This window comes from Nipponia nippon, unplaced genomic scaffold (genome assembly GCF_047370975.1).
Source record: "Nipponia nippon isolate SJK-2023a ecotype South Korea unplaced genomic scaffold, ASM4737097v1 scaffold_2, whole genome shotgun sequence".
In the NCBI taxonomy this organism is placed as follows: Eukaryota; Metazoa; Chordata; class Aves; order Pelecaniformes; family Threskiornithidae; genus Nipponia; species Nipponia nippon.
The window spans coordinates 104,914,040-106,067,472 of record NW_028262336.1 but is presented as its reverse complement, the minus strand read 5'-3'; the positions used below and the strand labels follow the sequence as shown (position 1 = coordinate 106,067,472).

Sequence of the window (1,153,433 nt, the reverse complement as noted above, 5' to 3'; positions counted from 1 at the left end):
AAGAAACAGGGGAGTGCGGGAAAGGTAAGGTTGTTGTGGAGGAAATTATTTAAAAGCTGAGGTCAGGGTGGGAGAGAAGGAGTTAGATCTGTGGGAGTGCAAGGGCAGACAGGACTGATTTGTGATTTGCAGAGGACTGTTAAATACAGGGCTGATGTGAAGACTCCTGTTTTTCAAGCTACTTTTAAGCAGTGGAATGATATCCCATAGTTCTCTCTGAATTTTCCTGTCTTCATCTTCTAGGAAGTTTTTCATTCTCCTTTCCTTCACTGGATTAAAGAGACCTTTAATTCATGTTATTCTGTTTCTGCTAAGGTACACCAATAAATATCAACCTGGGCATGTCTATTTTGCCTAAAATACACAAAGCAAGGTCAGAAGCAAGGAACAGAATCTCCAAAGAGTGTGACTTCTATATTCCTCCAAATATCTTTTACTTTGGGAAAGGAAATAACTCAACATTATACACTGGTATATTTGGCAAAACTAAACACTTCTCTTCCACAATAACAAATTAAAATGAAATCTGAAGATCTAAGGACTTCAGTAGGTCTACCTGTGTCGACGAAGTAAGTAAAATTTGGGCCATAATCTGGTAGAGAATTGGTAGGACACCTTAATACGCTCAACCTACTTTAAAAGTACTAATTTTCCCAAACAAGCAAAATCTTTTTTTTCGGCATTCATGTTTACTTACGGTGTATACCTTTCATCTCCATGAAATTTGTGTTATTATGGTTTTCCCTAAGAACAGTGCTGGAATTTTTTATGGTGGGTAAGAAACATTTCCACTGGTTCAGGTTGTCAAAGCTACTAGTATGTGAAAAAAGAATCTGTGATTAAATTATCAGAGAGGTTACAGTAGATATGTCGAGTACAGTAGTCAGAAGGCTTCCCTAGTATTTGACATGCAATTAAATGGGCTTATGTGCTGAAAAGCAGAAAGGTGGCAGTGCTGGGGAATATTGCAAGTCATATTTTTGACCTTAATTAGTTTACACCTTATATCTGCTTCTGTGGATTTTTTCCCTCCATATAATTACAGAGATTAAAATCTCTGCCATACCTAGAAAGCAACATAAAGATAGGTAATAGCAAGGATCGCAAACCTAGGAAAATTATTACCACCACTGGTAAAATGTCTTATCAAGTATTTATTTTTTCTTGCCACAAAAGGCACCTAAAAATTAACAAAACATCCGCTGTTGTTTATTCGTTTACATCATCAAGTGTTTGCTCTGCATACTATGGAATAAATAAAAAGACACAGACTTCTTCAGGACAGCTAAAAGGCTAATAATAAAAGGGGAATTTGAGATGGTAACAAAAGAGTGTGTGAGTTCAGAGTCTGTGATCACAGGAAAGCACTGTGTGACCACGGCGAGGTGCCACCTTAGCCAAAAGGGCTGCAGTCTTCTCCTGATATTTGATTTGTAACTGCAGGAGAAGACAAATAGATTTTTTTTTCCCTCATGTTAGATCAGTGATTTGCAGTTCAAACATGGGCACAGCTCTACCACTGCTGATGGAGGCTGATGTAATCCTTCACCTTTGGTCTTTAAGGACACTTGAGTATTTCAAGGGCCTGAAGGACAATGCTGTTCCTCTGGCCGGTGCCTTCATCACTAGTTAATATAAAGCATTTTTGGTCATGAAGTATTATTGAACTGACTAGTAGGTTCATCTTCCTTCTGATAAGCCAGTGTGGAGACCTGCAAAGACCTGGAGCAAGAAGGGAACAACCTGGGTGCTGCTGTTTTAACAAATCTGACCGTTAGCATTGCAAAGTACAGAAGGTGCAGCAACAAAGTACTCTTGAGAGGAAAGTCTTACAGATCTGTGGGGAAGATTAAAGAGGGAGGCAAAAAAAAAACCCAAAGAAAAGAAAAAAACGTATTTAAAAGCTCTGGGATTGTGATCCCACCTAAGATTTGTAAAGTCAAGCAGAAACCTTTTTCTCCTCTACAAAACATGATGAAGCATTGTCAGGGAAAAACATTAATGTCTGCAGATCTCAGGAAGGGAAACGAAGAGGTAAAAGTGTAGGATGAGAAAGACACAAGAGGAACAAGAGGAAGCATCAGACTTGTATTCTTCCAAAAGACACAACCAATCTTCAGTAATTTGCTGGCTTCTTGTGAAGTTATTTTCTTCTTTTTAGATTTTAAACATATATATGTAATTAAAGGTTTTAGTACATTTATAATAGTTTGGTAACACTTCCTGTTTATTGATAATAATTGAATCTTGGGTTAATAGCTTTTTCTGTGCTTGGTTATAAGCCTCATTCCTTCCAGAAAGAGGAAACATCCACAGCTTAGTTTCACTGTCCTTCTCCATCTCTCTAAGTCTCTGAGGATCTCTCTGAAGAAAAATAGCTTCAGGAATTATCTCCATGTAGTGCAGTCAGCAGCAATATAAGGAAGTACCATCTTAGCTAAGGTACTTGGAAGTATTGCACTCTAATAAGAGTAATGAGAGCTTGAATGGCCATATATTCACTGTTCTAAATAATTGTGCTTATTTCCCTTGCTGATTTGCCCACCTGCCAGTGGTTCTTGGTGGCTTGGCAAGCCAAGAAACCCTGCAAAGGTGTCCTTGGCAGGAGCCCCAGTGCTTGCAGTGCAGTCTGCCTGGGGCAGCCCTGGGGATGCAGAAAGGCCACCTCATGAAGCCTATGTGAGGGATGGAGCCAGCCAGTGCACAAACATGGAGAGGACACTTGGGTTTGAGTCACTCAGTGATGGTGCTGCTTGTGTTTCTTTGCATGCTAATCTTGCAAAGTTAAATCTAAACCCAGAAATGTTGTTGCTGAAATTCCTCTACAGCATGGGAAAGTCCAAGGGACCAAAACAGAGGATAAGCTGTACTCCTGTGGCATAAGTTTGATGAATTTGAGAATAAAAAAAGTCACAGTTGCTGAGAGATCTGAGTTCTGGTTTACTCTAGCAAACTTTGACTTTCCTCTCACTGTTTCACAGTGAGCCCCATCATATTTTTTCCTTCCCTTAAAGTTTCAAATTGTGTGATATCAGAAAACTGTCCAAGTTTCCTTCGAGTTTTTACCTCTTAGCGTTTTGAAGAAAGCCCTGATGTTAAGACTGCTGAGCCCACTAGAAGCTGAAAACATGAAAAGCTTACCAAAAAAAAAATCAACATTTAAAAAATAGTGTCTTAGCATTTCTAAGACAATTGCCTGATTTGTAATCCTGACTCAATGCTTTTGAACACATGACATATTGGCTGTAATGATTTCCTCATCTGTAAAATTGGGATAAATATAATTAACTGCCTCAAAGCAATGCTGGAAAGTTAATCACTTGGAAGAACATATGAGTTGGAAGTTACTATATGCCTGTAAAGTATTAGTGTTATTAGTTACGATATCTTGGGCAATTAAAATATAAATTTTGCTAAACTCAGGCTTTTAACTAACAACAGAGCATAAAGTATGTTTTCCCTTTATGTGAAATACCCTGGAGGAAATCTTATATCTATATTTACTGTCCAACAGAAGGGATGAGTTGACTTGTTCAAGGCAAATTGCATTAAGTGTAGAAACCCAACAAAAACATCAATTACTGTGTTAGCCCTTATGCACTCAGCTTGAGGTTGTTCACCAATCATGTGGGAACAATTATCTTTATGGATTATTGATTATATCCAACTCTCAGGCAGCTGTGGGCCTCATAAGGCACTTTGTGGTTGCAAAAAGGGTAAATTTTGTAGGCTCTTTCAAGAGCTTTCCTGAATAATTTGAGAAGGTATTAATCAACCTCTAGGGTCAGTAACCACTAGTAATCAGACTAGATGGATAATTTGATTAATTAGGGATTCTTTAGGACATAAATAGGTACAGTAATAACATTAAATAAACTAAAAATATGAAGTATTGACACAAAGGTCTAATTCATGTATCTATAAGGAAAGTAAATTGTAAATATGTTTAGACTGATGGTTGGAAACAGTCATTGTTTTCTCCAGGGATTGCCAGAGGGAAGGAAAGGACGGCACATTTTTCTCCTGATGATTGCCTCAGTGGAGCATACCAACAGCAGAGTTTCTTCAGTTGTTTCTGAACAATAGAGGTCTTTTTATTTCCAACGATGAACTGGCTCAAAATAACAAGATTTGAGGCAAAACCCACCAAAGTCAACGGAAACCCTTCTGTTTTGAATGCTACTGTACTGATATAGGACTCTCTTTAATTGTGAGATGTTTGTCTCCTGTTTACAGGTAAGTCTTGTGTTTCCAGTTTGCTGCTATTTGGTCTTTAAGGGTTTTCTCACACTCTTTTAGGGAAATAGTATTTTCTGCATAATGATAATACAGCTGTGCTTTGTGTAGCATGTCCATTGTAAATAAATTAACCTTGGTTTTTTTTCTGCCTACCACATGCACTTTTTTCCTTTAATCTTCTCTTTTTTTATTTTTATTTTTGGTTTTGCTCTCATGACATTTTATACTACTCCAGTCTAGTCCAGAGGAGACAGGATTGCAAATCCTTAATTCCAGCAAGTCCTTCCGGCAGAGCTCTGTGAGACAAGACTGCCCAGGAACCCAATACGTCTTCTCAAATCCTTGGCAGTTTAATGTCAATGGAAAGTTTCCTCCAGTTTTTCAAAGTGGTGTTTTCCAACTTGCTCCTCAAAGGAGTATCAAGATGTGTTTGGTACATGTACCACTGTTCAGACATGGGCCTGGTGGGGTTTCACTGGTGATGCAGATCTTGCTGCCAGCTGCAGGTCACCAAATGAATTGGAAATAATAAGGACTGACCTGTGACTTAAGTCGTACCCCTCAAAAAACCTGCCTAGATGCAGGTTGGACATGTGTATCTATCTGTTTCTGCTATTTACAAAAAATCTCTTTATCTGACCCTGGAAACATAAATGGTATCAGTCATATATGTTAGGCAACCTGTAGCCCAGTGGCTTGTACATCTCTGCAGACAAGCAAGGTTTGAAAAATTTGTGGTTTGTGCTACAGAGCCAACAAGTACTAGGTAGCGCATAGGAATGCAGGTCCCTTCTCTTTCTAGGTGATAACTCCTGCAAATGATATATTTACAGAACAAAAAGGCAAAAATGCATGGACAAAATTTGCATGCCATTGCACAGTTATGTTACTAAGTACAGGCCTAACAATTAGCGGAATGACATTGCAGAATAATGAGTAACAATAAAGCTATATTTAGATCTAGAGTCTTAGATTTTTTTAACAAGACTAATTTTGTCTGAGCATGTTTTGGTTAGACAGAAGACCATACCTTGCATACTAGATTTCAGCATTCCTATCTCAGAGAAATTCATATCTGAAAACACATCTGTGGCTCATTCTTAATTAACAGTTACAGAAAATGTAAGCTGAATCCCTAATGTTGTATAAAGTTTATGATCAAAAAAAGTGTTTATGTGCAGCCAGTTTAATACTCCTGATATGTTGTGTCTTGAACCAGAACCTCACCCAGTATGTATGAGACCTTATCCACAAGACAAACGTGCCCAGCGTGTTTATGTTCCTGTAATTTCTGAACAACGTTTGAAATTGGATTTGCTTTGTATTTTTAAGAAAGAAACAGAAAGAATGACAAGTTCTTATATGGCGTAGCTCTATACATTTGCCAGACATTTATTGCTAATAGAAACATGGAAAACAATTTTTTACAAACAACTATCAACAGAGGGAGGAAAATGTTCATGAAGATGGAGATTTAGAGGAAAATGTTCTCCTGTCCTCTGGGAAACTCTTTCCTAAACATGTGTGAAAGAGGGACACTTGGGCTTTTTACATGACTGTTGACTATACATCACAGCAGTGAAATTCCTGAAAGGTACTAAATTCTCCTCCTTTGCTAGGGATTAGCACCTTGAGGTACACCAAAGTGATGTAAGACAGTAGTTTATACTTACACAGCCATCGCTTTTATCTTAATATGGAAGGAGGAAAGAGGGCAATAAATAATAATGAAGTAGCTACTTTTGATCATGCTTCAGCAAAGTCTCAACAGGATTAAGGAAGGGCCCTGATCCGGGGCCCCTTGGCTGGCACAGGCAGGGCTGTGAAGTGGCAGGGGTTGCAGCTCCAGCCGGGTCCCATGTCTGGGCCTGAGCTGAAAGCAGCTCCCAGGGGCATGGGCTGGCCCCGGCAGCAGTGTCAGTCACCTGTCAGTGGATATCGCTTGAGTAGCTGATGCTGTACATCTGCAAAGAGAGGTTTAGAGGAGGACTACGAATATGGAGACTGAGTGGCATCATGGAAATCTTAGGGCTACCCTGCACTACAATGAGCTGAAATTCATCCTGAGGTCAGGACAGCTCATGAAAGGTTTGTGCAGCCCAGCATCTCATGTCCAGAAGTAGGTAATAACATCTGTCCAGAAGGGAGTGTAAAAGCAGGCCAAGTGTGCAGGATGCTTCTTCAGAGATGTGTCACACAGGGGCTTGCTTAAACCAGGGGTTGATCTTGCTCTACACAACAGCTGTAAAGAAAAGAAGAAAAATATTATAGTGTGGGGTGGGGGAAAGAAAGAAGAGTGTGCCTATGCTAAGCAAACCACAACTCTGTGGGCAGCCTGAAGTGTTCTTTGGCTGGGGGAAATTTTAAAAGCGTATGTTTTCCGTGTACCTTTCATGTGAGCTGGTGCAATTTCCTAAATTAATAGATATTTTCCTCCATAGGTTTGTACTGCCATCTCAGAAGCTGTGCACCTGTCAGACTTTCTGCTTGTTATCTAGCATGTGTTCCCAGACTTCTTTCTTTTGCAGATCTGGATTTGAACTCTCAAGAAGATCAAGTGTCCTCCCTTATCTGTTTCTTCTTCTTCCCTGTGAGTCAGGCTGTTAGCATGTGTGGGGGCAGTGCATCTCAATTGCATCCTGCCATGGCCCTGATAAATCCAGCAGCATGTGGCAGTGAAGTGGTTGGCAGACCTCAACGATAAGTAAGATAAATGCTGTGCACTTTTCCAATGAAGATCTTCATAAAAATATGAAGTCACTCAGACTGTGATCTGTGCCTCTTCTTGCAGAGAGCTGCTGTATTTTCCCATCTGCTGCATACAGGCAAGGTTTACTTGTAAAAATTGAGAGTCTGGGGAAGGGAGAGAGTAGATCATGTAGTATCTATTGTAAAAGTGGTAAGAGTACTGTTAATAGACATCATTGTTACAAATGGTGGTGAACCTGGCTTGATCTACCTCTGGTAAGGATGCCAGCTGTCCAGAGAAGGCTTAAGATAGCTCCGAGTAGCATAGGTCTGATTTTGTCCCAAACCCTCCACAGAAAGCCTTGTGCAGTGCTGGAACCAGAACTGCTATGCCAGGACAAAGGAAATAAAAGGGAAATCAGCAGTCAGCATACAGCTCCTGCTTCAGCAGGCATTGCTGCTTGTGCCTGTCAAGCACCAGATTATTCAAATTATTCAAGTAGGGGAACAAAGTGCAGAAAGATCCTTTTTTTTCCTAAGTCATCTGTGGGGGTGGATGTGCCCTGGTTGTGGGGTGTCCACCTAGACATCAGCCCAGGGAAATATACTGGTACCAGTGCTGAGGCTGCTAGGGAACTTAACTCAAGACTTACTGTCTTCTTTTGACAGTATAACTCAGTATTGAGTGTGGATGCCTGCAAGCCTGGGCTAGTATCAGCTGTACTAGCAAAAGTGATATTTATAGAAAGGACAGGTCTGTGGTTGCCCTGGTTTACACAGCATGGCAGAAAAATAACTGTCACCTTTGCCTTCTGCTTCCTGACCTGTCTTATTCTATGCTATGTATCTATGCTACACTATGCTATCTATGCTATGCTGTTCATTCATTGGACACCCTCCTCCCAACTAAGGTACTGTGAATGAGATTCTGCCATTTTCTGAATCACAGTGGTAGGGCAACACAGAGAAGATGAAGACCTGATCTCTTCAATCTACTGTACCGCAGCAGGTAGACAATTTAATTCTCTAAGGCTGCCAGTATTTTCACGGACACTACATTTTACATAAGGAGGTGAAGAAAATTAATTAAACTGAAGCAGAGCATTGAAGGTGGGCTGAAGATACATCATTTTGTGTTTGTTGCATCTGTTCAGGCAGTCTTTTAAACAAATCATGCCCTCTTTGCCAGATAGATTTTCGGTAAATGCTTTATCTACTGGTCTGTGTAATTTTAACATTTCATTTTGTAACTCACATTGCTATATAACAAAATTATAACAGTGCCTCAGTGAAAAGATGCCAACTTCTTATTGCAGTGGTTTAAGCTCCAATTCATTTGAAAAAAAAAGTTTCAAAATTATATATGATTGATGCCCTTCAGCTACAAAATAGGGAGAGACTCATGATTTTCCTCTTTTACTATTAAACTTATTTGAAATACAAGGTAAAGTGCATTTGTTAACCTATTACTTGAAGACCATAAAACTGTCATCTTTCTGGCACTATAGAAAGTGCCTCCAGAATGCCTGCTTTTTCCAGCTGTGATCTGTGCTTTAATTTTACTGGCATGTTATTATGCTATCCTTTGTGCTAGCTCTTTACACATTCCAGAGACCATGAAATAGTGTAACAGTGTTTGCTTTTCTTCTACTTACTAAGAGAAATACAGCCTCCCAGTCACTCTCTGAGTTGCATAGGTATTACCCCGGCTTGTTTTCCAAAGAAGAAGCTGTCAGAAACCCACAAAGCCTGTTGTTGAGTCATTTATTGTATTTGAACTGTGGTTGAGTTTGGAGCCCCTAGCTTAGATCAAGACTCTGTTGATCTAGGCAATGTAAAGCCATGCTGTAAAAGACAGTCTTTACCTAGTGATTGTGCAGAGTGGACAGAAAATACAGCATTTCAGGGGTGTGCTATACCTCCACTATCAGCTACCCCTGGGAGGAGTCACTAGCGGCTCATAACAGGCACTTCCAGGCTGAAGGTGAGCTGCTCCATCACCCAGCTCCCAGCATCCCATCACTGTGAGAGCACAGGGAGACTGCATCCCCCTTCCCTGTGCTGAGTCCCCTGAGCTGTCACAGAGAAGAAGGACATGGAGTACAGGGTAGGGGATGCATTGCAAGTTACACTGCTGCACCTGCTGTATTTCAGGCAGTTGAGATTTACAGATGACTCGAGGTTTGGCTGTCCTAACAGAAAATTCTCCCAAATAAGACTGGGTCTCTTAGCACAGCCCTGGGCACCAGGAGATGGCATGGTGTGCCCAGAGCCACTGGGTAAGACTACTTGCTGCTGCCAGCATGGGATAAGGCTTCCTCTGTTAGGCAGTAAGGAGAGTTTCACATCCCCATGCCATAACAGCCCTTCTGAGAGGTGTTGCCTGGCACAGCCAGACACATTGTCAATGGCCCTGGTACAGCAGAACGGAGACAAAAGGCATCATCAAATCTACTACTTGGCCTGTGTAGTGAGTAATGACAAAGGCCAGGGATTTGTGGGAGCAAAGGAATTATGTCCCTGGACATGGGAACTGAGCTTAAAGAACAGAGAGGACATTGTCCCAGGTGCCTCCTTCATACCTGCCCTTTGAGTGGGAGAAGGAATTAGGCTTTCTCAAATGTAGCCCCAAAAGCAAGTCACCATGCCTTCCAGTACAAACCAGTTGGTCATGTACCCAGCAGGGCTGTTTGGGCAGATCAGTAATGATTTGTGGCATCTATAACAAGGACAAATAGGAAAAGTACTGTCTTTCATTATATGCAGAGGCTGTGCTTGAGTAATTATATTGAGGAAACTGCATTATAATGGAACTATCTCATAAGGGCTTCTTCATTGTGCCAGATCACATTAGTATTTCCCTACCGTGTTTGTCATTTGAAGGTGTATTTCTGTGATTGTAATCCAATTTGCCATATGAGGGATGTGAAATATGAAGCCTTGATACCTTCAGTTCAGTCTTTGATAGATCTAAATTTTTTTCTTGGAGATGAAGTTGCTAACTTTCATAGCTAGGTTTGACCTAAATCTATGAAGGTCAGAGATAGCCCTTTAGAGTTTGCATTTTAATCTATGTATTTCACCAGCTGTGGTATAACATGCTTTATTCTATAAAAAAAGACAATGAATGAAATATTTTTGCTAGTTAAGAGCAACCTTGGAAGTAATTCACAAGTGCTGAGCACAGTTACACAGCTGCATGGGCAGATTGTGTAAAACTATAGCTATTAAGCAAAAAATATCTCAAAAAGAAACCATGCACTGAAACACTGTGGTCAGACATATGCAAAATTATAAATCTTTAAAAAATTCCCACCAGTAACAGGGAAATTCTTCATGATTGGTGGGCTTTGCCTGTGTCCCAGCTGATTAAAAGTCAATGGTCATGCAGTTGTGCTGTACTGTATATCATCTAAAAGGCAATTTTCCCTCCATTTGCAGTAAAGCTTCAGATTTGATTGATTACATTGCTTTTTACTTGAATTTTACCTGAACAGATTGATGACTACCATACTATAGATGCAGTACCTGAGCAAATAAACTAATTTTGCTATCATTTTATTTATGGGGCACCTTCAAGGGATATTTACATTCTTTATATAATATTTACATTGCGATACATTTGGTTATGACAAATGGTTTTCCTTCAGGATGTTTACTCAGTTGTGTGGCTTGGCAAATATGATTTCACTAAGCAAGGAGTAATTTTATTTGTTTGCTCCAGGCTGGTTCATTTGCCAATCGAAATAATGCCTCACATGAAAGGACGGGTGCTGTCTGACAGACTACGGACAATAATTTATGAGTCAGAAGTGGAAAATTATGCCTGAGTTGACATAATGGCTTTTTACTCTCTTACACCCAGTTTGAGTTAATTGACTTAGAGTAAGTTGTACTATGTCTGCACCACTGCAAGGGAACACCCTGACCTGTAGCACCTCTTTTCTTGACTTGCTGTGTGATCTTGTTTGTTGGGACGGAGCACCAGAGAAGGATACAGATGCCTCTATAGGTAGGAGGTAAGTCAGGAAAGGACGTATTTCTGAACTCCCCACTAGAAATCATCTGTTCCATCAACCACCTGCATACTTGCATTTCCAAAAGATGAATGAAGGGCTTAGTTAATCACCTAGGGTTGAAAGCTAGAGTCAAGCAAATAAATAAGATGGTGGCAAGTTAGGTAACGTAATAGTTTCAAGATAAGTGGTGGCATTTTGGGATGACCCAGGTTTTGCTGGTGTCTGTTGGGCATGCTCTGAGGATGCAGACTGGAGCAAGTAGCTGGAGTTAGGCAGAGGGTACCAAACCAATCTGGGCACTGTGTTTGCAGATAGGATACTAGGGAATCCAGTTCCCTTGCAGTAGCAGCTGACTCAAATCCAAATGGTCTGTGTGGAGGAGCTTTTGGGTATGAAAAGAAGGAGTTGTGCTACATACATGGCTAGGGAGCCATGGAAACTCTTAATAAGTAGGACTAAGTGTATAAACTGGGCCTTTGGATTTTGTGTGTGTGTCTGTGGTTCACTTCTTGTTTTTCTGTTTTGCTTTTGATTTGCTCTTGGGGGTTTTCTTGTTTTTTTTTTTTGTTTTTTTGTTTTTTTTTTAAGGCGAGAAGCTCATTCAGGGAATATAAGAAGCAGCTACAGAGAGGGGGTTTTACCCTGTGGGAAAGCACTCAGCATCAATACTTTTCTTGTTTGTAGGCAGTGCACCATCAAGGTTGGAGGAAAGAGGCACAGGTGCTTAGCAAGCCCTAATGTTTCCCTGAAGATCCTGCAAGTAGTCTTGCTCCACAGCTACTGCAGGATCAGATCCCTGAGCCCCACTTACTGTTCCTTGCTCTAAGCAATGCTTTTATTTTCTTTCCACATTTGTTCAGAGAGCAAGGACAGAGGAACGGGAATTACAGCCCCCTTCCCCTGCTGGTACGTGCTTTTTGAAACAGCCCCAGCACGAGGCTGCGATCTTCCTTGGCAAACCTTCTTCAGAGTCCTCAGAAACATTCATATCACAAGGGTTTGACCAGCTGATGCTTCAGAATAAATCAAGCTTTTATTTTATTTTTAAGTAAAAATTTGAAATAGACTGCTTGTGAATGGAGATCAGTATAAACAAGAACCAAAAGCTGAATGTCCTGCCTAGTATATCCCAATTAGCACTCGATTATTAGTCTGCTGGGGTGCCAGCCTAGAAGTAGCAGGCTGCTTTGTAACACAGCTGGGCAACTCGTTAATTGTTTTTATTAATGAAGAAAGCTTCCCTTCCTCAGCTTTTTCTTAATGAAATTGTGGGTTCTTCCTTGGTTAGTAAATCAAATCAAACAACATTTGCACACATTCTTGTGACCAGCAGATTGCAGTTTGGATAAGAACAACATCTGAGTTTCAAATACAGCTCATAGATAATTAATGCACATTCGATGGTAATAATTAAAATTATTAACACAGGAAATACTGTATCTGACTGAGAGAGAGATTGTTATGTTGAGAATACTGGATCCAATACAGAAAGAGAGATATTAAAAAGTAACCTTTGACATCAACTTAGATTGTATTTATATTGAGAAAAAAAAAGATTTATAGTTCAAATAAATATTTCAACAGCTCTTTATGGAATGATGTGCTGTAGTTTGTAATAAGTGTGTGACACACCAAAGTGCTACTAAGAGACTGTTATTTCTTGCCCCAGTCACTTGATGCAGGTGATTGTTTTGTGAGATTAATACTCCTGTCACATAACACTTGCCGCTGTCTAGTATTATATCTTCCCCTTTATTGTGTCTGTGAATCAAATGCAAATAAAATTATGGTGCCAACTAAATTTGACAAGAATAAAATAGCTTCCTTAGTCAATTTTGTGATGCCTTTCAAAGGCCAACAGGGATTTTTTTTTCCATTTTACTCATCCTATTTAGTGATGGAATAAAAAGCCATTCCCTCACAAGGTCCTGGGCTGGATAGGGCTGGTGCAGACAGCAGCCTCCCCTGCTCTGCTTTTCTGGCTGCTGCTTCTGTACTGTGGTGATGCAAGTGTACTGCAGCAAACTTGCAGCAGCTGAACAAAGAGTATGTATCTGTTTGTGGTTTCTAACATTTTCTTGTGGTAACAGGGAAGGCTGCGAACCGTGCACTAAATTAAGACTGAAGTACACACTTTGAAAGCCATGGTAATTGGGACACTGGGTCATGAGAGTGCTGACAATTGGAACAACCTTTCCAAATGTATGTAAGAATATGAAATGCAGTATGTAGGATCCCATCATGTGCGACTGTAGTGCTAGCACTAGAGTAGGAGGGATTGTGGAAAGCTGTATCCATCACCAGTCCCATGACCTACTGCCCCACTTACGTGTGCCCAAAGGATGCTCTCCACAAGCTGATGCAGTACTCAGATTATAGCATGGACCACCTTGCTACAGCAATCTGTCACCCCTGACTCTCCAGTAAGCCCTGCCTCTGATCCCCTTTCACCTTTTCTGTCAAAAATGCTGGTATACTGGCTTCTCTGGGATGCTGGAGAAGCAGCTCTCTAGAAGGAGAAATTCGTAACGGAGAACAAATAGTGAAAAGGCATTGAGAAGACAGGGAGAAGAGGGTATTCCTGAAGGTCGCTCTAGGGTCAGAGTGTGAGGATCTTCATTTTCTGACAAGAAGGCAGCTCATTATTTCAGTCCAGGATGACTCTAGCAAGAGGAGCTCATTTTTTCAAGGACTCTGTTCCTTGAGAAATGCAGTTATCTTGGGACAATTCATGTGAGATTTTAAGCAGGAAGGGAGGGGAGGCAAAAATCCCAGGAGGAAGTATTGCTACCTTCCCTCTCACCTATTCCTTATTGACAAGGATGGGGACACTCTGTGATGTGAGAAGAGATCCAGGTTCAATGCAACACTTGCATCCTTTTTGGTGATATAATGCTGGACTTCAATCCAAATGCCTGGGGGGGGGTCACACGGCCAGAGCAGCTTTAGCAGGCAGAAGTGAGAGGCCAGAAGTATTTTGCAGGATGAGGACCTGAGGAAGGTAAGATGCTGATAGTGCTATTTTCTTTCTGCTGAGAGGGTAACCTAGTTGTGACTATTCAGTGCATGTCTGCCCACATCCACATCAAACAACTCGCTGTTTCCCTGACTGTTCCCATGAGTAAAAGACCATTTAGTTGTTTGTAAGTCTGCACTGTGACTTCTCTGTTTTTTTTTTTTACCTCCACAGTGGGCCAAAGTTTCAAAGCAGCAGCATATGGCTAAGCAAAGAAGAGCTGTCAGCAACCAGTGACTTGTTCTTGGTGATAACTTGGGAAATGGTGCCACCAAATCAGCCAAGACGCTGCTTTTCTATGGGTTGAACTCCAGTTTAAGTGGTAGGGGAGAAATAACAAAGCCACTCATCTCCAGACGGAGACCTCAAGAACCGCTACGTCCTGGACCTTCATGAGGAGGTCCTGGAACCTGCTAGAGGGCAAGACCCCTTTTTGACAGGGATCATAGGTAGGACTTCTCTGTGCTGTTTTCAATCCTTTTAGCCACAGGTTTGCCTGTCTCTTACATGGGTTTGGACCTTCCAGACACATCAGTGGATAATTTGCATCTACCCTCATGTGCTTCTGCAGGTGTTAGCCATCACAGAGTGAGGTTTTTTTGAAAAAGATGAACTTGGTTACTGCAGCAAGATAGAGAGGGGAGAGAGGAAGGTGTTCAGCACTGATCCCAGGACAGCTGGGCACCATGTGTGGGTGCCGTCCTTTAGGAGAGGCCCAGATATCATCTGAGACCAGGGAGGGTGACCACTCTGACCCAAGCAATGTGTGGCCAGGGAATATAAGGGCAGGTAGCATTTCTAAAGAAGAGTTCAGCCTGGATGGTAGCTGTAGTACTGAGTGAGGATATGCAAAAATCTTATGCAAGTTTTTAACATTTACAAAACAGAGCATGTTTCTCAAGCAGAATCTCTCTCTTCCCTCAACTGATGCATGTAGTGAGGAAGATTCAACGTACCACTTTTTCCAAATGTACAATAAATAAAATGCCGGCTGCTGCTAGAAAAGGCTGAAAAAAGTTCTCTCAAAATAGTTATCTAACCTGTACCTTTTCCTTTCAGCTGCTATAATTTCTCTGCCGCTCAGCAGCCCAGAGAGCAATGCTCAGCATGTTTTACAAGCACTTTATGTAACTTGCGGAGAAGAATAAAAAGGTCATCTTTCTAATGCTGTGTAATCCTGCACACTATTAAGTACCAAAGGTACTTTTCTTTTGTACCAATTGTACTGAAAAAACAAGAGTGGAAGTTATGAGCATTTAGAAAGTGTTCTGTTGGGCATATACGTGATCAAAGCCAGGAACAGTTCTTTGTTGAGAGAGACGTACTATACATTTTCAAGTTGTAGCACTTCTGTAATCTTGCCCAAGTGTTATAGCACATATCCTCAGCTGTGTCCAGTGGAGCTATGCAATGGATTTGCCTTCATTTCCGTATGTCTGCTGTGTGTATTGATTATCTGAGCAAATGATGCTAAAGCAGCTAAGTGATGTTTACCCAAATTGAAAAGATAATTGGCCAGATTCATCCCAGAGGTAACTGTTCCAATCAGTGAAGTTCTGTCAAGGACAAATTTGTCTCGAGAGAATGAGAATTTCCCACGACGTGCCTGTTAAACCAAAGAAGTTGCCAAAAATAAACTAGGAAAAATAAAACAGCTCTCGCAGAAAAAGTACACCTTATCCAAATCTGTGCTTCCCTGCTGGGATCCAGAACGACATTGTTGGAGGACGAGTTCCTATGGCAGGGTGCTACTGCAGGGCTCTGGTGCCCAGCCTTTGCCCAAGTGGTTGGGCTGCAGAGACTGCTCTGATCAGGTACCCAAAAAGCTTGGCTTGGGTCTCCTCCCCGACAGGTCTCCATTGTGGGATAGGGACAGGCAAGTGCAGAGCGGAACCAGTGGAGACCTCCTTACCTTTTCCACAGCTATACCTCTAAATAAAGCAGGAGCACACATCTGGGCCTGATAGCCCCAGCAGGCTTGTGCCCACCATGCCAATGGCTAGTATGACTTAGAGTGGATGTGAATGGGAGACAGGTAGTTAGCGAGGTCGAAACAAAGCCTGTTTTATTTATCAGCATAAACATCCCCAGGGGGCTGGATTAAATGTTCGCATGCTGGGGAAAACAGACTGTGCCAGCAGAAGGGATGAATCAGTCCTAAAGACAGATGCATCTTGCATTCAGCTTCTGTGCCTGCCAAACCACCCTGCAACCTATTACCAGGGAGGCTCAAGCCTGTAGTGTGATTTTCTAGTACTAGTGGATATTTTTAGTGAAGTTTTCTGTCATGTTCAGTCTCCTTAAATGCTAGCCATTAATGCAATGCACATTCTCTTAGTGGCATTTGTGCTTAGAATTTCCTCAATGGATGGATTGTTCTGTAATGAAGGTAACCCTAATGAAGAAATAAATGTCAACTCGATATTTCATAACGTAAAATACTATAGCTGTTCTTGGTAATACACTAAAGTAATTTTACCTTTACAGCAATTCTGATCTCAATTTCAGCGTGTTTTCAAATCTATCCAATATAAATCTGAATGAAGAATTCATTATGAATAATTTATGCAGCAGATTTGACCCACTTTTCTGTTTGCAAATTACTATAATTCCTCTGTAATGGTTGTGTTTTGCCCTCCGGTTTTTGCCCTCCAAACCTAGATTGAGGCCAAGTAAGGTTATTCTAAAATAAATGGTAATTTAACGCTACCTACTGTTTGCTTCCAAGCTGTGGATGCAACTCTTCTATGAGCAAAAACGATATCGAAAACACACTGTGATTATTTAAATTTTGTGTTATTCCTCTTTGAGGAGAAAGGATAGAGGTAACTAGTTATTTGCTGAGAGTTTTATGCAATTATCGCTGGCATATGTATAGAATTTTTATCTTGTGATTGGTCATCTCTGTATTACTATTGTTGCTAATTAGTTAATAAAGTTAATTTTGCAAAGAATCTCTGAAAAAAATCCATAATGGGCATGGAAAGATCAGTGGAAACTGCAGAATACTGTATTTTGCTCCTCTTCCCAGAGCTTTGTCTTTGAGCCTCAGTTCTAAAAAAAATCTGGCTTCATTCCCGGTTGATGAAATACAAAGACATGGCAAGCACATTTATCTGTGACTGTTCAGAAGACTTTACATTCTTCTTTTTCCTGACATACTTTAAACAATGAAATTGTATTTGCACAGTCTTTCTCATGAACTATGTAGTGATAATTTTTCCTCTTTCTGTTTTTGATTAATTATTATAGCACCTAAGTACTGTTCTGAGATGTTGGAGAGCTTGTTCGCATTGTACTCTGTATACAGTTCAGAAAAGGAATTTCTATTTGTGCATGGGGGAATGAAGCCATATGCATTCACCTTTAATAATCCCAGTGGTTCTGATACAGATAGTTGTTTTATCTGCTGAACAGCTCTTTTGAAATCTTACAGCTCTTCAATTTGTTCTTTTGTTTGCTTTTTAGAATACAGTGTGGCAGCCTGTATTTCAACCTCAATAAAAAGTACAGCATTTGGCACTCATCCTCTTTAAATGGATTCTTATCCCTTTATAAAGATGGATAGCTTGGTCATGGAAAGCAGAATATAGCCTCTGAAAGAAATGGGAACAATGTACAAATGAGGCAGTAAAAATAAATGACACATTAGATTCACTAGCCAAGCAAGATGCTATAGTCTACATAAAGGCAAAGATGCTGACTTCACAGGACCCTATGAGCAGAGCTTCTGTAGGCAGCAGCATTTTACAATTACTGGTACATTAATGGTAGTATGTGATAAGTGAATTACTGGGACGTTGGTAAATGCTATTCTCATTAAAAGTCAATCTATTGTTGACACTAAACTCAGTTTTCAGAGGTGCCTACATATTGAACAATAAAAAATATGTCATTCTGAGCTATCATTTGGCAAGAAGAGTCTCAGCTGAGGAGTGAAACCTTATTTTAGTAGGTGCTGTAGAGGAAATCCTTTTAAGCCATTGAAAAGCCATACATGTGTAAGATATTGGAAGACACCTTTCTATTAATTTCCTGCAGAAAGGCAGAGGAAGTAGGTTAACGATCTTTGAGTTACAGGTTCATCAAAGCTGTCAAAGTGCAGCTAATTTTGAAAAATGATGAAGTGCCCTGGCAAGAGGGTTTGGGGCATTTTATATTTCAGTCGTTGGAAAGAGATTCCTAGAATCTCTCCAAGGTCTGACTTGCTCTGTCATGGAGTGGATTGCCTTTTAGCTATTATTCCCATGGTGTTCTTCGTTACTTATATCTGAGTTGGTAAATGGCTTTAGGCTTCCATCTGGTTTAGGTGACCTGATGTTAGTTGTTGGGGGAGTATCTTTCTAAAAGATAGAACCTAGGGAAGGGGACTGATAGAATGACACCTTTAGAAGATATTAAGCTAGCAAAAATGTGGAGAAAATGGGGAAATATCTGGGAATGGCTGAGCTTCCCTCCTCACATTCAGCTGAAGAGCTAGGCATGTGCTCCTAGATTTTTTGTGTTTTTAGATGATTGTGTGGAAGGTTACTGTACTTCTTCTCAAGGGGTCCAGTCTAGGAAGTCCAATTAGGCAAGCAGACCACTTAGTTTTTGAAGGTTGTAGCTGAACAAGGATTCTAACATGGGGTGACTCTTGGAAAGCATTCTCTGGTCAAACGATGGATCAAAATGCATCCTGTTTGACTTCTTGCTTATGCATGCACCTGCCAGCAAAGGTTTGTCTCAGCAATTTGACTGGAGTGCTAAGTCTCTATGAAATGTAAAGGGTCCTCAGGAGATGCGAACAGGGACACTAAGTTGCATACATCCCAGAAAAACGATTTGTGGGGAAGAGATCAGTCGGACGTGCAGAACAACAGGAAAGAAGAATTTGCTGAGTAAGCCAAGAGGTTTCATTCACTTTATTCTGGCTATTTTGTTCTTAGTCACAAGGTCCATAGATAGCAAACATAATTAGCTTCATTCAGCCTTAGTCTTGTTCACTCTGCCTCTTAAATACCTATGGACTGTGATAATATCCCTGCTTCCTTACTGGTTATTTCATATTTGTATGACTTTTCTTATTAGGTGGCTCTTGGGACACATGACATTTTTGGGTAAGGACCCTTTCTGATTCCCAAATTGATCTGAACTAAGATCAGACCTGACTGAAGGGAAGTTGTTAAAGTGGTAGTGTAGTACAGTAAAGCATTTTTGCCTCAGAAGCCTATGAGCTGCACAAGCGTTTCTGAGAAACTCATAGGCCAATGTAAAAGAAGGACAATAGTTTTTGTATGATTTTAATCTTGAGGTGATATGTAAGTGCATTAAATTCCTTAGGGCATTATAGTAATGAAATGGGTGCTGTGCCTCTGCTGACAGGCTGTAAAAAGAGGTTCTGGTACTGCTCGAGTCCCAGTGTCTTATGATGAAGCTGATTAGATTTAAAGGCTTCCTCCTACACTGCCATTTGGAAAACATACCCTTGGTGAAAAGCATGCTCATTTAGGGTTTTAGCAAGCTCCTCAGGGGGCTTTTTCCTCCTGGAATAATTTCCATCTTCTTGGATTATTCTTCAATCCCACTTTCTGCAATAGCCTCGTGTTTCTCATTGACATGTCATAATTATAGTAAGCGATCATGTAAAGAGGTACTGCACACAGATTGAAAGCACTGGATGTCTTGTGATTCTTCAAGAATCTCTTAGGAATGTTAATGAATCCCATTGTTACTCATTCCATCAACAGCCTTTGTTGTTTTTTTTTTTTCCTTAATAAAAAGATGAAGTGCAAAACGTTTTAAAATGCTTCTTGTAAAGTGCTGAAAGTAGAGCCTTAAAATGAGAACAATACTCTTCTCTTTACCTTGCAAGTTTAAAAGAGAAAAGGTAGTTTGAAATGCAATTTCAGTTTTCTTAACTGGTGATCCTTCTTCTGAACTCATGTTAGAATAAATTGAATTTTCCTCCACTGTGTTCAAAGGAACTACTGTATTTTTACTGATATCCCCATTCATGTTTTTCATGTTCATATTGCAGAGAAACCAGATTGCCCACCACACATCTGTAATACAAAAATGTCGGAAGTTGGAAGATGTGTTTCATCCCTAAGGTTGTATGTTTTAACCCATGTAACAGGGTAGATGAAATTAAAATTCCATTTAAGGTTTTTGAATGGCACATCATTCAAACCAAGAAAAAATGTGTTCTGTATTTGAAAGGTGGTTTTACATGTTTTTAAGCAATAATATGATAACCTGGAACTTAAAATAATGGGAAATGGGAAATGGAATAGGAAAATAAATTATTCTTAATTCATATATTATACATGAACATATATAAAATTTCTAAATATTTTATTTGTACATATATATGTACATACACATACACAAAAGCACAATATGCTTTATACATGATTAGACTTCAAAGACATATTTCAGGAATCAGTTTGACAACTGGTTAAATAGTAGTTTGTGTATTGATGGGTATTCATTCATATTTAACCTTCTTTGATGAGTTTTTAAGTTCATATGGCCCAAGAAGACTTTTGTCACTCCTCTTTCTTTGGCAGGAACTTTAATTCTGCCCCTCTGGCTTTTAAATAGAAAAGTACTTAAAATTATTTCTTCTTTTTTAAACTCAAAATTTAAAGCACAAGTCTCTGAAGGTACATATATGTTGTCTCATTGGGGCACAACTGGATTTCTTTCCCAATCCTCATCTGCTTGCAAGCTGCTGCATGCTTGAAAGTTTTCATCTGGAGCACACTTACTGCTTATCAGTATGAGCTGATCTGAAGTGTGTGTGTGGTTTCAACCCAGTACTCCCTGACCACACAGAGATCTCCAAAGGTACCCTTGCGATCTCTTCAGCCCTTACACCACTTATCCTCTTCCCGCTTCATATACACATTGTACCCTTAATTGTAAACTCTTAAAAGCTGTTTCTGACGGAGAGCCATCAATGGCCTCTGCTTTCAGACTTCCCACACTCCTGGACCTAAAGTCCAGAGAGCCCTAGAGAACATGTAGTATATACAAAGTGGCTTTAGCAACAATAACCTCAACTTCTGGCCCAGGTCCAGGAGGACACCATTAGCTACTGGTTCACAACAAGCGTAAAACTCATGATATGAGTTGTGTGAGGAGAGGAATCAGTAGGTGCTCTGGGTGGCTGTTTTGGAGGGGATTGGATTAAAACCTTAAACATAACTTTTTGCTGTTTATTGCTTTCTTTTTTTTTAAAGGCCTTTTTCATTATAAACAAAAGCTTCACAGAAATAGAATACATTCTAGTAAACTGTGGAAGCTGTTCAACTTCTGTACATGCTCTCCCTCCTTGCCCTTTTTTCATGGGGGCCAGAACAGGTGAACTGTACTCATGGCCCACAGCAGTAGCCTGGCGTGGTCACACAGCTGGGCCAGGTTGGTAGAGGTCACTAGTCCAGCTGTGAGCTGTGTGGAGCTAAGCCAGAGACAATACAATGGGGAAGGATTCAAGGACTTGCCACTTGCCTTTCAGAGTGTATTGCAGCTTGCCTTTATCCAGTAAACCACATGCTGCATTGAGGACATTCCCTCACTCTGCAAGTGTGCCTATTGCCCACGGTGTTAGGCTGGAGAATGATCCAGAGGAGGGTCGTCTCTTGCTGTGCCAAAAAAAGTTTCCAGGAGCTGTGATGCAAAGCGCAGCTATTCTGACAGCACTTGGGATGCTCCTAGTGTCAACACTGAGGGTACTTATCTTGATGACAGCCACTCAAAAGTACATATGTTCCTTCACTAAATAGTTGGTGCTGAAGCCATTATTCAACTTGTTATGGCAAATGCTGTGTGATCTCAGCCAGCAGGAGGTACGTACTATCACCTACAGTGCAGATGGAAAAGATGTTTGGCGTTTCTTTCCAGTGATGAGGAGAGGGTGCCAACCTACATGATCCCAGGTGGTGTGAGCACACTGTCTGGGTCTGGTCACAGTGCCTGTGAAGTTGTCTCCATATAGCAATAATCCGCCTAATGACGAGGTGATAAATCGCCGGTGGTTCCGGCCTGCAGTAAAAGTGTTGTACGCAGAGGAGGATGATAACTTACAGCTCTTTCAAGGAAACTGTATCATAAAAAACTCTGTAATGATGATCAAGCAGAGAAGCAGCATGTTTTAGATGACTTCACATACTTGTTTGAATGGAGCACAGCAAGCATGTGTCCAGGTGCTTTCAAAGACAGCTAAAACTTCTCTTCAGTAGTCATCAGCAGATGTGTTCCTGAGATTACACACGGATGTACACACATGTGGGGGTTTTAATTTAATTCTTATTTTCATTTCATTTTTTTTTCTGTAATTCTAACTCCAGGTAATTGTGATGGCCTCTTCAGTGTTTCACCAACACCATATTGAATAATGATAATAGTGGTTAAACTAGTAGCTTTCTGTGTGCTCTTTACATATTTTCCTCATGCCCTATCTTTTTTGTACTGTGTCTTCAGATAGTTTTTTCTAGGTTACCTCACCAAATTTCCCTGTCAGTACAGGAAATGAGGAAGTGCTTTTGTAAACCATGTCTAACATAAGAAAGCATTTGACTTTTTCTCTAGTGAAAAGAGAAGGTGTAGGAGAGAAGAGGCACGGAGTGGATGCTTTAGTACCAGAGTGGAATCTGAAAGGTATATGTAGCACACCCTGTGCAGAACCCCAATGGTGTCTAGGGACTCAAAGCCTCACACTGAGCAGGACACTGTCTAGAGCTAGCCAACAAGAAACACTAAGAAGGGCTGAGTCGAAACTCTTGTCCATCTCCAGATGCCAGAAACTGAAGTGAGGGTTGCAGGGAAGCACCTTTATTTGCTCTGGCTGCAAAACATACTCCTGAACATATGTTATTGTAAGTATTCTTCTGGAGAATAAAAACTCATTCAAGCGGATAACAGATGTACAAACCAATGCCTTTTATACAACAGTTTAGATGCTGGTACCCACCCATGGAGCCAGAGACCTGGGCCCAAGTTGTTCTTTGCCTTGAGGCAACTCTGTTATATCCCATCTCACAATGGAGGGGCTTCACCCTGCCCAAGGCTGCAGAAGGCTGGACGAATGAATCTCGTATTGCTCCTTGTTATTTCCGTGGTTTCAGAAAGTGATGCAGAAAGTGGTGCTATGCCAGGGTTTGGATTCTTTCCTGGGATGGTGAGTTTGAACCTTCCCAGGCTGCAAGGGACCTAGGCTGTTCCCTTGCTGAACAGAGTCTCTATTTCATTCATTTCTGTACAAGAAATGAACAATGCTGCCTTGTCTTATATGACAAAGCAGTCATATGGCTTATATGACTCAGCAGTCATATTTTAAGAGAAAGCACGGTTTTCAAAATTATTTTAGACTGTAAAACCAATTCTCAACCAAGTGAGTAAGTTAAAATCGCAATTATGTACCTTAAAGACAAGAGAAGGACAAGATTTCAGGCACTCTGTTTTTACATTTCCTTCTGGTTGAACTAGATGTCCTTCACACAGCGTGCTGTCTTCTGTGACTCCTTTTTTAAGCTGATTAGTTCTCCTAGATATCATACAGGAACCTGGATTTTTAACTCACATTTGTGATCAGCATTTTCACACCTGGATGCCTCAGTAGCTATAGTGTGGAGTAAAAACAGGATTGAGGGGAAGGCACATCTCCTGGGGGGTGATGACAAATGTGGCCTCATATTATCCTTTTCTTACCACATTTCCTGTGGAGGAAACATAAGAGTGAGATTTGCTGTCGGGTATTTCAGTATGTCTCTTATTAATTTACACTGGGACAGTAAGAAAAAACGGAATAGAATAAACTTCCTCACTTTGTCCCTTGGCATCACTGCTCTGATGTTGTCTTTATACCACAACTTCCATGTGGCTTCCAGTGGGTCTGACCACAGCCAGGAGAACAGAGAAATGTTCTTTTTACAAATGACAAACATCTGCTTAATGCTGTCAACAGGTCCGCCATGCGAAAGCTTCACTTTTTACCAGCTGCTGCCTCCACAGCCTATGCCTCTCCCCAAAATGTTCCAGTTCTGGGGAACAAATGGCAAATATTGTGTCACAGCTATAGGCTCCCTGACAAGTTGGTCAGATCTGAGCAAAGATTCAGTGATCCCTGTTTAAGAAAGTGAAGTAGTGGATATTTTGGATAGACTAATGCAAAGCTGCCAGTAAGATCAGGCGTCATGGTCTGGCCTCTTGTTGTCCAGGAAAGCAGAATGGCCCCTGGTTGACCAGGAAAGCAAGCTCTGACAGGGTCTGGAATAGGTTTAGGAAAGAGCTGCCAACTTTAGAGGAGATTTAAAATGTCCATAGCCAAATTAGTAATTAGAGAAACAAGATCTCTGGGATTCACCGCGACACCCTCTGACCTCCACACATCTTAAGTCATTGAGATAAATGAGTCTTATGAGAATCTGCAGTAACTCAGTTTCAGTGGGTACAAATACTTTATGATTAAGTCCAGCAGCACAGAGTGCCAGGAGATGGATCATACAGAGCTTAACACAATCAGAATATTGAATCTATTAAACACACTTTCTGGCCAGCTCAGCCATTAACAGTTAAACTATAAAAACATTGGCCTGAAATGCTGAATCTAAACAAAGTGCAGCAGATGAAACACATTACTTTATGGGATTATTATAGTCCTAAATCTAGGACTGTGGAGCCAAATCTCAAGGTTTTTTCTCCCTTAGTGATTTGCTGCTCGAGGAAAGGAAGGGTTCCAGAACACTGACTGAAGGTAATGCTTTAAGTACACTGACCACACCAACTACTGAAAATAATGATGATCTACAGCTTACATGATAGCATGCTTCCGCCATTGCTTGTTTTAATTCAAACTCATAGAGTCATAGAACTGGCTGAGTTTTGCATAAATCACCAATGGTAATACTCTTTCAAGGGTAACCACAACATTAATATCCCAGGCAGGGCAAGAAATAATTAAAATGTAGTAGATTCTGTATAGAGGTTTCCAATATTAATGTGAAGCACCTTTAGTCAATAAAAATGAACAGTATCTTTAGTTCATAGAAATGAATATTTAAAAACAATACTGTAATGCATTTTCTTTCAATTGCTTTTCTTTTTTTTCCCTTGCAATCTTTATTCTTCTTGGTAATAATGGCATTTTTTTCTCCAAATAATACTTTTCATTTTTCTTTTATAAGAGCTGAAATGATGACACATCTCCCACATCCCTCCCCCATCACTGGGCAGCAATATATAGCTCCATAGATACATCTCAAATATATTGGGTAGCAGATTGGTCTTTCCACAAAAGGAATCTGACTTGAAACCCTTTTATTATGGGCCCAGTTCAGCTGTCCCTGTTCATGCTGAAGAGTTTGTATAAGAAAACTGAGACTCCCCGCAGAAGGTGGCAATCTCTGGTACATGTCTGCAGCTGTCAAATAGAGCAGCACTTCAGAGAAATGCTTTCACACCTTCCAAGATTTTTTTTTTTAATTAGCTTTGATATATAGCCATCTCTGAGCCTGACCCTATTAATGCACAAGTTACTGTGACTTTCCTTTACTGTTTACAGGCATCCACAATAGATTTGCAAACACAAAAGCAGGCTAGGGTGAGCTCTCCAAATTTCTTACGGATTGAGGTATTTGGGTTCAATAACAGGACTAGTGATCTTAGATTACTAAGGAAGTAGCTAATTAACCATATAATATTTGATCCATCCTAGTATAAAAAAAAGGATGGAGTTACAGATTTTTGACTACTTCTTGGAATTTTCTGTGGCTAGAAAATGTCTATTTTGCAAATAATGGAATTGAATGCAGAGAGACAATGAAGCTAACTCAACAGCTTCACCATTTTAAAATAAGTAATGGGCTGCCCATGAATAAGCCTATGGCACAGCCAAATGCCACTGTTGGAGAGTTACAGTCAAAGTCAGGCTTTGACATCTGGCCCCTGTGATTGCCAAGTTTATTCAATGAGGGACTGCAATGGATGACTGTGTTAAAAAAGAGAGAGAGAGAGCCGAGTAGGGATGCAAAACGACCACCTTTCCCTCCCATCTCTCCTCCTCCTCCACCCCCATATGTCACAGTGCTAGTGAAAAGAGCGATATCCTGCCAAACTAACAGTTCAGTCCCATGGCTGTGACAACATTTTTGGAATGCGAAAGCTGTTCTAAAACCTAAGCTTGTATCAAAGTCTAATCTGTGACCTATGAGACAGGATGTGTTTGGAGTGGAGCTCAGCAAACTGGCCGTTTCAAGCCCTACAGAATCAGGTCATCCAAATTCAGTGTGATCATGCTGCTTTAAAAATGATGTTTTCCACCACTGTTATTGCACAACAGTGCGTTGTGTCAGCAGACTGCTGGTGTAGCACAGCGTGCCTAATGACGCTGGCTGTCATTAATAGCTGATTGAAAACTGCTACATTTCATCTTGTGGTTCTCTGGCAACTGAAGTTGACTCTTGTTTATTTTTTAAAGAGTATTCTTAATCCATTCTTAAGGGCTTATGCACTATAGCAAATAACTACCATTTAGAGCCTGTCTATGTTTTGATGCTGAGGGAAAATCACCTGAATTAAACATAGTGATTTTGAGATTGATTATTGAAGTTACATTAATCCCCCATGCCAGTGGAAACTATGATGCAAAATGAAACTTACTTTCAGTCACTGTAATCTACTTCCCTTTGGACTTTAGAAGTGACATAAATGAAATTGAATTTAGTCCTGTTTCTTTCTGAATAAGTGTCCATATAAGAGGTTTATTCTGGTTTTACAGCTATTTAGGTTAACTTTACTGAGAAAGATGATAGAAATCACATGAGAGAAGGTAAATAGAGACTAGAGAAAAGCCCTTTAGAGTATGTAAATTCTTTCTTGTTTCCCAACCCTTACTTTAGCCTTTCAACAGAAACTGCAGATTCAGTGGCCATTTTCTGTAATTAAACTGTCATGGGAATATTGAAATAACTTAAGTGTAGGCCTTAATCATGCTAAAATGTGCACATATGCACTTTTACCTTTGAAATCAGTGGATTACTCAAAGTATGACAGCCAGCCACCTGTGCTAATGTTCACAAGATATGGGCCTTAAAGTACAAAGCAGGAAATGGCAGAAGGAGAGGCCTAATAACTCTGTTGTTTATCCATTTCTGGGCTTATAAGACTGTAAAGAGTAACAATTTTTTTTTCAGCTTCACCCAGGTATGCATGCCACAATTCCCCTACTGTGGACTTCAGTGACTAGCTGTGGACATCTACAGGGTGGACATCTATATCTGAGTTTACCATCTAGAGTTTCTTTATGATCAATGGAAAGAAACAAGAGCTTCTAAGGTGCTCTTCATCTCACCCTGAAGTAGCTACCAAGTCATGCTCTAAAAGTATCTACTTCCCTCCTTATCAAAGGAGCTCTCAGCTAGGTCAGATGCTAGTGTCTATCACTTGGATATCTAAAGTTAGGAGAGATCAGTTTGTCTTCCCAGAGACTCAGAAGGATATTAGAGTGCAGTTCCTGTCCTCTGGTAATGCAAATACCTTCTCTGTCCAAGATGGACAGGTGTGTTTCTGAGAAAAGTAATAAAAAAGAGGTGCTGTCATTTTCAGTTAAAGGTTTCTAGGTACATTAATGACCAATGTCACATTTAGGGAAGCCTGGGTAACTTGTTATCCTTTCCAGGAAAAGGGAAGACGTGAAGAGAGAAAGCAGGTTTTATTTGTGCTTCTTCTGTCTGTTTGCTCTCACAGTACAAACTACTTCAGGAACTTTAATATTCTGGTGAAGACCACTTTACTTTCAGAGGCCCAAGGTAAATGGTTTTTCTCTAACTGCTTGATTAATAAACTGTACGGAGCAGATTTCTTCATTGAGTAGATCATTATAATTCAGCATTTGGTTCTAAGCTTTATTTATAACTTTATTCTTTCATCAGAACCTCATTTAAAATCATTTTACTTTGCATATAAAATTAGTAGAATGAAGAATATCAGGTATTTTAAAACTAGTTTATTCCAGCTATCTGCTTAAATGCATTTCACTCACCTTTTTTAACAGTGTGTCCATGTGAATTACACAGACCAGGCTGTCTCCCACTGGCCATATCAGAGGGCTGTTTAAGGATATCTTCATATTAATCTGTCTCTCTTCCACAGCTTTTGCAAAAGGCTTTGCAGAAGACAGCTGTAATAGTCTTGTTCCTTGCTTGTGGGGGACTATGGATACTGCCATGTGTAAATGGCCTCTGCTGCCCAGTTATCACAGATGCCCCAGAAATGATGCATGTGTTCCTGCAGAATGAGTGGTGATTCCACCATGCTTCAACCAGCCCTTGATTATAAGGGAAGAAAAAGGATAGTGGCATGCTCTGAAGCACCCCCTTTTTTCTTCTCTCCTTTTAAAAGGACTGGAACAAAATGCAAGGTGCACTTTTTTCCCACAAAACAGGTAGGAATTTGATTAGCTTCAAACAGTGCCTGGAGCTGAAGTCAAGTGTGTTCTGCCAGTTAAGGCCTTGACCCTTCCAAATATGAAATCCAGTTCTCCAAGCTGGTCACTCAGTAACAGACTACTGCAGTAACCCTAAGTGGAGCCATTCCAGGTGATATCTGTGCCAGACTCGAGTATAGCTCTGGGGTGACAAATTTGGGTAGCTGCCCATGTGTTTGCCGTCTGCATTGCACAAAGATACAAGATTTTGAATAAATTTCTGTATGTGCTCAGTACCACTGGACTTTTGGCCCTGGAGCAATTTATTAAGCTTGTCATCAAGTTGCCCTGTGGTGCATCATTAAGTGGTACATCATTAAGTTCAGAAGCCACGTGGGGATTCCCTCTCCGAAAATGCAGTACTACAGCATTTTGAAGAGCATCCTAGTCCCTCCAACAGAGAAAGGGCCAGATACAGTTCTCCAAGGAGCATCACTGCCAGACAGTCTGGCAGTCTAGCCTGACCTCCTGAGTGTAGTTCAACTGTTACAGTGACAGCCAGAAGAGGAACTGGACTCAGAGCCAAAATTAGAGCCATCTGGAGAAAATGAAAGTGTGGTGAAGGTAGGGCAGCAAACAAAGAATCCTCTCTATAGCTCTACACACAGCTCCAGATTTAAAGCATTTTATTGCATTACCAACATCACACTTTTATTCTGTCCAAGTAACCAGCCAGCCAGATTTCATGCAGTAACTAGAGAGTTGTTGTCCCCATATCCAGATGTGCTCATGTGTCACTAGATCAGACACACCTGGAACCTGTGTGAGCTGCACCCATATATTCCAGAAGCTGATGGCTGACAATCACAGCCTGGGATCAATTTTTTTCTGGCCTTCCTACTGGGGATTTGTCTCATCAGAATTTAGGCTGTGTCTGGAACAGGACATCATCACGTAAAACAAGATCAAGGCATAGTTGAGAAGTTCCTGAATGGTGATTGCAAAAGTCTCATGCTGCTGCTCTTTGCCTAGTTTCACTTTCAAGGACTTTGGGAACAAAACAATATTTAAAATCTTCAGATGCAGGCTACGTGTAATTTGGTACAGGAGAGCACTTCTCCTTTCCCTTCCCATGGTGCCTAGCTCGCTGAAGCAGCTGAAAGACCTGAGTTTTAGTGACAAAATGTTCTCAAGAGCCCGAAGTTATGCTCCAGTGCAAGGCTGGAAGTGTTACCACTTAGTCTGAACTGAGCATCCAGCTGTTTAGTTCTCCCAGAAAATTTGACAATTCACTTTCAAACATACAGCTGACGAAGGAGGTCTTCCTCTGCACAGTGATGGCTGGCACATTCTCTCAGGAGACCAGGGCCACCAGCACTCCCATTCAGCAATTTTTGCTCTACCTTAACTCCAGCAGAGCACTGTGTGGCTCTGCAGGTGGTGGGCAAGGATGTTGTGCTGGGACCTGTAGGGACAAAAATGCAAGCTTTGTGAGCCAGAAGGACAAGTACAGGGATTAGTCTTCCTCTGTAATGACTTCCTCTGTAATGAATGCAATGCCTTCCTTCTGGAGGGCAGGGCAGATGTGGTACCAGTTATAGAATCACAGAATCATAGAATGTCCTGAGTTGGAAGGGACCCACAAGGATCATCAAGTCCAGTTCCTGTCCCTGCACAGGACAACCCCAAAATTCATTATCTGGCTGTTTATTCATTTGGATAGAACCCCAGAAGGGATCCTGCATATTAATATCAGAGCCTGAGTCTTCTGTTTTGCAGGTAAGTGCCCTGACTACCACACTTTCTGAAATGCACATGCTCTCTGATTTTGCCCAGAGTCTGAAGAGCTTTGCTATGTAGTGTGATCAAGTCAAGAAGAGGCATGGATGCTAATCACATCCAGGTTAGGTTTCTTGCTTGTAGACTTAGAAGAAGGTACTAGAAGGTGTTGTTTGCAATGACACAAGCTTAAGAAGGAAGGTGGCCTTGGTTTCCTACTTCTACATCGCCACCTTGGCACCTTGAACTCTGCTCGCTGCAAAGAAGGGACTGTCTCCATCCTTGCAAAGACTGACTGTAGCTTTCTGTCCAGAAGCAGGACACTGTGCTGTGGATACAGACTGTATGCATACATATATATATATGTGTGTGTGTGTATACATGTATGTATATGAAAATACATATGAAGGTATATTCCTTCAGTCTTGCCTCAGTTAAACTCTGTTGAGGGTCAGGGCTTAAGACCTTCCATTGTGCTTAGTGTTTCCTAATGACAAGTCTTAGATGACTACTACTTAAGGTATCATGGGTCTTTTATAACTGCCCTTTTGAACCCAAATCTCAGCTCCAGGTTTCACCCCAAGAGCTAGGAGCCCTGGCAGAGGCCTCACAGAGCTTTATTTTCAAATACCTATATCTTTTATTGGATCCAGACCTCAGATATTGAAACAGACTACTTGCCTGCTTCTCCGGTAACCTAATGCTATGAAGAACATGAAGCTAATTCATGTATAATGTGACAAAGGGAACCGGTGATATACCAAAAGGAGCTGAAGAGCACAGAAGGTCAAAGGAAAGATGTGTTTAAAGTTTTGCACAGTGTTATTGTGTGTACCTGCATTTGGGGGAGATTAAAGGTTTCTCACAGTTGGGCCACATTCTTTCCATGATTATTTAAGCATTACTCGAAGCAGATTCTAGCTCACACAAATATCCGATTAGTGCAGCTAAGACTGGCATGGAGCAGGCGTTCAGTGTGTGAGGTCAGATTTGTTTTGCTGGAATCAAATGTGCTTATGAAAAGCGCTCTGGTCCACCAGGATAAGGTTTAGGGTCTTTGATTCCTTCCTGTATTTTTTTTCTTGGTTCAGAATGGTGTAGACTTCACAGAGTTTATGAAACGTCTAAGTGAAAAATTCTTGCTAAAGTAGTTATATTAGCATGGAGCGAGGAAAATGCAATCTCATAGGCAGTTTATTCTGGTAAAAGATGCCAATATAAAGTCTGGTGTTTAGAAATATGGTGTAATGCTGCCTGTAAAATAGTTTCTTTTTTGGGTATAAGCTACATGTTTGTTAGGTGGCTTTGACAATTTAATTTCAGTAGTATAGACTAAAGCACAGAAAGTCAACCGCCCAGCCATGCCATTTTTGTTTGCCAGCAAGTCCTTGAAAACAATGCCTAGTGAATCTAGATCAGTGCTTTAGTGCAGACTGAGGATATGTTTTGAAGAAAATCTCCCGTTTGTCCCCACGTACCTTGCTCTGGGTCATGGAGCAGTCTCTGAGCATGCATGCTAGACTGCTCTTTGTTGAACTAAACAAAACGATGGGCTTCAGGAGGACCTTTAGTGTGTTCCAGCCAGTTGTGGGCATTCAGTCCATGGGATGAGACTAGAGCTACCTGAAGTACTGCTCCCTGAAATAGGGATAGTGTGACCTGCAGATCCTTAGCATCAGCTGTTCCACTCTGCAGATTCACTCCTATTGCACGTCATTTCTTACTAATGCAGACATGAATCAGTTTTTGGAACCAAGACTTTGGAATGGAACGGAAAAACAAGGCATATTAAAGCATTTCTATTTCTCATCCCCACTTGGCTTCAGTGTTGGGTTTTGTCACTGAGCAGCACAGGCATTTTTGCCACTTAAGATCAAGATTTGCAGAGTGATTAGACTGGCATTAGGTTTTTCATACTGCATTTATTATTTCATAACAGATTTTAGTTTCCTTTGCATGAGTAAGCAGAACAGCATGACTCCTTGCCTCTCTTCAGGACTCACGGCATGAGCTAGAGAAAGGCTGATGTAACTGAACCAACAATATTTTGACTTTACTGAAGAGTCCTCTCTGTGTGGGAACAGAGATCTGTGATGTATGTGGTTTGCAATTTCAGTGCTGGTCTTCTCTTGTGGCTATCACAGCCTGTCTCCTAAAAATAAATGCTGAATGAATGCTGTAAGTCTTCCCAGAGGAGACTACAGAGCAGAATGGTCTAACCTGCTAGCTTTCCTGCCAGGGCAAGACATTTTATTTTGGTTATGTTCAAGAACATTTGCTTCTCCTGTGAAATGGTATATTGTATCCTGATTGCCAAAATAGTTTTGGTTTAAAAATGGAACACAATGGCCAGTTGTGATGTGGTTACTGCTTCTTTTTTTTGGAAGAAAAAGAAGAGAAATGGAGAAATGACCTAGGTTGCACAAGCAAGGCAGCCCAATGGGTAGGTGGTACTATGGTCAGCTTGGAAGGAGCAGTACTAAAGGCTTCAGCTGTCAGAAGGCTGACTGATTGGGCTGGCTGAGCTCCTGTCAGGACCAGTGGGGAGAGACATCTTCAGAGGGCGGTGTGCCCCAGACGCCTATCTTAGGGTGTGATGTACTGTGCTCGGGAGACATCTCTCTTGCTCTCTCAGAGATGATTTTAGACTGGATATTTAATGTTTGAAGTGCTGAGATGACTTCCACCCTAAATTTCTGTTCTGTGTTCTGCCTTCTTCTCCCCAATGTGCCACAACAAGATTTATGTCCGTTTGTCTGCAGGACAGGCTCCCATTTATAAAACTGAGATAAAATACCTTCTCTACCTCACAGAACCATTTTTATGGTTAACTTCAATAAATAATGTTGGTGATCAGGTTCTTTGGCATTGGAGACAGAAGATCCTAAAAGATCCTAAAAATTGTCATTGTAAATTATGTAATTGAAAGTGTTTTCACATCTCATATGACCTTACACTGAAAACATGATTTTGATAATTCAATGACAATAATTTCTGAAGTATGTTCTTGTAAATGTCTTAAAAAGCCTGGAAAACATGAATTATACCTAACAGCTTTTCTGTGAGGTACTGAAAAATCTATATCTTTGGGCTGATTTTACACAAGGGTTAACTAACTCACAGGGCATTAAATGACTTTGTTAGAGAAAGGCCAGACTACAATGCAACACGGGGCATCCTGATCACGAAAGCTATTACTGGCTAGATTGCTTGTTCTGACCAGCGTGGTAAGAGAATGTCCTAGTACAAAGAGCAGTGTGGCATCCTCAGGCTGTCCTTTTCTCTCCATCTTCTCTTTGTTTTTCTCTTGAAACAAAAAGAGAGTTTGCAGTGAATTGCTTTTGAAAAATTAAAGATCTGCAGAAGACTATAAGCTGAGGGGAGCAATTCATGCTGCAAATGGAAAAGGATCTGATAAGTGTGGTGCATTTTCTATTTGAAAAACCCAGGGAGCTGAAAAACAGGGTTCTTGGGTGCATTATATCTGTACTTGATGGGACTGTCTCAGATCTTACAGGTAGTTCTTACACCATCCAAAATAAATTTTCTCATGCTAATCACACTGTTTTGCTCTATAGTGAACTAACTACTCACAGCAAGAGCAAATCCGGTTAGCATATGAGATAGTTCTGTTCTGAGCTGCTAGGAGCTTGAGATCTCTTCTTTCTTCCTGTAGAGTTGTTTCTGTACAAAACCTAGCTTAAATATTTGTACACGTATTGCTGTAATATCAATCAGGACAGCATCTGAGAACTTTCATCTTAATTTAGGTGTGTTCGCTTTCAGTGCAAACTGTGTTTTTACCACTCTAGATATGTGCTTTAGCAATGCACAAATGAGAGATACCCTTGCATATTGAAATAAATCTGTTTGATGGATTCCAACATTTGTTCTGAAAAAAAAATTAAGCACGGAGGATTATTACGATCACAGACATCTGCTAGGTAAGTGGCACAGCCAACATGCAGTACTGCATAAGTATGGTGAAGGCAAAGTTCAAAGACATAGATGATGGCCACTGCCATCCCATTTCTCAACCTGTCCCTAGCTGGTGGAACTGCCTGGGAGTCCTATAAACACCTAGGGCCAATAATCCTAACTTATTCCAATCTGAGGTAGTGAATGAAGGCTTGAGAAGCTAAATATTCTCAAATAAGATGTGCTCAGCTCAAAAATTGTCAGCCTGCAATTCCTTATTCCCTGGAGAACACAAGGAGAGAGCATCCAGCAATCTGATTGCCCCAAGGATCTCCAAACATACATGATGTTGAGTGATGCTTGGAAAAAGGAGGCAGTAGACCTGGTTCTGGATGGTGCTGACAAATACATAGGAATTGTATTTCTATATAATGCTGTCACTGCTGTCCTTAGTATCCTCTGGTTGATATTATCTTTTTAGTTTTATTTTGGACATTGCCAATAAAACTAGTAAGTGGTGTGTGGAGAAAGGACACAGACAGATCCTGAGCCTGACACTGATCTCTCTCTTCAGTTGATGCTTCTGGAAGGGAACAGCCTTGTCATCAAGAGGCTACCGTCAGAGATACAATTTTTGGATGCTTGTTGAAACTTTCCCTGACTGTTGCTTATTTCAAGAGCCTTGGCTTCTCCTTGCTCTGGAGCTGGCATTTAGACATGAGTAATGACACTCAGGCACTTGCTTTTCAGGTGAACATCCATATATCTCAGTCAGGGGACAAAAGAGCAGCTGAGGGAAATGGGATATGTGAATATTTACAGGCACATAGAACACATGATTTCCTCTTTAATGCCAATCACAGGCTTGAAAAAACAGACAGGGTTGGCAAAGGAAAAGCATTAGTCCAGGTTTAGTATTTGGCTGACAAACAAATAGGAGGTGTATTTCCATTCTAATGTTTTCACTGACATTTTTAGTGTCATCTATTTGCTGTTATCCTATTTTGATTCATAAATACTTGCTGACATATATTTGAGCTGCAAAATGTACTGTCTGTGTATTTTTAGAACAAAGTGACCCCTGACCTATTTTTTTCCACAGGGGAACAGCAAAATGTGGAACAGTAATTGAGCTTTGAGTTTTGTATTTACAGGGAGCTTTGCATATATTAATGTGTTTAAAATTAATGATCCTTTAATTAGCACAATAAACCAGAAAACTAAAGCAAATATAGGATGACCAATTCTTCCTTTAAAATTGTCAGAACCTGTGAACCACACTGATCTGAGAACGATCAATGTTTAAAATACCTCTTAATGAAGATTACAAAAGCCTGCTTATGACTAAAAAAAAATCTACTCATTAAAATAAAAATAGCATTTTGGAAGTTTTTAAGAACTATTTGCATATCAGAGAAAGGAATCCAGTTTGGAAATACTCTCATAGCACAGTTTACTATCTGGTTTGCCTGAGATTAGACTAATCAGCAGGCACTGAAAGAGCTGGCATTTGGTTTTACTGATGCATTGCAAAAGTACACTGTTGCATTCCCTGCTTCTAAAAGTTTTGATTAAGGTTTTACACTGCTGTTTGTTATAAAAATGCCTCGTTGCAGCAGTGAGGAAATTTACATTCTCCAGGTCCATGTGGTTGGATGTTATGAATGAGAAAGCATTGTGTAAGAAGGCATGTGTGATCTGGATTAAAACAAGGAGACTTCCGCTTGACAGCTCTAACAGCAGAGTGCTATTTACCTTGTGCTTAGTAAGCAGTTAAGATGATAAAAGCAAATGGGATCTAGGAAAAAGGAGGTGGTGAAAAGAGAGAAGAAGAGGCTGCCTAGAGAAACTCACACCCAAGTGTGAGTGCAGTCAACATGCTCAAGGGCAGGGTTGCATTCAGAGGGACCTAGGCAGCCTGGAGGAACAGCCAACAGCAACCTCGTGAAATTCGATAAGGAAAAATGCAGAGTCCTGGCCCTAGGCAGGGAGAACCAATGGCAGCAACACAGGCTGGAGATGGACTAACTCTGTTGTGGGCAGCTCTGCTGTAGGTGCTCTTTGGGTTTGGTAGACAGAGAGCTGGGCATGAGCCAGCAGTGGGCCTGGCAGCAATGGGGGGCAACAGTATCCTGGGCTGTATGAATAGAAGCAGAGCCAGCAGAGCAAGGGAAGTGATTACTGTCTCTGCTGAGCACTTATGATACTACACCTAGGCTATTGGATGCAGTTTGGGGCTCCCCAGTTCAAGAAAGACATTGATAAACTAGAAGGAGTTCAGTAGAGACTGCTACAATGGGAGGGGGAAGAGCACTTGCCCTATGAGTAGAAACTGAGGGATCTGGACTTGTTCATCCTGGAGAGGACACAGCTTTGGGGGCATCCAACAGCAGCCCCCCAGCACCTATGGTGTGGATGGAGCCAGACTCTTCAAAGTGGTGTGTGGTGGGAGGACGCTGAGTTCAAAGCTGACCCTGCTAGGGGCAGGAGGTTGCGCTAGAAATATGAAGTTTCTTGCAAACTGAGCTATTCTGTAGTCCTATAAATAGCAAGAAAGGGGAATAAGTCAGGCAACTAAAATATTGCAGCAGTTTGTCTGACAGAGGTTTGCATGCAGAAACGTCTTTCCTAATCTGGGTCACAATTGCTTTTTATGCACCAGTGTGGCAGCACAAAGAGGCAGCACAGTAGATCAGCAGATACATTTCCTAGTGGATAAGCATTCAAAAAGTACTGCTGTTCCACTCCAAGAGAAAAGCAAGGCTTCTGAAGTCTCAAAAGTGAAGCAAAACCCGGAAAGAGAAAGTGAGACACTCTGAAACAGTTGACTTGGCAGGGCAGTTGACGAGGCTATGAGATGTGCTCAGGCAGGCATAAGTACTCAGTCCGGGGCTGGACTCTGGGTCTCTGAGTCCTGATGAATAACAAGAAATGAAAACAACCAAAAGAGCCTTAGAAACATGCCAGTTGGTTTTATTTGGGAGTCACTGAGCTCTTTGTGGGTAAAAACTAAAATCAGAAGAAAAGATAAAATGCATAATTCAAAGTTATAAAAGAACATGAGTCACATGCTGAACACCACAAAATCAAGTCTCAGCCTCAGAGATACCATTAAAATACAGTAGTTAAAAATCAGCATTCTGTTTCTGAAGGAAGTTGCAGCCAATTTGCTGATTAATCCTCCTTCAATCCTGTAGAACAAGTACTCTTTGGCCTACATAAAAAGCATCAGAGGCTAAAACTCCAGGGCCCTTGAATACATTTTTTAATGAAGCTATTTTAATCAGTGTTGAAGAATTAAATATATTCAGGGAGACTGTACGTTTTGGGTGATTGGTAATGGGTGATGAAGCTTTTCATTTTGTGTCACTGACTTGAATACTGCCTGGCATTGAAGTGGTTGGAAATCATGACTACTATCTGCTGGTTTCAGTCCACTTTCTAGTGGACAGGTATCTATACTATGAAAAAACACCATCACTGTTGACACTAAGTTGTATCTTTATTGAGAATCACGGTAGAGAGGCAAATATTCAAACGTGCATGACTCCTGAAGAGCTTTCTCAGAGACAGAAATGGAGTACTAGAATAAGATGGAGGGATCATTGGAAAATACTCATGGCCTGTATTTATACATGTACTTTTTTATATATATATATATACACATACACACAAATATATACACATACTTATAATCCACCAAGAGAAATACAGTTTCCAGTCCTTTAAATTTTACTGTTCTCCAAAAATTCACATTGAAAAAAGACCACATAAAGTTTACCTTCCAGTCAAACTGCTTTTCTAAAGTTTGCTTCATCACAACATATGCTTTTTCTAGTGTTATTCTCAAACTATTTCCTTGCACAAGAGATTTTCCAAAGCAAAACTAGAGTGAACTGCATACCCACCCCTTAATTCACCTCCCTGCAGTCACAGAAGGTGGCACCTCCAAAGTCCCACTAATGCTCACAGCTTCTCCCATCAGCTGGCTGCTGCTTTGCATAAGGAGGGTGTTTCAGAAGGTGGTCATTGAGCAGAGGCCTGGTTATTGGATTAATTTCAGGCTTTGGCAGCCTTTCTGTATCTGAAACTGCAGGGATATACCTGCCTCCTGGATTAGCAATAGAAAGGGAAGCCAGATCTTTGCACACTCTATCCCCGGATGAAGTCCCAGCTGGCTTCCCAGCCTCATGTAGAGCAACTGGCAGAGGGGGTTATGGAAAGGACAAGAAAGCCTTATGGCAAAGAGAGCTATAAGGATAGATTTCTTCCTTTTCTTCTAAATGCAGAAGTAGAGCAGTTGTTGGGGCATTAGAATGAATGATGCAGCCAAACATTTCATGATGTGGTCCATGCCAGAAATAGAAATGTTTCCTTTGGTCTTCTCATCTCCATGAAAATGATACACTGACTTACCCAATCCACTTGTCAGCCTATGGTCTTTTGGTTGTGATCACAAAAATTGTTTATATGGTCTGATGCTAATAAAGAGACAGTTGGCAGAGGAGGTAGTAGAGAAGTACTTCACCAAATTCTGGGGACATGTAGCCAAAGGGGGACATGTAGCATTACATACGTAAAAATGGGTTTGTTTTTTTTTTTTTCCGAAGGTGCAAAGAATCCATTAGAAACGATAGAACTTCTTAATGATTTTACATTCATTACTGTAATAAGTATGTATCCAATTAAGCCAACAAATATAAATATCTCCAGTCTAAGGAGATGACTTGCCTTATCGTTCTCTTTTTTTGGCAGACTTTCTTCCTGTGGTTACCTTCTAAATGCAGCACTTGAGGGTGGCTAAAGCTTACGGACCCCGAAGAAATCTTTTGTAGAATTCAATTTCTGACTGCTGCTGGATGTTGATTGAATGAAAACAATTTGATATTTAGCATTGCAGGCCCAGCGAAGTCTGTGGGAAATGAAGCTTGTACTCTTTCTGCTTTGTCACCTGCCATAAACACCTAACTCTCATCAACTCATGCAACACTGTTGCCTGGCTTTGTCATTTGCTGTTAAAAACATGGCTTGGAAAACAAATTCATTGTTACATTTTCTTGATCATTATATCACTTGATTCCCAAATGAATGAGAAGTGTATTCAAAATTGTTCTGAGCTGGTTTAACAGCTGTCAAGAAATTTAATTGGACTTTTGTTGAGTAGTTTTGAAGACTGGCTCCCTTGTGTCTCTGTAAACAGTCTCACAGTCCTTATACCAGTGTCAAAAATCCTGCATGAAATGACTGTGCTGCCAAGGGGACAGGGATTAGAAATAGTGCAAGAATTTGAACACTTCTTTTTTGCCGCTGTTGCTCATTGTCCCTTTTGGCCATTCTGAATGTCTTTGTTGCAAAGTCATAGACTTGAGAGAGTTCTAGAAAAGTAACCAAGACAGCTCATACGTAGCCCTCACAACTTGTGAAAGTTAGGCACCTCAAAGAAATACACAGTTTCCAGGACAGCATAGAGTGAGGTAAAGCTGGGCCATTTTCAATCACAAGTGCAAGAGCTCTGGGCCAGAAGAAAAGACAAGTGAAAATTCATTTTATAGCTTGGTCATGAATATGCCCAGAGAGCAAAAGGAAAGACCCTGACTTCCGTGGTTACTGACATTCTCAACATTTGTGAACAATTGCATGATATGTATCTTTTCTTTTTTTAAATAAAAATGTTTCTCATATGACTTGGAATTATTGCTACATTTTAGCTGAGAGAAAACATTAACACCAAAATCACATAGTTAGCAAAAAACATTTTAGGAATGAATGGTTTAATTTGCATGTCCTGGAAAGTCTTCCCAGTCAGCTATAATACACGGAGAGGAGAGCTCTGTCTAGGAACCTAGAAGAAACTTGCTTTATGTGGACAAGGAGGGAGATATGAGACAGTTTTTCAAGGTTTGCTCATTTCTACTTTGTAATAGCTGTAAACAGAGCAGCGTTATTTTCCTTGCTCATGTAGTTCAAGTAATGAATGTACAAACCTGGGGTTGTAAAAATTCTGTAGCCCCTCATAAATCATACCCTGTGCTCAGTAAGAATATAATCCATCACCTGCAGAATTAAATGGAAAGATACCCATGGTCTACTGGGCTCTGCTTCAAGCCATCCCACTGCAAGACTAAGATGCTTAACCCCAAGTCACGGCAAAATTCAAATTCAGCAAAGGGCCCTTTCTCATTCAGTATGAGACTTTTATGCCCTCTCTTCTTTTCTTTGTGTTAGTCCAGTCTCCCACATTCTCTGCCTTTTTCTTTAACTACCTGAGTTACGATTCACACTGAACAGCACTTCCTAGTGGTTTCATCAAAGTGAAAGGGATTATGAATCAAATCACTTTTATATTCTACAAGTACAGAAGATCATTGTAATTGTGACATCTTTGGGGTTGCTTAGAGCTCCAAAACCTCAGAACAGAGTCCCTTTTCTAAGTGGGGGAAAAGAACTCCCTCTACAAAATGAAGACTTTCCCATACGCTGACTTTTTTGTAGAGAATAACTTTCTTACTGCTAAAATGACAAACAGAAAGCATCATAAAAAAGGACCTGACAATCACTTGATTACAGTATCACTTGGTTGACACTTTAATAAAAGTGGCCTTAAAATCATATTGGATATAAAAATGTAAGATGAAAATAAATGGGACTTTTGGACTCTAGAATTTTTTTAATAACATTGAGCTACTTTGCAATGTTCATATCTTTATCTGCTGATATGATTCAAAGGATGATCACTGATTAGTGCCAGCAAAAATGTGGAATAGAGAAAGGAAAGCCATATTGCATGTAAGAAGAAAGATTTCTTCCGAGTGTAAATACAGTTTTGCCCAGACTTCTGTTTTACAACTAAATACAGCCATGCCAGCATTAGGAAAGTATTAGTGGGCCCAAAGCTGTCAATTAAAGCATCTTTACTTTACATCTGTTTGCTACTCCTGATCTTCCCAAAGGTTGGGGTTTTTTTTATGTCTTTATGGAAAAAGACAGAGGTATCTCAACACTGTGAAATGTTTGTAGTACCTTTTATTATGAACGTCCACAGGCATTAAAAGGAAATAGTACAAACATGGTATTTTGGGGGCTTTGTTTCAAAATCCAAAGGCCTCTTAAAGCCCAAAGCTGGCCAGTGTGTACTAGGCAAAAGGCACAGAGACTTAAGGGAGATTAGGCTGTGTGAGTCTGGGGTTTATTGTGTTGAGCTAGCCCTCTCTCACCTGTTATTCCTTGCAATCTCCTGTTAGTTTTCAGTCTTCCTACCTCATTAAAGGAATTCTTCCCTGTATTTACGTCTTGCAAACTTATGTCCTTCAAACTTGATCCCCTCAGATTTTCCTAATCCATTAACTGAAGGGAAGTTGCTAGGACAATGGGCAGAGCACAAAAACAGTGCCAGAGATGTCACTGATTTCCAGCTGCTCCATGACTGTGTCATTTGCGAGCTCACTGAAAAGAGCAGGGAAGAAAGACAGATTTGGAAAGACCTTCAGAAAAAAGATGTTATGTTGCACAGAGAAGGGAAGACTCAACCTGATTTTGAAATCTGAAACTTCGTCCCAACCCTAGTCCTCAGAGGAAAGCACCAGTTCATAAAATACAAGGCTGTTTCAATTCTTCTGAAAACAAAATCACTAGAAGTACGAAGTGCTATGATAGTGCTCCATCCTATATCTTAAGGTCTTCCCAACATTCTGCTGATAAAAATTTATGATAGTTATCAGCCTTGTAAATTCAACCTAACTCTGGAAAACTAGTCTCCTTTTTACCACTTCCTCATAACTTACACTGTTCAAATCATGACTTCATTGAGAACATCATTGTCTGTAAATAAAACCTACCCTGAAATTTGTTCATCTGCTACCTCGGGTGGCTTTGTGGATCTGAGATTGTAATTAGAATTTGCAAAATAGAATTTGCAATTGGCTTCACAACTGAATGTTAATAAATAGTTCTCGCACAGCTGAGAAGAAACAAAATCTAGTTCAATGTTTTAGCTGTATTGGCTCCACAGAGTTAACACAGGCAAAAAGCAGTAAAAACTTACTTTTGTCATTAAAGTGAATAGATCTGTTTCTGAACACATTAAAGTGACAAATCTGATGAGGTAGAAGGTGACATTTTTACATAGTTACTTTTCAGAATAGAGCTGCACTTTAAAACAGGATGTTAAAAGTGAAAGTTCCTTGTCCTGATCGGGAACATGTTCCACCCAAGGAGAAGATGGGTCCACAATCACAGGGAAAAAGGGGATGAAGGGAGCCAACCAGTGTCATTGAGCTGACGGCCTTTAGGAGTCCTTCCCTGTTTTGGTGTGAGATCACCAGCAGCTCATGCTAAAAACATCCCTGGCAACAACATTTTCCCCTCCCTTTATCAGGGCAGGACTGTACCATCCAGAGAAACTGTAATACCCAGAAGTATTAAGGAATAATGGTTTGCATGTGATTGATGGATGGCATTTTTTCATGAGGCAGAAGGGAGCAAGCTTAATACTGTGAATTTGCAGTGAATGTGTGTTATGCTGTAAATACATGTCCATGTGTGGATGTCTGGGGTTGCACTGTACCCCTCTCCCTTCCCAGTTAGCGCCCATTGCCTTGCTTCATCCTGACCTAAGGCACCCATTGCCTTGCTTCATCCTGACCTAAGGTACATTCCAGAAAAAGCTGGAGAGAGATCCTCCCCCTTCCTATGCCACATATTGCGGCTGCATCCAGCCCTCCGTCCTCCTAATTTTCAAATAGACTTCCCATCTGTTAAAATTGTTTTCCCACAGGAGAATTTACATATGTCCCCACTTAGCACACAAATGGAATAAAGAATTGAAGGTCATAATAAAAATAATTGAAATAATGCTTTGAAATCACATGAATACTTTAAATTGCATTTTGGAGAAGATGAAAGGAAAAGTTGAATGTTTTCACCAGCTAAAATGTCACTCCCCTTGAAGGAACTGATTACATCTCCTGTCCCATCTCAAAAATATCCAGACAAGTCAAACAGAACTAAGAATAAAATAGATTTAAGCATCTCACATGCAACATTTGCAGAAAATCAGGAGCAGAAAAGCTGAGCACAGTTTATGTAAGGGTGTTCAAGACAGAATTATTAGTAGATACCCATAGGGACAAATCCAGTTTGCTGCCTTCATGACAATAATCCTGTTGATAGGGACTGTAAATCAACATACGGCAAGCAATGTGTTTTTCTTAGAAACTGCTTATTGCATACCTGATATACCTGCAGGAGAAAGAGGCCTAATGTGTGCTCTTGGGTACCGTGACTGTTCATTATCAGATCAGAAATGTGTTTCATAGGCCAAACTCCATCTGAAACAAATCGCTTGAGCTTCATAGGCTCTCCTGGGGCAAGACCAATTTACACCAGCCAAGGGTATTGCAGGATATCTGCAATCTTCAGAATTATTGCCTGATGTTGGAGTGCCAGATTCTCATTCTCCCAAATGCCAAATTGATATTTTGAAATAGAAACAATACCTAACAAATTACTGAAACTAAATGAGGACTAGCAGGCCTGATTTCTCATTATGTTGCTTGAGTCGGCTGATGTGCACTAACATGAAGGTGAATGAGGCCCTCAAAGCATGTGTTGTGGTTTAACCCCAGCAAGCAACTAAGCTGCACACAGCCACTCACTCAGTCCCTCCACAGCGGGATGGGAGAGAGAATCGGAAGGGTAAAAGTGAGAAAGTGAGAAAACTCATGGGTTGAGATAAAGACAGTTTAATAGGTAAAGTAAAAGCCATGTTCACAAGCAAAGTAAAACAAGGAATTCATTCGCTACTTCCCGTCAGCAGGCAGGTGTTCAGTCATCTCCAGGAAGGCAGGGCTCCATCATGCGTAACCGTTACCTGGGAAGACAAAATGCCATAACTCTGAACGTACCCCCTTCCTTCTTCTTCCCCCAGCTTTATATGCTGAGCATGATGTCATATGGTGTGGAATAGCCCTTTGGTCAGTTGGGGTCAGCTTTCCTGGCTGTGTCCCCTCTCAACTTCTTGTGCACTCCCAGCCTCCTCGCTGCTGAGGTGAGGTGAGAAGCAGAAAGGGCCTGGGCTCTGTGTAAGCACTGCTCAGCAATAACTAAAACATCCCCATGTTATCAACACTGTTTTCAGCACAAATCCAAAACATAGCCCCATACTAGCTACTACGAAGAAAATTAACTCTATCCCAGCCAAAACCAGCACTGCATGCTACAGTGCAGAGCATGATTTTATAAGCACATTTACCAGGCAGACTTGTTTTTTTGGACAAACTGAAAAAGCTAAGTAGGGAAAAGCAGTAGATATGTGGATCTGAGTCATGCACAGTTCCTACTGCATTTCATTAAACTTTATTCTTTAAAATGTATTCACACTCTCAGGACTCACAATCCATGTGATTGTGCTATCATGTAGAAAGAAAGCTAACTAAACACTATTTGAAAAAGGAACGTTAAGGAGCACAATATCTTGGGGGCTAATTATTTGGTGAGGTAAGAGATGGAAGAGAAAATAAACAGCACTAATGAAACTAACAGATGATACTTTATAAGAACTTCAACACACTTGGGTGAATGGAAAAAATCGTTTCTTGAGGAGTTCAGAACAAAAGTAGAATATAGTAACATAGGATCCACTTCAGAAAAATGGGGAAAAATGCCTAAGACAGAGATTTCAATCTGAGAGACTACTGGAAAATAATAGTGGTAAAATAAGGTTAAGAATGACTTATCATTATCTATTTATTAGCTGGACTCCAACAGTGTGTTCTTCATTGTACTAAGCCATTGTATTCAGTCAGCCACTGATGGTCTTGAAGACATGTACACTCATATGGCAACATACTTGTGGACACAAAAACATGGGAGTTGCTCATCTGTCCTGAGCCATGTTATAGCTATTTACCTTAAGTTTTTTCTTCTGTCACTCTACCCTCCTTCCATGCTCTGTGGATAGAGACTGGCCACTTCAGGGGACATTTCATCTCATGCTAAATTGCTTATCTAAGTGGGATGATCAGCAGCAGAAAATCTAGTTGGAGGCCAGTAACTAGCAGTGTACCCCACGGGTCAATACTGGTCCCAGTCCTGTTTAACGTCTTCATTAATGACCTGGATGATGGGGCAGAGTGTACCCTCAGCAAGTTTGCTGATGACAAAACCAGGAGGAGTGGCTGATGCTCCAGAGGGTCATGCTGCCATCCAGAGGGACCTTGACAAGCTGGAGAAATGGGTTGACAGGTACATCATGAAGCTCAACAAAGAGAATTGCAAAGTTCTGCACCTGAGGCAGCAGTATACACTGGGGGTCACCCAGTTGGAAAGCAGCTTTTCAGAAAAGGGCCTGGAGGTTCTGGTGGACACCAAGTTGAACATGAGCCAGAAATGTGCCCTTGCAGTAAAGAAAGTGAATGTTATCCTGGGCTGCACTAGGCAAAGTAATGCCAGCAGGTCAAGGGAGTTGATCCTTCTCTATTCAGCACTGGTGAGGCCACAGCTGGAGGGCTGTGACCAGTGCTAAGCTCCCTAGTACAAGAAAGACTTGGACATACTGGAAAGGCCACAAAGATTATTAAGAGATTGGAGCATGTCACATTGTCCAGAGGAGGGCAACAAAGCTGGTGAAAGGGCTGGAAGGCATGTCCTATGAGGAATGGCTATGGACACTGGGTTTGTCTAGTTTGGAGAAAAGGAGTCTAAGGGGTGACCTCATTGTTCTTTACAGCTTCCTGAGGAGGGGAAGTGGAGAGGGAGGTGCTGATCTCTTCTCCCTGGTATCCAGTGATAGGACATATAGGAATGGTTCAAAGCTGCATCAGGGAAGATTCAGACTGGACATTAGGAAGCATTTCTTTACCAAGAGGGTGGTCAAACACTGGAACAGTTGCACTAGTCAAACACATTGTTTTCCCTTTTGTCCTTATTTAGCCCATTCATGATCATTTTCACATACTCCACTTTTGAAAAACTTGTGGAAGTGTTTCCTACTATATGCATCTTCCGACTTCAAGATGATATCTTATCAGAAATAAGAAACTTTTAGAATTTGGGACATCCTTAGCAACCTTTTTAAAACTTCCCTTGAGTATGCTTGTAGGTAGTCTCCAAATGCTTTTTGCCCAAATACTCATTTGCTACCTAAGTCTTCTCCAAAGACTTTTTGCTTATGATATTCTTGTATTGTCTGTTGTACTTTACATGATTATCATGCTCCATATATTGTAGACTGTTTGCTTTCAAGGCAAGATACAGTGGTAGAAATATATCATCATGATCTCTTGTGTGCTGATATGTCAATAACAGGAAGAATTTCCTGGATCAGATCTGCCTCTCCACCCATTTTTTTTTTTTTCTGGAACTCCATGCTGCAAAAGGGCATTTTACCACTAGGAAAAGAAAAAGGTTTTCTAGCTTCTGTTTTCTCATCCATTTAATTACCCATTTTCCCATTTTATATGGGATCCTAATGACACAATTATAACTTTTGAAATATTGGTGGATAGATTTCTATCACCCCAAGGGGAAAATGTCAGTGCCCTAATTAGAAGCTTATTGATGCATTTCCTTATATTCAGAATTATCCCACATAAACTTTCAGAATGTTTTTATTTGCAAAACCACATAAATAAATAATATTTCCTGAGGGCATTTATTAGTCAGGAAATACAAGATGTTTCAGGGCACACTCCTGGCAGTTAAGATAATGAAATATGAGATTCTATGCAGTTTTTCATTTTACTGCAGTGTCTCTAGGTTAATTTGAATGTGCCAGGGCTATAGACATGGAAAGCTTGATCTTACACTATTTTACACCTTGTATAGTATTTAAGCAGCAATCAAAATGGGCTGATACGTCATGTGGACTGTATGTCATAATGACACTTCCCCAAACATCAAAGGTACATATTGAAGTTTTCCAGGCATGGGTTGCAAGATGAATAGGTTGCAAGAAGGCTTCAGGACTTCTAGATTTCCAATTTGGCAGTCGTATTTGAATCTGTACAAACTGAGTGTCATGCATGTCACCAAGGCTAAGTACATTATGAATTCTCACTTGGAGACATTTTGTGTCCAATTTAAACAGCTTTAGGTTTTCATTGACCATCAGAAACATCCAGTTTGGGAAGAAATAGATTCGCAAAATGTAAAAGATTTAAATTTTATTATATGACTTGTTCCATAAATACTGGAGTTTGAGCCTTAATTATGCCCCACCTCCTTGCTCCTTTTTTTTAATCCATTACTTCTCATGATTTATTTTGTCTTCATTTTATTTAAGTGTCTGATCCATAACCTATCACCATCAGAGAAAGTCCTGAATACAAATTGAAGGACAAGCCAGCCATTTTTACTTCTCTGCCACACATCGGTGGAATATGTGGAATATTCTAGACATCTCAAATGGTTTCTCAATTTCCATGTCTAGAATCAAGCCATGTCTTCTTTCATCTACTGCACAAGAGGTGGGATTCAACTACGTAACGTAGCTGCTTTTATCATTTTATCTGCCCTAAAGCAACCTGCCTAGCCTCTAGTTCCCATGGAGGAACATGGGTGTCTCATAGAGCCTTTGTCAGGTCTGCAAGTCCCAGGAAGATGACTCAGTTTGCACAAGATATCTGAAAAGTCATTAGAAACTTATGTTTAGTTAATCTAATACTGTCCTAGGGTGTCTAATGAGACTTGTCTCTTACCACAGGCATCTCTGATGGGTGTCTAAAGCTAGGTGGTACAAATCCCATGAACTCAGTTCTTTTGCCCAGAGGTAACTTTATGTCAATGGCATACATCTGGTTCTTTTGAGATGCCTCCAGGTATCCCCACTTGGCTCTAGCAACTGTTCCAGATGATCATCAATCCCTCATGGGTCCTGTGTTATGGTGGATGTCTTCCAGACACCCCACGGTATCACAAATGGCAGTGGATACTTCCGTGTAAGCAACTGAATCAGACTCTCTTCTCCAGTAGGTCTGGGAGAAGCCATGATGTTCCCAGTATCTCAAAGGATGTCTTGTATATGTCAAGCTAGTGCCATAAGCCATGCTTAAAATGGCAGAATGGTCTTAGGTACAACCACAAGGACCAGAATTATGGAGGGCAAAGCTGAGTGACATCTGAAATATCTGTCTGGGAAATATGATGTTTTTACATCTTTTCTTGTTCTGAATTAGAACATAAACATCTTTACGAAACAGACCATCTAGAATAATACAGAATATAAAAAAACCATTCATAAAAAATGGTCACCAGGTTCCTTTAAACACTTTCTGTCTACGGAACTGTATACAGTTTTTATTTCTGGAGGGTTTTTTGTGCAGTTCAGAGTGCAGCTGCATTCATTGTCGCTGTTCATCCTGGGAGATGTAGCTGTAATGCCTTTTATTCCCATCATGTTAAGTGCTCTAGACCCCCTGACAGGTATTGCGGTCTATTTTCATAGCATCTGCTGAACCTAGTGTGGAAAGTTCTGCTTGAAAATGGTAACTTGGTCATACACATTTTGTCCTCATTAAATCTTTAAGTTTACATATAGAGTGAAACTTAGGAAAAATTAGGAAGTTTATAAAAATCTTGACAGACATGAAATAATGGAGTAAATGGAGGAGGAAAGGAACGTGGTTAAACTGTAAAGTGACCTTCAGCAGTAGTCAATTAAATGTACATTTATCTACTGAAAACAAAAAGGAAAGAAAAATGACTAGTTAAATACTCCACCAAAGAGTATTCAAATAATTCAATCATAGGTAACAGTATTCATTCATACGTTGTCTTCTGAGAAAGAAAAACACCCTTGGACTACATCCTCACTTTCCTTAGATTCATGCAATGAAACACATTTGCCTGTCACACCAGCATAATCATTTGGTAATCACTGGATTTAGTAATCTTCTGGACCTCTAGTTATCTGCCATGCCATGTGCAATGTTTGAACTTAGAAGAAACTTTGCTAGAGTTTCACAAGCACACGGCCCATGAGCCAATGTCAGTCATGTGAGCCTGGTAGAAGTGGCTGTGTAACAAGGAAAAAGAGGAATGTGTGCTTAAAGCACTGCTTCTCAACACTGCTCATATCAAGCTTCTGTTTCCTTTCTCAAAAGTAGTTACAGACCCTTATTCCATTTTTCCCATTTGTCAGAAGACCCTTCCTTGAGTTAGAGCAAGGAAGTCGTTCCTCTTGCCCAGCCGAGAACAGCTGTTCTAGGGTTTTTCTCAGGCTAGTGTACTACTTTGTCATCCTAAACAAAAATAGAGACCAAGTGTTCAGAAAACATGGAAAAGCTTCTGGTAAACATAGTTCCATAGAAATCAGACTACAGTAGCTGGCATCTCAAAGACCTCAGAAGCTAAATCCCCACCGTAACCCACCCTATTGACTTTGGTGTGACCAAGTAGGTGAAGTCCCACTGCACATAACATGTGTTGCTTCCAAATCCAGGCAAAGATTTCTGCCCATTTGAACTTCAAGTCATGCTCTTTCACTAGTGAAAATAGCAATAAAAGAGGTCTGCGTTACTATGACAAGTGAAAAAAAAATGATGAAGATTTGTAATAACCTAAAAGAAATTTCATACATCACTGAAGACAAAGAAAACTGAAAATAAAAGAGGTTGGGGTTATATTTCTTTTTAATAATGTCAGTCAAAAATGTTCCAGTCAGTAGTCTGGACACCATGGATGAGGACAGATTTACCACTTCACTTCACTGAATAACAATTTCAAAGCTTAGCAAAATCTTTGTAAGAGGAGATGGTGAAGCTTAAACTTCCTGTCAACAAAACACACCAGACAAATAATGCATTCTGATAAAATAGCTGCATGATCCTTGAACCGGAATATCTAAATGAGACAAAAGGTTTTAAAGGAAGGATGAAAGGAATTTGTAAAGAATCAGTGATACTAAATGGACTCATGTCCAGTTTTGCTGTCACATGAAAGAGCAGGGGCAAAGCTGGGTGACAGAGATGGCCTTGTAAACTATGTAATGGGCATAAGCGTTAAACTCTGTGAGAAGAGATGTGGGTAGACTTCTGACTTGGGGAAAAAAGACAAGAGAGTGCAATCAACATTGTAACCTCACTCGATGCCCAAATGATTGCTTAGAAATGATTTAGAGTAATGCTCAGATTGTAATATGGGCCTGATTTCTTTTAATTCAGGGTGAGGTCTTACGGTTAGCTTATGCAAAACTACTGAAGCACATGCTGCTACTGAAAGGGGGATCCTGCTTTCCTCCATCCCCATACTTGATCATACCTGCACCACATCATGCTGTCAGGTGTCAATCAGTTCCACTCAGTTCCTTGATTCTGCTTACAACCAGTCCTACAAAAAAATGACCCATTGTCTCACGGGTCTACCATTGGACCTGATACATTGAGCAGATTTGTGATTGCTGGTGGATAAAAGGGACGACATGGGAGTGCACAGCCCCTTGAGTGGGAATATGGTCTCAAACTGAAACCACACTTTCTTTCAGAACTAATTTGTCATCAGCAGTTATATGCTGCAGCAACACAGAGATGTTTCCACATTTGGATTCTTAACGCTATGCTGGATTTGACTGATTTTCTTTCACCCCAATTGATAACTCATTGGCTAGGTGAGTTACTGAATACTATTTTTGTTTTCAGATTGAACAAAAAGCTTATAAAGAGGGAGGTAACTAATATACAATATTGACAAAAACATTTTATATTAGATTTCTGATTTTTTTGGGTTTTACAAACATTTTCATAAAAAAAGGTGAATGCCTAAATATTTGTAAATTAAGAGTATTATGACAGAGCAGAATGAATACCATTTTATTTATTTGTGTTAATTTATGTCTCCATTCTCCTTATTTTTTCATATTGTCCTTACTGTTTATGTTACACAAACATGCTCTGCAGAACTGTGAAATGACTAATATAAGTAGTTAGTAGCAATACCAGGGATGAAGTTTTACATCAGCTGCAGGCTACAAGAACAAATAAAAATAAGCATGGGAACACAATTCTAAAACAAAATTAAATTTAAAAAAGAATACAGTGTGGACATTCTTGTAATTTTTAAGGATACCTCAACTAACGTTGCAGAAATCTGCTAAGGTAGAAGGTCAAAAGTGTGCTTAATGCTGAGTATCACAGGGATTTACATGGAAATACTACAACAATAAATTTATACCTATGAAAATAAAAATACAGTAAATAACAATAGATACTTCATTATTGACACTTGGAGTCCTTCTTTCAAAACTGGATGCGCAAAGTCGCCTTGCAGAACTTGCACAATATTTGTTGAGTGCTTCAAACTTTCAGTGGCATTCAGAGATCCATTTGTGCTGAAAAAAAGTATTGTGAGGTACCTGATTTGGAATGCTACACCCTTCTTGAATGTAAATATACTGTCATATAGCACAATAAAGTCTTCCCCTGTACCAATGAGAACCAGAGCCTGCCTCTTTGAACGACAAAGGAAGTTTTAAATTATCTCCCAATGGCACAAGATGGAATAAATTTTGATTAATATTTTAATTCTGGTTTTCATCTGCTTTGAATTCATAGTAATATAAATTTGAGAGTGTCTGAAGCCAGCAGAGTTATCCCAGTGTGAGACCAGCTTGAGTTTTGTCGTTAACCCATTTTAACCCTTATTTCCTCATTTCACTTATTTGCTTTCAGTAATTTTCCTTGGCTTAACAGGACTTAAGGCGACTGCTTGTATGTGCTTGCTTTAATACAATAAAGTAATAGACTTTCAGATGTTCAAGAACATATTTCTTTCCCCGTCAACACCTTCCCCTTTATGGAGGTGTATGCACAGACATGCATTTCATGTGTATACGCATTGTGCAAGAGAAATGAAGTTGAGAGATGAAGATGGTTCACTTTAAACTTTCATAGACCTGAATATTCCCAACAGTCATTTATGTACATGGGAGACCTGGTGAGATTAAGTGGGAAGGTTCATCTCAAAGGTGATCATCCTAAAAATAACCTTTGAAAGGTTGCACAGTTGTAACAACAGAGAAAACTGTCACTGCGACTGCCACAGCAACAACAGTAGTCTTTTAGAAAGCTAAAGATAGCTGCACTGACCATGGCAGCAAGCTGCCTCAGGTCCCAAGCTTGGAAAGAGCCAGCCCCAGAGGTGGCCACAGGCAGTGGTAGTACCACTGGTGCTAAAAAAAAAAAATAAATAAATATTTAAACGTGCTTTATTAGAGTTCTTGCTTAAAAGCCAGACTCTTAAAAGGGTCAGTTTAACATGAAAATAACAGAAAAAGGTCATGGTACACCTGGAAAAAGGAAGTAGACAGCAGGGTTTCTTTTTTTAAATGAGAATGGAATACATAGAATTGCATTAGACACTCTGTCAGAGAAATAATCCTCAGGATGGCCTCGGGCACTGGCAGTACAGACAAATAGCAATGGGTGAGGTGTGTGGGTGTGTGTGCTTTAAGGGAGTTGTACCTAGTAATGGTGACCCCCAGAGAGGCTAATAAGACCAGGTGAAGAGAGGGAAAGGAGGGGAAAAAAATTAAACCAAGACATCCTTTCTATTGCTGTGAGAAAGGAAAGGAGAGAGGCGCTGCTGGAGACATATCATGCATTATGCAAGTGCTTGCAGCTGTCCGGCTCCTCCAGATCCTCAGTATGGTTAGCACCAGTGTCACTAACAATGCCAAATGTATAATGAGTGGGTGAGGGATGAGGAGCAGGCTTAGTCGCTGAGAGATCTAGAGTATTAAAGAGCTTTTCTACAGAATCAAAATGAGTAACCAGAGAAGGACCTCCACACTTGACAAAAGGTGCAAACCTGCTCCCTGGGACTCTCAGCCAGAAGCTCCAGGGCACTGTTCCCTGCTGGATCCCAGCACTGATGTGAGCCAAGAGATGCTCAGGGAGCTGTGGAGGGCCAGAGGTGGGAGTGATGGCAGGGCAGTGGGGGAGCGGTGCCCAAAGCATAGCTTCATGGTGACGCAGGGGCGTGCGATGTTTCTGAAGGGTAGTCATGAGGCACCAAGCAGGGCTTGGACTCATGCGGTAAAGCCTGATGATAAAACTGTGTGCATTTCCCAAAAAGCCTGTAAGGCAGTCCCTGGCCACTTCTGCTCTGTGGGGATGTTCAAGGAACTGCACCATGCTACATGGCCCAGTGGACCACTCCTCCACCTCTTCTCCATTCCTCCTCCAGCCCAGGCTCTTAAATCCTCACCCATGGCTGGAGGAAAGGCCCTGACAGTGCTCCACACTCTCTGCCTCTCCTCATCCTACCTCCCAAAACCATGACTGATTTTCCTGTGCCCCCAAAATCACCCTGATAGGATGACAAGGCATCAGTGCTAAATTCCACAAGGGCTTGAGAGGTCTAGTTGGTACTACAAAGACTGATGCTTTTGACAGACAAAAGTCTGCTTTGGTATCAATAAAAACAGAATCTCACCAGGAATCCGCTAGCAGGCATTCACCTTATCTGCAACTGGTGATATAGCTCAAGAATGATACCTTCTATGTTATCTTTTTTTTTCCATATAAATGCTGAAAATGCATTATGACAAACACATTCTGTTTGCAAAAATCTGCTTTAGATTAAGAACTTGCTTTTCCACAGCTCTAATCACATGAAACAGCACCAACCAATATATGTAAGTGGGACAATTTGGGAAGAAATGGCCACAGCAGCGTCTCTGCCATTGTCCAATTTCTCCACTACTAGCAGCTTCCTGCTCTAAAATATTTCTGCTCCATTGTCTTTCTCAGGAGCCCCCCAAGCTTCTGTGATGCCAGAATAATCTGCCAGATGACAACTAGCCATTTCAAAGACATATAAAAAAAAAGAAAATTGTTTCCATCCCCCAGAACCAATTACCTTTGTAGCTCTGATTTCTGTGGTGATCGAAGTGGACTTGGTGCCTCAGAGCAAAGTAAACACATATGTTTGGGAAGGCTTTTAAACTACTTGGCACCAAATCACCTCGTGCCACCCAGAGAATATTTTTTTCAGCCTTAAGGGCTTCTGATGTGTGGGCTTCTGGCTTTCAGATTCCACATGTCTCTTTGAGATACAGTTGGTGATGTGGTGGTACGTGTGACCTCAGACATCTGGATTAGCTGTCAGCCAGAACCTTTAGTGTTTGCAGCACCATACCGAGGCTCTTTCACATCAGATGGAGAGGAAAATATTCCCAGATATTGACTCTCACCCAAAAACAGTGGTTACCTTGGATCACACCTCATGCAAAGCTCTGTATGAACTGAAGAGAGAGATGGGTTATTGGCATATTTTGCACAGGCTGTCTGTTGGCTTTATTGTAACTGACGACAGCTCCAGCCTGGAGGAGGCATGACTGCACATTGCTTTGTGCATATATATACTATTTTGCCTACTGCTTCAATTTGATTTTGTGTTTTCTCATTGAATAAGATAAGACAAATAAAAACTATCTCACTTCTATAGCAAAAAGTATATGGCTGCTGCAGGTACTCCTGCAAAAAAGATAAAAGTGTGCACATAGAACAAAAAAGAGTTACGGATTTTGTATATATACTAGCAAACCAGAATGCTATTTGAAGGTAAAATCTATTTAATCCCTCTTCCATCCACAGATGCTGGAAAAAAGAAGCCACAAATTGGTGCTAACACTGAACAGTATCACTGAGATTACTCTACAAAGTGTCCTCATTAGAAATTTGCATCCAGATCCTGTGGGCTTTTGAAGGCATTGCTGCAGAAGTGAGACAGGGATATCATTTGTGAAGTAATCCTCTGGGATAAAATTCTCAGATTCCAGCTGACTTTAATCAAGCAGAGAGTGATATCCCAAGTTAGACAGCTTGCTAGTAAGCCCTCTAATGGTGCTGCTGAGCAGCCACAAAGGATGCCAATGAGAAGGACTGCAAAAGTTAAGTAGGTGTTAAGCAGAAATTGAATATTTGGATGGAAGCTAACCATGAAACTCATGGTGTCTGGTTCATCACTGTGCTGTGGCAGGGAGAGAGAAGGCTTTTCCTGTGGTGGAGCTCAGCCACGGCAGACTGAGTGTGGTACCCACCTCTCTCTGTTGAAGAGCCGATGGGAACCTGGGGCAGCGGGACTGCCGAGTTGCTAATCACAAGTCACTCCTGATCTTAAACACCACTGGAATTTTCAAATCTGTCTTATGCACCCTGGTGAAGTTTGTAAGATTTTCTAGACAGATGACCAAAAGTCAGTGTCCTGAGCAGCTAAGAGTAGCCCCATAACCCAATAGGTACAAACTGTGATTGATAGTAACATACCAGAAGCTTCACACTAACTCCGTGAGGCCTCTGGACTTGTTAGGCTTTGACTGGGTTTGTCCTGGGCTGCCCACAGCTTTGCTTTAGCTTGTTTTAGCCATTAACAGCAGTTTTCTAATGACCAGGTGGCTATTGCCTAATTTGTTTTACTTTTGCTTAACTTTGTATAATCATCTGGTATAACCATAATTTTTGTACGGCTAGCATTTAACAAGCTGTTATTTTGTGTAGAACTAAATATTTTTGACCCTAGCAAAATGATGCAGTGTAAAGGAATGGTATCATAGCAGAAGCCTTTGCCGAGGATGATGGAGAGTGCAGTGTGGAGGAGTACAGGCATGGGATGACAACAGACGTAAACTGCTGTAAACAGATCATCAGTGGTCAACCACTGGTAGTTAAAGAAATGCAGTCCTGAGAACTGGGTAAAGGGGTTTTAGGATTAACAAAGAGAACAAGGAAGATGTATCCAGCATATATAAAATCTTATGTATATGAAATCTCATATTTCCAATGGAAAAAAGAGCAAGTAGAACAGTGCAATAAAAAATATATAACAGTAGCTCCGTGTGGTGAGCAAGGATAAAGAAACTCCCATCATCCTCTTGGCAAAGGACCTGGGATGCCGATGACCTGCAACACTAAAGCACAGAACATTTGCATGCAGAGGGAGAGTGGAAGGGGAAGCATAGCAGTGGAAAAGGGAGCAGTCCTTAGGAAGGGGGTATAAAACATTTTAAACTGTGTCATTATTGAAATCCTTTCTATAACAGTATACCATTTTTTATTTTTTTATGTAATAATTAGATTGAGATTAATAATAGCTCTCTGATTAGATAGTTAAGATTTCAATTACGCTAATGGTAAATCCTTGGCTTTGTTTAAAAGTTGTGTATCTTTCTGCCCATAGCAAGATTTTGAGTGTAACAGTGACTATATTCAGTGCAGGATTGGAGCTGACATGTAGTTGTTGATAAGTGAAGAATTAGATCGCGAGCCAAAGAAGGACTGTGGGTGGGATTTGCACCCACAAAGGCGCAAATGTAGGTGGGTTAAAAAAAAAGTGAGATCATAAATGGGACTTCAAGGAACAAAAATGTTTGAAGTACAATGGCTTGGTGCAACTTAACAATGGAAAAAGAGCCTTTGTCCTACAAGACTGTCAGGAGACAGCTCTGAAGAATTAAGATCTTGTGTCCTGTAAGGCTGAGAGGAGCATTCCCCAGTGCAGAATGGTTTGGTAATGGAGGGCAATGAAAATAAAATTAAGAAAAAGAGGAACTATGGAGCACGAATGCAATAAAATGACCTCGATCGTGCTGTTCATTTCCTGCTTAGGGACTATACTGTGATTCATGCAGACAATTGCATCAGGGTCTACAGAAGCATCTACTCCCAGCACAGCCCAGAACCCCCAATCAACAGCGTCACTAGCTCTAGGACTGCTCTAAGAGGTAAGATTAGAAAGGGATCTTTCCCATCTCGGGTTAGTGCTGTGACCCCAGACTATTGGTTATTGTTGAATAACTCTCTTTTACTTTTCCATAATTCTTTTTTTGTTTGTTTATTGGTTTGTTTGTTTGGGGCTTTTTTTTGGCTCAGTTTCATTCAGCATCAGAAAAATATCAGATTTCCTGTGCTGAGAACTCCGGAGCTGGACACAGTACTCCAGGTGGGGTCTCACCAGAGCAGAGTAGAGGGGCAGAATCATCTCCCTTGATCTGCTGGCCATGCTTCTTTTGATGCAGCCCAGGATATGGCTGGCTTTCTTGGCTGCGAGTGCACATTGCCGGCTCATGTCTGCCTTTTCATCCACCAGTATCCCCAAGTCCTTCTCCACAGGGCTGCTCTTAATCCCTTCATCCCCCAGCCTGTATTGATACTGAGGGTTGCCGCAACCCAGCTGCAGGACCCTGCCCTTGGCCTTGTTGAACCTCATGAGGTTCACACAGGCCCACTTCTCAAGCTTGTTCAGGTCCCTCTAGATGGCATCCTGTCCCTCAGGTGTGTCAACAGCACCACTCAGCTTGGTGTCATCTGCAAACTTGCTGAGGGTGCACTCGATCCCACTATGTCATTGATGAAGATATTAAACAGTACTGGTCCCAATACGGACCCCTGAGGGACACTACTTGTCACTAATCTCCATCTGGACGTTAAGCCGTTGGCCACTACCTTCTGGATGCAACCATCCAACCAATTCCTCATCCACCAAACAGTCCACCCATCAAATCCATATCTCTCCAATTTAGAGAGAAGGATATTGTAGGGAACCGTGTCAAAGGCCTTACAGAAGACCAGATAGACGACATCCGTAGCTCTTCCCTTGTCCACTGATGTAGTCACTCTATCACAGAAGGCCACTAGGTTGGTCAGGCAGGACTTGCCCTTGGTGAAGCTGTGCTGGCTGTCTCGCATCACCTCCCTGTCCTCCATGTGCCTTAGCATAGTTTCTAGAAGCATCTGTTCCATGATCTTTCCAGGCACAGAGGTGAGGCTGACAGGTGAGTACTTCCTAGGGTCTTCCTTTCTACCTTTTTTAAAATGGGTGCAATATTTCCCTTTTTCCAGTCACCAGGGACTTGACCTGACTGCCATGACTTTTCAAATATCATGGAGAGTGGCTTGGCAACTACATCAGCCAGTTTCCTCAGGACTCTGGGATGCATCTCATCAGGTCCCGTAGACTTATGTATGTTCAGGTTCCACAGGTGGTCACAAACCTGATCTTCTCTTACAGTAGGAGGGACTTTGCTCCCCCAGTCCCTGCCTTGTGGTCCATCCACTCAAGAGGTGTGGGAAGAGAGGTTGCCAGCGAAGACTGAGGCAAAGACGTTGTTGAGTACCTCAGCCTTCTCCTTGTCCATTGTTACCAGTTTGCCTGTCTTGCTCATTGGGGGTGGGGTATGCTTTCTTTGACCTCAGGGGGGGTAATGCTTTCTTTGACCAATTTGGCTGTTTTCAGAAAAGATAATGTCAACGACAATGTCAAATCTTTTTTGTCATCTGCTTTAGCACAGGGTTCATGACTGTTTCTTTACTCGCAGTACCACTTAGCAGGAAGAAGAATACATGGGAGAATGAAACAGTCATCTCTGGCAAGGACAAGTGGCTTTAAAAATATTCTTCAGGTAATGTACATTCACAGGGATTATTCTATACTGCAAACAATGTGCTTGCAAGCACACTGCGATGATCGCTCTTGCTACGAACAATAGCTTTGCTGAGTGCCCTTCTTTGGCAGTGGCAGAGGATGTATGAGGTCACCTCACACCCCACTTGGTGTCCAACAATTCCAGTTGCACCCATGTGCACTATGCAGTCGGTAACGTAACACATAGTAGAACAAATCTCATTGCCTTTTTATAAGTCTTTTACTTTCTGTGGCAGCAGATGTCCAAGGTTTTAAATAAGTGCACTGTGAAAACAGAAAATGGAAACAGCTTGGATGACTTCATAAGAGGTTACAGGATGAAGTGTCTTTATTTCCTTTCATGTCAATGTATATATAGTAGTGTATATTAAGTATATTTCATAAAGGGATAATTATTAGCATATTGCTGTCCAGTAGGGACATTAAATTGCCAGTAACAATTCCTTGCATGCCTAGGGCCAAAGCATATAGAAATAAATATATACAGTTACTGCTGTAATGAACCTAAAAAAGTTACAAGTTGTCTTGCAGACAAATACCTGAAATATACTAAAAAAAGGGGAAAAATAAGGGGAAGGTTTTGAAATTCTGGAAATCCATAGGGTGATACTAAAACCTACCTGAGAACTAAAGGGGACATTCCACATGTGCAGAAGCGATCACCTCAGTTTGCCAGTGTGGTGGAATTCCAGGTTCAGCACCCACGGGCACATCTACATGGGTGAGCACACAGCCCCAGCACAGTTTGTACAGGGATGGACCAGCCTGGGTACTCAGAAAGCGTGTTTGCATGGTCTCTGGTCCAGCTTACAAAACCATAACCTGCCTTTTCAGCAGGGTGTATTAGCTCAGGCACAGCACTTCGGGACCAGCTCTGAGCACAGGCAAAGTGAACTCAAATCTCTTTGGATGTACTCATTTAGACATATCCTCATAGTTCTCAAACACATTTCTGCTGTGATTGCCAAATTCCCAGTGGCGACAGTTTTGACAGTCACAGTCAAAATACAACTGTGTAATAATAAGTTTTCATGTGGCAGCTGCTCATAAAGTCCTTGGTGACTACACGTAGATACCAAGAGACGTTGTGAACTGCTGCTTTAAGGAAGGCATGACTTTGGTAAGAGCTTTCTGGAGGAACCAATAATATCACGTTATACAGTTCTGGAAGACCACTACGGAGACAAGAATTGTCTTATCCTGCATTCTGTTTCTTTCCTGTGAAAGATTAGGAAACTAATTTCCATGATCCTCCGAGCAGAGACCATGTAAACAAATTTAATGATGTTTGTCTTACAATAGTTAAAAGGACTGCTCAAGAAAGGCTGGTGTTTCCCCACCATGAAACTCTCCACTGCCAAAGAGAAAGGTAAAATCAATGCAAGTTAAGAAAAGCTTTAGTGTAATTCTCATAATTTTTTTCCTTTTTTTTTTAATTAAGTGGTTAAAAGCAATGGTTGCTACAATAGAAATAAGGTGTTGTCACATGTGCATAGCTATGGACCACAGTGAATGCTTTACATGTCATAATTCTCATCCTCACTTGGACCTGAGAGTGTCCCCTTAGCAACACAGCAATCCATGATCTGTGCAATTAACTGAAAACATTGTCTTAACCTGATCTTCCCTTTCCTTCTGCTTCCTCAGTTGCTGCGTATTCCTTCTTCTTCATTAGCTGTATCTATAGGCACTTGTTTGTCTCATCTACCTTTTGAAGAATAAGGTGTCTTAGACCTGTATCATCACTGACTATTTTAATCTCATCAGTTAGCTGGCATTCAAGAGCTTTTTGGGTGAAGAAACAGAAATATGAGTCGCTGTGCTCTTTTTTACTCATGTTAAGTCTGGTTCTACAGAAGATTTCCCAACAAACTTATCGAACTATTGCTGCCCTCCCGTCTGTTCGTGTCAGCCTGAGATGGTACAGATCTGCCTTGCCTCTGGAGGGGCAGCCACTTTGTACAAGGGTGCCATCTATTCCAGTGTTGGAAAGGAACAAATTATTTCACACTTTTACATCAAAATGAGGGAGGGAATAGGCCAAACCTTAATGCCTATCACTGCTTTCTTAAATCATTTTGCTTCTTGGGAGATGTAAGCCAATGTGATGAGGCACCCTAGTACAGTTCCACAAAGGGGTCATGTTGACGCAGCTACTCTGATAAATAATGAGGCGACCAGGCAAATTGTCCACACCTGAAAATTGCTATTTTGCTTCCCATTTTTGTTTTGGACCACTCCAACCAGCTCTCTCAAAACCAATGCTCAGGTACAAGTAGGCAAGTACTTCAGTGCAGTGACCAATATTGATAAGCCTACATGAGATCTGGCTCCCTCCATCCTGCATAATCATAGGGAGCCCAGAAGGCTCTTCATTCTCACAAACACCCACATGTTTGCATGTCAGTGCAGGCAACAAAAGCCTCACTTTCTTATTGATGGGCTGCAACATGGCACTTATATTATTTCTGAACTTAGAGCTGAGAAAAAAAACACATGCAGTAATAATTATATTCTAGATCCCGGACCAGTTGCTATGACACTCATGACAACATTGCATTCCGATGTATTATAACTCTTATCTGAAGATCTACTGCTATGCAACATCAATGTGGTCAGCCTGCTCTAGGTCAGGCTAGTCCTGAATGGTGTAAAGCCCCTTTCTACTCTCTCCACCACTTGACCATGGCGTTACGAACTATTTGCTGGAGTGGATGCATTTAATACAACAGATGTGGCCCTCATGAGGGTTGCAAGCAGGAACTCACGACCATCTTTTGATGTCCTCCTCTATTGCTATTGATTTAATAAAGGAGATTGAGAGCAACTCTTTACCTAAATCAAGCACCTCATACTCCTGTTTGGAGCTCTAAATCTGCCTTACTGCTGACATGAATGATATGCCCACATCACCTCTAAACCCAGCACTCATGCAATTAATCTTTCCTATATTACAGCTGGCTTCTTCAGTGAAACTCTGCTTTGTTTTTGGGCATGGTAAGATTGTCATTTTGAACATAATTTACTGATGTGGAAGGAGGAAAATATGCTACAAAAACCTGCAGAAAGGCAGGAAAACTGGTAGAGAAAAACACGTGCCAAACACTCAAGGATTTAGGGCAGTAGATAGCAGCATTTTGAATAGGCTGAGGTTGTCTTCTTTTTCATAAAAATTCTGAGCCCATTCAGTGGTATTTTTTGGCATTTTCTCATCTAGACTGTGTCAGGTTTTTTTTAATTGTGCAATTCTCTGGTAGCTTGCAAACATAAAACTTTCATTTTCTATTAAGAAGTTCTTTTCAGTTGATCTTCTATGATAGAAAATGAAATTTCTATGTGAGCCAACCACTAGAGAGTTTGAGGGAAGCAATATCTGGGTTAACAGACTGTTTTAAACACATTCTCTCACGACCTTTCTCTTCCCCTTCAGCATTTTCAGCCTGTCTGCCTCTTCTTTCCTGCTTGTTTCTGCAGTGTTCAGGCCAATTGTGATCTACTTGAAAAGGTAGACTGGATGTATTAAAGAATGGCTTTTCATACCAAGTGAAGATTCAAAATAATCTGACAGTAACAGAAATGAGTTGGAGAAGAGTACCCAGGGCAGGAATGAAGGAATGGTGGGTAGATCAAGGCACATTGCACAGGACAAATAATAAGCACACTAGCTAACAACTAACTTTTATCTCATTAGTTGCCCTTGAGGTAGCTGTATTTCTCTGATCTTAATTTGCAACAGCAATAGCAAAAATAAAGAGAAATTTTTAATCTTGTAAGTGCAGTAGCCCCATATTTACTCATATTTATCAGCCTCAAAGATATGCTACTAGTGTGTACATGAGTTGGACTGCCTCTATGCAGTCTGTCTGTGACATAAAGGTGTAGGGACAGTTTGCACAGTTGAAAAAAAAAATTTCTTAGGCCAAAACTGTATATGCATGCACATGTATTTTATTTTGCACGTTACAAAAGAAAGTTTCCATAGATTGTTCTCCATTCCGCAACCTCCAGACGTCCATCTGCAAACTTGCAAACCTACATTATAAAATACCCAGGGCCTGAGTCAATGCTGTGCACTGCCTTTGATATCAGTAGCCTCTATTTTTTCTCCCAGCAGGAATGCTAGAGTTCACTGCCAATAGCTTGGATGTTGGCTGATGGTATCCAAACTAAAGGAGTGCAGAAAGAATAGTTATTTTGTGCCTGAAAAGCATTAGCAGGTCCAGTGAAAAAGAAATCCAAGTTACAACACCCTCAGGACTTTGAAATAACACTTGTGACAACATTGCATTGTATTCTGATGTACTATGATTTAACTCTTATCTGAAGAACAGGCATTTTGGATTCCGCAGAGACAGAACGTGGTACTTTGCAATGACATAATGATAGACTGAAGTCCTACAGGACTGTGTAAAGATCATCAGTTTCACTCAGAACTTTAGGCTAAATTATCAACCGCAGCACAAATAACATAAAATCCCTTCAGCTCAATTATGTGGCTTAGTCTGGGAGATCAATGCTTCCAATTCTTACTCCACATTTAACTGTCTTGTGATGGATGTAACAGTAGAGGGTTTCCATCAAGGTAATTTTGGAAAGCACTTGAGGAGCCATGTGTTGGGGTTTTCATATTAAAACCATTTAATCAATAAACATTAGACATTAGTTTTCCTAAAAAAAATATTTACTCTTAATGCACTGAAACAGTGAAGATTATAGGAAAAAAACATACCTACATTTTGCTTCAGGAGCAGAAATAAGTTAAGGTTATTGTTTGTAGATATAAAATTACAGAATGTGACAACTTAGTAGAAATTAATTTTTTCAAGTTATTCTTTCTTTTCCAAAATAATAGGCTTATAACATCAGTCTAGTCTTCAATCCCATATAAAACTGATTTTTTTCATTTCAGTATTACTCTGGCATTTCAAAGGTAACTGAGATGTTAAGACAGCTTTGTTGATAACCAATAACAGCACAAGAACTGCAGCCATAATCTCTTATTAACCTAGTGGAGGTATCATGTGATAAAAAATACCATACTGAGATTCTGGAAATTGGGGATTCTCTTTCACAGGTTACACGTGACTTTGAGTAAATCACTTAGTGGATTACTCAACCCTGAAAAATAATACCAGGCCAGTCTTACTTAACAAACCAGTTTCTTATATGTATTCATAATTACATCTGCTTGTGTTAGAGGGAAAAACACGTTTCTGGTGTTAACTCCTCTGAGGCAACACAGATAAATGAATGTAAGCTGGAGTCCATTCTTGCTTATGAAGTGGCAGTGCAGGTCACATGCTGTGTTTCCAGGGACCCATCAGTGCTGCAAAAACAAAATAAGAGTCCTTGACACTCTAGGTGAAGCCAGTAAATCAGGCAGGATAACTCAGGTCCTAGTACTGTCCTAAAGGAGTTGTGCTATTCTTTCTGCTGCACAAAATGGAGAGAGTAAAGTTCACTGTTGGACCCCAGACTGAATTTGCAAGGGTGGCATTTGGGGAAAACAAAGTTGATAGTCTCATCTATCACATTTGTGTTGTGAATCATTGAGAAAATATGGAACTAGTGTTATACACTTAGAGTTCAGAGGAAGCCTGCATTGCATTTGTGGGTGAGACGAGCTCTGTAGGGACTATTAAATGCTTTGATGTCCAAAGAAGAAAGGTGCAACAGACATTCAAAGTTACCTCTATTCAAGTGATACTGTTGCTGAGCTCTAGCTCCTGTTGGAAAGATGTACTGAGCATTGCACAAAAGCCACGATGTAGGAACAGGGCTGCATTCGAGAGGAGAGTGGGGCATATTTGGCAGTGAAAGCATCTTGTCTGGCAGATTGCCACACTACGCAATTCCTGCATATGAGTCAAGGCAGGGAGCTCTTGCTGGGGTATAGGTGCTGGAGACCTTGGAGGCAGAGTGGACCCCTTTCACCATTACAAATAGGGACATTCTTTGCCCTGAAAGAATAAGTCACAGAAAAGCTGACAAAATAACCATGACAGATTTTACTGTGAAAAAGGATAACGTGGCCGGTCTTGTGTCATGCTCCTTTCATGCAGAAAAACAGTTCTTGCATTAATTCTTGGGAGTCATCAGGTATTGCAAGGAGATCAGGTTCCCCAGGTAAAGGCAAAGGCATGGCTGAGATTGTGAATTCCAGAGCTACATCCACAGAGACAGCCTTCCACATCCATGTGTCCTATTATCTGAAAGCCATTGGCTATGGGCCAAAACAGGCATAAGTAAATTAAGGCCCACACATTAAGCCATTCCAATGTAGATAATGGCATTACACCATGACAAAACCAGTTTCAGAGATTAGTCCCAAGCCCTTTGGGTAAAGACACAAGAAGACCCAAATATATTCACTCACTTCACACATATTCATGCTGAATGTGTCAGCAACATGCAGTTTATCTCAACCCACAGAAATCTATCCATAAGGCATGTACAGAAACACATCCCAACATAGTGACTAATCCTGCACCAGCAGCACTGTTTTCTTAGTCATTTGGTGGCTTGGAAGATACCCACATTTAGATCTGAGCTGACAATTGGAAGTGAATAGTTTAATGGCTTAAATCAACCTAATTATTTATCTGCAATTTCATGAAAATTTCCTTCCATACTGTAATTATCCAAAACAAATCACATTTTATCAGTGTACACACGTGTGGGATTATGGGTTTATTGAGAGGTATATGACACAATATTCAATGTCTTTAAGTGACAATTGATTATACAAGTAACATGGTTCTCTCTTTTCGCTCACTGGCTGAGTGTAACTGTTGACATTTGGACTTGAAGAAACCAGTGCAGGGCTGAACACCCCAGAGGAGAGTAGTGTTTTAGGGATAGATTGTAGCTAAGAGAGATAAGAGCTACTTGAAACACTTATAAATTCATCCTTTTCAAACTACATAAGACATCACTTGGGCAGGATCCTAAAAAATCCACAACCTCCTACACTCTTTATTGGTATAAGTGCAGAACTTGAACTTAATTTTGGCTCACGCTGCTCATACAAATGAATCATCTGTGGAAATGCTTGGCGCACTGGCAAAAAATATCAAAACTTGATACTTCTTCTTTGTGTCTGGAAGGTTCGACAGATCTAATGTTGTCCCTGGTGATGGCATTTCTAAACTTCCCACTGCCACACTTGAGGCCATCAGTGTGTCCTAGACAACAGCAGGGGAGCACTTAATCTAGGGTATGACAAAGAATGAGTGTCTGCTCTGCTTTTTTTAGTGTTGTCATTTATGCGGTTGATTAGCATCAGCCTTATGTAGGGACATAACTGGAACCCCAAGGATGGGGCTGTGAAGCAATAGCACAAAGCTGGACAGAAGCAAGGAGCTGCCCAAGTCAGCCTTGTTACCTTCTCCAGGAGGTCCTGCCTCTTGCACTGTGCTGCCAATGGTTAAATGAAAGTTCATGTAGTTTGGCAGTATTTACCTAGTGTCCTCTCTGCCTCCATTCTCTTTTACAGATAGATTGTTCAAATACACTCCACACATAATGTAAGTTTATCTCCCATTTTTTGGCAGGATATTTTGACCTTTGAACTGAAATATCCACAGCCTGCTATCATAACAGAGCTGCTGACATATCAGTATAACCCAGCTTGGCAGGCATCCCTGAAAATACTATTAAAAGCCTTACTGTGCAAAAAGCGCAGCTATTCCCTACCTTGCACTCTTTTAAGGGAGCAGGGCTCATGTATACCATGAGGAAGGGAACTGCTGTGAGTATGTGGAGGCTGCTGAGGCTGTACTTTTGAGGCTACATATCATTGCTCTCCCTAAGGAACAAGAGAAGGGGAGGGGATATGGAATGGCTCCAGGTAAATTAATGGATAGAGAAATAGTGAGACACTTAACTAAACTAAAAGCAGGACTGATCACTGATGATGTTAAAGAAGAAAGCATGGGACCTATGTAGTTTTTCTTCAGGAGAAGCACAAACACATAAGAAGCAAACAAGAATCAGGAAGAGAGGATATTGCCCGGAAAGATCACCCAGGTGGCTATGAGATCCACATGTGAAATCAAAGGAGGGGTAAGGGATGGTTTCTGTTAGAGTATGTCAGTGCTATAATGAAAAGCTGATGGTAGCTAATCTAGGCATACATGAGTTAGCTGCAACTTAACTAACCCATGTCCTGAGAACAGTGGACTTCATCAGCAATTACAACAATTCAGAGTCCAGGGCAAGATTTATAATCTGTGCTGAATGCTGTGTTACTGCAGTTTAGTATTGTCAACATGTACACTAGCGAGGTACTTAGCCTACATATCTTGGGTAACCTATATATCTTGAATATTTAACTTGAGTATTACAAATATCTTTCTGTTTATGAGGAGTTAGGGTCTGGTAGCTAACATCATAGAATCATAGAATCATAGAATCATTAAGGTTGGAAAGGACCTCTGAGATCATCGAGTCCAACCTGTTAACCTAACTGCCTGGTCTACCTCTAAACCATGTCCCTAAGCACCACATCCACACGTTTTTTGAATACTTCCAGGGCTGTGATTGTACCACTTCCCTGTGCAGCCTGTTCCAATGCCTAACAACTCTCTCCGTGAAGAAATTTTTCCTAATATCTAATCTAAATCTCCCCTGGCACAACTTGAGCCCATTTCCTCTTGTCCTATCCCTTGTTAATTGGGAGAAGAGACCGACCCCCACCTCATTACAACCTCCTTTCAGGTAGTTGTAGAGAGTGATAAAGGTCTCCCTTCAGCCTCCTCTTCTCCAAACTAAACAACCCCAGTTCCCTCAGCCGCTCCTCGTAAGACTTGTGCTCCAGACCCTTCACCAGCTTCATTGCCCTTCTTTGGACACACTCCAGCAGTGTCCACATCATACCATGCCATGGATCCTCTTTCAGCAAAGATGCAGACTGAACCTTACCTCCTGATTTCCAGGTTTATGTCTTAGCTGTGGTAGCAAATATCTTAGTAATTTCAAATGAACACAACTACTAGAACAAGAAAAAGATATGTTGCTAAGCAGTAGGACCAAGTGGGTTGCAAAGTATTATGAGTTGTGATGACAGGGAACAGGTTAGGAAGGCTCTGAATACATTGGTCAGCCATTCACTGTGACTTGGGAAGACAGTGCTAAAATGTGTGTCTGTAGACTCTTTGCAGCCTTTGAGAGTCCCAACTACAGGTTGACAAGCCTTGGGTCACACTGGCTTTATAGGTCCTCAGTGAAGCCCTGCAGTTCAACCACTCTTGTACTAACTGTGTTTCAAACTCTCTTTTTACTAGTGCTGGCTTCTGGTTTCTGGCTGATCCAAGTGGGCTTGGTGTCTGGAGACAATTATGCTTTCAAAGCTGCCAGCAGCAGCTGCTAACAGTGATCCAAAACAACCTTCTAAAACACAGCTTAGTACTTTTTTCCACAAGTTTAACTAAGTGGGGAACACAGTTAAACTAGCACTCAGGTTTACCCACACCTCAGCTTATTTTCTAGATTTTATTACATTTTGCTTAGTTTAGGCACCTATGACATTTTGACTGAGAGGGACAGGATCTCCTGCAGTTACTGCCTTGTTGTCTCCCCACTTTGCCTTCCCCCAGGTTTCTTTGCTCTCCACTTCTCCTCTCTAGGAAGATTTTTAAACAGATACATGTCCTTTGATCTCAAGCAGTGGAAGTGGGACAATAAGCTTGTTAACCTTAGCCTGAACCAGGCAGGTAAGCACTTTCAGATTAATAGCCTACCCGTTGTTCTCTGAAGGACTCTTGGTGTCTCCCCTGGAGATATCTTATCTCTATCACTGAGCAAGCAGGAAATGAAACATAGATTCATAAAGTGTAAGCCCAGAAGGGACCATTAGAAGAGCTATTCTGATCTTATATATATCAGAGGCCCTTTAATTTCACCCATTTATCCTTGTGGTGAGTTCAATAACTTCTATTTGACTAAAGTGAATGCTCCTCCTAACAGATGCTCCAGATTTAAATTCATGCACTCAAATGAGAAAGTATCAAGCACATAAACTAAGACAGGTAAAACAGCCATTGAAAAATAATACAGATGTCACCGTCATTCTCTGTAATGCTGCCAGGCCGTGTCGTGGTACAGACCTGACATTTTTTTAATATGTCTGCACGAGTCACTCTAAAATTCACCCATCCCCAGCATAAGAGATCCTGAAAATTAAGATAAATGTAGCACACAGATTAGGCACCATTACAACCTTGTTAGGTAGATTGCACGCTATAGAATATTGAGATCAATAACAAAGTAGTACAATACCCTATGCAGGACTATGAATGTCATCGGTTTTTAAGTCTAGACTGACAAATGAAAGAGGGCTACCCTGACAACTCTCTGTTTATTTGTTCGCTCCCTTCCCAGCTCAGTTTTTGCTCACACCAACTTTCTCTGTCCAAGACATATTTACTGTAGGAGTCTTATACTAAGCATCACCAATGCAAGACATTTAGTTCCGCGTGCTCACAGGGTGAGAGCTCAATCAGCTCCCAGCCCTCTTTTATTTAGCTATGTAGACATTGTCAATGAGTCTGGCAGCATATAAAGAAGAGCTGAGGCCAGCAAGGAAGTCATTACAGTAAGTGCAAAAGAGCAATGCACTCTATGATGCTTTGCAGCAGAGCAGAGAATACCCCAAATCATTATTAACCAAATTAACCAAACCATCTAGCAAAACTGATCTTATTGTCAAATATAAACCAATTCAATACAGTAACATCTTTGGACATTTGTAAAATCTGCTGAGATGAGCAAGAGTTTTTTATCTCTATGTATTACAATCGTGCACCTTCCTGAATGCATGATCGTACCAGCACTCCTTTGTGGTGTTTGTAAGCAGACATTGAAAACGGGTAGGTTTTGAATGATAACACTCCCTGGTGTGTCCTTCCAACTCAAGGAAGTTAATAAGGAATGTAAATGTGGTTAGAACATTCCTTTTTCTAAAGACATTGCAACATTTAAAGTTGACTTTAGTCCAAGAGATTGAGAAAGGTTGTATTTACATACCACTATTCACTTGGTAGATTTTATACAAATATTGGCCTCGAGAAGTTATGAACACGGTTCTATCCAGGTCAGATAATTTCAGGACCATGTTACTTAGATTTATTTTCTGGTGAATGTAATCTGCAGTATGCTCAATCATACAACATTTCAGTCTGGGACATACTTAACCATGTAAGTCCAAAAGGCCAAATCTGAGGAGATTTTGAGCAGTCAGTTTCCATCAGCTTCTGCATTTGAAAATATGCTCATATGAAATAATTCAGTGAAGTATGGTTTCTTGCCTTCAGCATATTCTATATCTCTGGCTCTAGGAGCCCAGACAGAGTCTGCTATTATTCCTGTGAAATCTCTGCACTTCTTACTACTACCTAAATTAAATTATAAACTCCACAATGCCGTGAGGGAATGCAGTTAAGAAAACATGTCCATGCAAAGAGAATATTTTGCTGACACAGATCACAGTTTCATGACAACCCTGGTCTAACAAAAATTTTACTTCATCTGTACCAATGCAACTGTTGGAAGAGGATTCTGCAAAGCCTGTGAACTAATTTATGGGACAAAACTGGGGAAGAACATGCCTAACAATGGAAGGTAAATGAGGAGACTATAAAATTCAATCCATCTTCTGTGGGATTCCTTGAATTTCAAAATGTTAACTCCATTAAGTTCTCATTTAAAAATTGACTAATTAATTATTTAAAACAATAATCTTTAACTAGAATGCATGTGGTTTGATTCCAGGACTACAGATTAGCACAAGGAAAGAATTTGAAGGACATTGCGCAACGTTCACCTGGATAAACAGAGATTTCAGTGATGTCTCTAATTTCAAGCATCCCATCCAGGATTAAATCAGATGCTAGTTTACATTTTATATTTTATACTTATGATATTTTTAGAGTAGTTCCTGCTGATAAGAATGTGTCTTAATCTAGCTCAGCAACCAGTCTATCAGTATTAATAACTATCAACAGACTAATTAATGTGTGCCTGCTGTGTGTATTTCAACAATATAAATGTCTTGCTATGCAAAAGGTGTCAGATAGTAATTTTTATAAGTGGGCTCTGTGTCCTGATTATCATAGAAAGCTGAAATATTTTATGGTCTTAGTGTAGTTCAGGAAACAGAACAATATTTGCAACATTTTATTCTGAAAGTAGTCTATAATTTTCAAAAAGGTAACTGACTTTCAAATGTATCTTTTTATATACATTGTTCTCCTTAACTCCAGTACATATTGAGAATATGTACTTTTTGCAAGCAAGAGGCCTCATTCTTTTACTTTATGCTAGTTTTATGCTGAAATAGCTTCAATAACACTGGTTTTTACCAGTGTGGCTGAGAACAGAATGAGGCCCAGTGACAAAAGAAAAACACATATAGAACTAAATTTCTGTTTTGCAGCCATCATAATAGACAGTCCAGCCATTTAGAGAATCTCATCTTGTCCATGATAGCCTCTTTACTCTACATCGGAGAACCATTGAAGCTTTCACCTCATTACCAGTGTTCGCATACAAGTGCAAATTCATGTTTTACTATGAAAGTGAAGGAATCAGTGGGGTAATGCCAGGCCTCCTTTTGCTTTGCTACATGCATTTTTTGTCCTTATTGCTTATTTAATATCATCATATTCAACAATAAAGGTCATAACATCTTCAGCGACACTGGTCCTACTAGTCCTGTATGAGGAGTCAGAATAGGTTTTGAGAGAATGTTATTATGCATATGTACAAAACCCAATCAAGTCATTAAAGTTGTATCTTATTCTCCTGTAATGTTCTCGCTGTAGTATCCAATAAGCATTATGGAGTCAGTCTGACTGACAAGAAGACAAAGATTTTCTTATTAAGTGTATGGGTACTCGGAGCCTCTTCCAGGTTTGGAAAACACTGTACACTGCTTTCCTTCACCAATTGCATGATAGATGTTTATAGAAATCATTTAGGTTCCCAGCACATCTTTGAAAATCTAAACTTTTTAATTGATGTCATTTGCTGGGCTTATTCAGTGGCAAATGCTGTAATGATCTTCACTGGTAAGCAAACTGCGTAAAGGGGGAATATATGTGCTTCTTGCCGCTATCATCATGCAACTGCCTCCAGAGAGACCCCAACAGTCTTCTGACAAAAAGCAGATAGGCCAGCCTTTGCAGACAACGTACTTCTCACAAAACACTTTCTGCAATGGCAGACTCTCCAAAGAAAGGGAGCCCTGCTGTCACAGTCAGGCGATAGCAGTGGTTTTGTTCAGCACAGTCATCACCATGAGTATGAGTCTCAGCTTGCCAAGAGCTCCCGACTTCTCCGTCCCGAGGCCCAGCAGGCTGAGGGTTGCCTTTCCCAGCAACTGGGGCCTGGGTATGGAGCTGACAGTCTGTGAAGCTGCAGGGACCCGCAGGGAGCCTGTAGCAGCCATAGCAGAGAGACAGGGCAGGATGAGGAGGACCCTCACTGCATGTAGGGCACTGCCCTGAGCAGGCTCCCAGGGATGGGCTGCAAACTGCCTCTTTAGTTTCTTTTGGTGCTGTAGGCGCCATGTCTTGCATGTCTTTGTCTGTTGTCATTTACAACATGTCTGAGGTATGGGGCTGTTGTTGTGAGGCTGCTGCTTGTGAGTGAGTGGTAAGGAGCTTGGTGCTGGAGGTAACTATCCCCACTCTCAGCAGCTTCTGAGCCGTGGTGAGCCCCAGTCCTGCCCACAGCCCTTCCTACCGGCACCTGTATGGCATCAGATGCTCAATTATATTTTGCCCCTCAGAGAAAATACGAGACCCCAGGCAACATTTCCCTCTCACTGGGGTTACAGGGGAGCCAGAGTTAGGGAGAACCCTTGCAGGAGCAGCACTGGTGGCTGGGAAAGGTGGGCAAGCTGCCCTGCCATGCTGGGAAGGTAACCTGGGGCAACTTGTGCTGTGGGGACTGTGCTGCCAGCACTGAGCAGCCACTGTCGAGGTCCCCGCTGTGATGCTGAGAAGAGTCAGTTCTGTACATGTAATTGATGATTTTGAAATGTGACAGGTATATTGATGCCCTGAGAGCCTACAGCCTCTGAGGGTGTTCATAGTTTACCTAATAATATCCTGAGTTGCTAAGACAGATGTAGTTGCTGCCAATAACAGGGAAAGAAATGGAGCCAATGATGAATGTAGTAACACTTCCCCACACTGGAGCAAGGCAGCTGCTATGGACTGCAGAACAGAATTTTTTTCCTTAAAGGATCTAATACATGCTTTCTGTACATTGCGGTATTTGTTGACACTTTGTTAAAAAACTGAAATCTCCTGAAGTCTCCTGTTGCCATGTTTCTAACAGACTGGTAGCATCCTTACCATGTATATTAAACAGACTTTGTGGCAGATTTGCATTACGATAACTGGCTCGAGTGAAAGATACTGTCTGAACTTGTACCCCACTTAGTCAGCCTTTCCTCATACTGTACAACAGTAGATCAGTGTGACTGTGTCACCTGTGGGAGACTCACAATATCTGCGTCACCTGATCTAATGTACATAATGGCCCTGTGGCAGTGTGGTATTGCCATGATGCTTGTTTCCTTAAAGAGCTCTTTGAAAGTTTGATCTTTTTTTCAATAGGAGTAATTAATACTGGGAGTGATTAATTAATACAGTGTTCAGTGATGCTGCTTTGACTTCATTAATAGGCTCCTTTGTACTCCATTTTATTCAATATTTGCAAGCAGTGTTCGCAGTGTGCTCTCTTCCTGCCAGGCAATGAGCTGTACAGCCTCTCATTGTTTCTGTTGGTTTACCTGCACTAGACCTAGCAAGGCCTGTTTTTACAATAGCTCTTTTTTTTTTATTTAAGTAAACACTGGTGTTAAAAAATTTCTGTGACACAAAGTTTTGATTACAAAGAATTAGATCCACACCTTTAAAATCCTGGCTACAATTGCATTGAAATGCAATTTAAGCATCTCTGCCTTGACAGCAGTGCAGCATTGCATAATGCTTGCCTGCTCAAAATCAATATGCACCTTGCGGCTAACCTAAAAGCTTCCCAGGCACTGAAGACTGAAGTTAGGCACTCTACATGCTAGCTTGAAACCTCAGAGAAGCTGGTATCAGTGCACAACTTATGCACAACATTTGGAGCAACCATCCAGAGGCAAGGGACGGGAAATGCAGGGAATGTTGTTTGAACAGAAATCTTGCCGTTATATTCTTTTTCACCTGTTTTTCTTTTAACCATGTGGATCTTGCATGCCAGGCTGAGGTAGGGCCAGACAGATACTCTCTGTCTTCTTTCCCTCCCAACTCACCCTACAGGAAGGGTCTGTAATGTGTGCTACAGGGCAGCCTCCAGGAATGCGGGCCTGAGCCCTCTCCATCTGAAGGAGGTTTCAAACCCAGATCACCCCCTTCTTGGACCAGAGCCCTAATACCATTGGTCTATCATAAAAAATGGCATGAGCATAGCCAGCTGGCAGCCTTCAAAAGGCAGCCCACATGGGCAGCTGTGCAGAAAGACAAAATATTTTCAGCCAGGATGAGAAATTGAAGTCCCAGAGAGAGTGGGAAGGTTTCTGATCTCTGCAGATTTTCTGGCTATCCCTATGTGGTATTCTGCTCAGTGTCGGTTTTCAGGGGCAGTAGCTCTCTCTACAAACATCTAGATGATCTAGGCATCTAAAATGGGTTGTTTGGGCCACCCTTTGGAAAGCAGGGGGAAGTGGCTAAAACCTTAAGTTTTGGATATCTGCGCTAAAAAGTCAAACACTCAAGGTAAACCATCTTGCCCATTTTTTTCCTTACATTCATTTCCCCACCATCTCCAGAGTACTGTCTGCCACATGTAGAGGGACTGAGGGAGGCTGGTGCTGAAGTGGATCCCACTATGTTTTCCTGGGACTTCTGCATAGGAGTCAATGGACGATAATTGTCCTGATGGCAACTCTGACCAAATGAATTCTATTTCAGACCAAGTTTTAGTGTCAATTTAATATTAAATATCTTAGAGGACACTAAATTCCTTACTACAGCCAGGCTTTCAATGCCATGACTTCAAAGGCAATTTCACCATGTTTTTTTAAACATTCCAAATACATTAACAGTAACTGAAGCTTAATCTTATATTTTGTACTGATGCTCTCATTTGCCTAAAGTTAAAAAACTCCAGAGTTCTTATTAAACAAGGTTATATACTAATTAGTGCCAATAACGTCAGCCTTTTGCTTCACTCAAGCAAACAGGATGACTGCCCACCCCATCACAATGGTGGATACACACAATATATACTGCCATAAAAAAACTTTGCTTAAACAGTTTTTGAAGCATGAGGCCAATTTTACCATTTTTAGATAAAGTTAGAAATAATATGCTTCTAACAGAAATTTTATCCAACTTTCTCCGTCTCCTGGTGGGTTCTGAGAAGTTTTTCAGAAATTTTTAAAACTCCAATGATTGTCTGTGCAATTTGTATTTTTGTTTCAGTTTACAAAGGAAGTATTGGCATTCTTCCTGACACTCCAAGGAGAAGTCTTGACTCTGATAATTTTATGGTGATCAGGTTGTGATTCTCTGATATTGTCCCATAAAAATGCCACCCACTAAGAATAGGATTCAGCTCCAGACTCTTAACCTTAGGGTCTGGTTCAATGACCATTCACAGACTTCTATAGCCATTTGGGATGCTCTGAGATATAGCAGCTGGCCTCCATCTGCAGTACCAGAGGGCACATGTCTTCTCCAAGTTCTCTGCCATAGCCCCCAGCCCTGTGTGAATGCACTAGGCTGTAGGCTGTTTCATATCACAAAAGATACTATGAGCTATATATATAAGTTCCTGTCCTAGCCTAGAGAACTATCGGTCTCACCATAAGATAGACACCTTCATTTGATCAGCTGAATAGCTTTTCAGGTTCTTCTGACTCATAATCCAAATAATTTCTTTTAAATGCAACTGTAATTTTGCAGATTATCGTCACCGACATGATTAGTATTGACAGAGATGAAATGAAGAAAATTGCCATGCATGCCTAAAAAATCAAGTTCTGTCTGCCTTACGCTCATAACTCTTGTGCATATGAATGGCTACATATCCCACAGCTTTGGAGCATTCATAGGGAGAAAACACATGGATGTGGGCGCACATTTGGGAGCTGAGAAAAGGTGCTTCCAAGAATGTCTTTTGATTCGGTATGTGACAAGCTGTAAGTTTCTACTTTTTATTCTCGATTAAAGTACATTGATAACTATTTTTCAGTCTCATATATGCCTTACCTACTGATGGTGTAATGGGTTATAGCAAAAATAAGGATGGTCCATCATTAAGGATGGTCTGGTGGTTTCTAAAAAGACTCTTGCTGGAACATATGGCTTCCCATTCTTTGCAGCCCTTACTATATGAAAACACACTTTTAACTTTCTGATGCTTTGTATAGTGTTTATAACTTTGTATCTAACTGACCGTATAGACCTCCTATTTATTTCCTTGTTAATCCAGGGCATTGTAGACAGGAAAAGGCAAACCCAGCAATACAGTATTCTGGAAAATAACCTGAAAATTGGGAGATGCAAATCAGTCATTCATACGTATTTTGCTCTGCCTTATGGCAACAGATAAATCATATCATAGTACAATTTCAAGACTTGTCACAGGACTCTACAAATAATAAGTGTTTCCCTTGTCTTCAGGTTTGCAAAGGGGTCTGAAAATACTGTGGGCAGATATACAACTAGATGAAATCAGGATCGAAGACAAAGGATAAAGACTTTTTCTTTGACAGCAAACGTCCCACTGATCTCAGTGGGGAAAGGATTTTGTTCCAAGGAGTCACATGTTCTTAGACAGACACTATAGTGCCTAAGTGAAGCTGCTGCTGCTAAGTTCTTATTGAAACAGACTCCTTGGAAGGATGAGAAATATGTACTTGGTAAACAAATTGAGAGCTGTAGCAACTGCCTAAACACACCCACTACATGAATGAAACCGCCTCAGTGGTATGCTCCCATCATTTGATCTCTGCTTAATAAATCTGTGCACAGAACAGCCAAGGAACATTTGCACGTTGTTGGAGGGAAAACGTGGGAGAAGCCAGGGCCAAATGCAGTAGATTTTCTTGCTACCTAGCCATCAAATTCCTCTAATTCTACTGAAAATCACAATGCAAAATATTGCCATCCTTGGCAGTGGTCACGCCTGAAAGCAAACCATACAGCTCATAATTGGCTCAGTTCTGGCACTAGACAGACTGGTGTGAATTTCTTGTTCAATTCACCTGGACAGTGCCTCAACTCTGCTTTAGCATGTAATGATGTTTCACTGTGGTAGTAAAATCTACCTGTACGTATGCATTTACATAGATGTATGTATTCAGTCATTTATTTTCGTTACATTTATAGCTTTCTACCATTTCCAAAAATATAAAATTCAAAATAAAAAAAAAAGTTTTGTTTTTTTTTTCAAGTGAGTACAACAGACAGTATGAGAGATGTAATTAATAACCTTTAGCTCAGGAGGTGAGATTTTCCTTTTAGTCAATTGGAAATATTTTATAAAGGAATCTTACAGAATAGCTGCCCTTGCTTGATAAATCAGGAAAGTGAAGCATAAAAAGGGGAAAGGTTCTGGCTGTGGCAATGGTGTTTCAGGTCACTGACAGAACTGGAAACCAAATCTTCTGAGTTTTAGCCCAGTGCCAGCTCAGCTGGATCGTGCCTCTCTCCAAGTAGGCAGGTGTAAGGACTGACCTGAACAGCTCTACTCACCACCTGTCCTCTGCACAAAACCAATCTGATATGGAGATAGGAAAGCTTTCAGTGACTTTTAATGATTGTCCATTTGGTGCTCTCAGAAACCTTTGCTGTGCTTCTGTTAGTCCTCTCTGCTCCCTTTTATCTCCATTTCTTTATTTTTTTCCCTTCAGCTTTATTCCCACCCTGCACCAAGAAGACACCAGTTTCCAAAGACTACATTTCATGATCAGCTGTCAGCAGCTATACTAAAAGTGCAGACTCCTCACAATACACGTTGATTCATCCCTGTGCGTTGCCCAGGGTGTTGGTGGCTGGGACTTGCCCCGTTCTCATGCGCTCTCCAGCTGAGGTGCTGTGGCCATCCCACTTGCCCTTTAAGCCCAGAGTTTTTGAGTGGGCTCCCCAGTTCAGCTCACTAATTGACTCCCCAATGGTAAATCATGCATGAAATCATCTCACCTAATTTTACACATTTAAAAGGGAGCTGTTTGATTGAAGGTTTAGTGTCAAGTCTCCTTGTGCAGTCAATGAATAGAGAGGCATTTCCAGAGGACAGTTCATCCCAAAGGTTGGAGCCCAGAAAATGTCTGATAAGTAGCCCTCTGGAGGTGCCTATGTCTCTTTCTATAGGCTAAAGACAGAACCTATCTAAGTAGAGTAGGCAAGGTGCCTTATATTTAGATAGCTGTGATTAGGTGAAGTAAAATCTACCTTTAATATCTTCACACTCTGTTTTCCCCATCTGTTAGCTGGGACTAATACAGCCATCAGTGGAATGCCAAGTGTCCACATTTATTATTATCTGCAATTATGAGGAGATTTTTGAATATATAACTCTGTGGAAGTATGAAGAACTCATTATTCACAACTGTGACAGATGGCAGAACTGTTTTTGGGCACAGTTTACTGTAAATATTCCGTATATTATGTTTTGCTAGGAGGTGTAACTAGGCAGCAGGGAGGTAGGATGACTGCTTACACTGTCTTTACTACAGCACAGAGGGTCCAGTAGCTGGTCCCACAAGGAGGAGGAGACTGGTCTAGCCATTCACATGAGCAGCTGGGTAGGATTGGGCTAGGAGCAGCTCCCAGAAGGCTGCGTGGGGCAATAAAGGAGCTAGAGATACTGTCAGCAAGGGATAGTGGCAGTGGGACAACCTGTGGGCTCCCAAGAGGAGCAGAGGAATGGTTTGTAGAGCAAAAGCAATGCCTCTGGCTATCCTGAGGAGCCAAAGGAAACTGTGTGACAGTTACAGTAGCCACGAAAGATGCTGAAAATTACTGGACTAGAAGGCAAAATTGGAAGATACTCCTTGGAAGGGCATGGTGGGGAGGGAGATTTATCTTCCAATATTTTAATTTAATCTGTCTCACCAAGCAATGCTGAGGGTATGCCATTAAAGGAGATATTTTGTTCTTATTTATTGTTTTTGCACTCTGATAAATCTTGCTTTTGAACCATTGTGATCTTTAGATGTCTTTCAGTGTGCATGCTCTAAAGAAAAAGCAAGGTGATTTCACCTCTGGCTCACATGGAGTCATGTCACAACCATCTACTTTCCTCTTATACTATTAACAGTGGCATGTATGGATCCCTACTACAACTGGGTACAATATCTGATTCAATTTCAGTGAAGGCCACATGAAATAAGTCCTTTGCTGGGGGGTATTGGGCCTGGAGTCTTTATGTGAATTTACAATTTGTTTGACAACTTTGCTTACAATTTGATTTTACAAATGTAAAGTTACATTTGAAAGTAGACAAAGTACTATTGAAATAAGGCTGCTACGGAGCTGAATAAGCTACAGAGGCAGCTACCACAGAGTAAGGCATTTGCTGTAAATCAACACTCTCACTTAACTCACAATAACTTCTTCAGAAATGTATGACTGAGATGTGCACACAAGTTCCTTGAAGCTGATGAAACTGGAATGCCTTAGGCCGCTAGGGAATTTGGCCCATCATCTGCAGTTAATATGAATTACCTTGAAATAAGAAAGTATTTTTGTAATCAAAAACATTCTTTGCTTGATGTCAAATTACAGTCAGAAGGCCAGTTTTCCTGCTCTGTCATACCTAGCTCAAGCCATTTTGACCTTGGCAAAAATAATAGGAAACTGAGTATTTGGGATGTAGTAGTGGCAGAAATAGATATCAGAGCAGCTGGAAATGTAGTTCATTAAAACATTCACAGATATGCAGAGGGCCAGGCCAGGGTGCAAACTTAATAAAGACGTATTTTGCAGATTCACTTAGTCTGAAATGAGATACTGATGTGCTGAAATGAGACAAATCTTTGAAGTTCAGGGGTTTTGACAGATATTTTGACTCTGCTTTTGCAATATATATATGCATTTCAGTGGAACTTTTCAGCCAGAGGATTGTCTGTGCACAGTGTAAAGCAGTGGAGAAGAGAACTCACCATTGTACCACGTTACCCTCTCCAGTTCTTATAAACTTGATGAATTACGTAGACTCGCACCATTCTCTTCTTTAGATTTTCAAAGTAATAAATCCTATTCATGCTCTTCTACCTGTATTAGATTCCCTTCACTTTATCTCACAGGAATAGCACACCATTTGCACCATAATATATGGAAACTCACTGCTCACACTTCTGTTGCAAATGTCAGTGTAATGCGCAGCATCTGTTTACAGCTCTCATGAACAATTATTCTGAGGCACAGCCTCAGTCTGGTGTTAAGAATTATTTGGGTGTTCATAACAATTTCTTTGACTGAACCGATGTCCTGTCACATACACAGAGCAATCCACGGCAGACTGAAAATTTCAAGAAAAGGGTTAGTGTAGAACAACTTAATTGCTTAATTATTTTTTTTTTTACTGCAAGATCTTAAAGCGGAGCAATTACTGAATATTCAAATTATTTGCCTAATAAAAGTTCATATAGATGGATGTTTGCCCTTAAGAACTACTGAAACGAGAGAATTTCTGTAAGAAGCACATTTAAGATCATGAGCACCAGAAGCAGAGTACAGCTTGCATTAGCAAGCATTTCCTTTCTGAAGATAGATAAGAGTACATTCATTTTTCTTACATATAACCATGTGAAAATTGGGAATCGACCTCTGACAACAAGTATTTCACTGAAAGGACCTGAAAACCTCTAAAAAATTATTCTGAAAATCCACCTGAGAATACGCACAGCTTTAAAACATGTTAATTTATACAGATCTGAACCATTCAATTAAGCTCATGCTCAAAATGGTTTCCTCTGACAGGAGCTGCCTGCCATCTGTTAAGTCAACTATTTCTATTGCCAATGATCTTAAGTTCATTGTCTATGCTAGAGTGATTGAGATTCCTAATCATAAATATCATCTGTTCTTTTCCCTCCCTGTCCCCTCCTCTTCATCTGGGTCATGATTTTTTGGGGGCTTTCTTAATCAGCAGTTTCTGAAAGTGAAACCAGAGAAAGAAACAAACCACAGCCTGGGAAGGGGAAAAGGGGTGGTTGTTATTGTTGTCTGCTGGTTTACAGTGATTTTTCGTTGACCACGGCACTATCAGTTTGTGTGCATTTTCCTTGCACTTCATACACTGCCACAATTAGGAGCGATGGTGACTACAGTTTCGGTCATCTATTCACCCCCTTTCTGCAAGAAACAAGAACCTTTTAATTTTCATAAAAGGGTCAGGTCCCTGAGGAAGTGTAAAAGACACCTGAATCAGCAATATTCGCTTCAATAACCCCCAGAAGTTTCATTATACAGTTCCTGCTGGCCAATCCTTGTGTCTGGGGCTCTCATATCCTGAGAGTAGTATATTTTTTCAGACAAACATTTGTGTTTAACTGAAATTAAGGACAATTTCAAACAAACAAAGAAGAAAGCATTGTCATGGTGTCTTGTTAGTGCTTTTTAGAGATGTGCAACAAAGCAGAATAGCAAAGATTTGCTGCTATCTTGTTCTGTTTAAGAAATAATTTGCTGTTTCTGCATTTCTGGTACTCACATACACTTATCTGTTGCTCTTTCTGGCTGTTGTATCCCCTGGCTCATTCCTTCTCCCCTGTCTTTGCAAACATACAGCTTTGCCAAGGCTCTGCCATCAGTAAGAAAGCAAGGAAAGGAGAGTTGAGGACTGTCCCCTCCTAACCTCATCTTCCTGCACAGGTGCTGAACACATCCTTCATGTTCCATAGCGGCGTCAGGCACAGAAATTTATGCTCAAATTCTTGCTGCTGGTTCTAGAGTCCACTGGGTCATACGTTCATCCTGAAAGTGTATACACACTGGCCGTATGATGCTCATAAATCCTAGCTGGTGCAGATTCTCCAGGGCTGCAGAAGAGTCTATGAGCACCTGCCCCATGAGAGCCGTCGTGCTTGCATGAACAACGTGGATTGTAAGAACTTCTCATGGCTCATTCTACCCCCACCCTGTCTCCTACTGTGTGTTTTGACCTAATGCAGCAACTCAGGCTTTGTACTGCAATAAAAAATAGTAGGGAATAAGAATAAATTAATTATTGACTTTTTAACTGTATATTTCAGGGTTGTTCTATTTCTCTTTGCCTTTTTCACTGTGGGTAGCAGGCATCTTATTTGACTATATGAAGAGCTGAGTGAAATTCAGCACAGAAGACAAAAGGGTTTTATCAGCTGGGTAGCAGTGAGGGTGCTATTACTTTTGCACCACCAGCTGCTTACTACATGAATGATTTATGAAAGTGTGACTGTCTGACTTCACATTAGCTTCTGCTATTTCAGCACCCCTATTAGCAAGGATATTATCAAAAATTATCATTCTCCCATGTTTGAACAAGAATTTAGAACCTTACCTTATTCTTGTAAAGCAAGCAAGAACAACAACAACAAAAATTCAAATAGATTGCATTAAGAACAAGATACAGCGATATACTGAACTTCCACAACTCCCACTGAGACAATGGAGTGAAGGCACTCTGCATTTCCTGGGATGGGGAAATCTAGTTCACTCTGTACTCTGATAAATTATAAATACGCAGTTGATTTTACAACTGGGTCTTGATGAAGAGTATATAGTACTGGAACAAGCAAAGAGGAATCAGAGTGGACATTTAAATTTTGCAATATTCAGTTGATATGCAAAAATGAACCCACATGGTATGATTTTCTAAGCTACTTGGAATCTGTTTTGAAGTGTGTTACCATTTCCATGCCATGTTATGTTTCCAGGAAGAAATACAGCCTTTTGATTGTACTGTACAATATTCCACAGTCATTTCTTCACTGACACATAGCTTATTTACTTAAAATATGTATTGAAGCTCCAAAGCTAGATATAAGTTCACTAGCAATGTGATTTGAACGCTGAAGAACCAAGACATAACAGAGGAGATAAAGCTGCTGTTTTAACATGGAATGTGAATTCCCTTGGCCGAGATGTAAATGCATTATTACTTTGTTGTTCTGACACTAAGGAATTGCAATGTAATTAAGCCTAATTTGTTTTCTATTGCAAACCCTGCTATTTAATTTTGTATCTACTTTGTTATCAAATTTAACATAATCACAATAATATAACTTAAATCCCACAGATAGTAGTTCTTTAACTTGATCCTCCACAAGAAACCAGACTGAATTTCATGGCATGTCATTACTGCAAGAACAGTGCATGTAATGACTTCCATGACAAAGATCTCAAAGCAAACAGAAGAGCTATATCTTCATGAACAACCATATGCTACCATGAAATGAATGTTTTCTTCCCTCTAACTCTGTATCTTGAAAACTAAGATGTCGTTATTAGAAATGCCTTTTTAAAGTCACTGGTAATCCACAACTCCCTTGGAGCTTGTGAGGGTGTTCATTGCAGTGACAGACATTCCATGTGACCGCAGGGTGAAGCTACAGCGGTATTTATTATTATTAGGAAATAACTGCAATTGAGGATCAGATCCCCATAGCTATTTAGGTGCCTAAGGCTAATGCTGGCATTTCCAAATCTGCAGCCGAGTTTCTGCTCTTCCCGAAGGTGACTAAGTTTCACCTCTTCAGTGTCTGTAAAGCTGACTAAAGCAGCAAAGCTGTTTCACTGCTGACTAATTGCTCAGAGACTAAGGTCAAGCTGAGGCCCAGAAGATTCCCAGAAGTGATGTTATCAAGAAAATGTGAATTTGCTACAGAGAGGAAAATATCAAGGGTTTTGTAGCCTTCCTTTCTTGTCCCTTTTTAGTCCCATTTCCCACAGCATGTGCTAGGAACATGGGTGGTGCCTGTCCAGGGGCAGGGGAGGGTGATGAAGCCCTTCCTGTGGCTGTGGCTGACAGGGAAGGTGGTGCCTTCTGTGGGGGATGTGGCAGGAGTGACAGAGCTGTATATGTCAAAGAGTGCGTATCAGTGAGGCCAAGTCTGTGCTGATAGCAGTCCCACAGCTGGGGCCAGCCTGCTGCCACTGGGCTCCTCTCTAGTGACATCCCTGGGGTTTGAGGAAGAGGGGTAGGATGTCATCCCACAGCTACATGCCCTGGCTATGTCCACTTGTTCTTGCTTGTTTTCCTTGCCTACCAAGCCCTGTTGGTACCCTCCAAGCTTAGCTGAGCTTTTGTATGGAGATGGAGTTGACAGTCCTAATTAGCAGAGAAGGAACAGAGAAATATTATCACAATGACCATCAGAGAAGAGTCACATGTGGTTTGGCTGCCAGGGCTTGAGCTGTCTAAGCAGATGATTTTATGTGTGACTGAAGTTAAGGGGTTTTGGTTGAGGAGTGTGAGCAGAGGACCCTTATCAATCAACTGGCTCCACCATCTTCCTCACCTATGCTGCCCCTTTCTCTGCCCCTCTCCTTGGCATTTTGCTCCTGGACAGGTGGCTCCCTGCAGCACTTAAAAGTGTATGGGGAGCCTGAGAGCTCAGCTTGTGTCTCTGAGCATAGAGAACTTGGGAAGTCCAAGCCATAGCAAAGTAGGAGTTGGGCAGAAGGTAGAAATAAAGCAGTATCCCTATGCCAAAGTAAGAATGATCTTACTTGTTAAGTCTGATAGTCTGATGAAATACTGAGCATTGTCACATCCCAGAGAATTCTCTCCACACAGATTTCATCCTTTAAAGTTATAAAAATATGGCTTTATCTTTTTTTTCCCCATTATTATTACTTATCATCAGAATGAAAGCACCCAGTATGAGTAAATAAGGATTGTCTTCACTTGCCACTTGACATGTTGGAGCCCTCTTAAAACTGTTCTTATTTATTGTTAGAAAAAAAAGATTTTTCCTTGTGTGGAATTTAGATGATAAAATTGGTCAGCAGAGGTTTATTTGTGGCTGGATTAAGGAAACAGTTTTATAATAGAAATACAAATTGGACTGTAATCACATTGATTTTGGTAAACATTGCCATCCTCTTCTCTGTGTGTACGTCTGTGTAGGTTAATTAGAAAGTTCATAGCCTTGCCTGTGAAAATCCAGCTTTTTAAAAATGTAGATTTGAATTTGGAAGCTTAATGAGATCTACAGAAATCTTACAGCGTTTTCTGTTCAAAGTCAGAAGGCAGAAGAAGTAACACTGCAGCCTGTTTTGTGACCTTTTCTTGAACAAATTGACTTGCTTGGATATGCAAGGCAATTATTAACTCCATAGACAGTAATTACATCCATATAATATTTATTGCACACAAAAAGAAAAAAAGAAAATTAAAATTCCACGGTCGAGTATTCAACACACAAACAACACCAGCATGAGCGCTGCTTGTGTTTTGCTTCCGAAGCCCAGAATCATGTTTTTCAGAGAATAAGTATCCTGCAGGGTAAAGCTTTAGGAATCATTGCAGACAGCTCCACCACTCAAGCTCAGGGAGCAGCTGATAGCAGTAGCAGGCGATAATTTTTATGGGGATAATCAGAATACAGGATGGCATAGTTTCCCAGTGAGTGTCCACCTAGCACGGGAGGACTGGCCAATGCCAGGAGCCTTGGGCTCCACTCCCAGCTCTGGAGAGGAGTGTGCATATCCATATCTGCCTTTCTTGCACCTATGTGATAATTTCTGTTCAGATACATCTCAGTCCTGCCTTCTGCATACCCCGCCCCAGTCTCAGTCTCTGTGTTCATCTAATCTATTTGCCTGGGCTTCACACCCTAAAAGTAGCATTCCTGCATGGCTATTTTCAGTCCTCTAGTTTCTTTCCTTCAGTCTACTTATCCATAACGCCATGACTCTTCCCTATCTTTATTTTTGTCAGCCTCTTTTCCCCACTTTGCCTTCTAGTCATCCATTCCCCACAGATTCCTTGTCCTCATCTCTCTTCTGCGACTATTGCAGCAATTTCTGACATCACGAGTTCTCCTACAGCTTGTGTCAGGTTTTCAAAGGCTGCCTACTACTCCATAAGGATCAAACTCCCCTACCAGCTTCCATACCATTTTCTTTTAAAAGCTGGCATGAGAAAGAGGGATTGCCTTTCCTCCTTCCTCAAATTTTATATAATAGCCTGGTTTGTAGACCTCTCATCTAGGAAGTAAACTCAACTCCATTTTCAGGTTGAATCACCAAGATATGCATGTTTCATCACCTCAGCAATGTGATTCGAAATACGATCTCACTGGGTAGGAATGTGACAGAAAACCTGGGCTGTCTAACCTGCTGGTTGGACCACTGGGCTGAGGCTTGATTCTCATCTTAATAAGACTGTTTTCTCTATATACCTTGCCCAATGTACCTGGTACGTTTTCTACAGAGCTTGTACTGGACTTTCATATGAGATGGTAAGCCTCCTATTTTGCAGCAGTGGGCTAAACCATCTGAGTGGCAATAATAGTCCTGCCCTTTACCTCAGGTTTTCTGAACTATACCCATGCAGGAATGCCGCAGGGCTTTCGGCATTTTTGGAGAAGCATTACACACGTAGACAGCAGTGGCACCCTGACCCAGCTCTCACATCTCAGTACAAGCAGGCTCTGTGTGTGCTGGAGTTTCTGGGAGTCATTCTTGTGTCTGGAAACTGTAATTTCCAGGAGGAATTTCCTGTTTCTGTGTGGTGGTGGATCCTGCAGACTTCCTTCTGCCCTTTCCAAGGTTAGGGTGTGGTGATGCATTGGTTGCTCCATGCATGCACAGAGGTTGATTTCCACTGACACGAGCCAGTGCAGAACCCGTGGCACACTTCAGCATTTCTCCAGCTCTAAAGACACTCATAAGCTGGGGGCTGTGGTACGCACCCACACAGGGCTGTATTGGTGGATGTATGGTTGCAGCACTTACCCCAGCGATTCAGCTTTTGCCTGTAGTGGGCTCCTCTTCTGATCCTGCTGGCTAAATATTGACACTGGGGTTTGCAGGCAACCCAGATCTGCCTTGAAACCAGTGTATTCATCACTTCTTTGGCTGCTTTGCTGGAAAAAGAGTTAATGTTTCTGGTGAGGGCCCAGTGACAAGGCCACAAAAAGTATTTGATTGTCAGCCAGTCCTTTGTCTACCTTGCCTATCACCAGCTTTGCTCAGCATCTGGGTGTGTCCGAGATGACCATTTCCTACACAAATTCTGAGAAAACTTTCCCATTGCTGTCCTAGACTCTCTCGAAATTTGGCATCAGAAAAGCTCCAGGCCTGAGACCCCAAGCTGGTCCTGCAGACATCCACTGGCCAAAGCATACAGGCCCTCAAAACTGCAAGGATGACTGATTTCTTTTTGGATTTTCCCCTTGGAGACCAGGTTGCCCATTTGCTCAGTCAGGGCTGGTATGTAGATACCTAAACTGCGCATGGCCCCATGTCCTTCACCATCCTCCTTCCAGAGGGGTTTGGTGCATGATGACCAGAGTGAGACAGCATCCTCTGAAAGGCTGTTTGTTGGGCCATGGGCATGACTCAATTGCCTACACATACATATCTAATGCTGCTTGAGATGCTCTGGAGTATCCAAGACACCCAGAGAAATGGCACGTATGACACACAGCAGATGGAAATCTGTGCCCATAGATCCAGATCATTTAGGGTTGAGAGACCTACGGGGTCTACAAACACCACTAGACTCCCATGTTTATGCACCCAGGATGTGCATGGCATGGGTTAGTTGGGGATGAGAAGGAGGAGGAATTTGCCAAGTGATTCATCTGAGTCTAAGGGTCAGTAGCGAAGGAGCCTGTGGGACTTAAAGAATTGAGGATAGGTGGAAAAGTCCACCCTGGACTGTTCTCACTGAGACAGTCCTCAGAAAAGCTCTACAAGGGTTTTTGCAATGTGCCTGGTCCCCACTAAACTTTACCAATCTTTCCAACAAAGACCATCAGAGCTATCACAGCTGTGCTCTTTACATTAGCCAAATTAAGTCCTCATTATGTTTTGTTTTTGTTTTTGTTTTTTAGTTTTGAAAAGATAAACTAACATTTGCACATGAAACTGTGAAGAAGTGAGATGTTTTTACATGTGATTGGTCAGAAAATTTCCCCAGCTTGATAAATTTGGCATGATATGACAATAACTATAACTACTACATAATCAAAGGCATAAAGCAAATCATGGCTAAAGTGCAATGAGGAGATAACTCCTATTTTGTGGAAATTAATGTTAGGGAGTTGTGCTAGAACCTTATCACACTTATCAAGTGTGGATGATAAACATCTAAATATTACATTGATATTAAAGTCTGTCACTTTGTAACCTATTCCAATGATTAATTATTAGGAGAGGGTAATAAAGTTGCAAAGAAGTGATATTTCATTAGTAAATTATACTGTCCATATGACATGGCTTATCATCATGGTGTTAACAAATTCTTGCCAGTAATTATGAAATCACTAGAGCAAGTCCTTAATGGGAATTTTTATTGGTTTCAAAGCAGAAGTCTTCTTATGGAGAACACTCTGGCCTCTCTGCTGCTCTCATGAAGGTGAAGACAGAACTCTCATTGCCTTTAGCAGATGTTAATCCACCTCTTCTTGCTTTTCCTACAAGACAGACACTGAGGTTTCTAACAGGCAACCTTCTACATCTGTCTGCCCTAGGAACAGTTACAGTCACTCTGATTGAAACTGCCTGCTCTGCATGGCTGTTAGATCTTGGATTCCTATGAAAACAGGTAAATATTACACCTGAAGTGTGTACCTACAACTGGTGATCTGAATACCCTATTGAGGTGCTTCTGTAAAAGAGTGAAGAAAATGAATGTTTTACTTTTCTAAATAAAACTTTTGAAAGAGATGCATCCATTTCACAACAGTAACAAAAACCTAAATTTATAGGAAAAAAAGTTTAGGAAAACAAGTAAAGACATGCCATGTATCCTTACTGTCTAACAGATAAAAAACTGCAGACTTTGAGTTAGAATCTTGTTAGAAGACACCAGTCTTTTTATACACATACTGGTCAAAGAGCCAGCTTGCTTTCTTAATGCAATTTATATTGAAGGTTTTGTTTCTGCATGATTATTTTCTTTGCAAACTGACATTGGTAATAGTAACTGATTAGTTAAGCAGTGGCGCTGGTTTCCTACCGGTTAACAAGAGCCTTTGTATATACAAGGTCTCATGCATTTTTCAATGGCAGGAATAGAAATTTTCATGTTTGGAGGCACCCAAATGTCATTTTGCCATAGCACCTCTGTTAGGAATGGGTACAATTTCTGTTAGTATCTGGGAAGTTTTCCAATTAAATGAGTTGGAGCTGACAGGACTAAAATGAGTTATTGTCTGGTTTTATGTCTTTTTAAAATTTGACTGCTTGATTTTTCGGCACTTCAGCAGGGTTGTTAGCGTAACTTAGACTTTTTGTTAACTTCCCCAAAGTGACCTATACAGTTCCAATTTTATATGCAGCCTTCACTTAATCTGATTTCAATAGCAGCTTGATTCCTCAACAACTTTGTATATTTGGGTCTCTGCTCCTACATATCTGCTCTGATTCCCATGTAGCCAATCAGATTCTTTTATTTTAATGAGATAATATTTCAACTTCAATAAAATCCTAAAAGAGTGAATTGGTCTTTCCACTTCAGCAAGAAAAAAATACATTATGTTTGGATAGAAATAAACATAACCACTAATTATCATTAATAAATTATTAAATGCATCTTAATAAAATATTTAAAATTACAAAGAAGCAAGTACTTAGTGCCAACTATTAATTACATTTTAAAAGAATCTCTGATTTTCCTAAAACAGCATCTGCTGTAGTTATGGATTTCATAGTTTCTTATACCAGTTTGCAATGTGTCCATTGTGTCATTTGCTCTTCAGAAAATAATAATTTTATTTGTTTGTAAAGATAATTCCTTTTATGGAATGATACCCAGTATTTCTCATTTTTCTACCCAGCAGAGAAAGTGTCTAAGCTGTTACCTTTCTTACTCAGTTTATTTCTGTCAATTATTTATTTCATGCAAGTTTTTCTAACCTAATCAATTTTCACACATTTTTTTCCACAGTCAGGCTTGGAAAGTAGAGAAAATCCAGTTAGCTGAGGTGATGACGTCAGTTAAACAGAATAAGGAAATCTGGTATGCTGTGATTTATTTTATCAAATACCTACTGAATACCGAGGAAAGTTCTCTGTGCCTGATTTCATGTCAATCACATTGGGCATTTGGTATTATTAATGCTTTTTGAAGTCAGGCCTTTGTTCTTCATCCATTGTATGTGAGTGAGGATTTTTTTGTTTTCAGTTGCCAAACCAAGAATCCCAGTTTTGCGTTCTATTGTTTAACACTATGAACAAAGGCCAACTAACCTGGATTAGGAATATTTAAGGATACCAGCTGAAGGCTGAAGCTCAGCAGCCAGGTACCAGAAAGGATATTGCCCTATATGCCAAAATGCTATAGCTTTCCATCTGATGCACTGAAATCCATGATGAAGACCCAGGACCCCCTGCCTGGGTAGTGCAGTGGTTCCACAGCTCGCTTGCTGGATGCCAGGTACACAAGGCCACAGCTTCCTCCCAGCAGAGATGATGGCCCCCAGCCAGGATCCAGAAACTGGCTGGGCTTGTCTCATCCCACAACCTGGGGAGCCAGAGCGACTGGGGCTCTTGGATCACAGCAGGTATGCCCAGACATGATCATGCTCCCTAAAAAACACTCCTGGAGCTAATTTCTTTGGGAAAAGGTGAAGGAGGACATGATGGTGGAGTCTCTTTCATACAGTGCTGCAGTCACCAGAGTATCCTTGGGGGCTGTGTCAGGAATAAGGATGTCCACTCTCATCAGGGCCACCACCACCACAGCTTTTCCTGGAAGAGTAGCTGAAGGTTTCGGTTTTAGCCTGTAGGTAATTGCATGTAGCTGCTCTCACCTTCAGAGCAGCCTGTAGTTTCATGTCTTCTCTGCACATAAAAGAATGTCAGGAAAGTAAGAAGATAATTTAACAGTTGTTAGGGTCTCAGAAAACTGAGCTACTTTATCTGTTTCCCTTTCAAAGTGTTTGCCCTGAAAGAAGCCTGGTTAAACCACGACACCTGGTAAGATCTATAGCTATACATCTATGCAAGGGTAACCTCAAATCTCAAGATAAATTCCCCCAAATCTTGACTTAAATGGTTATTTTTGCTGCAGTGGATATCCTTTCTACACTTGGTGCCTCCAGATGATATCAGATGTTATCTTGTTGTCAAGACACTGCACAAACAGCAGTGAGCACAGAAGGAGATGACCAGCCTTTGCTAGGGAGAGCATGTATTTGAGTAGATACCACAGGCAAATATGGGTAGATGGAAAGACATGTAATGGGTAAACAGGGTGACGGTTTGTAGCTCTCAGAATTACCTCCACAATAACTTTTTTTTCCTAGAGTTGTAAAGGGTTTTTGGGGCTTTTTGTTCTGTTTTTACTAAAACCTGGTGTCTTGAAAGCCCAAAGGAAGAGGGTGCAGGAAGAAGGCTATATAGATAGGCAATAAGCAACAGCAAAGGACTCAGTTTTCTCTTCAGATATACAAGATTTTGAAGCATTTTTGTTAAACTACAGTCACAGTTGGAACCTGGAGGTTATCAATTACTATTATCCCTGACGTAATTTCTTTCCAATCATTATCCAGCAAATACTACTGGAATAATGAGTATCTTATTGTCAGCGAAATTGAGCAGACACTGATATTTAAGCAGAACAAGATTTCTAGTCCACTGTCAACATTTCTTGCTGTCTTCAGTGTTGCTTACCTCAGTTTGCTCCCCCACGTTGAATAACCAGTCCTACTATTCATCCAGAAAAGCCTGATGTCCCTGACTTCTTGTTATTTTCTTCAGTGTTGTTTTAAATATTTTTTCTCTTGGTGATATTGGGGAAGAGGTTTGGAAGGTTTGTCTGCTTTTCCAGTGTTTGTAAAACAGTCAAATGTTGAATTGTAGCTATCTCACAGGGAAGTTTAGAGAGAAGTTCAAAAGATCTTAGCCCTCAGTTACTGATAAAACTTAATAGACATTGTTTTACATTTTTATTGCAGTGATTATCGTCTTTTTATAGTATTAAGATTTTCACATTCACACTCACATTTCACAATCAGTTTCACATTCAATCACACCAAATTTTGAAACTTGGTTGGCTAAAGTTAAAGGCATTTGTCTATACATAAACACCTCTGATGAGAAACAGTCATCTGTTGGATATTTATGGACTTCCTATGTTGGGTCTGTAGGTAAGTGGATTTCTCTCCCCTTTTCCAAATGAAAATAATCTAATTTTCAATGGAAGTTGTGCCTGTGCTTAAATATTGTGTTGAATTAGGCAATGGTTACTTGCTTGTTAAAAATAAATAATTGCTTTCTGTTTCGATGTGATTCCTTAACATACGAAGGAGCTGCCTAGATCTGCTAACATATACTTGCATAACAGCAAAATCATCTGACCTCCAACTTTCTTACTCAATGATTCCTTTATATTTTTCATAGTTTGTATAAACTAGGATTTAAGCAACTGTGAATACATGCAGGAAAACATAAATCACAGGCCACATTGCACATCATTATAGATTTGTGCCCCCATCTGATATGATGCCTAGCAACCCAGAGCTGGCCCAGCTTCTGTTAGCCAAGCCAGATGAAGATAAATCCTCTTTAAAGCAGGAATTCTTGAACTTTTAACAAACAAGTCATTAACTGAAGGATGTAAGACAATACAAATGATGTCTTGCCGAGAAGATACAAAAAGGTGTAGCAGAAAGATACCTGTGCAATATGCAGGTATGCAATAACAGCCCTATTTTGCCTGAGGCTGCATATCTCATCCCTGTAGTTATAAAGCAAATGAGAGGACCAGAACTACATTTTGTGGGAGCTTCATCCTGGGATGAAGTACAGTGCCCTGTAGTGCATTGGGAATGTTACTTATTGACTGAAATAAAGCATGGCATAAAAAACACTGGGTAACTCTGGTTAGGGGATAACCCTATTGATATATCAGTAAAATTTCATACATTCATTGATCTCAGTGATCGTCTAAGGTGTTCTGAGATAAGAGTTTAGGGGCACAGTAGATTTCTCTAAAGTAATGTAATTTTAAGGAAATGAGAAGGGAGATTTCAATAGCTTAGCCCCCTGGAATGATCTGTCAAATGTAAATTACTATTACCTTGTATCTACGATACACTGTATTTGTTAAAATTTCTGTAATCAGCAAGGCATTTATTCATATCAACAGACTGTACCTTGATTTTTCTAGTTATTCAAAGTTGAGCTCTCTTTAATGCTCCGTTCCCAAAGGACATATCTTCAGTGCTCACTCTGCATCAACTTAACAAGTGCTTCTTCTACAAATGAGAGCAGTCAATATTCTCCCATTACAGATCCTCTGCCATTGTTTCCTCTTCAAGGTTTTTCTTTTATTTTTTTCCAAATGAGAGACTTTGAACAGCCGTTTTCATTTCTGCCGTAGCTGGGCCACTACTTAAGTGAGTAGCTTCAGGAAATATTCTCACAGTCATTATTATTCAAAATATCCAGAAACATGGTTCTGACCTATACAAAAAAATGTCAGGGGTGAATGACAAAGTATTGTTCAGTCCTCAGTAGTCAGCTAAGTACAAGCTTGCCTGAAAATTGAGAGTTCAGAAGTTCAGCATGAGTTCAAATGTTATTAAGTTCACTTTTCACTAGAGAGAGAGGGTGATAAATGTTTATACTAGGGTATTGCATTTAAAAATATATGTTATGGCTCCTATATCCATTTAAAATTATATCTGAATAAATTGTACTACTGACTGGGCAAACGATTCAAGGCAGTGACCAGTTAAACAAGAACAGACAGGATTAGGCTTAAATCAATGAACCAGTGGTCCTCAAAAGATGCAGGCGACTATGCATCAAGGACTTGGAATCAGGATGTGCAGTTGGAAAATGCTGCAAACGGATCCAAAATAAAAACCAGTCACATTAGTGACATAGATCATAGATACTGGCAAGTGGGTGCTGCACATTTCTCCTGGCTGTATCTGATCTTTTTTAAATTTTTCGTTGACTGATGAAATGACAGCTACATATCTGGTAGTACCTGCAGGTTTCTTTAAGCCCTGAAAGAAATCATGGACTCCATTGAAGCAAAACGTTAGAAGGAGACCTCAAAAGGTCATTGACTTACTTCCCTACCTCCAAAACAAGGTCAAACAGTTTCTGGGCTACTCTTGACAGATAGTTCTCTAACTGGATCTGTTCTTCAAAATCTCCAGTGCCAGGAATTCCATAGCCTTCAGAGATAACTAAATCCAGTGTTCAAATATCTTGACAACTAAGAAGATTTTGTAATATCTAATTTAACTGTCTCTTGTTATAAATTAGGCCAATTTCCTCGTCTTGTTGATCATTGCCATTGAGAACTGTTGGTTACTGTTCTAACAGTCTCAAATCTCTTAATGTGATTATACTGTCCTGTCTCAGTCTTCTCTTTTCTGTACTGAACATTTTCTTCAGCTTATCCTGTAAATTTTTTATATTACTTATTACTTTTGTTCATCACTTGGGGTTTCCCTCTGGTTTATCCATAACCTTTTTTAATGATCGTTTTCAAAATGGGACATAATGTTGTCATTGAGACTCTACCATTTGTTCCAAGGAGTGTAATAACTGTGTAGCATATTAATAATTACTTGCATGTTAATATTTAACTAGCAATAAGTCTTGTATGTAATGAGATTTCAGAATGAGACTTGTCTCTTTTGTGACAGCATCTCAAGCACTGACTCATTTCATGTAAACCCCCGTGAGCCTTGCTTGCAGTGTTGCCGGCTAACAAGTTACTCTGTTTTTTTCTCATTTTTCATTTATGAATTTATTTTTTGTTTCCTTTCTGAAGAACTTTTCTCTTGGCCTTATTAAATTTTGTTATATTGATTTCAGACTAGTCCTCTAATTTATTGAGTTCATTCTTAATTCTGCTTCTGACTATTGACGTTCATATTGTACTTCTGAAATTTCTGTCATCTGCAGATTTTAAGGGACTACCCCCCCTATTTCATCATCACAATATTCAAGGTTTATATTGAACATTAATGGGGAGAGACTTTTTGCAGGGCCTCCCAATTTGTCAGGGCCTTCCATTTGGAAAGCAAATTCTTGATAAAACCACTTCAACAATATTTTCCAAATTTGCATATGAAAATGCAGGGACTGTGCCACAAGCTTTACTAAAGTCAAGCTGTACCATGTCTACTATTTCTATCCTATCCACTAGACCTTGTTACCCCACTGAAAGAGGGAACTAGAGTGATGTGAGTGCTCTTGACAAATCCATACTGACCTGTTTTTACTACTGTAGTATCCTCCAAGTGCTTACAATCTGAGAGGTTTAGGAATTTGTTTCGCTAGCTTTCCGGTAACAAGTTTAGGCTAGCTGGAAAGGTTGAGGCCATATTTGGGTTTGGTCTTCTGGTGAGCAAGTTAAGAAAAATTATGTCACAGATCTGGGTTTAGCTCCAAAAAGAATGGCAACTCTATCATTTGGATTTCTGACAAAACTTAGAGTTTTGGATGGAGGAGCTCTAATACTATTACAGTTACACTATTGTTTTCCTGTGCTGACAGTCCCTGCAAATGGTATCTACTTGTTCCATGTTGACAGAGAAAAATAGGCGCCATCTGAATTAATGTTAGCATTCCAGAGGATGTGTTTATTTATCCATTAATATTTACAGGTGGTCGTGCGGGCAGTATAGACAGTTTCTGCAGGCAGAGGCTAGAAGGAAAGCAAATAAATTCTTGACCTCAAGGGAAGTGGAACAAGAGATATATAAGAAGTATGATGAGATCACTCTTTCAGCAGAGAAGTAGGTCATCTGAAAACAGATATTCCCAAATTTCTTGTGAGTCACTTTTGATAGTCCCACAAGTTGACTATTTATATGTGTCTGAATATTTCCATTCTTTTCTTCACTCTCCATATGTAAAGGGAAAGCAGTAGAACTCCCTTTCTTACATAGTTTATCCCTAAATAACTTAGTATAGAGACCTATATGCTTTCTGATTATATTTGTGCCATGTTTTATACAATGGAGCCTTGATACTAAGGACCCTATGCACTGATAAAATATAAAAATAATAATGTGAATGTCAATACTGAGCCAAAGGGGAGGAAATTGTTTCTGCTCTCCTTAGATGACTGCATGTGAAATCCAGACTAGGATAGTTGGACCATGTAGAGAACTAAATTGAGGGGTGCCAAGCATGATTATACTGTCGAAAACAAGTATATAGAGGGAGTATGCACATGAAAAACAAATACAGAGAGACATGGGAGCAGTGTGAGAAAAGGACACAACATGACATATAGAGGGCACTGGGTAAACAAGCAAGAGACAGAGAACAACACTGAAGCTAAGCAGGTAAATCACCCCGTTAAGACGGGGTATACTGCGTTCTCTGTTTCAGCGATTTTGTTGCTTGTCTCTTAGCAAAAGGTTATTTACTAGTGGAGCCATTCTTGCATGTTGGAGAGCTGGCAAGCCTGCAGTGAAAACGTGGACACCTCATCTGGACTGCTTCACTGCCAGAGGCCCAGGCAGAACCTGGATGGGAGCAGGATTTGCTCTCAGCACATGAAAAGGGGAGGCTGAAGCCCATGTGGTGGAAAAAAGGACTGAATCCTATTTTCTATTCTTTCCTGGTTAGCTCTCGAAAAACTAAATGTGACCTTACAGAGGACAAGCCCACACTTGCAGAGTGACAGCTAGAGGGACATCTCAAATGGCACTACATGTCCATATTTAGGCAACTGAATAGAACCCTAAATTTTTCTTGACTATAATGACAGCAAGGTGATATGCTTTAAGCACCCAAATTGGTGTGTCAACAATCTGAATAGAAACTGAAATGCTATGTAAGAGGTGCTGAGCAACACAGGTCTGGTCTGCAGGGATGGCTTCCAAAGGCACTCAGTCTTGTTGGTGCAGGCAGGGGAGATTCGGACCCACTTCACCTGATTCACTCTTCAGGCAATACAGGTAGACAACAGCACTGCTGTTCGTGGAGCTACAAACTGAAAATAAATGCACCAGAGGAATTATGGTACTTCCCGAATTAGGAGAGGGTCAAATGAAGGTGTCTGACAGCATTGCCATGCTTTGGTGTGCACACCTGTGTGCAGGGAAAGCACCCTCGCTCCTGCATGCCCCGTGCTGCCCCTCTGGGCGAACACACCAGGATGTCCATTCTCCCAGTCCACAGGACGGCTGGAAGCAAAACAGTTAATGCTTTCCTTGAACGAAATACCCAACACAGGTGCTCACATGCTGGGATTGCAAAAGAAGCCAGACAGGAAGGAGTGTGACTGAATTCAGTTGCTGTAAATTACTGTAAGAAAAAAAACAAAGAAAAAACACAACTATATGGATTCAGCAAAGATTTCCTCCCTAGGTTTTGGGCTGAGTGAAATCTAGGAACTATCAGGAGACAGTTAGGTAGTAGGAAGCTTCTTTGGAGTTAATGTTTTAGTCCTGGATACACGAACAATGTTTGCTGTCATTTGTCTCAGCCCACGGCCCCAGGTTGTTCTAAATTTAGCCAACCTATTGCCAATCTGCAGAGCAAATACTACACATTTTATCTGAATATTTGTTTGAATCTCCGGCAAATTCTGTGGTCTGATAGTATAATTTACGTTTTTTTTTTATTGCAAATGAGGTATTAATTTATACTAAAAGCCATAGAAGACTAAGACAACACTACCTGCTATGACAAAATTGTGTCTAAAGTATGTAACAAATGACCTTGATAAATAGAGCCAGATTAAGAGGTGTTAGCTGGAATTTGGATGTTGAAGTACTATCAAGAACCACACAGTAAATAGGCTGTCTAGCCTGGAAAAGTGATGAGACAGAACTTCGTAGGAATTAAGCCTGATGAAGAAGCTAAGAAGAGTGGTAAGATTTACCTGAATTTAATGCAAAAGGAAATTGAGTTTCCATAGGATAAAAATAAATAAATAAAAAAAATGTTGTATAGTTAATATATTCCCATAGGAAACTTATTTCCATAACATCACCATGTTTGACATTTAGTAAGTCTGCAAACAAAAATTAGAAGTGAATATAAACTAGAAAAGTAATGACAGTTGAAACAAAGCACTCTTGTTACATATATATATAGATAAAAAAAATACGTACTATACATTTGAGAGAGGACAAGAGATCCAGCTAATGTTAACTAGTGGAGATTTGACAGACTTATGGGGGAGGAGACTATGGTATTATTGTTTGCTAAATTTTAATATAAAATCCCTGATCACTGCTAGAGACAAAATATGAGAAGAAAAGATGATATGATCTGGTATTCCATTTCTGTGTGCCTGTTAGTGCACTAACCTGATCATTCTGGACAATCTCTCTCTTGAGCTTACCTAATTCATAAATGGTGACTGGCTAATAGCCACCTGAGTCAATTTTTAGAATGATCTAACAAAAATCCCCTGACCACTACATCTCTGGGCTAAATGTACATTTAGGCATTTATTACGTATGCTTGTATAATGTGTATTTATTATAAAACCCCCCAAATTTAAATGAGAGATTAAAAACTGGCAGACTGGTTAAAATTGAGATGTACTGGAGGCTTTCTTTGTTACAAAACAATTCACACACTGGCATTACTGCTCTTCTAACATGCTAAGCATGCAGTTCACTCAAAATGAGTTTTCAGTAATATATTTTTCTGCTAGAAACAAAAAACAGTTTTGAGATGTTTCTCACAAAATAATGGCTTTTGAGAGAAATGTATTTTATATGACTAAGGTTTTACAGTGCTTGCCTAGAATCAGTAGCAATTGTGAAGATTTAATTGGGATTAGTGATGTTTTATCTCACAGAAATCCATTAAGTCTCGTTTGAAGCAAGAAATTCATAAATTCTTAGAGGTAAAATTTCATTATGTATTTTTGCTGTAAGTTCTTCCTTAATCAAAAAGTGATATTAGTCCCAGTATCCTTAAACTAAGCAATTTCTTTCGTATTTTATTACTGTATGTGCTACCATTTTTTCATTTAGCCTCAACATGGCTTGCAAATCATAGAAATAATATTATCTTTATTTTTCATAAGAGGAATTTTTCATAGAGAGAATTGAATCATAGAGAAAACAAGTGTTTGTCCAGTCTGGCACTGGAAGGCCATGGCAAGGTCAAGGATCAATCCTGAAATTTCTGCTGTGTAAGATCAGAGCATGCAGCAAGTCCAGGAAAATGTGACCATTAGCAGTTGAATGAGTGATGTGAAATTGCTAAGGCAATGATGTTGCAGACCAGCATACCTCTTCAGATTTTGAACTTACTGCTGTCTTTTTGCAAGTGGGTGTTTCAACTTAGAAATATGGAAATCAAATTCCTCTGGGAGGATAAGGGGAATCAGATTGGGTATAGCTCATGGTATATGTTGGGTAGCTGATTAAGTTATGGGTGTATATACTCTTTGGACCTACTATGCTTAAATCTGACTTCTCTCATCTATGACAAGTATCATTCCCATGAGCTCTTGGTCTTGGCTATAAGGAATAGCATCTTCCCCCCAAGTAGGGGGAAGCCCTCTGCTTTTTATTGTTTGTTTATTAGCCTGAGGAATGGAATAGATGTTCACACCAAAATTTAAATTATCAAGATGCAGCTGAGTAAAACGTTGCTGAGATGAATGGGGAAGTTCAAATCTCACAGAGTTGTTATTCTTGCTTTCAACCAGCTCGCATAGTCATGTCTGGTTTGAATGAGTCATGGGCGAGTTTTTCAGAGCTGTGACAACTGGAAACTTATTTTCCTAACTTTTTTTTTGTAAAAAGAAATAATTAGATCATTTAGTCTAACTGATCTGCCTCTTACTGTGCATAGGCTATAAAATTCCCCTGCCTCATTGTGGCTGCACCCGTCCTTGTAGATAATTAAGTTTGAAAGTCTAAGGTTGGGAGTGTAACCTTGACCTCCAAAGTGGTTGCAGTGGATAAAGGATATGGACGTTCTGACTTATGTGATACAGAAACAAATTACATTGTTTCTTGTCTTATTACGATCATAGATCTTCGCATGAATCATAAAAACTACTTAAACTTCCTCCCCTAAAAAACTCTCAAAATTAACAAAACTCAATTTTATAGATGTGTCAGTTCCATAGTGCATATTCAGTGATTCATTTATACTAGTTGGTTGTGGAAGTTTATGTAGCTCCACCCTGGAATGAGAATTCTTTTGTGTCTCACTCATTTCTTTTCAAAATTTAGGCTGTGGATGTTGCCTACCTGGACTTTAGTAAAGCCTTTGACACCGTTTCCCACAGCATTCTCCTGGAGAAACTGGCTGCTCATGGCTTGGACAGGTGTACTCTTCGCTGGGTAAAAAACTGGCTGGATGACTGGGGCCAAAGAGTTGTGGTGAAGGGAGTTCAATCCAGTGGGCAGCTGGTCACAAGTGGTGTTCCACAGGGCTTGGTACTGGGGCCAGTTCTGTTCTTCAGCAATGAAGTTGGTGAAGGGTCTAGAGAACAAATCTTATGAGGAGCAGCTAAGGGAACTGGGGTTGTTTAGCCTGGAGAACAGGAGGCTGAGAGGAGACCTTATCACTTTCTGCAACTGCCTGAAAGGAGGTTGTAGCGAGGTGGGGGTTGGTCTCCCAAGTAACAAGCGATAAGACTAGACGAAATGGACTCAAGTTGCAACAGGGCAGGTTTAGGTTGGATATGAGGAAAAATTTCTTCACTGAAAGGGTAATCAGGCACTGAAACAGGCTGCCCAGGGAAGTGGTTGAGTCCCCATCCCTGGGGGTATTTAAAAGACGGGTAGATGTGGTGCTTAGGGACATGGTTTAGTGGTGGACTTGGCAGTGCTAGGTTAATGGTTGGACTCAATGGTCTTAAAGGTCTTTTGCAACCTAAACGATTCTATGATTCTATGAAAATGCAACCAGAGAAGACAATATGCCTGGGCTGATGGCTTTTACCCTTTGCATCACACCCTTCTGGTTAGTACACTTTCCTAGGAAGTGCAAGATCTAGATGCAAATTTACAATCTGACCCTACTTCTCTTCTTAGATTACTGTCATCTCCAGCTGAAGGCAAGCTCTGTAGAGATACCCTTGGTCCTCCTGTTATGGCTGATTGTACAGCCAAAGCCACAGTGTTTATGAACCAGAAAGAGACGGGAGAGGCCAGCTGTGACTCTGTAACCAGCTTGTTATGGCACTCACTTAGGACATGTAAATGCCAGTTTAGTTTCTTTGCTCCCAGGGCTGCTTTTGCATTTTGTATCTGATAAAAGCCAGCAATGATCCTAGATGTAGAGGCTGCAGTTCCTGCTGTGTGCTTGGCCTGCCCAGAGCACCCATAGCACCTGGTTTCTCATGAAGCATGGCAGCACCCGCCTGCATTTCTGGATCCTACTGGGGCTTTGGTCAATGTTACGCGCCTGCCCACTCATGCCCATGTGCAAATGCTTATAACCAGAAGCAGAGCAGGAGGCAGCCTGGACCTTGCAGGTCCAACAGGGACCAGTCAATTACTCCAGCTGTCTGCAGAGTCGAGGTAAAGGCTGAGCAGTAATTCGGACATAGCTATCCAAAGTCTTGCCTCAGGTATATGCAGTATCCACAAGGGTCCCTGGCACTGTAATGCTTATCCCCACAACACCTAGGAGCTCCTGAGAGAATATTTACACAAAAAGCTCTCTAAATAAAAGAAGAAAGCCTTCAGAATTAGGCAGCTTCTCTGTGGATTGACCAGAAGTATTTCAGCTTCCCCCACGTGCTAAATCTCTATGTAGAGATTATCAGAAGGTCTAGCCTTTAGGCCATCGTCTCATTGTGCTACCTAGAACATTTGCTATGCATAGAATGAAAAGAAGCTCATTCTTCATGTGTTTTTCACAAGATCATGCTAATAATAAATGTACCCGTCAGTGCTACGAATTAATTTTTCAGTTTGATTGCCAGTAATGAAATAATTTTTATGAACATGGTGATTTAAAACATGAAACTTTCACTAATTAATTCAATATCAGTTGTCCTTAACTTGCTCTCTCTTTTAACTTGGCAAAATTGTACTAAAAGACAAGCTAAGCATTAAGCATAATTTTACACTAAGTCTTAGCTTAGAAATGTCCTTCTTTCAATGTACATTTGCTTGCTCACCCTTTGTAGTAATAACCATGAAAACACACTGCACGTTTATTCCATCAAATTGAAATGATGAAAGTAATACACTATATTATAATTCCAGACTATTACTCGAGCAGGGTTTTGTGGGGGTAGGGGTGGGAGTGGTTGTTGGTTTGGATTTTCTTTAGTCAGGGAGTGTGGCTAATCAGAAAATTAGGTCTCTTTAACAGCATTTTCTACATGTTCTTCCATGTCTGACATGAGTTGACCCACAAGCCTAAATACGCTCCAAGTCACACCCCATAAATTAAGGATACTCCAGTAACGAGAAGAGGATATGTGAGTCCAGCTTGCTCGAAGCTTAGAAATTATAGCCCCATTTCTACAGGGCAAGAGAGCTACTTGACTTATCCTTTTATAAGAAAAAAAAACTTAATCCAAATGATATCACTATTAGATGTGCTAGATGTTCTAGCCAGCTTACAAGGAAACGTGCACCTTATGCCTTGCTACTGCCCAGGCTGCTGCAAGTGGACACAGCTGATGGATCCTATTTTTTCAAACCATTTGGGTCTAAATACTTTTTTTTAGATCCACACCTGAGGGCACACTGTGAAGCTCCAGCCCAGCATCCTCTGGAGACAGGTAGAACACAGTCAACCTAAAAACTGAAACACCATTTCTTTCTCAAGTGTGATCTTCTCCTAGGGCTCTTACAGGTACCTGCATGGGCTTGCTTCTACACAGCTGTAGAATCAGACAAGAATCATGTTTCCTCTTTGCTGGCTGAAGAAATTACCAGCAGCCCTCACCAACACTTTTCCCCTGGTGACTGCTGCTCACTCAGACCTGGTGGTACGTTGTGCACATGAGGCCTCTCTAACTCATTTCTATCTGAATGAGGAATAGTTCGAATAGTTCCTCTTTGCTAAGTGTCCTAATTTTGATGGGAATGATTTAATGAATGGCTCTAAGGAAACAGTAGCTGACAGCAGGGGCCACCAACAAACAGCTGAGACAGTGCAGGCGAAGGGAAATGGTGATTTCTTTAGCTCAGCCATCCAGAAATGAGCATAATCAAGCACTAACACTGCAGAACTAATCAAATTTGAAGTGCCCCGTTACCAGGTTGGTGGTTTCTCACCTCTCCAGGCCAAGGCAGCTGTCAGGAACACAGTTCAATAGGCATACCTTTGGCAAGTTAAGACATGTGACCAAAATGCAACTCGTAATTTGTCACTGTCACCATTGCCATCACAGCAGTCTGTATTCTGGTTGAATGCTGCCTTCTTTCTGATTTATTGTAATATGGGGGGGGGGGGGGGGGGGGAAGCTGAACAGTTTGAAAATGACTAAAGGAAATGTGAGAATTTCATGTTTCATATGGAAAAGGAAAGAAAACTGTATTAATTTGAAATTAGTCTTCATGCAAGTAGAAACAAGGTTTGTGGGTACTGATAATTCAAAACATGAGGGGATTAGTCCTAGAAAAGGAATTAGAATTAAATCATAGTCATTATTCAAAACAGGGCATAGAGGAAGGTTTAAAAGTACATTTAATTATCCAAACTTCGTGGATTATATAGTAAAATTAACATGTAATCATGTTCAAAGGCTATGTTTTAAGTTAACAAATTAAGTTATATTTGAAGAAGTGATAAATAGATTACAGTTCTACTGACAGAGAAAATTATAACATGCAGCACTGTTGCTCTTTGATAGTCCCTTTTAATGCAGCAGAGGGATGGGAACCTGCCCGCAAATGAATGAGCTGAGTCCCACAAGGAAAATCAGCCACAGGAGGCAGCTCTTGTCTGACTTGTCCCTTAGTCACTGCCTGGGGATGCTCCAGGAGGCTGCTCAGAGCATCTTGAGTTGGGGTCCCACTCTGAATTGTCCCTGGGAGAAACCTCTCCATTGATAACAAAAAGAGCTTTAAGAGATTAGACCCTCACAGCTAAATAGAGACTTCATCAACAACCTTCCTAATTTCCTTTTGTTTTTCCTGACTACTGGTTGTGTTTTACTGTCTAGTGTGTTCAAACACATTCATACGTCTCCCTGCACTTCCAGAGATGCAGATAACTCTCAAGAGTTGTGATGTATTGCACATTTAGAAAAGGAAACACACGTATCTTGGGAGGTCTGTTGTAGATAGACATTTAATTCAGTGTATTAAATAAGGAGAAACCACAACAGGCTACAAACATCCTGTTGATATCTATCTGAACTATTCCTGGCATGACACTTGTCTCCCTTCTATTTCTTCTTGGCTGAGACTCCAGTCGCAGAACAGATGGGAACAGAAAGCTCTGTAATTTAACTCCCAGTCCCACCTTGCTCAAGAAAGAAAATAAGTGAACCACAATTACTGACCAACTTCTTTTTCCTGTAGTCCTTGAACTTTAATTAACTAGAAAGAAGAGTAAGAAAAGAGAAAAGTCAGGAAAATAAGGTCATCTGCCCAACAGATCATAGGTACTCTTTTGCTTTCTTCCACTTTTAATTTTGTTATTAAAAGAAAAATGTTTCCATCAATACTAAATGGCAGTAAGCTCTTTGAACAGTGACTAATCAGAAATATGGAGTGTGATACATCTTAAACTCAAATAAAGAAATTTAATTGTTCTTTTTCTTCATGTGACATCTTCCTTTGCCTCCCATTTGTCTCTCTTCCTGCACTCTGCTCCACCTTCAGGAGTTTCCTTTTAAGGAAGGGGCAGAATATTTCAGAAGCAGAGGTTATGTTCTGTCATGTAATTTATCTATGAGTCCAAAAGCTTGACATTCTCTCGTGAGAATGAGTTATAAAACACTTGCAGAGCTGGACATGCATCTGAAACCAATTTGAAGGCTCCAGAAGGTTTTTCTTTGATGCCACCAATTACTTCCTGCATTTCATTATGTCTCTGTTGCCCTTCACTTTCATAATTCCCATAGGCATCAGCAAATAAAGTTTAAATTGAAATCTATTTGCCTAAACAGATATTTCCTATCTCAATTTACTTGTGACAAGCTTAATGAAATTATATGGACAACGTGTATTTGTATACCAATTAGCTTTCAGAAATTGCCCCCTTATGTCCAAAAAAAGTTAGGTAGTAGGCTTCTGAGGTGTCAAAGTATCTGGACAATATATGATTTGCAGCATCATTAGTTATCTGCATATTCACATTTTAGGACTTCTTTCTGTTTCTTTGCTTCCCTGAATTATCGGTCATGCAGTATCACTCAGAGAATGTCAGAAAAGCCAGAAAATGGTCTTCATTTCCTGCTGCCTTGAAGAAACTGTAGAAAGAACACAGAGTGCCACACATAGTATTTGTACCACATATTGATGTATGCAAAAAATGGCCATGTTCCTTACCAGCAACAAAAAACAAATTATTGACAATTTATGAATATCCTTTAGGCATCACCTTTGTGTTTGAAAGTAAAACAAAGAACAGGGTGGAGAGAAGGAATTAAGCTAGAGGGAAGGGTACAGTTTCTACATAAGCAAATATGGTATGCTAGCTGATAATTTCCAGGAACATATAAAGCATTTGAGCATAGGCTATTCTTCATGTATGTAACATTTCCTGATGCCTTGAAGAATATCCCATGCCTAATACGGAGCAGGTATTTTTCTGAGTAAGACAAAGAGATGGCTGTGCTTGGCTAAAGCAGAAGATGATCAGACAGAACAATACAAAGATCCAAGGCAGAGCCAGTTTTTAAATATACATACTTGCTGCATATCCACTGTTTTGAATTCATACAATAGAGTGCTACAATAATATGCCCTTTCTAGTCGTCTGCCTTTTTCTGTTCAGTGTTGCCAAAATTCTCATCAGCCAAACCTTATTTCTTTTCCCTTAACTGTTCTGTAACTAGGTAACATTTTAAATGGCACAGCCTTTTTTTTTTTTTTTACAATATATGTTTTTAATTGATTTTTTTGTTTGCAAGGCAAAGGTCCAGACAAGCCTATATATCCATGAGTTATTCATGCAAAAAATATTATTTAGAGAACAAGCCCGTAATGTCAAGGATTTTAAGAATTGTCTATATTCATACAGTGATCCTGAGGCTGTGAGTAGGTCAAGCTGAAGAGAAAAAAGTAAAAGTGAAAGGTCAGGATACAAGTTAATTTTGCCATGAGGTTTTCCATTATATGACGGATACTAAGTGTTCAAGAAGGAAAATATATGTTATAGATTGTTTACTTGCAATATAGAGCATTTCTCCAAGAACTCCCAAAGAATTCCCATTTCAAAATACTTTCCCTTCCCCTGCAAGCATGGGTATCGTTTATGAGTTACATAGTAGAATATTTTTTCTTGCTGATTGTGATAAGAATGTCTCTGGGTGATTCACTGGCAATCAATAATCTTTACGTGGTCGTTCCATACTCTAATTATTGGTTCATCATATGCCTGGAAAAAAGGAATTAATAGAAAACTGATGTGAAGATAACACATTCTGTAAACAGGAAGCTTTGCAATAGTTTCTAATTCCATTTACATTAATTTAAACCAGACTCAGTCCTCTAACTTCAGAGGAGTATTACAAATTCACTGTGGAGTAGCTCAGAATCCAGCCCCAAGCTTTTAGAAATAAATGGGTTCCATTTGTGTGATATAATGACCAGAATTTTCTGATATTCAGGGGACTTGAGAGTTAACAGCCTAGAGCAAAATCAGTAAGCCATAGATCAGAAAGGTAATGTGTTTTGGCTTATGGAAATAATAGAGCACACATGCTGGAAGGGATCCCAGGGACTGCACATACTCTGCCCTTGTTAATTTTTCACGGCATTTTGCATACAAAAGTACACGTACATCGCACTGGGTGAGAATTGTTTGTGCACGTAGAAATGTCACTTCAGCCTGGAAGCCTTTGTAAGCCTTCACTTTTCTTTAAATTCAAAAGTATTATTCATTGGAGTTGAGAAGAGCACATTACACAACCTCTGTGGCCAGCCTGTGAGTTACTGATGCAGCGATCTTTACCCAGCCGCCCTCTGCCAATGCAGGTGGGCTGCTGATTTTGGAAGAGGTGTGCTTGCACACTGAGGGATGCTTTTAGACTGTTCAGGCAGTTGCTCCTTTAGGCTATGTCACAGGTAGCAAAGGGCACTGTCTCCGATACATAAGCAGCCCTGTGCACTTGCTGTTCACTCATTAGGTTCCCAGAAAGGCACTTCTCTGACCACATGTAGGCATTGATTACATGTATGTCCTAATGCGAACTAGTTAGTTAGACCCTCTCTGGTCAGTGGACAGAATCAGCACTTCCAGCATGTTAGGAGCTCCTGAACCCAGCAGCTTGACAAAGGCGAGGCTGCTGCAGCTCTGTGTTCCCAGGTCCAGCCAGTTGCGAGGCTGAGCATGTGTTCCCAATTGGCATGTGTGCGCACATACGCACATTACCTATGCTTACATTCATTGGAAGCCACATGTCAGCAGCATCAGAAACTACAGAACCCACACAAGACAAACAGCACCAATGGCCTGATCTTGCTTCCCTCAGCCAACGCCCAGACCCTAGTGTCTCCAGGAGCCAGGACCTCCTCTGGTTCCTCCAGTCCCCTTTGACTCTCCTGTATACTTATGATTGCCTCAGTATCTGGCTTTCAAGCCTCTTCTCCTACTCTCAAGCAAGTGTACCTTGACGGTCACTAGCGCCTACACACACTGACACTTACACCCACACAACATGCATGCACCCCATTCTCCCTCGTTGCTGATGCCACAGGCATGCGGAACCTCACATGTGACTTGCTGTCCCCCATTCAGTTGCTGTCACTCAGACCTCCACACACACACACACACACAGAGCCCCCCTTGCCCAGTAAGTAGTTAGAAATGGAGTTGAATGAGAAAACAGGACACACAGTGGTGATCAGACAAGATTGGTACATGTGGCTGGGCAAGTGTACTGGTCAACAACCTATTTACACATGACCTAGACCTTTTATTCCGTTATTCCTTCGATTTTCCCACTCTGGTAGCTCTCCAAATCACTTTGATCACTCTCTTTCCCCACTTTTTGTTCTTCCCCTAAACATCCCATACCAAGTCTTGTACAATTCCAAGATGTTTTTCCCTTGCACCCCATAATGTGTCCCAGACCCCTATAGGCAGTAACTCCCCTCAGTCTGTAAGGTGATCGAGAGAGCATCACCTGTTGACTCACTGATTGGTGTCATCTCTGGATCATCAGGCTGATGGCTCCCCTGTGACAGCCCTGGCTTGAGTCAGGGTGCTTCATTTTCTCTGATTAGTTTATTGGGGCTCCTCTGCCTGACACTGTTCCGGTCTGTTCCTTTGTGTTCAGGGGTATCAGCTTTTTGACACATAGGACAAAAGCCATTTCAAACTCAATGTGAATGTCTGAAAAAGCTCAAATGAATAACGCCATAGAAGTTCCCATTCTCCCCATTGGCTGCCTGCAGAGCTTAGGCAGTCATGTGAATATCAGGCCTGGTGGTTATATTAAATATGAGAAACCATATTTAGTAGGTAAGAGCATGAACATTTTCTTCTTTACATTAATATAGATCCTCCTCTCTAAGACTTCAATTCCCTTTTATTACCTTAAGCAACCCCATGCTAGCTCGAAGGCAGTCTACATTCATGTGTCCATCCCATGTGTTCTTACAGACTAGTACAGTAAGTAAGCTGCACCAGCTTAGGTTTCCTTACATATCAGAAACGGTTTCAGCACTTAAGTGAACATGAAGAACTCCACATTACTATAGGCAATTCTAATCAATACCAACCAGCTGAATAAAGATAACAGGAAAGAAGTATTATTAATGCTGCTATATTTGTAGAGGCAAGGGTCTATTATTCTGTACTGCTGATTTATATTAAATAACCTAAAGGCAATCTGAAAACTTGTAGTAAATACATAATTAGGACATTTCTGATGCACAAATCCATCAAAATACCACAGAATGTACAACAAATATTTCAAAGCCATCTCGTTGTTACAGACAATGGGATTTTTTCATCAGAATTGTAGAAAGTATTCCTGATGGACATTTTGGCAAATAAAATTGCCGCCAGGATTTTAAAAGAACATTATGCGTTTAATCTTTCCAGATGTAGATGAATATAGATGATTACAAAAAATATAATATATAAACATCAGGGAATCTTTTAAGGAGAACAATGTATTCTTCTAAGGACTAATTGTCGTATAATTATGACCAGAAAGCAGGAGGGCCTCCTGCTACACAACAATCTATACTGCATAGAATGTGGAGCAAGTCAATGCATACATACATGTGCCTCATCATATGCCAACAACAACAACAGAAAAAGATTGAAGGCAGAACTTTCTTAAATTAAAGATGAGATCAGTTCAAGAGAAATCAAGACCTCATTACCAAAACTCAAGAATTCTCAGTTAGTTGTCTCATTTCAGCTAACTCTGATCCAGGAGAACCAAGACCTTCTGAATTTGGGTAGTTGAAGAAGAAAAAAATATGGAATTGGATTTGCTGTGCTTTTACAGTGATGCAGTGAGTTTTCATTTATACCAGTACAGGTGAAAGGAAAATAAGCCTCATTGTTTTGGTGGTATTGGAATTGGTGAGACCTCATCTGAATAGTCCAAAAGAGAGCAAGGACCATGGTAACAATTAAGCAACATGGATGTTGATGGGCTTCAGCACTCAATCTCATTTTCTGACCCTCTTTCTCTTCCCAGTACAGAGAATTCTCTCTGTGTTTCTGAATTGCGTAAGACAAAACTCCAGCCACTATCTGCCTTACTCTTTTCATCTTTCCTTTCTGAACAAACCATTGACATGGCTGTGGTTCATAAGTTACAGGGTCACCTCCTACTCACTAATTACAGTGGATCCCAACATAGAACACAGGGAACACTTATAATTGTTATCCTCACCTCAAGGAAAGACCCATTGGGAGATGGTGAGAAAGCGGGGACTATACTGAATAAACTGAAAGAACTGAGGCTTAAGATGACAGGAAATAGCATTTCAACTGTTAATTGTAGGATGACACTGAAACAGTTCGGATTAGATGTGATCCTCCTCCTGCTGGAGATAGAACACCTCTTAGAAGGAGCTATTCAAAGAAGTCGTAATTTCCTCCCTCATAAATCCTGAAACCCTGTCCCATTCATTCTGAGAGGAGAGCAACAGAAACAGTTCTCAGACAAGGAACAAAGAACAAATGATGCCTTCCTAGTAAGAAAAAGGTTTCTAGACAGTTCATTGTTGGACAGTTTCCAAATGTCACAGATGAATTAGATGGCAAAACTTCCCTTGACTTCTATGGCAACAGGAGCATTGAATGACAAATGAAAGGGCAGGTAAATCCAGAAAGGATATTATATCATGTCTTGCTGCGATGGAAAGAGCATTGGCATCAGCCACCCTGCCTGATTTTGGCTCTTAGCAGTGTGTTTTAAAATGTGGATTTAACTGAAAATGCAGCTATAGTATTGTATAAAAAATTAAGCCAACTTTGTTCCTCTCTAAATCCAAAGGCTATTTACAGCAGTGTTTGTGTTGGTACTGAACGGCGTTTTGCAGGGGAACAACAACACCCCCATCAATACCTGGATAATCATACTTTAGTAGCCCAGAGAACTGTCCAGTTTTAATGTGGTCAAAGTCTATGATTTTAGTGAGTCTGTAGGAATGGAAGCAGAACATAGTGGAACTGCCAGGATCCAGTTTGTATGGAAAGTTTGATTACTGTGTTAGTGGAGGTGGTCAAGGTAACATTCAACCGAAGAGAGTGCCAGCATTTTGTTAAGAATTGCCAAGTCCAGTACACCGATAGATGTGAGCTACTCATGTCCTCAGGTCCACCCAGCAGTGAAGCTGTACATGTGTCCATGCATGTGTATTAGGCACACATGCACACATACACAAATACATTTATGCATGGCTGGCCACACTGATCAACACAGACAGGAAACACACAGCACCCACATAGATAGCCTCATCCCATTCCTCCTCTTCTGCTGACCAGGAGGGAAGTCTGCTAGTGGACCCCAGATCCCTCGTTCTGCCCCAGGTGCTGGCTCCTGGCCACCACAGTTCGCTGCCTCACTCCCTTTGCTGGTACTCAGACCTTCTCTTACTATCACACACAGGCTGGTCCAGACCAAGTATCTCCCCAGTGGTGGGCCTTCAGACCCCTGGGCTCTCCCGTGTCCAAGCCTCAGGGCTGTGTCTGTCTGGTAGCTGGCCACCCAGACCTCCTATCCTTCTTGCTGCTGGTTTGGCTTGAAGTTCACATGTGAATTATGTGTACTTATACTCACATACACACACAGAGGATTGAAGTTCCCCAGGGAAATGCCCTTCTCCACTTGCTGTTGCTTAGACCTCCCATATACAAACACACACGGAACAGAGATCCCGTTGCGTCAATCAGTCAGCCCTTAATCACAGCACCTAACAGATTCCCATTTGGGAATGTTGTTTCTGATTCCCCATCTGAAAGCTTTGGTAAGACAGTAGAATAAAGCACTTTTTGTGACAGGAAGCTGCCTTAAAAATTATTCCTGAATCACAGTCTCCACAGGTTAGAGAAGAAGCACATTATGTAGGAGAGGAGGAAATATTATCTTCTGAAGATCTTCCTTGAGTTTTTCCCTTTTTCTTGCATGTTATATGATTCCTGTACCTCACAGAATACCATAAAGATATCCAGCATTTCTTTTTACCATCGATCTCGTGTTCAAAGGAGTTATTTCAATTGTATCTTAATACCAGTGAGGATAATGATGTAAGACACAGAGACTTAAGATTCGAAAATAAGATTGAAAATAACAAAATAACATCCAGCTTGGAAAAAAAAAAGTTAATTTATCTAGGGAAAAAAGGCACCAGATACAGCTTCATTGGGAGTGCAGCCTCAGGAAAAGAGGTGTAAAGGATTTGAGCTTTATGTGTGTTAGAGCAGAGCTTGGCTCCGACCAGCACAGGAGATGATTGTGATTGTTCTGTGTCTTTATGCAGCATAGTACTGGCAGAGGCTTAAAAGCTCCCATTGTCCCAGCAAATTAGAGATAAACTTAAAAGCTGTTTCAATTTATGCTAACTTAGATATGCTCCTACAGGATTCTTTTTGTTCAGGATGCACAAAACCATGAAGATTTTAAAAAAAATTTTTTCCTTCCTTTTCTCTTTTTCTGCGTTTTTGTTTGTTTGTTTGTTTAGTTGTTTTTTTTCTTCTACAGGTGCATCCTGTTCACCAGAGTTAGGGGAGCTGGTCTATCCAGCCTAGAGTGAATAAAGGCTTTCATTCCCTTCCCTTCCTTAAGTATAGAGCCCCTTTTGAAGTAAATAGAGGGGAAATGCTGAGATTCATACATTACCAATAGCTGCAGTGACAAGCTCATAGATTTGTCAAACTACTTAGAAATCCCAGAGATATTAAGCATTCATTTTCTGTGAAGAGAAAAGTAAGCAATCAATTTTGTCAGGACCTTCTGTGCAGAAAATATTCCAGTCTTTCATGTAAGTAGTTTTGTGACAGACCAGAGAGGCTTGCTTTCAAAAGTCAGCCATCTAGAGGTTACTAGGTTAATTCTCCTCATCTGAGAGACAATAAAGCTATCCTGATATATATTATATCTGGAAACATGTATTGACCAATAATTGACCTTTGGAATCCTTACTTACCTCTTTCTTAGACTGTAATATAGTGTACCCTTGATTACAAATATGAAGTCTTCAGAGAATTAATTACATGGTTAAGCAGGTGAGCTATTCCTTTTTTAAAAACATCTGTGAGAGACCAGATTCAGCCCTTACAGAATCATTGCTGTTCACCCAGAGCACAGTGCTGTCAATGGAGAAATTCCAAAGGTGCATCAGTATAATCAAGATTAGGATCTGGTTTAACTCGTGTAGCTGATGGCAGGATGCATTGATGCTGTATTTAAAGACTGGCCAGGTCCTGTGCTGTCACTTGACTCATGTAACCTGACAGAGGGAAGTGCTAAATGGTGGACTTAACACCACTCACATTATTCACCAATAATAATCTGTATGTGAAGAAAATTATATCTTTCATCATTTGTGCCAAACTGTCTTTATTTAAATTATTAGCATTCCTGAAGTTGAAAAAAGGGATGGGTGAAGTAGGCCAGAGCAACCATACATGCATTGCTGCTTTCAGGTGAATTGCCTTTGTGTGGCTCCATAAAATTCAGTTGCCTCAGCAAAAGAAGGTAGCACTTGGAAAAACCTGAATCTTGCTTCTGGAATCCAAATCTATACAAAGAGTATAACATGACATTTTTAAAGGGGATTTGTTACAGTCAGATATATGTAAGAGGAATATGATGTAAGCTGTTCGAACATATCCATCAGTACAGAGAGGTTCTGGTCCTTAATTAGTTGACTGTTTTATTCTTTGAAAGTTGTGCTTAAAAAGGAGTAGGGACTGTGGACTGGGTTTACTATTTCCCAAATTATTCTTTGGTGGCATTTCTGTTTCCATCTAACTTACTTTTAAAAGTTTCTTAAGTTAGAATATACTATATTTCTATACTTCTAAACTTGCAAATCACTAAATGCTCAGGAAAGTTCTTGTCCCAATTATATTTAACAACAATTCTTCACTCCTTTAGGCATTGCATGGACTAATTTGTTCAAGACCATAAAGCATTCAGATGCTGTATTTACGGTATTTGTTATGTTCACTTGAAACATTTGAAGGAAACATCGTATGCCAATTCAGCCACACCACTACCACCAGAGGTACTTCCCAGCTCCCTAACCCACATGTGCATCCCGGGTCCCTTCCATCTCCATAGCAAGATGAGACTGATGCACAGTAGTGAGTACACTTCTCCAGGTATCAGACGAGCTGGAGAAAACTAAGAAAATTATTTGGGTGCTGGAGAGCCAGGACCCCAAGGTATCATGTGTAAGAAGGTAACAGCCAGCAATATATCATAACTGGTTATATCACACATGGTTTATACAGAAAGTTTCTATTTGACACTGGTGGATTCAAAACTGGTCACAATATGAATCAAATTGCTAGGAAAAAATACGACTCAAGCCATGAGCAAAAGGAAAGGATTTTAGTGTTGCAGTATGGGGCACTGTAAGACTTTTAAGCACCTGGTTTCCACTAAGTCTAAAATCCTGCTTTAGGTAAATGTATTCCTCTTATAATGATAGAAAGGAATTAGTGACTCAGACTGGGACTCCCAAGATCAGTCACACTGAATTGCTTAAGATCATGGGGAGGAGGGCAGTGAGAAAAGGGTGGATCTCACTCAGCACCCTGAGAATGTAGTTTGTTTGACCAGGGTTTAACAACCCAGGAGTCTCTCTTGCAAACGTGTATCCCTGATTTTTCTTTCTTCTAAAATGAAATATAGATCACTGTTCAGGCAGAGGAGATAACGGGCAGGTCTTGCTGGAGGACTGATCAGTACGCATACTCATCTAACAGCGTCACTGAAACACCACTCAAAGCAGTCTTCAGAGACAGCTGTGATTGATAGACGTGATGTCTATTCAAGGTTGTGCTAACTCAGTTGGAAGGGAGAAACAATATGCACAGTCCTGCAAAAAAACGTGTATTCACTGAACCTCTGTTGAATTAAGGTGAAACATAAACATCCAGATTGGGAGGTAGGAGAAGTCTGAAATGTTGCTCTGACCAATGTATCAAGGGGAGTCAGAAACAATGCAACTTAGGTTTTGGCCATGGAGACATAGTAAAGCTTTGTCATGGACATAGGTGTGCTAACACCTTGCTGGACGAAGTATTTTTGTTTTGGCTATGCCTTCGTGACAGAAAAACAGGCTATGACTTTGCTACCAAACTGAACCTACAGCTATGTTTTACAAGACAAGATTAGCGCTGGAGTTTCCAGACAGCTGGTAAGCTGCCACCAAGATTACAATGCCAACACTGCACATCTACTAACAGCAGACAACAACAGCTGGAGAAAACATTTTTATAAAATAGCTTGACAGTATGTGAGAGACCAAATTAATTTGCCTATTTTGCCTCAGGAAAGATCTAGCCTGCAAGAGTAGGTTGAAAAGTCCTCCGTACAAGTTTCCCCTGTGACCAGTCTACAGACAGGTGGTTAGGGTACACTCCCTGCAGACATGAACTTGGATCCTCCACTGTATGTGAGAGTGCTCTAACCAGCTGGCTCTTCTGGAAGGAAAGCATCACCTCTTCCTCCCCAAGGATTTCCAAAGAGAGCAATTTCCACCACTGTCTTGTAAGGATGACAGTCTTGCATGCTCCAACGTGCTGCCTGGATTAAGGTGTTATAAGAAGGCCTACACTGCTGCATAAAAGAGGGTTATATGAAAGAGTGAACTCAAACACTGACCATCCACACTGCTTAATTCCTGTCTCTGATCTGAACTGCTTCAGCTATCTCTCTCCATGAGAGATCTGCTGTAAAATGACTTGTCCTCAGCATCATGGACACGAGTCAGTCCACACCATAGGCCTCTCCACCTGGCCCCCTCCTATTTAGCATTACACAGTGAGCCTAAGGGGACACAAGCCAAACAGTGTCTCTGGTGTTTACGGAAAAATTAATCTGCTTTATCTCAGGGAACTACAAATCAAAGTCTGTGTACTTTTCCTAGGCTGTCTTTACAGTCAGTGGAGAAATAGATACCTCTGGGGGTGACACAACTTGTCCCAGGATTGGTATCTACACTGTCAGCTCCTGTTTCACTCCCAGATCCTGAAATCCAGACTGTCCAGACTGAATGCCTTCCTTTGAGGGCCAGGCAGCTCCCTCAGGGGTGAGCACTGCGTGCTTTTGGCAGGGTGATCCTGCCTAGGCAGGCAGTATCTGAGGTAGTCCCATACCAGCACCCTAGCAGGCCTTGCACCCTTATGTGGCCCAGCCATCCTACACCATGCTGCTTTGCACACAGCACATTCAACAAGTTTCACATGACAAAACAAACCCTGTAATTATTTTGGTGACTTGGAACTGAATCCCACCCCTCAGAACATTATGTTATGGGGTACCACAAAAGGCCTAGAGAAGATCTGGCCAAACCTGGATGTGGGCAGTTTTCATGGAAGGGTGACAGTGATGTGGACATCAGATAGTCAGCAAGACCTCGTTTGGGGTTCTCTCCCTAGCGTGGTGACAGAGGTGGTGCAAAGCTGTCCTAAAAGGTGTGTCTTAAGGATCACCCTCTTCAGTGCCTGTTTCCCTGTATAAGAGGAATCTAGGGTGACGTGCTCAGATTCAGAGATCTAACTTTTGTATCATTACACATGAGCCTTTAAAAGTGATTTTTCAGGACAGGAGTGTTACAGGGTCTCAGGAGGAGATAATTTCCAACATAATAAACAAACACATTAATCCTTTTCAAGTACCACAACATTTCTACCCATAATGCCCATGTGTTACTGAATGTATCAAGAAAGGTTCTTTTGCTGAAGAGCGCAACATATTAAAATTGCTTGAAGAACTGGTTAATATTTATTATGCTTGTAACACCATGAGAGTTTGAACAACTGATTTGACAGCTACAGTTGATGATAATAGACTTAGAAGCCATTAAAGATTTGATAGCACAAAATAGGTCCTTCCATTCATCACCTAGTATAATAAAGAGGATACGACACTTGATGCATCTATACTCTATGAAAAGCCCAGGCTGCAAGCATACTCTCGAGCCCTAAATCACGTTACACTTACAGAATATGAAGGAAATCTGTATTACCATGTGACGACCATCAATTCATGTGTTCCTTTCAATGGCTGGACACACCAGGTCTGACCCAAATATAGACAAACACCTGCCCTTGTGGCCTCGTCACATAGCTGCTCTCTGGTGGACAAATTACTTCTCAACTATTTTTTAAAAGGGCCTGATATTATATGATGCAAGAAGAAATATGAGTTTAAGAGAGGGGGATTAGTACTGGGGACTTTTCTAATCTAACTACCATCGCCCTGAACCCTGGTTATGTGGAAATGCAGAACTGGGTCAGGGGCATATGGAAGTGTTACACATGTCAGCATATAGATTACAGATTGTATAGATAATTGTATTCCCATGGACTTTATCCAGTCTGTACACTCTGGTTTTGTTTCACTTCCTCAAAACAATGGCTTTAGAAATCATATAAATTCCAGGGGTTTTTGTATGCAGGCTGAATACTGCAGTTTGGTTTGCAGTGTTTGCAAATGAACCATTCCCTTCAGGCTCATGATTAGATTTGTGTTACAAGAACTCACTGCACCATCACTTGAACATTACTGTCATCTCTGGATGATAAAACAAACATTTCCTGCATCTTCAGAATTCAGACTGAATTAGACAATCTCTAGCTTTTTTACAATTCTGTGTGAAAAAACTCTAATAATAATTTCTTCTTCCAGAGAAAGAGCAGATCCTATCGGTATGCTTACATGTTGTTTGAATCTTTAAGCTTTTCAGAGGGAAAGGCTAGGTTCTGTTGGAAAACTGATAGCATTTGATTTGAGACAGGAAGGTTTTACAGAACTGCAGTTTAGTTGTGTTCTCTAAACATTCAAGTGAAAGACTTTGGTTTGCAAATTGTAGAAAACAAGGTAGGAAGTGATGTCAGAAAATCATCAGGTCCCTCACCCTGCCAATGCTGGATATGCAACACTGAGCGAACGGCCACATGTACAGTAATTTTTATTTTTTAAATATGAAGGGATTCTCTTAGTAGAACTTCATGGCTAACATACATTTAGCTTGTTTTTCTTTCTCCTTTACTACAAAAATGACCACTTTTTACATCTGTTACTTAGATCTGCTCTTCACTCTCTAATTGATGCAAGGTCACAACGGATACTTTAGCTGTAAATGTCTGTTAAATCTATGAGCAAATCTTTGTCCAATTTTTTTAAACTACATCCCTCTCTCTTAGTTCTTGGCACTAATTATAACTAAAAGGTTTCTACCAGACAAGAAGGACAGAATTTGCCAACCCATCTATGAACAGTGATGCTGAGGCCAAGTCTTTTCTCTTTAGTCCTCAGTTTGCTATGCTTTAGCAGGGCTCACACCAGCAGTCACTGGAAGACAACAACAACTCAGATTATAAAACTAATGTGAACTACAAACCAGTTAATTCTGGTAGCATTCAGCATGTCATGACCTCTTCAGCCACCCCATCACACCTATTCCAGAGGAACGAGATGTAAAAATATCTATATGTACCCATTTTCAACAATGTATATCAGGAAACATGTATCCCAGTAAGCTGTTCAAAGAACAACTCATATTATCCTATTTACAGATCAGGCAGATCTGCAAAGAACATCGTAAAGAAATCCCCGAGAACTAATTAATTAATAATGAAAGAGTGAAAAATTATAAAGAACTATGTTGCTGCTATCCTTGAAAGTTGACAGAAATTTACAAATAAAAATAAAGAGGCAGAACAAACATCAACAGCTGGAATAACAAGTAGACTAAAGGAAATTGTAACAGCCATAAAATGCAGAAATAATAATGTGCTTGAGGTCTGTTGAAATTACCTCTATTTCTCCCTCAAACCATCAGTTATTTTTCTCTTAGTGGAAATAGTACAAGGTTGGCAGGTCTGCATGAAACTCACAATACCATAGCCAGGGAGAAAAACATCCCTAAAAACCTCAACAGAAAAGAAGCAGCTGCCTGAAAAGATAAATCACTGCCAAAATACTCAGACAGCCTATTCAAACACAAGCAAAGGAGGTAAATACTAGCAGTTGATAAACACACCAAATGAAGCAATTGATGCTCAGCTCTTGTGGTACAAGGTAATAGCAGCCCGTGTGCATATTCACGCAACTGTTCTCCTTTCTGAAGGGTAGAGATCGGCCAAGGGATTGCTCTGGTTTCAAAAGTTCTTGCAGTGACACTTGCGCAAAATAAAAAGATGATCAACACATTTTCTAATTTCAGGAATTCAGAATTTACAGTTCTCTGGTCAATACCTCTCTTATTTGTGCTACATCATTGAGGTCAGTCGACCGACTCCACTGGGCTGTATTCAGCTTTGATCTAAGAGGGGAGTGCAGCACCTACACTGCTTTCAAGGGAATGACTCTCAGTCACTTTTTTCTTCTTAATAGCTCTGTATCTGCACTTCAAGTTGACAGCACCCTCCACTGCAAGAAGGGCTACTTCTGGTCTGTAACTTACGAAGGTGAACCAGGGAGTAAGGTTTGAGCTAAACCTCAGGCCCTGGATGGCACACATAACTTTGCATCCACATGTCCATCACGTGCAAAGCCAGCTTGGGCACAAAGAATTTACAGATCTGGGTTGCCTTTGCAGCAGTCTGTGGTGTAGCCCGTCTAAAAAGCTCCTATGAATGACTTATATCCAATATCAGACATGTGATAGGACCATGCGGTAGGTATGCAGGACATTGTTTGACTGATCCGTCTGCACTGGAGGTAGGTGGCATGACACTGAAAGGTAATAGAGGACCAAGTCTTTCTCCTGGGAATGGGTCTCAGTTGAAATGTCTTAAAGCATGGTCTGAGCACAGGCTTGCATCCAAACAGTAGCTCAGTGTGCAGCAGCACGCAGAAGGCCAACAAAATATCAGGCTTCATCAAGAAGAGTATAGAGAACAAAACAGAAGCAAGCATCTCACTGCTATGAAAAAACTGGTGCAGCCATGTCTTGAGAAGTATGTGGAAGTATGTATATTTCTAGTGTTCAACTCAAGAAAAATACAGTAGAAGCAACTAAAAGATCAAGAGGATAGAACAGCTGACTTATGAGAAGAGATCAAGAAGGCCAAGACTTACAAGAAGAGACTAAAAAGGCCAGGAAGAGATTCTTGGTCTCTTAGTCTTTGGAGAGGAGAAAGCTGGATGGGACATGACTAAGGTTTGTAAAGCCATGAAAACAGTGGATGAGAGTGTTAGAACTGCTATTCACCAAACTGTGCAATCTTTAAATTACAGACAGGTTTTTAAACCAGTAGGAGCTTGATTTAAAACATGTAAAATAAAGTACCTCTCTCCAGTGGGTACTGAACTTCTGCAATTTACAGCCATAAGAGTTTGTGGAGGCAGATCATATCAGCAGGTTCAAAAAAGTATTAGACAACTCATGCATAATATGTCCATAAACAGATACTAAAGGGAGAAGAAAGACATGTACTTCCTAACATCCTTGACACACCAGCTGGGGTTGTGGTGAATACAAGGAGCAGGGACAGCAGAAAACAGTGGGGCTTGTGAGCCCTGCTGAAACAGCATCTCCTGTTGTCAACTGAGAGACAAAACAGTGAGCTCGATGGACCCCTGGTCTGACCCAGACAGGCATTTATTCTGTTCTTATGTTCTTACCTTCACTCTGCCATGAATACAGCTATGTGCTTGGCAATTCATATTCTGTTGACTTCAACAACTTCATTACAAATGATCAAAAAAAGAAAAAAAAAGTCATCTAACAATGATCACGCTGAGTAGGAATCTAAATTCTCTTCCAATTCACGAACTAGAGCTTGAATAAAATGTAGTTTATCAAAAACTGAGGAAAAAAGAAAACAGAAAAAGTATTCTGCTATACTAATATGTTTAATTCTTTATGCAAACTTTTGTTAGTCAAGCCCACGCAACTGCTGCAGTAAAAGGATACAGTTGTTTCTGACATGATATAGAGACTAAAGGTGGAAAATGACCAGGTAGGAATATGATTATCTAGTATTCAATTTGTGTGTGACATTCAGAAAGCAGCAGGAAGTGAATAAGGATAATTCCATCATTATCGCACAGTGCTCACACTTTAATGCTTTTATAATGTACAGTAGCCTTTCTGGGCCTTTCCACAGTAATTGCTGGGTCGACACAGAGCGCCATCAATATTCTGCAACTGCATTATACTGCATAATGCTAATGGTATTAAAGAATGATAGCAGGCAAATAATTACAACATAAAGCAAAGGAAGAACGGGGAAGGGACAGAAGCATTGGGTAGACTCTATGGTGTGACTCTAGATGAGGTTGTAAGGGAGATGGAGACACTTTACATAGTTGATATTCCCATCTGTAGGGTTGTATCTGATGGGTACAAAAAGCTATTCCATCCAGTCTGTCACCACCAGAAGACTTGATTCAGTGTTTAATGTAAATATATGCCTCTCCTGAGGCATGTGAACAAGCCCACTGAAGGTCAGGTTACTATTCACTTCTTCAACAAGAAACCAGACAGTTTTATGGCTTTCTAGATCATGGCCTTTGACAATGATGTTTCCAGATGTTGAAAAAAATGTGTCCTCAGGTTTCAGATACAAAGCCTAAACTGTCTTCATTCAACAAGGACTACATAGCATTTCATGATATGAACAACTAGCATTACATACTTCATTTGGATATCGACTGCAACCTGGACACAAGGTTACATATGCAGGGAAAAAGAAAATCCTTACTCAAAGCTGGGCATATTAACTGGAACTTGAAAAGAATATCATACATAAAATGAAATGTTCCCTTCACCCAGCAGTGGGAAGGAAGAAGCAGGGAATGTCTATACTCTTTTCTAATCTCTTTTCCTTACAGTTAATAACAATTATTGCAGCTAAAACTTATCTTAGGCTCTCTGCAAACAAAGCATGAACTATTAATGTAAAATATTTAAACTCTTTTTGTGAAAAGTTGATTTTGTGCACTGATTATTTTGCTCTAAGAGTAGAATGAATTGCAAGATTATTATCATGAAAGGGGTGTGAAAGTCCCCTGAAGACTTTTTATCTTTAAAAAGATTTATTTTGACGTACCAAAGGTATAAATGTTTAACTATTGACCACAGCTATATATTCTTGTATTTCACAGAATCACAGAGGTTGGCAGAGACCTCTGGAGATCATCTAGTCCAACCCTGCTCCTCAGAGCAGGGTCAGCTACAGCAGGTTGACCAGGACCATGGCCAATTGGCTTTTTGAATATCTCCATGGATGGAGACTCCACAACCTGTCTGGGCAACCTCTTCCAGTGTTCAATCCCTTCCACAGTGACTTGTTTTTTCCTTATGTTTAAACTGAATTTCCTGTATTTCAGTTTGTGCCCATTGACTCTTGTCCCTTTACTGGCACCACTGAGTGGTGTCTGGCTGTATCTTCTTAATTCCCTCCCTTCAGGCATTTATACACATTGATAAAATACCCTTTTACCTCCTTTTCTCCAGGCTAAACTGTGTCGGCACTCTCAGCTTCTCCTTGTATGTCAGATGCTCCAGTCCCTTAATCATCTTAGTGGCCCTTCACTGGCCTCCCTCAAGTAACTTTATCTTTCTTGTTCTGTGGAGCCCAGAACTGGACACAGCACTGCAGATGTGGCTGTACCAGTGCTGAGTAGAGGGGAGTGATCACGTCCCTTGACCTGCTGACAATGCTCTTACTAATGCAGCCTGGGAGGCTGTTGGCCTTTGCTGCAATGGAGCATTGCATTTTTGTCCAGCCGAGTCCCCAGATCCTTTTCTACAAAGCTGCTCTCCAGCTGCTCAGTAGCCAGTATGTACTGGTGCACGGGGTTATTCCTCCCCATGCAGGGGCAGGACTTGGCATTTCTCTTTGCTGAACTTGATGAGATTCCTGTTGACCCATTTCTCCAGACTATCAAGGTCCCTCTGAAGGGCAGCACACCCCTCTGGTGTATTAGCCACTCCTTTCAGTTTTGTATCCTTCGCAAACTTGCTGAGTGTGCCCTTTGTTCCATCATTCCAGGTCATTATCGAATTTGATAAACTGTACTGGACCTAGTATCAACCCTTGGGATCCTCCACTGTTGACTGGCCTCCAGCTGGACTCTGTGCAGCTGACCACAACCCTCTGAGCCCAGCAATTCAGCCAGATTTCAGCCCACCTCACTGTCCACTTACTTCCACTTCATTAGCTTTTCTATGAGGATGGTATGGCAAACAGCATCAAAAGCCTTACTAAAGTCCAAGTAAACAACTTCCACTGGTTTCCCCATATCCACCAAGCCAGTTTTTTCATCCCACAAGCTGTCAAATTGCCCAACCATTATTCTCCCTTTGTAAATCCATGTTGACTTCTCCCAATCAACTTTTTGTCCTTCATGTGTTTGGAAATGGCTTTCAGAATTATTTGCTGCATTACCTTTCCAGGGCTTGAGGTGAGGCTGGCCAGTCTGGAGTTCTCCAAATTCTACTTCTTGTCCTTCTCGAAGAGAACAGTGGCATTTACTTTCTTCCAGTCCTCTGGAAGTTCTGCCAGTCACTGTGGCCTTTCAAAGATGATCAGTGGCTTTTCAGTGATGTCTGCCACCTCCCTCAGAACTCATGAGTGCCTCCCATCGAGTCCCAAAGACCATGTGTATATCCAGTGTGTTTAAATGTTCCCTAACCTCAGCCTCCTCCACCAAGGTTAAATCTTTCTTGCTTCAGACTTTCCTCCTAGTCTCGGGATCCTGGGATTTCTGAAGGCAGGCCTTACCAGTAACGACTGAGGTGGAGAAGGCACTTAGTGTCTCAGCCTTTTCCATGTCCTTTGTCACCAGTTCCCTTCTCCCATTCAGCAGCAGGCCCACATTTTCCCTAGCCTTCCTCTTGCTGCTGGTAGACCTGAAAAAGTCCTTCTTGTTGCTCTGCACATCTCTTCCCAGATTCAACTCCAGGTGGGCTTTGGCTTTCCTGACCCCATTACTGCACCCTTGGACAGTGTCTCTACATTCCTCCTGGGTGTCCACCTCTTGTGTATTTCCTTGTTATGTCTGAGTATTGTCAGGAGCTCCTTACTTATCCATGCAGACCTCCTGCCACATCTGCTTGACTTCCTGCATGGGGGAACGACCACTTTGGAGCTTGGAGGAGGTGATCCTTGAAAGTCAACCAGCTTGATCCCTGAAAATCAACCATAATAACAATTTTGATTACCTTTTTTTTTGTTTTGGCAGTTTTCCTCTTTTCCCATTTGTACCTGTTTAGTGCTCTAATTTGCCTTGGATTTTTTCTACAAAAATAACATTTTCCAATGAAATCAGTGGTATTGAGTTTGTTAACATTCTGAAATCCTTTCTGGTCTTTGTTGAATCAAGAAGTTTGGATTGTCTGTATGAAGCTGAGGATAATATTTGTTTCCAGTTTACTTCTGGAGAAATAAACTGTCAGTAGAGTAACTTATGTTACATACTTCTAACCACACTGTATTGGAGAAGGAAAAATAAATCAATAACAAATATTTAGTAGGCTAAAATTACTTATTAATTAGTAACTTAAATAATTAGTAAGCTAAGAACTAATGTTAATGTACAGATGGTCATAAACATATTTAAGTAGTATACTTAGATGCTTAGGAGTATACTACCTATACTACAGTAAGTACTATATCAAACTTTTTACATAAAATCAACAGTATTTGGTACATAGTGTTTTTATCTGAATCTCAAGGTGATGTGGTAGGATCTATGTTTTCTCTTTTCCCATCTGTTTTAATCTATTTTATTTCTTTTTATATTACACTAGGAAAGAAAATTTTGAAGAGCTGAAATTCTTTCAGATTTCAGACTTGAAGAAAATTTGTGTGGCCAAAACCCTGTATGTAGTTTTTTTCCAGCGATGTCTATTGGTCTTATATCAGCTGTTTCCTTTCCCTACAATCTTTATTGCTTTAGTTCCACTCTTGTCATTGCAGAATACCATCACTGCAAAAAGAGTTAAGCAATTTGCTCTGCAGGAGTTAGTTGGAGGAAATATTAAAGATTTATTCTGAACATATGGAAAGAAAGTAATTTATGACGCTGTTTTCCTTTCCTAAAATGCTGTTAAACTTCAGAATTCCTGAAACTGTTATGTATAGCCCCATACGTGGCTGGAATTTTATATAGCTACACCAGTAACAGAAGTGATACTGTGCAGGAGAAAAGCCATAGAGATGTACTTGTTAAGAACAAAGAGTCTGCTTTTGCACTGAATATTCTTGCTTCATGTGTTCTATGAATATACTTTAAAACACTGTGTTTTTAGGCAATTTTTAACACCCCTTTTTACCACTTCATAGTGATGGTACTGTGTTTTTTTATTAACTTTTTTTTTCCTTTCTCCAGGATTTTTGTGAACTATAGGCTTGTAAAGTTATTCCTAAAAGGAATAACTTAGTGTAAGAGAGAGAACTTGCAACTTTTGTAGAATAACAGGCCTTTCTGTTCCCTAAAATAAATCAGGCTCTGAATCTGCATTTCTGCTAACAGTGGTGTCCAGTGGCAGTATGCTTGCTGGCTGTCCTCTGCTTGCAAAAGTTATGATTAAATGCAGCCAGTCTCACTCTAGAAGAGAAACAGAACATCTAAGTCATGCTGCTGTTAGCAATTAAAAACAAACAAACAAACGCCACCTGATTTTGTGGCAGAAAATTACTTACATATGAACGGAAAGTTTGGTTCTCAACAGAAAATACTAGTCATCAGACACACTCCTTAAAAAATAATTGAGATGAATATTTATAATAATGGTTTTAGTTAGCACCAAGAAATCCCTGGATCTTGTGGCATGACAATTCCTCCCTTGCCCTGGATGTGTGAGAAAGCCTTGAAAGGGTTAGTCCACATACACTCTGCTTATGTATTTGTTCCTGGGGAGGAGCAATAAACTTTGAGTTTTGATTTATTTTGGATGTGGAACTCTAAATTGAGCAGCCTGTGCTGCAGGGGAAAGGTGGGAGATTTTGTTTTCTGTTCCCTGCAGCGGACCTGTGCTCGTCTCTCAAAGATGAATAAAATGAAACGTTGGTTACAACATGACAGTTCTGGCTGAGAGTGGCACCTGTTGCAGTGTTCCACTTAATGACTTGGCTTGCTATCTCAGAAAAAGGAGAGAGAAAACATTTATCAGTTTCTTTTACTTTCTGTATTTGGAACATTGAGCATTTTGTGCATCTTAGAGAGGCAGTTGAACTCTGATGGGTTCTTTAATATGCCTTTTGTGAGTAGCCCTGTATACGTAAATGAAATCTGTACATTCTGTTGAATTACCAACAGGTCTACAAACCAAACCACAGGGATGCACTGACATCATTGCAAAAGCTCTGGTGAGGTCTCATCTGGTATGGATTATACAGAAATATTTGTTCACAAGAAGAACATGGAGTCACATTTGTGTTGAGCCTGGAAAAAAATAAATTATAAGTGAAAATATAAAATAGCAATTATTTTGGAATAAGAGCTGATTAAAATTAATTATGAGTTCCTACTCTTTTCCTAAGTCTTTTTTAATAAAAAGTTCACATATTTTGTGACAGGCTGGCGCCATCCTTATGAAAGGAGTGTATGCATGCAATGACTCCGTTTGACTGGAGGGTGGGAATTTTAAAACGAAATAGAATCCTAGAATGTTGGAAGGAACATTTAAAGATCTTCCAGTCAAACCGCCTGCCACGGGCAGGAACATCTTTCACTAGCTCATGTTGCTCAAAGCCCCGTCCAACCTGACCTTGAACACTTCCAATGATGGACATCCACAACTTCTTTGGACAACCTGTTCCAGTGTCTTACCACCCTCATCATAAAGAATTTCTTTCTTATGTCCAATCTAAATCTACCTTCTTTCCATTTAAAAACATTACCCCTTGTCCTATCAAGATGATGTCTGTACTCTTCTCTATTGCCTCAGCTGGACAACTGGCATTGGAGCCTAGGCTGAACCAAGCTAGTTTTGCAGGATCACAACTAGGCAGACTAGAGAGCTTCCTACCACAGCCCACACGCATCTACCTGGTCTGAAGACATAAAGATGGTCCCTGAGAGAGAGACAGCAGGACAGAGGTGCCAAATAATAGTGAGAACAATACAGAACAAAAGCAGTATGGGAGCTTTCTCTTTTCCATTAAACCCTTAGCAACATCTGAAGTTAAATGCCACTGCTTTTTGTTGCTAGGACATCTGGAGAAAGAAGTGGGGGGAGGCACTGACTCCTCTGCAGTCTGGCAAAAAATCCCAAAGAGATGATGATTGCTAGTTCCTGGGGACACCAACCAACCATGTGGGTCAAACTTCCTAAGAAACAGAACTGGAGAAGATCTTGCATGTGTTTGTTTGTTTTTGTTTTTTTTTTTTTTTTTTATAATGCATAGATGGAAAAAGTGCCTTTAAGAGCTTCCTGGAAGTAAACATTAACCCATCATTAAATCAGTCAGTAGACTATTCTGATTTTTTTTTAAGGACTATTTTTTTTTACTGTGTATAATTAGCGTTATGTCTGTCTTCAATTTGTGATAAAGGAGGATGGAATTAAACACAGTTGTTGATAGAATGCAACAGTGAGTTATACAGCAGGACTATTAAAGCAGCACTTCTGCAAGTGTCAGACAGTAAAGTTCCTTCTGATAAACCAGGAGACTTCCCCACCAGTGCTGGGTGTCTTCCTTGGCCTTATGGCCAAAGACGTATGCTGGGTGGATTTCACCTCATGCGGCTTCTGACTGCTGAAATGAAGATGTCTGTGTTAGTCTCCTGCAGTTAACAAAGATAAATAGACACTTTTGTCATCTATTGAAGATGGAGTGCGCCACAAAAATGTCTTTTTTTTCCTCTGGTGCCAATCAAAACAATCCAGATGACTGGTAAAGGTGTAAAGATGGACACCTGCAGTCAGCAATGTTCTTCACCAACAGGCCGTTGCTTCAAACCCTTCAATCAGTGGTCTGGGATGTTAAGGTGAAAGCAAACTTGTTCCTCAAATTCTTTCAGAGCAAGATTAACACAAGTGCTTATTAAACCAGGAAGGAGGCAGCATAAATGGGCTGCTTTATTCAGAGTACAAGTAGGCATCTAAATCTTACACTATAGATAAAATATCATATTTTTCCCTTTTTGACACTACCTCTTGGTAGGCTTATATATCCCACTATTCCTTGTGCTCATCCTTAGGAATTCAACCTTTCCCATCCAGCACAAAAAGAGTTTTAATACTAAATTCAGCACTGTGAATTCTATTCCTGGAATAAAGTACCTGAAAGTCCCCAATTTCATTTGTAGATCTAACCCTTGAAATCCTCATAGACAGGTTCAAGAAAGACGAGTTCAGCCTGAAGCAGGTGCAGAGAAGAGCTATTATGGTGATCAGAGCAGTAGAGGGCATATTTATGTGAAAATTTATTGCTCAGATAGTTTAACAAAACAAAGGTGACAGACAGGTGATGCAATTAATTTTTATAAATACACCAGAGAGAAAGTACTCATTTAATCTGAAGGAAATGCTCTTACAAGGACAGAAAGACATCGATTCCCCAGGGAATAAATTAAAATTGGATATTGGGAAAAAAAAAAATCTATTTGCTGTCCCTGGAAGAGCCTTCCAGCAAAGCTAATGGGGAAGAATGGGAAGCATATAACTTCAAATGGTTCCCAACCACCCAAAGGATGGAGTCATCTGGTCCACTGAATTACTTGTGAGAACAGAGTGCTGGAGTCAGCGTCCCAGGAATATGCTCACAGTCTTGTTTTCCTCATATTCCCAACTGCAGACATGGAGTTTTAGCGCATCTCTTGCTGGAGTCAACCTGTAGCTTTAGCAACCTATTTCAGGTAGGGGAGGAGGCTAGAGGTGCCATTTTGTTGGCACTGATAATATCAGATGTCAATGGCACCCTTCTTCTATTTTCCCTTAATGCCTAGCTACTCTATGTCTGTGCCATGACATGTCCCGGCTCAGGTGACCCAGATACAAGGCAGAGCTGCAGTTCCAGCTGCATCATTAAAACAAGATAGATAGATCAGAAAGGGATGAAACCTCTCCCAGGCATGCCTTACCAAACATGTACATTTGATACAGCAAAAACTCAGGTACCCTCTGAGCAAGGAGCAACTTTGACCCAGGAGTCAGTTTTACAAAGCAGAGCTGCTGAAGAGCAAATTAAGTGCTATGAAATGCCCTCTTTGGTTCTGGTTCAGGCAGGCTGGGATATGTCGTCTGATCCAAGTCTGTCCTGAAGGAATAAGAGCAGAGCATTGCCCTCCCTTCTTTTCATCCCAGCTCCCTAGAGTGAGGAAGAAAGGAGATGCCCCTACTGTAGCCCCAGGACTTTTGAACTACCCTGATAATGAAAAATATAACCAAGTGTTCCCTACTTCTCCTTAGTTTCTGTGTGGTCCAATTATGTTTTCTACCTATTCTTCTGTGAATTGTTAGTACCTAATTGTAGCTAATATGCCTTTAATAGTTTTTCCTGAATCAGAGATGCTCTACTGTAACCCAATGAATAAGAAATACAATCTTAAGCATTAAGGACCTTTCTTTTCCGTAGTTCCAAGATGTAAATGAAAAAATAATAACTGCAAGGCATGTACTGTTTTTGTTGGGAGTATTTGGCATTACTGTTTCCTGACTGCTAGGGAAAATGAGATTTGCATGGTCAGAACAGTCTTCAAAGCACCGTTCCTCCATTTGAAGGCAGGACTCCTAGAGGAAGTTCCCTTTCAATGCCTGTGTTTGAACCATCCCAGGAGCCCAGAGCAGTGCTTTATAAACCTGCTTCTGCTCCCAGCTGTGTTATCTCAATAAAGGACCAAATGCAAACCCTTGCCTACAGTTCTGACCCTACAGAAGCCAGCCAGTTTCACCAGTGACCTCAAGAGAGTAAAGATTTAAAATCTCCACTAGATCGGAATTCCGCTCCTGTGCCCTGGACTCATTTCTAATACATAAACCACAGTAGTTCTCATAATTAGCATCCTTCAGCACTTAAACCTGGCACTTTTCATCTGGTGATAGCCATGCTCAACATGACACTGCAAATATACTAGGCAAACCAGGGCAAACTAGCTAAGCTAAATGCAAAGTCTCTCTCCCAAAAGAACCCAGATCGATTTCAGTAGAACAAAAGCTTTTGGTTATATTGCTCTCACACAAAAGGATTGGTGGTACCTTGTTCATTTTACTGATGTTAAATGTGCCTTTTATGTTCGAGATCATAAGCAACATACATTTAACAGCCTGACATATTTAGAGGAAAACAAATTTTCTTTCTGCACACCAGATGGAAATTACAGATGTGAGAACTGGGCACAAAGCAACAATATCTATAAATCTAGTATTTTATCAACCTATTTTAGGCTGTACAATTAGAAAAGTTATCAGTTACATCACAACTCATGATACATACCTGCTGAAGTGTCTGCTTTGGGAAGATCAATATGGCTAATTCATCATGAGAGTAAAAGATATACAGCATTTAAATTACACTGCACTTCCAGGTGATAAGCTAGGTTATCTGGAAACAATCGCACTGCACATGGAACTGATGTCAGACTCGAGGGAGTGCTAGGATTTACACTGTACATTCTCTGAAAGCACTAAAAAGGAGATCACTATGATCATTTTCATGAGGTTGATTATTCTCATGATCCATATGCAATACATGAGATTTTTTTTTTTTTAAAGTGGGAAAAATTGGGCTATGGATACATAATGACTAGGATACCTCAAGCAGTCAGTAGAAAATGCCAAGGAAAATGTATATTGGTAGCTCTTTCTCCTCCATTGCCTGTGACACCTATCTCAGGGGAGTAGAACCGATGCCTCTGTGACACCAGGTTGGATTCATCCCATCCTAGCCTACAGCTGAGTTTGTCATCCTCATGCTTTTTACAACAAGCAGAGAAAACCTGGAAATTTCAGGCACAATTCACTTGATTTCCTTTAGACATCTACCTTTAAGAAAAGTCATGCTTTAGTGCCTGTTTCTCTCATTACTTTAAAAAAGCAGCTAAATAGAGGAACTCAGGTGTAGGCATCTGTGTTTCACCAGATGAATTCCATCCTGGGATTTACAGTTTCAAACTCCCTCCTGACCTCAAGTTTTCTTTTTTGTGAATTAGAGTGGGAATACATTGTGGTCATTTCATGCACAAACAGGAACAGATTTGGCAGAAGGGTTCCTGGGTTTTTGCCTTCTCACTGTCTTTCATCACTGTGAGCATGATCCCATGCCACTTGATGCAGTGTGGGCTACATAAGCCCTGTCTCATTCCTACCTTATTCAGATTTCCCCTACATTAGAGCTCAGTGAGTAATAAACTTGCTCAAGAAATGAAACATATGACTCCTAGACCTGTTTCATTTAGAGGAGGCAACACTAAACCCAGAGTTGTTTTCTCTTGGGTGAAAAACGTACCTAATACTTCGGGAACTCTCCTCCTTTCTGTTCAAGCTGGGCATACAGCCAGGAGTATAAGAACATGTAGGTCCGTAAGGAGAAAAAATAAAGTGGAGAGATTGAGTCCAGTCTTGGTCTTCAAGTAGTCAGCTGGGTAAAACTGCTGATTAGAAAAAAGCTGATTATGCTAACGCAATGATTTGTGCCAAGTTCATGACTATCTCCAAAATGAGGTGAGGTTTTGTTTTCTAATTCATTACCTTAGTCTGCTTTTCTCAAAATTAATCCATATCTATTAACACATGTAAAATTAAGCGAGAAACTCTATTTCCTAAAAGATAATACTGCAAAGAAAGTACTGCTGTAGGGAAGGATGCTGCTAGCATTCCAGCTAACCAGGGGTTTGGCACTATAGAAACACAGAATCAGTGCTTTCAAGAGCTATAGTTCCAATTATAATGCAAAATGTATGATAGTTCCCTTGCCTTTTAACTAGTGTTGCAGGTAGAAAAATAAAACTGCTGTATTGCCTTGGCCAAAATGTTTTTCCTCTGTCCCTGTGTAGTTAGTGCAGTCTTATTTTTCTAAATGTGTTTCAATCATCCATTTTAATTATCTTCTTTAATAACTAAAAATGAATGAATGACAGATTTCAATATTAAAAGAAATCTAAAGTTTAATGGTGCTAGGGGGGCTAAACAAGCTCAGCTAGGATCTAGCCTAGTATCCAGTCTCCAGCAATGCGCAATAGCAGATGCTGATGCACATGAACAAGGTAAGCATATTGTGATACTGATCTAATACTCTGAAGCCTGTAGCTGACAGGTTTTTTGAGCCAAAGATATTATTTTTGCTTATGACAGAGAAGGCAATGGAAGAATTAAGAAGAACCAGCTCTCTACTCGTCTGAAATGGTTTGTTTCTGAAATTCTATGTTCTAAAGAAAAAGGGAAGGGAAAAATCCAACTTGTTATGGTTGAACTTTGTAAAAACATGCTGCTTCTCTTCCTCCTCCTACCCCCTGGTCCTGGCACTGCTCTAGGATCTGGGTTCATATACACAAGAACTCCCAAATTTATGAGTCCAGCAGACAGCACCACACAGCCTTCAGTCATGAGTGAGGAAATAAAACTCTTCACGGTGGGCAATGTCCCCTTGTATTTGTGGAGTGACAGCTAGCAGTAGTAAGTTGCTGTCTTCTATACCAACCTGAAGTATGTCTGTCTTGGCCACTATAGACAGTGCTGAAGAGATGAATGGTGTCCCTCTGGTACCTGGGGTTGCCCTTCAGAGCTCAGAGACACTGAGCTGCTCATGGGCACACACTTTATGCTCCAGTTTTTCTCATTCCTGACCACTTTTAGTCTCTGGATTTTTCAGGATTTTTCTTCATCTCCAAATAGTGACCTCACCAAATCTGTCCTGTTCTCAATTACTCAGGTTTTTAATGTCTGTTGACTTCACCAGTGTCCTTGTTTCAGCTGGGATAGAGTTAATTTTCTTCCTAGTAGCTGGTATAGTGCTGTGTTTTGGATTTAGTATGAGAATGATGTTGATAACACACTGATGTTTTAGTTGTTGCTAAATAGTGCTTATACTAAGTCAAGGACTTTTCAGCTTCCCATGCTTTGCCTGGTGCACAAGAGGCTGGGAGGGAGAACAGCCAAGACAGCTGACCCAAACTGGCCCCAGGGCTATTCCATACCATATGATGTCATGCTCAGTATATAAACTGGGGGAAGTTGGCCAGGGGGTAGCGATTGCTGCTTGGGGACAGGCTGGGCATCAGTCAGTGCATGGTGGGCAATTGCACTGTGCATCACTTGCTTTGTATATACTTTTATGATGATGATGATGATTATTATTATTATTATTATTATTTTCTCTTCCTTTGCTGCCCTATTGAACTGTCTTTATCGTAACCCATGGGTTTTACTTCTTTTTCTGGTTCTCTCCCCCATCCCACTGAGGTGTCAGGGAAGGATGGTGAGCGAGCGGCTGTGTGGTGCTTAGTTGCCAACTGGGGTTAAACCACGACAACCAGGCAGCCTGAGTTTTTTCCTGCAAATACCAAACCCACAGGTAGTCTCACTCACAGACCAACGGTCTTCTCCTCCTAGGAATGGCAAGTCTCAAGTTCCAGTGTCTGCCCAGGTGCCTCCTCCCCAGCTATGCACCCCTCCCAGCTACAAACCTGATGTTTGGCCCCTCTGCATGTGAAACAGGCATTTTCCTTCTCCACAATCCCCTGATCTAGCATGGGAGATTGGGAGCAGAGGAGAGGATGTGCTCCTTTCTCCCAGTACAGCCATGACAAAGATTATAAACTGGATGCAGGTTTTCTTCAGGGTGGGAAGGACATTGCTCCTGAGAGCACATTTCAAGTTGTGGGTCCAAAGTATGGGGTTGCCAAAACAGCTGCCAGAATGTTATTTCAGAGCTTTAACGGAAATTGTCTGCAAAACTCAGGTTGATGTGGGCAGCCAGCTTGGAGAGCTTTGGACCGGTGGTTAACAAAATTCCAGTCAATTTGAAAATACAGAAAAATAATATGAAGTGTTGAAATGCATTAACAATATGAGCCCCTCAGATCCACTCATTGCTACCTACCCATGGCACCTTTCACATTTCTCTCTGTTCTGTAGCCAGGTGCTGCATTGCTGGGTCTGAATTTACATTCTTTGTGCATGATGTTGCCAGAGGTCCTCGCTGCTGAGACAGCTATGTGCTCATTTTATTGTCACAAATGCTGTTGACTGATCCTGTTAAATCCGTGTATCTCATACGTGTGAAAGAGTCATTCAAACTATATGTTCCCATGTGGGACGGTTCAGAGGGTTTATAATATTTATAATGTCACTGGGATTATCTTTAATCTAATTTGCAACTTTTCTGCTTATGAAGTTTTATTTGTTGTAGAGACAAACACAGAAACAACATAAAACTTTTGTAAGCAATAAATAGGGACTTGAAATAGCTTCCAGAAGTCTGGTTATTGGACTCCGCCCAGGCAGCCTAGTTATGATTTGTTTTGATTAACAAATTTTTACAAGAAAGAAAAGAATCTTTCCTCTCTTGGTGGTAGTTTTGAAATTACCCTTCTAAAAATTCAGTTTTAAACACAAATTTCTCCATGAGTTTTCTGAAGCTCTACTGCTCTCTCCTCTGCTGGGAGGCAGCCTGTTTCAAAACTGAACAGACAAACACAAAATTCTTTGAAAGCAAAGACCTTGGAGCCCAGTTCAATTCCACTAATAAAGTGAAGATACCAGCATTTCAGTTTCTGATGCAAAGGACCCTAGAATTAAATCCACCTGTTTACTATACAGATAATACTGCAGCAAAAGCTGCCAGCAGGAACTTCTCTGAAGAAATAGGTACAGAACTAGGAGAAAATATGAAAGTAAATATGGATAGAAGAAAAATATTGTGATTACCAGTAGAGTATAAGGATTTCAGTAGTGATGGAAGTACTAATTACATACAAGAGATATTGGTTATGTACAAGTGGGGAGAACAGCCAAGGCCAGAGCTGTAATGCATGCACTTGGCAATCTCCATCCCTGACAGCCACCATCACCGCTTTCTGGCATCCATCCATCTGTATATGTCAGTCCTTTCCCTCATGGACTCCACTGCCTCCTCCATGGGAGGATGGGACAAGGAAAGGAAAAGTGCAATCATGGCCTTTGCAGCTGGTCCCTGGGACAGCAGCAGGAGGAGTGTGCGTTTATTTGCTCCCAGCTGACGCCCCTGCACAGAGCTCTTCTCTCCTTGCATTGCTCCTTGCTGAAGCCTTGGTTATCTATGTTATAGTTTATTGGCTGGTGCTAATTAGACTGCTCTGCTAGGAGTGTCCTGAATCCCTCTGCATTTTCCGAAGATCTGGTACTCTGCAGCAATGCTACACTTGTAAGGAACATGAACTATAAATGTGTGATGCCTGTTAGTCCCATCTCCCATTGCAACAGATGTCTTAGGGCCTTACTATGAAATAACTCATGGGCCACCATCAGCCAGACAACATCTGTGCAAAGGCAGACAGAAGGCATGGAGACCACTGGATCTGATCTTGCCTGTTCACACTGCAGGTAAGGGTAATCCTGAGTGTGTGTGCCCACGCATGTTGCTGTGTCTAACGTGCAAGATATACTGACAGTTTTTTTCCCCAGCAGACCCTATCTTTCATAATAAACATAGTGCAAGTGCTTTTGTAAATGTAAACTGTATGCGAATTTGACACAAAGCATGCTCTAAAAAAGCAGTTCAGAGTCTATGAAGTGGTTTTGACACACAGAGAGAACAAGAACTTGAGGCATGTAACTGCAGAGACGTGAGCTGCCTGTCCCAGGAGCTGGAAGTGGTTAGAGGTGGAAAGGTGTAACAGCCCTTTACAAACAATGTAGGAATCCCCCACAGAAGCTGTGACCAGTTTTCATGCTTTTCAAAAAAAGCCTATAATTGCTTAAAGAGAGGAGTGGCAGTAATTTGCAGTTCAGCAGGGAACTCTTAAGTGCTGTGGTGTTTTGTGGGAGCGGTTAATGAGAAGACAGAGTAGGAAGTTACCACTGCGACGAATCTCTGTTATTAGGACAAGTAAACCAACAAAGAGAAGAGATGCTTATAAAAGAAACGGGGAGGCACAGAGATCTGTTCAGCTGCTTATAGGGTGCTATCACAGATTTAACTAAACAGCTAAAGCTGGTTAAATCAGAGTGTTAAATTTCAGCACAGATTTTAAAGGCTGAGACATTCTCCCAACTGCTGGGTGCTGCGGCTGGTGGCACATTGCATCTCCGGCCAGCAGCTCCTTGTTGTCCCAAGTGATTGCTTTAGTGTGATAAGCTGCAGCAGCTCACCAGGAAGGAAGTTGGGGGTGTCCACCTACACCTTGTGAATGATGTTTGAAACCAGGGACACTCTCAACATGTCTGCCTCCAGCTGAAAGCTCCATTTTGCTTGCAGGGCTGGTTTTTGCTCCCCTGCTGTCTTCTGACCTCCATCTTGATTAAAATTCTGCACTGAAGGTGGACAGTAGCACAGGGATAACAACAGAGGAGCCTTAAGTTTTGAGAAAACAAGCTGAACAAAAAGATTGCAACCATCCACTGCAGAACAGGCAGTCAGTTCTGAGCTCTAAAGAAGATGTAACTAAATCTCAGAACAGTGGACTGGAGGCTTTGATCGTGTTCCAGAAGGTGTGGATTTATTACAAATTGCCATTGTATTGAAGCATGCCTCTAGTACCTAATGAAGGACAGCACAGAGCAACCTGAGCTACGGGACATGTTTGCAATAAGTCCACACAATGCATTATTAGGCCAGCATTGTGCCTGAGACAATCTTTGACTCTTGGGAAGACTGATCAGCCCAGGCAAATACCACACCCTTACCCTATCTGCCTCACAACTAGAAAATCAGAGTGTTGTACTCCTCTCCCCAGTACTTCTGATTCTGGGACTATTACAGGCAAAGTGAGTTCAGATCTCCCTGGATGTGACAGAGCAGTCATAACTTGGGACAATTTGGAAGAGAAAGACTCGGCCCTCCTACAAAGCCCGATCTTACTGAAGTAACTGCCAAGCACTAACTGCTGCAACTGCAGAGCAGGTCATACTTCATTATTATACTCCAGAATTTCAGGCATTATAACATTCAGAAATCATTCTGAACAGCACATTAGTCTTACAGCCAGCAAAGGGTTAACTTCAGCTTTGTGGGAACCAAGGATGGTTTAGTGAACTTCAGTGGAGGCAGGATTCACCTTGTGATATATAAAGGCTCTTAGATTAGAAACAGTTTGCAGGTCCTCACAAATGTCAATATACTTGTTTTCAAGTGACCCTGAAGCAGACTACACTGTTCTTGCAGCATAACAAACTGGCTTGAAGTAGGATTAAGCACACCCTGCCCCACGTTTTTCAGCTCCATAGGCCATTGAGTGTGGGCTCAAAGCCATATTAGATGTGCACTGACACCACTCACCTCTCAGTGGGTTCTTAGTTCAGGCTGTGGCGTTGTCCGACTGGCATTTCTGGAGATAATTTCATGTGAGCTCTGTGGTTAAAGATTAATCCTGAGCCAATTTATTGCATCCAACCCCTTGTAATCTCCATCAAGCCCTTCTGTCCATCTGCAATGACAATGTCAGGCAGACAAGAAAGCCTCATGTTGTCTCCTGGAAGGGCCCTGGCACAGCCGTCTGTAGAGCAGTGGGGGGTTGTAGGCAGAATTCAAACTGGGCTGAGTACAGGCTACTGGAAAAGACATTATGGATACACAGTGCTGGGCTTCTGACAACCTCAGCTTCAAACCTCTCCAAGGAAGCATCTGGTACAGAATGGACAAATGCAGTCCAAAAGAGCAAAGCTGTGGATATCTTCCAGACTACTGGACCATAGTGGATTCAGCCCAGCCTGTGATCGCATACACCCTGCCCTGTATAAATGAGACCTTGGCCCGTGACAAGGTGCCAGCTGTATTTGGCAGTTGTTGACATGTCCTGGGTACCACATCAAGCTTGCCGTAGGTGATTCTGAAGTTGCTGTCAGGCTTGGACCTGCAGCTAACTGAGGGTGCAGCCTTACTGACTGTGGGCCAAAAGGTAGCCCAGGTGTGAAGAGGCTGATGTCTACTTTCATATATTTCTGGGTCATCAGCTTTTGTTGTTTTTTTTTTTTTACCTGCTTTGATACATGAGGCAGTTCAGTCTTCTGCTAGGGAAGTAATTGGACTTTTATGAAATTTATAGGTGTAAGCAAAATCTAGATGATACATGTGCCATCTTAGAAGAATTTCAGAAATGGATGCTCCTGAGCAATTGTCATTGCCCATTTCAGATCACCTTGAGCTTCTGGGACCCTAAAAAATGTACAGCCCTCTAAAAAAACAGATGCAGAAGCCATTACAGCAATGCTCTCCAAAGGAAATTTGAGATGTGCTGTTAGTCTTATGTTTGAAACACTTTCTTTATCCAGGATTTAATTTTATTAATTAGTATCCAGCTTTAAAAATCTGAAGCAGAGGCAGAGGGATTCAGTCTCTTTCAGATTGTCATCAGTAAAGTAATTTCATTCAGAGTTTCCAGATATGGAGGAATACTTATATATCATTATTGTGATTTTCTGATACTTCACTTTAGATCCCAGGAGTATTTCAAACCTCATCTGTTCATCCAAAACTCTGGTAGGTCAATTTTAATTAGCTCAAATCCTTGAATGCTATAAATCAGAATAACAGCTGTCATTCCTGGTTTTCTCTTTGGTCTTATTTTTCTTTGAGGATTTGAATATATTGAAATTTAGCCCTCTGCTATAGTGCTTCAGTTACATTTTAAATGTCTTTTGAACAGTTCTTCATCCAATTATATGCAGTCTCTTATTAACTAAACAGTAACATTTTTCATTGCATATGCTATACCTATATGAAGGGCTTGAAACCTTTAACAGGTTTGAACCTGCTGGATACTAAATGAGAAAAGAAGTGGCCAAATGGCAGCACCATTAATGGGGCTGTCTGGATGGAAAGTCTGGGCTGACAGCAAACCTATGAAACTAGCCTCTTTGGAAGACTTTTGTACAAGATTGCCCAATTTGTGGATCCCGAATAGAACGGAACGGAACGGAACGGAACGGAACGGAACAGAACAGAACAGAACAGAACAGAACAGAACAGAATAGAATAGAATAGAATAGAATAGAATAGAATAGAATAGAATAGAATATTTTCAGTTGGAAGGGACTTACAGTGATCATCTAGTCCAACTGCCTGATCACTTCAGGGCTAAGCAAAAGTCAAAGCAAATTATTAAGGGCATTGTCCAAATGCCTCTTAAACACTGACAGGCTTGGGGCATTGACTGCCTCTCTAGGAAGCATTTTCCAGTGTTTGACCATCCTCTTGGTAAAGAAATGTTTCCTAATGTCCAGTCTAAACCTCCTCTGGCACAGCTTTGAACCATTCCCACGCATCCTATCACTGGATACCAGGGAGAAGGGATCAGCACCTTCCTCTCTGCTTCCCCTCCTCAGGAAGCTGTAGAGAGCAATGAGGTCACCCCTTAATCTCCTTTTCTCCAAACTAGACAAAGCCAGAGTCCTTAGCCACTCCTCACAGGACATGCCTTTCAGCCATTTCACCAGCTTTGTTGCCCTCCTCTGGACGCATTCAAGTACCCTAACATCCTTCTTAAATTGTGAGGCCCAGAACTGCACACAGTACACAAGGTGAGGCCGCCCCAACGCTGAATACAGCGGGATAATCACCTCTTTTGACCAGCTGGTTATGTTGTGTTTAGAATCATAGGATTATAGAATCATTTGGGTTGGAAAAGACCTTTAAGATCATTGAGTCCAACCGTAAACATAACACTGCCAAGTCCACCACTAAACCATGTCCCTATGCACCACGTCTATACATTTGATGCACCCCAGGATGTGGTTTGCCCTCTTGGCTTCTAGAGCACACTACTGACTCATATTGAGCCTGCTGTCAAGCAGCACCCCCCAGATTCCTTTCTGCAGGGCTGCTCTGCAGCTGCTCCTCTCCCTATTTGTACTTGTGCCTGATGTTTACTCCATCCCAGGTGCAGAATCTGGCATATAGTTGGTGTCAATGGGAAACGCATACTTGGCTCAGTTGCCCTATAAAGATAGTGACTGTGTTAGACGTGTACTAGACTGCTTTCTAGACACCTTAGGCAGGGTTTATCTCACCTTGCATTTTGGGTGTCTCCAATGTAAATCAAGATATCTGGGCTTTTCACCCTACACTGTCTTTTTAATCAATGACATAAGCCTTTCTATGGTAGGTGATTCATCTCAACTATCTTAGAAATGTAGACAAGAATTAAAAGAAACATTTTCCAAAAGTGCTCATTCATCCCATTAATGACAAAGGCATAGATCAACATTTGGTCTTATAAATACCATCTTTTGTTTGATGGAAAGCTTCAGTATTAATGGCATATTAGGTGTCTAATGGGGCTAAGCAGGTATTTTTGGATTGTTCTCCAGAATTTAAGTGCTTCATGTTCATGTAGTTTTCATTTCAGCCACATAAGGATTACCTGGATCTTGTACTCTCACTTTATTTGGTTGTACAGCCACAGGAGAGGGATATAACAAGCAAAACCTTTGGAGAAGGTCTGGTTCCTAGTCTGTTCCACAGCAGTACATCTATGTGTTTAGGACAATGTCCAAGCCACAGCTGATCCCATATGTAGAAATGTACCTTAAGCCTCTTAAAAGCCTTAGCCTACCTAATCAGTTTGTTTCCATTCCCAAATCAGTAATGTTTCCCCTGGAGCACTTAAATGCACATGCCATTCACAACCTTCTATGGATCAGGGATGTTAAACATTCATTGTCACTGCCATACATGCGTGGGATATCTTCTATGAGAGATCATCCAGGTTTAGTCATCTTCTTTGCCTTCCATAGCTACTACTGAGTGTGAAACATCTCTCTTTGTAGGAATATCTATGCCTTGTTTGATCTTCTGGGTAAATCTAAGACCCATTGTGTGAAACAGTTCAATGCACCTGTATGTTGGACTGATACTATAGTTCTCCTGAATCTATATACTATGCAGAAAAAGTGTCTGGGGCTCAGGACTCAATTGAGATGCATAAAATAGTGGTTAGCTATGCCCAGCACTCTCAGTAGTCTGTGGGGATAGAGAGGCACCTCAAAAGGGCAATTCAGATCTAACATAGTTTGAACTGCTCTTTGCAGGTACTTCTCTCTTTCTGTCTGCATTTTACAGAGCTGACAAAAAAAAAAAAAGTCCCATTTGAGCTAGGAAAGAATCTAGGACTTATCCAATATTAATGGAAAGACAGTGATCAGCCTGAAGCCTCTGTGTGTCCTGGGATAAATAAATTCATATCTCTGGAAGCTGACAGTATCATAGTATAAAAAGTACATAGAACAAATTCAGAGCTGTCCTAATCTCACAGATAAATAATTGAACATTTGAATATTTTGGCTCTAAGTATATTGAAATACTAAAATCTAGGTTTAAACACAAACATTCAAATCAATGTTGACCCTACTTCCGTTCCTACGCTCCCCACCTCACCCAAGATTTACCAGCAGTTTGAAGCCTCTGGTTTGGAGAGAGAGAGAGAGACAAAGAAAGAATTAATCCTGTGAAATGTATTCTGTGGGAAAAAATATCAGATGCAAATAGAAATGAGTTTCAATGTGTATATAACAGAGCACTAGCATTCAGCTGGCTGAGAAATCTGCTAATGGAATGCCAACTTTTTGATAGGATTTAATTTTTTATTTGATTCGGCAGATTCCTTTTTCATTACTATAAGAAATATTGTAGAGTGTGCAAAGCTCTGGATAAAGTACACTAACAGCTTCAGCTGAAAAAAGCCCATTCATGAGTATGATACACAGGAAGAAGGGAAAGGTCTTTTGCTATAATAATTATTACCCTTGGCCCTCAGTTCCTTGTCTTCCAGATGAACCTGATACATGGCAAAGTTTACAGCAAGAAAGCTATTGACTTTTGAAGTGCTGGAATGTTACTAGTGAAGAACAGAAGAAAACAAAACGAAGCAAAGCAAAGAAAGCTTACTCTATTGACACTGAAGGCAAACACAATAGAAATCACAAACCTCCAGCAGCCGTCTGTTGTTTCAGGATGTTTCCTGCATTATGCCCATAATGTTTTGCAGGAAATACATTTCAACATCCTCAAAGGTGAAACTTTAATATCACACCCAAATGAAATTGTAAAGGCTTTGAGCTAAAGTGGGAGAATTGAATCTTAAAAGGAAAAATTTCATCTGTGATTACAAGCAAGCGAGCAAGCTCTAAAAGGCAAAAACTGAATTCATTTTCTCCTTGCAATTTCTATACTGCCTGTGCAACGCACAAGGTTTTACCTTAGCCAGTACATAAAGTGAGATTAAGGGGAAGATACATATTAATGAAGATGTTTTACCTTAATATCCATTTGCAAGCACAGCTCAATAGAGCAGTACCAATAGTGGTAAGCCATGGTGCAATAATCATCAGAGTGGCAGCTGCTAAAATGTGAGGTACATGAGATTTTGCATGTACTTTTCTGTGAGGTCTGGAGGAGTAATCTGGGCTCTGAGAGAAGGTGGTGCACAGGCACCTAACCAGAGGAATAAGCTCTTCAGTTTGGTAAAAATAGAAGAGCATCAATCACAGATGTTTTTGCAGCTGTCTCCAATAATGTCAGCATTGCAATTTTATTACACATGAGCAGAAAATTAACTATGGTGTTGATGCAAAACTTAGGTATTTGTGCTCTATTGTCATACAATAAAAGCAAATCTCTTTCTTCCTATCTTTCTCGATGTTCATAAACTGGTGATTTAGAGCTTCTATTTAAGGACACGTAGCAGATCCAGTAAAGGCATGAGAACAACCTGAGGGACTTTGTCTTCCTTTCCTCCCTAATTGGGTTTTGTTTTGTTTTTTTGCCCCAGTCCAAAATTAGATTGTTAAGTCTTCAAAGCAGGGACCCTGAACTCAATTATCCTCTCATTTTCTTCTGTCAAAGTCACTGGAGTTTCACTAACAGTAAACTTGCAAAAGTGGGTGAAGAATCAGACTTGCCTTACTATACATCCCCAAAGAAATTCAAATTATACAGGCGTGTGATGTAGTCACCTGAGAAAGTTCACTGCATGGGTTGCTCCACCTTCCCCATTATCATTTCTTTCTTTATCACACAACTACAAAAATGCTGCCCCTTGCTATTCTTGCACCAGAAGAGAGAAGTGCTTCCTTAGCTCTGATAAAGTTGATTCCACTTCCTAAGCTGCACTTGCAGTATGACATATTGCTTTACTATGGTCATTTATAATTTTTGCAAAGGTATTTCTCATTCCAAACATGTTGGCCTCCTCCCTATCCTACGACTACAAAAGGACTTAGGTCCTCAAGTTCAAAATTCAGATTTTTTAAAAAACCCATGCTTAAAATCCTCCTCCCAGGAGGATCAGACTGACCCGTGTGTTGACCAAGGCTGAGACTACATGGCTATAAATCTCAAGCAGAGGGAAGACCTTCCCAGAGGTGCACCATAAGGCACCTGACCAACTCTGTCAAGAAGGGCTTAGCCTGCAGCCCTCCTTTCTGCATTTCTTTTTTGCTAGTTTACAGCTGCTCCTATGTCTAAGTCTTTATGCTAATGCTTATGGCTCTTCCTCTTTAGCATATACTCTTCCCCATGCACTATGTGGAGGACTTGCCACCTTGCTGCCATTTTGGGATGAAGCCATGGTGGCTACTGGGGTTTGGAAAGTCTTCTCAGTCCCTGAGGATGGTGCTAGGAATTAGGAAGAGTATTCTGCTTTGATGAGGACAAAAATCATGGGATAAAAAAGTCATCAGAAACCTCTGTCCAAGCCATTTTCAGGTCAGTGTGATAACTCGCGTATCAGACACAATAGAATGGCAAGAGAAGTAAGCATCAAAGGTGCTTCTGAAAATCTGAGGAAAAACCAACTGTTTCACTAAGTCAAAGGGCATACAGAGGAAGGGAACACTTATTTAGCTTGCTTTACCTTTTCTCCTTGTAAAATTTCCTTTAATCATGTGTACATGTATAGAGGTATGCAGATATTGACACAGAAACAAATTCCTAACTGATCCCCAAATATCACTTGATCATTATGATGTTCTGGTCATAAATGGCATAGGTTACCTTTATAATTGCCTTTATAGGTACCCTTTATTACTTTTATAATTTATTAGCCATTTTATACATTGAACCTTAATGTAATATGTGTTGTAACGCTTTATAATGAGTTCATTTGTTTAAAAGGTGCTGTAGTATTTTAAATAGAAATTGTTTTCACATAAGTTGTTTTAAAATGAGAACTATTTCTGTCTAACAATAATAACCAGGTACAAGAACTGTCAGCCTGAAACACAGTGAATCAAAAATAGTTAAAATGAAATTTTACCTCTACCTGACAGTCGTCCTGCTATATTTATGGATTTTATTGTTGCAATAAAATTTGAGGGGGAGAGAGGAATTGATTGATTTCCTTTCTCCCACCTATTAATTCTACACTGGGTTTTGAAAGATATATTCAGACAGGGGAAATAATTAAACCAAAAATGCTGTTAATAACATGAAGAAAATAAGCTGAATATAATATTTTGAGTCTCCTTCAGTTACAGCAAATCATAATGATAAAATTGGAACACTTTCAAAGAGGACTGTTTTGGCTTGTTTCCTTTTATTAGGCTGGAAATGTCCCTTTAACATTCTAATCTAAAACTGCATTATGCACATTCTCTCATGTCTTGGAAGAATGAGATGAATTTTAAGGAAGCATTTAATGTCAAACACATTTATTCTGCTTTTCTCTTGAAAAAATAGTAGGGCTGACAGGTTGCTTTGTTTTTTACGTCAGTGTTATTGTGAGTTTATGGGTAAAAACTAGATCTGTAACACTGCTTCATTATAGATTTTTTTCTTGTTATTTGTCTGTACTTTGAAAGAACAGAGAAAATACCACTTTATTCCACGTGCATGAATCATACCTGTGTAATACTGTCTGATTGGTGGACCAGGGAACACTTTGTTATGCTAATGTTCCTCTCCTGAAATCTTCTACCGGAAGGTCACGAGACCTTTGATTAGAGCATGCTGCAGTTTGATGGGTTGACAATTCCACTTAGATAGTTGATATCAGTAAACTTACTTCACCTAAGTTTTTAGACTGCATTTCATGGTTTATTTAGCAAAACATTGTCTTAATCCAAAATTCTTAGAAAGCGTGTTTTTTTCCAAAGTCTGAAGTCCCATGTGCTGACTGGAGGTTGTTTGGGTCTACCTCTGGGAGCAGAAGACTTTGTTCAAGCACTGAATACACACACCAGTCCTGAGAACTTGTGGTGGGTTGTCCCTGGCCAACAGCCAAACATCCACACAGCCACTCGCTCACTCCCCTCTCCTGCAGGATGCAGAGAAAATAGAAGGAAGGTAAGAAGACTTGTGGGTTGAGACAAAAGTCTAAGAGGGAAAGCAAAAGCTGCCCACAGAAGTAAAGCAAAGAAAGAATTTATTCACTATTTCCCATTGGCAGGCAGATGTCCAGTCAATTCCACAAAAGCAGGGCTTCATCAGGTGTAACAGTTCCTTGGGAAGACAAACATCATAACCATGAACGTCCCCCTTCCTCCTCCGTTCCCTGAGCTTTTATTGCTGAGCAGAACTTCATACTGTATGGAACATCCCTTTGGTCAGTTCAGGTCAGCTGTCCTGGCAATGCCTCCTCCCAGTCTCTAGTCTACACCAGCCCACTCACAGGGACAGAGTTGGAAAAAGAGAAGACCTTGACGCTACGCAGGCACTGCTCAGCAATAGCCAAAACACTGGTGTGTTAACGCTTTCAATCAAAATCCAAACCAAAGCATCATACAGGTTCCTGTGGAGCAAATTAAGTCCATCCCAGCCAGACTCAGTGAAGTCTTTCAGCTTGTAGAGTTGCTTCTTTTGCTATCTGTCACTCAGTGTTTCAATTTGGACAAGTCACTTCTCAGTGCCTCAGATTACTTGGGTTTAACATAGGAGGAAAAATTCTCCTTCAAGACATCAAGAATCGCTATTCAGAAAGTGCTTTCAGAGCCATGGAGAAAAAGAGCGGTAAAAGTGTCAAATACCATAGTATTATTTTTAACCTTTGAATTTCAATTCTGTCCTTTCTAGATGTGTTCAGGAATTTGGCTTAGATTTATACACATTGAATTTTATGGTTTCATCAAATTTAGCCCTCCTTCACTAGTCCTTTCATTTTACATTTTCTGTGTACCCCAGGTTTGGTGAAACCATGCACCCAGCAGACTTTGGAGATGTTTTAAAAGCAATTAAATATTTTATTCCTGTTAATGTTTAGGACTGATGTTGTTTGATTTGTTCATGTTAGCAGATTAAAGTAAAGCCCTGACCACACTTTTTTTTAGGTATGAGTTTGTAAGAAAAAGAATAGCTACAAAATTAAGCTTTGGAGTAACAGTGACCTACAAAAGAAAAACAACAGAGAGAGATCAGACCAGCTATAGGGATGGATAGTGCTTGTTTAAAGTTACTAACAAAGGTTCCAGAGATAAAAAGAGGAATGGATTTCGTAGCAAGTCATTAGATATGTGTACAGAAAGGATGACAATGGCCTCAAGTACTGTAAATTAGGCCAATGCAAAATGAAGAAAATGAACCAAGTTCAAAAGGATGAGGGGGAGTAATAAAACCATGCTGGATTCTAGTGGGATGTGCTAATTGAAGACAAGCAAGCTGCATATAGATCCCAGTCAGTTTCTTCTTATTCATATGACTAATAGAACATTACCGAGGAATACTTCTAGGAGTAAAGCAAGGCTGGAGCTGCAGTTAGGGTGGCCTCAGCTTGGACACTCAACTTGGTATCTAACAGGCGGGCGCCTAGCCCCAGCAAGGAGCCACTTGGACTCTTCATCACCATCAGTGAAGGGTTCCCTCCGTTAATAGGGTGCTGTGCTGTTGAAATCACAGGGTGGTGGAGAGTGACAGAAGTCCTGCTCCTCTCAGACCAGGATCTCATAATTTTCTGCTTTAGTACATGGCAGTGAAATATAAAATGCACATAGTGTTTCATGAATAAGCACTGCCCCATAGGCTGCATATGCCTCACACCTGACTGCTGGCCAGCCTTGCTCGGTGGCAGGGTTGGCCCTGGCTTCCCACCCCTCTGGACTTAGGGCTTTCATGTTGGAGGGCACCTTGTGGCTCTGTTGGGCAGTCGAGCTGCTGTACAGCGAAGCGGTGCTGTGGCTGACCCCGTGAGTGCTTGGGGCAGTGCAAGACACAACAAGGAGGACATTCTTGTGCAGGGGTTGTCCTTATGTAAGTTTGGAGCACTGCCCTGGAGGTCACTCATTATCTGAGGTTTACACCCTCTGAACTTATCTGATTTAGTCCTCACCCCTCTCTGCAGGTAGTTTCTATCAAAATGACAGCAGTAACAGTCAATAACAGACACATAAAAGTCACCATAAAAAATGAAAAATTTTAACAGGAGGTTACCCAGTAGTTTTTTTTTGTGTTGTTATTTACTGTTTAAAGACCAAGAGTAGAGTCTTTACACTAGCTAATAACCAGCTGACATCAAATGTAGATTGGACTTTTCACCTGTTTCTCTTCTATGTGACACAGCAATGATGCAGGCTGCATGGGAAGGGCAGTTTTATAAAAAACATTTTTTATAATTTCTAGTCCTGATCCTTTTTAAAGGGTATGAGTTTCAGTACATTGCTATTACCCACTAATTTCATGGTCCATGGCTAAACATAAGGCTGTAATTCAATTGTGTTTTTTTTCTGATATTATAAACAGCAAGACTAATGCTGATTTACATTCTCAGTGTTCACTGAGGACCAAGTATTGTTATTTATAATATAGGCAAAGGATTTTGCAGACACCTAGTCATTAAGTTATTTAAAGTCTGTCATGCTGGAAAAGAAGACTTAATCCATAGAATGTAGAAAGGAAGGGATTACAGTGCTGGAGATCTCAAAAGGAAGAGATTACTGAGGAAAAAGAAATGAGCACAGTGTGTTCACTTCCTGAGGAACAATCACTTCTAGGCAAGTAACAAACAGCGTGCAGTGTGCCCGCACGTACAATCAATTTTTTAACCAAAAAATATTATGCGGCTAATCAAACACTAGCAAGTCATTGCATTGTAAGATATTTATAACAGAGTACACTTTCCACATAATAATACATGGGAACTAATTGACAAAGTAATAAGGATCTCTTATATCTACTTATGTTTGCTCTGGCAGATATCTATTTCATGTTATGTTCAGATGAACAAGAAAGTACAGTCATAATTGCAGTAGGAAAAGCTTTTGAAAGATGTGAAATCAATAACTGTCCTGAAATTGGTACCAGAAGAGAAATATTTTGCAGAGTGATTAAACTTACAATTCACTGGGAGCCACACACTGTCATAGCACTTGATCTTACAAGAAGCTTAACATTTTCCCTCTGCTCCAGCAGACCACTCATGCGTGGATGACAGTTAAAGTCCCATGGACAGCACTGGCACTACTCACGTGCTTACATTTAAGCTAGTCCTTAAACACTTCAGGTTTTGAACTAGGATACACAGCAAGATACAAGAATGAGCCTTTAATAAAATTTGATTAACAGTCCAGAATGGAATTCTGCAGTCCTCAAGGCCAAAAAAAGTTCTGGTCATTCACAGTCTGTGGCTCATGCTGCTTAAGGCACCTGGGTTGCATATTTAAATAACACTTATCTCACAGTCTCTACACAGGCAAAACATCCTTTGGTCTATCTATTGAAGCAGATGTATTAATTCTATAGATCAGATTCTGGTCTCTTGATAATAGCTTAATCCTCTTCCTTTACTTGTTGACAATGTGTATCACTGACAAAGGAGCGGTTTTGCTGTCATCATCAGATGCAGCAACATCCATGTGCTTCGGGTGACTAAAGGAGGACAGGAGGAACCTGAGGTGCTCAGGCATCTCAGAGAATCCCACTGTGTTGGCTGCTTTAAAGGCAGTGAAGGCAGAAATAAGCCAGAAAAGTTGTGATGGGGTTGGTAGATTTACTGTTTGTCTATCATGGGGTCTGTTGAGACCCTCCCTCCCTCATAAGGGAAGTACAGGTGCACCAACCTCTTCTTCACGTGGCTGAAAATGGATGGAGAGATTAACATGTTCCCTCTGCTATGGAGTGTGCTCACTGCACTGCTAAGGGAAGTGATTTTTATTAATACCTTCCCACTGACTTCATGAAAACTAGAGCTTCTTCAGCTAAATTAGTATCTCTTCATAATAGGGAAGGCTGATCAATAAAGATAACAGCATTGATCTAACATCAGCAGAGAAGAAAATATTTGACTTGATGTTATACATTTTGATTCAGAAACTAGAACAACAGAAAAAAATCATATGGTAAATGGATTAAAAACTAGTGAGTTGATAGATCTCAAAAGATAACTGTAAATGAATAATCTTTGAGTGTGTGTGCTTCTTGGGATCCCTCCAGGGAGCAGGTTTTCATTCTGAGGTGTGGAACACTATTCTCAGTGACCTGGAAGGAAACATAACATAACATCATTGCAGATAAGGTTTGCGGATCACAGCGTTAAGGATGGGGAAGAGTGAACAGGCTCTATCACTGGTAAAGAGAATGGTGTTAAGCAGTGCTCAGACAGAAAAAACACAAAGCAAGAGGGACAAATATAAACTCGTATCCAAGAATACAAAATGCAGATTATGCATACCGGTGGGGGGAGTGTAACCTATATAGCAGTCTGAAAAGAATTTGAGGATCACAGTGGACAATCTGAATATAAAACCCTAGGCTGACACTGTCCAAAGGGCTAAAACAATACCAGGATACATAAACAAAGGAAATTTCCAATATGAGGGTAGAAGATTATATTTTCATGTGTGGCAGGAATATGCTTCCTCCTTCAGGTGTCCAGAAGATTGTTGAAAAATTGGAGTTCATGGAGGAGCCATGACAAAGATTGAACGGTTGGAAGCTCTGCTTTATAACTCACTCTATTTTGCTTATCAAAGAGAAGGTTCAGGGATGGATAAATCAGTTTATAAGAATCTATATGGGGAAGAAAACAAGAATAAAAGACTCTGACTCACAGACAAGCTACAGATTTTTAACTGTTAAAGCCTGTGCTGAATTCCAAAGACCTGGAAGCATTTAAACTTAAACTGGCTTTTTTTGCTAAAAGAGGCATTTTTGTATTTTTCAATCAAATGCACAATAATACAAGAAAGGACAACTTTGCCCAAGCTGCATGAAAGGTCAGAATACAAGATCTTAATGGTTCCTTCTGGCTTTCTAGTCTTTGAGTGTATGCTCTACAAAATGTTTTACCTCTACAATCTCCTATTTCAGACCCACTGTTCTGAGATTTTTTTCTTCTTCCCTCTGACCTGGGAATTTCATTATCCAAGTAAAACAAGGTTAGTAAAGTGAATTAAATTTCATCCACTGGCCTGGCAAATTTTGCTTCCAGAAGAACAGTACATGTAAAACATAGTGGAATCTTTACAGTATTTATTTTTTGTCTCCTGACTTTCTTGCTCATTCACAATCCTATATGTGCAGCAAAGCCATAAGGATTAAGGGTATAAGAATAATTACATTTTCCATTTGACTGCCAAACCAAAACATTGAAAAAATCCCCTCACCAAAATAAAAACCAAGAAAACTCAAAGTGTTAAATTTAGAGTAGAATAATTCATTCTCAGGTGTTTGACAGAAAAAAGAGAGAGAGGGACTAGAGTAAAACAAGGCGGGGGGGGGTGGGGGGGAGAAGGAGGTGGTGTCTGGGTAGTTCATTCTTGATGTCAACAAGCCTACTTACTTCTCACAGCTCCCACTGGACTGCCCAATGTATTCTGCTTTGGGGTGTCTGAAAGCCATCCTGCTGAAGCTGTCCGTAGCTAGGAATGCTTAGATATTCACTCAGCCTTAGTGAGAGAATAAGAGAAAGTACATTCCCTGGAGGACCTGTAAAACGAATGAAAAGGGCATCTGCCTCTGCAGGTACTCTTTTGAGGGACAGCCAAATGGGTGCACACGGTTAAGCAGTGCAAGCCTATTAAAGGCAGAAGTCCACCCTTGTGAGGTGAGCAGGGATTCAGAACAGCCAGAATGAGTCTGGGAACACGGAAAGGGTGAGATGTCAGAACATCTCACTGTCTCTCCTGAGACAGTAACCTCTGACAACATCCATACTCAGAAACAAGAGGATATGGACTACTGGACCACTGCGTAGCTACAAGGCAAGGTGGCACCACCCAGCCCACATCCATATTGCCTATGGTATTTCCCGCTGTTGCAAATTATGCTGGAGAGCTGATTGAAGCATTCCAAAACAGAGCTAAGGAGTGAGCAGATGAGCAGGGCACAAGTGCCTGAGCTCAAACCTTGGCCATACGTGCACATAATCCACATATCCCATTCTGTCAATGTCTCCATCACAGGGCTGCATGTTGTCATTGGTTCAGCACACATGTAAATATGTCTGAGAATAACTCAGAATACATTAAAACGTGGTAGCTAGGATATTGTAAATGTGCAAGAAAGAAGAGACTTTCATGCACCCTCATCAGACTGTGTGAATTCTCTTCTCAATGAATAGAAAGGGATCACTTCTACGTTGACAACATTGCCAAGCCAGCCCACTGTGTCTTTGTTTCTATGTAGCATCTGAAATTAAAGGATTTTGGAAGTGCATGTAAAGATATTTTAGAAAATGTAAAAATGAACTGTTTTGACATTTCTAGCATTATTGCCATTTTCATTGTGACCAAAACTTAGCAAATCCAGGGTGAATTTATCACATGATTACACCTGTTCCAATACTGGGGTTTTTTTGCTTTTTTTTTTGTCAAATATAAGATTCACTGAAAAAAAAAGAAAACCTGGCTGACATCTAATCATCTCATTACCAGTGCATCATGGTTCACCTGCAACCAGTGTGCTAATGCCCATTCGGCAAGAGCCCAGACATGAGGGAAAGGGGCTGAAACACACCCAGGTCTTGCCCCAGCGTGGAGTCAGTACACAAGCAGGATGTTCATTTGCATCCAGGAGCTCAGGACCTCTCCCAGTCCATTCACTTGGTATCCTGCAGCACTGGGCCACAGATGACAGGAGTGTTCAGGGTCTGGAGCACAGTCTTCCCGTTCCACGAGTTTAGATGCCTGTGCTCAAGGCCAGATCACCGATGAGAGCTGCTGTGCAGCAGGAGCTGGAAAAAGCCTCAGAGGGGGCTCTCTCTCCTTCTCTTGGGAGCTGCTTTGGTGCTGAAGCTCTTGTGCTCTTGTGCTGGTCCCCACCTGAACTGCTTTGCAGTCATAACTGTGCCCCATCTTGTGCCTCCCTGATCTTGCCTCTGATCCTGAACCTCTGCATTGACTTTCTGGCTTCACCTTGGACTTGCCTCATCACTGTGGATTTGCTGGGTGAACACTGGTCTGTGTCTGATGCTGGTTGCTGTCACAGGCCTCCTCTGCACTTCTGGCTCAGGTGCAGTGGGACAGCCCTGGATGGTGACAGTACTGCCTCTGCCCGCCTTGCTGTGAATCTCAGCTCCCAGCTCCCCTTCCCCTGCAGAGCGGTCGGCCCTTGCCTCTCCCTGGCAGGCAGTGTCCTTGGCAGAGATTTTGAATGTGTTTTTGATTTCCTACTCACTAGTTCAAATGCAGCTTATCTCAAAATGCCTGGAAGTCCCTAGTTGAGTTCAACGCCTTCATAAAATGAATAATATCGAGTCGGCTTCCTGAAGATGTCTGTCCACATCTCAGTTGACATCTCATCTTATCAGAGTTAGCGCTGGTATTCTCAGAACTAAAATGTAAGCATGGCTGCTGTTATGAAATCAATGGAATTACATCTGTCTACATGGAAGCAGACCCTCTGACCTCAAGTACTTAACTTCATAGATCTGACATGAGGCACTAAGGCTCAGCAGTGGAAACTCATCTACTCATTGCATCGTTCCTCTTACAGGAGCAAAGGGAAGACTACAGTCTCTCAGTCTGTCACTACTTGTAACACAGGGAATTATCTCTTAAAAGAAAACAGAGGAAAGAATGAATTAATGAATAAATAAATCAGTGGAATTATTTGACAAAGTTAACACAGAGGTATAGTTAATGTAATACATAGCAGGACACCTAAGTGTTTCTCAGGAACATAGGTGCTGTTACACAAGTGCCTTGTTTGTGTGAAGTTCCATTATATTCTGTAAATACAAATTTAAGAGTAACCTTAGGTAGGAAAATTTAAAGGTCTGGAGGGTTGAATTTACTGTTCAATATCCTTGCCTTGTTTTTAATCCTTGGCGAACTTAAAACAGTTTACTGCTAATACTCTTCTCCCAGGACAGGAAAGTACAAAACTGCCCCATTTTCTAGTCATCTGTTGGGCAGGACAGATGATGGCTGACACTCTTAGCTTAAACTATAAGGTCTTTGAAGCAGAAGACACTCTTTTTGCTCTGTTTTTGTCAAGCACCTGGTAATCTGAGGTCCTACAGCATTGTCATGTCAATTAAACATAATATTAAATTAACACAACTCCCTCTTCACCCATCCAGAATTAAATCTCTATCCACCTCCACAACAGGTGCAGAATGCAAAATTTTGCTAAAAATTTTCCCTTTTGATAAAGGGAATCTTTTTCAGCAAAGCTGAAGTTAATCATAAGAAAGAACTATAGGTAAATTGAAATATCATTATGGCAAAATAAGAGGAAGATAATCATAGAAACATAGACTCATAGAATCATAGACTGGTTTGGGTTGGACGGGACCTTAAATATCATCTGGTTCCAACCCCCCTGCCATGGGCAGAGACACCTTACAGTAGACCAGGTTGATCAAAGCCCCATCCAACCTGGCCTTGAACACTTCCAGGGATGGGGCATCCAGAACTTCTCTGGGCAACCTGTTCCAGTGCCTCACCACCCTCATAGTGAAGAATGTTTAAGCATGTTTAGAAACTAATCCAGTACTTATAGTGCAGGTAAAGAGAAACGTGCATTTAAATTTATTTTTGTTTTTAAAGGTAAGACCTTCCACACAGAAATAAAAAATCTGCCCCATATGATAACTTTTCTGAAGCAGTGAAATGTAAGGACAAGAACGTTAGGTTAGCAAATCATACCAATACACCAGGATCACAACTTTTGTTAGATTTCCTATGGACTGTGATTCTCCTCAGAAAACTATCCAGATAACTATGAATTTTAGAAGCTGTGCAGAGTTCCAGCTTAGCTGTAGTGGTCCAGTACAGCCATGAGCTAAAGTTTCACATACATAGCAAAGAGGAACAGAAAAACGTTAAACTCAGAGGAACTCTGAAGTTTACAGATTTGCCCGAGATACTTTTGCCACTGTTGAGCTAAATCAGAGACACCAGGGATGAAGGACTTCTTTAGGTAGTGGTGGCTCTGAGTAGCCCCTTCTGATGCCCAGTGGGGCATATCCCAAGGGGGCTGGTGCAACCACTGCACACTGTTAGGCATATGGAGAGGCCAAAACGTACATGATGCACTGACCTCCTTCTGGAGGCGTGGTCAGCATCACCCTGAGACAGTGTTCAAGAAAAATGGACCTGTAGAACTGCATTAGACAGAGTTGAGTGTGATAAAAGGCACCTACAGAGTCCTACACCCGGCCCAGAAAGAATTGCGTGGGAATAAAGAAACTTTGCCCACAAACTAGGTGATTTAAAATGATCTAAACCAGGAATGTATTGTTGCAGTCATGGGAATTTGAGAGCTATATCATCGTTCTCCATATTGGATGTGCTCTAATCTTTTGTTATCAACATGTATGTATGTACACTTAAAATGACATAAAATAACTGAAATCAGATGAAGCTGCTGAGAAGAGTATAAGCAAAATTTATGCCAGTTACTGTGATTTGAATCTTCGTTCTGCAAAGTTTCAAAACAAGTGATTAGGTACAACCCTATCCAGGAAAGTACTTATGTGTACATTTAGGTTCCATTGGTGTTAGCAGCTGTTAAGCAAGCATTTAAAACCTAATGCACCGTCAAGAGCTTTACTGAATATGAATTGTGAAATTGAGGCTTTAGTTACAGTAAAATCCTTGGAAAGCCCAGCTGTGAATTGGGATATATGTGGACAAACCTCCAGTGAGGGATAAATTCTTACATGCTTTCTAATGTTAAATAGCAATTTATTCTACCCACTGACAAATTCAAGTGAGTATCAAAAATTGATCCAAATGACCTAACGTACCTGCACTCCAAACCAGGATTTTCCAGGAAACATTATTGTAAGACCCAAGCTCTTAAGGTTTAAAGCAAATTTTTAATATAAGAAGATAATAAATACACTAGAAAGGATCTTAGATCTACAGTTGTCATTCCTTAGTTGCATGAAAAATACAGAAAGCTTTTACATTTTTAACAAAACCTGATTGTTGCAAAATTCCTTCCAAGAAAAAAACCCTTACTTTTATTCTAATAAAACAAGGCAGTTTCCATTGCCTGAATTCAAACTAAACTTAAACACATTTTTTTAAAAATCAAGCCTGCCATTAGATAAAGGGTATATTTATTAAATGTGGGTGTTAGATAATCAGAATTGTAGAATGGGTACAAGCTGTGCTTTTTTATCCTAGACATTACACCAGCTGACTTCAGTTTTCCAGCAAGTGGGGAAAGAGTTCAGTCAAAAAAAATAGTTTGGTGTAAAACTTGCACTTTAAAACATTTTTTTAATTCAACAATTTTTATATTTGCCATAGAGGAGGCAACACTTAAATGAGCATTTAAATGCATTTCACTTAAATGAAAACAGCAGAAATATCAACTTGAATAAGTTGTTAATGGCTGCTTTCCTTTTTTAAAAAAAACAAAACATTTTGTTATGTCATAATAATGATTACTTTCAAGGGCTGTCATTTGACAGTCCCACACAGTGTAGGAAGGGTGAATGAAAGCTGCTTCTTCTGCCTTCAGGCTGAAGCACACAGCAGACTTGCACAACAAGCAAGAGCTGAGAAGACGCTATGTAGCATTATCTCAGTCATTGCCTAATGATGCTCTGAGTTGTTCTTAGATTTGCTTTTATTTTTCAGGGTTTTTCAACAAAAGTAAACCTCTATTGCCTTCGAACCCCAGTGAGTCATATTTTGTGCTTTGAACTATTTGCTTCATTTTGACCTGCATTTCAGTAAACATGTGCCTTGAAGAATGATTATGTTGTGCAGGCAAAGATTAAAAAAAATCTGCTATTAGCTTGGACTTCTACTCCCCTGCAAACAGCCTACACAGAACCATGGACAGGATTATCACAGATATTATTTAAATCTCAGTTACACTCTTGAGGCCTGACCGCCACTGCCACTGACTCATGGCAATTTATAGAGATGACTCTCCGATCCCTTGCTGACAGGCTAATGGACTCTATGAAATCCTGTGCAGTGGTTCAGTTGTACTGAATTGCACCTGAAAATACAATATGTGGGTAGATTCAAGTGTCAGTGTCCAGTCTTTCAGCACCAGCTTGTGCACACATTTAATTTTATGCACATAAGCAAAGCCATGGTTTAAGTTGGAGCAAAACTAAGTGCCTTAATTTGTTCTCCTACTGTTTATACTGATAGTATTTCTGTTAACTGATCCACTCCATTACTTATTTATGCTCTTAAAACATTATCTGTTACTATTTTTAAAAGCTTCAGTTTACACTTACACAAAGCACGAGTCTGATCCAGCTCCCACGAAAGTCGCTATATCTGCATTACCATTGCTATTGTAGGCGAGTACTGAGATTTCACCAGTTGGATTCGCACAGGTTGAGTGTCAGCACACCCAGCTGTGTTCACACTGCAGCCCTAATAACACCTTTATACCAGCCCTGTGACATCCACCCTTCAGCTTGCTTACCGTCTTCCCTGCTGCCCATGTGAAGTACGTTGCCCTCTATCAGCAGTGCAGGACTTCTTTGATATTCCTATGGCTCTTTTTTCTAACCATGAAATGCAGTGGAAGCAAAGAGTGGAAAACATGGGAGTTAAACGAGAAGGGTAAGTAGGGCACCCGAGTGAGAACTTTAGCCCCTCCTTCTTGCAGATCAGCATTTTACAGATGGCAACAGTTCTCAGCCTTATACCAGACCAGGAGCCCAGAATACCCTTATCTTGGAGCTTTTCAATACTCTGAAGCATGGGATATAATCTAGCTGGAACACCATTTCTTTGCAGAGATGCTGGCAGGATGCATCCACCCTGCAACACCTCTAGGTTAGAAGCACACTGTGATGGGACCATATCAGGCTGGAAACATGACATTAACTGCAATAGACTGAAAAACTTTTCTGTGCAGAGGGCCACTGTCACGAGCTGTGAAGAGCTGATTTTTTTTCTGCTTCAACAGTGTGGTTCCTCCTGGCAATGGAGGTTGCTACCACAGGAAGATGCAGGGTGGAAGGAGGACATTAGATTGCCTGGTCAAGAAATGGGTGGTGAGACACTGTGGAAACAAAGTGAGAATCTTGGATAACCACTTTGGAAGAGCAAGGCTATCCATTACCAGCACTGTCATGAAGAAAACCCTACCCAGTATCATCTACACTCAGCACAGGATGCAGTATGGCAGACATCATTGCCAGCTGTAGACATAATGCCTTCCCAAAATGAGAGTGGAGTCCACAGACAAGATGTGTAGCTTGTTGCGCCTATGGGCTCACACGACTATTCAAATTAGAAAGAGTGTCACCCATCTTTCCAGTGAATCATGGTGTTCCCACAGAAACATTAGATTTAGCAGCCAAGTCTATGATAGCCACATAGTCCAAAGGTTACATAAAACAGTACAGCCTACATGAAACGGAGTGGATACACTCCTACCTGTGAAGTGGTGCTCAAGGGACATGAAATCATTTCAACCATTCATTCCTGCTGTGTTTTCCATGTCTGTGTCTTTCAGATCGTTGAATGGGAGCTGTTCGTGTTCCCACAACAAAATCAGCAGCACCACTCTCAATAGCACCTACATAGCTGAGGCCCAGCTGGGGCACTTAACCACTTTCTACAGACCTATCAGCAAGTTAACCTGCATGCATGTGACACTGCAGGATGGAGGGCTACCTCATGCTCCAAAGGCCATGTGAGTTGTGGTCTACAGATATGTTGCCAGAAGACCCGAGGGGCTAACGTAACAAGTGGAGCTTACTGTGCCTAACCTGTTCAGATTTCTTTCTGTGCAGACAACACGCATGGGCTTCTTGTGTCCACCCTATAGGACCTCCAAACCCACTCACCCCTCTTCCTAGTACCTACCTTACCTTGTTTGGTTGTGGTTTTGGTTTTTTTTATTCTCCATACCTTCTTCTTAATTAGGATGTCCTCTATGCAGAGTGCAGCCCACCCTGTCTTTCTACTCTCGGAGCAGCCCCAATCCAGAGCCACACAGTGGGTATCAGCCACTTCAACACATAGGTTAGCTGAGCATTTCCAGGCCTTTTCGCAGGGTGATATTCCTATGATCCTGCTCCATCCCTGCTGGGATCTCTGCAGAACACAGATGGTGGAGTCTGCTGGGAGACATGGGATGCCTAAAGAGACATGGTCTTCTGTGTCCCGGATTTTCCAGTCCCTGAACCTTTACCTCTGCTTTGGATGGCCAAGCTTGGAAAAGTCTGGAGTTGCTACCCAGACTCACAGCTGCTGTCCTGTCACACTGGTGTCCTGACTTTGATGGCATTAGTGCAAAGTAACAAACACAGGGAAAAAGTAGCTCTATTCAGACATTTTTAGACCAATGGGTGCTAGTTATCATCAATGACTCTAATGACTTGGAGTCATTGAGAATTGATGTTTGAAACAGATATGTATAAATCTACAGGTGGTAATCCCTGCTGTGATATAGGAGAACTAGCAAAATTTCAAATAAAGGAAACTCGGATGACCACATGACTGAAATGGATGTGAAACAAAATAGACTAGGACCATCCAAAGTGGAAAAAAGAAGACTGAGCCAGGACATAATCTTAAAAATGTTAAAGGATCATAACATGAAACTATCAATATAAAATAATAGTCTTAAAAATATAATTTTAAAATAATGCAGAAATGGTGACTAAGGAATGATTATTCACTATTTCTCACAATAACAGCACCACTCAACACCAAATGAAACTGTCAGGTAACAGGTTGAAAACAAGACAGAGAAATTAAGCTCTTTAGTTTTACTACAATGTCTAATCTGCCTTTGTTGACACTTCAAAATTGAGTGAGAGATGATGCATAGGAAAATCAACCTTAACAGCTACATATTGTCACAGTAATGGGCAACTGAAACTGATGTTAAGGAGGAATGTGTGAGGCATCTTTACGGTCTTTTTTAAGATGTGGCGTGAAAACGAGGTGAGGTATTTTTCACCATTATTTAATAGAAGGTATCTTCATCTTCAGAGTCAGTATTTTCTCTTCTGGATGTGCTGCTAGTCATATCAGGTAAGTCATTATCCACCAAACAACTACTTCATTAAACAATATTGATAATACCTGCAACAGGATCTGAAAAAGTCACTCTCTGGCATAGAAACACGCTATGCACTGGCTGCTGTAAAGGTACATGCACTAGAGAAGGAAGCCTTTTATCCTACTCCCAGCAATCCCAGCAAAGGGTGGACATCCTGTTCAGCTTGCTGAATGCCCAGCTGACACAGGAGGGATGGAACCTCTCTCACAGAGGGCTCAAGCTTCACCAACTGGCAAAAGTTACTGAAAGTGGAGAGTGGGAGAGATTTAAGGCAAAAAAAGTGATTTTATCTGATAAAGCTCTGGAGAATCATTTGACAACAAACACCAGGTGACATGAATTATTTTGAATTGGGACAGCATAGGGTCTTTTTATACACAGAGTAATACAACACTGTGAAATGTCATACCCTTATTATTATTATTAATCCGGTATTTATGTCAGCATAAATTGGTTACACCAAAATCATCAGAAAAATGCAATATAAAAATGATACTTGCATTCTTATTACTCTTCAGTGTATCATAACAGAAAAGTAATTTCAGGGCGTATATAATAAGGAAATGATATCAAAGTGTACAATAAAAAAATCTCTTTTACACTTTGGGTACTGTAAATAGCTCTCAAAATAAAGCTGCCAAGCTTCTGGATGTCACTGAAAAATCCATAATAGCTCAAGCTAAGTGAAATATTCCAATTGCATTACAGTAGTAGAACCTTGTATCTTGCTGTCAGAAGTCCTTAATCGAGTAACAGCCTCATCAGCTGCCTATCAATCAGACACATACTATACCTTGTTAGATATATATATATATTACCTTATATATATTACCATGGTTAGAGCAGAACAATGTAAAGCACAGTCACTGTGAGAAATAATCCCCCTCCCTTCCACTAACTACAGAAATGAGTCTTTGAGGGAGCCATAGGTAGTAAGTGATAAAGACAACAGAGATTGTTCTAGATATCTTAAAGATGGAAGGAAAGCACCTAGACTCTACTCAGAAATGAGGAATAGGATACCAGTTTCAGTATCTGGAATGAAGGTAACTAACTACAGCATGACAATGGCAGAGTTTGTTGAGTTAAAAACATGTGGAGAGTGAAGTAGTAAATGCTAAAAATGATAATATGTATGCCAATAAATGTAAAGAAACTGCCATGAAGTTAAAGCCCACATTCAATTAAAAGAGGAGATAGCAGTAAGGTATTGTCAGCACGAGAGACAAGATCAAGCTTCTTCACTTTGTTTGGTTTTGATACATTTTTCCTCCTTCGCTGGCAGATAGGATGAGTCTTGTTATTTCAGTGAAGACACTGAAAATAAAAGTGTGCCATGTTTCACAATCATCAATAACGTTACTGACTTCAGTAGAATCAGGTTTTACCCAAGGTCTTCAAAATGCATGAGATCTCAAACCAGGGTCTGTTTCTTGCTTTTTTTTTTTAAACCCAAGATGCTGCAGCTAAATTAATTTTACATTTAGTAGACAAAACACAGGGCAATTGCATTTAAGTCGGATTGTAATGCAAGGTATGGTAGCTCTGTAAGCGTTATAACCATTGCATGTTCTGTCTCTGCCCTAGGTAAAAACACAGAGTGGACCTTTTTCCTCTCAGATTACAGAGGATAAAACTAGCTGAACACCACATCTTGCATCTGCTTTCATGAAATATTTAACATGTTGCTTGCAGAATTTTGTTCATGGGAAATAAAATAAATGCAGTATGAAATCAATCTTTTCACTGTCAGGCTATTTTTTCACCTGTAATGACTTCAAGATTCTTTAAAGATCTTGAAAAAGAATTGAGGACTGCTTTTTTGCTGTGGCTTTGGGTTTTTTGGGCTGGATTTGTTTTGGCGTTTTTTACCTACACTGAAAGACTTACAGGAAACAACTTACTTGATCCTAACGTCCTCATGACTACTCTAACAGATAAACTCCGAGATAAAAGACTTGTATTGTGAGCAAGGAAGTGCTTGTTACTTCTAAAACTTCAGATTACTCTTCATTTCTCATGAAGAAGCATCAAGCTTTTGCTAGCATAAAATATTAGATAACAGACATAAGGCTTAAATACATTGTTTTTCCCAGTAACCTTTAACTTGACCTTTGGTAGTTAGCCACTGTTTTTGCACAACCCTGAGAAACTGAGGCTATTAGCTAAAAAAGAAAGTCGGAGACCTCAGACGATGCTTCAGAGACCTTACTTCAAAATTCAGTTTGGAAATAGGCTAGCTAGTATGGACTTTTTCTTTTCATATACTACCTTTAATGTGTAACTCCGACAATAAAAAAATTTCCTTTAGTAAAGATTAATAATAGTTTTTCTATGTGAGATTTAATGTTAGTGAATATTGCTGCATCTTGAGTCTGAGGGTCCCTAATATTTTTGTTTTATCTTAAGTTCCGTTTTTAAAAACCTGCATATTCACCTAGAAACTGTCTTGCAGAAAACTCAAATAATATTGTAGTATTTAAGCTGTCTGGAGAAAGTGTAATTCAGTTATTTTTTTACTGTTAGTGCATAATTTTGTTCCAATTCTTAATTTCAGCTTCTCTTATTTGACACTCTTTTATGGCAATCAAAGCCACTGGCAAATCTGTGGCAGACTTGCACTGACTTTCCTGGTGGGATTCGGTAAGAAAAGCTAGGCACTAACACAGTACAAATTCCATGGAAGCAAAAGGTATTTTTCCAGTCTTCAGAGGCCTTTAAAACAAGCCTCAAAGATACATAGCATTTCTTTTTAATTAAAAAATTGAGATATCATGCTGAGACTACAAGGCTAGTAGTTAAGCCAAAGCAAGCTGATGTGACTTCATTGATGCTGAAGCTGTTTCTATCAAAGATGCATCTCTATATTCACACTTTATTTATTTCACATAATGCATGTTGTCACTGGAAAAAATTTAAGTATTTTAACTTCTTATGTTGATCAAAGATTAGCTCATTGTTCTTCTTTTGTCTCCCATTCACATATACATATTTACTAATTTCTATATAAAGAATCCTATGTAAAAAGTAAGAGAAGAAAAGTTTGGGACAGGAAGAGGGAAGGTTTCCTACAGGGACTTTTTTTTTCCCCAAGTAAAAAGAGAAGAACTTTAAATGTGGAATTAAAACCAGTCTGGGGAAGGCAGAACGAGGCAAAAACTGAGAAGGGAATGATGTTTTACTCCTGAAAGGACAGTCAGATGATTGTGAGGAAACAAGAAATGGTGACACATCACCATCATTGTAACGTGCCCCACCATTTTTAAGTTTTACGGATTTTTCAGTGCAAAAAAAGAGTGGATAATCCAAGACATTCTTGGACTTTACTCAAAAAGTCAGTAAAGTGCAAGTCCATTAAAACTGCATACCTGAAACATCATGAATGTAATTCAAACTGTTCCAAGCCTGCTGCAAAACCATTTAAACACACTTAGGCAAATTACACTTCAAAACTGTTATTGGTGCTCCCTAGCAACAGTATTAATTGCCTAACATAAACTAAACTCACTGCACAATCTTAATAAACCAGGCTGTTATTTAAGTACAAAAGAAATTTCAGCTAAAACTATAGAAGACCATGCCAGTCAATAATACAATAGAACACTTTGTATCATGGAAGTCACTAATACTGGGCAGCATATAAAGAATAATATATATATCTGTACATTCAGTAAATTAAAATGTGTGCTAGTGCTACAATGAATCAATTCACTTCCATTTCAAATGTACCTCAGATATCATATTTCAGTGGTTTATTCTGTACATTTGATTCCCTTTGAGACTGCTTGAATTCATCTGTTAGCTAGCAACAAAAATGCTCAAATTTGGGTCAATATCAACATCCTTCTACACGGGCATCCACCCCCCACTGTCCCCACAGCAGGAGCAAATAACATACATCTTTCTTTGCAAGTTGATGAAAGAGCCATCAAAGATGCTACTTCAGGATTCGATCAGGTGTCCATTTTATTTAGATAATGGTGAAGATCACAGTCAGTTTGATGTAGGAGGGATTTCCCGGAAAAGTGCTTAGAGATATAACAAAGAAATGAATTTCAAGATGTCTGCTGAAATGGTAAAAGTATTCACTTTGAAAAGGCTTGTTTATTATGATATTTATGCCTAGACTAAAATATTTAACTCTCCAAAGCCCAATAATACAACTGGATTTTAACACTCTGCTTGTAAGCCTTGTTTTTACCATAGTTTTTAATTGTGAAAGGATCTTCTTAGTTTTATCCTGTTGCCCTTTTATTCACTAAAAAGCTTTTTTGTAACCCGCTTTTCTGGGCTCCCCATCCTATTGTAGCACTCTCAGAGCTGTGGCCAGAGCTGGCTTCAGTGGAAGCCTGGGGGAATGGCCAGGAGAACAGGAGAGGCTGGAGAACAGGACACAGTCATCCCAACGTGGGGACTCAGAGGTATTTCTGCCTCCTGTGGCTGGGAATAGAGACACACAGACTACCAGGGTGTGTTAATGGAGGTGCAGGGATAGACACATCCCTTTTCATGTCCAATAGAAAATTTATTCCTGGTTATTGTGATTTGGAAATGATTGCAAAATTTATATTAAAAGCATTCTGATTTGTGGTCCTGAAAATCTATGTATTTATGTGCAATGTTTATAGTGAATTGGCTTTAAAGTTAATTCAGAAAAAACTTGTTATTTCTGCAGAAAAGAAACATGGCAAAGGCTGGGGTTTCATCAGATATTTTCCTTCACATCCACATTTTGACCTGTTTGACTATTCATTTAGAATTCCTAGGCCTTTTTATTATTTGTGTAATCCTGTATGGGAGCTGCTATCTACAGGTTTTGAATTTATTATCTTAGGCTGCACAAAAGGGCCACAAGATAACCTCCTCCCCTACTATTCTGTTACAGCTGATAGTGACTTTAAACATCCTAATAATGGAAAAGATCAGAGCTTGGCTGAGCCAGCTGCTAGCTTTTTTAAAGAGTATATACTAGTACTGCAACAACTCAGAGCTGGAAATGGAAAAGAGAATAGCTGGCAGGGAGGAGAGGGGGAAGAAAGCAGGGGAGAAGGCAGGAAGAAAATCCTTTTAATATAGTGATACACTTTGGAAAATCAACCAAAGTCTAAAATGAAAAAAGGAAAATTCAAAGCGACTCTAAAATGTGAAGCTATTTCAAGCCAGAGAGTGCCTTGGAAGGCATTCCAATACAACTTGCACTGACAGTGACTAAGGCAGGACTAGCTGTAAGCTTCCCTGCAGCTACATTTGTCCTGTATCATATGCTTCAAGGTCAGCTGTGAGTGTCACAAAGTGCACATGTCTCCTTCAAACAATGCACCCTGTTTTATAACTTACTGCACACATTTTTTATTTATCTCCCTGTAAATGAGAGACATGGCTGTCGCAGAAGAAAATTGTTCAGCAGCAGTGAAGGTCAGGAGCTGAACAGATTTGTTTAACAAACCGTCTCAGTACCATCTTTTTAATCCTCTGAGAGAGGAGCAGAGCAGAAATGCTGTTAAAATTCAGTCTACTTCATTATTAATTTGCCTTTTTTCCTCCCTATTAACTCATATACTATAATACCTTCCACCTCTAAGCAATGGCCTCAGGCAAAGCCAGGGTCTGGCCTTAAGTGAGAAACATGTACTTGTCTTACAAGGTGGGCTCTCCAACACAATGAGGCCACCCGCACTTTCCCCATCACCTTCACTCCTGCTGCCCAAACAAACCCTGTGGGGAAATGCAGAATGTACCCACAGTGTTAAATCTGTTTTCCATTTCAAACTTGGCAACTACCCACTGTGCTTACATGAACATGTGTATGCAGATGGACCATCATCTCCCCAACTCTGGAGATGAGTAGCATGGCTTTAGCACAGCGCAGTCTCATCTGCAGATTTGATGCAAGTGCAACTGGTTGTGCAATGCACAACACCTGCTGATACCTACCCTGAGCAAAGCCTGTGTGTAACTGTTGGGATATAACCAGGACTAGACGAAAAACATTTGGGTACTAGGACTGCAGGTGTTAAATTTATTCTTCAATCCACAGAGTAGATCTATGTACATGATAACTCACAAAGGACTGCACATATACAATGCATACATACATACAACCTGAGAAATCAGTAAAATGCCTCAATTAAAGCACAGAGTAAAACTGCCAAGAAAGGTGGAGAAGCACTATTATAAATAGCCAATAGTAAAATAACATACTGATGGGTCTGTGTAGTGCAACTACTGGTACATGTGAACTAATATATCTGAAGCTTTACACTAAAACACTCATTCTGATGAGTGTGGTAGTGGAGGCCTGGCAGAAAATAAGACAGAAGTCCCTCAGCATTCATGGGTTTTCTTGGTGTGGTTATTTGGTGAGAAGCTTGGTTTGCAGGCACTAAGGGCTCCTGAGACAGGCAAACTGAGCAGCCTCTGTGGGTAGGATTTCTGCTCCGCTGATTTCTGGTCCATTTCTGATGAAGTCTTCCCAAGCAGCATGACCTTTCCTCACTTCAGCTGGCTGCCCTATCTACCTGCAAGCTCTGCCTCAAGCCTTCAGTCTTGACCACACTTCCCCAAGTGACTTTTCTTAGCTTCCCTGGTTTTCAGACTCTTTTGATAGGTCTGCCCTTTGTGAAAAATCCCATGCACCATTGGAAAAAAACTCAAAAGATCTTTTATGAAATTTTCCTTAGCTGATTTCTGGGGAGCAGGAATCCTTACTACAACTAGGGCCACAGACCTTGGGAGTTGAAAAGGAAAGCTCTTATCCTCAAGGCAGCCATCAGAACACATCTAAGTATTAGAACTCCTATCCTGCGACTATATTACTTTCTCATCCATCCTTCCCTGTTTCTTTCTTTACCTATCCTGAGGGAACTGGACCCTAAGATTTCCTTGCAGCTCAGAGACAGGTAGGCACATCAGGGTGGGAACCTGGTGAGTCTCTCACCACACTGAACTAGGCACTTAAGTGATGTGTGACATGTGGTACTCACTGTCCAAAACCTCCTCCTCAGCTCATGCACCTGCTTTTTCCTTGTGAGTGCTGATGGCTCACTCATTAACAAACCCACAAAGACAAATATACCATAGATGAAACAGAGACTGCTGTCACTGACACCCGTTGTGCTATACAATGCCCTAATGTTAGACCGCTCACTTCAGCGATGGATAGATGTCAGGCCTCAGGAACTCTGAGAGTCATGTCCTCTGCCTGCTAGGAAAAAGCCATAGCCACCAACAAAGAGCATCTCCTCCTCCCTCATGTTAGCACTGGCACACAAGCTATCTTGCAGCACACCTGTAGAAAATCTTTCCAAAGTTAACATAAAATATGGTTACCTTTCCAGAACAAGCTATTTCTATTTTTTCCCCAGGCATGTTGTAAAATCTGTGCACCAAAGTTCATGTTACAGGCTAGAAAGGATTCAGAAGCTGAAATCACATATTTTTGTTCAAGAAGCCTGAGATGAACTCTTACAACCACCCTCTTGTTTACAGTAATGGATTCACTTCAGAGCATGAGTATTGTTATTTTTTTCAGTGTTTCTATTCAATCACTGCTTTTGATTTAGTTCTCTGATTTCTAACTAGTCATCACAGCTGATATAGTGACTTCAAATATTTTTGAGAAGTTGAATTTCACCCTACTATCTTTATTAACCAAACTTCTGATTACTACGTTGGTAGCAGTCATACAGGAATGATGAAAAAGTAAGAGGCGTAAATCTTTCTAAAACTAGTCCCAGGATGAAAAGTCTTTCCTGGGGATTGTTGGAAGATGTTTTTTATGCCTTGTTAGAAACGATGCAGTGGCCTTTTGACACAAAAAAAGTCTCATTAAAACTCAGATGTCAGTGAACTTTCCTGATCAGGATTGATTTCTATTTCATTGTGTTGTGCTTAATTGAGGAAAAAGAGGCAGTATCCGAGTAAACTAGCCAAGGGTTATTCATTTAAGTACAATAATATCTGCTCAATCAAGAGACCTCACAGAACTTTTTGTTCTGATTAAGATATATACCCAGTTAAAAGTTTCAAACCAATTCCCACTCAAATCAATGGGAGCTTTCTCTAACTTCAATGGCTGCTGATTAAGCCTGCAGAGAGGATGCTCTTTCATATATGAAAGTGTTCCCAGATCACTCTGGTTTTTTGGAGGTAAATTACTAGTTCAAATAGAAGGAGGAGCCTGAGACAGGACATGGCCTGAGGTAGGAAATTTTTGAAAAGAGGCAGAGGTCAGGAGTTATTTCTAAGAATTTCTGCATAAGACCCATTTATTTAAGTCAGTGTACTTAGCAGTGAATTACAGATGTACACATAAGTGTCCACAGAATAACCAGAAGGTTGGGTCTTATTTGTGTTTGAGAGTGCATTTAAATAAATAAATAATGTGGACTAATAAATAAGAGCAGAGCTCTGAAGGATTACAAAAGTTTGGTTTGTTTTTTTTTTTTTCACAAATGCTGGTGAAATGAAGTACCACGAGAGAACTATCACACTGAATTTCCCCAAAAGTCTTGTTAACTTCTATAAGAATGCTTGAAAAATAGTTAATTTTAAGGAATATTTGAAGAGTTGTGGAAGGGACAGTAAAACAATTTATCTGAACAGAACTACCTTGATAGAGGCATTATTAGAAAAGAAAGAAAATACCAACAGCTCTTTGGTGTCACAGAGACTGCATGTGCAACACATTTACAGTTGTCACAATAAACTGGGATTGCTTTCACAATTAAGTGGCCTTTTAAAGCTATTGTTTTGCTGCATTAATTTCCTTATAAAATTTCTTAGTCAGATGGATGAAGTGGAATTCAAATAAAGAATAATTTTAAAAAATTAACAAATACTTAACACACAAACATTTAAAAGTACTTAGGAAGCTAATCACGCTAAGAGTCATCCACCTAGAAACGAGATCCATCCGTACATTGACAATTATGATTGTAAATAGTGTAAGATTAAAGATGGGGTCTAACTTTCAAAATTACTTTAACTTCAATGATTTAGCAGAGATGAGTCTTTATGCTTATTTGGTTTCATTCATTAACTTCTGGTGACTTAAGGATCCGGTCTGTAGATCCATCCCCTTCAACAAGATGCAAGTCTTTCAATGTTTAAAAATTTCTTTGTTTTTTGTTTTTTTCGGGTTTTTTTTGAAGGAGTATTTAAATTCTAAAGCATTTAGAGGCCAAACTTTAGCATTTAAGAACCAAACTAGCTAGATTAAAATCTATATGAATTTACAGGAAGGTCAGAGGAGACAGGAGATGGAATCTACAAGTATAGCTGGCTTAAATTACTGGACAACCACATTCTTTGGGAGGTAACTCGGGCATATTGAATGCCCCATTCAAAAGCTGCATTCAAAGAGCAAAATTGGGACATACAACCAACAATTATCCATAGCCAAGAAAATTTTAACTGACAATGCACTGCCAATGAGGGCAAAAAGGGAGCAGTGGAGAGGGCAGCTAGCAAACTTTTTAGCTGTCATTAAAATGTGAGTTCTTATTACCTTTTGCATGGCCGGGTGGACTCCCGACTCCTGATTTTATAGTATTTGACACCTTGTGGAGTAGCAAGTGAGTGCTGGTGAGGTTGAAAACCGGAGATTATCTTGTAAATGAGCTGAACAGGAAAGAGAAAAATCATAGCAAAAGCCATCTTTAAGAACTCAAGAATGAAACTTCTTGAAATCTTTAGTGTGCCATTTTTGAGACCATTTATATTGCAAATAGACTGGAGGTGGAATTCCTGTGTCTACACTGATCCGAGCAGGGCAGGTGGCTTTCAGACCATTGAGGGGGGAATTAATGGATGCTTAAGTTTGCCAGTGTTGGAGAATAGCTGGTTTGGTTTCTCAAAGCGATGCGGAAAGGAAATGATCAGCAGCAGCCTTCAGTAGGCTGAGTTATGAGCTATTAACTGGTGTAAAATTTGACCCAATATGATGCCTTAACTCTGTGTCCTAACTGAATTCCCCATGCTGGATTCATTCCACTTATATTCTGCAAAAGCGAGAAGCCTGTATTTCTACTACAAAGTCATTGTGTGCCTGAACATGTGAGCTAGGTTGCAACCTACAAATGTGGAGCTTGAAGTTGATATTCGTGTGACCATGACAGTATGTGATAGTTATCACCTTTAATAATGTCAGCTGAAACAGGAAGACTTCAGAGCTTCTGCCAAAACATCCTAATCACTGGGCTACACTCTCTTTGTCACTTCATTTCTCTGCCTCCATGAATGCTACATTCTGTCCTGCACTTTCACACAACAGTAAGAGGTTAATTAGAAGATGTCATCACATAGACTTTTGCTTGGTTGTTTGGACACATTCTTCAGAGGAAGAAAGTTTGGGGCTGGATTTGTCAGCATAAAAGATAATTGAACTGATGTTTCACATGTGGTGGAAGCTTCTAGTACCACTAGGGTACTAGAAAACTCATAAAATTACAAGAAAAGAGCTATTATTACATTTTTGTCAGGATGCTATACAGGCTGCCAGTACATCCACTGCTACACCTACACTATCTGCCTCTGACAAGCTTCTAGATCCCAACAGGGATGGCAACGAATGAGGAATCTAACTATTAGGACCAGGTAGATGTGTAGAATAAAGGACACCTTAGGCAATTTTCAGGTTTGAAGTGAAGAATTACTGGCATTTAGAGACCTACTGTGTAAAGCAGTTAATGAGTGGGAGGAATTCAGGTTGCAGTTCTGGACTTTGGATCTACAGTCCACCTAAATCCTCTCCTGGATTTGGCCTGTAATTGCTAGATGCCACATTTCTTTGCGTATGTTCCTTCTCTAGCTGATCTTTCTTAGTTCAGACTGTATCCAGTTTCTGAGTGAGTATCAAATGGCACAATGTTAATGTATCCCACCATTGTGTATGCTTATGGTTTTGAATGGAGAATTAATTTGAACACTGAATATCTTAAAGAATGCCAAGGAAGTCTTGCATAATGCCAGCTTCAAGAGAATTAGTGGGCTATGGTGAGAAGAAATATTCTTGGCATCTCATAGTTTTGATCTCCTTGGCTAAGTCCTGTTTGCTTTTAACCTTTTCTTAGAAAATGTAAATCTTTCACTTGTCTGACAAAATACACAGAAATTAGTAATAACCTTTAGTTAAATATAGCACATCTACATTCCTACAACTTTCATACTTAGCCTTACTAATTTTGTCTACCCAACATTGCTATCGGAATGAATTCTAAATTTGAGAACATCATTCTTATTATTGCATATATTATTAGGGTGCCTATAGGCACATCAGCTCAGCATTTTTAGAGTGCACAGTGCTGCACAAAGAGAAAACAAGAATACAATCTCTGTTTCAAAAAGACTGCTATCTAGGCAAAACAGAAAAAAAAAACCAAATCCTACAGTAGATTAATACAGACATGTCAGCACAAAAACAGTTCTTAACTCTTTTCCCTTGTTTCTGCAGATCCAGAATTGTTCCCTAGTCTTTTGTTTGATTTCTAACGTGTTAGACCTCAGTATTCTTACCTGCCTGCAATGAAGACTTGCTATCCTCCATTCTTACCCCAGAATTAGAAAAAAAACCGTCCAAACAATGACCAAACATTATTGTCATGCAATTGGCAAATTGAGATGAATAGCATTCTTGAAACTTTTTTTCAAAATTTTAAAATTCTGAATATAAACCAAAAGGACCTGATCCGAGCATCGGTGAAAATTAAAGGAACAAACAAGATGCTCTCACATCTAGATCTACCTAGTTTGCTTAATGATAGGCTGAGCTGGAGATGCTTGATTTAAAAGAGGAAAATAGATGCAAATGATCTTCTCTGAGAAAGAATAACTTCATCTCTGTTATCTTCCCAAAATATCTAGTATCTTCTCAGGGGTCTGAGACAGCACCAGTTCCTCAGTGTTCCATATTCTTTGTATAAGGCCTGTGTGTAAACTTTTCTGTACAAAGCATCTCCCTTAAGCAGTTAGATGTTTACCAGACTTAAGGGATGCTTATATTGCTTGCTCAGCTCAGTGGCTGGTGTAGTGAGCCTTCTGATTGTCAGCTGGTTTGGATATTCAGATACACATTTTAGGTGCAAGGCAGCAGGAGCTGGATTCTTGCAGAATCATAGAATCATAGAATCGTTAAGGTTGGAAAAGACCCTTAAGATCATCGAGTCCAACCATTAACCTAGCACTGCCAAGTCCACCACTAAACCATGTACTCGAGCACCATGTCTAGCCGTCTTTTAAATACCTCCAGGGATGATGCTCACTTCCCTGGGCAGCCTGGTCCAATGCCTGACTACGCTTTTGGTGAAGAAGTTTCTCCTAATATCCAACCTAAACTTCCCCTGGCACAACTTGAGGCCATTTTCCCTTGTCCTATTGTTTGTTACTGGGGAGAAGAGACCGACCCCCACCTTGCTACAACCTCCTTTCAGGGAGTTGTAGAGAGCAATAACGTCTCCCCTCAGTCTCCTCTTCTCCAGACTAAACAACCCCAGCACCCTCAGCCGCTCCTCATAAGACTTGTGCTCTAGACCATTCACCAGCTTCGTTGCCCTTCTTTGGACACGCTCCAGCACCTCAATGTTCTTCTTGTAGTGAGGGGCCCAAAACTGAACACAGTACTCGAGGTGCGGCTTCACCAGTGCTGAGTACAGGGGCACTATCACTTCCGTAGTCCTGCTGGCCACACTATTCCTGATACACACCAGAACGCCATTGGCCCTCTTGTCCACCTGAGCACACTGCTGGCTCATGTTCAGGTGGCTGTCGACCAACACCCCCAGGTCCTTTTCTGCAGGGCAGCTCTCCAGCCACTCCTCCCCTAGCCTGTAGCATTGCATGGGGTTGTTGTGACCGAAGTGCAGGACCCGGCACTTAGCCTTGTTGAATCTCATACAGTTGGCTCCAGCCCAACAATCCAGCCTGTCCAGGTCCCTCTGTAGGGCCTTCCTACCCTCCAGCAGATCGACACTCCCAGCCAGCTTGGTGTCATCTGTAAACTTACTGAGGGTGCACTCAATCCCCTCATCCAGATCATCAATAAAGATATTGAACAGGACTGGCCCTAACACTGAGCCCTGGGGAACACCACTTGTGACCGGCCTCCAACTGGATTTGACTCCATTCACCACCACTCTCTGGGCTTGGCCGTCCAGCCAGTTTTTAACCCAGCGTAGAGTGCACTTATCCAAGCCGTGAGCAGCCAGCTTCTCCAGCAGAATGCTGTGGGAGACGGTGTCAAAGGCCTTACTAAAGTCCAAGTAGGCAACATCCACAGCCTTCCCCTCATCCACTAAGCGGATCACCTTTTCATAGAAGGAGACCAGGTTAGTGAAGCAGGACCTCCCTTTCATAAACCCATGCTTGCTGAGCCTGATCCCCTGGTTGTCCTGTACATGCCGCGTGATGGCACTCAGGATGATCTGCCCCATGACCTTTCCCGGCACTGAGGTCAGGTTGACAGGCCTGTAGTTCCCTGGATCCTCCTTCCAACCCTTCTTGTAGAGGGGCATCACATTTTCTAACTTCCAGTCATCTAGGACCTCCCCGGTTGACCAGGACTGAGACAGCAGCACTATTTGCTGCCACCTGCCCAGGGGAACTAGCACCTGTGGTGTGGAGTTGCTTATTCTCTGCTCCTGGCCAAATCAAATGGGGGAAGTTAAACCATCTGTGCCTATAAATAATTAAGCCTTAAGCTCCCCTGCTTGACTTTGCATTAGAAGAAATGAAGATCACTGGTCTCAATGTGGAAATGGTGAACAGCAGAAATACCTTTCAGCTGGTCGAAGTTGTGTGCTGGAACTATTCGCTGCCTGTGCCATTTCAGCCCATCACCAGGGCATCCTAACATGCTGTGTTTATTTGCCACAATCATATTCAGCAACTTCGTATGCACCAGGTAATATACTTTAATAAGCAGGTTTTAGTAAAACTTTGGAGACAAGGGTAAATACCCATCAAGTTTAGTCAGCAAGAATTGTACTTTGGCTTCACGTCCTCAACTCCTACTCCCTCTGATTAACTCATGGAGAATTGGTACAAAGGATAGCATACAGCCAGTGAATCCTTCACTGTACCTCTGGGTTTAGACAGAAAAAATGGACCGTACTGCTGACAAAAAGTCTCCTTGTCCAGCTAGATGCAATACTGAATGCAGAGCAAAATTCTTCCTTGCAAGAGAGGAAAGAGAAAGAGTCAGAGAAAGAGAAAGTGAGCCTGACAGTACCCTCAGGGAAGGAAGAAAAGAAGAAACCCATCATGGAAGGACCAAAATGGAAACAGAGCTGATGAGTGGTAAGAAGTCTTCATTCTCACATTTTCAAGAATCTAAATGTTTTTTCCCTTCCCTAAGATTAATCTCTGAGGTTATTCTCCCATGTCAATCTAACAGCTCCTGATGTTCAGACAAAACCATTCCAGACTCAAGTATGCCACAATGGGTTTACGTGACATTTTGAGTCCTCTCTGACATATATCATATATATCACATGCATCATTCATCTTGATTTTGCCAGCAATTTATTTACTGCTCTTACCTCCTCCTTATTTGAACAGGACGTCACTGTTTTATTTGCCATCTGTGAGCTCCATATGGTCACAGCTAATGAAAGCAAGTAGTCTAAAAAAGATGACACCATTAAATAACCTTTGTTTGATTAAATACACAGTCTACTTCTTTTAGACTATCGTTGCCATCACTAAATGTCAAGATAGATAGTCTTCTTGCATTATCTGAAGACCACAGGGTTTGGATAGCTAAAAAAAAAAAGTTGGCTGTCAAATTACAACTCTAGTTAAATTTGCTAAAAACTATCCAAAGTTAAAGTCCTTATATGTCTTTTATGTTCATATAAGACACATTCATATTAGCAGCTTTCCCTGAATCCCCAGGTCCATCAGAAACAAAAAGGGAGCTGATGGGCCATCACATTTTTTGACTTCTTGCCTTAGACATTTGAACACCTTAAACCACAGAGTTTATCTCTGATTCTGTCATCTCATTTATGAACCCACTCGTCTTGATGGGACGAGCAGCATGGGAATCTGTTGGTGTGATCTCAGGCACCACAAGCACCACTGTGTTTCCCAGCACTTCAGAGGAATGAGCAACAACAAAACCAGCTGCATTTCCCTCTCACTTGTCTGTCTCATCAACATCCTTTGCATTTAGTAGACAATAAAATATGCTTAGGCCTGTATCGGTAGCAATGAGGCCTTTCAGACCCACGCACTCTGCCTTCTCCAGAGGAAGTCTTAGTGACCAGAATAGCGTCTGCAAGGTGTCCCAGTGGAGCTCTCTGAGGAAGCTGTTTTTTCTGAAAACTCTTGAGAGAGAGGCCAGAATTTGCTCCTGATATATTTTTACACTTTAGGGATATAATTAAGGCTGGCTTACATCTGTGAAATGCCATTCAAGCTCTGGCAGCCAGAGTCAGGACCTTTTAAGACAGTGGGTTTCCAAGTTTGATTTTTATAAATGAAGCTGAAATGGATGCCAGAATTATGTGGCTACAGCACTGCTACTGTACACATGAATAGTGGTTTTAATGATTTGTTAAAATCCCTAGGGTATTGGATGAAGTTTTAAATATTGTTTTAAAATACATTAACTGAAAATAATTAAATAATATATTGCTTTTACAATGCACCTAAAAAGACTATGTAATTAGAATGAGGGGTAATATACAATATTTAATTGTGGCCCTGGTGTTCTTTATAATGAAGTTTGAGTAATTAGTGGAATGATGACTGAGTACTTATTACTTAGTATGAGGTTTGTGTTCCATTACACAAAACATCAATCACTGTTTCCCCATGACAGCTGTTAAAGCAAAGTCTCTCTTTTTCTCTTTTCCTGTGACTCTGTTTGCACATTTGTAGAGTTCCCCCAATTTTTCATTAAGCTTTTCACTATTTGCCTTGATTGTTTTGACAAGTGAGGCCAAACTCCATTGTGATCTATATAATGTAGCATGGATGACTACTAAAAAGGAGATTTATTTTTCCTTTTGATAAAACTCATTGTATTGAAAGGCATGCTGCAAAAATGGCAGGTTTAACAGATTTTTCAGCATAACTGTGCATCTATGAAGTTTTCATACTATGCCTATTTATTACAGAATTTAAAAGGCCTTTTTGTGTCATCTGGGAAGCCTTTTTACAAACCTCTGTTGATGGGTTCTTCCCATACTATCCCCTGTTCTTCAAGAATTGAGGCCATGGGAAAACATCATCTCAGATTGCCTGGCCTGCTCCTCTCAAGGGTTTTGAAACACGAAAATTGAGTGCTAGTTTGGTGTTTAATTAGAAGCCAATACTGAAGAACTGCTTTTCACATTTTTTTCACATTTTTGTTAGCAAAGAGTCTGCTCCCCTCAACATCACCTGAAGTTTCTCCTGTATCCGTGATCAGTCTGAACTTTATCGCAATGAGGTCGGGTTACTCATAAATGGATGGGTTACTTGACTTTCTGACAGTATGGCCCTTCTTTCTGTGGCTAGGGAAAAGATAAAGAAGTTTTTTTCATTTTCTTCTTGCTGTATATGTCTCTATTAAAGACATGTGAGGGAATAAGCCAGAGCTGTTTTAGTGACCATGGAATAACTGGCACTCTAACAGTAACGGAAGGGTATTAACTGGCTCTTCAAAGGCTGAGTACTACTCAGCATTTCATGACTACATCCAAGACAGCTATTCTTTGTTCAACATCGGATATCATCCAGGCCTTGAGGACTGACACAACGTTTAGGGTGAACGTGAAAAATGACAGCATCTTCTCAGTAAAGCTAACATGTAAGATCATAGCATCTCATTGCTAGCCAGACACTCCAGGGCATCCAACGGATACTGCTGTCAGTTCTCTGTCAGGGTGTTTAATGGCCAGCCTGAGATCAACAGGCGTCCCCTTATGCCACACACTAGTAAAGTGAAAAAACACATGTATATGGTATAACAAAAAGAATCTTTATCAGCTGCAACAAGCAACGGCCTGCTCTGGTACTTTGCAAGATACAACGACACATATTCAGCTTTAGTGACTGGATGTTATATTGTAAGTAGGGGTAAAGAAAAGAGCTGGGTAATTGCTATCTGTATTGAACTCACGATAGCAGGGAACCTAGTGACTGTGCTAACCATAACCAACAGCATAAAGGTCATTTTAAGATGCACAGACCTAACAGCCCAACATCATAGCAACCTCTTTCTAACACCAAGAGCAAGGGGAAAAGCACCTTTTCTATCTTTTTCTTCCCTTCTGCTGAAGAAGCAGAAAAAGGCTGATTAACATAAGAGCTGTTGTGGCTGTTAGATAACACATTAGTCTGAACTCTGCAACCTTTGTTTTTTTAATCATTTTTCTTTTCTTCTTTTTGTTTGCATGTTTTTATTCCACATTCAAGGAACAGTGAAAGACAATCTTCTTGTACAAGAAGGCATTTTCATGAGACAAATGAGACATGGAGATATTACCAGTTTGAAGCATAGAGTCGGTCCTGAAAAGATGCTGATCTGCAGTTGCTAGCTTGTTTGAGCTGGTCAAATGAGTAATGAACCTTCTCTGACAAGCACTGTTGATTGTGCTCAGATTGACTCATACAGTCAATTTCATTGACTTCAAGCTAACTTTGCAAGGTGCTGAGCACCCTCAGTTTTTATTGATTTAAAATAGGTTTAAAACATATGAAATACAGGAAACTAATGAGATATAAGGTGAAGGCAGAATAGACCCGGGAAGAACATTGGAAGTGAAATGAAAAAGGAAAGGACTAAAAAAGGGGAAAGGGAATAAGGCATAGGGCAAGTTTAGTTTCACCTAACTTTGGTCACCTAAAAGCTAGATGTGTAGCCTGTGTTAATTGTCCAGACTTTCTCCATAGTCATGCAGAGAAAGTGACACCTCCACAGAGATATTAATTGCACAAATCTTGGAAAATTATTTTAGGAAGGAATGAATCACCCTTCAGGGCATCTTTGTCTCTCCACTGAGTTTAAAGGGAATCTAGGGAATACTAGGGAAACATTATCTGGGAGATAAATGCATTTATTTGAAGGAAAACAAATCAGATATGGAGCGGAGCAGAGCAGACCATACCACTGTCCTAAAGATAAACCAATTATAAATTGGTCAGATTTGTTGATTTCTTTTAGATGTTTTATTGAACTCTAAGATACAAAAGATCTGAAAGCCTTTTTTCATAGAGTAATAATTTTTGTCTCTAGCTCCGTTCATTTTTAATCAAAGGAACCTAAGTGTTTTAAAGTACCTGAATGCCCATATATAGAAAATAAACCAGCTGTTATGTGCTGGAAGCATCTCACATGCAGTCATAAGCATTTACATTATCACCATTTAATCCATGGTAGGTGTATCCCATAAGACTTGTAAGTCCTTCATTGTGGGCTATAATCATAGACGAGCTGAAGCATCTACACCAGGATTTTGATCAGACATAATCTTACTTTACCACCTTTAAACCTCCACCCATTTGTAGACATATTTTCAATTTGATTTCTAACAGCTTCCTCTGCAGGCAGTATTCTGCAGTTATTCTCATCTGAAACATTAGGTGCATCATTCATTACCAAGAGATGCCTATAAATAAATGCTATGAAGCTCTCTGACCACTTGCTAGTTAGGTGCTCCAATGACTAACTTTCAAGCATCTGGCATCTAAGACTTAGGGGTGGACGCTTAAGAAGAGGTGTCAAAAAAATTTCAGTAAGGAACCACCTTTAACTAACCACTAGGAAAGGGCATGAGCTGGGGAGTAGAAGAGAGTGTGATTGGACAGTGTAATGGTTGAGGAGGCCAGAGAGAGGACACAGGGGAAAGCAAAATGTTCCCCCTGAGACTTGTGATCATAAGATCACAGTGGAAGGAAGTGTGAAAGTGGGCTTAGAAGCAGAAAACAGCCCTGTGACTCCCTTGGCCCAACCACCTGCACTTCAGCACTCTGGTCCTCACAGCGAGGGGTTCACAATGAGGACAGCATGCCTGCCTTTGGGACTTCCTCTGAGAGATGCTCTCTACTGATTGCATAGTTAACATTGATCCCTTCTTTTAAGGTATGTTCAAGTGACACCTAAGCATCTTGGCCACTGGTTTGGTTCCAGCATCTGCTGAACTCTTGATTGGCATGGGGATGGGAGCCTGTTTCTGCTCCCTTGTCAGCTTGAGGAGTTTAAACCTCTGTCTCTCCTTCCCTCTGCCCTAAGAAGACACTTATAGGTTAGACTGAGTGCAGGAATCCTCCTCCCCTTCTGTTGAAGTTACAACATTGTCTGGGGAAAAAATAAATCAGGATTTCTATAATTGGAAACAGAGAGAACAAATATAGTCAGCTGAAAAAGGACCGTTATCTGCCTGGGAACTACGGGCCTATTTTGGCAGAGAAAAAAATTCCTACTTGTAATGTGCTGAAACAGGACATTACCCATCCCAAACACTTCCTTCCTGGGTGAACGCCCCAACTACTAGCTGAGGAATCAAGAGTTTTCTTCTGCCTTTTCTTTCTGAGCCTTGAGTTTCTGAAATGAACTCTTACCAGCCCAGTAATCCCTGACTAATTCTAGAAGAAGGGCTAAAATATATATGAATATTTTCTTGGACACGGCCTCTTTTGCAACCCAGAAATCTCATCCGTGAGTGGTTCAAGAAACTGATGTTTGTTCCAGATGTCCAGCAGTGTGCTGTTCCTGGTCCCCAGGAACAGTACAGCCCTCCAGCAATGATGGTGCGTGTGCTCAGTGAGGAGTGCTGGACCTGTGTAACAGCTGAAAATGTCGGAGTGCACTCTGGGACATGCTTATGGTGTACAACACATTAGTTCCAATGCTTTCTGGACGTGTTAGGTTTACAGCTTATGCATCACAGATATTCTGGGCATGTGCAATAAGTATGAGGCTGCCTGGAAAAATTTAGCTTACTGAGCACTTCCTAAATGTCACGCATGCATTGTACTGATCCTTGATACACAGACATTGCTCTGTGTCAGAATACGCAGTGAGAGATTATTTTGGTTTCCCATCCCAAGGTACAAAAGTCTCCCCATGCAGCAAATAGGAATCTAGCAGAGACCTGACTCTTTCAGGGGCGAGCCCTACCATATAGAGCATTGCGCTATGTGACTTGTATGCAGCTAAGTCCTCTTCTAGATTTGGTCACAGCTGTCTGTTCCTGTTTGCTAAACAGTGATATCCTCTACCTTGTGTTTGCATTAATAACTGTGCAGCATGAATGTAAAATATTATTCCGATTTGATAACCTTTTGCATTAATTTTAGTCTGATATACACAGGAGACGAAGGCTCAGGCCACTGATCATTGAGCCTCACTCTGTTTTTAGTTGCCCCTGAATAACAGCATTTGCTTAACTAGATTGGTTTGTGATAGTCAGGATTAGTTTCCCAGAAAATAAAACTTTTCTATTCCACATGAAGTCCAGGAAATAATACTGTGAAGCTGTGACCAGACTAATTGCTGTGACTAACAATGGTAAGAGCAGGAAAAGCAAGATTTCTCAGAAAGATAACTGGAAAGCAGTTCTTATTACTCCTAGTCACTTAGATCACCCTCCAACATTACAATTTTTTGTTTCTGAGAAGTTCATAACTTCAGAAGAAATCTTATTACAGGTAATTTTCCCTCTGACTGGTTCACCAACATCAAGGATGCTGATGCTTTTTCCATCTTGACACATTCTCCATCTCCCTCTGTTACAAATGCCAGTAAGATGAATTTAGCAATCTTTTCTGTACTTGCACAAGAGACAGCAACTTGAGGACAAGAGGGAATGAGTGGTGACTCTGCAATCATGATGTCTGCTTACTTCCCTAAGCCAGATTTAGCCAAGCTGATTCCTCATATCCACCATATTAGCTTGTTAACTTTGAACAGGCCTCCAAAACCTCTTATCAGTCTGGCCTCTTACCTCATTTCAGACCTTCTTCAAAACTCACTGAAATATTAAAGTATACTTTTTAAAATAAAGGAATTTAAAAAGGTCAATATGCAAAAATGCTGTGCCGTATCATTTATATCCACATGGACATCTTGGTAATCCTACAGCATCTAAAATGTCACGATGCATGTACATTCAGTTATCATGATTGCTCACCACGTGTCCAAGTTATTTAGTTTTCTGAGATAGTTACCCTTCATAACAAGTAGAGGCAAATAGACACCCCCAACGGGCTAGTCATTTGTTCTGCTTTAGACACTTATCTAAGGGAAAATGAGCCTCTCTCAGTGAGCTCCTGCTTCTCTCCACTGATTGGAAAGGGAGGCTAAGGCAGACAGGCCAGGCCTTCTGTATAACTTCTATCTTAGGACAAGTGAATCCCATCTCAAATCTTAGGTCAGTCCCGTTCTTATTTCAGTTAAAACCTTCTTCATGCAACAGAAATAATAACATCTGGGTTACCTGACTGTCAGAACTGGACAATGCATCTTATCCTGCAAGTTCTAGGCAGATCCTGCTCTTACATGCACTGGTCAAATTAGAAATATAATCAGTGAGAACAGAATAAGTCTCCAAAATGTTTACATTCCTGACTAATGCAACCTCCACAGTGTAATATGGAGAGCTGATTGCTGAACAGTCCAGCTGTTTTATGGCTTCTTACTGAATGGGAATGAAATTAAACAGTTTGCAATAACTTACTAAAGAATAAAATGGTTTCAAAAAGCCCTTTGGGGGCTGAAAACAGATCCTTTAATTGTTTAATGTGTGGAGGGTATGAGCATTTTGACAGTCACCTCGCTGAGCTTATTGGGGGAAAATCCAGGCCCAGGTTGTGCTCTGAGTCAGAGAAGGGGCTTTCCATCCCAAGACCACCACAGATCAGGCAAAGCTCATTTGAGACAGTGCTGGTATCTCTGACTTACTTCTTCTTGAGCTTTAAAACTCATCCACTTTACTATAATCAATTAGTTCCATTTTATTCACTGTATTACAAGCAGAGAGAAAATATTAATGGGAGTGTGTAGTTAAGATCCGACTGTTTTTGTGTAAAATGCAAGGTGCTTGTCACAGTGGGATTATATCTTTATAAATGGCTTGTGTTCCCAAAGCAGATACTGAAAGGATTCATATACTTTTGAAATTAAAACCAATGAAACTAACAAAAACCCACCCAGAAGAAAAGATACTGTTGGTTTGAATCAAAGTAGCAAGAATCAGCTCTATCAAGGAAATTCTCATGCTATAAAACTAATCAGGTAGAGGTGTGGGTTTGCATTTTTGTGTTGAACTGAGAATACTGCAATATGAAGGTCTGTGCAAAGCTAATTGAAAAAGTTCAGGAACTGATGGACAGTTTGGAGAAAGTTCAGCTATACATAGACTAGAAAGGAAGGTCAATAGGTTTTGACCTGCTCTATGCCTTCTTGGCCATATTTTCACTCATTATAAAAAAAGTCATGTAGTATTTCCCCAGCCTTTTGAATAAAGCTTAATAAATTAATGTGAGAAACTCATACTCATTTCAGTCAATTGGAGTCAATCTTTTCCTGGCTTTTCGTGAGATATCCTTCCCCAAGTCTTACTTTCAAAGATGTCACCTTGCTTGCCCAAGGTTCAAAAAGAAACTAACACATTCAGAATGTCACCAAACACTGACCAATTTGCTCTCAGAAATGAAAACACACTTTTTTTTCCTGGCAAGGAATCCAGACATATGAAGATTCAGTTCAGCTCCTTCTGAGATTTGAGATATATACAGATGAATGCAAAGGGTAATGTCACAGCAGCGTAACAAGTAACCTCTCATCAGCTGAGCTGTGGTAACTGTTAGCATGCATAGTCCTAGGCAATTACAACAGTGAAATAAAACATTTTACCTTAAACTTCCCTGAGAGTACAGAAGATGACCACCCTGCATCTCAAGACCTGACATGTAAGGTGTTGGAGATGTGTTAGATTCAGTTCAGAAGGGTACACCCTCTTCTCCTCCTGAGTATAGTGAGGACCTGACCACAGCTGGAAATCTGGGCCAGGCACTTTCACTGCCACATCTTTTATTTCTTCGCTTCATTAGTTTGTATAAAACTACCAGGCAATACTAATTAGACTGCTAAAAAAAGAGAAAGAGTAAAGAAAGATTAGGAGGGTGCACTGCATCTTGTAACATCATGATCAGTTAACTGTGAAATTACTGCTTATCACCACTATACATTTTCTATTACCCTATGGACATTTTCAAACTCAGTATGTTGCTGGCAGAAAAATAAACTTTTTAAAGCTGCAGGTTAAAGTCAAGGTTAAGCAAATATGTATGTATGTTTTTCAAAGTAAAAACAAATAAAACAGAAGATTTTAGTTCTATTTTTACAGCTTAGGAAAAAGTTTTTAAATTCAAGGTAATTATTTTCTTAAGATGAACGTTTGAATAAACAAATTTGCATTAAGAGATCTAGGCATTCTGAACTCTGTCCTACATGTATGTATTAAGAAGCTCTAAGAGTGCCTTATCATCCCTAACAAACAATTCCCACTGCACCGTGTGCAGCTTGGCCAGACTCCAAATCCTGTCCCAGAGAGTGCATTTTCCAGTGTAAATAAAAGGATTTTATTTCTCCTTTAAGGGATACATTCTGCACATGATTAATTACCAAAAGGATGTGCTATCGATCTAGTCAGAAAACTGTATTTTAGAACCAAGATTAGGAATTATTAATTCACGAAAAATCCAGTAATTCATTAAAATGAAGATCCAGGGGTTGTTAATGTATTTATTGCAATAACATCAATCATGATAAAACTGTGATATTTGGTAACAACACAGATGACATACATACTTATAGAGAAAGTTTGTTGACTTTTGTACAGCACAACTCAGCCAACATTTCAGTACCGCCAAATGTCTCAAGAACAAGAAGCAAACTAAATGTTATTCTACAGTAAACATAAAGAAATGAGATAGCTAAATTTCAAAAACATGTAACTATTCACTTTTTAAAAGCCATTCTTTTTTAATAGCAGACATTGTAATAGCTCATTTAGTTTCTATAGCTGTACTCTTAATTTTTTGAAATATTTGTGCAGTTATGCAAGATATATGAACCATAAAGATGTCATGATGCTTTGTTAAAGGAATTAGCATATGAATAATGAAAAATAAAAGATCAAACAACATCTCAAAGTTTTGACATAAAATATCTTCAAATTACCTCAGAATGGTTTACATAACAACAAATCTATTAAACTATATATCATAGCCTAAATCTTGTAATAGAAGGTAGCAGTCTACAAGAGAGAGGAAAGAAATACAGTAATAGCACCTCTGACTAAAGAATATTAATTCAAGAATGAAATATTGTCCTAGTCTATTACTGGTCTTCATTTTTGATCTCATTTTACTCCTACTGAAGTTGACAAAAAGATTTCCAATGACTCAGTGGAAACTGAATCAGTAACTGTATTCCTTAGTACATGTGCAAACTAGTACAGAGTTATTGGCGTAAACCAAAAGCCAACAGAATATATGCCAGTGACCTCAGTCCCAGAGAAAATGCTCAGAACCTCCCATTAATAGCCATGACAGTTAATAGTACGTTTATTAAGCTATCCAGAGCATCAAAGTTTAATAGAGCTCTCTGCAAAATAGCCATGATGTGGCCATTCTTATATGTACACTGTTTAATTACATCTTCTAACAGTAGAGCTTTCAGTATGATGTAAACTAGTCAGCATTATATCACATAAGCAGCAACTTTAAAATAATTAACATGGATGCACAAACTCGGTATCCATTGATCACATGGCACTTTGAATCATCACTTTTGTTCTTGCAGGCTATAGAGTCTAACTAAATTACATTGGTTTAACCTATATGTATATACTAGTGTTTCAATCACATCTTTTCATAGGGAAATATATCACCCCTTGAAACAAAACTGAGCAATGGCATCCAGGTTCAGCAGTGTTGGACACTTTGGGACAGGAGATCGTAAGATGAAGATCCAGCAACCTGGACAGAGATGGGGGCTGTTGCCACTAAACTCCACCTGGGCAAGAGGCTTTCCCCACAACATTAAACGCTGCTTTACTTTTCATGAAATGCATTGTGGTATGTAAGATGCCCAAACAGATACCAGAGGCATGTAAGCTTCTAACCAAATACCAGCGCTTGGTATTTTTAGTCAAGATTTAAAAGCTTGCTCTGCTAAGTTCCCTGACTGCCTCAGCAGGGTGACACAGACACATGAGACAGGAAGCACGAATCACTGCTGTTATCTGGTATAGCTCATGGGTATGAATAGGGAGGGCTATAGGGTTTTACCTTGTTTTTTACTGATCGGATAGATAGTTTTTTTGCTGGGATCAGGATTAAGTGTGGAATATGCCAACTTCAGTCACAGACATGACACACCAGGGTTGGAGGAATGTTTCAAAGGGCCGGCTGCTCTTTAAATGGACATTTTAAATGGGAAAGAATATTATTCTGAGAAAGGTAAATAATGAGAGGTACTTTATGCTGTGCAATGTAAAGCGTATGAGATGACATAATCACTGTTAAAAGTGACCCTATTTTTATTTCTTTTGGCATTTGTGCATGTTCACTCAACTGAAAGGACAGACAGAACAAGAGCACTGCAAGCCAGTGTCTAGTGTCATTTACACAGCTATGGCTCCACTGAATTCTTGCCAGCATGTATGAAGGGCTTAGGTTTTTGAATGGGATCATGTGGTTTTATTGACTTTAGCCTTTGCAGGCCAGCAGTGAAATAGTTTTGGATCAACAAACGGAAGAATTTAGCCACTAGCATTTTACAGCAAATCACTGTCCTCTTGTGTTGCTGTCAAATAAAGAAAAGCAAGGGTTGCTAGGTAGAAATCTAAGAACTTAGTTAACACATCCCTTATTTAACAGTTTTCTCAATAAACTATCAATCAAGTGTATTTACTAGGAAAGATCAGCTTGGTCTTAGAAAAAATATTACCATAAATTTGTGAGAGATTGGGGAAAAATAACATTGATAAAACTCTTCAAATCATTACTATAGCCCTTCTGTTTTTAATGTACTCACAAGATAATTGTGATTTTTTTAGTAATTGGTACTTTTTGTAGATTCTAGAATAGCTTGTGAAGTGAAATATATTATGCACTTTTTGCAAATAGTTCACCCTATGTGTTTGCACCATCTAACTACCTTTCTGTGGTGGAGTGCCTGTTATTGTTCTTATATCTTATTTCAGTTATTTCAGTGTTGTAGGAAACAATATTTAAAACAGTATATAGAAAAAAATATTTCCAAAATGGCTGGAGGAACATCTTTGATGCAAATTTCTTCTGTATTATTTTGTGCAAGCAGTCATTGTGCTTCCATTTTCTGCATAAATGCTCGATTACTGAATGTTTACAACATAATGTTGTAATGTTTACAATATAAAAACTTATAAACATCAGAGCAGTAATTTTATGAATTTTATTTTCAAAAATACTGAAGATATTTTATTTATCACATTGAACATAATGGCATTTTCACACCTAGTCTAAAAAATGGATGAGCTTGCATGCACTTAAAGGTTACTTCAAAATTTTAAAGAAGGTGAAAAAGAAAATGTGAATTCATGGGAAATTTAGACAATGGCTCCAGAAAAATACTCTCTATCCTGCCCAAATCTCAGAAATAGTCACTAGGCGAGTTTCTCTTAAAATTTTAAAAGATAAAGCAAAGAGTCTAAACTGGACAGGGTAATTGGTCTCAGGTGGAAAAAGTGACACAGAAACTAGCACTAGTAAAAAACTGGAGAAAATTACTTTAACATTTTGAGCATATAGCTTGAAAACTTAAACATAGTGGATAAACTCATATTGACTTTTGAATTTAATTATATCCAATACTTATAGGTAAATCCTGAGTTTCTTACTTAGGCAAATTCCTACTGCAAGGACTGGAACTTAGCCAGAACAAGGACGTGCTCACAGCTGAACTGATTTCTTCCTCTTTTGTGTGAAAATAATGCATCTATGTCAAGGAATTAATTTTCAGTTCATGGAGTTCTTTCTCAATTTTTCATCAGGGCAGAAGTCTTAGGATGTTTGTCCCCTCTCTCCTCCTCCCTGCCATTCCTTTCCACTAAAAATGTCTAGGAAAATACCAGGATAATGTAAATGTAAACCAGTATTTTTTATGATGTCTCCAAAATGAAAATTCAATAAAAAGTCCTTTGGGGTCAGATCTTACAAGCATTCAGTAGCACCAAGACTATATTGTGCAAGTCAAGTTCAAGCAACCAAACCTAGGCCACATCTGTACTAGTAAACGAAACAGGCCAAGGCCTGTTCCCTGGATCTGACATCAAGTGATGTGATGTAAGCTGTAAAAGAAAGAGAATCTTTTCATATTCTGTTTTGAGAGAGAGGAAATTGAACAGCTCATGAATACAAATGCATTAGATTGACTCATGGTTTTCCTTTCTTAATATAGCTATTCAGTTATCATGTATCATAGAATCACAGAATCATAGACTCATAGTATCATAAAATCATAGAATCATAGAATGGTTTGGGTTGGAACCTTTAAAGGTCATCTAGTTCCACCCCCCCCGCCATGGGCAGGGGCACCTTCCACTAGACCAGGTTGCTCAAAGCCCCATCCAACCTGGCCTTGAACACTTCCAGGCAAGGGGCATCCACAGCTTCTCTGGGCAATTTGTTCCAGTGTCTCACCACCCTCACAGTAAAGAATTTCTTCCTAATATCTAATCTAAATCTATCCTCTTTCCATTTAAAACTGTTATCCCTTGTTCTATCACTACACTCGCTGATAAAGAGTTCCTGTAGGCCCCCTTTAAGTACTGGAAGGCAACTATAAGGTCTCCCTGGAGCCTTCTCTCCCTTAGTCTGAACAACCCCAACTCTCTCAGCCTGTCCTCATAAGGGAGGTCCTCCAGCCCCCTGGTCATCTTCGTAGCCCTCCTCTGGAAGTGCTTGAGTAGGTCCATGTCTTTCATATACTGGGGACCCCAGAGCTGAACACAGTACTCCAGGTGGGGTCTCATCAGAGCAGAGTGGGGGGGAGAATCACCTTCCTTCACCTGCTGGCCACACTTCTTGTGATGCAGCCCAGGATACGGTTGGCTGCCTGGGCTGCAAATGCATATTGTCAGCTTATCTTCAGCTTTTAATCCACCAATACCATCAAGTCCTTCTCCACAGGGCTGCTCTCAATTCACTTATTGCCCAGCCTGTATGCATGTTTAGGTTTGCCCCGACCCATGTGCAAGACCTTGCACTTGGCCTTGCTGAACTTCATGAGGTTCACACGGGCCCACCTCTCTAGCCTGTCAAGGTCCCTCTGGATGACATCTCTTCCCTCTAGAGTATCAGCCACACCACTCAGCTTGGTGTCATCCAGAAACTTGCTTAGGGTGCACTCAATCCCACTGTCAAAGTCCCTGACAAAGATGTTAAATAATACAGGCCCCAACACAGACCTCTGAGGGACACTACTCATCACTGGTGTATTTTCCAGTTCTACCAAATCATCTCTGAGCTGTGAGTAGAAGAATTGCAAATGGAATGGAAAATACTGAATGTAATAAGCCTAACCAGCAGGATCGTTATGTTTTGGGTTTTATTTTCTTTTTTCCTCAATTATTTTCCTAATAACATTCTATTTGTTCTTTAATGCTGCTAAGCTTTGAGCTAGCATTTTCATACAGCCATCATAACTCCAAGTCATCTTTCCTGAGTAGTAGCTAGTCACGGTATCAACACCTGAGATCTTAATTTAGGAATATCACATTTTGCTTGTTTATATTGGATTTTATTCATCATTTTATTACACCATGATTCACTATCCTCAGCCTTTTCTGCAACTTTTGTTCATCAGTTCTCCTTTTGATATGCCTCTCTAAAACTTACTAATATCAGCAAACTGTCACCTCACTATTTTCTCTTGTTTCCAGATCATCTGTGAATATATTGAACAGTTGCATTGGGGACCTCCATTTCCAGTAGGGAATGGTAGCTTAGGACCTCCCTGTACCTGGAAAACTAATTATTTATTACTGCCCTGCTTTTGTATATTTAATCATGTTAGAACTTTCCCTCTTAATTCATGAGAGTTATTTCTGTAACAGTGCTTGGTGGGGACTTGACAAAGGAAATCCATATAGTCTGTGATCCTTTTTGCTAACAAAAAGGATGTCATCCTATTTTTGGCTTAAGTGCTTTCTTGGTCTCTCTAATATCTCTTCATAAGTAATACATCTATTATGTCAATATGTCATGTAAAAACATTTACCCCATGGTTCTCCCTTGTATCTTCTTTTTAACAAGAAACAACATTTCCTCATGCTTATGTTGTCTTCTTTTTGACATTAAATAGTATGACATTTTTGACATTAAATAGTATGGTAGCAGATTGGGGGTCAGCGATCTTGCTATGACCACAAAAATGCTGGAACTAAGTACTTTATAAAGAGCTTTTCAGTAAAAAAATTTTGGGTGCTGCTCATGTCTTCCTGCATGCTCCCTGACTAGTTGCTCTACAGAGTAGCCAGTCATGTCTAAAAATTTAGTCTCAGCGTCATTCTCTGTTGTGACGTGTGTCCTTTCAACAGGAACATAGCCAAATCTTCTCTGTTATTCTTCTGTTTCTTGGCCTTTTGGTTTGATGATTGCTCTGAGCAGGTTACAAAAATCATTGCCGTCCTAGTTGGATATTACTAGCTGTTTCCTATTTAGAATAGAAATTTCAAACAGCCAGCAGGGTTTCAATGTTACCTGAGTCACTGAGCTTATTTATTTGATTTGACTGTTTACATAAGATATACTATCAATTACATTACAGACTATGCTGTATTTCCCATGTAGTTTATGTTTTTCTATTACTGTATCCATCTAATTATCTTCCTCCCATCGGGTTTTTTGCATGTTTATAGATCAGTATGCTGGTTTAAAACAAGGCATTCCAGTTTTTCCTCTTCTTATTTCTTAGCTTGTTATAATTTCTACACAAAATTTTTATTTTTAAGTGCCTTTTTAATTGGGAATTCATTTATTGAGACGGTCCCTCATCATTTACTATTTTCATTTCCCACTTTCTGTCCTCTTCTTTACCTGGGGATACACAATTCATCACCTTGAACTGTATCGTCCTTCTGGATCTGCTGGCTGCCTGTCAACCCACCAAGTCCATTTGTTTACTTCTGGGGTTTTTTTACCTTTAACTTGTTCCATTTTAAGACAAAGACAGAAAGACAGAAAGACAGAAGGAAAGACAGACAGGAAGGAAGGAAGGAAGAAAGAAAGAAAGAAAGAAGGAAAGAGAAAGGAAGGAAGGAAGGAAGGAAGGAAGGAAGGAAGGAAGGAAGGAAGGAAGGAAGGAAGAGAAAGAGAAAAAGAGAAAGAGAAAGAGAAAGAGAAAGAGAAAGAGAAAGAGAAAGAGAAAGAGAAAGAGAAAGAGAAAGAGAAAGAGAAAGAGAAAGAGAAAGAGAAAGAAAGAGAGAGAAAGAAAGAAAGAAAACCTATCTATCCTTGAAATACTACTTCTGTTCCAGAAGTTTTTCACAATTCCTGAAGAATCTAAAAGCCTCCTCCCTTCTCCAATGTTTATCCAGAAAGTCTCAACAGTGAGGCTTTCCCTTCCTTCCTTCTCAACTGTGAGGGCTGCTAGCCTGGAGTTGGGATTGCTCAGCAGTGTCTCTAAAGATTCTGTGGAAAAAAACTCTGTGTCTCCCTGGAGGACCCAGCTCTGGACCCCATAACATGCCCAGGGGACTTTCTTAGTGGAGGTTTCCATAATGTGACAGGAGAAAACCAGAAAAAGCTAACATAGCCTTTAACTGTGAAAGTTTGATGACACAGAATAATCCTTGGAGAAAGAGCAAGTTTCTCAGTCCTCTAAGTAAGTCTGTACCAAACATGCACAAGGACTTTTTTGTGATACATGAAGAGAGTCGAATGTGCTACCAAGACAGATGGCTTCTGCAAAGTGGGTCTCCCCAAAGTGCATACAGTTAGAAGGTGGAATAAACCCAGAGTAGTCCCCTAATGTAAGTGAAAAACTGAAGGTTGAGTACTGCATGGTAAACACCAGTGAAATAAGGTGTTTTCAAGCAGAGGGTCTGGGTGGAATTTTAACTACAAATATTTTTGCAGTTCTGAAGGAGAAACACTTTCCAATTTAGCAAAGGATCTGAATGAAGGGAACAACTGTGGCAAAACAGTGTGAACACAGTAGATTCTGCCAAAAGAGAAATCCTTGAGGGAAAAGGAGGATGAAGGTGAACTCTCAGAGTTTTTATTGGATTAGTTCCAGTATAGTGCTGCATGTTGAAATGAACAGCAGCGAGGCTTGAAACAATTTCTGGTCAGGAATCTGGATTTGTTTTCTCAGTTCCACAATGTTACAAATTACATACAGGTTTTATGTCATGTTTCTTAGCTGCACCTCACTAACTAACCATTTGAGTTCTATAATAATTGCAAACTCAAGTGACTTCATTATTTTTAAACTCTTTCAAACTCAACTCCCTTTGACCAACTATGTAAAAACTCTTCATTATTTTATTCACTCACTGGAGACAGGAACCCTCAACAAGTTAACAAGAGCAAAAACTTCATCGATGTATGGCATTGCAACAACTGAGTCAGAACAAAATGTCAACAAATAGAAATGAAAGAGAAAAACAGAGACTCGGCTGTGGAGAAGGTTAGAAGAAATGTGTTGCTTCTCATGTTTTCTATCTGACACCTGTTGGAGGGTCCCAGAGCTGGTGACAGACTGAGAAACTTAGGTTCTTCTTTGGAATTATCACCATTTTCTCATCCCTGTGACGATGCCAGGTACCTGCAAACCACTGCAAAACAGAGTTAGTCTCAATGTAAGCCAGAACTAGAAATCCAATTCAGCATTTTAAATCAATGAGGAAGCCTTGCCAGATGTCTTTAGCTCTAGACCTCATTTCTTTGTCAAGAGGAAAATCCAAGTCCAAAGAACTGTATGAGGAAAATAAAAAATAGTGCTGATCAGTGTGACAGCAGAGGTATATTTCCTTTAATAAAACCAATTTAAAATTTGTAGCAGCTCACACAAATACAAAATAGCAGTTGGTAAAAACATAATTATAATGAGGGACATGCTAATTGAATAGTTATATTAAGAAAGGAAAACCATGAGTTGACCTAAAGCATTTCTATTAATCAGCTGCTCAATTTCCTCTGTCTCTCAAAACAGGATATGAAAATATTCTCTTGCTTTTACAGCTTACATCACACAACAAACTGGAATATTTGGAAAATATCTTTTATGTGAAATCTCAGTTTCTTTATCAAATTTCTAGCTTAGCTATGATATCTCATTTTATCACAAAAAAAAAAAAAGGAAAACTAAGTAAGACTGATGAGTCTCTGCCTATTAAAGAGCTACCACAAAGGTTAAAAAAATGAAGAAGTTTTGTAGGATATGAATGAAAGCCTTCAAAGAAGGCTCCTTAGCTATAGCTACACCACTGTTTTTGAAACAAGTACCCAGCTTAAGCTCAGGACCCTATGGCTCTACCCTTGACACTGTTACCTGTTCAATTACCTCATGAGGCTCCTCCTGAGTAAGGAAAATTTAAGCCACAACTCAGCATCTTAATGCAAGCTTAAAAAAACAATCCAGCACACAGTATCCCAAATACAGTTCTTCTTCAGCACCAAGTGCTGTAAGCCCAATCTACAGTTGATCTAAGAATCCGTAATGAACATATAAAAATATGGATTATGGGGTTCAGTGCAGTTAAAGTGCTCTAAGGCAGTGTGTGGTAATCTCCAAGGAGATCTGCTAAAGAAAAATGTTGGGAATGTGCTCCTTCTGCTCCTTTATGACAGATACAGAAAGCCTGTAATGTTGCTTTCTATAAAAAATGCAGAGGACGGTGTTTGTAGAGGGGTTAATTATACTTGGACAAATATTTAGCTGTAATATGGAAAGCAGCTTAGCAAGCTATTTGGGATCTCCTCGAAAGTAGGACAATTTCTAGGCAGAACTTCTTTGTCTTTATTTCATCCTACAGAACAGTTAGCGTGTTCCAGGAAAGGGAGCCGTCTCCTGACATCTCTGATAGGGGACAAACATTGCACACAGCAGGAAAACGGTGAATTGATTGATAGAGAAAGAATATGCTAATACAGGTGTATGCCCATGATTTGTGTAAGTGCACTGCTGAATCATCTGGAGAATAATATTGCAATTATAGAACAAATGGGACTGAAAACCTTAGTTGCTGCTGTAAGTTTCTATCCAAACTGCCTAATTTCAATCATTAAAAACTTTCAGGAGCTATCATCTATCAGGTTTTTCAGGTAGCTTTACTGTTCCACAGCAATTTGGTTTTTTTAAAGTTTAAAGCTAAATAATCCAATTACTTTTGAGAACTGGAAAAGCAGAGGAATACTATCCCCATGGCAAATAATGATAACCATTCATAATTTTGTAAAAGCTCTAACGTCAACACTGTTATCAGACCATGAAAGATATCCCACATTTACATCTGGAGGAACACAGCTCCCTTTCTTGTAGAGCAGGGGTGAGCCAAAACATATTGGGCTAATGTTGTATGTTTTGTGCACCCAAAGTGCACAAAAGGGCTCACATCTACCCCCTAATATGAAAAAGAAGCTTGCATCATTTACTGAATTACGAAGCATATTTTTATTTCTTCAGAATTTTAAATTAGACTTTTTTTCATGTGAGCAGGGAGTTGGAGATCATATTCAAGTCCCCAGCAAGGCCAGCTCACTGATAAAGAGAGCTTTTCACCACACCTCCACCAATCTTGAAGCACTTGGAGCTGCTTTACTGGGAGACTTTCACCCTTCATCCCCACTGGAGCTGCACTGCATCACAGCTGTCTGCCTGGCCATGGGTCCCATGGATCCAGACCCCCACCCATGGGCTGACATCCTGCCCCAGCCTCGGCCCATCTTCATTCCCAGGGAGGTGCTCGATGCCCTGGGCTGGGGCTGCCCTCAGCTGCCCCCCAGCTGCACTCATCCCCGTCTGGGGGCAGTGGGACAGCCCTGGCTGGTGAGTCTCTGCCCTGCCCAGCTTGCTGTGAGTCTTGGCTTGCAGATTCCCTTCCCTTACAAAGCACCCTGCCCTCCTTGCCTCCTGACAAACCTTTTTTTTTTTTTCCAAATTAAATATGTTGGAGCAAAAACATTTTGAAAAGAAAAATGTATGATGGTTGACAATTTCCACTCATATAAAGTAGGGTGGGATGCAGTCCTGATGGTCAAGTAGCCACAGATTAATGTCACTGAAAATGAGCAACTAACTGGGACTAAAGCTAGGATTCTGCACTCTCTCATCCTCTACAGGAACTGGTGCCCTGACTCTGGAGGGAGCATATAAAGCTTAGCCTCCCTCACCAATGGGAAATCCTTGTAAATAACCCCTAGAATGTGCTTTCCATTCCACCTAGCGTTAATGATCTGTAAGTTAGGCATCTTGGACATCAAGACTGTCTAAATAGCTGACAGACCATGACAAGCATTTACAGAATGAAATTTATCCCACCTATCTTGGACATCTGTCTCAGTATAAGGCACACATCTTTTAGCAGGCAAGGAGGCTAAAAAATAGCTAGCTTAGGCTAAAAAATAAATTGCAATGATTTGAGATAAACCCAGGGTTTCATTTTAGACATAAACTTCCACAATGACAGCTACTGTGGTAGAGCAGCCACTGACGCATTGCTTAATACATGAACTTCATGGTAATCTGTTTTGGCTAAGGTTCTGGTCTGTGTGTTAGAGCGAGAGGCAGGGCAGCTGTCTGCAGCCAGGGGCTCTCAGGGGGATTTCACTACAAGGGATGGCAGCTCCTTGCAATTAATTGCAACAAATTAGTAAGGCAGTTTGCAATCTTGGGAAGGGTTTGTGTTTTTTTTTTTTTTTCCCATTATGAAATTTCTACTGATTTGAAAGAGATTCCTTGAATGGGAATCTGACTATCATGGATCTCCTGAGACTTGTATTGATTTTTAGCTTTTAGCCTAGAAACGTGACGCTGGGAGGGAATTCCTCCCAAGTTGTTGTCAAGGACAACAGTTTGCTGTCACAGAAAACCACTTTATGTAACACGTCTTTGAAGACTCACCTATCTCTGTCTTAAAAATCAGTCTTCTTCCTTTTTCTTACTAAACATCAGTGAAGAACCTCACTACTCTCATATTTGCAAGCTTTCCTCTACTTTCCAGACTGAATGTACTGATGGTAAATGTCTGATTGTATGATTACCTGATTTTTTAATGCCCAAACTGTGTTATCCTCATGTTTAACTAGTAGACTCCTATAACTTCTGCCTACATCATTAATAAATTGTCAAAAAAGATCAAAAATCGTCTTTTAGGGACATTAGTGTAATCATTCCCTAGATTCATGCTTCCTCTTTTGACACAACTAGTCTTCTCCTCCTTACCTTCCTTTGACTTTCATACCTTTCTCCTCCGGGTTTACTAAGTGTCTCAAATGTCACCATAGAAAAATAATTTTTCTTTTCTAAGAGAGATATTGTGTTATTCTGGATTTATCTAGCATTGGTAAAATCATGTTAAGCTCTTGTAGCATTTATTTCAATGCTATTAATTAATATTTCTTCCAAATCTATTCTAAAGCTTTGCTTGCTACTGAAATCAGTCTGTTGTGGCTCATGTTGCTCCATATTTTTCTGTTTTGAAATAGGTAATTTTCCAGTCATGAAGCACCACCCGGCACTGACAGAGTAATTTTTAAAACTTAGTATCAATATCTGTGACTTCATATGACAATTTTTTCCAGATTCTGGGATGATGATTGTCTGATGGGAGCATATTGCATTTCCTGAGTCAGGCTTCTACTCTGCTTGAGGTAATTTCTCTCTTTTTTTTTTTTTTTTTAAACACATGCCCATGATTTGCTTGGCCTTCACTTCCTCCGTCAATATTATGGTACTTATTTAACTGAAGCATCTGGGAAGATGGCAGAAAGGAACAATTAAATATTATCTAACCTCAATACCATGCTTACTGTATAGGATTTTCCTCCTCGTTTCCATTCTTAGAAACAGCAAAAAATATAGCAGGTCAGACAGGAGGTCCACCTCCCTCAATATCATCCCTTCAAGAATAACCTAAGCATTTGCCATGGCAAAAATAATAACATGAAACTTTAGATGCTACTATCAACCTTTCAGGACCTGGTACTGTGCTCTTCATTTAAACAACTTGAAAAAAAAATTTTCTGTTTATTCTAACTTCAAATGCAAAACCTAACCTAAGCTGACCTGGGGCAAGCCTCAATTGTCTCCTGCCTGAACTTTAAGATGTTCGCCGTCTCATTCTGTCTCTTTTTCTACTCCTGATTATTCCTCGTGCCTTTTCAGAGGATGGAACTTGAGCCTGTTAGAAGTAAAACCCTCACCTGCAGGTTTCTTCTTGAGATGCAAATTCTGAAGAGCTTTTGCAGCTTTGATTCAAGGAAATTTCAAACCAACAGCATATTAGAGACCCTATATTGTACCATTTAAATCCTTAAAGTTTGCTCCTTCGAGAGTGAGAATCTTAGACAAAAAGCTAGTTTTACATAGAGCAAGACCAACATTTTATTACTCAGCCCAAGATTGTATTCTAAAATCAGTCCTCCTATAACATTCTCATACACTTTAAAATCCTCATTTTAAACAACGCCATTTCTTACTCGTAGTATTTATGTGAATAAATCTTTGAGCCAACATTTCTAGAAATGCCTTGACCATATTATTCACTTTCATTCTGTCCTCCAGTTTGTATGTGGGAAGTTAACATCTTCTACTATTACACGATTCCCAACAGTATTTCTTTCTATCAATATTTCAAAGATCTCTGTTCCAGTTCCCATCCAGTCCTTGGATACCACATAGCATCTCTAATCCTTAGAACATTTTTTACAATTCTTCCTCAAAGCAATTTTTTACTTAAGCAGATTCCCTTTTGTCTATGCAATCATTTCCTACTTTATAACCATCTATGACATCATTAATATCTAGAGCTAAGCTTAAAATTTATTTCTCTTTTTTTTTCTCTGAAGAATGTATACCTTTGAACAAATCCAATCCAGTCATGATTGCTATTTTTACCACAATTCCATTATCGCTATCATATTTCTGTCTCATCTTTACAATATTTGGAATTCTTCCTTCTTTGTTTTTAAACTAGCACTTTCCACAGTAGTGCAGAGATGATGCATCTTGATCTTGCATATTTTTCTAGCTGACAGAGGTATGGTCTAAAAACCCCTGGTAGTAATGTTAAGTCATAAGGTTTTTAAAACTTGAAAACCTCGTACAGTCTTAAGTGCTTGTTAAATCCATTTTTAAGAAATCTGAAAAGACATGAAGTATTCAATATGTTATTTTGAAAGTTAATGTCAGTTTATCATAGAATCATAGAATCATAGAATGGTTTAGTTTGGAAGGGACCTTTAAAGGCCGTCTAGTTCCGATCACCCCTGCCATGGGCAGGGATACCTTCCACTAGACCAGGTTGCTCAAAGCCCTGTCCAACCTGACCTTGAATGTTTCCAGGGATGGGGCATCTACCACCTCTCTGGGAAACCTGTTCCCAGAGTCCAGGCAGGACTTGCCCTTGGTGAAGCTGTGCTGGCTGTCTCGCATCACCTCCCTGTCCTCCATGTGCCTTAGCATAGTTTCTAGAAGCATCTGTTCCATGATCTTCCCAGGCACAGAGGTGAGGCTGACAGGTCGGTAGTTCTCAGGGTCCTCCTTTCTCCCCTTTTTAAAAATGGGTGCAATATTTCCCTTTTTCCAGTCACCAGGGACTTGACCTGACTGCCATGACTTTTCAAATATCGTGGAAAGTGGCTTGGCAACTGCATCAGCCAATTCCCTCAGGGCTCTGGATTGTATCTCATCAGGTCCCATTGACTTATGTATGTTCAGGTTTCTCAAGTGATCACAAACCTGTTCTTCTCTTACAGTGGGAGGGACTTTGCTCCCCTAGTCCCCACCTTGTGGTCCATCCACTCGAGATTATAGATTATTCCACTTTAAAACTTTTTTCCTGCATTATGTATAGTCTTACAAACACAGCCATTTGCACATACTTCAAGGGGCAGTGTTTTCTCTTTGAACACTTACTGACATTAAAAAAAAGAAAAAACGAAATGAGAATTTTTTATTAAAACTATGTGTGTTCACATGATGTGCATAATAAAAACGCAAACCAAAATAATATTCAGACAATAACTGAGCACCATTGGAGGGTTTCTGGAGAGTCTGACTCTGCTAGTCACTCAGACCTCAGAGATCTAAATAGGAGCTTGGTACATTTTAGAGGATAAGCACCTGCTCGCAGTTTCAGATACACCCAAAAATTCTCAGTGTATTCCTAAACTGGTTCTTTTTCAGGGTATTTAATGCACCTACAGCAATAAAGGACTACTTCTTTGTCTGACAAGATGTCATCATTTTGTGATACATTGATGGTGTTACTGAATGCATGGCTAGATATTCAGAAACACATTGTATTTCTTGTACTATGCCAGTGCCCCATATTGATTTACATAATTCAAATCAGAATGAAGAATCTGTTTTAAATTGGAAGAAGTCATTAAATTACCTCCTAGGGCCTCCTCCTTAAAAGCATTTAGTCCTTTGGTTGCACCACCTGAGACTGTATGTGTTGGGTTCCCTTTATCAACTTCTCCTTGCACTGCTGTCCCCCTCCCATATTCTGCACCGAAAAAAGCTGCTGCCTCCTCAGTTCAGTGAGTCAGTGATGTCTAGAAATAATGCAGAAAAAGACAGTCCTGTGGTTAAGCTGTTGGAATGACATCTCCTAACTATCACATACTATATATGTGACCATAGGCTGCATTTATCATACATAACTGCAAGTATTTTGCACACACATATAACATCTGTTATCCCTTTCTACTAAGCCATGAAGAGAGTCAGTCCATGGCAGGACTTCAGTCAGGTGCCTAAAGTTAGGTGACCTGAATTTGAGAGATGATAGATTCCAGTTCAGAGAAAAGCTTTAATGTGCATAAATGCAAGTTCCTGAGGAGTATCAGTGAAGTCAATTGGTTTTTAGAACATAATTAAAATCAAACTTGTGTGTGTTTTGTTTAATGGAGTTGAAATTCTCAAATTAAATATGCCTAAATGTGTTAACGGATGGGAGCTTTTCCCTCTGTATACCTCAGTTTCTCATTTAGAAGGAAAAGCTGCTCTTTTACTTTTTTTTGCTTTCTGTTATTCAGTTTGTGACATCTCTAGGGCAGATAGTGTCTCCAGAAGTGGAACTGAAGAGGGTCACTGCTGTCTGTGCCTCTGTATTTCTTTGTAAAGTTTTTTCTTATAGTCGTGCCTCCTGAAGTCATATGAACACTCTGGAATCCAGGCTTTCATTTCAAAAATGGGAAGCTTTTATGCTTTATAGATATGGAGAAAAGTTTGAATACATGTTCAAATTTATCTTGACAGTTTAGCAATCAGGCAACAAAAAAAGGAATGAAAATCTTTAAAGCATCATTACTTTTAAATTGATCTGATGATAATCGGAGCTTCATTTACAGGTTTTGAAATGTTGAAATAGACAACTCTCATCTCAGTAGTGCAATTGGACAAAATGTTCACTGGAATCAAACACTGCATAAAATGCCTTATTAGCAAATGCACACTTTATTTGCACAAGCTCATGTACAGACATTTTGGGCCTGACTTTATCTGGAAATATGATCTGGCCCAGGTAGGAAGCTAGACTATTTGAGCTCTCCCCATCTCCCTCCTTAGTTGAGGCAATTGTCAAAGAGTATCTAATGAACAAGAAGGACCCTGAGGACAGGGTGGGTTCTGGCATTCAAAATGAGCAAGAATGGTGATCTCAAACCAGAAACAAAACTTTTCAAATATTCTCAGATCCGGGTAGCCAACTGAAACTAAAAAGTCAGACATTTTAGGTACAGGATGCTTATTCCCTCTTCTTATTTTTCCTTCCCATGTTATGAAGAAGCCTATTCTCAAAGAACATAAATGTTCAAGATTTTCTTATGTCTATTCCCCTGTTTTACGAAGAACCCAATCAACAAAACAACTGGGCTATCAGAAGAATCTTTTTAAAAATTTCCCATGTTTACACAAAGCCTGGACACACTTTTGGTGATTACTATTTGCTATACATGAAAATCCCCCAAAACTCTTTCTCATCTGCTGAAGGTCTGGCTAGGTCCTTATTTCTTCCAGATCCATTTCCCCGTTGACAATTGTTTGTATTCTGTACGAACGTCTGGTCCCTAAGACAGCTTCAGGTATTAAATAAACTATGTCTCAGCAGGTTAGCTACTTATAACTGCAGCCACTTGAAAACAGTAGCAGTAGGAGAGCAAAGTGAGATTATCATACGCATCTGAGAACAGAACAAGAAGTCAAGGAAAACAAAAGTCTCTCAGAGAAATAAATACTAGAAAAAGAGGCCAATTATAGAACAAGCACATCTTACATTCTGTTTCTTCCTCTAAACAGGAACAACAATGCTTCAGAAAAAGGAATTTTATATTCAAAGACCAAATACTTTTCAATTATGTCAAACTGAAGCTTGAGTGAGACAAGGGTGTATTTTCCTCTTAATGCATGTACTTCAGATTAATACTAGTGAAGGTGAAGAAAAAAAATCTTACCAAATACATGGAAAGCAAGACATATCCTAATACCCACACTATGACAGATTTCACCAAAGCCATTCATTTGGCCATCCAGTAAGTGAGAAGCAGCATAATTCCTGATACTTTATTTGCTTAGCTCATGTCTAGCTAGTGATTCAAAATTTGAGTCACCACCACCCAGGCAGCCAATCCAGACACCAATCAAATTAGACCAAAGAGTAAGAAAGGAAAGATGGTGAGCAGAAATGCTCTCCAGACATGCCGACTCCTCTCCAAACAACTAACAAGGGAAATTTAGCAACCTGTTCAGAGTAGCTACTGAAGTTTCAAAATAGATAAAGTTAGGTGAGATGTATCCAACAAAAGAAAATAGTGACAATATATAGTGGTCAAAATACATTTCTTGTAGGAATCAAGTGTATTCTATACAGCATTTAATTTAGTTAATTATCTATCAATAGGAATATTTATATCTCTCTGATAGGAATCATCCAAAGGTTCTTTCTTTTAGGGATCTTCCTGCACTTTTTATAGAAATTGTCATATTTTTTCATATGAGTCTATGTCAGTAATTTTTATGCTTGCAGAAGAGTGATTCCATTTCTTTTAAAATATTTTGCTCTTTATCTGGCTAGTAGTGGGGAAAACATTTACAATTTTTTTGCCAGTTCTAATTGCACATTAATCTGTTAATTTGTGATTCTGTCATTTAAATATTTCTACAGCCATATTTCTTCCTCCTGAATGTTTGGGAGGAGTCTTAATTTGTAAAAGTAATATGTACTCAAGCTTATACATATGCTTTTGGTAGGAGTCCTCAGCAAGACATTCCATCTTCCTGGGAATGCAAATATTTAAAGACGACTGGAAGAGCGTTTTAAAAGAATTATTTTTTCTCGTACAAAATAATCCAAGCCTAAACATAAGCAGCAGCGAGGCAGAGAAAGTTGGATGATCAAACTTTCCTTTATTTAAAACAGTTACATTTCTTTCAAGTACAGTACATGGAAAATGTTGTCAGTAATACAAGCAGATGCCAAGGCAGGAGGTATAAATGTTGCTGCCCCTGCTGACCCCAGCATTTACCCAACGTTCAGGGTCCTGCATCTTATTTCTGTTAGGAGGAGGAATGGGTGGACCCAGGTACCTTTGATGCTGTCCTATTTATTTACAAACAGTGGAGACTAAGTCCTTTTTCTCTCAAAACAGCAGGAATGAAAAAGCCAGAGGCAGTTTCCTTGCTTGCAGTTCCAACTCCCTTCTCAGCTCATCATTGTTTAATAAATAGCTACCTTTCACAGGAGAAAACTGAGAAAAGGTAAGAGTACTTCTCTGTTTGCATCTTGGCCTCCTTGTTTTATTTGTGGTGAACTGTGTCACTTTTAGTAATTCTCTTCAATTTATCACACCAGTCTGCCTTCATCTCCTTTGTTGTTATCTGACATTTGGGAAAATCCTGGAACCATAAGACCTAAGTTAACATTAAGATGCTCACATTATTGCAAACCTAAGAAATGATTTCTCAAAAACTTAAGAGAGGTAATTAAACATCCAAATTTTGCTGGTAGCTAAATTACAACATTTCTATTGGCGTTTTTTTCTTTGGGCCCTTCTCAAAGAGAAGAATGGCTGGTCAGGAACCAATTAATCTACTTAGCCTCAATGACAGACAGCAATCACATTCAACTAATTTCAGTGAATAACATAACCGTACGACTGATTTATTTGCCATCCGGGGGCACTTTTTCATGTTGAACAATATAATTTCCTCTATGATAGCCAATATATACAGTGATACTGAATGTCAGACCCCTGAGTACATCGCCCCACTACTGGGGATTTGTCTGCCTGGGCTCAGGGCCAACTTAGATAATGGTGCAGGTGCCTGGCCTTGAAGAGAGCTGTTGACAAAAGCTCTGCTAAAATCCTCAGTGGAGGCTCCCTCTGAACAGGCCTGCTCAGACACCCCAGCAAGGAATCTGCCTCCTTGCCCAGGAGCTAGTTTTAAGCTGAGGCTTGCACCATGAGGTGCTGTCAGAGTCACACTGCAGCAGAGTCATGGCCATGCCTGTGCCTTGCCACATACCCGCTGATCCAGATTGGGACTCTGACCCATGGGCTGACCTCTGGGCTTGACCCCACACCTGCCTCACGCTAGAGACTTGCCTGGCATTCGCTGAACAGTTGCCTGAACCAGTTACCATGCCCTGCTGCCCCTGGGGATGCCCCTCCTTTTCACACCCCCAAGGAGCAGTCAGCCCACACTGAAGGCTCAGTAAAAGGCAACAAAACCGCCACCAAGGGAAATAATCAGTTTACAGACACCTGCATTGTACAGGAAAGCACAAGTGAAAACAACAACCAGAACAAACTATTGCTCTGATGGCAAAGTTTGGTAAGTAAACAAAAGACTGGAGTGTCTGCACTGAAAATAATGGGCGCTACAGTTTTTATTTCCAAGTGTACCCAAAGGCACCACACGCCTTCCTCCGAACTAAGCCAAAAGACACTGTGCAAACTTTGCCAATCATGAAGCACATTATCAGGTGATGTGTATCAGTATTTGACCCTGATTTATAGCACAATGTCAAAAAAATGTAAATATAATCTATGTTGCATCTCCTTATAATGGATGGCATGTTCATTTTTAATGACATTTTGTTTTAAGATGCCTGGCTTAGTTCATTTAACAAGCCACAGATTTTAATGAAAAAAATATTTGACTGTCTCCAATAAGAATGATAATAATTAAAATTATTTCAACTACATTATTGTTAGAGGCCCCAGGTTAAATGAATTCAGATCAGCTTCTAAAACAGTTACACACATCATAAATCCTCTGTCTTTTTTCTATATATAAAAAAAAAAAAATATACTGGCTGTGCCTTGTTCCAATAATGCTTCTTGAAAGCTTCAGCTTAAATGGAAACACAATCTCAGCCACCTTATTTTTTCTGTGGATTTATAGAGAAGAATCTAGTGGTTTATAAACAGAAATGCATAACAGAAGGAATAATCCTGCAGATACTTGGTAAATTCTTACTTAGCCTGTAAACTACATGTACATTGTACTTTATAGATTCCAAGCAAAATGTAGATTCATTCTTGGTAAGTGGTATCTTACTCTGCAAATTATTTAGATGAAATCAGTAAGAATACTCGCACAGTAAAGTGACACCCATTGCGAAAAAGTAACAGAGGATCTGTCCAGGAAATATGTCCACCAATATCATGAGACTGTGAAAAATGCAACTTTAAATCTTGAATGTATCCCTTCCTACAGAGAGAGAGAAGCATGAATAGTACAGTCCTCTGGAGGTCCCATCAGGCAGATCATACACTTCCGATTACCTGTGTTCATGGAGATGAATTCAGATAAGTTAAACTCAGGGAAGGTTAACCAGACTGTTCTAGAGAATGGAAAACACATTTTATTAGCTGAGACTGAGATGTGTGGCTTGCTTAGACAAGCAGGAAGAAAGCTGAGTGGGGGTGTCATTGCTGTCTCTAAATATCTCAAGCAGAGAAAGAACAAGAGAGATACAAATCTATTTATGCTAAAGAGTTGCTTTGGCATAGGTATGAATGGACCATGAATACATTTACTGCAGATTATTTCCAAACAGCACAGTGAAGTTGCTGAACAGGTTGTTTGGAGGCTTGAGGGAGAATACCTTCAACATTTTTCAGCCTGGCATTTCTAGAAAGAGGTTAATTGATGCATAACAGGAGATGGACCTGCTGGAACTGATCACTCAGAAGTTCCCTTCCAGTCTTGTGGTACTTGGCATGGCATGGAGAAAGTAACAAAGATTAGAGCAAAACCTGAGATATACTAGGAAGAGGTTGTCGGACACCAGAAAACAATTGCCTTCCTAATCTATCTTTTACACTATATTGCTCTGAAATACTGGAGCATTTGCTGCAGATGGAATTATTTACTATCTTGCACAGACAAAATACATACATTCCTGTTGTATAAAAAAAAAAAAAAAAAAAGAGAAAAACTACTGTAACATAGAATCATAGAACCATAGAACTGTTTAGGTTGGAAAAGACCTTTAAGATCAAGTCCAACTGTTAACCTAGCATTGCCAAGTCCACCACTAAACGATGTCCTCGAGCACCACGTCTAGCCGTCTTTTAAATACCTCCAGGGATGGGGACTCAACCACTTCCCTGGGAAGCCTATTCCAATGCTTGACAACCCTTTCGGTGAAGAAATCTTTCCTAATATCCAATCTAAACCTCCTCTGGCACAACTTGAGGCCATTTCCTCTTGTCCTATTGCTTGTTACTTGGGAGAAGAGACCGACCCCCACCTCACTACAACCTCCTTTCAGGTAGTTGTAGGGAGCAATAAGGTCTCCCCTGAGCCTCTTCCTCTTCTCCAGGCTAAACAACCCCAGCACCCTCAGCTGCTCCTCATAAGACTTGTGCTCTAGACCATTCACCAGCTTCATTGCCCTCCTCTGGACATGCTCCAGCACCTCAATGTCCTTCTTGTGTTGCAGGGCCCAAAACTGAACACAGAATACAAGGTTCAGCCTCAGCAGTGCTGAGTACAGGGGGATGATCACTTCCGTAGTCCTGCTGGCCACACTATTTCTGATACAAGCCAGGATGCTATTGGCCTTCTTGGCCACCTCGGCACACTGCTGGCTTGTATTCAGCTGGCTGTTGACCACTAACCCCAGGTCCTTTTCTGCAGGGCAGCTTTCCAGCCACTCTTCCCCTAGCCTGTAGTGTTGCATGGGGTTGTTGTGACTCAAGTGCAGGACCCAACACTTGGCCTTGTTGAACCTCATACAATTGGCCTTGGCCCATTGATCCAGTCTGTCCAGATCCCTCTGCAGAGTCTTCCTACCTTCCAGCAGATCAGCTCTCCCAGCCAGTGACTTGGTGTCATCTGTAAACTTTCTGAGGGTACACTTGATCCCCTTGTCCAGGTCATTGATAAAGATATTAAACAGAACTGGCCCCAGTACTGAGCCCTGGCAAACACCACTTGTGCCCGGCCGCCAACTGGATTGAACTCCCTTCACCACCACTCTTTGGGCCTGGCCATCCAGCCAGTTTTTTACCCAGCAAAGAGTACACCTGTCCAAGCCATGAGCACCCAGTTTCTCCAGGAGAATGCTGTGGGAAACAGTGTCAAAGGCTTTATTAAAGTCCAGGTAGATAACATACGCAGCCTTTCCCTCCTCCACCAAGTGGGTCACCTTGTCATAGGAGTGGTAAATATTTCCCTATCTGCTGCTCTTTCAGGCATCTTCTCTGCTAGAGTGCCAGTACCAGAAATTGCACGGAGCTGTAGAAAATCAGAGTTTTATAATGCTAATGCTACAGTCACTTCTTCAATGTCTGATGTGACATTTTGTTTGGCCTCATGCCTCTCTGCATGGCATTTAGAATGAAGAAACCACAGTGCTGTCAGAAAGCTGGAGCTCAAGCAGGGCTCACAGAGCAGTAAGTGACCAGGTCCTGTGGCAGCTGCAGTTAAGGATTTTCTGAGGATGGTTGTTTAGGGAGCGTGGCTTCCTATCCAGGTCCTCTGCAAGGGGTAGGAAAACTGTTCTGAAAAAAGCTAGATGTTCAGTGCCTTGTTCCGCATCCTGCAGTGCTAAAGCTCTGTTCACCATTTTGCCCCAAGCTGCTGGTCTAAGCTCACTCAGTATCCAGTAATCATGTCACATATCTCAAGTAGTGTGCCAATGATTCTCCATACATTTCACTTAGCTACTGCTGTCTTGTACATGGCTACAACATTTCATGCATACTAAAAGGCCAGCAACTATAATTCTTTGTTCCTGATGAGTTTGGGGCCAGGTGTGTCCCCAGCATGGATAATGAACAGCAGACTGTAGAGTCCCATGGGGAAGTGCATTCTAATTCTATATCTGTGCTGCCTTCTGTTAGATTGTTCCCAAAGGACATGCCAGTAAGGAAGGCTCAGCCTGATCTTCCTCACTCGTTTCAGGCTCATATAGTATCTTCTGGCCTTCCCAGCTATCTTCACATGTTATATGGGAAGTCTTTGGGAATACCAGCTATCCTGCAGGACTTAGTGATAGCTTTGTCAAGGCCATTCCAGACCCCAGGTCATACCCTAGTTTGCCTTTATTTCATATGCGTTTTTAATCCCACGTGCCCTCCTCTATAAGGCAACTACCTCCCATGGTGCCTCAGCATCCACACCGATCCTACTCTGCAGGACACTGACACAAGCTATGACTCATAAGTTTGGGAAACAGTAACAGAAACAGTAAATCTGCTGCAGCATCACAATGCCACCGCATGACATTATACCCAAGTGAGACCATATACCCATTCTTCAGAAGTCAGATGATCAAAAGCACACAACTTACCCTGGCTTTGGTGGTGCAGTTTGCGATGGTCCCAAACACGCTGGGAATACTCAGTGTCAGCCTCTTTCTTTGCTGGGTTTCTGTTGGCATGTGTGCTGGTTTTGGCTGGGATAGAGTTAATTTTCTTCATAGTAGCTAGTATGGGACTATGTTTTGGATTTGTGCTGAAAACAATGTTGATAACATGGGGATGTTTTAGTAACTGCTGAGTAGTGCTTACACAGAGCCAAGGTCTTTTCTGCTTCTCACCCCACCCCACCAGCAAGTAGGCTGGGAGTGCACAAGAAGTTGGGAAGGGACACAACTGGGACAGCTGACACCAACTGACCAAGGGGCTATTACATACCATATGACGTCATGCTCAGCATATAAAGCTGGGGGAAGAAGAAGGAAGGGGGGACGTTCAGAGTTATGGCACTTTGTCTTCCCAAGTAACCGTTACGCGTCATGGAGCCCTGTTTTCCTGAAGATGGCTGAACACCTGCCTGTCAATGGGAAGTGGTGAATGAATTCCTTGTTTTGCTTTGCTTGCATGCATGGCTTTTGCTTTACCTATTAAACTGTCTTTATCACAACCCACGAGTTTTCTCACTTTTACTCTTCCGATTCTCTCCTCCATCCCACCAGGGGGGAGTGAGAGAGCAGCTGTGTGGTGCTTAGTTACCTGCTGGGCTTAAACCATGAGAGCATGGTTCTGGTGAGTGATGGCTATCAAAAAGCAGAAATGACAAAAATGCACCAGATTTGTCTCCTATCATTTTGAGTACCTCTCCAAAACTCTCTCTTGTGTACCTCCAAAAACCTCCACACACCTGTATTCCTGTTGTCATGCCATGCTTCAGGGTGTGCAACACAACCTCAGTTTTGTGATATAAATCAGCAGCTAGCTGATAGCTAGCTACTATGATAGCCTGAAATACAGCCCTCAAATTATTACAGACACTTGAAACTAAAAAATTCACAAAAAAAAGTATTCTGTTGTATGACCACAGAGCATGACAGGAGGACGAAGAAGGCCAAGCCTTTGCAGGGTGGAAGCTATCAGTTTAACGTAGGAGGGACTATTGTCAGATTGCACTGTGACAATATGGCCACCCTACACCACAGGCTAAACATTGTACCCTGGAGCAGACACTTTCAGTTCTGTAGTCTTAGCCCATGTTCACATCATTTGCATTTGCATACCACCATAGCCTGTAATACCTGCACCAGCCAGCCTTTGCCTATCCTCTTCTAGAGGCCTCTTCTATCCTTATTAACTCTCCTCTCCAGACTTCAAAGGAACTTCCCCTACATTTTTCTCCATGTCCCATCATTTCTCTGTTGCCATAAGAATAGCATAACAGCCTGACTGAACTGTGGCAAATTTCTCAGTCCCACCTCATCAGTCAAACATTTGTTATTTGAAAATATATTTATTTGTGCTGCCTTAGACTCTGACCAGAACCCACTGCAAAGTACCACAGGCAGCTTCTCCTTCCACCTACATATCCTAAGACTTACCTTTAACCACACACGTATTCTAACCATTCTCCAACCATTTTCCACTCTTCCCTGGCTCTTTCTACCAAATGGCCAGGTCCCAGTGCCATACCCTATATTCTCACTCTATTTCCTTCCCAATGTATGGCTTGGGAGTGCTCTCTTTTCTGTGAAAAGCTACCAGCCTGCCTTACCATTTGGGACTGGCCCCTTTTTCCAAGGATGGTGCCTAAGATATGGTACTTGGGGAACAGTCTACCTAATCCCAGATGGATGACACTGTATCAAGAGAACCAACCATATTAACTGTGAAAACTGTTTTTTCTATTAATTTCAAATAGACTCTAAGGTGGCAGATAAATAGGCCAATGAAAAGGGCAAACCCTAAAAAATAGTCCATGTTTAAGAGCACTATGCCATCTGGAAGCATAAATGAATGTACAAAGCACATATACAAAAAGCATAGCTGCCTTCTGGAGCCAGCATACCTAATAAAAACACTCTCCTGTAATACATAAGGAGAGGCTTACGTTTGTATTGAGAACATTGTGCATTACTTAGAATCAATGGCTCTAAACCACTTTTTTCCCAGACCCGTTGTTTACTTGAGCCAGCTTCAATTAGGCCAAGCGCTGTCACAGAGCAGTGACATTTCAAATATCTTTATTTACTAGAGTCACCAGGAATCCCTCAGTGCCCCTTCAGACTAAATAGACAGATTAAATACCAGCTGCAGCAAGTTATTTAAAGAAAGGCAAGGAACAGGAATACACTATTCTCCGAGAAACACAGTTTCTTCTAGTGTTCAAGAACCCGTTACATGGTGGCACTGGTGTAATGCCTCCCAGGTGCACAAAGGAGGTGTGACTTGGATTGTGGTGAGGACAGAGGAACTGTGGGAGACCTACTCCAGGTGATGCACAAGTGCTCTTCTGCAACTACCTGCCAGGTTTGCATCCCAATAGGGTGAGGATGTCATCATGCCCTGGATGAACATCATTCTGCTGCCTGCTGTTGGTCCTTGCTGGTTTAGTAATGGGTCTCTAGCAAATAGCAAGTAGTTTCCTGGATGCCTGTGGCAAGAGGAGGCATTCACATATATGCCTGTAGTTTAAGTAACTCCTTTGAGGTACCCTTAGTTTGAAAGCCTGGAGGTCTTCATCTTCCTTTTCTCCTCCTCACTGATAATGATGCTTTCACCAGTGAAGACTGGGCTAAGTATTGCATATAGCAGCTTTGCTGCTGAAGCTCTTCTGTAAAACCTTTTAACTACGTCAGGATTGCCTACCCCAGATGTTATTTGCTGCAGTGTTGGACTTCTAAGCACTTCTCCCTTGAGTGTCAGGAAGATCTGGGTGCAGGCTTATAAACATTCAGTCTATCTGTGGGAAATTAAAAAAAACTAAACTCAAGGTTCAATTCTCAAATTATTTTTTCTTTCAATTATACACTAAAATCTGTAGAAATAGAAAATCTTTGAAGAAAATTTGGATTTGGTAAAATATTGATTCCAGTATTCTGTGTCCATAGTATTTCCCAGTGTTATGTTAATGTACAAATACAGTAGATACCTTTCTTAAGACTATTACAAAAGCAAAGAGGCCACAGTGTGAATTACAACCAGGCCCAAGGATTTTCTTGCCCTTTTTCCTTCAGAAAATTCCTTATATTATTTTATCTTTCTTTTTTGTTGTTTTTGCTCTAGCATGCATTTGAAAGGCTTGGATAAAGCTATTTATTTTAGTTTATTTCCCTGGGTAAAGGGGTTAAACTATTTGTCTAAGGGATCGCACTTGACTAGCACCAGACATGATTGTTGGAAGCCTATCGTTTAGGATTTTATGAAGAGAATGAGAAGCATAATGAGTATTCCTGCAGCACCAAGATAAAGTAGTTTTACATCTGAAAGTTAAGAGAAGCTTCAAGAGGCAGAGAGGCTTCATTCTCCCCCTTGGTATACCATTTGCTGTTTGCACATGATGATCTAAATTTAATATGAAAAACCTGTAATTCTTAAAAAAGGAAAACAGCCAAAGGGAAATGGCCTCTCTCAATACACAGCAGACAGAGTCACTAAAGGTATAGCAGAACACTTTAACAAATAAAAGGTCATATGAGTTAATTAGGCTTTTTTCCTCTTCCATTTAATAAGAAACAAAGTTACCATGGAGACTGACTGGATAATGCATTCTATTTTGGTACAAAAACACCTTTTAGAGAGAACATATTTAGTGAGGAATTTTCAAAGGCAGTGAGTGCTCTGAAAAAAACCTACATGAAACCTTTACTTATTCTTTCTCATTTGTGTGTCTATTAGTGGTTCTGTCCCTGTTGTCTGGTGGTCATCTGGGAAGGGTTCTCTGTTCTCTCCATAGAACAAATATGTGGAAATAGCAATTTTGGCAAGGCAGCAGCCTTACCTATCTTGAGATTGCAACCTAACATGACAAATTATCTGCAGATCTGATACTCCTGGGACCACTGAAGTCTTTGAACCTCCACTGAGTTGCTTTCTAATGCCATGGACCCTAAATTGTGTCTAAATTGCTTTGGGTCTCATATTATGGCCCCTAACCTGGCAGTAAGGCCTTCACAGGACAGAAAGAAGATTTTCTGGAGCCCTCCATATTTCATTCTTGGCAGGGCACTGAACCAGGACTAGGAGAAAAGGTGTGAAAAGGAGCAGTTTCCCTCCTGTTTTTTTGTCTGGTATAGATACCTAATTCAGAAGGCAGCCTTCCTCTGACGTGTTTTCTACTGAGACAAATTTTTCAATGCCACTTTCATCTTGGTAGATGGTGTAAATTATGTTCTCGGGCACCAATCCCCTCTTCTCCAGACCACACTTTGAACAGGCGGCTGACTCAGAGCTCACCACCATTTGCTGAAAGGACACCTACAAGTTCCCACAAGACAAAGGGGTTGCTATTACCATTCAAAATTTTTTTAATTTTTATGAAAAGAAATTTCTCCCATGGAATATTTGGAAACTGGGACTATAATTCTAAGACTTTGAGTTTTAATCTTCTAGCTTTATATATCTCTGTGATATTTCATTCAGGTTATTGGATGATATATTTTTACCTGAAGGAACAGTCCCTAAACATTTTATGATTTGTAATTAAGTTTACCTTGACAACAGATATTTTACATGAGCTTTCACATGAACACAGCATGAATTTGCTTCTCCAGTCACAGAAGAGCTAATGAAAATTAATAATAATAATAATAATAATAATAATAATAATAATAATAATAATAAATTAAATTATATTCACAAGTGTTTGAAATGTTACTGAATATTTTTTTCATTATTCACTGTTTCAGAATACTAGTGTTTAATAAAAATAGATTAATCTTACTCAAAACCAGGGCTTGGTTTAATAATAATAAATGAATTGTAAAATGCACATATTAAGAATATTTTGAAGGACAGTCATTATCTGTTCACTAGATCAAATACATATTGAAATGTAAATTGCTTCTGTATCCTAATAAGTGGAAAACACTCCATAATGCTAATGGTATTTTTTCTGTTTTTCTCATTCATTTTCAATTCCTTGTTTTCCCTTGCATCTAAAACAATTTTAGGAAATAACTGCACATACTTCAATTTACATATTTCTTTTAAATAATATACTGCTTTCAGCATTTCGACACACACCTAAGACCTTGGCTGCAAATGGGCTATTTTAAAATGTCTCATAAAGAGTCCTTATCTAGCAGTCAAGGAGGCAAAAACATCTGGACGAGCCTGATTACGGTCACCAAACAGAGCAGGTAGTAGCTGTGTGGAACCAAGTGTAATCTATCATAGGAAAGGCTTACTTGGGGCACTTGGTAGAAGCGAGACCATTTAGAGGGGAAGTCATTTTTCTTAAATTTATTCCCTGAAGGACAAGAGAAAATATTAAATATTTAATGACTGCGCAGAAAAATAAAATTGCCAACTTTAACTCAATTTCCAAGACTGATTGATGCTGTATTATTTCTACGGCTACACAGATGACAAAGAACTTGACATATGCCCATAGTTTCTTATAGACATACAGAACAGCAAACAAAATATTAGAAATATTACTATCTTTGATGGATTTGGTAACTGACCAGAAGAATATTACAGTGCATTTCTCTAGCACACAAGCAAGATAGACACTTTCAAGATGACGCGCTCAGGTTATTATTAATAGTGGTAATGGGAAATTCAAAGAAAGTGTTCATAATATACAATTTTTATAAAATATGTACTTTTCATGATTTTTCAGAGACCGAAGTAATAACATAGGGCTGTTCTTACTATTTCATTGATTTGTGTTTGATGTTTATAGAGAATGGATGTAAACTTCATTTTGCAGTAAAGTACTAAATGACTAATATATAAGGTCTTAAATGAGTTCAAAATATGAATCTGCAATACAACTTAAAATAAAATTAAGGAAGTAAAAGCATCAAAAAGAGTAAAATTAGATACCCATACAAGAGATGGCTAGCAGTGTAATTAAAGCATAAAATCATGTTGTCATTCCACCAACCATATTCTACAAAGCATGTAGGAGAGGACCTCTTGAGTTGGAGCCATATTGTCTAACTTATGATGTCCGAAAGTGAGATGTCAAGCCTGACCTAATCCCTGTAGGATACTTTATGATCAAGAGAGGAAAATAGACACTATCCAATAAGGATTAATGTGCCCTTGGTTGGACTCTAATCACAGGACAACATAATTTTTTTCTCTCCACTGGTAATAAAAGGAGTCTAAGTTGCGCAGATTTTCTAATTTTTAGATGCTTAAGGTAAGGATGACTCATCCCCCTTGTTTCTTGTGAAAACACACTTTCTTTTCAATGTATTCTCCAATTTAGGTACAAGAACTTCTATGAAAGAGGAAGAGTGCACTGCACTTCATTAATACCCAAAAAAGACTGAGCATCCCATGATTGTTTGCATCTTGAATCACAGGCAAGGTTCTGGGAATGTTTTTTAGTATGATAGCTATGTTGCTTACCCTGATCAAAGCTTTTCATTGATATATTGGTGCTGAGCTTTGGATGAAAAGTGTAGATACAACCTCTTTCCTGTAGAATTACAGATAATTTAATTAGATTCTTATAGCCAGAAACTCTATGGGAAACTGCATTCAAGACTGTGAATTTGTGCAAAAAGCATTATCCAGGTACTTGTATTCATTTTATATGTGCCTTGGGATCAGCCGACAACTAGTGCCCCTCATGTTCTTCCAAAAGCATGACTGATTAATACCCTTAAAAGATAAAGAAACAGAAGTGCTACTGTTGCACTGTTGTACCAGGTAATCCTTATATGAGCGTCACAGGCAAAGATGTCCCACTCCTCCACGTTGCAATCAGATTCATGTCTACAAGAGCCATTTCCAAGAAATATCCTTCCCATTGATATTAGAGATCCAGTCAGGGAACAAAATAAATGCATAAATCCTGCTCCAACTTCAGTATGAAAACACTGGCATCTTCAGCATCAGCCAGTTGGACTTTTACCTTCATATAAGTAAAGTCCTTAAGTTCTATGATGAGGCTGAACATGTTTCTGTCAGGGTTGACTTCTCACAAATCATTTAGCAATGCCACCCTGGAAATCTTTAACTGAATCATTTAGTATTGCTCATTTTATCAGAGAAATAGGCATTCCTCAACTACATTGTTGATGATAAAACATGTACCAGACATGGTGCAAGTCATCCGGTAAGAATGTCTTCAATAGTTTCATTTTTGTCTTCATTTTTTAATGCCAAAAGAACTGGCAGACATATGGATCTCTGAGGTACCTAGTAATTGCATGCTACAGACATTTTAAATTTTGTTTCTATGAACACCTTTGTTTTGCTTTAATCTCCGTCTTCTTTTACAGTGTCACTGGAACCCCTCCTATGAAGATTTGCTGAAGAAAGAAGATAATGGTTAGACCTCCCATGCCTGCACTACTGATCTTCCTACATGCAATATTTTTCTTTTCTTCTTCACAGTAAACAACTTCATTACATTGTAGATGAACAAGTAGGGATGTGCCAAGACATGCAGCTCAAACTGTTAATTTTTAATGATGTGATTCCTCAAGCAGGAACAGCAGCCTGAGAACACAGGGTTTGTTTTTCAGTATTTTTTAATAGTTTTTATAATTTTAAGATTTTTAATAATTTTTAGTAATGTACAGAATTTACAACTGTGTCCATCACTTTCGTGTAATTTAAAATATGAAGTAAGTATTTTGTAGGGAATTTGATGAACGATCTCAGCAAGTACATTATGGGGAGCAGCGCGCTTCACTTTTAGGCAAAAAATTTTCAGAACTTTGTTGGAATTAGATGAGATTCTTTGATAAAAGCAACAGTAATTTCACAGATGGGCATGCATCTATGCATCCTACAGAGGATCACTTCGTGGCATTTTATGGATTTGCATAATAGATGGGGGAGAATATCTGCTTCCAGGGGTTTATCCCTTAGGCTCAGACTGTAGGCTATAGACACAAGTGAACAAAAGCGTCAACTCCAAAATAGCAAAAGGTATGTGGTTTTGACAGAAATAGAAATTCAGAAGAAACATGAACACACAGAGCTATGACACAGCTCAAAAATCCCTGCCATTTAATATTAGGAAAGGATTTTGTCGTAGCACCCAAATCCTCTGAAAGCCTGACTGGACTGTTCCACTGTATTTCCGGAGGAGATGTGGGCAGGAATTTTACCTCACTAACAATCACATTGTATTTCTCCCACACCCTCTTCAAAACCCAGAATCAAGTGTCCAAACTATTCTTGTAAATAGCTTAAATTCAGTCCAAGTTCAGGCTGCCTTCAAACTCCACCTGCCCTTGTGGTTTGGCACATGAAAGTGCTCCTAGAAAAGGTCCTGGCATCCCTTCAAGAAAGGACCCAAATCATTTGTTCCACCTGACATCCTCACTGCAAGGTTTCCTCCAAGAATGCCAGCTGTATAGCCTCCTACTACTAACATAATTAAGTTACCACTAATAATAACTACACTATAGCCAATACTATCATTAATAACTATTTAATTAATATGAATTAATTTGGGCTTGGGTCTGCCCTGTGGCAGTGAGGGCACAGCCATTCTTTCTTGTAAAATTTCAGCAGTGTTTTTCCAGTCTGCATAACCACATCTGCAGAACAGAACCCCAGACCAGTGAAAAATGGGATATGTATTTAATCAAAATCATGAACAACTTCCTCACTAAGCCTTCTAGTGATGAAAGTAATTTACAGTATTCCTTTCCACTTGGGTGTCTTACTATTTAATCTAGAATGTAATCACTTGCTCTTTTCTGTGTCCTAATTTCTAAATTTGAATTTAGTTTTTCCATTTTATTTCAAATTTATTTTGCTTTAAAACAAATTCTTTGAGCACTGATTGAAGTAATTGTAGACATTAAAAGCTGTTTTTTGTAAAGTATGTCTTCACTGGAAGCACTTTATAAAAACAAAATAAATACGCATAGGATAAAGTGTTTCAAAAATCAATTCTAGCAAATGGAAATACAAGTCAGAAGTGAACCATTATATCTTAAGTGGAAACAAATCATTACAGCTTTGTTGGTATGAAGAGAAAAGGCCTGAATTCCACAGTTCCTACCCAAACTCAAAATAGAGGAGTAGTTTTTTTCCAGATTGAATTATAGCCTGTTTTGTGGCTTGGTTTTGAACTTTTAGTCAAACTCACTATACTCTCTAAGCAACAACAGAACGATTTAAACATATGTCACTTCCTCATGAAAGGAAAGCCGCCATTAGAAATTTGGCAAATACAGAGCATTTCATTTAGTGTTCAAAATGACAGCATAAAAAGTCAATACAGAATGTTGAAGCAAAGAGATAAAATACTCAGCAGCTTCATTCATTTAGGGAAAAATAAATGAAATACTGGCAGCCTGGGAAGGAAACCCATTGAATGGGAAGAGAAGAAGCTGCAGTGCCCTTTAAAATATCTCTTGCTCCAGATCAGAAAGGGAAGAAGACCCACTCTGTAGTTAAGATGCAACCATATCATAAAACTTATATATGATGTTTATTTGGTCATGCTCCTTCTGTTCTGCCAAAAATGTTTGAAATCTCATTAGCATAAGTCAGCTTAGTGTAAGATTCCTACCTGCCAATATTTATTGACAACTGTTTTCTATGAGTAAACCACAGAAATTTGAAAGTTGTTGAAGTAATTTCTCAGAGAATGATAATTCAATAAAATTGAAGGTAGTCCATTAACAATCAGCAACTCCAGGCAGTAGTGTACAGTTTGGTAATTCTAGACTTAAGTAACTGGTTTTGGCTTGACTTTCCCAAAGAAAAATGTTAAGTGTTTCATTTCTTTAGCTAATTGCCACTTCCACACACTTCTATGTGATGAAAAAAAATAACCATTTTCATTTTTTAAAGTGTCTGTGTATTTGTATTCGGCCATCTGTGTGTGTCTATGCATAAGTGTCAGAGTAAGCTACTGTGTTCTTGGGTAGACCCCTTACTTTCATTCCTTGGTGACCTCCCAGGCCTAACCAGAATCATTCACAGCACAAGTATCGGGACCACTACACCAAGGGAACTCAGGAACAAGATGCATCCTAATACAGTAAATCTAGTTATTAAACAATATTGTTTGCGGTCTTCAGAAGAAATTTCTGCAAGAGTTCCTGGAAAACTGCAGTTGCTAATTTTGTAATGGTTTCCTATGAGGACGAGAATACTTACATGTTTATATGGTCTTTTTTTCTTCAGCACTTTTCCTTTGTGCTGAAGGACACATCCAGAACACTTTTTCCATAGCTGTCAGTATCAAATGTTTGAAAATGTGGTTCTGTATTTGCACAGTATGCAGAGAATGTCAGCTACATTTTAACCCAAGCTTTCTGTATTATCTCTGAAAGCAACCAAATGCCATTTTAATTCTTTTGCAGTAAGCTCAAAATTGCTGGTTTCATGTGCCAAACATGGCAGTTGGCAGTTCATATCCTAGCCCATGCAATTAAATGGTCTTGGGCAGTGGGCCATGCCCAGCGTGTACAGGCAGGAGAAGACACAAGTTTCTGGAAACATAAATGGAATAACTACACACCATTCCTCAGCCTGCTGCCCATCCCCATCTGCATGCCCTGCCTTGCATCACTTCATACTGTACAATATGCAGAATTTTGCCAGTTGAGGTGGGCATTGTTAGAGGCCAATCTCATTCTGTGCATATCATGGCAATTCAGAAACAACAAAAAAAGAATGAGTACCCTGCAGAGATACAATTCTACCCCCTCAGTGCATGCCTGAATTTGTGCAAATCAATGGCTCTTTCTTGTTTGCAAGGTTTATGCAGCTATTAAGCCACGGAGACCTAAGCTAACAGTAGAGAACTGAGGAAACCTGCATGCTACTACAAAGTTTTATCATTGTACTGTTATGTTTTACTCATAGGCTTTTCACATCTGCCGCTGATTTACATCCTTACGATAGAAAACTATTATATAGTTCACCTTACAACTGGCAAGCTGGCAGTAACTTGACAGAGCTGTATTGCTATGTCAGGCAGAGAAGTCCATATTTGAACACAGCTCAAGAAAAGTTTGCTCTACAGTAAATGGAAGACCACCATACAGAGATACAAACATAGCTGTGCATGGTTAGGCTAAAAGCAATTGGAGCAATCCACACATTTTTGTCTTGAATGAACCCATATGACGACTTCCATGATTTTATTGCGGGATGTAAGGAAGTAACTACGTTATTGAATCATATTTAACTAGATGTTGACAAATTACCAGTAATTCCTACAGCTGCTAAGAACAGGACCATGGTTCATAGACCAGATAGGTAGAAGATTGGTACCAGTTTTTCTAGTACAGGTCTCACACATCTTATTACAGTGTTCTGATAATGGATTTTGTACGTTACTGGCAATTCTTGAGTGGAACTTAACAAATTGACATAAAGCCCAAAGATTGCTCTGTGTGTGGGGCTCAGGCCAGACCGTATCTAAAATTAATGAACCATCTACTTAGTCCCAAAGTCACATAGAAAATACCCCAGACAATGTGGAACATGATTTTTGTAAAGGTTAAGACCATGTAGTAGAGAGGAACTCTTTTCTTATGTTGGAAAAATGTCCAAAGGAAGAAGGCGTGAAAGATACAGTAATTTGCTATATTTAGTCCATCACTGCATGGAAGACTGGTTGTAATAAATTATCACATAAAGCAGGTAGACCAGGAAAATCAAGAAGTCGCTTGTTTTATTTTGAGGGAGGTGTCCTTTTGCTCTCTTTATGTGTGGGCAGGGCTTTTACATGCTAGTGCAAATGTATAGACAGAAAAGGATACCTACAGAATCCTAAAAGCTCAAACTGTGAAATCTGTCACTATTGACTGTCTTCGCAAAAAAACCAAGCAGCTATTGCATTCAGAAGCATCCACTGAATTTTAAGTTTCCTAAATTTTCTATTTTTATGTGTGGAGGAAACAGAGCAGAAGAAGTAAAATGACTATTTTAGCAGCTATGAGCTCTAACTAGAAATGGTGAGTGGTAAGAGTCACTTTAGTCTATGTACATCTGTAAAACTGGTAAAACCAATTTTACTGCCTGTCTTGGTTAATTTTCCTTCATAAAAGTTCGTCAACTGATCAGTGCTCATATTCAAGCTGGAGCACTAGTTAAGACTCAAATGAAAGGAAACAACTCCTTCAGCTACTAAAGCAGAACTAAAGAAAAAAAACCCACCTCGTTCTTCTGCCAACCTCATCATTAAATTTAAGTAGTTGTATTAATTTGGTGACTTGATAATTTGATACCATTGATTTATTGATTCAATTTCAACTATTACCTTGATTTAATCCTTGCATTAGTACATTGTTAATTAATTTCAGCCAATAATGGTAGCTTTAGTCAGTGATGCATATGTTTAATTCTAGATTAGGTTGTCCTTTTAATAAAATTCATAAAAATAATCTGTTTTGATACATTCTTCTTGCTTGCAGCATGGGCCAATTCCTGTAAAACAAAGGTATTCAGTTGAGGTATTTGAAAACCAGTTGGTTTTCTTTCTAAGTTCATACCTTTGCCTCTCACAGTTATGTCATGCCAGTCAGCAGTAAAGCTGTGGTTTGATCCATGAATTGCTGTTTACTGGCACTCCCAATAAGAAGTTGTCTTAAGAATGTTATCGTTATCACCAGCAGAGACAGAATAAGCAACTGGAGATTGTGATTTAAAAGAAAGTAAACTGGAACTATATTATAACCTGAGTGTCTTTTCCCTCAAAATAAAACACTCAGTGCTCCCCCTTAGTGAGGTCAACATTGTTTTATCATCCCTTTCCTCTCTAAACAAAAATAATTATTTTATTGAAAATTAAGTGTGAAAGAGGTAAAAAGCCATGAAAAAAGAAAATAGACTGGTAGTCATTTATTAAATTCAAAAGAGAGGGTGATGCACATACATAGCAAATCATCAGTGGATTTTAATTCCTACTCAACAGACTGTCCTAAGCAGATCTGTCACAACAGCACATCCCCTTAGACCTCCTGGGGAAGAGCACTGGAACGATGCAGAGAGGCGGTAGATATGCAGCATCCTGTCCTGCTGCCTGAAGGCTGGAGCCAGTGGTTTGTCAAGGCAGGCAACAGTGTGCTGTATCGTTAGTGTTTCTATCTGCCTCAGTTTCTACCTATGATGTGCCTCCAGTATGTATGTGCATGAACTGCCACGGTCACTCATCAAAAGCATGCTTCCAGATGTAGCAGTAATGCTTCCTTCTCTGCACTTCCCAGGAGGAATGACAGTCTGTCAATGACACCAATGCTGACAAGAGATTTCAGTTTTTTTCTGAAACAGACGCATTCACCACAACCCTGAAGCGCAGCATTATGATGTTATACACTTTAGCCACTACCATACACAAAGGACTAACCAACCTTGAAATGCTGCCCAGCCCACCTGTAACAATGTGGATGGTCAGTCTGCATATCACCCTCTAAGTTTTTGTTCAAATATTCGGTCAACCATTCCACTGCATAATTAACATCAAATATGGCAGAATTTCATGAACATGTCTTTCTCCAGCAGAAAATTATGTAGACAGTTCTCATCCGAAACTGAGACCACAGTGTAGACCCACTGCACTGTTTGTGTGGGTCTTGCCATTTCATTTACCAGGAAGATATGCAGCCACTCTCTCATGTAGCACTTGTGAACTGACCTCCCCTCCATCACCTTTCACTGGCTCATGGCATATCAGAGTAATTCATATTTCATGGTGCTGCAGCTGCTTTTGGCAACTTGTGATACACTTTCCTGCTAACTAGAAAAAGCTGCTTTAGATAAAACACTGAAGAATCCATGCTGAAGAAGATCAGAAATTATTTATCCATAAGAAATTGGTGGTCTGTGTAGTCAAAGGGGAATTAATGCTCATTAAGCTTTCTAGCCTTTGGAAGACCCTACAGGACTTACAGAACTTAGAACATAAATGTATTTATAAGAATCTGATATTTTCTCCAACAATGCCATCAGATGTCTACAGGGCCTCCAGAAAAAAGTTGTTATTATCTGCAACAGGCAAAAGTTTGGATTAATGCCAGAAATGTGTGCCCAGGAAACAGTTGCGTTAAAGCAGCTAAGTTAACCATTAGTATAGATGTAAACTGCAACAACAGGCAAATGATATATGTGAATCTTTGTTATTGCTCAAGGATACAATCTATAATTAAGAAAACTGTCCACCATACAAGGGGCCTATATGGCAAACATATCTGTAGATTTACCAAATCCAGAAAAACTTTCTACCCTGCACTGCAATAATCTTTTCTTGGTGGTATGAATTCAGCAAATAAGATTTAAGAAAAATTGAAATGGAACCAAGTAACGGCTGACTATGAAAAAAATCCCGTACATTTTAAAGACAAAAATGACTGGGTTTTGAGATGCTATTTTCTCATATTGCAATTATGAGTGTACTCTTAGTTTTTAGTATTATAATTTAGGGTCTTTTGCTCAGGCATGAAATACCTGACAAATAAACTGGATGAATAAAGGCATGAGTAAAAATTCACCTCTTACCTCACAGCAATGACAGACAAATAAAATGTAATTTTCCTATTTTAAACATTGAATGAGTTAGGTTATTTTAAAGATAGTAGTCAGCTTGTGCTAGGCACAAACTAGTATGACAGATATCTTTCATATGCTAACAACCAGGATATCCAAGTTTAGATGCTAGCTGCAGAGCTGCCTCGAATTCAAGTTATGGGATGTAGAGCCCTTGTCAGAGAAATTTAGACTGGGTCCTAACTTGATATGATTTGTTTAAGATTCAATATCCAACTTTTTGGCAAATTTTCTCCTTTGCCTGCAATGACATTTTCCCCATTTCTGAGGGACAGGAGTAGAAAAAAAATTTGGAAAAGGAGTAAGGAAAATGGGTATCTAGAAGGATGTGGAATGCTGAAGTAATAGAGGGACGCTGTCATACAGAATTGTAAATATGTGAAGTAGTTGTGCAGAGCATAGATACCAATATGAAGAGTATGTGAGCAGTATCAGGTACATAGTTTTGTGTCCTCTGGGTTCAGCTGTCACGACTGTAACATAATATACTGGGGAATGCAACCATCAAGTCTAAAATAGAGGTGGCTACTGGTGTGGACTACAGAAACCTGCCTCCTAACAAATGCTGGCTGATGAGCATACTTAGGTGTCTGTGCTAGTGGACACACAATCAAGGTCAAACATCTAGTCTTGATGCCAGCCCAACTCAAAGACTTTTTTTCCCACTATTATCCTGATGGGAAAAAAGAGATACTATTCACAGGAAAGCATTTCCTGCTTGCATGTTTCCTATGACAGATCCCACCACTGTGATGCTCATGCAAGGATGAGCTGGCCACCTTCAGGGCAAGGTACAAGATATATTTTTGTTATACTCCATATCACATGCATATTCTTTCACATCTCAGAGACCCTCTTGAAACAGAAAGGAAAACCATGGGATTATCAACTAGGTCAAACAAGGGAAATAAATAGTCTTAGGGAAAGCAAGCAGATCGTTGCACAGATTACCTGTTTAGGCCGCATCAGTAGTGAAGGCACACTCATTTTACAGCAGACAGTGTTGAAGATGGCTTAAAAGCATTGGTAATAAAGGTATATTATATACAACTCGGGTTCTAGTGCAGTCACTTGCTTTTGTTTTGCTGAAAACAGTATTTTACCTGATATTCTTACATGGGGAAGAATACAATATTGGTATAGGTATTTCTGGGAAATTAAGGACATTCTATAAGGTAGAATAAGCCATTTAAAAAAAAAATATAAGCTATCGGGTTGAGAAATCATATTCACTTAAAAATACAGTTTGGTGTTAAAATTTTATGGATTCATAACTATCATACTGCAGTTGATGTTATTTACAGTAAGTCTTTCCTAGATCCCAGAAAGCCTATATGTGTTTCACAAGAAAATTTCTTAATACTGTCTTTTATAGGCCAGGTTTCCAATTGACTGACAGAGGTGACTACATATAGAATGAGCATTAATTGTCACTCTACTAGTCCAAAGAGCTGTCAGTGCCAAGAAAACTATTGACACTAGCAGTTCCCCTTTCTGTTGGTAAAACAATTCAGAGCTGCAGCCAACAACGACTAGAGGAACAAGTTTTATACATACACGTACATGGTATGTGCAAACATACGTATACACTGACACTGGTGACACATTTTTTCTTGGGAGGACATCCAGTGCACAATCAGTGCCATAAAAAATTCTTTCATGTTTCCTGTTTCCACTTTTATCTCCAGCCATTTTGAAGCTGCTACACTAACCTATACCTCTTCAGCCATTTCACTGCTAAGGAGTAGATTGAAGGTGGCAAAGAAGATCCATGGGATGCTTTTATTTCAATTCTGTTTGTGTTGAGATGCCTTTGGCCAACAAACAGTGCAGTCAATATTACATAGGAGGAAGAGAGAATTTTTTGTATTAATCCATTCTGATGAATAGACTTATGAAAGGAATGCACAATGTAGGTAAATTTGATTGTAGGTAAGTTTAAATTAATATCCTAACCTAATTCGATTACAAATCAGGACATAAATGCTTAGACAAAAAAGTAATCTTAACATAAATGTCAGAAGTGTTACTCTTTAAGCCGTAAGTCTGAAAAATTTCAATAACATGATTTTGGCATAGTTAGGCCATGTTGAAATAGACTCTTGAGATATCATTTGGACCTGTTTTCACTATTTTAGGACCTTTGCTCCTCCTCACCAGGTATAAAGTAAGGAGCAATTTTAATATCCCATAAAGCTTTAGGATTTCCTGTAAGGAATTAAAATTCTTTTAATTCAGAAATCAAATATATCGTGTGCATGTTTATATACAGTTTTCTCATATTGCTACCACTTTTAGAAGTTGAATTTTATGTAATGCCTGCTGTGATTGCATGGGCTCCCCACCAGCACGAGAAACAGATAAAAGGGCCACCCACTGAGAAGAGGCACCACATCTGTGAAGCCTAGTTAGTTTAAGGAGCAATTATAAAAGCTGACTGAGAAGGGGAAAAAAAATCAGAAACTGACTCCTACCATGAGGAATGTGGAACCTTGCTTTCCCTTCCTGGAAAAAGGTGGGAATAAGGAGCATTCTTTGCCTTGAGATAGTAATGACTCAAATGCATGGATTTGGAAAATGCTTAAAATGGACTCCCCCAAGTGAGAAGATGCATAGCATTGCTTTGCCAAACCTTCACCACATTAAGCACAATAGGCTTTTAATATCTGAAGACTTCAGGAGAAAACTGTGATATATGCTCCTCCATACTCTTTTTCAAATACTGAGTACTCCTTTTGGAAGTACAAATGGATATTTGTACTAATAGCAATCATTATTACCTTATGTGCAAAAAAGACCATCAGTCTGATTCTTGAAAAATACGCACTGTTGATGTCAAAGTGAAACCCCCCACTCCACACTTTCTATTTTTTTCTTGCAACAAAGTAATTTGAAACCTTTACAGGCTCATTTGCCTTATTTAAGATGATATTTTTACAATAGCATGAGCTAGTGAATGATGAAAAAAACAATTTTTCCAGCATTTCAGATTATGAAAATGTTTTGTATCTAGCTCTGTTAGAATGTTTTTCTACCCATTGAATGACTCAACCTTAAGTTGTCACAACACATGGACAACTTCATATGATGTGAATATCCATACTAGTACCGAACTACTTCCAAGTACTTTCATGCGTTAGACTGTACGTAAGACTTGAAATAGACTTTTAAGTGTGGTTTCTTCAATAGGTTTGAAGTCTTCTAAGTCTTTGGTTGGGCACAAAAAATAAATCTTTTCAAGATATTCCTTATTGCTCTTCAGACAATCACTAAGAAAAGTGTAATCTCAGTATATCAAGCTTACCCTTAGGAGATGATGATTCAGAGTAGTCAATCAAAAACATTTAATTAATAGACGCTGTTCAGTACTTTAGAGGACTGACACACTCAGGAGATATGCACTATATCCAGTCATATTTTCACGTTAGAGATTTTGTAAAGGAAGAAAAGTTTCTGCACTGGAGCATGCTGAAAAATGGAAGCAATCTATAGGCATGCTCTTTAAGTCTTTCATTGTCTTCTCATTTATTACTGAGTAAGAGCTATCTGGCCCTGTAACTATGATTTGTCTTTAAAAGCATGTAGTAGCTGATGGAATGGAGACAAATATCTATTAACCTCAAGCACTAAAAATGTCTAAATAAATAACAATATCCATCAATTATAGTTTATAGTGTTTCCATTTTCAAAACCCTGTGCAGATATCAGTTCATTGTTGTAACATAAACTCATTTGCTACATACTGAAACTTTATTAGGTCCTAATCCTCATTCTTGCTCAGTCTATAGAAAACATACTGTAAAAATCTCACTTTTTCAAACAGCACAGAATGCCTGGTTTCTGTATTGGTACCTTCTTTTCACACAAATAGACTGCTCAGTGTCTTGAAGATTTCCTCCAGAACTATTCCACCTTTCAAATAAAATGAATATCTTTCCTAATTCTGTAAATGACTTCTCTTTTGTTTCTGCGTCTTAGCCAGATCTCACTCTACCTTTCCTGAGATGCACTGGTTTACATTCCATTGTCATCACTCATGTTCTGCTATTTAGGCACACAAATAAAACCTATACTTTTGCATGAATAACTTTCTTTACACCAAAGAAGAGAAAAGCATAGAAAAATAAAAGCAAAATTATTTTAGAAATTATAGTGTATGTTTTTCTGTAATATGCTGCAGCACTTTGACCGAATGACAGATTACTCTCTTACCATTAAATGAAGTAATCCCATCCACTGTGACTGTACTCTTATGAAATCACAACCCCCCAAAAAGTCACAGAGATTTCTTTGGGGATTCCTCCCATAAACTTCATATACTGGTAAGAGGTCTGTCTAGTGGCTTGCATTCTCTGGTCAACTCAGAAACTTTTCTGTTTCAGTATGAAAATAAACCCCTCATTATGTTGCATCATGCACTTGAATGTTTCCAATCAGCAAATTCTTTTCTCTGGTCCATCAGGAAGGATGCAAATGCTTCACACCTATAGACCTTTCCTGATTAGGAGGCAAAACTGTTGTGCAAATAGTCCTAAACAGATTATTCTCTCCTTACTTGGTCACCTAAACTAGTCACCTTGGCTCCCTCTGTTTTACTGGAAAGAGACAGACACCTCTGGGACTCCTACTTGTCTTTGAAATTTTTCTTAGGATGGGCTCAATTGTCCTCTCTCTTTCACATCCAACAAATATATGAGGTGTGCTTTATTATCTTCAAGGGGACAGCTAACTCTTAGAAGGTTAAATTCAGTCAAATGAATGTCCATCTTTTTGTGTTTATTCTGCTACCTGTTCTGTAAAAATCATGTTATTTTCTCCCTTGTGGTATCCAAAGGAAAAAGTGAACCCAGCAGCCTTGCCAAGTTTTCCAATCCAGCCTTGTCCTACACTTTCTAAATTGCGATGCAACAATCTTCTTATAGAAATTTACACATGTTGTGTAGAAAGTGGGATTGCTTGCTCGCTTCTCTAAAATCACCAGAACCAACATCTGACTTAAAGGAATTTCTGAAGTTCTGAGGCTCTGGTGGGTCTTCTGCTGCATACTAGTCTGACAGCATGGTATGACTCAGGGGCATATTGTACAGTTGGAGCATGGAAACCATGTGGTAGTTATGGCGCATTCTGGGGAGGTCTCTGATCCAACAGTGGATCCAACTGCAATGTTACTGCAGTATTCATCTGCTATTCAACCTAATGAGTTGAGATGCTCCTTCAGTGGAGTTCCAGCCTCTCTCCCTCAGGTGACTTCCTTCCATGACTTAAGGCACATCTTGTCAAAGGGTGAATAATTTGAATCTTTTAATGACCACATGACCTTTTGATATCATTTGATGCTTGAGAACACTCTTAGCCTACTGTTGTGTACATGCTGATTTGGAGATTCAAAACAAGATGGAGAACAAAATGCAAGCATTCAGTCACTGAAATCTTACAAATAAAGTGGTGTTCACACAAGAAAATGGAGTACATCCTACTACGTCAAAACAGTACACCACAGGAGAATAGTGTTTTCTATACTACTGATAAATTAATAGAGAACTTTTCAGTCAGAAAAGTAAGTCCCCCTGAGTATAAACTTAGGATGAAGAGGCAGACAAAATATTCTATAAGCAGCTGAGAGAAGTCTCACAAGCTAGCCCTTGTTCTCATCGGGGACTTCAACTTACCAGATGTCTGTTGGAAATACAATACAGCAGAGAGGAAACAGTCTAGGAGGTTCCTGGAGTGTGTGGAAGATGATAACTTCCTGACACAGCTGGTGAGGGAGCCAACTAGGGAAGGCACTCTGCTGGACCTCTTGTTTGTGAACAGAGAAGGACTGGTGGGTGATGTGATGGTTGGAGGCCATCTTGGGCATAGTGATCATGAAATGATAGAGTTTTCGATTCTTGGAGAAGTAAGGAGAGGGGTCAGCAGAACTGCTACCTTGGACTTCTGGAGGGCAAACTTTGGCCTGTTTAGGAGCCTCGTTGACAGAGTCCCTTGGGAAGCAGTCCTGAAGGGCAAAAGACTCCAGGAAGGCTGGACATTCTTCAGGAGGAAAAACTGAAAGGTGCAGGACCAGGCGGTCCCCATGTGCCAAAAGATGAGCCGGTGCAGAGGAAGACCAGCCTGGCTGAACAGAGAGCTTGGGCTGGAACTCAGGAAAAAAGGAGAGTTTATGACCTTTGGAAAAAGGGGCAGGCAACTCAGGAGGACTACAAGGATGTCCTGAGGTTATGCAGGGAGAAAATTAGAAAGGGCAAAACCCAACTAGAAATTAATCTGGCTACTGCTGTTAAAGACAATAAAAAATGTTTCTATAAATACATTGGCAACAAAAGGAGGGCTAAGGAGAATCTCCATCCTTTATTGGATGTGGGGGGAAACATAGTGACAAAGGATGAGGAAAAGGCTGAGGTACGTAATGCCACCTTTGCCTCAGTCTTTAATAGCAAGACCAGTTGTTCTCGGGGTACCCAGCCCCCTGAGCTGGAAGACAGGGACAGGGAGAAGAATGAAACCCCCATAATCCAAGGGGAAATGGCCAGCGACCTGCTACACCACTTAGACACACACAGGTCTATGGGGCCAGGTGGGGTCCACCCAAGGGAACTGAGGGAGCTGGCAGAAGTGCTCACCCAGCCACTTTCCATCATCTATCAGCAGTCCTGGCTAACTGGGGATGTCCCAGTGAACAGGAGGTTAGCAAATATGATGACCATCTACAAGAAGGGCTGGAAGAAGGATCCAGGGAATCATAGGCCTGTCAGTCTGACCTCGGTGCCAGGGAAGGTTATGGAGCAGATCATCTTGAATGCCATCATAAAGCACGTATAGGACAACCAGGTGATCAGACCCAGTCAGCATGGGTTTATGAAAGGCAGGTCCTGCTTGACTAACCTGATCTCTTTCTATGACAAGGTGACCCACTTGGTGGAGGAGGGAAAGGCTGCGTATGTTATCTACCTGGACTTTAATAAAGCCTTTGACACTGTTTCCCACAGCATTCTCCTGGAGAAACTGGGTGCTCATGGCTTGGACAGGTGTACTCTTTGCTGGGTAAAAAACTGGCTGGACGGCCAGGCCCAAAGAGTGGTGGTGAAGGGAGTTCAATCCAGTTGGTTGCCGGGCACAAGTGGTGTTTGCCAGGGCTCAGTACTGGGGCCAGTTCTGTTTAATATCTTTATCAATGACCTGGACAAGGGGATCAAGTGTACCCTCAGAAAGTTTACAGATGACACCAAGCTGGCTGGGAGTGTTGATCTGCTGGAAGGTAGGAAGACTCTGCAGAGGGATCTGGACAGACTGGATCAATGGGCCAAGGCCAATTGTATGAGGTTCAACAAGGCCAAGTGTTGGGTCCTGCACTTGAGTCACAACAACCCCATGCAACACTACAGGCTAGGGGAAGAGTGGCTGGAAAGCTGCCCTGCAGAAAAGGACCTGGGGTTAGTGGTCAACAGCCAGCTGAATACAAGCCAGCAGTGTGCCCAGGTGGCCAAGAAGGCCAATAGCATCCTAGCTTGTATCAGAAATAGTGTGGCCAGCAGGACTACGGAAGTGATCATCCCCCTGTACTCAGCACTGCTGAGGCTGAACCTTGAATTCTGTGTTCAGTTTTGGGCCCTGCAATACAAGAAGGACATCGAGGTGCTCGAGTGTGTCCAAAGAAGGGCAACGAAGCTGGCGAAGGGCCTAGAGCACAAGTCTTATGAGGAGCAGCTGAGGGTGCTGGGGTTGTTTAGCCTGGAGAAGAGGAAGAGGCTGAGGGGAGACCTTATCGCTCCCTACAACTACCTGAAAGGAGGTTATAGTGAGGTGGGTCTTGGTCTCTTCTCCCAAGTAACAAGCAATAGGACAAGAGGAAATGGCCTCAAGTTGTGCCAGAGGAGGTTTAGATTGGATATTAGGAAAAATTTCTTCACCGAAAGGGCTGTCAAGCATTGGAATAGGCTTCCCAGGGAAGTGGTTGAATCCCCATCCCTGGAGGTATTTAAAAGACGGCTAGACGTGGTGCTTAGGGACACGGTTTAGTGGAGGACTTGGCAGTGCTAGGTAATGGTTGGACTTGATGATCTTAAAGGTCTTTTCCAATCTAAACAGTTCCATGATTCTATAAACAGTAGCCCGTGCTGCATATATAAACAAAAGCACTGCATTTATTAGAAAAAAAACCAAACAAACCTCTGAAGTAGAGTAATCAAATTATTTGTTGTGAAAATTTTAGATTTCTGCATAAGATAGCAAATAAGCACAGGGCAAAAGCCATTTGGTTTCATTGACTGAATTGAACTTCTCCAGAGATAATTACTTTCCCTTCAGTCTCACATTTCACTGAAAACTTTGTGCATTAAAAAGTATAGTTTCTTTCTGTTTTTTTCTCTATTTACACAAGGTTTATCATGGTAATACAGTCTGTCATTCTTTACACAGTCACATAGCAAAATGTGAAACAGCTGGCTTAAAAAAACCTGATTTTAAGCTTTCCTTATATGGCACATCATTGGCAAATGTCTCTCATGGATATCACAAAAATGTAATTATAATGTCATGGGGTTTTATCATTCAGATACAGTCAGTGTTAGTCTGTTTGAGTCTACTGCATGGGACTTTGAGTCTAGACAAAGCATGAAAGCAAAGCATTGGCTGACAATGCCTTTTGCTGTCTCAGATATCCTCATCAGTCATATGTTAGTGTGTCTGTATCATCTACCCTGATCCTCTATTTTATCATGAATAAAAATGTATTTTCAAACTGACTAGCCTTTGTTACAGTGCCAGTGTTGAGAATTTATGAGACTTCCAAATAACAAGTTTCTACCTCTTCCTTACAGACATATTGGTAATAAAAATGAATATGCCACACAATCTGTGTAAACAGTACTAGAAAAAATAAATTAGAAGCATATCCAAGGGAGTAAGGAACAATACAATATTGTCTTGAATTCTGGGAATTTCCTTTACTGTAGTCACTGTGTCAAAGCTGTGCACAATAGAGACACTAGAGTGTTAACGATAAGGGTAAATTAATGGTCTGTGACATTATAACTATGAGCCTGTTATAATAGCAGGACATATTAGGGAGAATCCACAGTATGAAGAAATTGTGTTCTGTTTGCTATGGACACAAAGGCAAAATTGATGAAAATGCAGATGCATTTTGTAGTAAACTGTGTTCAAGGAATGAGATCACAGTCTGTAAGACCTTTCATCAGTGGGAGGAGAGGACATTACTCTTAAAACTCCAAAGGCAGAATTATACTTGTGCCCTTGTTTCACATCTAGAAATCTTTCTTTCTCAAATTTAAGTACTATAATGCTGTAAAGCATAAAATGTTCATATTCACATCATTCTACCAAAGGAAACAGAGTAGAATTTCTGCTCTCAATAAAGTGTAGCTTTACCAAAGTCATAGATTAAATTGACATATAAAGGCCAGAATTCTGTTTCTTGCAAACCCCTAGCTTGCTTTCAAATGAAAGAAAACTCTTAAGAATTCACTTACATGTCTCATTTCATTTGAGACATTTTAACTAGGTGAAAATACTTTAAACCTGATATCATACTTTATATATATTCTACCTTATATATATTATATCTTAAAATATCTTAGACCAAAAATTTTATGACAGTTTAAGGAAGAGAGGCTACTTCCATTCCATTTACTAAGGCTATCTGTAGCAGCTTTGCTTTTCAGATCATTTGAATATATCTTATATAAGATTTGAGATGCAAATATAATAAAAGACAACTCCAAATTATGTGATATACTTCAGTAATCAAGTGCAGACAAATGAAGGAGGCATTCATGGTCTCAATTTTCTCAGAAGCTGAATAGTTGCTAATTACAGTAGACAGTATTCTATCCCATTTAAACTACCTAGTAATACTTTATCTTTGTTACTAGGAAACCATTAACACATTATAGGGAACATGAAATACCATAGCAATGCACAATTTTGTTATTTAGCCTTCCCTTTTCCCTATTAACCCTTCAAAATATGTATTTTCCTGTGCTTTGTGGTGAAGAAAGGAAATATTTTCTAGCACTCACAAAAGATACTATATGTAAGGTAAAAATCCTTTACATATTCACGTGGTTGATAATGCATTGGCAGTCCAAATTTACAGAAGCTAATTTGTTAATATGTCTCACAACCTAGAACAAGCCTTTTAGGCATAAAGGATTTCTCTGGCACTTCTGTGAAACTAAAAGGGTTGCCATTTGTTTTCTGTGGATATAGTTTATATGATGATACCACATCTGCTGGAAAGCAATTTAAACATGCATAACATGTTTGGGGTTTTTTTGTTTGTTTGTTTGTTTTTTTAAGTATGAAATATCAATAATTCATATGTTAAATAAAGTATGAATTGGATGTGGCCACAAATCCACAATACCGTGGGTTTGGCAGAAGGTCAGCTTGAGAAGTTCTTGCTCCCTACTTTACTCACTGTTCTGCATTTAAAAAAAGGGTTGAGTAATCTTAACTCCATATTAATTCACTGATACAGTTGACACAATGAAAAGAGCAGCATGCTCGTTCATAGGGATGAGAACAAATAGTTTGGCATGCAGTATGTAAAAATTTGTTAAGCCAACAAATGCTGCTTAACTCCTTAAACGGAGAAACTGAGGTTCCACTGAACTCAGAACAGGCTTCAGCCTGTTCAGTCATTACTAAATGTAAGGTGCCATTTCTGTGCTTTCAGAAATGAATGGGAATTAATCATATAATATTGGAGATATCATTTTCAAATTATTATTTGCAACTAAGATTGGTAAATAGTGGTGGAAAGCCATGCTCATACCAGTTAATAAAGAATATCCACATAAGGAAAAACATGTCTGACAAAGCTGTGGAATAAGGACTAGATACTGGAAAGCAACAACTCAGAAAAGCAAGTCACAGTGGACAAGCAGCTCAGAATGATATCCTAACATCACTCTTCAATGTAAATGCAAGGGAGTATTTAAGAAGAGTTGAGAGATTATCTTTTCCCTCATTATATGACATTACTGGACTAGAATATTGCATATAGTTCTTGCATTTACACCCCTAAAAACTGTAGAAAAATTACAGCAATATTTCTAGGAACAAGAAATATGACTTAAATTATTCAGAGCTAGGAAAATACCTGTTAGCTGTAGACTGAAGATGTTCAGCTTATCAAAAGGAAGTGTAAATGATTTGTGTACATGTAAATGGATATTCTGGGAGATAAAATATTAGATATGAAAGGGTTCTGTTTGGACAAAGTCTTAAATATCCAGTTCCATAAGTTGTTGAGAGACTTCAGCTTCTAATGACATTACCTCTTGCAAATAGTTTCAGTCTTACCCAGTAAGAATTGTTTATATAAAAAATAAATGTAGTCCCACAAATATAAGAAACAAGAATCTAGATTTATTGAATTTTGAAATTGGATGCAATTGTTCTTTCTCTTCTCTTAAAAAAAAAAAAGAAAAAAAATGTGTAGCTTTATGAATGTACTTGGAGATGAGGGAGCATCAAACATCTATACATTCATGAAAAAATAATATGGAAAAAATAGACTTAGTTTTCCAGAAAAGAATGATCATACAAAAGTCTATGCCATTCCTTAAAATACCATCTTCTTTTCTGCAAATATATGAGCAGCTTTTTAAATTGTTACAAAACCCAAAAAGCTAACAGAGAAAAGTTTTTCAGTATTACATTAATCGAAGCCTCTGGAAATTGAGACTGAATGATTTTAACAGCAAAACGTATCATCAATATATCAGAAAATACATTACTGTGATAAACAGTAAGGTGTCCTTCTAACTCTAAAAAAAGAAACCATCTAAGAACTGCTTATTCCCAGGCAAGGGTTATTTTTTCAGATTTGCTGACATGAGAAGTAGTGTCAATGAAGATCCACTTTGGTAAATAACAGGAATGTGTGTACAAACATGCAGTGTTCAGTTTCTCAGTGTTGTCCGTTTGAATTTGAATTAAGAATGACTATTTCCTGTTTATTTATTATTTATTTATGATTGTTTAAATAAAACAATCTTAAGAATACAGGTGCAGTAGTACAGAACAATAGCATCATGTTATCCATCTTGCACTTTCTTAACAAAAATTATTAAAGCAACATGTCATATTTATGACATTCAGGAGAAAGGATCAGTGTAATAAACCTGCAACACATAGTGTGCTGGCAGGAGATTGATTGTTTTTTTCCTGGCACAACTCACAAAATCTGGATAATGGCCACCATATTGACTTTCACAGTGTAGGCCATGAGAGGGCAGGATGCTAATCTTATCGTGTTTGTACAGTGACTCATCTTCCACATGAGTAATAGACGCAGAGAAGCAGTAATGTCTTTGTAGTAAGTCTTTCCACAATAGACATTACCAGAATCTGTGGGGTGAAATATGGGAGGTAGCAGTTGGAGGAAGGAAAATTAGAAAATACGAGTAAAAAGGGAGGATGTGTAGAATTGCTGAGCTTTGCAGTTCCATCTCTGCTCTTCCTCAGAAATGAAGATGATTAATTCCCTGCTCTCACAGCCAAGGCAAATAATAATAGGGGACATTTAAGCCCACCAAATATCATATTCCAGAAAATAAATGCTACTATGACCTTCACACTTTCAGCTTTTCTTTGAGGAAAAGAGGAGGAAAGTAGAAGGATGAGCCTGGATCATGCAGGAGACTTAAAGAATAATTGGGGAAGGAAGTGTGAGGGAAGCTGTGTTAGTTGCAGTAGACAGTGGTATAGGACAGAAGAATAGTGACTGGTTTATGGAAGGACTCAGTGCATCAGGCAGGCTTGAGCAATACCAGAGTGGCAAGAATTGCAATAGGACATCTGCAGCTGCTGCAGGGTGTTGGCATGAGTATATGTGAGTATATGACATTGGGTAGTATATTTGTTTTTAAGAACTGGGTTGCCTATATGGTGGGAGTGAAAGGCAGAGCCCTGGTATTGGAGATAGTAGTGTTCTCTCTCTTTCTCTATCATTCTTCTTCATCTCTGTGGCACTTCGCCATAGTTGGTGACCGTAAGATCGGTGACAGACAAGGCAGAAAAAGCACATGACTGGATGAAAAGAGGATGCTAAAGAAAAGGAAGAACTATTGAGTAATGTCAGCAGCCCTGATGAATGTCTGGCATTCCAGCAGGGCTGCTAGAGACGTGAAATGCATGTGATTTGGCAGATTAGAAAATAAATCTAAGCCGCGAAAATGCTGTTGCCTGTTGTAGTCTTTCTCCTTTTACCTAGAAGGCTTTCAAGATTAGCTGTTGAGGCAAGAAACGGCTATGGGTTCAACAAAAAGAGCTATATGTCATTAGAAGGAGGAGCCCAAGTGAAACACATAGCTTTAGTTCTGAATGCAGTGGCAAAGAGAAGTAATAAGAGCTGGTGTGATGAACACTTTGAGTGTCCAAATAGGAAAGGATAAGAAAAGACTGAAAGGGAAAAAGACTGCTCATTGGAGATTTTGGACAGGAAAGCAGGCTTGCTATTGATAATACCAAAATTGAACTTTGCATGAACTTTAAAGCACATACCCATTTTCTATTTAGAAGGCACTTGGGAGACATGGGAAAATCACGAACCGACGAGGGAACATTACATTACTAAGAGGGTCCAGCATAATAACAGTGAATGGGAGCAGAGCAAATACACGATCTGCTGGGATGGTAGCCACAGAAGAAAGCATCTTTGAAGGGAGCAGCAGAGTGCTATGGGTAATCACTTTATTTTAAAGTGCAGGAATGGTTTGGAGGAGCCCTGCATAACTGCATGCTGTAATGAGAGGGAAGAGTTAGGAGAATATTTCAGAGACATAGAGACATATGCAAAGCAGCATTTGTTGGAAAAAGGAATTGATGAAACAGTGATAAGGTCTGTGGAAACTGTTAGACAACAGCAGGAGAGACCGAGGAAGAACAAAGAAATACACTGAAAGTATCTTAGCAGAAAGAGAACTAGAGTAAGAAATAACCTTGTGATCGGCAGGAAAGCTATTTAGCAGAATGCAACAGGAGACCAGTGGGAAGGTCTGAAAAAAATTGCCAGAAAGACCTCGGAAGTAAAAGGAAGAAAATGATCAAGGGAAACATGGAGTACATTTTCATATAAAATGTTACATAAAAGTGTTATGTGAAAAATATATGGGGCTTTGTGTTTATATGAATTCATAAGATTTTTAAGGAACAGAAACTGTATGATGATTTGTATTTTGTAGAGTATCTGCTACTCTGACATCCTCATCTTGACTGAGGCCTCTGAAGATTACTATACTATATTATATCAATATTATCTGACAGTAATTTTATTACTTCTGTACAACTATCATGGAAATAACATGCCTTTGGGTATATTCTTTGTGTTTGTGCATGTAAGACAATTTCAGACACACATACACAGACTTACTTCATTTGGATCTGGAAAATGTACCTAGGGTGCTTTGGGCACCCTGCCACCAGGGCTATCTGTGACCCAGAGAAAATCTGTTGACAGGTGTCTTTCTGGGCATTGTAACAGAGGCACAGAAGTCCTTTGCCTCCCTCATAGCCATGACACAACATTTAGTAAATCTCTCAGAATCTGCTGAATCCTGGCTCTTTCATGACCAGTAGTCCGGAATCATTTTGTTTCCTTGAAAACCAGAGAGGGCATGCCGGACAAGGTACTAGCGGTATCTAGGATTAAAGCAGACTCGCTTTGCTGAAAGTTTGGATTGAAATTGTTCTACTTCAGTCTTTTAACTTGAATCCTGATTTCTGTTTCTAGACAATCAAGCAGAATCAAGTCTTATCATTTCTGACCGTGATACTAATGCTAAACAAAGAATTATTAACAAAACTATTATTAATCAAAAGAAATAAAAGGAATAAGAATGACTTTTATATGCAGAGGAAAAAAAAAAACTAGAGCAAAAGAGTCTAATTAATAAATGAAGAGGAAGAAAATTAGTGATGATGATCTAATTGCTGAGGTGCTGACTACTCAGTTTTTAATGAGGGAAAAAGGGAGGGAAGTAAGTATAATTAGGATATAATGAAGCTTCTCTAAATACAGCTGTTTATAAAATAGAGGTAAGAATGTGCTGGAATGTATAATGGCTATATTTACCAGCATATTACTTTTTACTGTACTGACAAAAGCCAGATTCTCTTCTGCTTAGACTGCTGTGACTACCTAATTCAAGGACCACAAGGGTTATCTAAGGATTTCTAAAGAAGCTACAAATAGCATTTAACCTAAAATATTCTGAAGGGAATTGTCTAGTTAATTTACTGACATTGTTCTTGAAAAGTCATAAAGAAATGAGAGCACAGCGCAGATATGATTCTGGAGTTAAAAATGAATAAAAGGTTTTTTTCTGGTAACTAGTGTTTGTTATCTCGACACTTGTCTTTTAAAAGAGCAAACGAGTAGTTATCTAAAGTTTGGAAATGATGGCTGCTGTATGTCTGAAAATGATTCTGTAATTCCACAGAGGAGGTTTAGACTGGACATTAGGAAACATTTCTTTACCGAGAGAGTGGTCAAACACTGGAAAAGGCTTCCTAGAGAGGTGGTCGATGCCCCAAGCCTGCTGGTGTTTAAAGAGGCATGTGGGCAATGCCCTTAATAACATGCTTTAACTTTTGGTCAGCCCTGAAGTGGTCAGGCAGTTGGAGGTCCCTTCCAACAGAACTATTCCATTCCATTCCATTCCATTCCATTCCATTCCATTCCATTCCATTCCATTCCATTCCATTCCCTTCACTTCTGTTCTGCTCTGTTCTGTTCTAAATCTACTTGTACACCGGTCGGTCCCTCACTTCCATCTCTGTGACCATGGATGAATTCTCACAAGTAGAAATTTCACAGGCTGTTTCTCCATAAAATGCAAGAGACTGTAAGAGAATTCATGAGGGATATAAACAAAAGTAAACCCGTATATAATAAACTGCAAGGACCAAATTAAGGCAGGGATATTACATTCAGCACTGTAAAATTTCATGCACAGAATGAACAGTCATACAAATGGATGGTGATATCAACATGTGCAGGGTGTTTCGGAATTAAAGGTAGCATGGTATGAGTTGCAAATTAGTTGCCTATATTGGCTCGATAGTCAGCAAACAAGTCAAACACCAGTTTTACATGCAAGAAAAACTGAAGGGGATGGGTAAAGAAGAAAAAACATGTCCTTTGTACCTGTTAATCTGTGAAAACCCTAGATCAGTGCTTTTTTACATTTAAAACAGTGTTTTACAGTTTAAAAGGTGTTTTATACTTAAAATGGAGCACAGATAGTTTCAAGTTTCATTTTACATTCCCAGGTCCCGAGAGCCAAATTCAGTTCTGATGTCACACAAAACTCCCAATGTACCTAAGTTCTTCTCCATTTATGTTCAGGACTGTGCAGCTATAAAGGATAGTAGATTTTATTTCTTTCAAATAAAAAACATTCATTCTAGAAAGTCGTATTTGCACAGTGCCTATTATGACAGCCTATATCTCTAATTGGTGTCTCTGGCAACATTTAAAACACAAACACATTTAGTCTGCACAGTACCAAATCAAAACAATACTGAGTTTATCCAATTCAATACCAAATAAATACAAAGGAAGCAACAGTGCTATTTATCCCTATTTTATAATTCATTAAAGCTAATCAATTACATCTAACATATTTTATATCAATTATAGAATAACAGTGGCAGGGCAGCGTGAAAAGCAGAAAAGGCCTTGACACTGTGTAAGCACTGCTCAGCTATAGCTAAAACATCCATGTGTTATCAACACTGTTTTCATCACAAATGAAATCTCACAGAAGAATTAATATTGCAGGCTTTTTTTTTTTTCACTTTGAATTGTTGTTTCTACTACTCATGTTTGTTGTGCTGATATCTCTGCTGTCACAGTCCTAAACAAGGAACCCCTGCTGTCATCCTGCTCTTTATGGGAGGGACCCACAATAAACATGATCACAGAATTCTTGGCAAGGAGAGTAAACCTTGAACAGTCCTTCTTTTGTCATATAAACAAAACTTCTGAGTCCTCTTGAAGGCCACCTTGCCATGTGCAGATGACCCCTGCCCAGGACATAATGGACATAGTTTGCCAGTCTACGTTTGTTCAGATAAGATTATTATATTCATCTCAGCATAAAAAAAAAAAAAACAAAAATATGTTTTTGTTATTTTTAAGGAAAAAGAAAAAAAAAAGAAAAAGAGCAGGCATGCAGATGAAGCCTGCTGTAGCTAAATATATTCTTTTCAGATCTTCTGGCTCTTCAGCAGATGGTGGTAGATGAAGATGGTCTGTGCCTCTGAAGTCCCCAGGGCTGTTCAAGGGTATTCCTTGCTGGTGAGTAAGCAACAAAGACAACCCTATACATTGTATGTTTCAGTTCATCAGGTTTACACATTTGACAGAATTTGTGATGTGTGGACTCTACTAGACATCTTAGGAGGCTACAAGCAGGGTACGTTGGTGGTTTTTTGTAAATTTAATTTTGAGGGAAAAAAAGATCCCATGCGTCATATTTATGCCAATAAAGGAGATGGTTAGAAAATGAAAGAAGATTAATTTTCCGATTGTTTTTCAGCTTTAGCATTCTGCTCCCAAAGAAACCAGTTTTTCTTGATTATCAGGAACAAGTAAGCAAAGACTCACTCTAACTGATCTGTCATTCAGGGCACTTACATCCTCTTTGGCAGTAGTATAGTGCAAATAAAGAGTGGGCAAGCTTATCTTTTTTGATGGATTAGAGTAAACTATAATTCCCACATGACAGGTGGATAAATTCTACATACCTGCGTTTGTCTTCAACTATGTCTCAAATACAATTCAGAAAAGTAAAAAGGAAAATATTCTTAAAAGATCAACTCTCTACATTAACTCTTTAGCTCTTACAGGAAACATATGTGTATCAAAAAGGTGGGACATCATAGGCATGCCAAGGCAAATAAGAAAGACTGCAGACAGATAGTTATCGCAGGAACCCATAGATTCAAGCAGTTGCCCTTAAACCTATGTTACTGGTGCTGTGAGGCAAGAGGTGCAACTATTGTTCTGTTCTTGACATCATTCTTTGTCGCTGAATTTACAGTGTGCAGCTTCTTCCCATGACTTTTTTTCCCCTCTTTCCTTGCAACACTCAGCAGTCTCCAACATTTACTTCCTGAGGGTGCTCAGTTGCTTGTCATGAAAGGCGTAATCTCCCCCCACAGCATCCTATCAGACCCACTCAGTTTCTTCTTAAAAGAAAATAACAGACTAACCAAGATCAGTCAGTGAAGAGAACGTACACTATCAGTTACAGGTGAATACGTTGCTACTTGATAGGAAGTAGGTGCACCCTCCCTTTCTGTATGAAAATATATTGAATTCCTTCAGACCTTCTAGGTTAGGTCAAGATGTCAGAGCTTAAGCCTGTCTTTATACCCTGAGTAAACTTGGATTACAGGATCTAAAGCCCCTTTTTCTCTCATATTAGTACTAGTATGGTTGCAAGGGGCTATTTTTTCTTCAAAACGGTGTTTTCCAAGACTATCCAAGTTCCAAATATATATATATGAATGGAATGGAATGGAATGGAATGGAATGGAATGGAATGGAATGGAATGGAATGGGATAGGATAGAATAGAATAGAATAGAATAGAATAGAATAGAATAGAATAGAATAGAATAGAATAGAATAGAATAGTCTTGAACATAAATGGAGAAGAACTTAGGTACATTGGGAGTTTTGTGTGACATCAGAACTGAATTTGGCTCTCGGGACCTGGGAATGTAAAATGAAACTTGAAACTATCTGTGCTCCATTTTAAGTATAAAACACCTTTTAAACTGTAAAACACTGTTTTAAATGTAAAAAAGCACTGATCTAGGGTTTTCATAGATTAACAGGTACAAAGGACATGTTTTTTCTTCTTTACCCATCCCCTTCAGTTTTTCTTGCATGTAAAACTGGTGTTTGACTTGTTTGCTGACTATCGAGCCAATATAGGCAACTAATTTGCAACTCATACCATGCTACCTTTAATTCCGAAACACCCTGCACATGTTGATATCACCATCCATTTGTATGACTGTTCATTCTGTGCATGAAATTTTACAGTGCTGAATGTAATATCCCTGCCTTAATTTGGTCCTTGCAGTTTATTATATACGGGTTTACTTTTGTTTATATCCCTCATGAATTCTCTTACAGTCTCTTGCATTTTATGGAGAAACAGCCTGTGAAATTTCTACTTGTGAGAATTCATCCATGGTCACAGAGATGGAAGTGAGGGACCGACCGGTGTACAAGTAGATTTAGAACAGAACAGAGCAGAACAGAAGTGAAGGGAATGGAATGGAATGGAATGGAATGGAATGGAATGGAATGGAATGGAATGGAATGGAATAGTTCTGTTGGAAGGGACCTCCAACGGTCATCTGGTCCAACTGCCTGACCACTTCAGGGCTGACCAAAAGTTAAAGCATGTTATTAAGGGCATTGCCCGCATGCCTCTTAAACACCAGCAGGCTTGGGGCATCGACCACCTCTCTAGGAAGCCTTTTCCAGTGTTTGACCACTCTCTCGGTAAAGAAATGCTTCGTAATGTCCAGTTTAAACCTCCACTGGTGCTGCTTTGAACCATTCCCATGCATCCTGCCACTGGATACCAGGGAGAAGAGATCAGCACCTCTTTCTCCACATCCCCTCCTCAGGAAGCTGTAGAGAGCAATGAGGTCGCCCCTCAGCCTCCTTTTCTCCAAACTAGGCAAACACAAAGTCCTTAGCTGTTCCTCACAGGACATGCCTTCCAGTCCTTTGGAGCCTACAGAAGTATTTTACAGAATGTTTAACTGTCCACAATAGTACAGCAAATGTATATAATAAGTGCAACACCTTTAATTAATCTTATTTCTTAAAAAAATGAAGCTTTTTCTTGTCCTGGAAAATCAATGCCAAAAGTGCTAACACAGTTATCCTTCTTGCTCTTCTATGATCCAGTCTATCTGTGTTCAGCAGTAAGACCTGGATTCTTCTCACTTATCTCTGGATTTTTAGCTGGAATTCTAAGTGCATGGTGGTGTACAGTGACCGTAAAATGCTTCTGTCATCAGCAAAAAGAGGTATCTGCAAAGGGTGACCCAGAACTTCAGAAGGCATTTCACTCTATGCAGATTATAGAGGGTTGTTTGGACACTCTGCTTCTAGCCTAGCTAACTTGGTTAAGTCTCTAGGTGAAATTAATCCTTGACTGAGTCTTATACCTCGTAGCAGTTTTGTAGCACATGCTTTCTAGCATGTGGCAGTTTTCTGGCCCAAATGGCACTAGTGAGACAAGTTAGCAAAACATGGAGCAGATAAGTGAATTCAGGGTATTAGAGGTGCTCCTTTGAGAAAAGATGCAGATGCTGCTAAATTTAACAAAAGTATCGTTTTTTTTCTGGGAGTGTTTTGTATAACTAGAAAAGATGTAAGTCAGTCCTGACTCTATAGCTCAGTGTTCACATATTGCCCCATTAAAACATGAGTCTCAGGGTTTGTCTTATGGTATTTTCCCAATTCCCTGTATTACCTGCAAAAAACCCAAATTCAAGTACTGTAGGTATTTTTTACACTGAATGGAAGGAAAAATTAAATTTGTATTTGCCTACATCTTAACTCTATATTTTTCTAGTTATCTAAATTTGATTTTGCTACATTCTGGAAGTGTGTAAGACCAGGAAACCTTAACTCAGCATTAGCAATGATTCTTGACACTGAATACAGACATCATGTACAAAAACAAGGATGAGCTTTCTTTTCATTTGGCATTGCCATGACATGATCTAGAATAATTCATTCTAATCTTAACACTGCAGAGATTTTAATAAAATTGCAAGACTTCAGAACTGAAAAACAAAGTATTAAGAAGATGTTAGGATAACATTTTGTTGAAAGGTGACTTTTTCCACAAGTAGTGAAGAAGTGGAAATGTAACAGCATTCAGAAAATACAGAAAAGTGTACACACAGGGAATAGCTGAAGTTGCTCCAAAAGATTCTGACTTGGTGAAACGGGAAAGCTGTATAAAAAGAACATGACTGAACAGTAAGAACAAATAAATCATGAATAGTTCATTAAAAAGGGTGATGCAGGTTTCGTTTTGAGCAGTTCCAAATGGTACTAGGAAGTATACAATAGGTGCTATAGGAGATAGTTTCATGATATTAGACATAGATCTCTTAACCTGACTATTCAAAGTCGTTGAACATGTGCAGCCATTGAGAGGTGAATTGAGCCACTGAAAATGTTCTGCCTCTCTAAAATCCAGACTGTTTGCTTCAGGTAAGAGTAATCTATTCTAGCTTTAGCAACCAAGCTAACTAAGGTAACTCATTTAGATGCCTAAGTCAGAGCTAGTAACCACAGATGTTCTCCATAGCTAATGGACAGAAACAGGCATCTGCAGAGAGCAAAACAACTCATCCCAAGGCATCTAAGGATCATTGACAATGTCATTAATGATCTGGATGATGGGGCAGAGTGTACTCTCAGCAAGTCTGCAGATGACAACAAACTGGGAGGAGTGGCTGATACATCAGAGGGTTGTGCTGCCATCCAGAGAGACATCGACGGGCTGGAAAAATGGGCTGACAGAAACCTCCTGATGCTCAATAAGGAGAAGTGCAAAGTCCTGCACCTGGGGAGGAACAACCCTATGCACCAGTATACGCTGGGGGCCACCTGGCTGGAAAGCAGCTTTGCAGAAAAGGGCCTGGGGGTCCTGACGGACAACAAGTTGGACATGACCCAGCAATATGCCCTTGCTGCAAAGAAGGTGAATGGTATCCTGGGCTGCATTTGGAGGAGTGTTGCCAGCAGGTCAAGGAAGGTGATCCTTCCTCTCTGCTCAGCACTGGTGAGGCCACATCTGGAGTGCTGTGTCTGGTGCTGGGCTCCCCAGTACAAGAGACATATGGACATACTGGAGAGAGTTCAGGAAAGGGCCAAAAAGATGACTAAGGGACTGAAGCAACTGACATGAGGAAAGGCTGAAAGAGCTGGGACTGTTCAGCCTGAAGAAGGCTCAGAGGGGATCTAATTAATGTGTATAAATACCTGAAGGGAGAGTGTAAAGAAGATGGAGTCAGGATCTTTTCAGTGGTGCCCAGTGACAAGACCAGAGGCAATGGGCACAAACTGAAACACAGGAGGTTCCCTCTGAACATCAGTAAACACATTTTCATTGTGAGGGTGACTGAGCACTGGCACAGGTTGCCTAGGGAAGTGGTGGTCTCTCCCTCCTTGGAGGTATTCAAAAGCCATCTGGACAGGGTCCTGGGCAACCATCTCCAGGTGGCCCTGCTTGAGCAGCGGGGTTGGACCAGATTATTTCCCTTCCAAACTCAGCCATTCTGTGATTCTGTGAAGGAAGTTTACATATTCCACCCTCAACAAAAGCTCATTTCTCTCACTTGATTATGAACAGAAAAGATGGTGAATACCTGGGTCTTAGACGTTCAGCTTCTAGACATACGAAGTTAGGTTAGATGACTTTGATGATTTTCACTCACAGTTACCTAAATACAGATTTACTTGCTTAACTAGCCAGCTTTTGGACACATAGACATAGGAAAGCCCTTAGGATGACTTCTGCATTTTTTAAAATTTAGTTTCACCAGTTCAGTAAAATGTGAACAAGGTCCATACTACAATGTGAAGATTATAAAACTTCCTATTCCATAAATAGCTGTTCTGATATCTTATCTGATCTGAGCTAAATTTTTTCTTCTCAAAATGAATTCACAGGGGAAGAAAAAAAACTACAGTGTAAGCACAGCAACTACAGCATAATTGTTGTCAACAAAAACTACCACATAATTGTAACATAATCTTTCAAAATTTTTGACCTTTGCTTTATTCTTAGTAAATGTTATTCCTGTAGCTAATTTAGTTTGTAAGTGGAAATTTTGCAAACTGCCTTGAAGTAGCTTAAAAACAGCCAGACAAAAGCACACAGAAGTTAGTCAACATGAAGTGTAATTTTTCACTGGATTCTTTTCTAAGGTATGACTATAACAAAGTATTTATTGGAAACCACTCAGTAAACTGACATTACTTACAGTTTTGTAAATATCAAACTAAGACAAAATTACTGTACACCTAAGTCTCCTGAATTTTTATAGTGTTTCCTCATTTTGTTCATGCAAATAGGATCAGATAGTGTAAAGAATTTTAATTCCACAGCTGAAAGTTACTGTTTCCATTCATCACCCTCCTCGGCTGAAATACAGTCACTGTCATTGAGACAAAGAATCATTCAGGCTGGAAGTGACCCTGGGAGGTCTCAAGTCCAACCTTCTGCTCAAAGCAGAGTCAACACTGAATTCAGAGCATGTTGCTCGGGAATTTACCCAGAGCAAGTCCATGCTGACTATTCTGAATTACGTCATTTTTATCCATGCACCCAGAAGTGGCTTTCAAGCAGACTTGCTTCACGATTTTCTCAGGGACCAGCCTCAAATTCTCTGGATTGTGCTTCTTGCCATTCTTGAGGACAGGACATTTGCTTTTCTCCAGTCATCAGGAACCTCCCTGCTCCAATATCTATGACCATTCAGAGATGATAAGGCCACCACCATCTGCATCCTCAGAGGCATCCTGTTTTGTCTCATGGACTTTAATCAGTCAATTAAAGTTTCCCAACTGTGCACACAATAACTGGAAATTGAAGTGAGGCAATCATGGAGACAGACACCTGTAATGAACAAGTCATAACTCGAAACCAGAGCCAACAAATAGTCTTGTCAGTGTTCTTGTTGACTACAGAAGCAGCATGAGGTGACTACTTTTGCGACAAACCATCATTTGATGAATGTTGATTTCAACAGTAGTTTCAGCTTAACAACAGTCATAACTGACCCACAAACAGATGTCTTGGGCAATTCAGTGGACAGTACAGAGGGAAAACCATACAGTGAAGTTAGGACCTATTTCAGCCAGCACTGCCAGACAAATAAATGCTTGCCAGACTGCATCCTTGGCTGAATAAGATTTAGATATCTAAAGTCAGACTAGACAGATCCCGTCTCTTATGTGTACACAAGGTAACCCTGGAAGTTTGCATGTGTGAAATATTTGAAGCTCTATCTTTCAAATAAAAGACACATCACCAATATTTTCTGTTATTTCTTTGTATGTTATGTGTTGATAATAAATTGTGAGAGTCTTATTATAGCTAATGGCAAGTTATTTTCAAATATAGACCTAGGAAGTTGGAATCAAAGATATGAGCATTTCCAGGTATGCACCAAATACATGGCTATGGGCTAATACATGAAGATTCATAACTTTTGGATGTGAATGTCGGCTTAATTCATTTCTGTGTTTTTCTATTTTATTCTAAATCTAATCTTTTGGAGGCTTAGTTTGGAGGAAAATAATATTTGTTCTAGGTGGAAGAAATAAAAAACATCATTTTAAAAAGTCTGTGTTCATAAATAAATATTTTGAGTATGTTGAATTTTCTGTATAAGCAATTCCTAGTTTACTGTCCAAGTTTAACTTACCTTTTTTGTCTCTGAAACATTTACACTCTGCTAGACATGCTGAAGTAGCTTAATAATTCAATAAATAAATGCATTCATTACTTATTTAGTATAGTACCAGATGAAAAGAAAGCAGCCAGTGTCACTGACGTATTTTCCACTTTGTTAAAAATTATCATGATAGTACTGACATTGAAAAGGAAGCAATGTTTATTACTGGGGTTTGCAAAGTGAAAAGGTGAAAAGGGGCTGTTGTGCTGCTCCTGGTGCTGCAGTTGTTGATGATGAAATTTTCTTCCTGTTGTTATAAATGATTTGGCCTGAGAATTTTCACTGTAGTGTCACTCAGAGAAATGTTAATGACTTTTCAATCCCACTTTTCTTTTTTATGTCAGTGTGCTACCTAAGTTCAAGGCACTGTCTTGGAATATACTTATGCTCATAAATTAAATCAGCAGGTGATCAATGTTTAATGTTTACACTGCAGACACCTCAAGATTCTTTAATACCTAGTTACATTTGTATTATCAGATTACTGCAGACAAACTCTTGGACCAGATTCTTATCCACAGCAATACATGTTATGACACTGATTTCAGTGGCATCCCACTGAAATGAGGATTTATATGAATTAAGAATCTAATTCTTAATGGAAGAGAAGTTAAAGTTGAGGGAGTGGTAAGAATACAGGGATAACCTTTTGACATTTTTCTGAGGCTTTATTTGCTTTTTAAAGATGGATTACAGAAGAAAACCTGTCAAGGTTTGTATTAACCTAACGTGTTAGCCTCTTACATTACAAAAAGTTACAGTATCACTATTAGCAATAAATAAGAATAATTAGGTCACAAGTTGCAGAGCACCACCACCCAGTTTCCATTAGGACCAGGCTGTACATACGCTTTTATAGCGCAATTGCCAATATGGAATCTAAACATAAAGGTTCATCTATTTTAATTTTCCTCCATAACTTAATTTTAATATAAGAAAACAACAGTGATGATATAGCAGAAATTCTCAGTCACATAAGTAAGTCTTTCCTCCTGTTTTCTTCTGGATTCATTAAGGGTGGTATTTCCACAGCAGGCTTCAGAAATAAGATGAGAAATCCTGTTTGCACATAGGATTGCTTGTCTCATTGTACCAGTGCATCATTTGTTTTAGAATTTGACTAAAAATGCATGTTTTATAACTAGTATTAGTTATTTGGTAGTACTAACAAACCGTAATTTGAATCAGGTTCCTATTGCATCTACTTTATTCAAACGAGGTAAAGTCAAGTTTTCCTGGCTATCCTAAAATCTGGTCAAAGACAAAAACTATAATCAGACAATACAAAAACTAAAACCAAGAGAAAACAAAGGGTAAATTTAGCAATAACAGTAACACTGACAGTAAAACTTTATATAGCCACATGCAGAATTTCAGTGGTTCAGAACCATATTTATATTATGATTCTTTTTATAAATAAAACAGACATCAGCAAAGAATATAAAACTTCTTTGTTGCAATGTATGTAAAAGGCATAGAATAGTACTCATTTGTGCAGACAACGTTAACATTTGGATTATGTGATAAGCTGGAGTCATAAATCTAAGAAAACAAAATTCACAGGAATAAATATATACAAGCAAAACAGAAGTTGAAAATGAATACAATAGTTTCTATTCCAGGAAAAATTTTTAGCATTTTGATGGCAATGAAGAATTCCGTGCATTCTGTTGGAAATTTTTGCATTTAAGGAATTTTTATGTTTTTCTTTAAGTTCTTTCCTCAATTGTGTTTTGCCTAGACAAGTAAATAACCTAAAGCACTCTGTTGAATAATTTTGACTAAAACATAGGCAATACTTGAAAATCTGTCCTTAAATTTATTTCTTATAGCTATGTAAAGAATAATATCTGTTTAGATAAGCCTCGTAATGCTTGAAAAGGCAAGTAACTGCTCACCTTGCAGTAACTGATTCTGTGGGATGCGGGGTTTACAAAGATTCCACTCTTTTTTTGCATCTGTATCCGAGGTATGAGAAATGTAATTCCTTTCTAATAAACTAATAAGAGGCTTGACAACTTTATCAGCTATCCATTTTACTCAGTAATAAAGACACCTCATTGTCAGGACTCCAAATCTGTCGAGACAGAACACAGGCTTGAAAAGTTTAGGTACAATAATATGAATAAGGTTTCTTTCTTCTTTAACACAGTAGAAACTTGGTGAGTTGCAAGCAGTGTCTTATTTGTGGAGATTAATAAGAAGCCTACTGTAGTATCAACAGAAAGAGTTATCTATCAGATCTTGTATCTAAGTAAAGTATTACACAATAGCACAATGTGGTATCAAACTACAGATTGAACACTATATTGTAGTTACAAATTTCAATCATAGTTTTCAGAAAGATTGCAGCAGAGGTTATGTGAGTTCAGTCCATATGAGTTGTCATACATTCTAAGATTTTCTTCATCATTAAAATGTGGCATGTATATTCGCCGTTTGAAACCCACTCAGACTTTTTGAAGGTACCCGCTATTCTGAAAATTTCAAAAACGGTTTTGATGGAAATGTAATTGTGGATCTAATCCAGACCTCAGGAAGAAGAAAATCTGTATAAATATATCCAGGATGCAAACCTGTGCTTTGGCTTGAGAAGTAGGTCTAGGAAAAGAAACTGAGGAAGGGATACATTAATTTGAGGGTAAACCAGCTGCAGTGGAGAACCTAAGCTGAATCCTTTCATGGAAACCTGTCTAGGAGAAGCCAGTATGAGCTCAGCAATTACTTTACTTTCCAGTAACTAAGCCATGAGGAAAGCAATCTTCAAGGAAAAGTGATGAACAAAACAGGTACTGAGGATCTACTAAACCAGGAACTCAGCATGTAGCCTGAGAAGTACAAGTAGAAATTTTAGTCCTTTAAGCAACCTTGATAAATAGACTTCGACCAACTACTGAATGAAAGGTAGCACTCTGCCTATTGGTATAGAGTATCCATACCACAGGCTGCATAAACTGTTTTTATGCTACAGTATAAGGATGGGAGAGTTGGGGAGCAGAGAACCAGTCCAAAGGATTAAAAGAGAACATGGGAACCCTGATTTCACATTGTAAAATCACATATTGAAAATTATTTCTAAAGAATGATTTAAAAAAAAAAAGCTGCAATCTTTGGGTTATCTGACGGTAGCTGGCACTTTTGAATTTGTCAAGTTCCTACACCGTGGAACTTACAAATACTTTCAACTGTGATGTCATCTTTTTAGGGAACAATGGTTATTTGTACTCTGTAGAAGATACTCTATATCAAGTGTATCTGCTTTACACACTGTTACATAAAATCAGCCAGGGACCATTTTCTGTCTCTGAGGCCAATGTTTCAGCTTCAGCTGCTGCGCATCCAAACCTCAGACTGAAGCTTATAGATCTATATAACACACAAGTTAACACCATCTAAGCACCTGAATCAGTCCAGTCTATGAGGCAGTACACTGAAGACTGTGCCCGTCACTAACAGGTAAGATTGAGTTCATTTTATATCAGAGGCCAAAGAGGATACAGTGGAAACTGCTTTTTATATCCTATGCAGACAGTTGTGCTGGCACTACTCAGTTTTCTCCTAATCATCTACTTAACAGTATATGTAAATCTCTTATTCTGAGTGGTTTTGAACCTTTGGTTCCCAGTTGCAAGGATACTGCCCCAGCCACCATGCTGGAATGATAAGGTAGTGGGACAATATTTACCCTTTCTGCCAGACCTTTATGCAGAAAGTAGTGCAATATTGATAGGAATGCAGAAAACAAGAGCTTAACTTGCCAGTTCAAAGAGAAGGAAGCTCCCAAGGAAGGCAGAGCCCCAGAGCTGCTGAAGAGAACTTCATGGCGAATTGAGATGCTTACTGTGCAGCCTTGATTTAAGTTCTTATTCAAACACACTTAGTCACCGTTTCATATCAGTCAGCTCTAGGCTGCTCTTCACACAGGATATAAGAACACTTGCCACCTCTCGAGGCAATTATATACAGGGTAGTTGCCTCAAAAAACACCAGAGAAAGAGAAGTACCTCATTTAGATCTTCCAAGGCAGGCTTTGTTAGGCAATTTATTTTCTCTACAGAAAGACAGAGCCCACAGATAATCCAAACCATACTGCTGTAATCACTAGACTTGATAGCAGGCAGAGAACAACACAAAATCTGACAGTGGAACTGGTCAATCAGACCATTTCTGTGAATACACAGGGAAAAAAGAAGACTAGATAAAGGCATCTGTCCCACCACGCAGTACTTGTGCTGAGAATGAAAATGAATGCTGAAACTAAGTTATATTGTGGGAAAGCACTGGTCTCGAGAGCAGAAGGCAGAGCAAACAGACAGTAAATGTAAAATGTTTATCAGAGTGTCTTGGATCACCAGCAAGCCAAAATGGGATTTTATCAGTTTTGCTAAAGAAACATTTAGCCAGAAGCTTATAAGGTAACGACTCTATTTTTGCTTTTAAATGCAAGAATGAAAGTCCAATCAATAGTGTAAACCATTCACAAACTGAGCTAAGTATGTTTGAAAAGAAAGCCTTCTCAGGCTGAGCTTGCTAAAACTTGATTTCAGGAGGCTAAGAATAACTCCAAATGAGCCTACCCAGAATGCAAGCAAGCACAGTACTCTTGTAAGTAGTGAACAGAGACTATCTAAACTTTTGAGGCATCTTAATCACAAATAATGACAAAAATCTGGGTAAAAAGGAGGTATGATGTAAGATATCTTATAATTTTGTTTACCTCTGCTAAAATATAACGATACAGGTTAGACAGCCCAGTTGTGGTGATAACAGCTCCCACAGATAGTGTTATGTGCAAAGAAAGCTGGCATGAATAGGGAAAATATGAAGAATCTTTAAAGCTTAAAAAAGAAATAAAAGTGGAAATATGATACTATAGTAAGATCTGTTGGGCTCTTCTGTTAAACAGTGGAGAAAAACTCCATGAAAGGAGAAATTATTTACGTAACCTTTATCCATACTCAGCAGTGAAGTTAAAAGCTGAAGTAAAGACTGGTTTTTTTTCCTGCACGCCTACGTCAAACCCAAATACCTTGCAAGCTATCTATAAAGAAATTAAAGATGGCATTGATGTGTCTACCTGAAGTTCGAAACTGCAAGTAATTGAACTGTGTGGAGGTTAATAAAAACGCAATAGCTATCCAAGAAAATGAGTCAAAGCTGTGAGTCTTGATGAGCCCTTTTCTTTAAACATGCAAACCTTTGAGATGCAATGTGTACAAGGCACAGTCAGACTGACAGTTCTGATCAAATATAACATTAGCACTGTTCAAACATTGCAACTTAGTTATTACTTGCCAGGTCCGTATAACCTGTAGGGAAAATAGCCTGATGCTATACTGCATCATATTAGTATAAACAGAAATAGAAAGTTATTTCAATGTAAGAAAAAAAAAAAGTTTAAAAACATGGAAGTTGATGAAGTTCTATGTAGAATAAGTTGTATTAATGTATTCTTAGAAGTTATGTTCCATTTACTCAAGAAAAATAAAAAAAAACACTGTAGAAAGGACAATCCTACAGGCCAGAAATGCCAAAGTCAAGTTTTCCTGTGCAATTATAACTGCTCCCTTGTGCTTACACATTATGACAGCATAATTGCTTGATCACCTGCTAATTTTCAAATGATACATTAGAGTATCTTGCAATAACTTTTACAGCCCCTATGAGATGCATTTTGGAAGGTATGGTTTTCCTGGGGACTTTTCCCTAGTTCCCTAGGTATCTTGGTAAATAAATGTCATTCATGGACTTTCATACAAAACATTTGTACATTTATAAAAAGATTGCTGAAAAAATGTATATTTTTATCAAGAAAATTATATATAACTGTGAAAGTGAAGACAGATTTGTCACATTACAGAAGTATAGCTTCAGTGAAATTCAGTCTACCTGACCAACCTCCCACCCCCTTTCTCTCCCTAACTGTCCTCTTTATTGTAGTCCTAGGAAGACTGACTAAAGACTGAAGAGTACAGATGAAATTCTTTCAAGAACTTCAGCTGGGGATGTATCTGCTGAAGAAGTTTTCAAAACTTCTTCCTCTAATGCACCTGTTTTATGGGAAAATGTAAAACACCCAAAACTTGTGGCTTTTTTTCCCTTCACCGATAGGTAGGAGTAATTTACAAAAAACTGACTTAGCATTCACACAGTGAATGTATCATGGCTAGCAGCCAAAGAAACAATATTAGAAGTTACCTGCCAGGCAGGTAATCTAGTGTGTGTGGGAGGGAAAGGGGTTGTGCCGATCTTCGTAGTTAACCAACTCCTAGGGAGTGCCACTGGTCACGAATGGCACAAATGGTATAAAACCAGGAACTTTGCAGTCAATGAAGCTGTTCACACCAGAGGGAAAAAGAAAGGAGCTTACAGTCTTTTTCTGAGACTGCACAGGACGGCAAGAGTCAGCACAATGATGATGTTGGCATACCACAATACATGCTCCCCAGCAGCAGCCAGACTGACTGTTCCTGGCACAGAAGTCTTGACTGAGATGGATCCCCTGAAAGAGGACTTGACCATCCAGGTCTCAGGTTGCAGAGAGTGCCTGCTGCCTGAAACTCAGACGGAAGTGATGGTGTCCTCATCTGTATGAGGTATGCTCTGCTCAAATCATTGAGCCACCAGGTGAAGGTGCCAAGGAAGAAGATGAACAGACTGCATAGTGTTGGAGGGAGTCAATGGGAGAAAATCTACAAGTTCTTCACAGAGACTTGTCAGAGGTCAGCCAGAAGCTACATTTGAGTCGGTGGTGGTTGGAAATACTTGTGACTTCAACCAACAGAAAGGTTTTCTCTTTTACTGCACGTGTTAGGGGATGCAGCTCATCTGTATGTTGAAAAGGTGACATTAAGAGGCTGCAGTGGTTAGAGATTGCTTTCTGCAGGTGACAGAGGCACCAAGCAGATGATCAGGCTTGCCATATTTGGAGGTTTGTTTCCAGGGGCTTGGATCTAAGACGTTGCAAAGAGATTGTCAAAGCTTGCCCAGCCCTCAGACCATTATCTCTGTCATCCTTGTGCACACCAACATTGTCAAGGGAATCATAGAGGTGTAGTAAAATAGCTCACATGGCTGGAGCACTGCAACAGATGGATACAGACTATTTAGGAACCAGAGGCTGGGTGGCAAGGAGGAGAGGCTCTCTACTGCACAGAGAAAAGGCTTGAATTCACAGAGCTCTGCTATGGAAAAGGTAACAGGCAAGTCAAAACTCATGTAACAGGATCATAGGGGAAGTCAACATAGGGAGGCAGTGATAAGCATCTATTACAGACTGTCTCAAGAAGAATAGGAGTTGGACAAAGCTTTCTTGAAAGAACAGAAAGATGCCTCATGATTGCAGGCCCAAGTTCTCATGGTGGGGTCTTAACCACTCTGATATCTGCTGGAGGGGTGGCATGGTGGTGTGTCAGAAATCCAGGAGTTTTCTGGAGTCCACTGAGGACAGTCTTTTGACACATGTGATACATGAGATTAACTACAAAGGTGATCTGCTGGGTCTTTTACTCACAAGTAAGGAAAAACTGGTGAGGTGAAAAACAATGGAAGTCTTGGCTGCAGTAACCATGTTATGATGGGAGTTTAAGATTCTGAGAGAATCAATGAAGGCAAGTAGCAGAATAAAGCAGATTTGGGCTTGTTCAGGGATTTGCTTGGCAGGATATCATCAGAGGCTGCCCTGAAGAGCAAAGGAGACCAGGAAAGCTGATTGATCTTCAAGGACATCTTCCTCAAAATGCAAGAATGGCTCCATCCTGGAGTACTGGAACTTAAGCAGATATAGCAGAAGGCCAGTCTGACTTAATGGGGAGCTCCTGACTGATCTCAAATGCAAAATAGCAAGACTACAGAAGGTGAAATTAGGGCCAAGCTATCCAGGAGGATTACAGAGACAATGCTCGAATGTTCAGGGAAGGAATCGGGAAAGCAAAAGCTCAGTTAGGATTCAAATTGGCAAAGGACCTGAAAGGTCACAAGAGCTTTTATGGGCAAAACAAAAGGAAGAGTAAGAAAAATGTGGACCTATTGCTAAATAAGTTGAGGGACTAATGACACGGGATATGGAAAAGGCTGAAGTACTTAGTGCTCTAAAGCTCTTTGCCTCAGTCTTTACTGGCAAGGTCTGCCCCCAGTCCCTGGTCCCTCCCAGGTCCCTGTGCCTAGTGGCAGAGTCTGGGGGAGTCAAGTGCTACCCATGTGAGCCGATGATAACTTAACAGGCATAACACATGCATCCAGTACTGCTGAGGGAGTTGGCCAATGTCATCGCAAGGCTGCTCGCTATCTTTGATAGGCCATAGTTATCAGGGGAAAATCCTGATTACTGGAAAAACATAAATGTCAATCATCTTCAAGAAGGTTGAGAAAGAGGATTGTAGGAACAACAGGCCACACACCAGTCCCCAGGAAAATTGTGGAGCAAGTCCTCCCAGAAATAATTTTCCAGCACATGAAGGAGATAAACATGATTAGGAAGTCAGTGTGGATTTATCAAAGCAAGACATACCTGACCAACCTGATTGCCTTCTTTAATAACTTGGCAGGCTCTGTGGGTAACGAGAGAACAGTAAATGCTGTTTACCTTGGCTTTAGTAAAAGTCCACTGCTCCACAAAGGATGGGGAGCCAGGAGCTGAGTGCAACAACACAGGCAGCAGGGCAGGGGCCTTGACAGTAAGGGCCCAGTCCCACAGTACCTAAACAAGGCAAGTGGGGTCTGGCTGGGGTAGGCAGGGTTGGACACTATCCAGTGATCACAAGGCAAATCCTTAGTGGCGAGGCACTCCTGAAAGGAGGTTGTAGCGAGGTGGGGGTCGGTCTTTTCTCCCAAGTAACAAGCAATAGGATGAGAGGAAATGGCCTCAAGTTGTGCCAGGGGAGGTTCAGATTGGATATTAGGAAAAATTTCTTCACCAAAAGGGTTATCAGACATTGGAACAGGCTGCCCAGGGAAATGGTTGCGTCCCCATCCCTGTAGGTATTTAAAAGATGTGTAGATGTGGCACTTAGGGAAACAGTGGTGGACTTGGCAGTGTTAGGTTTGCCGTTTGGCTCAATGATCTTAAAGGTCTTTTGCAACCTAAATGATTCTATGATTTTATGATTCTATGATTCCATGTGGAGGGCTGGGCTGCCATTTGGAGGGACCTCAACAGGAAGAGAAACAGGCTGGCAGGAACCTGCAGCAAGGCATGCAGGGGCAGACCTCACTAACAAAGATCCAGAATGTTGAGTCATTAAATCCGGGTCAGGATCAGGTCTGGACACAGAAAACAGGTCCATCTCCAACCCAGTGATCAGCTCAAAAGTCTTGCAGTGACAAGGCAGGTTTGATGCCATGTTAGGACTGAAGCCAAACCAGAGGGTCTGGGCCAGGATCAAGAAGGTACAAAATCAGGGGCAGATGCAGATGCTACACAACGGCAATGTAGCACAGGCAGGGGCCAGCCGTACAGCCTCAGCTTAAAAGCAGTTCCCAAGGGAACGGAGGGATATGCCCTTGCTTCTATCTTGCTTTGCAACAGTTCTTACTAGTGAAGGAGCTGACCTTGGACTGAGCCAGCTACACTCCTTAACTCAGCAAACAAAATTATGAGAAGGGGGGAATGTGCTCAGGAACCTGACAGCATCTTATGAAATTCAGCACAGGCAAATGCAAAATCCTGCATCCAGAACAGAATATTGTAATGGTACAGGCTGAGTATCTAGAAAGCAGCTGTGTAGAAAAGGACCTAGGGTTACCTAAAGGACAAGACGATAAGCATGAATAAGCAGTGCACTTCTGCAGCAATGCAAGCTTAAACACAAATCGGGTTGCATTAGTAAGACTATAGCTAGCCAGTTATTTGAAGTGCTTATTCTCCTCTAGCTGGCATTTGCGAGACTGCATTTGGAGAAACGTGTCAAGTTTGGGGCGCTCCAGTATAAGAAACACATTGACAAACTGGCAGAGTGAGTCCGGCGGAGGCCATCAAGATGGTTAGAGAACGAGAACACATGACATACAATGGGGGGGTTAAGAGCACTTGGCTTGTTCATTTTGAATAAAAGAAAGCTAAGTGGCAGCTAACTGCTGTCTTCAACCATGCAGTAGGTAGAAACAGAGAAGATGGATATGCACAGTGAAAATATGAGAGATAGTGAACAAAAGTTGCAGAGGGCAAATTCCTGATAATTATGAGGGAAAAAAAGACACCATGAATATGGCTAAACATTGGAAGAAGATTCCCAGAGAGGCTGTACAATCTTCAACTCTGGAAATATTCAAAACTTGACTGGACAAGGTTCCTCAGCAACCTAAGTTTAATGTTGGATCTAACTTCAAAGTTGACCCTGCTTAAGGTCTCACAGTGTTGAGGGTGGGGGTATCAGAAAAGGGAGAATCAAACCAGGTCACCTTCCAAGGATCCTGCCAGCCTAAATTACTCTATGTCATGCATCTCATTGTCAGCTCAGCTTTTAGGAATGTCTTAGAACATATTTTGAAAACAAGACTTGGAAACATGGTCTGTATGTAACTTTTATTATAAGGCTATGATGAACCCATATATACTGTTCATTATAATGAAGTATAGGTATGGATGGCTCATTGTCCACATGGAAAATGGTGCCATGTGTGCTTCTGCAGGGGTGACCAAGGTTTGATACTATATAATAATGCCATTAATGATCTGAATGATGGAATAGAGTGTGTGCTTATTAAATCTGCAAACAACACTAGGCTGGAAGCAACTGTGTGTACATTGGAGGACAAGATTAGAATTCAAAATGATCCTGACAAACTGTAGGAATGGCCTGAGAAAAACAGGATGTTATGGAACAGATACAAGTGTGAGGCATTACTTTTAGAAGGCATACTAAATTGCACAAATACAGGATGTGGCTCATCCAGCTTGTTTGTACTTCTGCAGAACAGGATCCAGGGGCAACAGAGGATCACAAGCTGAGTAAGAGTCAACAAAGTCATGCTGCAGCAATAAAAGCTAACAACACTGGCAGGTGCAGCCTGCAAGACATGTGAAATAGTCTTTCCACTCTATACAGTACTGTTAAGTCTCAACTGTAGTAGCCAGTCCAGTTTTAAGCACTACTTCAGGAAAGATGCACAACAATTAACTCAAGATCATGACATTAAACATAAATCCTATTGGAATTCTGATGACAGGGTAATTTTGACTCACTTTCTTAGGGCAACTGTAAACATCCAGAAATACATCCTTTTCCCTGCTGTGTGCCACATCCCTTCTTTTACAGTCATAGATCGAAATGATTAAGCCAATATCAATAAAATACCCTGAAAGGGAATCCTAAAGCAAGGAAAAATAAATAATACTTGGAACTTGAGGAAGAGGTGTATCATAGCTCTTTCTTTTCTAGATGATAGATGGCTTTTTTTTTTTTTTTTGGTAGTGATGCCAGAAAACAAAAGAACTATCCTGAATAACACATTCTTTTCATTTTAGTGCAAGCAAACAAGCAACTAAATAAATCCCCTTGGATAAATCCTGCACTTACTTTCACTCATGAAACTTCTCTGAAGTCAGTTGCTTTGCAGAAACATAATGAATATGTTTACTTTTTTTTTTTTTTTAACTATTTCTAATGTTACAGATATAACAGCTAAATATATAATTTAGGAAGGCAATAATAGAATCATTGAACCATAGAATAGCCCAGGTTGGAAGGGACCTCCAAAGATCATCTGGTCCCACCTTTTGTGGGAAAGAGAGCCTAGATGAGATTATCTAGCACCCAGCCCAATGGTATCTTGCAAACCTCCAGTGATGGGGACTCTAGCACGTCCCTGGGGAGGTTGTTCCAATGAACAATTGTTCTCACTGTAAAAAATTTCTTATGTCGACTCTCCCAGCCCAACTTTTACCCACTGTCCCTTGTCTTCTCCATGTGGCTCCTTGTGAAGAGAGAGTCTCCATCCTCTTTGTAGCTGCCCTTTAAGTACTGCAATACTGTGATTAGGTCCCCCCTGAGCCTTCTCGTCTCCACAGAAAGACCTGACTCCTTCAGCCTTTCCTCATAGGCAAGTTCTCCAGCCTTTCGATCATCTTCATGGCCCTCCTTTGGACGCTCTCCAGTCTGTCCACATCTTTCTTGAATTGTGGGGACTGAAACTGCACATGGTATGCCAGGTGCAGCCTGACAAATGCTGAGTAGAGTATGAAAACAAGTGCTGAATAGAGTGGGAAATAATGTCAAATAATACTCATAGTTACTGTAGGTTCCTGCTGATAATATTGATATTTCGGTAAACTGTTGAGGTTCCTTGATAACAAAATTACACCATCAAACACATATACTTTGTTGATATAAACTAGCCTATCAATTTTAAACATTCCATTGACCTCTATGCCTTAGTGTATTATAAATGTTAAGTCCTTAAAGTTATAATTTAATGGTATCTGTTTGGGAAAATGCTTCTAATGAGATATGAGAGCTTGCGATCTTTTTTGTCTCCTGCTGTCAGTCATACTGTGGTATATAGACAAAGGTGTGTGACCAGCATCCTTTCTGTATACACATTTATTTGGTTCTAAGTAGCTGAGGTATAAACGTGCAGAAGCATATAACATAAACATAATTTGCCAATGAATTAGGTCTTTTTCTTTAACAAGTAGACATGTATAATAGCAACGATTAGTTTGTTGTATTATTGTAGAGAATGCTTCCACCAAAAGTTAATTTCCATCATAAGTTATTGTCTAGAAACACATTAAAAGAAAAATGTCAGAAGTAACAATAATTTAGCTCATACATATGGAACTTAAAACAATGCTTGCTTGTTGTATCATTTTTAAGACACCTGAATTAATTTTGTAAGAGCTACATGCCTTTAGCCCTAATTAGAGTTTGGAATTTATAAGAAAAAATATTTTTTGCTAAAAACAGCACATGGAAATCTAGCTGTAAAAAGCATCTTGGACTAACAATGGCAGTATGGACTGATTTCTTTGTGAATTATTATGAACATCAGAGGATAATTCTTAAAGTTAGCTGGCAGCTTGGCACACTGTATGCAAATGGACTATGCAAAAGAACAGGGAATATAGGGAGATGAGAGACCAACATGATTTTTCTTAAGATCCTTACTGTTGTCTAGATCTTTATGGGTCCTCATCTTACCAAATTCCCATTGTGCAAGAGCCAACAATATAGACTGAAGCATCTACAGATCAAGGAGACAAGATATCAGTAACAATGAAATGAAAAATCAGTTATGGAGAGAACCAACAAAGAGGTCAATATTAATAATTGAACTTCATAATAATTGACCTAATAATAACTTCAATATTAAAAATTACTGTATTCATTTCAGTAGTGAAAAGGCTCTCACGGTTAAGTTTGTAAAAAATAAAAAAGATGAGAATAAAATGGCTGAAATGATTAAGCAGCTCAAACTCATGGTTTTAAAGCAAGATCTGTGAATCAATCGCAGAATAAACCCTTTCAAAGCCAAGAGCATAAGAGCTATGCATTATCCTAACAAATTGTGCTGTATGTTTTCTGTAATATCATGAATCCTGCTATTTACATCTATGCATCTTTTACTATGATTATACCATAATGAAAGCAATTAAGAAAAAAAAAAAGACAAATTGAATACATATTTTCATTTAAAAGTAAGAGTTATATTTTAAGTGGATCTGGTTACTGTTTAACTACTTCTCAGACTATTACCTCTTTTTACTCTAAAAGCTTAATGAATTCTTCCCAGTAGTATTTACAATCATGATAACAAACAGTATCTACTTTATTTGTACTGCTCAGAGTGCAGAAAGCAGAGAAAAAAATAATTTTGGTAAAATACATTTCATATAGATATTAAATACGTCTTTTTAAAATTACAACTGAATTATTTCAATAACCTATTGCAATAAAAATCAAAATAACTTAGTGAAGTCATACTGGCCTCATCTGCTTCACTGTGATTGAAATGTTTATAATCTCACTTGGAAGGCCTGTTACAGTGTTTCTGAAATTGCACAGGGTATAACAAAACTTGCCTCTGGAAATACATACAAGGTTTTTTCTTTCATGTTTTTTCTCTTTCAAGACTAAATAAAAGGAATTATAGAAAAAGCAGGTAGAAATCATTTACAGTTAGAGTAGCAAGAAAATTCTAACTTCAGGTTTTTTACTTCTGCTTTAATGTACCCTGTCATGTGGAAGTTTAAAAACAGTGAATGGAACTATTTGGTGCAATACATATGCACAGCAGGGTAAATTTAGATGCTGTGATAGCCTTTCAGTTTGTACTTCCTAGCTTTTTATTTTAAACTTACAAGAAATTCTAGTTTTCAAGAGAAAGGGGCTAATAGCACTTCCTGAGCCTGGCACAGGAACAAATCACATTATCCTTACTCATGAGAATAGTCTAATTAAATACAACAGGAGTCCTCATATGGACACGGTAAAGCAAGCAGTATTTTGATGCCACTGTGGCAGATAAATGGAAATCCTCTAACTCTTTCAAACATGGTTCAGTCCTGACATACATCATTTCACTATTAAAAAAAAAAAATCTCTTAAGATTTAGTGTAAATATAGGCCTGTACAAACCAGTCCCTATTCACTTAAGTAGTTCCATTATTTGTAGCCAAGACTCTGTCTTCTAAAACATGTTTTTTCAAGCCTTCTCAGTTGAATGACTACATAATCTTTTTACCCAAAAAAATAAAGTAGTATTGCTACAATTTATTTTGCAACTGAAATAAAAATTGAGCTAAAACTTTAAACAATTATTTGTTAGTTTTATTTTCTCCCCCATCTGTGTGTACGTTGCAAGCATAGGAACATGGATACATGCCTTTTTCTTTGGTTTTTGAAATTATGTTTGAGACCACCTTCTGGCATTTATGGAGAATGGAGGCTGAAAAAATTTAAAGACCATCATGAAATAAACCTCTCGTCATCTATTACAGGTGAAGCAAAGGCATGCTCTGGGAGCAAAGGCTTTGCTTCATCTCATTTCATTGGGGAGCAAGTGTTGTGAAAGGTACAGAAAGGGACAAGATCAGATCCTGGCATCAGTCCTGTTTTTGTGAAGGATAAAGGAGTGCATAGCATCCTTCCACACATACTGTCTGCGGCCACACCTAGTCTGGGCCTGTGTCAATGACTATCTTGCAAGCTGAACTGAAAATGGTTATAATTGTGCAAATATCGTGATTTGCTAATACAGAACACTTTGCTGGACTGGGACCCAACTATCTACCTCATGAATGAAATTGTCACTGACAAATCCAGTCGTTGTACCAAACACGTCAATACCAAGGAGATGAAACAAACATTATTCTTAAAGAAATGAATCATGTCCTGTAGCATTTCTAGCGTACGTACTCTCATTTTAATTTTGAATCTGATGAGGTGTTAAAAGGGAAGCAAATGAACACCAGCGCTGCAATTACTACAGGGCTGAGATCAGTGTTACAGATTTGTTGTTCTTTCAGAATGCCAGTGCTACAATAATGTTCACATAAGTTGATGAATGGCTCACCTCAATGAAAGTTTGCTTATCAAAAAGAAACACTGTTGATTAGAGAAGAGAGCTACTTCTTAACAGTGCTCCAGCTTATAAAAATAAAGAGAAAACGATTTTGTAAAAATCTATTTGTAAAGCCAAATAAAAGTTTAAGAACTAAAGGAAGTCTATCCTCTTTAACACAATGTTGGGAATTCACCTTCTTTTAATATGAGTTTTTTTCCTATACTGTGTATAGTATATTACATGATTTCAGCAGAGAAAATGACAGTCAGCTAGTTCAAGTCCTAAACTGGAAATTATATGATGAAGGATTTCACAAATACAACTTCTAAACAAACTCATGATTGCAACTTTATCAGACATTCAATGTGGAGGAATGCATTGATAGCTGTATATGGAACAGCTGTAGTCAAGAATTACCCCAGCATTTGGGTACGTGTGTAAATCATGGAGTCTTCCATCCACAGAATAGATAATAAAACATATCAAACCATATTTTGTTACCCCACTTTTCTAGAGAAAGGAAGTTTATGTGGTTGTGCTATTGGTCCATCTGTTCCATCACAAAGATGTACAACAAGTCTTTGACAAATTTTAAGCAAATTTAACAATGGATCTCAAAGTGACAAAGTTATTTTGGGATTTGTAAAAGTTGGTAAGTGGATAGAGATATAAATTAATATATTTACCAGTAGAAAAGCAATTATAACTTAGCTCCCTACCCATTTATCATGCAGCAGCCACCTGATGAATCAGAATAAGAAAACTGGTCAACCTACCAGCTAACATGAAGCTTCCAGCCAAGCATACTATTTGTAGCAACATGCCTCACTAAACAGATGTGGATATGGGAATAATAAAGGGGAGAACTGTCAAGTGTTAGCTGTTAAGAGTGTTACAATTTCTAGTGAATGTTACAGAGTTTTGGGTTTAGGTTTCAGTTTTGCCAAAACAAAGGCATGTATTCTTGAATTTTCAAAAATATTTGCATAATTAAATAACTTAAGATTACAGAAACTTGATGACCTCCAACTCTAAGAGGTTTCCTGGTTGCCAGACAGCATCATTAAGAACAGGAAATATTCCTTTTTGAAATCAAGTTGAAGAGTTTTGGGCAGCCTAACTTGAACATCTGCATAACTAGTTGGTTTGTAGACTGGAACAGTAATTTAACATTCCTACAGAGCCAAAAGTTGTACCTCTTGGATTGGCTTTTTTTGTTTGCTTGTTTTTATGGGAAATGGGGCAAGGCAAAACAAGTAATGGAATCCTTCACTGATGTTTCCAAGGTAAGGATTTTTGCCTAGGCTTTTCTGGAGAATCGTTTTTGAAGCTTCTGGAATAGGACTTATTTCAGCCAAGGATAGAAACAGCAAGTGCAATTTGAAACACACTCCTCCATCAGCTCATCATTATCCACTAGCTGGAAGTTATTGTGCCCAGAACTCACCCTGTGATATACAAGAGCTTCTCATTCACTACAGTCTGCCTGGTTACCTCACTGGAACACTCCTCTTTGGGGGTTTAAACTAAGATGGGCTGACTCTGTAGTAAAGCAGTTAAGTGCATGTGTATTCAGTTTTGCTAGTTCTGCTATGGGGCTGGTGGGAATGGAACTTTTGGCCCCTCCACGAGTATACGAAATTAAAGTATATCTTTACTCTGAGTCATACAAGGTTGCTCGTGGATGGTGGCAAATTGTAAAGGAATTTCATTCCAGCAAAACTTTGTGCTTTCTTATCTCCCATAAGCAATCTTCTGGGTTTTCTCCCCATCTTTTGCAGCTTTCCGAAATAATGTTGGTTCTGTGACTCCCAGCTAACTGCTGTTTAAGTCAAGTCTATGCATCTGGGTTATGCCTACTGTCAAGCACCTATGAACCTTGCAAACAAGTAAATGTAACTGCATTTACAAGCATGTAGAGCTAATACATCACACAGTACAGAGCTGAGGTCTTCTCTGTCTTTTCTTGGTGGAGCTTAGAGCAGCTGCTGTAATCCTGGAAGATGTAGTGATGGGAGTCCTGCTGATTCATTGTGTTTACACAGTTTATTATCTAAAGCTGGATATAAGAAGGACCTGCAATCCAGCCAAATTCCCAAATTTGTGGTTACAGAACAGGCAGGACGAATGGTATTCTGAGACCAGTGGACAAGATTTGTTGTAAAATTCAACTTTGCGATGACAGTCACTATGAAGCCAAGACAAAACATGTTTTTGAACAGGGATGGATTATCTCCAGCACATGTAGAGCAAATATATACCACTTTATTCAAACAACTCTTTGAATAATTTGAGCCTCCTCAAAACATCAGAGGTACTTCTGTTTCTCTGATATAATACTGGAGAGGCTTGAAAAAATGCTCATGGCCACTGAGGGCACCGAGGCATCACTGAAACCAAGGGGCTCAGTAGAACTGCTGTCAACTGGACATTTCTGGATGCAACACCAGCATCAAGAACCAGGAGTGCAAGTATTAACAAGAACTCTGGAACAATATCCCTCTCCTTGAACAAGCACCACATGAGCTCTCAAACTAGCAGACCCCAGGGTTTCCCCTGTCCCTCCCCATCCCCAAGGGGGCCGCAGCTCAGGAGCACAACCCCTGACACTTGCACGTAAACTTGCCCATTTGCTAAGATTGAAATTGCAACCCCCCCCCAAAAAAAAAACCCAAAACAACAAACAAACGGTCCCCGTCCATACACTTTTCCTCACAGAACAGCGTGGGACCAGTGCAGGGAAGGCAGGACAGAGACCCCAGAGGCTCGAAAGCACGGGAGCCGGCCGAGGCGCCCAGCAGGGCCCAGCCCAGCCGGCCGGGGGGCAGCCCAAGGCCCCTCGCCAGCCGGGTCCTGGGGCAGGCGAGGCGGGGGCACCTCCCCGCGGCGGAGGCCTGCGTGTGGCAACGGCGCCAACCCCCACAGCGGCGGCCGCCACCCCGCAGCCCAGCGGGCAGCCCGAGGGGCGGCGCAGCGGCCCGCCCCTCCCGCAGGGGGCGACCTGGGGCGGAGGGGCGAGGCTGGGCCCGAGGCCGGGGGGCGGCCCCGCGTCGAAGCGGGCGGGCGCCACCCTCGCACTTCGGGCGGCGTTGCGTAATCTCCCCGCGGCCGGTGGGTGCCGGCCTGCGGCACCCCGGCGGGAGGCGGCCGCTCCGCTCCCCGGCGCGGCCCCTCACGCCGCCGCTTCGGCAGCGCGGCCCCCGTGCACCTGCTCACCTGTCTCCCGGCCGGCTGAGGGGGGGCCCAGCCCGGCCACTCCCCCCGACGAGCTCGGCGCAGGCGCCCTAGCGGCTACCGCAGGCAGGGGGCGGCAACATGGCGGCGTGAGCGGCGGCGGTTTCGGCTCCACAACAACAGCGGCAGCGGCGATCGCTCGCGCCCCCGTCAGCTCCGCGCGCCTCCTCCGGGCCGCACCGCACCGCGCTCGGCGGCGCCTGCTCCTCCTGCCCCGCGGCGGGGAGGCGGCCCCGGCTGGGCAGCCTTCGGCTAACGGGGCATCGGCGCCCATAATAATCCCTGATTATAGCGGAGCAGGGGAGCGGCTCCTGGGACGGTGCCTGCGCCTCGGGCCGGCTCCCTGCGGCCCCGCCGGGTGCGACTGCGGTGGATGCGCGGCTTGGCCCGGCCGGGCGGGGAGGCGGCGGCGGCGGCGGCAGGTGCCGGTAACGGCGGGGGGTAAATGGCGAGCGAGAAGCCGGTGTCGGGGCCGGACCCGCAGCCCGCGGGACTCATCTCCGTCGGAGCCGGCGGTGGAGGCGGTGGCGGCAGCGGCAGCAGCGTCGCGGTGATGGGGGAGCTGAGGGCGTCGGGCTCCGGCTCCGTAGTGCTCCCCGCGGGGATGATTAACCCGTCGGTGCCGATCCGCAATATCCGGATGAAATTCGCCGTCCTCATCGGACTCATCCAGGTCGGGGAGGTCAGCAACCGGGACATCGTGGAGACGGTGCTGAACCTGGTAAGCGGCCGGGCACCCCGCCCCGGTGACGCCCCGGCGGGCAGAGGGCCCCTGGGCACCGGCCCGCGCAGCCCACCTGCTCCCCCCCGGCCCCGTGCAACCCGAAAGGGACCTTCATTTTCCCTGCCCTGTGTCCCTCCTACGCGTACGGCCCTTCTCCAACCATCTTTCCTTCCCAAACTCCTCTTGTTCCTCTCTCTCACCGTTAATAGCGCGACCTGCTCTTCTCGTCGTGCGTGTGACAGAAGCCCCTGCAGCACTCCCTAAACTCCACGCAGGACCCTACCTAGTACAGACAGGCCACTCTTCCCCTTCCCAGTGCCTCCCCCCGGCCGCCTCCTGCAGAACTGGAGTGTGTGCAATTCACAATGTGAAAAATAAGGAGATTAAGTCATTTGCAATTTCAGGTTCTGGACACTGCCCTATAACCTGGTGGCTTCCTCATTGGAAGAAGAGCGATGTGAATGTAGTATCTGTTTTTAATTGAAAAAGATAGAAAAAAGCAGCCTGAGCTGGTATCTTTTCTTGGTGGCTGAAACATGTGAAGGGTTTAACCCTGTTAGCTCAGAGCTAGTTGAGTATTTTATGTAGAGGAAGGGGGAGGAGGGAGATTTTTGCAAGGATTTAATATGCTTTAATATCTGTAATAAAGAGTTAGTTGTATTGCGGTATTGTATTGGGTTGCTCATGTCTTAATAATCTGCCACAATTTCCAAAACACGTTCTTGTCTGCCAAGTAAGCGCTGTTGCTAATTTTGTCTAAGGTCTGTGCATTGCAAAACACTATTGTACACTGGTAAATAGCTTGAAACAAGGACAAGATGCTAAAACGTAGCTCCTTAGTCATCTGCTCACTTCATGGAGTGAAAGAGTTACTGCAGGACTGTATGACTTAATGTTTTTGCGCTACCTACACCAAAGCCTGAGGAACCTACAGAAGCCAAACGAGTGGATCTAAAAATGAATCACTTTCAATTATGTGCAATTTGGTGCTGTTCCTGAATGCAAGATTTGCTGCAGCAAAGCTTTTGAAGCAGTTCAGTCAATGAAATATCCTCAATTTTTGCATATAAAATAGGATAGAAAAATGACTGCTCAAAACTGAATGGCAATTGATTGAAACTGCCTTTGTTTCAAATGAGTTTAGTGCTTCTAATGTCCACTCATTCTATACAAAGTCATGTAAAGAATATATTTTGTTTCAAACACTTCCAAAAGATGTATTCTTCTGTTTGACAGTTATTTGCATTTGACCTAGCACAGACTGAATGGAAAAGCTGCAGCATGCAGGGAAAGACATGGTTTGGTCAGGTCATTTTAATATTTATGGTTTATCTGAACACACAGGGTTAAAGCCCTAATAGTTTTGTGAATATGTCAAAACAGTACTCTGGTATATTTCCCACTCCTCTCTACAAGCTGTTTGACACTTAACTGAAATGTGATTTGTAAATATTTTTTTTTTTTTTTTTGTACAAGTGTGGTACAAGTCATCATAACTTCATTGGATTATTACCCATTGCTTTAAAAGTAGCACTCAAAATAAGGGAATAGCATACAGTTCTTTTATTAACTGGCTTTGTATGGATCATGACAGATACAAAGATGTTTAATCCTTTCCTGGTTTTCTTTCTTCTTTCATTCTTCTTACTGATATTTAAGCTTATTTTAATTCTGGCTGTTAATGCATCAGGAACTGGACTAACATTGGCTTGTCTTTGTGGGGGGAGGTTAGAATGTGTTTTGATATTTTTGTGGAGGACATACAGTGCTTGTTACAGTGCTTGCCTATAAAATCTATCTACTAATTAGTTCCAATTGCTGAAAACTACGCTTATATTGAAAAATAAATGCAAGAGTGTTTAGCAGTGCTCTCAGCATCGGGAGACGTATATGAATGTGAAACTGCTTGGGAGTCTGCTGCAGTAGCGATGCATTCTGGATCAGTCATTACTTAACAGATGGACTCTAATATACAATAGTCAGTATTCCCACAGCAGAGAGAGGTTATATTGTGTCTGCTAATCTTTTTCTTCTCAGGGCAGTGAATGTCTCAAACTTACGCTTGTATATTTGAAACTTAATTTACTCACATGTGAAACAAACATAGTGAATATGGCAGATACAAAGTAAAGCTGATGGCATATCCCTAAACTACTAAACATCATCTGATTCTGTATTAAGGGTTTTATTAGCAACTTTACATAAAATGCAGTTTTGTATTTTAGGAGCATTCTTTGAGGGGTGGGTGGGCACAGGGAGAACTTGATTTGGTTTTTTTGTTTGTTTGTTTTGTTTAATTTTTTTTTTTCCCTTTAGCCTTTACCTTTACTATTTCTGAGTGATTTTTGATGCAAGTGTGACAATGAGTGGACAGTGCTTAAAGAGCTGATCTCAGTTTGGTGTGTCGGTTGATATGTTGAGTCTCTGAGAGAAATATAACCTATACTATACCATGTTGGGTATCTCTAAGCCATGTGGTAATACCTTTTTAGTATCGGAATTCTGCATAGCTGCAACTTCTTTTATCAGAGAGAATCAGAAGTTAAAGATCAAGATACTTTTTTTTTATTTTCTTATCTGAGATTACTGCTCCTCTGTGTAAAGCTTAACTAAGTCTATTCATTCTTCCTGCATCTGTGTGAAAGCAGCAGCAAATGTCTGAGACAAAACTTTGGTTTGGCTTGCCCTTGTCATAGAGATGGTCACTCTTCTTTCCTCTTTAAGTTTTCTTCTTAGGGTTTCTCTTGGACAGTTTTTAACTTTAAATGTTTGTTTTGGTGGCCTCACACTGTGATCTCTATTACTGCATTTCAGGCTTACTTCACGTGGTACCTTCTGATGCTGATGGACATGATGATTTATTGTCTCTATGAGATGAAGAAGTGCTTTTTATGCAGTGCTGAAAATCTTTTTCCGTGTCTAATATGTTGTTGGATTTTCAGCTTTGCTGAATTTTAACAGTTGACTTTAAGCTCAGTCAGTATTTTGTTCTTGGGCATGCCTACGCTGTTTATGGGATTAGTTGTTTCTCTTGATGCTTTTCTGTTTTCTAGTGACACGTCTTTTCCTCTGAACTTACTGGGTGTTCAAAGTTATGTTATACTGGTGAATTTGTTTAATGGAGTATCACTTGGTAGAGTTTCTAGTATTGCTTTTGTTATTTTTCATTGTTTCACATTGCAGTGGAAGACATAATGGAGAGAGGGTTCAGCCCTTTATATGCCAATGCCTATGAACTGCTTACAGTTATCCTTAAAAAACCTTCTAGTGTTAATGGTATGAAGGTCAGAAGATGTTAAGAGTCTATGAGCTGAAGGCTTTTCTAGAATTATTTTATGGAATATTGTATTCTTTTTACATCTCTGGAAGTAGGAGGGAACTCCTCATCATACCCCATGCATTCTTCTGTAATGGTTCTGTTATTTTGGTTTTGGTCCCTGGGTTTAATATGGATTCCCAGGTTCAACATGCTCTCTCTGAGTGTTCACTGACCCTTGTGTCCTGCAAAGCACCAAACTGGAAAAGGCTTTCCTTGCAAACAACCTAATCCTCTAATTGGTCTTAGTGATTTCTCTTTGGGGGTATTTTGACACCAGTTTTGTGCTTCTGTTGATGAGGAGGCCTTTCCCCTTTGAACAGCTCTATTAGTTTTCTTAGGGTACTGTCAAGGATGTTGTTATTGCTGTGATAGAAGTGCTTGTTGTTATTCTCCATAGTTCATTTCTTCTTGATATCCTTTAGTACTTACAATATGTGTTAGACTGATGTTTAAAATAAAGTTCTGCACCAGGTGCTCCAGTGAATATGATACTAAGGTGGAAGCGGGTCAGTCTGTGCATCTGTATTATTCTACTTCAAGTGTATTTTCATTTCACTTATTTCCTAGTTCAAAATTTCCACACATGGCTTTAATTAGTTTGTCTATAATATATCTCCAATGGCCTTTCCTTTCATTATTTTTACTGACTTCCTTAATTCTCTGCTTTTCCAGTATTTTAATGGTCTTGGGAATTTTTTCTTCAGTGCATATCTTGAACTGTCTCTTGTCTGGCCAGCTTTCATCAAACCTGACTACGTGAATTGCATTGTTTCTTAGCTTTTAGAAAGCTTTCTCTCTTCCAGTTTGAATTTCCTAGAATTTTTGATTTTGAGTTTTGTAGTGCTGATTCTATGGCAGCATGAAATAAGAAAGGTGAACAGGAAGCTGACTGATACTGAAAAATTGCAACTGGTGCTGGCAGCAACTGCTGCTTCTTTTGCCTATGCATCTTGAACGGATGATGTGATGCAGATTTGAACATATTTCAATCTGATGCAGGTGTAGCTGACCAGGGTTCTCCTTGTGCAATCTGGAAAGCTTTTATATATGTTTTGTCAGGCTAGAGAGTGCTTATAAGAAGTAGGTCAAACACGAGGCATAGTTCAAAAAGTCTCTTGCTGTTCTTGTTGACTACAGCCCACGCTTCTGCCTAGCTCTTCTCATTTTCTTGGCTGTTCCATCCTACTTCAGTGTTAGTCACCCATCACAAGAGGTAAGCCATTTTTTAGTGCTCTGTCACATAGTGTACTTGCAGGAGTGGCATTTGCAGCTTCAGAGCAAATGGGTTGGATTATGTGAGAGATCCTTCTTGCCCTACAGGCTCTCTGTAGTAGTGGTCATGAGGAAAAATGTAAAGGGAGGCATAGGTAAGAAAGAGTCCCCCCCCGCCCTTTGGTACTGCTTTTCTTCAAACACTGGTTGAGGGTCGTCTTGAGCTCAAGTTGGCTTTTGATATTTGAGTGCTTTGAATCCATTTACAGTTTTGTTTGCTGCAACATCTGTGAAGCAGTTCTACTCCTGTGTGGGGAGGAAGAATCACTTTTGTTTGTTGGATGCTGTTGTACTCTGAGGAAGCGTGGGCCTCATGAGCTGTAGCCTCCATCATAGGACTTCTGTTTTGCTTGTGGAACTGGCTTTGCAGGCTTGAGAATCTTTTTCCGTTTTCTTGGTGGAAGCCTTCCTATTTTTGTAGTATAATTCTCTGCTGATAGTATTATTCAAAAAAGTAAATTTTGGGGAAATTTTGAAGTTGCTCCTTTTTTTGGTTTTGGGTTGTTTTTTTTAGTGTGTGAGTTTTGTTTTAGGTAATACTTAACTGGAGGTGGCAGTCCTTGTCCAAGTTACTGTCTGTCCCGCTGGTCCCTTTTTATTCTGCTCATATTATCTCCATACTAAGCTATGCCTGGAAGTTACTGTAGAAGCTACCAGAGCCATATGAAAAGAGAAGCATCCAATGCTACAGTTTGTAAAGCATTCAGGGGCAGCTACTTAAGAGTACTGTGGCTGTTGTCATTACCTAATGCTTTGATGGAAAACTTAGTTTTGGTTACAGAAAACCTTTTAATTACTCTATGTTCACTTAATTTCTTTTAGTATAACTGATTGCTTTTGGCTTTTTTATCTTATCTTTGACAGTAGGTGTTTATAGGTGGGAATTTTTTTCAATCCTTTTATCAGTCATGAAGCACTAGTGATATCTCAGCAGGTGGTTTGGAAACCTCTGTGGTTTTGGTATGATGGATTGATACATTTCTATAGGCGATAACTTTTTAAAATCTGTCATGGTGAGCATATCACTGAGTATTCCTTACTGCTTAACTCTGAACAGCTGTTTTCTTCTTAGCTGTACATCTTACTTGTCTTTACAGGATTCAGTTCATGGATTATAAGGGAGGTGAATACCTAAAGGCTTTTTTATTATTTTTGTCACACTGAAGTAATAAAGTTCTGAGACTGGTATTAATAAAACACCTCCAGTCTTTCGCCTTTCCCCCTACTCCCACCTGAGACCCTACCTGTGTTGTCTCCCTTTGCATCGAGCAAAGGGTTATCACCTTTCTCTATTGAGATGCTATTTTTACAAAATTGTGACCTGATTCCCCATTTAAACCATGTGTTTTACAAGACTAAACATTTAGCTGTGTACTCAGTTATATACTAATCTTTCTCTCCCCTCCATATTTTCCCCTCACTCTCCCCTTCCACCCCTTGGCTTTCAGATGAGTACTCAAAGGGTAGAAGTAAAGGGGCATGGTTCATTACATTCACGAGGTTGATGTCTAGGAGGCTGTGGTGCAGTTTTTTCTTATATTAATGCTTTTCAGTGTCTCCACTCATGCTTGTCAAATATATGAATCATTGTCTATATTACATTGTTAAAAAAAAAAAAAAAAACAAACCAAAAAACCCACAAAACAAAACAACGCTCAAAGTTCATAATCATCTCTGAATTCCTACTGAAGCATTTGTCCCTTTTCATGCCATATTGAACTTAGTCAAAGTGGAATAAAATCTGTGATTGGGTTAGTACCAAAACTGAGACTTTTATGTCCTGATAAATACTGTGCACAGTATTAACACTGCTGTATTAACTTAATAAGCTATCCAAGCTATTTCAAATCAGTCTCTTAATCTGATGTGTTCATTACTTGGTACTGCACTTTTTTTGTTTTTGTATCTTAGTCTGTCTCAGTAAATCTGCCGTTTCAAATCAACTTGTGTTGCTCTCCTGTTACTATAGCATTTTGTAGTACTTTACACAGAACAGTATCATTGCAGCTACTTGTATATCTTGTATATGCCTGGTGGCCAGAGGGTCAGTGTAGTAGTGTGTGTTTATGTTGATGAAGTGCCATTTATTTTGTGATGAAATTTGATCTGTAATTACCATTCATATTTTTGGAAATGCCCCATTGTGGAGTTTTATTAATTCTTGCATAGGCAGAACCCTTAAGCTTTCTTTAAGTCTGAATCAAATTTAGCACTTGCTTTTGTAATCAGAGGCAGCAGATCTTTTGAAACATCAGTTTTGAATTTGATGATCTACATCCCACTTCTGCCTTGCAAAGGTTTGGCTTGGATGTACTATGAATGATACAGTATTCAATATATGATATTCAGCGTAAAGGTAATGAACAATTCACAAATAATCCTTTTTTTTTTTTTTTTGAGAGTCACAAATTGCTTCCTTAATAATAGAAATACCTGTTTCAACTATAGGATTATGATGGATTTCAGCTATTTGAACTATAGTTTCATAACTTCCAATTTAGGAAGATTGTTAATGACATTCATCTCTAAGAGAAAGATTATCTGTTATTTCAAGTAGAGAAGCACTTCAACTTCTGATCAGCCTCCTGACTCTGCTAAAATTTGTGTTCTGGTAATTTTTGTGGTTTAGAGTTTGTTCCTCTTTTGAAGTACGTGGAAAATAATAATCTTCAGTAAATAAATAAGTCTAGTTTTGGTGTTACTGAGATTTATACCAGTGATGTCGATTCATGTATATTAATGCAACCCTATAATGTGACTACCCTGCTTTAATTTGAAATTGGGTTGCATCAGTGAAATTGTTACAACATAACAATTCACTGAAAGCTTGCATAAATGTGAATACTGCTTATGCTATTCAACAGCTTACAAATGCTTGACTTCTATATTTGGAAAATGATGTTTCTTTCACTGCCCTTTTGTTTACAGTTGGAAGCCTTTCTTAACTATGCAGAATAGGTATTAGGTTTTTGAATTAGCTGAAAGTGAGATAGGGCAAGATATTCACTTACAAGTGAAATTGTTATTCATTTGAGCACGTTTAATCATGCTTTTTGGTACCTGATGGCTTTTGTAGTACCTGGGCAGTGTAGAAAGAAGGATGGAAATAATCATTCTCTGAGTGGAGCCTCCTAAACTAACTCCAGTACCAGCGATATGGCATTGTAATAATTTAGTCACTTTTTTTTTTTGCCTTTTAAGTCTTCATATTCTGTGACAAATACTCAATTACATAAAATTTTCTAATTTTATTGACTTTTGATTGCCTGCTTTAAGAGTCACTATAACAGGGGTTTTTTTAGTTTTTTTCTCTTTTGTTTTGTAAAAAGAAAATGTTTTGAATATTTATAAACACAAATATGAATTTGGAAACAACACATCCTTTGATTCACAAAGGAGCCTGTACAAACCTATTGAAACAAAGACTCCTGCTACAGAATTATAGAAAATGATAAAATATGCTTTCATTACATATAGGATAGTAACCATGAAATACACATTCAAGCTAGTAATGAACTGACTGAAGCCAATCCCTGTCTTGGATTGCTCATGCCTGGTGGATCAGAGTTTGCTCTTACTCTTCAGCAATACTTTGTGTAGCTCACTGCATCCAAAAAATACTTCTTGATATAATTGTGTGCTAAAAATCTTCCTATGTCACTTTTAGTGTTAAGAACCTTAAATTTAAAAAAAAAAAAAAAAAAAAAAAAGAAGAAGAAAAGAAATAAAAAGATTACTTTGAAAATAGGGGAGCATTCTTGCTTAAAGTTGAATTTATGTTTTATAGCTAGCAGAATGGGAAAGCTGTCTGTCCCTTCCAATGGGACGTATACATCAGAATGTAGCTACAGAGTTTTGTCAGCTCCAATTGTGTAGCATCTCCATAATGTGAGCAACTGTACCTAAGGATTGGGAAAGGGTAAAGCACTATAAATGTAAAAGAAGGTCTTGAAAAGCAGGGTTTGAACTATTATATCTGAGGATGCTATGCAGGGAGAATGAGCTTCCCAGGGGTCTGGAGAATGGACTTGGGGATTCAGCATCTTTGCAGAAAAGCATTAGCTGCAGCTGTTTAATTGTAGCAGTTGGAATGTTGAGAGAATGGGGCAAGAGCTGGTGTCTGAAATGAGAAGCAAAAGCCAATTTTGTAGGAAGAAAGCAGCTTCATCCCTCTTCAAATCATAATTTTAATAGATGAAACTTATCAAAGGGCCTCCGAAAGGTGTGTTGTGGGTATGTTAAGTTACGGAAAGAGGAGGGAGTTAAAGAACCTTACTAAGTGGTGTGTTACACTTTCATGGCTGGTGACTTTTGCTGTTTCCTTTTGAGATTGAGAGCTCCAACAAAAGCCATCATGTAAACTCAGTGTTTACATGTCCAATAGGACTGTTTGCCTCAACATGTTCCTCCATGAGCAAGAAGTTTGATGACATAAAGTTGTCAAAAAATTAATATCAGCATGCCCTCTTTTCCTTCTGTTGCTCCAGTGAAATACATTATCTGTTCTGGTAAATGGCAAGGCGTGTGATATTTGTGAGTCGTATCTGTGACTGATGGCTACTTAGCTGTTAATATTCATATGCTGAATAGCTGAAACTTACGGAAACATTTGTGTAAGACTGCATTTGACTGAATAACGTCTTCCAAGCAAGATGCTCAGGAGGTGGAAGCTACTTCATTCTTCTAATTCTTTTTCCCTAAAGAGATTTGTGGAGCCCCTGCCCCATGTCTTAGTCTCTGGGGTTCCAGAAGTCTTCTCTTTGCTTTTTCTTCTGTGTCTTCAGCTATGGCATGTATACCTCCAAATGACCTGCAGAAGTCTTCTGGTTTTTGTTTGGTTTGTTTTATGCAGCTTTTAGGTGATTTGAAAGGCTTTCTCATCCACTCTGTTCTTCATGGAAATGTTGCAGCTTCCATTGCATCTTTTGATATCTTAGAGAGCATTATGTGAATGCAGAAATAGACTTACAAGAAGGGCCTGTTAGAGTTGCATCTACTATCCAAGGCTGAAGTGAATTGAGTCCATCTGAAAAGAATCTTCAGCATACTGTCCTGGGGCCGTATGCAACACGCTCCCCCCGCCCTCAAATCATGTAATGATCATGCCTCTCCATTCTTCTCTTTGGCACTAACGCTACAACATCCTCCTGAAACTTCATTGTCAGAGCACTTTCATAAACTAGCAGAATCACAGAAATTTCAAAGGTAGAACAGCTGAGGATGGAAAGGACCTCTGGAGATGTCTAGACAAAAATCTGTGCTCAAAGCAGCATCAACTAGAACAAGTTGCTCAGGGCCTTGTCTGGCTGGGTTTTGGATATTTCTAAGGATGGAGACTCCCATGTCAAGTTTTTACTTAGGAGTAAGTGGAGTTTCCTTTGCCTTTTGCTACTCATCCGGTCACTGGGTGCCACTGAGAAGAGTCTGACTCCCTTGTCTCTACTCCCTGCCCACTCTACCCCTGCTACAAATACACATACACATTTATAAGACCTCTTCAAACCTTGTGTTCTTAAGGCTAAACAATCCCAGCTCTCTTCAGCCTTTCTTTGTATGTCAGATGTTCCAATCCCTTAATCATTCACACATTTAGATCTTTATTCTTCTTGTGCAGATAATAGCGCTCCCTTTCCAAAAAAGTGGGAGGTGGAGTCTGGGAAGCCTTTTAATTATAGCAACCCTTTTCCTCATCTCACAGTATGAGCTGCAATATCTACCACAAATAATACAGTCAATATTGCTATGCCTAACCCAGCAAAGGACAATTTGCACCACATGCAGCCAAAAAAGAAAACAGACCTCCGTGAGCCACAGCAGTGAGTGTTTGCTTTTCATCTGTTGTGCCTGCTTGTTAATAGATAGCCTTGGATGAAACACACACACAAGCCTGAGAGTGTCTGTCAGTTCTGCAAATCAGTTATGGTTGTAGGTAAGCTTTATTTCTTGGATTTCCGAAATATAAAATGTAGCTACCTTTGATATTCTGCTGCAAATATATGAAGTTAATATTAATGGCTTAATACTGAGTTAATGAACTTTGTGGCTCTTAACATATACTATAAATACTACCTTCTTCAACGAATTAGCATGAATTGAAATTAAACTAGAAGAGCCATTAGCATAGTCTTCAAAGTTACAGATGCTTGATAACAGAAAGGAAAAAATACTAATAGTCAGTATAGAGCCAAAGCTGATGAAGTTCTGCATTGAGTTTGTTGAAAATAATAAATTCATGACTTTATATATAGTCTAATATTTATAGATTAAATGTTCAATAGCACTTTATGTGCGTATAACTATATGTAACTTAGGAACTGTAATATATTAAGCAAAGATGATTGTAACAAAATTTTTGTAGTTCATGTTTCATGCAAAGAAAATAATTCTTTCATACAAAGTAACTTATACAATAATAAACACATTGTGACTGGAACAATGTGTAGGCTTAGTCACTGAGAGGGAGTCAGTCTTTGACAGTTGATACAGTACAGTATTTGACACTTTAAAGGTAGTGCTCAGTGAAGAGGAGTTGATACTGTCTTTAAAACGGACTGTTCTTCAATGAAGAAGTTGATAGTTACAAGTGTTTCCTAAAACCCCAGAAGCAGGTTATTCCCAGTTCTCACAATTGTGATGATTGCCCTTATTACTAGTATAAATGTTTTTTTATAACAAGGGAAAATTAATTATAGTAAAATAGCTTATGTGATTTTTTTTTTTTTTTTAATAAGAAGTGATTAAATTATATTTCAGGACAAATTTGGATCTACTTGCTTTGTTGCATGTCCTGGTTTAGTTAAAAAATAGTTTTCAAGTCTGTAATCCTTTTACCCACTTGGAGGTGTAGTTTACTAAGCCAGCTATCACTTCTTCAGAAACCCAACAGCTCAAACTAATGCAAATACATGTAAAACATCTATTAAGAGCCTTTGATGTAACCAAAAGCAACAATCAAAAAAGGAAGGATGGGAAAGTGGGAAGCGGAAGTTTCAACTGAAGGAGACTAAACCATATAAGCTGATACCTTTTAGACTGTCAAAACTGATACTTTTCCAGTTGAGTCTGTTCTTAAAAGTATCAGCACAAAAAACCTGGAAGCTAATTGTTTAGGTGAAGTTTAGCTGATACTGCTGAAAGGAAGCTTTGCATTTACAAAAAACTTTTAACAGTATGAATGGAAAACCCTGAGTACAACAGGTTATCTTCTCTCAGTGATGCAGTGTCCGCCTGGATTTACAAAGACCTTGAAATGACTGGTTATGTGATGTTTTATGAATTTTTGAAGTGTCTGAGGGAATTGCCACCATCTGTTAATACCAGAGTCTAAGCCCACATGTGGACTTCAAAACACTTTGTGTTAAATTTTTTAAGTAAGAAATCCTTCTCTTAAAACTAAAGTTAAAGCAGTTAAGAGATTTCAGAGTGTAAATAGAAAAAACCTTTTTTTTTTTTTTTATAGTCCAGATTTAAGCTCTTGGATTGTTTGTCACAGCTTACGTTTGTGGTTCTAGCCTGTCCTCTGAAGTTAGAATGGCTGCAGATACTTGTAATTGAGCTCTTCTCCTGCACTAGTTATGACATAACTGGCTTTTCAACTTACTTCAAGTCAGTTGAGCTCTGTTTTAGGCAAAGCTTACTTCACCCTGAAAAGCAGCACATATAATGTATCTTTTTTCTGGCTGAGATCACTACTAAATGTGTCTTGTACCAAAATCTGATATTATCCAGGTGTGCAGAAAAAGCCATAAGAAGCTTGAAGTGTTGATACAAGCTAAATCCTTTCTGGAGGTCAGAGGAATCTTAGGAGCACCTTGTTTAAATTACTATTTCAGAATTGTCTCTCAGATGCTCCTTGTGGAGTTACAGTAGATCTTAGGGCTTCATCAGTAAGGAAGCTGGTTAAGCAACCTGAACTAAACTGATGCCAGCCTACTAACACAGGGATTCAGTTTTCTGAACTCTGTCCATGGTTATGTTATGTCTTTCAATATTACTGTCTCTTGAAGTGTTGTGTTTCCCCCCAGCCCCTTATAGGTACTAGGGCTTTTGTGAGTGTGTTTTGAGGATGAGGATTGGGGTTTTTTTACTTGAGCAGTATATCTGAACTGGCTCTATGTTTTTTGCTGCATTAGTTTTTAAAATATCTTGGGTTTAAAAGTTTCCGTATATATGCATTTTAGAGTATAAGCTGTTGAGGAGACCACACACTTCATAGTACAAGCAAGATGTGGTACAAGCTGCAGCTGACAGTGCAGCCAACGTGAATTTTGATTTAAAAGTCCTTTAAGAAATCCTGAAGGTTTCCTGGGAGATAGGAAGGAATTGTTTGTGGTCTAAAACCAAATCCTGACTTAAGAAAAACTCTTTGGCATTTCTATTTATTTAGAAAATTGAAATCCAACTAAATAGTCTATACTTAGTGTAGCAAAATGAGATCTTTAAAACACTATAATGAAAGGCTACGGAGGCATTATTAAAAATTAATACAGCCAAGAGAGTTATTGAGGAAAGCAGCATTTAGTGGGAATTGTTAATGCATTTTGGTACTGCTATATGGTAGCTTCCAGCTTCTTAATCTGTGTTCAGTTTCCCTAGTAATATTTTAAATTTTTTTTTTCAACATTTTTTTTCTTCTCATATATTTGTAGGTTGAATAACCATTCTAGGTCAGTAGGTTTGTACTGTGACTGAAAACAAAGACTTGCGTGAAGTCTTTCATTGTTATAAGCAACCAGATAAGCTGTAGAGGAAGAATAAGTAATCAGACCAATCTTTGGGGGAGTAAAATGTCATAGAAAAAAATATATTATGATGCTTTGTGAGGACAATGTCTGGGATAATGCTCGGGTTTTGAAGGTGTTGGAGTTTTGGGGGATTGTAGTGATACAGTCCTGGTCTCAGAGTGTATTGGGTTTACATGGTAAGGTTTTGGTAGCGGGGGTGGCTACAGGGGTGGCTTCTGTGAGAAGCTGCTAGAAGCTTTCCCCATGTCCGATAGAGCCAATGCCAGCTGGCTCCAAAACAGGCCTGCAGCTGGCCAAGGCCAAGCCCATCAGCAACAGTGGTAGCGCCTCTGGGATAACATATTTAAGAAGGGAAAAAAACCCAACCCTGCACAACTGCAGCTGGAGAGAGGAGTGACAATGTGTGAGAGAAACAACTCTGCAGACACCAAGGTCAGTGAAGAAGGAAGGGGAGGAGGTGCTCCAGGTGCCAGAGCAGAGATTCCCCTCCAGCCTGTGGTGAAGACCATGGTGAGGCAGGCTGTCCCCCTGCAGCCCATGGAGGTTAATGGTGGAGCAGATATCCACCTGCAGCCTGTGGAGGACCCCATGCTGGAGCAGGTGGATGCCCAAAGGAGGCTGTGACCCCGTGGGAAGCCTGCGCTGGAGCAGGCTCCTGGCAGGACCTGTGAACCCCATGGAGAGAGGAGCTCAAGCTGGAGCAGGTTTGCTGGCAGGACTTGTGACCCCGTGGGGGACCCACGCTGGAGCAGTCTGTTCCTGAAGCACCCTGTGGAAGGGACCTACACTGGAGCAGTTTGTGAAGAACTGCAGCCCATGGGAAGGATACACGTTGGAGAAGTTCATGGAGGACTGTTTCCCGTGGGAGGGACCCCGCGCTGGAGCAAGGGAAGAGTGTGAGGAGTCCTCCCCCTGAGGAGGAAGGATTGGCAGAGACAATGTGTGATGAACTGACGCAACCCCCATTCCCTGTCCCCCTGCACTGCTTGGGGGAAGGAGGTAGAGAATTTGGGAGTGAAGTTAAGCCTGAGAAGAAGGGAGGGTTGAGGGGAAGTTGTTTTCAAGATTTGGTTTTATTTCTCATTACCCTACTCTGATTTTTGATTGGTAATAAATTAAATTAATTTCCCCAAATCGAGTCTGGTTTGCCTGTGACAGTAATTGCTGAGTGATCTCCCTGTCCTTATCTCAACCCATGAGCCTTTTGTCATATTTTTTTCCTCACTGTTCAGCTGAGGAAGGGGAGTGGTAGAGCAGCTTGGTGGGACCCTGGCATCCAGCCATGGTCAACCCATCACAGAGAGTTAGTTTTTGTTTAAATGATGGAAACATTTTGAAATGCAATTCTTAAGGAGGTAGAGAAAACCTATGGGTTAAATATTTTCGTTTATAGTTGCAAACAGAATTACAGTTTTATGCAGAGATTGATCAATGTACACTACTATTCATTTCTCTGTATTTCAACAAATATTTGTTTTTCAGCTTTTGAAATCTGTGTACTGTCTTCATTGGATTGACATTTGCAGTGGTGAGATATAATTAAAAAAATGCGGTTGATACTTTCGAGTGATCAACAAGGTTTAGTTATACATACTGACTGTCCTAGATGCATTGCTGTTTCTGATACACCAATAGATTCTGACTAGTTAAAAGAACTGGCAGTGGCGCACAGCTCTTCAGCAACTCCACTGCCGCCTCTGTGAAGTCTTGTTTGACAGAGAGGAATCAGCTTGTTCTCTCATGCAGGTTGCTGATGTCTCTCTTCATACACGTGAAGCTATTTAGAGACTTCTTGGAGGACAGTGTTACCAGTAAACAGCTTGTATTAAACTTTTTGTGTCACTAATCCCACATTCTGCTTCAATGCAGTGTGGATGAAAGTGCTTACATTTCATGCTCTATAGCTTTTACTTATACATCTAGCGATTATTTCCTACTAACTAGTGCCCCTTGTGTGACATATCCATTAGAAATGCATGCCCAGCTTTCACACAGAAGGCTCAGAACTTGAGACTTGTAGGATTTGTATTTCATAGCTACATTGTGCTTTTTAAGTCCCTGGCTGACAGAAAGAAGACTGTAACTGTTTTTCGTGTGGAGAGTTCATAGTGGTTGAGATGTTTTACCCTGGCTTGGAATATTATACTTAAGTGTGTATTAAAGAGGAAATGAAATGTTTTCTTTCTTCAAGTCTATCGGACAGCTACTGCTATTTAAAACTCTCTTGTATAGGAGAAAACTCTACTTTATTTGTTATGGTGGTTGAATGATAAGTTTCAATTTAAATGTAACAAACAAATGAACAGGAACTTCGTAAGTTTATGTCGGTTCTGGATATGTCCAAAATGCACCCAACTAGCTTTTAGTTAAGCATCATACTGCCATGGCACAGTTACTGTGAGATTTCCTTTTTTAACTGGAAGGTTGAAAGGTTTTTCTAATTTTTTTTGTAGAAGAAACAATCAGGGCCATGTTTGAACTCCTTTCTTATCACTATCATATAGTGTTTTCTGTTTTGGTTGACTGCCAGAGACCAGTATGTGTGTGTGCGTTCTACATGGAAACATTTGATTGTCTTTATCTGTATTTGGTAGTTATACCATGGATGCTTACATAAGATTTTCTTTGTGTAGGTGAGATTAGCATTGTTTGATTTTGTGTGCTTTTTAAATTGCAGAACCATTCCTTTTTTCCTTGCACAGGGCCAGTTAAGACTTTCACAGATGTCTGGCACATTTAATTGCAAACTACCACTGAAGTGAACACACATTGTTTGGTTGGATCATCTTTTCTTATTTAAAAACTCATGGCAAAATGAAAGAAAATGGAGTGCCTAGTAAGCATCAGTAAATCATAAATGTAAATATAAGCATTTGGAGGCACTTCTGCAGTATGAAAAAATGTTAATGTAGATGTTGTTATCCAGCTTTGAATCACAGGATTCTGAAGCCTTAAAGATGAACTGTGAAGGCTGGTTAAAACCAGAAAAAAAGAGCCTTGGATCAGTTACAGAATATTAAATCATGACTCACAGAACAATTTAGAATGGAAGGCCTCTTATTAGTTGTAGTCAATACAGAGAAAGCATGTATTCAGGTATAGGCTTTGGGGGAGGGCATGATGGAACATGTGCAGATCTAAAAATCTGATACCTTCTAAATACTGTGCCTTTTTTTTTTGTTCAAATACATAAAAAGATTGTTTTTAGTTTTCTTTCAAAAATGTTAAAGGTTGCTTGTTTAAAAAATGTGGGTTTATGGACCTGTATGGTCCTCTTGCCCTCAACAGAACGTGGCCTTGTGGCTCTTCTTGGTTGGTTGTGTTGGTAACACATTACTTGCAGGTGAATAAAATTTGGTCCTTTGAGATGAAGGGGCTCTACAGAGCTGTTTACAGTAAAAAAGTAATTAAAAAAGCTACATGTCTGCTTTAAGTAAGCAGATAAAACTGGATAAAAAGAGGGACATATCTGTTTAGTGAGGCACTATTAGTTGTTTTAGACATTTATTGGCCAATGATTTCCTTGTCATTGTTCAATTGGTTGGACTTTACTTTCTTCAGAATGGAAATTTGAATTAAAGTACTTAAAGATTCACTTTTTTAATACTGTACCATCTTCACTATTTAAATACGATTGTATTTTTAAAATCTCCTTTTGATATGCAATAGTAAAGTTTACTGTAATCCTTGTCATAAGTGATGTCAAACAGTGGGTTATGGCTTTACTTTCAAATTAAGTAAAAATTGAATTGTCATGGAGAACAAGTATTGAAGGTGCGTTTCAATGACTGTATTTGTGGAGTACTGGGTAGATATTGTTAGTGAAGGAAACAGAAACCAATATCTGATGCAAGCTTTCAGTCTGTTTTGTTTTTTTTTTTTCTTTTGTAGGCCCATTTGATTAGAGTTACATATGTTCTCTCTTCAGCTTCTATAGCTTCACTATTACAGCTTATCTGTAGCTAAAATTATTGTAATTTTTTTTCAAAATTCTTATTTTAAATAATTCTTCAAAGTGAGTATCATTACTTACTGAATGAAAGTAGGGCTACCATAGTCTTTTATCCTCAATAAACAGATTACGTTTTCCTGTACTTAAATTTTCATGAACATCAAAGCTGTGCCTATTCTTACAGGATTTGGGGCTAACTATTTTTTTTTCTGTTTTTTAATCGATTTCAAATGAAAAAATATGCATGTATTTCTAGCTCTGCATTACTTAAAATAAAAACATACTTTTCAAATAATGTTCACAGTATTTGAAGTGTGAAGTATTTCTTCTGGCTGGAGTATTTTAGCAAAATACTTCTTTCCATAAAAATCCTTGATGTGCTTACATTAACTTTACTAAACTACTTTTCATAAAGAACAATGAAAAATCAGTTTCAGAATTGTGGGGTGATTTTGTTGTTTGTTTTGTTTCTTTTCTTTTGCATTTCTTTAAAATACATATGCTTATAGAAGAAATAATGACAAACTAAAAAAAAAAAACCAAACCAAACACATAATGAAACAATCTCACTTCACTGGAAGTCAAGTCATTCTTTTTTAAACTTCTTAGAATACCAAGCTTTTAAAATATCTTTCTTTGAACTAAAAATTAAAGCTGGTTATTTGCACAACAGGATACTGAGGGGGTATCAGGAAGTCTCAGCTCTGGGTATGGTCTGTGAAAGTTTTCTTTCCAGATTGATTTGTGATAGACAGATCTATGAAGGGCTAGAATTAGATTACTAATATAATTTTCACTTGCGAGAGAATGCTGGATTTTAGACAACATCAATAAAAGTAAAAAGTTAATTAATTTGTCTCCTGTCATGGTGGATTGTAATTCTACCTTTCTTCATAGTTTGTTTTTTTTTTAATGACTTCTGAACATCAAAAATGTACCGTCACTCGATGCTCATATACATTGAAGGAAAAAACAGGAGTTTTAAAAGCATATGAGAAACTATACAAAGAAGTTTTAATGAAAAAATCTTTGTGGTCATGAAATTTAATTGCTATAGTACGTCTTGCTTAAAGGGATATTTTCAATAGCTATGGGTATACCTTGATTGCTTCTTTGGAACATGGTTGTCTTGTTTTTCAGATAATGCCTATCAAAGTGAGTGAAGATCCTACATTAGCTACCAGTGCTAGTACCAGGGATTCTGAAGAGCAAGACAGGTGGTGCAGAGGACCCACTGTCCACATGATATGCATTTTAAGGGAAGTTACTTCAGACTAATTTTAGTCTGGTCCTGTTAGCAACTGAAATACACTTTATTTTTGAGAAGCTAGATTTCCCTGGACTGATTTTTGCATGTACTGGAGCGCATCTTTCATTTTAGTCATCTGAAATATAATTTGTGCACCCAAGATCATGTTGTGATGTGAACTGAAGCATCCACATTAAAAATGAAGAAATCTACATGATTTGCTTTGAAAGCACACATCTGATCTCATGAACTATGATGCTGATGTAAACATACTCTGAGTTTTCCCTTCTCATCTGTTTTTATAGATTTTTTTTTTTTCCATATAGGTGTACCGATTACCAATCCTCATTTCCTACCTGATGGTTAAGCAGAGATGATGCCTAGGAAGAACCTTTTTGCCCAGTTAGCACTGTTAAGGTAGATGTAAAACTTTGACCATACTTTTTCTTAGTCAAAAGTAAAGATTATCACTTGAATTAGTTCTTATTGTAATTTTTCTTCTGTTTAATCTGCATTTTCATATTATGAAATTCATTCCCTACAAAATACTGAGCTATTTATTTATTTATGAGAGGATTTGCATCTGACCACTCTAAGTATTCAAGCTGTGTTTGACTGGGGAAACTGTGAACTATTACACTGTCCTCTGTTGCAGGGATCCTACTATTAACCAAGGAAACATAAAGGAGTGATTTAATCAATCTTATGGGGATTATAAGAGGGAGAAGCTGAAGGTTTTGTTTAGAGTCATGCTAACCATGCATTACAGTCTTCATTGTTTAAAAGCAATACAATTTTCAGAACCTTCAGAGTGATAACGCCTTGTTTATGGCCAAAATGAGAAAAATCTAGAAACAGCATATGTTCAAACAAGTCTGAGAACCTGGAGAATTTGGTGATTTCTGCTGCGTTGGGCTGCTTCTCCCCCTCCAATGAAATTCTCTGCTGCTTTTGAGCATATGTAAAATGTGTTTTAGCATATATTCCCATGGAAAGGAATTACAAAACTGGTCGTGTAGTATTTATTTTTAAACCTACCTTCTCCCGTTTTAATGTGATACCCCTTAGCTCTTATATTTCAAGAGCTGTTGATTTTTGACTGTACCACACATAATTTTATAGGTGTCTCATGTTTTTTCCTCAGACGCTGAAGAGTCCTAGTTTGCTTATTTCTTGTAGGAAACTATTCCATATCTAAACAGAAAAAAATATAAAAATATAGAAAAATAGAAAAATATTTTAAAACCAGCATTTTAATTCTTAACTGGAGTGAAAAATGTTTTCTAGAATTATACCGTTCAGTCTTAACTGCTGTTTGGTTTTTGTGTTTCTTGTTCATGAGCTTGCTGGAACAGATTGAAGTCATAATCCCTTAGTTTTAAATCCCCTAGTTTTGAAAACATACTGTTTGGTCCCGTCCCCCCACACCCCTCGCTTAAGTATGTGATACATGGAGCAAATCCTTATCTGCTTTGTTTACTCGCTCCTTCTGTTTTACTAGGCCTTGCATCCCTGCTGATACTGGTTAGATCTTTTTGTCGCAAGTAATTGCAATAATGATGTAGGGATGAGACTATTTTACTAGAACTAAATTTTATGACTATTCAGTTTTTTCAGTAGAAAGAGAATACTGGGGAAATTTGTGAAGGCCATTATTAAATTTTAATTTGAAGATTCACACAAGCCTGATGTGGATTAAATTGGTTGCTTACAGGTAGCTGAGATTGTTGCTGCAGCGACATCCACAGAATCTAGTAGTGATGCTACCTTGATTCTTGACTGGATTTAGCTACCTGTGTATTTGTTACCTTGACATTGTTTATCAGATGACATATGGAACTTTGGTAATTTATTAAAAATTTTCATTTAAGTGGAATTTTTTTCTGATGTTTATATAGCTATCTATATTAGAAAGTAGGATAAAACTCCTCTCTTGCCTTACATAGGGCATGAGGACCTATATATTTAAGTAGTGCTTCACAATGTGCTTATTTTTTATTCTTAAAACATGGAAATACTTTAAATGTCAGGTTGTCTATTCTTTTCTGTGTTTCTGTTGTAAAGACACTTGGGAGCACAGAGGTACTAGTGTGTTGTTTCTGGTCTTTTTAAACAGTATCTCAGGGTGCTGCCATTTTTCCATATTCCCTTGGTCCTTGGCAGGAGAATTCAAATGTTTGGCTTTTTTTAAATCTTCAGTATTTCTCATAGCGGCTGCCTTAATTTACTGTCTGATTTTTGCAAAGTCAATTACACTGATGAAGCAGGGGTATGGCTTTTGTTGCCTAGGTGTGACAAATTGTCTGGTATTAATGGTCCAGTCTTGAATATAGACAAACTGTGGCCATTTTTCAGTCCCTTTAGTTGCGTATAGATCTGGTCAGATTATTATGTAACTCTTCTCTGGTTTAGTTCTCCTAATTCTAGGCACTTTTTTCAGTGTTTTTGGTTTAGTTGTTTGTAATAGCCTGACCTGCTTTTATGAATTGGTGTCAAAATTCAGTGTGTTACTTCACACCTTTGAGACTAATCCTGCTACTAATCAGTGCGGTAACATGGGTATTAACGGATCAACGCTCCCAAGAATGTGACGAAAGGCATTATGAAGGTGTATTTAGATGGCATTTAGCATGTGACAGAATGGCAAGATACCACAGTTTTCTATATTTCAGCAAAACCTAAACAAAACCACGTAAAAAAATAAATAAAAAAACCAGCTACCATCCTGTGAAAGACAAGGTGATATTTCTTGTCGTGTGACCAAAGCGCTCTGCTGCAGGGCTGTGGAATGACTAATTAAAGATACTGTGGAGTAGCTTTTCTTTTCCTGGAGTTGAGTCATAGACCTGTTACAAAATTGTGAGATTGTGTATTTGGAAGCATATCCAGTGCTACATCATGGATTCCCTGACAGGTCTTTTACTGAGACTCTGATGACTGTGAATGTGTCGGGAGTGGAGGATAAAATGAAGTTGGAGACCTGGTGGTGATTACAGTATCTAATAGGTACCAAGTTTGAAGATATCGTCTCTACAGATGTACTTTATAGCCATTCAAGGAAGGGAAGAGATGGAGAAGGACTCTTACAGAGGTGGGAAAATGCCTGAATTAGAATCTTTCTTTCAGCTGACCTCAGAAAAGCTTATTTCATCAGTTTCCCTTTTCTCAAGAGATTAGCTCTATATTTAGGAACCAAATTAGATCTTTCAAATTTAGTGATGCGGATGTTTTCCTAATCACCTAGTGATTAATTTTCAGTTAATTTGGGATCCATTATTACACAGTGAATATCATTTTTCTTCTTTTGGTATAGTTAGTGGTACTGACATATTCAAATTTGGGATTTGAACTTTGAATTTGATGTTTTGTTCTTGGAGCTTTATAACTTTTTTTTTTTTCACCTAGACTTTTCTATTATAGTCTAGTTTTGTATTGGCTATGCAAATTATTATACTGGCATCTGCAAAGATTTTTGCTGAGCAATTTTGTTATACTTGATAGAAAATGTATCTTTAAGTTTCTAATGGAAAAGATGAATATATATGATTTCAGACCACATGTAGAATAAAATCACTGCAAAGTCAAGTTCATTATTTTGCCTCTTTAGGCATTGTGCATATTTTTGCATTATGCATCTGTCTCATGGGTACTTTTTTCTTGGTTACAGGAAAGTTGCCTAGTTAAAATAGGAGGTTTTATTCTCGGTGTATTTTCTGACCCAGATGCAGTCATTTCTGTGATTCTAGCTTTGCTTAAATAATAAAGCTTTTATTGCAAGCTTCATTGTGTTTTGGCAAGGAGCAGTCTTGTCCATTTATTTCCGTAAGATTTCAAGCCCAGAGTTGGTAACTGTGATAGTCTTCCTTAGAGACTGAAGACTTTATAAATTGGAACTCAGTTTCATTTATGACATTATCCTCAGAAGTCCTAACACTTTAAAGAAATGTAAATAATAATCTGTTCTTGCATCGTTTAGAAAGCTGCCATTTGCTATGTGTGAATCTGAGAAATGGATTCATACAGTAAGTGTTGTCAAAGCTGTAACTTGTAAAGCTTTATAAAATAGCTTTTGGGTACCAAACCCCAAAAAGAAGCAGGCTAAGCAATGTATTCTTATGGCAGTTTCATGAAAAAACACTTTTTTTTTTAACAATAACAAAAAGTTTAAAATCCTTGTCTCTAATTGTCTCTTCTGAGTTGAATATCTAGCCTGAAGCTCGTATTTTGTTCTCTGCTTCAGTGATGTTATAATTGAGCACATCTAAGGAGACTGATGGAGATATTAATTAGGAGTGATTCCTAAAAGAAATGGTATTGAACACTGGAGGGCAACATTACCGTTTGCTGGAGACTGTTGGTCTCTACATGTAGGAGAACCTGTGCTCACACTCAGTGCTTTATGCTTGCTACCTTTTCTACTACTTGCCTTGTTTTAAGGTTCTTCACATATAAGTTACAATGAATGTAACTGTTACAGCTGACTGCTAGTGTGGCCTTTGCTTTGCTGTTTCCTGCAGTGTAGTGATTTAATGAAATTATTTGAGTAACCAATTGTAGTCAAGCTTTAAAATGACGGTCCAGTAGTGTCTATTTTTAATGAACTCCATTTACCACTGCTTGGTAATCAAAAAGTTATCTTCCATTCTATATAAGCTAGTGGTCCTTTAATGTTGATTCAATGAGTATTTTCAAAATGCATAACAAAAATATAAATTTCTTTATTAGATAACTGAGTTGTGTGTCAAACTGAATTTGGATGGCAACTAGGTTTCATTCAAGTATATGAAACAGCATTTTACCAAGTTTTAAAAAAAATATAATTCTTTTATGAAGTTTTAAAAATAGCTAATAGCTATATGCTCGATATTTTAGTATTTATCATCACATTGATCAGGAAATAGAAAAATTAATGAGATTAGTGTTCCAGAACAACTTAGACATACGTGTAGTATCAATTATATACCCAGGTACCTCTGGAAAACTGGCTCATCTCCTAAAGATTTTTTTTTTTTTTTTTTTAAATCTGTACGTCTCTTATAACTTGACTTTTGGAGCACAACTTCTGTGGTTTTATTAGCAACTAGTTCAGATAAAAAATTCTCCTGCTTTTCATTAAACAGGGTAAGCCATTATCTATTTTGCCTCCTTTAAAAACATAATGCTTATCTTGTAACACTTCTGTCTCCGCTTGCTTTGGCATGGGACTTGCCTTTTAATTCCTGAATTCTAATTCCTGATGCAAAAATGTTTTTGCAAAGATGTTGGCAAATAACATTTTCTTACTGGCATCTCTTTAGGAATAACTGTTTCTTCATGGACCTGCTTCAGCATAACCAAAATTGTCTTTTACAGGTAGAGAATACTTTTGTTTGTTTCTTTACCTGAGGTAACATGGGATGTCTCAGTATTTACACACAGACTTGGTCTAAAAGGAAGTTTACGTACCCCATATTTTACAGCATATTAATTTATTTGTAGTTACTGGAATCAGGAAGTGAGGGTCTTTCATTCAAATTTTTTTAGCTGTGTTAACAGCTATGTATGAGTTTCAGTTATGGAATTGTTTGATTCAAGAATGTTTGATAATATGATAATAACATTGAAAGTTTGGGGAAAAAGGCATTGTGGGAATTGTGAATTAATGAATGAGCAACTGCTAGGTAAGAAAATGTTGCTATTTTGGTGGAAATGGATGGAAAAAGGAAAAAAGAGAGCAAAAAAAAATAAGATGACATTTGAGTGACAGTGTAAAGAAAGGATTTGGAATGCAGAAGATTCAGGAGACATCATCTCATCAAAAGGAAAGATTAATATTCTTGGTAACATGGAAGCTCTGTGAGAAGTGGTATAAACCACAAGAACAACAAAGAATAAAAATAAGGATAATCCTAAGATTTGAGGAGTGGGAGCGGGAGGAAAGAGGAAGGTTGTAGATAAATGGGGAAGGAACAGCTAAACACTATACTTAGATTTTTTGACTGAAAAAATACTATCTTTAACAGTTTGTTTGGTCTAAGGATCTGGTCTTAGCATTCAGTTTTAATATCCTCAATTTGCAATTTCATTTTATGTGATGTGATTCTGATAAATGACAGAGGAATCTGGGTTGAATGTTATTCATTTTCAAAGTTGTTTTCCAGGCTAGTTGCATTTCCTTTCCTTAGAGCAGTGAGCCATTTAAACTGGAATCATGCTGTGAGTTCTTCCATAGTTGCATAGTCTTCGATAGCAACTGAGGAAGCCCTTCATTATGCAACACTGCTAATAGGGTTCTAGTCTGCGTGTTTTCCTCCGCTGTGTCAAATGCTCACTGCAGTTCTGGAGTTACCTTTTCCTTTCTTCCTGGAGCCCTGCACGGGCTATGCATTGCAGCCTGTCAGAGAATATTTGCCTGTTTGGCTCCCCTGTTCATATGTCAGACCCACTGCCGTAATATCATGATAAAAAGTGAAATCGACCCAAATCAAGGAAATACAGTATTTAAACAGAAGTAGCTTGTTGTAATTGAAATCTGATATGTGTTAATCTTCTGCTTGGTAATTGCATCTTGTAAAATAGCTTAAAATGTGTCTTGTGAAGCGTAATATATTTGTAAGTAATATAGTTGCAAGGTATTTAACGTATTGGAACAAAATACGTATTTCTGCAACATTTCTTTGTTACATTTTTATGTGTTGATCTTTGCATGATTGAGTATTTTATTTCAAAATTTCTTTATTCTTCATGTAGCCCATGTGATTTATGGTAGCTAAGTAGCTTTAGTAAGACAAAGTAAAACATGGAGGAAGCTAGACTGATTTATCTGCTTCACTGTATCTTGTCATTTGAAAGTGTGGTTTTAACATTGTTAGAAATTCCATCATTTGCCTTAATATCAACTTTCTTTTAAGAATGAACTGTGAAATACGTAAATATTGTATGTATAGTCTTTTATCCACTTAATTATCCATCTAACAAACTGGTTGAAGGAAAAAAATAGTATTTTGTGTTTTGGCTGATTTGCGTGGATTTGAAAAATACTGCTTATGCTTTTAATAGTTAACTTCTTATTTCTTTTAATAAGCTTTCCTGATTCAACACCTGCAAACAATGGCCTTTTTTAGAGGTTAGCTGGAGCTTACCTCTGCATCTCCAGCAAGACTAAAATAGGGTTTGGAATGGTTGTTTTAGAGAAGTCATTTAAATGACCCTTATTTTGTTTATATAGTGAAATTGTATACCTTCAAAAACCTCAGTCACATAATGAAAGACTGATAAATTTGTAAAGGTCACAAACTTATTTTTAATTTTTCTAATCCAGTGTTTTTAACAAGTAAGCCTTGTTCTCTAGGGATTTGATTCCCTAAAATTATGTGTGGAAACCCAAACAGTGTTTTTACTTCAAATTGTAGTGTAAATTATTATCTTTTGTTGCATTAATTTTAGGAAGGTGTGCTCAACATAGATGCTAAAAGCTATATGAGCTGCAGTCCCACATAATTTATACAGGTTCAGTTAGTTGCCAATTAAGAAATTGGAGTGGTTGACCTAGTATTTTACTTTAAAATTTCCTACTTGTCCATGTCTTTTGGACCGTTTCAGAAAGGTTTCTCGAGGCTCTTATGAAAGAATACTTCTGCCTTTTGATTGGAGTCTTAGAACCACTTTCAAGAAGGATGAAACTAGGATGTTACTCTTCAGGTGTTTTTGTACATTCCCACTTGTATAGGATAAAGAAGCTTGTGGCATTAACTTTTGGAACTTTTTTGTGAATTGTATTCACTGATCGAGTGAATGCACCTCCTCACACAGAGTTTAGAAGGGAGGAAGACTGTCTTTTTGGTTCTTTCTAACTTCCTGGGGTGTAGTAAGCTTGCATTACTTTCAGAGCTGGGATTGCTTTCTTTTGCGATTTCTGTGATGCGTAAATATAGGGGAAGAAAAAGGTTATGTGGCACCTGCAGGGTGCATACCTTATCTCTGTCTGCAAAGTTGGAAGCATTGCCTTTGGCTCTTCTTAAGGAGCAGTTGGCCAGGATCAAAGTCCAACCACAGTTACAGCGGTGGAGCATTAGGAGCTTGTAGCACTGGATCACGTTGTATTTCTGTTACAACATCACCCTGCTGTCCTACTGTGTCCATCATCTTTCTGCATCTTTCTACAACCATCCATCATTGTAGTACAGCACATGTCCACCTCCTACCACTGCAGCCTGGTGAGGTCCAGGGCTTTACTTACATAGTGATAGCTGAAGAAACTTTTTTCTACTTAAAAAAAAGAAAAAAAAAATCTCTGCTGCTATATCTTGTATGCATATACTTAGTAAATTTAAAAATTATAAAGATGAGGAAGAACTAGATCTGGTGGCTGTTGAGTGGGATGTTGGACTGAATGAATCAGTAGCTTAGATAAAATGTTGAACACCTTGAAAGTTAAAGTATTCATTTATTTTTGCAGTGGAAAATTATTCATTTTGTTGGTGATACCACTAGAATGCACAGAGGACTGCTTAAATCATTAAGACCAGGGAAAATAGTTAACAGTGTCTAGAATCTTACGCTGTGTCAGTTATTAGACTAAGGATTGATTAAAAACCAGATGTCTTCATTTGTGAAGTTATGTTCTCAGGATAAGGTAGCCACAAAAATCTTTGGCTTCTTCACTGGACATGCATGAGTGTAAATGAAATGTGAAATTTACATTTGCTTGGGAGTAAGGTGTTTGCACAATGGTTTTAATTTACTGAGAAGATTATTAAAGATTTTCTGTTAGAAATGTGAGCAACCTTTAGTTGGAGGCTGTGGGGATTATTCACACATTTTCAGCATCCTGAGAAAGAACACTATTTTGTCTGTACTCCTTACTTTCTTTTCAGATTTTATTTTACGGTAACTTTTTTCTTATCAATTACATAATAGTTAAGTAATAAAAGTGACAATGGAAATCTAAGTAAATAAGGAATGTTTGATTTTTGGCGAGAAGACAGAACAGCTATGGGTGGTGTAAAAATTAGAAAGGTAAGTGAAAGCAATCCTGAGGAATTGTGCCAAAGCAGTTTTGCATCACTCTAGTAGATTTAACGTAATGAACATAAAAGATGGAATATCCATAGCCCCCTGAATTTAAAAAGGTTAAGAGAAAGTGAAGTATTTTTATTTTATGAACTCTTATTACTACAGTATGATGCTTCAGAACATCACAATTTCATCTAAACATTCCTCTGAGATACAGTAATTATTAATATTCTTATTGTAATAGTATGAAGCTGAAAGGGTCAAGCATGTCTACATAAAGCTGCAGTTGAAACAGCTTGTTGAAACTTAGTTTACCTGCTTAGGATGATATGATTTGCCTAAGGTCACCCTGGGTATTAGCATTAAGAAGTAGGTATCATCTTATTAGACTAGTAGTGAAGAACAATTACTTAAAAGAATTCATATTAGGAAAGCGTACGAGTTATATATTCATGAGTGTTGCAATTTGCAGTTCATAAAGTTATGTTAAAGTTATATATAAAGTTATAAATAGTAAACCAACTGTGTTCAAGCACTCAATACTGAGGTTGTTAAAAGGTGCCTAAAGACAAAATGTTTGTGTTTCAGTACGTCCGTGTAACCACATTTGCATGTACATGATCTGAAGCTTGCTCTCCAAGGAGATTGATGTTTAAAGTCCTGAGAAGTACCAGATTCTATTTGATACCTTTTTCCTCACTTCAGTGTTAGAATATGTAAAGTGATTTTTAAATAATAATAAAAAAATCTTGCCTCTTGGATGGGATGAACATAAAATGCTTGTTCTAAAGAGGTTTAATGGTGGCTTTTTTGAGTCAGAGTTTGAATAAATAAAGACTTTGAAAAGCCATATGAACCTAATACAGACCTAACCACTGTGATATTAGGACTTGGTAATTCTGTAACAACAATCTGTTGTTTCAGTGTTGCCTGCAGTCTGCTTGATGCAGCATGATGTCACAAAATCAGATTGGAAGTACTCCAGACAGCACCTGTAATGTCCTCCTCTACGGTAACCAGTGACAGATAAAATCGTTCCTGTCTGTGGTTTCCACTTGCTGATAAATGAGTGCAACATCTGTTACTTAATGAGTATCTTAGGGAAAAGGGAGAAAGGGAATGTAAAGATCTTCTTCCCCCCCCCCCCCCCCAATTCACATTGACCTGTATATTAACCTAGTATACTTTATTTAATTTTTTATAAAGAGAATTTGTAGTTTCATTTGGGGATATTTGTGTCTGTTCTTGTATTTTGCTAAATAAAGTAGGGCATGTCCTACAACGTGTTTCGGTATAAAAGAAACTTAATTGCCGGGAAGCAAGTGTGCAAACAACTGTATCTGATTCTTTAGCTGTCGTCTGACTTTTGAGGGAGCTGTTTCTTAACGTCACCGTCCTCTCTTGCAGAGCAGTGCTCAGCGCATAGCATGTACGTGCCTTCCAGGAGTCCCTCAGTAGTGTGACAAGTGTAAGGTGTGTGTGTTTTCTCCCTGGAGGGGACTAATTGAATCAGAGCAGAACCCCTCATTTGAACCATTACCTTAAAAATAAACAAATAAAGAATTTCCTTGACCCTGAACTTGAGGTCTTTTTTGCTCCCAAAACAGAGATTTGCAGTATTACCATTTCAGGATGATTCCATTAAAGGTGAGTATGTTTTACTGAGGACCCATTGGCTGTGGGACTGCGTGAATCTGCTGGGATTTGCAGAGCAACCGTTCCTTGCTACGTGAGTCAGCAGTGTGTTCAGCAGCACACGACCTTTCTTTCTTTGGTATTTGGCTGTTGAGCTGCTTGATCCCACTCTGCTGACCCTAGCAGGAACTGTACGTGTCATGTGGAGCAGCAACTAATAAGCCCAAGTCATCTTCACTCAGCATTTTTAAGGAATGCAAGTATGAAGAATTTGAATTATAGTATACAATAATGAAAATTGTTCTAAGGAGATCAGGGGAAGTGTAGGCCAGTACATCTGATATGTCTACTGGTAAGCAGGTAGAAATCACGATTCAGAATAGAATTAGAGAGCACGTGGGTGAATACTGGAAAAGTTTCAACACGTTTTAAGGCTCAGCTTTTTCTGAAAGAAACTATGTATATGAGCAGTTGATATAATCCAAAGTATTTGGCAAGATTTTTCACCAAAGACTCTTAAAAGAATTTGAACTGCCATGATATAATGGAAGATTTTCATGTGTGTAAAGACTGGTTAAACTGTACAGTGAAAAGGACAAAAATAAACGCCCCGTTTTCATACTGAAGGGAGGTCACCAATGGAATCCCATAAGGATCTGAACTGAGGCCTGTGCTCTTAATATATTCATAAATCATTTAGAAGAGGAATGAATAATGAGGTGTCAAAGTTTGCAGACACTACAGGGTAATTCAGGATAAGTTTAAAAAAAAAAAATCCAACTGATAAAATGGCAGTTCAGTTCAATGTAAATAACTATGTATATGGAGAGAGGGAATAATCCTAATTTTACATATAGACATATGGTCCTTAAGTTGATGGTTACTACTCAGAGAAGGAAACCTTCTAATTAAAATAGTTGAAAGAAAATGTTAGCTTAATCCTCAGTCATAGAAAAAGAAGTTTTAGGCATCCTTACAAATGCAATTGAAAGGAAAGGCTCAGAGCAGCACACCAGTAGGGTACAGTTCTGCTGAAATAATGGTATGCAGAGCTGAACAGATTTGCTGTTGCTTCTAACTAGGAGTTGTCATATTAATCTAAGAAGTAGAGAACATACAAAACAAAGTAAGATGCTTTTCAACATAATGTCTAGTTAAGTTCTGAGACAACTTGCTATGGGCTTTTGCAGCAGAAGCTATCACGTGCAAGTATATCCCCACTGGCTCAAAAAGTCTGAAGAAAACACTGGAGGTTGTAGAGGGGAAACTTAGGCTGAGTGATGTATATGCTTACCCTATCCTTATATTTTTTCTATGATACCTTTTAATGTCTGTTTTTAATAAACAGGTATTTTTCTAGATAGATTTTTTTTTTTGTTTGACCTAGTACAGCAGTTCTTATGAACTTTTTCAATATTAAAACTCTTATTCTGGCCTCAAGCTCTAATTAAAACACTAATTAAATTTCTCTCATGAGGGAAAGGTGAGAGGGAAGGGAGAAGTAATATTTTTGGTACCTCTCTTCCTATGGTGGTAGTATTTAGTACGGTTCTCCTGTAGTCCTGCTGACACTGGTGATATGACCTTACTTCCAATATTCCTTTTGTCATACAGCTGTATGTAGATGTGCAGTGGTTCTGTTTGCTTTCCTATTAATATGCTAATCCTCTTCTCCTACTGCAACACTAGACTTCCAGCATGCTGTTTACTTCCTCAGCTCCTTGTATCAGATTTCAGCAACTGGAGGGAAGCTACAGTGATCTGCTAGAAATACAGGTTTGCTTCCAGCTTCACTGTGGAGCAGGAGATAAGGTTTGAAGCTATACTTAAAGGCCTCTCTAATTATGTAAACCAGCCTATTTATAAATATTATTCCCCCTCCACTCTCTAAATTGTTTCAAATTAGAGCAGGATAACCAAACTGGTTAATGAAACATTATTGACCTTAATGGGATCCTGAACTAGAACTTAACTGTTGCTGTCCCTGAACCAAAGAAGGAACTTGTTCTGTGCCATGGCTCGTTAGCTTCCTAAGAAGACAAATCTGTGTAACGCTAGGGTTGTTTTGGGCTTGCTAAGAAACAGTTGGGCTGTTAAATAAGAATAAGCCAGAGGCATGCCTTGGTGTGAAAATTGGGAAGACTTTTGATGATCCATGGTTCTGATGACATTCGTTGGTCTTGGACTGACTCCTTTAGAAATCTGTCTGCAATACAATAAGGGAAACACTTCATTTTTATGCTTCAAAGTAAATTGTCGGCTGCAACTTTAAACACAAAATTGTAGGAGGTCTTTTAAAGATAAAAAAAACATAGAACAACATTAAGATAAATACTAAATCGTTCATTTGGATTGTAATATTGTGAAAAGCAGTGTGGGAAGTGGAAGGTCAGATATGATGTGCTTACAGCATTTGTTTTCTAGGCACCAAAGACTGTGCCCTGGCATGCTCTTCTACTGTTTAGCCAGGCAAGGGCAAGTTATCATCTGTTTGGATTAGACTTCATTAATTTTCTGGATTTGAGATACTACTGGATACTTGTATATGAGTTTAGTGTCACAAGGAGGTGCTAGGAGTAATACTAAAGTATAGACTGAATTTTCTTCTTTTCAACCATTTGGGACTTCACCACAGACTGTAAACCCTTCAAAGTCCTTTCCCCCTTTCATGGGACAAACTCCTGTGTTAACTTTGGGTCTTGTCAAAAAACAAATCCAAGAAATTTGCAAGTAGGCTATTAGTAAAAGATTTTAAGCTACTGAGATCAATTTTGTAATGCAAGAAAATGCTGCAATTATTTGAAAATAATTTTATTATTTGTAAATTATTCATTTATACTGATGTGTAGATTTTAACTAGTTGATTGAAAAGTGTCCTGTGGTTTACCTAAACCAAACTTCACTTACAAAAAAGTAACACTTCTGTTGCAAAATGTTAATAATGAGCAGTGAGAACCTCCCAGTGAAGAGAAACCATGTTTGCATTGGGGAATTTGATTTTGAAAACATGAATATCTGTTGTTGTTTGTTTACCCCGGTAGGCAGCTAAGCACCACACTGCTGCTTGCTCATTGCCCCTTGGTGGGGTGGGGGGGAGAATCAGAAGAAGAAAAGTGAAAAAACTCGTGGGTTGAAATAAAGACAGTTTAATAGGTAAAGCAAAAGCTGCACATGCAAGCAAAACAAAACAAGGAATTAATTGACTGCTTCCTGTCGGCAGGCAGATGTTTAGCCATTTCGAGGAAAGCAGGGCTTCATGATGCCTGACGATTACTTGGGAGGACAAATGCTGTAATGCCGAATATGTGTCCCGCTTCCTCCTCCTTTCCACCATCCTTTATTGCTGAGCATGACGTCATATGGGCTAGGATATCCCTTTGGTCAGTTGGGGTCGGCTGTCCAGGCTGTGTCCCTTCCCAGCTTCTTGTGCGCCCCCAGCCTGCTCACTGGTGGGGCAGCATGAGAAGCAGAAAAGGCCTTGATGCTGTGCAAGCACTGCTCAGCAATAGCTAAAACATCCCTGTGTTATCAGTACTCTTTTGGTCACAAATCCAAAACATAGCCCCATACCAGCTACTGTGAAGGAAATTAACTCTATGATAGCCAAAACCAGCACATCTGACTTTCATAAAGCATGAATAAAAATTGGCTATCTTGAAATGTAAAGATTAACACCACCCACCCACCCCAAAAAACCCCACCCCCAAACAATGCAACAATTGAGCATGGTATTTAAAAAATATAAGGAAGATTTCCACTAGTTCATGTGTCTCTATGTGTTTCCAGATTTTACTTTGGAGCAGAAAATATCTTTTTGTACTTCCTGATCATTTCTGAAGCAATTAATTTGACTTAATTGTCATGATTACCATATTTGTTTAGAGAAGTTTACTTAAAAGCATTTTACAAGTTTACTGTTAATTCTTTTGACTGAAGCATTTAGAATTACACTGTATGACTGAGTAAAGGAAATGACTGAGTATTTTATTTGCTCTTTTTCACCAAATTTTGAAACATGTGCTGCTTATAAAATGTGTGTGTGTACACAATTAATAACATGCAGCTTGAGAACATCTTTTGAACCACACTACTTAAGAAACAGTTTCTAGATCTAAAGTACGTCTCATATTTTGAGATGTGTATCTCTCAAGCATTCCAGTTTTGCTAAATATGGCAAAAGTAAACTTTGTCTTTAGTATATGCATAACTCTTTGTACTCGACTATGTACACGCCTGAGGCAATTGTGGCCTGTGGGTGGCTGGAGCAGAGACAGAACTGAGGGGCTGCAGCCCATGGACGACTTGTACCAGAGCAGGAACCTCCCACAGGGACACCCCTGAGTTTCTATTATACAATGATTCTTTTCTTGATGAAGATGTCTTTAAAATATACAATATAAATAGTGTTTTTCCTGGCTTTTTAAAAAGCTGCTTGAGAGTTCCGGCTAATTTAAAAAAAAAATAAAAAAAAGGCATGGTTTGCATGTAGTCCAAATTAGGCAGTTTAACCCCTCATATCTAGACAATCAATATGTTAATCTAAAATGAACTGAATCTGCTAAACAGACCAGCAAGTTGTTCTAGTTAATGTTTCACTTCATCTTGGTACCTTTTTACTGTATTGAATTGCGGATGGTAGTCATATGTTGTTTGCTGTTGTATAACTTCTTTATCTGGTGTGTCATTCGCTTAAAGACAAGACCATATTAGATAAAGCCAAGTTGTGTATTGAAAATTAGCAGAATTTTAGTGTTTAGTTCTAAAAGACCATTTTTGGAATGACAAAGTTGTCTGTTCTCTAGCAATATCTTGTCTTATGTTAGATTAAATATATCAGTGTTACAAAATACTTGAATTTTTTTTGTTTGTTTGTTTCTGTTCTAACTTTTGTCATCCATAAAAGTTAAGTAAACTTAGAAATTCTTACCATAAGTGGATGCAATATGGGCTGCTTTTTTATTTTTCCCCTTGAAGTAAAAAGTCTAAATCAAATTCTAAAGCTAGTAATTCAACAAAGGATTACTTCACCTTCTTATTAATTTGTAGGGTCACGCAAACACAGGAGATTTGTGTATCTTAATTTCTGTAGATGTTTTTACAGGAGACTCATTATCCTGATTAAATAAAAGGCAGACAATGCACTTCATTTACACTGTTCGGATAAGAATGCCGTTGATGAAAAATTTGCATTAACTCCTAATATTTTTATTAAGTACTTCCGTCCTGTCCCAGGGGTCACATTTCAAATACCTGAATAGTCACTCCAGTGGCTATTTGAGTATTATGGTGAACAGTGGGGTAGCACAACTCATGGTGTAATATCAGTAAATCTTAATTGCTCAGCAGCTGGAATTTAAAGCTTAGTAACCGTGGCTTCCATCATGTACCACAGCATAACTACATCAGTGTTAAGTAGTTGTATGTCAGTGTTAAGTAGTTGTATGTTATATTTATGACATACTATGTTATGTGGTACATGACTAATTGTCCATGAAAGTATTTATATATGCACATCCAAGTATATTGTTCAGTACCTTGGTTGTGTTCAGTGCATGTGTGTGCTATTCTGGTTCTTTTGTTTGAATTAGGTAGAACATATGTGTGATACAAATGTAAGTCCAAATTACTTGCTTAACTGTTCTTGCTAACATCTTAACATCAGATGCAGTCCTGCAGCGACCAACAGTTTCTGTGTTAATTGTTGCTGTATGTAGTTTTTCCAGTCTTTTAAGCCCTGGCCTTTACTTTTCTTCAGAATGAATCAGTAGGTAGAGATCAGTACTGTTTTTCATTAGTTAAGGACAATTTCAGTATTGGTTAAAATTGCTGTTTTCAATACTGGGCATGCAGTAGAGCCCACAATGTGAAGTGCAAGAGCATCATTCAGAATTGCTAAGGGGATACCTAGTGAAGGGAGCACTATGCATGTTTATGCGATATTATTGGATAAAAGTGTAGCAATGCAGTGAAATCAAAGATGATTTCATATCTCCTTTATAAAGAAGTTCTGTATCATTGCAGTCATCCTGTTTTGCACTTAAGAACCACCTCCTCAGATTTTTTTCATTGATGCTGTTACTCAGCTAAATCTCACATTTCTTCTTTACTTCCCTTCTCTTTTGGGATCCCTACTGAAAATACAGGAAGACATTGGGATCAGATTTCCATTATTTCATTCTAGGCATCCATTAATTTGCCAGCACTATTTTCAAACTACTCCCAGGCAAAGTTGATAAATGCTATGATTAATAACGTTACCATGTGAGTCTTTTTCCTAATTGAATATGATTTTTCCCTTTATGGGAGAAGGAGGGGATAAACACTGTTTAACACACTTCACTGTACCGTTCAATGGATGAACTGTTTTGCCTCTGTCTCCATTGTCTGAAGACATTTCCTCTATAAGCATAAAGTGCTTCTGGTCAAGGAAGTCTGTATTTTCTATCATCTGGGTGCTCAGTTACTGCTTGTTTCCAGAGAAGGCTCAAAAGAGGTATTGGATAAGTTGTACTCAATCAAGCTTTTTTTTTTTTTTTCCCCCCCAGTTTAAGCCTTTCAATTATTCTTTTGGACAGTTGTTCATGTCTTGTTGGACTGCAGTTTCCTGTACAGGAGCTGCATGGGTATTTACATATCTTTCATCCAGAACACGTGCCTGATTTATTATAGCTGGGTATTTATTGGTGCCTCGATGGATGTGTAGCTAGCTTACTAAAGGATTTCATCATTTCTAACTTGTTATACCACCACAGTTAATGAGGATATGAAGACGGAGCATAATTTCTTTTAATGAACACTGCTCAGGAGACACATCTAGGATGGACCTATGTCATAACATAGGTAATAAGCACAACAGCATTCTGGTAAACACAACAGCTTAGAACAGTTTTAATCTGGTGGAAAGCCTTTAACTGATAGCAACTCCATGCTTCATAAACTTGTCAACTGTGATAGGCTTTTGGCTGTAAGAGATTATTTCTGTACAAGTACTGGCAAGATTGTGCAAGATGTTTATCACCTGAACAAGGTATATAAAATTTACAGGATTCTGAAAGAGGATCTTTCCAATCATGGCCAGCAGAGAGACTCCACTTTGCTGTACCAGTTGCATTTTTCCTTTTCTTGTATAAAATGGATAGTAAATGAAGCCTAAATCCTGCTGGGAAACTTTTTGAATTCCAAATTCAACACAAAACATGTCATAATGGCTCGCATGATCTTTTTGTGCACCTCAAAGATTTTAGGAGAGGCAGGTGTGATGTGTTTTATGGATATCAGCTCTTCATTGACAGTGAAGATCATCCATGGTAACTTTTCCTTTGGAAAAAGAGGCAATTCAGTGATTGGTGTGTCTTATGTGGAGGAGAGGTGAAAAAGAAATACTATCAAACAGTCCCAAAAGAACAGCTATTTTTATGGCAGCGCTTGTGCTAAAATAGAGTACTGCTTTACATTCTCTGCTGGCACTTACAGATCAACATAAATTATTCTACGAAACTTGCAGAAGTCTTTGGTGATTATTTTTAAAGATGTTGTAAGACTTCATAGTCTCTTGAAATGAGATTTACCTTATGAATAGAACCATAGAATCGTTTAGGTTGGAAAAGACCTTTAAGATCATCAAGTCCAACTGTTAACCTATCACTGCCCAGTCCACCACTAAACCATGTCCCTAAGCGCCACGTCTACACATCTTTTAAATACCCCCAGGGATGGGGACTCAACCACTTCCCCAGGCAGCCTGTTCCAGTGCTTTACAACCCTTTTGGTGAAGAAATTTTTCCTAATATCCAGTCTAAACCTCCCCTGGCACACCTTGAGGCCATTTCCTCTTGTCCTATTGCTTGTTACTAGGGAGAAGAGACTGACCCCCCACCTCGCTACAGCCTCCTTCCCGGTAGTTGTAGAGAGCGATAAGGTCTCCCCTGAGCCTCCTTTTCTCCAGGCTAAACAACCCCAGCACCCTCAGCTGCTCCTCCTAAGTCTTGTGCTCTGGACTGTCCACCAGCTTCATTGCCCTTCTTTGGACACACTCCAGCACCTCAATGTCCTTCTTGTAGCGAGGGTCTAAAACTGAAGACAGTATTTGAGGGGTGGCCTCACCAGTGCTGAGTACAGGGGGATGATCACTTCCCTCATCCTGCTGGCCACACTATTCCTGATACAAGCCAGGATGCCATTGGCCTTCTTGGTCACCTGAGCACAGTGCTGGCTCATATTCAGCCAGCTGTTGACCAAGAACCCCAGGTCCTTTTCTGCTGGTTGTTGTGATCCAAATGCAGGACCCGGCACTTGGCCATGTTGAACCTCATACAGTTGGCCTCAGCCCATCGATCCAGCCTGTCCAGATCCCTCTGTAGAGCCTTCCTACCCTCCAGCAGATCAACACTCACAGCCAACTTGGTGTCATCTACAAATTCAATGAGGGTGCACTCGATCCCCTTGTCCAGATCATTGATAAAGATACTAAACAGAACTGGCCCCAGTACTGAGCCCTGGCGAACACCACTTGTGACTGGCCTCCAACTGGATTGAACTCCCTTCACCACAACTCTTTGGGCCTGGCCATCCAGCCAATCCAAGCCATGAGCAGCCAATTTCTCCAGGAGAATGCTGTGGGAAACAGTGTCAAAGGCTTTACTAAAGTCCAAGTAGGCAACATCCACAGCCTTTCCCTCATCCGCTAAGCGTGTCACCTTGTCATAGAAGGAGATCACGTTAGTCAAGCAGGACCTGCCTTTCATAAAGCCATGCTGACTGGGCCTGATCACCTGGTTGTCCTTTATGTCCTGTGTGGTGGCACTCAAGATGATCCATAACCTTCCCCAGCACCAAGGTCAGGCTGACAGGACTGTAATTCTCCAGATCTTCCTTCTGGCCCTTCTTGGAGATGGGCGTCACATTTGAAGTTTCATGTTAGCTAAAACCTGAACATATAAAAAAAAATAAAAATCTGTAAGCTAGCATAGTCCATTTCTTGATTCTTTTCTCTCTCTATTTGTTTCTGCAATAAAAACAATGATTGTATTTTATAAGGTTTTAACTCTTGTAGTGCTCACCTCTTGAGCAAAGCAGGGAATTCAAGTTAGTATCCGGGAATATGAAATGTGAAGGAATAGCTGTGAGTTTTAATACAGTGGGGTATGAAGTTCAGCATATCTAATGCAGATCTTAGCACAATATGATTAACTGTCCAAATGTTGTAGCAGGTGAAAAGAGACTTTTTCATTTGCCTAGCATCCAGATGGTACAAAGAGGAAAACAGGTTAATCCCTATTTTTTATACGGAACTAGCACATACTTATTAGCAGATTTCTTCTCTGTGGAAATTTCAGTCTGGTTACAGTAGAGCTCTGTTCTATTGCTGTTCCAGCATTTCTGTTTTTGTAAGGATTTTGCATAACATCAAGATCTCTGTGATCCTGGGGTTCTTGAATGCTTTGATACCTATTCTTAACCAAATCCTTCATAAGAAACACAATATTAAAGGATGCTTTGAATGTTGTTCATTCTGTCATGGATGTTCTGTTGAGAACTCTCAAAAAGAATAGTCTGCTTCACTGATAACACCATTTGCAAAAATAAAGCCCTTCACTCATGGTAGAAAGAGAAAGGGAAGCTTGAAGGTAATCATGCTTGAAAGCTCTGTTCTGATCTCTTGTCTTAAATATTTACATCTCCTTTGCTCTGACTAGAGCAAAGTAGTTCTAGAATTTGCTTTGGAAATGTATATGCGTATGTACCCAAAGATTTTTTTCCACAGGCTATATGTACTCCAGAGAAAGCAGTCCACATAAAGGATATCTGCAGCGGCCTACAGAGTTATGTAGGGCAAAGGAGATACTCTTCAGTTTGTGAATCACTCTCTTATACTGAAAAGATGTTGCCAGAAAGACCTCAAAAGCAGAAGGGGCTTCTGATCAGCCTTTTCACAGAGTAATTGTGGGATATATGGTGGGCACAGGTTGAACCAGATATGGAATAATCTTGTTGTGAGGCAGCTGGAATTCTTCCAGAAGAGTCAAGAATGTCCGTATTAGTTGAAAGCAATCACACTCAGCTTTGTCAGGGGCAGAAGTAAATTAAGATAAGAAATAAGTTTTATAACTTTTTTTTCTTTTTGAGACGAGCCCTGTCAAAGTTTTCATGTCTGTGTGCTACAGAATGTGAGAGTAATTACTGCTTGTTGGAAGTATCCAGTGGCCTCTTTTTTTTCCCCCAATTCTTAGAATGCACTCTTTTGTGCTCTTTTTTTTTTTTTTTTTTTTTCTTTTTCCTTCTCTGTTCTTTTGGTCAACAACCTAACTATTTAAACATATACTATGAAATGACTACGGATTCTTTCCAGATAATAGGATAGTAATTTTAAATGTTTTAAATGGCTTTCAGTAAGAGGAGTTCACGTTAACTTTTTCATTTAAAGAATACAGACAGCAAATACTTCTGGGTCAAATGAAGTGGTAGTTTGAATGATCATTATAGCAGTTTTCCAAAACAGGAAAATTACATCTAACAAAAGAATAATTCTTGGTTTTAAATATTTTAAAATGTAGTTTCCCTCCTTAAATGACTTGTTTGTCTTTAGCCTTTTAGAATATTGAGTGCAGAAATAAGAAGAGGCTGATAGTGTCTGTGGAGGAAAGATCACTGTTTCTTTTGTGTACAAGTCAGAGATGTAACAAACTTCCCCATTCTCCAGTATTGCTGCTGGTAAAGCCTCTTTGTCAGACTTGCATCAAAATCTATGGTTGTCTTCTGGGCCTAGGTTTTAGAGCTTTAGCTTGTTTTCTTTCCTTTTCTCACAAGAGATTTGGAAAAGGCCATAGAGTCAATTCTTGCATCTAAAAGTCAAATTGGTGCTTGCAATTAGTTATCAGAACTAAGGCTGACTGCAACCCTAGACAGAAACCACAGTGATTTCTAATGGTCCTGTCCTTTTTTTCCAAATGTTGATGGCTTTGAAATAAAAACCTGGATTCTTATTTAGTTGTGTGACTTTTGAAATCAGAACCAATTTGAATACAATGATTTAGTGATTTGGTCTACTTTGCTGAAAGTGCTAATTTCTGGAGACTTTTTTAGGGGGACACACCATACATATCCAAGACTTTGTGAGTCTGGTAAGGACTCCTTTTCTAAAACTAGGTCATAATCTTATTTTAAATCAAAGTAATTTATTAGAGGAATAAATGTATATTTTCAGAATATCTGAATCATATTAATTTAATTGTGTTTAGGCAGTCAGTGTATCTTCTTCTACTTTGTGCTTTTTCAGTTATGTTTCATAAAGGAAAGCTCAATGCTTGGTAGCTGTTAAGATATTCTAATATGCCCCCAAATAAAGCCTCATTGCTGAGCTTGATGCTGCCTTTCTGTCAGTGAGCATCAAAGCCTCGTACTTTAGAACTGCTTTTGTTGGTAAATATGTATAATTTTAGGTGTTCTGATTACAGTTCCTCAAAATCAGCTTTGCATTTAAAACAGCCTCAGAAATTGTGCAGGAGATTGGAGACTCAGTTGACTGAATTCCTGGTTCATCATGACATTAGAACTAGTAGATCCACCTGTTCACTTATGTTCATAGATTAAAAAGGGAAGGGGGATTTACTTTTTTTTGTATCTTAGCCCATTTCAGAAGTTTGAATGAACTGATAATGATACAGATGAAGATACTAATAAACTTTAATAATAAATGGACTACAATCAGGTATTTTCCCAAATTTTTCTCTTACTTCACAAAAGAAACTTCTGTGTTAAGGGGTGGCTTAGCCCTTCAGCCAGCAGACTTTGACAGTTAACCAACGGCTTTTGTCAGTTTAGTTACATTTAACACATCTGCAGTTTTAGACATACTTAATTAGAGCATTACTACAATGTATTTACTTAAGATCCAAGCTTATGTGATAATTCCAAACATAATTTTAAATTTAGTTTTAATAATTGTTTACTATTAAAAAAAGAATAAATTTCTTGAAGATTTAAGCAGTTCTATATGCAAGGAATTGAATTGACTAGATATGTGTTATTTTCTTGGTTTAGTCTTGAATGACTTACAGATATGTGACATTCTCTTCTTTTGTCTTCTTGCTGAAATATAGGCCAGGCTCTCTAAAGGTAGGAGTAATTTTTCTAGCGTATTCACATTTTTGGTGGTTTGAGTTCCTTCTGTAACTATTTTGATAAAGGAAAATGTTTATCAAGTACATAAATACAAACAGTTAATCTACAATAGAAAGGAGCCTTTTGTTGCAACAAGTTCTAGGAAAGAACAACAGAAAATTCTGTTAGTGTTTGGTTGATTTTTGTCTGTCACTTGAGCAATTACTGTGCTGCTTTATATACAGGGAATCTTACTCTGCTGGAAATCTTGATAATGATCCTTCAGGGCACAGCACCTGTAGGTCTTCTCAGAAGCAGACCTGTGTTGTCACAAGCAAGTATAAGCTGCTCTTTTGTCTGCTGTCCTCTTTCTTCCTGCAAGGACAAATAGTAGGTGTCTGGGGAGAGAGGAAAAAAGGAAGAAGACCTAGCAAGGTGCTGAGGCTCTATACACGGCTTGCAGGACAGAAACTTTAATGAAGTACAACAATGTTTTTCACTTTTAGCAGAAATAAAAGGAAAGCCAACTATATATAAAGTACACTCATTTTAATCAAGCACAATCTGCAACTTGTGGAGGAGGAGGTAAATTGTGCTAATCATCTCCATACGTGGCACATTAAAGGTAGCATTTTTGTAGTGTTTTCTTTAGAGAAATGACTCAACAATTAGTTTTGCTTTGATATTTCACAGATTTTTTTTTTTTTTTACTGATTTGGAAATAAAGGGAAATTCACTCACTGCAGTCTTTGTCAATTAGGAGTTTGTGCTGTGTGTCTTTGCACTGTCTCCTGCTTACTGAAGGAAACTTAGGGAGGACCTTTCTAGTGACTTTGCATTTAGAAGTACTAACACTGACCATTGCCACTGGGTGGGAAAAAACCATCCGTATCCTGTCCTGAAATGCATCTGTGTTGGCAAATACTGTTTGCTTAGAGAGCGAGCACTGCAGCATTTGAAATTGTAACTTCCTGAGGAACAATGTAGGCTATGTCCGTCAAATTTCCCTTACTATGATAAACAATACCAAAAGTAAAAAGAAAAGCATGGGAAGTTCCTTTTAGAAAAATAAAATATTCTGTTCTGTATTACAAAATTGGAAATACAGTTAAAGAAGACAAATTAGAAAAATGTAGTTTTAAGTCATACTTTGACTTTCAGATTAATGATTGAATCATTGTTTCATCATTTGATCTACCAGCTGAAAATAACTATTGGTGAAGTTGCTTTGAGCTTTTTGTTTCTTTAGATTGTCATGAGATGGCCTTAACTTTTATGTTTTGTGCCAAATAGGCATCTCGCTTCAGGATTTATACTGCATCTGGCTATGAAAATGTATTTTTAATCCAATTTCATGATGAAATGGAAAAATTGAAAAAGCAGATGTAATAAACAGAACATTTCCATCATGTCTTGTACTCTGAGATGGTGTTTTTCCCCTCCTTTCAGAGAATTTTCTTGAATTCACATTTCAAATGTGTTATTTAATTAGCTAGAAATGATAGTTACTAGCTAGAAATGATACTTTTCATCAAGTCACAAAATCTTCAAGAGCATGCAAAATTTTAGAAATGGTCTATGGCGAAATATTGATTCTAGATGCATCTTACTGAACCCGGAAGTCATGGTGTCTTCTGACATTGATCACAATAGACATGCTAGGCAGTTAAACTTGGCAGTTTAACTTCTTTTTCTGGACTATGCTGTCCCTGCTGTAGCTTCATTTTGGAGTTCTGTTATTGTAGCTGATTAAAGACTTAAATTGAAGTCTCAGATTAATTAGATTAGGTAGACGAAGAAAAGCAAGTGGCTATGAAATTATAGTACTCAGTCCAAGAAGAGAAACTGCCGAAGACTTTAAGTGAAATAAGTAAACTTATCACTTCTGTTTTGCTCCTGAAATTCAGTAAACTCTTGTATATTGTAATAACTGAGTTTTACTCTCCGTTTTTTCTTTCAAATTAAAAAGGTGGATCTAATTCAAATAATGGGTGCAGAGTTTGTTGTAAGTGTGTTTTTCAGGAATTTGGAATGGAAAGTAGAAATTTTGGCCAAAGGAGAATGCCATTAGTTTATTCTAACGTTGAAGTAAATACTTAATGAAAGATTTATGTCACTCTTGGAAGGCCTTGTCGTATTAGGAAAAAAAAAAAAATCCATTAACTGAAAGAAGAACTGGCCAACACAGTCCCTATATTTGTTGGGAACTAAAATAAAACTGAGGAGAAAAGTTATGAATGTTTAATTGCTCAAAGTCTGATCCAAAATTTTCATGAGACGAAGATAGGTAGAGTCTTTCTAATTTTAAGCTATTGGAAATTTTTACACATTATACTAATACAGAAGTCAGAAAAGTATGTAATGTTCAGGAAAATGTTTGAAATGTCTTTGCTTTGAATTTCAAATGCAAACTTGAAAGTTTGCCTTCTAAATTACAGATGGATATCTTTCATATAAAATATTATTTTACTACACTGAAATATAAATTAACATATTTACTTGAAGTACATTCTGTAATAAATGGGTTTAGTTCCAAAACCACATAATACATTTGATTATTTTACTTTTAGTTCCTTGCATCCAGAAATACTTAACAAGGTGTCTGTATAAGTCTTGTAAACACTTATTTGAATATTGTCCTTAGTAAGACAATTTCTGTTATTGAGATTTTGAAGTAAATGATTGTACACTGTAGCGAACAAAAAAAGGTGGTTAAGTAAGAGTTTAAAAGTCCAAGATTACTATTTTGATGCTGTCATAGTTCTGAATATTCGCTTTTACCTGAGGTGAAAACTGAAAACCATAATTTATATTAAATGTTAATTGTATTTGAAGTTAATACATTATTGAATGCATTGATTATTTGAAGGGCTTCAAAATATCATCTGAATTGACTGACCCGTCTAGCTTGGGTCTGCTCAGTTAAAATGAGCAACAGTTCAATGCAGGCATGCAAATGTAAGTTGATAATTTAACTGTGTGCTATGACTCTTTGCCAGACAAGGCAGGTTTAATTAGTGAGGTCATTATGACATTTAGGTGAAGTGTGAACAGAGAAACATATCTGTGGACTTGGCAGCTCTGTTCATTCACTTCCAGGGACTTCTTCCTTGCTCTAGTACACAATACTAGGTGGAGGAAAGCAAGCAGATTGCATTGCTCAACCTGACAAGATGCATCCTTTGAATGAGTTCCTGCACTGCTTCTACAAGTTCCTCTTTAGTGATTGGAACAGCAATGAAAGCTTGAGACAGGGCAAGTAGAACAACACAGTCAGCCCGGAGAAGTAGGTTGCTCTGTATCATCCCAGTAATTTGCTGTGGTCTCCACTGATCAGGGATCACCCCTCATCCTCATGTCATTCTAGCCATTACCATCAGATTCAACATCAGTATCATCCCAAAATCTGTGCTGTCCTCTATCAAAGCATCGTCGTTCCAACCACCCTGGGCCTCTGACTGTTTCAGGAACTGAAGCAAGTTCTGAAGCAGTAACTTAATCCCTTTTACCACTCTGAATTCCCTTTGAGTATTGGTGTCACTTAGATGTAGGTGAGAGATGACTGCTTCAGCTAACATCATGGGCATTACAGAACACAACAGGTATGAAGCTAGTTGGAGGAGAGGAGGGCTACGTGAGCAAGGATGAAGAGAATTCTGGTCTGGTGAGGTTTGCAGTGCTCCACTTTGTGCTAACACCTGTGCAAACTCTGTGATTTATGACTTTATTGCAGCAAAAGGTGCTGCATTAATAGCAAGAAAATGCATTCATATATCTCTCTTTACATAGTATTAAATTAGTTTACACTGTTATTGGCTTTTTCTTAAATAGAAATTATGTCTGATTTCTCCAGATTACATGTGTCTTACAGTAAACTAGTAGTATGGAAGAGCTGAATTCATTCAGAATAGATGAATAGGCAGAAATTTCGAAGTCAGAATGTGTATAGTAAACAAGGATGAAATATATAGCTAAACAGAAAACTGCTGTCAGTTCACAGTTTGAATGACATAAGGTTTTAGCTGACTAAACCTCTAGAAAGTAATGCATGTGCAAAAGACAGCAGTGAGTACTTGGCATCTCACTTTTTAAAAAAAAAAAACAACTTTCATCATGCATATTTTCAGTCTTTCTTCTTTACTTTAAGATTAGAAATTTTTCCCAGGGTAAATTTATTGGTTTTGGTCAGAGTGACTTTCTTGAAATTAATCTAGGGGAAAAGCTGAAATCATCCCAGTGTAAACACTGATGTGATAATTACTCTGTTAATTTATAGAAGGGAAGGGGTGGATTGGATGACTGCAAGAGGTTGCAAGTAATATTTATCTATCTTTTTGTGTTCTGTAATACAAGCATCAGAATCTGCTAGATATTCCACTTTATAGAAAAAAGGGGAAGTCCTATACTGGAGTGTGATTTATGTGACTTTTTTCATTGTGGTAATAACTGTTGTGGCTTTTAAGTCTGCTGCTTGTTAGAGAGAAAACGTGGTATGAGTTTAGGTGTGTGTTAGGCATAATTTGTGTTTAATACACAGTAACCTTGAAACAGAGGTAATTATTAGATGTTATAAAGGCAGGTTTTTTCATAAACTGCAGCCTGAACATCAGTACAATGCTAGAGTTGTTCTTCTGAAATTGATCTTCTCTTTTGCGTGCACACTTGCACATGCACACACAGCAAATCAGAAAAGGTTTCTGTTAAATATTTACCAGTAAAAAGCATAGCATTAAAAATGTGTAATAGCGCCATCTGCTGACCTCTGTCATAACTTAAGTTGTTATGCGTGAGCACTGAAGTCATTGCAAAGTAGAACTCCAGTCAGTTGACCTAAACTGAGAAATAAGCCAAATATGGTACGAGAAGTTAATAAACTTAGAGCTTATACTAATGTAATGAAAACCAAACCCAAATAAACCTAGAAGTAAATGTTAATCACAAGGAGAATTTTCTTGGCAATTTTTTGGTGAGTATGTTAACAAATGATGACATTTCACCGTAAATTAAGGTCAATTTGATGCTTTCCTGCTGTTCAAAAATGTTTCTGACTTTGTTCTTGCAGCCAACATTAACAGTTTTGCTGTCATGTGTTGAAACAGATGCATCTAGAAAACTCATCCAGCATGAGAGGGTATAGGAATTTACGGCTAGAGAGAAGCTGATAAGACTGCTTGTTTCAGTGGCAGTGCATTCTTGGACTGTCTTAAGTTGGTCATGAGGCTGTCTTTAATAAAGACTTCATTTGAATCATTCTGAACATCTGTCATATTACCTTTGTCCTCCTTTATCGTCATCCTTTCTATGAAGTTTTCATTGTAGCATGCCTGTTCTTAGAGGAGCTTCATGTAAAGATTGCTCTCACTAACAGTTATATAGAAATGTACTTACCACTTGGCTTGAGTTGAGGAATAAGCTGGACAGAAAAATACAAACTTTTAAAGTAATTGGGTGCAATATCTGGAAGAATAGATCTTGGAACTTAAGATGATCTCAGAAGATTCTTTCGAAGTCCTGAAAACTGACTAAATGGCTAGATAGAGAAGATTACTGCATGCAGGTTTGTACATGTTTGGAAGGAGAGGCAATATTCAGTACTAGGTAAAATGTTTGTATTGTCATTGTTTTTATTTGCGTGTAGCAATAAAAGGTTATAGTTGCAGTATTTCACATAATTAGAAGAGCTTTAGAGAGAGAATTATACTAGCCTGAGTTGATCTTCCTTTATATTGCACCATAGTAAAACAAAGGCACAAAACCAGTGGAGTGCTATGCTGCTATAAAAATAGCGAGGAAGGTAACTGCCAACCTTCTTAATTTTACGAATTACTTTGAAAAATTCATTGTTTAGGACACATTTACTCCAGCATATGACAACAATTTCCACAGAATCACTTTGCATAAGAAAACCAGAATCTCTAATATATCAGGAACTACTTCATTTGAGCAATGTACTTCCCCCCGCACACACTGGTTTCATGGCTATTCCTTGTATTGCAACCATGAGAGTTTTCTGAAGTTTTAATTTACATACTTCAGACTTTGGGTCTTGTACTCAGATTCTATGTGAACAACACAAAGCATGAGTAAATAAAGTTGCCATCCTTGCCTCCTATCTTCAAGAATAGCAAGAAGAAGGATCCAGGGATGTACAGCCTCACCTCGATCCGTGGGAAGGATGGAGCAGCTAATCCTGGAAACCATTTCCCGGCACATGAAGGACAAGAAAATCATCAGGAGCAGTCAGCATGGCTTCACCAAGGGGCACCCCGATAACATTTTATGATGAAATCACTAGCTTGGTAGTTGAGGAGAGAGTAGTGGATACTGTTTGTACCTGAACTTCAGTGAGGCTTTTGACAGTCTCCCATAAGATCCTCATAGAAAAGCTGTTGATACACAGGCTGGATGAGCAGACAGTGAGGTGGCTTGAAATCTAGCTGAATGGCTGGGCCCAGAGTGTTGTGATCAGTGGCACGAAGTCTAGCTGCAGGCCAGTGACCAGAAGTATACCCCAAGGGTCAATACTGGGTCCAGTCCTGTTCAGCATCTTCATTAATGATCTGGATGATGGGGCAGATTGTACCCTCAGCAAGTTTGCACATGACATAAAATCGGGAGGAGTAACTGATACGTGAGAAGGTCATGCTGACATTGATAGGCTGGAGAAATGGGCTGACAGGAACCTCATGATGTTCAGCAAGGGGAACTGCAAAATCCTGCACCTGGGGAAGATCAAACCCATACATCCATACATGCCGGGGGGGCCAATCAGCTGGAAGGCACCTTTGCAGAAGAGAGCCTGGGTGTTCTGGTGGACACCAAGTTCCTTTGCGATGTTCCCTTGCAGCAAAGAAGGTGAATGGTATCCTGGGCTGCATTAGACAAATTATTGCCAGCAGGTCGAGGGAGGTGATCCTTCCCCTTTATTCAGCGCTGGTGAGGTCGCACCTCGAGTTTTGTGTCAGGTGCTGGGCTCCCCATTACAAGAGAGAATTGGACATACTGGAGAGAGTCCAGCAAAGGGCCATTAAAATCCTGAAGGGACTGGAGTACTTCTCCTGTGAGGAAAGGCTGAGAGAGCTGGGACTGTTTAGCCTGGAGAAGAGAAGGCTGAGGAGGGATCTTATTAGTGTATATAAATACCTGATTGGAGGGTGTAAAGAGAACGGAGCCAAACTCTCTTCATTGGTCTCCAGTGACAGGACCAGTGGCAATTGGCACAAACTGAAACACAGGAGGTTCCTCCTGAACATCAGGAAACACTTTTTTTATTCTGAGGGTGACTGAGCACTGGCACAGGTTACCCAGAGAAGTGGTGGTGTCTTTCACCTTGGGGATATTCAGAAGCTGTCTGGACATGGTCCTGGGCAACTTATTCTAGGTGGCCTTGCTTGAGCAGAGGGCCTGGCTAAGATGACCTCCAACTTCCAACCTTAACCATCCTGTGATATGCCTTTAAATTTTTAATAATAAACTAGCAAAATAAGGGTAACTTGTAAACATGTTACTTTTAGCAGCTCAAAGGTAAAATTCGTATTAGATTGCCTTGCTTCTTGATTAAATCTGTTTTAACCAAGTCATTGAGGTACCATTTTATTTTAAAACTTTTGACTTTATAGTAGAATTAGTCTGGGATGATGTAGCTTTAAAACAAATATGAAACCAACCCAAACATCCCCCCAAAACACCCATAACCCAGCCTTCTCTGAACAGGTGATTTGAAAAAGAACAATTTACATTCTCGCTAAACTCCCTAAGTGAAAAGTTGCAAAATTTCAGTGAAGACCAGCTGTCTGGCTGACTGTGTCTCTGCGGTCCCTGCCGTCGTTTGGACACCGTGTGTATCATCATAAAATATGGACCTACATGTGATTAGCTGAATTTCTCTGGATTTCACTGATTGAATTGCCTAGATTTTTACTGTCAAGAATGAGTGATTACATAGACAGCTGACATGTAGATATTTAAATTAAGAGCATGCTTAAACTGTACTGAAGTTCCACCTGGCATTCCTACAAGACCTCAAAGTTCTATCTAGTATTGCTTCCGTCCTGGAAGCTGTGCCAATCCGGGTTTCTGAGACAGTGAATTAGAGGTCTCCAGTTGACTTTGCTTAAGAGTTCCATTTTAAAACTACTTCTTTGGGTGTGCCTAAATTTGGTTCATGGGTTTGTGTTTATCTCTTCCAAGTTGCTGCTTTTGTATTTATGGTGAATTATAGATCTCCTTTTCACTTCTACTGCACTTTTTTTTTTCCTTTTGGTATATAGTTTTCATAGTCAAGAGGGTAAAACTTGTCTCCCTGTACTTTGTTCTCCTACCTTGTTTGACAATTTATACTCACGTATTTCTTTCCTTTATTCTCTTTTAAATTCTTTTTTTCTCTTTTGCTTTCTATCATTGTTAAAGTGATTTTCATTAACTGTCTTTTTCTGTCTATTTTCTGCCTTAACCAAAGTGCCAGGACACCACTGTAACCTCATCTCTGATGTGTTAAAGTGCATTCTTCAAACTTTGCTGTTTAGTCCAAATGTGTTCCAGTTATTCTAGCCGTATTTTACAGGATTTTATGTCTGTTTAGTGAGCTTAGTTTGATTTTTCTCTTTGAATGTAAACTCCTCAGTTTAATAAAAAATCAGTTGATGATCAACGTCCTTACTCATCGACTGTCTGACCGGCATGCTGCCATTAATACAATTCGACTTTTATTGTTATTGACCCCTTCTGGTTTTTTTGGAGTACTATGTTATTTTCTTCCCAGTCTTGTATAAGTAGCACTGACTTCTTTTTACATTACACTGCTGATTTCTAGCTTGCAGAACATCTCATAGGGTAACTTGTGATCTCTTCTTTAGCCTAAACTATATTTTAAGATTAAAAAATAATTTTCTGTGCTGATGCAATTTTAAAAAAAAATATATGAAGAAAACCTCAGCATATATTTGATGTACATGGAGGTTTTGTGATAAAGCCCTTACCTTCCAGGTGAAGGCTTGTTATAATCATTATAGGAAATAATACAGAAATGTGCATATTTTTACGAGTACCTATCTGAAAGGGCAGCCTACTGGGAATTTTAATAATGTGATTTTTTTTTTTTTTGGACTTTTTGTCTTACTTTCGACAGCAGTAAACTCAGACTCCTGTAGGCAAAGATGTGCTGGATTGTGGCCCCAATACATATGTTGGGAAGTAGACTCAAAAGACTGATGCTCCTCCGTATTTTGGGGGGGTAGTTGAGGGGCTTCTTTTTGTAATGCTTTCAGTAATGGTAATTGTTCGATACTTGCTTTGTAATTTGTGGTTAGCTTTGGCCCATTGCTCTGGTATCGCTGCTTCTCATTTTCAGGTGTGCCTTTCTCTGCACTTCATTTTCAGATATAATTCCTTGTTGTTGCTAAGGGAATCTGGGCCTGTAGCTCTTGCTATTTCACTGTCTTACAATAGGTGTAAGTGCTTGCAATGCAGAAGGTTTTGTAAGTTATTTACTTTTACTCTCCAGTGAATTTCTAGGTGTTATAACTTAATTTACCTGTCTTGTAAAATCCATAAACTAGAACTGTAAAATTTCTGTGAATTACTTACTTTTATTGCTCATTTAAAAGATATTTGTTTCCAGAATAAAGTCTTACAGATTATGAGTGTATTTGATTTATAAAGATGTGAGATAAGTTTAGTGTTTTGTTCTTCAAGTCTTTTTCAACATGTGGCAGTTGCTCTGTGTGGTTTTTCTTTAGTATTAACTGAGATCAGACATCTTAAGGGAATTGCATCAGAACGCTATGGGATTTCACACTTACTTACCTTAAAGAATGGCGTAAACCTCATTGCTTCCAAATCTTTGTAATCTTTATTTTTGTTTTTACTAGTTCCATTAGGTATAGCTGAATATTACTAAATGTTTACTTGTATTGCTAAAGGGAAAGGAAGGCGGTGTAAAAAGAAGAAAAAATAGGGGGAGGGTGGGGATTGTGCTTTTTTTTGTTTGGTTTGATTTTTTTCTCTCTTATACCGTTTCCAGGTACTTGTCACTAAATCTAGCCAAAGAGCTTTGGGCCTAAATTGCCACTGCCCGGTATGCCAGAAATATGAGAAGGGGGCTGCTCACACATGGTAGGACATGAAAACTAAATGGGCTGGCTACTGATGCCTGGACTGCTTGCCATTTCCATGCTTTGGCTGGATGGTCTTGCCCACTCATTGAGTTGCCTGTATAGTTTGCTGGTGAAGTACAGAACTTAGTTTGGCTTTTCCAATTATTCTTAATTTTTTTGTAATATTAAAAATGAAGTATAATCTTCATGTTTTTCTCAAAGCTCTTGTATTTGACAAGCCAAGTGTTTATCAGCTGCTGTGTAGACTTGTCCAAAGACTCAGACTAATCAGTCCTGATTGATGAAAGTTACACTCCTATTCCATGGTTTGTGTGGAATAGCAATCATTTTATTGATGCAGGGAATTCTTAAGGTGCTACTATAAGAATATAGGTTCAAAAACTTTTCATGGGCATAGTTGCCAGATGGATAGTTTTTATAGAAGAGAAGGACAAAATCTCAAGTACCTTATGAAGAATTGTGTTCTTTCTTGAGGGAATGTTCTTCTCCTTCTTTAAATATTTCTTTGAATAAATGCCTGGTTCTTTGTTTGGAGTCGTCCCTCACTGACAGGGTAGGCTAAGCAAAAGCTTTTTCCAATATATTTGGAATCTTGAAAAAGACAATATTACTTTTTCAATATTGAAAATGTACTGAAGTTAAATGAAATACTTACAGTTGACCCCAAAATCTGTTTAATGCAAACATTTAGTAAATAACATTTCTAATACAAAGCTACAGTAATATATTTTCATTGCAGAATCAAAATGATTGATGGTTTGACATTAAAAATTCTTTCATCCTTGAGTGTTTCTCTTTCCAGAACTTTAAAAAATTATTACAAAGGCAATATTTGTATGTTTAGTAATCCATGACAGTTTCTGTGTAAATAGTTTTGTTACCTATGAAAATCTGTCAAGTTTTTGAATAAAAATTTTCATTCTTTCAGCGTTGTGTGTGCACAGAGAAGGGAGTCAAAACGAAGCCAGCCTGGGCCTGGGCAAAAGGCACCATTGTGTATCGCTGGTTGCATTACGGCAAGGTTGTTTGGAGCAGGCACAGAGCAGTGAGACACAAAGGCCTGTGGGATACTAGAGGCTCTTTTGTTAATGTTTAATAAGCATAATGTAAGGGCAGCTGACAGTGGAAGCAGGTGGAAATGCTGGAATTACGAGTACAGATTTGAAAATTGCCAAGGTAAAAGACAGTGAATAAATTGAGAACATGAATATTATACTTCATGTGTTTTACCATGAGAATTTTTAAGTCTATGATGAAGAAAATAGAGGAAAAGCTAACACAACAAATCTTTATGCCCTTTAACTAAAGTCACGTAGTATCTAGGATCTGTATATGCAATGTTGAGTTGTACTTGCAGTTTTATATGGAATGCATACAACTTGACTATATTGTAATTTACAAATTCCTAGCAAATACTCTACCTCACAAGTAAGGCACTCATTATTATAATGGCACAGACTGTTTTTTATCTCTGAAAACTAAATCATGAATTGCTTAAATAAAACCAAGAAACTAGGCTCAATAGTTAAGCCACTTTGCCAACAGTTTCCTCCATCAGCAATCTAAAATGTATTTTAATGCACAAATCATTTACTTAGATATGATATTTCTCTAAATAAAATAGAATGGCTATGTGATGGTAACTGAAAATAGAGTTTTAGGCAGGATTATGGAATTCTCTGTAATAAGATAATGAAGACAAAAAGGAACTATTTCTCTGAGGTCTGGTTCTCTGGACACGTCTCTACAAATTGTCATGGTACTTTTTCTACCTTTTTTCCTTATTTTATATATTAGCTTCAGATAGTGTTCTCAGTTTGAACCATTACTTGATTTCCTTTCTCCTCAAAGTATTGTATCTCTAATGCAGAAAAGTACGCAAGCTGGTTCACCTGACTTCAAATAGAGGGATTGCCTCCCGTCATTGTCCCATTGATCAACCGTGCCTTCAAATCTGTTACTGCATACAGATTTACATTTAGTATGAGGATGGGTTATGGACTGTTGAGATTTTAAAAAGGATATTATCTCCATTACTAATGTGGTTTTCCTTATAGTTGTGGTGGTACCTCAGGTGCCCTTGCATGTTAGAATGGAATGGAATAGTTCAGTTGGAAGGGACCTAATCATCTAGTCCGACTGCCTGGTCACTTCAGGGCTCCCCAAAAGTTAAGCATGTTATTAAGGGCATTGTCCAAATGCCTCTTAAACACTGACAGGCTTGGGGCATTGACTGCCTCTCTAGGAAGCCTTTTCCAGTGTTTGACCATCCTCTTGGTAAAGAAATGTTTCCTGATGTCCAGTCTGAACCTCCCATGGCGCAACTTTGAACCATTCCCATGCGTCCTATCACTGGATACCAGGAAGAAGAGATCAGCACCTCCTTCTCCACCTCCCCTCCTCAGGAAGCTGTAGAGAGCAATGAGGTCTCCCCTCAGTCTCCTTTTCTCCAAACTAGACAAACCCAGAGTCCTTAGCCGCTCCTCACAGGACATGCCTTCCAGCCGTTTCACCAGCTTTGTTGCCCTCCTCTGGACACATTCAAGGACCTTAACATCATTCTTAAATTGTGAGGCCCAGAACTGCACACAGTACTCAAGGTGAGGCCACCCCAACGCTGAATACAGCGGGATAATCACCTCTTTTGACCAGCTGGTTATGTTGTGTTTGATGCACCCCAGGATGTTGCACATTCTGACGTAGTGTTTTCTTTTCTTATAGAAGCCTGTGTAGATGGCCATGCTGTGCTTGTCTAATAAGGTGTCATGGGCAAAACAGCCTTGACTCAGGGAATTTTTACTTAATTTATTGCCAGTTAACACAAACTTTGATCACTGATTTCAGTACTGAGAACTAAATAATCAGACACTTACATGAACAGTTTCCTCCACCTGCCCCAGGCTGGAGGCAAGCTGAACACCTGTCTTCCCCCCAACCCCAGTTTCCCCTGCTGTCACTGTGCGTTGTACTGGGTTCATCCCAGCTCCTCCAGCAGGCTGTGGGCAGCACAATCGGGGTCATTTGTGTTACGGTTTCTGTCTGACACTTCTTGCTTCTTAGTGATCTCTGCTGCACTTTGCTTGCTCGTTTTCTCTGTGGCTCTTTGCTTATTAATAGTTTTCCCTTGCCACGCAGGGCTTCTTCAGGTTTTCCTCTGACATGCTTTTCCTCAGTGGCCGTCCCTCCGGGTGTTGCTGGCCTGGCGTGAGGCGCCCGCAGCTGCTGTCCCTCCGGGGTGCACACAGCTGTACCTCACCCCCAGAGCATGTTGGTGTTGCCTGCCCCTGTAGCTGCCACTTCCAGCTTACAGACACCCGAGCAGAGGATCAGCATGATCAGGGAGGGTTGCCGTTTTGGGGTGCGACAGGTTACTTACAGCAGTTTTGGAGCCGGCTGGAAATGGGTGTGACCAGCCCAGGGCAGTTCACAGCTGCTCCCACACAAGGCCTCCTGTAGCCCCCTGATACCAAAACCCTCCCAGCTATGCCCTGTACATACAGTGTTTGTCTGTAGGATTTCTCTGTCATTTATTTTGGAACCTAAGGATGAGATGAAAGGAAGATGAGAGGAAATGGAGAAGCCTGAGGCCTGTACTTGTATAAACAGTAAGCGTGAATTCATTGACGTTTCAAAGCGTGACTCCAGCAACTCGCCAGGTAAATATGTTGCTTTAACTTGGAGGGTCTGTCAGAAGTTGGAGAATTTTGTCTGTCACCTTGAATCCTCGTTTACACACACTTTCATTTTGCCGCGCTTCAGAAAAGCTCTGTACTTGCATTATGAGAAATCAAGTATTGCACTGACAGTCTTCTGCTCATGACCTCTTAGAGAGCTGCTTACCTCCAGCATCCCCTTCATGACTTCACTTTTGTGCCTAAAGCCCACGTAAGCACCAGTGCCGACTGTGCTCCATCAAACGCTGTTCAGTGCCACCATAATTCTTCTTAACCCATCTTAATTCTGCAAAGGGTTAAATTCCTGGAGGATGCTTTTGACTGAATTAAGACTCCCCTTTTTCAGGTTAAGCTACTTTACTTCTCCAGCTATTGCAGCTGGTGTCATCCTGAAGGGCATAACTGAGGGAGGTCCAGTCCTCTTGACCTAATACCAGATAAGAATAGCTGGTTAAGGAGTGGGGATTTGGCTCCAGTCAGAGCAGGAAGGTTGTTTTGTTTACTTTTGAATTTTGGTAGGTGTATTTTTTTTCTGCCATATTATTGAATGTGACCTCTCTATATTTTTGTTTCAAAATGTATCATTGTTTAATACTGATTCTACCATTGCAACGGTGGTAAAATTATTTATGTTCCTACTTGTGGGAGTACTTTAACAAACAAACCCTGAAAACCAGACATTACTGCAGATTGTATAAAATGCCAGAATAGCAACAGTAGCAGAAGCTACTACATTAATGTAGTAGCATCCCTGGGACTGGCAGTGTCTCTGTTTTGAGTGTATAACATAAGTTTATTATACTTCATTGTATTTTGTTTGTCTGTGCCTGTTTGGTCTGTTGTCAGCTTTGTGACAGTTTAGGCTCCAACCTTAAAAGCTGAGTATGGTGGTGTTCAAAGCTAAGAGCTATGATAACCTTGCTGTACTGGTTTCTTACTTGGATGATAAGTGTGTTAATCCAGAAATTCTTCGGAAACACTATGCACTTTAAGCTTACTAATTATGCATTTATTAAAATACCCAGACTGTAACATGATCAGTTTGTCAACACTATTATATTTAAATGCAAATTGTATGGAGAAGAGTCAGTCCTGTTTTCTAAATGAAGTTTTCCTTAACCACTGGGGAATAGAACTGAATCTTGGAACGTTCTTATTTTTTGCATATCTATTTACTCTTTTAAAGGAAAAATCTGCTCAAAATTCACATTACTGTTCAAGATAACAATCCTCTTTATATGTTCCGAATATTATCAGAGCTCTGCAGGGCAAGATACTGTACACGTTTAAAGGTCCTTTTCCAATGGAAAAGCATGAACAGCCTATAAAATCAAGAAGGTCTTGCAATTATTTTGTAACTCAGTGACAAATCTACTGAATATAGTGCGTATTTTTTGACTCCAGATCATGTAGGAAATTAACCATTTGCACAATAGGGCGTTTGCATCACAAAGATAACTTGGAGAATCTGTAGTGAATGTATAGGAAAAACAGATTTCTGTAAAGCAGCAACACTTCCTTTAGGTCCTTCCTAAATTGCTGGGCTAGATGACTTTAAGTGATGGACTGAAGGGCATGTATTGTATTTTTATGCAAAATTCTAATAATTTTTTCTGTGATAAATCTTAAGAAGTATACTATTTTGAAAGAGACATTGTAGACCAGAAGTAAGATTTAGACTAATGTAAATTTATTTATAGAAAGGTAAAAATACAAAAATACATTTGTTTATGTTTTATTTGCTGTTAAAGGAATTGATAAAATTCTAAACATAAATGGCTCTTAGGTTTCTCACAACTCCTCTTTTCTTTTTCACTTTCTTCTCTCTGTGGTCTAATATTTGTGCATAAACTATTTCAAAACGTATGCTCATGTAAGTTTCTCTGTAACAATACATATATCATACATTTTTCTTTTTTCTTTTTTTTTTCTTTTTTTCTTTCATTCTCTAGTATGCCTAGAACTTCTCCATTTTTTTCCCCCTCTCTACTAGCCTTCAAAAGTAATTTGTTTTATGTGTGTAAGAGAACATGTTGCAGGAAAGGACATAAACCTCAGTCAAATGAACTTATCAAAATAATGAAGGGTGACTTGATTTGAAGTGTGTAGGGACTTCCTTGTGATAAGAGTTTCTGTTATAAAAGTCTTGTTAATCTGGTGACAAGAAACATCATAAGAACAAGGGGCCACAAGCTGCAAGCAAAATGAGATGTACATTTTTAATAGAATGAAAAGCCACTGTAAGAACTTACGCAGGAGTAGTAGCAGAGTATCCATCTGTTCTTACTACACATTTTTAAATCAAGATTTTGGATGCTTTTATATGGTCTTTAGTAAATCTAAGCACAGGCAAACTCATGTTTCTTTTGGAAGGACTTTATAATTTGCTTAAATTTGAATACAAAAGCAAAAATGCATTCTGACAACTGCTGCATTTTAAGATACTTTCCAGAGAAGAGCACACTAGAGCTTTTCAAATAAGTGACTTAGGGGATGCAGAAAATTTTTCCCATTGCTCTTTTGACAGCACCCTGTCAAAGGTATTCAGTCCAGAGCAGACACTTGGTGAAATAATTGTATTTAATTTCAGCATCAGGTCCTTAACTTAAACCCTCATTTGAATAGGGATTTTCTGAGTGTTACAGTGTAACCGTCATGTAAGTGGCGTTCTGAATATGGTTGTAATCAAGCTCTCGCATGTAATAAAGGTTACGTTCCACTGATTATTTTTGTTAGGTTTGTGCAGCTGATGATGGACATTTTTGCTCACTGTCCCTGTTTTTGTTCTTAATGTCTTTGTTGTAGAGTAGTAGAACTTGAGGCCTTATATTTCCTTCAACTGGAGATATTTATGAACCCTACTGTGACATAAAGTATTTTTTCTTGTTGTCCTCTCATCTGATAAAACCATGGCTATGGTGAGCAATTTTGTATGATAAATGCAATAGTATTCCCTCTTCTGTATGCAGGAACCAGAGGAAACCATTTTTACAGTGGGTAGTCTTTTTAATCATCTGTCCTTTTAGTCAGCATCCTCTTACTTGAGAAAAGGGGCATAAATCAAAGTAAAGGGGTAAAAGAACATTATCTTCATCGTGCAAGGTGGAAGACTAAAGAGGAATAAAAGGCATTCCTATGGGTGCTCTTGATGTGGAGGGACAATTTAAATGAAATTTTGGCAGTAATAAAGCTTTAATATCATTTTCTTACAAACATTACATAAAAATACATAAATATTAATACTTTCTACCAGTTCTGGAAAACTAGCTTATGGTTTAGTAATTTAATTACCAAATTTATGCTCAAATAAAGTAAATTAAATGTAAAATCAGATATATGTTTTTATTTGAGTTTTCCTCAATGTGATGATTGACACAGTAAATAACCCTGAAACTTAAAAGAACCAAAACTGGACTTCTTAATTGCACCAAGTTTGCTAAGCTTCATCAGAATTAATTTTTTACTATAGTGACGGTGTTCGTTGAATCTGTACGCCAGTCTATGAAGCTTGCAGTACAGAAAATAACCTAGTTTCTCTTCTCCCTCTCATAATAAAAACACAAAGTAAAGGCTTTTTATAAGTGTATTTTGTAATGGAAATTTTAGCAGCCTTTTGAATGAACAATTATGTCTTTGTTTCTATGGAGCTAGCACAAAAATAGCTCAGCAGCAGTGTGGTATTAAGAACATAATCTTAGGGCTATTTTGGGGAACTTCCCACTTGATCTGGTCAAGGCGATTTCAATTAAATAATTGGTCAGAAAAATATTAGCTGATCAAAAGTAAAATTTAGGAGAGTATTTGTTTTGTTGAAGCTTTATTTAGCAAACGCTCCCCCTGCTCCTCCCTCCCCTCAAGCCTTACCATCCACAATAGGAACTTTTTCACTTTGTCTCTATAAATACTGCATTGGTAACTTCACCTGCAGTCTCTCACCTACAGGAGGTATGCGCTAACACCCAGGATGCTTGAGTTTGTGGGAGTAAATTTCTCTGTTCATTAAGAAGCATACTTGCACTCTTTGGAAAGTTTTGGCTTGATCTTGTTGTGGAATTGGAGTGTGTGTGTTTATTTGTTTAAAGTTTGGGGTGACTAAGCTGTTTGTTTTGTAGGTCTCTAGGTTGTCTCAAAGTATAGAATCACAGAATCATTTAGGTTGGAAAAGACCTTTGAGATCATTGAGTCCAACTGTAAATCTAACACTGCCAAGTCCACCACTAAACCATGTCCCTAAGCGCCACATCTACATGTCTTTTAAATACCCCCAGGGATGGGGACTCAACCACTTCCCCAGGCAGCCTGTTCCAGTGTTTGACAACCCTTTCAGTGAAGAAATTTTTCCTAATATCCAGTCTAAACCTCCCCTGGCACAACTTGACGCCATTTCCTCTCATCCTATCACTTGCTACTTGGGAGAAGAGATGGACCTCTACCTCACTACAACCTCCTTTCCGGTAGGGAGCGATAAGGTCTCCCCTGAGCCTCCTTTTCTCCAGGCTAAACAACCCCAGCACCCTCAGCTGCTGCTCCTAAGACTTGTGCTCTAGGCCCTTCACCAGCTTCGTTGCCCTTCTTTGGACACACTCCAGCACCTCAATGTCCTTCTTGGGTTGAGGGGCCCAAAACTGACTACAGTATTCAGAGTGTGGCCTCACCAGTGCCAAGTACAGGGGGGCGATCACCTCCCTGGTCCTGCTGGCTACACTGTTTCTGATACAAGCCAGGATGCTATTGGCCTTCTTGGTCACCTGGGCACACTGCTGGCTCACGTTCAGCCGGCTATTGACCAATAACCCCAGGTCCTTTTCCGACAGGCAGCTTTCCGTCCACTCTTCCCCAAAGAGCATGCTTATTTCCCAAACTGATGTTAAAAAGGGGGAAAAAAAGAAAAAAAAAATACTCCCCCCTAAAAATACTTAAAGATAGTTCAGCGCTTCATATCTCCTAATCTCTGAACTTTCAGGATTATAGAACCTGAAACTGAAATCCTGAACCTGGTGATGATTTTAGGATAGGTTTTTAGTAGTTGTTTTTCAATATAAGGAGATCAGTTGAAGGTGACTAGTTAATACTGAAAGTGTAATGTGTTTGCAGCTGTGGGAGTCAGTTCAAAGGTTTGAAATATCATCAGTTGTTTTTTGGTGATTAATGACCGGGAAGGTAAATACTTCTCTCATGGGACCTCTTGTTTCCCAGGGAATAAGTTTCTTACTTTCTGCTCTCTCCACCCCCATAAAACTCTTTCCCACACCTGGCCCAAGGGTTGCTGTGTATCTTCTGTAATGAAAAGAAAGGTCTTAACACAGGCATTACTCCTTATTACCAGATTCTGATCTGTATTTAGGAAAGTGGGTTGTTTGTATCACAGCAGTGGGTATCAGAAGAAAACAAAAAGGAATTTATGCTTTTTTTCCCCTCTTCCCTTTTAATCTTAGACTGGTAGCCTTAATGCACCATGTTGGAATATGTAATCAGATTATTAAACACAGTAGCAGTAAAAAAAAAAAAAAAAACTGCAGGAAATCTGAGAAAATAACAGATGGATCAATATAATTATTCATTACCTCTTTCCCAGACATATCCTTTGTAGCGTGCAGAATAAAAGCAATGGACGTTTAATGTCAGGTGTTTAACCAGTTATTTCAAAGGAGTTAAAAAATGTTACAGAGTGCGTATCCTGACCACTATGTAGTAACTGATTTTTTTCCAGCTGTGTCACTGTAAAATATTTAATCTGGCCAATCTGGTGTTCCTTTGTTTCCAGTCAGTCTGGTGCAGATGGATTTGGGAGATACCTGGGGCTTCAGCAGCTGTGGCACTTGAAAAGCATTTTTGAGAGTCCTCTTCTGTAGCTGAGTAAGGCAGAACAAGTCCTGCCTTATTCTGTGCCCTGAAAAGTAGCTGTAGTACCTGGTTTTCTGACCTTCGTCCAGCCGTCCTTTTTCTTTGCACTTGTGTTTGGTGCAACCTTTGACTTTTCACACTACCTGGTGTTCAGCTCAAACCCTGGCTGTGTTCCTGCTTCGCTGTTTGATTTGGGTTAGTCTAACTCGTGGCTGTCTGGCTTTAGCTGTTCATTTGGACTGTGTTACATTAAACTCCTGTAGTTGATGGAACTTTGTCTTTCTTCAGCAAATAGTGAGAAGAGGATAGTTACAACCATCATGTATTTACCAAATATTTACTTATAACAGTAGTCAAAATCCCTAAGCAGATGAATAAGCCTGTATGAGTAAAACAGTTTTATCTGCCCATGAAACATCTTGAGCAGGCTGTTACTTGTCCATAATTACTTGTCCTTCATCTTGGTGTCACCTCCTGTGTTGGTTTGAATTAAAGCAATACTAACATAATTTTTTTTTTCGTTGTTACTACTTTTTTTCTTGGTTCTGTTACTTAGTTGAAACTGGCTTTGAAATGTTTATCTAGGCTACCTGTTATGCTTTAAAAAAGGCTTCTGCAAAGACAGACTAATCAGACAGGTTTATAAAATTTGGTTAAACAGATGTTCCAAAGTTCACTAAGCAGAAATTTGCCTATCTTGCCTATTGCAAAGACTTTTGGGTAGACTGCTTTTAATAAAATTGTGAAACTGTAGTATTTTGATATGTTAATTGCACAACATTATGTGAACTACTAAGTGTTGTTGAATAAGAGCATGCATAAACTGAATTCCTAACACTTATTGATGCTCCAGATTGTGTGGTAACATTTTTTTGTAATCAGCAAGACTGAAGCTCACTCTGTGGCGGTCCCTTGCTGATTTGCTTGCAGTCTGTTCTTGTGGTCCCCAACCAGAATTACCTTGTTATCTAGTTGAAGGTTCACCTGACTAACTGCAGTATGAATCATAGCTTTTTGTTCTCTCTGAAAACATGGCACTGTATTGAAACTTTGGTATAAATTTGATTTTTACTTCTAGTTTACTGACATTTAAATACATGCGCTTTATGCAGGACAAATATTTACAAAAGCCTGAGTAGAACTGCAAGAAGTCGAGCTTGCATTTAATTGTAACTGGGGAAGCACAGGAGTGTGGTCACTTCATAGACAGCTGTCTTCTAGGAGGTAGCATGTAAGGAGCATCATCGAGGCTTTCCTAGCATCTTTCCTGTGCCCAAACTTGGTAGTATGTGTCCCTTTTGTATGTCATCTTCAGTTACCCAGTGTTGACTCTATTCCCATTTTCAAGGTGGTGAATTCTGAACATCTTCTGAAAATAACTATTTGAAGAAAGAACTTGAGAAGCATGCTTAATGTCTGCAGTTAAGCCCATTTCTGCATGTTGTAAATCACTATTTTTTAAAGAGCTGAGAAGTTCATGCAGTTTTTACTTCTAGCAGAACAGTACAAAGATTTGCCAATATTTTCAATTTTGAACATGTGCTTTCAGAGTTTTCTCAGATTGGATTCTGTCTTTCACAACCAGTTTTAAGACTGCTAATATTTGGACAGTACTTCTGTAAGGAAACCTTAATAGCTTTACTTAATAGCTATGTGGAATATTCTGTTTTCTGTAATTTGGAGCTGCGTATGTTGCTGTTACTGATTTTTACTCTTTGAAAAGATGGAAATTACTTTCCTTTTTTAGGTTTTTCCAGATTTGAGAATTTCAAATTAAAACAAACAGAAGGAAAAATAATCTGTGACACTTCAGTGTCATATGGCTTGTGTATGAAACAGTAAACATCTGACCTTAGTGGCTTTTGTTATAAAATGTGATAGGTAAGGCATTTGGTCATCCATGTCTTCTGTGACATGATTCCTTGTTTTCACATGTTGTGAGTGTTAAGTCTAGTTTGGCTATGACTACATACATCTTAAAATGCCTTTTCTAAAGACTATCATATTTTCATTATTTTCACAGCATGCAATTTTTAATGGGACATTTTAATCTTTTTTATTAAACATGATCATGAGTTGATGATTGTGGTCTTGTGGTTCAGGTTGCTGTTGCCTATGTAAAGGTAAATACTTCTGTATTGCATGAAAGAATAAATAGCATTTAAAATATGTTTCAGAAATGTTTCCTTGTAGTAATTTATTGTTTCCCTGAGGTGACTCTGACATAAGTACGTTTAAGTGCTCAGTCTGTCAAAAGACTTAAACAGCTCTCTTACATAGACGTACCTTAAGTATCTAAACTGTACGGGGCGGGGGGAGGAGGGGCAGGAGAGAGAGACTTCCAGCAAATCTGTAATAATATGAAGTCTCCAGAAGTTGCATAAAGCACTTGATATGGAAAATCCCATTTTAAATTTTAAAAAGAAAAAAATGCATAGAGATCTTTATAGAAAAGTAGTGGAAGGTGTGTAGTCTAGAGAGAGATGGTAGTTGGTGAGTTTTGATGAAAGAGATAGTAACATACTACTTTGCCATGTGTAAGTACACTGTGTGAGTCCATGTCTTGTGAGAACTGAGTGATGCAGCAATGTTTCTGCAATGTCTTTCTGATGAAATTTGGCCAAGCCTAGTGATGTTGATGAGAGTCAGTGAAGCACAAAGATGTGTAATGAATGCTTACCCTTGTTCTTTGTTACATGAAAGTTTAAGCTTGATTTAGACTGCAACCCATGTTATTCTTCAGTCGTTTCTTTGATACAAATTATAGAATGATAGAATATTGTGAGTTGGAAGGGACCCATAAGGATAATCAAGTCCTGCTCCTTGCAGGACTACCTAAAACTAAACCATATGGCTAAGAGTGTCATCCAGATGCTCCTTGAACTCTGACAAGCTTGGTGCCATGACCACTTCCCTGGGGAACCTGTTCCAGTGACTGACCACCCTCTCAGTGAAGAACTTTTTCCTAATGTCCAGTTGGAACTTTGCCTGATGCAGCTTCATTCCATTTCCTCGTGCCCTATCACTGGTCACCAGAGAAGAGATGAGCACCTTCTCCTCCACTGTCCCCCTTGAGGAAGTTGTAGACTGCACTGAGGTCACCCCTCAGCCTTCTCTTCTCCAAGCTGAACAAACCAAGTGACCTCAGCCACTCCTCATAAGTCTTGCCCCTAAGACCTTTCACCATCTTGATCACACTCCTCTGGACACATTCTAATAGTTTGATGTCCTTCTTATACTGAGGCACTCAAAACTGCACACAGCACTCAAGGTGGGGCTGCGCCAGTGCAGAGTGGGACAATCACCTGCCTTTACCAGCTCTCTATACTGTGCTTGATGAACGCCGGGACATGGTTGGCCTTTTTTTGCTGCCGAGGCACATTGTTGACTCATATTCAACTTGCCGTCAACTCAAACCCCCAGATCTCTTTCCATGGGGCTGCTCTCCAGCCTCTCGTCCACCCATTTGTACGTATAACCAGGGTTACCCTGTCCCAGGTGGAGAATCCAGCACTTGCTCTTGTTAAATTTCATACAGTTGGTGATCTCTAGTCTATCCAGATCTTTCTGAAAGATCTGTCTACCCTCGAGGGAGTCCACAGTTCCCCCTAATTTAATATCATCAGCAAACTTGCTTAATATACACTCGATTCCTGTGTTCAGATCATTTATAAAAATATTAAAGAGCACTGGCCCTAAAACTGAGCCCTGGGGAACCCCACTAGTGACTGGCCGCCAGCCTGATGTCACCCAATTTCCTGTTAGTCTTTGAGCCTGGCCTGCACTTTGAGGCTGACCCATCAGCCAATCATTCCCCCATCATATTATGGACTTGTATATCTGTATGCTGGATATGTTGTCCAGAAGGATGCTGTGAGAGACAGTATCAAAAGCTAAAATAAAAAAAACCCCACATCTACTGGCTTCCCTTGGTCAACTAGGTGGGTGACCTTGCCATAAAAGGAAATTAAGTTAGTTAAACATAGTTACAGAGAGGTTGTAGAGAAAGAACTGCCATGTAATGAAGTATTAGCGAGTGTACCAAGCATGACATACCTGTATTGCAGCTGATGGCCTGCCTTTTGAAATAAGAAATATTTATTTAGCTAATTCATCATTAACAGTCAATCTTCATGTGTCTATGTTCCTAGCTTTTATGGCTTGAGATAAAATTCAGGTTATTGATCCGAGGAAAAATAGATTTTATATTGTTGGTTAAATATCTTTATTAGTGGCTATAATAAATAATTATTAATGATTAATTTTCACATGTAGATTATTAAAGATATATGTTTATATGCAACTGTAGTGTCTCATAGATATTATGACAGTTGTAGTAAAAAAATGGGCATCCTAAAATAATAAAACAAAAAGTGGAAGAAATGAACTTTCTTGTAGCATTTTGCAGGATTTTTTAAAATTCCGTTCTACCAGTGATCTGAAGTAAGCTTTAAATACTAGTTAGGATATCTAATTATATATGAAATGCATGTACTTAAAAAAATGTAAATATTTAGACAAAAGATTATAGTGTTTTTACACCGCTGTAAAGACTGAGAATGCTAAATACTTTACTGTGGTGTGCTGACCCTGGCTGGATGCCAGGTGCTCACCAAAGCTGCTCTATCACTCCCCTTCCTCAGCTGGACAGGAGAGAGAAAATATAATGAAAGGCTCGTGGGTTGAGATAAGGGCAGGAGAGATCAGTCGCCAATTACTGTAATGGGCAAAACAGACTTGACTTGGGGAGGAAAAAAATAATTTAATTAATTACCAATCAAATCAGAGTAGGATAATGAGAAATAAAACCAAATCTTGAAAACAACTTCCCCTCACCCCTCCCTTCTTCTCAGGCTTAACTTTACTCCTGTTTTTCTCTACCTCTTCCCCCCAAGCAGTGCAGGGGGACAGGGAATGGGGGTTGCGGTCAGTTCATCACACGTTGTCTCTGCCACTCCTTCCTTCTCAGGGGGAGGACTCCTCACACTCTTCCCTTGCTCCACTATGGGGTCCCTCCCATGGGAGACAGTCCTCCATGAACTTCTCCAACATGTATCCTTCCCATGGGCTGCAGTTCTTCACAAACTGCTCCAGTGTGGGTCCCTTCCACGGGGTGCTTCAGGAACAGACTGCTCCAGCATGGGTCCCCCATGGGGTCACAAGTCCTGCCAGCAAACCTGCTCCAGCTTGGGCTTCTCTCTCCATGGGGTTCACAGGTCCTGCCAGGAGCCTGCTCCAGCACAGGCTTCCCATGGGGTCACAGCCCCCTTTGGGCATCCACCTGCTCTGGCGTGGGGTCCTCCACAGGCTGCAGGTGGATATCTGCTCCACCATTAACCTCCATGGGCTGCAGGGGGACAGCCTGCCTCACCATGGTCTTCACCACGGGCTGCAGGGGAATCTCTGCTCTGGCATCTGGAGCACCTCCTCCCCTTCCTTCTCCACTGACCTTGGTGTCTGCACAGTTCTCTCATACATTCTCACTGCAACTTGCAGTTGCGCAGGTGTTTTTGTTTGTTGTGTTTTTTTTTTCCCTTCTTAAATATGTTATCCCAGAGGCGCTACCACTGTTGCTGATGGGCTCGGCCTTAGCCAGTGGTGGGTCTGTCTTGGCATTATTGAACATGGGGAAAGTTTCTAGCAGCCTCTCACAGAAGCCACCCCTGTAGCCCCCTTCCTGCTACCAAAACCTTGCCACACAAACCCAATACATTTATATAGACTAAGTTTTGATGCATTTTTAAGAATCCTGTAAGTTCAGATTTTTTAAGAAATCAATATAAATTGAAAATAATTAACAATGAAGTAATATCTAAAAAGACCTATATAATGTCTTTCAAAAATTACATTGTAAATATGATTTGGTCTGGAATATCAAGAAATGAATCAGATGAGAGAACTATGTGGAAATTACTATTCAGTCATCTAAGATTTAAAATGTCTTGAGCTAGGAGAGCAAGGGTTATAGGCATTTTGATAACAGGGTGCCTTCCACCAACATTGTTTGCTTTTGCATACTTGCTGCATTGTCCTATATTGTTAAAGCTGGTTTGGATAGCTGTTTTTGTTTTGTTTTTTTTTTTAACCTGTTTGCATTAATGAAAGGGCATGCTGTCTTGCTCTTACTATATCCCTCAAACTGTGAGGCATTTTTCTATGTAAACTTAGCCTTTCTTATATGCTTAGACTATTACAGCTATACTAATGCTGCTTTTTTGTGGTAAAATTTTTATTTTAATTGAAGTAACTCCGAAATCACTTCTTAAAAATGCAACTAATGTGATTTTTGTTGCTTGACAACACACTAAGGTTTGTTAAAATTCTAACTAAAATTGGAGCAAATGTTGTTAATAAAACCATTTCACATAATAAGGGATATTGAGTGTTTGTCAATATGGAGTCCACTTTGAATGTGCTCGTGCCCTAAGTGGATAATTTTAGTCAATTGTATTCTGTGCACACCGTGGGCCCGTTTGTTCTGGTACAAGTCTATAAAAACTAGGGAAGCCATGGCCCTCCCCACTTCTCTCTTCTACCAGGTGAGCAAGATAGGATCTAATAGCATTCAATCCATGATGCTCCAATCTCAGCTCTTTAACCCGCCCCCTCCAAAACAAAACAAACAAAAAACCTCCCACCCCCCCAAAAAAGTGTACCTAAGGCAATATATAATCTTAAATCAACCTTTGAAATCTTTACAGTCTTTAGTGATTTTAAATTAATTAAAACTCCTCTTGTAGTGCCAGTATAGAGTGGTTGACATAGCCCTTAAAACCAGAGTGAAACAAGACCAGGGAGTGATTATCCCTCTCTCCCATCTCCTGACTTCTCCCCATCTCCGCACATGGGCCTTTTTGCAGTTGGATTGTCAGCTTGCACAGGCTCCGTCAGCATGGCCACCGCTACCAGAACCTCAGTGGGGGGAATTTTGCAAGCTGCTCTTGTGTTTCAGTAACCACTTAGCTTTGATTGACTTCAGGGTCGGAGGGAGGCTGGTAAAACGAAGCGTCTTTATTAATGAGGGAAAAATCAAATTTAAAGTTCTCCATGTCAGTCAGACTTGGAGTGTGTTAGTAAAATGCTGATCTGAGTCATCAAAGGAGGAAGGGGGAAGTGTCGAAGCTAGATAAAATTTGCATCAGTATTGTCACTGGTATTGAAAGTAGTAGTATTTACAGTACCAGAGATTACTTTTCAACACAGAGGAGACATTTGGAAGCTGTTTGACAGTCTCTCAATGGATGTTTCTTTCCATGCAGAACTCCATAGGAGAAGCATCCAGAAATAAACTCTCAAGTCTCACGTGGGACTGAAGAGGGAGTGATGTATTCTGCTTAAGGTTAAGTGAAGGTTAAGTTTGACACCAGAATTTGCATTGGCACTTCTCGGAGGACACATTGATAGAGATCCAGGTGCTTTCAAGTAATAAACATTTTTGACACTGCCATACTTCATTTGCAAACATTATGGTTCTGAGTAGATGTAATAGCCCTGTTACAAAAAAGTAGTTGTTTCCCAGAGCATGCTCTATTTTTCTTTGGGAGTGATGCCCACTTTACCACCGAGCTATTAATTTTCTTCCGGTCATTAAGAGCAGTCAGAATTTGGTTTTGCAACTTTTCTTCTGCTTTAATTGTGTTTAGTTATGAGTAAGTACATTTTCTTTTGTGGATTTTCCTGTTACCTAGTCAAATGAGAAATGTACAGAAAATACAGAAACATAGAATAATTGGTTAATTACTTAGACCTTCAGAATCAGAAGGAAGCAATCCATTGTTTATAAATTGTAAAAAACAGAACAACTTAATCTGGCTGCTGGAGTTCAAAGTTCTGGTAGTGCTATTAACATGGTTGGAGAAAGTTTTTTTTCCTCCTCCATGTACTTCTGTAACTTCTATTATGGATAGGATTTATAAGTGAAATTTTTGAGGAGTTAAGCCCCCTGACTATATATTAAATTGAAATACCCCAAGAAGAACTAATTAAATAATTAGTTGTTTCATTAACTGAAACAACTGAAAGTGAAATAGTTTATTTGCAGAATACAATCATATTTATTGCATGTATTCAGTAGTCAAGAATATAATAAGATTTGCCATGTAATAAAAGTTGGGAGGAGCACTGGAAAGGGAAACGCTTGAACTTTTGATCAAGATTGTACAGTTATTTTAATGCCTATGTTCTTGCAAATTTGTTCTCATCTGTTTACATATGGGGTGAATTATTATTTATCTTGGCATACTCACTTCTGATGATTATCCATTTGATTAAAGAGCAACTGAATAAATTTTCTATTTTGCCAGTTGATAATGATTTCTGAAGACCTGACTTCTGAAAGAACTTTTATGGATTATGAATATTTATGTAGCTATTTTCCATTTATATAACTGTTCCATTTCATCTGGAGTAACATTTTCGCCTAAATCAAGTACCGATTCTGTTTTACACTGTCCAAAAGGGGAAAAACATACTCTCAGTGTTAATCATGATGAACCAAGACATAAGTCTCTGAAAATGTTTGTGAAAATTTTAATATAAATTAAAATTACTATATTTTATTAATTAACTATAAATAATATAAATTTATATTAAACATGCATTAATATAAAACAATGCATTTGATAAGGTAAAAATACAGAATAGCAAAAATAATACTTTCAGATAGCTTTTGTCAAAGTATCTTTGTTGCTGTTTAACATTTCATGTATTCAAGATTCAATTTGGAATGTTTAAAATGAGATTGAAAAGTCTTTTTGATAGATTCTGCCAAGTTTACGGTACTAAATAAATATTTTTAGAGTGAACTGTAGCTGCAGTTCCTTTTTATATTTTATTCCCCTTTATAAATCGTGTAAGGAGTTGAAAGGGGAGGGAAAGTAACTGAAATCAGCCATTTGAGGAGGCCTTGTCCAGAAGTCCTTTCCTTTGCTTTTATTACTGCTTAGTATTTTATACTTTTCCCTCACAAACAAAAGGTGTGTAAGTGCTTTAAAGATTATGCAAAACCAGTCCGGTATGAGGTTTGACTGGTGCCTTGTGTGAATTATATCTAATTTGATTTTTTTACTTTCTCATTTCAATTAGGTGAATAGAATGGTGGGGTTCTTTGTCTTTTTAATAAAGAAGGTGTATTGACTCCTTTGTATTCTAATTTATTTTCTGAAACATGATTGAGAATATGTTAGGCATCTCCAAACATAATCACTTTAAATGAAAACTGTGATTATTTTAGAACCAAAGTCTTCATTAATAAGACGTGGCTACATAGAAGGAGAGTAATTAAAAATGAGTTCTAATTCTATTAAAAACCTCTTTTCTTACAGCCCCCTACCCCCTTATTTTTTTCTTTGAATCAGAGACACTTTTTCTTAATAAGTTAAAAATTTACTTCTGCTGAGTAGAGGTAAATTTTGTTTAAGTATTAAGAAAAAAATTGTCATAAAAACTTTTTGTACTTTGACAAATGTTTTTAACCAAGAGTACCATGGTTCATAGATTATATGATTTGAAATTATATTAAAGTTATGTAAATATCAACTAAGCATAATGTTAAAGGAATAATCATACGTATCTCTAAGAAATTTCTCTTCTAATGCAATGAAGAACACTTGATTTTCCTCCACTGTGTAACATCTACCCTTGTAAGTATAGACAGTAGTAGTAGTCTTGTAGTTGTCTTGTAATCAAATCAAATGATATGTGATCTCAGTTTTATCCAGTTACATGATGCCTTAAAAGCAATGTTTAGTACTGATGGAGCTGTGTAATTAGTTTTGCAGGTGGAGTGTTTGAAACTCAGACCACAGGACTATTATTTTCAAAATCTGGGTCTGAGTCTTGGAGAGACCATAAGAGTGCATCCTTAAGTGTTCCCTCCAAGCTTCAGCCTGCATTAGCTGAGTAAATGATGAACAAGTATAGTATCAAAACATGGAAGAAATGTCAAGATGTGATGGAGTATTTTGCTGAAAAGCTTTGTTGCCTGTTAACGATATTTTTTGTAAGCACTTCTCTTGTGTTTTTTAAGTAAACCAACTAAGGGATAATGTGTTGCTGAAAGAGTGTGGTACTTTTTTTTTTTTAATGTTGTTTGGGGGAGGAGAGGGTTTAGTATCCTAATTCTTTATTAGTGGAATTAGCCTTTCATTTAAAACTGTATTTAGCAATTATGTATAAATATAGTTTATGATGGGAATCATAAATGGGAAAGGAGACGTTTGGTATTGTTTACAGAGAAGTATGGTGCTCATGTTACATACTCCATTTATGTTGTGCACATATTTCCAATAATGAGTATGTGATGTGATTAAAATTCTTGGTTTTTCAGAAGTCTGTTTCCTCTTTCTCTCATAAAGAATAATAGAAGGTCTACCTTCATTTCATATCTTCTGCCCTGTATTAACTGTGCTCTCTCACAAATGCTCTTATAAATGGCCTCACAGTTATATTAGTTCTGTGAAAAAAAAAAAAAAATTGGCACTCAGTAGCAATCGTAAAAGCAAATAAAATAGTAGGAATCATTAATAAGGAAAAGATGAGCAAAACAAAGCATTTTTATGCACCATATAAATTAATGATATGTCCATGTTTTGAATGTTGTATGAAGTTCTGGCAATTTCCAGTCTCAAAAGAATATATTAGAACTAGCAAAAAGTATGAAGGATAAGAAGGGTGATTAAATATGGATTTCAGATGAGGAGTGAATTAACAAAGTAGGACCGTTCAGCTTGGAAAAGAGATGACCAAGTATATTTGAGATAGAGGTGAATAAACAGGAGAATATGATAGAAAACAATTGTTCTTTGCTTTTCAAAATGCAAGAACTAGAGGGCTGAAATTAAATCATCCTATAGCAGACATATAACAAGATATTTTTACATAAATCATGAGGAAACTGTGGGACTCATTACTATAGGATGTTAAGGATCCAAAAAGAGAGGGGTTCAGAAACTAATCAGAGAAACTAATGAAGGAAATCCATCAGCTTGTTGAAACAAAGGTGTTATTTCTGGATCAAGAAATTCCTGTGTCACCAGTAGTGGGAGGTTGGGACTCTACAGGCTGGATTGTTGGGCCGGGGCCAACTATATGAGGTTCAACAAGGCTAAGTGCCGAGTCCTGCACTTGGGTCACAACACCCCCATGCAACGCTACAGGCTGGGGGAGGAGTGGCTGGAGAGCTGCCCTGCAGAAAAGGACCTGGGGGTGTTGGTCGACAGCCACCTGAACATGAGCCAGCAGTGTGCTCAGGTGGCCAAGAGGGCCGATGGCATCCTGGCCTGTATCAGGAATAGTGTGGCCAGCAGGACCAGGTTGGTGATAGTGCCCCTGTACTCAGCACTGGTGAGGCCGTGCCTTGAGTACTGTGTTCAGTTTTGGGCCCCTCACTACAAGAAAGACATTGAGGTGCTGGAGCGTGTCCAAAAAAGGGCAATGAAGCTGGTGAAGGGTCTGGAGCACAAGTCTTATGAGGAGCGGCTGAGGGTGCTGGGGTTGTTTAGTCTGGAGAAGAGGAGACTGAGGGGAGACCTTATTGCTCTCTACAACTCCCTGAAAGGAGGTTGTAGCGAGGTGGGGGTTAGTCTGTTCTCCCTAGTAACAAGTGATAGGACGAGAGGAAATGGCCTCAAGCTGCGCCAGGGGAGGTTTAGGTTAGACATTAGGAAAAACTTCTTCACCGAGAGGGTGGTCAAGCACTGGAACAGGCTGCCCAGGGAACTGGTTGGGTCTCCATCCCTGGAGGTATTTAAAGAACGGATAGATGTGGTGCTCAAGGTCATGGTATAGATGGACTTGGCAGTGTTAGGTTAACAGTTGGACTCGATGATCTTAAGGGTCTTTTCCAACCTTGACGATTCTATGATTCAATGATTCTATAATGGAGAAAATTTAGTATATGCTTATCCTGTTCTTATACTTTTTGTAGATATTTGGCATTTTGCCTCTGGGATAAGTTAGATAGACCTTTTTGCTGGTTTTATATTCTTGAACAGTAGTTCAAGCAGTAATACCAGGCGAAGACATGGGAGAACTAGTGGGATAACCTTGTTCTCTGTACAGGGACAGAGAATTTGGTTTAATTTCCTTACGGGTTTCATCTTTGGAAAGGTAATTTTATGTTTTTCAAGTGCTGAGATACTTTGTGTAACAAATGAAAATCGTAATACTAAGTAACAAAAATAGGGAAGGAACACACATATACTATTAGAATAAATCAAAATTTTCACTCTTATCTTGGCTGTAAGTGCATAATTGCACCTAACCCTAATTATGTCGCCTGTGCCTCTCGATCATGGTGAAAAAGGTGAAAAATGTACAGTTGTACATAAAATGGTGTTCAGTTTGGGAAAGCTGAACAATGAAGAGATCCAACAAGCTTCCTGCATAACAGAAATTCTCTGACCACTGATAAATTGTTTCTTATGCTTATTTATCTGCCTTTCAGTTTCCTCCTTTAAAATTATGTTTTGTGGTTAGAGTTGCAGTATTGACTTCTCCTATTTTGCTGTATGATTCTGACCTTTGTTCTTGACTGTGTTATCTTCTACAGGTTAAAGAAAAGGGTTCATTGGGTAAAGAACCGCATAATAAATTAAAAAGGGGGGGTGGGGGGTGAAAAGGGCAATTAGGATGCACTTCTGGCTTTGTAAAACAACTGTCATTGCGGTCTCTGGTGCCTCCTTTAGAGGTTGAGGTTTTTGGTTTTATCCTTGCACAAAAAAAGTCTTAAATTATTAATGACAGCTAAAACCCTAGGGGAGACCAGTCATAAACCAGAACAATTATCTTACACTATCCTGAGAGTTATTTAGAGAAAAAAAGAGGACAAATATTGACAAATCTGGTTAAAAAAAATCTTAATCTTACAAATCTAAGTATCAGCAATTACCTTTATAACCAAGGGGAGCTTCTTGTAAGGACTTTAAAAAAAGGCTTGGCTTAGAGAAGTTTTAAAAGAGTTTTTAAAGCCCAATTCCTGTCCTTTATCAGTATCCTGCTCACTTCTGAGGACAAGAAAAATGTAACAAATTGTATACCTTGTCTTGATTTTCTTAAAAAAAAAAAAAAAAAAAAAAAGTATGGACCAGCTTTACTTGAAAATTTAGATGATGATTATTTAACAAACTTCAGGCTACCAAAACTGAGAAGCAACAGGAGTTATATTCCTGTGATTCCATTGATATGGAATCTTGCTGTTGATTTTCCCAATGCTGACACCTTATAATTCATGTGTATGTGTAATGTGATGGTATTCTCCTGCATTTTATCACATACTAAACAAGATTATGGTGTTGCAAATCATTGTATTTACTGAGAAATTATTAGTGCTTTTTGTACTAACTGATTAGATTCAGAAGTGTACTGATAGTGTATTAATTAAAGTTTATATGACAAAATGCACTTATCAAGCGAACATAGTAAGGCTTGAGGTAAAATCATGCTTGTTCATACATTTGACTTTGTGCTTATTTATAAAATATAGTCAACAGGCATTTCAGTCATTAACAAGAATTAGGTAGGTTCTACAGGAAGCCTTTGTTCAAGCTCCATTAGTAAGTTTAGCTCAATATAGATTATATTTTTTTGTTATTATTTGCTGGAATCCACATATCTTTTTAATAGAAGGAATGCTGACTGGGACTTTCTTGTTTCCTGTTGGCTCTCTTTTCCCTAGTTATGTCACATATAGAGAATTAAATGGAACTATATAAAATGTCCAACATTTGTCTTATAATCAATAAAGAGTCATTGTACAGAAATGAGCTAGGGCTTTTCAATGTGTCTAAACACTGGGTTGTTTTCTCCTGTGTTAATTTCTGGGAAAAAAAGGCTGTATAGTAAGTAGTTAATGCTTTTGGCATCTAATTAAAAATGGAAGATTGTTGAAAATTAGCATGTTTAATTGAATGTAGAGCTTCACAAATGGTGATGAGTGTTGCCATTGGAAAGTTTTGAAATATTGATACCAAAAACATTACTAGGTATCTCAAAATTATTGATGTAAGCAAGCAGCAGAAGGTCAAGAATTAAGGACACTTCTTTGTTCTTCCCATTAAGCTTCTGCTTTTCAGCAACATGAAGTGGAGTGTAGGATCACTATTGTGCACCTCTCACTTCAGTATTGGTTGAGATCATGTATCCTGGGCATTGTGGTTCTCCTGGGCTATCACTCTATCATTAATCATTAATGTGACCAGGATACTTTTGACACCTATACGTATCAGTTGGAAGATGGTGCTGTCATAACTAAGTTCATTGGAATTGTTCTGCTTTTAAATATTGCATAGCCATGATTTATAGTTTCCAGGTTTTTCAGAGTCTTAGAATGTTTTGTGACCAGAGGGAAATGTTTCAGTTCAAAATTAAAGCAGTTAAAGACCCTAAAGAAAATAAAAATTTAAGAAAAAAGTGGATGTGAGAATAGGACACTTTAAAAATGGATTATTTGATTTTGAAATAGGTAATAGATAGCTTAATCTTAATGAGAAGAATGTAATTCCTTTTCTTACTGAACACCAGTGCAGTGGTATAAAAACAAAGCAAGCTGGCTTAATGGCAAGTGGTATTTAGCAAGGTAAGTGAATTGCATATGTTGATTGTTTTGCAGAAACCTGATTGCAATATGAAAGATACTTAGGTTAAACTTCTTTTTCTTTATGTTCAAATAATCATATCCTTTAGAATAAAAAGTAGATTATTTCTTGGTTAGGTGCTGAATATCTCAGGTAACCAAATTTCATTTAATATGACAGAACAAGTAATTAGGGAAATATTTTTCTCCATAGGTTCTCAGGAGGGACACAGGACATAATACTCTCTCAGTCACATTAGAGTGTATTGGATAGAGACCTGCTTCATAATGGCAATCGAGTGACAGGTTATACTGTATAAGTTTGCAGGGAATGCAGAGCAGAAATTGAGGCCCTGGGTGGCGCAAAGTTCACCCATTCTCTCTCCAGTAGGAGCTTGCAGAAGAGGTGCTAATGGGGAGGGGTACGCAAGAGGGCTCCTTAATAGTGAGGAAAAAGCAGGTAATGCCAGCAGAGCGTAACCGCTTTGCCTCTCTGATTACCTCATGGGAAAGAAGGAGATGGTAAGAGAGCCTGCAGGCTATTTGTTTTGGATTTACAGCCCAAGGGTCAATATATGATAGCTGTTTAGAAGAAGGTAGTGGGCAAGGTAGATCTTTGTCCTGATGGTATGTGGCTATTTTCGTGATCTTCACCAAAGTGTGTAGGTAAAACATACACCACAATCCTCATGATTAACATCCTTTATCACGATTTTCTTCTATTATCTTTAAGTTGTGTATCCTTCATGTGCCTGGGAACCACCCCACAGACTATTCTGAAATAAAATCCACCATTTTCCAAGACTGAAATTCCATTAACTGTATTGTGGCAATTTATTCTAGTCACAGAATGCATCTGTGAGTTAGCAAAAAAAAAAAAAAATTGCTTTGACAAGTACATTTGAATAATAACAAATGTTGTTATCCATGAAAATAAAAACCAAATGTTTTGATTTAATGGAGACTTCTGTTGACTAAAATTGTCTATTAGTATTTATAGGAAATACATTCTGTTCACTTCTGCACGTGAAGTTGGGGACGCAGGAGTGTGTGCGTTGTAGGATTTTTAAGTTGTTTTAAAAACAGATGTTGCTATCTGCACAAATATTTTGTGTGGTACTGTTAGTTGTGCAATACAAATTAGATTAAAAACAATGTGTAATTAGTGAAAGTTTAATGTTCCTTAGTCTTTCAACTTTATGGTATTCTCTGATAACTATGTTAAACCTCTGCAAGGTTTGCTTCACAGAGATACTATATTATTCAAACTACTTTAAAAAAAAGTATGTATACATTCTGACTCTTGAAAAAGATTGGGGTCTTTCAAGCCACCATAAAAAAATGGGTAAATACCTGAAAAATAAGTAAGGGATGCTGGTGACCTATTAGATTTGCCTGTGCAAGCTACAGTGGTGCAAGTGCATAGTCTTATTAACAGAATTGGCTAGAAGAACCTACCAAAGTAGTTGCAAAAGCCATTTTTTTTTTTTTTGTCAGAGTACATTTGGCATTTGGTTTGTGACTTTGGTAACTCTCAGTTATTTCAATTTCTGTTGCTTCTCTTCTGGCTTGGAAACAAAAGAAGATAGGTTAAAGCAAAAACAAACAAACAAACCAACCACAACCCCAAAGCACCATAAAATAACTTGTTTTAAAATATAACTGGTTATTGAAGGCTTGTAATTAGAAGATTATTGTACCTGTCATGAGCTTATATTGTACTTGCATCTGTATCTTGAGCTTAAAGTGAAGTTTGTGAAAGTGAGACAGGAGAGCCAAGAAAGGGCTATGAAATATTATAAGCAAAATGAACTTAGGAATATCTGTTTAGTAATACCATATTTCATGCTCCTTAAGCTATGCTCATTTATTAACACCTTTATAGTCCGTAAAAATCAATTTTGAGTTTTTGCTTTCACAGATGTGGCAAGCCTAAGCTACTTAGTTTTGCATATTAAAGTAAATGGTCATTAACTCTTCCCTTTTCAGAGGTAAGGAGGTCCCATTGTCTAACAGGCTGATCTCTCTTTGATTAAGTCTAGATCAGAAGGAATATATAAGAAGAAGTAAACCAGACAAAGTGAAAACCAGTTGGTGCTGTTAGTTCCAAGCCTGAGAATAATTTTGATTTTACTTCCCTGAAAATAAACCTGCAAGTTCTGTTTCTTAGTCTTTCAGTATTCAGGTTCAACATCTTGAACTAAAAGCTCATATTCTGCTGTGGCCCAAAAAAGTCTGTTGGAGATGATTGGCATAAGAAATGGGAAGCGAGTCTCCTTCTGGTGACACAGAACACTAGACCGGGAGGATGACTTCTGGTTTTGTGTTTTGGGTTACGTACTTGTACATAAAATGCCTTCATTAGTCTTCATTTCTGTCAGAAGTGACTGGATTGCTCTTCCAGCCTTCCTAAGTGGGTAAAATTTGTCCTTTGTCACACTTTAAATCTGTCTCCTCTTGCATTCCTTCAAAGGTAAGACTTTCAAGGAGTCACAGTCTTGTGCTAATGAAGCTTTTATGAGGGCAGCCATTTGAACTATATCAGACTAATTTCCCTCCTACCCTGAAATCAAACATTCTTTACAGTTATCTAAAGAACAGCTAGAGAACTTTGTGCCAAATAGCCTACTTCGTATTTTTTGTGGGTTTTTTTCTCTCTAAGCCTCAGTGATACTTAGAAAAGGTCTGGCTTTGTCAAGTATGTATTTAAAAAAGCAGGGGAGAGAAAGAGTTGAAATTTTCTTTCATCAAACTATTAAGTCAAACTGTTAACTCTGTAAGTTATGCAGACTTGTGCTGTATCTGAATGTGGATACTTGTCTCAGTAAATCATATGTATACTTGACTGCAGTTGATCTACCATTGTTTTTGATGCTTTGGTAATGCACACTTGCATTAATATTGGTATGCAGAATATGGTGTGGCAGTGTACCCGGAATTCTAATTTTAAGGTGTTCTCACCATAACTATCTACAATATTTTTCTCTTGGTTGGACTTTTAGGTCTGTACCCCATTCAAAAGAGCAGTCCTGTGACTTTATTTCCATTGAAACATCTTTGGTATTTTATTTATTGAATTTCTATTTGATATTTATATTATCAGAGGAGCAAGTTAAGAAAACTCAACTAATCTGACCTGGATAATTACATCTTATGTATGTTACCACAATTCTAAGGTACTGCAGTACTACAGCATTCCTACTATAACACATATAGTTCAAACCATGCCTTGATGTTCTGCTCTTCTTAAACTAAATAATAGGCTGTCATTTCCATCTATCAGGTTTAGGGTTTTTTTTGCCATGATGTTTCAGCCAAAGAATTTCAACACCTCATCATGGTAAAAACTCAGATGCTAATCAGGACTCAGTACAGGGGACAGATTTTCTGAGCAGCACAACAAAATGATTTTTTTCCTTTCTTGCATCAAAGCAGGTTATAATTTTGAATCGATGAAAAGAGTCTGAGACAATATCTCAAGACTCATGTAACTCAGTTTAAATACACAGAAATCTTTGTTTCTTAGGTACAGTTCCTTTAAGGGTGTTTCTTTGGGACAGCTTGCTGAAGTGACTTAATGTTACCATTGCCATTACTTAAGCTTTGCCATTATCGTTAGATAAGTGTTGACAACTGCTATTTCTCGGGGCTTATCAAATGAGCAAACATTTCTTCTGGGAGTTGGGGAGTACTGGAATCATAGGACTGGACTGAATGGGTCTTGACAGACATATATATCTCGTGTCTGTTACTATCTATAATTATGCATTCTAACGTGCTTGCTTTCTTTGGAAAACCTTCCAAAGATGAAAGTTCACACCCTCTTTAAGCAATGTATTAGGGCTGCATTGGGCCAGCTTTGCCATGTGAAACCACAGGATGATTGTCTAGATAACTATAGTGTTTTTTTTAAATAAAGCATCAATAGTACCTAATAAACCTGTGTGTAATTTTTTTACAACAAAGGTGGTTTCAGTTTGACAATTGCTAGCTTTGTCCTTTCATTGTAGAAAATCATACTGCTGGTGCCGGTGATGTTATTTAGAACTGTCCTCCCAGAAACTAAAGGGAAGTAGACAGTTCTTGTAATAATTTTTACTGTCTCTTCCTGGTTTATGTCCCAAGAAAGCTGTTGTCCTGAGGCAGGTAACAATGACAACAGGATGACATTGGTGAATACAAAGTTAATCCTCATTGCTTATAGAGCCTTTGTTCTTTCACAACGTATGATATATCTTCCAAGCACTTCAAATAAAATTTTAATGTTTCTCTTCATGCTTGGAGAAAAGGTCTGAAATCTAAAAAAAAAGATGAAAAACTGTAGGTATTATCAAAATTATTGACTTATAGAAATGACTGTAGGATGGGTAAGGGTATGATAAAATGCTTTCCCTGTAGTGCTGTAACATGCAAGCTTGTTTGAAATGGGGAATAAACATGCTTTATAGTGTATTCAGCAAATTTGGGTTTTTGATGTTCTGAGACATACATTAAAGTGCGATGTTTTTGGAAGGACTCAGCAGGCCATGCTCAAGGTTAGCTGGGCTCATACTCTTAAGCTATATTTGCTGTATCGGATTATGGTTTGATACTGTGTAATTTATGTTTTTTTCCTTCAGCGCATTGTTAAGACCACTTACACAAGATTCATTAGAGTTTACTGAATTGAGCAGTGCTGCCCAGTGTGCAAAACTGTGTGAAGTAAATTTGAGGACAGAAGTCAAAAGTTTTAAACCATGATGGGTTGATCCCAGCCAGCAAATAAGCACCCACTACCTTACCTTCTCCCCCCCACACACCCCCCAGAGCGCAATGGGGGAGAGAATCAGAAAAGCAAAAGCAAGAAAAACCTAATGGGTTGAGATGAAGGCCGTTTAATAAGTGTGTGTGTGGAACAAGTGATGCAAAGGCAACCCCTTGCCACCTCCCACAAGCAGACTGATACCCAGCCAGTCTTTGTACAAACTCTAGTTTGGAAAGACTACCCCACAGTGTTCTTGCTGAGCATGATGGTGTGGAATATCCCTTTAGTCAGTCAGGGTCAGCTGTCCTGGCTGTGTGTGTCCCCTCCCAACCTGTTGCGCACCCCCAGCCTGCTCATTGGGAGGGCAGGGTGAGAAACAGGCAGCCTGGGCACTGTGTAAGTACCACTCAGCAATAGCTACAACATTGGTGTGTTATCAGTGCTGTTTTAGTCACAAACATAAAATACAGCACCATATGGCATGCCATGAAGAAAATTAACTCCATCCCAGCCAGAGGCAGTACACAAACCTACAGGAGTGCCCTCCTTCCCCCAGGAGAAAATATAAGAAATTAAAGGTTAATCTTTCATTGAAATACTTTTAAGCTTGCATAATAACAAGCTCGTGCTTGAAGGTACCAAAAATGAAGCTGAACGTGTTACTTCATTCATATTTTCTCAGCATGTATAAAGGACATTTAAATTATTTTCTTTTCTCAGAATACTTCAAAATTGTCAATAAACTTATTAGGTAGCATTCCCTTAGTGGCACACTGCTGTGTGCATACTATACATTATTCAGGATAAAAACTTTTTTGAAGCTAAAATGAATGCAGGCTCCTTTAAAAAGGGTACAGTAATGTGTAGCATTACGTGCTGTTGTAGTGATTCACATAAGAATCAGTCTTTTTAGTGCTGTCATTCAGTTATAAACCATACTGTGAGCACACTGGGTAAGATTAATCTGACATAACTTTAGATGTGCCTGTCTGAACTAGTTGTCCTTTTATAGTCAGTAAGAAGTACTACATTCCCAGGGAAAGATTTATTTCATCCTAATGTTGCATTAAAACCAGTGAGATGAATCACTTCCCAGAAGCACCTTTTACTTTCCATTGATGGTAAAGAGAGTTTTGAAAATTACTTCAAATACACATACCTGTAATTCGGATCTCTAAAGAACTCAGTTCAACAATTAAGCATTTTTTTAAAAAAAGGGATATGTACCAGTTATGGAAAATATCAGCTTTAAGCTTTTATTACTTATGTTTTTCTCTGTAGTCATATTGATATATTTAGGTTAATAAATACATGTGATCAGCACACATTTAAGTTTAATTTATTTCATTTAGCATTCTAAACACTTTTACCTAAAGAAATCTTCATTCATGCAGCTGAAGAAGAATCTTCCTAAAAACCTGAATTAATTGTTTGGAAATTTAATGGTTTAACTAATGACCAGAAAATAGTAACTTGTTTTTTTCTGCCTGGGTCCACCACCGCTTTTGTCAGAGTACTGTGTTTTAATGCTTGAATTGGAGCCCTATCTTTATAAAAGAAGTGGTAGCAGTCTGATTCCACGTATTTTGAACTCTCACTGGTGATTATGAAATCAATTCAATATTGTTTTGTAGAAAAGATGTTCCAATTTGAACAAGAATTATTCTTGAATGTTATGTGATGTCCTTTGTTATCCAGGGTAGAATGTTTATTAATTTTTTATTTAAAACAACTAATTGATTTGGGATTTTATGAGATTCTCACTCCTATCCCAGCTGGTTATTTTCAGCTCTTTCCCTGTGGAAATTTGTGCCAAATGCCAAGTCAGCTGTTTTGCAATGCCTAAAAAGATGTATGAACATCAAGGAGAGGAAGAAAATTAATAATTTTGTTTCCAAACTGCTTACCTCCTATACTGACAAGGCAAGATTTTTTATTCTAATCAAGTGTCTATTTATTTTAACCTAAAATGGTTCTCACAAACTAGTCCAAAACAGATGAGAATGGTTGTCATGTTGACTGTGATATGCCCTCATTTATTCTTGGCTTTAGAAAAGACAGAGCAAGTGTGACAGTAGTTAATTAGGAGAGGGAAGGAAGGAGTGCCTTGGTGCAAATCCGTCCTGGATGTTGTTAGAGTTGTAGTAATTATACTATTGCGATAATTGAGTTTTTCAATGACACTGTCTGTCTACTATTGTAGAATTTATATTCTTGATTTTTGCAGATAGGAATCAAACTTGAAGCAAACTAGAAAGAAGTGCTTCTTTGATGGCAATGAACAGCAAATGTAGAGATTTAGATGTTTGAAGACTTTGGTTTATTAGTTCTAATATACTTTCTTTGATCAAGACAAATACAGAAAATACAAGCCTGTTAATGTAGATGGGGAAAAAAGGTTACAACAAAGAGCTTTGGTTTTCTTGTAGATAAGTATAATCAAATTTCATTTTATGCTGGATAGATGTGAAACTGAAAAAATATCTTTGCCTGCTCAAAAGTGTTTACAGATTAAATACAAGTAGTAGATGGTTATAGATGACACCTTTTTCTCCTTGTATGCATCCTTGTAATTAAGACAACATTTGAAGAAACCAAAAACTCTGCTGAAAAATGTATACTTAATAATTAAAAGTAACTTTCAGTTTTACAGGTTAGTATTTATTAAGACTGCGAATCAGATGAGGAGTAGAGAGAAATATGTGTAAAATGTTAAAAGTGAACAGAAGTGTCCAGCTTAGGTACCAAGAAACTTCTTCTGAAGTATGAGTGCAGAACATGGAAAAATAGACTATTCTGAGAATTTTTTGATACTTTATTTATTTAACATGAAAGTAATTGCAAAGAAAAATGTTGTATTTGATCTCTCTGTATTTGATTTTCACATTTCGTTGTTGTTACTGTGTGTTTGTATTACTGTGTCATTCTTTCTTTAGCAGAATGCATTCATGTTTTTCATTTAACAAAAAAATACCAAATGCCTCTAAAATATCTTTTTGCATCTCATGCACTTCTTAAGATCCTTATGCTTGGCAGTTGTTCGGTTTTTTTTAATCACAGAAGAAATTATGTTGAAAAATCTTCATATCTTCAAGGTTTTTTTATAAAATCCGCCTAGAATAAATTCTGACCTCTGCTTTCTTTGAATTTTTCACCATTCGTTTATTTCTTCTAAGATTGACTGCCATCTTTCCTTTCCTTCTGTGTTCATTTGATGGATTTTCAAGTTAAGAAGCCATCTGTTATTGGAGAAAAGAAGACTGAGGGGTGACCTCATTGCTCTCCACAGCTTCATGAGGAGGGGAGGTGGAGAGGGAGGTGCTGATCTCTTCTCCCTGGTATCCAGTGATAGGACGCATGGGAATGGTTCAAAGGTGTGTCAAAGAAGGTTCAGACTTGACATTAGGAAGCATTTCTTTACCAAGAGGGTGGTCAAACACTGGAACAGGCTTCCTAGAGAGGTGGTCGATGCCCCAAGCCTGTCAGTGTTTAAGAGGCATTTGGACAATGCTCTCAATAACATGCTTTAATTTTTGGTCAGCCCTGAAGTGGTCAGGCAGTTGGACTAGATGATCACTGTAAGTCTCTTCCAACTCTAACTATTCTATTCTATTCTATTCTATTCTGTTCTGTTCTGTTCTGTTCTGTTCTGTTCTGTTCTCTCCTGTTCTGTTCTCTCTTCATTTCAATCCATTCTTCAGAACTTGATTTGAAGCATCTGGTTCTGAAGAATTCCTATTTTCTCAAGTAAACAATTTAATTCTAGATGTTCAGCGGCACATATTTTACTCCATTTCGAGAACTGATCTGAATATACTATCAGGCATATGTAGACAGCTTCTCTATTTTGGGGAAGTATTTCATCTCTGTTCTAGATCAAAAGGGCATAAAAGACCAGCCTAAGTTCTGCATAGATGTGTCAGCTTAGGAAGAAACACTTTTATTGCATAGCGTAATGAATGGCAGAAGCTTACTGAGGAATGGCCACAGTATTTAGAAAAATGAAGATTCTGAGTAGTGCAGCTGCTTTTGAGGATGGTTGAGATAGGTTCTTGGAGCAAGGAGTGTCAACCTGACATTGTAAACAACCTCAGGATAGGGAGGGTAGCCTAATTTGCTTATAACTGCCGGTTCAGTACGTCTTCAGGAGGAGTTATGTTTGTTGGCCATATTCATCTGACTTGGAACCATGATCTGAACATTAGTTTGCTGCTTCATTTCTTACAGTTGTGCTGTGAAAGATGCAGAATAGTTAAAAAGTGATACATGAGCCTGACAAAGTACAAGCAATAATTCAAGGTACTTAATCACAGTAAAAGCATGGTCTTTACTGAATATTAAATGTTCACTTGAAGAATGCAAATTAAGACCAAGTGTTTGACATAAGAAAAAAAATTGTGTTTGAGATCTATGATATGGAAGGAGCACTGATTTATGGTATGGTATACTGGCTCCAGTAAGGATTTCTATCTTAGGGTTCATAGTGTACTCTAGCTGAAATTTGTCTTAATACAGAACTCTTCCACATGCTATATTAAAAAGTGTTACTTTATGGCAGTATGATTTAACTTTTTTGTGTGTGCTATTGCATCCAGAACTGTACCCAAGTTATAAATTTGCAAATTCATTATGAATTTTTACAGTTGCCTACTGACAGTTTTTAATGTGGCTTAATTATGTAAAGTAGTACCCACAGGGACTCCAAGATCTCTTTTCTGGCTGATAGTAGCAGATTTGAGAGTCTGTCATTTTGTACATATGGGTAAAACTATAATAATGTGGTATTAATTTGCATTTACTAACTTTGAACTCTTCTTATATGTTGTTGTCTGGCCACTTGATATCAGAAAAATCTTTGCAGCTCTCAGTAGTTGGTGTTTTTTATCTGCATTTAATGATTTTTGGCTCTTCAGCAAACTTTGTCCTTTCTTTAGTATCCACACTTGTTAGCAGCTCATTATCATTGTGGTTCTCCACTGATAACCTCCCCCTGTTGTGAAGACTGACTGGTTATTCCCCTTACCTACTGTCTTTTGCTTGGGAAATGCAGGTGTAGGAATATTGTTAGAGAATCTTTTTTTTTTTTTTTTTGTAGTGAATGTTCTACTTCTTTTCTTGGCTGAATTATATTTTATTTTTCATGTTTTAAAGCAGAGATGGTTGGTTTTTATTACTTCTTGAACACAACTTAACCATGGTCATTTATTTCTGTATACTCACTTCATTTTTGGTCTTCTTAGACTTCTTTTTATCATGACTGTTAATAATTTTAATTTATGTTGATTGTTAGGATGACAACTTTAAAAAAATACCCCCCCCATGTTCTTAAATTTTTGCCATCACTGTTAATTAGTTCATTAATTTGTTTCCTTTATTGAGGAACTTGATTTTAATGATAATTATGATCATTGTTAGTGGCTGAAATATGCTTAAACTGCAGTTAAGGGAAAATCAGCTACATTTTAATGTTCTCTGTGGTGAAATAAGCAGTCACTCTGATGGACTATAAATCTCTTGCTGTCAAATGGACAAGTAAAATAATTGTAATACCTACTGGATAGTCCCTAGCCCAGTAGAAGATTCTCCATAAAACCAATTTTATTAGCATTCACTGTATTTTTTGATGCAGATTTGCTGTGATGTTTTATATATACAGACAGCTTGTTTTTAATAGCACTGAAACATCCCATCACTTCAGATTGATACAGTGAGCTCTGTTTCAATCTATTTTAAACGTTACATATTAGTATATTAATTTACATTAGTGAGCAAATACAGTTTGAATTATTTTAGTCTGTTGTGAATTATTTTAGTCTGTTTGAACTGTTCTATTAGCAAGAATTTTACAATGAATAGTGTTTGAGGAAATGGGATCAGTCTGTATTGAATCTCTGCATTCCAACTGAGGTATTACTATTTTTACCTTGGTTTTAGGTCTATCTGTTATCAAAAACAAATGGTGGGATTCATCTCACCTAAATTAGGTATCTGAAAGATGTATATCTAAAGATTATCATAGAATTGTTGAAGTTGGAAGGGATCTCTGGAGGTTCTCTGATCCAACCCTCCTGCACAAGCGGGGCCAACTAGAGCTCGTTGTCCAAGTCTATGTCCAGATGGCTTTTCAATGTATCCAAGGATGGAGACTCCACAAATATGGTTTCTCATCCTAGATTTCCTGCATGGAAAGAAATGGAAAGAAGTAGACACTGCCCGAAGGTGCTTCATTTCATCTTAGGATAAGCATCTAAGAGAGTTTAATTGAATATCTTCTACAGGTGCCGGTTTTACCTCTGTGCATTTCTAACATAATCTCAGAGAGGCTCATCCAGGTGGAGAGATACCTGAAAAAAACAACAACCCAGATTGCTGGTGAAGTGTGCACGAGTTACTGCTGTTTTCAGAAACAGAAACTCCACCTGGGTTTCTTGAAAAGTGTGGTGCTTTCCTCTCTAAAACTATTTAATGATTCTAAAGAATGACCGTAGAAGTACTCTGCTTCTAATTTTGACAGTTTTATTGCCTGCCAGTGGTACACATTATGTGTTTACCAAATATGCAATATATGATATATGGTCACAAGTTCTAAACTAAAATACTAATCATAATTAGGATAATAGTTTTATTTGAATGCAATTAGATGTCTCAGGGGAACTAAGGAGGTAGTTTATATATTTAGTATATTAGAAGCTTTTATGTTAGAAAATTATAAATCTACTGTTAGCAATTAATTGATAGAGAAAAAGTAATTTTTAAGTGGATGAAAAGTATGAATGAGGATAGAAGCCAAAGCTAGTCCTTGCTTAGTTGTATTAATTCTGTCTGATGATTGGAACTGAAAGAAAACTTTGATTATTTGGATAGGTTTAACCGTGAAAACAAAAGTTTGCATAGTATTTCAGCTTGCTTCTTGTTTGGAGTTTAATTTGAAGACAATACCAACTGCTTTTAAATAGGCTATGAAACAGCTTTCTATTAAAAATGAACACTGAAGTTATGCACTTGTAATTGATGAATTCTTTGAATATATTTAATTTAAAACATATTATGGCATTATTAATTATATAACTTCCTGAAACAAATAGAAAGAATGTCTTAAAACTCTTTTGGAATTAATTTATTCTGTTCTTTTGCCTTTCTGAATTAGGTGATATATTTGCAGTTATTGAAATTTAACATTGGTGCTTTCAAAATTCTTCAAGGTTACTAGGATTAAGTAGGATGAAAAAGAGTCAGGCTTTATGTCCTTCAAAATTGAAAGATGTTTCTGCCATTAAAAGGGGATTATTTTTCTAAACTAAGTTTCATATTCAGTTCAGTAAGATGTTCCGAGTTCATCTTTTTAAAGTTACGCAAGTGGCTGATTGAAATTGGTGGATTCCATTCCTTAAGATATACTTGGTCTTGACTATATATTTTGAAAATTTTTGGTAATTCTTTTTTTTTTTTTTTTTTCCTTTTTTTCCCCTCGTAAAATGTGCCCAGTAGTTGTGCTATTTAATTGGAGCTCAGGACATTGATAGCATTTTGCAAGTATCTGGGTAGGTAGGAGTCTGGCTAATGTCGAACTAATTTCATCAGTACTGCTGTTAAATTACTTTTCATCTGAGTGCTTGTTCCTCACCGAGTGCTGTCTATCCCTTGCACCAGCAATAGGTTTCCATGGCCACATGATGAACTGATCTGTGGTATAACTGAGCAAGTTTTCCATGTTTGGTTTTGTTCAGAGCAGATCACTGATACTTTTTCTGAGCATAACTGCATGACTGTTTGGGTGATACAATGGAAAGGGCAGTAAGGTCTTGCAAACATTTAACTAAGGGCAAATGTTAGCTTATATCAGGAGAAAACATAGCTAAATTATTTTCAGTGTCTTTTTATTTCTGAGCAGGCAAATTTCTCTTCAGAGAACTGTAGGAAAGCTTCAATTACTTTTGAGCTTTTCAGGTTCTGCAGCCTCTGCACTATGTCTCCCTGGGCCAGGCTACCATTTCAATTACTTTATAGTAAGGAATATTTCAAATATTTTTTAATTTATTTTATTAAAGCGTTGTATGGCAAAATTGAAGGTATTATTTTATTATATTAGTGTGTATATTTTGTACAAGCTATGTTTTTCATAGCATGATTATTAATTTGCTGTGTTACAGATCTAAGCTGTGAGTTTCTCTATCAAAATTACCTCTCATCATGGAAAAAGTATTCAGCATTTGTCACAATGAAGGTGTGAAAGGCACTAAACTATGTATTTCACATCGTAATACTGTTCTTGTTTTCTTTTGTAGCTGGTTGGTGGCGAATTTGATCTAGAGATGAACTTTATAATCCAGGATGCAGAGAGCATTACGTGCATGTCAGAGCTTTTGGAGCACTGTGATGTAACGTGCCAAGCAGAAATCTGGAGTATGTTCACAGCAATTCTACGTAAAAGTGTCCGTAATTTGCAGACTAGCACGGAAGTTGGCTTAATTGAACAGGTACTGCTGAAGATGAGTACTGTGGACGACATGATTGCAGGTATAAATTGCCAACTGATAAAATAATTATTGCATTCTTGAACTGTCAACATTTTGTGATTATGGAAGGTTTTGGGATATCTTGGTGTTCACTTAAAGTGATATTTTGGTTAGTACTGCTATTAAGTCAGAAGTACTTTTTTATCAATTTCAGAAAAATGACAAAAGTATATCTTTAGTTTAAAATATATGTAGATACAATGTTTAAAATAACTGTCTGTTAATTCATCTGAGAAAATAATGTTATCTTAGTGAGAAAAAAAAGCAATTTTGAACATAATTAAGAACAGTGCATGTTAGACTACTTACATGTCAAGGTAATATTTTAGGTTTTAAGTGCATTGATAATTTTGAGTTATTCAAATGTTAGAATTGTTATTATGATCCACGTTAAATATAACCTACATCTGACAGCATATCAGAAATTGTTCATAGCTTTGAATGCTGGACATTTGGATTATATTAAATAATCATTTCATAATGTATAGCTGTGCTCCCTGTAATATCTCTTTGGTTTTTATACCTGTTTTTTAACGTCCTGTAATTTTTTTCAGCATTAAAAAAATACCATACTTTGTTCACTTACTGAAAATAAGTGATGAAGTTGTTGCACAGCTAAGGTTTTCAGAGTACGTTTGAAGGAGTTTATGTTATTCCATACTACGTCCTGTCAGTAGCAGGGTACAGATTGTAATGCTGAATTACTTGGTTAGAGGAGCAGGTTTGGTTGTCACATTTAAATATGACAGCTAAGAACTACATATGATTAGTATTCATCTGCTCCTTATTTTTCTTGGGGAGGAACTTAAGCCAAGCAGTTTCTTTCAACTCAATGTGAAGGTAGTTCTTAATTTTTATATAGTTTGGGACTGATAGTAAGATATTTAAATTGTGAGGCATTTTTAAAAGACTGAAGAGGTTTGTCTTCTGTAATTCTAAGTTTTTAGTTGATGATCTGATTCCTGACACATATATAAGCTTTGTGGAACAGTAAACCAGTGAGGATTTCAGACCAGAAACAAGAGGAGGATAACAGCAGCATGAAATCTGGATTATTCAGGAATGTTTTTGTCCTTGGCCTTTTTCAGTATAAAGGTGTCTATAATATTAAGTATTTGATAAAGCTACATTCTGTATTTCAAAGCAAGTCTTAGTGAACACCTTGTTGATTAGAAATGTATGCATAAATGCTAAAACCAGAAATGTTATGCTAAATATTGTACTGCAAGATTCAGACTGAAGTATAATAGATCAGTAGGTTCACAAACCAATGATTTTCACCAAGTATGCTTTGTTTTGCAGGACTTGTAAATATGTCAGAATAATATAAGGGCAAAGATACTGTTTATTCCACATTAAATATAAGACATTAGTTGATGAAAACAAGCATTTTTATCTTGAAGTTTTTCAGGGTTTCACTCATGGAAGTAATGTGCTTACATCAGTAATCATACCAATACAATTTGTCTGATTGGAGCTCCCCTAAATAGTACTTCTCTATGTGGCGTATATAACTGTGATGATGTCCCCATTAGAGAGAAATTTTAAAAAATGCTTAGCTAATTGTAGAAGTCAGAAATCAAGAGTATAGGATCTGGCTTCCAGGAGCATTTGGGAATTGAAAAATAACTCTGAATTTGCAACTATTACTATAAACCAGGGGTAGTACATTAATAAAATAATTAATGGAGCCTCTACCCATTAATCTTGTTCTGAGAGTGGTCACACAGTACTTCAGAAAGAGACCTTTCACAGAAAAAACATCAGTAAGCCTGCTCTTCAGTATACTTACACGGATGAAGAGAGCACATATTTAATTTAAAATCAAAGCTGAAAATTGGAGTTCTGATGGCATTTTAGCTCTACAATGTGTGTGAAATTATCTGAATAGTGTGTATATCATGAGCAGGGGTTTAACAGAATCACACTTTGTAGGGTCTTTCTCTGAGAACTGTAAATAGATCTGAAAATTTTTCTGACAAAGACATGGAAGCAACTAAATTCATCATTTTGCTTTTATCTCTTGATTTCTGCAAGCACCTCACCACCCTTTTATAAATGGTAACAGTGTTGGTAATAAGTCTTACAAGTAATAAATATGGTCATGTAATAACTAGTCCAACGGTAGGCACTTGATGACAAAATCAGTGACAACTAATGCAGTGTCTGTGTTCCCTAATCTTCTATGCAGAAGTTGAGGTCATAATTGACTTCAGATGATTGTAGAACTGCTTTGCTCCAAGTATTTCTATGAACTTTCCAAACCCAGAGAATGAAGTAAGAAATTTTGTGGCAAAATGATTTTTAACATTCAGGGAGGATATTTTGAACAAGAGCTGTGTTAGTGCTTACTCCTAGGAAGTTAGTACCCTTTCTTCCCAAAACAGTTGCTAATACTCTGTCAGCCCAATGTTTTGCAATTGGCTTTCATCATCTGGGAAGGGTACAGGTTTTCCGGGTTTTATTTGTTTTTTTTTCTGGGGAGTTTTTTGTTTGTTTTTAGGTCATCTCACTTGTTCCTTTGTGAAACGCTGTGCTTAGACCTAGGTAAGGTTTAAATAGACAAGACAGGCATAATCTCTGTTTTATGTTCTGACAGCACACTTTCAGGACCAGTCTAAGTCTGAAGCCACTCTTCTCTGGTTTTATGAAAGTAAGACAACAGTAAATAAACATGTATCCAATCTTTTGCAGTGAGAAGAACTTGTTTATCTCTTTAGATGAAGATTATCAGATTCATGAGGCTTCTCAGCACTTTAAATACCTCAATTCTTGAGATTTTGCAGATTCTGTGGTCAAGAATAAAAGCTTAATCACCTCGAAAGTCTCAATTACAATCCAAATGGGATCATTGCCACTTGTATTCCAATTTGCTTTTCAGAAGCATCACCTGTCGGAAGTCACCTTTGTACTGTGATAATCTGCTATACTAAGATAGGGGATGGTCAGCCATTTTATCAGTGGTTAAGGGGAAAAGATTACTAAAATATTTGCATAGGCAATTAGCATATATTTTTTTTTTAACAGCTGCACAGGATCTTCCTTGAGGGATTCACTTTTTACAGTTCTCTATTTCCAGGTGATGAGTAGTGAAGCAGATCATCTGCTCTGAGAGACTCTTTGGGATAGTGTGTCTGTAGTACCTTCAGAGAAATCTGAATGGTGGATGAGAAAGTAGCCTGAACTCGTACAGACTGGATATGTCTCCCTTGAGGCCCATTTTATTTCCCGCAGTTCTGTTATGATGCTATAGGTAATTGGTCTAAAATTGTTGAAACTGAACTCTTAAGCACTGAAACAGTTCCTAGTTTTTAAGCAAAAATGTTAGGTTTTGACTGCTCTGTCATTAATGGGCTGTTAACATGTATTTCTTTCAACTGGTTCCATAAGAAAAACTGCAAAATTATGACATTCTCTATTGCCAGCCTGTAGAAATTAATTTACTTCACCAACAGAGTTAAAATGCACAATTTCATGTCTGTTTGTTATTAAAATGTTAAGGAGGCATGAGGGTAGTTTTCCTGAAGTTGTGTTTCCAATGCTGTTTAATATATCTTCTAAAGTTAATGCCATACTATTAATTTTGATATAAACTCATTGTTACTTGAAAGACAGGCAGGCTCTTTACCATTGTATTTTCATAGTAAATGACTGAATTAAGCATTCCTTTGAGGTTTCTGGTTAATTTATAGATCATATATAAACTGTGTTGTATGAAAGTAGTTAGAAGGTGCCATTAACAGAAATAAAACCTGTTTCATTCAGTGCATTTTAGAAATGCATTAAAAATGAGAAATGATGCATGTTTTCTCCTTCTGGACTTCATATTATTTTACACAATCTTGTTTCTGAAATAAGATCATACATACTAGTTATATATGTGATCTTATTTAAGATAAAAAAAAAGAAGTAAACATTAAAAAAATCCAGTTGTAGCATGTTTTGTGACCTTTGTCCATTTATAGATGAGTTGATTATTAGGATTTGTAAACCAGATGTGGGCTGACTCCTTTATACAAGATTTCTAGTAAGTATGAATAAAGTTGGGTAATAGAGTACAGTTCTTTTTAAGTCTTGTTATATTGAAACAAGAAACAAACCTTCTTTAGAGGTGCTTACAGCAATATTTTTAAGTAGCATTAAATGCTTCAGCTTCCACAGATGTTCTTTGCTGTATCTTTACTTGTTACCTACTGAGTTTCACTCTTTCAGGTCTTTGTTTTACCCAGAGTTATGTTGTTAGGGAGCTTACATTTATTTCTCTCCATCAATGTTTTATTCATTATCTATAAATATGTATTTCTAATGCCTGTGGGTTATCAACATCTTCAGTAGAAATAAAAAATTTTCTGTGCCATAAGGTAGTACAGGGCTTACAATGCTTACTGAAGACCAAAAGTTGGTTTCATAGTGGAACTAGTTAAACAGATATTGATGATTTTACTCAAACACACATACGTAGGGTTTTGCAGAGAGAAAATTTGTTTTAAAACAAAATATCAATGCAAAATGTCCTTGAAAAGGATGGATGCTTTTTAAGACTGCTCTTTGTCAGCACCTCTGAGAGTGCAAATGTAAGCTTACTCATGTCTTCTATAATAAATAATAAATTATAATAAATAATAATAATAAATTATAATAAATATAATAAATAAGCAAATGTAAGCTTACTCATGTCTTCTAGAAGTTTTATGGCGGGAATTTTCTGACTGTTGAGCAGATTGAAAAAGTTTGTTAATGCTGATTCTATTGTGTCATAGCTTTTTTGTTATGGAAACTCTGTAATTCACTGCTGGATCTCTGAATTAAATTTCATATGCCACATCTGTGAAGATAAACAAATTGTTTTTCCTCCTGCTAGAGGAAGTAGTAATTCTTAGTAATGTGTTTTATTCCAGAAGAAAGTGTGGAGTATAATGCGAGGTCCAGCATCCCACAAGCTAACAAATTCTTAAAATGAAATTCTGTGTTTTAAAAATAGAGATCCAAGAACTAGAAGTAATTTTAAACCTGATATTCTCTGAAAGGCAGGCTATGTAGTGTTATTACATTAAAATAGTGTTATTACTTTAAGAGTTTTTGGGTTTTGAGATGTTTTAATGAAAGCTGTATTACATAAGTTCATTAGCAATTTTGATAACTTCTTTTTATTGTGGTCTTTTATTGTTTTCTCACTATGATTTTTTTGATTTTTTTGTGGGTTTTGTTGTGTTTGTGTTTTTTTTTTTCCCCTGGCCTTTCATTGTGGTAAAAATTAGAATCATTATTTCTGTAGCAAAATTGTGGGAACCATAAAAATTCTTAGTATTCTTAAATACTTTTCTTTAAAAAATTCTTAGTATAATGTGCTGTGCTTAAGTTAAAGAATAATGTCAAGCATCTTTTTGGTCAGAAATTTTTGAAAAATATAACTTCAGAGGAATGAAGAAACCCAAAAGTATGTGACAGAAAGGAGCAAGCAAGAAGTTCATAATGTATGATGGATGTTGTGAAATTGGAAGAATTAATTCTTCATAAATTTAATAGATACTTTCTTCAAAGTGCAACGCAAAATCTAAAACTGCTTATGGAAATTTATTTCTAAAATAACTAAAACAATGAGAATATGAAATCCTTTGTAAAATATTTAAGGCAACTAAGTTTGATTTTTAGAATTTGTGAATACACTTACTTTTATAGGTATTAACTTTTTCAGCTTTTTTGTCAAACAATGAAATTCAGAGTTCAGAATAACTTTATTTTCCTTTGAAGATCTTCTAGTTGATATGTTGGGGGTTCTTGCCAGCTACAGCATCACTGTCAAAGAGTTGAAGCTTTTGTTCAGCATGCTTCGAGGCGAAAATGGAATCTGGGTAAGCTGTGATCAGATAAAGCATTAAGTGTCATTCCATTAGAGCCTGAAGTTAACATAAATTGTCTCCTGGGACATATAAACTTGAATTATTTTTTTTCATGTTGATTGAACATATGTTTATGAAGCATTTTTGCTAACTACTTTAGAGTTAATTTGCTGTGTTGTTTGAAAACCGTCCAGTTTCCGTTGTAGCCTAGAGAGTACAAAAATGGTTGCATTGACTTTTGTGCAATTTTCTTGTTTTCACAGCCAAGACATGCAGTTAAACTATTATCAGTCCTTAATCAGATGCCACAGAGACATGGGCCCGATACCTTTTTCAACTTCCCAGGCTGTAGTGCTGCAGTAAGTTTTCAACCAAAATACTAGAACTTGAGGAACAAATAAATTGCTCCTCATTTGCATTTCCTTTCATTTGGTTTTGGAAATTCTTGAAAAGGAAATGAGAGGGGAAGTACATGCTTGAGTAGCATAGACCTTGCCTTCCATAGGTTTGCAAGGTATTTGTAGTGTTGAGAAGTTACACTTGTGAGGGTAGAATGTCAAATAACAGATTTTTGTCCGGGGAAATGATCGTAAAAGGGAAAACTGAAAATTCCAAAGAACAGTATTATTTTATTTGAATAATGTAATTCATATTATAAAGCAGAGGCTTGTGCAAAATACAGGGATGAGCTTGTGCATGTCATCACAGATTACAGTGACAGCTTAGTCACAAATTTTATTATATCTTTTTGTCTGAACTCCATCAGCTGTTTCCTTTCCCTCAAGGCAGTGATTTAAATGCAGTATTTTTGGCTTTACTTTTTGAGATAACTTATGATGATGAAATTGTATTTCCTCTCTAAACCTTCTCAAATGGATATTTGCTCTTCCATTCACTGCATGTATGTTCAGAAAAAGCTACAAATAAATTCAAATGTTGTATACAGATTTATAAATATGATTATTAAGGCAGTAAATACAAATGCTTAAAAATGAGAAATCCGTATTTGAGGTTCAGTTCCATGCTGGTATAGAATAGTATATGCTCATGGTAGAACTTGGAATCTTTTAAGAGGAAATAATCCTGGGATGCCTGTCTTTTCATACCAGTGCAGGAAGGGTGTTAGGACCTTCTCTTGGGCTGTTCTACTTGTATTTCCTTAATAGCACTGATAGTTTTCTTCAAGCATAAACCACCCCCTCCTCTTCTTTGTGAATACAGCTGTTGGTGTGGTAGCTTGCATCAGGAAAATAAACTGGCTGAAAATCACTGTTTTTCACCTGGGTTATTTTTGGCTAGATCACTTCCCTGATCTTGTTTGATATTCAGCTGCACAAACAGATGTGTCAGCAAAATGCATAGGGTGGATTGTGTAAGGAATTAATTACTAAGTTTTGAAAGAGAGAGTTTCATTTGCTGCTGCTAAATTAAAACCACAGTTAACCTCTCCTAAAAGTACATGCAGCAGCAAGACAGCTGTTGCAGAATATGAATGTCTACAATGACACATACTGCTTTGACATTTCTGGGCTTCAGAGGCAAACCCTGATGAAATGTCTCTCTTAAATTTAATTTTGTATTAGAGCTTCAAGAAAAGTTTTGCAGGGGAAGAATTTCAAATACTCCTCCTTGTCCAAAGAGATGCATCAATTATTGGAAATCATATTTAAAATTAAGTTCTTAGTACTGACAGTTTTACAGGGGCATAAAGTTTCTTGATTGAAATGCACAATAGGCATTTCTCTTTTCTTGGTTAGGATCTTGTTTCACGTACCACTCGTCATTGACTGTGCACCTGTAAATCAAGAAATACGAGTTTCAAATTTACATTTCTTGAGCAGTGCATGCTGGATTACATTATGAAGTTCTGGAGAGGAGTCATCCTCTGAAGTGGACCAAGGGTGATTACTTACAAAATGACCCAAACAACAAAGCACTTCATTAGAAGAAAGAGAATGGATAGGACCTAGTTTACTAGCGCTGAGTTCAGGTTTTCAGGTGTGATGCACAGTGATGACATCAGACAGAAAAACAGCATAATGTTTACCTGGCATGGTAAATATCACATTGGCCCTCCTTAAAGTTGGGTGCATGCTGCTTGTATAACCAAGACTTCAGTGGCAGTATGAAAGAGCCAAGAGTCTGCTGAACCAGTCTGCTGATCTGCTGGTGAGATCTGCTTCACTATCCCAACTGAAGGGCTCTTCCCAGTACCGTTACATCTCTGCCAGTCAGTATAAGTAGTACGTTAGTCACTCCATTAGCAGGACACCTTGTGATGGTGGTAGTATTCCCAGGTGTTGTTCCTGTTTGTCATCAAGGAGCTCTTTTCCTGTTTCAGGCAGGGAACTTCCTCTCAGGAAGCGGGATTGATATCCCAAAGGAGTTCCTTGAAATGTTTTGTACAGAGCAGTTGGTACAAGGCTAGTAGCAGAATTGGTGTTATTTCTTTTGTCTGGTCAAATACTAGCATAATCTGAGCACATTGCTGTATCTAATCATAAAATTTACTGAGTTCCTTATCATTCTTAATTACCTGTTTCTCTGCTCTTAAAACTCTTTCAGCAATTGCCTTGCATATAAAAATAATGAAAAGTCAGCCCCACTCTGTACCATTTTTTAATGTACTTGACTACATTGACATAGAATCTTAGTGTGGTTATTGTGACTCTATTGCTAAAAGACTCGTGTCTCTTCTTATTTTAACCAATAGATGAGTTTGCTACAATTCTTGGTAGTCTTCTGTATGAATTAGGACAGTACAAGATTTGAGCACTCCCAAAAAAGTATTTCCAACTGTGACTCATAAGTATCACACAGAATCACAGAAGGGTTGAGGTTGGAAGGGATCTCTGGAGGTCATCTCGGCCAACCTCCCTATACTGAATCAGGGCCACCTAGAGCAGGCTGCCCAGGACCGTGTCCAGACGGCTTTTGAGCATCTCCAAGGACAGCGACTTCACAACCTCTCTGGGCAACCTGGACCAGTGCTCAGTCAGTATCAGTGATACCTTTGATAAGAACACAATACCATCAGTGCAAGGATTAATTAACTAATCTTTATTATTGTAAAGTGTAGTAAGAGTTTAAATTATCTTACTGAAACTGAAAAATATCAGTTAAATACACTTAGAAAAAACATGCTATTGTTATTTAGAAAATTATTTTCTTCTGCTTTGCATTCATATACAAAATGTTTCAAGAAGTAGTATTAAAGGCTATTATTCCTTAACTACTTTTGTGTAAAATTATTCTATATTTTGTCTGATGGAGGAAGAAAGAGTTTATTGTAATGAGTGCCTACTACAGTAATCTCTAAGTTATTACACACACTTAATTTCTTAAATTTTTAAAATTACTTCATATTGTGTATAGTTCTCATACTGAGGGGAAAAAATGTTTTATCTTTTAGTGGTATTATAGAAAACACTTACTTTGTAAGTGACCTCTGAAGTTCATCTTGTCTGATTTCCTACCTAAAGAGTGCCTAACTTCAAAGTTAGATCAGGTATTCAGGGCCTTGCCCAGGATTAAAGAGTTCTCTGAAATGTGTTCATCCGTCAGCCCATAAAAATAAAATATTGAAGAATCAAATTTCTTCCCAGGCCATGCCTTACTATTAATGTACTTAACTGAGAACGGGGGTAAAATTTTCAGTCTCTTACCTTACTAAGTATTCATAGGAAAAAAACTTGATAGTTCTCTTAAATCTCAGAGAACAACCTTTTTTATACTGTAGTTTTAACAGTGAATCTCTATTGTACTATCTGTTAAGATTAATTTGATCTTAATGTTTAATTCTATTGATGAGATTAATACTTACTGAAAGCTGAATTTATAGTTTAATTTCTGCAGAAGTAATTTTTCTGTTTTTTTCTCTTGATATTGTCCCTTCACAAATTTAATTTCATGTCCTCTATTGGTAGAATTTATGTAGTTAAAAATTGAAATATTTTAAAATAGATGGAATACTAATGCATTTATTCAAAAGCACTAATTGAAGGGGGGTTTTTTTATATTCTTCTTTAATATTTGAAAGTTAAAGCAGATCTGCAGATCTAGAATGACAGGATTTTAGAAGGGCATTACCTTTAACAATACTTCTCAAAAAATTCATTTTTTGACTTGCGATTTCCTTTTTCTTCCCCCCTCCCAGGCAATTGCATTGCCTCCTATTGCTAAGTGGCCTTATCAAAACGGATTTACTCTTAACACCTGGTTTCGTATGGATCCGCTAAACAATATCAATGTAGATAAGGATAAACCCTATCTTTATTGGTAAGTAACTTACAACACTGCAGTTATGGTTTGTTTTGGCTTCCTAATAGCAGTTAATCTTTCTCATTGTTTTTAGTTTCTGACATGCTTTTTTTCACCCAAATATCTGCAGATTTTAATGGCTGTTTACTGTATACAAACTGCTACAAAGTCATCTGTCCTTTTTGCTTCGCAATTTATAAATCCAGGAATGCAAGACATGTGCCTTGCAGATAAACCATAAAATCTAGTCTTGTGGTTTCTTTAGGTGTTTTAAAATATATGATTTCTTAGAGCACTGTTTGCACAGTAGCTAGAGGTAATAGAAAGTAGATCTGTGAATATGAAAATGGCTCAATGATCACCTGTTCCCAAAAATGGAAGCTATATTTCATAATACGTTAATTGCAGAAGAGACAATTTTAGTTTACTTGAGTTTGCTGTTATGCTAAAAATAGAAATAATAGTTGCATCCTTAATAAAGTCCTCTGATATTTAGAGAATATGCTCTAATAGTAAAAATGTTTATCCTATTGGTCAATCATGAAAAAAGTTTTTTTCACTTCAGAAATTAATTATATATCTGCTCAAGTATGGTTGTCTTAGCTGAAGAAAAAAAGGAATGAGCAAAATAAGGAACCTTCTGTTGTGTCAGAACATGCCGGTATTTTCTTCAGCACTTCTTCATTCTTTATGTATTTGCTATTTAGTGCTCTTACCTTTTCTCATATTCTTAAAGACTGCAGATCAGCTGTGCAGATAGATGAGGATTGGACATAAGCAAGATCTATGAAGTTTTATCAGCTCAGGAAAACAGGAGTAGGACAAGGAGGGAAGTAACCAAAAGTAACGTTTCTCACTTTGTAGTCATTCCAGGTAGCCTAAAGAGCAGAACTTTTTAGTCATCAACTGAGGAGAGGACCAGTAGATGTGGTCTCAGGAAGGTACTTTTACCATCAATACATAAAAATCTTACTGTGCATTTACTTGGAAAACCAAAATAATTCATATTTTTTATGGAACAAATATCAGATTAAAAATAATTTAGGTTTATTCTGAAGAAAAAAATTACTACATTTTCTCTAAATTACCATCTGGGATAATGCTTTTCCATGTGTCTGTTTTCTGCTAAGTGCTATAGTTATTTTACTATGGAGATTTTTTCAAGCTGTTGGCTATAGCTATGTTTATTAGTATGATCTATATTTTATTTATGTCCTGTCAAGGACAATAACAAATGCAATTATAGGATTGAACATGCATACAGGAATTTAACATGATCATTTGTTTCTCAGCCAGAACTTACGTTTCAGAATTGGCAACTTTATGTGGTGTATTTGATTTGAGAACTTGTTACTGCCTCAGAACAGGAAAAGCATACTTCAAAGTTGCACAGCCCATGATGTATACTGCTTTTCTTATGGTTAGTAGTGTAGAAGACCTTTAGCCTGAGTGATTAATATGATTCTTTCTGATTCCAATACAATGAAGAAGCAGCAATGGTCTTAGGTTAGAATAACTTTAGATGTTTGATTATTTATTTTTATACATATTTTTTGCCGTGATGTAGTTCTGATGTTTATTATTATGTGATTACAATTCTTATTGAATTCTAAGATTTTTGAGCATGCTTTTTAACATATTTTTTGCACTGAAATAGTTTAAAATCCTTCATGTGTTAAGCATTCCTAAATATTTATGGATATTTCATATTTGTCTGTGTCAGAGGGAATTTACTTCTCATTCCATTTTTAAGTATATTGATTTAGACCTTTTCTCTAGCCTATATTCACTTTGCTATAAATAAGTGGTATAGCTTAAAATAATTGCCACGTATACTCAAATATCTGTATTTAATAAACATATTTTTCCTTGATTAGAGTGGTTGGTTTTGAACATCTCAATGATAATTATCAAAGAAACTCGAATTTCTTCCTTCAAAAGAATTCTAGGTCTCACATTATACTATAAAGAATATTTTTTAATTAACATACTTCTTATTAGCTACAACCGTAACATTTCCATGTTTGCTTAAAAAACGCCCACTGACAGTATGATTTACCTATAGTAAGTAATTTAATATAATATCTGTTTATTAGAGAGATTGATTAGAATAAAGAGTCTAGCAGAGTAAGAAACATTTTTTTTCCTATGAGTTTATCTTTCCCTATGGTTGATGTGTGCTTTTGTTTGTTTTCATGTTTTTTCTGTTTTCATAACCCAGAACATACCAAAATAATACCTTCTGTATTTTGTTGTTGCAGCTTGGAAACCTGGAGAGAAAGTATAGCCCCAAAACATAGGGAGTTTCAACTCTCTTATTGTAGTGCATAAAGGATAACCTCTCTAGGAAGCATAGGTATTTTGCTGCATGGACAGACTCTTCAAGTAATCTTTGGGCATATCCATGCTGAATGAATGACTCATTATCTCACACACACACACTTTCATGCACAAATCTTTAATTATAGTTCAGTGTCTCTCTTACGTTATCTCTTGTTATGGAATATATGTAAAGGGAGAGTATTTATCAAGAGTGGGAAATAAAACTTCTGTGACTAACAAGGTGGAACTTTGCAAGTGCTTCATATGAGCCACAGAAAGAAGTCAGTCTTACAGAAATCAAATGCCAAAGTTGAGCCTGTGTAGATGTAATGTAATACACATAAGAGAAACTGAATATGCCAACATCAGAAAAAAATTAGGAACAATGCAAATACTTGTCATTTTTATGTAGTGGCTTAAACCAAGCCATAATTAATAACTAAAAACAGGAAAAATATTAAAACTAAATCATCCATCTAAACTTCTTTACACAGATATTAGACTTTGCCATATGAAAGGTTTAGTCACACACAACCACTACCAAGAGGAAGATACCAAAGCAAGGATTTTTTTTCTTTCAATGTGCTTTTTGGGCATGTAATATCTTTTTCTGTTTAACTAGATGAAAAATGTGTCATATAAATGAACTCTTTCTTCATAGTTTCTTCTTAAAAGTCATCTGTCTTTTAAAAAATCTTTATTTTAAAAGCACTAACTTAGTAGCATGCACAACTTCAAAGAGGACTCTGATTTGAATCAGAGGTGCTGAAAGCAACGTCAGCTAGAACAGGTTCCTCAGGACCTTCTCCAGTCAGGTTTTTTGAATAGCTTCACAAATAGAGACATCACAACCTCACCGGGAAACCTGTACCAGTCTTTGACCACCATCACAATGGTTTGATCACCCTCACAATGGTTTATCAATTTCAATTTGTGTCCATTGCGTCTTGTCCTTTCAGGGGATATCATCAAGAAGTCTCTGGCTCAGTCTTTTTTACTCCCCGCTCGTCAGGTATTTAAACATGTCGTCTTTTCTCCAGGCTAAACAGTTCCATATCTCAGCCTCTTCTCATGTGTCAGAGGCTTTGATCATTCAGTCCTTTGCTGGTCTCAGTCTGGTATGTCCCTGTCTTTCTTGTGCTGTGCAGAGCAGAACTGGACACAATACTCCAGATGTGGTCTCTGCAGTGTTGAGGACTGGGGAAGGATCACCTCCCTCAACCTGCTGGCAATGCTTTTCCTAATGCAGCCCAGGATACCATTGGCAGCCTTTGCCATGAGGATGCATTACTGGTCAACTTATTGTCCACCCAGACCACCAGGTCCCTTTCTGCAAAGCTGATTTCCAACTGGTCAGTACCCAGCATATACTGGTGCTTGGGGCAGTTCCTCCTCAGGGGTAGGACTTTGCACTTCCTTTTGTTTATCTTCATGAGATGCTTGTTGGCCTGTTTCTCCAACCTGCTATGGTTCCTCTGAATGACTGCGCACTTATCTGGTGTAACAGCCACTCCTTCCAATTTTGTATCTGTAAGCTTGCTGAAGGTGCACTCTGTCTCACCGTTCAGGTTGTTAATGAAGCTGAACAAGATTGGACCCAGTGTTGACACCTGGGGTACTCCAATAGTAACTGGCCTCCAACTGGACTCACACCACTGATGACAGTGCTTTTAGTCCAGCAGTTCAGTTAGTTTTCAGACCACCTCACCGTCCACTTATGTACCTCATCTTCATTAGTTTGTCACTGAGGTTATTACAATGTTGAAAGGTCTTGCTAGAAAGTCACGATCAACATCCACAGCTTTCCTCTCCATCCTCCAAGTCAGTCATCTCATTGTAAAAGGCTATCAGTTTGATTGAGGATGATTTCCAATTTGTAAATCTATGCTGACTATTCCCAATCACCTTCTTAGGTATGATGCAGGCTTTAAGTGAGTGCAGAAAGAAGTGGCCAGAGGCCTTTCTGGTGGGAGAGAACCATTATATCAGCTTCACCATGATGTGAAAACTAATGCTTAAAAATGGAAAAGGGAAGGAAAGAAATGCTTTCCTATTTGCCAAATGTGAGGGAAAACTGCTACTGTTCTGTAATTAGCTAAATGTTAAGTGCTGCTTCAAGAACTGTAAGCCAATTTTTTTTTTAAATAATTTTAATTGTCTCTGAGGATGATGTTGGACAGCTGCTAAGTGACAGTCTATTAATATTTGTGTATTGGAACAGTATTGTACCAATTACCAATTACAAAATGAGTGTGACAACCCTGGAAGAAAATTAGAAGTCTTTGACATTTGTGTGGATGATAAATAACAATAAGGAGAAAGCTTTGTTGCAGAGCAGTCAGGTTCAAATTGTAAGATTCAGAATTCTATAGCACAAATTTTAGTAAAAGCAAACCAGCATCATATACCTAACAGTGAATAGTGGGCGCCATGCTTACAGAATTAGTAGTTATGTATTAGAAAGCAGTAATTACAGAAGGATGTTAAGGGTTATTGTAGGTAACCAACTGACCATGAACTGCTTTCTCATTGCTCTAGCTGAAAGTGCTAATGTGATCTTTTCAAGGACAGTCTGAGCAAACAGAGAAGAGAGTAAAGGTGATGTGATCACTTCCTGAAGTCTTGGCAAAAGCAGTACTGGTATACCATTTACAGTTAAGAATTGCGACTTCTTTTAAGAGACGATGGAAAAAATTGGTACTATTCAGAGAACACTCTGGAGTGAACTGTGCTCTGGAAAACACATTTTATAGTGAAACCTTCCAAGAAATAAAAAAAAAGTGATGAAATTAAGGATGCTCTTGACTTCTGTTTTCAGAATTTATGCAAAATCTGATGTTGATGGATTGTTTAATCTGAGATCTAGTGGGTAGACAGCGAAATAGGAAAATTCAAACTTTTAGACACACAATACTATGGTCACTTTAACTATCACAATTATAATAAAACACAGTATAATAATTATAATCACAGTTTAATAGATGGTTGGAAATGTTTCCTCAAAAATGAGGTATAGATTCGTTGTCATAAAGACAGTGTGAATTTAGATGTTTAGAGATAACCTTAAGCGTGCTCAGCTGGGAAGTCTCCATCCTCTAAATCTATAGTTTTTTCTGCTAAAAAAGGAATTGGGGTGACATTACTTCTAAGTAAGGCCTGCAATTAGATAAAACAAATCCAGATATTAAGATTGATTTTTTGACGGTTTTTTTGTGGGGCTTTTTTTTTAAGAGATGTTTTCTTTCAAATTGTGTATTGGGCTCTGTAAAAGAATTAGAGGGTGAACTGAGGCTGCATTGTCATAATTGTTGCTTGTTGTCCTTAAAACATACAAGTGCTTCCACAACCATTTAATGGAAGAATGGCTAAAACTTCTGAAAGAGTGTTCTAAATTTTATTTTTACTGATGTAGGGACAAGAAAAAAACAAAAGCAAAAATGCCACAAAGCAAGCCCTCTAGACTTTTCAGTCCTTTTCTAGAGCTAATAGTAGAGATAATGCAGAACAGTTGCCAAAGCACATAATGGAATTCCAAAGTTGGTAGAAAAGAAACCGTTTGTTTTTTTTTTCCTTCAGGCAAGAATGAATTAATATCTTCTCAATCTCACTACTATGATCATATGTTAAATTGCTCATAAAATCCTAAGTTAAAGAAACTGTAATCACTAAACAGTTTCACCAATAGATGGAAGAATTCTTACCTGCTATTGAAGTGTAATAACATCCAGTAGCTGCTTTGAGAAACTGGCTGAAATGAAACATAACTATAAGGTTTTTACGAACGATCTATAGTAAAATTGTATACCAGCTGCTATGGGAGGTAGTTAAAGGCTCATAAAACCACATGGGTGTTGACAGTACTGCTCTTGTTGTCTCTGTGCATTTCATCTTTGGATGTGGGAAATTCTGCATGTGTAAGTAATTGGTAAGAGAATTTCTGTGCAGTATCCTAGAGACCAGTCCTAACCTACTTTACCTTTGGCAAGAAATAAAACATGAGTATTAACATAATCTGTATATTATAATGTTGAGGTAAGCAGAGAACGTATTTGAGTTCTCAGTTTCTCAACTACTGTTGTATTAGAATGCTAATTCATTTGGGAAAACAAAAGTAAAATCTTGGCTAAGCTTCATGTTTAGAAAATCATTCATTCTATTCCAAGGTGAAGAGTCCTGCTAAGAAATGAGCTATTTTTTCATTATTTCATTGCTTTCTTGTCTTCATATGGTGAACTCCAGGAAGTTACATATGTAAGGATAATTGAGTGTTTCACATTTCAGGAATAGTCTGGTTTGACCATAATGGTGACAAAATCAGCCTGGTAACTGGGGAGGTTAGAAAAGGGAAAAAATAAGGTGTAGATATTTCTTCAAGAGCCATTCTTTTTGTTTCTTTTTTTTTATTTTTTAACAGGGTGTTCTCAGTGTATGACAAAATGCTTACTAGCTCCTGTTCAAAGTAATAGGATGCATTTTACACAATTTTAATAATGTTTTATCAGGTAAAAATGTGATGGTATTTACAATGATTGGCTGTTGGTAATTAAAAAAAAAAAATTTGACATCTCTAATCAAATAATACTACACCATATGTCAGAACATAGTGAATCTGTGTATTTTTTTCAATATCCTTCAGAATAGGAGTCTGTTAGCCAAAACCATTTTAGCTTGTAGAGATGACTTATGTTGCTGAGAAACAAATTTGGCATTGCGAGAGATTCAACTACCTGCTGAAAAGTTCTTTGAATGGCATAAAGCCCCAAGGAGGTAAATCGAAGTCTCAAACTAGGCCACAACACATTCAGTTGTTCTTATTGCAAAAGATGTATTTTAAGGTTTTTAACCTTCATGTAATTGTACAACATTTACTACTGTGGTCGTGCAGGTTATTTGTGTATATGGGTAATGCAGGTTATATACGTATATGAGTAATATTCTCCCATGAAGCTGTTGACTGTTCCTTTTGTTGTGGGGTATAACTGCCTATGGGGTCATTGTGGAAGCTAGATCACTGAAATGATCGATGTTAAAAATAGTCTTCAAAAGACTCAGGGGAATGGCAGTGTTATAAATTGACTTCACTGTTGAGGTCAATGGTGATGGACAGTATGTATTCTTTCTCTTTACTCTTAGGTTGTATCTTAGGTTTATTTAGAGAGGATTTTTTAGGTTTATTAAAAAAAGTGCCCTTTTTTTGCAAGGAGGGTTGTGTGGAAGCCTGTACAAAGGGCTGTGGCAGGGATTAATGCTCCTTTCAAGTGCAGCAACTTGAGGGGAGAGAGAATTGTGTATGACGTATAGAGGCAGATAAAATAATGAGGAAACCACAGCCTGAATTTGGAAAAATAAAGCTTCTGCAGCACCTTAACAAGTTGCTAAAGGGAAAGAGCAAACCAAGGCATGCCTCAAGGCCAACAGAACCACCTTGAAGATCAGGGATCATGAGGCATAGTATGCTGCAACTCATAAGATGACTGAAATCAAGACTAGAAGTAAGGACCTCTGTGAAAGGACCCTTTAGGGTGGAAAAGAGTTGTCTATAGATGTTATTAGTCTGTTCTGTTTAGCCTGATCACTGTTTTTCACATTTAGTAGAAATATTCTAATTAATTATAACAAAAGTGGCTTTCTAGAATTTCAGAATTTGATTGTGTCTTTTTGACCTCCTTTAAAAATTCCTGGCCACCTCAGGGTCTACTCACACCACCTATCTTGTGAGGTGTTTATTTTTTTCAGAAGGTCATGGTTTATTGGCTGTATTTTTGACAGTGAGGAAAGAGGAAAATCTGATTCTCTCCTTCATTAATGTACACATACAGATTTAACTGTAAGTTTCTGAAGATGGAATTAGGTCTATAACTGCAATTTTTCTGCATATTAAAATCAAGATTGTATTTGTGTAGTAGGGCAGACAAAAGATGTAGAATTTCAGCAGTTATTAAGTAAGATGAAATCTGAACTTAGTATTTGCATATGACTTTCACCTCTTCATGTTACTATGAAAAACCTAGTAAAAGTGTTTGATGAAAGCGTTACAACAATGAAACCATTTAAAACATCATTATTGTAATAATATGAAATTATTTTACAGGTCGCCTACATTAAGGAAATGAGAAACTGTTAATTAGTGGGCTACAGGAGTATATACAAATGTTCAAAATTAGTAGTGTCTTTTTTTCTTACACTTGCAAAGCTTCATTTCAGAATTTATGGATTAAGTTCATCATTTAGACCTTGTATTTCAGCCATTGGTTATTTTTATAACCTGATTGTTAACACGTTTTAAAAAAAAAGACTAAAAGCTGTATAAGGTCTGCTCCATATTAATAATAGCAGTCTTCTCTTTATTGTATTTATCTTTTCAGAAGGGAATAAGTGACATACATAGCTGTAGATATGGATGTACCTTTTTAAAAATGCTCTGTGTAATGTCATTCATGAATTTCCACCAGCTACCTTTGCAAAATGTTTTTGAAGGAGTCCAGAATTTCTCTTTACAATGCTTTTGATTTCAAATATAAGTAGAGAAATGTATGAGTTTTCTGCATTATCTGTCTTTATGATATTTGTCACAAGAAAGCTGGAAGCCCTTACTAAACTTTGTTAAAATTGTAATCCTTTATCAATTTGACAAATGAAAATAAATCCACAACTCAGATGACTAAAACTTCATAGATCATTAGCCTAACTAAATCATAAATCTTGAAAAAGAAATAATTCTTGTGCATAGTAATTACCTTGAATCCAAGTTTGTATGTCATACCAGCCACATTGTTCTCTGAACCCTGTAAAATTGCAAGGCATCTCACGTTTGTTCTGTGATGGATTTTTCTTTACAACTTAAATCAGATGTGTTATTTTAAATGATGATGAATTAGGAAAATGAGGGGAAAACCTGATAGATACAATATTTACTATCTTGGATTTCTGTAAAGGAAAAACAAAAGAGTACAGATTTTTAGAATGTAGCTTGGAATCAAGTAAGTGATGAAGGTTAGTAGCTCCCCCCCAAAGAAATGGTGGGGAGAGAAGATGCAAAGGAAATTAAGTTCACCGTTTGACATACTAATTTATTTTCTTTCTCATGGCAATTTAAAGTAATATTTGGACCATTTTATTATACAATAATTCCCCTTTTTCCAATTTCATTAGTAATTCTTTCTTTTCAGTTTCCGCACTAGCAAAGGTGTTGGATATTCTGCTCATTTTGTTGGCAACTGCTTAATAGTTACATCATTGAAGTCAAAAGGCAAAGGTTTCCAGCACTGTGTGAAGTACGACTTTCAGCCACGCAAGGTAAGCAAAGTGGTATTTACAATAAAGAATAACATTGAAAATGTGACAAAGTGCATCTGGGAAGAAGGGCTAAAATCCCTTTAGTGCCATAGTGTTACTAATAATTACTTATTTATAAGTAACTTCTCTGATGGTCATGCAAAGTTTTATGTCAGTTACAGACCAGAATCAATTGAAGAAAAATATAATAATTTATAAAGTAACACTTCTATAAAGTCAACTTGTTTTTAAAAATACTGCTTAATTAGCTTCATATAGAGAAGAATTTTGAGTATTTGTAAAGTGGTTGTGTTTTATTTTTAAAAGGTCGTCATTCTATTTCTGAACATTCTGTACTTGGTAACTTTGGTGCCAATGTCTGGAACAATTTTGCTGGCAATGCTAGAGTTTTGTTATCTGTTGGTGAGGGATATAAACACTGAACTTTCTTTTATGTCAGTGCTGTTTTGGGATTTCTCATTTTTCATAGTAAATCTTGATTATTCCTCTAGATCATATTAATGTGTTCATTTCTACTATATGCCTAGTAGTCCTAGGAGAACAATGATTCTGCTGGTTTCAATATTTCAGTTAGTTGACTGAAGCATTGACTTTTCCGTACAGTGAGCATTATGTGTTTGTCATTGATAGCCTTGTATATATTTTGCTGTGAAGCTCATTTCTTTTTTTATGGCCTTAGAATTTGTATATTGAATTTCAGTGCTTGTTTTATTTTGAGAAACCAGTCTCTTAGGCAGTGAATGCTATTGTTCACTCATCAGCTTTATATTCTACTATTTTTCTTGGTATGTATTTGTGATTCAAAATCACTGGTTCTAATTCTGTTATGTAGCTTTGAGGTCATTTGTGTTTTTTTTAAAACACAGTAATGTCTTTTTCTAGCATATTACTCAGGGATGTATAAAGCCTTATAAACACATATCTGCTGAGTGTATTGAAAAGAATCAATTCTGTTTTGCAAATTTTATTTAATTTTATAGCCAGAAAAGAGTTTTGACGACAGTTCAGTTTTCTTTTAAAGTAGCATATCTGATGCTACTGATAAACACTCAACCTAGGAACAAATGGAATTAACTTTTGGATTATGTTATTGATAACTAGCTTTTGGAGTCTGGCTGATCATTTCTTGTTGATGAAAAGGCAGTCTTTCATATTTTAGCAAGATATTATTTTGATAATTTTTTTTATGAATGACTAGTTTCCTTCATGCCACCCCTGGAAAATTTCAGCTCTTGCTATTCTACTTTAAGTTGTTAATTCTGAAATAATAATACATGTATATATCACGATATGAATATCAGTTTCAAATCATAATCTGCTGATCTGCTGCAATATGTCGAAATATAATTTCCATGCCAATTTTATATTTCTCAAAGATTGTGCTTCATACACTTTCGGTCATATGTCAAATTTATAAAGTATTTGACATAAATCTTCTAGAATATATTTGCAAGTGGTTTCATATGGTGTATTTTTTCCATTAATAACTTGTGTGTACATGTATGTGGGAAGGTCCATAACATAATGGAGGAAAGAAAACCTGTCGAATACAATTCCTGGCTCTAACAAGTCAAAACATATTCTATTTAACATGTAGATTGATTTTTTTCATCTTATTTAGGTATTACATTGGTTCCACTCTGCAAGTGCTGAATGTGTAGATATGTATTAAAAAAAAGTGTAGCCATTTGCAAAGCAGCTTGCTGTCTAAATGCTAACTTGAGAAGTGTGATTTTTGTCATCAAGATACACTATTTTCCAGCCATTTGCTTACAGATGTAGGCATTTCAGCAATAGCTCTTGCCAGAAACATCATCCTCATTAAACTTCTGAATAATGTTTTTTAAAAATTTTTGTTGAATCACAGTAAAATTATATATTCAAGCAACCTGGTCACAAGCTTTATGTAGGCAGATCAGAAAGACTCGATGTTTATGTGAAGATCTTCCCACTGTTAACTATGTCATATGACACCATTCACAGAATAGTATGTAATCTTAATTTAAAACTTTAAGAGGTGTTAAGTGGCTTGTTTACATTTTAATTAGTGTATTTTAACAACATTATAAAAGCATGTATATATAAAAATACATGGAGAAATTTGGTCATCATATCCCCAAATAGAAAATGTGGGTGTAGTGTAACAGACTGATCTCTCAACAGAGTTAAACTAGCTTGGGCAGTGTTGTGTTTAATATGTCTATAATGTTTTTTGGGACTCCAAAGTGAAATTTTTGTGTATTAGTAACGCCTCATAATTGTCACTCCCTTGAGTTCTAACCTCAGCATCAATCCTTGTAAAAGTATGAACAGGAAAGCACTGTAGTCAAGAGCAAACAGCTTTTTTTTGGTGTTTTTAATCCTGAACCCCTTTACTAATTGTAGTATAGACTGAAATAAGTTCCACATTTTGGAAATACTTAGTGTCTGATGCTTCATCTCTCTGATTGTACTGTGCTATGGAATAGGAATTTACTCAGCAGTTGGTGATTAAGCTCGAAAGATTTCAGCAGTATAAAAAATTGAGAGGCTGTTATCTGAAGTAGCTTTGAGTACTACCTAAGGAAGCTCTTGTTATAGCAGAGAAGCATGGTCTTGGTGCATTTTTGAATAAGTGATATAGGGAAGGAGACTGTAGGATGAACTTAAAAGAAAATTGTATTACTGACTTTGAACTTTTTTTTAAAAAAAGGGAATTTTTCAACTAAAAGTTGAAGAAAAATTGTGTGTGAGATTATACAGCTTGGTTTGTTTCATTGTGTAGTAGTAAAGTCCTAAAAAACATGTCCTCAGATACAGAATAGGGGAGAAATCAACAAAACGGCTGTACAACATCAGCAAAGAACATTCCCATAAATGAGACATAGATAATAGGAAATTATGAGACATACATATATTCTTGCCTCTACATATCTAGAAAAATAAAAGAGAAACTGGAATGTCTATTTTACATGAGGCTATTGACATAATAGAAGTATCAGAAGCTTTGTTGACTTGACTGTCAGTGGGCACTCATTTCAAATTGTGCTTACAGTTACAAGTGACAGTGGGGAAGGTCTTGCCAATAGACAAGTGATGACCTGTATTAAAGACTTAACCTAATCAGATAAATAAGTTCAATGTAACAATAAAAGAGTTTCTGTGCACTGAAAATCACTAACTAAGAAGGAAAACCATCCTATTCAGATTAAATTGTTGGCCACATGACAAGGATGGTTATAGCATCCGTGATGAACTGTGGAAGATCAGAAAGCATACTAAGATAAAGAAGCTTACATTACTTTGCTATAGACTGGGTGGCATCTTACTGGGACAAGAGTTCAAACTTTTAAATACCGGAAGCATTTGGATTTATTTATTTTTGAAACTTTTAGAGAGCTCAGAGGTTAACTCTTGCATGACTATGTCTTGAATAATGCAGAATATGCTTGGATATGCAGGATTTGCTGTATTTATTTTTAAAGGAACTTCAAAAAACTGCCTTCACTTAAAAAAAAAAAAAGGAGGAGCAGTTAAAAAGTGGAGGTGTTGTTTGACAGTGCTAGAAAAATTGCTTAAATGCAAAGATACAAAAGGCTAAGAGCAAATATACCATTAGTCCAAAAAATCCAATAGAAAGTTTAAAAGCTCCTCACAATGTACCTGAGCACAGATGAATAGCAGAGACCATTGTAAGTAAAAAGAAGTTGTTCAGAAAGTAGAAGTTGTATCAACATAAAGAATACTTAGAAAAGTATGTTATAACAAATGATATGTAAAATAAGACAATTCAATTTTTTTTCCAGTCCATACGGGCAATTAGATGACTAAGGCTTAATAGGAACCCTTAAAGAATATAGCATCATAACAAAAAAGCTAAATGAATTAATTGCATCATTGTTTACTACAAGACGAGCCAACGGGGATGAGTCAGAGGAAGTGTCTCAAATTGAAATGTCAGCAGTATAGAAATCAATATAAGAGATAGTAATTAATTCCCAGGACCTCACAGTAGGCACCCCCAAGTTCCTAAGAAATGTGAACATGAAATTTGCCAAACTTTAAATTGTGGAATGTAATCTATTTTGTCAAACAAATGGGTGGTGGAAAATTATACAAATTTTAGAAAAAGGTTTTGCTGATATTTAGAATAACATATTAGCATGCCTGATTTCTTAACCATCAAAATGGGGTAGAAGTTATAAAAATGGAAAGGAAGGATTAGAAAACACATAGATAAACATATTGGGGACAAAACAATGCAATATTGCACTGGAAGTCTTGTCCTCCACTTCTGTTGAACTATTTGAAGGATTCTTACTGTGGGTAAGAACAGGTTTGTGAGCCAGTTGATACACGCTATGTGGATTCCCCAAGAACTTTAGGCATTATGCTCCTCTGAAAGCCTTAAAGAAATTATACTATCATGCAATAAGAGAATTTATATTCATTAAAATACAGGGACGGAAGGTTATGAATCAAGTGAGCAAGCAGGAATCTCAGAAGGACCTTTATTTTCCTGTCGATAAGAATGCATTATGAACTTAACTCGGTGGAGTTTGTCATCCTCTGTTTTAGGAACTAGCTTTGAAAACCTATGTTGCTGATTTTATCTAGAGTGATACTAGTGACAAATATGACACAAAGAGTAAACCATTTTTTAATACTTGAATACTTCCCTGGCTAAAAAGAAATTACAGTTTAAGATGTAAATTTAGTTAATTCAAGTACAGGAGGCAAAAGAGCAATTTTTTTCCTGGATCAATTGTGATAACAAGCTGGGATAGACTCTGTGCATGCACGTGTGTATGCACATGTATTCAAGTAAAGAAAAGCTCAGTGTTTTTTGTAGAGCTTGCCTTGTGGGTCAGAATAACAGACATAGGTAGTGCTCTGACACAGTGGCAATGCTAAAGATTCAAAAAAGTTGCATGGAAGAAAGGAGACTTGGACTAAAAGAAGCTGCATGTGCATAAATGAGGGTTAACGTGGGGAAAAAAAATCATAAAAGCTAGATTATATCATTTTCCTGAAGTTTGACATGGATACCAAAGCTCTCCCAAGACAGCATTGCCCGTTTTAGTTCCTTATAGGCTCTGTGGTCAGTGTTTCAACAAGAGTAACGAACTATTTATTTCTAAATGAATGAGTCATCTGTTAAGCTTAAGCTACACACAGGGAGAGCCTTACAAACTGATATGTTGTCAGAAATGCTCTTAAAGCACTGTAAAAGAAAAAGCACAGATAGAAGATAAATGGATAAAACTTGGGGTTTATGATTGTCAGCTGGTTTCTGCTACAAAAGTGTCAGAACTGGAAATATGAGTAAATAGCTATAAAAGATACAACTTTGAATAGTGCTATTGCAAAGAACACCTGCCGTTGGGGTGAAAGTTTTTTAAATCATCCTCAGTTAGTGGAGATTATTGGTAAATTAACCTTTGAAGGAAAGAGGACAAGGGAATTTTTCTTCTAAGAGATTTATGTTAGGTGGTGTGGAAGCTTTGGAAAAGAAGTGTTAAAAGCAGAGCTCTAGTCATGTGGTTTGCACTTAGTTTCTGATTAGCATAGTTACCAGTTAAGCTTCTAGACTTTGAGTTATGAATATTTTGTTGAATTTATGGTGGGTGTTCCTTTCTGAAATAGAATCTGCCTACAAAATGGGGAACAACATTTGCTTATTGAGTTGTGGGGAGTTTTTTTGATTTTTTTGGCGGGGGCTGGTGGCCTAGAAAAAATACTTTGTTCATGGTTGCTTGAAAAAAAGAAAAATTAGACTGGCCACATGTGACTTCAGCAGCCAAAGCTGTAGCAGTACATCCTTAATCTATTATTGCCCAATAAATCTCTTTACTTGGATATGCAAGAAGTGAGATACGCTTATGTACTGTTGTATGATGAGTAGGGTTTTTTTCCCCCTTCTGTTAATTGTAGGTTTTAAGGAGGGAAAAATGAAAAAATATTTTTAAAGACCTGGAAACAGATGTGGAAAAATATGTGCATTCTAATATATATAGATATTGTAGATATGTAACAGAATACAGCTCAATTTGAGGACTACTGCAATGATTATTGTCAAAATGGTGAATGGAGTCAAATCCAGTTGGTGGCCGGTCACAAGTGGTGTTCCCCAGGGCTCAGCGTTGGGGCCGGTCCTGTTGAATATCTTCATTGATGATCTGGATGAGGGGATTGAGTGCACCCTCAGTAAGTTTGCAGACAACACCAAGCTGGGTGGAAGTGTCGATCTGCTGGAGTGTAGGAAGGCCCTACAGAGGGACCTGCACAGGCTGGATCATTGGGCAGGGGCCAACTGTATGAGATTCAACAAGGCTAAGTGCCAGGTCCTGCACTTCGGTCACAACAACCCCATGCAACCCTACAGGCTGGGGGAGGAGTGGCTGGAAAGCTGCCCTGCAGAAAAGGACCTGGGGGTGTTGGTTGACAGCTGGCTGAACATGAGCCAGCAGTGTGCCCAGGTGGCCAAGAAGACCAATGGCATCCTCTCTTGTATCAGGAATAGTGTGGCCAGCAGGACCAGGGAGGGGATAGTGCCCCTGTACTCGGCACTGGTGAGGCCGCACCTCGAGTACTGTGTTCAGTTTTGGGCCCCTCACTACAAGAAAGACATTGAGGTGCTGGAGCATGTCCAGAGAAGGGCAACGAAGCTGGTGAAGGGTCTGGAGCACAAGTCTTCTGAGCAGCGGCTGAGGGAGCTGGTGTTGTTTAGCCTGGAGAAGAGGAGACTGAGGGGAGACCTTGTCGCACTCTACAACTCCCTGAAAGGAGGTTGTAGCGAGGTGGGGGTCAGTCTCTTCTCCCTAGTAACAACGAATAGGATGAGAGGAAATGGCCTCAAGCTGCGCCAGGAGAAGTTTAGGTTGGATATTAGGAGAAACTTCTTCACTGAAAGGGCAGTCAGGCACTGGAACAGGCTGCCCAGGGAAGTGGTTGAGTCTTCATCCCTGGAGGTATTTAAAAGACGGCTAGACATGGTGCTCGAGGACATGGTTTAGTGGTGGACTTGGCAGTGCTAGGTTAATGGTTGGACTCGATGATCTTAAGGGTCTTTTCCAACCTTAATGATTCTATGATTCTATGAAAATATTTTTTGCTACATACTTTTTTAATTTTTAATTCTGTGCGCTGTCTGATTTCAAAATCAACATGTGGAAACTTTTTGCTTTCATTTTCTCTGATACCGAGGCAGATTTTTGTCTAGTAGGCTCTGTATCTACTTACCCCAGCTCAGGGAGAGAGTCACCAAGTGACTTATTAAAATTATGCCCCAAGGGATGCAGAAGTTCTCTGCTTTGAAAAAAAAGAGACTTAGCTGCACATAGAAATCAAAAGATAATAATTGAAACAGATACCAAGAAAGGGAAGACAAGTAAATTGTAAATTATTATTCCAAATTATTAAAATATGGAATGGTGTTTTTGAGGCAGATGAGCTGACTTTTTCACAGAATCAATAAGACTGGAAAGGGACATGTTGAGACAGCCTAGTCTCACCCCCTGTTCAAAGAAAGGACACCTAGATCAGGTTGCTCTGGATGTTGTCCGGTCAGGTTTTTAATGTCTCCAAGCAAGGAGACTCCACAGTTTCTCTGAGCAACCTGTGCTAGTGTTTGACTATCCGTACTGCTTACTGCCACCCTTCTTACATATGTTTAAATGGAGTTTCCTATATTTCAGTTTGTGCCCATTGCCTCTTGCCCTGTCACTGGATACTAGTGAGAAATCTCTGGCTCAATCTTCTTTATCCCCTGCCCATCAAGTATTTATACACATGGATAAGATCCCCCTGAGCCTTCTCTTCTCCAAGCTCATATCTCAGCCTGTCCTCATCAGAGGCTTCAACCACTTAATCATCTTTGTGGCCCTTTCTGGACTTTCTCCAGTATATCTATTTTTGTCTGGTTTGTATATATTTTGAAATAATACAGACACACGTTATAGTTAAGTATGAATTGATTTGCAGATCTTAAAGATTAAATTTCCATTCCTAGCCTTAGATGAGTTTAAAAGTTTGGTTTTAAAGGAAACTTAAGGTTTTCTTCTTGAAAACCTTTCTTCTTTCTTTCTTCTTTCTTCATCACGGACATAATTATTTCTGTTGAACAGATTATTTGAAAGATCACCATAGTTGTACTTGGAAGCATTTTTACTGTGATGCTTTCTCTGTTTGATTATATAATTCATTTTTAATAATATGACAGTTGCCCCAGAATTGGTGGAATGGTAAAGAATAGAAGAAAATCATATAAAACAATCAGGATGACATCTTAAACTGGGCTGTAAAATTTGCTGTTGTGAATTTTTTCCTTTTATTTAATAATTTCTGACAGAGACCTATGTTGAAAAGGCAGAGACATGCAATAGAAATTTGTTAAGGTAAGTGCACAGAGAACTGGATTTCCCATCAGAACTCAGTTGTGTTTTGTGGTACAACGTATAGTGTTTAAATTAAATGACACACTCAGAAATGTAAGTGTATTCAGCTTTTTAAATGTTTGTATGCATTTTTGGCTCTAATCCCATAAAGGGATGCAGGTAGGTATATCATTACATTTAGTCACGGTGCTACTGACTGGACTTGAAGTTCCACCGACTTGGCTTCTAATTTTACTAGTTTGCAAGGATTCATCTGTTTGTATAACTTGACGAGACTGATCACTTATTTTGATGCCGTTCATTAACTTTATGTTTTATACCACAAAAACTGCCACTATATACTGATTTTCCATGTCTTTGCAGTGGTACATGATAAGCATTGTACACATCTATAATCGATGGAGAAACAGTGAAATACGATGTTACGTGAATGGTCAGCTGGTATCCTATGGTGACATGGCCTGGCATGTTAACACCAATGATGTAAGATTTTATTTTTTTCCTTTCTCATAGCTTTTCATTTTAAAGTAAATTGAAAAAGAAAATAAAGTACTATATTTTCTCTAGATCTTTGCAAATTTTCAATCTTCTTTTAAATTTCTCCTTTAATCTATTTTTCTTAGTTATGTACTTAATAAAATATAGTATTATTGATTTTATGTATTAATATTTTTTAGAATATTGGGACTTTTTTTGTCTGTATTTTGCATAGCTATTTTAATGAAATTTTCAGAGATTTTGTTTGGAGAGACTGTTATAGCTAATATTTTTAATATGTGATACCATATAGAGGACACTGATAACAATGACTAAAAGCTTTTTCCATAGGAAAATGTGGTCGAGTTACAGATTTTACAGATTTAGCTTGAGAAAAGTCCTTAAGAAAAACTGATTCATTCTACCAAAGGACTATGTATACTGCCAATGTATACAAAAGTACTCATTTTTGTATCACATCATTGAGTTCTGTGTTGGATTCAGGAGAAGATATTTGTTCATGGTGAAAAGATTTCTGTGCTTCTTGTGTTACTGAACGTTAAATTTTAAGTAGTTTTTTTAATTGCAGTAGAACTGAGTAGCCTGAACTCTGATCAGAGTCATATTGTTTTAAGCACTGTGTAAATATAGTAAGAAATAATTTCTTCTGTGCAGAGTTTACAGTTTTAAACCAACAAGATAGATAGATAGATAGACAAAAAGTAAAAGCTAGAAAACAGAAGCATGGAGAAGTGTCAAGAGATTTATAGTATTAAGCAAAGTCTGAAGTCTTACATCTGTCTCCCAGTGACAAATATATTTTGCCTTTTATTGTTTGACTTGACATTAGTAAATAGGCAGTTGATAAATATTAAAAATGCTGTGCTAAGTCTTATGGTATTTATATTTAATTAATATTGTAGCAAGTACAAATTAACTGCTACAAAATTTCATCCCTGAAATACTGAGCGATTTTCTTGGTTAGTAAACTTTTACAGATTGATGTCCTCCATTATTGGCCATCCAAACCAGTTGAAAGATATTGAGAGATGTACAGTTGCAAAGCATTAGTCAGCTCAGAGCAAAGACAGAGTGATCTTGCATCTGCTTGTCCCACAGGCAGAAACCAGTCATTTTTACCTGGAGAAGATTGCATGTATACCTGTATAATTGGACTGAGTTCAAATTAACAGTGTATTCTTACAGGAAATGCAGCTGTTTTCATATTTTTTTCGTATTTAAACCCTTTTAATGAAATCTATATAAGTGACAAATTTTTTTTTTTGTCTGTGCTCTCTTTTTGTACCTTCTACTTTGGAAGGTTTGAGAGTCTACGCCTAATGATGCAGAAAATAGACACTCTTTCTGGCCCAAAGTTTTGGATGGGGAAGGCAGACAAATGATTCTCTTGTGCTTTGCCTTCAGCTAAAGCTATGCTAGATTTTCAGAGGTGCTTGATTCATCAGCTTGCTGCACTTTTGTTACTTCTTATTTATAATATAATTCTCAGTTGTTTCTGATTGCCTGTAAAGGATAAGGAAGCTCTTTTGTACTTAAGGAAATTAGCTGTCTTTTGCTAAATTCTAGAGGCAAAGTTGGATTTGAAAGGGGGAGTTTAAATATTGCATGTTAATTAAAGTAGGAGGGCTCTGCTTGCCAAAGCTTCTGATCATCATTGTTTTCTTGGTAGCATTTCTACTTGCAAGAAAAGGCAAGCCTTTCAGTTTTTGCAAAGCATGGTTTCTCCTTGGTAATACAAACATTTTTGTGATAGGTGAGAATGTGATGATTGAAAAGTCAGCTGAGGTCTCAGAGGATCTGGGCTGAGTTACTAGTTATATGGTGTGGGGATCTGTAATCCTTAATGATAAATGCTTAGCAGGAAAAGCTGCTCCTTCTCTTCATATTTTCTTCACAGTATTTCTTCCTTTCTACTTTCGCATGCAAAGTACAGAAGTACAGTCTTTTCTTAAGGTGGGATTGGTTTACCAAACTTTAGATGTTTTGATATAGGTCTTTTAAGTTTCTGCTAAGGTTTTACTTTGTCTGCTGGAGAATAGACCAAGATATGAAATACACTAGTTATCATTAGCTCCCTATTTTTTAATAACAAAAATCTGTTATATCAGAAGTAGGAAACAGAATAGAAAGTAGAAGAAATTCAGGAAAGATGTATGAATGCAACTGTGTAAAAAGCATAGAAAGGAAAATAGGGGAGTGCGTACATAGGCTCCTTAGTGCTATTATACATTAGCTAGAAGAGAAGCTCTTGTTTTAACTGTATTAGAACTTTCTTGTTTCATATGAAGGTTGAGTTGTTAAAAGTATTCTCTTGAACAGTCTTGAGCAATTATCCACCTTATTTATTAACTTCTACCTTTATACCCTTCCACTTGGATATAATTTTAGTCTCCCGCAAGATGAAAAAAAATACCTTACCATAATAGCTTTGGGGAAAAAGAAAAAACTATGCAAGTCAGTCAGTCATTCTTCTTTCTTTACATCATATATTGTGCCTAACTATTTATGTAGATTATAGTGATAGATTTAACAGTACAGGTTGTGAAAACAGGTAGTGAAAATTGAGAAAGGGAAAGAAGCTGCATATTGATGACTAAGTGCATCTTACTCTTTTCAGTAATTTCTTATACAAGAACTTTGTAAGATAATTGAGATGTAGTGTTTAAAGCACTAAATATAATGAAAACAAGATTTTTCAGTTACTTACTGTGTCAAAGCTACCACTGAACAAAATGCATTATGACTAATTTTTTTTTCTAGATTAATAAAACATTCATTAGATTTGCGTTATTGAGTTTAAGATTAAGGGACTGAGTTGAATTTGTTTGGTTGTGTTTTTTTTTTTAAGCATAGGTTTTGTCTTGGTAGAGACTGTGAAATTATTTTATTTCATTTTTTCCCAGATTGATCTTGCATTACAATTCTCTCATACTTTTATGACATTTTTTTTGATATCTGACATTTACCTCTTGTATCCAAACAAGAAATGAAGAACATCTCAGTCTACAATTTTCATATGTACCCTGTAAGACACTGAAATAAAGATGCAGATAACAAAAGGGGTGAAAGTTTAAAAAATATGCTGTTTTCAATTTTTAATGTTTTTTTTCTTGTATTTCTTCTAATTCATTCTTATTTATACACAGCTATGAATTCACTGGCTTCTTAACTGTTTCTATAATATGTCCAGCAAGATATAGGATATTACATGAAGTAATCATTAAGGCTTCACATCCATATTCTTCACAAATATATGTTGTCTTAATAGATGTGTTTTCATCTAGGGATTTGCAAAATGTGTCAAAACTCTAAATCACTCAAACCTTCTTCAAGATTTTTCATTTTATTGAGGGGACCTCCATGTATTAAAATGTTGCACAATGTTCAGCCCGAATGTTAGAGGGAAGATATGACTGTGGATGAAAAAGGGGAAGACACTGTAAACTTCTTTGTTTAGCTGTTTCTATTGTGAATGCTGCTGATACACTGTTTCCATAGAGCCATTTTTGGATCCGACTTCATTATTACTGTTCAATGAAATATAAAAACCATAGCAATGCTGAGATTCATTGTGTTAGGGTGCTACACAAGATACAGTAGCTAGTGGTAAGTAACTCATTGAGTTTATATTCCAAGGAGTAAATATAGCTAGAGATTATGACAAAAAGACGAAGTGAAATGCATGACAGGGTATAAAAAAATCAAATGTGTGCAATTGCTAGTTGGTCAGTAGTCATGATCAGCTCCCTATACCTTATGGAGTTCATTATTTATAAGAGATCAAATAGACTTTGACATGGAAGTTAAATTGGAAGTTTGGCTATTACAGCTGTTAGATTAGGAATTTTCCCTGGTTATGGGAAATAACATGAGAGATAAACACCTCTTCAAGGTGTAGAATATGGCAACACTGAGGTTTGGTGGAAGATTTTTGTTCAGATACCTGGATGAAGATAAACTTGATGATGTCCTGACATCTTTCACAGAACTTTGCATTTCCATTGTAAGATAAAGAAACTGTAGAAGGATTTAAAAAGTTGACATAAGTGGTGAAAAGCCAACAGGTTGATGACATCAGTAGCACTTGGGCTGCATTTGAAAGACGGTTTATAAGCATCAAGAATATTGAGGATAAAGTTATGTACTTAAGTAACAAGATCCATAAGTCCCAAGAGTTTAATTTTTGATGTAAATAAAATAGGAGGATTTGGACCAAGGCACTGAATGAAGCAGATCTGTCAGTCACCTCATCTTGGGGTCATTAATGGCATACTAACAGGGTTGTACAGAAATAGGCAAACAAACCTGGATCAGTTGGTGTCTGTCAGGTTTAAAACTGTGGAAATGTGAGATAGTTGGAGGAAGACTGAATGAGGTATGACTATTGGGTGCTGATTTTTAAATCAATCAATGAATCAATGAATCAATCAAGTTTACAGATTGTTTGGCATCTGGAACAGAAGTGAATAAAAATTACCAGAAGATCAGGAGTCAGCCCAATTAAAAATAATGGAAACACCTAACCCTGAGTGAAGCACCAGAAAATGGGAAAGCATAATCTGGAAAGAATGAAAGAGACAACTGGAAATTACAGGTTAACAGGCTTAGAATGTAATTATATCTAAAACTCAGAATCAATTGAGAGCTGCAATGGCTGTTGTACAATTAATGATAACTAGAAGAATCCAGGAAAATACCCTTGTAATAGGCACGAATGTATGTCTCAGAATTTCTTAAGTATAAACTAGGAAAAAACGTGGCATCAGTAACTTGGATATATTCCTCAAATAACCATTAAAAATGGAAATTGCTCAACGTGAATTGACTTAACACTTTCTGACAATAATGGCGCAGGTGTCAGTAAAGCCTTCAAGGCTAAGCAAGACTTTAATGAATCAGAATCATAGAATGGTTTGGCTTGGAAGGGACCTTAAAGATCATCTAGTTCCAATCCCCCTGCCGTGGTCAGGGACACCATCCACTAAACCAGGTTGCTCAAACTGAACTGAAAATTGTTAGGAAGTTTCACGATTAGATTTACCAGTAGTCAAAGTGGTCTCATAGCCCATCTTTTGCACTGTGCATCCTGGATATGACTTTGTGAATCAATTTTGATGTATGTTTTTTCTGAAGTTTTTTAGTTTTGTCCAAGAAAATTATAAAAAAATTTAGAAATTCCAAGGGAAAAAAAATTAGAAGAGGTATTTTGTCAAAAGAAGGATAAATCAGAGATAAAATCCTGGATACTTCTTACATCACCTCATTGCAAAGTGAGCTCCAGATCTTTGACTTCCTCCTAACTCTTTAGATGGAGTCCCCTTTTCCTTTTTAATAGTTTATCCACCTAGATCTGTTGCTGTAGCAGTTCACCATATTTCATTCCATTCTCCAGACTGACAAAAGTTTTTCTTAGGTAAAACTCAGCAGCTGAGCAAGATGAAAAAGCAGGCTTCCTAATGCAGATTGTACTGGTTTGCTGGTGCAGCTCAAAAAGTGAGGCCTGATCCTTGTCTCCATGAAATAAAGTACACGTGACTCAAGGAAGCTGAGAGAACAGCTTTGCAAAGATCCTTGTGCTTCCTGTTGTGCTTGATCCTTGTTGTCCTCTTGTGCTACGTCTTGTTTTCCAGTTTCCTAGATATTTATTCTAGACAGTTAAATTCTAAACTTTGTTTCATCTGAAAGCCTTTTTTCTTGGAAGCACCAGAAGAACTTAACCTAATTCTTGCAAAATTTAAATTGAAAAAAAAAAAAAACCAACACAAAAAACCACTTTAAATGTGAAACAATAGGAAATGGACAGATGGAGAACTGCAGAAAGTCTTTGTGCAGAGGGCTAGTTGTTGGAAGGAGGAATGGAAAATAACAACTCTTGTGACTGTGGAAGAAGACACAAGAGGATTTTAAGGTCAAACCAAATCATTTTAGGCCATGATCATAGAGGAAGACTGTGCACCAGTTGCAAACTAGAAAAATTCATACTTTTCTTTTTCTGCTAGAGATGTTTAGCTCTGTTAGCACAAGAGTGAAAGAGTAGTGCATTTCAGCATGTGTTAGCAGTGGGAGTTCTGATTATAATTACAACGAACTTCAAGGCTTTCATATTTCCTAGAAGGCAATAGAGAAGGTTATTTGGTACTTGAATGTACTGTTCTAATTTTCTCTGTTGTATGTTGAACAATTAATAAAAAACAAATCCTAGCAGCCAGTCATAACAACATTGTAGTACTGACCTGTAAAACAATTAATGCTATGATATACAAAATGAAGTTGTTCACTACAGGGAACTGGGTACTGAAGTAATAAATGGTTGATTTATTTTCTTAATTACAGTCTCCCTTTATTTTTTTTGCTTCAGTAGCTGTACATGAATATCATTTCATTGTATAGTTTGTATGACTAAACTTCATTAACATTGCTTCTTTCCAATACAGAGCTATGATAAATGTTTTCTTGGCTCTTCGGAGACTGCTGATGCTAATAGAGTGTTCTGTGGCCAGCTTGGAGCAGTGTATGTATTCACTGAAGCACTCAACCCAGCACAGATTTTTGCAATACATCAGTTAGGACCTGGATATAAGGTAATAATTGATCTTAAAAAACTTAAAACTGGAAAAAGAAAGTAATTGATAGATATAGTTGGAAGATATGTATGCATGTAGATATGCCTCTTAGGATCATGTAAAGCTATGTGATTCGTTTTCAGCAAAAGAAGAATATCTCTTTAACTATCCTAACTAACCTTAATTTCCAACAGCTTTTTGAAAGATGCAAGTTGTTTCTTTGAAGTATAGCTGAAGCATGTTTGTATGTGAAATTTATGATTTTGGGTCATAACCAGATTAGAGCAATTTTGTATTTGGTGTACTGAATGCCAGGGGAATCACTTTCTTATCTATTGTTTGTGTTTACAACCTGAGTTAAGGCAGATTAACATTCAACAAGGCATAATAAACCAATTCTGTTCAAATGCACGATTTCAAACAGTTCTGCTGAAGCAAAAATTGAGCTTTTTACTCATTCTTTGCCAGTGACATTTAGGGGACAGTTTGGACAAATTAATGGTGCATGCATAAACTTGGATCTCTAGTATGAACAGTCACTTGTGTCTTGGAATGGCTGTGTATAGTATTATTTTGTCAAGAAAAACAACACATACTTTGCAGAAGTCTGCAGAAACTGGCTAGTGGAGAAGGCTTGAAAATGAATCTAACCCTAGTTAAACACTACTGAATTTCTACCATCAATTATTCCCAAATTTTCTTTTTCTGATTTGTGAAATTTGCGGTATCATCTGAAGTAGACTTTCAGGTTTTTAATATGTATCATATACTCTGAAAATAAAAACTTTTAAAAATAACAAGTAAAAATCAACATTTAGATTCTAATAATATTAATTGGGTGTGCTGAAAATGATTGCTCTAAATCATTTGATGACAGCTAACACTCGAATGACAGTGATAGCTGAAAATATCTTTTATGGTATGTATATAGCGTGAAGAGCCAAATATATGTCAAGGTTACTTGAAGAAGAGGAAGTCTGTTGCATATGGTTGATGGTTAAAACCTGCCTTGAAACTAAAAATGTTCAGTCGGTCAAGAGAAGTGTATCACCTGTTGTCCTGGTTTCAGCTGGGATAGAGCTAATTTTCTTCTTAGTAGCTGGTACAGTGCTGTGTTTTGGATTTAGGATGAGAATAATGTTGATAGCACACTGATATTTTGGTTCTTGCTGAGTAGAGTTTGCACTAGTCAAGGACTTTTCAGCTTCCCACGCTGTGTGAGGTGCACAAGAAGCTGGGAATGAGCATAGCCAGGACAGCTGACCCAGACTGGCCAAAGGGCTATTCCATACCATATGACATCATGCTCAGTATATAAGCTGGGGGAAGAAGAAGGAAGGGGGGGGACATTCAGAGTGATGGCATTTGTCTTCCCAAGTAACTGTTATGAGTGATGGAGCCCTGCTTTCCTAAGGATGGCTGAACACCTGCCTGCCAATGGGAAGTAATGAATGAATTCCCTGTTTTGCTTTGCTTGTGCATGCGGCTTTTGCTTTACCTATTAAACTGTCTTTATCTCAGCCCACGAGTTTTCTCACTTTTACTCTTCTGCTTCTCTCCCCCATCCCACCAGGGGGGGAATGAGCGAGCGGCTGTGTGGGGCTTAGTTGCCTGCTGGGATTAAACCATGCCACCTGTGCAAACAAGGAGTATTTTATTCCAAACTTAATACTGTATTTTGTTTGAACAAATATTTCTGCAAATGTTTTTTTGGTCATACAAAAGAAAGTAATATAACCTTATACTTCTTAATAATAAATGTAGTAAATCTTTATGAGTTCATTAAGTTCCTGGATTTGCAGCAGTATACTGAAGTGATATCAAATAGGAATAACGCTTTCATTTGTTACAAGAAGTGAAAATTATTATGTAATTTTTTTAAGTGTTGAAGGGGTTCATAAGGCGTACACGCTTTCATGCTAAACGACGTTTCCAGTAGTTACTGCGCTAACCTTATTACAGTGTTGTCAAATTACCTTGCTTGATTCATAGGCTTCCCTTAAACTACATTTCTTCACACCTGTAGCTTCTTCCTGATTTTTGTAAAATGTCAGTTAGATAAAATTTAATACTTTGGGGATATTATTCTTTGCTATATCATGTTTTTAGGTATAGATCACATTCCCAGCACAGTTAATGCCTCCTTCCTCTCTAAAGTTTTTTCCTTACTTGTCTAAGAATCTGAAAGTATATTTTACTAATAGCAGTTAAAAAAGCAAGTTCCTAGAGAAGGACCCTAGAAATAACACAATTTCTTTCTTTAACTTCCTTATTTCCAAAAAAACAGAACCCTTTTTTCTCACCTTCTTCCAACCCAAGGTCTACCCACAACCAAAAAAAGGAACCATGTCCTGTAATTTAGAGATCTCAGGGCACTGATTGTGGCATTCACTCCAAGCTTGCCTCTTGTATGTCTCAGCTAAGTTCATTTCTGTAAATTCTTTCAGATTCTGTGTGGGTGCAAAGGTCCATCAGTTCAGAACACGTCAGTATGGTATTTCATAGTCCAGGAGAGCATCAATTGACATGTAGCTCAAATTGCTGGACATTAGAGATCACATTCTTGCTCTTACCTAACTTGCTGGTGCAAACTGGCCTTTCAGAAACTTTTCTTAAGTAGTTCGCTACATGTCCTGCTCATTGTAATTGTTGGTACTGTCAGACAGCTGGGAGAATCAACTGTTCAACTTTTCCAAAGGAGCAACTATTCTAGATGCATTGTGAACCCCAGTTGTGCCAAAGCTTTTCTCCCAAAGGAGGATTATTCAAAATACTGGAGAATTTTTGTAGAATATCTCCATACAGATGTTTTTATCTTTCCTGTGACTCTCTGTGGTAGTTCCTTTGATTTACATTTCTTGCTTTAGTCCGCTATATCCCAGAATTCTGATTCTTTAGGGAAAATGCCCATCCTTTATTTAGTACTCTACCTGCTTTGTTCATGACAAGTGACTATGATTTTGTCTCTCATTCAGCTACCCTCACAATCATTCATAAGGTCCTTAGTCTACAATGACTGCAATTAAAAGCTCTGGAATACAGAAAAATCTGCATTCTCTACCAACATACCAGAGCTCAAGACAGTGCAGTAGGCAAACATCTGTGAGTATATGTAGTATGCAATGTTGCAAAAACACCAAAGCCACAAAGTTCAGGAAAAGGCAGATCTTGATCTACAAAGAAAAGTGAATCTGTTGCACCTTGTCTCACCCCTATTCTGTGATGCAGGTAGAAGGAACGGATTTTAGGATTAACTAGAGAAGTCATTAAAATAAACATCAGACTTCTCCATCCTTTCGCATCACCCACCAAGTGCACCCAGGTCCTTGAGCAAAAGCAATCCCATGAATGGGTTTGCCTTTGCCCAAGGCAGGAATAACCCAGACTGTCTTCCCCAGCATGTTTTTATATACACTAGAGGGACATTATTCCCCTCTACAGTATGTAAAAGTTTTGATTGGCCAGGGTTGGCAGATCCCCTAGTGTTGACTAACCAAGTGGCCTTTGCTAAATGTGCATCCCAGTGTTTAAATGTCCCACCACCCATTGCTTTCAGTGTAGTCTTTAACAGTCCATTGTGTCATTCAATTTTCCTGGAAGCTGGTGCATGATAGGGGATCTGATATACCCACTTAAAGCCATGCTCTTTGGCCCAGGTGTCTATGAGGTTGTTTTAGAAATGAGTCCCGTTGTCTGACTCAGTTCTTTCTGGGGTGCCATGTCGCCATAGGACTTGCTTTTCAAGGCCCAGAATAGTGTTCCGGGCAGTGGCATGGGGCACGGGATGTTTCCAGCCATCCAGTGGTTGCTTCCACCATTGTAAGCACATGGTGCTTGTGTGGTGGTGCAAACCTTGGAGGGTTTGTGGGAGTGTGATATAATCAATTTGCCAGGCCTCCCCATACTTATGTTTCAGCCATCATCCTCCATACCAGAGAGGCTTTAACTGCTTGGCTTGCTTGATTGCAGTGCATGTTTCATATTCATGGATAACCTGTGCAATAGTGTCCATGGTCAAGTCCACCCCTCGATCACCAGCCCATTTATGTGTTGCATCTCTTCCTTGATGGCCTGAGGTGTCATGGGTGCACCAAGCCAGAAATAATTCACCCTTACATTGCCAGTCCAGATCCACCTGAGCCACTTCAATCTTAGCCGCCTGATCCACCTGCTGGTTGTTTTGTTGTTCTTCAGTGGCCCTACTCTTGGGCATGTGAGCATCTATGTGACGTACTTTTACAACCAGGTTCTCTATCTGGGCAGCAATATCTTGCCATACTGTGGCAGCCCAGATGGGTTTACCTCTGCGCTGCCAGTTGCTCTGCTTCCATTGCTGTAACCACCCCCACAGGGCATTTGCCACCATCCATGAGTCAGTACAGAGATAGAGCACTGGCCGCTTTTCTTGTTCAGTAATATCAAAAGCTGGCTGGCTGGCTTTCACCTCTGCAAAATGACTCAATTCACCTTCTCCTTCAGCAGTTTCTGCAACTTGTCATACAGGACTCACTACAGCAGCTTTCCATCTCCGATGCTTTCCTACAATACAACAGGACCCATCAGTGAATGGAGCATATTGTTTCTCATTTTCTGTCAGTTTATTATACAGTGGGGCCTCCTCAGCACGCATCACCCCCTCCTCTGGCGATATTCTGAAATCTTTGCCTTCTTGCCAGTCCGTGATTACTTCCATGATTCCTGGGAGACTGGGGTTTCCTAGTTGAGCCCATTGTGCGATTAGTGTGACCCACTTACTCCATGTAGCATCAGTTGCATGATGTGTACAGGGGATCCTCCCTTTGAACATCCAGCCCAGCACCGGCAGTTGGGGTGCTGGGGTTGGAGTAGACACAGCATCTGTCATTTTGTTGTCAGAACCAGAGACCTTCTCTTCCCCTTGAGGGTACTGAATAGTGTTGAACAAGGCTTGGTAGGCATGGGTCAGGCTGCAGCACATTGCAGTGATTTGTGTCTCCCTGGAATTGCCAGGGTTACCGCATACTTTTTCCAAATATTCTACTAATTTTTCAGAATTCTGCACTTGTTCAGAGGTGAAGTTCCAAAACACTGGAGGTGCCCACTGTCCTAGGCTTTTGCCCATGCTGTTCCACACAACCTGACACTCATAACTATCCAGCCTTGGGGCAGATCTCTGGATGATATTCTTAAATTGTTTATTAACCTTAGACAAAAACAAAACAATATTTCCAAGAAATACCAATAGAAGTATCTTAACTATCCAAGGATGTTCAAGATACTTAAAAGTTATTGTAATGAAGGAGGAAACTTCATAGAAGAAGGTAGCAAGGGTGCCATTCTGTATTTCCTCCATAAAACACCTCTCCGAGAAGAAGTATAATTGCTAATTTTCTCCATGAGGTGGTACCCAAAGTACAGTAATGGCTTCAGTACAAAGCTCAAATACCAGATTAAGTTCAAGGCCAGTGTTTTAATAACAAATCTACCAGGCAAAACATCACTAATCACTGCAGAGCACAGCAAACTGCAAAAAACAACACAAATCTTTAACATGTACAGCAAAAAAAAAAGAGCATGGTGCAGATCAGATAAACTAATATTGAGAACAGATGAATCAATATCAGGACCCGCAACTGTTAACAGATACAAATTCCTTAATGAACTCTGGTTAACCTGTTATTTCAAACCCTTCGAGCCCTACGTTGGGCACCAAAAAAGACTGTCATGGTTTAACCCCAGTCAGCAATGAATCACCACACAGCTGCTCACTCAACCTCCCCCCCCCGGTGGGATATAGGAGAGAATCTGAAGAGCAAAAGTAAGAAAACTTACTTAAGGTTGAGATAAGAACAGTTTAATAATTGAAATATAATAATAATAATAATAATAATAATAATAATAATAATAATAATAATAATTGTAATTGTAATTGTAATTTTAATTGTAATTGCAATTAAAAGGAAAACAACAAGAGAGAGAGAGAGGAACAAAAACCAGGAAAAACAAGTGATGGAACCGCTCACCACCTGTCGACCAATGCTCAGCCAATCCCCAAGCAGCAATCACTCTCCAGCCAACTCCCCCCACTTTATATACTGACCATGACATCATATGGTATGGAATATCCCTTTGGCCAGTCTGGGTCAGCTGTCCTGGCTATGCTCATTCCCAGCTTCTTGTGCACCTCACACAGCGTGGGAAGCTGAAAAGTCCTTGACTAGTATAAACGCTACTCAGCAACAACTAAAACATTAGTGTGTTATCAACATTATTGTCATATGAAATTCAAAACACAGCACTACACCAGCTACTAGGAAAAGAATTAACTCTATCCCAGCCGAAACCAGGACAAGAGGTAAAGCATTCTGAGCTTTGGGATCTGACAAAGCTTAGAGGCATGAAAATTTTTTCAGGTAAGAAGAGTTTTCATATGGTAAAACATCAAAATATAGTACCTGCAGAATGCAGATATCTTTGGAAATCAATGACATCACTAAATTATTTCTGTCTCTGCAGAAAGTGCACAAAGATGTTTTCTGTATAGTTAAAAATGTCCTATGGGGAGAAATACATCATCACCTTCCTCAGGACAAATCTATAAACTGTAGCAGTCATTTCCTGATAAGTGAGATGTAGCAAGCCATATCAACAGAGAGCCAGCTCTCAATCTGTAAGCATAATACTCATTCTTTGGGTTTTTCTACTTCAGTAAGTAGTGTGGCACAATAGGAACACACTTCTAAATTAAAACGTTTGGTGCTGAGGGTTGAATACCCACATTGTGTATATTTTGGGGTTTTTACTTCAGATTGGTTGTAGTCTGATCCTTTGGGCTGAATGACTACCACCAGTTGGAGGACATTTAAGTTTCAGCCAAAAGGAAGTGTCTGATTCTGAACAGCTTTGCCGTATAAACAGAGCAGTAAGTGGGGATCACTGGGAGTTTCCCTGCTAAATGGACTGCTAACCCAAATGCAAATCACAGAATTGCAGAATGGTTGAGGTTGTTGGAAGGGAGCTCTGGAGGTCATCTGGTCCAACCCTGCTGCTCAAGCAGGGCCGCCTAGAGCCAGTTGCCCAGGACCATGTCCAGACAGCTTTTGAATATCTCTGAAGATGAAGACTCTACCACCTTGGTGGGCACCCTCACAGTGAAAAAGTGTTTTCTAATGTTCAGAGGGGGCCTCCTGTGTTTCAGTTTGTGCCCATTGCCTCTAGTCCTGTCGCTGGACACCACTGAGAAGAGCCTGACTCTGTCTTCTTTGCACCTTCACTTCAGATATTTATGCATATTGATGAGATCCCCCCCTGAGGCTTCTTTTCTGCAGGCTGAACAGTGCCAGCTCTCTCTGCCTTTCCTCATAGGAGAGGTGCTTCAGTCACTTTGTGATTTTAGTGGCCCTTCATTGGACTCTCTCCAGTAAATCCATGGCTCTCTTGTACTGCAGAGCCCAGAACTCCAGGTGTGGCCTCACCAGTGCTGAGTAGAGGGGAAGGATCACCTCCGTCTGCTGGCAACACTCCTCCTAATGCAGCTAAAGATAACATTGTTCTTCTTTGCCAAACATAGATTAAAGCACTTACTTCCCATTCACTTCCTTTTGCCCTTCCTACTTGCATTATCTGTTATGGTACCTGCGTCTCATACATTTTCAGCATGGCATTGCTGCCTCCCTTCTGCTTGACATCACCAAGCATGCTGACTGACAGATCTGCTCCAAGGGTTCTCCAACAGCTGCAGTCAGGTGCCCAGTCTATTCAGTCTACATCAATCTTACGACCCACATACAAATGGATGCTTGTCACAAAACCTTATATTGCCATGTGTCAGTCACTTGAGCAGATGTGCTTTCCTGTCATTTGGCTGTAAGCAACATAATTTTGTCATGGCTTCCAGCAGCCTTGAGAGCTCTGCAAAAGCTGGATGGATTTTATGGGTTTACGTAATCGGTAAAAACCTGTAATTTGTTTGGAAAGAGTGGCTGATAGCCTATAAGCTGCCTATATTAATTCTTCTAATCTGGATAACCAAAACCCTAGTGATAGTACTTTCAATATGTTCATGATACAGGATTTCTTACTGTGTGGGGGAAGGGAGGGAAAGATTTGGTAGGACCTAAGGGATAAGGAGAATTGTGATGGCTATATGCAGTGAAAACAAGCAAAATGATTCGTAATGAACCTCAGCAATAAATTATTTTAAACTGAGTAAAGATTTTAGAAATATAACATATTTTATATATATATATTGCATTAATTAAATGGTGGTCATTTCTAACAAATCTGCTTTACTTGTATCAGTACGGCACTGTGTGTTACTACTAGTTGTCTTTTTGCCACTGTCAAATGAATGTTACATACAAAAGCAGTTATGTGCCAAGTAAATCTGACAACGCTTTGCAGAAAGGCAGAAATCTATCTTCTTGTGCTTGATTGATTTGTCAGTGTTGCCAGAAAACCTAGTTTTAGATCAGATATGAATCATGGTATATTTAAGAATAATAGAAATTTTTAGTCTTCCTTTGTAAAAGCTTTGAGTTGGAGAATCATTAATTTGAAATATGGCATTTATAATTTTATTTGGATTTTTTTTTTAGTGCAAGTAGCTTGTTTATATATACTCCTGACTGTTAATGAAGCATGGGTTTTAATGCTGTTTAAAAATAACTATTCCTTTAATCAAAATGGTATAGGAGTCGATATTCTGATTTGAGTGAGTTTATATAAACTAAAATACGAGGCATTTAATTTGTTCTTTATTTTTAATGCGTTATATGCTCAATTTTTTATTTTAACATATTTATAGCTGTTTAATGTGACACATTTCTTCCAGATAGTTACATCTGAAACTTAACACTGATGTCTAAAGGAGACAGAAAGTATACCACATAAAATACCAAATATTATATTGACATGTTGATGTGGAGTAGAGTAAATAAAAAAATTGTCTCATTGTTCAGTTGCATTAAACTACTGGAAGTTTAACAGTTTCTGTACTCTCTCTCAAGTCCAATGTATTTTCTGCACATTTTGTGGCAAGGATTTTGTCTAAAATATTTACTTCGTAAAACTTTTGTTTTCTTTTTTTTCAGAGCACATTCAAATTTAAATCTGAGAGTGACATTCATCTGGCTGAGCACCATAAACAAGTGCTATACGATGGGAAACTTGCAAGTAGCATCGCTTTTACTTATAATGCGAAGGCTACTGATGCTCAGCTATGCCTTGAATCCTCACCAAAGGAAAATCCTTCAATTTTTGTACACTCACCCCATGCTCTTATGCTTCAGGTATGTGCTACTAAATTGATGTTCTGTGATTACTGTTAGCTCAACATCATTTGGATAATAAGAGGATTTGTGTGCTAGTGTACAAAGAGATTGCTATTTTGTATTATTTCAGCTCTTAGTATACCTATCACTTGAACTGTTCTTTCTTTGCTCACTTTCTAGAGAAAAAAACATTATTTCTTCATTAAGAAATATATACTTCATACCATAAGGCACAGCTTGCCACGATACTGAAGTCTTTCTGTTTAATGTTTGCCTTTAAATATAGTGATTATAATTGAAACATAAGTAATGAAACTAAGTTAAAAAAAGTCTGATTTAGTTTGCACTCAATTCAGTGTTTAACTGTTCCCAAGTTATGTTTGTAACTGTCCTTTAAAATTGAGAGTAACTGAGGTTTTTCCTTTTATTTGTTTCTTTTATTAATTTAGGATGTGAAAGCTATCGTAACCCACTCCATTCACAGCGCAATTCATTCCATTGGAGGGATTCAAGTTCTTTTTCCTCTGTTTGCCCAGTTAGACAATCGACAGCTGCACGACAGTCAGGTGGAAACAACAGTTTGGTAAGCTTCTTTCAAGCAAGAGAAAAACTAAATTAAGCTAAGAATATTTCCAGTTTTGTTGTGGGAATGTTTGATTTGTTTTCGTTTGTAAATGCTGTGACTTACATTTTACCCTTGTTTCTTTGAAAATAAGATTATTTTCTAAAAAGCGGTTTACTGTAGAGATGTGTAAATTGTATTAATCTGATGAGATTCCAGATGGAACTGGCATAAAATTGATTGGATTAAATAATGAATTGAAATCACTCTAGACTCTTTAAAGATAGTTTTGTGACAGTTCTTGTAACTTCTAAAAGAAACAAATGTGCACTTGACAGTGCAATGTTGTTTACTTTGTCAAAGTGTGTGTCATTTGAATTCATATTTAATAACATTCAAAATTAATGAAAGATATCTCCTTCCATATTAATACATGGTCAGAAAGTCATAAAGCTATAATCAGTTATTTTGCGGCCATATTACAATTGCGACAGTGACTGGGAACACACCAAGAGAGTTTTAAACAGGGACACAAGAAGTCTCTGCTCTGATACTGTGGCCCCCTGGGTTGAAAAGCCTGCACAGAAGTTAGATGAATGCTTCTGTGTGTAGCCTGCAAAGGACTGCTTAGGAGTCTGTCAGTACCCACGCCGACTTGTTCACAGCTAGCTCAGTTGTCGTTATTTTTGCAAAGATCTCTTGCCACCTGCTTGTCAGGGCAAGCTCCTATTCTAGTAGCAACACAAGATGTCTAAATTTGTCAGAACAAAGTGTGTGGCCTAAGCCTTTGGAGGTAACAAAACTGAAAAGGTAATGCTGAAGAACTGGTATGGTGTTTCCCCGTAGGATGGTATGTAACCAAAACCTGCTAGAAAACAGTGTTTAGGGGCAGCATAAGATGACTCTTGTATTTGAATAAATTTATAAAATAGGTGCATAATTTGGAGCACATGGCTTATTTTTCTGCTTAGAATACGCTGCTATTAATTATTCGGAATATTTCCTATTGCTTTAGGTAGTTCAGTAATAAATTAGTTAACTGAAAAATAATTAAATAATACTAAAATTGCTGACGATTTTGAAAAATTTAACTGAAAGTGATACATTGGTATAATTTCTCATGAAAGATCACTTGTCTCAATATAATTTAAGAAATTAATCTATTTGGTGAAGTTTTGTCAGTCATCTGTTTTCCCCTTGGTAACTCAAATACATGTAGCTAAGATGGCTGCTGGTTTTTATTTGTTTCTGTAGTGTGAAAAATTAATGTATTTCATGAGAATATTTTAGTACAATGTTAGAAGTAACCACAGTCCTAAAAATAACAAATTGTACTTCCAAGCGATATAGTGGTGCAAATTATTTCCTTCAGTGTTAAAGACAGAAAAGCTGGTTGTATATTGTCTCATGTGGGATATTTACTTTTTTGTAGTCTGTTGTCCCGTATGCACTTTTCATTGAAGTATTGTGAAGCAAGGGGAATAGAAAAAACAATGGTTTGTTTGAAATAAATTTGGGAAAAAAAATCCCTGTATATTTTTATTTACTGGCACAGCGGTAAGCAAAAATGCTTTATTCCAATTTAAGGAAGATTATGTGTGTATGTGCCCATACATATGAATAAAACATATGTTAAATTCATTAATGAGCTGAGTCTGTAATAAATGATAAAGCAGTAACTAGGTCTGTTTAAAAATGGAAAGCTAATATAATGTAAGTTTTATAAGTTGAGATAAAGACTAATTCTTCCCAAGTGTGTGGTCTTTCCAGTGAGTGAGAACAATCATAAAGTTCAATTTAAAATGTACAGAACATTTCTGGAGTTAGTCGAACTGTAACTAGGAAAAAAAAGTTGTTTTTGAATAAATCAATGCATTTTTTCTATAATTAGGTTATTTTCTAAAAAGAGGTCTGTAATTCATTGTGCTATATGATTGTGCAAATGCATAATACAACAAGATGTGATCCTAACTCAAAAACATATTCAAAATATTTTTAAGCAAACGGCTGCTTGATGAGATGTAACTTAAATGTTGAATTACCATGGTTTTGGTGTACGTGTATTACTTTCTTATATTTAATTTAATAGGATGTAGATATTGAGAAAAATAATAGTTTAAGTGAACAAGGAAGTAGGCAAATAAAGGAATAAAAGATTTCTGGGGGCAAAGAAAGGAGATAATGGGAAAAGTGTGCTAAACATGAAAAACAGGGCTACACTTAAGATTCATTTGTGGAGTGGACTAAGGGAAGAAGTATACTTACTGAGTCCTTTCCTTCTTTCCCCTTGTTTTTTAGACTATTCTGTCTTTATTTGTTCCTTTCCAAAATGCAGTTGTTGAACTGTATCTGATACTTGTTTATACACTTCTTACCTATGAAAATATATGTACATCAGCAACAGAGAGCTGCTCCACTTCTTTCTGAAAAGCAGTTGGCATTCAGCCATTACAATCTATGTATTTTTATAAGCAGATAATCTTTATGCTGCTTTGCCAAAAAAAAAAAAATAATAGGCTCAGATGATGCTTGATGACAGTAGGCCATTATGTCTATAAAGGCTTACTATGGCTGTAGAATTTATTTCTTTCTGGTGGACAATTGGGGGGACTCAGAAGTTGTCCCTTGAATAGCTGTGCTGCCTTTTGTCTTAATGTGTTCCTGGGAGGTGGGAAATACAAATAGTTTGATACCCCAGTGTAAGTGTCCTGGGTTTCCGGACTACTTTTCTGAATCCTTCTCACCTGCTTCTCTCCTGCACATATCAAAATCTATTTAATAAGTTCAAGGTTCTCAGTTATTTGTTTAATTATCTTTTTTAACATTAGAAGGGTTTTTTTAACAGGACTATGAGGGAACACCTTGTTTTTTTAATCGTCTGATCCACTTACAATTTTAATCTTTTCTAAATTAATAGATTCATTGTAAATAAAATTTTAAATTATAAGCAGGGCAATATGAATATAGCAACTTTGCGGTTTAATGGTATTCTTTGTAAATGTTCTTTATTCCTGTAATATGTATATCCCTGTGTGCCTTATGTACATCCCCCATGAGATCAAGTATTGAAATAACCTACAATTCTGCTTTTGAAGCACTGTAGAGATTCTTATGCTCTCATACACTGAAATTAAAAGAATGGTAACTGAGTTCATATCTTAAGTATGTTTTCTTAGATTAAGTGAGGCACCTGCTATTCAGGAGAGTGGTGTCTCAACTGAATGCCAAGACTGCTACTTTTCATCCTGCTTTCCAATAATCTGGTTAGAATAGAAAATTTAGCATTTTAGGTCAATAAGGTGTTTATATAATAAAAAAATTATAGAGTTTTTTTTCTGTTATGATACTGTTATTGTTACATTTGATTATACTATATGGGTAATATGATAGGAAGGACTTGCTTTGTTCACTTGTGGTCTCATGTATAGTTTTGAGTCCATTTGGATCTGCTGAGCACTGTCATACAGACTGATTCTGACAAGCTATTGGGTGTGCAGTCTTTGGCACTGACACAATTCCATCACAGAATAAATAACAAGTGCTAATTCAGATGAGATTGTTGCTTTGGACTGTACCATATTGGGAAAATATTTGAAAGTAGAAGGAGCTGTAGCGGTTTGCTTAAATAGATTAAGTCATTCCAAGAATTCTTTTATATACTTATTCTAGAAGTTACTAACTGGATTTGCTAGATTGTATACACTATACAATAAAAATTAAAAATACTTTTGCTGTTTATCATACTAAATAAATGCAGTGCCTAGGCCCACCTTAACTTTCTTAAAGGTGATATATTCACCCACCTAAAATTTGTAGCAAAGTAAATGCAGGCATCTTTTCAGTCAGTTTTATTACTGACATTATTTTCACTCTTTAATATAGGTAGCCCTGTTAAAGAGTATATTGCTCACCTATTGTAAGTCAGTGAAATGGAAACACTGGTGAGGGGGGCAACAATATTTCAACTCCTGTTGTTCATCTTTTCCTGTAAATGTTTTGTGTGTTTTGATCAATTAATATCTTGTACTCATTTTTTTTAGTATTTTTTATATTTAGAGGATGACTTTTTGGGTTCCTGTCCGTAACTAGCAGTGTTGCTGCATCTACTTTTTGATAGATGAATAGTTTGACAGGAAATATGCAATTTTCCTATCAGTTTCTACAGATAGGAAATAGCACAGCTTGATAGGAAATACAATTTGATGTTTTGATTTTTTTTACTAGCTTACTATGAAAAATCTGTGAGTTTCCAATAATTCTTAATAATATAATTGCTTAACTAAATTTGTCTTTGAGATCACGGTAGCAAATATGATGAATTCCACATAGTATCCTACCTACCTAACCTGTCCTCTCCTCCTGTCTTTCAAGAATTTTCTTGTTTGCCACAGCTGGCCCAGGTATTTAAACTTGAGAGTGGGTATGAAAGTCATCCTTTCCAAGGTCATTGCATTTGCCTTTGCCTCTGATGGCGAGCCAAGGTCCCAGTCCATCACTGTCTCCAGTCTACAATTTAGAGTTTGCAGAGTCGGGTGCTGATAACCCTCTCCTCATGGGTTTCGAAGGGAAGAAGGCTGAATATCGCACCTGAAATTTCACATCTCTAGTATACCCTAGCTGCGCTCAGATGAAATCAGTTGTACAGAAATCTTCCCAAACTGTGACAGCAGGAATGTGACTTGCCAAATCAGACTGCCTGGATGATAGTTTATAATGAAAATATAGTCATTGTATTATGTGGTAGAAATCCTTTGTAAACTCCCAAACTGCGGTACATGCGGTGCATACTCCAGAAGATCCAGGAGCTATTAAGGGTGGCTGATTTCTGACTGGTGTCTGTATCCCAAAGTGTTATGCCTGTAAGCAGAGTTGTGTAATGACTTGCCTCTCTAGCTCTCCTACGCAACACCGATTCATCTGACTCATATTCAGTGGCATCAATTTGGATGAAACACGTTTAGTAGTCTTCTCTTATTGTCCTCATCATATATTATGAGAAAAAGAAGTGGAAAAGGGAAAAGAAAGAAGCAGTTTCCCCTTTCTCTCCAACAAGCTTACAGAAAGAAAAAAGGTAGTTAAACTGGAAGCTAAGGAAGCACCTTAGAGAGCTGCTGTATCTGTAGCTCATGGGAACTTTCTCTCCATCCCCACCATCTGTCCGCATCTCTTTTGCTCTGAGTTTATCTTACCTCCAACCTGGTTAGTAACGTAGCAGCAGAGCAATTGACTGTGTTAAAACATGCACAAGTGTTTGATTTCATGCTTTAGCAGTGAATATACCTTGGTGAAAATCCCTTTTTGTATTCCCAACCTGTATATAAGTGTAGTCAAAACAATTTCTGAAATCCATGCTTACCCTTTGTGCTTTGATTTTCCTGCTGAAGGAATGAAGTAAGGAAGTGGAGATCATCTCGCATCTTCTGTGCATCAAAATATATTGCTAATATATTGCTAATGCTTCTCCCTGAGGATTTCTAAGTCCATACTATGAAACATTTAATAAATATTCTGATGAAGTAGCAAATTACTTAATAAATCAGCTGAAGTTATTTAAAACTCTTCGCTAAAAATGAGATGTAATGGGCAGCCAGCACACGAGGAGCAATAATAATAACAATAATGATAATAATAATTTATCTCAATACAGCCAGTTAAGGGGCAAGTACCTTGGGATTATTTTTGTTTAAAAACAAAACATTAATTGTTGGTGTATGATTTTCTTTAATACCACTTTATCTGTTTATGCTAAGATTAGTTTTCAAAAGTTATCATATCAACAGCCTGCGATGGAGTTCATCATAGAAGCCTTTTGCCTTATTTTGGAGAAGGTGGAAATACAAGTGGAATTAGTTTATAAAGGATCCTTCCCAAAGATAATTAGACAGAACAAATACCTGCATCATTCTCTTTTACATAGCCTCTTCAAGTTAAATCATCTGTTATTAATCAACATACTTAGGTCTTTATGGCAACATGTCTACTTTAATTAAAGGTGCCTTTTGTAAAGCACAATCCAGATAACTTTGTAATATACAATCCAAGATGAAACTTAAAGTAATTAAGGTAAATTTTTCAGAGAAAATTATCATGGGAAAAAGTAGACTAGAGAAATTCATCTATGTAGTGACTTAAAACAAATAAAAACAACAAAAAACCCAAGACAAATTTCACTTTTATCCTAGTCGTTCAAATTCCTGACTTCTAGGGTTTCCTTATTCCTCCAAAGCCTTTGTCAACTGAGTTTATTTGAATATGTGACTGATGTTCCTAATAGGATGGTTCATTTGTAAGTGAAGTCATAGAAACTCATTTCATAAGAACAGTTTATCTAAATTGTCCTATATTTTCCCTCCACAAAACAGTAATAATTGTTTGCTTAGTGGGAACTACCAGTCAGTTTAGAATTTGACAAAGGCAGCTCATTCATGTTCAATGCTTGTCATAGCATAAAGACTTTGTAACCCTGGCATTTCCACTGTGATCTTCTTTTACGTGTAATATGAAAAGGTTCTTTAAAATTCCCATAGATATAAATAGGAAAAGAAAATTAAATATTTATTTATGGGTGTAATTATTCTTATTTTTAATGAAGAAGGAAGTGTCATATTTTGGAATTTTGAAGACTGTTCTCTACAGCAGCCGTTGTTTTTGTGAATATCTGTAGTGTATTTTTTATTTAAGGAGTAACATTGCATGACTGTTGACTGAAGATAGTGATGCTGAAATATTGTAATGTTGAAACATAATGATGAACTATTGAAACGTAATAGTTATTTGTATTATATCTATATATTTAGATGAATGAAATAAGCTAGGTGGTATTTGTAACTTCACAGTGCACATCATAAGAATAGCTGTCTGAATTATAAAGGCAGGGACTTCACAAATACAATAAATATGTATAGACCTGAAAGCATCCTTAAGGACATCTTCCAGTCAGACAGTGTAGGCTTTGAACACCTATTCTGTGCTCCTGTTTTATTTATAAAAAAAAATATTTTTTTTTAAGTCTTCACAAGGGGCATATGTGTTTGAGGGGAAAATCAGGCAATGCTGTAACAATGTAATTAACCTTCATTTTTTTACATAACAGTATTCCAGAGACTCACTGTCTCTACAACACGCTAATTATAGGATAACCAGTATCATAACCATTGGAAATACGGCTTCTTCATGTTTTAGTCTGCAGCCTTTTTCTCTGCTTCTTAGTAATGGAAAACTGCTTAATTTTTTTTTTCCTGAAATTAATTATATTTTCAGTTGAAATCACAATTCTGTCTGATTTAGTGTTGGTTGACATATATACTTTCATTGTGTATCTGTATCTTAGCTGCACTGCAGACAAACTGATCTGTTCTAGGCAGGGCGTGGTATAGAGGAGATGTAGGAATGGGCTGAAGTATCCTTTATATTTGCCTTTGTATCTAGGGGAGTTGAAAATAGGCAAGAATGGAGAGAAATTTTGTATGGCAGTGCACAGAATTTTGCAAGTTTAATGTGAGCCCTGCAGCAATCCGATGCATTTTAGTTACTGGTAAGTTTGTTAAATTCTGTTTGAAAAATTGTTCATCTTAGAAGACAGTCTTATAATCAATATTATTTCCCCTGTGTCAACAGCAACCTTTTTAAAAGCATAATTTTGGCAACCTGGTTCTGCTGATAAAAATTTTTATATTTCATATCTTCAGGTTTAATTTATTTTCAGCTGCCAAGATGACTACATAAATTGACTATCCTTTGAAATATGTTAAAAGTTCTGGATACAGTCCTCTAAATTAGGCAGTCAGTTCTGTAGAAGACTAAGTTCTTAGAATGCAATATTGAGGAGAAAAGATCCATTATGTCAGTATGAATTTTTTTATACACACACATACACACACTCTTAAATGTTTGCTTGAGGTCTGAACATGTGGGGAAAGAGAAGTTTTGAAGAGGATGGGAAAGCTTATCTGAGAATTGTTAACTGTTGGGTCTTTTCAGGCAGATTGAATGCTCTCTAGCACAAAGTATCTAAGAGAGAGACCATAACATGTATAAACAGTGTTTTGTGCAACAGATGTTAGTGCAGTTTCATTCCCTCCTTCCTCCTCAAAAAAAGAAGTTTCATCTGAAACAAGTGTAAGCAATATTTCTGGAAAAAAATCAGACTAAGCATGTAATCTGTTTTCTGCCTATCTCTGATCATCATCTTCAGGTAGTAATAGCTTCAGTACTATATGTGCAGTGAGAATTTAAAAACACTTCAATTTTGATTTTACAGTTCTTCTATCAGTTAAAATATTAAAGATCTTTTAATTATTTCATTTCCTGCATAATGATGTTGACAAACTGCTAGTTACATTTAATTACAGTGCTAATTTTCATCAATACTGTGGTCCTATATAGTATTCACCTCAAACTTCATTGTGCCTCTATGTGACTGCCAGGTGGTTCTCCTTAACTGCTGTTTTTTCTGGTACTTGGAATATTTATGTTCTTGAAGGTGTGAGGTGTAATGATGCGTTCATGTGTGCTGTCCCAAGATTTGAATTCCTATATACTACATCAACTCTATTATTTATGGTGGCAATCTTGGATAATGCAGAAGGATTAGAAGCTAGAGCTACAGCTTGCAGACATGAGCTGACTCTGCAGAGCTGTCTTGTGGTGTTCTTATGTGACTGGTTCAATAGATGTTAAAAGCCATTTTGGACTTAGGAAAAGACATAGCTCATTCACAAAAGTATTGGCTGAATTAACATGTTTTCCTGGAACTAGAAACATTGGCATCACTTTGCAGCGACAGCTAAGGTAGCTCTTTGCAGAGCTAATGTGGACAGGCAGGATTAATCAGTTCAGCCATACCCTGCATAAAGATGGTTAATATCTAAAAAGTGATATTTGGGCTCTATCTGCATCTGAATTAATAGACTTTGTTGATTCAGTCTTTCTTGCATAGAACAAGCTTGTATGTTTCTGTGTCTGTGGCATGGTTAAATATTAACTGGCCACTGATTATTTCTGAGTTGACTGGTGTGTTTTATGTGCACTTAACAAGGAGAAAAGAGAGAAAAATCTTTATTGTTAAGGTGTCAGTGTGTCTTATAACTTGTATTCGGAGTCCTGTCAGAATTTCTAACAATGGCATCGAGACTGTATTAATATAAGAATAACTCCAGCCCATGAGTTTACATCTAAGTTCATAGAATGGACAAACGAACTGCAGTACAAAGAAAAGGGCTTTTGATAAATCACTTATAGAAGTGGAAGTAGAACCTTTTAAACTTAAGTCTGGTGTCATGTTCATGGTACGACAACCTTTTAAATCCATTTTAAGAATATTTTTGGGTTTTTGATATAATATTAGTAGTATTTATTATTATAATTTAGGTCCTAATCCTGCAAAGATGTATGCTGTTTCTTAACTTTATGCATAATGAGTTGTCCTCCTAAGTCATAAGGTTACTCATAAAGGATGATAGTAATGATGATTTCATCTATATGGAATCTTCTTTGACCTATTCATTTTTTTTTAAAAAAAAGTTTCTAAATCTAAATCTTCAACCCTTTACATGAGCTTCTTATGGATTGTCATGTAGTAAAAATGATGAGTATCTTATTTTAGATGACAAATACAATAGCAACTTTCAGTCGGGGTACAAAAAAATTATGCATATAACCTGGTTTGAAATTGATGTGACAGCTTGACAGGCTGTTTTGATAAAAGCTTTGGAGTACTGCAAATGGATATTATCTGTGTTCTTTTACCGCTAACACTCTGTGGAGCATTCTGTATGTGATTTTAGACGGATTATTGTGACCATTCAACAATGAAGCAAGACAAGGCACTATTTCATGTTCACAGCATGTACTTTGCCTACACCGTGTACTTTTTGGATGGCAGCCTTGCTCACCCAATAGAATAAATCTTGGTTTCCTCAGCACATTGATTATTTTTTGGTGCTGGCATGGATTAACCAATCTCAACATTTATTTCGAAGTAAAAGATTGTATTTGGAGAGCAAGCCAACCTTTAGCTGACTACATACTGTAAGTAAAGTTGAAATTTATAAAACACAGGTTGAACATTTCCTTTAATTCACTTTTTCATAGCTGCAAAAGCCACAGTTTTCACCTTTGCCTGTGCCCATCACCTGTGTGAAAACCTTCATGGTTGCAGATATTTGTCAGTACAACTAGGAATTGTTATAGCTATTTTATTTTTAGAAAATGAATAATGACTTTATGTATGCATTGTATATGCAGTACAATGCATTCCATCATCTACCTTTTTGATATATTTGAAAAATAATTTTAAATATTTCCTGCCAGATTTTTTTCTTCCTTTCTCCCTTTCCTCTGGGTTTTTCAGCAACAGATGAGTGGATTTTTGTTTCCCTCTCACCACCCAAGAGTCAACTGTGATTTTTCTCCCACAGTGCATTGATATGTCATCTGTTTCTGCTGTTGGTTTTCATAACATAGTTTCACTTTCTTGCCAAGTCTGTCCCCTGAAGTCTTTCATATCTCTTCTGTTTCTAAACAGTAACCTTTTCTGAACACTTTTTTTCCCCTCCCTGTGCTTTCTGAACACCTCACTCACAGATACTGCTGGGATGGGCAGCTGGGTGATTTGCTTGTGGCCTCTGGAGTCTCTCTGTGCTTTCCTAACTGGATGAAAGTGATTCTCAGCCTTTATTTTGTCAGGCCTAGATATTATTCTCATGTTTGTTCTGGAGAAAGTATGAAGGAAACTCTTCACCCTGCTGTTGTTCCACTGTGGTTTGTGGTGGGCAGCATTGCCCAGGTGCATGTTCAGCCATTTTATGCCTCATTTCTGTGGTAGTAGTGACTCAAGAAATTGAAAGTGTGGAATGATGATATATCTAGTAGCTGCAAATTTTGCTGTTTAGCATAGTTAGTCTGGATGGTAAAATGGTTGACACAGCCCCTGCCTGCATCATTCTAGCACTGTCAGCTGGATCCCACTCATCATCTCCTGCCTCTTCCAACTGCAAAACCTTTGGCTAGAACCGCAAGTTGCAGGGCTGGATATTCAAAACTTAGGATAGTCCTGGTCAAAACAGAAGAGCTGACAAAATGATTTTACACTTCTATTTGAACATGAGCCCCCACTCCTACCGTTGTAATATGTGAACAATCATTGGAAAAATTTGTCAGAAAAAAGTAAGATTTGTATTCTTTCAAGGAATTGTTCACCACTTTAAGCCTGTTTCTGTTCACTTAATAGCTGGTGAATATTGAGAATGTAACAGATGATTGATTTTTCTACATTTGTATTCTGAAAAAAATGCTTGTTCTTTACATGCAGTGCTACCCTATTGGCTTTCTTGGTTGAGCTTCTTAAGAGTTCAGTAGCCATGCAAGAACAAATGCTTGGTGGAAAAGGCTTTCTAGTCATTGGCTACCTCCTTGAAAAGGTATGTTTGGAGGGCTTTTTTATCTTTGTTCTTAGTATTTCTACTGTCATTGCGGTATTTTCAATCACTTAGCTCAAAGGACTTGTGGAATAAAATATATTTGTGGTATGAGATATTTTTGATTTGTAATACTTATAAGCTGTCTACAGGAGTCTTTTCGTCATCCCTGTCCTCTTAGATGCCAATATTCAAAGAATCAATTTTCTGGAGTTGATCCTGTTTGTCTAATTTATGCTTTTACTTTAGATTTGTTTGTGAATCACTTTAATGTATTTTCATTTGTGTTTTCCCACTCTCTACCCCCCAAACTCTTGTCCAGGAAAGTTCTCTTGTTCCCAGTTTGTACAAGCGTATCACAGACATGTCATAATTTAGGTTTAAATTTCTTTACTTCTGTATGTTAATATAAATTAAATCCTCTGTGGCTCAGTTCTGAAATTGTTGAAATAGCTGCTCTGTGTTTTGAAGAAGAAAAACTGTAAAATAATTTCATTTCTGAAAGAAACAGTTGCAAGGGCCGTTCCCTTTACTTGCTTGTTTTCAGACATGATGAGCAGTTATCACAAAACTGAGGTTCAGTTCAGATGCTTGTCTGAGGAACAGTACCTTCCTCCTGGCCCAAGGCCCTCATGTTACTGTGATTTAATAATCTGAAAACAAACTACTGTACTAAAATAGTAATACTCTTATGGTTGAATCTCATGGCTCTGACCTTCTTGAATGTCTGCTACTGTATTTTTCATTAGCGTGAGGTCAGTATAACAATAATTTGAGAAGAAGTTATGACCAGAGCTTTGTGTTGTCTGATGGTGAAATTAAATAACAATAATCTTACCTTTAAAAAATGTACTGAATTTTGACGAAGAATGATAAATAATTTCTCTCATTCCATTCCCTATGTTACTTTCAGCTAGGGAAATACGTTCTCATAGTAGAAAGACTTTACCATCACTGACGTAATACCTAAAACCAGATTATTTTCTATGCTTCTATGTTTTCTGTACTAAGCAAGTGTGATTTAGAATGTCGAGGAACTAGTCTAAGGTGGTTTTTTTTCCAATGGTAGGTTTTCTTGTGACATAACCAGAATGAATTTAAAAAGCTATTAGCTCCAGTTCTGTAAGTTATATACAGGCAGGCTAGTGAGCCCTCATGGAGTCCCTTTCTCTTGAATAGAGCACTATGGTTTATGCACATTGAATACATCGATTTAGAATGTTGTACATGAAATTAAAAAAAAAAAGTTTGTGTACTATTCTAATTAACACCTGCTACAATCAATAAACTCAGCATATGTGAATATTTAAAGGATTTTGATTGATTTCTGTCACAACATAATTTTTACAGCATATGACTTTTTCTGGGTTTTTTATGCTATATTCTCCTTAGCTGTAGTTTTTCAAAAGGATGTATTTTATTTTTTTCAGTATATGCTTATATTCAGTTGGCACACATGGCAGGAAAAAATCCTTTTGTTTCCTATCCAGGCTCAATTTTATTATTTGTAAATTATCTGTTGTTCATTCGCATGTAATCAAATACTTCAGAGAGCACAGAAAGCTTGAACTTCAAAATAACATTTTTGTTCTTATTAGTTGCAGATTATTTATTGTGAATTGTGATGTACAAGCCAAAGGAAACTCAGCATCCAGGCTGAACTTGTATTACTGACAAATGGACTTCTAAAAATAACTTCACTTCTAAAAATAAAAATCTGCATGTTCCCAGACTGTACTTACAGCATTAAAAATAATTCGAACATTTTTAGGGAAGGCAAGGGGAAGGATGTTTAGTGGTTTTTCCTATTGGTTCCTTTTGTTAACTCAGTGTATGAAGAAGTTTGTCAAAGTCTGCATGCCGTGTTACTGCATAGGAGCAGCTCTCAACGGTGATTTTATAGCATATGCTATGAAACTGAAGGACTCTCTTGAAATTTGAGGAAACCTTGAACCCAAATCCTTCAAATACCTAGTTATGTTTAAGAAACAAAAGCAAGTCTACCAGTGATGTGTGTTTACATACTGAGAAACCTAATTTCAGTAGGACACACAATTAACTGAAAAAGAGTTAAGGACTTCAGACAAAGTTCTCAAGGCACTGTGCTGTAAAATGTAGAATCCTGACTGGATTATAATAAAAAAAAAAAAAAAAGAAAAAAAAAAAGAAAAAGGATTTAACCTCAGTTATTGATTAATATTTTTAACCTGTTAAATGTAGCCATTAGAAAGACTGTGAATATTATTAGAAAGTATAAGTTGCTGATTTTTTTTTTTTACTTTCCTTTCATATTCAATGACATAAAAACATACGAGGTTGCATGTATTTAGTAAAGATGAGTCTGGTTAAAATATCACTTCATATTTCTGCTGTAAGTATATTAAGGAAGAAGGTTTTTCTTTCTTTGTTCTTTCTGATTATTTTTCCCCAGTCATCTAGAGTTCATATAACCAGAGCAGTTCTGGAACAATTTTTGTCATTTGCGAAATATTTGGATGGATTGTCTCATGGAGCACCTCTACTGAAGCAATTATGTGATCACATCCTTTTTAATCCTGCTATCTGGATACATACCCCTGCAAAGGTAATTGTACACCTGAATGATGTTATAACTCTCCTACAATTATTCTTTTGTACCATGGTACTTAGGTTTTTAATTTTTTCATTTTAAAACATGGCCATAACAAAGTTTTTTTAGATAATATATATCCTGCTATACCCTGCTTAACTATATTCTCTCTTCTATAGTGTCTTTCATAAGTTTCTAAAAGCAGTTACATTCTTGCCTAAGATTCTGGCTAACTCTATCAAAAGACTGTTTCTAGAAACCCAGTGCCTTTTTCAGTGGCTGCATTACATTGTTTTCCTAAAGATTAAGCACAACAGTATGTATTTTTAATTGTAAGCAAAAGGTAAGATATCTTTTTTACACATTCGCATAAACTTTCATTTTAATTTAAATTATGTATTTTGTTTTTATGAAAACTATAAAAAGTTATTGTTCATCTCTGGTGATAATGAATTAGTTGTTTTCCTAAATAATCACAGTTGAGGAATGAGGACCAAAGTGAAAAGTGGCATGGTCCTGAAATCTGGTAAAATATATTTTTAGTATAAAAAGCCAAAATAGAAAAGAAACCAGTACATTTATCATGACATAAATCATAGAATCATAGAAAATTTAGATTGGAAGGGACCTCTAGAGGTCATTCCAGGTGTCAGTCCAGTCTCTGCCTTAAATTGTTTGTAATTATTTTTTAATTTTTTATATCATATCCAAAGTAAATCCTAAAAACCCTACAAATTAAGGTTATTAATATATAACTTAAATTTTATGTGGAAAACTATTTCATTCTTCAGGTGCAGTTGTCTTTGTATACCTACTTGTCAGCTGAATTCATTGGAACTGCTACAATCTATAACACTATACGCAGAGTAGGAACAGTACTGCAGTTAATGCACACACTGAAATACTACTACTGGGTGGTTAATCCTGCTGATAGCAGTGGCATTGCTCCTAAAGGATTAGGTAAGTACAATGCATAAGAAAGAAAAAATAAGCATTTTTTGTATAGGAAGATTTGTGATGTAAATGTGTGAAAGCTCCTTGGATAGTTAGACAAGGAGGTAAGTAGATGGCAATAATCGGTACCAGGGATCAACAGTAGAAGGATTATGCAAGTACTTTTGGTGTATCATACACTTCTGATGATAATTCCGTATGTTTGTATGTATTCCCAGAAGATTCCAACTCTGGTCTTCACTCCTATGGCATGTACTTATGTGGGCATTCTTTAGAAAACATACTGAAATCACGCATTTTCATTCTTCTGTACGAGAAAGGAAATGTTAAATGTATCTCATATGCCAAAGAAAGCTTTGTGGGCTTTGAATGATTGGTAATGTTACATGACCTTGAAAACAGAGTGGAAACTTCTGGTTCTCGCTGCTGAGATCTCTGAAGCTGTATTTTGAGTTTAATAATATTTTTGTCTCTGCCCTTATAAAATAGAGATTGATTTAACTTCATTTTCGTCATGCACTTAGCTTAGCTCAGGAAACATTGAAGGACAGCAGCAACAAAATACAATAATACATACTGGCTAAATGCTGCATGTAACACGTGTATATTAACCAGAGCATCAAATCATTCTAATCCTATACACTCCAGTTGTAATGTCATTACATTTATGTGACTACTTGTGTAAAGCAGGGAGGATTTGGCTGAAAGTCTCTTAAAAATTAATTGATATAGAGGAACTTATTAGTTGTCTTTATACTGTAACTATTACTGTCAGAGGAACTTATTAATTGTCTTTATACTGTAACTATTACTGTCATGCTGAGAAATTGGATGTTTTAGTGCTGTCACATATCCAAATATTTAAGAACGTGACATATATAACATATAAGTTATTGGACAATTCTTTATTTGTAAGTGAGCCGTATGCATAGGTGTTTTCTTCAATATTTTTTTTAATAAATAAAAATTGAAGGAACAATTCTTATCCTAGATTGGGTATCCTAATAGGCAGTGAAGTTGTAACTTGTTGAGGCTCACAGAAAGAGCTGCTGTTGGAGCTGGGACCTCATTTATAGTTCTCTCATAGTATAATATTAAACGAATGATATTGTTCATAAAATTATTAAAATTTGCTTTAAAAATACCTAACAAAAGCACACTGTGTTTCTGTTCTCCGTTCATTTGAATGAAAAGTCTGTAATATCAGATTATGAAAATTAGCTGTGGTGGTTACTTAATTAGCATGAAATTTTTGTTGGTGATAAAATATATGTTACCTACAATGAAAGTGTCTCCATCTGAGCTAGATGTCTGTTGATTATAGTCAGTGGAATGCAGGAGTCAGTTGCCTGAATATGGGTTTCTACCATCACTTTAGTCTCTATGGGGCATCCCACCTGCCCTTCAGAAGGATGCAGGTGTCCTGTGCATCCTGCATCAAATCTGCTTGTTCTGTGAAGATATTTTGGATATCTTACGGTATGCCAAATCACACTGATAAGTATGTTTGGGAAGCTGTGTCCTCCCTCTATTTGACAGAGCCTTGAAAACTGTTTAGTTTGAAAGGTAGCTGCTTTCTAGACTCCATAGGCTATATTGATTAGATTGTCATTGGCTTCAGTGGAGGGTTAGAACCTGGTCTCACCACAGATGTCTGAAATTAGGGTGAGCTGAATCCTACCCTGGGACTGACTTTATCCAGCTTCATTCTTTCAGAACTCTGCTCTATTGAAGGTTACACTGTTGTGCTGCACAAGTACAGTTTTACCATCAGACAAGCTAACCATACTTGAGCTCAGTGAGGAATTAGGATAGTAAAAACTCAGCTAATCAGCTTATAATATGTACATTGTATTTGTGACTGTTGAATGACCAGCTCTTTGGGAGGTAAAGTTTCCAACTGTCAACCATATTTACACCTAGAGACCTGGAAAATTGCTCAACAGGTTTGAGACTGTAAGTTTGATAGTATTGTCTACTTGTTATTGCTGCAATTCTTTTTTGTTTTTGTTTCTGTTTTTTTTGGGGGGAGGTGGTCTTTTTAATTAAAGAATTCCTGTACTTCTGTGTCATGATACTAGTACCTAACAATACTTTGAAAATTAATTGCATATTACTAACTTCCCTCTGGCTAGGCTTGCTCTTTTGTGGAAACAGTACGACATTTCTTCTGTAGGAGGTGTGGCTTGTTTTTTATCTTGCCCAGATCTGCCTCTCTGCAGTTAGCTGTATTTTTGGAGTATTTGTATGTGTAATGCCAGTGGAATAGCTAGAAAAAAATATATAATGTAGTCATCAAAATCTGAACAGAAGGCATGGGGTACACAAGGACACAAAATTAGGAATGAGAAATGAATCAGTTAACTCTAAATTAGGATACATATGGCTGGTTTACTTCCCTATCTTTTCTTTCATTCTTACCTGTTTTAAGGATATAGTACATTCTCTCCTCATTTGTGTCAATTCCAGACAATATTCTGTTTTTCTCAGGAAGGCAACCAGGTAGGTCCCTGAGAGGTAATCAGGTTGTTTGGTGTAGCAGTATGACAACAGAAATCACAATTACTAAGGCCTTCATACAGTAGTTGGGAAGGCGTTTGATAAACTGTGAGGCAATGTACATTTTCAAAATACATATTATTATCCACTATATCTGAATTTTCTCCTTTTTATTCTTTACTTACATTTCTAGATAAACTTGATGGTTTTAAGGTTAATCTCAACTTTCTTCCTTGTTCCTTATCCTCTTCCTTCCTCCCTATTGCTTAGACTGCAGAAAGTCCCATATAATTGATAAAACTATAAGTATTTTGTACTACTCCCGTTCCTGTCTGTAAAAATAGCTTTCCTTGTGTTGAGTTGAAGAATGTCGGCTTATCAGGGAGGAAGATCAGTGACATAGCAATGGATATGCAAATCCGGCATAACTATGGAATTTTCTCCATGCAAATCAGTACTAGGACTTTTTTTTCTACTGTTGCATGGGTAGCCTCTGCTTCTGACTAATACAGCTGTAATAACTGTGCTGATTTGCAAGCAAATGACTGTGAAAATAGAATAATTCCTGAGGTGATGGGTTGCTAAATTCAATTTCATATTAACTTAATTTCATATTAGTTTTTTATCAAATTCACATTAATTACTTTCAATTGATAAAATTCCTGAAAACTTTTCAAAATGTTTAATCACCTGGATATTACATCGCTTTTCTTCACCGGATGCTTTTTCTTTTAATATTAAGTGCAATCTGCCAATGTGATATGCAGGTCTGGCTGATTCAGGTTTTTAGTCTTAGAATACTATAAGTAGCTGTAGTTAATAAGCTTAATGCTTTTTTCTTTCCACCTCTGTTTTCAGCAACTTGTAACTTCACCAATCCAAATATTTCAAAAAAGTTAACTCTTCCAGGATTTTGGTTTTGTGTTGATTTTTATTAGCCTGCATACAGCCACTACTGCCACATGTAGCCAGCAAGTTTATCAGCTGTTAAAATGTAGGATAATGTGTAAGAAGTAGTTTGTAAAAGTAAGAAACTTACACTGTAAAAATACAATTATGTAAATGTCAGAGTTGCTGCATTTTAAGTAGCGTTTGATATTTCAAAATGAAAGAACAGGACCCATTGTCAATGAGCAGTAATTTTACCGTAAGAAACAGAAAAATGTCATAATGCAAGAAAATGGCATATGATATTCCCCTATCAGAGGCAACTGAAACCCTAAGCTAACTTGACATCAAACTTTTAAGATCTGAAGAAGACTTTAATGGAAATCTTGCCAATATCCAAAATTTGACTGAATGTGTTATAGTGCCTTCAAATAATTTGCTGTCATAGTAGAAAGTAAGCTTATTCATAAAGACATTATAGTAGTGTGATGCTTTCTTGTCTTCTAGGCATATCGGTTTTTATGCAGAGATACTGAAACACTTTTTAATATTAGTAGTTTGATTTGCTATTACTTGCAGACAGTTACACCGGTTCAAGGGTTTATTGCCTTCCCCTGTCTTAATAAAGCACAAAGTGGGTGAGTTTTCTATACTGACAGTTCAGTATACCTTGTTTAAATGCAAAGTAGCTCAATATTGAAGCTTCCCATTTGGCTAATGCTGTTTTCTTAAAAAATAAAAGTTTCCCCCTTGCTTCCCGTGGTATTGAGCTTATAAAATAGGAGGTGTAAATGGTTTGAATTATTTTAAAGGTTCAAATATTTATTTCAGATTTGGTTTTGTATCTTCTTTTTCATTATTGCTTTCCTGTTTCAAACTGGTATTTCTTCTTTGATTCAGTATACTAAATTTGCATTGGTTTGTTTCCTTCTGAAGTATTAGAAACACTTTTTCAAAATGTATGCTTATCAGCTTGCTTGATAATTATTCTTAGTAGGTTTTTCATTTTAGATATAGATCTACATAGTGCAGGCAAGTTTTCTGTTTAAAATTATGAGTTTTACTTTCTTTTTTGTATTGTGTTTGTGGTTTTTTTAAATTAAATTACCAGTTATGAGTAGGTGGCAGGGCAAAAGTGACTTGAGTTTTATTAAGACCATTAAAAGTAAACTTGTGAAATAATTCTCATGTCAGAAAGAGCAGAAAAACTCAAACCAGTTTCCACAGGAAAGAATCCCTAAACTTTATTTTATTTTACTTTACATTTTAGACTTGAACTATGGTTATAGCTATTCTCTTGATTTGCCACGTGCATGCCTTTAACATTTTGTTAAATCATACAGAATACGATGTGAAGGTGGGAGAAGATCATCCCTGTTGCCCAACAGTTGCAGCATCTAAAGACACAGTGAAGCAGGCAATTGAGTAAAAATTATTTAATATTATATAACTTCCTCCATAATTATTTCCTTTTGTGGATTTGGGGAATGAATAAGAGGATAAGTGGAGAGAGATTTAACTCTTTATCTTGCTATGGTAGATGGTGCATTTCAATGATAATACTTCAAGCTGCCAGAGACATCTTAATGTTATGTTACCAGTCTTTGTTCTTTGATGTTTCGTCTTTTCAAAACATATACTAGAGTGATATTTAAAGAAAAGCCAAACTGTGAGTGTCTTTCAGAAGGGGCAAAGCACATGTATTTTTATTATCAAAGCAACAGAGAAAAATGTAAACACACTTTTTTATTTTCATCTTTGGATGTCTACTAACTGTTGGATAGTTTAATTTCTTTATTAACCTTTTTAAAAAAAAGTAAAACATTTATACACTTTAAAAAAAATTCTCCATGTTGCTGAATTAATTTGATGTACAATTTCTGTAAATTTAAACGAGAACTTATTAGAGCCCACCAGGATATTTATGCCTTGAAAAACCTTCATTGGAATTACATACCAACTGCATGGCATTCTCTGAAAATACTGATGGACCAACAGTGGTGCAGTAATGAGAAAGCATAAAATGAATGCAGTAACAGAAAAATAAAGTAAATATTGTAGAGTTTTTTTCCGTAAGAAAAAATAGCTCAGGATACTCAGTGTTAACAACTCTCAGAAATGTATTGTGCTAAATTGTAATTTTGGACTCTGTTGCGGAGCATCGCTATGAAATACTTGCAACTTCATTGTTGTATGAGAGAAATGTGCATTTAAGTTTCAGGCTACTGAGCAGCATAGTTCATTATTGAGCCATTAGCCAAGCATTTCTTTTTCTCTACTAGTGTTTCCTATGTGCTTGCCTCCTGCTAGAGAATGCATGGTTGTTAATGTCCATGTTAACTCATGTTAAACAGAGTTTTCAAGAACATTTTTAATGTCCCACATTTTTGAACATGAGCTAGAAAAGTGGGAATTATGAAAATTATTATAAGGAGAAAGTATAGTTTTTCTTTTTGTGCACAGAAAAAGTTGCACAGAGTTATTTCAAGGACTGGGTTAGAGTTGAACTCAGTTCTCATTAGCTTTGCAAGAGTAAGATAAAAAGCAGGTCCTTCTGTGATCCACGTAACGTGATGTTATTTATGCATACATGGAGATCAGATTCTGCTATCTGTGATGTGTTTTATTAATTTAAGGAGTAGAAAAATCATGCTTTTTACACATAAAAAAGCCAGATGGGAGCATGTTGCGTTTGGTTGCTTGTAGAACTGATAACACAATGTTTTATTTCCAAAGACAGGATTAGAAATCATTATTTTTGTTATTCAAAGCTCCCAATCAGTATTTTACACCGGTACGATTGTACTTTACTCTGTGAATATGTTTACTTATTCCCTCTTAATTAGTTCTGTTTTATGCCCCTATAATTGCTCTCTGCTGCAAGGATGAATTAGATAATTTTTTTAAATTTATTTTTGTCTAGATAAAGCTGGCTGACTCTCATTATGAGTGTATATTAAAAAAAAATCTGATGCAAATCATGTGCTATCTGCAATAAATACATACATAAAGAATCTAAAAGCAGGAAATTATTTAGTGACTCATCCTGGTGTGGGATAAGGGAGACATTCTTTCTCTTTGCCAATTAACAAGAATGTTGCTGTTTTGTACTAGGGACTTATGGTTGCTGTATGAGATCTTAAAAGGATTATCTTTGTTGTTGTTTTGGTTTGCGTTTGGATGTAGTCTTTAGCAGTGCTGTTTATCAGTTTCTGAGTGATGGTGACACTGAATTGTCTATATCCAGTGATGGGCACAAAGATTAATAGACAGTAAAGAAAACTACTTTTCAATGTTTCAGTTGAAAAACAAGGTCCACTTGTCTCTCTTTACCTTGGTATATGTGTGTATAAAGTATATTTTTTAATTATAGCAGAAATTATACCATTGGTAAATGGTGCAGTTTTTAAAAAATAAATCTTCAACTAGTAATGAAGGTCTTCAACTAGTAATGAAGCCAAAAAATGTGATGAGATAACAATTATAGTGGCAAATCCATTTGATGAAGCTTTACAACTTCCCAGATTATTTCAATTCAATCTGTATCAGATAACTTTTGCATTGCTATTGCTGCAGTCCTTTCTTCCACTATTTGTAGCTGTCTCTGGTTACATAGCCTCCAGTTTCTCCAGCCTCTTATTTTTCACTACCAGTCCTCTTTTTAATTTTTCAAACTAATAAAGTCTTTTGGTCAGAGGCTGTCCCCTTTTTCTGATTCTAATGCAGTGAAGCTTCAAGACAGAACCAAAATACAAGGAATAAATAGTACTGGAAGACTAAAGGAAAAAGCATCGTTTTGCCTGCTTGGCATAAAACCTGCAAGCAACAACTCCTTTTGTATCTTTTGTGTGTTGAAGAACCCTTTTCAGGGTTCTCGCACATCTCCAGAGAAACTAGTGGGTATGTGAATAAGAAGTATGAAACTCGGGTATCTTTGAACAGGTTTCCGGTTAATTTGGGATATATTCTTTTTAATCCTTCCTTAAAATTTCTGTCACTGAAATCCTTTGCAGAGGTCCCTGTTGCCTTAGTGTTCTGTTTTCTGTTTCCATAATTAGAGTCTTCCAAAAAAGACAAAATGCCTCAGTTTTTAGGCCTGGTTTTCAGATATTGTCCAATATTGAATCCCAATAAGGTGTACGAGGGAAGAGGGTGTGCAAAGAAACAGATTTCTGTGATGCAGTTAGAGTTGAATCTGCATTTGAATTAGGGAAAAAAATAGCTGTTACCTAGAAGCACACCACTGCCATAAAAACACATGCAATATTTAATGTAGATGCAGCTAGTACCAAAAAATCCAACTTACTTTTGTTTTAACAACAGGAAATAGATGTTTCATGGTGCCATTAGAATTTATGGATATAAAACTGCTCCTATATCTTTAAAGCCTATATGATAGATTTTTTACAACAATATCCTTACTATTTTTACATATGATGATGCGGGGAGGTTGAGATTTATTTGCTTCTTTCTGAAAAGTACCCAGTTCTCCTCTCTCCACTCCTAAATGGGGAAGAAAACTCTTTTTGCTCCTGCTAGTCAGACAAATACAGTTTACCTTCAGGTTTGCCGTTGTTGCAAACATGAATTACTGTGTGTACAGAAGTGGCTTCACTTCAAAGAGTGGCACCAGAGACTATAAAAAAAATCTTCATTAGAAGGTTGCATTCATCTGGATTGGAAATAATACTGAGACGTAGAGTGTTATTAAGCTTTGATATGTGTTTATCAGCATAAGATTAAATGGTTGATTAAAAAGTAAATTAGGCTGCATTTATTTTCACTGTGCAAAATTTAAGACTGTCTATGACACACATTGTTTGAAAAGTTGGGACTTAACAAAGGAATTTCCAGTTCAACCTTATTTGTGAAAGGGGAGAATGGAAAATACAATAGAGCAAGGTTCAACTGAATATAGTTGTTCAAGCTCTGTTTCTTATTCAATTTTTTAAATACTTCTGTTTTCCTAATGTACTTCCTCAAGCACAATTCTTTAAAGTATTATGGGTTACAGATTTTTTTTTTCTGGTTTAAATTTAATATCTTCTTCAGATGGTAGTTTCTCTTTGGTTAAATAGATTCAGTTTCTGCTACAGGTAATGGCCACCACTAATATTTCATTAATCCTTTCTCTGCTGGATTTCATTCAGATGGTGTTTAACATAGTGGCTTAGTTATTCCAAGTTGTTATCATGTATTTTAGGTGAGATTCAACTTTCTATTCAGACCCTTTTAAGTTTACACGTCCACGGTGTAGCTTGTACTAGGTGTTTAAATTCCTGCTGTTTTCAGTGGAATTCAACTCAATGTAGTCAATAGAACTAACAATTTTTATTCTGAATTGGGCACTGACATTGGGTCAATTGAGTAGATCTAGTCAATAGAGTAGTTGCTTATACTGGGATTTGAGACTCCTGGCTCATACAGAACATATACCTTAATTTAGTTGTGTAAGTCTAGACCTGATTACTACCTTTCATCTTCCTGTGTCTTTGTTTAAAAAAAAATATATATATATACATAGGGATTTCTTTTTTTCAAAATGAAACATCACTTATGTATATTAGTGTTGTAAAATGTGATTCTGAAAGGTTATAATGATATAATTTGCAAATATGAACTTTTATATAATGAATAAGATACTAAATACTGTTGTAGGAACTGTGATTTCCCTAAGAAGCTGCAGTCATGCAAGGAATTAGTTTATATTTAAAAGCAGTATATTTTGCTTCTTCCAGATGGTCCTCGGCCCTCACAGAAAGAAATCATATCACTAAGGGCATTTATGCTGCTGTTTTTGAAACAACTTATATTGAAGGTAAAACAGTCTATTCCAGATGGAAAACATTGACATCTGCTATATACATGTAATAGGATCTTTCATAGTAGTAAATATGGAATACCTGTCAGGTATTGTATCTGTTTCTGGTTAATTTTAATGTTCATGCAGACACTTCTAATCAACATAAAGGTAGTAAATCCATTAAATATTTCTTATTAACCTCACCAAGCTATGCCATGTATATTTTATTAAATGTACACGCAGAAATAGCATATGACATTACAGAACGTTTCAGGTATTTGGGCTTTTTTATGTGATAGTAGATAGTTGCATGATTGATCAAATGAAAAAGGTAATGGCAGTTGTTAATTATTGCTTTATCCTTTTTTTTTGGTTCTACCACTGGTTGAAATAGTCTAGGACTCTTTCTCTGTGTTACAACTGAACGCTAGTCTTTGAGGTATGATCTGTCATTTGAGACTAGACTGAAAACCAGTATTTTCTGGCCTGGCCTATTCCTCCTGTTTTTTCTATTCTGTGTCCGGGATTTGGAGGAGTGGCAGTCATAGTTTATAGTATCTGAGGGCCCACGTTATAAGAATCCTTTGTAGCAGGAATAGAGGGATGACTTCATGCTGTTTTGAATTGTCAGTGCGATAGGGAAAAGCAATGAAATGAAAGAGATAATTTAGTCTTTTGAGTTTAAATAGAAAAAAATGTGAGTTTATTTGGCTCGGTCCAAGTTTTCTTGAGCCAAACGTAAAGAATGTATTTTCTCTATATGATGCCCCTGTTTTTTCTTTTTCTTTTAGGATCGAGGAGTGAAAGAAGATGAACTGCAGAGCATATTAAATTACTTATTAACAATGCATGAGGTACATTTCTGTAATTACCTATCTTACTGTAACCAATTCTACCAGCTCAATGGGAAGCCTGCTGTTGAGGTTAGTTTGTAGAATAACATTGATGCTTGTCATACAGGATGAAAATATTCATGATGTGCTGCAGCTGCTAGTGGCACTAATGTCCGAACATCCAGCATCCATGATACCTGCCTTTGATCAGAGAAATGGGATACGGTAAGATGGTGAAATGAGAAAATATCTTAAAAGTAGTTCCAGTATCATCACTCTCCAGACTACTTCTTTTTCACATAAATATCACACTTGCTGATGTTTCAGACTACAATTGTATTAACTTACGCTGTATTTTTTGTCAAAAACAGAGTGGTTTTGATAGCTTGGAGGAAAAAAATTTTCCACTTAAGGTTATCATTATGCTATTTGAAGGTAAATGTATTGTTGTACTTGCTTCTCAATATCAAATAGAATATGTAATTAACAAGATGCATCAAAAAGCCAAGTATCTACCTCAGAATAAATCTGAATATTCTGTCTTCAGATGTTTAACATAATCTGGAGGGAAGAAGAAGAAAATGAGAAATCATGCCCTAACTTCTCAAATTCTCTCTGAAAAGATTAAAAAATCTATCTGTGGAATTCATATGTTTATCTGTTTGACAGTAAAATTAATAACTGATAATTCCCAGAGAAGCGGTATTTTTATTGTTTTCTTATGCCTAATTTGGTAATGCAGTTTTTTTCAGAGATTAAGAATTTTCATGTTAATAATTTAATATTGACTATAGAATTTTATTTTGTATTATTCTGGAAATACTTTGGAAGATGCAAGGGGCTTGTAAAACAGGAGGGAAAAAAACCCATCTACTGCCTGGTAAATTCAAGCTTCGTTTGACAAAATACTAAGATCTTTGTACAAATACTTGTTTGAATGACAATGCTAGTTGAAGTGAAGACTCATTGTACTCATGGTGGGGATTTTGCTTTCTGCCTATAGTTGTCTGTATTCAGACAGAGTTCTATTCCTGACACCTTTCGAAGAAGGATAAGACTGATCTAGAGGATTTAAGACATATTTATGTAACATTTGTGGTACCAAGATTAAAATTGTTTGATGGTGCAGTCTCTGTATTTAAATGTCTGTGTTGAAAACGTGGAGAGAATGCACAGAATTGCAACGTTTCAGTGTTCAAAAAAAATGCCTTACATAGAATTAGGGGTTCGTCTGCTTAGGTTATCAGAGGACAAAAGCCTCAGAGGTCATTTGATAATGGCGTAAGTCCTTTCGAAAGAGGAAGATATTGTCTGCTAAAGTACTCTTTAGTGGAGAAATAGCTAAAAGCTGAAGCTCAGCTAATTCAAATGGGAAACTAAAATATAAATTTAAAAATTTGTTGAAGAACAGTCCAGCGGAAGGGCAATGTTTTCTGTCTCTTGGTGTCTTCAAATCAAGACTGGTTTCCTTTCTGAAAAACTGTAGAATTTGTGCTTAAACCAATCATATTCATTAAATAAGTAATAATTTAAATTAGTTAAATTTTGAGGCCTATTTTATCCAGGATTTCAAAACATGGGGTGTATTTTTTTTTCTACTTCAAATTCTGATGCAATGAGGATGTGGCTTCATAGGTGTATATGAGATTTTGTGTAACATATTGCCATGTTTCACTTTTGACAAATGAGATTTCAGTATAAACCTATGTAGAAAGGATATTGAGTAGGGTTTTTAAGAATGAAAGGAGATTTTTAGTAGTATCCAGGTATTCCAAGAAACTCCAGGATGTGATCTTATGTGCTCCAATCTGCTTCACTTGTATTAAGCTACAACTGCTCAGACTGTCTTTTATTTGATTGTTCCAAGGTAGAAGTATGAGACAAGGTTGTCGCTTTCTGTTATAAAACATTGAACTGAACCAAAAGACACCATGTCTCCAACCTAAAGAATTCATAATCAAACTTATGCTGTGCTTGGTGCTTTCAGTATATCCTTCTATTTTCTGTAAATTGCTATTTTTATAGTTTTATTTACTAAGACATATCACTGTTCAGTGAAACACAATCTCTATATGTGATGTATAGTAATGAACTGAAAAAATTTGTTGAATTTGTTTTTCTTTTTTAGAGTAATTTATAAATTATTGGCTTCCAAAAGTGAGAGCATATGGGTGCAAGCTTTGAAGGTCCTTGGATATTTTCTTAAACACTTGGGTCATAAGTAAGTATAGTTTTAAAATTGTTATAGTGGTCTATTTAAGTTCACAATTCTTCTTGTCTTTTTGTCATGATTACTGTATATTCTTTGACAGTCTTTAGAAATACCTAAAATAGTTAGGTTTCCTGATTAATAATTTTCACCTTTATACATTGGGGTAAATTTAATTTTCCAGTTAACTTGTTAATACTGTGACATTTGAAAACATACAGTGATTGTCTGCCAAATATATGATATGCTGAAATTCAAGTCTTAAAACGGTTGAAAAACATTTTCTAAAAATATGTTTTATAAATGTATATTGTATGTTCAGCTAAAGATAATAGGAAACATATAAGTGTCATCAAAAATTTGTTGCTGGAATTTTCAATGTTATTGCAATAAAAGTTTCAGGGCAGTACTTTTAAAAATAGCTTTAAAATTATGGGAAAAAAGAAATAAAAGAATATGTTATTCACATAAGAAAGTTTCGGAAGGAAAAGCACACAGATTAAGTAAATGATCATAAAAAAAGAGGTAAGAACATACCTCTGTGCAAGAAATACTCACATATAAAATGTGGCAGTAAGAAATATTCACATTTAAAAAGAATTGGTGTCATGAAATAGATGTACTTAGTCTCATCTTCCATATTTTGGTGTTAAGAAAGAATTAAAAAGAATGCAGTGCTGTGTAATCTGCTGCTGCTCACTTTTCCCCTTCTATGTGTGGTGCTTAACTGTCTGCCGGGGTTAACCCAGAACAATATTCCAGTGGGAGGCTGTGCAGTGTAAAAATTAACTGTGTGCTTCACAAGAGACTTCATCATGTAAAACCTCCTTAGAAGAGAAAGGAGCTAGGAGTCTAGCCAGAGTGCAGTATTGCTAGACATGCTTTTCTCAGTAAGATCAATGAAGTATGGCTGTACAATTGAGAGACATTTAGCTGAGAATATGCTCCCAAATGGGATTTTTCTTTTGGGATCCAGCAAGCCAAATAGTGTTCTGGGAATTAATAAAGCAAATTGATAGTCCACTCAAGAATCTCCAAGGACTTTTCAAACATTACTTACTAAAAATCATTCATATTGATAGGACTTGGATTAAGTACGATACGCCAGATCAAGGTTTTGTTATCCCAAATGCGGGGATTATTTAAATAATAAAGACTGCTGTGTTCACATCCCAAACATTACTGAAAATCTAGAGGATCAATTGGACAAAATAAAACAAGTGGCAAAGTCAAGTTGTGCCCCGAGGGCCTCAATGGAATTGGGATGGTTAAACAAAATATTACCTGGACTTGGATTCTCCCTTGCTGGATGGTTACAGAGCTTATTGCAAAATTTAATCGTTGTCATAATTGTAGTCATAATTGCTTATATTTTACTTGGATGCATTAAGAGTATGATAGTAAGACAAGGCATGGGAAATTATGTACTGTGGATGAATAGAAAGAGTGAGACATATGAGACCCATGATAGGGTCTCATAGTCTCAAAGCGGAGAAATGATATCCTGCAGAAAGTGGAATTTTCCACTGAGCAAAACTACAAAACACCTGTGCTTTGGGAAAGGAATCTGGGAGGAAGCTAAAAGATATAGAAATATTTGTTTAATTAACAAACTGTGGAAAACTAACGGCTATACCCTTGAAGAAGAGCTAATGGACTGATAAAAGGGAACATCTTAGCACCAAAGACTGGATGGTGGCCAGAAAAACACGAAGTCTGATAAAACTGGAGTAACTGGGCGAAAGGTAAATGCGTCAAGGGGAGATCGTGACCACTGACTCAATTCAGGACTGAAAAGACTTGCCCCCCAAACATGAAAGGAGCATGTGTGCTAATTTGCATAGCAAGCAAGGCTAATTTAAATACAGTAAACCAATAGTGTATGAAATGTTAATCACTAACCAATAAGTGTAAGTTTGGGCAGGTTTATACTAATCATGTAGCAGGATAAATATGCTGTAGTTTTGTACAAAGGTGTGCTAGATTTGTGGAACTGCCACGTAGCACCCATCTTTGTGCAAATATGAAGGGAATAAAATACCTCGGCTCTGTGTGTTAATTGGTGTCTGCACACTGGGCAAACGACCCCACATTTGGGATAACTGTTTGACTTGTGCAGAAGGCTGGTTGTGTCCAAATAAGTACATTTGTTTAAAATATTTTATCGCTTATCCAGTAAATCAAGTAGCAAACTCTGTCAGAGGAACATTACAGAAAAAGAAAGGTGAGATTTTTCAGAAGCTGAAATTTCGTTTCCCGGTCCTTAGCATCTACTTGTAATTATGAATGTATCAGTGTAGTTTCCATTGTTGAGTGAAAGTATGTACTTGGCACAAAATTACATAACTTTATTTTTCATGTAATTGAAGTCATTGAAATCCACCTGAATATTCTGTGTAACTTTCAAAGATTTTTTTAAATTTTCAGAACTCCAAACATCTCTAAATGGTCACATTTCATGTAGATTTCAGCAAGTAAAAATGCCCTCCTCATTTTCATATCTTACAGCTAGCGCTTGTGAGGTGTGCCTATTTGTGTGCATACATATGTGTGCATACGCATGATTTTATAAAATTGTAGTCAATTACAGGAAATTCTAAGCGATTATAAAATTCTAAACTACATAAAATTATATAGCACTTAAGTTTCTGTTTCACAGTACAGGAAATAGGCACTGTATTTTAATACACTAAAGCAGAGTTGCATAAAGAGATATTATAATGTGATTTATGAAATCTGAACCAATACAATATTAATAATGAATGTGTAGGTACAAAACCAGTTACCATTGCTGTAGTTCATATATATCCATTGCAGATTAAGCTATAGAGTGGAGGTAATTGATTCTTAGGAGAAGTGACTAGTAATGTGTTAGATGAGAGCCTGAATAACTCGATTTTTCTTTGTGATCTGTGATGATAAACTACTTTGTCTAACCTTTACCGTTGGCAAAAAATTGTTCTTTTCCTCCTCTGCCATCTTTGATTCTTTCTACACCACCACTGAAATCATAGTCCGTTATTTACTTTGGGGTTTTATCTGCACATTTAAATCTTCCAATGAATTTTCACTTGCATGTGCTACAGCATAGCTCATGAGGTTGAATACCCATAGTTTTTCTCATAAGTCATGAACTCTCTTCTGTGCACAGAAGAGTACAGACTGTTATAAGTTGCTGCCACTCTCTTTTGTGGTTATTTGAAAATTATAATATAATTAATTTCAAAAGTTCTAGAATGAATCTATGTAATTTAAACCTGTGTTATTATCATTGTAATCATGAAAAGGGAGTTTCTTAGCTTTTGAATACATAAAATTTTACAGAAACTTTACTGTATTTTATCTTATTTCATATTTTTTTACAGCTTTAATATAGATTATTAATTATTTTGAATATTTTTTATTTCCTATTCATTACAGTAGTCAATAAATTTAATGATGCCATTTACGAGAAGTACTCATTTATTTATGATGTTATATCTAATTTTAAAGGAGTACTGTTTTGAGACAGATGGAATTCACTGATGTAAGCTGCTTCTCTGCTTTTTGATTTGAGTATTTTTTGATCGTAGCTATAAAATTCACTTCAGTCACTTGGAATTTCTTAACTTTTCAGGATTTTATTTCCTTTGCATTGTAACATATGTTATTCCAGGATTTAATTGTTTTGGCCGCATGAGAGAATGCTATATAAAGAGAACGGCAGTACTGATAAATCTGTTTGTGTTAGTATTTATGTTGGAATATCTGAGGTTGGACTGTCCTGAGTCCTTGAGAGAGCAACAAAAGATATGGATCACATTTTAGCCAGCCTGTAAACATCTTGAACTCTCTCAGCCTGAGTAAGATAGAAGGAGATTCCTTTGTCTTTCCACTGTGAAAATCATGGAGGGTGAGAATGGTGTGTCATTTGTTTTATACAAAAGCCCATCCCAAATATAGCATTGCGTTCTGAGAACCTTTGTGTATTACTACAATTGCGTTCATATTGGGAAAGACCTTAAATGATGTTTAATTCATAATATTTACAGAACAACAAGTTTTAGAAATTTTTAGTACAACATCAAAATATTTGGCTTTTGGGTTGCCAGCTGGGGTTAAACCACGACATGTTTTTTTTCGTGTTTACTTAAAATGTTCAACATGCATGGCATTTTCCTGATATTTTTATTTCCTTTTCCAGGCGAAAGGTTGAAATCATGCATACTCACAGTCTTTTCACTCTTCTTGGAGAAAGGTTGATGCTGCATACAAATACGGTGACCGTTACAACATATAACACACTTTATGAGGTACGAAATACTAAACATAGAGATTGTCATCTCTATTGTAAAAATTATGACTTACTTAATTATATTGTGACTCTGTGCCTTACAATATCCTGATTCTCAAGACTTTTGAGAAAATTTTTAGATAGAAATTTTAAGAAAGGATTTTCTGGTTCAGGATGTATTTTGCCATGCTTTGGATATTTTTATTAACAATGTAATAATTTTTACATAGTCTCTATAAAACTTTCCACTTACAGCGTTACAAAGGGTGATGGAAAAGATCCTGCTATTTAAGATGTTCATCATTTTACACACACACACACACACACACACAAAAAAAAAGTTACTGCAGACCTGCAATTGCTCTTACTCCTCCATTGCAATGGAAAGTGCTGGAGCCAGAGAGATGTCTTTTTTTCTTTTTCTTTTTCTTTTTCTTTTTTGCCATTCCTTTCAAGTTTACAAAATTCTGAAAAGTGCTATTTTTTAACTAGTAATGCTGATTGTATGCCAAAATGATAACTGAACACAGCCACTCTTATATAATAGATACTGCTTGAGGCAAATGTGAACTCGAAGCATTCAATCCTTCTACCAGGCTCTTGTAGAAACTTCAGTTTTGATGATAAGCAATTTTGTTAAAGCAAAATATTGTCAACATCAAGTTGATCGAAACCCACGTCCTCATGTCTGCAAATGCATAAAGATCATGTCCAATCTTCAATTATTTTTAAAATGGTGACTTAGAATTGAGCCTTTTTGCAATTTCTGAGGATCATATCCAGTAGAAAGATATTTTTTAATTATGCTATTATTTTTTTTTCAGTCACAAATGGGTGTAATGGCTAGATACTAAGGACTGATTCCAGAAAACACATGAAAGACTAAAGGAGTGCTTAATATTTAGGGTTCTAAGTCGGAGTGATGAAGAAAATGTTCTCCTATGATTGTAAAAACTTAAACGTCATCTATTTGCTAATGACTTACTCAGACATTAAGTTCTTTTTTATTGCATGTATCTAAGCTTACCCTCTGTGATTTGACCACTTCGGTCTTACAGTCTAGATGTCGCTGCATTCAGATTTCTAAGAGCTTCTGTGATTGGTATTCTCATAAAATACATGACTCGGTGACAAAATTAAAGTCCTCATGGAGTTCAGCATCCACAGACATTACATTTAAAAAAATAGCCAGAGGAGGAGAAAAATGAGCTAAGTGCCAGAAGTACAAAAGATTTGCCAAGGAATTGATGCAGATATTTTCCATGTTCTCTCATAAAAAGCAAAGGCATATTTGCACTTTTAAATACCAATATACAAAGACCCATTAAAAGACATTGTGTTTACAACTGACATTACTTTATTGATTATTGATTATTGATTAATGAATGAGCTAAAGTTCTGCTTTAAAATAAATAAGAATTAGTAGGGAAATTATTCTATTTTGAAATGCATTTGATTGAATATACTTATAGAGAATCCCATGTTAATATCATTTAATTTTTAGCTTGTTCTTAAAAATAAAGTTGCATACATAGAACCTGTGACACGTATCCCAGTGTGAAAGGTCTTTGGTGTTGCCTCAATACAGGTTGATTAGTTTGTCAGGTACAATTCATGAAACAGGAGAATGATCTATCTTGTTCATTATGTGAAGCCCCAGGATTATTCCTATGGAATGCTGTCTGTGACTGTTCCTCTTTCCTAGGGTGAAGAAAATCAAACCCACTTTTAAGAAATATTGATTTTGGTTATGGATGGAATGTATGACAATAACCTTTAATGTACAGTGCTCATGAAAGAATTTTTTATCATCTGTGAATGTATAACACTATGAAGAATATGAATGAAATATCTTTAAAACACCATTATTGTATATTTAGTCAGCTAATTAAAAAGTTAGTTAACCAGCCACTGTACATCCATGAAAATCTTGATCCTTGCATAGAGGAATTGCTCATTTCCATTCTTGAAGAATAAAAATATTTTACTAAAATGTTTTATGTGAAGTTAAAGTGTGGCCATAGTAAATGTTCTTAACAAATTTAAAAATGAACAAATAAATGCTGTAGTGTTTAATTAAAAAAGGTAAAAGGAACTTAATATTCTATTTTAGATTTTGACAGAACAAGTGTGCACTCAAGTTGTTCATAAACCACATCCAGAGCCAGATTCTACAGTGAAAATTCAGAATCCAAGTAAGGACAATATATTATGTTTGTATGATAAATTTATTGCCTAGAGATTGTGGGTTTTTTTGAAAGAATATGGTTCAGGAAGAGAGAACAATTCATTAGTGTATGTCAAATACATATGGGTTGCAGGTACTACTTACATTAGTCACTGTCAGCAACTTTTTTTTTTTTTAAATATTGTTAAAATATGTTACGTAACTAATTTATTCTTTCAAAGTGATTCTTAAGGTGGTGGCAACACTGTTAAAAAACTCCACACCAAGTGCAGAGCTGATGGAAGTTCGACGTTTGTTCTTATCTGATATGATAAAACTCTTTAGTAATAGCCGTGAAAACAGAAGGTATGTCATTACAAATAATATTTTCTCATCCTTGACTTGTAGATGGTAGCAATCTGTTGTACCCTGTGTAGAGTTTTATACTGTATATTAAATGGAATATATAAAGAATAAATGGAATAGGTCTGTGGTAACTTTTCTTAGTTCAGCAACTAATATTGGGTTCTTCTGTTTAGAATATAATTTAAATTTTTATTCATCCTGAAGTATTTTTAATTTTCTTCCTACCATTGCATTGATGTTCAGAGGAGATGTACTATATTATTTTCCTCCTATTTTAACCATCATAATGTTAAAATGAAGAAGCTTTGTTTGGATAGATTTTGACCTAATTATTTCACTTTAGATGTTTACTTCAGTGTTCAGTGTGGCAGGACTGGATGTTTTCTCTGGGATACATTAACCCTAAGAACTCTGAAGAGCAGAAGATCACAGAGATGGTTTACAACATTTTCCGTATTCTCTTGTATCATGCAATAAAATATGAATGGGGAGGCTGGAGAGTGTGGGTGGATACTCTTTCTATAGCTCATTCCAAGGTAAGAAATGGCTCGTGGGTTTTTTTAATACTGATAATTTCCCCAAAGGGACTAGCAATACCTTAAGATAAGATGTAAAGTGATTTAGTGCCATCTGGTGGCTATATGCATACAGGTCAAGGTGGCATTTTTTGTCATCGTTGTAGGTCCTTTGTTGTGAAACAATTTGCAAGCTGCATGTAATACGTTGTTAAGATTCTTGTTAGTTTTTGTCCAAGTTCATGTAGCATATATTCATCCATATAATCTGTTCTTTTTTTTGTAAGGTCACATATGAGGCTCACAAGGAGTATCTAGCAAAAATGTACGAAGAATATCAAAGGCAAGAGGAAGAAAACATTAAAAAGGGGAAGAAGGGGAATGTGAGCACTATCTCAGGTCTTTCCTCTCAGACAACAGGAGCAAAAGGTGGAATGGAAATTCGAGAGATAGAAGACCTTTCACAAAGCCAAAGTCCAGAAAGTGAAACGGATTACCCTGTCAGTACAGATACGAGGGACTTGCTCATGGCTACAAAGGTATCAGATGATGTGCTTGGAAGTGCTGAGAGACCAGGAGGAGGAGTGCATGTGGAAGTTCATGACCTTTTAGTTGATATAAAAGCTGAAAAGGTAGAAGCTACTGAAGTAAAACTTGATGATATGGATTTATCACCAGAGACACTGGTAACTGGAGAAAATGGTGCACTTGTAGAAGTCGAATCTCTTCTAGATAATGTATATAGCGCTGCTGTTGAGAAGCTGCAAAACAATGTTCATGGAAGTGTGGGTATTATTAAGAAGAATGAGGAAAAAGATAATGGTCCATTAATAACTCTGGCTGATGAGAAAGATGAACCTTCTACTAACAGTACCTCATTTCTCTTTGATAAAATACCGAGTCAAGAGGAGAAACTTCTACCTGAACTTTCAAGTAATCACATTTCTATTCCAAATGTGCAAGAGACACAGATGCATCTTGGTGTAAATGATGATTTGGGATTGCTTGCACATATGACGGGTAGCGTAGATATAACATGTGCTTCAAGTATAATAGAGGACAAGGAGTTCAAGATTCATACAACTTCAGATGGCATGAGTAGCATTTCTGAGAGGGAGTTGGCTTCATCATCTAAAGGATTAGAATATGCTGAAATGACTGCCACAACTCTTGAGACAGAGTCTTCTGGTAGCAAAACTGTACCTAGTGTTGATGCAGGAAGTATAATATCAGATACAGAAAGATCTGATGACGGTAAGGAAGCAGGAAAGGAGATACGGAAGATCCAGACAACTACCACAACCCAGGTAAGTTTCAAGTGCTGTAGCCATGTGTGTGTCTGATGTAATTGCTGCTTGTTGCTGCTGGATAAATTAATAGTATGAGATCTGAGAGATGTTTGAAGTATATTTCTTTAATTATATGAGAGGTTTCCATCCTTCAAGCCTATTTGGTTTGAAAATGCCATAACCTGTAAGGATTGTGAAGTCTTTCATGTCTGTATAGAAAACATGTATTGCAATTGTGGATGCTTTAGTTTAAAAAACTTAGAGAATCTCTCATCCGATTTCCTTAGTTCTTCTGGAGAGCTACTGATACTCTTAGAATTCTGCTTTAGAATTTCTTGTTAGTATGTCTTAAGATTAGAAATGTCTGTATTTTACTATGAAATACACACTGAAATACTCTTTACTTTTGCTGTACCTTTCTCAGAGTGTAGTCTTACAGCACTTCAGTACACTGTCTTTCTTCCTGTACAGAAATGCTGGCATAAATAATCTCCATATTTGATTCTAACACAAGAAAAAGAATAGTTTAGGGATAATAGAAGAAAAACTGTGACCTGATTTCCAGACCAGAGATGATTAATAAAAGAAGTATCTACTTTCTTCTTGGAGATCCTTTCTTGTCTAGGCCTCCTTCTGAAAAATTATGAAAAATTAATGTTTTTGTGAGAGCCAGAGCATTCTGAAAATGGGAAGGCCAAGGCTGAAGTCTACTCTTTGAAAGAATTTGTACTCTGTATAAGCAGCAAAATATAGGATCACTTTGAACTTTTAAAACACAGAATTAATTTCCTCACTGGCATTGTTCAGAGACTGTAGCACGTAATCAAAGTTTGCTTTTAAGGACGTTATCAGGTAAAAGAATTGACTACCTTCAAGATTTTACTAGCTGAATATATGTGTCCAGTATGTACACCAGTATTTATCTTCTAGGATTTAAAAGTCAAGCACACTTCCTGAAACTATGGAAGAGGAGCCAAACAAAAGTGGCAAAAATTTCTCTGTCTGGTACTGGGTAGTGTTTACCAAATCGTCAGAAGAGTTTCAGAGATACACTCAAGTACACTCAAAGTACATGTCATCTGACGAAAGAACACAGATCAGCCTGCCCGCATTGTTCTTCAGGGAGACAATACTTTCAGAAAAACTCCAGTGAATGGACATTTTAATTTATTTAAACAATCTGTGGTTTCCAAAACAGATACTTTCCCTTTAAAAAAAAAAAATTAAAAAAATGGTTGCTCAGACCAGTGGGTTCTGACATGTCTACAGTGGAGCCGAAGGTTGGAGTTTTGATTGCAGCATGTGTGGGAACTGCCACATTAGATTTGATCTCTTTGAGACCACTGAAAACACTGAAAATGACTTAAAAACTGGCCACCCAAGTGTAGATAGTTGGGTTTCATGGTGGTTTATGCAATGCACATCAAAGCCCATTCTTACAAATACAGTATTATTGGCTAGATAAAAGCTCTCCTGTTATGGTACAGTTATGGTGCCATTACTGCTGCTGACATGACAACTACCTGTAGCTGTACCCAAAAGAGAACAAGTGGTATGTGAATGGAGTTGCTAACCTCAAATTCTCTAAAAACAGATCTGCAGTCAGCTCCCTACCTTATCAGTAAGAAGTAAGCTGTCTTATGTTCAAATGGACGGAAAGGAAGTAACAAATTGCACAACAAAGTAGAGATGGGAACTCCTGCTTAGTTCTAAAATTAACTCTTTCCTATGGTCCCAACTAGGAAAGACTGAAAATAGAATTGAAAGCACTATGCAGCAGACTCATGCAAAAAATTCAAATCTTAGATAAGTCTAAGAAGAAAAGAATCATTTAAAGATAACTTTAAGAAAAACGTAGGAAATTAAAACAACAGTAACAATTTTGATCCCAATAGGACAAATTGAATGAAGAAAACCTGCCCTGCTCTCAAAATGCTGCCTACAGAAGATCAAAATCAGACTAAAGATCTAAGAAGCTTTCTAGCTCAACTCCAATGCCATGTCCATTTTGACATTGCTAGCACAACTATTTCATAAATGTCTTTTTGCTTTCAAATGTCCATATTTGAAACAGCATGCTGAGATCAGGAATGAATATGTGAGCAAAGCAAGTATATTTTCTATTTTGCCAGTTTTAAGCTAATCTAAAGTCACTTTAAAATAATTTTAAGGATCAGACTTTGTATTTCTTCCTTTCAGAGATGTTGCACATTATAAGTAATTTCATTGTTATGAATATTCACCTCAAATTCAGTCAAAATGTTTGTTCTTTACTACTTTTTCCTTCATGGTATTCTCCATCATATAGTCTATGTGTCTTTTACTTTTGTTTTTAATCACCAAGTGGAAACAGCCGTGACTATGGAGGTATTGAAAGGGAATGAAATTCTCATCTACCACCTGTTGGGAGAATCTAAAGAATGTCCTGAGGATCCATAAAACTGTTAACCAATTAACAAAGTGTAACAAAACTTGCAAAATGAGATTTGGGAGACTAGACGTGATTCTCTAATGATCCTACTAAAAAGACCAGATAAATAAATTGGGTTTGGAAAATGAGGAGCTGTCTAAAAGTACGCTGATTCCTCGAAGCCATCACTGTGTAGTTTGTCCATATTTTGAGTCAAATATTCAAAGAAAATTGTGTTATCAGCAGAAAAATAGTTGTTTCCTACAAAAAAGTCTTGTCACTGCTGACCTTGTACGTGATGCATTTGGTCTTTTCTGTAATACTTCAAGTGAAGAACCTGAGTGTAAAACATTGGTGAATAGCTGAAAGGAAGGCCAGCCGTAGCCCCTCAGTGCTGATTGATTTGAATTGGAGCAGCTCCCTTACTGAAGAACACTGCCTGCCTTGGAATATCAATATCTATCTCCTATAGTTTGTGCTTGAGTCCAGTTTTAACCCATCCTTTCTCAAATTCTGTGATCCATTCAAAAACACATTACAAAAAGTTAACATGATTTTTGAACTTCTTGTTGATGTAGGCAGTACAGGGTCGATCTGTCACCCAGCAAGACCGGGATTTACGTGTTGACTTGGGATTTCGAGGAATGCCAATGACAGAAGAGCAGCGACGACAGTTTAGTCCAGGCCCACGCACAACTATGTTTCGTATTCCAGAGTTTAAATGGTCTCCTATGCACCAGCGGCTCCTGACAGACTTGCTTTTTGCACTAGAAACTGATGTACATGTTTGGAGAAGGTAGGTGGTTGTTTCTTCTTTAACTCCTGTTTTATGTTTCCATCAACAAGGAAAAATTAGATGTGTTGTAGACGGGGTGTTAATGGGATAGTGGAAAGCGAAAGAGTTGGTGTAAGCGGAAGTGCCCTTCTGTATCTTGTATCTTCTCTTTTCACCCCTTCCCAGCCTGTAACAGCTCTATTTCACAGGTAACAATTTCTGTTTTCTTGAGAGATTGTGTAACTCATGCATACCTAACTAAACTGAGCTTATGTTTAGCATTCAAATCTGCTGCTTCTGTTTCAGACGTGAGGAATCGTATGTCTGCTAATGGCCATTTTTTTCAACTGATCAATTAAGAGAGTTTCTTTACCTGCAAACCTTATAAATAAAAACTCTTTCCTGTAGCATTTTCTAAGGAATCACTGTTTCTAGTTGACAATTTTTTTTTGCATGCCAGCTCCTGGTTGTAGATAGACTTGGTGCTTATGTTATATTTTATGACAGCAATGTGATTTCCTAGTTTTTTTGTACACTTTAAGAGAGATACTCAATAACCTATTGTTATCAGAGCCTTTAGATGTAACAGACACTATTTAATCTAATTTGCAGGACAGAATAGTTCATTTTCAGAAAACTTGGACATAGTTATATCCAAGGACCAATTTATATTGCATTTAATTTCCAGTTTGGTGAACTGTTCTGTGATAGTCACTAGGAAATAGACAATTTTCATAATTTTTTTTGGCCAAATATGTGGGAGGGGTTTGTACTTTGTGTTTAGGTAATGCTTGGAGATTAAAGTTCAGTTTGTATATCTTCAAGTGAAACCTTTAATTTTCTTTTGCTGGCTGGCAATAATGCTGTTTTTGGAAAAGAACATACTTATAGACTGAGTATTCCTCAATATTTTCACAGTGTTTTATATTTTTGGGGAGTGACTGTTTCATGGGACGATTTCTCACCAATTAGGAGCTGCTGAGATTTCAGCTAATCTTATTATCATCTGTGGCTTGCAAATCTGTTGCTAATGCTAAAATTAATATTAGTTAATAAAGTTAATATTAGATCAAGATATCACCATATTATCAAGTTTCTCCTTTGAAACACTAGCAAGTGTTATCATTAGGTGTTATCAAGGGTGCTTCAAATGTCACTGGTGCAATATGGTGAACTCTTAATATTAAATAATAACTTTCACACAGAAGAAAGAACCCCACTGCTTTCAGCAGAACTGCCTGTGAAGTGAAGTACTGGTTGACAGGAATAAAAGGTTACGAGCCATTGTTCTCAACTGGGTATCTGGGTATATGGTAGACTGGTCCTGTTCATATTTTTAGACAATTTACATGTGAAGTTTTGTAGACAAGATTTTTCCTTTATATCAAAGAAACATTCATGATCTGGTTGCAAAGAATAAATTTATCTAAACTTTTACTTTAACTGTTTGTTTTTAACCCATCCTTTCTTCTGTTCTTGCAGTCACTCCACAAAGTCTGTGATGGACTTTGTCAATAGTAATGAAAATATTATTTTTGTACACAACACAATACACCTCATTTCCCAGATGGTAGACAATATTATTATTGCTTGTGGAGGAATTTTACCATTGCTGTCAGCAGCCACATCCCCAACTGTAAGTACAATATTTCCACCTAGTGGTCATATTAGAAATTGGTTTTACTAATACAAACCACTATTTTCAGCTGACTTTTCTTCTTTAGAGGCTCCTGTCCCGTCTCTGCTATTTCCTTCAAAAAATTTAAATTTATAATCGAAACTGTTAAGCTTTGATATACAGAGTGTTTATAATATTTTGCATTTGAAATGCTGATTTTATTAGAGAAGTAGTACAAAGTAAGAATAATATTTCATAGATATTGGATATTTAGTTTGAAAGAAAAGACCGTTAAGATCATGGTTACGAATCATGATTACTGTAACAAAATTACGTGCTTTATGATGGCTAGTCATTGATATTCATAAATCTGTTTTGCATGGCCACCATTTCTTTGCATGCCAAATGATACCAGAAGTCATCCCCTCACTACTCTGTTTACTTCTTCCTTCAGCAGGTCCTGACCTTCATTTCCTTTTTTTTTAAATCTTGTATTGAAATAGGCTGATATTTTTATCCACTCTGATGTTCTTAGTAAGTTATAATTTCTTAGGTCATCACAGTTAAGGCAAGCAGAGTAGCCTAATAGAATGCTTCATGGAAAAGGGAGAAATATTTTGTAAATATTGCATTATTGTCAATAGTAATTATAGTACTTGAATGTGATGCCGTGTCTGTGCATATAGTATCTGTAACGATTTCTTTCATACTATGTGTTTTATCTTGAACATCCCATAAGCATCTGCAGTTAGTGTTGGTCTTTGAAAGGAGAGAAAATGAGGCCGAGAAGGAAAAAAAAAGGCTCCTCTGAAGTAATATGGCTCATAGGCACTGGAGGTTAAAAATGTAGTTTGGATGTAAAAGCTCAATTCCTTGTTCTAGCCATTCAGCAATTGAGATTACTTTACTTTGCCTCTACTATTACTTCTAGTTAGCTAGTGAAAAAAATTGGTTTGCATGATTTTATTTGAAAGGTATGAATGTATGGACTAGCAATTAGCTAAACATTATGACTTTCAGCCAGGCAATTAATGGTTAAATGCTGTGTCTTTCCTATTTTCACTGTGTTAACTGGGAAAATATTTGCTATAAGCAAAAGTGCAAGATTCACAGGAAAGACTTTAGTTCTCTGTAGTCATAAGAATGACATCAAGGTTGCTTAATAATGATTTAATGATTTATAATGATTTAATGATTTAATAAAGATAATTTAATAATGATTTAATAAAGATTTTGCAAGTGCTTCATTGTAAATATTGACAAAGATGAGAGAGTACACACCACGCCATCTTGAGATGCAGGCTGTACTACCAGTCTTTAGATAAAAGGACATTGCAAGATATTTTTTAAAACAAACCTTTTAGACATCATTTGAAAATGAAGATGTTTTCTTTGTCATATTTTATATAAAAATATAAAACTGGCACAGCATTAATTAGGCTGCAATTCCATTGAATGGTCTTGGTGCTTTTTAGCTCTTATCCTGGTTTATGACACTGCAGAGCCATTCTATAGAATAAATATTCTGCAGTTCACCGTTTCCCTCTATTCTGGATAATAAATATGTATGTGTGTGTGTGTGTGTATAGACAGATCGCTGATACGGCTTTATAGATTACACATCCATTTGTTAAAATATTGTGTGTTGATACTGCCTTGCTACAATAGCAGTGATTTTCATGCATTGATACAAAAGACTACGTTTTCAAATTTGTCTGTTATGCATGCTTTCCTCCACTACATGGGGACTGTATATATTACTGTATGTATTACTTAAATGCTCAAATTTGCCATCTGTTTAGGATAATAAAATAAAAATAAATTGTGAAATAAACTAATTCACTAAAAGATAGGTAGCTGGCTTCAAACTGAATTAATCCTACTCTGTGAAACTGAAAAAAAAAGTGATTACTTTTGTCCTAGACGTACAGGGAGGGTTGGGAGAAGTAATTAATAAAATCACAAATTAACTTCACATGGAAATAACCATTAGCATCTAGATGATGATTTCATAATCACTTCCACCTAGCAGAGAGCTTCTTCCCTCCTATTCAAGTCCATTCCTGTTCCATCATTGCCTATCCATAAATATTAGCAGGAAGGTGGATTTATTCATCATTGTGACAGATACAAAGAGCCCAGTACATCCTTCCTCCTTAGAGAAGGTGCTTTCCCTCCGTAATGTTCTGGATCATAGTTATGAAGGGACCAGATGCCCTGCTGGGCATCAGACCACTGCTGAATATCCATCACGTGATGAATGAAAGAAGTTTTGTACTGACTCTCAGACTTCTAATGCTTTTGCATCCTTGAACTGCTGTGGAGAAAGTGGATGGACTGCTGGTTAGGAATATATTTCTTCTCAGCCTTGAAAGGGCAAAGTAGTCCAGTGCTTACAATTAGTTACAAAAGACTGTCTCACTCCTCTCCTTCCAAGAGCTGATAATTGGAAGAGAGAAGAGATCTGAAGCTGGAAGATTTATATAATGTCTCCACTGCATAAAAATACTTACGATAGGCCTTCTAGTGACACTTTCTGCCAGAATAACTCTCAAGGGAGGAAAGAGCCAATACTCTTTCTCCCTCACCGATTCAATCACACAATCACAGAATGGTTGAGGCTGGAAGGGACCTCTGGAAGTTATCTGTTCCAACTCTCTCTGCTCAGGCAGGGCCACCTAGAGCCAGTTGCTGAGGGCTGTGTTCAGATGGCTTTTGAGTATCTCCAAGGGTGGAGGCTCCACCACCTCCCTGGGCAACCTGTGCCAGTGCTCAGTCACCCTCACAACAAAAAAGTGTTTCTTGATTTTCAGATGGTACCTGCTGTGTTTTAGTTAATTACATTAATGAATGTTTTTTTCCACAAGACATACAGTCCAAATTGTGTGTTGCATCTCATGAATCCCTTCCAACCTCAAACATTCTATGATTCTGTGTGATTTTGTGATTCTGTAATTTAAACTAGGCACGGTATTACAAGTCCAGTCAAGCAGTATTGCACTACTCTTACAAAAGCAAGCTGTCCACATGTTACATAAGCTGCCTTACTGGGTCAGCCCAAGGGCCCGGTTGGTTTAGCATTCTGCCTCCGACAGTGACTGTTCACAGCTTATATCAAAATACAGAAGTCTGAGCAAGCATATTCATTGTTCTAATGATACTTCGTTTCGGCATTTAGGATTTTAACAGCTAGAGAGGGTGTCCAGGCTGTCATGTTTAATAACTACTGAGGAATTTGTCCTTCTAGACTTTATCTAATCTTTTCTGAAGCTACTTATGCTTTTAGCCTCCATAATATCCTATGGCATTGAGTCTGACAAAGTAATTATATAAACTTTGAAGCACTTCTTGTCTTTGTTTTTTTAAGCCTGCTTAAATGTATAAAGTCACTATGTACCTTACTGTTTATGCTATGAAACGAGCGGTTAATCGTGTCTTTATTCATGTACATTTATGACTTTGTAGGCTTGAGTCATATCTCCTGGTGTGCGTGTTTGTTTGAATCCATAGAGTCTTCATCTCGTTTAGTCTGTCTGTCTTTGAGAGCCTCTGATCCTCCATATCTCTATTCTGTGGAGCTTTTCTGGGGTGCCAAAACCCTCACATTTTGTAGATCCTGTAGAATACATATATTCAGTTTATCAACAAGTGAGAGCTTGTTTTACTTCGTTTCTTCCTTTTTCACTTTCATGAATAGTGACTCTCAAATATTCCCACTTAAGGCTTTTGGGCCCATATTGAAATTTTAAAGTAGTAATTCATACTTATTTCCTCCCCATGTGTTGTATTTGTGGCATAGGACACATAATTTACATCTACTTCTAAAAATTAATTTACCTTTTTGTCTGGAATAATGAAATATGAGAGGAAAAAGGCTATAGAACAGACAGCTCACCCTTTTACTTTGGGATGATAAACCAGGATGGAATTCAGGAAGAGAACAGGGTAAATTTAGGTATCCACTTGAAGTAGTTATATGTAAACTAGAATTCTAGCCAATGGAGATCTACTCAATAGAAGCAAATGATTCAGCTGTCTCTGATGTAGACATCTAGTGGCTGGTCAGCCAGATCCCTGTAGGGGATTGTTAACCTGCAGCTGAATCCAGCCTCTTTTTATGAGGTAGCTTACATGTTTTCTAATGGAGAAGATGACAGACACATAGTTCCTTTATTGATCTCACAGTCCTGCCTATCCACAGTTCCTTGACTTCAGTGTGTCAGTCTGAGTTCAAGCGAGGCCTCATCCTGGGCTGCTGGTTCTTGAACCAGCCTAAATGTCTGTTACAAAACTCTCTTCTCAACAATCTGCTATAGAGTTAGTTGTTATTACATGTGTCCCATTGCCTCTCATTTTTTTAAAGGCATTTCACCTATTTCACATTAGTAGCAAGGATACTGGATATTGGATGCTTGAATTAAATAAGGCCATATACAGAAAAGAACCAAGGGGTAAATTTAGCAAAATGACTTTCAGAATATTGGAGGAATTGCAGATTTTTTTTCCTTTTGTGCAACAGATTCTGTATCGTGTTCCCTCCCTTTCTGAAAAAGCAGTACTGTCACAGTTTCTTTAAAAAGATGAATGTTTGGGGAATTTCCCATTTCAAAAAGGCTTTTTCCTTTGCATAGTTAGGATTTGTAGTGAAATGGCAATTCTTCTGGGCTGGGCGGAAAGTTAGTCCATGATCCCTTGTCTGCTATAGAACAGAACTTAATTATGGAATTTCCTCACTATTGAATTCTGGTAATAGAAATCTGCCTTTTGCCTTGCTTTTTTCAACCCAGACTAGGATGATCTGAATGGTGCTGTGAATAGGAGCCTTTAAATATGAATAGGAAGAAGAAAAGAAAAAAGCATTAGCTGTGAAAACAACCACTCACAAATCTGTGAGTGACTGAAGAGTAGAGTGAAGGTTATAGGTTTGTGTGGAATATGTGGGAAAGTGTACTGTCATTCACAGTAATCTATTCCCACATGTTTTAGTATTTCCCTTGATTTCAATTCTATACCACCTCTGTCTCAGGGTCTGTACAAGGACTTGCTTCAAATGCTGGTGTTTTTAAAGGGTTGTCAATTGTATGTGTGAAATGATTTGAAGTGGAAGCAAATATTAAGAAAACAATATAACCAGTTTTGTTGTTTTACAGTATAAGCTGGAGTGTGTTCCACTGTTGATTCTGATGTCTTGCTTATTAAATTGGGAGATATTAGATAACTCTGCCAAAATTATAGGGAGGTCATAAAACATAAAATACTGATTTCCTTTTTTTTTTTCTTTCTGTGGGGGAGGTCTTTGAGGCTTTTTTTTTAATTACAGCTATAAGGAAGACCTTTTTAAGATGGTTTACAAGTGTGAAAAAGCATATTTGGGGAGCTGTAAGGAATAAGGTTTGCAGAAGATGCTTTCTGTTAATAGCAGCTGGTTGTCAGATAAAACACTGTGTACAAGCTAGGAACTTGAAATAACCATTTCTTACTACAAGGGTAGCAGTTGTGACAAGGACTTGAGGACATTGAGTAAGGCAAAAGAAATTTGAGGAGTTGAAATATGTGTGACAATTGAGAGTAAATTTCCAGACCCCTTGCAACTAGTTTGTTTTTCCACTTAGTCTATGAACTCTATAATTCTAATTCTTGCTTGCAGCATTGAAAACAGCAGGTTTCAAATTGTGATCTGAGGGCTGCTGGTGTTATATGAATGGCTGTCTACAAAACTCAGTTAAACATTTAAAGACAGCCTTATTATGTCTGGTTTAAAAGCTAAAATGAGATATTTTTCTGTATGTCCTGTGTATAGTGTTAGCATTATTGTTATCATGTTCATGACTCATGTGATGCCACAGGTGCTGTGTGATCTATAACAGTTCTGAGAATCAAGTGGCACGCTGATGTAAAAATTGTCAGCTAGTAACCTAGAGAAAAATAGTCATAGGTTAATTCTCAGGGTGCATCCAGCTTCAAAAGCAGAAGACACATTTAAAAACTGGTTGAACATGGTATTTTCTGTTCCAAAACGAAGAAAGCAGTTTTTTGCTGTTTGGTTTTCTTTCTGTTAGATTAGTTTTTTCCGCTATTTAAATGACAAAAATACTGACATACACTTGAAAACTCGGTTTCTTTCTGTTTTTAAAACATAACCACTGAAAACTTAAGGAATTGTTCCTAGCCCCCTGTGATAAGAGAGAAAGTGCTTCTACCTAAAATTAAAACATAACAATTTTACATAGCTGTTTAATTGTGAACATTGACATTTGAAGACTAACTCAGTCCCAGGGGCTTAGTGAATCTTTTTTTTTTTGTCTTTCCTGTGGTTCAAAAGCATTCAAATATCCAGTATGATATTGGTTTAGGTTGAAGAAATCACAACCAAATGTAATATGTATAATGCTATATGTTGCTTCAAAGGAAGGAGCATTATGCATGAAGAACCAGTTTGCTTTTTGTGATTTACATTTGTTTTGTCAAAGCATTTTAAACATATTAACCTCCTCATACAAAGATTAACTACTTTATTACATTTCAGTTAAATGGCTTGTTGTAAAATGCTCATTTTATTTCTATATAATCAGTGAAAACATTACTTTGGTTTACATTGCTTCATAAAATTGCTTTATGTACTATATAAAAGATGTACATTGGTTTGGAAGAATCAGTGTTTACATGAACTCCATAATAATACAAGATTTACAGTTTTCCTTGTGCATAGCTGTCTCTTAGAAGTCTTTATTTTCAAATGTTCATGCTGAGATGAAATGTTTTGCTGTTCTAATTCTAAATTAAACAAGTATCTAATTCCAAGATACTAATTTGTTTCAATTTTACATTGTATTTTTAGTTAACTTAAATAATTTTCTTTTTCTTTTATTGTTGTGATCTGTTGTCTGTTTTGTCTGTTGCATGTCCAGGGTTCTAAGGTTAGTATTGCTGCTGTAAGTTTCAGTTTTTTGCATTTTCAAAAATACCTTATTTTTGATCATTTAATATTTTTGCTTTTTATTATTATTATTATTTTCCTATATCATATAGTAGGATGTGAATAGGAATATATTGGGTGTAATCGTTAACTTTTCCTAACATGTTTCCCTTGAGTAACTTAGTGCATTTTCAAGTGTGATGCTTACTGTTAGCTACTGGACTGAACATAGGCAGGTCTGTGAGCTAATTTAAGTTATAAATGTTGTTGTCAATAGAAAAACTCTTTAGGCCCTGAACATGTTAATTGTATGGGAGACTTGTTATTGCTCTTAAAGTATCCTGAGTAGTCATGAAATGGTGATCAGTTCACTTTTTAAAGAGTTTTTGAGCTATGCCTATCTAAAATATTGCTAATACCTGAAAGCAGCTTGATCAACAATGGAGCTTATTTTAAACATTATTGGAATATCAATGTGCTGTATTTAACAGGTAGAACTAATGGTAAGTTTTGCTGTAAAAAAACTGTCAGCCTTTTTTTTTTCTTCCATCCAGCAGAAGTTTAGGAAGATTTGTAAAAAAAGAGATCTTTTTTTTATTTCAAAGTTTGCAAAAAACTTGGTAAAATGTTATATAAAATGAATTTATTATATAACTTGCAAAAAAAAAAAAGTAATAGATATACTGAGGAGATTTAAGAGTATGATTGATGCAATACAGTTGAAGCTTGAGAAAAATCAACAGCAGGCAGTCAATTGGCTGCTAGCAAGCCTGATGTAATTTCAAGCATGAGTTCGAAGTTCAAGTTTCTGTAACCACCTATGAGTTTTTCTAGCAGACTGTTATGGCTATAGATTTTTGCAAATCTATTTTCTTTGGAAGAATGCTTTCAAAAATTATGTTTCAGTCTGTTATAAAAAACCAGCAACTTATTTTTCCAAAAAGTAGGAACACAGCACACACTAAGTCGGGGAGACCTGGCTAAAGAAGATAGGCTGGAAATAGTTCTTCTGAGAGTTGTCGTTTTACCATTTTTGTGATATTATTGGGCAGATTAGACAGATGACAGCCCTTCCCAAATCACTCATGTAACCGACATGTTACATCCTTAAGAGAAATTAAATGAAGTGGTATCTATCATTGTGGTGACACATGCCACATTATATCCTTCATCTTTCAAAACAGTTGTTTTCTTAATACTTTTTGGCACAGTTTGCACTTTTATAATTTTTGATGTAAAATATTCTGAAAAGTGACTCATCAGAGAGGATACTAATTTTTTAGAAGTATGGAACTAAAGGATTTTTTATTTTTCTGTATTTCTTTTTCTTTGGAAGGAAATGGTCTTTAACAGCACAAAATATATTTTGAATCTTTTTCATAGATACTTCAAAGCAAATGAATAAAACCAAACACAACGAAAGTAATACTTTTCAAGGGGACTGAACTCTGTGTTCAGAAAAGCCCTGCGATCTGAAATCTTGTTGACGATCAATAAGAATCAGCCATCTGTAAACAATTTTAAAAATAGTATTTAGGCATATAAATGTGGACACAGTCAAGTACTAAATCCTGTTTTCTATTTTGCCTAGCTCCAGAGGTAAATGTGTTTAAACAGATACTTATTTTTTTAGTTAAACTTACTGTTTACTCACTTATCTGCACTGTTAGACACCTGAATGCATTTGAAAACATGACTCTGGACATCTAAGTATCTTTTTGGAGAAAAACATGACCCCCTTTTAGATTTCAGAAATATTGAGCTCGTTCAGCATTTTTCTGTGGATTCCCATTAAGGAGAGTCCAACACTACCTTAGGAAAGAAATGGCCAACCTCTAGGAAATGTGAGCTGCATGCCATATAACTTGTCATGTTTTTACTTCCCCCCATTGCTGTCATGAGGGAGTAAACATACCTTCTTCTGATCTCCAGGAGAATTGGACTCTGTCAGGTTCCTATATGGTATAAGCATTCCCAAGGATAACCAATTCCTGGAAATGGGGCAAAACTGTCCAATTTTTCCCACTCCACTCCTCACATTTACTTGTTTGGCTAAAGGAATGTAAAAGCTATACAGAGTGTAATTACTTTCATCTGTTACCTGCCAGTTTGCTTAGCCTATGGAATAATGTAAGACTACGTTGCACCCTTATATACTATGCATTGTTTTACTACCTGGCCATACTTTATGTAATTGCTAATAACTTTCTCATTTATATTAGACTTTTCCTTGTTTATTACAGCATGTAAATGTAAATAATTTTCTCACTCTTCATGCTGTCTTGCTTTAAATTTTACTCACAGTTTATGTTAATGGTAATAGTAGGAGATTTTTAAATAACTTTTCAATGTATTTTTCATTAAGCGTAACAATTTAGATTTGTATGTGCATATGCATATGCTGTCTTTATATTTGTTGTGTTCAAACTATTTAATTCAATTATCTCCTTTTAAAGACTGAATTGGAAAATATTGAAGTGACACAAGGAATGTCAGCGGAGACAGCAGTAACTTTTCTCAGCCGTCTGATGGCAATGGTTGATGTACTAGTATTTGCCAGTTCTCTAAATTTTAGTGAGATCGAAGCTGAAAAAAACATGTCTTCTGGAGGTCTAATGCGACAGTGCCTAAGGCTTGGTAAGTCGGCAGACAGTATGTATTAAATAATTACTTACAGATCAGTGAGCTACAGATGGATCAAATAGTGACACATGTAGGAAAGGACTTGTACTGACTATGATGTGATAAAATAAAAATCCCATTTATTAGTGATTTGGTACAGTTTTAAGGTCGATTCAATTTAGGCGCAAGAATAAGTAAAAATGACATGTCTGAAATTGTTCTTTCTCATGTATTTCAAGTTGTGTATATTTTAGGGGAGTAAAAATATTAAATATGAGTAAGTAAATGGAGAATTTTTTTTTTCTTAAAACTGCTTTGCTACCTGCCTGTTGCAGGTTTCCTTATCCAAGTCTCCATGGATTTGGAAGACTACTTATAGGATATGTAAGCTTAAAAGCATGGGATGCATGTGCAGACTCTGTAGACCTTAATATATGTTGCAATAGTCTAGCACCTTTCTTCACTATTTACTATTTGCTATATACTGTTACAATTAATTTAGGAAATTTAAAAATTTATGAATAATTCAAACTATTCTATGCAAACTATATCACTTTATCCTTGTGAACATTAAATTTTGACTGTCATCTGGCATGATGCTGTTTTGCTAATGTTATCTCCCACATACTTTTTCATCTCTCAAATGATGAATAATTTTTGTACTCAGATTTTGTCCTGTTATTATTCATACCACTTATTAGGTCATTGATAATTATACTGCTCCTGGTGTAAAACTTGTGATTTATTCTCAGTGATCAATTTCATCAAATTCTAAATTACCGCCTACTGTTTTTTTTCTATCCTAGCTGTACATAAGTACTTTCAGATTTTAAGTGTTGATAACCGATCAATAACATATGAGAGCTCCAGTTCAAGGACTAATGATTTTCAAATTTTCATATAGTGATATAGCAGTTATATAAAACATTTAGTTGTTCAACTAAAGAATGAAATTAATAAGTCACCATAATACTTTCTTAGTACCGACAGAGAGTCTAATGTGAGAACTATGTTGCACTTACTGTTTGGACGTAGTTATTGACATATCAAACTAGATATACAGACTGCTAACTGATGTTCTGAATATGATTATGATAATGAGACAATATTCTAATTTGTAGCATTTTCATAACTTCTTTTTAGTTTGTTGCGTGGCTGTGAGAAACTGCTTAGAATGTCGGCAAAGGCAGAGAGAGAGAGTGAACAAGACGTCATTAATCAGCAGTAAAACTCAAGATGCTCTTCAGGGTGTAACTGCATCAGCAGCAACAAAGGTAACCCAGTCTTCAGTTACCAACAGCAATAAGTCTGTACCATTGCTTTATAGGATCAGAAAATAATTGTAGCTGCCTTCTCAAATATTTGGCAAAAGCTTAGGTTTTCGCTATTAACTGGCTTAAAGTCAAGTATGGGGGGGGCGTTATTTGAAACAAGAAAACATTCATGAAGTAGTATGACTGGAGCAATTTTAAACAGCTTTTTCACTCTTTCTTGGTCTACTTCAAAGATCATGTCCCCTTACTCACATCTGTCATATATACCTGCATAGCTTTTTTATCTGTCGGGACGCTTGTAGTTTTGATGAAATCCTGCAATTGCATCTTTGTTGGTGGAACATCTTGAGTCCCACTAACTTCAACAGTCCTTTGCATGCATATTAGACATCAGTATTTTCTATGTGATTTGAGGGATGAAACTTGTTTAATATTCAATTACAGCTTAGTTTTTCCAGTTTCATTAATTCATTGTTCATCTTTTTTTTTTTTTTTTTTTTAACTTGTTTACAGCTTTAAGACTTTTGGGAGTCCTGAAACTAAAATCTCAAAGAATTTATCTCAAAGAGATACAGTTGTTCTGAGATACAGGGAAGATGTAACAATTTAGATCTAAATAGTTAGTATTAAGACAGTAATTCAAAACATTGCTTTATTCTAGAACCCTTGTCTGAGTATGATGTTGGAAGTACATTGCTAGTAAAAAAGCATCTAAGATTGATGCAATATCTAAAAAAGGTATCAAATTAAGGTTCTAACAGAAATACTTTGATATTTGGAGGGAAAAAAAAAATCTCACTACTTTTTATTTTTAGGCTCCCCTTGAAAATGTCCCTGGCAATCTTTCTCCTATAAAAGACCCTGACAGGCTTCTTCAGGATGTTGATATTAATCGTCTACGAGCAGTTGTTTTTCGTGATGTGGTGAGTAACATGTGCTGTAATTCGTTCTTCTGCAAAATCATCACTTATATTTTGAAAGAGATTTTGATTGTAGTGGAATTAAAAATATCCTTCATGTGTTGCATTTTGTATATTATCTGCAAACCATCTGCTCGTGGCTTTGTAACTACCAGCCACTTTCTGCACTTTAAAATCATATGGGTAAGCTATTTGAGATTAGTAGCTAACTGTGTTTAACAGTCAGACTTGATATTATATTAGCCAAATTATCACAGCCAGAATAAATCAGTTACAACCTATGTTGAGTAAAACTGTATTACTAAAGGTGTCAGCTATTTGTCCAACTAGGGTAGGAGGAAGATTTATTATATGTATTACAGAACTGCAGCAAATTGATTTATAAAGACAATTTTTACTTCTGCTAAACATATATATATACACTACATATAAATATATATAAAAATGTTTTTCAGATTTGTCTGCAACTGTTTTTAGCATAAAACTGTGCCACAATGTGTTTGTTCTTGAAAGTAGCACAATAGGAATTATTATTATATATACACAAATAGGTATGTTATGTTTAAACTTCTCCAGCCTAAGTTTGAGTGGATTGAAGTGAAGACTGAAGTTAGAAATAGCTTTAAAAAGAAGAAAGTAGAATTTGACACACACAAAAAAATAATCTGTTAGGATGGCATCTTGAAAGGGCAAGTTTGAATTTGGGTGGAGATCTTCTGTCACCTACTCTTTTCTTAACTAGAGGAGAAGGGAATAGGGGAAATATTGTTTCTGACATTTCTGTGAAAGAACTTAATAAGACTATTTCTAGTTATTTTAAGAATTGCAAAGGCATGCAGCCAAATTAAATAACACCAAGAAAACATGGAAAGCAAGCACTGGATTTGTAATAGAAAATGCATATCTGTGGAGTTGAGACAAGGTGAAACCACTACAGGAGTAGATAGACGCTGAAGTCTTAATTCTGCTGTGTTGGGTTTTACACCATAATAATAAAAAAAGATATTTCAATTGAACTACAGCAACTTAGGCTCAGTCAGGATGATATCTAAGCCATAGATGGTAGTTGCTATAAAACAGCAGACTATGTGGGATGCGAGGAAAAGAAGACAGCAAAGTTGTTATGGTCCTGGCATTTACTTAATCAGAGCCCTGGTAACGTAGGACTGCTGCTGACCATCCTGTTGAAGGAGAAGTCAGAATGTACGGTCTGGGATTTATTGCTGGGAGAAAAACAATGGTCATATCCCTCCTGCTTTTACATGCTACCAGAAGCTGTTATGCCTGCTTACGCATCCAGTGTTAGCTAGAAAAGCATCAATGAGCTTAGTTTTCCCTCTCAGCAGTAGTACCTCTTACCTTCTTGTGGCAGCAGCTTTCAGAGGCTTATCTTTGGGGCAGCAAGTGTCAGTTGCCCTTGCTGTTGAGAAGCCTTGAAATCACTCTCAGAGCAGAATCAGGCCTCTAGACTGAAAAGCACATTGACTCCACAGTCCCAGAGATTTGTGTAGTTGCCAAATTACCTGTAAGGCTCGGTACTTAATACATGCTGTGTGCATAGTACTCCACTGAAAATCCATTAAATCTTCTACATAATCCATTTACTACTATGTTAACAGATGTAACATTTCAGAAAGGTATTATTTATAAAGCCTTCTGATGGTCTTGTGTGAAAATTCTATGGAAATATCCGATATTATAATCTATTCCTTTTTCTCCAACACAGGATGACAGCAAACAGGCTCAGTTCTTAGCTTTGGCAGTAGTCTACTTTATTTCCGTTCTGATGGTCTCCAAATACCGTGATATACTAGAACCACAACGAGAAACTGCAAGATCTGGGAGCCAGGCAGGTAGAAATATCAGACAAGAAATAAATTCACCAACAAGTACAGGTACATTTGATGTCTTCAAAAGTTATTTTTCATTTTGATATGCAGATTTTTTTTAGAACTTTATTTATTTTGCTACAAAGTATTTTTAGTGAATAGCTTAAGATCCTAATAGGAAATTACTTTCTACTTTCTTCTTCTATAATCATTTGGTTCTTTAACATACATTCACAGATTTCAGTTGTTCTGTATATTTGCTTATAGGGTATAATTAATTTTCATTTGCATATTGCTTTTTTATGCCATTTTTCATTAATTTGAAAATAATTAAAAAGAAACAGGGTGCCTGATGGAGTTAAAGCTATAAAGTACAAGATAGTTGATGAGCACAACTTCCTGAATCTGTTATTTCTTAGTAAAAACAGATATCTTTATACTATGAAATGTATAAATAGCAAACACAGCTGTTTGCCCATGTGAACTCCTTTTGTTTGAATGAGGAGGTTTTTCCAAGGGTAGTGGTGGAGTACGTTCTTGGAGTCCTGCTGTGTTGGTGCCTGCATTTAAAAGCCTATGGAAACAATATAATAAGAAGGAAGCATTTCTATTGCCTTCTTTGACTGAACTGTTTGTGATTTTTATTAGTGGTAGTGGTTTTTACTAGCATGTGTTTTTCAGCCTGAGATGGAGGGAGTCTGTTAGCTGTCAGAACCCGTCAGAAATTAGGGATCCAAACTTTACCCTGCTTTGTTTCAAATATTTTACCCTGTCAGTTCAGTAGGTTTTTTCAAGTCTGACTGGATTGATTATAACTCTGAGCTGAAAACAGTAACTGGATTTGTCCATGAAGCTCTTTATGTATGTTTTTCTTCTTGTATTGATTTTTAATTACTTTCTTCATTTATAGAGTTGCTTATTTTCATTCTTCATATAATTTATCTTCAAATTTCTGTCATATTTACATTTAGTCATTATTTTCTGATTCATCATTATGTTTTGATTTACTACTTATACGTATTTTTTCAAGTCCCTGTGCTTGTAGGCTTTCCATTTTGAATATACTACATGAACGTAGTCAATTATGAGAAATCATAAGTTTTTTGTGCCTTCCTGGTTATATGTTATGGTTCTGCACTAAGAAACTGCTAGTTTCAGTGAACTATTTCACCCATGACTGTCTTGCCTCTGTGCATGTGTATATATATCTATCTATCTGTGTCTCTTTTTCCCCATGAATGTTGCTCTTGAAGTGCCCAAATAATAGGTATGCTGTTTCCTATCTCTTGATACAGAACTTGTTTTCTTCCCTTAGAATGCATTTTTTTGTGGATAATACCATATTTGCATGTTTCAATGAGATAGGATATCTGTCATGGATCCACAGTGGACCAGGCCACACATGAATACTAGCTGGCTCACATTTGATTCCATGATTTTCTCCACAGTTGTGGTCATACCATCTATCCCTCACCCAAGTTTGAACCATGGATTCCTTGCCAAGTTAATTCCTGAGCAGAGCTTTGCCCACTCATTTTACAAAGGTAATATTAACATCATCTCCTAACCTGTTTGGGTGTTCTTATTTAATGTAATGTAATTCAAGAACTAACTGTGATGTAATTGTTGATAAATAAGTATACGCCTCAGGTTACATGGAGATCAGACCTGATGATACCTTTAAAACTTTAACTTCCTGCCTACATTTTTCTAGGAAATTTCTTTCCCACTTTTACTACCATTTATTAACTTTACTTATTATAATATAAAATAAAATAAAATAAAATAAAATAAAATAAAATAAAATAAAATAAAATAAAATAAAATAAAATAAAGCAGTCAGGAGGAGGGAATGGATGTAGGAAATTTTAAATGCTTTGATTTGTGGTTATTCTGCTACAATATTAGGTCCATAAAAATAATATCAGGCCTATTTGAAAAATATTGGATACCACATAAAGTATGTAGTACTTTTGTAGTATTCCCTTTCCCCATATCCTTTCCTGTTCTTTTGCCTTCCTTTCTTGCTTTTTTCCTTGCCTTCTTGATGGTATGTAAACCTCTGATATTGTATGTATTGTGAATTATTTTATGCTTGTTAGTTAATGTGCTGTGCTGTGCTTTTCTTGAAGGAAACCGCTTTTGTGACCAGAGCAACAATTATATGTTTTGAGCCTGATTTGTTTTGTTTGTTTGTTTTAATAGATACTATATAATGTAGGAATATGTTTTTCAGATGTCATTACTTGGAAAAGAGAGCATTACATGAGTGTAACTTCAGCCAAGTTTGCATGTACATTTCCCCATTTATTTGCATGCACTGTGCTGTGAATACAGAAATGTAAAATAGGTTAAAACATTTAATCTGATGAAAAAGTTCTTGGTGTAATTTTGAAAAATCTCAATGGGTAAAAAGATTGATTTATAAAAAGCCTAAGAGATTTAAAATTGCATCCTGTTTATAAAGAACAGAAATAGTTAACTTCCTACTTTGGTATCATAAGGTGTTCTGGGAGCATTATAAATTCTCAAAAAAATTCATTACATCAACTTAAACTATCACTATGTTAATCTGGCATTTCTTAAACTTTGGTGTGTGCATATATGTATATTATAAATCGCTTTAAATTCTAACAACTAGTACGCAAGGGTTTGTGATTTTGATTAATAAGACTATTGTCTTCCATCCAAAGAAAAAAAATAATTTTGATCATTCAATTTGCTGATGTAATATTCTTTGTTGTGACATAGTTGCATTTGTATGATTTAATCCATCATTGATAAAAAAAGGAATCGCTTGCTCTTAGTTCAGAAGAGTATGACATTACTATGTTGTACTACAGAATAAACCCCTAAAACTTCATTAAATATTGCTTTCTCATCTTTTTTTTTTTTTTTTTTTTTGCATTTAGAGCATGTTTCTGTGTATCAGGCATAGGATATTTTATTTTTAACCACATTTGCGTGAAAACTAGGATTGGTTAGACTGCCTCAAAACACAGTTATTGAAAGACATTTTAATTTTTATTAAATTTAATACAATAAAAATAAATTATGCAACATAAATGAGATTATATTGCTATTTGTACAAAGTTTGACATTTGATATAATGGGTGGCAAAAGGAAGGGGAAACCAAATAGTTTTTCTTCTTATCCACATATAGCACATGAATAAAATATATGTAACAAAAACAGAAAAAAAGTTTAAGAAGAAATGGAGGCAGCCATACAAACTCACCAAAATATTTCAGATAAAGCATTTTTTAAGAATTGTGTCCTCTATACTATTGTCTATAGTACTTGTTTTTCCTTGAGTTCAAGTAAAATATAGTTTTGTTTTTAAAATAGTACAATAGAGCTAAAGTAAAAGTGTGAGCAGGATACAAAATAAAAGTGTTTTGGCTTTAGAAAAAAAATAGTCAATAAAGGAAATGTTATCTGTAGTTAGTTATTTTATTTGTTGATATCATCACATCCTTCAAGGTTTTAACTCTATGAGTTCTCAGCCTCTTATACCTAACTGCTTCACCCATTAGAGAAGAAAAATGTTTTTGCTTTTTTTATTCTGAACCCAGTTCCTCAGTTTTGAACAACATTAGCAGGAAGTGAAATGAAAAAAATTGCCAACACCGTCAGAAAAGGCTAAAAGTGAAAACCTGTTTTGTCATTTCAAGAATCTTTCATTCCAGTGGCTAAGCCAATTGGTTTCCTTTTAGTGATCTCACATGCTTTCAGATGTTGGCAGCAAGCATGTAATACTTGAATATTATTTTAAATTTTAAGGTATTTTAACATATTATAGAGTGGTTTAATGTAGCATTTAAAAGTAAATACATATTTTGAAAGCAAAATCCTATTTATTGAAAATGGATAAAAATTCAGTTGTTACGTGGAAGTGAAGCCTCTATATTTCAGTCATTCCACATGACACTAAATAAATATAAAGGATTCATTCTTTGTCAGTCCAATTCAATATAGCAAACTGTATCATTATTGTTAGAACTGTACAAGACTTCTTTGGGACAGATCTCTATGAATTAAAGGAGAGAGACTGGCTGCTTGAAAGAAATCTGGGTTTAGTGGATGGAATCTAATTACCTGACCAGGTATTGATTTTGTTCTTAGTGATGCTGCTTTTTTTTTCTCTACATGGAACAATACCTTTAGTTAAAATATATTTAAGGCTGTGTGAGACCCTACCTGCCTCAGGCGCATTACAGTATGTGATTGGTGTATGCTTCTTATGAGCAACTACAGCTGCTGTCAAGTGCAGGTTGCAGGAATTTTAAACATCATTTTACTTGATACGAAAATTTTACGTTCTCATCATATACAATGTTGACCTATGCCTAGTTTATTGACGATATTATATACAAATAAAACGTAGTATTGAATTAAAAAACTTTAAAATATGATTTGCAGAGAAATATGTTCTACCTTTACTTACAAATATTTGCACGTGGTAAAATAAGGATTTAATATTTCTTTTACCGTTAATCAAATATTGTTGACAAGCTATATGTTATCTTATTGTGCTTAAAGGGGAAAGAACACACCCAGTAAGGAAAAAATAAACTGATTGTGCCCATGACTACCATTTAACAATAAAAATGTTTATTTCTTTATAATGTTCTATACTTCTATATTTTTTTTTCCTAAGCTGATCCATGGGGAGGAGAAAAGTGTGTCTCTATCTGTAGATTTACTCCTTGTCATAAGCTTGTCACAAGTGCTTGGGTTTCTCCTACTAGTTTTTGATAACTTTAAAGGGTCTGCAATACTTCTAAAATAGTCTGTGCTTAGTCAGACAAAGCAGAACTTGCAAAATGAAAAGAAAGCTCTCTCTCTTATCAGTTTAGGCCATATATAGTATTACTCTTTGGAGTAATTTATTATCACAGTCTCAAGGAAAATGGCAGATCACAACTATTATCTTGCATCTGAAGAATGTCAGAGAAACACAGTCCTACAAAGTAAATGTTGCCAGACTTGCTTCTTTCTGTTCACAATACCAAAGAATTAGAATGAATTAGACTTTTGGGATGTCAAATGGCTGTTTCTCTGCATTTGTGAAGATTTCAAAATGGAGACTTTAAACCAAAAATTATTTACATGGAAGAGCTTGTCAAGTGGTCTAAAAAGTTACCTGGCCTACAGACCTTTTGGTTCATCAGATTTCTTCAACTGACTGTGATGAAGAGAAGTTCTTCAACATAATTAAAATAAGGAGGAGTAGTAAAGATGGGAATAGCACTAAAAATGTCTTTGCCAGAAGGGGAGAGTTGTTTTTACCTGAGTAGTCAAAAATAATTGCAACATTAACATTCTCGCTATCTCTGTGACTATGGGTATTGCAGTATGACCAAAAGCTCTGTACTAGATTTTCAGGTTTTTTCTCAAAATCATTAGTCATATGTGAGTTGTACTTTCTGGAAAATATCAGTAGTGAATTAATGTCTGAGCTAGTCATCCTAGACTCCCTTTATAATAGGTGGAAAGAAGTTAGGGCACATTTAGGGTACAATTCATCTGGCCTGCTTTAGAGATCTACGTAAAAGAGAGATAAATTGGGCACTAGAAATCCCTATCTCTTTCCACTCACTATAGATGTCATTGTAGACCTCTGCCTTGGTCACATTAATTGTGACTCCTTTGACTAGGCTTAACTGAACTCCAGACACAAAACTTGCTTTATGACAAAAGCTGGCATGAAATTCTTTGATCTCAGACACTTAATCCAGTCTAACGATATTATGTGCCTTAGTAATATTCCCATCCCATAGATAGCTATAATTTGTTACATACGTGTTCATAGATACATATTCTTCTTTATGAGAACTACATGTATATGGTTTGAAAGCAGGAACTTTATATCCGTCTGAACAATTACATGTCTTCAACCTAATGATTGGCAGGCACGTTCCCTTTGTACCTGGCATCTAATAAATCCAAGCGATGTATATTATTGTCCCTCCAATAGCCTGTTATTTCTTCTCTACCTAACAGCATGCAATGCCACTAGACTGCACTGTCCTTCATTGTAAAGTATTTTTGAATACTGATTTGTTTCATTGTATGGTTGAGGGGATTTTCGGTTTTGTTCTTTTGTTTTATAAGTAAAGTCTCCTTTTTTGCCTGCTGAGTGCTTGAGATCCTCGAAGGAGACTGTTCATGCAGTCTGAAGTACTAGCAAGCTCCTTTATAAAAATCTTTGCCTTTCATCTTTAGCAACATCTTCCACAAAGATCTTGTGTGAGAAATCCTAGCTGTGTTGTATTTAGTAGGGAAGCAGTGCTAGAGCTTAATCTCTACTCGTGGTGATGGGAGATGATTTCCAAGTCCATTGAAAAGCTTCCTTTCAAATTCAGTAGGATGAAGATAGTCCCACTAAACAAAGCTACTTCCTGTGGAAGGCACACAAGCTTCTTCTGTTTTATTTTGCAAGCAAATACATGAAATTAATCCTAACGTCAGAGGAGGTTCAGGTCTTTGTAGAAGGGTTATCAAGACTCTTATAAGGCATCTAACAATGGCATATTCTGAAAGTGGAACTTGCCATTTCCCAAAGCCATTTTAAGATAAAATTGTATTAGTCAAGACATCATTAACGGTCTTTGCCTTTGTCCCTTTGGTCAGCAAGAGCTACCTTTGTGAACTGAGCATAAAATACTGAAATTTGTGTTTCTGGAATGGCAGCAATGGCAATAGTTTAGAAAATAATGTTTTGTTCTGGGTTGATTTCTCTGCTACGATAGGGATATTTTCCCAAAATTGGTATGAAAATATCTCTATTATATCTGGAATGTGTGGAAGTCAAGACTGAAAAATTGAGAGTAGCCCTTTCTCTTACCAGGTAGAGGGTAATCAGTACATATTTTGAGAGAAGAAATATCTTGCCATTGGAATAAGACACAGGAGAAATAGAGGAGCATGGTATCTTCTGTTAATAGTAGCTAATCAGCCTTATTATGTAAAACCAAGCATCCTCTTTAAATTACAACTATGAATTTGAAGTAGTTTTAGCTATGGTGGTCACGATCACTTAAGATGAGTTTTCTCAATTCTGGTCATTATTGAAGCTATCCTTCCCTACCTTCAAGGTTTATTGGACTATTGTTTCTTTCAATGGTGCTTCCACATCTCCAGCAGTGGAAAAGTGTGAATAATCTTTTTTTACACTTCAGCTGGCAGCCTCTTAATTACTGAGAACACAATTAATGTTAACCAAATAATGGAAAGATATTTTCAGTTGACAATTGATGTTTCCACTTAGCATTATTCAGGAGTGTTTCAGAAATTAAAGCATTGCAACAGTGCAATTCACCTTATAAGATATTGTGGGAAGAAAATCAGTATGTAGCTTATCACAACATTTCGTCAAAAATGGATTGGCTTTTGAACTCCCTTGATATCACTGTCTGTATTTTTGCCAAAGCACTGTAAAAGAACAGATTTCTTAAAGGTATATGCTGTGGATGGACTGAAAGCTATTGATTTTTTTTCTTGACTGAACGAACTATATTAAAAAGTTGCACAAATAGCCTTTTTTCTTTGAAGACAAGTTCTTCAAGTTTTTCTGATCTCATAGGTGCACAGTACTCTGGGTATTCTATAGAATCATAGAATCTTTTAAGGTTGGAAAAGACCCTTAAGATCATCAAGTCCAACCGGCAACGTAGCACTGCCAAGTCCTCCACTAAACCATGTCAGTAAGCACCACATCTACATGTCTTTTAAATACTTCCAAGGATGGAGACTCAACCACTTCCCTGGGCAGCCTGTTCCAATGCCTGACTCCCCTTTTGGTAAAGAAGTTTTTCCTAATATCCAACCTAAACTTCCCCTGGCACAACTTGAGGCCATTTCCTCTTGTCCTATTGCTTGTTACTTGGAAGAAGAGACCAACACCCACCTCTCTACGACCTCCTTTCAGGTAGTTGTAGAGAGCAATAAGGTGTTCCCCCAGCCTTCTCTTCTCCAGACTAAACAACCCCAGCTCCCTCAGCCGCTCCTCAGAAGACTTGTGCTCTAGACCCTTCACCAACTTCATTGCCCTTCTTTGGACATGCTCCAGCACCTCAGTGTCCTTCTTGTAGTGAGGGGCCCAAAACTGAACACAGTACTCGAGGTGTGGCCTCACCAGTGCCGAGTACAGGGGCACTATCACCTCCCTAGACCTGCTGGCCACATTATTCCTGATACAAGCCAGGATGCCATTGGCCCTCTTGGCCACCTGAGCACACTGCTGGCTCATGTTCAGCCGGATTGTTGACCAACACCAACACTCCCAGGTCCTTTTCTGCCAGGCAGATTTCCAGCCACCCTTCCCCAAGCCTGTAGCATTGCATGGGGTTGTTGTGACCCAAGTGCAGGACCCGGCACCCGGCACTTAGCCTTGTTGAACCTTATACAGTTGGCCTCGGCCCATCGATCCAGCCTGTCCAGATCCCTCTGTAGACTCTTCCTACCCTCCAGCAGATCAACACTCCCGGCCAGCTTGGTGTTGTCTGCAAACTTACTGAGGGTGCACTCGATCCCCTTGTCCAGATCATTGGTAAAGATATTAAACAGAACTGGCCCCAGTGCCGAGCCCTGGGGAACGCCACTTGTGAGTGGCTGCCAACTGGATTGAACTCCATTCACCACCACTCTTTGTGCCTGGCCATCCAGCCAGTTTTTTACCCGGTAAGGAGTACACCCATCCAAGCCATGAGCAGCCAGTTTCTCCAGGAGAATGCTGTGGGAAACATTGTCAAAGGCCTTACTAAAGTCCAAGTAGGCAACATCCACAGCCTTTCCCTCATCCGCTAAGCGGGTCACCTTGTCATAGAAGGAGATCAGGTTAGTCAAGCAGGACTTGCCTTTCATAAACCCGTGTATGTTGCTACACTGTTGTTTGTATTCCTAATGTAGTAGCATAGAGATTTCTAGACTATTTTTAAACTAAATATTTTGCATAAGGGTAGTAGTCTTAGCTATGCAAAGTGGACTAAAGGACTAATTTCATTGCTTGTGAAAATATCCTTTGCGTCCACAAAATCCTGACAAAATTCATGGCTCCCTTTTCCTCAAAATCTAGTTGTACATATGTTTTCAAGAAACTGAGTGAAATGTTAGAAGGGGCATGAATGATAATCATGAGAACCATAAAATTCAAATTCTACTGAATTTCTGCCTGCTGCTCAAAATTATCATATTGGTTTTCTGATGAAATATATGCTGTCTATTCCAACTGCCTCTGAGAGTATGTACATTTGAAGATCATGGGATAGTAATAAATAGATCTTGATCTAATATTTATTGCCCTTCACCAACTACTTAAGGCATCAGAAGAGAGGTTTGCACATATATTTCATTATTAGTTTATCAATCATTATGTATGCATGAAGCAGTTGTAATAGGGTTTTTTTGGAAAGTAACAATATTTTCATTTGTTTGTACAAATTACAGATGTTTTAAATGTTCTTTGGTTTTTCAAAGTACTGCTTAATAAAAAAAAATTTTGGTATATGTTTCATCATATCTATGGAACATACTCTGTGCTTTACTGTTAACTTTTGTGGCTGGACGGTGTAACCTAGGGGACAGATTTTTTTTTTATTAATTTTGCAAGAAACATCTAATCACAAAAACATTATCCTTCTCAGAGCGGTTCAGAAATACAGATATTATCATATATAACTGCCAACTCATCTATTTTTTTCATTATGTGTTTTTTGAGTTCACACTAGACAAACATAAAAAATAAATAAAAAAATAGAAACTGACAAAAACTAGGGAAATTCACCTAGAAAGAAAAACAGATTACCATATTGTTCCTAATTTGTATTTGTTTTTTGTTTCAAATGTAAACAGCTGGTTTTATACTCTGAAGTTGACATTTCTTTAATATAACTTTTCATTTTCTTAAATTTATTTTATCTTATGTCTTTTTTAGTTAATGCCTTGGTAATGTATTGTTTTAGGACTACTGGCATTTTGTTTGGCAACCAGGTAATCGATCAGGCTGATGTACAGTTGTCTTATCTGACACACTGAGTGAAGGAGGTTTGATTAGTAAGGAAGAATCAAGACATTGATTAAAGACATTGCCTAAACAGATCAAGAGTTATGTCTGTCATAAGTGGCTCTTTTAATACTCTTTCTTTGGTCAAAGTAGAAGGAGCTGCCCTGTGTGCCTGCCTGAGTCCAGGAGTGACTGTGGGGAAAGAAACAAATGATAAGACTTTGAGGAATTTGAGCAAACAGAAGCAATTTCCATGAGCAAAAAGAGAAGACATACTTACAGATGTCCAGCTGTGAAAAATGGCTGAGAACTCTGTCCTCTGCCATGCAGGCTCTTCATCACTTCCCAACCTTGATTTCCCCATCCTAAGTCTCTCCTGGTCCATTTCTTTCCCATTTCAGAGCCTCTCTATTTTTCCTGATCCAGAGCAACATCCTTCTCCTCACAAATCCGCTCTGGTTAAAGGGAAGCTGCCAACCCTTTGTCTTAAATCTCCTATCTCAAGATATGTGCCCTTCCAATTGCCAAGCCACCCCAGAGTCTTTCATATCTGACCTTCCCCAGTCCCTCAGTTTTCAGCTATGCTCCCCCTGCCCTCAGCCGTTCATGTTGGAGCCCTGGGTTATCCCTGCTTGTGGCTTTCACTCTTCCCAGCCAGATGCTGCTGTGACATGCACTCTACTTCCACCTCCAGCATGATTACTGGAGCTCTGTTAGACAGACAGAAGTGCTATGACACAGTATAAATTTCCATGGCAACTCCATTCTTGGTTACTCCTTTCAATGGACTTTTAAATCAGACTCTTATTACTCTTTGATTCTGTCCCCATACTTAGTTTCTCATCTCAGTTTAATTGTACTGCTTCTCATGTATGAAAACTAGTAGATTGATGTTGCTATGAAAGATTTTTCACTCTGACTGTACAGCCTAGAGCTTAGGAATGGATTAGTTGACTCTGCCACCTATGGAGGTAGCTGTAATATCACTGCCTGGTTGGATTGAAAGCATTTTCAGCTAGTACTGTACTGTCCCTGAAAGTTTGTTCAATACTACAAAGGGGTCTATAAAAGGCAGCTAATAAGATTATTATCAATGCCTTAAGATACAGAAAACAACTCATAAATTTTCCAGTGCACGTGCAGACTGAAAGGTGGCAGTAACTCCTGTATCAAGATTGCCCCAAACCTTCCGTTACCAAACGTTGTTATATTGTTTGCAGCAGAAATTTGACAATGATTTGGGATAGTGTGACTTTCAAATACATTTTCAGCCATATTGTAAGCAGTTAAAAATAATAATTTTGATACTTTTTTTACTTTTGAAAATTTTCATCTGATTTATATCTAGTAGGAGGGGTTAATCAAATTAAAAAGAAAAAAGACCATAGGAATATACACACAATTTTTCCATTTTTTATAGTAAATAAATATTAAAAGCAGAATATTTTGTCTTGTCTTTTTTTTGTAAAGGCAAAAGTGTATGTATTTACCACAGACATGAAGTGTCTCATTATTTAAGTAATAAACATGAGCGCTTTTTGTATTTTTAGGCATTTGGAAGTAGTGCAGGAACTATTTAGGTAACTCAGTAGGTTAAAACAATTACAATACACTTCATAAATCACAAGCAAACAAGATATTTTAGGGAAGGAGTGTGACGGATGAGGTCACTAGATATACAATATGTCATTTAGTTAACTTAAGCCCATATTTTTCCCATAATGTAGTGGATGAACTCATTAGTTACAATGAAAAACAGTAAGAAGGAGGCATCTGGCTTCCAACTGCCTGTTTCTGACAGGGTTAAGATCGCTAGGTCTAGTAATGTTTCTGCTGTGTCTACTGACATGGCCTTGTGCTGCAGAAAACTGATGAAGTTTGCGGAAAATTTACAGGCTTACTGTCACAATGTTATAACATAGACAGATGCAATCAGTTATATTTTTGCTTCTGTTCATGTTTATCATTTTGCTAAGTTGTTTTAAGTATTTTGGATTTTTACAAAAGCATATGCATTACCAGTTTAAGATTTTTAGTAAATAACATTATGAATCAGAATTCAGTACTGATTCTTTATTCCTGAATTCTGAAGGCTACAGAAGTGGTATGACACCATATAAATGAACATAGAATAAAACTTATGGATATGCAGTATTGTAACTAAAATTGGTTGGGTTTTGTGACTCATGCTCAGGAGTTTATAATTTACCTAAAATAGTACTAATAATAATGCTGATCCAGAAGGTCTTATAATATGTCTTTTCAGACATATTTATCTGAATTTCACACATACTAATTTACTAGTATTCTTATTTAAGAGGCAATTATTAATCAGCCTTATCTGTTCTGAACTTATTTTCCTTTGATTTACAAAAAGTGAATTGGACCTTTTAAACCCTTATTCATTTATCTTGCTTGATGTTTTAAAAATGAGAGTTAAAGCATTGGATTTAGGTAGTTTTTCGAGATTGTTATTCATGGTGATAAATCAGAGTAAGCTTAATTGGCTTAGTGCAGTGTATTCATATAGATACTGGAGACGCTAAGAAAAGTAAAGACACAATTCTGGTTTCTGTGAACATGAAGTATCCATACACTTACCTGTATATAGAATAACTTCTCTTGCTATTTTTTTCCTAAATCATTTTAATTAGTGCTATGTATTGTATAGTATGTCATATCTAAACTCTATATCCACAAATTTAATTTTCCTTCCATTTTTAACTTCAAATGGTGCAATCCTCTAGGTATTTTATTCTCATTTGGGAACAAAGGATTACAAGGCACCTGTCAGAGTAATTAAGTACAGTCCTATTTATAGAGTCTTGAAATTAGTTCTGATTTTTGAACTTGCTACTCTAACTGGAAGGCTATTCCAGACTTTAATTCCGTAGTCATGGCTGTCACTTCTCAATCTAAAGTTATTCCTGGTGAGTTTGCACTCAGTTTTTCTCATGCCAACACTTCCATTTAGCTTAAATCCTTTTTCTGGAGTTTGCATCCTGAAAATATATGTATAATAGCAGTCGTATACCCTCTCAGTATTAGTTTGGCCAGATTATATCAGCCAAACTCTTTTTCTGCAACAGTTGATCATGGTGGAGCTACATAGTGGCATATCCATCTTCCTCAAATATAACAGCGTACACAGTATTCCATAATGAACCCTACCAAAGCCTTCTCTAATGCCATTAATACTTAACTGTTGCAGGAGCTATTTCTTCAGAAAAGTTGGGAATCACATTTGCCTTTTCCATGGCAGTGTTGTATTGGTAACTCAATAGTTACCAGTGATTGATGTATCCAGGTCCTTTTCTTCAGTCATTTCCAGGTGATGAATTCCAGTTATAATGAGAATCTTTGTGTTAGTCACTGGATGCATAGCTTTCACTATTAAATGTAATTTGCAGTTCTGTCATAATGCCTTCTTATAATCATCCTTCTGTGCATCAATTGTACCTTGTAACTTTGTCGTCAGCAAATTTCACCAGAATGTTTTTACTTTTTCACCTGAAATCTTTATTCAAATTTTAAACAAGATAACCGCCATGGTAGTTTTCCTCAGGTTGATGTTTTTTCTTTTGAAACTATTTGATGGCTCCTTCTTAGCCATTTTCTTTTCCCACCATCTATTAATTTCCAGGTTCTCCTGACTAAATTGCTATCTGTTGTGACAACCCCAGCTTTACTGAATTTTATTACATTGGCCCTTATTTTCTTTGAGCAATAAATATTTAAAAAGCTCTTTTAGCAAAAGCATTTTGTAATCTGTCTTGTTTCATTCCATTGCTATTTTTTACTCCAAAATAAATCCTGAAATCTTGCTTACTGTTGAAGGCTTGTAGTTGTCCAGATCATTTTTTCTCCTTTCTTAAAAAGAGAAACCGTGTGTGGTTTTCTCCAGTTGTATGTTGCTATCTCCACTTAACTGTTTGGCAAGAGTACTTGCTACTAGACCAGTAATTTCATAGACTGTTTCTTTCAAATTTTCTTGGAGTCAGTTCATTCCCTTGATTTTAATACATTAAAATCTTTCTTTGATTTAGTTAGGGTATTTGAATTTTCACAACCACATTTCTCTAGCTTTACCATGTAGTGGACTGTCTTCTTTTTTCAGTGTCCTCTTTTCATTTACATAATAATGGAGCCTTATGCTATTTTACTTACCATGCATTACAAGGGCAACAATCTGCTTGACTGGCAGTCCAGTCTTACTCTTCCCTTCAGTTGGGAAGTGTTATCTTTGTATAGATGAAGTTTAAAGAGACAAACAAGCAGAAAATTCATTAGGATCATTCTGTGGATCAGATGTCCTTCTGTGCCAAATATAGGCAGTACTAAGCAGATATGGATTTTTTTACTTCCTGACCTGGCAGATGCTAAGTGCATTTTATGCAGCTCATAAATCCAGTTTCTACTTCCTGCTTCACAAAGCAGGGTTCATATCTATTTGATAAGATGTGTTTAAGGCACTTAGGAGAAAGAGAAGAAGGAAGTGGCTTCAGCGTTTATAGCTGTTAAAAGAAGAGAACAATACTCCTTATAATGGATTATTCCGCTTTGTATTTTTAAAAGCCTCTTCTGTTCTATCTATATCTGTTTGTTAATACTTGTGCACATGAAGAGGTTTACACTACCATTAGTTCAAACACATAAATAATCTCATACAGAATTTTTTATGTGCACGTGCATACATGCACACTTATGCCCATGTGGTAAATATGTACATATTTTACACCTGACTGTATCAAACAATTGGTAATAAGTTATGTGATTGTTATTAAAGTTACATTGTTGAAGCACGTTTTGTTTGGAATAGTCAGAAGGGCAGAGCTTCATCTAAGTATGTTGTAAAATATTTTCCATAATACCTAAACTGCTATATCAGAACCATCAAAAAAAAAAAAGTGTTCTTATTTTATATATAGACCAGTTAAATTGTATAATCAAGACAAGTGATCCAATGAAAATAAGGTAGTTTGAAAATAAATTAAAAAATTGATTTGAGTACAAGCTTTTTGTCATTAAAAATAGCCACAGTCTGTTGCTCTAAAAAAAAGTAACCAAAAAGATGAATATGGAAGTTATTCACAACTCTAGCTAACTTTCCACTAAACATAGCAAATTATCTGTATTTAATGAAGTTGTTGTGTCTGTTTCACTGAAGTAATTAATAGAGGTACGCTTTTCTTAGTTACAAGATGTTGTAGAGTCCATTTCAGTCGGGAAATGTTCCAAACTCAACAGATTTCACTTACCTGTCTCTATAAAGCTGTGTTTATTTTGTTCTTAACATTTGCCTGGAAGAATTACATTATTTTACCTTTTGTGGGGAAAGGGGAGTTATCTAAGGAATCAACAATAACACTTCTATTTTTCATTCATGTATAAATAAATTTGTATTCAATGTAATGATATATGTGTAAAAGTGTGTATAATACACATTTTAAACAAAAGACAAAGCAAACAAAAGGTCTAGCAGTTTTCTTCTGAATGCAAGCTTAATATTTGCTGACAGCAATAAAAAGACTAAATTTTATAGTAATCCTAAAGCATAAATGATTGCATTTTTCTCTTCCAGTAGTCTCACAGATCATACAGATATGCAGTTGATAGGTTGTAATTTTTAATGTTGTTTTTGCTGGCAGTATTTTGCTATTTGATTACTCTGTGAGTAGTGGGCTGTAATTTCTAAATGTCACTGAGCTTGCATAATGCAACTTTGGGCTCCCTCTTCCAAGCCTTTATATATGCCAAACAGCTGTTGAAAGCAAAATATTTTGTATGTAAAATGAGTTTTTCAGGTTTAAACTACTAAGGTTTGTGAGATTTCTAACACATTTCTGTCTTGTAACACCTTATGATCATATTTTTAGGAACACAAATCAAACTAAGTTATAAATATTGTTCATAATCTCTATTTCACTGCAGAGACACCAACTGTATTTCCAGAAAATATCAAAGATAAAGAAACACCAACACCAGTTGAAGATATTCAGCTGGAAAGCTCTATTCCTCATACAGATTCTGGAATTGGAGATGAGCAGATGCCTAATATTTTGAATGGGACAGACTTGGAGACCAGCACAGGCCCTGATGCTATGAGTGAGCTGTTGTCTACTTTGTCTTCAGAAGTGAAGAAATCTCAGGAGAGCTTAACGGAAAGCCCCAGTGAAATCCTGAAACCTGCATCATCGATATCCAGTATCAGCCAAAGTAAAGGCATCAATGTCAAGGAAATACTGAAAAGTCTTGTGGCAGCCCCTGTTGAAATTGCAGAATGTGGTCCGGATCCTATCCCTTACCCAGATCCTGCACTGAAGAGAGAAGCTCAGGCTATTCTTCCCATGCAGTTTCACTCATTTGACAGGTATATGGCTGGATTAATTATTTTATATTGATGTAATTTAGAAGTTTGAAGAATTTTTTTTTAAAACATGGTTATTCTTCTATTCGTTTGTATTAGACTATGTTAAAAAACAGCTGCATTACTTCTCCTTTCCTGTGTTACCAAAACGGACCGTATAGTATAGACAAAAGTAATTCACCTAGTTTTTCTCTGTCAGCAGTGAATAAAACTCTATGAGGTACTTGGAAAACAAGTCTGTTGTAAAGAAATATTTTTGCAATAAAATCTTTTTTTCCTTTAAAACAGCATTTTAGTGAGGAGAAGGGGTAATATCTGCTGATATAGAACAGACTGCAGAAATTCAGTCGAATATTTTTTCAAAGGCTTAAATCTTAGTTGGATCCATCATTGCACTGTTTTCTGGTACTGAAATTCTTTGACCGTGGCAAATTGTTTGCATGGTCATGGTGGAAACCAGTTTCCTTTTAGGTTTTTAAACAGCAAATGTGCTCAGAAATTAGTGTTTAAAAATAAACTGCTGAACATTTCCACAAAGAGTCCTTTGTTTCTCTTTTTAGGCTGTAGCTTCCCAGCTTCTAATGAATATACTTTTCTTTAAATGCCCAGTCAATCTCAGTTATCCTGAACATAGAAGCTGTGATAAGATGTGCAATTGACAACATCCTTCCCGAAGAAGGGTAACGTGATCCATTGTGGGTTCAATCTTCACCTGTGCAAAGAGCTAACTCTTACGAGTTGATGTGGTTACATTTTCCAGTATGACAAGATCCCTGCAATTTCTTCATAAAAATGTTTTTAAAAAGTAAAAAATGGAATCAAGACTTAACTCAAAGATATGGTAAAACATGTCTCAAAATTTTAAGCAAAGTTGTAGAAATATATTAGTTCATCACGCAGGTACAAGAATTAAAATTCTGGAGGAAATAAAAAATAAAACAAGAAAACAGCTATGTTGTGCTTTATGAGAAAAATCCATCTGCATTTACAGAAAACCTGCAAAGACATCAGAAAAGTCTTCATTAAAGTCTTAAGAAAAAGAATACACAATCAATGTTTTCAGCGTAATGTAAAGTGCAAGAAGATACATGAGAATTTTGGAATAAAAGTGAAGAAGCACTTTTTCGTTATGAATTCCATAGAAAAGCTGATGCCTTTTTGTCTGTGTATATATGTTAGTACTGAGGCTGCTTTTCTGAAATAATTCAATAAACAGTAAGATAGCATCTGTTGTAACAAAGAAGATTGGATCAAGATAGGAAAAGTGAAATGTGCTTTAGAAGCAATGAATATATGCCTTTCTAATAATATTTTAGATCTTAAGGCCATTCCAGAGAAAGCTCATTTAGCAACTATTTCATTAAGAGGATTTTTTTTTTGTTCATCAATCTGTGTATTTTGATTTTATAGTGATTTCAATGTGAAGTGAAAAATATTTTTTTTCCTATACAGTTAGGAATTTTTCCTTATCCTCTGTGAGGAACCATCATATTCCAGAACACATTCTAGTACATTAAGCAGTACAAAAATTTGTGCTGCGTGTAGAATTAATAGCACCTAGCTGTAACCACCAGAAGGTTACTTTAGTTGAACCTATTCAACTAAATTTCTACCTCGGTCAATTAAGAAAAATACTTAATTCACAGGATTGTTGTTAATTCACAAAGTGCTAGACACCTAAATTAAGAGCGTTTCACCTCATGAGATGACTTTTTCATCGTTAGAGGGAACTCAACATCAAGATGATTGAAGACATTAGTTTTATTCTGTATTTCTGAATTATAGCTTTATAAGAAAGCATTAAAACTCTAAAGGGATGCAGTAGGTTGGCCATAACCTGTATTTAGTGTGAGCACCTCCAGTAGATTCTTCTTGCAACAATGTGACTGCTTCTCCATTTTAAACATCATTATTAGTAGTTGCTAATACAGAATTATGGAATTATCTGAGAGGTGTTTCATGTCTAGAGCTTACGGATTTAGGCAGGCATTTCATACTTAATAAGTTCTCTTAGGAGATAGAGAGTTTAGTGGTTTGTTTTTTCCCTATCCTGTTACCCTCCTGACCAAGTTGCGATTCCATGGTTTTCTGTACAAAGTGTACAGCTGTGTTTGTATCTTGGTAGCAGAGGTTATACCATGTCAGCCCTTGCCATTGTTTACTTCTTTAGCAAAAAAAAGTGTTAATGGTTGAAGTTTAGGCAAAAGAAGACCCATTTACATCAATTTTGTTGGGATATTTTGTTTCTCTTAAATAGATGATCCTGCTGTCTGATTTTGGTGGGTGAGGTAGATCATGGTTTTTAATAAAACCAACAACTATGAAGGGAAAATTGACAGGTTCAGGCAGGTCTCAGCAGATCAGGAAGTGTTAGATTCTTTCCACCAACTAAACGGATGTTATTGAACTGTGAGCAACTTGATAAAAATACTGATGTTAGCCCACAGGACCTCAACTGGCTGGTTGCACCTCATGGTTGCATTACTGAATGTTGACCACTGTTCAAGCAAATGCTTCTCTGTGCAGCTTGCTCATGTTTTCAAAGTACTTACTTGACCACTGTAGCAATCTTTGGAGGCAGAAGATGGGTGATGTTGCTTTTTTTTTTTCAAATTACAAAGGAGAAGCGGCTTGAGATCCTGACCCTATAACTTTTCATGAGGACTGAAACAAAGGTTAGGGGGGGGAAAAACCTTGAATGGTATATTGAAATAATATTAGAATTAATTAAAATATTAATTGAGAAAGCAACATAAATTTTAGCTTGTGGTGGTTTATGAACATTTTGTGTTGCCTATAGTATCACTGAAAAACTGAAAAAAATTACAGCGTGATTGTTTTTCCATACTTGCTTATGTAAATATAACTGTGTTTACTGATATAAAATAACAATTAAATAATATACACTGCATATTTTTTAAAAGCTAACACTGTGCCTGTGGACCATATTTGTGTAGGATCTTCTTTTGCTGCAGTTTATGCAGCTTTTGGTACTTCACTGAGCAATATGGCTATTGGTCATGTTTATTGTCTCTAGGGAGAATCATGAGCAACGGAGTGTATTGTTTTGTCAGGTTTTATTTGTTTCAGTTTTTATAAAATATACACAGTGATGCCATATTTATAAGCAAATCAAGGCTAGAGAAATGTATTTTTCACTTTAATCAAAAAGATATTCTTATTCCTTGTGAGGCTAGACTTTTTATTTTTGCATTTGGATAGCTGAGTGCCTTGTAAAAGAAGAGTTGAGGTAATAAGTAATTAGTAGAAAAGTGACAGTATCTTTGTTGTTTTAAAGATATTTCTTTAACTATAATCACTGATCTTATCTGCAGGTAAACTCCATATAAAGCAAACTCCTGTAAATAGAATTAAGAATTCTATTTTATCATTTAATATGATGTGTTTTGCTTTGCATGTTCTTTTAATTGTACATTGCTAATATGTTCATAAGAGTCATTGTGTAATAGGCTACAGTGTATTCTTCTGTAGAATTTGTGCAGTTATAAATGAAATATAACAGCAGAAAATGCTTCCAACATGTTTTATCAAATAGGACTTGTGTGTAGTTAATGTATGCAGCAGTTCAAATACTATCAAATGTAAATGATGAGGTGATATTGATGAAAGGAGGGGATTGAGGTCTCGGGGGGCGCTGATGACGGATTGAACAGAAGCGGCCTTGCACCGCACGTAACTCAAGTCTGTCGTCTTCACCGCTCAAAGCTGTAATGGGAGGTGGCAGTCTGAAATGAGTTGCCACGGCAAAGAGTATTATTTTTGAAATGCTTTCACACAAATCACTAGGCCCTGCATACAACTTAGTTTCATGCTTTAATGTCATCAGGAGGCACAAATTGGTGTGTCTAATTGTTTGCCACCTGCCAGCAAAATGAGCTGCCAGCCAGCCAGACGGGTTTGATTGTCTGTCAGCTCTTCAATAGATTGAGAGTGACAACATCAAAAATTTCACTTCAAACTCTGAAGCTTTGAGCAGCTTTTCAGAGACCTCTTCCCCACAAGTGCTTCTGGACAACTGCATTTTTCAATTAGTTTTCAATATATTGCTGCCTTCTGCCTCATCTGTCTTAAGGTAGCTCTAATTACATTATGAGCTATATAAACAGATTTCTGGGACACTGGAGCCTGGATCCTCAAAGTTATGACATGTCTTTTAACATCAGACTGAATTCCTTGAAAACGGCATCCAGGATGACATTTTTAGAAGCAAACACAAAGGGTTATTTCACCTAGATTTGCAACTAAAGCAGCATAACTCACCAATAATTCCTTTTCGGCTTTCTCATCTTTTGTCTGACAAAAATCTGTCCCCGTTATTGATTTTTAGGGTTTGGGGATTTTTTGTTTCTGCTTTTGTCAATTTGCATTTGTCCCATTAGACGCAACCTAGACCATTAATGTTTATGAATTTATTTGTGATTCTACCCAGTACTGCATTCTGAAGCTTACGTTTGTTCCATTCTGCTTTTTTCTAGTGGAGAGTTTTTAGAGGGGTGCTATTATTGAAATTGAGAGTGCTCTTAGTTTTGTGTCTCAATTATTATTTTTTCAAAGTGAGGTAATTTACGTATATTTTCTGTACTTAGTAGAATTATTTCAATAGGAAGCATGCTTGCATAAGCAGAAAATCTTGAGTTCCTGGAAATAAGATCAGTTATTTTTGCTGCTATTAAATACCATATTCCCTTTTAATCCATTATCACTTCATAAATTGGAATACTGTGGGTTTGCATAGTTTAAATGCTCAATGAAGTCTTTACAAGCGTATTTTCAAATATTTTGAAGGGCACAATTTTGAAGTATTTTTGTATTGGTTGTTGGAGTTTTTTTCCCCCCATCGAAGGTCCTTGGGGCCAGTTTTAAAGGTATTATACGCTAGAAAAGGGGGACATCTTGTGAAATCCAATCAGGGCTGATAAATGTCCTGCCAGTTAGTACAGAGAAAGAAGGTCTTCAAAAAATATGTTTAGATAAAAATCTATTTTTTATATATGTAGGCTTAGTAAATCCTTTGACACCATTTCCCACAGCATTCTCCTGGAGAAACTGGCTGCTCATGGCTTGGATGGGTGTACTCCTTACCGGGTAAAAAACTGGCTGGATGGCCAGGCACAAAGAGTGGTGGTGAATAGAGTTCAATCCAGTTGGCAGCCACTCACAAGTGGCGTTCCCCAGGGCTCGGCACTGGGGCCAGTTCTGTTTAATATCTTTACCAATGATCTGGACAAGGGGATCGAGTGCACCCTCAGTAAGTTTGCAGACAACACCAAGCTGGCCGGGAGTGTTGATCTGCTGGAGGGTAGGAAGAGTCTACAGAGGGATCTGGACAGGCTGGATCGATGGGCCGAGGCCAACTGTATAAGGTTCAACAAGGCTAAGTGCCGGGTGCCGGGTCCTGCACTTGGGTCACAACAACCCCATGCAATGCTACAGGCTTGGGGAAGGGTGGCTGGAAATCTGCCTGGCAGAAAAGGACCTGGGAGTGTTGGTGTTGGTCAACAATCCGGCTGAACATGAGCCAGCAGTGTGCTCAGGTGGCCAAGAGGGCCAATGGCATCCTGGCTTGTATCAGGAATAATGTGGCCAGCAGGTCTAGGGAGGTGATAGTGCCCCTGTACTCGGCACTGGTGAGGCCACACCTCGAGTACTGTGTTCAGTTTTGGGCCCCTCACTACAAGAAGGACACTGAGGTGCTGGAGCATGTCCAAAGAAGGGCAATGAAGTTGGTGAAGGGTCTAGAGCACAAGTCTTCTGAGGAGCGGCTGAGGGAGCTGGGGTTGTTTAGTCTGGAGAAGAGAAGGCTGGGGGAACACCTTATTGCTCTCTACAACTACCTGAAAGGAGGTCGTAGAGAGGTGGTGGTCGGTCCATTCTCCCGAGTAACAAGTGACAGCACAAGAGGAAACAGCCTCAAGTTGAGCCAGGGCAGGTTTAGATTGGTTATTAAGAAAAATTTCTTCACCGAAAGGGTTGTCAAGCAACGGAACAGGCTGCCCATGGTAGTGGTTATGTCCCCACCCCTGGAGGTATTTAAAAGACATGTAGATGTGGTGCTTAGGGACATGGTTTAGTGGTGGACTTGGCAGTGCTAGGTTAATGGTTGGACTTGATGATCTTGAAGGTCTTTTCCAGCCTGAACGATTCTATGATTCTATATTCAGAAGGACTACTCAGACTATCTATGTGTTTTACTAGAATAAACTTTGTTACTTTTCTTTTTTTTTTACTGATTGACAGAGTGGGAACAATACAAGAACTGTGAGAGAAGATGCACTGAAGGCTCAAATAGAGAGGTTCAATATTTGTCTGTTTTATTATTGCACACCTTTGGGAGTTCATTGGTATGCACTGGTCTTCACAGTCATTTAAATAAAATAGCTAAATTAGGAGATTATATTCCTGTTAGAGTCATTAGATTCTCCAAAAGATGATTGCTGAAAAAGATTTGATTGCTGAAAACTTAATTAAAATGAGTTATGAATAAATATGTTTTAGTCTTTTCCCAACAGAAAAGATTACTTTTTAAAGTTCATAATGAAAAATAGTTGGAGGAAACAGAGCACCTTTCCCATGAATCAAGAAGGGACAGTTACAGGTGCTGTCTCTGCTTAGTCATTACATTCCCTTTTACTTTGGTTATCACAGTCGTTTGTGAACATGCGAATTAAAAAACTAATCAGTAATGTGGGAATTAAGTGACTCATCTGGGATTCCAGTTAACTCTCAATAATGCTGATCTTTGTGCAGTGGAGATTGTGGTCCAAAGGAAAGACTTGAGAGCTTCTCTCTCTAGAGTATCTTTTCAAAGGCAGCAGTTAAAATACACTCCATAGAATAAGAAGTATGGTTTCAGATCCTGTTTGACAGAGAAGGGAGCTGAACTTGCATTGTCTGTATTCCTAGAGGATGTCTTAGCCACTCATTTACTAAATAAAATGGGGGAGAAGGTGGAAGCGCACCTCCATCTCAGCTGTTCATTTAGAACAATTTCATCCCAAATTTATTAATATGTTCTAGTCAACCAAAATTGGGTATATTAATCCTCTTTTTTTTTTTTGATCTAGCTGTAATCATATTCCTCTTGTCTGTCATTTAGCAATCTGTACAGAGCTAACTCTTTCAAAACTCTTCTTATAATTTGTGTGATGTGCATCTTTTCATATTCATATGCATGGAACTGTAGCTATATATCAACTGAAGCTTTATGTATGTTTTATGAGGAGAAACCAGCATCTCTCTACTCTTGATATGATTGACTGGACATACAGCTGAAAATTATACTGGATTTTTGTCTTACTTTTTTACCCCAACGGGCCACTGTAAAATCACTATTAAAGCTGTTTTGACTGAGGCCTTTAGCTCTTGCTTTTTTGGATTTTTTTGCATCACAGATGCAGGATGAGATTCCTCGCCCATCCCCAGTCTATACCTCATGCTGTTTGTTTCTTTGTGTTTTTTTTCCCCTTATTCGATTATGTTTCTGGCATTTAATACATGACATTTTCACTTATACTCTATTCACATTCTTCAAACTCATTAGATTTCCAGTATTTCCAATTTCGCTGTTCATCCAAGACCATTCATCTTTCTTGATAGTTATCTTTTTAATATCTTACAGTTTTTGCTTGTTTCTTGTCAATATTTTAGATCATTTTAGATGCTTCAGCTAATTTATCCTGAATGCAAAGGAGATACTAGTGACAGGGAATTTCATTGGGGGTAAATACTCACTCTCTTGCTTTATCTGAAAGCGAAGATCTGTGATCTTTATGTCCTTGTCCTTAAACCACACTTGAGATGATTCCCTTTCTTCTATTTAGAAATAAGCAATTTGTGTTTAGTAGATGAGGACCATTTTATGTACTTTAAGATTTAGATATTTTGATGAATGTATGGTATCAAATGACAGAAAGAATCCGTAATAACTGGACAACAGCACTAAGATGTCATTTGCATAAGTCTCAAAGATTATATACTTCTGAGAGCCTTCTGTATCTCTTCAGTATACATCACATTTTTTTTATCCAATTTTTCTTCTCCATGACTGTTGGCTCTGAGTTGTCTCCTTGATTTCAGATGAATCTTATCTTAATGCAGTCAGCCTAACAGAAGGTTGTCTAAAGGAGGATTCAAAATGTCTTGTTAGTACATACTAACGATCGCTTGTTACAGACTCAAACCACAATCTGGGGCTGAAATCAGAAAGAACAGTGAGTAATCAGCAATACACATTTCATAAAGGACTGGACATGTACATAAGTACGGAGAATATAAATAACTTTCAGAGAAGAAATACTAAGCTTTCTTTCCAGAGATTAAATTAATCTAACTGTAGGAACAAGGTAAAATGTAATATAGCAGACAAATTGTCCCCCATTTTCTACTGTGATTTCTTCTGAAATGTCTGGCAGGAGATGCTGTTTGACACAGACTACTTCTGTGAAAAATCTGCCTGAAGTCTGTACTGCATTTTGAAGAGCACTTCTTGAAAATGCTCATGCTTTCTGTTGTGGCAGAGGAAGGGAGGAACAAGAATATTAATTCAGCCTTAAGAGGTTTCACATATCCCAGAAGAGTGTAAAGTGATTCAAATTTAATTGCTGCTGCTCAGATAGGTAGCATAAGACATCTAGTATTGGAGGCTTATCTCTGACCTCTTGATTGACCAGAGTGATTAGGTTGGAAGGCCTTTAGATTTTAAAATGAAGAAGTAGTACAGAATGTGGATCACAGAGAAAGAGAGAGAAAATATAGTGCTGCATAACCTGATTTGTCTGCCACTACCACTGGGTAGCTAAATTTTTAAGGAAAGTTAATTTAAGAAAGTATTTTTTTTAATTTCCATTTCTCTTTTTGCAGTTCAACATGTTGATGGTATTATTTTCTATCTAGTTATTTCATGCAAATTACTAAACCTGAGAAGAATCCTGTAGCCATTTACTGAGGTTATTTAATGAACCAGCAATGCATGAGTGATGTGCAGGTTGAACCAACAACACTCATCTTAAACATGATGTGAATTCTGATGACTTTAGGCTTAGATTCACTATTTGAAAAGGACAATCATTGAGCAACAAAATAGTGATTAGTAGTCACAATTCTTTTTAGAATTGTAAACTACCTGATGAACAGAGAAATAAAATCAGCTGCTGCATCCAATTACTACTAAGCTTTTGTTGACTAAATCATTGAGGATCATTTGGGACCATGATGATGTGATTCAGAAAAATGTGGACCACTTTGGAACATTTTGGAAGTCTGAAATACGTTGTAGAAAACAAGGCCTAAAATGCAGTGATGGAAGTGTATATAACCTTTTCTTCTAGTCTGTAGATTTCTCTTCTTCCGTGAAAGAAATATCTGAATGTGCTGTCGGAGTGGTTTGATTGATTAAAAGGAGGTTTTTTTCACTTGAGATGGGTCAGTCATCCTCTTTCACCTTTCTTGTTCTGCTGTTCCTCTGATTGTTTTGCACATTTTTGACCACTGTTGCGTTGTTTATATAGTTTTTCAGTCTCCTTCATCTGGATGTCATTCTATATTCACTCACTGTATTTTGTTTTATCAGTAGGAACGAGACATCTTGACAAGGTCACCATGTATGACATGTCAGAAAGCTGCATTTTCTTTCAGTCTAGGATTATAATGTCTCACTGATTTTGCCTATTCTTATGGTAGAGAGGTTTCTCTTGATGTTTCTTGATAATTTGTAATGTAATAACACCTGACCTGTCTTAATGTCCTGATTCAGACCTACAAAAGAATGTTAACCATATGTAGACCATTAGTATTTGTGGGATCTGGGCAGGATTGTCCTTTCTTGCTATAGAAGCTGATTTTCAGTCTTAAACTACACTCTTAAGAAAAGAGTCTGTCTTTATAGGAGGCCAGTACATTTGGGGGTTGGACTAGATGACCTTTAAAGGTCCCTTCCAACCCAAACTATTCTATGATTCTATTACTTCTGAGGAGTGAAGTTGACATATGTGGTCTTTGCTATGGAAAGTTAGATGATCTTTTGGCTACTCTGAAAGAGCACTGAGCTGTCTGAAGATAAGGAGGAAGACCCTGAATTTAGCTTCATCTTCTATGGAAAAGTAGAAGGGAAGGAGGAAATGCTTTTGCAGCAATTGTATCAGCAATTTAGCAGATACCAATACCCGACCTTATAGGAAGGAAGAAATTATTTTACTTAAAATAAAACCCAAAGCAAAACAGATCTCACTCACTCACACTCAGTCTCACGTTTGCAAACACTAGAATGGGTCAGTGTCTAAGAAGTCTGTCCAGCAGTCAGGCACCCCCCATGTCCATATGCTAGGTCCAAGATCTGCTGCAATGACATGGAGAGCATGGGACGCCAGCTGTCAAGTCTTCCTCACATCTCCTGGGTTCTTCATAGGCTGGCAACTATTTTCAGGTTTTGGATATGCCTTTTTTTACCCTTATGGAGCTGCCAGCAGTCTCTACGTCCTTCACCACCTCTTTGAGTCATGACTGTTCACTGGTTTTGTCTCCAAGGTCTGGTTATCTTGTGAAGCTACACACATGCCTGTGGTCTTGATGACCTGATAATCTATGTGCCATTAGCATAGGCCAGTCTAAGATGCCTTTTCCTGCTGTGTCTTTCCTTCTTGTGCCTCAGCACCTAAATATTCCCATTCATTCTTCATTCACACCAGTCTTAGCCTTTCTATTGCGGTTCTCTACAAAGATGCTGTAGGTAATGACAGTAGTTTCCTTATGAAATTAATATAATTGGGATATGCTCCCACTTAAGATACAAGTCCTAATTTCTTCTTGTGTTTCTATGGCACTACAGGTACTTGAGTGCTTGTTCAGTATTCCTGGACAACCAGAACTCAAGTATTTGATTGAAGTATTAATTGAGCTAGAGATCTTTGTGTGTGGATAGGAGCTAATTTTAGGAAATTTCATGGTGTTATGGAGCAGATTAATTGAACCCGTATAGACCCAGCTTTATTCACCTGTAGCTGCCGCTATGTAAACAGTTCATATCAACAACGATTGTAAGAGATTATTAACTACAGACAAAAGCAATTATTTTAGGGTCACGTATCTTAATAGCTATTGCATTGTGCAAACTCATCTCCTAATGTAAATGGAAGGAGACAGAAAACCATCAGTATGCTTAGAATTACCTTTCTAATAGTACACGCTTCAGGGTGGTGGTAAAACTGTTGTTCAGAATGCAGAGACATCAACTGGCACTGTTACCTCTCTAAAAAGAGTGAGAAAAAACTTGCTTATGGATCATTTTGTACACTGTCGTCATATAAGAGGAGATCACAAAAAATAACACTTATATATAATTCTTACAGTGGCATCATCCGTACAATTTGCATCACCAGTCTTCAAAATCCAGGGGGACTGAGGATTTAGACATATATGAACAAACTACATTACTGTAAAAAATCGTTCTGCACCTTTTGATCCATCATGTGCCATCATATTTACACAGAAGTGTAACAAAATAATTACCAAAGGAACTTCTAGAGCAAAATGTGCCTTATTACCCTAAATAGTTGCATTTTCTTCCTCTTTTATTTGATCACAATGATTAAAGAAAAGTATATCTCCTTAACCAGAAGATGTGTGTATGATGATGAAAATATATCTTTTAACATTTACAAATATGATTTGTTTCAGGTTTCCTTTTCACTCAGGTTTTCTTCTGAAATAGACTTTTTAGGAGCAGTTTTTTATAGATAAATGGAAATATTAAATGGAAAAATGTAAAAAATATTTGTCTGCACTATGACAGCTGTCCAGTATTGAAAAAATGTTAATTAAATGTCTCTGTAATATTTTCCTTCTTCTTCCTTTTTTAACACATACAGCAAGTCTTTTAGTTTTGAGATTTGAAAAAAAGAGAGCGGTTTAAGATTACGTGAGAAAGTGTTTGTTTGAATGTAAGGTTGCCTCTGTATATCTGATATTATGTCAGATTTTTTCTATGAAAGCCCTGTACTTTTCTTAAAAGCTTTAAATTCTCAAGACTGCTTTTTAAACCTTATTTTTAAATTAACATAATATTAATATTGTGAAAGCAAATATTTACTGTGTTGCATTTTAGGTGTTCAATTTAAATCATGTGCTGTTGATTTCAACAAGTATGAAAGTTTTGCAGAGGTCTGAGTGCAAAATTATATTTGTGAGTCAACTATATTTGCAAGACCAGTGCGTGCATGGTACTGGAGAATTAACTACTGTATTCAAATGTTCAGATGACTGCCAAAAAAATTGTCATCTTAGTTAACTTCATTAAGATCAACAAATTAATATACTCATTAAGACTGCATGCATATAGACTGCTAGTATGCTGGCATCGTTTCCAACACTTAACATTTTCTTTGCAAATCTAGAACACAGGTGATAGCGGTGTTCACAACATATCAATAAAGTGGTGGGGTCTTTCCATTTTGTGGACACTGAAAGACAAATTAAGTTTCTCAGAATTACATGAAGCTGCAGCCAAAGGATAGGAGTATGGTTTTAGGGTCCATTAACATAGTCTTACCCTATTTCAGAAAGGTTAAGAAAATGGGCACTATTATGTGTTCCTCAGCAACAGCATTATAACACAGCATAATCTCATCATAAACAAAAACTCTTGCTAACTCCTCTGTGCAGTTTTAGTAATCTTCCATTTCTTTTTCCACAGGAGCGTGGTTGTACCAGTAAAGAAACCCCCTCCAGGTAGTCTGGCTGTTACCACAGTTGGAGCTGCCACAGCTGGGAGTGGACTGCCACCGGGTAGTACACCTAATATATTTGCTGCAACAGGAGCTACACCAAAAAGTATGATTAATACAACAGGTATTGTCCTTAAATATTTTTGTGACCCTCATTTTTTCTTGTTTGTTTTTTGTTTTGTTACTTTTAGTGGTGTTTTGTTTTTTAATCATCTTTTTTGTTACTGTTTTTGTACTTCTAAAATAAAAACCTGGAAACATTAAATCTTGGCCTTTATTAGAGCCAGTGTTTTCTCTTGGTGTATGTTTATAATCTTTGATAGTGCACATTGGACTTGCACAGCCTTAAATAATTGAATAAACAGCCTTGATACTGTTTTATAAGCGTACTCGAGAATTGAAATGAGCTAACTTCTCCAGTGCTCTGCAGTAGAGGATGTTTATATGATATATACCAATTAATCCCTCCTTATCCGTTAAAGAAAGTAAAGACAGCTAGCTACTTAATAAATATATCATAGATTGTGGAGGGTTAATATTTTGGACAATTACGATTTGTCAATGAAAATTATGCTATGATTTTTGGAAGGTTTTTCAGTAAGAACCTACCTAATTTAACTGTAGTCATGTCTTATCAGTAGTTGTTTATTGTGACTTATAGAAGGAGGACAAGACCTTCTTTTTTTAATTATTTATAGTGCTAATAATGAGATTGTCTATCATGAAGGAGCCTGTTGACCGTGGAGACTGTGGTTTCCATTCAGAAATGAATCCTTACTGAGAGCAACTGATGTTTACTTAAACTCCTTTGAAATGTCTGGCTATGGTCTGTTTTCTTTCTAAACTAAGCAAAAGGACTTGAGAGAAGAGCTCTCTTCAAGGATATCACAGCTTCAGTCAAGGGTTGAGAAAGTGAAAATCTCCCTGGGGTTGCAGAAAATGGAGGGGGAAGCTTTTGGCATCCTTCTGCTTCATGGAATAATATGAAGACACACTCATTTTTTTTTCTTTCCTTTTGCAGATTACCTTTAATACCTGGTAATAGAGCTTTGATTTTTCTAAGGATAAAAAAAGTCTTAAAATCTAATTATCCTGAGGCAGATGGGAGGAATGAATGCTCTGAATAATGTTATCACTTCTATGAACAGTTCCATTTGTGTAGCCACTTCTGTTAATCTTGAACGGATTTCCTTTTAGGTACTCTTATGTCATGCAAAAAATATCCTACATTGGAAACCTTGTTTTCCAAATGATACTGAATAGTGTAAGCTTTTCAGTCTTCTCACTGATTAAAGATCTGAACTGTTTTGGCTGGAATGTAGTAGCTCTTCTTTGTAAGTAATTGCATTTAAAAATCAGTCATTTCCCCGATACTGTTCTTAGTAGAGGACAGTATTGCAGATACCATGGTACATTCACTGTGGATTAAAGGCTGGGTTTTTTTGGTAGATTTTACAGTTTCTTTTCTTTTTAATGCAACTGTTTTTGTCTCCTAGTCTATGGATTAGCTTGATTAAAGGAAAAGTATTGATTCAATGGAATTTCAGCAAGTATCAGATTTAATTAGAACTATTTGTGTACTGAACTTCTTTAGTGATCTTATTTGGTAAAACCTTTTATGCCTGAATTCATCTGAATGAGCTTTATTGATGATTTTTTTAAGAAATAGTTTGAAAAGTCCTTCCCCTCCATCCTTTTTTAAAGATTTGAATTTTATATCAACATTTTAGAAATGCTAAACACATTAATGACTGTAAAAAAAAGTAGTATCACATTGAAAACATATAAATATCTATTAGATTAAAATGCTTATTTTGCCATTTTTAATTAAGCTAGGCCTACAGTAGTTAAAACAGTGATAATGTATGTCAGTTTTTGAGATATATATATATGAAATATCCAGATACTTTCTGGTTTATATACTTGTAGTCTGTGAAATTATCTGTGTTATTAATGATTTTAAAGTAGTGTATATAATTTCATTGAACAACACTTTTTTTTTTTTACTATAGTAAAAAAGAAACAGTATACAATTTTTAGAAACACTAGATGTCCCCCCAGACCTATTTACAGTTGTTTTTACAGTATGTCAGATACTTTAGAAATACAGTTTTATCTTTGAGGTATATTCTGTGCTGAACTTGTGCAAAAGGTGTTTTTTTCAGTTATTCATGGATTGCAGTCGGTGTTTACATTCCATGTGCCATCACTGTCGTAGTCAATGTCACTGTCACGATGTAATGAGATGTATGTTACTGAAGTCCTTTTAGTGCTTTGAATGTATCTTTTGGGAGATAGATTTTCTTCCTTCATCTCTTTATGTAAGAAACTGGTTTTATAGGTTTTAGATTGGATTTCTGTAATTCATATCCTGATTCTCACTTCTATGTTAATCCAGTAGTTCTAGATCTGTTTGACCTCTTCTGGGAGCCTAGCTGGTTAAACAACTTAGCAACTGCATTTTTAGAGAACAACCTTAATGAAGAAAATTTCACTTTGGAAGGAAAAGAGAAGAAGCAATAAAAATACGTGTTACCTATGTATATATGAATACAAATATGTAAATAATATAAATACCTAAATAATATAAATATCTAAATAATATAAATATGCACACGTGCACACACACATACACACATATATATGAAGCCTTAATCTTTTTTAAGCTACCCTGTTCCCAGCTAAGTTGCTGTGAGTCGTAGGTTGGGAGAGAGAGCCTACCTTATATTTTTGTGTTTCCTTCCCAGTTTGTTTGGGTACATTTACAATTTGTATTTAGTCCACAGAACCCACAGAACCCACAATCCACCTCCCACTCACATTATTAAAACATCAGACTAAATCAGTTCTTAGTCTAAATCCTGAACCTCACCAGCTACTCTAGTGTCAGCAAGCTCAGCAAATCCTGCTGCATTTTGATACTGTTTTGAATGTAAGTTTTCTTAAATGACCCAGTCAAAATTATGATCTTTACCTTAATTCTTTTATCAGTAAAAATTATTTAAAGGCTAATTAAAAAAAAATCATCCCTGCTGCCAGAGAACTTTTCACCATTACCAGCATTTGACCTCTGCTTCACTGTCAGCTGGCTGCTTAAGCAGTTAAGAAACCATAAATGCTTTGTAGAGCTTTGCAGGAAACTGAAAAATATATACCTGTGTAATGCAAAGGACAGTGATATATCAACTGTTAAAACTGACCAGCGATAGGGAGTTATGAGTTATCATTTTAAAAAATCGACAGAATAATGCCATTGATCTCTAAACTGGGGTTCTCCACCCCTCATTGCTGACTTGGATAAATCTTGCCAGCTGCCCTCATCTCTGGTAGCATTGCAGGCTTTGAACTCTGACTACAAGACCGTTCGTTGCTACCTCTCTTGCAGTGACGTGTTGCACAAGGACTGTGCAGCAGAACAGGGATGGCATTTATCACAGTGCTCTCACTACTGTTCATGGCCACTCTGAGCCTTTGCTGGTTTGCTTCAGAAAGGCTGAAGTCACAGTGCCATTTCAGCAAACATGATAGATTGGCATTTAGAGTCTAAGTTTAGCCTTTAGCTCTGACCCAGATCACATAAAGTATAAATGTATGCTCTGTCTGCATCTTTTCTCTGGACAGCTGTTCACAACCCATTGAAATGATACCCCCACTGCCCTCCCTACTTTTAAGATCTTAAAATTCTCCTTCACTCAAAGAAGGAAACAGAAAAAGTAAAATTAGAGTCTTAATACTCCTCAGACACTATTTTCCCCCAATACTTCTTGAAGGATTATACACTTTCTCTTTTCTCTGTAATTTTTAAATTTGAATTCTATTTTCTGCCTGTAGTTGTAACTGGGCAGCCAAGAAGTGGGTGCACATATATATTAAAAAAAAATAGTTAAACTTCAATTCTCCACTCAAACTCATTTTAAATATACCTTTGTTTTAGAAAGATCTTGCTTTACAGGATGATGTAAAAATATTTTCATCTTTGGAATATAATTTGGGAATAATGAAAATGAGGTAAGGATTTATTTTGCCTGATTTTCAATAGCTTTTTAAGTTTACTATTGTTATACTAGCAAAATAAGGTATTAATTTATATAATTGTATGGAATGGTTTTAATTGTTTTAGAATAAATAACATTATTTCCTTACTTAAAAGTAGATGAATAAGACAAGGACTATATTAAGAGTCTGTAAAAGTTATTTTTCTTCAGACTGAATTAAGACCTGTATTTTTTGGGGGACAGGTGCAGTAGACTCAGGATCTTCTTCTTCCTCTTCGTCATCCAGCTTTGTGAATGGTGCTACCAGCAAAAATCTCCCAGCTGTCCAAACTGTTGCTCCAATGCCAGAGGATTCAGCTGAAAACATGAGGTACACATGTTCTATCTTTTAATATTAATTATAATTTCTCCTTCCACAACAACTTCATACATACAAAATAGTATAAAAAGAAAAAGAATATATTTTAGCTCTTTTAATATGCATTATTGTAGTTATTAATGTAGTACAATATGTATTTGTATACTTTTTCAGTACTAAAAATGTATATACTAAAATAATACTTCACTGAAAAGTCTAACTTCTAAGAACTATGCCAGACACTAAAACTTCATTAGAAGTAATTTTTAGTTGACTGGCTTGTTACATTGCTCAATAATGATAGAAGAATCGGAACACCAGCACAACTTGGCAATGGAGCACTAGCAAGTGGAAAGAGAGACACAACCTCTTCTGAGCAAACAAAAGCCCTATTTAAACTGGCAAGAATGAAAGAAGACATGTATTCATGCAGCTAACTAAATGGTGCACCAGATCTGAGTTGGTGTTGCAAGAGACACATGCCATGGGATAGCTATTACCCCTCTTACACTGACTGGCAGCCAGGAAAATGCCCTCTGAAATTCCTATTATGTCAATGAGGAGAGGTGTGCTGCTGGACCTTGTACTAACAAACAAAGAAAGATTGGTTGGGGATGTGAAATTTGGGGGCTGCCTTGGCTGCAGTGACCATGAGATGGTGGAGTTCAGGATCCTGTGTGGAGAAAGCAGGGCAATAAGTAGGATTACAGCCCTGGACTTCAAGAGAGCTAACTTTGGTCTCTTGAAGGACCTACTTGGAGGAATCCTGTGGGTTAGGGCTTTAGAAGGTAGGGGGGTCCAAGAGAGCTGGTTAATATTCAACCATCACTTCCTCCAAGCTCAAGATTGATGCATCCCTATCAGTAAGAAATCAAGCAAAGGGGGCAGGAGACCTGGATGGATGAGCAAGGAGCTTCTGGCAAAACTCAAATGGAAGAAGGAAGTTTACAGAATGTGGAAAAAGGGAGAGGCCGCTTGGGAGGAATATGGGAATGTCGGAGTATGCAGGGATGTGGTGAGGAAGGCTAAGGTTCACTTGGAATTAAAACTGGCAAGGGATGTCAAGGACAACAAGAAGGGCTTCTTCAAGTACCTCAGTAGCAAAAGGAAGACTAGAGAAAATGTGGGCCCACTGCTGAATGAGGTGGGTGCCTTGGTGACGGAGGATACAGAAAAGGCAGAGTTACTGAATGCCGCCTTTGCTTCAGTCTTTACTGCTAAGGCTGGCCTTCAGGAATCCCAGACCCTGGAGGCAGGAGAGAAAGTCTGGAGAAAGGAAGACTTTCCCTTGGTCAAGGAGGATCGGGTTAGAGATCATTTTGGCAAACTGGACACCCACAAATCTATGGGCCCCAATGGGATGCACCCATGAGTGCTGAGGGAGCTGGCAGATGTTATTGCTGTGCCACTCTCCATGATCTTTGAAAGGTCATGGAGAACAGGAGAGGTGCCTGAGGACTGCAGGAAAGCCAATGTCACTTCAGTCTTCAAAAAGGGCAAGAAGGAGGACCCAGGAAACTACAGGCCAGTCAGCCTCACCTCCATCCATTGAAAGGTGGTGGAACAGCTCATTCTGGATGTCATCTCTAAGCATCTGGAGGAAAAGAAGGTTATCAGGAGTAGTCAACATGGATTCACCAAGGGGAAATCATGCTTGACCAATCTGATAGCCTTCTATGATGGTATGACTGGCTGGGTAGATGAGGGGAGAGCAGTGGATGTTGTCTACCTTGACTTCAGCAAGGCTTTTGTCTCTGAGCTAGAGAGTTGGGTGGAGAGGAACCTAATGAAGTTCAACAAAGGCAAGCGCAGGGTCCTGCACCTAGGGAGGAATAACCCCATGTACCAGTACAGGTTAGGGGTTGACCAGCTGGAAAGCAACTCTGCGGAGAAGGACCTGGGAGTCCTCGTGGACAACAAATTAACCATGAGCCAGCAATGTGCCCTTGCAGCCAAGAAGGCCAATGGTATCCTGGGGTGCATTAGGAAGAGTGTGGCCAGCAGGTCGAGGGAGGTTATCCTCCCCCTCTACTCTGCCCTGGTGAGGCCACATCTGGAGTACCGTGTCCAATTCTGGGCTCCCCAGTTCAAGAAACACGAGGAACTACTGGAGAGAGTCCAGTAGAAGACTACAAAGATGATTAGGGGACTGGAGCATCTCTCTTACGAGGAAAGGCTGAGAGACTTGGGTCTATTTAGCCTGGAGAAGAGGAGACTGAGAGGGGATCTTCTGAATGTTTACAAATATCTCAAGGGCAGGTGTCAGGAGGATGGGGCCAGACTCTTTTCAGTGGTGCCCACATTTCATAAAGGGCAATGGGCACAAACTGAAACACAGGAAGTTCCATCTGAATATGAGGAAAAACTTGTTTACTTTGAGGATGACAGAGCACTGGAACAGGCTGCACAGAGAGGTTGTAGAGTCTCCTTCTCTGGATATATTCAAAACCCTCCTGGATGCGATCCTAGGTGAACGTGCTTTAGCAGGGGGGTTGGACTAGATGATCTCCAGAGGTCCTGTCCAACCCCAGCCATTCTGTGATTCTGTGATCTTTGTATAATAGGTTATTATTTTGTAAAGGTATTCAGTTGTGCCACACCACACTTCAAAGACAAATTTTTGACCTTTTCAAGGTGCACACCTGTCTGCCTTAAAAAGTTGACACAGGGTATACTAAGGACTTGCCAAGTATCCCTTAGTTGGCCAGCCACTTTGAGGTATGGTTTTAAAGAAGACTGAAGTGGAGACAGCAACTAAGCTAGCTGTTCATGAGCTTGTAAGAGAATTTCATTCCCTAATGAACTAGAAAGGAAATAAACTTAAATCAAGTGTCCTAGGTAACCTGTAAAACAGTATTGGTGCTTCAGTGATTTAACACGCAGTGCAAAAAAATGTCTTCTTTTACTGGTCCTATCTGAAGTGTCAGGTGAGTGGTGCAGGTGGGATCACAACAATGGGTGCAGGCCTAGGCTGAAAGTGTGAGGGCTTTTGGCTCCACTCCAAAAAGGTGCAAATGATCAAGGAGAGAATGACAATTTGTATGGTGTTATTTATTGCTTGACAGTGTTACGAGGCAAATTAATAAAACTGTGGTGTAATTAAACCACTCCTTTTGCTTCTTGCCTTCTTCATACGTTAGGACAGTGCTTCAGTGAGGGTGAAATCTTTTTTAAAATTCAGATACCGAACTATATTAAAATTAAACTGGATTGTTAATCAGTTTATTTTTCAGTTATTTTAACCAATGCAACATTCTTGTTTTTTCACAAGCATTTTGAAAGTTTTTGTCCTGGAGTTGAAGAAAAACTTCCGTTGCAAAATCTAGAATTCAAATTTTGAACCCAGAATTTGAACTCAGATGTAGTTGTACTCTGAGTAGTAACTGAAATTAACGACTGAAAAAACTTACGTGGAGGACAATATCAGAAATGTAGATAATGTAAAATCTAATCAACCCAAGAAATGTCTTTTGGGCTTTTTTCCCTTTTCTCCCCCTCCCCCCGCCCCCACCAAGAAACAACTAAAACTTTATTTTGACAATAGATAATTTTTGGTTTTCTCACATTGAATTCATTGTGCTTCAGCTTTTATGAGATTAAAAATCAGAGTTGTTTGTGGGGTCAGAGAGCATGAAGTGAAAGCTAACTTATGTAAGCCTTCCCTTATAGCAGCTGCATAGGAAAAGAGCTGCTTATGTCTGGAGACTGAGCAGAGGAAAGTGAGCAGGAGAGTGATCTTGGACTTTTAGACATTTAATAGTCTTGATTTAGAGGTAGAGGTTTGGCCTGGAATGAGGTTGGGAAGGTAGCATACTTGGGACTGGGACAGTACGTGCCCCCACCTCTCTTTGCACTTTCGTGTGACCAATTCAAGCGATAGGTAGTAAGAACTGTCCACAGGATTATTTGGTCTTTTTGCTTACAGTTTTAAAAATATTTATTTTAATCTGTTGTTGCTACTGCGTTCTTTCAATCTTTCCTGTCCCAGTTTATCACCTTTATATATATATAGAAACCATATGTATTTATATATAATATACAGTTGTTTTCTGATGTGTGTTGCCTTTAATCTGCAAAATAATCTTGAATTTAGAAGATATTAAGAGTTTATTTGCCTTGAATGTCCAGAAATGGAAAGGAAAAAACACAATATTCATTCTTTACCAAAAAAACCTTAAAATCTATTAGTTCAGTCATGAAAAACTAGTTACATTAACCTGTTCAGGGAGTTCCCTAATGATTGCAGGATGCATTATAAGATATAATAGATGTTAGAAACAGCTGTAGAATTAGACCGGTTTGTCTCCTCTTTTGCTCCTCTGTTTGTGTGTGTGTACAGGACAGGCAGTAGATGGGCCACCTCCTTCCCTGAAACATTTTTGGGGTTTCCATGTATGTTTTTTTCTTAATTTTGCTTGTTCCTTTTGAAACTGAAGGACCAGAACTCCAGTCAGTTTTCAACATGTAAATGCACCAGGGATTTATATGAAGGGAAAAGGATTTTTTTTTCTTTTTTCTCTATTTAAATATTAATTTCTGTCCTTTGATATGCATTTTTAAACAGTGCTAAACTTTGATCTCACATTTTCACAGAATACTATTCCCAATTGCCCATGAATAGATCCATAATACACAAGATCCATCAGCTATCCATTTGATAAGAAGTTGTTTATTAAAAGCTCATCCACGGTGTTGATTAATAGCACATCCACACCTCCCATATTACTTGATAATAAAAACTGATCTTAACTGATAAATGAAAACTGATCTTTATTTAAAAACTTTTGAACTTGAAATTTTTTCAATTGCGCATAAAGTTTTCAGAGTTAAATGAACTCTAAAATTAGGCTTTTTAAACCAATTTACAGTGAAAGCATATCTTAAAACATGGTTTAGAGAAGTCTGGATTAATCTGGTAGGCTTTTTATCTCGAGCAGCAAAAGCTTGGGGTAGGTTCATGTTGCAAATTAAAAACTCTAAGCTAGTCGCATGTGTTTCAAGTGTAGTCAATAGAGGCTTTAGCATAGTTAAATTCACTTCAACTAATCATCTAAAACAAAGGCTGATGATATGAATCCCTCCTTTAGAATATTAGAAAAGTATCTGAATTTGAAATGGGAAAGCAACACATTGAAAGAAAATAAGCTATAGGAATCCAGTAAAATAATTTTTAGTAATGAAGGGAAACTTCCAATGTGCTTATAAAATCAGCTTTCTTTTTAAATGTAGGGACCTTCATGTCATCTGAATTTAAATGTCCACATTTATTTAGTGTTTATAGATAATAGATACAGTATAAATTTTAAATGTCAGTGTTCATTCTCTTAGATTCTGTCAATAAATGTAACTTCTTCCTATAATTGCACTTTTAAATGCCAATAATATTTTGGTGCCATAATTCAAGCACAAAGAAAACCCCTTCAGCCACCAGAAGTCTGAAAAAGAACAGCAAAAATTCTTGGTAGACCAGAATATGTATATAATTTTGTTTCTATTTTTAACTAATCGTTGACTTCTTTGAGATAACACAGCAGGTTTTTTATCTTGGCATAAGAGTTTCAAAGGACACAAGTGTAATGCCCTGTCAGGTTTTAAAAGGGAAGGACTCTTAAGGGGTACAATCCTTAGCACACTGCTGATTTATATCCTTGTATTTGTATTTTTGCTAGGTTTGTATCCTCAGACAAAGGAATATTATTTCTGGTATTTAAAAAACAAACAGAAGTCACAACACTTCTTCTCATCGTACAAGTAGAAATTAAGGAACACTCCATGCTTCAAAGAGTGTATAGTCTCAGCAGGCAGAGAAGTATAAATGTAAAGGCAAAGCGATTTACCTAGGATTATGTTCCCTAAAGGCTGAAGAAAAGAATATTGATTTTCTTAATACCTGTGCTAGAACACTTCCTCTTGCACTCCCTTGTCTAGCATTGCAATGCCAGATATTGTTATTGGAAAGCTTGAACAAAAAAGCAAGTTACTTGTGATTGCCTTGGGTGAATAAAAACTTCTCTTTTCAAGCTTTCAAATGTATATAAAATGATGAGATGCATATAAGCTGAGATAGGTGAAATACACTTACATTTAAATATCTGACATTCTTCTTATCATGGTTGAAAATGAGAATAAAATTTTTACTTGTTTTGGAGTATTCTGTAAATGCTGTAGAATTTATGAGGCTGCCACACTGCTGACTCTGACATGACATTTGCATTTACTTAAAGCTATTTAAACACTGTAAAGTTTAATTACATTATGATCATCCTCTTTTCTAAAGAAGCTTACAGCAACTATTAAAAACATATATGATTTGACATCATTTAACTTTTGTTGTTAAGTGTTCTTCCAAACATGGTCTCTGTTTTTCCACAGTATCACTGCAAAGCTTGAAAGAGCTTTAGAAAAGGTGGCCCCTCTCCTGCGAGAAATTTTTGTTGACTTTGCCCCTTTCCTATCCCGAACATTGTTGGGCAGTCATGGACAAGAGCTGTTGATCGAAGGTACTGTTTCTGTTATAAAATTATATTATTTTAGCTATTAGTCATTTAGTATGAACAATGTTTCATTTTCACAAGACTTTATATAGCTATTTTTGATAAAGAAATGAATCAGTTGTTAATGTGTTGTGATTTCACTACCTTGCATTTAACTTCATTTAAAGAATTGAAAAGTGATAGCTTTTCTACCCCTTTTTTTCCTCAAGTGAGATGCTGTGTAAAGATATATCTTGTCATCTTGGAATGCAAAAACATCTACACAATTTCCTTTTTCGTCCTCAGAATAATTATATTAGTATAAGTCTTTCAGCCTGACTTTGAGAACTAGTGAAAAATGTAATTAAAAAGTGTAATCAATTCCCGTGGAAGAAAGTAAATTGAAGACTGTTATTGATACGTGCATCTAGATTTGGTACAGACACTATTTGCTCAGGTGAGTCAGTTAGATTCACACGGGCAGATAAAGAGTTGTCCCTAGAGGGGAATAAAAAGTGATGATTTTTTTTTTTTAAAAATACCCTTTAACACTGTCAAGGATTTTTATGGGTTTTTATGAGTTGTCTTTACTACTTCATAGTTAGAAAATTTTGGGAAAATAATGAATCCTCATAAGCGAGGCAGTAAGTAATGCAGAAATTATGCAGAAAGTGTAAATGCGGTAAGCTCATGCAGAAAGTAATGAATCGGTGCTAATGCAGTTAAAATAGTGATGGGGGAATTTGCATGAACATGCACTGATCCTAGATGATACATCCAGAAGAACATATTCAGTCAAGTAAACTTTTTCCTTCCAGAATTGTTCATACACACAATATTGCTATTTAATGACACATTTACAGTTGGACTTGATGGTCTTAAAGGTCTTTTCCTAAGAACTTAAATGATTCTATGATTCTGTGAAAAAGTCTCTTTAAGGCAAAGCTTCTAATGTGTGAAGGTCTATGCAGAAAAAACACAGCTTTGTGTTCAAATTCCAAAACCCCTTCTATTATAAATGTGTTTTATCTAAATATTAGTGTACAGTCTTTCTATGGTCTCAGTTATTATTCCCCACAACACTGGCCCTCTTTTATTCTTAATGCTAGAAATATTTGCACATTGTAACTGAAATCTTCTGAATAGCCTTTTCCTTTTTTGTCTAATTATTGTTTAATAATATTATTGTTTAATAATACCAAGGAATGGTATAGTAGCTTAGTAATCTCAGAAGCTTCAGGGGTTTTATACTGTTTATTTTATAGCTATGAGTAAGTTGCAGTTCTCACTTCATGACACCTGAAGTTAGTGGCCTGAGATGCTCATTGAGAACATTGAGATGGCTGTAAGATACTTGATGGATTCCATTCTTAAGTCTATTATTTCAGTGAAGTTGATTGCAAAATTTGTAGCAGTGTTATCCTTTTCCATTTGACGATTGATTAATTGCACTATAGTTTTTATACAATACAAATAAAATTGTCTTGGTTTCATCTAAGCTCTTTTATAGATTAAAAAAATTCTTCGCTGATGCTGTTCTCACTTCGTCTTTTGGTCAGATTCATGGTGTGAACAAGGCTCCCACAGTTCCCAGCATATGACAAACACTGAAAAGCTAGAGGCCGCAGGAACCGCATGACTGTATGGCAGTATGAGTTTATCTCATTGCCTGTCCAGACAGGGATGTGGTTTTGTTGGCTATAGCATTCTTTCAATACCCACTTGGACTGCTGTTCCAAATTTTGTCCTATCTATGAGTCAGCCATCCAATTCAGTCTCAGGAATCATTGTTTATGAACCAAACACCGAGTTCCAAAAGAAGTACTGTCCTTCCCATCACGTTTCCTTAATGTTCTGTCTAATCTTCGCTTCCTGATTTCTAAGAGCTAGTCCTTTCTTCCCAAGATATTGAAATAGTAGTCTGTAAAGAAAAAGATCCAAACACAGCTTAGATTTTTACACTGCATGCCTCAGGATTTGAATTTCTGTTTGCTCTCTCTAAAACAGTTGGGCTTTTTTTCTTTTTAACAGAGAACTCAGCTCCTTTTATAGTCATTGTGTACTTCTCATTTTTTCTTTCTTCATTGCCTGCATGAGACCCTTGATCTCAACTAAACTGAATTCTTGCCTAGTTAAGTGCCCTTTAAAAGGGAATTCTAAATTCTCTCCTAGTCCATTACCTGATTTACTTTGATAAATTTCCTGTCATTGTTTACTGAAAGCCAATGGTGGTCCTTGAAGTGCCTGAAAGGGCTCTCCATGGAATGACTCTGCAAAACAGAGGGTTTTAGTGGCGTGATTCAAGATATGTGAGTACGTAGAATTACTGTGGGGCTTTGATAATTTAAACTTGATTTTTACTGGCAAGCAGTAATTAGCTTGACAGTTTTATAAAAAATAGTTTAATTTGTTGCTTTATGTGTAAAGGTTTTAGTTATAACAATTAAAAAGGAGAAAATAAACTTCATTTAATCAAGTCTGAAGGTGCTGTCTGTTTTTCAAATTGATCACCACAAAAGTATCTGTTGCATTCTATAAAGTGTGTCCTTTTCTTGTGATTATTCACAAGCTTGAAACATAAAAATACCTTCCCTCCTCTTGCTGTCTTTCAAAACCTCCATATGAAGCCTTTCCGCTATCAGATTTTGCTAAAAGCTGAATACCTTCAGGCATCCTTGATGGCATGTGCTTTTTTTCTGAAGCTCTCTCTAGTGCTCTTGTGCATGAGTATGTGTATGAATTACTAAATCATTTCCGACTTGGTAAGAATATCCACAGTTTTGTAGCTGAGGTTTTGCATACTGAAGAGAGAGCACAAAGGAAAAGGGAACAGAAAAAAATTCATTTTAATACTTCTAAAACAGGTTAATTATGCAAACTTTCCAGAATATCTGATGCTTTGAGATAGGTGTTATTAATATATATTTGGAGACATGTATACAACTTAGTTATGATTTCAGCTTTTTGTAGTATTTGAGCTGTTTCGAACTTTTGGTGAAAAAATCTTGCAGTCATACCATGACACCTCATTTTCCTTTAGCTTGTATCATCATTCAGTCCCATGGAAGACTGGCTGATTTATTCTTTGAGGAAACTATATTTAACATCTAAGCAGTGGCTTCTTAACTCTTGAATGGAGTTGAAATGAACTGGCTGCAATCATCTGGTCAGTCTAGACCAAAAACTTGGACCACTCATACTCAAAATTGTTAATTTTTCACTTTTGTTCATGTAAATTCCAAAATGTGACTGGTAGCAGAGGAACTTTATCAAGTAGTAATCTGACATTGCAGAACATATTCATTGGTAAAACCCTTCGTCTATTTACTTACTGAAATAGTACTCATTTTTGCCCTTTTTTTCACAACCAGTTCTTTCTTCAAAGGTATCTTACTATATTCCAAATATTTCAACTTCCCAGAATAGGTGTCCTCCATGATAGTTTAAAAAGGACTGATTTGCAATTGAATGCAGATAGCTTCAAACAGAGTATACCAAAACCAACCCAAAAGTACTGTGGTTCATCAACTGAGGTTGTTTCAATGCCTCAGGGAACAGAAGTTGCAAAGGTTAAAATTGTTCGTATAGAATCTAATTGGAAACAAACATGCAATATGTGTAGGTCACATATTTAAGCTTAGCAATGCTCATTGTGGAGTTCCATTTAACACTTGCACAGATATGTTTTCACTAACTCTAGTTTCCATATGGTCTGCAAATTCCCTCCATGTAAAGTGCATTACAACATTCTAGCTTTTAGGTGAAATTCTTACAGGCAAGTGTAATCTGATCTGTATCCGAAAGAAAAGTTATATCTTCTTTTTGTCAAGCACAGATGGGTATTTTCACTACAGCTATTCTTGGAGTGTCCTGAACTGTTACAATAGGTCCAAGATCGAAACATAGTCACATACAATGCTTTCCCGTCTCTTTAGTAAGATACCAAACAAACGTTACGAATGCTTTTCATTTTCCTATATCATTACCTGGGTAGAAGGTCAGCCAGGTAGCCCTTTTCCAAAAGAGCTCTTACAAATTCTTTGGCGTACTTTTGATATGTTTCTGAAACATGCACAATTCAAATCAGATGAAACAGCAAATGTTTTTGTGCTGATAGGAGCAGAATCTGTTTCTCCCCATTAACTCACCACATGGCCCTATGAAAATATTCAATAGAAGTGATGCTGGACTAGTTTTGTATGGTATTTGACTGAAGGCTTCTTGAAACAATTGAAAAATTGCCCAAAACATTCCTTTGGAAACCACAGATAGAACTTGGGTGCTAAATGACACTACTTTAAAAGTTCCCAAAGACCACGAGTGTGGCATCACTGTGGCATCTACCAATACTGGCACAATTTGTTTCTGATTTCCTCAAACAATACCTAGTTTTGTATTAGGAAGAACAAGGTAGCCATTTTGCTGAGATACTGTAGAAGTCTGGAAATCCCTTAGACTTTCTGGAAAAAAAGTACTTTTTGGTGCTTAATATGGTCCCTCGCTCTCTCTTAGAAACTTTTCAGAACCTTTGTATTATTTTTGTGCTCAGGAGCACAGATGTTATAAAGCAGAGAGATTGTATGCTCTTGCAGAACTTTATTTTCCTGTTCATATTGTTCTCTCATTTTTTTTTAATCTCACTCAGCCACATCCAAAATATTTTTGTTTGTGTGTCCAGGCATGTTTTCTTTTAACTAATCACACTTTTGGTAATTGCTTACCAGTCTGTAGCACAGCATGTAGCCAACATTCTGAACAAAATAAATAAATGAATAAATATTAGCAAGTAAGAGAGAAAGGGGATAAAAAATATTCTTATGATTTTAAAATTTGCATTAACTGGAATTAACAGCATTTAAGAAAAAAATGAAGCTATTCATAGTGTTGAAATTTCTATGAACCACTTGTTGATCCTAGTTTGATATTTTTATTAACAGTCTTGATTATGGTGCAGAATTGTTCCTGGCAAAGCTAATTGCTTAGACAGAGGTATACAAAATGAGAAGCAAAGGCATTCCACTGGAGAGATATGTTGAATCATTTTGTGGAATAACCAAAACTCAAGAAAAAGCCAAATTTCAGCACAGCCTAATGCTGAGTCCAATCTCTAGGAACAAAGAATATAGACTATATCTGGAGGGTAGGAGATGAGGGATGCAGCCACTCAAAGAATGTAGGGATTGTTATAATAATTGGCATACTCTGGGCTCTCTTAGCTCAGTGCTGAGTCAACAAAGACTTGTACGATACTTGGATGCCTAGGAAGAACAGATGAGGAGGTGATTTCATTTCTGTGCACAACTTCAGTAAAACTCCTACCATCTGGTTCTGTAGTCAGCACTTCAAGAATGATACACACACACTGAAGAGGGAACAAAAGAGCTGGACACGAGAGTGATTGATGGATGGGAGATAAACTCCATGAAGTACAATGAAAGGAGCTTGATTTGTTCAACATACCAAAGAGAAGAGATAAAAAGAAGTTAGATACTACAGGATGTCTTAGCCTTTCTAACAACAGAATGCCTAATGAGGGTAAATAACGTTGGAAAACTTTATTAGGGCTTACCATCAAGTATTGAGATCGCTGTTACTTGTACTCGTTATGGCTGTTTTAAACATTCTTTCTAAATATAGTCTTCAATCCAGCTTCTCAGGAGGAAAAATGTCATGTATTTGCTGACTGGTTTTGGAGCTTCTCTGTGGCTTTGGAGCCTGTGAATCCCCATTTCCTCTGTGCCGTACCCTGCAAGGAATGGTAGTCTGCATTAATCTTAATTTGCTCTAACATTGCCATCACTGCATTTGTTCACATGGTTATAGACAGATGTACTTCAGTGTCAGCTAGCTACCTTCAAGGATCAGTAAAAAAAGTGGTTTTTCCTTGCTCTGCAGTTGACTGCATCTCAACTGCAGATGCAGTCAAGAATATATCATCTTCCCTTGAAGCATCAAAGATGGTCAGTATTCAAGTCACTGTATGAAATAAGCCTTTCTTTTGATTTTCATATGTGTTCGTGTATATATATATAAAAATATAAAAACTGAATTTTAGTTTTTATTTAAGAACTTCTTTAATCATTACCTTGAAGCTCATTTTCATACGAGACATTTTCTCCTTTCTCTGCATAATGAAGTTTATCTATACAGACAAACCTCATATAGGGTTCATGCCAGCTGTAGTTTGGCCCTCAGGTTTCAGAGAGCCCTTGCAAGTCTATGCATGCATAGCCGTACATATACTTTAATGTGATTTCTTGTCGATATGAGACTTATGTGATCACACTGGGTGAGGAGAATCAGCCTTTTACTCCCTTGATAACTTTTCAATGTGTTGGCCAGTTTCAGCCAGTTTAACAAAGGATGCTTAAAAGGTGTGTCCTGGTTTCAGCTGGGATAGAGTTAGTTTTCTTCTTAGTAGCTGGTAGAGCGCTGTGTTTTGGATTTAGGATGAGAATAATGTTGATAACGCACTGATGTTTTGGTTCTTGCTGAGCAGAGTTTACACTAGTCAAGGACTTTTCAGCTTCTTGTGCTCTGCCAGGTGCACAAGAAGCTGGGAGGGAGCATAGCTAGGACAGCTGACCCAGACCGGCCAAAGGGCTATTCCATACCATATGACGTCATGCTCAGTATATAAGCTGGGGGAAGAAGAAGGAAGGGGGGGACATTGGGCGTGATGGCGTTTGTCTTCCCAAGTAACCGTTACGCGTGATGGAGCCCTGCTTTCCTGAGGATGGCTGAACACCTGCCTGCCGACGGGAAGTAGTGAATGAATTCCTTGCTTTGCTTTGCTTGTGCGCGCGGCTTTTGCTTTACCCATTAAACTGTCTTTATCTCAGCCCATGAGTTTTCTCACTTTTACTCTTCTGATTCTCTCCCCATCCCACCGGGGGGGAGTGAGTGAGCGGCTGTGTGGTGCCTAGTTGCTGGCTGGGGTTAAACCACGACAAGGTGCTATTTTTACACAATATTCATTAATATAGGTATCTGTTTAAAGAAAAGATACTCTATAATGTCTTAGCTATGGCAGTAGTTACATGGGTATTTCTTAATCAACTTCAGTATTTACTCTGCACTATCATTTGGGGTATACCATCATCGTGTAGCGAATAAACGGAAAACTGAAAAGTAACTAAAAAAAATTTCAACGGGTTCATTGTCAGCTGCGTAATATACTGTGCTGATACAACACTATGGATATTGCAGCGTAAGGAACAGGAAAGCAATTGATAAAGCAGGGCTGAGAGAGAGTGCAGTGGGAACTCAACCGTATTAGACATCAGAGGATCCCTGTTAGAAATCAAGGTGAATGTTAAAAATGTTTCTGCGGGGAGGATGTTATGCAATGGTCAGGCTAATGCCATTTGCAGTGTATGTCTCAATGGACATGATCACTCTGGTCAGTCAGGGTCAGGAATCTTACAGATTCTTTGGTTTGTACTGGGGCAGCAACTCTGAACTGGTTTTCAAGGCTGAGTTCATAATGTATTTCTTCTCTGCCATGCCACCTCCCAATCCTTTCTTTCTATGTGCCCTAGGTGTCTCAGTGTACATTCTTCTATGTCTAGTAAGAGGTGATGCTGCAGACTTAGCACAGTGCAGTTAAAGCCAGTGAATTGCCTGACCCAATCCTCTGGAAGACAGATTTCCTTAATTTGTGGTAGTAGGATTCCTGTTCATAGATTTCTTTTTATCTTTCACTGTAAACACTTGCAAAAAGATCCCGGTGAAATTGCACTAGTGTCCAAAAACAAGCCCTGTTTAGATAATGAGGTTGGAACAACAATGAGTTAGAGATAATGCTTTTCTTCAGTAAGTTTAAAAACATTCATCATCACTAACAATACATTGAATAACTTTATATTGTTAAAAGCTTTGAATGTTGGTTTGCACTGTGAGGATTTTTTTATATATTTTCCTTTTTTACTTTATGAATTTCTGCAAGTAATTTGCAAGATTTGGGTTTTGCCACAAAGAAAACAATAGATAATTTTGAAACGGCACAAAAACCCTTGAAATCCTCCAGTGGATATACTTGAAAATGCCAATGATGATTGAAAGCCTGCCTGCACATGTTGTAATCCCTTCATAGACAAGAAAAAAAAAAAAGTTCATTAATTTCAATCTGCTATTTATAGGCTTGTAAGAAATTTGTTGTAAGAAATTCTTTATCTATGATTAGCTCTTAGTGTCTTGCTGAAAGGGTCCACAGTATGCTCATGTTTCTGCAAACACTTTGGGACCGAAAGTGTTTCTTACTAAAAAACATTGATGAGTCAGATACACATGGAGACAGAAAACAACACCAGTTTTTCAGAAGTCTGTATGGTAGGAACAAATAAATGATGAAAGGTTAAATGGATATTCAAATCTGCCTATTTATTTACACGTACTCCAGCAGAGTCAAGCTTCAAAGCTTTGCAACTTCCACACTGTTTTTCAGAGTATGCTACTACTGACAAGACAGATCCCAATACTGGCCTTCAGAGGAGGAACTGAAGAGCAGATGCCACAGCAGAAGTCTTTGTTATTTATCAACAGTGAAATCTTCATACTATAATGTCCCCCAAACCAGTAACAGAACATTTTTCTTTCATATAATATTCCTTTATGATGTCTATAAAGGGATATAATGACAAACACCAGAAAGTGAAGAGGATAAATATTCATTCGATTTTGAAGATTTAACTCTTGAATTACTGAAGTACCTGTGTGCAGAAGTATGTTCTGAACAGATCTTTAACATGGCAGGAATCATATAGATCAGAGATCCAGATAGCAACTAGGAAATGCATAGCATCTGGCACCTTTTTGAAAGTAAACCTGCCAATAACTAATTACACATATGAGCCACTCTATCCCTGTCTAATGAATTGGACACTTACTAAGATGTATTAGACTATGTAACAGAGGTTAACTGCTCATGCCCTCTCCTTTGTCTCTGGCTTGTGTGGTCCCAGCGTAACTTAAGGGTAGAAATTGTTGTTGGCACTCAGATTATATGTCCTTGATTATATTATCATTGTTACATTAATTAATAATGAAGATATCTTTACAATCCAAAATGTATGGAGCTCCCATTAGGCACAAATTGGGGTGGTTCTGTTGCTTTGCCAATGAAGAAAAAATGACTGAAAATGTGAGACTAATTGTAAAGTTTAGAATCAACTACATATATTCAACAGAAGGGGCTAAGAGAGTGCAGCACTAAAAAAAAAAATAAATACATGCCCTCAGGAAAACAAAAGCTGGTAACAGTGTAAACTGGTCAGGTTTGCTGAAAAGAAGCTCTGAAAGTTATCCTTGAAAATAGAGAAGACAGTAGATGTTTGAAGTTACTAAATTACTGTTGAAAGTGCTACTATAAAAATTATATTATTAGAAACCAAACAGTACCAATTGCTGTTCTTTTAAAGCACATAAAGAAATGCACAAAATATTGGAGCCCTTAAAGAGCAAGAAAAGGAGATGTTTGTGGTCCTCAGGTTCCACTTGCCTTCAGCACTATTGGGCACTTGTTCTCACAAGTTTCTTTTTCAAGCTAGTAGCCTGTATTCCAGTTGCAAGCCTTAAGGCCGAGAAAGGACTGGTCTTTTTGCCTTAAAACTCTAGAATACCCTCCCTGGTGACTTTGTACTCCTTCTTTGTCCTAGTATCATACAGGTCATTTGGCCTTCTGTCTTCCTTCTTGTTCTGACTTTTAGCTTTCATGGAAAATAATTTTATTTTTGCCTTTTTTTTTAAATGTTTGCCTCCTACTACAAAAAGAATAGCAAGAGACCTATTTAACATTATTTGAAGGTAATAATTTTAAAAAGATTCTTGAGAAAGTTATTAACACATACAGGTACTACTGTAACATAGCCTGTAGGTGGACTCATCATATCAGGTATACAGCAGTACTGCCTGGTAACACTGGACTAAGTTGTACAATTTTTTTTAGAACAACCACCTTTTTCCCCCTTATTATTTTCTCCTCTACTGTCCAGGTCCAAAGAAAAACGAGGTGGTGTGCCAAAAAGGTATTCAGTATCTACAGGATGTTCATGCTGTGACTGAAGCTCCCCACAGGCAGAGGTTCTCTGGTTCTTATTCCACTTAATTCATCATTCAGAACTCAGCAGGGGACTCTGCCTGATTTTGGACTTGAAACAGTTAGGCTGGTATTTGCCCCACCCTTTGTCCTCTAAAGGCTTAAAAATGGTATCAATCTACTTTATTATCCCAGCAGTATTTTCCAGAGAACTACCTAACTCTGATAAACTATAGGGTGCAAATAACATCTCTGTATCAGATTTTGCCCTGAAAGATGTATTTCTCATGAGGCATAGTCTAATAATCCTTTTCCATGTAGCCTGAGCTCTATGTCCAGGTTCTTCACAAAACTAATCTCATTAGGGCTGGTCACAGTTTCTTCTTCTATGTTCCTTAATTCTGTGTCTACTTATCACCTGCTCTTATGACCCAGACTGAAACCTTTTAATCAGTGACCAAGTTTAACAAAACTGCCTTACTTGTCCTGATGATTTAAAGGCATTTGTACAGTTCATCCTATTGGATATGGATGTGCTTGTTTCCATGCCTTCAAGGCATAAACAAAGAATATTCCCCAAAAATTCTTGAATCAATTAACTTGAGAAACTATCACACTTGAATCTTAAAGATATACCTATTTTTAGAGCCCTTTGGTTTTGATAGAAAAAAATGTTAATGACAGCATAAACATTAATGAACTATCCAGCTTGATTTATATAGATGTTAACAGACAAGCCTGGGATTATTTCTGCAAGGACTAAAAGAATATATCTTTACTGTGTTCACTCTAACTTTATGTTAAGATTTACCTCCCTGAAAAAAACCAAACCTGCTAAACATATATTGTCTTATATCATGTCTTATTTTTGCCTGTTGGTATGTGGAATTTTATGATCCAGTCTTTTTATACTAATAGTGGTGTTGCCTGTGGAGATTTTCTTGCAGTGGGAAACCCTCATGCTGAAAGAACTTGACAGACAACAGAGACAGTTGTGATATGTCAAATTAAGATGGCAAAGTGATGTCAAAGCAGGTCTAGGGAGAGCCCATAACAATGTTACTGTCAAGTAAATAAAGAAAACTGAAACACAAGAAATACAAGTTATTTCAAGAGATCTATGCCTGTGATATGGTTCTGTGTTTTGAGAAACACTGTTTTAAAATGATTACCATTTGTCAGTAGGGCTTCAGGATAGGAGCAAGATCTGATGGCTGCCAACTAAGGTCAACAAAGTTCAGCAGGGAAATGGAGACTGATCTTTTTTCTTTGTTATCAAACTCTCAGAAAACGATTACCATCTAAACAAAATATTTGTTCACCAACAGTTTGCTCAACTAGATACAAAAATTAGCTGGTGAGTGATCACACCTAGTTAAAATAATGGTCATTTTGGCCTTAGAAATTTAGGAAGCTGCATGAGTTCTGTGAGGTTTTGTTATACATCCTATTTGTAGCTGCACTGGTTCACTCACTGATCTCTCAGTATGGCCCCAAGGCTGCCAAAGAGAAGAAACATAAGGAAGTAAGGAGGACCAGTAAAGAGTAAGTGGTTTTACTGCTGTGCAGCCTATCCTTTTCTCTCCTTCCTCCTTTGTCATTCAGCATACACACATTTCAGTTGTGTCACGCCACAGTGATAATATTCCCCCTAATAATAAGAAAGAATATAACAAAGAACTAGAAGGTAGTAGTAAAAAAAGGAAACAAAAGGCAATTCCTATATTTAAAAAAAGAGGAGATAAACAACAGAAGTATAAATAAGCACAGAAAATAGGGCATCAAATAGGAATAAGTTATAGACTGAAGCTAAGGAAAAGTTGATAAATTTCAGGAGAAAAATAAAACCTTATACCTAGGGAAAAAATAACATTGAGTAATGCATTTGAATTATATTACTTGTTGCATTTTCAGGGAAAGCATGATATTCTAGAGACTGTCATTTGGGATCATACTTATGATCCATCTTGTCCAGGATGTCACTTTTGACAGCTTTAGAAAGAATTGGAAAAGGTTCATGAGATTAAGAGAATGCATCATAGGTGTAGTGAAGGTAGAAAGTACAAACATTTGCTTGTGTTAGTGAGTGAAATTAATGTTCTGATTTCTGCTTGTATACTTTGAAAATAATTCACTGTTGAGGTAATTATTCTGAAATTTATATCCTGTAACACAGATTTGAGAGGAGGTGAAGGACTGAGAAAAAAGAGAAAGGAGGGGTAGATGCTTCTTCATTTAAATAAGAAAATTGTGAGGGATCAGTAGAACATAAAATCTCAGAATATTTCTTTTTTCCCAGATGTATTGAATATGTGACAACTTCTTTGGTATTGGTTGTTTTCATTTAGTAATTTTTCTACAAATTTAATCACAAAAATAGCAACTGGATCATGAAACAAATGGCATCTTGAGAAAAATATCACGTGACAAAACAAAAATCTTTCAACTTTTCACATTTTAAATTAATTTTTAAATGGCTTTTTCCATTAATATTTTTCTTACTCCATCCATTGAAATAAAATATTCAGGGCAGCAGCTGTGGCAGAAATTTAGCCACAACTTTGAGCCACTTATTTGAGTAATATCATAGGATAAAGGGGAAAATCAGAAGACTTTCAGGATCATATTTTAATTTTCACAGTAAACTGTTGGGTGTTTGGAAAAAAAATTGGAATGGTTTTCATTGAGATTCTTTCTAGATAAATGAGAGGTTTCGATTTTCCAGAACCTCCATCTAAGTGTAGTTTATTTTTTAGTTCTTCCAGGCTTCCACCGAAATAAAGTTGCTCAAGTCTACCTGAAACTTAAGTAGAGTTTAAGAGAAAAGCAATAGTTCAATTTTACAGACATTTTCAAGATTAGAGGTGTTTTAATTTGATCAGCTGCAGTGCAGTGTGATCCCTGGTTTAGCTGTTTTGACGCATTGTCTAGAAGGGGACTTTAGAAGAGAAGGAAACACATTTTGTTTCCAAATTAAATTCTAGTATATAATAAGTATCATATTGTTCCAAAAAAAAATCTGCTTCACTTAAATTTAATAGGGAATTGTTTTCTTATAATTAACATTTGTGTTGTATTCTTTTATATGAAAAGAATAATATTGTGTTATTAATGCTAACTAGAACAATTTCTCAACTGATACATGATAGATTGATATAAATTTTAGGTCTGTCCTGGTATAGCAATTAGATAAGTATATTACTTCACTACGTCACAACACATATTTGAAAAGAGATACATCAAAAGAGATATTGTTTTAAGAGAAGGACAGAGAAGCACAAATGCATATATTGAGTAAATCCCAATGGACTGTTGGCCAAGGAAAAAATTACCACAGGCGCTAAATGAAAAACTGGATCAGTTTTGAAAATCTTCAGTGAGATATTAAACTGAACAGTGGTAGTGGATTTATTTTATAGATTAAGTGATCTCATTCTCATTTGATGAATGAGAATTTGTGCATCCCATTAACACTAATGGAAAATTGACAAAAATTCCATACATTGGTAGAAGGCTAGACTCTTCAGAGTAATGTGGCACCAGCATCAGTTTTGTCAATATCATTACAGCTCATGGGATCACAGTATGAAAGTCTGTAACTTTAAAAAGTAAATCATGTACACATTGTAATAAATCCCCTCTCTGTGGGTATGCTCTCAAGGGTTTTTGCCATTCTGTGATTCCATCTGGATATTTTATAGTTCTCATTTAGATTGCTTTTTAGCAACTGCAGTGGTGAAGAAGTATAGGTTTTCTTACTTCAATAAAATAATTCAAGAAACCGTTACATAGCATTCTTATTCTTTTAAATATTATCCTAGTATTAACCTCTGTTTTATTTTACAAATTTGACTAAAAAGGCCAAATTATTTGAGCTGGGTCTGAACAGATTAAAGTCTATTTTTTATGTTGACCTATCAGTGTTTATTTGAGGTGTTTATCTTAAGATATGAGTTCTAAAGATTTCTGATAATATTTTAAAGGTATTATTTCATTTGATAACCTGGATGATAGCTTTTCCTAGATTTTTGGGTACCAGGTATAAAGAATATTACATGTGTTGTGCAGTGTCTTTCACCATAACAAAAAATCTTATAAGAAGTGTAACTGTCTTGATCAACTACTGAAGCACTGAATCAAATTCACATTCATCATGTTTTTCTGTGTCACTCTTTTGCTCTGTAAAGGAGATCTACTGATACAAAGGATGGTCTGGAGTACTAATACAGCCATCCTTCATGGTCCCTAGAGTTGGTGGTAATGTTGTGTTCTGCCAGTCAAGGCTGCTGAAGGGAATTGTTAAATCCATAACCCTGACTTTGTTATTTTAGTGAGTATATGTTCTTTGGAATAGCATTTCCTTTCATCTAGTAACAGTGGAGTTGTAATTATTTTGCAACATGGCTGTGATTTCCATCTGCAGACTTTCTGCAATTCCTGAATATTTGCCAGCCTTTGCTTTTCGTAAATTAAGACCATTAGTGTAATTTAAATGTCTACTAAATATGTGACATATGTGTCGTTCTAAAACCAATTTTGAGTGTAATCTTACAAAACATTATATTCTGTTTAATACGTATATTGCATATTTTTTTTTCTAATAATTGCTTTGCTTGGAATAAGAACATCTGTCATTTCAGTTAATAGTTTTACATACTTAGCATTTACTTTCAAACTTTTCACCTATCTTTAATTTTCCCTCCGTACTACCTCTCTTCAGTTCTGTAGCGAACTCACCAGCAACTTGATAATTGATTAAAACCATCAATTTGAATCTAGGTTTCTTTGAATGACAACATATGGCAGAGCAGGAATAATGTAGATTTCAACTATCCAAGTAATTTTAATTAATGGTCAAAAAAGAAATCCTAAGTTTATTTATTTGATTCTAAGTTGGATTTAGCAAAATATTTCAAGAAAATATTTGCCATAAATTTTGCTGGCAGAAGAAAGACATTTTGCAAGAACAAATAAGCTTGAAGGAAAAGTATTTCCAACCAAAATATGACCATCACTTTTTTCCTAGTACTATCAGATCCAAAACATACTTCAGTTTCTGTCACCAGCATGAACCTTCCTTGAAAATTTGTTGTGCCATTCCTAACAAATGTAGAATAGAGTATAAGGGAATGAACTATCCAAAATGTAGACACTATTTGTGAGTGGTAATTACCAGTGGAAAATTCCTACTCTGTCTCTTGGCACAGAAGTCAGTGAGGATTATGGGAAGAGGTACCATGGTATGAGTTACTAGTAGTTATAGAGAACAATTTGAAACAATACAGTTTTGTTTAAAATACATGAAAGACTATATCAGTAGGAAATAGAAAATAGCTGACCTTACTAAAATACAGGTTAAAAAGGAGAATTCTAGTATTTTCTGATATTTTTTTGTCTAGTTTTAGAACCTTATACTCATTTCTAAGTACATTTTATGCACTATTCGTATGTTAATGAAATAATACATATAATAGCATGTCTTTATTTTGTCATAAGCATTTTTTTCTATACAAAGCTCCTGTAGTTTTGATGACATGCTGTACAGGAGTAATAAAGGCCAAGTTTTCTCTGTGAATTGGGTTAAATGGATTAAACTTTCTCAAGCTTTTTATTTAGCTGTACCTGAGACTGTCAGATAAGTAGAAGCTGTAACTGTGTGAAAGATTTCTGCAGGCTTTAAAGTATAGTTAATTGCATCTTTTTTTCTAAGTTCAATATAAGATATAAAAACATGTAACTTTTGGTTTTGCTAATATTACAATTGATTCCAGCTCCAATAAGGTTTTAAGTTGACACAAAGTAAAATCATTGAAAGAAAATGCAGGCAAACCTTGATAAAGACCAGATGAAATTGTGGTGGTATTCAGTTAGACTCATACACACATTGTATTAATAATAATAATAAAAAAAAGAAGTTCAAAACCGTCATCTTATTTCATAAGGATTTTTTTTTAAATTGATTTTATCAGCCTATGTTAGATTTCTTCAAAATAGAAATTCATAGTGACTAGTTCAGCATGGTGACTTCAAGGTTTTGAACCCATGACTTCATTAATGCCACAGGCGTGACTAAAATAGCATAGTTGAAATTAATCTTTTTTTAGACGTTAATAAGTCATAGTGAAAAGAAATAATTAGCATATCTTTGGGCCAACAGAAGAACATTGAAAAAGAAGTCAAGTAAACCCGAGCATTTCAAGATAATTACCAGGCATACATCATTTAGTCCAGATTAGCTAAGGTCACGCACTTGATGCTCCCAGTTTTTGCATCCATATATGTGGTCATTGTCGCCATCAAATTGCTGAATTTTGATGGTTATATTTAATGGACTGAGAATAGACCATGAAGAAAAGTACTAAGAACAGCAAATATAAAAAGCACGTACTCCATTCAGTTAATCAATGACCTTTTTAACCTTGCTGTATGCAGGAAATATCCACTTGTATTTTAGTAATTACATTAGCTTCCTTAATGGCATTTGATACAGATGGTATAGGGAAAAACTTATCTGCAGCTGAAGAATGCAGGCAACAGTTTTAGTTTGAATTGCAAATACTTTTTCTCATTGGAGTTAAGTGGGGGGAAAGAGAACTGAAAATAAATTTGTGTGGTCTCCTCAATAAGAGAAGCCATTATTTTTCAAAGCTTGTTATCATTTTTGTTTCTTGTTATGTTAGAACTAATAAAATTTTGCGTGATCTAAAAATCTGTGTGAAATCCTGCAAAACTATAGAGAGGAAGAATAAATGCAGTTGTTAGTGCATTTAGGGCTTAGGAAACTGATATTTACTCCAATTCATGCTACAAATTCTATTTTTTATTTTGTGAAGATACCTCAACCAGTTTGTGCCTTCTCTTCTGTCTGTAAAATGGGAGCAGAACATTTTATTCCTCCTTTATTTTTTTTTTCTCTGTTAGAATATATACTGTCTGCTGAAAGAAATTATTTTAGTGTCTGTACCAGTCCAAAAGCAGTGAGGCACTTCACACAAGCTGAACTTCCTGGAACAGAGTATCACACAAATTTAAAAACCAAAAGATTATTAAAATTATCTGTTTTCTGGTCTATGTAGGATAAGTTCAGCAGGACAGGGATCATGATTCTTCCTTAACTTCTCCTACAGCTTTTGATTATATGGGATCTTCATAAACCAGAGATTACATTCTGACAGTTTTTCCTAACAGGCAGAAATGGATCTGTCCTCCGTTAGGTCTGATCTGTTTTTATCATTCTCTACTATTGACTCCACAACAGCTCTGACAGTAAACTCTGAAGATTAATTGTGTTTTGCATAACAGGAAAAAAAAAAATCTTTATTTATTTCAAATCTTTCCTGCTTAATCAGGAATAAGTGAAAATGGAAAGAAGCACAAAGGACACAAAAATAGAGCCCTTGGCAGCTTGGAAGGAGGAAATGGAGCATGTAATGGAGGGCACACACTTCCCCTCATATGATTTGAGTGGAGGGAGTCCCTGAAGTGGGAGTAGGAGGCTGATAAATAAGAAAATGAACATGTAAAAAGTGCTACAGTCTCTAAGATAGTTATTTGTTTCTTTTTGACATGAAAACTAGCCTCTTAGGACCTCAGGTTTTGAATACTACTGGTTAGGAGAGGTGTTAATGGCTATTATCAATGGTTGTTTCATCAGCAGGCAATTACAGAGCTGGTTACAACTCATGGGTGTGCTGATGTGCTAACCAGATGTCAGTTCTGTATCCTCCTCTTTCTTTTTCTTAATTTAACCAAAATCAGTTCGATTCTCCTTTCCAATGCTAGAATACTACATCCAAGCTTGCAGTTGATTAGATGTGATATACAAAAAGTTATCAAGTGATGTCCATACAAATAGAAAAAAGACATGAGTTTTAGGTCAGATGATCATTTTACTCAAGCCCATAGAATCACCGGGCTTTAAAAATTATAGTATATAAAAATTCTTTTTATTGTAAACAGAAAACTTTGCACTAAATTAATTATCCCTTCATTCAAACAGAGAGTCCTGTTTTATTATAAGTACAGCCTTTTTACCATTAAGACTCATCATTGTTATCTGGATGATAACCGTGAATACTTATCCTAGCCTTGTGCCCTTTTAGACATGTTTATTTTGATCCATGCTCCAAACTTTCTTTCATATTGTTTGAAGCTACACAGGTGGCATAAGTATCACCAACTGTCTTTGAAAGTTAAAAATTTCTAATTAAATGAATTAAGCCAGGAAATATTCATTATGAGTTTCTCTTTAAAGTGTATATTTTGCATTGAGTTTTCTATTCTTTTTGGAAACCTGGTGAAGATACAAAAAATTAATGCTGATGCATAAACGTTTGTTATATAATTTAATTAGTTTATTTTTTCATAACTGTGTATGAAGGAGACATTTGTTCTTTTGATGTAAAATCAGAAGCTAAAGACGTACACATTTAGAAGACTGTAGCATGGGAATGTGTTTCTAAGAGCATTATTTTGACTCCATCATGTTTTAATACACCTGAGGTCTGATTTTGAAAGAAGATAAATGAGCATGTGACAGAAAAGATTTTTTTTTTAATTTTACAGAATACGAGGTGGATTCATAATAAATATTCTATGATAAAATATTTGATATGTCTGTATTACCTGCATTGGTTTAACTGTAGAGTTCAGTCTTCTGTTTGGATTTTCTTTGTCAGCTTTCAAACAGTGGAGGTAGCCTGCAGGTGATAAGTATCCCATTAATCTTTCTGATCCTCTAGCACTTGAGCATGAGAATAGCTGATCAATTACAGCAATTGTCTCCCTAAATGAGCTTTGCACATCTGCCTCTTATTTAATTAGTTAACTGTCTGCCCATATATCTGATAGAATGGAATCCTAGTGGCTTCTTACAGCTTGTTCTGTGTTAATGTACAATAAGGATGAGGTTGTTAGCAAAACGGGCACAAAAGGGTATTTATTCACTACCCGCAATAAATATACGTGCTATTGTGTAGGAGTGCTTTTGTCTCTAATCGCTGTTTGTAGAAGCCTACTTAAAGTACATCAGTTTGCTTTTCAGCTTCCTATTTAGTCCAATGTTGTAAGCTTTATATTTGTGTATTTATCATTTTTATAACTCAACCAAAGTGTTTCCATGCCCTAAACCAACATATCAATGTGTTGCCTATATGACTGTAGATAACAGAAGCTACCGTATATAGTTAACAGTAGAAGTGTAATTTCCTCCTTGTCTCTTTGCAATGCATCTTTTAAATACTTAGATATGATATCCTTCTCTCAGAAAGTAAATTTGCATTTCCAAAGCTGCAAAGAAGTATTTACAATAGTGGCAATGTTATTATGTATTAATTATTCAAATTAAGTACAAAACAATGAGTAACAATTACACTGCATAATTCAAAGTCTGCTTTAAGAAACACAGACTACAAATTATGGGTTATAATTTTAATAAAAATAGGATTTCACATTAACGCCTCTACCCTTAATATTCAAGCTTTCAATTACAGGAAAGTCAATTACCAGATAAAAATTAAAATAATTTCTAAGCACAGGCCTTATTCTCTACCTGTTAATATCTGATCAGGTTATTCTTAAGAATTTACAGGATTTAGTTTTCAAAGATTGTTTTCTTATGTTTATCATATATTCAATTGCTTTGAATGATATAGAAAGGTATTTCTTTATTTATTTAAATAATGAACAGAGCTAAATGCCAAAAAGACTTAATTAAAAAACATTTTGTCCTGAACATGGTATAAGTTATTCCAGGTGATGCTTTGGTGCTTTCTGAGCATTTAAGTATGTTTGAATCTGAAATTCTCAGATAATTGTGCTTGAACCTTGTTTCAGTGAATTTGAGTGATAAAAATATACAGCACAGATATTTTATGGAATTTCTGAAATCATGGAGCTATAACTACTAGATATCACCAATCTTTTAAATTCATTTTTGACTATTTATTGCAGGTCTGGTTTGTATGAAGTCGAGTACTTCAGTGGTTGAACTTGTTATGCTGCTTTGTTCACAGGTAAGACATTCTCTGCTTTTAATTGTATTAGTTTCTTTGCATAGTGCTGGATTACTGCCAGCCTAAGAATTGTATCTTGCTGCTTGTTTCATTCTTCCATTTCAGTATAAGAAAATACAAATTAATATCTTCTAGTAGCATATAAATTGTAGATTTTTTTTTATGCATTCCATAGTGTTGCTATATTCACAGGGTATACAATGTATATTTGCATTTTTTTGAAAAGTGTATGGATATACATTATGCACTTTTTCTGTGCATGAACTCTCTTTCAATACAGTTCTTATTTGGAATACGTAAGTAGGATACTGTTTTCGTAGTTTCATCTTAAAATCAGTATTAGTAATTTTTTAAAATCTTACTTTGTGGTGACTTTGTTACTTTTGGTATACATGACATAACTTATTGCATATTTTATATAGCTATCAGTATATAAAAAGCAGAGGAACACGGCTTAGGTAGTCCTCAGGAACTGGCAGAAACAGAGTATTTCTATTTAAAAAATGCTGCGGTTAATTTTTTTTTTCTTAGGATAGCAGTAATGGGATTCTCAGAAATCTGAATCAATTAATGTTTTGAATTGCTTTCACAAGTGAAATATTCAAAACTAAAATAATTCCTCATACTGTTTGGATTGTTTACATCTCAATTTTCATTTTATTTGTTTTGTCAGAAGTGTTATTGGCTATATTCGTATCTATAGCCTTTTACCTTAAACTGCCAGTAATAAGTTACCAACAAACATTTTAGAATTTTGCTCATTTTGTAAAATATAGGAAAAATATAATGGCCTAACAGATCCAAATAACTTCACAAGTTTTTACACTTCTCTAAAGACTTATTAACAGTGTTTCATTTACCAAGTTCCCCACAGATTTATAATACCAGTTAAACTCAAACCAAGTTAGTATATAAAATGCCCAGGTTAACTTGTTATATTATTACCAAGGAAAATTACTTGTTTGTAGTTTTACTTGAGCATTCACTGCTGCACATTAAGAACATGCACAAGAAATGTACTGAAAACAAATTAGTTTCTAGGGGTAACTGAAATGAAAATCCACTTTTGAGGTATCTATCTGAAAATAATTAACATTTACAACTGATTTTGGGGGAGGGGGTTCCAACTTACCTGCTGTTTGCCAGTCCATAGGTTGCATTTCTTCAAGCTTGTGTCATAAGGAAATCATTAAATCTTGTTTTCCTTTTTTTTTTTTTTCCCCCCCTCTTCCTTCCCTCCCCCCCCCCACCGCCCCCACTTTTAGCCAGGGTGGATATTGGTTAGGGAAAAGTAAAAGAAAAATACATCCCTGGCAGGAATCCTCAGTGGGGTTTGAACTTCAAACCTTCTCCAGCAGGGCACTTGAAAAATTTGTTACCTAATGGTGAAGTCCTGGGTTCCAGGAAAATTCCAAAAGATCCATTAAGGCTTTTGAGCCCTATGTTCATGTCATGAAACTTTTTTTTTTCTTTTTTTTAGCAGCTTTTGAAACCTTTTCTTGAGGGAAGGAATAACTTACAGTCCTTTCTTCTCTAGCCTTTGGTTTTACTGCAGTTCTCAGGAATAAAGTGGAATGTAGCATTAGGGTCTAGTGTCTTTGATGGCCTCATCATCTAATCATAGGTTTAACATTACTCATTTGCTGGCTCCAGGAATTCCTGCCATTAAGGGCCCTAGAGATGAAACTTTGCCTCAAATATTGATTGAAAGGAAGAGAGAGAAATTTAAGCTCTTTCTGCAATGCTTTTTCTTTAGACATCCCAGTAAAGCTATGTAACAAATGCAGCTAAATCAATTTGTTATTTTTATGACTATTATACATGTTATTTATTATTTCAAAATATTTGACTGTTTTAAAAATAAGCTTCATTTTATACCTGAAATAATGTGAAGAGCCTGATCATTTTCAAATTTTGAACACTTATTCATTTTCTTCAATGTTTGCTTCAGAGAGCTATTTTCCATCTACCCAAGAACTTGGGGAAACTGCAAGATTTTAGGTTTTATATCCCATCTGATACTTCGGGATTGTTTCCTTATCTTCTAAATAAGGGATTTTGTGTCCTGATGTCCATTTATTATGAAGTACTTCAGAAGCTAATGCTGTAATGGTTGCTGATGGAGTGATGTTAAATGTTTCTACAGGAATTGGTCAACAGGGGGCTGTAGTGGTGCAAATTGCATTCTCCTCCCCTCACCTTCCTAACTCCAAAAGTATTGCTTCTGTAAATCGCATCTGCACAGAATGTTGTATTTAATCCTGTAGGTGTACTAAACAATCAGGTCTGTAGTTCTATTCATCTGCAGGAAAAAAATTAGTTAATTTTTTGTATTTACATTTTAAAACTATTTGTCAAAAGAAAACATGAGGTAAATGCTATAAAGATACCGATACATAAGATGGCTAGAAGAAGAGAATGCAGACAGACAAATATCATAATCCAGCCTATAGCTAACAGAATTTGGAATTAGGAGTTTAGGAGATGTTGTCTGCAGCAAATGAGGTTAACTCATCTGTAAAGAAAACCCAGATAGTGCTACCTGAGCTTTTCCAAATGATAAATGGAGTAATACGGACTGGAAAGGCTATATAAAGTACTGTGGTTTTTAATAATCCTCATGTAACAAGGGTTTTTCTTTCTAACATGGGTAAATCCTTCATATTCAAATTTAATGACATTTTGCAGATTATGCAGGGAAGTTTGAAAAGTGTCACTCAAAAGATAGATGACGATATTAAAAACCTTTGAAAAGTACAATTTTGTTTGCACAGAACAGAGTAACTTTAGACATTGAAAAGGAAAGGGAAATGCGAAGTTTGTTTTCCTTTCATTTGCTACAGCAAATTAGATGCTTTTATGCTCTTTATGTTGGAAATTCCATGTTAACGACTACAGATTAGCAAGGATGTCAGAATTTTTTTTCTTATCTGAGCTCCTGAATAAAATCAACATTGCCAGCGGTTCATGTCCACGGTATGGTCTGAATTTACATGAAATATCACATTACAAATGTCTGAAGGTACATGTCATGGATAATTCAGTTCATATGGGCAGTCTTTTAGACTCTGAGGGATATGCAATCAAGCCTTTCCCCCAAAGGAATTTGGAGTTTCTGTGAAAAATACATTTTAAGTTTTAAAGGAAATCCTGTAGGGATAGTGCATCATTTGTGGGTTTGGGAAAGAACAAAAAGTTCCACTCTTTGTATTTTCAGAATCTCTGTTGTACTGTAACTTGCTTCCCTGCACCCATTTTATTTTTTCTAGTATCACCTACTTCACTAGATTAAAATTTAGGTTAATTTGAAGGCTTTATTTTCTTTATTTCTTATATATATCAAAAGCATACATCCAACTATTTGAAATATATTTTTTCTAGATAATTGATAATAAACATATAATGATTTTCACTTTTCATAAAACAGGCTTTTTCATTTGGATTTAGTCTGTTTTAACATAAAACGGATGAAGATGTGTTATGTTTGACAAGATCTGTGCTTGATTAGCTGGTCTTTGTTCCCTCAGCCTAGTTGGCCATGTAACAGCTGTGTTGCTGTTGGAGTGGCAGATTTCTTGTATAAACCATACATTTTTTTTAAAAGATACATTAATTTTTGTAGTGTAGTTCCTTCTTACATCAGATTTAGATTTCAATTACTTTTTTCTTATTCATTCTTTTGTTTTTCCTAGCCAAAACACTACAATAGTTTCTAATTACTTCCAGATCTTTTGCAAATTTTTCTCTTTGGGGATACAGCTTCTGCAGAAACTGAATGATGTTATCCCAAAGGAGTTTTATCTCATGCCACTTGTATTTTTATGTATCTTGTCTATTAACAGGGGGAATTTATTTTCTTAAACAGAAAATACTGTCTTAGTATTTAAGACATCTTGCTACGTGACCTGTTTAAAAATATAACTATTGTAATGGATAAATGGTTACTTTAGGGAAAAATGTGATGTCAGTTGTGATTGTAGAATACATATAGAATATCTGACCAATTTCAGGATTTTGTAGTTTTTCAATACATCATTCATTCTGTTGATTTCCCCTCCCCCTATGCTGTAAGTTTGATCAAGATAGTAATTCAGGAGCCTCCAAAGGAAATATCAAAACTAGAAAGAAAATAATCCATTCCTGAATCACTGTGTTGAGGAAAAAGATTTCTTTTAGATGCTATCCCTTGTAAATAGGCTTTTATTAGAAAAATTGTATGAGTGAGGAAAAGGATATACATAACCAAGAAATGCTTTACTTAAAATTGGCAATTAAAACCTGTTAGGAGATTCTCAAATAAATGATAACACATCATCCCTCTTATAATTAAGCTGTAAATAGATTCTGTAAATTGTTTAGTTTTATGAAAAATTATGGAACTTAAAGTGCTTTAAATAAAGCAAACTATAGCAAGAGTATATCCATAACTTGACAAACTCCAGTATGTAAAGAATGGGTAAACTGAGCTTCAGCTAAGCCTTTCAAATGTTAGTTAACAGTGTGAGCCTCATAAATGAGTTGTGTCTGTCCACATTGTCTTATCTATTAAGCTGGAATCCAGTCTGTCTTTCCCTATCACAGGCAGCCATTCAGTACATACTTAATCAAAAAAGATCTGTGAAGAATCTGATCCCATGCACCACAGTCCATAAAACACTTTCCAGCCATTTGACACATATAAAACATAGTAGTTGTATACTACTATATATAACATAGCAATCAAAACTATAAAGTGGCAAAATGGGGCAGAAGGTGAGAGAGGGGAAGGCAAATGAGTGCATTGCCTGTTGTCCTAAGTGGCAAGAAAAAATTTTAAATAATATCAAGAAATAATCCAACTCCAAGGAGAGGTGGAAAAACAAACAAATACCCCACCCCCCCAAAAGATATGCCTTGCCAGTGCAAATTCGAAGGAAATTCTCACTGAGTAAATATGGTGATAAGTTTAGCTCTGAGAATATAGGAAGACCTATCAACCAGGCACTGGAGAGATTTCAGTATGCACTAGCCCATCTAAATGTGCATTCTGCCTCAAAGTGTAGGATAGCTCTTGGGCTTCAGAAACTGTCAGCTGCCCAACGCAGAAACCAAGCACAAAAAGAAACCTTTTTCTGGTCCCTACAGCTGACCAGAAGAAGCCCAGAAATGTGAGATTCATATAATAGAAACACAATCCATGCTTCTTGATACTAAACATACTCAATTCAAGGCTTTCTAGAAAAGTTTAAGTAGGAATTCTCCAATTCTGCTGTACAATGCCTTCTTATCAAGCACCATCCTCACAGGTATCTTACCACACTCCATCTTAAGACAGTTAGCTTTATTTCTGTACTACACTATTTGTATGTCTATTTTACACTGTAATATTATGTATTATTAGAAACCTTTTGATTTTTATTATAGATTTAATTTTTTTTGTATGTATCTTGTATGTATTTACTCCTGTTGCCAGTATTAGATTCGACTTTAATTATGCTTATTGGTCCTTATTTGTTCCATCCAAAGCTATTCCTAGAGTTCTTATACTCCTTAATTTTTGTTTGATAAGTGGTAGCTCTTTCAGAGCAATTCTGATAGTAGCACACTAACAAAAGTTTTTGTTATTTGTCTTTTTGACACCAACTGTTGTAGGAAGGCTGAAGAGAAGTTAAATAACGACTTCTTCTCTTAAATCTAAAGAACAATGAATCTGGGACTTAATCTACTTAGGAAATTAAGTCTGATATGACTTCAATGGTGAAATTAAGGTTGTTTATGAAAATTCTTATGGAGGTGTAATTTTTTGATTTTTCTTTTTCCTAATCATGAAACAAGTTGGATGTTTTACCTTTGTCTGTGTTTTCCCATTTGTCCTGTTGTATTATCTGCTGTCTGCATTTGTACCAGTGCAACTAGGAGGAGACAATGCTGCATATTGTATCACTGCAAAAGTCTGAATTAAAATTTGATGTAGAAGGGAAGGACACATAGAAACACACATGCAAACATACAGAAATTCATTGTTTCAGTAATCCGTTTTTCCAGCATATCTTGAAAACAGTTAACCTAACCAAGTTCTGGATCTGCTACACTGCCTCTGTCCTGCAGCTGCTTCTCTGCTAACACCACTTTTGTACCAGTGCTGATATTCATAAGACACAAAGACATCTGAAAACTCTTCAGACATTTGTTTCCTGGTTTAGTGGGTTAAGCTGGCTGAGACCCTAGTTCAAAAACCACCAAAGCTACTCAAAGAGAAGGATTTAGGATTGCAAATCTGGGAGCACAGAGGAGAAGAGAGAAAACACCACTTGTGTTTTCATGGCAGCAAGCTGTAAATTCAGATCTCTGCATCTAATGGAATCATACTGTTAGGCTGCAGTTTCAATGTTCAGCTTAGGCTTCTCTCTGACCCAAATCACACTGGCAGAGATATCATATCTTCTCCATGCCTAGCTCCATATTCCTGCTTGCTCCCTTTCACCAATACATGCAATGGTGGAAACAGTCACATCAAAATAAAAAGTAACTCTGGATAAAATAGTGATTTTTAACTGATTATACTTCTAGAGTAGCCATGAAAACAATATCTCATAGCATGTGGCAGGTAGAATGACTGAGGCTCTAGGAAAGAAAGACCGCTCCTGTGGCAGTCAAGAAAAAAGAAAGGAATTTTGGCGTTTGATGGGAGAGAAATAAGTTACAACCAATAAAAGTCCAACAGATTGTTATACACTGGACAAAGCACTAGAAAGCTGTATGAAAATGTCAGTCAAGTAGCTCCAAATTGAGGGTTTGTAACTTCACTTTTTATCACAGACTCAAATTTAAGTTCAATAAATAAAGACTTTACAGCTGAAGCAAGTATTTTCTCTAATATTGTCATCCTATTTGGTCTATATAAAGATCCAGCAAGACAGAAACAACATTTCTACTATGTCCTTATCCATTATCAAATATGGTACAGCTTAAACATGTACATATGTTCTGGTGTTGATTTGGGGCTCTTCATAATCCAGAACATGGCCTATACACAAATAGGTTGATACATGCACTTAGTGTAATTTCCAAAACCAGAAATGAACTCCAGTACAAGCTACAGGGGGCATAGAAAACTTTTTCCTTTATATTGTTTTGCTCTAGAAATTAAGTGGTTTGGTGGGGGTGGGGGGTGGGGTGTTGCACACACACACACACACACACACACACACATATCACCCCGCACCCCCCCACCCCCCCCAGTGTTTCTCACTTGCTTTATAGAATTCTGGAAGTTTTCCAAAAGGTGATCACTTTGCATTATCTTTTTTTTTTATGCTGAAGGGATGTCAGAGAATTTTCTTGCATTAATTCCTTGTCCATGTGTGGAATGTCTTCCAGCCCAATCTCAGTCTTCATCTCTTGGCCATCTGCTACTGATAATGTAACTTTCAAATAGAAACCATCAGTGTATTCTTTTCTACTTGTTGGGCAATTTTACTTTCTTGATTGTTCTGTGAGATGTCCTTCCAGATCCCCGTATACTGAAAAAGCTACTTCTGTGTTTTGTCTTAGTAATAAGCAGAATCTCTTCTTCAATATCTTACTTACACCAGAGTCATCATGGAACTTCTGGTTCTTTCTCTTGCCTGTCCTTGTCAGAATATTTTTGTCAAAAAATGTCAAAGACTACATTTATCACACATCAGTGAGATGCTGATCTGAATCTCTTCTAGGTTCATGGCAAAACAGGCAGGATCAGAAAACTGTAAGAATTACTTTCCCCATATCCTAATATGGCAAGGTGCCTTCTCTATTAAGTTGCCTACAGTGGAGAAGGATCTTAGATCGGAGGAAAACACTGAGAAATTCAGAATGAGTCAGTTGATGTTTCTTAAAAGGCTGCGAAAGGGTGCAAAAGCTCATTATTGAAGGCCTCCATTATTAATAAATATGCCATAGTTTGGGAGGGGTTCATTATATATATAATGGAGGCAATGTGAGGAGTAATTCTCTGTTCATCAAAAAGTCTTCTCTTTAATGGTGCATTTTGGAAGACTTCAAATTAGTTATCCACCTCTAACATCAAAGGCTGGTTGAGTAATAAGTGGCCTGGCTTTTAGGATTAATAGCCAAACGTAGGAACATGTGTTGTTAATAATAATTTTAGTGTTTCTTAAACGGAGAACTATTTTTCCAGTCAGGAAGGAAGCTCTGGAAGTTATGGAGATGCGTGTATCTTCTAGCATATATCTTCTGTCTGCATTAGAAGATATGCAGAATTTCTACAAGGTGGTTAAGGTTAATATTGTATCATCTAAATAAATTTGGCCAGTTCCCTAGTGTTGTTTGGATAATGCAAATGTTTTTGCAATTGTGAATTTTTTTTTTCTCTTTTCTTCCAAGATACCAATGAAATGTTCCTCTGGGAATGTTTGACTTCATTTCCAAGATAAATTGGGCAATTACCATAGGTGATCAGAAGGGCAATAGGTCTGTGTGTTTCCAAGAAAGCGAAAAATTAACATATTACTCCAAGTCAAGAAAATAAAGGAAAAATGAGGCTTTAGTCTTGTGAAAGTGAAATCTGAAACTTCCTATTACCTTTGCTGTATTGTTAAAGTCATATTCACATAAATAGTGTTGTGAAAGTTTCACATTCTTTTCCTTTCTGTGATTTGGCCAGAAGCCCAGTGTATTCCAATACTTGCAGATTTACCTTCCAGGAGGATGTCATCAGTCATTCTGCAACTTCCTTATTGGGGGAAATAGTCGCTTTTAAAAAGGATGACCTATCATAAAATCCTAAAATTGATCCCAAATTTACTTGAAAGAGTAGACCAAAAATACATTTTATTTATCATCTATCAGCAGTACGCATGTGAGTGTGAGAGAAGGATAAAGGCAGTAAAATTTGAATTCTTAGATCTGATTCTCATTCCAAACAATAATGGAAGGTTTAAAGACTCCAATATCTTTAGCTCAATTCTTCTAGGAATGGTAGGGACAGTCCTATGATCTTAAAAACTGTATAATCTTCTCAAAAATTTATGAGCAGTCTGATCAAAAATTTATGAGGCTGTATCTTGAAATCAGTTAGTTTTTCTGTTTTTACCTATTTCTAATGGACATGGTTTTCTGCCATAAACAAACATTTCCTTCAATCTTGTAACATTTCCTTTGAATCTTTCCTTAAATGAAGTAAAGCAAGTTATTGGCGATTTTAGAAGGTAAGTTCACAACATGGAGTTAAAACCCAAGCTAAATTACATGCCTGTTGTGAATTGCAAACACATTTTTATAAATTTTCCCCTTCTTTATCCTGATAAAAGGTAGCACCTGTTCAGCTCTGTACAAGACTTTTCTCCAAACATATTCAAGGGTCCAGAAAGAAGTGAGTCGGTATAATAGAATTTCATCTGTTTCAAGAAGTTATGATTAAAATACAGTGATTGAAGAATTGAGCTATCAACTGAGTTATTAATACCTTAGACTAGAAAATTCAATAAATATTCAATATGACAAAAAGAAAAAAAAATCAGATTAATTTAAGACATGGAGAAGTGAGAATTCAAAAGAAGCTACAACTGATTGAGACAGTGGCACCTGTAGTGGAAGGAGAATTGTAGGGTGGTTACTACAACAGTTATCTGTCCGTTCAGTAACTACAGTTTATTGAGAAACTTGTAATTTGTCATACAATTTTAGACTTCCTTGAACAAATTGGAAAGGGTGAGAGCTCTTATGTAAATTATGAAAACTCTGAGAATCACTATTCCTTTTTTTTATAAGGATATGATGTCAGATTTATTATTTAATTTTTAATACTATCACAAGAATTTTTTTAAGAAATTTTCTAATTATCATGAATAAAAATTTAAAAATTATTGTAAGTGAAGGTTGATTTGGAAAGAAGTATAATATAAACTAAAAAAAAGTTATTAGTGTGCCAAGCCTAGTTGTTCCTTTTTGCTCTTTCACTATTATTTTTTACCTGTGCGAATTTTCTGGTATCAATTTAACATGTTGCTAAATTTGTTAATACTGTCTATCCTCTTTTTTTGTTTGTTTTTTTTAATGTGCTGGGGATTGGAGAATTTTAAAGAAATAGAACTAGGAAAATACACTCAAAAGTAAAAATTGTAAGAATAGCAGAGAATAAGAAAACGTATGTCATGATTTGAAAGAAAAAAAAAGTCCTGAATTTCAAGTAATGTCTGTACTGTGTTATGGTTCATTATTCAGAAGTTTTAGCCTTTTACTCTCATCCCAGTTTTATTCATCTCCTGTCCTCCTCTGCATGAACAGTTTCATAACAGGATTCAGTCTAAACCTTCTGTCAGGGAACGTGTACGGATGCTTTCTGGATGCAGTGGTGCTTTTCAAGCAACAATAGTACAGAGGATGAGGACAAGTTAGGTGGGGGCAGAGGGGCAGCAATTACCAGCATCCTGATCATTTAGTACGTTTTTGATGTCTTCAATAGAAGTTTGCATAATATAAAATATTTAGAACATAGCCATAGCTGACAGTAATTGAACTGAATGTCTAAAGTTATAATGTTCAGTTATTGTGTATGAAGACTTTTTTTTTTATTTCTTGCAACATGAATAAAGTTAAAAATGAAATTTGGTATCTTCATTCTGGATTTAATACAAAGAAGTGATAAGTGTCATCATTCTTGAACACTGTGTTAGACAGTCTCTAAATGTGCCTGTGTCCCCGAGTCTTCTATACCCTGCCTTGTTCTGAGAGGTGCACTGCTGGCAGTAATAGTCATCCCTGCTGCCCTGTCAAGCAGCAGCCCCAAGGGAAGCAAGGTCAATGCATCCTTCTTGTATAGAAGAAATTCTCTGATACACAATTTTGTCAAAGTCTTCTGTTACTTCAGCATGTAATTGGCATCAGCATTTTTGAGGCACAGAAAAGTCTCCCAGCTCTTGCTTTAAGGCTGAGAAGATTCAGGATATGAACTACACCAAAACCACCTGAGATGTAGTATAGTCATTCAAGCATTTAGCTGCTAATAACCAAATGTGGGTGTTATGATTCTACTTGCCTATAGCATCACTTTTCCAACTACCGTCATTCTGTCCATTACATTTGGTGTTTATTTTTCTGCTTCTTGCATCTTGTGGGTGACAAAGATTTTATCTGGAATCTAAGATAATGTAAACAAAATTGCTGCACATTATTTGAGTGTATAACTCCACATCTTAATCCAGTTCTTAAAGTGCATGCAGTGATCTGAATGGCCATTGCAAAGGCAACTGTAATGCTGATATTTCTAAGTATTTCAGTTTATTTTGGGTTTTTTTTAAGAAGAAACTGAAAAAAAGAAAACCAGGTGCCTCTTCACAAGTACAGTTCACCTTTCAGGATCATTAATCTGTTATATTAAATTAGTTGTGGATTAATGGAGGGTTGGGAGTTTGTAGTGAAGTTTGTAGTAGTCAGTTTGTAGTGAAGCAATGCATGAACCATGAATCCTGGTTTCTTTCTGGTTCTGCATCATTATGTTTTCCACTAGTTTTTGGTACATAGTTGGGCAGGTTTCACACATTTTTATTGTGAATATTTACTTTGGATAAATTGATGAGATTTTCCACCTATGGAGACATAAGAAGAGATTTGTTTGCTTCCACCTAGATATCTAATGGCTTTTTAGGTACCTTAAGATATCTCACCTAAAATCCAGTTAGCCATTTTGGATGTCCTGCAGTATCTGAGACATTTGCACTGAGCGGGAAGATCTGACAAAAGACTTGAAAGAATCTCTTGGTCTTTTGCAGACACAGGTAGACCCTCTGTCTCTCTTTAAAAATTTAATTGTCATGCTTTCTTCTAGCTGTTTCAGAAAGCCCTTTTTTTCATTTTTTTCTTCTCTCTTTTCAACTTCTTTCCTGAATTGTAGTCACACCAGTTCTGCTTTCCTGACTGCAGAGTCATAGTAATTGTAGTGCAGAAAAGCATCTCAACAGAAAATGCTAATAGGGGGTTTTATAGTGTACAGTAAAAGGCTATGATTAAAAAAAATAATAATGCTACACCTAAATACTATCTCGAACCCAGACTATTGTTTCTTAAAATGGCACTAGGTGCCTATGTTTAGGCAATTGAATCCTTTCCTTCTTAGTTTCTCAGAATGACTTTGTACTATACCAAAGTGATTTAATTGCTTCCAAAAATTAGATCATTAGGCTTGCTTCAGTTACTGGATTTGGAAAAGAACAAAATCACAGCACTGAAGAAAGGATCTGTTAGAATGGTTTTCTAGCCTACAAGCTAGAGGTTTGAGTGCTGATACTCGATCTTCCCTAATCAGGACTTACGTGCTCAGTAATAGGTTAAGAGTATGTTCATTATTTGGGTATTTTAGTAGGCTCTTATAAAACCAGTCATGAGTACCAGACTATTGTTGTTGGGCTTTTTTAAAATGCATGACTTGGTCAAATCTGTGAATTTTCATAGGATCGGTAGGAAGCACCTTGCTGATTTCAGAACTATTCTTTGAGAAAATTTCCTTATCTGTGCAAAGCTGTCTTTTTTGCCTATATCAGGAAACAAGCATTGGGGATTTCTACCTGATTTTTTAGTCATGGAAAAGGAAATGTAAAGCCGAATAGTTCTGTAACTGTAACTGTCTCTACCCATTTTTGTTTATAACATAAAGTCTCAGACTAGAAAATTTCTCTCTGAACTGTAATCCAGCTAATATATTTTGGGTTTTTTCTGTATGATGAAAAGTAAATGTTTATTACTCTTAAAGAAAAGTTTTAAGGAATTATCCCAAAAGAAAATAATCTTTACTTGCTAGAAAGATATATCGACCTTTTTTCATCTCAAGTATCAAAAGTCTGTTGATGTGATAGAGGCAGTGGGTTGTATGGCAAAAAGCTGTTTGTAATGCATTGAGAATTTTCTCTTTAACTTAGTGGTATATGAAGTAAAAGTTGTTATCTTTTAATATCTATTAAGTGGTTTAAATCAGTTTTGAAAGTTTATCTTGGAAATCCATGTTAGTAGTAAAAGAATTTTAAAACCTCGGTTTGTTATTAGCGACTGGTTTTGTTTTCACTTATAATGGGGAAGAAATGAAGATTGAACTCAAGGAGGGATGGATGGTGCACAGATTATTGCCTGCCCTATGTGATAAAATGTACAAGGTGTAACAGTGAAGCAAAGTGAAGAAACTACTGCTGCCGTACTTTGTTGCACTTAATATGTTCATTGGGCAACTGTATGAGCTGGAGAAACAAGACATGTTTTCATGTTCTCTAGACAAGGAAACTAAAGCTTGCTTAAGGGTGAAACTGAAAACACAACCACCTAAAATTGATTTGAAAATCAGAATGAGTTACAGTTTTTAAATGATCAGGTCATTCTTCTTTGAAAAAAAAAAAAAGAAAAAAGAGAAAACCATTAAATTAAGAAGTTCAGCCTAAATTCAAGCTCCTTAGGAAGTCATCAGGGTCAGCTTCAGAAATGTGGTTTAAAATCCTTGGGTTTTGATCATGTTATATTTTATCTTCTTAGGAATGGCAAAATTCTATTCAGAAGAATGCAGGACTTGCATTTATTGAGCTCATCAATGAAGGAAGGTAATTAATTTTAAAGCTTTTGAACAAGTAGTCATTTTGCATTTATTCCATTGGGTGATAATACTTCCTCACCATCTGTTCCAAAACGATTGTGAAAAGGCCATTTTAATTAAGAGATTTATTGTATAGATAATTTCTATAGTAAATATTTAATTTGAAAATGTATAAATTCTGAAAATTTTGTTTATTGACAAAAGGAAATAGGGCTCCCATGAACTGTATATAGCTGTGGGTTTACTTGAGAATTGAACCACCGTTTTCCAGAGCAGCAAGGTTGTTTTACCCAGACAGTCCAGGGAGCCCAATCTGTAAACCCATCTGCTGCTCCATCTGTTTTAGGAGCACAGCATTCACTGTACAGATGCACTTCTCTATACTATCAGTTCATGAGGGATTATTTTATCTAGAATTTCTGGTCCAATTTGAGTCCTGTAAAACACACAGGACATTATGTTTGTAAGAGCTGCCTTGCTTCTGCAAATTGTTAAATACTTTATTATCAATCCTCAAGTAATTTTAATGCTGTATCTGTTTATATCTTCTACTCTGTGCAATGTTTGTCAGTACTTTCAGCCAGCAAGCTGGGCAGCAAAGGGGGACTCTTTGGCCTTCCTGGTAGTGGAATGCCAAAGACGAATGGAGCCACTTGTGTAATATGTGTGACTTGTATTGGCCAGTACATTAAATCTATTTGAATCTAGATGTCTTGATATGTGTACTTGAAAAAAAAAATAGCAATATGCCTGTTGAAGAGCTTTTGTCATTTTGTGAGTGGTTTCTTTTTTTCACCAATAGTATGTCATTACCAATAGTAAAGTAACAAATCTTCTCTTTATTATAGGATGGTTTTTGTCTAGCTTATATTTCAATGGTTAAATCATGTATTCATTTGAAAGGAAGACTAGAAAACATCGGAGGTAGGAATATAGGAACATTAGTATCTGGAAAATAGGAGCATGTAGCTTTATACCCAGTTTTTGGTTGGTATAAATTCTCTGAACACATACGAAGTTAACATTGCAATATAGCAGCTGGAAATGTAGTCCTTTCATTGGAAATTCTTCTTTATACGAAGCAGCAATATGAGTTTACACCATAATAGGGCTCACCTGAGTGGGTCATGTACTGCACATTATACAATAAATATTACATGGTAATAGACTGAATAATTATAGTAAGCTTGTGTTCTCGGGTAGTAATATAGAATCCCATTTTGAACCCTTTTTATTTCCTCAACCAGGCAAGTGAATTCAGATATTATTGCATGCTCGCTATTGATAAAATGCTCATTCTGAACAAATCCTACATCTGCATATGTTTAGCAGTTAGGTATTAAGATATCAGTGGGCCCTCTACTCCTGTCTAACAATAACTTTTCAAAACAAAGTAGTATTTAAGAACTGCTGCTTAAATCCAATCAAAGGAATGTCTTATCAAACTGCCCTTAGACACATGTTCCTCCATATACTTTTGTCAGAAAGGTGTTTTAGAACAAGTGTGTGTGCATTACTAGAACACTCTTCTTTGCAATCAGCCCATCCGTTTTTAATTTACCCTTTTGGGTATAAAGATAACAACCCTTTAACTGGAAATTGTTATAAATATTTATTCTGCCTAATAGCTAAACTTGTGAATGCAATTCATCAATCATAGCTAGAGAATGCAATTGTGCAGTTGTCAACAATTAACAGGACATAAACAGTTGATGAATGTGCAGCTGAATTAAAGTACTCCCTAGGATAACCTGAAATTATAAACTGGATCATTTAAAGGAATCTAACAAAGGATCTTTATAATTAAAACAAAGCAGGGTTAATGGAATGTAAAATTGCATATAATCGCTATGCAATAATGATTGAATTTTAAATTATTAAAAGCAAAATGAAGACTAAGAATATTTTGAAGGACTTTCTGGGTAAGATTTTGAGAGACCTGGGTAATAAATCAGCAGTTTTGAGAAAGCTTTTTCTTTTGAGCATGGAGGAAAAGGTTTAGATGTAATGCAGAGGATCATAGTTTTTAGTATCCTCAGTTGGATATCTATCTGTTTTAATACACAGATGCTATAAGGTGATTTTCTGAGTACTTAATGTTTGTTGTTTCTGCTTGAAATAATTTGAGTACCTTTCTGATCTTTGACTTTATTAGAAATGTTCTGAAACAAAATATTTCAGTTTAGTTGTAGTTAAAAAAATATAACATCTATATTCCTGTCACTTTAATAAATTGAATTTTCCTTTTAAATCAGTTGATTTACTGTGTTTGTTTCTGCTTTTTCTTGTTTTAGATAATGTTTTGTTAGGAAGAACTGAATGACACATATTTGTAGAATTCAGCATACAAACACTGATACAGCTTTCTAAAAATAGGAACTGTTATAACAGTTTTTAGTATAACAAGAGTATCTGACTATAGATTTAAATTAATACTTTCAAGGAAAACGTATGCAAAGATACTTAATTTGGAAGTGAAGAATAACACTGTCTATAATATGCCCAAAAGATTCAGGGACAGCCTGGTTATGATCTTGAACTTTATGCTTCTTTCCAATCAGTCTCATGCTATGAATATGTGATGTTGAGGGTATCACACATGTCAAGAGTTTCACTGATAGCAGCTTAATTAGGATTTCAGATTTATGTTAGGGTATAACCATAAGTAGGCTTCTTAATTTAAGAGCTGGATGCATCTGCAATGTTGGCTGTAAAAGGGGACATGAAAAGAGTTCTTTAGGAATGATGTGGGAGGGAGATTACAACCCATATTTAAGTGGGGTGGTGATGGATGAGGTCAAAAGAAAAGGGTGCAGGGTGACAAGAACAAGAGACAAGATAGAAGCACCCACCTCAAGTAACTATGTACACAGATGCATACAGCTTGGGAAACTAGCAGTAGAAATTACTCCACATGCAATCTTGAAACTGTGACATCATTGCAATGAATGAGATTTGGTGGGACAGCCTGCACTGTATGACATAAGTGCTGCAATGGACAGATAAAAGTTCCTTGGGAAAGATAAGCAGAGAAAGCAAGGAGTGAGTGTTGCATTCTCTGTGAAGGAGCAACTCAGATGTATGGAGCTCTTCAATGGGATGGATGACAGTCTGGTTGATAACTTGCAGGACAGGATGAGAGGGGAGTCAAGTAAGGGTGACGTCGTGGTGAGAGTTTGTTACAGACCACCCATTCAGGTTGAAGGAAAGGAAGAAGCGTTCTTTAAACAATTTGAGGAAGTATCTGGATCACAAACCCTAGTTCTCATGGCGATCTTTAACCTTCCTGACATCCTCTGGCAGTGCAACAAGGTGGGATGCATGCAGTCAAGAAGATTTCTGGATGGTGCTGGGAATGACTTCTTGATACAGGATGAACCAACTAAGAGTGACACACAGCTGGATCTGCTATTCACTAGCAAGCAAGAATTGTTTTTGGCTGTGGTAATTAATGGCATCTTTGGCTGTAGCTACCGTGAAATAGTGGAGTTCAAGATCCTGAGGGAAGTGAGGTTGGAGAAGCAGAGTACAGACTTCATGAGTGCAGATTTCAGCTTATTCAGGAAACTGATAGGTAGGATCCCATGGGAGGCAGATGTGGAGGTCAAGAGAGCTCTGGAAAGGTGGCAGGCCTTTAATTACAGCATTGTCCAAGTGCAAGAACAGGAAAAAAAGTAGATGTATCAAGAGAGGGGTTTGGTTAACCAAGGAAATTATAGTAGAGCTCTGGTGCAAAAAGAGAGTACACAGGAGGTGGAAATAGAAGCAGGCTAGAAAGCAGGAATTTAGAAACATTGCTTGAGCATGTAAGGAATGCCGTCAGGAAGGCCAACACTCAACTGGAAATGAGACTTGGAAAAGACATCAAGGGCAACAAGAGCTTCTACTGATTCATTACTAATAAAAGGCTAACGAAGGAAAACGTGGCCTGTTGCTGAATGGGATGGATCATTTAGTGACAGATAAGGCTGAGGTGCTCAATGCCTTATTTCCCTCAGTGTTCACCAAGGTTTCTCAAGCCTCTGTCTTTAGTGAAAGGGTTCAAGGAGGAGAACTACCTGCAGTGGATAAGGATTGAGTCAAGGATTCCTTGAGACAACTTGTTCCATACAAACCCATAATACCTGATGGGGTACATCTGATGGTAGTGAAAGTCCTTGCAAGGCTGATCACTATTATCTCTGAAAGGCTGAGGAAATTGAGGCAGGTTACAGATGCGTGGAGAAAGACAGATGTTGCAGCCATCTTCAAAATAGTCCAAAAAAGCCAGAGAACTATAAGCTGGTCAGCTTTTCTTATGTCCCTTGGACAACCATGTAGCAAGTCCTTTTGGAACACATTTCTGACCACATGAAGAAGAAGGTAATTGAGAACAGCCAACATGGATTTACAAAAGCTAAACCATCCCTGACAAACCTGTTTGCCTTCTATGATAAAACAACTAGATTTGTGGACACGGGGAGAGCAGTGAACATCATTTACCTTGACATTGGCAACATTTCCACACTGTGTCCCACAATACTCTATCAGAGTTAGAACGCTACATTCTGAATGGATGAACAACTAAATAAGTAGAAAACTGGCTACATAATGGGGCTCTAAGGGCTGTGGTTATTAATCGTTCATACTCTACCTTGATGCCTTTGACAAGTAGAGTATCTCAGGTGTCGATCCTGCCTAAGAGATGGATGTTACAGATCATTTTCTATTAGTCTTTCAGAATTGGATTACTATCTGCAACTTCTGTTTCTTTCCCCATTTATGTTTTAACACTCACCTCTTTAAAGAGGTGATCTTGTCCTTTCATTTAAAATAGTTTCCTTTAGTTTTTACAGAATTTCCTCATTTTAAATAGCCAGAGTAGTCTGATCATAATATAAATCTGAGGAAACGTGAGACTATATTTCATCTCAGATTTAAAACTGTAAGCTTTGTTTCTGTAATTTCATCTCTGTACCTAAGTCTGCTTTCTGCCTTTAGCCATGAAAATATATATATTTGCATATCTACCTACCTGGACCTCCAAGCATACTTAAAATTCACAGGAGGCCTTTTTCTTTTAAACCCTGTTTTGTTGAGAGTTTTCAATAATTTTCTGGAAAGTGTAGCAGAATGTTTAAATAGACTGGAAATTTGTGTTTGTTTAAATTTAGATGAATTGCTGATTAATCCTGAAAGGAGGCTAATAAAGACTTACATTCTTTCCATGTTACCTCAACTAAGATTGTTGAGTAACTGCAGCAAATTTTCTTTTGGACATCCTCTGTTGCAGTTTGGCAGTTCTGTTATGTTTGGTTTGTGGTAAATGAGCTCACAGTCATTATTCACTGTCTGCAATACTTAAATGTTCAGGCCCTGTGTTAAAAGGTATATCTATGGTGCCATTTGCCATATTTGATTTATGACGTGCATTTACAGTTGGATCCCTAGATACCCCTTGAAGAACTCATTTACTAGTTGGGCCCGAGAAGGATGGAGAAAGGATGCTGTTCCTTGTTTCTGTCTTGACAATGATCTTGATCACAGGAACCTTAGGGTCAGAATGGGGAGCTCACCTGAATCATCCAGGAATGCAAGATACTTGGTCTTCAGACACCTTGGATACTACATAGCTGAGGGCTACCAGAACAACTTGCAAAAGATTCCAGTCTGATGTGCAAAATCCAATACATGCAAATCCAGGCAGAAAATAGCACTGGGAAGCAGTAACACTCAGATACAATATATAAATAAGAACAAAGGTGTTTGATTACTCTGCCTTTGGCAGATGTAACCAAATTCTATTACTGTATTGTCATCCTCACCAACTGTAACTTTTGATTGGAGGAATCCTTTATCAACTGTGAGTGGCTGTTTTATGGAAATTCATCCTAAATGTCATCTTCCATCAGCAGAAGATTCCTGTCATAGATACTTCTGTAAAACTGTGCACTGAATGTCTGTATTTCTGCTCCAGCTGAGGCATGAGCTTGAGCTCCCTGTTAGATGTGCTTTTTTGTAATCACATACTATTTACTACAGCTGTCCTCGCTCTACCTCCAGACTAATAGTTTGTGTTAGACAAAGCATACATTGTTATGGTAACCATCTATCTATTTGTAGGGTCAGTACAGCTGGAGTTCTTAGATCTGTTTGAGGTTTTGAGGCATCCTCTCATCTTCCTACCTTGCCTGATCCAGTCATATAGAATCATAGAATCGTAAAGATTGGAAAAGACCCTTAAGATCATCAAGTCCAACCGTTAACCTATCACTGCCAAGTCCACCACTAAACCATGTCCTCAAGCACCACGTCTACCCGTCTCAACCACTTCCCTGGGCAGCCTGTTCCAATGCCTGACTACCCTTTTGGTGAAGAAGTTTTTCCTAATATCCAACCTAAACTTCCCCTGGCGCAGCTTGAGGCTGTTTCCTCTCATCCTATCGCTTGTTACTAAGGAGAAGAGACTGACCCTCACCTCGCTACAACCTCCTTTCAGGTAGCTGTAGAGAGCCATAAGGTTACCCCTCAGCCTCCTCTTCTCCACACTAAACAACCCCAGCTCCCTCAGCCACTCCTCATTAGACTTGTTCTCTAGACCCTTCACCAACTTCGTTGCCCTTCTTTGGACATGCTCCAGCACCTTGATGTCCTTCTTGTAGTGAGGGGCCCAGAACTGAACACAGTACTCGAGGTGCGGCCTCACCAGTGCCGAGTACAGGGGCACTATCACCAACCTGGTCCTCCTGGCCACACTATTCCTGATACAAGCCAGGATGCCATTGGCCCTCTTGGCCACCTGAGCACACTGCTGGCTCATGTTCAGGCAGTTGTCAACCAACACCCCCAGGTCTTTTTCTGCCAGACAGCACTCTAGCCACTCCTCTCCAAGCCTGTAGTGTTGCATGGGGTTGTTGTGACCGAAGTGCAGGACCTGGCACTTAGCCTTGTTGAATCTCATGCAGTTGGCCCCGGCCCAACGATCCAGCCTGTCCAGGTCCCTCTGTAGGGCCTTCCTACCCTCCAGCAGATCAACACTCACAGCCAACTGAGTGAGGTTGATATCTGAGGCTGATTCTGAGATGCAGGCCATCTCGATTGTAACTACTAGTTTTGGATGTTTACTGGATGGTCAGTAATTCAAAGAGACAGATTCCTCTTCATTTAGAAAATTCTTATGCAAAATAGAATATACTTATGAGGAGTGGAATAGATTCTTTAGTCAGCTAATTCTATAGTCAGCTCAGTTTCACTGGGTCCATTGTAGCTTCTGTGGCATTTCTGAAACATTAATAGTTACCCTCCATGAAGTTTATCTTGCCAATGTGCTCATGTTGTATTCCAGTAGCTGGTCTTTGCATGGTGTAATTTCAAACTTTTCTCTAGTGAATTTTTCATCATTGCCCTTTTGTTAGAAATCAGATCCCTATTTTAGACATTACCTTCTAAAGTTTATAGGAATTTACTTTCAAAGTATTTATAGCAGTATTGCATCTTGTAGAACTTCAAACTCTTCAAGTTAGACCAGTTTATGAATCCTATTATAGATACCAAGTGCAACGATAGGTTTAATTTCTTATGAATGCCATTAAGAGTAATAATTGTCAAAACAACTGTGTTTGGTGAAAAAGTGGCATATTTCCAGGCTACTTCTTGGACAAATTAAGCTATGGGCATCTGATGAAAGTAAGTCAGAGAAACATCTGCTTCCCTGGACATGTGAGTTGGCAGAACTTCAGGAATGAGTAGAGGAAGCAAGACCTTAGCTAAATTATAACAAATGTTCATCTTGTAACCTGTTTTGAAAATTGCTGCTTAGGAATGATCTGCTTTTTTAGTTTATCAATCTCAAATGAAAGAAAGATTGGGTAACATAAGCACAATTGTTTTATCTGGCAGCATAACAGCTATGAACCCTCTTTCTCTCTGTGTGAGATTGCTAGGAAGAGCTGACTGCAAGATAGCAAAGTCAGCTTAGAATAGTGAGATACGAGTTTTCATCCTTCAATTCTGATAGATGTACAAGTAGCAGTGTTTGTCACAACCTATCCCAATCCACATCTAAATGTGTTGCAAACATTCTGTGGTTTCTACATGTTTCCAAGACAGTTTGGTTATAGCCTTATTACTGTCCCTATTTCCAAATCTCTAAAAAAAAAAAAAAAAATTCTCCCAGGCTCTGGCTATTTACCTGAATGACTTCTTGGAATGTGGAGCTCCACAATCCAGCCTTTTTAAACCCCAGTATCTGAAAAACAGGGGCTTCTGATTGATTACACATACTTTTTCACAACGTCCTTTAACCTGTAAGCACGCTGGACTTCTAAAGTAACCTTACTGAGGACAGAATTCAGGAAAGCAAGCCACATGGATTTAAAATAACTTCTTACCTACTTGTAAACAACATTTGCAAACAACTCATATTTATGAATTGGCATGTACTGAGACATACTCTCACCTAGTCTGCTCTCACTGATAAGTCAGAGACTCTCATTTTTAGGTAGAGGAGAGCCTGCCATTTACTCTTATTCCTACAGATATTTAAGCCCTGTCATGCTTATTTTAAAGTACCAGCATATCTTAATTCTAGTTTTTATTTCCATTTTCTGTATGTTCAGCTGGAAACTTCACAGCTATCTGTACAGAAAGCTCATTTCCCCATAGAATTGTACCAGGAATTGAGTCACGAGTGATTTCAGACTGCTTTGTTGGTGGATTCCTTACGTTAGTCCTTTGGTTCAGTCTAAAAAAAAAATCAAACCCATTTCCTAGTAAGAGAGCTTTAACTGTGGTTCATAAATTTGTGGGCATTAATAGAAATCAAGCTTGTCTTGGTAAAGAGAAACCATAAGTTACCAAGTCAGTAATAATCTCTGCCTTATGTGGTAAGAATTGCTGCTCAAAATAGGGTAAGATTTTTGCTGGTCATCAGTCCCTGGTTGAGATCTGCTCAGCTGGGGAAGGACACAACAGCACATTTGACTTCAGTTCTAGTAGGAGTTTCAGTGGTGCAACTGAAGAAATGGTCACACAGGATAAAGTCAAATGTTATTCTAGGTCAATGTCTTTTTTCTTTTGGTAAATCATGAATTACTGGAAAACAGTATAAAGAGTACAGCAGGCCTGTACTTTCAGACAACTTCTTAGCCCTGTGGGAGGACTACTTGTGTAGAGATTAATAAGTATGACTGGAAGGCCTGATTTATCTCTGTCTCAACATGAATCTATCTTCTAGGTCTTTTGAGGGTGATGCTTGCTAAGGCTGGATGAGGATTTACAAGGGTGAATGAGAACAGTGGGTATAATTCAGTCACAACAAATGTTCAGTTTTCAGTAATAAGGAGATCTCCCTGAAGAACATGTCTTATTTCCAGAGGAGAATAAAAATGGTACTGTTCTCAAATTTCAGATCTTCCCAGTGTTTAGCAAGTATATATGCATTTTATGCCCCAAGCTTCTTCCTACTTGGATTGGTCACTCCAATACATGATGGTTTGGGAAAGATGCAGAGAACAGACTTTTCCCCAAAAGGGAGTGCTCTGTAAAAATCTGTGGATGGGAAGCATAGTTGAGCAGATGACTGAAATATCAATCAGGATATATTGGCTAGGTTTCAAACCTGCATTAATATAAATATTATACAATATAATATGTTATGTAAATATTCTATAACATAACAGTACATGAAGTACATGCTAGAGACTGTTGGTTTGTCTTTTGGAAATATCTAAGGAGGTAAAAGACCAATCTATCACTGAAATTTTCTTGTGCAAAATCATAGAACATAGGGCTAAGAAAAAGGAAAACACAATTCTAGAATTGCATCAGAAACAGTATTTGCATTGAAATAAGGCAGCATTAATGTTACCATGTAAATAGTGACTGGAACTTGTCTAGAATACTGCTGACAGTTTTGGCTATGCACTTGCAGAAAAGGTAAAATCAGTGTATGAAATTAGTAAAAACCCAAAAGGCAGTCTTTTACTAGCTGTTTTGCCATACAAGAAAAGTTGGAGAGCTGATTTACTTAGCCTAATAAAATAGGGATAGATGGAATATCAGAAGGTCAACAGAAGGGCAACATTTGCATAAAATGAAACAGTAAATGCTGCTGAAGAATACATTTGGACTGGAAAGTAAAAGGGTTTTAACCTTCAGAGGACCTTCCAAAGCTGTGCTGCAGGCAAGCAACTCGATCACATTTTCATAAACTGAAGACACATTTCATGAGCTAGGTTTCATGAAAATGTCTTTCATAGTTTATGAAAGAGTTTGCATGACGTAGCTGCATGTTGCAGTGAAGGAGTGAATTTGCTGACCTAGAGGTCCTTGTTCCTTTCTCTTATTTGCAGTGCATCAGAGGAGATTTTTTTGAAGTATTGGCAACCTTTGATACTACTGAGTGTGAGATTTTTCCTGGTTTGGGATCCTTTCTGAATCATTTCTATTGTTTTTTCTATGAGAATCTACAAGATAGTTGTAAGCACTTTTTCTCATGCCAGAAAAGCATGAGGTTTCTGGTTTTTTTTTTTTAATCTTATGCCATGCATGTGATTGAGTTAGTAAGGCTTTAGACAAATTGGAAAGTGTTCAAAGGATGACGACATTACTAGGCATGTTCATCAGGTGTAACCCAGTTAGGACAGTGTGCTGAGTTGTGCTGTGTCTGTATGAATTTGAGATTCAATCAGAGTTAGCTGGCTATGATTTAATCCAGATATAACAGTAATAACACTTTGCCATCTTTTGCTTAGTAGAAATATAGTTTGAGAATACAGGATAACTTGCCATGAGAAGTAAAAATCAGTACCAAAAAATTATTTTTAAGTAGTGTTTTTAAATTTCAAAAAGTAAGAAATTTCCTTGAACAAGTACAGCAAGCACATAAGCAAGTTTCTTTGCAAAAACCTCTGTAAGGCATTGCTTCCCTGGTGTTGTAATAGCTGCCTTTCCTTTCAAAGCTAAGATGACACATTTAACTACTTTAACTTACTATGCTTCTGTTTTCTGCCCTACATTCATGCACTTACAAATCAAAACATCCAGGCCAAGGCTTCTTTGGGAGGCATGCAAGTTTTCTAAATGATGGCCTAGATTTTAACCCTTTTTTCAAAAGTCTGTCTTTCTGGCAACAGGTTTTAAGACTAGTGTAATTCTTAATGGCCTTCTAGATGCAAAAGCATAGTTTACCTAGTCTTTGAAGTTCTAGCTTAGGTGCATACAAGCACCTAAGGTAAGTGAATCACAATATGTCCCTTATTAACACACATTGATACAATATTATTTAATGATTATATAGTGTTGATAGGTTGTGGCCTCACTTTTGTCATAATCCCAATGTGCTGACCACCATACAAACAATCCTTTGTCTTTTTCTTGAGGAAATCACAGTCAGTGATAGAGATATGAGAGTGCAAGAAACAACTGGCTAGACACAGTTGAAATAATACTGAGATATTCCATAGATAAGATTTTTGACAACAAACAAAGAGGAAGAGAGAAGGTATGTCTGTAGTTTTAAATAAAACCAAATAGCCTGGACTGGCCCATGTTCATATAGCTTAAGGTTAGCACCTCTTAGAACAGAGTGTCTTCATTCATCCTACATAGCACTTAGCCCAGTTCTTCCCTGAAGCCTGTACAGTTCCTGTTTCACCTTAGGATATCATTAGTATTTTGTCTGTTTAGTTCAGATTGTTTGGAATAGCATGAGGTCTACCCACTAGAATGATGTGTGTTCTATATGTGCTGGGGTATGACATGAAAACACCTGCAGAACTTTCTTGGGTAGCATTGGAGAGAGTTTAAGTTGATTCAGTCTCATCGATGTGTCTTCAGTGAACTGTCCCTTGGACTATGCCTATACTTTTTTTGGATGGAAGTTAGAGTGAGCCAAAAAATGAGTGGAGGCCAAGCTAATCATTTGAGTGCTGTAGGCAGTCAGGACCCAGTGCTCAGGCGTGTTCCCTGGTCCCCTCTTATTTGTCATCTCCTTGACTTTGGACCCTGAAGACCTGTGGTATTTCAAGGTTACCTGAAATCTGGCTTACTTTGCCTGATGTGCTGTCCAAAAGCTGCAGCAACTCTGAAGTTGTTCCCAAATGCTTCAGGTTTCTCAGTCAGAGCAGAAAGGTCCATTAGGGGGCTGGAAGGTACAGCTGGGGTCACCAGCAGTTTCAGCCAGCTGATTTGAATCATCTGCTGCATATCTATAAAAGTTTTCATTTTCTGTAAAGCAGCCAGAGACTAGTGTCGACAGATTTTTTTTTTAATTTTTTTTTATATCTTTTCCCTGAGTATTGGCAAGAGATTTATTTATAACCTGTGGAAATTAGCATTCTCTGGGAATCCATTTGAAGTCCCTTGTAGGTGTTTTAGTGCACAAATGGGCACAGAGAATGTGAACACTTCTTAATACAGATAAATACGACTAAGATGAAGATGGTATGTATTTATCATTGCTCATGAACAGAGGCAGCTTAGATTTTTTTTTTTTGAGGTATAAAAACTATGCTCAGATGTTCTGAATAATAAACCCAGTGGATCGAAGTTAGTCTTGCTCTTTTCTCACCAAATTCTTGATTTCATCTAAAGCCATTTGGAACTAGAAATCCTTTCTGGACCACAGCTGACTCGAAGATACTGAATTTGCACTGTGCTCCATTTATTCAATAATTTATTCATTCAGGAAGGGATGTACAGCTAGTAGACATTTGAAATCTGTGTGTTCAGTTTTGAAATCCTTGCTAGTTGGTTCCAGGTCGTTAATGTCATATGGAAAAGTTCAGGAAGACCCATGGTGCAAAATTTGATTGGAGATGTTAAACACTCACTTCTAGTATTTTCTCATTTTAGAGAAGCTTTTTAAAGTCATGAATGCTCACTCCTAATCCATATCTGAGGGCAGTTCTACACTTACTTCTTAACAATAAAAATGTGAACACTTAACAGTAATAAAGTACTAAAGTGTATCTTCCAGCAGGGTAGCTTAAAAAATAAAGCTAAATTTTGAAGACTACAATGGAAGCAACTTTAGCCTTTTAGCTCATAGTTTGCCAAAAACTTTTTGCTTTCAAGAACAGCAAAGTATTAGGTATAATAAAAAGGGTTAGTAAAAGCATGAATATCCACTGTGAAACCTTGATCCAGACTTGTTTGTCTTTATCTCTAAACAGAGGCCCCAACATTTATGTCTTCCCATGCCACACACCCATATTAAACATTAGCTCTGGGTAAGTGATTTCCTTCCTTCACAGATAGTAGAACACACCAAATGAGGCAAGAATAGAGTTCAGATCTTTCCATCTTGTAAATGTAAGGTCTAGTAATCATGGCTTTCATTTGTGGTGCTTCTAAGCACCGGACACCAGCCTTAGGGTGGAATATGCTAGAAATTTCACATTCTTAATATAAGAATCTCTGAAATTAAGTGTGTTTCCCTCATGCTGCAAGAAGGAAAATCCCAGACCGTGTGCCAATTTGACACAAAGAGAAACAGTTTTTCCTGATCCTAAACAGACCTGTCAGATCTTTGCATCCTGAAAGATGTTTCCTCCCTGCTGATAAGAAGAGCAAAGCAATTTTGTATAGAATGGTCAAGCTTAGATATGGACTGTAGGGACAAGAAAGCAGTTGCTTCCATTCTTCCTGCCCAATAAGATATCAGCATTATTAACAACACAGTGTTGATTATTCTGCAGTTTTATTATGCCTCTCATAGTATTTGGTGGTCTTTACAAGAGTCTTAATTTAAGGTGTTTGATTGACATCCTCAGTCTCAGTCCAATCTTAATCTACTTTTTCCTTCTTTTTAAGTAAGGTTTGTCTAGTTCTGATGCCATGAAAACTTGGAAACATGATGCATTTTTCACTCCAGTGTTTGAAAAACACATAAGAGATATTTATATTATTTTGCAATTTTAACAGAATTTTAAATCTTCAGTAATATCATGATTTTTTAAGACTTTAAAATTGGAATATTTATATTTAATGATATAATGGTATCGATATGAGTTTAAGCAGTTGTCTAGATTTTTTTAATGATAGTATAATATTCATATTCATATTGAGACTGCTGTTAAAAATGTACTAGAATATAATACTTCCATGAAGAGCTTTTCCCTTCAATAATAAATAGCAAGCTTTTTCCATATAACATGATCTGTTTGTGCTTTCACAAATGCAGAAAATTTTGGATAAAATTAAATTTTTCATGTCAACTAATTTGGCAATTGCATTACAGTAGTTTCATTAATTTTATCTTTTTCCATTCTAAGTAAATCTGCTGAAATAGCTTATTTGAAGTACGTCAAATACAAAGGTTGATTTTGATTTTTCTTATTTTAGATTATTATGTCATGCAATGAAAGACCATATAGTGCGTGTCGCAAATGAAGCAGAATTTATTTTGAACCGACAAAGAGCTGAAGATGTCCACAAGCATGCTGAGTTTGAGGTAAGCCTGAGAGTTGGTGCATTTCTGCTTCTCTGTTTTCACTCAGTTGTCACCTAGACTGTAACCCCATAAAATAAAGATTTTTTTCTTCCAAGAAAGAAATTTACATTGAAAGCATTTCAAAACTATTTTTTAAGAGCTTTGGTAAATGTCAAACACAAGGAACGGGTTTAATTTCTCATCTCCTCACTGAAATTCATGAAAGCATTTACAGCTTGAAGAAATGCCTTAATCAGAATGTCTAAACTGATATGGCAGACCCTTCAGCTTCACAAAGAACTTTTCTGATTTATTGGAAATAGTAATGCAAATCACATTGGTAATTATTTTTGTTGGATTTTATCAACAGTATATATGAGTTCAGTAAGAAAGAAAAGCAATAAATACACTTAAGGCACTTCATGAAAAATAAGAAATAGAAATGTTTTGTTAAACAGAATTAGTATTTTAAGGTAATTTTGTTAGAATATTTTGCATTTTGGATCACTTTAGAACATTTACTTGCTATAATTTATATATTGAAATATGATATTACATATCTTTCTTGCTAGTTAGGAATCATTAACTATTGACAGTAAGATTGTGTTTAAAATGTCTATTCTTTTTAAGTATTGAAAGAAGTAACATGGCAGCTGGATCCCATAACTCTTTAATGTCTATAATTCTTACTCCTAAAAGGAGTCAACATTCAATTGCTTTTTTCAGCAATGAGTGTTGCAGTATACAATTTAAATTACATTGCTTGAAAATTATGCAAATATACAAAAAAACTGTTTTTAAAACATGATCAGTTTAACAGGTTTTTGATTATTTCTTCAGGATTAATTTTGTTCCTATTCAACAAATTTTCATGCAAAAATGTTGGAGTAAAGTTAAATATTCATTTTTGACATGATTTTATCAAATATGATTTTGCATTTTTATGGTGTTTTATACATTCCAGCATCACTGTTTTTTATTATTTCCAAATCTGTCTGTGCTTGCATACATTTGTGTTTGTGTAAGTATATATACACAAACATACATTTCCACATGTTTTAATGCTCAAGTGACCTAACATTAGGATTAAGATAGACTGATTTAGCATTGATGATAATAAATAGCTATATCAATTTATTCATCTGTCAGAAAATGTCAACAAGCACCTAGTGGCTAGAAATAGGATCCAGTAATCTTAGTTTTGATGAGGTTTTTATCTCCTTGAAACAGCTCGCTTAAATGTGCACTTTGATGTACTAGTTCTTGTGCTCCTTGACCTAGCTGAAAAGTGTGAGTCATGGAGATATCTGTTGTCATTTTGAATCCACAGAACCTTTACTTCATTTTGTCGGAGCAGACAGCAGACACTTGTCATATGGGACTGCAACAACTTTATTACCAAGCATATCCTGGATATTTTGAACTTAGATAAAATCACATTTACAATTAAGTGTGTGTCAGAGTGAAGTTTCATATTGCCTCAACAATAAATAAGATTTGATATTTATCAGAGCATCATGCAGTAACCTAAGATGACAATAGAAGATTGAGTTATCTGCTCTTTGAAGAATACATTGAGGTATAAGATCTGTCAGAACTCTAGACAAAATGAGAATATTCAATTAACTTGCAGCTTCTGTTAGCAAATAGGATTTAGAATATTAACTAAATTCCCTAAAGGAATAGCCTTAAGTCAGTCTTATTGTCTGGTAAAGAAACCAACACATTTTTCATATATGAAAATTTTCATTTTATTTGTCACATGAAAAACCTTAGTTACATGTTTTAGATAAGTAAGAAAAAATCTGCAAGTCATAAAAGAAAATTATGAAATGTAGCCTGTGTTAAATATGAAACTCAGATGTCCTTAAATAAGGTGATGGTTAAAGTCTGAAAGAATGTTTTATATATTGTCTTTAATAATGTTAGGTATATAACTGAACATTTTATTATTCATCCTAGTTGAAAGTAGTAGGGACAAAGAGATTTCTGGTAGTTTTCTGTTGCATAATTGTAAATCTGTCATTTTCTTTTAATAAACTGTATTGGTATATGTTCTGGATTTTAGTACATGTTAATCATTGCTCTCAGCCAGAGAAGTGAGTGGCTATTTTATTTTTACCTTTTAAACTTTAATTGAATCATTATGGGTGAAATGATTTGACCCAAGCTGCACCAAGTTACTGTGTCACCTGTGTAGTGGGGCCAGCATCTAAATTTTATTCTGTGACTCCAGTTGCAGTCAGGGCCAGGGAAATTCCTTCCAGAATGGGTGCTTCACAGTTAACTTTCATTTTGTTAACCTTTGTAATTGTTCAGGAAGAAAAATGAAAATTTAATTTTACTGTCCAATGAGCTGGTGAAATATTAACCTCATTACTAAAGCAGATCATTGTACTAATTGGTCCTTCCCTGTACAAGAAGATAAATTGAAAAATGAATTAACCCTTTATGAATTAGTGTAATGATTGTTCTTTTCCAGATAGATTACTTGAAATAATGGCTATAACACAGTGGAAAGACCATTCTTAAAATCTTACTGAATGCTAATGTGATCTGTAGTAAAAAGGTAGTGTGCAGAAATATGAAAAATAAGCTACGAATTAGTATGAGGTTAACTTAATTTTAGTTGCTCTTTTGAATATTAGAAAATAGTATTCTATTCAGCATTGTGTTACAGCATTGAGTGTTGGTTAAACATTCTAAAATGGTGCACAATAACTGTGCTTGCAAAAATTACTCTTAAAAGGTGATTTTAAAATTAGCTGTTTTGAGAATAATCTAGCCTTTGTAATTCATACCTAGAAAATGTTACTTATAATGGAATTATTTTAATTAGTATGGCTACATTTGCTTTGTTTAGACATTTTGAAATGATCTTTACTAGGAGGAGAAATTTAATTTGCATTTAGCATGATTTTGAGAAAATAAATGGAAAAAATATATTGTGCTTATTATACATAAAGAAAGGACTTATCAAAACTAAAATACAATCTAGAGTTTTCACAGTTTTAGAAACAAATTTGCATAAATGTCAATAACCACAGCATTTATTTTAGTGGTAGTTATCTCTTAAAGGAAACATGATGAAAACATTAGATATTTTTCAGTTTAAAAGATGAGTGATTTTTTAACCATTAGAGTTTTTTAGAAGTGTCAGTATATTATGAAAATTTCTCATGTTGTGCTACGAAACAGAGAATACACTCCTTAATTTCATAGTTAAAGGAGTTTCTCTTTAGCATCCATAACAATAAAATTATCAAATGACTTGTTAATTGTAGGTTTTATGGCAATTTAAAAATCAAAACCAGTGTACATATTTTTTCCTGCATATTATGTTACGTATACCTGTATTTTATACCTGAGAACACATGAAACTTTTACAAATAAAGACCAACTTTCAAGGCATATCCGTAGTCACATATATACACAGAGAGATGTATAGCTAAATGTTTTAAATTGCAATTCTGTTGTCTTCACCCTTGATATTTCAAATTTTACATGTTCTAACTGAGTGCTTTTTCATGGATAATACATAGTAGTAGAACCATTTCAATTGAATCGTGTGTCTTATTCCTCTTTAAAGTATTTTAAAGAGTTCTTGTCATATTTAGAGTTTTAGTAAATAATCATTTTACGGTGATTCTAAATAGCCTATCTTTTATAAAGCAGATGATGTACTTTTATTCCTAGTCACAGTGTGCTCAGTATGCTGCTGACAGAAGAGAGGAGGAGAAGATGTGTGATCATCTTATCAGTGCTGCTAAGCATCGAGATCATGTTACAGCCAATCAGCTGAAACAGAAGATACTCAACATACTAACAAATAAGCATGGTGCCTGGGGAGCTGTTTCTCACAGGTAAGCTGCAAATATAAAACGTGTGGGTTTTAAATGTTGCTTTCAAAGTTTAAGAAAAGCAGTCGTCGTATAACTGAAACGTGAATGTATTAGGAGATAGTATTACTAAAATATGTTTTCTCTGTTAGTCTTTTCTTCAACTGGTTCTTGAGAAGTCCTCTTTGCTAAAGATTCACAGATCAAACTCCTCTGTAGACAGGAAACATAGTATTTTACCATATTTTAAATAAATTATAATGGGTATTTGTTGCTTATAATGCAGTTTTACTGTTAGTATATCAGTAGGTTTTGAGGTCCTGCCAGTACTAGAATCCGAATGAAGTGTTCTGAATGAGAGATGCAGAGATTTCCATACAGATATAAACATAGGAAGCCTGAAATAAAGAAGACAGAGTAAAAACAACTTGTCTAGTGATATAGAGTAAGTCAGTATTAGAATAACCAGCAGAACCAGGTCACTTGAGTCACTGTCTAATGCTTTCTTCTGTTTATGGATTTTTCTGTGTAAGTAATGAACTGGTAAGATCCACTGGTAAATCTTAAATCTCCGACAACAAAACATAGTCAGTGCCAGCCATGCACAAACTCTGTATGCTTAAAGCAAAACTTATATTGTACTCAAATGTAGCATGTGCAAAGGTGAACATAACCAAAGTGCAGCTCAATTCTACAGGTACTCCTGTTAAAAAAAAAAAGACATGATCCAAAATATATAATTCTTACTGTATGCAAGTGATAATATAGTATTTGAAGTTTTAATCAGAGCTGTGTTGAATACTGTTTTTAAAAGTTCATTTTATTCAACATAGGGGCTAAATTAAACATTTTCTTATATCATGCAAAAAAACAGAGCCTTGATCTTCTGAATCACAAAAATAGCCAGTGGCTAAGGTGCTGACCCTCACGTGGAAGACTTGAGCTCAAATTGCTCCTTTCCTTCATTCAGAGCAGGGTCTTGAACCTGGGTCTGCCATGTGAGTGCCCTGTCTGCAAAACTAGAGACTGCCAAGTCTTTCTCTTGTTTGTGCATTCTAGCCACAAATATTTGATTATTTATTCAAAGTGGAACAGCTCAAACAAGAGAAATCAAGGAAGTTCTGCTGCCAAATATCCATTTTTTTATAGTTTAATTTTCTACTTAAATCCTGTTTAAGTCTGCTCTGAGTCAGGCAGAGCAAATCAGAAAGTTCCATTTCAGCTCTGAAAAACCTTTTCAGTAAAAATCTAGTTGAGACTGATAGACTAAGACAAAAACTTTTCTCTAGATAAATATTTTCTTTCAAAAAATCTATTTGAATGTAGCTTAAATACATATCTAGGGCTTAAGCTTATTAGAAAAGTTGTCAAGTAATAAATTTGACACATCAGTAATAATGTTCAATAAATACCACATATACTGTTCATTTCTTTTTGTCAGTCTCTCTAGTTTGTTCTTGTAGTTATACAATGTTAAAAAATGTAATTTTTTATGTTCATCATCCTTATATCCTTTTATCTTCCAAAGAAATCACTATTTCCTGGATGATGACAGAGATGTATTTATTTTTTAAGGTGGTAGAAAGTCTAGAAATTCAGACTTATGGAAACTCTGTAGTCTAACTTCAGAGACGTTCTGGTGGAAATTACAAAAATGACATGTAGAAGATTGTGATATGGTTAATTCAAAACAGCCTTAGTCCATAATGGACACTTGTGTTATCTCTAGTTGAGGCTTAAACCTGTGTACCTGGAGACTTGAGCCTGATGAAAATAAGTGCAATTTTCAGTCCTTTTAATGTCTTTGAATTTTTGAATAATGTTGTTGCTCAAGTTCATGAATGGCTGCAGACACTTTGCAGGCTTAAGTCAGTTCCTGGTCAGTAACTTTTTCAGGAGATCATCTCTTCTTTGGGCCAGATAACTTTCCTCTCTGGGATTGTTGATGGCATCCTAAATGGCAACAGACCACTGCTGCACATTTTTTTGCTCTGCAGTCCATGATAGCTTTTGATGGGCCATGAAGCAGCTTGACACCTGTGACAAACCTATCAAATTTCTTACATCAAGCAAAAGAAACTTATTTTATTCCTGTCATGCCACTTCCCCGGTGTGCCTGCTTCTCAATTACTTGCAGTGCTGCTTTCCCATTTTGGCGCTCGCAGTGTTAGGTGTGGCTGTTGGCCTGGTTGTATTTTAGCTGCAGGCTGCTGCTTAACCTGGAGAAATGGGGACATGGCGACAGCACGAGGTCTTCAAGTGGGGTTCCCTATTTGCAGGAGCCGATCAGGAAGCAAATGGCCTTGCACTGCAGGTCTCGCCATGTGTGCGGTGGCAGCTGTGTGACCGACCACACAAGTGCACCTTCTGTCATGAGACCTAGTGGACTGTGAACGGAAGGGCCTAGGAAGGCAGCAGGTAGAGGGAGATGCCCAGTGGGAGAGCCTCTGAGCCTTGTTAAGAAGCAAGGTCACAGGTTCTCAGTGGGCAGATTTAAAAGGCTTCAAGTGCAGAAAGTAGAGAGGGGTCTCATTAAACTGCTTAGGCACAGAAGGCAAAACCTGTTGTTAACTAGGTAGTTCCTACAATACTCTTTATATGATGGAAATTGAGATGTGTTCTAAAATTGTACATACTTCTGGTCTTGGCCAGCAAGAGACACAACAGACCTCAAGACTCCATTTTTAATTCCTGAGAAACAGTTACAGTATTAGCAGTCTCTTTATAAACTGTTGCTTCTCCGTGCCTCAGGAGATACAGCCTGACTGGAATACAGAGTTACTTAAAAAAAAAAGAAATAGGTTGACACTCCAGACCTCTAGACCTCAGTAGTAACTCCATCATTTCTGTCAGGGAGAGTGTTCCCAGTTCTGAAGGCACACTGCTGGTCTCCTGTCCATCTCTTGTGCTGGAGAACATGCTTTGAAATGGTGAATTAGGGAGATCATTCTCAGGCCCAGGAGGGGCAGGGGAAGAAATAGGCAACTGCCTCTGCATGATAAATACTTGGGCAATAGCAATGCCTTTTGATGTCCAAAAGGGATAAGATAGGTAAGAAACTATTGGGGCGGGGGAGAGGGGGCGGGAGGATGGGGATGAGTGTGGTTCTTGAAAGCTTCAATTCTCTATCAATCACATACATAATCTGCAGCTACTGATTCACTGGTAATTGTAGCATATGATACATATATATGTGGTTTTGTTTATCTCTCTTCAAGGTAAAGAACAATTTCTAAGTTCTTTAACATAGATGCTCATGTTATCAAATATTAAGGTCTCATTTTGTGAAATATGACCCAGCTGTAAAGAAAATTTTTCCTTGTGTTTGCGGTTCAACACAATGAGCTTGTAAGCCTCCTCAGCTTTTGTGTCTGCATGTACTGTTTTTACAGAATGCAACAAGGAGCATTTACTGTGTTTAATCTGTAGGTGCCACAAAGTTTACTCTTTGTTCATTACAAAACAAAGAGACTACAAAGAAACATAGAAACTTAGCACTGGGAGGGAAAACAAGAGGTCTGATGAGTTAAATTCTATAGTATTTGTAAATTATGAATTTTAAATATATTATCATAAACTGTTCTCAAAATGTCTGGAGAAACAAGAATGAAGTTGAATGGTTTGAGTCAAAAAAATACCATATGAAACTCAATTCTAGGTTAGGTTATAGTTACATAGAGGTAGTTGAATTAAAAATAACTTAAAATTGTAGATGACTTGCATTTCAATTATATTCTTAATTACTTATTAATTTATGAAGGAGAAATTAATTATATGCAAGTGCTCCACCACTTGAATAAATGCCTACAGACATGGTAACATTGTACCGCCTATCCTTGTCCATACATTAATCAATCAGTAGGGTTTGAGCTGATCTGAGAACCTGTTTACTCTTTCATCTCCTTCTGTCTAAAAATGGTAGATAACAGTTTTAAAAAAAACTTGATTTTTTATTGCTTATTAGTGTTAACTTCTTTCCCCTTCACAAATACTTTCCCTTCACCTCTTAAAGTGAAAACCAAAGTCCTTTTACTCAATTTCTTGCAGGTGTGAGCATCAACACCTCTACAACAAAAGGAAATTATTGAATCATCTTATTTTCTCCTACATATCTCAGACAAAGAGTAATAGATTTCAAAATAAATCTCATTAATTTGTTATAAATCCTGTTTGTGCCCTTAAAGCAAACTAATTGTGTTTTCTTCATTTTGGCAATTTGACACTTTTACGTATCTTCATAATAGCTTACCCTAAACATACTGTTTTCCCATTTTTAATTTCAGCATTATACCAAAATTAGAATTCTGCAAGTTTTTCCCATTCAGATGAGAAATTGATGAGTTGGTTATTTCTTTGATGCATTGCCACTTATTCAGAGTGAATATGCAACTTCCTATTTCCTTGAACTCAGGAAGAATCAAACAGGGTGTTTCATAGCTTAGTGTTCAAAGCTTCTTTAGACCAGCACTTACCCTTAGCTTTTTTCAGGGTTATAGTCCTCATGTCACAACATATGCTTCCTTCTGTCTTCTCTGTCAGCTTCATATGGTGCTTCTCTTCCTCCCCATCTGCTTCTCTCCCCATACACATCTTTCTTAGGGGAAAAAAAAGAGTTTAGTGAAACTTGTCTGTACACAGAGTTCAAATTCCTTATCAGCCATATGCATTCCTGTGTTTTGGGCCATAATCTGTTACCATGTTTGTTTGGAGTATTCTTTTATTTCAGCTTCTAGGTTTAATCAGATATCTCAACTTTTCAAAAACTCTTATTCAAGAATACTGTATATATAGCTCTACTTCACAGTTTCTATAGGTTTAAGGCAATCTAGGGCTATACAAAGAGTTCTGAGTTCCAGTTTGTGTTCTAAATCTAAATATGAAATACTTGTCATAGATATTTTCACATGATCAGTTTTGATATACACAGGAGGATTACTATAATGAGAAAAATGACATTTAAAAATGAGACTTGGTTCTCTTGCTTTCCGTGATTTGATGAAGGAGGATCCACCTACATTAAAGCAGCTTTACCAAATAGCAAGTATACAAGGGCTTTTTCTGTTCAAATCCATCTTTGGTTAAACTAGACACCCATAACAAATTAATCATTCATGGTAGAGGGCAGAGCTGTCAAACTCATTCTGTGGTGAAGACCAAATTCGTCTGGGGAGATAGGCTGAAAATAAAAAGTTTCTTGCCAGACAGCTAGTTCTGCCTCTCACTACAGCATGTGCTTCTGCAGAGATTGGATTCTGCTGGGGGACGCGGGGGGGAGAGCGGAAAGAGAACTCCCCTTTTCTGAGCCTATGGGGCTTGACAGTTAAGTAACTTGATTCTGGGATGACACTGCTTCTAAACCAAATGTTTCCAGTTTACAGCAAGGGAGACCAGAATGCAGGAATTTAGTAAGAAGGAGTTTCCCTTACAGCCAGCCTTTGGCATGCTCTGACTCCATCACTATACTAGCTGCTGTCTTAGGAAGTTCAGAGAGACACAGAACCCTACTCTGTCCCCCACTGCAAATCAACTTCATCTGGTTTAGCTATTCATTCAATTCTGGCTCATTTTAACTGCTAGACAGAAGTTACAAAGGGACCTTTAAAACAGTGGAAAAGATGTAGGACCAGATCCTGTCTACTGGATCCAGCGGTGTGTTTGACATGCCTGTTGTTAGAGGGCCTGTTAAGGTTCTGCATTTTTCCACATACTCTGTAAGAACAATGAGTTTTCTATGTTTCTGGAATTGGTGGAATATATTTTTCTTTGCAGAATAGATCCTTCCAGATTGATCTGATGGAACCTGCACACTTGTCAACTCATTCATTAGCTATCCTGACCACAAGTTATAAATATTTAGTTCTGAGACAATTTCATTGCAACAAAACATTAAGAAAATGCTTTTCTGTCTTCTGTTGTTTTTACTTGACTGCACTAACTGAGATACCTGGAGTTCAGCAAATGTGTGAGCATTATTCACATTTTAGGTCCAGTATTAGTCATCCTTCTGTGGCAGGTTTTATACATAAATGTGAGTGAGACTATTTTTCTAATCTGATCACTCTTTTGTAGTGTTTTACTATTTCAATCCCCTTCTTACCTTTCTTACTATGCTTTCAACTTTGTGCTGCTCCTGCTGCTCTGCACCCATTATATTACATCTCCTAACCATTGCGTACCCTCTTCCTTCCTCCCTCCCTGATTGCTTACCACTGTGGTGGAAGGCAGAGACTATTTGAAGGAGCTCTTGCTAACGGTGCTGTGGCATTTGACAAACATGATGGAAAAAGGGGGACAGAAGAATTCTGTATCATTTTCTAATAATAGGAAGTTAAATGTAGGATGCTATTTGCAGCATAGAGATATCTACCAAGAAGGGGGTATTGTATAACTGGAGACGGGCTGTACAAGTGAGTGCACAGTTTGCTTACGTGAGTTTTATTCAGTTCTGTATTTGCGCAAGGTAACTGAGTTGGTTTGAACTGTGGTGCTATTCACTATGGATTTTTTTCCACAGCTGGAAGAAACCTCTGAAGAAAATAGTTTCTTTGGAAAGAGGTAGTATTTTCCAATGTTGGGAAACACATGGTACTCAGGGAAGACTCGTTCAACTCTACAGAAAGACTTGTTTATCTCTAGGAAGGACAGTACATTGTATTTCATATTAAAGAAGGAAGACTTCTGCATTTTGTTTTGCATTATTACTTCTGCAGTAAGAGAATTGTTTTTTCTTTACGCTGTTTTTTTCACTTCTCTTCAATATGTTCTCCATTTCTGCCTAAAATTTGTTTTTCCCCCTTTGCTTCATGGCAAACACAAAGAGGAAAGTGTGGCAATGTTGTTTTTTAAGCTTTAGAAACAACAGATCTTTAGATGTCAGTAGAGTCTTTAACTGAAACAGCGATCAGAATATATATCCAAATTGCATACAGTCAACTTAGTGTATATATTTTTATTGTAGCAGTAACAAGGCAATTTTAAAGCATACATGTATTAAAAGGAAGGCCAACCTTAAAAAAAAACCAAGAGGGACTTCTGCTCCTTCTAGCCATAGAGCTAGCATGTGCACATGCAGCCATTCAGCTTCCAGGATACCAGTCACAAGAACAGCCATAACAGTTCAGACCAGCGGTCCATCTAGCCCTGTAACCTATCTTCAACTGTAAGTAAATGCTTAAGAAAGATAGGACAAGTAGACATGATAGGTCCATCTAATACTCACTCAGACTCCTCGAATTTTGAGCTCAAGATTTCCTGAGGAATCTCAATTTCAGTCAGTCTTTATTTTGAAGTTTCCTCATCTCAGTAGGGCTTGAAAGTCCAGCTGCCTTTCTTCATGTTTTCCTCCTAGTTCCTGCAGTAGAAACAGCCTCTGCAGTGGGTATCAGAAGACTGGACTAACAGCTGCTGGTATTGGACGTTTCTAGCATCTCTGCTCCTTCTTTCCCTGCCTCCAATTTAGACAGAAGTAGAAACTCAGTAGAAACCATGAGGGAAGAATTTCTCGTTAGACAGATAACACTTCCCTCTCATGATTCTCACTTTTTCTCTCATGCCTATCTAGTAATACCTGTGCAATATAGCAATGGATTTCCCACCTTCTCCATATGTAAGAACAGAAAGCAAAGAATAAAAAAGAAACAAAAGCCATAGATTAGAAGATTCTGAAAAAGTTTTATGTTCCTAAGAAGGTCTTTTTTTTCTTGAGAAATGAAAATTCTTTGATTTATTCTTTATTTTGTGACAAAAAATGGATGAGAAACATCATCTTTTTAAGTCACAGTAAGCTGTTGTAGGACCATTACACTCCAGGATTCTTTCCCATGTGATGCTTCAAGTAGATTACAGAAGATGAATGCAAAGCTGTAGAAAATGGTTTTTTCCAAAAGAACATCTGTAGTGTTTTGCCAGACTTCTCAGACATTTTTGTTGGAAACATCAGAAATGCAAAGTTTAACCAGAAATGAAAACCCAGTGGAGCCATTTTGATTCCCCTCCTCTCAAAACCTTAATGTGTCTTGTACTTTTTTATTTTAAATATATTTATGTCCAACCATATGTTTATAAAATAATTTGAGACATTCAAAGTAGGGTCTGGAAAGGAACTGAAGATTAAATTATCCTGAGGCGCTGAGGCAGGCGTAGTCTGGTACATACCTATCACATGCTTTGCAGCTCCCTTTCTTTGAGGGGGGAGAGTGGAATTCTACAAACACCTTAGAAAACCTGTTCTATGTCTTTGATAGCTTTATAGTTGAATTTGCATGTGCATTATAGGATCATTTTCTTTGCTACAAATTAGATTAATTATACCTGGTTTTAAACCTAGTCCTTCTCAAAGTCTTTGGAAGCTGATACTGTCCTTTCAGGCTGTTGACTTCCAGACTAGACAAACAGTTTTTTCAGTCTTCCTTTACTGATTAAATTATCTATATCTTGTATAATGTTGGTGTCTTGCTTTAGATTCCTTGCAGTTTGCCTACATCTTCCTTAGAAAGAGGTACTGCAATCTGGGCACTTAATTGCAGGTGAGCCCTCAACAATGCACAACTCTACATAAGTTTGTTTCACAGTATAGCTTTACTGATGCATCCTAAAATGAGATTGTAGGCTCAGTCAATACTTCCCAGAACCGCTCTGCAGGCACTTACTCCCTTCTAACTAATTGACAACCACTTGCTGCTTTGTATCTATGCTTGTAATTGTTTTTAAGACTGTTGTCTTTCTCTTTCATCTTCCAGACTTTAGATTTTTTAAAGTAATTTTTAATTATTATTCTCCTGTGCTATTCTTACAATTCTCACAGCTTGTTGTTGCCTCAAGTTTTACTGTGGATTTTCTCTGATTCTTCATCAAAGTTGGTAATGAAATGTTTAATAAAGCAGAATTCAGGAAACAACACATACAGTGTCCCGCTTGAAAATATTCCAAATCTCGTCACAAGTCTTTGATACTCACTATAAAAAAATCCAGGTTTGAACCATTCTGGTATTCCTCTATGTTATATTGTTACATATTTCTCTTAGTCTATGCAAACAGTAAGTACTGGTTGACAACCACCTGAACGTGAGCCAGCAGTGTGCTCAGGTGGCCAAGAAGGCCAATGGCATCCTAGCTTGTATCAGGAATAGTGTGGCCAGCAGGACCAGGGAGGTGATAGTCCCCCTGTACTCGGCATTGGTGAGGCTGCACCTCGAGTACTGTGTTCAGTTTTGGGCCCCTCACTACAAGAAGGACATCGAGGTGCTGGAGCATGTCCAAAGAAGGGCAACGAAGTTGGTGAAGGGTCTAGAGAACAAGTCTTCTGAGGAGTGGCTGAGGGAGCTGGGGTTGTTTAGCCTGGAGAAGAGAAGGCTGAGGGGAGACGTTACTGCTCTCTACAACTACCTGAAAGGGGGTTGTAGCGAGGTGGGGGTCGGTCTCTTCTCCCTAGTAACAAGTGATAGGACGAGAGGAAATGGCCTCAAGCTGCGCCAGGGGAAGTTTAGGTTGGATATTAGGAAAAACTTCTTCACCTAAAGGGTGGTCAGGCATTGGAACAGGCTACCCTGGGAAGTGGTTGAGTCTCCATCCCTGGAGGTATTTAAAGGACGGATAGACGTGGTTCTCGAGGACATGGTATAGTGATGGACTTGGCAGTGCTAGGTTAACGGTTGGACTCTATGATCTTAAGGGTCTTTTCCAACCTTAACGATTCTATGATTCTACTCCTGTGTCAAAAGCTAACTATTCTGATTATGCTGTAGATGAATAAACAAATCAATCACATGGCAAAGGTGTAAAGCAAATTACTTGTTCATAATAAACCCACATTATATTGTTTCATATTAATTAGCTGATTGATAAATACTTCTAGTATCTTTGCATGTATCAAAGGTAAGCAGTAGTTTATAATGCATTTAGTGTTTTTCCCCTTTTAAGACTGCATCGCATCCTTTTCCAGTCATCTAGAATCACATCTATCCTCCATAAGTTTTTCAGAGAACTGCTAAGTGATCAGGGATTGCTCTCTCCTCCTTCTTTTTTTTCCTTGCTACATTTCCTTTATGATTATGTGAGTTTATTAAGGAGCTCTTGACTACAACCACATTGGTATTTTAGTATATTTTATCTTCCTTCCACATCAGAATTGTTTGGTGTTGTGTATATAATTTTGGTTTTAGAAATTGTGGCAGGCTTATTTTAAAAGGAGTTTATCCACCAATTTGCTGACATTTTCTAAGTTTGGAGGATTTAAACTTGTTTATTCTGTAGCTTTAGCGTCTTTCCTTGGAAAGACGAACTCTGTTTCAGTGATTATTTTCACTCTAGATATATTTCACCTTAGATATTCTCACAAAAAAAACCTTGAACTAATCAGAATCAAATCTAAAATACCTTTCTGGAATTAAGCTACTTTTCAACCTAGCATACATATGTATACAAAGCATAGATCTTTTTATAACTTCTTTTATTTTAAGATTTTTAGGATCTATTGTTTTAATAAATGAGCCCTTTACCACCAAGTTTGATCTTTTTTCAGTTAGTTATTTAATTTTCGGTTTTTTAAACAGCGCTTGTCTCCATACTCTTTCAGAGGTGGTGATAGAGATTTTTCTATTATATCTCAAAGTGCAGTGCTAACTTTTTTTTTCCTTTTGACATTGCTCAGACTTTCAATAAGTATGTTTCATGCCTGTTTCTGAACTTCAGAGGAGGTAAATTACTATGTGCTAAACAAAAAGTACTTCTTTCTTGTTTTTCCCAGGAACAGACCCTGATTTCTCTTGGCAAGCTTCTATGATGCCAGCCTAAGTTTTATCTTCTGGATACTAACACTTCTTACTTCTTAGTTCCTGTATTTCTCATTTTCCTCCTTGCAATGTATAATCAGCTAAGATACATAATAGACTGATCCATTTTTCTTGTCTCCTCAGTTGTTGTTTTTTTTTTTCCTCCTCCCCCCAGGGAAAAAAAAAATCAACCTTCAAGATGATTTTTTTCCCCCATTTTTGCTTCCCTGTAGTACAACATCATCCTCCTTCAAACTAGTTTAGAGCTTTCCTAAGTCAATGCGTCAGTCATACAGGTCATCTGATGCTAAAGAGAAAATATTTTATCTCTGCATAGCAGGCTTTTGTTTCAGTTCATAGTCCCATGTTTGAGGAAATCAAAGATCTCCTCTCAGCAGTGTCTGTTCTGTCCTTACATCCGTACCTTTACCATCAACCAGAAATAATATTCTGTGCTTGTGCCTATTTTCCTTTATCTCCTCTCGCTCTGTCTGCAGTAATTTCTAACCTACTTGGAGTCATACCTTGCAGTATTACTACAGGGGAGTGACAGGCAAGTGAGTGTGCAACTGCTGCTCCCAAGCGCCATTGAAGAGGTCCTGTTTTCAGGCATACAGAAGGAACATGGTTTGTTAGAGACAGAGGCCAGCAACCAGAGCCTCCTTACTTCCTTCTTACCTTAATATAGCTTAGCAGGAGTGTTCCTTGGGTTTGGTGTTTCTGTATGCATTTTGTCAGCACAGCCTGTATGTTCACAGATATTAAAGATCATCTTTACACAATTCCTTTTTCTGATTTCTGAAAAATATTCCCTGCAGACACTTCTCTCAGATGATCACTGCTGGGGGTTTTTTGTTTGATTTTGTTTCTTTTAAAAGAGGGAAAAAATAAGTTTACACAGGTTTATTTTGACTGATTCAGGAACACCATGTCTGCATATGACTTGAAGGAGTTTGCTGTACTTGATTATACTGCTTTTCTCATTGATAAAATAGATTTAGTAATGCACAGTATACTTCTAAAGAGTAATTAAATCATTCAAGATGATATTGAAAGTACTGTGTAGGTTTGGCTTTATTATCTGTTTTTACATGGATTGTATGGATTTGGTACATTTGTTATTATAGCATTTATTTTTTCTGTATAACCACGTTTTTTCTTAACCTGTAAACTCTGGGTTTTTTCAGCAGTAATATCTGTTCACACAGAGGTTTGACGTATATGTAGATATATTTCTCGTACACTTACAGACATAAAATATCTGACTGATAGATTGCAAACTTCTCCCAATAATTGTGCTCCCCAGTATATTGATATCTGTTGTCAATAGTATAGGCTGTTGGTTAGGTTGTAAAGCTCCATTGCTCAAGAGTCTTATATTTTGAAGTCATCTGTCATGGATGTGTTGTAGAGATAGGAGTCTATTTATGTTTATGGCATTTTAAGTAACTCAGTAAGACCCTTTAGAATATACAGAAAAGGCTTGTTTACTGTCATCACTGCTCACTTAATCCTGTGACCTTGACATGATAGTATGCCCATAAAGCTCCCTGCGGGTAGTTCAATAAAATAGATGAACATCAGAGTCTAATGATTGTTTCAGCTTCAGGAATATACTGCCTTATGCCATAAATATTTCTTAAACATTCAATAGTGCTGAACCATTTTAAAACCCAATAATGTAGCAAACTATCCAATTGTCTAGATTATTAGAAAATCTACAAAAAGATACATAAGCCACATGTACTTCTGCTGTTCAATTTGAGAATGCTAACCATTGTCTTAAAAAATATTCTGTATACAAAATGCCAATAGATTAAAATTAAAATGAAGTAATTTCTTAAAATTTAAGTTTGCTTATTTTTCAGATTCCCATTGTTTCTTCTCTTCTCTCCTCACCTGATAGCAAATTATATTTATTGGGTGGGAATGCTTTTTGGTTTTGTTACAGTCACAATCTGAATCTAGGAAAGATTAACATGTAAGAAATTTCTTTTGATGATTTACTAGAAGTTATGTTAGCACTAATGGTAGGAAGCAATAAAAACGTACATAAAGAGGTAGCTAAATTTGATGTCTCTTAGGCCCAATTTAGAAATACTACTGAAGCCTTTGGGATACTTTGCCATAAGAGGGCCTTAATTTTTATGCATAATATATCTTGTGCTATGTGAAAACATGGAGGAAAGTAAAGAATGATATATTTGCCTCATGATGCGTAGAAGTGTGGCTTTGGTATTACTAAAAAATGTTCATTTTTAAAATTTTTTAATGTATAGACATTCAAGTTTCCAATTTCTATTAGCTAACAATGCATTATTTTCAGTCACATAGTAGTCTTTTACACTGAATAGTACCCCAACCTCTTGCGTTTTCTTAAATAAAAAAAGTGATGTTTTCAAAGTTGATGACAGCTTAATAGTAGAGGAAATTTATTTAGTGAACTTCAGACAGTATTTTCAGTGGTAGAGTTTCATTCTGAACTGTTGAGCTAAAAATCTCTGAAAATTAATTGAGTGAAACCTGTCAGGAAAGAATAGCAGCCAGGAGAAGGAGCAGGATGTGATATGTGTACACCAGAGCAAAATGGAATCTACTATCCTTTCTGATTTAACCTCAATTAAGTACCACTGAGAAGCATGAGAGGAAAAAAAACAAAACACCCCACTTTATCTGGCTAACTACCAGGCAAGATTGAATAAGAAAAAAAATAGGTTTTTTTGTAATAATCTTTCCATTTGAGATGATCATGAAGAGTTAATGAAAATCTCTGATTGTATAGTCTTAGAGGATCCAGACAGACAAACTGTTCAATTGTTCCCCAAGTATACTTTACTTTTCATTCTTAACAGTCTTGGAATTAAAAATGTAGAAAAACTGTGATTGGAAACTTGTGGGAATGGCCACACTGTTTTGTTTGTTTCTCTCATAATGGCCTCAGTGAAAACTATACTGTCTATTAAATTTTAACAAAGAAGGTGTTATAAAGATTTGAGGCCTGATGGAATAAAACTAAAGTATTAAAATTAGTATAAAAGATAGATTGGAATTTATCTACAATTCAGTAGTGTTAGAGGAATATTACCAATTTTCTTTAAAAACAAGGGAATTACTTTTTACATACAAATTATGTTTTTCTATTAGTATAAATGGTCCTTTAGCATATCAGATATACTCAGGCTTAGTTTTTGACTTATTTTTTGGACTAATGATACTGTGTATGTTGCTGCTCTTGTTTGGTGATGAATATATTCTCTTCCCTGGAAGGAAACAGACAGAATCACAGAATCATAGAATCATTAAGGTTGGAAAAGACCCTTAAGATCATAGAGTCCAACCATTAACCTATCACTACCAAGTCCACCACTAAAGTCCTCAAGCACCACGTCTACCCATCTTTTAAATACTTCCAGGGATGGAGACCCAACCACTTCCCTGGGCAGCCTGTTCCAATGCCTGACTACCCTTTAGGTGAAGAAGTTTTTCCTAATATCCAACCTAAACTTCCCCTGGCGCAGCTTGAGGCCGTTTCCTCTCGTCCTATCACTTGTTACTAGGGAGAAGAGACCGATCCCCACCTCACTACAACCTCCTTTCAGGTAGTTGTAGAAAAATCTCTGCTGTAAAAATGAAAAGGCCACAACGGACGTTCCCTTACAAGACAACTTCTACAGATTCCTGTCGTCATTCATGGGTTCCAAAACATTTATAAGATATTAAATCACGAGCAGGTTTTGAGTTAGCTTTTAGTAAATAATTGGTTTCCTGGGTGCTGGCTTCTTAGGTTCTCCATTGGCTCTAATACTCAGAAGGTTTTATTGTTGTTTTTCTCCCCATACCAGTTGGTATTATCAGTTGTAAAGGCAAGACACATACCTTCTGCTGGTACTTTTTTAACCCTGTTAGAAATTCATAGCTAATATCATCACAGACATTAGAGAAGCATAAAAGTCAGTGAATGATATAATTGGCATACATATAACTGAATGATTATATTGGTTCTAGAAATTGCAGTCACTTGGACACCTAGAGCAGATGAATAGGGACAGGGAGATTTTCATACTACCTGACAAATACTATCTGACTGATAAACAGCTGTAGGTGTGACCGAAAAGTCATTTTGTAAAACCTTTGAGTTTAGACCTGGCAGACAACCAAATTTGGAAGGATCTGGAAGCAGTGGTCCTACTCCCCAGTTTTTATTCTGATGTCTGACATCAACAGTGAAACTACAAAGTATCAGTCAAGCATTTGTGTTACTTTTTGAGCTGCCTGAATTTCAAATTAGTAGCACCTTTTTTGATTATTTTGAGAGCAGAAAAGGAAGGGATGGATCTTCTTCCTTTCCATAACCATGCTCACCGCTCTTCACTTTGTTCTCCTTCTGATGGTAAAAAATGGCAATCAGCAACAAAATCAAAAAGTTTTACTAGTCCAACATCAGTGCGGAAACATTAAAGTTTGAAGTTTGAAGTTTATGAGTTGGAATAATTTTCAGGAATCCCAGGAAGGACTAATTTCCTTAATGGAAATTCTAAACTCTGATATTTCTTCACGTTTTCCATTTTGCATCATGAAGGAGCGAAACTCTTAAGGTCATTGCCTGAATTTATGAAGGAGGGAAAGACTGATGGTATATTCCAACTTTTACTCCATATTTACATCACAACTTCCTTCTTTTTCTTTTCTAAACCAGCCAGCAATAATGAAGGGGGAACATGGTTTACAGGACTTATAGTTGTGGGGTCTGCAGCCACTTCCTCAGATTTTTCCCTAAACACAATTTTCAGTGCAATTCAATTTAGAGCCAATTATGTGCCTCCATTTACAGTACCTAGGTGTTGCCTACCTTCCAAAACTTTCCTGTAGACTTGGATCAATGAAAAGTTTTTAAATGACACTGTACTGAGTGCACTCAGTAGTTTTTACTCTCTAGTACGTGGAAAACAAGGGAATTTAACATGCATAATTTGTCTGGATATTTCATGTATTAAGATCAGGAATTAAGAGATAAAAGTACTGTAAAATGCGGTTTTGTTTTGTGTACTGCATTAAGTGATTGTGCTCATGCGTGCATTTGTACCATAGTATGAGTTAAGTCACGGAGTATAGTTTTTGAGATTTTCTTCAGCACTGTTGCTTAATTATTTTCACTTTTGTGGTTTAATTATTTATTTGCTTACAAATTATATTCTTGGTCATATTTCTTAAGCAGCTGACTAACACGGGAATATTTTGCATGTGATTTTGGTGATGGGTGAGAGTTGTTTTTCTGTGGGTCAAGAAAGCAATAGGAGTGAAAAAATTATGTGTTATTTCCATGATCTAAATGTTCTGCAGCAGTAGCAGCAGCTGAGCAACTCACTGTTATTCAATGCTACATTAACTTTTCCATTAATGCTGGTGCTGTAAAATATGAAGCCCTTAAGCATTGTGAAGTTGCTGTCTGATTTTTGTTCCTTTACATGGCTGCTGTATATTTGCATGTTACAACCATTATATGGATAATCACCATCATTACTTTTTAGAAGGTCATTCTCTTCTTGTTCTGAATATAGTTAGATACAGAAAAGCCTTAATAGAAGAGCGGATCTTTAAACAATTCACTACAAATGCTGTCTTTTTAGTTTTTTGCTACTATGATTATATGATGGCAGCCCAAGTGTCAACAAGATATTTTGCTTCTGAGTTTTTCTTTCTTTCTTCATGAAATAAAAAACAAAACCAAAAATAACCCAAGTAAACAAACTAGAGACCACAAAAAAACTACTTTTTTCCCTAAAAAAAAAAGAAACAAAACAGTCCTGTTACGGGGGAAATTATTCTTCAGAAATTATTAAATGTTATTTTGCACCGAGATAAATTTTTGTTATGTGATAAACATAATTATATTTTTTTAAATGCTGGACTTTTTAAAAACTGAATAATATATGAAGATTGGAATTATGATTATTCAAACTTCTTGTAGTTTTAAAATCTTTATTGAAAATATACGTATTTATGGGAATAGTGGATTTTATAAGTGCCTTTAACAAATCAGAGCAGCAATTCATGGCATTTCTGACCAAGACTTACCAACCATTCCACCCACTCTTCCCTCCAGAATTCACAGTACAGGTCATATGGGAAAGCAAGATTCTTTCTTCAGATATGAAAACAGTCACTTTATGCCCTAAATAATGAAGTTATAAACTTGGTGGTGCCAGTGAGTTGACACCTCAACGCTGAATAAATCATTTCAGTCTGTATCTATCCACCTTGTTTTCCCCATCTGTAATACGTGAATGATAGTACTGTGCTAATAGAGTGATTTGAGATCTGTTGATAGGAAAAAAAGCCCTAAAATAGTGCTTAATTAGTATTTTCTTTTAAGAGAAAGGTTTTAAATATTTAGTGCTGTTTTGCTTTATTTTTAAACATGCTTTAGTCTTGTAGTTCTTCAATGAGTTTTTGCTATGCCTCAGATTCACTGTGTTCACTGTTTTGATGGTTAAAATCATCAGCATCTGAATCAGCATTAGCATCTGAATAACAGGATGAATTTGTGTGATGGCTTATAGAGGCCTTTCTAGCTGCAAGTAGCCATTGCCATTGCACTTAAGAGCTGTTTCTGGCATTTTTAGAACAGAATGAAACAGCACATCTGATTTGACTAGCAAGTCCTTACTTCTTTGTTCAGTCGAATTGTTTTGTTTCTTTTCCGTGGGTTTCTCTCCCATCTCTCTCTCTTACAGAATTTTTATGAAACTAATATTTTTGGTCAAATTCAGATATTTTGATGTTGGTATTAATTGATTTCAGGTACACATAGGAAGATTAATTTAGTATCCAAATGCTAGAATATTGATATATATTTCTATATGATAGAAATAATATTCTGAATTCTGTAAATAGACAGACTATCCATTTTGAGCCCAAAGTCTACAAAGAAATTTTACGCTGGTTTCATGACATTACTTTTACAAGAAAGTTTAGAATTTATTATATTATTTCCATTATGAAAATATTGCTTTTATTTCAAGAATTTAACTTGCTTAGTGTCTAAATCATTTGGGAATTTTTCACAGTCCTGTTTAGTAATCTCTAATCTGAATGGCACTGTATTACCAGCACATATTCTGAGGGTGCACTTAGTAATCTAAACCCTCTTGGGTGTTGCTTGAATCTCATCCCTAGACTGTGTCCTTCCAACATAGGATTATGATTTTTCTCATTTGTTTCTCATATGCTGCTGAGAAAATTCCTTTACACTTTTATCCAGGGTGTATTTCCTCCTAAAACCTGTTCAGTGTCTTTTCTGTATCGATGCCCTGGCTAGATAGTCTACAGCAATGTGGCATTCAGAAATGTTTGTGGTCCTGTTTAGGCAGCTCATAAAGGGGCTTTATGGGAATGGGAAAGAAGGGGGTAAAAAAAGCCATTATTTTAAACTTGTACATGATTTTTTAAACTTTTTTTTTAATGGAATAAGATACTAGGGATTGATGAAATAATTTGGAACAAGAAAAGCTGTGCAATTAAAAATTATCTTACAAAATCACACAATTTTTTTAATGAATTCAGCATTTTTATCAGTTGGAATGGGCTGTCATAAAAGTCAATAACTACATATGAGCAAAGTAACATATGAAAACATAGTATGTTTTGAATGGTGCGGAACAACAGAACTCTTAGATATCACAAAAGCAGATTAGAAAAGCCTAAAGTGGATAAAATCCAATGTGCTTGTGTAAATAGTATTGTGTAAATATAGGATAAAGATTTTTGTTTCATAAAATAGCTCTTTCTACTTTAAGAATTTGTTTTTTCTTTGATATCTGGAAAAAAATCCTCCTCCCTGAAGCATTAAGTGGTTCTAGGTTTGGGGAGCAACGTAGTATAAGAATTTAATATTCACTGTAACAGAATATTTTCACTTGAATTTCTAGTTTGTCCTCCTATTCGTTAAAACAGAAAAGTATCTCAAGATACTTGATCAAAAAACAAAGGCAAGTTTTATGATCTTTGTTGGTGTGAGTCCAGTTAAAGGATTAACAGTGTAAGTCAGACTCTGAAATGAAAAGGCAAAAATTTATTACTCAAAATATCATCTTAACAGTGATTAGCTGTTATCTGCAAAAATAGATTTCACTTCACTCACTAGAACACTATAATTTGTTGAAAATCAAAGTTTACAAAATAAATTTCAATATTTTTTAGTACGGCAGGTGATGAATGTTCTCCCACAGAGGTTATATCAGAAAATCAATATTTGTAAAATTGAAACAGTATAGGTTTGTATTGATCCATGTGGCTAAATCAAAATGAAAGGCTTTGTAACAGCTTTCTTAGACAGCCTGCTACCCAGTAATGGCAAACTATCAATTTTAACTTTCCACTGATAAATCAGCTTGAAAATTGGATGTCAAATTTTTTTTTTTTTACTGAAGTAGTGATTTTTTTGTGCCCTCTAACCTTTCTTGATGTGTTAGATTGGTTTATAAGACTAAGCTCTGCCTTTTTGAAAGCAGTTGTCAAAACTGTCATTTAGATGTATTTTGAAACAAAACCTAAACTCTTAAAGCCTAATTTTGTCTACTAGCTGGCTTGCTGGTAATCATATGTGTGCACCTCTGTGTAAACAAACATGAATATATGTTTAATACTGAAAATGACATTGATTTAGTACTTCAGGTATATATGTTTCTCTCTTTTCTGATCTCTGGAGTTCACAAAGGTCAGGTCTTCAACTGCAGCTTTTAGAAACTAATGCCCCAGAAACTATTTTAGCTTTCAGTGGTTAGGAAGATTGATTTTTCTTTAATTGACTGATTTTCTTTTTTATTTTGTGTTAAGTGAGACTTTATGAAATGATAACAAGAACATCAGTTTCAGCTGCAGGTTGCAACATGTCCTGAAAACCTGCGTGGTTGCTCATTGTTTTTAATAATAGAGAAAAGAGGATACATTTGCTTTTGCTCAGAAAATAGATAGCAAAATCCTTTATAATGGTGGGAGTAAACCCTTTAATCTGGGTCAAATGCAGTAGTTTTCAGTGACAGTTGACAGTGCCATACCTTCATGTCTGTACAGCAGAATATAAGTTAGCTCGAGTGGGTATTGATTGTGAACTTTCCTGTTGTATAATTACTTTTGGCTGTAGAAAAATGTGGTGTGTATTGATCTAGATGGAAGCATTTGACTAGCAGTTTCCCTTGGCTAACAGTGAGTGTCATCTTTCAGCCATGATAAATGGTAACACTCTAGGTCAGCATAATTACTTGGTGGTGAAATGAACCTCCTGTACCCTTCTCCCTCTCACACCAAGGAACTACCATAATCATCTTTACCTGAAAGCCAAGATTTACTGAACTAACCAGCTCCTTAATAAAGTCCTTTCCACCCTCCCCACAGTATGCACTTGCTTTAATTGTGGCTCTATACTATTATTTTAAAAACTGAACTGTTCTGTTCTGAATCCACAGGTATGATTTTTTTTTTCCCCCCTAACCCCTGTTAGTCGACCTCGACCTGCAGGACACCAGCTCTTGCGGCAAGCTTTTAATCTTTATGTTTAGAGTTTATGTAGAAAAAGGAGAAAGATTAAGGTGTTCACTGTTTTGACACACTGCTTTTTTAAGTCTTGGAAACAAACATTATTAATGCACTGGTAAATTATTAGTGTACTGCAATGAAAACTGCTGTATGAATTTATTGTCAGTAGCCCTTTAATTTTGTAGAGTAATGTACACTCTGGATGTGCTGTCTTTTAAGAACAGATGAGGATATCTTTTCACAATATGCTGCTAGAACAGCTTCATTTATAATAATTTTGACACCTCATTTAATAACTTTTAAATGTAAGGGTTTTTTAAGTATTAGCCATTTTTCTGTTCGCATGTATGTCTAATAGGTGACAAATATGTTATCAGAAATAAGGAAATTATATTAATTGCTAGAACAGAAAACAATGATGATTTGTATTGTTTGGCACCTTTTTAATGGGGAGTTTTCAATTTGTTATCAATATTTCATTAAAACTTCGTAACATGTTGTTGAAAATGGATTTGTGTTTACTTGCCAGTAGTGTAATATGGCCCTGGGGTAATGACTTTTTGTTAAGTAATGTTAGTTAAAGAAAATCTGGCATTAGTTTTAGATCATTTTAAGACAGCTGTGAAGGGTTTGGATAAAGGTCATTTTCAATGATTGTGCTTAGTTAAATAAATGTGAAGGGTTTCACAATGGGAATCTTGCTTTTCAGTATGCTGTCATAAATTTTCCTTTAACACATCTGGGAATACGAAGTAAAATGTAGTTGTTTCTGCCTTGAAGGCAATGTATTTTATATTTTCCTTGCTTTGTTTGTTTTCCCCCTTATAATGCTGTTTATTCACATAACTAGAGTTCAAAGGTTTTACTTTGTCATAAATTAAATCTTCTGTTCTCTGACAGTTTGTGGGACCCACTGGATATAATTTTCAAATGGTTGTAACTCGAAGATTTTTTGCTGAGATTTAGTCATTAAAAGTGTTAAATTTTCTGACAACTCAGCCTCTATTGTGACCCTGGTTCATTGCTTGCTCTCTCTTGGCCACAGCTGGCCTCTTGCTGTTCACAGCTGAAAAGTGAAATCAATGCTGGGTCTAACAAAATGCAGATGAAAGCCATTCTGATCATATATAGTCATTTCCCGTAATTTTATCAGCCTTCAGTTTCTTAAATGATCTCTGGAAATCATTGTTTGTTCATGTGAATACAATATCGAATTTTGTGATAAAATGTCCTGTCTTTCTGAAAAGTAATACTTTCTTAAGCATTAGTAGTGATATACAGCTCACATTGCCATAGCAAGACTCTTTAAAATACCGGTCTGCTCCTTCCCCCGTTCCCTCCTGAAGGGAAGCACTATGTATCAAAGCCCGTCACAGAGCTGCTGGCTGAATCCTGCCGGCTTTGAGCATTTGGAATCTTGCGAATTGAGGTTTTTATGTTCTACAAGGCTCAGAGCTGGAAAGTAAGAACTCTTACCATGTGTCAATCCACATTGCCATTGATCTCTTATCCTTTTTATTTTTATTTGAGCAAGATTGGTAGGAAAGCAATGCTGCAGTTAAAGGTGGCAGCCTATGATGTAGCTTAATGCTCCAAAGGTCACGGAACTACAATGAGTTTGATGGAAAACAGCCTTTCTCCTTATTTTAAATGGTTCCTGCTTTGATTACAGGCATTTATTATAATTATCAAGAGATTAGCCTGTTGTTATAGAATCCTTGTAATGGAACCATTTAAAAGGAATATAATGGCAGTTTATTGGATTTTGCAAAGGAAAAGAGAACAGATAAAGTGGTGTTTTTTAAATGGATCAACTGCTGCTCTAAGCATACTGATTTTTTTCTTTTGTTTAACTTCACGTTTCTTTTAGTTTCACAGTTTTCAGTTACAAACTGAGGAAGACACTTACTTTTTTCAAATTTTGAAGAGATTTTATTTATAACAGTTTCATCGCAATCTAACCCTATGCAATTTAGTTGTTAAAGACATTCCTTCCATAAATGATCTTAAACTATACATATCATAAAATGTGTACTGTCTTAAACAGCTGGTTTGTGATTTTATTAATATCTCCATTTTTAAAAATGGCAACAAAAAATCTTGTCGATTAAAAATAATATGTAAAAGAAATTGCAAATTCTATATTTCATCAGTTGAAGTGCAGGTAGGGTGATTTCTATATTAGCAGAATGCTATAATATTGATGAATCTTGGTGAATTTCTTTCATGTTTATATTAATTTCCCCTACTTAACAGTTTACAGTTGTATTTACTGCACTTACTCCAAAGAATAAATGTTAAGATTATAAATCAATCATCTTATTCGAATGTTACAGAATACTGTTTGTGACCTGGCAGTGAATGTAAGTACTAGATGACATTTTAAAAAATTCAAAGCTTATAAACTTAGGGGTTTTTATACTAGAAATTAGTTTATGTTTCAAGACCAATGAATTTCACAGTACATGTAAGTTTGTCTTATCCTTTGTATGAGCACCTTCAAAGGTTTGGGCCAAATCTACATTCTTCTAAAGAGGAATTACAGAGCCTAAATCCTCCTGCTGAGAATGCACTGTCCTATGCTCATCAGCTAAGCAATGGCATGAATTACCTAGTACTGCTGTTAAGCTGAAAATTAATTGGCTGAAACTTAGTTGACATGGGGCTATTTTGATGGCATTGGGGAATCAGCCCCAAAATAACAGTGGAAAATGATACAACAGCAAACTACAAGAATCAGATTACAAGTCTGCTACTCTGATATCTGTTGGCTGCCAGCAGGGGAGGCCAAGGGAGGAGTGTAGTATTTCCCTAGGTGACTTTATCATGATACTCCCCCAGCATATCCTTCTAGCTTTCAGCAAATTGTAGCTCAGGGACTTCCTGAGCCAGACGTGATACCCTTGAGTTTAATAACTTTTGGTGTTATTTTGTTTCCCCCTATGAAAGGAAATGTCTAATCCCTTTAAGATCTCATGTAAACTCCTGCTGTCCACGATAAGGCATAGCATTGAGTTCCATACCTTGAGTATGTCGTGTGAGAACTGCACGCAAAGTGCACTTTCATTTGTTTTGAACTTGTTGCTTAATAACTGTATGTTCTCCCTAGGTCTTTTCTTACGAGAAACAGTGAGTCCTTGTTGCCTATTCACCATCTTGATGCCATTCATAGGATTAAAGATCACAATCATATTCCTCTCAGTTATGGCTCTGTTCCTTAGCTGGAGACGTCTGAAATGGCCTTGTCCACCTTCCCAGAGGCTGCCCTAGCAGGCTGTAGCTTATTCTGGAGTAGGTCTCTGTTAATCTTTCCAGCTGGAGCTATTTTACTTTGTGTAATAGCCAGAGAGAAGAGAATGACATACACATGTACTCACTTCTCTCTCATTCCCTATCTACCCTCCCGCATCTGCAATGTGCCAGGTTGTAGCTTTATTGCCATTAGGAAGCTAATCAGGAATGACTAAAGCTTCCTCAACTAAAGCCACACATTTACAATGACTCAATATTTTCAAAAGGGGAAAAATAGTAAAGACTTGGATTCTGAACTGGAGCAATGTGGTAAGAGAAGAGCCTGGGCCTGAGCAATATGGTTGTAGTCCTTTCATTCCCCATTCCAATTAATGTTTTACTAGTGTAAAATGAGATAGCATCATCAGAAAAGGCTGACAGTGTTCCATTCTGCAGAACTTTGGTGATTCTTAGGGGAAGCATGTTGCGTCTGCCATAGCTTTTCTGTTTTAATTGTATTTACCTTCAGATAAAATCAGCTGTAACAGTCTAGGCACAAATTATTATTGGTGCATATGTTTCAAAGAGAAACCCTTCGTTGACAAAGCCTGAAAAAAATCATTTTGATTTGCTGTCACAGGCTTTCAGAGTATCGCCGGAAGACTGTGGGCATAGTGCTATATAGTGAATTGCCTTTGGATTCTGGTGCCTTTGGATCTTGGTGAAGTTGGAGCACATGTGTATTTCACAGTGCTGAATAGTGGTTTCTCTATTTTTTGATATGCAATGTAGAAATTAAAAATACTTTGTTTGCAAATTTAACTTGAAAATTAGGGAGAGCAAGCATGATTGTTCCCCTAGTGCATATAGCTTGAGCACTGAATGACAGCACATGGTGACTCTTGGGCAAAAAATTAATCTGGGGAGTAGAGACCTCCCAAAGTAGGGAGGGATTTCTCTTTGTCTTTCTAAAAGTTTCCATATAGTTCTAGTGCTGGGTCTACTGCTGCTCTAGGATCATTGGAGCATTATGATGGTATTATGGTTGTTTTATTTTGTTATTTTGGTATGCTGCCAACATTGTCTGACAAAACAGAAGTAGAAAACAGATTTTTTTTCAAGAATTTATCTCTCACTTATGCCGGAAAAGCATTTAATATCAGAAAGAGAAATGCTCTAACCTGGTTGCTTTCTTCCTGCTTAATTTCAAAGGCCTGCTGCAGGCAAATGAAGGTTTTGGAGATGCTCACTAAACAGTTTTTATAAACATTTGTAGTGAAAACACCAAGTATTATAAATAAATGAGCTATTACCAGCTCATCCAACAGTCCTCCGTAATGTTTCCTGTATTTTCCTTCTACTCTGTTTGAGTTTTCAGTGTTTCTTGTGAGCCTGTCTTCTCTAAAGGCAGACTCTGAATGGTTCCATGATGTCAGTGATTTTCATGATGGCAGAGTAGGCCCTAAGGGAAGAAATGACTGAGTCTTCGCATTTGTGATTATTAACTGGTGACTGATAAAACTCTAGCAAATTAGTGTCTGCGAAGGGTGTATTACTGAGAGTCAGTTCTGAACTTTGTGTGTCCTGGAGCGTGAGATTTTTAGGGTGTTTCTTTTCTATCACATTAGCCATGCTGAAGGCTGCGCAGATATTTATAAGTTATCAGCAAAAGGGTCTTCATTGTGCAAGGACTGATGGTCCTGCTGCTGACCAAAGGCTGGTCAGACAGCATCAACAAGACTCTCTATCAAGTAAAGAAATTTTGGCACGTGATCCAATTACTGGTAGGGTATAAGTTCTGAATCATACTGCCTTCTCACTGGTCACCAAATCACTACAGTCATAGACACACTGCAGTTGTCATTAACAGTGTTTTTTTCATTATCAATCTGTTGAGTTATACTGCCTGTTTAGAAAAGAATATTGCTGGTATCGGGAATTAATTCTTAACACAATGTTCTAAATGTGGTGGAGGGTAAAGCAAGAGTATTTTCATAGCACTGTATGTAGATAATATGGTACAGTGTCATTTTCCTAACCTCTCCCTGAAACTAAATAATGGAAGTATTACATATTTTTTCAAGGGATAAGATAAATTAAAGCAGAATGCTTTTTTTCTGTGAACAAGAACCCATTTTTGTGTGTTTTTTTTTTCCCAAAACCACACAAGAAACTTGTGACAGATTCAATGTTAAACTAGAAAGAGCAGCTGGCTTCTTGGTCCATAATTCAACTTGGTCCATAATTGGTCCATAATTCCCAACTCCATGGGAGGATATTGCTATTAAAACAATAGTAGATCCATTGTATATTATGCCTTGGTTTGTATGTGCAGTTTGGAACCACATCACTAACTGCAGAGATTACAGAACATCTACAGAAAGACAAGGATGTTTCAAGTCGGTGATAATATGACTAAAGCAACTTAATTTAGATTGTTTGGAAAAAGAAAAACTCATGGAAGGTCTTAATCTATAAATATCCATCAGCAAAACAATATAGAGGAAAGAACTGAACTATTTGGTCTTCTGCTGATAGGACAAGGAGCCTTATGCTAGTTCAATTAAACATTAGGAAAAAATAACACAGCTGTTGAGCAATACAGAGCACAGGCCTGACATGTATATTCACCCATCTAGTCCCGTGTTGCTTTGGTTGCTTAAATAAAGTGTGAGATACTAGACAAAAGCTATTCTAGAACTGTATTAGAGTTATTTATTTAATGAAAAGTCCTATAAAGCATGAGATAAGAATAGAATCTACATTCATTTTCTGTATAAAACTTTAATAATCTTTCAGAGTGATTTAGCAGCTTTTCACACTGGTATCAGTTCAATCCATTTCTTATGAGGCAGGTTGGAAGCTTTTCACTACTTCAGCTTTTTGGTTTGGTTGTTTGCTTCTTAAAAAAAAAAAAAAGGCTGTTTTAGAAAGCAGAAAAAAGTTATCAAAATAACCTCAAGTCTTATTTGTATGTAATAAATCTATATAAATTCTATATATATTTGCCTACCAGTGTACAATCTGTAGTGTAAAAAAATACATTGATATTCTACCAGTAGCTTAAAGCATTTTCTCAATTTTTGGTGGAATTAAGCCCCTAACATATGTCCTGAAACATGTCTCATTTTAAATATGTTGTTGACTTTAATGGGATTTCTCATAGGCTTATACTTAAACAAACTCATACTTCTTTTTAGAATTGGGCCTAAATTATATTTTTTCTTTAAAAATATGTAGATTTGGACTCTCCAAAATAAAGTTGTTGATTTTTTTAACATCGTATTATGCATATAGAAAGAGTATTCTGTTTTTAAGTATTTAACAATTAGTCTTTCTCAATTGCTTTAATAATATAGTCTGATTTTGGAGAGTGCTAGCTTTTCTTTTTTTTCCATTGCTTGAATTTATATAGTTTTTGTTTCCTGAATGTGTATAATTTTAGGTTCATTATTTTGTATCAGTTCAAAATAATTTTGTTTCCAGTAAGGCATTTACAGTTTGAATCTGGGGATTTTGAATGCTGGCCCTCTGATTCTCTGTTGCTGTTTTATAGCAATAAAATCGTAAACCTGTTCTTTAAAAGAAGAACTTTGAATTTATTTTTTTTTTAATTTACACAGAGGAGATGATTTCTGTGATTTTTGTCTATTTTATATTTCAGAATTCCCTTTAGCAGGTCAATCAGGTGATGAAAAGACACCTCCATGTAACTTTTACTTATAGTAATATAAGACTGGGACAAGTCAATCAACCACTTTCTCCGATTCTCTCATTTAACGGGATCCATATAGCCTATAATTCTCAATTTCTCTATCCTGCCTCTTGGATTTCACTCAGTCATGTGAATTCTCTGACCTGATCCTTCCCTTGACAATTCAATGCAAGTCTTAGATGCCAAATTCTTTTGTGAGAACCCCAGGTTTTTACTTTCTCTACTGTTGAGACCTTTGTTACTTGAGACAAGAGCAGTAGGATTCCTATCACCTGACTTTTCCCAAAGTGCATCTAGTTCTCTCCATCGCCTATGAAATGGGTCTGGGTTGATTAGTTAAATGTCAATAATGTTGACATCTTAAGTTAGATAAAAGGAACTCTACTTAGCTATCATTTGGCATAATTTGACAACTTTAATCTTCCAGTAAATTGCAACTGTTAATTGGTAGTATTAACTTCCCCGTAATTGAACTGTGCCTCCCAGATTGCAAGAAAGGAAAACAAATTCTACCAGGTCATAGGCAATTTGGTCGCTGTAGAAAAAGCAGCTTCCAAAAATAAGATGCTAGGCAACCTCACAGCATCTTCAAACATAATTTCTATTGAGCTACATGGAGGAGATCTGGAGCAGCTAAATGAAGCAAGAGGTTCCAAAAGAATGAAGTTGGTGAAGAAGGGAAAGAGAGCAGACAGTATTTTCCCCCAAATTGGTCATTAGAAATTGGAGAACCTCTGAGGCTGGCATGACCTGTTCCGTGGCTCTTAAGCCACATGTGACTTTTCAGCACTTCAAGAGCAACTCTTTCCTAGGGCCTGTGTCACAAGGAGCTCTGGCAGAAAATATTCTGGATGATCCAGATTCACTGCTCGGAGAAAGTAAGCCAAAAAATACCATCACCAAATTCCTTCAAACCCAGGTACAGACTAAGTCCAGCTCCATTTTGTCTCACTTTTTCCCACTTTTGAACTACTCCTAGAATGTTGTCTCTTCTCAGCTCATAGCTTGTATTTCACAGTCATGTGAAGTTTTTGATTTTTGCTTTCTTCAACCAGGAAATTTGGCTACCCATGCTCTGAAGGGACAGCAGCACGTCCTTCTGTTCCCAGACAAGGGATAAATCAGCTGTGTCTCATGATTGTCACACAGAATTTCCTAACAGATTAAGTAGCTAAAAAGAAAGAAAATATTAAAAAGTATATCAAGAATAATGGATTGTCATATACTTTGTATGCAAAAATTCTCTAAAGCCTATGCTGCTTATTTTTCAAAACCCACAAAAATAGAGAATTTTTTCTCAAGACAGAGAACAAGAAAGTTTTAATTCTGTGTTGTCTTTTTTTTCCAATGTCATGTCTGCTTCTTCTTCCATGAGTTTTGCAGAACCAAAAATAAATCATTAGGTCATGCTGATATATTTTGGGATGTTTTATAGAAGACTGTTTCTATACTTCTAAAGAACCTCTTGACTGTCAGAAAATATAAATAGAACAGTTTTGATTTACGTGCCAAGCTGGTTTCTTAGCTCTTACAAAAATTCCCAGGAACAAAGAAATCCAAAGTTAAGATTACTTCAGCATTTATTTGATGGTACTGTAAACATGGTCTCTATTAAGAATTCTATAGCACTCATGGCTATGCCACTTGGCAAATGTTTATTTCATCAATATAAGTTGCATTTGTGGATAGCAATAACTGTTTGTGCACCAGTCAAGATGTATCCACTAATTGGGCCAGCATGTCTTTGTTTCATTTCTTAAGGACAATATTAGGTTTAAAGCTAGATGTGTGCTTTGTCTTAACTTGTGCTGTACTTCCAGGTGATACTTAGGAGAAAAAGAAATCTGTCCCAAAAAACTTGCAGAAAGTGTAAAACTTCAGACTTCTATAAAATTTGAATTCAAAGATTTCCAATTACTAAGCTTGAAACAGGATTTTGCAAAAATAATAATTCTGTTAAAATAGTGTATTATTAGGCTTGCATTTTAATACACAGCTCTGCATGATGGAAATTAAAGTAGTTGCCTAGGTAAAACTTTATTAGATTTTGATTACTGTTGCTGTTCATTGATAGGCCTCAAGGAAGCTAATTATTTCATCTCAATGCCAGGTTTATAAGTTAGCTGTCTTTAAACAGTTGCAGCTTGAATAATTTATAAAGGTTTGAAACAATAATTCATTATGGGTTTTTAAGAAATAGTATTAAAAAAGCTGTGTGTCTTAGTTTTAGAATAACACTTTAAGAATATTTAGATAAAACATTTTTTCTTTCTTCTAAGTAAAGGTTTTGAGAGACAAAATTTCTATTCCTGGATACCATAGCCTTTGAGCCGTGACTTAGAAACAGGAGTAACTAATGAGATAACAAGTCCTAGCTGTCTACCTCAGTCCTGCTGTTTATGTTAAAAGTACAGCTCTAAATTTTTTTGACAAGTCATTGCTGGTTTGCCTTGAAACTGGACTGTAGTTTGTATGCTTAGTAGCTTCTTCAGTGGTTCTTTCACAAGAAATTCAAACACCTTGATCTGTGCATCTGGAATGGAGCAGACCGTTGGGGCAGCATCCTCATCAGCAGTCACATGTTATCCCTACTGACAATTCTGAGCCTTTAGCATTTGGCCTTTAAGTAAGTCAATGAGGCACCAAAGTTTCCAAGAGCTTCCACAAGCTCTCTTACTTTGGATGCCCATTTTTAAAACTTGGGACTGTTTTTGCAGTTGTTCAAGCATAGTAACTCTAACTGAATCAACTTTTAGCTAGTGTTTAACTCTTCTGGAATTGCAGATAAGTCGTAAAAGCCTAGATTTTTTTGAGAAGCTAGGACCCTGTTGTCCCTAGTTACACATTTAATATAATAGATAACAATCTTGAAATACAGAGTAAATTGTTTTTCTTGTAAAAAGTGCCTGCTTCGTTATAACATCTGCAAAATCTCAGAACTTCTCTGATGTGCTGATGTGGACAGTACGGGGGTGACATTTACAACATGCTGAGGAGGGACCACAACCTCCAGCTTTGCTTATCTGAGTTTCTTAATGCAGTGGTATTATTGCCATTCAGAAGTCAAAGGGAAAATGGATTTTGTTTTCTTTTCAGAGAAGGTAGAAAAAGCTACCTAAAGAACCTAGTGGTGTCCATTTCATTCAGGAGCAAAATATCCTATCATTTACATAACAAGAGAAGATAGCACTTGTGCAAGAAGGCAAAGGAGGAGGGTGTCTCTGTGAGATTTGAATAAGTTGTTCTCTCTATCTTCTCTTTTCAGTACTACACCTGACCCAAGCAAATAACACTTAAAAAAAAAAAAAAAGAAAACAGTTAGATGTGCAAGGGTTGTTTTGTCGGGAGTTGGGTTTTGATTTTTTTTAAATGAATTTCTGTGCAAGAAAGGAGTCAGACAATAAAATGCTATACTAGAGGCAAAGCATAACTGCAAGAGAGAGGTCTCTTACTTTCCATTGGTCACAACACCAGTTTATGTGTTTTTTCTGCAACCAATTGTTCACCTTCCTAAGGTAGTACTGAGTCACCATGCTTCTGACTCAAATGCACTTCAATATTCTTGGCTGAAAAACTGAACAGAAGTAGCAAGCTGTATTATCAGACAAATGCTGTCTACAGAATTGTTGCTGGAAGAATATTTAATGTTTGAAGCTCCAAGGGCTGAACTACATTGAATACTTGATTTAAAAAAAAGAACTTTAATTTTGTAAATACCCTAGGTAGTATCATAAGAACTTTACCTATTAAAGTTAACCTTGTTCAAAAAACAGCATCTTTATGGCAAAATGAATACGCGTCCTCAAACATTTTCCATTTAGTCCATTAAATCAGCATTTACTTTGTTAAAATTAAGATAAACAATTTATTTTCTGAGATGTTTATCTGATTACTTATGGATTATAGCTGTAAAATGGCAAAATACTTTCCAGACAATTTTGCCAAAAAGTTGTACTATTTTATGAGGGCTCCTGTTTGTTGTGTTCAGAGGGCACCCACTTTTATTCTTTTAATTTGACACACAAGGTGCTTAAGAAGCAAAATAATATTGCTACCAGCAGGTGGTATACTTGTACAAACAGAAGAAGAGTTGAATGAAAATTTTGATTTAAAACTTTTTTAATCAGAAAACAGTATTTTGGTTAAATCTTTTGGTGAAAAATTATGATGGTATAAGTTGCTATGAAAATTCCTGATATTTTCCCCTTCATTTTTTTAAATTAATAAAAGCCTTCAAAATTTTTCATTTCAAAATTTTATTTTATTTTCATGTTTTATTTCTTCATAGCAGGAGTGCTTAAGCTGATGTCATGGTAGCTATTTGTGATGTGATGTTATAACAAACATAATAGTCAAAATGTAAACTAAATAAATTCTTTTTTCTTGAAATTGAAAAATCATTTGCTAGATAGTTCAATTTTTGTGTCAGTGAATCTTTGAGATATTTCTACATTTTGAATAAGAAAAGCTGCACACTTGGCATGGAATACATTTTACTTAATTTTAGCCATCTACAGTTAGGCTTCTGGTTTAAGCCATTCTGTCTCTTTTTGCAGTCAGTTAAGAAAGAGAGAGGCAACCTCAATACACCATTCATTCCGTCTTGGAGTTTGTTATACTGTGGCATCATGGTAGTATTTATGAAATCTTACTAAATATGCCACTGTGCTGAGATGGCATGACATAACAAAAAATGCATTAAAAATAAAAATGTCCTAAAATACTGTATATTCTTTCAATACTTTTTCCAAAAGTGAGTTTTACACAAATTTTCATTTATTTGAAACTGTAAAAAGGCTTTTTGGGTTTTGGGGGGCTTTGTTTCTTCTTTGTTTGGAGTGATGACAACACATTCTGAAACACAAGAAAGGTTCCAAACTAGAAATCTGAGTTAAACCACAGAGAATTGTTCCAACCATTTTCTTTTCCTTTTCTTCAATGATAGTATTACTATATGTCTTAATTTTAGTAACCTTAAAATTTATTGCATTTTGGTGTTTCTGGGGATACAATTTATTATTCCTAGAATTTAGTGCACTTTACATTATGTTGTTATTGATATTTTGTTACTAAAAAAACCCATTGTGATACTGGTGACTTAAATGCTGACAATTTGCGTATCCACTTTTTATGTTGCCTCAGTTCATTCAGTATCATTCGGTTCATTCAGTATCATAGGATTAACTAAAACGAACTGAGTATAAGACTTCAGGAAACTGTATTGTTTCATTTAGTTGTACTACATGTAGTGTCCTACTATTGCACATTAATATTTGGACAGATTTGCCAAAGTTATCTCACATTACTTTATGTTTTATGTTAAATCAATTTGATAATTTAAGAACTTCCACTTACCTTTAATTTTACTTTGTAGACATTTGAGTTATTGTCATTTCCATTGCTAATTTTTTAAGACGTACGTGACTTTTTTCTTATGTTTTTTTCCCATATAGCTTTATGCATGGTTAGTCTCATTTCCCTAGAACTCCTGCTTCTTGGTATAAGTTCACTACTGTTTAATAATATAGCAGGCATTCCACAATGAACATCTCATTCTGGGATCTAAGCTTTACAAAAAACTTAGACAATCAGGGTAATCTTTAGTCATTCTTTATGTGTATGTTCATTATCAGTTTGTTCCTTCAAACTCTATGTAATATACTAATACCCCCAATTCCTTCACACATTGTCTGCATTTTATATAAATTTTCCTGATGTTCAGAAGCAAGTTATCAGACCATACAATATACTCTGGGAATTAACTGCCTTAGAAGTTTGTGTTTCAGGTACTACCATAGCTAAAAGGAACATCTACTGGCATTACTCTCCTTTCTGATGTCTCAACTGACTGAAGATTAATACATCTGGAGACATTTCTGTTTTCAGCTTTCCCTTTCTATTTTTTATCCTTTGAACTTCAGTGTCCTCAATTTTTTCACCAAAATTAAGCCATAAAAGTCTCAAGAGTTGGATGATTTCCTTAAGAGTGTGTATTAAATATATCTTTTTCCAATGCCTTAAGAAGAGAATAAAAGCCACATATATCACCCCCTCTTTTTTTGGCAAGGATGCTATATATTAAAACAATTCTTAGAAAATTCTACTCCAGGAATTTGGTGGATCTTTAATCATTAGTCATCTTCTGATAGTTTTTGCTCTCTTTTCATTTGTAGCCAATTCTCTGTTCCTCTCAGCTTTGTCCTTTATTATTAATGCAAGACCATTAGTAACATGATAACAGGAGGGAAACTGTGTTGGCAGTTTTCTTTTTGCTTTTCAAAGGTGACTCCTCTGCTCCTATTCTGATGATCACTGGTAGTATTTTCTGTCACTTTGAGTTCCTTTGTGCTCTATTTCACCCTTATTTCGAAGTCCATGTGAAAACCCTTCCCCTCCACCCAAACCTCGCAAAGCTACAACACACAAATACCAATCTCTGTAAAAGTTTGCAGGTTTATGAATTGCATTCATCCTTCCAAGTGTAAACAACTTCAATACTTTTTCTTTCCTGTTTTAAAAGCTTTTGCCATTCTTCAGTCTCCACAGGGAAACCTGTGGGTCAACTAGTATGTAATCTGCTGGTAACTTGTGCTGCATATAGTATCAATTGTGTTAAAATGAACCATATTTTCCCTTTTTCTGTTCATAAAGTAATCATAGAACCCCACAGATCCGCCCTAAATTTCACAGATTTCTGGAGTTCACTGCCTTAAACAAAAGTAGCTCAAATTCACAAGTCTCAAAACATTATAGATTATGTAACAGATATTCTTGATAACCCAGTATTTATCCATTTATCAATCCGTAATTATTCACATTAATTTCTTTCCCATCTACTTTCACAGTTATTTCTCTTCTACTAGTTTCTATAGTCATTGGTTTTCTTCTCACAACTCTGTTCCTTACAAACTTACTACTTCTCAGTTTTTTCCAGCTCAGTGTTGCTTTTTCTTCACCAATCAATAATTACATTTCAAATCTTTCATCTATGCTTTTCAGTTTCTTTGCCTCCCAAACTGTTGTCTTTATGGTTTCCCATTTCCCAGTATCATGGAAAAATATTGCTGGAAGAAACCTTTTAATCTGTCCTTCTGTTTCACTCCTGCTCCAGTAAAATTATTCCAATGAAAATTATCTATTGGTTATATCCTATTATTTTTCTTTTTAAATTTCTCACTGCCTAACTCTAGACTTTTCTATCAAGCCCTTTTTCTTTTTTAGGGCTCTGACCTTGTCTACATTTCTCCTCAATGACCTGTCTCATGTCTCTTCTCATTTTAATTTTTCACATTTTGGCAGCCCTACACAGGACGTACAAAAATGCCTCTCATCTCTCATGACTCTTCTGAATACAGCAGTGCTGGCATGCCCTCTAGCCATGCTGTTGGGATGTAAGTCATCTAGCTGGACTGCTGTGCTCTCCACACCACCTCCTCCAGCTGTCAGTGACCAGTACGCTAACTGCTTAACCAAATTCACGGGAGATCCTTTGCTTTCTCTCTCATTTCTACCCATGCTAGTTTGCTGCACTGATTATAAATATAAGATAAAGTGGGAAAAAAGCTAGTGTTCACCGACCATCCAGCTGTTCCCCAGGAAATGCTATCCCTAACCAATAGCCTAGGCATCCCTTGTTTGCCCACTGCCACCACCTCGCCTTCATTGCCATCCCCCAATATTCATTGCCAGTGCCCTCTCCACCAGCTGCTTATGTTCTTCTTCATGGCCTGTCTTCCTGCTGTTATGTCACCTCACCAGTCTGTGAACATAACTTCATCATACTGTACTGATGAAGGGCCTCATACCCCTACTTCCAGTGATCCATATATCATCCACATGACTTCCCTAGGACACATCTGCCCAGCATCTTTCAAAAATTACAGTATGAAATTTCTCACGCAAGAATTGAGTCACTTAACGTCACATTCATAAAAAAAACTTTTAAAAGATTAAAGATTACCTAAATTTCCCTGACTATTAAGCATCCTTCTATTTACATGGTAAGCTCTTTTTCTGAGACTTTTTCCCTTTTAACTTGAAACTCTGCCAAATATATTCGTGATGTTTAACAGTTATGATTCTTGTGCATGTCTACTTAAGAGAAAAAAAAAATACATTCCTGTTTATAAGAATGCCTAAAAATTTTTTAAACTCCTATTTATAGTATTTTTACCATCCTTTCCAATTTGCATTGCATTAGATGTTTCTCAGGTTCATTTACGTCTTTATTCTCTGTGTTGGTATTTCCAGTTTCTAGTATTATTGGTATTATTTTTTAGTATTATTCTTAGTTTTCAGTATTTCTAGTTTTATTTCTGGGATTCTCTAGCATGCTTTTTGGAAAAGCATAATGGAGCTTTGTGATTTTTGTAACTAAAAAAATCTTTTTTGTGTAGAGTAACTATACTAGTTGTGTTAATTAAGGCTTCTGATATTTGTTTTTGTTCATGTACAGCAAGGCTTTGTTTTCTTTTAGCCATTATAATGTGGGATGTGATTTTTGAATACGTGTCTCACCGTCTTGATAAAACCAGCAGTCACTGTTTCTGTTTCAAGCACAGTCAGAAAAACCTTCACTCTAATACAATTATTATAGCTGCTGCTATACCGCTTCTGAACAGTATTTGCTCTATCAAAGTTTTCTTTTACTTACTTTTTTTTAATGTTACAAATTTTCTGTTCTTCATTTTACCTTACGGAAATGCTTTATGCTTTTCCAATACATGTTTTTTTTCTCATTTCTCAAAACATAGCCATAATTCCACACTGTGAAAAGAAGTGGTTTTGTTGTTTTTGGTTTTTTTGGGTTTTTTTTAAATATGTTACAGAAAAACAACCAGGACTAATTCTTGACATTATAGATCATCAGTTCCTTGCCTTTCATATGCAGTTTCCCAGTACTACAAAGACTATGGATTTTCTGACATCCTTCCAGTTCTGTGACCCACCTCTTTTTCCAAACAACTTTTTCCCCTTCCCCCATGCCTGCAGGCTTGTTCCTCTTCACTAACATATTCAAACCTAATCTCTTCCATCTGGCAGCCCAACCTTTGGGCTGCAGTCTGAGGATCTTTTATGGACATGTGCACTGCTACTCTCCACTGTTTGTAGTTACCTCTAGTTGCTGTAGCTGTAGGTGACATACAGCAAACTGCATTTGTACATGAACAGGGATGGGCTTTCACAGCCATGGAGCTGCTGTCATGGATCCTGACTGCCCACAGGGTGGACAAAGGCTTGCTATTTAGCACAGCTAATATTCATAAGTAAAAGAAAAAACCCTTCCCATACACTTCTTTGGAGCTGTGGCTGAAGGAGTTAACAGAAAATCTTTTCAGAAGTTGTCTTTAAAAAGTCTGAGCTATAGAGATGTTGTGAAAAGGAAGGGAGGACTTTGCTGTTAAGGCTGGCTTGATATTCCTCTAAATTGTTTTGGTGGCAGAGAGCTACACAATTTTTCCTCCAAGAGGGTAATAGATTGGGCTACCTGAAATACTTTAGTTTGTCTCAACAATCTTTGTCCCCAGATATATGGAAGGTATGTGTGGTATGATAGCAAAGAGTATTATACAGAATTCTGGGCAGTTCTGAGTTTGAGAGCAACCTGCCCTTGGGAGACTTCAGAGCTGTTTGCTCTAACTTATCAAAGTCTACATTGACTATCTGGGGTAGCATAGAACCACTTTGCCTTTCCATCCCATGCTGGCCTTTAACAAGATAAAATACTGTTTGAAGTAGGAGAACGTACACAGCCAGCTGCTGAGTGGGCACCAGTGATGACAGTGAAATAGAGTTTGTAATCTTTCAATAACTGTAGGGCTTGTTCCATTAAAACATGTACATTCTGTGTCTGTATTAACTATATGAAATACTGCACATCTGAAATTTGGGATTAAGTTTGCAACATACGCACCACTCCAAATAAAATTTGTCATTGTTAGTAACCTTGTAATATCACTAGTTTCATACCAGCCCTCGTTATGATAAGGTTGATAAAGGTTTGTATTGGATTATATTACAGGTTGTAAGGAAATGATCTTGACAGTTAAACTCATGGTGTGGACTTCTTTGGGTCGTGTTTTAGGGTGCATTTTAAATAACTGTTCAATTAAAATGATATAGATATATTTCTTTTTGGAAGTATGTAGGAGTAGCTCATGAATGATGCTATGAACTTTCAGTTCTTAAAAAAAATTTCATTACAGTATGCTTAATATGCACTTTTTCATTCAAACAAGTTTGATTCAAAATGTCACTTAACTGGTATAAGATATGGGGGAATAAGAAATTACATGTAATCTAGTTGGCTGTGGAAATAAGGATTATTAATAATATACATTATTAAGAAAAGTAAAGCTTATTGAAATATTGTACTTGTTGCAGAAATAAATTACTAAAATGACTTGTTTTAGTCAAGTCGCTTCTAGGAAAAACAGGTTGTAGCAGAAAGACGATTTGCAGACATGTTCTCTTCTAGGACTGACTTGTGCCCAGTACAATGTTAGAAAGTGTAGTTCTGCTTGATTTACAGCCATCATTTAGAGCTACCTAACAGCTACCTAAATTCCTGAAAAATCTTAAAGCCTGAATAATATCCACAAGATTAGAATATAAGTATTTCTAAACTACTGTAATCTAGGGACTAGACAACTTAATACTGATTCAGTCCATAGCTCTGGACTTTTAAAGCACGTTAAATTCTTAGTTTTAGGCTGGAGCTTGTGGCCACAGTCTTCTACTTACTAGTATTTTTAATCTAATTCAAAGATATAATAATATAACTTCTTAGGAAAATCCCACAAATTTATCTGTCTGTAATGCAAGCGATGAAACTCAACCATTCAAAATTTTCTGTAAGAATAGCCATCAGCTTTTCAGGCGTCTGCTTTCTTGCTAACAATAGGGTAGGAGAAAAAATCTTGTCTTTTTATTAAAGATGTTGCTCAAGAGTCAAGGGTAAATCTCAGAGTAACTGGTTAAGATTCAGAAACCTTTTCTGTAGTATTCAAATACCATCTTCCAGTATCCGGAAGTATATAACAACTTTGTGGGATAGATTCCTGTAGAAAACTCTGGGAAGAAACTTCAGTTGTGTTTTAAAAAGCCATAGAATTTGTGATTAGGAATAAGGTTTGTGTTCTATTATTTCAAAATTTTTATTTTTCACCATTATTATGTATTTCAGACTTCAATCCCTGGTGAACTTGTAACCCTTTTGTAGACTTTATCCTCTGACAATTTCATCACTTCTTAACGCTTCATTAAAATAGTGACTTTAAAATCTGTTTTACTTTCAGCTGAGAATATACAGTATTCTTCAGACTGATTAACGAAATCAATGGATTACCAGATTAAACACAGAACAAATTAAAAATGTAATTTTTTTTACTTTGAATGTTTCTTAATTTCATATAAAGTTTTTAATTCTTATGTAGTTGTATCATTCTTATCAACCTAAGAGTCTTTTTTATTATTATTGTGGAGACAAATGCCATTTCAGAGAACTCTTTTGTTTAAAAAATTTTTCATTAATATCTTTACTCCTGTTTCGTCATGACTTATTCTTAGATGGAAGTAAAAAGGGTTCCTTTCAAAAAAATCTCTACGATAAAAAGCCTTCAGGATTATTTTTGATATCATCAGTTTAAAACGTAGACTAGGAGTGCGCAAGGAGTCTTTAAGCTTTGTCTTTTAAACCATGGGGCAGTTGTCTGCCCATTTTTGCATTCATATCACATAAGGGTCAAGAGGATTTAGCAGTCACAATAAAATTATTCAGTGCTCAGTGTAGGAGGAGAGATGATGGACTGATACTTCAAGTTAACATGACACCTGTGAGCAAAAACTGTATCGTAGTACAAAACCAAAGTAAGGTATTTTACTTAGCAAAAGATAATTGGTACTCAAGATAGCAAGATATTTCTGTCTCATAGCATGCAGGCCAGGCCATTAATACTGCATCTTCTCACTGTGGCAACTCGGAGTCACTGCCTCACCTTTACACAAGACGCTCTGAACTGCTCTAGGTGAGGAAGCAGCTCCCACTGAACTCCTGGAGTTGCCTTCTCACTGCTTGTACATAAGTAGAATGCCTATTCTGCAACGCAGCAATAAAGACCTTCATGCAAACTCAAGCACATAGTGAAAATTTCATTCAGAATGCAAAAAAAATGCATTAACTAAAAATGATGGTGTCCTGATTCTGAAAATTTGTAAGAGGCTAGAAAATACGCTGCTACATCCACTTCCCTCAGTGCTCTGCCCTCCAGAACCGATCCAGGTCCCATGACAGCAGTTAGCAAAGTTGGACAAGAACTCATGCAGGCATGAAAAAAGTAGTTAAGTGGACTGTAAAAAATTAAAAGGTCTGTTCTACATTAGCATATTTCTACATTTCCTCTGGAAATGGCTACTAGCGCATAGCTTCTCAAAGTGAAGGCAATACAGAAAACAGTGGCTGAACTAACACCTGGAAAAATCCAGCAGAGACGTAGCCCATACTCGTGAGTTGAAAACTACTTTTTTTTTTTTTTTTTTTAGATTGAAAATGACTGGTTTAAAATAGTGGTTCCCTAGTTATGGTCCGCAAGGTCATGATCTGCAGAATCATTTTAAGTGTATAGTGTGTTCAATTATGAGTTTGATGATAAGGATGCAGCCACAAACATTTTGGGTATTTGATAGTAATCCAAAAAGTTTTTTAAATGTTGGCTTAAAATACAGCTTTGCCCAAATATCCCACAGCATACTTATAAAATTGATGTGAGAGATGTTTGTGTTGATAAGGTCAAGAAGTTGTCTGAAAGTGGAGCTGGTCATCTCTTTAGAACCAAAGTCGAATACCAGATGATTATATATGTGTATGTTTTGACTTGAATATAGATTAACAATGGCTTATATAATTCTACAGAACTTTAATATTGCTTTTGAATGTAAAAAGGCAATGTAATGCAAAGATGGCCATGGTTGTTAATGGCTTATATTAGCTGGAAGCTATAAAATCATCCTAGTACTCTGTTAGTGCTGGAATAATAATTTACCAAGACAATTACCACATGGTGGAATTTTTTTGCTGTTCTAATTCAGTGTTATTAATAATGAATAAAATTGCAATTTTCTCAGGTTGCTAGGGGCAGTGGGGAATTATTTCAATGAATATTTCAGCACATTAGTTTAATCATAGTTCCACAAAATTCAAGTGGGCAATATTTTATACTTCTAAGTTCAGTCTGCTAAGGGACCATAGTCATTAAATTGCAAACTATTTGCACTGAGGTCCATTCTATGATTTACAAGCCTTGTTAAAAACACTGTAAAAGAAAGCAAGCTGTGCCATTAATACTTGTAATTTGATGCTGCATTTGTTAATGGGCTCAGTGTGATTAATGTTTTTAGCAGCAGGCAGAACATTTTGAGACAAACAGTGCTGAGGTTTATAATATATAAATGCATGTAAAGAAATGTTAGAATATTGTAAGTTTTAGTAATATATATTTTTACAAGATTGTATTCCTGAAATAGAAAAGCAGCAGTGAAATTATACTATAATGCATGTAAATACAGTTCAAGCTGTGGTAGGTGCTGATGTGTGTGTTCTTTATTTCATAGCCAACTGCATGACTTCTGGCGCTTGGATTACTGGGAAGACGATTTGCGCCGTCGGAGGCGATTCGTTCGCAATGCTTTTGGGTCTACTCATTCTGATGCTCTCCTAAAATCTGCTGTGGAATATGGTCAGTATTAACTCCTACTTAAAAATATAGCTAATGATGTTTTCTTGATGTCCATGAATCACTGAGAATAGTGTCCCTTCTTTTCTAAGGACAGTGCTGAGAATTCCTAGGACAATGTATTCTTAGAAAAGGAATTCTTTCAATTCTTACACTTTAATGAACCAGAAGACTTGAGCTTGTGGGCTGTTAAATTCTCTGATCCCCAAAGGATTCACATTATACCTCTCTAGCATTCCCAGACGCTAATTTTGAGACACTGGTAAAAGTAACTGAACTTGTCTCTCCAGTGTGACAGAACAAAACTGTTAGGCCATCAAACTAATGTGTCGTAATAGTTCCATTGGAGACCTTTTGTGAATGAGGAATTAGCTGTTTTCTAAAAATATCAGAAGTTTTATCCTGGCATGTGTAATCTCAGCCACAAGTATTTTTTTCTGCAAATCATGAACTACATAAGAACTTGTTTAAAATAATTATTTTAAGGATTCTTGTGATTTGAATAGTGGACTGATTACATAGGAGCTTCAGTCTATGAACTTAAGGATTAGATGATGTTTGATTTTCATGGAGAGGTAGCTGGAGTATAAAAGAGGAAGGAGGAACATGCTTACAAATTCCCTTATATCATCTAAAAGTTTCATATGTTTAGTGACTTCTGTACAGCAGACTGAACATGGGTACTCTAAAAGTCAAAGGCAAATTTATTTCTCAGGTTTAAGCTGGGATACCTCTCTAACATATCAAAGACAGGAATTTTTTAAAGAATATTAAGATGTTTTTCTGTCTTTTTTTTTTAGTCTGTAGTACTGAAAAAAAATCCTGGGATTCTTTAGCATTTAGGAGTAAAAAATGGAAGTAATTATACACAAAGCAAGTTGAACCTTTCAGCTGATGTGTGGCCAAAGGCTAATGTTGCCAGAAGTTCTGAATATGATAGATATAAAGCTAACTGTGTGACCTACACGTTTCACCAACTTTGCAGGTTGTTGAGGCAAATAGCTGGGATTCAAACAAGGTTAGACGTATAAATGAATATCTACATGTGCAGTTATACTAGCTAGTGTAATTTAATACTTATTTAAACATGAAGGCTATCATGTGCAGGACTTCAGGTCATAAACTGTTCATAGGTTGGGTTAAGAAAGACATTTCCCCCAGTAGTATATAGTATTGCATATTTGACAGAGGGTTATTTTCTCCACATTCTTCCAAAACACCAAAATAGAGATCTTATGAGAGGCAGATGCAAAACTGTGCTAATTACTGTGTTGCTTTTGTAAGACAAATAGTTATCAAAACCACAGGCTTTATGCATTGTACAGGCATAAGAACCCTTAAAAGTATTCTTATTGATTAATATTTTTAATTTTGGATATTAAACTAGAATTAAAACAGGAAGAAGTTAATTTATAAACTATTACAAAGTTTTAAGCTTTGATATTATCCTGTTTTTAAAACAACAGGAGATTGCCATTTACTTAGATGGACTTTGTTTCATGCCTTTATAGCAGGAATGTTGTATCTTTGGGATAAGATTGTACTCAGAGGATGCTGGAAATGGCTTTGGGGTTTTTTTGTGAGAACTATAATACAAGTTGCACTTAAACTTTTTCAGCATGTTGCAAAGATTGCCTCCATTTATGTAGTTTCTCTGTTCTAGTATTTTAGTGTAGGTGACAGCTGCCTGGTAGTAGAGCTAGTCTGTAAGACAAAGCTACAACCAAAAGAAACAGAAAAACTGAAGTAGTTACAGTTTCATATTGGATTGTTTCTATATAATTTCACGCTACTCACCTGTTAGTGCATTCAACACACAGGAAAATTAAAGCTCAGGTGTGTTTAGAGGCGGTACGTGTCAAACTTAGTGGTTGCATAAAAATTACAGTACACTGAATTTGTCCTGCCTGTTTGCAGAATTAAAATCAATAATTATAACTTTTCACATATATATTAAAATTAACATATGAATTTTAAAACGGCATGCATTAAAGTTATAATTCATGGGTTCTATCTAGATGTACTTACTTTTCAGAGGCTTAAGCCTTCGGATTTTAATATTGAAACTTTTAGCTGACCTTTTTCTGTAAGAAAACATCCTTAACACTGATGTTATTTTTATGCCTCTTGGTGTTACTAATGAGTTGAATAATTTATGAGGTTGTCATGTGAAAAGGATTCGGTGCAGTTTGATATACTTTTAGCCTCTGGTGTTGGAATGTGATTAATAAAGAGCTGGAGGCAGATTTTTTTCCATAGGGCTTAACTTTCATTGTATTTTTTTTTTATTAGCTTTGTTTTGATAATTTTGTTTGGAACAGTTTGATAGTAAAATGCCCCTAGCTTCCAAAAATAAGCATGACATCACACTACAGAAAGAATTTAAAGCATTTTTAAAAAATCATACTGCATAGTTTTCCTGTAACGGATTTTTTCCTGACGTTGGGTACTTTGTTTATGAGAAGTAAAGTATTCATCAAAGCAAAATTTGCTGGGCTTTTGTTATATTAATAGCAATTTTTCATCTTGACTGATACCTCTAGCACAAGTAAAGTTATTTTGAGCATCAGTAAAATAGTGGAAACATCTTACAAGTTTTTTTTTATCTACATTGACTGTCAGTTATCATTTAGGATTTTGTGCATAAATATTGCAGTGGAGGAATGTTTAGTCAAAGCCTAAGTCAGCAAGCTCCTCAGTGTCTACGATCAAAGGCATCAACTTAAATAGGTCTGATCAGGCATTGCAGAAGAGGGCAGGCAGTTTCAGCTGAGCAAAAATCACAGAGCAAAGATGACAAAATTAATCAGTCATTTCTTTGGCAGTAAATAATAAGATATGCTGAGGATTGCAGATGAGAGAATTTCCAGATTCCTTGGAGATGTGCCTGCTTAACACCTGATTTATCTAAGCTTGTGCAGCCATGAAGATATGACCTTGATAAATAAAAAAGTGCTCTACAGCTACTCTAGTATTAAATCAGAGTTGATGTTGGATGTATGGATACTGTAATTATACAATACTTGCAGTCATCAAGGAATAGAAGGGTCTTGGAAATGAAAACTATGTCTGTGATCTATATGCTTGTTTTAGAGAAGTAACAACAAATGTTAAATTCTACCTTGAAGAGCTAAAAAAAAAAAAGAGTGTTAATTTTAGATGATAAGTGTCTTCTTCCTGTAGGAAACATTATATATTATCTACTACGGGGAAATAGTATTCTCTCAAAAAATTTCTGCTACAAGGCAAGTGGGTGAAGCTTCTATTTAACTACAGTCTGTTAGTCAGCCATTCTATGTATGTTTAGATGTCTGGTTTTGATAAAATACAATATGCATACATATATGTATGCGTGTGTGCATATATGTGTGTGTGTGTTCAAAGTACCTGTGAAATAAAAAATACTGCAATGAGAAATTATAAAATATTTCTATGGCTATATAAAACTGTGGGAAAAATTATAGTTTATTCCTATGACTATATACTTAACTGTCCTTTGAGACTGTAGGTATGTCAGAGTCATAGCAGCATTTACAAGAGATGGACTGGAGGATTTTTCCCTTTGGATTAGTCTCCTCTATTTCGAAGTTTTTGATATTAGGCATTGGATTTGTCTGTAATCTGTTAGAATGACTTTCATACCTAGATTTAAAATTCAAGCATAATTATTTGAGTATTGTATCTGGTGTGCCCTTTTGTTTTAGTTAAATTCTTACTTGAACAGAAATATAGATTCATTTCTCCGTCTTGTGAAGCTGAAGGGATGCTACTTACTGCAGTATCAAAGTGCAAGCTATAATGGGATTTTGGAAACTTTTAGTAGAGTTTTAATTTTATAGTGTCAATGGAATTTAAATAGTTCTTATTTTAAGTTTAAATGGAGTTTCAATGTAATCGATTAAATTGTAGACTGAAAAGAAAGGAAGGAAAAAAAAAAGATTGTGCAGAAGTTTATAAACTCTACTTCTCTTACTCAAATTTTATGACCAATAAATGCATGAAATATGCAGGTATGAGCCAATTCACAGTGATTCTGTACATGTGGTGAAAGAATTGTCTCTTCCAGTTAATCACCTTAACAGTTTACAGTCACTGGAGATTAGTATAGATGAGACACTACTGTACCACCCTACCAGTGAGACAGAATGCTGCTCCATGAAGGTCATCTTAAGAGCAAAATAATTAATTTATTAAGCTTTGGTCCTTCAGTCTTTAAAGACTGTGGTCCACAAACCATTTGCATATAGAGGGGGGTCCAAGAAAGGCCACATTTTCTAGTCTGCACTGGAGTAAATGGACATGAATAACTCAGTGCCCATGTTCTAAACATACATATATAAGCTGGTCAAATATTTCCAGTGTCTGTGCCCAAGAATATTTGGCCTATTAAGCCAATTATCATGAAAGATCCTGAATGCTTAGAATAAAAAAAAAAAAAAAAACAGAAAAAAAAAAGAAAAAAAAGCCTTCATAATGTAATATGTAATACATTTAGGTTTTGAAACAAAGCTACAGATATGTCTTATATGTGCAACATGGCAATTGCTTTTGAACTTGCGTATTTTAAGCTACTCATTCCATTATGCATTTGGACATCTAATTAGCAACCTTATTTCAAGAGTGGTTCTAGCTGAAGCAGACTGTATATGGCTCCTTCTGGGGCTTGTCGTCAGTGATCTAAGTTTCAGCAAATGCTGTGCGTGCTCATCATCAGAAATACGGTTTCATTATACAATCAGAATTAAAAAGCATCAGGTTTTGAAATCTGAAATATTCAATAATCATCACTTATCAGAGTTTTGCTAGCAGGCCCATTAGATGCATAAAACCCAGTTACTTTTCTAGGTCTATCTGCAGTGAGAGCATTCTATATGTACCACGTAAGAGATTAAAGACCAAATTATGCTTTCAGTTTTGTCTATGAAATATTGCTTTCTATACTTTATCTATATGAACAGCTTTTCTATGAGGGTTGAGTTTGTAGATCTTCTTGTAGGCTTCTTTTACATTTACTTTTACTTCTAAACTGATCCAGATATTCTTCAGATATTCTTTATTTAGCGCAAGGGGGAGAAAGCTTAAGGGGGCCATATACTTGCATATAAATACCTGTTGGGAAAGAATGAAGAAGATGGTGTCAGACTCTTCTCAGTGGTGCCCAGTGACAGGAGAAGAGGCAACAGGCACAAACTGAAATACAGAACATTCTAATTAAACATAAGTAAAAACTTTTTTTTACTGTAATGGTGGTCAAACAACTGAACAGATTGTCCAGAGAAGTTGTGTAGTCTCCATCCTTGGAAATACTGAAAACCCAGCTTGCCAAGGTCCTGGGCAGCCTGTTTTAACTGAACCTGCTTTGGGCAGAGGGTTGGACTAGGCAGTCTCCAGAGAGATCCAGAGAATCTTCCAGCCTTATGGATTCTGTGATTCTTATAATGCAGCCAGAGCTTAAAGTAGATGGTTGCCAGAACTTAGTCTTCAGTAATATTTTTAAAACCCTAGATTACTTATATATCAATGTTCAAGACTGATCTTCTTACATAATTTCTCATGGACTTAAAACCAAAATAGAAGAGAAACATTTGATTAATACTAGAAATGCGATCCTCAACAAGTTACTTTAATCTTCATAAAACTTTTTCAGGAAATGCAGATTTACGTATCACAGAATTACAGAATGGTTGAGATTGGAAGGGACCTGCTCAAGCAAGGTGACCTAGAGCAGGTTGCCCAGGACCATCTCCAGACAGCTTTTGAATATCTCCAAGGATGGAGACTCCACAGCCTCCCTGGGCAACGTGTGCCAGTGCTCGGTCACCCTCAGAGTCAAAAAGTGTTTCCTAATGTTCAGACCTACTCTGTTTCAGTTTGTGCCCATTGCCTCTTGTCCTGTCACTGAAAGGAGCCTGGCTCCATCCTCTTTGCACCCTCCCTTCAGGTACTTATGTACATTCATAAGATTCCCCCTGAGTCTTCTCTTCTCTAGGCTGAACAGTCCCAGCTCTCTCTGCCATTCCTCATATGAGAGATGCTTCAGTCCCTTAATCATCCTTGTGACCCTTCATTAGACTCTCTCCAGTATGTCAATATGTCTCTTGTGCTGGGGAGCCCAGAACTGGACACAGCACTCCAGGTGTGGCCTCACCAGTGCTGAGTAGAGGGAAAGGATCACCTCCCTTGATCTGCTAGCAATGCTTTGCCTAATGCAGCCCAGAATCCCATTAACCTTTGCAGCAGGGGCACATTGCTTGCTTATGTTCAACTTGATGTCCACCAGGACCCTCAGGTGGAAAGCAGAGCTGCTTTCCAGCTGGGTGGCCCCCAGCATATACTGGTGCCTGGGGTTGTTCCTCCCCAGGTGAAGGATTTTGCAGTTCCCCTTGTTGAACATCATGAGGTTCCTATCAGCCCATTTCTCCAGCCTGCTGAGGTCCCTCTGGATGGCTGCATGACCATCTGGTGTATCAGCCGCTCCTCCCAGTTTCATGTCATGTGCAAACTTGCTGAGGGTATGCTCTGCCCCATCATCCAGATCATTAATGAAGATGTTGAACAGGTATGGATCATCATGAAACACTTCTAATATCAATTTGCTCATGGACAGTATAATATTTATTATTACTGAAACTGAGTTTATTGTGACTACATGAGCCACAAAAATGTTTTTGATAGTCTTTTTTTTTAACTTAATTATTGCACTATCCTGAAAATTAGTAACACACACAGTATCATAAAATACATTGCTCTGGGGAAATGCAGGTGATGACCCTTATCTAAGATAACTTCCCAAACTAATACTTATTTAAGTAATGTCTTAAGTATGAATATAGAAGAGAAACTAAAGAACAAAAGCCCTTGACTAAAAAGAAACCCTCTTCCCTCATCCCATTCCTACAAACTTAATTTTAGTTTGTAAGTAAACACAAGTTGACAATTAATTGTGAGCAGTTTTAAGAAATAGCATCCACTTTATGGACAGAAAACACATGTATGTTACTTGATGTTCAGTGGTGAGCATTTTAAGAATATGTATGCGGTCATTAAATTAATCCATGGCAATGCTTCCATGTGTCATCAAGTAAGTCCTCCTTGTTTTTTAGTCTAAATGCGATCATGCTGCCATGTGAGACAAGCTTGTAAACCATTCTGCTTCACTTGGAGCACCTAAAATAATACTCCTATTACACAATGTCCTTTCAGTATATCAACTAACTTCCGCATCTGATTGTAAAATCTCCAATGTACTATGAATGAGTTTACATCCAAATTGTGTGCCTGAAGGAGTCATGAAAATCTGTGTATTTTTTTTAAGCATAGCGATTTAAGATTTGCGTCTACAGCCTTATAACTGTAGCCCAACAGTGCCATCCACTGCTTCTCCAAATAAAATTCCAAATATTTCATCCTCATAGGGTTTTAGGGAAAAAATGACATGAAAATTGTGTTCTCTTAATATTTTACATGGTAATTGTCAGATACAGATGAAAATGAAATTTGTTTAAAGAAAGTTGAGGAATAAGAGCTTACATTAGGTATTACTAGAAGGATCTGCAAAGCAGAATCCTAATTGTGAGAATAATTAAATCTAAAATACTAGATTTAACTTGGTCTTCTTTCTAGCACTTCTTAGTGCCCTCCCCCCCAAATCATAAATATATTGTCATTAAATATATCTACTATTATGATTATCCTTATTCTTATAAGCCACTGTAATGTAATGAAAGACACCTTCAAGGTGTAAACTGTAAGGGAATTTGCTTAGGCAGAGTACTGAACACTATTGTGCTGAACTGTATTGAACACTCAGTGTCTGAGCTTCTGCTGTCCGACTAGGTAACATAAATGAGTTGCAATTTCATCCTAATGGTCCTTTGCAGTCTCTAAATATCTGCTCCCTGTTATATGCTGTTTCTAGCATAGGAATTTTCATAGCAGCTGTATAATAAGTTTCAAGTACAGATTCATGAAATAGTCAATTTTTTCTAATGATTTCCTCAAATCTTGAATGTCAGAATCTCTATCTTGACTCTAATTCAAACTTTTCACAGATCCAAATAGGATATGAAAACTTTTTTTTTCCCTCAAAACCCCTGTGTTGGGTTTCAAATGCCTTTCCTCTGAGATTTTCAGGTTATCTGGCATGACCTGGATTTTAGCTGCTATTATAGGTCTGAGCTAATAGATTTTACTGCAGAACTTTCTGGCTTTTTACCAGCAGTTGACATAACTACTTCTGTTTCTCACTTCTTCATCTGAAAGCATATGACTCCGGAATGTTCTTGAAGTAATCAAATTGGCCTGCAAAACCATTCCTAAGATGTAAAAATCACAACCATTGCCAGTCTTAGAATTCTAGCTGCATTTTTGTCCCTTCCACCGTTATATTTTCATGTGAAAAGAATACACGATATGTGTCTGTTCTGCCAAATGAAAGTCATTTACTTACCAAAACCAGCAAATTACTATGATGTGAAATGTTTTCAAATCCATGTGAAGGGTGTATTTGTTTTATTAATTCAGTTCTATCACTAATTGACAAAGAAATAGAAGTTATTGACCCTTGTATATTCAGTGCATCTCACAGAAACATTTTGGAAGAACATTCTGTCAGTGAAAGTCTAATAATAGTCCTTCAGGACAGCTTTCACAGCTGGGTAAATGTAGCTCTTGCGACTCAGGTTTTACCATGTGCTTTTCTTACCTCCTATTTTCTATGCTTCAAGACTCCATATTATGGAGTAACAACACTTTAAATCTTTGGCTATAGTTAAAAGCACAAAATATTCTGTTTTTAAATTTTCTCCACTCCTCTTGTTCTTGATGTCTTCCTGACTGCAGGACTCCATTCTCCACTTTCTATATGAGTAAGTGGAAATACGTATCATTTGTTAAGGGAAAAAGGTGTTAATAACACCAATAATTGAGGAACAAAGCCAAAACTGGACCAAATGGATCTAAAAATGCACAGTGAAGTTCCACTTCCCCCTGCACGGAGGAAGGTGTTTTCTGAAGACCTGGATAGGACAGCCTCCCAAGCGCGTGGCTGGAATGGAGGGCCATTATTTCAGCAGTGCTGCAACCATTGTAACCTTGAATTAGGAGATGATAGATTTAAAAAGCCCTTACTCTCCCACTCTTTCTGACAGCCAGTAGGAGGCATGACAGACTTTCAGGCAATGGGCTCAGGTTTCTGAGAGCCTCTGGGCTACTTGCAAGGTAAAGATGGGTTGACAGAGGCAGATTTGGGGAATCTCTTCGATATAGGTGGTTCCTCGTCTTTCACAAAGCAAATGGAATCGCTATGTATAGGTTACAAAAATAAAGGAATTAATTTTCAGAGACAATGTATCTTTTAATATACCAAAGTATTTTTTCTCATCTTTTTACATTGCACTACTTTACATTTATCACAGAAAATATATTTCTATTATATCACATTAAAATTATTACAGAGGTTTTATATAAACAGTAAGATTTTTACACAAGAAACAAAGACTTACATATGTGTGCACTGGCTAGTCCATATCCCTACAAGTACACTGAGTTCTTCAATACCACTTATTTTATGTGTTACTCGGTTTATAGCGTTAGCTTTGAAACACATACAAAAAGTATCAGTGTAGTGAAACAAACTGGAAGATTTTCTGAGTTTCAGCATTGTACAAGGTACAGGCAGGGGTGCAGAAACACCTAGTGAAAGCACTGTATTAAAAGCCAAATACATTTTATAGAAGAGTTCTCAAATATACCACTAACCATCACGACAAGGAAGACACCTTGTTAAGAATTCTATCAGCCAATGTATTATGCATGTTTCCAGTTATATATTTAATTTTGTTTTTCATATCATGCATGCTACATCATGACTTTTTTCTTGTCCTTATTGTATGCCTAAAGAGTATATCTCCCAGTGTGTTTGTGTAAAGCCCTGAACATCATCTACAGTAGATATATTTTCCCAGCTGAAAGGACTATGCATAGTGCTTGGAGAGTGTTTTTTTCAGTGTATCTTTTGCCATATAGCACAAGTCATTCAATCCCATGCTTTCAAAAAAGCTGAGCATGTTGTCTAAATAGCATCTTAGGTCCAGTCTGAATGAAAAATAGTATTGCCAGTGCTTGCAAATTTAACATAAATATAGCAATTTTGCAAGTATCCCTGCAGTTGCATGGAAGGTTTGTGCTCTCTTGCGATCTTTGTGAAGCAGAATGAAACACGCCACAGACCCCGTGTGGCAGCTTAACGGAAGGTGAAATAAAATGCTGCTCTCCTTTTTTCTTTACTGCCAACTGCTGCTAAGATTTCTGTGTTCGCTCTCCTTAATATACACACAGGCTTTCTACCTGGGCCAGTGATTACCGTTCACCTATTTCAGAGACAAAATAATAAAAATCTTGTAGATGGTCTCATTGAGCTGTTTTAGTAATAGACCCTCAGACTCTGCTTTATCTCAGTGTTATCTTGTGTACTGTTAGTTTCGCTTTTCATCTGCTGCTAGACTGTCTGAAACCAAGATGTTTTATAACTGCAGCTATTTTTTTTTTTTTAAATAGTAAAATTCTGGCCCCAATCAAGCAAATAGCAAAGCTTTGATTTTAATTTGATAAATAATTGTGTTTTAAGTTCAGGAACTAGGAGCTCATGTTTTTACAACAGACTGGCCCAAATAGAAGTGCTGTCTATTGCTACTAGAGCATAGTCCCTTAGGAAAGCTAAGAGTTAAACATAAATCCAGTGTTAGGGCCACACTGCTGTCTCACGAATGTGTATATCCTGTGGGTGCTGCCCTTCATCTGGTGTTGCTATAGGCATTGATCCACACAGAAATAGAAACAGTTCCTCCCACCAGTTACTGTTGCTGCTGAAATGAAAATTATGTATGCCAGTTCTAAAGATATGGTGATCTATGTGAGGATGAAATGAAATTCGCACAGAAAAAAAAACCAAAAACAAAACAGTGCAGCACACTGAACCAGTTGGAATTGCACAGTAAAATGCAACATAATGAAGAGTAAACCTAGATGTTCTAATGACATTATTATATTGACAAATTTATTATTTATATATAACGGGGACAGTCCTTTTAAGAAACAGTTACAGGAGACATTATGTCATGTATAGGAGATTTTGCCTGTGTAAAGACTGCATAAGATGTTCCTTCTGTGTGTCTTTAAAAGAGCAGAATTTCATTTGAAAAGCTTACCATTCCAGAAAGCAAAATAATTTCAGACATGTTGGCAAATGCATTTCTCGAAGCACTGATCATGAGCTGTTGAGGCTTTATTCTCTAAGTAGTCTTGACAGAAATTAAGAGTTACCTAACCACTGGAATTACAATAGCTACTATAAAATAATTTTAAACTTACTTCCTACACCTTCATTCTCTGCACTACAGAATTATTTTTTTAGCTGTCCTATTATGTCTCTGTACAGTACCTATTTCCAAAGAGCTGATCTTGTTTGGATCTGATAGCAACAGCTTAAGTGGTGAGGGACAAAGTTGCCTTCTAGCAGACATAATCGCCCATATTTTGACCACAGAGAGGGAGAATTCAAAAATTAGAAGACAGACCACAATACTACAGCTATATCTTTCTTTTTAAAAATATTGGGGTTTGGACCAGTCTTGTAGTTTGAAGGCTCTAATTTTTAAATGTTAAGTAAGGTTTTGGAAAGTTGATTTAGAAAACCCCAGTACGGGAGGTAAGATCACGTTTCTCGCATGCCAGTGCATTACCTGCTGTTAGCACACACCAAGTATTTGCATTTCTGAAGGGTGTTTAATTTCTTCCCAAATCTTTACCATTATTAGCCTTTTCAATTAGAATTTTTTGTGAGCAGGAAGCAAAATTGAGGCTAGCATATGTGGGTGCAATTCCTCAGCGCAGGGAGTGCCTCTTTAGAAGTCCGACAACTTTGATCCTGTCTTTAGGCTCTGCAAGCAGATAGAGTCAGAACATGGCTTTTCCTGCAGAATGTGTGCTTGGGTTAGGTATTTCAAACTCAAAACTAATCTAAAACTTTCAAGACAAAATCCAGACCTGAATGTTGAGACATGACGTATTTTTCACTTACATGTTATCTTAAAAACATTATATCACATTCTATTTCAAAAGCATAGAATGCCTCGTTTAGCAAAATTATTTCATTATTTCATTATCATGTCATACATATTTAAATTCAATCACCTTTTGCTTCTTACCTTATTAATTACATTTTTCTACTGAAATTGTTTGATTATCCTCTTCAGTGGCCTGTCTTAAGAAACTTTTGCTTACATGTGAATATTTTGAATTAAGGATAAATGAAATTCCTTTTGCTGTCAAAACCAAATTGTGAAAATGCATTGCATGGCTTTGAAAATCAGTACACTCTATTAGCAGACCTGTCAATATAAAAAGTGCATTCCATTTCCACCTCTTGCTCTAATAACCTTTTCTATGTTACTCAGAGGCAGTTCACATAATCAGAGTATATTGTCAGCTTACTGGAGTTGGGGAAGCATGAAATGAAAATCGCGTTAATATTGATCCAATTCTCTTACTTGCAAGTGTCCTTGATGTCCTTTCCACCGAGCAATAACTGTTGGTGTGATGTAGTTATTTTCCTCTCAGCTATTACTGTACTTCTGTAAAATTGCTGGAAACACAGTTAGGAAAATTTTATTGCTCTTGATTATTTTTCTTGTGTATCATCTTTGCCTCTTTAGGTGCACATATCAGAAAATTCAGCTTCTTTCTGCAATTTATCAAACTACAGTATACACCGAGAGGCTGCATTTCAAACTGACAGGGATTTGTAAAGGTCATCAGTCATGAAATATGAATCCATTCTTGTGTGTACAAGTTACAGTGGCAAACTACATCTTAATCCAAATATAAACATTTGACTGGTTTAAGTTCCTGTTAGAAGGACTTCTGGTTCCAGTCAGAATGAAAACTGCCCTTCAGGAGCCTGAAAATGCCTTGTAACATTTGCTGGATTGGGTGTATCTGGCTCTGTCACCCACTGGCTGTTTATGATCAGTGCTGAATCAATGCAGGATCCTTTCTCACATGCTCAGAACACCTGAAATCTGAAATAAATATAATGATAATATTGATGACTTCTAAAAATTTATTTCATAACCACTCTGAACCTCAGTTTTCTTGTCTATAAACAACAAAAATAACGAGTGTCCAACATGGTAACTTCATCTTCATTTTGTGTATGACCTTTTATATTAATATACAACGCTTTGACTTTAACTACAAGTATTTATTGTTTAAAAAGCCCTCAATCTCATTTGAGAAGCCTGTTCATTTTGGCCTTGCCTGTATTCTTGGTCTCCTGTTTGGAACAGTTTGCGTCAGTCTCATTTTTACAATGCAAAACATCTGAGAATTTTTAAGAGGAAAATGTATACAACAGTAAAGTATTTCTTTACAAATGACTCACATAAAGAAGATCATTTGGTCAGATATTAGTTATAAAAATTGGAGAAAAATGTCTGGCATGTCTATAATTAAATTTTCAGGTATTTATCTATTATAGAAAACAAAAACATGATTTGATTTTACTTTTGGTGGAAGTAATTTCCAATACAAATGTATTCATTTTTTAATTTCTATGCAATTTTCATAGTTTTTCTCCCTCATTTCTTCAAAGATCCTTCATAATGAAAATATGATTTAGATTCCTCTGGCTTTTATTAAATCTATTAAAACCAGCCTTCCTTTAATAACAGTCACTTCTCTGATTCTCTGGGGAAACTAAATTATATGCCAGTCAAAGCTGCCAGTTCCAGAAACACATTGCAATTTAAATAACAACTCTAGCAGACACAGGTGGGGACAGTTCATCATGATATGCCAGCACGGTCAGCTACTCAAAGCCAGAAGGCCAGTCTCTTGAGCAGACCCAGGGATACCTGGTGCACATTTCCCATGGCGTGAATGCGGTCCTAGGAGGGCTGGCTCTGTAGCTGTGTGGAAAGGTATTAGGCTGGAGTGGAGTGGTCACTGTGTTAATGATTTAATCTTACTGGGTTTTGTAGAGGTCAGTTTACAGACTCCCAAGCAGCTGCTGTCCATAACTGTGACCGCTGAGAGGGTCCTGGTGCCTAATGAAGTTAGTAAAGATTAGCAAAGAAAGTAGAGGTTTAAACTGTTAGAATATATAAAGCAGGAAGATTATCTCGTGAAAATTTTTAATGAGTATTTTCAACTATTAATATGTTGAATGAACAAAAAAGGTAGATAATAGCATTGCAATTTCATTCTATGCACACATAAGCTTGATTCCTCCTGTAAAAGTTACAGTTTGTACAATAAACAAAGAAACTGTCTTCCAAGAAAAAGCTTAGCTCCTTCAAACTCTGTTCATAAATTATATTTTACCTGTGATGTAATTTCATGGTTCATATCATGACCTATCAGGTAGCCTCTTGTGAGGAACTAATTCTGAATTTCTTTATTTAATAAAATATTAAAAACTACCTTAGGTGATTAAAATTGAGCAACAAAAGCAGCATTGTACAGAGCAGTACATAACCAGTGATCTGTAAGAAGAAAAAGCAACTTCACCCTTAAAAGTTTCTGAGGAGAGCCAATAAGCTTCACAAAAACTGTACTTTAGCTGCTATAAAAGAGAGTTTTTAATTAAATGCAGCATTTTACTGTAAAGAGAACAGACTTTACTTATGTCAAAATGCTCCTTTAGAAGCCACATAAAACTGTAAAAGACAATATATGAAAAGGCTTTCTTATAGAAAAGAAGAACACCATCCCATGAAGCAGATTTCCAGATGTTTGGAAACATTAGAATTTCCTGTCAGTATATTTAGGTAACATTAAAATGAGGTTAACTTTCCATTCTGCCATCTCTCTTCAAAGATCAAAGAGCGCTCACTGCATAAATTGCCTTATCGGTAATTCGTTGAAGTAAACTATGGAAACAACTTTATAAGAAGCAGTAGTCTCCTTTTGTTAGTTACAGTATGACCAAGCAAACTTTTCTTAAAATCAGACATATTTTTACCTCATTTTATAGTAAGTACAAAGAGAAAAAATTAAAACACTGTATTTGAATATGTAATAAATGGATAGAAGTAAAGAGAGTACTGAAAACTCCCTTCCTGTGTTCAATTAAATTATAGTAATTAGTGTAATGTTTAATAAAATAAGCGTACATAAACCTAAATGTAATCAAAAATATGTTATGTTTGTATCACTATTTTTAAAATTTAGGGATGGTTTTGTGGGTTTGGACACTTACAGTATCTTTGAAATTTAGATTGCATCCCTAGAATCTGTTGTGACCTACAGAACCCAACAAGGAATGTATTGATTTAACTGAAAATAGAGAGGCAAAGATTCAGATGTTACAATAACCACCACCCCCAAATTGTTTAAATATTGCCTATATTAAATACTTGTAGAGGCTGTAGCTGTGAAATAACATGAGATTCTCCTGTTCCTGGGAAATTATTAGGTTTTTGTGGGGGTTTTAGTATGGGGGTTTTTGGTCTGCTTAATAATTTCTTTTTAAGGAAAAGTAATGCTACTGGAAGAGAGATTAAATTTTTGGCAATGCTGTACAAGTTTACTGTGCAGCTCATGTAACCTTTCAGACATATAAAATACACACCTTTTAATGGAAGTTGGGGTTTTGTAGAGGAGTGCTGGTTGGTTTCTTTAATTTCTTTTAAAGATGAGCTCTTTTCAGTTATCCTGACGCTGCAATAGAAAGCCAGGTTTTAATATGCACATTTAAAAAAATTATCAAGATGATAACAGGTGTAACAAAAGATGGATTTTTTTTTTAAATCGCTTATCTAGTCTTATACATACATTCTCTTGAAATATCTTTAAGACAGAGCCTTCAAGTTTCAAGAAATTAAGGCACCAACTTCAGCTGGACTTCAGTGGGAGCTGAGTGACTTATTTCCTTTAACTTCTTTGCAAAATGTAGTTTTAAGAAATACTTAGCTGCTTATTTCAAGACTTCTTTCCAAATCCCAGTCTAGAAAAATATCCCTGAAGAAGAAGGAGCTTGACAAGGACAAGAACTGATAGCATCTGCCAGTTCCAGTTCTGTGCACCCCAATGTCAAGATGTTACTTTCTTGAAATTATATCTAGTTTCATTTTATTTTTTCCTCTTTTAATGAATTTGAAACATTTTCTAATTAGACTTAGGAACTGACATTAATACAATTCCTTGTTGTGTCTTTAAAATACAAACTCCTTGTGTCCTAAAAAGAGTTTTAAATGAAATATCTGGAAATTAATTTCATTTCATAGTAATTTTGCTGGGGCTTTGAAAATATAATTTAAGTTTTGGTTTTTTTTCAAACATGCTGAAATATCAGGTATTCATTTATTCATCTCTCCTTTTTATATCATTGTTAACAATACTAGACATAGTTTCATGTCATATAATTTTTTATTCAGTTTGTTGTCTGGTTTTAAAGAGACAAGTTGTTTTTCCTTTTACTCTTATTTGGAGAGGTTCTCTTATTTTAAAACCTTTTTGAAGTTGTCTTGAAATATAAAAATAGAACATCTGTGACAGATCTGTTTTGAACATATTTCACATTTCAGGATCCAAGGAGATCTGGTGGTCTGTGGTATTCGCTTGTTAATTTCTTGATGAATGGGTAGAAAGGCCACGAAGTGCACTCAGTACAGCACATCTTCCAAAGATAGATGATCTCAAATAAATTCTATTCCCAATCAGTTTTTGATTTGTTAGGTGTTAAACCATTTCTTTGTAAGGACAGTGTTTACAAGCCTTGTAATGAGACAGCCCTGTGAGACCTTACTCTTCTTGCTGTAATTTTGATAAATGGAACTCTAATTCATAAAGGATATAGTGATTGAAGGGCAACTCTGGGTCTCGTACACTTTCATTTAGATAAATGTACATCTCAGTACAGCAAAACTGAGGTGCACTCAGCAAAGTGATAAATTTAAACAACAGCCAAACCAGAGCTTTTTTCTATCAAGACAAAGAAGCGCCCATTTACTATTTCTTTTAGATAAATGTGTGTTTAATATTATAAATCAGAATGGATTTTGGAAACATTTGTCTTGTTGCTAAGGTCCAAATTTGCCAAACTAATTTAATCCCTTCTACTCTACCACATTTCTTACGTTGGTGTATGGCAATATTTCTGTAATCTGGTAACTGGAACCCTTATCACAAGGGATTTAAAATACACTAAATTTCAGGTTCTTCTGATGCATTTTAAGTGTCAGTAATAATTTGGGGCTTGGAACTTTTTTTTCTTGTAATTTTAAAAATATATCTTCATGCATAAATAATTTTAAAGAGCTGGCACTAATCAGTTACTACAGAAATGGTTGACTGTACAATTACTCCAGATTAGTACTTTTGAAGTTATTCATTTGAAGATTATCACATTTTATAAAGCTCAGAAGCTTTCGTAACACTCACTAGAACTACCAAAAAGGAAGAGAACAGTATTTTCATGCTTCCTTCCTCCACCGTGTTAGTTCATCTCAGGCCCAGTCTCCTTTAGTGTCAAATGCTTCACAGCAGGAGCTATTACTTGTGTCAGATGATGCTAAACTCCCTTGTAGTAAACACAAGTGTAACAAGATCCTGATCTAGCAATTAAATACTCAGGACAATTCTGATGTAATAAAACTGAAAGTCTGTTACAGCACATTACTCCTTTGTGTTTTTCCAAACTCCTACAATTCTTGCTCCTTTTTGTGAATTAGGAAGGAAAAAAAAGTAAAACAAGAAAACAAAAACCACCAAACAAAACAAAACCCCAAAAGCTTGGACATAATAATGAAAACTTTTCCAAACGTTAGTTACTTGATTAAATTTTAAATTGGGTGAATAATTACAGTTAGTTGTACTAAGTAGTAACCTATACAAGTAAGGTAGTGATCACAGCCTGAACTGAACACAGCAAAACACACTGTATTAGTATATACCAGCATTGGTATTGTCTTAATTGCTATCAGTATCAGTATGATCCTAATAGAGAGAGCAACAAATAGGAAGATCAGAGATGCTGTCCTTAATTTTTAGCTTGGTGAAAAAAATGGAGGTTTGCTTACTTGTTTGTCTTTACCCGCTCTGTAGTTTCAGAAATAGCAATTGGGATAATAGCAATAATATACAAAAGGTTAATATTAGGCAATGTAAAACATGAGGTTTTCTCAGCCTGTGGTGGAGTCCGATATCAAGTGGCATGCTAACAGTGATCTTCAGAGTAAACACACTAACAGAAAAATATGTCTCCAGCATTTTTATTCATATGGTGTGACCCTCCTATGCACAAACTAATTAAGACTCATAGGAGTAGCAGATAAAATCGTAACACCTTCCCCTCTGCTTGTAATAACAAAACTGCCTGACACCAGTTCCATTCCATGCATGTCTTCACTAACCTATCTGCTTACTATATTCTTCTTGGTTGTCCTGTATTAATATGAGTCCAGGCATCTTATACTGGGCTTTACCTCATGATTTTACGTCTGCCATAATAGTATTCATCACGTGAAGTTCAGGCATTGTGGAAGACAAACAAAATCCACACATGCCTGGTTTTACTCACTCACTGTTCTGTAGCTTAGTAGTAAGCAAATCTCCAAATTATCATAGAGAAAGGAGAGATTAGGTTTGAGTTTTGTTTTTGGTTGGCAGAACTGGAGATGCCTGTATCTTGTACAGTCCAAGGTGAAGATGCTGGGTTTTCTGCTTAGGAAAAAAAAAACAGAAAGCTTTCTCTCCTAAGGCTACTATGAGTCTGTAGTACTGCAAACAAAACTAATGACCTCTCCCCATCTAAGAAAGAAACACCATGCGGTGTCACAACAGTACATGAAAGCTATTTATGATATGAAAGCTATCATTTGACCACACTATGATTAATTTCTTACATCATGAGAATAAACTCTGGCAAGCGCTAGTAGGACCTTCCCAAAATGTAAGATGGTATATCTCCTGCCATAAGGAACCCTCAGTCTGAACAGAAAAAGTCAGTTGTAAGCAAGAAGAAAGGGTAAGACATTCCTGTGAAGTCCTTTGAGGTAATTGGCACATGTCCATACACCAACATTTTTATTGTGCTCCTTAAAAACACACAAACAGACGCACACCAAAGTTCCCTCACCGTGCTTGTCCTTTTTCAGTCTTTTCTGAACCTCTGCATAGCCTACTTTGTTGTTACTCTGTGTTGAGATAACCCATCTCATACTTCACCATCCCATCCCTCCTATCTCTAATTCTGCACTCCCAAAAGCAACTCCTTTATTTAGACTAGGTGGTTTGAGCTCTCAGAGTCAGGACACCAGGAACCCACGAGAAACTCCTGCTGAATTTCTTGCAGGTGGAAAACTAATGAAACAACATTAAGCATATAGCAAACAACAATTATTAAGCCAGGAGAGTCTTTGTGAAACAGTTTGTATTTTATTTGAAATACATTCTGAAAAACAGAATAAGGCTGCATATTTTGTAAACCTTGATAAAGTTTTTGAAAATGTTCCTTCCCTTTTTTGATAAAGATTATTCATACTGTATTTTTTTACTATCTGACTGTGGTTGTTTTATAGTTAAAATATTATTCAGCTAAATTCACAACATTTGTAACTTTTTTTAGGCACCGAAGAGGATGTAGTGAAGTCAAAGAAAACTTTCCGAAGTCAAGCTGTGGTAAATCAGAATGCGGAAACAGAGCTTATGCTGGAAGGAGATGATGATGCTGTTAGCCTGCTCCAAGAGAAAGAGATTGACAACCTCGCAGGTAATTATATTTTTCATTACAACTAAGATATGAGCCAAAAGGCTCTTAAACTTGTTAGTTCTTAACCTTTGTGGTTAGTGACTTAATATTGATAGCCAAGTATACAGTTACAGTACAGATTCTTTGTGTTCTAGATTTAATCTGATGTCCTACTTCCATGAACTAGGGGAATTGTTCGCAAAACATGTGCCCATTGCACAGTCTTTCAGCAGAGATGCGAGAAATAGCAATACCTCAAGTGCATTTATTACTGCCTGTGACTTGTTGTTAAAAGTTCTGTAAAACCACTGTGGAAACATCTCTTTTTTATGGTTAGGATGGAAATGTGGACTAGTTCCGTAACTCAGGGTTTTGTGAGTCAGAGTGTGGTTGTGCGTGTTCACGATCTGATCCCAAGTGCCACGCAGCTTGTGGAGTGCCACCTGCGCTCCTGCTGGCACCCACTTCTCTCACTGATGGAGCTAAGGGGGATCTGCAGTATCTCAACCCATCTGTCACAGCGAGGGAAAATGTTGCCTGTTGTAAACAGGGTCTAAGAAGGAATGAAACTGTAACCAATTTATGAACTTCGGTAGTTAGCAGATGAGCTGGGAATGAATCCTCTATAAAAACGTACATGAGAGATCCGTTCTGGTCCTTTCTCCCTGTATGAAGGTATGCAGTGAGGTCTCAGTTTTATCCATCTTCTAGCAGGTTCTGTTACAGTTCTGTCTGCAATACTACCTTTCCTGAAGACATAGTCTGGAAAGAAAGGCATACTGAAAGTTGAAAATGCGCTTTTCTCTGAGACGAGATAAAAATGTGAGAACTGTGAAATGCAGTATGAAATTTTTATATTTTTAAAATACCTTTATTAAATTACTCTGCTAAAGGGAAGTTTTGTGATGTCTCAAGGGGTTTTTTTCTGCATAATTGAATTTCTAGAATAGCTACCTTTGCTCCTGCACTTTCTTCTGATGACAAAGTGGAAATTTGTATGAAAGATAAGATTATAAATGGATGGTAAAAACAAAACAAACAAACCAACCAAAGAAAAGCAAAAAATGTCTACATGAAAGTTAGTTTCATACTTTGAAACTAGAGCAGAGCTGAGGGGGGAAGTAAATGCTTTTATTTGTGATCAACCTTCAGTATATGATTATCACAGTTAATACGTCAATCTGCTCGCTTTCTCAATCTGCAGCTAACCATTGCTGAAACACTGTTGTCTTCAGTCAATAAAAGAGTGCATCAAGCAGGATCATTACTGGGACAATTTGATCAATGTCGCTTTCTCCTTTAGAAGGAAAACTCGACACTGCTTTGGCTAAGTTCTTATACCTAAGAACAGTGCTTCCAATTAAATCTGCATACAGTGCTATAGTTTAAAGGCTGCAATATGCAATTACATGAAATATTGATTAGAACAGCAAAGTGGACATGAAAAATACTTGCCCAGTCTGGCAAATCTCGGAGTCAGATATGAAGTTCTTATATATACCCCAACACTGCCATTTTGTTCAAACACACCAATGCAATACAATCCCTATAGCTACATCCCTCTGCAAAAACCTGATATTTCAATGCGTCCTTAAGTATTTATGTGCAATGTACCCTTTTACTAGAGATCACTACATATATGGCATCCCCTGCTCCTTCAAGACATGGCACAGTAATTCTAGTCCTTTCTTTTTACAGTTTATAGAAGTTGAGAGATATTGTCCATGTTAGAAAAACAGAAATTGTAGAAATTGAAACAAGTTAACTTTTGAAATATTGAGAGAACGTCTGTTTTAACAGTATCAGAAATTAGCCTTTGTTTTTCCTATCAACACTAACAGGGCAAGCAAAGTGCTTCCAAGTGTGGTGAGGTGATGTGGTAATGGTGCTATATGTGTACCAAAAACTGTGAGTTTCTCAAAAAGAACCCACGTTCCACTGTCTCATTTTTACTATCAGATTAACTGCAGCCTTTACTAGTTGACTCTTGCTCGGTTTTGGATCTGAAATGATTTTGAGAGTTCATGGTCACACACAGTATCATATGTCTTCTGTAAATTTTACCAATCAGTGAAAAAAAACTGAGTCCCACCATACCGTCTGTTTTGCCTCATGATTTTGCATATAATGATGCCACTGCTTTCCATGGTTTTCAGTTTATACAATGTGACTCTGAAACTTGAGTGCAGTAACTGAAATCAAGAAAAGCAGTAAGCAAGGAAGGTGGGTTTTATGCCCAAGAAGGTTAGAACAACCTCTGATGGCTCTGAAGAGCAGATCCCAATAAAGCCATACTGTCCATTCTTGTCTAATTTTAAAGTTATGTAGATTCAGTGTATGTGATCTGGAAATCTTGGAGATATATCAAGTTATGGTATATCACAGCATCATTTATATCTACTTACTATTCAGAGTGGAATGATACATAGGGATTTCTATCTTCAGATATGCCTCCAATTTAACTTTAAAGCTTAAATCAATTTAAACCTAGTTTACAACGATTTGGATTGTCTCAGTAAGGGATAGGAATTAAACAAAATCATTATAAACCAGGTTTAAATTGATTTAAGATTGTCTACATTTAACTAAAACAATTTAACATTGTTTATTCCATGAAACTATGACACCTTTTAAAAAAGATGACTCTTTAGGTTTTAGAAAAATTTTAAGGGAATATAAATATTACCATGTTTTGATTTTTGAAGTTAAAACGAAAAGAAAAGAAAGTTTGAAACAGATTGAGACTGTTCGTACAAAGTTATCTGTACATACCTTTTGTTCCAGAGACTCTTTATAGGTTTTCATCGACCATGTGGCACAAATCAATGTGAAGTTCACTTTGATAAATTACATATGGGATGGAGAATTTTTAAATAATTATAGTCTGAATATTTTTATTATATAATCTCAGTATTCCATATGTTGCAATGGCAGTTGGTCGGATTTCGTTATATTAAGTAGCATTTTAATAAAATAAAAAAATCAGATTCCATGTTATTATGGTCTTAGAATTATGACTTCTAAGTTTGCATGAGGATTTTTAACTAAAGCAGTATTTTAACTGTCTTACAGTATGAGTTATCAAAAGATGTTGTTCTTGTTTTAGCATTTATGTATTAAAATATTTTACATTTTTCTGTTTCAGTTTTAGTTCCTTTTCTTCCCAGACTGTTCACTTCAAGAGGCAAGTCACATCTCTGTTAGAACTAATGATTGAGATAGCCCAGTCGATTTTAACAGTTTTCTAATATATTGTGAATCTGTGGGTAATACAATCAAATCCACTGTAGTGAGTTGACATTACTAACTCTTCTTTTCTTTTCCTTTTCGATTTTCTAATGCTGCAGTAGGGCTCTTAAATACTTACGTTTTTTCTTAAGAGCCTGAGAATGCAAATTTGCTAACAGTTTGTCTTCTGCTTAGTAGGTCATTTTTTCAAAATGAAAAATATGTGGAAGTATTCTAATACCATAAGCTGGCATTCTCAAAGGAAAATATGTTTTAACAGATAATTAATATTCTTTCCCCAAACCTTTTTTTAAAGCACTGATCTTGCATTAAAATAGGTCATAAAAAAAAACCAAAAACAAAAACAACAGAATAAATGTTGAACCACTCAGGTTTTATGAATTTTACATTTTAGAATACGTTCTCTTCTCTTTGTTGTAAAGTTGCAGTTTCCTTGCTGAGAATTGTTTGTACACATCTGAGAGCAGAATTTAGCCTTAATGACATTTTTGAAAGATACATGTTCTGTAACTGGAGCACATTTCATCTATTTTGTCTTATGGCTGGTAACAACAGCAAATAGGCCCCAGCCAAGCAAAGTATCCCTGACGAAGTCTTTTGCTACTCCTGAAAGAGTAGTTTCTAGAAAGAAAAAAGGAACTAAAGATAGGAGGATATGACGCTTTGGGTTATTTTAGGAAGACAAAAGGCTTTGGCAGGCATCTGTCTGGTTACTTGTATGGGCTCAATCAACTCGGAATCTGACTTCCTCATAAGCCATAGTGAATTACAGCCTCACAACAGTCTTGCAAGCATAAATACGTATTATTCACTCCATTATACGAGGAGATTGAGCAACTTATCCAAATAAACCCAAGAAAAGCCACTAACTGCCTTTAATGCATTTTAGTCTTAACGTATCTTAACCTTCACTACAGAATCTTCCCTTCTTCTTGGACATCTGTCTCTAGGTGGAGGGAAACCCCTCACAATACAAATGTGCCAGGAAGGTTTGAGTGAGACGCAGCATCCCAGCACTGCCCTAACTTTTAGCAACCTTTAACTTCGATGTAGAAATATTTCTAGAAAACAGCATTACTACAGCTAAACCAAAGCCAATTTTCCATCCAAGCCAGCATGGGTAGCTAGTCCACATTAGCTTGAGGACTAAATGTGATAAACCCTCTACCCAGACTTCCTGGTAGTGTGCTGAGTGTATTGACTTACTGCCCTGTGCTAAGGGACACACTGGGTCATGAGGATTTGACAGCTTGTATTATTATTAATGAGATATAAGACCTTTCACTTCCAGGTCATCTGTTTGAAGTCCAGGCAAGACTGGTGGTAACCAAACATTATCAACATCTGTTTTCTGGCCTATGCAAAATAAGCCTTTTGTCTCATTTCAGACATACTAAGAAAAATCATCACACTTAGGAGTGATTTCCAATTGAAAAAATATTTGACACTGTCATTAGAGGAAATTGGAATAATGCCAAAATTTCTACTACATAGAGTTACAGTTAAAATTGTATGGCAGTACCTAAAAAAAAAGTAAATCATTTAGCCCATAGGGAAATTGTCTATTCCAGGTTCTAACAAAGGACTCATTTACATTTCTGAAATTATTTTGAAGCTTTGCATAGGGCCAGATGCAGTAATAAAAACACTAATACACCAAGGAACTGCATCTAAAGCCACAAAAAGCTCACACAAAATAAGTATTCGGGATAGAAAACTTAAATACAATTGATTCATCTTTATATATATATAATATGCATTTAACATTTATACATATATATATTTAGTTGCAGCAACATTTCTAATGGCTAAAATCTGAGACTGAATTTTCTTTACAAGAGTTGACCAGTGTAGAAAACCTCTGGTAAGCAAAGCTGTTTGCAACTTTTTCTTACCTGTTCTTAAGGAGTAATGGAGGGGCACATTTTCTTGTTTTTTCTTCTGTTGCCATCTCAAAATGATTTTAAGGTATGTAGGATCATTTCCATTGTTTTTGTTAATGGAGTTAGACAAATGGTAGATTTTCTTAATTAAAGAAAAGAACAATAACTTGTGCCTCTACTGAGAAGGCAGATTTCCAAATTATTAGATTTTGCAGGGAAAAAAACAACATCATTTGTTTGGGGCGAACTAGAGAAAGTTTTGCTACGTTATCTGCTGTCAGAGTAATGGGTTGAAAGAAAGGACCGAATAGCACATTATATTGTGTCCAGCAGTGACCACAGCCTACCCAGGGGGTTTTGGAGAAGGGGAGAGGAGAGGAATCGTCTTCATCCCTCTCAACTCCTGGAGGGCAAAGCATGACAGTGGTTCTGAGAATGGTCTCATCTTCCCTCTCCAACCCTTCTCCTCCCTCCCTGGTGTGTCCTCTCCTGCGAGGCTGGGACAGTCCTGCCACCCATCACATTCTCTCCTTCCACTAAGGCATTCGCAGTCCATACACCAATGGCTCTGAATGGCACTGACAGTCTGTGGGGACCCCAAGGGGGCAGAAAGCAGCAACCCAGGAAGGACTGTAACAAGTATACAGTGATGCTTCCTGATAATTCTCTCTCAGCCTCCAACAGCTTGCAGCTCTAAGGCTTCCAGAATCAGAGGTAGTAGTTATTCTCTTTCCTTTTTTCCCATTCTCTCATCTCTCTTGCTCTGTCTTTCCCTCACTCTCTTTTTCTCTGTGTCTGGAGGTGGCTAAGGTACCTTAAGCTTTTCCATGTTTTATGTTTTTTTCTTTAAGAAAGTATGTATGTATATGTCCACACACAAATTTATCAGTTAAATAACAAATATCAAAGTTTCATTAGAAAACACCAAAGAAAGTCTTAATATTTCTCCTAGTTTTTCAGACTCTCAGTGGAAACTATTCACTGAACTCAGCATGCACTCCTGAGTATTTTTCTCCCCTCAAACTCCATTTTTCTTGCAAATTAGCATTCAAGATAGGAATGTCATTGTGAGGGGCTGCTTGTTTGGGGAAGGGACAGGAATGTGGAAGAAGTGATTCTTTTTCCCTTTTTATGGTAGACACGTAACCACACAACCCTTGTACTTCCAAACATGGAAATTTAATTCAGCCAGATTTACATAGTTTCTGCTTATTATATATTCAGATTTTGATCCTCAAGTCTAAGTATAAAAATGAAAATCATATTTGTATGAGTTCAATTTAGAGTATAGATTCAAGCATAAACTGAAAACAGTTATACTTTTGATATGTAGTTGGCTTTCATATTGAAAACAAAAAAAAAGCCCCACAGTTTCTATAACATACTATTTTTAGACAACTCAGTGTTTATTCTAATCATTTTTTCCACATTACTATCCAGAATAGCTTAATATTTTATAAGGTGATTGTCAGTCATATACAATAGTGCTACTAAGCACAGCTTTGAAGAGCTCTTCTCTTTGTACCTTCTTGCACCCCATTCTAAGTCTCATCATCAACTTTTAAAAAGGCAGCCGGATTTCCTGCTTTCCAAGCTTTAAAATTAAATAAATTTAAACTTTGTTGTTTTTTATTTATGGAAATCTCTGAGAATGCTTCATGTGCTCTTAATGCCTACTCTTATCAATCTACTTAAATTTCTTTTTTTTCCCCATAATTTACAAAACTCTTTTTATTTGAAACTTCTAAGGCTGCAGAATTAGGCTACAATGGAGCCTGTGAGTGCACGCTTGCCTAGTGCATAGGTCTGTAACTCCTCCCTTGTCCTGAAGTACCACACCCTGGATGGAACTCATTAGGTTATCAAAGGTCAAGCTGATGAGCTATCTGATATAGAGGAGAGAGACTACAGAAAGACAGGCCTAGACATAAGGAGCCAGACTGCACAGTTCTGCACCTTATTTCTTCTTCACTATGCAATTGATTTCCATATGAAAACCCCTCTTCTCCAAAATCTTCACAAGACCCTATAGTGACAGACCTACGTAGACTGGTGGTAGGAATGTATCCAGAACTTTTACTGACCTATGGACAGGATTTTTTGCTTTTTTGTTGTTGTTTTGGCATTCATGTTATAGAAGCAAGCTAAAAAATCACTCAAGAAGACAATTTGGTTAGTCCTGGTTTCATTGGCCAGAAATTGTATGAGAGGCAGCCTCATCCAGTGCATTTGGACAGTCCTCACTGGTAGCCTGTTACGCAAATGCTTTTAGCTTGGCTTTCTAAAGAAACAAGGTTTACTTAAGCATCCTCTGTCAGCCTCTATCATTGTAACTTCTGAACCTGGAAGCCATTTTGAACAAACTTTAACACAGGAGAAAGGATTTCAGAAGCAACAAAATTCCTGCAGTGAAATCAGGTTGTTAAGGAAGAAAGCCTACATGACAGAGCCTGGCATATCGGTTCGCCTTTTATTAGGTACCAGAGAATCTTTGTGGAGAGTCTTCAAAAGTTCCCTAACTGTGGGAAAGCAAAACATGCAATCAACCAGTAGACACAGTTACACTCAAAAACATTCTTTATTCATTCTGGTGTTGTTTAGAGATACTCGTATTTTCAGATAATTTTGAAGTTACAACTATTGAATCTTAGATAATTCTTCCAAATATACCTAGCAAGTTATATGCTAATTCAACAACTTTTCCTTTCTTCTCACACACATATAGGAGTAGCTAACCAAATAAGTGAACTTTAAAATATCACAAGCTATCTGAACATAACACTTCCCTTCACCACAGTCTCAGGAAGTATAAGGCTTACAGTGTATCCTGAAGAGCTTCTCCAGAACAGAGACTGGAAGAAATGAAAGCTGAGGGCTCACATCTTTCATTTCATTTCTAATCAATTGAGCTCTATTGGCATGACAAGGTACACAAGCTGGACTATATAAGATACCTGTCAAGTCTGGTTTACTCAGACTTGCAACTGGGATTTGATCCCATGTGTTCCTGACTCGTTAAAATGAGCTCCTGTTTCAGGTATATACTGCTATAGCAGGATGCCATCTCTGCTCTCTCCTTTCTTCTTCCAACATTAAATATGCTTTTCTAAGGTGTGTTCTTTCTGTTACCTTTTGATTAAATAGACAGTTATAGTGGCTCTCTCAGGGAGAAAAACTGTCACTTATGTGGGCATATTCAGCATCGCTTAAGGTTTTCTAGGCTGGAAAGTAGTACCTTAAATTTTACCTGAAAATGAGGAGGAAGCTAGCGCAGGTCATAGTGCATTAGTGTAGTATACTCACATCTGGATGCACTGCTTAACAATCAACTTCTTAGTTTCTAAACCAGCTTAAATTACTCAGTCTTTCCAAGGTATAGCTTCAGGGAGAGCACACTGAATCTAACTTTGAAGTGGCAAATATATGCATCGCAATAGTGAGGTCCCTATCCCAAACATTTAAGTTTCTGGCCAGCTGTAAATCATTAAGGGGAGTCTTGATTATTATTAATACCTGATCATCTGTCAGGTTGGCACTCGAACACGTCCTGGAACAATACTGAACCCACATAAGCCACTCAGAGCTTGAGCACAGTTCAGAAGTTCTCATGTATGCCACAGAGCAAATCAGACTTTCCCTGCAAAAGGGGGCAAAAGTTGATTTTCTGAGTTGCTTTAGGCTATTAGACACACAGCTAATTGTTCCATGGTGAGAAGACACCTAGTAAGATTGACTTTGGTACGGTATGGAACTTATCTCTGCATATGCTGTAACCGTTCTATTAAGTGGTTGCTTTCTATCACACTTTGAACAATATAAAGAGATACTTATTCCTAGGAATATTGCGAAACATGTTTTTCTCTCAGGAAGAAGTACTATTTTATATTTTTCTTTCAATGTGACCAGGAAGGTATGGAATTAAAATAATAATTTACCTGTGGAGGTGCATATGTCACTTAATTCAAATGTATGGAAAGTATGTATATATTTCAGAGAAAATAACTTTTTTTTTTCCTTAAGCAACACTATGTTTAACTATTTTCATGATCTCATCAAGAATATGTATTTACTTATTATTTGATTCACGGTTGTAGTATGTAAGATCATTTTTATTTACATTTTCTTTTTAATCAAACACATTTGTTTGCTGTTATGGCACCACTTAAGAGAATTGAGTTGCTGTAATTGTTTAGTTATTGTTGTTGAAAAAGACCATTGAAGTTGATCTTTGATGTTAATGGTAGTGTTATATGCTTTATGGACGAAAGGGAGAAAAAGTGGGGAAAATTTTGGATATCAGGGCCTATCCACACTGGCAATGACATTTAAACAAACAATAAAAATCAATCCCTCCCTCACAATATGAAACATATGATTGTGCAAAAGTAAAAAGCCAGCAAAGTAAGCTTGGATATCTCTGAAAACAGGGGAAAGGAACTGGGGTTGTTATTCAGTGGAGGAGGAGAAAAACAAGATTATAGTCCTGTTTAGACTTAGATTCTGTTTTTTTGCAATCAAAAAGTTGTGCAAATTATTCTCTTTATTGAAACTGTTGAAAGTGATATGTAAAGGGAGCCGTATATATACGTTCTTATAAAAGCCTTGGCTTGAGTGAAGGAGTTACTCCCTGTATCTGCTATAGTGGAGAACAAATTGGGGGCAGCCATCCTCATGTAAGTTCAATATATTTACTGCAGAAGTCTTTTTAAAGGGTAGTTTGGATCAGATTTATGAGGATAATAGGAAAAAAAAGACTAAATTCTGTGAATTGTTTTTTAGGACTCTTATGTTGTTTACTTGTTATTTACATGGCAGTGCATGTATTATATTAATTATGTTAAATGGTCAAAATATTTTTCTGACTACAGAGCTTTTCCCAAAGGCTTCTGATGCCTATACCTGTTTCTGCTTATATGCTGTGTGATTTATATTACAAGAAACTGAAGTTTTTGTGTGCCTGAGTGTGTGTTACGTATAAATTGTTTCAAGTATAAGGATTTGTAGTCATTTTAAGTGCAAGTTAGTGTCAGCTACATTTGGCTTTAGAATTAAAGTGATGAGGGAATTTCAGTTCTGTTATTTCAGGTACACTGTGAGTGACTTTTAATAATTATTCCTAATATTTAAAATTCTTGTTTAAGTATCATATCAAATTACAAATTGTAGTTTATGCAAACTATTTTACATAGTAAAGTTATTAGTTTCAGCTAATCTGTTTTGTATTTTCCATGTTAAATGGTATATGAAAAAAAGATTGATGTTTTTTTCTTTTAAAACAGTGTCAGCTAAAAATTAAACATGACAATATTCACCAACTTTTCTTCCAAATAATTACCAGTAGATTGTAAAATTAAATTCGTCTAGTTGATTGGATATGTTTTCAAAGTATTTGTCCTAGCTAGTGTTTTGTCATCTACAAGTAATCACAAAAATATTCTTTTAAAAGTTAGACTTTTAAGTCTGTAGCAGGTAAATTGCTTGTTTTCATAATTCAGCATATAAAAGCATATGTCTTGTCCTACTTAGGAGTAATTATGCCCAATCATTTTAGCAAATATACCTCCGGTGTAATTTGCAGGCTCATAAATGTAACACACCTTTAGCTCTTACAGTTAAGAATGACAGTTTATGAAAATGTTTGAAATAACAGTTTAAAATACCATTCTTTTGGGGCATTCCTTATGAGGTGTAATTTTACTGGTACTGCTTTAGCAGGTAGCAAATGCTTCCACCTAATAGAACTTTTCACTCGCTTTGACTTTCTTTGCTTGAACTTGAAAAATAGAAGAGCTAAGATACAAGAGCTACATAAAAGAACTGTAAGCTACATAAAAGAATTCTATTTAATAAAAATTAAGGGAGGGGAGGAGGGAGATTACGTTCTGCTTTTATTCACTGGGACCTTCTAATCCCACAATCATTTACTTTTGGAAAGGAAATATTATTTTTAAAACGTATATGTGCGGTAGCGTTTATTTTAGAAATGTAAATCACATGTGCCGACCACAGGGATCAGGCAAAGCGGAAAATTCTCGATTTGAACAGATTACAAGACGTGTGGATCTGAAGTGATTTCTGGTCTGGTTTTAAGGCCAGAACTTCTTTCTTAGGTCGCTGCCTCTCTGGTATGGGCCGCTCCGACCGCTTCCGAGAGGTTGGGAAGAGGCAACGAAATGATCCTTAAAAAGAGATGCTCTTGCTGTAGAGTCTCAACAACTGACAAGCAGTCTGGACGCATGTCCTCTCCACAAACCCCAGGCTGCCTGGTGAAGCAGAGCAGCCACAGGTTGGCTTTTCCGCCGGGGCTGGAAGCGAAGTGCCCTCGGTGCTGCCGGTGGCTCTCGGTCTGCGGGGGGAGCGCCAGGCAGCATCCCCGTGTGCCGCTGCCGGCCCGTGCCCCCGGCGGCGCGGCCCCGAGTGCGGGCAGAGCCCGCTGCGCTGCGCTTCTCGATGGCTACAGCCGCTCTGGGGATGAATATTTACATCCCCTGCAAAAGCGCAGCTCGCCGCCGCCGCCGCCGCAGAGGGGCCGGGGTGAGGCTGGTCGCCGGAGCTCGTTATCTTCTCCGCATGCGAATGAGCCCGTCCCGCGGCTCTTGGCTCAGGTGTGCCCGGCTTTTGTTTCATTAGATTATCAATTGGGTCTGGGAAGGGGACCCAAAGCTTCCCGATAGCTCGGTGCCATATGGAAAATCTGCAGTATTTTGATTATGCTTTATGTAAACATTTTAATATCGGATCCTTAAAAACCAGAGACTATCCCAAAGGGGATTAAAACATAATCCTCTCTCTCTATAGCTGTAGTGGATTAATTTCGTATTCTCTCAGTAGCTGGCTTGCTCCCTGAAGGCTACAACAAAAAGACTCAGTGCTCCTTAAACATGCTATGGAATTGGAAGTTGTAATTGGAGATTTCCAAAGGACAAGTGTAAAAATGACACACTGTTAATACCGAATATTTTTTTCATTTTGTGCTTTCAGGAGAAAAAAAAAATGTGCAAAGAATTTTTTAACTTAGTTGGAACACCCCCCTCCCCTGAAATCCCATAATTTGACCACCGTTTATTACGCTTTCTGCTTCTTTTTTACCAAAGGAGAAAAGAAAAAAAACACAAGGAAACGTTTTCTCATCTGGAAAGTAAAATAATGCTTATTACTTGTCGCATTTTAATAGCTCTGACATGTTTACATTGCAACAAACCTAGGGTGTCATTTGAGCAGAACACAGGGCAGATGCTAATGTACCGGTCTGGGACCTCGGAGCCTTTTCTCGGGCGGAAGCCAGAAATCCCCGATTTCCCCTGCGTTCAGTAACGGGCTAAGAAGTGAATGTCCCCTTTCCCTCCACATCCACCCCCTGCTTTTGCAGCTCTGCTCCCTTCTCCAGTACGTGAATGCATTTCGCTAGCACACCCGCTAGCCGGGGTGCACCTATTGTCTCCTCCTGGATGTCAGATTATAGGTTTTGGCCTTTTGACCATTAAATAGCCGTGGCTTTATTTTTATTTTAGCCACACAGCACCAGGGAAAAGAGATAATTGGATTAAATTGATGGTCTTCCTTCTGGGATTCAGCAAAGCCCACAAACGCCTCCTTAAAATGATAGAAGATCGGGTCGTTTCCAAGACGCATCTTCCGAAGGCGCTTTTCTTCCCGCACAAAGGCCCGGGAGCCCATCACCGTGCGCTGAGCCGAGCGGCGGCTCCCGGCCGCGCTGCGGGGAAGGGCGAGGGGAGGGCTGGGACGCTCTGCTTGAGAGGGCAAGTGCTTCTGCAGGGCAGGGAGCCGCTGTCTGCCCAGACCCCCCTTCTGTAAACACAAAGAAAGGGGGCCTGGGGAATAGAAACCCAAATCCACTTGTAATCGTACAAGAGAATCGGGCGTAATTACTTGAGCAACCTAGATGAAGATTGATGAGGCTTTAAAGCGGCGTTTCGGATCGATCACCCTGCCCTTTGGAGCCTGCAGCCGGGCTTCCCCGGCTCGGCTTGGCTCGGCTCGGCTCCTTTCTCACCGCCAAGGGAGGGAGAGAAGATGGAGGCGAGACGGGGAGAGCAGCAAAGCAAGCCCGGCGCATGTGATTCCGATCAGCTGACTGGGGTCAAGAGGCTACCCCGGTTTATTAGGAGATGGAAAACAATAAAATGAAAGAAAATAGAGTTTGTATCAATATTATCCAGCCTGCCACGCTGGGCTGCTGAAAGCTGTCACTGAAACTGTGCGTTTTAGCTTCCCCTTGTACACACAGTAATCCGTGCCTTCCCCTTTATTTATTTTGCAGCGTAAATGACAAAACATTGTGCAATACCGTCTCAAATTGGGTGTTACAGTAAAGTAAAACATTAATAACATGACAGTTAGATACAGGACTAATTTGGGCTAAGTGAGTAATTTGAAGTGTTGCTTGCAAGATCTGGTAGTAAAGTGTGCGTGCAGTGCTGGGGGAGGAGGGAAGGTTGCATCCGTGCCTGCTAGCCTTGGTGCGAACCGCAGCCCAGGGCTTGCCTCGGCCGCGCCGGGCCCCGAGCAGCCGCTGCCTCCGTCCCCAGAGAGCCCAGTGCCTGGGGACGGCAGCTGGGAGCGTACGCAGGCACTCTCTGCCGTCTGAGCGAGGTCCTCCTTATTGCAGAGGGGATTTTAACTGCATAAAACCAACCAAACCCTTTTTAGCGTTCACTGAGATGACCAGTTTGCCCGTTTCTGAAAGGTGCGTCAGTCAGATGTTGGACCCAGGTTCTCAATACTGAGGCTTTTATTATTCGTATGTCAGGTGTGTGTTTGTGTATTCGTGTGTTTGTATATGTGTATACAAATTACCCTACAGGCTTTAGTGATTAAATCTAGAAGAGTGTTTTATATTTAATCTTTTCTTTTAATTAGAGCAAGTGAGCTTCCCAAACACCGACACTGTCGGCTTTAACACCAGATTGCATTCATATTGAAGATAAGATGGTGAAAAAGTGATCCCCTGTTGTCTTTCGCATTAAAGCAGAAGTTTTTTTTCGTGAATTAAAACCTAACAATTTGTGCGGAGAAGGCTGTCTTTTACAATAGGTGTTCCCCATCCCATCTTTTCATTGCCCACGCAAGCGTCTCGTTAAGGAATATATTTAAGAGAAATCTTGTTACAGTAATTTTGAAAGGATTAAGTGACAGCAAGTTGAAATAATAATTATCTCGCCTTAAATATGTTTAACGATGCTAGCCTTTATGCGCATGTGGTATTGAAGTAGGTTAAAAAAAAAAAAAATCTTTCACGGTACTTTTGAAGTTGAGGTCTGGACCCAGAGTTAAAAATAATGTCCCCAGGCTTCGCAGGGGCGGTGTAGCGGGCAGGGGCTGCGGGATGCTCCGCCGCCCGCCCGGCCCGGCCTGGCCCGGCCGCCGCGGGGACCCCTCGCTGCCAGGTCGAAGCTGTCTGTAACGAATCGCCGCTATCGCACATAAACAGCGATAGTGTTAACGAGGAGCAAAAGGGCATGAAAAGAGAAGGGACCTACTTCTAAGAGGCAGCTATTTTTCACTCTAACCCCGCTGAATTTCGCTGCTGGCTGATTTATCTCGCAACCCCGGAGCTCACAAACTTGCTTCTGTCCTGACTGAGGAGTTCAAAGCGCTGACCGCGGGCAGGGGGGGAATAAACAAGGCGGTTTACAAACAGAGTTTATTAGGGGGCTCGCCGGGCGCTCGCTCGGCGGAGGGAAGGGGAAGGGCCACCGGGGATGGGCCGGCCGGGCGCCTCCAACCTGACGCCGCTGCCCTTGCCTTGCAGGCCCCGTGGTCCTCAGCACGCCGGCTCAGCTCATCGCCCCCGTGGTGGTGGCCAAGGGGACGCTCTCCATCACCACCACGGAAATCTACTTCGAGGTGGACGAGGATGACCCGGCCTTCAAGAAGATCGATCCTAAGGTGAGTGCGGCGAGCGGGCGGCCCCGGCCCCGGCCCCGATCCCGTCCCCGGTCCCGTCCCACGTGCGCCGGAGCCGCCCCCTCCCTCCAAACACCGCTCCCGTCTGCCTCCTCTCGCTGCGTTTTATCAAAAAAAAAAAAAAAGGGGGGGGGGTGAAAGCGCGCAATGTATTAATGATGTTAAATCCTCTATTACGGCAGCGTGCGGGTTTTCCGACAGCCTTTCGCTCGGTGCATTTGTATGAACGTGGTCAGATTTAGTAGTTAAGCCAATTGCTCTGAAATCCCTGGAGGGAGCAGCAGTCTCAGCCCGCAGCCTTCCCCAGCGGAGGGTTTTACCCCTTCCGAGAATATCGGAGAATACCGTTATTTCAAGAACGTTAGTTTCCATGTAAGAAAATACGGCACATTTGAGTAAACACTGCTGAAATTAAAGTTAATGCTTATTTTCTGGGGGAAAAAAAAAAAGCGGGGGGGGGGGAATAGGCATGTACTCAAGACTTGATTCCTGGGAAAGCTCTGTTTTTTTCTGAAGTCGTTTACTACTACCAATTCCCCAGCGCCGCCCCCCCTCCCCCTCCGGCTCCGCGAAAACCTCCAGCCCAGCCGCAGCAGAGCAGGGGTGCGTGACTTGAGCAGAAACCTTTGCGTGGCTTCCTCCCCGCGGGAGCGGAGCGGGGGGCTGCCGCGGGGGGAGGAGGGGGCTTAGGGAAGGGACGGGTGTTACAGGGCGCTCCTCTCGCCTGCGTCTCTTGTTATTCTTACCGCTGTTGCTTTATTTCTTTGTTATTGCGCTGGAAAATGTTAGGAGAGAGAAAATAGGGGAGGTACTTTTACAAAGACCTTTTTTTTTTTCCCTTCCTGAAGAAAAATCATAAATAATTTCGGAGAAAAATGCTAGCGACCTCGTCTGAATACGTTTCTAATAAGGTGGTTTCTCTTTGACGAATAATTTCTCAAACTCGGAACTTTCTTCGCGGTGCTGGAAAAAGAGATTCTGTCACAATCGCTGGGTATAACGGTTTCGTTAAAGCGCACCCACTGGAAATAGTTGCTGGTGGGTGCTACACAGGCGATCGGCCTCTTTCAGCACTTGTTGACTGTTAGGGTACTAAACACAACCCGCGTTGTTATTTTGCGTTTTGCTTATCAAGCCTCTTTAAAGAAATGCATACTGAGAAGGACCAGGCGTTGCAGTACGGATAGGCAATTTTGGATCACTTGCAGTTTTGTAGGCACGCACATGTTACTCCCTCTGAATGCCCTGGGAGCGCAGGGGCTTGATTTCTGGGAGTGCAACTGGCGATCTTATCACATTCATAACGGATTTGTAGGTCAGAAGTAATATTGTTGTTCACTTTATTGGTGCCGGCTTGAACCTTTCACCTATAAATTTTATTTTCTTCTTTATTACTGCTTGCGCCAAAATGCTAGTTTTATCAGGCTCACTCCTTCTCAGTACACTGTCTGCTTCAGGGATATTTTGTGTTTCCTCAGCTTTGTTCAAAACCGAGCAGAAACACATCAGTGCCGTACAGGAAACCTTTCGAAAATAGATTTCTGACGGCTGAAAAAGTGTTACTGCATTAAGAACTACATCGGTGTCTGACAGTTGCTGATGGTCATCCGGAGCTAAATTCTACTGTGTTTGTACCACCAATATTTCCCTGTTCTACAAAACTATTCAAAATGCAAAATCAGGCGGCTGCCCTTAAGTTTTCTGATTTAAGCAACTATCAACAGAAAGGCAAAATTCACAAAATATAGCTGCCTCTGGTTTTTCAAGTAGAAAACTTGATCCGGTATTGAAACGCTTACCCATATGCATTTTACTTCATTTATTAGCTTGTAATTAAATAAATCAGCAACAGAAATTAAAATCTAAATCACAAAAGGTAATTATCCAGTGTATTTCAAGTGCATTTTCAAATATATAATTCCAATATTCAAGCGTTATTATATAAGCAGAATCCAAATTTCTTTTGAATATATTTAAATAACATTTCAAGTATATTTATGGAATGTTAGAAATAGAACAAGCAATATATATGAAACGAAAAATGTAAACTTGTTAAGTTCAGACACTTCAAAAGACAATTAACAAAAGTACCATGATAAAATCTACCTTTTTAAATGGTATCTTCTCTTTAGCAGAAAATGTCCTTGAAGTATCCAAAATGGCAATTTAACTTCTGTTCACCAGATCACAAAACACCAACATCCACAATTTCAAAGACAATGTGAGATCACAATATTTGATACAAATTAAAAGGTACATTAGGGTTGTTCAGGTGGCATATCCAAATAGCTTTTACTCACAGAGGGTTTACATAAAAATACCGGGGTTTTATTATAATCCGTTGGTACCGTTTCTAGGCAGAATGGTCACAATCATGTTAAATTACGGCCAATTTTGCTTTCCGGGTGATATACTTTCTTTTTTTTTTCCTTTTTATTTTTTTTTTTTTCCACGGGGAACTGCCAAACTGTGACGAAGATAAGAGGGACGGTACTTGCTGTTCTTATTTGCTTTTCTTTGTGAAGAGCCTAAGCTATATTCCTTTTTAAAAGAGAATATTATTTGCATTGTCAGGTGGAAAGATTTGACTTTTCAAACAGGCAGCTTAAACTTCATCGGGAAACAAGCAGATTTATCGGTCGGGCCGGTTTGATAGTCACCCTCTAAAGTTTCTCCAAACTTTTCGGGTTGGTAAGTATTTCCCTAGCCAGTCGCCACGTTTGTTTGGCCGCGTTTTCCAGGGCCGAGTGAGGTTTGCCCTGAAAGAGGTCTAAGTTGGGCAAGAAGTAATGCGGGCATCTCCTGCACTGCAGGCAGGAGATGAGCTGCAGTAAAATCCCGTTGAGCCGGTCCCCCAGGCACGACTCGTCCCAGTCCGATTCGCGGGGATGCTTTTCGCATTCGTAGGAAACCAGAGTCTTCATGTGATAATTATTCAGGGGCTGGCCCGGCAGCTCCAGGTGACGGTCCCGTAAGGTTTTGAGGATAGAGAGGCATTTCTTCCTGCAGCCGCCCATCTGCAGTCTGTTCTCGGCTTCCGCGAACTGCAGCACCCAGGCATCGCTCTCGGCCGAGCTCTGCTTGCCGGCGAGAGAGTGGCACTCCTTGGATAAGAGGTTGAAGCCTTCCGCCTTGACCTCCGCCACCCTGTTGGGTCCCGGCCAGGGGATGTGGGGAAGCGGCCAGTGGGCAGCACTCCGCGGCCAGATCCCCGTGCACTTGAACGCCGGAGTGATCTGCACGACGTACCTATCCCTGATTCTCAGCTTCACTTCGCTGGTGTCCGCCACCATCTTTACCACGTCTCTGTAACTGCACTTATCCACGGCTTGAGCCACCAGAGTCTGAAATCTGGACCGGATTTTGCGAGCGGAGAGGTAGCCAGACGCCGTGATGAACTCCACCCAGAGGGACATACTCCTCTTGCGCCCGTCGCTTAACTTTAACACAGCGCAGCCCGGCAAGGAGCCGTCGTCCACGAAGTTGAAAACCCCCATTTGGTTCAGGTACAGCACGACTTCGAACTCCGTGGGAGAGATGACTTCCAACCCCTCGTAGCGATTGTCCATCTCGTTCAAGGAACTGATGAAGCGAGGCTCCTGCACCTCCACCTCCTTCAGCACGTCCGACACCACTTTGCAGACTTCTCGGATCGTTTTGGCGATGGCAGCTTTCCTGGCTTGGCATTTCTCATTGTAGTATTTATTCAGATGATACACCAGCTTGGCCTGGGCCGCGATCATGTTGGGGCAGAGATCCGGATTGTATACCGGAGTCTCGCAATAGGCTGTGGGATCCAATGCGGCTGCTAAGGCTGGAGCCAACTTCAGAGGAGAAACAGGCTGCCGCACTCTGAAATGTAACAAATGTTTTTCAAAATGCGCCGGGGCTGCTGCTCCTCAGATGCTCTCTTCCTGCTTTTTTAGATCAGCCGTCTTGAAGTGTGTGTGGCGGGGGGGGGGGGGGGGGGTGCGGGCGGGGGACTGGAGGGGGCGATATTTTTCCTCCCCCTTTTTTTAAAGGGTCCGTGAGTGAGAGGAAAGCATCGAGAGCTGCACCTTCCCCAGCAGCAAGAAAAACAAAAGTTGCACTGAGACACAGCGAGGCTTCCAGTAGTCAAAATAATAAAACCTCTTCGTATTTATTTATGTTTTCCCGTAGTAATCACTGTGTGTGTGCAGGGTGGTTAATCAGATGGTGGAAAAAGTGCTGTGTGTGTGTGTGTATATGTCAGAAGAAGCTGGCTGTTGGTTTGTATAAGAGCCCAGATGCACTCGTGTGGAAATTATAAAGGCAGGGCCAGGCAGGCGGGCGGCCAATCGCCACTGGGCTCGTCACTGCAGCCTCTTTCAGCTCAAACCCAGCTAATTAATCCCTCTCTAGGAGATAGATATGTATACACAGACACACACGCACACACGCACGCACACGCAGGCACATATAGAAAGGTAGAAGGTTACTGGCAGAAAAACCGCCCCGGTCATCTGTACGCTCGGAAATCAAGAGAAATCGTTCTCCTTTGGGTGTAACTTGAAGGGTACTGACGTTTCGAAAGGACTTGGCAAAACTGTGCCGCCCCGCACTGAATCCCTGCGTGCCTCCCCACGGCCGAGGCGTGAATGCAGGTGTATTAATGGGCATCTGTCAACTAGGGAGTCGCAGACCGGGCTCGCTCTGCAGCAGCAGAGGCGTAAATTCATTAACTCACGCTTGGCGTCACATCACGCCGTCCTTTCCTCCTGATAGTTGTCTGTAACTGCAAGCGAGAAGTTGTTGGTTTGGTGGGGGTTTTTTTGTTGTTGTGTTTTTTTTTTTTTTCCTCTCGTGAACGGGGCAGCAGATTCAGGGCAAATTTAGTGTCCTTTGGAATAAAATATTACGCAAAAGTCCACGATTTGTATTGTTTTAAAAGACCTTCTGATGGGCTTTAATCGATTTTGAGTTTAAATGCATTTCGGCATTATCTCTGCCTTGCTTTTTGTGTTTGTACCTTATGAAGGGAGAATCAATCGCTAAACGTATCTGTCAGGTCTTTTTCACGTTCCCTCCAGAAATCAAGTAGCGGATATGAACGGTAAATCTCATCTGCCAATTCTCAGCTTCGTTTTTATATTCCGTATAGCGCTCCAATATGTTGTGAAGAGTGAATGTTCAGCTGCTTTTTGAGACGCGCTATAAGTATCTATTAATTTCAAACATGGACAGTTTATGGTATAGCGAGCTCTGCTAGCAAGCTGCGTTTAGTAAATGTGCACACGGGAGGGATGCTAGCGACTGCAAACATGCTGGCATGCTACTAATCTGACAGTTTGGGGTTTCGTGTGTGTGATGTGTAATTAGCAAATTTCTCCTTCGGTACCTTAAGTGTTAGTAATCGGAACCTGTATTTGCAAATAAGTTGGGGTGGCAAACTCTTCTGCTTTGGAGCATTTACTGAGCTTGACTTCAAGAGAACGCCAATTTATATTTTTTTAAGAAAAAAACAAACAAACACGAGCAAAGCTTTTAATCGCTTGGAATCTTCAATCTACTGCCCGATTACTAATTCTTAAAGTAACTGTCACAGGCACATCCACCGCTAAGGAGAGGTCATACCGCAAAGAACATTTCACGACATTTATGCAACATAGTAACGCGACCAACTTTATTTCACAGAGCGAAGAATTTCTGACTTTGTGCTTGGCTCGCTCGGGCTGGCGTTTGTACGGGTGCTCCCCGGGCCACTTCCCAGGAGGAAGCTGATGCGGGAATCATTTTCTGCCCATTAGTAAAACGGGGCTAGGGCTGTCTTGGGGCGCCTTGCTGAAAAACTGCAGGTGACGGGTCGTTCCGAAGAAGCTTTTCCTCTTCTCGGCCGCAGCCCCCTGGCCGACGGCAGAGGGGCGGCCGCTTTCTGGCTGTTTCTGCCGAAGAGGAGCTTGTGTCCTCCCGGCTTTTCTCCTTCCTCCGGAGAGGTTTCCCGGCCAGGCAGCGAGCGGGACACGAGTGGCTCCCCGCGGCCGGTCCGGCGGCGGCAAAGATCGCCCGGTCCCGGCGCCTCCTGAGCCGCCCCCGAGATGCGTAGCCGCCGCCGCTGCTGCCCTCCCCGCCCGGGGTCCGGGGCTGCCGCCTCCCTCCCCCCCGGGGCGGCGGCGTGCGCGGCCGCTGGGCTGCGGGCTCCCGGGGGCCGGCTCCCCCCGCCTCCCCCGAGCAGGCACTTACGGGGCTCCTCGCCGGGTCCGAGGGGACAGGCGGGCGCCTCCCCGCCGCCGCCGGCCCCCGCTGCTCTTACCGGCGGCTGCCCCCGGGTGCGCGGGGAACCTGCCACGGCGGCGGGGGAGGCGGCGGGGGCGGGGGCCGACGCCGACCCTCTCCCCCCTTCCGCGGGCTGCGGACGCGCCGAGCAGCCGGCTCGGCGGCACCGCCGCGGCCCCGTCGGCGGGCGGGAGGGGGAGGCACCTCGCCAGCCCGGCACATCCCGCCCCACTGCCCCCGCGGATGGGGCCCGGGACGACCCCCCCGCCCCCCCCTCCCTCTCGCCCCTCGGGGCCGGGGGCGATGCCGGTCGCGCCCTGCCCGCAGACACGGGTGCGGCTTTGGCCGGAGCAGGGCACGGCGGGGCTGTGCCGAGGAAGGAAAAGCGGCGAAGTTCGGTCGAACTCCGGCGGGCGGGTCCCGGGGATCGCCTGGGGCGGGGAAAGGCCCACGGCGGTGCTGGTGCTGGTGCTGGCCCCGGCCCTGGTCCCCGCCCCGCGGCGGCGGCGTGCCTGGCGGCGGCCGCTCGGCCCCGGAGCCGGCCGGCGCGAAACCTCCGGCCCTGCCTCGTCGGGCGCGGCTTCTTTGCGATTTAAATAAGAAAGAGCTTCTTCCCCGTGAGGTTACATACCAGCGCCGTGTAAAAACGAAAGTTAAAGCGGGCGGACAAAAGGTTGTCCCTTCCTCCCGTCTCCGCCGAGGGGAACTGCGCTTTCCTGCGGAGGGGGCACACCGGCCCCCGTTCGACTTCTCATCGCTTCAGCTGCATCAGAGCGACACGTTAAAGATGGAAATGTTTCGGGCGAGGTTTTGTTTATTTTTGCCCCGTGGGTTTTAGCTCAGTAAATCCAGTTTCTAAAGGCAAAAGGCGATAGGGCGTACCTTTAAGCTGTCAATAGTCTTAATTTTCATAATGTGGCAGAATTAATTTAAATAAAAATTACGTCTCATATCCTAAACCAGAGCTTTCAATATATAATGCTAAGATTAACCTATGATATCAAGTAATGCAGGTTATACGTATTTATTAGATCTTGGTGGCTATGGGAAATATTAGCCTTAGCCTTGGCTGGGTGATCTTTAGCACTAAAGGTTGCTATTAACTTCACTACATCACTTCATTTCACACATACACAATAAACATGTAATGGTTTGAAAATTTGTGGATTTAGGCATCGCTGACACCAGTCAACCACTGAAATGTAACTGCTAAGGTGACCCAATCGTTTAACATGGCAAAAAATCGGCGGTTCGGTTTAGATTCCGAAAATTATTATCTATCTGACTATATAGGATATAAAATATGAATATTTTCGAAGCTTCTGACCACTTTCTGCAGTTAGTTTTTCTATATAGTTATTAATATGTCCTTCATAAATTATAATAGGAAGGAACACCTTTTCATCACTGAGTTTTATTTTTATATGTATTGAGTTGTTCTGGAAAATTGAGATTAAAATCACCTCATTAAAATGATGATTGATCATTTGTCATGATAATGGTGCCATATGATATTGGTGACTTTTACCAAATTACTGTTTTCTGGATATTTTCCTCTAATTAGAGGGCACTATAGCAGCATTTGTTGAACTCTGCTTGTTATTTCAAATCTTTCAAACTACAGTGCCTTGTCACATAGTGCTCATGTTAGCCAAAAAGCCAAATGGTGTTGAAAATCTTTGACTGCAGGTACTCGCCCACACCCCCAAAATGTAATCTGAAAAAAAAAAAAAAAGTTGCCATATATAAATTTCACCAATAATTCCTTTTCGTATGGTGAAAAGTGTGAGTTAAAATGCACATGCAGATAGATGCATATACACACAAAGTGCTTGCATTGATATCACTTTATATTTCTTATTATATAGTGATAGTTCTTCCACACACAACTGCTCATGAATTTTAAAGTTTTATTTTTTAATATCTGCCTATTGCGCTAGGGAGCTAGGAAAAAAATGAAGCTGAGTTGATTAAATTATTTATCCCTACTGCTGAAGTGAGTTTGAAGGCTCATTGAATGTATTCTTGGCTCCTCTTTCTCCCCTTCCCCCCTCAATTCATCCTAGTTGTTTCATCCATATCATCCTGCCAGCAACAATAAATTCACTTTTTTTCAAGTAGGAAAACTAAAGACAGATATTTGTGCCGCATTTGCTTTAAGTGTCACATTATATAAAATAGGCAGCATCATTTTTTTGTGATAGAAGTTGATGGTACCTGCAATTTTCTGTATTCTTATTTGTAGTTTACTTTTTGACTACACTTTCAAATTTAGGAACAAATGGAAAGTTACGTTTATATGTAAGTTGCTGCAGTGTTTGCAAAAGTGGAATACACTTCATTGCTTAGATTTTTGGGTATAAATTTCTGTATAATTAGGTACACAAATATTTTTCTTCCATTATCTACGTTTTCTGCAGTTTTTTACTTTTTTGAAAAAATGTGATATAGCTCCTTTCTACAGTACACAATTACCATTCATGAGTGCTAAACTTAACAGTGTATGTATTCTCTTCCCATTAAAAATAAAAATAAAAAAACCCCAAACATGAAAAGAGTTCGCATTACTGTTGGACTTGGTCATCCTAGGTCTTACGGATGAACTGTTAATGCTTTAAATTCCTCTAATCTGCAATCTGTTAAGGGAAAAAACCCAGAAATTCATTTGTTTTCTTTAAAATGTTACATCTCAAAAGTAAACATAGAACTTGCACAACTGTAATTTTAGCTAGAACTGCAGAAACATTCAAGCAGGAAAAAATGCATTGAATTATTCATTTGGTTCACTTCTCCATCAGCTTCTCCAAAGCCAGACATTCCTTAAAGTACAGCATTTTATTTAAGCAATCCAACACTGTGTTTTTTTTTTTTTTTTTAAAGATCTCCTGCTTGGAGAATGCTCTTTTCTGCTGAACTGCGAGGGGAGTGTGGAATCAGTGGGGATTAGCGCCTTTTAATCTACTACATCTGTAGTGGGTCATCCAACACTGCAGAATTCTCATTATTCTCTCATGCTGCATATGATTAAATGACTGGAAATATTCAACATTGACCTTGAAAATAAAGCTGTATGTGTTGGATGAGCAGCTTACAAAGACTTCATGTCTAAACTAACCTTTCCCCTTGGTAACTTCTAGCCCTGGCACACGTTGCCTGAGAGAGGACTAGAGCATTAGAAAATACGAGTCGAAACTGAAGTGTGGGAGCATTTGAAATGCATCATTATATAAATTATGGCATCACTCAGCTTGTTCATGCTATGTTTTATGAGTAACACAACATCTTACCATTTGAAATGGGAGGGTGGTACATCTTGAACATACTTATTTTTGCGACCATTTTTTTTTCTGCAAGCTAGTCTCATATTGACTAGCAAACTAAACTACAGCATCTTGTAGGTAGCTGCTAGAGCTGTTGAAATCAGCAGAAAACATGTTGCTTAACATCTTTGAACACCAGCCTATATAAAGCTGTAAGTAAGCACCATCTTTTCATATACATTTTGTCATGTGTTTATTGCTGATTTTCGTGCTGCCAATAGTTTGGGCATGTTAAGTCCCTCTAACTCAAAATGAAACATGTCCTCTTCCCTTTCAATGGCATGGGTATGGTAAATTACCTGTGTTACTCACTTATCTCGATTTAGCTCTAAAAAGACAAGCCTAACATATTTCAATGCAGACTTCTATTTTTTAATGTAGTATATAGCTTTCCGATATTTTCTTTCCAAATAACGGTGAAGGGAGGAGTTGAGTGAGTTGGTCATGAGTGATTAATACGTTGCATTGAACCTTATGAAGGTCCTGATCCTGCCAAGGCACACATGGTTAGCGAAACATTCAGCTGGTTCTGCTGAGGTCAGGGGCTTCTTTAGGCTCACAGTTAAGTGCACGGGCAGTTATTTGCAGGATCAGGGCCAAAGTGGGATAACACCTGGAGGTTAACTTATGAACAGTATGAAATACAGCGGGTCTTTAAAATATCTAAAGTATCAAATAGTGCATTGGTGAGGAAATATATTTTTTACCCAAACATCTACTCCTGTCAAGCAGAACTTCCTTCTTAATTTTATTGTGTTTTAGCAATAGTGTTGAATTAGCTTCTTGAGAAAAGACAGTGCTGTTTTGTCCATATTTTATGCAAGATGTTCCCACAAAAATGCTTTTCCTAATCTGTTCTAAAGCCTTTAAGAGGAGGGTGAGGTTATTCAGAGAAATGAGTGAAAGATTATGCTTTCAAGATCTCAAAATTGTATTTTTCATGTACTTCCGCGTATTCAGGACTATTTCTATAACTCCCAAAAGGTACAGAGTCTTTTAACAGTCTTAAATGTAAGCAACCTACTTGCTAAAAACACTTATTCATTGTTCCTAAAAATATCCTAGCTATAACTGTAATATAAACATGTCAACCTATTTATTATTTGAGGAAGAAGGGGAGAGATCTCTTCAGGAAAAACTTGCTGCTCAGAACCAAGGCCAGGTTGGATGGGGCTTTGAGCAACCTGGTCTAGTGGAAAGTGTCCCTGCCCATGGCAGAGGGGTTGGAACCAGATGATCTTTAAGGCCAAACCATTCTGTGATTTTATGATTCTACGATCTTTTGGCCTTTAAAATTTATTGATTTTCCCACCACCACTCTGAACATTTTTTTCTTAACTGGTGGAATATTGTCATTGTAGAGCATAATATTTTATTTAGGGGAGAACGAAGTCTCTTATTAAGAGCAGCAAATCACTCTAGTTCTCCTCTTACTTGGGTCTGAAAATTTAACCTAGATCACCTACTGTCCTTCCTACTTTTCCCTACCATTTTTTCAGCCCAGATTTAGGAGAGAATATACAGAACTGTGTCCTTTGCGGCATAGTGCCAGTGTCATTGAAATGAGAAACACTACAGGAGTAACATGTAGTCCTGTATTTCATAAATCGCCAATACAATTGTTGAAAGTGAAACACTAGCTGTTTATGGAAATATCTGTTTATCTTAAAAGAATATTACTATCGATTTTTCTTAATAGAAGAAATAGATTTTGCCATTTGGGCATGTTATCATTTATGATAAATTAGTGCCATTGAAAAGAAGAAAAAAAATTACGGTGTATCTGTTAGGGTAGTGACAATGTTCTCTCTTAAGTCTCCTTAGTTTTAGATGAGGCAAAGGAGATCTCTTTATTATTTCAAGTTTCTGAATCTTCTTTATTACAGTTTCAGTTGTCACAGAGTAATTATTTTGTAAAATTAAAGGAAACTTCCAGGAAAAAAATGGATTTTTTTTTTTTTTCAACATGGTTTTAATGGGGTGGATTTTTGTTGTGTGACATACTCAAGATACATGTCAAAAATGGATTGTAAATATATTCTTTACTATTTTTTATCTGGTCATTACAGTGGTAATTTTAAAGTTCTGCAGTGTGTACAGGCCTATTAAGAGAGAAGTTACTGCAATCAAGATGATTCTGTCTCGTTTTCAGTGAATGTTTTACCATCTCCATTTCTTGTTTTTTTCTGCAAATTATTTCCAGGAATGAACTGGCTAATTTTGGCTTCAATATTTTAAAATAACCTTATAAAAAGGAACAATTAACAAGTACAGAACTCATACTAGCACTCTGAAGCACACAAGAGTATATCACATATGCTAAGTTGTGCCGTAATGCTTGCAATTTTCAGCTACACTTCAAGAGATTGTTTCTTTAAGTAGGTAAAAAATGACAGCAAGTATGTTGGACAACAGTTTTCTCATTATATTCTGTGAGTACATTCATTATGTATTATTAGTCCTTAATTGTAAAGGTGAAATAATATAACCATTTATCTTGGCAAACCCATTATTTATAATCTGTACCTTACAAAATTGTGTGGATCTGCATGGATGTTTTCTTCTACACGTACTATTTAGATTTTTGACATAGGGGGTGAGAAAAAACTTTTCAGGTCAAATTTATAACTAACCTAATCCACTCTTGGTAGGCAAACTGCGTATCTCAATGGGGTAAAATAAGTCCTCTCTCCCTCACCCCCCTGAAATTCAGTTCTTCATTTGTTTTGTTCACCACGCTGCATTAACACAGTTTTCCCTTGTGTGCATCTGCCAGTGTACAATTTAGCCACGGGCATCTGTAGACCTTGTGGTGATCAGTATTGCAGGCAAAAGCCATATGTGTTTAAATAAAAAAAAATCTCTTTATTTCATTTGCTGTTTTAACTGGATGGATAACTTTTGTGCCTCAAGACAGAGGAAGAGAAAATACAGAAATAATTAATTGCCTCTATTCTTGAGGCAGTTTCATTTTCCCTCTCCAATATGGAATGCTTGTCAGCTTTCCTGATAAATGACTGCATGTATTTGCATAGATTTTACATTAACACAAAAATTAGTTTTATTTGTGAAAAACTAGTTTACATAATAATGCAAAATCTAGCATTATGGATTATGTTTCCAAATTTGAGAGACTGTGGAGAAATGAGGTTTTTTTCTTTTTTTTTTTTTCAATTCTGTTTTTTGTTTGTTTGTTTGTTTGTTTTAATGTCAAGACATATTAGGTTTTAGTTTTGTATTTTGTTTCTATAAAATTAACAAAATCAGGGTCTTTTAATGTTTCTAAACCATTTCTTCAGTCTTTCATAGATTGAATAATTGATGGTAGTATGAACACAACTTCTTTCATAGACTTTTACACATTCTGGTTATTAAATACATTCTTAAATATGAATATATTTGCAAAATCTCATGGAGCTGTTTTGAAAAAAAAATTGCAGCAAACAACTGTTAAATACACTCTAAGAGTATACTTTAAGTTTCTGATGCTGCTATTAAAATAGTGCTCCATCAGGTATTCTTTCAAAGAATTAATATACTACATTAGCTTGTATGCCAGTGTAGAACTATTTTTTTTTCTATATCTAATAAGCTGTCTGTTTTAAGTAATTAGGCATTCCTAGCTCAAAGCGACAGTACTAAACCTGTAGTTAAAAACTGAGTTTTATTCATGTTTTTTCGTGTCCATAAATAAAATTTACAAATCAATCAGTCTGAAATATCTTTGAAGGTAAATATACTGCCCTAATTTTGAGCCAATTGTTATTTTCAAGTGACACGAATTGGATATTTGCTCGTATAATAAACCTGGTGTCTTGCTGTCTAAAAGCAACTGCTAATTGTATATCAGCCCATTCTCCATGCCAAAGAAAATACAGATGCATTCACTGCTGTTATTTCATGCTGTATAATAAAAAGAAAATATTGCTCCTTATGAAGCATGCTATACTCTTAAGGTAAAAGAGTGCCTTTGCCACTTCTTGAATCTGGGACACCCTAGGTGCCAGCTGTCACTGCTCAGCTAATGATGACAAATGCCCCTCTCTATGCAGATTGCAGAGCTTGCAGGCTGCTATGAAAGGCAGCCAGATTACCTTTCTTCAGATAGTAACTTAACCTTTTAAACTCAAGTGTCAGAATGAAATTATTAGCTGGGATACTTTCAATATCTGTTTCTTTAAAAAAGAAAAAAAAAAGAAAAGAAGGAAGCAGTGACTTCAAATAAGACCATAGCAGCTTGAATTCACAAATTGTTCATGATTCTCTGATGTTTTAAAAATAGGAAATTGCTGCCACTGTGCCTGTGAGCACTGTATGGAGTTTGCTGGCATTGAATGTATGAATACTGAAGCTGACCTCTTGGTTGCACTACACAGAAATGGGGCCAAGCGGGCCAAATCCTGTCCTTCCTTACATCCACGTAGTGTTACTGATGCACAGATGTGACAGATCACAGGTTAACTCATGCTATTTATAATAGACCTTAATTGATCTTACATGTTGTGGATATACACATTTCTCTCCATGACAGTTCGTGTTACTACTCTGAATCTGCAAACCTCAGTTAGAGTCCACTATATCAAAATTAGGTATTTACTTCATGGGTATAAGCAGTTTCACAGAACTCTGTGTCATGTGGTTAATGTTAAGTTATTAATTTAAATATATTCTTCAGTCAGAGTTTTGAAGTTACTTTCTGGGTTGTCTTGGAAGTAGCTAACAGATGTGAGGCTATTACATAGTTCCTTAACAGCATGTCAGAAACGTAAGGCAGTGTAAGGACTGTATTTGCCAGCTAAAGGTGTAGGGTGCTTTTTGAGTGTGTACACATAGGTGTGTCTGTATTTTTATGTGGGTCTATTTGTATGTGTTTATACACATGAATATAGAAGTCAATAGACACATGGGCATTCCTGTCAATGTGGGTACACATGCACTAGTCTACACATGTAACATCCAAACAGTATATATTTCTGTGTTTATATTAAAATACTGACATATATGAGCGTGCTTAATTTGCGCATTATATTTACCATTAAATCAGTCTGTGCAGTGAACTGTATGAATAACAGTTTTCTTCTGAGTAAAGCATAGGTTTATTACAGTAAACAATTACTTACCTCCAATATTTTCACATGATCAAATCTCCATAGCAGTGGGCAATGATAGAAAACTACAGAAAAGATGTGGAAAGGCATTTAAAGAGAAGACTAGGAATGCTATGGTATATGAATGCAAGGAAGTAAATAACAAGAACGGAAGGAAAAAAATGTGCATTTGGTATGAGATTTGAATGTCCCAGACAGAAAATAGTTATTATGATTGACAGAAAGTACAAGAGGCAGAAAAAAATGAGGAAGTTTACAGAGCAAAGTTAAGATGAGATCAATGTTGCAATAATTGTAATGTGGTTCATTCTGTAGTAATCATTAAAGGAAAGGTAATCTGATCCATGAACTTGATATTAATTAATATTCTTTTCTTTCTGATTGCTGATATGTGCGTTCTCAAAGAGCTTCAGTCAGTACTTACCTCTTTTGGTAATAAGATGTATGAAAGGGAGATGCTGTTTAATATTACATTAGAAATGTTTCCTTTTAAAGTTTGGGGAAGAGTGTTTGGTTTTGCCTGTGCATAAGTATGTTAAATTTAACATCATGTTTTGTTTTGCCTTGTTTTTTCTTTAAGTCATTATGTTCAAAGTATTTAAAACTATACGTTTCATTATTTTGAGCAAGTGTAGCACAATCTGGGAAATACAAAAGACAAAGATCTAGTGTTTCATACTCAGCTTTCTCAGCTTGTTGGTTGAATAGGCATCAAATGAAGTCCAATGCCTATACAAAAGAAATGTTCCTTGTTTGGATTTGCCCCATCTGTGTCATCTGGTGGCTTATGCAATAGGAGGTGTTATCACATGAATCCAAATGCACAAGCCAGTTGTTTTATGGACTCTTTCTGTGCTTGGAGGAGTTTATAAGTTGCCCACTCTATTGTGTGTCACTCCCAGATGACACATGTGCATTCTGCTGAGCATATTTTGGGGGTAATTATAACTAATGAAGCCTGGTACACAGCTTGTTCGCAGAGTGATTTATTCTGCTCCTGTCTGATTCCTGAGAGTTCTGTAAAATGGTTATATTGTGCCTTCCACTTTGGACATGTGGTATTGAGTCCATCTGAGAAAATTTGCTATTCAGTGTACCACAGACTAATTACAAAGATATTGGCTGGGTACATCTGTTTAAAAATATAGGGATGAACTGAAATTATAAATGGGATCTGTAACTTTAGGGATATTGACTTTAGTGTGGCTCTTGTTTAGTTGTTTACTCTTCCTGGACTTGCAGTAACCCACTTAGATGTACTGCTGTTAAATGGCTCAGAGTTCCTCTGAACCCCATAAGTTAAAGGTTCCCTTTATACCTTTTAGCAAAACAGATTTTATTGTGCAATTTGAGTTCTGATAATTGATGATATTTTGTGGAAAGATGGATTAAAAGCTGGGAAGGAAATACCTTGTGGCTTTGCAGGTTTCAGAAAGCAACAAAAGAAATCATTACTGAAGCCTGGGTGTCAACCTTTATTTAACCTTAGATGTACCATTCTCACCCTAATTTGTCTTGACTTACCAGTCTCTCAGGCAAGTAAATCCACTGACATTAGCGGGACTCATCCTCTACACAAGAAGCACTCATACATTTTTTGCCAGGGTGGTTTTAAAAATCTTTTTTCCAAGACACTAGCATACTTCTGAAGTCATGAAGTAATGGGGCGCACAGAAGCTGCAGGGTTTGTCACTTCATCTACCAGATTCACAGATGTCCAAGCAGGCTGGATGTTTTTACAACTATCTCAGCATCAGTATTCAGTAATAATAGTCTTCAGTTATATTTGTCCTCAGTTCTATCAGCTTCTCCCATCTTCACCCTCTAACTCTATACCCAGATTTGAAAGACTTTTGCATTTTTTTTTTAAGTGCTTAAACAAAATTTTCCTTCACAGAAAAAAGAGAGGTTAAAAGTTATAGTACTTCTTGTAGGAATGAGAGAAGAAAGATAAATACTTATTTTGGTACACATTTCATAAAAAGCATTATGTAAGGTTGGAAAACAACTGCTTGGAAAATACAGCTCACATCCTTCCTACTAGCTGCATAAGTAGAAAAATAGTTTTACTGAGAATGAATTATTGGTTTTGTCTGTGTTTGTGAAAACAACCTGAGGTGTGTTCAAGACAACATTAGCAGCATGATGGGTGAGAAGATATCACTAGTTCTCATAAGTGAATCATATGACATTCCTCAGCTAGCATGTTAAGCAAGAGGATGTGGTCACTAGCAGACCTGGACTTTGCTTGTGCCCTAACCTGTCCCAATAGTGAAGTTTATAGTATCAATAGTATTTTTCAAAATCAGTATTGTCACTAGGAAAGAAAAGGAAACAAAACAAAATTTCAACCTAATTTTTATCTTCAAAACCATGAAGATACAAGTGGACAAAAGGTCTGCCAGTGACTTCATTCTTGCTCCTGAGTTTGCATGAAGCACGTTCTTCTAGTAAGAATTAGCAGTGTTATATACCCAAGATGATAACCATCAGAAGGTAAGAGTGTTGGAGAAAAGCTGTTTGTATGTAATGGGTGTGAATATATCTGTATATAATGTGTGTGGAGAAACATACAATTTGAAAACTGACTGGTTTGCTGAGAAAAAGTGTATCATAATGTAGCCATTACACTTAAGTTGGTTTAAATAAACAGAATTTGGTTTTGGACTGTGGCAGTAAGGATGTTTAGCTTTGTGCTTTGTTCTGGATTTCTTCCATATATAAAAGTGTGTTCTGAGGACAATTTTTACACGATGATTTATGGTGATATGAAATCTGACCTGGGTTTGGGTTTGCTGACGATACAATTGTGATAGGTTTTGACTTTTGGGATAGTGCACATATTACCTATTTACCATGCCAGATATTACAAGAGGTTTGGTAAATTGACAACACATACTTATCATTGAAATCCTTAGATAAGATACACCTCACAGATGAAAACCAGAATTTTGCACATTTTGTAATGTTTTCTGCTTTTTTTGTTTGTTCTATGTTAAAGGACTGTGACAAACTACAATGACTGGCATATTAGAAAATGCCTAAAAATGAGTAGATATTTTCCCTGGAGAAAGATTGTCACACCTTTAAAGCATAGCTAGTTGGAATTATGTTTTTATGCTATTAAAATATTGCAGTTGCAAAATATTGTCAGATGTCGTTTTGTTTGCCGAGTAATCTACTCATGTTTAGTCAGAGTGCATCTGTTCTATATAATTTTAAACATTTCATAAAATATTTAAGATTGATGGTCCAAATCGAGCACTAGCGAAAATGATGACACTAATTACATCAGATGTAGTTGGGTCAGTGAAGCTTGCAGGCCATTCTTTTGTGCTGACCAAACTTTCATTGCATGAACTCATGTCTCATTTTAGTTGGCCTCTGCAAGAGTTTGCATCAGAGCAGAGTGTAGCCTTCCAAAAGCTGGGAATTGCAGCTATAGTTTCATCCTCTGTGCTACTTTTCTTTCTTCTGTAAGCTGCATTAATTTTATTCATTTCCATTTCTTTGCTACTCTACATGAATTTTGTGACAGGAATGAATATTTAAGTCACCTTGAACCTAGAAACTTATTTATGACCATGCTAGGGCTAGTGCATATGATATGCTCATCAGTTATGGGTAGGTGAAAATCCTTTTTCATATGAGTATCTAGAAAATAGTAGTAAAATAGTACTCATTAGTACCTACGATGATAACCATTTAGCAGAAATTGGAACCAAGAAGTTGAGTTGCTTTTTGGGCAGTAAATTCTTACTTGTTAAGCTCACTGGTGTTAGCAGCAGACTTTCCTTTCTGCTGGTGAGCCATGCCCTTCCATTTTCTGTGGTAGTCTTCTGGATTTGTGGGGCCAGGCTGCCAAGTTGGACTGTCTGTTTTCTAAAAATTCTGAAAAAGCGTTGATGGAAGAGTGTTTGCCATATTCCACATGTGCCAGTCAGTCACACAGTGGACATGTCAGACTGCTTGTAAAGCAAATGCTGGCATGTTTGAGTTTAGTTAATGCATAAGGAATTTGAACTCCAACCTCACACTGACCCTGTGGTACTGTATGTGATGATCAGTTGTGCAGGCAAAATGATAGTGATTCAATTAAAAACCCAATTTTTATATCAATTTAGGTAAGTTCATACAGCTTTGTGGAATAGGAGAAATAAATCACAAACAAGAAGATAACAAAAAAATGTGTTGTGTTTGAGTTAGAAAAAAAAAATGACTGGAGGGGCTGAAGAACAGGGAAAAAGGATCAAAGAGAATGAATTTGAAATGGAAGACATTAAAACTTTTCAGGAAAAAATAATTTGGACACTTCCAGTAAAATTTGTTTCATTGAAGGGAGGCGACTAAAAAACCAATATAAAGAACCAAAGGGGCAAATCAGAGGACAAATTATGAAGGAAGAAGTAGTTCTTTGCTTAAAGAAGTTTGAATTAAAGTGGAAAGATGTAGGGTTTTCTTTATATAAAGATAAATACCACACAAATCAGAAATCCTAACTTTAAGGAATCTCTACCAGTGCACCTAAGCACTGTTGGCTCATGTGGTGACTCTGATGTTATAAACCATGCTGGAAAGTGTCAACATTTCCCAGGCTTACTCTTGGCTGTGCTTGAACTGAGACAGCCTCAAAGTAGTTGCTGCTTTTGTGGGCAGAATTCATTGCTTTGTGAAAACGAATAACGTAGTTCTCCAAGAGCTACTCTCCAGAGCCCCAAACAGTGACAAGAGCAGCCTTTTCAGCATCCTTCACTGACTAGAGGTTAACCTGTTCAGAGGCTTATGTAATCTATACAGTAAGGGAAGGCTTTATTAAGATGGGAAACAGGATATGTTTGAGAAGAGGGATACAACAGAGAGATTCCAGAAGTTGAGAGGGAACACATATAATGAAGTTCATGACACGTCTTTAGAAGTGTAGATAATTATATTGACATCTTGGCCAGTATTTCTTTACCTTTTAAATTAAGTCCTAATGAGTAGGACCAAATGATACCTTTTTGGATGCACAAAGTGCTGAACTTCCTTGTATTGCATGGTAATGTATGTTCTTAAATTAATGTTACTGAACATGGGACTTATGAGGCCTCTATTCACAAGCCTACGTTATTTGTTATTGGTCTTGTTTAATATTTACAGAGCAACACACATTTCCATGTTGCCTTAGAGAAATAAAAATTATGTGTTCCCAGCCTTATTTTACAGTCTAATTTTGGCAAATGCAAGAAATTGTGAAAAAAAAATAGAAAGAAGAGGTAGTGGAAAAGGTAAAAAGGTTGTAATAAATAATGCTTGCTACTATATTATGTGGGAAGCTTGTGTATCTGATTTTTTTTTAAAGCCAGTATAAAATGGAATTTCTAAAAGGACAGTGATGTAGGGAAGAAGTTCTATCTAAGGGTTAGGACTGGGAGAAGCAACAGTTGAAAGGCAAAGGTAGAAGTTGTGAGAATTAGATTTCCATTTAATATGAGTTCATTCAGGTTGGTTAAGGCTGCTGAGAATTTGATCAGAGGTGCTTGAACGACATGCAATGGCTAGTACAGGCGGGAATATTTCACTGTCCTTGCTCCCAGGTGGATGAGTTGAAGACCAAACGGTAGCCAGGCTGCCTGTTGCTGCCTGCTAAGTAAGCTAACTGTGCAGTTCATTGCCTGAACACAAAACATTCAGCTGCAAAATTTACGTGTGGATAGGCTCAATTTCCCGCCCAAGAAAACCCAACAAAAAAATCTTGGCAATCCCGGGCAGGAAGATGATGACATTGGTGTAACATGATAATATGTTATTTTTTTGATGGGGCTGCAGTAATGCATCACGTCACCTTGTTGCAGTATTGGGCCTGTAATGTTACTTCCTTGCTCCTTTTGATGTACCAGTGCTAACATGGCTCTTCAGCTTTGAGAGGTGGGGTGCTATGTATCTGAGTCTTCCTTTTGTGTGTCTTTGTGGACTCATTTGTAAAAATTGCCATTTTAACCAAATACTACCATTCTAGTGTTATGTTTCATTGATACTCGGTGATACATCAGAAAGTTCACTCATGTTTTGCCGAGTGTTGAATGAAAGAATGATTCATCTTTTTAGTCATATAGCCTGCAAAGGTGTTCAGAGCACTTCATAAATGTTAGGGTGATGTTCTGTCTAGAATACTTGTGTTAACGCAGAAGCACAGAATCAATTATCTATTCTTCTGGATTGATTTAAAAAAGTGTTCTTAATTATGAATTTGTGCCTTTAACAGCGAAAAGTATAATCTTTGAGTCTAAATATCTAACTATAATAATCAGACGTAAGTCCCTACAAAGATTAAAGTATAAAATATCTGTATGACTGGATGAAATTCTGGTGAAAAAGCTGACCAGTTTTATGGCTTTTGTGTGACCTTAATGGTAATAATATGTTACATGTAGGAGGTAATCAGTTTTGCATAACCACAATTTGTTTTGTTTGGGGTCTTCTGTTTAGCTGACTGGTAGTAAAAATATGCAAAGTCTTTTTTTTTTTTTTACATGCATGAAGAAAATCAGTTGCAGTGGCTGTAATTCCTGTTATTAAACCGTATTCATTTATCAACGTTAATTATTAGGCCATCAGTTGTTATTCTGGCTAAAAAGACATGCAAAGAAAATAGTTTTGTGATAAGAAAGCAGCTTTGTCTCAAATAAGGGAAACTGGATGTAATGCTCTGCACAGTACATTTTACAGAAGTGCATAGGATCTGTTTACCTGGTTGAAATTCAAATTGTTTTATTATGGTGTCAATTCTTTGGTTTTGGCAGCACTTCTAAAGTGTCTATACACAAAAGGACTACCACAGTGAATGAATGCTAGTGTTGACACCACCTAACAAGCAGGGATTATGTGTTTACAGAAGAAGTAATATGATAGGTCAAGTATAAGAGGCACTTCTCAAGAGCACTTCACCACATAATGAGTGACTGACTAGAAAGTGCGGAGCTGCCACTCTTTGGCTTCGTTTCGGTGTTGATGCCTGCCTCTCTTCTCCAAAGCCCTCTTGATCATGTTCAGCTGCTCTGTTCTCATGTGGTGAATAATAGTAGAGTAAAGCTGCTTTTCTGTCTCATTTTTCTTGCTAATTTACACATTCAAGCCATTTTTTGTTTGCTATCCTTATTTGCTATTCCCTTTTGTCAAGGCACTGTTCTCTTTTTTGCCTCAGGCCTAGGAACTAATTTGAGCTTCTATAATTACTTCATGTTTTACACCTGTCTGCATATCATGCACCCCTTGTCTCCGTACTTAAGCTGTATATTTCCTTGGAAGAAGAAAAAAAAAAGGCTAGTTTTCATATACAAGGAATCCCCAAGTTTCTCCTCTCAGTCTTCCTACAGGAGAAACACAATTAAACTGTTGAGATGTTCTCAGCAATGCAGCTGACCTTTTGGGTTCATGAAGGACAAATGAATGCTGTCTGTTCAGACAGTTTGTGTTAAGACATTGTTGAGCAAAGAGCCCTGAGCTTTGTTCCTCTTGAATGAAGCAATGGTTGTAGTCATTTTAAAATCATTAAGAGCCTGAATGCACGGTATCATTCTACAGTGTTTGCTCTACAGCTGCTCTTCTGCTTTAATAGCAGCTTATTAAATTTGGGTCAAGCGCACTCTGAAGAGTATCACAATGAAGAAACTGTTCAAAAAGTTACCTGTTTAAAAAAAAGGCAATTGATTAGATTTTTAACTTAAGTGACAGCTGCAATTCATTGCCTGTTCTTTGTGGTGTCCTGCAGCCAGAGTGGAAGCCTTTTGTAATTTGGTCTTCATTTTGTAAAAGCTTTCTTGAATAATCCAGGGTTGCTTTCCACTCTGAGACCGCCTCAATCCAATTAGGAGTTTAACAAGGGTCAAATTAAGGAGACTTTACACTTCATGTTTGCATCATTAGCCATAAGACTGTTTTGTGTGTGCATGACTGTGTGTCGAGGGAGGGGGGGAGGCTGCAAGATGGGGCAGACACAAAGCTGTCATTCACCATGTGGTGCATCCCGTCACTGAATGGAGGCACAGCAGGCTAGGAACAACATTTCCAGTTGTCTTTTGGGGCTGTCGTCATGTGGATTTCAGCTGGTACATAGTTGTTCGGAGGTTACAGGTGCTAGCTAGAGCCGGGGAAGAAGAGCACGCTCTGCGCCTAGTCTTTTCTCTCCTGGTAGCCTATTGTTATCGGACAAATGACTGGGAAGAGATGAAGTTAGAAATCTCTTGAGCATTCATTATTTTTGATGAGATGACAACTACCCCAGTTCCTTGTTATCACTACTCATGCTGTTTCCTGTTATTTTTTGAAAACATAATTTTTCTGCGTGTTAAGTGTATTGTACAGTGTGAACTTTTTTTTTATACAAGTAGTTTGTTATCAGGCTTTCAATAATCAGATATGTGTATGGAAGACTAAAAACACGCAGTCATGTTTTCTACAATAACAAGTAATCTTCTAAAAATGGTGCTGATTTTACTTACGCTATTTTTGACTGCGACTGCATTTACCTAATGAATTATTTATAGAAATTGTTGAAAATTAAAGAGAAAACCATAAGACCCTCTTTTCTATGTAATATTGTTCTTAATGACAAGAAAAATTCTCCTGCTAATCAGTGTTTAGATGTGTGGGATATTGCTGGAGAACTGTTGCAGTGTCTCTTTAGCAAATGCTTTGTGCTGCTATATACAAAGTAACGATTTATCTAAAAATAACACTTTCATTGTTCCTCCCCCCTAAACCCATTAATAGGTACTTTAGTATCATGCGAGTTTTCATAGTTTAATCCCTTTTCAAAAGCTTTTCAGAATAAAAGCTCTAAATGGTCCTCAGTATTAATTTGATGTGACTTCTGTACAATATGGTTTGAAACTCTCAGAAGCACATTTTTACAGCTTACCCTTTTTCACTGGATCAGTGTGTGGAAAATACCAGCTAAATGTTTCATGGAGTCCCTGCTGTAAGCCTTTTTTGTTGTCTTGCAGATGCTATAGCTTTCTAGTGATTTTTATTTAGTGCCATCATTATTAGATAATACTTAAGCCAGATCAAAAACTCTACATATATTATTGTTCATTGAATTTAAATTTTAGGAAATGCCACTGAAAACATAATTTAAAAAAAAAGTTTTAACCTGTCTCTTGAATCTCATTTGATGAGAATTTAGCTTCAACAGCAAACTGTGCATAATAAATGGTGATTGAGTTAATGTAGTCTGTGTTTGTAGTCAATCAGATCTTTGTTTACACTTAGACACGAATAGCTGGCTTTAGGGCTTTGGACACCCATAAATAATTACATTTTTAAAATGCTCCGCACTCAGTGAAATATTAATATGATGTGCCTGATGGAAGTAACAAGAAATAATTTAAAACTTGTTCAGTCAACTTCTTTATCAAAATGGGAATGTATTTTCTGTTTGGATCTCAGTATGCACAGTGACTGGTGAAATAAAAATCTTGACTATCCAATTCTTTTCATAACATGTGTCTCCTGTGGTGATTTTTTTTCTTCAAAAACACTGCCTAACTCTGGAACAAGAGAGTTACAGTAGTAACAAATGGGGGAGGGTGTATTTTATTTTGTTTTGTTTTCCTTAGTTACCCCAATTTTAAGGCTTTTGCATGAATTAGTATCACAAATGAACAAAGTGAATGTAAATTGTATAATATAAGCCTGTTTGAAGATGTTCAGGCTGTTCTGAGCTCTAGATATCCAAGAGGATCAGAATAATACGAGATTCAGAATGTCACAGATTTTGGTTCTTTATTACTTAGTTTCTTTAGTCCAAAGAGAACCCAGCCACTTGACTATAGAAGCTTTTATTCCAGGTACTGTTTGCCATGCCCAGGTAAAATAGGGTATCAACAGATATTTTTATATTAAAGAAAGCTTCAATCACTGATTTGTAGTATGCTGTCTTCCTGACTGACCATTTACGTGTATATATTCAACACATACCAGGTTATTTTTTTTTAACCTGGCTACCTTCAGGAAGGTATTTCATTGTATAATATCAGCATCCTGCAACCTGGAGAGATGCCCTTTACAAAATTGTAACCAACTGAAATGAAGGATCGTAGTGGTTATGAAATAACTCCTGTAACATAAAATATATTTTATAGCCTGATATTTTGTGATTGATAGCTTGAAAAGTGCTTTATTATTTCTTCAAAATGGAACTAGTGAACACCTTCCTATGCTGAGTAAAAGTCCCCTTTGCTTTCCTGATAGATCCTTTTATTATAGTTTTTTTCACTTTATATGCTCTGGAGTATAGGTGGTCTGCAAGAAGAAAGAACAGATTTCACAGCTGCAATGCCAGAATTTATAGGTTGAAGGAAAAGTGGGTTGATGATTGGTGAACATTACCAGTCATTAGTTCATATTTACCTACCAGAAAACACAATGATAGAAAGTTCTGATAGTTCAGTTCTGTATTTCAGGGTGTTTTACAAATATACTTATGGACATTTGTATGTAAATTAGATACAACCTTTGAGCTTATGGGAAGTTATCAGAGTGGACCTTAGTGTCACAAACCTTCTGCCTTCTCTACCAGGATTTATATAGTCATAAGAGGAAAGACAACAACATGATGTATGCATCCATCTAAGTTTCTGGGAGATCACCCAGGTACCATTTCATGCCAGTGTCACAGAGATCTGAAGGTGTGAACGGTAATCAGACTGTTCAAGTAAAGCCTAAAAATTTCTGTCAGCTACAAAGGCAGGAATTTTAGATAAACAGATTCAGAACTTATATAATGTTAGGAATTAAATATTTCTTCTCAATAAAGTAAGTCTGTACTGCATAATTTCTTAAAAGCAATGAAGCTTTAAAGGCTGCTAATCTAAACTCTGAGATTTCGTGTATTGCTGTGTACATTTTCACTACTATTTAGTGTTATATAGATGTTTTCCTCATTTTAAAATTTATATTTTCTTCTGTTTATGTGTTGGTGTAAAACATAATGTCTATCTATATTAAAATACAAAGTTATTTTTATTCTTATTGTAACAAAGTCACCATATACCTTGTTTGTTTTGTTTTGGTTTTCCTTCTTACTCTTAACATACAAAACCATTTACTAAACCTAGTTTTACTGTCAAAGCAACTTCAGTATAAAATTGATTACATAGTTATCCAGAGGAGGATCAGATGCCAGCTTTATTCCTTTTAGAAGGGCTATCTCCACTTTTTGTGTATAATGAATTTAGTTCTCTTGAAAGATGCTGGATTGACAGCCCTGAAGACCAAAGTCCTTTATTTATGCATGAGCAGCACCAGTTCTGCCTTTCCCACACTGCCCTCCTGATATGCTTCACCCATGACCTGAAGGATCCCCCTTAGGGGTGACAGCTTAGTAGCCTTCATACCCATTCACTCCTCCAGTCCTCTGCCGGGAGTGCCAACAAGAATGCCAGCATGGTGGTGCCTTTTTCTTGTGAACGTTTGATAATTGCCTTTCAGGTCACAGTGGACGTCTCATTTTCCATAGACTATTGAACACCAGTCTGAGGGTGATAACTTTCAGGATCTTCAGGGTAATGGCAAAGCAGAGGTCTTAGGGTAATTAAAGGCAAGACCAGGATTTCGTTCAATTATTGTATATAGTCTCGTAAATTAGAGTCAAGTTCTCTAGCCCATTACCAATTTCCTGAATGAGCTAGTCCTCCAGGACTTTTTACAGCACTACTAATGTTCCTCAGACCCTCTTCTTTTACTCATGGAAAGGAAAGAATGCTTTCTGCAAGCACAAGTCACAAATAGCCTAATTTTCTTCTGGCTTACAAAATGCAAAGCATAACTAATTTGATAGTGGATTGTACCAAGTTTAATTTGACTCAAAGACCTTATGGGCTAATTGAGTATGTTTCTGATCTCATTTATGGTAAAGTAAATTTAAATTCCATTTGAGTTACGCTGGATGCACATGTGGGCATAAGCGCAGTACTTGATTCCCTGTGTATAACTTACATACTGGATGTATGTAGTTAGTCCTTTATGAGACATAAGATATAAATGTAAATGCAGAAATGGATCACATAGTATAGTGCTAACAGAAACTTTAACTTTTTCCCAGCAATAAATTTATTTATCATATTTTGCATCAGCGATACATTTATATTGGAAATACGTGCTCAGTGCATCTGAGCTGCAATTCAGCTGCCCACTTTCATATATGTTTCGAGAAAAATGTACCAGGGATTTGATTTTATATTTCTAGTTATTCCAGAAAATAACACAAACATGCGTTAAAAAAAAATGACATTAGAAAAAGAAGGAAAAGAAGTAACTGTTGTCTTATGCTAAATGGGCATATTTTCAGTATTCAGTGGGGTATTGAAATATTCTAAGCTCTAAATAAGAATACACAAGCCTGTGCATATGGAGAGCTCCACATGTGAATTTATTTTAGAATGATTTAAGTGTTTGAATAGTAAGATAATTCAGTTATGTATACATTAAAATCATTAAATGAAAAACATGTTTCTATATTTCAGAATATGAGAACCTGTATTGTATACACATAGCTACATACAGAGCCCTCACCACATTGCTAAAGGTTATCCATGGCTCTTGGGGGGAAAAACTTTAGTTTCAGCCCAATTGTTTCATATTTGCCAAAATGATTGTGTACTTAACAACCTGTATTTAAAACAAACCAAAGTTTAAAATGAAATTATTTTTAAACAATCCAGTTTGAGTTTGGAGAATATTTTTCATTCATTTAAAGTATTTTAAAACAACAGCCAATCTCTTTATGAAAAAGTTATTCAGCTAGCAAAAAGTAGACAAAAAATCAATCCCAAAATAATTATCCCAAGGGCTATAACCTCCTGAAAAACACATCTAATTTGAGAACATCACTTCATAAAGTTGTTTGTAATATTGAATTATTTGAGGATAAGTGTTGAATCTTAACATAATATGAAATCACATGGCAGCATTATAGTGAACATAAGTTATTTTTCTCTCCACTGTGCTCATTAATAAAAAAATGGGGGAAAATCTAGAAAAAAATGTCTTCCTCAGTTCCTGGACTCTGCACTGCAGGAAGGAAATAAATAAGAAAAAATAGATTTTAATTTTATATCAAAGAAACCCTTGAGGTGGAAAGTTAGGGAAAGCTGCATGGGTTTGTAGCACACAAAATGTCGCTTGAATTTTGCTGCTCAGTAGTTTGATATACTCATTTGCTGATGCGAAATGACGAGGGCTTAGAAAGCAGGGTTTTGTTTTTTAGCTGTCTGTAGACCTAGTGGGGCCTTACAGAACCCAGTCAGCAGGTCATTAACTCTGGAGAAAACAGCTTGCATTAATATGCTCTAATCCGGTATAATTAGTCAAATTACTGCACGCCGACCGGCTTGTCATGTGTTGTCAGATTTGGCATGCAGGCAGGATCGCCAGGGTCCCTCTGGAATGCCACCCTGGATCAGGGAGAAGGGCTCATTTGTAGTACTGTGGATTTCTTGATGAGGAAAGCAAATGGTATCAGCAGCCATAGCCTTACAGAAAAGAAAAAGAAAAAACTCCAACCAAAACCCTCACCTGTTATTATTTTGTTGAGAAATAGGGAATTCATGTCGTGGGAACTATTTATGATTGATACCTACTGTTAGAAATAGAAGATGTTCAGTTGCTTCTTAAAATTTCTATGTATCTAACAAAACTGGAGATCCGCTGTACTATATAAGATTAGCATTCATAAAAAGATTTAAAATAAATAATTACAAGAGGATCAGCTACAAATTACCTACCACACTGTGACACAGATTATTAAACTACCAGCGTGTGTGGGGGTGTGTGTGTGTGTATGTGTGTGCTCGTGCGTGTGCATGTGCCCCTTTTTCCAGTAGGGGAGGAGGTTATTAAACTATAAAAGGGCCATATTAGCATAAATTTACAAGAGCTCTTGTTCTGGCGGCATGATAAAAACCTGTGTTACCTTTGCATTAACACTGAATTGCTTGTTGTGCTTTTGGCAATGACAGATAAGTCAGTGTAATTCCCCATTGCAACGGAAACGATGCTCCAGATTCCAAACGCATCCTGAAGATGTCACTGACAATAATCTTCAAAGAACGGCCAGTGAAAGTGGGCTGTATGTTTGCAGGATGATATACTGCAAATGACAGGAAGAATTATGTGAGTGAAGACGAATCTGTAACATATTATTAAGCAATTTCACGAGAATAACAGGGATAAAAGGATAATGGATGAGGGTGTCATTATTACCTTCATGTAGAGGGAAAGCAAAAGCAAAGGTAGAGAGACAAGATTAATTGAGGAAGGGTGAAGCATTCATTGCTCATCAGCTCTTTTGTACTCTCTGCTCCTGAAATTCCAGACAAAAAAAAAAAAAAAAAAAAAATTGCTCAGGGCTGCATTTTAATGCAGCTGGCAAGACAGAGCCGAAAACTGACAGGGCAGTTTTTAGTCACCTCCCTGTTTCCATAAACACACAACGGCTATTACTGCTGGAGTCTTCCTGTGGTCAGAACTATAAACTGGTGGGATGTTCTTTTTTTATCACAGCTACTGTTTTTAATTGTGCTTCTGAACTCAGCAGTTTTATCTGTTGATGGTGTGGAACTGAACAGGTCGTTCCCTGAGCATTGTTTGCATTGCACAGTTGCAAATGTAAGCAGGCTGTACATAATAGATGTCAGCAGAAGGGCTTCTTCGGAACACAAAGGCAAACTGGAGTGTCCTGTAACGTTAGTGACAACTTAAAATTATGTCAAGGTATCAAGGTTTTACTGGGTTTTAATATACAAGATGAAGAAACAGGAAGTCATTTGGCAATTGTGCAGACCAATCCTGCAGTGTTAACTCAAGTACAATTCCTGTTGAAGTCAAGTTTTGCTTACTCAGAGGGTTATCACTGGGTCAATAATTTCAGTTACCATCCTTATTTTCTGTACGTCCTCCAAGTAGCAGCTGATCTTAATGCAGGATATAGTTTTAAAAATATTCCATTTGCTTTTAAAAATCTTGGTATATAATACAATTTTTAAAAAATATTTAAATATTGTATAGATATGGAATGTTTTCCCCTGATAATGATGCTTTCTCTGTGTACATTTTAATTTCAAAAGGAATGTCAGGGACCTGGATAATTAAGAAAATATAACTATCTGAATTCAGAGAATGGATTCTGGGTTTTAAGCCTTCTTAGATTTAAAAAAGTGTTCAGCTTCCTTGATTTTCTTTTCTGTGTCTATTTCAGATAAGGAGTGGTTCTGATGAAGTAAACAGAGTTTTGTTTTGTTTTATTTTTTTTCCTTAACTGATAAAAATTATTCCAAAGTTTTGACACCAAAAGAGATGGAAGGAAATTAATTTCTCAGCTGCTCTCTGTAGGGAAAAAAAAGGTGTTTTTTTAGGAACTTTAGTACTGTAAGGGAGACAGATGAAAACCTGCAGTTTGATAAGAAAAAAAAATAGTGGGGAATATGCCTCAACTAATTGTTGTTTCTAGTAGTGAAAATTGGGTTTGATTTCATAAGGTTGTGTATTTCTTAACCTGAACTGCTCACATACAGTAAAGCGCATACCCAGGATTTCAAAAGGAATAGCTAAGGTCAACAGCACAGGCTCCCTCACTGGCAGAATCTGAAACTGAGACACTGGGGGAGAAGGATTTTTTCTGCTACCTCATGCGTAATAGCAAGATAAACAGAGAGGAGTACTGGAGGACAGAAGGGGGTCAGGAGCTGGGTTAGGTTGGGAGGGGGCTGCACTTTATTGCAGTATGTTTATTGATCATTGATAAATATGTGTGTGAAAAGAGAAGATAGAAATTTTGTTCAGTGTTATGCTTTGATATATTAGCACAAGAATATGAGAAGGTTGTTTCAGCAGAGTGAATGTGGTGCTGCCCAGGAATCAAATGATGCTGTGAGGAGCTTCGCAGGACCAGAGGACTCTGTTCAGGTTCATTACAAAGGTTTTCTTAGTAACCTACAGGATCTCATGCTTAGATCTATCACAATATCTATCACAATAACCTGCTTGAACAATGTAACTTAGAAACTGGGTCATCCTACAGGCAGAGCACATTTCTGTGCTTGATAGTTCAGATCATGTTCCTTTTTGTGGATTTTACTTGTTCATAGTATATAGTACACTTGTTATGTTTAAAAGTCTAAAATCACTGCCATTATCAATAAGTAATTATCAATAGATAATGACAGTGATCAGATAACCCTTGTGAATTTTGCTATTTATATTCAAAGCAGTTGTTGCTAAAGCAAATTCAAACTGCACACGATATCTGACTGGAGAGATTCATGTCAGTCTTGTGTCTTACATTTTAAATTTAAATAAAAAATTGTATTGACATATTGTGGTGATTAGACCACAGTGCTAGTGGTTAGGCTGCTTAACATCAGCAAAGTCTTTTCCCAGAACACATGGTAATGAGAGGATGGGAACATTCTGGTCCTAACACCCACCTCTCCTGTCCTGAGGGGGAGAAGTCAGTTGGTCCATCGGCCCTACTTTTCCCCTAGGTTGTCCTATTCTGTTCCAGTATTCAGCAGTGTAATGTCTTACAATAAAACCCTGCAGAACTGACCAAGAATCACAGAGAAAGTGGGAATCTAAATGTGTTTCCCTTGTCCCATCACTGCTCAGTGTAATGTTTGTTTGACTTTATTGAGCCTGTGTATTAGAAAGGGGAAGAAGGTAGAGAGGAAAGCATTTTGCCTCTAGAGATTTTATTTTGTTATGACTAGTGATGCTCAAAAGAGCACAGTGGAATTTTTCATGGCCTTGTCTTTAACCTAAGCCACCAAGAAATGTATTTCGCTTTGCAGGTAAAATGCAAGCAAAAACAAGTTTGCATTTTTTTCTCTATTGGTTGACCTACCAGTCTACTGAAAATTCTGTACACCTCAATTTTACAATGTCAACATGTGGCATATGCCTCAGGTGGCTTACAGTTACTGGTGATTATGTGCAACCAGGAAAGAATCCAGCTGGACAATGAGATTCTCAGATGAGTTTGCTTGACTCATCGTTATAAAAGAAATCTCATTCTTTTACACCCAAACTGTTCGTACATGGCCCGAACTAAGCAGGGTGGAACACACTGACTCTGCAAAACTGGCTTTATAGAAAGTTTTGGACAAGTATCTGAACTGATGTGTTCATACTAAACTGAAGAGTAATTCTTGCCTAGGGAACCAGAGGAGCGTCCTGGCAAGACATAGTGATGCCTTCATTGTACAGCATCACCATCTTTCAGCGTATATTTACAGAATGCATCAATACTGTCAAAGATCAGGGTATTGTCATTGTGTTTTGTCTGTCCAATGCCACCTCACTTTCTTTTAGCACCTAATCACTTGAATAGAGTGATGTGTTCACTTTCTTTCTCTCTTTGCCTTTTGTTGTGCTTAGTGCTGCTCCCCCCACTTTTTAATGAAGTTTCTCCAATCAGAGTTCCTTTCAAACCAAAGCTACTGAAATCAGTGGAAGGACCTGGAATGATTTCAATGGGGTTTGGATAAGGCCCAGTCCTTCTAAAATCAAGCAGCTCTTCAATTCTGATCAAACCTTTTACAGTTTAATGTCCATGAATATCCTTAGACATTAGTGGGTTCCAGAGGCATAAAAGTACAGCCATCCTCATCCAAACGGGGTCACTTATCATGGAGGAAAACTCAGATAGTTAATGAATACAAGTTCCAGCTAACTTTAATTGTGTTCCTATTATATTATTGTTTATACTATCAGGAGTTTTACTTGAAATATTTGTTGAAATATGTGTGGTTTCCGTTCAATATTTTAATTTTCCACCTCCTTGCCCTCTAGTGGACAAACGAGCTCATTATTGTCAGAGCCCAACACACCTGGGACAGCAATTACCCATAAACGGGTTTTCTTCTTTACATGAAGTGATGTTTTCATGTAAAATAGGTCTTAGGTTGTTTTACTCTTCAGTTGGGATCTATATTTAGTTTGTCTGTACTGAGGTAGGAAAATGTTACTTCCTGGTGTTATTGGGTGTAAGTTTATAAAAAATTGGAATCTTTTTAGGAGTATTTTGCACAGTGCCATAAAGAAAGATCCCAGCAGGACCAGACTGAAGCTTCCCATGTTCTAAGTTTTTAATAATAAGTTTGAAAAGTCATATTTGTTGATTCATTCCACTATAAAATGACAAAAAGTATTTCAAGTGTGTGGGTTTTTATAGAACTAGTTGACATTTTCCATCGTAAAAATTTTATGTTTTTTCATAAATATTAAAAATACCCAAAGTTTTCCTGCTGGTAGAGAAAGCTGTTCCAACAGCAACCCACTGATTTTTAAAAAGCTCTTCCAAGAATAATGTTCTCACTAGATTTTTTTAAAATACAGCTTGACTGCCTCATTCTTCATGGTAAATACGCTACAATGTAATGATGCAGGGGACTCATGTCAATATTGTACAGTTGCATGGGAAGATTGAAATGGCCAAAGAGAGGGTCACTGTTTTCATTCACTGAGGTGTTTCACAAATTATTATTGTGGCCTTGTTTTGTTTATGTTTTGCAATCTTTTAAATAAACAGTACCATGGACTCTTAAGGATCAGTGGTTAATACCAGGAAGGAGAAATGTACATATCTAGTCCTCCTCCTGAAGCAAATAGGTGTTCTCAGAAGTTCCTTATACATGGGTGAGACACTCTTCTATGTGAAAAGCAAGTAAGGTCACTCTATATGTTCCTGATAGTGGGCACCTGTGCGTAAAAACAAATTTGGACTCTCTCAAGTACTTCCAGCTTCTACTTCAAACTTCCAAAGCAAACAGCTGTTTCGAGCACTCAACATTTTTGCAAACAACTCCAAAATTACGTTAATATTTATAATAGCTAATGTACCTTATTTAGATGCTGCTTCTAGAGAGATGATGTAAATATTTCTCTTATTTATTTTCTGTGGTGTTAAAGTTTTAAATTATTTACAGTAATTTATATAAAATGGATTCTTCTGTCAGCAACACTGATACAGTTAATTCAATTAATTTGGTGGGATAGCATCAAAATAAATGTAGGAAAAAATTCCCTCCAGTTCAGGCTTCCTCTCCCTAGTCCTGCTATACCTTCATTTTGCCTAATGATTTTTTGGAAGAAAAGGCAGGCAAGCGATTGTGGTAATTTTGCATTGCTCTTTGTTTTGGAAGTGTATCCTCAGCCCTGTCTCAGTTTCCTGTTCTGCTTTCAAAGGAGAAACACATCTTTTAGCTAACATTTTAGAGTACAAAACTGAAAAAAAAATGCAAATACTCAAAAGAAATAATGCTTTTTAAGGGGGATTGTGCAGTTTTGGCATGTACAAAAATGCTCAAGTGCTACTACATTTCAAGAGGATCTATAGATTTAAATTACTTTTGTGTGCTTGGCAGAGGTAGCTAAAAGTGAATATAATATTATCATAAGATATGGTGATTAACATTAAATTTGGATAGAAGAAAGTTGGATGCTTATCATGATAGGAAAAAGGTTAATATTTTAAAGTGAGGCTAAAGGTTGACAGAAGAAAAATTGAGTTAGTTTGCAAAAAAGAAATTTGTTTCTTTAAGTGAAAATTGGGGTCAAGAGGCCAGAGCTCTCTGCTTCAACATGAATGAAATAAATTAAATAATACCACCATAAAGCAGCAGTGTATAAGCTAATGATAAAATAGTACATGGTGGTTTTGAGAAAGATACTGTCTATGAGAAAAAAAAAATCTGTAGAAATGCTGGTTCAAATCAGTGGGTTTGAGTTTTTTTAAATTTATTATAGCCATTGTTTTCAAATAGAACAGTTGTTTTTTTTCAGTTGGAGGCTTTTAAATTTATGCAGTACCTTTAATTATTAACAAAGGTGGTAATGCTGATGTTCAGAGAAAATTACAGTTTTAGTAGTTACATTCTCTCTAGCAGAAATTTCTGGCATTTCAAATGGGTGTGCTGTTCTGTACCACTTCATGACCCAACTGGTGTGTGATATTAGGTGATGTTTCCCCATCTTAAATCAACAGGAGTTGACTACGTTTCTTTGGTCTATATGTAGTAATCCCTGTGTATGTGAATAAGGATAAGACATTGCATCAATCTGTAACTAGTCATATGAAAATACCAAATATAGGAGACAGGAAATCTATCAGTAACATTACCCTTCATCATGTCAATCTATGCCTTCGACAGGCAGAGCTGGGCAGCTCGTTTACTCTCATCATGACCAGTATGACATACCTTTGTTTCTCTAACAATAAGCATCTTTTTCTCCATTCTCTTTATCAACTTAAACAAAATAAAACTCCTAAAATAACCCAAGAAACTCCCCCCGAACAGGTTTCTTATTTCCTGCTTTCTAAAGGATTTTTGCAATCTAGGTAGCTTATGTATCAAAATACTAACAGGTTTTGTGACAGCACTTGCTTCTACTGTCCTATTTTTCAGATTTCAGACAGTTAGGGGATTATAGATTGAAGTATATTTACGTTTGTATCTACGTTCCTTGCAGAAGTGCATTTGTATCCAGACTGCTCACAGAAGATGTTTCCGTTTGTACGTATGCAGTAACACACTTCTGTTTGAGTTTGTCCTCTCAAGTGTACAGATAGGTTTTGAGTAATAGTGAGCTCTGCTATGTATCCTCCTGCATGAATTTTGCAGGCTGGGTCCCTGATGGGGAGTTTTAGGCTTTGCTGGAAGGTTGAGGGTCACCAGTTCTCACTGGCATTGGCAGTGGGGGCTGCATCCAGTCTCAACTTCTTTTTTCTTTTTCACAACTCTAGCCATAGTCTTTAAATTGTGAAAGAGGTGATTCCTTTTCTCTTCCCAGGAAAGTAAGATGATGCCTAATTGAATACCTAATATCTCAAAATGGAAAAAACCCAATCTGATTAGTCTTCAGGTTAAAAAAAAAAATTACTACGTCTTACTGGTTTGGACCATCTCATCCATACAGAAACATTAGGGTGGTTGTGGCTTTAGTCAGTGTATATTTGGCAGCTGAATCTAGACATTACCCTTCCATCTGGGGTCATAGTTTGTTTTAAAACAGTTATGTATGAATTTTCTCTATATTGTAGCAGAGGGTCATGAATTAGTGTCTAAATGTGGGCTTGACAAGATTATTATAGTCTGTATTTCATGCCAGAAACAAAGATGAATAGAGATACCAAGCTTTTAAACAGACTTTCTGACATCTATAATGTCAGCAGAGAGTGAATGAATGGCAGGATGCAATAACAAATCTTCATTTTTTATTATTTTATAGGAATTAGATGGACCTACACTCATTCATAATTTCTTCCTAAAATAATTACTAAGTACTATATGAACCAGTCATTTTCCATCCCAGTTACCTTCCAAATAATGCAAATTGTTTACTAAGATGTACTTATTAAGATACATACACTAGAATAGAATTATACTTTGATTTACATTTAGGACTAGATAGGATACACTTAGTTAACACTTTGCACTTTCATTTTAGCTGAATGTGTATTTTTAAATAATTTTGTTTTTGTCTAGACCTAATAATTTGCTTTAATGCTTGTTGGGCGAACTACTTTTTTGGATTTTTTTTAAATAATAGTTTTCAGCCTCTCTGTGAATTTACTGATTATTAGATTTCTGGAGCAGAGATCTACGTTAGCAATTTTTGATTATTAAATTTCTGGAGCGGAAATCTGTGTTGGTAATTTTTGAATGAGAAAGACAACATGCCTACCAGTATACTACTGCCTTTTCAGTATAGCCCCTTTGAAGATACATGTTCAAGATTTTCCTTTTTGTTTATTCATAGTCCGTGTGTAAATAGGAAAGAAACACCTATGTTGAGGCTGTGGGCTCTAATACTTTTTTTTTTAATTGTTATTCTTAGGTATGAATATTCATTTCCATTTCAGGAGCACAAACAACCCCCACCCTATTAGTACTTTGACAGTTTTTGCCTAAATAATAATACAAACCCTAGAGTGATGGCTATGAAGACATATAATATTTGATGAATCCAGCTTCTTTGAAATAATAGAAACACATACCATTAGTCATACTTTTTTAAGTGTAGCTCCGCCAGTGGTTGCCGATATTTATATCTATATATTTGTTGGAAACGAGTGTGTATACGTAGCAATAAATGCAGCAAAAGCATATCCAGGTCCTGCAAATACTGTCTCATTTTCACTACTTCTGTAACTGCTGGCATTAATGTTTTTATTGGTCTTCCTTTTATTAAAGGAAAGACAGAAACAGTTCCACTAATGGAAACCAGCATGTAGTGCTAGCAGCTTTTAAAAATATTTTTCTTTTTTTTTCCCCCAAAAAAAGGTACGTAATTGAAACAAAAAGCATTGTTTCAGTCCTAATTTTTTTTTTTTTGTCTTTTCCTTGAGCCCATCCTGTCAGGCTGCAAGCGTGAAAGTTATTTTCTGGTGGTGTGATTAGATTGGGGCTGAACTCTCCAGCTGGCAGGCCTGTCTGTGACTGGCGGCGGCCTGTCCCCAGTGCTTGTCATCTCCTGACATGCCTGACAGGATGGGGACAGCAGCCCCAGACAGGTTCATTAGATGGTGTTTTCTACAGCTGGGCTAAAAATAATAAAAAAAAAAATAATAAAGGAAAAAAAAAAAGGCCATGCTTTGTCAAGGCCCAAGCTGTAGGGGCCCTTCTTGTTGGTTTAAACCAAGGCCTTGTTTTGACAAATTCTGATCTGTGTGGTTTTTAGATTTTCTGACACATTTTTGTTTTCTTCCCCTTTGGCCTGCGCTCTTTGCACTCTGCCTTGTTGCTGCTTCAAAATCCTAACACCGCCTTCCCAGGAGAGCAGGGAGGATGCTTGTGGAGGGCTTGGAAGAAAAATAGAGCACTACAGTGAAACGGCAATAAGTGTTCATTTCCATGGTGATCAGCCCAATGGCACAAAAAACAACCTTGGGACTCTCAATAAGCCAATTACAAGAAAAGTTAAGAGTTTTATAGTGCCAGAAACATGCCATCTACATGAGAAAATAGTATCATTACTAGCAATCTATGCTGTTAAATACATTGCTGCCTGGTGCTGCCAGAAACGTAAGCTGTTTATATTATTTTGGATTTTTTGGAAGCTGCCAGAGTTTTCTGGTGGTATTGTCAGGCTTTGGTGCAATACATCAAAAATCTACACGGTTATAGATTATAAAACATTTAAAACCAGTAATAAAACGATTTGAAAACATTAGGCACATTGAACATCACAATGTTAACTAAATGTATTCAGACTCTGAGTTTCTTAGGGATTTGTATCAGATCTTCACTTTAGATTTTTATCATAAAGACAAAAGATTTGTACATCATCTGTAATTAAAGAATCTCCTATAAAATATTTTTGAAAAGAAAAAAAACACTTAATACCCTATTTTTTCTATTGTAATTATAAAGTACCTAATGACTCCTTTAATTTACGGACTGGTGACTAGTTTGACTCCAGGGTTACCTGCTGTTTTTCTTAGGGATTGTCGCTTGATTCTGGACATTTTAGGGAGGTACAACATTCTGGTGTGTAAAACACTTCTCTAGCTACTGGGGAAAAAAGGAAAATATTTGCTATTTCACTTACTTTGCCTTTCTGCTTAGGAGTGCGGCATTACAGCCTTTTATGTTTTCTGCATTTAGCTGCTTGCAGTGTGAGCACTGTGGCTGGAAACCAAGCCCTTCATTCACAGAAATCCTACCACTTACCTTTCCTTTGTATTGTTAGTTACTGCTGCTTTAGTTCATGGTCTCTATGACAACTGTTTAAATTGGGATGGGCAACTGTCATCTGGAGTATTACTGAAAGAAAAGTGTTAGTGAACACACAGTTCCATAGATAGAGCATTTCAATATAATCCAATTTTAATTGAGCTCCAGAGACTTTGATGTGCTGCCGAAGGTTGGGAGAGAGCTATTCCAGGGAGAAATTAAAGCAGCCCAGCAAGGCTTCACTACTCCAGACTGTCACCATTTTAAATAAGCATTAGCATCAGACTTAACCTTCCCCTATGAAACATCTCACTTTTCCCCCCCCCAGCTTTTTGCTTCTTTTTTTTTTTTTTTTTTTTGCAATACGTATAAAGGCAAAGACACTTTCATCTTTTTATATACATTTCTATATTCCCTTGATTAAGTTTGAAAAGCATGTACTGGACCTGAGACGCATCTGAGGCTGTCTATTGGACCTTACATTGCAGCTCATAGAAAGAAATAGAAGCAGAGTAAGGATTAGTTTGCAACAGTCAAATGGCATGTGTTGGATTTTCTCTCTAAGACTGCTCTAAGAGGAACCCGTCCTTGTGCTAAAAAGTTGAGTGGGGACTTATTTTAGCTTGGTTTCATCATTAATTCCCTTTAACATAAATCAAAAAGAGCAAATATTTCATTGTAGACTCTCTTACTAACAAAGCTACGTTCTTTCTATAGCTATGTGTCCACTGGCTGGGTTTTTTTTTATTATTTTGTGCATAATAGCCAAAAATAGTCATATAACAATTACAATAACAATTAGCAGACTTATCTCTGGTTTTGCACAGTGAGGAGATTAGAAGGTGACTGTAAACTTTTGAACTGTTGAATTAAAATATCTTATGATTGCTTCATTTAATTAAACTATATGATCCTTTTGTACCATTTTCTTTTTCTCTCACAAATGTGTATATGTACAAAAAACTTCTAAAATGAAAGAGATTCATAATAATAAAGCAAAATTGAGGATCACTGTACATTTTCCAATATTTCAATATACATTGGACAGCATTGCATGTTAGAGAGCTAAGACACATTTTAACATGATTCATTTTCCTGACTTTTAAGTTTCCCTTTTTTTTTTTTTTGTTTTTTTCTTTTTTCTCTTTATATCTGACTTTCTTGGCTTTCAATGAAAAAAAAGTAAATTTGCAAGATGCTGAGCTCTCTTTCTGGATGCTCAGTACTCTCAGGTTCTACTCCAAACAGTAGGAGTTGGGATACTCGGCTGCAAAGAAAAGATGCATCTTGCAAAATTGAGTCTATCAGAGATAGACTATTACATAGGATGCTTGTATTCCTTAAAAAGAATGTGATATGCATCAAATCCGGATTTAATGGCAGTACAAATGGAACCAATCACAGTACAAGCAGTAATCTGTCTATAGAAGTTAATAGGGTTTATTGTCTGCTAAAGCAATTAGCCTGTTACCCACATAAAAGAAAGGCAAGAATCTAAATTAATAGGAGAATTTGAATAGTTGGCTGTTGTAATCTATTGAAAAAGTGGAAATATCAAATCTCTTTGTAAAGCTTGAGGTAAATTCCATTTTATTAATAATTTTTTTAATTAAAAAGATGTTAAGAATAAATTAATTGAGGCTATATGAGGTAACCCTATTTGACTGGGATTGGCACACTTTTTCATAGTCACATAGTACCCAGAAGTCCATAAAATCTAAATACCTTCTGTGGTGGAGCAGCTTGTAGTGGATAAAAACAGAGGTACATTCACACAAAGTATCTCTACACGCTGACAGGTGTTGCAGTAATTTCATACTGGGAACCTAGAGTTCACCACAGGAAAGCCTGTGAGTATGCCCAAATTTATGACATGTGGGTTTGCGTTCCAGTTGGCTAGAAGTCCAAAAAGGAGGGAACTGTATATTAAATCTGCTATAGCACTTCTTCCACTAGCTATTGCAGACATCAGAAGACTATATATGTACCCCAGAATCCATTTTTGGTAGCCAGCTGAGTAGACTCTTAATATTCCTCCTAGTTTTCATAGGAATTAATTGTACAGCATTAGACGTTCCCAAAAAGTTGTACTTATCTATCATTTTGACCTTTACATTGTTCAAATTAAACAAGCTGATAGTTAACTATATGAAAGTACACACAGAATATACAGAATGCACATAGTAAAATATTGTGTAAATGTGGCTCCAGTTATTGAAATAAATATAAAAATAATTTATGGAGTTTCTATATGCAGTTTACATTTGATACATGTTAATTTCTGCAGTTTTTATATTTTGTGTGGATTTATTTTTCAGTGCTTAATTACTGTATCTGATAAAAAAAAAGTTCCTTAAAGCAAGTATAGAATGCATAGGTACTTTTTCTATAATATTAAAGCAAACTAAGTGTAATGACATTCAAACTAATTAAATGATTATTTAATTACAGCAGGCAGTTTGCAAGCACTCCAAGTTAAAATTTTCAGAAGAAACATTGCTATTCTTTCCTTGCACAGACTTAGTAATATGAGATAATGTTCCATGTATAATAATAAAAAAACATAGTAGAATTTTGGTTGCTATTGGAGCTGTGGATTAGGTTTTTCCCAGTGCTATAATTCCTTGTCTTCTCCAGCAGTGCAAAAGAAACTCATCTTAAGCTCATCTTAAATGGGTTAATAAAGAACAAGTTGGTGTGGCAATATATTAGGAAGATGGAGATATTTTGATGTATGTTCACCATAATTCACAGGCAGTCCTATTGTTCTTTGGGGACATTAGAAGTTGACATAACGTAGAATAGCCCTGAATCTGCTCTAAATTTCAACACCAAGCAAACTGACTTCCAGAAGTCACTAGTGCTTCAGACCCAACACTTCTAGGCACAGCTGAGCATGTGGCAGCTGTAGAATTTTGAATTTCTTGAGGAGTATGCTTGTCTGTTACAAACTGTAATACAGAAAATTTGGGGATGGTGAGGATGTTGTAGATGTATAATATCGATCACTTTATAAATCTGTATATTTATTCTTGCTTATAAAAATAAATTTTAAATTTATTGCTAAAATTTCAGCAGTAGAAATTACTCCAATTATATTCCCAAATGTCAGGATTAATAAAACAGCTTTTGTATATGAAGTTAACAACAAAGTATTACTGGTTTATGGTCAATCTTATATAGGAAGAGATATTAGGAACAGAAACTTAAAAAAATTAAGCTCCATAGTAGAAAAAATGTTATCTTCTGATTACTTTTATAGATCCCTGATCATATGTGTTCTGCACTGAAAAAATCTAATGTGAAATGGTTAAAATCCAAGACGCTTGCACATATATTCTGTATGACATTGAGTTCACATCTATAAAAAGAGGGACATAAAACTATCTTTCTAGCTGTCATTTGGTAGGAAATGGGTAATGTTTAACAAAACTCAATATTTACACTTTTCTTAAGTCCAGTTATAGTGCCTTCAGTTATTATAACGTTAAGGATTTGCGTCATGGTACATTTGAGTCTTCAGACATTTTGTATTGCATTGCACTTTTGAATAAATATATTGGTAAGCAAGTTCTGAAAAAAAAAAAAAAAGACCCTGAGTATTTTATGATGGCTTTATTCTTGGGAAAGAACACATCACATACTTGTGGATACCATACGTTCTTTATTCTTCAGACTATTCCTACGTGTTTTGCTTTTCCCAAGTCCTAAAATTTGATTGTGTCACTTATCCTTAGTGCAAGGGAAAAACTAATACACATGAGAATGAAGTAATCACCCAAAGACATAATTTTAGAACACAGAAGAACATGAGTTTCTTCTAGTCCTTTCCGATAACTGGATGGTCAGCGCACTCACCTGGAAACTGGGGAGTCTTCTTTCACTTCTTTCCTATGTTTGAAGGGACTGGGTTGCCTTGTATGTTCACAAATTATGACCAGAGAGCAATGCTTGCTTTGCAATCCCTGCAGAAACATGGCAGGAGTCAGGGAGCTTCTCTTTCTATTGCTTAATCGGTTGTGCGTGTGTAGGAGCTTGCCAAGAGCTGCTTGCCCCTGCCTTTCCTTGGGGCAGCACACAGCTGAGGCAGCTGGTGCAGCTCACTCATGCACTGTCCATCCTGGACCAGTGAGGAGTGCTCATCCAGCTGTGAGCTGCTCATTGAGAGCACAGCGGTGAGGTGGAGCAGACAACACTGTTGGGGAAGGGTGTCATTTGGGTTCACATACCTTTGAGGTAGAAGGGAACTGAATCTGAGTGCCAAGCCCAACGTCTCGCTTTAGGCAACAGAGAACTTGTTTGTTTTCATGTTGGTGTTTGAATCTAATCTGGCAACTTTTCTCAGCTAAAACTATCACAAATTCTGTCAAATCCACCAATATTTCAAGTTTAATAAAACTGCATTTTTCTGTCAAGTAACTACTTAATGAATAAATGTCCAGCTTTGGTTTCAAGTTACAAGCATTTATCAACACTGTCTTCTCCCTGGATTTGTGAGTATTACAGGTTCTTTCTTTCCATTGCTTTACTTTTGCTAAGGAGGTCCAGAGTGAACCAGTTGACAGAAAAACAAGCTCTCCGTTTTTAATCCTGAAAAAAAGTTCTATGTTTTTGCTCAGATCATATCAATTTTATGTCTTTTTTTGGCTTGTCCACTCAACTGAAAATGTAATTTGCGTAGTTCTAATTGAAAAAATTTGATTGCATTTCACTGAATGTGGCACTGGGGCAGAATGGCTCAGAGCGGTTTGAGCATAAGTACTGAGATCACCACTCGCCTGTTTGGATTCATCTCTAAGCACGAGATGTAGAGTGAGAACGGAGACAGCAGTTCTGTTAAGATTTTTCACTAGATTTGAGTCTGATGTCCTGTTGTTGCCAAAGTCAACAAAAAATCATCTTAAATCTTGTGAGGTAACAGGCACAATCTGCTTCAATCCTGTTGCTAACTAGAGCTAATTGAGCTTCTCTACTTCGGATTTTGCCCCAGTGTTTGTTTCCTTAACCTCTGTGTTTTGAGTTGGGCTGTGCTCTAATATGGCTTTCTATGGCACTAGAATTCATTTGTTTTCTGCTTCTGCACATCCGCTGTTGCCCCAGCTGGCACCATCAGCTTTATTCCCGCTTTCAGAATCCTTAAATGAGCTGAAACTTCTGCTTAAAACAGTAATTGTTGGAATTTAGTTTGGAAGTAGAGCCTAAAAAAAGCCTAAGGTGGTAAGATGTTATAATGGTAAGATGTTATAATGGTAAGATTGTAAATAAATAAGATGTTATAATGGTAATTGATTATTATTATTCCCAAAATAAGATGTTATAATGTAAGATGTTACCACCATTTTCTAAGGTGGTAACATCTAAATCTGCTACCTCTTCCTAATGCTATTCTTCAGAAGAATTTCAGTCCATTGCTGGCATTTCAGGAGTTGCCTAAATTGACAATCTGTTTGCATGTTGCATAAAAAGGAAATCATGCAAAGGCACACAGATGTGTAAAACGCCCATAAAATGAATGATAAAAATAATTATTACTCAGAATTCTGTGGCAAAGGTAATATTTTCCCATGTCAGTAGCACTTACCCTTGTATTTTAGACTATGCATTGGTGTTTCACAAAAGCAGAATTAGAAATAATGCATTTAGAATATGTAAAATATTCTCTTTGGATTGTTTTGATCTGGATGTTAACATTTAGCAACAGTGTTTCCATATCTAGGAGCAGGGTTTTTTTTACTCTAATAACCTTACTGCAGCTGCTTCTCAAGAAATCCCCATGTCCTTTCCGTTACTTTCTTCAAACACAAAATCACAACACGCAAAACCATTTTACCAATGAAAAGAGGAAAATGGCCTGAAAATGTGCCAACTTCAAATAATTCTTCAGATGACTGAAAATGAATGTGGGAATAAGAGTGTCAGTTACTGTCAGCTGAGTGGGCATTGTTTTAATGGATACTGAAGTGGTATGCTGACCAGAGAAATCAAATTTAGAAAAGGTTGGGGTGAATAGAACCTCATGTTTCAAGAAAAGGGGCCTCTTGAAAGCTTAAAAAAACATTGGAAATAGAAGCATAAGCTGAGAAAATTTGGCAGGGAAGTAAAGCCCAAAACCACAAAAATAATATCTGCATTTTTTAGATCCCTGAAGAGAAGGAGAAAAAATGAAGCAGGAGTGCCAATATTTATTTAAAAAAAAAGTTCTAAAAAGATTTTTAAAACTGATGTGAATGGAGAAATTATAATGACACATAATACTCGGCTCATCCTGCAGAGCATAGTATCACAAGAGCTACTTGGAGGAAAGCTTTTAAGGCTCACAAATAAAGAAACATTTTACACAGAGGCATGTTATAAGAAAGGGGAAAGGAGACCTTAATGTAAAGAGAAATTGAGAACGTTTTACTAGACCAAAGTGTGCAAAGAAAAAATGATAACATGGTAATTTGATGAGATTTTAGAAGTGTTTACTCTTATGCAACTACGGGAATTGAGGCAGAGGGGATGTTCTTAAAGTGGCTTAAATGTATACAACAGAAGAAAATAGTATGAAGTCAATGAAACACTAGGATATTAAATTAATTTGAATTGTCCTGCCCTTCTCAGTTTCCCGTTTCAGAAAAGCAACATACAAGGTATTTCATTATTTGAACTTACCTGATTTTGAAATTTATTAATAAGTATATTTTCTTTATACATTTACATATCTTGACATGATATATTCCTTGTTACAGTGTATGAATATTTTTCCTGCTAAATCTGAAAGTTAATCATATTCAGTACTTCATCAAACATTTTGAACTTATATAATGCTTACTCAATATGGTATTTCATAAACTCTAGGAGTCTGGTTCCATGCCATTAATGTCTGTCATTTCAATCCATACTTAGAATACATGAAGCAATCATGCAGTCTGCCACGTACTTGTAGTAAGCTCTGTGTTGTTCGACGGTTCTGGAGAAGAAAGTTTGCTGTATGTGCACGGGATCAATTTTTTTAAAACTATGAAGTTCTGCATTCAGAATTTCATATTTTCCTTGAAGCAAATGGTGATGCTAGCAAACACTTGAAAAAGGGAAATCCAGATCCCTGACAGGAGATATTCAGTAATCATTTTCATGTGTTTCTAACCTCTAAAAATGTACAATGATGCTAAACTATTTTATGAATAACAACTGTTGGGTACCTGGGTCAGGTGCATAAGCACACTTCCATAGCTGGCTCTAGACAGCTCTCTGATGAAATATCTATTCATTGTGATTTGTTTTTGTGAAGTACTCTGTGTTTTATCGGCACACATCTTCTTTTAAGTGCTGAGGTTGCAAATTTGGAAGCATCCCGTAAGACACTGATGTAGGGAATGTACCAGATATGTTCCATCCATTTTATGGTTACCAGGTTGTTATGAAATGGTTAATATGAAATCAACTGCTGCTTTGTGACTGAAGCATATTATTACTTGCTATTTCAAATATAACTATAAAGGGTAGTAGTGTTTCCCACAATGATAACTTCTTTTTTCTTCCCTTCCTTGGCGTCTTTTTTTTTCTTTCCTGCCAATTCATATGCAAAAAAGATGAGGTGACAACAAATTTAGATTTTAGCTTTTTCATTATGGACTTTTTAACTCACTTTATACAGAAAGCAGAAGATACAGTTTCCACCAGACAACAGGGAAGCAAAAGACCCAAGCAGAACCTTTTGGATAGTTCATGCCCATCACAACTGTGTTTGGTTATTTTTCAGGAGTGTAGTGTCAGACTAACAAAAATATATCCTTTTTTTTTTTAAGTTTGCAACAGAATTTCATTGTAAAAAACACTTTCTCAACCTTAGGGAATATTAAATATTCATTTGACAAGGCTCGACAAGGGAGATTCAGAGGATTTTTCTTCTCTCCTTGGCAACTGCATTCACAGAAAAGTCTGTCATGAGAAACTATATTCAAGCTCCTAACCTGGAAGCCTGGAACACCAAAGCTATTTTACTTTTGTTCATTTTGATAACATAGGTGTAGGGACTGCAGTGTAGCTGAAATGAACCAAGATTTCTTCCTCCTGGCTTTTGTTCAAGGTTGGGACACATGAGATAGACTCATAGTTGGCTCTTCCAGGTAATCTGTCTTCCAAAAGTTGGTGATGGTGAATGAAGAATGAAATACAAATAAAAATCCTATTCAAACTAAAGGACCACTGTATATGGGGATGACAAGGACTTATTTTGAATTGGAAGAAACACAACTTTGCAAGCTTAGTTAAAAAGACAAACAAGGTACAGTATATAGTTAGCGCATAAATAAAATAGTTGTAGCTATAATTGCCAGTGTTGAGGAAGACATGCTGAGTTTGCTGAAAATTGCAGCACTGGACATATAATTCAGAACACTTAAAACACTGGAAAATAGAAAGACTTGAAAAAATTATTAGGGTTATTGGACTTCTGGCAGGGTGGATTATGAGTATACAATACAGTGCTTTTAAGCATATGTCTCTAAACTTTTGAATCAAACAAAAAGATGAAGGGTTACTTTGGGTTGGGCTGCCAGGATGCAACAGCATCCCACTAGACTTAGACAAATCTGTTCAAGTGCAGAGCAAATATTTGTTGAAATGTAAAATATTAAAATTGAAGAAGTAGGAGTGGTAAACTTACAAGGAGGAAAAAGGATAAATTCTTAGAAGTTTCTTGCATATCCAGAGAAAAAGGAAAATTAAATAAGTACCACATAACAAAGACAATACCCTGTGTTGCCAGGTAACAGAGCCATCTAACAGATAGATGGGATTTTGATGTCTAAACTAAGGACATGACAGAACTCTTTAATGTTCTAACTAAAATAGTGGTGTCCAGGTTAAAGACAGTAGTAAGTACACTGAAGCACTAGATAAAACTGTCTTTATAAAATGAAAAAGTATCTTCAGTACCAAAATGATGGTATTATTGGAAGTCCTTCTCGTCATTGATAAAGGAAAAAGAATGCATTTAATTTAAGGAAATGGCCATCTTATTCAGAAAGCATGAGTCTGAGGATCCTCTTCAGACTTCGAAAAAATTAATCTATAGGAACTTTGGAATGTATCTGTGGAAATGCAGCAAAAAATGATCTAGTTCTACTATACATAAGTACAAGGCAACCATGTCCCTTACTGCTCTTTTTGTTAGACATTATTAGTGCAAAAGGTAAAGAATAATGAAGGAAATCAGGGAACAAGTGCTTTGAAAGTAAAAAAAAAAAACAACAAAGAAACCCCCAAAACAAAACACAAAACCCAACAACACAGTTATATTAAATGTTAATGGTTATATATGCATTTTGCACTAGATATAAACAAAGCTTGGCAAATGTTACAAATATCAAGTGATAGTTTCATTATGGAATCAGGTTAGAATTAAAATACCCTGAACCAGAAATCTGGTTCCAAAAGACAAATGATGAATTCCCATTGAAAACAGTAGATTAAATTCACATACATAGGCATTAACAAATCACCCAAAAGAGCTTTTTTAACAAAGGAAATATTGAGCAATAAGCAACAATTCTTTGCAACAGTCTGGTGAAGTGACCATTCTTACCATAAAGTAAGCAACTGAGAATAGATAGCACTTGTACAGACTGCTTTCCTTGATTTCTTTATAACACCTGATTTTGTGATTATTTCAATTCCAGAAACAATAATCAAAAGAAATATCCTCTTGCAGTGCTGTGTCTGGTGCTATGAGATATCAAAAATGGTACAAAGTAGTAAAAAATAATCCTCAATACTAAAGTGTTTTTTCTGTGGAGATAATCTATCAGCGATGGTAGTAGAATGGAAACTAGCATTTCTGGTCTTCTGGTTTATCTAATACTTCAAAATTCTAGCTGCTAATTAGCGATGAATTCATTATCAATAATTGAATAATTGCTGAAGTAATCTTATGATTAAAAATGTCCCAACTCTTAACTGAAAAAAAAGAAGAGATCTTGATTACATCAGAAATAAAATTAAAATAATGGAGCCTTCATATTTGAGCCAAGTAGGAAAGCGCTTCAGTAATGGTTTTGTTTCTCTTCCATAGAGTTTTCCATCTGAACATCCCATGCTGCTTTAGTAATCTAATTTAAGTAAGTGCCACCAACAGATGTTGTTCCATATTACAGAACCCTGAGATTTAGGGACTTCTCATTCCTACTGTTAGGGTGACAGCTTCATCTTACTGCAATGCATCCTAGCAAATTTTTATTCTTGGTCTATCATCTGGCCAGTGCACCCATTACTATCTTTAAAACATACCCATATTTCTGAGTAAACGAAAGGATTTTGCAAGGAGAAATAAGCTTTAAACCAAAAAATTGCAGCTGATATTAAAAATGAAAATGTGCTCAGTTCAAATGTAGACATGGTTCGTTGGCTGGTTCGTTTTAATTTTATTAAAAACTTACTTGGGACCTATTCGGTGCTTAGTCATGAAGTTTCAACCGTTAAGACATGCCTAGAACAAGAAGTCTTCATGACTGTTTTTAGGAGAAAAACTCATAAAGCTATCAAAATAAAGAGCACTGACTTTAAATATAAACAACAACAAAATATTGGATGGAGCACATGGTAATTTTGTCTTCACATAACTAAGTAACATAATTTTGGGGTCTTTTGGTGAATGAAATGATTTCTATGTCTTTATGAATAATGAAATATACAATATAAGCAGTGTGTAAAAAATGTAACGTAGCCGGGCCCTTATTCATGTGGTATGAGAAAGCAGAATGCAAAAAATCATCCTGGAAGAAAAAAAAGGTATAAACCTTTTAAAGGATTCAAATTCAGAAAAAAGAAATTACTTTATTTTGGCTCTTATAACAACAACAAGAAAGAATCCTGCAACAATGTCAGTAATTTCTGCTGTAAACTGTGGATACCTAATAACGGAAGGTTTAATGCATCACTTGAAAGTAGTGTTAGATGAATGTTATGGAGGATGACAAAAATAGGTAGTATATCTTGGACAGGAAAACAAGACAACAGAAACACTGAAATAATTGAGATGATTTGATATCAACATGATAATCTGATATTTGTAGGACTAATACACAGTTAAGAAGAGTGTAATTGAAGATAGTAATTGAATTATAGACTCTTTCCTTTCCTCTGATTTCCTATCCTTTCTATTGCTTTACTCGAGTGCTATCTTAAGTCATTCATTTCATAGTGGGGTGAATGTACCTCTATGAAGTTATGATTGCTTTATACATAAGTAAGAAGAGGAGGAAGAAAAAGGCAACCAGTGTATGGTCAGTATAGAATTTGCTTTTAGTGTTTATCTGTAATAACTAAGCTGTGGCACATATCAAGACATTGTAAATGTATTATTGTGAATCATCTAAAATGTTGATACATAGGATATAGTCAGTATTAAACATTTTTCTTTAGAAAAGAATAGGACAAGTAGAAACATTTTTGAAACAAAAAGTGAATTCCTGAAGCATGGTGTTTTGTCAAGGAACTAATTCTTTGGCAAATCTGCTGGCTGCTGTGGATCTGGTTACAGCTATATACATTTCAAACTCTTCTCTCTGGGAGTCTGTTCTCATCTTTTAGCTTTTTAAACTTGAGTGTTTTCCTCCCTGTTTCCTCTTTGTATCTTAAGAACCTGTGTATTTACAAAAATTATGTATCAGCAGCAGAATACGGTCAAAAAAGGACATGCTGGAATCTTCACAGTCATTGTTCTTAACCATTTGAATTTCACATACATGATACCAGCTGTATCCTAGCATCTGATCTCAATGAAAGACTGAAGGAAAATTTTGTTTATTTAGCTTATCAAAGAGAAAGCTAAGCAGTAACTGGATCACAGTCTGTAATTACCGACACAAGGAAAAGTTATCTGATACTAGAAGACTTTCTCATCTCACAGACAAAGGTGTCACAAGATCTAGTGGCTAGAAGCTGAAGTCAACAGAGTTCAAAGTAAAAATGAGGTGCAGATTTTTAACACGAAGGTTAATTTACCACTGCAGAATTTAGCATATGAAGTAGTAATTCCACAGCTGGCCTGTGACTGAATGGAGGGAGCATATAGTCCCTGGCATGTGTCTGGGAGACCTCCAAAGAAACCAAGCCTTCTTCAAGGATGTGTTTAGTTAGTGTGGAGAGCTGAGGTGAATGAAACACTACCACCAGCTGCAGTGTTGCACTAAGTCTTGTCTGTAACTTCCCACGTAGACAGTACAGGGGGGTCATTGTGTTCTTCTCTCCAGTTTCCATCAAGGACAGAACATTTCAATGCTTTTCCGTGTGCTGAAGCACATTCGTTTTGTTGCTGTTGTTACTGTCACCTCTGAAATAGACTCATCATGGTTACGAGAAAAAAGTTATGGAGAACAAATTAACAAAAATCCATGGAGCTCTTTTAACACAAAGTGTATAAACTTAAATAAGCTTTTTCATATATGAAGACGTGTTACTAACTTGAAGCTACATCAGTGAAAAAAACTGAAGGAATACAATTGCCATGAAGGATTGTTAACAGCAGCAACATATGGTCTCCCTAACACTTCCCTATTCAGAAGTTGGGGGAGGTCATGATTACAGAAAGCAAAGACCTCAACTGAGTGAGTAAAGCGCTGCAAGCTGGTATACCAATGGTTTCTATGTACCTAATGGAGAACAGAGAAATTCAGTCTCTCTGGTCTGAAACCTTCTTTTTGCATTTCCCTTTAGTGAAGATGTTCATTGCATTTATTTGTTTCAGTGGGGCTGCAACTCTCTGAGTAACTGCAGCCTAGGGGAAGGCACAGCCTACAGAGCCTGGGAAATGCAGTTGGGTGTAGTGAGGGGATGGTGCCCATCCCAAATGACTGACTCCTCATAGGATGGTGTCAGGGTCTCATCTATGGGCAAAGCCCACCTGAGCAGAGGTGGAGGGCTTAAGGCAGCCTTCCAGCTGATGAAATGGATTGGGAAAGGGTTGTTCTACACCACATGATAGTGCTGGAATGATGATTCACGGATGAGAGAAGCTGATAAAGCTGATACCTAATTAAATTGTGTATTTTTTGTCTGTTTTCCTGTACAACCAGAACAGTGAAGGAGGAGTGAAAAAGATTATTTAGGTATTAATATCTAGTCTTAGACCAATACCTTCAATTGAGAAACTGACAAATTGGAAAAGCAATGCTAATTTTTAGCTATTTTATTTTAAAATATTTTCACATTAATTTTAAAATGCAAAAATACAAATTGTTAAATATTGTTCATGGTTTGGGATATTAAATGTACTTAACTTCAGAAAAATTATTGTGTTGACATGTTGTTCTAGCTAATTTCTGTATTTTTTAATGGAATGGGGGGAGTTTTAATTTATGAGCCTGACATGGATGTGAATAGCAAGTTATATTATTTTGGTTGTACTTTGCACAGATAGCCTCAGAAATAAATTGGTTATCCAATACATAACTGACAAATGTGTCGTGCACACTGGTAGAAGAAAATACAGCTAATCATAATTGCAACTGTGTCCATTACCCTGTGCTTACTTGTAGAGTTTGGGGTTTTTTGAGGAAAATAAGTTGATGTGACTCATGAGAAATAGGAGTATCAGGTTACGGTACTTAATGATATTCTTCTAACAGCTGTACTTCATTGCATTTTTAAAAAACATTTAAGTTCATATTCTAACTCCTGGTTTTTAAGTGTTAAAGAGATACGATTAACTTAAATGTACTTCACTGATGGGTAAAATTTACTATGTTCTTATGCAATATTTTAATGAAAAACTCCTGCTAATAACTGTCACCTTGACATTCTTTAAAGGTCCTTGCCTATACAGAGGGTCTTCATGGAAAATGGATGTTCAGTGAGATTCGGGCTGTTTTTTCAAGACGTTATCTTCTCCAGAACACAGCTTTGGAAGTGTTTATGGCAAACAGAAGTATGTCTTTGTTTATTTTGTTGCATAAAAATGTGCTAGTAGTTATTTTGTGTGTTATTTATTAATCTTAGAATTTAAACTTTGTGCTTCCTTTGATAGAGTGCTTATGTCTGTGTTCAATAATGCTTACTCTTGCATGTATTCAGTGCATTTCATATTAAAATCAATCAGATAAATCAATCACACTGCTTTCTGTGCAGCAGTGAGATTTGTTTATAAAAACAGATCATTGCAATTGGTAAATTCTTCAAATGTTTGATAGGTAATTTACTTTTTCTGTGATCTCACCCCTCTCCTCCATTTTCTGTAAATATTTCAGTGAAATATCTAAAAGGATATATAAACTGAGTTAAAGTAAAAAAGACCATATCAATAACTGCATCCACTCAGTTTTCTGTACGTGCTACTCTGAATCAGAGTTGAGTGGTTGGTGAGGTGTGTCAGTAGTCTTTTGCCCTGAGAAGCTCTGATGTAAATTTTGATTTCAACTGGAAAGGGAAAAAGCCAATTTTTGGTCCTGTGTGTTTTAATGCACCAGTTAGAAGATCAAATGCCATGCCAACTACTGAACAGCTTACCAGCCTGATAAGAGGTTATATGGGTTAATGGTAAGCTGCGGTTCCTCTGAAGTATACCTCACTCAGGTCTTCTGCAAAATGGGAGAGTTAGTGCCAAAATGTTAACTGGCTAATGATACGTAGGTATGAGGTATACCACGGGCTTCTGTTCTAACTTTTATCCCTGGGAGGATAAAAGTGGAACCAACTTCTCTTCCCAAATAAAAACCAAAGAGGATTTTAAAAATATATGCAGGTGGAGAAACAGACTTCTGCAGATGGTTTACTAGTCCATATTTTCTCTTCTTCATTTAGCTTCTGTTATGTTTAATTTTCCTGACCAAGCAACAGTGAAAAAAGTTGTGTACAGCTTACCACGTGTTGGAGTAGGAACCAGCTATGGTTTGCCACAAGCCAGGTAATTTAATTAAAATAGTTTGTATATTTTGTGTTTGTTATATTATACAAATGATATTTTTAAACATGTCAATACCAAAACATTCCTGTCATGAAACTCTAGATTTTCTGTCTTAAGGTTACTTTGAGAAACAATATCCTTTACTTACTATATGGCCTATTATTATGGAATAGAAGTAAAAGTATTGTAAATTAGATTTTTTAAAAATCATTACAGGAAAGAAGTACCTTCCAGTGAAGGACCAGAAAAAAACTTATACCTTATCTCTTCAAAGTCTGGTTTTCAGTCAGGTTTTATAAATGTATAGACAAACGTTCATCCTTGCTGTGATTGTTGTGCAGGACATGGAACTAAACTTGACTAGGTTTTGTGTTTGCTGAATGAAAATTATTTTTTTGTATATATCTTCTCACTTGCCTTTTATATGAACGTGTGTGGTTTTTACTTCATTGCTCATCAGTATAGTGGCTATTTTGCAATTTCCAAATTTCTTCCATTCATTAGTATAATGCATTATTATTCTTCTGTTTCCAAAATTAAGGAGGATATATATTTTGGAAAAGACCAACTAAGATTCAGTTTTAGTAATTTTCACCTACTATGGACAAGTACAGTTTTTATTATCTCAACAACATCAATATCAAATCAGCCGATGGTCAGAAATAAGGCTGGGAATTGTCAGGTCCAATATTATAAAAGTATTCATATTTTGGAGATGGGTAAGATGATCTTCATGTATACTTCACTGAGTTTTGGAGGGGGGGGGGATATTTCCTGCCTCCATTTTTTTTTTTTTTGTTTAGAAATGTCTGTTCAGACCTAAAATTGTTTTTGAGGGTGTATCAGCAGAAGTTTGGTGAAAAATGTTTAGGTTCAGGATTAATTTCTGGTCAAAATGAAAGAAGAATAAATAAATATAAGGGAGTGAGGAAACAGCAGGAAATTCACAAAATATGGTGCTGTGGGTTCAGATCTCCATTTTGCTTGACTTGACCAAAAGCCAATGACTTAATCATCAGTGTAATGTCTGGGATGCGTCTTTCTCTTTCTTTAAGTAATTTCCTACAAACTAAAACTTCATATTGTTCTTGTTTTATCCCAGTGCAGAATGTGGAAATACTCTGAAGTGTCAAAGCATTTGTAGGATTGGAGAATTATTTCATTCCCAGCTGAACATCGTTCCCTATCATGAGCTTGAGTCTCATGATGCCTAAGGCTTGATCTCCTGAATGTACTGAAGTTCTTAGGCAAACTGCCAAATTTCTCAAGTTTTCACTGAGATCAAGGGGAAGTTGGGGCATTTCTTTGGAAGGTGCATCTTGTTAGTATTTGCATTGCTCTTCCAAATACTCAAATTAAAGGAATTGCTGTCTCTAAATGGAAAGTAATAGTATTCTTTTCTGAAATAAAAATGGCCACATGTTCTAGAACAAACAAAATGCAAATTTCTCAATCAGAATTTTTTATCTACAGTGACATTTTTTACTTTTGAAATTCATATCCTTTGTGCATTATTCAGTGAATAATTGTCTGAAAAAGTTTGTTGAGGTATAATTATTTAGAAAAGTTTCCGCTTCAATATTATATGCAGTTATTTCCATACCTTTTTGATTAAAGTTCAATTTGAATCCAAAATGGGCTTGCTAGCCTTCAGAATAAATCTGGCATATGGTAGTGAAGTTGTTTTTCTTTCTCGTTTTTGCGTAATCATGGTATGATTTATGCACAATAAAGACCCTGTAATCATGGTTTTTCCTTTTTTTTTGTCTACATACCCTTATTGCCTTCAGTAGGATTGCAGTGGAGTAACTGAGGGAAAATCTAGCTCTCTAACTGCTCTGTATTTAATATTTTGTTGATCTTAGAATATAGTTTCCCTTCCAATTAATATGTTGGCTCTGGAATGCTAATTTTTAAAATTATGCTTATTTGTATAAGTAACATAAGCAGAAATTATGCTGAGTAACCAAAAGGAGCTGCTATGCTGAGTAAAATGTTATCCTTTTTTTATGACTAATTTTCTAGATTAAGCTGTACTTTGAAATATTTTAACAAAAGCAAATATTTATGGTGGTTTTTCTTAAGTTCTTTTAGTTATATTTTTGTAAGTAATATTTCCTCTCTAATACTACTCTGATAAACATTTCATCTCAAGTTAATTACATTATCATAAAGAATTGCTTTCACGATGGAAACATTCTGAAGGAGTAAATTACTTTTAATGCAGTACATGGACTTTAAGTGCATTTCTGTTTTCATGAACAAATCCTGCAATTAACAAAGATGGAAGGAAATAGAAGGAAAAAGCAATATTTATGATCTTCTAATGGCACAAAGGATTAGAAGCAGGCGAACTGGTATTTCTTCCCAAGACTGTTACAGACCTACTCTTCTGAGCATGTCTCCAGTTTGCCTCTTTGCTACCTTTCCCAACAGCCTGTCTAATGCTTTGATTCAACAAAGCGTTCAAACCTGTGCTTAATGTTACAAAGAATTAATTACGTCCTTAAAATTAGTCACATGTTGAAGTGTTCGGACTGATTTGGTAATCAAATTAATCTGTCTTTGATAAATGCATTTTCACTGTTCCTGAAACATGTTGCATTGATTGTAGTTTCCTTATGACCTTGCCATATGATACAACTGGGAAGACAGTACTGTGCCTTTTATTTAACTTTATTCTACACCTCCATATGATTCTACATAGGTACAGTAATATCCGCATTTTTACACCGCTATTAGCAGACCACTTTTTAGGGTTCTAACACCTCAGGTGTAATTTACTGATGCATTTTTATTGAGGGTAACATCACAGCTTAGAAACCAACTGTGAGCTGCCTGACGGTTTTATAAGCATACAGAGATCAAAGAATTAGTAAAAAATACAGTATCATACTTCACCACTAAACATGTAGTAACACCTTCCACTGAAATTCTGTGGGCTATTAATGCATTAGATAAAACAATGGCTCCAGTTATTAAAGCTAAGAAATACAAATTATGAAGGTTTTGCTGAAAGAAAACGTATTTTGGCTGGTATGATAACTACATTCAACATCAACTCAGCTCTGCCTCTTATTCCACATGAATAGCTTGGTGATGGATTTCCAGATCTCAGTATAGCTGGTTGCAGAGGCTGGATTTTGGGAAGGGTGAGGGGTAGGAAAACTAAGATTTGATGTCATCAAAGCATAAAACCCCTTTTAGAGCTTTGATTAAAAGTGAATATTGGTGAGTCTCTTGTCAGAAGCCAGCGACTTTCCCAAGCTCTTTTTTTTTTCCTGAACCACAGCAACACAACACAAAACATCACACAGGTGCTACGTTTTTAACAAGATACTTAAAGATTCTTTGTTAATTAAAAGTGATTGTGAAAGGGGGTGGGTCATGCTCCACATATGGGATATATAATATTTCTTCCCTCAACAAAATAGCATGAAGTATTTTCTAAACATATTTAAAGCATATAAAACCTGAAAAATTGGATCATTCACTTGTACATCAGAATGTCTTCTGCAGTTTCCATTTTGAACAGGTATTTCATGGTCCTTTAGAAGCAAAGGAAGCCCATTCATTTGTGCATCTTCATATTGGTGATGGCATATCAAAGGGGAGAAATGGTTTGATCAAAGTTGGGTGGATTTAGCAAAACACAGAACAGTGGGTCTTCCTGTGTTAACTGAAACAAACAGGTGTGGAACCAATTTATTGTGCATAATTTTTTCATCTCTGCTGAAATAACTGTGAATCTTTAAAACACCTTAGATATAGAGTAAATAAGGAGCTTTTTTAGTATATTTTGATTTTCTGTAGAGTTTACTGAAATCAGGCATTCAAATGTGAAATCCAGCACTTGACAGATTATAGATTTTTGGGACTCCCTGGAAGATTGTGGGTAAAGTCTAAAAGCAGCTACTAAGCTATACTGATGCGTAAATGTTGTTTTTTTATTGGAGGAATAGAAAGTCTGTGACAGAAATGCTTTGTAAATTTAATGATCTCTTTAGTATTTTTATTTTCTATATTTATTAATTTGTGTGTAGCATTAGTCATAGTTTACTGGGAACAATACGTCTTTGAGAGTTCCACTGTAAAAGTAATTGTTATCCTATAAAATGCAATATAAAGCATGATTATATTCAGATAATTCTTTAGGTAAATTGTTTGGAAGAAGCGTAATAGAAACAACTTAAAAATTTTTTGTAATGTCTCCTTGTATACTTCTAAAGTGTATTTACTATTGGCATCCTAGAGTTTACTGTAAAATAAGGCTAGCCAAGCTGGCAAAACCTTACATACTGCTATTTTGGGTAAATACAGAGATTAAAAAAAAAGAGAAGAAAGTGTACTTACACTTGCATGGTCATTTTTGTATGCTCAATTTGTAAGCCATGGCAGACATTGACAACATACACACTGACAATTCAGACATATAATTGTGACAACTGTAAACTCCAATCTCATACCAATACTCATCCTTTCTCCAAAAATAGGTTTTAGTGCATGTGTAGGAGTATATACATATATCTTTAGAAGTAGATGGTCTACATTTTTGTAATCACTGCCCAATTTGACACCTTGTATATGACTTTATTTTATGAAAATACTCAGTATTCAGAGTCTAGAAATAGTACACTTAGTGTGTTTAGTGTACAACTGAAAGCTGAAGCATTGGGTGTCTCTACTCTTGAGAAGGTACTTAAATACTATATATATTCTTTAAATTAATGAATAGGCTACACATTAGGGATCCTCTGTTTTTTTAACAGGTATAAACATTTTCTGTATTTTGATCCATCTATAAGATTTAAGTTTCTTTAAAATAAGTATCTGAGGAGATGATTTTTTTCTCCTTCCAAAGATTTTCCTTGTCTTTTTTTTCATCAAGGTCTATTTTCTCTAGAAATGAGTTGTGAGCAGTGAGGATATTTCTGCTTGTTGCAGATTTTTTTCTTTGGTATTTGATTATTGTGATGTTGTCAAACTGAATATAGAAGAGCTGAAGTTTTCTGCCTTTCTCTTCCTTGGCACAGTAGTTTGGTTCTTTCTCTCTTATCCAGTCATGTAAGTTCTAGAAAATGTGTGGAAATTGAGTATTTTAGAAGCTTCTACTTCTCTTCCAAATTTGACTGAAATGCAATTCAGAAGTTATTATGAAGAGACAGGCTGATGGACATGTGAGCAGATAACTGAATAAAACTTTTTTCTTTCAGAAACCAGGCTATAAATAGAAATCTCAAAGCTTACTGGGATATAGGAAGGGATCATGGGTAGCTGACCATGGAGGAGGTGCACAAATTGTGGAATAAATATCTTCAACCCATGTGCTGGAAATACATGGCACTTTAATCTATCACTCACTCACCTTAATGAACTTATTTCAATGTATCCTTTTGAAACGGGGAAATGGTATTCCTCTTTTATTCCTGCTGGACAAGCCAGGCACCAGGAGGTCTGCAGTTTCTTTTACTTCCAGTCTTTTAACCAGATTCAGAATAAAATAAAACACAAAATATATTATTCTGAATTATTATGATACTGTAGTACTGGTAAAATAAAATACAGATCTTAATTTTAGTCATTTCTCAAATAAGGGTCATAGTGTCTTCTTGATTTCATTAAATGAAATAAAAAAGCCTCTGAGAGAATCTGAAATTAATCACAGTAATATCATTGCCCTACATCTTAACATTTAATGAGGCTTTTAAAAAAATCATTCTTTAAATGTATTTCCTAGGAGAATCTCTCTGGCCACTCCTCGACAGCTTTATAAATCCTCCAACATGACTCAGCGCTGGCAGAGACGGGAGATATCTAACTTTGAATACTTGATGTTCCTCAACACTATAGCAGGTAAGGCTTCTGATGCTTTAATCCTTCATAATATGTTTATGTTTGTCAAAGTCTTAAGCACTGTGACTTGATAGAATATGTTTATCCCTCTAGAATTCAGCTGCAGCTTTATGATAGATTCTGAAACACACACATTAAATTTTATCAGAAAATGCACAACCTATCACTGAGACTTTAGATTCATGTATTGCTGTGGAGGCTGTTACTTGCTCCCCTGCTGCCATTTCCTCTGCTGACAGCTTTGTCTGAAGCTTTATTAGAGTCAACAAACCATTGCCAGAGAGTGTCTGGAAATAATAATGGGAAAATGTAATTTTGCTACTTCATCATTCTCAGTAACAGCAACTAGACAGCAGAATAACAACAGTATTCTGCCTAGTACCGATGTCACCTGGATTGTAGTATGATTAGATTACAGCATCTTTTCTCGTTTAGTTCTTTGAGCTGAAATATAATATCAGATTAGGTATTTAAAATGAGAAATAACTGCCATAGACATCCATTTGTTATTGGCAAAAGAAGAGTTTTTCTGGCAATTCATAGAATCCTAGAATGGTTTGGTCCCTTTAAGGAAGGGACCTTAAAGATCATCTAGTTCCAACCCCCAGGGTGTGGTCAGGGACGCCTTCCACTAGACCAGGTTGCTAAAAGCCCCATCCAAGCTGTCCTTGACCACTTCCAGGGACGAGGCATCCACAGCTTCTCTGGGCAACCTGTTCCAGTGCCTCACCACCCTCATAGTAGAGAACTTCTTCCTTATATCTGATCTAAATCAACCCTTTTTTTTAAGCCATTACCCTTGTCCTATTACTACATGCCCTTGAAAAAAGTCTGTCTCCAGCTTTCTTGTAGGCCCCCTACTGGAAGGCTGCTATAAGGTCTCCCCAGAGCCTTCTCAGCTCCAGGCTGAACAACCCCAACTCTCTCAGCCTGTCTTCACAGGAGAAGTGCTCCAGCCCTCTGATCATCTTCATGGCCCTCCTCTGGACTCACTCCAACAGGTCCATGTCCTTCTTATGTTGGGGGGTCCAGAGCTGGATGCAGTACTCCAGGTGGGGTCTCACCAGAGTGGAGTAGAGGGGCAGAATCACCTCCCTCAGCCTGCTGGCCATGGTTCTTTTGATGCAGCCCAGGATACAGTTGGCTTTCTGGGCTGCAAGCACACATTGATTGGTCATGTTGAGCTTCTCACCAACCAACACCCCCAAGTCCTTCTCCTCAGGGTTGCTCTCAATCCATTCTCCACCCAGCCTGGATTTGTGCTTGTGATTGCCCTGACCCATGTGCAGGACCTTGCACTTGACCATGAACTTCATGAGGTTTGCACAGGCCCACCTCTCCAGCCTGTCAAGGTCCCTCTGGATGTCATCCCTTCCCTCCAGTGTGTTGACTACAGAACACAGCTTGGTGTCGTCAGCAAACTTGCTGAGAGTGCACTCAGTCCCACTGTCCATGTTGCTGACAAAGATGTTAAACAGCACTGGTCCCAATACTGGCCCCTGAGGAGCACCACTCATCACAGGTCTCCACTTGGACATCAAGCCATTGACTGCAACTCTTTGAGTGCGACTATCCAGCCAATTCCTTATCCACCAAGTGGTCCATCCGTCAAATCCCTGTCTCTCCAATTTAGAGACAAGGGTGTTGTGAGGGACAGTGTCAAATGCTTTGCATAAGTCCAGGTAGATGACATCAGTTGCTCATTAAACATTCATGATGGCATTATTCCTTTCATCTTTCCCTTTTCTATGTGTTAACTCCTGTGATAATTTTAAATGTAAAAGCAGCAGTTTTCTACACCATATACAAAGATTTCCAGGAGGTTGTCTACTGTTACAATTCCTGCCATGCTGCTTATGAACCTGCCTGCAGCGAGCCTTCCTCAGACATTTCACTCCAGTGAACTTTAATTTGAAACCTAAATTAAATTCCACGAGGCATCACTTTGTACTCCAGTGTTACACTGCTCATCTTTACTTGGTCCTGACTTTCATGCCTGAGGTTATCCTCAGGCCAGACATAAGACAAATGTAAGTGCGAAACCCAAAGGTAGCACCTGTTACTCTGACCAGTCTGAGGGCAATCACTGCGTTCTTCCCAGTAGGGCACTGGCAGAATTCAGGAGCTGTCAAACTCACTGGCTTTGAACCTTTAGGCTTTTGCCTCTGTGCTTATATGTAGTCATCTTCCATGCATCCAGTCTTACAGGCGTTAATAAATGTGTCATCAAATTATCCCAGTGTGATACAGAAGTGCTACCACAAAACAGTTGGAAATCTGAGGGCATGTTTACCTTGTGCAGTGGAGCACAAAGCAGAGTCCCTGAAGCTAACGGAGACCTGGGCTGGAAAGTCCATATGGTGCAGTCCAATGCAGGCTCACCAGCTTGGTTTCTGAACATTATAGCCACAGTCCTGCAGATCTCTGCTGAAGGAAGGAGCCCTGCCGAGCGTTTATTACCTCTGGCGCAGTGCCACAAGAATGCCGCTATCCTGCTTCTGGACACTGGCCTGCCTCCAGCTGCTCCACGTCTCTTTCACATCCGCTGCCCTTCTGGTGATGAGGAAGTTCAGGCAGAGCCTTGCAGGCTCCCTGACTGCCTCACCCGAACTTGGAGGGTTTACTGGAGAGCTGGAAAGTTAGCCTACGTCCCATCAGTCCTTGTCCAGTACATTATCGACAGAACTGTCCTTCACTTGTAATTTCCTTTTTATGTATTCATTTTGTCTGTAAGCAGTGTGTCTAAACTCTTTAAATGAGAGTAGACAAGAGCTGAGCCAATTTTTGATAAATTACTTTTCATTTTTAATCAGTTTAAAACTTCAAGGTCATTTATTTTTAGGTACATGACCAAAGCATACAAACCTGGAAGACATCATTATGTCTGAAGTCAATTAGGAATTGCAGTGACACTTCCACTAAAGTATCCAGCAGTAAACAAGCTTCAGAGTATCTCAGAGGTCTCAAGAAAAATGTTTTTTGACCTGTTGTTTGATACTAGTACTGCTAGGCAGGCTTTATAGCCAAACACATGGGTGGTCACATGAGGCAAGTTTCTCTTCATGTCATCTAGGGTCATTCACCTACCTTACAGCAGGATGGCCTGACATTTACATTCCAGGTACCACCTGCTATGCCCAAGGTTTGGAGGATTACTGACTCCATTTTCTTTTGTGTCTATGAGCTTGTATTGTATTTGGAAAAGCTTACAGCCGCTTGGTCAGCACCTTAGCAGTGTCTCTTTCTGACTCAGAGCACTGAAATTCTGGCAGATTTTTTGGTATCAGCCTCTTACTGGTAAATCTCATTTGTTCATGTAATCTTATTGTTGTTAATTGTATAAGTGCACTTGCTTATTTTCAAAGCATTGCCTACCATCCTATGAAGTCTTTCAGCAGTGCATGATCAAATTCAAATTCAGATTTAAATTTAGGTAAAGAACATATTCCCTGAAAGAGAGGGAGGTAAATTTGAGTTTCTAGAAGAAATTCAACCTAACTCTTTGCCTCTATCTTGTATTACTGACTTATTTTGTGAAGTCATTCTTTTTAATGATGCTTTGAAGTCACATGGATCAACATGTTTTCTGAAGGACAGCCAATATGCTGACTTTTAAGTTTTGGAAGTGACTAGTATTGGTTAAATAAAAAGTAATACCCATGCAAACTCTTCTGCTAAGATGTGAGCAAGGTGTTGAGTAACATTTGAAGACCTTTTCCTTGTCACAAAGAATATCCCTTACTCTGATTTTTATTTCAAACCCATCTGCATTGCTTTTGCTAATGGATCCTTACTAATCTATTTCCTGTTCTGTTTTCATTTTCCAAGAAGGGTAACAGTCATCATGTTAGGTTGGGAAGAAAGTATCACTGTAAGATCTCATAAAAGATTTTGGAGGGATGTCTAAAAGCAGCTGAGATTCTTGGGTGCTTTCCCAATCAGCAAGAGTGCTGTCACATCTGATAGTGTTCCAGAAGGATTAGTGAAATAGAGAGTCCTGCTGACATCAGCTATGACTATTGCATATTAGAATGGCCTTCAGTGCAAAGAGCTTGTAAGAAAGCATGACTGCATTGCTGTATTACGTGCTTCCTATTCTGCTTCTTCATTTTTTTTTGAAGATTTTGATGATTCATAGTCTCTATGAACACAGATAAATAGATTTCTGTTGCTAGTATGGTTATAACATCTGCACTCACTGATACACTCTCACAGAAACTTGTGATGTTTTTTTTTTTTTTTTTAAATTAGAATAAAATTCACCCTCGATACCTGAATTCCCTGCAAACAACACACACACACACACACACAAAACCTTTTCTGAAAACAACATAAGAGAATTAAAACTGACTGAAACCCAACAGGCAATTCTACACATGACAATAAACTTTTTATTCCAGTTTGGAAAAAACCCTAAAATTTTCCAACTTTTTGACAGAAGCAAAAATCCCCCAAACTTATTTTTTACAAGATCAACCTGGTTTTGTAGTTCTAATGAAATCTGCACTTCAGCTAGGAAGCTGACTTCCAAAAACTCATGAAGAACTTGGGGGTATTGCAAAGAATCTCATCATAAAGTTCCTGGCAAGCCAGAAACCCACCCACAATGGCATGCATGTGAGCTCCAAGTCCAATGGCAGTGGAGATAGCTTCAAAACATAAATATATGTTAGAAAGCCTAGGAGTTCTCACATCCCCAAGCTCTTTCCTGGCTCCACCATTGCATGGCACTGTACTGCTAGGGCCTGAGATCTGGGAACCGAGTCTACTACATGTTGCCCTTGTTTTGATAACACTGAACTGTTGACTGTCCAGATATATCTGTGTTAAACAGAAGCAAATTCTTATACACACTGTAGACAGGACCCTTGGCAGTCAGAAGAAAATACAGGATTTTCTGTTTTGTACACAAAGATAGAGTATTGAATATATTCATGACCTCCTTTGCCAAGTAAAGACAGACATGTATTTTCATAGAATCATAGAATCGTTAAGGTTGGAAAAGACCCTTAAGATCATCGAGTCCAACTGTTAACCTATCACTGCCAAGTCCACCACTAAGTTTCTTTTCTTTCTTCTTTGGAAATCCAATTTCCAAATACATTTTTAATTATACTCTTTTGTAATGAGATCTCATAAGAAATATTTCCTTAAAAGATACAACTTCTTGCCAGTAATTGTTCATGTAGGCAGCGATGGCCTAGTTTTAGACTAGAACTCTTTGAGCAGCATCTTCTTTTCTAACAACATCATTGTTTTTAGCCATTGAGATATATGTGCATCAAAATTTTTTTGTTCGTGTTGCCATTTAGCTCCTACTGGCTTATTCAGCATATCTGAGCTGTAGCTTCATCACTTAAGAAATGTGGAGGTTTGGCACTTAAGAAATGTGGTTTATCTGCTGGTAAGTAAGTAATACATAGGTCCCTTCATTGTTTTTTCTTCTCTTCCAAATAAATAGAGGTCCACTTACCGAGTGATTTAGTACACTTTTTGCCAATTCTTTGTAGCTTCCTTTCTTCTTACAATGGTGCTTAATTAGCATCTAGCCCTTTACAAAACAGTAAGAAATCACTCATGTTTTCCTGTGATCCTTTTCTGAAATTATTCAAGAAACAGCAGCCTTGAAAGAGAGATGTTCACAAGTGAGGCTTCTGACACCAACTCATTTCTGTCATTTGTGACATGCAATTGGGTCTTTTCCCGCAAGAAGTCCTCTGCCTGCTTGTTAATACTGTTAATTACACAGACTGGTCAGTCTCTATAGAACAGAACCACTGAAATAAATATACGAATCTCTCCTTAAATCTCTCCCTGGTTTGCCAATATGTCTGTCCTGACAAGCATGGCCCCTGGCTATTCTATAAATTCTCAATCAATGTCTGAAATACTGAAGTGTCCCCTTGGAAAAAAATCCATCTTTCTGTGACTCTTCTTTTTTAATCTTTATATCACCCTCTTACCGCCTCTGAAACATTGCCTGGCTTCATTTTTAGTTTAACTGTTTCTGTTGGGATCTGTACTCATGACTTAATAACTGTCCACTTCAGCTATCGTTCTCTTTTTCTAGATCATTTCCTATCCAAGGATATATGATCACCATCACTTGCGCTGGCCTGATGACTCATTGCAATTTAAATTAAAAATTGATCTCCATTTTCAAAACTAAAGTCTTGTTTCAACCTCTTTCTCTGGCCCCCTAGCCAACTATTTTCTCGCCTTCCTATTCTGTTTCCAAGGTCTTCACCTCTTTCTTGCCCTCTTTTCTGACTTGAGCATAGTTCGTCATGTTTACAACTCTGGGTTTTTCTCCCAAAGGTAAACACTGGACTCTGCTACTTATCAGTCAGTCTCAGTGTTATGCTCTCCATGCCCCTGTTTTTTGTCCTGGTTGTGTAGACATAAGCCTTCCTGGCCACCTTCCCCCTCCTCCTAGCTATTCCCTTCTCAGGGATCCTTCAGCTTTGAACGCTTGGAAGCAGCTATGATTATACTAATTGTCCTAATACTAGTATTAGTATTAGTATTATTAAATACTAATACTTCAGGTGCCTAGAAAAAAGCCATATTGCATGTGATCAGCATGTATGTCAACTGAACCCTCTCGGTGATATAGGGAACAAGTAATTTTTACTATTCTCAGTTACAAGATTATTGAAAAAAGTACTTAAAAGTAATCCCACCACAGCAAAAGGAAGCAAGAGGAGTGGGAACAAGGAGTCGTTTTGTAATATGGTTACAGTGCCCACTACTTTAGTTAGAAGTCTAGTTTTCAAATCTATTTCTCAGTATTTAACTGATTTCTGCTGTTTTTTTTCTTTTCAAATTGCAGTATATTAAATGTGTGTTTGCCTTTGTATTTATTGGAATTTTAATTCTTTTAAATCCTACCTGCCACAGCTTTTAAAAGAAGTGGAGAATAATTATATCCATAATTTTTGTAAGTCATTTCTTGTAGTGGAAAGGGATTATTTTTAAAGGTTTGTGGAAAAAAATGACATCTTCAGTCAGGTAATAAATTCAGACGAACTTCTTCCCCCTCCCTCTTTTTTTTCGCCTGTTTAGCATTTTCCACTTTTTTACTCTGTGATGTACAAGCCCTCACTGGTTAATTATGTATATATTTAGCTACTGCATGTGTTGGGCTTATTATTGTCATCTAATTAGATGTAACTGGAACTACTTGCTTCTAGAAAAATCATTAAAAATTCTTTCCTAATGACCTAGAGATGACAAAATGTCTGTAAAGTGTGAAGAAGCAGACAAGCACAGGAACATCGCTCTTAAAGAGTGTTAATCCAGATGCTGCAATCATCTAATTAAACAATATTTTGCTGTCATTAACATTTTCACCAAGGAATTGCAGTTATAATTTCTTTGTCAGCTGTCTCTAGCTCACTTTACCTTCAAAACTAAAGTGCCATATAAAAACATTAAATTGGATGGTTTAATTAAAAAGTTCTTTTTTAATGAAGAAACATATCCAGTATTTCTGAGATCTCATTTACTATGCCTCAGTTTTATTGTTCAAGTAGATTAGTGTCATAGGCTTGCGAAATTTAATATTCAGCCTTTAATATTAATCTCTGTAAGCCTACTTGGGGGAAAATCTGAAGCTTCTGAAAAGGTATAGGGACTACCTATAGCAGTACAGGTTTATGTTTTATATTTATTTAGCTAAAGGAAGAACCAAATAATTCTTGCTGGAAGCACCAGACAATTGATGAGATGGCTAAATATATTAATCTGCTGACTTTACTCTGAAAATAATCATTGTGAAGCCAGAACTGATCAAGAAAGATTCGTAATAAAGTTAAACCACTAATATTTATGCATGTTTAGAATTAGGGATTTGTAATCCCATTATAGGCCTAGGTCACTGTCCTCCACTTAGATAAGCATAGATGTGTGGTCTTACCTCATCGTGTAGGTTTCGTCTCCTTTCACAATTTAAATTATGGTTCATCTTCTTGAGTCATTTTTATTTGTTGATATTAAACAGAAAATTGTTTAATTCAGAAAAATAAATCACTAACATTTTACTAAACAAATCAATAGCTATTCTTAGTAGTTAATATCTTCATAAATAAAATGTGTTTTATAAATATTGAAGTAGGAGACAAGTAAATATTTTGTTTATTTATTCACAAGACTGTGGTTATATTTATCAAATACATAATCACTAAAGCTCCATTGTTTGTAACTCATCCTACCTAAGCTGAGAGATAAGCTGCTTCAATTTCTCAATGTGGGGTAAAAAAATGCACACAAGAGTTATTGCACTGTCCTGACATGGAGCTAATTCCACATGATAATTTGTTCATGTGTCCATACTATATGTAACCTATCAAAACTACACAGCAAAGGAGAACTCATGTAGAGCAGCGAAGCTTGGAATTGCTTTTTTCTTGCTCTATTCACATATTTATGATTTACCCATGTGGGATAGGAACAAGATGTCAAAATCTTGTTGACTGAACATTGAAATTGAAATGAATATAAAAATTAAATAAAATCTCAATATGGAAAATCTCCAATTTTGAAATAAAAAGTCATTTTGGATAACCCTAAATTTCCTTTCAAAATTTTGCAAAAGGATGTTCTTACCTTTCCAAATGTTTCTATAAAGTGTTTTCAATTGGAGGTCTTTATTACTGTGAACTTTTCCATAAAACTTTTGATTCTGAAGAATCACCATTTTTGCTTATGCTTTGTAATAGACTACAGTCACCTTGGTCATTCTCTTCCTGAATCTCAAATTTCTTTCAGTCTGCTGTCTACATAAGCACAAACGTCTTTCTTTTGTGGAAGCTTTTTCACACTCTTCTGTTAACTTAATTGAGGATTCTGATGGTGAGAAAAACATTTATTGTATTAAGGTATAGTTTTATAAAGACCATGTTTTATAGAACCTTAAATTTTACAATCTCAAGAAACTTTACAAATCATATGTAATTAATCCCTTGGCAAAGAGTAAAGTAATACTCTGATTTGACAGATGTGGAAAATGAGGCAGAGTTGCCTTACTTCAGTAGAACCCCCCCAAAAAACCCTAAACCAATTAATATTCTGCCAGAGAGTACCTTTCCTCTTCCTCTCTCACACAGATAAATTCTGGTGTATTTCTTAATTTAATTGTTTGATAAATTCTCGTTCTGTCCAAGAATGGTTTTGCATTAATTCGTCGTTGATATTAAAGAATAAGTGGTTTTGTTTCTATCCATCTTTATTTCTGTGTGGCACGCAGTGCTGGTATTGCTTTTTTAACAAAGTTGTATTTGTACCTAAGTTACTTTTTTTATATTCTTGTGAGCATGTATTTGTTCAAAATGTAAAAATGAGGACACACAGTTGCTAACAATATACAGTTTTCCTGTTTTCAGTGAAACTATGTACAAAATAGAAACATGGTTCTTGTTCATCAACCTCAATTGAAAAAACAAGGTGTTTGTAGAGCAGTGAAAGTTTCACATTTCATTAAAGCAGAGCTGATTTTTGTGGAGAATTGCAAATGCTACTCGGAACAAGGAAGCCTGTGTTTTCCTGTGCTGGGCTTTGTACCCCAGGAATCTGTCCAGAATCTGGAAGGAAGCAGTTAGTGAGACAGGGCTGTAAATCTGCTGCAGGACTGGGAATTGTTAACCTGGGTTATTTCAGTCTGCTAATTATATTATATAAATACACACACACATATATTTATGACCTGATTTTATTTTTTAAGACTCATGTTGCATATTGTGTGGTTCTCAGTAAATCAATATGGTGGATGGTTCTTTACTGAGCAACTTCATTTGTCTTATCACTGAAATTTTAGATACTACTAAATACCAGCTGACACAGAAATAACAGCCTTTCCCAAACACACTTTTCCTGGTGATGAATTAATAATTTTCTGTTCATTTCAGTTGCAGATTGTTCTTTTGAAACTGTATCTAAAGATGTTTTTTGCATGTTTGAGCTGCTGGGATGGTAGCAATATTTCTTTCATTGTGTTTGGAGAGAGTTGCCTGGGGCAGTCAGCTCTGTCTTTTAGTGGGGAGAAAATATTTTTTAATTTTCAAAGTGGTTACAAAATAGTGTTAAAGCAAACATGAATTCCTCTGCTTTGATTCCACTATTGCAGTGAAATTTCACCACTTCTTCAGTGAAGAAGAGCCGTGGGGAATAATGGATTAATATGGTCTATCTATGATAGACCTAGATTTGCAAACCTCAAATGTAGCCCCTTGCTGTTGGATTCTCATTTAATCTTTGCCAGCTAATGATATTGCATACAGCTACTAGGAAAATAATAGTCTAGTGGTTTTAAATTTCAACATTCATGCTATGAAAATAGCTTCATGGAAGTAAAAAAAAAAAGTGTTTATTGGCGTATGGTGGGGTTTAGTTGATTTTGAAAGGTATTGTGCTCTGTATATTATGCCATTGACTTCTGATTCAAGGTAAGTGCATCTAAATGGCTATTTTTGTCTGGAAGATTTATACCTGATTCTGTCAAGTGGTGGGAACTGGGAACATGTGATGCAACAAAAGTAACCGCTAAATTGTTTTTCAGCTGGAGGAGTGGACACTATTTCCTAATTCTTAAAACACTTTCTTTCTTAACAGGACGAACGTACAATGATCTGAACCAATACCCTGTATTTCCATGGGTTTTAACAAACTATGAATCTGAAGAGTTAGACCTGACCCTTCCAGGCAACTTCAGGGATCTTTCAAAGGTATGCTTCAATCCTGTTCAAGACAGCCAGCCCTTATAGGAAGATATTTTATTTTATATTTATAGTCTGGTTAAGTTAGGTCTTTATCTTAAAGCCAGAAAAGTCTGAAATAGACTTTTGTATTTTAAAATCATTTTATACTGAATCTCTACACTATGCTACTTCCATGTCCCTGAATGATCTGGTTCCAAACCTGCAACTCCTCTGTACCTTCTGACTTACGGGTCACGAGTGTGTCAGACCACTTGATCTCACTAATTATCTCCCTTAGTTTATGAAAGCTGATCCTTTGGAAATAAAAAACTTGGACTGATTTTTCATTTTGTTTTGCAGTGACTAGACGAGTAATATAATAGCAGCACCTCCTTTTGGTTTAATAATTATTCAGTAAACAAGTATTTTGTATTTTAGAGCTTGGAGTATCTGGTCCCTATCATTATTTGTGGGTTTTGTCCTCCAACAGGACTTGGGCAGTTAGTGCTTTATAATAATACAGTTCCTAGTATTTGTTTCTCTAATAGCACCAGACTGCCATCTATACCCAGCTCTGGTACTCTGATTGTGTCAACAGACTGGAGAGCAGGTGTGTCCTGGCCAAGCATAGCAGAAGCATATGGAGAGGCTCTACTTTTGGCTAACTGGAATACAGACAAAAAACAGGGTTTGAAACTGAGTTATAGGAAGTATCTTTCCTCGTTCCTATCAACTAAGAAAGTGTATGTACTTTCTTACCAATGAAGGTGGGTAGCCTTGCAAAATCCCCCGTGTGAGGTTTCTGTTGTTTGGGCATGACAGCTTTCTTGCATCCTTGCCACAGTCCCTCAGCCAGGAGGGAGAAGTTACTGTCACTTGCTGACTTAAGGAATGAGGCTGGAGAGGAGAAAATGACCCCCCAAGGCCTGTTCTGCAGCTCTGTGCTGCAGCCCCTGCGTTCCCTTGTGCTGCTGGTCAAGGATGAGAGTTTCTGGGGCTTCTGCCTTTAAGTCTGCTTTTCTTTCCTTCTCTTCCTGCAAGCACCCATCCTGGGCAGCAACGGAGACATCCCACCCTGGGTATGTCACAGTCTCATATCCCTGTTGGAAAGAGTGTGCTTGCAGTACTTCCAGATGTATTGTAACTGTTCCTGGAAGCCTGCTTTTCTGAGACTTCCAAAATAATTTGAGTAGGACTTGATTGCACAATAGCAGACAGAGACACCTAAGTTTTCTATCCCTTTTTTCTTAGATAAATACATAAGTAAATAAAATCAGAAATTAAACTACATTCACAGTATGCCTCAAATGTAAACAAATTGATTGAAACTCTACCTACGTTATGTAAAACTTCTGACCTTTCACAATATTATAGGTTTGTCTCACAAATGTGTTTTTCAATTCTATAACACCATTGTAATCTGTGCCAGGAACAATAAAAGAAAATCCAGAGACATGAGTTAAATAAAGACCAGTGATCATCTTGCACTGGCTTGTTCCCTAGCATGTATAAAAATATTTCTGTTTTAGAATTGTTTATAGTGATAAACCTTTCATTAAGATGCTTATACTTTTCAAAACCTCTCAAACTCACTTCTTTCTAGTATTAATAACACTGCGTGTGGTGAAGTGCAACAAGATTAGAAAGCGTCTCATGAGTTCTTCATTAGGTACTTAGTTTTGGTTGAATCCAAATTTTTATGGCAGCCTATTAAAGTATGTAATTGCTACAGGAAGTAGCGTGATAGTTGAATAGATAGGTTTTCCTCATGAGTTAGTAAAGACTCATTATGGAATTAGTGCTTGTATAGCTTATTAAGTATCACTGCACGCCTAGTAGTGCTCTCCCTTGAAAGGAAATGTAAAATCAAGTCCCTGGTTATTTATGTTTCTTCAAGAATCTGTGCAATGTGCACAGCAGTATTTTGCCTGAGGATCTTTTCTTACCCAATTTGATAACTGCATTCTCTTATTAAAAGGCTACCAGTGGTTTCCTCTGGAAAAGCTAGGGTTTTCACCACTAAAAAAAAACCTTCACAGAACTAGTTAAAGAGAATGTTCTTTCCTAACTGGCAAGATCTGGGCTGCATTTATCCCACGGATGTGTAAGAAAACACATGTGCAATCTGTAAAGTGTTGTGGGATCCCTCAGGATAAAAGGGGTGTAATTGTCAAATTTTTCCAGTGTTTATTATAATAACATCTGATAGGTTTCATTTCAGAATGGTTTTAAAAGGAAAAATAGATTAATGATTTTTTGTAAAAGGCAGTGGCCAGTGAATATGAAATGCCTTACTTTGTGCACTTTGGCTGTTATGCATTACTTGCATCCTGTTTCAATTTGTGCATTATCAGTAAAAGTCTTCAAAATCAGAACATATCTGAAGTATTTCCTTGGCAATTCTGTTTTCATTTTCAATATTGTCCTGTATCTGTAAGTAAGCCCCTTCTTTTCTTGTTAGGGAGGTGAATCCTGAGTAGCCTAGTGCTTAAAAGCAGGTCTTGGTGATTTATTGTTCACGTTATTGAACCAGGGTGTGCCATCAAGCCTCAGCCAGACCTCTGGGGCAGGCGCATCCAGTATCCTTTCCATGAGGAGCCACTTCCTTCTGTCAGATTTTACGCTGCAACGGAGAAATGTTCCTGCAGGTTTGATGGCAAATCAGAACCTCCAGCTAAGCTGTTGATGGGTAAAATCTCCTTTGTCAGTTCCTGACCTTCTGTCTTCCTACAAGTTCACCCTTCTTAGGTTTCACAAAGCCTCTGTCCTTAATATTTAGTAATTAATACCCCTCAAACAAGCTTTTGAAATGATTTAGAATTCTAACACTATTACATACGTGGTAAAAGCCCACAAAAGCAATGGAATTAAAAGAGAAACCACCTATCATGCTTTGTTTTGTTGGTTTAAAATAGTTCTAGTAGTAAAATGTAGATGCTAAAGCCAGCTTCTTCTAAAATAATTAATTTGTGTATTATTGCACAAAGTTCATACAAAGCTCCAGTGTCAATTATGATAATTGACAGTACTTCTTTTGAAATTTTTTTAATCTTTGATTCCTAGGCTTTCTGTATAAAATACGATAGACCACCTTTGCGATATCACAACTCCTAAATGAACATACACGACAAATGCAATTCGTATGTTTTGTGGAAATGAAATTAGATGTATTTGGCTTACTTATGATGTCAGTGACAGAGTAAAACATATGTCTTTTGCATTTAGCTGAAACTTAAATATTTACATTTCTGCAAAGCCATCTTGAACATGTAACTTGTCCTTTCCTTCCATTTCATTTTGTTCCATTTTTATATAGCACTCCTTATTGTGGTACTTTTACATCCGAATATTGCTTGTTCTTTCAGAACAATTATATTTAAATATTAGTCTGAAAATTCCTCTGCCCTTTTTCTTTGAAGTGTTTAGAAATTCCACTATCAAGGCTTTTTTTTTTCCTTTTACATATAATGTGAGATTTAAAACCAGGGCCCATGGGCACTGAAGGTGCCGTAACGGTAGGATATATTGGACCTCTCATTTGATTAGACAGTGCAGGCTCAAGTTTTATTCATTACATATACAAGGTTAAAGGTTATATTTATTGTTTGACAGGATAAAAAGCTAATGAAAGAGGCTGTCATAGATCCATAGATTATCTTTTCACTGTTAAACCACCAGGTGATCTGCTTATTTTCTTCTTTATTGAGATTTCCTTGGGAGGAATACCTATGGTATTAAACATTAGTATGGAAAATGTGTATGCAGCCCTTACTGTACACTGATTTTTTGGGGATTTCAACATACTTAAAATATGATATGGTTTGTTTGTGCAAAATTGTATGACTTTTACTCCTAAATTATAGTGAATGCATGGATTTGACATGCTGCATTGTCCCTGCTCATTAAAGTGTAAATGGGAATTTCTCCTCATTTACTTCCAGTCATACATCCTGTTAAATAAAATGATTTCTTCACCAGGCAAAGTACTACTAATATTGACATGTGTATGAGACATCACACGCCCATTCACTGAGTGGAAAAAATTATATTTTGTTAATATAGAAGGTGTTTGACTGACGGGTGGTGATAAGCATAACCACTTTTCCTTATTACTGTGCCATTTCAAGAAAAGGAAGTGATAAAGCCCCAAGGCTTCTAAATGTAATAATGCAAATGAACGCATCGAAGTGTGAATATTTCAAGGCAAACCACACTTAATACTTCCAAAAATGTGTATGCCATGGAATGGAGTTTATGGGCTTAGCAAGAGCCACTCTTACTGGAAAAATGAAATCAGCTTCTGTAACTCAAATTTCTCTCTTTACCACACACAAGTCTACCATCAGAATTAAAATGAGTTTGATTCTCATTTGATTTAAGCCACACAGTTAAATATTTTCTTTTCTTAAATAAAAAAGTTCATTTACTGAGTGAAACTCTGGTACTTTGAATCTGCCAGCACTCTTATATTTGATAATGTTGATATTGATATGCTGAAGAAAAGCTGTTTACAAATTTGGATAAAATTAGAATTTATTTTAAACTTGAAAGTACTGTCCTAAGAGGCCCTACTTAAAGGTTGTTTTTTGGTGGTTTTTTTTTTAGTAAAAAAGCAAGCAGTGAGGAAAAGCTCAGCCTGTATTCAGCCAGAGCCAAATAAAGCCACCCTCAAGATTTCCTTTGTACCCAGCTACAATTTTGCGCAGTACATTACAAAAAAAAAGAGATAAACAGATAAGGTAGCTGCTGCATGAATTAGAGTCAAGATAAGCAGAATATTTCAGTGGCTGGGTAAATAGGATGCTATGTTCAGTTCTGCTCTCATGAGAGAATGTAGTTCTATGAAGATAGCTGGCAAAACAGTGAATATTACATGAGCTAACATAACATGTCCAGTGGATATAAACACTAGATGTATTGACAATATACTGGTTCAAAGGCCAGATGTCTGAAGAGATTAGCCAGATAAAAAAGAATGACATGAATAGCAGTGTGTTTTTAATGTTAAAGTAAATAGTTACTTTATTTTTAAATAGAAAAAGCATAAAATAAACTCAAACAGCAGCGTTTAGTACATCAGAATTGAAGTGGCTGAATAGGCATTGTCATACAGTGAGTTGTTCTGCTTGCCTGGAGTAAAGAATATCTTCTAAAACCATTTTATGAAAAGTTAATACTATTTGATATGAGTCCTTACAGAGGTTTTTTTTAATAAAAAGGCAAATGGAGTGTTTGGAAAAAAACGTTTTATAAGAAGTTATAGAAAGAACTTTTTATTTAATGTACAGAACAATTTGTTTGACTCAATTCAGTTTCTGTACTAGTCTCATGGTTAAGGTACTAGACTGAGACATAGTACATGGATTGAGCTTTGCCTATGTATCATTCGTGCAAGCCATTTTAACTAGTTTGTGCAGCAGTAGAATCTCATTTAAATGGAAATAAAATTAATTTCTTGCATTATGTGAAGATACAGGGATAGATCCATAAATAAACTTTATCTTCATTTTATAGCAATGGTATCAGATTAAAACGGTAGTAGTTGACTTTCTGGACTGAGAATGGCACTGTAACGCTATGGAAAAGTGACCAAAACTCCATATACCCTGCACAAATGTGAAAGACTACTGTTACTATAGAACTTGTCATCTAGCAGGACACGTGCCTCATCAGCGTAAAACTGAGTTAGCTGCTAGTTTGTACAACTGAGATTTAAAGTCTTTACAGAAAATGCATGTGTTTACTGAAGGATGGACTGTTACCATTTGTTTAGGTAACAGCTTTTTGCCACATGGACATTAAAAAACCTCTAAGGAAGCCAAGGCAGACCTCTTTGAATTTACTCCCTGCTATTTTATTTATGGAAGTTTTCACTTTCAGAAAATGCCTGGTCATTTGGTACACACAAGCTGATGTATTTGTGGTTAATCAGCAAGTTTTTAAATTACACAACAAAAAAATGAGAGATTTGGAACTTTCCATTAGCATTTTCAATGTGTATGGTTTCCTACACTGGGGGAGATTTAAGTCCTTTCCGTCAATGTGCAGAGAACCGGTTCGCATAGGGATCTCCATTACTGCACAGAAAAGGAGAAAAGGAGGATCAGATGTTCCTTGTATTTCTTCACCACAGACCAGGGATAACTGATGTAATGTTGAACCAGAAGCTGCAGAGTTGCATGAGCATGGTGCAGCTCCCAGCTCTCCTCCTTCCACAGTGCTGCATTGACACAGCTGCACTACATCTGAGATTCGAGTTGTCATCTCTGCATAAATGGTGCGGTGTTTGCACACTAGCCCATTTAGAGCTAGCTCAGGGATTTCTAGCACACCTTTGTATTGCAAGCTATAGTCATACCTAAGCAGTTTACCGGGAACACTAGAAATCTTTGTGGAATGACAGAAATTAACCTATATCACCTGAATCTCAGGCTACCACCCAGATCACTAGTTCATCCAATCCAGAATCTGTCCTGAGAAGCTGAGGTGAGACTTTCTATCTGAAGACAAGCTCTACCTCACCCCCTCATTTCTTTCTTTCTTTCTTTCATTCTCTCTGGGGCAAGGAAGGGTAATTCCCAGAAAAGATTCTTCCCAGAGATTTTCATATGAAAATTTCCATACCATGCAAGAACAGAGATGACTGTCATGATATTTCACTTTAAAAGTCCATTTTATTCAGCAGATATTTTGTGCATTTCAACATTTTTCTTCAGATGAATCCTAAAGTAATTGAAAGACAAATGAATTCTGACTCTGAAAAGAATATTGATGAGGATGAAGGTAATCTTCAGAATACAGCTTTTTAGGTTTATCATTTAGTAAATTGAACATGTGTCTTCTGAAAGTAGATTATTTTAGCTACTTGTGCAGGCATTTTTACACGAAAATGAGAATGCACCATCTTGCAACCTTATATCTTTTATCTTTTAAATTGAAATAACACTTCTCCCTGAAGAACCTGGAAAACATGATGGTGTGTTTGCATTAGTGTATTATGTGACTTTGGAAAATTATTGTCAAGTTCTTGAGAGAAAGTACCTTTTCCATTAAATACAACAATATATATTTTTTTTTTAAATTATTTAAAGTTATGGGTTAAACCATCATTAAAATTTTGCTAGTCTATAAGATAAAATACCTTGTAATTATTTTTGAGCATCAGTTATGCTTCACAGTTCTTGTTCCTGTAATCAATTTACAGTGAAGAATGAAAACATAGCTCATTTGATGAAAGACATCTGATCAGCTTCAACTATATTTTGAAAGGCCTGGAGTTTTGATTTTCAATCTTGCATTAACCATCATATCCCTTCTCTACTGTGCCTTCAAACATATATGTACAATAATATTGTGACAGATGACACCTTTGTCTTCCATAGCCTCAGAATTCACTGCAGCATAGGGTAAGATGCACCTTCACAGTGGAAGAAAGAGATATTCAGGGTGTTTTTCGATTACAAAATAGAATCTTACCGGTTTGTCTGCCATTTTGTGTTTCCTTCTCAGAGGAGGTGAACATTTCCTGTTAACAGACTAGGGTGTGAATTACTACTTTAGCTTTTGAAATATGCAGTTGGGGACTGAAATTTGTTCTGCTAGAGAAGTGGATGCACAGTACCTTGATGAGGGTGATATCAGCAGGTCCCATGCTGTCCCCAAAGCAACCCAGAGCCTTGATATAATTTAGCAAAGTGCACATACATCTGCACAGCTTGTCATTCTAATAGGAAAATAACGTCTTTTAATAAGTTACGCTTTCAAGAAAGTGGTCGAACAACCATTTTTGTATATCGGCACCTTATAGGCTATAATAATGCCAGTGTGTTTCCTGACAGTGGCAGGATGTGTAACGAAACTGAGTATAACAAAAATGAAAACATTTATTTTTTCTTTTTCCAGTAGTTGGGAAACGAGCCTGGAAAGTGTTAGGGAATGGCTCATACTTCTCTTTCAAGAATGTTTTGTGAGGTCTTGCAGTGCAATCTGCATCAGATAACACTGATCCTTAGGGATTACTCATACATTTTACACGTATGAGAAAGCTATTAACATCTCCATGACACAGCAAAGTATTAAGCATCCAGAGTGTTTCTTGTGAAAAATACTGAAATCATAATGTTTTAAGATGTAAGTTTTCATCAAACACTGCTATTTAAAAACAAGCTCTGATATGTAGAATTGGAAAACAGTATGTTCTATGTCGGCCTTTTTAACAGCCATCTCAAAAAACATAGCAGCACTGAAGGATAAAAGACTTGCAGCTTTAAAATTGTTCAGGTACATAAGTAGTGTAGTGAAACACACTGATTTGACCTCGTAGTAGTATTTCCATTCCAAATGACTTTGGATTTTAACTCCGTAGAAAAATGGTTCTGTGGAATGAAATGTAAGACCTCTTAGCACTTTGAAAAGGGTCAAAGTCCTTCAGTATATGTTTATTTTCAAGTTCTAATTCCCTAATAATATAAATTCTAACTTCTAATTTTTAATTAATACAAAGTAAGTAATAATTTAAAATTATAATAAGTTTATACAATTATTTGATGTGGAACTGTGCTCTCCTCTAAGTATGAAACTCTGTGTGTTTGGTTAATTTTAATACAAAAGCTAAAATCTGAAGATTCTTTGCAAATAGGTAGTAAATTCAGTATACTATCTCATCTGGAAAAACAGATTTAAGATCACTTATATGTTTCAACATTTTATCTACTTTCTGTTGTATTTTCTTTATCCCAGTGACTTTTGCATCACACAATAACAAATACATTTTGCAAAAAAAAATGTGAGATAAAGTGGGTTAAAAAAAATCATAGAAAAACATGTATCCTCTAAGTAGGCACGTCAAAACCAACAATTCCTACTACTGTCTTACATTTCTTTTGGTTTTTACCTGATTTGTATAGGTTGTCTGTTAAGTATGCTCAGAATGGAGTTTGAATTTGTGAATAATTTCCAAATTCTATTGTTTTTAAGTACAAAGCTTGTTTGTTTCACTCAGTAAAACCTGGCTTTGTTCAGTCAGAAAGTAGATCCAGTCCTGCAGGAGTATGCATGATTTTTAGGTATTTCTGCTTAGGATCACCAGACACCATCAGCAGTTCCGCGTGAAATCTTTTCATCATGAACTGTGCATTACAAAGTATCCTGTGTGAGCAAAAGTCAGTTTTCATTAGCTGTGTGATTATGGTGAATGACAGCAACAGAAATATTAGTTTGGGCTCAATGCATTTAAAATGCAGTTTTAGAAGTCTATTTCCAGAACAATGTTACTGAATTAATTGGGAAACAACTCATACTTCAAGAAGGTCTTGAAAGTTTGCAGGTGTGGATCACTTATATTTATCAATTAAAATAAGGAAAGCCATAAGACTTTTAGTACACAAAGCCTTTGAAAAGAGATTCTAAGATTACAGCAATCTGAGGGGATTACGACAGCATGGAATGAGTTTGGTTGCAGAGTCTCCTGTGTAGTGAATCTTAATGCAGAATTAACCTATGACATATCAGACATGCTGCCCTTCAGATGATAATATATTTGACCTATTATCCCTTTGTAGCCTATTGGTGCTTTGAACCCAAAGAGAGCAGTCTTCTATGCAGAACGGTATGAGACATGGGAAGATGATCAGACTCCACCTTATCATTACAACACCCACTACTCTACATCTACTTCTACATTGGCTTGGCTTGTTCGTATTGTAAGTATTTCTGAATCCTGGTTTTCATTAATATCTTTATCTACAGCATCTCTTCTGTCACTTACCACTATTTCAATTTTTTAATGAAAGTACCTTTCTATCAAAATCTCATTGTTCTTCCCTACCTTAAAATCTCAGAAATTCTCTAGGTATACTCTGTATACTTATTTGTAGTGATGCCTTCCTATTCAAACAATCTGAAACGTATTTAGACACAAAATTGTGGTGGTATAAGGACACATATGATGAAGAAAATCCACCTAAAACTAAATCCATCTAAAAAAAAAGTCTCTAGACAATACAGAAACCTGATACTACTCATATATTAATTTATTATTTTCAGCTAGGGACAGATATATACAACATTAAAGGAAAACCTTTCATAAAAAGTGCATTAAACTGTGTCAGGTTGAGAGGGGAATTACAGAACCAGTTTTATACTAAAGCAGTATGGAGTAATATTTTAGGCAAATGAGCTATGCTTCTCAATGAATTAATAACTTCCAGTTTTCAGAAATGTGAAAATGTAGATTCTAACTTCAAACTGCTATTTCAGTTCTGGAAACCTCATGTTTAAATCCTATCCTCAAAATCAGATCTAGGAAAGGGGGCCAAACTTCAAAGATAGGATGAATCTGAATTTGGTTTGTGTGTTAAGACAATGAATTACAGAAAAAGGAGTGTTGATGAGAGCCTTAAGGTTTCACAGAGAAACCCAAATTAATGAAAAATTGAGTCACTGTGTAATTACTTAACTTAAACTACACTCTGCCAGTAAAAATCTGTTGCATAAGGTGTATTCTAAGCATGTTTCACACAGGACCAAGCAAAGCAGAGCTGCACAAAGCTAGAGATCTGACTTTTCACTCATCTCAGCTTCCCTTAGACATGTCCTGTTTTTCTGCTCAGAAGGGAAGAATTCACATGTCTATGAGTTCAGGATATACTTCTTAACCCGTGGGAAACTAAGCATTGATTACACTCTTATATGGGGTGATCACTGTACTCCTTTTGAATGTTGCTAAATTATTCATGTACTGTGAATTCATTTTATGGTTCACATGTGCTTCTTTGTTGCCTTAAAGTATATTAAAAACTGTGTTTTTATTTGCATGGTTATCTATTAATTTTGGCTGCTATTCAACAAAAGATCCCCTCTTGCTAGTCAGCAAATCCTTAGGTCTGAAAGTCTCCTTACAGGCTGAATGTACAACACACCAAGGAGTATTCATTTCCTGTATTAAGCTAATGCTGTGTCATTTTTACTACTGTTGTTTATGTAATACTGTAGGTGTTCTTGCTCTCTTTCTTTTTTGCCCTAAAGGGCTAGAGAACAAGGTCTCTGCCTTGATGGCCTTGCAGTATAGACCTGACAAATTACATTAGTTAGAGCAAACAATATATGTGAGAATAGAAAGCAGTAAAGAAAAGGAAAAGCAGTGCTTTCCAGGGAAGAGATTGCTGATGGCAAAAAGGTGAAAACAACAAAGGGAGAATTTAAATACAGGGGCACAGCTAGATAGTTATTTTAAAGATTATTTAAATAGGAGTGACTGGCAAAGAAAAGCAATCATTAGTGGGAGGAGACAACAGAAGTGAGAGGGAGATAGACATGGGGAAAGTTTAAAGCTCAGAAAAGTGAAAATAGAAATAATGTGATGAGATCAGATAGGGCTGCATATGGAAACCCAAAATAAAGATTTGAAAGTAAGTGTGCATAGAGACAGTAAAAGATTATAGCTATGGGAATTATAAAGTCATAGTGATCCTTAGAGAGATATTTTTCACTACAAAATAAAGGATGAAAAATCCTAAGGGAGAAGATTATGCCAGTGAAGTTGATAGATAAGGCTAAGTCAGATTTCTGGAAGTTAAAGTAGGATTTCTTGCTCATGAATTTTTTGAGCTATGAGTATGTGAGCTATTTGGTATGAGTTTGTGAAGAAGACTGTGTAAGAACATTTTATAAAAGGTAAATTATAGTCTAGGCCAGGAAGAGGAAGGGGACAATAAGAGATGCAGAGAAATGCTTTTGGTATTTTAAGAGATTGGAGAAGATTCATAGGAAGAGATATGTTACAGTAGAGCTTTTAGTAGAAAGTGACAACAAACTGAGAGTAAGAGAGGAGTGGAAAGTAAAATCATGGGAGAAGACTGCATAGACCAAAGAATAAGAGAAAAGGGAAAGAAAAAAGAGAGAAATGGCGAGAAAACAAACAAGCAAACAAACAACAACAAAAGCTATGACAAAAACTATACTGGGAATGAGATAGTCTAGCTAGAAGCAGAACAAAACAGTATAGAGTAATGAGGATCCAGGGGGAGAAACTACATGCCTAGACCTCTGTATTGGAGGAAACAGTAGTTGCAGTAGGAAAAGTAGTTTCAGCCACTCTGAAGCATGCATATATAGAGTTGTGTAATTGCCACAAAACCTTAAAAATGTTTTTGAGTCTTGCTTTTTGGCTCTGTCAGATGCAATCTGGTTCCTGTCAGTTCTCTTCAAAACATTGCTTGTAATATCATATTTCTGAGTCAATTCTGTGATAATATGCTCCCTACTGCCTTATATTTCTCTCTGTTGCTTTCCTTTATCTGATGCATCAGGCTACTTTTATAAAAGGCACTTTATGCCTTAGCCTCGGTTCTGTCCTGTTTAATTGATTTTGATATCATCAATCTCTGCCTCCGTTTTGTCATGCTAGAATTCTGAAAGATCAAGAAAAAATCCTCTAACTAGGTTCACAAGAAAGTAGCTGAGCCACAGTCTAGAAATATTTAATGTTATAATTACGAATTAATCCTGCATGATCTCCAGAAACGTTAAGTTTATATCCAAAATCAACTGTTTCTTGAAAGTGATCAGCTTTCATTCTAAGTTGAGGAGTAGATTATTAAAGGTTAGATAACTACTAACTAGATAGATAATGAATGTGAAAGTCTACTGTATTGTTCAGTCAGGTTAATAATGATGATAAAAACTAACAGAGAACACCATGATTTGTATAATATTGTGTTCTTCTCCCTTGAGGTGTTACTGAAATCAAACCATGATTAAATATTTTTGCACATCACACATCTTTAGATTTAAATCTAAGAAATTCAATTTATTCCTTAGGAAATCTGAGCCAACATCACCCACAAGTTTGCTCCAGCAAACAGAATAAAAGGTATTCCGGAAAGGGATGCACTGTTCTTTTGACACTGTTCCATTTTTGTATCAATGAAATTAAATATTCATAGTTTATGGGTATGTGACCTTACCACCTCATTTAAGAGTAATTTTTTTCACGCACTTTCCATGTGGGCCAGTGAATATTTGAATTGTAGTAGGTAGAATAGTTTAAACAAAGAATCCTACATCAGAATGCCATATATTCCAGTGACTTGAATGTCAGCCTGAAAAGTAGCTAGAAGAAAACACAGAAGTAGACAGAAGAATTAATTCTGGCTTCAATGTGAATATCATCATTGTTTTCACATTTTTAGGCAAAATAGGCTAGAGCTATGGCACAATTGGATGCTCTCTGTAGTTGCTGTTGAAGAAGTTGTGTTTGCATGCATCAGTGACATCATCATTGAAACAAAAACAAGTATTAGAGAGCATAATTCTTTAACCTTGTGGTCAAGAAGTTTGCAGAGAATAACTGATTTCCAGTTTCTGTTGCAATAACTAAGTACTTGTACAAGGTAGAAGAAATTCTGGATTTATTGTGAGACACGTCTTATTGAGCTGAAACTAGTTTTTAGTGAGATTCACACGTGCGGAGGACTTGAAATCCTCTTGTAAAGAGAAGTGAATCTGAGTCTCCTATTTGGTAGGTCTGAGGAGGACAGTCACAGATATATCAGACAAAAGGTGTATGTCACTGAAAAAAACCCCAATACTCTCTTTTTCTCCTCTTACAAATGGCTGAAAAGAGATTTTTGTTTGATATAAGATGTCTGAGAATGACACATCCCTTCCTCTTTCCTCCCCTACTCCCACCATAAATGATCCAAATGGGACTAGGCACTGTTAAAAGGGGGATGAAGGGAGACAAATGCTGTTGAATGGAAAAACTATTTGTTCCCACAGCTCAAGCTTTTATTCATTGTAATCAAGCACCCCACAAATTTCTCTTCTTGTTGGCAGTGAACAAGGCGTGAATTTTATTCAGAATATTAGGAACGAGTGAGACGGGGTTATAATGAAAACATTGTGCAGCTTTATAGCTTTCACAGCAACAAAACCTTTACATGAAATGACAGTAATTGGTATCATAGAATAACAGTATTTAAATGAGTATATTGAATACAGATATGAATTGTATTTATATAATATAAGCACTTGACTTTCCAGAGAATAAAAATTACCTTAAAATTATGTGAGAGGTCTGAGATAAAGCAAGTGAAAGCTCTGAATCTCTGCTAAGGATTAAAAATCCAAAAAGATAGGCACAACAGGTCATAGCAGGATAGCATAATAGGGCACCCTGTAGTGCTTAGCTATTGAAAGTTTAATCCTTGATTATGAATTTTATTGCTTTTGTATATTTGTCTCAGATGCTTAAAATAATGTTGTGATGGAATTTTGGCTTAATATTTTTACATAATTTATTGTAATTACATCACTTTTCTGGTTTCTGCTTTTTTTTTTTAATCCATCAACTGCTTTTGATTTCAGAACCTCAGCAGTGACCCACAGTCTACTGCACAATGATATTTACAACAAATGACACATATCTTATAAAGAAAAAAAGTGATAGGTTGGAGTTGGTAGAAGACAGAATTATTTCTGCTCAGGTCAACAACATATAAAGTTATTCAGTACGCGTAAGCTAGTAAAAGAGCATAATTTGCAAAGATTTCTATTGCAAATATGTACAGAGAATTGGAGGGTGAGAATGAAGCACTGTAAAATCTAGACATGCAAAAACTTAATTTTGTTTCTTTCAGAGTTACAATTCTTTGTAATACTTTTGCGTTGCATACCAAGTTGAGCTGCTGTTAAATTTTAATATTCTATTCAAATTATAAACCTCTTCCTCACTTGCCATGCACTCTATCAATATTCGCGAGTGCAAACAAAGTCATTGTGCAATGGGAGTTAGGGTCCTCCAACAAGAAATTATATTGATTATTTTTTAATTTAATTTAATTATTTTTAGTTAATTATTTAACATATACTAGGATTCTCTGATGGGAATAAATGCACTGATGAAAGTATATTTCTTAGATTGTTACCTATTCTTTTGAATATATCTTTTTAATATAAATCCCCAATGTTTTAAGAGAAAAAAAGACATGGAAAAAAAAATCCACCGTTCAATTAGCAGTAGAATGTCTTGCATTATTATAATGAAAATGATTCCATATTTGCACTAACATACACTGAAAGTTAAGATACTGTCCCTGGCTAAAAAAAAAGAACAAAAAAATCTTTGTTCAAATATAAACAATTCCCTTAAGCTACTTCAAAGGTACTGGCATACTATGATGACAGTAAGAGAGCTATCCCATTCCTTCTCCTTTAGAGAGAGAAACTTAGAGTTTTTCTCTTTTTTGAAAGAAAGTAGCCTGTGTTGACTGTTGTGTGTGATAGAAAAGATTGATTGGGAAGACACATGGAGTAAAGATTGGAGAAATAGTCTCTGGAAGTCTGAATTCCCTCTTTTATTTTCCTTCTCTTTTTGGATTCTTTCACTAGCTTTGCATCCATGCTTTCCTTATGTATATTTTAATTGCTCTCAAATGCTACAGAAAATGAATTACTTCAATCCTCTTTAATCTTGGGTAATTTAAGCACAATGCGTATAATGTGACATAATTCCCTCAAAATTTCTTTATTAACGGAGGAGTTCTCTGCTTTGTTCAAAAGTTTCAGAAAAGGAAATAGAGGTTATATAGAATAAAATTCAAATAGTAGATGGGTAATACTGTAATAAGACTTTGGTAAAAAGAATCTGGTGATTATGAACTGCCTTGACTAACGAAATTTCCAAATGATCAGGACATGCAAGGAAATAAATTTGAGTGTGAATTTAATGAAAGGGAGACTTTTTCAAACATTCCCCATCAGACTTTGGCAAAAAGAAGAAGTAGTTTCCACCCATGTGGGCATATTGCCAAATATTAATTGAATCAGAGAGCTAATGGGGTGGTGCTGGAAAACCAGGGAGTTGGCAATGATCTCAGTAATCAGGTTCTGCTGTCAAATTAAGGATTTGGTCCCCTGTTAACCCCTCCTCTGCAGTGGAATGCAGTGACATAAAAATGGGTTCTCCAGACGAAGACTTGAGCTCTTCCTACCCAAAAGTTAGTAGCTGTTTCCATTTAGTAAGTATTGGGAGTGTGTTTTCAGATAGAATTAGCAAAAGTAAAAACTCTAAATATTTAATGTCTGTACTTCTGCCCCAAAATAATGCTAAAGCTAGATGTTTTGTAACCATAGTCAGCCTCGTAATGACCGTACAGCCATTCTGCCCACCATGAGGCAAAATGGAACCTCCTGAGGTCTTTTAAATAAAATGAAAACAAAAGAAAAATCTGGGGGGGGGAGGGGGATTTTTTTAAGATTTTATTTTGGCATACCATTTTACAAGAGGTAAACAAAGCATGGTAATATAAATAACACAAAGAGTGTTTACGATGGTTGGAGAGAAGTAGGCAACTATCACGAACTGGAACTAAACTACATAGGTCTGCCACTGATGGGTAATTAGTCTTATGGAAGAGTGCATGTATAAAATGACCTTTCCTGCCAGAACTCAAGATTATGTGTGCAAAATGTGTTAGTGCCATAAATGTACTAAGATATTCAGTACAGATACTCATGCATAGATATACCTATGAGGTGCCATATTTGTCTTTAATTCTGCCTTTATGAAGTATTTTGGTCTGCAAAAGTCATTTGGATTTCATTAGAACCCTGCTGCATGATTCCTTCTGCTGTTTTCTTAATCTGTCTTAACTTTGTTGTCTATAGGAACCCTTTACAACATTCTTTCTAAATGCAAATGATGGTAAATTTGACCACCCAGATCGAACCTTCTCTTCAGTAGCCAGGTCTTGGAGGAACAGCCAAAGAGATACCTCAGATGTGAAGGTAACATATACATTAAATAAATTGATAAATGTGCTTTTTTCATTTATGGTATTTTGTTTTATGTAGGGACAAAGAGGGTTTTATATTTCATACCTTTATAATCAGTACAGTCGGGATAGTTTAAATAAAAGGTAGATGTTCTAACAGAAACAATCAAAGATTCTTTGAAGTTGAGTGGACAAAAGGTGTTTTGTTTTTAGAGAAAAACAACCTAACTAATCTAATTTAGATCAGATAATCAGGAGATGGAGAAAAACCCAATAAATTGTTCTTTCCTGCTGTTAACTCAATATTTGGCCCACTCCATAAAACACAGCAGGAATTGGATTTGACCTTAAAGTGTCATATTGTTATAGCTTGCCTAGCTCTGGGTTTGCATCGCCTGGGGCAATTAATAAAGCATTAATGACAAGACCCATTTAAAATGTTGGCTTTTCTGTACAGCTTTAGCTTTTACTTGACTGTGCCTGGGGATATTATACAACAATACGCATTAGATTAAACCAACTTCTACATGATATACAGAAACAGCCGGAGAGCAGGGTGATTTTACTGTTGTTATTCCTTACCTATTGTTAGATACAAAGGGTTATTGTTCATATACATAGGACCTTATCAGAAAGAACCCAAACTCTAATAATATTTTGAATAATATGGTCCTTTCTTGATTCTCATTTTCTAGTAATAAGGTAGGCAAAGGCTGCAGTATGTCATTCATTACTCTTTTTTTAAACTTTATTTTAAAGTGAATATATCTCTCTTTTGTTTTGATACTGCCACTTATACTAGGAAATGCTAAAGTCAAGGTCGCATTACCATTATATTTTTTACTTAACTTGACAAAAGAAGAAGATGTAAATTTGTTGATTTATTTTTATTCCAGAGCTCCTGTTTGCATAAATATTCCAGCAGTCTCAGAAGCGTATGTGGGCAAACCATGTTGTTATTATTCAGTTATTAGTTAGAATAATGAATTTTAAATTGTATGGCCATCTTAACATATGGGAGAAAATGCGTTTTAAAGAAAAGAAATTAATCTAAACCTCTTACAACCCATTTCATGTTTTTTTATGCTCCTCTGGAAGTCAAAAGTATTTTGAGTACTATCACTGTTACCTTTGTAAGAAAAACAAAGGAAATTTCAGAACTCGGAAGAAATTCAAGTTAATACCTACAATATTTGAAATGCAGCCATTTCTTTAAATTCAAAGTGTTGACATTTTTATTCTTCCAATTTCAATGAAATCTGGTTTTCCTGGTATTCTACCAGAATATCTGGGAAAATGGCCTTCTAGGAGTGGGACTGAAACAAAAGATAAGAGCCTTAAACAGAGGAATAAGGGACGACAGTTGGAAGTGACTGTGATCTTCTTGTCTGGCTTTAGTACACAGGAGGAGGGCAGTTAAATACAGGAAGGCATTGCAAAATATAAAGGAATATCTGTGGACAGACGGAGGGATGATTATTTAACTAGGGTATATAATTAGTGAAAGCATTCTTCCTAAACTAGCAACCAGATGAGTTACCAGTAAAACAAAGAACTAAAATGTTTGTATGAAAATACCAGGAGTCTTGTGAATCGTGTGGGGCAATTTAAACTCCTGCTGCCAGCTACTGTAAGGACGCAGGAATTATGAAGGGATAACAGTTGCATTACAAAATGTATTTGTGTTAAAAAAAAATCTAAGTTATTGAAATAAAACAAGTATTAAAAAGATGTTCAGGACCAAGTACTCTCCTTCAGAAAAGGAAGGCAAAAGGTGAAGATGTGGGGTAGCTATGTACTTTAATGTCATTGAATTTAAAGAAAGGAGTTAGGGGTAACGGATAAAATAGTAACAATTAAGGTTCAGAGTTACATTGGGGGAAAGATTGTAAAATAATGTATTCTAGAATACATATGGGAGTCTGTCGTAGAGCCCCAGAGTCAGATTTAGAAATATATACATTTCTGTTATGCCATTAGAAAGAGAAATACTACTAGGAGCTAAGTCATTACAGAAAATCTAATATGGGAGGCACAGATGAGGTATGTTAGTCAATGAATGTTTTCTCCAGATAATCCCTGACCTGTCTGTTCACGGATACTTTAGGGATTAAAGATGCTGTTTAAAACATGGTTTTGTTAATTAATGAAGATACAGGGAAGGTGGGTTTAGAAATTAACCTTGAATTGATTCATTATGAGTTGATTCAGCTTAAGATAAAAATAGATAAACAAAAGCAGATTCAAAAATAACCTAAATCTTTAAGGGTTGCTAAAGCAAATAGAAAAAGTTCATAAGCTATCTAAATAAAAAAAAAAGTTAAAAAAAGGTAGAAATGAGAGGAGATTTTTTTAATGTATTTAATATCAACATTCAATGCATTGCCTCATTAAATTATTATATATTGATACAAAGCCACTACTGGAATAAGTCTACTGAAGTACACTTCAGGAATATATGCATTGTTGTTTTCTGTTCAGTTTAACAAGGAATCTTGAAGATTAGCAGGATGGCAGAAAGCTTATAGTGAGACCAAAGCTATATATCCTTAGCATTTTAACAACCAGGATATCTCATGGCATCTAAATCCTACCTGAAATAGTCTGATTAGTCATTCATTTGTTTCAGAGCTCTTATGTTCTTGGAGGACACAAGTTTTTGTTTTTTCCTTGTTCAATTTTTAGTATGTATTCATGATGGATAAAGCAAATTCTTAGTGCTTCCTTTGCTGGGAACTAGCTATTGGAAGTATATACCCAAACTAGAGGGAGCCATAAGAAGAGCAGCAAATGTGTTTAAGGAGTTGGACAGAGGAAGAAAAATGTGTGTATGTGTGGGGTAATTAATGTCTAAAAGTGAAGACATGGTATCATAAATGCTATAAAATATGCAAACATATGAAAGGGAGAAGAATTTTTTGTCAGGGAACAAAGAGGTAAACCTCAGAGGAAAGGGATCAGAGTTGAAAAATGCTTACTTAACCAACAGAGTACAAAAATTTAAAGTGGAATTGAGTATTCTCTGAATTTGAATATCCTCACAAGGGGAAGTAGTAAAACCCTTATTTCTCGAGCTTCTTAGAAACATAGACTGGCAAAGCACTGGAAAAAGCATCAGGGACAATCATGAATTGGCAAGAGGATGCGCTAGTTGACCCTTTAGGCCCTTTCCATTTGTAGAGTCTGTGTTTCTTAGCGATAAATCAAGAATGAGTATAGCAGCTAATTGTTGCTGTTGTTTGTTGCTTAAGATCTTAATGAACTCATTTCTCAATGCCATGACATCAGGGCCAAGTTTTCCCCGAGGCCTCAGAGTTCATTCTGCAAAAGGATGGGAAACTGAACTATTATTAATACTAGAAATACCCCAGTTTTTCAGATTAGTTGTGCTACTGCTTGGAATGCCTTACAGGCTTTTTCAGCATTTTAATCAAGTTTTCAGGGACTGGAAAAGCGGTGAGGTTTGGGGAACCACCAAGAAACCCCCTCAAAATTTCTACCCATTTTGCCCACTCTCCTAAGAGCAGCAACCACTGTCTTGCACAGCAAAAGACCTTCAGCTCTGAGAGTGTGAAACATCCAAAAATTAATGTTCAGCTGTCTGGTAACTTCTAATATTTATCTAGCAGTCCTGTGAGAAAGTAGATAGTGTGCAGAAGAGAAGATGTATAGAGGTTGCATGTGAGTACAAAATCTCAAAGCATGTTCTCTGTCAAAGTGTTCTGCATATTTGTGTAGCTTCTTCTGGCTGTACACAGTTATAAATGAGGGTCTTTGACAGTGTGGATTCCCATGTGATATACACGCTATAAATTGTTTTCCCACCCTAAACATTTTTTGAGTCTTTATAGTAAATATTAGGTATGTAGAATATGGACTATCCATCAAAGTAACAAACTTTCAAAACTGTTAAGAATAGCAAGTGTTCATTATTCATGTATTCCTTATCATATATTTGAAATTCATCTGAGCTGCTTTAAGTACATTTAATCTCTGATCTCAATAATCTCATTAATTACTGTGGCACAGGTTACGAAATAATTTAAAAACAGTGTGTGTAATGAATTAATCTGACATTCTTCAATGCTGTGTGTTGTAAGATGGCCATAATTTTTGCTTTCAAGTACCATATTAAATAATTATATGAATTCCCTTAATTCTTTATTAGCAAGGTCTAATTAAAACTAGTAAATTGGGACTTTTAAGCAATGCAGATACTTCCCACAACACTGTTCTTTTGCAGCCTCAATGTAATTTTAAAGGAAGCATCCAAATCACTTTTAAAAAATGCTGCCTTAAAATTTAAAAAATAAATACCTGACATTTGCAAAGGAATGTATATCTCTTTAGGAAGCTGCAATTCTGTGAGTCATTCTCCTTTTTTCACACACGTGTCCTCTCTGGCACTCTTGGAGAGTTCACATACATAAAGGGAGAGAGAGAAGGAGGGAGGGGAAAGGGAGAGAGGGAGAAACAGAGAGAACATGTGAACTCTCCTTTGGAACTAAATTGTTTCACATTGAGCTAATGAAAATAAGGCTGTGGCAGTAGTTTGGTCAGTCTGAAAAACAAGCTGTAATTGCCACATCTTGAATTGTAGCAAAAACTACACCACATTTGAAAAATGTAGCGTATGATAGATTATTGCTCAATGGATGATTAAAGATCTACTTAGACAATTTTGTTCCATGCATTTGGTCTGTTTTGGTTAATTTTCAAAGAAACGTGTTCACTACAGTGGATGAAACAGAATTAATACGATATGTGCTATATTGGAATGGTAACACACAAGGGAGAACTTGGATAACAGAGTTTATTTTATTGTGTCTCCCTTTATCAACATTGACCTTCTCTCAAGATAATCAGTACAAGCTGGAGGAAGAATGAACATTCGCAGAGTGACCTTTGAGGAAACAAGTCACCCGGAAATGACCATAACTTGGCCAGTCAGCTTTCACATTTTTTCCTTTCCACCTCCCCCCAGCTCCAGTTTTTGGTAACATTGACTTCCCCAGAACCTCCTGTTCAGGCACTAATCTTTCCTAATGCCTCTCAAAATTGTTATATCACTTTTTGAATAGTGTGTTTAGAAGTTAGATAGGTAGCTCTGACAAAATGTCATTAAGGTGCCTCAGTGTGAATTAACGCTGTTAATGGAAGTACTCATGACTGACTCGTTGACCCAGTACTAGGCTCTTGTGGAATTAATGGATGCCAGGGGATCAACCTTTCGGGAGGAAAAGAAAGAAAGAAAAAGAAATGGCAGCTTTAAAACCTTGAAGTGAATTATATTAGAAAAGTGAAAACGTCTGGGTTGGATTTGATTTCATTGGGAGGCCATAAAACAGTATACCCTTAGCAAAACATATTAAACAGAAATGTCAGATTTGATGCAAGTGGTGTACAATTATGATAGTGTTAATAGTGGTCCTCTATCACCCCAAGACATATTTTTAAAGTTTAATTTCTCAGCAGCTTGGATTTGTCACAGGCTTGTAAATTAGAAAATGCATTTGGGGATGTTTTCTTATATGAAGACACAAGGCATATAATACTGTTAACTATACCTTGGGGTTTTAGTATAGCTATTAAAATAAACTAGAGATCACATTTACAGACAAGAAATGTCTGTTACAATATTCATTTTACCTTTTTTTTACACTCCTCAGTAGCTTTACTGCATTGTTCTTCATCTGAGAATAGCCAAGCTTCTTGGGCAGTTTGAAAGGTAGCTGACTATTAAATGATAGAAAGCTAACCTGTCTTATTAGAAGTGTGAATGAAAGGGGAGCAGAGGAGGTTACCAGCTTGTGAAATGTCAAGGACAACTAGACAGAAATTACTGCAAATGGATTTAGATCACTAGAATCCCTATTTTTATTAACTCTTTGAACTCTAGATATTTATTGTGGTAAGAAATTACCCATGACAGGTTATGTAGTTGGAAAGATTTATTTAGAACCTTTGTATGTTTTGGTAAGAGCAAAGATACCACTAAGATTTACTGAATTATATCAGTTACTGCAAAATTATATATCAGCTGAATGGCATATAATAGCAATATGCATCTAAATTGCTTAATTGGCCTGTGAATATTTTAAAAATACCAGACTTTCAAAAAAGATTGGTCTTCTGTGTCTTTTTTCTTTGTATTCCCTCATTTTATGCCTGCAAACCGACATAACTTCTGGGGAAGCTTTTTTATGTTGTTATTTTTTATATTTTCCTTCATGTCTTGATTTACACTGACTGACTCAATGTTTGTAGTGTAGGAAGATAATATTTTGAGATTCGTCTTTCATGAACATCTGTAGCGTGAAACATAAACTTCTCAAAATCATGGTAGCTTCAAACAAGCATTCCTTTGCATAGACCTGGCTTTGCATTGACCTTTTACCACTAGTGCCACTGAAGGTGCAATAGGAGTTTTAAGGATCCACTTATCAACTATTCTGTCTGTCAAGTGGAAAGCAGACTGGGAGACAGAAGGTCCTCTGTGTCCTATCCCCTGATGTAAATACCATCACTGAGATATGTTTTTCCCCTGCTAATTTCTGTGTCTATCTGGGCTGAATTTAACAATGACCCTTCTGAAGTATGAAGCTGGTGATTTGTAAGAAGCTATGTTATATGGCAAATTACACTGTGCATAAAAATGAATGAAAAATAGCAGACCCTGTCAGAAAAGTATGCAATCTTAATCTCTGATCTAAAGACCACAGAGGTTGATAAAAACATTTATTTTTGGCTTCTGTGTGATGAACATGTGACAAAATATAATAAGGCCAAAGTATATATAGGAGTAAAGTAAGTTATGCACTATTTAGAAATAACTCTACTAGCTAGTTTGGGGAGGTTAAAAGAATATTTTACGCATCTGTAACTAAAACTTAAGCAATGTAGCAATACGGAAGGTAAAATCATTGTCCTGCATTTGGACTTTTAGGAGCTGAAAGGCTGTAAAGCTGGTAGGATAATGCTTTCCAAACATGTAATAAACTATGCAAAGATAAAACAGTAATCTGTTCTCTGTATCCATGATGGATTGATAGCTAGGACAAGGGAAAATGGGCTTAGCTTGTGCAATGAAAGATTCAGGCCAGGTGTTAGGTAAAATGTCCTCAGATGAAGAATACTGAAGTCAGTTGATGAAAGGATTGTGGAGTTGCTGTCACTCAAATTCTGGGACAACAGGGTAGACAGATATCTGGCAGGAAAGATGGTATAGCTGAACCTCTTCTGGAATGGAGGAATGGGCAAGGTCACCTCTCCAAATGTGACCCTGAAACAGTTAGATATTTGAGGTATCTGTTCCCTCTCCTTAGCAGGAAAAGCACCAAAAGAGCTGTCTCTCTCTAGCTGTAATCTTTATTAGAATATGAACTGGCACAAACCCACTTATGAAACAAAGAAAACCCAAACTCCGACTGAGAAAAATGTAAATAGGTTTTGAAAATAACTCTAGCCCTTGCTAGTGTTATCCTTTCCTTCATTCTTGTGTTCATTCTTGCAACTTTCGGTGGCTTCTTGGTTAAAGGAATTCTCTCTGGGCCCCAGTTGTCATCTTGCCATCTAAGCTGAGGTTCACTCCTGTCTGCTCCTTCTTTTTCCCAGCAACCTCCCAGGCTCCATCCTTGCTGCCTACTCTCTCCTTGCTAATCCTTCCTCTTTCTGCTTCTCCCAGCATGTACTCCTCCTAGCAAAGCATGCTCAGAGGCCCTGGAGAAGGGAGTATTTGCTTTTCCATTCTCACCCAGTGCTTGCCATGGGCATGAGGTAGAAGAGACAGCTGCTTCATTTTTTCCCAGCAGAATAAAAAGTGAACACATAAAGCCAAATCTTTCCATCACACTTCTCTAGATTAATTGTATTTTCTATGCTTCTAAGTAGCTAAATACATATTTTGAAGATTTTTCCAAATGTTAGCAAGTTCATATCTATGGGTGCCACAAGTTTGCATAATGGGTTCGTGTTTTAGTATATATTCATTCATTCTCTAGAAATGAGAAAAGGATGGATTTATCCGAGCTATTTTTAAGTGTTGTGGTTTCTTAGTCTAGTCAATAGTGGAGACAGCAAAATTGCAAGAGGAATATCGAATGCTACCAAAGAAAACTGAATGGTTAATGCGAAGTGTGGGAAATATGTAAGTATCTGGGAAAGGTCACATGCGACATTGTTCATATCTCAAGAAAAGGTTCAATTCATGCTGAATAGTACTCTAATAAGAAAACAAAATTGTAGCCTGCACTAAAAACAACATTGAAGAGAATGCTGAGGCTATAACACAGTGGGCTTATTACATTTTTTTGAAATACTATGTTTAGCTTTCTTACTTTGACTAAAAAAAAACCCAACACTATGAGATGTGTAACTGAAATTATTAGGGTTCTAGAGAGAGTGTTATTTGAAGAGGATTTAGAAGTCTGGCACTGGTTAGTTTCCAGAGCACAGGAATAAGACATGTCAAACTAAACATACACGATACAATAAATCTTATGAAGAAAGTTAATCTCATGCTTTCTATTTATTCTATTTCTATTTATGTTTTCTGCTATACCAGAGAAGGGAACATTAAATTATACTGAAAGCAAATAGTAACAAAGATAAAATTACTAAATAGAAATACCGTTAAAAATATCCAGTGACTTAAGTCCCTTTGTTTCAAGATACCCCTGAAGTCAGAAGTTAGTAGAATTCAGTTAAACACTAGATGTGTCTCTGGGTAGCACAAATCTTTCAGATACATTAGATGTAAAAGTTCACAATTAGATCCTAGGGCATTTAAAACTGAAAAAGGAAATTTAAGAGTTAACATATCTTTGATGGAATCAAAAACTTGCTTGCTATTTGACATTACAGATTAGCACAGCACCATGTTGCATAAAAAATAGTAATAATTGAAAACAGTGGTATGTGTTTCAAGGTTTTTATGCAAAATAGAAATAAACTTTGCTTACTTTTTTTCTTTAATAAATTCTGTTTCATTTGAATATTGACTTTTAATTTAATTTTAACTTAATAATATTCTGTCATTCTGAGGTCCTTATGAATTTTTCCTTTCTTTAAGGCAATGCTCTTAGTTTATCAGTGATTTGTATGGTAGCACATGTTGGGTTGTGGCCAGCTCTTAGTCCCAAGTTAGTAGTAGTTTGTTGAGCTCTAGAAAGATGAATGTCTAGTTTTCTCCAGCTGCAAGGATCGTTCATTCTTCTTTGGGCTGCATTAGAGAAAACCAAAGGGCTTCCTCAGGACTGTGAGAGTTAATGAATCCTGTTTAGGGGAAAAGGGAAAAGTTTGCTTTTAGAAATACTCTAAATAGTAAAATAATCTTTTTCTTTTAACCTTATAGGATATTTAGGGTTGCTTTTAGTTTGGCTTTGCTCTAGCTGCTGTTTTATTATTTACTACATGTAATATTTTTACATTTTTTGGCTTTTTGAAATACAGCTCATTTCATAATAAGCTATTCAAGCTCAAGCATGTCTCACTTCGTTAGTTTTTTGCACCGGTTAGATATTGATTGGCATTGCATTTTAGCCTAATCTGAATTCAGACTGTTTGTAATATATTAAAAATGGTATAAAGCAGCAAGTAAATTGCCTCCTTAAATGTACTTTAAATTGTAACATAAATATTTTCTTTTTTTTTTTTTTTTTAAATGAATAAATTGGAAAAGACCATCTATGCTTTAACTGCTCTATTCTCTATGGAGTTGCAGATCAGATTTAATTAGATAAGTTTGTGTCTGCAGTGATTTTTTTTTTTTTTTACGCTTTGCATGTCTGCAGCCTTTGAAAGGACTACAAAGAGACTCAGGTTTCAGGTGCTGTGTCATCAATTTTGATCATGTTACACAACTGAATGCCATAATGCTTTTAACAATGTAATTTAGTGAATTTAATCCATATCTGGATATTAGAAAAGAGATAGCAGGCTTTAAATCTTTTTTGTTATTGCAGTTCAATACTTACTGCTAAAATAATAGACAGCAACACATGGCGGTATTTATTATGTCAAAATGCATCTCTATTTAGCTATCCTGGAAATTGGGAAAAACTTCACACCCTAAATTTCTATAATGTATTAAAACACTGCAGATGATCTTTGCTACTCAGTTATTGATCTTTCATAGTTTAAATGTCATGTATTTCTATTTTAACAACATTTGTTGTACTGACATATTTCTCTCCATGCATTTTTGAATTCTTCTTACAGTAGAACAATTCATTCACTCTGAATTCTTTTTCCTTATATAGGTAATCAAATTGCCACCTTTTCTTATGCAATTAAAGAATATAGAGAAAGTAAAATCAAGACAGTGTTATATCAGCAACTTCCCCCCCCTTTTAAGTAGTTTAGTTAAATAGTGATTAAAAAATCCAACATATTTATAGTTTTGAAGGCTTAACATACAGTTTCTAGTACCTGTTATTCTGAAGAGGTCTCCTTTATTGATATGCACTACTTTTCTAAAGTTATGCTTTTCATAAACACAGATATGAGAAAAACAAAGATTGAATATTTCATTATGAAAAATATATTTGATCATAAGTACAAGAAAAAAGATTATAAAATTTCTTAAACAAGTGCACAGAAACATAAACAAAACCAGGAGTGCTTTAGTGTGTACTACAACAGAACCTGATTCTAGCAGCACGATTTAGCATCTTTGTATAAATGTAAAGTCTCATTGTCTGTCTTCTCCTTGCTAGGAGTTAATTCCAGAGTTTTACTACCTACCAGAGATGTTCGTCAACAGTAATGGCTATAATCTAGGAATCAGAGAAGATGAAGTTGTTGTGAATGATGTTGATCTCCCCCCATGGGCCAAGAAGCCTGAAGACTTTGTCCGTATCAACAGAATGGTAAGCTACGCTTTAGTTTATCCTAAGTAAGGAGTTCTGTGTTTTAACAAGCTAACCTAATGCTGGTTTTCAACTCTTTGGAATTAGATTTATAGAAATAAAATAAAAAGTGAAGGCGAATTTGCATTCTGTCTTGCTTGACAGAAGTCTTTATTTTACAATGGATTTTCTTTCCATGTGCCCAAATCATGGAAAATAAAATTCAGTTATTTACTCTCTCATGAGAAAGCATCAGATGGACATGAGCTGGACAATACAGGATAGCCTGAAAAATTTAAGTCTGTTCCTCCTCACCACTTATTACATCAGAAAATAAAAGGTTATTATAAATGCTGGTATCTTGCAAGATATATTATATTCCTTACTCGGCTGAAGCTATGCACTTCCTATTCATCAGAGATGAACTGGAATTGTAGAAATATGAACATAAACCAACAACTGCAGTCTCTGACGAAATTTTGCAAAAGAAGTGCTCTGATATAAATCACGATGAAGTCTGTAGAATTTAAGCATGAAAAACATTTATCTATGTTATATATTTTTTGCTTTAATTTGATAGAGGATGATTTTATTAATGTGAGAGTTAATACATATGTATGCTTCTAGTCATTTTTAGGTAAAACAAGGTATATTCTGATGTTTTGGCCAGCAATAGTTCAATTTATGGTTCTGTTCTGGAAATGAGTCTTCCTTAAAATGCATATTTCTTGTCTTGCTCAAAGAGTTAGGACTTTACATTCAATAAGCTATGGGCTTCCATACAGTTGCAGAACTGTTCAGCTTGTGCATTATTCCCTATAGTGCTTTTGTGGTGGCATTGTAAGTCTAGCAGTGTTGGTTTTCTTCTAGTAAGTTTGGCAATTTAATTTCAAGAACCGTCTATTTAAAGAAAATTGTTCTTCAGGAGTTGATAGAAAAAATAACCATGTCAAGTTCAAAAGAATAGAAGAATACCATAAAAATAAACCTATTCCTAGATGTATATGATTTAGAAGTGTCCTCCATTTAGAAGAGTAAATGGTTTGACATATGTGCAGCAATCTCCTAAGGAAGCGATGGCAACCTCATGACTTGAGACATATGAAATGCACTACACAATGCATGAGAAATGTGTTCCAGGGAGCAGTCCTTCATTGGCAGGAAGAAACTGAACAACATTTTCCTTCTTTTTCTTGGCTGATTTCTCTTATAGCTGCATATTTTGTAATATTCTTTCTAAAAACAAGTAATTGTCACTGCTGGTGACAATAAGTTCAAGTGCAATTTTACTAGCAAAGAAGGAGGTGGATTCAAAGGATCACTACCCAACATTAGCATTGTCAGCTGTGGGATGCACAATCACAGGTACGTGCCTCCAGAGTGCCCATGTTGCTCCACAGAGCCATTTTTTGGATTGTGATTGTGGCTAAACCCAAACTGGGCCCAGAAGTAAGCATACTAAATTTGACCAAGAGGTTTAGTTTTGACATCTGTAAGAACAGAAGTGTGATACCTTAGTAAAAAAGGATAAACCAGCTGCCACCTATTGGGAAATATAGTGAGAGATGCATATTAATGACTTCCTTTGGGAAACCTTATAAAGAATGTTCCTTCTTGGATCCTAAATTGTGTTTCTCCATCTTTCCTTTCCACAAAGATGGAATGATTGATAGGAGCATAAAAGGCACTATGTGATAAGAGATCACTTGAAGAAAAGCTTTAGCTTTAGTTTATTTGATTTCTCTCATGCAATTTCTGCTTTTTAGAAAATAGAATAGGAGCTCTCTACAGAAAAGTTTTGTGCTAGGACATTTATGGCTGTGAAAGAAAACAGCTGCTTGCATGAATTTAGAGTGTAGCATTTATGCCCCTTCAGGACGATACTTTCAAGAAAGGCTGGTAGTTAAATGCTGGAAATTCCTTTTAAATATTAAGCTGTAATAGCACTAATGAGTGATTCCGTATGTGCGTAAGTATGCCCAGACTGCCATGCAACAGACAAACCAATGTTAAGATTAGAGTAGTATTAAAATTACAGGCTTAAACTAGTTGAGAACTTCACAGATTTCTAAAATCAGAACTGATCTCCCTTATGTATCATACCCTTCCTATACTGTCTTCCACCCCTGTCCCCACAGATGTGAGCATCATGCCATTATTACATAGTTTTGCCTGGAGGCATTTTCTGCATGGCCCTTATTCATCCCAGCATCTGCTTTTAGCAAGAGCATGATCAGTAGTTAAAATTCAGTTCTGCACAGATACATGTTATCTTCAAGTGAGCTGCCTGATGAAGTTCACAAATCATAATAAAGTTGGGAATTGCCTAGAAAACAGGAGAAAGAGGCATAGATTTGTTTGAATTAGATGCAGAAAATACACTGAAAATCACCTTGGGAGGAAAGAATTAAAGATATTCAATAGGAAGCAGAAGTCTGGAAACAAAAATAGTACCAAAAATAGAGCATTAGCAAGGGAAGGGTGACAATGAGCAGCAATTAGATTAGATAAAACTCTATAATTCTATAGTCACCAGAAATAAGTGTATTTTGATGCCATCTATGGAGAATCATTGCATCAAAGAGGATGTAAACAGTTGTACCTGTCTATTGTCCTTTTGAGACTGCACCTGGAATATTGGATTCACTTCTGGGTGACTAGACGACAGAAGTATTTACACTTGGATGGAGTTCAGAGGATAGAAACAAAGTGAATAACTTTGGGATGTTTAAAGAGCATGATACACGCATAGGTTTTTATAAAGCTTATTATAAAGTAGCAAGTAGCTAAAGAAGGATAATCTCTTTCACGAAAATGCAGATAGTATGTGTAGTAAGAAGTAATGGAATTACATTTTGAAAGTGTAATAATTTGAATGTGTAATAATTTTTCAGAAAAACTTCCTCACGTAGGGTTTTATTAGTGCATACAGCAAACTGCCAGTACGCTCTCTTTTTGGTCACTTGAACTAGACTGGTCAAAGTAAGGAGCAAATATAAAGGGATTGGAAAGTTTGACATTCCCTACCTAATCTCTGATTCCATGTTTTGAACTGGCCAGCAGATGTATTATTCAGTTAGGTCATCCCCAGGCCAAGCTTTGGCTGTTGTACAAGAATCTATCTTGAGAAAAAAAAAATAGCCTGGGTGTGGTGCTGACGTGTAAAACACAGCAAGCTTGTGCAAGCCTGGAATTTCTACAGCAACTTAGCAAAGCAAGTAGAGAACACGTTTGCAGAAAAGCCACAGAAAATTGAGGAATATTTCCAGTAAGTGTTATCCTGATCCCTTGTCTAATGAAATCAGCAGTAGTCTTTTCTTTTCAGTGGAAAGGATCCTATGTGATACTGTGTAACATAAAGTGGGATCTTGTTTTTCCCTACCTGACAATATTTTCTTCTGTTCATACAAATTTTTTGCTTGCTGCAGGCATATATAATGTGTAATTTTATGTGGGAGTAAATACAAATCTTCATGTACCGCCTACTTGCACATTTATAAATGTAAACATTTTCTTTGAATAACAGCAAGAATTTCAGCATTTCCTTCTGAGACTTACCAAAACAAGTAGAGAACAGCCTAGAAAACATCACAGAGGCAAAGTGACATAAATCAACATAATTTAAGCAATTCGTTAACAAGCTTTACCAAAATTCGGTGCATATTAATAAACAGCAGGCAGGGGTTTTGGTGTTGTTTTGATTGTTCAGCTGGGTGTTTTACACTTCTAACTAAACACAGAAATGGAAGTGGATATGGTTTTCCATCAACAGAAATCCCTTTAAACTTGTGAAAATTAGACTTATTATAAAGACAGGAAAAGACATTCGGTCAAGTTACTCTTAAGACCTATTACAGTAGCTTCTAAAGCACACTGTGTATACATCAGGGATTGTTGTAGCAGTTTTATTTATCCATACAAAGCTAGACTGATTACTACGGAGTTACTCATGAAACATTAATAAAGCACTATGTTCAATGCTAACATGATTATGGTCTGACCTCGGTGATGGCACAAAGGACAGAGGCAGAAAGTGTCTCTGATAACATTACCCTAATGCTGGGCTCATCAATCATAATCTCCCAGTTTACCAGGAAAAAAACTCCACGCATAAAACCTTCCACAGATGTGCATCTGTAGTCCTACTCAGCCTCTCAATCCCCACAGACTTAGAGCAGTCCTGAGAGCCAGAAATAGAACAGATTCAGTCAGTAAGTCAAGCATGTTAAATCAAGGCAGGGAACAACACTGTGAAACACTGAAGCAGAGCTCTTATAATAAGCATTCTTTAATTTTGAAACAAAAGATGCAAGATTGTGTAATTCAAAGTTAATTATAATGATATTTTCATTATGGCTTATGCACATATTAAATTACAAATGACAGCATTGAGTAAAATGCATTCACTATAAATTATATTTTTGAGAGACTAAATGGTGTCCTGGTTTTGTTATACATATTTTGTTCCTATTACATAACTGTTACTAAGATTGAATTTTCTTTCTGTCTTTGAAATGATTTATTTGTGCTCTTCTGCTGCCAATTACATTTTTGTACAGTTCCCTGGCTATTCAGAAGCATGCATAGTATTTCATAATTAAAAAGCTTCTTGAATAGTCATTAGAAACATCTATTATGAAATCTCTGTGCTATGAGGATCTGAAGATTTATCTTTTCTCCTCACCATTCAGCAGCAGTTGACATTCCTTTTTTACCAGATAAGCAGTAGATAAGATTTGATATTACTTCCTCAGTAGTAGCTTTGATTTTGTGTCTTGCCAAGGTTTGTTCTCAATGCAATTAAAACTCATTCAGCTAATAGGGGTTTCAATCTAATTTGGAATTGGCAGAGTTTTGGTTTTTTTTTTTAAACTTTCTAAATCGCTGAAGAATCTTATTTACATCTTGAAGACGCTCACATAAGGGATCAGTTTCTGTGCAGAGATGCCTGAATAACCCAAATCTGTAGAATGCACTTCTGTGTCACTTTTATTAAAATATTTGTTTAAATGAATGTAACTAATTTCAGATATCAGTATTGCCTGTTTTATTTTATGACAAGGGTCAAAGATTTTACTCCAATAGTCAGTACAAGAAATGGTAAATGAGGCAGAGAAATATTAGGCGGCGAGAACCTGTATATTCAGTGGCTGCAGAGGAGCACGGATGTAATGGGAGAGAAGAAAAACCCAGCTCACAGGCTGAAACAGCCGATGGTCTGTTACTGAACAGATCTACAAAACCGAAGTGTCTCAGAATAGTTTTAAGAAAATATTTTTAAATATACTGAATATAAGTTAATAGCAATATACTGTGGTAGGAGTTCTTGGAGAGAAAGACAGCATGCAGATATGGAGAGGAGGGAAACAAGGCAGGAACTGCAGAAACAGGAGGGGCAGGTGCAGCTGTGGTCCAGACAAGGGGCAGCATCAGAGCTTTCCTCTTCTTTGGTGACACAAAATACCCGGGTAACACAAAACATTGTGTTAGAAAGAGGCTGGAATAGCATATTTTATCAATCCAGAACTCCTGATACTTTACACAGAACATAGTGTGCATTAAAATAAAAACCAATGCCTCCTACTGGAATCTCTGTAAAAAATAATTTTAACATCAAATTAGGATGAGTGGAGGGGAAAGTGTGCAGCGTTCATACTGCACAAAGTCTGAAAAGAGCTATAGTGATTGATCCCACTAAGCAGTAACTTGGCTTATATTAACTTTATTTAGTTTATACATACACATAAACTTACTAATACCTATTTATATTTTACAACAGCTACAGGTCAGATTTTAAGCCTGTGGAACATGTATGCATACACTTGCCTGCAAACACACAAAAACCATAGTACTTTGAAGTATGTATATGGTAGAGGTATAATAATGCTTGTGATTTACTTATTAGCAATAAAAGTCACTCAGTTGAAAACAGTAACATGAGAGACTCCTTCCTCAAAACAAAACAACATGAAAAAATACTGACTGGAATGCTGCTATTTGAAAATGAAGCCCTAATGACAGTGGTTCAAACAAGTTCAGTTTGAGAGTGCCTGAATAAAACTCTGTTTTCTGTACATTTTAATTGTAAAAGAAAACAAGCTGGATATTAGCTCATTTCTGTTTAACAGTAAGAATCTTTAAAAACCATAAATAATATTGTATAATTATGTATGTAATAATTATTATTGCTTTTCTAAAAAATAAATTAGTTTCCTTATATTTCAGATTTAAAATATGCTTAAAAAATTAAAGCCCCCAAAATGCTTTAAAGCCAAAATGTTCTTGAAAACTGCTGCTCTTTAGGGCCATCACCAGCCTATTTTAAGGATATTATTGTTATCTTTTTGTGTATGTTGTTCCTACTGTACCTACAAATTATTTTTTATGCAGAAAATTCCCTCACCCTATTCCCTACTGAGCATTGAATATTCTTGAGAAACCAAACGATGTACTGTTGACAGTGAACAGCTCATAAATTTTCAGGAGGCACTTACATGGAGAGGGAGCAGCCTGTGCATTAGAGCAAATTAAGGAGAGGATTCTGCAAGTATCGCATGAGCAGCGTTGCAGAAGTACTTGGGAGAAACACCAGCAAACCAGGTCAGACCTGACATCAGAAGCTTTCTCGTGACTAAAATGAATCCAGGTTATAAAGCACAGATCAGGACCCCTGTACCCACTGAGGGCCAGGTAGGGCTTTGTAGACTTTTGGTGGCCCATTCTTGAGTGCACCCTACCTATTGTTCGTGCCCAGTGCCATACCCCACAAGACACCCCGATGGGGAGGATGTGAACTTCACACAGCTGGAGGCTATGTGATGCTAAGGCCCATGCAGAGCCATTCTCCTTCACAGGTCTGGCTCCTCCCTCCACCTTTCACTCTTGTCTCTGCCCCAAATTCCCCACCACACTGGTCTCCCACCACACAGCACCTGGCAGATGCAGCGCTCTTAGTCCCCTTGCTACCACCAGCATCCTCACAGCCTCCCTGACAGCAATTCTTCTGACTTTCAATTTTGTGTGGAGTTCTGAAATTTATAGTTCAAAATAATTAAATTCACTCCTTACAGATTTCCTCAAAGTTTCCCCAAGAAACTAAGGTTCTTCCCCAAGGAACTAAGGACCCCAAGGTTCTTTAAAGAATCATTAGACCTATAAACATAGTACAATAAATCTGCTCAAAGAACTGGAGATGAAGACATGACATGCTACTGTTAAAAAGTAGCTCATTTATTTAATAAGTTATTAAAGAACTGTTCATCCATGTGAAATAGAAGTTCTCCAAACCTGCCAGGGTCAGTAAGGCATTCTCTGGAATGACTAGCTGCTGAGTAAGGGCTGGTCATGCAAGTAGAAATGGCCTCAGGGAAACATAACATAGGCATTCAACTCTCCTAACTTTGAAGGGCAAAGAAATTGTACCCCCTATGATGAGCAAGACTGGCAAACTGGTAACAATAGACAAGGAGAAGGCTGAGGTACTCAACAACTTCTTTGCCTCAGTCTTCACTGGCAACCTCTCTTCCCACACCTCTTGAGTGGATGGACCACAAGGCAGGGACTGGGGGAGCAAAGTCCCTCCCACTGTAAGAGAAGATCAGGTTTGTGACCACCTGTGGAACCTGAACATACATAAGTCTATGGGACCTGATGAGATACAATCCAGAGTCCTGAGGGAATTGGCTGATGCAGTTGCCAAGCCGCTCTCCATGATATTTGAAAAGTCATGGCAGTCAGGTCAAGTCCCTGGTGACTGGAAAAAGGCAAACACTGAACCCATTTTTAAAAAGGGTAAAAAGGAGGACCCTGGGAACTACCGACCTGTCAACCTCACCTCTGTGCCTGGGAAGATCACGGAACAGATGCTTCTAGAAACTATGCTAAGGCACATGGAGGACAGGGAGGTGATGCGAGACAGCCAGCATGGCTTCGCCAAGGGCAAGGCCTGCCTGACCAACCTAGTGGTCTTCTGTGATGGAGTGACTACATCAGTGGACAAGGAAAGAGCTACGGATGTCATCTATCTGCACTTCTGTAAGGCCTTTGACACAGTCCCCCACAACACCCTTCTCTCTAAATTGGAGAGGTATGGATTTGATGGGTGGACTGTTCGGTGGATGAGGAATTGGTTGGATGGTCACATTCAGAGTGTAGTGGTCAATGGCTCAATGTCCAGATGGAGATCAGTGACAAATGGTGTCCCTCAGGGGTCCGTATTGGGACCAGTATTGCTTAATAACTTCATCAATGACATAGCGAGATCGAGTGCACCCTCAGCAAGTTTGCAGACGACACCAAGCTGAGCGGTACAGTTGACACGCCTGAGGGATGGGATGCCATCCAGAGGGACCTGGACAAGCTCGAGAAGTGGGCCTGTGTGAACCTCATGAGGTTCAACAAGGCCAAGTGCAGGGTCTTGCACCAGGGTCGGGGCAACCCCCAGTATCAATACAGGCTGAGGGATGAAGGGATTGAGAGCAGCCCTGTGGAGAAGGACTTGGGGATACTGGTGGATGAAAAGCCAGACATGAGCCAGCAATGTGCTGTCGCAGCCCAGAAAGCCAACTGTATCCTGGGCTGCATGACAAGTGGTAGATGCCCCATCCCTGGAAACATCCGAGATCAGGTTGGATGGGGCTCTGAGCAACCTGATCTAGTTGAAGATGTCCCTGGTCATTGTGGCAGAGTTGGACTAGATGACCTTTAAAGGTCCCTTCCAACCCAAACTCTTCTGTGATTCTAACACCAGGGAGAAGATGTTAGAGGTGATCATGGGTGAAATATGCTCATTTGGCCAAAGCATTTATTTTTTCAAATTTACTGTCCCGCCTTTAAATAGCCAAAAGTTTTGTGTTTTTCCTGAAATGCTCTCCATATTCTAGAAAGAACAATGCTATTTTTGACCAAAGCAAATGCCTAACATTTTTTTTGTTAATTACTTTTTAATAAATAAATAATAGACACAGATGCAAAAGAAACTTATAAATATGCAGAGTTCGGAGAAGGAAGAGAACACTTAGGCTGTTTGCTGTAAGTTGGTCAGAGATGGATGCTGGAAAGACAACAGGCTTTAAATTCTATTTCAAGTTTTGTGACATACAAAGGAACATTAAAAATGGAGCATTTAAAAGTTAGGAAATACTTTATTTATGGTTGCTGTGGCATGCTTAATTTTATCCTTGCATGCTAGCATCCTGCATGCTAAATGAGGTAAAAATCCTATGAAAAAGATTATATGGAATGATGTAGTTGCTGACCATATTATGTTGCACACACACAATACAATACAATTAAGGATCTGGCATTTCTTAATTATTTATTGGGAGACATGCTTTGAAAAGAAATAGTATTAGTTTAATAGTATTTAGTTATAAGTACTATTAATGCTATTTAAATAATATTACTCGCAATTTACATATGATGGCCTCTGATTTTGAAAAGGAAACAACAAATTTTTATATGGTTCTCTGCAACATGTATTTATAGCTTCTTATGGTATGCTGAACCTAAGCCCTTGAAAACTGAGCTACATGTCACCTATTAAGCATGAGCCTTCCCATCCATTTTCTTCAGAAATAAGAGTCACTGGTTTTGACAGAAAAGGATCCAGTTTTCCATCAAAGCACAGAGAGTTCCTCCTCCACATGGAACATTACGGGGACAATGTCTGAGGAACGATTGCGTGATTACCCAGGGAGCCAGACCCATGTGGCTTGCCCTTTCTGTGGCTATTCATCCGTGTGGGGTGGTGGGCAGGGGGCTGCTGCTGGCGGGCAGTGCATGGCACGGTACTACAACATCCAATGATTATTTCTGAAGCAGTCTCCTTTTGATGTAAATGAATAAAATGAAATCTATTTTTTTCCAAAGTTTATCCCCCTGTAAAATTTGAACTTTCCTGGGGCAGACTCTGTCCTAGCCGGAAATTGTTTGTGCTGAGTAGTGGCACAGTGCTAGAAACAATGGAGGAATTAGGATTTCTCAGGGGAAGAAAAAAAAAAGCCACAATCTTTGAGACTGAATAATGTAATACAGAGGGTTGCTGCCAGCTCTGCCTGTTTGCAGTGAGTAGTAGTAAGCTTGACATAGATGTTTACATAATAAATTGTATTAAGGCTGGTATTTTTTTTTTTCTGAGTGAGGCAGGCTGTTTTCAGTGGTGCCCAGTGACGGGACATGAGGCAATGGACACAAACTGAAACACAGGAGGTTCCCTCTGGATGTCAGGAAACACTTTTTTACTGTGAGGGTGACTGAGCACTGCCACAGTTGCTTGGAGAAGTTGTGGAGTCTCCATCCTTGGAGATATTCAAAAGCCATCTGGGTACAGTCCTGGGTAGCCTGCTCTAGGTGGCCCTGCTTGAGCAGAGGGATTGGACCAGGTTATTTCCAGAGGTCCCTTCCAAACTCAGCCATTCTGTGATTCTGTAATTTTTTTTTTCTAACAAACTAATTGGAAGTGAGTTCCCAGTTCTGAGAACTGAACTGCACTTGTTCTGATCGAAGGAAACTAGGTATACGACACTGTACAAAATCAGGACTATGACAGAGTTTGGGCAAGGACACGTATAAAAACTTGGTCAATGAACCATGAATCTTTATTTTAAGACCACTTCCTGTTTATCACAGCTCTTCTCTGAAGGTAGCATTATGAAAGAAGGAATGAGTGTGCCAGGATGCCATCTTGAATACATGATGAGTCTTTATAGGAGAATGATTTGTGTATCCAGGTACAGGCTCATGGGAAATTAATACAGGTAGTTTGGTAGAGGGGTAAGGAGAAACTGTGTAATGCCTTCAGCTTTTGAAAGCTCCAGTACAGGCAATGATATCTACTAAGGATGCCATTCATGTCTGATACAGGCACATTGGTTGGATCAGGCTCAACGGTAATACTATCATCATTTCCTCCATCTAGAATTAATCTCCTTCTATATGCTGAGCAAAGGAATAGCAATCCTTGAACCCATTTTTAAACTAGCTAGTCACAGCCTGTGTTTCCTCTGGTGAACCAACCTAATGTCAAAACTGAATGTGAAAAATGCTTTTCTCCTTTGAGAAATCAGTCACAATTCACACATGGAGTTCAGAACCTCATTTTGCCTATACAGCTTTTTAATCCTCAAGTTTCCATTTTAAATTTAGGACTAATTAGAACTAGTTGGAAAATGAGTCGGAAGATTGGGTTTTTGAAATTGGTTTTCCATTTTCTTCAGTTTTTCTTGACAAATTACCTAACTTATTTGACAAGCCCAAAAATTAATAATTACAACCCTTGCAGCTAGGAGAAACCCAGTAGCTGAGAAGAAAATGAACATGATATAAAGCTGAAGGAAAGAAGAATATCTTTTTAGTGTTTCTCTCAATATAATTAGTTCTGTTTTTTAATGTTTGAAGGATTTCAAATAGATCAAATAAGCCTGAACAGGAAATGTAATGATACCCATTATGTTTCCTCAGTTAATAGGAAAAGGTAGAACTTAATTTAAGCATGAAATTGCAAGATGGAATTTACTTCCTAACTCTGAGTTTCACTTGCAGGCCCTGGAAAGTGAGTTTGTATCATGTCAGCTTCATCAGTGGATTGACCTTATATTTGGCTACAAGCAACGAGGACCAGAAGCAGTGCGTGCACTCAACGTTTTCCACTACCTAACATATGAAGGCTCTGTGAACCTGGACAGTATCACTGATCCTGTCCTCAGGGAGGTAGGTGTTTACTGCCATTTTGTTTTAAAAACTGCTGTCATCTCACAAGAAATAGTACTTTTTCCATCTTTCACTGCTGGAGAAAATTGTTGTGTGTGACTTGGTTCAGAACTTAGGCCCTAGGTGACTTCAGAAGCAAGTATTAATAAACTAGCAATAAAACAGATGTCGCAAAGTATTTTGTTTGCTTGAAGTTACTAATATATTTAATGGTCAGTTATGACATGGGAAATTATAGTGTAATATATATTCTGTAATATACATTCTGCTGGTTTTTATAATTTACTTTTATTAAGTTCACTTAGTAGAAATGAAAAGCTGAAAGAAAAAACTTCATCATAGTCATAAGGAAACAAATATAACCTTTTCAGTCAGATAATGTTGGTAAGAATATGTATCTGAAAAATAATATATTTGCTAGAGTGACAGTAGCAATTATTCAGATTACTTTTGTGTTAATCACATAAAGTATAATCAAACTTATGAAAATAGAAAATGTTTGCTATTTGTTGTACATAAAAGTATTTATGTTTGTGTGTATATATATGTGTGAAATATATATCTATGCGCATATATACAAGTGAGCGTTTTAAATTTATCAGTAAATTAAAAAAAAAAAGTACTAGCTGTCCTGATACATGTTTCCTTCCAGTGATTATATTTGTTTTTAGTAAGACTATTAATTTGAATGATCATTTTCTAATATCATCCATTTGTTGGCTAAAACAATTGAAATTTGGTGAAATGTGTGAAGAAGCAACAGCTGCTAGATGAGTACCGCTGTGATGAAGCTGTACACACAATCTTCCATTCCCCCAGATAGCTGCCATCTGCTGTATGCAAAACAGTAATAATTTATACATTGCCAGGCGATGGGGTTTTGTTTGTTTGTTTGTTTTCCAATCTTGGAGACAGAAATCTACAGAGTTTAGAAAGAAATAGATTCTAGGAAGCATTTGTATTCAGCTAAATATTGGGGTTTGGCATGTTGTTTTTTAGTAGTGTGTTATTGCTTTTTGAGGAGCAGAACTAAAAAAGCATTCAGACCCCTAGCTTCCTAGAGCTGGATTTTCACACCATGCACTGCAAAGCTTATATTTTGTAAACAGTTAGTATTTACTTAATTTTAAGAATGGGCAGAATTGCTTTGATACCACTGCCTCAAATATTTAATGTTAACATCTACATAATGGTTTTCATTCAAATCTTTGAGCACGAGGAGAGTCAGTAAGGTACAAAACTGGAGATATGAAGGAGCAATGCTTTTTAAAGTATAAAACAGGTGTGAAGCACCATGAATACAAGGGATTTGCATGGCTTAAGGTCCTGATTTGCATGGGCAGGCTCCTATGTCTTGACTTTAAGAGTCTGCTGCCACAGGGCAGCTTGTAGGATTGAGGTCTATCTGTCTGTCTGTGCACCTTATTTAACATCGTATGACATGATGAGACTCTTCAGCTCTCCTGTGGCTCTACTTACATGCATAACTTGTCATCAGAAATTTCAAGAAATTAATTGAGATGTTTTTGTTCACTCACTTGTACATCTAACCCATGCCCTGTCAGTCAATAGCATATAAACCTCTTCTTAGGCTATTTGCACCATGTAAACTTCTAAAAGCACAACTTCATCTTCATTGCCACAAGTTAGATGATTAGTAAATAAAATTCATTGTACGCAATGAGAAGGCAACATGTCTAGAAAAAATAAATCCTCCTAATTTTTGTTATATATAGATACATGAAGTTGTATGCGTGCATTTAAAAATAGTATGCTTTCTCCTCCAAGAGATCTCAGGCATTGGTGATTTGACATAAAAAGACTAAAAAATACTTTTTATTCATTTTTAATCAGAAATTACAATACACGTGTAAATATAGACAGATTTAGAGCCTTCTTCTGTTTCGCTGAGTTCTATTTATGAAGCTAGCAGACATTCTCTGGCCAGTAATAAAGCATTTGACATCTTGATGATCTAGTAGATCAGGTATTTGGATGTCATATTTCTGTTACAAGTATATATGTTCTATATATATTGTTTTGTTGGCTTTTTTTTTTTTACTTTATTCTGGCTTTTACTAGATATTCCAGAAAATAAAATAAAAGCAATAAGATCTTTTAAGCCTCTGAAGCTTTTAAGAGCTTTTAAGCCTCTGAAGACCACTTATAAATACAGAAATGTAAAGATAGGAACACTAGCTGCCTTAAAAATAGTGATAACAATTGTTTAGTATGTTTTACAGTGGCAGGTGGTGGTGTTTGGCATCTTAACTTAGAAACACTGCAGTTTAAAATTAATTGAGATTTGCAGTTATCCAGGAAAATGCATTTCTCGGTATCCAAATGCTCTTCATGTTTATTTTTTAAATAAATGGAAACATTTTTGTTCTGTCACACAGAAGATGGTGAATGTTCTTAATAAATGGCTGTAAAATAAGCCAATCAATACAACCTTATTGGTAGCAGCCATTATCAGACCAACGGGCTCAAGTACGGCAGTAGCCTCCTCAAACGCTGGCCGTAACTAATTTCATATTGAGCTGAGTCCCAGCAGAACCTGTCCAGTGAAATAAGGCTCCAAATAAAAAAAACCCTGCCATTTAGGTCTGAGCTGATTGAAAGACATCATTTTAAAAGGCAGATTCCCGTGACCTGTTCATGCTATACCTTGGCCCTTTCACTTTCACACTTTGCTTGAGCATTTCACTTAACCACTGAGGAATATGTAGTTCTTAGCTTCCTGTGAAGAATGGTTGAGGAGTCACTTCAGTAGTCTTCTACCTGGAACAAAAATATATTCAATGGTGGGATAACTCATCCCTGCCATTCCTTCCATCTTTCTCACATGCATGGGGGAGCCCTCTAAGAACACTCTACTGTTTAACACTGGAAAAAAGGCCATCCTGTGCTTTTGTTCTGTTTGGACCTATTTAGTAGAAGACTCTCCATCTGGCTTGCTTTCTTTGTTTTCTATTTTGCAAATTCACTGATACCACAAAAAATATTTGATCGCTATAATTTATTTCAAGTAGTGATAAGGGCAACATGAAAGTCCTGGCCGAAATGCTCCACTGAATGTATAAAATTGAATTCTGTTGTTTAGATGTTTTATGATTAGAAATTGGGAAAATCTCCAGTTCAATCAGTTCTAATTGTCTCTCTTATTCTGCACATTGCAAAATTGTTTTCATATTGTAATAAGGAGGAGAAAAAATGTGTAACAGAATAAATGTTTTTCAGGCCCCAAATTATTCTTTTGTTTGCTTGTTTGTTTTTAATTGCAACCTTTTGTATTCTATTTGTAAATTTTTCCTTTTTTAAAGTAAAAGCAGTGAGGTGAAAGCTAAAACTTGAAGAACAGCTTAAGGATATTGATTCATTCTTACTTGACAGGTGAAATCATGGTTGCAGCACTAACCACAGTAATTACAGCATTAAAATGTCAAGAAATTAGAGGTCAGAATAACAGATAATTTTCTTCCTTTTGTCAGATTAAAAATTGACATTCTTTGACAGCACAGGATCTCTGGCTGAGAAAATTATGACAGCTTAACTCATCTTGTACTTGTAAAGCAGTAATTGATAATGAACTTTACCATGACAGTCTTCTCCCATGGAGAAACATGACAGAACATCCCTGGTACAAAGTCTGTATCTCTTTTTAATATGTAAACAGCAGTTATATTGGACATTAAATGTTATTTGGAATTGTCTTTACTGTTAGTTTACATCATAATCCAAATCCTTTCCACTGGACAGATTTGGCTGACTTCAGGGGACTGGTGCTGAGAATGCTAATGTATAAAGAACAATATCAGAAATGTAGTTTATTTATGGTGCTTCGATGTTATTGGTTCACTTCTTTAAGAAAATATAGTTCCTCCCCTGATCTTTCCCAGAATGTCTGTAGATTTTAGGAGTCTCATTGTTCCCAAACACCTGGAAATCTGGACACTCAAAAATCAATACAATTGTGTTTTTTTTGCAAGTTAGGAACTTGTTTCTGTATGACACAAAGTGTTGTGACTGAAAGGGAACAGCACAGTCATTAGAAAATGCAACAGAAGAGCTAAAATGATTTTCAGTACTACCTTGTAGGTTAAACAGAAAATAATTAAGCAAGCAGTTAGTGCATAATAGATTAATCACATGTAGTACTGAAAGCACATCGAGTGTGCAGAAAAGTACTATTTCAGGTTTTCTGTTTATTTGTTTACAATCATAGCCAGATCTCTATTTACTTTTTTTCAGATGCTCGGCTTGTTTGTGATTACAGATGTTTTGAAAAATCAAATGAAACATTATATTACACAGCGATTGGTTTGCACTAGACTTTAGGCTAACTTTGTGTCATCCTGGTGTTCTATGTAAGTTGCAAATACAGCTTAGCAGTGCAGTACAGTGACTTTCCTGCAACTGCTGCATCTTCACCAAATGCTTACGTCCCCTCAGTACATAGGAAAGCAAAGCAATGTGAAGGTACTGGGCTCAGACATTTGTTCCGAGCAGCCACCTGTCAAAATACCTGAGCATACTCACAACTCACACAGCAAATTGAAAAATTATTAAAATTGCTAGTGTTTGACAGGCAGTTGCTGCGTCCGTAAACTAATCCTAGTAGGACAGTTTTGCTGGCAGATAACAGAGCATATAGCCTATGCAATATTTATTTCTTTGGTGGTGACTTGATATTTAGCATATTTAAATAATTTGAAAAGTCATAATGATGTCGTAGTCTTGCAGTGCTTTTCAGTTACCTTCATTTCTGGGTTTTATTTTTCCTCTTATATTTTCTTCTGTTATCTCTTTCTTTGATCTGACAGGAATAACAAAGCATCCCTCTGGATCTGCTATAGTGAAATATGCCCACAGGAAGCAGAGTAGATCACATCAGTTTTCACTTCTTTTTTTTTCTCTTTTCCTTTTTTTCCCCTCCTTGCTGAAACACTTTTTGCTACTACAGAGGGCTGACATGATAGGGCTGTCAAGACTCAGCAAGACAGATATATCTTTAACAAAGGGAGCTGGAATGCTAGCCTTTCCCTGGTGGCTGAACCTGGCAAATTTATGAGGAAAAAATTAACACGCTATTCTAATAGCACTACATAATGCTTTCAAGGCAACACCAGCCCTTGCAACCATGTGCTTGTTCTTGCCCTCGCTCGGAGTTATTCTTATTTATTCTGATTTCATTTTTAACTTGTTAGATCTTTTTGTTCTGGGCGCCGTTTCTTTGATGTGACAAGAATATCAAAACCACCCCTATGGATCTGCTTGATTGAATTGTACCCACAGCACTGGCCACTTACATGTTCAGTTGTGCTTAATTGCCTCCATACAAGGGATGGTCTGCGCTTCCTTTCTAGGAGCAGTCCTGCTTAGGCATGAATATGGATAGTGGTGAAATAAGTAGGAAGCTGCAAGTAGTATCAATATCCACTTTTTTCCAAAGTTAATTGAAGGATTCTGTATAGCAAGAACAATTATTCAAGTAAAAGCCGTCATCAAAGTAGAAATTATTTTCTTATATGCTAAGGGCTCTGTTCTTCTCTGATAAATGTGAACTTGTGTTCTGTTGGTTTTTGTCAAGAAGTCTACATCTCCTTCACACACAAATACTGTGTTTCCCAGACATACAAAATGGGGATTTTTTTTCCAAATTTATACTGGTTTGGGGAAAAACACCTTGATTATTTTATAGTATTTTTGGCCTCTGTGTCTGTTCTGTATGCATTAAGAGATTATCAACAGAAAACTAAATGGATGTTTATGTTTCACTCTGGGAGCATGTATGGATATTATAATTTTTATGTCTTTCCAGTAAGTTTCAGAGCTCAGTATCCTCTTCTGTAAATGGAAAAGGAAGAGTTTTTACTTGCTGTCACTTCTTATGATAGCTCTCTGTAGATCAAGAAGAAAAACATAGGGATTTTTTGAGGGTAAGATATTTATTTCTGTAGGTAAAGATTCCTGCAGAAGACACTGAATACAGGAGGAGTCACCTCAAATCAGAATATTCAGTAAGGAACTAGTGTAAATTGCATGAGGTCACTTGCCACACAGTAATTGCCCAACGTATAGGCTTTTCTTTTGAAATTGATGTGTGCTCTTACTTTTGTCTCATTCAGGGGAAAGGGCTTTCAGAAGGTGTTTACTGCAGAATAACTGAAACATTTTAACTATGCATCCAATTTTACTATGAAATAACTTTTTGGGAGCACCTACCCTAAGTAACAGAAGCCATTTATGACAAGGAGTCAGAAATCATAAACTGATCCATAGGATTCCAAATTAAAAACGTCCTTATACCATTGCTTAAAACAATTATCTACAGTTAGATTAATGATTGATCATGATATCTCCAGTTAGTGAATGTATTAGAGATGATCAGGTAGTCAGTATTTTAGTGAGTCTGTGCTGATCTGAGTTCATGACCATTCCTGGATTGTGCTGTTACATGTTTATGGGAATTCAGAATCTTTTCATAGTCAAGAAAATGCACAATTCCTGGAAGTAAAACAAATTGTGGCATACAATGGTTCGAGTTTGGGTCCAAAATGGCATACTAGAAGGTCTGGGATTTGTTTGTTATTCATTGTACTTGTGATTAAAAAGCTCAGCATCCAGACAGAGCTAAGCACTGCCACTCAACGTACATCACCAACCATACACCAAACTTTCAAACTAAAAAACTGCAGATAACTTATTTAGCTGATGAGACTTCAACCAACCTATTTGATAAATATTTCAGCTAATTCATTCATCAAAGGAATACTCAGGTGAGTTTGTGAATAACTCATAGCCTAGAAAATGTCTCAATCTCCTTTGACTATTATTTGGAATACATTGTTTGGCCAGTTCTCATCTACGTTAGAAATTTCATATGTATTTTTGTCAGAACATCCTGGAGTTTTACCCAAACTGAGTTTAATGTTTTGTCAGTATAAAAAGAACATCATTAACCACAATTGCTCTCTTTTATTGCAGAAATATATAAAATATAGGTCTTGTACATGAAAATTTCTTCTTTATTGTCTGGTTATTTTGTATTTCTCCATATGGATGACAGGTACCAATTATTGATTTTTAAAATTAGCAACAAGCATTTTAACATACACTTAAAGTGATATTTTATGTGGGAGAGAGAGAGAGAAAGAGAGATGGGGTGAAAATTACTGCAGCTGATTGCAACAGAAATAGCTGGAAGGGGCTTCTTTTTTCCTATTAGCACAGATTTCAGTTATATTACGCTGTCATTACCTCAGCATAAATTAACTATTATTCAAAACATTTCACACACAGCAGTTTATTGGAACAGCTATTACTCAGTCTAGTATCTAGTCATTCACTTAGAAAGATGCAAAGCTGAGCTTTCTAAATGTTTTAAACATATTGATAATGTGCCTCTTTAATGCCATTTTGAAGCCTGTGTACAGTATATCTATATTATTGTTTTCAATTTATGTCAAGAACAAAGTGAAGTTTTGAAGAATGCGTTCTGGGAAATAATCCAAACAGAATTATTTCTTTATAAGCTAAACCCTGAAAATAACTGAGAACATTTATTTTAAACGTAACAGTATAACCCATTTCCAAAACTGAAATTCTAATATACACAGAAGCATCATCAATACTATATGTGACATCTTTCAGTATATGTGTTTTACCTACTTCCCTGTCAGTCCCTTTTCAGCTTTTAGTTTTGAAGGTTTGCCTGTTTTTTGAGATAGTTCTTGTGTCCTGCAGTGGATAAATTGAAGGCTGGCAGAGGGTTGGAGCCTTGTCATAACCACAATTTATAGCAAAAAGAATCCCAGAGCACCTTCTTAGGGTGGGAACAAGGCAGAGGATTTGTGATAGAAAGATGAAGTTGAGAGCAAAGAGATAAGCCAGCTTTTACTTTCCTTTCAGATAAAAATTAAAAACAACTAATGTTATATTACCACATTCTTAACTTAATGCATTTTATTTCATTAACAAGGAAAGATTTTACTCATGAGGTTTTTCTATTTTTTTTGACAAAGCAGAAGTAGAACATGAAGTCACATTTTTAATTTTGTATAGCTTTATATTTATAAAACAAGAACAAAATATGCATAGTAGATACTTCAGTTTACTGAGTCTGTTCTGCATTCCAAGCACTAAAAAATGTCTTCAGTGATCATGTTTTATTTCAATAATAAACCAGAAGAAAAAAAGTCACAGCTAAAATGCATTCTTTAATGATTAAGTACCCTTTCCTCTTTTATTACTGCAAGCTTTCAGAAGGCCTGTTCTGTTGTTTGCTTGCCTGTTTTCCTCATTTTCTTTTGTGTTTTCCTACAGGGGATGTTCTTAATTGTAAAATAAGTAGAAATAAATATGATGTGTATGTTCTGTGTAATGGCTTTCTGAAACATGTGTAAGTTATCCTTCTGGCAGTAAAGATTACTCGTTAGTTTAGCTATTAATAACGTTTGTTTTCCACAACAATGATATTCTCTAAACTTGATCCTATACCTTCATTTATTCACATCTACATCAAAAGATGTCAGTGTCCCAGTAGTTCAAAAGACTACCTGCTTAAGATCATCTGAATTCTTGTCAACTACTAGCCAAATTGCCATGGGGTATGAACAGTTGCTAATAGGCCGTTTTTCTCTCATGTTTTGGTTGAACTTCCTCATGAGTACGGTGTGTTACTATATATGCTGGTTTACCAGAAAGATTTGAGAGAGTTCAGAGAAGAGCATCCTAGTGATGAGAGGACTGAGAAGACTGATTTATGACCAAGATTTCAAGAGCTTGACAGGAAATAACAGAGTGAAAGGGGACATGTAGCAGAAAGGCAGGAATATGGAGAGTTGCTCATGCCAACTGAGATAGGGATATTACTTTGTCTGATACCAGATTAACTAGCAGTTACAGGATCAAATTCAGACAGGAAAGTTCAGGCTTAATGGCAGAAGAAGTTTCCTAAGGTCTATAGGCTGTAATTTGACTGTACAAATCTCATAAGAGAAATTGTAGAAACCTCATTAAATGGGTCATTTCAAACTAGAATGGGCAAACACTGTAAAAATGCATTGCTAGGAAGAATGTGCACTATAGGCGGATAGAAAAATTGGGACTTTTTCATCTGTATCTTTATTCTGCTATGTTCTGTTATGGCGACAGCCGTGAGCATAATATGAACCCAACTACTTTGTTAATAACTGCATTAGTCTATGCCTCTTATGATTGCATTAACTTCCACCATGAGTCATTGCATCTTTTTGGTTTAATTCAGGATTATCTTTATAAGTTTTCAATTTTTGACAAATTAATGGTTAATGTAGAAATTAATTTTTAAAATTCCTACATTATGGGTGGAAATTTTTCAAGACAGTCAGTTTAGCTCTTTGGAGTTCTTCATTGTTTAAACCCCTCTGTCTGAGGGGTTGGTCCTTTGCTGACTTATGCAGACTAAAATCAACAGGTTGAAAAAATGTGGTTGGTAGATGTCCTGAGCACCTACCCTGTATAGATTGCTATCCAGAATCATAGTTTACTACACTTCCTACAGCCAAACCCAGTTGCATGTTATTTACACCAAGTCACAGAAATTAAATACTGTTGTAATTATTCACATTCTCTGTTTCGTTTCTTATATTGCCAATTTTGTCAGAATGTTACACAAAATGTATAAATGTGTAGTAGTTTTACAGAATACAGTGCAAATGTATGAGCGCTTCCTAAGACAGAAAGAGGACAGTATTGAGGAGGGAAATGTAATTGAAGTGGAAGAAGAGTAAAGAAATAACTTGAGACATTTTTCTTAAACAAGGGATAAATTCAGTTGATGGACAGAAAAATAATGAAAGAGGTGGAGGAATCTAAGAATTTTTATTCTTTAAAAAATCATTCCCTCCCGAAATAAACTTGTCATGCAGAAACTTTACATACATTTACTGTTGATTTTAAAAAGTTTAACTGTGAATTTTTAAAGCTCACAATTTAGCTTTTAAAATAAAAAGCATAGTTAAAACCAGCTGCAAGCATGCACTGTTAAAGCTCTTAGTCAAGAAGAAAAAAAAATTAATTAGAAAAGAGTGGATGAAGTTTCAAAGTTTCAATGAAACCTCCTGCTGATATTAATGTTGCATCGTTATGGATAGGATGCCTATGCTTAAAGGCCTCTGTGCTCCTAAAAATAACAATTAAAAACATATACGGTGTCTTAAACAAAACCAAAGGCAAAGAGAGCTAATAAATAGTATTAAACCTGATGTGGTCCCCAACAAATTCTCCTTTCGAACAGCAGAGAGTAAAGTTTCGCTATGTTTAAGAGGCAGTGCACTATTCAGATGACATCAGCCTCCCTGAAAACCATGGGAAGTAGCCCAGTGCTACTTCCTTGGCTCCATTCCCAATTACTCCCCAAAGCACTTAACAAGTCTAGGGTACTTGTATTTTATTCCAATCCCAGTTAGTGTTTCCCTTTGTTCCGGCAGCTGTGTGGGTACCAGCAAAGCCAGGCTCTTTTTGCTTCTGTGACCTTTCCTGGCTAGCAGAAGTGACGAGCCATTTGGTCACCCAGCTTGAAAGCTGGGGGTCCTTCAGAAATATTCAGTCACCCAGTTTCCTTGAAAATACCATTGTTTTTTTTACTTGAGAGCTGTGAGTGGATGTCAGGTTGACAGCCTCTGCTTTCCAGACCAGGCTATGGAATAAAGACAGAGATGCTTGGTTTTGCTGTTTTGTCCAGACTAGAGATTGCTCCATGTCTCTTTCCCCAGGAGATCTTACAATAGAAGTTTCTTCTTTCTTCTGCCTCAATGGAGAGGAAAAGTAACACAAGATTTTTCACAAGTACCTTCTCTGTTTTGTAGCATTTCTACTCCTGGACAATATCTGGAGCTTTATTATTGTAGGAATATAAAGGTATAATAATACCACTGTCTTCATTGCCACAGAATAACTAGCTTCTGCTTTCAGCTCAGCATTCTGGTTAATATAAGTGGTGATGGATCAGTGATGTGCAAGTTCGAATTTTTTTTCAAAAATTAGTTTTAAATAATAAGAAAACCAAAAGTACCTTCAATTTTTGCCCAGAATAAAACCCTGCATGTTCTGTAGTGTTTAACTGAACAGGTCAGGGTAGGCAGCTTCTCTTCATGTCTGAAGAAAAGAAATAAAAATGCGGGATGAAGGAGGGGAAATGGCATTGCATGGGAAGATGGGCATTTACACAACTCCTGTCATCTTGAGGGAGGGGAAAGAGGCCAAGGTACAGTGGGAGCATGAGAAACCAGGTGAACAGCAAAGAGTGGAAAAGGACAGAAAGGACATTTGGAGCTCTTGGTGCAGAGGAGGAGGGAGGGAAAGTGTTATGAAGGCAGTCCTTGGGAGCCTTATAGAAGCAGTGAAGGAATTACCATAGGAACAGGGAGCTCTTGGTATGGTTGTTAATGCAGAGAAATGATATTTGCAGCCTTCCCAGAGCTTTATGGGATTTTTTTAATCTTGACCTTTGGGACTTCTTTTCTCATTAGTGAATTCATTGAGGTATTGTATAATATAATCTAGTTAGGCATTTCTAAACAAAAAAGACTTTCTTTTAAGTATTTTTGACTTGTAAAATTTAGCAAGTTTCTAAATGCAGTTGATGGTGTTTTCAAAAATACTACTGGCAATTTTTAGCTTAGCACAACTGGAACTTCAGGCTTTCTGGCTGTTACTCACTGCTTTTCACATGTGGAAACAATTGTAGCATCCCAGACAGCAGCAGTGTTTTTTAAAAATGCCTGTAAATTTTAGTGACTGCCAACTAAGGGATGCTAATGACAGTTTTCATATAATTTTTTCATTCCTTCACTTCCTCTTTTGTAGACTGAAAATCTGTAGTGGTTCCAGTCAGAAGAGAAGCTACATTTAAAAATTCAGAGGGTTTTTTATTTCTTACTCAAGGAAATGTAACAAATTTATGTCTGCTTTAGAAAAGCCTTGAAATAACTTTTCATTATTGGAGATAATTTGCTTGGAATCCTAGGAGCCTTTTCAGAAAGAATGTTTGTGTCATAAGTTTGCTCTGTTTCAAAAAAAAAAAAACGAACCATCTCAAAGATCTAAAAACATAAATTAAGATTTCATCATACTGGTTTGTATTTCATATGCAAAAGAGAAAAATAAATTAGTTAAAGGATGACATAAGGGATAGGAAAGGAAACACTTGGCTTAAAAGCAAAAACCGAGTAGGAGTGTCGAGAAGTGAGAAGTATGACAAACCTAAGACTGTAATGGTAGATTTAAAAAAAAAAAAAAAACAAAAACGGAAAGATGCAGGCAAGGATAGCTTCAAGAGGAGTTTTGGTAATAACAAGAACTTGAATTTCTTGGAACTTGAAACTGGTGACACAAACTCAGGAAAAAAGAAACAGTTTGGCCAGAATAGAAAATGATGCTCTGAGCATGATCTTGCTAAGACCTAAGAGTGAGAACTCTCAGTAACAGGATTTATACAACAGGAGACACATTGAGGCAGTGGAAGTGGTTTGGTTAGGTTAGGTTTGGTTTGGTTTGCAAATACTAGCTAAGACACATCTGCGTGCAATTCTGCATGTTGTGATGCTTTGATTACCATCACATAAAGGAGTAATACAAAGGAGTAGTATCAACAGGGAAATTCTATGTTGCAGGTGTACATTTTAGTAATTTGCATTGCAGAATCAAGATGTCAAAGAGAAGCTTGTTCTATAGACCTAAACACCAGATGGGAAAGATCATCTAGATTGGCCTCTCACCCAACAAATCACATAGAGCTTTTGTGCATGTAGCCTTTTGAATGTAACCATAAGCGTTGGTGTCTGAACAACAAAAAGAGGATATGGAAGTGTTTCCTTATATAGGTAGAATTTAGGTGATGAGAAATTATTTCAGTCAGTCATCTTAAATATTTATCATCCAAAAACACCAACAAAAATTCTTGTTTTAAAAGAAATGAGGGAATGTCTTCAGAAAAGATAAAATTGCTTGTCAGATCAAGAGGAATCCTTGTTTCTGAGGTTGTCCATTACATAACAATAGGAAAATTATTTCAGGGCAATTATCAGTCATCTAAAAATAAAAACTCCTGATTGCCCAGGTTTCAAAACCATAACTATTTATGGCATGAAGTTACATATTTAATGAATTATTGTATCATGCTATTACATCTCTCACAGAAGTAACCTAGCAGTAAGATCTTTTCTAATGTGTTACTGCTTAATGATCAAAGAAAGCAACATTTTCTTTTATAAACTTAGTACAGATTTGGGAGAATGATGACAGAACAATGTTTTCATTTGGCATGACATCAATGAACACACAAGAGTTTCAGTAAATGTTACCAATCTGTATGGGACAGGAGTTATTACAAACATGAACATAAGAAATACAGTAGTTCAACTGAACAAAATAATGGCGTGAAATGAGAATAATAAAATGTTCTTTATGTGAGGGTTGACCTCATTGCTCTCTACAACTTTCCGAGGAGTGGATGTGGAGAGGGAGGTGCTGATCTCTTCTCCTTGGTATCCAGTGACAGGATGTGTGGGAATGGTTCAAAGCTGCGCCAGAGGAGGTTCAGACTTGAAATTAGGAAGCATTTCTTTACTGAGAGGGTGGTCAAACACTGCAACAGTCTTCCTAGAGACGTGGTTGATGCCCCAAACCTGTCAGTGTTTAAGAGGCATTTGGACAATGACTTTAACAACATGCTTTAACTTTTGGTCAGCCTTGAATTGGTCAGGCAGTTGGACTAGATGATTGTTGTAGGTCCCTTCCAACTGAAATATTCTATTTTCTAATATTCTCCGAGGTACTGGAGCGTGTCCAAAGAAGGGCAACGAAGCTGGTGAAGGGTCTAGAGAACAAGTCTTCTGAGGAGCAGCTGAGGGAGCTGGGGTTGCTTAGTTTGGAGAAGAGGAGACTGAGAGGAGACTTTATTGCTCTCTACAACTACCTGAAAGGAGGTTGTAGAGAGGTGGGGGTTGGTCTCTTCTCCCTAGTAACAAGTGATAGGATGAGAGGAAACGACCTCAAGCTGCACCAGGGGAAGTTTAGGTTGGATATTAGGAAAAACTTCTTCACCTAAAGGGTGGTCAGGCATTGGACCAGGCTGCCCAGGGAAGTGGTTGAGTCTCCATCCCTGGAGGTATTTAGAAGACGGGTAGACATGGTGCTTGAGGACATGGTTTAGTGGTGGACTTGGCAGTGCTAGGTTAATGGTTGGACTCGATGATCTTAAGGGTCTTTTCCAACCTTAACGATTCTATGATTCCATGATTCTATTCTATTTTATTTGAAAGAGGGAAAAAATTATTTTGAATGTAATTGTAAACAAAACTATAAATAAAGGTATGATTTTCTTCGGTTCCAGCCTATGTTTAGAGTTTTGCACAGCATTGACTCTACAAGCAAAGGGATGCTCCCTGTCTGCTTTGTATACAGGCAAACAGCAGGGAAAAAAAGGCAGCGAAATTGCCATGGGCTGGGAGAAAAACCCACCATTTTAAAAATTATCACAACTATAGAAAGAAAGTGATGAACTGAGCAATGTGGCCTGAGGAGCCCCTGTAACAACATAGACCTTGCCAGAGGAACTGGGAGTTAAAACTATTTGCTTTAGAGCATAATAGAGTTTGCTGTAGTTTTTAGTGTAATTTAATGAAAGAATTTCATTATATCAGTAGTAAACTCCTTGTTCCAGGCAGAGTTGGCAGCATAGAAGAAAGAGAAAAACTATAGAAAATCGTTTTTTTTTCCCTTCTGGTATAGTTAGGAAGGGAGGAGAGCATTTCACTCCTTGATATCAGCCTTTTTCAGTGTAAGGAAGTTTTCCATGATTTTCAGGGGGATGGCCTGCTAGAGATGAAAAGGAAGTATTTGTGCTCAGGCACACGGGAATCTCACACATGAGAGAATGCCTTAAAGAGTAAAGAACGCCCTCAGCTAAACCTGCCCTGACTGCAGGATATCCATCTTTATGGTATTTTTGCTTTACTTTCTCTGTTTCTGTTTGTGAGATGTATTGAATTTATCTCCCATTTACAGTGTATTAACCAAAAGCTTGCTAAAGCTGGCAGAGTGTTTAAAATATTTTTTTGTCATGAGAGGCATATTGGATTACCAGGGGCAAGAATGGGAGAACTATAAAGGTGAAACAGGAAAGAACTAGGTATCACAATTAGTAGCTTAATAAAGTAAATGTGAAAGCAAAAAGGCAGTGCTCCCTGAGACAAATAAGGTCAGTAATGTGACTCATGCCTGTAAAGAGAATGGGAGATCTTACCTTTCACATTCTTATTCCTTTCCTAGTACTATTTCCTTTCACAGGGGAATGACGAAGACATTCAGGGGTGGACTGACTCTGGGAGGAGGCTGAAGGTCAGCTCTGAGCTATTGGTCTTCTGCTGGGGAGCCATTTAATTGCGCATTGGATCCAATGAGATACCTCCTGTGAGGGGAAGGAGCTTAAGGTTGCCCCTTCTCCATCGTTAAATTAATAAAGTAGTGACCTGCAGAGAAAATCCATTTCTATGCCCATCTTTCAGTCCCTTGAGTATCCTGATTAAATAACTGACTGTATCGAAGCCTCCAGACTAGTTGAGTCATTGCTTGTCTTTAAACTACAGCACTTCTTTCCTTCAAACATACAATAATAAAATGGAAATCAATACTCTTAACCTAACTTATCAAAAGTCCTGAAGATATTGATGCTGTTTAACAGCTGTAGATGCAAATGAAAAAGCAGCATCTCACACCACTCATACAAAACAGTAACATTTTCAAGCTGCTTATGCTGCCCACCAAAGGGCTGTCAATCATGTTTGCTCTGAAGAAGTCAGTGCTTGGGGGCTGTTGAGTGTGCTGGCTGCATGGGTGGGAGCGCACATAAAGGATTCCTCTGTTCACTTGGATGCAAAAATGAAAAAAGCTTTCAGGAAATGCAGAGATGGATGACTGTTGCTGTGGTGCATATGTCTCAAATGCCTAGAGATTTTGGCTCTTCATTGGGCTCATTCCCCTTGCACAGGGGAAAATAGATTGTAGAAAAACCTGAATGTGGTACACAAGAGGAACAAAACACACCAGGATTATGGGAATTAGTAATAAAAAGACTGAGTATGTATAAAAAGTAATAAAAACATAGAGAAACTTAGGTAACCCATATTTTAGAAAGTTTGACTGATTATGGTAGTAATCAGTGAAGATTAATAAAACAAGGCTACTTCACATAAAAACAGTGTATTACTATCTGCAATGCAGTCTGGTTTTAGGAATTTCTTTCTTCCCTCCATGATTCAAAGTAAAAGTGCTCATTCTTATGTTATGTAGTCACCAGGCATCTCTCTCAGCAAAGGGGAGTTTGCAAATGCGATGGACCATTAATATATTCCTTGCTGATTTTACCTGCATTTCTAAAGAACTTTTCATTGCGGTTTAACCCCAGTCAGCAACCAAGCACCACACAGCTGCTCATTAACCCTTGCCCACAGTGGGATGGGGGAGAGAATCTGAAGAGCAAAAGTAAGAAAAGTTGTGGGTTGAGATAAGAGCAGTTTAATAATTGAAATATAATAAAAATAACAACAACAACAATAATAATAATAAATTGTAAGGAAAAGGAAAACAACGAGTGAGAGAGAGAGAGAGGAACAAAAGCCAGGAAAAACAAGTGATGCAACTGCTCACCACCTGCCGACTGATGCCCAGCCTGTCCACGAGCAGCGATTGCTGCCCCCTGGCCAACCGCCCTAGCTTTATATACTGCGCATGACATCATATGGTATGGAATAGCCCTTTGGCCACTTTGAGTCACCTGTCTTGGCTGTGCCCCCTCCCAGCTTCTTGTGCACCTCGCAGAGCATGGGAAGTTGAAAAGTTCTTGACTTAGCATAAGCACTACTTAGCAACAACTAAGTGTGCTAATAACAAGTGTGTTATCAACATTATTCTCATCCTAAATCTAAAACACAGCACTACACCAGCTACTAGGAAGAAAATTAACTCTATCTCAGCTGAAACCAGAACAGTTTTTTAGAGAAAAAGTATGTTAAAAATAAACTGCTTCATGGCTTACCCTTTTTGCAAACGTATGACAAAGAGCAATCAAACCCTTCACTTTTGTGGTATTTCAGATGAGTCAATTCTAGCCTTTTTGTTAGGACTGTGCTTCTGAAAGGAAGCTACAGATCATCTGTATTTGCCATGCTCTCATTCACACTGCAAAGTAGTTTTGAAGTGTGTGAACTGGCTTCTAAGCTACAGAAGCAGTGTGTTCCAGGGGTGCAGGTAGCAGAGCTCAGCTGATGGAGGTCTGCAGCCCATGCTGGAGCCAGCCTGGTGGGAAAACACTGTAGGAGGCACGGTTTCAGCATGGGTTCCTCAAGACCAATTCTTTTGCTCTGCAGCTCTGCTCCTGTTGGGTTACACTGCTTGCTGTTGAAGACATTGCCTTTGACCACTAGAACAGTTCTTATACCTAAAGAAACAGATTTCTTGAGTTCTTTAATGGCAGATTTGTGTTTCTTTCAACCAGAATTAAGAAATAAAATCAAATAATTTGGTAGGCTGCGTAATGAGCAAAGCAGATGTATTGAACTCTTCGTTTCACAAGAAGCTGACACTAAGGACTGATCCTCCAGGTTGCAGAGGAGCATCCCAGTATCCTTGTGAATGTACAGTCTGCCTTTAAGCATAAAAATTGGAACCCAATAATTTATTTCCTTTGAGCAAAATGGATTTAGGATATCACTTATTGTAACTAAGATTAGTATCATTCATAAGATTGTATGATTTTATGTATTGATTTCTTGGTAAAATATGTATGTAAACATATGATATGAATCCCTATATATTGTTAGATGGCCAATATTAAGTGCTATGAAGTTGTGTTTTACTTGATTGCATAAATTAGAATGTGTGAGATCAACTCATTTTAGATTTGGATTGCCAGTAAGTTTGCAGATACTTTTTCTTTCCTTGTTCTGACCTATGATTATCAAATAATATCCTAAGACCCATTTTATCTTTATGCAGTACATGATCATATCCTAACAGATACTCCCTGAAGTGTCTGGAGTACAAATCTCATTTTATGTGTATTAAAAACAGTAGGGAATCTCAAATCAGCTCACTAAATAGCTTTTCTGCAACACCTTATTAAGAAAGTGAAAACTAATATAATTGACATTTTGCTGTTCCAAAAGTGTTAAATCTGGCAGCCACTGAATTCCAAGCTTATATCGTTTCTAGACAAAGGACATCTGAAGGTGAAATGAGAATAAAATTTATTTTATTAAAATTTGTATTAAATTGACTAGAATGTATGTCTCAGGGAGTGGTGTAGCGCTTTGCACACAATACTCAAGATCTGATGGGGAGAAAAGGAATCAATTATTAAGACTGAAATGTTTAAGACCATTAAATAAATCTAAAGTTTGATGATTTACAGTTCAAGAAAAACTGCAGTGTACGCTTACCAGTTTTCAGATTAATTTCAGATACAGCCAGAGTTCTTTTGTAAACAAATCAATGTATTACATTATTATTCACAGATCTGTTCTGTACCTGCTTTTCATTTTGTGTCAAGTGATCTGATAGGAGGCAGCATTAGGAATACCCTTGGGCCAGTCACTTTATCTCTCTATGCTTATGTTTATCTTCTGTGTAAGTTTTGACAAGGTTTTTCTGTCCTTTTTAAGTGTTGTGAGCTCTAGAGAGGAATACCAGTTGTAGCTGTGCACAGCTGTGGTTTTGTGCAGACTATAGTCTCAGTGCAGTAGTTGAATATTATGGGTATTTTTAAAGAAACATTGTTCAGTTTCTTTAATGGTTCTAAGAGTTGTCAGTTTTACAAATGGTACTTTTGAAAGAAAAGGATAACATTACTATCGACAAGGTGGGAGAGAGGCAGTTGTCTTTGTAAGTGCAAGCCAGCAAAAATATTCAATTTTCCCTAAATATCAAGGTCTTGATTCTGCATTAGTTCTGGTTATGGAAGGACTTGGCATTAACTTAAATGTTTTAAAATTATGAGTGCCTAAAGTGTGTGAGTATTTACCAGGACATTTCAGCTGTAAAATAACAGTTGCTTTTGACAGTTATGTTTTAGGTGTCCATTCCTCATCATCTGAAAAATTCATGCTGGTTTATTATTGTATTCTGCTTTTCTTTCTCTTCCCTTGTTACTATCATAAATCTACCTGAACTGGGAGGCAAAGCCAGCAAAGTTTATGTGTGCAGAATTTATAGCCAAATAATCAGAATTTGCCAAGACTGGACAACATGAAAGTAAATGTGTAAATTAGAATTGGGCTGCACTGAAAAAAATTTAATAATTCATTTCAATGTGCCTGCAAGACAACAGAAGTATCATTTAAGGGATCACTATAAAGGGTGGGAGAGGAAGAGCTGGGTTTTGCTCAGTATTGATGCCAAATACAATTAACACTCTTATTTCAACACAGAATTCTTTCAAAAATTAAAATTAAATTAACCTTGATAATTATTTGAAAAAAAGAAAAATGGAAATTACTTTTCTCAAAATACTATTGACAGATCTGCGTGGAAGCGTATACCACACAGTGCCTGATATTGTTGATATTAATCTTTGTCATTTTGCAAAGGAAATTAACAAACAAGTATAATTTCCTTCCCTTCTCTGTGCCAACAAAATCAGTTATAGAGTACTGAATGTAATAGAACATACTACCTTTGATTTATCTCGAAGTGAATTTTATATTCCTGTATAAAAAGTGTCTGCATGAGTGAAGGTATCTACACAGCGTGTAAAGAGATACTGTTTATGTGCTACATATAGATAACTGCTGTATAGATGTGTAGACACGTACATGCATAAGCCCACACAACTGCATTAGTTTTGTATTAAATTACACTATGATTTAGAATAATTTGTCATTAAATGATGTTAATAAATCCTGAGATGCTCACAAAGAAACACTCTGTGCCTTGGAGACTAAAGTCCACTCTGAATTAGTCAACAAGCAAGAAATCACCTGTACCAGGATAATTACAGCATCAAATGCACTAGGGTTACAATCCATTGAAAGTCCTTCAGCCACTTGACTGGACTTTGCATTAAGTTTCTTTTTCGGCAAATGTTTGTTTGTGGTATTCCATTATATACCTGTCAATCTAGGGCATCAAGAGTGGTAGACATTAGTGCCCTGTTAGGAAATCTCTCTCTAACATCTGTTCTTGCATCTATGCTGTGGAGGAAAACACAGATTGGCTTGTAGGAATTACAAAATATGTAGATTAAAAAGATTCTTCTGTATCATGAAGTATTTATTATGCTTCTTACCATTTTATGTCTGAAAGAAATAATGTAATTTATGAAGGCAGTCATGTTTTTGGTGTTTTTTTCATGTTTCTTGTGTGGTAGCGAATGAAAAATTCATAAAGCTCGCAAGAAAAATATTAAGGGTCAGTAGTGCAGGGTACGGTATATATATAGGTACATAATGGACTGTGCATTTCCAAATCTGCCAGTTTAGTTGTCTATGAACTCTTTATTCTTGATTTTATAAGGTCAAATAAAATTGTACCTGTCTATTTGAAAAATAAGGAGTGTTCTTTAACAGTATTGCTTTTACAAGCAGCAATCTTTTGCCAAAGTTTTTGTGACTATATCTTAAATATATTTTTGTTTGAATGAACTGTTTGAGTAGTGGAAGCATCTCAGTGTATGGGCTGTATTCTACTCCCTATCGAATTACTCCAGATTTATTCTGAAAGTAGATTTAAGTCTCGAAGAATGCATTGAAATTGCTAAGTTTTTATTTCAAACCTGTGAAGCCTGAAAGCCCATGAAAAAATGCAATAAAATTAAGCACAAAATAAATACTCAGTGAATGTATACAGCTTGGAAAGATTTTTACGTTAGTCTGAATGTGCCTGGCAAGATTTATTCTTAGCATTTTTTTGTTTTAACCTACTAATGTTGTTGTTGAAATAGTAATTATTTTGTTTTTATTATATTTTATACATGAATTTTCTTTCTCAGTTTGCTTTTCTTTCCCCCCATTTAAGATTCCAGAGGCTTATTTTATTAGAGATCCTCACACTTTCCTCCTTACAAAGGACTTTATTAAGGTATATATGTTCTTTTTAGTGCAAAAAAAAGCCCTTTCAAGACCTGAACTGCATGTCCTCACAGGTTAACATTTTCACATATAACGCCAGTTACTTGAAATGAGAATGGTTAGTTGGATAACTGAAGCATGCTTGAAAGGAGAAGCAAAGCTTGTCTACAAAATACTAACACTTGGATGAGCCTGCAGCCTGGGAGGAGAGCACCGGGTGAATTTTCTGGACTTTTTTCATGGCTGACTTGGGATATGCCTGCATTGTCACACAGTGTGTTGACCTCTCTCCTTGATGCATATTGCTCATGACAGTCCCTCTCCCTTGCCCGCAGGCCATGGAGGCGCAGATACAGAACTTTGGACAGACGCCATCGCAGTTGCTCATTGAGCCCCATCCACCTCGGAGCTCTGCCATGCACCTGGTGAGACATAACTGCTGGCCGGGAATACATTCCCTTTGAACCTGAGGATCCTTTGTAGATCATAAAGTACCCATTTAAGCAACACTTTTAATGCCCTCCATTGCCCACACAGCCATACCTTCTCCTGGCAGAAATGGCTCGCAGTGCTCTAGCAGAGCAAGGTGGAGGTCTGAATAGCTTTAGCTTCCTACTGTCGTGGCTTTTCCTGTCTGATATTGTATAAAAAGGCCCTATCTTCATAAATATACACTTGATAAATACATATTTACATTCTTATTTCTGCAAGTAGTGGGAATGACTGCAGGCTTTTCATAGAGTGAGCAGGTTGTTTTGTTTTGTTTTGTTTTGTTTTGTTTTGCTTTGTTTTGTTTTAAAGGATGCATTGTTAGGGGCTGATTTATGAACAATGCCTGCTTGACAAAAATGAAGTATTGGAGTTCAAATCGTACTGGAATCCTCCCACCTGTTCCCCTGGGAGAATACAATGTATATTTCGAATTTCAATTTGAACTCCAGAATTAATTCCCAATGCATTCTTCTCTGTGTTTCTTGCAAAGAATTACATAAAGTAGCCAGACTGAATGAGACAGATCTCTGTGCCCCTCAGTGCCTTTGATTAAATGCTTAGAGCTACGTATTTTAAGTTTTGTAAATTGACAGTAATACGTGCAGTAGTTTCAATCATTTTATCTATGTACAAGGAGATCACTCTATCTAGTTGTATACTGTGAAAGTGGGAATTGATCTGGAAGTGTTAGCTGTGTTATTTTAAGTAACGTGTAGATGTCAAACGTACATAATATATATTTTATATTTTTAAGATATGGATAATATATTTTTAATAATAATTTGAAGTGATAAGTAGAAAGGATTATTTGAACTTCTAGAAATAATTCTATGTAACAGTCGTTGAAAAGAAACACATTCAAAATGGTATCTAATAACAGTATTATTGTCCATGTACAAAAAACTGTGTCACTTGTAGAATCATCAAACAAGTTTAGAATTAGCTTACAGACTCCCTAATAAGTATACGCTTTACATAGAATTAAATTGTCTATGTTTGGAAGTGCTTTATTTCATATAAAGAATTAATTAAGAAAAATTAAATATCTGTGAGTTTTTGAGTCCCTCTTAAAATTTCATTTTTAAACCATTGTAGTTTATAGCATTTATATTTATGATGTATTAATTAACTCTTTTATTTGATTCATATCTCTATTGTATGACTATTAACTGCTGTATAGTTTTACATTTTACTGAATATTAATTAATGCCCACCGTCATTTTGCGCCCTGTAACAATAACCCTTACCATACCTATTGTCTACTTGCCCTCATGTAATGATCCGATAATAGCTTCTGATCTTGTTCTCCTCCATCACTAGTGTAGACGCGCAGGTAGTGTTGTTTCCCCTGTATGTGCACGTGCTTGTCTGCTCTTTTTTAACCTCGTTTTCCCTCAGACCTCCTCACTAATTGTGTTATCCCTTCTGTTTTCTTCTGCTCTCTTCTCCTTTCTACTCAACAGTGTTTCCTTCCACAGAGCCCCCTCATGTTTAAAGATCAGATGCAGCAGGATGTCATCATGGTGCTGAAGTTCCCATCAAATTCCCCCGTCACACACGTGGCAGCCAACACGCTGCCCCACCTGACCATTCCTGCCGTGGTGACCGTCACCTGCAGCAGGCTGTTTGCGGTCAATCGGTGGCACAACACAGTAGGTAGGTTCTCATGGGCACATTTCATTCAAATTTGAAGACCTTCAAAGTGCAGCTTTAATTTCGAGTGCTATTTAGCTAGATGTGGGTTAACCTCACTCACCTGCCTGTGCACAAAAATTTACTGTTTTTTCTGGTTTGTGTCAAATAATCAAAGCTTGTGTTTTCTCTGGTGTCATTCCTAGAAACACTCTCCTTAACAGCAGCACATCACCATGGCAGCCAATCGATTTGTGGCTACATCAGGATCAGCCTTTGATATAATGCTTTTCAGGAGAGTGCTGCTGTTCTCGACACAGCCGATATTAATATATCCCAGGTTTCAGGAATACATACTGGCATGCTAGATAGCGTACATCACTGTCTGCTACTTGAGAGAGATTTCAGGTCTGTCCAGGAGCTTGTCATAAGCCTTCCCCTGGGTCACCATTAGATATTGTGGGACCCTACGCAAACCCAAGCAGCTGGACACTGAACTATTCTGAAGAGAAATTTCCTTATTCGCTCCCAAAAGCCCATTCAATGAGGTCATCCCAAATTTCCCTTCCAGCCCCTCTGCTCACCTCTCCATATTGCTGCTAGAACTGTCCTGTCTCCTCACCTGGACATGTAGATTGTCCCAGGGATTGCTAAACAGGTGGTGGGGCCATGAGCTGCTACCCTGAATGGGAATGAACAGGTTTCATTTTCTAAGGTAGCTTCCTGCTGTGATAGCTCTTATGTTGCAGCATCTGGAAACTTTTGAACGTTTCTTACCACCTGGGAAAAACAAGAAGGTACCTGGTGTTTGAGAGTGTGACTCGGGAACTGACTCAGGAACTTTGTAGGCACTAGGCAAAAAAAGAAAAATCCTCCCCTCTTTGCAGCACAGGAGAACTGCCTGGACAAAATAGGTCCTTCTGCAGAGGGATTTGTGAGATTTAGCATAGGTGTCTACCTCCAATAGACTTAAATGTAAACATCTCCTCAATAAATAATCCATGTCAGGTGAAATAGATCCCACCTCTTATGCACAAGGCTGTCTAAAGACCAGTGTTACAAGCAATATATTAGAGGAATGAATGGGAATTCCCTTATAAGCATGCATTAGGGGAACTATCAGAGCAAATGAAGTTAATACCACTGTGAATTATTGAATAGTAATATAAGTTTTAATGTGACTTCTATTCTGAACGCTTAAATAATTTTAGCATGAATACTAAAATGTCACATGTATTCAGAATGTTGCTGTTCTCTGTTTACAAACAAACAAACAGGATAGGTTAATCTACAGAAAAGTACACACAGAACACTTTTACTGTCGTGGGATGTACGTAGAGGTTTATCATTAAGAATTTATACACAATGAAAGGCATTTACATAGCCATCTCACAGTAGAATCAAATTAATCTAAGTTAATACTAGTAAAGATCTGTCCCAAACTGGTTTGATTTTGAAAGAAGAGAGAGAAAGGAGGGAAGGAGAAGTTCTCAGAGCAGTGGTTTTTAGAAGCTGGCAGGGCCAGCTGTAGACTCTGTTTTCTTTTACCTCCTCCAGTTGTCTATAGCAGTAGTAGAAAATAACAATTATTACTGAATACAAAGGTCATTAGTGGAGAGTTCCCGATGTGTAATATGAGGCAGAAACATTTCAAACTAGAAAAAGCTGCGCTCATGGGAATTCTTGTTCAGCATAGTCAGGAAACTATGCACTTTTCTAACGTGGATTAGGATTTAACCACTCAAGTGCCCTCTCACTGCAATTCCTTCTAACTGGGGATCGAGACAGACATCATATAAAATACAGCACTTCACCACATCTTCAAGCCTGCATCATTATCTTTGATCTATTGAAAGCAGTAGAGTTAGAAATGTGAACTAAGCCACACAAGGCCCAAGAACATAGCAATCTCAGTCATCAGTTTGCACTCGGAGTTTATTCTCCAGAACTCTGTATCTCTTATGGAGGATATTCTTGTGCAACATGGCAGTTTTCACACAAAAATTGTGTTTTCAGTAGTGGCCATTGTGATTTATATGGTAGGAAAGGTACTCAGGAGAGCCAAAGCAATGCTATCTGTGCATGAGGGCAGATAGCACTAAATATGGAGCTGCTGATGAACAGCTTAAGGACTGCTCAAGACAGAAGTAATAAGAATAATTGTAGCAAATTTACTGTAGACCACACTTTCCCAGCTAAAAACTCTAGACAAATCCATGAAAAGGTCCAAGTTTCTGTCACTTACTGGTTTCCCTATATAAGAAACTCATAACAATGTTTAATCCAATTATTCTTCTTTTCTGTGCTATTATTAAGTCTCACCCAGTGCTCAAATGTAAAAAATTCTCTGTTATACTATTTTAAATGAGTTATTTAATGAATGTTTGTGGCTGCAGAAATTGTGATGAAATTAGCACTCATACATTTATAGTTACTATTACATAACCGAAGAATTAACAAATGCATATTTCTGTAGCACAGAGGAAGGAATCTTAAAAGATTCATAGAACAAGTAATAGTAAGAAGTTACTTTTTTATATATAATAATGCTATAATGCAGTTTTAAACCTAGAAAAATCACGTAAAAAATTTAGACAACAATGTTCCTATGTGCTTTATTCTTCCTTTCATGTTTAGGCCTTCGGGGAGCCCCAGGATATTCTTTGGATCAAGCCCACCATCTTCCAATCGAAATGGATCCATTGATTGGTATGTCAAGATGAAAATGTAGCGATATATTTGATAATGTCATTTTCAAGAATTATTGATTAAGCTATATTTGTATATTATGCTTCATTTAACACAGAAGATAGGAAAATATTTGTTCTTGTCAGTCCTGGAGAACTAAATGTGTTAGCTATTGATGCTGAATGAATTACATGAGTGCTATTTGTTATTATTACCAACAATTGGTATTTAAGAAACAACCAATTAAGTCAGTTACATTGTCAGCCCATATCTATAATTCTGTTCTCTTATCAGGTCACATTAGTAAAATAAAATGTGAGGGTCTGGTAAAGTTCACATATTTTCACTTCTTACAGCCAACACTGTGTATATCAGTGCAGATGCAGACCCCTTTCTTTTCATTCAATTAATGATTAGGATTGTTTTAGTTGGCATCACTAAATTAATAAAGAAAAGGCTGGATTTTAAATTGATGCATGATTGTATTTTTTAAATCAAAAAATATTGGAGGAAGTGAAGTATTTTGAGAAATAGCATCTGCTTAAACTGTTAGAGCGATTACAGGACTTGTATTCCTAATGGTCATTATTTCTCTTTAATCACAACTATTTGCTTTGTGGTTTATTTTTCTGCAGTAGGTATATTTTTGAGACAGAAATTGTGGATAGGGAAGATTCTTAGAGGCTATTTTGCAGCTTCGGTGAGAAAAAATGCATTTTTAAACATTTCCAGAAGAAAAGTTCCTTTTTTGTCTGTGTTAATATTCACGGTTGAAAGATTTATATACAAGTACCTCAGGAGAGTTAGCTTTCTCATTCTGTATGCTTCATTTGCTCATATAATGACAATGGTTTTCTCTTCAGATTTTCCTCTCGAAAGCTAGGGCACAACTATTGTGCCCACCTGTTCTGGAAATTTGAGTAATTTTTTATTCATTATCTTTCAGTGGATGGACATAAAAGGTCTGGTAATTTAAATACGTGTTCTTGGAATGTGCACAAACATGGTATTAACTTTTACAAGCAAATTTAAAATAGGGATTTTTTTGGTTGAGTCTCTTATTTCATGCAGTTGTGAGCAATTTAAGTAGAGTAACCAAAAATAAGGACAAAACAAATTTCAGAATATTATCTGCATTAAGTTGTGTTCCTATGGTAGGAGAAACATGTCTCTCAGAGTGAGTTTTATTTCGCCTAACTTCAGTTATCTGAAGTTAGTTGTCAAGAGTCCCTTCATAGCTACTGTAGGAAGAGAAACTGTCCTCTGGAGTTGTCTAGCACTTGGACAGCTATTACAGCGTGAGATGGCTTGCCGTGTGAAGCGATGTCTCTCTCTCCAGTGAGTATAGAGGAAGCATAGATAATTAACCTAGATTATATACTGAACTTTTAGAAAGTTAATAATAGGTGAGAGGGAACACACCTTTATTGTATTGCCAAATCCTGTCTGTTGTGCATCACGGGAAGTAAATAGCACATTAGCTCCATCTGACAGTGGGGGTGGTGGGATTCTGTATGAACCATTCCTTTTCCCTCTATCCGCGAGAATTTCCAGGTGGTATTGCCTCTTTTAACATTACTGCCCATGGCCTGGCTCCCTGCTTGAGGAGCAGATGAGAAGACAGTGTTAAAAAAAGCACATTCAATTTAAATTCCTTCATTGGTTGAATCCTTACATCTTTGATCTGGTTAAGCTTCTGCAGCTATGGGGGATGTCAAGGTCACACAACACAAGCTGGGATGTTTTCTGTAGGAGAGGTACCAACCAGCAAGAATTGACTTTCCGCAGTGTTGTTAGCATTGACTTGGGATTTGAAATGGACTTCCATCACTTTCCCCTAGTTCAGTTTGGTTTTGGAGAGTACTTCAGCACAGAACTTACTTAAAATATTACCATGTATTATGCAGTGCATCAGGCAGTTTATAAGAAATTGTCATCTCCTGTAAAATCTTTTGTCTTATTCAAAGGGAAACCAGAAATCTCACAATAATTTTGTATTTCTGACACCCATATAGACAGCTCTAAATGTTCATATTCAAAATGCTTACTCAACAACAAATTCACAGTTCATTGCAAGTTAAATGTATTCATTTTCTCCTGTAAGTGGATGACAGGAAGGTGTTGGAATGGTTTACTTGTAAAATGTGTTTTGCATTTCATTACAGCCAATAACTCTGGTGTGAACAAACGGCAGATCACAGACCTTGTGGATCAGAGCATCCAGATCAATGCACATTGCTTCGTGGTCACAGCAGATAATCGCTACATTCTTATCTGTGGTTTCTGGGACAAGAGCTTTCGAGTTTATTCTACGGAAACAGGTGACCCTAAATACAATCACCTGTTTCTTCTTAGGTCACAAAGTGGATGGTTGTTTTAATACTACCATATCTAATGCCTGTGCTTACCCCTCAATAAATGGTAAAGGGCAGTTTATAAAATCCTTCATTATTGTTTGAGCATAATAGCTTTAAGATACTTTTTTTTTTTTAAGATAAATGATGTAAGAGGAAATGGAAGAGCATACAATTTTGTTAGTGGTAACTTTTGAAAACCATAGTTATATTCAGGGAATCAATCATATCAAAAGGATCAACCAAAATTTTTGTTACAATATTTTCATGGCTGTACTGTTTCTATTTCTATTTCATGTAATAAGGAAGTAGGCTGCATAGCCTGCTACCAGGAACCAATATATTGTTTCTTTGTCTGATTTCTTAGCCTAATATCATTCTGTATATTGCTAAAAACTAATTGCAATAATAGAAAGAAGGAGGTGATGATCATAGTAAACCTTAGTTTGACATTAACATAGAACAAATACAGATTTTTAATATAATAATGTAGCAGCATTATGGAATAGTTCATGCGCTGTCTTATGCATATCATTCATGAAATTCACAAATAGTGTTCTAATACCATTGCTTAAATACTGACAGAGCAATAACTCCACTTAATATTCAGTGACTGCAGCACTGACTTGATTTTCAGAGATAAGGGATAGGCTATGGATTGACACAGAGCACAGCCCTCAATAGGAACATAAAAAGAGAAAAAAAAAAAGTTTTGTCTTTGTGATTTTTTAATCTTGTTGTAGCATGCAATGAACTCTAATTAAGGCACATGAGGCAAAAATTACATTTGAACTGAATATTTGTTAATGATTTAGTTAATGATTTCTAAATGCTGCAAGTACTTAATAAAACTGAATTTGTATCACTTTGCATTCCCACCAGGAAAATTAACTCAGATTGTGTTTGGCCACTGGGATGTCGTGACTTGCCTTGCCAGATCAGAGTCCTATATCGGTGGTGATTGCTACATCGTGTCTGGGTCTCGTGATGCTACATTGCTGCTTTGGTACTGGAGTGGCCGACATCATATTATAGGTGACAATCCAAATAGCAGTAAGTATATACTGTAAAAAACACCTTCCTGAGAGGTCCTCTGTCACACCTATTCATTTTTAGCATTCCTTCTGTCAGCTTCAGAAGGTATTACCAAATGTATCAATTACTTCACTTACAGGTTGAAAGTTGGTATAAGAAGAGCACCACATGCTAAGCAATTCATTGAGTACTAGCCAAAAAAATGCTGAAACAGTCTGTGCGTGGTAACAGATAATAGTATGGGAGTAATTCTTAAATTCATAATTGCCTTTATCACTTATAGCATCATGTCATCATAAACTAGAACAAGACGGCTATGGCCTTTAAGTGACAGGATGTATATCACTATATTTTGACTTTCCTTTCCCCAGAAATATTTTTTGGCATTTTAACATACTCCTTTTGTGCTACAGCATGCTATATCAGCTGCTTGCCTTTTCAAAAAAGGAATGTCTCACATGCCATGGAATTAAATGGGTCTCTTTGAGAAAGGTCTTTCTATAGCAAGCAAACCTTTGGAGAAGCAATGTGACTGAATAAAAATAGAAAAAGATAAAATGTCAGGAAGAGTTTACATTTCATTTGTAGGGGACTAACTATCAGTGCTTTGCAGAGTGAAGGGGACACAATGATAATTATATTAATTTATATAGGAAGATGCTTAAAGTGCACTACTAATTTACAAGGTCCCTTCACCAAAGCCAGAAATGTGATCACAGCTAAAGACAAGAGTAACTTTTATCCATATACTAGAGCTGTTTTGTACAACACTAAATCTGTGCACATTTTCATTTAAAGCACATTCTGAATTCTGATGATTATTTTCAGCACAAAGATATTCCCTCTTTAGATAAACATAGAGGAATCCATTGCTATCAGTTTTGATCTCTGGTTCAAGTATTGACTGGAGGCAGTTGTAGACCTGTCAGCTACAGACATCTAAGTGAAAGTATTACTTCAACTGAATGTCTTGTAGAAAAGTGTTTTATTCGTTACAAAGTACATATTTTGTTAATTTTGTAGGAGCAGGTTTTTTATTATGTTGTAATTTCTTCCATTTTTCTTTAAGCAGAACAAAGGGGAGGAGACAGAGAAAAACCTCACTTTCTCACCTGTCTTTCTTTTGCTTTTATAACACAGAGAGAATGGAGGGGAAAAATATTAAATTGTATTCTCATAACATTTTTTTCTAATTTTTATGTATATTCCATGGCTTTTTTAGCACTTAATTCTCAGATAGGGAGAAATTCAGTCTGAAAAAGAATTTAATTTCAGGACACTCTGTTTAGCTTTATGCCATTTTGCTTATTTAGATGCCTGTGTGATTCATATCAAATATTAGTCATTTCCATGCTGAGAGTCAGAAAAATGTAAGAGCTTGCTCCTTTCATTGAATTTAAAATGTAAGACTTTTCCTTTACTTCCTTTGATTATGTGGGGCTTGAACAGCTTTGCTGTGTATCACCCAGCCTTGGACAGACTGGCTGATACAAACTGCTCCACTTCTTTTGCAGATAAATTTATTTTAATTCTGATACCTTTTTCTCATCATGAACATATCTGAATGCAAGGAGGTAGTACTTTTTGGAATTTCAGGTTTAATATCTCAGTTGCATAACTTTGGAATTATCTGCCTTGGAGAACTTTAATTTTATGAAAAGAAAGAATATCAGTCAGCTGACAGTAGTCAATGAAAATAAAACCCAGTCATGATTTGCTCTCTCTCTATCTACCTCTATATGGATAAGGCACTGTTTTGCTGAAGAAAAGGCCTTATAGTCAGATTAATGGGAGACTATGTTGCAGATAGTCATGTCCATGCAAATGTAATCTCGCAGGCACAGATAACAGCACCCAGGAAGATTAAATAGCTAAATCCGCTGTGCTAGCTTCCAAATATATTGATCAGATTTCTTACTACTCCTGTTGAAGACATGTTGAAGACTCGTGTTGAGGAAGAAGGGTGTCATCACTATTATTGCTATCTCTACTCATTGGATTAAAGTTAACATGGATATGCTAATTATGTACTGGTACTGTACTTTAACCAGAACTTCATGTGTTAGTTGTGAACATATCCTTATTAACAGCTACTTTGACTTTTCATGAACATACATCAGTAAGGATAGATCACCTTAGTGTTTATATGCCTGAAGGACCTGCTTCTACAATTACTAAATCTTTGGCTGAAGTACTGACTACTAGATTCTGTTCCCTACCATGAATAGACATGGTAGCTTGTTGTATGACTGATTGCCTGTATACTAATTTTCAGGACTGAAACATTCTCAACAATCCTTATGAACACGTTTGAAGTTTTACATAGTTAAAGCCACCAAAGTAGTAAAGAAGTATTTCCTAATCTACTTTTCTAGATTTATTGGTAGAAGATTAGGATTACCTTGTAGGAAAAATGAAAGTGAGATGTTCACTGTAGGTCAAATCCAATTAGTTAACATCTTTGGAATGTATTTCCAGAAAGATGTAGATGATATTTTCTGGGAAAAAAAGGGGAGATTAGCTTTTTGAAAGCTGTCATCTGGAGACACAGATAAGGTATTTTATATCACAGGCTGTAAGAAGGTGAAGAATTCAAAGAAAAATGTCAGGTATAGTAATTATCTGGGTTAGATGCTTGACTTTATAATGATCTTTTAAGCTGAAAGACAGTTAATTATCAATTTCAGCCTCAATGCACCCAATTACCAAAAGGAATTTTAGTTGTTTCAGAAAACGTTAAGGGGGGGGGGGAAGCAGGCCCCCAGTCCTAAACAGTTTATGTAGTTTAACATTTATATAGAAAAATGTAGATACCATTTCATTAGAAAACATAATGATCACAATCATTTAGTGTGAAATACTCTGGGGCAAAAGATTGTCAGAACAAACTCCTTACCAGTTCTGCTAAAACTCCATATTCCAGAATCCATGAGTTAGATAAAATCTTTACTAAGCAACACATATGTCAATAACCTAACCTGCTGGACTTACGGAGAGCCTTCTGCTGAAATACCTGTGCAGGCATGTGCTCAGAGGGTGACCTCAGCTGTGTCTGTGGGAAATACAGAACCAGCTCTGGTTTAGAGAGGAAAATAGAGAAATATTGTGTCTTGGATAAGACTCTTGCAAGTGTCTGCTCCAGCTCAGTAGTTGAAAACATGCCTATGAGAGCATGGTGAGCTTCCTTTTATAAGTTAAGAATAATTTTTCCAGTCAATGCATTTATTAAAAGTTATCACTTTTATTCTACAATAAGTATCAAAACGGAGTTTCTGGTTCAGTTTGCACTCCTCACATTATCTTGACACTTCTCACAATTGCTGTGAGAAGACTGAAAATTTACCAGATTTTAAATACAATGTTTTCCATGGAGCAGCTTTCAAAAGTAGCTTGCAAAAATCCTTCTAGTTAGCATGTTTGTTCAGGAAGTGGGAGACTTAAGTTCTTGGCCTCCAGAGACTCAGGGAATTCAAACCCACATTCCCATATTCACAAGCATATGCTGACTATCAGGCTATAAATTAATGTGGGAGGGGCCCCCCTGTGAACCTCCAGCTTTGGTGGAAAGCAAAATTATTTTCTCTACTCCTGTTTATCAATCTTATATGACATAATGTTTGGATAAAAATAGAGATAAATATAGAGATAAATCAAGAAATCAGGAACCAAAACTTCATACCTTCAACAGCAGTCTGTAGGACAAATTGTCTCCCTACTTATACTTTCCCTGTTCCAACAAAAATTGGTTTCAAGGCTACGTAAAGGCTAAGCTCCAATAGTGGTGAATAGAAAATGTCCTTTTCTGGCCTAGATTAGAGGCTGGTGCCTGGGGATGCTCCTGGAAAGTGGGAGATGTGGCATGAATTCATTTAGGCTGAAGGAGAGTTAAATGCAGGTTTTTGTGTTTTTATGTACATTTGAGCCTCCCTTTGTTTCTTTATCCTTGCTTAGATAAGTACCACCTTTGGGAAAAACACTGAACTGAATGAAGCTTAGTCATCTTGCCAGGGTCAGATACCTACTTTCTAAGCCAAAATTGCCCATCTGAAATACGTAATCTGAATCTGCACCTTATTAAGTTGATGACCACATTATATAAATCTGCTGCAGTTGAGAGAACAGTGAAAGGAATCTGTTTTCTCTTAGGAAGACACGGCACATGCAAAGGACATAGTTTGCTTATTTTAATTCTTTGAAGTGATCTGGCAAATGTAAATCTTTGCAGTTCTAAGAGATTGAATAGAAAAATTATTGTGATGGAGTTTGACAATTTGGTTTTGATTGTTTTTCTCTTATGACATATAGGGTTTTGTTTTAGCTAAGCACTAATTTGTACACAAATTTCTTCTCACATAGCAACTGTATTAGTCATCACAAAAAGGAGCAAAGAGAGTACATGATATGCCCTGAAGTTCAACATGTATCATTATAGTTCTTTTATTTTTATATTTTATGATTGCTTTATTGAATGTCTCTTTCAAACAAGTGACTTTGAAAATGAGAATTATCTCCAAGTCTTTGAACAGATACCAAAGTGGATGATAGAATTGCAGAAAAGTGAGGGACAGATGCTTTCATCTGAAACAGACACAAATTCAGAAACTAATTTGGAAGTGATAAAAATTAATTTGCACACTTTAATTGGAATCAGACTCTTGCATGAAAGAAAGGAAGCGTAGGCAGCTTGTGCTAAAAGCTGATTGAATTTTTTGTCAGGTAAGTATGTTGGACTTGGCCGCTTATCCTCTTGAGCCTCTCTGTGCAATATATTACATTCACCCTCTGACTGGTGTTCTTTAAAAGAATCAATGCTATTCCTGTTTTGTCCCTAGAGCCTGAAATTTCATTGATCTTGGGACTTGACATTTCTCATTACCTATTGTAGCTTCCAAGAGGATGGTCACAAGAGGTGTGAGAGTTAACCCTGCTTTTTCTAATGGAAACTGTGCTGACCATTGGAAAATATTGTGTCTATCAGCCCTAAGCTGGGTTTGTTTAGCATTATAGCATAATCCTCAGAGGTGCTAAAAATTCACCCTATCCCAGTGAATATATTCTGTATATACTTGAAAGGGAGGGTAAGCGATACCATAAAGGATCTTTGTCAAGTTAACCTGTATTTTTTTTTGTCTGTCACAAAGTATACTTTTATTTGTTCCTTTCACATAACATTTTTTAAACAATTTAAAACTGTGAACATTGCAGGTTTTGTGAGTTTGTATCTTGAAAGAGTAGTTATCCTGAACTCAGAGTATTCACATATTCTTTTATACCCCTGCACATTTTAACGCCCTATAACATGCCCTAGTTTAACATTGAAAGGGCAGCAGTTTAAAAATTGCCACCAGTGTGTTCTGTACCAAGTGGACTGGGTGGCTGTCTGAAGGTCCTGTGCAAACACATTGCACACATGCAATCTGCTTTGCATGTTTAAAGAGCTATTACAGTACTTAAACGTTTGTACAATTTAGGTATTAATTTTTAAAATAAGGTATCAGTCTTGGCACTATTCTGCCAGAGCACAAGCTCTTTGAAAACTAGTGTGTAATTTTTAGTGGCCCCGTCTCTACTCTAATAGCCAAAGACATCTCTCTCTTAAGACTGCTAAGCAAAGGTAAATGAGCCAGTAACACACCTGAACTAATGCAGTTATATCTAGCATTTTATCAACAGATGTCTGTGCCCATGGTATGCCCTGCATACCCACTGGGAGCTGTACATCACAGGGCAGTTCAGCGACTTGCCAAAGTTCTCAAAGCAATTTAGTGGAAGAAACAGGAAGAGAAACTGCAAATCCTTACTCTCCTCCACTCTTTTTTTCCTTTTGGGGTCTGGATAGTTGCAAGATATCTGAAAGTCCACCCACCTTGGTGAGTTGTTTGTATATATATATACAATGCTGCTCACATTCCTCAACAAATAAATCAATTCTGCCAGAGGTGAGAAGATTTTGAATATATGAATATTTTTCTGTCAGCAATCTTTCTTTTACAACCACTGCTCCCTCATGTTGTGGACATTGTTGTTGGCTATTTCCTATTTTGAAATATTCCTATTTGTTTGTTGTAGCCTTATCTTTTCATCAAACTCCAGGATGTTTTTTTCTGACAGTAAAAATTCAAGAAGGCTATTAAATTTTCACTTCCATGAAGGCCATAGTATTTTCTAAGATTTCTTTTTCTGAAGAGTATCCCCTCAAAAGTGCTGATAGTAAAGTAAATAGTAAAGCAAATTATTTTTCAACAAAGAATTCAGCTATAGCCTTGTAGTTGCTTCTGTCAAAGTCAGAGATGAAATGGAAGCTGGTATTTGCCTTGTGCTCTCATGCTTCTTTATACAGAAGACTCCTAGATGTGTCCCCATAGCAATCTGTACATTATTCCTGGAAAAGGACAGTATGAGAGAAATAGTAACACTGTCTGTTCTCTTTCTTTTCTTCTTCTTTTTTTTCCTTACCACATGAGAGCACCATTTGTTCCAGAAAAACCTTACAATAGTATTAAGCATTATATTTTTCAGAGAGAAGGGAAAATGTGTTTTATTTTAGACTTTGTAGAAAAACTTACTTGTTTGGAAATATAAGACTTTTTTTTCCTTCTGCCCTCTAGTAATTCAGTTCAAAGGTGCTCCTTTGGGGAAATCACAGGGAGTTTACAGTGATGGTATCTCAGTTCATAGGTAGGATATTTTCACCTGCAATTCCCTCAGAGCTGCAGCCTTTGACCTCTGGCTGCATCTATCAGTGGTGGTGTGACAGTGACAGAATATTTTGCTAGATTTTGAATGATTCCTGGAGTTCACAACTTCTGTCCTTAGCAATAAAATGTAATATGACTGAGGTTCTCTTCCCCATGCCACAGCTTTTCCTGTAGGAAGTATCACTGAATAATTTTTTCTTTGAGCCCTAAGGGGAAAAATCCCATTTTCAGTTACTATTGGACTGTTACCTCTAATAATGATATTCCGTTATTAATTTGTCTTCACTGAAAAACAGGACTCAAAGATCTATGTTTCAGGGCAGTTGTTTCTTATAAGCATTTTCCTTTACAAATCAAGAAGTCAATTAAATATGCTCATTTTTCATATTCTGACATTTTACAGTTTCATAATATTACAGTGTTTTCCTAGGAAACACTGAGGAAAATGTCCTTTTGAAAATTGCATTATTTTTTTTTCCCTTAAAAAATTTCTAACCATCTAGTAATTTCAGCCATTCACCCTTGCAGTCTGATGACACTACTGTATACACCTCTGTAATCAGAGCTTTAAGCCAAGACGACCCTTGAGCATAATTCCTCTTTTTTCCAGGAGGACATACAGAAGGAAAAAAAAAAAAAAGTGGAAAACTCTGAATTTAGTTGAATTGCATTTTTTTTTTCACTTTTCTGTTACGCACTTGGAGAGGAGAAAACCTCAAAAGGAGATGGGGTTTCAACAGCAACATTTATGGGGAAATTATAAAAATCTAAATCTCAAAATATAGCTAATCTTTGATGAGATACACAAAGCATCTTTCCCTGTTTCTTCCAACATCCATCCTTCCCTAGCAGTAAAGCCCAGTTTTCAGTTCACATCTTCAGTTTCCAGATGAGAAAGATTCTTTTCTTGCAGGCTACGTTAAAGATTGGGAAACTAGGATTTATTGGGTAGCTGTTTTCATTAGAGATAGGAAAGTGCTAATGTGTCTGTACAACACAATGATAAGACCAGGTAGATTGACCCACCCTGTACTATTGGGTCCAAAACTGAAGTCCATAAATCCATGGTTGGTAGTTCTCAGCTGGTTCAGAAAGATCGTAAAATACATGGAATTATTATTAAAATCTTGATGACAGGAGATGTTAGGGTTTGGCAAGAAATACTATAGATTCACCCCAAAATTTCAAGAACTATTGTTATACACAGTTCTGGCTACCCAAATTTTAAGAAAGAACTTGGAGCTAGACAGGCATAGACAGTTACTGTGATGACTGAAAAAAGGCAAGCCCATCACTTCAAAGGAGTTTATGAGAGTTTGGTTTGTTTAATAGAGTCAAAAGGAAAGACCGAGAGGCCTGATTTCTTCTGTAAGTGCATGACTGGGGAAAACACAAGAGAGGGAAAAGACCTGAAGCTAAAGGACAACAAAGAGATACAAGGTAGATAGGAATAAATTCAGACTGAAAATCAGAATACTCCTCTCCTTCAGAGTAGGAAAGGTCTGGAACATCCTTCCAAGTCACATACCCAGATAGCCATTTCACTAATTTATTAACAGGTTTATACGAAGTGAGTGTCTGCAATAAAAAAGACTACATTCATTGACCCACAAAGTCTATCCAAGCCTCCATTCCTAAAGCTATCTTTCAGAAACCCATGCAATATTGCTTAGCTACTCCAGTAATTCCCTTGTTAATTTGTTTTAGGGTTTAACTGTTTTTTTCCAGTCAGGAAACTGCATTTTATTGCAGGGTTGAAATGTGTGCAGCCATTCACCCATTGGACCTTCCTGTGCCATTAGCTACAAGATAGATTTCTGGGCTATTGGACATCTTTTACGCCTGTGACTCCCAGCTATGGTGGTCCAGTCACTGCTTTTCTGCCTGTGCAGTGAAGAGAGAAAACACTTTAAACACTGTGCAGCCTCCTGTCTTATTCTCTGTATCAGTTATGTGACCCTCCATTTCTGTAAATGTGGGTACAAGACTTTAATCTTTGTGGTCTAAAATGGCAAGATAGTTCTCGACTCCTATTTATTATTCTAGGGTATTGCATTGAAAGTTAATGTTGAGGGAGTTTTCCTTTCTGGCTCCATAAATCCTTCTCTGTGTCACTGCCTTCCAGAACAGAATCTCCTCTCCAGTGAGCAGAGCTTGTGCTTGTCCAGGAGCGTCAACCTTCCACCTGGCTGCATTCAAAATAAATAAAATAAATAAAACACATTTTGCTACCTTTTTATTTAACTAGGCACTGCAGAGAATGTTATATTAATGACTTTCTCTCATCATTATACAGTTGCTCATGAATCTTTGTATCAGTTTTATATACAACCATATCTTACCAGCAAAGATTTTATATTATCCTGCAGATAACATTATTGGTTAGTATTTGATCAAGAATCAATTCCCAGCTCCTAATTGGACACCCTAATTTCCAATATCCTAATATGTAGCTCATCGTAGATACCTTTCTGTGGACAAAAAATGTTAAGATCTGTCATTGAACCAGCTTCTCTGCCATCCATGTGGTCCATGGTCAGTTCCATATAAAACAGTTTTAAATCAAAACATTGTATTATTAAGACAAATATCTTGAAAAACTACATGGAGGCCATTTTAACATAGCCATCTTTATCAACTGTACCTGTCATCCTGTCAAAAACGGATAAGAAGCTTGCTTGACAAGACTCCCATTGCAGTACTGCATGGTGACTGGCATTAATGACATTTTTGCTTCTAATTCTTTATTGACAGAACTGTGGATTAACCATTTTTCTATTTTGCATAGGATTAATGTTACAGTAATTCATCTGTAGTTCCCTGGGTTATTTCTTTTATCATTTTTAAATATTTGAACTACACTGGCAGAGCTCCAGTCCTTTGGAATTTCCCAGTTTTCTATATTTCATTTGTACAGAATAAATATAACCAGATGAAATCTGTGTTATCTAGCAAGTTGCTAATTTTTTGTTACTGATTAACTTTCTTTGCCTGGCAAAGCAATATCAAATACTGAGCAATTCCTTACCGCATATAGGAGTTTCACTGTTAAGATGTCAGCATCTTTTATTATTAGAAACAACAGAAATGTTGTTATTTGTCATATAAACACTCTATAAATGCCCACTTGTTTGAACCCAAAATAAAATACATTTCACTCCTGACTATAAAAAATAAATATTTTGGGAGTAGTCTATCCTACTCTTTAATAAATTAAATGTGATAAAAATGGCATAGGTATCCACAGTGATATATATAAAATGCTGTATACCCATAACCATTTTTAGGTATAATTTTAATCTATAAGAATTCAATGTGTCTCTGAACCAATAATGTCTATGCAACAGTAGTATCTTTCTCATACAGTGCTGTTCCTCCTCTCTTCTTTTCCTACCCCCAGTTTCATTAAACAAATTATGATCATTAATATAGGAACATCCTCAACTCATGCTACTCTTTAGGTTCCTAGTAGAAGTCTAGAGACATATATGTTCAACAGCAGATCTTTATGTTACAGCTCCTTTTAATACCACCACACTTCATGTTCTTTATCTGAAATATACATTTTCAGTATTTTTAGGTCATAGAACAGTAATGTATTGTTATCATTTGTGCATTGTAAACAGCATGCAGTCCATAATTTCTAAATCAAATAAATTTGCTTTTTATTAATGTATGAATTAATGCATTGGGAAGCTGTGCTTATGAAACTTAATGATATCTGAATGTATTTTGCTCAGAAGCCTAAGTATGAGATATATAAGCACACTGCACCTCTCTGATGCTTACTGATTCAAAGCAAATTACAGCAACATTCTTTTGTTGATAAAATAGGTCTGGTTTGGCATTCCTGTGTTGTTTCCTTTTTTTGTTTTTCTTCTTGTGTTTTTTTTAACAGGTGATTATCCAGCTCCTCGGGCTGTTCTAACTGGTCATGACCATGAAGTTGTCTGTGTGTCAGTCTGTGCAGAGCTGGGACTCGTTATCAGTGGTGCTAAAGGTCAGAAATGTTTTTATGATTTAAGTCTTAACATTTTTAGAGCCTTTTTTAGTGATACTTCTCAGTCTTCCCTCAAGCCACATATACTTTAATTATCCAAAGTCTCCTCTACTAAGATGTGTTGTAATTCTGGGGGAATCTGCAGGAGCTTACTCTGAACATTATTATTTACTATCTGGTCTTACGAGGTTTAGACACAAATTAAGTTGATCATTCCTTCCAACCATCAGCCTGTGCTACTATTCCCCCTAGATCTGGAAGAGTAGCTGATGAAAATTTGTACAATAATTCATAATGACATCTACTGATTTTGAAGAAACCTGTTGATAGAGACCTGTATTTAAGGGAGGGCCAGCTCCAAGTTCTCCACCCTGATCTTAATTGAATGGCAATTTGTAGCATTAACCTCAGTCTCCTTGGCAAGGGAAGCAGGGTCAATTTGCTTGGTTTGGGATCTGTGGACAGCATTTCATCCAGTAGGGTTTTCTTTTTGTAGTGGATTCCAAATAATGAGGAGTTTGCAGGTTTGTTGTTACCTCTCTTCCATTAAACTTTTTGAGCCATCTGTTCATGCTTTCTCCCTGTTAGTTATCTACGGAATCCAGAGTATCCAACAATTGCTAATACAAATGTTCAAAATACCTTTCCAAACCTGCAGCAGTCTCCTGTGTAACTGGTAACCAATGTAAATAAAGCACCTGCCTCAATGTGCATTTGCTTCATCTTTCCTTATTCTGTTTCTCCTTCATTTGTTAAATTTCACTTGTTCTGCCCACCTTCTCCTTTTTCCCTTAATTCCATGCCCGCTTTTCTTCCCCTGCTGCCCTCTCTCATTCAGCTCCTTTTCTTAATTTGGCAAACAGCGTATGTTTTCTCTTTCCCTTTCCTATTTGCCTTCCCCTTCTCTAACTTTCTTTTGTGCTACATTATCTCTTCACCCTTCTTATTTCCTTTCTTTACATTACCCTTGTCCTTCCTTAAGGTTCTTCTTCCTTATATTTCTTCCTATCTCATTTCCACTCTACTCCTACATCCACGTCCAGCTACTTGCTTTCTCTTTCTACAGTGATGCCTATTTTATTCATCCCCATGGATACCCTTGTACTTCTTTTTAAAAAGTTTGCTGCTCCTGAGGGTAAGAAGGATGTGATGCTTGTTCTGCCTGCTTTTGCTTACAGCTGAGCTCCTGGGTTATCATCCTTTATAGTGCCTTGGAGCTCAACATTTATTTTCAAAGCTGAGTGTGAAACTTTTGAGTAAAGGCATTTTTAACATGAAATCCTAAGGGGTCATTAACTCTCATAATTAAATACCACATAACAGTGGCAGGCGAAGTCAAGACATTTATGAAAAAAATGTACAGTGACGCTGGACTTAAAGTTTTTTCTTGCAGCACTTCTATTTCATATCTTTTAAGGCAGCTATGTACACTCTTACTGCCGTAACAGTGTACCCTTTCCAACTATCTTTTTGCAAATTTCATCTTATTAAAATAGCTGGAATCTGTACTCAGTTATCTTCTGCTTCATTAAGTATGTGACGCTTTGGTAACTTATATTTTTTCAGAAATAAAGGCTGCTGGAGGACCAAAGACTCTTACATCAGAATATGTTGTAATTGATCCAGAGAAACTGAGGCCCAGTCTGTCTCCTGAGTTACTCTTCTCCTGTTCTTCCTCTTCAAACTCTATTCCATATATAAATGGAGAGAGAAAATCCCCTTTTTATTGCTGTTTTCCAGCAGATGCCTGTTTTAAAGCTGCTTCTTCAGTTTCTGCCCTTCCCAGTCCCTTCCCAGTTTCTTAGATTGCATTTCACGGCAGTGCTGCGTTGCTCTGCCTTCCTGCCTGAGCACTGCCTGTGCTCCCTCGTGGGGAGGCTGCACCTCTGGAGCTGGCTGTGGCACTGCGATAACACACACAGCACGCCAGAGAACCTGCTGAGGCAAGGGGACAGCACATATAGGACTCCTCTGAGAAAAATCCTGTGCGTCAGGTTGATGTTTGCACATTCTTATCCAGCAAATCCAAAAGAGAACGGTCAGTCTGTATGTCTTTACAGCAGCATCCTAAATCAGATTTTCTTTGTGCCTTTTCATGTCCATGACCAATCAGCTCAGCCAAGGTAGTGGCAGTTTGTCAGTGCACTTAAATATGAAGGTATTACACTTTTCTTTTGAAAAATCTAACATGGTAATTATTCTAAGAGTGGAGGCATCACTTCTTATAACATTCTGGCACTTCAGTATTTCCAAAGCTGAAACTCAACTATTTGAGAAAATCAGTTAATTCCATTGCAGTTGTATCCCATGGACCCAGTCAGGCTTGGGGTCTCTCTGCATAAGGCTTTATGCAAACACAGATAAAAACCTGTACCAGAGGCCTCACAGGCAAACGCACCGGTACTGTGATTCATTCTACCTGGGCAAACCCAGCTGCTGTGTGATTTTCAGAGAAGTTAGAAGGGCTTAAAGTGATGTGACTGAGTCTGCCAGTATGAATTTACTTTCAGGGTCATAAGCCAGTTCTATAAGGAAGAGATTACTGTGCTGTTCAGGAGTATCCTGTGATTCATAAAAAAAAAAACATTTAGTATTTAGTATTTACTGTGACTCATTACATTTACCACAGAAGAAACTCTTTTTCTTAGTAGGAATACAGATCTCACTTTCAAAAGAGCTTTTCTCATAGATCTTGAAATGGAAATAGCCTAGTGTTGCATCTTAAAATGTACACTGTAGATTGCATAGCTGTTTTTTTTTCTTTCATAAACAGTAATAAAAAGACATTAAAATCTCATATTAAAATCTCTCTGGAGTAAATGCAGTTATAACGTGGTTTCCTAAAAGCTCTTATTGTCCAGATATCATAGTAACTCTGTTGCCTGTCAGATGACACCCATTGTTAAAACAATTCAGGACTGAAATCTATGCGTATAACACATTCATTGGGGGAGAGGACCTACAGGAAGAGCCATTGTCTATAGGAGAAATATGCAGTGATGCGATTATATGCCCTCTGGGAGTTGCTCCTACTAGTCACTGATAGGGCCCCATCTGTTTAATGTGATTGGGCAGGCTAAAGAGAGTTCACGTTGTTGGAGGAAAACAGTAAGACTGAGGCTTCTGAATGCTTGGAAAGAGGAAGAATATTTTAGCAGATAGATCAATAAAAACTCCTACCAGTTTAAGTAAATAATAAACTGCCACTTTTAGGCATGTTGTATCTGTTTTCTTAATATGCTAGCTCTTGCATTTCTTTTTCTGTTGCATATTTTGAATTCTTTAAGCAAACATTGCATCTTCTTACATCTATGCAGGACTAATGTGATCTAAATGTGTGTTATGCATTGCCTCTGTACACAGTGTATGTAGTTTGTATAAGCAGCAAATGTATGATATATTATGTTTTCATATACAGAAGGTCCTTGTCTGGTACACACAATTACTGGAGATTTGCTGAGAGCCCTGGAAGGAACAGAAAACTGCTTGTATCCTCGCTTAATTTCAGTATCTAGTGAAGGTCACTGCATCATCTACTATGAACGAGGACGGTTCAGCAATTTCAGCATTAATGGCAAACTCTTAGCTCAGATGGAGATCAATGATTCAACCAGGGTAAATTTAAATGCAAACAAACATTTGTTGTATCTCACCTTTATTTATTAAAATAAATTGAATTTATTTGCAGTGTGGTTTAAAGTAAATCACATATGTAAAATTGCCGCCTCCTGGTTAAGACATATGCAAACACAAATCCTCTCGTCTCCATCTCCAAATGCAAATGTGCACTTGAACTTTTCCAGAATAAATAAGAACAAATAGTTTATGATCCCACACGATTCCTGGCATTTTTGTTTGGAATTAAATTTTGGTGGGAAATACATCTTTAAAACAAAATGTTCTGAAAAGAGTCCATTCTTCATTTGTTAGCCAAGACATGAATTCGTGCCTTCAGGGCTCTGCTCTGTCACTAGCACTTGAGGCAGCATTAAGAATGCAGATCGCTGCTCTGCTTTAGGTGGTAGTGTTGGCACTGAGTATTGTAGGACAAACATCAAAATGTTATGTGCTGAACTCAGGCAGATTCAGCTAAAGAGCTTTTTGGTTATGTATCATGTTTAAAACCATAAAATTGTTTTATTTACAATTTGGAGATCCAAAATTTGTTGATTTATTTTTTGATTGGGGACAAAGAAGAGTGGGAGCCTTTTTCTTCAAATTTAAAGTGGGCAGAGCAAAAGAAATGCTTATAAATTGATTAAATTTTTGTAATATTGACCCGTCTCTATAAAAGCTAACTATGTGCTTGGGTTTTGTCTTTTTCTCCTGAAGGCCATCCTCCTGAGCAGTGATGGGCAGAACCTGGTGACAGGGGGAGACAACGGTGTAGTGGAAGTATGGCAGGCCTGTGACTTCAAGCAGCTCTATATTTACCCTGGCTGTGATGCTGGCATAAGAGCTATGGATCTGTCTCATGATCAGAGGTGAGTTTGTCGTTGATATTTGTATGTAAATGGTAAAATTGTATGAAGTATACATCTCCATGAACTTTAAGGTATGAATTTATGGTATGCGCTTGTTAACAGAGTATGGTACAAAACCATTACCCCAGTTGTTATCTTGCTGATTTATCTGACTCAGCATTTTTTCTGATCCTTGATTCTCATAGCACAAGTGCTTAACATTAAGGTGAGGTCTTATATCATTGAAATCAGTAAGCCAGAGACCCAGCTAGCAAAATATGAGTAAAATTACATTAACTTAAGAACATAGGAACAGTCAGACTGGATCGGAGTGCAGTAGTGCCTATTAACCAATGCCTTAAAACAAATTACAAGTTTGTGGTACATTTCTGAATTTCAGCTATGTGGAGCTTGAGAACTTCTTGGGGTTGCATCTAGACTAAAATGTGTAGTATTATCAGTGGATCTATCCACCAGAAGTGAGCGTGGTCCTTTCCTTTGACCTTCTTGAACAATGGAGATGCACTGTACAAGCCTAGATTTTTGCAGTCACTGCTGTGGCACTAAAGTGCACACTGTAAATGTAAAACATATATGAACCTGGTCCCTCAGTCTTCTGTTGTAATGTGTTTATAATGTAAGGCTATATGTTGCATTTATGCAGGGTTATGAGTGGATTTGCTGTTTACATCATGCATCGGTTGTATTTCTTATTAATATAAAAACTCATGAGATGCAAAGAATTCATAGGATATTACAAAAATCATACAGTATTCATTTCAGTTTATTTTTCTTATACTTTTCAGCATTCCTATGCTATGTACCCATTTCGTAAAGCAACAAAAACACCTATAAACAAAATACATAACTAATTTACTGATGTATGAGTAGATGACTTGAAACAAGTTTTTTGTCTCAAACTAGTTCAATTGAAACTAACTTCCTGGAAGAGGCCTATTTGCTTCTGGAACTTTACCAGTTTATGCATACAGTACCATGCTTTGTTCGAAGAGATTTATTTACACTGCAAAAAATTTCAGGTGGCCTATTTTCTCTGTCCCTGATAGTAACACCAGGCTGGGAAGTCCCATCTGTGCAAAGTGCTTTAAGTACCTGCTTAGCTTTAGTCACATGATTAAGCAGGGAATGGCATTTGTATGGTTTGATAGAAGTGGTGATAGACCAGAATCATAGAATCATAGAATGCTTTGGGATGGAAGGGACCTATAAAGGTCATGTAGTCCAACGCCCTGGCAATGGGCAGGGACATCTTGAACTAGATCAAGTTGCTCAGAGCCCCATCTAGCCTCCAATTTTAAAACTCAGCTACCAGAATTAGAGGATGTGTGATAACTGGAAAATCACCTCAACTATTGCCACCAGAACAACGTACATATGGGGCTACATTTCAATGTGAAGCTTTGTAGGAGTACCAAGGTGTGATCAGCTTATGATTAAGGGCTCAGTTCAGTTGTTTTCACAGAGGCATCTCATTCTGTCTGGAAGGCCCTAGGATATCCAGCTGATCCCAGCTGCAGCCCCAAGTGCAGAGTGCTCCACAGGTCCTGTGTGCCAGCCAGTGCAGATGTGTCAGCCATCCTGGGGCACCTCCAGTGGCACGAGATGCCTAAAATTAGGCGGCTGGGTTCTAAAACACCTGAATGAAGCTGTTTTGGCATAGGTGTCTTCATGTGAGCTACGGGAATAAGGTCCCATAATAACCATGGCAATTTACTTGCTACAGCCTGTGGAGTCTAGAGGAAAACAAAGCTCACCCTAAAGTACATGTCCAGTGACCTGTAGAGAGTTGGTTTCAGGCTGCACTGAGGGTAGTGATTAGGGTCTAATTTGGTTGCATGCCCATAACCAGTTAGTACTGTTTGAGATACCTCAGAGGTCTGAGGTACATACCTGGGGTGGCACATGTGACAAAGGACCTAGTGAAGACCCACACCCTTCTGGAGAGGCAGCTGGAGGCAAGGCAGGATATGAGAGAGCATCTCAAATGGCATGATGCTTTTACCTATGTGAAGGTGACTGAATGGATCTCTAGATCTCCTTAACCATAATGGGAACATGGAAATTTGGCTCATATGTCAACATCTAAATGTAGAGTCTCCATTGCAAACTGAATCCCACCCATGAGCTTAACCTTCAGACAGTGTTGCAAAAAGTCCCTCATTCTTTTAGCTTTTTTACTGTTTATGGTAAACCATTGCTTGAGAAGGTAAAAGAGGATTAACAGGACCATCTTTTCTATCTTTTTCAGAACTCTGATTACTGGCATGGCTTCTGGCAGCATTGTAGCTTTTAATATAGATTTTAATCGGTGGCATTATGAACATCAGAACAGATACTGAAGCGGAATGAAGAACTGAGAGCCCAGGTAAAGCTGAGAGCACAAGTGCTGCAATGAAAGGTGTAGTCTCTGGTGGAAAACCACGTCTGCATTGACCTCCGTTGTACATTCCATTACACCCAGCAATAGCTGTACATTGTAGTCAGCAACCATTTTACTTTGTGTGTTTTTTCACAACTGAACACCAGCTGCTGAAAAGCAAGCTTGTATCATGTAAATTATATGAATTAGGAGATGTTTTGGTAATTATTTCATATATCTTTGTTTATTGAGAAAAGGTAGTAGGATGCGCCACAAGAGACTTTTGAAAATTCTGGGGAACCTTGTGTCCAGTTGTTTCAATGTTTAGGCTTTGAACCTAACATGCATCCCATCTCCAGCCTCTTTTCAAGCTGAGATAAAAAAAATACGTTTGATACTTTGTACATCAGATGCACATCTTAACTTTAAAGGGATACTTTTGTAAAAGTAAAACCTTGTATAAAGAACAAAACTGTTTCTTAATTTTATTGTGGAGTTACAACTTGCATGTACTTTAAACCTGATGTCTTGAAGGAACAGGTGCATTCACACAAATCAAACTGGAGATCTGCCTAAGGGTACAGCTTGTGTTAAAGGGTTGAATTTGGGCGCAAACAGTAATTTTGACATTTCCACCAACACATGTTTTTCACTTTTTGAATCTAAACTTTACCCCTCTTAAGTGGAGTTCTGCTCATGAAGCATTTGGATAAAAAGCCATCATTTGCCATATTTATACTTTATACAACAGAAATTAATTTCCTCCCTTTTAAATTCAAAGACTAGACAGAAAGGGAGCAAAGAGGGAAGTTCAGTTTAATGCTTTGTAATGCTTAATGATTCCCAATACAGACAAAGTGCTATACTTCTGGATTATTAACATTTGGCATACAAATCATGGGCAAGAGAGCCCCCAGTGATTTTTTTCCCTTATTTTTCCTCTGAGCAGCTTGGTTTATTTGACAGCCTTAGCTTCATTGTAAAGGTGACTGAGGTTATTCTTTTCAGTTAATCTGAAAATTTCACCTGAAGCCACTCAGACTAAGGCACTTCATGTTTTACAATACTGTAATGATAACTATTGGAATAATTTTCTGCACATTGTACTGATCAAATTACACACCCAGGGGTATATACACTTTAATTCATGTTTCTTCTTTGTATATTTGGTGACTGTATTGTCATAGATGTACATATTGTGTCGGTAGGGCTATGAGGCATGTAACAGGAATGTAATTTTCTCAGAATTTACACTCACTTGCAGTCATTTATTTAAAAAGATAATGGATTCTTTGTATTGGCACTTTGCACCAGAAACATATCATTATTTATTGATGTGATTAATTATTTGTTATCCACCTTGTATTAGTAAGTTTAGCACTGAATTTCCTTCTTCATTGTTGTTTGTATTTATAAGATTCTGAAATCATGGGGATCAACGTAATGATTAAGTTATCCATCACCCGTCTGTAAGCAATATCTTGAGTTTGTAGCTTAGAATCGGGAGACTATTGAACATCTGGAAGACAAGTTCATTTCATCTTGAGATCATGGTGAAATATTTTGGATATATAAATTCCTTAAGCTATTGTAACCATGTTTTATTGCAAAGATGTAAAATATGCCAGATGTGTGTGAGTTGGAAATCAAAAAGAAAAATAAAATATGCAAAGAATTCAGTGATTGTTTTTCATTTCAATGAACTTTTCATCAAAACATTCACATTATCATTAGGAACAAACAATTATTTTAAGAAATCCTCTCTTGTATGCTATTTATATGCCAAAAATTATGCATGCCTGAGTGGTTGTATTTCCTGGGGTCTCAGGAAATAAAACAGAGGTTACAGAGTGTGTTTTGCAACTCTTCTGATTGTCAGTACATGAAGAAAAGTTACTAAAGATACTTTGATCAGCTGAAGTGAAAAATCAAAGCCTTTAAGGGATATTTAGGATCCTTGTGAACAGGCAATAATCTTATATAATAGACCTTGCAGAAAGCAAAGATCTGATGAGAGCCATTTTGGTTATCTCTGAATATCTGATAAAATAGAATTAATTTCATCTTATTTTAGACATTGAACATTAGATATCTACACTCCCTGCATAGCAGAACAAAACAGGTGGGATAAATGGCCTTTTGGAAATGCTGAGGTCCCTACAAAGATTATAGCAAGTAATTGGAGATAAATAGTTATCTAAATGTCAGATGTCTAATTTGAGGTACCAATGGTAAGCAAAATACTTTCCTCATAATTAGAAAACTCCCAATTGACTAAAAAGCAGAATAACAGCCAACACTTCAATTTGTTGCCCCACCCATTGCCTTTCCATTTAGAAGGATTGTTCTTTAAACAATTGTCAGAATGAACCAAAGCCAATATTTGAGAACCTTATTAGAATACAGTATACATTTTAGCAGATATCTATTTATATCAATCAGCTTTTGAACTGGATAACCTAACTTGATTGTTTTGGGGCTGGAGGAGAGATGGGGGAGGAGATGAGAGGACTGGCATGTTAATAGTGGCATGTGAAACAGTTTATTGATATGTCTCAACCTCCATTCCATTATTATAGAAGTATCACCACTAATTTCATACTTTATTCAACAAATCAAAAAAATGCACAATTGCAGTTAAACCAAAAATGAGTACTACTATTATCTTAATTAATAGTGTTGTTTTCATGAAGTTTCTCAGCATTGTGTGAAGTACAATTTAGTCACAAATTAGAAGTTTTTGTGCCCAAGCAAATCTTTGTATGAGAAATTGGCCATGGGTTACAAAAAGGAAAAAAATCCTACTGCATTGCATTCATAGGCAGGGATACGCAAACAAGTCAGACTCATGATAATAGTAGTAGTAGTAGTAGTAATTACTATCACTATCACTATCACTATCACTATCACTATTACTATTACTATTATATGCTATCTCCAGTTATAAAAATAAGTTATAAAAATGGAGTTTCCACAAAGGCACAGGACAAGGAGAATGTATTAACAGGCTGGTATAGTCACATAGACCAGATTGATATCGTTTTTGTGGTGAAAAGCCACTGTTGCATTTTACTCTCTATTTAATTTGTATTTTTTAAGGAAAAAAAGTTATAATTGTGCCAGGTTATTTGTATTCCTTTGTTGTTTTTGTTGATTTGTGTTAATTACATTAGTATACACCTATCTGTTGCAGGGTCTCTTAATGTAAAGAGATAATATACACAGATCTCCAGTTTATGCCACAAGACTTTTCTAAAGCTTCAGCTGCCCCATTTCTGTCACACGGTAAAGCTGGGCTGACTCACCTTTTTTCTCTATAGAAATGAGAGTTACTGATTCCAGGGATTCTGTGAGAGCTGCCTGCGGCAGATGGAGCAGCTTTGACCGAACCAGTTAAATGTGACCAATCTCTCAGCTAAGGGAGATGCAGCATTAAGGATACAACTGTGCTACTAAAATATACCTACAATGAAAATAATGCACAGTTATTGGCTGTGTTCCTGCCAGTCAGTCCTAGGTTAAGAATTGGACTATAATCTAATGCCATACCACGAGGATGATGCAACAGCTATGAGACTTATTCCTTGTCCAGATCCTATCACTGTTGAGGAGGATATTGCTTTACAAGAGCAACAATAAAAGAAAGGCTGCTGCATTTTATCCCAAGGAAAGACTAGTTAGGCTCAATTTACTGGAAGAGTCTCAGATAAATAATGATTATGTTGATTGAGAATCTCACAGGTTGTGCTTGTAGAGCTAAAAATGTTGCCTGTGAACAACAGTTGTGGTGAATGCTTGTTATAATATAGCGCATCAACCCTGCTGACAAGCATGCAGGATGTTTGAAGCAAGCCTCATGCTGCCAGGGATAAAAGCATTTGAAGCAGACATAGGAAGCGAAGGGCTGACTTCTGATAACAGCAAGAGAACCACCTCCTGATAAAAGACATCTAGTACATACAAATATTTCATTTGGAGACTTCTAGCTGGAGTTTATGCTCAGATTTTCCAAGGGTTTAATTGTGAAGTGGTTTTATTTAGGCTTTTGTGTGTGCATGTGTGTTACTTGCAAACACTAAAAACAAATGGACTAAAAGTTAAGCTGCTATTTAAAGAAGGAAAGAAGTACTGGAAATTTATATGCCTATGCAATACAGTACAGTTTATAGACTCTCTAAACCTAGTGATTAGTTTTGCAACATCTACAGTTAAGTTTCAAGATCTGCAACTGACAAGAAAAACAAGTCTGGAGATTGCTTTCCTGTAAAATTTATAAGCTGTGGCCATATAATTAGTTTACAGAGGGATTTACTTACATGAAAATCTGCCAAACAGCTGACTCAGTTTATGGATTCTTCTATGGTGACATCATGCCTAAACAGCACTACAGCTCTGCATCATTAGTTAGAAGTAAGCCTTCTCTCAATTGCAACCCATTTACACAAACAAGGACCTGGGTAACTAACTAACATGGGTACCTACATGCAAAATTCAGAGCCTGGAGTGCTTTTTATTCATGAAAGGATTGGTATAAGTGCTCTGTATGCCTACAGGTGCCACAATGCCAAGCTACCTTCAGCCTAGCATCCCTAACATCAAGCGGAGAATATGCTTTTATGTACGAAACTAGATAGGAAAAGAAAAACTCCTCTGGTGCCAGAAGATTACAGGCAGCTAAAAGCTATCAGCACCAGTGGATTTGACTTAAAAGTTTCGTGTCTGTTTATACTTTGAAGAGACTTAGTCTTGGCAGGATACTGCAACAACCAAGCTCTGTGGCGACGCTAATCCCAGTATCATAGCTGTGCAAATTTAAGAATGATATACTTAGTTTCCCTCACTGTGTAGCAGAACTAGTGATTGCCAGAAAAGGCAGCAGAACAATTGAAAGTGGTCTTTCAGTCTCTCTGTACAGCTATACATATAATTCTAGTGCCCATGGCTGTTCAAATACATTAGTTTGTCCACAGCTATGAAACAGGAAATAAAATAGTGCCTGGGAGTCTGTGTCATGTGTGTGTGGCATGCACATCTTTTCAAATAATAATAACAGAAAAAAGAGACTGCTTCAGTAGGAAAGCAGAAGGACTCTGGGAAGGGGTCAGAGGCTTGGAGAAGGGAATCTGTCAGAGAGGGACAGATTTCCTCTTCAGCAAAACACTTGATCTATTCCAAATAGGCAAATTGTCCCAGCTCCACACTTGCAATGTCCCTTCCCTCTCCCTTTCCTTTACTAAACCCTTCTGCCCTCCTTGTTTTAACTTGCCATGAAGAGCAGGCTGCAAGTTGGGTTTTCTCCCTCCTACAACCACGTCCCTCCTGGTACCCATCACATGCCCTCACTCCCCCTAACTGTCAGGGAGAACTAAAGCAGATTCGGCATAAAACACACAGATGTGAGACTCCAAAAGGCCCATACAAATCTCTTCACCAAGCTCCTTGCTGTCCCAGTGTGAGCTGCAGGAGGTAAAAACCTGAAATGAAAAGGGTATCCTATCTTTCAGCTGTCTATTCGAGCAGAACCAGCAGTCATGTGGGAGTATCATTCTAGTAATTAACACAGGTCAGGGCCCTTCCCTGACCCGAAGGCAAGTGGCATGACAGCCTCTAGCCATGCTGCCAGACTTCCTGGGATCAGGCCTTAACCCATCCTAGTCCATGCACACTGCAGGGCGTTGTTTAGAGGGTGATAGGTTAAAAGTGTGCCAGTTACACTGTGCAAATGAGCACAGCACAGTGCCCAAGCCTCCATCTTTCGTTGCTCAAGTTGCTAGATGTAGCCAAGGTACCTGCAAGGAGTCCCTTGGGCTCCATGATCATCAGCCTATCAATCAACCATATCACACAGCCATGACAGATGGGGCTTGGGACCCAGTAATAACTCCCAGCCACAAGTTTATGCACAAGACCGGTCTACCCTGTTTGAGCAGTACACCCTAAAGCTACAGCTTTTGGATCACTGACTACAGCTATTGCAATAACTTCCATGAAAGGCGCTTAGCTCATTAATACCTTAGTGCTTTTTGGTATGCTCAGACTCACATTGCCCTTGTGTGCTGCCTTATGTGTACCTTTACATGAGGGAACATCAATATTGACTGGAAAGAGCTTCTGCTTGCTCTGTAGCCCTCAAGAGGTATGTGGTCAGGGCTCCTCCTTGGCCATTCCTCCATGAAGCTCATTGACACCAGCTTCAGATCCATGAAAATGGATACCTTGGCAAGAGGTAATAAGCTACCATCACCATTGCTATAGCTTCCTCTGTTGATAGAGCCTCATTGCAGAGGCTTATGCCCTAACTTGATAAGTTCCTCAATGGTAAGAAGTTATCTTGTGGGAGATAAGCCTGATAGCCAGACACCTACTGCAGCACTTATGAGTGTCAGGTGAGAAGAATTCAGATGGGACATAAAACTCCAGACACGTAATGAATGAATATGGATCCTGTGCAGGAGCTGGCTACAGATAGTGTACTCATGTACACCTCATTCCATGTAGGCTGGGATTTGTGTCCCAAGGGCTGCTGATCCTTCTTCACTGACGGATGATATGGCCAGTACACTAGTCAGGAACACCTTCTGAGTTCCATGTCAGTCCATAATGAATGTGGTGAGGCAACACATACACAACTAGAGAGCTCAAGGGTTACGTTTTTCTGCAAAGTGCAATCTGTTAATTGAGGCAGGGGTGAGAGGATGGGTTTTGAATGTACATAAGGATAAAAACCTGAAAAAAGATTGCTTGTCTGTAACTTTTCTTCAAGATAAGCTGCCTGTAGGGACATTTTCAACCTATTGCCCAAATCCTTTCGGGTTTCTGGGATCCCTTTTGTCACCATGTGTTTGCCACGGGGAGGGAAGGGATTGTTGTCCCTTTCAGATGCACTTGCAGTACAAGCATGCATGCATGCACGTGTGCGTGCAAGGCAGGTCAATTATGGATCAGTCTTTTTGTTACTTAGAGAACTTTCTACCAAAAAACAGGCCAAACCAAAACAAAGAAACCGCTAAATTGCAAGGTTAGATGGTAGCAAGGTGGAGAAAGGAAATGGCGGAAATTCAAGTCCTGGCAGGACCTGGGCTCAGGAGAAACGAGGTGCCCAAACCCAAGTATCTAAGGCAAACACTTAAGAAGAAATCAGGCACCTCCACTAACTGGGGATGTGTATAGGAATCTTTCCAGATTAACAGATACAGCCATTCACAAACCAGGGTTTGAAGGTTAAAACACTTGTATTTATATTACCACTACTTAAATGATACTCAAATCTTGTTTTAAGAAGCTAGTATCTCTCTGTATCTGGCCTGTAGAGAATCATGTTAGGGGACTGCAACTCCTGGAAATGTCCATTTCATTGTGGATCTACTTAGAAGTGCATAAAACCTCTCATCCTTCTCGAAGATTGTTTTTCTTCTCAGACATCAGTGTTTGCAGTATTTCTTTTAAGCACATTTTCAGTAAAAGTCCTCCTCCTCCTCCTTAATAATGCTCTTTTCCACAACATTTAGCTGAAAAGGTTTCTGTACTTTCCATAAAAATTAGCTCTCAAATACAAACTATGCATGTTTCAAAGGATAAAAGGCTAAGAGAATAGGGAAACTTTAAGCAAGTATTAACATAACTGCAAAGTAGACCCACTGAAAGGCTTTTCCAGAAGAAAACATTTGAAATCCCAAATCAATGAGAAATTTATGAACTCAGAAACAAATTGATTTTTGACAGATAAAATAAAAAAATGGGGTTCTGCCTTGGGCAAATGTGGGATAATCAGAGTGTCCTCTTGCTCTATCGTCCATTGCTTTTAGCATTTGAAAGGAGGTTTCTAATGGAAAAAAAATTTCTGCAAGATTCCAGCAGAAACAACTACATTTTGGACATTGGAAACAACTACATTTTGAGGTACTGACAGGGATGTAACTGTAAACCTTTGCTATTCCTTTTAACACATTTGTAATCTCATCAAAACCATATCAAGTCTGTCTATTTTTCACAAATTATTGTGACAGCAAAATATCTCATTGTTTTAACTCATCTGTAAATTCCTTATTAACTACTATTTTCCATGGGATCCTGTCAAGATGACAGGCCTGTCATAATTTGATTCTTTTTTCCTTTTAATATACTGGCAAGGATTTTCATGTTTTTATCCATTTCTAAAAAAAAAAAAAACCAAAACCCAAAGCAAAAATCAATAATCCAAAAGACACCTCATCCAGATCCTTTAAACTCTTAGAGGTAAATTAGAGAATACATTCCCTTGAGACATCTTACGTTAGCAGAACATTTAATCTCAAGTATTAAATTAAAAATTTAATTAAGTAGTCTCTATTATTTAATTTATTATTTTCACTGAGAGACAGGTGACGATTTGTAGTGTTAAAACCAGTACGATTATTTCATTAAGAACTCCTAGAAAGATACAGTGCCACCTTTACAGTCCCCAGGTCATTTTTTTGCCTTGTGTAACACCCCAGGCTAGAGGGATTTCTATGAGAAGTCCTCAGCTCCCTTGCCATTTCGGAGGGTCAAAATGCCACTAGCCAGTGGGGAGACCAGACCCACTTTGTCCTGGCGTTAAAGCACTAATGTCTTTCTCTAGTGTGGATAATTTGAGAATGGGTGGGACTTCATGAAGCTGTTGTGAGACTTTCAAACACGGCTCTTGGATGGGAAAAGGTGATCCCCCCTGCATATTAACTGAAATAGGGTTTTCTCTCATAGAGACTTCTTGCCTTTCACTACATTTCCTGAACAAAAGAAATGGGGGGAAAAACAATGTTGGAAAGAAACCTGTTCTTACAAAAAGGGGCAGAGATGGCAGCTAAGACAATGCTAGATAACACCATATCTTAAGGGGGACAATGCAGCTACACAGGGTCTTCTCTGTCTTCTGACACTCCAGATTTTGTTTCTGTGGGTTTTACTGAGACAACACGGAAAACAAGAGTTGCTAAAGTCAAACCAAAACCCTTTCTCCTCCTCAGAGACAGTGGGTTGATTATACCGAATCTTGTCAGTCTGCTGTTTAGAGACATCCAGACCAGTTACCTTCTGCTAGCAAACCTGGAGATGTCCCATCTCTCTGAGACGTCTCTCATCATGACAGTGTGATAAAAGGGGTTTTTTAGAAATCTGGGAAAGGATTACTTGTAGAGTAAAATGCTTGTTTTATTAAACCAAAGCCAAGAATATGCAAATATTGGGTGAGAGGAGACAGAAGGTTTATATCAGACTGGCTAGAAGTCCAGAAAACATTAACAAACACATTACAAGGACTGATTTCATGTTCATGTCCCAAACACGCTCAATTTCCAGGCTGACATGAGGACTCCTCCAGTTCCTGACTCACTCCCAGTCTCTGCACCTGAAGCGTCAGGTCGAACCACCTTCTGCATCACCAATAATAACAGTGCTGCAGGGCCAAATTAGGTGCTCAGTTACACCTGTGCTCCCCCAGGCCACAGATTAGGCTGGCGGTGATAGGGGTGTAATCCCCGCGCGGTGGCAGGGCCAGGCGGGTGTCACTGCCTGAACTCATTACACGATTATGTTGATGACGCGTGAGAGGCACCAGCTGCTCCCTGCCGAGGTGCAGCACCGGGAGCCCTCGTGCGCAGTGGCTGCGGCAATAAGGTTTGGAGCCAGAACACCCCAGCTAAATCAAATTACTTTACTGACACCCTCTCTGCTGCTTCATTTCCATCTGATTATTAATTCCATAGCTGTTTCAAGCTAACAGCGTGAGAGAGTAGGGGAAGAGGAGCTGGGTCTTCAAACCCCTCCTCCGAGGGAGCCAGATGCCTACTCAATGAAGGAAGAGAACAGTAATTTTGAGCATATGATGGGGAATCTTCATATTAAAAAGTGTGTTCCTTGTGCATTGGACACTCCCTGGGGCAGACAGGGCAGGCGTGGGACAACACCTACAGTCCACCTAATTCTTCCTTTAGAGCTGGCCTACTCCCTTATTGGACTAAAGCAGTTACGCACGTTAAGGTACAGGCTGGTCTTTCAACCACCTATAAGAATAAATAATAAAAAGTGACTTTCATGGATATACAGGCAGCCAGCTAGGTCTTATAATAAAAAATAAAGGACTCATAGGAACGTACTTAGTGGTTGACTGGAAAATAAATGACTGGGGAGAAAACCATGAAGATATAAAAGGTAATCTTATAAATGTCACTGCAGATAAATATACAGCAATGTTTCAGACAGAAGAGTTGTTACTCCAAAAAAGAAGATAACTTCCAGTTTAATGAGTGTCCTAAGTGCCAGTGATGATATATACTGGAGATCTTTTGCATATGTTCTGGGATTGTCCAGAGTAACACAAGATTGGCAAGAGACACTAATAAGCAAATGCATACAATCCCTTTGCAGCCTGAAGTAAAACTAGTCATTTGCAAGACTGGTTCAGGAGGCACTATGCTCACTCCTGTCTAACACTTTCTTCTCAGTCAACTTGAGAATATTTCACCTTTAGCTTTTCAGTCTGATATTGATCTTAATGCCTTTTGACATTTGGAGGGAAGAGACTTCTTTATAAACCTGGATTTTGAAATATATCTAATACAATGTTAAATAATGCTATCAACATAATGTGGGAATATGTGTAGTAAATATTCTTTTCTGTAATAGAGTAGATCTCATATAAGCATGAAAAAAATTTTAAATGTAAAAAAGTATTTTTACATAGAAAGTCACTTCTGAGAAGATTCCATGGAACTGAAGGAGGATTGTATAGAAATATCCACTATTCATGTACAGACAACAGCTAAATAACGGTTAGAGTGACAACAGCAAAAATACAGAGGTCATTAGCAACTATTTTTTTACCATTTACCATTTATCCATTTGTGTGCTATCTAGAATTCTTCTGTCACTTAGGCCTAAGTCTGTATGTGCAAACTATGTCTAAATGTGCAAAGTAAGTCAAACACAGGATCCTCACTGTTCTGTATTTCCCAACAGTGTTCAAGCAACTCCAATAGCCAATTTTAGCTCAAAACCATGTTTTGGTGAAGGAAGCTTTAAACACAAGCTCATTTTAAATTCTGCCTTTCTTTCAATTTACATATGTTTTGTGCAATTTTATTTATAATTATATAATGTATATTATATAATGCAACAAAACAGAAACAAAGCAGTTACACTATATCCTAAGGTTATTATTGGTTAGAATAGCTATTACTAGAGAGACTATCTCTAATTGTACCTAATAGATGAACCCCAAATTTCAGAAATAAAACCAACTAAAAGCATTTTTCTATTTGAGAAAGTTGTCTAGATTTGGCAAGCCACACATACTATTGAAGATACTTGAGATCATGGTCTCTGTTTTTAATAGTCATGCACCTACAGCTGCTGGGGTGCACTTAGTATAAAAATGAAACCGGTATATTTAAATGGTACAATCATAAGCAACTTTTTTGAGAAAAGATCACTCAAATGTTATAAGATCGGTAAGTCTACCTTCATCATTGGCAGTTGCCTAGAGAAAAACCTGTGCAGTCTTACTGGTTTTATCATGGAAGTGCAGGTGTGATCGAAAACTGCAAAATTTGCATGCAGCTTTTTTGTACAATCTTTTAAAATTATTTTCTATTGGTGATGGTGATGGACTGGACAAATAAGAGGAGTAACTTTATCAACAAACTACTCAGCAAGGATTGTCAGGCAGCAGGCAGATAGTTTATATAGCTCTGATTTCCAAAAGACATTTCCCAAGAAGGCTAGATGTGCCAACAGGACCTGGGCTGAGCAGCACTAGGTCTTATCAGTAAACAAACACGGGGAAGTGGAAGCACACAACTAGATGCTTCAACAACCCCATTTTCCCATGGGATAATGAGAAGGGACAACTCACACCCTGGCACGGCTTTCCAAAGCTTTGCTAAAAGCACCTTATTGTCCTCTTTTCAAAGCAGAGGAACCAAGCTGCCCTGCAGAAATCATACAAAACACTGCTGTTCAACATGTTGTTCCCTGAAGTAGGAATATCAGATGAAAGAAACTGGGAGCAGCACCACCGTCATCTGAGTAACACAAGTGCCCCCAGCTTCTTAACAAGTAAAGCCATGTTGCTGACAAGCACCCTATTAGTTCTGTCTTTCAAAGCCTTATCTAGGGAGACTGCTGTGAAATCAGGGAAGAAAACAAGAATACAGCTGTCATAACACCCTGAGTGAATCACCTGAGTGAACTCTCTATCTTCAGAAACCAGTCACTGTAACCGCAAAGCGGAGCTGGAGAGCCCACCTTCGTGCCGGTTCCAGCTGATAAGTAGAAAGTGACACTTGGTAATGTTAGGCTAAATGCTTCTCAGAAAGTCCATATCTGAATTAAGGAAAGACTAGATGAATTCCTTGATTTCACTAACAAGTTCACTTTTCCTTATCTATCCACTACACTAAAAATCAATGTGTAATTGAGAATGCGGAAGCTAAAGGGACTCAAGAGACTTATTATACAAGACACTTAAGCTCAGTGCTATTTACAGTAGAAAACTGCACTTACCTACAAGTTAGTTGTGAGAAAATGGTTTTTTTATATTTTAAAATTGTTTCATAATTTTAAAAAAGTTATAATCACACAGATTGTGTGAAAAAGAAGACTGACAGGTATTTAGATACAGAAGGAAGACTTTTTGAATTGACTTTACCACTACTAAATCAAGGTTACAGTGATACACTGGCTTACAGGCCTGGTTAAATTCTAGAGAAACACACTTCATGGCAACATTTATCTGTGTATCACACCTGACACTTAATTTATCATAGTTTTCTCTGTGTCTTCCAGGGGAGAAGAGAACTAGGCTGAAGTCTGAATTTCTAAGAAAAGTCTGGTGTGACCCCCTGAATTAAATATCTAATTCATTAGCATTTGAAGTGTAACATCTTGTAAAAACATCTCCTGAAGACTGAGGCTCAAAGCTTACCAATTCTAGTCTAGTGTGTCCCTAAACGAACTGATTCCCATTGAGGCAAGTCAAGTAAGGAGCCTGTACATATGTTCGTGTCATTTAGCTGCTTACCAATACGCAGATGGGTTTCAAGTCCATTGATTGGGACATGCTCAGCATGAAAATGCACTCACTAAACCCAGGATTTGTTTCACCCAATGCTTCAGCTATCTAAGATCAGATATCCAAATTTGTACCTGTCACCCCAGAATACCTCTATTGTCAATGGAAAGATGTAAACAGGCACTTGTGGAGAGAGAGTAATTTGAACTATTGAGATACCTGTCTTAGGTATCTAGGATACTTAGTGAGAGAAATCTTCCTGTGGTAATACAAACTTATTTCTCTCCATTGGTAACAAACACACCCTGGGGTGACTGGCTTGGACGTAAATACCTCACATCTATACAAGTTAAGGCATTTCAAACCAGTGTTGGCCATCCAGCCCCTCCTTTCCATTTGGTCCAGCCAAACCTGGACATCTCTGCCCTGTGGGTATGGCTTCTTCTCCCATCTGCCAGGTAAAGTGGGTCAGGAAGTGGATCAGGCTGGAACGAGATACCTTCTTCCCCTTTTTAATTCCCCACTGGCTTCATTCCTGGCTGGATCAGTTCTTTGGATGGATTAGAGCTTAGCCACACTGTCCAACCATCCCCTCTCTGAGCTGTGCTATAGGTATCCCTGGAATAAGGTCGATGGAAATAATGTGTAGAGAGGAGGGAAGTGGAAGGGAGGGGGAATACAAAGTACCCCAGGAGAGGGATGAGCTATAAAAGCTGGCATGCTCTGCTGAGAGCGGGTTGTCCCTGGGGAGCACAACCTGAGGCACAGGTCGGGCGGAATATGTAAATACATTGGGGAAGCATCTACTGCAAGTCAGGCAAATAACAAGGACAGGGGCTTTTCTGGTTAGATCTTGGTGGCAGTAGTTTCAGCATGAATTTCTTTCTCCTGTGTTTATTTCTAAGTGCCTGTAACTGTGATTTCTATTAGCATGTTGTAAATAAATAAATGGATTTGCATTTTACTGTATCCCGATTTGAATTAAGGATGATTTTATGCAACCTGCTTACAACAAAAAGTTCTTTACACAGGATACAGCAAATCTAAACCACAAGGTCAGGGCTACAGGAGGAAGTGCCAAACTCATCAAAGCCCTGCTTGAAAGTATTCAAAGAAGAGCTCAGCACACCTCCATAAAAGGTGCACAAGCCAGACTAAGATATGGGGATCAGGTGAAGAAGTGTCTTCCAGATACCAGTAATAGTCAGAAAAACTCCCCAGTGTTTCTAGCAGTATTCGAGGAGCATGCTTTGACCCAGAGATTTGTCCTTAGCTTGTGCAATTTCTGACTATTCAAAACATTCATCTAAGGGAATGTCTTTATTAACAGACTGGGGAGTACTGCATCCACAGCAGGAGTTTGCAGCCAGACCCATCATTTGGGCAGAGGAAGGGAAATGTGGACAGAAGAGAAGCCTCAGCATGCTCCAACAAGTCTCTGATTTAAAGACCGGAGGCATATCAAAGGACAAAAATGAAACTTACATCATCATGCCCTAATGAGAAGCCAGAAAATAACACATATTTTCTGTATTTTTTATCTACCTTTTAAACTCAATTGGCTAATGAAGCATACAGCTCCAACACTATCCCACTTTCTGTTCCTCAGCTATGGAGCACAGATGCAGCAAACAGTTAGAGACAAAGCAGAATTAATTTGTTAAATAATTTAACTAAGCAGGGTGAGTTAAGTAGGTTCCCACAAAATGAAATTCATTATAGCAAGAGTGCCTTACAGATAGCACAAACACCTGCCTGAAATACCTGGAGAAACTCCATGGAGAAAATTTCAAAAACTCCCATGAAACTGTAAAAATTGTCCTGTGTAAATTGTTGTGCATTTTACATTTTATTTGTTATACTGAATTTATTTTATTGTTGGGGAGGGAAGAAAACTGGTTATAAAAAACATCTGATTTCAGTCCAACATTTTCTATAATTTTATTTTGTCAACAGATGGGGGGATATCTACTGAGCATATAATGGGTTTATCACTTCTCAAATGCAACTGCTGCCAAATCTCTAAGGTTAGAGTCTTCTTTCAGCTATAACATTGTGAAATCCACAAATGTTTCTTTATGACGTTTTAAATGAAACAAAATTCTGTAAAATTAGTATATTTGTGTTATTGTGTAGGTGCTGCCTGGTAATTAGCAAGTATTACCATTAAAGTAGAATGGTTTGGTGATAATATTCATTGGGCAGAATGAGCTCCTGAAAGCCAGTCGACCTTTGTTCTTAGCTAAAAGCGATACAGAAGTGTATAAACGACCAAATGCAGTATATCACACTTTCTAAGGTTGGTTTGAATTATACTACTGACATTTTATTACATACATTGGGTTGGCCAGCTTTTAAAATTTTATGTAGTGTTTGTTTTGGAATGGAGGTCATTTCTGTGGTTATGGATTAGTAGTGCAGCTTGGCTTTTCCCACTCACTGTTACCTCAGGCCATAGCTGGAGAATATTTTTTGTTTGATATTGCCAACTTAGAATTTATAGGTGCACAACTCACACCACCAGTTGCCAAAGGCACTCATAAACCCTTCTTCCTAGCACAAACTATCAATATATATTCTGATCAGGAGCACACACTGAAAGTAATGGCTCTTTGTTTCCCTCTGGCTGCAAAGTGCCATTGCTGGCCACACAGGATTTGGATAAGAGGAAAGCAGTGATAGTTACTGTGCTCCAACAGATGCCTCAGCAGTTTTAACCTGCTGATATACAATACAATGAAATAGCCCTACTTGTACCCACTCTACAGAGAAAATCTGGCCAAATCTCGTATTTGGTCTGAATGAGACCAGAAAGACTCAGTAGTCAGTGCCTAACACAGAGCTCAGAAGAGGAGGAGAGGTCAATGTGAAAGGTCCTCCTCCCCCTCCTTCTTCTCCTCCTCCTCCTCCTTCTTCTCTTCCTCCTCCTCTGCTTAATCAGAACATTACTGGCAAAGTGGAATTTCTTCTACAAATCACACTTTTTCAGAAAACTAAGTCTGGTAGAAACACCTTTTCAAATGGAGATTTTACCAGAGAAAGGACACCCAGAGCTGTGTCTGTAAAGTGCTGATCTGGGATGTGAGCGAGTCATTTTGTAATGTCAAGACCAGTTTGAGGAAGACTGAGCAGGGTCTGACTCCTGCGCGGGTTCTGCTCACATACCCCTTGCACACATACAGGCATAGAAGACTTCACCCTTTATCAAAAACATTCAAAAAGGGGCTTTTGTTGCATTCCAGTGGTAATAAAAAATGCCTGCTAAACCACAGAAGTTATTACCAAAAAAATATTAAAATATCTGTCCTTTATTCAAATCTGCCATGGAAAAACCTTTGCAACATCAATGAGAGCTCAAGTAGGCTGCAAAATTTATGCTGTGTGAAGGGGAGGTTTTTAATAAAGGCATAAAAGGAGAATGGATGCTAAGCATGACAAACATCTGCCCAAGAACAAAGCAGGTGAAAACCATCTTCATCTGCCCAGGCGTACAAATACTGCCTGCTCCCTTCCTGCCGTAGAAACAAGACACTAAAGGCTCAGCTTTCACCATCTCCAAAGACTTGGCCAGAAATGTGGAACAGTTGAAAAATACTTTAGACTGTATAATTTAGGAGATCATAAAACCAGTAGGAGAGTTTGAGAATTATTTAGATTTATGAGCTGATGGAAGTTACTTAGACATCCACGTAGTCAGAATCTCTTCCATGAAGTCAAACTGCTTAAAGATCAAAGTATCTGTATCAACATTATCACCAGCCATCAAAAAAAAGCAGCAACATACAACAGATGCCCCCTCTGTCTGCCCTCAAATTGTCAAGAGTTAGCAATTTTGAGCACTATTGGGCAGGGCACACAAAACATACACATGTAACATAGAAGGGAAGGGAGAGTGAGGGGACAAAAACACTGTTGAACAAGCAGTTGGATGGAACACTAAAAATAGGCAAAATTGTATGTGTACTTGCTGACTTCTGTTCTTTAAATTTGTAATTTTTATGCTCTACTTACCATTGTACACAGAAACTCTGAACATTAGGAAGTGTGTACATTTCCAGCAGTGGTGATGACCCATAAGCATGTCTAAGCTGATGCAGAAAATGAAGTAAACTACTAATATGCCTTTAAAGGAAGTGTCATCTCCATGGTCTACATCAGGTAATGAGGCTGTAATTTGCAGGAGCAAATTGCAATACTGGAAATGAACATCCGTAACTTTGTGACCGTCACACAAATACACATGGCTTTCTTCAGGAAGTAATCTCCATTGTGGCTGTTCATTCTTTCATGTTCTGACCTGACAGTTCATGAAATAAGGATTAACTCAATGGGAAATTAGTAATCCATAGTAAATCCTGTACCAATCTACATTTAAATATGAACCCAATTCACTTTTTCCCCCCTTTATAAGTAACATGAGTTCTCTAAAAGTCAGTGGGCTTTAGATTTCTGAAAGCTGTTATTTCATATTCAGGCAGAACCTTAAATGTGTAATCATTCTTTGCCTTCTTAAAAAATATAAATCTTATGCAGAAAAGTTGTGCAGAAAACAAAGTCTGTTGCTCACAATTGGGTAAACACAGTATATTGCTGTTACCCCTATAGGCAGTGGAGCTCCACTACTCCAGTGGGAAGAAGTAGGGCTTTTATGCCAGAGGGGTTGACCAAAAGCTATCATGTGATAAGCCACACTTCAAAGATGCACAAAAGCAAATATGATTAGACTGTGGAACTATTCTTCAGTGCTTCTGTTATACTTAAGGCAAACCATAGGTATTTACAGTGGCGCACCCTTTCCACTACCATTCTCAAACCCCTAGATACCAGCACTTTCTTAGCATCTAGGTTTCCACTGCTGAAGCGCTCTTGGTGCTTACACTTCTGCTGTTGTGCATACAGAAAGGTGTCTCTACCCAAGCAGTGCTAAGCTTCATAACACTTAATTCCATCCTAAATCCTATTTGATGCACAAACTAGACAGGAAAAAGTCCATCTCAGTAGCAAGGACAAGTGGATCAGACAAATTCAGATGTACCCTTCCCCACCAGCAACGTGATTCTCCCTCTCAAGATGTGGTCAAACAAGACCATGGTACTTTGGTTGAGGGGGCCAGATACATGCTGTCTGGCACGGGGCCTAACCTGTCATGCCTGCTTAGTGGACATATACAGGATGGGGCATTTCAGGCAAGACAGCCAAGGCACATTGAATTTATGCCCTTGACAAGTCTCAGCTGCCATCATCTTCCTGTTCTCATGCAACGTGATGTAGCTGTAAAAGAGATAAATACAATCTCAAATTCACCTCCTGTGTGAGTTGCTTCCAGCAGAGTGAGGCACTGTTACTGCCATTAGAAAAAGTACTGCAATGAGATTTCATCAGAAGTGTGGTACAATTTCCTGGTCAACTGTTCTTAGGAGAAATCAATGCAAAATGTGGTACGTGCAGAGAAGAGTTACCAGATCTGATAGGCTGTAAGTAGACCAGGAGAGCAAACACAAAGGAACTGTTTTTAAATAAAGGATGATTCTGGCAGAAGACATAAAAGATACAAACATTATGTAGATTAATTTAGACTGAAAATCAGAAGATTTTTAACTATCCTGGAGTGGAGATTCCATAATGTATTTGCCCTCCAGGGCAGTGGACTCAACTCAAATGATGCAGGAGATGACTTTCTTAGTGTATGAAAATCAAAGAAGGAAGAAAGAGCTGGAGGTGCTGGTAAAACCTTTTAAAAAAACAAAGGCTGATGTAGAGAAACTGAAGCCCCTTCTCAGCCCTAAGTGCCTGGCCTCTGGAGCAAAGAGGTTCCTAAGGAACCTGTCAAAATTAAAGGGACTTAAAAAACAGCTCCTTGACTTGGAAGGCTCTTACCGGGAGAAATGAAATAATTAGAGGGGCCAAGTAATCCTGAATGGAAATGGACGAAAACCTTGACAAACAGTCACGAGTGGGGACATAGATGAGCCCCTGCTTCCCCTACCTCTGTGTTACCTGCTGTGCTGTCTGAAGAAACCCAGAGCTACTTCAGAGCTCCTTCAGTGAAATCTTCAGTTACTTGCTTCAACTACAACATGACGCAGAAGGAGTAAGCTATGAGCGAAAGGGATTAAGGTAACTGAAATCTTATAGGTTTCTCCAACCTAGAGTAATAGAGGCTAAAATTCAACTTTTGGGAAGGTATAGCAGGGTCTGTGGCTGGGAAGCATACCAAAGAGCTGCTGTGAGTCTGACACAAAATGGAAGGGGAGTCTTAAAGAAAGGTGAAGAGGCATCTCGGTCTGTGTATACCCCACCCACAACATGTATACACCTGATTAAAGAGCACTAGAGAGGTATCCCAAGGTAGTTACTCTTGTTTTCCAAACTGACACCCACAAAAAACAACGTATGTGTAGAGGGCACAAAAAACAGATTCCACATGAAGACCTTGGATTTCCACATGGGTTTCACCAATTTCTTTTGCAGCCCTCATTTTGAGAAAATCAGTCTCAAAACCTTCTGACCCAGAAGTACCTTGACCTTTCCCAAGGCTGCAGCCTTCCACCTGGGAGGCTGCCTCCCTAAAATCTTCCTCTAACCACTTCACAACGTAGAGCTGCCATCCCCCAACACGCTCCTGTTCCCTTATTTTACGGGGCAATCTAATGTGATCAAGATGTTCAGTACGTCTGGGCTGAGGCAGAAGCAAAGTGGAAACCACGCTGAGCTCAGCTGAAATAGGGAAAAGAAGGCTATTTGAGGTAAGTGTTCAGCAAAAAAATCCACTCCAGGAGACTCAGCACTCAAGATATCCCAGCGGAGGGAAAGCGCCCTTCTCCCCTTGTGAAATGAATGGGTGCCAGAAGGGCCACCTCTACTATAGCAACAAACTGTAAATCCTTCCCTCCCACCATGGACCTTACCTGGTTAAACAGGACTCTAGCAGAGCCTACAACTCTGCTTGCAGGGTCAAGAGCCACACATTTTCCTTCTGAATGATGAAGTCCATCGTAATGTGTCTTGCAGGAGTTTCTCCAAAGTCCCTTCCCAGCTGCGGTGGGAATAGGACTGCTCCCATGCAGCCCCCGAGTGAAGGCAGCTGCTGTTGGGGCTGTTCCCAAAGACAGCTCTGAACACAGGATAAACATTTTGAAACACAACCTGAGTTTAAAAAAAAAAAAAAAAAAAAGACTGACAACAGAAAACTGAGCCCAAGTGTGGCATGTTCACATTAACACATTACTCAGTGTACAACATGCTGCAACTGGATCTTTTGGAGCTTTATCAGGGTGAGACTTTCACTCTTAATAAACTGAATGGCAATGATTAAGTATGAAAATGCACATGTCCCTGCGCTTAGGTCTGTGCTTGGTTAGCACTGGGCCACTCACAAACACAGACATTAAGACTGTTGCTATCTAGTAACAAGTTGTATTGGAGGGATCCAAAAGAAATCCACTGAGAACAACTATCCCATAATATAGATACTATGGAGGAGATACTCTGTAGATCCTAACAGTTTTATCTCAGTTTTTCTGGAGTTGAACTTTAACCAGTTGGTTTTTTTACATGTGTCCTTTCAAATAGCAGAGAGGGAAAAGCCATTGCCACTTTCCTTTCTGCTCACTCAGCTTTCAGACTGGGGTGGACGTGGGGCCAGCCTTATCCCAAATAGCCTGTTTGCAGCTAGCTCAGGCATGGTTACATGAGCTGCAGCTACATTTATGACTGCCATTCAGACATTGCCTCCAAGAGTCATCCTTCACATTACCGTGTCACTTCTCCACTGACAGTACTTTGCACTAATGGGGGCACCTTCAATGTAAGGACTGTAAAGCACTCTACAACACCAGACTGCTTATGAATTAAGCCTTGCTTGCACTGGCAAGCAATTCCTGTAGTGAATTAAATACCCCTTCCAAGCCCCTAAATAAATTCATGAGACTACAGAAAGCATCTCAAAGTATATGTGGGATCCCTTGCCTTCCCAGCCCTCCTCCTTCCCTCACAGATGTATGCAGTGTTGATTATTGCCTGCATTAAGAAATATTATACTTAACAGAACTGAAGCTGTACATATTTTTAAAGCAGACTGGCTCTGTGTGACTGTGTTGAACAATCAGTCCTACTGAGGCAGTAGTTCACAGTTATTGTTTGGCTCTTTGTTTTCCGGTTTTTGATTTAAAAAAATGATTCCCTATAAAACTTGGGATGCAATAAAAATGAAGATGAAGAAAACAAAGGGTTGTGAAACCATTCAGAATCCTGATTAATGGGAAAAATCCCAGCAGAATCAAGTGCTTTGATTCTCACATTTCTATGTTAAGAGAGACTTCCCAGGAAGCTCATTCTCACATCAGCAGCGTACCCGATATCCAGAGAGTAAATGAGCAGGAACTCACCGCAGTGCCAGACTTCTATGAGCCATTAGAGCAGGAAAGATTTACAGCATGAGGCTGTATAATAAACCATTCTTATGGTGATAAATCAATTCTCAGAAAAGAGAGAGGAATGGGCTGCTGTAGTTAAGGCACAGGAGTGGACGTCAAAAAAAGAGGATCATGCAGAAAGTACTGTATACCATCATGGTGCTGCTGTGTGAGCTCTGGCAATTCACAAAACCTTTTCATTCCTTGCCCATCTTTTGAGTATGATATTTCCTTTTCTCCCATGTATTCATGACTGTGAAGGGCTCTGACATGCTTAGGTAGGAGGTGCTGCACAAGCACAGTTTTGCAATGCTTGTCTGAATGGGCAGAAAGGGTTTAAAATGCATTTTAGTGTTTTACAGGGCTGAAACCTGGTTGAGGAGAAAAATAAATTTCTTGGGGGAAGCATAACAATGAATTTTTAATGAAGAATGGTCAAAAGGTCAAAAGAGCACAATGCGACTCCTTTCAAAGCGATGTGATAAGCTGGAACCACACATCTGCAAGAGACCGAACAGGAATAAAGAAAGCATCCTGATAACCAGAGTTAATCAACTGTTGTAGCCTCACCAGTGCATAGTACCCTCCTTGGAAAGGGAGAGGGAAAAAATAACCTTAAAAAGGAACAGCATTTCAGGCACATATTCCTGCAAGAGAAGTTCTACAGCAAACAGCAAAACCAGCAAGTTTGTCACTGGTGAAAAAGCAGATCTCATTTACCAGACATGCAAGAGAAAAATATGAATAGTGGGAAATATCTGTTTAACAGCTTCAAGCTTCTGTTGTTTTCAGCATCAGCTCAATCAAGGAAGAGGAGGTGAATGGGAAGAATATACTCAGACCTATCTGTCCTTGGGAACAGACAATGGGCAAGAAATGGAAGGCGCTTGGGTGTGCCACAGTACAACTTCCATGCACTGTGGGCATCCATAGCAGAGCTAGTTGTCCTCAGTTCCCTTTACTGATAAAGGAGATAAACAAGGGTTTCAAGAACACAATTCCTCTCATTCTAAAGCAAACGCTTAAAACAGAGATTTGCTGTTTTAAAATCTTTGTTTCTTTGTTTTGTTTATAAAGACAGTTCAGGATGACTAACTCAAATGGAGACAGATTCAGGTGGTATGAGGAATCCCATCCCAAGATTCATCCCAAGATGAATTTCCTATTCCAGTCGTCCTGCCACAATGATACCTATCTCAATGAGATAGTAATTCCTGACAGAAATGAAGCTGTTGGGAATATTCCTGTCTACCAAAAGCAAGGAAATTTGAGAATAGTGTTTTGCAAACAAAGGTGTTTGGACCTCAGAATGGTTTTAACCATTTCCATGTGTTATTATTTCCATGTACCTGTCCCAAGCACATGTCAAAATTGATTGTGAAAATAGTCTTTTACTTTTTTGCACTCAGTTATTGATAAGCCTGCATGAAAGCCTCAAATTTAACTGTGCATCTGAATTCTAAGTGCATCTGAAATCCTAAAGGGTCTCAAATTTGTAAGTGGTTATTGTTTAAACAAAAATAAACCCCTGGGAAAACTGCAAACCTCATGGTGATGTTAGGTATGAAACAACGACTGCTTGACAATGGCATAGACAAAACCTGCTGGTATTTGCTGGCAAACTATAAAATTTGCAGATTCAAGAATAGGAATGAGTATATACTAAAAAGCAAGTCATTGGCCTGGGCTAGAGAGCATACTGCTTTCTGCCATCGATAAAATGCAGCAGAATCTTAGGAAAAGGATTGCATGAACTAAATATTTTTACAGAACATAGCAAGACAGGCCCACGGAGCTTAGTGACACTAAATGCTAACATAATATAAATACTCAACAACCTCTGCTTCCAAGAAAATTCAGACCACATGAAACATAGATTAAGATTGTGTGTCATGAGCATATTCCAGTATTAGCATTAATGAGGTCTAAACTGGACAGCCAAAATAACAAAATAGTTGCTAGAAAACAGCAGCTAAGCTATCTGCCATGCTGTCTTCATCTGTCTTACGATGGTCTGAGTCCAAGCTGCAGGCAGTGATACTTACCCAAAAGTCAGAGAAGATTAGTAATTCAGGTGTCCTGGTCCACAGTACTGCGCTGAAAGATAAAGTGGAATTCATTTAATCTGTTAATCAGGATTCTAACATTCAAATGTCCTATCCTGAAGCTTTTCAAACTGACATTGTGTTGAATGATAAAGTTAATATCAGTTGACAGTTTGCCAGAAGCCATTAATTTAAACTCTCAGTTTTGTTTCAGAGTTTGTTAATTTTGTTGTGGCCTTAGAAGAGGAAGAATCCAAGTAAAGAACCACCATGTTCCCTATTCTTTCTTTTTTTTTTTTTTTTTCCCAAGTAGAAAGGTCATTTGCAAAATTTTCTCCCCACACACTTTTTTTTTTAGAAGTAAAAATGAAATTAGACCTCTGTTTATACAATACTCCGCACTGGTCCTGGATTTATTTTTGAAAGTTGGTAAACTCTCCTTCCAATTTAAATTGAATAAATAGGTACAGCTGAGTAAATGGACAGAGTTAGGCTGTAAGTCATATGTTTTCACTTTAAAATTACATGTAGAGGAACACAGAGAAAGGAAGCAAAGAAGAAAAAGTGTACAAAGGAGAGTTCATTGTTTTCAAGATTAAGAAAATAAAATTACAAACAAGATTTGATGCCTGCCACACTTTGCTCTCTCGTAGCAGTTGCCATGGTCAGCCATGGCTGGCTTACTCACACCAGTGGCCTGCGAAGCAAAGCACACATCTTACTAAGTAACACTTATGTGTCCTTTGGAAGTATTCTGTATCTCATGTTGCATTATCTAGATGGATTTTGACAGTTTGTTGGCCATAACAAAAGTAGGTACACAAAAATCACTACCAAAATGCAGATACAATGCTTTCATAATAAAGTACGCAGGTCAGAAGCATTTCCTTTCTCTTAAAAATAAAGAATATCACCAGTCCTATGTAGCAAGCAGCATCTGTAAGTCTTCAAAGAAGGGATCTAGTAATTCTAGTTAATTCTATTATTTCCCTACCAAAAGCACATATTAGACTGTAAGCCAATTCCTTTGTGTACATGAAATAATTAAGGTACTGCAATGAACTAAATGGTTTCCACAAAAATGAAAATTAAAGGCAATTCTGTGTAGTCAAAAGGGATTTTATACAGTTTTTGTTAAACTGTGATGAATAAAACAGGCATAATTTTCTTAATATTGGATTTTTCCCCTTAATAATAGGAAGTATTAAATATATATAAACCTTTATAGATATGAAATATAAAAGGAGATATGTGGAAATATTAAAAATCCAGTACAATGGCTTTGTGGAACCTGAAAACAAACAGATGTCTGCCTCATCTTGAAAAATAACTTATGTAGTCTTCTGCTAGAAAGAAGCTGTGTAGGCTAATTTGCAAAGAATTTTTGCCATCCCTGAAAGAGGACTGTGGGAACAGCTTCTGTATCTGCTCTGAAAACTGTTGAAGGTACTATGACAATAGAAAGACATACTTCTTTCCTTAGTGTATACACAACGCTATTAAACCAAACTATTTTGTTTCTTCTTTATATTTTATGCCTTAGTGTTACAGCATTTGGGACATGCCTGTAATAGGAATTTAATCTGCTTTCACCAATGCTTTTCTGTAGTATTTACAGTAACCCTTGTTGAATTATTTTCATCCACATTCCACATGAATGCTTTCCTTTTCCTGCTTGTTTGCTCTAGGCAAACACAGAGAGCAGACTTACACTGTAGGATCCAGTTCTCAATTTTATTTAATGGGTGAAACATATTTTCCATATTAACGTTGTTCATTATATCTCAATATTTTGTGATAGACCCAGGCACAGATCTGATCGCTACATGACAGACGTGATATAATATATGTGAACCATTTCCAACACATACAGTCAAAATGATGCTAAAAAATATTTTTGCTGTGTAGGGAAATTTCTTGAATAAGCAAACGGGTAACCTTCCCATTACATGTAGCAGAAGTCCAGGATGCTCTCAGACTTATTATTTTATTATTTGGGGCTTCATACTCTCAAGCCACTGAGATGCCCAGTTAGAAGACCAGCAGCACAGTTCTCAAAGCAAATATTGTACTGCTTCTGATTTGCAAAAATGAAGTTTCTACCTCACCAGGAGTGAGAGGTGGCAGCTCCACGCTTTGTAATGGGAACGCCGTGGAAACTTCTCCCTGATTCCACAGGGGAGGTGCTCTGTGAGCCTGGAAGGTCCCAAAAGAGAAAGGATGCCAGACAAGTAGAAAACAAAGAGTGAATAATGGTTGCCTTACGAATATCCCTGTTCACTACAGATATGAGATATATCTGTATATAATATATACAGATATCTTTTGTTCTCCAGTGAACAAAAGCTCTGAAAGCTCTTTTAGATTAGATGAATTACTGAGTTACAAGCACCAGTTTATTGATCCTCCATGCGCTATCTTTCAGAACATAGTAAGAGTTACATGGATACACTGAGTTTCAGCCTAGGGCATTTTCTGGGTTTCTTCTAAAAATTAGGACCTTTCATCACCATTTTCCCTTCTGCCATCTACCTGACCTCCAATGAAACCTTCAAGCATGGTATCAAAACCCAGAATGGTGGTTTCCTAAAGCAAAGTCATTTCTCCATTTCTAGCAAGAGTAAACATGAACCACAGAATCATAGAATCATTTGGAAGGGACCTTAAACATTATCTGGTTCCAACCCCCCTTCCAGACCTGGCTTTCTGTTTTGATTTTTTATTGTTTGTTAGCCTTCAAGAAAAGAAATATTTAGAGCAGGTGGCCTGTGTTAAGTCTACATGTAATCAGATTTCTATAAATATCTGCCTTTCATTGAGACGCTAGCTTTTACTTTAAGAAAATGTAGTTATTCCCAAGTATAGGGTTACATATGTGAACAACTGATCTCCAAATCATCATTATACACATATACTATTGAAGAAATGTGTTTGCACATAAGCTTTCAATCTTTAACTATATTCTGGTACTTGATGGTATTTAGTAATCAGCAAATTTTATGGTGTGTCTGAATGCAACATAGAACATACAGTGTCTGTCCCTCCACACATTATAACAGCCTCATATACATCCAGAAGGACCCTATCCCAGCACAACCATTGTGCAAATTAGACTGACCAGGTGGGCTTCACCTGACTTTAATTACTTTAGCATTCATTTAGTCAGTGGAGAAAAATAAGGTCTGCATTGTGGACATCAGAAGTCGGGCAAGAGGAATTCCATCCAGCCTGACTTCCCCAGGCAGGATCAATGCACGTGCCTGTCCATTCGCGTTTTCAGAAGGTGGGACTGTAGCATAGACTGAGCTGGGCAAAGGCTAGGGACGTTGCCCTGGTGTAAAGAGTTTGGTAGGACAAAGACCTTCCACTCACTGAATCTGAAATCAGGAATGCACTAGGTGATTTAAGAGTTTGTTTCCTTCCTCCTGCAGGACCACATGTATCTCATGCACATTTCTAATCAGGTGCAGTTAAAGAGTATGTTTGCCCCTTTCCTACCTCACAGATCTCTCTTTGCTATGACAAGGCAAAGGGACAAGTTACGCCTCTCACTGTGGGAAGAGCATCACTCCAGAACAAAGCCCTACCCTTTACTTTTAAGTCACCAAGGATCTAATATTTGAAGGACAGGATCGTTCATTATACATATTGCTAAAGTGTTTCCAGTGATGTGCTATCCTGCAAAAACAAGAATAGCTGCTAAGAATAGAAACTGTACTCATAAATAAAGCCTCCAACCCCAAAATGCCAGGAGGCATGAGTTTGGTTCAAATTCCAGCAGCTTTTGCTTGACTGATCCATTCAACACTGGGAGTGATAAAACAGTGCAGCAGTGATGCAGCATATACATTTTATAATCAGCAATATTGGAGACCCAAGAGTTCAAAACACCGGGCCCAAAATATACCAGGAGATGATCAGAACAACATGTGCAACTGTCAATCCCAAAGGATGCTGTGCCTTTGGCTCACCCAGCCTCAGGGTGAGCTGGAAAACAGCAGCTGAACCTAAAGCACTGTCATTTTTGTTAATGAAGACAAGTACTAAAAGCTGCACATTTGTTTAGCAGGGAACCAAGCAACATCAGCAAGACTTTGGCAGAATTAGAGTGAACTATACCCAGCAGGTCAGCCAACATAATAACTGTAACCAGCATTTGATAATGGCTACTGCAAGGGGCTGGCAGCAGGTGGCTGTCCCTTGGGCCTGAGCTGAGAGTTCATATCTCATGGCACTGGCTATAGAAACCTCACTGAAAATGGTGCTGCTTGTTTTCTGGTGGCAAACAGGGAACAGGGACAAATACTTCAGCAGCCAGGTGCTACTTGGGCCTTGAAACTGGAGACACATAGAGGTTACCTCAATATATGTCATCCTGTGAGAACCTAGAGTAAATTAAAATCCCTGGAACCAATTTCAGTTTTGGGGGACGGGGAACTGAATTGTTGTACGCAAAATAAATGAGAACTAATTTGTTTTCATAGAAATAAAATGCTGACTCATAGCAACAGCACTGGAGAGACAAAATAAAAGTACTTTAGCAAAAAACGTGCCCTGGAGAACTGATGGGGAACTCAGAGGGTGTGACAAAGGAGACTAAGGGATATGACAGCAAACTACAGCTTGAGCAAGTGACAGTTCACATGAACTTCAGATACACACTTACCAACCAACATCCAAGTCCCATGTGCTTTTTCTTGTGTAGTTCTCAGCAGGGCTCAGACCTTAAACTGCACCTGAAGAGGTTCTTGGCTTCTACCTGCAGCACCCATGTCCACTTCGGGGACACCAGCCAGCTAATATTTCTTGTGGCATCAATGCATTAGGCCTGACCATGTCTACAAGAATGGTATTGAAATACTTATCTCAGTGTATTTCTCAGTGCTGCTCTCTGTGCAGTTGTCACCTGCGGTCCAGCTGGAGCTCACTCAGCTGTCGCTGCAGCAGTGCCAGCCTTCAGCCTCAGGTCAGCTCTTGCTCGGAGGCTTGCAGGCAGCCCATAGAGCTCAGGCTGTGCATTTACTCCTCTGTGTGACATGTATCACACTGCAAGGTGTGATACATGGATTCCACCTTCTTCCGCTTCTCCAATACAAAAGCCGCTGTTTAAATATTTACTTATCACACCCTCTTCTATCCTGTGACTCAGCCTCTAACAACTGTCAACTATCTTTTTGTCCTTTCATTTCACATTATCAATTTAGTTTTGATTTTTTAGTCACAGCAAAAGGTCGCATAAGATGGAACATCACTGGTTTAAAAAGTAGCTGCAAAAATACTTGTGGTGGGTTGACCCTGGCCGGATGCCAGGTGCCCACCAAAGCCTCTCTGTCACTCCCCTTCCTCAACTGGACAGGGGAGAGAAAATATAACGAAAAGCTCATGGATTGAGATAAGGACAGGGAGACATCACCCACCAATTACTGTCACAGGCAAAACAGACCCAGCTTGGGGAAACTAGTTTAATTTGTTACCAATCAAAATCAGAGTAGGGTAATGAGAAATAAAACCAAATCTTAAAACACCTTCCCTTCACCCCTCCCTTCTTCCTGGGCTTAACTTTACTCCTGATTTTCTCTACATCCTTCCCCCGAGTGGCACAGGGGGACAGGGAATGGGGGTTGCAGTCAAGTTCATCACACATTATCTCTGCCACTCCTTCCTCCTCAGGTGGAGGACTCCTCACACTCTTCCCCTGCTCCAGTATGGGGTCCTTCCCACGGGAAACAGTCCTCCATGAAATTCTTCAATGTGGGTCCTTCCCACGGGCTGCATTTCTTCACGAACTGCTCCAGTATGGGTCTTTTGCATGGGGTGCAGTCCTTCAGGAACAGACTGCTCCAGCATGGGTCCCCCGTGGGGTCACAAGTCCTGCCAACATATCTGCTCCAGCCCGGGCTTCACTCTCCATGGGTCCACAGGTCCTGCCAAGAGCCTACTCCAGTGCGGGTTTCCAATGGGGTCACAGCCTCCTTCAGGCATCCACCTGCTCTGGTGTGGGGTCCTCCACAGGCTGCAGGTGGATATCTGCTCCACCATTAACCTCCACAGGCTGCAGGTGGATATCTGCTCCACCATTAACCTCCATTGGCTGCAGGGGGACAGCCTGCCTCACCATGGTCTTCACCATGGGCTGCAGGGGAATCTCTGCTCTGGTGCCTGGAGCACATCCTCCCCCTCCTTCTTCACCAGCCTTGGTCTCTGCAGAGTTGTTTCTCTCACGTATTCTCACTCCTCTCTTCGGCTGCAGTTGCACAGGGTTTTTTTTCCCCCCTTCTTAAATATATTATCACAGAAGCACTACCATCATCGCTGGGCCTTGGCCAGTGGCAGGTCTGTCTTGGAGCCAGCTGGCATTGGCTCTATTGGACATGGGGGAAGCTTCTAGCAGCTTCTCACAGAAGCCACCCCTGTAGCCCCCCTGATGCCAAAACCTTGCCACACAAATGCAATACAATACTGAAAATCCTCCCAATGTATAGCTGATGAAACTGCAAGAGATTCAACAAGGCTAAGTGCCGGGTCCTGCACTTTGGTCACAACAACCCCATGCAACGCTACAGGCTTGGGGAGGAGTGGCTGGAGAGCTGCCTGGCGGAAAAGGACCTGGGGGTGTTGCTTGACAGCCACCTGAACATGAGCCAGCAGTGTTCTCAGGTGGCCAAGAAGACCAATGGCATCCTGGCTTGTATCAGGAACAGTGTGGTCAGCAGGACTAGGGAGGGGATAGTGCCACTATACTCAGCACTGGTGAGGCCTCACCTCGAGTACTGTGTTCAGTTTTGGGCCCCTCACTACAAGAAGGACATCAAGGTGCTGGAGCGTGTCCAGAGAAGGGCAATGAAGTTGGTGAAGGGTCTAGAGAACAAGTCTTACGAGGAGTGGCTGAGGGAGCTGGGGTTGTTTAGTCTGGAGAAAAGGAGACTGAGGGGAGACCTTATCGCTCTCTACAACTACCTGAAAGGAGGTTGTAGCGAGGTGGGGATCAGTCTCTTCTCCCTAGTAACAAGTGATAGGATGAGAGGAAACGGCCTCAAGCTGTGCCAGGGGAAGTTTAGGTTGGATATTAGGAAAAACTTCTTCACCGAAAGGGTGGTCAGGCATTGGACCAGGCTGCCCAGGGAAGTGGTTGAGTCCTCATCCCTGGAGGTATTTAAAGGACGGATAGACGTGGTGCTTGAGGACATGGTATAGTGATGGACTTGGCAGTGCTAGGTTAACGGTTGGACTCAATGACCTTAAGGGTCTTTTCCACCCTTAACGATTCTATGATTCTGTGATTCACACAAGAGATTGTAATAGAGCAATAGATGCAGAGGTGAACAGATCAAGCAAAGAGAAGAACATCCAAGGGGATCATGCAATTGCCTACTCTTATCCCAAAGAAATAAGAGATTTCTAGATGTCTCTGCTGCTTCAGGTACTCCAACTCTTTCCTACTTTTGTCAATAAGTCTAAAATACAAGATTTGTGGTGATCTACTCTGAAATGGAGCTTACCTTGGCAGAGCAGGCATGAGAAGATTAAACCAGGACAGTGATCTGGAGATAGACAGTTTCTCAAGATGGAGGAAAAGAATCATAAAAGAAAAACAAATTATAGCCATTGAGAAGATGGCCCAAAGCAAAATGCTCTACACCCTTCCCTGGCACCTGTGATGTGGACATCCTAGAAGGTGTAAGGAAGAGGATTGAAAATATTGAGTTCCTCACCTTAGCACACACAAAGCTGAGTGTTCAGGCCCTGTGCACTTTAGCAGTCAAAGCCACAAGTTGGCAGCTGAGATGGGTGCTGCCATGTCGGGCGCAGAGATCTTGCAGAGAGCAGCATGATGGCAGCAGGTACCACCCACCTTCTTACCTACAGCTTTACAAACAGGTGGGCTTCCCCGGTGCTGTTTCTTCTCCTTCTTGTGACAATGCACCGTTAGGGATGTGGTTTGTGTCTGTAGCTGTATGCATTTGTACATATGTGTATGTTTAGCTTGTTCTTAGTTATGTCTATTGGCTCATGATTATTAAAAATACATTGCACCAGGGAAATTACACCCATGTGCTTTAGCCTGGGCTTTTGAGGATGCAGGAACAACTCTTCAGTGAAGAGTTATTTGTTTCCTACCTTGCTTTCACTCCAGGGTGCCTCGACAAGAAAGCAATTATAGTTTGAAAACTGCTTAGTCCATGGTAGCATAGCAGCAAAACCAAGCATGAAAACTGGCAAGCCGAACTTGGCAGCCAAAAAGGCCAATGGTGTCCTTGGGTGCCTCAAGCACAGCATAGTGAGCTGGTCAAGGCAGGTGATTGTCCCACTCTGCACTGCCCTGTTGCAGCCCAACCTCAAGTACAGTGTGCAGTTTTGGGTGCCTTAATATAAGAAGGACAATAAACTATTAGAGTGTGTCCAGAGGAGTGTGACCAAGATGGTGAAAGGTCTTAAGGGCAAGACTTAATGAGGAGCAGCTGAGGTCACTTGGTTCATTGAGCTTCAAGAAGAGAAGGCTGAGGGGTTACCTCAAGTGCAGTCTACAACTTCCTCAAGGTGGGCAGCGGAGGGGGAGGTGCTGATCTCCTCTTTCTGGTGACCAGTGATAGGACATGAGGAAATGGAATGAAGCTGTGCCAGTGGAAGTTCAGATTGGACATTAGGAAAAGGTTCTTCACTTGAGAGGGTGGTCGGTCACTGGAACAGGCTCCACAAGGAAGTGGTCATAGCACCAAGCCTGTCAGAGTTCAAGAAGTGTCTGGACGATAGTCTTAGTCCTATGATTTAGTTTTAGGTAGTCCCGTGAGGAGTAGGGAGTTTGACTCAATGATCCTTATAGGTCCCTTCCAACTTGAGATGTTCTATGATTCTATGAACCCATCTAAGTCTGCTACTCTCTGTATGGAAATATCTCCAGTTAGAACAACTACTGGGGCCACTCAGTACAACAACTCAGGCCACCTCCATCCAAGCCTTGCAGACTATGGCTTCCTGGGCAGCCCCTCAACAGAGACATGTAGCCATGAAACTTCACAGAAAACGCCATATGAGAAGGGATTTTTTACTGTTATACAAGGGCAGTTTTCATTTATGTGACAATATTTGCAACTGTTGCTGTTTCCATTTCTCCCCACACATCATTGGTGTTATTTGAATTAAACTCATGCTACTGATCTCTTCCTGCGAAGCTAATGGAGCAGATGTTATTTGGAACATACTAAATGGAAACATGGCACATATTTTTTTAATGGACTATGCAGATTTTTGTGAGGCAGAACCAAGGAAATTAGCCCATTGCTATTTCTGGCTTTGCTGGACGGATGTTTTTAGCATAATGTTTATATACAGAAAAGCCAAGTTCTACAACTGCAAAGGCTAGCACAGCCCGGCATTCAGACAGGGCAGGCAGAGGGTTGGCTGGGGAATACTGTAATAAACTGACCGAACAGTGAATGTGGCCATGCTACAATCTAGATTTTATTCCCATCCTTGACAGAAATTATTTTTTTACAACCTGTGCATTATGTAACTTGCAAAATGGGTAAAAGATGCTTGCAAACTAGGAGTCAGAGGCATTGCAGCAAAATAAATATTAGGAATAGCACAGAATTATTGGTAGCAATTGGTAGCTGACATAAATTTACAACCCCTTCGTTCCCAGCCTAATGCATTGTTTTTCTAAGACACAAGGTCTCTACTTCTCTTAAAGAGGTGGGTGAAAGCAGAAAGGAACTCTTATATAAAAGACATACAACGTGTAGTGCTCTGAAGGGCTACTGCACAGAGGCAACTAAAGGACTGTCATTAAGTCACCGGTATGTTATCATGTAGTACTGGGGAAACATGTAATGTCTTGCATGGACCAGTTCAAAACCTTGAAGAAAACAGATGGCCTTCAGGACACGCAAGCCCTTTTCAGTCTGAAAGACAGGCATTAAACCTCAAGCCAAGCACCAAGTGAGAACAACAGCTCAGTACCACTGCTACAGGATCAAGAGAGAAACAAAGTAAAATTCACTGATAGAATACCCAGGCAGCACAGACTGGTTCTGTCACTGGTGACTGATCAGAGATACTGGCTCAGAGAGTGTAACACCATCAAACAGTTAACAAATGAGGTACAAGGGACTTACCCTAAGTCTTTATTTCCTATACAGCTGTGTTTGAGGTAACTTAAGTCAGCCTCACTGGATTTTTTTTTAAATGAAATTAAATCTTCAGTTATTAAAAATGATAATAATAACAATACCAGGATCAATGCAGACAGTGGTTGATTTAGCAAAACAGAAATTTTCTGCTCATTCTGGCATAGCTCAAAGACTTAGCTGAGCCAGCCAGTCTGAATTAAAACACCAAGTACTTGGGATAGGGCTTTTGCATGTGTGCATGAAGAGCTTACACTTGAAAGGCAAAACAAAAGTTTTGTAGCGGAAACAAGCCTTTAAACAAGTTGGTATAGTCCCAGTGAAGTCAACGGAAAAGCATGAAACTATGGTGGAAAATGAAGATGCAAAATGAATTTAGGTAGGGAAAACAATTCTGTTCTGGGTGAAGAACACTGCTTTTTAATATCTGAAAGTGTGGTAAAGTCATCTTATTTTGCATCTCTTCCTATTAACAAGGACTGGGAAGCTGTGTCCTGCCCTTTATCTGGCCCTGTAACAGCCAAGTGTTTGATGTCAAGACACCTGACAGTGACTGTCATGTCAAACAGTCATTTGCTGGATTTTCTCCTGGCAATCACATTTCAGATAACTCTCTATTTTGCCATCTAATCACTGGCTACTGTGCTGAATTGCTCTCTTCATTAATCTTAGCTTTCCCAGAGACAAGGTCACAGGTTTTTCAACAAGTCTCGCAGACCAGCTCTGCCTTTGCTCTAGAATTCACTGTTTTGGGCTAAAAGGGACTCTGAAATTCAGTAGTCAGTGGAAAAGCCAGTGATGTTAGTATCAAAGGTTTCTCTTTTATGGTCATCTAGTGGCTGGGAAAAGGGTTGGGTGGCAAGGCACAGGCTGATCATAAAAATCAAAGGGTGTAATATCAAGCATAATTCCACCTACAGCCACAAAAAAATGAGTCTTATTTATTTTGCTTTCTGTATTAATAAAGCTGGAGCTCATTATGTAAGCCATATGCCATGTCCTCAGTTGGATGCATTAATGAAATCCTCTGAAAAGGGAAGCTTGATTTTTTTTCTGTTAAAAATGGGAACTCTTCTTTTGTTAAAATCCCTTTTTCCCTCTTTTGCTGATTTTCATTTGGTCATACTCTCCTCAAATCCATTTCTTACTCTTCAGTCAAAAATGTAACTGAGGATTTCCAAAAGGGCAGGGCCATGGGGGAGGGGAGAGTTGACAGGAACAAGAAATTATTTTCTCCAGCATTTCATGATCATTTTTTACGTACTTCTTTTGATTTCTTCTCCTTACACCCATGTAACTTCCCTGTGTAAGCAAGAACAGATGTTGCAACAAGCAGAGTTCACCCTTTGACCCTGAGATCTCATTGCTTCTTTTCTCTGGTGCATGTTTGGATTCAGAGTGAAAACCCTACAAAAATGCACGGGGGTGGGGTGAGATGTGAGGCAGGGGAAGAATCTAATTTTGGAAAGTCTTCCCTAGCAAACCCTCCCCAGCTTCCACTTGTCTCACTTTATATGTGAATGTCTCAGTCCCAGAAGCTGAAGACATCTGAAATGTGCTCAGATACCACGCTGAGCAGCATCATATCAGAGTACCCAAGTGCATAAATTAGATCTCCTTCTCCAAAATTATTTTCAGAAGACACGACCTATTGCCATTCTTACTGTGCATAATGCGTTGCAGCAGATGACAGCCCCTTGTCCACATTAGCCCCATGCACAGACCCTCTGTAGAGAGCTATGTCTTATAGATCTGCAACTCTTTCCTCCACACACACAAAAAATTCTTACTTACCAGCAATTAAAAAAAAAACACACCTAACCCAAAAATCCATTGCAATACTATCACTCCCCTTCTTGCCCTGTTTTTTGCTATCTTTTTTGCCATTCTTCTTGCACAGACTCTCCTCCAGCTGCCCCTGCCACCCCCCGACTGTGCTCCCATTTCCAGCATGGGACATGTCCACTGCTCTGCTCCTGGCCACCATCTCCCAACTCCCTGTTCTCATCACACCCAGCTGGCTGGAGGCAGAGTGGGGAGGGCAGGTACGAAGCCAGCTGCTGACATCTGTGACAAACAGCTGGCAAGGGCTGAGGAGCTTAGTGAGAGTGGCTACTAGCTGTGCTGCACAGGACTGCTGGCGGGGACCATAGATGCCTCTGATATGGTTTGAAAACCGAGCGCTGCCCCAAGGAAAGCAGCGCTCCTGAACAGCTTGCCTCTCCCACTGCCACTTGCTGGGGCTGCCAGGACACCCCCGGCTGCTCCTACAGGAGCAGGATAGAGGTTTCCCAAATGCTATGCGACAGACACACTAAAGAAAACTGGCTGGGAAGCTTTCAAATGAGCTGCCTATGGGCTCCCAGGACATTCTCTGCAGCTAGCGTAGGGTCCTGTGAATATTTCTACTCCCATAACTCCCTTCTCAATGCTGGTTTTTCTGTTTGCATTGCTTGCAGCCAGGACCATGGAGCCCCATCCTGTTGCGGGAAGAAAGTGTTGTCATCCTTCCACAGGCCTCCCATCCCCATGCTCCCTTTTGTGCTGCTGAGTGAGTAGCACTGCCAGTGGCATGCAGATGACAATGTTGGGTCCTTGCCGCTACCAGAATCGACTCATGCTCCCTAGGAAAACCCACTCCAAGAGCTGTGAGAAAGAAAAGCAAACAAGAAAACCAATGCAATTACAGCCATTATATCTCAGCACGTAATTCTGAACTTTTTATAGCCCTTTGTCTGGCCTGGTTTTGTTTGTTCAGAGGACCTTTCCCTGGGGAGATTACTTCTCAGCCAAATACCCTGTCAAAAATTTTCTCAGCATCCACAGTTTTCAACTCTGTTCTTTTCTTTATGTCTCTTTTGATGTACCCAGTGTGCACCTCCCCATTCTTCTGCACATATACATCTTAAAGTATTTCTCGATTTGAGATGTTTATCCATCTTAACCATCCAAACACCTTGTTTTCTAACAACTAATGCATGAGAATTGGCTTTCTAAATCTTGATACTAAATATAATTCTCTGAGGCATTTAAGCTCCTTAGAATATGGATTCTTTGTTTACATACGTCCCCTGTTAAAAAGAAAAAAAAAATCAATATTTAACAGATGCAGAAGGGTACCTTGGAAACTAATATTCTCTAAAATGAAAGAGCACTTTCTGAGAAGGGAGAAAAGACTAGAGATTAGAGCTGGCAGCGCTCCATTGTGTGGCCACTTATTGTCACAGAATCCAGCAAGAAACGGCTCCTGCCATTTCCTTTTGATTTCTCTGTGTAAATCTGCTCTCACCTAAAGCTTGACCACATGACAGTACGTACTCATATTAAACTGATTATTTCTGTCTGAGCTGAGTGTAGAAGAGGCAGTCTTAACTTCCACATGAAAAATGCTCCTTCTGGAAATACCACCATTCACTGCAGAAGGAGATGCTTTTCACATCCCTAACAGACCACTGCATTTTATGTTAACTTCTTCATGATAACCTGGCAAAAGACAGTCCAACCTAAACATCTATGTTAGAAATTGATTAAAATGTCCAGATAAGGTAGCCAGACATACAGATTAACCTAAAAATCTACAGGTTTCTGATACTAAGGATCAGATTAAAATCTTACCATTCCTAAGCAATATCAGCCACTTGCCACAAAACATGCTCACAAATTTGCTTGAGTAACCTGGAAATAGTTTGTAGTTAACCAAGTTTTGTTGTGATACAAAGGGGTAAGAGATGATTCATACCCTGTCAAGCTGGTGCTCCCCACAGGTAGAGTGCAAGCACAGAAAGTAAGAGCAGCTGGATTTGCACAGGGGAATAAATACCCGGATCCCAGAGATTTCTCCTAGTAATAACTAGGCCTCCCTCTTCCTGCAGATACAGCATATATCTGGAGAGAAGTGGTGCATCTTGAGGGTGGGACTATGAGTGAGTTGGATTAGTTAAAGTACTGAGCATCCTGCCGGTTAATTCAGCAAGGTATCTCTGCAGTCCCCTCAGAGCAAAAGAAGTATGGCTCTATTTCCTCCTTTCTCTAGCCTCACAGCTGTTGGGTCAAAGGATGCTTTAAATCCAATAATCAAGCAAAAATTTATAGGAAAACCCAATCAGATGCATTTTATTAATCTCTTGCAGAAGATGCTGACATCATACAAATGCAGGTTTATAGTTATTTATTTGGAAAATTAAGCTATAATAGAACAAAGCCGATAAATCAGTCACACCACGTATGTGAACAGTTGTAGAATTTCAAGAAGCAAAGACTCTTTATAGCATGGACATGACCCAAAATGATTTAGAAAGTCTTATTAAAAGGAACAGGATGCAGCATTTCAAATGTTTCACCATCTCTAGCTTTGTGATAAAGGTTTCAGGAACTCACAAAATTAAGCTGTTCACATTGTTGGTTGCACGTCATCTCTGAAGCCACAAGGAAGTACCTATCATCACTTTATTTCACTTTCCCTCTCAGGTTTGTGCTATGCTGTTGGACTGCACACAATAATGGAGTCCAGAAACTCCCAGTTTAGGATTTTTTGTATGACCTTATACAAGTTACAGGCATTTCTGAACAACCCAGACATCCTCATACCTAAAAGTTATGGGACAGCATCCTGCTCTGCTGGGTGGCATACAGACAAGGACTGTTTTGAAAAGTTCACAAATTGAGTAACATAAGAAACAGTCCTTGCAAGCACACAGCCAAGGGACTCCATCAAAGAGAAAGACCATTATGCTCAGCAGGACACCCAATGAGTCTCAAAGAAGTAACTAGCAAGAAACTTCTCGATAAAGCCAAGGTGAAAGGATGCTAGGGGAAAAGGGGAATGGGAAGGCAAGCCAAGGGAAACAGAAAGGTCTTGTGCCATTTTTGTCAGCTTTGATGAAAAGCAGCGAAGACTGCAGGAACACTTACAGGATGACCAGAAGAGTCTTAGTAGTACCACAAGAAATACCCCTTTTTGATGCTGTTTTTGACTGGCATTATTTTAATTCAAACTTTGTCCATACTATCATTTGTTATATTGTCATTTTCTACTATATCATTATAAACAATCTACCCTTCTAACTTCACTTTTACATCTGTCTTTTTGAAATGTATGCACTCTTCAACAACTGACCTAAGCAATGTAGCTATTCTAACATGTTTCTCTTATCCCTCTGAAATCTGCTTGCACCTGTGACACCAGGAATTCTTTTTATTTTTTTTTTCTGGATTTTCATATTTGTGTATATTAAATCTAAGCATGGAGACTATAAAAGCATCTACTGAGTTTTTTCTTTTCTGTTTTCAAGGTTAGAGATCTCTCTACCAGTTGTGCTAGCCTGAGTCCCAAAAGCCTGAAATGTGGTTATTTAAGGGGAGTCCACAGAAATGTAAAATATCTTCCCTCTTCTCAATGGTCAATATCACAAAGCTTCTCTAAAAATTCAAACCTGGATACTGTCTTCATAGCTTTGTCAAACTTTGGCCCTGCTTCTCTATGGAACAAGAGGATTCTTCAGAGGATCAATGGAGTTTCCATTTGCTTGAGTAACTTTACCAACCCAGGCAATTATCTATCTCACAGTAAAGAGTTGTCAATTGGTAAATAAAAACTAATATTCTTTTTATTCAAGCAAATTTCATGTTCTTCTCTAATGGCTTTCTGTCTGTCCTCAGATCATTCTGTCTTACCATCTCTCTCAGTGTCACAATTACCTGAATAGTATCGTGTTCTTCTTTACACTCCAGTCTCAGGCTACAGAGGCTGTTCCTTCTTCTTTTTCTGCTGTGGCTGGTTTCCTTTTTACCTTTGTCACCTATCCTCCTTCTGGTTTTTCCTGTCATTCCTCTGCACAGCAAAACTATCCATTAATTTTATTTCTCTTCACTAGGCAAATTGTGTCTTCTTCCCATAACCATGTTTTGCCACATGCAACTCCTTAGCTAGCTGTCTGACTTCCACATCTTCTTGTTTGGAAGATGACTTAGCTTGACTGCAGACCCTCTTCTAAACTCCATGAAATCCACTGTCCTAGCACCTCCTCCATCTACTGCTGGAGCACCTCTTGCTTAGGAAATGTGTATTAGGAACCCACTTCAGAAGAACATAGACCTCATGGATTCTGCTTTTTTCTATTTTTTCCCCAAGATCCACTCCATTTTTGTCTCAGTAGCCACATTCCTTTCTCTTCTTGATTCCTGCTCTTAAAGTAGAAAAGAAAATCCCACAAATCATTTCTTAGAGTCTTCCAGATACCTAATCCCATTTCCTATTTTCTGTATGGTATTTCATTAGAAATATATAATCTGAAGTCATGCACAGCAAAATGCCAATTATACAAGGAGCATGCCTTTTAATGTCACAGCTGAACATTTAGAGAAAATATCCACATTGATATAATTTATAAATACAATGTTTATCACTATCTTGCCACTGTTATGATTCGGTGAAAATAATTTCTGAGACTTCTCACTCCTATGGCTTTCCTGCTCACAGAAAATATCTATGTGTATAGCTGTCAGAATAAAACCTTTGCCTTTCCAATTCTCACTCTCATTTGCAGCATAGCACTGTGTGTTGTTCACCTAATGTGTTTCACACAAGAAGCTGCTGCAATTCAAGTTTCTTATCCACAGATACATTTTTCCGCCTTCTCTGACATTTTCCATTTTTCCTCCACAAAGTCTTTTATGACTTCACCAGCTATTGCTCTATAAGGAGATTAAGGAGATATGTTATTTATATTGGATCTACTCCTTAACCTTACTTATTTGATTTTACCTTCTGACATCTTGTTTCCCAGCCCACATATACATATGCAAATCTGCTTAGAGTATTTCCCATTTCTTTATAATTTTTAGTTCCCACAATTGCATATCTTCTACAGATTTATTCAAATCCCTATTCACTGCTGACATCTTGACACTAGCAAACAGCCGTTCACTGCAAATCTTTTCCCATGACTTAACTTGGGAATCAGTTTTTCCCCATTTCCTTTGTCTGGCTGTAAGTTTAAGCACTGAAGGTTTTCCTCTGCAACAGGCACACTGGTCTAAACCAACTGAATTAGGCTTTCTCACATCCTGCACCCTAGTGATCTAGGGTGCAGCCCAGAAACCACAAGGAAGCCCATCCAGGCAGTAGGTCCTGGCACAAATCCTCCTTTGCTGAGGCAAAAAAAATCAAATTAATTGAATCAAATGACTTTGAAGCCCCCAGTAACAATCACCGCACATGGAAGAACCTCATCAGTATCTCTGCTATTTCACAGTTTTTTTCTTTCAGACTCCTCAGATTAATACCATCTGCTCCTGGTAATTCACCGCATTTGTCTTTCTCAAGTTGCTTCATAACTTCCTCCTGAGAGACTGCAATCTCTCTTAAGGCCAACGTCTGATTTCCCATAGGAAATGCCCTCTGAATAGCACCTTCCATGGAAAACACAGATGCAGGAAATTTGTTTGACTTCACTCTTAGCTAAGCCTCCTTTCCAGCTGACTCCTCATTGCCTAATGGTGCACAGTCACTCGTGAAGTTTTCTAAACACTAACAGGTACCTGTGAGTTTCCTGTCTTGGAAATATTTTTATATTTTAGACAAAACTTTCCTGTACTCATATGGCACAAAGTCTCTTTATAGTCTCAAAGTTTCTTTATAGTGTTTATCCCCAACATCTATTTGGATAGAACTTTTCAGACAAAGAATGACTAAGAATTCTAATAAATATTTTCTTCATTTTTACCCATTTTTCTTTATGTTCACAAGCATTATGTCTCCCTGGAAGAATTTCTATTGATTAGAAGCAAGTTGAGCCTTCTACATTCCTCACCTCAATTAACTCATGCAATTACATGATGAATCTCTTCCTTTTTCACAGTCTCCAAAATGAGTTATCAAATAATCAGTTACTTATGCTCTCAGTAAACTGCTCCAATTTGCCATTCTGCAAAGGCCAACGAGGTGATGCACTAATTATGCATCACTAGAGCTGCCAGTTTAGTAAGTATTTTACAAAGGAATGGCTGTGGCCAAGACAATAGTTTGGGTTTGAATATCATGTATGGGTGCTGCTTGTTCAAACAGAACCAGTAACATTATTTAAATCTCACTGACTCAGGAAAAAATGGGGAGGCACGCAAATTCTGCTGTCAAGCCAACAAAGTAAACAAACTAAGACACAAAGAGATTAAAAGGTGGGATAAAAGTCTGAGATCAAAGAATCCTTGTCAGAAACTCTTATGCACCAACAGTCACTTCTCATGCAAAATGAATTGCAACTATACTGAAATCAGACAGGTAGAGGAAGTAATCCCCAAAGCAACCAAAATTGTTGGTTTCCAAGGGGTTTACAGCATCAAATACAATTCCTTATAATACTGCTATAAACAATTTGGAAACTAGTAAATGCTACAGAGAACAGGTGTAGAGTACTTCCTGCAAGGATTTCCAATTAATAGACAGCTGTATTCTGTACTTCTGTGTTACAGCTACAGGAGATCCAACAGCAGTGAACCTTGTTCTCTAATTATGATGTGTCAAGTGGCTTAATCAGTTTGCAGCCTTTCCTTTTTAGGTAAATGAAAACAGTATTAATTAAACAGTGTACAAAAGGTAGGAGAATATCCTCTGAACAAAATAATTCAGAGCTAGGTAATGCTGAACTATCATCAACATCTGATGACAATGTGAAAAGAATCAATCACAGCGTACTTCTGTGAGGCTTGGAAACAAGAAATTGTGTAAAGATAATATATAATGAATACACTCTTGATAACAACACCTAATACCTATAAGATGCCTTTTCTACAGTTTCAGATATTATTTATAGTAAATTTTTCTACAGTAAGTATAGTATTTACATTCTTTATAGTAAATTCTTGTAGAATCCTAGTAAATTCTCTAACACCGGAGTCAATTGTATGACAATGATTTTACCAAATTCCTTGACTCACTGAGTTTCCATTGGTTTTCTCAAAACAGGTGGGGCTTAGAAAGATTATAAGGAAGTTAATCTGCAGATTGTATCAATGGTAGGGCCATACCAGTCCAGAAAGACAGAAGAAACTTTCTGGGAACCAGTCATGGCCTGACTTACTGGTGACATTTATTTCTACCTACCACCATTTGACAATTGGCTCATACTTTGAAGCATAGAGGAATATTATGCCTTCAAAACTTTATTAAAATTATTCCTTAGAGAATTTCAGATGTTTCTTTAAAACCTTCCTACTCTATATGGGATTATTTGTAAAATCTATTTATGAAGTTATTACAGATTTTCCAGGTATTTCGCACCTTGTAGAATAGCTGCAGATTATGCAGCAAAAGGAAACACTTTTTCATGTTCCTTTGATGTGTACTGTCTTCCAGTTTGTGGTGGGTTGACCCTGGCTGGATGCCAGGTGCCCACCAAAGCCTCTCTGTCACTCCCCTTCCTCAACTGGACAGGGGAGAGAAAATATAACGAAAAGCTCGTGGGTTGAGGTAAGGACAGGGAGACATCACCCACCAATTACTGTCACAGGCAAAACAGACCCAGCTTGGGGAAACTAGTTTAATTTGTTACCAATCAAAATCAGAGTAAGGGAATAAGAAAATAAAACTACATCTTAAAAGCACCTTCCCTCCACCCCTCCCTTCTTCCTGGGCTTAACTTTACTCCTGGCCTTGGCCAGCAGCGGGTCTGTCTTGGAGCCGGCTGGCATTGGCTCTATTGGACATGGGGGAAGCTTCTAGCAGCTTCTCACAGAAGCCACCCCTGTAGCCCCCCTGATGCTGAAACCTTGCCACACAAACCCAATACACAGTTTCATTGAACATACTCTTCTGAGAATGGGTGTAAAAATAGTCTTTGTTCACCTTGTGTTTATCAGTTATTTTTTAGTTATGTTTTTATTATGACTCTTTTCTCTCTCTTCTGGCCTAACAAAAACAGGTCAGGGTATGAATTAACCATTTTCCTTTTTCTAAATGCTTGTCATGAATACATCCCTTCCTGATGAGATAACCTGAATTAAACATATTATTTACTACTATTTCTGTTCTGAAATAACTACTGATTTATGTAGATGACTTTATAATACTTGAAGAATTATCATTGTCCCTTTTCTAAAATATTGCTGAGGTTGGGGTTTTTTACTGGTTTCGCACATTGGGTAGAAGTCATAATTATGCTCCCATAATAGTACCCAGGTGTCTTTCCTGAGTTAATTTAGAATTCAGCAAGGCGTGTGACTAATTAAAACTTCATTTAAGAACCAGATACTCTTGAGGGCTGTGCATAAGTGACTTTATGACATTTTTAAACATACAGAAAAATTATCCAGGGGGCTATGTCAGCTGCTCCATGCCTCTACTGTCTGATAAGCAATTAAAGTTTTTAAATGTATATCCTTCTCTTAAACTTTTGAGTGTATAGAATGAGAAACAGATAATAAATTTTTTTAGTGTTAAAAAAAAAAAAAGTAAATGAAGAAGCCATAACCCTCAATCTAATGTTAGTTGTTTTAACTGTTGAGGCAAATTTTACAAGAAAAGGCCAGGGAAGAGATTATGCAATGTGGTTATCTAAAACCAGACTGGTCTTGGATACGATCGCTTGATTCTTGCTTATAGACTCAGAGATTACAAACCCTGCAGGTAACAAAACATGGCTCTGGAACTGGAGTATAAAGTTATAAATAGAAATTTACTGTCAAACATTTCTTCAGCATCAGTGGAGATGAGACACAGACAGAGAGAAGATTAAATCTACAGGAGACCTGGGGTATATTAATTAAGTGTCTGACATTACAGAACACATGTCTGGGGTAAACATAACCAATCTCGTCTTGGTGAATTGATTTTCTGATAGTGTCTTGACGACTAGTGGCCAGTATCCTCGATAAAAATCTTTACATCTACATTACTTAGTGAAATCAGGAAATAAGCACCACATTCTGGGCATTTATTAGATTTAGCTAAAATGCTAAATTCTTGAATGGCAAACAGCCACTTTCTCTAGAGTTGCTGAACTTATTCCCTATCAGATGGAAAAGCAACTGTGAAAAGTCTTTACAAAAGCCTGGTGGGACTCCATCAAAGCCAGGTGTTTTGGCAAAAGAGAATTCTTCATCTGATTAAGTTTCCTAAAACATTACTGCCTTTTCTGATATTAGCTAGAAGAGACAGGAACTGTTGTTTAACTTACTGACTGAAATGGAAAACAGAGATGTGCTGGGCACCATAACACTGTGTTTTTATCCTGCCTTTAAAAAGATTCAAACATAGATAAAGCTAAGCAAAAGCTGTATTAAAATAATCTGAGTATGCTTGCAAAGTCAAGTAGCAAAAATAAGGAAAATTGAGGCAGCCTTCACTCAATCCCCCTTATACTTTATACCTTATATACTACTCTACAGCATCACTCTAACACAATAAATGATGCAGTCCCCATTATAATAAAAAAAAAGTTTTCAGAAAATTTAGGAACAATACCAAGTTTCAGAATTAAAAGTTTATCTACCCATTCCGACAGGATACATAGAGAGCCTTAACATGCATGCACATAAACACACATTGATAATTTCTCCTTTTGGAAATTATTTCCCCAGCCCTTACTTACAAATGACCTTTTTTTTTCCAGCAGCCTAGTGATTTTCCTCTCCTTTGCATGCAGATAGGAATTGCTATAATTTTCCACTCCTTATGCACTGATGCAGTGAAGCTTTCTGCTCTTCTCACCTTCCCAACCTCACTTCATCTCTAATCATATATATGACATCAATGACTAGTGTAAAAATGACTTGTCTTATTGCACCTTAAAGAGCACTGCATCAGCAAAATGAGACAAAAGGAAAACTATTAAGAGATCCAAGTTCAGATCTTCCAAATCTAGAACTCAGTCTTGACAAATGTAGCTGGAGGATGGGGCAGGAAAAGGATGGGTGGAAGAAGTTGTATGTGAGAAAAAGAAATAATGAGCAAATTGTTGCATAGTAAGCTGAAATCTCAGCTCCTTCTTAGCTACTGTCTGCTGCTCCAAGACTTCTACTTAAATACACAAAAAAATGTTAATTTTACAGTTACCTCTGACTTTTACAGAACTCAGCCATGAGCTTTATATTCTCTTTTATATCATCTACTGCAATGAGGTCCTGCTTTGTGGTTGGTGCTTCTGTGCACTACTTTATGGCAATAGCAAAAGCTTCCCATTTCAGATTTATTTCAGAGGATTTTTTAGCCAACATAGGCAATATTATAGTTTACTATATGATACATGGATGCTTCCCCTTAGCAGAATTTTACCTTCTAGTAGGCTCCATGGTCTTACTGGAGTATACATGTGTATCAACCATCAGCAGAACAGTAAGTATTTAATTTATGCTTTAATATATTCTGGATAAGACTACACACTTTTTGGTATATATCCACTGAAAACCTCCTCTGAGAAAGAATTCAGTTAGAACCAAGATAGGTAGTTTTCATGAAAAGTCAGCATCAACCCAGAGTCATAACAAAGCAATGTGTACTTGAGAGGAAGCCATCAGAAATCTTGAGAAGCTGGAAAAGACAAACACATTATACATATATACATATAATATATACATATATATAATATGTGTGTGTGTGCATGCACACATATGTGTGTGTCTAAATATAAATATACACACATGTAAGTGTATATATATTACTTGCAAAGGAGCAGCAGGTGCAATGAATATAAGAACTATCCTTATTTACTTTTTAATAAATAAGGACTGGAAAACTTCAGGGAATTTGTTAAAGCAACATTGAACTCAGCAATAGTATTTTACAACTGTTAGTGCAAGACCTTGTTGTGTTTTACTTTCTACAGGGGTCATGCCCCTTACAGTGTTTTGTTTTTATAGTGCTTCAAAACTGAGCAAACCAGAAACTAAATTAAACTCAGCTAAAACAATTGTGGTTAATCTAGGTGTGAAGCATGACATCATGAAAAACAGAGGTTTGCCCAGTTTCCACATGAAACAATAATCAGCCATGGCTGAGTCAGAAAAGTCATCCTATGTTCACCAGAAACTGCTGAAACTTGGTTTTCCTCATGGAACTTGTCTGGTGTTTGTTTTTTTTTTTTTCATTTTTAAGGAATGAAAATTAAAAAATCCAAAGAAACGTTTATCTATGTTTTTCCAAATCTCTTAGAATCCTGGAAGGGACTATAAAACTCAGTCTTCTTCTTTATGTTTGGAGATACAAGGGCAACACAATCTGAAAAATTACTTTAATAGAAAGAAACCAAAAAAAAAAACCAGAGAAAAAAAAGGAAGTGCTCATGAAGAAAATGCCTTTGGAAACCTCAGCCTTGCACTACACCAGATATACTTGAGTTTATTTCTCAGTCATGAGGAGGTACACACATTCAAAGCTTAAAACTACATTTCAGTAACTGAAGCAAGTAGCTTCATATCTTGGCTTTAACATTCAGATGAGCCCATAACCCAATTCTTGTCACAAAAAAATACATTAGCTAAAATGAATGTTCCCTTGCTAATTTTACACTCTTTAGGTGCAGAGGTCTTTCCTTTCCCTGAAACTATTTGTAACCCTCTTAAATTTAATCATTTATAGTCTCTGCCCTCAATGCCCAGTAGATATTATCAAAAATAAGCATGAAACAGATGACTACAAAATATGGTTTCTTTACTTTTCTGTAAATGAGTTACAGTTATATTGTAAAAGTGCTGCTACCTTGTGTGACAGATAGTACTTGGTGTTTTTCTCTTCTTGTTCACAACTCCTTGATACTCCTGTAAGGAGACTGAGCCATGTGGGACCCCCAGGGAGAGCAGAAATTGCTGCCGCCACAGGTCAGCATCCTGAGGCTTTGGCTGGCATGAGAGGAGCCGCAGCCAGGAGGTGAGTCTGCTTGTCTTCAAGCATGGAGACAAAGTTCTGTGAGGGACAGACAGAGTCCAACCTCCGAGGTGACGGGAGGATCTTTCCCAGGGACCAGAGATCACTGGGCAGGGCTGGCAGTGACAAAGTCCCTGGGATGACTGAAAATGAGTCATGAAGAAAGGACCCCAGGGGAAAAGGGAGAGTTACACTTACATCTTTGTTATTTCTGTTTGTCTGACCCAATCACTGGGAGTTTTATTACTTGGGAAGGCAGTTAATTACCACAGCCCAGATGTGAACAAAACCTGGCTCTTCAGCATTCAAAAGCTTTTCAGTCTCTCAGAGGCATTCACTAATAAAAAGGTCTGACAAAGCATCTTTGGATAACTGATCACCAGCCACAACTTGCCACCATCGTCAACTTGTGAGGCAAATAAAGCACTTTACAGTACTCACCCAGCTGGCTGTTTCTGCAAACTGCCTGTACAAGCACTAGCAACTTGGGTGCACCTACAGAGATATGAGTTATGCATCCCCCCTTCTCTAAAATAACCTTTCTAGCTCTTAGCTCTAATTACTGTTTCTGGATCCAGTAAATCTCCGAAACAGAAGTTTAATATACAGTATAGAAGAGGATAAAGCACCAGCCACGACGTTTAAGGCAAGTACCTTAAAGTTATTTCCTCCATCAGTCCCTAAAATTTGATGTTTGCCAGTTTTCAAGCAGAAGTTTTTTAATGGGTAGCTTAACACAACATTTCTGAAAGACACATTTCCTTCAAAAAGCTGAGCATACAGCATCCTCCACAAACAGGCACTTCGCTCAGACCGAGATGTGAAAAGCCCCAATGTCCCTGGAGCTGTAGGCTCTGTGGCTCTCTGAACCCTAACCCTAATGGCAGCTTGAGTCTCCAGGGACTCTGGGGCTGGAAAAGGCATATGAAGGGGAGCATGGCACTGCACCAACATTGCTCCCTCCACACCTGTTGTGGTTTAATCCCAGTTGGTAACTAGGCATCACACAGCCGCTCACTCACCTTCCTTCCCCTCCCAGTGGGATGGGGAGAGAATGGGAAAAAAAAACGTAAAAATCCATGGGCTGAGATGAAGACGGTTTAATAGGGCAGCAGAGGAAGAGAAAATAATAATAATAATAATAATAATAATAATAACAACAACAAGAAGATACAAAACAAGTGATGCACAATGCAATTGCTCGCCACCCACTAACCGATGCCCAGCCTGTCCCCGAGCAGTGATCACTGCCCCCCAGCCAACGCCCCCCAGTTTATATACTGAGCATGATGTCATATGGTATGGAATATCCCTTTGGCCAGTCTGGGTCAGCTGTCCTGGCTGTGCTCCCTCCCAGCTTCTTACGCACCTGGCAGAGCATGGGAAGCTGAAAAGTCCTTGACTGGTGTAAGCACTGCTTAGCGACAACTAAAACATCAGTGTGTTATCAACATTATTCTCACACTAAATCCAGAACACAGCACTGTACCCACAACTAGGAAGAAAATTAACTCTGCCCCAGAGAAAAAACAGGACAATACCTTTCACATTCATGGATAACCTGTGCAATATGTCCATGGTCAAGTCCACCCCTCAATCACCAGCCCATCTGTATGTTGCATCTCTTCCTTGATGGCCTGAGGTGTCATGGGTGCACCAAGCCAGAAATAATTCACCCTTACATTGCCAGTCCAGATCCACCTGAGCCACTTCAATCTTAGCAGCCTGATCCACCTGCTGGTTGTTTTGTTGTTCTTCAGTCGCCCAACTCTTGGGTACATGAGCATCTATGTGACGTACTTTTACAACCAGGTTCTCTATCTGGGCAGCAATATCTTGCCATACTGTGGCAGCCCAGATGGGTTTACCTCTGTGCTGCCAGTTGCTCTGCTTCCATTGCTGTAACCACCCCCACAGGGCATTTCCCACCATCCATGAGTCAGTACAGAGATAGAGCACTGGCCGCTTTTCTTGTTCAGTAATATCCAAAGCTGGCTGGATGGCTTTCACCTCTGCAAAATGACTCGATTCACCTTCTCCTTCAGCAGTTTCTGCAACTTGTCATACAGGACTCACTACAGCAGCTTTCTATCTCCAATGCTTTCCCACAAGACCACAGGACCCATCAGTGAACAGAGCATATTGCTTCTCATTTTCTGACAGTTTATTATACAGTGGGGCCTCCTCAGCATGCATCACCTCCTCCTCTGGCAGTATTTTGAAATCTTTGCCTTTTGGCCAGCCCATGATTACTTCCAAGATTCCTGGGAGACTGGGGTTTCCTAGTTGAGCCCATTGTGCGATTAGTGTGACCCACTTACTCCACGTAGCATCAGTTGCATGATGTGTACAGGGGATCCTCCCTTTGAACATCCAGCCCAGCACCAGGAGTTGGGGTGCCAAGAGGAGCTGTGCTTCAGTACCAACCACTTCCGAAGCAGCTCGAACCCCTTCATATGCTGCCAATAACTCTTTTTCAGCTGGAGTATGGTGGGCCTTGGATCCTCTGTATCCCTGACTCCAAAACCCTAAGGGTCGACCTCGAATCTTCCCTGGTGCTTTCTGACAGAGGGTCCGGGTAGGGCCATTCTCCCTGGCTGCAGTGTAGAGCACATTTTTTATGTCTTGCCCTGCCTGGCCTGCCCCAAGGGCTACTGCATGAACTATCTCCCATTTAATTTGTTCAAAGGCTTGTTGGTGCTCAGGGCCCCATTTGAAATTGTTCTTCTTCCAGGTCACTTGATAGAGAGGGCTTATGATCAGACTGTAATTCGGAATATGCATGCTCCGAAAACCCACAACACCTAAGAAAGCTTGTGCTTCCTTTTTGCTAGTTGGTGGGGACATAGCTGTTATTTTGTTGATCACATCCATTGGGATCTGACAACGTCCATCTTGACATTTTATTCCTAAAAACTGAATCTCCTGTGCAGGTCCCTTGACCTTACTTTGTTTTAGGGCAAAACTGGCTTTCAGGAAGATTTGGACTATTTTCTTCCTTTTCTCAAAAACTTCTTCTGCTGTGTTGCCCCACACAGTGATGTCATCAACATATCACAGATGTTCTGGAGCTTCACCCTGTTTCAGTGCAGTCTGGATCAGTCCATGGAAAATGGTAGGGCTGTGTTTCTACACCTGGGACAGTCGATTCCAGGTGTACTAAACAACCCTCCAAGTGAAAGCAAACTGTGGCTTGCACTCTTCTGTCAAAGGGATTGAGCAAAATGCATTAGCAATATCAGTTATGGCATACCACTTGGCTGCCTTTGACTCCAGTTCGTACTGAAGTTCCAGCACGTCCGGCACAGCAGCACTCAGCAGCAGTGACTTCATTCAGGCCACGATAGTCTACTGTTAGTCTCCACTCTCCATTAGAATTTCGGACTGGCCATATGGGGTTGTTAAAGGGTGAGTGAGTCTTGCTGATCACTCCTTGGCTCTCCAGTTGATGAATCAGCTTATGGATGGGAATCAGGGAGTCTCGGTTGGTGCGATATTGCCACCAGTGCACCATTGTAGTGGCGATGGGCACCTGTTGCTCTTCAACCTTCAGCAACCCCTCAACAGAAGGTACAGCTGTTTAATTTCCTCTGTCTCCAAGGCATCTATACCAAAATTCCACTGGTACCCTCTTGGGTCCTTGAAATACCCTCTCCTGAGGTAGTTTATGCCAAGGATACAGGGAGCCTCTGGGCCAGTCACAATGGGGTGCTTCTGCCACTCATTCCCGGTTAGGCTCTCTTTGGCCTCCAATACAGTCAGCTGCTGGGATCCCTCTGTCACTCCAGAAATACAGAATGGTTCTGTCCCTTTATAGCTTGATAGCATTAGAGTACACTGTGCACCGGTGTCCACGAGAGCCTTATACCCCTGTGGGTCCGATGCGCCAGGCCATCAAATCCACACAGTCCAGTAAACCCTGTTGTCCCTTTCCTCCACCTGGCTGGAGGCAGGGTCCCTCTAGTTCTGGTCATAGTATTCATTATTCACTTGTAAATATGAGTCAGGAGTTCCTTCATTAAAATCAGAATAATATCAGACCTTCTACTCTGTCTGGGGAACTGTCTACTGGAAACTGGAGCAGCAATTTTCCTGGAAGAACCCCCTTGTGTGATTGTTTTTCCTTGCAACTCACGTACCTGTGTCTCTAGGGTCGAGGTAGGTTTTCCATGGCACTTCCTCATATGCTTTCTGTGGTCACGCAGGTAAAACCATAGGGTGCCCCATGGTGTGTACCCTCTATATCCTCTTTCTTGAGCAGAAGAATTCTTACTCCTAATAGCCGAGATACTGGTCCATACAGGTGGGGAATAGGACATAATCTCTTTAAGTTGCTCGACCTTCTGGGACAGTTTCTCCACAGCTGAGACAAGGGAGGAAGAGATATTTTCTTCATATTCCCGGAGTTGGCGAGCTGCTTCATCCACTATTGGTGCCTCTTCATCTTTCCAGGTCATTATTGCCAACAAGTGGCATACGACGCTGGTGCACTCCGTAGACATTTCTACCACCTGGGTCATGTGCACCGGACTTCATCTGGATCTTTGGATAACTGCTCATTGTTCAGGTCACCATAAATCACCTCCAGCACAGCTAACTCCCTGAGGTAATTAGCTAATTCCAGAGGTACTGGATACCTGTCTCCATGGTGGTCCATTTGTCCGGGTGATAAATAACATCTTCCTTGAAGGGATACCTTTCCTTCACACCTGACAGGAGTCATCTCCAGAGGCTGAGGCCTTGTGTCCCTTTTCCAATTGTTTTGTCAATGTCCCCTTCCCTAGAAAGCAATCCCAGCTGCTTGGCTTCCCTACCTTCTAATTCCAGACTACTGGCCCCATTATCCCAGCATCAGAGCAGCCAGGTGACAATGTGCTTGCCTGGATGATGGCTGAAATCTTTTCGCATATATCACAGCTCACTCAAGGACAGTTTCCTTGGGTGGTTTCCATCTTGGTTATGAGTTCTTCCTCTCCCTCCTCCTCTCCTCGTGATGGCCCTGCTTTTTCATCATCCCTTTCTAAATGAGATGACTTTCGCCTCCAAGATTTCTTCTTGTGTATAGGGGTGACTGATACCAGCACAGGTTGGTTCTCTGGTTCAGCCGCAGTGCCTGTTGCCGGGGTTTGAGTAGCCACAGTGCCTGTCACCGGGGTTTGAGTAGCTACAGTGCCTGTTGCAGGGATTGGAGTAACTGCAATGCCTGCCACTGGTGTTTGAGTAGCTGCAGTAGTTGTTGTGGGGGTTGGAGTAGTCGCAATGCCTGCTGAAGGGGTTTGAGTGGCTGCAGTGCCTGTCACCAGGGTTGGAGTAGCCACAACATTCTTAAAAAGTTGTTTAACCCTAAGCAACACCTGACACACATTCAAGTCACATAGCAATAGGAACATGCTGGTTTGAACATCCCAAGGATATTCAAAATTCTCAAACGATATTGTAATTAGCCTGGAGAAAAAGGAGAAGATGGAGGAAGGTGTCTCCCCCATAGGCTGGCTCTCCAAGGAGAAAAAATAAAAAGTGTAATTATTAATAATTTCCCACAGATGTCTCCCAAAATACATAGGTGATGGCAAGGCTGAGTACAAATACCAGATTCATCTCATGACCAACAATTTTATCATACCATAAGCCAGTGCACAGCAAAGCAACAACCTTAATCCATCTCCCAGAGGTGATAAACAGCGCATAAATACTGATAAACAGTATAGGTGGCAAGTAAAATGTTACTTAACACAACCCTGAGAGCAAATAAAACAGCTCTGGGACCAACAAATAAACATTGCAAGCAGCAATTAATAAACTAATATAATGAATGAGTATAACAGATTTCTTTTAAGACGCTTTGGTCAGCTCTGTCATTATCTCAACCCTTCGAGGCCCACGTCGGGCACCAAAAAAGACTGCCATGGTTTAAACCCAGCCGGCAACTAAGCACCACACAGCCGCTCGATCGCCCTCTTGTGGTGGGTTGGGGGAGAGAATCGGGGAAAAAAAAAAACAAACAGTTCAGATAAACACAGCTCAATATGACAGCAATGCAAGAGAAAATACTACTACTACTACTACTACTAATGATAAAAGAACACACAAAAAAAGTGATATACAATGCAATTAGCTCATTACCCAGTGAACAATGCCCAGCCTGTCCCCGAGAAGCGATCGCCGTCCCCCGGCAAAGTTACCCCAGATTATATACTGAGAATGACGTCATACTGTACAGAACAACCCCTTAACCAGTTTGGTTAAGATGCCCTGGCTGTGCTTCCTCCCAAAATCTTGTGCAACAGGAAGAGCATGGGAAGCTGAAAAGTCTGTGACTACTACAAGAACTACTTAGCAACAATTACAACATCAGTGTGTTATTAACACTATTATCAAAATAAATTCGAAACATAGAAATATACCAGCTAGCAGGAAAAAAATTAGCTCTATAACACAAAAAAAACCCAAACACTAGTAACTTAATAAACTGGACCATCCATGGCTCTGGGAACATTCCCAAAGCTCCAACCGGAAATTACACATAGGGTTAGAGTTAGGGTTCAGAGAGCCACAAAGTCTATAGCTCCAGGGCCACTGGGGATGGAAAAGGCATGCCAAGGGGAGCACGGCACTGCACCAACATGGCTAATTCCACACCTTAGTAATATAGGACAACCCATTGCGGTGAGGGCCTCAGCGTCACCTCCAGCTGCCATTAGGGATACGGTTAGGGTTGAGAGAGACACAAAGCCTCCTTGTCCAGGGACACTGGGGATGGAAAAGGCATTCCAAAGGGAAAAAGGTACTGTATCAACATGGCTACTTCCACACCGTTGTAATTTGGAACACCCATGGTGCTGGACCTGAACACCAGCTCGAGATGCTACTAGAGTTAGGTTAAGGGTTGAGAGAGCCACAAAGCCTCCAGCTCCAGGGACACTGGGGATGGAAAAGGCATGCCAAGTGCAGCACGGCACTGCACCAACATGGCTGCCTCCACACCTTAGTAATATGAACAACATATTGCGGTGGGGGCCTCAAAGTCCCCTCCACCTACTACTAGGGTTAGGATTAGGGTTGAGAGAGCCACAAAGCCTCCTTGTCCAGGGACACTGGGGCTGCAAAAGGCATACGAAGGGGAGCACAGCACTGCACCAACATGGCTGCCTCCACACCTTTGTAATCTGCGAGACACATGGTGCTGGACACCTCAGCCTTGCCTCCAGCTGCTACTAGGGTTAGGGTTAGGGTTGAGAGAGCCACAAAGCCTCCAGCTCCAGGGACACTGGGGATCGAAAAGGCATACGAAGGGGAGCACGGCACTGCACCAACATGGCTGCCTCCTCAGTTTGTAATCTGCGACACCCATGGTGCTGGACAGTTCATCTTAGCCCCCAGCTGCCATTAGGGTTAGGGTTAGGGTTGAGAGAGCCACAAAGCCTCCTTGTCCACGGACCCTGAGGATGGAAGAAGCATGCGAAAGGGACGATGGCGCTGCAACAACATGGCTGCCTCTAGACTTTACCAATATCGATAACCCATTGCGGTGCAGGCCTCAGCGTCAGATCCAGCAGCCATTAAGGTTAGGATTAGGGTTGAGAGAGCCACAAAGCCTGCTTGTCCAGGGACACTGGGGATGGAAAAGGCATGCCAAGGGCAACACGGCACTGCACCAACATGGCTGCCTCCACACCTTTGTAATCTGCGACACACATGCTGCTGGACGGCTAACCCTCACCTCCAGCTGCCATTAGGGTTAGGGTTAGGGTTGAGAGAGCCACAAAGCCTCCAGCTCCAGGGACACTGGGGATGGAAAAGGCATGCGAAGGGCAGCACGGCACTTCACCAACATGGCTGCCTCCACACCTTTGTAATCTGCGACTCCCATGGTGCTGGACGGTTCAGCTTAGCCCCCAGGTGCCATTAGGGTTAGGGTTAGGGTTGAGAGAGCCACAAAGCCTCCAGCTCCAGGGACACTGGGGATGGATCAAGCATGCGAAAGGGACGATGGCGCTGCACCAACATGGCTGCCTCTAGACTTTACCAATATCGACAACCCATTGCGGTGCAGGCCTCAGCGTCAGATCCAGCAGCCATTAAGGTTAGGATTAGGGTTGAGAGAGCCACAAAGCCTCCTTGTCCAGGGACACTGGGGATGGAAAAGGCATGCCAAGGGCAACACGGCACTGCACCAACATGGCTGCCTCCTCAGTTTGTAATCTGCGACACACATGGTGCTGGACAGCTCAGCCTCCCCCAGCTGCTACTAGGGTTAGGGTTAGGGTTGAGAGAGCCACAAAGCCTCCAGCTCCAGGGACCCTGGGGATGGAAAAGGCATGCCAAGGGCAAAACGGCACTGCACCAACATGGCTGCCTCCACACCTTACTAATATGGACAACCCATTGCGGTGCAGGCCTCAGCGTTGGCTCCAGCTGCCATTAGGGTTAGGGTTAGGGTTGAGAGAGCCACAAAGCCTCCTTGTCCAGGGACACTGGGGATGGAAAAGGCATGCCAAGGGCAAAACGGCACTGCACCAACATGGCTGCCTCCACACCTTTGTAATCTGCGACACCCATGGTGCTGGACAGCTCAGCCTTGCCTCCAGCTGCTACTAGGGTTAGGGTTAGGGTTGAGAGAGCCACAAAGCCTCCTTGTCCAGGGACACTGGGGATGGAAAAGGCATGCCAAGTGCAGCACGGCACTGCACCAACATGGCTGCCTCCACACCTTTGTAATCTGCGACACACATGCTGCTGGACGGTTCAGCTTAGCCCCCTGCTGCCATTAGGGTTAGGGTTAGGGTTGAGAGAGACACAAAGCCTCCAGCTCCAGGGACACTGGTGATGGATCAAGCATGCGAAAGGGACGCTGGCGCTGCACCAACATGGCTGCCTCTAGACTTTACCAATATCGACAACCCATTGCGGTGCAGGCCTCAGCGTTGGCTCCAGCTGCCACTAGGGTTAGGGTTAGGGTTGAGAGAGCCACGAATCCTCCAACTCCAGGGACACTGGGGATGGAAAAGGCATGCCAAGTGCAGCACGGCACTGCACCAACATGGCTGCCTCCACACCTTACTAATATGAACAACCTATTGCGGTGCAGGCCTCAAAGTCCCCTCCACCTACTTGTAGGGTTAGGGTTAGGGTTGAGAGAGCCACAAAGCCTCCAGCTCCAGGGACACTGGGGATGGAAAAGGCATGCCAAGTGCAGCACGGCACTGCACCAACATGGCTGCCTCCACACCTTTGTAATCTGCGACACACATGCTGCTGGACGGCTAAACCTCACCTCCAGCTGCCATTAGGGTTAGGGTTAGGGTTGAGAGAGCCACAAAGCCTCCAGCTCCAGGGACACTGGGGATGGAAAAGGCATGCCAAGGGCAAAAAGGCACTGCACCAACATGGCTGCCTCCACACCTTAGTAATATGAACAACCTATTGAGCTGCAGGAGTCTGCGTCAACTCCAGCTGCCATTACGGTTAGGGTTAGGATTGAGAGAGCCACAAATCCTCCAGCTCCACGGACACTGGTGTTGGAAAAGGCATGCCAAGTGTAACGCGGCACTGCACCAACATGGCTGCCTCCTCAGTTTGTAATCTGCGACACACATGGTGCTGGACAGTTCATCTTAGCCCCCAGCTGCCATTAGGGTTAGGGTTAGGGTTGAGAGAGCCACAAAGCCTCCAGCTCCAGGCACACTGGGGATGGAAAAGGCATGCCAAGGGCAACACGGCACTGCACCAACATGGCTTCCTCCTCAGTTTGTAATCTGCGACACACATGGTGCTGGACAGCTCAGCCTCCCCCAGCTGCTACTAGGGTTAGGGTTAGGGTTGAGAGAGCCACAAAGCCTCCAGCTCCAGGGACACTGGGGATGGAAAAGGCATGCCAAGGGCAACACGGCACTGCACCAACACGGCTGCCTCCACACCTTAGTAATATCAACAACCTATTGAGGTGCAGGAGTCTGCGTCAACTCCAGCTGCCATTACGGTTAGGGTTAGGGTTCAGAGAGACACAAAGCCTCCAGCTCCAGGGATACTGGGGATGGAAAAGGCATGCCAAGGGCAACACGGCACTGCACCAACATGGCTTCCTCCACACCTTTGTAATCTGCGACACACATGGTGCTGGACAGCTCAGCCTCCCCCAGCTGCTACTAGGGTTAGGGTTAGGGTTGAGAGAGCCACAAAGCCTCCAGCTCCAGGGACACTGGGGATGGAAAAGGCATGCCAAGGGCAAAACGGCACTGCACCAACATGGCTGCCTCCACACTTTTCTAATCTGCGACACCCATGGTGCTGGACACCTCAGCCTTTCCTCCACCTACTACTAGGGTTAGGGTTAGGGTTGAGAGAGCCACAAAGCCTCCTTGTCCAGGGACCCTGGGGATGGAAAAGGCATGCCAAGAGGAGCATGGCACTTCACCAACATGGCTGCCTCCACACCTTTGTAATCTGCGACTCCCATGGTGCTGGACGGTTCAGCTTAGCCCCCAGCTGCCATTAGGGTTAGGGTTAGGGTTGAGAGAGCCACAAATCCTCCAGCTCCAGGGACACTGGGGATGGAAAAGGCATGCCAAGTGCAGCACGGCACTGCACCAACATGGCTGCCTCCACACCTTTGTAATCTGCGACACACATGCTGCTGGACGGCTAACCCTCACCTCCAGCTGCCATTAGGGTTAGAGTTAGGGTTGAGAGAGACACAAAGCCTCCAGCTCCAGGGACACTGGGGATGGAAAAGGCATGCCAAGGGCAAAACGGCACTGCACCAACATGGCTGCCTCCACACCTTAATAATATGAACAACCTATTGCGGTGGGGGCCTCAAAGTCCCCTCCACCTACTTGTAGGGTTAGGGTTAGGGTTGAGAGAGCCACAAAGCCTCCAGCTCCAGGGACACTGGGGACGGAAAAGGCATGCCAAGGGGAGCACGGCTCTGCACCAACATGGCTGCCTCCACACTTTTGTAATCTGCGACACCCATGGTGCTGGACGGTTCAGTTTAGCCCCCATCTACCATTAGGGTTAGGGTTAGGGTTGAGAGAGCCACAAAGCCTCCTTGTCAAGGGACACTGGGGATGGAAAAGGCATGCGAAGGCGAGCACGGCAATGCATCAACATGGCTGCCTCCACACCTTAGTAATATGAACAACATATTGCGGTGCAGGCCTCAAAGTCCCCTCCACCTACTACTAGGGTTAGGGTTAGGGTTGAGAGAGCCACAAAGCCTCCTTGTCCAGGGACACTGGGGATGGAAAAGGCATGCCAAGGGCAAAACAGCACTGCACCAATATGGCTGCCTCCACACCTTAGTAATATGAACAACCTATTGAGGTGCAGGAGTCTGCGTCACCTCCATCTGCCATTATGGTTAGGGTTAGGGTTGAGAGAGACACAAAGCCTCCAGCTCCAGGGACACTGGGGATGGAAAAGGCATGCCAAGTGCAGCACGGCACTGCACCAACATGGCTGCCTCCACACCATTGTAATCTGCGACACACATGCTGCTGGACGGCTAACCCTCACCTCCAGCTGCCATTAGGGTTAGGGTTAGGGTTGAGAGAGCCACAAAGCCTCCAGCTCCAGGGACACTGGGGATGGAAAAGGCATGCGAAGGGCAGCACGGCACTTCACCAACATGGCTGCCTCCACACCTTTGTAATCTGCGACTCCCATGGTGCTGGACGGTTCAGCTTAGCCCCCAGCTGCCATTAGGGTTAGGGTTAGGGTTGAGAGAGCCACAAATCCTCCAGCTCCAGGGACACTGGGGATGGATCAAGCATGCGAAAGGGACGCTGGCGCTGCACCAACATGGCTGCCTCTAGACTTTACCAATATCGACAACCCATTGCGGTGCAGGCCTCAGCATCAGCTCCAGCTGCCATTAAGGTTAGGGTTAGGGTTGAGAGAGCCACAAAGCCTCCAGCTCCAGGGAGACTGGGGGTGGAAAAGGCATGCGAAGGCGAGCACGGCAATGCATCAACATGGCTGCCTCCACAACATACTAATATGGACAACCCATTGCGGTGAAGGCCTCAGCGTTGGCTCCAGCTGCCACTAGGGTTAGGGTTAGGGTTGAGAGAGCCACGAATCCTCCAGCTCCAGGGACAGTGGGGATGGAAAAGGCATGCCAAGTGCAGCACGGCACTGCACCAACATGGCTGCCTCCACACCTTACTAATATGAACACAATATTGCGGTGCAGGCCTCAAAGTCCCCTCCACCTACTACTAGGGTTAGGGTTAGGATTGAGAGAGCCACAAAGCCTCCAGCTCCAGGGACACTGGGGATGGAAAAGGCATGCCAAGTGCAGCACGGCACTGCACCAACATGGCTGCCTCCACACCTTTGTAATCTGCGACACACATGCTGCTGGACGGCTAAACCTCACCTCCAGCTGCCATTAGGGTTAGGGTTAGGGTTGAGAGAGCCACAAAGCCTCCAGCTCCAGGGACACTGGGGATGGAAAAGGCATGCCAAGGGCAAAACGGCACTGCACCAACATGGCTGCCTCCACACCTTAGTAATATGAACAACCTATTGAGCTGCAGGAGTCTGCGTCAACTCCAGCTGCCATTACGGTTAGGGTTAGGATTGAGAGAGCCACAAATCCTCCAGCTCCACGGACACTGGTGTTGGAAAAGGCATGCCAAGTGTAACGCGGCACTGCACCAACATGGCTGCCTCCTCAGTTTGTAATCTGCGACACACATGGTGCTGGACAGTTCATCTTAGCCCCCAGCTGCCATTAGGGTTAGGGTTAGGGTTGAGAGAGCCACAAAGCCTCCAGCTCCAGGCACACTGGGGATGGAAAAGGCATGCCAAGGGCAACACGGCACTGCACCAACATGGCTTCCTCCTCAGTTTGTAATCTGCGACACACATGGTGCTGGACAGCTCAGCCTCCCCCAGCTGCTACTAGGGTTAGGGTTAGGGTTGAGAGAGCCACAAAGCCTCCAGCTCCAGGGACACTGGGGATGGAAAAGGCATGCCAAGGGCAACACGGCACTGCACCAACACGGCTGCCTCCACACCTTAGTAATATCAACAACCTATTGAGGTGCAGGAGTCTGCGTCAACTCCAGCTGCCATTACGGTTAGGGTTAGGGTTCAGAGAGACACAAAGCCTCCAGCTCCAGGGATACTGGGGATGGAAAAGGCATGCCAAGTGCAGCACGGCACTGCACCAACATGGCTGCCTCCACACCTTTGTAATCTGCGACACACATGGTGCTGGACACCTCAGCCTTGCCTCCAGCTGCTACTAGGGTTAGGGTTAGGGTTGAGAGAGCCACAAAGCCTCCTTGTCCAGGCACACTGGGGATGGAAAAGGCATGCCAAGGGCAACACGGCACTGCACCAACATGGCTTCCTCCACACCTTTGTAATCTGCGACACACATGGTGCTGGACAGCTCAGCCTCCCCCAGCTGCTACTAGGGTTAGGGTTAGGGTTGAGAGAGCCACAAAGCCTCCAGCTCCAGGGACACTGGGGATGGAAAAGGCATGCCAAGGGCAAAACGGCACTGCACCAACATGGCTGCCTCCACACTTTTCTAATCTGCGACACCCATGGTGCTGGACACCTCAGCCTTTCCTCCACCTACTACTAGGGTTAGGGTTAGGGTTGAGAGAGCCACAAAGCCTCCAACTCCAGGGACACTGGGGATGGAAAAGGCATGCCAAGAGGAGCATGGCACTTCACCAACATGGCTGCCTCCACACCTTTGTAATCTGCGACTCCCATGGTGCTGGACGGTTCAGCTTAGCCCCCAGGTGCCATTAGGGTTAGGGTTAGGGTTGAGAGAGCCACAAATCCTCCAGCTCCAGGGACACTGGGGATGGAAAAGGCATGCCAAGTGCAGCACGGCACTGCACCAACATGGCTGCCTCCACACCTTTGTAATCTGCGACACACATGCTGCTGGACGGCTAACCCTCACCTCCAGCTGCCATTAGGGTTAGAGTTAGGGTTGAGAGAGACACAAAGCCTCCAGCTCCAGGGACACTGGGGATGGAAAAGGCATGCCAAGGGCAAAACGGCACTGCACCAACATGGCTGCCTCCACACCTTAATAATATGAACAACCTATTGCGGTGGGGGCCTCAAAGTCCCCTCCACCTACTTGTAGGGTTAGGGTTAGGGTTGAGAGAGCCACAAAGCCTCCAGCTCCAGGGACACTGGGGACGGAAAAGGCATGCCAAGGGGAGCACGGCTCTGCACCAACATGGCTGCCTCCACACTTTTGTAATCTGCGACACCCATGGTGCTGGACGGTTCAGTTTAGCCCCCATCTACCATTAGGGTTAGGGTTAGGGTTGAGAGAGCCACAAAGCCTCCTTGTCAAGGGACACTGGGGATGGAAAAGGCATGCGAAGGCGAGCACGGCAATGCATCAACATGGCTGCCTCCACACCTTACTAATATGAACAAGCTATTGCGGTGCAGGCCTCAAAGTCCCCTCCACCTACTACTAGGGTTAGGGTTAGGGTTGAGAGAGCCACAAAGCCTCCTTGTCCAGGGACACTGGGGATGGAAAAGGCATGCCAAGGGCAAAACAGCACTGCACCAATATGGCTGCCTCCACACCTTAGTAATATGAACAACCTATTGAGGTGCAGGAGTCTGCGTCACCTCCATCTGCCATTATGGTTAGGGTTAGGGTTGAGAGAGACACAAAGCCTCCAGCTCCAGGGACACTGGGGATGGAAAAGGCATGCCAAGTGCAGCACGGCACTGCACCAACATGGCTGCCTCCACACCATTGTAATCTGCGACACACATGCTGCTGGACGGCTAACCCTCACCTCCAGCTGCCATTAGGGTTAGGGTTAGGGTTGAGAGAGCCACAAAGCCTCCAGCTCCAGGGACACTGGGGATGGAAAAGGCATGCGAAGGGCAGCACGGCACTTCACCAACATGGCTGCCTCCACACCTTTGTAATCTGCGACTCCCATGGTGCTGGACGGTTCAGCTTAGCCCCCAGCTGCCATTAGGGTTAGGGTTAGGGTTGAGAGAGCCACAAATCCTCCAGCTCCAGGGACACTGGGGATGGATCAAGCATGCGAAAGGGACGCTGGCGCTGCACCAACATGGCTGCCTCTAGACTTTACCAATATCGACAACCCATTGCGGTGCAGGCCTCAGCATCAGCTCCAGCTGCCATTAAGGTTAGGGTTAGGGTTGAGAGAGCCACAAAGCCTCCAGCTCCAGGGAGACTGGGGGTGGAAAAGGCATGCGAAGGCGAGCACGGCAATGCATCAACATGGCTGCCTCCACAACATACTAATATGGACAACCCATTGCGGTGAAGGCCTCAGCGTTGGCTCCAGCTGCCACTAGGGTTAGGGTTAGGGTTGAGAGAGCCACGAATCCTCCAGCTCCAGGGACAGTGGGGATGGAAAAGGCATGCCAAGTGCAGCACGGCACTGCACCAACATGGCTGCCTCCACACCTTACTAATATGAACACAATATTGCGGTGCAGGCCTCAAAGTCCCCTCCACCTACTACTAGGGTTAGGGTTAGGATTGAGAGAGCCACAAAGCCTCCAGCTCCAGGGACACTGGGGATGGAAAAGGCATGCCAAGTGCAGCACGGCACTGCACCAACATGGCTGCCTCCACACCTTTGTAATCTGCGACACACATGCTGCTGGACGGCTAAACCTCACCTCCAGCTGCCATTAGGGTTAGGGTTAGGGTTGAGAGAGCCACAAAGCCTCCAACTCCAGGGACCCTGAGGATGGAAAAAACATGCGAAAGGGACGATGGCGCTGCACCAACGTGGCTGCCTCTACACTTTACCAATATCGACAACCCATTGCGGTGCAGGCCTCAGCGTCAGCTCCAGCAGCCATTAAGGCTAGGATTAGGGTTGAGAGAGCCACAAAGCCTCCAGCTCCAGGCACACTGGGGATGGAAAAGGCATGCCAAGGGCAACACGGCACTGCACCAACATGGCTTCCTCCTCAGTTTGTAATCTGCGACGCACATGGTGCTGGACAGCTCAGCCTCCCCCAGCTGCTACTAGGGTTAGGGTTAGGGTTGAGAGAGCCACAAAGCCTCCAGCTCCAGGGACACTGGGGATGGAAAAGGCATGCCAAGTGCAGCACGGCACTGCACCAACATGGCTGCCTCCACACCTTTGTAATCTGCGACACACATGCTGCTGGACGGCTAACCCTCACCTCCAGCTGCCATTAGGGTTAGAGTTAGGGTTGAGAGAGACACAAAGCCTCCAGCTCCAGGGACACTGGGGATGGAAAAGGCATGCCAAGGGCAAAACGGCACTGCACCAACATGGCTGCCTCCACACCTTAGTAATATGAACAACCTATTGCGGTGGGGGCCTCAAAGTCCCCTCCACCTACTTGTAGGGTTAGGGTTAGGGTTGAGAGAGCCACAAAGCCTCCAGCTCCAGGGACACTGGGGATCGAAAAGGCATGCCAAGGGGAGCACGGCTCTGCACCAACATGGCTGCCTCCACACTTTTGTAATCTGCGACACCCATGGTGCTGGACGGTTCAGTTTAGCCCCCAGCTACCATTAGGGTTAGGGTTAGGGTTAGGGTTAGGGTTGAGAGAGCCACAAAGCCTCCTTGTCAAGGGAGACTGGGGGTGGAAAAGGCATGCGAAGGCGAGCACGGCAATGCATCAACATGGCTGCCTCCACACCTTAGTAATATGAACAACATATTGCGGTGCAGGCCTCAAAGTCCCCTCCACCTACTACTAGGGTTAGGGTTAGGGTTGAGAGAGCCACAAAGCCTCCTTGTCCAGGGACACTGGGGATGGAAAAGGCATGCCAAGGGCAAAACAGCACTGCACCAATGTGGCTGCCTCCACACCTTAGTAATATGAACAACCTATTGAGGTGTTGGAGTCTGCGTCTCTCCAGCTGCCATTAGGGTTAGGGTTAGGGTTGAGAGAGACACAAAGGCTCCAGCTCCAGGGACACTGGGGATGGAAAAGGCATGCCAAGGGCAAAACGGCACTGCACCAACATGGCTGCCTCCACACCTTAATAATATGAACAACCTATTGAGGTGCAGGAGTCTGCGTCAACTCCAGCTGCCATTAGGGTTAGGGTTAGGGTTAGGGTTGAGAGAGCCACAAAGCCTCCAGCTCCAGGGATACTGGGGATGGAAAAGGCATGCCAAGGGCAGCACGGCACTGCACCAACATGGCTGCCTCCACACCTTAGTAATATGAACAACCTATTGCGGTGGGGGCCTCAAAGTCCCCTCTACATACTACTAGGGTTAGGGTTAGAGTTGAGAGAGCCATAATGCATCCAGCTGCAAGGACACTGGGGATGGAAAAGGCATGCCAAAGGGAGCACGGCACTGCACCAACATGGCTGCCTCCACACCTTAGTAATATGAACAACCTATTGCGGTGGGGGCCTCAAAGTCCCCTCCACCTACTACTAGGGTTAGGGTTAGGGTTGAGAGAGCCACAAAACCTCCTGCTCCAGGGACACTGGGGATCGAAAAGGCATGCCAAGGGCAACGCGGCAATGCACCAACATGGCTGCCTCCACACCTTTGTAATCTGCGACACACATGCTGCTGGATGGCTAAACCTCACCTCCAGCTGCCATTAGGGTTAGGGTTAGGGTTGAGAGAGCCACAAAGCCTCCAGCTCCAGGGACACTGGGGATGGGAAAGGCATGCCAAGGGGAGCACGGCACTGCAACCACATGGCTGCCTCCACACTTTAGTAATATGAACAACCTATTGTGGTACAGGCCTCAGCGTCGGCTGCAGCTGCCATTAGGGTTAGGGTTAGGGTTGAGAGAGCCACAAAGCCTCCAGCTCCAGGGACACTGGTGTTGGAAAAGGCATGCCAAGTGCAGCACAGCACAGCACCAACATGGCTGCCTCCTCAGTTTGTAATCTGCGACACCCATGGTGCTAGACAGTTAATCTTAGCCCCCAGCTGCCATTAGGGTTAGGGTTAGGGTTGAGAGAGCCACAAAGCCTCCTTGTCCACGGACCCTGAGGATGGAAGAAGCATGCGAAAGGGATGATGGCGCTGCACCAACGTGGCTGCCTCTACACTTTACCAATATCGACAACCCATTGCGGTGCAGGCCTCAGCGTCGGCTGCAGCTGCCATTAGGGTTAGGGTTAGGGTTGAGAGAGCCACAAAGCCTCCAGCTCCAGGGACACTGGGGATGGAAAAGGCATGCCAAGGGCAACACGGCACTGCACCCACATGGATGACTCCTCAGTTTGTAATCTGCGACGCACATGGTGCTGGACACCTCAGCCTTTCCTCCACCTACTACTAGGGTTAGGGTTAGGGTTGAGAGAGCCACAAAGCCTCCAGCTCCAGGGATACTGGGGATGGAAAAGGCATGCCAAGTGCAGCACAGCACAGCACCAACATGGCTGCCTCCTCAGTTTGTAATCTGCGACACCCATGGTGCTAGACAGTTAATCTTAGCCCCCAGCTGCCATTAGGGTTAGGGTTAGGGTTGAGAGAGCCACAAAGCCTCCTTGTCCACGGACCCTGAGGATGGAAGAAGCATGCGAAAGGGATGATGGCGCTGCACCAACGTGGCTGCCTCTACACTTTACCAATATCGACAACCCATTGCGGTGCAGGCCTCAGCGTCGGCTGCAGCTGCCATTAGGGTTAGGGTTAGGGTTGAGAGAGCCACAAAGCCTCCAGCTCCAGGGACACTGGGGATGGAAAAGGCATGCCAAGGGCAACACGGCACTGCACCCACATGGATGACTCCTCAGTTTGTAATCTGCGACGCACATGGTGTTGGACACCTCAGCCTTTCCTCCACCTACTACTAGGGTTAGGGTTAGGGTTGAGAGAGCCACAAAGCCTCCAGCTCCAGGGACACTGGGGATGGAAAAGGCATGCCAAGTGCAGCACGGCACTGAAATAACATGGTTGCCTCCACACCTTACTAATATGGACAACCCATTGCAGTGCAGGCCTCAGCGTTGGCTCCAGCTGCCATTAGGGTTAGGGTTAGGGTTGAGAGAGCCACAAATCCTCCAGCTCCAGGGACACTGGGGATGGAAAAGGCATGCCAAGGGCAACACGGCACTGCACCAACATGGCTGCCTCCACACTTTTCTACTCTGCGACACACATGGTGCTGGACAGCTCAGCCTTGCCTCCAGCTGCCATTAGGGTTAGGGTTAGGGTTGAGAGAGCCACAAAGCCTCCAACTCCAGGGACACTGGGGTTGAAAAAGGCATGCCAAGGGCAACACGGCACTGCACCAACATGGCTGCCTCCACACTTTTGTAATCTGCGACACACATGGTGCTGGACAGCTCAGCCTCGCCTCCAGCTGCCATTAGGGTTATGGTTAGGGTTGAGAGAGCCACAAAGCCTCCTTGTCCACGGACCCTGGGGATGGAAGAAGCATGCGAAAGGGACGATGGCGCTGCACCAACGTGGCTGCCTCTACACTTTACCAATATCGACAACCCATTACGGTGCAGGCCTCAGCGTCAGCTCCAGCTGCCATTAAGGTCAACATTAGGGTTGAGAGAGCCACAAAGCCTCCTTGTCCAGGGACACTGGGGATGGAAAAGGCATGCCAAGGGCAGCACGGCACTGCACCAACATGGCTGCCTCCTCAGTTTGTAATCTGCGACACCCATGGTGCTAGACAGTTCACCTTAGCCCCCAGCTGCCATTAGGGTTAGGGTTAGGGTTGAGAGAGCCACAAAGCCTCCTTGTCCACGGACCCTGAGGATGGAAGAAGCATGCGAAAGGGACGATGGCGCTGTCCCAACGTGGCTGCCTCTACACTTTACCAATATCGACAACCCATTGCGGTGCAGGCCTCAGCGTCGGCTCCAGCTGCCTTTACGGTCAGGGTTAGGGTTGAGAGAGCCACAAAGCCTTCTTGTCCAGGGACACTGGGGATGGAAAAGGCATGCCAAGGGCAAAACAGCACTGCACCAATATGGCTGCCTCCACACCTTAGTAATATGAACAAGCTATTGAGGTGCAGGAGTCTGCGTCACCTCCATCTGCCATTATGGTTAGGGTTAGGGTTGAGAGAGCCACAAAGCCTCCAGCTCCAGGGACACTGGGGATGGAAAAGGCATGCCAAGTACAGCACGGCACTGCACCAACATGGCTGCCTCATCACCTTTGTAATCTGCGACACACATGCTGCTGGACGGCTAACCCTCACCTCCAGCTGCCATTAGGGTTAGGGTTAGGGTTGAGAGAGCCACAAAGCCTCCAGCTCCAGGGACACTGGGGATGGAAAAGGCATGCGAAGGGCAGCACGGCACTTCACCAACATCGCTGCCTCCACACCTTTGTAATCTGCGACTCCCATGGTGCTGGACGGTTCAGCTTAGCCCCCAGCTGCCATTAGGGTTAGGGTTAGGGTTGAGAGAGCCACAAAGCCTCCAGCTCCAGGGACACTGGGGATGGAAGAAGCATGCGAAAGGGATGATGGCGCTGCACCAACGTGGCTGCCTCTACACTTTACCAATATCGACAACCCATTGTGGTGCAGGCCTCAGCATCAGCTCCAGCTGCCATTAAGGTTAGGGTTAGGGTTGAGAGAGCCACAAAGCCTCCAGCTCCAGGGACACTGGGGGTGGAAAAGGCATGCGAAGGCGAGCACGGCAATGCATCCACATGGCTGCCTCCACACCTTAATAATATGAACAACCTATTGAGGTGCAGGAGTCTGCGTCAACTCCAGCTGCCATTAGGGTTAGGGTTAGGGTTAGGGTTGAGAGAGCCACAAAGCCTCCAGCTCCAGGGATACTGGGGATGGAAAAGGCATGCCAAGGGCAGCACGGCACTGCACCAACATGGCTGCCTCCACACCTTAGTAATATGAACAACCTATTGCGGTGGGGGCCTCAAAGTCCCCTCTACATACTACTAGGGTTAGGGTTAGAGTTGAGAGAGCCATAATGCATCCAGCTGCAAGGACACTGGGGATGGAAAAGGCATGCCAAAGGGAGCACGGCACTGCACCAACATGGCTGCCTCCACACCTTAGTAATATGAACAACCTATTGCGGTGGGGGCCTCAAAGTCCCCTCCACCTACTACTAGGGTTAGGGTTAGGGTTGAGAGAGCCACAAAACCTCCTGCTCCAGGGACACTGGGGATCGAAAAGGCATGCCAAGGGCAACGCTGCAATGCACCAACATGGCTGCCTCCACACCTTTGTAATCTGCGACACACATGCTGCTGGATGGCTAAACCTCACCTCCAGCTGCCATTAGGGTTAGGGTTAGGGTTGAGAGAGCCACAAAGCCTCCAGCTCCAGGGACACTGGGGATGGGAAAGGCATGCCAAGGGGAGCACGGCACTGCAACCACATGGCTGCCTCCACACTTTAGTAATATGAACAACCTATTGTGGTACAGGCCTCAGCGTCGGCTGCAGCTGCCATTAGGGTTAGGGTTAGGGTTGAGAGAGCCACAAAGCCTCCAGCTCCAGGGACACTGGTGTTGGAAAAGGCATGCCAAGTGCAGCACAGCACAGCACCAACATGGCTGCCTCCTCAGTTTGTAATCTGCGACACCCATGGTGCTAGACAGTTAATCTTAGCCCCCAGCTGCCATTAGGGTTAGGGTTAGGGTTGAGAGAGCCACAAAGCCTCCTTGTCCACGGACCCTGAGGATGGAAGAAGCATGCGAAAGGGATGATGGCGCTGCACCAACGTGGCTGCCTCTACACTTTACCAATATCGACAACCCATTGCGGTGCAGGCCTCAGCGTCGGCTGCAGCTGCCATTAGGGTTAGGGTTAGGGTTGAGAGAGCCACAAAGCCTCCAGCTCCAGGGACACTGGGGATGGAAAAGGCATGCCAAGTGCAGCACGGCACTGCACCAACATGGCTGCCTCCACACCTTTGTAATCTGCGACACACATGCTGCTGGACGGCTAAACCTCACCTCCAGCTGCCATTAGGGTTAGGGTTAGGGTTAGGGTTGAGAGAGCCACAAAGCCTCCAACTCCAGGGACCCTGAGGATGGAAAAAACATGCGAAAGGGACGATGGCGCTGCACCAACGTGGCTGCCTCTACACTTTACCAATATCGACAACCCATTGCGGTGCAGGCCTCAGCGTCAGCTCCAGCAGCCATTAAGGCTAGGATTAGGGTTGAGAGAGCCACAAAGCCTCCAGCTCCAGGCACACTGGGGATGGAAAAGGCATGCCAAGGGCAACACGGCACTGCACCAACATGGCTTCCTCCTCAGTTTGTAATCTGCGACACACATGGTGCTGGACAGCTCAGCCTCCCCCAGCTGCTACTAGGGTTAGGGTTAGGGTTGAGAGAGCCACAAAGCCTCCAGCTCCAGGGACACTGGGGATGGAAAAGGCATGCCAAGTGCAGCACGGCACTGCACCAACATGGCTGCCTCCACACCTTTGTAATCTGCGACAGAAATGCTGCTGGACGGCTAAACCTCACCTCCAGCTGCCATTACGGTTAGGGTTAGGGTTGAGAGAGACACAAAGCCTCCAGCTCCAGGGACACTGGGGATGGAAAAGGCATGCCAAGGGCAAGACGGCACTGCACCAACATGACTCCCTCCACACCTTAGTAATATGAACAACCTATTGCGGTGAGGGCCTCAAAGTCCCCTCTACATACTACTAGGGTTAGGGTTAGAGTTGAGAGAGCCATAATGCATCCAGCTGTAAGGACACTGGGGATGGAAAAGGCATGCCAAAGGGAGCACGGCACTGCACGAACATCGCTGCCTCCACACCTTAGTAATATGAACAACCTATTGCGGTGGGGGCCTCAAAGTCCCCTCCACCTACTACTAGGGTTAGGGTAGGGTTGAGAGAGCCACAAAACCTCCAGCTCCAGGGACACTGGGGATGGAAAAGGCATGCCAAGGGCAGCATGGCACTGCACCAACATGGCTGCCTCCACACTTTTGTAATCTGCGACACACATGCTGCTGGACACCTCAGCCTTTCCTCCACCTACTACTAGGGTTAGGGTTAGGGTTGAGAGAGCCACAAAGCCTCCTTGTCCAGGGACACTGGGGATGGAAAAGGCATGCGAAGGGCAGCACGGCACTTCACCAACATGGCTGCCTCCACACCTTTGTAATCTGCGACTCCCATGGTGCTGGACGGTTCAGCTTAGCCCCCAGCTGCCATTAGGGTTAGGGTTAGGGTTGAGAGAGCCACAAATCCTCCAGCTCCAGGGACACTGGGGATGGAAAAGGCATGCCAAGTGCAGCACGGCACTGCACCAACATGGCTGCCTCCACACCTTTGTAATCTGCGACACACATGCTGCTGGACGGCTAACCCTCACCTCCAGCTGCCATTAGGGTTAGAGTTAGGGTTGAGAGAGACACAAAGCCTCCAGCTCCAGGGACACTGGGGATGGAAAAGGCATGCCAAGGGCAACACGGCACTGCACCAACATGGCTGCCTCCACACCTTAGTAATATGAACAACCTATTGCGGTGGGGGCCTCAAAGTCCCCTCCACCTACTTGTAGGGTTAGGGTTAGGGTTGAGAGAGCCACAAAGCCTCCAGCTCCAGGGACACTGGGGATCGAAAAGGCATGCCAAGGGGAGCACGGCTCTGCACCAACATGGCTGCCTCCACACTTTTGTAATCTGCGACACCCATGGTGCTGGACGGTTCAGTTTAGCCCCCAGCTACCATTAGGGTTAGGGTTAGGGTTAGGGTTAGGGTTGAGAGAGCCACAAAGCCTCCTTGTCAAGGGAGACTGGGGGTGGAAAAGGCATGCGAAGGCGAGCACGGCAATGCATCAACATGGCTGCCTCCACACCTTAGTAATATGAACAACATATTGCGGTGCAGGCCTCAAAGTCCCCTCCACCTACTACTAGGGTTAGGGTTAGGGTTGAGAGAGCCACAAAGCCTCCTTGTCCAGGGACACTGGGGATGGAAAAGGCATGCCAAGGGCAAAACAGCACTGCACCAATGTGGCTGCCTCCACACCTTAGTAATATGAACAACCTATTGAGGTGTTGGAGTCTGCGTCTCTCCAGCTGCCATTAGGGTTAGGGTTAGGGTTGAGAGAGACACAAAGGCTCCAGCTCCAGGGACACTGGGGATGGAAAAGGCATGCCAAGGGCAAAACGGCACTGCACCAACATGGCTGCCTCCACACCTTAATAATATGAACAACCTATTGAGGTGCAGGAGTCTGCGTCAACTCCAGCTGCCATTAGGGTTAGGGTTAGGGTTAGGGTTGAGAGAGCCACAAAGCCTCCAGCTCCAGGGATACTGGGGATGGAAAAGGCATGCCAAGGGCAGCACGGCACTGCACCAACATGGCTGCCTCCACACCTTAGTAATATGAACAACCTATTGCGGTGGGGGCCTCAAAGTCCCCTCTACATACTACTAGGGTTAGGGTTAGAGTTGAGAGAGCCATAATGCATCCAGCTGCAAGGACACTGGGGATGGAAAAGGCATGCCAAAGGGAGCACGGCACTGCACCAACATGGCTGCCTCCACACCTTAGTAATATGAACAACCTATTGCGGTGGGGGCCTCAAAGTCCCCTCCACCTACTACTAGGGTTAGGGTTAGGGTTGAGAGAGCCACAAAACCTCCTGCTCCAGGGACACTGGGGATCGAAAAGGCATGCCAAGGGCAACGCGGCAATGCACCAACATGGCTGCCTCCACACCTTTGTAATCTGCGACACACATGCTGCTGGATGGCTAAACCTCACCTCCAGCTGCCATTAGGGTTAGGGTTAGGGTTGAGAGAGCCACAAAGCCTCCAGCTCCAGGGACACTGGGGATGGGAAAGGCATGCCAAGGGGAGCACGGCACTGCAACCACATGGCTGCCTCCACACTTTAGTAATATGAACAACCTATTGTGGTACAGGCCTCAGCGTCGGCTGCAGCTGCCATTAGGGTTAGGGTTAGGGTTGAGAGAGCCACAAAGCCTCCAGCTCCAGGGACACTGGTGTTGGAAAAGGCATGCCAAGTGCAGCACAGCACAGCACCAACATGGCTGCCTCCTCAGTTTGTAATCTGCGACACCCATGGTGCTAGACAGTTAATCTTAGCCCCCAGCTGCCATTAGGGTTAGGGTTAGGGTTGAGAGAGCCACAAAGCCTCCTTGTCCACGGACCCTGAGGATGGAAGAAGCATGCGAAAGGGATGATGGCGCTGCACCAACGTGGCTGCCTCTACACTTTACCAATATCGACAACCCATTGCGGTGCAGGCCTCAGCGTCGGCTGCAGCTGCCATTAGGGTTAGGGTTAGGGTTGAGAGAGCCACAAAGCCTCCAGCTCCAGGGACACTGGGGATGGAAAAGGCATGCCAAGGGCAACACGGCACTGCACCCACATGGATGACTCCTCAGTTTGTAATCTGCGACGCACATGGTGCTGGACACCTCAGCCTTTCCTCCACCTACTACTAGGGTTAGGGTTAGGGTTGAGAGAGCCACAAAGCCTCCAGCTCCAGGGATACTGGGGATGGAAAAGGCATGCCAAGTGCAGCACAGCACAGCACCAACATGGCTGCCTCCTCAGTTTGTAATCTGCGACACCCATGGTGCTAGACAGTTAATCTTAGCCCCCAGCTGCCATTAGGGTTAGGGTTAGGGTTGAGAGAGCCACAAAGCCTCCTTGTCCACGGACCCTGAGGATGGAAGAAGCATGCGAAAGGGATGATGGCGCTGCACCAACGTGGCTGCCTCTACACTTTACCAATATCGACAACCCATTGCGGTGCAGGCCTCAGCGTCGGCTGCAGCTGCCATTAGGGTTAGGGTTAGGGTTGAGAGAGCCACAAAGCCTCCAGCTCCAGGGACACTGGGGATGGAAAAGGCATGCCAAGTGCAGCACGGCACTGCACCAACATGGCTGCCTCCACACCTTTGTAATCTGCGACACACATGCTGCTGGACGGCTAAACCTCACCTCCAGCTGCCATTAGGGTTAGGGTTAGGGTTGAGAGAGCCACAAAGCCTCCAACTCCAGGGACCCTGAGGATGGAAAAAACATGCGAAAGGGACGATGGCGCTGCACCAACGTGGCTGCCTCTACACTTTACCAATATCGACAACCCATTGCGGTGCAGGCCTCAGCGTCAGCTCCAGCAGCCATTAAGGCTAGGATTAGGGTTGAGAGAGCCACAAAGCCTCCAGCTCCAGGCACACTGGGGATGGAAAAGGCATGCCAAGGGCAACACGGCACTGCACCAACATGGCTTCCTCCTCAGTTTGTAATCTGCGACACACATGGTGCTGGACAGCTCAGCCTCCCCCAGCTGCTACTAGGGTTAGGGTTAGGGTTGAGAGAGCCACAAAGCCTCCAGCTCCAGGGACACTGGGGATGGAAAAGGCATGCCAAGTGCAGCACGGCACTGCACCAACATGGCTGCCTCCACACCTTTGTAATCTGCGACAGAAATGCTGCTGGACGGCTAAACCTCACCTCCAGCTGCCATTACGGTTAGGGTTAGGGTTGAGAGAGACACAAAGCCTCCAGCTCCAGGGACACTGGGGATGGAAAAGGCATGCCAAGGGCAACACGGCACTGCACCAACATGACTCCCTCCACACCTTAGTAATATGAACAACCTATTGCGGTGAGGGCCTCAAAGTCCCCTCTACATACTACTAGGGTTAGGGTTAGAGTTGAGAGAGCCATAATGCATCCAGCTGTAAGGACACTGGGGATGGAAAAGGCATGCCAAAGGGAGCACGGCACTGCACCAACATCGCTGCCTCCACACCTTAGTAATATGAACAACCTATTGCGGTGGGGGCCTCAAAGTCCCCTCCACCTACTACTAGGGTTAGGGTAGGGTTGAGAGAGCCACAAAACCTCCAGCTCCAGGGACACTGGGGATGGAAAAGGCATGCCAAGGGCAAAACGGCACTGCACCAACATGGCTGCCTCCACACTTATGTAATCTGCGACACACATGCTGCTGGACACCTCAGCCTTTCCTCCACCTACTACTAGGGTTAGGGTTAGGGTTGAGAGAGCCACAAAGCCTCCTTGTCCAGGGACACTGGGGATGGAAAAGGCATGCGAAGGGCAGCACGGCACTTCACCAACATGGCTGCCTCCACACCTTTGTAATCTGCGACTCCCATGGTGCTGGACGGTTCAGCTTAGCCCCCAGCTGCCATTAGGGTTAGGGTTAGGGTTGAGAGAGCCACAAATCCTCCAGCTCCAGGGACACTGGGGATGGAAAAGGCATGCCAAGTGCAGCACGGCACTGCACCAACATGGCTGCCTCCACACCTTTGTAATCTGCGACACACATGCTGCTGGACGGCTAACCCTCACCTCCAGCTGCCATTAGGGTTAGAGTTAGGGTTGAGAGAGACACAAAGCCTCCAGCTCCAGGGACACTGGGGATGGAAAAGGCATGCCAAGGGCAACACGGCACTGCACCAACATGGCTGCCTCCACACCTTAGTAATATGAACAACCTATTGCGGTGGGGGCCTCAAAGTCCCCTCCACCTACTTGTAGGGTTAGGGTTAGGGTTGAGAGAGCCACAAAGCCTCCAGCTCCAGGGACACTGGGGATCGAAAAGGCATGCCAAGGGGAGCACGGCTCTGCACCAACATGGCTGCCTCCACACTTTTGTAATCTGCGACACCCATGGTGCTGGACGGTTCAGTTTAGCCCCCAGCTACCATTAGGGTTAGGGTTAGGGTTAGGGTTAGGGTTGAGAGAGCCACAAAGCCTCCTTGTCAAGGGAGACTGGGGGTGGAAAAGGCATGCGAAGGCGAGCACGGCAATGCATCAACATGGCTGCCTCCACACCTTAGTAATATGAACAACATATTGCGGTGCAGGCCTCAAAGTCCCCTCCACCTACTACTAGGGTTAGGGTTAGGGTTGAGAGAGCCACAAAGCCTCCTTGTCCAGGGACACTGGGGATGGAAAAGGCATGCCAAGGGCAAAACAGCACTGCACCAATGTGGCTGCCTCCACACCTTAGTAATATGAACAACCTATTGAGGTGTTGGAGTCTGCGTCTCTCCAGCTGCCATTAGGGTTAGGGTTAGGGTTGAGAGAGACACAAAGGCTCCAGCTCCAGGGACACTGGGGATGGAAAAGGCATGCCAAGGGCAAAACGGCACTGCACCAACATGGCTGCCTCCACACCTTAATAATATGAACAACCTATTGAGGTGCAGGAGTCTGCGTCAACTCCAGCTGCCATTAGGGTTAGGGTTAGGGTTAGGGTTGAGAGAGCCACAAAGCCTCCAGCTCCAGGGATACTGGGGATGGAAAAGGCATGCCAAGGGCAGCACGGCACTGCACCAACATGGCTGCCTCCACACCTTACTAATATGAACAACCTATTGCGGTGGGGGCCTCAAAGTCCCCTCCACCTACTACTAGGGTTAGGGTTGGGGTTGAGAGAGCCACAAAACCTCCTGCTCCAGGGACACTGGGGATCGAAAAGGCATGCCAAGGGCAACGCGGCAATGCACCAACATGGCTGCCTCCACACCTTTGTAATCTGCGACACACATGCTGCTGGATGGCTAAACCTCACCTCCAGCTGCCATTAGGGTTAGGGTTAGGGTTGAGAGAGCCACAAAGCCTCCAGCTCCAGGGACACTGGGGATGGGAAAGGCATGCCAAGGGGAGCACGGCACTGCAACCACATGGCTGCCTCCACACTTTAGTAATATGAACAACCTATTGTGGTACAGGCCTCAGCGTCGGCTGCAGCTGCCATTAGGGTTAGGGTTAGGGTTGAGAGAGCCACAAAGCCTCCAGCTCCAGGGACACTGGTGTTGGAAAAGGCATGCCAAGTGCAGCACAGCACAGCACCAACATGGCTGCCTCCTCAGTTTGTAATCTGCGACACCCATGGTGCTAGACAGTTAATCTTAGCCCCCAGCTGCCATTAGGGTTAGGGTTAGGGTTGAGAGAGCCACAAAGCCTCCTTGTCCACGGACCCTGAGGATGGAAGAAGCATGCGAAAGGGATGATGGCGCTGCACCAACGTGGCTGCCTCTACACTTTACCAATATCGACAACCCATTGCGGTGCAGGCCTCAGCGTCGGCTGCAGCTGCCATTAGGGTTAGGGTTAGGGTTGAGAGAGCCACAAAGCCTCCAGCTCCAGGGACACTGGGGATGGAAAAGGCATGCCAAGGGCAACACGGCACTGCACCCACATGGATGACTCCTCAGTTTGTAATCTGCGACGCACATGGTGCTGGACACCTCAGCCTTTCCTCCACCTACTACTAGGGTTAGGGTTAGGGTTGAGAGAGCCACAAAGCCTCCAGCTCCAGGGATACTGGGGATGGAAAAGGCATGCCAAGTGCAGCACAGCACAGCACCAACATGGCTGCCTCCTCAGTTTGTAATCTGCGACACCCATGGTGCTAGACAGTTAATCTTAGCCCCCAGCTGCCATTAGGGTTAGGGTTAGGGTTGAGAGAGCCACAAAGCCTCCTTGTCCACGGACCCTGAGGATGGAAGAAGCATGCGAAAGGGATGATGGCGCTGCACCAACGTGGCTGCCTCTACACTTTACCAATATCGACAACCCATTGCGGTGCAGGCCTCAGCGTCGGCTGCAGCTGCCATTAGGGTTAGGGTTAGGGTTGAGAGAGCCACAAAGCCTCCAGCTCCAGGGACACTGGGGATGGAAAAGGCATGCCAAGGGCAACACGGCACTGCACCCACATGGATGACTCCTCAGTTTGTAATCTGCGACGCACATGGTGTTGGACACCTCAGCCTTTCCTCCACCTACTACTAGGGTTAGGGTTAGGGTTGAGAGAGCCACAAAGCCTCCAGCTCCAGGGACACTGGGGATGGAAAAGGCATGCCAAGTGCAGCACGGCACTGAAATAACATGGTTGCCTCCACACCTTACTAATATGGACAACCCATTGCAGTGCAGGCCTCAGCGTTGGCTCCAGCTGCCATTAGGGTTAGGGTTAGGGTTGAGAGAGCCACAAAGCCTCCAGCTCCAGGGACACTGGGGATGGAAAAGGCATGCCAAGGGCAACACGGCACTGCACCAACATGGCTGCCTCCACACTTTTGTAATCTGCGACACACATGGTGCTGGACAGCTCAGCCTCGCCTCCAGCTGCCATTAGGGTTATGGTTAGGGTTGAGAGAGCCACAAAGCCTCCTTGTCCACGGACCCTGGGGATGGAAGAAGCATGCGAAAGGGACGATGGCGCTGCACCAACGTGGCTGCCTCTACACTTTACCAATATCGACAACCCATTACGGTGCAGGCCTCAGCGTCAGCTCCAGCTGCCATTAAGGTCAACATTAGGGTTGAGAGAGCCACAAAGCCTCCTTGTCCAGGGACACTGGGGATGGAAAAGGCATGCCAAGGGCAGCACGGCACTGCACCAACATGGCTGCCTCCTCAGTTTGTAATCTGCGACACCCATGGTGCTAGACAGTTCACCTTAGCCCCCAGCTGCCATTAGGGTTAGGGTTAGGGTTGAGAGAGCCACAAAGCCTCCTTGTCCACGGACCCTGAGGATGGAAGAAGCATGCGAAAGGGACGATGGCGCTGTCCCAACGTGGCTGCCTCTACACTTTACCAATATCGACAACCCATTGCGGTGCAGGCCTCAGCGTCGGCTCCAGCTGCCTTTACGGTCAGGGTTAGGGTTGAGAGAGCCACAAAGCCTTCTTGTCCAGGGACACTGGGGATGGAAAAGGCATGCCAAGGGCAAAACAGCACTGCACCAATATGGCTGCCTCCACACCTTAGTAATATGAACAAGCTATTGAGGTGCAGGAGTCTGCGTCACCTCCATCTGCCATTATGGTTAGGGTTAGGGTTGAGAGAGACACAAAGCCTCCAGCTCCAGGGACACTGGGGATGGAAAAGGCATGCCAAGTACAGCACGGCACTTCACCAACATCGCTGCCTCCACACCTTTGTAATCTGCGACTCCCATGGTGCTGGACGGTTCAGCTTAGCCCCCAGCTGCCATTAGGGTTAGGGTTAGGGTTGAGAGAGCCACAAAGCCTCCAGCTCCAGGGACACTGGGGATGGAAGAAGCATGCGAAAGGGATGATGGCGCTGCACCAACGTGGCTGCCTCTAGACTTTACCAATATCGACAACCCATTGTGGTGCAGGCCTCAGCATCAGCTCCAGCTGCCATTAAGGTTAGGGTTAGGGTTGAGAGAGCCACAAAGCCTCCAGCTCCAGGGACACTGGGGGTGGAAAAGGCATGCGAAGGCGAGCACGGCAATGCATCCACATGGCTGCCTCCACACCTTACTAATATGGACAACCCATTGCGGTGAAGGCCTCAGCGTTGGCTCCAGCTGCCACTAGGGTTAGGGTTAGGGTTGAGAGAGCCACGAATCCTCCAGCTCCAGGGACACTGGGGATGGAAAAGGCATGCCAAGTGCAGCACGGCACTGCACCAACATGGCTGCCTCCACACCTTACTAATATGAACAACTTATTGCGGTGCAGGCCTCAAAGTCCCCTCCACCTACTACTAGGGTTAGGGTTAGGGTTGAGAGAGCCACAAAGCCTCCAGCTCCAGGGACACTGGGGATGGAAAAGGCATGCCAAGGGCAACGCGGCACTGCACCAACATGGCTACCTCCACACCTTTGTAATCTGCGACACACATTCTGCTGGACGGCTAAACCTCACCTCCAGCTGCCATTAGGGTTAGGGTTAGGGTTGAGAGAGCCACAAAGCCTCCAGCTCCAGGGACACTGGGGATGGAAAAGGCATGCCAAGGGCAAAACGGCACTGCACCAACATGGCTGCCTCCACACCTTTGTATTCTGTGAGACACATGGTGCTGGACACCTCAGCCTTGCCTCCAGCTGCTACTAGGGTTAGGGTTAGGGTTGAGAGAGCCACAAAGCCTCCAGCTCCAGGGACACTGGGGATGGAAAAGGCATGCCAAGGGCAACACGGCACTGCACCAACATGGCTGCCTCCACAGCTTAGTAATATGAACAACCTATTGCGGTGGGGGCCTCAAAGTCCCCTCCACCTACTACTAGGGTTAGGGTTAGGGTTGAGAGAGACACAAAACCTCCAGCTCCAGGGACACTGGGGATCGAAAAGGCATGCCAAGGGCAACGCGGCACTGCACCAACATGGCTGCCTCCACACCTTTGTAATCTGTGACACACATGCTGCTGGACGGCTAAACCTCACCTCCAGCTGCCATTAGGGTTAGGGTTAGGGTTAGGGTTCAGAGAGCCACAAAGCCTCCAGCTCCAGGGACACTGGGGATCGAAAAGGCATGCCAAGGGGAGCACGGCACTGCACCAACATGGCTGCCTCCACACCTTACTAATATGGACAACCCATTGCGGTGCAGGACTCTGCGTCACCTCCAGCTGCCATTAGGGTTAGGGTTAGGGTTGAGAGAGCCACAAAGCCTCCAGCTCCAGGGACACTGGGGATGGAAAAGGCATGCCAAGGGGAGCGCGGCACTGCATCAACATGGCTGCCTCCACACCTTACTAATATGGACAACCCATTGCGGTGCAGGACTCTGCGTCACCTCCAGCTGCCATTAGGGTTAGGGTTAGGGTTGAGAGAGCCACAAAGCCTACTTGTCCAGGGACACTGGGGATGGAAAAGGCATGCCAAGGGGAGCACGGCACTGCACCAACATGGCTGCCTCCTCAGTTTGTAATCTGCGACACCCATGGTGCTAGAGAGTTCACCTTAGCCCCCAGCTGCCATTAGGGTTAGGGTTAGGGTTGAGAGAGCCACAAAGCCTCCTTGTTCACGGACCCTGAGGATGGAAGAAGCATGCGAAAGGGGCGATGGCGCTGCACCAACGTGGCTGCCTCTACATTTTACCAATATCGACAACCCATTGCGGTGCAGGCCTCAGCGTCAGCTCCAGCTGCCATTAAGGTTAGGATTAGGGTTGAGAGAGCCACAAAGCCTCCTTGTCCAGGGACACTGGGGATGGAAAAGGCATGCCAAGGGCAACACGGCACTGCACCAACATGGCTTCCTCCTCAGTTTGTAATCTGCGACACAACTGGCGCTGGACAGCTCAGCCTCCCCCAGCTGCTACTAGAGTTAGGGTTAGGGTTGAGAGAGCCACAAAGCCTCCAGCTCCAGGGACACTGGGGATGGAAAAGGCATGCCAAGGGCAAAACGGCACTGCACCAACATGGCTGCCTCCACACTTATGTAATCTGCGACACCCATGGTGCTGGACACCTCAGCCTTTCCTCCACCTACTACTAGGGTTAGGGTTAGGGTTGAGAGAGCCACAAAGCCGCCTTGTCCAGGGACACTGGGGATGGAAAAGGCATGCGAAGGGCAGCACGGCACTGAAACAACATGGTTGCCTCCATACCTTACTAATATGGACAACCCATTGCAGTGTAGGCGTCAGCGTTGGCTCCAGCTGCCTTTACGGTCAGGGTTAGGGTTGAGAGAGCCACAAAGCCTCCTTGTCCAGGGACACTGGGGATGGAAAAGGCATGCCAAAGGCAAAACAGCACTGCACCAATATGGCTGCCTCCACACCTTAGTAATATGAACAACCTATTGAGGTGCAGGAGTCTGCGTCACCTCCACCTGCCATTATGGTTAGGGTTAGGGTTGAGAGAGACACAAAGCCTCCAGCTCCAGGGACACTGGGGATGGAAAAGGCATGCCAAGTGCAGCACGGCACTGCACCAACATGGCTGCCTCATCACCTTTGTAATCTGCGACACACATGCTGCTGGACGGCTAACCCTCACCTCCAGCTGCCATTAGGGTTAGGGTTAGGGTTGAGAGAGCAACAAAGCCTCCAGCTCCAGGGACACTGGGGATGGAAAAGGCATGCGAAGGGCAGCACGGCACTTCACCAACATGGCTGCCTCCACACCTTTGTAATCTGCGACACACATGCTGCTGGACGTCTAACCCTCACCTCCAGCTGCCATTAGGGTTAGGGTTAGGGTTGAGAGAGCCACAAAGCCTCCAGCTCCAGGGACACTGGGGATCGAAAAGGCATGCCAAGGGCAACGCGGCAATGCACCAACATGGCTGCCTCCACACCTTATTAATATGGACAACCCATTGCGGTGCAGGACTCTGCGTCACCTCCAGCTGCCATTAGGGTTAGAGTTAGGGTTGAGAGAGCCACGAATCCTCCAGCTCCAGGGACAGTGGGGATGGAAAAGGCATGCCAAGTGCAGCACGGCACTGCACCAACATGGCTGCCTCCACACCTTACTAATATGAACACAATATTGCGGTGCAGGCCTCAAAGTCCCCTCCACCTACTACTAGGGTTAGGGTTAGGATTGAGAGAGCCACAAAGCCTCCAGCTCCAGGGACACTGGGGATGGAAAAGGCATGCCAAGTGCAGCACGGCACTGCACCAACATGGCTGCCTCCACACCTTTGTAATCTGCGACACACATGCTGCTGGACGGCTAAACCTCACCTCCAGCTGCCATTAGGGTTAGGGTTAGGGTTGAGAGAGCCACAAAGCCTCCAGCTCCAGGGACACTGGGGATGGAAAAGGCATGCCAAGGGGAGCACGGCACTGCACCAACATGGCTGCCTCCACACCTTAGTAATATGAACAACCTATTGAGCTGCAGGAGTCTGCGTCAACTCCAGCTGCCATTACGGTTAGGGTTAGGGTTGAGAGAGCCACAAAGCCTCCAGCTCCAGGGACACTGGGGATCGAAAAGGCATGCCAAGGGCAACGCGGCACTGCACCAACATGGCTGCCTCCACACCTTTGTAATCTGCGACACACATGCTGCTGGATGGCTAAACCTCACCTCCAGTTGCCATTAGGGTTAGGGTTAGGGTTGAGAGAGCCACAAAGCCTCCAGCTCCAGGGACACTGGGGATGGGAAAGGCATGCCAAGGGGAGTACGGCACTGCAACCACATGGCTGCCTCCACACTTTAGTAATATGAACAACCTATTGTGGTACAGGCCTCAGCGTCGGCTGCAGCTGCCATTAGGGTTAGGGTTAGGGTTGAGAGAGCCACAAAGCCTCCAGCTCCAGGGACACTGGGGATGGAAAAGGCATGCCAAGGGGAGCACGTCTCTGCACCAACATGGATGACTCCTCAGTTTGTAATCTGCGACGCACATGGTGCTGGACACCTCAGCCTTTCCTCCACATACTACTAGGTTTAGGGTTAGGGTTGAGAGAGCCACAAAGCCTCCAACTCCAGGGACACTGGGGTTGGAAAAGGCATGCCAAGGGCAACACGGCACTGCACCAACATGGCTCCCTCCACAACTTTGTAATCTGCGACACACATGGTGCTGGACAGCTCAGGCTCGCCTCCAGCTGCCATTAGGGTTAGGGTTAGGGTTGAGAGAGCCACAAAGCCTCCAGCTCCAGGGACACTGGGGATGGAAAAGGCATGCGAAGGGGAGCACGGCACTGCACCAACATGGCTGCCTCCACACCTTACTAATATGGACAACCCATTGCGGTGCAGGACTCTGCGTCACCTCCAGCTGCCATTAGGGTTAGGGTTAGGGTTGAGAGAGCCACAAAGCCTCCAGCTCCAGGGACACTGGGGATGGAAAAGGCATGCCAAGGGCAATGCGGCACTGCACCAACATGGCTGCCTCCACACCTTTGTAATCTGCGACACCCATGGTGCTAGACAGTTCACCTTAGCCCCCAGCTGCCATTAGGGTTAGGGTTAGGGTTGAGAGAGCCACAAAGCCTCCTTGTCCACGGACCCTGAGGATGGAAGAAGCATGCGAAAGGGACGATGGCGCTGCACCAACGTGGCTGCCTCTACACTTTACCAATATCGACAACCCATTGCGGTGCAGGCCTCAGCGTCAGCTCCAGCTGCCATTAAGGTTAACATTAGGGTTGAGAGAGCCACAAAGCCTCCAGCTCCAGGGACACTGGGGATGGAAAAGGCATGCGAAGGGCAGCACGGCACTGAAACAACATGGTTGCCTCCACACCTTACTAATATGGACAAGCCATTGCAGTGCAGGCCTCAGCGTTGGCTCCAGCTGCCATTAGGGTTAGGGTTAGGGTTGAGAGAGCCACAAAGCCTCCTTGTCCAGGGACACTGGGGTTGGAAAAGGCATGCCAAGGGGAGCACGGCACTGCACCAACATGGCTCCCTCCACAACTTTGTAATCTGCGACACCCATGGTGCTGGACAGCTCAGCCTCGCCTCCAGCTGCCATTAGGATTAGGGTTAGGGTTAAGAGAGCCACAAAGCCTCCAGCTCCAGGGACACTGGGGATGGAAAAGGCATGCCAAGGGCAACACGGCACTGCACCAACATGGCTGCCTCCACACCTTTGTAATCTGCGACACACATGCTGCTGGAAAGCTCAGCCTTGCCTCCATCTGCTACTAGGGTTAGGGTTAGGGTTAGGGTTAGGGTTAGGGTTAGGGTTAGGGTTAGGGTTGAGAGAGCCACAAAGCCTCCAGCTCCAGGGACACTGGGGATGGATCAAGCATGCGAAAGGGACGCTGGCGCTGCACCAACATGGCTGCCTCTAGACTTTACAGATATCGACAACCCATTGCGGTGCAGGCCTCAGCATCAGCTCCAGCTGCCATTAAGGTTAGGGTTAGTGTTGAGAGAGCCACAAAGCCTCCAGCTCCAGGGAGACTGGGGGTGGAAAAGGCATGCGAGGGCGAGCATGGCAGTGCACCAACATGGCTGCCTCCACACCTTACTAATATGGACAACCCATTGCGGTGCAGGCCTCAGCGTTGGCTCCAGCTGCCACTAGGGTTAGGGTTAGGGTTGAGAGAGCCACAAAGCCTCCTTGTCCAGGGACACTGGGCATGGAAAAGGCATGTCAAGGGCAACACGGCACTTCAGCAACATGGCTGCCTCCACACTTTTGTAATCTGCGAGACACATGGTGCTGGACAGCTCAGCCTTGCCTCCAGCTGCCATTAGGGTTAGGGTTAGGGTTAGGGTTGAGAGAGCCACAAAGCCTCCAGCTCCAGGGAAGCTGGGGATGGAAAAGGCATGCCAAGGGCAAAACGACACTGCACCAACATGGCTGCCTCCACACCTTTGTAATCTACGACACCCATGGTGCTGGACAGGTCAGCCTCGCCTCCAGCTGCCATTAGGATTAAGGTTAGGGTTGAGAGAGCCACAAAGCCTCCAGCTCCAGGGACACTGGGGATGGAAAAGGCATGCCAAGGGGAGCACGGCACTGCACCAACATGGCTGCCTCCACAGCTTAGTAATATGAACAACCTATTGCGGTGGGGGCCTCAAAGTCCCCTCCACCTACGACTAGGGTTAGGGGTAGGGTTGAGAGAGCCACAAAGCCTCCAGCTCCAGGGACACTGGGGATGGAAAAGGCATGCGAAGGGCAGCACGGCACTTCACCAACATGGCTGCCTCCACACCTTTGTAATCTGCGACACACATGGTGCTGGACGGTTCAGCTTAGCCCCCGTCTGCCATTAGGGTTAGGGTTAGGGTTGAGAGAGCCACAAAGCCTCCTTGTCCAGGGAAACTCGGGATGGAAAAGGCATGCCAAGTGCAGCACGGCACTGCACCAACATGGCTGCCTCCACAGCTTATTAATATGGACAACCCATTGCGGTGCAGGACTCTGCGTCACCTCCAGCTGCCATTAGGGTTAGGGTTAGGGTTGAGAGAGCCACAAAGCCTCCTTGTCCAGGGACACTGGGGATGGAAAAGGCATGCCAAGGGCAAATCGGCACTGCACCAACATGGCTGCCTCCACACCTTAGTAATATGAACAAACTATTGCGTTGGGGGCCTCAAAGTCCCCTCCACCTACTACTAGGGTTAGGGTTAGGGTTGAGAGAGCCACAAAGCCTCCAACTCCAGGGACACTGGGGTGGAAAAGGCATGCCAAGGGCAACACGGCACTGCACCAACATGGCTCCCTCCACAACTTTGTAATCTGCGACACACATGGTGCTGGACAGCTCAGCCTCGCCTCCAGCTGCCATTAGGATTAAGGTTAGGGTTGAGAGAGCCACAAAGCCTCCAGCTCCAGGGACACTGGGGATGGAAAAGGCATGCGAAGGGCAGCACGGCACTGCACCAACATGGCTTCCTCCTCAGCTTGTAATCTGCGACACACATGGTGCTGGACAGCTCAGCCTCCCCTCAGCTGCCATTAGGGTTAGGGTTAGGGTTGAGAGAGCCACAAAGCCTCCAGCTCCAGGGACACTGGGGATCGAAAAGGCATGCGAAGGTGAGCATGGCAATGCATCAACATGGCTGCCTCCATACCTTACTGATATGGACAACCTATTGTGGTGCAGGACTTTGCGTCACCTCCAGCTGCCATTAGGGTTAGGGTTAGGGTTAGGGTTGAGAGAGCCACAAAGCCTCCTTGTCCACGGACCCTGAGGATGGAAGAAGCATGCGAAAGGGACGATGGCGCTGCACCAACGTGGCTGCCTCTAGACTTTACCTATATCGACAACCCATTGCGGTGCAGGCCTCAGCATCAGCTCTAGCTGCCATTAAGGATAAGGTTAGGGTTGAGAGAGCCACAAAGCCTCCAGCTCCAGGGAGACTGGGGGTGGAAAAGGCATGCGAAGGCGAGCATGGCAATGCACCAACATGGCTCCCTCCACACCTTACTAATATGGACAACCCATTGCGGTGCAGGCCTCAGCGTTGGCTCCAGCTGCCACTAGGGTTAGGGTTAGGGTTGAGAGAGCCACGAATCCTCCAGCTCCAGGGACACTGGGGATGGAAAAGGCATGCCAAGTGCAGCACGGCACTGCACCAACATGGCTGCCTCCACAGCTTAGTAATATGAACAACCTATTGCGGTGCAGGCCTCAAAGTCCCCTCCACCTACTAGTAGGGTTAGGGTTAGGGTTGAGAGAGCCACAAAGCCTCCAGCTCCAGGGACACTGGGGATGGAAAAGGCATGCGAAGGGCAACACGGCACTTCACCAACATGGCTGCCTCCACACCATTGTAATCTGCGACACCCTTGGTGCTGGACGGTTCAGCTTAGCCCCCAGCTGCCATTAGGGTTAGGGTTAGGGTTGAGAGTGCCACAAAGCCTCCAGCTCCAGGGATACTGGGGATGGATCAAGCATGCGAAAGGGACGCTGGCGCTGCACCAACATGGGTGCCTCTAGACTTTACCAATATCGACAACCCATTGCGGTGTACGCCTCAGCATCAGCTCCAGCTGCCATTAACGTTAGGGTTAGGGTTGAGAGAGCCACAAAGCCTCCTTGTCCAGGGAGACTGGTGGTGGAAAAACATGCGAAGGCGGGCATGGCACTGCACCAACATGGCTGCCTCCACACCTTACTAATATGGACAACCCATTGCGGTGCAGGCCTCAGCGTTGGCTCCAGCTGCCACTAGGGCAAGGGTTAGGGTTACGGTTGAGAGAGCCACGAATCCTCCTTGTCCAGGGCCACTGTGGATGGAAAAGGCATGCCAAGGGGAGCACGGCACTGCACCAACATGGCTGCCTCCACACCTTTGTAATCTGCGACACCATTGGTCCTGGACGGTTCAGCTTAGCCCCCAGCTGCCATTAGGGTTAGGGTTAGGGTTGAGAGAGCCACAAAGCCTCCAGCTCCAGGGACACTGGGGATGGAAAAGGCAAGCCAAGGGGAGCATGGCAATGCACCAACATGGCTGCCTCCACACCTTACTAATATGGACAACCCATTGCGGTGCAGGCCTCAGCGTTGGCTCGAGCTGCCATTAGGTTTAGGGTTAGGGTTGAGAGAGCCACAAAGCCTCCAGCTCCAGGGACATTGGGGATGGAAAAGGCATGCCAAGGGGAGCACAGCACTGCACCAACATGGCTGCCTCCACACCTTTGTAATCTGCGACACACATGGTGCTGGACAGCTCAGCCTTGCCTCCAGCTGCTACTAGGGTTAGGGTTAGGGTTGAGAGAGCCACAAAGCCTCCTTGTCCAGGGACATTGGGGATGGAAAAGGCATGCCAAGTGCAGCACGGCACTGCACCAACATGGCTGCCTCCACACCTTTGTAATCTGCGACACACATGCTGCTGGACGGCTAACCCTCACCTCCAGCTGCCATTAGGGTTAGGGTTAGGGTTGAGAGAGCCACAAAGCCTCCAGCTCCAGGGACACTGGGGATGGAAAAGGCATGCCAAGGGCAGCAGGGCACTGCACCAACATGGCTGCCTCCACACCTTTGTAATATGAACAACCTATTGCGGTGCAGGCCTCAGCCTCCCCTCAGCTGCCATTAAGGTTAGGATTAGGGTTGAGAGAGCCACAAAGCCTCCTTGTCCAGGGACACTGAGGATGGAAAAGGCATGCCAAGGGGAGCACGGCACTGCACCAACATGGCTGCCTCCACACTTTTGTAATCTGCGACACACATGGTGCTGGACAGTTCATCTTAGCCCCCAGCTGCCATTAGGGTTAGGTTTAGGGTTGAGAGAGCCACAAAGCCTCCAACTCCAGGGACACTGGGGTTGGAAAAGGCATGCCAAGTGCAACGCAGCACTGCACCAACATGGCTTCCTCCTCAGTTTGTAATCTGTGACACACATGGTGCTGGACAGCTCATCCTTGCCTCCAGCTGCTACTAGGGTTAGGGTTAGGGTTGAGAGAGCCGCAAAGCCTCCAGCTCCAGGGACACTGGGGATGGAAAAGGCATGCCAAGTGCAGCACGGCACTGCACCAACATGGCTGCCTCCACACCTTACTAATATGAACACAATATTGCGGTGCAGGCCTCAAAGTCCCCTCCACCTACTACTAGGGTTAGGGTTAGGATTGAGAGAGCCACAAAGCCTCCAGCTCCAGGGACACTGGGGATGGAAAAGGCATGCCAAGTGCAGCACGGCACTGCACCAACATGGCTGCCTCCACACCTTTGTAATCTGCGACACACATGCTGCTGGACGGCTAAACCTCACCTCCAGCTGCCATTAGGGTTAGGGTTAGGGTTGAGAGAGCCACAAAGCCTCCAGCTCCAGGGACACTGGGGATGGAAAAGGCATGCCAAGGGGAGCACGGCACTGCACCAACATGGCTGCCTCCACACCTTAGTAATATGAACAACCTATTGAGCTGCAGGAGTCTGCGTCAACTCCAGCTGCCATTACGGTTAGGGTTAGGGTTGAGAGAGCCACAAAGCCTCCAGCTCCAGGGACACTGGGGATGGAAAAGGCATGCCAAGGGCAACACGGCACTGCACCAACATGGCTGCCTCCACACCTTAGTAATATGAACAACCTATTGCGGTGGGGGCCTCAAAGTCCCCTCTACATACTACTAGGGTTAGGGTTAGAGTTGAGAGAGCCATAATGCATCCAGCTGCAAGGACACTGGGGATGGAAAAGGCATGCCAAGGGGAGCACGGCACTGCACCAACATGGCTGCCTCCACAGCTTAGTAATATGAACAACCTATTGCGGTGGGGGCCTCAAAGTCCCCTCCACCTACGACTAGGGTTAGGGGTAGGGTTGAGAGAGCCACAAAGCCTCCTTGTCCAGGGACACTGGGGATGGAAAAGGCATGCCAAGGGCAACGCGGCAATGCACCAACATGGCTGCCTCCACACCTTTGTAATCTGCGACACACATGCTGCTGGATGGCTAAACCTCACCTCCAGTTGCCATTAGGGTTAGGGTTAGGGTTGAGAGAGCCACAAAGCCTCCAGCTCCAGGGACACTGGGGATGGGAAAGGCATGCCAAGGGGAGTACGGCACTGCAACCACATGGCTGCCTCCACACTTTAGTAATATGAACAACCTATTGTGGTACAGGCCTCAGCGTCGGCTGCAGCTGCCATTAGGGTTAGGGTTAGGGTTGAGAGAGCCACAAAGCCTCCAGCTCCAGGGACACTGGGGATGGAAAAGGCATGCCAAGGGGAGCACGTCTCTGCACCAACATGGATGACTCCTCAGTTTGTAATCTGCGACGCACATGGTGCTGGACACCTCAGCCTTTCCTCCACATACTACTAGGTTTAGGGTTAGGGTTGAGAGAGCCACAAAGCCTCCAACTCCAGGGACACTGGGGTTGGAAAAGGCATGCCAAGGGCAACACGGCACTGCACCAACATGGCTCCCTCCACAACTTTGTAATCTGCGACACACATGGTGCTGGACAGCTCAGGCTCGCCTCCAGCTGCCATTAGGGTTAGGGTTAGGGTTGAGAGAGCCACAAAGCCTCCAGCTCCAGGGACACTGGGGATGGAAAAGGCATGCGAAGGGGAGCACGGCACTGCACCAACATGGCTGCCTCCACACCTTACTAATATGGACAACCCATTGCGGTGCAGGACTCTGCGTCACCTCCAGCTGCCATTAGGGTTAGGGTTAGGGTTGAGAGAGCCACAAAGCCTCCAGCTCCAGGGACACTGGGGATGGAAAAGGCATGCCAAGGGCAATGCGGCACTGCACCAACATGGCTGCCTCCACACCTTTGTAATCTGCGACACCCATGGTGCTAGACAGTTCACCTTAGCCCCCAGCTGCCATTAGGGTTAGGGTTAGGGTTGAGAGAGCCACAAAGCCTCCTTGTCCACGGACCCTGAGGATGGAAGAAGCATGCGAAAGGGACGATGGCGCTGCACCAACGTGGCTGCCTCTACACTTTACCAATATCGACAACCCATTGCGGTGCAGGCCTCAGCGTCAGCTCCAGCTGCCATTAAGGTTAACATTAGGGTTGAGAGAGCCACAAAGCCTCCAGCTCCAGGGACACTGGGGATGGAAAAGGCATGCGAAGGGCAGCACGGCACTGAAACAACATGGTTGCCTCCACACCTTACTAATATGGACAAGCCATTGCAGTGCAGGCCTCAGCGTTGGCTCCAGCTGCCATTAGGGTTAGGGTTAGGGTTGAGAGAGCCACAAAGCCTCCTTGTCCAGGGACACTGGGGTTGGAAAAGGCATGCCAAGGGGAGCACGGCACTGCACCAACATGGCTCCCTCCACAACTTTGTAATCTGCGACACCCATGGTGCTGGACAGCTCAGCCTCGCCTCCAGCTGCCATTAGGATTAGGGTTAGGGTTAAGAGAGCCACAAAGCCTCCAGCTCCAGGGACACTGGGGATGGAAAAGGCATGCCAAGGGCAACACGGCACTGCACCAACATGGCTGCCTCCACACCTTTGTAATCTGCGACACACATGCTGCTGGAAAGCTCAGCCTTGCCTCCATCTGCTACTAGGGTTAGGGTTAGGGTTAGGGTTAGGGTTAGGGTTAGGGTTAGGGTTAGGGTTAGGGTTGAGAGAGCCACAAAGCCTCCAGCTCCAGGGACACTGGGGATGGATCAAGCATGCGAAAGGGACGCTGGCGCTGCACCAACATGGCTGCCTCTAGACTTTACAGATATCGACAACCCATTGCGGTGCAGGCCTCAGCATCAGCTCCAGCTGCCATTAAGGTTAGGGTTAGTGTTGAGAGAGCCACAAAGCCTCCAGCTCCAGGGAGACTGGGGGTGGAAAAGGCATGCGAGGGCGAGCATGGCAGTGCACCAACATGGCTGCCTCCACACCTTACTAATATGGACAACCCATTGCGGTGCAGGCCTCAGCGTTGGCTCCAGCTGCCACTAGGGTTAGGGTTAGGGTTGAGAGAGCCACAAAGCCTCCTTGTCCAGGGACACTGGGCATGGAAAAGGCATGTCAAGGGCAACACGGCACTTCAGCAACATGGCTGCCTCCACACTTTTGTAATCTGCGAGACACATGGTGCTGGACAGCTCAGCCTTGCCTCCAGCTGCCATTAGGGTTAGGGTTAGGGTTAGGGTTGAGAGAGCCACAAAGCCTCCAGCTCCAGGGAAGCTGGGGATGGAAAAGGCATGCCAAGGGCAAAACGACACTGCACCAACATGGCTGCCTCCACACCTTTGTAATCTACGACACCCATGGTGCTGGACAGGTCAGCCTCGCCTCCAGCTGCCATTAGGATTAAGGTTAGGGTTGAGAGAGCCACAAAGCCTCCAGCTCCAGGGACACTGGGGATGGAAAAGGCATGCCAAGGGGAGCACGGCACTGCACCAACATGGCTGCCTCCACAGCTTAGTAATATGAACAACCTATTGCGGTGGGGGCCTCAAAGTCCCCTCCACCTACGACTAGGGTTAGGGGTAGGGTTGAGAGAGCCACAAAGCCTCCAGCTCCAGGGACACTGGGGATGGAAAAGGCATGCGAAGGGCAGCACGGCACTTCACCAACATGGCTGCCTCCACACCTTTGTAATCTGCGACACACATGGTGCTGGACGGTTCAGCTTAGCCCCCGTCTGCCATTAGGGTTAGGGTTAGGGTTGAGAGAGCCACAAAGCCTCCTTGTCCAGGGAAACTCGGGATGGAAAAGGCATGCCAAGTGCAGCACGGCACTGCACCAACATGGCTGCCTCCACAGCTTATTAATATGGACAACCCATTGCGGTGCAGGACTCTGCGTCACCTCCAGCTGCCATTAGGGTTAGGGTTAGGGTTGAGAGAGCCACAAAGCCTCCTTGTCCAGGGACACTGGGGATGGAAAAGGCATGCCAAGGGCAAATCGGCACTGCACCAACATGGCTGCCTCCACACCTTAGTAATATGAACAAACTATTGCGTTGGGGGCCTCAAAGTCCCCTCCACCTACTACTAGGGTTAGGGTTAGGGTTGAGAGAGCCACAAAGCCTCCAACTCCAGGGACACTGGGGTGGAAAAGGCATGCCAAGGGCAACACGGCACTGCACCAACATGGCTCCCTCCACAACTTTGTAATCTGCGACACACATGGTGCTGGACAGCTCAGCCTCGCCTCCAGCTGCCATTAGGATTAAGGTTAGGGTTGAGAGAGCCACAAAGCCTCCAGCTCCAGGGACACTGGGGATGGAAAAGGCATGCGAAGGGCAGCACGGCACTGCACCAACATGGCTTCCTCCTCAGCTTGTAATCTGCGACACACATGGTGCTGGACAGCTCAGCCTCCCCTCAGCTGCCATTAGGGTTAGGGTTAGGGTTGAGAGAGCCACAAAGCCTCCAGCTCCAGGGACACTGGGGATCGAAAAGGCATGCGAAGGTGAGCATGGCAATGCATCAACATGGCTGCCTCCATACCTTACTGATATGGACAACCTATTGTGGTGCAGGACTTTGCGTCACCTCCAGCTGCCATTAGGGTTAGGGTTAGGGTTAGGGTTGAGAGAGCCACAAAGCCTCCTTGTCCACGGACCCTGAGGATGGAAGAAGCATGCGAAAGGGACGATGGCGCTGCACCAACGTGGCTGCCTCTAGACTTTACCTATATCGACAACCCATTGCGGTGCAGGCCTCAGCATCAGCTCTAGCTGCCATTAAGGATAAGGTTAGGGTTGAGAGAGCCACAAAGCCTCCAGCTCCAGGGAGACTGGGGGTGGAAAAGGCATGCGAAGGCGAGCATGGCAATGCACCAACATGGCTCCCTCCACACCTTACTAATATGGACAACCCATTGCGGTGCAGGCCTCAGCGTTGGCTCCAGCTGCCACTAGGGTTAGGGTTAGGGTTGAGAGAGCCACGAATCCTCCAGCTCCAGGGACACTGGGGATGGAAAAGGCATGCCAAGTGCAGCACGGCACTGCACCAACATGGCTGCCTCCACAGCTTAGTAATATGAACAACCTATTGCGGTGCAGGCCTCAAAGTCCCCTCCACCTACTAGTAGGGTTAGGGTTAGGGTTGAGAGAGCCACAAAGCCTCCAGCTCCAGGGACACTGGGGATGGAAAAGGCATGCGAAGGGCAACACGGCACTTCACCAACATGGCTGCCTCCACACCATTGTAATCTGCGACACCCTTGGTGCTGGACGGTTCAGCTTAGCCCCCAGCTGCCATTAGGGTTAGGGTTAGGGTTGAGAGTGCCACAAAGCCTCCAGCTCCAGGGATACTGGGGATGGATCAAGCATGCGAAAGGGACGCTGGCGCTGCACCAACATGGGTGCCTCTAGACTTTACCAATATCGACAACCCATTGCGGTGTACGCCTCAGCATCAGCTCCAGCTGCCATTAACGTTAGGGTTAGGGTTGAGAGAGCCACAAAGCCTCCTTGTCCAGGGAGACTGGTGGTGGAAAAACATGCGAAGGCGGGCATGGCACTGCACCAACATGGCTGCCTCCACACCTTACTAATATGGACAACCCATTGCGGTGCAGGCCTCAGCGTTGGCTCCAGCTGCCACTAGGGCAAGGGTTAGGGTTACGGTTGAGAGAGCCACGAATCCTCCTTGTCCAGGGCCACTGTGGATGGAAAAGGCATGCCAAGGGGAGCACGGCACTGCACCAACATGGCTGCCTCCACACCTTTGTAATCTGCGACACCATTGGTCCTGGACGGTTCAGCTTAGCCCCCAGCTGCCATTAGGGTTAGGGTTAGGGTTGAGAGAGCCACAAAGCCTCCAGCTCCAGGGACACTGGGGATGGAAAAGGCAAGCCAAGGGGAGCATGGCAATGCACCAACATGGCTGCCTCCACACCTTACTAATATGGACAACCCATTGCGGTGCAGGCCTCAGCGTTGGCTCGAGCTGCCATTAGGTTTAGGGTTAGGGTTGAGAGAGCCACAAAGCCTCCAGCTCCAGGGACATTGGGGATGGAAAAGGCATGCCAAGGGGAGCACAGCACTGCACCAACATGGCTGCCTCCACACCTTTGTAATCTGCGACACACATGGTGCTGGACAGCTCAGCCTTGCCTCCAGCTGCTACTAGGGTTAGGGTTAGGGTTGAGAGAGCCACAAAGCCTCCTTGTCCAGGGACATTGGGGATGGAAAAGGCATGCCAAGTGCAGCACGGCACTGCACCAACATGGCTGCCTCCACACCTTTGTAATCTGCGACACACATGCTGCTGGACGGCTAACCCTCACCTCCAGCTGCCATTAGGGTTAGGGTTAGGGTTGAGAGAGCCACAAAGCCTCCAGCTCCAGGGACACTGGGGATGGAAAAGGCATGCCAAGGGCAGCAGGGCACTGCACCAACATGGCTGCCTCCACACCTTTGTAATATGAACAACCTATTGCGGTGCAGGCCTCAGCCTCCCCTCAGCTGCCATTAAGGTTAGGATTAGGGTTGAGAGAGCCACAAAGCCTCCTTGTCCAGGGACACTGAGGATGGAAAAGGCATGCCAAGGGGAGCACGGCACTGCACCAACATGGCTGCCTCCACACTTTTGTAATCTGCGACACACATGGTGCTGGACAGTTCATCTTAGCCCCCAGCTGCCATTAGGGTTAGGTTTAGGGTTGAGAGAGCCACAAAGCCTCCAACTCCAGGGACACTGGGGTTGGAAAAGGCATGCCAAGTGCAACGCAGCACTGCACCAACATGGCTTCCTCCTCAGTTTGTAATCTGTGACACACATGGTGCTGGACAGCTCATCCTTGCCTCCAGCTGCTACTAGGGTTAGGGTTAGGGTTGAGAGAGCCGCAAAGCCTCCAGCTCCAGGGACACTGGGGATGGAAAAGCCATGCCAAGGGGAGCACGGCACTGCACCAACATGGCTGCCTCCACACCTTTGTAATCTGCGACACACATGGTGCTTGAGAGCTCAGCCTTGCCTCCAGCTGCTACTAGGGTTAGCGTTAGGGTTGAGAGAGCCACAAAGCCTCCAGCTCCAGGGACACTGGGGATGGAAAAGGCATGCCAAGGGCAACACGGCACTGCACCAACATGGCTGCCTCCACAACTTTGTAATCTGCGACGCCCATGGGGCTGGACAGTTCATCTTAGCCCCCAGGTGCCATTAGGGTTAGGGTTAGGGTTGAGACAGCCACAAAGCCTCCAGCTCCAGGGACACTGGGGATGGAAAAGGCATGCCAAGTGCAGCACGGCACTGCACCAACATGGCTGCCTCCACACCTTTGTAATATGAACAACCTATTGCGGTGCAGGCCTCAGCGTCGGCTCCAGCTGCAACTAGGGTTAGGGTTAGGGTTGAGAGAGCCACAAAGCCTCCAGCTCCAGGGACACTGGTGATGGAAAAACATGCGAAAGGGACGATGGCGCTGCACCAACGTGGCTGCCTCCACACCTTACTAATATGGACCACCCATTGCGGTGCAGGCCTCAGCGTTGGCTCCAGCTGCCGTTAGGGTTAGGGTTAGGGTTAGGGTTGAGAGAGCCACAAAGCCTCCAGCTCCAGGGACACTGGGGATGGAAAAGGCATGCCAAGGGGAGCACAGCACTGCACCAACATGGCTGCCTCCACACCTTACTAATATGGACAAGCTATTGCGGTGCAGGCCTCATCGTTGGCTCCAGCTGCCATTAGGGTTAGGGTTAGAGTTCAGAGAGCCATAATGCATCCAGCTGCAAGGACACTGGGGATGGAAAAGGCATGTGAAGGGGAGCACGGCACTGCACCAACATGGCTGCCTCCACACATTAGTAATATGGACAACCCATGGTGCTTGGGGCCTGAACAGCAGCTACACCTCCTACTAGTGTTAGGGTTAGGGTTGAGAGAGCCACAAAGCCTCAGGAACACTGGGGATGGAAAAGGCATGACAAGGGTAAAACCGCACTGCATCAACGTGGCTGCATCCACACATTTGTAATCTGGGACACTCATGGTTCTTGGGACCCGAACGTCACATCGAGCTGCCATTAGGGTTAGGGTTATGGTCTAGAGAGCCACAAAGATCTCTTTCTAGCATTCAACTGTCCCAAATTGCAAAGTTATGTATTTAAATACGTTAGTGCAATGCTGTTCTCCCCTACACATGCCTTTTCCATCCCCAGTGTCCCTGGAGCTGGAGGCTTTATTGCTCTCTCAACCCTAACCCTAACCCTAGTTGCAGCTGCAGGGGAGTCTGAGGCACCCACCACCATGGGTTGTCCATATTACCAAGTTGTGGAGGCAGCCATGTTGTTGCATTGCCGTTTTCCACTTCACATGCCTTTTCCATCCCCAGTGTCCCTGGACAAGGAGGCGTTGTGGCTTTCTCAACCCTAACCCTAACTCTACTAGGCGGTCTAGCTGATATTCATTTCCCCAGCACCATGGCTGTCACAGATTAGAAAGGTGTGGAGGCAGTCATGTTGGTGCAGTGCCATGTTGCCCTTTGCTTGCCTTTTCCATCCCCAGTGTCCCTGGACAAGGAGGCTTTGTGGCTCTCTCAAGCCTAACCCTAACCCTAGTAGCAGCTGGAGGCGAGGCTGAGCTGTCCAGCACCATGTGTGTCGCAGATTACAAAGGTGCGGAAGTAGCCATGTTGGTGCAGTGCGGTGCTCCCCTTTGTATGCCTTTTTCATCCGCAGTGTCCCTAGAACTCTCTGAAGGGTATATTAGAAATGACCTTTCCTTTTAAGTCTTTTGGTAGGAAAATATACCTTGTACCAAAACTTTTACCTTAGATAAGATCGACTAAGGCTCTTTCAAATGCTGTCATTTAAGACTTTCTTTTCCTGTATTTATTGCATTAAATAGTGCCAGGTAATTGCCTTTTAGAAGAGGATATATTTTTATTTCTCTTTGTTGTTCTAGGCTATAACATATGTCTCTATCTGTTAAAACTGAAAGAAGATTACAGAGGAAAAGGTTAAAAAATACTTTAAATAGCCATGAATATATAGGAAATAACTCCACATTTCAGTAACAGTGCTGTGAGTGTCAGAAGTTACTGCATTATTTGTATAGGAAGGATACATTCTTTTTAACCCAACCAATATGATTAAATAAGACAAAAGTGCTCTTAGGCACTTCACTGGCACCAGGTTATTGTTTTAATTTATGCAAGGCTTATTCAGCAGACATTTCCTTTTAGAGGTTTGCAGTCAAGGATTTTGGTGCCTACCTTTGCCCAGTGAGAAATACTGGCAGAAAGTGTTTTAGGACAAGATCCAAGACTTCAAACGGTGTCTTCTTTGCCCTTTTTAACCAGAGCATGGCCATGCCTGTCACACTTGTGAGTGGGAGATTCATGCCATTGCTGCATGTCTTTCCCATTGCCTTGCTTGTCCTCTAGACCTTGTACTGTCCCCTCATCCCAAAACAGCTCTACTGCTTCCTGCGTCTCTCCCTGGCTTTTTGTGTGCCTTGCTTCAAAGACATCAGGAAAAGAAATAATCCTACCTGATTTTTTCCCCCATTCCCCTTCATACCGCTCCTCTACATTGTGCACTGTGTTTGTCCCCAAAGCACTTTTTTCTGCATTTCTTTCCTAGAAGGACCCAATTTACTTTTATTTAAGGGACCGGATCTACTTAGGTGCCCACAATTAGCTCCCTGCCGCATTGCATTGCAACACGTGTCCCAGGCTGAGGCAGCCAGCTGGTCCTAGCTGCTCCTGCAGTGCTCTGTTCCTTACTGGAGCTCTCAAATGAAATTCCAGAATTAAGGCACCTTCTTTTTTAGTTTTTTAGTTTGGGGGTTTTTGTAGGTCTCCTAAAATGCACTATCAAAGGCGAAACAGAGAGTCAAGGCACGGTGAAAGTAGTTGAGCAAATGAGTACACAGAACTTTGGGAAATTTCATTTGTTCTGGAGACCTTTGGTTAAGACATGAATTTCTCACATCATGCTTTCAAAATACTGGCTGACTGAATGCTTAGGAAATCCTGTTAGTATCTATAATCAGCACTCACCACTGAAGGATGTTAGTTATTTGTACATATAAAAAACACATCTGAGGGTGCAAAATTATTTTAATCCTGAAATAAAGCTTTCAGCTACTGGTGGTTTGAACAGGCTCCATCTGATAGTTCACTGAGCCCACAGTGCCTGACACCAAGAAATGTGGAGGAATTCTGCCACCAGGAAAATGTTATGGGAACTTCATAGAGGAGTTTGGGAGATAAACAGTATAGTGGACCAAAGCTGAGAAATTGGAAAGGATTATTCCCAAGTAATGCTAGCCTTATAGATGTCTACATCTGAGCAAGTCATACAGCTAATGATTCATTTGACATATTTCATGTGACGTTAGGATGAGAAGAATCATGTCTTGTAAGTGCCTGTTTCTCTGCATCAACTACAAATGCAGACTCGAGTGATGGGCTCCGATGTAGACACACATGTGGTGCCTCCTTCGCTGCTGATATGTTTCTCTGTGAACCTGCCCCATGGAGCAGGGCCTCGCTGCCGGGCCACAGAGCCTCCCCAGGGACCGTCGCGTGCCTCTACCTCTTGAGGCCCCTCGTTAAATCTGCAAAGCATCAATTTATTTAGCAGCAGCTGCAACTGGTCAGTGCTTCTTCAGCCTGTACCAAAGTCAGACGTCGCCACGGTGAGGCAGCACCGCTTGGTGCAGGCCTGGACAGTGCATTTATTCCTCATGCCCTGCCTCCTGTGTGTCTTCTTTTCTCCCTTAGCCAGGTGACCTACACTCCCATGCAGGCTTGTGTCAAAGTATGGCTATGCTTTGAGCCATTTAAAAAAATCACTATCAGGTGGAAAAAAACTTGTTTCTTGTTTCTCTCGTTTCTCAGTGCAACACTCTCTGCCACGGTGACGCCTGGGCCAGAGGGATGTTGTTGACACCTTCCAGCACAGCAGAGAGCCTCTGCATCGTTGAAGCTGGAAGGTATTTCTGCCTTTCCTGACCCCTGTGTTAGCTCCCCGTGTGGTTCAGATGGGCTTGATCTGTTGGATGCCTTGGATGCAGTGGACAAGGTGCAGGAGAGACGGATGGTTTGTTGAGGGCCAGGGCTGGCCCTGCCAGAGGCCGGGGAGAGGAACGCCTTGCTGCTGCTGGCGGGTGACCTGAAACACAGGTGCAAGCCAGCTGCACTTCCCTCACCTCAGGCTAAGCAAAAACACAAACATGCATTTATTCATAATATTCAAACCAGACAACACAGCCACAAATGTTTATAAAAGATGTAGGCAGAAAAAATAAAAGCAAAAATATGCTTAATCTGCTTATACTAATGCAACATGGAAAGTTCCTTCATTCCATTATTCAGAGGATTTGCTCTTTACCTCCTGATGAGAATGGATAGCTCAGTTTTTATAGCCAATGGGCCCCTTGAAACCTCCTAAAGGGTAAAGACTGGCTTCATCTTTCACCCCTAAATGCTTATTTTTGTGCCTGAAGTAGGAGACAGTCTGCTCACTCTCATGAGCAGAATAAAGATTGCTTCCTAACCACAGAAATGTTATAGCAACCCCACACTGCTATTGTGTTTTACTAGTAATTTATAGGATCAGTTACAGCGTATTAGTAGTTATATTAATAATTTACTAGTATTCTAAGGAATACTACATGAGGAGTCACCTGCTGTTCTTAACTGGTGAGTAAAGGACTGTGGCTAAATGGCGTCTGAACCTCTTGCCCCATCCCTTTGGGAGCTTGTTGGTGTGACTCAGTGAGGAACGCATCTTTCATTGAACCCTGCATTCTCCATCATTTTGTACTTAAAAATCGGCATGCTTGCAGCAAGCTGGGTGTATATAATTCATTATTAATCTCTTGACTGAGCCCAGACAAGACACCAATCAATCACAGTGAGGCAGCAATGGTCCTGAACCTCTACAGCCAAAGATGAGGCACATACTGTGCATGGATCTGAGAAAGGAAGATGAGAACGAGGACATGAATCTCCATATTATGAGCTTTGTAGGTGCTTGTGGATTTAAAAGAAAGAAGAATTGGTTTCATTGGTTATTTGTTTACTTTTGAGCAGAATGCTTCAACTGCTTAGTTATTTTTTGTTCCCTTTGTAACAAAGCCATATTTTGTTGACATGCTCATTTAATTATTAGATGGAAGTGGGTGCTCTGACCTGTCACACACCAGGAGATCACAAGACAGGGATTGCAGGTCTATTTTTGTTAAAGGACATTAGTGAGAGAAAACAATCCTTTGCTCTGAGTGGATTAAGGACCAAAATTGTTTTTGTCCACTGCATCAGATTAGGCATGTAGACCAATTCACACCTTACAGAAGGTAGAAAAAAAGGGGCACAAAGGTAAACGACCTGCCAGGTTATGCAACTCTGAACAGACTTAAATGCTCCTAAGTCTGTGTTCTGTATCTATTGGATCATGCTTCCAAAAAGGAGGATTTGCTGAAAGTCAGGGGAACAATTATTGTCTAATTAATCCAACAGCTGATCAAAAGGGTAACCAAAAACAAAGGAGGGGAACATAGGGAAAAGATCCACTTGTTTTCAGTGCAACATTAGGCAAACAAACAAAAAAACAAACAAACAAAACCGTTTAAACTAAAAGTCATCAAAGTAGCATGATTAGCACCAAGCTGAAGTGGATGGTGATTTACTGGCAGGAAGGATTTCAAAGATGTGGATATTGGCAGTCTATCATCCCGGAAATAAAAAAGCAGAGTCATTAATAGTCAAGAACTTGCTTTTGAAGCTCTGGATCATTCACATCCCATATACAGTTTTTCCATATAAAACCAACTGAGGCCACTGGAGAAGGGTTGATTTGCATGGCAAGTTAGACAGATGATGAAGTGGGCAAATGAATGGTGAGGATAACAAGAGGTTCTTAAATTTTAAGTTCTTGTACATAAACAAAAGAGAAACATACTGCTTAAGTTAGCAGAACAAACAAATCAAAGAATGGGAAGAAACCTCAAGTAGGAATGACTCAGCCTATAAACCTGAGGGCTCAGAGGAAAAGCAGAGACAAGGGAAACAGACATAAACTTAAATTTAAGGAAGAAGACATTTAAACTGGATGACAGGAAAAAAATCCGACTCAAAAGGTTAATGGGTTAAAGATCAGGCTGCCAAGGGAAATAGTTCAAGATACAATTATCAAAGAATTTAACACTGGAACCAAAGAGCATTGAGAGACTTACAACACTTCTATATGGGGTGGATTCACCCTGATAAAGCCAGCGGCCCAGACTAGACAGAGCTGTGATTCTTTCCAGCCAAATTTCTCCTATAAAAAACAGAGTGGAATTCCTTTTACTCATTTCCAGTAAATTAAGCCGTATCAAACTTTTTTTTTTTTATTTAAATGCTGTAATGTGTCTGTCCTCAGAGTGTTTGTGCTGTGCCCCGGGTTTATAAGGTTATTGCAGGTTACAGCATTGTCATCTGACACATGCACATCATCAATGGTCAGGGCTGAAGCACTATTTCTGTAAATAGCAGTGGGCTGGGGCAAAAGAGCTTTCTGGTCTAAGTGCCAAAGAACAATGCCAGCTTCTGGTGCCATATGGCACGAGGACAAGCAGCAGGGTCAGCATTTCACAGTGTGTCGCCTGGTTTCCTTCCTCAGATTGATGAGCATTAGCCAAGAAACTGTTCACAAAAGCTTGCAAGGCAGTGCCGTTTGTGTAGTCAGCCTGTGTGGATTTTTTTAAAGAATGATGTTCAAGATGTGTAAAATATTCAGGGGTTGGGTTTTGTCATTCCTTGCCCCTATGATCTTTTTCTTTTTTTGGTAAGGGCTGAATAATAGCTTCTAAGAAAAGCTAGCTGGAAAATCAATGTGTCTTCTGAGAAGAAAATTAGAATTATGAAATAAGGGAATGTTTTTTCCAAAAATATTCACATGACTCAACTATTGAAGAGGTCTGTTTCAATGAGAGCTACATTCATGGTCACAAAATTTCAGAGCAGCACATTTTATGTTGGAAAGACCAAAATGATACAATTCAACCTAGGACTGGAAGCCTAGGAGCAGCCATTTCCACCTCTAATTTCAGTGCATCAAGACAAAAAAAAAGGGAAGACAAAAGGGTACTTGTCTCTCTTGCAGAAAAAGAGGAAGGATAATAGCATCCCTTTAAAATGAGGGATGAAGCAGAGGTAGGAGGAAGAGGGGGAGAAGATGAGGGAGCTGTTGCTTCCTCTCAGGGCTTTCCTGCCATTCAGCTGTATTGCAGGGCAGTGAGATCAAGTCCTCCAGCTGCAAATGGGAAAAGGTGATACCGAAGCTGTGAGAGCTGCCTCCTGATGGTCCATTGTACTGCCCACTGCTCAAAGCAGCATCAAGCCAGCTCTCCACCTCTTCCTTCAGCCACTGCAGCCCAGCACCCCTTACAGAAAGGCAGTCAGATACAACTACCAAGCTGCCTCTTCGGGCAGGAGCACTGCTGGCTCCCATCCGCCTCTCTCTGGCACAAGGGCCGACAGCTAATTTAGGCTTCTCTCAGCTACTGAGCTGCTGATTTTCACAATACTTGTATGTCCTTAATTATTTTTGAGAATTCTGCCTCTTCTCTCCAAATTGGTTGAAATCAGCCAACAGACTCAGAAGTTGTGAAGGGAGGAGTGGGCAAGGAGCAGGCTGATGACAGTGGGACACAGAAAGGAAAAGAGGTAAGATTTTAACTAATGGTATTCTGGCACTCAAACTAATGAATTTTTCTCCTCATATGCAGGCATGCAGTGGTACGTTGACAGCTCTGTGGGCAGAGAAGCCTCACTTGAGTGTAATTTAAGACACACGTGAAAGGCAGCACACATGAGACTGAATAAAAGTCCTATGGGATATTTTTCTTCCACATTTGGACTTCAAGTAAGTGGTAAAGTAGAATTTGACACTTGATTTCTGGCTATCCCATTCAATTTTCTGACTAGCCCAAATTTCCATTACCTCATTTACAGTGTAATCCCAGTCACTGGAGGGGTAAGTGCACAGCCCTGGTGTCCCAGGGAAACAGCAGGCAGCTTGGAGCTTGCTGGTTTTGTTCATTCACGTTGAAATGTGTGGCCAGTCTGCCTCCAAATTCTCATGATTTTGCTTCATTTTTTCTCTGTAGTACTCATCTCTGTTACTTTTTTCCTCATTAGCTCTCCTGGTACTGTAATACTTGCTGGAAAAGTGCTTTGAATTTATCCTCTTTGCAGAGTAGCCTGCGTGCATCACCCCTCTGTCCCTTGGGCTTTGCCCAGCCTGGAGGCTGACTGTAGCTGAAAGTACTTGGGCTGAACGGGCCTTGAAAGCTTTGCCTTCATCTGATTTCCATTTTTATTTCAGAAATGGGAGAGCAAAGAAACACTCTCCTGCTCCTCCCCCTGAACTGGGCAGTGGCACCCAGTCACTGGGATGGCAGAGAAGGTACAGGGCACGAGGGCTTGAAAATGAGCAAACTTTTAACAAGGGCCAAGGACCCCCGAAATGTCACTGTCTCGAGTCAGCACAGCGTTGAGCTGGCCCCACCAAAATACTCTTTTCAGGGAGTGGTCCCTGAAGGAGCCCTCGAACCACCCAGACAGGTTATATTCAATCAAGCTTGGCCAGCCAACTTGTTTTAAGCTCAGAGTGATTATGCCGGACAGAATAGAAATAAAAAGGATTTATTAACGCACCTTCCCCTGCCCATTGTGTCCTTGCACACAGATCCTTTCTCTCAGCCTCCACTTCAGCCAGCTCCATGGCTTTTTAGTTGCAGCAAACTCTGCCCAGCCTATTTTGTTCCTCCAGATGCTCTTTCCATCACTCTTGAGCTCAGGCCACGTCTATTCCTCACTGCTTTCAGCAGTTTCCCCATTTCTGTGAGCTCCAGGGCTCGGTGGAACAGCCTGCATTGCTCATGGAGAAGCTGGCTACTGCCTGTCCACCTGGACCACCACCTCTCTAAAGAACACATCATGCAAGCTAAAAATTATCAAATAAACCAGATCTTGGCCATCACATAGGCCTTGGCCGTTCAGACTGACAGCTCATTTTCCCACTGTTTCTTTGAAGAGCTCTAGTACCTCTGTGCTGTGCTGCAAGGACATAAAATTGGCCACTAAGCTGATGCTGGGGTCAGAGAGAGGCCATGTGCTGCTCATGTGATTTGGGCAAGTTGAAAAGTTTCTGGACACCAACAGTGGCACAGGCTTACTGGAGGCCGTTAGAGCTTTACTTCTAAAAAGCTTCATCTGTTTGATGTGTTTCAGAGCTTCCTCTGCGCCAGCTGTGGTGAAGTCTCCCCTGAGCAGAGCGTAACCCTGTAGTGCAGACACAACACCAGAGCTGCAGACAGGAGGTTAGAACAAAAGCAGCTGTCACCTCTTCATTTGGCCTAAAGGAAAAATCCATGGGTTTGGGAATCGAGTGGAAAACATGAAGTCTAGTCCTTCAAAGTGGGGAGCTGGGACAGCCAGCTCCTTGCCCCCACGCTGGCACGGTCCACGCAAGCCAGCTGCCCACTCCTCCCCTTACAGCATTGCACCTCACTATCACTACATCATTTGCATGCTTGTGCAGCACAAAATGCTCTGCAGCCAGAGCAGCCGGTCATCTCTCACCAGCTCCTGCGCCGCCAAACCTTTTAGACCATTAGTCACTGAAATCTTGCAGTCTGGAAACTTTTGCTTGGTTCACGGCGTCAGGTTTTCGTGCTCTCCTTTTCAGCTCATCACTCTTCACTGGATATGTTCTCTTGATTTGTGAACTGCTGGTCTCTAGGAATTTCAGTGCCACATGGTTATTTGTGGTTTGGCTTTCTCCATCTATCATGTTATATGTATATATAAATATATATATACACACTAGTCTCCATTCCAGCTCCTACGACTGACGGAGTTCTCAGACTCTCTCAAGGTTTTACCAGCAGCCTCAGGACAGAACAAGCCAGTTTCTGCCAGTCTGTGTTATACAGGCACACAGCCAGTCATTAAACCTTTCCAATAGCCTCAGAAAATGTCCACCTATGGCAATTATGGTACCATCAACCTCAAGTCACAGGCAGGAACCTACAAGTCTCCCTTCAAAGTATAGCCGCTATAAGGGGTAAAGGCTGACATTTTAATGGCAACCACTGCATATTTTACACAAATTAGGCTACTGAGCACATTAATAGATGCAGTCAACAAGTTAGCTACTTAACTGATCCATTTGGGTGAAATGGAAAGACCAGTTTCTCCTGACATGTAAAGAGAAGAGGATGACACTTTCTGATCCATTACAAACTCACAACAAGAAGAAAATATTATAATTAATTACCCACAGGTGTTTTCTTGGCAACAATAAAAACACTAAAGGGAAAAGTCCACAGTTCTCAAAAAATTGAATGCAGAAATAACATGAAACTTTTCTGCTACACATTGGTGAAGGAAGGATGGTGTTCTTCACTGATGCACAGAAAATTGGAACTATATTGGGGAAAAAATCAGGATTTTCTCCTCCTCCAGCCAATGGAAGGGACCACTCCTGCAGGAGAGTGATTGCAAGTTTTTAGTGGTACTTCAACCCAGCATTTCAGTAAACAACCAAATTGCTGTGCCATAGCAGCAGGATTGTGGTCTACAGCACCCTTCCTCCCTTTGTGTTGTGGCTTTCAGTGTGGGGAGAACAGCTTGCCAGGCCGCTGTGCTTCTCTTTCAGCTCTGTGCCTGCAAAGTTTGCAGGTAGAGAGGGCCCGTGGGGCTCTGCAGCCTTCAGTAATTAGGTGTGTGTTAAGAAAATGGTTTTAAAGAATTTTTGACAGAAGAAATCTAGTCCAAAATGTCTTCCTCATTTGCAGTTTAATTTGCCTGGTCAAAAATGAGATATTTCATATTCTTAAGGAAAAACTGGACCTGACAAATTCATTACTTAATCAGGCTAATCTAGTAAATTAAGAGGTAATTCTGAAGAAATAATGAAAACTCTCTAGTGACATATTAATTATGACTTTCTTTTCAGCTATTAAGAAAGGAGGATTATGGATGTGGCCAAGGATAAAAAGAGATCTATTTTCAGGGTCAGTGGATTTATCTTTTCAGAGATCTAACAGCAAAGAATAAATTGATTTCTCTCTATGCAGGTGATTTTAGAAGCCTTGGACCAGAGATGTCTTTTTTTTTTACTACATTGCATAATTAAACTTGCTATATTTCAAAGTTCAGTATCTACTTAAACAAATACATGCAAATCCATGGTTTTAATCAAAAATCCAACAACTCCAAAAATCCAGGCAACTCTCAGTGCTAAAAGTTTAACTTCCCAATTGTAATGTCATTCATTAAATTTGCTACCTGTGTATTTCGTTTCTCCTACCTAGAGCTTGCATAAAAAGATATCAGTTTGGGGGATATCCTGGAACATTGTGGTACTATAGATTTGACTATATGGCAATTGCACATAAAATAACAATACCAAGCTCCATGTTACATGAAGGGAAATAAACAGTGAATTATCAAGGTTTCCATTCAGGTGATTTCTCTGCCTGGTGTGCAATATGTCTGTACTTCAGAATGAGCAGCTGGGCATAATCTAGATCCTATCTTCCTTATCTGCCTGTTGCCCAAAGAGGAGAAATACAATAAGATTTAGATAGTTCCTTGATGTAATGTTGTTTTTCTTTTTTTTTTTTTTTAATGTTTCCAAAGTCCCATTTACCTGAACATAACAGGAATAAATAACAGGAGGTAAGTTTGAGTTTTGAACAAGTTTCCTGTTTAGAAAAACAAAAGCAAAACACAAAACCCAAATCCACCTGCTTTCCAAAGAAGACTTGGTTATGACCATTTACTTCTGATTTGCAAGCTGCCTACAGGGCCCCTGTTGGCTGCCTGTTGCCTGGCACATGCTCACAGTCAGTACAGAAGCAACGAACCAGCACCCCAATAGCTGAATTTTTCAGTCCCTTTACAGATGTGTGTCTTTCATGATTATCATTGATTCAAATATCTTTCAAAAGAGGATTCCTCTGGCCTTCATTTAGCCAGACTAAATGGTATTTAAGGCATCATAAATTTTTACCTTGTCGGAAGTTGCTGATGACCATACAATGCAGTGGAGCCTCATGGCTGCTGGTGTTTTCTGGCAGAGACCAGCATTGCAAAGCCTGCCTGCTGGCATGCAACCCTCCAGGGTTTAGTTTTCCACCTACACCACAACAAGTGGAAAACATTGCCTAGCCAGCGCAGCTCTGGGGCAGAGCAAAAAAGCTACGACTGGAGCAGCATCTAGGCTTAAGGTTTCCAGCAACTGCCTTTTCCCATCTTGAAGGTTAAGTGGCAACAAACAATAAGGCTATATGTCATTTATCACCTTAGGACAACTGACCACAAAATGGAGTCTGTGTCTGTCTTCCATCATTGTCCTTTAGAAAGCATTGGGAAAACGTAAAGCATGTAGGCAATCTGAAGGCCATGCATGATGCCTCCTCTCCACGTAGTCCCAGTTTTACTGAGCATATGTAAAGTTTAAACATAAATGATTGTGTCCCAAATTCCTCCAAGTCTTTCTTTGTTACTGTAATTTTTTTTCACATCACCCCACTCTTTCAGTTTATTCAAAATAAAAATGGTTTGAAAGACCCAGATATAAAGAAAAACAGTGTAGAACTTGATCCCAACAGACACAATATACAGTTTTTGAACCTTACCCCTTATTCTCAATTACACTTTAAGCCACCACTGCTGTTGAAAGTAGTCCCATCTTCCCACTGCAGCAGTCACTTTTTCATACCCTTTTTCCTTGCATGCTGGTGTATCGGAGCAATGAACAGAACCAGATGATTAATGCAGGTTAAAACTTTTTATTCCCCTGGAGCAGTTTCCCTGATCTGTTTTACCACACAGATGTACAATGTTTGCACTGAACAAGAGAAGGGGATTGTAGGAAGCAGAAAGAAATGAGTGACCCGGAGGGGCTGGAGGTGTGTGAAAGGGGGCAGAGAAGAAGGGGGCTGTTTTGTTTGAAGACAATGAAGTTCATGAAGGTTTATCTTGTTCATGAATCACTAGCCTTCATTTCAGGATGCCAAAAACTTGTACTGCCAGTAAGATGGAGGACACACTCTTTGGGAAGACAAAGTCCAAAAGGGAAAGTAGCACATGCCTGTAACCCTGTTGTCTGTTTATAATCTCTGTGAACATAAAAATACACCTTCTAGAAAGACTGAATACTTGTCTTTAGTTTTGCAGCCATCTCCTGCATCAAGAATTGTTCCATGAACCAGCTGTTAAATAGCAACTATTAACTTGTAAATGAGAGTAGGATAAAATACATGCTTTTATCAACATAGATAAAATAGCACTTTTTCTGCCTTTCAGCAAAAATAATCTGAGAGTCCTGGTGGGATCTCATATTACTCAGACTCCATATTTGTAGCTTTTACACTCCAGCACACGCTTGCTGATAATGTATGAAGTATGAAATTAAAACTAAATCAATTGTCAGAACAAATGAAAAAGTACACTGTGCAGTGAATTATCCTCTGGTCTTTTATTGTATTTCTTCATTCACCTGCTAATTCCCAAAATCCAGCCACTTACAATGAAACTTCCAGTCATTAGTGGGATTTAGCAGGCTTCCACTGTAAAATAGTATTCACATTTCTCATGAGAGTTGGTATGTATAGTGTTGAAGGGCACCAGATACAAAGGCTGTCAGTCTACAACTATATTTGATTTCCATATGCTTATCCAAACTCACCTCCTGTGCTGGGAAATTAACACATGAAGTGCGAATTTTTTGAATAGTTGCTTCTTTTTTTGTAATCATGCTCATCAAGACTCACTTTGGTGCAGAGGTTTATGTGGGAAAACTAGGATGTGGCTGCATGACTAATTTTTAAAGCCTGTGCACAGCTTCTCAGGAATGCAGCTGGATGTAACTCCTTAGTGGCTTGCTTGTGATGACTGAATTGAAATATACTGCAATGTTTCTCTGCCCAGGAAACATAAGCTTGTTAGAAGTTGAGACTAGAGCTAAAGTGATTTGTCCTTTTCTACTCTTTTCTTGCCATTTTAGAGCAAATATTTTACATAAAATTAAGCAACAACTAAAAAGCTTAGCTTTTAAGTTAAGGTGATAATATCAGATCTCATTCCTATTAATTTACATTTATTACCATAAATAGCAGGATTTGAAAAATGCCATTTGGCTTCCCTCCTGATTTTTGCAGAAACATGTATCATCTAGAAATTATTTAATTAGTACCTTGAAAATTAAAGATTCATCTATGCCATTCAAACCACATAGCAATTCCTAAATTTCTTACTTTTCAAAAGAAATGAAAATTTTTCTAAATTTAAATAATTTAGAAACTTGTTTAAAGGCTACCACTTCCTTAGATAGCCTTTTAGCATGCATGAGAAAAGTGCTATTTAATTTCACACTCAACTAATCCTTTAACAATTTTTTTCAGGCAGAGTATAAAAGGTTATTATTAATTCCTTAATAAAATAAAAAATAAGTTATAGCGGATATGTCTTTAACCTTGGACCAGTTTGAGTAATTTTTTTCCCCTCAGATAAGACACCAAAGATCAGCACAAATGGCGAGTGATAAAGTGGCCTCTGGGAATTACTCAAGAGTCCTCCTCCTCCCTTTTTTCACATCAACTCTCTCTGTAAATGCCTCTCCTGAACTACTTCTGGTTTTAGCATCAGTCAGTCAATTTGATTCCTCCCACCCCTTAACTATCAGTGGCAAAAGTTGTCAAGATCTGACGTTACCCACCTTAAATTTTAACTCACTATTACACTGAAGTAATTTCACAAAGACTACACCTAGTTAAGATTCATGATGAACACCAAGTTGTCAGAATTTCATATCTTAAAGGCTTATTTGCCTTTTCCTATGTGCTTGGATTTGCTGAAGAGAAAAAAAAATCTATCGCTTTCCTTTGCAAGATACAGCACTAGGAATTCCCTTGGAAATATGATCCGTTGCAGTTATACCTGGCAAATAATCCTCTCTCTCAATTTACCAATTTCTCTCTTACCAATTCTGAAACTCTCACCTTATTATGGACCCCAATTTCAATAGCTGTGGGCATTCTGTTTGAAAAGAAAATAAATGTATACGTGTTCTTATTCATATAAGACCCTTCTGGTCTTATTAGCAGATGTTAAAGCATTCCAGGCACCTAATGGGGATGTGTAGGTAAGAAAAGTAATTACCTCTGAACGGCAATGGTGGTGGTGGTGGTAGTAGTAGTAGCAGTAACAGTCATAGTAGTAATGTCAGCTCTTCTTGAGAGTAACTCTAGACAAGTACGCTAGGCTTCTTTTTCATCACTGCTTTTTTCTCCAGACACTTAAAATTAGATGTGTATGAATAACTCTCATCACTAGCTTTAAAATCTGTTAGGAACACAAAAATACAAGGTATCTTCTGGGTTTCTGAGTCCAATGCCTTCCTACAACAGGAAACGCATACTAGGATGTATCAGAGACACCTCAAGAAGAAAGTTTCTCATCAACAGATCAAGTTTCACCTGAAGATCAAGTGGAGTTTCTTGGCTGCAATGGTTCTATTGGAAAAAAAATCCTCTAAAATCTGTTTGATCAGTTGGTTGGAAACCATCTTCCAAATGCCAGTCTAAATTTGTCATGGCTAATTTCTACCTATATACTTTCCTTTAGCTCTGTTATTTAGCATAAACAGTTAATTTCCCAACCTGATCTTTACTCATGGCTTGACAAAATGTGCAGCACTGCTGGTGGTGCAGCTAGACCATTCTGTAGGTGCTGGGTACCCAGGCAGGCGGATGCCAAGAAATGGCACAACTCTGTCCAGTGTCCCCTCCCCACCCACTTAGGTAGGCTGAACACTTTTGGAAATGGCCGAGCTCTGTGGTTCATGACTCAAGTCAATCACTAAGAAGGATTAGGAAGACATGTCCTTTAGAAGTGTGCCATTCCATGAACTTTTTAGTTTGTGGATGTTTTGTTCCTCTGGCCACAGCTGCAGAAAACTGAAGGTAATATGAAGCTTCAATATGGCGACTCAGTTCTTTCTTACTGAAGCTGTTTGGCGTGGGCCGTCCAAGTATATATGCAGACAAGTATAAATGCATAGACATCACTTTTTGAAAGCTGTCATTTCCCAGAAGAACCCATTAAGGTAGAAGCATGCTGAATTGTTATTAGAAAAAAAAAATTTACAGTAATTTTTTAAACACCTAATTTCCCCACTAGCCTGTATGTAACACTACTTCAAACAGCTACACACGGTCTCATTTAGTGAAGGAATATGAGGAAGAGGTCTGCATTATGTTTGCTAAAAGAACTAGGATTTCAATTCCATCTGCCGCTGGGTGTGTTTGATTTGTATATTAATTATGCCTGTTTGTAGCTGTAAATTTGCTCCAGATTAGTAGCTGATTGGCTCCGCACATGGATTCATTATATTGAGTGGCTCCCTTGCACTTTTATAGTTTTCAAATGATTCCATACTTATGCTTTTTAAACTGCTTTTAATACCTCTCTTATTCAGTGTGAGCTTTCAACCCTGTCTTATTCAGACTATTTTTTTCCCCCTTAAGAGAAAACATGTTCTTTTGATTCTTCTCTTCATGGATCCTTTTGGCTGGTGTAATGTCAGCTTTGTCCATGGTGCTACTCTAAAATACAAGACGAAACTGCTTCTTCTCACAGTCTTATAGGGAAGTTCTTACAGGGCGTATACATACCCATTACTGCGCAAACTTTAAATGCTTGTCACATTGAAATAAAACTCTCCCACATGTGGAACGTTTTTGCTCTTGATCAAGTTTTCTCTGAGTTTTCTCCGAGTTTTCTCCCTGGTTTTCAAAATTCCCAAAAGTTCTGAGCTGTCACCTTTGTAGTTAAGACCTGCGAGATATGCCTGAAAATGTAACACATCTGAAATGAACTGCATAAAATGGCCTTTGTTGAAGCCGCTCCCATTTGTGTGTGTGTGAATGTTTGTGTACACTTAGAAAATAAATGTCGAAGAGGTCAAGCTGATTTCCCTCATATTTTAGGAAAAGAATCACTCTGAGCTGAAAAATTGTATGCCAAGTTTCTGCCTGAAGCAAATTTTTACGATCAAATTAAAAACCTTTGAGACTAAGAGCTTATAATGGAAATATTAACACAGCTTAACCATGGCAGCACTAGCAGGCACTGCAATAATATTAGGAAAGCTCTCCCTGCCCACAATCTAAACTAAATAAAAAAGATGCCATTTTCTAACATATACCCCAGGCTAGCAAATAACAATGATTTAATGTACCTGCCCTGTGGTAATATAGTAGCACTGCAAACCTCTGAGCCAATTTTTCTTTTCTTTTTTTTTCTTTTTAAACATATATGCCCCATAGGGAAAGGATTGCAATTTAGCTCTTATTTGTGGATATATCGCTTTCATTTCGACAATTCTTGAAAGCCTTCCTGCTGCCACATGCTACTGTATGCGAGCACCCAACTGAATAAAGACCCACCAGGCTTTTTCAGGAGTTTATTCACAGGTTTGGCTTTGCTTATTGTAGTATGCACCACATTTAAGTTAGATGAGGGCTACTGTAAAGCAATAACATTGTCAATGACTGGAATCTCACTTTCCCCTCTAACAGTCTGAAGCAAATTAATGTATTGGTTGTTCATTAACAAGTAAACAGTTTCTGCTACAATGTCAAGGAAAAAGAATGTGTTCATTAATATGAACAATCTTCATCTACAAAGATGATTTACACAATGCATGTCATGAGATAGCTTTCCCCTAACTAGTACACTACCAAACTGAAAAGCTGATTTTTAGGACTTTCTTGAAATTACAATATTGTTCGTTTACCAATAAGAAAGACAGTCTCAGTCACCTATGCCACCATTGTAAGCTCTATAGTAAGTACTTAAAAAAAGAGAGATTTCTGGAATCACTTGTGGAATCAATAAAATTGATAACTACAGACTTACACTGCATCAATGATACATATTATTCCTGTGATAAGTTAAGCTAAAAATAAGATTAATTTGGTTATAGAAATTCCTTAAACAACAACACTTAAATTATTTCAAACTTGAAATTTTTCAAGAATTTTCTGAAAAAATCAGCAAACACTGGCTAAAAAAGCAAAGCAGTTTGGATACACCAATGTAATCAGCATGCCTAGTGCTTTTCTGTTAACCCTCTGAGTAGAACCATAGTATTCTGGATTTTTTGTACATTAATGCTATGAAAATTGTAACTTACAGAAATATTAATTTATATGTCATAACTTAATACATCATGTTCTAAATATATTTGGACTAGGCACCTCATCTAGCGAGCGATTCATCCATCCTAGAATTTTAATTATCCACTAGAGAAGCCAGTCTCTAGCAACTATAAGGGAAGTTTAGATGATTGCCCTGGATTAGATGTTTAACTCTTAGATGGATACATCTAGATGAGACAACACCCAGCTCAGTACCATTTAACTAATCTTGTGCTATCACCTATCAGTACTACATTTTCACATCAAAGTTTGCTTACTGCACGTAAGTTCACTAGTATATTGCACTTAGGTTGGAGTCCACGTTATCCCCGCTTACATTTACTTGAGAGGAATTAAGCTGGAAGTGACCCTGTTCTACTCTTCTGTAAATCCTAAGATCAGACCAACAGGCATCTCCAGAAACCAAATATTAGATGACCTGAATCACCCTTGCGAAGTGCTTCGCTCCATCTCCTTGGTGATAGACGGTGCTTACCCCAACTGCCATCCGTCTCAGCTAACTACATAGGCTTGGTGGGCGGAAGTTGGCTTTGTATATGTAAAATGCATTTAAAAAAAATTGTTGTCACATTTAGCACCGATACGATGCAATGATTCAAAAGGGAAATGAAGAAAGAAGTCAGGAGGACTGGTACGTATTACAGTAAAATGACCACGGTGTGCTATGTGCTCTCCCGGATTATCACATTAGAAATAGTCTGTTATCTTTGATTCTTTTTTTTTTCACTGGCGTTTCAAGTATTTTTAGGGCTACGTATTCTGTCTTCACTTACCCCCAGGAATTCAGAGGTTAGACAAGAAAAGGGGCAGTTGCTGCCAAACAAGCCTGAACCATTATTATTTCCATGAAACCACACATACATATACATATATATGGTTATATTTAAACATATATATGGATATATTTAAAACCGTCATGGAAACCACTTTAAAAACATTTAAATATTCAGATACCTTTCCTTGAAGCCTAAAAAGAGGCTATCAGCAATTTGAAACCCAATCTCTCACAGATCTAAAAATAACTTAAAATAAATATTTTTATAGTTATGTTCATAAAACACGAACCAAAGATCAGAAACATATAAGACGATGGGGATGAGTAGGAATTTCAGGATCTAGGATTATTTTTACATGCATTTTAAGTAGTACAAGATGGTGTAAGATGAAGGAGCCAAACATCTTATTTTAATGATAACCTTGTATTCCAAAGCAAAGCAAACGTGATAGGAAAATCCCAAGTGGGTTTCTGAATAATATTTCTCATGCATAAGGTGAAGCATAGTTTTATAATTTTTTTCTCCTGAATTCCCTCTCTAATTAAGAAGAATGAACATCAGCCTTTGCTTTAAGACTGCCAATTTTTCCCAATAGTCAAGGAGCATGTGGTATTAATGGACATTTTTATTACCAAATGTATGTCTTGCATTTACATGGCTGAGTTGTATCTCTTCTAAAGGGCAGGCTGTGATATGATGTGGGAAGGACAATGCTGGAAAAACATGTGCCAGACCCTGATCTACTGTAAATTGATGTAGGTAAGTGGCAAGGGGGGATTTACCTTGGCTGAGGGTTTGGTCGCATAGAAAAATAATCCCTGTCCTGTCCAAATGTTATCAAGCTACAGACTTTAACATCACAATGGTGGTGGCTGTGCCCTGTCTACCAAGAGTCTGCTCTCCACAGTGACTCTAGGTTGGATGGGCATAGGGTCAAGGATCTGCCACAGACGTAACCCTTTCTGAAACCCTAAAATCTGAGAACTCTGTATGGCAGTTCCTTTATCCTTTAATCTCTTTCCCCTGTGGATTTCTCCAACAAGACAACTATTTGCTTCACTTGAGCTATTCAGGTTCCAGAGTAACTGAGGCTGTGCACAGGCCTTCTGCCTATGGACATACATTCAGAGATCAGAGTCTCCTGACGGCTTAGGGAGAGATTCATTCTACTGAATGCATGATCTCAAGTTTTGTGTCTGATGTAAGCTTCCACCAGCAGTTCCTTCTACAGTCAATGGAGTGAGACCAATAGGTGAATGAAAGCATGAGTCCTGCCTAAAATGCATGCCCATGACAGGTGAGATGAATCAAACCTGGAAATGCTTCTCTCTCTGTATTACCAAGGAAATCTGGAGATCTAGTTTTGACTAAATGTCTCACTTCTAGATTATTAACACTGGGAAAAATTAACTGCATTCTGTATGAAATACTTGTACCACTTGTGTGAAGACTCACAAGATGAAATTCCTGTATTTGAAATCTTCAGAGCTTTTAATATATAAATTTTCATGACTGAGACAATGAAAGATGCATTTTAAAGGATGGAGAAACAAAACAATTTCAACGTTTCTTGAAGTATGGTTCAACAGATATGTCCAAGTAGAAATGCAAAAGAGCATTACACTAGCTCCAACAAGCTGCAGGTACACATCCGCTGCCACAACTGCTCATAGGGACGGTTCCATGAGCAAACACAACTCAGAATGGAAATGGCACTGTGGGCAACTTGCCCTGTTCCTCCAAAAATTATTTATACTTCCCAATAAGATCAGAAAAGTCTGCATATCGTTTTGGGCAGCATATTAATATTTCTAGCTGTATGATATGAAAGAAAAAGGGAGAAAGAAAGAGAGAAAAGGGGCAAGGAGACAGAGGAAACCACATTTATGTGACTTTTTAAAAACACTGTGAGAAAATTTTAATTTTAGAGGAGAAAACTTCCATTTTCTATGAGCAATAAGAGAAAGTATAAATTTCATAATGTTGTTTTTTTATTTTAGAATAGGATTTCGGAAGTTGCCTTTTTCATTCAAGTAAAATTCCAAGTGATTTTATAAAAATTTTTCCTTCAAATTATCACATCTGAAGCAAAATTCTACAAAGCATAATATTTCTGTGGAAGCCAACTTTAGGATAATGGTTAAATAAAATGCTATAATGCTGTGTTGAGGTTTTAACAAACCAGAAATATGTATACTCTGTGTAAATGCCCATTTTATTAAATATTACAAATAGAACCGGTGAATCATTTTTAGTTTCTCCATTCTATGACAAAACTTTTGCTAATTCAGTTTAGGCTTTACATATATATTAAATAACTTGTATTTTCTCTGATTTAGAAATACTCTAGCTATTTTAAGGGTAATTCTCATCAATGTTAATCTTTAAAAGTGACTCCCCCGGAATAATCAGGTCATGCTGAGAGGATGCCTGTACATTTCTGAATGTGAGGCAAAGGAACCAGAAACTTCTCAACTACATCATTACATACCATTACACGACAGAACTTGTCCTCAAGCCATTTCCCAAGACTCTGCATTGTTATTAGCAGCAAATGATACGGAAGCAACCTTTTGTGGCCATCATTATGTCATCTTCTGTAAACTAAGAGGCTGCCCTAAACTGAATTTCCCATTTAGCCTGCATAATATCCTCCAACAACAGTCACTCCCTGTGGAAGTATGATGCAGGTTTAGAACGAGCTGCTGTAGAAGATACTGTTTGTTTAATTTTATTTTTATTTTTAAAGCCTATATTTGTAACCCCTAAGCAATAGTGCGTTTGATATTATTTTGGCCAGAAACAGGCAAAGAACTTTAGGGTACTATAAAAGATATGTGCGTATAAAAGCAAAAAAGCCAGAATAAAGCCCTAATGTGGGTTGTCAAGATTTAAGCTGATCATTTACTCAGAGGGTTAACATGTGCTAAAATTACATACTGCAGTTCCTAGCTTCACTGATGAAAACATTCACTGCTTCTATCTTTAAATAAAAAAGCAAAATAGCCTTAACCCTTTGAGGATCATATTAGCAGCAAGTTGCAATCTAAACAGAGAACAAGTATTTCAATCAATTAGGAAATTATTCTTACAAAGATTCTGTGAGCACCCTTTTGTGTTCCACCATCCCAGCATTTACTGCTGGATAGATCAGCTGTAATCACTTCACACAGGTCTGGAGGATTTTCAGGGTCTCAAAGGGTTAAAGCCAAGACTTTTGAGTAAAAGTGTTTTATTAAAAGGGTGAGTTAGGTGAGCGAACAGTCTCGGATGAACTTGGTGAATAGTCTTCCGATTCGGAGTTGAGTTCAGGTGGAGCTTGCTGTGCCTTGTAACGTCCCCTCACATCCTGGTTGCGTCTTCGTCGGAAAACCTGCCTCTCCTTATCAAGAGCGGTGGTCTGGCAGGGGCATAAAATAAGAATAAATGAAATTAGGCTGTGTGTGAAAAGCAAAGCTAATGAAAACCATGAGTTTTTATGTGGCCTGCAAATACCAGGGTTAAAAAATGTTCAGACCAACTTAAACCTGTTCTGTCTCAGTCAGGTCTGAAAGGTTTAGCCCACAACATAGCTAAATGCTTTAAAAAGTGTGTTTCCCAAACCTTAAGAGGTAGTGTGACATCATAAGCAGATACAGTACCATATATATGGATGCCATATGTTCTACTTCTGGATGCTATTAATTTCATCCTTTAATAGATTCAAATTTCAAGCCAAATACCAACTGACCTTCCCCCCACCCTTCTCAAAGTATAAATCTGTTTCTACAGGCAAGGCAGAGATGTACGCTTGTCTTTGATTTGACCTAATGAAGGCTGATACACACTCACCCATGTTCAAGTTAGTGCAATTGGCTAACAAAGATGGATTGTGATGAAGTTGTCAGACAAGAGAGAAAAACAAACACCAAAGGGAGCCAGCCCAGCTCTTTGACACCTTCTCATGCTGCTCAATGGATGTTCTTAGGGAGAACACTGAAGAGCTCTGACGGACAGACCCGTTTAGCCTGGCCACCCTGTCTCCTCCTGTTAACCAAGGTCTATCGAATTAAATACTCTGCTAATTTTATCTAGGTCTATCTAGAGTATCTAGAAATGGGGAAGAAGAACCTTTACTTGATTTGCCTTATATTTTGATCAGTTTCTGCCATTATTGAGACTGCAGGTCTTAAGAAGACGGCTGTGACTTCTAGCCACATCCTTTCTTCTGCTTTGTCTGGCACATTTACAATGAGAAACTGCAACCCAGGTAAGGGCAGCCCAGCTCTGGCCAATGATTTCAAGCATGGGACTGGGTTTTGGTGTTTTCTTGATTACGGGGTATTAGACTGCAGTCCCTGAAATTGCTGTAAAATTACAAGTTCAACAGGATGGCCTTGGTTCAGCTAGAGAACTTTGACACATAGTTAACTGCCTTCTGAAGCAGGGCTGCCTTCTTAAAACATGGCTTATGATTTTTTTTTGGAAAAAGAAAAACAGGAAAAGGCAGGTGCCTAGTAAGATGACATACAAAATGCAAACAAATATCTGATCATGGCACTGGAGGCAAAGACAACTTTGAGTACTGAGTAAGTTTAACTGCTAAGGCTTGTAAAATTTGTCCCTGGTACGAAACTCTATTTAAAAGAATGCAGCCAAAAGGTTATTCTGCTTCAAAGAATTTATTGTTTTCTCTTGAGGTATACATGACTGATTTCTCTAGAAAATTTAACAGTTATAGTATGAGCCTCATAGGAGAAGAGAGGTGTATTTATAGTCAACATATTTTTGAGAACAAAATGAAAACTAAATCCATCATACCAGAGCAGAATAGCATTATAGCAATCCCTGCTCTAAAATAATGCAATCAGCATTCAATAATGATGTAATAAAGACAGAAAGATGGACAAGAGTACAGAGCTACTATAGCAAATGGATTTAGTTAGGCTAAATTGCTGCATTGTTATTTTTGCGTCTAGAACCTACATAGCACTACCTTAAAGGGGTAAAATAATTAACTTCAGTAAGTTCACCCTGTATTTTAAATAATTATTGCTACAAAATCCAACACTTCTTATCTGCTGGGAATTTCTTTGTTTACTGCTAATCTTTCAGTTAAGAGCTCTAATTAGTATTTTCAACGCCTTCTATGTTTCTTAGCCTTGAACCAATTCAGTTTTTGATTATTTTTTTAATGTGAAACAGAAGAATACCTAGATCTTTTACACACAGTGAATATACTGCATACAGTATGTAATTCTGTGTGAAAATTGAAAAGAATGGCATATATTACCATTCTATAAAATACAGATTTCCATTTAAAAGATTTTTTATGCTTACAGGAAATAAGCATTTATTTAAAGTTTAAACCACATCACATCATTCTGTGGTAATAGATACTCTCCTCTGAGAAAGTTAAACATTTATGGCTGAATAAATAAAAATACTTGTATTAAATTAAAAATTTATTTTAAAAATCTGCTACATGAGAATGGTAAAGGTATATGTAAAAACTGAAAGTATTTAAAATTAGATAAGTTACAGAGAAGTGAATACTCTTGACTAAAAGATTCTTTTTGAAATTTAGCCTAGGGTATTGCTTTTTTTAGAGGACACAATTATGAAATTGCCAAACTAGCTAGATAATTAAATATCAGGACATCATTTTAAAGATGTCTTTAAAAAATAAACGCCAAGATACTACTTTTCTACTATTTTTGAGGAAGCTTTGGGTGCTTTTGTTTAAATATATTTGTTTAAATATACATAGAAGCACTTCCTACCTCGTTAATCAAAAATATTAAGCAAAAAAACCTGATGATCCCACCTAATCCAGCACCCTGTGCTGTAGTTTGCAGGACCAAATATTTCTGGCTTCCTAACCCTTCAGAAACTTCCTGAGATATTTTGAGACTGTTTTTCTTTGCATTTTTATCCCAAGTCTCCCTTGAATTTGATCTAATTGGTCTTTATAAAGGCATTCTTGTAGACTCAGGGGCATTATTGTGGTTACTCTCCTGGGCTGAGAAACATTCAGAGCCTTTCTCACCCAAAGAGTTTATCGAATAAAAATGTATAAAGTCACAGAGAGCTTAAGAAGGGAGTACTTATCTACTGAAAGCAAAAATACACAGGTCATATTCTAACGTTTAGTGCTTCACATGTCAGAACCACAAAATGGGTCAGTTCTGGCCACAGACAGAGCACCCACAGGCCCTACAGAACTTGCGAGACCGGGCTTATTCTGCCCAATGTTACAATGACTTTTTGCACTTCCAGTGTCTATTACACTGCCAGGCAGTATGGCCACTCTGCATTCTGCATAAATGCCAGTTTTCATTTAATGAGGTCATGGTTATTTTTTCCCTCTAAAGAATTTCAAAATACAATAAATTACTGCATTGGAACACAGGGGAGATGGTAAGATACATTTGAGTAATGACTGCATGTGTTTTGTAAGTGCAGTTTCCACCCTCTTGTGCATGTGGGCATATTCCAAAAATCAGCTTTTTCATTATTACTACTGTTTTTGTAACAAAGGCCTCTTATACACATTGCCTTGGTTTAATAGATTTATTATTTCTTCTGCTGTTCAGGTGGGTGGTTCGCCGGTGCATGAACCAGCCCATTATGGATTTCCAGGGCATTTCTACTTTAAGCTACTCTTTCAATAAATAATAAGTGGATCTGAAGTGCACTTATGCTTCACAGGGCTGCAAATCCCAGGTTTTCATTATCACATTTTGACATTATTTTTCCTGGCTCGAGGTGAGAGAGTGAGAACTTTGAGCACTATATGATAGTAATGGCAACTAAAATGTAAGGATAGCATTCTTATTTAAGATATGCGGCTGTCCTCTTACAATCCATATGAGGAAATACAGAGCTTCTTATCCAGCAGCAGATAAGTGGATTGCCTCTAATAGTTTGGTGCTGATGGGTCTGAAGCACTTCATTAAGCACTAATGTATTTTGCATCAACATTTAGTAATCCTGACACCCGGTACCAAATGGTTAACAAGCCATTTTGGAAATGCATTTAATTTGAAGTAATGGAGCATTATTTTAAAATCATTGTTTCTGTCACCTATATACTAAGGTGCAGTTAGCATTTTTCCAGGATTTTGCCACAGGGAGTGTCTTCTTCCTGATGTCTATGTCTTGATGTTGCAGGACTCCTGAGCCTGCAAATTCTTTTTTCTTGGAAAACATTGAATTCTGTGTTTATGAACAGACATTCGAAAACTACAACTGCTTTTATATGTATGTTGGATTTGCAGTGGGAAGCCCCTTATTTTAGCTGTGGGGTGATATTTTCTGTCAGGTCAGTAATTACTGGATTGAAGTAACTGCATTTTATGAATGCGAGCAGTGACTGTTTTTCTTTTGACTTGTCTTAATTTACTGCTGGGCACCAAATATAGATATATATTCATTTCATTAATAAAAGAACATTATTGTGCATTTTGCCTCTTAGTCCATCCATTATTCATACCAGCCAGGAGACTGAACTGGGGATGCAGCTGTTCATGCATTAATCTAAGAAACCCTTCCCTTCACTCGCTTTCATTCTGCAGGAGCATATTTGCAATTTGTTTGCAATTTTCGTGATGCTTTGTTTAGTGTGTGGAATTACATGGACATATGTATTGAAACACTGGTTTTTTTCTTCCAGTGCATTCTTTTATATACATGTATGTGTATGCAGATATTTAAATGTTCACACCTAGGTAATTTTATCCTATTTCCTTAAGCTTCTGGCTAGTGACCTCAATGTGGTGAGATATGTAACGGCAGGTTTCCCTACTGTAAAAAAGACCATTAAACAATGCTCATGGCACGAGCGAGGCAGCCCTTCAGTCTGACCTTTTTTAGTTTTTTTCCATGGGTTTCTCAGGTTATATATATATATATAACACATATATATATATGTGTGATTGATCCATGATTCAAGACACTTTTTGGAGAGTACTTCAAACTTAGAAATGCACCTCAGTCCAGGAGTGAAAGACACATGTTATTTTTAGCCCCTCAGGCACAGGCTATAACTAAGTCAAGTTACACGGTGATTTGGAGACGTGCAAATGACCACATCGAGGGGACAAATTAATCGAGTGGATTTGAACCTAGACCTCCAAATACAAAAGGCCAGTGCTTTAGCGCACCATGTAACTTCTGGCATGGAATTTAGCTCAAATGAAAGTAAAAAAGAAAGAAAACCAAATCAATTTGATGTATGCTTCATACTGTACTGGTGAGTGAATACAAAGACAAGTATTCTACACGTATAACTGCTGAATTCATATTGCTATATTTAAGTTTGTGTTTACTCTTTGACATCCCCCATTTTTAGAGACACGGTTCCTCAGCTGGTTTCAATTACACGTGGAAGAGACTTAGTGCCAAGTTGTTTGCATGGGTGAATTTTATTTATAGTTTGTAAATCAGTTGTGGTTTTCTTAGTCAAAGAGCAGGAGAAGAGATTTTAAATGAGTTTAGATGGTTGCCTGTATTTACCAATATTCAGTTTACAGAGGGTTTTATGGTATTAAAAATGGCACTTCACCGATAGCAAGCCTGATTCCCAACTTCCTTGTCCCGTTGTCAAGAGGTCTGGCTGTAACTTTAGACTTGAAAGTGTATTGTAGCCACCTGTGACAGGTGTAACTAACTTGACAGATGCATGGTAATGGGAATTAGGAACCAAACACAGAGGATGGAACTATGGGTTTTCAAATGAGCTATTCAGATAATTTTTAACTGGGACAGTGAGAGCTGTATTCTAAAAATCCAGTATTTTATTAATTCAGTATTGACTGGACTGATGATTTCGCTAAGCATCCAAAGTAACTCATCTCTTTGCTATTGTCATTATTATCATTAGCTTTTATATAGTGTCTGTGGATATATAAAAAATAACATACGCTAACATTTTATACTAATCTTGTATACAATACTACATATACTAATATTTTCTACTAATATTTTACATTAGATACACCCACTCTGGTGCTCCCTTGATGTTCTGAATCAGCCCAGAAAAGGCAGAAAATTCAGGCCATTCTGTCAGTAGCAGATTAAAATAATGTTAAGATTCAGACATAAACCAGAACCAGTAAGGAAATTCAGGGTTGAAGAAAACATTGGTAAGTTGTGCAAAGTATTGCCTTCAAAATGTGCTGCCACTAGGAGGAAAAGGTAAAGCAGCTGAAGAAGGCTATGGACCAGACACTGCAACACTTGGGGCTAAAGAGGAGGCTTGAAATACTTTCACTCTTAATATTCTGGCTTAGTTACAAGAAAGCCAAAAAACTTGAGTCACACAAACTGTTAAAAGCCTCAGTTAAGTACATCTTAAAGAAAAGCTCCTTATAAGAAAGTAAATCTATCAGTTATGATATTTCTGAAGGACAATGCAGGGGCCATTTGGGTTTTTTGTGGTCACTGTTGCTAAGTTCCAGCAGAAGGGAAATTACAAAAGATGAATGCATTGGCTTTAACCCTTTTACAAAGAGATCTGTCAGAGAATGGGCTGACTTTGGAGAAAAAAAAGAAATCCCAAACATAGTACCTCTGCTCAGAGATGGGTGATCACTCCTGTCTTTGACTTGAGTAGACACTGGCAATTTGGGGTGAATGACGATGTGGTTGCACCATGGGCATTACCCAGCTACACCAAGGTTGGCTTTCCTGGCTATCAAGAACAATAAGTTTCACCAGCCTTGGGGCAGTACAGACTGACAGGGGTTTAACTGGGACCTCCAGATCTCATTCCCTACTGACTGACTTTGGCCTTTTCTGCACTTCTGATTGCAGGGCTGATGTCCTGACAACATTAGGTGGGCTGCTTTTAAAACATGTATTGGTCTGGGGACCAAATGATTTTACTGATTTGGCCCGTGTTTTTTCTGTTCCTCATATTCAAGGAACACTGTAAGATTTTCCAGGCATTATATCTCATACCTGCTACAACAAGTATTACTGTAAATAAGGTTTGCTGTATTTTAGTATCTCAAAAAAGTCATGTCACTTTTGCACGTATTATCTTACTGAAAGGGAATACAACAGGATGCAGAATAGGTGCTCAGAAAATTAGGACTTTGAGGCCCTTTGAATAGGAAAGTCTTTTAGGCAGAGAAAGGAAAAGGTTTTCTGGTTGATTGAAGGAGGAAATAGTGCCATTTAAAAAGATGTTTTAGAAGACTGCTAGAAACTAGGGATGAAAACGATCAAAGGAGTGGAGAAGAAATGAATAGTTTAACAGTAACAAAGGGAGCATTACATTTTCCTTGGGACCTGCTTTCATTTTTTGATGTACCTGTAAATTCAGGTTAATTTTCACGGGCCTGTGATAAATTAACTGTTTTATAGATGGGAATTGATGAACCTTTTCATATGCTTTGCATTTGCGCTTACAGTTACTACTAAACAGTAAACACTTGCTAAATCGAAGTGGGTTTAGACTAAAATGTTGGTCACTACAGCAGTTGCTTGTTTCTTGGAGATGAAAGAGGAGCAAACACAGGGCAGTGCTTGTTCCGAGGTACTCCCTGTTAGAGCATTTCCTAATTAAGCATCTATACCTAGAAGCCCTGCTCTCCCAATTTGCCTTTCCACACTAGGTGCCCTGTTTAGAAAGCACTAATTACAGACATTGTTGTTACTGCCCCCAGCTGGAAAACAGAGCAGTTTATGTATGAATAAGAGAGATTATCGCCCATCTGCTCCAGCCCATTATTCAGGGATGTGTCATTTTGTATGCTGATGGCAGCCATTACTAGTGCTTTAGTCAAATGGCCTTTTTTTTTTTTTTTTTATAGCGTTTATTTATTTACCAAGTTGCAGAATTAGAGTCTTCCCCCCCTACCTCCTCAAAATGCATATGGTTTGTTTCAAAATCTGGGCTATGCAGTTAAACTGAGTCAAGGCCAATCTGAGAGGAGACGCTCGCTTATATCACAGGCTCCTGTTTCTGGTGGCATGCTCCCCCTGAAGTTGGGGTTTTAAAAGATCCAAACATTGTGTATGGCAAATGGAAAGACAGATTTCTTTTTTTTTTTTGGTGTAAAATAAAAATAGTAAAGCATAGAAGGAGTGTAAACTAGTCATGGATAGCAATTAAACTCCAGGAGGATAAATAAAGCTCATGTGAGTTTTCCCCTGTTTTACGGAGGAGGCATTAAATTTCCAACTATTTGACAAAGTCCTGCTTGACACAAAATGCCATCTTTCCTTCATAAGCGGAAAGAAAAATTCCTCTAATACTATCAAACCCACACTTAGCTAAAGCTGGGCACTCAGGCCCCATTCCCCACCTCTTCAAAACCAAAAAGCAGAGATGATGTGCTGCCGTCTCTCGGCCGTGTTAGAGGGCTGGAACCTGTGAAGCGTGATGCCAAGCGACAAGATAGACTAAACAGGTCTTGCTATGTCCGTGCAGGTTGCGGTAGATTTATAGCCACGGACACAAGTGCAATAGGCTGGAATTGCAGGTACTGCTACACATTCAAGCACTTGGGAGTGAAAATGTTTCTCAATTCCTGCTAGCCAGCGTTCAGCTGATGGATGGGAACTACTTTTCTACTTCTTGCCTGAAAAGTAGGATTATTTTTGTTTTTTCTTTCCCCAGAACATCCATATCAGAATTTACTTAACCCTCAGTGTGAGCCCAGGGAACTGCTAGGTTTTATGGAAACTGTGCTGTAGCCCAATCCATGCACTCAGTGGAATCATCCAGGGTGGGAGTTTTACTTTACTGGAAACACTTGCAGTGACCATCTCTGCTGTTTCACTAATGCAATTAATTTGCTGGGTTTTTCCAAATACCTCACAGATGAGTTTTTAAAGGCTTCAATCACTGCAGTGTTAGAAAACGCAGGTTTCGCAAGAAACTTATAAAAATTTCTCCAACTATCCAACCGCAGGTCTTGTGAGTAATAAGAAGGAAAAAAGCCAGCAAATAACCACTTGATGGAAATTCCAGGGCTCTGGATTGATTGAGGAGGTGCATGGGCCTCGCGTGGGCTATCAGACCTGGATCCCTCCTTGCCCCCACTCCAGAATAGCCCCCTCCCGCCCAGAATCCCATTTTATCATACAGGTTAAGCCAGCTAACAACAACCCTGGCACAGTTACACAATGAAGAAAAATATATTCAAAAAACTCATGCAATATATAAAAAAATAAAATCAAAATAAATAGTATCAGAAGGATTTTAAAAAGAAAAGAGAAAGAATGCATTGTTAGAAACACAAGCTTACCAGCACATACAATGCATTGTATTTCATTGAACTTGGGAGAGTTTCTACATACCGCGTTATGTAAATGCATTGTTCAATCTAAGGTAAGGATTGTGTTTGGTGGGTTTAAAATGACAGTATATAGCTCCACATCTCGCATGGAAAAAGAGGAAAATATATGCTGAGAGCCTGTTGCTGCTCCCTGTGTTTCAAAATAGGAGCGCAGGGGAAGCAGATGCCTTAACAAGCAATAGGGAGGGGGAGGGTGCGTACTTCAGCATATCTAGTAGATTTTCTATATACACTGTCCTTTTAACTATAGGGGAAATTGATACTGAGCATGTGCAATGAAGAGAAAGCTGGCAATGTGGGTGTGAGGGATGGGTGAAGAAAGGGAATGAGGGGGTGTGGCATCTCAATCAAGATTAAAACGAAACTGATAAAGCAGCATATGGACCGGATAACAAATCAAAAAGCATGTTTATCCACTGAAGGAACTGGTTAATGGAGACTGCCAGCACGTTGCCATGGAAACACTGACTGTTGGCGCTGCACCATCTCATACCTTATCCAATACATTCCTGGTTGTTGGTAGTAGTCCAAAGACCCTGATCGCTTGATGGTAAACCCGTGGTCCAGCTGAGCAGAGAGAAACGGGGCAACTCAGTGGATCAACATTAGGCTAAAGAATTCAGACTCCAGAGCAAGCTGTTCCTTATTTAGTGCATATTTACTGTTTTCACTTTCAGAAGGCACTTATCTAACATCCTAAAGCCACGTACCGGAGACGGAAACGAAAAAGAAAAAAAAGTAAAGAAATAAAAGAAAAAGATACTAACTCTAGATTTGGTCTTGCTAAATTAGAAGCCAATTTATTCAAACTAAAATGGAGTTTGTGAAATAGGTTACTCAATGCATAATGCATTCATTTAAAAGTCTGACAAATATCTTGTTACCTCCAAAGACAGAAGTGCCCTTTTAAGTTGCACATACCAGTAATGGAAAATTATCTTTTGCAATTAAACTGAGAGGTTTAATAATTTAAAAAATGCAGTGCAACCATCACAAGGAGCAGGCTAGACAGACTACACAAGGCTTAAATTAGACCGCTTCATAATCATGGAATGCGTAAAGATGAAAAGAATCAGGTTTTGATACCCCATCAATCATGGTAATTCATTTCTAAAAATGCGTTAACCTTGGAGAGTCGGACTACTCAGAGCCATGAATAACATTGTTTATCATTTCAGCTTACACCTCATGCTCAAAAAGATAACAGTACAAAACTATTCCATTTAAAATTGCACCAATTAAACTCAAAATGGAAATGAACTTAACATTGTGTCCAGGAAAGTGTGCTCGTGATATTACTTAAGGAAGATAGATCTTTTAAGTTTAGTTTATCATTAGCAGAATCTTGTGCATAGGAACAAAGAAAATGTGTTGTTTCTAATCCTTCTGTGCTGCACTAACAGACGGTAGAGACATCATTTAGCCGAGTTAAATAAAATTTTAGGGGAAAATATCTTGAGACAGACACTCTGCCTGCTTTAAAATTGTTAGTTGTGATGATTTTCACATTTTCCCCTATGAAGAGAAAAGGCCATTTTGTGCTTCAATAAAAGCGTGGCATATATTTCCAATACTGATGACAGTTTCTAATTCTAAATTCAGAAAAGCAGTTCAACACATTTCTAGTTACCAACCACTTAAAGGGCAGCTAGGAGCTAACTGCAAATTTAAATTTTTCTTGATGACTCCCCTGCAAGTGTAGAATTTAATAATTTATTCCATTTTGTTAAGACAATGCCACTTTCATCTTATTTAGAATTATTTAAAGGATGTTTCCTCTTTAAAACCATGAGAACCTTGTACCTAGAGTTAATTAGAGTTGGCTTAACTATGCTGGTCTACTATTGCCATCTACTGGCTTCCTTGTATGCTACATATAAAATACACAAAAGGGATGCTTTCTTAAAAAGCAGATCAAAAATATTGCCCTAAAATCGAATAGCTAAAAAGTAATATAGAGAGAATCGGGAGAGTTGCTTCCTAACACGAGTTGAAACAATTTTGTCGGTGTGGAAATCCTGCTATGAGAAACCCGACTGTGGACAATGATCCCAGGACAACACAGACAATAGATGGGAAGTGACATTCAAGGCACGGGTTCATCTTTAAGCCAAGCAAAACTCACTAAACTTGGCTTCTCTTCCACACCACCCAAGAACTCCCACTGCTAGAAATGCCACTTGGAATTTGTAATTTTATTTAAAAATCAGCAGAACATAGGGCAATGACCCATCCGCTGCCTTCCCCTTGCCGGATGGCAGGCAGTGGTCCCACACCGGTGTCCCCAGCCCAGCAAGGACTCTGCAAGAGGCAGAGAGCTGCACCGACTTTCTGAGCAGCTTTTCTCTTTTATTGTCCTACTCAATTCCTCTGAATCTCCAGCTGGAGTTTACTCCCATTGCCAAGACAGAGACCTCATACAACTTTAACAGAAGATTATTATTAGTCTTTTCCTCTGTCTTAACAATGGCAAAAATACAAGCACAAAAGTGACAACATACAGGCAAAGCTTTAACACTTCAGACAAGAACACAAATTAAACGATGCTCGGTTCATACAAGGAATTACAGCACACCTCTGGATTGCAGAAGCATTCTTAAAAAAGGATTTTGGCTCTTGGTCACTTTAGTCACTGTCACTAAAGCCCAGAGGGTACAGCCACAGGGTATTGTTTCGTGGCCAAAGAAAAAAAAATGGGGTGACATCCTTGGAAAACTGAAGGAAAAAATCTATCGCCAAATTTTAAAAAGACTATTTAGTAAAAGCCTGGTTTTATGTTTTTAGTGCAGTATCTTTTATAAACATCACCACAGAACTACAAAATACTGTTCCTATTGGAAAACTGTACGAGAAACCTGACCCTGCAAATATTTTGGCACATGCTTAACAGTAACACGGCTGTTCTGACACAGACCGGGGGGCACTAGCCCAGACCCTGTCTCCTACGGGGACCAGTAGTCAATGCCTATGACTAGAGTTTAAGAACAGGGCAAGTAAAGTGATCTTTCTCCTACATACTCTCTCATCAGCAAGCAGTGTTTTTTAGGGACTTGTTAATTCTCTTGCTGTTTTAAAAGCTAGCTCTCCAATTAAAATTTTGCTGGCAAAGCTATGTTGGTTTAAGGGAATTTCTTCCCAACTGACATAGTTATGCTGGCAGAACTTTTAATGATGTATTAATGTATCAACAGAAAAGTTTCTTTGCCTGTACAGTTAATTTTGTTTGAGGAATCATCTTCTGTCACATCAGCAAAGGAATTACTTTGCTAGGCATGCACAACATGTTCATTATGGTAGTTTGTCCAAACCGACAAATCCTTTCAAATGTGGACAAACTTGAAGTCTGGACACATGCGTGAGAACTTGTAGGATGTCTCTGCCCTGAATGGTCAGAGACAACTTTTACTGAGGATTACCACATCAACAAAGCAGGCGTAAGTTTGAACCAAAGGAGTCAATACAATGTATTTGGACATTGCTGAAGGAAGCAGTAGCCACAGTAGACATATGTAAAATACATGTGGCTTCAAACTTCCTCCCAGTCAAGCTGCCCACAAACACATCTTTAGGAACTTAGTTTTCATATTATAGTTTTAATTGGTGCATATGATAAATACTGCTTGAGATCTTTGAGGTGTGTTACTTCTTACCACTGAAGAAAACAGGTGTATATATCATATATATCATACCAGTGTGAGGACAAATTAAGAACTAAATACCACAGATTAGCTATCTCTGTACATAAACAGAGCTATAAAACTCAAAATAATGCTAATATTTATCTTTTATACTATTAAGTAAGCTATATAAATATATGTACATATTAACACATTTTCACAAACACACACACAGACACAGATGTGTTATATAATATATAGAAGGCATCTCTATATATTATATACACAAGCACTCGCTCAAAAAGTTACATACAGTAAACATACAGGCAGGCACAATAAAACAGTATTTTTGTAGAAAATATACTTAGTGCACGTCTTTAGTGCTGAACAATATGTTACAGCATCTGTACATACTTCGAAAATTCTAAACGTAGAGCAGTCTTCATTAATAAGATTTACTTCTATGATATTTGAGATTGCACAGTTAAAGGAAGATTCTGAAACGTAAAACCCTGATGACATGCATGTCAAATGTACATTAAGTATGCTTTCAAATGCAGAAATAACAATTAAAGGTGCTGTTGCTTTGCTTTTGGCTTTATTTTACTTACTAAATTAGTTTTGTAGAAAATAAAGGTAATTTATTCTTAAAATGAAAATTATTTAGCTTTCTGGAACATTACCAAAACACTAAGGAGGTCTATACTTCCCCATCTCTTCCAAGTTTTTAGAAAATGATTGACACATGCTAATCAAACCAGTTTCTGAATTCTGTAAAAATATTCTAAACATTTCTACTTTATAGGCCAAGTTGCAGGATTAATTGTGCCAGAGTATGACGTTCACCCACAGAGATGATCACTAAAAATAATCTGTTAAATTTCCAAACACTAAAAAATAAATAAAAGCCATTAAGAATGTAATTAAACATATACATATATATTTCTTTCTGATGTATAATGTTTTACAGTGGAAAGATTCACTACAGTGCCTTTTTCATTACTCAAGTGTCAAATTGCTGTAAACAATTCCTTGGCAGAGCAACTGGGGCAAAGAAAAAAAAGAGGAGGGTGGGGAAATTAAAAACATAAAGGAGGCGAGGGATGGATGAGGACAGAGGCATCATTTCTCGCTTTTAAGCTTTGAAGTCATTAGAATGGAGGGTCTGAGCAGTAATTCTCATGGACAAGCGTGCTGGCAGTCCATTCGAAAGGAACACGGTTTCAGCTAGTCTATACAGAACATACCTGCATTTCAGATGAGCAATGGGTATGTGATGTTTTAGTTGTGGGAGAGTTGTTGCAGTATTATTGCTTAAAAATGAAAATAAATAAATGCTGACTATGTTAGCTGATGACTGAGAAAATCTAGGAAAAGCATGAGGAATAACTTGCTTCCATGTTGAGGACGTTCAGGGTTGGAAAGAGTAAAGAAAAAATACGAGAGAGGCACAGCTTGAAATTTTAAGTACTTATACCAAGTAACTTTGAGAGAGTATCCATTTTGCCGCACAAACAGTTCACACCTGTGAGCCAGATTGCATGTGCTGAGCTGAGTTTACTTCATGCTGATTTAACTCACCACTGGAGGGGCTGAGCTGAGAAACATGAAAGTGGAAACAGTACAAGAAAGTGTACATGTGCAGTCACACCACCTGCAATTTATGGAAGCTGGGAATGAACACTGAGTAATCTGATATGGGAATGGTTATGTTTAACATGTCACTTATTTTTAGTGACTATTTGGAGCGTTAACATTACCACAAGTAATAAAGAAAAGCTTACAAACATAGGCAGATGTATCAAAAATGTGAAGGATGTGCATGTTACTATTGAATGGCATTAGTATGAATAATCTCATAATACACTGAATATATTCTGTGTGCACATATATCTAATACACATGTTCATCTTTGGGGAAAAAATACAAAGGCATGTGATGTATACTACACTGAGGATGCCATTGAAACCTCAGAAAAGCTTGGTCAAAAGTTTGGTCAAGCTTGGTTTCAGAAGCTCCAACACATTCTAGCCTGGAATGCCTAGACTGGAATTGCAACATGACAAAAGGCAGCAAGGAGCTCCATTAAGTCTTTACACAATTAAGTCCTTCCACCTAAAGGGAAGCAGCCCGCATGTGGCAGTACAATAAAATGCTGCTGCTCAGTTAAATCTGAAGTGGCTAGACTAATATCAACTATGAAGGTAGCAGTAAGGCATCATAGCTCTCTTTGATGTCTTCAGAGAAGAGAAGCTAAGGCTGCCCTACAGATTTTCTGTTATAATTTTGAAGTAATTTCCATTTTAAAGTGCTGCTGACCTTCTGCTACAACCTCTGTGTGGCCTCAATCCATGTGATGATTCTGCTGCCAAGTAAAATGTCATGATCCCATAGTTCAAATTGTTGAATCTACCTTGGAGTTAGGTCCACTGATCTTCTGGTAAAATGTGGAAGTGTGTGTACAGTTATATCTCCTAGTGTTGTTAAATAACAATGTGACTCACAAGGAGAATCAATGGAGAAATTGTGCAGAACACCAGTCTAACTACGTTTATATTAATTAAACGCTAGAGTTATCTAAAGATTAACCCTCTCCGGTTTCTTTTGGTGGCATATCCTAAGCACACACTTTCTTGTGTGCACATATTTAAGTGTTTTCGCTGTGTATTTCAGATGCTTACTGCTATGACAGAAACTCCAGCTGCTGTGCTGTTCGGTTTAGGGCCTGTGTTGAAATGCTTCTTTATCTTCCCAGCTACTGAGAGCTGATGTTCATTCTCTGGAAGGCCATCGTCCTGCAGAGAAATAAAGCAAAATAAAACTTCAGAGAGAAAAGGCAAAATAAAGGAATTGTGAGGTGATTCTGATAGCACCTGTCAATATAGAAAAGTTTACAAAAAGTTTGTAATTAAATCAATGTTGTCTTCACCAACCTATCTCAGGTATTGATAAGATGAACATCATGTTATGTCATGAACCAGCCTCTCTCTTCTTCTTTACCCAATATCTTCCTCTCAAACCTGAGAGAGACCAATATGGTCCTTGTCTCATCATAAAGGTTACAAACTCAGAGACTACGGGGTTGAGCGAATGTTCCACGGCTGAGCCACGGCTCAGTGAGTCCCTCAGCGAGGAAACCCAGGCAAGATGGGAGCTGAGACATGCCCTGGCTGAGAACCTCGGGACGGGTGAGCGCGGGACCTCACCAATGCCAGGACGTATCATTGCGTACATCTGCAGGCCAGGTTAGGCGCAGGCTCACAGCTTGCTGTGGTATTCCCCGCAGACTGTGACTGTACCATACTAAAAGCATAGTTAAACAAAGCCACCTCTGCAAATCGGATCTCTGACTGAGACAAGGGACTGCAATTCCTTCCCCCAGTCCCCCAGTCCCAAGGCACACAAGCCTAGGATACTGTGGGGAAAGGACAAAGAGAGGTACAGAATGCCCGTGAAACCAGAGAAGGGCTGGAGCCAGCTGTGGGTGGCCTCTTCTTCCTTGTTGAAAGACACATGTTCTCAACTTGCGCTAACCTGAGGTAAAAGTAGGCACACAACTGCATGGCCAAGCAGAGGCAGACACATGTTCTGCTGTCACGTGCACCAAGCTGGCCAGCTGTGCGCGAGCTCCCACCCAGAAGCCATGCAGCTGGGCCAGAAGGTGCCTCTTCCCAGCTGAAACATCCTGCTTTGCAGAGCAAACCTGTCTATCTGCACCTAGGTACGCAGGCACCCTCGACGCTGAAGTGAAACCCTAGGAGAAAGAATGAATTTTGCAGTTTTGTGCAAGTCAGCGGGTTGAATTCAAGCCCAAGAGAAGAAAGAAGGTTTTTTAGAAATTGCAAGTAAGGTCCTTACGCCTGAAAAAAGTACAAAAAGCTACTGTTTGGTGAGACTTCCCCGCTAGCAGAATATGCAGGATTTCAGGCCACAATATGCAGAATAGGTGGAATACACAACAAAATGCAGAATAGACAGAATATGCAGGCTATCAGGTCACTGGCTAGTACTGCATAGTATGCGTAGCTATCAACAGTTGAAAAAGTTCTTCAATTCCACTTAGGCAAAGTCCTAGCAGAATACAGGCAAACAAGAGACAAGACCTGAATACAGAGAGATGACAGACACTTTTTTTTTTCTGGCTTTGCAGCAATTCTGAGTGCACTTAAAGAGTTACAGAGTTGCTGCAGTAAATCATGAGCTCAGTGAGCATATGGGAATTTTAGGGAGGTTGGTTAGGGTTTGTTATTTATTTAGCTTGGGGAGTTTGTTTTTAGAGATCCTTCGCTCACCCCTTAACAAAATGTCTCAGCTGGCAAAATATGGTCAAGTGCACACAGCTGCAAAACAAAACAATACAACCCAGTAGCTGATTATTGTCTAGCACTGGGGAGTCTTGGCTTGGTGGTATATGACCCCTAAAAATAACCTGCTTTCCGCTGACCTTGCCTTTCCCAGAAGAAAACTAGTAAGTGAACTGAACTCTTCTTCACTAGAGGGGGGAAAAAAAAAATCATTCTCTTGGCTTTCTTGACATGAAAGCCTGCCAAATGTTCATGTCGTCTTGTCAAAAGACTAAATTACGGAGAAGACAATAGTTACCACGACACTGGTAATATTTTATTGGTGAAGCACCACATCCACAGTTCCAGTGGCAACGTGCCAGAGACACATAGTTTGGGCTCCAACTTTTAAATGAAATATCTTCCAGCTCAATTTAAGATGCAGCATAGGGATATATGGGAATTACTCTATCGTTATTACATTTTCTTACTACTGTTGGTGCTACCTGATGTTTAGTAGTTATCTTTTTTTTTATTCCAACGTGCTTTATAAACAAGCTAATATATATTAGCTGGCTCTTGGGATCACTTCAGCCAACAATAAAATAGATATTGAGGGTGAAAGATGACAGCTGTTTAACTACATACAAAACATGCTGCTCAGCAGTTTAAAAAGGCAGGAAGTGAAAAAGAAATCATCAGATTCACCAGAATCAGCAGGGTAAGTTGTAGAATTGGAGAACAGGCTAAATATTGCTGACAAGAATTTCATCAGGTTGCTGTAATGGGAAGGATGTCAGCCCCTAAAGAGGTTAACTGTTCCTTTCCCCTTTGTTAACCTTTTGCTATAGGAACTACTTGCAGCAGGTTAGGATCACAGAATTTCATCTGAGCTTTAGCAGTCAGGACAAGATCTTTTAAAGATGACTAGTGATTTTTGGTGCTCAACTCTGGGAACTTTAAAGGGTCGTGAGCTTCAGAAAATGTTGACTGCTGATGCTCTGAAAGAAGCACTGTCCTGAGCACGTCTCAGAAGTTGAGCAGTCAAAACCCTTTGACAGTTTGAAAACTCTGGTCCAGAATTTGAGTTTTCACCTGGAGAATGTAAACTGCTATATATTGATATATATATATATTTTATCAGCCTCCACAAAATTCCCTTCATGATCTATTTGCAAGAAATCAAAATAAAATAATAATAAAAAAAAAAGAGGCAGAGAGTCTTGGCATCATTTGAGTAACTAATAAACACTGTTTTCATATTTTCGTTGTTCTCTATGGCAGGAGACATTGCCACTCAAAGAAAAAAGAAGTGTTAAAAAGACAGAACAAAGTTCAGGATTCCTAGACTCCTGCTGCCCTGAAGCACTCAGATCCATTTCATAAGCCGGTCACAAGAGCTTTACTTTCCAGTTCTAAAAGCATCAGCTGAATAGGTCATTATATAAATAACAGAAGAAAATTAGAGCAAATATAAGTGCTGGAAAAGCTTTTGGACTCTTGTTTCCTTTAAGGATTACAAGGAGATTTTTCTTTGGGCAGTGTCCTAGGGTGTAACCAAAAGTAGTGCAGCTGCCAAATAAGAAATGTCTTTTTAAATTAACTTCCTTACAAATGTTCAGCTTATTACTCTTTACCGCTTGGTTATTCATTTCTTTTGCACACAGATTTCCAAGGCAGACATGGTTAAGGAAATATGTAAAAGTTCCAGTTTCCCTAATTCTTTTTAGGCTGGTGTGTGCCATCTTCCTCCTCCAGCAACAACACACCACATTTTATATTCATTATTTTAACAGAGAAGGATTTACAGAATGCAATCCATCCCTTTCAGCATTCACTGCTCAATACTGTATTAGGAAACATTTACTACTTATACGACAAAAAGAGAATAGCTTTGTCCTGCACTTGTATAGTATAATTCAGGTTATCAAGATCATCAATGTTTAAAATGCCAGACCTCAAGCTTTCAGCCTCTTTTGTAATTCTTTGGTTTCGCAAAGAATTTGAGCAGGTAAAGAGCTGGGGTCCCTGTAGGGGAAGTATAAACTGATGGATTTGTTTCCAGGTCTAAGTGTACTGCATAGGAGAGACAAATCCAAATAAACCAAATGGAGGGGGCAAGGAACTGCTGCTGAATTGCATTTAGAATTCAAGATCTCCATCTGTGGCAGTGGCACGTAGCCAACATCTTTTCAGGTTTTGTTTTTTTGAATTGAAAACAGCTGGGATATTATTGACATAGGAACTGCTTTACTGGTCTGACTCTGCCCATAACAAGTTTTGCAGTTTCCAAGAGGATTCCAGCTATTTTTATAGCAAAAACTGAAACTGAAATGAGGGTTGGCTCCTATTGAAACTGTCAAAGCACATTCCAGGAATCTCAGCAATTTACCAAGTAATCACATAGTAAGCAGCTATAAAGTAGAATGGTTATTTACAATCTACAAAATGGTTTTATACAGTGTAAGCAGTTACAACACTTCTATCAAAGGTTTGATCAAAGAGAGAAAATGTTTCTTAAAATTGTCAAAGAAAACACATGCTTGCTTTTCAAGCCAGCTGTCCTATCCAGTATTTTAGCTGCAAGTTTACCACTCTATGAATAGGTTCAAAACTGAAATAAGAAAAGGGAAAGTGAAGTCCAGCATTTGATATCATGGAAAAGTATTTAAACAGGTTATCTGGGAAAACGGAGTGTTAGGTGAAAACTCCATGTGCCATTTCTTATCAGAAAGACAGTATTTTACAAAAGTTGCAGATAATTGCTCAGGTAATCATGACACATAGATCGCAGAGCCTTTTATAGACAGGGATGAGTATATTAATACCCTATCCTGAAGCTGGGAAAATGAGGTACAGGGAGGTTGTGTGACTGATTCCCAGCTGGCCAAGCTGGTGATGGCATGGGGATGCGAGGTTGGATCTGACACCAGTGTATCATTCTGCCTCCATACACAGGCAGGCTGTCTCTGCTAGGCTATCTACTGCATACTTCTCAGACCCGCTTCAGGGAAGTGTCCTTTTTCACGAAAGCATTTAAGCACCTGTTTCAACTCAGCCATGTTCTTATTTCTCCTGAAGTGAACTAGGATTTTAGTGCCATCTAGTTAATTTTATGCCTAATAGTAAGTGTTTCCATGTGTGATGCCTTGAAATAGGAATGGCATTTGGAATGTACTCAATCAAGCACTTTCCTGAACTGGTCCCAGTGCTGGCCTTTCTCCTTCCAGAAAAAATATCTGGAGGATACATAAGAGAATTCAAAAGAGGTTTTGATCTGCATTATGAACTACCGTTAGTATATTGCTCAAGACAAAATACTGATTCGTCTCAGCTGCTAAAAGCAGCAATTGGACAGAAAAGAAAAAATTACAGAACTGCCATGGAATATTTGTTTCACTTATTTATGGACAGAACTGCTACAGGTTTTGATTGAAAAGAATTATAATCAGCTAAAACCAGGAGAAGTGCAGCCGAGCTAGACCAAAGGTGAATTGAACACAGTATCCTGTTTCCAACAGTGCATCGTGGTCACTGTTTATGAAATAGCACATTTAAGGAAGACAAGTAGATCTTAAACTTTCCCTGGTATATCCTCCAGTTTCTGCCAACAAAGTACTTAAGAACCTTGTGAGCCAAAAGTTTTATCCAGACCACCATATTTAATAGGTACCAATGGGCTCATCCTCCAAAAATGTATCAAACTGCCTTTTGAATCCATTTATACTTGGACTCTACAGCATCCTCTGGCAAAGGACTCCACATTTTAACTTGCACAGAAACCCAGGAATTTGCCAGGGTGCTTCAGTAACCAGAACTCAGGAGCTCTGTAGTGTTAAAAGACTTTAGCCCCTGGCCTGTTTCCCCATCCCTCCCCATCAGCACGCACTAGTGAGGGCAGGGGGCAGACCCTCATGTCACCTTCACACCATCACCATCACATTACTGACAAAGAGCTGCAACTCTTCTTAATCCATCTCGCTAAAATGGCTTCCTAAAATACATCGTGGTGTAACTGAAGCCAAAAAAACAAAAGGTGTCTGGGGGGGGAGCATTAACAGTTCCAATGTATTTTTCAGAAAAAGAGGAAGATTAGTGACCACATCCTTATGTGGTGTAAACAAGTGATGTTTCAGTAACCTCAGCAGCAGTGTGCAGACTGACACCATGGGTGACCTGGCCTCTCTGCGGCTTCTGATCAGTCACTTCCATCTCTTCCTCAGCAGCACTCCAGAAATCCCCACCCGTCCTCCTCCCGTGGAGACAGAGAGACACCTCAGTTGCCAAAAGTCATTATAAACTGTGACAGAACACTATGTCCAAGGACAGTACCTGGCACCAAGGAAAATTAGTATTTCAGCTGCTTGAATGTCATCTTAAAAATGAAAAGATTTTCATCAGACATTGTCCTGGATCCTTGCACTGTTCATACACTGCAGAAGTGCTCTGCATGCTAATAGCATTTACAACTGAAAAAAAAATGGTTTGGACAATAAGGGAGCCTCCAAGACTAAAGCATATACTTCGTAAACACTTAACTGATCACCACTATTCTGGGCCATATGAAGGACACTTTCATAAAAAAAGATTAACATTTGAGGTTACTGTATATTTGAATTTTTGGAATAGTGTTTTAGTGAGAAAAAGATTTTGGATACAGCAGCTGAGGGACCAAATAGTATTCTAGGGAGGACTGCACACTCAAACTTGCAAGAAACAAAATGAAACATTATTTCTTCCTCCTTTAATTTTTTTTTCTCTGCTCATCCCTATTGTATTTCTTTTCTCAATCTTCCCTTATGAATTTGAATGTGGATTTTCTCTAATTTTTCATTCTTGTCATCCAAATATTTTAAGACATATTAAATAGTCTGAAATAATTAACAAATGTTAAGTAGTGTCCTTGTCTCAACATTAATTAAAGAGAAATCTCTTCATTCTCTGCCAGATTTAACCATATGCCACCTCACTGATTACCACTTCTATGGCAAATGTCCAGTCTCTTAGAGATAAACCAGGATACATAAATAGCTATTTCATGGTAACTCAGATTAAATGGATATGGCTGCACATAAATATATGTATATTTCAACGTCAGAAGCTAAATATGATTCTAAAGGTTTCCCTGTTTCATGCTGGATCAAGTAGGCTTAACACTATGGACTGTATTTCAATAGTTCTTAAGCATGACTGTCGGATTTTTGAGTCCATCTGATTTTAGGAGAGCAAAATGTGTCACTGAACCCGCAAGCTGATTGTTAGAGGTATAAATTTGTCAAGTGTGGTTGAGATTTGTTGAAAACCTGGCCCAAAATAGTTCAGAGAAAATGTAGCTGAGCATGCATAAAATAGTGAATACTCCAAGGTACGCGTGATATATTAAACCAGCCTGTAACACAGCTTATTTCCAGTTAAATCTGTGGCATTTTTAGAATGTGCTGGCTCCAAAAGGGCATAGAAAGGACTTGACAGAAAAGAGGTCAAAGGTGCCAAATTACAAGCAGCATCTACAAGCCTGAAAATACTTACATTAACCCATGGATGCTCAAGAACTTGCAAGGCTGAGAATCGCAGATCTACATCTACTTGAAGCATCATTGTGATAAGTTCCTGAGAAATGGAATACTGGGTCAAATTTAAAGAACATTTTTAAAGAACAAATCAACTTTTAATTCACTAAAGTGCTCTTCAACTGATTATGTAAGAGAGAGTGAACTCAAAGAGAGAGTGAACTACCAACTGCAGAAATATATTGATTTAAAAAAAAAAAACAACTATGAACTGCTGAAGTTCAAGTTGAGCTTTTAAATCAATATCTAACAGTACCTTGAAAAGCTAGAAGACAGTTCTGAGTTACAGTTCTGTAGCCACTGTTTAAGAGAAAAGCACTTAATACATAATGTACAAAACAGATGGTTGCATGAAATTAGGTTAGCTTCCCATTAAGAAAAAGCCAATTCCTCTGTAGGAAAAAAGTCAGCAGATTTAGAATTTTACTTTAAGCTCTTGTATAAATGACATAGAAGATATTAAAAAAGAAACACTTAAAAACATTATTTTTCATCCTCTGATTTCCTCTGCAATTACCTAGTTTTCAACTAGCACGTAAATAAACATATATCTAATGCCACCAGTGAGTGGAGTGCACAGAAAACAGGATGGCAGTATGACAGCAAACAAAGGGGTATCACCAAAGTTAATAATTCTTAGCGACAAGGAAAAGTTAAATGAATAGGCTAATGCTTCAAAACAGAAATTTTAGACTGAACTATTTGGAAGAAGGAGTTTCACAAGAGAACACCATTGGCAAAGGACTTGCAGAGTTCTCATTAATGATGCTATGAAATAAAGCCTGCTACAACACAATGATGTGGTTTAGAGGACTTCTTCCAACTCTATGACTATCTCATTTGTTAATCTCATTAGTTAACAGGCTAAAATGCTAGTCCTGATCACCCTCCACATATCTGTAAAAGCAGGTTGTAACTCTCCAAAGAATGGAGACTTAGAATGTAGAATGCTACTTTCATTACACGCATCCACCTCCAAATTTCATATTTTTTTTGTGATGAATTAAACACCGTCACACTGAAAGAAACAGGAAGACAGTTTTGCCTGGATTCGCCTCACAGACTACAGAAGTAAACTGGCAGAAATTAAGCACTTATCTACAGAATGACCATATGCATAGTTTTATGTTTCTGGCTTTTTTCTTTTACATACACATGTGTATTATCTCTTTCTCCATATATATTTATACACACGACTATCATGAATGCCAGATCCCTAGAAAGTCTGTGAGATAAGCTGTTGCTCCAGTGCACTAATGAGAGTTAGAAAACTTGATCTGATCTGCAAGTATAATGAGCTCTGTCGGGATCTGTGTCTGAAAAGTGTTGTATCTGCCTTAGCACACCTCAAGCTCTACCTCTCGTGTCACGTGCCAGGAGGCTACGGCCCATGAACTGGTGGACAGAAGAAGTCTGTATTTCGTACCACGCTGACAACAATAAGGAGTCACAGGCAATGAGAGGCCTGGCTCTTTGACAGAAAGAAACAGACATATCATCTAATAGGATTAATAAGGGGAAAACAGCCTCCCTATAATATTATTATATAATATTCAAAGGCTCCAGGTTGGTACCTGTTCCGTATCACAACTACATACAAAGCACAGTCCCAGGAGGGTTTCAAGCTAAGAAGTGTAGGTCAAGCAAAGTTACTTAAATTTTTTCTTGATCAGTAAGGGCTGCTGGTGTCTCTGTTGTGTAAGACAACATATAGAGATGCGGTCCATTTCAGAACTGCCTGGAGTCTAACAGACGGACAGGGATAAAATGACAACATACTCGGTGACCCAGAGGAATTGATAGGTGTAGCAGGAGGTGTATGAAACATGTCAAATACAGCACTGTGAAAGAACAACATTCATTAGATACTGGCACTGGGAATAATATTGGAGAATAAAGTATCATCAACTATATAAACCTACCTTTGCAGAGTCAGAAACGTTGTCCCAATATGGAGATGGAAAATCCACCTGTCCCATCAAAATCTGATCAAAAAGCACTTCTTGGTCATCTCCGCTCCTGTAAAGTAAAAAGCAAACAAAAACAACAACAAAACCCACAAAGAAATTATTTCCAGAGCTGGTTTCAATAGGCTTCTTGAAATTGCTTTTAATTAGCGATCCCTTAGTATGCTTTTGGAAGCTGTTGATTCCCCCCCAGGCATGCAACCATGGGCGTGAATGGTGAGATCATAAAAGAAAGTGCATTTGGTACATTCTTTCTGAGGTAACCTGCTTCTCTTTAGGATTGTCAACGACTTTGCAATTGCTTTGAGGGGGAGAAAAGATCTGGCATGTCCTTATTAAGTGGCTTACACTTTAATTACCTTTTACCGACCACAAAATATGTTGCATTTGGTCCATGAAAGAAGATGCTTATTTCACTGTGTATTTTAAACATCAGGCAAAGGCACCCATAACCCGTGATGGAGGCTCTTGTTTTATAATGCAATGAAGTTTAAACTAAAATAAACAAACATGAGACAGAAATTTTACAGTAAAATCACAGACATTTATGGGGTTTGTGTAAATCATTATGCAGAGCATGGGAAAAAACAAACCCTAAAAGCAGAGAACTTTTTCCAGTGGGAATCTCTGGGCTTAATGCAAAAGCAGCACAGGGACCAATTCACAGAACAAAGATGGTTGAATAGATCAGTCCATACCCACGGAACGGAGGGAAACCACAGAGCAGGATGTAAGTAATCACACCCGCTGCCCAGATGTCCACCTTCAAGCCATATCTAGAAGTGTGAGAGACATGGTTAGAGACATCTGACTCCTATGAACTACAGTACAAGAATAGAGGAAACATTTTCAGAATTATTAATAACTTCTTATATATTGTCATCTGAACTTTCTCTATGTCCTATCTACCTATCCTAATTCCACTTCCAAATCTTGTTTACATATACATCTTAAAACCGCATCAGATCAGAGTGTAGGAGTGCACAGAAGATGTTGCGCTGTATTCTTGAGTTAGACAGTGATGCCTACCAACATGAAGCCTGCAAAGGTGACACAGGCTGCTCAAGCCAGCAGGCATTTACTCTGTGGAACAAATCAGGAGAGGACAGTGCGTGATAATGAAAAAGTGAATGGTAGTTAAGCAGTCTCTGGGGACAGCTTAAGATTACTTTTATTGTATCTGCAAATGGCTAGTTAGTAACTCAGTGTTAAGCTGAGAAGTTTAAGGCCAACAACTGGCAGAGGAACCTAATATAACTCCAAAGTTGGCCCTGCTCTGAGCTGGTCTGGACAAGATAGCCTCCAGAGGTCCCTTCCAACTAAACTGTTCTATGAGCTATGATTCTGTGTCATACCCAAGCAAAGGCAGCATAAAAATCTTAATTGCAAGAACTCCTATCTGGCATATTGACAAGAACATGCTTCACTGTATGCATCAATGAATCACCACTAGAAGTGATTTACCCAGTTTCAGCAATGATTTCTGGAGCTACATATGTTGGAGTCCCACAAACAGTATATAGAGGTCCATCCACAATTGTTGCTAGGCCAAAGTCTCCTAGCTTCAGGGACTTGCTTCCATCTTGGTGTTCATAAACCTAAATCAGGAGGAAAATTCAAAGATTTAACACAGTACTATCAAGGTAACTACTATATCATTTACTAACTCCCTGAAATGTTCCTTCTAATTTACAGTCTTTTTTCTCCTCCTTACCTACAACGTATTTCTCTGCATGCTTTGAAAATTCACAGACAATTTGGACAACTTCCACTCAATGCACTCAGAGTGTTTGGGAAAGACTTACCTCGCTACCTGGCCAAAAAAGGACATACTACTTGTTACAAGCTAAAGCCCAGAAGCAAAGGTCTGACCTTCCAGCACCGATGTTCCTAGTTTAACTCCCCACCGACAGCCAATTCACAGTGCAGGGTTTTTGAGTTTATTCATTTTACCTGCACGGAGCTTAAAGGCTTGCACAGGAATTCCAACTTCTTAGATAATACAACAATGACTGCACTAATAGCAGCAACAGATTCTTCTCTGCGTATTGAAGTCACAAGATGTAAACTTGGCTGGACTATTTCAGCTAGAAACACTGGATCCTTGGATGACTGTTAAACACCAATCAGTGTCTTAATGGCACGTTACCATCATTATCAATGGACAGAGGTAGGGCTGTTAATAAGCATACATGAAGATCCTGTCTTAACACATGGTCTTCACAGCAGCAACATGATCTTTCATGGGGTTTTATGGGTGCAAAGGGAGGTTAGGATATAGTTATATGAAAAAAGTTAGAAACATCAGTTAAAAATACACAATTTTAAAAGCTGGCTAATGCAAAAGCACAACTCCAAACCTGCAAACACTGAAAATGTACAAAAAAATGCTTAAAATAAAAAGACTAAATTAAACACTAGACTGTGAGTCTTTCTTTAATCCAGCTGCTGGTTTGGGTTCTTGCTTCCGATTTTGAAATTGTTTATGATGCAGTTTAATGCTGTTTACCATAACAGCACCTTAAAAAATGGAAACAGTCTACAGGATGTCTTCTTAAAGTATATATGCATCACATTATCATTTTGCAACCCAAATCAAAGCTCCATGCAGCCTGGCTCACCAACACTGGTATCCTGACAACAATTAGCAGTAACGCTGTGCAAAAATAGAAGGTATCATACTTCACAATCAAAATCAAAATCATCCTTAATACCCATCTTGACCAGTTACTCCTACACCACAAATCACATTTATCTACAACTGTTTGCAGAGGAAAATCCTAGGTTTTTTTCTTACAAAAATGCAATAAATTCTACAATGGACCCTTGACAGTTCACTTGGCACAAAAATGAAATCTTTAAGTCTCTTGCCACTGTTTGCTACAGGTCCGCTATAGCTCATAATTATTAGTTATATTATACAGCCCCCCCCAAGTTTCTCCTTTGTTAATGTTAGTAATGTCTAGAGAGAAAACCCCTCTCTGTCCTGAACCCCTGCTACCAGGTGATATAGCCACAAGCAGCCATTCAGAATACACAAAATTCTTCTCCTTCCCTTATGTTATTTTTAATAATACAACTGGATCTTTAAGAGGACCAGCTAGTTGATATGGATTCACATTTCTCTGCTGCTAAGCCAGAAAAAAAGATAGGCTTATAGAAATGCACTGGAAAAAAAGCAATTATGGTTTTATTAAAAACACAGATTGTTAAATACATCTGGTTCCTGAAACTAAAGAAAGTGCTCTCTGAAATGGCAGTAATAAATCTAATTTCAACAACAGTTTTAATTAAAGGCTAGAGACTCGAGCTTTAAATATTCACTTGCTGAAAAATGTAAAGTGTGCACTTAGACATCAAGAGCTGAATGCAGTCTAATTAGCATCTCATATTCTATTTCATGCGGTTATCTTTTACAAAGCCCTCTCTGAGTTGTGTTAACCTAGTGAACGTTCATAAATTCCCTCCTTCAACAGACCACACCTTGTATGACTCATATATCCTGGAAATTAATTATGGAGAAGGCTTGTTTGGCAATATTTACCAATGCAGAAGGTTTGGCACTGTGCATTTTCTAGTATTTTGCCCCATCTGTTTCCAGGAATTACTTTCCTTGGAAAACGACTTCAGTTGACTTGTAAAACTGAAGAAAGTAACTTTTCCCCACCCTGTTATAACTCCATATAAAAAGGAGCCCAATGTGAAGCTGTGGTATGTTACTTGCCAGTCAAGGAATGTGAAAGATAATTTAATGCTCATGTTATTCAGAACAAACGCTATATATGTTCCACTGCATTTAAATACTGAAGGGCAATTAAAGAAATGGGGATTAGTGCAAATTACCTACTATGTAGTGCTTTCACTGTTTTAACTAAGCGATAAAACTGTGTAATTGTACAACACTAATTGAATGCAGCCACACATAATTGTGTGCCACCATATGTATCCTATTACTATAAAGACTGTCAGTATTTTCTAAGCTGCTCTTGTGATCAGTGCAGATGGCAACAGTCAGAGAAGTTGTTCTCTAGGGTTTATTATATGGCTATAAAGACATCCCATGACTTGACAAAATAAACGTGCTAAATAGCAGCAATTATGAAAAATGTTCCAATTAAAACATGGAAGACACTCTCTAGAGAACAAAAAAAACACTAAAAAATCACAGGTTTTCAGCATACCCTAAACTCCCGGACAGTTGACTGTTGGGTGGGCTTTGCATGCCTTGAGTATAACAAGGAATATTTAAGCACTTATAGAAATAACTGGTGTTGCACATAGGACGTTGAGACAGGTTCACACACACAAAGATTTATCAGCAGAGTCTATAGCTGATGGCACACATCAGCTCTAAGAGTGAAAGATACTTTTGGGGAAAAGGAAAAACCAAAGGAGATAAAGAGGGAGGTGAAAGGGAAAGCTCTCCCAGGAGCTGGGAAGAGATGCAATAAGGAGGCTCCAGATGAGCATCCTCCTCTGGGCGCCCTCTCCAGAGCAGCATGTTCCCCTTCACCCCTCCATATTTTTCTTGTAGTAACTCTATAGCTTTTGTCAGGCCTCGCTCATCCTCCCTGTTGTTTTTTCCTGCTAATGGGGCTGTTAGCCTTGGGGCATGTATTGATTCGGGCAGATGCTGCCCTCCCGCCCTGGTTAGTATAGGCTCCCCTAAACCTGAAGCTACAGCCCATGGGCAGGAAAAGGCAGGGTGGGGAGGGGCAAGGAAGGGCTGATTGTCACACCGGTGGCGAGGAGAACCTGCGGTAACAACTCTACTGGGGTTTGCTGGCGCAAGACTGTGACAGTAATGGTGTGAAAGCAACAGCACAAGAACAACAAGGGAAAAAAACTGCCGTGACCACTTAGGTGAAGGGTTACAGAGCCACAAGCAAAAGGCATGCTACAGAAGGCAAGTAGAAGGTCTTTAGCAACAGAAAGGCTAAGGCCCATATAGCATTTTGCAAGTGTTTTGTAAATGCCAGGAAAATAACCCTAATTGCAATATTGTGATACAAGGAACTACCCATCCCATTTGACAGATAAGAAGATAAAAGTAGAAAGGTCAAGACACACTAAGGCCCCAGACAGCCAATGTCAGAGACAGGGTCAGAACTCAGGTAAGGCTGGTTCAAAAGCACTTTTCTAAACCAGCGTTCATTTCTTTCAAGGACCTGATAAACCTTAGAGAATTAATACAATTTGCGAATCAAATGCTAACTTTTGAGAGTTAGGATGCTGCAAGAGATTAAGTGCTGCACCCTCACTGCTCAGTATCAATATCAAGATAGGACCTTTACATATGCACAACACTGGAAAAAATCACTCAGAAACAATTCAGCTACAATGCAAAAAATGTGGTCACAGGCAAATTTAATCCTCTCTCTGTTGCTCCCACCTCTTGCTTACCTTTCTTTCTTCCCCCAAAAGCTTCACTCTACTGCTGTCAGACTTTAGGCACTTAGATACATGCCAAAACACCAGCAGGGCAAGCCTCTCCCCAGACCAAGACCCTCCTGCACACTCCAAGTCACAGCATTAATGAACCTTGGCATGTGATTCCTATAACTTCTGCATGCAGTCACTTATGAACACCAGCACAAGGGCTGCAAAAGGAGTATCAATTGTTAGTGTTTCGTGAAACTTGTACCCAACATGTTTTCAGCAGTTTCTGGAAAACAAGGGCAGGCTACTTCCTCACCCAGAACTATAAAGGCACCTGCCACTAGAAGAACCCCAACTGTAAAAATCCCACTCCCTGGAAGTTCAGTAAGATCTACTTGAGTCAATTTCCCATGTTTTATGGGACACTCTTCAGTGTCAAGCAGGACTAAATGCACTAAGTCATGGCAGAGAGCACATAGCTGAGAGAACTGATATTCTAGATATCTTAAATATTGTTTTATGGTTGAGGAATATATGGAGAATTGGCACATCTTGATACTGGAACATGTCAGCAGATTCAGGAAAACTCAGAGAACGGTGAAATAATCAGGAGAGATTAATTTCTCAGAAGAAATAAAACTAAGTCAGTTGGAGAACACAATTGCTGCATTCCAGAGTGCAAAATCCTCAGAAGGACTAATTGTCAGGGTATGTTTTTCATTGTCTTCAGTGGACAGGGCTCACACAGATTCAGTCAGGAAAAGGAAGATTCAGGCTATTTAGTAAAGTGTATTAATAAAAAGTGCTATGGGATTATTTGGGAGATGCAGCAGGGAAAGGAAGGACTCTAAAGTCTCTTCCTGGTCCTGCCCTGAGGTACTACATGATTAAGGCACAACATTTATACCCACCATGTTTGTAAAACCGAACTGGGGCTAATTACTGAGGCAGCTGCAGAAGTACAGAATGGTCTACTGAGGACAGAAGACCTTTGTATTTATGAGAAGCTTGAAATTATACTGCAGCTCACTGAAAGGTCACTTCCAGTGATCACTGGAACAACTCTTGCTGTGTCCTGGGTAACAATCTAGATGTACCAGCTGATGTTACTGCACTTTTTGTGATAGCTGTTATTCTTAGGAGAGCTTTACAGTGCTAAGGTTAAAATTAAAGACCAATGACTTAAAAGACTGAAATAAACTTGGGGTGTGTGTGGAGGGAGGGAGAAGTGCAGACCTTCTCTCACACACTCCCAAGTTATCAACAACACTGAAAGCTGAATTTTCACTTACCAGTAGATTCTCCGGCTTGATATCCCTGTGGACAATGTTCAGACTGTGAAGATATTTGATGGCACTGGCCAGATTGTAAAGCATCCCGCTGGCATCCCGCTCTGTATATTTGTTGGTGGAAGTAATAGCATCAAAAAGATCTCCTCCCTGGAGCAAAACGACCATGGCATATAAGCAACACTGCTTGTGAAATGACTGAAAAATTTAAGGAAGATCAAGGAACATCATTCATAGAGGAGGAGGAAGAGGGAGGAGCAGTACAGTTTCCTTGCAGCTATAAACTTTGGGTACTGTGATGACATCCCCCATAATGGCAGCTGAACATATCAGTAATTCAGAACCATTTGTCATGGTTTGGTTGGTCAGCCAAGAGGCCAGAATCTCCACTGCAGACCATTCCCACCTGCTGCTGCTTTTGTAACATGTCCAGCACTTGCCAACCTGTGTGTTCAGAGCCTCTGATGAAAATTTCTGGCATGCCTACATACTCGCCTGTCACGATGCCACGTACCAACCCGTGCCACTCTGTTATAATCACAAACAGACTGACATCAAATTTTTGCCCCAAGTCTGACTGAACTCCAGAAAAATGAAGACTTTTTGAGTAAAACTCAAACCAACTACCTGACATCAGTCCTGGTGTATTTTAAAAGTCTCATAAAACTTTGAAAACATGGATTTTAGAAATGACTTTCTCTACACATGATGTGAAGTTTTCGGTAGTGTGATGCTTTTCTTGCAGCTAATACCAAAGAACTTCCTAGCATATATGTCAGACAATCATACTGGAAGACACTTAAGAATTAACATTAGTATTTCATCACAGCTACAAACACAGATGGCAGCTTGTCCCACTTCCAGCTCATCGTGCTGTCTAATTCAGCTAAAAGCTACTGCCAGTGAAATAAAAACAAGAAAAGGAGAAAGAAAGAAGAAAGAAAAGAAGGAAAATTAAGTGGAAGTCCTTGAAGTTGCAATGATCTTCACAGGGATCTGAGGCAGCCATGACATTTGGACTGTATTTCCCGAGTTGAGCTGGCAAGGGGGAAGAAGAACATGTAAGTGCTTGGAGAAAGACCAAAAAGTAAGTTTAAAGAAGAGATTAAAGAGGAAGCTTGACAGAGTGGAGGAAAAAACCAAACATCTTTTGAGAGATACTACTCAGAGGTATTGGGCCTTCGGCCAAAATCAAAGCAGCACCATGAAGGAAACAGACAAACAGAAAAAAAAAAAAAGAGGAGGGAAATGATAATTCTGCAAAAACAATGCAAAAAATCCCTGCTGCAGTCAAAACATCAAGGAAAAAAATATATCACAGGAGACTGTATTTTAAAGACAAAGTAGGTATTTTCTGAAGGCAACAGAGGAGTCCCAGCTTTGCCAACTCATGACTTTATCAACAGCCTCAAGTTATTTGGTGGAGTTTTTTAAGGCTCAGCTCCAGAGTAAACACTGTTTTCACTAAGAGAAAGGAGGAGGGGGAAGAATCAAAAAAAAGAATTTTTCCAGGAATCATGGCTACAGAGAAAGAGGTAGGAAGACAACCACCAAAGACTCAAACCTGAGAAAACAGACATTACTTGTTAAAAAAACCCAAACAAACTATTAAAAATTTTGCATTGTTGAGGTGCAGCTGAAGTCTGCCAGGGCAGGTTTATTCCCACGGTAGATGCAAAACCTCAGCTTTGGAAACCAAAGCCAACCATTGTCAAATCTGGACCACATCAAAACCTCTTGGTGACTGATCAAGATACATCAAGATACATAGTGTCAAGGAAAAGGAGGAAGAAAAGGCCAAACTAAACCAGACAGAGGATTAGAGAGAAAGGCCAAATATTTGGCAGAAGTACAATACCATGTTCTTCATGGCATTAGCTGATCCCTACGTATTAGATATCAGCATGTGGCAAAATATGTGGGACAAATAATCTATCTTCCCTAAGCTCCTTTCTGTGAAGCCCCTGTACCAGCGGCTTTTTAACATGAGGTAGTGGATTAGACAGATCTTTGGTCTTATCTAATATGTTCCAGATGCTCAGGAGAAGTGCCAATAACATCAGCAAAAGATCTCCCTCCAAACAAAGAAATCAGCCGAAGCTGAGATGTGAGGGGCAAGAAGGAAAGAAGCTGAACCTTAAAAACAGAAGGGAAAATTTCAGCCTAAAGTCAGAAGAAAAAGAAAAAATGTTCATGCGCAAGAGAAACCTAAACTTAGAAAAATATAGAGGCTGCAGAGCACATTAACAGACAGTCAAGCCAACCTGAAGCAGAATCATTTTCTCCAGTAAAGCAGCCTACTTTACTCGGTAAAGTTTCTTACCAGGTAGCCTAGTGAGAAAAGAGAGCATATATTTAGTCTGTGGGATTCTCTGCAGTTAAAAGAGAGGTGATATCCTGCAAAGAGTTAACAGAGCTGACAGCTATATCAGGCAGAATTGTTTTCAGACTTCCCTTTCCCTGAAGAGCACTTTAACCTGCAAGGTTCTGCTTAGCCGATTCACACAGCAGGTCACTATCATTTATTCAGGCACAAGGGGTGAGTTCAGGATGACATTTCAGTCTTAAATCCCCTGTTCTGGAGTGAAATGGGACCAGTAACATCTGAATGCAGTTTTTATCATCTGTGTGCATGAGGAAGTATACTTGGAAGTACAGTAACCAATTATTTATTTATTACCTTGTTATGTAACTGATATAATCTCTCTTTTCTTCTGCAAAAGTGAAATCATATCCTGGAGCAGTAAAGGAAACTCTGCAATAAATCTTGCTTGTTAAATTGGCCAAACCCCTGTTAGGTTTGAATAACAATTTTGTTTCGCTGTGTTAAAAGGCAACGTGCCAGAAACCAGGTCCTTGCTTCCTTTTACAAGCACCACTTGCAATGTGTTTATATTTGTATTTATGAAGTGCTTTTTCTTACACTTTACAAAGCCATGAATGGCCTATCTGCCACGAGGTGAGGGCAGTATTTGCAGCAGCCACTTATGTCAAACATGTTACTGCCAATTAATGCAGGGTGGTATTAACTGAAACCGTGCTCTGCAGTATCAAGCCTTTTCTCCTTGAATTTCTTTCCTGTCTGTGAGTTTGATTTAAAGTCAGGTCTTCAAAAGTCAGTCAATAACAGATGGTTAATCAATTCTAACAGTGCACGCTATGAAATGGTAACAGCCAGCAATTGGTGAATCAACAATTAATGTCTTTCCAGAAATACTTTCCCTGGTGCCCATAGAGTATAACAAGGCTTTTTTTCCCATTAAATATTAAGGAATAGAGGTTTGCTTCAAAGAAACAAAGTTAACTTCCCAGGATCAGGATATTTCTTCTAAATTTCTTCTATTATTCCACATAAAAGTAAGGAACATTAAAACAGTGCTCTCTAGGATATCTGAACTAGAGATGTCTATAAAGCCCTTCTATAGCATAACTAAAAGCATAAATATCTTAGTATGTGCCGCAATCCTGAAGAGGAAAGAAGAAGGAGTGCAAGAAAACAGATTTTTCCAGAAAGTTAATATAATGGATGGTTTTCTTTATATACATTTTTTAGGCTAGTTATTTTGTAAGAGTTGTCGGCCCCCTCCTCTCTTATTTAGCTGAGTAGGACTTTGATTAAAAACCCACTGGAGACTACAGTTTGAACATTTTTCAAGCATGAATAGCACAGCAGGTTGCACCCATAAACCCAGCTATGTGCTTATGTCTTGGCATGTTAGACAAGGCACAGCTTTTACTTCTTAGCACACCTCACGGGGCCAAGATGAAGGATTTGTCAATGCAGGCTGAAGCTGTGGCTACATTAGATTACAACGCTGTGCAAGAGTATTGAACAAGCTTTGAACAAGCTCTCATGGACACTGGGAAAAACCTACAGTAGCATGGATCTCAGAATGAGCTCACTTATCACAGAAAAGAGCAGTAATTATGATTAAAATAGTGTTAGATGGCTAATGGCATCCGATCTGAAGCTGCAAATTTCATATTGCAAATTTCATATTGCACTCCTGCAAATTTTGTATTGCACTGCAAATTTCATATTGCACTCCTGAGTGTGAGAAGGGGCTGTGACTATGAAGAAGATGGGGAAATTCTTCTGGGACTGGTTACACAGAGGGATTCACGGCATGGAAGAGTGCAAGTATTTTGCTTTTTTCTTAGAATTTAACCTCTTCATCAGAGACAAAATGGGGATGCTGGGTACCCTGCCAGCTCCTTGCCACCAGCATGTCCCAGTGTGCTTCCTCAGAGCTTGGAGGTGGTGGACAGTAGGGTTAGTGGGACCATAAACTCCATAGCACCACTCAAGCCAAGTAAGGCATCTGGCAAGCTCAAACCTAAGAGGACAATGTTGCCATCTCCTAAGCTGTGGGGCATGGCCTGAGCTTCTTATGGATAACAAGGTTGTCCCAACCTGCCACAAGGACAGGGAAAATCTGTGGCCATCCACCCACAGGCCACACTTGACAGCCTCCCAGCTCTGCACTGGGAATACGGCTTCTGTCACCGCTGCTGTCACAGAGCACGGGGAATAATGGAACAAAACAAAAAACTTTTCATTCTCCTTGCTCTTGTATTCCAGCCCAGAGACTGAGAAGTTCTTTAAGAAACACTTGGACCTGGGATCATCCTATCTAACATCTCAATGAGGTGCCTACATTAAAAGCATCCCCTAATCTCCACCTACAACCAGAGCAAAGCAGATGATAACAATCCTGCTTGCCAAAATTGCTTTCTCTTACGACCTCTGGTGGTGCCTGTTTATAACCACAGACACAGAGGATGTCTACCGAAGGTGACCACACTTAATTTAAGGTAAGTGGAAACGATCTGGCTGCCAGGGTTCAGACTGCCAGACATGCTCACAAGTGTTGAGCGTGCACATACAACAGGTCTGCACACAAATGCTGCTGCTGCACAGCTTTATTGTAATCTTTGTCCTTAAACACTTAAAACTGTGGATTTCCCAGGCGTAGGCATGATAGGCTGCCCCAGGAGAATGTGCTGATCAAGATGATACAGAAATGGAGGTGGCTGCTGGAAAGATTTCCTTCCCACAGAATAGCTGAGAAAGGAAAGAGAATCGCTAATCCTGTTAGTGAATGTGAAAAACAGGTGCATTTTGTTAATGTAAGTACAGAGGACAAGATGTTCTCAGTGGTTTTCTGTCCTAATTTGTGCAATTTACACAAATGTATTTTTACCACCTTTTATGCACAGTGGCATACTTTTGTATTAGTACCAGAACCGAGATCTAAATTCATACTTTTTGCACTGCACTGTTGACAGTATTGGGGCAAGGGATGACCTGGTCTAAGTTTCATAATCCAGTTTGAATATATAATTCCACCAGTGAGTGAAATAAATGCATGAGATCTGGAAGTTACCATGAAGAAATAAATACGGTCCCAAATATAAAATACTGCATTCTCAAACTTACTTTTCAGAATAGAATCATGCTTTAAATAGCAGTTTTTTCTCTTTCAATTCCCCTCTCCTCCAGCTTAAATTTAGATTATTATTGAGGAGGCAAGCCTGACAATGTGTTAATATAAATCAGTAGAGAAAAAAGACAGGTTTAAATTTAACATAAATAAATAAAATTTAATTAAACTCTATTTTATCAAGGAATATTGAATTTTGAAGGCTGGTATTTACAGCTATTCAGACTGGGTGTATTTTCAATTCACCTCAAGGCAGATGCATTTCTTTAAGATAAAACTTTTTAAAAGACTTCTTTTGGGGGAGCAAATGAAACTGGTGATCTCCAAAGTACTGTCCACAGAGCACTTCTGAATGTGGCTTATAGAAATTTAGACAAATATTTGAAATATTTCAAAGCTACAAAAAAAAATCTGACACTGGGTTACACATCTTTCAGTAGGGTGCTCGACAAGACTATCTTCAGAGACCCCTTCCATTCCAAATTATTCTGTGATTCCATGATTTTTAGTAAGCTTTAGTACCAATGAAATTTCTCAATATGGTTGAAACAATTCTTAATAAGCAGCTTGTCTCCAAAATACTCACCTTTACAAGTTCCATGACAAGATACAACTCAGTTGGCATGTCCATCTCCTCAATCAGAAGTACAATATTGGGATGCTTCACTCGTCTTAAAATAGATACCTCGTTCTGGATCATGTGTTCCTGCCACAGAAAAGAAATCTTTAATAACTACGGGTTGGTGGGAAAAACTTTCACCTCCATTGTACAGTGGAAAATGCAGAGAGAATTGGGACCTGCATGGATTCTTCAGGATTTTTTAAAAAGGTAAGAGATGTTGCCTCCAGCAATATGGAAGGAACATATCTAGAAAAAACATCAGTGTGATAACTGAAAGAAGAACAGAGAGTAGAATACAGAAAAAGAAATGGAGAAAAAGACATGTTTGTGATGCAGAGAAAAGTTAAATATGGTAGCTTCTATAATTCTTTCTCCAATGCAGAATATTTCCATTTAAAAATTTGATAGCATCTTCTCAGAGAACCTTTTGTTATAGATTTCAAAAGCTAACAGAAATTCACTTACTATAAAACTGACATCAATTTGATTAGCCTCACATACTGTGTAGACATAGTGACCGGTGTTGTTATAATTATCAGTATTTTTTTTTCTGTTTTCTATAACATCTGGGATTATGAAAGCTAGAAGACATAATTACAGGGGTAAAGAGCAAGGGGAGTGAGCGTACCCACCCACAACCAACCAACTGGAGAATCAACACATGCATCTAGAAAGGCACATTGCAGCCTTTTATATGGATACTCCAAGGGTCTCCAGATGGCAGGCAAAAGCTTCAGCCAAAAAGATAACACTTGCCAGGAAGAAGGCAAATACCAACAGCTTCCCAAAGTGCTCTCTCACAAAATGTTTCTTGAAAAAAAAATCTTTTGGTCTCACTTGATTTTTTTGTACTTACTTTTCCTCTACATTTACTTTTTTTGATTATTTTCAGAGCATATTCTCTACCAGTTGATCTGAGGAAAGAGAAAAGAAAAAAATTGTACATTCAATCATATTCAATATTTTTCTCAGTCAAGTTTATATTTGTCATTTGAGCACGGTAGGTCTGGGCAAGAATTCTATTCAAGTATTTGTTTTGTCAAGAAATGAAGCCTGGATCTGTCTGGAATTGTGAACCTGAGCCAAATTTATTGAATACGTGTGCCCAAGAAAAAAGCATTAAGCATTTTTTTTAAAAAAATGAAGACATTTCAATGTTTTTGAAACAAAACCACTTGATTTTTTCATTTTGTAGTAGTATTTGTTATTTCTTCTGCAGTTTTATGTAAAAATATTATATAGTATTTACAGATCCAAATCTCCTCAAAACCAAAAAATTTTGTTTTCTATTAAACAAAAACATACCAGCCATGGAAAATACCTTTTTTTTACATAAAATGAAGAGTCATTTGTTTTATCTCACAACTACTAAGATAAAAAAGTCAGTCCTTGGAATAATGTTTTATGTATTCAGTAAGTACATGATACCTAGCAGAGTTAAATATGATATTTATGGGACAGAATATGAAAGGTTCTGGAGACAGTAAGAAATTATAGTGACTTAGTTCAGTATGAGAACACATTTCCTTTTAGTTTTGTTTTTTTTTTGAAACCATATAATATCTATCATTACCGCATACATAGATATGTATTATATAGAATGCTAATATAGAAAACAGCTTGTAAAAAAGTTCACAATATGAACTTCTATTTCTTAACCAAGTTACAAAACCAAAAGGTGGCTGTAAGGATACCAAGAAGCTCTGTTCACAAGCTCTAGTTTCACTATAAGGTCAAATGAAGAATGGATAATATAAGAAAAAGCTTTTACTGAAACACTTTCATTTTGTAATAAAAATCTAAAGAGTTTTAAAAAGTCTAATACATTGCCCTTAGGCATATGTTTGCTTAAAAAAATAAAGAAAAAAATAACCTCTCAAGCATATGGGGTGATTTTTTCTCATTCTTCATTTAGCAAAACATGGTTAAACTGATACATTTAATTGATATATAATAAGTTATAATAGAGAAATGAACATGCCTAAAAGTGTACACAGTCTGTGAAGCAGGACATGCAAAGTGAGTCATAAACTGAAAGCACTGCATTAGGAAAACCACTGGGCATTCTCATTGCCATATTTAAGCATGGAGACCTCCTCTGGCAATGACGTACCACTAGGTATTAATTTAAGGGAAAATGGGGACTTCAGTAAAAAGAAAAAAAAACCGCCAAATATTAATTCTGTTTGAGCTCCCAGGTCAGCAGGGAGCAAAGACAGTCTGTATTAAGATATCAGTTAAAAGACTGTGCAAAGAAATGACACTGGATGATGACGTTTATGACTTGGGAAAAAAGCACAGCATGGCTGTTCAAGACTTAAGCAAAGAAATATTAAAAACTCATATCTGTACTCCCCCACAAAGGGGTTTAATGCTACAGCCCCCAGAAATGGGCTGCACTCCATGTGGGGTGCCCCTTCCCGGTACTGCTGTTTGGTGGTTACAGTCCCAGCTCAGTGAGGGGACAGGCAGAGATACGGATACTATATTTGGGGAACGGAAGGAGGAGGTAGGAGAAGGAATACTAGAAATTAAGATATCTGGGATTCAAACTCAGACAAAATATGCCCTCTTTCAATAGGAATCTCTTTCAAGCTGCTTGGTTGCCCTAGGAATGCTTCCTTTCTGTCATGAGAAAGGAAATTGATGGTTTTTGTTGGCCATGGGAGACTCCATGTACTCCAAAACACTAGGAAATCTGAGCTAGTGAGGAAATGTCAGAATTTGGAAGTATCTGAAAGTTAAAAATGAACACATATAAAAACACCACAGGACAAATTGCGCATACGATGGAGCAGATATGTAACGAGCAGATGACAACTCTGACTGCTCTTTGTTTTGGTAAAAAGAAAATTAAAGCTAAGATAATGCAAATCCTTTCCCCTAAAAAGCTGCACAACCGCAGGCTGTCAGCAGCACTGCAACTTACACGCCCGCCAAAAAATATGCACAGCCATGCCAGAAACTCACAGTGAAATGGGCATATCACCTCTCACCTATCATTCAATCCAAACAATAAAAAGGTGCCACACGAAGTAGGAAACACGTTATGGCTGGATAAAAGTCTGGACCCACAGCACTAATGCAGGGCACGGAGTTAGACCTCTAGTTCATAACAGGGCTCCGTGCCATGCTCCCTGGCTGTTTTAACCTTTTGCAAAGTTCACGGAGATTTCCATTGCACTGGAGACAAAAATCTATCTTCATTATTTTTGTGTGTGCATTAAATGTTTGTGTGTGTGTGTGTGCGCGCGTGCATGTGTGTGCATTCACAGACGCACAGAATGGGATTTAGAAGTCCCCATGTGAAAATTTTGAAGATGGTTTTTGGTTTCTGTTTAGATTGTTTGCTGTCAGAGGAAAATGCCTGTGAACGCATCTGAAGTGTCAGAGTGGCTACCCAGTGCACACAGGCTGGTCTCCACAGGTATGGAAAAGAAGTATCCATGTGATCAGTGAAGATGTATAACAAGATGCATTCCTACTTGCTTAACACCTCATGGTGCTATTTCTTTGAAGTCTAATGCACACGAGAATTGTACGTCAGAAGAAAGTGGAAAAGTCCTCTGTCCCAAGTATCACCCCATCAATTCTGGCTCTGCAAATGATGGACATATCAGACTTTGAAGTGAGGTGTTTTCTGCTTAGAAAGACTGTGAAGAATGTTTTTGAAGGGGTTTTACATGTACTGGCTTTAATTTACCTCTGAGCCTTTAATTTCTCCTTCCACACTTGTGATGGCAAGGGTATACTCCTTTAGAAGTGGAAACTAACAGAAATAATTTTAATTTTCTAGCTCTCCCAAAGTAGTAACTCTCTGATAGAAATGGAATCTATGGAATGGTACAGCTCAGAGACCATAAAAGTATGTATCTGGGAATACCTGAGTAATTGTGCTATTCACTAGACACATCGTGTTATCGGATACTTCTGGGACCAGGAGGACAGACAAGAGGACAGGAAACAGTTTTCATTTAAGCTCTCAAGGATACTGTAATCAGTATTATTTTTAGGTGTGGTGGGACCTATATTTAATTTTGTTCATGTCTTTTTTCTCAGCTTGAGAAAGTTGTAAAATGCACACTAGCACATTTGAACTGTCTCTCAGCACAACTGGCATTTTCAGCTGAATGACAGTGTATCAAAACCTCAACCTTTTTTATTTTGCCTTGTAACCTGTTTCTCTCAGTCACTACTCACTTTACATTTAGTTTGCCTTTTTCTCTTGTCTTAATTATATGTTTTCACCCATGTTTTTCATCAGTCATGCCCCCTCCATAGGGTTTTACAGTGCTTTCCTGTTTTCATATTGTTTTGCTTTGCTTCCTTTAGGTTTCCATATTCCCCAGTTTAGTGTTCAGACCCTGGGGTTTGATCTGAACAGCTATCGCCTTTCGGATGACCAGCTCCACCATGAACTCGCTCTGACAGAGCTCTAAAGGCCTCACAAGAGCTTTGGCCAAGTCCCACAAGCACACTGTCAGTTGATACAAAATCCACTCTTCCCCCTTTCCCCCACAGCTGTCTTCATGGTCTCCAACCTGCCAGACTCTTTCAGTTGCAGAGCGGGACCTGCCTTTTTCCAAAGAGACTCTAGTTTAAAACCAGCCAAGCTAATTTATCATCATCTGCCATGAGATCTAATCTTGACTTACTCTCTAGGGTTAATATCACATTCTTACAGGCTAAAGAGCAAAAGTTCTTTGAGCCCAAAGGTGAGATTACAGTCTTCTGCAAGAGTCCCCTCTCTAGGATATGGTAATAGGGGATATAAAACTTTGCTCATGGAATTTCGTTATCAGACCTTGACATCTCTGTTGTTCTTTCTTTTGGACATCTCTAGCTCTGGCAGTTTTTTGATTTCTCTGAACTGCTACTATCTAACATGAGCAATCTTACAATCATTTCACATACAGGTACCTTCTGTCTTTTTTACCCCATATTCTCCTATTTTTAACAATACCACCAAAAGGCACCTGCAGTTCTGCTCAGAGCATTTCTGTCTTTGTTTCCTATTTTTTACACTCTTAACATTGGGTAAAGCCAGTTCAAACCTGGTTCATGACCTGCCTGACCAGATTTAGAAACCGACACCTGAGCTAGTCAACCTGGACACTTGCAGCAACACCGACATTTGAGGTGACTTGTGGCTTCTCTAACCTGGAGTGGATGTCTACAATCAGTCTTTAAGGGTGACTGTTCTCACCTCTTAGCAGTAAAGGGCACAGAAGAAGTTGGATTTTGATGTCTGCAGTGCAGGCTCCTGAAGTTGGATGGAGCTCATACAATGGCATAAAGCAGGCAAGCAGGAGATAGATGCCCATTTAATTAAAGATAAACATGGAAGAGGTTACTCCTCAGTGTCAGATGGCAGAATAGATGGATCCAAAGTCAGCTCCTTGTGCTGACCACCACCACTACACCACATACACAAAACTTCCTGACAGCTTTACAGAATGCTCCTACATGTGAAATGTTTCATCAGTCTAACGTAAAGGGAGAGTTGCAGGAATATACTGTAAGAAAAGATGATATTTCAGTGCAACAAGAAAGATTTAACAAAAAGAACTGGTAAAATCATGCAGAGTGCCACAGGAAAAAAGCATATAAAACCTACAAAGAATTAAATTCATAGATTGTCCCTTGGACTTACTCTTTTTTTCATATGAGAGGGCATTAGTCTAGTTTTTCTATCTGGCATTGAGACATTACATTCTTATATGCCCTATATTCTACAAAAAAGACATGATCTAGAAAAAGCATGACATTAATGATTATTTTTACAGTAATAAGTATATTATCCTCCTCACCTTTCTATACACTCCTTCACAATAGCAAAATTTCCATCTCCTATAGTCCTTCCAACTTTATATCGCTCTGCTATCGATGCGGGAACCTGGAAACCTTCCTCCAACACTTCTGAAAGAATCATTAGTACATTTTTATTGTTAGTGAAGGAAACACAGATGTTGCACATAACATGCATCTTAAGTCTATGGTTTAGGAGCCTGGAAACCATTCAGAGTCAGTATCTCACTTACTGTACAGTGAAACCATGCTGCTGACATTGTATATACTCAACAGGTTTCACACAGATACAATAATGAAAAATAAGACTTCTGGGGCTCAAACATACCACTATTCGAGTGTTACATAGTTTACCATTCCCATTGCAATATGCCCCCAGGACAAAACCAAAATTGTATTTTTTTAATTATGAAAAGGCCTCTGTGATCTGCACAAGCACAGACCAGCCTCCAAAAGGGTTGGAACTCCTTGACACAGCATGATTAAATATATGTACCAAAGAAGTCCAACACTCAAGCACTTATTTTATTACATCCTGTAAACTGAGACATCCATAAAACTCCTCATGTGCTAAGTGCTAGTTCTCCCCCTCCCCCAATATTAAATATTTAGTTTTTAAACAAATGTTTTCAATAATACTACCTCGCATGCAACCTGGGCACCAGATGTTTAGGTAAAATTGCATTACACAGTGTCTAAGCAGAAGAAAAGTTTGTAGTTTCATGTGTTTTAATACTCATTCATGTACCATTATTTTTAAATGTATTTGAAATAGCGTGTTACAAATACCTAACATGCCTCTAAAAGCTGACTGTAAACTGCAGCTGATACAAACTACTTTATAAATATCGTAATGTAAAAAAAAATGCCTCTCAAAAATGTGACTTGAATTTACACTCTTTAAGACAGCACTTTTAACTCTATCTTTATCTGTCCTTTGTTCCAGTCTAGTATTAAAAATGAATGTTATGATACAAGGAGGCTGGGGTTTGCCTGAATTCACAGGCAGCATGAAGAGTTACGGTCAGATGCGAGCATACACACACATTTACGTATTTGTGCATGTGAACCAGTAGTACTGGAGCAGACACTATCCCTTAGCCAACTTGCTCAAAGCCTTCGTACAGGGTAAGACTAATCATTTCCGAGTAAAGACCCAGGATTGCAGCATGTTCTTTAGTACCACGCCAGACAAGACAAAAAATTAGTGAATTAATATGCAGCCAGCACTGTGTCACCTGCAGAACTAGTATCTGGAGTATCCTGCAACAAAAACACCTCTCAATAAGGATGTCCAGATCAAATCTGATCCGGAGTGAACCTAACTGGTTTGTTAAGACTGACGAGCCTCCTCACGGGGAGTCATCCAGCCCGCAATGCTCCCACCTTCTCCGGCAGGAAGAATGACTCATTTCCTACACAGCTGCTGTTATCACTACATTGACTGCTTTGAAATGTCAGCCTTCAAATGTTACCTTCTGCAGGTCCATCATTTTCATCCATAGAGCTGCAAACTTTGGTGGATGCTAATGAGGTAGAGGAGCCACTGTGTTGGGAGCTCTGGAAATGGAGAGACACAAATGAAAACAGATGATTTTTAAGGAGCATGAGTACCCACAGCATGTTCCTGCTGGACACACATCCCAGAGAGCCTTCAGTGTTCCCTGTGTAAAGTATCAATTTACTTTGGTGGAGGGATATGTGGATGCTTGGGAAGAGTCCAATTTTTCCACTGAAATTACACTTTTGATACCCCCGTGTAAAGTGAGATATCCCTGATCCATCATGTGCAGCAATGTGCAGCAATGCTGTTATGTACGGTCCATTAGTTTCTCCCTATTCCACACACATTTTGGCAGGGAAAACTGAGGAGCTGTATGCCCTCTGCAGGCAGGAGACAGTTTTCTCAGCAACACCGTTAACCCAGCAGGCACTAGAAGCACGAACGTCTGTTTTGACTGAAGTTGGCTTTGTTACGGGCAGAATTCCTCACTTTTGCAAACCTCTCTCTGGTGAAATCCTCCCCAGTTGTGTTCTAGAAGGGAGAAATCATTATGGTAATGTATGGAGAAAAGAAAATGTCAGGGTGAATAACATTTGCTTTTTTGGAAAAACATTTGATTGAGTATAGCTCACTTGAGGCATGGGTCTGTACCTCCGATTTAAGTACTTGTACAGCAAGTGACTATGTTTGCCTATACAGTTAATGCAGGGAGGATGGTAACTCTACAGTCTCTAGAAGGAGACTCGTAGCCACCCAGCTTGGATGCCGGCAGTATAGCAGACAGGATCTCACTAGGGAAGCCTTCCAAAGCACCTATCAATGTCTATCAGTTACATATGGACTCTAGGCATATACTTTAGGAAGACTGCTTCATCATGCATCTAGAGGGATGAAACTACACATACACATGAGAGGGAGCGGATTCACCCAAAACTTTTATCCTGTGCTGCGTAACGGTGATACAAACATATCTTCAGGAACTTACAGCAAAACTGAGCATTTCCTCAGGTCCTCGTGTTGCAACATAAGTGAGAAGTATTCAGAGGATTTCCAAACCTAAAACTTTCTCAGGTTCACATAGTTCGCATGCTGAAAGGTTACAAAGTGCTGCAGTATTTAATTACCTCCTTCAATCTACATATTACATAAATTGCAGGCTGTACTGCACGTAACTAACGCTGTCAGTTCCTTATCTGTGTTGCAAGGTATCTAGATGCCCACAATGAGGGTGCCAATCCACCATACAAATTTAATGCAGCTTCTTTGGAATGATCTCTCTCCTCTGCCACTGCAGAGCACAGCTGACGACTGGAGCAAGAATAACTAACGATACAGCAGTGGGGATTTTTACAGAGTACGGAGTCAGAGAGAAGGCAGTCAGCATAGTTAAAAGCTGGCCAGTATGTTGAGTTCATTTGAACAGACTAACTTTTAATTTCTCCCACAATAGATTGAGGTCAGATGATTTAGACAAAGGCTGAACTTGGCCTATTTTTCACTAAATAATCCTGAGAGCTTGCACATCCTGTCTATCGAGAGATTCTTTGCCTTTTTTTTTCTTTTAATCAACCCCAGCTCATTCTTTTCATCCATCCAAGCATTTCTTCTGAGCTTTGACCAGAATTAAAAATTGCATTAATCAGTTTTTGGACTACTTTTGCTGCCTCTTGACAACAGAAGTGAGCACTGACTGATTTTATGCAGTTTGCTAAAACACTGCTGCCCTTGTTTCATGATTAGGATGTGTTTATGTATGTGCTGTTCCTGTGCTAAACTGTGCAGGACGGCTCAGTAAAAACTTACCTCTGGTTCATTTTTGAACAAATGAGCAGATGAGGATCAAGGTAATGGGAAAATGCTAGGAGTTCTCGTGCCTGGAGAAGTCACTCTCAAAGCCTATTTTTATACACATGTAATGAGAATTGTTTCCTTTACACTCCTGCTTGTAAAATAAGCAGAAAAACATGTTTTCTCTACTCATTCTGCTGCGTCTGTTTGTTTTCCTAGACCAGGCATCCAATTTCTTACTTTTTTTCCCACTCCACAGTATTTTCTTAAAGGAATTACAATTTAAATATGTTTAATATTTGTTACATATACAATCAGGAATGAATCTTTACAACATTTAAGGGGTACAACACAAAAAGGTTAGTGTTAGATTTTCAACAGATTAACAAATAACTACCTTATTCAGTTTTTTTGCATTTTAAATAGTGAGATTACACTTTTCAGCAGATGTTATGTCGAGACTGCCAACTACACACTGCTGCAGCTTTCATTAGCAGTCTGATGGTCTCTTTACGGAGTCTCGCACCCATTCTTCTCATTTGTGACAATGGGAGATGTGAAAATCGAGACCTAACTCGGCCATATCTTCTCAGAATGCGTGCCTAGAAAGACTCAAATTTCTGTTTGGGAACGTAATTTCTCATGGACCCTCAAGACGGGTTTAGCTGAGAACTGCGATTGCTCAGTCCTTCCAAAATTAGACTCCTAGGACGGCCCATTTCAGCAAAGCACTTCAGCAAGTGCTTCACTTTAAATACAAATAGTCTTAATAGCCTACACACTACTGAAATTAAATTCACTCCTAAGTATATGTCTGAGGTGCAGCTCCCCAAATATGTATTTAGCCTTTTTTCAGCCAAACTGAAAAAAAAGTGGCCCATAGAAAATTTAAATGAAATAAAACATCAGTATGAGATCAATTTTTTAAGTGCCCCTATTTCTTTTCTTATTGACACGACATAAGGATGGGAAGACTAAGATGATACTCATAACTGAAGAAGAACCAAAGCGATGCATTAGTAGCATATACTGTACCATAGGTCTGCAAACAAAGCATACAGCCCCTTTAGTGAGATCTGCATGTGAAGCACCAGCATGAGAAGCAGAGCTCACCAGTGACAAGGAAGCAGTAGCTAAGAAGACATTTGCTAAAAATACATACTGAGATTTTTAAAAATTTAAACTTTAAAATGTTTAAACAAATTGAAAAATATGAAGAAAACACTTTTCATCACCTTTGCTGAACCCCTCCTATTAAAACAACAGATTAAAAAGAAATCAGGAACTGTACATTTGCATATATTCACCAAGTCTGCTGACGGACCCCCTTTCACAATTAAAGAGACGTTACTAGGTAAACACGACACAAATATTTTTTGTTTTATTCAGTCCTCTGGAGCAACACGAAGGCATTTATTTATTTATCTTTACTTCAGCTAGAAGGACATTCCGTTTATTTAGACTTTAATTAGCTCATTGTTCTCACAAGCTGAAAGCCCTCCGGGTCCAGCAATCCTTGTGGGTCTCGGTGTTCCTTCCAGTTGGCTTGCCAATTGTGAGGCAGTCTGTCGTGCACACTGTTGCTCTCACAGCTGTGGACCCCATCAGGGATATTGCAGATGGGAAGGGGGGAAAAACAAACTCTAAGCAAGAGTATAATCTCTTCAACACACAGACTTTAATGCAATTAGTTGTTTTAATTTTAAGAGATGCTGAGGTGCTTGAAATGTCATCACTTTTACACAGATTTAAAGGGGTCCAGTTGCACAGGTTGCCAGCACATGGCCACTTTTATGGCACACCTCCATAAAAGCAATGGCATAAAAAAATCTGGTCTTTGGTGTAAGGATTTCGGATCCTATTCAGGTTTATATAACAGATGGCCAGCACACCATACATCTCATTGATGTGAATGGAAACATTAGCACTATAGAGTTTCATCCATGTCTCACTGGGAGATTTATTTAGCAACTGTTTTGTAAATAGCTTGTATCTCAGTGGAAATTGTGCTAAATCCATTTTAAAAAGGCAGTAAAATAAATATTACTGTAATTTCTCTCTCCCCATACTCATCTTTGTCCTAAATTAATCTTAAAATCCCACTCCAGCTGAACAGCAGGAATTATTCTTGTGGACTACCAGCATCAGAAGTTATGAAAAGAAACTTAAACAAGTATGGCTAGGAAGTGTTTTAATGCAATTCAGATTCCTGAATCTTAAACCCCAAACACTGCATTATATTTTCCAAACCTCTCAAAACCTTTATTAGCGCATATGGAGCCTACAAAGTCTCTCAACAATAGATTCCTTTGTATTTCCCTAGCATGAAGGAAGCATCTGGATGAAATGTGAGTAACAGAAATGCACACAGGTGTAACACTAAGTCTGGATCTCATGCAGAGTTCTGCTCTTTTAGAAATGGGCTTAATGAAGCAAAGATTCAAATTAGTAAACAAAGTGTAAATTCAGGAAGGAGGCTCAGGATAAGGGAATTATTACATCTTTAAATGATGCCTCCTAAGATTTTCCCTACTCCGAAGAATTCTACAGAATTTAAAAAAAATACAAAAAGCTATGTGTGTCAGTAATATGTATAAGATGAATTTCAACTCAGTAAGGATGAATAGCATTAAACCCAAAACTAAACAGTTAAGCAACCACGCTCACCTCTTTTGGAGCCCATACTAGTGTTCAGTCTGGTTATAAATAACCTTTGCAAGGTAGTCATCATGAATTCCTGACATAGTCAATTCCTTACCCTAAAGATCATCACAGTTAATGGTAAAATAAAGACAACAGTCCAGTGCAGGTATTAGCTTTGAAGGACTTTGAAGGACTCAAAAAAATCCAGTGTTAAGCAACAAATAAGTGAGTCAATACAACAAAATGGTATATCTCCAGAGAACAAAAGGTAAAGCAGAGGACACCTGGTTTAAAACAGTAAAACATTATATTTTGATGCAACTTTTAAGAAGACAAACTCGCTTTTTAATTATTCAATTTAGAGAGAAGCAAAGGGTTACACTGAAACTCCCTCTCCCAACTCTATCCAGTGAAAAATGTTTTTTATTTTCTTTTGTTTAAACGCTTACATTTTTTGGCCCAGCCAGCTGAGACAGGGAAAAAAGTTTTCATGTAAACAGTACAGAGCTGGCAAAAAACTACTTCATGGAGAAACATCAAATCCACGATCTTCATGCTGAAAGAATGGAAGCCAATGGAATTCAATGTATAGAAAGAGAAATGATGCAATCGTTTTCTTTTCAAATTCGGACACTGCACTAAACTGACACATAAGACACAAATTTATTTATAAACTGCTTCATCTGGAAAGGAACAATAAAAAATGTATGCAAACCTGCTACTTATCCACAGTTCTACCTCCTGCCCTGTCTTGATAGACACTTAAGAGAGGCTCTACGTAGGGAAATGGTATTTTTTGGTTCATTTATGCAATTCAGGACTTACACAGCTCGGAGAAGAGATAAGTTCAAATGACACAAGCAATAATCCGGTATGTGCCATTCAGGAACTTGTGTTCGTTTTCTTCTTTGAGTGATAGAGGGACAAATGAGAGAGTTTGCAAGGAAATGGAGCTGACAGACTGAAGTTAAATTTTCAAGCTGAAACACTTTCTTTTATTAGGATCCTCTTATTATATAAGCATCAACTGCTTATATACTCATTTGATTTGTGTAACAAGGCAATTCTGAAAGACCAACATAGTTTCCTATATGGTATTTAACAGTAAACTTAAATCTAACCTCCGCTAGCTCCTAACAGCTGCTTCCAAAGCTGAGCCATAATTCAGACTGTAGGCTTACTCAACCTTTGGCATCCTCCAGAAATGATTGATGATCTTAAAAAAAAAAAGTATCAGATTCATGGTTTTGGAAGTTGACCTGTCATTACTGTATCCATACTGTGGTTAACATAAAAAGTTACATGTGCAGTGATGCAATGTGAAGGTTTCCTTTTTCCTTTTCTAAAGTTAAACACAGGTAAAATTTTCCGCTCAACTACAGAATAAAAACTGAAAGGCCATCAAAAGAGGTTCTTATTTCTTCCACTGAATTAAGGGCACTATTTTTAATCTATTTGAGTTGTATTTTAAAAGCTCTCCTGGTATTCTTAACTGTTACCTGGTAGAGACAGGAACCTCAATTATTTTGTTCTTACTTTTCCTCATTTCTATAGCGCTGTTTCCTTTCTATGTCTGCACACCTTTTTTAGGCAGACCTATTTACTGACAACCAAGAGGGCTTCAAAACTAGAACTTTTATCAGGCCCACAGATCCCTCTAGAAGAGTATCTGAACATCAGCTGAAGCATCAGACTGGCAGATGACATGTCAGAAATTGTAATGTCTCTCTTCCCCCACCCCCGCCTAGGCTATAGATATGTATTTTTGAAGAGTGGAAAGATATATCAAGAAAACAAGGTACTTATTTTAAAATACTGTGGGTATGTTTCAGTACTCTCAGCTTTTCACAGGTATATTTTCCTAATACTTAAGAGGAACGCTGCTGTAGCTGAGTTGTCAGCAGGGAGCTGGTATCTTGCTTTGGATAGTCTACTAATTTCCCACTTCATACTTGAAATCTATCCCGTTGCGTGCACACAAACTTACCCATAAGCAATTCAAGGTAGGTATATTTACTGTCTCCAAAAGACCCATTAGAAACCAAATTCTTCCTTGAAGGATCTTTTGCATCTACACGCTAGACCTCAGAGTTTATTATTTAACAAGGCACTGAATGCACCTACTATTTAAAGGAACCCATTAGGATGCATGAATCCCATATGCTTATACTAAGTGAACTGTTAGATGGACAATGCTGATCCAAAATGAACAAGCAACACCAACTGCAAGTATTTTTTTAAAGCCTGTTAATCACATTTCCAAAATAAACTCACTGAACAGTGTATATTTTTTAAATATATTTATTACATCGCTTACAATAGTCTACAGTAATGTTAAATCTAGCGAAACAACAAATTGCAACCAGGATGACATGGTCAAATATGAAACACAAATACAACACAGTATGATGAAACAATGGCACAAAAATGAAGGTGATTTTCTTCAGCTGATTATATGAAATAAAACATTCATCGGCATTTATTTTTGCAAGTTTTACATTTTTTTGTTGATAAATCAACAGCTTTCTTTTTGGTTTCCTGTATCACATTAATACAAAAATGGTATATTTTAAAAAGCAAATATCCAAGCACTTTTCTTTAAAAAAAATAATTGTATGCATAACTTTGTAAAATCTTAAACTTATGTTGTAAATGTGCCAATATTTACAATATCATAGTGCAACTAACAAAATGAAGAGGCCTTAGCACAGACATCGTTAGCTCCTCTTTCACTAGAGTCCAAATTGCAAAACACTGTATTGCAAGGCAAACCACAAACTAATTACCTCATATAACATCAGACAACAAGTACACGCTGAATACAGTACAGCTTTTTTCATACTTCACTGCCGAGGGTTAATTTAAGCAAATTTGAATATAATCAACATGCGCAAATACGGACACCAAAATGCATACAAATATGTATGTGTGCATTGCGTGTGTTTTTAACCCTTCGCTAACGTGTGCGTACACAACACATGTATCTACATACCCATTGCATTCCGCAGGGAGTTAGGGCGCTCAGCCAGTCTGAGATCAGGTGCAAGGTGAAATAGGCAAACCGAGCCAGCCGAAAGGTGTTACAAGAGCAAACACGGCTCAGAATAGCCTCTGCTCTGCTCAGCAAGCCCTGCTTTCTGAACGGAGGGGTTTCCCAGGCGGTAGCACACCCATTTCCAAAGAGTGTGACAACCACTTGCTTACTTTTCTCCGCATGTAAAGCCTACTGCTGGCTGTGTGACACAAGGTTATTTTTCTATTGCTCACTAATAGTTACAAGTTCTCATCGCGTCACTAACAGATAAACTGAAAGTGAAGATTAAAACCAGAACAATCTTGTATTCGGTTGTATACCATTAATTGGATAGAAGAAAAAGCACAGACAGCATTAATCTAAGTATTCATCCAGTGACAAGGTAATTTAGCACCATAAAGATTTTCTGTTTGTTCATTTCTCTACTATTTTTGACAAAACAGTAAACTTGGATTAATCAGAGGTTCTTTTCTCTACTACTGTTAATTCATTTTAACATTTAGAGTTGAAGGACATTTTTTGTATCATACTGCGCTATATAAAATTCACATTGCAGTGTGAAGTATGAAACTGTAAAAGCAAACACTATTATTTATTTCAATTGTTACACCACACAATCTCAATCCAGGTGTTCTTCAAGGCTGTTTAACATTATGTATCCTTTCTTATAATATACATTTATAGCCACAATATTAATGCCTCAGAATTTTTATTTTACAGCCATATATGCCCTGTGAAAATGGTTTAAAGAGAAAAATAACTAAAAATAATGTTCTGTTGCTGAATTATTTTACAAATTGAAAAGCAATTTTCACATTGGATAATGAATGTTAAAGATTTTACTGAGTTCAATAAAAGAACTTCTAATATTGCATGACTTAATACACTGCAGAACAGTGCAGTTCAAGAGGAGACACAAGTCTGAACATGTCAAAATAATACCATCTCAAATTTATTATTAATGTTTTGTCTGTGTATATATATTTGTGCATAAGGTCCTATCCTTCCCACCTTGGAGTCAATTGTGGTTTTGCCACTAACTTCAAACTGAGCAGAACTTTTAGCCCTTGTTTGTACATGAGATCTCTTGTAAATTGTACAGACTTCCTCAGGGGAGCTGCTCAGCAAGTACAGGTTGGTGCAGCTCCACTGACTTTAACAGAGCTATAGCGAATCCCACCAGATGAACATCCTTCCATTAATACATTTTCCCCACATATTTGTTTAAAGCCACAAATGTGACATAACTGTGCATGAGTTTCAAAGCCATTAATCTATGTATGTGTGGATGTATGTGTGTATAAATAAAAACATACACATTCTGTGCTTCACATGTGAACTGTTTGTTGCATAAAAGAAGAAGAGAAATTAAAAAAAAAACACAGAAAGTTGCAGAAAGCATTAGGGAAATAATCACAAGTATTCATAAAGCTCAAAGGGAAGCAAAGCATTCACAATCTATACAAGACTTCAGCTACATCATAATCACCTTAGAGTAGGCAGAAATAATGCAGCATACAGAGAACTATAAGAGGTTCAAACACTGTAAAGTTGCTTAAGCTATGCCGTTAAAAATGAAATCGATGAAATCTAGGGACAAACTAAAACCTGCAAGCAGAACTACAGCATCAAGAAACGCAATTTCAGTTTCACCCATGAACTGAAACCTTCTGGTCTTGCTCAAAAGAAACATTTCATTTCTGCTCATGTATAACGGGAATTACATTCCACACAAAAGGGATCTCAAAGTCTATAAACAGTGTACCTTTTCAATCTCTAAGGGACTTTCATTCCTTAAATGAAATATTAATGATACATATTGCCCCTGAATAGCCCCTTAATACAAGTCATATGTTGAAATGATTAAATGTTATGGACTAGCATATTCTTTGAAACAGTCTTGATGGAGAACTCGCTATGATAACAATTACTGATATAAGGTCCATTTTTCTTTTCCACAGCTAAGTAAAGCTGTGGGATTCAGGTTTGCTGGCAATCTGTGCTCCCTGCGCAGAACAAACATTCTTAATAAACTGCATTAAGCAGCAGTAGCCTATATGGGAGAGGGGAGGAAAAATGAAATTCCTGGAATTTATTTTCTTTACAGGAAAAAAAACAATTTTCAAAATGTCAGTAAGTATTTTGTTCAGTCTGGTGGAGTTGTCTGAATTTTTGGAAACTGATCCCAATGCACCTTTACATAATATGCATTTCTTGGGATTAAGTAACATTTTACAAAGACATTCCCTCATAACAGGCAAAAATGCAAGTAACTTCACAGCTGTGAACTTTTTCAGTAGAACAGGACAGCCTTAGGATCGGGGTATGGCGGGGGGAGACTGTTCCTATTGCTGGGAACAATTTTAGATCTGAAGTCCGAAGCAGGAATGGCAAAACATGCATTTCAAATGGGAATGACCTAACTGCTTCAGCAAACCTGCCAGATCAATGACTTTCTCTCCAGGTGATACTGGAACCAAGTATTCAAAACAGAGAAGGTAAGTTTTGTATTCTGCTGCCCTTTTACTTCTTTTTGCAAATATCCTCCATAAAGAAAACGATACTGATACAGCGAAGCCGTAATATCACATGCCAACATTTTCCAGCTGCTGAATTTTATTATGGACAAATCAGTGTAAAGGAATTATTTCATTACATTTAAAAGTTGGCATGTGGCAGCTAAACATTTTCTACTATTAAGTAAATTTTCCTGATTTCAAAATACATTAAATCATTACTAAGTAGCTCAAAAATATAATCTCTATAGATTTTTTTTGAGGATCAGAATCACAGTAATTTCTAATTCTTAAATCATTAGTATTTAGCTGCTGAAAGGAAAGGTATAAGACAGTAAAAGTGTGTTATCGCTACACTATGGGATTAAATACAACAGATAAATTTTAAAGCAATATGCAACATACGATGGGAAATATTGCTATTATGTAAATGAGACTAAGATTCTCACAATAAAGCAGCAGAAAACAAACAAAATTAGTAGATATTTGTTAAGCAACTGGTTATAATGCATGACCTACTTTAACACTAAAGGAGTTTTGCATATTCATGCTGTACAAAATGACCACCTCTAGAAATAATGAAAACTGAGAAATTAGGTCAACAGGAGGATGATTTACAGTACCACCATTTCTGTAGGCTTTCATTTTAAAATGCATAAAATGTCTTACTATAGCAAAGAAAAAATGATGTTCCTGTCCTTAACATAAGTGAAAATAATCACTAGTTTCTCAGGCAAAGTATGTTTTTCCAAAAGGTGTCATCATATGTGTGTCAGATGACACTGCTAGCCAGCAGGCCCCCATATTTCCTCATTTAGAAATCTGTCCATATTTACTTGCAACACACGAATGATCAGTATTAATGGCTCTTGCCAGGTAAAACATTCACGTTGCCTGTGAACACTCTTATATTTACAGTCATCAAATGGTAATGCACTGAAGAGAACTTGAACGCTACTTTGAAAGCATTTACTTTTTATCCTGTGACCACACGCGATTTCTTCATTTTCTTTTCATTTGGATAAAAAGACTAAACTTAGAGTGTTCCAAATGTGCGTGTCGGGATCAGACAGCGTGGTGCAAGCAGTTTAATATGGCAGGTTTTTTCTTTTCTGCATTTTACCTATTCGTTGGTAAAAGAAAAGCATTCATTAACTGTTCATACCAAAATGAATAAAGATACCTATGTTAAAAACAGAAAATATAATCAGTACCTTAGATGATAAAAAGACTGCTATTCATAAATGTGCCCACTATGGATTTGTGCGTTACATTCACCTTATCCAATCTTGGTTCCTTAAAGTGTGCACAATGCTGTTTTGTATTTGATGGACATATTCAATGGCTCATTCATTACAAATTCTTGCATTAAAATGCAGTGGTAAAGCCAAAAATACCCCCCCCACACACACGAATTAATTTGGCCCCATGTTTTTAATATTAAATATGCAAAACTCTTTTGTGTGATTCACTATTATTGTCAATTAGCAGCTATTCTCTTTAAAAATGTTAAACCTTCACCAAATCACAAACCATAAACATTGTTCCATTTTCTCTTTTACACTGAGTCTCCTACTGAATCCATATCATCCGAAGAGAGTGGGCGATACAGGTCCTGTAAGATGAAGTGCAGTATAGATTTGTTTATTGTGTTTGATTTGTTGCACTGCAACTGTCTTATATTCGTTTTGTTACTGTGGACCAGAAGATATTGTTTAATATAAAATACACATATTCTATATAATCAGATTTTTTGCTTAATATCATATAATTATTTTTTAATCAAGAAATGGATGGTTAGAAAATAAAGTTGAAGTTTCAATGTATAACATATACTAAGAGGATTTTTTTATTATTATTCTTTCCTATTAAACACTATTAAAACAATATTTGTGTGTTCTGGAGAGTCTCCTAATTGTTTGCAAGCTTGGCAATATGAATTTAATCTTAAAGGGAATATATTTCCCTTTTTGCTGTTTTGCAAACAGCAGTAGGAAAGTAAGTGCTTACCTTATATAAGGTAATCAAAACTTGCCACCCACTGGTGATATAGCATGGATCCAGCAACATCTGAGCCCCAGAATGCTGACACTGAATATTGCTGTTACCTAGATTGTACTGACAATGGTATGTCTTTTCCACAGTTTTTCTGTATCTGTGTGTATGTGTAAAAAGACAGCATGTAAAATCCCCCCCGTCACCGGCTCTTTTTGACGGTAGCCAAGCAACCAGCTCATGACAGCAGAGAGAGAGTCTGAGTGTACGGATCCACTTTGGTTTTTCAACACCCACTCCGAACATCCTCTGACGGATCAGATAATCCTCAAATGCCAGAGGTGTTAGGGGATGATACATTGCCCTATCCAACCTACACAGCACAACAATCCTCGCCAAGATACACAACAGCATTGAATGAAATAGGAAGTTCAGCGAGGAGAAGCGGTGGAGGACAGAGTACTATCTTTTTAAGGTGAATTAAGCACAGCTGATGGTTTAGAGATGCACCAAGTAGGCAGGTGCCCAAGCACACCTCACAGGCAAGCTCTGATACCTTTAAGCTGTTTCTGGGGATCCTTTAAGCATAAAACATATTTATGAAATAAAAAAACAATTACAAGACAAAATAAAAGAACACATGAGAATGGGAAGGCTGATGGAGCCAGCTTTAGAGTTGACCTTGGTTCGGGGGATTTTGGATTTTTTAATCACGGGAAGATAACTGAGGCAAAAAATAAACAAATCTAAAAGCTATACTATAAAACAAGGACTACCTAATACGAATACTTTATACATTTCAAATTTACAAGGATCTCAATAATCTATGCAGGTTTATGTTTTATTTGCAGGCATGATATAAAGGGGATTTAAGTCCCTGAAAGGCATTTTCATTCCCTAGAATGCTTATTCTGCATGTATTTTGGCAATGGGCATGTGTGCATACAGTAGCAGACACGTTAGAGTGGCAGACTGAAAAATACATTTCTATTTTGTTGTGAACAATCTAGACAAAAGAAGAATTTTAAACAGATGAGACCATCTCATTATGAATAGTAACTAGTTAGTTAATTATTAAAATTCCTGTTAAGCATATACAGTTTTGGAATTTCTAATATATAGTACAGAAAAAAAAAAATTGACAGTGAGGGTAACACACCAAACTTTTGAATCTTCCAGGTGACTGCTCGCTCCTCTGAATATAAAAAAAATATGCATTCAGAACTTACAAAGAAGATATTTGTGAGAACTGACTTTTAGTATTAAGGGAGTATTTTTGTGGTTAATTTTATAACTCTATGGTTGTTTTAAACTAAAATCATGCACAAGATTTCAGGATCATATTCTATGCCCTTTCGTATACTTATAAATACTTGAAACTTTTTTAAAGTTTTCCTTTCTGCAAGAATTTTCCTTGCCTATAATTAGCCAAAGAGCTGTATTTCTGAATAATATGAGGAGAATCTCTTCATTATTTTGCATAGATTAATAAAAAGACAAAACTTGCTCAATGAATAAGACTCCTTGGCCACATACAACTCAAAAAATCCTTATATACATAGAATTCAACTTCTTTGTCTGATTAGTCAAGATGTACCTTAAATCTATTTTTTTTTATTATTCTATAGGTTGTAGTCTCTAGGGAAGTAGAAAAAACATTTAAAATAATGGCAAGCAATGGAAAATCAGGTATAAATTATAGAACATTTCCACCCTAATTGAAGTAATGACTCTCACTACAAGACAGTGGAAAAACAAGCTCATAAACTATTACAAAGGCTAGTTAAATAAAATGTGGGGGTTGCTATTACATATATTTATTGTTATGAGTGCCACGTCACCTTTTCTGAGTCTGCATCATTAACCGTACTCTGTTGTGGTAGGAAGTATATGCATGTGCAACACCATAACTGTCTACTTCAACTGCTATAAACCTGAATTTCAGATGTTTTCATCCTCTGCGGAAATACACAATTAAGTACATAACAATTCAAAACCAAGAATCTTAATTTCCTATTTAAGAATATATATAAAGAAAGAATTAAACTATAAGAAAGCATAACTTTAGTACACAGGCTGCAAGTTTAAACACTCAGAAGCTGAAAAAACCATAAAAGTCCAAATGATTCCTAGTTCACTTTCAAGTCTTTGTATTACACTTATGAAATTAACCTTTAAAATCTTCCTCTCCTCAGACATAGACTGAATTTTGCCCAAGGTAATCAATATATAACTTTCACTGATTTCTGAATTTCTGGAAACAACTCGGCCATGTACATATGAAGTGAGAAAGGATGAAACTTTTATCTTTTTATGTTCTGGCTTTTGAGGGTAGAAAATTTTACCTGTAGGGTTACAAGAGTACCGTTTTCATTAGTATAGTACTTGTATCACGTAGTGTTCTTGGCTTTATTTACATCAATGGAAAGCCTTCCATCAAAGGCCAGAATTTTTTTTTTTAAAGGTGAATGACGAAATGTCAGTAAATAAGATTGATCAATCCCTATTTTAAGTTGCCTAATACACCCCGTAATGAGAAGGAATATTTTCTTTGGAAAATTCTACCATCTCTACTATTTTTACAGGTCTTCACTGTTCACAAAGAGAAATCCCTCAGTTTGTGGAAGTACCTTGCATTTGTGCCTCTGAATTCAAAAGCATGACTTCCTCTCACATGTATTTCCCAAGAAAAACACTGGCAGCCTGCCCAGACCCCTAAGCATTTTGACGGACCAAGCCTACAACTCCCTCATAGCACTTGGATGGGGATGCTGAAGAGCTGATTGATTAGTTACATCAAGGGGAATCAGGCTATGCTAGAATCAACGTTGCCTGTCGTCTTCCAGACCCAATACATACCCCTGACATCCCACATACCTGATGGCACAGCAGGCACTCCTCTAACTCTAACCAGAAGAAGAGAGGGGCAGAGAAAAAATTAATTACAAAGCTGAGCTGGCATTTCCAGGACCCATTATCTTATTTCAGTTCTAAAGCAGTAGCTCCCTCAAACTCCATGTAAAGAGAGAAATTCAGACCAGTGAGAAACCTAGCCATCACCTTGAACCCCAGACCATGGCTCTAGCAGCCAACACTCTTCTTTTGGGGCAGGAATACCTCACCTCTCAACAGTGGGGACAAGACGGGCACTGAAATCAGTCCCCTCTTCTCTCTTGTAGGTCTATCACATTATACCAACACTTCAACAACCTCCTAGGGAATAAACCTTCTCCTGCAGCTGGCTCGACAGCCCTGTAGCTGAAGCCATTGAAGACAAAGCAAAATGCCTTGGGTTCAAATTTGGTTTATGACAGTATGGTACATAAAATAACCTGTCCTTTAAATAAAATTTAAATGGCAACATACAAAAGATGGTACTAAACCAAAACAGAACGCCATTTATACCGCTAATAAGAAAATTAAGATTAGTAAGCACTGTTTAATGGCTGTTCATAGAACTAATTTAGTCATTGGAATACATATTATGACCTTTAACAACACAATCATATGTTTTTACACTGAACTTCTAGATCATTCACTTCACAAGTTAAACATGAAAGGAGGTGAAATAAATTCTCAGAGCAAGTGTAAAGTTTCCATCCCTGAACTTCTGAGCAGTTGATTTTGTAACCTAAATAATATTATTGCAATGCATTTTTATATGATTGCAATCTATTTTTACATGAATGTACTCCATGTTTGGTCAGGTAAAAAAAAAAAATCTGTCTAAAATAAAGCCAGACAAGCATAAAAGGTCCCCTACCGAGGTCAAGGGGACTGGATATGAATATCTGAGAAGAGAATTCAACTCTTTAACAATGTCTTATCTCTCCTGTAGTTTACTTCAATATTTATTTTCTGTACAATTAGAAACGTGATTATGTTACCACTACACAGCCCTTTGCATCCATAATACTGCCACTCAATGACCCTGTTACACTTCCACATAGGGAACCGAGATAAGAAGCAGCCCATTCACTCTCCTCTTCACATTTGAAAGTAAGAAACCTTGTGGACAAAAACACTTTGTGTCTAATGGTGCTGACCACATGGTTCCCACTCACCCATCCACAAACGTTAACAGAAAAACATTTCTTCACTGTGGGGAGAAAAGCATCAGTGGTGGGGAAGGAAGTTTAGGAATGTTACCAATGAAAAGAGTCAGCCTTACAGCAAATGAAAATCCACTGTATACTGATATCATCATCTAAACAGACAGCCTTACATCACCAATGTATAATTCATTTGGAAGGCTCTTTCTTCCCTCTTCAGTGACTTGTTAATGATTCATTAGTAAGCTTTGAGAGTAAGAACAAACAGGTGTCCAAGACATTGCATTCAAGAAGAGTTTAGTACCAGCTTACCCAACTGAAACTTGCATCTTTACTCTCTGTGTACCAGATGTTGGAAACCATGACACTACCCTGAGGCTTCAAGCTGCCGCTCACTGGCTATCTCTGTACTGCAAGATCACAGCCGGCTTCCATATCTATAAACAAGTCACGGCAGAAACCCATGGCTGTATCCCAGCCTGAGGTAAGACTTGGGCATGCACAATTCCTGATCTCCCTGGTATCCACCAGACATGAAGAAGGGTACACAGGCTAGAAGGGAGTTGTGCCATGCTACAGCTGTTCCTGATCTGGATATCTGGGGAATCAGGTCTGCACCAGGCCCTAAAGTCAAGCACTGCCAATTCTGTACATAATCCCCTTATTTTGAGAGACACAAATTATGTCCTTATTTAAAAACCAAAAAGGCAGAAAAAGCATGTGTTCAAACTGTGTTTATAAACAAGTCTGAGATACAGAGTACTGCCTTAGGGAAGCTTTCATTGAGAACTGATCACAGTTTAGAAAATAGAGGAAGAGAAGATACACAGACATCTGTCCCATTGCTTTTGAACAGATACAATTAATTAAATCAGCATGTTGGGTTGAACGATTAATATTTTGTTAGAGGGTTACAGCAGTAACATAGGTACTACCTTAATTCTGGATGCTTAGGTACGGTGTAGATTCCTCTATACATGATAACTAGTAGGAACCCACAGCTACTAACAACTCTGGTCCAGCAAAGTGACTGACATGTCTTGTGCTGCCTTGGTACTGATAGTATCTTCACTGCACAAGGCTATGATATCACAGCTAATCCACAGCTAAATTCCACAGTGCATTCCTTCACCTTGCTTCAAAATCAAAGCTGTTTGTAGGTTTTGCAAGTGACATAATGCCCATGGCAAATTAAGAACAAAAAAAATGTTTTTGACAACATGAACATTTCCTTCCAGTTGTGAAATGTCTGGAAAAAGAAACTAAAATAAAAAAAAAAGTTTTGTAAGAAAGGAGAAAGATACCCCTGTTTTTCCCCTCAAGCATAAACCAATGCCCAACATACTTAGCATCTTGACAGACACAGAACAGTTGTATTCCACTTCAGACTGTTGTACAAACACAACAAGGACTGTAGCCAGGCTCTTCCACCCTACGACTCTACACACAAGGAATCAGTGGGGAGAAGGCTATCGGATAATGGCTATCCCGGATTGTCCCCAGCCACGCTCAGAAATCAGTTTCCTTATTTCCTTACCCTCTGTTTCCGTAGGCTTCCTGGGCTGGTGGGAGATGGGCTCGGAGACTTCCCAGAGCGGGGAGTAGAAAGCTGGCTACCAGGGGTTCCATTCACTAAAAGGACAATAAATTGAAAAAATAAATACAAGGCATTATTAAAAGCAAAGAAATAGTTAAATCAACATATTTCTTTTCTTTCTTTGTTGAACAGATTATCTTGCTTTTGCTTAATGTTTTAAACATTAAATAAGGTAATTCACAAAAGAACTGTTTCCTCAGAGTTTTGGCTCATTAAGCCAATTTTTATACAGACTGCAAGCAAATAATCAACAAACCTGAAAACACTGTTTAGTCAATGGCAGAGAACACGATCATGTTTTCTTAAACTGTGTTGTTCCTGTGCTTGAAAGTGATCGGGAGCAAGGTGCTTTGTTAACCTTAACAGACACTTGCTATATGTAAACCTTTTCATTCCATCAAGTGCTACCCACCAAAAATAAAAAGCAGTGCTGCTTGCAAGAACAAATCAGCTGCTTGCTGTTCCTCACTCATTCATTTGAAGAGATTTTTGCACTACTATCTGACCCAAACATCACCTCAGACTTAACCCAGAAGGGCTTTCCAGAGGCAAATAAATTGGATGTAACACCTCAAGTCTGACTTACAGCAAAGCATCACTTTCTCCAATAAATAAGTTCCTTCACATATGTCAGTGCCTATCATTTCAGAAGCATCTTTTGCATGCATGTGACATTATCCATTAAATTAACAAAACAATACCAGCAGAGGACAGAATTCTACTACAAAGTAATCACACGAGAGGCTATCAATAATGTTCACACTGAAGCACTGATAGAAACACTACAAAGCCTGTATCACATATATATGTAAATATTCTTAAACAAGCAACTGTTAATTCACAGTCCACATTTGTCAGCACCAGGAAAAAAAGAATCGACAATCAGATTCCCAGATTCTGAATCTTAGGAGAATATTTACATACTAGGATATCAACAAGGCATTTGACTTACCTTCTATGAGTTCTAACATGGACAAAATCTTACTGTTTAACCTGATAATAGCAAGCAGCAAAATTCCTGCTCTGTACTAAGCCAAGCTGTAGCCAAACTGAGAAGCAATGGGATTAGTTAAGGATAGCTGGGGCTGCTCACAGAGTGAGCTGAATGCAATGCAGGATTCATAAGCAGAAGCCTTTTCTGCGTAAGGCTGACGTCTTGAGAGCAGCAGTGGGAGGTGCAGGTGCTGTCTTAGGGCTACATCAAAGGTGTCAATTAAGCATAATGCTGCTGCTTCACAATGCTGAGCCACCGCAACCCCCACTCTCTTTCCATGGAGCCCCGAAAGCCTAAGCAATTTTATATGCTGTGCACTGAATCATAATGAGGTGCCTTTGGGGGCAATATACCAAATGACTCATCCGAAAATCAAAATGACAATAACTCTTGTAAAACCTTGGCTGACTGGCAATCTAGCAAATGCTAATTCCTTTGGATAATACAGTAGGCATTTTTAATAGATTTTTCTTACTTTTTACATAATACATTGTTCTCACTGGCTAATACTGGGCCCACGTATTGTAAGGAAGAAACATGTATACCTACCACACCACTCACATCAATAAAACACATTATACTGCATGATAAATAATGATCGCTTAATAGTGCTTATGTGCTATGAGTGATCAGATCTCAACATCACTTTGTGCGAGGCATTGTTTAAGGTAAAGGTTCAATATATTTGTATAAACACAGAACAACAAGATACACTAATTGTATTTAAATAGGCTGCTTTTCTAGAACACCATTCCACTCATCTAGGCTTCAAATTCTCTTTGTACAGAGGACAATGGTTTGCACATATCAGAACTGATTCAACTGTTGTCCTAAGTGTGTTGGGGACAGCACATGCATATGGACACATTCACTGAAGCTCATACAGTATTCAGCAAAAACACCCCATAGGTCTGGCCAATAATGACTAAAATGAAATTTATTATCAATACTTCCGAAAACATTTAGGAAAAGGGCAACATGAGGATATTAAAAATGAGCTTTTTGGAATCTCAAACTTCTAAAGTTTAAAAGGGCTTCTTATGAACAAATATGATATTATTTAGAAACTAATACTAAACTATTAGTATTCACATGGAGCTAGTCCTCAAGACTGCTCAGTAACAAGACAAGTGCTCTGCGTCTCTTTAAACCAAGCAGATATTCTTAGGCCTTATTATTATGAGAAAATTTAAGATAACAGATAGGCTTTAATAAACCTTGTAGGACTAGGCACCGGTTCCTGTTCCTTATAGATTGACTCCTTCCCCATAACTTTCAACAACAGTTTTCCTTACAATTACTATTGCAATTATTCTGTCCTGAAGATAAAGACTTGAGGCTCCCAAGTGGAACCAGACAAATAGATGCAATGGTGTATTTGACTCTTGATATATTTCCCACATGTACCATGTTGATGAATATCTATTTGAGATGAAAAACCAAAGTATTATAAATCCTAAAAATTACTCACTTGCCACCACCAGAGTATCCAGAGTGTTTAAGCTAAGCTCCAATGCTCTCCCCAGCAGCACTTTTTAAAAAGAAAAATTATGATAGTTGTGCCTGTGTTGGCCATCTGTAATTTGTGAAATCAAGAGCACAATTAATGGATCAAGGCACTCAGGAGATTTAAGTGGAGTTTGCTCACCTCCGTACCCATATCCAAAACACAAAGGTGCTAAGTACCTAAAACGTATACCAGGATTTTTGTGAGTATACAAGGACTCCCCATGGAGAGCTGTTTAGGAAACTCTAGAGATGACAATTAGCACTGGAGATGGAGATTCCTTTTACTAATCTTTAGGTACCTACTGTGTAGTCTTCTACATCTGAAGTAGCTTTCTAGACCTTATTTTAACCAAGTTGCTGTTGTTACACGAGTTGTTTTGTCCCCAAGCAACCATCTAAAACAGACCTGATGAACAATGTAGTAGGACCATCCACTGCAGTGTAGACTTCTAGAGTCAGGCAAGATGAATCCAAACCCCCACACCTAGAGGTTTAGGACATGCTGGACATGAAGCAAAATCATCAAAATTCTCCCCACCTGCCAATTTGGTGGATTTTATTCCAAGTGCAGAACTCCATTAGATAAACTCTGATGACTGAAGGCCATACAGAGCCTACATTAGAGTCAACCTGAACATGGACTTCGGTGACATGGATTCTATTCCCAGCTCTCTGCACAATGTCAGACGAGTCGTATCATCTCTACCACTTGCCTACTTAGGCTTTACGTTCTGGCAGAACGAACTCTCTGTGGTGCACATCATGTTGTCTGTATTCTGGATGCTCTGCATACCTGGAGATACACATTACTACTTCTACTGATATTATTAACCTAATGCTTAAGACAGACATCACAACAGGGAAGGAATGGTAGTTCCCAATAATTCCCCAGTCCACTCCAGGGCCCCTCCTTTTTTATCTTCTTGTTTATAGCTTGCTGGCCTTTTCATCTCTGACTCTAGTTCCTTGTGAGTCATTATACTGAATTTGCAAATAGAGTTGATATTAGGTGCTGTGTAGCAGAAAGAGACTGGACTGATTCTGACCCCCTTCCTGAACTCCATTTACAATCACAACATCATTCTTACATATTCAGCTCATGATCAGATAACATGGCAACAAATATGTCAATAAAATCTACAATATTTAATAATAATGCATTCTTGGTAAGTACGGGAATATAGTCTAAACTGCCCTAAAATCCATTTCTAGGTGGAATGCATTCTGGTTGGAAACTACATTCCTGTCCAGTATCTGCACTGCATTTCTCACTGACTGATACAGCACATGTTCCTACAGGGAATCCTGATGTAGATGAAGACATATGAAATTGCTAAATCACTGTTGTGATTAATCATGTTGAGTAAGGCAAGAGGTTTCTTGTCACTTTTTATTCATAAAATGGCAGGGGTCAGAGACTTCAGCTTAACACACAGTGCCCTGCCATTGTCTCATGAAAAATATTTATCCATTCAAAATTTCACAGGTGAAATATGTATTAAAAAGCTAAAACAATAACAAAATTATTGTGGCTGCTCTAAGAAGACATATGCAACTGCTTAGCTGTGAACTCCTTACTGTCATCTATTGCTGAGGATGCATAGCAGGGCAAGAACCTGCCTTTGTATTTTTTTTTTCCAGCACGTGTCACACACATGAACGTAGAAAATCCCACAAAATAGAATGCTGAAGATGGATACCATCATCTACTGAGATAAATGCAAAATAGGTTTACATATGAAGATGTCTATAAACTAGTAAAAATTTTGTAAATAAAAAGTACCTTGATACCATTCCAATAAATATGTTTTCAGAGGGCATCTTTTTATTAAGGAGTAAAAATAAAAAGTGAGAAAAGCTGAATTAAGGTATCAAGTGCCAGTCTGAGAAGCTGCCAATGCCACTACACTGTATAAAATCATACTCTCCTATAAAACTGCCTGTTGATGTGTTAGCATCTTGTGCTCTATAAAAAATGTTGAGATGACTGTATGTTTACAAAAGTGGTTTGCCAAAAACAAAAGTGTGTGTAAAGAGGAAAGAGAAGCCTAAGTGAAAGGAATGGTGCAGACTTTCGCAGTCACAACTTATTCAAGCCTAGGACAGCCAAAACTAAAAAAGCATTTACAGAAGACACAACAACACGCGTAGGTCATATTCAGCAACTGTTAGCTAGAAAATGGTGATGTGAGATCACTACTTGACCTTGTCTCAACTATTTCTGTAGCTTGTTACTGTCCTTTCCAAACAACATTTTTGTCTCAAAAGGATTATGTAGTTACAAAGTAGTTAAGGAACAAACCATACCTTGCCTTTTTGTTCCTTCTCTTTTTGTATTCTACTTATATACATCTCATCTTTGTCTTCATTGCAAAGGAGAGAGCTTGTCCAGAGCACTACATTAAGCAAGCACCCGCATTATCACTCCTCAGTAAAGACAAAGCTTTGTAGATTCTACCTTAGCATGCAACTGGTCGAGAAAAATCACAAATAACCAGTACTGCATTCATTTTAACTGGTGCTAAACTGTCCTTTTTATATTCAATCTTTGCTAGAGCTCATGTCAAGAAGTTATGCAGATACAAAAAGAACATCTCCCTGCCATTGAAGGCAAGACTTAACAGACCCATACAGAGCTTTCACCTCATCAACAGATCAACAGATTAGAAATGTCAGCAGAAGGGATCACCCTCAGGTCAGGTTTACATTCCCATCCCAGCAGCCAGAAATACCTGAGTCCCTGTAAGTCATCAGTACCTGTGGTATCCGCAACATGTAACCCAAGCAGCGCAGAGCTCAGCAGGGACTATAAACCCTACACACACTCAGCTCACGCTGATCTCCATGGAGTGGCCACTATGATGGCACTTTTACCTCAACCTGAAGTCAGCTATGTCCGCACTATCAAGCAGAGAAGTGCTACAGACATGTACATATTGCAGACATGCCTGAGATCTCAGAAGACAGGAGCCTTCCTTGAAAATAAAATTCCCTGGAATCCACAAGTTTTGGTTTTTTTGTAGCTTCAGAAGGTGGGTAAGTGCCTCTTGTTTTTTCTCTGCACTTCATCAGAGTACAGCTGATATCTATGATCTTGGCTGTTAATTTCATGTAGTACCTAATCTAGAGAGCATCTACATGTACATAAGATTTAATGAAAACCTCTCTTTTGAACTGATTTGCCTAATTGGAAAGATTAGGATTCTCAAATCAGCCTATGCGAATGGAGTACAAAGTCTGAGGATGTTTCTTCATTCAGCATTTAACTTTTTAATCCTTTAAGAGGGTTAAACTATTCAGTCCAACCAAATCTATTTCTCTTACTTATTCTTGATTTTTACTACAAGCTATAAAATTATAAAACTTAATTTTTTAATGCTTAGTATCAAATACAAACACTATAAATAAAAAATTAAAAGGAAGCCAGGATCAAAGTAAAAATCATCTGGAAATCCCTGGATCTGCAGGATGACTCCATCACTCCCATGGGTTTGTACTCTTGGCTTCAGGAGAGTTTTGCTTCAGCATATTTATTACAAAAATCTGTCAGCTGAGTACCTATAACAGTGTGAATAAAAACATGTGACCTCGCCAAAGACAATATGATATGTCATGTTCCTTCCTTTGGGATCCAAAAGACCTTCTTGAGTCAGGTGGTTAAAGAAGGGATGTTTCTGGATAATGGCCTAGGGATGAACAATCAAACTAAATGAAAACATATCTTCTTGCAGAGGAACAGATCTACATCTTTTTTTCTAACTAGCTGAGAAAAGCACAAGCATCTGCTCTAGAGAAGCCTTCAGTAAGATCCAATTTCCATATCCTAAAACACTTTTTTCTTTAGGGAAGATCTAAAGTTTTGATCAGGTTTTAGTTTGACATGTAGCTTCACAATTTCTTTGCCCAGGTGCAATTTTTAAAAAAAACACACAGCCCTTGGTAATATGACCTACTTTATCCATTCTTCACATACGTTCCCTTTGTCACACGGAATAAATAGATTGGGCTGTAAGGGACCTTAAAGATCACCTAACTCCAACTCCCCTGCCATGGGCAGGGATGCCACCCACTAGACCAGGTTGCTCAGGGCCCTGTCCAACCTGGCCTTGAACACTGCCAGGGACAGGGCGTCTGCAGCCTCTCTGGGCAACCTCTTCCAGTGCCTCACCACCCTCTGAGTAAAGAATTTTTTCCCAACATCTAATCTAAATCTCCCCACTTTCAGTTTGAAACTGTTCCCCCTTGTCCTATCGCTATCTGCCCTTATAAAGAGTCTCTCCCCCTCTTTTATGTAAGCCCTTAAAGGGGGCTTATTGGAAGGCCACTATAAGGTCTCCCCGCAGCCTTCTCTTCTCCAGGCTGAACAACCCCAACTCTCTCAGCCTGTCTTCATAGCAGAGGTGCTCCAGCCCTCTGATCATCTTTGTGGCCCTCCTCTGTATCCGTTCTAAAAGGTCCACATCTTTCTTATGTTGAGGGCTCCAGAGCTGGACACAGTACTCCAGGTGGGGTGTCACGAGGGCAGAGTAGAGGGGGAGAATCACCTCCCTCGACCTGCTGGCCACACCTCTTCTGATGCAGCCCAGGATACGGTTGGCTTTCTGGGCTGCGAGTGCACATTGCTGGCTCATATCCAGCTTTTTGTCTGCCAGGACCCCCAAGTCTTTCTCTGCGTGGCTGCTCTCAATGAGTTCTTCCCCCAGTCTGTACTCATGTCTGGGATTACCTCGACCCAGCTGCAGGACCTTACACTTGGTAAGCTCACTCTTGAAATAGACACTTGTTGCACTAAATAACAAACTCCTAAATAACTCTTCTTAACATCAAACCTGAATCTCTGTTACAAATAAGATTTCAAGCCTCCGAAATAATTTGGATGATGGTTTGAAGGGAATAGGAGATAGCTCAGAGGGGAGGAGAAGTGAGAAGGAAATAATTTTGAAGGAGGTGCTCAAACTGAAAAAAAAAGAAAGTAGTTACTTTTGTTGAGAGCAAGTCCTGAAACTTAGAGTTCGGATTTCAGAGGCTAAAACAAAGTTCACCCGACTGCAGTATCTTTCCTTAATTTAATGGACCGAGGGCACAATAATTCCAGCCGTCTCATGCTGCTCTTGATTTGATTAAAAATAATGATCATGAAGAAGTAAGAGCTGCTTTCTTCGAATCTGTTACCTCTTCACTTGTGCTGAGGTTGCCACCAATGGTGTTAATTGGTAGCCGGATAGAAGCCGACAGCTACTGAAGAGCCGTCAGACATTCGTAATTTTCAGTCACCAGCAATGGGCTGATATCCAGTCTCACTGAAATTCAACGGCTCTTTTATGATGTCCTTTCCTGAATAATATTTGATGCCAACAAAAAAAACATCAGAGTGTTTTACAGGCTTTAAGAAGACATCAGGAAAATTAAATAGAGGGAGGATTATCTATTGCTCTTGGAACCAGACTTCAGCCCTCTACCTGCCTGGGAGGTCACGCTACCTTTCTCTGCTTCTCTTTTTGCCTTGTTCCCTGCTTCTCTTCTCTATTTAGACTGAAAGTATTTTGAAACAGACAATACCTCAAATGCATCTGTAAAAAACAGAAAGTAATCCTCCTGCAGCGAGATTTCTGTGTTGCAGTACTGTTTTGAAACAGTCAGATGTAAATAAAAAACTGAACAAAATATATAATAATGGAGAAGTCAGCCTTTACCACAGATCTTCCCATCTTGCATGTACTCTTTTAAGAAAAAAGTATTCTGTGTTTTTATATAAAAATAGGATGCGTCTGCTCTCAGGAGCCAGGGAGGCTACCAGGAAAATATAAGCACATTAAGCATATGCTCTGTTAAGAAAAGAAAAAGGAAAAAGCAAGGATGGAAGAAAGGTGAACACCACCTATGGAAAGGCATACTTTCCTCTTAAATAAGTCAAGAAATAGTGTAAAAGCAGATGCAGCTTTTTTGCTCACTGTAACTTGTATAGCTCAAGAAAGGGTGAGGAGTGTGTGTCTCCCATTCCCTTACAGACTGACATATATTTCCTTGCCCTCAGTTAACCAGAGTACAGATTTGAACCTGCGTGGCACTGAGCACTAGTGTAGCCTCTGGTATCAGTAAGGGTCTTTCTCTGCAACCCTGCAGCCTGCTTTCCACTCGTGGCTCCACCCTTTCCCCCATGCTGCCGTGGCAGTGTGGCCCAGAGCCTGTGGGACAGTATTTTTTATCCTGTTGTTCCCATGCTATTACTCCCATGGCCATGTACCTGCAAAGCCCAACAGTGTTGTTATGGCAAATTCTGTATGGGGCTTTCAGGCTCGCCAACGATGCTGCCTTTACAGGCAATAGAGGGAGAATGGCACCTCCATGGGAACGTCACTAAGAGCCCTTTGCCCCCAGTACGAGATGAGACGATGAGGGAAATGGTTCTCCAGAGCAGTGGCTGGGGGCTCGCCAAGGAGACGGGACACTCAGGGTCCTTTACCTCCTCCCGCACACAGTCAGGGGCCACTAGGACAAGGTGAGACTGAAACAGAAAGCTCTGCACATTAGGGGTGAGGGCCTTCAAGCAGGATTTTCTCTAAAAATTGTTTAACATTACTGAATTTATCTTCAAAGCACCAGTCTTAGTAAAATGGTATTGCTCCAAACTTAGAGATGCGAAAATGAGACACAGACACTAAAGAAAACCAACAAACTGACCAACCCCCCAAAATAACCTCTTTGATTTCTGTAAGCAACTTCAGAAGCTATTGGGACGAATTTGGGAAAGTTCATCACCCCATACCACTATTTGCTCAGAACAAGGGTTTTATGGAATTCATTGCATTTAGAAACATTTTGTTCAATCCAAAGTTTGGCTTAATTCACTTACCACTTGAAATTCTGTGTCAAAGAAGCGAAAGAGTTCTTGAGGATGGTATTTAAGTGATTAAATCAAAGCAGATCTCTACATGTCCTAGCCTCATTTACACGTCCATTTCTCTAACAATGGGGAAATGACCCAAAGACTGTACCTTCATTAACTCTAAAAGTGATGAATCCTGATCAGCTATCCTGTGCTGGATGAGAAGAAAAATAATGTTGAATACCTACATTAAAGACTATACCATACTACAGATGTATACAGGAGAGAATTAAAGGTAACTCAAGGATATCCCTTCATTTTAGAATTTTATCAGTTTTAATATGGAACTTTGAGATGTTTACATTTTCTAACACAGTCTTTGTCTATGGAACTTTCCTTTTTTGGCCAATGTAGTTATCCATATGTATTATCTTGATATGGGCATGAACTGATGACTGAGGCAGGCATCTGATCCTTTTGCGTAGCAAGAACGCACAGACTTTTCAAAACGCAGCAAGAATCAAGCAAGAGGAATCAGATTCTTTCTAATTAGCAACATGCTCTTCTCCATACAGCTCGCTTAGCTTTTTCTCAAGGGTACACTATCAATAATGTTTTCTGCTTGCCCTTTTTCCCTACTTTTCTCAACTTTCTTTTATGATGCAACTGTTCACAAAATGATACGCCTTTCTTTTTGGAATGTGTATGTATTGCCTTTGATCTGAGCAAAGAATCTACTGTTTTTCTCAAGTATTTTTATGTTTAACCCTAATGAAAGAAAAATCCCTAACAGTAGTTTAAAGATGAACTGAAAGCAGTTTAAAAGCATAAAATATAAAAATACATATATATACACTTAGCAGTAACAACATGACAACAAAAGCATAACTTCTACTTATGCACTAGTCATTTAGGAGGCTCTCTAATACTGAGATGTTTAATGTAAACAACATGAAAAAAATTATCTGCTCATATGTGCACTAGATGGTAATTTCTCTATTCTGCTACTGTCAGGGGTACATAATTCCAATAAATAAGCAGTATTTTTAGGCCTACTGGATGGCAAAATAGTGAAAACTGTACGTATTGTCTGCACTTCATGGGATAACTTTGTTTTTTTCTAGCAATATCTAAGAGTTAGTGTTTCTTTTTCTTTCCACTGTTGTTTTTTTAATGCAGTGTCTAATATCAAATTGCATGTTTTTATAATCTATTCATTGATTGTTTTTAGTTTTACATAATCTAAAAAGAATTCTTGAGGGCAAGTGCCCACTTAGTACAATAGTGCTTCCTTTTATGACAGTAATATTGATGTAAATACTCATGTATGTAAAGCTAGAAATAGGCTTCCTGTAACATTCACACAATTTGGCTTCACTATTTGCAGAAAGCAAACACAAGAGGCACAGACATCCAAATCAGATCTATTATCTCCACTAAAATTAACTTCTATAGAAACATTTTCAATTGTTTACCCTTTTTAAGCTGTAACAAGTTATAGAATAGAACAGAATAGAACGGAATGGAATAGTTCAGTTCGAAGGGACTTACAACGATCCTCTAGTCCAACTGCCTGACCACTTCAGAGCTGACCAAAAGTTAAAGCATGTTATTAAGGGCATTGTCCACATGCCTCTTAAACACTAACAAGGAACCCTCTTCCAGTGTTTGACCACCCTCTTGGTAAAGAAATGCTTCCTAATGTCCAGCCTAAACCTCACATCCTGTCACTGGATACCAGGGAGAAGAGATCAGCACCTCCCTCTCCACTTCCCCTCCTCGGGAAGCTGTAGAGAGCAATGAGGTCGCCCCTCAGCCTCCTTTTCTCCAAACTAGACAAACCCAAAGTCCTTAGCCGCTCCTCATAGGACATGTCTTCCAGCCCTTTCACCGGCTTTGTTGCCCTCCTCTGGATGCATTCAAGGACATTAACATCCTTCTTAAATTGTGGGGCCCAGAACTGCACACAGTACTCAAGATGAGGCTGCACCAACACTAAATACAGCGGGATAATCACCCCTTTTTGACCGGCTGGTTATACTGTGTTTGATGCACCCTAGGATGCAGTTTGCCCTCTTGGCTGCCAGGGCACACTGCTGACTCATATTGAGCCTGCTGTCGACCAGCACCCCCAGATCCCTTTCTGCAGGGCTGCTCTCCAGCCACTCCTCTCCCAATTTGTACTTGTGCCGGGCATTACTCCATCCCAGGTGTAGAATCTGGCATGTATTCTTGTTAAATTTCATGCCATTGATGATTACCCAATGCTCCAATCTATCTAGATCCCTCTGCAAGGCCTCTTGTCCCTCAACAGAGTCAACAGCACCTCCCAGTTTAGTATCATCAGCAAATTTGCTAATGGTGCATTCAACTCCTGCATCCAGATCATTGATAAAAATATTGAATAGAACTGGCCCTAGAATTAAGCCCTGAGGAACACCACTGGTGATCGGTTGCCAGCCAGATGTAGCCCCATTCATTACAACCCTTTGAGCCCTGCCCTTCAGCCAGTTCTTCACCCAGGCTCCTACCGGTTGACAGACTGCTCTATCAGCATCCTATACATTCCTGTAGGCTTTCTCTCATGTCTTTCTCTAAGAAAATCTTAATTACAGTGTCTAAATGATTATATCAAATAGGCAAGGACATGGACGATCTTTTGACAAACTAGTATGTGCCTATTTCCTGTAAATTTATTGTTTCTACATGAGATGTTTTTAAGATGGGTAGATCTGTCATTAGCACAAAACCATCCAAAATGGTTTGCATTTTTAATATTTCCACTACACTGTTTCTTTTCTTGTTACAAATGTAATGATATATTAATTATTATTGTGGCATAATGAAAACATTCCTTTTTTTCACAAGCTGTAAAATAATCTCCTTATCTTTTGCAGTGATTGAACATGTAATGGTATTCTGTGCAGATCCTGTAAAACTGAACTGCAGGAAATTAAGATTTACTTACCTACACTTCTCCTGCATGTTTAAGTAAAAACAGTACAATTTCTCTCAGGACCAAAACCAACGAGGTATCACATAGTCAACATGCCAAAAATTGTTAGTCCCATGGCAGAAACATTTGTTATGCATAGCAGGACAGTTATTCCAGATAGAAATGAACATATACAGTTCAGTGTCCATGACCTGTATTCCCAAATGAATATTCATCAGAAAAAAACAGAGAGAGTCCATAACATTCACATACCAAATAGAGCCTCCCTTGCTAAAGTTTAATTTAACTCTGTTCCACCTAGCTACAAAGAAAGCTACTTAATATATGTTTAGAAAGAGCTACTCTGGGCTTATTCCTCGCAATTGATACTTCTTCCCATTACCTCTTTTCAGGTTTCTCTATTTCAGCTGTTCTTAGGATATGTAGGAAGCACATTGCCTCCCAGCCCTGCTACCCACGTCTACGCCTCTGTCTCTCATTGTGTCTCCCACTTTCCTCCTTCCCTGAGCACGGATGCTTTTTTCTCAGCTTAGTTGTCCTGTGAAAAATATGGTTCCAGCTGGTCCATGCCTCCCTTTGAAACCAGCTAAGAGCCTGGGTCATTCTGGTCACCACCTCCCCATGAAGACCTTACAATGCTGGATGCAGGTCCCAGTATGATGTTCGCTTCCCTGTTGGCAGAAGACTTATGGCAGAAAGAGTGAGGTGGCTTTCAGACAGCTCTAATGTTTGCCTCTTGCAAAATCCATATTCACAAGCAGTACTGCAAATGCTGGACTGGCCCACACCAAGTATTATTTGTACTTTCAGGCACCAATACTGGCAAATTATCTAATGCACTTTTTTGTTTATTTATTTGGTTTGCTTGGGGAAAAGCTGCAGGGGGGAACTAGTCAGACTATTTAGTGGGAGCAGCTGCAAAGGCAGCCAAAGCAAGGCCTTCAGATAGAACTTTTTAAAGCTTTTTGCTGTGTTTTCTCCAGTCTGTACCACTGGCTTGTTAGCTCAACTCTGATTTATTTCCTCCTCAGCTATCTTTGCACCTCACATTCACATCTGTAATTGCATTCTTTCTCTGCCCTGCCCCCCTTTCCTCAATATCCTCACTGTCTTTAACCTATCCTTTCCTCACTGCTGCCTCTTAACTCCCTCAGAAACAAAATACAATAAAAGACTGTGAAATCAACCTTTTGCAGACACAGATTCTACGCTGTGTAACTTGGACTACTTTCTGCATTGTGCTCATTCAGTTCCTAGTACAAAGAATACCTCTTTTTGTCAGTCTTTAGGTATTGGCAGCAAAAACATGCACGGAAAATAAAGTAAAATGAACTGTGGTAATGCCAGACTATGATTTATAAAAGATTTATAAAATACTGAAGAATTATTTTGTATTGGGAAGACACGTCATCTCAGATGCAACTGAGAAAACAAGTGAATTTTTACTATCAACTGTTTCATACATACAATGTTTTTCCACAGACACATGGAATTTTAAGCACATTGCCAATTGTATTGAAACAGATTGGTTGCTGTTGTTAAGAAAGATTTCTTTCTTGCTTTACCTGAGCTGGTCGAAGCAGGAGACTTGCTGCGTCGGGATGGGCCCGGGCTCTTGGTGGTGCTCCTACGTGAAGTCGAAGCTATTTTGGTATAGGAAGTGGATTTCACCACCCGACATTCTAAAAGACAAAGAAACTGCATAAGTTAGCAATTAAGAAAGTCAGCAAGATTCTGTAACAGAAAGAGCACTGAAAAGCACAAACATTTAGCCCACGCTTGTTTTCACTCATCTTGAGGAGTTTTATGGGAAAATATAAAATCTGTATAAATGGCTCCATTAAAATCCAAGTACAGTATGTACCATATTCCAGACAAAGAACTGCTACAGTAATCCAGACTTTTAGATACCATGGTTACTGCAGGTACTTAGGACAGCTTAATTTAACAGTGCTGAGACTACACATAAAATTTATTTGCTTTTGAAGATTTCAGCACAAGTAATGCAGTGGTTTTTGTAAATGATCCAAATGCAATGTAAGCATTTTTGTCAACCTAGGCAGTCTCCTCTAGAAGAACCAGAAGGCTGCTTTTATATATCAAAATGTTAAGACTGTGCAAGATGACGCAGGTGTCTGTCACTCATGAAAGGTTTGAAGAAAGTGAAGCAGGTTTGTTGCTCCTGCTTAATCCTCTGGTGAGCAACAGCCCACATTGTATAGCACACGCAATTCATCACAGGTTGAGGGAAATGGCACTACTTGCTCATAAGAGACATCAGTAAAATCAATGAAGAGGCGAAATTACCCTCCCACTTGAGAACACTGCAAGATGTTCAGGTTAGAGTTTATATAAACCCACACAGCTCTGTAGGCATTCTTGCATTACGCCTGCAAAATGGTTCTTGGCCTGAGGATGAAAGAACTTAGTGTGCATAACACTGATGTCTTGCACTCATAATGGATACTAAATTAATCACCAGACATATTATACGGTCGGGGAAAAAAAGGGATTTCCACTTCTTAGCCAATATACAATTAGAAGTCTGCAGCAATGTTTATACTGTCTTCACCTGACGATGTCAGTATACTTCACTTGTTTAAAAATGCATCAATAAACATTTAGTTCTGTGTCAGACCTGTTCCCCATTTTCTTCCCATGGTTAAGGTTCCTCAACACAGGTTAAGAGAAATAAACACGAATTTTTTTCTCCCTAGTCAGAAAATACCATGTACAAGCCTGCACATTATTTAGTCTTCACAGACGATCAGTGGAGCCTGTAACATAGTTTAGACAGATTAGAGAACAAAGAAATAAAACTGAGCATAACTAATTAGCTTAAACATATCCACCAGAGAATGATGTCATTAAGTGTATTTCTCTTGGCTGCCCCAACTGTTTGTCTTTCGTCAAGCTGTTGAAGGAAGCAAGAACTGATGCGTTACTGAGGGAACATCCAGCACAGCTGAGAGCAGAGGGGACCAGAGAAATACCCTGGTTTTCCCAAAGAAGCTTTTCTTCCCAGACGCTCCCACCTTCCTAATGCCCAATAGCAGCTAATTTCTTTCTGTTGACATTTTATGTGATTCATTGATGACTATTCTCATTTTATACCAAATAATGAGTGGAAATGGAGAAAAACATTTACTCTGTTGTAAGAGGAAATTATCAACTGAAACCAGGAGCAATGAAAGCTTTCAATTAGATTCCGCTAGGTAACTACCACAGGAACCTTCCATGGATGTACTGTCATAAACTGCTGCTCCAGAAACCGTCTATACATGTCAAATGCAAACAGGTTCTTTACCTTTCTTGTAAACATAGATTTAAAATGCCCAAACACCTAACAGACAACTTGTTTGATAATGTAAAACTAAGCCGTAATCCCAGTGTGGGCCCCATTCACAGGAATCAGTCAGGAAGGGAACTGAATATTCTAACGGTCAATAAATAAAAAGACTAAAGTAGAATGACCCAGCCAAGCTAAAACGATTAGACTATAGTCATTTGCTTAGCAGAAAAACTTAAAAGCCCATGAAGAAAACAGCCAGCTACTTTCTGTAATATACTTCATTATGTAAAAAGCTCTCCTCTGTTTCCAGCATGTAAAGAAAATAATTGTCTGCATCCCTCTCTTGCAATTCATGCTATGCACTAAACCTTAACTCTCATCTTATTATAGGTATTAATACTCATTGGAGTTCTCTGAATACCTTATAAGCATTCAGAGTTAGAATGAGGTTAGAGATACGACTTTGCATTTGAATGTGTATTTCCCCTCACAGCAATAGAAAGGACCAGGCAGAAAATGGTATGAAAGGAAAGAAGAGGCAACTAAATGTATGTCCAGGTTATCTTTCTATCCTACTGATACAATGCTGTTTAGGACAATACTCAGGATAGTCCTTATATCATTTTCACCCAACACGTTCAGAAATTGGAAGAAAATAATTATTAAAAAGTTATTCTTCTTCATCTGGGATTTGTCTCACATGGGCAAGGAAGGTGTGGCTGGCTTTAACTGCAAAAGCTCACTGCATCTTGTCACCATCTTCCTTCTCTCCCACTAAGAAATACTCCTGCTCACATGCTACAGAGGGGTACTACCTTTTCTGGGAAAGAGGGAGGCTGACAGCTGGCTGCACCCATCAGGGCATTTGGCCACCCCTCACTACTGATAGTCTCGTTAGAAAGGGTGTGGTTAGGAGGTTAGGTCTGCAAGTCATCCTGATGGGCTACTTATAGACCATGACCTGTTATTTGAGTATCCCTATGCTAGTGGCATATTATCCTACGAGGAAGCCACCTCTCGCAGCTAGCTGAACATTAAATCTCTCTACCACTGGAGCAGAAACACAGATGATCATATGTTCAAAAGATAATTTGAGAAATTAACAATTATCACAGGATCAGAGGATAATCCAGGTTGAACATGAGAAGATCTTTAGTTCAATTTCCTGCTCAAAGCTAGAAGTAGCTTCACATTCACAGTCCTGGTCCACTTGGGGGACACTTCAACCAACCTGAGGAACAACACAGCAGGGCATAAACAGAACAGCAGGATCCCGGAGAGCATCTGTGACAACTTCCTGATCCAAGTGATAGAGAAACCAGTGAGGAGAGATGCTCTGCTCACACTCACAAAAAAAGAAGGTCTCATTGGGGATATGAAGGCCAAAGGCAGCCTTGGCTGGACTTCAAAAGAGCAGACTTTGGACTCTTCAGGGATCTGCTTGGAAGAGTCTCATCAGATAAGGCCCTGGAGGCAAGAGGGTCCCAAGAAAGCTGATTAACATTCAAGGATCACCTCCTCCAAGCCCCACAACAGTCCATCTCAACAAGCTGGAAGGAATATAGAGCAAGTTGGAGCATGCAGAGACACAGTTAGGAAAGCTAAAGCCCAGCTGGAATTGAATCTGGTGAGAAATGTCAAGGGTAACAATAAGTGCTTCTTTATGTACATATGGAACAAAAGGAAGACTAGAGAAAATGCGCACTCACTGCTGAATGAGGAAGTGGCCCTGGTGACACAGAACATGGAAAAGGCTGAAGTACTGAATGCCTTCTTTGCCTCGGTCTTTAGCAAGACTAGCCTTCAGGAATCCCGGGTCCCAGAAGCAGAGGAAAAGTCTGGAGAAAGGAAGATCTACCCTTGGCGGAAGAGGATCAGATTAGAGAATACTTAAGCAAAGTAGACATACATAGGTCCTGATGGGATGCACCCCCCCAAGTGCTGAGGGAGTTGGCTGATGTCATTGCAAAGCCACTCTTAATAATCTTTGACTGGTCATGGTGATTGGGATAGGTGCGTGAAGACCCAACAAATCTCACTCCTATCTTCAAGAAGGGCAGAACTACAGACAGGTCAGCCTCACATCAATCCCTGGGAAGGTGACAGAACAACGAATCCTGAAAATTATTTCAAGGCACATTAAGGACAAAAAAATAATCAGAAGTAGCCAGCATGATTTCACCTAAGGGAAGTCATGCTTGACCAACTTGATAACCTTCTGCAGTGAAATGACTGGCCTGGTAGACAAGGAGAGAGCAGTGAATACTGCCTACCTGGACTTCAGTGAGGCTTTCAACGCTGTCTCCCATAAGATCCTCATAGACAAGTTGTCAATGTATGGGCTTGATAAGCAGACAGCAAGGTGGATTGAAAACTGGCTGAATGGCTGGGCCCAGAGGATGGTGATCAGTGGCATGAAGTCTAGTTGGAGGCTAGTAACTAGCATTGTACCCCACGGGTCAACACTGGGTCCAGTCCTGCTCAACATCTTCATTAATGATCCGGATGATGGGGTAGACTGTACCCTCAGCAAGTTTGCTGATGACATAAACCTGGGAGGAGTGGCTGATACACTAGAGGGTTGTGCTGTCATCCAGAGGGACATCAACACACTGGAGAAATGGGCTGACAGGAACCTCATGAAGTTCAACAAGGAGAAGTTCAAAGTCCTGCACCTGGGGATAAACAACCCGAGGCCACAATATATGCTGGGGGTCACCCAGCTGGAAAGCAGCTTTGCAGAAAAGGACCTGGGGGTCCTGGTGAACAAGATGACCATGGGCCAGCAACACACTCTTGCTGCAAAGAAAGCAAATGGTATCCTGGACTGCTTTAGGAGGACTGTTGCCAGCAGGTCGAGAGGGGTGATCCTTCCCTCTGCTCAGCACTGGTGAGGCTACACCTGGAGTGCTGCATTGATTTCTGGGCTCCCCAGTGCAAGAGAGACATGGACATACTGGAGAGAGTTCAATGAAGGGCCACAAGGACGATTAAGGGACTGGAGCATCTCTCATATGAGGAAAAGCTGAGGGAGCTAGGACTGTTAAGCCTAAAAAGAGAAGACTCAGGGGGAATCTTATCAATGTATATGAATACCTTAAGAGAAGGTGCAAAGAAGATAGAGCCAGGCTCTTTTCAGCAGTGTCCAGTGACAGGACAAGAAGCAACGGGCATAAACTGAAACACAGGAGATTCTGTCTGAACTTTTTTACTGTGATGGTGACTGAGCACTAGGAGAGGTTGTCCAGAGAGGCCGTGAAATCTGCACCCTTGGAGACATTCAAAAGATGTCTGAACATGGTCCTGGGTAACCTGCTCTAAGTGGCCCTGCTTGAGCAGGGGAGTTGGACCAGATGACCTCCTGAGGTCCCTTCCAACCTCAACCATTCTGAGATTCTGTGATTCTCAGGGCTTTGTCCAGTTGTTTCTGGAAAATCTCCAAGGATGGAGAAGGCACAGCCTTCCTGGGCAAATCCATTCCAGTGCCTGACTGCCATCACAGTTAAAAGGTTTTTCTTTATATCCAGTCTGAACCTCCTGTTTCAATTTATACCTATCATTTCTCATTCTCCTACCATGCATCACTGTGAGGAGCCTGACTCCATCTTCTTGCTGGAGAACAGACGCTGCCCCATGGGCACTGGGGGCTGCTGGTAGGTCGTCCCAAAGCCATCTCTTTTCCAGGATGAACAAGCCCAGCTCCGTAAACCTCTCCTCACAGGGCAAGTGCTCCAGCCCCCCACCATCATGACAGTCCTCCTCTAACTCCTCACCACAATTTAGTGATGTCTTCCTTGAACTCAGGGGCTTGAAACTGGACACAATATTCCAGATGTGGCCTTGCATGTGCTGAGTAGAGGGGTCTAATTATCCCCCTGTCTCTACTGGCTCTGCTCCTATTTATACAGCCCTGCACGCTGTTAGCATTTGCTGTCAGGGCAACTCTCTCTTCTCTTTAGTCTGTGTCACAGAAATTTTCTCTCTTTCCCTATTTTACGATTTATACAAACACTTTTAAGCTCAGTTATGAACTTCTTTGGCACAACTTTCTTTTTCCTCTCAAAAATAATTCACAGGTCGTGAAGCTTTAAAAGGTCGTAATTCAAACGAGCATATATTCTCTCTGCTCGAATACCACTGTGAACCTTAAGGTAAATTTTGTCAAGTGCCATGTTTCCTATTGGTTTACAAGTTTATTCATAAATGACATGGGCTACAGCATGGCCTGCAGAGAAGCATATGGGCAAGCCTTCAGTGCTGCACACATCAGGGTCAGGCGACTCATGCCTTCAAAGACTGTGGCAATACTAGCTAGAGAGTCTAAAAGGATTTCCAGTCATGGACAGAATGTGACCATACTGCTTGTTGCAAATAGGTCTCAGCTCCCATGAACAGTTTATGTATGCAATTCTGTTGTCACATTTAGTTTAGAAAATTAAATTTTACTGCAGGCAAAGATCCCACTCAGTAACCACACAACCACTGCTTGTCTCCTCTAACACATTATCATAATCTGCCTGTTGCTGTAGGAAAACTATGTGTAGATAAAGAGGAAGGGAAAACAAAAATGCTTGTTTTTTAAAACTGTACTTTCTACACAGAATCTATAATGGTAAGGAAATAAATACATATCTTCTCATCAACAGTATTCTGATAACTATAAAACAGGTCCTTGCTAAGCCATGAAAGAGAAGAGGATTTTTTCCTCTGATTTTCTTTTGATGCCAAAACTGTATCAGAAATAGATCTGAACTCCTGACAGAAGAGAGTTATACTGCCTTTCTCACTCATGTGGGCATGCTCAGCCAAGAAAAAACACCAGGTGTTTCTATAGTATGTTCAGTGAGGAAAGAAATATATCACGAAGCCCCAGTCCTTCCTCTCACCACTGACTGACTAAGATTAAAGGAATAAAATGATGATACCCATGGTAACGTGAAGCAAAAGAAGGTCAACATTAAGGTCTGATCACAGGCTTTATTGCTTTCCAACTCGGAATACCAAATAAATAAGAATGTTTTTCCAGCCAAAACATCTTGCAATAAGATGTTCTATTGTATAACTACAGACAGAATTACAAAGTAGGAGAGAGAAGTACAGACTATCGGCAGCGAGACTAACAATGTAACACTGCAGTCCCTTTATAGCATGGAATATTACCAGAGAGGTCTGAGGCATTTAATGGACATTAACAACAATAAGGCTGAGAAAAAAAGAGGAAATATCCCAAGGCTACGATCTGACATCATCGAGACACTATAGGGCCAAGATAAGGAACACAAAATTCCCGAGATTGCATGGTGGTGTCAATGAGCAGTAGGAACTGGTACAACTAGGATGAACCCCAACACATTTACTTGTGAGCTCTTGATTCTTCCTGTTGTCAAATGTATAAAAGGTAAGCGTGAGGTAACTAAGGGATGCTAATACTCAGAATCGTAATGCCTCCAGTCTCCAGCTCTGTAATGTTCCATTTCTGAAATGTTTCATTAGCTTCTGTGTTTATTAGATTTTACAATGGCAAGAAAGCAGCAGAGAGTAACTAAACTGCAATGAATGTGTCATAAAATGAACAAATTTAACGTGTTTCTAGAGAAGACTTTGAAAAGTTACCTAAATTACCAGGAGATCAAAAAGGCTTACTTGTCAGCTACTCAGAAGTTAACTATATGGCCTTCATGAGTTCTTTCTGGGCTAAAATATCACTCTCTGCTGTGTTTTGCTTTTTTTTGAGGTCTGTGTGTAGGGGACAGATATTTATTTTTTTGGTATCCCTGCCAATCTGTTTCTCTAAACGAGAACATTTAACTTGGTTTCAGCAACAGCTGTATCCTACAGATAAGCAAGGAGGAAGGATCAAGGATGTCTGTGGTCGTTGGTAAGCCACTTTACTGTAAGCCTTAGGCTGGTACCTTTTACCACTGCTTAAAGACATTAGCCTCACTAGCAATGTCCTCAGGCCAATCAGTAGATCATTACCCCAAATGCAGTACCGATTTTAGTTTTTGATGTTAAGAGTAATTTGTTCCATGTTGCTAATTCTTAATGCAGCTAATAAGATTTTACTTTTCAGTTGCATTCATGCCTTCAGTTAAAACCAGTAATCTTCTGGTTGCAGAACTAAGTTTCACCCTCTTCAGCAAAAGGGAAATGGTACCATCCTGCCTAGTGACATTGATACACACTGCAATTCACCCAACCCTACTGATGAATCACGGGCAGCTATGACTTATAATTACAACATGTTCAAAAAGGTAACTATCATACAGTTTCCAGAAATGAAAGAGATATAGGGTGTTTTACAGAGGTTTAACTAATTTCAAATCTTCTATCGTCATGGTTGTGCCTACTTCAATTTTGTTCTGCATGTCTTCCCATTTATGTGTTCCTGATGCAGATGGACAGTGATGTATGCGTAGAATACAAAATCCTAAAGTTTTATCCCATGCACTAAGCTATCTGTCACTGTAAATGAATGGGTTTTTGAGACATCTTATCTTGTATTTGATTTTTTCCCAGTTACCAGTCCTCCACTCATGAAAAAGATTAGGAATACTGTCTATTTCAACTGTGTGCCAAATATTTGTGGTAGCAAATACCTAAATCTCTTTTTTTTTTTTTTTTTTTCTGCCAAGAAACATGCTTTGACTGGGGTATAAAATACAGAAAAAGCTAGATTTTCTTTCATGTGAAAAATCATTCTCTGATTCTGAAACTGGGATAAGTATTCACTGACAAGGCAAAAGCTACATACAATAAAACACAAACAATTAAAGCCATCTATGCCCTACTGCAAATCAACAAAATAGAGCACCTTGCAAGCTCTTAGGAACCCAAATAGATTCACTCAACCTAAGAATGCTTCCAGATGTATGTACTACTCCAAAAATGCCTTGTAAGTTAGAAATAAGGAAGGTATTAATGAATTCATGTATTATCACTAATATCTCATTCTGCTCTAATGTATAACTTTCAAAGTCCTTATTTGTTTCTAAATTCAGTGAAGTCACCAAGAAAGTTTTTCTAAAAAGGTAAATAGATTTTATGTATAATCAAAATGTTGCTTCAAGTACTTCCTACTTTATCTTCAAACATGCTTTTGTCTATATAACTTAAAGACGCTGCTGGTAGGATTGAACTCATCTAGTGCTAGGCAGCTAAAAATATGATGCATGCATATGAACTATTCACCCCGTGGTCCTTCTACAGTCAATGGAACATGTTCATTTCTGTGACCTATCTTAAGAACCTGTAAGTTAGCAAAGATGAATCTTACTCATGAATGACCAGATATAAATTATAGATTTTGAGTACTGGTGAACACACTCTAATGAGAAGCAGTATCTTTGGATGGGGATGGGCTCTTTTACTCAATACACACAGTAACACAAGATTTTTACTTTATTTCATGATCTTACTGTATATGAGTAGATTTTATCTTCCTGCCTTCTCCAAGTGCTAACCTTTTTGTCAGAATCATCTCACAAAAACCTCCGTGTTAATATTTTGGCTATACAAACACTATGATGTTAAATTTTACTTTTCAACAGAGAAGGAATCTGCTATCCTGAAAAATTCCACCCCACAGCAGTGATGATAATGAGTTAAAAAACATTTTTCATCACTGCAACAGCTTCTCTGACAAGGCACAATATCTAATTATTTTCCAACTCTGCATTTGTAGGCAGCCAAAATTAGAAGACTTCTTCAAAACCTGCTTGCCTAAATGAATCTGAAATATTTCCTACTGAATACATGTGAATGAATTTGCAGGTGTAAAATATTAATCTCTGAAACTGAAATCGCATTATCAGAAATTATTTTTAAGAAACTTGAAGACTGAGTTGAAATAGGAACTTTATTTGTCATTAGCTAAAACACACAGCTAGCAGACATGTAATCTTTAACATGTATGTCTTGTGTGCCTTGCCACATACTCTGCTTCACTTCCAGAGATTTTAATTATCACTGTTTGCTCAATATACTTCCCCCAAGCTGTTCCAATGCTGATATAAATGGTCATTAGTTTGCCCCTCTATTCAGAACCCTCCTCCTACTTCTGCAGGTTTACCACACTAGCTGCACTCACCAAAATATCAGAAAGATACTTTTAACTGGAAATGCTTAAGATGACACAACTGATTACAACTGCAATCAACTATTATTTTTATTTATGCCCTCAGTATTATTCTTCATGAAACAAAGAAATGTGTCCTGCCTTTGCTCATGGCTTTCTTGTTCTTTCTGTGACAAGAGCTTGTTTACTGGGCATATACTCTAACAGCAGATATCCCTCAAATACCCCTGGTGAAGCCAGGGGAAAAATTCATCACTGAAGTGCCTTACTTTATCTGCACAATTTGGATGGCATTTTTCTTGGCATTGTTTTATTCATGCAATCGGAGATGAAATGAGAGGATGGTACAAATTCATCAGTTCTTAACTTTTCTGTTCATCAAGATCAATGGCTTGCTTTCCTGTCCAGCACAAAGGGGTAATATTTGTCATATTACCTATTAAAATTCATCTTGTTCTTTACTTTGAGAATAAACAGACCTCCTATTTAATCCATATGGTAAATATTAACATCATCCTAAGCATCGAGTACACAGGCATTCCATCACATTTTTTTTTATTCCAGCCTACGAGAAGTGACAATGTTGCAGTCCAACAAATTCTGGGGTTTTGGTACTACTACTTGCTGTCTGAAGAGTATCACTCATTTTCAACTATCTTCCATTTCAAATGACTCTTTTGGAAGTTTACAAGCTCAAGTCCTTTCCATGGTTAGAAAAGTAAAAAGTCCCCATTTGCAGAACATTGTCTTCACATAGAAAGCATCAGCTAAAGGTATTACTGAGAAACATCCATTCAAAACAGTTAACTTTTAACACATTTTAACCAGGTCTCGAAGTTACAGCTTTTTCTGTGTAACTGATTTGTGGTAAGGGAGAAAATATGTATTTAAACTGAATGTCCTATTTATTTCTGCTTTGATGCTTTTTCTCAAGTAAATCTGCATATTTATAATGCACTTATCAGTCTAACAACTTTATTGTGCAGTATTAAGTTTTAAAAGCCTTCTTTTTCTCTTCAAAGAAACAAAATACACGATACTGGGATAAAGACTATAGTCACAACGGTTGAGCACAAACCAGATTCCCATGGCACTTACGCAGCTAATTAGTTAGATTAGCAAGGAGTCTTGCACAAAAAAAAAGGATACACAAATATAAAATACCCATTAAAAACAGATGAATATGAGAAGCCAATTGTTTAATTCTTTGGTTTGTTTCAATTTCATTAAAAAGAATAACCACAGTCAGGCAGATAACATAACTTTAGCAACAGCGGGATTAGAAGACAAGATGCACTAAAAAGAAAACAGGTTAGACAGAGTCATTAGATAACATTTTCAAATTAGCTAGATGTGAAGAATATTTAGGCACACGCCTGAGACAATCTCTGAGCTACTAGACGCTATTTTTTGAGAATTGTGAAGGACAAGTAAAGTCCTGAAGAGACTAAAAAAAGTCAAAAGCAAGTGCCGATCTTTAAAACTGGGACAAATCAGAAAACTGGGAGTTGCAGAACAGTCAGCCTAACTTGAGATTTTGGAAAAAAATATCCAAAGAGAGGGTATAAAGAAGACAGAATCAGGCTCCTTTCCTCTCGGTTGTGGCAAGACAACAGGCAATGGGCACAAACTGAAACACAAGGGGTTCCCTCTGAACATCAGGAAACACTTTTTCACTCTGAGGGTGGCCGAGCACTGGCATAGGTTGCCCAGAGAGGTGGTGGAGTCTCCAGCCTTAGGGATATTCAAAAGCTGTCTAGACATGATCCTGGGCACCTGGGTCCTGGTGGCCCTGCTTGAGCTCCAGAGGTCCCTTCCAACCTCAACCATTCTGTGATTCTGTGACAATACAAAACAATAAAGGAAACAAACCATTTGAAGCTTAGAAGATATTATATAATAGTCTAAATAGTTTTGTCAAGAACAAACTGTGTCAAAGTAGCCTTCTTATAACAGGATAACAGGGGAGGACAGTAGAGATGATAAAGATTTCTAATCAGGATTTTGAAACCCAAGCTGCAACTTAGGAAAATACCATCTACAGAATACTGACAGGTATTGGAAAACGAAACCAGAGTAGTTACCAATGGTTTACTGTCAAACTAGAAGAGAATGAGCAGAGGAGCTTGACAGGGTTTTGTTTCTGAGCCTGGTACTATTCAATATTTTTACTAATAAGCTGAGCATGCATTTTAAATCTGAAGATGGCATTACCATAGGTAAAGCTGTAAGCATTGTTGAAGAACATAAATGGTATTTGGAAGAATCCTGAAAACTGGAGAAGTCATCAGAAAAAAACAGATAGAACTCAACAAGTCCAAAGTATTACAACCAGGAAAGAATAAGCAACAGAAAAAAGGTAGAAGCCAACTTACAACAAGAATCAGTTGCATAAATGCTAAACAGCAGTTCTGCAAAGAGGGACATAAGTCTTGCAGTGGGTCTGCATCTGAAGCAAACTACTGCAGCAACAGGAATCACCATCCTGCTGGTGTGAACAGGAGCACTCTGTGGAGGACACATGAATTATTCTGTTCTCCTCAGGGCTACTGTAGTGTTAGCTAACACAACAAATCCACTTTTGTGATTCCCATTTAGAAACAAGACTTTCACCTTCAGAGGGTTGAGAGACTATCAAGAAAGATCACAGCTCTGGAAAACATGACCAATGAAGGATAACTAATATAAATGGGATCTTTAGTTCAGAAAAGAAGTGATGAGGCAAAATAGCAGCCTTCAATACTTAATAGACTGTCAAAAAAGAAAAAATAAATTCCTACTATTAGTTGTATCACAAATACGACAAAGACGAGTGATCTTAAGTTTCTTCTAAAAGGTAGACTAATTCAGACATGAAGAAACATGTTTTTAACTGCAAGGATAAGGAAGTACTGGAAAGGATCATGTGGAGGACTTGTTGAATTTCCCTAACTACAACTTCACACAGACAGGTTAGCCAGAAACCTGTAAAGTCAATTTAGGTATAGCAGGTCCTCCCTTGGGACCTCTCAGATCCCTTCGATGATACTTTTGATTAAGTCTTCCTAGTATGACTCATAGAAGGTACTCAAAAGTTTTTTCACTGTCAGCACTTCTGTCTGGATTTAGCTGAAAGATAAGTAAAAGGAAGGGAGGCACTCTAATGTAAAACTGACTGAAAGTCCAAGAACATTTTAGCAAGGGAAAAGTGCTTGCTTAATGAGTGAATTAAAATCATTATCATTTCCTGAGTGGGGTGACTATTGAGATATAAATCTTTTATTTGTCTTCAAAAGCCAGACTGATTAGCTTTAAGAATTTCTCTTGGCAGGGCATTAGCAGAATAGATATCTCCCAAAAAACACACTTTCTCCTTCACAGACAATTCAGAATCTTGTTGGCTAATATTCTCTCGTACCATTAAGATGCATGTACGTTCCTTTCAAACCAACTATATGATGGAACTTAATACTGAGAGAAGACGTTTCTTACCAACTTCATTGATGACATCCTTTTTTACTCTCATTGGACAGATTCAAACTGATTTTGTGATGCTAGAGTTGCTTGAGGAGGCATGGCTCTATCTACATCTTCCACAACTCAATCTGCTCTTAGAAACACGTCCTTCATTCTTAAGCCCATATATAGGCATGTCCAGATGGGAAAAACAAAATGAAGACAGAAACTCACACATGCTAGCCCAGTTCAAGAAAAGGTGTCATAAAAAAAACCCCAAAAAACCAAGAGCCAACCAACCAAAAACATCTTAGCCCACACCATCTTCTGAAGCAGTCTGGATTGTAAACATTTGAAGCAAGGATCAAGCTTAATAGGCAGCTGATGCTTAAATGATAATCAACACACAAAGAGGGACAGGAGGAGTGCTAACTATGCATTGATAAGACTATATTTATACACATTCAGTCAGGTTATTATTGGAAGCAATGCTTTACATTCTATCTTATCAAATTACAGATATCATTTATAATAGTATCTAACATTGCAGTGGATCGATGTTTTTAGAGTCTTTTTTTGTAAAAATATTTCACTACTGAGTTGCACAAACTTAGCTGATATTAGACAAATTCAGCTTGAGCTGACCTTCTTCCATGATATGAAAGCCATTACTATGATTGACAAAGTACACTAAGCCTAACAATGCAGTAGACAAGAATGTTTCGTAGGGGTGTCTCATTTTTTTAATTCTTTCACCCACGTAATTTTTTGTTCTGCAAGGTGGTGTCCAAGAAACATCTCTAGCCCTGTATCTCCTCCATTAATTTTAAAGAAATTCAAATGTGGAACCATATCCATTGCTAATTTTTTAAATAAAGATGAAATTCTACTAAGTGTTTGAAGAGGGCTGTCAGATGGGTTGACGAAACACTGGGCTGCTTTGAGTTGAAGTCGTGTAGAAACTATGAAAGATGAAAAAATAATTAATTTAACAAGTTCTGCCATATTATTCTTTGTGAGTCACCCACAATTTTCTCAGATATGTTCTTTATTTAAAGTCTTACTTCTCTAAAATGTGCATTTAGAAGTTTGGGATTATTCAATATTTAAAAGTAAGAGTATTCCTAGCCTTGGAAGGGATGCAACATTCAGAAGCTGCTCCTGAACAGATAAGGAACAGCTACCATTAAAGACCTGAGGCAAAGCCAATGTTTACTAACTTATTTTCTATAAATATTCTCAAAAAGACACTTAATTTCCTGTGAAAAGTCATTCCAATACACTTTTTTTCTTACAAGAATATTTTCAAGAAACAAATACTAACAATTCCAAACACAGCTGAACCCAAAAGTTAACTTAAAACCCAGGTTTATTCACAGGACATACTCCTATTTTCCTCTAGACATTCTAGGAGAAAATGTGACTTCTTTTTCACAAAGTTAAGTACATATCCAGCAGTGTTGTCACAAAATACTGCATTAGGCACAATGCCGATGATAAAATATAGTCCCTAGAATTCCTAATTTCCATTCTACCAGTATCTGGAACCCAAGAAGCTCTTCAAGAACATCATAAATCCACTTTGTAACTGGAATGTAGAAATACTGAAGACAAAATATCCTTGCCTTAATTTTCCGATTTGCTTCTAACCTCCCCGTGGTTTTGCCAGTGTCAGTCCCAGCTTCCCATATGTCTGTTCCTACCACAAAAAAGCCTCTGTACTTTCTCTGACACCAACTCCTATGAAAAGAAAGCTCTCCCTGAGGCGACCTGCACAAGGCAGCTTCCCCCTCTGTATGATCCCCCGATGATTTTATAGTTTAAATATTGCAATCGGGATGATGCAACACAATGCAAAACAAACAGATGGACAAGAGATGTAAGCGTGGCGAGGCCTAAACTGGAAAACATCACTGCCAGAAATGTTGTTGCGCTCGCAGCTGCTGACATTGCTCCTGGGATGCGTGCACGCTGAAGCTTTGCTGGCAGCTGCGTTGCTGGCTAAGGTTTGGGCCATGTGGTTCTATTTAGGTGCCACAAGCTGGGCTTTGTTTGCTTACTCCACATTTACATGTGCCTGCATGCAAACCTGTGGAGATAAAAGGTAATTTCACATGCCGAAACTCTGTTGTGTAGACCAGGCGTGTTCTCCTACGCTGAAAGAATGCTATGAACAACTGGGAGTTTTTTAATGAGGCATGTTTACTTTGTGACTGCAGTGTAGAGATCTGGAGGTACCATTCTGGATTTAATGTGAGTACTGGTAGCAACCTAACTACACGAAAATAGAGCTCGGAAAGGTAAATTAGCATATGTTAATTTCTGTGCTGCTGCAACAGACTGCTTGGCTGTGTGAGAGGGTTTATTTAAATCTCACTTGGGCATCTCTAGTATTAACAGGAATTCTGTGATGGTACTGAAGAAAAATAATCAGTCCCAGTCCAATTTCTTTCCTAATAATTATATTCCATGCTATCTTTATGTGACAGAAGGTGCAGTTCATCAATCATATAAAAGCAGAGTACCAGAGACATTGCTTTAAGGAAAAGTAATTCTACAACAGGAAATATTGGAAAAAAAAATACAAGTATTATAAAGATAAACCAGTGCAAATGCAATGATAAATCACAAGAGAACATGGTAAACCAAACCCTCAAGTACTTGGATTGTCCCATCACCTTATAGATTGTGACTGGACAGTGGTGTTTCTGCAGCAGTTATGGTCCAAAGCCAGGAGCAAGGAACACCTGATGGACTGAGCTATACATCCTGAGTGAGCAACTGAAACAGCTGAAGAAGAGCAGTAGCATTCCAGCTCCCTGAACTGTTTCAAACAAGCAGCACCTTTTAAAACAGCCAACCTGATGCATAAGTTGCTTTCCTGCTCAGAGGAGCTCCTTCCCCTAATATTCACATCTGATGAAACCAAATGACAGCTTTCTCTTAACTTATAAGCTAGATATTTTATGGCCCTCTCACGGGTGAGAGGAATACAGTGCAAACAGTAGAGTCTGAAAATAAGTCTCTAGAGTCTGAAATTAAGTATTATAAATCTGAGATATTTATAGATATAAAAGTCACAGATATAGAAAAAGAAGTAATGTTTTAGATGGGTTGAAAGCCATTATGGGAACAGGAGGAGTTTTCAGAAAAGCATGAATGCTGAATTCATACCTTATTTCCAGTAGAACAGGATTTGTAGGATCTAAAATACCTAGATTAACATCTGGGCTGCTTTGAAACAGACAGTGCAAACAAAGATTTTTATTTTGTTCATTATTTCTTCCATTCCTTCACTGAAATTAATATTTTTATGTGGTACATATGACTTTAAAAACAGATATAGATAAATAGAGGTACTCTGCAACTATTCCCCAAAACCTAACTCTTTATTCTTAATAAGGTTGCAAATTACATACTGATACCTAACAAGGTAACACAGTTGAATTACATAGTTGTTATCTGCAAAACTGGTCCACTTCCAGTTATTATTCAGGTGTCGGAAGATATGAAAGGAATGTGTTGATGAGGCAGGAGGATATAATGATCCAAATATATTTTATTGAGGCAAAAGATTTTTTTTCTGGCTATTGATGCAAAGACGACGGAAAAATTTACACAAATGCTCCCAAAACTAATCAGAGACTTCGAGGCAGAAGACATCATCAGCCACAGTTCCTACTCACAGGCACCTCATCAATGATTTAACATGACAGAGGGGACTGCAGCTTCATTATCTAGTGATATTTTATTTATTCATATTTAATTACTGCATATCATAACAATTTGAAACTTGACTGCATTGCAGAAGATGAGGGAACGAATGAAGCTGTTATACTGGCTGTACTAACACATCTGCTTCACAGACCTACAGGGATTCACTCAGCCACAATATATAATAAAAGTGAAAAACACTTATATTCTACAAATGAGTTACAAATTCTCCACATTAAAACTGGGTGAAATAAACAATGATGTCTTCAAAATTCATGTAGCGGACATGAAGAATTCTATTTATCTTCATTATATGCTGAGAGTGTTTGGGCCAAAATCCCCAATTTAGGTGAACCATGAGGAGGAAAAAAAATGATGGCAGGCGAAAAAAAAAGTAACATGACAAATTAGCAGAACCAAACCTCTCCCGCAGTGGGAGGGAGAGGTGAAGGCCAAAGGGTAGATTAATCTTGCTATATCATATGGTCTTGATCTTAAAAATTTCTCTGCGTGTTTAGCAGAAATCACACGCACAATGGGGAGACTTTGAAAAGATCAGGAGCCAGAGCAGATTAAGATGAAATGGGGCCAGATCCAAAAAGCCATCAACCTCCCACCCTTTCCTGCAGACTCCCATGTGAGCAGGAGATTGTTTTGTGGCTCCAAAGTACTTGTCTGTGCTGAGCTCGTTGATGAGTGCTCTCTCTCCCCGTGTCTCTGACAGAGAAGGAGTTTTGACTTCTCTTTTCACAGCAGTATGAGCTGCAGCTGTGGACACAGGTCTTTGTAACCTCTCACTTTGTGGTCCCAAATTAATGTGCAGAACCTAGCTGATCCAACCACACACAAAAACTGAATTTGTGCCCAATCAAAAAAGAAATAGTATTTTTAAAAAGCAGAAGAAATGAGAAACTCCATTAGGTCTGTTTTAAAATACAAATTTTAAAGAAAAAGGGCTCAAGCATAAGGTTACTGAAGCTTACCGAGTTACTGAGTGTCAGCTGAGTCACAGCAATTATCTGCATATATGCGTGGTAAAAGTGAGTTAATGCAACATGGCTTAGCTGACTCTACAATAGAAGAAGATTAAATTATGTACACATGGACAATTGCTACAGCTGAGCTGATGTGCGATTACTTTTCAAGCTACTGAAATCGCTTGTGTATGTGAACTTCAAAGTCTACCAGCCAAGCAAATAATTCAGAATAAAAAAAATACTGGAATTTAAAGGGTTTTAAAATAATCTATTCATTTAATGAGTGACATGATGACAAAAAATGAAGAAGGATGCCTAAAAAGTATAAATGCTGTTGCAACTATTGATCTGAAAGTTCAAATGCATCTGTATGGAAAACTGTTTGACTAATTTGCTTTCAGAACAGTTAGGTGCAAGAGCATATGTCCATCCACATAAATCTAACAGCAATGTTTTCACTCTCTTTTAAGACAAAAGATAATTTGTTCCATGATTTATGATCTCACTGACTTCCCGTATTGAATTAGGCAGCTGAAACAATCTCTATCATCCTGCAAATTACTATTAATACAGTAGCATACACACATACATTGACCAATACGTTTTATTTGAATTCACTGTGGGTGAGGATAATATAATAATTTTATGAGAAAGAGTTATACATCCACTAATGACAAACTATTACAAACATCCATTCAGAACTTTTGTGCAAAGCATGCCAAGCACAAACACCAACGTAATTTCCCGTTTTACACTGGCACAACTATTGCATTCTGTAACTTGAGAGAAACCTTGTGTAAATCAGATACTGTGCTCCCCTTTCTTCATTGTGAAGAGCAATTCAACAGACACTTTTACAGCTGTTGCTGTATACGTCTTCTCCTGTTCCTCTTTTTTTTATTCTTGTTATTTTTTTCTCAATTTCCTAATTAGATGACTTACATTTGTTTGCTCTTTCAATATTACCCTATAAATATCTACCAATCAAGTTATTACTCACTGAACTAGGCAGAACTCTTTCTTCTTCCCCCTGATTTTCCCCTGCAACCATAACTCCTTGCTGGTTTCCCTCTAATATTTAGATGTGCTTGAATGAAATGCGTTGGCTTGTACCTAATGCAATGCATGTGTTTATGGCACACAGCAGGCGCATACTCCATTTTCAAAAGACATAACAACAGAGCAGCCACTTATGAAAGTTTTACTGTTTCTGATTCTCACTTCCTCTTCACCCACCACCCCCTCCCAGAGTCCAACTGGAACTTCTGGGTGCACTGGATTATATAATGGAATCTTTGTTTGAAGAAAATTCACAGGAAACATTAAACGTCTCTTAAGACAGGAGAGGTTAGTGCATGGGAGCCAGAACAGGAGAAAGTCAAGGAGTCAGATGGAGAGCTGTGATTCTTGGGGACAGAAATTTAAATGCATCACTTGGATGTGTGAAGTTCTACCACTGATACCAGAGCTTTGGTGAAGTATGTAGCAGCTAACTGTCATGGCAATGTGTGGTTCCTCCGCACCTCCGGTACTGGAGGGGAAAGGCGGAAATAAAATCTCACCTAAACAGGTAGGGACAAATCTGGGAAGAAATTCTCCCTTTCCATGGGAGAATTTCTGCAAGGCTTTTGTGGATGGACTGTAGTTCAAAGAAGACTATAAAGAATTTGGTCTGATCTGTTATCTTTGTCTATTTCTGCACAACTTTCCACATGTTAGTGTATCTCAAGAGGGTCTATGCTACATTTTCTTTTGCTAAATTGCACCACGGAGAGAATAAAGGAGCTAATAAAACCTGGAGAAGTTACACGAGATGTGCATTGTTTTTCCAGTTCAGTTTGGTGAGGAAGCTTTTCTAGATCGATAGAACTCTACATCCATCCTTGGTTTAATACAACACATTGCTTTTTACTACTATGGCAAATGAGCAATTAATTTCATTTTAATCTGAAGGTTAGTTTAAATAATATGGAAAGTTCCACAGCATTAATTTTAGATGTTAGCATTGGGTTTTTTGGTTTGGTGTGTTGTGTTTTTTTTTTTAAATCTGCATAGATCCAGTCCCCAAAGGTAACCGCAGATCTTCTATATCTGGACACAATTGTATCCAACAAAAGATTTCTACATATGTAGGTACCTAAATATTTTATGGCTCCCCTAGCAATTTGAAACGGAAAATGAATCTCTATGGAAGCAATAGAATTTCAGCATAGCAGCGTGCTGCTGATCTCCACAAGATTAATTTTACATCTCAGGCATAAGCTATTTTTTCTTTATGTACGTAGGGGGTGGGAAAATATGTGGTGATTTACTGTATTGGTACTATAGAAGTGGAGAACACCTACATAAAGCAACAGCCTTATGCTTCACTTATCTGGATTTATTCTACAATCTGCTAAGCAACAAAGGAGACAAGGGACAATCTTATCTGTTTTCCCCTTTTACATCTTACATGGAAAGAATACTAACCAACTGGTTTAAGCTGTTATCAGATACAGGACCTAGATTCACATTATGAGACTCACCTCGAAAACTATCAGCTGCATGACCTGAAGTAAGAAGAGTCATGTCGCACACAGCTATGAGAACCCTTGCATCCATCCTAGTGAAGCTTGGCCTTCCCTAAGCTGGGTAATTTTTCTTCAAGCTTACTGGTCAAAACACTAGTTAATTTTGCAGCTTCATTAAAATAAACCTATATGAAAATCAGAGTTATGTATTTCATCCTCAAATTCCAGGCAGCAATGGAGAGAGGCTGCAGCAAAGGATTCTTTTAGCATATGCATTGATAAAGAAAATTTATTCTCAAAGCATGCTATAAAAACAAACCAAGAAGCAATCCAGTCCTACCAATTTTTTTCCCGTCATATTTACAAAACTTTTCCCCTCATGTCTTTTGAATTGCTGTAACCTTCTACCTGTACATCATATTGAGTACCTGAAAGAAACTGACTGAATTGGTTTAGCAGACAGTTAGCCTTCTTTTAATACCACATCTTACATCTTAGGCTTTATGGTTTTCATGATTAAATGACCTTGATATATTTTCAACTATATATATATGGTCTAGAGAGCTAAATGTCTTAAAAGAGAAAACAACAGAAAACAGACTTTTCAGTTTATTTCACTCTCCAAATATTTTTAGATCTTTTTTTTTTAAACAGCAGATGTTTAATACGCAAACTTCAGTGCACATTCTCAGCTTATACATCTTGATTTTAATTCAGTTACCATGAAGGGCCTATGTCAGTACATACTAGCTGATGATGTTCCTCTTGGATTGCATTTGGCTGTACGCAAAGCTTCTAATAAGACTTCCTATTTTTCCCATATTTTCTTAAATAAATCATTATACATATTTCTGCAATGATATTTTAGGGTTGTTTTTAATTATGTAGTTTTGATTATTTCTTTTTTTACTCTGAACAGTATAGGAAAAATGAAATTTGGAAATAAGTCTTATTTAAGGGGTATGAATGAATGCCTAAATATCTGCCTTCATTAAATATTCCAAACTTGTAATCAAGTTTCTGCCTTTTTTGACAATGAGTTTGCTTCTACCATAAGCAGTACCACCAGCGTAAGTAGGAAATCCTGGCGGTCACTCCAAATATATAAGACCACCAGTTAAAGCAGAAATAATGACAAAGACCCAATCTAATTAAGAGTTACAAGAAGAAAAAAAGAAAATATTGAAAGACCTCGATATAATAGAATTTCTTCCATTAACATAAATGCATATTCCCATAATTTCATTTTCACATTTCCAACAAACTCGTTTTCATCAGTAAGAAGAAAGGGGCACAGGATATTTTTGTTTCAAAGGTCAATAATACCTTAAACTGAAGTGCATCTAAGAAATGCCACTACCGAGAAACTTCCAGGACACAGCAGCTTTGACTCAGTAAAAATGTTCAAGAGAGTCCTTAACTACACTGCTCAGCCAGAATCAAAAATATTGTCTACCAGCATCTTATCATATCTTGACGCTTATTCTGTCTATAACCTCTCTCCCCTAAGAGTAGGTGGGGGTTTTGTTTGTTTTTATGATGATACACTGAAGCAGTGAGGGAGCAGGGAGAGAAACTGGGAAAGGAAAACACAGGAGTTGATAGTGAAGATGTTACTGTGGAAAGTGTGATCAACAGTGTGGTATCTGAAAAGGGTCAAATAGGAGAAGGATGCAGCAAAGTCTTTGTGATCTAGCCATGAACAATTAGGAATCCCTGAGAAACCACATTTGATGGGGTGGAAATAACACAAGCAACACTGGGGCTGAAGCTGGAGAACGAGGAAACGACCACAAACAGAATTTTAGAAGATCACATAAGGGGAAGACCACCAGTGTCAGCTGTAAAAATGATGGTGTCCTGGCAAAGGAGGAGTCACAGTGTAAGAGACACCAATCCTTTACGTGTCCGAGTACAAGTTAAGCAGACTGCAAGTATCACGTTTTCTACTGCTCTTCTTGTTATTATAACATTTTTTGACTGGTTTTGGTGTTATTTTCAATCTGCTAGGTTGCCACAGGTATTCGCTGAAGTCTACCATTAGCAGTCACGTTGTGTTAGGAAACACAGCCTCCTTTCATCATGGAGCTAATTTTATTTTTTCAAACGCATGCCATGTTGCAATATATACACTGGCATTATGCAGAGAAGGGGTACTAAAGATAGGAGTTCAGCAGAGGGCCAGATCCAAAGATGTCTATTGGCTTAAAACCAAATGCCAGGATTGCCTTCTACTTCAGGCCTCAGATTTAATAACATGATCTGCACAGCTCTATCTTATCTTCTCATTTCTACATCTTTTAAAGGCTATTGAGCTCAATGTAACTTGCTTTTAAAATGACCTTTTCTTGAACAGTTCAAACATCAACCTACCTAAAACTTTTTTTCCCCTCCATAAAGTCATAAAACATAAAATATCTTTAATAATACAGGTATTTCTTTTACTTATTTTTACCAAAACCAGCTCATACTCCTAGATCTTGATAACACATTGAAAATTTTTGAACGTTTTCATAAAATTCTTTGACATAAAAGATGTCCAGTAAATTCTATTGAAGTTTTTTATTTTTACTTTGATGATTTATACGTTCAGACATCTCTGAGCACCTGACTTTTGTGAGGACTTAGACCCTCAGGCTAATAATTGGATGAGAAGTCCTGGATGGCACAGTTGCATCATTCTCCAGTCACCATGCTTAACAGATATCCCAATGGAAAACACGCAATGGTTTTCTTGCTGCTGTAATTAGTAGCACTATTTAAGACAGATTTTTAAAATAAAATAGCAGTTTTAAAATTTTGTACTTCTGCTGAAGCGCATGTCAAGAAATGCACAAAGAAATACCGAACTATTCCATTCTGTCACTCATATTTAGAACATTGCCACATTTAAAAGGTAAGATACTTGGTGCCAAGAACTTTTGTTTCTTCGCAACTCACGTGTATAATGTTGCCTACACCACATTATGAGCCCTCCTTTCCACTGCAAAACACATTATTGAGATTACATTAAGTGGAACATTACAGTTCACTTCAACTGAACATTCAATTCAATGTTATAGCTGAAGCTGCTTGATACCTCCCGTTATAAAATGTTGTTTACCAGTTGCTTATAAAACTTCATGAAAACGTTAACTGTGGATTGAAATCTTCCATGTTTACTGTCTGTCCTCAGGCTGATTTACTCAACTTATAAGTCCTCAACTGATTCCCAGAAGTTAGAGATGGTTAGGGGAAATTTTATTATTTGTCAGGTTAAAGAAACCGGAGGAAGCAGGACTGGAACAGACCCGAAAACCCCTGCTTCCATAAAACATCTCACTGATCAAGTTTAGTTTTGATGAGATTTACACAGCTCCACAGAAAAGCAAAGGTCTGGACAAAATACAAACCTCTACAAGTGTTTCCATGTGATTAAAAGACTTCTTTACAAATCTTCAGACCTTACAGAGGTATGTTCTGAAGACCCTGCCTGCATCATGAAGGAACCATCTCCTCTACAGCTTCTGCCCACTGACCGAATGGTTAGGTGTGCCATGTTGTACAACCACTACTGAGCATCTCCCACTTGGAGCTATGAGGGGAGAAGCAGGACTTTCTCTCCAATTTCCCTTCCTGATATGCCCAGGCTACTGCTATTCCAGGCATGGAAAGGAGAACTGGAGACTCGCTGTTTTGTACTCCTGGTGCTGTCCTGTAAGGGATGGCAGACAAAGGAGGAAACAGCCACACTGAAGCACTGAGGGAGCCAAATGATGATGAAGCAAAACAGTTTGACAGGCAACCATAACTTGTGAATTCCCTAACATTTGTGAGCCCAATTTGCTTAATATTGGCACAGTATTATTATATAGTGCTTTGGATTTGGAGAGGTTTTTTCCTCTTTTTCTTTTTTAGTTGAAGCATTTATTTGAATTTTTACATGTGCTTATATAAAAGAGATTTTTAAAAATAGTAAAATTTTACCAAATAACAAACAGTAAAGAAATAAATTATTTCTGATCTTAAAAAAAAAAAAAAAAACAAAAAAAACCAAAACCAAACTCCCAAAAAAAACCTTCTAAAAAGGGGAAGTGAAAATCAATAGATCATTAAAGGAATAACATCCCCAAGCAACAGAATCTGTATACTGGCCGTTAAAGTTTTGTTCCTATTTGTGCATGCACACACACACATACGTCTATCCAGAAGGTATTTTTAGTTCTTCCCTTATAGTGTATCTGCTGTTATTATAGTCCAATTTTAGCTATTTCCACACATCACTTCTATTTCTGCCCTTCTCTATCACAGACCACGCATTACCACTCAGCTAGTTACAACATGAGGGTAGAGGAAAACAAGTGCACTAGTTGATTCATTTGGAAATACTTTGAAGGTAAAGAAGACAAGGTAAAAAGTATTAGCATGAAATTTCTTGAGCACCAAGCTCTAATGGCTTCTCACTAGCATTTCTACACAATATGAATCATGCCCTGTCCCGTGATGAGGTGAGCCAGCAAAGATGGGACACTTTTTCCTTGGGTGAGGAGTTATATTCTAAGAAGGCACAGCTTGAACACTGTGCATAAAGCACACAGGTAGCTGTTCCACTACATTTGATAATCATAGAATCATAGGATCATTAAGGTTGGAAAAGTCCAACTGTTAACCTAGCACTGCCAAGTCCACCACTAAACCATGTCCTCAAGCACCACGTCTACCCGTCTTTTAAATACCTCCAGGGATGAGGACTCAACCACTTCCCTGGGCAGCCTGTTCCAGTGCCTGACTCCCCTTTCAGTGAAGAAGTTTTTCCTAATATCCAACCTAAACCTCCCCTGGTGCAGCTTGAGGCCGTTTCCTCTCATCCTATTGCTTGTTACTCGGGAGAAGAGACCGACCCCCACCTCACTACAACCTCCTTTCAGGGAGTTGAAGAGAGCGATAACGTCTCCCCTCAGCCTCCTCTTCTCCACACTAAACAACCCCAATTCCCTCAGCTGCTCCTCGTAAGACTTGCTCTCTAGACCCTTCACCAGCTTCGTTGCCCTTCTTTGGACACGCTCCAGCACCTTGATGTCCTTCTTGTAGTGAGGGGCCCAAAACTGAACAGAGTATTCGAGGTGTGGCCTCACCAGTGCCGAGTACAGGGGCACTATCACCTCCCTGATCTCTTGTGTTGTGTGATTTGGTATACTACTTGTATAGAACTTGTTTAGCATAACTTGCTTAGCATTAGTAGCTAAATTTGCTGAAGCCTTAGGTTGCAAGCTATGAACTTTTACCTAGATATGTTGAACTTTTACCTAGTCAAGTAAAAGAAGGCCCCAGAGCTGGTTCAAGCCAGAAGATGAGGAAGCTACATTCATTAACAGAAGCTGCAACCTTAGAGATAAGAGAAGAAATGGCCTGCCTAGAGACAATGAAGGGACCCAATGAAGAACGGGAAGATCCCAGACCCTAATATTACTACTGGTCCAAACTCTTGCATGAGGGGTGAGGAATTTAGATTGCAAGGGTATAATTGCCCAGGGATTTTTTTGTTCAAGGTCCCTCTTCGAAGGCACCCAGCTCAGGCTGTAGTGCTATTAATAAAAGGACTTTATAGAAGAATCTCTTTTCAGCTTATTGATTCAGTGGAAACCTAGAGTCAAACCCTGTTATGGTGGCTGGCATGCATAATTTCCATAACACTTGGCATCTTACAGCTGAAGTATCTAACAACTCAGATAATATATGCAAATGTTGGAAAAATAAATTGCAGTTTTCAGATGTATAAACCAATACATATTTAAATAAAATACTACTAACATCCAGGTTAACTGGCCCCATACAATTATGTTTTTATTTTGCCACTGTTTATCTGTGACGTTATGGTTTCTAGCTAACCTGTGCACTGTTTTATACCCCCAAGGATCAGATATTTAAGTCTGAGATTTTAATTAGCACTGTGTGGCTTTGAAATACCCAGGAAATATATATTACTGTTTCATTTTGTTTCTTTTTTCCTTCTTCATTACTGGGTTTGCAGATCACAGGCAACTTTAAAGAAAATGAGGCCAACTTCAACTACACTAGCAATGGTGGCAGTCACATATTCTGCCTAGTTAGACACTTCTAATACACACAATATGTGGCATCTAAACACTTTCCGAGTGGGAGGCCTGACAGCAGCACTACTTCTAACAATAAATGCACAGCAAGCCTATGCTGCAGTAGGAAGAATGCACTAAAACTTTTAAAAATCGTGTTTTGGGATGAGGATCTTTTTTTCTCTCACTTCTCACATTCCAATGCATGCACAGTTGCTGTGTCATATCTCATCACAGTATACCCAAGAATAACGTTAAACATATATGTCCAGGTGTTTACTAGTTTACTGAAGTTGTTCTCATATATAAGAGGTGCTAGCCATACCCACAAAAATATGCAATCTTTGTCCTGAAGAATTTGTCAGTAAGGGAATGAAGTATTAAGATGGCTAGAGAGAATCACACAGAAATACATTGAGATGTCCCATGTATACTACTTCAATCATCCTTTCCCCAGACTTGGAGTAAGGGACTAACCCACGGGATGAATGTGATGGATGATCTTTGAACAGACCACTAAAGTCATCTTCCAGGAAGTGATTTTAGGAAATAATTACTCAAGACAGTGAATCTGCTGTCCTTCTGGGAATAAAAACTGGAGTCTGAAAATGGGCTAGAACCATTTGTTACTGTGAATTTGCAATGGCATCAGTAATCTCTGAAAGTTCATATAGCCATTGAACTTAGTATCCTTTTTATTGTGACCCACATGCCAAATTCTGTTCTGTACTTCTTGCTGGAGTGTAATGGAAAGGAGCCACAGGTTTAAAGGGTACACTGCAAAAGGTGTAAAAGGTGCAAAAGATTCAGAGGGATCTGGACAAGCTCAAGAAGTGGGCCTGTGTGAACCTCATGAGGTTCAACAAGGCCAGGTGCAAGGTGCACCTGGGTTGGGGCAAGCCCTGCTATCAACACAGGCTGGGGGATAAAGGTATTGAGAGCAGCCCTGAGGAGAAGGACTCAGGGGCACTGGTGGATAAAAAGCTGGACATGAGCCAGCAATGTGTGCTTGCAGCCCAGAAAGCCAACCATATCCTGGGCTCCAGGGAGACATTATTCCAGCCTTTCAATAGTTAAAGGGGCTTATAAGAAAGATGGGGCAGACTTTTTAACAGGACCTGTGGCGACAGGACAAAGGGTAATGGTTTTAAACTAAAAGAGGATAGATTCAGACTAGATATAAGGAAGAAATTTTTTATAATGAGGGTGGTGAAACACTGGAACAGGTTGCCCAGAGAGGCTGTAGATGCCCCATACCTGGAAATATTCAAGGTCAGGTTGGACAGGGCTCTGAGAAACCTGATTCTATGATTCCAGCGTTTCATGTCAGCCTTCTCACAGACATGAAAAAGCCCGTGTGCAATTCGAATACTGATGTTTGCCCGAATTTGTACAGAGCCCTGAAATAGGAACAGCCCTGTGCATTGCAGGTAGTGGTGAATAATGGTATTTTAAAGTATCATTGTCATTAAAAAGGACATGGTGAACTTGATGGAGCACCATGAAATATTTCCTAAAATGGAGATAAAGACATGGAAGCAGCTTTGAATAGTTTTCAGATATATTCATGCAGGTTATTTAAAAAGGAGGAGAAAAAGACCTGCCCCTCATGTTAAGCACCCAATATTTTCAGTTGCCCGTCCACCTAACTGAACCATGAGGTTCACCAGAAGAAAGGTAAGTAATATCACTGAAGAAAGATTTGAAACAGAAGTCTTACGGATTAGTCCAGGAAGGCTATTTCATATATATGGGGGAGGAGAGGGAAAGTAAGTTCTGGAAAACATGGTGGAAACTGGCCATCAAAGCTAGGAATACTTGTGGAAGAGCAAGTAACATTACGAGCTGTTCAGAAGAAAAGTAGGCACTCTTAGGGGACTTCTGGGTCATTTAAAGGAGAATTATGTTCTAATCTCATTCAGAAAGCATCCATTCTGTGACTGTAAGGTAATTATGTATAGAAGCTTTCCCTGTTACCTGTTGAGGGGAGAAACTACTTATCTGAAAACTCTGTCATAGCTAACATGCTAACATAATCTTACTCATCATGGACATTCTTTATCAAATTATGTCCACAAGTGACTTATTTTCCAAACTTTCCATATAAGCAGAAAACATGTTTCAGAAGCTTGGTCTCTTAGGAAAGCAGGAATGTTCACACCCTTCCAACTGTTCTATTCTTTCTTGAACAACTTTATGTACTATTGCAAAGTGAGATTCATTGTTCCATTCAAATATATAGAGACTATATGAAGAGCTAATGTGAAAACACAGATATAGCTATTGAAATTTACTATACATCACAGAAAGCTGGTCCGTTGCCATCCATTTGAGAGCTTGGAGAAGGTTCGTCCCCCTTATACATTCCAGTGATAAAGAAAAAAACCCATAGGTAGGTCAATATTCTGGGACAGCAACAAGAACTATACAAGTTGTCTTCAGTATACAGTACCAATAATTTGAAACATGAGTTATGAGAATGAGAGCATTTTTTGGAATCTTCCAGATGACTGTTTTGCTGGAAGAAATAAGGCTGCTGCCCTACACTATGAAAGCAAAGCCCTCCCCAAAGTGCTAAGACTCCCAAAAGCTAACAAAATTCCTGTAGTTTAATGGAGTCTATTTATGTGCTTTAAAAAGGAAACCTCACTTACATCTGACTGCAGCAATATCATTTGAACAAGTAACTATCCATGGAGTTTCCATCTCAGAAACAGAGTTGCCTACAAGCTGGTAAACATCCCCTGAAGCAGTTTCCATTACTGACAATATATATGCCTCTCTTTTCTTGATAACAACCATTGAACCTCCTTATTTAGGTCTCCCATTTCAACAAAATCTATCTATTTCCAGCATTATGAATTCACTCAGAATTCATTCTTAGTCAATGGTGTGAAAGGGACTGTGACAAACACAATAATCTGCAAGGTGTCTCTGTGGTCTTTCGTATCCTGTAATTTCATGTATTAGACCTGGAAAGAATTAACCTGGCACAGTGTCAGACTAGAAGCATTTGTCCTTCTCTTTAAAAAGAAGAGACATAAAGAATATTTATGAATATCCCACTTCAGCTCACAGAGAGTCCTATTTTGCACTGTACCCATATACTCCAGTTACTTTTAAACAACTCAAAGAAGTCCTATTGTACCTCTGTACTACAAGCAATTACTGATAAATATAGCTGTATCTCCATCAATAAGTGCCTGTCATCTATAAGGAGTTCCAAATACCTAATAAGCACCTGGATCAAATTCAGAGTCGGAAATAATGACATCATAAAAGTAAGAAGAGGAAATACTCAATATCCTACCTCACTAAAGATGAAAGCTGTTAAAGCAGAATGCAATGCAAATTATATTAGAGCTCAACGCAACAAAAATCCAAGGAATGCAAAATCTCATAATAAAGGTGGATTCATTAGATTCACCTCTAACACAACACAAATACACAGTATCAAGGAACCTCTTATTTTAGCTAGAAAAACCATAGCATCACTTCTGCAGTGGGAGTTAACCACTTTGACCTCAGCTAGAACCAAACTCTGGGGCTGAGAAGGCTATGCTTAACAAAGGACCCAGGAAAAGGATCGAGATGACAAAAAAGGCATGTTCTCCACAAATCCTTGGGGCACTTGAGATGACTGAAAACTTTTTAGCACAGTCCTGGAGTCCAGAGACACAGTAACTGATAAGACTCTCAGCACCAGAGCTCATGGTTCCTGTGTAAAAAGACTGCTGATACATGCACTCTTTGATCACTTTGTGAAACTCTCAACCCTGACATTTACTGACAAAGGCTTTGCTCCTTCCAAAGCTACGTCACTCTTCAGACCAGTTACCAAACACAAGTGCAATGCAGCAAGAACTGTATGTCTTTTAGTAAGGCCACATGCTACCAGTGCCCAAAAAATTCTGAAATTTAAACGCAAACTACATCTTTCAACCTGATCTGGACTCTAGAAACTCCAGGCATAAATGGGGAGCTGAAGAGTAAGGTATATATTTAAATACCATAACGTAGAAAAGGAATAACAGCACACTATTTGTATTAGGTTTGGACTCTTTTTTATTTTTATTTTTTTTTCAATACTTGGGCACAAGTTTCTTCAAATTACCCATAACAGATTTTTGGACTATCTGTACAACACTAGCTCGTAAGGAAATCCTTCTTTGCAACGTTAATGTCCCAGTGAGTTGTAAGAACAGTTAAATAACTGCTGTAGTGACATTTTTGTTGGACAAGATGTGATTATGTAATGTGAAACATGGTCATTCTTAAGTCATTTACAAATTACAGTTTTCTACTCAATTTCTTTTTTCGCAATAGAAATTACTTAAAATTGGATATAGACTCACAAAGGACTGCTAACAAAGCAGACTGACTCAGAGAAACAAGAAATATAGGAGTAGATCATGAAACTCTAGAAATATTTATTTTTACCTAGCATGAGGGAAATTGTTTAATCAGTTTTAAAAGTAACCCTAAATTCTGTTTGTCACTCAGATGCTATCACAAAAAAAACAGGCATCGTACTAACTGAAGATCGCTGCTTACGTAAAGTATGTGAAATGCCTATGTTAAAGTCCATTGATAATAAGAACAAAGATACCTATAAATACAAAATTGAAAGTACTGATGTGATTAAGGACCTATGCCTATTGCATTTTGGTTTATGGATGTGACCTGAGAAAGGATGAAGCCTCCTGGGGCTGGATTATCATTTCCAAAGTTTAAGGTTCCTTCAGTCTTGAAGTGGATTCATGTATGCAAAAGGGGTTCCCAAGACTGGGGTTCACCTGGGTGACAGAGTGACACGGGACATGGCCATGCCAGTCAATGGGGACATCACATGCAAGCAACAGCACCCGCAAGGGTGCCTTGTTCCACTACCTGGCAATTAGGACACTAAATTAAACAGATGACAATTCAGATTTAATGTCTATGTGTTCTTGCTTATAAATAATGGTGGATACAGACACTGCAAACCATCCTAGGAAGGAGGGAGCTGAATGGAAGTGCTTTTTCATCCTGATGTATGTCCTTACTTACTAGACTGTAGACACATGCTCCTTCTTGCTTCCTACCTCTTCACTTTCATGACTCTCGCATTCCTGCATGCAAAATATCAGGACACTTGTTTTGGAGGCAGAAAATGTGGACCAGTGCCAGTAAGAATCAAGACTATTTTAGCCTACCAGGAAGTCACTGGTTTTGGTACCCAGTATAGCTCAATCAGTGTGTAGGGTTTTCGGCTAATTAGAGACTTGCCCAGGACAAGAATATCAGGTATCTTGGAACCCTGTCAAAAATGCTGGCTATCCTGTGCTACCTTGCTATGTACCTACAATACTTACTATGAAACTACTGGCATGTTTACTTTGCATTTCTTGCAGGTTTTCCTCTCATCTTGTCCTTTACCAAACATCATCTATCCATACATTTAAAACAGGGTGTTATATCACCGGGGGCGGGGGGGGGGAAGCTGTAGGCTCTTTTTCTTTTCACACCATTCCTCTGTCTTCACTATGAAAAGCTATATCCAAATCTAGTCCAATTCACCAATCACCAGTCACACACTTCCCTAAAGAATGCAATTATTCCAAATTCAGACCTGTGTAACTGGTCTGAATTTGGTTTTGGTTGGCAGGAACATGTAAGTAGGTGTAGACTGCTTGTAATGGGTAGGAAAAGGAGATGAAACTTTCAAAACATTGTTGAAAAAAGTAGAGAAGAAATTACGACAACCATATTTTTGTTCCATTTAAACACAAGCTGTTATGTAAGTGTCCACTGCAGTAGGTTTGGTTTTAAAGAAAGTTAAACAGGCACTCACTGGCTCTCTTGCAGCAAATAAAGTTATTTAACATACCTCAAGGAATTCAGAGTATTACAGAGTGATTTTTTTTTTTTTGCTAGTTAGTGCCTCAAATCTGCCTGTAGTAAGATTATTGAAAGGTAGTAGGCAGCAATTTTTAAAGAAGAAAATCATAAAGTGATGTTGTCTGAAGAAATAAAACCACATGGTATGCCTATTTAAAATAACATGCCTATTTAAAATAACAACTTTACTTGGCATGCCCTTAACAAAAAGAATGCCTACAGTGTCAAATATTAATGATTTTGAATGTTTTTACCATATTTTCATACACACAATAAAAAAAAATTGAGCTGCGACATAAGAGAAATATCAAATCCACCAGAGCCTAAGGAGTCTACAAATGGACACAGGAAAAAAGGCAAAACTGGAGATTCAGACGAACTTACTACAACACGGAGCTCCTCAACAGTGTATTTTTACAGACAAAATCCTCATACACCGAACAGTTAAATACAGCACTCTTACTAAAGCAAACACTTCTATCTGCTGACATTAAATCAACATTCACACCTGGACACACGACTTGCACATTGAGCTGTGCTGCAACGTGGGCAACAAAACCCGCCTGCCATCTATAGGCACATATAATTGCCAGCCCACCCACATTTTTGCCTCTTCTACCTCCCCAACAGTATCGTTGCCTTCAGCTGCAGCAGACTTACTGCGACATTGCTTTACCTATCAACAGAAAATCCAGAAATTAGCTTCCTAAGTTAAAAAATATCAAGGACTCCAGGACTGTCTCTAATTTAAAAATCCCTGGGCAGCTTTTGCCTCTAATATTAATGGGTTCTCCTTGAATGCTATCTGGTTCAGGCAATTAAATTTTGCTATAATTATTTAGATAAAACTAAAGTAAACAGGCTGAGTCATCCTGGCAATAGGCTAACAGCAGGATATCTGGAAAACGTGGCTTTACTAAGAACATCTGCTAACACCACAACACTTACTGAGGTGTGTAAAGTCCCAATCACTTTTTTTTTTTTTTTTTAATTCTGAGAAAGTTTAAATAATTGCAGATTGAAAATGCATGTTAGGCTGGAAATAGCCCATGAAACCATCTTTCATTCTGTATATCACAGCATACTCCAGAGATTGTTCAGAGGAGTGTTTTGAAGTTTACAGATGAGTTTGTTCATAAGGCCGGTGTCCTATCTGAAAACTCAAAGAGCTTATTTTTATTGAGTATGGGAAATCAGATCAGTAAAGAAATGACAGACAAGCTTTACTAATATCAGTTTCTTGCGCTTTACAGGAAGGTGCATAGCATTAAATTCTGTCACTCTCTTAATAGCGTATACAAACTTATTCTTTCCTCAACAGCAACAGGTCTTACTTGCACCACACGATGCATTTTGCAACTGGCTTAACTTCTGCATTCTTCTCTGGGACAGTAATGTTCATTTCTCCAAAGATTCTGATTAGACAGGGCACTTTTCTCCCCTTATATATTTCATTTTTTCTGAAACAGAGGCCAAAATATTGAAATAGTACATCTGTCATTATTACACTGTACCATGACTTTAGTTCATGGTGTTTTTTTTTCTTTTTTTTTAATCTCCTCATCTGGCTAAAACCTTTATCTAATTTAATTTCTTTTGCAAGGTCAAAATCAGCATAATTTTGGCAAATGTGACTATGTGAACATTTTCATGTCTAGGTTTTGGTACAGACTTCTTTACTGACCAATTCTTTTTAGGCTTTCCATTTTCTGCCAGTCAAGTTTGGATCATTACTAACATATTTTGTCCATATTTTGGACAGATGCAAACCTAAGACAGCTTTTGGGTTGCTTTTTGGTTGAAATTCCAAATCTCCTAATGTTTAAGTCCACAAACTCTTAAGTTCAATGGACTTCACTCACTAATTCTCTTGATTTTTCAAAGTGTTCTCTCTTAATATAAAAAAAAAAATTAACTGCAGGACTGCTTTAGTCTTCTTTAACTTTCTATTCAACATAAAGGAAATCAACATACAGTTACAACATCTAATGCTCTTTCTAAGACAGCTCTTTTATAATATCATTACTATTAACAGCACTAAATCTAAATGGAATAAATGTTCTCAGTTAGCATTAGCAGCATTTCATCTCTAATCTGCATCTAGGAAGTTTAAAGCTTCTCATAATATGTTAGTATTTCTCCCACTGGTAAAAACTACACAGCTGTCTGTCTGCATCCAGTCTGAGCTGTGATCCCAGGAGACTCCGAGTGGAATCTCAGAAGAACGGTCCTCCCCAGAGTGATTTTAAAAAAATCAATCCTTTCTTATTTATGTAGGTTTGTCCTTATTATTAAATGCTTACATATGAATTTAAGAATTCTATTTTTAATGACAATTTCAAGCAATTTTTTTGATCGCAAAGTTAGGCTCCCTGGTATGTATTCCCCATGGTTCCCCAATTTATTTTTTTTTTTTTAAGCAGAAAACAATATATCCTGTCTTCCAGCCCTGCAGAATAGCAACTGCTATGCAAAAATCAGTCTATTCCATTTTCTCAAGTCACCTATTCTGTAGACATTAATATGTGCTTGCAAAACAGAGCATGTAAAGTTGAAGGTAGAAATAATTTTTATAAAGCTTCATGAAATTTGTTCTCCTGCAGGATTTTTTTCTTCTTAAACATGGTGTGTTCATCAGAAACTGCCTCGCTCTGTAAGTTGTCTTCCCATTTTTGCTAGACAATCTTAACAGTTCTAAGTAGCTGTGAAAAATTTCTCTTCCCAATTCCAGAGTAACAGGAAAAACTAAGCGATTTAAATTTCTTTGTCTTCTAACAACCCTCCACTCTATTAGGAATAATTAGTAATCTACCAAAAACTTTCCTTGACCTAGGTCCTTCAGTTAAAAGAATGAGGTCTCAGGTTAGCTCTCCTCTTGCTTCAATAAATTTTAAGTCCCTAGAAGATTTTCTTCCAAATGAAAAAAAGTGTTACAATTCCTCTAGAACGAAATTTTAAAAAAGCTCTGACTGAAGAATAAAAGAATCAAAATCAGAGCTCCATGACCTACCACCTACGGGTGTTCAATTCCATGGCAACATGAGACTTCCTAATGATTACTCAGCCTTAGATTACTTTATGCATAATATTAGCATCCAGTCCTCCTGCAGGGAGCTATGTTATGAAAAAAGTTTATTCGAAGGTGACTGCTCACAGAAGCAACCTGAACCATCAGGTAACCCTTTTGAGTTTTTCAATGGGAAATTTCTGTAGGTTGCATTTTGTAAATAACAGCACTGAACCACTATTGTAGCACACATTGTGAACGATTAGTTTTGCCGTGGAGAACACAGCCATGACACAGAGGTCTTCGACTGGCTGTATTTGAAGGATGGTAAAACCCTTTATATTTCCTATAATTGTGTCTGTATACACAGCATCTCACTAAATATGTATAAGTATATAAATATGAATACCTATCACTGGTGTACTCAGTTTCTGATTTTACCACTTGAAATATTGTCCAGGTTGTTTTTGATTCTCTCTCAGCTGCTGTACTGCAGTTTGTGTTTTATAAGATTTTTTTTTTTTAAAAAAGGCCTTTAATGAATATTAAGGATGAATACATTTTCCTCATATGCTTTCAGAAAGTTTTTGCTTTCTAAAAGCTAATGAACTCTGGATTTTGAATAATTATTCTCTTTTCAAAAGATTTTGCCAGTATAAAAGAATCTGTGAACAGCTCTGGCATTAAAAAAGTGTGCACACAGTTACTCAGGACATGACAAAACTCCAGGTATAGGGCCTGTATCTAGTATGAGAAGTAGAAAATTACAACGGTCAATTTAACAAGTCAGTCCAATTTTATTGATGATGAGTAGAGTCTAATCTCAATATAAAATCTCTCTGATACAACCATACTACCCAACAAACAGGAAGGTCTCCAGGGCACATCCTAATACAGTTTAGCCAACAGCACACTTTGTTCAGGTTCTCAAACTGAATAATGAAGCACTGACGCTACAAGACCTACTCATTTCGAAGCTGTCTCATACAAACTCATAATAACTGGAGAAAATGGGACTATGTTAGTCACCCAAAGGATCTCCTGCAATAGGACTACAGGGTACATCTTTTCAGAAATAGATCAGATTGTATGAGTTTCTAGCATTGGAAAGGATCTGCAAACTGTGCAAAATACTAATACAATTATACTTGCCAAGAATACCGACATTATGAACTCCATTTCACCAGCTAATTAGCAAGATGAGGAAAAGTACAAAGATAAACAGACGGGAAAGGTGATTTCTAAACATCTCTGATGTTAAACTCCTCTACCTCTACCTTGTCACCAAACTACTTGACAGACTCGGTGGAGAGGATTATAATATACAGCTACTATCTGCTGCTTCCATCATCACTGGAACTGGAAAAGTAAAAGATAAAGTCTCTCCTAAAAAGCACTCAAAGGAAGCTGGTATTTTGGAAGCTATCATCTTCTGAGGATACAGACTGAACATAAAAGCTCAAAACCCAACCTGTGGTCTAGAATGGAGTATTATACAAACTGTGGACTAGGCTCAAAGGCTGTAAAATAATTAACTTCCATGAAAGAAGAGATATGAGACAGACAAATTAAGAACTCAAGCACCAAGATCCACCCTGTTATGTCTACCAAATTTCTGTGTTACTTCCCCAGCACTGGAAGTTTGTTTATAAAACTGGTCATAAAAAATAGAATTGCACTCTTTGCATTTGGATATACAATTGAGCTGTTCGTAGTTTGGGAAACTAGCTTAAAATGTGCTCTAAGAAAAATCTTTTCTCCTGAACCATCTGATTAATCTAAATATTCCCCTGGCAAGATTCAGTTCAAGAAATTACAACACAAAATTAAAATGAAAGAGCAAAAATGTCAAGCTATACAAAACCAATAAACACATTCTGTCTACTCTGTTAATAACTACATATTATGACTACCTGTTATGAGTAAAACCTCCTGTACATTAAGAAAATAATACTGATGATGCTTAATAACAATTTTTCTTTTATTTAGAACAAGCTGAAGTTTCATATTATAAATTCCCAATAAAATGCAATGTAATTAATATGCACATATTATTGAGAAATGCTTGATATTTTTGGATCCAAAGTTTGTAGTATTTTTATACCCAAAATCAACTTTACCATGGAAAAATGTTGAAAGAATATGCACACAAAAAACTCCTTATGCAAATGAAGTGGGAATTTCCACCAGTTCTAATTTATTGGATGGTGTTTCATTCATGCTATTTTTAACAGACACCAGAGAAAGCAAATACTGTAGAAAACATATTAAAGAACATTTGGTTCAATGAGCAGAGTGAATTAGCACCAACTGCAGTCTTACCGTTTGGCTAGTTTCAATGAGAGACTGTTTTATAAGTTTTAAGTGATCACAATTTTTCCTGGTTATACATACAGGCAACGTTTTCATAGCAACATTGATGAAAAGTGATAACTATGCAAATATACATGCATGCATGGAGAGGAGGTGGGGAAAGGGAAAGAAGAGAGAGGCACTTCAGTGTAATCTGGACTGGAAAGTACATATGTAATCTTCTTGAAAGCCCTAGTGTCCTTATTCATGTCTATAAATCTGCCAGCCAGGGGGAGCAAAGATTTATGATTTAAGTGACCAAGCTTTCATTGCTAGAGATGTTTAGGCAGAAAGGTGAAAAGCAATGTCTCAAATAAGTAGACCCGAGACAGAGTAGAGAACATTCAAAGCAAATAGCTTGCAGACAACAGATAAAGAAATGGGCTTATGTAATCAAGAACATATCTATAAAACCCCCAAATAGTAAAAGAGAAATCCTCTACAGAAGAAAACTGAAGTTCTCTGAATGCATTTCTCATGTGAACAGCTCATTCGACTCAAGCATTACTACAGATTTTATTTAATGAACGCCACATGAGATTATATTAACAGCCACCTGATGATCATGCTAACAGCCTGTTCTAAGTATTTAACTGCAGATCAGCATTCTCCTTTTAAGAGTTTAATACAACAGAAACAAGTGAGTCACTTGCATGCTACCAGATGGACGAGTACTTCCACGCAGCCAGAGCCGAGCCTGGCGCGCAAACCGAGGGAGGGAGATACTTCCAGCGCGGCTGGATGCAGGTGGTCTCAGTGACGGGATATTCCCATCAGTTTTGGTAAAGTTGTGCAACTGTCACGCTGCTGGATAAAAGAGAGATGCCGCTAATGTCCTTACTGTGAGGAACAGAACAAGGACAAGCAGTGGTGTGCCAAATGGGAGGGAACGGAGGGTACTGTGCAAGCGTCCAAGGCACGATGAGAGGGTGGAGATGAAACTAGAGGTCTTAGAGTAGGAAAATAAAGGGGGCACTGGATGCAAATCCACAGGAAAAATAGCTTCTTTCCTTCTGCCCTTTCTGAACCATTAGTCTAAATGGTACACACAGCCAGAGGACCAGTCCCTACTGCCTTCATTTGTTTCTGCCTTGTACACAGAATATCTGTCTCCAAGGCCCAGCAGTTGTTGACATTTGAAAATATCACACTGCACTGGAACACTTTATATTTATGCCTCTGTTGAAAGCAAAGTTATATCTCAAAGTCCCCAGAACCCACCATTACTTTCCAATTGCCAAAGCACGAGTTTTTGATGAGGGCAGAGTAAGTCAGCCAGCATGCTCTCCACTCCTAACTCCAGCCAAAAGCTGCTTAACACATCAGTCTCTGTCCTATAAATCAGGATAGAGGAGGACTATAACCGATTTCCCCTTCCTCCCTCTTTTAGGAAGGACAGAGTAAACGAGGTTACAGAAACCTGACAGTTATTAACAGGGATAAACATGATACTCCTGACCTTAACCGCAGTTACTGAATCAGATGCGTGTGCATGGCTCCATGCGCACATGCATGTGTGCGGACGCCACAGGACTCAGATTTTCCTGGCAAGTTGTCTGCTGCTGGCAAGATGAAGCAGTAACACTGCTGGCACAGAGATTCTGAGCTGAGGACTAACACAGGCCAGCAAAGTCAAAGTGAAATTAGGTTTCAAAGATTCCAGTCTTAATTTTCCCCTAGAAGAGAGTCATTCTCGTCATTGTTTCCATAACAGTAATATGTGCTCTTGACAAGCTATCTGCAGTTGTTTTCACATCCAGACATTCTATGTTGGTTATGCTCTGCTTGGAGGCAGACAACGGCTTTGGTCAACCGAGATTGCAGCCTTTTTACATGATGCATCTCAGTATGTGATGAAGTCTGTCATACTTAGGATTGTGCGACTCAAGCTTCCAAAGCACTCAGCCAACATTAACTAAACATAAAAAATAATTTAATTTTAAAAAATTTAAGTCTGATACTGCCAGCCTCAAAAACTCTCATATTTTACAGTGCTAAGAAAGAAATATCCATATAAGCCAAGGAGATGTTCTCATTTAGGGCCAATCCCATGAGTTATTTACATTGTCAAATCCTATTTAGGTACCTAAATAATAGCTGATTGCAAATATTTTTGAGACCGTGGCCCTTAAACGTTAATCTCTGCCAACAAGCAGCTGAAGGCTATAGAAAACCATCCTCTGACTTCTTCTCTTCTTTGAAAATTGAACCACCATCGGTTAAAGAAAACCTGGGATTTCTGGGAAAGTGTCCAGAACTGCAAGCTAACAATGCCTGAAGCAGCCACTGCCATATTCTACGCTGAGGAATTTTTCTTCTTACAAGCTGGCTGATGTAATGTGTGCTTCATTAATATAATGTTTTTGTGCTTACATTTCCCATAAAAACTTTCTATGAAAATAGCATTGCCACTGATGCTTGACAAACAGGGAGTATTTACTACATAATTTTATGGTCGTTCCCATGCATCTTTATGTCCCACCTGCAGTTCTCTTGACGGAAGTGTGTGTGGTTATTGTATCTATCAATTAGGTCAGATATGGAGATGATTGCTACGAATTACGATGGGTGTGGTATCTATTGATGCTGTATTTCATGCAATAAACAGTGTGCTTAATATCAAAACCATCTGTACATCAAGGAAGAGAGAAGAAACTGCAATATTTAGTGCCGACTGCTTGTTTTGCTCTTTGATGGATCCCTAATTAACTGACTTTTCTTAACTGATTGCCAAGGGGATATGCAATGCCTTTTCCTGAAAGACATAAAACAGAGAAGGGAGATGATACAAAGAAGGAGCACACTCCCTCTTTCAAGGACAGGTTTGAGCCTGAAGTCAAAACAATGAAAGGCTGAACAATTAGTTCAGCCTGAAGAAGAGAAAATTGATGAGGCTCATCGCAGTCCACAGATTTTTCAAAGAGAAAGGAATCATCTGTTTCCCATGTTCACAGTAGATAAGAAAAGTAGCAATGGGTTTCATTTATAGCAAGGGAATCTGGGGTAAGATAGCTGAAAAACAGCAAGGAGAGTTCACCATTGGCACAGAACGTCCCAGGAGATTACATATTCCTCTTCATCAGAGGTGTTAAAGGGGCAAGTATGTCAGAAAGGACATAGGGAATGTTAATCCCACACTTAGACAGGGAGATTGATTCACTGACTTCTAGACTGGTTTTTCTAAATTTCTGATTCTATGCCTTTGAGAAGGTGTTATCCTGTGGTAGGAGTAAGCCATGGGAGCAGGATGAAGAAAGATGACTAGAAATAGTGCAGACTAATGAGTCTTTAGACTTTTCCTTTCTGATGGGGTGGAATTAATCTCATCCTAAAGGTTTTTTCAACAACTTTACAGAAATACAATGTAGATAAAACCAGCTAAATCAGGCTGATCTTTGTAAAGATCCCTTTACAAGAGCATCCAGACATTTCTGGAGCCTAGTTTAAATGGACTGTTCTAAACATCCGCCTTCAACTGAGCCAATCAAATATCTACCATCTACCTTGTCAATAGCTCTAATTTTTATTTACTGTGAAAGAGACTGGCTTAGTTGCAGGTACCTACTCTCTTGATACCTAGTGTTAGCTAAAATGAATCCCAATACAGGTGATTGGTTTTCCAATCCCAGAAACTTTGTCTCTTGCTCGCCTCTAATATCAGGATCTCTGAACCCAGACCACAGAACAAGGGCATTCTTCCTCCCTGATAAGTAATTCCCAAAAGCCCCTCTCTCTACTTTCCTTTCCCACCTTCAAATTTTGCTTTTCTTTACTCCTTAAGCTTCAACACCTTAACTGTTATTCTCATCAACTGGCTGAAACTGGGAAATACTGGAGGGATGTAGTGACAGAGACTAGCACAGTGTTGCTTCAAGCTGCTTTTCAGGGAAGCAGAGACAGGCTTTCCAAGCCTTGCACAGTTGGGCAGTACTTACTAATAATTTTAATGTTCTTAGATTAACTATGAGGAACACACAGACACACCGTGTAATCACACAAACTTCATTTCCCAAGCAAAACAAGCTAAAAGGTCAGTTGTTCATTAATTCTCTCTCCAAATCTTGCTTCTACCTCAGACAAGGCTGACTAGATCCGTATCAGTTGGTACATTAGCTATTAATGGCAAGCAACCTAAACAAGTTTTCTGATACAAAACTTCCCCAAAAACAGAGAGCAAAGTTGATATACACTTCACAAAGGAATTGGAGACATAGTCTGGAATCTAATTTTCTGCTCTTTCTTCAATTCTGTAGTCAAAACAGTCAATGTTCACTGAATGTTTATCTAGTAGAAAAGCAAACACCATAACAAATTGCTAAAGTTGTATTTTCAGCCTAGATTTTAAGCTTTTTTTTTTTTTTTCAGCTCAGCATAATACAGTTTTAAGCACCAATCTTCCAGAGAGAGATAGTGCTTACTCAAAGAGATGATGATATGTCAGACAAATAAAGACTAGGCAGAGTCAGGCTATGTCTGTACTTTGACACGAGACCTCCAAAAAAAGAGCTATGCACTTCAAAAAGGGATTTAGACAAATCGGTTGTCAGCACTTCTCCCTGAGTCAGCTCTGGAAAACATGCTGCAGGATTCACTGTGAGGAGACAGCGGGCAGCCGCAGGTGTCATCTTTCAGATAAGAGACACAAGCAAATCCAGACTATGCAGTCAACTACCTGGCTCTACTCTCATTAAAGGCAAGGATGGCCGTGCTGGCCACATTGCCATCTGGGAAACTCCCCTGCTGCCCAAATACATCCCCCTTACCTTTCTAATTCCTGTCCTAAAGATGGATAAAGTTACTTTTCCACAGTTAGTACATTTTACCTTAGAGGCAACTACAACAATTTCATTATTGCAAAGAGCAAATCTGGTGCACTATTTGATTATTACTTCCATATTATAAGGTCTTCTAGAGGAAGGCGGAATGTGTGCTTGCTTCTGTCTATGCCTGATACAAAATGTCATTCCTTTGCCCCGTAGCAAAGATACCTTTTTTTTCAGACTCGTCCTTCAGCTCACAACGTAAGGTCTGTGCAAGACTGCTTCTTCTGCTCCTACACAAGCTAATGGAGTGTTTCTCTAGATCCAGGTAAACCAAGAAGCCTTCCAGTTCCACAGGTTAGTCAGGGAAACACAATTGTACCATCTTTCATTCTGAATGTATATTTGCATCAAAAACAGTGATGAAGTGGTGAAGTTAAACAAGCACACACATGATGACTATGAAGTAGCTACTACTGTAACAAATTCTTTTCTGATTGATTTTTCAGTCAGCTGTTCTTTGAGACCTTTGATATTTCAAAAAAAGATGAGAAGAGTTGATACCAATGGATTACAAGCATACCCTGGACTGAGAGAGAGTGCAGTGGAAATAAAACCTTTGCTGGGTCTTGCTCTACACAAAAATAAACTCAGCTGAAGTGGTATCTTTTTTTTATTATTATTTATCAGCTTATAGGTTTTTTCTTACTACTGTGGTTCCTAAGTTAGGAATATTCTTTGTAACAATAAAGGTATTTGCAAATCAAACATGTATTTTCCTTAAAGGACTATGTACATTGATTACATTATTGTATTAGTCAGTCTCTGAGAAAACAGAGAACTCCCTGAATTTTCTCAGATGACTCTGTGTGCATTTGCTGATTATATTTATCTTCCATACAGAATTGTATCTATCTTTCTTTATCATACTACCTGTGAAGCATTATCTAAATCTCAATTGTAAGAACTGTGAGGTTGAAAGATTGTGATAAAGAAGCAGAATATATTCAAAGAGACAATAAAGACAAAACGCTAAGAAAGACCTTGCAAAATAGGAATTCCACCAAACTTATTACTATTTCCTATGGTATATGAAATTCAGGCTGAAGTAAAGTTTTACACTGCATAGGTAGATACATTTCCCTTGCAGGTTTATTGTTGCTTTCAGTTACCTCTGATTTTCAGTATCTAAAGAATAAAAATATTTATTGTGTTTCTGAAATCAATTTAGGTGATACAGTTTTGGCTTAATTAGCATGATATGGAAACCTGCCCTCTACTTTGGTTGTAAACATTTTAAAAATACGTCTTCTTACCACTTTCATCCAGCAAGAAATCATCCTGGTAACGGAACTTTTCTGGTCCACATGCAATAAAAATGTCATCATCGCCAAAGAAATCCTGAAGGCACATCACCTGCAAGTAAAAAGGAAAGCAAGGCATTGTATGAAATACCTCATCATGAGAATTGTAAGAACAATAAATCCCTCCTTGTCTCCATCTCCATGAAAACTCTTCACTTTTAATGGAATCAACAGGGCTTCATCTCCAGATAAATTTCAAAGCTGTGCTCTGACCATCTGTTACAAGTGAGAAACACTTTTATGGACACTGCAGGAACAGAGAGATAAGACAAAAAGCTGTAACTGTCACATTTATTACATGATGCATCAACAGGGTATGAGGTAAATGCCTTTTGTTTACGCACAAGGTACCATTCAGTAGTTAGTGGATAATTAATTTGCTTTTGAGCCTACATTTCTACCCTTTGACTGCCATGAAACAAGGTTACAGCTTTGTATGCAGAATTAAATGTAGTTATTTCAGCAAAATCTCCTGTACAGCAAATGAAACTCATATGAGTGAACTGAGTCTCCCTCACACACCTTTCATCTTCACCCGCAGAGTCGATGTGAAGCCTCTTCGAAGGCACCAAGCTGAAAAATCAGGTGAGCTGGGAATGAGTCTTCTACTGAGTAAAAGAATAATCCCTTTCTAGTCCCAAATATGAACAGTCAGGATTACGTTGGTGTAGTTTTATGTCTATACATGAGATTTCTTTATAACCGCTTTTAGCTCACAAGGTACTACTTATCAGTTTAATATTTCCAGTTATATGACTATTTTTACTAACGTTCTTAAAGAAAAATCAGTAACTTTCCAAAAACCTGACTTCAGACTTATTGATCCAGTTTTGAGAAATTTTTAAAACAAATTAGGTATCAGACTATCTTCAAAAAAACAAAGACACTTGGTGAACAATATTATAAGCTCTGTTTCTGCTTCACATTTACAAGAAGATTTTAAAAGGCTATGTCTGCTTATTTTTTTTATAATGTTTTGTAAATAAATAGTGTGCTAATGTTTGAAGAGGATAATTTCACAGATAGAGTTTCAAGTCAACAGAGTACAGACAGGAAAGCAGCACATAAAGAATTTTTAAAAATTGACAAAATAGTTGAGAACAGCCCAGTTGAACCAGATCACTCCCCTCATAAAAAACAGGGGAGGGGGAGAAGTCAGCATTTAAAGCCTACAAAAACACAAGTGAAAGAATTAGCTAATGAGATTAGACAGACATTGCCAGACTTTGGCATAAAAACAAGCACCCCCCCAACCTGCAGTGACTGGTGTCTAGGGGTTATAAAATTCATATCATGCTTCCTGGAAACATGCCTGAAGGCTTTGGCATCTACAACAGTTATGAGCCGCTATGCTAGAAAAATCTTAAGAAAGAAAAATAGTGGTACATGTCGTGACTTGCTTGCAGATTAACATTTGTCATTAAAACCACTTTAAAGCTAGAGCAGTACCAGCTGAAAAAAGAGGAACTCAAGAGAACAACTAGATGAAATAAATACCCCAAAAGAAACAAAGGTATTCCGAAAATTATCCTCTCCTTAAGTAATGCACATAATTCTAAATTCAGGTCCACCACAACCCTATTCCTATCAACACTGTCATCTTAACACCACATAGTACCTGAACACCAACATCAAAAATGTAAATATTTGATGGAGCTTTTTACCACATTCCTACTCAGTTTATGTTCTATTAGTGCATCAGCCTCAGCAACCTTTATATAAACTCATTTACTTCCCATCTTTTTTTTTTGTCCGCAAGACATATCCTGCCTATCTTCCCACCCCACACTCCCACCAAGCTTCAAACATCTCTTCCCTTCAGTCAAGTTCCTCTGAAATTGTCACCTCTCCTAAGTTTGCCACACTTCTGGGGAGTGATAACCTTTACATTTGTGTTTATACTAAGCAGAGTATTAGAACTGAACAAATAATAAGCGACCCTAGGCACCAAGTTGAGCTATTTTGATAAAAGGCACAAATGAAAATTAAATTCATATTTGAATAAAAAAATTGTATAGATTTAATAAAACTCAAAAATGCTTGGCTCTGTCCAGTTAAGAGGGTTTCATTCAAGCCTAAACAAGACATTAAAATGGAGGTAACCAGGCTCAACTATGCCAGTATTTAAAGCGTCTCAGGTTCAATCAGTGCAATTTATATGCAAATAAGAAAGAAAATAGGATTAGCACAACAGAAAAATAATTTGCACTTAGATATCCTTGTTTTTTATTAAACTTTACACTTATAATTTAAAGTGTTCTTATGCTTGCCTTTTTTCTCCATGATCTCAGTTACCTACTCTGTATGTAAAACTATACATACTTCTTACAGTTTGTCTTGCCTCCTGAGGTTTTAATTTGGGAATTATAATTCTAGGTCCTAGAAAGCTCATAGCAAGAGCATAAGTTCCCTCCAAACCCATCTCCCTCCAGAATAACTTCAGGCTTCCAGTATCTTTTTATATTATTTATGGGAAGCCTTGACATGTCCTTCACTGTCTGCTTTCTCCTCTGCAGCATTTTCCACCCTTTCTGTCCCAGCATCCCTGGCCCGCTCCACTCCCCAGCTCCCACTCCTCAGAGGTTGCACTGAAGGGCCTTTCCAGAAGGCATCTAACACATACACAGCACCCCCTTCCAGACTTTTTCGGAGCGAAATCTGCAAGCACTTTCTATTCACACTCAGTCATCAGCTAAGCAACAGGACCTGCTTTTTATTACCCATTTTCACTTCTGAAGACCACAGCTCCTCAAAAGTTACAGTTTAGAAGATCAAGGATTTGTATCACCCGTAGCAGACTGTGCCAGTGATGAAGAGGCCAGTGTGCTCTGTTGCACGTGATCAGCTTTAAAATTAGTCAATTTTTAAAATAGTGAATTACAAAAGCCTCCCTGAACATTTTTGTTGTTTTCAAGTCACAGAATCCATCTTCCTCATTTTCACAAATAAGTTTTTATGTTCCATATTCCACCAGGACCTTTCTCACAGTGGGGAAAACAAAGTTTATGCAGCAGCAGTCAAACATACACCTTAAGTAAAAAGAAACCGAAAAAAAAAAAAGTACTCTACCACACACCTGGTACTAGATATACAGTGACACTTGTAAACAAAAAACTTTCTGGCAAAGAGGTGAAACTTAAAGCTAATGGTGTCTCTCTTACACCCTGTAAGGGAATGAATAAATAACAGTAACATTACCAGAGGCCAGGGAGTCTCAGGCATTACAATCCTTTGCATCGGTGGTGAGAAAAATGACAAGCAGCAGCAAAGAAAATCGATCACCAGTACGGGCTTCAGGCAATACGCAAGTCACATAAAAACGCACACCCAATGCAAAACAGAGGAGAGACAGCAGAATTTGTCATGCCTAAACTCACTTGAGCAAGTTGTACAGGCTGAAGCCTAGATCCCCCACAAATCCTTATCCTAGTAAACAACTTAAGAATCCCACATGCCCTTCCAGTGGGAGACACAGGTGTCTGCCTAGGAAGAATCCCGAATTATTTCGTATCTCAGATGCTGGTGTGGCACTTTCGCTAGAAGCCCAGAGGGGACACGGGGACCCAGCCGGGCCAGGCACAGCCACGGGGGGAGCATGCAGCAGAGCAGCAGAACTGCCCCAGAAGGAGAAGAGGGAGCAGAGCAGCAAACTTGTCTTCCAGTCCAGGATCAGGACTGGCTTTACACCATAGCACGAACACTATGGGCATGTTAAAAATTACCTTCACTTTTCTTTCTTTTTTTAAACAGGCGAGTACCTGGAACCAATGAGAAATCGCTGAACTATTGCGGAGCCTTTTGTTTTCCTGAACTGGTGCAAAACATTCAAGCTGTTAATATTCACCTCTTTGAAGTCGGTAACTTTGTTACGGAGACACTCCTTCTTACATCTTCAAAAGATGCGAGAAATTATGCTTTATGTTTTGGAGCACAGATGACCCTAGAGTAAGAATAGCAGCTTGTAGAGCCATTACCTGGTTTTATTCTCTCACCACAAGTGAGAAAGAGCAGTCAGTAGTGGTGTGGAGGAGGTGCAGAGGGAGGGAGAGAGGGAAGGGGGAACAGAGGGAAAAGAGAGGGGAAAGCAGAGGGGGAAAGAGGGAGAGGGAGAAGAGGAAGGAAGGGAAGAAGGGAGGGATGGAGAGAGGGATTGAATCAATCCTTTCTCTAAAATCAGAAATGAAAGCTACAGATGAAATCACCTTTTATAATTGCTGTGTTCTGGCTATATATAGTAGGGTCAGGAACCTTTTTGAATTCATGTTTTAAAACAAACACACACAAAAAAAAAAAAAACAGATCAAAATTCTTTGCATTTGTCTGTCACAGCAAATCAAATACTTTCCTATTGTCTTAAAGTTGACCACATATCAAGTTAATACCAACTCTGAAATTTTTAAATAAAAAAGAATCAGAAACTCAAATTTTCCTCTGCATTCAGGAATAGCTCACAGCACCAGCACAGTACACCACCACCACCAGAATTACTAACTCTCATGGTTTTTTTACAATTTTCGTAATGCTGGGTTCTTGGACAGAAAAGGAGGAGGGAGGTGTTTTGTGTGTTTGCCTTCTTTTAATAACAACAACTTAATTAGACTCAAAGCTGAAAGCTATTTTGGATGAGCAATGAGAAAACCTCAAGCTGGAGTGCCCTCAGGCATCACGGCTGTTGGAGAGCCGGAAAGAAAAGTGAGGACAAAGAAATGAGGTGGTAAAAGAAAAAAGATGCAGAAGGAGATCTCAAATTATAAGTGGGTGTAGGAGTTTTCTGAAAAGAAAAAGAGAAATGAATGATGGCAAATGGAAAACATGAGGCGTAAAGGAAGGAGGAGACAGGGGCTGCAAGGCAGGAGCACACACCGAGGGTGACAGAGCAGTAATTGAAGCTGGTGTGGAAAGAGCAGCCCAAAGGACAGGGCAGGCAGAGAGTCAGTGGCAAGTGCCTTCCAGACTTCATCCTGTAGCCAGCCAGCTGGGAAGTTTTAAAGCTATTTTAAAGCAACCTTTTTGAACCTGAAACAATCTCATGTTGAGTTTGATTATCATTTCCCTGATGGTGAAAAAGACATTAAAAAAAAAACAAACCACCTTTATCCTTGGAAAAACCTCAGTGTTTAAATGACTCATGATTTTAAGACTCTGACTGATTATTAATTCTGTGTCAAGTTTGAGGAGTTTTATTACAGAGCTGGTTTTCATTTTCCTGCTACTTTTGGTTCACTCACCCTCAATATTTAATTCCTAGGCAGGTCTCCTTAGTTCTTCATATGTCAAAGGAGGTCACTATACCTCTGTTCTACTATTTTTCTGGGGTCTTTTCCCTTCTGACTGATTTTTCCAATAAAACAAAGCCCCTCCTGGTTTTAAGATATAAATTGATCTATACTGATGTCTTCCCTCTATTTTCATCCTTAACCAAACTATATTTTCCACTAATCACCACCTCTGCGGTACTTATTTTACCCATTTCCCCACTCTTGTCTATTGCTTCATGGAGGAACATCTCAGATTAGATCCTGAACTGATTTCACTGCCATCTACTACTGGCAGTCAGTAAGAAGTCTCATAACAGCTATCGATTTTCCTGAGAGCTTATAAATCCACACAAATTGTTTGTATAGGTATTAACGTAGTCTTGTTTAACTTCATAACCCTAGCAGAATTACGGGAACAGAAGAGACCTCCTACATTACTACATTTCTGCCCCAGCCAGTATAGGGCTGCTTCCAATACTAGCTTTCCCAATGCTTTGTTCGGTTTGGTGATGTATTCCTTACTATGTAGAGCTTCCCTTAGCAGAAAGACCAGTAAAATAACCAATTGTTACTCATTCAGAAGGATTTCATGGCTTCAGGAAAATCAGAAATTAATCATTCCATACTGGTATAATTGCGCTTTAGGTCATTGCTGTAAAATGACAAATCTGAACATATCAATAAGGCTTTTAGAAAGCGGAAAGAAAACTACTCATTGTTTCTAAATAAATTTGATATCAAGCTTTGATATCAAGCCTTTTTTTTTTTTTTTTGAGGAACCTCAGCCATCCCCATTCTGTGTGGACTATGGAATGATGGCAAGAAATATCCTTTCTGAGGGAAAGGAATTAGACCTCAACAGGAATTCACAGAGCATCACATTTGAGTATTTCCTTCCAGTTTAAGGCAAGACTACTCCCCTTCCTGTTGGCTCAGGCTCTGAGGCTTTTATTCCTGCCCCTTCACATTTATCTGTCATTACACACATGCCACTTCTTGAGATTCAGTGATCTACAAAAAATACAATTTATCATCAGCATATATGTACTTCATCTCTCAGCTTCTGATCCAAGTTCTCTCCTCAGGTGGTGGCTTAGCTGAAGGCATTGGGAGATATCTGCTACACATTTCCTAAGTTGAACGGCACTGAATTCATTCTTTTCTGTTGGAGTGAAATCTCCATGGTGACAACTGCATCATCAAGCTGTGAGAGCTTTTCAGTGAAGAAGAGCATTTTATCATGACATTCTCATTACAAGAGTGCCCTCTGTAAATGAAGAGGAGATGTTACCGTAGGGGTTTCTGTAATGAAGACATGTTACCGTAGGGGTTGAAACTGGCTGAAGCTACACGGCAATGCTGTCTTTACCAACTGGCTTGTGAGGCCACATTGCAGATTAATGCCTCTGAAACAGTACATGTATCCCCCCAAATTAGATGAATACAAGACACCATCATAGTTAGAAACAGGAATTTTTGTACTCAAACTCAGCAGAAATAGCTTGCTATTGTGCTGCCTCACAGGAGCGGATGGAAAGCAAGCCAGTGCCCTCAGGCCCAGGGGAGCCGTGCTTCACCCCACGCACAGCTTCCTCCTTAGCTGCCTGCTGATCAGCACTGGCTCAGGACTGACCACTCTTCATTTTATTCCCTCTGTCACCAATAGAGAGGTTGCTCTATTCATTTAATTGTTGAAGATGTAGTATCAGTCTGCTTCTACAATTTGTGTATTCATCAACATGCATTCTGTGCTATACACAACTTGGCCTTTATGATCTTTATCCAGCTAAGACTTGGCAAATAAATCACTAGGAATGAAGTATCTGTTTTCCTCAGTTAAAATATGTATTTCTGTCTTGGTCAGTAAGGGCTTTTCATAAGGACAAGAAAACCTTTCCACACTACGCTTTATACACTAATCTTACTATCCTCCATTTTGTTTTTCTGTGTTGCACTAAATGATGGCGTGCTTAAAAGAAAACCAATCTAAGTTAAGATCCCAGGTTTTGCAATTGTGCCATCACCTTCTTCTTGAGGAACACGTTTAATTTGTGACAAATCTTTTTAAAAACTTTCAAATTAATCCTCTAAAGTTCAGATAAAGATAATAGAAACTTGGCAGTTCTAATACACTGAAACTACTATACCTTGGCCTGAAACATTAGGTGAGACCTGAACAATTTCTTTGTTAGATTAAAACTAATTCAGTAAACAAGCTGCTTTGTTACAGAATTTGAGGAGAGCAAGGGATATTTCCCAACAGGTAACCATGGGCTTATGCATGAATGCAATGCTGAGAAGCACCAATATTCAGTTTCATGAAAGGTTTCTCTGCGGGAACCACTAACGTGGCCAGTTCAAACTCCTCCTGGCAAAAATTGCTTCATGGCAGACAGGATAAGGGCAGCGAGAACATGGCTCCTATCCACACCCAAAAATGACTGCTCCTCGACTGTTACCTTACTTTGACAGCTGCACCAACACACAGTTGCACTGACTAGTTAGTGTGGAGCAAGATAACACACATTCACATGGGAAAGAGGAAAAATGCACAGAGAGCATCATCAAGCCTACAGTGGGCATCTCCTCCTTTCACCTACTTTTGCATCTCCTGCATCAAATATAATCTTGCTACCCTCCAGTTTGTTAACCAGTTCATTGCTTCTTTTGTCTCTTCACTCCACTATTCAAACCTCGCAGTGTACTAAAACTTCATTTCCCTCTGCACCTCTTACTTCTGAAACTCTCCAGCGCTGCCGCCTGTTCTTGCAGCCACCTCTAACTTAAAACACTACTGTTGCCCTCTCACTTTAGTTCTCTCTTATAAACTCAGCTCTCTACATCATACATGACAACAATATATCTTGCCCAAAGCAACTCACATTTCCTCTTCTACCAGACTCCATTTTCTCCCCTACATACGAATTCTTTGAGCACGCTCATTCCATTCCCTCTATGGCAACAACACTAATTCTCCTCCCACATTCTCCTCTTCATCACCCTCTGAAGAGCACCACAGGCATTAAGTTGTGGCTCTTTACAATCTCTCCATTGCTCCACTAAGGATAGTATTTGCAAATTCAACAGCAGCCTCTTTCTAAAATGCCTTTTCCTCATTCTCAATTTAACTCCAATTTATCAGAGCCACATAATTTCTGTGGAAATCTCCCTTCTGGTTTTCATGGTACCATATATTTAGTTATTCTCCTGCTTGCAAAGACTGCAATCAATGCATTTCTTTGCAGTTTCAAACCACTCTTTCATTTCTGGAGTGGCTTAGTCTTTGTCTCCTTCCTCTTATTCTGTACTACGTCCTTGATTACAGTCATCAGGAGACTCTACACCTTCTATATTTCCAACTTCAGAGCCTGCTATATAAGCTATAAAACTCTGCTGGCTTCCCAAGTCCATAATCTTAGTGTGTTTCCCTTTTTCTTTACATCCTAAATTTAGAATATAGCTTTCCTCCTTAGCTCCCTATATAAAAGGGGTCTCAAATAATTTGCTACTATTATTGAAACCTTAACTCAATATACCTCTTTTACTTCAACTACCCAGCTCCTGCCTTGTAGCATTCCAGTCTATCCAAAGCAACTACAAGTAGGCATTTCAGAGGAGCATTTCAGATCTTGCAGTTATCAGATGTGAGGTGAACAAACACCTTTACTAGCTTCACCCAACCCTCTAATGGTCAAAGACCAATGAAGCATGAGCTTTTGCCCTTGCAAAACTGGGGTGCATTGCAGGTTCATGCTATCTACAGAAAAACACCACTCTCAGTAGACTTTCTTCAGAGCCTTTTTTATTTCTGCTATACCAGTTTTGAAAGTGACTATCATACACAATTTAGATTGGGGAAACCTGGATCTGTACAGTTTACATAGCAAGCAATAATATCTCATCATGTTTTATGCATTTTATCTTTATATTTGATGTTTATTTGGTTGCCAATATGGATTCAACAAAGGTCTTCAGTAATCCACAAACTTACTCATCTTTTTTGGGCACTGCACTTCCCCAAGTTATTGACAGATGCCATTATTTAGTCAGAATCCAAGGTTTATGTGCTGCAGAGATTTTGCTATCTAAATAGGATAACATGAGATGAACTGATGAAGGAGAGCATCACAGTAAAAACACAACACTGGTACTTCTTTACATGGATACTCATACTCAAGGTCCCAAAACTTACTCAACTCCAAAGCAGCATCCCAGGACTAAAAATAGTTAAAAAATTCTGAATAGTAAGGTTCAACTCTGCTTCTTTGGGGGCTTCAAAATTTTTATTGCTTGGCATTTTCTACAAAATAAGAATTTGCATTTCCAGCCAGGTATATCCTATGTTTTGGCTGGAAGTACCTTGTGGCATCGACTACTCCTTAAACTACTGTAAAGTGTCTAGCAAATCGCAAACAGTAACAAACAAGCAATAACTTGCGTAAAACAGGTCACATGATGCTCAATCCAATCCCCCCCAGAGTCAACAAAAAGACAGACATTCGCTCCAAGTTCTGAATCAGAGCTGTATCTTATTGTTTTGTGGTCCAACAGGTGGCCCATAGCATTTTCTTGGCAGACAAGAGGCTGCTAGAGCATAAAGCAAGGCAAAAGCAGCTGTATGTCCTCTACTGTCTGCCACACAGAAAGCAGGATCAGGCATTATTATTGCCTCTTGTGTTGGTACTGAGAAAGGATAGAGGGATGCTCTCTTCACCCAGCAGCTCTGCTCAGTAACACCTACTGGAAGCAGCAGCTGGCCAGGTATCGGTATGTTGCAGCACAAGTCAGAACTACTCCCAGGGAAAGCCAACACCACAGGTGTTATCTCAAAAATAATTGTATTATTATTCATAATATTATCTATAATTGTATTTAAATTAATATTTTAATTACATTTAAATATTTAAAATTTTTATTAATAATACAAAAGATAAAGCTGAATCACTGTATAGATTATTCAGGCAAGTAAGCAGAAAGGCATACTTACGAGCAATTCAAGGTCTGCGGCAATTTCTAAGCAATGTTTTTGGCAAAGAAACAGCAAAGCGAACCTTCAGGTTCAGAAGTCCAGCTGGATTAAGAAGCGGGATGTCCATCTGTCACAAGCGCATCCCCAAGCATTCTTTTTCCCTGTCAAATATGCAGTGCATATTCCTACACCACAATTAAAAGGGAGATAACTTTGCAGCCCCAGAGCCCAGACAATCTTGCTTATAAAAGTCAAACACATACATCAGCTAAACATTTCTCCTAAATAATGAATCACATGGCCACATCAACTACAGTCTTATTTTGTATCGAAGGAAACTGAATCCTGCTAGTCACCATAAAATATGCTCCTGTAAATCCCACGGCAATTGCACAACAGATCAGCATGCTTGTGATGGACAATTCAAACAGCAGAACAAAGCTTTTAAAGGGACAGAGAGGAAAAAAAAACCCACACATTTAAAATAAGTTATCATTAAACAGAGGATGGTTTTTTAGTACAATCAAACATTGAGAGAACAGCTGATGTAACAGCAGAAGATATAACTAATGGGCCAGTGGAAAAACAGTTGAGACTTTGATGGCAGAGTTCAACTACAGCTGGATTAATTTTTTTTCTCTGCCGTATTCATGTATTTTCCTGTTCCAGCTGCAATACAACACCACCATTTAGTGGTCAGACACACAAAGTGCAGACTCCATCAGCCGTTCTGTATTTTTGTCCAAACAGATGGCAAGTATTTTAGGAGTAAATAGTGTACTCACATAATCTTAAGAAACAGGAAATTAATATTACTCTAATTTTGATCGCTAAGCAAAATAAAATTTCTTTTAATTTAGGTGCTTGACTAAAGCCTTGTCAGAGATACTAAAATAGTTTCAAAGACTACGTAAATAAAACTGGAATATATTACAAGTTATTACCAGGAAAAAAATGATGCTATCTCTCACAACTCTGTGGACTTCTTTTGAAAAGTATCTGAATTTCATAACGTGTGTATTCAAGGGAAACAACTTATACAGCTATACAAGCTGTCCTTTGCTGAAAAAGATAAATGCAGTACCATGCCCTTGTGAGTTATTTATTTCATGTTTATTACTGAATTCTACCGTTAAATACTCAGGAATAGAAAAATTAAGCACAGGATATGTTGCCCATGATCTAACGAGTGAGGAATCCTAAGGAAGCTTGTTCACCCACTTACACTAGTATGACTAATATCCTCTGTGTCAAGATGGTGTTTACTTTTACTTATTTGCTATTCAAATCATTGTACTCCTGCAACTGGACTTGAACAAAAGCTGCTGGTTTCAGAGCAGTGTCTTAAACTATCTTAAGCACTTGCCAGTGTGTTCTTCAAAAAGCAGTAACACTTGAGAGCTCGTTGGCTGAAGAAGGCCTTTGTATAACAAAACCTCTTATGAAGAAAAAACCTACAATTTGAAGGCCACGTAGTAGAATACTCAAGTGGCTTTTTGATCATCAATCATGTTAAAAGTGAAAATGCTATTTTTTTCATTGGTTGGGATATATTACTTTTCTATAATACCGTGCCAGATATATTCAAAAATTACAATCCACAGCTTTGTTATGTTTGCAATCAACAGCAGAGCACTGGACTAGATTCTCATGTCTATGTGTAAAGTTTCTAAAACAAGCACGAACAATTAATCATGAATTTCCATTGTTCACATTTCATGACAAATTTCAGCTGATTATTTAATCCTATCCTTTTAGTTACTTAGAGCAGGTAAGTGAGGGGGCAGAGACCAGCTAGATGAAATGAATTCATTCAAAAGAAAAATGCAGTCAGATGCCAATTTCTGGGAATTATAATTACAGGCTTGGACATAAGAAGGAAATGTCTTTTTAAAGTACAGATAAAAATATTTTTCAGGGTAAGCTTCTAGGGCTAGACGAAATTAAACATTGTACTCAGTCATGCTCACTGTGTTTAATAAATGCATTATATATTAGCCCATTTCCTCAAAATGCAATTAGTGGGTCTGCTATTTCTGAAGTAGTTTTAATGTATTTCCCCCCAAATCTTGCAAACTTGGATTTTATTCATAAATCTCAAAAATACGGTGCACATGATTAACTTTTGTCAAAATCTGTTCTTTTCCAAATACTTGCAGATCAGTAAAGCCTTGTGATTGCAATTTCTCCTTGAATTCAGTATGTTTTTTCAACCAAAGACACTCTCATCATTTTACCTGAAAGTGTTCAATAGTGTTATTTCCATTTTCAATTAAGACATTTATCAGACACATGCCATAAGGCAAGTAAGAGTCCTTGAATTAACTCTTAGAGCAGAAGCACTTGATTAATTTTTCACCACAGTCCACTATGTATTTTTCTAGAGGTCTGCTTATTTTTGCAAAGTTTTGTTCAGCAGGAAGCTATAAGCTGCGTCCTGCTCTGCTTGACTGGCCAGATGCTGCTCTCTACCTTCCCAGCTGGGAATTGTGGTAGCAAGCTGCAATCGCTTTTTAAGACACTGGGAGATCACACGGTCTTCCTGTGGAGACTGTGGGAGATATCGCTTATCTGGGAATTGGTCTGAATAAAATTTTCTAGTTGTCTGGATCCAAATCCAGATAGAAATCTTCTATTTGGAAATTTGCTTTAGATACTGCAAATCCTTCTATAACAGAAATTGTATTATATACATCACTAACAGACACACAAAAAGGTCAAAGTTATGGTCTACACACCATTATGAAAGCATCCAAGTTACAGACTACCATGTCATCAGGTCCACCTGGTGGTATTCAAGGAGGCAGTTTCTGGAAAGCCCCCTAGAAAAAAAGATTTCCTTTTGTTTGGACTGGTCTTTAAATTCAGAGCAATCTGCCTCACAGTATGTCTTTGTCAAATGCGGGAATATTTCTGGCTTTCTTGTTCTTGTGAGAGAGAGAGCATGCACTACAGAAGCAGGCAGAAACATGAATTCAGAAGAGTTAGTAATATCTGAACCGAACCTATCACACCTCGTGCCTGCAGCAGAACAAGATTTCAACCAGTGATTCAAGTACCAGAATAGTATTGGGTGCAATAACATAGAGCTACCCAAATACAGGTAGAGATGGGAGACTTATTTTTGCCTTCTTTTGAAAGTGTTTTAATTCCGAAATCCCAGTGCTACAATGCAGGCATCACTTTAATGTCCACGACACAACGTCCTCATGTTAGCTTACTGACTAATGGTGGACTCCGTTGATAATGCTGTAACCTGCATTTCTTTCAGGCATAATCATTAATAAAAAGCATGCAGGACAGCACTCCAGCATATACTGTCTGGAACGTAACTGAGATGTATGATGCCTTTTGGCTAGATACACATGCTAAGTTAAGGCTCAGCATGCAACACTGAAAAAGAGCGACATGGTTGACTTCTAAAAAAAAAAGGAGGAAAAGGGAAAACAGATGTCAAGGTTTCAACAAGTCATTGCACACTGCAGCTGGAACCAGTACAAAAACAACACAAGTATGCTGATAATGTAGCATTTCATGTAACGATAAGGGCAATAAAATAGCAGAAAATGCAAAACCTCGAACGGCTAAACACCTTCCTCAAATTCCACAGGGCAAGTTGGGCTGAACAGTAATAGTAATCCTTTCAATAGCCAGATCAAATGATTCAACTATTAAAGCTCTTTATATTCAAGAAAAGTGAAAATTGAGCGATTCCCTTTCTTCTAAGTGCAGAATACGGACAATAAATCTAAAGTCCAATCCAAACAGACATTCAGATGCACGCTATCTCATCACCATCACTCTTGAAACTATTTGGCAATAGTTTCCATTATTACAACAGATGTTAACAAGATGGATAGAGAGCATGTTAAGTAAACATTAATATTAATATATAAGTATCTATCTAGCAAAGCCACTGTTCAAATTATACACTTCCCCAAGAGCATTTCTTGGGAAATTAGTCAGAGAATTTGTCTTGCTGGTAACTGCTATAAATTCAAGTTATTTCCATTAACAAAGACTCTGACCTTCAGAACTATGCAACATAAACAGGGTCTACATGTTTAATCCATAACTGGACTCTGGTGGAGTGATTCTCATAACTGAAAAGCCGTTCTCACTGCGCTTTGGCTCCTTACGACAGAGCAGCAAAGGTAGGAAATGTGCAGAGAGAATCTAACTTACAAAAATTTACAACATGAAAGAGTTCAAAAGCTTAAGGATGAAGAAAGAGCAGACACGAGCAATAATCACAGAAATCTGGAATTTTAAGCCCAGCTCTGTGGAAGAGATACCTCAGGCAGAACAGTGTCTCCACGACGCAGGCAGGCTGGTTACAACCGTTAAGATTTCTGAAGCATGCTGAACATGGAGATTGCTTTCTCATGTAAATGTTTCTTACTGGAACACAGACTATTGCTTATGAGTCTTTCAGTACAGCAAGTTCTAGGACATTACTAAATCTAGCAAGTAAAAAATGAGCAGAGTTTACAAATCCATGAATATGACACGAACCATCAAGATGAGAGCTGACATCAAAGAAAGCAAGCAAAAAACTCAGATTTACACTTGGAAAAAGGATTTTACAAGCAGTAAGAGAGTCACAGCTGGCTACTCAAAGATTTAAGAATTAAAAAGAAACTTGATAAGAGGTAGCTAAACAAAAAGATGCAGTCAGTTAAAGTTTCAAATAAATCCAGGCCAGCAAAACACAGAATAAATTAACATAGCAATGGGAGGTGAAGAGGAGCTTCCTCAAGCACATCAGAAAGTTCTAGCACGCTGACGTAGAAAACAATTCCTTCAAAATCCCTTCTATTTTACTAGAAAAACTTTTTTTAATATTTAAACTGTAATCTTAATCTCAGCTCTAAACTGTGAAAGGAGGTACTTTTATTAAGAATAGATAGCCAGAGTTGTTTATTTTAAGATTAAAATTATTAGAATATACTGGTACCAATACCAGTATTATTAAAATATACTTGTTGCCTAAGAAAATGTAAAGGAAAATTTTTGGCTGCCATACAACCCTCTCGCATTCATCACTGACCCGACAGCTGCGCATTTAGAGATTCCACAAGCGAAGAGCGTTGCATTCGTGCTTAATTACTAGAAAGTTCATCCTCATCTGTGCACCTTTAGGGTGACTTATTTTAAGCTATAGCATAGCTTAGAGGAAACATGTGGAGGCGTAATAAGTGCCAAAGGAATTTGGAAGTGTTTTGATTCTTTTTGACATAATAAGATATATCAAACTGACACCCTGACGCAGATGCACATCTCTGCTGGCAGTGCAGTATCTCTTACATGCAATAGTCGTACCAAAAATATTTGCCAGATGCGCTTGGAAATGACATGAAATTTGAAGAATTTCTTCATCACACATTTGAAGAACTGACTCAAAAACCAAATGGAATCAAAAAGATGAAGCAATCTGTGCTCAGGCACTGCAGCCCTAAATAACTTGTTGAACTGGAGGCCCAGAAGTCCAGCAAACCATTCGGCACTTCGGCTGTTCCTTACACAACTTTACAATCTTTCAATTTGTATCACCTATGTTCTGATTCTACTACCTATTATGAACTCCAACTTAACAGCCTTCAGCTAAAAATCCTTTACTTCTGTGATCCTACAACTTTTAGGGAATGATGCGATAAAGAAACATGAAAGAAGTCAGGCTACAAAACGTAGGAGAACTTAGTGCATTTGCGATTCAGAAGGCTGCTAGGCGCAGATAAGTTCAAGAAAGAAAGATACAATAACAGAAAACAGCACCATGTTGGGAAGGGAAATTTGCACCAAAAGCAATTTCACCCGTGGTAATGCCCTGCTGTGTTTCTGAATTTCCTTTTTATTCACTGATGCTTTTCTGCAGCACAAAGGGTGAGGTCCACAGGAGGATCGCTGAGCTCCGCACTGCACCCAAGTTCAGTGTTTGCATCCAGAACGACTCAGGAAACTGAGTTAAATCCATATACATTTCTCTACACATCCCACGTATATCAATATCAACAGATCCAAAGATCCCGGGATACTATTTGTAAATGTCAACATAATGAACCAGAAAATTTCTGGCCTATGAGGAAAAAAAAAAACCAACCAAAAAAAAAAAAAACCCCAAAAAACCCAACAGATGAAGGTTTGTCCAAACTGGTTATGTCTCCTACGTTTAGGTATGTCTGTGAAATGTCATAGCCCGAATCTCTCTCCTGTGCTTGCATATGGTTTTGTTGTTGTGGGGTTTTGAGGGGTTATTTTGTTAACTGAGAAACTGAAAGAACGGAGTTGCCAGCTCAGAAGCAAAGAGGGGAAAAAGGTAAGTGTGTTAACCACCTGAGGGCAAAGATGGAGCTGTGGATACACTAACTGTCAAAGCTGGGTCATTTGTTCAGAATTAAAAAAAAAAAAAATTATCAAGTCAGACAAAAGCAGCAAGAAGGAATCTACTACACAGCCCACAGATGGTGACACACTCTGATGGGAATGGAAGTAATTATGAGCCAGTCTTAGTTCTGGGACTCTTCAAGGAGTCCTTGAATGATACTCACAAACATTAGGCACGTGACAGGGGATAAGCACTCTCACTTATATTAATGGCAAGGCTCCAATTACTCCAACTGGCTTCATGAGTTTGGAAGTGTTGTTAATGACTTTCAGCAAGTGCAGGTAATGCTTCAGAAAAAATATGAGATGCTGTTCTTTCTTAAGAGATACTGCAGTAACAGCTTGATATTGGAATCCGAAGTTAAATTCTTTTTGTTGCTTAAAGGAAAACCTGAAAAGGGGGAATATGAATACAGAAAAATCAGAGTTTCACAACCGTGCTTGCAGAGCACTGCCAAGTGCATAACTGTTCAAGGGCGCTCTGCATAGTTACTTTTCTCAATCTATGTTAGACAGCAATGTATATGAGATGCATTTGTTTTGTATTAACTACATAATTACAATTTTCTAGCAAATTTATAATAGGCAACAGACTCACTTAGCCAAAAATACCTCAAACATACACCCTTACTTGAGCTTTCCCCGTCTTTTAAAATCAAGTTAACTCTTTCAATCCCAAAGATACTTCTTTCCATCCCTTTGCATTTTTACAGAGGTAGTTACTTTGACCCAGAATAAGCTCTCAGAAGGAGCCAGAGAGTTTAGAACCACCAGTGATGCATCTGTATAAGGCCATTATTAGGACTCAGAAAGGTGTTGTATAGGTCTTTTACTTGCCAATATATGATTTGGGCATAGTGTAGGTATTAATCATAGAATAGTTTGGGTTGGAAAGGACCTTTAAAGATCATCTAGTCCAACCTCCCTGCAATGGGCAGGGACATCTTCAACTAAGATCAGGTTGCTCAGAGCTCTGTCCAACCTGACCTTGAATGTTTCAAGGGATGGGGTGCCTACCACCTCTCTGGGCAACCCGTTCCAGTGTTTCAGCACCCTCATTGTAAAAGATATCTTCCTTGTATCTAGTCTGAATCTACCCTCTTTTAGTTTAAAACCATTACCCCTTGTCCTATCACAACAGGCCTTGCTAAAAAGTTTGTCCTCATCTTTCTTACAAGCCTCCTTTAAGTATTGAAAGGCCACAATAAGGCCTCCCCGGAGCCTTCTCTTCTCCAGGCTGAATAACCCCAACTCTCTCAGCCTTTCCTCAGAGGAAAGGTGTTCCATCCCACTGATCATTTTTGTGGCCCTCCTCTGGATCCACTCCAACAGGTTCATGTCCTCCTTGTACTGAGGACCCCAGAGCTGGACGCAATACTCCAGGTGGGATCTCACCAGAGCAGAGTAGAGGGGCAGAATCACCTCCCTCGACCTGCTGGCCACGCTTCTTTTGATGCAGCCCAGGATACAGTTGGACTTCTGGGCTGCAAGAGCAGATTGCCGGCTCGTGTCCAGCTTTTCACCCACCAGTACCCCCAAGTCCTTTTCCTCAGGGCTGCTCTCAATCCCTTCATCCCCCAACCTGTACTGATACTGGAAATTGCCCCGACCCAGGTGCAGGACCTTGCGCTTGGCCTTGTTGAACCTCATGAGGTTCACACAGGCCCACTTCTCGAGCTTGTCCAGGTCCCCCTGGATGGCATCCCATCCCTCAGGTGTGTCAACTGCACCGCTCAGCTCAGTGTCATCTGCAAACTTGCTGAGGGTACACTTGATCTTGCTGTCTATGTCATTGATGAAGATATTAAACAGTACTGGTCCCAATACAGACCCCTGAGGGACACCACTTGTCACTAATCTCCATCTGGACATTGAGCTGTTGACCACTGCCCTCTGAATGCAACCATCCAACCAATTCCTCATCCACTGAAAATCCACCCATCAAATCGATATCCTTCTATAGAGAAGGGTGTTGTGAGGGACTGTGTCAAAGGCCTTACAGAAGACCAGATAGATGACATCCATAGCTCTTGCCTTGTCCACTGATGTAGTCATTCCATCCTAGAAGGCCACTAGGTTGGTCAGGCAGGACTTGCCCTTGGTGAAGCCATGCTGGCTGTCTCAAATCACCTCCCTGTCCTCCATGTGCCTTAGCATAGCTTCTAGAAGCATCTGTTCAATGATCTTCCCAGGCACAGAGGTGACACTGACAGGTCAGTAGTTCCCAACGTTCTCCTTTCTACGCTTTTTAAAAATAGGTGCAATGTTTCCCTTTTTCCAGTCCCCAGGGACTTCACCTGACTGCCATGACTTTTCAAATGTCATGGAGAGTGGCTTGGCAACTGCATCAGCCAATTCCCTCAGGACTCTGGATTGTATCTCATCAGGTCCCATAGACTTATGTATGTTCAGGTTCCTCAGGTGGTCTCAAACCTGATCTTCTCTTACAGTGGGAGGGACTTTGCTCCCCTAGTCCCCGTCGTGCAGTCCATCCACTCGAGAGGTGTAGGAAGAGAGGTTAAAACTAAGTTATAATAAATTGTCTTTCTTTTCTCCTGCTACTATACAGAGAGTGAATGTATTGACAGAAGTTAACTTCATGAACAGAATGTTCTTCAATGGAAAGAGACATATTTTTAAAAAGGCAATTCAGAGCAGGAGCAAAACTTTAAGTGCTTTCAGTTACCTTCAAGAGGTATCTCACTGCTGACAGGCATAGCTTAGAGTCTCAGTAAAATCCAGCCTTACTCGTTAACCTTCGTAAATACATTTACTTGGCATCCCTAATTGTCTCAAAACTTCCTAAACCTGCAAATTAGTGTAGGAGAGGGACAAAATAGAGACACAGCAATGGAAAAGAAAAGAGCACTAACAGAGATTCATAAGATATATCTAAAGATCCTCCAGACTACATGAGAACTTGCCTCTGCAGATAGAAACTTGATCACACAAGTAATGTATTAATTTCTTTCAAGTGACCCAGAAGTTGATAGAAAAATATTCGAGAGGGGAAAAACCACCCACTGTTTGGAATGGCACAATGACTCAACCAACTTGAAGGCTCAGTAGAACATAAAGCTCTATCTGGGGCATCTTTTAAAACATTTCCTGTGCAAAGATAACTGTCTACCTTACTGAGTTTGTTAGTGGCCACTTCAGAATGAAGTCACTCTTGAAAAAGAACCGTCATCCTCACGGCACACGGCAGCCTTGCCTTCCCTCCTAACCAGCCATGAATATTCAGAGAATTGAATACTGCTTCTAAATGAGGTTAAATAGTTCCTTGTCCATCTGAAGCGGCTCCAGAGGTCTTAATTCAATTCTAATCATCCAGCGCAGTCTTCAATCACTTTGCATACTAAAGCTCAGCAACATATGACAAGCTTGTTTGGTTTATGATGATTTCACCGAAGTTTTATTTAATGCTAAAAGTTAGCGTTATTAAATTTAAGTATGTATTTGAAAGCGGTGATGCCTGGTGATAGCATCCTTAGAAAATGCATGTACTCTGCAAGGAAGGCTGGAGAGGAACGGAGGCGGCGGCTGGGCGGGCCCCGATGGGAGGGGAGCGGAGCGGAGCGGAGCCCCCGGCCCGGCCCGGCCCGGCGCCGCTGCCGCCTCCCGCTTGCACGCAGGGGGGAGCTCCGGCTCCGCGGAGCCCCGCCGCCGCCGCCTCTCCCCCGCTTCTGCGGCGAGAGCCGAGCAGCCGCTGGGTTTGCTTTATTTTATTTTTTACATCGCTTTACAGTCGCTAGCAAAGTGACTTACGGCTTCATACTCAGCACCTTTATATCCAGACAGGCTTAAGGGGAAAAACAGCACGTAAATGGAGAAATAAAGGGGAAAAAAGGATCATAAATGAACTGTCCTACATCCTCAAGGGAGCTTTCATTGCAGAACTTCAAGACCAGTGACTTTTGGTTTTTTGCAGGTGAGAAATCTATTGTTTCCACCCAGGAGTAAGCCTTTCTCCCTTTCTGACATTTCAGATGCACAAATGTAGTTTTTCTTAAAGCTATGCTCCTCTGAGCAGTCACCCAAGCTAGTGCTTATAGCGTGAAATTTGGTTTTCACACTTGCTCCCATTTTTTCTGAACATCAGGAAACAGATTTTAATGTGAGGGTGACTGAGCACTGGCACAGGTTGCCCAGGGAGGTTGCAGAGTCTCCAGCCTCAGAGATACTCAAAAGCCATCTGGACACAGTCCTGGGCAGCCTGCTCCAGGTGACCCTGCCTGAGCAGGCGGGTTGGACCAGACGACCTCCAGAGGTCCCTGCCAGCCTCAACCATTCTGTGATTTTTTTCCTTCAGTTCATTTTCTCCTGCCATCGCACTCTCACTCTTCTTTCCATTAATATCTGCTGCCGCAATTGCCTTATTCCCACCCTGTTGTCTCTCTGCTTACTCTTCATCTCCTATTTTTCACTCTTGGACAGTGAAAGAATATTCTGCTCTTGGGAAGTAACAGGAGAGTCTACATGTTTGACAATTGGAGATAACGATCAGATCCTACTGAAGCATCTTCCATCTCTATAGTAACATGGGACAAGAGGCACTACAGAAGAACATCATCACCATGGCTAGAGGATATCAATTCAGGTGTACACACTATCATACATACTTTGTGTAACCAGTAAATTGCACTATTTGTATCAACATAAAAATGCTTCCCTATGTCATGAGGACTGCTAACATGCAAGTAAACATGCTTCATTTGTGGAACTGCCACATACATGATAAGTATTCTGCTTCAAGTTGAAATTTCTGATCTTTTTTTTTTTTTAAACTGATTTTTGAAACTAATTGTAAAGGATAATAAGCAGAGCTTATACAGGTTTAGAAGCAAAAATCCCTGACAGGGGGCTATGAGCATGCTCCAAAATAGCTCATCCCCTTGAAAAAGCAAAAAATAAAAAGCCAACCTCAGTATAAGTCACTTTCATAAACAGAAGTGGAACAGAAATAAATAACAGAACATATGGTGTGTCCATAATTTACAGGAGACAATCCTCACCACCACCAATCCCTCTCAGTTTTGCCTATGCCCTGCGAAGAAATCCTTCACCAACTTTACCTGGACATCAAATTACAAAGTTACCTGTCTTGATTAACCTCACTCCCAGAAGCAGAACTATCCCTGATCCTGTTCCTCAGGAAGTGGGGTAACTATTTCATCTGGCTGTGGAAACTTCAGTTGAACTCTGGGGGGAAAAGCATGTTTTCCCTCCTGCGTCACCTGCCCCAGCGAGGGCCCGTGGCATTCCTGGGAGAGAGCAGCACCAGCTTGGGAAAAGCTCCTCCCTGCTTCAAAAAGCTGAAACGCACCATAAACAAAAGTTACAAAAAAAGCCTTCGACACTCTTTCTGTTGCTTCTCAAGCTCTGAGCTTACCTCCTGGCACGCAATTAAAACTGTTTTAAGAGTACTAAAAAAAAGTATCGAGTCCACTGCATTGCATCCATAAAATTAAAAACTCAAGCTTGTTATGGAATGACATATTAAACAGTGTTTCAGGATTGGGACTTGCACTATTATGACTATTTAAAGGAGAGAAGAATAATCTGAGAGAAAAAACAGTAAGCCCAGTCCTGAGGAATGATACCTACTGTACCTTTGCGCCTCTTCCGCAGGCCCCTCTATCCCACTAACAGAAATAAAGGATTTAACCCAAACTCAGTTAAGAAAAACTTTGAAGTAAGTTTGTTCTATCATAAATTTACCTAATAGAAAATTCTTTCTGTTGCTAAGCAGCACTAACTTAAATCCAGTTAAGTTTATAGTCAGCATATTATATGCAGGGGGCCATGCTGCCATACTTCGGATGCAACGGGGCCACACAACTCTGTAGCTCTGAAATTACCATGTGCTGTCAGACACATGGACCGCAACAGGTGAGAATAGGAGAGATCTCCCAGGATATCTATGCTTTTTGTTCCTCATTCTACTGGTATTTTTCAACTTTTCAAAACTCAACAAAATCCATATCCTTTGAGATGAAAGATTTACATATTCTTAAAAAAAAAACAAACTAGTTTCAAAAATAGTGCTGCATTCCTGTGTAATCCTATCATTTGTTTGCTAAATCTGCCTCTCAGGGAAAGCCCTGCATTCCAACAATTGCTTACTTTCTTGTTAGTCTTAGCTGCAGTGTCTTGATAAATAGATGTTTCCATGGAGATGACAAATGAATACCATCCATGTTGCAATGAGCTTCTGATTTCATCTTGAACCATTAGCTTTCAAACCACAGCTTATTCATTATTCATTTGCAGTAAGGAAATGGCTGAAACCCAGTGCATTAGAGCAGATTAAAATCTGTGCATGCAGTCTAGAAGAAAATGCATTTGCCACCATACAAAATGAACAAAACTCCCTGGGATTAAAAAAACAATCCTAGAAGCTGTCCTAAAGGCCTACAAATTTTTTTCCCTCAATTAATAGCATGCCTACATAAAGTATGGGAATTAAGACACATTTTAAATATTCAGGCAGGCAGGGGACTTTCAGAAGGAAAAAACAGTAGGTGACATTCAACTTTTTTTATACTGTAAGAATGACAATAAATGATTTTCAGAAACTCAGGAACAATAAATCGTCAAAAATCTAGCTTAATAGGAACATGTAAATTTTTGTGCTTTTTGACTGTTCTTATGTATGAAACCAGTATCTGATTCCCATTGAGAAAATGCCTTTCTTTTATCATTGGCTGACAGGTGACTGTAGTCTTTGGCAGCTCTGAGAGAGTCTAAGAAAGAGAAGGAGAAAATGTTTTCAGTCTTTCCAGAACTAAAAACCTTCAAGGTTGCTACAGTTATTTTTTAAAAAGGACTTTAAAGGTCATGAGAGTTTTCCCCTCTGCAGGAATAAATGTCTACTTTTGTCTGCTCAACTTAGAGAAATATTTATTCTTCTATATTTAAATAAATTAAAGGTAGTACAATTTTAAGATGGCCAATTACATTAACGTACAGTATCAGTGCAGTCCATCATTTGAAAACATTTTTTCAATCTTAAGTCCTGGGCTAGAAGGAGAAAAAAAGTCAATGCACTGTTATTGCTACAAGTAGCACCTTCTGAAAGAAATTTTCTATCCTCTGCCCTTTCACATACAAGGGCTTCAAATTCTGGTAATTCGAAGGATATGAAATACTTTTTCTTGAATGCTGGCCTAAGAGTAGCCTCTTTGAAAGGAAGGAGTCTGTGACCAATGCTTGAAAGACACAGCAGACACATGTACTGCAGTGTCACCTAATTTTTACTGCCTGCTTATTATCTGTCATTGCCTGTAACAGCATTGAAATTTCATATAATTAAGGTAGGCAGGAATTTTCTGGCTGATTTTGAGGTTGAAGGTGTTTATATGTACATGACCTGAAAGACATTTTGTCTGGATGAAAGTTATCATGCATCTGATCCAGGGAAACAAAACAGGACATATAAAAGTGGGACGTCCTTCACACTTGCCCTGGTTAATAACATCCATGCTCCTGCTGTCTGAGCACCAGAGTTGTCCTGGGAAAAGCATGTCAATTAGAGTAAGTTATAACCAATTACGTGTCTCATAATTTGAATTATTGTCCATTAAGAACTGACCTGAGTTTACAGAACACATTTCATTCATGTAATAGGCTTAATACCAGTGTGACAAGAGGTCAAAGGGTAACAAGAAATGATGAACAGAGATTACTTTGTTACATGAAAAGGGGACAATGAGCAGTAGCTCATTTTTTCCACTAACGCCACATGCCATTTTCATAGTACTACTATCTTACCTAGTTTCTCAGATTACCATGAAGCTGGAATGACCACACGCTCCACTGCACAAACAGCCGTCTCCATAAAGTCTCTTCGTATCTCACAGATGAGGCTTTATCCAAGCATAACATAGGGATGAGATGAAGCAAGCAATAAAGGCCAGCTCTTATTCATGTCAAGAAATATGCAGACAGTCTAGACAAAGTGCTGAGCTCTCCCTGTGCAGGTTGCCTCACACAGAGTAGCACGTCTACTAAATGACCTTTTCTGCAGAAACACAAACTTGCCAGGGTCTTTTTTTGTTGTTGCAGATGGGGATGGGGGATAGGGGGAGAAAAGGAAACCACCGCCCAGCCTTTGCAACCTCTGAGGATTTGATCCACCATATTTAATTTGGGGATCTTTTCTACTCTGAACTCAAAAGAGAAGTTGCAATTGAATCTGTCCATTATTGCAGTTGACAGTAGTTAAGGTCTGGAGCTGCCTAAGGTTTGAAGTGAGACATTTGGGACATGGGCTATCAGAAAATGGATTTGTCTGTCAGACCTAACGCTTTTCTTATTTGGCAGGAAATGGGACATGCTCTCTCTTCATCCTGCTCTTCATTTGCCTCTGAACACAGATCCATAATAACCACAACAATGTGTTCTCAGTCACAAGCACAAATTGTAACTTTCCTAGGAAATAAAAGCCACAGGCAGATAGACAAAGCCATGGAAACGTTTCACCACAGCACAATCAGGATTCCAGCATCAAGCCAGATGACCGATGGAGTGAAACATGCGCTCTTTTCCCTTGAGAAGAAAAACAAGAAACCCCAGGATGAAACAAGGTGTTCCAAACACAATGTCATGGAGTACTTTTTTGTGACTTCCTAAGATAAACACACAAAAGACTTATATTTTGGTGATATTTACCGGAGCTAAAATGACCGCTGTGGACTCACTGGAGAGTACACTGGATATTCTGAAAGACAGTGTGATGTTATTAAGTGTTAGGTTTGCAAATACTTGTTTAACCTATAACTTCTCTTTGCCTGCTCTCTCATGCATGTATATAAACTTGACACAGTGTGCCTACCTGCTACAGCCTTTACCTTCTCCAACTGGTTATGGAGAAGTAACTCTGCAGGTAGACAGTACAAGACAGTCTGAATCCACTAATAAGCAAGCATACATGGTCCTTCAGCAGAAAAGTCACTGCGGCCACCCCGCTTCACCTGGTGCAGAAGGAAGCCTTGCTGTCTGACAGCTTCCTCTGGTATTATTTTAAATTAGATGCTGTCACGCACAATACATTTGACCCTTTGAAATCTGCAGCTTCCAATTCATTTAGTGAACATAATCCACTAATTACTACTGTTTCAAATACCTTACAGCAGTAAAAAAATCTGCAAGTTTAGATAAAGACCATGGGAAAACAAGAAGCCATACATTTATATAACTGACCATTTCTGAGGTGACAGCAAAGTCTGAAAATCACAGCCCTAAAAGTCCAGGACTGAGATGGAGACAGAAACTGAGATGGAGGAAGGACTAATTAGCAGCCGTAACAGACTAAGTAATGTACTGAGTCCTAAGAGGGAATAAAGTTTCATACCCCTGTAGCATTTGGGCTATACAGATTTAACCCCTAGGCCTAGGAACGCACTTTTGGAGGTTCTGTTCCAAGGTCAATTTCAGTCTGATCTTCCAGAAGCCATGACATGATTTATTCCAGTTTAATCAATGTGGTACAGCACAGATATATTTTTTCATACATTTACAAAGTGTCCTGAGTTTGGAGAGCATTCAGTAAAAAACATAATGCAGAGAAGGAAGTTAATTTTTCTTGCGCACCGAAGAAGAACCTAAATCTTCTACTTCAAACCTAGAATAAGATATGAAAAGTTTATCAATGAAAACTATTTGGCCTAGGTTCAATGACATGATATTAAAGCAAGAACACATGATCTTCAAGAAAAGTTTGCGCTAACATTATCCCTTTGCTTATTAGGAAATAACTAAAGTCCACAGAACACAGTTTTTATTGTTAAGTTGTACAATACTGCAATACTAGGGCAGAAAACACCATTTCAAGCATAGAAACTCTGATTTACTCGAGTTGAAGTTGCATTGCACAGGGAGAAATAGGCTTATTCCCCCCACTTCAGCCAAGCAGAGTTAAGAGAAAGCAGCAAGTCTCTATAGAACGTGGCCCAACAAGGCAGATAGGACAGCCCAGAGCAGCTGTGTCACACCGTCGGGAAGTCAACCTGCCACAGCCTGAAGTCAAACTCATTGTGCAGCACTATCAAAACTATGGGCCATCGCAACCAAAGCTTTCTACCATCTGCTTGGCAGAAAAAGTGGGAGAGGCTCCACTATGTCTTTGTGAAGATCCTCCCGAACTTACAAAAACAGGAGAAACATACTGAAACTAGGAACTGCTCATTTGCAGAACCACACTGCAGCATTTCTTCCCCAGTATTTCTATCTAGTGATCACGTTAGTGGAGCTTGTCTACTTTTCTGCTTTCCTTCCCAGCTTGAGTACTTGGGGTGATCGCCCACAACGTTTCACCACAGCAAGTAAAGGACTCAGGGATCTCTCAGCTGAAAAATTGTGGAAGAAGTTGCAACAGGATGGGAAGGTCGGGGCTATCTATGGCACTGTTAGTTCTGAAGCCCCTCGAAGGACCAGACTTGAAACCCTCCTGTCATCTCATGCTGGGGGAAGCCCCAGGAGAGAGAAGCTCAGCGTCTGTGACATTCCCAAGAGCGCAATCACAAGCCCTCACTCACACGGTCCCATATTCACCAGGTGTATGTAGGGCCAAGCACACAGCTTTTGATCACAGCATTTTGTCAGCTTTGAAGTCAAGCTCCACGGCTAAACAGCTCGCCAGGCATTTTCAGAACGTACATATAATCTTTGCAGTTTCCAACCTGCTTGATGGTGAACTGTAACCAGAACGGACAAAGCACCACTGCGACACCACTGCAAGGAAGAATCGCTTAGATTTTAAATTACTACTTCTCTTCTGAAAGAGATCTTATTTTTGTCTCATGAAACCTGCTTTTCCTAATTTCTTCTCTGCAGAAGGGAGAATTTACACAACGCGTAGAGCTGACAGCACTATGTATAGATAGTATTATAGATCATCATCTGTGATGATCATGTTGAGTTCTTAAACCATCTGACATTTTTCACACCAGTGTCAGTCCCAGAAAACAGCAGGGAAATCTTCAGCAGCAGCTATTCAGCCATTTCTCTGTTACCAGCTAGGACAAACCTCAAACAACTCAAGTGCTTTATACAGAAGATTTAGCCCGTCCATCCTCTGGAGCAGGGACTACACCAAGGTCAAAGAAAAGCCTAATTTCTCTCCCTGTGAAAAATCCAATTTGCTCAGATTTGAAGGTGGGTGTGCATTATTCAAATGTACATCCTGTAGAAGCGTATTGGAATCGGACAATCTTTTTCTAACACTCTGCCTCCACAGGGCAATTTCTAGCCCCAGAAAGCGCAAAGCAGCATTAGGGAGGACGTGCCCCTCCCAGCTCTATGGCACAAGAAATCGAAAAGCCCCATTTCTGCATGTGCAATTGCCGCTCCAACCACCAGATGCTACTGCGGCATCAGAATGGGAGCTGAGGGCTGCGGCTGCCGCGCTCCCCGTAGTCCCCTACTGGGGAACGGACATTATACAGTCTTTAATTACACGATCATACACTACCTCATCCCCCGAGCAGGTGTCCTTTGGAAGAGCATAATAAAGAAAGCTATTATCTGTAGGACCCTTCTTCATTCGCTGGAAAAGTTAGCAGGTACATATTGAACAAAATAAGACTGCAGGGGAAGAGGAGGGTGTCGCAGCCGAGGCTGCTGAACACAATAAAGCTGTGCTGTTAAAGAGACTGTTGAAAAGGGCTGCATAGTTGGGAGCCTGGGTACAGACACACCGTTCTGGCTATCCAGTATAGAGGATATTTGAGACACTGTATTTCATCTCTCCGTGTTTCTGTTTCCGCTGTAAAATGGGGATAACACCTGCCAACATCTCTGAAGTGACTTTATGAGTATTAAACAAATAGTGGTTCTAACGCATTAATACGTTTATACGTGAACTATTAATAGCAGTAAGACTCAGCATTGCACACACTATAGAGAAGAAAAGAAATGGCTATTTAATACACAGCCATTCAGGTAATTTTATTTTGTTTTGTTTTTTAAAAAAAGCTAAATATGTACAAAACTCAAAAAAGGATACCTATCCAACATGCTCTAAGGACCTTTGACAGCATTACATATTTAAAATGCAGCAGCACAACGTAAGCTCCAATCTCCTTCCAGGCATATTGGAAAGAAAATTCAGAAGCCAAAGTTAAGGAGAGGCCCTCCAGTAGGATGCCTGTAAGGCAGCCAGAACACCACAGCCACACTGCTCCCTTACTGCAACAAAACTCGAGCTCTGGTTGCCTGGCATGAGGAGAACGATGGCCATGGTATCTCATGGATGGCCAGATGACAAGAATGGGGTGCAGAGAACAGGAATGGGTGATGAAGCCCATAGTAAATAGTTCAAACAGGTATCCAAACTAAACTGAAAGCCTAGATTTAACACTTAACCCTTCAGCCATTTGCAGTCGTTTTCCCCGTCGCGTTGCAGCCTCAATGAATGCCCAATAATCTTTGCATTACCTCCTTCCCCATTTGCTACAACAAAAACCTTAAGTCTGTGAGCTGTCAGCTGGAGGGTTTGAATCTAACTAATAACTAAAATCCCTCCAACTCTTCCTCCCTCCATGATCAGACCTGTGTTTTGTATAGCAGCCCATGCCTGCTCACATTACAGCTCAGCAGGAAAACAGCTGCTGTCCAGGAGGCTGATCTCTGTCGCCACAGGGGAGAAGGAAGGAGGAGAGGCATAGGGGCAGAACTAGTAGCTTAACTTATTCAAAGCAAAGTCACCTTATCACCGAATTGAAGGTAATCATACCACAAGAGAGAGAGAGAGAAATTATGCTTCCCCCCCCCCCCTTTTTTTTTAATCTTAGGATTGCTATGTCCTGATAAGCAATCAGGCTCAAACATTTAAGCTCAACATGCAGAATCTACAGTCCCTTTCTACGATCTCATTTCCTTTAGATAGCATTTTTCCTTCATCAAAAATAAGTCCTTATTCCCCCCCGCCCCGATTTTCAGCTCCTTTTTAGAACTGCAGTCAGTCCACAAGCTCAAAACACAGCTGCTGTCCTACTGCCTGCTGCCTTCCAGCAACCGTCCTGCACTGTCAGAGCTTCAGCCTTGCCTGCAGCCATTTAAATGTATGGCGCACAGATCCCTTTCCTCTCGTCTTCCCCCTTTTTCTCCATCAGAGAAAACAGGAGCCTGTGACATAGGTCAGGTTTCCTTCCTTTCTTTTCCCTACGTATTTGACAGTTCGTTCTGCACTGCAGAACATTCAGATAGATTCAGAAAGGGATGTTGCTAAAATGGCATCACTAACCTAAGCAAATATCAGGAATTGCTTTTGTCTGTACAGCTGCCTGGAGCACAGCACCAAGGGGTGCAGAATTGGGATGGGGTAAAGAACAAGAGCAAGAAGGTCAAGGAGTGAGGTAGAAAGGGACAAAGGGTGAAAGACTGCTGTTCAAAAGCACAAAAGGATGCTAAGGCCAAGATCCTTCTGGACAAAGACTTCAGGTTTGGTAGCTTTTTCCAGTGATTACTCGCCTGGACCTTACTGTCAGGACTGGCTTGTGGTTGACTGAAGGAGGAAAGGGTTTATCATTTTATCTTGAACGTTACCAATGTTTTAAAAGATTTTTTTGAAGCAACAGGACAGTTCTACTCCACTTTCTAAAGTAAATTTTGCAGACTATTCTTCTGATGTAAGCCACAGTGAGTTTACAGAGACAAAAGCAGGGGGATCAAAGAATAATATGAATATGCGTTCATGTGTGTTTGAGAGAGAACAGCAACCACATCTTAATGTTTTCTCTATATTACCACAACTACATGCATCACAGGTTGAGTTTTGATTATTGATTAGTCTACTAATTGATTATTCTACTAATAAAAGATTAATAGAATTTATTATATCTATTATTATATACATAATAACAGAATTTATAATTCTACTAATTCACAATTTACTGAAAACTTAAATGTAGCATATAAAGCGTTTCTTCGTTTGCCCAAAAAAAAGCCCTAGACTAGCCTAGGGTTTTTCAGTGGCTTCAAAACTTGAACTACTTGAACACTTTGCCCTATGGGGGGCAAAGTCATCAGCTCCTTCGCTGCATAAACATGGCTAGGACACTTGTCTTTATGAGATCCCACCAATTCCAAATTTTCAAGATCACAAAGACAGGACAGTGAGAGGAACCAAGTCACCAGAAACAGTCACAGCTGGAACTGAAACCAGGGTAATCCAAAACAAAGTACTGTAATACTGAGCTGGATGGGGTGGCAGAATTTAATCTTTTGGTCTGGTAGTAAAACAGGTGCAACCACCATGAAAAAGTGAAGTCTAAAGAAGTAAATTATAAATGCCTGCTCTTTGCTTAGGTGGGGCCAATCCAGTGAATGTTTTAAGTCCTGTCAAATGAACTAGCAAGTGACCTCAAGGGCAGAAGCAGTTTCTGAAGCATAATACACAATTCCCCTACACTAGGAAAGTAAATTGGAGACCACAGGCTTTGTCACATTATTTCTTGGACAAGTGCTGGATTGCTGGTCTGGAAACGTGCTAAGAAGAGGGAAGCCGCTGAGAGCACAGGAGTCCCATGCAAGTGATACTGATTGCAGAGAGCAGGTGACACCACCCGACATGTTCCTTCCCTACCCACAGGGACATGGGATTAGAGGCTAGTCAGTGAGAGATAGGAGCTACCTTCATCTAGTCCATGCAGTAGATTCTGGGAAGAGGTGAAGAGACACTGATAGACAGCGCCATGTACAGAGCACTGTATCTGTCAAGAACTGTGCAGGAACCACTCGGTGCAATAAGCCTCCACCCCTAAAGAGAGAAACACATGTCACTTTTTGCATGCTGATGAAGGAACCTCCAAAAATTTATCCGTATAGGAGTCTCTTGACAGAACAAAGAGACATGGGCATCAGATTTTGACTTCAATTTACCTTCCCACAAAGAAGTCCCCACATGATAAAGGAAAGTTAGTTTTGTAGTGACAACCAGGCAACACATCTCTGGAAATGAGAGGGGCAGTTGCTAGCTAAGGAACCTACCACAGTCAAGGGACTGCATTTGTCAGAAGTTCACCTTCAAGGAGTAATTCCTTACTATGGGATGCAATCCGTCTGAAAACCAATGCTTTAATAACAATTGCTCTCACTTATACACAGCTCCAGTCTTGGCTCCTCCTCCACATCAGAAACAAGAAAGATTAATTGCCAAGCATCTTCTATTGAAATCTAGCCCTATCAGTGCTAGATAGCCCTCTCCGGGATCTTGATCTTCTGACAGTGTCTCCATTTTCCCTGTATTGCTAGGTTATAAAACAAGCCTCCTGACCTGTCATTCCAGACATGGTTACTGTCTGACTGAGTGGGGCAGCTGGAGGCTTCGGGAGAGAAGCACAAACGCTGCAGTTTCCTCTGCCTTGTAGGAATGGGTTGCAGTTCTCATACTGCATAGTTGCCTCAGAAGACCTTCAGGCCTGGGAAGCATCCAGAGTGCTACTCATCTCCTACAGAAGGGGTAGATATTCAGAAAATACTACCTCTACATTCATTATCAAACTCCAAGTGCTTCCTAAAGAGAGGGATGTTAGGAATACTATTAAATTCCAACACTTCCTAAAGAGCAGGATATTAGGAGCAATAGTTCTGTTTCTTGTGAAGACTTTGTTCCTCTTAAAAAGTGATATGAATGGTGAGAGAAGAGATCATTTCAGTAAGTCAAACTTGGAGAGACTTTAATCACCTGACATGAAATTCTGCTTGGACTCCCAGCACAGTTCAGCAGGAGCATTTTAAGCCTGTTTCAAGCAATGCCAGAAGAAATTTCACTTCTTTCTGTGAGCTTCCACTATCACACTAATAACAATAGCATTTTAACCATAGAAAACCTTTGAGAAGTAGTACTCAGCTGTCCTAAAAACAGCACTGCTGATTGCAATGGAACTTAACTGCCATTTTCTATTCACAAACCCTTTCAGTTCTTGCAGTGCATGCTGTTATGCAAGGTGATTTTCCAGTTATAATGAAGTTTAAAATAGCTAGAAAGACAATCTAGAACAAAATAGCGCACATGCAGTAAGTATTTCTTATGCATTTCAGCTTCATTATCAGTAAGGCTTCCAGCTGCTTCTTGATACATTGATAGAGAAGTGTGGCATTATTTTGATACAATTAAGCATAAGATTTGGATCTTAACTGATTGACCCTGAACTCAGGGCTGTTCTAATTTCTGTATGCTCACTCTTTTGCTTCAAAAGAATTTCCTTATTTCTTTAAATCTGCCAAATATGATACCACAATAAGGTGAAAAGGAATTGCTAGGAGTCAGTGGCAGACAGCATCACAACTGTCTGTCTGCTGTGGCAAGCAGGGACATGCTCCCCTGTAGAAACAGGCACTGCCTGGGAAGATAAAGTGGGCCATATTGAGTCTTGTGCTGCTGCAGAGAAACTGCTTCCAATATTGCTTTGTTAATTTAAAACCAGTGTGGAAATCTCTATCGTGTGCTCTTGTGACAGCAGCGCAGACAAATAACTGAGGCTCTCACATGCATGTCAAAACAGTATTTTCCAGAAGGTACCCTTTACGAGAAACAGGAGCAAAATGGAATCCTTGCGCCAACTTTAATCTTCGTGCAGTGGTAAAACTGTGGATGAGGGTGGAGGCAGTTGCATTTGCATGGATTTTGCTGATCATGCACAGTTGTTTTTTTCCCCTATGACCACAATGCTGTTAATAAAGCAGGATATAGAGGACAAAGCCATATAAGCTCTCCTGCACAACATTATGTACATGGGAAATGCTAAATTCAAAACACCTAGGCTTGCTGACTTGAGTCTCCCTGATGACTACTGTGTGTCTGAAAGTGGCAGGGAGCACCTGCAGATTTTCAGAAGCTCTCTCTGAGACACTATTCCAGCAGAATACAGTCCAGGCACAAGGACTGCTTGCACTCAGGCAAACCATGTATCAGCTTTTCTGTGTGAGGGCATGTGAAACTACTTAAATCTTGGCTATTCTCTGCCCTTTCACAATTCCTAAAAGGTACCAAGTTGGTGCCTGTGGAGGACAGACATGTCCCACTACAGTTCACGTGGAAAGAGTCACAGAGCAGCACTGAGAACTGGCCCATGGGACAGGGGCTCTGCAGCAGAAGGCTGTTGTGCCCTTCCAGCTGCCAAAGGACTCCTCCTTCCGTCTTCACCTTCACAGGCCTTTGGTGGATAAGGGCGCTCATTTGCTAGTTTTCAAATGGTTGACTTGTGAAACAGTGCCATAAAATTCCCACTTTCCAAGGCAACCATCTCATCCAAGCATCTCAAGGACAAGAGAGCCATGATTTTCCACACCTTTAGCCTGCCAATAAATGGCTTGCTGAGATGACACATAGATGTTACAGGCCTGATTGCTTTCACATACAAGAAGCCTATTTTACACACTGGCCACAGGAACTTCCTATGTATCTGTACTACTTTAAATTAAGAAGCAGAAGTATGTTGTGAGGGCCTCAATCATCTATAACTTAAGAGAGGTTTAGCCAATTTTCTTTGCACTCGTCTTTCTTTACTGCCCCTGTGATACATCCCAGTTCTGAGGTCTACATTCTTTTCCAATCCAACAAACATCTCCAAGCACAGGGAAGCTAGAAGTTCGGTTTTATTAAGTAATCTAATTGCATCCCTAATTCTAGCATCTGATCCACCCTACTGAAAGTATTTATTTAAGTGTCACTTCCATACAGAAAGGCACGTAAAAAAAATATGAGTAGTAAGAAAAAACATAATTACAGGCAGCAAAGTGTTATTGAAAGGCATCTTCATTCTTATTTCTTCCCCTTCCACAGTATTCCTTCTAGAAGAGCAGCTGAAATGCCAAAAAGTGCCATTCTGATTCAAGACCTCTCCAGGTACATCTGACATTTTAGTGCGGCTCAACCTCATTTGCCCCTTTGCCCGTCTGCCTCACCAGCCACCCAAACGCTTAATTCTCCAGAGATCAGTACCAAATCAGACTTTATCTCAATTGCCGTTTTCTTCTTCTTCCCTTCCACTAGAATGAACAATACTCTCTTCCACCGCTGCACAGTGACTGAGCTTTCACTTTCCCACACTTCAAGACAGGAAATGTATGCCTGACTTTTTGTGAAACCAACAGCAGCATTTCACTGCATCTGTTTTTAAACCATTCTACCCAATAATCTTCCAATAAACCCCAACTTATTAAATACTAACCTTGTCTTCTGGATAAAGAACTGTAAACTGATAATGCAAGTGCATTACCTCTGAAGTAATAATCACAATCTGAAAATTACTGGAGAACAGAAACAAGTCTGAACTGAATGTATGAGCACACATTTGCAGCTCCAAAATAAGATGCTCTCCAGCTTGGAGTGACTACATATTTATTTCTTCCATAACTATGGGCATAACTGATTGAAAAAAAATACTACAACTATTTTTCAGCTGTCCAGAACCTGTGGCTTGACTGAGCAAGATAACATGGGCTAAAAGCCTTTCTCTGTTTGGTGGTTAAACAAAAGCAGTTTAAGGTATCTTTCATCAAATCACACAAATGGAAAAGAGAAGAATAAATAGTAGCATGGTAAAAGCTGTAAAAGACAGAAAACCAGTAAGGAAATAAGACAAAGGAAAATTCTCACCTCCAAGGACTCAGGATACTGAAAACGTTCAAGCAAATTAAGAACAAAAGCAGTAGTACACGTTCTCTATGGATCAGGATGGCAAAGTTGTTAGTAAAGATGCAGCAAAGGTTTGTCTATCCTGCATTTGGGAAGTGGCAGAAAAGTTACTGCATCAAGTCATGACAGAGCGTGTTCCAGTCCCTTGGTAACTGAAGACAGTATCAGAAAGCATCTACTACAAAAACAAACCTTTTAAAATCAGAAGAGCTGGATAAGTATCATCCAAAAGTCTAGAAGAGATTAGCTGAAAAATAGTCTATCTTGTTGATACATAAATCTCTGTCTGCCACAGAATCTTTTAAAGACTGCAAGCATGCCAATAACAAAAGGTCATTTCAGATAACTTTGGCAGATACACTCTAGTTAGCCTAACACCAGTCTTGATAAACATAATACATTTGAGAAATAAAGAATAGATAAGAAGAATATAATTAGTGTTGGTCAATGCAATTCTGTGGAAAATCTATCTTGTCAAATAAACCTGTTTTTATTCTTCAATGAAATAACAATTTGGTTGATAAAGGTAAATACATAGATGCAAGAGACAAACTTAGATGAGACATTGACCTGTTATTGTGCGACATTCTGATTCAAAAATTAGCGCTGTTCGGTATCAGTAAAGCACATAGTAACTGAATTAAGGTGGCTGAACAACAGTTCTCAAACAGCAGCTGCAACTGGGAAATCACCTTGAAAAGGCAGCATTTCCAGCAGGGATCCACAGGGACTGGCACTGGGCTTGATGATGTTTAACAGTATTTTTTTTCAGTCAGTGACCCCAAAATAAACATAATAAAGTTATTGCTGATGAGATTTGTGATCAACGAGGATAGGCATATGCAAGAAGTGCCTTGCAAATCATGTTTTATAGATTTCTAATCATTCTGCAGTGCTACTCTGGACTCTCAGGTGATATCTATACAGTAAATTGAACATTTCCATAATGCAGGAGTGCACTAGTTAGCTCAGACCAAAAAGCATTCCAGGGAGCCTTCAGAGAATTTAATGTTATGGACAACAGAGTTCCAGTGACAGGAGATGCCACAGAGTCCAAGAAAGACAAGGAGCAAAGAAAAATTTATAAAACATGACATATGAAAGAAATTGAGCAAACTAGAGTTGTTTAGTCTGGAAGAAAAAAATGACTTGGTCATAAGCATTTGTATATAGAAAAGACTACTGCATGGGAAAAGGATATGTTGCTAGGACAGGAAGAAATTTAATTATAAGCAAGCAAGATTTAGGCTAATCTTTAAGAAAAACTTTTTGACAGCAAGAACAGTAAAATATTGGAAAAGATTACATGGAGAAGTTGCAGAATCTCTTGGCAGCTGAAGTTTTAGACAAACATATGCCAAGAGTTGGTCCTGCCTTGGAAAAGGGAGGCTGACTCAACAGGCCACTACCCCTTTGGAGCCCTTTCAAATATTTTTCTCCCACAATACTATAGCACATACACAAAAAATGAATACAATGCCCTACTTCTGGGAGAACAAATATCATTCTCCCTCTTATGCTGCCAAAACCTAATGTATTTACGGCATATCTTTTAACCAGCACAGATAAGAATGTTTGCAAAGTCACAGAAACCCAAAGCCCAGATAGAAACTTGTGAGTTCTGCTCAAGTATCTTCTTGTATTGACAAAAATAATTTAAAGACTTAGGCACTCTTCTGTGTCATTAGATAAGATCTCTAGGTACTTCCAATTTTGTTGTGCAGAGAAAAGTCTACCTCCAGATCAGCCTACTGTGGGTTTTTTGGTCACCTCATCTGTAAAGTTGTTATCTGTAACAAAGACAATCTTCATGTTTGCTGATCTTTAGCTTCCACGTGGAGAGCAGACACAAGCTGTCAAAACCAAATTGGTTTTACATTCTTATTCTTCTCAACAATACAAACTTTTTGGATATAAGGAGGACTGGACGCAGCAAGTATTTTTTCCTAGTAAAACACAGATTTAGAACAAGAAGTTTTAGAAAGTATTTATTACATTTCTTAAGAGGGCTACTATAAACACAATACACTTGGCATAGTTTGTAAGCCAGAGTCTGTTTCTACATTTGGACTCTCTTCCCTGGATATGTCAAATATCCCTGCATGTTCTCCTTTTATAATTCATCTTTAAAAGAAAAGGAAAGAATAGAGCCAAGGGCTTTGAATCATCATTCTGTGCCACACAGAGTACGTAAACGACAGCAGCATCCCCTAAGCCAGCATGCCTGCAACAACGTAAGAAAAGCAGGAGCTGTTCTTTTTTGCCCAGAATACCCAACCTCAATTCAAAAACCTATTTCTAACGTCATGTGAAGCTAATGAGAGATACTAATCTCTCTGAAAGACTATCATCACTGAAGAATCAGTCTAAACCTATTTGATTTGGCTAACTCCGAAACTGATAACACTAGGGCAAGAGTCCAACCTCTGAGAGAAAGTAGCTTTACATGCGAACAAAATTTCTGGCCTTATCTGTAAACAGAAAACAGACTTTTAGCCCTCACACACACACAGTTGCTTATATATGAAACTATGACTTTCAGGACTTTTCAGGTATGTCTTCAGCTTAAATAACAGGCATCACATAAGATCTGTATATTACAGTCATAAGCATTTTAATTTAAAGTTGAGATGGTAACTAAGAAGGAACTGAAAACCATGATCAATTGTGCTACCTCAGAATGAAGCCATCCGTCCACTTGTCACGTTAGTTTAACTCACTGCATTAACAGTACACAGAGTTTAGAATCTAGTAACATTTTTAACGATTTACATTTTTCTATGAGAAATTACATTAGACATCAGAATTAAATGTAAGAACTTTCCTATTTCTGTTTGAGATCTATCACCTATTGCTCGCATGATGAGAAACAGCAAACAGGAATTCCCTATTTAACTTCTCCATGTTATTCATGACTGGATGGACTTCATTTCCCTTTTGTTGGCTTTCCTCTCCATGCTAAAAAGTTTTAGTCTTGGAAGAAGTTTCAGGTCTTTTTTCCATATCCTCTACTCTTCTCTGTACATCAGAGAAAAAACAGGGTTGGGCAGGACTGCATGCACAACTTGAGAAGCATGCATGCCACTACAGTGCTATGGGCATCAGCAGCATCTGCCGTTTTGTCCCCAAACCACTTCCAACACCCCATTTGCATACTTGACCACTGCTGAGTACTGAAGCAGGGGCTTTCAAAATACAATCCATTTCAACTTCAAGATCTTTTTCCTTAACAGGAACACCTGATTTAGAAATGATTGAATGCCTAGTTAGGTGCATCACTTTTTATCTGCTGACAAGAAGTTATATTTGTGCTTTCTTTCTGGCCAGTTGTTTAACATAATGAAATACTTGCGTAAGTCTTTGCCACAAGCTTTAGCATTGACTTTCCCAATAGGAAACATGTTGTCAACCCAACACTGATCCCTCTTCCCGGATATTTATGAGCATGCTGAACAGGACAAGTCTTAGCACAAAACCTTCTGGGACTTCATTATGAATCTGATCTTATTCCCACCATCTGTTTCTCAGTTTTTCATTCATTACAGGCTAAGCAGACCTTTTCTTTCCACGATGCTCCCTTATTTATCCAACTATTACTCCAACCATCTGATTATAACTCAGATCATCATTTCTTGGCTGACATATAGAGGTCCAGAAAAATGAACCTTGAACAGGAATCTGAACTTGGAGGAGGTAAGAAAACTTATGGACAATTCATATTAGGTATTTCATGTACAAGAAATGGCACAGTCATAACCAAAATAAAATAACCTAAGCCTGTTTATTTATGAGCTATAATTTCCAAATAACTTAAGATTTTTTTTTTAAATGTTGGATACAGAACCAAGCTTCCCAAAGGTCAAATAATTGCAGGTGTTTTGTTGGTTTTGGTTTTTTTAATTCATGCTTACCTCTGTTTTTGGATCAATGACATTTGTCGTGGTTTAACCCCAGCTAGCAACTAAGCACCACACACCTGCTTGCTCGCTCCCCCCCAGTGGGATGGGGGAGAGAATCAGAAAGGTAAAAGGGAGAAAACTTGTGGGTTGAGATAAGAACAGTTTAATAATTGAAGTAAAATAAAATAGAACAGTTAAACAGGTAAAGCAAAAGCTGCACACGCAAACAAAGCAAAACAAGGAATTCATTCACTACTTCCCATGGGCAGGCGTTCGGTCATGGCATGTTTGGCCATCCCCAGGAAAGCAGGGCTCCATCACGCGTTAACAGTTACTTGGGAAGACAAACGCCATCACACCAAACGCCCCCCCCCCCCCCCCCCCGCCCCTTCCTTCTTCTTCCCCCAGCTTATATACTGAGCATGACGTCATACAGTATGGAATAGCCCTTTGGCCAGTCTGGGTCAGCCCCTCGTGCACCCGGCAGAGCATGGGAATCTGAAAAGTCCTTGACCAGTGTAAGCACTACTTAGCAACAACTAAAACATCAGTGTGTTACCAACGTTATTCTCATCCTAAACCCAAAACACAGCACCATACTGGCTACCAAGAAGAAAATTAACTCTATCCTACCTGAAACCAGGACAACATTTTATTTACTTCTGCTACCACAGGGCTTCTGCCAGGAACAAAAGTGGTGTTTTATTGCATTCAAGTCTACTCTTCGCCTGCTAAAATTCTACATGTTTTTATTCTCCAGACTTATCTGTAGACCTCTTGGGCATCTCCTCACACATTAGATGTCATGCCTGTGATGAAGGTTGAGTCAAGTGAAAGCAAAAGTGTCAAAGAAAGACCACAAAACAGTGCAGAGGATTGCAGGGAAGTGTGAGATAGGACTCAGTTCTGCAAGTCTTACTTGTACAGAAAAAGACTAGACAGCTCTGTTTATACTCCACTTCTTTATCTCATCAGTCTGTGTTCTAGTTTAATCTATAAACGGTTTGGGAAAAGACTATACTATGTATTGTCCATAACCTAGCACAATAAAGTCAATACTGCTTGACCCACATGTAGCACAGTTCAGTTGAAAACTCTTTATAACCAGACCATTCCTTAGAAACATCTTCTTTTGTGCTCTCTGCTTCTCTTCACATCTGCAGAAGTTATACCCATTTACCCTAACATTGACCCACATTTGCCCACAGAAAGGAGGCAATTGATCCATATGCTATTACCCAGTGTCTAGATAACAGGTACTGCAACTTAAAACACCTCAGCCTAAGTTGTTCTGCGTTCAGCAATTAGAGGTTGGCTTCCAAAATAATTAATTTTCCACTTTTCTTTAAATAGTATAAATCACAATGCTACAGTTGCATATCTGGACAAAAAGATACACACCCACCTTTTCAAAGTCATTTGCTTGAATTTCCCTGTTGTCACTACCACCAAAGTATTATGGCAGCCCCACAAATTTCTCCACAGGGTTAAAGAATTTGGGTTGAGCGGGAAGGGGATTTCAAATCTTTATTCCTAGAAGGAAAAACCTTAGAACTTCCTTAAAGAATGGATGCTAAAAGGCTACCGTGACCTCACTTCATATGAAACCCAGACTGGATTCTGACTTAAGCAGGAGGTTAATGAGTTGAACAGTCTGACATGTTCATTTGATACGCAGTGATGAAAGGCCAGCCGTCAGATTTAATTTGTTTGAAGATAAGCTGATTTATTGCTTACAAGTAATATGGCTGGCACAGGGCATGTGTCTGAGTAATGGTATATTTCAAACACTATCACAGAAACAGTCAATTCTGATAGAGTACATTCACTGTTCAGAAAAATAAATGCAAGTTTTGAAATGCTGTTTGAAGCTATCATTTTTCTGAATCTTCCCATGTGAAAAAAAGGACAATGTTTTTTTCCCCAATAAAAAAAGAAATTTTTTTTTCACATCTAGCTGGTACACCACAACTAGTTACTACCAGTTATATCTATACATAGCCACTTTAATCATACTTACCTTTAAGTTTTAAAAACTGAACTGTAGTCTCTTTAGAGATTTGGGAAAGTTGTTTCATTAGTGCTGTAGCAATCAATGCTTTCAACTCTGCATATTCCCTCACTTTCCACTTGTATCAGTATCTCCTGATAGTCTTATGCTTTACCCCCATTTTGGATCAAAAAGAAAGCTCAGACCTACTGAATAACAAAGATCTAGAGAAATTAATTTAATAGCCAAAACCAGGCCTGCCACATGACTTGGAGCGTTGCATTACTTTTTAATTAATACTGAACAAGGAGTTTTAAATGGGAAAAAGATTAAACAAATTGCCCTTACAGGATAACCAATGGAAGGAGAATTAAGAGCAGCAGCAGAATCAACAGCGCTGAAGGACTACAGGGTACAAAGAAGCCAAGTGACAGGATAAGAGGCACAAGATTGATAGGGGATACCAAGGTGAATCAGAACAATCAGAAAGAATGTATACAGTTACAGAGAAATTGGACAATGTACAAAGCCAAATGAATTGCCCTTTTGCTGAGGGGGAAAAATTAACAAAGGTAGAGGTTAAACAGAGAAAGTTCTCATGCTGTTTAACAGAAAAAGAGTGAGAAGGCTGGGGGGGTCTATTGGAGAAGGCAGGAACAGGGAAATGGAGGTGACCAGCAACCACTGCCTGCCTGCTCCAAGGCCAGGTGGTTCTGAGATGGAGAAATCTCCATAAGGAGTACTGTCAAAGGCAGGAGTTCAGATAGAGAGCAACACAAAGACTAACCTCATGTGAACAGAAGATTTTGGTTTTAAGATCTGAAGTGGGCATTCCAGAAAGAGCAAAAGAAGAGAAAGAAGGTAAAATCAGATACCCTGGTTTCTCTTGCCTCTGCAACTACTGCTCCATTTTCTGCCCTTCTCCAAGTTCACAAGCAGGAAGCATTTGCTCGCTGTGTTCAGTCTTGGAATTCCCATCGCCACCTCCATGCCTACTGCACTTTCGGTTTTGCCTCTTGATGTCCACTGAAATTACTCTTGCCAAACTCTTGAAGGATTTCTTCCTTGTCCCCACCTGTCCTCTACACATCACTGTATCCTCTTAATTTGTTGCATCAAGGAGCAGTAGTGCAATGCTTGTAAACACCATTTAAAAATGTTTGTAAAATGCGCTGTAGAAGAGATGAAAATGGACTGGTACTTCATCTACTTTTTTTTTTTTAAACCAGATGGAAAAACTTAAAAGTACTTCAGTGGTTCATTAAAAAGAGGACTCACTGTGGTAGTATTTATTTTATAAGGGTTATTTAAATAATATCAGGTACACAGATTTGGTATCAGGAAAAAACGCTATGGCATCTTATGTTAGTCAAGGATATATATACACTAGTGAAAATGAAGGCAGTAAGTCTTCTTGAGAGGCAAGTCTTGTGAGGCAAGGCTGGAAAGAAACTGCACGAGCTCCAGCAAATAACAAAGCATCTGCAGCCAACAGGAAGCTCACGTTTCACATCTACTCAGAGATTTTAGAGATGATTTCTCAGGGAACAGGGCTTGAATTGTTCTCATTTTGCTTGGAAAAAAAGGGCTACAGTCCTCATATGAAGAGGAAGCTCATGAGCCATTCACAATAGTAACAGCATGAAAGAAACATTTATTGTTTTTGAAACAGGAAAAGAGGAAAAGGGAGTTGTATTGTGTCCTAGGCATCACCATCAGAGCAACAAGGAAGCCTCCCATCAGGCTTCACCATAGCCACCGCCTCCAATTCTTAATGCCAACTTATGCCATGCCTGTCCCTGCAGTATCCAATTACCACCACAGTTTGAAGTACTTGAGATCTTCTCTCCCTGGTAACGGGCTGCTCTACCAAGAAGGGCTTCAGATACTTGATGGCCTTAGTATGTATTTCTTACAGCACAGGGCTCTAAAGTCATTTTTGTATTTCAGTTGTGAGGCAGGGTAATGTAGTGCCATCTGATCTCAATACAGCAATGTCCTCTGTTGGCCACCCTTGCTGAAAAAGCTGCCCTGGCACATGCACCTTTTGCCTCTCAGGATGAACTCTGTCTCTCATGGGAAACCACCACTCTCACCCTCCCTTTCCAGCAATGCTTGGGTCAGTTCTGTGATGAACTTTACAACAGCTACAGCTTTGAAAGCTGCAGGCTGCATAAAGAAATACAGGTTTATCAACTCATATTCCTCTCATTACAAGAGCTGATGCGAAAGTGGAAAAGAAAGTAAAAGTCAGTACTGATTCTGAAGTTCTGCCAAATGTATTCTAAAGTATATTAATTGTCTCTGTGACAGAAATTGCACATCCAGGAGGACCATTCCTTCCTATCTGAAATAACAACTACCTACATAGTCTTCATTCAGCTGTAAAATCTAACATGAAAATCTTGTTGAAAAAAAACTGCTGAAGGGCAGTCCTTTAATGCAGGCAAATCTTTCTTCCATATCTACTAAAACTCATTGTTTTTCCTTACTCAGTAGCATCAATGACTACATCTTCCTATCAGTGTTCATAAAGGGGAAACACTCCAAGAATATAAACTCACTGGTATCGCAGTATGCTTTTCCCGCTTTAAGCAATAGCATTTTTCCTGCGTCCTATACTGGGATTCCTATGTTGACCAACTAAAATTCCGTACAATACTGCTGGTTTTGTCTCTATTTGTTGGCAATTTCTGTCTCCCTTGTTTATGATCCATGACCTCCTTGCTATGTCCCTGATTATCTCCTTAAATGTCTCAATCCTTAGGAACACTTGACATCCCAAAGTCAAAACAAAAGTAGATATGTGCTTTCAGAAATGCAGGCATTCCTAAACAGAAAGGGATGATCGACAGATTCTCCTGGTTTTTTTACTCCTATGGCAGTTTTAAGTGTCTCAAATTTATCATCCTTTCTGTCTGTAAAACAGACTTACGACATCTCGTAAGCTCTTACATTTTGAGTATGTCAGCAATGCAGCTTTGCCTCACGAATCTTATGAATAAGAATTTTTTTTCTACATTCTTTTTCTACAGTCCTAATTCTAGTTGAAACTGCAGTCATTACCTGCATTAATCCAATGGAATAACAGGTCATCTTTTTTCTTTTAACTTTTAAATTACTATTTATTATTTTGTTGTTTATCATTCTTTTAACTTGCAGTTTTATTCCAATCATCATTTTCAAAATGTAGCACATTACCAATTAAAAAAAAAAAAATAAACCCAGCACATTACTTGTATTTATCTCCAAAATTGTAAAGTTCTGTAATTATGAATAAAATTCAAATGGAGTCAGTGAACAATTTTTTTAGAAAACTGAAAATAAAGACCATTCTACCACTAACGAGATTAGTCTTTGAGTCACCACAAGCAATGTGACATCTGCATGATGCCACAGTGCACATGGTATGCCAAATTCAGATCGACCCTTCTGAAGCACACAGATGGAGCAAGTAGCCACCACACTTAGCACAGGCAACATACAGTGTAATATCTCTTGGCTTCTTGGAATGTAGATTACGCTTTCCTAAATACATATTGATATATTTGACACCTGCATCCCATCTAACAGACCTGGACGTGTATGCAGTGGTATATTTATGAGTGGTGGTCCACACACATTTTGTACCCCATGAGAACGTAGAGAAAAACAGTAGTGACACTGAACACTGATCCTAAATTTCTGGATGTTTACAAAAAGTCCCTCTGCTGAAATGCACTGTATGATCCTACAGAAATTTACATGAAAAATAGATTTAATTTTGTTTTTTAAAAAAATCTGAAATTAAATGTACACCTCTCATCATCCCATTGACATCTACAAGTTACTAAAATCTTTCTGCTAGAATTGCACAGAAAAATCCTTTTGCATTAGAGCATCGTCCTTGTATTTCAAAAGATTCATCCGCTGTCACTTGGAATGCAAGACAATTGGCATATCTGCGTGATCCAGGATAATAATGCACTAGTTGAAATTAAGCCAAGCTCCAACATCATATCACTAAGCTGCTGCTGTATGCCAAGTAATTGTGTATCTGCAACATCGCACACAGAACCTATTTGCAAAGCATTTAAATTAGGTTGGCACACATTTCAAGACCTTTCCACAATAATGCAGATGAGCAGTTATTCTAGTTGCATTCCTGCTTCTTAGATGTTAGGCCATAATTAACTACCTTACGGATAAAAAGCGGAGGTCACAAATACTTCTACCTGGAGACAGAAACTGGTGAAAAGATCAGTAGGAAGTTGGGAGGGGAAGTAACATTAACCAGATGAAGAACAGCAGCATTTATTTTGGTTCCAGGGGAACAAAAGATATCCAGGGGAAGGAAAGATGTAGGAAACAGAAATGACATTTTGTTTGGATCTTCTTCATTGAGCAGAAAAAGGCAGGGTAACTCAGCTATAGAGACCCAGTAACATCAGAAGAACAACACAGCAGTCAAAAGATCAGGTCACAAAATTTCTGAACACCTCCATTAACATTTAGATTTATATACTCCACATATTTGAGCATGACAACTGAGCTCATCAGAGCTTCAGGCAAGAGAAAAGCCTATAAACACAGGCATTGATGACAGCACTAGTGACCTGAGCGAAGAGACTGACCTGAGACTATGATATGTGTCAGTTGTCACGGTGACATCCCAGTGCCTGTTTTACTCTGGATTTTTACATACTAGGAAAAGTTAGAGAGATTTTTTTAACTCTAGAGATTATGACATTCAACAGCAGCTATCAGCTAACTGCTTTTAATTGTGATTTTATTTGGTTTCAAAAAGAACAAAGATAAAAATTTTGCAAAGTTTAGGTTTGTAGACCTCATTAGGATGATAGGAAAGAGCAGCTTTAACAGACAGCCTTAACAAAATCCTGTAAAACTCATACTTTGAACACTGACCACAACATTTGCACAACCGTAGATAAAAGTTGCAGATGTCACATTTTAGCAGAAATGGTACAATCAACTCTCTACAATTCAAACTATGAATAAAGTCCTTATGATACCCAACACATTTCAAAGCCACGTGCCAGAACAGAACCTATTTAACTAACTAAAGGAAAGCAGGGGTTTTAGTCAGGAATTACACTTCACAATAGGTTTTTATTTTCTTAGAACTTCAGTTTTAGCCCACAGCTCTAGTTACAGAAGATTTCCATGGGCAACACTGCAGCCCCTGACCCAGCCTAAGAGGTGCACAGTGATGGAGATCCCTCCTGTGTTAAACGAAGGGCAAGGTTTGTTCCACAGAAGGTTGCACAGGGAAGAAGGTAGGCGGTGGGCAAAAGCCTTAATACGTTCTGTCCCGCTCTGGACAGCCCTGAAAAAAGCACTCAGGGTTGTGCACTTCAGTAAACAGCTAAGCTGAGCACTATAAAAAATAATCCTAAATAATCTACCTTCATTATGCTTTATAAAAATGGAATCTGGTCAGAGAACAACATTCCTAAATATTATTCGAGAACCATTTACATCCATTTCACATGTCAGTTCAGGGCAACAAGCCCATATACAAGAAAAGGCAAAAAAAACCCCCAAACCTAGAACTTCATTGAACCAGAAACACGCTAATTGTTTTTATATTATGACAGTATTTTAAATTCTGATAGAAATATATAGGTGTGCTGGTTTTGGCTGGGGTAGAGTTAATTTTCTTCATAGTAGCTGATATGGGGCTACATTTTGAATTTGTGCTGAAAACAGTGTCAATAATTCAGGGATGTTTTAGTTACTGCTGAGCAGCGCTTACACAGAGTCAAGGCCTTTTCTGCTTCTCACTCCACCCCACCATCGAAGAGGCTGGGGGTGCACAAGAAGTTGGGAGGGGACACAGCTGGGACAGCTGACCCCAACTGACCAAAGGGATATTCCATACCATATGACATCATGCTCAGCATATAAAGTTGGGGGAAGAACAAGGAAGGGAGGGACATTCAGAGTTACGGCATTTTGTCTTCCCAAGTAACTGTTATGCAGAATGAAGCCCTGCTTTCCTGGAGATGGCTGAACACCTGCCTGCCGATGGGAAGTAGTGAATGAATTCCTTGTTTTGCTTTGCTTGCGTGTGCAGCTTTTGCTTTACCTATTAAACTGTCTTTATCTCAACCCACAAGCTTTCTCACTTTTAATCTTCCGATTCTCACCCCCATCCCACTGGGGGGGAGTGTGGTGCTTAGTTGCTGGCTGGGGTTAAACCACGACAATAGGACAGCCCTCAGTCTGTAAAGCTTACTTTTTATATACATAATATGTCAATTATGAAACAGAAAGACAGATGAACTGATTTGTTATGAAGTATGTGCCCAGAAGTTTCCCATATTTTGCCCGATCCAGTGCTTTATCTACAGCACTACTTTCTGGAGGCAGACCCTTCTTATAGGAAATGTTTCTTGATCTTGTAAAGCATGAGGAAAACTGAAAACAAAACAAGACTTGGACTCATACTGCTATTTTTCATTAAAGGCAGGAAGCTGTTCTCACCTTGCCATGGACTGACTTTTCATCAACGCTCCACAGAACAGGAATGAACACTGCTTGAAGCAGTAAACTGAAATCATCAATATCTTAGTAAATATACTTCATGTGTTTCTAGAACGAACATCAAGATGTGACGAAGAACAGATGAAACCACCTAAGGTTTCATCTATCTCAAAACCAACCAAGGTTTCATCTATCTCAAAACCAACCCAAGCGCGTACACAGACTGAGGAATATTAACAACAAGCTTTGTCTCATACAGAAGGCAGCCAAAACAGACAAGCTACACTTTGATACATAACTTTCGGAATGTCTTAGAAAATGAATAAAAATAATTTTTATTTGGCTGACAGTGCTGAGAAGGCATGGCTCATCCCTTCCTGGAAACTTATTCTACATTAAAAAAAAACACAAAAGCACTAGGACCTACAAAAAGATGTGGAGGATGACATTTCTGTTGAAGAAAACTATAGAACAGGGAAAAGTTAAAGAAAATAAAGGCAGATGGGAGTCAAGAATGGTTAATCTTCTTTTAATCAATGCAGAGGCCAATAATTTTATTTTGAAAGGTATTCCTTTTCACCGCCTGTTACCATTTTTTACTGTAGCTTCAAGGGTGATGGTAGTGAAACACCTCTGTAATGAAAATAATCTATTTTCTCAGCATAGTTATTGGTATAGAACTTCCTCCTAGTGACCCCAATTCATATAATCTAAAAATCTTTAAAATTTTGAAACCATCCATACTCCAGGCTTAGCTTTAATTTAATCTTGGCCTGGTCTGAACTTCTGACTTCTGGAATCCAAACTAAACTGTTTCAGTCTTCATTAGCCCTACATCCATTCCTTAAGAACTTGCCACCTCGGAGACAAATCCTCTGCACACAGAAGTATCACAAAGGTGAAAGTCTTCAGCTTGGATTATTGTTACCTTAAAGCAAAATCCATATTAAAGGCCTTCTTCCAGTTCCCTTATTCCCCTGTTATGTGCTCCCTTCCACCTAACAGTCGCCAGCACCTCTGCACAGAATCCCTCCTGTTCTGTCTCTCCCCCAAGCTTTCTTCTTTTTTTGATCTTTCATTACGTGTATCTTGTCCTTTGGATGTTACCCAAATGACCCTCTCAGCCACTGGTTTCCAGCAATTTGGGGCAGTTTCAAGACAAGATTCCTTTTAGAATTAACCATCCTGAGTTCTATATCCTATTTATATTTCTCTCTAATTAATGCTGTGTATCTCCCACTATCATTTTGTAAGAATCCCTGCATTATCAGGATTAAAGTTGAAGCTTACGTTTAAATAAAGTATCGGTGTATACAGCCTATGTTTCTTTCTGTCTTTCTTTCTTTCTTTCATGCTGTAAAATTCACCGTATGCAACTTTGTAAAGCATTTTATCTATTTTTATGCGTTCTTTCAAAAAATACTAATTACCTATACAACCATCCCTCCTCCACAGCTTTGCCTCCTACAAGAAGCCTGAAAAATTGAAACTTTCATTTTACTTGGAACTTCCACTAGTAATTACCCTCTAATAGCACCTTTCAAAATCAAGTCAAAATGCAAAGCTCTCAGGAAGAAGTCTTAAAAAAAAATATTGCAAAGTATACTAGTCAGCTCCAGCTAATGTATACTTGAAAAATACTATTATTTCTGGTGATCTCAAATTATGTTTTTTCTAGGGGAGTCAACAGTGACTACTAATACAAACAGATATCATGTGACAAGGTAAAAACAAAAAGGTATTTTAGCAGACCCCACATCTTTCACACATTTGAACAACTAACAGTCTACCAGGACTTCTCTACTTCCGCTGCCCACAGTCAAGAGAAAAGAGACTACAGATGGAATGGAAGACTTCAAAGCTCTAAAACACAGCACTGCCTCAAAATGGATGCACAAGGGCAGCTCATGATCAACTACTGCAACCCATTGAGTAATTCAGGGTGCAGCCATACCCATCATTTTTATAGCTGCAACTGCAGCAGTTCTTAAGTCTAAAAACACAACCTTATATGCCAGAAATAATACCTAGAGAAATTTAATCCACAGAGCTCCCAAAACAATGAAAAAAATATGACAGGTTTGTTGTTTTGGTTTGGGTTTTTTAAACAGAAAATGAAATGCAGTGAATTTATATATGAAAGATATTAGAGTAATGACTACTATGCAACTTAGATAACATCACTAACCCCAAATTCTCACCCTTGGTGTTGAGCTATGCTGGATGGCTATCTATTAAATTAGTCCACCAAATGTGAGGTCTGTAAGACTTTCACAAACTGTGGCCCTCCTCAGTGTCTCTCTAAGCACTATATACACAAATGACTTACGCTTTTTACCAAGGCAAGACTCTGAAGAGCAGATGCTGCCAATGCAGAAAGCTGCACCAGCACTAATCTGCAGCAGTGTTCATTGTAGCTGACAAGAATATTAAGAATTGCAAAGGATTAACACAGAGGTGCAGTTCTGTTCCAAAGAGCTTCTAATTATGATTATTCTGTAGCCATATTGCCTGCATTTCGACTCAGTCCAAAGCACTGCCACTTGTGTGGTTGAAGAACACCTACATATCCAATTTGGGTGCCATTCCCAGTCCTGGACATCTCCAGAAGCCCTGTATAAGGAAACTTTCTGCTTCTGGTCTAAACCCAGAGTACCAATCCTTTCAAATCCTACACATGCCTCCAAAGAAAAGTAGCAACCAGTTTTGGTTTTGAGAGAAAACTGCCTCATCCTCTTTGACAAGCTAGACTGTGTAGATCTCTAGAGGCACCCCAAACCCACAGTTTGATTTTCCAAAAAACAGCACTGAATTACAGCAACACATTAATAAATCAATGGTAGTAACTACTTGGCATACAAGTCTGGAGGATATTCCTCTTGTATAGCACTTTACACCATCACTCCATATCCCTTCCTTTAAAAAATGGTGCAACAGTCTTGTCTTCTTTCCAAGACTCCAAAAATCTAAACCTTGTAATTTGACACATTGTTTCCAAGATTTAAGAGTAGCATCATCCAAAAAAATTACCACCACTAGGCATATATGAAAAATAATTTCAGCAAAGGTTTAACCCATCGAAGAGCAGGGTGGGAATGAAAAAGAATTCCAGCAAAACAGTGCAAAGGTGGTATAGGAATAGCCCAACCTCTGATACATGCAGGTGGAAGAGGTGGATCTTATTATTACACAGTAAAATCCACATGCAAATAAACATCTTTTAATGTAAAAAGCCTAGAATAATACACCAGCAAATCCTTGGTTTGTCAGCAAAAGTTACATTTTTATTTCTCAGTGGATCTGTTTAACCTAGTCTAACTAAAAATTAGTCCGCTGTGTGGTCCATCCTATTTTTTTTTTTTGCCTTTTTTTTTTTTTTTTTTTTTAAAGCTTGCAAAACTAAAGTGTTAAGATGTAGCTTGAAGAATAAATAATCAAGTCTTCATAACTACACAGGAAGCAAGTCACCATATGGTCCCCTTACTACACAGGCAAGGGAGGTTTAAAGAATATCAGAAGTCCTCAACAGCAGTTTGCAATTACAGTAAAGTCACTTTATCTGCATTTAATGACAAACCATTCTTGGAGATTGTCCCCATATACTGACAATTTTCAGCTCCAGTTCCATAGTTTTGCTCCTCCTGTGGCCTGGAGAAGAGCACAGGAAGCAGCTGTTTGGTGCTTGGTGATATTAGGGTTTTCCAGTAGATGTGGTAAACATATGCAAGCAGAAACATCTACAGAGGAATAGGAAAATGAAAATTTCTGTCTTCAGAGAGGGCTTCAGCAAAGAGAAGCAGAGGCTCCTGTCACTTGAATAACTCTTAAGCTAGGAGAAATAGTGTGATCCTGGCACTGAAACCATCCCCTGGCAAAAGTTTTTCAGGAAGCTGTTCTGACATGGATTTTGTTGTACTGAACAACATGACTAGACAGGGTTAGCTACAATGATTACATGTCAAAGTAGCATGGTAGCATGGTTTGGATTCATGTTATAAGATCCTAGTTGTTCAATTTCATTTGTATTGGGATAGTTAAAACTCAAGCCTAAAGCTGCTTTAACCTTCCAGAACACCTCCCCTTAACCTAACAGAAAACTGTTGCCAACTGTTGCCTTGTAAATGTAATTATAATCAAACCCAAGTATTTCTGGTTCTTGCTTTGATGGCAGAGACATCCTACACCAAGAATGTAAGCCAGCAATCTCAGCTCAAACGCAGAGCCAAACCAGATCCGAGCACATCGCCCAGCTACGGGCCGGCTGGGCCCCATCAGCGGCAGGCAGCCCATGCGCTTCAGGGGAGAGCACAGCTGCAGGTGCACGGATGTGCCGTACTCACTGTGCCTCTCCCAGCTCACAGGACGGCTGGGTTCAGTCCTAAATTTTAAATTTTAACAGCCAGAAGAAAATAAAAAAATGTATTTTTTTGTCAGTAAACTTAGCAGGCGCAACTCTGAATACATCTGCTGAGGACATCCACTGATGTGGTGCCTTCAGCAAAAACACACTCCAAAAGCAGGGCTTAGTGATGGTATTTCTCTCCTCAGATCCCTGCTGCATCAAAAGTCTAATGATGAGAGTTCTACTCCTCTGCCTACCCAACAGCTCCAAACAGGGCTTTGCTGATCTACTTCCTCAGCGCCACTTGTGTAAGACTTGAAAAACACATTGGTGTTTGTTTTCAGGAAAATTCAGGATATTAGTGTGAGATTCCTAACCAAAGGGGCTCTGTTATCTCATTTGATTTGATAAAGGACTGGCAATAGAGGTGCAAAAGAAACAGCAAAATGCTAACCTGGTCATATTATTTTTGCAAGCCAACAACTTTGCAACAGAATGTTTTATTTTTTATGTGTGATAAAGAGATTCTCATTAAGTACCCAAAATCCAATTCTGTCATGCATGAAAAAATTAATTCCTACTGTAACAAGTGGATTTTTACTCAGTATTTTGTGCTCTTGTGTAAAACAGGCTGAAAAAACATTGGAATGTTTCTCATTGGGAAATGATGATTTGGTTTAATTAAAACATTTTGTAAGAACATAGGAATTTCATCAATATTTTAAACAAAAACACTGCCAACGTTTTTGAAGTGCTCCATTCTCAAATGAGATTGCTATTTTGTCCCAATTAAGCACAAAACTCAATCTCAGAATCTCCCACAGAATGAAAATTCCTCATGATCACTTACAAGCTCGAATCTTGGGTCTGCAAGTGGCTGTCGACATCCATTTCAAAGGGTACTTACTTGCATTTACAGCAGAAAAATTCTTCACGAATATGGACTGAAAAAGTCTTGGAAAAAATCACCACAAAAATAATAACTTAATGTAAACTCTCCACTTCTTCAACAGTATTTTTATTTTTTCTTGAAATTAAAATTGGCCACATCCCATTTGCAGCAAAACTAAGATTTCTTTCAAGAAAATCCACAAAAGCATGTATTTTTAAAGTATTGACTCTTCAGTTTTGTACACATGTAAGCAGGATTGTTCCAGTGACACTAATGAACCACCAGCTTACAGCAGCTGAGGGGATGAACAGGGGCAAGAGGTTAACTTACACAGCCATGCAATCTTCACAGCAAAGCAAAACATGATAGTGAAATACTCTTGAAGTTCATCACTTCCTATACATTTCAAATAATCTCAACATATAATTTTAGAAAGTCTTTTTTCTAACTTCCTTTACAAGTTTTAACTTGAATCTATCACAGTATTCAGTACCATTAGCATTAGGAGAGAGGTGAGGCATGAAATTCCTTTACCCCTCTGCATGTTGAGACTCCACTTGCTCTTAATATTCTGAGCACTACCTCTTCAATTATGCAAACTTTTGGGATTTCTTGTGGGACTTAAAGATAACCAATGTACAATTCTTCCAAGGTTAGGAATTAGGTTTTAATTTACCCTTCACCCAGCATGGTACGCATATATTCTGAGGAAAGCCACTAAAACTGTCCCTCTTGAAAGCAAACATCCCACCATAACCAAAGCCATTTTTTTTTGTTCTCAATGAGCTGTTCAATAGAAGGAATAATTCCATAAATATTAGCCCTCATAAGTGTAAATTAATGCAGCTGGTACAACTGATTGCAGGTTTCCTAATATTCCTGAACCTTTCAAAACACACTTTTCATTCCATTAACAAACATTTGTATAACAAACTGACACAGAAAGATTTAAAAACCATCTTCCTAAGTACATTCGTGAAGTTCTTAGACAGAAGCAAAGATAACACAGTCTGCTCATTCCCGATCTACAGGAATTCTTGTAGAACGTGAACTGCTCAGAAGAGGAAGGTGCTCCTGTACTGGATGGAAGCAAAGCAAGTATCCCATTTTGTTTATCCATACCTCTAGTTAACTGGGAAACGTTCTCCTTGAGGAACATCTCTTTAGTAACTGGTTTTCTCAAATATATATTTGGTACAATGCAACATACATACCAAAATGGTCCCTGAGATTCTGTACTCCCGACTACTGGTCACTGTGCTCAGCGACTGAATAGTCACCAGTTGTTCATCCATTTTGGCTTGAGCAAAGAGCAGCAAAGCTTTGTCAATAATATTGTGGAGCGATATCCAGAGCTGGGGAGCATCAAATAGCTTTGTTGGAGACAGAGTTGGAGGCTTTCCTTCCTCTTCTATACTCAGTACGTGGCTGGCCAGTAAGCAAAAAGCAATACTGACTGGTGGCTATGTATTAGAAGACAACTAACATTTGAAAGGATGAGAACTAACATTCCAAGAACCACAAAAGAATTTTCCGACAAGCAGGTTTACAAACTACTAGCACCACAGGGTTAAGAAATAAGTCGGTTTGCTATCTAGTAGCCTGGCACAGCATGGAAACATAGAATATAACATAAGGAATGGCAAATTGAATTTCTCTGAGATCACATCCCAATGCCAAAGCAAAAAGAAAGCAAAAAGGAAAAACTTTTTCAAGTGAGCTGCTAAGTGGTATGAAACAGGATATAGGCTGAAATATTTCATCATAAAGAATGAAATAATGCCTCTGCCATTGTTGTCAAAGGAAGATGCTAACCAACAGCCGATCCAGTATGGGTTTTGAATCAGTAAACTTAGGGATAACTTACACTTAAGACTCGTAAAGGGGCTGAGTGAGGTGCTCTGAAGCAATAAAAAATCCAGAAAGACTGGGAAGAGGGTCCAGTCCAATGTTCAAGGGAGCTGTACAGGGTTATCTGGATAATTAAAAAGTCTTATCGATCAGACACTGGGTCTTGGTAAAATAATACAGTAGCCGATGTGAGGTTCAAGCAGTTAAAAGAACAAAATATAATGAATGACAACTGAGACAGATTTATGAATAACAGGTCTTGTTAAACTAATTCGATATTTTGTGAATGTGGATATCATTGCTTTAAGTGAGGTGTGCTACCTCTCATGGGTGAACTGATAAACATTAGCACCTGCTGTAATGTTCAGACCAAAAAGAGCAAATAGAGCGTTTGGATGTACAAAACGGGATCTTAAGTAGTGGTGTAGAGGCAATGGTATTTCTGCATTTTGGACTAAAACAGATATTCCTGGAACATTGTCTGCTCTAGGACAGCAGCAGTAAGTTGGAGAGTATAGGGAATGGCCAGCAGAACAACTGAGGGATCAGAACATACCCCTTTACTACAATATTCAAGGAGACCTATCCATTCATCTTGTCAAAGAGAAGGTAAAAAGGACTACAGACTAAGCAGCTACACAGGAAACAGAAACTTAATTATTTAAGAATTTCTGTCTAGCTGACAAAGATCTAATCAAGGCAAATTACCAGAAGTTGGAGCTGGATAAATCCAGATCAAAATGTGCACCCTATTTCTCAACAAAGGTAAATATTAAGCCACTTATAGTAACTACCAAGGGTTATGGTGGATTTTTCAATCACTAGGAACTTTTTAAATATCAGTGGTTATGCTATAGTAGATGCTATTCAAATATAGCTACAGGCCGGGGAACCAACATGAGAACAGTAAACCCCTTTGTTCTGCTTTACAAGGCAGACTGGGGTAGGTGACCACAACAGATCTTTCTGATCTTTTAATCTCTGCACCCATGGATAATTTCCTCTCATTTTTTCTTTAATAGATAACCACTGTACTCTGTTATGGACAAAGTCCTCCTATTGGTTCACAGGGCACTGAAAACAGTGCTTATTTTGTACTTCATTGCAGTTTTGAACTAAAGCCATTAGGGTAACAGCTCATCAGCTCAACAGTTTTAGGATGCTTATTTGCCTTATTCTAGTCCCTCCGAAAGCAGCCCCGGTTAGTTCAGAAAGTGACCTACTTGACTGAGAAACATAGGTCCAGCAAAAGCACCATCAGCAAGTACTGCACCTTCCACAGCGCTGTGTACTGTGTTCAAATGTGCTGCTCTACAATAATCCAGTCTTCTCTTTCCAACAGGAAGATGAAACCAAAACCAAGACTGAGACAAAACCTCACCACAACAATGCCTTCACAACAATGGTTACGATCTCTGCATTATTCACTTTCTAGTCCTCCCAGTAAAGAGATCTAATCAAAAGTATATTTTTTCCATCAGTAAATACCATGCCTTACTTAGCTATTCGTCCCAATCACTCCCCTTTGGTAAATCTCTGTATTAACGTGACATGCTGCTGGCTCACAGGAAATCTTGAATTCTCTGCAGATGTTGGAAAGAAAGATGGAAGTTAGTCCTTTATGTTGTGTCACTAAATTAAGGATTTGTTGGGAAATGTCTTCCCGTAGCTTTAAGCACATCTGTATGCTGACATGAGCAGTTGCCTTGGAAACTAAATTGCTCAAAATGTAATAAGGACAGAAGACGTTAGCCAACAGCTTCAGAATTGTTCCTATCATTAAACAACTCTATCAATGTTTGTCAATCTCTACAGTATTACAGGAACTGCTAATAAGTAATTCTGTCAATAGATGTTTTGTTCATGCAAAACAAGAAGGTTCCTCCCAGTAAGGTAGCTTCTACCATTTGTGCATTTATAGGGTTGCAGGGTGGGGTTTTTTGGGTAGAGGGGGGTTAGATTTAGGAGAGAATTACCACAGCCCTGGTTATAGCTAGTCATTCAGCACTCTGATACCTGGAAGGGAGTAAAACCATACAATGATGGTTTTTACGTTCCCCATTCATGCAAGATGGAGCCACAGCCTTCACTTAAACATTTCAATGTTGCCGACTGTCGTTCAAGCTGCACACAGACAAGTGAACCGAATGACAGCTGCCGAAGGGAACAACTTTCAGATTTGTGCATGCAGAAAAAAGAAAAAAAAGATTACTTGGCAGGTTCACAGTCTTTCTCATTCAGCTATAGAAATTGTACAACTTTCACCAATAAAAAATTAAATATGATTTCAGATGACTGTTCAAAATGTACCATACTGGCAAAGAAGTCATATTTGTAATACCATTGTGGTTTATTTCAACGTGGGGACAATGTAATACATACAGGCACTGTCATACAAGAGTAGCTTATGCAGAGCCATTCCTCTGATTGATGTAAAATCCTTGCAATATTGTATATTTTTAATTATCTGTAATACATCAAACATGCCCTAAGTTTTGAATAAGGGATGCAGAATCCCACATTAGCATGTAAGAGAAGAATTTTCAAACGTGCTCAAAGTCATCTTTGCTAGAAGACACCTTTTTCATAAAAAAAAAAACAAACAAACAAACAACCAACATTGCCTTGTTAAGAAATGTGTCTCTGTTTCAGGAGCAGAGTCATTCGTGCCCCTCCCTCTCAAATATATCCCATAGCCCCACAGGCAGGTCAAGGGGGAAGACAAAGAACCAAATTTGACCTTAGGAGAAATTTACCCATATACCATAGCATCAGTGGCAGCGTGGATGCTGTGAAGGTTCACAGAAATACACATCCATGTTCTTTTGCTTACTGCTGCTGGGGATTCTGTGTGTAACTGTAGTTCAGATGCCATACTTCTAATAAGAATTGTCTTACCAATATGCTCCTCTAAGAAAATTTCTTCTGCCTTCACATCTTTGTAAGTATCACCTTGCACTTCTACAGTTCTTGGGGGAATCTATGACAAGCCTAACTGCAAGACTTGCTTAGTTGTTACCAGTGACTGATTAAACAGTTCAAAATGGCAACTTCCTTCCAAATCAACATTGTTCATTCTCCCCCAAAAACGCTCAAAAAGCAGAGGAAAAAAGGTTAAGCACATAATGCTTGGAGCTTGCTTCCAGCTCATCCCCCTTCTTATGGCTTAGATGACCCAGGATGTCCCAGACATCCAGCAGAGCCCCTTGCCTTAATCCACAATACTGCTGCCTGGAAGCAGCTCTTTATTCCTCCCCTTCTACTACACGCTCTATCTTAGAAATACTCTCTTGAACTTCTTTTTATAGTTTAATTCACTATTTATTTCCTACCATGTTCCAAACAGTCCTCTTATCTCCACATAATCAGTTAAAATAATATGCATAATTGTCACAATTAATAATCAATTCTCCAGCATATTTTTCTTTTCTTTTTTTAGTATTTTCAGATTACTAAAGTCAGTCTGTGACAAGAGCCTGATCCGCGATGAAGATGTAGAATGTCAAGTATGTGTATATGAGATGACTAGATCATGATAATTGATTCCGTATGAGTTTCTTTTTATCTTTCCTGGCCTCCAGCATAGCTGCGAACTTTTACCTCAAGGGATACAGCAGCATCAGAGCAAATTTACTTCCAGACCTTTCAACCCAAAGCTCTCCATGCAATTATTCATACTGAGCTGACAAGCTTTAGGAAGCAATTTCCTAGTACCCCTGTATTAGCCTCCAGACAGTCTTTTGCCACAGGCAAGGCAGCAGCAAGAGACCTGTTTGGGGAACTCATAATCTGCCATCTTGACTGTGTGCACAGTATGGATGAGACCTTTTCAGAAAGGTGCCAGTGTTGGGGAGGTTGCTGTAAGATGGCACCTTAGCAGGTAACTGCATTGTTTCATGCAGGTGGTGCAGGTTAATTATTCAAGCAATTTGATATGGCAGCTATACAGTCTCTAAGACTTGCAGTCTACAAAGAAAAGGAGATGGTACAGTCAGGTAATAGTCTGCAGGCTTAGTGGACTCTGAAAATCCATGTTCATGTCAAATACTATTTCATAGACAACTAATGCATGAGCTCGGTTTGGTGATAATTATGAAATTTCTCTCTGTAGCATCAGAAAGATGAAGAGAGTACTGGAACAACAGGCAAACTGCTCAGGGTCTTTGAGTCTTTGTGCCAGTTTTGCAGTTCGTCATGATGTAGGTTGAAAACTCATCTCTCTCCTTCAGAAACAACAGTGCGACAAGATTTCTGGATGAAGCTAAAATGCAACTAAAAAAGTGACTGAAGAGCATGCAGTGAGCCAGCACTGCATTTGCATCTCTGCCTAGGGAGATGCCTTGTTCTCTCCTTCCCCAGCTCTCCTACTACCCCTAAACAAAACAAAAAGACTACCACCAAATAAAGAGATAGGAATAAGACTCAGAATACTCACTGTTAGAGGACCAATACGCCATTTTAAGCATCCAGTTCCTACAGATCTTAAACAACAATACAACCATAGATTTTAAGATTTGCTTAATATTTTCACTACCTGTAAGACCTTACAGGAGAGGGTGGGGCAGGGTATTTTGGGATTTGGGGGGGAGGGGGGCGGTGAGGGTTGTTTATACAGAATGAAAGAATTGGAAGTTAAAAGACTACCCCGTGACTTTAAAAACAAATTTATCACACAAGTCAATAAAGGTTTCAGCTTGTTGTTTGAACACAGAGCATAGTTAACGGAGGCCAACAAAGCTGAAAGGGTAATTCATTGCATCAGTCGTATCAGCTTATTTCAAGAGGAACTGAATTGCCCTGTGGAAATATCTACTTATCCCTAAACAATTAGCTTAGAGTAGACACTGAACTTTAGACAGTCGGTGCTAGGTGAGATGAGTCACCCCCTCCTTTATTCTCTTCTGCCTCTGTACCTCTCTTTGCCTGCCAGAATGTAAGGGAAATATTCCTGATTTGTAATTCATGTAGGGCTGACATTGTTGTACACTATTCAGCATCTCAAGTTTCTCGGGTATTAATCCCTGAGAATCTCTAGTCTATAGGGAACCAGTAGGACGCAGATATAGATGTTTTTTACAAAAATATAATCCCAAACCAGAAAATCCCAGTAACTGAGTTTTTCATATCTTCATAGAATATTAGTCTACAGGTGTTCTCCCCTACCTCCAAACATCACAAAGAAGAAAAAAACACCATCAGAGACTTCAAATGGAAGTACCTCTTCAAAGACCGTCAACCAGTGAAGCCAGCTTACCCCCAGGCCTTTTCAAATGAGGCACAGCAGGTAGCTGAGACAAGCAAAACTTCAATCTACGTTGCTATTTTCCTTAGCGAAATATTTAATTTCAGCAAACATACAGAAAATTTATATGGCTGCATTCAGACCTGGTTATCTAATAAATTACTTGCTGAATTTTTATTATTCAATTAATGCACAAATATATATCTACCAGTAACGCAGCTTAAGTCAAATATCAATTGTGAAAGAATTCTGTTACCCTAACTTCTCTGCCTAGTAGATTTTGATCAAAGTATCTTAAAATGTCTTACCACTCTCCTTATAGCCACATCTGCCTTTTGAATATTAAAAAATTTCACATACTGAAAGTGACAGCTCTTCAGTTTACAAGAAAACAGTGTCATTGAGCAACTTGCTAAAGGTTCTTCTTGCTTTTATCCACACTGAAACCTTTTCTTAACCCCTCGCTAAATGTCCCACTAAATTTGCATTCCTGTCTAATCATGGGCCCAATAAAGCACGGTACTGACAATGTCATCTGATTTCAGAGTGAAAAAACAATGAAGTTTTAAAGTAATAATGGCTCTTCATGGCCCGCTAGGCAAACTGACTAATGGACCTGGACTTTGGAAAAAGAAATGCTTCCAGTGACACAGAAAGGAAGGTTACAAGACTGGGGATGCATGTTAAAATATACTCACTCAGTGACAAATTCAGAACAGGGAAAATATCCTGTATAGGGCTTGTTGGACTATTTAAGTTCAGAAGTAGAAACATAGGGAGAGTCCAATCTGCCCATCAGCCTAAAACACATCTGCACAGGCAAGAGGGTTTGTTTAGGGACTGCAGCAACCTACGTTTAAGCAGACAGCATACAATATACTGATTGCAACAAATAGGGTGCCAGTTGCAACATGGTTGCTAGCCAGTGCTTCAGCTGGAACAACAACTGTACCGTATTTCAGCTTTGCACCAATCCTGACAGCAGGTAAAACATTATAGGCTGGTTCTAGAAACACCCGGTTTGTGAAAGTACCAGCCTCAGAAATTATTATAAGTACCACCTTAGTTTTATTTAAGTATTTACCCTAGCTCTCAAAGTTACAGATAGGTACAAAGCAGAAAGATCCAGAAGAAGAGCTGGGATATTAAAAATAACACCAACATCTTTTTCTCAATGCCACTGCATGAGCAAAGGAAGTCTGGGCAGGCAGCATGCTTACACCCTGGGACCCACATTGCTTATCCTTGCTCAAGGCTGGCTGGCAATCAGCAGTGAGCTCCATCCCATTCCTGATGAGCTTTTCAAATGACCCATTATTGCAAGAACTGCTACACTTCCACAGTGTAGTCCTGGATGGAAGCAGATAACCTGTGTGTCTTTTACAATATGACTGTGCAGTAGGTTTCCAGGCAACATCTTCAAGCTCATATAAATGCTCAGCAATGAGCAGTGTTGTGGTCTCTTACGGGAGCTGCCATTTCAGATCCTGGTGGAGCTAGACCTTAGTGACGCAAGAAGGTCTAGACCAAAGACATGATTCAAGTTGTTGCCCGTAAAAACTTCCCACTGACTGACTGACCACCGTTCACCACTTCTGACCCTACAGCAGTAAATCAAAGTTGAGAAGTGCACATAGTTCTTCCCTATATCTAGGGAAAAGAAACTTTTTGGTTACAGAAGGTGGGGAAGGGAAATATTTAGGAAAACCAGAACAATATATTAGATATTTCTCGACTTTGGGATGTTAAAAACAACCATAATACCTCCATTATAATCTCTGCAGAAAATTTGCATGGAGGAGATAGAGATCTGTAATAGTGTAATTCTAATGTAGCAAAAATATTTCTAATTTTTATAAGCAGAAATTTACTCCCAAGTGTACACTGCCTAGTTGCAATGATTTATTTTTTCCATATATTGAACGGGAAGGTAGGAACTGTGAACTCGTATGTTGCTGGGTACATAAGCACTTCACTGCCAACTCACAGAAATACCATCCTTGCAGTATTCCCAAGACCTGTGTTGTGGTTCCAGTATCTTAGAACCAGCCAGGTTTGACTTCAGTGCATTTTTTGGTGATTATACCTTTAGGGACAAAGGAAACAAAAAATCATTGATGTGACGAGGGGAGTGAAAACTGCATGCAAGAAGAAAGCTCCTGGTAGGCAGGCAAAAATTGTGCATACAGAAATAACCTCAGGTGTACTCAAAAAAGCAAAACCTTGGCCAAGACTAATAAGGCATTTATCTTCCAGAGTAGAAAGAGTAGAAGTCTCTATGTGATGTCTCCACAGCACTTCATCAGATCTCTCAGGAACAGGGTCTGAAATGACCAGATGCAGCCAGTGGACTATCTGAGCAATTAACAGGACACATGAAGAACTGGCGGGAGGGAGGGATGTACCTTAAATACCACCTCTGCCAATCTTAAATGCTTCACTCCAAGCATTCATCCACAAGCCAAAGACTTTCCATAAGGGAAAAGAAATGAGTACTTCTTTTTAATCATCAAAGGTAGTAGACAAGCAATATTCTAATAGTTAAAGGAAATATTTCCCTTTCCTCCTGAGGAAAGTGCTCTAACCACCCCATCAAACTGTTCTGGGCAACAGCACCCCATAATGAAGCTGTTCCACTTTGCAAAGCACACCACAGATCATTATTAGTTTAGAAAGCCAGCTAGCATGAAGAACCATAATTTTCTAGCCCAGATATTAGCGTACTCAAGAGCAAGGAAATCCTAAATGTCAGTTATTATAACCATGTCATGCTTTTGTTATTAATTTACAGTTTGGTAAGCCTGTGGCATTCTGGTCATGCGCAGAAATGCAAATCATTTATGCTGGGGGAGAACTAGTTTGAAAAACTGAAGATCAGGTGCTTCCAAGCTTAGGGCACAACTGAACTGACTTTAGAATAGCCTAGTCTGTGCTTCAATCCCACCCTAAGGTTTGGGTTTTTTTAATTGTGCTTACCTTTTCAGGCAAGTATCTGATTTCACACTTGCAACTGATGACTCATCCATAAAACCACAAAGAGAAAAGCAGCATCGTCACAGGTTACATTATGTAATTATCTGGTATCTTCACCCCAGAAGTCCCCCTGCCCTTACAGTCCTTGGCCTCTAATCAACCATGCAGCTCACACCCACCACAAGAAGTTTATTTGTAAGGATCCCATGGGACACCTTCATCTCTTCATTTTCCTGTAACTCTACTAAGCAGTCCTTGAGATTAACTTTCAATTTAAAACTCTTTTGTTATTATAAGGGGCTGCTAACAAATCACCTGGAAGCGCTCAGCCCTCAGCGTCAAACCTGCAACATTTGGCATCCATAACATGGTAAATTCAGTTTTGCTTTTTTCTAAGCAAGGTACGGAGCTGATAAAAGGCAGATACCAAAGCATTGACTCATACTGGAGTACTATTTATAATGCTGAATTTAAAAAAGTATCTAAGACATCTCAAAGACTGATTTCTTTTAAAATTAAAAGAGGCCGGAAAAAGCAGCTATTTTAAAAACTGCTGGCAAAGTGAAAATCATGTTTGCACTTCACTTCCTGGCAGAAGTCTAAAAAAGATTAATGAGGAGAAAGTGAATAATTCTCTCCAGTCTTACTAATGGCAAGGTAATACAACTTACTGCAAGACCCTAGTGAATTTTTTGGAGGTACTGACATGAACTTTATGTCTCCAAAGTTTAATGTAAGCTAATCACTGGTACTTCAGGTGTAGACACGTAGATACATGACCCAGAAATGTAACAGTAACCCCCCCACACACCCCTTTTCCAATTCCTTTCTCTCCCCCTATTTTGCAATGCAACCTCCAACAGGGAGGAGCTCTTCACTGTGGTAATAGCCATAATGAAGAACAAGATTTCTCTGCATAAACTACCTTACTTAGACCAAGATGTAGGGGAAATACAGTTGCTGACATTGTACCTATTTGTTGTGTGCAGAATTATTCAACGTGCATTTGCTTTACTCACTTTTAGTTTCAACTGCCTAAGCCCATGAAGAGGGCAGCCTTAATGAAAGCACAAAGCTATGGGTAACACCCTTTGAGCAGAGGTATCGGTGAGAAGACAGCAACTACTGTTAAAATGCTTCACCTGTATCTAACTGTGAAAGTACTGGCAAACAGAAGTGATGGTCTATAATGTCTCCTAAGAAAGAAGGTCAACCTAAGATCACTTTGAAAATGTATTACAGCAGTACTGAATGTTAAACTGAGATGAGAGGTTCACACAAACTGCCACAGGACAGGAGCTATATATTTCAAATAAGTCACAGAATCATAGAATGTTTTGGGTCGGAAGGGACCTTTGAAGATCATCTAGTCCAACCCCCCTGCTGTGGGCAGGGACACCTTTCGCTAGATCAGGTTGCTCAAAGCCCCGTCCAACCTGACTTTGAACACTCCCAACGATGGGGCATCCAAAGTCAGTTGTGAATAGTTTGAAACACAGTGTCTCAAAACTGACTGATGAAGAATCTTGCACCTTCAGACAACACACACACAAAAAAACCCCACCAAAACCAACCAAACAACAACAACAACAAAAAAAAGGGCAACCTTATGCAATGTGTTTGCGAGGTCAGAGTAAAGAGACTCAGAACTGTAACCTAAGGAAGGTACTATTGTTCTCTTGCTTCCTAAAGCTAGCAGGTATTGAGAAGCAAAAAGACAAGTCTCTTTTATGTTGCATAAGACTTTTTTTTTTTTTTTTAATGAGGCAATTAAGGACAGAATGTGGAGCAGACACTGTCCTCCAAAATACATCTATTTTTCAGTTAATTCCTGAATTAGTATATACCTGATTCTGGGACTTAACATTATATGAAAGCTTTTCTATATATAAAAAAAAAAAAGTATCTGATTAGAATTAACAACTCCTTTGCTTCTGAGAAGAGTGCTTTCTGTTCAAAGCAAACAATCTATTATTTCACAGCCAATACCATATATATTTTTGTTTTGGCTCATTAACCTCAGCTGGGCAAGCTGTAAACAGAAAGCGTTGTTCTCATTGATTCATTTCTAGTATTAAAACAATGGATTCAGCAAAAGAGGCAAAATGTTTATCATTAGCAATGAATCACTCCAGCCAGTGCCTAAAAGACAAATGTTGCTGAAAAACACTCTTATGATAACACATTGTGAATAGTCTGAATTTTATTCACAGGCTTACTTTTAATACTAAAAGCCAGATGCTGCCTGTTAGAAAAATGTACTTCAGCCAAAACTGTCATCATCTTCTATATGCTGTAATGACAGCAGAATTTCTACCAGATTATGCCCTTTGATTTTCGCATATCTCTGTGTGCAGATCTGGGCGTGGGAAGGACTTGCAGATTCGCAGTTTGGAAAAACCAAACATGGTTAGCTAAGATCTACCCTTGAAGCTGAGATTAGATGAAGCTTCTGTTTTCCTAGACAAAGGCCACTGATTTCCAAGGCAAAACTGATAACTCTAGATGAAGTTGTTTCAGGGAAGAAAAGGTATAAATGTGTCTGTATGCTATGTTTAATGAATTGTATCTCAAGCTAATCAGGATTGCCTAGGAGGCCAAGATCTGATAACAGCCCAGAATACTGTTGTGTTTTATTATGAGGGAAGAACTCACCCTTCCTGGCTAACACACAGAAGGCAAATTTATGAAATGGGGGTAGCAACTTGACCTTTATGAATCCAGTAAAAGATTTCTTTTTGATACCTGTATTGTCTCAGCGAGTTCCCTGTCAGTAGATAAGCAAAAGTTTGTCAACAGTAAGTTACATAAATGAAGCAAGTAAAAACTTCCATGTATCACACAACAGTTGCACTACGACATAATAGAATTTTTTTCTTGATAAAAGTGAGATCTACTACCATATTTATTTTCCATTACTATACTGCTTTTTATATAATTAGCAGTGCATATAAAATAAATGAAATAAAAAGCTAGAGGAAGTATTACCATAGTCTTCTAATGCACATTTTCAGAACTAACTCAGATCTCGAGGAAACCAAGGACTGAATCACACTGAGCCATTTCTGACTTAGGATCTGAAGCAAACAAAGCGTCTACAACTTACAAGTCAGGTCCTCCCAATACTCAATACTTTCAGGTGGGTAATTTATATAAGCAATGAATCGCTGCTTTCTTGAACGGTTCAGTCTTTGTGTTGCTGGGACCAATGCTTAAAATGCAGGGATTAGCAAGCAAACACTGAGAATATGAGAGAGAAGGAAAAGAAAATTGAAGTTATCACAGTAAAGTCATGCAGAACAACTTCACAGTAACCAGCAAGTTTGGCATGCCAACACACATGAAAATGAGAGAGAACAGGACTCTTTCTGTTTGTGGTATTTAAGGGGAAAATTAGGTGGGTTTAATGGATGAGCATCTTTTCTTTCAGAGGCACTGAGAAAGATGGATAGGATTTACAGATAATCAGACATGCTAACTCATTTCACCCCTGTGACAGGCTATTTTAAGCTAAATGCTACGGCCAAAAGGCAGATGTGTAGACAAGGAGCTAAAGTGCTGCAGTCCTGCCTCCAAAGTCACAACAATCACTCTCTGCTCTGAAACATTCACTACAATACACAAAACATTCCGTGTTAACGTACTCTTGAAACTGAAGGCATCAAAAGCAGGACAAAAAATGTCTGCATAGTAAACAGTATTTCTTAGTTTATTCCTTCTGAGTAACTTTGAATCCAAGAAGGCAATATCAATAAATATTTCTTTTTAATAATAATTGCAGCACAATAGTACCTACAGCAGAGGAAATACAGTTTTTAAAATACCCTGATTCCTGAAGAATTCAATGGGGCGTAGATCCTAAATCCATGCTCTTTTGAAAGCCGGCTTTTGGCCTTTGGAGTCTCGCTTTTAATGAAGTGATGTTCAGGCAGCCAGGCCTGCCTAAGCATACCTGAATGCACAGAACCAACAAGACTGGAGGCACCCATTAGTTTAATGGCAGCATTGGCTGCAATAAGATAATTTCAACCAGAGATGTCTGTCTCCTACTGTATCATCCAGTCACTTCCTTTACTTTTATGCAATTTTACTTCTTTATATGAGGAATATTAGAACAATTCTGTATAATCACTAAAGCCAACATATTGAAAGCAATCAGGAAGTCTGAATAAACTCACTGCTCTAGGGAATTAACAGGAGCCCTGTCAAGTCAGACTATCCTGAAAATGAGTTCATTAACACCCCTACGAGCAAACACAAAGAACAGGTACTCAACACAACATTATTAAATGAAAGTAGGAAGCCTCCCTCAACTGGAAAACCATAAATGTGGCTTTACTGTAGTTCAGATGGTAAGTGTGGAAAGCATGAACTACAGCACAAGTCTTGCAGAGTAAATTAAGATATTCTGGGTGGTTTAGGTTTTGTTTCTGTTAAGACATAAGCAATCAAAATAAAAGATCTGTCTGCAAATGAAGACTACATTAGTATGAAAAACTGCTGAGAGAATATATCACAGTGCCTGGAAAGAAAATGTGATGCTTGTATTCCTGTCATCCAAACTGGAGCAAGCCAGGCAAAATGCCTCACTCCCAGCACCCGTGCGAGGGGCCTGGCTCCCCACAGGGCCTCCTTTTGGCTTATTTTACAAGCGAATTGGGGACTCTGGTAGAACTTTGGCCAACACTTAGCCTTGAATGGTTTCAAAAGAAACATTCAGAACATGGGTTTGGTCCGAGATGCTTTGTATGGTAACTGCCTGTGAAATCTCAGAAGGTTCAGAGAAGTTAGAAGGTTCCCATGAAGCACAAACAGCATCTCTGCAGTGCCAGGGGTCAATTTTTTTCCCCATAAAGAAAACTGAACTTCCATAACCCACTCCAACAACCACCAAGGCTCCTCCAGCCTGCAAGGATCCTTCTGAGAGAGGATTACATATCAAAACCTGTTAATTTTTCTGATCTTTCTCCTTAACTGCTTTTTTCCCCAGACCACAAAAACCTTGTTGCAGGTGTCAGTTCTGGTGTTCCCAGACAGACACACAGACCTTGCTCTTCTGAGGTTCTCACTCCTTTAAATCAATAAGACATTGCATATGCTCAGTAATCAGGGCTGGGGGGGAGGGATAGCAATTACAGGCTGGGTACATCATGCTCTTCTGCCCACAACTGGAAAACCCATTTGAAAAATTTAACTGGAATACTTCAGCCGGAAGGGTGGAAAAGCAATAAGGAATTACAGGCTGCTCCCAGGAAAAATGTATCCATGTCTGACCCATTGGAAACAAACTCCAGCATAGAAACAAAATTAGTTTGTAAATGTTTTGATATCAGCCAAAGAAACAAGAACTTCTAAATAAGACTTGAATTGAAGAAACAAACACTAAACTAATTTAGCTTGTTTATTTAGTTTGGTTGATTGACTGTAATGTCACCGCTGCATGACAAATGCCAGCCCTGTAGAGCATGACATGGCACTCTGGGAACTGCAACTGCATTACATGATTAGAGTGCTGCCCCAGTCAACATCCACAAATCCTCAAAATATGGTATTTGTGCAAATGCACCACTGCACTATGAATAACTTGAGTGTGTTACCAACTACAGTAAATAGTATGTGGATAGATTCAAATACCTTGAACAGATGTCAGAGTAACAGACCTTTTTGCTGATTTTCAGGAAACAAACATTTGTCCTTTGAAAAATGGATATTAGTTCTACAGAATGGCAAACAAAAGAAATGGGAAAGCAGAGATTTGGATGCGTTGCATCTGATATACAGCCTTTAAAAATGTAAATGGATGGTGTTTGGCTCCTAGGCTGACTGAAAGCAACATAAATTGTTTTCTTCTTTGTAATTACAGTACAGGAATATCTGCTATTCCCTCTACCAGCAAGTCTCCTTTTTTCGTTAAATTTCTCCTTTTGTTTTACTTGTGATTATCAGAAAGTCTTTATATTTATTGAGACTGTAATAGCAATTTCAGGAATAATATTTACATTTCCTGCAATATAATGTTTTCAGGAGGAAAAAATATACACACAAACACAGAAACAACCAGGAAAAGTTATGAAACAAGTTTATTGCCATATTTATAAAGGACTTAAAAGACTTAACAAATTAGAGGTCATCTAGTTCACAGTTCTTCACTCTGATTTTTTTTGAAGGTACACAGTCTTTGCTAACCTCCATCCCTCGCGCCCAATATTTTAATTGCTATCAAACACTTGGAATTAAAGGGTTACGTTCATGGGCCACATCCTGCATGGACCTAGGAATCACACATGGATGCAAGTGAAAAGTACCCACTTTGATTCTGTTTAGGTTCCCTACAGTAACAGTGTGCACGTTAACAAACTCCCAACCGGGAAAGGAGCCTTGGTGATCATCAATTTTTCCCGTTCATTTAAAATGAAACAATTTCAGTTAATAGATATCAGATCAGACCACAAACTCCTCTGCCAAGAGTCTCAATATATTTTTGCAGAGTCTCACTTTTCAGTTTTTTTCCATCTCTCCGCACCATGCTTCATGCCAGAGTCAGCAATAATCCAGCAGGGGTTAGTAACTCGGGCTGCCCACTGGGCTTGGACACAACACGTCCGCATCTCCTGGGTGAAGCGCTTGCTTATCTAGTGAACACGCTCCTTGCAGAGGCAAGGCACTTGGAGCTGGGATCTGAGCAACACAGCGGGAGAGTTTCAACAGAGAAAACAAGTGTTCTGGGGTGAGTCTCTAGCAGAGATGTGGCACAGCCACTACTGGTGTCAGTTAGCCACAGCAGAGAGCTCACCCTGAGAAACCTGCACCTCTAGCAAATGTCCCAAACACTGCGTTATTGGATTTTCTCCTCTCCTTCTCTCCAGAAACTCTGAAAGGGTAGGTTTCATCCATATGGCAAGCAGAGTATTTTCTGAGTTTTGGGAACTAAATTTGGAAGGAAAGTTACTTCCTACACTGTCTCCTCCCCCTCTTCCCCTCTGACACTGAGTCCAGCATTGGGCAAGTCCCCTAACTGCTATGGCCAACTATGGAAAACATTTTCTTCATATTAGAAAAGGGAATCAAGTTTTTGAAGTATCTATCAAGAAAAAGAGCTGCAATCAACATCAGGTGCACTTTTCAGATCCCATTCTTTAACACAAGTAAAAATTAGCTTGCAGTTATGCGCACACGGAAGAAATAAAATTTCATGTCCATCTCTTTGAACTACAGAATCACAAGAAGAGACAGTCGTAACTTCTTGGTGCTAACACACACAGAAGCACGGTACAAACCTTGCAGAAGAAGCAATGCTTCCTGGATTACCTTCTAAACAAGCTACAGACACTGCAGGGAACAAATGCCATGTTTCAGCCTGAGCACACGACTCTGATATACAGCTCCCGTGTTGACGGTCATCAACCGAGGCCAACTCTGAAAAAAATTCTCATGAATCAGCAAAAAGAGTTGGAAGTTATCAAGGACATAGAGCATACACAGACATTTTACATTTAAATCAACATCACTATCAGCTTCCTCTATCTCCTGTATACTTTTGTGCAACTAGTATTCGCAAATCTTTCTGCTCACAGCAATACAAGCTTTAGATAACGTACAGAAACAGGCTGGAAGAATCACATGGATTTTATTCTGCTCAACCTGCATACAGAGGCTGGATCTGAGCCCCCAGGAGAATTCATTTAGTTATGCTCCAGACAGCTTCATTTCCTCAGGGCAACTTGCATGTGTAAGAAAAGGGTCTTCAGGGCAAAGGCTGGATTCATTGCCCTGGCAGCTGCTGCAGCAGCTTAACCTGGAGCCTTCTTGCAATCCTTCAAGCCTATCATGTCACCGGGTACCTACACCTGGCACTGCTTCCTAGCAATACCGAAGCTGTCATACATGCACATAGCAACAGTGCTGTGAATCAGCAGTTAATCCCATGCAAGCAGGAACTAACCATTCTTCTGTACAAGTGCAATACACGTGCCCTGTCAAGACCTGTAAGTCTGACAGCTCCAAAGCCACTGTGGATATGCATTGGGTTTACCAAGTGGGAGGCACACCATGCAGCTCTCCTCCAACACTAGAAGAATTTAAACTACCAACCAAATATTGTGAATGGGCGTAATCAATAGTTGATTTGGAAAACAGCATTTTCTTTAGTTAAATCCTTTTACTTCCCACATTTGAGATTTACAACTTTTGTCTTGAGTGGGTTGAGACTGTTCAGCAACTCATGAGACCGGACCATTCATTGCAGAGTTTTGATCTATGCAGCTAAACTTTTGTTATGTTCTTCATCTCTAAGGCGTAGATGATGATGGATATACCATCTAAATATCTACCACACGTAAGAAAAAGACAGAAACAATTAACACAGTTTCAATGAATTTATAACTGGAAAAACACAACATAATGTGGAGGAAAAAGAGTCTGAAGCAAGTTTTAAATTGCAAATGCGCTATGTTTTCCATGTTTGCCTGAAAATTCTTCTGAGACCAGAACTGAACTTAGTCATCGTTTTCTTTATGAACACTGCAGTAAGTCAAATATTGCAGCACATAGTTTTTGTGTCTAATATTGCAGTGAGGATTACTAAGTTATTCTACAGTACTTGGTAAGCAGATAGCTTCAGAGTGAAGCTATAGTAAAATCTAGGGTAGCACATTAGACACCTTTTATTACCTCCTCATAAATGCCAGGCACATTGGAACAGTCAAACCTCACCTCCAGTACTCTAATCCCACAAAGCTGGTTTCACAAATTCCTCATTAAAGGATGCACTGATGCGGCCCTGGTGCATGTTGTAATAAATATGCTGCCTTGTTTAATTCTGGTATCTTACAGGAAAAGCCAGATCATTGAATAATCAGATTTAGCTATCAGCACAGCAGGAGATCTATGTTTTAAACCAATTTAAGGACTGCAAATACCATATGCCAGCTGACAAAATCAAGCAACATAATTGACTCAAACACTATCCTCTTCTGTTCGGCTGTTGTTTATTACAGGACAATCTACGAAGCTACCCTACAAGAACAGCCACAGTTCCTTTTGTCAGAGGCCACTCAGCTGACAGGCTCTTTAAAATGCCTTCATGCACAATCTGCATGAATAAATTAATCTTAGTACTTAACTATTAGAAAGTTTAAGCATGTTTGTGGAGAGATAAGTTTAGGGAGAGGAGGAATGAAAGGAAACTGTTTAATATACAACAATTTCTAATTCTTTTTGCCAACAGAGGCTGTGTGGGAGCTTCTCCATTGCGTGCTCACTCCATTCCCATTGCTAAGATAGGGGCTCCAGTCTCCTGTTCACTGCCTCCAGTCCCCTGCACCAGAGGGAGTTTACTGGGAAGGAAGAAAAGCAGAGGCTGCTGCAAGGAGTGGTTAAAATCTGTGCTGTTGTGGCTAAAGAATAGCCTCCACCTGGCTTAAAGCTAGCTCAGTATGGCTTAAAGCTAGCTCAGTATGCATAGGGAACTGCAGTCACACTCCAGACTGCAATGCAGACGTGCCAGGAGCTTTCATTAGTACAACCCCCAGAAGCTTACAGAGAAATATTGGAGAGAATGCATGCACGGCTGTGACCGCCGCCACTCCTGAGCTTTTCAGTCTGTGGATTTCATACAGAAGATGGTTGAAATTGGGGATTTCCGTTTAACAATCAGAAATCTTTAAGTTACTCAAGAAAGATTTCACAGGGAAGGTATTCCCTAAACAACTCTATCCCTCCTGACAAGCAATTACAGCCTCTCACTGCACAGCTCCTGTTTGAAACTGGCTGACACATAAGGGGCAAAGAGGAAACAGATTTTCCTTTTTTTTTTTTTTTTTTTTTTTTTTTTTAAATATGGCCATCCAGCAGAGGTGTGCGCTATAGAGCGGTTGTTCTCAATTTTTGCTCAGACTAGTATGCTTTCATGGTAATCTGCAAATCTGATACTCTTTGCATTTCTATACGTACTTTAAGATTCTTTGGGCTGAATGGCATGGTGCAAGTATAAATCATCCGCTTTTACAAGATAACAGAAAATTCTCTCTTTGGCAGAGAGTCAGACTGAAACAGAGAGTTCAAAACATAGTTCAAGAAAGTCACTTTCCAAAAATATATGGCCCCTGCCCTTCAGCACACAGTGTAAGTGCCTCTTACAAATGTTATCCATTTCTATATACAAAATACAGACCACGACTTCTTTCCAGTTACACTGGAATTACATCAGCTGAAGAAAGATCAGAATAAGACATTGCTCACCTATGAGTTCATGTACATCACTGTAATCACCTTTTTATCAGCATAGCATGTAACTAAATGAATTTCCGTACACCACAGTAATGAAATATTATTTATGGCATGAATAGGAAGAACAAAAGCCGCCACACTAAATTAATCTTCTGCAAGTGGTGAATATTCTGCTTTTAATATGGCCATTGAGACAGCTTAACCAATATATACCACCAGCTATCACGGAAAACTACAACAAGCAATAAAGTACAAGGAATTCCATCTCTTTGACTATATAAAGGGAATAGTTCCTTAAGTATCTTCTGATACTAAAACCACACAATGAGAACATGAACAATTGGATATTAAACCTCTCAAACTCATTTTACTGCCTTGCAGTAAGCTGACAGAAGTGATCCACACTGCATCCTATACAAGTACAACTACATGAGTTTAAAAAAACCCAAACCTTAAAAACACTGGACTGCACCAAACCAAACACTGACAATAGCTAGTATGATTAGGATGACCACACACCTTTCCTGGTTTTGTGTGCATTCATGACATGCAGTAAATGAGAAGAGAAACCTCTATGGGGAAAACAATATGCAGTTGCATAAGTAAAAAGACAGCCTGTGGTCAACACAAGGAGGCTGAATATGCTTACGCGCACGAGAAATGGCATGCCTCAATTTTTAAGTGCTAGATTTTGCAGTCTCAGTAAGGACATTTTCAGAATAAGGACTTCCCCCCCCTCTTTTTTTAATACAGTTTTATGAAGATTACATGAAAAGGAGAAATAAAAAACATGATTATATGCAAGATTTACTGTAACTCACATTCAACAGTAGCATAGGAAGTTCAGTAACATGAACAAGAACTGCAGACACCGTCTGCCACAGCCGTGGGCCATGTCATGGAAGTTTTCTACATCTTTGCTCATTCTTGGTGCTCTTGCATTTGGCTTGTCTCCAACCAGTCAAACAACTTTGCTGAAGCCTGAAGCCCCATGCAGGGCACATTTCATTTCACTCCTTACTCGGTATTTTCTGAGCCAGACCAGTGCTGCATATAACCACTCTGCTTATACAGCCAATGGCAATGTTTTCCAACAAGATGTCGTTCCCAGTTAGTGTTCAGCTGGAATCGACTACAACCTCAAAATTCTTTCATTCAGACCTGCTTAGCTAGCAACTAATTCCCATGTGGTATTTGATTATTCTTCCCAACTTCACACTTAGCTTTTACAGTGTTAAAAAAGGAAACCCTCAATTTTGTATCTGTACTCTAACATAGCTTCCATCTCTGATACGATTTGCAGGACAGATCTTAATTAAAAGTTCTTGTTGTTCACAACATTAATATTAATTAGCAGCAGACTTGGGACAGGTTACTGCAAAACTGGGAATTCCTCTGTCACTGAAAACAAACCAGCATAATCATACACTAAACTTGGTTCTAAGTCTACTTTGTCCAAAGCTACAACTAGGTAGTATTTTTATACCCTGTTCATAGGAGTGCTAGGAAAGTGTTGAAAGCTTTCCTACAGTCAAGATATATCAAATCTACTTCTCCCATATCCAGCAGGCTTGTTGCTCTGTCACAGAACGAAGACAAACTGATTCAAAATGACTTGTCTTTGACAAATCTATGTTGATTGCTGCTTACCACTTCACTTTCTTCCAAATGTTTATAAATTGTTTGTTTCAGTATTTTTCCAGGAATTAATCTGCCTGGTCTGTAGTTCTGTTGTATACGTCCATCCCCTGTTCCCTTTAGAAACAGGCACTAAGTTGGTCCTTTTTCAGTTTTCCAGAACTTCAGTTATCTTCTGTTCGTTCTCAAATAAGGTCCCTAGTAGCATCAACCCATTTTAGTCATTTGCCTAAACTTTCTATCTGCTATAAGAGTATTTAGGAAAGGACCCCAAGCTTTAGCCTCCGTGTACGTATGCTAGGCTGTGTTCTGACATCTTAGCCCTTGTGCTTGTCCACTCAGTTAATCCTGATCAGTAAAGTAAATATGGTGCTAACAACCTCTTTAGCAACATCTGTTGGTAAATTTCTAGCCTTTCTGTCGAACAGACAAGTTCTTTCTTTAGTGATTTCTCTTGCTACTAATATATTTACAGAATGTTTTCTTGCTACAGCTTTGCCAGCTCTGTCTTGTTTTGTACCAAGTCCTTCTAATAATGTCTTTACACGCGAATACTTTTATAAAACACGTTCAAAAGCTGACCTAGTACCCCCTTTTTGCATGGCTCCTTCAGTTTCAGACTAATGAATAACTTGTAATTAGGCAGTGGCAATTATGGCTATCTATTCTTCCCAAAGAAACAGCTTGTACTTGTGCCCTTACAGCATGTCTTTAAGAAACCACTAAATCTTCTGTCCTCAGACTTTGACAAATTCTTTGATTTTCTTAAGTATGCTTTCCAGGCCATTGCTTAACAGCCATTTTCATCCAATTCACCACCCTCCTTCACCCATTCCTTCCTTGTAGTCAGAAGTAAATACAGAAGACATTCACCACAAGTTGCTTTCAGCACTGCTCATCAAAAGAAGTGCTGAAATTTTGCTAGACTGTGCTTGTTACAATACTATTTTCTGGAAGTTGCCAGAGTAGTTCAAGTCCCCCTGAATACTATGCCCTGTACTCGGGAAGACATATAGATGAGAAATAGCCTACGTGAGGAATGACTTTTTTTTTTTTTTTTCTTCATTGTACCTTTAGAGGCTTTCAACAGTGCCTAGTGGATTAAGTAAAGGCATCTTTAACAAACAAAGGAAGAATTTCTCCTCTTACCTGTCCTTTTTTTTCCCTTAAGTAAACTACTTATTCAGCACTTCAGTCGTAAAAATTACTCCACTCACTTGACTTGAGCAGCCAGCAGGTCAAGGAAGGGGATTCTCCCCCCTCTGCGCTCATGAGAGCTCACCTGGAGTACTGCATCCAGCTCTGGGGGCCCCAGCACAAGACAGACATGGACCCGTTACAGCAGGTCCCGAGGAGGGCCACAAAAATGGTCAAAGGGCTGGAGAGGTATTCCATACCTCTCCTATGAAGAAAGGCTGAGAGGGTTGAGGTTTTTGAGCCTGAAGAAGAGAAGGCTCCGGGGTGATTTTATTGCAGCCTTTCGATACTTGAAGGAGGCTAATAGGAAAGACAGAGAGAAACTTTTTACCAGGGTCTGTAGTGATAGGACAAGGGGCAACAGTTTTAAACCTAAAGAGGGTAGGTTTAGATTGGACACAAGGAAGAAATTTTTCACAATGAGGGTGGTGAGACACTGGAACAGGTTGCGCAGAGTAGTTGTGGATGCCCGATCATTGAAAGTGTTCAAGGTCAGGTTGGATGGGGCTTTGAGCAACCTGATCTAGTGAAAGATGTTCCTGTCCATGGGTGGGGGGGTTGGACTAGATGATCTTCAAAGGTCCCTTCTGACCCAAACCATTCTATGATTATGCTAAATAAAGTACCACTTTGATTTCCAAGTATGTTCAGTGCCCCTTATTTCAACTATATAAACCTATCATTTCCACAATTAAAGCCAGCATCCTCATGGACTAGACTCCAGGCTGAAACAGGAAGGTATTTGGTCCTTACTACCACCTAATCAGAATAGCAACACTTAATGTGATATGATGAAAGTGGAGTATCGTAATGGGAGACTTCAGCTCACTTCCTTTCAATGTAGATCACAAACATCCCATCATATCAGGATGTGACTTTTTTCTTTTGCATTAAATCAGTGACTGTTTCACAGAGCAGCTGTGTAGGAAGCCCACAAAAGAAATACAACCCTTGATTTGGTCCTAAATATAGAGTGGCTCTTCAGCTACAAGATTTTGAAAAATCCTGCATGCAATAGCTTCCCAGAAGGAGCAGTGGAGGCGAAAAATAAACCTACAGTTGCACTCAGCTTCAGAGGATGCAAGCATGCGAAGTAAGGAAGCTTGTTAAGAGAATCCAGAAGGGCCAGATAAAGAATTTAAATCTTTGCAGACACTGTGGAGATTACTAACAGTGATAAGACCAGAAAGACAAGGCAGGTACATATTTTTTATTAAGTAAAACCTGAGAACGGAAGAAGGGAAATCAGAACAGTTAGAACAACAGTGTAGGAGTGATGTTACCCTCAAAAAACTGAAGTCAGGCCCAAATAGAAAAAAATAGCTCAACAGATCATAAACTCTGGCAAATTAAATGTAAAAGCACAGCAAGGCAGGCAAAACAAACAGAAACTCTGATGAACAACTGGCAGAGACTAATGATAAACCTTTCTTCAAGCACATCAGGAACAGGAAGCCTGCCAGAAACTCTGGGAGGCAACTCATGGTCAGAGTAGTAAAGGAGCACTCAGAAGACAAAGGCATTACAGAAAATACACCAGGCAGATTCACTGCAGTGACGGTAACAGTACGAGATGCTGAGGAACCTCTGTAAAGAACTGTGATAGAAATATTAACACTGGTATGAATGGAGAATAAATGGTAACATTTGAGCACAGAAACACAAGGAAAAAAAGCAGAAGAGGGAATATAAGAATGACATTTGTTGATGGCACCTAGATTAGCAGGCCAGGAAGACTGCAGCACATTTACGTGTAGTGTTTCAGGATACTCAAATCAGGAAAAGAAGTCTAAAACAAGGGGCTGCAACTAATTCATAACAATGCAGAGGTGAGAAAGGATGGAGACCTTAACCACCAACCAGATGGAGACTAACCACATGCCTGCCAAACTAAGGATCCAGAAGTTATGATGAGAACTCAAACAGCTGGAACCCCTTGTCTTCCACATCACTGCAAGGAATCCTGGATCAATGACTTGGAAACACACATCTTGGTGCCTGAATGCTAAACTGTGTGGACAGAACTATCTTGGTGCTTCTAAGTACACAGGTGTGAGAGTGTGGAATGAAGCCAGTTTTGTATTAAGATAAAATCACTTTTCCCTCCTATAAAGTCTCACCGAGTTCTGCCACACTACTGCTACAATACTGCAACACTATTTCTCAGGATTCCCCTACCAGGACCCCTCTTTGCAGGGATTCCAAGGATGTGTTTGAAACCGCACTGACTGTATGAGCAGATACAGAAAGAACCAACAAAACAAACGTTAACAACTCGCCAGAACCAGATGGCACTCAACCCGGGAATTCTAAAGGAACTCAAGCATGAAATCAGTGAATTACTAACACAACGGTATGTCACCTCTCAATTAAAAGTATCTTGGGAGTAGAGGACCTTGTTGTGCCAAAGGTGACAGACTTTTAAGAGACTGCAGGCAAGACCTTAAGCCTGAGATCTGTGCTGTACATACTAATAAAAACACCAATGCAGAACGCAGTTAGGAGAATGTGTCAGAAATCATTAGGAAAGCAATGTCAATAAACACTTAAGAGTTTCAGAAGAACAAAGAAGAGATGATTTTGCTGTCCCTGGATATCATTCCCTAATAAAGCCCAAGGCAAGAATTATCAGTTCAACAACGCTTTACTCTCCAGAATATCTGAGGCCTGACACTCAGAACTGTGTGAAGGAAAGCTTTCAGAAACTTTCTCCAGAAAGGCTGGGTTACCAGAGTACCTTCTCTGATACTCACCATGGAAAACCAGAGCATATTTAGCTCTTAGCAGATTTCCCCTCCCTACCTTTGGCTCTTTCACTATGACCAGTGAAACTTCTGGAACTACCAGCTGGAGAGTTTCAGAAAAGCATTTGCATTAGCATCATTCCCCAAGTCTTACAGAACAGAAACATTTAATAGGGATTGTTATATTGATCTGTCTGTATGCATTTTCCTATCACAAGATAAACAGTGAAAATAATTACATCAACATGTCCCGTGTTCTGACAATTGTTTTCTACTGCAGGTTAACAAATGTAATTAGATGTTCATAGGCCAGAAAAACTACCAGAAAATCTAATTCTCTTGTTGTCAATTACTCTTTTGAGACATATACAGTCACAGTGAGTAAAAACTGAAACTCTGAAATAACCTACACCTCCACCCTACTAGCTGTTATTTTTCCATTGAAAGGTAAAACTTTTCCAGCTTTTTTTATGGTACCAAAAAAATGCAAGCCACCCCCAATCTGCATTTTCTTCTGTTATGTTCAGTTTTGAGTGGTCTGCTAAAAGCAGGTTAAAAAGGTACTCTATGCATGGCAAAAAAAATTAAACTATTCAGATGACTTCTGCCTAAGTAATTAAATCAAAAAGTTCTTACAATGCTGTCAAATAAGTGTGCCCAAAATCCACAAAGGCAGCCCCAAACTTCCTGAGGTAAAAAGCAAATGGAAGATCTTTAATGGTTACGAAAAACAATATATGGATAAAATGCTGTGAACCATATTTCTAGAATTTCTTCCTAAGCATAATATCTAGAAGAAGGAACTTAGAAGAAAAAAAAGCAATACAGATTCTCACATAAAGCTGCCAAGAGTTCCAAAGCCACATTTTCGAGACAGACAATGACTAGCACAAAATTAAGGACAGAAAAATTAGAGCTGCCAACACTGCAATTAAACACCTCCGAACAGCCCATTTTGTTTAAAATTCCTGGGCAAACAGCATCCTCGGTTTGCTCTTCTCACCCTGTAACTGTGTCACCACTCTGCTGCTGTGGGTGTGCTGACACGGTTGTTATATAACTCCCTCGCTCCCAAGTGAGATTTAAAAACAAAACAAAAAAAAAAAGAAAGAAAAACTAATCAAAACTGGAAACCAACAGTTTTTCAGATAAGCTACGCTCCTCTAAGAGCTCTATTACACCACTGGTTTTGGGGTGGATTTCCAAGTAGCAGAGAGTCCCAGACTCTTTATCTTCCTTTTGCTTCTAGCAGTGTCCAGTGCCACGCCACGTCCTCCAGCACTGGTGGTGATGTTCTGCCCCAGCTGTGGCTCTCCATGATGCATACATCTACATGTACTCTGGTTACCTCACACTCCACAACGAAACAATCCTCTCTTGCAGGTCCAGTTCATCTCATCTTACAAAAGATCACATGAGTCATGCCTTAGAAATGCCTATGTCTTTTCACTGGCTATTACAATAGTCTAGACAATTAGCTTAAACAGAGGAGGCTAAGCTGCAAACATCTGAAGCAAGGCAAATTAATCTCACCCAAAGACGCAGGCTCATGGCTGTGCATGGCCTCCTTCCCTTTCCATTCAGGCTGGGCTGCCTTAGCTCCTCTTTGCATTCTCCTTAGGCCCCTGACATATGTCAGTCCTCAGCCTACAGATCCTGGGAGCTGAATTTAAATTCTTAATGATCTCCTTGCTGAATAAATACATACACAGCTTCATAAAAATTCCAGGTCGTTAATCATTATAAAGAATCAAGTGCAAAAAATGTATATATGAAAACATATGGGAATATCCACGGCAGAATTAAACAAACTCAAGCTTCCTGTTTAGAAAGAGGAAATGATACAGAAACTTAAGTGAATGAACTTGCTAACCCCCACTATCACTGTCATACTCTCCCCCAAATCAGTAACTTCACCTTAATAAGCAAACCAAGTCAAATCCCACAAAGAAGCATAAATTCAGAACCTTATCTGGGGTTTTGCTGCTTTTAAGTCAAAAGTATCTAGACACCATCCCATGCTTTGGAGTACTTTAGAAATTACCAAATCAAGGTAAAAATCTTACATTACGTAGAACTTTGTTAGGGAGTTAAGAAAGGAGGGGAATCCAAACAGAACAGGACTTTTCAACAGCCTTTTCTTATGAAGGAGCTTTTGCTATGAAATAGCTTCAATGATCATTGCTAAGGTGTGTGACAAGACAGTGTAGGAACTGCCCCTCTTCAATGAGAGAGTTCTCACCAGAGATAGCATGTTCCTGATCGTATGCTGAACTTCGGTTATCTTTGCAATGAAAAAAAGATAAGTCTAGTCACAAGAGGGGAAAATGACCTTCAATCAAAATAGAAATACTCCTTTCCTGGGTGAAGGTGGGTGCTTCCAGCCAGCTGGATCCTTTCAAGCACCAGCAAGTAACCAACCCTATTCTAAAAATGCGGGCAGAGTTGCATTGTCTTCTGCAGCATCCTTATAAAAACTCAGTCATCCAACAGATACTGAGCTTGATCCAGCTCTGTACTCTTACCTGAAAGATACAACACTATCCAGATCCTACCTTTTCACTTCTTTCTTGTCCCAGTCAAAGGTCATACACAGCTGTAACTTCTCAGCCCCGTCTCATTGACTGCTATCAATCTTTGAGAAAGTTTCAACTCCTCTGTTGTTTCACTATTTCTGAACTTCATTGTTTCACCATTAACTGATCCTTTTCTCTCATCTGTCTGTCAAAACCACAAACACTCTCTTCCACTGCAGCGCTTGCTTTCTATATAAGCTTTTTCTGCCCTGTCTAACTCAGAGGATCCTTTCTCTCCACCTTCTGATACAGTAGACAATACCATTCATTGCCATTGTAATTTTCCCCTTTCTGATTTAGAAAACTTCAATATCCAAAACAAGACTGTAAATTCTATTCCAAAAGTCAGAAAGAAGAACAGCACCTTGGTTAATTCTTGCTCTGAACAGTCCTTTCTCTCTTGCCCAGGACTGCAGGAGTTAGTCTCCTATAGCTAGGTGTGAGGCTATACCAAAAGAACATCAATTAAATGCCAAAGATAGACAGTACCCCATCCCCAATGCCTTTGCTTTTACAGCTGTAAAAAAGATCACTTCCCTTCAACTTCCACAGAGATACATTTTCTACATTTTTGCAGACACTTTAGGTACTGCTGAGGTTTCAGAGTACAAATTGGCGATATTACAGCACAGCCACGTTACGACATCCTCAGCAATTTGCTAAGGGCTATGCCTCAGTGCTACAGAAATTCACAAAGTGGAAACAGCAAAATCACTCTACATTAGTAGGAATGGCACATCTTATTTAAGAATTAGAAGAGCAGCATGGGATCTAGTTTCAACGGGGTTTTTCCCCCCCCTTTATGTTTCAATACCACATATACAAACAGCAAGAAGCAGAAACCCCTATGTTTGCTAGCTCAGGTAACTCTCCACAAAGGCTGCAGTCACTGGAGCTCTGTGTTAAAAAGCTCCTGACCCCGAAGGGCAGCTGCTAATGGGACGAGCAGATGCACCAGCCTTCTGCCAGCTGGTAGAGAGGGAGACCAGATACCCCAGAACTGCCACTCCTGTCTGAGCTGGCCTGTCACAGCTGTGCCACTGACCTTTACCCCAGGAGTTGCTGCTCAAAAGAAAAGTGGTTTTCCACAAAAGCAGATCGGCACAAAGCATCAACAAAGTAGCAGTTCACAAAAATTACCTGAAGACTCACTGAATTCTGCTATACATCTAAGTAACTGATGATTCTCATTTGATTCATTTCTCTACCCAAACAGTATTAATACCTGAAATCAAAAGGGAATCGTCTTTGTCTAGAAAACATCATAACCTAGCAAACAAAAACAAACACCATCACCATGCTCTCTTGAATGTGACTCTGTTCACATTCCGGTTTTGGAGTGAGTCACAGACTGTCCACATCCCAAAAATACAACTTCTCAGTTCAACATACTCCAGAGGGAGATACAAATTCGTAAAGGGCAGAAAACACGACAGCTAATTAGGGCCTCACCATGTGGGCCCTAATACAATATTTTTTCAGAGCTCTTTAGCAAAAACTGTGTTGAAAAATGAGTGTACTGAAAAATAGTAGTTAAAGCTCTTATCTTGCAAGAACTTTTTCTGACTATCATATATGGTACCTGCAGGCACATACAGTCATCTGTATTATACCTTATCCTTGGCCGATGAGACTCCTAGAGGTGCTCCAGCCATTCATTCCATTCTCTGGTACTGCGTTAACTGGTCCTGCTCACTCACGCAGGAAAACACGTTTACTTTTCTGGTTTGAATTTCGAAGACACCAAAATACCTGGTAAAGCAAGTTTTGGGCCACAAGCAGCATTAGAAACAGCAAAATTGTTTCAAAAGTAATACTGTGAAGACAGAAAGAAAACATGGGGATTTTGTAATACCAAAACCATGGTGAACTCATGCTTCTCAGCAGCATGCAATTCTCTCTCTTTCCTTTTCAAGAACAATGGCAGCATGTCCACAGCTATTTCAGTTTTAGAAAGCCGTGCCAGAACGCTAAACCATACATCCAGTCATAACATGTTGGTATAACCAAAAAACATATTCTAATACATCATGTGGACTATTCCAATACAAAGTTAGACCTAAGTGCAACCTTATACTAAAGGCCACATACCCTTGAATCTGGAGGTTTTCAAGTAATTGGATAAAAACAGGAAAGAAAAAAAAAATCCAAAAACCCTAAACAATTTAATCTTGTAAGGAAATCCTAAACAATTTAATCTTGTAAGGAAACAGGCCTTATACAAACACACTGTGTACTGCAAACTGCCTATTTTTATCTCCACAATATTTAAAACCATTGGCTTCACTCAAATTTGACAGAGAAGCAGAGGTCTCAGCTATTTAATATTGTATGATACTATAAACAAAGAAGGATATAAAAATGACTCCTGGGAGGGGGAGGCTGCACAGGGGCTCACTGTCATTGTGCAACGAGGCTGCGCTGCCAAGACAGGTTACAGACAACCACTGGAAAGCCTTCAGCGGTTGTTTTGTTACACTCCACGTTTATCAACCACAGAAAGCTAGCTTTCCCTTTTGCTTTGTCTTTTCTTACTTTCAAAATAGAACGAAGTAAAATTTACTTAAAATGTTTGTTTCCGTATAACTGAAAAGTGAAGGACTCCGTGATTTTTATTATTCCGCATCTTTAAAACAATCAAAACCAACCATTACTTCTAACTTCAAAGCTAAATATCCTGCACAGGGTCATGAAAACCAGCTCTGCAGAACATCCTAAGTTTAAAAACAAAGCAAGAAAACCAAACAGACTTTTTTACCCCTGGAAAAAAAAAAACATTTAAATAAAAATTATGCTAGCAGATACCACCTTTTTCTTCAGGGGAGAAAAGGCTACAACTTTAAAAGTATTTCGTAATTAACTCTTGTTGTTATATTGGATGAAGACGGCTTTACCCCAACAGGCAACACACAATGCATTTCTCAGTCTCTTATGTTAGCAACAGAGAAATGATTTCTATATGGCCTTAAAATCCCAATGTCTTGCAGTAACAGTCAGAGGTGATCAAGTGGGATAAAAAGTAAATGATGAAAGCAACTGTTCATGTGAAGCCCTGACAGTGTATGCCTATAGTTACTTGTGGCTTGAAGCACAGCACACTGATCTTGCCACCAGCCAGCTCTGTGGCCCAAGGCAGGCACTTGCTTTCCTGTCTAAGCAGAAAGAATTATTCTAATGGGCTGCAAACTCTGAGCTTTAAGCACCGTTAAATGTACATGACTTAAGAACTTTCCACAAGGGACTTCTGTGAAGCCATAGAAAACATTTCCTCCTTGTTCATCACTTAAACACTGCTTTATCTAGAGACAAGATCGCAACTATGCCCATCTGCATGTAACTTCCCTGCTGCCAAAACATCATCTTCTAAAAATAATGTTATTTGCTAATCCAGTACAATATTTTACCTAGCACATTATCTTCATTTCAGAAGCTGAAAAGGGCACTCAGTTAGCAAACAGAGGTTGCTGAATAACCTTCATTTGTTTCGGTCATGTAACCAGTATCTCTAAACTGAAGTCCTCTCCCCTGAGGCACAAAGTGGCAAACAGATGAACGAGCTGAGAATTTTTGAAGACTGATGAAAAGAAACCAAGAAGATTTTACATAAAAGGCAAACCCCACATGACTTTGCCGTAGGCTGGGCATTACCAATCACATGGGAACTCCCCCCATCAGGACTTGCAGTTGAAAGCAATGGAGTTGGAGGCATGTCTCTTCCCCAGCCGGCAAAGTCTGCTTACCCTCCATACACAGAGGTAAGCTCAGTAGTGGTATGTAACGCACCATCAAGGCTAAGAGATCAATTAATATCATATTCTGACCAGAACCCTGTCTTTCCTCCTGTCTTTGTTCCCCTTTGTTTCCCCTTTTTATATGGAACAACGATATTAACCCACTTCTAAAAATGGAAATGTTCTTCTCCAAAATCCGGCAAGGTATGATGTATCTGGAGTAAAACTTTCCATGCCATGTGGGAAGCCTCATTAACTACAGCTCCGACATGAATAGATTTCTTCATATTAAAAAATCTTTGAACATTCGTTTCAACAAAAAGTTCTTATAATTCCACAATCTGGAGCACAGACTCGCCATTTGGGTAGGAAGCTACAGCAAAGTTCATGACTTCTGAAATTCTTGTGAAAACCCCCTTGAATTTGCCCAAATTACAGGCTTCTGAAATGAACATAACTCAAATATATTCAGCAGCTATCTGCTAGGATGTGGTTTCACCACCAACTGCAGCCAGCCCACGTTAGTGCTGCTGTCATGTGGCTAGTCACATCCTACCCTTCCACCTCTGGCCAGCTGTAGCACTTTCTCCCCATCCCTCAGTTTGTACTGGGATTAGTGCTTTTGGGATCCCAGTCAGCCATCTCTGAGTCCTGCCGCTGGCACAGAAGAGGCAAGGGGAAACACAACTGCATCTTTTGGCAGCGCTGCTAACAGAACCCCAGCCAAACAGGAAACTGCTTTCTAGGATGCTGCTCTGTGTCGACAGCAAAGCTCTGGAGATTCGATCTGGATAAAACATGTTAATTATACCACGCTCGCTTGAGCTGGTAATAAAAAAATCCCATCTCTCTATGACACTGAACATTAGCATTTTAAAAATCATCCTGAGTTTCAAAACTAGGCAAATCTCTAGTACATTTTTAATGACTACCATAGCTGCTCAGAGACAGAGAAAAATATGGAAGTACCTAATTAAAGATAAGCACAAAAATAAGAATGTACTGAAGGGCCACTACGATAGCATGAAGCGAGAGATGCAATAACCATTTTATGCTCCAGATCTAGCAACTGACGCAGTATTAATCAACAAATAGCTAGTCCAAGAGACTTGTTTGAAACAGTTTTGGCAGAGGACTGAAGGTAGCTAAAGTCATAGAAAGATTTGAAAAAGAAAGGAAGACAGACTACTGTCTGTGTATGCCGTCTTTAAGCAGTATGTGGTAGCACTCCTAGAAATCGTGTAAATGTATATTTTTAAACAGAAATAAAAATGACAGTATTTCTACAATACACCAAAAATGGGCACCAGTGTGAAAGCTCACACTTATATATATATATATATATAAAATTCTAACAAGCTTTAACATAAAGTGTTCTGTACAAAATATATTTATGTATTCTCTATTTTATATGAACGTACTATGCCAGGAGGTCACATTAAACAAAAAAAAAAAAAAAAGGCCTAGTTTACACATATTTGACTTCAATAACAAATACCAGAAACTCATCTATCTAGAAGTCAAATTTGCATTGAATATGAAATGGTTATCATTAGAATTTTGAGGCAAAGAGGGCTGTTGTTGTTTCTTTCTAAGATAAATAGTTTTCAAAAAGCGTGCAAGACTGAAGTTTTGTTATAAGCTTTAAAAAAAAAAAAAAAAATCTAAGAAACTATGCATCACGGAATGCCAGTGCTACAGTGTGCTGTCTCCTATTTTTACTTGGTCCATGTTCCATAAAGTTTTATCACACACACCTGCACAAATCTTGAATCCTTGCACATGCTCATCCATCAGCAAACAGACTGATAATGCAGATCACCGAGGTCTCCTGAGGAATACTAATCTCAGTAAGAAAATTAGTCCCAGGCACAAAAATGAGGAAGTATCAACAGCTGTGATTTACAAAGCATACAAGAGAGTGAAATCTCAAGACTATCAAACCTCCACATGGGTGAATTATTACATGGCTAATATGCAGAATTCAAGATGAGTAGCTGCCCATGTACTTTACATTCAAAGGCACACTCTTCCCTGAGGTACGTGGTCTGTCACACTGACTGTGGGCTATGAACGGACAACTGCCATTCACCACCAGTTAATGACAGAAACCAGGCTTGCTGGCCTATCCAAATAGGCCAATAAAAAATAAAGAATAGATGCAACAAAACAAAAAATTAGGAAGTATTCATGGAACCATAGATATTTGGTTGGAAATGACCTCTGGGGATCTTTAGTCCAGACTTCCTGATGGCTTCCATCTAGCCAAGCTCCAAAAACTTCTAGGCATGAAGATTACACAAACTCCAAGCCAACCGCTCTAGTGCTGTACTACCCTCCTAGTGAAAATGTTTTTCCTAATGTCCAAATAGAACTTCCCAAGTGAGCTGTTCCCCTTGTTACTTTGCTTCACACTGCTTTTTTGTAGCCTTTGATGAGCCTTGTGGGCTCATCAATTTAGATATGTCCGACTACTTAGAGACATAATCCTTATGCTCTTGCTACCCAACTGCTGGCTGCTCTTCTCCCTCCTAGATCACTTTGCTAGGAAAGAAGCTTTGTCTAGAAGGACTGATGGGGGAGTGGAAGAGTACTTCAGCCTTTTGTGCGTTACCTGTCATTGGGCTGCCTTCCTCCATCCTTGAACAATACCCCATTTTCCCTGAACTTTCTGTTGCAACTACCATACTTGTAGGATCCTTTCTTATTATCTTTCATGTCCTGCGTTAAAAAAAGTTTCTCCAGCAAACCTCTCTGCAAATGATGTGTTGCTTTGTTAAATGGTCATGGTTAGGGATGGATTATGAATCTTAATGTACGTTGGAAAAAATACAAAGCAATTCATTGCTTAAGACAACCTACATCCTCTCCTAAATGCTGAGGCAGTTTGTCTAGTAGAAAGTCTGCAGTGCTGAACTATAGAAGAGAAGACTTTGGGTTATTCCAGGAATTGCTAGGTAGAAGCCAATGGGAGGCCGCCATGAAGTCAAGTGTCTACCCTAGGTCCCTTTTTATTAAGGAGCTTCTGCTGCTCAGCCCTAAGGGTTGTTTTTTGAAAAATCTCTTATTTCTATTATACTAGGTTGCTGCTAAGATTAGAAATCACTTGCTATGGTCAGAATGTTAAGCAGAGGGTTAGGGACAGCCCCTGGCCCTATTACAAAGACAAAGTGTGAAGGACACACTGTCATTCGTTCAGAATGTTTGAACCAGAACTAGGAACTGAACTTAAACTCCAAGGCCAGTCCATTTTCTACTGGGGAAGCATTTATATGGCTCACCGAAACAGTTATTTGACAATTTCCTTTGAGACTTGCAGATCCCATACTTGCCCAAGTTTATCTGTGAACTACACCTGGAAAAAAAAAACAAACAAACAATCCAACCATCATATAGTTCCCAAAACTGTCTCTGGTTTTGCTTATACTGTGTGCAGTTCTGGTCCCCATTATACAAAAAAGATGTGGACAGGCTGGAGGGAGTCCAGAGAAGGGCCACCAAGATGATCAAGGGTCTGGGAAGCCTGCCGTATGAGGATAGGCTCAGAGAGCTGGGTGTGTTCAGCCTTGAGAAAACAAGGCTTAGAGATGATCTCATCGCCATGTACCAGTACTTAAAGGGGAGCTACGAAGAAGATGGAGGCTCCCTTTTTACAAGGAGTCACATGGTGAGGACAAGGGGTAACGGGTACAAGTTACTCCCAGGGAGATTCCGATTGGACACGAGAGGTAAATTTTTCACAATGAGAACAGTCAACCACTGGAATAATCTCCCCAGGGAAATGGCTGACTCCGCTACGCTGGACACTTTTAAGACTCAGCTGGACATGGTGCTGGGCCATCTCATCTAGATCGTGCTGTTGCCTAGAAAGGTTGGGCCAGATGATCCTTGAGGTCCCTTCCAACCTGGTATTCTATGATTCTTCTATGATTCTATGATACGTACTATCTTAGTACATACAGGCTGAGAAACCTGAGCATTAGAGCTAAGTTTAAAAGACCCAACCCAGCAAAGTTTGTGATGCTTCTGGCAAACAGTTTAAAAGGTATTTAGGTGGCTAATGATTCTGTTAGGCATCTAATAAGGCTTTCAGATGAATACTAGCTGCAGGCAGCTAAGTACACATAAACACCTTTAAAAGTCTTGCCAAGAGTGTAGAGATGTTTCTGAAAAGTAGCTGCAGGAGTCTCACAAATTCCACACTGTCTCTCAGCAGAGAAGCCTACCCATTAGTTTACAGGCCACTAACTAGAAGGCTTGATGCCTCCTGCATTTGCCACCAAATCTGTTTGCAAACCCTGTGTTGCCTGATTAGCATTTGCTTCTGGTGTATCCTAAAGTTATCATTTCAAAGACCTCTGGAATCTCCAATAGCTTGTTTCTCACTGGACACTAAAGTTCTTGCTCCAGAGCAATATTTTAGAGCATTCCAGGGAACCAGGGATAAGCTTAGAAATAAAGTCAAAAGAAAATATTTGGGCTAAAGGACAAGGAAGCCTTGTAAAACACTGCAAATTGCTGTATGAAGTGAAATTGCATCAAGGGGTAATCTACCAGCAGGAGATGGAAGAACACACCGTGTTTACTTACACACATTTTAAACTCTACTGCAGTCTCACATGTTCTCACTTACAATTGTTTCAAGGCACTGCAGTATTACATATGGTTTTCATCTTTGCACTGCACAAGCAGGATGCTTTGTTTTCTATATCATAATCGTGGCTTGGAAATGGGGGAACCTAACTCCTCCCCCAGGGAGGCTGCCAATACACAATTTTAATCAGGAATCATGCAATATTTCGTGATTTCCCTAAAGCACCCGCTTCTGGTTTCAGGCAATTATGCAATACTTGTTCAATTTAGATTTCAGCATACAGTGTGCAGTACCAGGGAACTGTTAACTATCTCCAGCTGAAAGTCTGGAAGAGCATCTGGGGCGGGGGGGGGGGGAGGAGAGGGGGGAGGCAGGGGGTGACAGGGGAAGGAAGTTCCATTTTTTTGATTTTTAAAATAAGCATACCAGTTTGTAAACTGACCGTGATTATTTTCAAGTGCTTGGAATTAAGAGATTGATATAGTTACTAGTTTGAATGCTGAGAAAGTAGCCATACTAATATAAACAGTTTCTTGTCCTGGAATTGTATCTGAGGACCTTTATAACAACAGACATACATGAATACATTGCACAGACACTTTATTCAATCCAAATATTTTTTCTGACAATTAGCCCAAAACCAAGATTAAAAGCTTGTCTAAGATATGACACAAGACTCAAAAGTCATAAATACAAGAGACCACCACTGTTCTACAATATGGCCAAGATCAGCAGGATGTGGAAAAGTTGTCAGTTTTTAGCTAAATCCTGCAGTTCTCCATGTACCTGCCAAATAATGATTCACAGCAGAAGAATTCTCAAAATATTGTACAGCGATCACGAGAAAGCAATCAAGAGAAGCATTATGGTTTGCTGCATAGATCAAAGGCAAATCAAGGCTGAATTATTGTAAAGAGATCTTCCCTAGGTAAAACAACTGATCAGTTTAATGTAGAAACATGATGACTAACATTCAATACGCAAAGCAACAGATTAAAATGCTCCCCCTTTCTAATATCAGCAACCAAGAGACTTTAAACTAACTAAATTAAAAATATCCAATCCAAACTCTAAAGATATACACATAACCCAAATAATCCAACTCACTGAAGCTATACAAAAAAACCTCTAAGGACAACTACCCCGAACACCAGAGGCAGTTGCCGACACCTTGCCAAGTGACGTTCAGCTTGCTCAGAACATCCTGCCGTTCACTGCCCTTCGATGCTCAGCTTCTCAGCCTGAGACAGCACCACCCTTCCAAAGCTGCCATTTGCTGATGGTGAAGAGAATGAGAAACTCATCCCTCCCCAGAACTCCCTGCAGTCGGCTTTAGCTGTTTCAGCTGTGCTTATTAAGATGCAGCAAGCAGCCGCACCTACGAAGGCTGCCCAGCGTAGCTCCCAAGACTCTCCTGCTGCTGCTAAACTTCAGCAACCTGAGCCACAGTGTACCAGGCTAGCTTCCTCCCCAAATTTAAAACGACAGTTAAAAAAAAAAAAATCGATCAACTTAAGAAACAAGGCTGAATGAGAAAAGGGAGCATTTTGCCTGAAACACAAATTTCTTGCAAGATTTCTCTTGAAGACAGCTATAAACAATAAACATAATTTCACTTTCAAATCAGAGAACAGGCTCTTGCCACTGCAGTGAAAAAATATAGTCAAGCCTGTGCATGTTCAACAGAAAGCAAGTATATCTGAAGTCTTGTAATTACTGCGACCCTTCTTTGCTCCCTTTCAAAGGGGGCAAGAAAACTAACAATATCATCTGTTGCTCCATCACCCAAAGTGGCAGCTTTGTGGGCAATCTAGAAATTCCAGCTTGGGTGATTAAACACAGCAGTATCAGTATGAGACCCTACCCTGGAGCTTTTCCCATACATACACTTTAATAAACCCTGGAAGTTGAACTAAACTAGGCTTAAATCCTCCAAGCCAACTTTGAACCCTGCGAAGTATATTCTTCTTGTGTGCATATTTCAAATGCCACCAATATTTGACGTTGCTTGTGTGAATAATGAGCCAAAGCCATTAAGGCCTCACAATGTATATAGAAAAAAAAAGTCCCAAAGGCAAAAATTGCACAAGTTTAGTAAGGAAACAAATTTATTTCCTTCTGTTCCTTATCTTGCCACCGGCATCCTGATTTACTATGAATTGTCTGTTAATCAGAATAAGAGGTCTAGCTTAATGCAACCAAACCTTTAGATGCTGTTTAAAATGTCAGGAAAATGAGTAATAGGTAAAGGAACATCAACGTCACTATGTGACACTTAAAACCAGCAAGACATAACATTTACCTATATGCATTCATTGGGCAGGCTAAGTTTAAGGAGCTTACAGAAGGTCCTCCTATATAGAATACCTGAACAGAGTTTCACAAAGAAAAAGATATTAAAATAAAAAAAAAAGTCTAAGGATGGTTCAGGAGACTTTCAGCAACTTATGCAGAAGCCATGCACTTTGCTGCCAAAGCTTACCCAATTTTTGAAGGTGCAGTCTAAGAAAAAAAGCCAGGAACAGAAAAAAGTTTCCCCTAAAACCAGAGCAGCTCTGGACCCAGGCGATGACTAAAGAAGGGGTGTAGAACCTCAAGCAGAGAGTCCCTTTGCAGGAGTGGAACAAAACAGGACTCTTTTTTTTTTTTTTTTGGTGCCATTTTATGTATTTACATGTAAACCCAATATTCCATCCTTAACTACTTCTTATGTAAGACTTGATTGGACTAATCAGTCAAGGCTAAAAAGGGGCCTGTTACATGTATAGACTCCCCTGATTCACACAGCTGGTGTCAATGTCTTGATTAAATCAACAGCAATATAGTATTAGAGTAACTCTCTTTCAACAGTACATTATTTAGATCTCTATTTAGACAGCAACTACTGACAACTTACTAAATGAATGTTCCAGTCACCTGCTGGTTTTTAGTAATGTTTCAGGAAAGTCTCAATTCTGTGATAACATTCCTCCTAATTACCCTTACAAGGAAATCTACCCAAAGAGACTTCTAGGAAGTTATTTACTTGGTCAGCTGAACTCCTTTCCTACAGAACTCCTTTCCTAAGGCAATATTAGTACGCTTACAGAATTTTCTCACAACCCAGCTCCAACACATGGCACAGACTGTAGCTAAGCTTTACTTTTGTGAATTTTAAGATGTGCTGTGGTTAAATTTAATGTCTCTTTCTCTTTCCAGATACTTTGGAGGCAGCGTAAAAAGAGGCTGGTTTTTAGCTCAGATTGGGATGACTGTAAACTATGTTAGGCAGCACGAACACCTTAAAACCATCATTCAGTTCCTTCCTATGAGACTGAATTATTAGAAACTTGGACTTAAACACAAACAGATACTCTCCAAGCCAGGATCAAAACAAGAAGAGTACTTTGACAGTACCAAAAGCTGGGGAGAACATACAGGGATAGGGCTGGCTAATGCAGCTTTTGTGCTGACAGCTGCAGAGCCACAGCCAGGCTGGGAAGCAACGCCTGCCAATGCGTGCACACCAGGCAATGTAAGCAAATTACAGAGCAATCCCATCTCATCAAAGCTGCACCAAACTGGGCAATAAAGAATCTCCCCATTCAAGCCCTCTTCTAGAATACATTCTTTTTGGCCATTATAGAGATAGCAAAAATAAGGACTTCAGAAATTGATATTCATGTGTGCATTCGGTAGTTTATTTGATTTCAGCAGTGTAGGCAATAGAGAGATGGAATATAGGACATGCGCTTTACATAAAACATTTGTGTGGATTTGCTGTATCAAATCAGGATTTTAAAGTCTGTTATATAAAAGGAGGAAAAAAAAAAATCCCCAATTTGGCCAGGTTCTATACAATCTGGATGACTGATCTCATTTAAATAAAGGTCTAATAATAACCCAGGAAGTAGTGCTCAATTGTATTGCAAAGTCCTTTTCTCCCTTGTAAATGGTATTTATAATAAACATTTTTATTTAATAAATATTTAAACAGTGATCACAGGCTCTCCAGTCATCCTATCTGGTTGGAGATTAGAACATCGCTACAGTTCAGAGGATCTACACTCAGCCTACAGCCCGAGTGCTGCCCTGCATCTGGTTCAAAAGGACAAGTTTAGGTCAAATACTTAATCTAGTTGCCTGGCTTTTATCAGTCTGTGCTATAACTTTTACATTAAGTATGTTTTAGTATCTAATTAATTCATATAATTTTTAAGTAAATCATGCCTCGAGTGACTGGTAAAGCTATTTGGGCAACTGCAAATTATTGTAAGTACGTTATTCTGAAAGAGAATTCAATGTTCCCCATTTAATAATCCCCAAATGGTTTTTAAAGAACATTGTAAGGCTTGTGTCATGGAATACAGTATCTGAAAGAGAGAGCAAGTACAAAGGATAGGCTGCTATTTATGGTATTCATTAAAAGACAGGTAACTTGTTCCTTTATTTTCCAGTGCATTGTGTCTTCTCTGTTCAAAGCTTTCAGATTACAGCTAACTAGGAGCAAAAAGGGGTTGAGGGGGTCTCTGTTTTGCACTATGAAATACCACCGTCATACCCACTACTTTATTCCTAACTTGCAAAATGTAGTTGGTTTGCTTAAGGTGCAATGCGATATTTGAAATCTGGTATCTAGGTTTTCAAACATTGATCTAAGTCAAGTTATTACTCACTGATTTCCAGTAAGTTTATCTGTGTTGACTGCACTATAGCTTTCCTTGCAAACATCCGCACTAGGGAACAACAGACTATTTTTATTACAACAACACAGGAAAGGTTTGAGCACTTCTCCACTTATATTAGAAATGAAAAAAAAATAAATTCCGTAATAAAAGGTGATAACAACAGTCAGAGATAAAACTGCACTTCACTCGGTAATCCATCAAGCTGGGAATACCGTGCAGAAGCACTGACTCACTTGAGAGACTGAACTCCAGTTTTCCAAGGCCAAAGCATTTCTAAACCAAGCTAAGTCAAGTCAAAAAGAACCCCTGTGAGTTTGCCTACAGGCATGCCAGTTCACGTAAGCAGGGCTAGTACTGGGTGACACAGGGCTTAAAAAACTATCAAAAACCAAGAAAGCGGTAACAGTGCTTTTTGGCCACACTTAAGAGGCTATGCCTTGCCCAGCGCCTACTGCAAGGTGGCTGCAGGTAACTTAGCTTTTTGCCTAAGCCACGGAACTAGAGATGCTATCGAATTTCTAACCACTCAGCTTGTCCTTGTACTCTGTAAGCTGCATTATGACTGCAAAGTCCTCCTGGCATTTTAGCTACAGGAAAAAAGAACTATTGTTGGCCTCTTTTCTTACACACCTGTGGGCAGACAATACTATGCAATAGCTTTTCAGTTTCACAGGAGTATCTGCATTTCTGCATGTAATGAACTACTGTTTTACACAATACTCACTTCACCCTCCTTGCAGCTATTCCAAATACTAATTGACTCAAAACCCACTGATGAGTAGCACTTGTGTAACACTGTATAGTAATGGCACTTCATTAGAGAATCAATGAGAGGAGGTAGACTAAATCTGAGCTACACATTCTATACTAAGATCAAAAGACCCTATTTCTGTGTCTACACCGGCCTCTGAGGAAGAGTCCAATTCTCTTTCACTCTCACAAAACTGGATTTATTAGTATGTCTATGTGCGATGTACAATATGTTGTCCTGACTACCGCTTACAAAACTAAAAAGCAAATTCATATTCTCCTTTGAAAATACGTATATTATTTTGTAACAAATTCCAAATTAATTCCTTAGCTACTTTGAGACTGTACACTCAGAAATTCACAGCCGTAGAACTGACGGTTGCAAGGCAGCCTCAAAAATAAAATTTTACACTAATGCAGAATCATGACTCACAATATGCTCCCTCTATCTGCATTCATTTTAGAAAACTGATGAACTGATGACAGGTGTCAGTTTGTGCTTCTTAAAAGAAAGATCAGATGGGAATCCAGATTGTAGTTTTACTGGAGGTCAAATAAGAAAATACTTTTAGAGTTCCAGAGAGCCTAGGGAGCCATGTGTCCAACAGTGATCCTAATAGTGCTCACTTTTAATCCTGTCTTTGCTGGGATATGTAGAATGACAATACCCAATTGCTCTCTGCAAATGACAGAATTGGGACTTACTTATCTTACATTGTAAAAATAATTCATTTTTTTTTTTAACCAGACTATAACACAATTTATTGTATGGTTGGTTAAGCTGTCCTGAAAACATGCATTTTCCCATGCGTTATGTCTATGCAACCATTATACCTTTCCACAGGAGCCCTGTAGCTGTGTATAACACGAGGTTTGTGACAGCAGAATTAAAAAAGAGAAGCCAACACCTCGATTACACTTAAAAAAAAAAAGAAAAAAAAAAAACTCCTGCTAACAGTCAATATGGAGGCCATACTCCATCGAATATCAAGCTTTCACCTCCACTGCCTATTAGCGACAAGAATGAAATCACTCTGTAGCAGTGTCCCTGTCCTTTGTGCAGCAGAAGCTGTTCCTTGGCAACCAATGCAGACAACTGAGTTGCCACAGAAACGGGAAAGACTAATTTATAAAAACTCTGAAACAAAGCAACTGTAAAGGCAACCCTAAATACGGTGGGTATATTCTGTATTATTTCCTACAGCATTCCCATCGTTAAAAAAAAAAAAAAAAACACCACTAAACTACAAGTTGTAATTTTCATTATTTCTGTAAAATTGTGTTTACGGAGAGCTAATGTTTCACTCCATCAGCAGCAAGTAGCCCCTTTCTCCCTTTGATTCAAGTTGGCAAATATACCTGAAGATTTATACCACAGTTGAAGAGGAATGCTTCCCATTTCAGCCAGTGTTTTCTTTCAGGGAAGAGGAGGGCTGAGGGGAAGAGGCACAGAACAGCTGGATAAAGCAAGCGTTCACATAGTGAAAAGGCAGAACAATTGTGTACACCACAGTTCACTTGAGTTAAGGAACGTATATTCACATTTCTTATTCATTAATAAATATTTATTAGTAGAAAATGTTTTATCTTCTTTAGTAATTAGAGAGATGCCAGAGAGAATCATCTCCTGAATGCATTTTAACCACATTTACATTCTGTGTATGTGTCTGTGTGGAGAGCATGCTCAAGGCATACATTTTTACCACTGAACAAGGAGGGAGAAAAAAAATCACCACATGCTGCATTTCCCAGGAAAGGAAACCAATATAAAAACAAATCCTTTCTTCAAAGAGAAAGCTAGTAGGTTCAGCTGCCTAGCCAGGCAGCTTGGCTCCTCAGCATGATATACTCAAGAGGAAGAGAGAAGAGAGCCTGAGTACGTTTGCTTGGAGAGACAGACTCACTGATGGCAGGTTCCCACTGACAGACACAGGCTGGATTCTCCTCCTGCCACATTAACCGCAGTGCTCTCCAATTCACCATGACACCTCCACAGAGTTAGGGTTAGGCAGTAACTATTTGTTTATTTACTGGCTGGTCAGTGCTTCCATGCTACGTGACCAGCTGGCTTCTGCCAAACACGGTGAGAAGAGTTCTCTCTGCCTCACTTCCACAAGGGGAAAAGGCTGCTTGTAGCACCAAGGGCATCAACTTGAGCCTGTTCTACTCAGCCATAAAATTCCATAAAGTCATTGGAACAGCTTCAAAATTGCTATTGCTCTTTCAAGTTTGACTTCAGCAGACCAATACGTTCAAAATATATTAGGCAAGGACTGAAATTAATAGTCCATACGCTTTATTTCCATGGGAAACTAGACCAGAACTGAACACATCAGCAAGTTTAAAAGAAAATGCATCCTCTTGATGCTTTCTGCAAATCAATCAGCCATACAACTGTACTCATCCTCAGCTATTCAATGAACTGTGAAAACCAGTATTCTCACTGGTGATTATCACCAAGATTGTCAGGTGTGTAAAACCCAGTGGAGCTAAAGGAAAGTAGCTGCTCCAGAGAAATGCTGCACATCAATCGGTTATTGTGAATTATAAAAGGAAAAAACATATGCATCCCAACTGAACAACTCCCTGAGTTCCCTTAGTTTAACACCTTACCTACTATATAAGCAAACAAATTCTGCACAGATTCTATTAATTTTAGCGCAATAGTGAAATAATTTCTGAGTTATAGGGTGCTTGTAAGAAGTTTCTCCAGTGTATTATTACACACGAACAGCCTATTTCTCACCACAGACAGACACCTAACAACCTGACAAATACTACTGCATGCAGGTTCTCCGGAGAGTTTTAAAAGTAAGTAGAGGTTAAATTTTAACTTCTACAGCTTGAAGGGTTGATGTACCAAATATTGGCTGTGAAGTTCTCTCTACTGTGGTGCTCTAACAGAGCTACAGTAACTTTTCAGTTAGCCTTAGAGAAACCCAAGAATATAAAACAAGACATGAGGAAGTTGAGTCCTTTTAACTGGACAACGAACAGAAGAAGATCTGTGAGTGCAGACCAAATTCACTTGACAGAAATGGAAGAAACTTATCCAGCTATCTCAGAAGTGGTTTTATACTTCAACAGTTTGGCTATTCAGATGCCTTAAAAGAGTTAAAGTCACTGTCACCTTAGCAAACAACCAAAAACGGTGGGTAGCATACATTCCTCTCTCTACAGACTGTCCCCCGAAGGGTAAGAAGTTAGCATGTGAGCTGTTAAGTCATTTCACATTCTCCGCTCTTCAAAGAGACAGAAGAAGATACTCTCTACACTAGGTAGTCCTAATTCTCTTCTGCTGAAGACATGGTCTGGTTGTAAGTCTTCTTGAACATCCCTTGATCTCAGGAAGTCAGTCAATAAAACTCCACCTGGATATCTGAGAGCATTATACTTTGAAGACACTTTCAAAACGGTGAGTGACAAACCCATTCTTCACTGCCTACATAGATTCAGTTTACCCACAGAAAAGATTGTAACTCCATTTTGTCATCAAACTATTAACTTATTAGAACAAGGTAGCTGTTGTGATACATGTTAAATCAAGAATATGCAGTTTACTGCTTATTTTAACAGTTCCTTCATTCCTCATCCTAAAACATCCATTGGATTAAGGATCCTTCCTCATTCTGAAACATAAGCAATAACCAAGATTTCCCTAGTACCTCTGAAAGTAAGGACTTCCACGTTTTTATATGAAAGCAACACACTTCAATAGCTTCAAAGATCAGCAGCAGTGTTAAAATGACAGCTCTGTTGGTGACAATTTTTTCCACAGCCTGAAAAGATTTCAAGAAATATTTTGAAGCAAGTGGCAGATTGTTTGCATTTATATGGGATGGAGCAAGATCAGGGAAGAACCACCCCAAACTTTCTAGTAACGTTTTCCTCTCCAAAGACAGCTGTGTACACTATCCCATATATGAAAACTATTTCCTTACAAAGCCAGCTGCCATAGTTAAGGACTAATCCAGATGGGCTTTGCTCAGTACTAGTTCCCAGCAGAACCAAACTTCACAAAGCTGAGGGAAATCTGAGCCGTACTAACAAGGGGCAGGGAGAAGATAGGGGGTGAAAATCTACCTGAAAAAAATAACTGGGATAGCACAGTTTTTGTTCACAGACAACACCAACTGCAAGAAACAAACAAAAAAATAGAAAAAAAATTCTAACCCCTTATTTGTTCTCGAGAGAAGCAATGTGAGTGCTGGATGGCAGGTGTGTGTGTACACAAGCACACAAAAGAGCTCCAACCTGCCCTTCCTAGATGGGCAAATTACTGAGTAGCAGAGATTTATGCAGACATCTCTGAAGAAATGAAACCTGCATTATGCAGCGTCATAAAAGAAAGAAAAAAATCATCTCTTTTCAATGTAGATTGATTGTATCCTCCTTCAGAAAATAACTTTACATTTACTGGGAGAATGAAAAAACAGCCCCAAACCAACCTCCCCTTTGCCTCCATGCCCCTTCCTATATACCATCTTCCTCATAGCAAGGGAGAAAACTAGGAAGAGTACCATTTGCCCAGCTGTTTTGCAATGTTGGTAAGTTGCTGATGGTCTTGCTTCTCTCCTCCCTATGACAATTTGGAAGCAAGGCAACGAGATGAGATGTCTGAAGAGAGTTTTCACAGGGTATGAAATTTTATGAATGAGAGCAGTACGAAAAAATGCAGGTTAATTCAGTATATTATTCTATTGCAGGATGTGTCACAATACTTGAAACTTGTTAGCATTAACCAGTTGACTCAGAATGGTATTATTCACAGCACTTAAATCTTTTCTGAGAAAGGAAGTTTGAGAACATGAAGCTTACAAAAGATTTTGAAGTCGTACCGAAAAGAGCTGCCTAAAGGGAAACACCCAAATTATGGTTTCAGTAACAAGAAAAAACAAAAAGTTAGGCTACTAAGGCTACTAAACCTTTTGTCTGCTAAAATTTTTATTTTAAAAGCCCTTACTTCGCTTCACCTACAGCTTCACCAAATTAACTCTTGAGATATGTCTGCAATTAAATTTTTTTCAGACTTACTAAAGATCTAACATAAATACAGGGATGCATAACAGCTTATGTGGATGGCACAAGACCCTCTTAATTACCTGTTACATTTTTGGAAATGGAGGAGCATCTACCCTTCTAGGGTTTAGGGTCCTCTCTTCCTTCTTTGGGATGCATTATTTGGGATTTGCCAGGAGACAGCTGCTTCTCCCTCTGCAGTGCCGACGATAACCCTGCCACTCCCAGGGCTCCCGTAAGAGTTTCATGGGATTGTAAATCAGTTCCTTTTCCTGACTTACATGTCACACAGGCTCCTGCGTAAAAAGGGTGAGTGATCTTTTCATGTCTCTTCAGTACCTCTGTGCTGCTTTCTACAAACCCTTCTCTCCTTCCTGTTCCTTCTGTACTGTGTTTAGCCTCACCATTTCAGCCTACTAGCATCATCCATGACGACTTTATATTGTTCCCTCAACTTCGGTCTGTATCTCCCCTCACAGAGGGCAGATTATCCAGTCTCATGCTCATCTTCATGTCCACTGCTAAATAATCAGCCTCTCGTTCTCTACATCTCTAAGTGATTGAGATTCAGTACTAATTTAAAGAGGAATTATGTACACTTTACTAAAGGCAAAATGTCTCAGTCTTATTTTGCATAAGCCTCCCATGTAACCGTTATCCAGCATTTTCTGCCCAACCTTGATTAGCGCTGCAGGCAGAAGTAGTGTCTTTGTTCTTTCTAATGCAGCACACACCCACTGCACCTCAGAAAACCTGACAAGCTGAAAAAGACTTGTCACCTTTTCTGATCTGCTTGGAGTTTTTTGTACCAAGTTTAAAGACTTATTTCCAGGGAGTAATCTAAAATAATACAGAATAAAATCTAAGGAAAGTTGGTACACGTTTTTAGTGAGGCTTTGTTCCCAAAGAACGGAAACACTTACTGTACAGACAGACTACCGTTGATTTGGGATACAAAAACTTCCCACGCACTCTACCTAGATTCTTTTGGGGGAGAAAATCTGGAGCTTTTAGGCTGCCTGTCATTTCAGGATTTCGGAATGATGTTAAGCCGTGACAGGCTGCTTTAAAAAAAAAAAAAAAAGTAAGCTTGATAACTGCATAACATCATAACGTTCCTGTTCCAATACTGCAGCAGGACAAGATGCCACACTTTGAAACTAAAGGCAAGGGAGAACCTACCCAGGGGAGGAACTGGAGGCAGTAGTGAAAAGCTTCAATCAGTCTAGCCACAATATAGGTCATTTTTCAGAGCACCCGCCTCTTATTTCAGTGAGCCTTCTGATTATTTGCCTATAAGCGAAGAAGCACTATTAAAGCTTTCCTCTTCCTACAGAGGTACACTGTGACATTCAGTTGTTCCTCTCCCCCTCCTTCTGTAACATTTAAGAGAGCAGTTCCTACTGTATGCTGTGAAAGATGACTGGCATTCACTTGGACTCAGCACAAGAGAAACCAGAGCTTAATTTTCTTTTCTAGGACAGCCCTCCTCCATCTGCAGATAGAAGGGTTTGTTTTTTACAGGGATGCCACATTTAAAAGCTACTCCTCCTACAGTGTCATTGAAGACTTGCCAGAGAAAGGAAAGTCTCATCCTTTCGTTCTCATCACCTCCCTCCCCCCACAAACAACCAAAGTATAAAATACAACAGGCTATATACCAGGACCCCACATTTAAATACTGCTGCTTAAACAAGATTTAAATAAAGCTGCAATATAATTTTGGTTGGAAGCATTTTTCAGGAAGATGTTATTCCTACAAATACTATTCATCTATAATGATTCCTATACACCTTTACCCATTTGCTCCTTCAGTCCCACATTTAACATTTAGTAAATGTTTTAAAATTAATTTTAGCTTTATGGCATTATTTCTTGCTCACGTCTTAATGAAATTGTCTGATTAAAAAAACATTCAACTGAATAGCTTTTTGTCAAAAACAAAAGTTATTGGGTAAATGTATTCATTTTGACAAATATTTCAACTGAAAATGTCAGACATTTTATTAACTACTGGAATACTTACACATGACTAGGAAAGGTTTTATTTCCTTTCAAGCTTGTGTTACAGAAATGGAGACCTAGTTGCTTGGCATGTCCATACTACGGATACTGAATGTACATCTCAAGTTTATTTGTTGCTAAATTTAACCAAAAAAGAGTGAAAATTTCAAGTATCAATGTTCCTGGTTCTCAGCCGGTTAGAATAGCCCTGTTCTTCCTGTTTCATCCCTTTAGATGCTGTCTCTCTCTCAAACTTTGCTCACCATACTGACAGCAATCAATGCTAATATTAGTCCAATTGTCTTTACATAAGGTACAGCAATTTTAGTTTGCCAATCCCTGATGAAAAAAGCAGATGTCAACAGCTGCTTTCACAAAGATCCTAATCAACTGCACAACCACTAAACACTTCTGACTTTTATGTCCCATTCTCCTACATACATAGGTTTTTCCACCATCTCATAGCAATGAAATGTTCAACACTTCTTGTCTTAAAAACCTGCTTACTGCACTCTCATCTGGTTTCTGTTCCTCTATTTCTGATAGGCCATTTGATTATTCTTTCCTACATTAACTGCTTCATATTTGCCTTATTAAATTCTACACTGATTGCAGTCCGTGTTCCCAATTCGTCAAGATCACACTCTATTTAAACAGATTCCTCCAGAGTATTCGCAATGCTCCTCAATCTGCCCCAGAACAGATGTGTTCTGGTTTAGAAACTGAAATGTCCAAATATCATTTTTTTCCCTTAAAGCTTATAAGCTGCCTTCTTTTTCACAAATATATAGAAAACCGAATGTGCTGGAGCACAGGAGGTATTTTTAAGTAGCAAGATGAGAAGAATAGAAGTACAAGAGCATTTCAAATAGCAATATGGACTACTCAGACAACAAGAAATAAGAGTGCCTATTTGTATTCCAGGTGCTCTCACCCTAAACCCAACTGCTTAGGTGTAAACTCTGCTACCACCATCACATCCACACAGGGGCACTGACCCTATTCATCCTCATGTAGCTACAGTAAGAAGTGCACAGTAAATAGCCTACTCTGTATCAGAATCAACAATGTCATATATGGACTTTTTCATGATCATGAGCTTCTATATTTTTAAACTTTTTATTTTTAAGCACCAAGACAGAATTATGGCATGCATGAGTTTATTCTCATGCAAACACAGGGTTTCTCATTATCAGTGCCTAGTGTGCCAGGATCATTTCCCACAACACATGCGTGTTACGCTCACCTCCTTCTCAAAGTTATTTCCTCTCCAAGGAGCATGTAAGTATGCCACTTAAACACTCCATATATTGCAGTAGCTTTAACTCAGATTTTGTGGGGGCGTAAGATGCAAACACACATTTCATACATAGAGAAACAGCAGAAGGTTAAAGAAATCTTGGTTATAAGAATACAAGATGTACAAACAGAACAAAAGAGCTGGACTGTAGAATCTAGATGTCATGCTCCGGAGACCATTTCACACACAGAACAAACTCCACAGAAAGTGCCATTTGTCAGAATTTGCTAGATTTTAAAAAAACAGGAGTTGCAACTACAAATCAAAAAAGGACATAATACTTAAATACACAAGAAGCATGGAAATGAGTAGTTAAAAATTCAAAGAAAATGAAGGAGTCTCCTAGAAAACCTTCAGAAACAGACAAATGATTCAGAGGAAGATAAGAAATCAAGAAAGGGAACATGAGACAGCAGGATATTTCAGGGACAACTAGAATAAAGAAAGTGTCAAAGGTTTAGCTTTTGGATGCATGCTATACAGCAGCAGCTGCAGTTTGCAATTCAAATTAATGCAAAACAGACACATAACCTGGCTGCAAGGGAAGGCAGGTGAAGGTATTTTAAACAGCGAACGTTCTTCTATTTAAAAAGTCAGCGTGTGCATTTCCGGCAATGTCTGTCTTCCCTCACTTTTAATCAAAGGCACTCTACCCTGGCTATTCCACAAGATGCCCTCAATCTTCCCCTACTGTCTGGCAGCTTTGAGAAAATCATTGCTTAAACCAAGCCAAAGAGATAATTAAAAGTAGTTCAAAGTGAGATTTCACTCTCCATTCACTCGATGAGTAAATGCCTCTTACAGTTTTAAGCTATTAAAGCTCAGAGGAGTTTTATTTAAAAGAAGTTTCTGCAACCCAACATTTAATGGAAAACCAAATCCACCAGAACTGATTTGGAAGAGGCAATCAGCCTTAACTACTTAACATGAGTTTTATTTTCAGTAGCACCCAACTCTGAATTCAAAACCCTATAATGTTTTGCTGGTTCCAGTGGAAGCATACTACAGTCTTCTGTCTTGCTTTCTAAACTTAAACTCACTTATCTCTGATAATTTCACATCCGTCTGTGCCCATTTTTATGTATGTGTAAAGTACCATACCCTGTACTGCATGCCTCAAGTCCCCAAAGACTTTTTTACTCTTCTATGACTCCAAGAATTTAGTCCTATGGAAGAAGCTTGATTCCCTCCTCAGCAGCCTTCTCAAGCAAAAACACCTCCTTGTAGCAGGTGGGACCTACTTTAAAAGTTTTTTTTTGGGAAAACATAACAGAAAGTATTTAATAAAATTTAAAAGCAAACTATAGTGGTATGTGACAAGGTATATATCACATAACCAGTGACATCAGGAAAACAGTCTCTAATTAGTTTGATTTATTTATAAAAATCTAAGCCGCTTTCAGAGCACTACTGTCTTCATTCAGTACAATGGAAATATTTTAACTTACTGGTAATTGTATTAGTTCCTAAATCTGATTGAGTCTGGACATCCTGCCCCCGTGAACTGGCACACAGTAGTGGGGACATAGATTCAGAAGAGATTAAGTCAATACTTCCTACAGGACTGAACAAATTAGTTTCAAGCTTAAAGAGGAATGGAGGTGGAAAGAGGCAGAATACATTGTACATCACTGATTTAATAGTGCTTAATATTGTTGTCCCTGAACCTCCTCCAAGTCTTAGTCCCACTTCTACTGAAATTCACAGCAGAAATCCTGACACACAGAGTAAGGCAACAGAATTGCATCTCCAACTTCTATACACAGCAGGGTTTACTTAAGCAAGAATCCTTCTAGAGGTAGAGACCTGGATTCATCTTGATTAACTTGATAAGCACCTGAGAAGTATGCCCTGGACTCACTTTCTACAGAAAAAGAAACACGAGAGGCAATTCCAGACCAAATAGGTAGAATATCCAAAGACACTTGTGTTTCTTGCTGCTCGCTGTAAGAGATAGCAGAGTGCATGGCTTAAGAAGCTGGAAAATATTGAAAATAAGTTAAGATGCTTCACGGTTGGCTGCAGTTTCAGAAAAGAATCTGGGTTCATAAAATTTTAATTAGGAAAACAAGGTACAAAATTGGGCTGTCACTACCATTTCCTCCACCCTCAGTAATTTTAGGACTATTTTGCCAGTATCAATTATATTTTGTGGTGTTTTAAGGATCTTGGTTCCTATAAACAGATAGAGAAAAATGAAAGGATTAGGTTTCACAGAAAGACACGGGTGACAGAATATTTATGCAGTTTGCCCTCTCAGTATTCACCATTCACGGAAGAATTTTCTTTCTTCTACACAACAGCTTGGCAACAAGGTGTTGAAGAGAAATGTAAGTGGAAAGAAATAAGTAATCAAGGACATACTTGCACTAAGTCTCAGGTAGCTGTTCAAACTTGAGTTTGATTAAAAAGAGTTATCAGCCTTTAGTTTATTAACTCAACTTCTTCAAGAGAGAGATTGCCAAGATTTGCCAAGTGTTTGTGCAAAAACTCAAGGCCCAGCAATCCAAGGATAGAATTATACTAAAATGCTTACATTAAAAAGCAAATATTTAAATTCTAATAAGCTACATGCAGTACTAAGATTTTTTCCTATGAATAGTATAATTTAATTTCTTAGGAAAGAAACACGTGTGCTACAAAAAAACATGAGAGGAAAATGTTTTTTTTCTTTTGATGATGCTTAGAATTCTGCTAAATGGCTGGAAATTCTTAATCCTCTTCTGACAACTAGTAGTTTTAGAAGGAACAGAAACAACCCAGCAAATCCAAGATTCATTACCCTTTTTTACAGTCTTACTACATCATACTCCTTCAGAGAATGGAAATACACACCACATTTACTTATGCCAATGAAAAAAAAAACATGAATAACAATAACAGCTTCAGAGACTAAAAATAAAATCGTCCCAGTGAACACAACAGTTTGACAATACACACTGTAAAGTCTTCAAACTATTGAGCTCAGCTCCTTCAGTGAAAGCCATGAAATACAGGATCTTAACAGGATGGCGGAGCAAAACAGAGAAAGTTTAGGATGCCTACTGTTTGAAAGCATCACAAGATTCAGCTGTTGACAGAGAACCTATCCAGTCCTGAGGACTGCGTCTTACTGAGCAGTGGAAACTCTTTTCAATGATCATCAGTAATCTCACACCTGTCTTCACAAAATAGTCGTACAGCATCATCAGAGAAATTTGTAAGCACTTTTCCAAGTCCTCTTTCACCAAACAAATCAGCAAAAAAGTCACACCAAAAACCACCACCAAGACAACCATACAGTTGGGGATGTTTCCATTTGCTTTTCCTCTCCCCCCCACTAGTCAGCAATATGCAAACCAGAACTTAACTGGATGAGAAGCTCTTCTTAAGTTATATTCTACATTTAAAGCAATGAAGCAAAGTCCAGATGTAGAGGAAAAGGGCACTTATTCTAGTAACTGATAGTTCTGAATGACTACACCATCTCCTTCCCACTGAGGCACCCTTCCTCACACTTTGACAATATGACACTCCACCTTCGAGGAGCTGGAAATTACTCTTCCTTAAAAAAGGCTTCTGACTGTGCATAAACTCCGTAATGAATAATTGGATATCCTTAAAAGACAGTAAGATCAACTTATGTGGTATTTAAAGCACACTGAAGTAGATATAAAAGTTTTCAGTCTCCTTCAATTAATAAGAGCTTTTCTTTGCACAGCATGAAAGCCAATCTAAAGTTTGCAGAAGATGGCATCTTCTCTTCTTAATTTTCAAAGTCAGCCTACAGTTCCTACGGGATGCCAGTCAGCAACCCTGGTAACACTATTGTGAGAGAGCTTTTAGAGACGGAGCAACATAGTTGTCAGTCTCAGCTTAATAGGAACCGACCCTAGACAAATGAATGAACACACTGCTTTCAATTAGGAATGAGCTTCTGTTCACTCCTTTACAGAACACTTTATTTGAGTAACAATTAAAATTGTTAGTCAATGTCATAACGTGACATCAAAACAGCCTACCCAGAGTCACAAGGGTTCAAGGACCTTTCACAGCTCTCCTCTAATACCAGGATAATACCAGTTGCCAGCAAACTGTCTACCCTAGTATGTATTTGAATGATTTGAAACCAGATTTTGATGCTTTTCTTATTAAAGTACAGTCTAATTTGTAATGGAAGTCTGCTTCTCTCAGTAGGAATTGTAAGAATCTTCCAAGGCCCCCAGAGGCCATCACCACCTGCTGAGGTAGGCAGTTTTCAGTCTCTGATTTTTTGGGGGTTTTCAGTCTATCATGTCTTCAATAATGGGCCTTTTCCCCAGTATTGAGAAAAAATCCTCATCTTTTAAGTCCTTCCCCAAACGCAGTTTCAAAAGACCAAAGCCAGAAACAATACATCTTCCAGAGAAAGAAAAAAGTTTTTTTATTAAATATACTGCAGGCAGGAAGAAGGGAAAGCGAGGTGCATTAAAAGCTGGAGAGACGCTTTTTGTTCTTGGAAAGTGTCTCTCACAGCTATGTAACACGGTGGTCTGTCAGCATCTCCCAGATAGGGCCCTGAACTCAATGTCTAAAATTAAGCAGCACGGGTGTTTTCTGAAGGGTGTAGCCATCTAGCATTCACATTAGAAGCCCCTTTAGGAAAGAACAGCTTGGACAGTGTAAGTACAAAGGGTTTCGGCTCCCCAGGTGGTAGTGCAATATTAAAGTACCACCTGAAGAACATAAGCACAAGTTTCTCTAGCTGCTGCTTCCCTGTTAAAATGCTTCCATGATCTGCAGAAGCCATCTTACTTAATGTTTGCTCCCACATACTCAGTATCTGCACAGATACATCTCACAGAGAATTCACCGTGTTTCTCCGGTCAATCAACACCACCCCTGTGTGCCTGTGGCTGGCAGGGAGCTCCAAAGCCTTCAACTAAAGGGAGAAGTTAAAGTTACTGCACTTGAGAGAGGTCATATAGAAGATAAAATAGCACTTATTGTCCACATTTTTCAAACTAGGAATAATTTTAAGTTGCCTGCATCTCAAGTAGATTGTAACTACAACTGAAGAACAAATAAAAAGAACATGCACAACCAGTCACCCTTAAAATTAAATGCGCTTTCTATATTAAGAATGGAACTGATTACAAATGCTGATGTGAATCAAAATTACAGAGCACACACAAAACGAGTCACTTGCTGCACATAAATTTTATTTTGTTTAACATTCATTTTGTCTCGACTGTTGTATAACATACACTACACAAATGCTAAGTAGAGAATGTCTTTTTGTGAATTACACCTACCTTGCTTTATGTAGGCTTTTCTGTACCAAAGACAATCCAGGTCTAGAGAAAGACATTTGAGATCTTTAATCCATCCTACAAAAGGGTAGATTTGGCCAAGAATTTACTGTAGAATACAGATATTATTACCAAATGTTTTCCACTTAAGAACAAAACAATAAAAAAGCACATGCGCAGTCTAGGTGTAGGTGCAAACAATTGCTTTCTTTTTCTTGAGTACTTTCTTGAAACAGTAGTATTAATTCTTTCTTATAAACTAAGATACTAGGTGTCTTCATAAACAGGAAGGGAAGTTTTTCTATATCATAAGATACCCTCTTTGAGTGGGGTTCCAATAAAAAACAAAAACATATTACACTCAATGAAGAAGCTTGAAGCTTTCCAGCACTGTGATGTTCCCTTTCCTTGCAGCCACAATTTTAATGGCTTAAAGCAAGGTTATTGAGGGACTCGGTCCCGTTCCACCCTACACCTCTCACACACACTTCAGTAAGGTATGTCTTTAAATAATGGTAGCTGTATTTCATATTTGTAAAGGTAATTTGATTTGAAATAACATATTTGAAAAAAAAAAAAAAAACACCAACCAAAAACACCCAGATAGTGGCTTTTATTCTGGTATCTCTGCCACTGACCATTTAGCTCTCTGGAGTCAAATCCACAGCATAATGCATAAACTGAAAAATAATTTGCATGATTGCATCTAGTTAAGCTAAACAAACCACCTAACCACCTGTTCAAATAAGTAGGTCTCATTATAAAGCAGATGTTTGTTCTTCCAAAAGCAAACGGAGGACTTACAAGGTGATAAGGCACTTTTGTCCAAACTTTAGTCTTTGTCTAAACATACAAATTGTAAATACTTTGTACAAATACACACACTGTAACACTTCTACAATTTGCACTGTTTCACAACTTTACTGTTATATATGACCTTCATTAGTATTCTCCCATTTTAGTCTTTGGTGTTGTTCTAGAAGTGCATTAGTACACAGAAACCAGAGAACTAAGCTTGCAACGCAGCAACCAGGCTCTATCTCCACGGGCAGCTTGTACCCTTGATGTTTGCATTGTGTGTCCACACACTGCCTTTTACAGAACCATATTTTAATGCACATGAGACTAAAAATGACACCTTCTGTTAAGGGAAGGTTAAAAATCAAACTGAAACGGTGCAGCTACAGTAAAGCAGGACATATTTTAACTATGAGAAAGTGTTTCTTCTCTGCACAAGTACCTGAGAATATTAAGGGTCAATACTAACAATGTCTTTTCATGCACTTAAACCACCTTCTACTCTTAAAAGAGTAACACAGTAAGTGCATGCCTTCATGATCTGAATTCCTACAGGCAGCCATTAAATCTATTCATTCTATTTTTATTTTCCTTACGCAGCAAGGTTGGCAAGGAGAACATTTCAAGACCTCCCCCTGGATAGGTTTTAATTTTGGCCTGAGCTCGTAAGACTGTTAAACACTTCTGGGAGTCCCACCATCTTCTTCAAATCCATCAATATCTTACAGGGAAGTGATTCTGTCTCTTACTCCAGAGTACAAACAGCATCAGTTCCTTGTACCAGTAGGAAAAATAAGTATATCCATAAAAATACACATATACTGTTCTAGACACAGTAGGAAACATACCCTGCTTTGAGGAATCATTAATAATTGAACTGTGAGAGTATGCTAAATGCAAGCCACCAATGTGCTATACGATCAGATTACAGTTGTATGTTGTGCCCCTTTTTGCACAAATTAAATCACATTCTAAAGTTTCAGAAACGTTGAAGTCAAAATACAGATGCTGACATGAGTTATAAGGAAATGCAACTAAACCACTAGTCAACCTCTTTGTAACAAGGAGAAATACATTTTAACAAAAGTAAATGAAATGTATGAAATCCAAAGTAAACACCTACTCAATACTGGAAATAACTTTGCTCAGGTACTGACTGTTCAAGCACTACCTGTCTCATCAAGACACGCTCTTTACGTTGTCATCAAATTTTATAGGCCACCATTTAAATTCCTTCTAACTGAGCATAGTATTTCTTAATGTCTTTTAGAGATTCAAATCAAAACATCACAACTAACCAGGCTGTTGGAGGGAGAGCATTTAAGCTCAGTTCCTCAATGTGTAGTATCAGTGTGGGACAACAACCTGACTCTGATGCCCAGTTAAGACTCTGACTCCTACTACTCTTTTGATTCGCCTGAGGCATCTGATGATAGTACCCAACAATGGTATACATACCTCATTGCCCATCTGCACTAACAATATATGGGACTCGTGTCAATTTTTGCCATGCATGGGCAATTCCAGTGTTGGCCTCATAAAATAACTCATGAGAGATGACTATACAGAATGGCCTTTGCCCAAGTTACATTCCTAAAGAATAATCCTAGGAGAGCTTTATTCTCTTATCCTTACAGTAAATTACTTTTCTTGGCTCAGAGCTTTAAGATTTTATTGCTTTTTAAGTTAGCGATGAAAGATTTAATCACAGATTTGTTAGATTTAACCACCGATCACAGGCTTTTCCAGAACTTTCCAAGCTCCAACAGGAGTCACGGTAGAAGTTTCCAACTATAAACATTACTGGAAAAAGTTTGGATTTACCATGGATTTCCTCCCAGTAATCATTCACAGCTTGAGTTTAGCAATAAAGAAATCCATCATCATGCCCCCAACACCATCTGGGAGATCAGGCTTTTGGCAGAGAAAAATGGAGCAGCAATTGCCGAGCAGTACAGGAAATCAATGACTTCCCCACACAGCGGTGAGCAACAGGCGGCTCCTGCTGAGCACGGGATCATTCATTTCCCTTTCTGCCAGCAAAGCTGCTTTGTATGTGCAGTGAGCAAAGTCTCCGTTACGCTAGCAGGACACACACACCTTGCCCCAAACTCTGCCCTTACCAATAGGGTTAGGCAGGGTTAGCTATGCAATTTCTATAGCTAACCCTATACCAATAGGATTAGCTATGCAATTTGAACTGAATAGCCAGAACGGGAAGGAGTGAATGCATGTGGAGATGCCAGTCTGCTGGGAAAGCCTTTAGACACAAGGGTTTCAGGCTATGAGGTAGGTAACAAATGTCCCAGTATGCTACTGATTTAAGCTCATCTCAAATCCCATGACTTGACACAGGATTCAACTGACCTTTGACAACATCAGGGCCAGTAAAACCTGGTCTTCCCTTTCCACCCAGTAGCAGGATAGTACTATTTACTTCCAGCAATTAGAGCTCTAAAACAGGTGTAAAGGTATTTTTTCATTTTAAGCACAACCATTAAAGGGGAGTTTGGAATATTAAAAATAAAAAATAAAAGTGAGCACAGTATCCAGGAGACAACAGGCCACATCGATATCCTTCCAGGCTGCACTTCTTGATAGCTAAACCACAAGTTTATTTACATATACAATACAAAACAGATCTGCATCCCTTTTTATTGAGAGGGTTTGCAGGAACTGGAATAGTTACTCATGATCTTCTGTCAAGGTCACAGCAGAGACCACCACTGATCTCTGCACCTTTAAAATCCCAACTCTTTCCTCAAATTTCCTAGCCTTAGTGCTCCCTGAAGCATGAGGCAAGGTAAGAAGGATAGGAATTGAGAGTTTCCCCAGACACATACTTTACCTTTGCTGCAGGCAAAAAGAACTTCACATCCACATTTTTGCTCCAGGTCAAAGTTCCCAATGAAGTCATAGTAATGGGATCATTACAGGCATGTATGCAGTCCTCAAGAACCGAACTACTGTCTGTAACTGGTGTCAGAGATTACTGATACAAAAGCACAGATGCGAAGGACTTCTGGTCAAGCCAGACTCGGCCCTGATTTGAACCAGTGCTCTGAATAAGCAGCTTGTCCATCAACCAGCCCTCTCTGAGATCAGAGGATATTGCTGTACCTGTTTCCAGAGCTATGCTTGCATATCAACCCCAGTAACTGCAGACATGTTAGGATCACCACTGGATCTAGCTGAGTATTTACCTGTACCAAGCATATTTTGCAGCATCTCCTGATAGCTACACTGTTAGCTGTATATCTGTGAATCTTTTGAGCCTAGAATCTGTAAAACACAGCTATATTACAGCAGAAATATCTTGGTCTTTAGCAGCTTCTAGCTTCTTAGGGAGGCTGCTCATATTTCTACCCACATTTTATACCTCTATCATTTCTTCAGTTTAATAATTTACATTTGTAAATGCAAGTATCTGCCTTATTTCTCTAGAGTCACCATTGCTCTAAATCAATTCAGGTCATGCTGAAATTAGTCTTGCCCTTCACCAGGTTAACAGCTTCTCCAGTTTTGCTATAATTAATACATGTCCGTAGATAAATTACAGATAAAGTGAAAGACAAAAAAGAAGCAGGATTACTCTGTAATATTTTTACTTGCCCCTCCATCCCCAAGTTCCATAAAAAGCCTCTCAAAACCTCACTATGGTAATTTAATAAGTCAGCAAAAAAGAGACACAGCTGAAGGTATTTAATGTAAGAAATAGCATGTAACCTACAAGAGACTCCTCAATAAATGTGGTCACCATCCATAACCCTACCTGTTTTCCTGCAAGAGGGAAAAACCTCACTTATTTTCTAAGCTTGCACCTTCTTCACAGTCCATTCTAGCTGCAGTAAGACTCATCATTTGGTCACTCTGGACAGCAGTAGGCCTGCATTTATCATGGTGGAACGTGTCCTCACTGTTTGTTCTTACAGTTTATGGAAAGGCAAGTACAATGACTCATAAAACTGCTGCAAGAAAAAGCTGAAACAAGTTAACAGAATGAGCTTCTTTAAAATGACATCCTTCATCCTACGTTTCTGGCACGCAGAGCCAAAACCACATCACACTTCCAACTGACAGATTTAGAGCTATTATTTATCGCAAATGGCAAGACCATCACTGAGGCCAAGTGATGCTTCATGATGTGTTCCTGAACTGCTCACAGATCTTAAGTGCACTAAAAACAGAGGAAGGCCTAGTTCTATGTTCTAGGAAAAAAAAGTAATTTTTTACTAATGTACTATTCTTTTCCTTTTGAAAAATTGTATTTTCTTCATGCTGAGAATGATCATCATGAAAATTCTTACCTGTTTTCCATCTAGTGTGTATAAGCGTTTAACCACCCCTGAATCCAGCTTGATGGCATCGGTTATATCGGTAAGAACCTGTTCAAATGAATGTGCTGTCTTCTTGTTGAGCAGAATCCGGACTGCTTTCCGTGGTTTCACTCCGCTCCTGATGATAGTGACTAGTTTAGGCCTAATGAAATCCTTATTCTCTTTTGCATCTGGAGTACCTCCTTTAGCAGTGGCAAGAGACGGCACTGAACGAGAAGTAGAAGTTGTCTTAACATTCACTGACCAGTTTGGGTTTACATTCTTCGTGTACTCCAGTTTCTTGAAGGGTTCTATGGAACCACATACATAGCTTTCCCCTGCAGAAACAAAAATGCCAGACCACCAAGTCAGATTGGGGGCAGAAACAGAAAAATACCAAATCAAGTCCTTCTCAAATTATTAAACATTGTTGTTATCATTCTTGATCTACAGCACATAAAGTATTGAACTCTTCCCTTCTCAGATGCTACAGGCTATAAAATACCTTTTAAAGATCACTCGTCAGCTAACCATTCAGAAAACACTGTTACAAAATCCTTGAAAGCAGCAGTTTTCTTTTCAGAAAACACCATCTGCAGTGGGGATTGTTGCTGTCAGTAAGTAGTGTTCATATCTAATCAGCTGTCCAACCCCAGCACATTATCGCAGTAGTCCCCCAGCCTTCATGCTTAAATGGCCTGCTCCTAACAAAACAGCAGGCCCCAAATATTTCATATCATTTCCTCTGAAGTGTTATCAAAAACTATAGGTTACAAATAACTTTCTATAAAGGGTGGATGAAAGTGTCATAGGAGACTTGTTAACATTTGATTATTTAAAGCTTTAAGTAGCATAAACCCAGGATACGTATAGGCAAGAAATTTCACTGTATCATTCTCCTGACTCAATATATAATATCGAGGGGAAAGGAAGGCAAAGAGTAGTAATTACAGTCCTCCTCACAACAGCTTTACAATACTTTAAAAAAAAATTATTATAGCTCATATTTCTATTGGAACATTATCTACAATATAATATTTTTGCAATTACCACACCCACACGATTTCTGGGGAACTATAACATAGCCACAAAACAGCAGCATGTCTCTGTTCAGTAACACCTTAATCCAGTCCAGCTGCAGGCTGCTAAGTAAGGGGCACCTGCTTGGGTGCTCCCAGCCTCTCCCTTGAGCTTGACTGAGTGACTGCACTGCCAGTTGCACTGGGTGAGTTAGATCAGCGCATTAATCTCATTGAACATAACAAAGACAATACTAATTTTGCAACAACAAGCAGATCCAGTTCACCTTCTGGCTGCAAAAAAAACCCCAAAGAAAACAATACCAGATCCAGCAAGACCGCACCTTCTAACAGCCTGCAGTTAAACTCCATTACAAATAATGCAAAATCCTATCCTGAACAATACCACAAAAGCATCTGAGATGTTTTAATTCTTCTGGGTTCAGTAGTTCAGTGTATGCTAACAGCATAGAGGCCTTTATGTTATCAGTTTCGCCCAAGGTATTAAAATAAAAACAGAACAAAATTCAGTGATGTACCTCCTATGCCAAAAAGCATAGAAGAATGGAAGATTTTCTTAATGATCCCTACCCTAAGGAAAGGGGACTCACAGTTCAATTATTAAAAGAAAAAGAAGTATTTAAATTTTACTTCTGGACACAAATTTTAAGGTTTCAGGACACCCAACCCAATCCCACAGACAATAGAGCACAAGGAATGCTGGCAGATAAACGGAGTTACCGCAGTTAGAAATGGGCGGGGGGATCCACTGGGACATGAGGTCCCGGATGCAACAGAGGTTCAAGAAGACAAAGAAGTCAGAGCAACATGTGAAGATGGACCACTGAGCGGAAAAGATAAATGCAATGACAGCATAACATCAAGTAAGAATCATAAAAAGATTTTTGGTTTTTGTTTTTTTGAAAAGCATTCTTTTAAAGCAGAACAAAATAGAGAGGGGGATGAAGTAAGACATTCCAATGCTTACTAGTCATCATGTAAATTCCAGTTAATCTGCACTTTGCAGTAACATCTAAAGTGTTAAGAAAAGAATCTAAGACGGAATGGTTACACCAACCTTACAAGAGACAAAGGTAAGCTCTTCCTTTTATCCATTGTATATATACGAGAGAGATACAGATATATATATGGTAATATCAGAACAGAAAGGCTTAGCCACAGTAATGATCCAAGAGTGGTCAAAGAATACGTTTTCTCTTTTATCTATGTCCTTGTCCAATATTTTTAGCACTAGCTACTCAATCACTGCAAGGTCAGAATGCATCCACAACACTGCATCCATTAAATTAACAAACTTTAAGAACCATTAATAGCATTTTGTAGGGAAAAAAAGAAATCCTACTATGAATAGGACTGCACTCAATACAATAAATACCTATTCTATAAAATACTTTGCAGAAGTATCTTTTATAAATTTTTAAACAAAATGTATACTTGTCTCCACTTGTGTTTGCTGTAAGACTTAAAATCCACCAGCAACAACATTTTTTTTTTTTTAGGGGGGGTGGTGAAATAAAAATCAGATTTTCAGGAGGTTCAGTGCTATCAGAGAAGTTGTTCAGTTTAGTTGCATGAAATAACAACTGTTTCTTTAAAAACAAGTCTACATATTAGAACTCACTTCTCAAAGGATAGGTTCATAACCAAATGGCCATACACATTGTACCCAGAAGATTTACATTTAGTTTATTAAGAACTCTTTTGGTTCCCCTTCTTGAAAGGATAGCATGCCACATGATTTTTAACACCAGCTATATTTAAAGGGTCAGCTGGGTTCCTTGTGGCGTTTAACAGCACATGTCAGCTCTCCATTACAAAACTAATTTTGTGTAAATGACCATAAAAAAGACCAATACAATCACTGAAGTTCTGGGATTGTTTTAACATCAGACTTTTTTCCCTTTCTTCATTTCTGACAGTACTATATTACACCAATAAAATATTTGCATCAAGATATATTTTTTCCTCCTTGAAGAGGCTCATATTTAGCTACAGAATATCTTGGAGGTAGAGTATCCAAGGCCTTCTAAGATGAAATATCTTATACAGGAAAAGAGAAATACAGACACCTCTCCCATAAAGTTGTTATTTAAGACTGTTTATACTTCAAGCTAAGTTGCAAATGTGATACCCATCTACAAGAAGGGCGAGAAGGAGGATCCGGGGAACTACAGGCCTGTCAGTCTGACCTCAGTGCCAGGGAAGGTTATGGAGCAGATCATCCTGAGTGCCATCACGTGGCATGTACAGGACAACCAGGGGATCAGGCCCAGTCAGCATGGGGTTTTTTTTACAAAAGGCAGGTTCTGCTTGACTAACCTGATCTCCTTCTACGACAAGGCAACGCGATTAGTGGATGAGGGAAAGGCTGCGGATGTTGTCTGCATAGACTTCAGTAAAGCCTTTGACACCGTTTCCCACAGCATTCTCCTGGAGAAACTGGCTGCTCATGGCTTGGATGGGCTTACTCGTTGCTGGGCAAAAAAACTGGCTGGATGGCCGGGCCCAAAGAGTTGTGGTGAATGGAGTTAAATCCAGTTGGTAGCCAGTCACAAGTGGTGTTCCCCAGGGCTCAGTACTGGGGGAAGTCCTGTTCAACATCTTCATTGATGATCTGGATGAGGGGATTGAGTGCACCCTCAGTAAGTTTGCAGATGACACCAAGTTGGGTGGGAGTGTTGATCTGCTGGAGGGTAGGAAAGCCCTACAGAGGGACCTGGACAGGCTGGATCGATGGGCCAAGGCCAACTGTATGAGATTCAACAAGGCTAAGTGCCGGGTCCTGCACTTGGGTCACAGCAACCCCATGCAACACTACAGGCTTGGGGAGGAGTGGCTGGAGAGCTGCCTGGCAGAAAAGGACCTGGGGGTGTTGGTTGACAGCCGCCTGAACATGAGCCAGCAGTGTGCCCAGGTGGCCAAGAAGGCCAATAGCATCCTGGCTTGTATCAGAAATAGCGTGGCCAGCAGGACCAGGGAGGAGATAGTGCCCCTGTACTCGGCACTGATGAGGCTGCACCTCGAGTACTGTGTTCAGTTTTGGGCCCTTCACTACAAGAAGGACATCAAGGTGCTGGAGCGTGTTCAAAGAAGGGCAACAAAGCTGGTGAAGGGTCTGGAGCACAAGTCTTATGAGGAGCGGCTGAGGGAGCTGGGGTTGTTTAGTTTGGAGAAGAGGAGGCTCAGGGGAGACCTTATTGCTCTCTACAACTGCCTGAAAGGAGGTTGTAGCGAGGTGGGGGTCGGTCTCTTCTCCCTAGTAACAAGCAATAGGACGAGAGGAAACGGCCTCAAGTTGTGCCAGGGGAAGTTTAGGTTGGATATTAGGAAAAACTTCTTCACCGAAAGGGTAGTCAGGCACTGGAACAGGCTGCCCAGGGAAGTGGTTGAGTCCCCATCCCTGGAGGTATTTAAAAGACGTGTAGATGTGGTGCTTGAGGACATGGTTTAGTGGTGGACTTGGCAATGCTAGGTTAATGGTTGGACTTGATGATCTTAAAGGTCTTTTCCAACCTTAACGATTCTATGATTCTAAGTGCTGGGGCTTATAAACCTTCAGGGATGTTAGCCAGGAACTGCAGGTCTCATTCACAGTGGTCCTAAGGGCCAGGCCTATAAGAACAAAAACTAAATGGACAAAACCCCTATGTCCTAAAATTATTTTATAGCTGATCTTAAGATCAGTAAACTTTGTTTTATGGTGACATACAGCAAATTTTTAAGTATTCTCAAATACAAACTTAAATGTCCTGAATGTGGGACCCACCCTGACAGCAGCCAGAAATTTCAATGTCTAGCCTAATCCATTTGCACCTGTGGTGTTTGTATGCAGAGGAAAACTCAAAGAAAAGGACAAAAATCCTTCACCTAGATTTTCATCCTCTCTTCTCTTTCACGGTTACCTTAAGGGGAGAAGACTGTAAAGAAGTCTCACAAGGGGCATGACTTATAGCCCAATAAATCCACTTTCTGCCTTAACTATTGCTTCCTCACCAAAACTACTAGACACAATGATGACACAATTTTTTTTTTCTTTTTATTTTTGGTAACCTTTGGCTACAACTGCCTCGCAGACAACAGCCTCACCCCCGTGACTTGCACCTGAGGGGAGACAGAAGCTGTGATCTGTGGACAGGCAATACCAGCAGCAAATTGGTTTTCCCAGCACCGAAGCACCAGGAAAATACACCTCTGGGGGTAATCCTACTAAGCACCATCAGCTCTTACTCTGGGTGAGGCCTAAGCACAAATACAGCCCACAAACATCGGCTTTGACTGACTGGCAGCTGGAAGAAGAAGGTGACAATCTCCAAACACTAGATTTTTAACAGAACAGATGGGTTGAAAAAGGAATCTTTGGAGATACTGGATTAAACAAAAGCATAGAAAAGACAGCCCACTTAAAGTGTCTATTTGACTACACCGCCCCAAGAGAGGGGAGCGAGCGTTTCACAGTGCAGTCAGCTGTCACTAATGAAATTTTGACTCTTGATTACAGTATCAATAGCCATTAGAAAAAGAAAAGGGGGACACACAGCTGTTTTGGGATATCTGACATCTAGGAAAAAAGGCATTACTAAATCTTAGAAAAGTATTCCTTTCCTGACAGCCCTCCTGCCTCCTCACAGCAACGGTGCAAATGAAATGCACACCACTTTAACCCTCCAGAAAAAAGATACACAATGCTTTTTTGCCAGTTTTGAACCAGTAATCCTACAATTTAAGTTGTGTAATTGCTCAACACTTCAGAAAATTCCATGTGGAACAATTAAAATAAATCTTAGCATTGAGGAGCTAATCAGAAAGCTAATCATGTAGAAGGACAGATCCCAAAACACAGTTTATGCTAAAAAAAAAATAAAAAAGAGAAACAAAAACCTACTACCTGCAGTTACACATCTGTCAAAATTCAAGGCAGCTGAACCACTAGAGCCATGTAACAGTGAAGGATAGTTCTTATAGGTCACAAGAGAATTTCATTACATGCTTCATGTATTAAAAATATGATTGAAAAAATAATACCTGTGTACAAGGTGGCTACTAAGAGGACATTGAATCACTGCCTATAAGTACTGGAGCTTTCCTGATGCAAGTGTTGATTCCCTCTTTGGCATATTGGTATTAGCAGTTAGTTTCCTTCAGCTTGCTGATATTCTCACTATAAGAATGATCAAGGCATTCTCTTTTAAAAGGGATTATTTGCATTGCTTTTCTGCGCTAAAGGCAACTTAGCCTAAAATGGCTTCATAAAGAAGCCAGCTGATCTTAAGTGAAAACCCTGGAGAAGAAATAGAGAACCTGTTAGAATCATACAAGCAGAGAAGGAACAACCAACACCTTTTTGTGAGGCAGCAGAACTACCAAATTATTGAAAATAGTGCTGATTCCTCGTAGAAGAGTACATACAAGGAAAGGAAAGTTAATTTAATTTATGAACCCACCAGAGATGGAGGAACTGCAGTGATTGCACACTTTGGTGGTGAGGCATCCTAGCGAGGACGCTCAGTGCAGCAGTCATTCATTGCGGTCCATTTCCCCAACAGATGGGGCAATAAACAGATTAAGAGAACAGGGAAGGGACTGGCAGCCCCAGCACCCCATGCAACAGGCACACCTGCCCTTCTTCACTTCCACCCTTTGGTTTTGTACATGCAAAAAGGCACAAGAGCAATCTCTCAGAGGAAAGGACAAAAAATTCTGACTATCCCTCACCACACAGAGCAGATTGCAAAAAGGAAGATGACCTGAACCAAATAAGTTACTACCTGGCAGTTCCCAAATGTGTTAGTTAGTAGAGCAATAACCTACTTAAACTACATTACTGCTGCCTTGTCTTCCTGCAGTGTCTGAAAAAATGCAACAGTGCAAAAGAGATGGACCATCTACAAGAAATAAATCTGACCTACCCATGTTCACCTAGCAATCAGATGCACCAGAAACTTTAAATCAGATCTCCTCAGACCTTTCAAAGGACTTTCGCACATGATTCTTTCTGCTCAGCTCAAACTAAAAATCCTTTTTCTCCCTCATCAAAAGCCAAGCGAAAAAATAAAGACATACTTCCTCTCCCTCTGCCCCCCCCAATTTCCACAGTCTTGCTACAAGCAAGACAGGCATTATACACGCTTAAAAAAAAACTGGAAAGCACCTAGAATAAGAAACCATGGGACCTTCCAAGAAGTTAAGGAAGACACAATGTGAATCAACTGGCTAATGGATGAATCTTCTCAAATTAATGAAATAAAATAATCAAATAAACGGTGCCAGAACAACCCTCTACCATTTTATACAACAGGATTATTCAGCTGTTTGTTTATTAAACAATATAAGGATTGCAGGCATTTCTCCCACAGGATCCAGTCCAAGTTTCACTAACTTTGATAGCCCTGGATCAAGTCCATGGTAAATAACCAGTGTAAATTCAATCCTATAAACAAATGTCCACATAGATTCAGCTCTACAAACATTTAAACAGATACTTTACTATTATTATTTTGATAGCATGTTACATATGCGTATGAATCTTTCCAGCCCATCAATTCCCAGCTGCTGAGATAGACATGACTTAGAAGAAAGAGCATTAACTCCAGAGTGCATCAGAGACCACGTCAATCAATTCCTACAGTCTGGCCTGGCTGGGCTTCTCACCAGCACTGCTGGAGCAGGTGGCAGAGTCAAGGGAGAAGCAGTAGTAGCAGGTAGGAGAGGGAAAAGCTGAGATAAGAGGGATGAGGTAATAGTGAGAGCAGCAAGACCCACATACAAAAAAAGTCAGCAACTCTGTCACAGCCCACCCCTTTAGTGAGGAGACGACCTCCACTGGCAGGCAGCTTCTCTGCTACATCGAACACAAACTGCCTGCCTCCACTTGCAAGGGCCTTCCTGCAGTCCTCATGTGACCCATCATCTCCTCTGCCACCACCGTGAGCTTCAGATCTCCCAAGAGTTATTAGCCAGTTACAGCCATTACCAGATTTTAAAACTGGTATATCTGCAATCTTTCAAACTGCTCCTTCAATGAGGACTGCAGCTCTGAGATAATCCCTGAGACACATTCATTTTTCTTTTTCAGATTATTCCTTAAAACTATTTTTGCCATTATGCCTACGCAAAATGTGCACGCACACATACAAGTCTTTACAATAGCTTGGCAGTGCACCCAATATTGACATGTGACAATACTGTTTCCCAGTACTCTCTCAGGCCTTGTGGTTTGGGGTTTTTGGTTTGTCTTTGACTGCCAGTTCTCTGCTGCAGGGTTCATCTTTTGTGGTAGGTACTACGAAAACTTAAAACAATTGATTCTGCTACATACTCAAGACTCTGAGGTAATATTATAATAAAAATTGATGAGAAAGGGATGCAGTTCTGGCTATGGATTGATTCTGTGGTCTTTGTTCCACATAGCAGGACCCCAGGAGTAAAAACTGTAAATAATACTCTCTGTTTCAGAGTTATCCTGCTCATTCCAATCTATTACTGTTCTTGTTACACTGTTTGATGGTAATTTTGAGGGTAAGACCCATCAGTCCACCTCTGCCTTCAGCTTTAGAGATGGAACACTTTTGGAAAAGCAAAAGACATTTAGTCCTTTCCCGAGACTTTGTTTACAGCTAGACAATTTAGCCTTAAAAGCAACTTCATCTTTATTGTTTCTACATGCTTTGATTACATGTCATACCTAGGGAATAAAGTCATGTCACATTTGGAAACCATTCTTTAAAGGTAAGAGGGTCCTGAGCATCAGGTCTGACAAAAATAAGGCAACCTGAATCCATTGCATTCCTTCCTTCATCTAAGGTGACAGGAAAAGAGAAGTTACAGACCACGTGAAACTTTTTACAACAGTACATACCCCTTGTTTTCAAGTTCCAACAAATCTCACATGCCCCAAGTCTTCCAAAAACAAACAAACAAACACACACACACCCCACCACCACCCCCCAAACCCTACGGAAGGCATCAGTTTCAAATAAAGGGAAGATATGTCCATGCACCTCAAAATAACCTGCAGCAATAGCATACAGCCATGCCAGCTCTGAACTGTAGGCAGGACAGAACTAAGTATTACTGAAGAAAAACAGCTCCTTTACAGTCTTTTGCCTTTGGCACTATCTTCCATGCAGTTTTATGTATTTAGCTCTGGGATGAAAGGCAGTGGCTGCTGCCTTGTTTCCCCCAGGAGCTAGTTGCTTCTCTGTCTTAACATACCATATAGGAAGGTAAGAGTACAGTAACTTCCTCACAGGCAAAAAGGCAGAAAACCAACATCAAATGAAGGCCTTACACATTTACCTTACACCGTAATCACTAAAATCAATGCCCCCCACCCTCCCAAAGAAAAAAAAAAAGAAAAAAATCATCTAAATTCATGTCTCATTACATGAATTCATACAGTACGGAAACAGTCTCACCATGAAGAAAGAAATGCTTCATATTTCAGTAGTTTGAGCAAAAATGTCATTTGGCAAGAGGCAAAAATCAAGTGATTTTCCAGCTATTTAAACACAAAGCACAGCTTCAACCTAGTTAATGCTGTACCAGACTAGCCAAACTCTAGTAAATTTGTACAGTAAAGAGTGGAAGGGGCTTATGTAAAAACCATCACTGAGCTAATAACATATGAACCTGTACTCTACAGTGAAGCTCTACAAGGGAAACAGAACAAAATAACCCACTTTGCAGTTGCATACAAATAGACAGAAGCCCCCTTTCAGATGGAACAAGGATGTAGCTCTCTACTTGCAAAGACTGACTTCTGTAAATCCCACAGCGTTAGTGGCACAAGAAAATACGAGTGTCCAACTTGAACTATACACAGGAAGGCAGGATGTGTTCACTGAAAAGGTAAGGAATGAAGTCCCACAGAACTAAAAGAAATCGCAAAGCCTTTCTTTAAAATAAGCTTATGCTCTTGTACTGTCATTCATTTTGACTGACTGATTTATAACTGGTATTATTCTTCTCTAGGATGCAAAAATAAACGAATCTTATAGCTTGCTGAATTTATTTCTGCATTCAGTTTTTTTCTTTTCAAAAGCTGGTTCTGACTGGCAGCAAAAGACTGCAAATCCACATTAACATCAATGATACTTGCTTCTTGATAAGCATACCAATCAAATAAGCACAATTATTTATAACACTACTGAAAGAAAATGCACAAACACTGCTTTTAAACAGATGTTGATTAATATTGGTCTTTCCTCCCAGACATTGATTTTCTCCACCAATTAAATACTGTCCTGACAAATACAGTTCTAACTCTGCCCTGGAATTCATAACATTGATCTTAAGACCAGCTTCCTTTCCATTTCACTAAACCTGTGGTCCTAACCCTTACTTACATGGACAAACCCATCACTTCAATTTTCTTTTTGACCATCTTCATGTTGTCTCCTACTCTCCTTTTTATACAAGGAGGATTATCAAGAATATCCTCCTTAAAAAGCTTTCCTCTGCTATGACACCTAAAGGAGACAACTCAATGGTGACCAAAGACCTGCTATGCAAAGATGGGCTCCTCTTTCAGGAACCTTATTTGGCATTACCCTTTTCTTCCGCCCCCCCCCCCCCCCTTAGCCTTCTTCTGATCCTCTCATTACATCCTGATACCGCAAGTTCTCACCCAATGCTAAAAATTAAAATCATAATCTCTATTACAACTCTAAATTTGCTGTCCAGTGGCTATAGCTCCATGCTTTACAGGTTTTCCCATGTCACATTGGGGCCAGGGGCAGGATGGAAGCAATGATGAAAAAATTGTTCCACCTTTATTTTCTTTGAACACAGTCAAGCACCTGCATTTAAACTTTACAGATAAAATACAATGTCCATTACGGCCACGTGCTAGTTCATGCTTTCAGACCTTATACATTCTGATGTTTTATACTAGGACCTATTGCCTACACACACAAAAAGAAACCCACTGCAAGCCAGAAGCACTTTATGTTGGAAAAGCTACTTCAGCAATTTGTAAAACTTGTAAAAGGTATTATTAATATCCTAGGCCTAATATTCAAATTGATTAATGCTGACAGCTTCTTTTGCCAACAAAACTATCACTGAACAAGTGATAAATTCAGTGTCAACGGGCAAATTAGCAACTGGCATCTCTGATGTTCAACAGCGAGAAAGACCCATCAGTTCTGACCAAATCACTGGTCATGCTTTATACTGCACGTACATGAGCCTTATTTAAAAACAACGTAAGGATGACAATGGACTGGGGAAGAGGAAGAAGGAAATGCTACAGGGGAGAAAAGTTTACAGTCTACCCCAGCTGAACCATGGCTACAACATTACTCTTTTAACAGGTTGCCTACATTTATGCCACTCCAAGAGAGGAGAGTATTTTAATTAAGGCATCTTTACTTGTAGGGAAGAGTTGGAGCTCTTCACTAAGTATAGATAGACTTCAAAAATCCATCAGAACCGAATTTCATGTAGGTTTCATCAGCACCATGGACCTTGTCAAGTGTAACTGACTAAACTCTCATTGTCATTTTTAAATACGCAAGTTCAAAAGAAGCAGCAGATGCGATCTTCAAGATCTAGGACTATCAACACTAGGTTAACAGAAAGGGAAACGTCAGACACTTTCATAAGAGGGAAATAAGTAGCAAGGCAACAATATTTCATGCACAATTTAAGATATTCACAATTCTAGTTATACCATCGAAGATCCTTTCTTTGTCAATAAGAACAACAACCCCATTACCTATTTGTGGAAGACTTCACAGATTACACAAACAAACACTGACTCAAACATAACTTTACACCTCCAAATCTTACTGCTGACCTTCTACTAGCTGGTCCAAGGAGGAAATCTTCTTGGAGCCATCAATCGTGTAGATTGTTCTCACTCCCTGGGGCAGATTCACATTGTCAGACAGAGTTCGGGTCAGATCAGCCAGGAGAGCCTCAAAGGATCTAAACCGGTCAGGGGAGATGGCATATACAATCCCTTTGAAATACCGGTCTCCATTACGATAGAAACGAACTTTCTTGGCTTTTTTCTCAGAACTGAGGGTCTGTAGAGTACGGGTTCGGTAAAAGCTGCAGTGGGCACTGTGAGTAGGGCTGGGCAAACCATTTACCCGGGACCCTCTGCCATATCGCTGCGCTTTATCACGCTCATCAAAATGCTCCAGCTCCATATCTCTCCCAAAGGACATCTTGAAGTTCAACCTAAGGGATGCACAAGAGAAGAGAAAAAGTTTAAGAAACTTGCACATTTTAAGGGAGCTCACTTTGAGACTTCACGTTCTATACATGGCCCTTACAGAGGACTACTTTCCAGGTTGAGAAAAACATTTGAATGAAACCATGCGACGTTCACATGTTCATTTTACAGCTAACTCTCTTGCCATCCCGTAAAACCTAGTTTATAAGTTAGGCTTTTATACACCATAGAAATGCCACTCATGAAGCCAACTGCTAGCAATATGCAAACATTAAAAAGCATTTGTTCAAATTCAGTAAGAACTCTGAAAATGAGGTGACAAAGTTGAGCTACTGGAAAAAAAGAAAAAACCCATGAACTTTCTACTTTTTCTCATGTTATATTCAGGTGCTATTTGAGTAGAGTCTACCTTCTAGACTGTTTGCCCCCACTGAACTGTTTATTCCAGCTGTGATCTCAAGACGTGCCATTTCAGAAGGGCAACCAGTCACAACAAGTAAGCAATTAAGAACTTTTCAGAGGAATAGATGTTGCAGGTTGGTGATGAGAATCAGGACTACCACTGCCAGTATGTGGACTTAGTGGGTCAAGCCCACTGTTTAAAAGTCCTTGCGTATTCCAATCACTGGTCTCCCTACAGCCTAAGCTTTGTCATAAATTACTTCTGTTGTCCTTGTGTAAATACTTTGCATGCTCTGAACCAACAGAAGTGCTCAAATGTCACGAAATAAAAGCAAGATTAGAAGGAGACAGGAAACTAGTATTTTTCAGTGAGCAAGCTACTTTAGTGCTTAATAAAATTTGCAAGAGGTTTTATTAATATCCTAGGCCTAATAATCAAATTGATGAAAGCTGACAGCTTCTTTTGCCTACAAAACTATCACTGAAGGAGTGATAAATTCAGTGCTGATGGACAAATTAGCGATTGGCATCTCCCATGTTTGACAGTGACAAAAACCCATCAGCTCTGACCAAAATGATCCCAGTTGTTCAATATAGTTCACATAAATGGAAGTTCACATGTTCCGAAATGAAATCAGGGAGGTAGGTACTTCCATTCCTTTTCACGACCAACACAAGACTAAATACTACAAATTGCACATTAATCTTCACAAATAAAAGAAACAAAAATACAGAAAAAAAAAATTTAGAATGACCAAAACATCATTAGGTTCAAAACACCTTTCTTTTGATTTAAGAGCCACCTAGATTTGCAGTTGTCTGCAGAACAGCAAAGCACAGTAAGTTTATTTATAGCACAGATACACAGACCTAATTTAGAAGTGGTGTCTCTCATTGATTTCCAATAAAAAGAAAAAAATAGCAAGCACAAGCTTTGTTTCAACCACTCATAATTGCGTGACCATTAAAAAAAAAAAATATTCAGACCAGCTGTAAAACAGTAGGAGGAAATACAGAAAGACTTACGGATGCTCTTTAGCTTACCAAAGTTCGTATTAAACCAATGATTATACAGCTGGACCCTGATGCTGCAAAGCTGTAGGGGATGTGCTCAACAACTTCTGAGAGCTGTTCACGTGCTTGCCTAGAACAAGCGCTAAGGCTAACCACTGCAAGCACGGGGCCTTGGTGGAAATTATTTATCCTGCTTTGGTTACAGCTCACAACTTATTTTGTTACATTGGCACAGGATCGTGTGCTTATGTATATATGCAACATTTATATTTGTAAATACTTTGTAAATAAGTACCTAACATGTATATGGTGCAGTGTATATGTGTGCGTATGTGCAGATGTGTGTATATATACGTTTAGGTATATATATATAAACATATGTATAAATACACACACATAAAAGAAAAAGACTAATCTATGTTTTTCCTCCTCAGTATACATACACACATATATCCCCTTTCAATGAAAAGAACAAGAACATTTGCTGTGGTGTTTCACTGACAGTTCTCTATGGGTTAAATACAAAATATCACTCGGTGGCCGCAGTTTAGGATCAAGACTATACCACCAACACTGCCATGTTAAAAATTATTTGTAAGTGGTTTTACTTCATTTCTAATTCCAATGAGAACCTGTCATTCAGATTTAAACAATCCCAGAGCTCACAGTTCAGAAACTGTATCTCAAAAGCAATGCCTGTGCCAAGAAAAATGGATTTTTCTTAGGTCTGCTGTTTCATTTGCTCAAACCATCTCAAACACACGCACAAAAAAAAATAAGTTTACATGAAGATACACTTTTTTAACAGACTTTCAGCTTCACTAATTTTGGATGGGGGAAGGAAGAAGTGGGAGTTACTGCCCTTTCTTCCACACACTTACGCTTTAATCAATAATGGCTGTAACTCCCAATTACGCCCTTTAAAACAGAAATAGAGCTCCCCTTGAACACCAGTCCCGCTATTAACAGAAAAGCACGTTCAAACCACAAGGTCAGAGCAGACAAAGAAATCCTAAACAGTATTTGATCTGATCAGATGTTTCCGTGTGGATGCGTATAAATATATACTCATCTATATACAGATATAGAAAAATGAAAGGACACACCCCTGGAAAACCACCATGCCCAACACTTCACACCCTATACATCTGTTAAAGAATTATTTGTAATGCAGGTGTGGGTGAGCAATTACATAAAACAATCATACATGCCGATCAAAAAAAAAAAAAAATACATCGTGCAGCGATGTGACTGGGACCCAGCGAAGATCAATCAGACTAAGCAGCAGACCGACCACTAAGTCCTTGGGGGAGCGGGGGGAAACGTGGGTACACGCGGCAGCAGCTTGAAGGGGAAAAAAAAGGGGGTTATTCTGCTGGGGTAGGGGAAACGCGTCTGAAATAGGACCAGCCCGCGGAAGGCGGCATCGAGCTCTTCAGCCCGGCTGCGGGCTGCCAGCGCGGCGCGAACCGCAGGGTGACAAAAAGGAGGTGCGCTCGCCTCCGGCCGCGCGCAGGCAGGGCCGGGGGAGGCCCCCAGCCCGCTCCCCCGGGGCGCAGCCAGCCGCCCCGCGGCGGGAGCCCGCGCCTCGCGCCCCACGCTCCCGCAGCCGGGCACACGCCGAGCCGCCCGGGGAAAGCGCTGCGGCGCTCGGCGGAGGCCGCCGCCCCGCACAATGAGCACAGGTGCACCGCGCCGCGGCGGACCGCGCCCCAACGGCCGCACCGCGGAGGCCCCTTTGCGCCGCAGCCCCCGCGCAGGAGAGGGGCGGCTCCGGCCCGGGCGCTTACCTGTTCTCCGCAGCCTGGCGAGCACCTTCTCCCTCGGACCTGCCGACGGGGCGCGGAGGGAAGACGGCGGCTCGAAATGGGAAGGGGCCAAAGAGCGGCAGCTCCCCCCCTCCCGCCCCGGCGACCGCCCGGCTTGAATCGCAGTAGTTGCCGCAGAAAGCGGCTCCGCTGCCTTTGTTACGCCTCCCCTGGCTGGAGCGCGCTGCTGGGGAGCCCGGGCTGCAGCTGCTTCGCCTTTCTTCTGCTGCTGCCGATTGCAGTGATTTGCATTAGCCCGGCCCTCATTGAAATGCGGCTCTTCACACCAGCCTCTCCCTGGCGCTCTCTCCAGAGGGCGGCGCCGCCGCCGCCGTCTCCCCCTCTCTTTCTCCCTTTGCGGGCCCTCTCTTCCCTCGGCGCTGCGGGGCGAGCGCCGGAGCCGCCCCCGGCAGCGCGCCCTGCTCGCGGGGCGCCGGGTGCGAGGGGAGCCCGCTGCCCGCCCGCGCCCCCCGGCAGCCCCAGGAGGGGGGCGCGGAGGAGAAGCCCTGCTGGGACGGGCGGCTACGCTCCCAGTCGGCTCCCCCTCCTGAGGTAATTTCTGGCGGCACCGCGGGTCGCTGCCTGCCCGCAGCCTCCCGCCGCCCCGGGGAGCCCCGGCCGCTGAGATGTGCCCGATCGGGGCCTGCCTGCGCACGGGGCAGGGCCGTGCCTGGCGGGGGGCAGCTGCCGCCCCTGCGAGGCCCTGGCCCGACGTCCAAAAAACGCCTTTAGAAGTATTTTTACCGAATGTGTCACTTGGCATTTCCGTGAGGTTCGCCTGGTCCCGCGGTGCTGAGAGCCCACCCAGTCACCAAAGCCCCGTGGCAGGGATTGAGTGCTGAGGGTGAGATTGATGTGGAATTTAGGTACTAAAACTGGAGCCACACTTCCTCACGCTGCTCGCTTAGTTACAGCTGACCTTGGAGGTGGCAAACCTCCATAGATGCTACAGTTTTTATGCTTAAATTTCCCAGAAGATGTATTTGCCCAAAGGCGTCTCAGGCTTCATCTGACTGACTCGCTCCTCTTATGCCCGAGTCCCTCAGGTCTTGGCGCGGGTTTGCTAAGTCAACCTCCACACAGAAATTCACCCAGAACTGATGTTTTCTCCTCAAGGGCTTGGTTATTCTTCATTTTAATATAAAAATCTGTGGTTAAAACATTCTCGAGGTGAAGGACCTGGTTTGCTTTCCTTTGTGCAACAAAGACTTCAGCTCTTCTCCACTTGTCAGGTAAACAGCCCACAGTCCAGAGGGACATGGAAGGGAAGAAAACACAGTCTGTCCCTTCTGTTGAAGCTGCTCCACTTTTTACTCTGAAACATTAAAAATGCATTAGATCAGAGAGAGGGAATTAGTCTGTAACCTCGTGGTTATGGCACTCAGTTGGGAAGGACAAAAGATGGCTTTGTGCATCTGTATTATGGACCATTTATGTGTTTTATATCCATAAATCCAGAAACAATCACTGGAGCAAGGACTTAAGCCCAGGGTGCCCTGCTCCCTAGTGATAGACTTCTAATCAGAATAGAGGCTCCTGCTTAATCTGGCTGAAGGCAAACGAAGCCTTCGGTCTACAAAAACTCTAAGAGGCTCAAAAGAAGAAGAGGATGAAGTATTCCTTTTCTATTCCCCTAGAATAGTCCACAGATAGGCTCTTAGGAGACAGGAGATTCCCTAAAGGAGAAAAATTAATTGTTGCTGTGTCTTTATCGTCCTGGAGGAGTTCTATCACCAAAGTATAGAGCGGAGACGGCAGTCTTCTGGCAACACTTGTTTCCTTAGTTTTTGAAAGAGAAACCAGCACCTCAAACCTTCAGGAAAACCTCTGCTCAAAGGAGTAATAGCACTAAAATACCTGAACATCAAAGAGATTTCAGAATTCAATGTACAACTCTGTCCTCAGCACGCTCTTACCACCTAGCTTAGTTTTTGTGGATCTTCTTCTAAGGCACTTCATTCTTCCCCTGTGGTCAATGGGGTGCTGAGGCACTTTAGTAAAGACTGTCCTTTTTCAGAGGCAAGTTCCTAAAAATTGAGCACCTGCACCTTGAGTATTTCACCAGCTATGTTTTAGATGTAACAGATATGGCAATATTGGTAACATTGGTATACTTGACGGGAGAACGGAAACTAATTTTAAAAGAATTCTGGTAATCTTGCATTAAAGTTCTATTCTTCAAACCAATTCTTTTGTAGGTCAACAATCAAATAAAATATTCATGACGGTCTGAGATGATAAGAAAAACCAGGAGATTACAAAGATTAGAGATGGAAAAGACTATCATGGTCCTGAAAAAGGATTGTTCTTTAACATTTTTCAGTGCTGTTTTGTTCAGTTCATTTTAAATGTCTCAGGTAATGGGGCTTCTACTTCCCAAAGGAGACATCTCTTCAAAGTTGAATTCCTCCAATTATAAGGAATTTTTTTCTGGTGATCAGGTTAATGGAAGTTTCTTATGTTTCAGCTCATTGCTTTAGCTATAGTGCCCTGCGTTCACGTACATAATTTATTTCTCCCATTGGTGTTTACATCTCTCTGACATGTATTATTTACATCTAGCCTAAGTGTGCAAAATATTTCACAGATGTTCAAGAAAGATCTTCACTCTGATTATGTTAAAAAAAGAAGTAAAAAGAAAAAAATACAATATATATCAATACTAAAGTATAAACCTAATAGGAAAGTATCTTTTAAAATGTGTTATTTTGTTCATTTACAGTTTTGTGTTTAACATGAAGACACAACACAATACCGTACAGTCTGCTTGCCTTTGTCATGCATACTTGCTGTGCTTTTCTTTTTAAAGTACTTTAAAAGATGCTCTTCCTTTACCTTTTTCATGTGTTTGTCCACAACTTAAATTAAAACAATGCAATTCTAAATAGAAACAAAGCTTGCGTAAATTCTTTCAACAGTTATACAGTCACCGTGTTAAAAGAGCGTCCTATTTTGCTAATACAAAATTGTCTTTCTTCATTGGACAGACTTGGGAATATTGTGTGTTTCCTGAGCCCCCTGTAACGCATCCTTATAAACCACAATACAGTCACTTCTTAATCCCGCTTTGGATAAAGTAAGTAACTTGGACTTCTCGTCTCTGTTATTGTTACTCGGGTTTTTCAGATCTAACAGTATTCCAAAAGTGCTTGTCTGAACATTTCTAATTTTTAAGCATCCTTGTAAAAAGTGTACAGTAGAATTGGATAGAGTTATGTCACCACCCAACACTCCTGTATCTGAAGGCTGTACCAAATGCCTTGGAACATTGTTCTGGGAGCTTCTCTTTAGTTGGCTAACCACTGTGACCCCTAAATCCTTTTCAGAGTCACTGCTTTCCAGGACACTGTCTCCAGTCTTCTAAACGTGACCTACATTCTTTGTTCCTGCTGAATGACCTTGCATTCAGCTGTCTCAAAAAGCACGTCCAAATGATCCTGGCTTACTAAAGGATGTCAATTTCCCTACAGAAAAACTGTTTTTTCTTTGCATTATTTAGTGCTTTATGCATTTTATGTCATCTGCAAATTTTACCATTAATGCTGTTAAATATTCCTTCAGATCACTCATAAATTTATGTAGTAGCAGAGGACAGCATTTTCTAAAATGTGGGGCTCAATCCCCCAAGGCAGCGGTGTCAAGGGTGTGTTTAGAGCTCATTCCACTTCATGTCAGAGAGGCAGTCGGCTCTCAGGATGCCAAACCAGGCCAAGGGAACTGGTGCTCGCGCGGTCGCATATGCCCATTTCAGCAAACAGCCTGTGCCAGCTCCCCGCAGGGAGCCGAGCAACTGGAGCTGCCCAGCCAGCTGGGCGCTGCAGAGGCGTGGGGTGGGGCGGTGGGGTCCTGGCACCAGGCGCCAGAAACACGTTGGGAAAAACTCGCTTGTGAAAAACAACAGAACTCTGCGAATCACTGGAGGGGTAATGATTAGCTGTTTATAGTTACTTTTGGAGATCTGTCATTTAGCCGGTTTTTAATTAATTATTACGTGTTACACTGATTTTGGATAACGCTAATCACTTAATTAGATTGATGTACTGCTGTATGTCTGTTGCTTTACAGAAGCCTATGTCGATGCAGTCACCTTTGTCAATCATACACTGCAATTTCACCCAGAAGGCTACCCAACTTGACGTGCTCATTGACACTAATTACACAATCATTTTCCGTATTGATTGCATCATGTATCAGGCCTTCACTTATTTTACCTGCTGCTGACTCCAGCACAGCTAGAATTATATAATCAAGGTCATATTTTTTATCTTGTCCATATGTAACCCTGGCTTTATCCAGGTTTTTAATACTTCCTTAAGATTCTTTAATTTCTTGAATAGCAACATTAATTGTTCAGGCAGACCAGTAATAAATTCTTCTTAAACTACCCATGTATTAAAAATTCTTTGCATATTATTTTAGGCAAAAACATATGGCATTCATGACTGGGATGGGACTGCATTATGCAGAAATATTCAGTGAATACTTCTGTCTCTTCTGCATTGTTACTGACAATTTCAACTTTGCTTCTAATAACAGATCTATGATTTTGCTAGGATTAATTTTGTTCACAATATATTTTTTCTTAATTCCTCTTTGTCCTTCGTGTTTCTGGCTGTAAAATTTCTCACTGATGATTTCTCATATGCCTGTTGTTGATATTTCACTTGTCCAGACTTAGAATAACAAGTAAATAAAAAGTCTTTGCTCTGTTATCTGTCCTTTGTATTTCTCTTCAGCAAGGCTACTTTTAACAAAAGACAATCTCTCTAAATGCACAATTGGATTTTTGAATCTGGTAAAATCATTCACAGTTAAAGACTCTTTTTTATCTTGTTCATTTGCTTGTAACTGACTTCTTCAAGAAATTCATTCAGGATTTAACTCTCTTTGCATATAGCAGATATAATTACATGCTGGTCATTGGATAAAACATTCTTAAAGTTATTTCTGCATGTTTGTCCACTGGAAAGAGGTCCCATTGTAAAGCGAACAGGTTTTGTATTGGAAAATTATGGTATTTCACTTTTTGATACTCCACGGATATTTTAACGATGTCATCAAAGACCTCCAGCGTAGTTTGGCAGACTTACGTCTCTTAATTTTTTTTCTTTCAGATATTGTTGAGGTATTTCAGATACTATTATTTCAGATATTATTAGGGGCATGCGTAAAGAGCTGTTTGTCTGATTTGATTTGCTTGCCCGTATTGGTTAACAAATTGAACCTAAAACCCTGTCATTTGGGATTATCAATTAGGAATGCACTATCCGGGTGGCAGGCCAAATCCTGCCTTGTGAAACAACTCCATCCGTCTCCAAAACATTCTCTATCATCATGTAGTATAGCAAGATATATATCTGAGTAAACTGTTATTATAAGCTTTCTCCTTTCCAGGTTGTCAAGAAGCTAAATTAGAATAATTCTGAAGTGCAGGATCTGAATTTTTGCTGGTCCTTTGTTCAAACTAATCAAAGTAAATTGATATTCTTTGCTGACTGCTAACCTCTGACAGAGCCATTTTAAATAATTTAGAATATGTATGTTCACAATAACCTCAGCCCAGTCTCAGTAGTATTTACATGCTCAAAGCTGAGGATTTGGGGACTGTCTTTTTCATTTTGAGAGAAAGCTGGAATGTTTTATGAATATGAATGCACAAATTGTACACAGTGTTTTGAACGACCTAAGAACAGCATATGTGGTAGTTTTGTTCACCAGTGTTTTAAAAATAAGTTAGAGGGGCTAGGGTTGGGACACAATTTTTATAAACATTATTTTTAAAAAGGGCCTGCTTCCCAAAAGAATTTAGAGGGTGAAATTCTGCACCAACTATTGGCACTTTTGAAGTAAATCCCCAAATAATTTTTTTGCCATGTGGGTCCTGTCAGTCAGAAGAGGGCTGGAACATCACAGTAGCTGAAGCAGGATTTTGTGAGGAGAGGGAGGGATAGACCGCTCATTCTCTGGAAAGTAATCAGCCAGTGTGTCCCAAATCACTAAAGGATGTGTGAGGGCAGTAAATAGGAAACAACAGGGGAAATCTCAGGTCATTCAAAGAAGAGAAGTGGGAAGACATTAGTGACCTGGGAGGTGTCTCAAATCTTCACTGTAAAAAACTGGAGTAGTTTTTTCACCTTCTAGATGCCGTTTTTTGTGATGCACTGGCCATATGAGGTTGTCAAGCAGTGTCTGCTGGGTTCCACACTTCCTGTTACAACCAGAATCAGGTCCTTTGGGCAGCATATATCTTTTCTGAGTGAGGATTTGGATGCCATCTTCTCCCGCAGTTCATTCACAGGTCAGGGGTGTAAGGCACCGGCTGCTGCTTTAACTAGACTACCACTTCTCTCCTCATGCAGATTACATACTATGGAGGGATTCTGGTCTACTGCTTATGTGGTCTGAAAAGGCTCCTTCACCGATGGCCCCTCCACTCGACCACCCTATGTTCTACAGCAAGTAGAATTGATTTCTTGACATTTAATTGAAGATTTATCTACATTATGGCTGGAAGTCCAATTCTCATTAATTTAGAGGAGATTCAACCTCCAAACTATCTTGGTAATCTTAAAGAGTTCAGCCTGACTGTCTAATAGCATTAGTGCACAGATAAATAGTAAGTGTTGTTTTAAGATGCTGAGCAGCAAATAATTTTAGCTCCAAATTATTGAAAATGTAAGGTCTAGAGAAGTACTCTTTAATAACATCTCTGTTGATGCTAATTCAGGTAGGCTTAGCCACAATAAGGTTGTGCGCTGCTGTAAGGTTCCTCAGGCAAAAGACAAACAAAATGACTAGAGATATCAATCCTAAATACCTTATTGCTAAAGAAAAATGAAGGTAAATATACAGGCAGTCATAGTTTTATGTCTGATAGAGCGGGCTGTTTTAATTAGCAATGACACTGTAAGAGTAGCTGTGGCTCTTGTGGTAACATGGCTCAAGGTAAAATCAGATCAAAGTATGATATTCCCACAGCCATCACAGATTGTGTCAGGGTTGCACAGATAATCAAAATAGTATACACAGAGGAAAAAGAATGAAAGTTAGAGACTCTCTTTGAGATAAACTAAACAGCTAGTAAATGGAGAAGGCAAGTAAACATAACTGACAGTCTTCTCCCCTTCCCTCAAAGACAGAATTTAAATGCCTAAAACTGGACTCAGACTTTAGAAGCCTAAATACAAAACTGAAATCTGCCCAACTACCCTTCTGGACAGTTCCAGGAACCTGCAGTTCTACTGCACCAAACTAAAATTACCCCAAAGTTCATTAAAAACTTGACCTTGAAAACTCTTCAGCCAGTCTAAATGACAATGATCTGGAATGATTCAAAATTAAATAAGAGCTGCTAATTAGCATTACTCGTTAGAAGAGCTATGGCAAAAGCTCTGGGCTGGCATATATAGATGTTTTCTGTAATTTTAAAACTCTGCAGATTGTCAGCTCAGTCCTTTGATAAGAAATAGGGCCGTTGTTATCTCTACAGTAACTATGTTTTTGTGGGGAAACTAATGAGACCTAGAAGAGAATAGGGTAGCTGGCAGTTTTGCATCACCAGATAACTCTTCTTCTGCTTGTCCATATGGTTACATTTTGAAAGTTTAGGTGCAGTCACTGTGAAATATATTCACATATAGTCTTAAACATGATTTTTGATAAAAAGAGGCTGTTACCGTTAATAGCCAGAAAGAACTCAATCACAAGTCTTAAGATTACATTCAAACCATTGTTTATAGGAAGGAAAGTAGTATTAAGCAAGTTAATCCACATGCTCTTAGACGGTAACAAAACAAAGCCTAATTTGCCATGGAAGTGGAATTCAGAGTCTCCTGTTTTGAAGAACTAATTAATTTTGCTTTAGTATAGGAAAGTTTAGTGTAACAAATCCATTGAAAATTTATGAAGGGCTGTTTTACATCAACAGAATTACACCTCTTTATAGCTTTAAAATAAAGAACCTTAAATCATGCATGGTTTAAGTTTGTGAAGCTTCGGTAAAGCAAGTCCATGTGGAAAACCAACATTTTTTAAGCTTAACAATTAATTGATGATATTGCAGTAGATAGACATTAAATTTCTCATTTCTTTCTTCCCTTTTGGATGGTATAGGCCTAGGGAAAACTGCCTCCAAAGAATCATTCTTATTTTGTCTCCTCACTTTATCAGGGTTATTACATTTAGAATTACCCAAACAACAGAAAACCCACTTGTCAGTTTAAAAAATGGCTAGGTTTTTTGATGCTCTGGAATGCCATTGTGGAAGGAATCAGATGTTAAGTAGACAGGTGGAGCTACCATGGACCCAGAAGCTGTCATGGAAGCTAGTTTCAGACATTTTTCAATCTTGCTAATTACAGTTATCAGAGAAGAGGAGGATCTTTTCTGTTATTTCATATGTCAAGTTTCTTTTCAAGTATTTCTAATTCCTTGATTAGATTTCCTTTGTCAGAGATCTCTCACAGTGATGTCAGTATTTCCATGGTGAATCAAGGTTCCCCTGTAAAGCTAGGTGACAAACTTAAACACTCATTTCTCACTCCGCAACACTGCTGTTTAGTGTGATGGTAACATCTCACTTTACTAAGTGGTAAGTTATTTTGGGGGTTGAAAAGTGACCAAGGTCATGGTTGCAGGGAAAGCTTCAGCTACACTTTTTTTTGGTCACTCCGAGTCTGCCTTTATTTATCCTCTGTAGAATCAGTCAGCCTCAGAGCTGAAGTACTCTATTTATCATCCATGACTTACCCAAAAGGTTGGATGAGTTTGAGTACCTTTGGGACTCTGTATCCAGTAGACCTGTCAAGTGTCACACGGTAAAACAGATCCTGCCTCTCCTCTTCAGCTCTGTCTGCACCTCATGCGTTCATGTAGCGTAGCACTTTGCTTTCCTGCTCTGACTATCGTGTTCCTCAGATGATATCCTAGCTCTGCAGTTCCTTCCCTCCCTCCCTCCTCTCAATCACATGCTATAAGGTGCCAGACACATCCCACACCATACACCAATCTGTAGTGCACTCTCATGCACAGAAGAAGATAATTAAGGAATGTATAAAGATACGAATCCTTGCTAAAAACAAAGTATGGTTTACTTTGCAGAAGAAATAAAGCTTTTAGAGAGAATTCTTTTAAAACAATCTAAAGATGTGTTTATATTACTTTAAGACCTACAATTTTGTGATGGTCATCTGTGAAGCCTCCGTTTTATCCAAATACCCCAAAAGTGTTGACTATGTCTCAGTTTTGTTCTTGCAGACTTGCTCTTGCCTCTGTCTTACAAGGTCCTTTTTTACCCTGCTATCATTCCTTCAGCCTGTGTTCTCAAGCTTTGGTCCTTCTGGTCTCGTCTGCTCAGCAAGAGTCTTCAGGGCCTATGGCTCTGGTCATTGACCCTAACAGCTTATATGTTTGTTAGAGTAGCTATATAGAGAAAATTTCTTTTTTTCTGCCTGTTTCCTCTGGCAGAGTGCTGCCAGATCAGTCCTAATATAGCAAGCATCCCATTAACCAAGCAATACACATAATGTCTCTCAGAACAGCACTAAATTTAACATGGTCATTAAAAAATGCTGCTAGGGATTCATCTCATAGACCTGTTACTATTCTGCTGCCTACAAAATAAAAGACTAGAACACCATCTTAATTATGCCAAATAATTATGAGTTACAATCAGAGACTCTTAAGATACATTTACTCCAGAAACTGAGGGGAGCATATGAAAAGGGGAGGGAATTAAAATGAAGTTGCTAATAAAGCTGAGATTTTCCTTACTATGCACGTTACCATGTCAACCTGAGTTATGCAGCATCACATTTGAGATCTATTCAAAACCCCTTCAAAAGCCTAGCAACTAACCAGGATGTTATAGATGGATTTTCAGCTGATTTTGGCATCTTTTGCATGATAAATGCTACTTAACCACATTCTTTTTCTGGTTTAATATCAAATACAACTAAGCAAATGTTTAATTATATCCATGCAGATGGTTTATTATGTAAGAGATAATTACTTGTCCCACTTTGAAAGCACTAAACCATGCAGAAAACACGAGGCTCAATCATTTTAAGATGTCAAGTAACTTAATATAAATTATTATTTCTTGCACATAGCAGAGAAAAACATGCAACCTCAGTATCCTGTGCATGTATTAGTTTCAGATGGTTTAACTATGATTCTTTTAAGTTAGTATGTGCATACTGCCTCTGTTCTAGCTTCCTTCTTAAAGTCAGCATAGCTTTCCACCACTGTCTGGCAGCGGTCTAAAGCATTTTATTGAAAACTGAAGCAATGTAAAATTTGTCAGCTGATCTTTCAGAAAAAACACTTTTCTTTATTCTTAAGTACTCAAATATATATAATGGCCTTTAGCATTCTTAGTTTGCTATTTAAAATATCTTACATGTGTTATGAGGAGTATTAGTTCCAGTTTCAGCAGCTTAGATTTGAGGATTATGTAAGCTGGTACACAACAGAAGCTGGCGGATAGCAGCTGTTGAGGAATTACAACATTTTTACCTGTTTCCCATGTTAGTTGAGCTATTTAAATATGTTTTGAGGAAAAAAAGGTGCAAAAAATATGCCTCAAAAGCAAAATAAAAGTATCAGCCAGGAATTATTTAAGTTCACATTCTTAGTAAAGAACCTAGTTGGTTTTTTTTTTAGTAAAACACTGTATCAAACCTGCAAAAGGGAATAGATCTAGAAAAATTTATAAAACCATTGCGTAATACCATGATAATCACTTAGCTAGGTGAAAGTCACTGATAATGTAAAAGTGATTAAACACAATTTATCATCAGATGCAGAAAGTTCCCTCACACTTAAGAGAGATGCTGAAAAAATTGTTCCCAGAGCAGCAGAACGAATGGAGTTCAGCTGGTAGCACATCTTGCCTATATTGATTATTTGATGTCCAATGGTGAATGAGCTTTTTAATTTTTTCCTCAGCACAGACACAAATACCCTTTCTCTCTATCCAGATGTGTAATTTCATAACATTTTAAGGAATTCAGCATACTTGAGCTCTCTCCTCTTGTCCAATTTGATTGCAGTTTCCAGTGGTTGCAAATGATCAGGAGGCAGCTGATGAATATGGCTTGCTCACCAAGGGCAGCAGGCTGGCAGTGATCCTCCAGAGAGTCTGAAGAGCCTCTGGGGGAGGATGGCTGGTCCCCTTAGCACTGCTAAAAACACGCTGAAAGTTCAGACAATGAAATGTAGGTGCTCAGGTTGCCAGTACTTGCTCCATAC

The 1,153,433-nt window shown here is 38.9% G+C and overlaps 3 protein-coding genes across 11 annotated transcripts; 1 reads left to right on the top strand and 2 right to left on the bottom strand.

Annotated features, from left to right (window-relative positions):
- Positions 1 to 263,828: 263,828 nt before the first annotated feature.
- Positions 263,829 to 777,570, top strand: NBEA (neurobeachin). Of its 7 annotated transcripts, XM_087756956.1 has the most exons (59): positions 263,829 to 264,486; positions 352,988 to 353,219; positions 358,970 to 359,070; positions 359,322 to 359,417; positions 363,215 to 363,336; positions 372,810 to 372,936; positions 381,675 to 381,794; positions 388,244 to 388,390; positions 397,444 to 397,641; positions 398,073 to 398,206; positions 409,497 to 409,605; positions 412,034 to 412,186; positions 412,963 to 413,131; positions 422,251 to 422,330; positions 423,107 to 423,169; positions 423,276 to 423,373; positions 425,277 to 425,369; positions 429,541 to 429,649; positions 431,744 to 431,825; positions 432,040 to 432,163; positions 432,507 to 432,699; positions 432,966 to 433,985; positions 436,956 to 437,173; positions 438,635 to 438,788; positions 445,679 to 445,702; positions 448,143 to 448,323; positions 449,452 to 449,582; positions 450,398 to 450,505; positions 452,229 to 452,397; positions 453,780 to 453,875; positions 468,269 to 468,707; positions 481,411 to 481,565; positions 485,680 to 485,806; positions 492,167 to 492,294; positions 512,255 to 512,316; positions 525,811 to 525,875; positions 540,194 to 540,302; positions 543,978 to 544,144; positions 584,978 to 585,102; positions 604,727 to 604,870; positions 619,754 to 619,890; positions 672,076 to 672,193; positions 673,066 to 673,168; positions 678,906 to 679,021; positions 689,630 to 689,742; positions 699,276 to 699,416; positions 706,384 to 706,503; positions 717,206 to 717,358; positions 728,879 to 729,046; positions 750,101 to 750,163; positions 750,489 to 750,578; positions 752,109 to 752,301; positions 754,915 to 754,986; positions 757,131 to 757,286; positions 758,202 to 758,372; positions 768,951 to 769,052; positions 772,471 to 772,667; positions 773,385 to 773,536; positions 775,785 to 777,570. In XM_087756956.1, exons 1-59 carry the CDS (start codon positions 264,211 to 264,213, stop codon positions 775,873 to 775,875), a joined length of 8,904 nt encoding a protein of 2,967 aa, XP_087613082.1. In that variant the 5' UTR covers positions 263,829 to 264,210; the 3' UTR covers positions 775,876 to 777,570. The 7 variants fall into 7 exon arrangements, with proteins under 7 accessions (XP_087613082.1, XP_087613083.1, XP_087613085.1 ...); XM_087756957.1 differs by lacking the exon at positions 445,679 to 445,702; XM_087756959.1 differs by lacking the exon at positions 750,101 to 750,163 and having other exon boundaries at positions 752,124 to 752,301.
- On the bottom strand, positions 622,082 to 623,750 carry MAB21L1 (mab-21 like 1). The gene has a single exon (XM_009473666.2). It carries the CDS (start codon positions 623,649 to 623,651, stop codon positions 622,572 to 622,574), a length of 1,080 nt encoding a protein of 359 aa, XP_009471941.1. The 5' UTR covers positions 623,652 to 623,750; the 3' UTR covers positions 622,082 to 622,571.
- Positions 777,571 to 888,308: 110,738 nt separating the features above from the next.
- DCLK1 (doublecortin like kinase 1) lies at positions 888,309 to 1,142,487 on the bottom strand. Of its 3 annotated transcripts, XM_087757349.1 has the most exons (18): positions 1,142,166 to 1,142,484; positions 1,138,576 to 1,138,964; positions 1,126,729 to 1,127,075; positions 1,012,930 to 1,013,029; positions 969,104 to 969,220; positions 955,194 to 955,288; positions 937,600 to 937,684; positions 936,127 to 936,235; positions 931,173 to 931,230; positions 930,281 to 930,400; positions 924,254 to 924,400; positions 919,047 to 919,180; positions 918,281 to 918,358; positions 917,538 to 917,634; positions 915,575 to 915,655; positions 908,444 to 908,557; positions 902,639 to 902,712; positions 888,309 to 893,255 (listed from the first exon to the last, which is right to left on the bottom strand). In XM_087757349.1, the coding sequence occupies exons 2-18, from the start codon at positions 1,138,949 to 1,138,951 to the stop codon at positions 893,198 to 893,200; spliced, it is 2,190 nt and encodes a 729-aa protein (XP_087613475.1). In that variant the 5' UTR covers positions 1,138,952 to 1,138,964; positions 1,142,166 to 1,142,484; the 3' UTR covers positions 888,309 to 893,197. The 3 variants fall into 3 exon arrangements, with proteins under 3 accessions (XP_087613475.1, XP_087613473.1, XP_087613476.1); XM_087757347.1 differs by lacking the exon at positions 902,639 to 902,712; XM_087757350.1 differs by lacking the exons at positions 888,309 to 893,255; positions 902,639 to 902,712; positions 908,444 to 908,557; ... (7 more) ...; positions 936,127 to 936,235; positions 937,600 to 937,684 and adding an exon at positions 944,399 to 949,224 and having other exon boundaries at positions 1,142,166 to 1,142,487.
- Positions 1,142,488 to 1,153,433: the final 10,946 nt, after the last annotated feature.

Bases quoted from the DNA above. Each gene is read 5' to 3' on its own strand.
- MAB21L1 (XM_009473666.2), bottom strand. From the start codon at position 623,651: ATGATCGCGGCCCAGGCCAAGCTGGTGTATCATCTGAATAAATACTAC.
- NBEA (XM_087756956.1), top strand. From the start codon at position 264,211: ATGGCGAGCGAGAAGCCGGTGTCGGGGCCGGACCCGCAGCCCGCGGGA. The intron at 485,807-492,166 runs GTACACATGTTC...GTTTTTCCACAG, and splicing joins GATTCAGCTGAAAACATGAG to TATCACTGCAAAGCTTGAAA. The intron at 525,876-540,193 runs GTAATTAATTTT...TTCTTATTTTAG, and splicing joins GAGCTCATCAATGAAGGAAG to ATTATTATGTCATGCAATGA.
- DCLK1 (XM_087757347.1), bottom strand. From the start codon at position 1,138,951: ATGTCCTTTGGGAGAGATATGGAGCTGGAGCATTTTGATGAGCGTGAT. The intron at 917,635-918,280 runs GTATGGACTGAT...TTTACTTTACAG, and splicing joins GGTTTCCCTCCGTTCCGTGG to GAGCGGAGATGACCAAGAAG. The intron at 908,558-915,574 runs GTAAGTATTTTC...ATTTCTCTGCAG, and splicing joins TTGAGCATCCATGGGTTAAT to GACGATGGCCTTCCAGAGAA.